Genomic DNA, 1,106,898 nt, shown 5'->3' on the forward strand with positions numbered 1-1,106,898 from the left:
TGTCCGGTCAAAGGGTCGACTACAAAGGGTCGAATGGTGAAAGGATCGACACCAAAGTACTGAAAACAAAAGGATTGCATTTTTTTTTTTAAATTACATTTTTTTGGGGGGGTTTTCGTTTAGGGAAAAAAGTGTTTTTTACCACAAAAAATGGGAGTTTGAGGGGGACCGACCCAAAAAAAAAAATGTAAAAAATAAATAAAAACATTTCGACCCTTTGGCCATTCGATCCTTTAGTTGTCGATCCTTTGACCTATAACCATTGCAAATTATTCAAGGAGAGGCAGGGCAGAGGCTGCAATCTTGAGGACTATAAAGTTAAAGACAAGACTGCTGACAATGCAATTCTAGAACTTCTTTCCATTCCTGCCTGGACCAGAGGTTAGGTCTTCAGCAGGAGCCCCGATATGCGAGGCTTTCAGCGGGGTCATTCTGGAAGCTTGATGTTGTTGATCAAGGTTTACTTCCATGGGACAGGATCAAGACGGCTAATGGGAGCACAAAGGGGGGGGGGGGTGGAGGGGGACACTGTTTGCAGACTTATGGCTACTGCTGTCAAAGGAGTCCCCACCCTTTTTTAAAAAATTTTTTAAATATGTTTATTTTGAACAAGGCAGGTTATAACAATACAGGATTTTTGACCAAGCATGACATGCATCGCAACAACAACATGTTTTATTACCCTCCCCTCCCTCCCTGTGGTCGTTGGGTCACCCAGGGCCATTCCTCCTACCCCAGTTCCTGCGGGGCGTCTCCATCGTTTAGGATCCTTCAGGCCAGCTGGGGTTTATAGGTCAGGGCTGGAAAGTATCGGACAAAGTCTAGGACTGGTCCCCAAATGTTCTGGAAGCTATGAAGGAGACCTGCCCTGGCTGCCATCACCTTTTCTGCAATTAGTACATCCCAAACTTTCACCCACCAAAAGAGAGGGGCAAAAGAGAACCCTCCACAGATTTCCATGAGCGGGCTACGGTGTCCAGACATTTGGTCGACTGAAAACCGGTCGAAAGACATTTGGTCGAAAACCAAATGGTCGAATTTTTTTTTAATTTATATATATATTTTTCGGGTTTTGTTTTAAAAAAAATGTTTTTTTAGAAAAAAAAGGGGGTTGGGGGTGGACCCCCCACCAAAAAAAAAGGGGTGAAAATTAAAAAATAAATAAATTCGACCATTTGGTTTTCGACCAAATTGGTTCGACCATTTGTTCAGTCGACCAATTTTTTTCGACCAAATGTCTGGTAACCGCGGGCTACCACAATCTTGCCCGCTGAAAGGCATTGGGATAGCAATTTGCCTTTGGGTCCAGATCTTGCGTTAATTCCAGGGACCGGGACTCCCAAAATAATAGGTTTGGGGTCTAAGAGTAGCCTTATCTGAGTAATTTCTGCAATGGTCGCTAGACACTGTTTCCAGAAGTTTTGGGCTTTAGGGCAAGTCCACCACATGTGAAAGAAGGACCCTATTTGGCCATATTGTCTCCAGCACTTCGGGTCGAGTGTGTGGTTCATGTGGTGGAGTCTTAGAGGTGGGTAGTACCAGCGTAGAAGGATCTTATATGCGCATTCTCTGTTCGTGATGCATGCTGGTGAGTGGGCACAGGTCCCGATGTCTACCCAAGATTGGTCCTCTATGGGGTGACCCAGGTCTGCCTCCCATTGGGCCATAGATCGGGTTTTGGAGGTTAGGAAATCCTTCTGGAGGTGTTTATATAAAGTAGAGATTTTGCCCTGGGTCAGGAGCTCCTTGTGAGTTAGTTCAATGGCTGTGGGGGGACGGGTGGCTGCTTGGCGGGTCTGTGGGTGGGAGCACCAGTGACGTAGCTGGATGTATGTAAATCTGTCCTTTTCCTGGAGCTGAAAGATTTCTTTACATTGTTCAAAGGTATAGGGTTGTCCTCCTTCAAAGTTGTCCCAGGGTCTCCAGACCTCCTGTGATCCAGGTTTTGAAGTTTGGGGGGGATACCCCAGGCAATAAACACCGGAGAGGAGGGGCCAAGTTCTATTGGAATCCCCTTTTGCTTTAGGGTTTTATCCCAGACATAGATGATGTGTTTGGTGGTCGCCAGCAGTCCCTGCCATTGTCGCCGCGCTGGGGGTGGGATGTGCGGAAGGAAGCGCAATGGGAGAGATAATCGTGATTGTTCGAGGTCCACCCACCTAGGGCGATTGGGTAAGCATTTGCCATGCCTGGATGCAAGCCAACTGGGCCGCCATCTGGTATCTCTGTAGGTCCGGGACCCCGAGGCCGCCAAGCTTTGCATTACCTAGCATTGCATCTTTAGGGATTCTAGCTTTTTTCCCCCCTCCAGATGAATTGGAGCATTTTCCTCTGAATATTTCTGGAGGGCTTTTGCTGGGATCGGCACTGGAAGGGATGAGCAAGCGTATAGAAATCTCGGTAGCAGATTTGTTTTGCAGGCCGTGATCCGGCCCATCAATGATATTTCTTGGGTCACCCAGCATTTTAGATCGGTTTCAAGTTCCTTAAATAGTGGGGGAAAATTTTCACTGTAAACATGCTTCGGGTTAGCTGGAATTTGAACCCCTAGGTAGTTAATTGCTTTCGGCTTCCATTGTATTGGGCACATTGGGATCAAGGCCTCTTGCTTCCCAGGGGACAACCCTATTCCCAGTGCCGCTGATTTCTGAAAGTTAATGGAGAATCCTGTGACCCTTCCATAGTTCTTTATTTCGGCTAAGGCCCGAGTCAGGGAGGAGCGGGGCTCCGTGATGGTCAGTAGGATGTCGTCCGCGTAGAGAGCTAGTTTGTGGTGCGAGGTACCAGTCTGGAGGCCTTTGACCAGGGGGTTCAGCCTGATCCGTTGGGCGAATGACTCCATGATCAGCGCAAATAAGAGAGGGGGACAGTGGGCATCCCTGTCTGGTTCCACAAGCCAAGGCGATAGGGGTGGAAAAGGTGGCATTGATTCTAAGAAGGGTTTTGGGCGATTTATAATTGGCCAATCCCATAGTACAAAATTCCGGTCCAAACCCAAATGCTTTGAAGGTGAGCCTCATAAAGGTCCAGTCTACCTTATCAAATGCTTTGGTCGCATCAAGTGCCAAGAGCACAAATTCTTGGGAGTCCCGGGAGGCAAGCTCTACCAGGTCTCGGGCTCTTTGGATATTATCTGCTGTGGCTTGATGCTTAAGAAATCCACTCTGATCGGCGTGAATTTATGTCTGGCAAGAGATGGGGTAAGCGTGTTGCTAGGATTTTAGAGTAAATGTTGACATCAATATTGAGTAGGGCAATCGGTCTATAGGAGGCGGGGTTTCTCGGATCGCCTCCAGGCTTAGGTAGCAGAATCACAATTGATTCTTGCATGGAGGGGGTTATAACTCCCGTGGTTCTGAATGAATTGAACAGTTGTACCAGTGGTGTGAGTAGTTGGGGCTTGAAGATCTTATAGAATCTGGTTGAGTAGCCATCAGGGCCAGGGGCTCAAGATTTGAGAGCTTTTATCCCCTCATCCACTTCCTTGCTGGAGATCAGCACATCCAAAGTGTTTTGGGCCAAGTCTTTTAGTCAGGGGAGTGCCGCCTTCCGCAGGTATTCCTTCTGTTCCTCCAGGTCCCATAATGGGGCGGTCATCACCTGTGTCAGGTGGTCTGTTGCCAGGCGTCGTTTGTCCTGGTTGGCAAATAGAATTTTACCTTGTGAATCCCGCAGGCCAATGATCGTGTTGTTTCTTTTTGCTTTGGCGAGTTTGGCCATCAGTAGTTTGTTTGCCTTATTCTTAGCATAATAAAATTGCTTAGCCTTCGCCATTTGATGTGCAGTGTGTTCGGTGTAGTGGGCCTCGATCTTCTTTAGTGCCACGCGGATAGCTCGTTGTGTTTTTGGGCACCAACCTTTTTCCTTGTGGGTCTTCTCTGCTTTTTGGAGTTCCTCCTCAAGGATCAGGCGGGTTTGTCGCCTTTTCCTGTGGAAGGCCACTACCTGGGCAATCAATTCCCCACATATTACTGCCTTCATAGCGCCCAGTTGTTAGCAGGGGAGGTGTCTTCGCTGGGGTTTTCCTTGAAGAAGTTCTTGATTGCGGTCGCAATTGAGTCCCTAAGCGGCATCTCGTTGAGCATTGGGTCATATAAGGTCCATCTGCATTGGACAGCGGGGATGGCTCGTGTACTCAAATTTCTAAAATTACCGGGGCGTGATTGGACAGGATCCTTGAGCCTATGGTGACATCATTGGCAAATGTGAGTATTTGTGGGGATACCAGGAGGAGGTCTATTCTGGAGAATGCTCTATGAACATAGGAGTAAAAGGAGGTATTTTTCCGAGGGGTGAAGTATCCTCCATGAGTCCACCACCTCTAGGGTCCTGAATAGCTGCAAGAGTGCCAGCTCTGAAGCGAAGTCTCCAGAGGAGGGCGGATGCGATTTGTCCTTCATGGGATCTGGGACCCCATTAAAATCGCCACCGATCACTATCTGGCTCTCTAAGAAAGGGGAGAGTGTTGAATTCAAAGAATCATATAAGGCAGCTTGACCTATGTTTGAAGCGTATACTGAAGCTAATGAGTACAGCTGTCCCAGCAATAGGCACTTTACGGCTATGAAACGAACCTGGGGGCAGCGTATAGTGTCCAATATCTGGGGGTTTAGCTCTTTCCTGAAGAGAATCGCTGTGCCACCCCTCTTAGAATTTCCTGATTCGAGGAGTTGTTTTGGGAAGCATTGGAGCGTAGATGCCCAAAGTCTGCTGGTAAAAGGTGCGTTTCTTGAAGCATAACCACTGCTGCATTGTTGTTTTGGAGTTTTTGCAGGCTTGATTTGCGTTTGGCAAAGTTCAGTCCTTTAACATTCAGGGAGACAAACCTCAACGCCTGTTGATCCGGAACGGGATTTGGCACTGCTGGTGGGCTCTGCGGGGGAGGGGGGGGAAGAGATGTGGGAGGATCAGTCAGCATATCGTAGGTTTTGCAGCCAATTTTTGATCAGACCAATGGGAGGGCCAAGATTTAACTGGGGGGGGGAGGCTTTATAGGCCTGGGTCCCCCCCTGGCCAACGGGGCCATGGAACAGTTTTAGCCAACATGGCTGGAACCAATAGTAGTCTTAGTGGATCGTTCCAAGGACTTGTAGGTGGATGGTGGATTGTGCCTTGGAACTGGGCATGGGCCGTGGGGTAGGGCCCGCTGCTCCGGTAGTCAGGGATCATCTGCGTTCTTGTAGGTGAGGAACATTTTCGGGGCGCAGACTTTGGGGCACAGAGCCCTGATATTTCGATGACTCTGTTGCATTTCTGTGTGTACTTATTTCTTTCTTCCAAATCTCGGGACCTTTAACCATGAATTTTGCTTATGTTTTGGAGAAGCCGTGGGGTCCAAGACTAACAGTTTCTGTGGTTGGTGACGACGGGGATCCAGGCGAGTCCGGGTGCATGATCTTCTCGGTGTCTTCCAGGTGGCTAATTCTCCTCAGGGTGCCCTTGTAGGAGAATTTTAGGGCCGTGGGAAAGAGCCATCTGTAGCAGATTTGTTGGTCCTGAAGGAAGGTGGTCAACGGACGGAGGGATCGTCTTTTCTGCAGGGTGAAAAGAGATAGGTCTTGATAAATTTGAAGGGAAGCACCTTGAAAAGTCAATTGGTCTCTGGAGCGGCCAATTGCTGAGATGGCTTTCTATGCAGTAAAGAAGTGTACCCTGGTGATAACATCCGGTGGGGCATCCGATTCCACCCCGCGGCAGGGACGCAGCCTATGGGTGCGGTCTAAGAGGAGTTGTGACTTCTCTAATTGAGGAAGGAGGGACTGGAAAAAGTTGCTGACATATTCTGCCAAGTTTTTGTCTGGGACTGAGGCTGGGATTCCACGAATCCAGAGGTTATTACTTCGGGCCCTATTAGTTAGGACTTAGTTGCCAGAGATCTGTTGTTGTCTAGGGATTCCCGTGAGGAGGCGGAGGCGGAGGAGGAGGAGGGGTGCGATCTTGTTTCTTTGATTTATCAGATGACATTAACATTGCCGCAGTGTCTGGGTTCTTGACGGATTTTGGTTGTTTGGCCATCGTGTTGTTCGTAGGCAGAGGGATAGCCCCGCACCCACTGGAGGAGAAGTAGTGAGGGGAAAAGACCTCCTTGGTCAGTGATAGGTTGCTTTGTGCAGCCCAGGGCCTTTCAGGTGAGTGGAAATGCACTGCCGGTGTGAGTGCTATTTGAGAGGAGGGCTTTCCTTTCCCCCAGAAAACAGCCAACGGTCTGAAGATCTTTCTGGGTCTGCAGGGGGGAGGCAGGAGGGTGGTAGAGACATGGACCGGGGCGCCCCAGGAAGTGTTCAGAAAGGGGGGGGAACCGCGTAGGCAAGCCGGTGGAGTGATATTGGCGCTTTCTAGCACTTACCTCTGCTTGTCCCAGGCTTGGGGTCCCACTGGGAAGGTGCAGGGTCTCCTGGTGGGATGCCGGATGGGTCACCCTATAGAGCGAAGAGGCGAGGCGCTCAACAGGCCATCTTTGGTGCGGCCTTCAGTCCTCTCCCCGGCAGGTTCCGCTGGGAAAGGGGTTCCACGTGTCGCCAGGGGTGGCGCAACCGTAAGGATTTATTTTAGGATGTCTCCAGATGGATGCATGGGAAGGTGGGGGCCAGGCACGCCACCCACTGCGGGACCCGATCCAGGCGCAGCGCCGGGCCTCTCAGGCTCCCCCACAGAGAGGGGGGGTCCAGGGCAGAGGACGCCTGCCCCAACGCCCGCCCAGCAGGAATCCAAGATGGCCTAGTGTGCGGCAAGAACCCCGGCAGCCCCTGTGCTGTGGCAGCCGGGATGTCCGCAGCGCCGGTTCAATCTCCCTCTTCCCCCCGTGCCAGCTGACAGGCTCTTGGGCACCAGTGTTACGGGCAAAGCACCTCCAGTGACGGCGGAGCTGTGTGGGCAGAGTGGGAGAGCGCTGCAGCCCCTCCCCCAGGTCAGTTCACAGAACGATCCGCTATGCCGGGTGTCCGCAGCCGTGGATAGATACCGGCGCGGGGCTCAAAGCAGGCGGCCTCTCTACTTAATTTCCCCTCCTCTGAACTCTCCTCATTGCAATCGTCCCGTCCGCCATCTTGGATCCCTCGAGGCGGCGAGGACACGGGGGAAACTTGCCCGAATCTCATCTCCACCAGGTCCGGGGCACCTGGGAGTCAGCTGGCAGGTGCCCCTAGGTGTAAAGCTTCACCTCCAGGGTTTTCTTCCTGCGGCAATGGTCTACATGGTTGGGAGCAGCGGGCATCCCACGGAGGCCATTAGAGGAGCGTCCGCATCGTTGGAGTTCCAGGCCACGCCCCCCAGTCCCCACACTTTTACAATACTTTGAGGCACCCATTGTTGCCTACAACCCTTCTAGGGGCAAGTCCACCGGGAGGTGCAGGTGCGCATGAACCTCTCCTGGCCACTGTGCCCACAGGATGTTGCCAGAGTGCCAGAAAGACAATGTTCTTTTGAGTGAAAATGCAGTGCCTGAAGATTTAATTTCAGCTAGCCCTGTGCGTATCAAGCACCACCTGTACTCCAGAGAGTACACCATCCTTCACTTTAAACAGAGGTTACGCCAGGTGCCTCAAGTTAGACAACAGAACCCTGATAGCCTCTGAAGCTACAACAAGACACAAGTCACTCCCTCCTTTCCAACAGTCTTGTGGAGTGCTCCAGGACTTGAACTGTCCACATGGGCACATTCAAGTCAAGCAGTAGTAAAAAGGATTTAAAAGTAAATTTGCATTATGATTACAGTTAGTATAGGGATAAGAAACACATACTCATTGTAGTGGCTGCCTTACTCTTAGTCCATAACGCTCTTTACTCCATACTGACAGGAGTCTGTCCCATCGGTACAGGACCAGTCTTTCTTGCACCATAAAGAAAATAACGTTCCCATTAATTTAGAGCACGCCCGCCGATGCAGCCTCCGCCCACATGCCTCGCTCACCAGTCCTTCACCCACTCGACGGGACTGGACACCTTTGCACCTGCATTTTACATGTCGCATACATCCCCACCCCCGTTTTCATTAAGTTGCTGCACACCACCCCTCACAATCATACCTCAGTTTATGCCAGTAATAACTGGGTTCGGATCCTGCGCCTCCAGAGGCAGGACATTTCCTTGACACACATTACTTCTATCGGAGGTGTCCGGGGCCCACGCACCAGTGGGACATTTGTGCAGTCTGCAACACATTCAGTTTCTGGGGCATTGCTTTGTCGGTTGAGGCGAGGGAAGGACCTCAGATATCTCTCCTTCTCCACGCAACCAGGACTTGGCCAAAGCACACCACGCCAGGACTCTGCGTGCCCATCAGTGAAGTCCTCATCTTTTCCAGGCACTTCGCTAGGACGACTCCTTCTAAGGTATCATCCTTGTCAGGTGTGGCGTGGTTCCATTGGAGCCTCCATGACCCCACCGGGGGTGGCCGTAGGCCGTTGATGCTTTTACCGACCGACAGTTTAGTTTATTTATAAAGCGTGTCCGAACCCTCAGGTCGAGGGCTCTTCACGGTCTACAACAAGAGAGCTTACTGAAGGAGTGCGATTTAACAGTGGTGTGGCCAGTGAGGGCACAACAGTATTTCTAGGGATATGTACTTTAAGATTAGCTTTGGGTAAATCTGTAGTCAATATCGGCATCTCATATGGATAAAATAGTGATAGGTAGATTAGGATTACCTCTTTTGGCAACTCAGATCTGCAAGGACCACCACCTTCGCACCGTTGTCCAGACAATTTATGGAAAAAGCCAAATGTTTCTTTGGCAAACTTCATTTGAAAGAATTTCCAAGGAAAATTTCGGAGACTTGCCTAAAGGAAAGATTTCTGGGAGTGTGACTCAAATTAGATTCTGCTCTGCAGGAGTACCAGGATGACTAGGAATAAAAATGCCCACTCAGCCCTCGCACTTCTACAAACCAAGAGCCAAAGCATTTAAAGGTAAAACAAGCACAGTTAAGTTATGTACCTCCTTTGCTTTATATGGCAATGTAGGACGAGGGCAGGTGATGCCCTTAAGAGGGGTGTGGATGTGATTCAGTAGCAAACCAAATAGCAAAGCATAACCGTCCCAAAAAAAAGGGAATGTAAAATCAATGCTCTATAAACATAAATATACTTTAACACACCATCTGTAAAATAACTAAATGGAAAACACTGCAAAACTCAGCCCTGTGAAAAGACAGAGAAAATGCAACAGACTGAAGTAAGTAGCACTCGGAGCGCAAATACAGGAGTCACAGTCAAATTACCAACCACAAAAAAGAATGTCTTTGGGTGAAAGAAGGTGCTGAGCTGCCCCAACCAGTCTGTAGGGTTCCAGTGGACAGAGGGAGCAGTTCTGGGTCAACAGTACATGGTTTAGGTTCTTGTTTGGGTTCACTGATGTGGAACCTTGTGTCGAATATAGTTGCTAGTAGATCAGGCACCTTGGATCATGTGGGAACACACAACAAGCGGGTGTAGAGTAGGGTCAAATGTGGTTGCTCAGTGCGGTCGAAGGGGGGGGGGGGCAATGAGCGATCCAGGTCAGGGAGGTCCCAGGATCTGTTTGCAGTTGGGAAAGGCCGAGTGGAGCTTCTAGCCGCTGCGAGGAGTCAATGCGCAATGGTTCAGCAGTTCGAGATCGGCAGACGACAGTCCTTCGAGGGCTAGCTGCGCTGAGCCGTGGTTGTAGCCGCCGGTTAGAGTTGGTGTGTGAATCGCCAGTGGTTTGGTTCGAGTCAAGGTGTTGAACAGTAGCTTCGGGCTGGCAGAGGAGCATAAAAGCCAGCACTGGAGTCTTCCCTCTTGTCCAAAGTGCGGTGAACATGGAGAGACTGGATGCTGCGTCAGATCAGACATCTTCAGCTGGTTTGGTCCTCTGGCTGCTGTGAGGCCCACTCAGAGGGACTTGAGGACTGGACCGTTCCAGGCAGCGTCTTCTCTCCCAGCTTTAGGAGATTCTAGTGCAGAGTGGCAGGTCCGGTCCACAACAAAGGTTAACCCGCAATGTATCCCTGGAGTGGATAGGGAACAGATCATTCTTCTGCCTTGGACAGCTCCTTCACCTCAGGCTGAGGGCTTTGGAAATTGCAACTTTCCCAAGGGAAGTCCTGCAAGTTCTTCTCAGGTGTAGTTTAAGTGACTCTAAGAAGTGGTGGGAGAATCCTTCTTTTAAAGGCAAAAGCCTGCAGGTAATTGGACTAAATCTAACCTGCCTTAGTGGTCTAATTGCTACTAATGAAAGAAGTGGACTTTGCCCTCCTGACATCACACCTAAAGTACTTTGCCCTAGAGGAAGTAGAGGGATGGGAAAGAGTCAAATTGGCTAATAGTGGAGGAGAGTGTCCTGTTGGTCTCTGTCATTAATAGCTTTCTGTTACTAAGCAACTCTAATATGAGATTACACACCCGTTGAACCATGTACCTCTTTGTCATCCCTTTGTACCTCTGTGTCATCCCTTTGACAGAGACCAACAGGGGACACTCCTTCACTACTAGCCCCACCGTCCTGATGGAGGCCAACTTCATGCAAGCTTCATTAAAGAGCTCTACCCTTTTGGCCGAAACACAATAGTATCAACGACCCTTCCACCACTTCAATGTCCATCACCAACACTGATATTTGTTCACCGTAATTTTGTACTGTGCTCACATGTTATTTGTAAACTGAGTTCTGTTAATCAAAGAAAAAACATGTCCAATGTTCATCAAATCCAGTCAATTTGACTGGACTGTACCCATGTGTATTATGTACAAAATTGTAAATTGGCAAGTGTTCCTGGTTGTTTTTTTACTATGACAAACAAATGTGCATTAAAAGTCTCGGGGCCAAAAACCTCCGACCCTCAGAAAAAACTAAAGATTCTTGTTGATTTGTAGGGGTATAGTTATGAAAGTGTGTGTTCTCCCTCACCTGGATTGTGTGATTCTATAAGGTGTGTGCGACCGTTGTAATTACCTGACCATTTTAGTGGGAGATGTCAGGTATACCGCTCAGGTGAGAGTCCGTTTTCTCCCAGAGCATGCTGTCCGTGTGGATGCATTTGTGTAGGGAAAGATGGGTCCGGGGGGGCGGGGAAGCAGAGTCCCATGTATCCTACTGGGTACCATGGGGTAAATGTGTTGCAAGGGGGAGGGATATCGCGTCTCGTCATCCGGTGTCCCACTCCCCAAAGACCCCTCACCCATGTGAACCTCCAGCACTGGTCCACCCCCAGGAACTGTGTCCAAAAGCAATGGCTGTGTCCTGGCCACCTGGATGAAAGATCCCCGGGGACTAGCGGGTGAGAGACCTTCTGGTTTCTCACAGCAGGTAATTTTAATTATACTAACATATGTATGCGGCATAGTCAGTCTTAAACATCTGTGAGTCGTTTGCTGCATTGAACTAGCTCGCCTTGAAATCCTTAGAGGAAAGGACCTGCAACCATGTGTGTGCCTAGCTCAGTAAATCCTGCAAGAAGAATTCTATGCTTCACCAAAGGTTTCTTTATTACCAGGTGGTTGCAAAAAGAGTTGACAGGAGTCGTGCGAGGGACCCCCACCTAAACTATTCCCTTATATTTATTTAACATGTCCCCAAATTTGGAGAATAACCGCAAAAAGATCTGGTCATTTCTCCTTTCGAAATTTGTCCGATGACCTTCTGCGGATACCTTATTCGCAGGCTGTTTTTACAGCTGCGGTACAGCACCCAGGGGTGACCATTTTCCCAAAATGGCCCCAGTCTTAACACCATTTTTTGTTTGTGTGTTCCTTCTACCATTCCAGGTGGGGGTGGGTCCGCTGAGTTCTGCCTTTGGCAGGATCCCTTTGTGAAGCCTGGCAAGGTTCCAGTGTGTCTGCTGAGGCAGGAAGTGAGGGAGGAGCCCGAAACCTCTCTGGTCTTTGTTTTACGGTATGCCTGGCTGGAACCATTTTGAACTGGGTGGCTAGATGTCCTGCAAGGAAAGTCACCCTTAGGTGATCAACAGGTTCATAGGACGGAATTAATGAGTTCCTACATAAAAGGCAAGGATTTTGGGCCAAGTTGTTACGCTCACCTTAGCTCTGCAGGAGTATCTGGAACCTCTGTACGGTGCTATATTCCTGCTTGCCTCCTCGAGGGTGACTGCGTCTAGGATGGGACCAAGAATGCAAGACAACTGTGAGTTTTTGGGAACTTGTGGGTAACTACACTCCTTCCCCACCTCCCTGTGGCCCTCCCACCCGTGTGCTCACCTTATGCAAATGGAAAGTAGGCTCTCCGTCCTGCTTTCAATTCTCAGCAGGAGCGCAACAGTTCGGCATCATCAGTTACTTCACTGACGTTACATCCACGCCCCGGCCTGCTGCGGCATAGGATAGCTTGTTGTCTTTTGGGCGTGTAATTAGCATGCCTTCCTTCCTTCTCACTGTCTTTCTTGTGAGCCTCTTCTGTCTGTTAGGAATGACCTTCCTTATTGCTAAGTCTCTTGTTTCTTTCAGGCTCCTTATTGCCAAGTCTCTTGTCTCTTTCGGACTTCCGTTGCCTGGTTAGCATGCATTGCCTTCTTGCTTGCTTTAAGTCTCTGTACTTGATGCAGGCTTTGTCTGCAACACGTTCCTGCCTTTGTTAAACGTAGTACTGCATGTCCCTTTAAATGTCTTTGGCATGCGTTGTATCTTACCGCATGTTTTCTGTTTCCTTACAGGGTCCGGAGCTGGGACTAGAGAGCCGCGGAATGCCGGAGAGGACCTGGAACATCGCGGACCGAAGCATGTGAGCTGCGGGTTGACAGGAAGCAGCCCGAGGACATTGCAGGAGCCGGAATCAGGTAGGTGAAGTCTCAGAGAAAGCTGGAGGGGCTCAGTGGGAACGCAGAAGACTGTACGTTGCCTCAGGCACTGTGGCTGCTGCGGCTGGCTACTGTGATGACGTGAATGAGCCTCCTGGAGCACGGTGAACATTCTGCTGCCTTTGGCAGTGTAACGCGAAGCGTGGAAGTATGCCTGGGTGTGGCTTAAATAGCCAGCCACACCCAGAGACTAGACTGCTGCCCATGATTTGCCTCAGGGCTGCTTACCCTCCATGTTGGGAGATTAGTCCAATGTTAAAATGATGCAGCTGGTGCCAAGAGCACCATGCCCTGGTCCAGCTGGGTTCCCTCCTGGTTCCACATGTTGGATTGTGTCTTACAGTTTTGTGAGCCCTATGAGAGAGTCCTGGAGCATGAAGTGTGAATGGATTACCGGGTTGGTGGGGGCAGGCACTATAAGGGCAGAGGTTGCAACACAAGTCTACCACTGAAACTGATGATCAGAAGACGCCCAGACACACGTGCAGCACCTCATCTAACCGCAGGAGCACCGCTTAAGTACAGCTGCTGTCCTGACCCAGTTTTCTTTTCTTTTTAAAAAAAAAAACCATCAACAGGGAAGCTCCGCCAAGGACGACTTCCTCCTCTGAGCTGGCAGGCATAACCAGCCTCAAGACAATTTTCATTTTGAGCCGTCCCCCCAACGTCCTGCAACCTTTCTGGGCTGCCAAATCCCAATGATATGATGTGGCATTTATAACATGCCTGTACACAAGTGTTACTAGGGGCGACCCCGGGGTACCTCGACCACCTTGAAGTGCACTGTCATGCCATTGAGTGTGGACCTCCAGAAGCACAAATCCTCTCCTCAGAGTCCCCTCACCGGAGTGCACGACCAAGAAAAGAAGATGTTTCTAACCGCTGGCGATCATTTGCTCCTGGTGCTAAGAAAAAGGAGTCAAACACAAACCAACACCGGAGTAAGAAGAATTCTTTGCTGGCGAATCTCTCTAGACTACTGCTGCTGCAGGAGCCCATCCAGGCCCCCACCTCCCCCCGTTCATCATCATGACCGAGGACTAGGAGACCGGGTTTGCAGCCGTGTATCCAGAAGGCATCCAGCTGCATCATCTTCCCTCTCAAGGTACTGTGGGGCTCTTGGTAAACTTATCTTAAGCCATTTGTGTCACTCCTTTGCTTTTGGAGCACGGTTTCTACTGTTTGGGTGTTAACTCTTTTCCCGTCGCCCAGGCCAAACAGCTTGTGTCCCTACAGGGAGGCCTCTGCTAAATGCCTGTACTTTTATGAAGAACTAACTTGTTACCTACCTGTGCTAAGAAGATTTTCACCAGAACTGTTGCATCCCTTTTGACTTTGGCATTGCTGGTTCCTTTACAGTCAATCTTCCAAAACTCTTGGCTTTGGTATTGCTCGTTACCCTCCAAAACCTGAACTGGAGAAATCCTTTCTGGTTAGGGAAAAGACTGCCTAAACCTTACCTGTGATTGTTGCGCTTTACATTCTTGTACTTGTTTATAACCTAATAATACATGATTTGGTATTTATAACGTGTCTGTACACAAGTGTGTCTAAGCACCAAAAAGCAAGGAAGGGGGGGGGGACAGAAGGAAGACAGGACAGTGATTATACTAAGCCTTGTGCAAGTGCGACAACAAATGTGCAAGGGGAAAGGGAGAAGCGCAGGGAGTAGGAAGGGGAAAGTGCAGTCAGGGCAACGGAGGCCAGGGGGCAGTAGGTATCAGGTAATATTATCCCCATATATATGGTCGCTTGTAAATAATATCGCCGGGAAAAGGTTGTGGCGATATTATATGGGTGACCATATATATGGGGACAGGGCAAAAAAAAAAAAGTTTTGGGGTTGCGGGGGTGTCCCCCGCATGTTCCATGCAATAATGTCACTACAGAAAACGGCCATTTTTCGGCGATATTTTTGTATGGCGAGATTTTTGTGGCGACATTATTACATGGAACCGGGCAGTAGGAGTTACAGCCCCTACCTGGGCACTCAGATATTTTTTTGGCCCAAACTAGTCCCCCAGGCCCACCAAGCGTCCCTCTCCCACCCCGCACCCTCTTCCTGGTCTCCGCTCCCCTCCCGCCTCCCAGCCCACCCACCCCCGCTCTGATTGGGCCGTGAGCCCAGGTCGAAAGGGTCTAGCGACCCTCCTCCTCACACCGGCCCCTGCATCCTGTGCAGGCAGCTGGCGCGAGGTGAGGAAGCCCATCTCTGGGCACTCGGATATTCTTTTGGCCCAAACTAGGCCCCCGGGCCCACCAAGCGTCCCTCTCCCACCCGCACCCTCTTCCTGGTCTCCGCTCACCTCCCAACCCGCCCACCCCCGCTCTGATTGGGCCGTGAGCCCTTCATCACTGGTCCTCCCAGGGCAGCCCTCTGCCCGGCAGCCCCCTACGGCTAAGGGCTCCAACCGAGGCGACTCCAGGAAGTGTCAGCAGGTGTCCGCAGGGGAAGCCAGTGGCCAGCGTCAACCAGCAACTACGAGGACCTGTAAGGTAGGGTGGGTTGGGGAGAGGTACAACTCTACCCTAGATACCTGACCACTAGGCAAACCAATGTCGATCAATGCAATCACCGCCCATTGCCCCAAACTGCATTGATAGCAGGGCCTCCGTGCCCTAATTGCATTGTGTGATCCCAAACTGCACTGTTAGGCCTCTCTCCCACTATACAGGTGTCTCAAACTTAGCAGGGCCTCTGTGCCCAAATTGCATTGTGTGATCTCCAATCTGCATTGTTAGGCCTCTCTCCCACTATACAGGTGTTTCAAACTTAGCAGGGCTGCTGTGCCCAAACTGCATTGTGTGATCCCAAACTGCATCGATAGCAGGGCCTCCGTGCCCAAATTGCATTGTGTGATCTCCAAACTGCATTGTTAGGCCTCTCTCCCACTTCACAGGTATCTCAAATCTAGCTCACTCGCACACTTAGCAAACTCTCAAGTGAGACTGAAACCACCAGCCAATTATGGTGGTGGGTCACTCTGACTAGGGCCACCCGCATTTCAAGGCGAAAGTCCAAGCTACGCCCGTCGAAGCCACCCTCCAACCAGCAGATACCCTTCCCAACCCACACAGCCTGCTCACCACAGTGACCCGTGCTTAGGGAGACGGACAGTAAAGAGAGCCACCGATAACACCCAACTTAATAACCCTTACCACCCCCTTCCCCTCCTAGAACAGCGACTGAATGAGTCGTCAACTCCAGCCGGAATACCACCCACAGACAGAGCCCAAACTAGTAGCGGACACCCCCTCACCAGCCACTACACCACAAGACAACCAGACCAAAGCAGGACCAACTAGACGTAACCAAACAAAGATTTAACAGCTCTCAATCCTACAATGTCTCGCAAACGACCAATTCTGAGGAAAAGACGAAGAGATGCAAGAACAAACACGCCCGAACAGCAACCTAGACCAACCATAGACTGGACCCCCACAGGCAGGAACACAAACCGAAGGAACTCTGAGAGAAGAGAAAAATCCCTCTACCCAACTCCATACCTCGCAGACAACTGGCCACCACGGCAATCCAACCCAACATTAGAAGCAGCAACATCAATCAACCTAACACAAGCAAGTGAAAGAAGGATGACCAAAACAAACAGACGACTGACCCAATAACCCCCTGCATCACCAAAGCAAGAGGAACCTCCAATCAACAACCACAACCCCCAGAAGACGAACCCGATGCAAACACAAAAAACCCAAGACAAAACCTAGAAGAACTCTTCAAAGACGCTGACACCCCAAACCCCACAGCCCAACAAGTGGCCGACCAAAAAGGAAACCTCAACACCGAACGGAAGACGACCTCGACAAAACCCAAACCAAACACCTCCAAACTTCACTGCAATCTAATAAACACAAGATCCATGTCAAAACACTCAACAGAGATCTTCAACCTACTCGACGACAACGGCATTGACATCCCGTTCATCACAGAAACATGGCTGGACGACAACTACAAAATCACACTCCAAAGCTGCCTTCCGACAGACTTCAAATGCCTACAAACAAACAGAAAAAACAAAAAAGGAGGAGGCATCACTATAGCATTCAAAGAACACCTGAAAATAAAAACTGACGAACCACTCCACATCCTCAACTGCGAAACCATGGTAATACACCTAACAGCGAGCCCAAAAACCAACATCACATTCATCCTGGTATACAGACCACCAACATATGATTCAACATTCGTCGACAACTTCATAGAAGCCATCACCAATTTAGCCATCAACCACAAACACCTAATTATCCTGGGGGACTTCAACATATGGTTTGAAGACAGCCACGCCAACTCCCAAAACTCACTAAGTGAACAACTCAACACCATGAAACTACGACAACTAGTCAAAGGAGCAACGCACTCGGCAGGACACACCCTAGACGCAATTTTCACCAAAGAAAAACTCATCACCACGGCACCTCCGATACAAATACTATGGAGCGACCATCTCATCGTCCCATTCGTGATCACTCTGCCTATCCAAGCCTACATCCAACACCTGAAACTCACAACCACCACCAAAAGAAGCTGGAAACACGTCAAAAAAAGCAAACTATTCGAACAACTGGAATTAACGAAACCCTCAACTACAGAACTGGAGCTAGCTGACCTAGATGGAAAAGCAGAGATACTGCACAAATGGATCGCAGATACGATATACAAGATCGCCCCAGAAAAACCGTCCACTCCATCAAAAAAAAGAGCAATGGCAAAATGGTTCACCCCACTATTAAACTACATGAAAAAGGAAAACAGAAAGGTGGAATTGGAATGGAGGAAAGAATACAACCCAGGGGAAAAAAACACTATACCAGAAACAAATCCATGCATACAAGAATGAAATTCAAAAGGCAAAGAAAAGACATAACGATGACAGAATCAACAATGCCACCAACACACAAAAAGAAATGTTTAGCATCATTGAAGAAATGAGAAACCCACCAGGCTGTGATAACACCCCAACCCCCTCAGAAAAACTATGCAACGACCTGGCAGATCACTTCAAAACAAAAAATCAACGACATCCGTCAAACCATACAAAAGCGACCAACCAACCACAACATACAACCCAACGAACCCAACCCAGAACCACAACACAAACTCCGAAGCTTCCCTGAAATATCAGCAGAGGCATTCGCAATGCTGGTTAAACGAAGCAAGAAAGCGGGATCACCCATGGACCTATGTCCCCCAGACATCTACAAATCAATCCTCGCGCAAGGATCGACAGCAGAACACTACAGAAACCTTCTAAATCTATCACTATCAACAGGGACTGTACCGAAGATCTTCAAATCAGCTTACATCAAGCCACTCTTAAAAAACACAAGTGGTGACGTAGATGACCTCTCCAACTACAGGCCGATCTCTAACATCCCCTACCCAGCAAAACTTCTAGAAACCTACATATATAAACTAACCCAAGAACACGTAGAAAAACACCACCTGCTGGACCAAGCTCAAATCGGTTTCAGACCAGCGAGGGGAACGGAAACACCGATACTATCCATCTGGGACGACCTCAAAACTAACGCAGACTCAAACACTACCTCAGCCCTTATTCTGCTCGACCTCTCTGCAGCCTTTGACACAGTTAGCCACAACACCCTGACCAAAAGACTAGAAAACATAGGCATAACAGACACAGCACTACGCTGGACCAAATCATTCCTAGCAGACAGAACAGAAACCGTATGGATAAAACCTTTCAAATCCACCCCACGAGTCAACGATTGTGGAGTACCACAAGGATTCTCACTATCTCCACTATATTTCAACATCTACCAGACTCCGGTCATCAGAATCTTCAAAAAATACAACATTACATGTTACAACTACGCAGATGACACTCAGATCATCTCCAAAATCAAAGACACCGATGCCGACCATTCAACCCTAACCGACTGTCTAAAAAAAGTCTGACTGGATGGATGCCAACAACCTGAAAATCAACCCAGGAAAGACAGAAATCATGATCGTATCCAAAGACCAAGAGAACGAAACCACCATCACATGGCCTACGGAAATGGGAAACGCACCGACACCATCGAAGGTAGTAAAAAATCTGGGAGTCCTAATGGACAACAACCTAACCCTGAAGCCACAAATAAATGCAACAGTGAAGAAATGCTTTTTCCTCCTCTGGGCGGCAAGAAGAATTCTACCTTTCCTCTCCTTCGCGCACAAAACACTATCGTCACACTAATCATGTCTAAAATAGACTATGCAAACAGCCTCTACCTCGGAATACCAAAATACCTCCCGAAGAAACTGCAACGGATCCAAAATGCAGCAGCAAGACTACTCCTCAAACTATCCAGAAGAGAACACATCACTCCAGCTCTAAAAACACTACACTGGCTCCCAGTAAAACATTGCATCACCTTCAAAACAATGTGCATAACGCACAGGGCAATCAGCGAACAAGGAGCAGAATTCCTACAAAAGAAAATAACAGTCTACAAACCAACAAGACCCCTCCGATCGAGCAACGAAATCCGCCTGGAACTCAAACCATACCTTAAGAAAAAACTTGGAAGCACCTCCTTCTACCACTTAGCCGCAAAAACCTGGCACAACATCCCAAAGGAAATAAACACTGAAGATCACCTAAAATTCAGGAAATCAACAAAAACCTGGCTCTACAACACCACAGACTAAACCTGGAAACCGAAACTGGAAAAAAGGATAACTAAACCGAAAAGACACAGACATCCCTGACCCGGTAGAGTAAAGCCCCAGCAGATGGACGGGTGACACTGGATAGACAGCAACACAGGCGGCACGCACGGAGACTGAGTCAACTAACCCAGACAATCCCACTAACACTTCGCCCGCCCCTCAATCTAAGTACCGCCAGGTACCACATTGGTGTGGAATTATCGAGATATTGGCAATCACCCCACTACCTGAGAGGTTGTCCTTGGCAGGTGCACTGGCCACAGGAGTATGAATGGAGGTTAAGGGGAGCTATGAGAGAGCATGTTAGAGGCGGGGCTAGAGGAGTAAGGAACCTGTATGCCAGTCAGACCCAGATCATGACAGAGCCGCAACAGGGGAGACTACGCAAGCCGAGCGCTTCAATTCAGGATAGAGACGCAAATTAACCAATCCTACTAACAATTTCCCTTTCTGCATACACCTCTCAAACTCCAAACCAAACACAAGCAAAACCTACAGCACAACAAACCGCACAAACTTCACTACACTACATTGCAACAGCAAAACAAAAACACACATAGCCTTGCACAACAGTACACGACTACCGGCCGCAAACACCCCAGGTCCAGCCAACGGACCCACCGGGCTGAGGCCGCCAACAGCACATCACTGCTCTCTTGCACTTTTCCTGCTTCCTCCCACTAACTCAACCTCCCGTCCTCTTTCAGAGCCGCCAGAGTGCCAAGGGACCACTCCGGTGGTGATAGTGCGTGGTACAAATGTCCTTTAACATTAACAGTAGGCCCGGGGGCAGTGCAGGAAGGCTGGTCATGGAGAGGCTGGGTACCCAGTGAGACTCTGAGGGTACCCGGAGACCAGTCAGAGCAGGCAGACATGAAGGTTAGCAAGGGAGAAGGCAGAGGAGAAAAGAAGGTCTTGAGCAGCTTCCGGAACTTCAAGTGGTCCGGCTCAAGTCAGAGGGGCAGGGAGGCCGAATCCAGAGTGAGGCACCGACAGGTGAGAGAGAAACGTCTGACCCTCAGAGTACGAGGTAGATGAGCGAAGGGCTCTAGAAGGAAGGCATTTAGGCAGAGAGTTTGAGATAGTGCAGGCCCCGGCCATAGAAATCCTTGCGGACGATGCAAAGGGTCTTGAACTTGATCTTTGCAGCCACTGGGAGCCAGTGCAGATATTTCAGGGCTGGAGATATGCTGTTCCTGGGGTTGAGGCCAAGGATAAGCCTTGCAGTCCTGTTCTGGATTAGTTGAAGGGGTCGAAGAGTAGAGCTAAGCAGATTGAGAAAAAGGCTGTTTCAGTAGTCCAGCCTGGAGAGAACCAGGGCTCTGGAGACGAACAATTTACTTACCAACTGGTAACGTTCTTTCGATTGGATGCTTCTCCAACGTGGAGTTCGAAAACTTTTTCGGCAGAGGGCATCCTGCGTCGATGGCGTTGGGTTGATGTCCCTCGAAGGCCTCCATCGAGGGAGACGTAACCGGATGTTATAAATAGGACGCACGGCGCCCGTAGCCTCATTTTATGTTTTTTTTTCCCCATAACGTGTGGCACCAATCCAATGCCTGCCTGACTGCACAAGGCCTTGCGGAAACGTAAGCTGCAATCGCATAGGAAGTTCTCCAGAGGGGCAGGCTGGGAGGGCGATGTGGAATATGTTATAACATCCAATCGAAAGAATATTACCACTTGGTAAGTAACTTGTTCTTCGAATGGATTGTGTCCTCCAACGTATTCCACATCTTTGACAGACTCCCAAAGCAGTACCAAAAAATGGAGGAGGGAAAAGAATTTAGAGTACCCAATCAGATACCAGAATAAAGAACCACCTTACCAAAGGCCATATCTGGACCATGGCTCGTATCCAGGGAATAATGTTTAACAAAGGTGTGCATAGAAGCCCAAGTGGCCGCATCACAAATATTCCTAATAGGAACTCCCCGTTGTAGGGCTGTGGAAGTAGCCACGCCCCTAGTGGAATGAGCATGCAGACCTTCAGGACAGTCCTTCCCCACCAATCGGTACCATTCAGTAATGGTGAGGATAATCCACCTGGACAAGGTCTGTTTGGTAACAGCCTGGCCCAATCAGTGTCCAGCATATCCCACAAAGAGTTGATCGTCCACTCTGACCCTGGACATCCTAGAAATGTAAAAGCTCAGAGCTCTCCTAGGATCCAACCGATAGAGTCGCTCCTCTTCCTTACCAGGAGGAGGATAGAAACAAGGAAGAACCACTTTCTGGCTTAAATGGAATTCAGACACTACCTTGGGTAGAAAGGAAGTACGTACCCTTAGTACAACCCTGTCCTTGTGGAACACAGTAAAGGATGGTTTAGAGGGAAGTGCCTGCAATTCACTCACGCTGCGAGCGGAAGTAACCGCAACCAAGAACATGGTCTTGAAGGACAATCATCTCAAAGGACAAGACTGCAAAGGTTCAAACAGAGCACCCATTAGAAATTTCAAAACCAAATTCAAATCCCAAACCGGCACCTGGAAAGGGGACGGCGGGAACACATTAGTCAGTCCTTTAAGAAATTGAGAAATCAAATGAATCTCAAACTAAGAACATTCTTCAGACGAGCGCTTAAATATAGACAGCGCCACCAGGTAACCTTTAATGGTACCCACTTGAAGGCCCTTGTGGTCCAAAGAAAGTAAGAAAGACAAAACCACAGGAATGGAACACTGAAGAGGATCAATATTTTTTACTCTGCACCAGTCGCAAAACGTATGCCAACGGCACAGGGATTTTGTTGCTGGCCTCCTGGACGAAAGCAACACCTCCATCACATCATCCAGGAGTTCCCAATCCTTATATCTCAGCCTTTCAGATACCAAGCGTGAAGGTTGAAAGTTCTAACCTCTGGATGGAGAACCTGACCCCCCTCTCGTGAGAGCAAAGCCTCTCGGTAGGGAAGACAGCGTGGAGGGCAGATGGACTTTTCTAGAATGTCCAGGTACCACGTTCTCCTGGCCCAATCCGGAGCAATGAGGATCATGTGGGAACCGAACCTCTGCAACCTCCGTAACACTTGAGGAATGACGGGGACTGGAGGAAACGCACACAGGAGTGGGAAAGACCAATCCACTACAAATGCATCTCCTAGGGCTCCTCTCGGAGGAAATTCCCTTAAGCAGAACCTTTCGCACTTGGGTTGGCACTGGTGGCGAAGAGGTCTACTTGTGGGGTTCCCCAAAGGGTGAAGATCTCCAGAAGGACTTCCTGAGCCAACTCCCACTACTGAGAGATCGTGCTCTGCCTGCTCAGACCATCCACTGCTGCATTTTCGTCTCCAGTCAGATGAACTGCCGAGATCGAAATTCCCTGCTGGATGGCCCAGAACCAGAGCTGCATTGCCTCCGCACAACGGAGTGACCCTACCCCAACCTTTTTTTTGTTGAGGTAATGCATGGCCACTGTTGTCCATCATGATCAGGACACTCTTCCCCTGCACAGACGGCAGAAAAGCCTTCAGGGCTAGCCTGATGTCCCTCAGCTCTAACAGATTGATGTGGAGCTTGGACTCCGACGGAGACCAACGACGCTGGCGGTCAAGTTGTTGGCATGAGCGCCCCATCCTGTTAGGGAAGCATCCGTCACTACAGTCACCTCCGGCCATGGTTGCCAAAACAGCTCCCCCTTCATCAGGTTCCCTTAGTTGGCCCACCACAGAAGATCCTGGGAGACAGATTGGAATCTGAACGGGATCCAACAACTTGCCTGAGATCTGCGACCACTGCATCTTGAGCACCCATTGCAGGGATCTCATCCTCAGCCTGGCCTCTGGCACCAGAAAATTGTAGGATGCCATGAGGCCGAGCAAGCTTAAGAATTTGAAAGCCGGGAGACTCTGGGCATGTTGAAACTTGTCAACCATCTGCACAATGTGATGAGCCCTCACCTTGGGAGGCGAGCACTTCCCCAAGGATGTGTCCAACACAGCCCCAATGTACTGGAGCTGTTGGGAAGGTGTCAGTTGCGACTTCTTGAAATTGAGGGAGAAGCCCAGTCTGTGGAGGGAGCGCCAGGTGAGATCGAGGTGATCCAATGCTTGCTTAGGAGAACACGCACAGATTATCCAGTCTTCCAGGTATGGGTAGACGTGAATCCCTCCCTCGCCTGAGATACGCTGCCGCCGCCACCACCATTAGGGCGGAGGACAATCAGAAGGGCAGGACCTGAAACAAAGTGCGAGTCGCCAGCCGCAAACCTCAGGTACTTTCTGTGCTTGGGATGAATCGGCACATGAAAGTAAGCATCCTGTAGGTCCAGAGACACCAACCAATCCTGATGTTGAAGGGCCTGGAGGACTTGAGAAAGTGTGACCATCTTGAACTTGTCCTTCCTGAGTAGTTTGTTCAACCAACATAAGTCCAGGATAGGTCTCAATCCCCAGCCTTTCTTTGGAATAAAAAAATAAGGGGAATACCATTCCAGTTCTATAGTGCCTTTTTCTAGCAGGGTCAAGATTTCCTGCACAAGGAGCGGATCCGGAAGCTTCAAAGAGAGATTCCCCAGTGGATTGTCGTAAGGCCGCTTGAGGAAGAGAAGGCAGTAGCCGTGGGCTATTATCTCGCCATTCTTCGAGATGCTGAAACAGTCTGCCCCAACCGGCGAACCATGGGACATGGCCGCACAACCGTTTAGGAGCAGCTGCGGCAGTGCCTGAAGGCAAAGAGGCAGCTGCCTGAGCGGCTTTGGCACCCGTTACGCTCACCTGGTATCCACTGGGATGTCACCCAGTACTGGTTGGATGATTTGCACTCTCGAACCCTCTCCCGGTCCCTTGGTAAGGCCTCTGGTTAAAGCTGGGTCTGCAATATAGGAGAGTTGGATTCAATACCAAATTGTCTTTGTTTCCCGCCTCCCTTGCCTCAACTCCTTCCTCCCCCTTGGGCCTTCTCCTTACCTTAATATTGTAAAAGGTGGATTCTCCGTCCTGCTCCTCGTGGCAGGGGCACGTAGATGTGGGGGGGCGAGCAGCGACCAAGTAACTTCACTGGTGCAAGCCCCCCCTGTGGGAATCCAGGCCTGCTGCGACTCCGTAGGTTTGCTGCTTTACAGTCTTGATATGCAGTTCTTATGTTCCTCTTAGTTCTAATAATAATGTCTTGCTTCTTTCCTTTTAGGTATGGAAAGGTATTTTGGTGTGGTCATGCAGTTTGAAGATGAGCATGGGCCGGTAGGCGAAAGCGCGGTGTGCGTGATGCTGTCCGGTGAGTAATGCACGGCGCTGTTTCGCCTTTCATATTGCTAACCTATGTCTTTTCTCTCCTTGCAGGTTGCGATGCTCCTCGCCGAGCGCCGTAATGTTCCAGCAATGATACGGACCAGGAGATGACTACCCAGGTAAGAATTGTGTGGCTTTCTTCATTCGGAAGGAAACGTGAGTAAATGCTTACTAATGCTGTCTTTCTTTCTCCTCTTTCCAGGTTATGGTATTCCAGGATGCATGCGGTGCCGGATGATGGAGTTCGTACCTTCAGGTGAGTGGAACTGAAGTCGGCGATGGATTGAAGACAGGATACTGTTCCAGGTAAGTTTTGTAGTGTTCTTTCTCTCTCTGCAGGTCCTTGGTTTCAGGTTAACTGGCATCAAAGAACTGGACACGGTGAGCGTTATGCTGCCCACAGCAGAATAACGCAAAGCATGTTCTGCTGTTTGGGTGCAGTTTAAATTGTCTCAGGTAAAGTAGTCGAGGTAAAATAGTCCCAGGCCTGCCACACCCAAAGTAGTTCGGGTAAAGTAATCCCAGGCCTGCCACACCCAAAAGACTAGACCGCATAGCTCAGTTCCCTGTAACTGAGCTATGTATGTGCCTCCATGTTGGCTGGACCTCCCCCCCTCCCCCAAGTTAAATAGTTCCAAATAAATAAGTAAATAGTCCCATTCTAATGTTGGTATTCCTGATGGTTATGAGCCTGGCGCCTGAGAGTCTTGGATGAGGTTTTAAGGCCTTTGACCTGCACCTAACTGGAAGGCTGACGGGCCAGGGGCAAGGGTCATGACAGCACCTCCATTTCCCCGACCACCACAGGTACTTTTACACTGACCCCTCTGACTAGCAGCTCCTTTCATTCTACCAAAGGAAGAGTAGTAACGAAAAGAACCTCCCTCCACTGCTGTCCCCTAGGACGAAAAGGCAGAGGTTGACGCAGAGCTGCCTTAAAGATTTCACCGCATCTTTTGAGGTCTGCAACCTCAAGGCTCTCGTCATCCTTACTGCCAAGCAAATGTGCGCCATCAAAGGGCATGTTCAAAAGACAGGCTTGCACATCCGGGGCAAAACCAGACATCCGCAACCACGTAAACCTGCGTATAACTGTGCTCGCAGCCATGGACCAGCTCACACTGTCGGCAGTGTCCAGACCCGACTGAAGGGATTCTCACATGGCATCCTTGCCATCTTGCACGAGAGCAACAAACCCATCCCCATCTTCGCCCTCGGGAATATGCGCAGCCGCAAGAGAAACACAATGCCACAGAATGAGTGAAAATCTTGCCAAGGCACAAGTGGAGTTCGCTGATTTCAACGCCATACTCCCCGCAGAAAACACCTTGCGAGCCCGACCGTTGAAGTGTTTGTCATCCGTATCCGGAGGGATGGTAGGGTACTTCGCCTGCCTCGAAATGGCCGTAACCGCTGAACCACCAAACTCTCGTGAGTGGGGTGAGAAGATAAGTAGCTAGGGTCGCTACCGGAAGGGCAGTATTGTTTGGTCAACGATTTGTTAACAGCCGGAAGAGACTCCAGTGACTACCAAGCAGCCGCCACCCTTTTCTGGTGAGATGAAAAGGCAACACCGGGTCAGAGGACGGACCTTGATCTAAAATGTCCGTTAGATCATTTTGTACAAAAGCTTCAGGAGGACTGGACCAGCTCAGATACTCCAGTGACCCTAGCCACGAGTCTCCTGTAGGACGACTCTGCGTGAGCCCCAGGCTCAGGCCTGCCAAATTCCACTTCCGGAGAAGTGTCCAAACCACTGGCATCATGAAGAGTTTGCCTCAACTCTTCCAAATGACTGTCTCCAGAAAAGACAGGAGCCTCATCAGACTCAATAGGGTCCATACATCATAGTCTGATCTTTCCTCCTCATAAATGTCATCCAGGAGGTAGTAAAAACCCTTCCTTGGAACAAAAGAGGGTCTTGAGTCCACCACCGGCCTCACAGACCTGGAAGTAGCCTTCCTAGGAGGATCCACAACATCAGGTATCTCCGATGCTACATGTCGGCCAAAAAGCCCCGAAGTCGTAGAGAGCGCTGAGGGCTTCGGCATCGACAAGTGCGCCAGGGACGAGGACCGAGACCTGGAAGCACGTCTCTTGTGACCATCCTGAGCCTTGTCCGAACGGGACCTCAAAGGTTCCGGATGAGGACCGCGTCGAGGACCCGAGCCCGAAGACATACGAGCCACAGTTCGAGACCGTTCCTTGCCGGCTTCCTGAGAGGGCACCGATGGACATGTGCCCTGCGATTGAAAAATCACCAACATCTGCTCCCTAAAGGCAGCCCATTCCTCCGGAGTCGAGGACTTCATTGGGCAAGCCACTTTCCTCAAGGCACCATCCTCCGAGGAGAATGCAGGTGACCGGTGACGGTGCATCCTTGAATGCCGGGATGAGGACGAATGGTGGTAACCACTCTGGGACCGAGACACCCGAGAATCCTTCAGACGCGGAGAGTCACCCATCGAATCATCGGTGGACCTACCCTTGGACCTGGAAGTATGTTTGGACTTACTGGGTTTAGCACCCCTACCCACCTAAAGCTTTCCCTTACGCTCCCGCAAGGCCTTAGCAGTCAGCGACTGTCATTTCGAACAGTCGTTGGTGCCGTGACTCTTGCCTAAGCACCACAAACAAATGCGATGCAGGTCGGTAATTGACATTTTAGACTTGCAGTCCCGGCAAGTCTTGAAGCCAGACCGCAGAGTCGGAGGGGCCAAAGAAGACATCTTCACAAGGTAAAACACGAGGTGTGCCAACTCTCTGAAGCCAACAGGTTTGCTGAAAAAACAGAACAGGCTACGGGCGCTGTGCCTCCTATTTATAACATCCGGTGACGTCACCCTCGACAGAGGCCTTCGACCCAACACCATCGACGCAGGACGCCCTCTGCTGAAAAAGTTTCCAAACTACACAGCTGTGGACATTACATGTCAAAGATGTGGAATACGTTGGAGGACACAATCCATTTGAAAGTGAGCTTCGGGGGGAAGGTGAGAAATGGTAGAATACCCTGAGGAGGTGCAGCTGGAAGTGGGCCTTTTTGGAAGGGTCCGAAGAGGACCACAAGGTTTTATGTCCCTGACGTTAGAGGGCCCAAGTAAGGTGGCCATAGTGCAAGAGGGAAAGCAGAAGCAAGGATCCCAACTAGCAGAAACTCAGTCTTACTGGCATTGAGGCAGAGATCATTGGAGGCGCACCATTTCTGAATCGCAGGTAGACAGTCGGGAAGGAGCAAGGAGTGAGAGGAGGCTGAGGGAAGCTGCAAAGAGCTGTGTGTCATCTGCAGAACACTGGAAGTTGGAAGTGAAGGTGGAAATCAGGTGGGCCAAAGGGGCCAAGTAGACATTGAAGAGCCAGGGTAGAGTATAGATCCCTGGGGGACACTACAAGTGGAGAGAGAGGTGATGGAGATAAAGGACCCAAGTTGGACCTTGGAGGGTTAGTCCAAGATAAAGGTGGTCAGCCACGCCAGAGCCTGATCAGCAATGCCCAGGTTCTCACAGAGACTATTAATCAGGATGGCGTGATTGACCATATCAAAGGCAGAGGAGATGTCAAGGAAGATGAGGACAGAGTGAGAGCTGGAGTCAAGGTTAGGGAGCAGATCTAAGCAGTTTCCGTGCCTCTGGCTGCTCTGAAGCCACACAGATGGTCGTGGTGCTTGAGTGACGAGCAGTCGCTGCAGTCCGTGTTTTTTTCTGTCTGGGAGCTTTTCTACACTGTCTGCAATTGAAGGAGGAGGAGCCTTTAAAGACTGCAAAAGTCAGCGGAGCAGAGCTTGAGTAGAGAGCAGTCGCTGCAGTCTGTGCTGTCTGCCGTCGCCTGGTTAGGCACTTTGCAGGTAAACCCCCTCCACCCACGTCCTCCCATTGTCTTTGTGTAATTCGCTCCATTCCTCTGTCTCTGTGTTGAGTTCTGAGTTCACTGCGAGCGTCTGCCGACTTTGTTTGTTCTAGCACAGCACACATGCAATTAATATTGGATATCTGCATTGTTTTGTTTACTTTGACTTTCCCCTTCAGAGGGGCTCTCTCGGAGCGGTGTGGTGACTGCTGGCTCTGGCCTTTGAGCCGCACGTTCGTAACTATGTTTTGGACTCAATTATTTATTTTTATTTTCTGGGTGTTTTGCGGGGACTGTTGGCCTCTGGCCGTTGTACCACCCTTCCACTCTTTTTTTTTTGTTTAAGACTTGTTTGTGTGCACTATGGTTCCCCTGAGGAGTGGCTTCGGGGCCAGTAATTGAGAGCTGGACCCCGAACTACCAAATCTCGGGGGCTATGCCAGCCTCCAATGAGGAATTTACACTGGGTCCTCCGCCTATGCCCTAATCTGAGGCAAGTAACAGCTTATTGTGCAGGGATGCTGCAATGAAGGGGACAGATGGCCAGTCCTTAATCTTAACAACTGCCTTAATTAACCCGATGCCGCCTCGCCTGGCCTCAGGTGTCCTTCCTCTGAATCTTTCACCTTCACATAGAGGGGCTATGGATACTTTGGCAAGTGGGCCATCTGGCGAAGGGCCGTTGGAACTTACTGATGCAGAATGTCTCCAAGAAGCTGAAGTGCTGTCAGTCCCTCTGCCTATGAGGAAAATAGCTAGGTTCCATGCCTCCACTTCGCAGCCTAACGGGAACCTTAGGAAATTCGGCGAAGCAGGCGGTTTTTCAAGCTGCAAAAAAAAGTGCATGAGGTTGGCAGTTTCCTTTGCGGATTGGGGTGCTTCTAAAGAGACCTCTACAGCGGATCTCTCTAATGTTTTCATCTTTGGAAAGTCTAATGATGGATGGACATCTAGTAATGAGCATCAAGGCCTGTCGCAAAGTACCAGGGGTCATTTGAACAAACAGGGTGCTCTCAGAGTCGGCAATTCTACTGTTGCTCTGGAGAGTGGTCATCAAGAACGGTCTCAGGAAAGCTGTCTGGAGGATTCATTCCACATGGTTGCTAACGCTACTAGGGATTTGTTAAGGGACACTATTGATCTGGACCTACACCCAGCCTTGGATGCACCTAATCACAGGAACGGTTTGCCAAAAACGTTGACCGCAATCAATTCTTCTACTGTTCCCAGTACTTTAAATCTGGGGGTGGGCTCCGATACTCGGCTCGGTGAATCCTATGGGCATCTCTGGGATGGGGATCTGTGAGCTCATTTCCCCCCTTTTGTCCAACCTACACATTAGTTTAAATTTGGCGCTAAAAACTTTGTGCTACACAGGGCAATTTGGGTGGGATTCTGGCTGGTCAGCAAAGGGCATTCAATGATATTTGTGTACGTATGGCTGGTTTTGAGAATCTACTTGGTAATGCAAATCTTGCCAGCAGAAATGTACCTATGGAAATGTGTACCCAAGAGGCTTACAATTGTAGACTGACTACAGAATGAGAAGAGGTCTGCTATATTGGAGACTCTTTTAGCAAGACCCAAGGTGGACCGGGAAGACAGTGGGTCCCAGTGTTGGGTCCTCGGCCATCCCAAGAAGACTGTTCGGGAAACATCACTGGTAAATCAGGTTTAAAGTGCCTCAGGACAGTGCCTCGGCTTTGGTAGAGGCTATGGGTCTCTTGTATGACAAAGGTGTATCACAGGAAGTTATAGTAGTGGCGGACTCAAATCCCTCTTCTAATGAAAACGAATCTGATGCTGAGTAAGCAACAAACAATCCAACAAGGGGTAAAAGCATAGGAAGAAGGCTAAAACACACTATTAAATCAAAAAATATGCCCCCTTTGAAAATCAGGGGGAGAAACTCTAATCACAAAGCCATACGCCAACTACATCAGCATTATGTGCGTAGGCACAACAGTGGTGGTGGTGATGAGCTGGCTATTGGTGATCCAGAGGAAGGGTGTAAGATTCCTCGTCCAGGCTTCGTTAGAGCTATAGGTGTACGTGGAGAGGTGAACACAGAGAGCCTTGGTATCTCAATGGGTGCAAACAGGGGGTGGAAGATGAGAGCCTACTGGAGCGTCCCCAAACAAAGCAAAGATGACAGCCTTTGGCAAAGTTATTAGCACAATGCATGCCCGCACCTCCTCTGGTCCAGCGCAGTCTAGTGCTGCTCCCATCGCTCCTGTGACTAGTTTGCCTGTGGGGAATAGTTTGCCTGTGGTGACTCTGGAGAACAGTTTGGAGGAACTATCCAGGAGCTGTATGTCTGCTCCCAGTGCAGCTGCGGGGCAGATTAGCTCTTTGATAGTTGGGGCTGGCTGGGCTGCCCAGGTGCAACAGTTTGGCAGTACGCCTAACTGTGATGTCTTGAGAGGGGTTACACTCCAGAGCACTGGGGCCAGTTTGGATCAACAGATACACATGGGGGATAATGCACCGGTGGCAGGAGAAGTCGCACGTCCTAGCAGTAAAATCATTGGCTGGGTACCTAATGTGAAATTTGTGAAAGGGACTAAACTTAATAGAACAGGGTTACTGGCTATCTTTAGGTCGGTTCCACTTCTTGGAACAATAACTACTGATGATATAGATGCTATATCCCTTCCTAGAATGGATAATGGTAGAATGGTCAGTGATTTTCTCTCAGTCATGGCTGCAACCATGGTATGGGACCAACAGTTCAATTTCCAGTCCATGGGATTTGATCTTGTGGAATTACAAAATACTGCCGAAGCCAATACATTTCTTTCTTTTAAGGAACCTTTACCATTCACCTCAGCTGTAGCTGTAAGGTCCCCTCCTGTACTGCCGTTTGACTCTGGCACTGTGCTGTCTCTTATTTCTAACCTCCTGGGCAATGGTCAGGACTGGTCTTGGATTCAGCCAGCTCTCAAGACCTTCGAGAGCCTGAGGCAAGGTCCGGGTCATGCATGACAGAATTGATATTGAAGTCATATCTTGGAATATTTGTGGTATCTCTAATTTGTATAAATATATGCTTAATCCTGCTGGTATCAGATTTCCGAGAATGTATTTGTTTCAAGAGTCCATGCTCATGGCTAAACCCCTGCTAGAAGGCTATCGCACTATTTCCTGTCCTGCGGTTAGGGGCGAGGAGGGGCGTCCGAGAGGAGGCCTTACTATTGCTATAGACTGCCATTTGGGTCTTTCAGGGGAAGTCATATGTAGTACTGAATGGCTTTTGGCCATTGGGTTAAAGTTGGGGCTCAGCTTCACACCAATATTGATACTCAATCTCTATTGGAATCCCATCAGAGTTACTTTTGAAACTATTGAGGATGGTTTAGGAGAAATTATGAAGGAGTAGATTCAGAGGGGATGTTGTTATCAGGTGATTCTGGGAGGTGATTTTAACTCCTGTGCAGATGGTGCACAGTTGAATTCTAAGGGGGCTCTGCCCTCCTTGCAGCATGCAAATATTAGACAAGGTATTTGGTGGGGCCTTCTTCTGGGGGATTGGGACATGTCTTTGTTGGATCATCCACCCTCCTCACTTGCCTCTAAACACACTTGGCATAGAGGGGAGCTTACTTCCCGTATTGACTTTTTCTAAGTCTCTAATGGTTTTAGGAACCACTGTAGCCATGAGCCACTTTCAATCTGATTTGGGGGACCATCTGCCCCTGTCTTTTTTCTTGTCCATCTCTATGTCTATCCCTTGTATCAGACCTGACTTGGCGGGTCTGGAATCTAACAATAGGGGAACTAAAGTGTTGTGGAACAGGAAAACTGTTTAAAAATTTAACCAGCTATTGCTTGTTTCTCTGAAGGAGTGTTATTTCTACCCCTGGTTGTGGAGCTAGGGAAGGGTTGTATTGCTTCCGCATAGAATACCATTCTTGCCTGTACCCGACAAATCAGAGATCAACACAGCTCGGTGAGTTTTAGCAAGAGAGATTATGTGAGGGAGGATAGAATCCTACAGTCGAAGTCTCGCAAAAGAAAGGAACTTGCTGAGCTGATCGGGGATTCTGGCCCCCGAGTATGCGAGGCGCAAGTGTAAACTCCTCCTGGGACACAAGAACTACGTAAAATCTCTCAAGATGGATGCCTATCTTCTGTGTCCTCAACACATGTTGGAGTATTTGTGTAAGGGTAAAGATGGCCAATTTTGGTCCTCTGTTAACAGGTTATTGGGGAAGGCTAAAGGCAGTATGGATTGCCCTATAGACTGCCAATTGGGGTCTTTCTATACTAGCAAATATGCCCTGCCTGAGAAGTTTAGGGTCTCCGATGGTTTTGATCTGGGCTATCCTGTGAAGGGCTTATGTAATTGTAACAGCGAAGACAGTGTGGGCTACTGGTCGGCTCAAGCCGTCTAGGGCCCCCGGTCCTGATGACATACCCCCGTATGTTCTTAAGGAGGACCCGTGTTTATGGGCCAAGCTCTTAAAACCTATTTTCGACCATATTTTTCTGTCACATACTGTGCCTGCTTCCTGGGTAAAGTTTATCATTGTACCAATCCATAAAAGGGGGGACAAACTAGACTTGTCTAATTATCGACCAATAGCACTGATTTATGCCACTAGTATGTTATGTAATTTGTAATGCGCACCCGATACCCGAAGGCTAATGGGCGCAGACTGACACACACAGAACAAAACTACACATGCCGCACAGCTAAAAACTGTCCATGGTAACAACTGGCAGGCTCTAAACAAAAAGTAAAGTTTTCAGCTTCTTTTTAAAAAGTTCTGTTGAGACCAACATTCTTATTGAAGTTGGGAGAGAATTCCAGGCGTTGGGGGCCGCTACTTCAAAGGACCCCTGCCTTGTTTTATTGGTCTTATGCCGGGGAACCATAAGTATATTTGAGTTGTCTGATCTAAGAGAGTTTCCCTTATCTTTCACATTTACGGCTTCCTTCAGATAAGATGGCATTTGGCCTACAATTCATTTTTGAGTGATGAGGAGAAGCCTAAAACAAATTCTTTCTCCAACCGGCAGCCAGTGGAGGCTCCTTCTGGCCTCAGAGACATGATCTCTTAGGCCCTTTACCACTCTCACTGCCCCATTTTGGATTACCTGAAGGCGATGGATCTCAGTCCGGGGAATACCCACCAAAAGACTGCATCCATAATATAATTTTTAGCCGATAATGGCTCTAGCCAGCGTTTCTGAATCTTTTTCAGAAATAAGCAGGCAAAGATGGCGAAAAAGTTTAAGGAAATAAGAGGCTGATGAGACACGGCTATTCACCTGCACTTTCATGTTTAAATGTCTATCCAGACATACGCCCAGAGTCTTAACTTTGGGTCGAATTTTAATAACACAATTGTCCAAGTTGACATTCTTATATTCCGCTCCTAGTTTATCCAATTTGCTTGGAGAGCCCACAAGAAGAAGTTCAGTTTTAGCACTGTTGAGAGCCAAGACATTGGACACCATCCAGTTTTGAATTTGAGTAGATTACGTTAATGAAGACTTCATCTTTTTGATATGTTCCTGAAATAGGTATGACACATTGTGTGTCATCCGCGTAGTTAGCAAACACGATCCCTTCTTCCAACATCTGGAAGAAGGGGATCATGAAGATGTTGTAGAAACACGGAGACACACATGCTCCCTGTGGGACTCCATACACTCTGGAAACTCTGATTTGCCTATAATTAGAGGGGGTGAGCAGGCATTAGTTGGGGTTTTTTAATAAAGGTGTAATCCATGCGTTTTTCAGATTAGCAGGCACTACCTTCGACTCAAATGAAGCAATTTTGTAAGAGCTGGTATTAAAGTGGGTAGGCATTCCTTGATTATAATAGCCGAACATGGATCGCCTTTACAACTTGTGCTCTTAAGTTGAGTAATGGTTTTTGCCAGTTCCACTTCAGATATGGGTGAAAATCTGAATATAGGTTGGTCTTTATCTTTCGCTGGGGGTTGTGCAATCTTCTCCTGCTGATCTAATATATTCAGAGAGTTTTTTAATCTCTATAATTTCTTTGATTTGATCTAATTTATTAGACATACCAGATTGAATTTCTGTACACCAAACCTTGTTTTTAATAATTAGGGCTGGTGTGGGTCCTGGCGTGTGTGTTTGTTCTTTTAAAATTGGAAACAACTCTTTGCAGTCTGAATTGGCATTGGTAATCCTCTCATTCAATGCCTCCTTTTTAGCTGTTATAACCTCTTTTAAAATGTGCAGCGCTACTTTTATATAGTTTTAAATTACTAGAGGATTTATCATTTCTCCATGCATAATTGAGTTTGTTTTTCTTAGATTTTAAGTCTGATAACTCCTTAGAGAACCATTTGTGATTATAATCAATTCTTTTTCTTTTATTTTTAATAGGAGCCAGCTTGTCGGTCACTAATTTCTGTGAATTTATAAACTTATCCGACATAGCATCTAAATCCCCTAATTTACCGACGTCGGTATTCAGGCATTGAGCCCAAGGATATAACGCCTCTTTGTTCAAATTTTTTCGATTTCTGCTCGTAACAAATGATTTGGAAAGAGGAGGTTTGGTCCTGAAAGATTCCAATTCAGATTGGAAACCAATACTGAAGTGATCCGACCACGGGCAGGGTTGTATATCTACATTAGTTACAGGGACATTCAGGGTAGATATCCAATCTAAAGTATGACCCTTAATGTGTGTAGCAGTTCTAACATGAGTTAGTAAGGTCTTTCCCATTCTCCTTCTAAAGGATCTCAACAGTCCCATTAGGGAACTCAATCTTCTAAGTCAGTTTCAGGTGGGGTTTCGTGAAGAGCTGGGTACTTCACTCAACATGTCCATTCTGTCACATCTGAGAAATTATGTCCATCACTCACATGGGTGAAGTCTAACTAGCTTCACTAGATATGACCAGCGCCTTTGATGGTGTTATAAGGTCCAGGCATTGGCACCATGCTTTCTCTGAACATTCCTCGTAAATTGGTCCAGTTGATTGCCCTATTACATTCCAATACCTCCATTTGTGTTTGCTTGTCTGAGGATGGTGTCCTCTCCTCAGAGATATTTACCTTTATGGGGGTGAAACAGGGGTGCACCCTGGCACCTACGCTCTTCAACCTTTACGTGTGCGATGTTGAAGGACTGTGGCAGGCTCCCTCCATCGCACCGGCAAGGATGGGGAGTGTCAGGCTGGAGTGTATGGCCTTCGCGGATGATTTCATACTGTTTGACAGAACCCCATGAGGTCTTTGAGCAAAGATGCAGCTTTTCTTTAAATATGCCCAGGACAATAATCTTTAGCCCAATGTTTGTTTGTTGATTTTGTATGGCACGCCAAACCCAGATGTAACAGGGCGCTACAGAGAACAGGAAAACAAGATTACTTAAAAACTTGGTTACAAGGCACAGTATAAGCATACGCATTACATCACGGTAAATCAGTTAAATAATATACATATATACAGTCTGGTTTGTACATGGTTAATCTTGGGGGTCACTGAAGCGTAGCCATGCAAGAATATTCCGTCTAAAGCTATAGTAGGACTGGTCTGTTCTGATGTCAAGTGGGAGAGCATTCCAGTATTGGGCTGCTTTAACAGGGAAGCTGCTGCCGTCTGGTTTTTTTTTAGTCTAAATTTGGGTATCTGAAGGCAGTAAGAGTTGGCAGTTCTGGTGGGGCGAGTGGATGTTTTTCTCACAATTCTTGCTGCCAAGTTGGGGTCAGGGGGGCTGCATTGTTGAGGTATTTAAAGGTGAGTGATGCTGTCTTGAGTGAGATTCTGTTGCAGATTTTGAGCCATTTGTGTTTTCTTCTAGTGTTAGAGATGTGTTCTTTGGAGGGTAGATTGAGGGCAGTTCTAAGGGCGTTATTTTGCAATGTTTGAAGTTTGTCAATTATGTATTTGTTAGCTCCCAGATACAGAGCATTACAATAGTCAAGTTTGGAGTATTAGGGCATTGGCAATGATGATGCAGCTGGCCTGGTTGAGGAAAGCTCTACTTGCCCTAATAAGCTTGCATGTGTAGGCTGTAGAGGATGCAAGGGAGTTAAGATTTTTTAGTGTTGGGGCCAAGTCGATGTGGAAACCTAGTGTTTTTACTGTTTTGGAGACTGATTATGTTGCCATCAATGTCAAATGCTGAATAGTTAGGGCTACGTTTTTTAAGTTGGCGGTGGAACTGAGGAGTAAAATTCGGTTTTGTCATCATTCAGTCATAGTCCATGTGTGGCCATCCATGCCTGAATGAGATATATTTTGTTTACCAAGGCCGTATCTGTGTCGAAATAGCCCGAAAGGGGAATGAGGATCTGGGGGTCTGCGTAATTCATGTAGGTGACACCCAGTCTGTCCAATTTGTCAAATAGGGGCTTGGTAAAGATATTGTACAGAGTTGGCGAGACGCAAGAACCTTGGAGTCACCACAAGTTATTTTGATGGGGGTCTGCTGATGCCAATGTCGAGAAGACTCATTGTGCGGTTGTCCAAGAATGATTGGATCCATGCTATGGTCTCATTTGAGAAGTGGGCAGCCGATGCCAGGTGTTTGCAAAGGACTGCGTGATCCACCAATTCAAAGACTGCCGACAGATCAAGGAGTAGCATGGCAGCGTTTCCCTTGTCATTGTGTTTGTCAATCTGTACTTTAAGATCAATTGAGGCTGTTTCAGTACCGTGCTGCGGTCTGAATGCTGATTGGCGGGTCCCTAGGAGTTGGTTAGTTTCAAGATAGTGCTGGATTTGTAGGTACGCTACTCTGTCTATTATCGAGGAGAAATGGTACCATAGTGATCGGTCTATAGTTGGTGGGAATGGCAGGGTCTAGGGTTTGCTTCTTGAGAAGGGGTAGGACCGAGGGCTCTTTTAGGTTACTTGGGATGGTGTTGGAAGAGACAGAGGCATTGATCAGTTTGGTTATGAAGGGGGCTAAATCTCTTGCGGCGTCCTTAATTGGCTGGGCTGGACAGCCATCACCCTTGCAGTTGGACGGTTTGAGGGATGCAATGACCTTTTCGGTTTCCGGGATGGTTATTTTTTTGAATTTGAAAGGGTCGAGGCCAGGTGAGTTGGTAGTCGTAGGGATGGTAATGAGTGATGTTTCATTAGGGGTTAGGGAGTCTCTTTGTAAGGTGTTTTTAGTTTGGAGTGTTCATTTTATTTGCTAGGGCATTTTGGATGCTAGTGCACCATTGTTTGTCTTTAGTAATGTTGTCGGGTGGAGGTAGGGGGGATTCCAACTCCCTTAGGATGGTAAATAATTCTCTGGTGTTGGAGCTTGCGTTCCAGATTTTCATTGAAGAGATTTGTTTTGTGAGTAGGATTTCTTTTTTGTATTTGTTGGCGAAGAGTCGGAGTTCCAGTTCATTTTCTTCAGAAGGGGTATGGTGCCATTTGGATTCTAGTTTCCTTTTTTGCATTCTTAATTCTTTTAGGTTGTGGGGTGAACCAAGCTTTAAGGTGGGTTTGTTTACTTTTTTGGAGTTTTAGAGGAGCAATGGTATTTAATGCTGTTTTCATAGCATTGTTATAGCTTTCTACCAGGAGCTCGGGGTGCTAGTTGTTTGGAAGAGCATTGAGGGTGTGTAGTAGTAGTGACAGGAGATTGTCTGGGGTTATATGTAAGGGGGGGGTGCCATGGTTTTCTCTTTGGTAGTTTGTTTAAGAGTTGATGTGAAGTTGATAAAGTAGTGGTCTGTCCAACGTGGAGGGGTAATTTTGGTGATAGTAGTATCACAACTCAGGGTGGCGACCCAATCCAGGGTCCTTCCTTTGTTGTGGGTTGGGGTGAGAACTTTTTGGTTTAAGCCGTGTTCAGCTAACATAGTGGCTATAGATTGGGCTGGTTTGTCATCTGGGTCGTTGAATACTAGGTTTAGGTCGCCTAGTAGTAGGATTTGTGAGGAATCCTTGGTGTTATTGGCTAAGAGACTGGATAGATCTTCGAAGGTCCCGATGGGGCCGGGTGGTCTGTATATTAGGTAGATGGTTAGTGTATGGCAGTTAGAAATGGGCAGTTTGGCTTTAAGGAGTTTGCATGATTTAAGAGGAGATGAGGTTTGTAGTCCAATAGCGAGGTTAGTTTTAGCTATAATAGCTAAACCCCCTCCTTTGCTGTTAGGTCTGTCCATTCTAAGTAATTGATAGTTTTCAGGGATAGCTAGGGAGAGTGCTGGGCCTGCAGCTTCGTGCAGCCATGATTCTGTGACTGCCAGGAGGTCAAGGATGTCAGATGATAGGGTATCAGCTATTTCAGTGGCATGGGCCACTAGGGACCTGGCATTGATCAGGGCACTGGATAGTATGTTTACGTTAGGTGTGTTCTGGATTTTTACTGGGATAAGTTTAGGCTGGGTAGTATTAATGCAGGGTATAGTTAGCTTGGTGTATTGTGAGGTAGGTTTATTTGAGGTTAAAGGCCTTGTTGTTGTGACATATGGGCTCATAGAGGCGGGGTAGTCTAGCTCGAAATCTGATATTTCTATCCATAGTGGGACATGGTGCATATTTATAGGAGGACATGATGATAGCGATGATGTAGGTGGTAAGGCACAGCCAAGATGCTATCTGGATTTTACTACGGGACATCCTAGAGGGTGGTAGCAGGTAGCAAAGAAGTTTTGCTCTGTTTGGCTTAGGTTGGGCAGCGGGTGCAGGCTGGTACCAAGTGTGCTAACTTGTGGAACAGCTCCGAGTCAGGCAATGGGCTATTCTCGGCGTGGTACAAGTCTATCAGTAAATTATTCAGGTGGAGATACTCGCAGTGGCTGACATTAGGCAATCCTAGGGGCCTGCAATATCTAACAGTATGCTGCGTCAGAGGGGTATATAGTGAGTGGCAGTAGGCAGTATCAATAATACTGGAGGTTAAGCAGTGATACTGCCATAACGGCAGGCATTTGAGGTTCAGCGGTAGACATGGGATACATTACTCACCGTAATCGTATTTCTGATGCTTGTATCTGCGTAGATTCACATGCTGTGCATAGGCCGACATCTAGTGGAAGCTGCAGAGTATTACAGTTTGTTTTCCGAAACTCAAAAATGGGCAACACAGGGCGTGCCAGTAATACTATCCCTAGTGTGACGTCCACTGTACCCATGATCCCTCACGCATGTAAGACCATCAGATTGTATTTTGTCTGACATGAGCTAGCATGAGGAGTACCGCGAGTACAGATTATCCAAGCAGATAGAAAGATAAGGCTACAAGCATCCATGCGCCTTCTCTCAGAGGGGAGGAAGGGCGGGTCGCATGTGAATTTAAGCAGATACAAGCATCAGAAATACGATTATGGTGAGTAATGTATCCCTTCTGAGGCTTGTGGAATCTGCTTAGATCACATGCTGTGCATAGATTAGCGATCAGTGTTAGAAGAAGGTGGTATGTGAGAAGGGTCATGAGCAAAAAGACGTCTTAGAACCGCTTGTCCGACTTGAGTATGTGTCTTGGAATGTGTGTCAATGCAGTAGTGCTGAGTAAAAGCGTGAATGGAGCTCCATGTAGCTGCATTGCAAATGGTGTCAAGGGGTACATTTGCAATGAAAGAGTGGCCCCAATGCCTCTTGTAGAGTGGGCTCTTGGCGTAAAAGGCAGAGTCTTTTCAGAAAGGGAGTAACATAATTGGATACAATTGACTATCCATTTTGAGATGGCACCTTTAGAGACACAATCTCCTTCTCTGCCTGTAGCTACGGAGACAAACAGTTGGTCTGTTTTCCATAGCAGTCTCGTCTTGTCTGCATAGTAGAGGACCGCTCTTCGCACATCTAGAGTGTGTAGTTTCACCTCACCAGAGCTTTTGGGTTCTTGGAAGAAGGCCGGAAGCTCGATGGACTGGTTAACGTGGAATTTAGAAATAAACTTGGGTGTGTTCGTAGAACCAGTTTATCCTTATGAACAGTAAAGAAAGGATCCTGCACTGACAGCCTGAATTTCACTCACCCTTCTTATGGATGTAATGGCTACTAAGAAGGCAGTTTTATAGGTCAGGTGTTTGAGACTGGCTTTATGCATGGGTTCAAAGGGTGGGCCCATGAGTTTAGCAAGCACCACATTAAGGTCCCAACCAGGTAGTGGGTTTGAAATTGGAGGGTGGAGTCTCTTTACCCCTTCCATGAAGGCTTTAACCCACTGGTACCTTCCACTACGAAACCTAGTTGTGGGAAGTGGTGTAGGCTGACAGCGCAGCCAGGTGTACCTTGAGTGAGTTAAATACCAGCCCTGCATCCAGCAGGTGGAGCATGTATGTGACAATATTGGTGTCATGATGCCTACCTCCAAGGAGCCAGGTCCGACCCAGCAACCCCAGAGGCAGGCATCATTTCCCCCAGGGGAGTGCCAGCGGGCCTAAGCTGGGGCCCTTTGGACGCAGTCCTGGCGCCAGGCTCATGTTGGGCCCCTGTCCTGGCGCCTTAGGCGCCAGGCTCATAAAGCTAGACATGTGTTCATGTGTTTTAATGTGCACTTACCTGATGCAGACCATGCTGCTACATCCAGGCCCTCTTGAGGCCTGAATGGAACTACTTTACCTGTGGGACTACTTTCCACCTGGGTGTGGTCGGGGAAGGATACATACCTGATCGGTGGAAGGATACACACTTGGAACTTCTTCCAAAGCTATTTAAACCACACCCGATCAGCAACTCACGCTTCGCGTTGTTCTGCTCCTCGCAGCTGGACGCTCACCGTGTCAGCTCCTGCATTTGGACCTGAGCCACGCCTGTCAGTATCCTGGGTCACCTGCAAAGGGAGACAAAAGACCTTACCTGCTAAATCGGCACCACGGAGACATCACACCGACGATCCTGAAAAGGAAGACATTTTTAAAAGCATTTCGCTACGATCGCTGCAGCGCTGCATTTCTCTCACCTATCCTGGACGCCTCCATCTTCAGCAGCGATCATCCAGATCCTCAGCCACTTCCCAGAGCCTAGAGAGAAACAGACAAGAACAAGGTGAGAGAAGGAAAGGAATTGGAAAAGCTCAGTTTCTTTCTAAGACTTACCTGTTGGGTCATTCCCATTTCATTTCGGGTCTTGCCGCTTCCAGGCATTTTCCGGGCCCCGGCCCCTATGGGGAAAAAAGACAGACATTGAATGAGCGAATGCAGAGACGTTACCCGAGCGCTCATCCAGAACTTACCTGTCATTTACTGGAACTGCACGTTTCACTTCGGGTCGGCGCCATATCTCCGGCATTCCGAACCCCGGCCCCTAAGGGGAAAAAGACATAAGCATTAGCGCTTGCTGCAACAAGACAATGAACATTATTTTTAAGCTTGTACTTTTGAACTTGCAGCAGAACTTTTACAGCGCCTTACCTGAATAGTCAAGCTTACCTGAACTCCCATCAATCCTCAATCCAGTGAAGTAACTGGGTTTCAACGCACCCCTGCATCAGAAGCAGGATGGAGAGCTCATCCTTCCTGACCCTAAGGTGAGACTTCACGGGGAATCGTGGCAGGGTAATGTGGAGGGTGGAAGAGAGTGGGCGGCTTGAGCATAACTCAGTCAGTAGGTAATACTCCCTTTTCACACACAGGGGAATATTCCTGCGAGCCAGAGAAGCCAGAGTAGAGGGGCCCTTCCTGTCCATCTTCAGAGTCCTGCGCTTCACCATTGAAGAAGCATCAGCACTCGAAGCCAGACCTGCGCCTCCGTGGGAATCAGGTGAGCGTTACAGAACGCGAAGCCTACCCACAATTTCCCACCCGGGCGCTATGGAGACTGACCAGCTGGCCCAGCTTTTGGGGGAATTACGGGCAGAGGTGCACTCAGGCCGCCAGGAGACTAACGCTCTCAAAAGAGAACTGATCCTATCCAAGGAAAAAACAGATGACTAGCCAAAAGGTTATTACAGGCCCAGGCAGGGCACACTCCTTTACCTAATTCCGGAGACATTTCCACATCAATGGGTTTGAATAACCCGGTACAAATGAATCTACCTGGACACATGCCTTTGGCCCCGCCTGAACGTTTTACGGGGGATCCCAAGAAATATGCCGTCTTTATGAACCAATGTCGTTTACACTTTCTATGCAGACCCGGAGCCTTCCCTAACGACCAGACCAAGGTAGCCTTTATACTATCTTACCTCAGTGGCAGTGCTGCCGATTGGTCTATTCCATTGGTAAATCAGGATGATCTCATTCTCCAGAATTTTCAGGGCTTCCAGGCCAGCATGGAAAGATTGTTCGCTCGACACTCTCAAGGACAGGCCCTTGATAACGAACTGCTATCCTTACGACAAGGTAATCAGGATCTTCTGCCCTACATTGCCACCTTTAACAGACTGGTTGTGGAAACTGGATGGCCAGAAAACGAAAGGATCACATTGTTTCATCGAGGCCTGCGCAGAGAGCTTAAGGATTTTCTAGCTCAGATAGTAAACCCACCCCAGGTCTGCGCAGACTACATAGACTTGGTGGTTCAACTTGATCACAGACTTCAAAATAGAAAAGCAGATTGGTTCAAGTACGAAACCCACGCTAACTCCAAGAGTACCGACGTATCGGAACCTATGCAAATCGGTGGTGTTAAAGGACCATTAACGCAGAAAGAACGAGAGAGAAGGCGGCAAATGCAACTTTGTCTGTATTGCGGAAATTCCGGTCACTTTCTTCGAAATTGTCCAGTTACACCACCTAAGAAGGTGGTTGGAGCTACTGATAACGAATTATTGACACCTGATTCGGGAAACGACCTAGCCCGACAAGCGTAGGGGTCCGCTTGCTGAGCTTGAAAACTAACTCTTTGACCTCGCATTTTGTCATGCCAATGGTGCTCGTGGGCCCAAAACAGCCTCAGCAGTTACATGCTATAAAAGCATACATCGACAGTGGAGCTATTGGAAATTACATAGACCGTGAATTGGCTTCCAGGATTAAGCTTCCTCTCCGCCCGAAAGTAACCTAAGATGTCATTACTACAGTAGATGGAACCGAAATAGCCTCAGGGCCTGTAACGCATTCCACGGTTGAAGTGACACTGGTGGGTCAGGATGGACATCAGGAAGCAATCGTGTTTGATGTGATCAAGGCCCCACAATTTCAAGTAATTCTTGGAATTCCTTGGTTAGAAACACATAATCCCAGAATTGACTGGCGAGCAAAGAAGATAAGTTTTCCTGATTGTGAACCAACTTGTTATCCAAGAAATCCAGCTATGGGTCTAGCCTCAGCAACTTCCACCCCTGGACAGCTACCGTCAGAATACCAAGAATTCCAAGACGTTTTTCAGAAAGAACAGGCTAACACTTTACCTCCCCATCGGTCTTATGATTGCCAAATCGATCTGGTACCCAATGGTCAACTACCTTGTAGTAGGATTTATGCTCTTACGGAACCTGAGAACCTGCATTTGCGTCAGTATTTAGATCAGTACCTAGCCAATGGTTTTATTCGCCCGTCCAAGTCTCCTGTCTTCTCAGCTCTGTTCTTCGTGCCGAAAAAAGAGGGCGAACTTAGAACATGTATAGTCTATCGCACCCTAAATCAAATAACGATTAAGAATCGTTATCCTCTGCCCCTGATCCCTGAGCTTATCGACCAGGTAAAAGACGCTTGTGTGTACACCAAGTTAGATCTCCGAGGAGCTTATCACCTGGTGCGTATTAAAGAAGGCGACGAATGGAAGACTGCATTCCGCACCAAATTTGGGCTTTTCGAATATCAGGTGATGCCTTTCGGGTTGTGCAATGCACCTGCCGCCTTTCAGTACTTTATGAATGATGTTCTTTGGGAACTTATCGATGTCTGTGTCATTGTTTATATCGATGACATCCTTGTGTACTCGTCTTCAGAATCCGATCACAGAAAACATGTTAGGGCAGTCCTTGAGAAATTGCGCCAGCACAGTCTATTTGCAAAGCTCGAAAAATGCGTTTTTCATACCACAGAAGTTGAGTTTCTCGGATTCATCCTAACACCTCAAGGAGTCTGAATGGACACGCGAAAGGTGGACGCCATCCTCAAATGGCCATCTCCTAGCTTGGTGAAGGGAGTTCAGAGCATGCTCGGCTTCGCCAATTTCTATCGAAGATTCATCCCAGAATTTTCCCGAACAGTCCAACCCATCACAGCTCTCCTAAAGAAAAACAAACGCTTTGAATGGACTCTTGAGGCTGAACAAGCCTTTCAGGACCTGAAAACCAAATTCACCACTGCACCTGTATTGAAGCACCCACACCCAGACCTCCCTTACATTGTGGAAACCGACGCATCCAGTTCGGCCATGGGAGCTGTCCTGTCGCAAAGAGACCCAGGAACTAACCAACTACACCCTGTGGCCTTTTGGTCCAGGAAATGTTCTCCTCCTGAAATCAACTACGCAATTACCGACAAAGAGTTACTGGCTATTAAATCTGCTTTCAAGCCTTTGCGTCACTACCTTCTCGGGGCAAGACACACCATCACCGTAATTACGGACCACAGAAACTTACAGTATTTAAAGACGGCCAAAGCTCAATCTTCACGACAACTCCGATGGGCTCTATTCTTTGCGGAATTTGATTTTGTAATTACCCATCACCCTGACTGCAAGAATGGAAAAGCAGACGCCTTATCCCGGATTGGCATGGAAGAACCTAATTCGAGCTTAGAACCTGTGCCCATCATACCTGAGCAAAGAATCTTAGGCTTAACTTCATTGCAAACTATTGAGGACATCCAAACGCAAGTAAAACAACTTCTAGACTCTTCAACCTTACTGGAATGGAGTCAAAAGGGTCCTCATTACACCGTTAAGGATGATTTACCCTACTTCCAGGAGCGGTTGTTTCTGCCAAGTAAAGAATTGCAAGAACTTGTTTTTTTTTTTTTTAAATTTCTTTATTATTTTTATAACAATAAGAACATACAAACATAGTGTCCTCCGAGCCATTGAAGGATTAGTGTCAACTTCTTTTCCCCTCCCTCCTCCCCCCAAGACCGAGTACACAACCACGCGCTGCAGTCTTGCGCCTCTAGGTTAGTTTGTGCTGTCTATGTCTCCATCGGTGGAGCTACTTTCCGTAGGGTGGAACAAGGATACCGTAAGTGCTACCCACTGTAGTAGGTCGTCTGAGGTGTCAATTTTCTGGTGTCTTTGTGCCAGTTCCCATGCTCCCGTCTCGGCTGTGGTCCATCTGCGTAAATCCTCCCACCACGTTGTCGCGTCGGGTGCTTTGGGGCTTTTCCAGGCCATGGCAATTCTTCTTTTTGCTAAGATGTACATGAGGTCTTTGAGTTTGTTCAGTGACCTGTTCTTTTTGTTCCTGGGGTATCGACCCAAGATGCAGGCTTTGGGGGATTGTACGTCTAGCGTAATGTCCGCATTGGCTGCTTTGGTTTGGATCTGTGACCAGAAGGTTTGGACTGCCGGGCATCCCCAGAACATGTGGGTCATTCCCGCAGAGGTATCCAGGCATTTGGGACATGACGCAACGCTCGTGTTGCTGAATCTGGAGATGACGCGCGGGGTGAGGTAAGCCCTATGTATAATGTAAAATTGTATGAGCTGGAACCGTGAGTTCCGGGATACTTTCTTGTGGTAGCGCATCACTGCATCCCACTCTTTGTCTTCGAGCCTCTCGCCAAGTTCAAGTTCCCACTTATCCCTACTCTTGAGGCTTTGTTGCGTGGCACAGTTTAGTAGGGTTTCGTAGAGCCTCGAGGTTTCGTGGCCTCCCTCCGCCGTGCCTAGTAGGTTCTCGATGGCTTCGTGGCCGGTGTTAAAGGTCTCCATCTCTGGCCATCGTTTTGTGAGTTTATTCGCTACTGCCCCGTGTAGGAGGAATTGACCGGGCGGTATTCCCGTAGTTTCTTGCAGTTCGGTGAAACTGAGGATGCCTTGGTCGTCCACCAGGTCTCCCAGGGTGGCTATGCCCAGGGGTTCCCATACATTTCTAATCACTTTCAGGTCTTCTGGTCTGTGTGACATCATTGCAGCTATTGGTATTTGTGGGGAGTAGGGGTCCACCAGGTTGGCGATTCTGCAGGCCCTCTTCCAGGTACGGATGCCCAGGTGAATTAGGTATGAGTCTCGGTGATTCCTCTCCGACTCAGTCCAGAGTAAGTCTCTAAGCAGCCATGGGGAGTTCCTGGGCTGTAGTAGGTGAGTATCTGTGGTGGCGTCGTCCGCCATCCACTGTATCACATGTTTCAGTTGGCCCGCCAGATAATAGAGTTCGAAGTTGGGGATTTTGAGGCCCCCTTTGTCGTATGGTCTTTGTGTGGTTTCTAGGGCTACTCTGCATCGTCCCCCGTGCCATAGGAATTTTCGGCAGAGTTTGTTAAGTTCTTTGAAGAATTGTGGCGGGATGTAGAACGGGACATTGGTGAAGTAGTACAGCAGTCGCGGTAGTGCTACCATTTTGAGCAGCCCCGCTCTGCCGGCCACCGAAAGGGGTAGTTTGCTCCAGAAGTCGATTGATTTGGCTAGGCCCTCCTTAGCTCGTACTGTGTTTATTATATGCTCTGTTTTGGGGTCGCGGTGGATATTGATGCCCAGGTATTTGAATGTGGTGGGTTCCCACCGGAGTGCTAATGGGGGGAGATTTTCTTTCCTGGTGTTGCTTAGGGCTGCTAAGGGGTATAGGCAGGATTTATCGTGGTTAATTAGGATCCCCGTGCATCTGGAAAATCCTTCTAGGGTTTCAAGTATGTATGGTAGTATGTGCTCAGGGTCTTTCAGGTAGAGGAGCATATCGTCCGCGTACATGGATACCAAGTGGGACACTCCATTTATTGTTATGCCCCCATCGCCATATTCGAGCCTAAGGTATGCTGCCACTGGTTCGATGGCCAGGATGTAGAGTAAGGGGGATAGGGGGGCACCCCTGCCGGGTTCCTCTGGAGAGGCACCATTTATCTGAGTAGGTGTTGTTGGTTCGGACTCTGGCAGTGGGATGTGCGTAGGTGAGCTTGACCCAGTTTAGGAAGGTGGGCCCGATTCCCATCTTGGTCATGGTGGCATAGAGCCATTCCCACCTGACCGAGTCGAACGCTTTAGAGGCATCGAGGGACACCACCGCACTTCTATCGGGTTTGCTGTCTGTGCTGTGTATGACGTGGTGTAGTTTCCGCAGGTTTTCAGTGATGGAACGTCCATGCACATACCCGGTTTGGTCTTTGTGTATCAGATGTGGGATGGCCGCCTGTAGTCTCCTAGCTAGCAATGCTGTTAGTATCTTATAGTCCACATTGAGCATGGACAAGGGCCTGTATGCACCGCAGTCCCGGCTATCTTTGTTGGGCTTCAGCAGGGGGATGATGACCGCTTCGTTCATGGTGTCGGGGAGGTGGCCCACTTCATATGCCTCGTTGTATACCTGGGATAGCAGGGGGGCCAGTATATCTTCGTAGTTCTTATAAAACTCCCCCGGGAGCCCGTCGGGTCCTGGTGTTTTCCCCGAGGGTATTGATCTAATGGTGGCCGTGACCTCTTCAGGCGTGATGGGGTTATCTAGGGCCTCGGTTACGTGTTTGTCCAGGTGTGGTAGCCTGATACTGTCGAGGGCATCTTCTATGTCCGTATTCCTAGGGGGGGTGGGGTCGGAATATAGGGCCTGATAGTACTTTTTGAACGCTAGGTTAATCTCGGCTTGCGTGTGAATATTCTGGCCTTCCTCGCCCCGGAGTATGCAGATGGGCGTTTTAGGGATCTCACGTTTGTATAGCCACGCTAGTAGTTTGCCGGGCTTGTCACCTAGAGCGTGGTTTCTTTCGGTGTATTTTGCGTGGCTTAGCTTTCCTAGTGTCTCCCAGTGTCTTAGACACGCCTGTTTGAGTTCGATCATATTCTGTAAGTGGGAGGGGTCAGGGGATGGTGCAGATTCCAGGTCCCTCAACTCTGTTTCAGTGCGCTCGAGTAGGGCTGTAATGTGCTTTTGGGCCCCTCCTGTGGCGGCTATCATTTCACCCCTTATTACCACTTTGTATGCCTCCCACGCTGTGCTTATATGTTGGACACTGTCAATGTTTGTTTGCCAGTAGTCTGTTGTGCCTTGTCGTATTTGTTCGTTAAAGGATTTGTCGAGGAGCGCCTCGCTTCTGAGCCTCCATGTCGGGACGGGGGGTCTGGGGGTTGTCAGGGACCATGTGGTGATCAGCGGTGAGTGATCTGATAGCACCCTAGCCAAATATTGTGTGTGTTCAAAGTGGGGCAGGTGTTCCTCGCTGACAAAGAGGGTGTCGATTCTAGTGTGCACGTTGTGCGGTGGGGAGTAAAAGGAGTAGGCTCTGGCGTCAGGGTGTTGTGTTCTCCACAGGTCTTTCAGGGCGAGTTGCTGTGTTAGAGTATTGAGTACTTTGGCTGGGGGGGAGGGGTGGGAGTGTTTGCTATCTGCTCTATCTATGCGCGGGTCTAGGGTGCAATTGTGGTCACCTCCCCATAGTGTTAGGCCTTCCTTATGAGGGCTCAGGCGAGCGTATAGAGAGTGAAAGAAGACGGTGGCGTTGTGGTTGGGGGCGTAAGTGCAGATTAGGCACAGGTCTTTTCCTTCTATGGTGCCTTGTATCAGGGCCATTCTGCCTTCGTTGTCTGTTTTGGTGTGTGATAGGGTGATGGGGACAGATGGTGCAATCCAAATCAAAACTCCTCTTGCATATGTGGAGAACGTGGTGCCAACACAGGTTCCTCTCCAGGCTTTGGCCAGTGCGGCGAGTTTGGGTGCGTTAAGGTGTGTCTCTTGTAGGAGGGCGATACCAATTTTGTGGCGCTTCATGAAGGAAAGGATGCGGTGCTGCTTGACATAACTATTTAGACCCCTGACATTCCAGGACATTATTCTAATTTTGTCAGCCATGGTCTATGCATTGTTGTGGGCTTGTGGGTGGTTTTTGGGTGGGATTGTGAGTGGCTTCGGCTAACCTCGAGGTGTTCCTGCAGTGGATGGGCTCGGTCTGTAACCCATGTAACCTTAACTGGGTACCTCTTCTGGGATACCCTTCCCAGTAAACAATAACTACCAACTTCCTTCTAGACCGGACTCCGGTTTGGTTGTTCGTTAAATTCCAACTGGGTCCCCTAACCTGGGTTTCCCTTCCCAACAAACTTGAACTTCCCTTTAACTTAACACGTCTAGCGAGGTTTCCCTCGTTCTGACTTTCCCGTTTCCGCGCCATTGACCAAGGTCTTCAGGCGCCCTACGGGTGGGTTTAATGCACCCAAAATACTAGGGGTCTTTCAGCAGGAACTCTCCGGTTGTTTCCTTGTGGGGAGTTAGGAATCTCATGCCGCTCCTATGGGTATCGATGTTGCTGCGGTGCGGTGTGTCTTGATTCTCATGTCAGTCTAGCCTCAGGGTTGGGCGGCCTGTGTCACCTGGGGCGTTGCTTCCGCGGCTTGTGCTCTTTAGGTTCGATGTCTGGGATCTGCTCCCTATCCATCCATTCGCTGGCTTCCATTGTTGTATCGAACAGTAGCGCTTTGCCGTTGTGTAGTACCTTCAACCTGGCCGGGTAGAGTAGCATATAGCGTAGGCCTGCGTTTTTCAGTCGTGCCTTGGTAGTAATGAATTGGGCTCTCGCCATCTGGACTTGGAATGTATAGTCCGGGTATATGGCCACTTTGGCTGAGTCTCGTTGTATGCGGCCCCCCGCTCTTGAGAATGCAAGGATCGCCTCCCTATCTCTGTAATTGAGTACCTTGGCTATTACAGGCCTGGGTGGGGCCCCGGGGGGTGGTCGTTTGGTGAGGGAGCGGTGCGCCCGTTCGATGGTGAAGCCCTGTGACAGCCCGCCGGCTCCAATTTCCTGTAGCAAGAGGTTCTCAATATAGTTCGTGGGGTCGTTCCCCTCAATACCCTCAGGAAGTCCAAGGAGTCTAACGTTGTTGCGGCGCGCCCGCCCTTCGGCTTCCTCTGCCCTGTTTTCTAGATTTTTTACCTTTTGCTTCAGGGCGTCCATGTCATTAAGCATCAGGGTTTTCGCCTCCGTGTTTTCGCGGACCTGGGTCTCCAGTGCTTCGGTGCGATTAGCTATGGCACGGACATCCTGTCGTAGCAGGTTCAGGTCAATTGCTACGGCGTCGATTTTGGTCTCCATGGTCTTCTGTAGAGCTTTAATGGCTTCCAGTAGCTGCGAGTTTGCTGGTTCCTGGGTCTTTTCCTGTGATGTTGCTGTGTTGGTAGTGTCGGTGTCCTGGTTGGCTGGGCCACAGGCCGCATAAGATTCCATAGTAGTCTGTCGTTGTTTACTTTTGTTGCCTCTTGCTGACATATCGACCGGCCAGGCCGGCAGGCCGCTGCGTGTTGTGGGGCCGGTGGAGCGTTTGGCTGTGACGCTCTTGGGCTATGGGTGCTGTGCCTTTGGCTCAGTGGAGGAGGGGCGCGCCTGGTCTATCTCAGCGCCTCTGGGCTTGGCGTACGTGCCTTAGGTAGTGGTTGCGGTCGTAGGTCAGCGGCAAGGTGGGCCGAGGGCTGGCCACCACCCGCAGGGGGCACCCCCTTCTGTGCGTTAATCCGGGGGCAGGTTCTTTGATGGTACTGTGCGGGCCTCAGTAGTCTCTGTGATTGTTGTGGTGCAGCAAGCTGGGGCACTTATGCGGGGGGGGGGCGCTTATTCCTTGTGGGGTGCTGGTGATGGTGGCTGGGGTCCCCTTTTCGCCCTCTCCTTACCCGTTTGTTGGGCGGACCTCTCCGCGCTCGCTTCCGCTCCGGGTGAGGTGCTGGTCCGGTCCTGGAGGCTCTGGTGGCTCGTCTCGGGCCTCTCGGGGCTGGATTGCTGTCTGGTCCCCCTCTCCCTCGCCAGCTGCTCCGGATTCCGGGTCCTCCCTTTGTGGGCAGGCTCGATGGGGCCGTTCGCGCTTCTTTGTTCTCCCGGGGGTCTTGCGACGCGTCACTGGCCTCACCACGTCGGGGCCCCCTAGAGCCCCCCAGGGGTTCGGGGGGGGCACCGGAGCACAGGACGTCGCCGCGGAGGGTGCGCTGCTTCCTCTCGGGTGCTGGTTCGGTGCACAGCTTTCCTCTTTGGTGCTGGTCTGGTCCTTGGGGGCTCCGGTGATTCGTCCTGGGCCGCTTGGGCCGGATTGCAGTCTGGTCTCCCTTGCCCTCGCCAGCAGCTCCGGTTGTTGGTCCTTTCTTCGTGGGCGGGCTCGTTGGGGCCGCCCGCGCTTCTTTGTCCCCCCGGGTGCGTCGCTGGCCACTTTGCACCGGGGCCCCTCAAAGCCTCCTCGGGGCTCGGGGGGGGGGGCGCCGAAGCACAGGGCAACGCCGCGGGGGGTGTACAGCTTTCTTTTCGGGTGCCGCAGGCAACGCCAGTCCTCGGCGCTTTCAGTTCGTGTGTGCCGTGTCTCCCGTACGGCGTCCTCAGCTAGGTGGGCGCCATTTTCCTGGTGCCGACGCGCTCCGGCGCTGATCGGATATCTTTATTCCTGAAGGTCGTGGCGACTCCAGACTTGGTGTGCAGGTGTTCTGGGTGCTCAGCTTCGGGCGTAGCGAATTGCAGCGGCAGTGGTGGGGTAGAGCCGCAGTTTAGCAGCAGAATCAAGGGCATATCATGCGGAGCCACAAGGAGAGAGTCCTGCTTACATGGCGGTTAGCCACGCCCCTACGAATTGCAAGAACTTGTTATTGCCCATCATCATGAATCTTTGATGGAAGGACACCCTGGTATCGCTAAAACGGAGGAAAAAATCAAACGCCACTTCTGGTGGCCTTCTTGGAGAAAAGACAAAGTCTTTTGTTCTGTCTTGCGGAATTTGCGCCCAAAACAAGGCTCAAAAGAAAAGGCCAGCCGACCTACTTCAACCCTTGGATATTCCACCTGCACCATGGCACACCCTGTCAATGGACTTTATAACCGACCTGCCTTCTTGTGCTGGTTACAACACAATCCTTGTAATTGTGGACCTATTCTCCAAAATGGCCCACTTTATCCCTTTAAAGGGTTTGCCTTCAGCTTCCACCTTGGCCAAGGAATTCCTGGAGAATATAGTTTGCATACATGGTTTCCCTTCCGTATTAGTCTCGGATCGTGGAAGTCAATGTATCTCCCATTTTTGGAAGAAGTGTTGCCGATTAGCACAAATAGATGTGCGGTTATCCACCAGCCACCACCCCCAGACCGACGGACAAACCGAGAGAACCAATCGGACTCTCGAGCAATATCTTCGGTACATGTTACACCAATCTGAGTTGAATTGGAAAGACATTCTTTGGATCGCAGAATATGCATACAACAACTCAGTGCATTCTGGAACCGGACAAACCCCTTTTTATACTTTGTATGGTCACCATCCTCGGACCTCTGACCTAGATCCACCTCTGACCCTGGAAATGCCCGCGGTAAATCATCTGCATTCTACAATAACCCGAGCCTTCAAAGAAGCTGCAAGTCATTTACAGCAAGCCAAGAAAAAGTATAAAGAAAACGCTGATTTGCACCGAAGTAAAACTCCTCCTTACCAAGTAGGAGATCAGGTATGGCTAGCAACTAAACATTTACCCCTCAAGGGCCCGCGAACCTCCAATCCCAGATTCATAGGACCTTATCCCATCAAGGCTATAATCAACCCAGTGGCCTTTAAACTGGATCTACCATCCAACATGCGTATTCATCCAGTTTTTCATGCATCACTTTTGAAGCCAGTACAACCAGGAACCCGATTGTCCAAGCCTCCAGATCCAGTTCAAATTGAAGGGGAATTAGAATTCGAAGTTAAAGACATTTTAGACTCCAAGGTGGTAAAGTCGAAACTCTTCTATCTTGTTGACTGGAAGGGATATGGACCTCAGGAGAGATCGTGGGAGCCTAGTAACCATGTCCACGCACCTCGATTAGTACAAAGGTTTCACCGGAGATTTCCGAACAAGCCAAAACTCCCGGAGGAAAGAACCTTGGGAGGGGCCTTGAGAGGGGAGGGGGGGGGGGTACTGTCATGATGCCTACCTCCAAGGAGCCAGGTCCGACCCAGCAACCCCAGAGGCAGGCATCATTTCCCCCAGGGGAGTGCCAGCGGGCCCAGGCTGGGGCCCTTTGGACGCAGTCCTGGCGCCAGGCTCATGTTGGGCCCCTGTCCTGGCGCCAGGCTCATAAAGCTAGACATGTGTTCATGTGTTTTAATGTGCACTTACCTGATGCAGACCATGCTGCTACATCCATGCCCTCTTGAGGCCTGAATGGAACTACTTTACCTGTGGGACTACTTTCCACCCGGGTGTGGTCGGGGAAGGATACATACCTGATCGGTGGAAGGATACACACTTGGAACTTCATCCAAAGCTATTTAAACCACACCTGATCAGCAACTCACGCTTCGTGTTGTTCTGCTCCTCGCAGCTGGACGCTCACCGTGTCAGCTCCTGCATTTGGACCTCAGCCACGCCTGTCAGTATCCTGGGTCACCTTCAAAGGGAGACAAAAGACCTTACCTGCTAAATCAGCACCACGGAGACATCACACCGACGATCCTGAAAAGGAAGACATCATTTTTAAAAGCATTTCGCTACGATCGCTGCAGCGCTGCATTTCTCTCCCCTATCCTGGACGCCTCCATCTTCAGCAGCGATCATCCGGATCCTCAGCCACTTCCCAGAGCCTAGAGAGAAACAGACAAGAACAAGGTGAGAGAAGGAAAGGAATTGGAAAAGCTCAGTTTCTTTCTAAGACTTACCTGTTGGGTCATTCCCATTTCATTTCGGGTCTTGCCGCTTCCAGGCATTTTCCGGACCCCGGCCCCTATGGGGAAAAAAGACAAAGACATTGAATGAGCGAATGCAAAGACATTACCCGAGCGCTCATCCAGAACTTACCTGTCAGTTACTGGAACTGCACGTTTCACTTCGGGTCGGCGCCATATCTCCGGCATTCCGAACCCCGGCCCCTAAGGGGAAAAAGACATAAGCATTAGCGCTTGCTGCAACAAGACAATGAACATTGTTTTTAAGCTTGGACTTTTGAACTTGCAGCAGAACTTTTACAGCGCCTTACCTGAATAGTCAAGCTTACCTGAACTCCCATCAATCCTCAATCCAGTGAAGTAACTGGGTTTCAACGCACCCCTGCATCAGAAGCAGGATGGAGAGCTCATCCTTCCTGACCCTAAGGTGAGACTTCACGGGGAATCGTGGCAGGGTATCGTGGAGGGTTGGAAGAGAGTGGGAGGCTTTTCACGCACTCCCTTTTCACGCACAGGGAAATATTCCTGCGAGCCAGAGAAGCCAGAGTAGAGGGGCCCTTCCTGTCCATCTTCAGAGTCCTGCGCTTCACCATTGAAGAAGCATCAGCACTCGAAGCCAGACCTGCGCCTCCGTGGGAATCTGGTGAGCGTTACAATTGGAAGGAGTGCAATCAACTGGGTTGATTTGCTTATTCTGGCACCAGATAACAAATCTTTTCCATTTATCAAAGTAACAGTGCCCCGTGTTTTTTAAAACAGTTTTTATTGATTTTATTACAACAACCAACACAAACCAAACAAAGTGTTCATCTCAATATTAATGCACATCATTCTATCTTATCCACTGTATTTCCCCCTTTCCCTCCCTCCCCTCAAGCCTATTCCTTTTCTTAGGTCGTTTCTTCATCCTGTTAGGATTTCTGGATCCGTTACTCCCGGTGGGTCCTGGTCACTAGCCCCGTCATTTGCGGGCCCAAATAATTCTGCAATTAGTTGTTTCCAAGCCACAAAGGTTCCTGCCTCTCCCCCCTCCCCCTACACTACTCGTCTCTTGCCACACTGTTGTTTCCGCCTCTGCACATTTTTGTAAATCCTTCCACCACGTTTCTATTCTTGGTCTGTGACATGCCTTCCACCTCAATGCAATCATCCTCTTTGCTAATATATACACCAGGTCTTTCAGTTTGCTCACATGCTTTAGCTTGTGTGGTCTAGGGAACCCTCCCAGTAAACAAGCCCACGCTGTATCTATCTCTACCTTGATCCCTTTATCTTCAATCCTGTGTGCTACTTCACCCCAAAAGCATTCTATTTCTGGGCATGACCAACACATGTGTACCATTCCAGCCTTTTCTTCATTACATTTGGGGCATGCTTGTCGCCCTGCATTTTTAAATGTAGCTATCCTTTGTGGCGTCATATACGCCTATGGGTGATATATAACTATTTGCTGTAGCCTAGCATTCCTGGACACTTTTTTGTGATACAGTTGAACACGCTCCCACATCTCATCACTCATTGGGGTCCCCACTTCTTCACAATCTTTTCTAAGTTGTACCACTTCCTTCCCCACCTTGGTCATCACAAGCTCATATAGACTTGATATTTCATGGCCCCCTTCTGCTATCACGTATATTGTCAAGTGTCGGTCAAGTGGCACAGCGAGTAGAGCGCTCGCTTTGACATACGTGCAGAGCCTGTTAACGCAGGTTCGAATCCCGGTGGGGCCAATCTCAGCCTTTCATTCTTCCGAGGTCGATAAATGAGCACCACACACCGTGGGTAATAATAAGCAGCGCTCAGATACCTGAGGGTTCGTAGCGCTATATAAATGCCTAATTATTATTATTGTGTCTATGGCGGTACAGGTTCACTCGACAATTTTTCTTCTGACCACGTCTCTTTGATCCGCTGCACCACCCTATGGTATGTAATAGACTGTCCTGCATGTACCCTTGTTTCTTCCACCAGCCCCTTGAAATCCCTTATATTCCCTTCTTGCCAATATCTCCCAACGTTGCTAACCCCACAGGCTCCCAATGCCTCCTGATCATTAATCTTAGTTGTGTTTCTTTTCCCGCTAAGGCTACCAGTGGCACCTGCAGGGAACATGGGTAAGGATCCTCCATCATTTTACAAGCTCTTTGCCATATCTCCCACCCAAGTACCATCATCCTCGGGCCCCCCTCCATGTCTACTTTAGGTAACCACATCATCTCATTAAGGAAGAATGGGGCACAATCTTGTTGGAACAACCTAGACTGCGAGGTCAGCTCCTCAGAAAGCCATTTAGCTACGTACTGGAGTTGGCCTGCTATATAATAGATCTCATAATTTGGAAGTTTTATGCCTCCCTTCTCGTGTGAGTTTTGCAATTTCCAGAGGGCCATCCTGTTCCTTGTCCCCTGCCAAAGGAATTCCCTACATATGCTGCTCAACTTAGCAAAGAATCGCTTAGATATCAAGTATGGGATATTCACAAAGTAATGCAACAGTCTTGGTAGGACTACCATTTTAAGCATTGCCCCTCTACCCATCATCGCCAAGGGGAGTTTCACCAAAAATCTCATACTATTTTCTATGTTCCGTACAGCCTTCTCAGTATTGTGCTGGTATTCTGCTTCCACCGTACGATATATATCTATCCCCAGGTATCGAAACGTGTTGACCTCCCATGGTATCTGGAGGATTGGTAATTGCTCCAGTGGGATCCCTTTATACCTCCCCAATGGAAACACACAGGACATTTTGGGGTTCACTGCTATACCGGAAAGCCCTGCAAATCGATCCAGCACTTCCAGGACATACTGTAGGTTTTCTTCTGGGTAGCACAGGTACAACATGTCATCCGCATATAAAGAAATTAAATGCGATTCCCCCCTTTAATAATGCCTATTGTGTCATATTGCTGCCTCAAATATATCGCATGGGGCTCCAAGGTCAGGATATATAGCATGGGGGACCACAGGCATCCCTGTCTGGTGCCTCTACCAAGCTGCCACCTCTCCGATATAACGGACCCTGTCTTCACTCTGGCTAGCGGTTCGCTATATAGCAATTTGGCCCATCTCAGATACCCCGGCCCTATTCCATAGTTTGTTAATGCAGCCAGCAACCATGGCCATTTGACTGAGTCAAAGCCCTTAATTGCATCTAGTGACAATTGCCATTTCGTTTGTCTCTTCATTAGCATACTCAATGACTCGATGGAGTCGCCTAAGATTATTGGATATGTTCCTATTAGGGACATAACCTGTTTGATCAGGGTGTATCAATTTAGTAATGACTCTTTCATTCTATTTGCCAAGACCGCCGTCAATATTTTGCTGTCCTGGTTCAGCATAGACAGGGGTCTATAGGATCCGCACTCACCACAAAGTTTATTGGGTTTGGGGAGTGGTATGATTATCACTTCTCTAAAGGATTCTGGTAGCTTCCGGACTTCATATGCTTCGTTGAGCATTTCCAGGAGTGGTGGGAGTACCTCATTCATATACATCTTATAAAATTCACTTGGGAGTCCGTCCGCCCCCGGGGTTTTACAAGTGGGTAGCAGCCTCACCACTTCTTCCAATTTCTCCAGGGTGATTGGTGCATCTAACTCCTCTCGTTCTTCAGCACCAATCTGCGGCAATCCTATATCCTCTAAGGTTTTACTTATTGCATTATTGTCACATTCCTCCACATCCCCATATAGGGCATGGTAATATTTAGCAAATTCTAGATTCACATCCTCCTGTCTACTCCCATTTTCTTTCACTATCGTTCTGATTACTGGTCTGGGAGTTTCCCTTTTGTATAACCATGCCAGAACTCTCCCTGGTTTATCTCCCCCTGCATGCTGTCTCTCTATGTATTTTTTATAGTTTAGATTGCACAGCCTTTCCCACACATTTCTGTTGTAACCCAAGTATCGCTTCATTTTTATTATTCATTCAAATTTGTAGCGCGCACGTCAGCCCAGGGGCATCGTGGCGCTTGTTACAGACATATCTCAGTTATAATAATACTATATTAACAAAGAATACATTATTTACAATGGCAATATGATATTTGTACAAATAGCAATGCAGTGTATTTACATGGCAAGGCGGGGGTCACAAATTATTGAGTAAGGAAAGAGGTCTTCAGTTGCCTACGAAAAATCGGGAGCGAGTGTTCCGCTCGAATGTCTGCAGGAAGAGCGTTCCAGGTCTTGGCTGCAATATAGGAGAAGCTTAGGCCACCGGCTTTGGCTTTTTTGATGCGTGGGATGCAGAGTAAGTTGGTGTATTGCGTCCTGGTGGGTCGGGCGGAAGAGGGTTTGGAGATGGTCTCTGATAGATAGGAAGGGGCGGATAGGGAGAGGCATTTGTGCGTGAGAATTTTGAGTGTAATCCGTTCTTTGACCGGGAGCCATTGGGCTGAAAGTCTGGCATGGGAGATATGCCCTCTTCTTGGGATGCTAAGGGCTGCCTGGCGAGCATTATTCTGTGTGACTTGGAGTCCGTTTAGGTTTTTTGCTGAAGTGCCCGCTAGGAGGGCATTGCAATAGTCCAGTTTGGCTCCAATGGTTGCTCTGGCTATGGAGAGGCAGTTGGGTTTGGAGAGGTATGGCGTTTATGAGTTTAGTTGTGTGCGCAGAAGAGGAGGTGATTGCGCTGACTTGTCTGTTCATGGATAGAGAGAGTCTATGTATACTCCCAGTGTTTTTACCGCTGTGGAGACGGGGATGATAGAGTTGTCAATGGAGAAGTTAGCGTACAGTATGTCCAGTTTGTCTAGGGTACTGTGTTGATCTAATATCATGATTTCAGTCTTGTCTCCATTAAGGCAGAGGCCATTTGTTGCCATCCAGGCCTGGATGATGGCGTAGATCGAGTGGAGTGCCTTAGCGTCGTCGTGGTATGAACCTGAGAGGGGTAGAAGTACTTGTGTGTCGTCCGCGTAGTTAGTGTATGTAATGCCGTATGAGTCGAGTTTGTCAAAAAGGAGTTTAGTGAACAGGTTGTAGAGTGTGGGCGCAGTGCAGGATCCTTGAGGGACCCCGCAGTGGATTGTCGTGGGAGTGGCATTGGCTATGTCCGAGAAGACTTCCATGGCTCTACCTTCTAGGAAGGAGGTGACCCATCGTGCTGATTCTTCGGAAATGTTAGCAGAGTGTGTGAGGAGTGAGGCGAGAGTCTTGTGGTCAACAATCAAACGCGGCTGAGAGATCTAGGAGGAGCAGGAGAGCTGGCTTGCCCTTGTCCATGATTTGGGTGATCTGATTTTTCAGATCCACCAGAACTGTTTCTGTGCCGTGTCCTTTCTGGAAGCCTGATTGCCTCGACCCAAGGATGGAGTGGGTTTCCAGAAAGTGCTGTATTTGGCAATGTGCGGCTTTGTCCAGTAGTTTCAGGAGGAATGGCACTGTGGTAATTGGTCTGTAGGGGGTTGAGGGTGTTTTTTTTTGTTTTTAGGAGGGGCCGGACCCAGGCCTCTGAAGCTAGCAGGGATAATGCCTGTTTTGAAAGACGCGTTAATGAAAGCCGTAAAGAGCGGCACAAAGCAGTCTGCGCAGTCCTTGACGAGTTTTGGTGGGCAGATATCGCCTTTACAAGGGGAGGGTTTGAGATTTTTTAGTAGATTGACAACTTCTGTCTCAGTGACGTCCCTGAAGGAGAAGTCGGGTATGGTGGGCTTGGAGGTGGAGGGTGAGGCGTTAGAAGGCTTGGTACCTGTCTGTTGAGGAAGTGCTTTGCAATGGTCTTTGATTTTCTTTTGGAGGAGGTCAATTTTGTGTAGCACGGCAGTTTAAATGCTGGCACACCACGCTTCATCTTTAATTATTTCATCTGGTGTATTGGGGGGGGATGAGCTCGTTGAAGATGGCGAAGATCTCTTTAGAATGCAATTTGGCATTGGAGATTCGTGTGTTGAAGGCGTTGGCTTTGGCAGCAGTGATAGCGGTTTTGTATTGCTTGGAGATTAAATTGAAATCATTTTTGGTGCTGCAGCATGGGTTAGATTGCCAGTTTTTTAAAGCTGCTCTTTTGAGGGATCGCATCGAGTGCAGTTCTTCAGTGAACCAGGAGTTGGTGTGTAGTGATTTATTTTCTTTTTCCATTCGAGTGGTGCTATTTCATTGATAGCTTTAGTGACAACATCTTTGTAGATGTCTGCCAGAATGTTGGGATCATTAGCGAAAGGTGGTGCAAGTTTGGTGGTGTTGAGGAAGGGGCACAGGTTGTCTTCTTTGAGTTTTTTGGAACTTCTGACTTGTGAAGCGGCAGCAGGGGTCAGAGTTTTTTGGTGATAGGAACTGAGAATTCTATGCAGTTGTGGTCAGTCCATGGCAGTGATGAGATCGAGGTGATTATGGATAGACAACTATGGTCTGCGATCCAGTCAAGGATACGGCCTTTAGCGTGAGTGGGACTTTCTACTTTTTGGGTGAAGTCTAGGTCACCAAGATCCTTGGAGAGGGCGACTGCAGATTTGTCTTTAGCATCATTAAATCCCAGGTTGAGGTCTCCTAGAAGAAGGGTTTTGGTGGAGCTCTTGATATTATTGCTCAGGATGTGGATGATGTTTTCCTGAGGGTCAGGGGTGAGGCCTGGGGGGCGATATAGTAGGTGAATGTTGATAATGCTGTTGGGTGACAGTGTGAGTTTGGTCGATAAGAAGTCAGAGTTGTTGGTCGAGGAGTGGCTAACAGGTCGGAGCTGGAGGTTCTCCTTGTAGATGAAGGCTACTCCGCCTACTGTTCGTTCAGGTCTGTCTTGTCCGAGTATGGTGAAGCCAGGTGTGACAGATGGGCCTGATGCTTCATGTAACCATGTTTCTGTGATGGCTAGTAGGTCAATGTTATTGTTGGTTATGAGGTCATAAATGTCAGATGCATGGGCTGGGAGGGAGCGTACATTGAGGGCACATTTGATGTGAGGTGCATGGGGTTTGTTTGTGGAGGTGAGGGTGGTGGACGTGACTGATGTATTATGTGTTATATTGTGGGGTGTGGTTTGGTTAGTGGGCAGTTTGTGGGTGAATGGGTGTCCAGTGTGGGGGGTGTGTTTGGAGAGGGTGCGGGAGCTCAGTCTGTAGTTTCTAAATTCAATGGGGGGGGGGGGGGGGTTTGTGTGCTGAGTTTAGTGGTCTGTGTGCGAGCTCTGAGTCTACCCAGTCTGTACATTCTAGCGATACAGGGTGTGCGTCTGTGCAATGTGAGTGGGTTTGTGAGGCATACGGGGCAGCAGGTTGTGAAGCGTGAGTGCGAGGGGGTGGATTGAAGTGTAGGGTTGGATAGCAGTGAGTGTTGCAAGGAGGGTGAGCAGTGTGGTGGTGGCGGGGAGCTTGCAGATGACTATAGACATGATTGTGTGCTTGTCATGATCTCTGCTTCCAAAAGGTCAGGGTTTTCCCAACTCCCTTGGAAGCAGATCCATAACCCAGGTTCCGAGTGCCAACCAGTCCCAATTGGGACCCAGTCCTGGCGCCAGTGGCACCAGGCTCATAAATATGCCCAGTCCCAGCGCTGGAAGCGCCGGGCTCATAATGCTTGGGTGGACTTACCTGCAGCAGACCATGCTGCTTACTTGACTGCCAGTTGAGCCTCTGATCCTCTTCTGTTTGGAACTACTTTTCCTGTTGGGTGGGGCAGGAGCCACTCCCTAGATTCAGAACACTGGAACTCTTCTGGAAAGCAGGAACTCTTTTCTTACCTAGGTGTGGCTGTGGAAGGAGACACCTAAGCACTACAGGAGGCTATTTAAACCACACCCGATGGATGAATCTTGCTTTGCGTTATTCTGCATCCTCTGCAGCAGAACGCTCATCGTGTCTTCTGCATCTGATCCTGGGCCTAAGGAAAAAGGCTTACCATCCTGAATCCAGTCTTCAGCAACACCTATAAAGACAAGAAAGAACAGGTTAGCATTACGGTCTTCAGTGACAGCTCTTCACTTACCTGGTCCATCGGCTGTCACCAACGCCTCGCACTGCATTCCGGCATCTGAAAGACAAAGGCTTACCTACTCTTCGTGCGCTCCGGAGGTCTTCACACTGCATTCCGGCATCTGAAAGACAAAAGCTTACCAACTCTTCGCACGCTCCGGAGGCCTTCGGCGCTGCATCCCGCATCTGAAAAACAAAACAAGGTGCGTTTAAAGACATTGGGGAACTTTAATACTCACGTGCCATTACTCCTTTCCACATCTAACCCAGTGGGTATTCCGGCACCCTGCAGCCGCTCCGAACTTGTACCTGCAAAATAAAAAGACAGTTAGAGCGCATCGTGAAGCAGGCAACAAGCGCTTACTTACGTGCTTCCAGGCGCTTCTATTCATCACACGGGCTCCATCTTCAACTCACTTCAGCCCGTCATCCGCCATCGCCGGAACCCTGCAAAACAAGAAACATCATTACTAAAGACTTTAAAGACATTAGAATTACTCGAAACTTACCGTTCGTGCAGTAAACGACAGACAGCAGTCCTCTGAAGTCAAGAGGCCTGCTCCCCTTATCCAGTGAAGAAACTGGTTACAGCACCCTGCCCCGAGGCAGATGGAGAGCACGGCGTTCACTTACCTAAGGTGAGAGCGTTAACCTTTGGGGTTCTACAGGAGAAGAGAAAGGGAAGGAGAGACATTCAATAACCCAGTTCCTTAATCCCATATTTTCTATCTGCAGACATCTTACCCTTCGAGTCAGACATACAGTGCACAGAGGTCCAGCCCAAAGAGCCAGCCGTGTGTTACACATCACCTTTGAAGATACGGTATATGCCCAGTCAAGACCGGCGCCTCTACGGGAATCAGGTGAGCGTTACAGTGCTGTGGATGGCACAGTCAGGTTAGGTGGCCTAGGCCTGAGGTAGGCGGGCGCGGAAAGGTTCAGGGTGGGCTAGAAGAGCATCCTAGGGTGCTGAGAGGAGTCAATGTAGCTAGCGATCGTTAGGTGGTAGGGCCTAAATGAGCGACCATAAGGTACAACACAATTGCACAGAGGTCAGTGAGCGACCATAAGGTATAAGGAACAAGTTACTTACCTGCAACTGTTCTCCAGCATGGGTCTGGCATGGATTCACATGCTCATGAAAATTCTCCGTCAGGCTGGGAATCCTCAGTATAGAAAAAATCAGTATCAGTTTCGTTTCTGATCTGTCTTTCTTAGTAGTAACCAATCACTGGTCTCTGGGTCATACTGCCCCCAGCCAATGACTGCCCTCTCCCTAAGCCCCGCCTCTGGCAGCCATCCTCAGATTTGGTAGCACGTAAAGTGGCATTATGACCAAGTGAAGAGCCGCAGAGGGGTAGGCGGGAGGGTTCGCATGTGGATCCATGCCAGACCCATGCTGGAGAACAACAGTTACAGGTAAGTAACTTGTTCCTTCTCCAGCATGGGGTCTGGCATGGATTCACATGCTCATGAATAAGGGAATACATAGCAGTACACACATGCACAACCATGGGAGGTGGCAACAGGCTCAACATTAAGCAATACAACAACTCAACATTAAGCATCTCTTACCTCCTCACCAGGCTCACCTTAAGTGAACAGGTTGCGCAGCACTGCTTGGCCGACCCTGGACTCCTCCCTGGAGTCCCGATCGACGCAATAGAATCTTGTGAAGGTGTGCGTCAACCTCCACGTCGCAGCCCTGCAGATGTCCAGCAGGGGCACACCAGACAGGAACGCCGTGGTAGCAGCGATCGCTCTGGTTGAATGGGCTCTCGGACGGCCAGGCAGCGGTCGGTTTGCCAACCGGTGACAGTGCATGATGCAGCCGGAGAGCCATCTGGAAATGGAAGTCTTCTAGAGAGCCTTCCCTTGATTCACAGTCCCAAAGTTCACAAACAGCTGTGATGTCGTCCGAAAACTCTGTGCGGTCCACGTAGAACTTCAGCGCTCTAGCTACGTCCCAGCAAGTGCAGAGTCCTTTCAGCCGGCGACGAAGGAGACGGGAAGAAAACTGGCAACACCAAGGGTTCGTTGAGGTGGAAGTCCGATGGCACCTTGGGCATGAAGGAGTTGTGCGTCCTCAGCACCACCCTCGTGTCGTGAAACGTCAAGTATGGCGGCTTGCAAGATAGGGCCTGGATCTCTCCCACTCGTCGTGCAGAGGTGATGGCCACGAGAAACGCCATCTTCCACGACAGAAACTTCAACGGTGCCGAATGCATAGGCTCAAATGGGGCCCCCATGAGCCTGGTCAGCACCACGTTGAGCTCCCACGCCGGGGCAGGAGCCTTCACCGGCGGGAATGATCGGAACAATCCTTTCACCAGTCGATGAGACCACAAGGACGACCGTCGCATAGGTCTGGTGTATCGTGAGATGGCGGCCAGATGTATCTTGATGGAAGCGTGAGCTAGTCCAGCCTTGGCCAATGACAGTAGGTACGCCAATACTTGAGGGGCCGTATCCGCAGAGGGTTAATCTTCTGTGCACGGCACCAGGCAGAGAACCTCTTCCATTTATGTCCGTAGCACTTGAGAGTTGAGGACGCCCTGGCCTTTGCAAGAACCTCTCTGCAGTGCCGGCATGTCGTACCCTCCAAACACTAGTGCTGCAGGAGCCAGGCCTGCAAGTTCAGCGACTCCGGGCTGTGGTGAAGAATGGCGCCTCCTTCTCTGGTGAGAAGATCTGCGTCCGTCCGTCGGCAGCTTGACTAGTGTGGACGTTGACAAGTCCAGAAGGTCCGGGAACCAGATCTGTCTCAGCCACATGGGTGCGACGACGATCATCCTGCACCGGGACCTCTTGAGCTGGTTGATGAGCCGGAGCAGCAACGGCAGCGGATGGAACGCATAAAGAAATAGGCCGTCCCAGGGGAACGAGAAAGCATCGCCCATGCTCCTCGGCTGGGGGAACCTGCTGGCGAACCTCCGTCGCAGGTCCAGGATGGGGCGCCATCCTCCTGCCTTCTTTTTTTTACGAGGAAGTACCTTGAGTAAACTCCGGAGCTCCGAAGCCTCTTTGGGACGAGCTTGATGGCACCTTTCTTGAGCATCGCCCTTACTTCCAACAGTATTTGAGGGACGTGATGTTCCTTCCTGGCCACGGGTGGAACGCGAGGGCACTTCTTCTGAAACTCGAGGGCGTGCCCTTGGGCCAGAGCGTCCAGCACCCAGCGGTCGGTGGAGATGGACTCCCACACGCTGATGAACCTCGCCAGGCGGCCTCCCACCGGGTGCTTCAGCAGGGGCCCGACCCCACGGTCGGTTCAATCTTGTTTGGAGGCCCCCTTGCCTCCTTGACCTCCCTGTCGACGACAACGACAGGCACCACCTGACTTGCCGCGTCCCCTGTAGGCTTCCTGGGACGAAGATCTTGCCGCTTGGCGGTACGTGGAGGAGCCACTGCCGGATCCCTTGGAGGCACCTTGAAAGGACGGCCGTCGTTGTTGGAGCACTCCCAGTGCCCGGGCAATCTCCGTGTCTGTCTTGATGGCCTGAAGGTGACTCATCAACTGCCTTCCCAAACAGGTTGTTCCCGTCGAAGGGCATGTCCAAAACCTTGGTTTGTACATCCTGGCGGAAATCCGTCGCCTTGAGCCATCCTCGTCGTCTCAGGCAAACGCTGTTGCCCAACTGACGGAAACCAGTGTCGGCGATGTCAGTTGCCACCGTGATGGCGTGGTCCGAAGCAATCTCACCTTCCTGTAGGATTTCAAGGGCCTCAGCCCTTTTGGCGTCTGGAAGGAAGTCCAACAGAGGGGTGATTTTGAACCACAACTCCCTGTCGTAGCGGGCTACGATAGCCAGGGCATTGGCCGCCTTCATAGTCGTTGCTGCGGATGAGATGACCCGTTGTCCCATCGTGTCCAGCTTCCTGCCCTCGCCGTCTGGCGGGGAAGTTGATGTTGAGGCCGATGCCCCCCCCCAGCTTTCTTCTTTGCTGCCGCCGAGACGACCGAATCCGGGGTAGGTTGCGCCTGAAGGCACAAGGGGGCAGCGTCTGGGACCCGGTACTACTTCTCGTACCGGTCCCTCTTTGCCGGCGCCGTGGCAGGGTTCTTGAGGAGGGCGAGCCCCTCATCCGAGATGTCATCAAGAAGTTGTACGGCGAGGACCGTCTTCCTTTTGGCCTTGCGCCGTTGGTAAAGGAACCCTTCCTTCTGTTCTTCTGGGCAGAGCTGGAAGAGCTCGGATGCCCTGGAAATCATGGCATGAAAGGATCCAATCACGTCGGGCGGGGACGCCCGAGCCGGGGGTGACGGGGGACACGTCCTGTCGTCATCTGTACCTGTCGTAGCCGTGTCCGTGCCTGTATCATCCCCGTGGGTAGTAGACCGGGGGGAAGGCAGAGCAGGCCGCAGAGGTGGGAGAGGTAACGTAGGATGCATCCACCTCTTATGCGGTGGACTTTCCGAAGGTCCCGGCTCCGGTTCCCCCGTCGGGTCTGGCTCAGGTACCTCCGTCGGGGGGAGGGGCAACCCTGTCCTCATCTCCAAGCATAAGGACTGAATCGCTGACAAAATGGCCGAAGTGTCCTGCGGCACCGGAAATGAGGAACCCCGTCGGCGACACCGTCGCTCTCGTTGTCGCCCTCGTCGGGATCCCTCCCGATGGGCTGGGCCTCTTCCCCAACTTCGATGAGCTCTTCTTCAGAGGTCGTGTCCGTATCCACGATGGCCACCTGCCCCTCCCCCACCTTTTCCAACGCGGACTTCGTGGGGGGTCTTCTCAATGGGCCTGAAAGACTCCCCCTCTGCGGTGGCAGGGAGACTCTGGGTCCTGAGGTCGCCTCCACTGGCGTAGCCTCCACAGGCTGAGCCAGGGCCACTGCGACATCCTCAATCGAGGTCTTAGTAGGGTGAATTAAGGCCATCGTCACCTTCTGTACGCCTGGGGCCTTCACCTTGGGGGGAGGGTCCGAGCCTCGCTCCCCCGCTGCCGGAATCTTCGAGATCGACCGGGGCCTCTCCAGAAGCTTCGCCGGGTTCTCGGACTTCCTCTTACCCGAGCCAGAGCACTGGCTCGTGGTTGATGGCGCCGGGGAGGATGCGCCCTGCCTGGCAGCCAAGGAGCCCGACTGTTCGGCGCTCCTGGTGCCCGCAGACTCACGGTGCTTGGCCTTTTGTTGTGCCCCTGTTGCCGGGGCGCCCTCACAGGACTTCGAAGACCGCTCGGACTTCTTTTTCTTCTTCTCGTCCGACGGACTCTTCCCTTCCAGCCAGTTGGCGAGATGGAGGTGGCGATCCTTCATGGTCCGCTCCGACATGTTCCCACAAAACAGTCCTTCTCCGTGTGCGTCTTGTCCTCATGGAGACAGTAGAGGCATAACGAATGCTCGTCCTCCTTGAAAACATTCTGAAGCTGGCATCCAGGGCAGGTAATGAACAGCTTCCCGGGCGTCGAGCTTCCTTTCTCCTGGGCCATGTCCGGGGTAGGCCTCGGAACTTCTGGAATCCTCCAAAAGCGTAACTCGACGAAATCTTCACCCTTGAGGGGCGTAGAAAACTCCGAAACGGATCCCCGTTGATCGGATGTAGAAACGGTGGAGCTTGAGGCTCTATTTAGCTGAAAAATGAGAATAATCTCCTGAAAAAGCACGAAAACGCAGCAAAAGCTCGAGAGCTACAGCACAAGGACTCCCGACACTTGAACGTGCGGTAAAAATCTGAGGATGGCTGCCAGAGGCGGGGTTTAGGGAGAGGGCAGTATGACCCAGAGACCAGTGATTGGTTACTACTAAGGAAGACAGATCAGAAACGAAACTGATAAGGATTTTTTTCTATACCGAGGATTCCCGGCCTGACGACGGGGAATATTCATGAGCATGTGAATCCATGCCAGACCCCATGCTGGAGAACACAGTTGCACAGTGGTCTCTAAGCGACCATAATGCACTGGCCAGTGCATTTGCAGTATGGGGGTCATCTAGAATCGAATGTTCACAGTGAGGGCTTGTATTGCATATTTTGTAAAGTAATGCATCTGAGCCATAGGCCATCTAAATTCGAGAATTCACAGAGAGGGCTTGAATGGCATTTTACAAAGTGGGTCAAATTCAGATAGGTAGAGGGTGCATAGTGGGCAAGTCCAGTTTAGCTAGTGCTGGGTAGGCAGAATCGAATTTTGCTCAAATAGTACAATATTGCAGGGGTGCAAAGCATAGCAGTAGGCACAATTACATTAAGTAGTGCAATGTAAGCAGATACGGATTTGCACAAGTAAGACAAAAGGGCGGGTGCAGTATGGGCGTGATATCCTGAATGAGCAACGCCGCATATGGGCGATTGTTGCTGATGTAATATTTTAGTAGAAAAAAAAAGAAACAGTTTTACACTGCCTTAGTGTTAGCGGTTCATTTCTAGTCAAAATAAAAAAGGTCTTGAAATCACAGTCAGCCTGGAGGTGCAGTTTTACCAGGATTAGTTGGGGTGATGGAGTTACTGGAGGGGTTGTGCATGGAGGGCAGCGTTTCTGGCCCAGGCTCCAAAGGCTCGCAAACAGGCAAAGAAACAGGCCTTTATCCGTCAGGCCATAACCCGGGTAGGCCGGCTTCCGCCTCGCCGGCCGATGCTGGTTGTAAATAAACATAAGGCGTCTCCTAGCAACGGAGTAACGCTTATGGTGCGGTGGCCATTTTAGGAGAGGCCATCGTACGCACGGAGCTTCGTAGGCGGATCCAGCGATCGTCAGTGTCATCTTTTGTGCCATCTCCCCCTTTCACTGCTTTTTCCAGCTCCCTTTCCGCTTCTTGTAGGTCTGCTACGATCCCTCCTTTTAGCCCTTTGGATTTGGCTATTGCTATCCCCCTCATTACTACTTTAAAGGCTTCCCAGAGAACACCCGCTGAATCCACACTACCTGTGTTGGTCTCAAAATAGCTCATTATTTCCTCTCTCATGTCTTCTCTGAAAGTGTTGTCTTTTAGCGCTTCCGTTCTGAGAACCATGCCGGTATTTTCGCTCACGGGGATCGGTACTGCCACATCAATATAAGTGGTGAATGGTCTGACGGGACCCTTGCCTTGTATTCTATCTGCGTTTTCTGTCGTTAGCGCCTGCGTGACAAACACATAGTCTAATCTAGTGTGTAGATTCGGGGGGGCTGAATAATGCGAGTATTGTCAATCTAGTGGATAGTGCAATCTCCATGCGTCCTCCAGCCCGAAATCTGTTATCAAGGATTGCAGTACCCTGGATGCTGGGGTCAGTCTATCCACTTTAGAGTCTGATCCGTCTATTTTCGGGTCCATTACAGTTAAAATCTCTCCCCCCCAAATCACTGCCCCTCCTAGGCCTGCGCTGAGTTTGCTATATAGGGTTCCGAAGTATGCTGGCGTATCCTGATTAGGGGCATAGGTGTTTATCACACATCTCCTTGTTTTCCACCAAGCCCTTTAATATTACCATCCTCCCATCTGCTTCCACTGTAGATTGCAATATCTGAAACGGTACATGCGGTGCACCCAGGTGATCACCCCTCTAGCATACGCTGAGTATGTTGCCCCCACTACAGTCCCTCTCCACTTCTTCCGTACCACCTCCAGTTTTTCTTGCGTCAGGTGAGTCTCTTGCAACAGGGCTATATCTATTTTCTGCCGTCGCAAATACATCATAATCTTATTTCTTTTAAAATAACTATTGAGCCCTCTCACGTTCCAGGTTACTACTTTGGGGTCTCCCATTGCACTTCTAGGTCCCTCCCCTCCCTCCCCGAGTTCCCACCAGTTCTATCCAGTTTTGAATCCTTCCTTTTTGTCCCCTGTAGGCTTGATCCCCAATACAAACATCTCCCAACTATTTCCAAACTTCCCCTAACTACAAACACACAAACCTGTCGCCCTCTGATCTCCCGGCCCTGCCCTAACAATACCTTCCCCAACTGTTGCCCAGCTCCATCCCTGGATCTCAGGCCCCCCCGCATCTAGCCCTTTCTGGCAATAGCCTGTACTCGCAGCCCCGCAGGGTGAACCGCCCTAATGGCTGTTCTTCTACTACTTCCGGGGGATAGGTTGTCCACATTCTGTTGCCCCAACTTGCTTGAAAGTCGCCGTGCTTAGTGTTATCTAGTTTACTTATACATTATATATACTATATTCCAGTCCAACAAATTCTACAGGTCCCGGCGTCCCACGTTTATAATTCCTCACCTGTCCTCTGTATGACAGTCTATTCCAGATCTCCCCCCCCCCCCCCTCCCGCCTTTCCATTATGCTTACTGTCTTCCCCTCACTTATCGTGCTTCTCGCGGACTTGCTCTTCTTGGTCCAAGCAGCCCTGCAGGTCCAACCACGCTGTCGCATCCTCTGGGGTGTCAAAAAAAAAATAAAGGCCCTACTTTTATGCAGGACTTTCAGCTTTGCAGGATACAGTAGCATATACTTGATCCAGGCTGTGCGTAGCCTCCTTTTGACAGCCACATAGCTGTAATGCTGTCTTTGCACCAGCAGGGTATAATCCGAGTACGCTGTGATAGTAGCAGCTGCTCTTTTAATCGTTCCTCCTTTACGAAAGTACTCCAGGATCCTCTCTCGGTCTTTGTAATTCAAAATCTTTGCTATTATTGTTCGCGTGGGGGGTGGGGTGGCCAGGGGGGGGGGTGGGGGGTGGGAGGGGTAAGTAGCGGTTTTCCTCGTCAAGGCCCTGTGCGCTCGCTCAACCGTAAATCCTTGTGAAAGCTGTTCGGCCCCCATCTCTTGCAGGATCATATTTTCCACAGTCCGTTGGGTCTTGGCCTTCTCCTTCCGGCAGGCCGACCACGCGTATGTTGTTCCGTCTAGCTCTACCCTCGGCCTCCTCTGCTCAGCTCTCGAGATTGGCCACTTGTTGTTTTAGTATATGCACCTCCTTTGCATTGCATGCCCCAGTTTCTGTGTTGGTTTTAACCGCACTCTCCAGACCACTCGTTCTTTCAGCTAGCGATCGAACATCTTGTCGCAGCAGGGTGACTTCTATCGCATCTACTGGTTTCTAGGGCCGTTCTTAAGTCCGGCATTGTGCTAATCATGAGGCACTTAGCTCTGAGATGGCTGCAAGGACCAGGCTGTCCTCTTTTACTGGGGTACCCTCTGCGGACGCTGCTCCCGCGCCTTGTGCCGGGGCGGAGGGGGTCTGCTTGGTGTTGGCAAAGGCATCCATCGTGGGTTGCTTGCTCTTTGCCTTGGCCCCTCTTGCCGACATTGCGCCACTCCGTCCGTATACCACGTTCCAGCCGCTCTTTTGCACACAAGTTCTATTTCCAAGGTCTCCCTTGGCATCGAAGGGGTGGTTGATGCGTAAAGGCGTTGTCTCTTTGGGATACAGAAGCCATTAGTCCATACTATGCCATGCACCGGATGGGTTGTCCCCCCCCACCCCCCACGTATGCAGCTGTTGTGATGTCTTCTAGTATGCCCTCTCTGGCTCCTAACAGGGCCTTTTGGCGCCTATGTGTTCCATGATACGTGGGCCTCGTTGGCACACTCCTCTGGCACCTCTCAACTCGTGATCTGGGCGCCCCAGGGTGTGTGGACTATGTTGGTCCCTAGCATCCCCTACCCTGCGTGATGGTTCTTTTTTATTTTCATGCCATCCGTGTGGTGCGCTGTGTAGCTTACACCTGATGTTCCTGCTTCCCAGGGCAGTCTACTTATGAGCCTTGAAATTATCTGTCATGCATAAATAATGTACTTCACCTCCCCCACGTTTTCATGCGTGGGGTTATTTTCGTTTTGTCTTGTAATAAGGCTGTTCCCAGCTTGTGGTTCCCTTCTGCCTCCTGCACGCATTACATCGTTACTGTCCCACGAAGTCACAGGGTATCCGATTCCTTCTGATCAGCCCGCTATTCACGTGAACATGGAGCGTTCACACACCGCTCGTGTTTCGGGCTTGTTACACAAGCCCAACCGTTCTCAGCCGCAGCAGTCTCGCGCGCCGGTTCTCTGTCTCCGCGCTCCTGCGCCCCCCGCGAGGCAAAGAGATCTGCAGTCCTCTGCACAGCTGATTGTCCCGGAAGGGCACCTGATCTATGCGCCACTGGGTCCTTCACTGCACCAAGACGCCAGTGCTAATAGTTCCAGGTTGCCCGCATCCGCCGCAGGGCCACGCGCTCCTCCTTTCTCATCGGGGCACTGGAATCAGCTGTCCTCGAGCCGCCGCCGGGCTACCAGTCCATTGCAGTTCGGGCAGTGCCACCCGCTCGCTGAGGAATCCTTTGTTCTTTCACGCCGCCATTATGTTGTTATTCATTTCACTGCGCCGGCTCCAGATACAAAGTTGCACATCTCCTGCTACTTTATCTCTAGCAGTCTGCCGATCCGCTCATTCTGTGCCTGGACCGCTCCCACGTTTGTCAATGTGTTCTGAGGTTGGAATATGCTGCTAAACCTTGTGCGTTGCTTCGGATCAATTTGTCAGATCGTGGAGCTCACCGATAGTGCAGCCTATTCCATGGCTGCTTAGCCACGCCCTCGTGTTAGGTTTCCTAGATTCCTTTAGGATGTCCATACATCTCTGTGGTAAGTTGAGATGTCCAAACTCTATGACTTCAGGAGCCATGCTGCCAGGTTCATTGAGCTGGGTTGAGGATGCACTGTTTGACATTGGTGCTAGGACAGTAGGTTGTACCAGCACGGGAGTCTGATGGGTTTGCACACTGCTAGTCTGCGTAGGTGTGGGAACCAAGGCTGCCTCGCCCACAGGGGAACAACTAGGACGAGCGTCATCGATTCCCTGTGCATCTTGTTGACCCCCTTCCTCATGAGAGGGGTTGGTGGAAAAGCGTAGGCAAACATCCCTGACCAGTTCATCCACAGGGCGTTCCCCTTGGAGTCTGGCTGGGGGAATCTGGATGCGAATCCTGGGCCTTGCCTGTTTTCGCTTGTGGCGAATAGGTCTGTAGTGGGGAAACCCCGCTGTGAGAAGATGTCTTCTACGACTTCTCTGAGTAGACACCATTCATGTTCTCTTGTGAGGGGATCTCTGCTCAAAACGTCCGCTAGCGAATTGAGATCCGCTGTAACATGTTGAGATGACAGGTAAATGTTCCTTCTGAGTGGCCATCTCCAAATTTTATGGGCAAGCTTGGACAGATTTGGCGAACGAGTCCCTCCCTGTTTGTTTAGGTAAAACATCGATGTTGTGCTGTCCATCAGGATCTGCACTGACAGGTTCAACAGGTGGGGCTCGAACGCCTGAAGCGCTCTGAATACTGCCAGAAGCTCTAGCAGATTGATATGATTATTGGCTACTGTGTGAGACCAGAGACCCTGAGCTGTGTGGTGGAGTGGTGCTCCCCACCCTGACAGGGATGCGTCTGTTGTGACTACAGCCAGTACTTCTGGATCGTAAAAGGGTTTCCCCTTTGACAGGTTCTCTCTTGTCCACCAGTGAAGACTTTGTACAAGTGTTGGCGAAACGACCACTAGATCGTCCCACTGACCACTTGCAAGAATGGTTGGCGAAAGAGTGGTCTCAGACATGGGCCGCATGTGCAGGCGCGCGTGGGGGACCAGGTAAATACATGACGCCATCATGCCTAGCACCCTTATCTGGCGACTTTGCTGGTAAAAAGGAATTTGCAGTAGTAGATTCTGAATTCTTTCCTCTGATGGAAAGGCCAACCCCTCTTGAGTGTCCAAGACAGCTCCTAAGAACTGTTTGGAGGTGCTTGGCACCAGACTTGATTTTTTCTCGTTTATGGTGAAACCCACTTCGAAGAGGAGGTCTATCGTTCTTTGATTGTTTGACCTGCAAATTACTGGGGTCTCCCCTGTGATGAGCCAGTCGTCCAGGTAAGGGTACACCGGGATTGCCTCCCTGCGCAGGTGTGCCGCCGCCCGCCAGTACCTTGGTGAATACCCCTGGAGCCGAGGCTATGCCGAAGGGCAGTACCTTGAACTGGTAGTGCTGACTGTTCACCTTGAAACGCAAGAATCTTCTGTGCGCTGGGAACATGGAAATATGAAAATAGGCATCTTTCATATTCAATGTTGCATGTAAACCCCCCCCCCCTTTTTTTTTTAGGAGGGGGATTACCTCTTGGAGAGTAGTCATGCGAAACTTTTGGGGCTTGACCTACTTGTTTGCAGGGTGCAAGCCTCATACTGGGTGCATTGTCAAATCTTTTTTTGGCACAAGGAAGTAAGTTGAATAAATAGCCTTTTTTACCTGGTTGCCCCGGACGAGTTCTATCGCATCCTTTGCTAGAAGATTGACGATCTCCTCGAGGAAGATCTTTTGGTGGTCCAAGGAATGCATCTTTTGTCGTGGAGGTTGGTTTCGGGGACGCTCGAGCAGTTCTATGCAGTATCCTTCGGACACTGTGGACAGCACCCATCCGTCTGATGTGATCCCTTCCCAAGCTTGGGTGAAGTTGGAAATGCATCCCCCCTACTGGGGATGCGTGAGAAGGGACCCTGAGCGCAGCGTCACTGTTTTGCGAGAGGCGTGCCGCCTCTGCTGGGGCTGCCTCTACCCTTACCACAGCCCCTCTTGTTTCCTCTGCCGTAACTTTGGGTAGTCTGGTGGTTGTTACCCCATGATGTACCTTCCCCCGGTGTATAAGCTTGTTGGTCAATTGTCCCAGGGATTCCAGAGTATCATACTCGTCTATGGCATTCTTTAATGCGTCCTCTACCGCTTTGCCAAACAGTAGATTAGGTTCCACCGGCATGTCGATTAAGGATGCTTGTGTCTCGGGTTTAAACCTTGACTGTCTTAACCAAGCATGCCTCTTAATGATAGTGCTCTCTGCTATTTGCCTGCCCGCGTTATTTGCGGCATCAAAGGTTGCCTTAAGGATGAATCCGGACACTGCTCTCCCCTCCGACGCGACCTGGGCCAACTGGCCCTTTAATGGTTCCGGTGCGGAGTCAATGAGGGCAGCTACCTGCTCCCACTGGTGGCAGTTGTAACTAGCCAGCAGGGTGGTAGAGTTGGCAATCCTTGCCTGGTAAGCGGAAGTGGAGGCTACCTTTCTTCCCAACCCGTACATTTTCTTGCTCTCCTTGTCAGGGGGGGGGCCTCAGATGATAGAGGTGTCACCGCCCTCTTCCGGGTGTTAGTAACTACCAGGGAGTCAGGCTTCAGTTGACCCCTTATGTAAAGCGGGTCTGATTGGGCTGCCCTGAACAATTTCTCAATTCTGGGGTTTACTGCCCTGGCGAGGTTAGGAGTGAGAAGGGAAGGGTCAATTCTCAGTTGGATGGACTTGAGAATTGGAATGGCTTGGGCAATGGGTTTCTTTTCTCCCACTAGTTCCTCAGCAAAGTCCCTCTCCTCCTGTGCTCCCTGAGTGTCTATGCGGAAGTGCTCTGCTGCTCTAGTCAAGACCTCATTTAGGAGGGGCTGGTTGTCGACTGAGAGTCCCCATAATAGTCCACTCCAGTTTGTTCATCCAACGTTACCAAGTCTGGATCCTCACCCTGTAGTGGATTCTCACTATATCTGGTGTAAGGCTGGATGTAAAAAGGGTCTGAAGACAGACCTTGCGTTGGAGTCTCAAACCGAGGTTTTTTTACCAGGGGGCTGCGGGTCCCTAGATCCTGAGGGAGTAGCACCGTCAGGGGTATAGGTGAGGAAGTGTTCTGGGTTCTTGGAGTAGAAGTCTGCTAGGGAGGACATTCTAGTCATAACCCTGTCTATATTCTCACTGGTCCATTTCTTGGAGCTGGGAATGATCCTTCCTTGAGAGGGTTCCCCTTCTATAACTTGACTGGACCTATACAGGGGTCTTGGCTAGATGCTTACCTGAAGACTTAGAACTGTCTTTATGTAACTGGTGCAGAAGAAGGGTGAGATGGTTTCTTCTGCTGTTTACCCCCTTCCCCGTGAGTAGAAGAGTGTTTCCCTGGTGTTTTCACCTTCTCAGTGCTTTTCGACGCCTGGCGACGATATTCGGGGGTAGTGTCCCTTTCCTTTGAGTGAGGACGGCAGGATTCGGAAGCAGCCGCTGAACGGTCTGCCGGAGCAGACTCCTGGTGTGCAGATTGGGGCTGGCGATCGGTTTCGTCTTCTGACAAGCGTACCTCCATGACTTTGGCGAATGAGGCACCTTTGGCAATTGAACGGTTGCCTGGTGTCGTGTGGTGATCTTGAACGAGAATGCCCAGAGGACAACGATTCGGTGGACCGCTCTCTGCGTGCCTCTTTCCGAGAACTCGACACGCGCGTCGAGTCTCGGTTGGACTTTGAGTGTTTAGGTCTGGAAGTGGTGTGGGTAGCGCTCGTGTCGCCGGGTGTGCTCCCCATAACTGCCCTGCCGGAAAGTCTTCCGAGGTCGGGGACATGCGCTTGGGTGTCTTTCAACGCCTCCTTGCCCTCACCGTCCGAAAGTACAGCGTTGCTGCCATCACTGAAGGTGCCCTCCGCTTCCATGGCCTCGAGTTGCCTGGTGTGGTGGGCCCAACGTTTGGTCGAGCGGTCCTTTAGTGTCTTAGCCTTGAACCGGCTACACGCTCTACAGTTCGCCTCGGGGTGGTCCCTCGGCAAGCAGAGGTTACAGGTGGCGTGTTTGTCAACCCAAGGATACTTGCGGTTGTACTTGGGGCAAAATTTGAAAGGGGTACCCTCCATACGCACCCTGTGGCAGCGGGCTAGTGTGTGTAGGAAAAATAAGAGTGTAGGGTATGTTTCCACCCCCCCACTCTCCCTACTTGCAGGGCCGAGGCCAGAGGCCTTCCGAGGCCCGGGCCGAGGCCAGAGGCCTTCCGAGGCCCAAAGTCCGTCATGTAGCTCTCGACGGTTGTTTCTGCTCCGGGCCGGCGTCGATCTTCGAACTTCGATGTCTCGACGTGGGAGTGGAAGAAACGGGGAAATGACAATGCATTACTTACCATAAAAGCATTTCTGATGGTTGTATCTGCTTAGATCACATGCTGTGCATAGGTCCGACATCCAGTGGTCACTGCGGAGTATTGCATTTTGTTTTTCGTAGTCGAAAAGGGACGTCGACAAAGCGTGTCTGAAATACTATCCCTATAGTGACGTGCGTTGTACCCACAATCCCTCACGCGTCGAGGTCCCTCTGTTTGTATTTTTCTGCCCTGAGGGAGCCTTCTAGACGTGAGTGAGTACAGAAAAGAGAGATATAAAAGGAAGTCTATGTTCCTTCCATCCGAGCGGGGAGGAAGGGTGGGCGCATGTGAATCTAAGCAGATACAACCATCAGAAATGCTTTTACGGTAAGTAATGCATTGTCTTCTGATGTTTGTTAATCTGCTTAGAATCACATGCTGTGCATAGACTAGTGAGCAGTACCCGGAGTTGGCGGTGGGTTATGAGAAGGAACAGTAGAGAAAAGATGTCTTAATACTGCCTGCCCCACCTGGGAGTCAGATCTCGAGTGTGCATCTAGACAGTAGTGTTTTGTAAAGGTGTGCACAGAACTCCAAGTAGCCGCTTTGCAGATGGACTCAAGGGGAACATTTGCAATGAATGCTATGGACGCCCCCGTGCCTCGAGTAGAGTGTGCTCTTGGCTTAAAGGGCAGTTCTCTCTTAGCAAGAGTATAGCAGAGAGTGATGCATTGAACAATCCATCTAGAAATACTGGACTTTGAAACTGCATCCCCTTCTCTTCCTGCTGCCACTGAGACGAAGAACTGATTAGTCTTCCTCAGTGGTCTGGTTCTTTCCATGTAGAACATGACCGCTCTGCGCACATCTAGGGTCCCTTTTCGACTACGAAACACAAAATGCAATACTCCGCAGTGACCACTGGATGTCGGACTTATGCACAGCATGTGATTCTAAGCAGATTAACAAACATCAGAAACTATGATATTTAGCAAAATATGGCTGAAAGCCAGGGAACTCCGCGAAATGCTTCCGACAAGTATGGCGGAAAAAAACAATCTGAGGGTCCTACACGCGTGAAAGATCATGGGTACAGTGGACGTCACACTAGGGATAGTATTACTGGCAAGCCCTGTGTCGACGCCCATTTTCGAGTTTCGAAAAACAAATACTCCGCAGCTTCCACTAGATGTCAGCCTATGCACAGCATGTGATCTAAGCAGATTCCACAAGCCTCAAACAATTATACATTTGGGTTGCAGCTAGAATAGTTAGTTATAAGTGCATGAATAACCTCGTTTGTGACTGGTCACAAGGTGCAACAATAGGCATTACAAATAAACAACAGGAACAGTGGGGAGCATAGTTAATTGGTGAGAGCAGACATGAAGAGTGAGAGTTCTATATGGAGAATAAATCAGATGAAAGTCAGGCGATTTAGTAGCATTAGTACAGCTCTGTGAGATATGGCACTGTAAGAGGTAGCGTGGACAATTAAGAGGATAAATGCAAAACATAGATGTATGGCAGCGGCCATTAGGTATGGTACAATATCTAGCTTGTGCTAGCGAACATTAATTTGGTTACTAGCAGAGCAGAGGCTGATAGTACTCACATTAGGTTTGTGTGTGTCCATGCATCAAAGTCCAGTGTGGCAACTCGCCAGCGCGCGACTCAGCAGTGAACAGAGGCAAACGGGGCCTTAGAATGGCCTTTAAAGCTGGCCAGCTCTTCCGCCTACTGGCGGATGTCGGGGGCTATTGTGAACACAGTTGCTTAGCAACCAGGATGCCGAGCCTCGTTTTGGTGCCGCATCGCGCCCGACATCATGTTTTCTATTAATGTCGGTGCAGATGCAGGCGCGCGACCCGGGCTGCTTCTGGGTGAAAAGGTAGGCAGCTCGGCAGCAAATTAGGGTCTGGTTGGGGTGGGCAGCACCAAGATATGTGCTTTGGGGTTGGTGTCTTTCTGCAACAAGAGTTGCTCGTGGCTTGATGCTGCAGCAGTTCAGGTCATCAAAATGGTGCATGCTGAACAGAGTAGCTGAGGAGGGTCAATGCATCCAAGTCTAAGGTCTTGGTTCTTTCTCGTAGAACTAAGGTCAGGCATTATGCCTGGACCATGGGACCCGATAGTGTGGAGCAGTTAAAGACTGTCATCTATTTGGGTTATCATTTGGCAAACAGGGTCAGTATTGAACACTGGAAAACCATCTTGAATGATAAGAGCTAAAATATGTACTGCTCAAATTATGTTTTTAAAGCTGAAAGTTAATTCTCCTTGTTGCTCTTGAGGCGCTACTATCTAGCCAAATTCGAAGCTATTATCCTGTACGGTCTTGACTTTTGCTCCCACAATATGGCCAATATTCTGAACATTCTTCAGGGAAGGCTCTGGAAGGACGTTCTTGGCCTCTCCATGGCTATTCCTAATGCGATCCTCAGACACAAGCTGTGTCTTGGGTCCCTGAAGGCCAAGTATGTCTGGAGGCAGCCCTCCTTTAGAAGATTGATTGATCTTCCCAAGAATTCCCTTTACGAGAATTTAAAAGGCAGCTTTGCTCGCCGGCACTGTTCTGTCCATAAAAGTTTAGAGACCAGATGAGTTCTGTGCTGGCTTGCATTAATGCTTCCCAAGACGATCTGGATCTAAGACTGTGGCAGATAAAGATTTGATTTAGGTCAGACTGGGCTGAGACAGTGTATTATCTCCTCTTATGCCAGCCTTGAGGAATATTCCTAGTTTGTTCATGCAAGGGAATGTCTACCGTTGTACCATCAGAAATTCCCCATCTCCAACATAAGCATGAATTATATGCGTTTCAGGATAAATCAATTGCATGTCTAGGAGAAAATTAGGCATTGGAGCATTTTGAATATCTCGGTTGATTTGCATGCACCCGAGAGCAAATGCAGGTTAAGCGGAGCAAGCGATTCTTGTGAAACCTTGAAACACTTGGTTGTTGTCTGTATGTTTTTTGATAAGGAACGTACTAAGCTTTTCAAGAACAAGATCGCTGGCAGTTCGGAGGTGTCCCGGAACCTATTTTGGTGTTGTTGCATGTGGAGCACAGGTATTTCTTTGATCCTAGCCCTGAATCTCGTCCTTCACTTGCTCAGTTCTGAATTGTACTTTAAACCGATTCGATCAAATAAACTGTATTGAATGGCTTGTATTTTAACTATTGTAACATATGAGATTTCTGTAACTTGTTACTTTAATGGAAATATCTATCAGTATTTTTATGGAAAATTGCTTTTTTTAAAAACAAAATTCTGTCTTTCTTTTAATGACTTTATGTTGTGTAAGGTTTCTTGTAAAGTATATATGGAACAAGTTACTTACCTGTAACTGTTGTTCTCCAGCATGGGTCTGGCATGGATTCACATGCTCATGAATATTCCCCGTCGTCAGGCTGGGAATCCTCGGTAAAGAAAAAAACCAGTATCAGTTTCGTTTCTGATCTGTCTTTCGTAGTAATAACCAATCACGGGTCTCTGCGTCATACTGACCACAGCCAATGACTGCCCTCTACCTAAGCACCGCCTCTGGCAGCCATCTTCAGATTTGGAAGCACGTGAAGTGGCAGTATGACCAAGTGAAGAGCCGCAGAGGGGTAGGCGGGAGGGTTCGCATGTGAATCCATGCCAGACCCATGCTGGAGAACAACAGTTACCGGTAAGTAACTTGTTCCTTCTCCAGCATGGGGTGTGGCATGGATTCACATGCTCATGAATAAAGAATACATAGCAGTACACACATGCACAACCACGGGAGGTGGCAAAGGCTCAACATTAAGCATTACATCAAACTCAACATTAAGCATCTTACCTCCTCACCAGGCTCACCTCAGGCGAACAGGTTGCGCAGCACTGCTTGGCCGACCCTGGACTCCTCCCTGGAATCCCGATCGACGCAGTAGAATTTCGTGAAGGTGTGCGTCGACCTCCTTCACGAAGAGACCACAAGGGCGTAGCAGCCCTGCATATGTCCAGCAGGGGCACACCAGAAAGGAACGCCGTGGTAGCTGCGATCGCTCTGGTGGAATGGGCTCTCGGACGGCCAGGCAGCGGTCGGTTTGCCAACCGATGACCGTACATGATACAGCCGGAGAGCCATCTGGAAATGGAAGCCTTCGAGAGAGCCTTCCCCTGATTGACAGGTCCAAAATTCACAAAGAGTTGTGACGTCTTCCGAAAACACTTCGTGCGGTCCACGTAGAACTTCAGCGCTCTAGCCACATCCAGCGAGTGCAAAGTCCTCTCAGCCGGCGACGAAGGCGACGGGAAGAACACAGGCAACACCAAGGGTTAGTTGAGATGGAAGTCCGACGGTACCTTGGGCATGAAGGAGGGGTGCGTCCTGAGCACTACCCTTGTGTCGTGAAAAGTCAAGTACGGGGCCTTGCAGGAAAGGGCCTGGATCTCTCCCACCCGTCGTGCGGAGGTGATGGCCACAAGAAACGCTGTTTTCCACGACAGAAACCGAGTGCAGAGGCTCGAACGGAGGTCCCATGAGCTTGGTCAGCACCACGTTGAGCTCCCACGCCGGGGCCGGCGCCTTCACCGGCGGGAACGATCTGAACAGTCCCTTCATGAACTCTTTCACCAGACGATGAGACCACAAGGACGTCCGGCCCGTGGTTCTGGTGTATCGGGAGATCGCAGCAAGATGAATCTTGATGGACGCGTGTGCCAGTCCAGCGTCAGCAGGTACGGCAGTACTTGGGGAGCCGTAATCCGTAGAGGGTTAATCTTCTGTGCGTGGCACCAGACAGAGAACCTCTTCCATTTGTGTCCGTAGCATTTAAGAGTCGAGGACGCCCTGGCCTTTGCAAGAACCTCTCTGCAGTTGGCCGGTATGTCGTATCCTCCAAACTCTAGCGCCGCAGGAGCCAAGCCTGCAAGTTCAGCGATTTCGGGTCGTGGTGGAGGATGGCGCCTCCTTCCCTGGAGAGTAGATCCGCGTCCACCAGCAGCTTGATTGGCGGGGACGCTGACAAGTCCAGAAGGTCCGGGAACCATATCTGGCTCGGCCACGCAGGTGCGACGAGGATCATCCTGCACCGCGACCTCTTGAGCTGGTTGACGAGCCGGATTAGCAGTGGCAAAGGAGGGAACGCGTAGAGGAACAGGCCCTCCCAGGGGAAAGAGAAGGCATCGCCCATGCTCCTCGCCTGGGGAAACCTGCTGGCGAATCTCCGGCACTTGGAGTTCGTCGCCGTCGCGAACATGTCGATCTGGGGTGTGCCCCACCGTCGGAAGAGGCGATCCACTAGATCCTGCCGTAGTTCCCCACTCGTGGCACGAGCGCAGCTCCCTGCTGAGTGAGTCGGCGATGGTGTTTTTTATCCCTGCCAGATGAAACGGCACCAGAAACATCCCTTGGGCGACGGCCCAATGCCACAGGTCCTGCGCCTCCTTGGACAGCGCTGGAGACCTGGTTCCGCCCTGTTTCCTGATGTAAAACATGGTGGTGGTGTTGTCGGTGAAGATCCTCACCACCTTGCCCTTGAGGGACGGAAGGAAGGACCTGAGGGCCCAGAACACTGCACGGAGCTCCAGGACGTTGATATGGAGGGACTTCTCCGTCGGGAGCCAAAGGCCTCTCGCGTGCAGATTTTCGGTGTGCGCTCCCCACCCTTCCAGGGAGGCATCCGTGGTCACTGTCTCCTGGTGGTCTGGGGTCTGGAAGTCCATGCCCGCCGTCAGATGTGCGCGGTTGCCCCACCACCGGACCGCTCGGCGGAAACTCTCGTCGAGTGTGATCCTCTACTCGAAGCCGCCCGTCGTTTGGATCCAGCGCGCGTCCAGGAACTCCTGCAACGGGCGCATCCGGAGCCTGCACATGGGAATGAGGTAGATGCAAGAACACATCATTCCGAGGAGGGACTTGATGGACCTCACCTTGGCCGCGTCGGAAACCAACATCCGCTGTACCTTGCCCAGAATGGACCTGGTCCTTTCCTCCGACGGGGAGGCCAGAAGGGACACTGTGTCGAGCTTCGCTCCCAGAAACAGTGCGTTTTGCGCGGGTACCAGGTGGGACTTGGCGTAGTTCACGGAGAATCCCAGGTCCGTGAGAAGTTGGACGGTCCTTGCCGTGTGCTCCACGGCGAGCTCCCTCGTCTTGGCTCGGATGAGCCAGTCGTCCAGGTAGGGGTAGACGTGGATCCCCTCGCGGCGCAGCTGCGCCGCCACCGGTGCGAGGCACTTGGTGAATACCCTGGGTGCCGACCGTAGTCCGAAGGGGAGGGCTTTGAACTGGTAGTGACGCCCTTGGACCACGAACCTGAGGAATTTTTGGTGCCCCTTTAGGATGGGAATATGGAAGTAGGCATCCTCCAAATCCAACGACGACAGGAAGTCTCCTTCCTCCAGCTGCCCCAGGACGTGCTGGAGGGTGACCATCCGGAACTTCTGCGCCTTGATGAACTTGTTCAGACGTCGCAGGTCTAGGATGGGGCGCCATCCTCCCGTCTTCTTCTTCACGAGGAAGTATCTCGAGTAAACTCCGGAGCCCCGAAGCCTCTTTGGGACGAGTTCGATGACGCCCTTCCTGAGCATCGCCTTTACCTCCAGGAGAAGCTGAGGGACGTGAAGCTCTTTCCTGGCCACGGGGGGGACGCGCGGGCACCTTCTTTGAAACTCGAGCGCGTGGCCCCGGGCTAAGGCGTCCAGCACCCAACGGTCGGTGGAGATGGACTCCCACACGCTGACGAAGCTCGCCAGCCGGCCTCCCACCGGGGTGCTTCGGTGGGGGCCCGACCCCCTGGCCGGTTCAATCCTGTTTCGACGAGGCTTTGCCTCCTTGGCGACGACGGCGGGGTCCGCCAGACTTGCCTCGTCCTCTGTAGGCCTCCTGAGACGACGAGCGGGCCGCTTGACGGTAGGTGGAGAAACCGCCGCCGGAACCTTTGGAGGCGCCCTTGCCTCCGCTGCTCCGAAAGGGCGTCCGTCGTTGCTGCAGAACCCCAAGGGCCCGGGCCGTCTCAGTGTCCGCTTTAATGGCCTGAAGGGAATCGTCCACTGTTTTCCCAAACAGGTTGTTCCCATCGAACGGCATGTCCAGGACTCTGGTCTGTACGTCTTGACGGAAGTCCGTAGCCTTGAGCCACCCACGCCGCCTAAGGCAAACGCCGTTGCCCAACTGGCGAAACCCAGTGTCGGCGATGTCCGTCGCAATAGTGATGGCGTGGTCCGACGCCACCTCGCCTTCCTGCAGGATCTCCAGGGCATCCGCCCTCTTGTCGTCCAGTAGGAAGTCCAGCAGGGGAGCCAGTTTGTACCATAGCTCCCTGTCGTAGCGGGCCACGATAGCCAAGGCGTTGTCCGCTTTAATAGTCGTCGCTGCAGACGAGATGACCCTGCGTCCCATAGCGTCCAATTTCTTTCCCTCGCCGTCCGGTGGGGAAGTCGATGTGGAGGCCGCACCCCCCCCGCTTTCTTCCTGGCCGCCGCGGAGACGACGGAGTCCGGGGTAGGCTGCGCCCGGAGGCACAGGGGGGCCGCGTCCGGGACCCGGTACTTCTTCTCGTACCGGTCTCTTCTAGCTGGCGTCGTGGAAGGGTTCTTGAGGAGGGCGAGGCCCTCATCCCAAATGTCCAGTAGAGGCACCGCGAGGACCGTCTTCCTCTTGGCCTCGCGCCGTTGATAAAGGAATCCTTCCTTTTTCTTCTCCTCAGGGCAGAGTTGGAAAAGCTCGGATGCCCTGGCGATCATGGAGTGGAACGATCCAATCTTGTCAGGCGGAGAAGCCCTGGTGGGAGGTGACGACGGTAGATCCTCGTCATATACCTCCTCGTTCGTACCCGTCGCTGCCGTGTCAGTCCCCGTATCATCCCCTCGGGTGGACGGGGAGGAGGGCTGAACGGGGCGCGACGGCTGAAAAGGAGGTGGAGGGTGAATCCTTTTCTTGGGCGGGGGAGCACCAGAAGGTCCTGGTTCCGGATCGCCGGGTGCTCGCCCTTCCTTCCGACCGTTCGGCGCTCCCGGTGCCAGCGGACTCGCGGTGCTTGGCCTTGTGTTGGACCCCCGTCGCCGGGGCGTCCTCAAAGGTCTTAGAAGACCGCTCGGATTTCTTCCTCTTCTTCTCGCCTGACGGGCTCTTCCCTTCCAGCCAGTTGGCGAGACGTTGATGGCGGTCCTTCATGGTCCGCTCCGACATGTTGCCGCAAAACGCACAGTCCTTCTCCACGTGCGTCTTGTCCTCATGTAAGCAGTAGAGACAAAAGGAGTGTTCGTCCTCCTTAAAGACGTTCTGCAGCTGGCATCCAGGGCAGATCCTGAACAGCTTTCCGGGAGTCGAGCTTCCCTTCTCCTGGGCCATGTCCGGGCCTGAGAAACTTCTGGAGTCCTCCAAAAGCGTAGCTCGACGAAATCTTCACCCTTGAGGGGAGCAGACGAATCCGACATGGGTCCCCGTTGATCGGATGGAGAATCTGTGGAGCTTGAGGCTCTTTTGACCGAAAAAAACAAAGTTTTTTGAGAAAAACGTGAAAAAAATAGCACTAACGCTCGAGAGCAATAGCACGAGGATCCCAGCACATGAACGTGCGGTAAAAATCTGAAGATGGCTGCCAGAGGCGGTGCTTAGGTAGAGGGCAGTCATTGGCTGTGGTCAGTATGACGCAGAGACCAGTGATTGGTTATTACTACGAAAGACAGATCAGAAACAAAACTGATACTGTTTTTTTTCTTTACCGAGGATTCCCAGCCTGACGACGGGGAATATTCATGAGCATGTGAATCCATGCCAGACCCCATGCTGGAGAAACACAAAAACAATAAAAAAAGATAGTCGTGTAGACGAACAATAGATTAAGCATGGAGGGTTAGCTGGGAGATGGCTAGCTTGTCCAGGCGCTTGACCAGGAAATGAGAGATGGAGATTGGGTGATCCTTTGCCAGACAGGAAGGGTCGGCAGAAGGCTTTTTTTAGAAGGGGGTGCACAAGGGAGTGCTTGAGGAGAGAGGGGAAAGCCAAGGCTGGAGCGAGAGAAGCAATGTGGTCCTTGATAGCTCTGGAAGAGTAGGGGAGCACCTTTTTGGAAGATCCTTTCATAGATCGGACTTGTCTAGAAACATTGTCAAGTGTTATAGAAGAGAGGGGGGGAGCAAGGCGACCAAATGGGGCCTGAGAGATGGGTAGAGAAAGAGGAAATCGAGGACAGGATGTCCTGAGTTTTAGTGGTGAAATGAGAGGCCAGAGCCAAGCAGAGTGTCTGGGAAGGAACAAGAGGTGGAGACTGCAGTAGTATTGTCCAGCTCCTTGCAGAGTTTAAAGAGTTCGGCCAGGGTTGGTAGAGGCTGCAGAGACGCGGGCTTGAATATGGACCCTCTTTTTGGAGCAGACGTTAGAGTCTATTGTCTTAGGAGCAGGCGGCAGGCCACTTTGTCAGGAGGAACCCGATGACCTCCACTTCCGTTCAGCTACCTTGCACTTATGTTTCAGGGAGACTGAGTCAGAGTCATACCAAGAGTAGCAATTGGAGGTAGGCTTCAGACATATCCTCGTGACAGGAGCAACGCTGTCAAGAGTGTTGGAGATCAATGCAGAGTTATCTCAAATAAGTGCTCTTTACTTACCAGACGGAAGTCACTCCGTGTCTGGATAGGAAAAGATCATAATTTACTAAACTGCTTTATTTTTTGTTATTATCCTGATGCAAGTTTGATGTTGCTAATTGATTCAATATTCCTTTAGTTTATAACTGTCTTCTGCATATATGAAATAAATCACTATGTTTGACATTTGCCTGCTGCCAAGCCTCCGTTGAGTGCTCTTGTATTTCTAGGCCATTTTGTTTTTAAATAGCTGCCCTAGCAGCACGAGTGCCTAAATTCCCTGATTCCACCCCTGACTTCCCTCCTGCAACCCTCTCTCCTTCCCTGCTTCCTGATCTCCCACCTCCCGCCTCTCCCACCGTGCCCCGATTGGCCCAGCTATCCACTACTCAGCTCATCTGACCCCCCCAGGGCAGCCCTCTGCCCGGCAGCCCCATCGACTACGGACCGCGAGGCAAAGGACGGCTCCACGAAGACGGCTCCAGGTCTTATCAGCAGGTATCCGCAGGAGAAGCAAGAAGCCAACAATAAGTAAGTATGGGAAGGGCGGGGACAGAAGCAATTACTTCTCGCCATACTACCCTACCTTCCCCATTTCGGATGTGTGCTCAATAGCCTCTTTATACAAAGCTGAATCTAGTAGTGTCCCATTTGCCTCTGTGAAAGCTGAATTTAGTAGTAGAATTTAAAGTGTGCCCAATATCCTCTGTGAAAGTTGAATTTAGAAGTGTGCCCAATAGCCTCTCTGGTAAATTGAATTTAGAAGTGTGCCAAATAGATGCCCTGTGAAAACTGAATTTACAAGTGTTCCCAATAGCCTCGCTGGGAAAGTTGCACTTAGAAGTGAGCCCAAGATCCTCTGTGAAAATTGATTATAGAAGTGTAGCCAATAGACACTCTGGAAAGTTGCATTTAGAAGTGTACCGAATAGCCTCCGTGAATGTTGCATTTAGAAGTGTACCAAATAGACAATCTGGAAAGTTGCATTTATAAGTGTGCCCAATAGCCTCTCGGGAAAGCTGCATTTAGAAGTGCGCCCATTATCCTCTGTGAAAGTTGATTATAGAAATGTATCCAATAGACGCTCTGTGAAAGTTGCAGTTAGAAGTGTGCCCAATAGACACTCTGGAAAGTTGTATTTAGAAGTGTGCCCAATATCCTCTGTGAAAGTTGATTACAGAAGTGTAGCCAATACACACTCTGGAAAGTTGCATTTAGAATTGTGCCCAATAGCCTCTCTGGATAATTGAATTTAGAAGTGTGCCAAATAGACGCTCTGTGAAAATCTCATTTAGAAGTGTACCCAATAGCCCCTGTGAGAGTTGCATCTAGAAGTGTGCTCAATAGCCTCTCTGGTAAATTGAATTTAGAAGTGTTTCCAATAGCCTCTCTGGAAAATTGATTTTAGAAGTGCGCCCAGTAGCTTCTCTGTGGAAAATTGAATTTAGAAATGTGCCCAATAGCCTCGCTGTGAAAGTTGCATTTAGAAGTGTGCTCAATACCCTCTGTGAAAGTTGATTATAGAAGTGTATCCAATAGACACTCTGGAAAGTTGCATTTAGAAGTGTGCCCAATAGCCTCTCTAGAAAATTGAATTTAGAAGTGCCCCCAATAGCCTCTCTGGAAAATTGATTTTAGAAGTGCGCCCAGTAGCCTCTCTGTGAAAGTTAACTATAGAAGTGTGCCCAATAGCCTTGCTGTGAAAGTTGCATTTAGAAGTGTGTCCAATAGCCTCGCTGTGAAAGTTGATTATAGAAGGGTGTCCAATAGACGCTCTGTGAAAGTTGCATTTCAAAGTGTGCCCAATAGCCTCTCTGGAAAATTAAATTTAGAAGTGTGCCCAGTAGACGCTCTGTGAAAATTGCATTTAGAAGTGTACCCAATAGCCCTCTGCCCAATAGCCTCTCTGGTAAATTGAATTTAGAAGTGTGCCCAATAGCCTCCTCCGTTGAGGAGAGCGAGCGTATGGAGCGCTTGAGTATATGAAGATAATGAATGTACAGAACAAATGAAGGTATAGCACAGATGAGCCTAGAGATGAATATATAGAACACAATATTGCTGTTGAGCGCGTAGAGGGGGACGAGCGCGTAGAGGGGGACGAGCCGAGTGCGCAGAGGGGGACGAGCCGAGTGCGCAGAGGGGGACGAGCCGAGTGCGCAGAGGGGGACGAGCCGAGTGCGCAGAGGGGGACGAGCCGAGTGCGCAGAGGGGGACGAGCCGAGTGCGCAGAGGGGGACGAGCCAAGTGCGCAGAGGGGGACGAGACGAGTGCGCAGAGGGGGACGAGCCGAGTGCGCAGAGGGGGACGAGCCGAGTGCGCAGAGGGGGGCGAGACGAGTGCGCAGAGGGGGCGAGACGAGTGCGCAGAGGGGGGCGAGACGAGTGCGCAGAGGGGGGCGAGTGCGTAAAACAGATTAATGCATAGTACGCGTGTGGGCATAAAGCAGACTAGTACCTGGAGCGAACGAGTGCCTGGAGCGCATAGAACTGCATGACGTATATAGTCAAGTTTGGAATGCAGAGAACGTTTGAAAGAATATAGCCCATCATATCACACCACCACGCCTACTATCTCCTTTACATCACCACCCAACTAGAACACAGGTACTATGACACCATTCGGTATAACTGTTCTCATACAAACACCCGCCGCTTACTCCACATCATTCTATGTAAACACTGCTGGTTTCACACCCCCAGCCAGGTGTTCTCCTCAGGCCTAATGCAGCCACATCCGTTCCGGATAAATCCTGCCAGAACAAACACATTCTCCTGATCTCTCAACCACCACACCTACCGCTAAGAAGCAGCTATTACACGAATACTGCACGAGCTGCACACATACCCGGTGCTCAGACGCACCTTTCGACTCTCCCTACTCTCTCTACTGATCTGAACTTCGGTTCCCAAGGGCGTTCAGCCTACCAGCGCCTTCAGACCATACCAATGGTATATAAGGCGCTATATAAGTGCAAAATAACATAACTACAAGTGTTTCTTTGGGTCTTTGTATAGTCTGATGTCTGTGTACTAATTTACAGCTCACATTCCTCATAAAATAAACCTGGCTGCTCCATTACTCTACCGACCTTGGGTAGTAGAGGCCTATATTTGAAGTTGGGGCTCTAAAACCAATGGATAAGTCTTGTAGAGTCCAATCCCAATTAGGCTTTAGAAGAACTTACACAACACTGGTTCAAAGGAATCTTGTTAACTTCTCCCCCTCATATTGATCAAGTGTCCTCGTAAAAGCTATGTGCATCACGCCCAGGGTTAGAGGTCTCTGACCAGATGGCACTTGTAATAAATTAAATAAATTAGGATTGTTGTATGTGAATATGTAACTATATGATGACGTCATGACTGTCTACGGAAGAGCCCAAAAGGGGGTTGTGCTGTAAATATGAGCGAATGCAAATATATGTCAAAGCGGATGGTGGTTAAGTGAATATATCCAATGAGAGCATGGGAACTTGAAATTAGCTTTCCTTGTACAGGGTTAGTAAATCAAGTTTGGGGGCATGACTTTGTGACAAAATATGTGGGAGTGTGTTAAATGTTGCAACCTGTGTGTGGTTCGGGGAGAATCTGGTTAGTTCCGTCACCAAGGCGTGGTCTAGCCCCTCCCGGCCGTTGCTTTACGGACAAACGTGCACTCACTTCTTGAGAGATAGACCCATTTTGAGTAAGGAGATCAGAGGTCCACACCCAAACTTAAGTGCGAGAGAGGTGGTGTGTGGAATTTGTGGGACAAAGTAGCAGGAGCAAGGCATAGTAATCTAGAGACACAGAGAGGAACATCAGGGCATGGCAGGAAGGCAATGGATTTGGGCCAGAGTGTCCGTAAGGCACAAGCCCCAAAACCTATTAGGACCAACCATAAGATAGAGTAGGGCACACCTAGGAAGTCCCAAAGGGAATATTGATAAGGCAGTTTGTTGCCATTAGGCCCGTACAGCTAGCAAAGAAGAGACTAAATAGAACGTTGTAAACAAGCAGTATATACTAACCTGGGGAATATGGACGCCTCAGTTAGGGAAAGTACTGCTTTATCTAGAATAGAGGGGGTTAGGGGATGGGAGTTGGACCTTTGAACCCTTATCAAACTAAATAAAACATACATGCATCTGGGATGGTGCGCTATGGCCATCTGCTCCACTAACACAAAGCATTTTCACCTGTGATGTACTCCTGTTAGGGGAGGGGCTGACGGCCACTGTCTGCACATGGCAATAATTTTGCCGTTGCACCAGCTTAGATTGTCAAGTGCCCAGGGCTGAAGCTAAATTCCATGCCCATTGTTCCCTGTGCCTACAACTATGGGACCCTCAGCAAGACCCACAGTGTGCAAATGGAATGAGAATGTGCTAGACTTGTACCTGCCGACTAGAGTTGCGTGTGCACACCCGGTGCCCAAAACATGCCCCTATCAAACAGCAACAGACAAAAGGCTAGCCTTGCATGGTCCCCTAACTACTTATTTTGAGGAAGCTCCCCAGGGGTAAACTTCATGAATGGCATTTCGTTTTTGCAAGACAACAGAACCATAAGAACAGACAGAAGAAGCCGTCAATTACACCAAGTGCAGTCTAGCTCACACAAAATGAAAAGTCTAGACACGGGAGGCAGATTCATCATTTAATGAACACAAATCTACTAACTCCACTCCAGCCAATACTTACCTGGGATCTGCTGAAAGCGACCAGAACAAATCTCAAAATGAAGGGGCGAACAAGAAATTCCAATTATTCCAAACACACAATTTTCAACAAAATACAAATGCACAAACAGCAAAGAAATAGAATCCAAAAGTAGTAATCATCTGGGCCGTGACTGGGGTAACCAGAATAAAAATGGGATAGACTGCATGAATAAATCTTTATTTAATAATTAAAAAAAATCCCCTTTTCCTCATCTAGGGACGGTCCCTGCAAACAGGTTTCCTGAATACTTTGGCTTTTGGCACCAGTTGATATGCAATGCCAGGAAAGATGAGGCTAACCTCACAAATGGGAACTGGAAAGGGGGAGAGGTGGACAAACCCAACAGAGCCAGCTTTGGTAGAGCCAATAGCACACATTGTAGAAATCACTCCCATCTCCAAGGATTCACTGGACCAGGAATTCCACTGAAGGAATTCAACATTATAAATAGGGCAGTAGCTGTGTGCTTTATAAAACTAAAAACACCCAGAAGCAGAAAAATTATGTATCCTAATAGGTTCACTTAACCTACATTTTGAGAGCTAACGTTCGTGCGCTCGGTCAGAGACCAACTTCACTCCTAATTCAGGCTACAGATCGGAGGTGGGAATTAATCACAGTCTAGTACAAACTACCAGATCGTGATCTCTTAAAATCCCAGGACTATACATTAAATGCATCTGTACAAATTGAGGGATCAAACAAATCTATCATCTAATTCAGGGGTCATACAATAAATGGCACCAGTCTAAATTCAGAGTCCATTCACATTGCTTCTGTTCAATTACGGAACTGCCCCTAAGGTGGGGCCTGCTATGGTGGTGGTAGGAGAACCTCTCACACGCACACACATACACATCTCAAAACAATTAAAAAGCATCTATTCCAAATGTACATACTCTTTAGAGGAGAGACCAGAATTGAATTCACATGAACAGAGTACTCAGTCCATAAAGCATAATTTCCTGGCAGTGCACGCACCTTCAACCAGGATTTCAAGGAAACTGCTCAAAAATGAACTCTTAACAGAAAGACCTATGCAGTCATGTCCCACCTGGAGGGCCGCATGGCAGTACCCGGGGAAAACAGTTCATTCTCCGGACTTTCTCTTCAGGCCGTGTGGTCTTTTCATTATTTGTATTTACTACCATATATTAACGTTCATAAAGTACCAGGTGTGTGAAAGAAAGAGCACAGTCAAGAGGCCCAAGTACACAACGCCAGTCCTTGAAGTACACAAGGTCCTTTATGCAGATTCCGTCGTCTCCACTGGTTTGACAAGATGTTCAGGCTTGTTTCCAGCAGCATAGTGTTCCCACATCTGCAGATAGAGTCGTTCCAGGTCCATTGTGTACTGCTTTGTGTTGAACAGAGGGCTTGATATCCGCTGCTTCCAAACCTTTGCTCGGATTTTCTTCAAACTGCACAGAAATGAAAAGGAATCATTCTCGAATGTGAAGTTACTGTTATGACAAACCAATTAAAAAGTCCAAGTAATTCAAATTTTTACTGCTGTAGTACATTTAATTAAAAGAAGATGCTTAGAAACTTAAACTCCGCACCCAAAGCGGTGGCTACACCCAATCCCAGATGCACCCACTCCCCTCATCTGCTGCTGGCAAGCCTGTGCCATTTTCTCAGCCAATGAGTGCAAGTTCTTGTAGGAAAAGAAAATTATCTAGGGCAGTAGTGGGGAAGCTAGCGCCCCCGACCCCCACCCCCCGATATTTTTGTCTACAGCTCCCTCCAGCCCTAGATGGTATAGTTGTACAGGGTCTTGGGACTTGTAGGCCAAACATCAGGAGGGCCGCAGCTGGGCACCTTTGATCCTGGGTATATTAAGCATGGTTTGCATGACTGAAGGAATTCTAATGACATTAATTACTTACCGTAATACATTTCTGATGATTGTATCTGCTTAGATTCACGTGCTGTGCATATGGTCTGACATCCAGTTGTAACCGCGTAGTATTGCATCTCGTCTTTCGGGGACCGAAAGGGGACGTCGGCACAGGCGTGTCTGTAACACTATCCCTATCGTGACGTGTAGTGTACCCAAAATCCCTCACGCGCCGAGGTCCCTCTGATTATATTTTATTATGCCATGAGGGAGCCCAAGGCTATTGTGAGTGAGTACATGAGACAAAGTAGTAAGACGTCTATGCTCCTTCCACCAGAGCGGGGAGGTAGGGAAGGCGCATGTGAATCCAAGCAGATACAATCATCAGAAATGCTTTTATGGTAAGTAATGCATGTCTTCTGATGCTTGTTAATCTGCTTAGAATCACATGCTGTGCGTAGACTAGCAAGCAGTACCCGGAGTTGGAGATTGGTTGTGAGAAGGAACAGTAGAGAAAAGATGTCTTAGTACTGCTTGTCCCATCTGAGAATCAGACCTAGAATGAGTGTCTAGGCAATAGTGTTTTGTAAAGGTGTGTACAGAACTCGAGGTTGCCGCTTTGCAAATGGACTCCAGGGGAACATTTGTAATGAATGCCATGGAAGCCCCAGTGCCCCGAGTAGAATGTGGTCTAGGCTTGAAGGGCAGTCTTAGCAAGAGTGCAACATAGTGTGATGCATTTGACAATCCACCTTGAGATAGCTGATTTAGAGACAGGATCCCCTCTCTACCAGCTGCCACTGAAAGGAAAAATGGGTTCGTTTTCCTCAGTGGTTTCGTTTTTTCCAGGTAGAACATGACTGCCCTGCGCTCATCTAGTGCGTGTAGGCTTCTTTCGGCCATGCTAGTGGGATCCTGGAAAAAGGTAGGTAGTTCAATCAATTGGTTCACATGGAACTCCGAGATCAATTTAGGCGCGAATCTGAGATGGGTGCGCAGAACCACCTTATTCCTGTGCACTGTAATTAAGGGGTCTAGAACAGAAAGGGCCTGTAGATCGCCAACCCTTCTGATAGAAGTGATAGCCACTAGGAAGGCCGTTTTAAAAGTCAGGTCTTTTAGACTTGCTTATGCATTGGCTCAAAGGGAGATCCCATGAGTCTGGTTAAAACCACATTTAGATCCCATCTAGGAGATGGGTGAGAAATGGAGGATAAATCCTCTTAACCCCTTTCATAAAAGCCTTAATCACTGGTATCTTCCACCACAACACCTTTTGTTGTGATGTGGTGTAGGCTGAAAGAGCAGCCAGATGAACCTTTAGGGGATTAAAGACCAACCCTGTGTCCAACAAATGGGTTAGGTACAACACAATGTGTGTGGGTGAGCAATCGATGGGATGGACGCCCTTGGTATTACACCAGATGACAAAACGTTTCCATTTGCTGGCATAGCAATAACAGGTGTAAGGTTTTCTAGCTTCCCCGAGTATGTCCATGCACCTCTGAGGGAGCTGTAGGTGTCCAAACTCTATGACCTCAGGAGCCAGACTGCTAAATTCAGAGTTTGTGGGCATGGGTGCAGGGTCTCCCCCCCTGTCCTGGGACAACATGCAGTACGGGCAGAGTGATTTTACTGGTGGGGAGAGGGACATTTCCATTTGATGAGCAAACCAGGGTTGGCAGGCCCACATGGGAGCCACCAGTATCATGGTAACTGGTTCCTGGTGCATCTTGTGCACTATCTTGTTCAGAAGGGAGTCAGGGGGGGTGGGGGCGATGGTCAGGTAAAAGCGTAGACAAATTTCCCTAACCATGTTATCCAGAGACCGTTCCCCTTGGGAGCTGTTCTGGGGGTACCTGGAGGCACAGTCTTGGCATTGTCCGTTCTCCTGGGTTGCGAACAGGTCGCTCTCTGGGAAGCCCAATTCTGCGAAGAAGTGGGACACAATGTCTTTGTGCAGACGCCATTCGTATTCTACGGGTAGAGCAAAATCTCTGCTGAGCATATTTGCCAGAAGATTGAGTTCCCCATGAACATGTTGGGACAACAGAAACATCTTGTGTTTGAGAGCCCACCGCCAAATGCTTTGGGACAGCTTGGATAGCCCTGGAGAGTGAGTGCCCCCCTGTTTGTTCAGGTAATACATGGCTGTAATGCTGCCTATTAGAATCAGCACTGTCTTCCCTTGTAGTTGCATCTGAAAGGCCTTTAATGCCTTGAACACCGCTAATAGCTCCAGTAAATTTATATGGTTGGACGCTACTTGTGGGGACCACACTCCATGCCCATGGTAAGCCCCCCCCCCCCCCACCCCTGCAGAGAGGGAACGAGGGCTGGCGAGACAACTACCAGATCTTCCCATTGTCCGCTGGCCTGACACCACTGGCTGTTGAGCCACTCTTGCATGGGACGCATGCGCAGCCGTGCGTGGGGAACCAAGTAAATGCATGACGCCATCATTCCTAGCAAACGCATGACTTTGCGCACTGTCACCTCCTGACTGGCTACATACTGAGGGATCTGAACAAGCATGTTCAGAACCCTCTCGTTGGAGGGGAAGACGAGGCCGTCAATGGTTTTATTTGACTGGGGACTATATGATTTTTTTCTCGTTGATAGAGAAACCCAGACTGAACAGGTGATCTACGGTCTTTTGGGTGTTCAAAAAACATGTGTCCTAAGAGTCCCCTGTTATGAGGCAGTCGTTGAGGTAAGGGTAAACCGGGACGGATAGTCTGTGCAGGTGTGCTGCTGCTACTGCCAGGACCTTTGTAAACACCCTTGTCGCCGAGGCGATGCCGAAGGGGGAGCATCTTGAATTGGTAATGCCTGTACTCTATCATGAACCTTAGATATGTCCTGTGCGCTGGCAACATTGAAATACGAAAGTATGCATCTTTCACGTCCAATGTTGCCATGTAGTCCCCCCGTTTCAACAGTGGGATCACCTCCTGTAGCGTTACCATGCAAAACATTTGAGGTTATATGAACTTGTTCGCTGGGCGCAGGTCTATAACAGGGCGCATTGTGAGGTCCTTTTTTGGGTACAATGAAGTACACTGAATAAATACCCTTGTTTACCTGAAGAATAGGGACAGCTTCTATGGCGTCCTTTCCCAGCAGCGCTTGATTCAGGATCTCTAGATGTTGCAGTGAGCGGCGCGGTGGTCTGAACTGTGGAGGTCGGGCTAATTCCACGCAGTAGCCGTGGGCGACCATCTTGATGACCCACTGGTCTGAAGTTATCCCCTTGACCTGGATCTGATGGTCATTTCTGACCAGAGGCTGCGGCTCCTCTAGGATTGGGGCCTCTACCTCTGGCTTTGTCGGGTCGCTGACCACTTGGTGGGTCGTATGCGAGGCTTCCTGATGTTTGTCCAGCATTAATATTTAGATGTTCTGACTTGCACGGGACTGCCCTCGAAAGGACAGATGAGAATGACCTCCCGTTTGGAGTTTTGAGTAATCTGTTGCAGGGACTTAAGAGTCTCATGCTCTTTTTGGCCGTTTCCAGGGCCTCATCAACCGCTTTTCCGAAGAGGTTAGCTTCTTCAATGGGTTTGTTGATGAGAGCGGCCTGTGTCTCAGGCTTGAAACCCGAGTTACGAAGCCAAGCCTGCTGCTTAAGTAAAGTGCCCTTGGCCAGAGACCTGCCTGCTGTCTCAGCAGTGTCCCGAGTTTTCTTCATTACATTCTGGTTTACTTGCCTGCCTTCGACAGGTTCTGGGACTTCCTGGAGACCTTTGTGTACTAGGTTCCATTGAGCGTCTGCATAACTCGGCAGCAGCATAGTGTTATTCGCTATGCATGTGGTATATGCAGCAGCCAAGGTCACCCGCTTACCTAAGGCATACAACCTCTTGGATTCTTTATCTGGAGGCGCCTCCCCCGTAGCAAGGGGTACTCCTGCCCGTTTCTGGGTGGTAGTCACTACCATAGAGTCGGGTGTGGCGTGCCCTTTAATGTATTGAGGGTCCACTCTTTGGTTCACTGCCCGGGTCTGAGCTGGCGACACCAGGGAGGGGGCCAATCTTCTTTTAACAGAATTAAGGAGGGGAATGGCCTGGCTTGAAGGGGGGGTTTCACCTTGAGAATGTGCTCCACAAAGTCCTGCTCGGGTACTGCTTCTTGAGTAGTGATTTGGAAGTGGTCTGCTGCCTTCCTTAACATGGCATTGAAGGCCATTTGGTCGTCCACGTGGACGGAGGAGAATCCAGGCACAGAACATCAGTGTCCTGATCTTGTTGGGGGAGCGTCCATGGGTCCATCTCCCCTTGCTGGGTTTCTTCTCAATTGTCCAAGGTATACGCCTGGCCCTCATTGTAGCCCTGCAGGAAGGAGGGTTCTTCACTGTAAATGTTCTGATAAGTGTCCATCTGGAGGATATCTTCATGATGGACGGGTAACCGAGGGCTGATCTTCTTGGAAACGTGAAGCTTAGGTTTTCAATGAGATCTTTTCGGGGAAGGATGTTCAGAAAAACCGATATTTTTTCCAAGATGATCCATGCACCCTTCAAATTTCTCCCTTGTCCACTTAGAGGAACCAGAAGGGCCTACGGGTGGAAAAACGTCTTCCGCCCCTTGGTGTCGAAATTTGTCACCCAGGGTGTTGGAAAGAGGCTCCTGACTGCCCTCGTAGGTATCGCGAGAATCAGGGCACCATGGCTTATCTATAGATTTGCCCGCGTCCTGCCCCATGTTTTTCGACGGAGTAGGTATCAGCTCAACCGCCGAAGTAATTCTTGCAATACTGTGTTCAATCACTGTCGAATCGGCGTGAGTTAGTGGTTCCGAAGGCCTAGCAGTAGCTTTCACGCCTTGAGGCCTAGTCGTAGATTTTGGGCCTACCGAGCATTTAGGGACCGTCGAGAGTCTGCGCTTCGACATGTATACCTGATTTAGGGGGTAGTACCCTTGTTTGTTTTGGAATGCCCAGTTGCAAAACGCTGCTGCAGATGCGGGGAAGGCTGCTGATCTGAACGATCAGAGGAATCCGCTTGTATTGGACGGCCCTGCTGGCGCTTTCACCTTTTGCGATGTACCTGTCGAAATAGGTGGAGGGGTTGTGCGTTTAGTGCGATGTGTTCTTTGTACGCCCCTGTCGCCGGGTGTTGTCCCTGAAGCGAGACTAGCGTCGGGCCTTAAAGGGTCAGGGACGGGCGTGGCGGACCTAGAAGTGTCTGCCTCAAGGTCTATAACATCTGCAACGGATGTTTTGTCATCTGAGGTGCCTCCGATACTTTTGGCGGGTGTGGCGGTGGGGGGGCCTGGGTAGGGCAAGAGGGTTCTGCCCGTGGCATACAGTACGCAGCCCACCGCTTTACACAGCACTCCTTAAGGGTCTTAGGCCAAAGGAGCTGCACACCGCTTCTCGTCGTGATCTAAGGCGAGTCAAGAATTACACGTTCTGTGCTAGTCTTTCCACGGGTATCTGACCCTACATTTAGGGCAGAAGCTAAATGGAGTCCTTTCCATAGGAAAAGGTGTAAACAAAGATGACCAGACAGAGGGGAAAGAGGAAAGACAACGAAGATATGCCCACCCCGACCCCCACTCTCCCTACTGTGAAGGCCGGCCAGAGGGCTCGGCCACGTGGATGCGTCAGCCGCTGGATCTTAGGCGCCGAAATCCACCACCGTAGACAAATCCCCCGCAGTCTTCATAGAGGTTGTTCCTGCCGTTGAAGTGACTTAAAAGGGGCAATAACCGACAAGTCGGTTTAAGATAAACAATGGCTCTTATGTAAGAGCTCCGCTATAGGGTGACCAGTTATCTGGGTGGAAAAACAATCTAAGGGACCTCGGCACGTGAGGGATTTTGGGTACACTACACGTCACAATAGGGATAGTGTTACAGACACGCCTATGCCGATGTGCCCTTTCGGTCTTCGAAAGACAAGATGCAATACTCAGCGGTTACCACTGGATGTCGGACCATATGCACAGCATGTGATTCTAAGCAGATTAACAAGCATCAGAAACATTAGTTACAATGGCGTCTTAAGCAGGTATATTTATACATCCCAGTCCCTTCAGTCCCACGATTGAAACAGACAAGCGGGGCAAAGAACCATGCTAATAAAACCGAAACTTAACCCAAAAGGTTTCCCAATCTGCACTGCAGCAGACCCTTGCAGAATGCATGGCTATCCTTTTAGATTCCATCAATACCCATGTTCAGCAGTAAAGCTGTAGAAGCAGAGTCTGCTGTCGCTGCAGGAGAATGAACCCCCCTATGGAAGGAGTCTGACCTATCCAACTAAATAAAGCCCACCTAGCTAAGAGACTGCAGAAGCCTCCTTTGGTCCACAACTTCCTTTAACAATATTATATTGTGGAACCCTAGCCAAGATGCACCTTATTAGGATGCCCCTTGTGGATTGGGTTGAAAGTGTGCAAGTACAGCAGGAGAGCATTCCTCTTCTAGATGCTCAAAGAGAAGTACCAGCGTTCGATAAAGGTATATGCCGTGACTTCCTATTCTTACATAGTTCAGTGAATCATGCAGTGGACAACCAGTCTGGGATGGTCGCCACATTCAAACCTTTCCAGGCCAATTTCCAGCCAACCACTCAGTTTAAGGATTTAGACTTTATGCCAAACACCTTTTCATATGTCCATCCAGATCTGGGCATAGCTGACCCATAGCACCCACCCTGGAGTCTCAGGAGGCCATGCGCTTCCACAGCACACACTCGTTGACATGCTTACCAAATACATTGCCTGGTTGTGGAGTCTCACTGGAATTCTATATGCTGGGAGCAATAAAATGGGTACCTGGATGGAGAGAGTTTGTTGCAAGATTGCCAAAAACATTACACTTCACCAGTCCGCTTTTAAAGATGGACTAGCACGGTATGAATGCTTAGAGATGCATGCACTGAGCAGCATCGCCAGTGATGCCTTGGATGGGGACTCACTGGGAAGAAGTATGGTGAACTATGACGGAAGAAGCAAAAATGACAAACCGCTCCCAGAGTTTTATCCCAACACCTTTGGTGACAAAAACCTGTTTGGAAGGGCAGTCGACTGGCTCGAAAAAAAAACAAACAAATGAACTAATGAGACCAACAGTAATGAGGGTAGTAACATCACACCCCTTTCTTAGAAAGGTAACAGCCTAGAGAAGAGGTCAGGGGTCACACTCCTTTTAGCAGTCCTTTCAAGGGCACTAGGATTGCAAAAGGGGTCTGGCTCCTAGACCGTTATGTAAAGGTTGTGATGTTGGAGAAAAGGGGGCCAAGGGAGAGCAGCCACACCTCAAAATGTGGCCTTTTTTTATATTTTTCTAGGAGGGAGTACACACGATGGCCTTAAATGGACACTTACCTCTGCAGTTATGGACCGTGCCTTAAACTGTGCCTTAGACTTTCAAACATTGTGTTGCATATCTGGTTTGACTTGATTCACATTCGTTCTTGCTATTGGATGCATCCGTTCCCATGGCTTTGTAGACGTTTAATACTTTACAAGCAGGCAAACTACATCAACCATTTCAGAACTTTTAGGTGTAATCAAAGTTTCATATGATTACATCATGGTGTTTTGGCTTTTTAATTGCATGCATTGTAGAACACATGCACATCTGAGCCTTCTTACTTTACTGCAACCTCAACTAATGCAAACTCTCAGGCATTGCGCTGCCATTCCCATACTTACTATTCCAGGTCAGTTCCAAGTTTCACTGCAATGTCCTCGTATTCCTGCCTATTTTTTGCAATTAGTTCTGGGCAACCGAGGCAGGTGAGCTGTGATGCAGCTACCCGGGATGCAAGCGTCTCCCCTGAAATTGAAGGGTAAAATTACTGGTGGCGATGAACCATACATTTCAGATATGCATCAAATTATACCGAAGAGATGATCAGCAAAGTGCAAAGGTAGACATACCGCAATATTACCCACCAGTGCAGAAAGCAAAGCACATTAAAATTAATGCATGATCTAGTGGTTTGTTGTGGGATCGTTTACTCAATTGTATTTTCTTTTTAAATAATTTGTATTGGTTTCTTTTTAATACAAAAATAAATCATGGAAAATCCAGACCAGGCATGCAGCGATAAACAATGTATTAAAGATTTAAACTAACTCATGGGGGTGCAACATGGTGAATCATCGCATGTCAGACATAAAATTAGATGTGTGAAATAAGGCAAATTACATTGGAGTTATCAGGTGCTCCAACTCAATTTGCGTCATAGCATTCAAAAAGGCTTTCCTCGGGCACGGTATTGATAATCGATCTTTGCAATTAATCCCATTATAGGCCATGACCAATCGAGCTCCTAGGATCATCCGATTGGCTAATTTTGCATGCGGTGCTCTCAGGGTAAATATATCTTGCTCATAAACATCTCCCAACAGGAAGACCAAAAGATCCACGGGCAAATGAAAGCCTAAAGTGCTCCATGTATTGCATTGACTATTCCTATCCAGAATCATTTGATGTTGGGACAATGCCAACATACATACGCCAGGGAGCAGATCTCCCCACAACCCCTCCGGCAGTTCACAAAAGAACCCAGGAACAAATCAGGCTTCAAATCCCATTTATATAATATTTTGTGTGTTTCCCTTATCGTGGTGCAAATCAAGAATTTAGATGCTTTGTGTCAGATGCTTTCCGAAGAGGATTGGGGAACTCCAGCTGCAATTCGTCCTCCCCATGTTGTATCTAGTCGGGCTTTTCTTCAGTGTGGACATCATTCAATATTTTGTATGTACTGAAAATTGTATGCGCTGATGAGTTTAAAGATACCAGCAATTCAAAAGCAGTCAGTTCCCTAGTGCCCCTCTTTCGGACCTGTGGTTGTGACACCCAGTGTTGCAAGTGTGTGTAGTGACATGTTTCCTCTAGTGAAAAGTCTGCCTTACAATCTTGTTTGTGGAGCCCTTCCTCGTCCATATGGCTCAATGTTCTAAGAACCCCCCTCTTTCCATTTAACAAAACACACTGCCATCTAGTCCTGGGATGAAACCTGGATTCCTAAACACAGGGGATAGAGGTGAAGGAAAGGAAGATAGCGTGAATTCTAAATTGGCCATATCCCAGTACAAATGGTTGGACTGGATAGAGGGATGCTCCTTGGTGGCGAGCCAAAGCAGTGGCATAAAGGGACGGCTAGATTGTAAATGTTGGGCTGGGTGTCAGCCCAGTCTAATAGGGTTGAAATCTGTGCAGCAACCAAATATTTGGTGTGGCAACCCCCCCACACCATTCCCCCTCCCCCCCCCCCCCCCCCAACTACCCCGCTGCCTCAATAGCATTAGTAACCCCTGGATATTCTAGTTCTACCCAGCCATATAAAATGCCAGATCCTTGCCTGCAATTTTTGTATAGCTCCCAGTGACATTTTAATAGCTAGGGCCTGGAAAGGATCAAGCAGGCGTGGCAGCAGATTCCTTTTCACAGCTGTAAACCTGCTGAACCAGGAGTTTTCAGTTTTCTTCCATCCCTCTAGATCAGCAAAGAAGAATCTGCAGTTCACCAGAAAATTGTCTTCCCTTTAAATTTGGATGCGTGCGAGCCTGGGTGCATGCGCTCCCCTGACTCAGCCCACCGCTGCCACTCCTCAGTCCCCTTTGACGCGTCAACAATATTACAATTGCCTAAAGACACTGGTTTATTATGTGAGAGGATGGTGAGACATATGGAAGAAAGGGGACTATGGACTAGGAGTACGTTAGTCACTACAGAGAGTAACTTATAATTACTCCTACGTCCCATCCCCTCCCATCCATACTGTATGGGCGATTACAACTGAATGCAGCCCTGGGGAGGAGAGATACCCCTTTAAGAAAACCAGTCCTTCAAAACTGCCTGGCCAAATATTGCATCTGATCTGGCGCTGGCATCCAAGCAGTAGTGTTTGCAAAAGGCCGATGGTGAAGCCCAAGTAGCTGCCTTGCTGATCATCTGCCATAGAACGTTTGCTGGTAAAGACCTGTGCTGCCCCTCATACGCCTTCTTGATGGCCAACACCATCCACCTTGCTATTGAAGCCTTGCTGGCTTGACAGCCCGGTTTTGCCCGGCAAAAAGTGATGAACAAGGCATCTGATTTAAGGAAACTTTGTCCAGTCCAGGTAAAACCCTAGAGCAGGCCTGACATCCAGACAGTACAATACTTTGAGCCTCATCCTTTGGATCCGCAAAGAATGTGGGAAGTACCGTTAAGGGGAAAAGATGACACTACCATAGGGAGAAATGCAGGATGCGTCCTAAGCACCACCATGTCCCGGTGAAATGTGGTATAGGGCTCTGAAGCCTCCAGCCCCTGAATCTTGCTGATCCTATGGGCTGAGGTAAGGCCAACCAGCAGGACAGTGTTTATAGTAACCAGCCTGGAGTCTGCAGAGGGTTCTAAGGGCTTGTGGGTCAGGATGCCAGACCGGATGTGGACGCTTTACCAGTGGATATAATATGGTCAGGCCCGCCAAGTGCCTTTTAACTACCGGATTGGAGGAGGAGATGTCATCTCTGGAGTTCTTGTAGGCCCCTATGGCCGCTATACAAGTATGGCAGGTGTCAAACCTGCACACCAGAGTGAGCCAGATGCGCCAAGAAGGGTAACATCATCCAGTGAGCATGTCAGAGGATCCATCTTGTTTGGCTTGGCCCAGTGACAGATCCTCGTCCACTTGCTCTTGTACTGACTCCTGGTGGAGTCACTTCTTGCCCCCTGAATGATAGCTAGGTTGTCCTGTGACAAGTGCAGATGTTTCAGGGTGGCCTGTTCAGGAACCAAGCTGCCATCGACAACTTCTGTTGAGTGGGCTGAACCACTGTGCCCCCCTGCTGGGAGAGTAGGGGGGCTGGACCCAACAGGTGGTGTACTGGAGGCTGATCCGGCAGTCAGGAGTTCCATGAACCAAGGACTGGCTGGCTACCATGGCGCTATCAAGATGAGCTGAAGGCTCCGCGACTCCCTGACCTTGCAAACGACCCTGTGAAACAGTTCGGGGAAAAGCTTATGCATTCATTTTGTTCCACGGTATCTGCAACGCATCCCCCAGAGAGCCCCTGCCTTGTCGTACTCAGGACGCAAACTGGTGGCATCTTCTGTTGGCAAATCGGTCTACCCGACGGTGGCTCCAAATGTTGAAGATCCCCCCCCCTCAGGACATCCTCGTTCTACTGCCATTCGTAGTTGTCGACGCCCAGCCTGCTGAGTCTGTCCGTCTCCAAGTTGGATTCTCCCGGGAGGAGCACTGCTAATAAGTAAATAGTGTTCGACAGTACCCACTCCCATATGTCTAAGACTCCATGGACACTGCGGTCGTCCTGTGTAGCCCCCCCGTCACTCGAGGCACAGGTCTGTGGTAATGGTGATCTCTGGTAAAGGCTGCCTGAACAACCTGCCCGCTAACTGTTTAGCGTACGCTTGCGAACCTGTTTCCTGATTCCAAGGGGCTGAGAAATGTAGATGCAGCCTCTTCATTTTGAGCCTTTTGTGTGGCAGAACCAAGAGGCAAGCCGCCATTATTCCAAGCAGGTGCGGGTACCTGGTCTTCTGAGAAAATGCCCTGTGGCCCTCTTGAGTGCCGTGATCTTGTCCTTTGATGGGACGATCTGTCCCGCCCTGGTATCCAAATTAAACCTAGTAATGTTTAGGACTGCATGCAGAGTAACTGACTTCTTGAGGTTGATGGAGAACCCCAAATTGTATAATATGTGCATTAGAGTGGCAGCTGTGCAGTGTACTGCCTAGGGCGACTCCGCTCAGACGCACCAGTCATTGAGGTATGGTGGTGGCCCTCCGCAGGTCTGCTACAGCAGTCATTAACCTTGTAAAGACCCTCAGGCCGAATTGAGGCCAAAAGAGAGGACCTTGTATTGGAAATGAAAGACCACGATCCTGAACCAGAGGAACGAACGCTTGGGGCTCCCAAATCGGGATATTTAGGTAAGCATCCTTCAGATCCAGATAGCACATCCAGCCTTCCCCACACACAGTGACTCTGCAATGACTGCTGGAGTAACCATCTTGAAATTTTGAAGGGGTAGGGAAAGGTTAAAGGATGAAAGGTGGTGATAGTACATGGTACAAATATCCTTTAACATTAACAAAGATCTAGAACAACTCTCAGGCCAGCCGGTTTCTTTTTCTATATGGCAAATATACAGGAAGCGAAGCCCATGCCTCGCTGTGAAGCTGGAACCTCCTCCACCACCTGACTCGCAATGAACGAGCGGATTTCTGCCAGAAGAGTTGCAGTCCCAATCTGTGAGTGTTGGGGAGGAAAGAGGAAATGGACGTATCAGCAGACGGAAGCCTGAGGAAACTACAGAGAGAATCCATGGGTCTGCAAACCTTGCCCGCCAGGAATGAATGTGAAGGACAAGCCTGCCCCCCACCGGAGACCTGTGGATCTGCATGGCACTGTCACAGTTTTTGAGGCGGGTGCCTGGGAGGGTGACTGGAAAAACCCTGTGTGAAGATGTGTGCTGCTTGTGCTGCCAGCGCTCCTGAAAACCCCTGAAGCCACCAAGGTATGACCTCTGTCAGAGTGTGGGTGACTTTGGCTATAGGCCTTGGGCGCAGATTAAGTCATGATTGATAAGGATTTAGCTGCTTGGGAGCCATTTTTCTTTTTTATCAAGCTCATCGTCTGTAGTAGAGTGAAACAAGCCCCCCCCAAACTCCATCAAATAGTAGGTTGAGAATGTGCCCTTGCACATAGGGGTTAAACTTGGTCGCCTTGAGCCAAGCTGCCCTCCACATGTCGGTGGCGCCACAGCTCTGCCCACAGTGTCAAAGGGTGCCACCCTAACTCCATATCATCCTGGGCCACTATCTTCGCCTCTGCCAACCCAACCTTCAACCCCGTCTGACTATGTACAGGGAGCTCCGGGAGGAAGTCTGCTATCTCCCGCCAAAGCTTTTGGTTCACTGCTGCTAACATGGCGTGCACATTGGCATGGCACAGGTGGAGCTTAGCATTAGAGTATATCTTTTGCCATTGGAGCAGCTTTTCTTCCTTCCCTAGGAGGGCTGATGTAGGGGCAGTGTTACGGAGAATTATCAGAAATGTGCTAATTCCCTCCACCTTAGAGAACCCCAGCAACTTTGCTGGATTCTAAGGACTTAATTTTTTTAACCTGGAGAGAGCGAGACCCTTTTTCCCACTCTCTCGTATTTTAATGTGATTTTGAACACTGTTTCTTTTGGTTGTGGAGTCTGACAAACTCCATAGGCATCATCTTTTACAATGTGTCGTACAGCACCTTCAGTGCAGTGGACAGGGAAGTCTTCCAGATTTCCCAAAGGTTTAAATTACCTTCTCTGGGATAAACTACTGTTTCCCAGAGCAGTAAAGTGAAATTGACTTTACTTACATTTGTAACTTTCTAGACCCAGCACACGCCATCTTACAATAGGGTGCTGGAGGGGTTACCTAATATCCCCTTTGTCTAGCTTCTCATGTAACATTTTTTTATGTTACCCTTTTCTCACTGAATGGCTGGTGGCAGTGGTTTAGTGTTAACTACCATCGTGTGCATTTACCGCGGGCTGCGTTCGTAGCTGCAGTATATCACCCAAGGGTGTCATTTTTGTCGAAATGGCCCCAGTCTTTTCGCCATTTCGTTGTGGAAATGTCCTTCTTGAGATTTACTCTGCATGCCAAACCAGGTTTGGTCCCATTGTTCGCTTTGCCTTTGGCGGGATTCACGAGTGAAGCCCGCATCTGGCTCCAGGGTGTCTGGGGTAGGCCAGAAGTGAGGGAGGTGCCCGAAACTCCCTGTGCTTAGTCTCCTATGAGCCCAGATACACTCTGATGATTGGCCGGCCGACTGTCCGGCAAGGAGAGCCACCCTGCTGAATGAGTGACAGCTAGGCTGGAATGAAAGGGAGAAAACTGTTTAAAAGGAGAGTCTCTTGGACTGGAGAGCAGAGTTGACCACTGGATGAAGGAACCAAAGAAGAACTTGAGGATGCCTGCTGCAACTCCTGGACCATTCGTTTTCCCAGTGAAGCCCTGCTGCTGTGCTGAAGCTCCGAATTAGTTTCAACTAGAGAAGCCCTGCAAGGAAGACTTCTCCCCTTGAGTTGGTGGGACCAATGAACTCCAAAGTGAACTCGTTTTCATAGCCTCATAGGCTGTACTTCCACTGCTGCTGGAACCGAAGTGCCAGGGAGAGGAACACCAAATCGAGTGGATTGTTTTTAAGTCAGACCCGAGCGCCAGGAAGATCCTCAGACTTCCCTGAAGGACTGACCAAGCCTGAGCCACATTAACAGAGGGCTGGACCCCAGATGCGAAGAAAGTCTGAAGTGGTATCCGAGAACCGCAGTGTTGCTATTTGCTGTCAGACGAGAGGAGCTGAAACCGCAATGTGCCACTGAATTGAAGTTTGCCCATTGCTGCCGCCGACCTTCCCATTGCAGTGCAGGAGTCCCCAGAAGTCCTCCCTCTTGTCCTCATGGCTGAGGCACAGGACCAGGATCCGCAGAGCTACACAGGAACAGAAGCCAGCTTCAACCATTTAATCTAACCAAAGCTACTGTGAAGTCTAAGAACCTACCTCTTGTGGTGTAGTCTTACTTGTTCTCAGTTGAGACTGGTATTGGTTCTGTAGAGTTGCTTGCAACTTTGCCCCTCACAAGCCTCCCAGCTTGTGGCCCTTCAAGTGATCTTATTTCTACAAACCTTTCTGAAAACATTGTGCAAGACTTTTACTTGCCTGCAAAGATGATCTTCAGCTCCCCTAGACTTTGCTCAACTATCATTGGCTGTCCTGGCTCCCTGAGAGACTTCTTACCTCTGACAGTGTCTTTACCTTTTCCCCAGGAAATGGTTAATTTACTCTGCATTGGAATTGGAGGGTTGCAAAAGTACTTACCAGTTATGAATTATTTGTTAACCTTTGTTTTATTCCCTTATCTAACCTTTGCACCATACTCAGAATTGCTCTAAGTGTACCAGTGATAAATCAATGTCCACAGTGGCATAGGTATTTAAGTCACCTGAGGGTGTAGGAAGTGTGTGCGCCTTCCCAAATGGGTTTCAGAGAAACTGTGTTTTGTAGTGTATTTTGAAGCGTTACATGTTTTGCTCCCTTCTGAAGAAGGCTTATATAACTGTTAAATTAATAATTGTTCAATCAAGAAACCTTGAGTGTAAGAGTTTAGTTGAATACTAACTCTAACCACTCCACTGCACACATTGACCCCGCTTGAGAGAAGCCTGGCTGCTCAGCCACACTACCAACCCGTGTAGTATAGACTTATACAAAAAGGTGGGTTCCTATTGCCAGGAGGTCAAGATTGCTGTAGTCTCCCAAAGGGTACTGCACACAAACCTGCCCAACACTGGTGGCAGGCGGTGACAATCTATTGTAGAGTTGTTACATTGAGTATTTGCTTTGCTTTTTGTTGAACTAAAACCTTCAAAAGGCTAAGCTCCACTAGGATAGAAATTGTAACATGCCAAGTATGGAGGAATGTCTCTGTTAAAGGGAAGATAAATGAATAACAAGGTTGTTAGATCATCAAAGGTTGGATAGAAGGCCTTTATCTCCCACTAGCCCAGAAAATGTGGAAATTGGTAATGAGGATCATTCAGAGTATAACTCTAATGTCTTAGAAGAGTCAGAGGTGCGAGGAGCCCCAGGAAGGGAGCCCCTCCTTGCCTCAACCTATGCCCACTTGGACCCCACAAGGACCATCACGGAATCCAGAATATGTGTCGCTTGAGAAAATTACACTTTAATTGGAATTTAAAAGGTTACAAGCTCAAGCCAAAACATCAGGACATCAAACTCAGGGAATTGAAAATGCAACGTGCTCCTGAAATGAAAAGATTGTCTCTTGAAAATGTTTCCCTCCCAGAGTCCTCTAGGTCTTCCAGTCCCAAGAGGCCTCGCCTGCCCAAAGAAGCAGTGAGTATGTATGTGTGAAACTTGGTCTCAAAGGGGGGAATCAGTTGATTCCATGGCTTTTGTCTAGGCTCCCCCAGGTTGCAACTGATGCTGTGATGGAGGTGGGGGAACTAGAAAGATTGGCGTATGAGAATGTGAAGCTGGCTTTTATAGCCAGATTTGTGAAAACTCCTTCCCAGTACCTTAAGAGGTTTAGGACCCTCATAAAGACTGATGGTACCCATTGGGCTACCTGGGTGTGTGAATGTTTGAAAACCTTAGATGGATGGGTTAAGGGTTACAGAGTAACTAACTTTGAAGACATGAGAAATATGTTTTTGTTGGAATCTATTTTTGATGTCTGCTCTCCTGAGCGGAGACAGCACTTGGCGGACTCTAAAGAGATTGATCTCAAGAAGCTAGCAAAAGCTGCTGACTTGTGGGTTGCCAACAGGGCTACCCGCAAGGATTCTGGGGCCACTCATAAAAAGGATGAGGGGAAGCAGAACAAGAAAGATGAGAGAATTCTAACACCTCCAATCCAAAAGAGGGCCACAAACAGAAAAAGGGTAAGCCACATGGGAAACCAGGTCAGTCTAGTGATACCTCTGGTGCCAAACCAGAGGGCGATCAGCAGAAGCCCCCATTCCAGAAAACATTTGATACATGTTATGCTTGTGGGTCAACTGACCATGTGAAAGGGGATCCCAGATGCAAGGGTAAACCTTCAGGGGTCCACACTGTCTCCTTAGCCTTCATCCCTGAGGGTGAAGTTCATATGGCAAGTGGAAGCTCATCTATAGGCTGAAGACCCCATTGGAGTCTCAGCCAGTGTTTCTTTAGTATCCCTGGGGCTGTGGGAACAGTAGAAAGTAGATGTGTATAACTCCATTCCAGATAATACCAAAGAATATTACAAGGATAGTGTACTTGAGAATGGTCAGGCAACCCCTGCCATTAGAGACACTGGGGCCAGCATTACAGTGGTGGATGAAACCTTTTTCAAACCTGAGGATGTTGCTAGGGCACCCAAAGGTCACACTAAGCTTGCCGGAGGCCCGGTACAGGTGGTTCCAATACTACTAGCTCTCATCCAGTGCAACAATAGGACTATGAATACCTGTCAGTGTACAAAGTGAGGTGCCTGGGAGAGTCCTGCTGGGGAATGATTTAAAAACTCTTGTAGTTGTATCAAGCACCCCCCGGCCTCCCAGTAAAAGGAAGCAGGAGCAGACTAGGAAGGCCAGAGAGCTCACTTTAGATGACTCTCAGTGGGTTGTTACAGAGGAACCTATAACACCCAGTCCACAGGAAGAGCCAACTTCTATTTCCAAGAAGAAAGAGACAAAGGGGAAACCCAAGGTCTCAGGAAACAAGAATGATAGCACTCCTGCGCATTAAACCAGGACATCCCGAGAGGACAGTCCAAAGTCACACCTGTGACTACTCCACCAGCTGAAGCGCAGTGTGAGATCCAACCAGGAGAGGTTGAGTCAGCTACTGAGGATTCAGAGCTGGAAGACATGCGCTCTGTTGGAGATCTGGATCCTAAAGACCATCCTGAGCTGCAGTCTTTACTGGCAGAAGGTGGACTCTGTAGGGCAGACTTCAGCAGAGGTCAAAGAGAGTGTCCTACCCTTGAATGACTTCACAAACAGGAAGCTTCCCAGCTGGAAGGGCAAGACCCAGGGAAGCACAGGCTGTACTGGGAGGATGGTCTCCTTTACAGTGAGCCTATTGAGTCTACCCCAGGGGACTACAGAAGACTTGTCGTGCCTCAGGAGGTGAAACCCCAGTTTCTACAGTTATCCCATGAGATTCCTTTGGCTGGATACTTTAGCTTTAAGAAGACCAAGGAAAGGATTTCTCTATATTTCTCCTGGAATAAAATGGGGTCTGATGTAGATAAATTCTGTAGAAGCTGTCCCACTTGTCAGATATCTGGCAAGAGTGGAGCCAAGAACATGGCACCCTTGGTGCCTCTCCCAGTGGTGGGAGTTCCTTTTGAGAGGGTAGGGATTAACATTGCTGGTCCCCTAGACCCTCCCATATCTTCAGGCAGACGATTTGCATTCGTCGTGGTAGACCATGCTACCAGGTATCCTGAAGCCATACCTATGAGGACTGTTACTGCTCAGGCAGTGGCTAAGGCCCTTCTTGGTATAGTTTACCAGGGTAGGTTTTCCAAAGGAGGTTATCTCCAAAAGAAGACCCCACCTGGATTAAATCATTCCTGTCAGACCGTACCTCGAGAGTAGCCATAGATGATGAAGCCGCTGACCCCAGAACAGTCCCTCTGGCCGTCCCACAAGGATCCTGCTTATACCGCACCCTCTACAACGCATACACTAAATTACTCTTCGCTGCCCTCGATGCCATGGGAGTAATATACACCAATTTCGCCGATGATACACAGATACTTATCCCCATCACATGCAATCTTGAACAGGACACTATCTGCATAAACAATATCTATTCACTCATCCAGAACTAGATGGCAATAGTGCCTTAACGTAGAAAAAAACAGATCCTTATAGTCGGCACCAAAGCCTGCTTGAACAAACTACATCCGGACTACACTTCCATAGTTATAGATGGCACCCCAATCACCATCTTGAAACAGGTTAAAACCCTAGGTGTATACTTGTATTCTAATCTCACCATGTGCAAACATATGAGCGCCATCACCTCCTCCACTGCTCACACATCCAAACTGATTGCCCTGAGTCGACCTTGCATAATGCCCCAAAACTGCAGCACACTATCAAGGGCCCTCATTCTGGCAAAATTAGACCACTGCGACGTTCTCCTCTAAGGACCTCCAAGAAAAACCTGAACGAACTGCAATTATTACAGAATAGGGCCCGGAGAGCAGCATTGGGTATAAACAGAAGGGACCGCATATCTCAATACAGGAAAGAGGCACACTGGTTGTCCATTCCAGCTAGAATACTACATAAAACACTTACCATTACACACAAATGTGTCACTTCTAAGGCACCCATCTACCTCAACCATTGCCTCACGTGTAAAACCTTAGCTAGAACACTCATATCCAACACTCACCTTCTCATTCTTTGATTTGAGAACTGCAGAACAGGTAACTAGCTTCACAGTAGCTGAAATCTGGAATTCACTCCCTGCCAACATGCAAAGAAACCTCACTCCCACAAATACTAATTGCTTTGTTAACCTGCTTGCCCCAATTGTCAAATGCATCTGCCAAGTAATTATTTAGTTACATTGCAGTTTACAGGAAGAAATGTTAATTTGTAAGTGCCTCTGCATACCCATTAAGTCTTCTAACTAATCATTGTAACCAATAATCCTAAGTAAACTATAAGTAATCTTGTAACCTACGCCGTGATACCCCAGGGTGTGGGCGTATTACCGAATGCAATAAAATAGAAATTAATAAAATATCTCAGACAGGACCAATTGTATGTCCCACTACATGCAAGCCATGTGGAAAAACTGGATTGACCTGCAAGTTCTCAAACAGCCTCCCATCTCCTAATCAATGGTTTGGTGGAGAGGTTTCATAGAACTATGAAGAGCATGATAGGTGCTTTAGAAGAACCCCTTAGAAGAAAGTGGGCCATTAAACTACCAATCCTTCTCTTTGCTTACAGAGAAGTCCCTCAAGAAGTGGTTCGGTTAAGCCCCTTTCAGCTCCTTTATGGTCATCCGGTTAGCGGTCCATTGGCCCCAATCAAGGAAGGGTTGGAGAGTGCTCCTTCCCACAAGCCAGTGAGAGTCACTGACTATGTGTTAGGTCTCCGAAGGAGAATGACACATGATGACGGAAGCTTCTGATAACTTGAAAGCAGGTCAGGCTCTGGTTAAACATTGGCATGACCAGAAGGCCAACATGGTTGAGTTTACTGAAGACCAGCTAGTTCTAGTTATGGTACCTACAAGACAGAGGGCCACACAGGACAAATGAATTGGACCCTTCAAAGTTGTGGGCAAACTTGGAGAAGTCAATTATTTGGTGGACCCCCAGGGTCTTTCACATCAACCGCCTAAAGGCATATGTATCCAGACCAGAACTAGGAGCTTTGCTCTTAGCATCTGATCCGTAGGAGAGTGACCCTCTACCTTACCTTCTCAGGGGACAGCCTTTAGATGGAAAAAGTAGATGGAGTTAATTTCTCTTCTGATCTGACTGTGGAACGGCAGGACGAGTGCAAAGTTCTGTAAGAGGATTCAATTCAACACTACAGCTAAGTCAATGCCTAGTCTGGGATACTGAATGGAAACCCTTATTGATATATCTTTATGTCCAGTTCATGCGTTCTGGATGACTACCCCTATATAACACCCCTCTCTTGGAATCCCCCTGACCCCACTGAGCCAAGGAGTAGTTCTGTTTTGCAAGTTAAAAGGTTTATTTGATAATTTAAACAATAGATATATATATCACACATTATAATAATTTAATAATTGAATATCACACTGAATCTGAGCAGTAATCAATAATGGATAGTCTGGCACTAGCACACTTGTGAATAGGAACAGAAGAATAAGGTGGTAGGGTAGAGAATACTTTATATAAGTTCAGATGGATGTAATGTTGAATGAAAATGCAATACAGAAAATACTCAATATGATTTCAACAAAACAATGTAATCACTTTTCTCTGGCAATCCCCTCCCCCCTTTATGCAATGCAAGGAAATGGAAGGAAAGCGCACAGTTCTCAGAAATGCAATCAAATGTAATTCAGTTCACCCCAGCAAGCTTAGACTACAGAAGTTTGAAACACAGGCCCAAAATGCTTTTATATGTGCTGGCAATGAAGTGAAAAATATGCTAAAATGCTTTTAATTCCCTCTAGAGGTTCAGGGTGAGTGGTGTCAAGTTAATATTAGTCCAGGCTCACTCTAGCAATGATTCAGGGATGGTTCTTAAGAGGCAAACAAATTTTTAGCAAGGAAAGCAAGAAGCTTCTGTTTTCACACATGGAGAAATTTGCAAATCGCGGTAAATTCGCGAGTGCGTTTTTCTCGATTGCGGCAAAAGTGTAGGGGGTAGGAATGCGGTTCTACGATCGTTGAATAGCCAGGATTCCTAGCTTTCAGAGGAAAGTTACTGCAAGTCTCTAGGACAAACGATATGAGCGATTAAATAAAGGTAGTTTTTCGGATTTGGAATGTTAAAATTCAAAAAGACAAGTGACAGCTAGCAACTAGAAAATGACAGGTGACAGGAGGCAGTTCTACTTAGATTAAAATAGATTGAATTATATTATTTTAACTAAGATTGGTTCTACACAGTTCTGCTAGGTACTCACAATATATTTAGAAATAGAATGGGCCTCGCCACGGATCTGGTCAGGTTTTAGACTGGACTCTGGTCTGGTCTCGGCACTTCACAGTGATCTGGGTTAGCTCTCTGGTTCTGCTAACAGTGGTCTGGGTCAGCTCTGCTCTCTCTGGGTACAGCACTGCTTCTGGATCTTTCTGCACAGCTTTCTCTGGAGATTGATGGATTTGAAGTCTGGATCTCTGGATGTGGTATGGTCCGGCAGCATGCTCCGCAGCAAATGGAATTGAAGGTCCCTATCTGTCCTGACTGTCTGCTTTTATGTGTTTTGAAAATGGGTGTGTGTGCAGCATCACTAGGCTCTACCCCTCTTCACTTGTCATTGGCCACTTCATCCTCTTCCCCTTGATTGGGGGAATGAAATGAAGTGTCATCATGATGAGGTCTGCTTATGGTACAGAGAACCCACCCCTGTCAAATTACACACAATCTATATTTTGACCCAAAAGACATATTTGCACAGGTACACATTTGTTTAAAATTACATGCACCCATCACATATCACAGGAGGTATACCCTGTCCAAATCTGCTCTTCCTGAGAGCTTGCATTGAGAAATGGCAACATATTTCACTTTTTGGTCAAGTTACCAATATCAGATTCTTACTCAAATTTACCCAAATGTGTGCAAGGCATGCAGGCATTGATTGATGAAGTATCAGACTTTTCACATGCAGACATTTTAAGTGATACCCTCTTAACTGCTAGTTTGCCCCCAGAAATCACACAAATTGGAATTTGGGCTTGAATTGAAGGTACATTTTTTAAATTAAGGCTCTCAAAGTTATACATTTCTGTCATTTGATTACAAAGAGTTATCAGTGTTTCTGTAAAATATATATTTTGCTTTCAATTCAGTTCTCAGAGTGTTGGAGTGCGCCTCCAAGACTTGGGTGGGTCAGTCACATGTGTCTTCTGGCAGGCAGGCCTTTGTTGACAGGAAACAGTCAAAATCAACATATCCTATTCAATTGCAAGAGCCTATTGTGTGGTCTCCAGGAGGCTCCCAGCCAGTCTGCCTTCTATCAATCAAGAGGTCATGTGAGATTCTAACTCCTGGTGTAAATCTCTAGAGGTGAGAGGGTTTCCCAGGCTTCAGGCCTCTGGGAACAACAGGTGGCTAATTTTTAATTAAAATGCAGCCTTTGAAGTCAGCTGAGTCAAATCCCTTTGTCAGCAACTGCACTCAGTTCTCCTGTCAGAGTTTAGACCGCTAGCGCCGCCTTGAGGATTTTGTTGGTACTGCATGCAATTTTGGGATCTTTCTTGGATTAATGCATTCTAAACAGGAATGGTTCTTACATGGTAGTAAATAATCCTTGCTTAACATCGTTTTGATGGGGCTCCTTACAGTAAGATGGTTATGTGGAACCCCACAAAAGGGTTGAATCTTTAAAGTGGTCCAATGAGCCACGATTTCAGCAACTTTTTGACATCAGTAACAGTGGATTCTGTTAACAAAGATCTTTCTTTACACTGGTGGGTGGAAAGTTAGGTAACCATTTTGGTGTGCGCACAAACTGCGTGGTTCTCCTGGATTCTGGCGCACTTGTGGGCTTTTTGGCCATCTTGGATTTTCTAAGCCCACAGCACCAAATGTTGCAGCATGATAGTCCAAACGTGGGTCAGGACGCCCAACAGTTCTATTAAATCAGTTCGCCTCCCTGTTTTCACTGACACCAGGCTTGACCCCTTGGGGGCCAGCATGATATGATAGGATATTTTATTTATATCGCGCTCATAAACAAGTGTTTCAGAACATATCAAGGGAGGGGAACAAGCTAGAACAAAAAAACAACGATCTTACTAGTCCCAGTGACACTGAGAAGGTGCAAGTGCATGGGAGAAGGGAAGGGGGAAGAGGTGGAAAGTGTGGAACAAAGAAAAACAGATAATACGAATAAATAAATAAAAGGCAACAAAAACAAATAAAATAAAGGCAACTAAACAGTGGAAGTGCTGCAAGTGCTGGGTTTAGGCAGCAAACAGGGTATGTCTGATAAGTACAGGAAAAAAAGGCTGTTTGGAGGGTGGGAGGGTGGGGGGGTTGGGGGAATGTCATGGCGTGGGGGGTGGACAGACTGTGTGGTTACAGCTACAGACCCCAGTGCAGGGATTGCCCGGAGGCAGTGCGGGTGGGTGGGTGGCAGGGTGAGCAGGTACCTGGGCCCGGAAGATAGAAGGTAGGCCAGGTGCACGGTGCCAAGAAGAAAAACAAGCAGGGGAGTGGAGGGGCGAAGGCAGAAGCAAAGAGGAAGGTCTTGAGGTGCTTCCGGAACCGGAGATGGTTCTCCTGAAGTTTCAGAGTGGCAGGGAGGCTATTCCAGAGGGAGGCCCAGCCGTAGACAGAGCTACCCCCAGCTCGTTTCTTTGAAAAACGACAGACCCTGAGGGAGTTAGAAAAGAGGAGCGAAGGGCTCAAAAGGGGAGGTATTTACAGATGGATAGCTGAGCTGTATCCACTGGGAGCTAGTGGAGAGATTTCAGGGCTGGAGAGATCCGATCCCAGGGCTTGAGGCTAAGGTCAAATCTTGCAGTCATGTTCTGGATGAGTTGTAAAGGGCGGAGAGTAGAGGCAGGAAGATTTAGAAAGAAGCTGTCAAAATAGTCCAACCTAGAGAGAACCCGGGCTCGGGTGACAGTGAGCTTCTGGGGGAAGGAGAGGAAAGGCAGGGTACCTCTGAGGAGGTGCAGTAGGAAGTTTGACTTTTTAGAGACATCAAAGATGTGGGCAGAGAAGGAAGTGAACAAGTTACTTACCTGTAACTGTTGTTCTCCAGCATGGGTCTGGCATGGATTCACATGCTCATGAATATTCCCCGTCGTCAGGCTGGGAATCCTCGGTAAAGAAAAAAAATCAGTATCAGTTTTGTTTCTGATCTGTCGTTCTTAGTAGTAACCAATCAATGATCCCTGGGTCATACTGCCCCCAGCCAATGACTGCCCTCTCCCTAAGCCCCTCCCCTGGCAGCCATCCTCAGATTTGGTATCACATAAAGTGGCAGTATGACCAAGTGAAGAGCCGCAGAGGGGAAAGAGGGAGGGTACCCAGACCCATGCTGGAGAACAACAGTTACAGGTAAGTAACTTGTTCCTTCTCCAGCATGGGGTCTGGCATGGATTCACATGCTCATGAATATAAGAATACATAGCAGTATACACATGCACAACCCCGGGAGGTGGCAACAGGCTCAACATTAAGCAATACAACAACTCAACATTAAGCATCTCTTACCTCCTCACCAGGCTCACCTTAAGCGAACAGGTTGCGCAGTACTGCTTGGCCAACCCAGGACTCCTCCCTGGAGTCCCGATCGACGCAGTAGAATCTTGTGAAGGTGTGCGTCGACCTCCACGTAGCAGCCCTGCAGATGTCCAGCAGGGTCACACCAGACAGGAACGCCGTGGTAGCAGCGATCGCTCTGGTCGAATGGGCTCTCGGACGGCCGGGCAGCGGTCTGTTTGCCAACCGGTGACAGTGCGTGATGCAGCCGGAGAGCCATGTGGAAATGGAAGCCTTCGAGAGAGCCTTCCCTTGATTCACAGGTCCAAAATACACAAACAGCTGTGATGTGTTCCGAAAACTCTTTGTGCGGTCCACGTAGAACTTCAGCGCTCTAGCCACATCCAGCGAGTGCAAAGTTCTCTCGGCCGGAGACGAAGGCGACAGGAAGAAAACTGGCAACACCAAAGGCTCGTTGAGGTGGAAGTCCGACGGCACCATGGGCATAAAGGAGGGGTGCGTCCTCAGCGCCACCCTTGTGTCGTGAAAAGTCAAGTATGGAGGCTTGCAGGATATGGCCTGAATCTCCCCCACTCGTCGCGCAGAGGTGATGGCCACGAGAAATGCTGTCTTCCACGACAGGAACTTCAACGGCGCCAAATGCATAGGCTCGAATTGGGCCCCCATGAGCCTGGTCAGCACCACGTTGAGCTCCCACGCCGGGGCAGGGGCCTTCACTGGCGGGAACGATCGGAGTAGTCCCTTCATAAATTCCTTCATCAGGCGATGAGACCACAAGGACGCCCGTCCTGTAGTTCTGGTGTAACGCGAGATGGCCGCCAGATGCATCTTGATGGAGGCGTGAGCCAGTCCAGCTTTGGCCAGCGACAGTAGGTACGGCAATACTTGAGGGGCCGTAATCCGCAGAGGGTTAATCTTCTGTGCACGGCACCAGCCAGAGAACATCTTCCACTTATGTCCATAGCATTTGAGAGTTGAGGACGCCCTGGCTTTTGCAAGAACCTCTCTGCAGTCAGCCGGGATATCGTATCCTCCAAACTCTAGTGCTGCAGGAGCCAAGCCTGCAAGTTCAGCGATTCCGGGTTGTGATGAAGAATGGCGCCTCCTTCTCTGGAGAGAAGATCTGTGTCCGTCGCCAGCTTGATAGGTGGGGACGCCGACAAGTCCAGAAGGTCCGGGAACCAGATCTGTCTCGGCCATGCCGGTGCGACGAGGATCATCCTGCACCTGGACCTTTTGAGCTGGTTGATGAGAAGGAGCAGCAACGGCAACGCGTACAGGAACAGGCCGTCCCAAGGGAACGAGAAAGCATCTTCCATGCTCTTCAGCTGTGCGAACCTGCTGGCGAACCTCTGGCACTTGGAGTTCGTCGAACAGGTCGATCTGGGGTTTGCCCCATCGTTGAAAGAGCCGATCCACCTGGTCCTGGCGTAGCTCCCACTCGTGGCACGAGCGCAGCTCCCTGCTGAGTGAGTCGGCGAAGGTGTTGTTTATTCCTGCCAGGTAGAAGGGGAACTAGAAACATCCCCCGGGCGACGGCCCAGTGCCACAGATCCTGGGCCTCCTTGGATAGGGCTGGGGATCTGGTGCCTCCCTGCTTCCGGATGTAGAACATCGTGGTGGTGTTGTCGGTGAAGATCCTCACCACTTTGTCCTTGAGGGACGGAATGAACGATTTGAGCGCCCAGAACACGGCTCGTAGCTCCAGGATGTTGATGTGGAGAGGCCTCTCCTCCGGGAGCCAGAGGCCTCTTGCGTGGAGATCTCTGGTGTGGGCCCCCCCCCCCATCACTCCAGGGAGGCGTCCGTCGTTACCGTCTCCTGATACGCCAGGGTCTGAAAGTCCATGCCTGCCCTGAGGTGCGCACGGGCACCCCACCATAGAATCGCCCGACGGAACTCCTCGTCGAGCGGGATCCTGTCTTAGAAGCTGCCCGCCGCCTGAATCCAGCGGGCGTCGAGGAACTCTTGCAGCGGACGCATCCGAAGTCTGCAAAGGGGCACAAGGTAGATGCTTGAGGACATCATCCCGAGGAGGGACTTGATGGACCTCATTCTGGCCATATCCGTGGCTAACAGGCGCTGCACCTTGCCCAAAATGGCCTTCGTCCTTTCTTCCGACGGAGATGCCAATCGTTTCACTGTATCGAGCTTTGCTCCCAGAAACAGTGCCACCTGCGACGGGACCAGATGGGATTAGGGGTAGTTGATGGCGAATCCCAGCTCCGTGAGCAGGCGGATGTGTGTTCGACAGCGAGTTTTCTTGAACTCGCATGGATTAGCCGGTCGTCCAGGTAGGGGTAGATGTGGATCCCTTGCAGGCGCAACCGCCACAGGTGCGAGGCATTTGGTGAACACCCTGGGTGCCGACTTTAATCCGAACGGCAGGGCTCTGAATTGGTAGCGACGCCCCTGGACTACGAATCTGAGGAACTTTGTGTCCTTTTAGAATGGGGATGTGGAAGTAAGCATCCTCCAGGTCCAGTGACGATAGGAAGTCACCCTCCTCCAGCTGTCCCAACACGTCCTGGAGGGTGATCATCCTGAGTTCCTGTGCCTTGATGTACTTTTTCAACCAACGCAGGTCCAGGATGGGGCGCCAACCGCCTGTCTTCTTTCTGACGAGGAAGTATCTAGAGTATACTCTGGAGCCCCGGAGCCTCTTGGGGACAAGCTCGATGGCACCTTTCTTGAGCATCGCCCTTACCTCCAACAGCAGTTGAGGGACGTGATTCTCCTTCCTGGCCACGGGAGGAATGCGAGGACACTTCTTTTGAAATTCTAGCGAGTGTCCGCGGGCCAGGGTGTCCAGCACCCAACGGTCGGTGGAGATGGACTCCCACACGCTGACTAACTTCGTCAGCCGGCCTCCCACCGGGGTGCTTCGGTGGGGGCCCAACGCTACGGCCGGTTAAGTCCTGCTTGGAAGAGGCCTTGCCGCATTGGCCTCCTAGCTGGCGGTGGCGAGACCCTCCTTGCTTGCCGCGGCCTCTGTAGGTCTCCTGGAACGAGGATCGGGCCCCCTGGCGGTAAGTAGAAGAGCCACCGCTGGATCCCTTGGAGGCTCCCTGTCTGCCCCCGGAGCTCCGAAAGGGCCGCCGTTGCCGAAGGACTCCTAGGGCTCGGGCTGTTTCCGTGTCTGTCTTGATGGCCTGGAGGGACTCACCCACTGTCTTTCCAAACAGGTTGTTGCTGTCGAACGGCATGTCCAACACTCTGGTCTGGACGTCCTGGTGAAAGTCAGTCGCCTTGAGCCATCCTCATCGTCGGAGGCAAACCCTGTTGCCCAGTTGGTGAAATCCGGTATCGGCAATGTCCGTTGCCAGCGTTATGGCGTGATCCAACGCCACCTCGCCTTCCTGCAGAATCTGTAGGGCATCCGGCCTCTTGTCGTCCGGTAGGAAGTCTAGCAGAGGAGCTATCTTGAACCAAAGCTCCCTGTCTTAACGGGCCACAATCGCTAAGGCATTGGCCGTCTTAATCATCGCCGCCGACGAGATGACTCGTCGTCCCATGGAGTCCAACTGCTTGCCCTCGCTGTCCGGCGGGGAAGTGGAAGTTGAAGCCGCCGCACCCGCTGCTTTCTTCTTGGCCGCTGCCGAGACGACAGAGTCCGGCGTGGGCTGGGCCCTGAGGCACAAGGTGGCGGCATCGGGGACCCGGTACTTCTTCTCGTACCTGTCCCTTTTGGCGGGTGTCGTGGAAGAGTTCTTCAGGATAGCCAGCCCCTCATCCCAGATGTCGAGCAACGACACCACGAGGACCGTCTTTCTCTTGGCCTCTCGTCGTTGGTAAAGAAAACCTTCCTTTTTCTGTTCCTCAGGGCAGAGCTGGAAGAGCTCGGATGCCCTGGCTATCATGGCGTGAAAAGAGCCAATTTCGTCGGGCGGAGAAGCCAGAGGTGGGGGGGGGGGGGGGGGGGGAGGTTTGGGAGGGAGGTTGCTGGGTGGGGTGATGGGATGTCCGTTGCATCATCGCCGCCGTCCGTTGCTGTATCCGTCGCCGTATCCTCCCGAGGATCCGGCGAGGGGGGATGAGGGGTCCACAGGCATCACGGGCACAAAGGGCGGTGCGGGGTGGACTCTCCTCCGCTTGTTCGGAGGGCTACCCGACGGTCCTGGTTCTGGATCCTCGTCGGGGTCCATGGTAACCTCGTCCTTATCTCAGTACATAAGGATTGGATTGCCAACAAAATGGCCGCCGAGCTATCCTGGGGCTCGGGTAATGGCTGCGACGGATGGGATGGCTGCTCCACTGGGCCCTCGTCATCGTCGCTATCTTCGATCACATCAGCAGGAACCTTACCCTGGGATCGAACCTCTCGTTGAGGCCTACGAACCGCTCGTTGAGGCCTTTCACGGTATCCACCGGATCCTCCTCGGAGGCTGAATCCGAGTCCGTAATGGCCACCGGGGGCCCCCCCCTCTTTTTCCACGGGTGTCTTAACGAGGCGCAGGAAACAGGATTCCCTCCGCGGTGGCAGGGAAAATCTGGGCCCCGAGGCCGCCTCCACTGGCGAAGCCTCTGCCGGCTTCGCCAGGGCCGCTGCGACAACCTCGATAGAGGCCTTTGCCGGTTGGATCAAGGCCCTCACCACCTTAGGTGCGTCCTGGGCCTTTGCTTTGGGGGGGGTCATCGCCTCGCTCCCCCTCGGCTCCCTTCCAGATTGACCGGGGCCTCTCCAGAAGCTTACCCGGGTTCTCGGACTTCCTCTTCCCCGAACCAGAGCGCTGGCTCGTAGTTGATCGTGCCGGAGAAGTTGCGCCCTGCCTGGCAGCCGAGGAGCCCGACCTTTCGGCGCTCCTGGTGCTCACGCACTCGCAGTGCTTGGCCTTCTGTTGGGCCCCCATCGCCGGGCCGCCCTCACAGGACTTGGAAAACCGCTTAGACTTTTTCTTCGCCTTCTCACCTGCTGTGCCCTTCTCCAGCCAGGCGGCTAGGCGGGAACAACGATCTTGCTTGGTCCGTTCTGCCAGGTTCTGGCAGAACGCACAGTCCTTCTCCACGTGCGTCTTGTCCTCATGAAGGCAGTAGAGACATCTCGAATGCTCGTCCTCCTTGAAAACATTTTGCAATCCACATCCTGGGCAGCTCCTGAACAGCTTGGATCCGGGCGTCGAGCTTCCCTTGTCCTGGGCCATGTCCGTTGAGGTAGGCCACAGATCTTCTGGAATCCTCCAAGAAGCGTAACTCAACGAAAACTTCACCCTTGAGGGGCGTAGAACAATTCCGAAACGGGTCCCCGTTATCGGAAGTAGAAACGGTGGAGCTTGAGGCTCGAAAAAATGAGAAAATTCTCCTGAAAAAGCGCGAAAACGCAGTAAAAGCTCGAGAGCTAAAGCACGAGAACTCTTAACACTTGAATGTGCGGTAAAAATCTGAGGATGGCTACAACGGGGAGGGGATTAGGGAGAGGGCAGTCATTGGCTGGGGGCAGTATGACCCACAGATCAGTGATTGGTTACTACTAAGAAAGACAGATCAGAAACGAAACTGATACTGATTTTTCCTTTACCGAGGATTATTCATGAGCATGTGAATCCATGCCAGACCCCACGCTGGAGAAGCGTGGAATCAAAGCTGACCCCGAGATTCTTGGCTTCGCAGGTGGGGATAGGTGGAGGGTCAAGGGAGGCCGGCCAGAGAGTGAGGGGAAAAGAGGGTGAAGGTGTGCCGATGAGGATCCGTGTCTTGCTGGCATTCAGGCAGAGATCGTTGGTGGTACACACCAGCCGTGAATGGTAGTGAGGCAATCAGAGATGTGAGAAGGAGAGGAAATGGCTGCAGGAAGCCTGAAGACGAGTGGAGTGTCGTCAGCATAGCACTGGAAATTAGAGCAGAAAATGGCAATGCAGTGGGCGAGAGTTGCCAGGTATTGATTGAAAAGCCAGAGCGAGGTTAAACCCCTGGGGAACACCACAGGTAGAAAGGGCGATAGATGAAAGCAAGGACCCAAGTTGGACCTGGGAGGGTCGATCAGATAGGCAAGAGGACAGTCAGGCCAGAGCCTGATCAGTGATAGCCAGGTCGTCACAGACGGTTGAGCAGGATGGTATGGTTGACCGTGGCAAAGGCAGAAGAGGGATCAAGTAGGATGAGGATAGAGGGAATGTTAGAGTCAAGGTTGAAGAGCAGATCTTCAGATGTGGAGTTGAGCAGTGTCCGTGCTTCTGGCAGCTCTAAAGCCAGACTGATGGTCGTGGAGACAGCCAACAGAATTAGAATGAAGGTTAAGCTGAGAGATGGGCAGCTTTTCCAGGAGTTTTCCTAGAAAAGGAGAAATGGAAATTGGGCGATAGTTAGCGGGACGAGAACGATCAGCTGTGGATTTCTTGAGAAGAGGATGCACAAGAGTGCTTCAGAGGGGAAGGGAAGGCTCCTGAGGAAAAGGAGTGGTTGCAGAAATCGGCAAGGGCCGGGGCGAGGGTATCAATGAGGTCCTTGATTGTTTCAGAGGAACAGGGATGAACCTGCTTTGATGAGGCTTTCATAGACCGGACTTGTCTGGCGACCTTGTCAGGGGAGAAAAGAGGAAAGGACGAGAAAGAGGGAGGGGGTGGCTGAAGGAGGGTCAGCGTTCACAGAAGGAGAGTAGGTGAGGATAGGATGGATAGTATGTCCTGGGTTTTTGAGATGAAGTGAGAGGCAAGGTCATTGAAAAGAGCCTGTGAGGCGACAGGAGAGGCAGAAACTGCAGCAGGGCTGGCCAGCTCCTTGCAGATTTTAAAGAATTTGTCCGAGTTGTTAGATGCTGCAGAGTCACAGGATTGGATGTGGGCTCTCTTTTTGGTGCTGACAGAGTCGGTATTGCCTTTGAAGCAGGCGGCAGGCCAGTTTGTAAGAGGATAAATAAGAAGCCCTCCATTTCCTCTAAGCCGCCCCGCCCTACACATACATTTAAGTGTAGTTAAGGCCAGAGTCATAGCAAGAGTTATATTTGGCTTTGGACTTCAAGCGGATCCTCATGACATGGGCAAGAACAGAGTATGAGAAATAGAAGATTGGAGCAGAGATAGGGCTGTGTCAGGATGCGAGTCAGTCATGAGGTGGAGATGGTGTGGGGGGGGGGTAAAGGTGGCGGCGAAAACCTCCAATGACACACGCTTTATGGGCCGGATGTCAGAGAAGTTAGGTGGCAGTGTAGGGGTAGGCTTGGCCTGGGGGGGGGAAGAGAGGGGAAGAGGAGAGGAGGGAGTTATCGCTCCAGGAGAGGAGTGGTCAGAGGGATGGAGAGGGGGAGGTCGGAGGAGATCAAGACATCAAGTGTGTGCCCTGCAGAGTGAGTCGGGCCAGAGGGGAGGATAGAAAGGGAGAAGGAATCACAGAGTTCACAGAAGAGTAAAGAGGATGAACAAGGAGAGTCTAGATGGATATTGAGGTCACGAAGGAGGAGTTGAGTGGTTGAGGCCAGGGGGCGGGGGGGAGGAGAGGTCCGCCCACTCAGAGAAAATAGGTGATTTAATCAGGAGGCCGGTAGGTAGTAGCGACAGTAAGAATGGCTAGGAGAGGGTGAACCTGCAGACAAGGCATTCAAAAGAGGAGTAAGTCTGAGTGGGAATGATAGAGTCAAGAATCCACTCAGGAAGGATTAGGGTTACATCCCTACCTGACCGAGGGGATCTAGGTGCGGAGTGGATCTTGTAGTCATCAGGGAGGAGAGTGTCAAAGCTCATGACAGAGCTGGCCGTGAACCATGTCTCGGTAAAACCGAGGACATCGAGGTCCAGTTCTTCCAGGAGGTGGCAGATGTGAGAGAAGTGTTTGACAGCAGAGCGAGAGTTGAGAGTGGCAAGATGAAGAAGGTTGCCAGCCTTAAAGGCCTTCCGGGGGGGCGGACAAATCAGAGATACGCCCTGCGGAGGAGAAGGTGCCCGAGGTGGGACAGAAGGAGGTAAGAGGGCAAGGTAGCCAAAGGGGGAGAGGAGGGGACAGCAGGAGATTAAATGAAATTGATGAGGCGTGGGAAGCGCCTGTCAAAAAGGAGAAGATTGGCCCGAGTGCCGTGAACCACGAGGGTGACATTAAGGTAGACTTTAATGATGACTTTAGAGGAGTCGAAGGAAACCATGAGCACTTCCCAACGGGTGCCACCATTAATGGGAGAAGAGACAGGACAGAGCACAGATCATATGAAGAGAGTCCATAGATCTGGCAAAGGAACGACAAAGAGCATGTCAGTGAGGGTCCGTCTAGAGGAAGCGCTGTAATAAGTGTTAGCGATGGGCAGACCTGGGTTGGAGGCCAGGATATCCTTTAACTTCTTCCTACCAGACTTAGTGAGGAGGGAAGGAAAAATCGATGGAGAAGCAGTTTGAAAAGATAGGAGAAACAGAAAGCGCCATGGAGTGGTAGCAAGGAAAGGAGGGAGAAGGGGGCCAGGCAGGTACGAGTGGAACAAAGAGTGGTTAAGTCACTGAGCCAGCAAGTTTATAGAAAAGCGACAGTTACAAGCAAAGGGCAGAGCAAGTTAGGGAAGAATAGCACTATTTGACTCAAACCAAATGCAAAAACAGCAAGATTGGAACTTGCAATTGGCTTCAGGTGCCGGATTATTCATCACAGATGGTTCAGATGCAAGCAAAGGGGCGAGAACAACAACAATGCAATTTAGTGTGTGAACAGGAGAGTAACAGGTAGAAAGGGGGAGTGAAAGCCCAAAGGTGGTAGGCATGAGTCCAGAAAGGAGGGAACCAACCCATGGTTAAGGCATTGTGAAAGTCAAAGCTGTTTGGAGTTCTTCAAAGGGTTTGGTGGCTCCATTGTAGAAGGATCTGGTGCCAGGGTGTCGGAAGGACCCCAGGTAGCGTTATGGAAGTGGACAGGAAGCAGACAGGGGCCTTCGTAGTGGGCCTTACCAGCTGGTGCCAACTCCCACCCAATCACAAGGGTCCAGGATTGCAGGTTAACATAAGAAGCCACCCGGTGGTGAAGGCGGGCCAGCCATCTTGGAAGTAGCCCGAAATCCAGGCATATACTTACTGGCGACTGTCTCCCTGTCAAAAGCAGGCGTTACAGGATGTCAGACCACGGAAGAACCCACATAAAGGTAGAGGTCAAGAAGATGATTGACCTCGGGGTAATAGAGCCATCTACAAGTCCATGGGCTAGTCCAGTTGTGTCAGTGCCAAAAGCAGGATCCAAGGAGTTGAGATTCTATGTGGACTATAGAGCTCTTAATGCTGTCACCACGACTGATGCCCATCCTTTAAATAGGACAGATCTGCTGGTGTATAAACGTGGTTCAGCCGAGTTCCTCAGTACATTTGATCTAACGTCAGGCTACTGGCAAATTACTCTGACAGACCATGCCAAGGAGAAAACTGCATTTTCCATCTGAGAAGGCCTCTACCAGTTTAAGGTTATTTAGTATTAGTATTTATTTATTTATATTGCGCACCTTGCCCAGAGGCTTGCGGGCGCATGTTTAGGAGGAAGTTACAAGTTACAGAAAGGAAGTTACAGGTTGCAGAAGGGGTGATACAGTATACCGTTACAGGTGATATTAACATAGATAGTAACAACAAAGTAGCAGCACCCCGTTACAGGAGAAGGGTGCAATCTGTGAGCAGTTACACGTAGCAAAATAAGAATACATCAGATCCGTTTAAAATACAGCAGAATCGCCAGGCAGGCGAACCTAAACGCGTTAGGCAAATGTGAGAGCCGGAATGACAATGTGCAGACAGCCGTGCAGAAACAAACACTAGCCGCTGAAGGATGCAGGGGTGGAAGGTGAGTTATCTTGTTCTCTTATGCCTTTTGGACTAGAAAATGCACCTGCTAGTTTCCAAAGGATGGTGAATAATGTTCTGAATTGGATGGAGGGCCTCTGCATGGCATACTTGGATGCCATTGCAGTGTTCAGCCCCACTTGGGAAGAGCATCTTTACCACCTTGGATATGTTTTGCAGGCTCTTGAGCAGGCCCATCAGACCATAAAGGCAAGCAAATGTCAAATTGGTCAGAGTAAAGTGTTCTACCTTGGACATGAGGTAGGAGGAGGTGAAATAAGGCCATTGTCTAGCAAAGTACAAGCTGTACAAGACTGGGCCACCCCCACTGCTCACACCCAAGGGAGAGCCTTTCTTGGTCTCACATGTTACTATAGGAACTTCATTGAGAACTATGGGACTCGTAGCTTCTCCCTTGAATGTGCCCTCCTCACCCACATTTCCTAAGAAGGTTAGGTGGAATGAGGAGTGCACCAAGGCATTTGAAAGACTTCAGAAAGCCCTTTGTCAAGCTCCAGTCTTGAGAGCTCCTGACTATAACCAATACTTTATTGTACAAACTGATGCTTCAAATACAGGAATAGGTGCAGTTCTGAGTCAGCTGGATGAGAAAGGCAGGGAACACATTTGCTTCATCAGTAGGAAACCGAAGGACCATGAAACAAGGTGGGCAACAATTGAACATGAATATTTTGTCATTGTGCGGTCTTTGAATTACAAAAATAGATCCATACAAGTATGGTCTAAATCTCTTCAAACACCCTTGAGATGGTTAATGCAGATGAAGGGGGAAGAAGTCTTAGTTACTTACCTGTAACTGTATTTCTCCAGCATTGGTATCTTTCATAGATTCAGATGCTTGAATATTCCCCGTCGTCAGACTGGGAATCCTCGGTGATAAATTAAATAATAATACTAATATATATATATATATATATATACACACACACACACACACACACACACACACATACATACACTGCCACCTAGCAGTGCATGTACATAGCCCATTATAGCCTATGAGCCACTTCATTGTGTAGTCCCTCCACCTCACTTTGGTCCTTTATGGCCCCAGCCAATGAGGTGGCAGGGCTTAAGCTCCGCCCCCGGCAGCCATCTTCAGATTTTGAACCGTAGAGATTACAGTATGATGGATGCCGAGCATAGGAGCAGCCTCTCAGGGGAGGCGGGCGCATGTGAATCTATGAAAGATACCAATGCTGGAGAAATACAGTTACAGGTAAGTAACTAAGACTTCTCCAGCATTGGATCTTTCATAGATTCAGATGCTTGAATAGAATACCAAGCAGTTAAAACATGCCACCATTATAAACAGATATGCATAACTACAGAAAAACATATTTCTGATCAAACCTTTACCATGCAGCAACACAACGGTTACATACTTCGGGAAAGGTGGGAAAGGAAGCTGGTCCTACCATATACAAAGAGATGGCGGAGCACTGCCTGTCCAACTGCAGTTTCTTTGTTGGTATCTTCAGTCAGGCAGTAGTGTTTCGCGAAAGTATGCAGAGTGCTCCACGTGGCAGCTCTGCATATGTCTTTCAAGGCCACCCCTGCGTGAAATGCTGTTGACGCCGCCCTTCCTCTGGTGGAGTGCGCAGACGGCGGTCTAGTTAAAGGGTCGCCTTTCAACTGATGACAGTGGGTGATGCAGGACGATACCCAGCGTGCCAGGCTTTGTTTGGATATAAGTTGGCCCTTGGTACGGCCAGAGAAGGAAATGAATAGCCGGTTTGAGGAGCGGAACTCCTTGGTTCTTTGCAAGTAAAACTTCAACACCCTAGAAACGTCTAGAGAGTGTAATGTCCTTTCCGCTTCCGAAGCGTGATTCTGGAAGAAGGTTGGTAAAACAATGCGCTCAGTGAACGACATCTCCGAAAGTACCTTGGGGAGGAACTTCGGGTGAGGCCTTAAGATGACGCGGTCCTTCTGGAACAAGGTAAAAGGAGGTTCCGAAGACAAAGCTTGCAACTCACTGATCCTTCTGGCCGATGTGATGGCTACCAGGAAGGATGTCTTCCAGGACAAGAATTTCATATCGCATCTATGTATGGGCTCGAAGGGAGGTTGCATGAGGGCTGTTAAGACGGTGTTGAGGCTCCAGTCCGGAACTGGTGTAGGTGTAGGCGGATAAGTACGCATCAGTCCTTTCAGGAAGATCTTGATCGCTGGTAAGGAGAGTAAGGCTTGCGTCTACGCGGTTACTGTGTAGGCCGCTATGGCTGACAGATGGACCTTGATAGAGGACAGTGAGAGCCCTGATTTAGCCAGGTGCAACAAGTAAGGCAGAATTTGGTCAACCGAGGCCGTGAGGGGATCGATCGCAGAGGTCTCGCACCATTTGGAAAACCTGGTCCATTTTCTGGTGTAGGTGAGTTGCGTGGACGGGGCTCTAGCGGCCCTGATGATATCCCAGCATTCTGATGGTAACTTTAGGTGCATCAGTTTACGCTGCTCAGGAACCATGCTTTGAGGGACAGGCTCCTCGGGTCGTGGTGGAGGACCTTGTGGTTCTGTTGTGTCAGTAGATATTGATGTGATTTGAGACGAATCGGGGTTTTGCAGGATAGATGTCTCAGCATCGGGTACCAGACTTGCCGTGCCCAATCGGGTGCATTAAGAATCAAGGAACAATCCTGTTCTTTCACCCTGCGAAGTACCCTCGAAATGAGGGGAATGGGTGGGAAGGCGTAGAGGAGCTTCCCCGACCAATCCACTGAGAACGCATCTCCCAGCGATTGGTGCTCGGGGTATCTTGACGCAAATCTTTTGCATTTTTTGTTGTTCCTGGTGGCAAAAAGGTCGATCTGCGGATGGCCCCATAAGGCAAATATCCGTCGGGTTTCTCTGTCGTCCAACTCCCACTCGTGTGACGCGGTGTATTCTCTGCTTAATCTGTCCGCTAGGACATTGTCCACTCCTGGAAGGTGCTCTGCCCTGATCTGTATCCCGTAGTGCAAGGCCCATGACCATAGCTGTTGGGCTTCTTGCGACAGAATCTGAGACCTCGTGCCTCCCTGCTTGTTTGTATAGTGCATGGAGGTCGTGTTGTCTGTCTGGACTGTAAGAACTTGACCAGCTATAACCGGTAGGAAGGCTTTCAGCGCCAACTTTACGGCCCTGAGCTCCAACACGTTGATGTGGAGTTGGGACTCTTGTGCCGACCAAGATCCCTTGGTTTGGAGGTCCGCAAGATGAGCGCCCCAGCCTGATAAGGAAGCGTCCGTCCGCAGCAGGAGGGTCGATGTCGGTGCTTGAAACGGCATTCCCTGTAGAAGATTCCTCGGAGCGTTCCACCATCGAAGGGCCTTGTGCAACGTCGATGGAATCTGGACAATGTCTTCCCAGCATCCGAAAGCTTGTTTCCATTGGTGGTCCAGAGCTTCCTGAACCGGCCTCATGCGAAGCCTGCAGTTCGGTATGAGGAATATGCATGATGACATCATGCCCAATAGGGATTTGTAAGAGCGCACAGATGTTGTCTCTTTCTGTAGGAAGTTCGAAGTTAAGCGTAGAATTGCTGCTATTCTCTCTGTGGATGGTCTCACTCTGGGAATGCTGGAGTCTAGCTCGGCTCCCAGGAAGAGAGCTACCTTGCTGGGGACGAGGCAGGACTTCGTCTGGTTGATGGAGAAACCTAACTCTTTTAGGAGGTTGACCGTCCTTGACACTGCCGAACGAGCCTTTGCAGCTGAACTTGCCTTTATCAGCCAATCGTCCAGGTATGGAAAAACGTCCGTTCCTGCTCTCCTGAGACTTGCCGCTACCGGTGCCAGGCATTTCGTGAAAACTCTTGGTGCCGATTTTAGGCCGAACGGAAGCACTTGAAACTGAAAGTGGAGCCCTCCCACTGTGAACCTGAGGAACTGCCTGTGTGCTGGATGGATCGGGATGTGGAAATAAGCATCCTCCAAGTCTAAAGTGGCCAAGAAGTCGTGCTTGTTTAACCAAGGTAGCACCCCTTGTAGAGCTACCATCTTGAAAGTTATGCGCTTGATGAACTTGAGAGCCCTCAGGTCCAAGATGGGCCTCCATTGACCGTTTTTCTTTCTGACCAGGAAGAATCGGGTACTGGTTCTGCTGCTGCCTTCTGGAGCAGTTTTTTCACTTCGGACATGACCTGGCTTAGCATATGTACTCCGCGGGGAATTGGAGGCAGGGAAGGAGGTTGGTCCAGAAATTCCAAGGTGTGACCCTTTCGGATCACCTGTAACACCCATTTGTCCGATGTAATTGACCGCCAGCGCTGGAAAAACTGGCTCACCCTCCCCCCCCCACCGGGGCGTGGTGAAGGGGGGGGGGGGAGATTGGTCGTCAGTTCTGCTTGCCTTGCGACTTCCCTTGGGCGGAGCCACGTCTGCCTCTATGGGCGTATCTGTTGGATGACTGATATTTATTGCCTTGGTACGTGCCGCCTTGTGCTTTCTGACCATAGGAGGAGGAACGACTGTATCCCCTGAATTTGGAAGATGAACCTCTAAAGGGACGAAAAGACCGATGGTCCTTACTTTTGTCCTTTAAAGAACTGATGGCTCTGGCTGTGTCAGTGTCTGTCTTGATTGCTTTCAAATGGTCGTCTATCTTTTTCCCAAAGAGATCTTGACCGTCAAATGGCATGTCCAGAATCTGCGCCTAAACTTCAGGTCTAAAGTTAGTAGCCTTCATCCAGGCCTGCCTTCTGAGCACTGTACCGTGCGCCATCTGCCTGAAGCCTGATTCGGCCACATCAACTGCCGCGTCGATCATGTGATCCGATGATGCTTCACCATCCGCGATAATGGATTTTGCCTCCTCCTGGAGCTCCGGTGGTAATTGTTTCGCCAAGTTAGACATGCGGAGCCAAAGCGGTGCCGAATCCGGAGCTTTATATTTCTTTTCTGGCCTGGACACCAACGCCGGAGTCGATAAGGGCGTAGATAGGATCTTGGATCCGGAATCCCAGATGGTATCGAGGAGGGTAATAGTGGTCACTGTCCTCCTTCGTTTGTCCCTGTGCTCATAGAGCACTGATTGCCTTTCCTCCGAAGAAACCTGAATTTTAAACAGTTCTGCGGCTTTACCTATTATGGTGTGGAAAGAAACGAGATCATCCGGTGGTGAGGCCTTGCCCGGCGAGTCTCTCCTCCTGGGCTTCTCGACGACGTAGTCATCCCAATCACTGTGTGCGTCTGGCTCCTGAGTTATTTCTCCTTCTTCTGGTTCCGAAAATTCACCAAAAGGATCCTCCTGCCAGTCTGATACCGAGATGGTGGACGGTACCATGGTGGGATCTACGTCCGGAGATCGCGGTCTGTGCGATGACTGTGGTGACGGGACTCTTGTAGGTGAAGCACTGTGGGTGCTGCTCCTCTGTCTTCGAGCAGGTGATCTCATCCGTTTTTTCGGTCTACTCCTGTAAGGAGAGCAACCCGATGTGCCTGGAATCGGGGATGACTCTCTAGGAATGGGATTAATCGGAACTTGCTTCTCCCTTTGCCGTTTGTAAAATTCTTCTACAATCCTCTGCACGGATAACATGAGCACCGGGTCATGAGGATATTCGGATTCTCCCGTGGACGGGTGCCAAGGAGGGCTGTATTGTTTCGGTAAGGGACCGATGGACTCTTCTACCACTTCTGCATCAGAGAATTCTTCCTGAAGAATTATATACGGAAGTTCTGCCATGTGCCCCAAAGGTGAAAATTGCTGCACCAGAGGTTCAGTTACAGTATTCTTCTCAATGATATTGCTTGTAATGACAGGAGCTTCAAGAGTAAGAGGCAGTAATTCCTCTGTAACTGCCGAAATTTGCGGTGCCTCTGAAGGCGTTATGGATGGTGTTATTCCCGTCGACCAGGGCTTCGCTGTCGACTGAGATTTTCCCGTCGACGAGGGATTCGTCGTCGACGGCTGACATTTTCCCGTCGATGAGGGCTTCGTTGACGAATGTGGAGTGTGCTCCGTGGACGACTGCGTCATGGATGAATGCTTCGTGGACAAGTGGTGTTTCTTGCTCGTCGACGATTGCTTCGTGGTCGACATGTCCGATGACGATGATCTAACTGTCGACGATGTCTTAAGCGTCGTCGTCGATGCTGGTTTCGTCGACGGTATGGCCGATGACGGGCCTTTACCTTTCCCTTCATTCGTGGGCGGTTTACCCGCCGACGACTGCCCCACCCCGTTTTTTGCAAACTCCTCCTTACCTCTGGAGGCAGATTTTGCTGACTTTTTCTGGCTTGAAAAGGTCAACTGGAGGCAGAAATGGTATCAATTCCAGCTTCCTCTTTTTGGATTTGGGAGAGGAACTCCTTTCCACTGAAGAGGCCCTTCTCTTTGAAGTTTGCCTCTCAGATGGAGTGCTGGATTGGACAGGAGCTGTTCTGACAGACTCTTCGTCCGAAGATTGATCCCTGGATTCCAGGTATGAAAGGAGTCTTCTATGCCTGTCATGAAGGGTCTTGGTGGAAAAAGTTTTACAAATCTCGCATTTTTTAATGTCATGTGGGTACAGACAATAAATGCAATGCTCGTGGGGGTCCTTGTAGTAAACCAATTTCTTCTTGCACCTCGTGCAGTCCCTGAACAGGGAAGGCTTCCTGACAGCCTGAGGTGCCTCCATTTCTGAAGAGAAGTTCAGTCGACGATTTTGAGAGGAAATCAACAAGTTTTGCCACCAAGGTTAATTGGAAAGAAAGCCCCTAGGAAGGGGAACAAGATGGAATATATTTTACAAATATATTCCACACAAAAGTAGAAAGAATTTGGAAAAGCTCAGAGAGCTTGAGGATTCCCTGTGTCTGATAGACTGCGGTGAAAAATCTGAAGATGGCTGCCGGGGGCGGAGCTTAAGCCCTGCCACCTCATTGGCTGGGGCCATAAAGGACCAAAGTGAGGTGGAGGGACTACACAATGAAGTGGCTCATAGGCTATAATGGGCTATGTACATGCACTGCTAGGTGGCAGTATATATATATATATATATTTAAAAAAAAAATAAAAAATAAATTATTATTATTTAATTTATCACCGAGGATTCCCAGTCTGACGACGGGGAATAGTCAAGCATCTGAATCTATGAAAGATCCAATGCTGGAGAATCCCAAATTATTAAGATGGTCAATCAGCCTTCAGGGGTTTGATAGAACACAGGTCAGGGTGTAATCACCAAAATGCTGATGGTCTCTCCAGAAAGTATGACCGACCGGAGTAAGGAGAGTCATCCAGGAGTGGATTAAATCCTCTCGCCCCTTAAGTCTGGGGGGGGGGGACCAGTGTTAAGGCGAATTCTCAGAAATGTGCTAATTCCCTTCTACCTAAGAGACCACCCCCCAGCTCTTTTGCTGGACTTTAGGACTTAACCTGGATCGAGGGAGACCTTTTTCCCCACTCATGTATTTTTTTCTTTAATTTGAACACTGTTTCTTGTGGTTTTGGAGTCTGAAACTCCATAGGTATCATATTACATTGTCACACAGCACCTTTAGTGCAGTGACACAGGGAAGTCTCTCAGATTTCTCAAAGGTTTAAGTACCTTCTCTTTGTTAAACTACTGTTTCCAAGAGCAGTGAAGTGAAAATCTTTACTTAAATGTTTAACTTTCTAGACCCAGCACACACTATCTTACAGTAGAGTGCTGGACTTAGTATCCCTTTTGTCTAGTTTCTCATGTAACATTTTCATGTTACCCTTTCTACAATTAATGGCTGGTTGCAGTGGTTTACTCCCACACTTGTGTAATTTTACTACGGGCTGTAATTGCAGCTGCAGTAAAGAACCCATAGAAGCCCATTTTGTCAAAATGGCCCCAGTCTTTTTTTTTCGCCATTTCTTGTTGGAAAGGTGCTTCTTGAGATTTACTGTGCCTGCCAAACCATGTTTGATCCCTTTGTTCGTTTGGTCTTTGGCAGGATTCACTGGTGAAGCCCGTCTCTGGCTCCAGTGTGCCTGGCAGGGCAGGATAGCGAGGGAGGTGCCTGAAACTCTGTGCTTCAGCTCCTTGGTTACATGAATGCACCCAAAGGCGATTGGCTGGCTGTCCTAGGACAGCTAGGCTCCAAATGAATAGGAGAAACCTGCATAAAAGGTGTGGCTTTTTGCTTGGAACGCATTTGACCACTGGACGAAGGAATCCAAAGAACAACTTGGAAGAGACGCTTGCTGCAACTCCTGGACTGTTGGTTTGGCCGGTGAAGCCCTGCTGAAGCTCCGAACTCGACTAGAGAAGCCCTGCAATGGACGACTTCTCCCCTTGGGTTGGTGGGACCAAATCAACCCCAAAGTGAACTCATCTTGACATCCACTGGGAGCTGGCTGTACTTCCATTGCTGCTGCCGAAACAGATTGCCAGGGAGAGAAACACCTGAATCGAGTGTCACGTTTTTAAGTCGGACCCGAGCTACAGTAAGATCCTCTTGACTCCCATGAAACAGGACTGACCAAGCGTGAGCCACAACACAGTGCTGGACCCCAGATGCGAGGAAAGTTGATAAAAGTATCCGAGAACCGCGGCGGTGCTATTTTCGAGAGTGCCGCTGATCTGAAGTTTACCCATTGCTGTTGACGACCTTCAATAAGTAGTGCAGGAGTCCCCAGACGTCCTCCCTTTTGTCCCCACGACTGAGGCCTAGGAACAACAGGATCTGCAGACCTAAAGAGGAACAGAAGCCAGCTGGAACCACTTTCTTCAAACCAAAGTTACTGTAAAGGTAAGGGGAACTTACCTCTTGTTGTATAGGCTCGCTAGTTCTCAGTTAAGACTTGTCTTGGCAGAGTTGCTTGCAGTTTTGCCCCTCACAAGCCTCCCAGCTTGTGGCCCTACAGTGATTTCATTTTATACAAAGACTTCTAAAACATTGTGCAACACTTTTTACTTACCTCCAAGAAGCGCTTCAGCTCACCTAGACTTTTATTCAACGAACATTGGCTGTCCTGGCTCCCTGAAAGACTCTTCTTACCCCTGACTTTGCGCTTTAACTATCCCCCAGGAAAGGGTTAATTTACTTTGAATTGGAGGGTTCAAAAAGTACTTACCTGCTTAAGAATATTTGTTCACCGTCTTATTCCCCCATCTTTTCCTTTTGACACTAATCTCAGTATTGCTCTAAATGTGCCAGTGATATATCAATGTCCACAGTGTCCTAGTTATTGGAGTCACCTCGGGTGTAGGAAGTATCTGTGTGCCATCCCAAATGGCTATCTACTGAGTTTTTGAAACCAAGAGTGGGCATTTTCAAAGTATATTATTGTGTTACATATTCTGCACCCTTCTAAGGAAGGCTTATTCAACTGGCTGTTAAATTAATAAATACTCGTTTAATCAAGAAACCTTGAGTTTAAGTGTTTATTTGGATACTTGTCACTGTGAATCTTGGTGTAATAACCCTACAGCTCACATTAACCCCTCTTGAGATAAGCCTGGCTGCTCAGTCGCTCTACCAACTTGTGTAGTACTTGCGTATACCAAGGTTAGGTTAACTATTGCCAAGAGGACAAGGCTGGTGCAGTCACCCGCAGGGTACTGCATACAATCTTGCCTAACAACGGCCTCAGGCCTACCTCTGGTAAAAGAGCCCAAAGAGCCCCTTCCAGTCAGTATTCCCAGGAAGGAATCGTTGTGCTGCTTTGGTGAAAAGATTACTAAACCTTGTTGTGCCGTGATGCCTTCGCGAAAAAGTCTTTCAGATATCCTGGCAGCAAGGTGTTAAAAATCTCCCTCTAGCGGGATAGGTGGTTCAGATGGTTCTTCCGAGAATGCGGAGCAAGGGCGCCACACGCTGCGTACGCGTCCCAATGCTGGTCGAGTCCGGGCCACTCCAAATAAAAAAAGTACTTAGGCGTCTGACGCCGGGAAGGAACGGTCGCATGAGGCACACCCGGAGAAGCCTCCCGCATTCGACATGCGCAAGGGAAGGCAAAGAACCGAAGGGAGGTGAAGATTAGAAATAAATAAGACCCAGGGACACGCAAGAAGCCCAATTAATACAAAGCATGTGCAAGCTGCCAAGTCTGATCCCATCTGAGCGGAGAAAGTCGATTGAAGTGAGGCGCCGGAGGGAGGGGCCTGGTGGGCGTGCCTATGCCCAGGGCCACAACCCCACGTGCCATACTAGATTCACTTGGGAAGCTCACTTTTTTAGCTGCCAATAAGTTCCTGTACCGTCCCCGGGCCGCCAATTGGGATGGAGGAATGGGAACAGGACATAGGAGTACGAGCGTCTCCCACTTGGAACCTTAGGAACTTTCTGGGCGCTGGCAACATTGAAATATGAAGGTATACATCTTTCCTGCCCAATGTTGCCATGAGAAGAGGGATAACCTCTTGCAGGGTAGTCATCCTGAATTTTTGTGGCTTCACATACTTGTTTGCAGGGGTATCACGTTCTTTTTCCGACAGTTACTTTACCATGAAGTAATGACTTCGAATAATCAGAATATTTTAGGGAATTGTGGGGTAATGTGTAAAAAGGGGGTGGGGAGGGGTTTGGAGTGGGGGCAGTAATGGCGCTTGTGGGGGGGAGAACCCCTAGCCAAAAAAGATAACTGATGAAAACATTTGAAGTAATTGCTCTGTGATACAGTACCACAAAGTAATTACTGTTTGTTTGTAAAAGAAAATGGAACCGTTTGCAGGAAGCAGATCTAATACAGGGCGCATGGTTGATTCTTTTTTGGGTACAAGGAAGTACATTGATTAAATACACTTGCTTACCCCTAGAAGGAGACAGGGTATATGGCTCCTTTCTCAAGCAATGTCTCCACTTCCACTGGCAGGATGAGCTGATGTTGTCAACAGGGTTTTAGTAGAACCCCAGTTGTCTGTGGTCATCTCCCATGCGTGGGTGAATGATGAAATTCAAACTGAAGAGAATCCACATGGAAGAGAACCTTGATGGAAAAGTCACATTCTGGCAGGGGAGTCTCTAGAGGTTACACTCCTGCCTCTACCGTTTGCTCATCTAAAACCTCGATGTTGTTAGGTTTGGAAGGTAGATTGTGTACCCTGAGGTGTTACCAGGAAGAGGACCCAGATGAGAACCCTGAATGTTGGGGTCTGGAGCGAAAGGAACGGCGGGTTTTGAAAACTCAGTGCTGGACAAATTACTTGTTAGAAATTTGGCTTAGGGTCTTGAGCACGTTGTGGTCATTCTTCGCTGTCTCTAAAGCTTCCACAGCTTTGCCAAACAGGGACGATTGCTCAACAGGCTTGTTTATTAAAGTGACCTGAGTTTCTGGTTTGAACCCAGAATTATGCAGCCAAGAGGGCATTTCTAATAGGATTCCTTGTGCAAGGACTCTGCCTGTTTCATGGGAGTTCAAGGTGTTGTTTAGAATATTACGGGTGATCCGTCTACCCTCCTGGTGTTGAATAGTTGGGACTTGGTTGGCTTGTGGACTTCCGTCAAGTTACACTGGAGCAACCCCCACTGAACATCACTGTAGCTTGCTAACAGCATACTATTGTTGGCAATACGTCCCGAATAGGCTGCTGATGCAGTGGCCCTCTTGCCTAAAGCTTCTTTCATTCTTTGTCAGGAGATGCTTCGGTACTGGACAGTCACTCCAGCACGCTTCCTAGTGGTAGTGACCACTATTGCGTCAGGTGTTAACATGACCCCAAATACAGAGGGGGTTAGTTTGTGCCGGCTTCAATGTTTTCTGCCCTTGTGAGGGATTGTGTTAGAAGAGAATGCGCAATTCTCTTTAATGGAGTTCAAGTGGGGGACAGATTGGCTAACAGCCTTTTTTCACCTTTACGATGTCCTTGACAAAGTCAGGGTCAGAAATACGCTCCTGTGTCTGGATCTGAAAATGCTCTGCTGCTCTTTTAAGCAGATTATTAAAAAGCAGTTAGTTGTCAATGGGCAACGAGTCCCTGGGCTGATGTAGAGGGTCATCACCACCAAAAACACAACCTAACATCCAGGGTATCATGGGTTGGAGTTGCTGGCCAAGTACCTTGATCAGTGTCCCCTTGCCAAAGATCCCCTTGGTATAGCACGAAATAGAGATCTTGAAAGATGTTAGAAGTGTCCTCATAGATGACATGAGGTGGGGAGCGAGAGTGTCTGGGAGCGGGGGTTGGCTCACCCTCCTCATGTAACAGGGTCTTTCGCTTAATGGGATACTTTTCCATACATTTTACAAATTCAGACACCTTATCCATAGTCTTCACATTTTGTTTTGTTCCCGTTCTTGGAACTTCAGGAAGGGCAACTACAATTTCCTCTGGGTCAACAGACCTTTTATCTTCTAGTGACTTATACAAAGTCTCTGTAGACGTACTGTAAGTTGAAGCAATTCCAGAAGTGTTAACAGGGGGGGCCTAAACGGATGTGTAGGTGCTTGTGGTGGTCTTTATGTTTAGAAACATGTTTCGTCTGAATCGGCGGTCAGTGAGTTTTTATCCAGCAACCAATCTTTCAGTAGATTTAGAGCCATGCAGCAAACATCAAACGGCAGGGTTCGATCACTTCCGACGAAAGTTTTGACAAAAGCTCAGTTGCCGTTAAAGCCCCTTTCGACGATCCAGTAAAAGGTTGGCTTGGAGTTGTATGTTTTTGAAAGTGCACAGGTGTGCCCTTATCGCCAGTGGACTTCCCCATAGCAGAGCTTTCGGCCTGCCTATTGGGGCTAGGGACAAACACGTAGACGTCTGCTGACTCCTCCAATAACGGTTCGGTTTCAGAAACTAAGCCGTAGCTGCGGAGCTCGTCTGCGTCTGATCCTATAGTGCCAGTGGGGGAAAGGGATTCGGCATGCATGGTGTAGGCCGCCCAGCGCTTGGTGCGCCTGTCTAAGTGTTTAAAACGCTTCTCTGCGCGAAAGACACTTGTTACACTATCTTTGAAGGGACATTTTTATTGCAGGAAGGACATAGTATTGAATTAATTTAGCGGCCAGCTCAATCCAGACCGACTCCTTCACTATTGATGGTAATACCATCACGGTATCCAAAGACATAAAAACCCTTAATATATAACTTGATTCCATCCTATCATTAGCCAGACAAACCAATGCTATAACTTCCTCAGTGGCCTATACATGTAAACTCATCACCGCTTGTCAACTTTTTCGAACTACCATCAATTGCACGACCTTAGCCAGTACCTTGGCCTTGTCAAAACTAGACTACTGTAATGCGCTTTATTTGGGGACCTGCCAACAGAATACTAACAAATTACAAATAGTCCAAAAGGGGGCAGCGTTTAATATCCCCAGAGCTCATCATATTTCAGATTCCAGATGCAGCGCATAACAACTAGCCCTCCACATTAGACTCTACCCACATGCCTAATGTATCCATCCGTAATTATGTAAATAAGCTAATTAATAACACATCCTTGGCTCTTTGCTTAGCATGTGCTATTTGTAAGTAATGCATCTCTTTTCCCGTATCTGTGTACGATGGCTATATATATTTTTTCTCATTCCTGCATATCATATTGTTGTTTATCTGTAACTGTAACCATGACATTGTATATATCATGTATATTTGAAACCAACTGTAACCTCAAGAAATGTGCCCAGATGCCCTTGTGCGCTATAAAAATAAAATACAAATACAAATAGCTAGACAGACATCAGTAGAAAATTAAGTAGAAAAAGACATTCTATAAAGAAATGTAAAAGTAGAGACCCTTCCCAGCTCTCCCTACTTGAAGATCGAAGCATGGGGAACGTCACCGCTGGCCGGCGAGAATGAGAAGTTAGTCAAAGTTTCAGATGGTAGTAGCCGGATGAATCGCCAAGGCGACTGCCGAAATATAAACTATAATTATTATTTGTTGAACTGCAATCTCTAGCTAGGCTACGAGCTCCGCATGTGTGTGACCACGATGGTGAGAAAAACAAATCGGAGGGTCCTTGATGCGTGAAGGATCATGGGTACAATACACGCCACACAGTGATAGTATTACAAGCACGCCCTGTTGACGCCCCTTTTCAAAACTCAAAAACAAGACTGCAATACTCTGCACATACCACTAGATGTCGGCCTATGCACAGCATGAGATTCTGATTAGATCCACAAGCCTCAGAAACGTGTTTTATGTTTTGTGATATTACTACTTGCTGGTTTTATTTTTAAGTGTGCTCTAAGGGCCTACATAAATAACTTTTTAACGGACTGTCTAAGCTGAAGGACTGTCATTCTGCGAGGACTCATTGAGGGCTCCTGACGATACTCACTCTTCCCGAGAGTCAACATTGACTGCTCTCCACACTACCTTAATTGGGCTTGGCTAAACTCAGTCTCCCTGTTTACCATAACTAGGGCGGCCTCCTAAAATCTGATTTTAGCAATCCATCTTAACACTGGTCAACAGCATTATATGCTGGTAACCTTGATTCTTCAACCACACCACTTCATAGTCCCATTAACAAGCAAAATATTTAGCAAAGGCATAGCTGGAAAGCAAGCAATAACTTTCGCTTTCAAGACAAACATGCTGTCAAAGCTTAAAACATCTCATAGGGAGACAGTCTTAGGAAAACAAGTTAAAACAGAGACACAGAAATAAAAGTTAAAAAAAGGTAAATTACCTGATGAGCATCCCCGGTTGAGCAGAACTAAGCTTTCCGTTGGCTCCTTCCCTGGCATAGTGACCATGGGCGTTCCTGCCCAGAGCACATCCATGCCAGTGGTGTGACCATTACAGAGGGGAGTGTCCAAACAAACATCGGCCAATTGGCCTCTTCTCACGTGCTCCTCTTTTGGGGCAACAGGTGAAAAGATGATCCTGCTTTGTGGAAGGCCCATGTTCTGGGCATACTGCTGTATATTAGGCTCTCCCACAGCTGGAAACCTCAGCAACCAAAGCACGCTATTCGGAACACGCTTCAGTATCTGTAAGAGAAAAGCAGGATGAAAGTATTAACAGAACCCTACACATTCATTTAGTTTGCATTTGTAAGACATCCAGTAGGCTCAAGATAAAGAAATGCAACTTCAAAGGCGTAAACAGAAAGGTTGTCTTAAAATGAACATGCTTCATGACGTATATAAAAAAAAAAAAACTATTTGAGGTAAATTATGCCCCAGGAGCCACCCATTCAGCAGAGCCCGCCCCAGGAGCCACCCATTCAGCAGAGCCCGCCCCAGGAGCCACCCATTCAGCAGAGCCCGCCCCAGGAGCCACCCATTCAGAGCCTGCCTCAGGAGTGGTAAATATTTTTCTTCACAGCACCTTTACCTCAATTTTTATGGACCCCCAAACGTTTTACTTTTATTTTTTTTAATCTAATCTGCACTTGCAGTTCAGTGAAGCCTTCAGCTTCACTACACTGGCTTTTTGCTCATCTGTCACGGGGAAGCTGACATGTCCTTATTTTATTTGTATTGCGCTCCTGGGGCATCTGGCGCCTGTCTGACACAGATACATAGCATTACATAGGCAAAGAGTCTTTGTTTGAATGTTACCAGATAAAGGCAGGGCAATACACAGTATTGAGCTAGGTAAACAACGAATGCAGAGAATTCTTCCACAGTTACAAATGAAAAGTACAGGCAGGTATGTAACAAAGATAGTAGCAAGTGAATGCAACGGTGCCTGTTACAAAGGAGGAACAAAGTGAAATTCAGCATTACAGGTGGTAGGGGTAGCAGTGGATCAGAGAGCCTCCAGATCACCGGGCCAACAATAGCTGATTTATGAGTACTGCCCAGCATGATCCAGATCCTGAAGACCACGTTTAGTTTTGTCCTTAAAGAGTTGGAAGGAAGGTTCAGATCTGAGGGAGTAAGTTAGAATGTTCCAAAGCATGGCAGCCACAACAGGGAAACTACATCCTCCAGCTTTTTGGAGCTTGAATCTAGGAATGGATAGGGTCGCGTTTGAGCTGATCTAAGGGGTCTTGTGGATGTGTGGACAGAGAACCGGTTGGTGAGATATGCTGGGGTGAGGTTTGCCCGGGCTTTGTGCGTCAATGCAAGGGTTTTGAGGGTCATTCTGCGCTCAGACAGATTTTGAAGGTTTTGTCTTGTGTCCGATATGTGAAATTGCCTCGGAATATTGAGGGCGGCCCTAATGGCATTGTTCTTTGTTACTTGAAGCTTGTTGATAATTTCTTTGGCTAGTCCCTAGGTATGGGGCATTGCAGTAATCGATTTTGGCCAGGACTAAGGTTCTAGCGAGGGTAGTACTATTAGTTGCAGTAAGGAATGGCCTACACTCGGGGATTAGTTTGCATTTGTACGCTGACGCTGCTACCACTGCGCTAGTTTGTCTGGTGAACGATATAGTGTGACATCAAGGTAGATACCTAGCGTCTTAGTATTATTGGACACATTGATGGTGTTGCCATCGTTAGTGAATGATTTGAAGGCAGGGTCCAGTTTATTAAGTCTAATGTCAGAGCCGAGGGTTAGTAACTCAGTTTTTTCATTTAGACAAAGTCCACAATGAGCCATCCAGGCTTGGATGACTGAATAGACTTCATTAAGAGCGTTTGTGTCAATAGCTTAGTCACCAGTAATAGGGACGAGTATCTGGGTGTCGTCTGCGTAATTTGTATAAACTACACCCAGATAATCAAGAATGCCGAAGAGAGGCTTCGTGAAAACTTTAGAGAGAGTAGGGGGGGAAACAGGACCTTTGCGGGACCCCACAGAGGACCGGTGAAGGTTCAGCGGAGGCAGTTGGTGAGAAAACCCTCATGGTTCTATTTTCAAGGAAGGATTTGATCCCAGATGTAGCTTCATCTGGGAAGTGGGCAGCTGTTTTTAGGTGGTGACAGAGAGTTTGGTGGTTGACCAAGTCGAAAGCGGCCGATAGATCAAGTAGAAGTAGGAGGGCTAATTTACCCTTGTCTTATGTCTTGGATTTGTGTTATGAGGTCAATCAAGGTTGTTTCCGTACTGTGTCTGGGACGGAAGCCTGATTGCCCAAGAGATTGTTATATTCTAGGTAATTCTGTATTTGCAGAAAGGCTGCACGGGCCAGAATTTGTTATAGAAAGGGCACTGTTGTAATGGGTCTGTAGTTGTACGGGTTGCAAGTTCCTCTTACCTGGTAACGTTCTTTCGATGGGATGGTCCTCTGACGTATTCCATATCTATGACAGTAATCACCACAGCTGTGCTGCTTCAGAAAATCTTTCAGCATCTGCGTCGATGACGTCGATACGCCGCCCTCTAGGACCCCTCTGACGGCCAACGTCACTGGATGTTATAAGTAGGATGCACGACGCCCGTAGCCTCAGTTGTAGTTTTTTCCCCAGAACGTGTGGCACCAATATTCTGCCAATCCGACCACAGAAAGCCTTGCGGAAACGTAAACTGCAATCGCATAAGAAATCCTGTAGCGGGGAAGGCAGGGAGGGAGCGTTATGGAATACGTCGGACCATCCCATCGAAAGAACGTTACCAGGTAAGAGTAACTTGTTCGAGGGGATTCGGTCCTCCGACGTATTCCATATCTATGACAGACTCCCAAAGCAGTACCAACGTAAGGAGGTGGGAAGAATTTAGAAGATAGAAATTTAGAATGCCCAATCAAATTGCAGAGTAAAGGACCGCCTTGCCACAGGCCAGATCCTGCCCCCGGATAGTAACGAGGGAGTAGTGTCGTACAAAAGTATGGCCCGAAGCCCAGGTGGCTGCATCACAGATGTTACTAATCGGAACACCTCTCCGCAGGGCAGTAGGGGCAGCCATACCCCTGGTAGAATGGGCCCGCAAGCCTAACAGAGGGTCCTTACCCACCAAGCGATAACATTCAGAAATTGCCAAGATAATCCAGCGAGACAAAGTCTGCTTACTAACAGCCTGTCCCAAACGCCTTCCAGCGTAACCAATAAAGAGTTGATCGTCCACTCTGACCCGGGACATGCGTGAAATATAAAAGCTCAAAGCTCTCCTAGGATCCAGCCTATGGAGCCTCTCCTCTTCCTTACCAGGATGCGGAGGAGGATAAAACGCCGGAAGAATAACCTTCTGGCTTAAATGAAATTCCGACACCACCTTCGGAAGAAAGGAAGGACGAACTCTAAGGACAACCCTGTCCTTATGAAACACAGTGAAGGGTGGCTTAACTGAAAGTGCCTGTAACTCACTCACTCTGCGAGCGGAAGTGACCGCAACCAGAAATACAGTTTTAAGAGTTAAGAGTCTCAAAGGGCAAGAATGTAAAAAGTCAAACGGAGCACCCATTAGAAACTTAAGAACAAGGTTCAAAGCCCAACCGGGCACCTGGAAAGGTGACGGAGGGAACACATTAGTGAGCCCTTTTAGAAACTGCAAAATTGAAGGAATTTTAAAATAAGAACACTCTTCAGACGAGCGCTTAAATATGGACAGCGCCGCCAGGTAACCTTTAACGGTACCCACTTGCAAGCCCCTGTGGGCTAAAGAAAGCAAAAAAGGCAGAACCACAGGAATGTCACACGAAAAAGGATCCACATTCTTAACCCTGCACCAGTTGCAGAATTTTCTCCAACGGCAACGGTACAAGGACTTGGCCGCCAGCGACCTGGCCGAAAGCAACACCTCCATCACGTCTTCAAGGAGGTCCCAATCCTTATACCTCAACCTTTCAGAAGCCAAGCGTGAAGGTTGCGGGATCCAACCTCTGGGTGGAGAACCTGACCCCCATCCCGTGAGAGCAGATCGTCTAGGTAGGGAAGACGACATGGGGGGCAGATGTACAAGTCGAGAAGGTCTGGGTACCATGTCCTCCTGGCCCACGCTGAAGCAATGAGGATCATCCGGGAACCGAACCTCCGTAACCTCAGCAGCACTTGCGGGATGACGGGGACTGGAGGAAACGCATACAGCAGTGGGAATGACCAATCCACGACGAAAGCGTCTCCTAAGGCTCCTCTTGGAGCAAATTCCTGCGAGCAGAACCTTTCGCACTTCTGGTTGACACTGGAGGCGAAGAGATCCACTTGAGGGGTCCCCCAAAGGGCAAAGATCTCCAGGAGAATCTCCTGAGCCAACTCCCACTCGTGAGAGATCGCGCTCTGCCTGCTCACAGCGTCCGCCGTCTCATTTTCGTCTCCGGCCAGATGAACTGCCGAAATCGAAATTTCCTGCTGGATTGCTCAGGACCAGAGCTGCATCGCCTCCCTGCACACAGGAAGTGACCCTGCCCCCCCTTTTTGTTGAGGTAGTGCATGGCCACTGTGTTGTCCGTCAGAATCAGGACATTCCTCGCACAGTCGGCAGAAAAGCCTTCAGGGCAAGCCTGACGGCCTGCAGCTCCAACAGATTGATATGGAGTCTGGACTCCGACGGAGACCAACGACCGCTGTCAGCTCGTTGACATGAGCTCCCCATCCCGTGAGAGACGCATCCGTCACGATCGCCACCTCCGGCCAGGGCAGCCAAAACAGAGCCCCCTTCATCAGATTGCTGCCTACGGCCCACCACAGAAGGTCCTGGGCGGCCGAGGACGACACCTGAACAGGGTCCGACATCCTGCTGGAGGACAGACCACTGGAGCGTGAGTGCCCATTGTAAAGATCTCATCCGCAACCTGGCCTCTGGCACCAGAAGAATGCAGGATGCCATGAGGCCGAGCAATCTCAAGAACTCTAAAGCAGGGAGACTCTGGGCATGTTGGAACTTGTGCACCATCTGCTGAATGTGATGAGCCCTCACCTGGGGAGGAAAACACTGCCCCAGGGAAGTCTCGAGCACTGTTCCGATGTACTGGAGCCTCTGAATTGGCGTCAAGTGGGACTTCTTTAAGTTGAGGGAGAAGCCCAGCTTGTGGAGGGAGTGGCAGGTGACGGACAGATGATCCAGGACTTGCTCGGGAGAACGCGCCCTGACCAACCAATCGTCCAGGTAGGGGTAGACGTGAATCCCCCCTTTCCTGAGATGCACTGCCACCACTACCATGAGCTTGGTGAAGACCCTCGGGCGGAGGTCAATCCGAACGGAAGGACCCGAAACTGAAAGTGCGAGTCGCCAACCGCGAACCTCAGGTACTTCTTGAGCTTCGGATGGATCGGCACATGAATATAAGCGTCCTTGAGGTCTAGAGACACCAACGAGTCCTGAAGTTGAAGGGCATGGAGGACTTGAGAAAGAGTAACCATCTTGAACTTGTCCTTCAGAAGGAGCTTGTTCAAACCGCGCAAGTCCATGATGGGTCTCAATCCGGGCTCTTTCTTGGAAATCAAAAAAATAAGGGGAATACCATCCCTTGTTCCTCTCCGCAACAGGCACCAGTTCTATGGTGCCTTTCTCCAGCAGGGCTTGAATTTTCTGTGCAAGGAGCGGATCCGGACTCTTCAAAGAGATTCCCTGGTGGATTGTCGTGAGGCCTCTGCCGAAAGGGAAGACAGTAGCCGTGGGTTATGATCTCCAGAACCCACACATCTGAAGTAATAGCACGTCATTCGACAAGATGCTTTGCCAGCATTCCCCCAACCGGCGAACCATGGGACACGGCCTCATGACTGAGCTGAAGCGGCGTTGCCTGAGGGAAAAGAGGCAACTGCCCGAGCGGCCTTGGCACCTCGAGTACCTTGTTTTCCACCTCTGGCACTCCTACGGTGGCCCCTTTGACTAGCAGCTCCTCTCGCTTTACCAAAGGAGAAGTAATAACGAAAGGAACCTCCCCTCCAGTGCTGTCCCCTAGGACGAAAAGGCAGAGGTTGGCGAACTGCAGCGCTCAACGACTTCGCTGCAGCTTTTGAGGTCTGCAACCTCTCAAGGCTCTCTTCAGCCTTGCTGCCAAAAAGATGTTCACCATCAAAGGGTATGTTGAGGAGCCGGGCTTGCCCCTCAGGAGCAAACCCCGACTTCCGCAACCACGCAAACCTGCGTACTACGGTGCTCGCCGCCATGGACCGGGTAACGCAATCTGCCGACGCAATCTGCCATGTCCAGACCCGACTGAACAGCCTCACATGGCATCCTTGCCACCCTGTATCATAGCAAGAAAGACATCCTATTCGTCCCCTTCGGGGATATGTTCAGCCGCTAAGGAAACAGTTCTACAGAGTGTGTGAAACGTGACAAGGCACATACGGAGTTGGCTGCTTGAAGAGCCATACCCCTGAAGAAAACACTTTCTTCGCCCAACCATCAGAACGCTTGTCGTCCCTATCAGGAGGGATGGTAGGATACAACGCCTGCTTTGCTAGGCCGTAGCCGCCTGCACCACCAAACTCTCCGGAGTGGGGTGCTTGGTCAAGTAGCAGGGGTTGCTACTGGCTGGGCAGTATTTTCACAGCAAAGACTTGCACACTGCCGGGAGACTCTCCGGAGCAGTCCAAGCAGCCGCCTCCCTCCTCTGTAGAGCCATATGGAACGGCAGTACCGTGTCAGTTGGTGGACCTTGGTCGAGGATATCCGTGAGGCCATGCTGAAGAAAATCCCCTGGTGGAGCAGACCACCCAAAGTACTCGGTGACCCTTGACATAAGGCGCCGGTACGAGGATTCGGCATGGGTGCTAGGCTGAGGCCTACAAAACTCCACCTCCGGAGAGGTGTCCAGACCACTGGTGTCATGCAGTGACTGACGCAGGTCCTCAATCTGACTATGTCCCGATATAATCTCATCTGGCACCGTATCAGGAACCATGCCATCATCAGAGCCCTCATCCACCTCCGAAATGTAATCAAGATGGTGGAAAGTGGGCACAGAATGGGGAACAAAGCCATGTTTGGCCTTGGCCAGAGCCTTTCTAGGGGGTTCCACCGTACCCCGGGGTATCCCGACAAAACAGCCTCGAAAGGCGTCGAGTGAATCGGCGTAGATGCCGAGCGCGGCGCCGACAGCATCGACACAGGGCTCGAGGGAAGAGCCCCGAGCGTGTCCTTCGACAGCCTGGGCGCCGATGGGGTCGACGACTTCTTCTGAGGCGGAGCCTCGAGAGAGTCCCTCGACGACCTCGGCGCCACAGGCGTCGACATCTTCTTCGAAGACATCACAGGTGCACACGGTCTCGAGCGCGTCGAGGACCTGGAACAGGCATGACTAGAACGATTCCCCTTGTCCGAGCGGGACCTTTCCCGCAAATCGTGTGACCACCCGAGCCCGAAGCCGTACGAGCAGTGTGTCTAGTACAGTCACGCCCGACCCCACTCGGAGGCGCGGATGGACCGGTGCCCTGCGATTCAAGAATCGCCAACATTTTCTTACCGAAGGAAGCCCATTCCTCCGGAGTCGTATGCTTTGTGGGATAAGCGACCCGCCGACGGGCAGAGTGCTCAGACGGCGTGGCCGTAACCACTCCGGGACAGTGACCCACTAGACTTCGACGACGATGCGGAGAGTCACCCCTCGAATCGTCCGTCGAAAGCCCAGTGGACCTCAACTTCCGGGGCTTGGACACCTTACCGACCGACAGCTTCTTCTTACGCTCCCGCAAGGCTTTGGACGTAAGCGACTGGCAGGCGACAATCATCCGTGTCGTGGGCTTCCCCGAGGCACCAGAGGCAGGCGTCGTGCAAGTCTGTCACTGACATCTTGGACCCGCAGTCCCCACACCACTTGAAGCCCGGACGCGGGGTGGAAGAAGAGGAAGACATCCCGATAACTTCACAAACAGGTTCGAAGAACCGAAAGAACAAACTCCAAAGAGTCGAGGTGCGCCGAGATCTCCGAAGCGAACACAGAGGAAAAAATGAAACTGAGGCTACGGGCGTCGTGCGTCCTACTTGTAACATCCAGTGCCGTCGGAGGAGGTCCTTGAGGACGGCGTATCGACATCATCGATGCAGGACGCAGAAAGATTTTCCGAAGCAGCACAGCTGTGGTGATTACGGTCATAGATATGGAATACGTCAGAGGACCCCAATCCCCTCGAATGGGGTTTCTGATTAGGGGGATGACCCAAGCATCTTTAAGGATGTCGGGCACAGTTCCTGTTTTAAAGGAGGCATTAATGAGAGTGGTAATGAACGGAGCAAGGTCATGTGCAGCCGCTTTAATAACTGGTCCGGGGCATAAGTCGCCTTGACAGTTGGACAGTTTGAGCTTCCTAATGATGTTTTCCACTTCCCAGGTGGACAAGGGTGAGAAACTAAATGGTTTAAATGAAAGTTCAGGGGATGTGATATTTTACGTAGCTGGTTTAGATTCTGGGTCAGCGAGTAAGCTACACTTTTCTTTTTAGTTTATTTTGGTTTGAAACAGATATTATTTTTTTTATCAACGAGTGCCTTTTGGATATTAGTGCACCATAAGGAGTCTGTGATGCATTTGTCAATAGGGGCAATTGGAGATTCAAGTTCTTTGAGGATCTTGAACAACTCTTTTGTATTAGATTCAGCTTGTATGATTTGTTTATTATAGGTGTCTTTTTGCTGAAAGGATAGCTTCTTTGCAGATAGAAGAAGCTGTGGTCAGGATACTCTTATTGGCTTCAGAGGGGCAGTTTTTCCAATGTGCCTCAGCATTTGGGAAAGATAGTTTCCCTTAGTCTAGTTACTACTTGTGGTGACATTTTATCATTGTACAATGCATCTGGCAATGTAGTACAAAGGGGGTAGACTTTTTGTTTTGCCCTAGACAAAGACGCAGAGGGTTTCTGGTTACTTCAGCTGTGCCTAAGGGGCAAGCTGGTGGCATCAGTTTCAGTAGTGTATTGTGTTTAATCCTTAGCACGTTTGTTAGGGAGAATGTACATTTCTTTTGCCAATCCCCCTCCACGAGACCCCCCAGCACTTTTGCTGGGCTTCTGGGATTTTTATGCTTTATAATCCTGAGTGAGTGGGACTTTTTACCATCCTCATTTTGCTCTGATTTGGGAACCCTGTTTTGCTGTTTCTGTATTTCTTTTTACCTGTAATGGAGTCATGCTTTCCTCCATGTATTTCACCACAGGCATCTGTAATAAATAGTTTCAGCACACAGCATCCTATGTGCAGTGTTGCCGTGGAGTCACTTGGGCTTCCCCTTCTGTTCTTCATTACATTTTCCTTAAAACGGCTGTTCGCAAGGATAGTAAGGTACTTTTATCTTACCTTTCTGTTTGTGGAATCGGCACACACCACCCTATGTGGAGTGCAGAGGAGCTACATTGTAACTACTTTCCCAATGCTCCTGTAACTTTTATACTTGCAGTCAGACGAACCTAAATGCGTGGTGGCAGTGGATACTTTTCTTTTATCATGTTTGTTTCCGGGTCTGTGGCTCAGTGGACTAATGCATCCGCTACAGGGGCCTGTGTCTGACCTCATAGTCATAGGTTTGAATCCCAGCAGGTCCCCTCAGCCCTTCATCCTTCTGAGGTCGATAACATAAGTACCATTAAGTTGGGTAACAAACATCTGTTATTAGCGCCAAGATGCCCCTCTTCAGGAGTGAATGTGCACTTTACAAATACACCTGTTGTGTTATGTTACACAGCTGCAGTACAGCAATCGGGGGCAACCATTTTCCCAAAATGGCCCCACATTTTGTTATTTCACCATTTTTCGTTTCTGTGTTCCTTCTTGGTCCTTCCACCATTCCAGGTGGGGGTGTGTCCTTGAGTTTTGCCTTTGGTCGGATACCTTTGTGAAGCCTGCCAAGGCTCCACTGTGTCTGCTGAGGCAGGACCCAGAAACGTCCCTGGTCTTTGTCATAGGGTATGCCTGGCTGGAACCGTTTTAACTGGGCACTTAGCTGTCATACAAGGGGAGAGCGCCCCAGGTGATTGATGGGTCCATAGAACTGAATGAATGGGTTCCTGCATAAAAGGCAATACGTCCAGCTGCATCATCTTTACTCTAAAAGGTACTGTGGGGATCTTGGTAAATTGACTTTAAGCCATGTGTGTCGCTGTTGGGTAAGAATTGGTGCAGTCACACAGACTACAAAAGACACATCTACTTGGTATTAGGTAACCCACCTTTTGGTATTTTGTATTGGTTTATTATTTGAATCGCGTGCCTAACCCTGAGGTAACTGGGTGCTTGAAAACTTAAGGTTACAGACATGGATGGGCATACTGCTTAGAAACAACAAGAATGCAGAAACCAGAAAGGACCCTGGGTACATATGGGTCGGAATCTGGGATGCAGGAAACAAAATACAATAGTAGGCTAACAGGCGACTGACCAAAGCATAGACAATGTACGGCAGGCCTAGTGAGTACTTCTTACTGGGGAGGTTTGTTACCAATTTTTTATATCAACTTTAAAAGCGAGGAAGGAGGGCTCTTGTCTGAGGGGGATGGGGATAGAGTTCTATCGTTTGGCAGCTTGGACTGGGAAGCTGGCCCCTCCTGCTGTTTTTAGATTGTATCTTGGGACCACTAAATTGTGTGAATGCGATGATCTGGTAGTACGTGTGGGTTGGTGTAAGCAGATTCTGTCAGCCAGATATTTCAGGCTGTGTTGGTGAGGCATTAATGGGTGATGGCCAGGGTGCGTAGAATGATTCTGTCACGGATGGGTAACCAGTTGGCGTTATGTCTGTGTGTGGAGATGTGGCATGATTTTGGGAGACTGAGTGCTGCTCTTAATGGGTTATTCTGTAGCACCTGGAGTTTTTTCAGGTTATGCTCCAAGGAGCCAAGGAAAAGTGTGTTGCAGTAATCAATTTTCGAAAGAGCAAGTGCTCTGGCCAGTGTTAAGCAACTACTTGGGGATAGAAAAGATTTGCAGCTATAGATCAGTTTATTGGTAGAGGCCGTGGAGGATGCAACACTGTTGGCCTGTTTAAGAGTTGAATCGAGGTAAACCCCCAATGTTTTCATCTCTTTGGATACTTCGATTATGTTGCCATCAATGACGAAGGAGTAGTATCTGGTATAGAGTTTGTTCAGGCGTGCCCGAGTACCCACGATCATTAACTCGGTCTTATCGTCATTGAGACAAAGGCCGTTGGTGGCCATTCAGGATTGGATTTTCAAATAGATGTTGTTAAGCAGTTTGGAGTCGTGGTCGTAGCAGCCAGTGAGGGAAATAATGACTTGAGTGCCGTCTGCGTAGTTGGTGTAGACAACACCAAAGTTGTCCAAGCGGTCGAATAGTAGCTTCGTAAAGATATTGTATAATGTGTGTGAGCGACAGGATCCCTGAGGGACACCACACAATATTGGTGTTGCGTCAGCTGCGGCAGAGGGTGAGAAGACTTTGGTGGTCCTGTTTGAAAGTAAGGATTCAACCAAATCAGAGGCATCAGTGGAGAAAGCTGCTGCTGTGGTCAAGTGCTTGGTGAGGATTTGGTGGTTGACGAAGTCGAAGGCTGCAGATAGGTCAAGTAATAGTAGGATTGCTAATTTGCCTTTGCCCTGTCCATTTTTATCTTTAGTTCTAGGAGGGCTGTCTCAGTTCCATGTCTGGGTCTGAAACAATATTGTCTAAGTCCTAAGAGATTGTTCTCCTCCAAGTGTTTCTGGATGTATAGGTAAGCTATGCGATCCAGAATTTTTAGAAGGAACAGGACGGTGGTGATGGGTCTATAGTTATTGGGGACGTTCGGGTCGAGGTTGTTTCTTTTGTTAGTAATGGCATAACCCAGGCTTCCTTGAGGTTGTTAGGTACCTGGTTAGATGCAAATGAGGAGTTAAGGTGGTGCTGAAAGGGGCACATTTTTTTGCTCCGTCCTTGATGATGGTGGCAGGACAGACATTGCCTTGGTAATGGGATTGTTTTAGGCTTTTTATGAGGTTTTCAACTTCATTGGGCGTTACTTGCGAAAAGGAGAAAAGGGTGGGAGGTTCTGGCTGGGTTGTGGTGGAGGGCCGGGAGTCCGTGATGAGACTTGCCTTTTTAGCTTTGGTTTTATTTTGGAGTAAGGTAATTTTATCTGCAAGGGCTTGTTGGATTTCTGTGCACCATTCTGCGTTTTTGTTGCAGTCTTGTGTAGGTGGTGCAGGCGATTAGAGTTCTTTTAGTATGCTGAGTAGTTCCTTAGTTCTGGAGTTGGTATTCTGGAGTCGTAGGTGTCTTTTTTGGCCGAAAGGATGGCAGTTTTGTAGATTGTGGAAGCAGTTTTGTTAGATATGGAGGATGCTTTGTGTCAGGAGGCTTCTGCTGATCTTTTCTATTTCTGAGACTTTTTAATTCGGGGATGAACCACTTGTTGGGGTGAGCCACTGGTTTGGCTTTCCTGAGTTTGAGGGGGGGCACAGTATCTAGAGCAGATTTGAGTGTGCGGTTGTAGAGGTCTACCATGTTTGGTGGGTCGAGATGAAGTAATTTAATCTCATTAAGGAGGTTGCTAATGAGGGGTTTGAGGCTGTCTATGGTGATGTCCCGACAATTCCTGGATAGCGATGGGGGTTCTGGAGTGGTTTTGGTCAAGGTAGGTCCAGGGATGGAGAACAGGATGAGATGATGGTCTGACCATGCAACAGGTTCATTTTGAGTGATGGAGTGATGGAGCTGGAGCAGTCAAGGTCAGAGACCCAGTCCAGCGTTATGCCTTTGGAATGGGTGGGTGTAGTAATTCTATGTATAAAGCCTAGGTTAGAGATTGAGGTCTCCTAGGAGGATCGTTTTGGATCCAAGTTTGGTATGAGTGGAGAGGAGGTCCAGGATGTCGTACTCAAAGGAGGGCGAGGGGCCAGGGGGCCGGTAGACAAGATGCATGAGTATTGTGTGGGAAGGCGTCAGTTTCACTGATCAGCTCCGCTGATGGGAGGCTTGTGTGGGGCATGGCTCTAATGGCTAATTGGGATTTGGCAATGAAGGCCACGCCACCACCTTTGCCTGAGGCTCTGTCAGCTCTGATGATGGTATAGCCTTCCGGTAGGGCTAGAGAGATTGCAGGTCCTGCTGCCTGGTGAAGCCAGGTTTCTGTAACAGCCAGGAAGTCTAAGCTGTTTGAGATAATGAGGTCAGAAATTTCTGTGGCGTGAGCAACGAGGGAGCATGCATTGATGAGGGCGCCTTTGAAATCGGCGACCGGTGGCTCGGAGATGGGGTCTTTGAGGCTTGCATTAAGAAGTGGTTGAGCTATGGCGCTGCTGGTGTTGAGGAGGGCTTTTGGGTTTGATGGTGACTTTATGGTTGAGGAAGCGAGTACCTAGTCTTTGGTTCTGAGTGTAGAGTGAGATTGGGATGAGTGGTGTAGGTCGTGAGGCGAAACGGTGTAACCACTCAAGGGGGCTAAGTGGGTCACTATTAGTGTTTAGAGGTGCTGCACTGGTTGGACTGGTGTTTTGTGTGTAGGTGGGGTTGGTGGTGGCGGAAGGATGGGTGTGACTGAGTGAACTAGTGGTAGGATGGCGGCTAGGGCCAACGTGGCTCTATGGAAGGAGGCCATGTTATTCTTTATGCAGTAGGTCAGATTTGAAAATTAACAAATGGGCAAATTCTAAATGCAGTAGGCTATTACCAATAATTGGGGCGCACAAATATGCAGTAGCCTAGATTCCAAAATTAGCAAATAGGGAAAATTCTATATGCAGTGAGCAGGCACCGAAAATCTGCCGGTAGGTCAAGTATGTAGGCGCTAAACAGCGGACACAGGTTGCCAGCGTGATGAAAGCAGGCCTAACAATGTGGGCATAACAAGGAACAGTAACTATATGGCTATATCAGGAGCAGAATGAGGCAGGCACAGGTATCAGGCACTCGCACACTATGGTGTGGTGTGTGGGCCAAATACAATGGCTAGTAGATTGGCTGCCAGTCTAGGTGCTGTGGGGCTTCAAGGCGGGCAGTCGGGTACAAGGGTAGGCACCGTAAATAAAGGGACAACAGCGGAGTTGTATAAGCAGATATACAAGTTGTATGACTGGAATGGCAGCGAAGCGACACAGGTGTGCATGAGTAATGTGCACATTGATGATGGGAGATCACTTCGGGAGCAAATTGATTAAGTGGGGTAGCACAGGATATTGCGTTAGTAATTGGGCGCTAACGTGACGGCGGCAATTCAGTAATTTTCAAAAGCTAGTGAGTCGGTGGAGTGGGCGGGCAGACGTAGTATAACAGTGATATGATACAGGTTACCTCTGCTGTAGAACTGGCAGGGGGTGAGGCCCTGGCCTCTGGTCCGCGCTGGACAGTCTCTGGACAGTTGCTGGCCTTACCCTCAGGGCCTTCCCAGGAAGGGCCGGCTTGCGCCTCCCGGCAGGCGATAGGTTTAGATATTGGCTGTAATAGCCAATCGCAATGCGGCTGTGCTCTGATGGTAAAGTGGGGCTGAAGAAGCATCTCTGGAATCATGGGTGGCCATCTTGGAATGGCCCGGGACCTTGTGTTGCTGAATGGCGTCGGGTTGCCCTGATATAGGTGCAGGATGCAGACAAAGGCAGGCACGGCTTTCTAACTGTGCAAATAAGTTGGTAACCAGTGGCAAAGGTTACTCTGAAGAATATTAATAAGGTTGCTCACCGTAGTGACCACCTTACTCCTAATCCATAGTCCACTTTCCTCCATACTTATGAGACATTCCTCCGTCCCGTGGGACGGGACCGGAGCACTTTGTAAAAAGCAGCAAAATTTTCAAAAATGTGTCCTTCCTCTCTTTTTACGCATGGTACCGCCTGCGGACGTAACCCTGCCCTCCTTAGCTCCGCCCAGCGCATTGCCCATCAGTCCTTTTCTATCACCAGGTCAGAGACCTTTAACCAATAACAGAGGAACCTTATTAGAGGGGACGGCAGGAGGGCGTGTTGTGGAAAGGGTTCTATGGACTAAGAGTAAGGTAGTCACACGGTGAGTATTATACTTCTACGTCCCGTCCCCTTTCCTCCATACTTATGGGAGATTCCCAAGCACTCCTCAAAGGAACTACGGGTGGATGGAAACCCTTTATTGAAAAAGGTTCTTCAGCACAGCCTGGCCAAACTGAGCATCAGATCTGGAGCTTAGGTCCAAACAGTAGTGTTCACAAAAAGCCGATGGAGAGGCCCAGATAGCCGCTTTCGCGATGGTCTCCCAGGGGAAATACTTTTGAAAGGCAACAGCAGCTGCCTTGCCCCGTACCAGGTGTGCGTGAATCCCTTTAGGAGGTTGGAGGCCCTGAACAGTGTAAGACACTATAATACAGGCAGCAACCCATCTGGGGATAGTCGCTTTGGCGGCCCGTTTACCCTGCGGATTACCAAAGGTCACCAATAGTTGAGAAGAACTCCTGGGCAATGCAAAACCCTTTCGGCTTCCAAAGCTGGGTTTGGGAAGAAGACGGGCAAGGAGATGGATTTAGATGACTCAGAAACCACTTTTGGCAGGAAAGAAGGATTCGTCCTCAGGACAACCTTATCCTTGTGAAAAACCAAGAAGGGATGCTCCACCGACAAAGCCTGGAGCTCACTCACGCGTCTTGCCGAAGTCACAGCGACCAAGGAGGACACTTTCCATGAAAAGGTGCTTAAGATCTACCGTGGCCATTGGTTCAAAGGGCTTATGGCAAAAACCGTAAGGACCACGTTCAGATCCGACGTCGGATTCGGTTCGCAAACAGGAGGGTAAAGACGCATTAGACCCGCAAAGTGCCTTTTAACCACTGGATTTGACAGAAAAAGCGCACTGGCCCGTGGATAAGTAGGCGGCAACAGCCAAAAGAAGTCATGCATGAGAGGACATGAATGCCCGACTCTGCTAGGTGAGAGACTAAGGACAGCACTGTGTCGATAATAGCCACCCTGGGATCAAATCTTTTGGCTAAGCACCAGTGGCAGAACAGAAGCCATTTGCTCCTGTATTGAGATCTCATCAAGGGCTTCCTGGCTGCCTGAATAATGTGCATGTTATCAGCAGACAGGTTGAGAAGTTCTAAAGATCTGAACTCAGGCACCATGCTGCCAATCTCTCTGGTGATGCAGGTCGGGAACCAACGGAAGCCTGATCGGTGCACACACCGACAGATGTTGAAGCTCTGAAAACCACCACAGAGCTATGAGCAGAAGAGAATAGTTCACTGTGCTCCTCAGTTTGCAAATCGTCTGATGAATCAGAGGCAGAAGAGGATAGGCCCTCATGTTGTGCCAAGGAATCTCGAGCACATCTGATGGCATCTGCAGTAACATTCAGCTGGCCCAGGATGTGTACTGCCACCAGCCAGATGGCATGCTGCACCACCCATTCCCAAATCTGAATGCCAAGATCCACAAGAGGAGGGGACTTGGTACCCCCCTGCTTGTTGATGTAAAACATGGACAGCACATTGTCCGTGCGTACACGGACCACTTGGTTGACAATGACCAGCCTGAACGGCTTGACCTCCAGGAGCTCCAGGTGATTTATATGAAGGAGCTTGTCCTGGGGCGACCAAAGATCGGAAACTTGAAGAAGGTCCTACATCGCACCCCAGCAGGGAAGAGTCCGTTGGGATTGTCATCAGCGGAGCGGGGTCCTGAAAAGCTGCGCCCACCGATAGATTGCCGAGAGGTGACCACCACAAAAGCTCTGCTCTCATGAAAGCTGGAATCGGTATAATTATGGGAGACGGATACATAGCTTGACGCCAAGAACTCCAAGAGCCATCTGCGTCCACCTCATCTTGAGCCGAGCAAGAGGAAGAGCCAATACACACGAGGCCATGAGGCCCAGATGCCTCTGGAACAACCAGGCCGACATGCTCCCCACTGCGCAAAGACCCACAGATGGCCACCAGATCCACCATTCTGTCCACAGTCAGGTATACTCTGCAGTCGATCATGTTCCAACGCAAACCCAGGAAAATCGGGTCCTGAGAGACTGTCATGGAGGATTTCTGCCAGCTCACCGACAGCCCAATGTGAAACAGGAGCTGGAGGAGAGACTGAAGGTTGCTGGCGGCTTTCAACGGACAATGACTGCGCAGCAGCCAATCGTCCAAATACGGATACACATAAATACCCTGAAGCCGAAGATAAGCTGCGATAATTGACATCTTCGTAAAGACATGTGGTGCCGAGCTGAGACCAAAACGGAGCACTCGCAACTGGAAGTGCTCCTCCCCCACGGAAAACCGTAGGCATCTCCGATGCGGATTCCATATCAGGATATGCATATACGCATCCTGGAGGCTCACCACGCTGAGCCAATAGCCCTTCTGCAAAGAGGACTTTATTTGACAAGGCGCTATCATCTTTAATTTCTCTTGGAGTAGAGAGAGATTGAACTGGGAAAGGTCTAGGATGGTGTGCAGGCCAGCCTGGTTGCATTTGGGCACCGTGAACAGACGGGAATAGAAGCCCTCCCCTCGCTCCCCTAGGGGAACGGGTTCCACCGCCCTGAGATCCAGTAACTTCTGAATCGCGGCTCTGAGGGAAGGCGACCCTGACCGCTGGAAGGGAAGATTGATGGGTGGGGTAGGGGAAAGGGGTAAGCGGAAGCCCGCCCGAGCGACTGACAAGACCCACTGGTCCTCGGTGATGGCCTGCCACGCCTCCAAATGAGACGCAATGCGTTCACCCACAGGGGTCTCGTGCGAGCACAAAGAAACTTCATTTAGCTGATTTTTCGGTGGCGGTGCCACCTGAACCTGAAGAGGAGGCGGAGGAACGGGAGAAAAACCGTCTCCGTTGCTGCCTTCGGCAGGAATTTTCCAATGGGGTATCAACCCTGCGGGACTTTCGGTCCAGAAAACCCCTGAAACCAGAGGAAGGCTGAGGCTGCAAGGACGTTCTCTGTGCCCTGCAAGGCGGTTTCACCAGGACCGACAAAGACTTGGGCGGTCCGAGTGCTATCCTTAGTTTTGGTCAATACAACGTCCGTTGTGGAATAAAAAAGCTCCTTGCCATCAAAGGGCAGGTCCAAAACCTTATCCTGCACCTCCTTAGAGAACTTGGTGGCATACAGCCAAGCCTGATGAGGTGTCCACGCCAAGCATGAAGCCGCGGGCTGAGGTGTCGACATGATGCACCGCAGCCTCCAGCATGTCCTGCGCCAGGACCCTAGCATCTGACAAGCCCGCTCTGAAATCCTCTAGCTTTTCAGCAGGAATAAATTCGTCAAATTCCGACAGACCTTTCCACATTTTCATATTCGCCCCCGCTAACACCAATTTCTGCGTTTGCTTGACGTAACTGCAGGGCTGAATTAGCAAAAATCCTCCTACCCAAGGAGTCAAGAAGCTTTTCCTCTTTGGCCAGAACCTGTGTAGCCGTTGCGGAAGACGGTGCAGCAGGTCTGGATTGTAAAGTGGCAGCAGCCACTACCGTGGAGGAGGGGGGCGGGCAAAACGCTAAAGCCACCTCTTCCGAAGAATTGAGCCTATAATGTACGTCAATTTTCTTGTTGACAAACAGTCCAGAGTGTGGTTTTTCCCAAACTTACAGACCTCGGCCAAAACGTCCTTCTGCAAGAACAGGCCGGTACGCTCCGAAGGAGACAAGGTGAACGCCCCCGAAAGCACACCCTCCTGCGCAGCTGGTGCCTCGGGTACTGGAACATCCAAAAGACACATGTCCAGCACCCGGTCATGAAAGGCTCTGACAGAGCGGGGCTGGACATCACTGTCCTGATCCTCTTGCCGTCCAACAGACCCGGATCAGGCTGAATTGCATCAGGCACGACTATATACTTGTCCACTGGGGACAACGGAGGCAAGGGAGGAAGAGTCGGGGGGAGGTCCAGCTGGTAAAGGCGTCGCCGGCGGAACCACAGGTGCCGCAGCTGGGACCATCGGCGCCGGTGGGCAAATCTCCCTAAACAAGCCTCGAAAATACTCCTTCATGGGGTCAGAATGCATAAGTCTTTGAAACTTGCCGAAAAAGACGTCCTCTGCCGATGATTTAGGCGCGACTGGAGGAGGCCTCTCATGAGCGGAGTAATTCTGGGGGCGCAAGGGAGAGGGTTGCCAAGAGGGCCCTTCCCCACTGTTGTCCACATAAATCAAGGGCGCTGATGCCGCAGGAAGCCAGACATTGCGCAGTAGGGGCATCCGAGCGTTCCAGTCATAAACTGGATGAAAAGGATGCGCACAAGGAAATCGATGTTCACCTGAAAACCCACTCCCCACAACTAGAGCCGATGGCGTAGTTGTAAGGGAGGTATTCAAAATGGCCACCATAGTCTTGGCGGGACCGGCCGCCATTTTGTCAGCACCTGAGAACTGCGACACGTGTTGAAGTGAGACAGAGGTCTCCACAGGCGGGTCAGGGGTCTTCATCTTAGCCGTAATACAAGGAACCTCAGCCGAGTCGGTACTGCGTGGTCTAGAATGTAGGAATTCCAGACCAAGACCTCACTCCGTACCCCCTCAACAGGTCTGGTGTCACCGCTTGTACGGGAGCGATGAGGAACACACCTTAACAGGCCTCTCAGAACTGTTGGTCACCCTAGCCTCCAAACGAGGGGCCTCGGACCCGAGCCCGGTATCTAAAGCTCCTTCACAACGGGCCTCGAACTTTCGTTCGGTACCAACAGCCTCAACTGAGGCCTCAGGGCATACTGCAGTGTTTTTACAGGCAGCTTCAGCCAAGGAGACCTCGAAGCAAGCTCCGGTACCTGCTGCCACATTAGAACTGGCCTCACAAGTAGCCCCCACAGGAGGGGCCTCGGATAGTAATCTGGTGTCAATAGGCCCCTTACGGAGGCCCTCGGAGAAAACTCTGGTACACTTTTTAGGCATAGAAGGCACCTTAGGGAAAGCCCCGGCAATAGAGCTTTTGCCGCTCCTCCTGGACCGGGAAGGAGTTCCCCGGCCGGGGTGCTCTAAAAAGTAAAAACTCACCGGGCGTTTCTTCTTTTCCTCAAACCTAAGAAAATGCAATGGGGGAGCGCGCTGAAACACCTCCCACCGCTCCAGACGACATTGAAGCGCCCGACCAAAAGGGAGTCGCAGTAAAAGCACGAGTCGCACCGGTGGTCCGGACCCAAACACTCTAAACAAAGAGGATGGGGATCCGCCCTAGCGAAGCATCGCTGACAAGAAGAACAAGTAGGAAAATCTAACTGAAACGGCATAAACGGACTACTACACGACCGCTAAGCCGGAGCGAGAGAAGACACTGGAAGGAAAAATATCTTCTGAAGATGCAAGTGTGTCCAGTCCCGATCGAGCAGAGAAGGACTGATAGGCGAAGCGATGGGCAGAGTTACGGCCACGTGCGGTACCCCGCGTAAAAAGAGAGGAAGGACACATTTTTGAAAAATGTGATGCTTTTTACCAAGTGCTCCAGTCAATGTCCCGGTCAATGTCCCATAAGGAGGAAAGGCGACATAAGGAAGAAAGGGGACGGGACGTAGGAGTAAAAGGGTTACCGCGCCTATAGCGCTAAGAGTGAACCCATAAATAGTAACATGCTGTAGTCAGGTAGCACTCGATGCATACCTCGGAGAGGTGCTGGGCTTCAGGGAGGACTGCAAGAGGCACTGTTCGGGAGCTCCTGCTCCTCCTTAGGCAGTCTGGATATAGGTATAGGTCTGTACTACACAAGTTGGTAGTGTGACTGAGCAGCCAGGCCTATCCCAAAAGGGGTAAATGTGAGCTGTACAAATGAAATGCGACAATACAAGTAACCAAGTAACAGTTCCAGTCAAGGTTTCAGTTATAAATATTTATTTAACATCAGTTTTAGTAAAGCATTCCTTAAAAATGTTCACAGTCAAGCAAACTTTGGAATTACTTTTCAAAATCAATAGAGCTGACGAATACTCTTTGGAGATGCCAATACTTTTCTCCTACACCCTCAAGTGACTTCAACAACAAGGATAGTATTGCATTAATATATAACACCAGTATACATTTTAGATTCTGAGTTTCTGTCACGATCCGACCCTGGATGGTTTGGGATTGTTGGAGGAGGTATTAGCGGTTCCATCATGTATTCCACGTTTCTGGAGGTAGCAGTCTAGTTTCCCCAACATGGCGGCTGCTGAGGACTATATCCTTCCACCTGCGTTAGTGCTCGGCGCATTGCAACTCTGTCGAGTTGTTCAGAACGCTGTGGTACCGAACAGGGCTCTGTTCTGTACTTTCCTTTTTGGCCACTTTCATGCTATGTTCATTGCCGCTCCCACCTTGCATGCTTTCGTTTCCGCTTCTCGAGTGCAACCTACCTGCCTGCTGTCCTTCCTGTGTCTCTCGCGGAGAGCTTCCTGGTTGCTACTCGTTCCGTGTTGTGAGCGGAATCCTCCTTCCTGCTGCTCCTTCCATGCCTCGCATGGAATTTCCTTAAGTCCAGTCCCCACAGCGGCACACGCCGACACTCCCAAGTTAAATCCACTGATTTGTTTTGGAGGCGGCTTTCATCCTGATATACACTTCTCGCAGTGTGTTCTGCTTTCTGGGCCACAGGTATTTTTTTTTTTTAAAAAAAACATTTTTATTGATTTACACGTGAATAAAAACACATTATTCTCCCCAGCTTCCCTCCCCTCCCTGACCACCCAATCACCCCCGGAAGAGTTCGGGTCTTAGTAAGTTTTCTCTTCGGGAACTTTTACGTGCTGTATGAGTCTGATATTTTGATATTGTGTGGGCACCATTGTTCCATATAGTCTGATTTCAAGTATTCCAGCACAGATCCCCATTCCCTCATGAAGAAGGAGTTTTGGCTCTGAAGATGGTTCATGATTTTTTCAATGGTTATTTGGGACCACACCTTTTGTAACCAGGTGAACACCAGTGGTGGGTCTCGTTTCTTCCAGCTTTGAGCTATTGTTGCCCATGCCGCGATGACTAGGCGCATAAAGCTCCTCCATTGTGCTCTGTGGAGTCTCTTGGCCGGTGGGTCCTTGAATCCGCACAACCACACCCTCATTCCCATTTGGTCTGCTTCTGGGAATATTTCTGACATTTCCATTTGCACTTCTTTCCAGAAGCCCTTCACTCCCCGACAGTCCCACCAAATATGTCTCCATGTTCCTGCGTCCGAGCACCCCCTCCAACAGCGATCAGACGTATCCAGGTACATTGACTTGAGCCTCTCAGGGGTGTAGTGCCATTGTGTAATTATTTTCAGCCACATTTCTCTGGTTTGGACGGCCCTGGTGAGTTTGGGGATGCCTGCCCACAGTTCCTCCCATTGCTGCCTGGGAATTTCCTCCCCTAGCGTGGCGTCCCATCTCCTCATGTATGTCCACTTAATTTGCTCTTCTTGAGTGTTCATGAAGTTATATAATGTCGACACCAGTTTTTTGTCACCTGGGTTGGTTATTATGTACGTCTCAAATGGTGTGAGATCTCTCGTGGCCACCTGGAAGACCTCTGGTGTACTTAGCCAATGTTTTATCTGCTCATATTTGTATATATCCGTTTCTGTTAGCTTCCACATATTTTTACATTCCACAAAAGTTTGAATTTCTTTGTCTTGGAGCATTTCTCCTATTTTCCTGCATCCTGCTGCTTCCCATTTCTCAAAGCCACCAGATTCCTGTCCTGGTGGGAACTGTGGGTTCCTGCAAATAGGCGTGAAGGAAGCCAATGGTGTAGTCATGATTCCCTTTCTGGTTTGGACATCCCAGGCGTTAAGGGTGGTTCTCATGACCTCACTTACTCGAAGATTCAGGTGTCTGTGTTGTTTAGGTTTCCACAGTAGGTCCTCCAGGGGGGTCCTGGCAACCGCCCTTTCTTGTGTTACCCAGATCGTCTGCTGGTCCTCCCCCAACCACTCCTTCAGGACCCAGAGTTGAGCTGCCTGATAGTATTTCCTGAAGTGTGGTAGGGACATTCCGCCTGCCTTTGTTGGTGTCGTGAGAATGGCCCTGGCAACCCTTGGGGGTTTCCTGTTCCACACAAAATTGCGATACTGCTTTGGAGAGAGCTTTGAAGAAGGAGTCGGGGACTGCTACAGGGAGGGCATGGAAATAGTAAAGCACCCTGGGGAGTACGTTCATTTTTACTGATTGAATTCTTACCCACTATGAGATCCTGAGCGGGCACCAACGTTCTAGATCCTTCTTAACTCTATTTAGGAGGTGTATGTAATTGCACTTATAGATCTTGTCCACCCTATGCAGGGGTGTCACCCCTAGGTATTTGATGCCTTCCTCTACTGTTTTTAGACTTAGGAGGCCTGCCACTGTTTCTAGCGACTCCGTTTCCCGCTAGGGGCATAATCTCTGATTTTTTCCTATTTATCTTCAGGCCCGATAGCCTCCCATATTCCTCCAGTGTTTCTATGGTTCTCGGTAGAGAGGTCCCGGGGTCTTCCAGTGCTAGGAGCACGTCGTCAGCGTATGCTATAACCTTATGTTGCCTGCCCGCCATCTCTATCCCCCTTACCCCCTCCGATTCCCTTATCTTAATTAGGGAATCGGAGCTCCAAAAAGGGGCTCCAAAAATATAGCACATAGCAGGGGTGAGGGGGCATCCCGGTTTCGTGCCCCTTGAGATCTCCACCCTATCCATGATTTCTCCAGTTATTGCTATTCTAACCGATGGGGAGTTGTAATTGGCTTTTACCATATTTATAAAATGTTCCCCGAACCCCATGCGCTTCAGTATTTTGAAAAGGATGGACCATTCTACACGGTCAAATGCCTTTTCGGCGTCTAATGAGAGTAGTATTGCTGGTGTATGTGTGATGCCTATTTTTTCTATCAGATGGGTTACTCTTCTTAAATTGTCATGTGTTTGCCTACCTGGGATGAAGCCTGATTGATCTGTGTTTATCAGGGACGGGAGGAGGGGTGATGGTCTGGCTGCCAGTACCCTAGTATATATTTTCGCGTCCAGATTTATTAGGGCTATCGGGCGGTATGAGCCGGGGAGAGTGGGGTCTTTACCTGGTTTAGGGAACACAAGGACTTTTGCTTCATTCATGGATGGGGTTACGTTTCCAATGTCCTTGAATGTATTGAGTAGCCTTGTCAGGACCGGAACTACTATGTCTGCATATTTTTTATAAAAACGGGGCCGTAAATCCATCCGGGCCTGGTGCCTTTGAGATTGGAAGGCCAATTATTGCCTTGAGGACCTCTTCTTCTGTAATCCTAGATTCTAAAGCCTGTTTGTCCTCTTCTGCTATTGTCTGTATGGGGATAGATAAGAACTTATCTTGTTTCTCTTCATCTGGATGCTCTGTTGTATATAGTTCTTGGTAGAAAGCTTTAAATGCATCCCCTATATCCTTTGTGTTTGTATGCGTCTGTCCTAGTGCGTCTTTGATGTTCAATATCGTCATCGATTTCTGTTCCCCCCCCCCCCCCCCCGAGTTGTCTTGCTAGGTATTTGTCCGCCTTGTTGGCCCTAATGTAGTATCGTTGTTTAAGGTAGAGTAGGGATTTCTCTGCTTTTTTGTTGCGGAGCATCTCTTGTTGTCCCTGGATGTGTTTCATTGCTTTCTTGAGGCTTCTTGTGGGATGGGTAGTTCGCTCCCCTTGAATTTCTGTTAATTTCTTCTCGAGGGATCTTTCCCATTCCTGATGCTGTTTGTCTTTGGCGGCTTTTAGCGCTATTATGTGACCCCGAGTTACTGCCTTAAAGGCTTCCCATACTGATCCCTTTGGGACTTCACCATTGTCATTTAGCTCAAAGAATTCTTTGATTTTGTCCCTTAGTTCCTCCCCCAGCACCGGATCCGTTAGAATGTCGGGCGGCAGTCTCCATCTCCAGAGGCCTCTCCCCCTTACGGGGGTCTGTATATCGAGCCATAGCAGGGCATGATCCGATAGTGCTATCGATCCCTTTTCGATACCCTGAATCCTCCCCACCAATCCCACCGACACCCAGATATAGTCAATCCTTGACATCGTGTTATGCACGTGTGAGTAGTACGTGAATCCGCTATCTTGTCCCTTCAGTTCTCTCCAGGCATCTTGTAATGCCATCTGCTCCATTCTTTGTTTGAGTTGGATGGGGCCCCGTGCGCCTGCGTTCCTCCCCCCGCACTCCTATCCAGACTGGGTTGCCAGGCCAAGTTCAAATCTCCCCCCAATATAATCTCACCCTTTGCATTTTCCTCTAGTTTTCCCAGGGTGTCTGAGGAATCCGTCCTGCCCAGAGTTCGGCGAGTAGATTGCCGCTAGGGTGAGCCTGTAACCTTCTATTGATATATTGGCAAATGCAAACCTCCCTTCCCTGTCAACTCGGGTATCTATGAGGGTTGCCACCAGACCTCCCTTTGCTGCTATCATCACTCCTGCTCTTTTTTCCCCCTGCATTTGCCTGCGCCCATATCGTGTACCCTCTCTGAGGTGTACTTTCTTTTTGTCCTGGGCCTTAATATGCGTCTCCTGGAGAAGCAGAATGTCCGCCCTTTCCCTGCTTACCAGAGCCTCCATTTTTTTCCTTTTCACCTGCGAGTTCAGCCCCCTTACATTTTGTGAACAGATTCTAAGCATCCCCATCCCGTCTAGTCTACTGCTTCAACCTTCATTCCCGCTTGTTGTGTTCCCTTCCCTCTTCCGGAGTTTCCCCCCCTGGTTGCTATGGCGTTGCGCCTATCGCTCCATGCCCTCTCATAACTCAGGATTAACTGTGCAGGGAGTCCTAAACCCTGCGTCATCCTTCGACCTAAGCGGTGTTCCTCCTGGTCCCCCGCCCGGCCTCATGGCTCTTGGTATCCGAGGTTTTGATTATTCTTCCTCCGTCCTTCCCCTCGGGTGGGTGAGCCGTCAGACCTGATTTCATTTCTCTATTGGTCCCCTGATGGTTTCCCTGCTTTCCCCCATCCATTTGTTTTCTTCTTTCGTCGTATTACTTCCCATCCTCTTGGCCTTTTGTGCGGGTCCCCTTTTGACCTGGCATTTCTCGTACCCGTCTCTTCCATTTGCATGTCCATTATATGGAGGCCTTCCACACAGTTGGTCACTCTTCTCTGCTTGCCCTCCCACTCGAAAAGTAGACCAAATGGGAACGTCCATTTGTATCCGATTTCTTTCACCACCAACTCCCTCACCAATGGGGCCATCTCCCTCCTTTTTAGAAGTGTCGCTGAGGCCAGATCCTGGAACAACTGCATTTCCACTCCGTTCATCCTAATGTGGTCCAGCTGTCTCACTTTCCTTAGAATCAGTTCCTTTTGTGGGTAAGATGCGAGTGCCGCTAGTATGTCCCGTGGTCTCTCCCCTGGGGTGCCTGTTCTTTTCGGACCCACCCTGTGTACTCTGTCTATCCCAATGTTCTCTGTTTCTTGTGCCTCAATTATATCTCTAAATACCTCTTGTATCGCACTCTTGAGATCTTTGTCCGTCACTGATTCAGGCACATACTTGATGCGGATGTTGGATCTGCGGGAACGATTCTCCAGATCCTCACATTGTATTTCTAGGTTGTGGGTGAGTCTAACCAGATGTTCTTGTGTTTTACTGTTCTGTTTCGCTTCCTCCTCTATATTTTGTACGATTCTCTCCACGGTGTCAGTCCTTTCCTCCAGTTTAGCCACATCTACTTTCAGCTCTTGTACCACCTGCTTCATCTCGTTCCTCATTGTGGCAAATTGGTCCTGGACTGTGGACATGAATTTGTCCTGGAGCTCCGTGAACCAGGCCCGCATATCGTCCTTTGACGGTGGAAGGGTGCTCTGGCTAGTGGGGTTTATGGCCAACGAGGGTTCTTCGCCTGCCCTGTCTTTCTGGGTCACCTATGCTTCCGAGGACCACAATTGGAGCAGGTTCGTGTCCTGCCTGCTGGGTTGTGGTGTGGGTTGTGAGGCGCCCCCTTTCCCCTTCGCTCGTGACAGCTTCCTTGCTTGCTGAGGTCTGTGCCGTGCCTGGATGTCTCCCGGGGGGTAGTGTTGTGACGGTTTCACGTGGGCTCCCGCGTCCAGATTGGTATTGTCTTTTCTCTTTATGCTGCAGGAGTCGGGCCCCTGTAATGTGCGTGGGGCTGTTTCGTTTGAGGGGGTGTATTATGGCTTCTCCCGTGTCTGCCCTGGGTGTGAGGATTGCACAGGGTTTTATAATGTCTTATGCCTGCTCCCGGTTGGCCGCGGTGCCCCCACTGGCTTATTCGCTTTTAATATTCTTTTGTGAAGATGGGGATGGCGCTCCGCTGACCGTAGGCCTGCGCTATGCTGGTTATACGCCCCCGTCTCTGGCCTTGGGTACCCAGGAGACAGGGGGGTGGGTGGGGCTTCTGCGGGCGCTCTCACCTCCGAGTCTCCTGTCCTGTCGTTTCCTCGGGTGAGCTGGTGGTGCCTCCGCCTCCTCTCGTACTTCTGTGCCGGGGCCCTGTGTGCTTAAACGTTGCCGGTCTTCCTGTTAGCGTTGTCTGTGGGGGGCCACGCGGGCCTGTCTGGCGGTCGGCACGGTGCTTCGCTCAGGGGGTGGCGCCTGCGCCGCGCCCGGCTGGTGCTCCGTTGGTCCTGCCGCCGCGCTGCTCTTTATGCGGCACCTCTGGGTGACTCGCGTATGGCTCTGTGTGGGGAGCGGCTGGCTTTACTCTCCCCCCTGTTTTGGCGGGGGGGGGGGGGCGAATCCCCCCCTTTGGTCTCCGGGCGCTCGATTTCTGATGACGGCCCTCAGTGCTGTTACCTCTGCTGGGCCGCGCGGGGCACCCTCGGTGGGGGAAGGGCAGTCACCTCTCGGCAGGCTGACTCCCCCAGGGGGGTGTTGCCGGGACAATCTTCGCTCGCTGCCGTGTCCTCGGTTGCTTGGGTGCTGCAGCGGTGAGTCCTGTGCGTTAACGCTCGGATTTGCACTGATATTGTGCTTTTTTTTATCTTCGGCCCGGCGGGAGTGCGGTTTAGACGCAACCTCCACCGCCGGCGGCCATCTTGGCATCACCGCCACAGGTATTTAAGCCCTAATTCCATACAAAGACCCAATTCCTTCTGGTGCATGCTGGACCTTGTAGTGCATGCTCTATGTTCAAGGATTACCTGGAGTCACATCAATCCTTAACTACACAAGCAAATGAGGATTAACCAAGGACTTCAGACTCCTCCTACTCCAGTTACTCTACCAGGGTTTTTCAGCATCCGCTTTCCCCTGGACTGGTGCGGGCTCGCTGGGGTCTCCACTTCCGGGCATACCGCCAAATAGGCAAAGTGGCCTGTGGGGAAGCCCGACCTCAAAGAAAGGAAAGAAGAAACCCATTGGCTCCTAGAGAGAGAAGGGATCTTTCATCAGAAGAATCTGGGGAAGACGTCTATAAAACTCAAACCTCAGGTGAGGAGTGGGCTAGTGAGATGGGTATTGAGCCCGTTACCAAATCAACTGAAGGGGAACCTGTCACCAAACCACCAGTGTCAGAGTTTCAGGAAGGAAGGGTTAAGGAAAAATAGAAAGGTTAGAACATTTACTTATAATGTGGGGACAATTTGCATCATCCAATGAAATCTAGCTAAGCCTTTCCCAGCAGAAAAAGTTTCCAACAAATTTCAACCAATGAGGGAAAAGCAATGCCAAAGTCAATGGATTTAGAAAGGTGCCTTTAGGGAGTCAGGACAGCCACAGTCATTTGGACAAAGTCAATAGTTCTGATGCACTTCTTGGACGAAAAGAAGTTCACAAAAGTCAGATAGTTCAGAGAAAATCACGGAAGGCACACAAGCTGCTAAGCCTGTGCAAAGGGAGTTGAAATCAACTCAAAGTTAAGATGGTGCAAGTCTCAAGAGAGACAGTGTTACGGAGAATTCTCCAAAATGTGTTAATTCCCGCCACCTTACAGACCGACCCCGAGCAACTTTGCTGGATTTTGAGGACTTCATTTTTTTTTTAACCTGGAGAGAGTGTGACCTTTTTCCCCACTTTCTCATGTATTTTCATGTGATATTTATACACTGTTTCTTTTGGTTGTGGAGTCTGACAAACTCCATAGGCATCGTCATTTACATTGTGTCACACAGCACCTTCAGTGCAGTGGCACAGGAAAGTCTTTTACATTTCCCAAGGTTTAAATACCTTCTCTGGGATAAACTACTGTTTCCAAGAGCAGTAAAATGAAATTGACTTTCCTTAGCATTGTACTTGCTAGACCCAGCACACCCTATCTTACAATAGAGTGCTGGAGGGGTTATGTAGTATCCACTGTGTCTAAATGCTCATGTAACATTGTTATGTTACCCTTTACTCACAGAATGGCTGGTGGCAGTGGTTTAATTCCAAACTAACATGGTTTGCATTTACGGCGGCTGTTCGCAGCTCCATTAACACTCACCGTGGGAGCCATCTTTTTCAAAATGGCACAGAGCAATCTTTGACAAAATGGTCCCTCGTCTTTGTTTTTCACCATATCTTTGTGTAAAGGTCCTTCTAGAGAGGTTCTCTGCGCGCCAAACCAGGTTTGGTCTCTGTTCATTTCGCCTTTGGCAGGGTGTCTGCACTCTGTGGTGATTGGCTGGCTGGCTGTCCGGCAAAGACAGCAAACCTGCTGGTTGAGTGACAGCTAGGCCGGAATGAATGGGAGAGAACTGAATAAAAGGCAAGTCTTTTGGTTTGGAAAGCAGAGTCGACCACTGGACGAAGGAACCGAAGAAGAGCTTGAAGAGGACGTCTGCTGCAACTCCTAGACCGTTGGTTTGCCTGGTGAAGCCCTGCTGCAGTGCCAACTTGCCAAGTTCTTATTGACAGAGAAGCCCATGCAAGGAAGACTTCTCCCTTTGAGTTGGTGGTGCCAATTAACTCCAAAGTAAGCCACCTGGACACCCATCTCGGAGCTGCGTGAATTTCCTCAGAGTTGCTGCAGAAAACTTTATAGCCAGAGAGAGGGACACCAGATTGTGTGCATTGCTTTTAAGCTGGCCTAAAGCTTTTGGGAGATCCTCTTGACTCCCACAAAGCAGGACTGACCAGGCCTGAGCCCCCTCAGCAGAGTGCGGTACCCCAGAAGCAAGGACAGTCCACCTTCACAGCCAGGAACCACGTTGTTATTTGCAGTAGCCGAAACGCGAAACAGCCACTGAGTGAAGTTTGCAGGTTTTGGCAGTTCCAGTGCAGGAGTCCCGACATCCTCCCTCTTGTCCCCACGACTGAGGCTCAGGAACAGTGAGACCTGCAGAGCAGCACAGGAACAGAAGTCATCAGCTGTACCTTTTCTTCTTTACCAAGGTACTGTAAAACAAGTCTAAGAGAACTTACCTCTTACTGTGGAAGTGCTTGTAACTTCTGCAACTCACAAGTCTAATCAGCTTGTGGCCCCACATTTGATTCTTTTTATCAAAGATTCCCAAGAACTTGGGCAAACACTTTTCCCATTTACTTACCTGAACTGCTGCATCCTATACAAATACTTTTGCCCCCTGACTTTGGCTTAGCCTATTGAATGACCCTTCTATTGCAATCTAAAAGTATTTGCCCTGCTTAAGAATATTGATTAAATCTTGTGTTCTAATAACCTTTGCCTTTTACCGCCTTTAAAAGAGTGTTCTCAATGCCAACAGTAAGATATTAATGTCCCCAGCACCCTTGTTATTGTAGTCACCTGTGGGTGTAGGTTCTGTCTGTGGGCCATCCCAAAAGGTTCTTGTCTGATTCACAAACTCGGAGTGTACAACATTGAAGTGCATTTGTGCGTTACTAGTATATTGCTCCCTTCTAAAGAAGGCTTTATAACGGACTGAAAAATAAAATAATTGTTTATGCAAGAAACCTTGAGATTAAGAGTTTATTTGAATACCTGTAACTGTGAATCTTTGTGTAACTCCACTACAAGCTTACATTTACCCTCTTGAGATAAGCCTAGCTGCTCAACACGCTACCAAAACTGTGTAGTGCAAGCTTATAACAGAGGTTGGGTTGCCTATACCTGTATTCATAGTTGTTTGTAGTGTTCCCAGAAGGTACTGCATTCAAACTTTGTCAACACATAGCACGACTTTAAGGCAAGATGGTAAGTACCCCAATCCCAAACAGTACCTCTAGTTAAAAGAAAAGTGGTCCAGCTGGATTCCATCTTGCTACAGCCAAGCAGATCCTGGTTCCTGAGACTCAGTCGTGGGGACAAGAGGGAGGATGTCTGGAGGGCTCCTGCGTCAGTACTCGGGAAGGTTGTCGGCAGCTACGATTCAGCAGCACTTAACGGTTTCAGTGCTTCACAAACAGCACTGATGCAGAACAAATATCTCCAGTTGGGCTTTCCTTGCTCCCTCGGTCCTGGACTCTGGTGATGGATTTCCTGCTTCTCGAGTGTCCTTAGGGGGCTCCTGGAGCTTTTGGCTGGATTAGTTCCACGGCAGACATTGCACTTCGTTATGGACACTCGACCCCTGGCACTGGGCTTCTGCAGCAAACAAAGAGGCAGAACAGGTTGGGAATTGCGCCAAAGTAGAGTTTGTCTTAGGGGTTAGTTGGTCCCACTAATGCAAGGGAAGAAGTTGTCCCATTCAGAGCTTGTCTGACAATACGAATAAGGAGGTCAGCACAGCAGCAGGGCTTCACCAGTACTTCGAGGTCCAGGAGGATGCAGCTGGCTTCTCTTCACGATTTCTGCTTCGGATGTTTCTTCCAGGGGTCAGCTCTGCCTCTAGTCTGAAAACCCTCCCTTTTTAAGCAAGCTTCCCATTCATTCACAGCCTACGCTGTCAATCACACAGCAGGCTGGCTGTTCTTTCAGGACAGCCATCAGGCCAATCAGGACTGGTTTCGTTCAGGCACACCAAGAGAGAAAGGATAGGGGAGTTTCTGGAACCTCCCTCACTTCCTGCCCTTCCATTAACACTGGAGCCAGGGGCAGGCTTCAGGGATGAAGCCCGCCAAAGGCAAAACACACAAAGGGGCTCACACCTGTCTCAACGCACAGAGTAAACACCAGGAAAGACCTCACAAACAGAAAATGGTGAAAAAAAAGACAGGGGCCGTTTTGACAAAATGCACACTCATGGGTGCTGTCCTGCAGTTGGGGGTTCAGCCTGCGGTAAAAAAGCACAATGGTAGTAAAAATTAAACCACTGCCACCAGCCATTTAAAGTAGTGAGGGTAACAAAAAACGATACAAGAGAAAGTAGGGCAAGGGGCTACTAAGTAACGCCCCAGTACTCCACATAAAATGGTGTGTGCTGGACCTACATTAAAAAAAAGTAAAGCCAATTTCCCTTTACTACTCTTGGGAACAGAAGTTCATCCAAGAGAAGGTATTTAAACCTTATGAGAAATCCAAAGGACTTCTCTGTGACACTGCACTGAGGGTGCTGTGTGTCGCCATACAAAAAGTAGATTCCCATGGAGTTTGTCAGACTCCAAAAACAAAGAAAAACACAAAAATATACGAGAGTGTGAGAAAAACGTCTCACTCACTCCAGGATAAAAATGTAAAAGTCCGAAAGTCAAGCAAAAGAGCAGGGGCTCTCTAAGGTTGAAGGGCATTAGCACAGAAGAACAAGTTACTCTCTTACCTGGTAACGTTCTTGCGATGGGATGGTCCGACCACGTATTCAATATCTATGACCGGTAATCACCACAGCTGAAAATGTTCTGCGTCCTGCATCAATGATGTCGATACGCTGTCCTCGAGAGCCTCTGTCGAGCCGATGCCACCGGATGTTATAAGTAGGACGCACAACGCCCGTAGCCTCAGTTGTAGTTTTCCCCCCAGAACGTATGGCACAAATCTTCTGCCAAGTATGACCACAGAAAGCCTTGCGGAAACGTAAGCTGCAATCGCATAAGAAATTCTGTAGCGGGGCAGGTAGGGAGGAAGCGATATGGAATAAGTCGCCGGACCATCCCATCGAAAGAACGTTACCAGGTAAGAAAGTAACTTGTTCTTTGAGGGATTAGGTCCTCTGATGTATTCCATATCTGACAGACTCCCAAAGCAGTACCAACGTATGGAGGAGGGAAAAGAATTTAGAATATAGAAATTTAGAATGCCCAATTAAATTGCAGAGTAAAGGACCGCCTTGCCAAAGGCCAGATCCTGCCCATGGATAGAATCTACTCATACAAAAGTATGGACCAAAGCCCAAGTGGTGCTTCACAGATGTTACGAATAGGAACACCCCTCTGCGGGGCAGTAGAGGCAGCCATACCCCTAGCAAAATGGGCCCGTAAGCCTACCTGAGGGTCCTTACCTGCCAAGCGGTAACATTCAGAAATTGCCAAGATAATCCACCTAGACAAAGTCTGCTTCCTAACAGCTTGTCCCAAACGCCTTCCAGTGTAACCTATAAAGAGCTGATCGTCCACTCTGACCCGGGACATGCGTGAAATGTAGAAACTTAAAGCTCTCCTAGAATCCAACCTATGGAGCCTCTCATCTTCCTTACCAGGATGCGGAGGAGGAAAAAATGATGCCGGAAGAATGACCTTAAAGGAAGGACAAACCCCAAGGACAACCCTGTTCTTATGAAACACCATGAAGGGTGGCTTAACAGAAAGTGCCTGCAACTCACTCACTCTGCGAGCGGAAGTAACCGCAACTAAAAATACAGTTTTAAGGGTTAACGGTCTCAAAGGACAAGAATGTAAAGGCTCAAATGGAGCACCCATTAGGAATTTTAGAACAAGGTTCAAATCCCAACCCGGGCACCTGGAAAGGTGACGGTGGAAACACATTAGTGAGCCCTTTCAGAAACTGAGAAATTAAAGGAATTATGAAATAAGAACACTCCTCAGACGAGCACTTAAATATGGACAGCGCCGCCAGGTAACCTTTAACGGTACCCACTTGCAGGCCCTTGTGGGCTACCGAAAGCAACAAAGACAGAACCACAGGAATGTCACATGAAAAAGGACCACATTCTTAACCCTGCACAAGTCGCAGAACTTTCTCCAACGGCAACGGTACAGGGACTTTGTTGCAGGCCGTCTGGCCGAAAGCAACACCTTCATCACGTCTTCAGAGAGGTCCCAATCCTTATACCTCAACCTTTCAGAAGCCAAGTGTGAAGTTTGAGGGATCTGACCTCTGGATGGAGAACCTGACCATCCCTCCCGTGAGAGCAGATTGTCTCGGTAGGTAAGACGGCGTGGAGGGCAGATGGACAAGTCGAGAAGGTCCGGGTACCACGTTCTCCGGGCCCATGCTGGAGCAATGAGGATCATCCGGGAACCTAACCTCCGTAACCTCTGCAGCACTTGCGGGATGACGGGGACTGGAGGAAATGCGTACAGCAGTGGGAAGGACCACTCCATCACGAAGGCGTCCCCTAAGGCTCCTCTTGGAGGAAATTCCTGCAAGCAGAACCTTTCGCACTTCTGGTTGACACTGGAGGCGAAGAGATCCACTTGTGGGGACCCCTGCAGGGCGAAGATCTCCAGGAGAATCTCCTGAGCCAACTCCCACTCATGAGAGATCACGCTCTGCCTGCTCAGAGCGTCCGCTGTCTCGTTTTAGTCTCCGGCCAGATGAACTGCCGAGATCGAAACTTCCTGCTGGATGGCACAGAACCAGAGCTGCATCGCCTCCCTGCACAGAGGAAGTGACCCTGCCCCCCACCTTTTTGTTGAGGTAGTGCATGGCCACTGTTGTCCGTCAGAATCAGGACATTCTTCCCTCGCACAGTCGGCAGAAAAGCCAGTAGGGCAAGCCTGAGGCCGTCAGGCCTCAGCTCCAACAGATTGATATGGAGTCTGGACTCAGACGGAGACCAACGACCGCTGACTGTCAACTCGTTGGCATGACCTCCCCATCCCACGAGGGATGCGTCCGTCAGGATCGTCACCTCCGGCCAGGGCAGCCAAAATGGAGCCCCCCCTCATCAGATTGCCTTCGACGGCCCACCACAGAAGGTCCTGGGCGACCGAGGGCGGCACCTGAACGGGGTCCGACATCCTGCTGGAGGACTGACCACTGCATCTTGAGAGCCCATTGCAGAGATCTCATCTGCAACCTGGCCTCTGGCACCAGGAATGCAGGGAGATTCTGGGCACATCGAAACTTGTGTACCATCTGCTGAATGTGAAGAGCCCTCACCTGGGGAGGAAAACACTGCCCCAGGGATGTGTCGAGCACTGCTCCGAAGTACTGGAGCCGCTGAGTTTGGGTCAAGTGGGACTTCTTTAAGTTGAGGGAGAAGCCCAGCTTGTGAAGGGAGTGGCAGGTGACCGACAGATGATCAAGGACTTGTTCGGGAGAGCGCGCCCTAATCAACCAATCGTCCAGGTAGGGGTAGACTTGAATCCCCCCCCCTTTCCTGAGATAAGCTGCCACCACCACCATGAGCTTGATGAAAACCCTCGGGCGGAGGTCAATCCGAACAGCAGGAACCAAAACTGAAAGTGCGAGTCGCCAACCGCAAACCTAAGGTACTTCTTGTGCTTGGGATCGATCGGCATATGAAAGTAAGCATTCTTGAGGTCGAGCGACACCAACCAGTCCTGAAGTTGTAGGGCCTGGAGGACTTGAGAGAGAGTAACCTTCTTGAACTTGTTCTTACTGAGGCGCTTGTTCAACCTATGCAAGTCCATGATGGCCTCAATCCTCAGTCTCTCGAAATCAAAAAATAAGGAGAATACCATCCCTTGTTCCTCTCCGCTACAGACACCAGTTCTATGGCGCCTTTCTCCAGCAGGGATTTTTTTTCCTCCACAAGGAGTGGATCTGGACTCTTCAAAGAGAGATTCCCTGGTGGATTGTCGCGAGGCCTCTGCCGGGAAAGGAAGACCGTAGCCATGGGCTATGATCTCCAGAACCCACACATCTGAAGTAATGGCACACCATTCTACAAGATGCTGCGCCAGCCTTCACCCCCCAACCGGCGAACCATGGGACATGGCCTTATGACTGAGCTGAAGCGGCTGCGGCATTGCCCGAGGGTAAAGAGGCAACTGTCCGAGAGGCCTTGGCACCTGGAGTACTTTGTTTTCCACCTTCGGTACGGAGCAAACCCAGACTTCTGCAACCACGCAAATCTGCGCATTACGGTGCTCGCCGCCATGGACCGGCTGACGCAATCTGCCATGTCCAGACCCGACTGAACGGATTCACACATGGCATCCTGAACAACAGCAAGAAAGCCATCCCGTTTCTCCCCTTCGGGAATATGTTCAGCCGCCAAAGAGACAATTCCACAGAGTATGAGTGAAAGGTGCTAAGGCACACATGGAGTTGGCTGCCTGTAAAGCCATACCCCCTGAAGAAAACACTTTCTTCATCCAGCCATCAAAACGTTTGCCGTCCCCATCAGGACTATGGTAGGGTACGATGCCTCTTTTGCCGGGGCCGTAGCCGCCTGCACCAAACTCTCCGGAGTGGAGTGCGTAGTCAAGTAGCTAGGGTCGCTACTGGCTGGACGGCATTTTTTCGGCAAAGACTTGCTCACTGCCGGGAGACTCTCCGGAGCAGTCCAAGCCACTGCCACCCTTCTTTGCAAGGACATATGGAATGGCAGTACCGGGTCAGTCGGAGGACCTTTGTCAAGGATATTCGTCAGGGCATCCTGCAGAAAATCCACTTGTGGCGCAGACCACCCCAAGTATTCCGTCACCCTGGTACGAGGACTCGGCGTGCGTGTCAGGCTCAGGCCTACTGAACTCAACCTCCGGAGAGGTGTCCAGACCACTGGCGTCGTGCAAGGACTGACGCAGGTCTTCTAGCTGGCTATGACCAGACATGAGTTCATCAGGAACCTCTTCAGGAACCATACCTTCATCAGACCCTTCATCCACCTCAGATGTAATCCAGAGGCTGGGATAAATCCCTGGATGAGGGCACAGAAAAAGGCTTGAATACCGACCTTACTTCTGCAGGGCCTTTCTCTGAGTTTCCACCGGTCTCCGGGGAACCTCCGATAAAGCCTTCCCGAAAGGCGTCAACGGAATCGGCGTCGAGCTTGGCGCTAATGGCTTCGACACAGGCCTCGAGGGTGGAGCCCCAAGCGTGCCCTTCGACAACCTCTGCGCCGATGGCTTCCTCGGAGGTGGAGCCTCGAGAGTCCTTCGACGGTCTCGGCGCCAAAGGCGTCGACGTCTTCTTTGAAGACCTCACAGGCTCCGACGGTCTCGAGGGCGTCAAGGACTGGGACCTGGAGCGGGCATGGCTAGAGTGATCCACCTTGTCCGTCCGGGACCTCGAAGGTTCCCGGTGATCGTGACGACTGCTCAAGCCCGAAGGCGTGCAAACAGTGTCTCTAGCACGTTCCATGCCGGCGGATTTCGACGGCGCGGACGGAACAGAGCCCTGCAAATGAAAAATCGCCATCATCTCCTTACGAAATGAATTTCATTCCGCAGGAGTGGAATACTTGTTGGGACAAGCAACCCAGCGACAGGCGGAGTCCTCAGACGAGGAAGGCGACCGGTGACGGCGCTTCCGGGAGTGCCTCGAAGAGGCAGAGGAATGGCGGCACCCACTCCGGGACCGAGAACCCCCCTGGACTTACGCCGACGATGCGGAGAGTCACCCCTCGAATTGTCAGTTGAAAGCCCAGTGGATTTCGACTTCCGGGGCTTGGCCACCTTACCGGCAGAACGCTTCTTACGCTCCCGCAAGGCCTTCGATGTTAACGACTGGCACTCATCACAATCGTCCGTGGCGTGGTCCTCACCGAGGCACCAGAGGCAGGCGATGTGCGTCAGAGACCTCTTGGAACTGCAGTCCCGACACTTCTTGAAACCCGGTCGCGGGGTAGAAGACGACGAAGACATCATGGAAATCTTCAGAAATGAACAGGTTTGAAGAACCGAAAGAATAGAACTCAGAAGAACCGAGGCACGCCGAGATCTCCGAAGCAAACACGTTTGTGGAAAAAACGGAACTGAGGCTACGGGCGTTGTGCGTCCTACTTATAACATCCGGTGACGTCGGCTCGACAGAGGCCCTCGAGGACAGCGTATCAACGTCATCGACGCAGGACATTTTTTCCAAAGCAGCACAGCTGTGGTGATTACCGGTTATAGATATGGAATACGTTGGAGGACCCAATCCCCTAGAAATGAGAATTCTCACTAATACTGCTCTCTACCTAAGCCCCTTCTCTGGCAGCAATCTTCAGATTTGGTAGCACAAAGTGGCAGTAGGACCAAGAGAAGAGCTGCAGAGGGGTAGGCGGGAGGGTTTGCATGTGAATCCATGCCAGACCCATGCTGGAAAAAGTTAGGGGGAATTCTCAGAAATGTGCCAATTCCCTTCTACCTTAGAGACCCCCAGCTTTTTTTGCTGGATTTAGGACTTTTCATTTTTATCCTTGAGAGAGCGAGACTCATGTATTTTTCATTAATTTGAACCATGTTTCTTTTGGAGTCTGACAAACTCCACAGGCATCATCTTTTTACAATGTAACACACAGCACCTTCAGTGCAGTGGCACAGGGAAGTCTTTCAGATTTTCCAAAGTTTTAAATACCTTATCTTGTATAAACTACGGTTTCCAAGAGCAGTAAAGTGAAATTGACTTTACTTACATTTTGTAACTTTGTAGACTCAACATACACTATCTTACGGGTACAGGAGGGGTTACTTAGTATCCCCTGTGTCTAGTTTCTCATCTAACATTTTTATGTTACCCTTTCTACAATAAATGGCTGGTGGCAGTGGTTTACTTTTTACTACCATTGAGCGTTTCTACCGCAGGCTGCAATTGCAGCAAAGCACCCGTGGGTGCCCATTCTGCCAAAATGGCCCAGTTGTCTTTTTTTGCCATTTTTTGTTGGAAAGGTCCTTCTTGAAATGTACTCTGGGCGCCAAACCAGGTTTGGTCCCTTTGTTCGCTTTGTCTTTGGCGGGGTTCACTGCTGAAGCCCGTCTCTGGCTCCAGCGTGTCTGGCAGGGGCAGGAAGTGAGGGAGCTGCCCGAAACTCCCTGTGCGTAATCCCCTTCGTTACAGGAAAGCACCCAAAAGGTGATTGGCCAGCTGGCTGGCCTTGAATGACAGCCACCCTGCTGTGTGAGTGACAGCTAGGCTGCGAGTGATTGGGAGAAACCTGTATAAAAGACTAGGCTTTTGGGTTGGAAGGCAGAGTCGACCACTGGAACGAAGGAATCCAAAGAATAACTTGGAAGAGATGCCTGCTGCAACTCCTGGACCGTTCATTTGCCCGGTGAAACCCTGCTGCTGTGCTGAATCATATACGAATTTGCCTCGACTTGAGAAGCCCTGCAAGGACAACTTCTCCCCTTGGGTTAGTGGGACCAATCAACCACAAAATGAACTTGTCTAGATAGCCTCTCGGAGCTGGCTGTACTTCCATTGCTGTTGCAGTAACCAAAGTGCCAGCGAGAGTAACACCAGACAGAGTGCAACGCTTTTAAGTCGCACCAGAGGATTCCCAGCCTGACGGCGGTGAATATTCATGAGCATGTGAATCCAAGCCAGACCCCATGCCGGAGAACAAAAGGATCTGCAGAGCCACACAGGAACAGATGCCAGCTGTAACCATTTCTTCTAACCAAAAGGTACTGTACAATCTAAAAGAACTTACCTCTTGTTGTAGCCTTACTTGATCTCAGTTGAGACTTGTCTTGGTTGCTTCTGTAGAGTTGCTTGCATCATCTACTTATCACAAGCCTCCCAGCTTGTTGCCCTACAGATTCTACTTTTTCTACAAAGACTTCTAAAACATTGTGCAAGACCTTTACCTACCTGCAAGAAGTGCTTCAGCTCACCTACACTTTTGCCCAATTGACTTTGGCCTGGCCTGGGTCCCTGGATGACTCTTCTTCCCTCTGACTGTGTTTTGCTTTCCTTCCAGGAAATGGTTAACTTACTTTGCATTGGGGGTTTCAAAAGTACTTACCTGCTTAAGAACAATTGTATGATCTTAATTGTATGAGGAGAATCATCTCCAGTTCTGGAAGCACCTCATAACCTTTCTCTTTGCTTCTGCTTTTTCTCCTCCTCTCCCTTGCTGATCTCTTGGCTGTATCCAGATCTGCACTGGATTACCTGGACACCCTCTGATCTCTGGCCCAGGTCCCTCCCCCGCCAGTGTCACCCCCCCGCACTTGGGGACTGTTTCTGTATCCCTACAGTCCCCCTACCAGCACTTGACACCGGATGTCTGCACTTACCCTTGCCGGCCGTTACTTATTGTTTTTATCTATTCCCATGTACTGCACTGTCCCTTCCCCCATCCCATGCAATTGCGCGATCTGAGTGACACCTGGCCTAGTAGGATCGTTGTCTGTCCTCCCTTTGTTCCCCCTTCCTTGCCTCGCCACGCCTTGAAACACTTGTGTATAGGCGCGTTATAAATGCCATATCATAGCATATCTCTGATCTTATTCTAATAACTCTTTTCTTCACCCCCGAGGGTGTAGGAAGTGTGTGCCATCCCAAATTGGTACTTGCTGATTTAGAGAAACTAAACGTGTGTATTTTGGAGTGTATTAGAGTGTATTAGAGTGTTAGTATTATATTGCCCCTTCTGAAGAAGGCTTATTCAAACTGACTGTTAAATTAATAATTTTTAGTCAAGAAACCTTGAGTAGAAGTTTATTTAGATACTTGTCACTGAATCTCTGTTTAACTCACCTACTGCACACATTGACCCCTATTGAGATAAGCCTGGCCGCTCAGCCATACTACCAACCTGTGTAGTACAGACTTATACCAAAGGTTGGGTTCCTATTACCAGGAGGACAAGGTTGTTGTATTGCACCCAAAGGGTACTGCTCCAAATCTTGCCTAACATGCAGTCTGCGAAGACGATGTGTGTGTAATCGCCATTCGTACTCTGTGGGTAGTGGGAAGTCTCCACTGAGCATGTCGGCTAGAAGGGTGAGTTCCACAGGAACATGTTGAGACAGGAGGAACATCTTGTGTTTGAGAGCCCATATCCATATGTTTTGAGACAGTTTGGATAGCCCTGGAGAGTGCGTACCCCCGTTTGTTCAGGTAATACATAGCCGTGGTGTTGTCCATGAGGACCAGTACTGTCTTTCTCAGTAGGTGTGTCTGAAAAACCTTCAGTACTTTGAACACTAACAATTCCAACAGGTTTATGCAGTTGGATGCTACTGCTGGGGACCAAACACTGCGGTGTGTGATGAAGGAGGTGAGGACCCCCCCACCCACCCCATCAGAGAAGCGTCCCTGGGGAGAGTGGCTTCTACTGCGGGGGTGGAGAAGGTTTTCCCCATGCAAGAGGTTTTCCCCCAACCACCACTGCAGAAAGAGAACGTAGGCTGCCGAAACAATGACTAGATTGTCCCATTGTTCGCCAACCTGACACCATTGGCTGGAGAGAGGCTCTTGCATGGGGCGCATGAGCAAACGTGTGTGTGGAACTAGATAAATGCAGGAGGCCATCATTGCTAACAGTCGCATGGCTTTGCGTACGGTCATCTTGCGGCTGGCTACATAATCAGGGATTTGGAACAGCATATTTTGAACCCTCTCGTTGTAGGGGAAAGACTAGGCTGTCTTTGGTCCGAATTAGAGCCCCCAGAAACTGCTTGACCCGAGACTGGGGTGTAGGCTGGACTTTCTCAATCGCGAATCCCAGACTGAAGAAGAGATCTACAGTCTTCTGGGTATTTGATAGGCATGTTCCGTACGAATCCCCTGTTATTAGCTGGTCATCGAGGTAAGGATGACTGGGATGGACTGTCTGCACAGGTGAGCCGCCACTCCCACCCCTTTGTAAACAACCTTGGGGCTGAGGCAATGCTGAAGGGGAAGGACCTTGAACTGATGGTGCTCGTCTTCTATCATGAACCTTAGGTACTTCTGTGTGCTGGCAACATTGAAATAGTAAAGTATGCATCTTTCATGTCCAATGTTGCCATGTAATCCCCCTGTGTTAACAGTGTGATTACTTCCAGCAATGTTGTCTTTATGAACTTTTGTGGCTTTACAAACTTGATCGCTGTACACATGTCTAACAGTGCGCATGGTAAGATCCTTTTTGGGTACAAGGAAGTACACTGAATAGATACCCTAGTTTACCTGTTGAAAGGGGACGACTTCTATGGGGTCCGTTTCTTGAAGGTTCCCCACCGCTTGTAGCAGAATTTTCAGGTGTGCTGGCGATGGGCATCTGGATGTTGGTGGACGTTATCGAGGTGGCCGGTGGAACTCTATACAATAACCGTGTGCGACGGTCTTGAGCACCCACTGGTCTTAAGCGACCCCCTCCCATGCGTGAAGAAAAGATGTTAATCATCCCCTGTTGGGGAGAATTCTCAAAAATGTGCTAATTCCCTTCACCTTAGAGACCCCCAGCAACTTTACTGGATACCGAAAACAAAGGATCAAAAGACAAAAGGTTCGAATCAAAAGTAAAAGGATCGATATCCCGTACACATGATGTAAACTGGTCATTTGCTCGAAACAAAAGGCTCGAACATTGATAACCATAATAAAGGTAAAGGAGCTAGAGAAAGGGTTAAAGGACAACATCTAAATGAAGAGTAAAGCACCTTGTTTCGAAACCATAAGCACAGGTGACGGTTGAAATCAAACTGTCAGTGCGTGAGGGAAAGTGACAGAGAGCAGCTGACAGATACGACCGAGAGAATAACGTAGTCGTGACTGAAATAAAGTGGTAACTAAAACACATGAAACATGCGAAATTAGAAAATCGTTAGCACGTTACAGTAAAGCAGTTACATTAATTTATAAAGTTTACTATTTCAGATACAATTTCATACGGATATGGAATATCACAGATGGAAGTTCGCAATTGGTATATGAGGGCTATATCTACAGCAGGGAATGTACAAGAAAGGAAATAAGTTACTGGAAATGCAAGGATTATAAAAAAATTAAAATGCACTGGAAGAGTTATAACCGAAAAAGAAAATACACGGTTAACTGGTGAGCATAATCATATGCCAGACAATACAACCATCTTAATTAAAAAATAAAAAACAAATAAAAAAAATAAAAAACAAAATATAAAAATCGATAAATGAGCTAAAACTAAATGTGGAAGAAAATAAGAATGAGGCGACAAGCTCACTAATAAACAAAGCCTACGAGAAATTTCTGCTACATGTTGCCGCACGGATGCCAAATACAAAATTAATGAAAAGAAGTGTAAACAGGCAAAAACCGCGCAAGGAGAATTTACCAATGGCACTTACATATGTAAATATAATTGTACCGGAAATTTTACAGAAAACAGAGGAGGGTGAACAATTTTTGTGGAAAACATTAGATGTGAACAGTGAAAAAATGTTAATTTTTGCAACTTTATCTAATTTATCCCACTTAGGGGATTCTGTCAAAGGTTTCCCCCCGGCTCACCCGAGTTCTCTTCTTGTGGCGTTCCGCGGAGGACTCCTTCTCCCGGCCGGACCGGGACTTGTATAAGTGCGCGCGAGTCGAGTCTGACTCCAGCGCGAGCGTTCAAAGTTCCAGGAAGTCGCGTGTTCCAGGACGTCCAGGAAGAGGATCGAAGAAAGGTAAGAGATACTGGAAACAGGGGAAAAGGGAAGAAGAATAAGGGAGTTGGCCTGGAACTTGGAAGGGTAATGCCGAGCAGCACACACACGTCAAGACACTACCTAGAGATAGCGTTGAGACGCGCGGAGACGCGGGGGCGTGGCCCATTTATAGAACGTGCCGTGTCCGACGTACAGGCTAGTACGGAACACGGCACTGGGCACGGCCATGTTGGAAGTATCAAGGAGCACACTCTCCGTCTGGACCAGGAAGACCAGAAGGGGCTATGTCCATGGTTCATGACAGCATGCCTCCTCCGAAACCCCGTCCCACCAGGCTTGCCAGGGTATATGAGATGGAATCTTCTCAGCAATCGAGGGGTATTTAGGTTGGATAGTGGTTCCCATGTTCTCTCGCTAGGAGGATAGCCTTTCCACTCGACCAGGTATTGAAGCCGACCCCGTTTGTACCTGGAGTCACATTCTGGATACTTCATATTCCAGCTGATCGTCCACAATCACAGGACTGGGTCTGCCGGTTTTCCAAGTGGAGTGGATGTAGGGTTTGAGTAGAGAAGTGTGAAAAACTGGATGTATTCTCTTCCAGCAGTCTGGTAGCTTGAGCCGATAAGAAACAGGATTGATGATTTCTTTTATGGAAAATGGACCATAATATCGGGGGGCTAACTTGTTAGGGCGTAGATGTCGTGGTAATAGTTTCGAGGACAACCAGACCTGGTCACCAATAGAATAGGACGGCGCTGGTCTTCTTTTGGAATCAGCATATCGCTCAGTGCGAATCTGGGCCTTTCCCAATTGTTCCTTGGCTTCCTTGTGGATGTTGAGGAGAGTTTCAATCCAGGAATCAAGTGAAGGTACTGGAGTTGGATGTGGTAGAACTGAAGGTAACACGGAGGGATGAAAACCTTGACTGCAATAGAAGGGGCTAACGTTGATCGCCGAGTGATCTGAATTGTTATAGGCAAATACGGCCAAGGGTATAAGGAGGGACCAATCATCCTGTACCTTGGTTGCGAAACAATGAAGATATTGCTCCAGGGTTTGATTAACAGGTTCTGTGGCCCTGTTGGCGATATCCAGATGAAAGAGCGCGTTGAATCCCTAGAACACGACAGAGATGTTTCCAGAATTGTGAAATATATTGCGGTCCTCGGTCCGATATGATCTTGGAAGGGAGTCCATGAAGATGGAAAAAGCTGTTCTAGGAAAATTCCTGCGAGCTCTGAAGAGGAAGTAAGTTTATAGAGAGGTGTGAAATGTGCCATATGAGTAAACAAGTCTATGGTTACCATGATGGCCGTGTAACCCCGGGAAGGTGGTAATTCCACGATGAAGTCTGTAGCTATACATTCCCATGGTCTTGTTGGCAGTGTAGGTTGCAATAGAAGGCCCGCCGGTCTCTTATTGTCGTGCTTATTCTGACTGCAGACTGTACAGGTCTTGATGTACTCTTGTACCTTGCATTTCATTTCCGGCCACCAAAACTGTCTTTGTATAAGACAGAGCGTGTTGGTTACACCACGATGTCCAGAATGAAAAGTATCATGGCAGAGAGTTATTATTTTATGTTGAAGTTTCGGTGTGGGAATGACCAAGGCATTTTCCTTGAATAAGTATCCTTCCTTGATTCTTAGTTCCAGGGATTCTTCCAAGAGACGTCCTTCCAGAGGTCAGAGGACTGGATTTTGGCTCGAATCTCTTCCAAGAGGTTGATCGCTTGAGCTATAAAGATTGTGTTGGGAAATGTTGTAGGATAGGTCCTATCTTCAGTGGTTAAATAGTCAGGATGTCGGGACAGGGCTTCCGCAATCACGTTTTGTGACCCAGGAACATGAGTGATTTGGAATTGGTACTGGGCGAAGAAGTAGGCCCAACGCGCCCAACGACTGTTCCTGCACTCCATAGATTGGAGAATTTGTAGATTTCGATGGTCTGTACGGACCTGGACTGGATATCTAGCACCCAGGAGTAAATGTCACCATTCTGTGAAGGCTTGGCGGATTGCCAACAGCTCCTTTTCCAGGACAGATTAATGGGTTTCGCTGGTTGTTAGGGTTCTAGAGAGGTAAGCCACTGGGTGGTCCATCTTGTCCTCAAGCACCTGTTTCAAGACTGCTCCTATGGCATGGTTGGAGGCATCCGTTTCCACTATGAAAGGACGCTCTAAGTCAGGCTGAGCTAGGACGGGGGCTTGCGTGAATCTTGTCTTCAAGCGTTGAAAAGCCTTTTCTTGCGAGGAAGACCAGATGAAGGGAACCTCCTTCTTCAGCAGAGCAACAATCGGTTGGACGAGCTCAGAAAAGGTAGGAATGAACTTTCGATAAAAGTTAGCAAGTCCCAAGAAAGACTGGACCTGTTTCACCGATGTAGGAGCAGGCCAGGCAGTATGGCCTTTACCTTTGAAGGGTCCATTCCAACTCCTTCTGGGATGAGGATGAATCCAAAGTAATGAACTGAAGTCACGTGAAAAAGACATTTCTCAGGTTTGACCAAGAGCTTGTTTTCACGGAGCCGTTCTAGTACCGCCATGACATGTTCTTCATGTTTCAAGGGATCCTTGGAATAAATCAAAATGTCGTCTAGATAGACAATGACAAAGAGAAAAAGCATGTCAGAAAACACCCTATCCATGAAACGTTGAAAAACTGCAGGGGCATTAGCTAATCCAAAGGGCATGACTAGATATTTAAAGTGACCAAAGGGCGTTCTAAAGGCGGTCTTCCATTCGTCCCCTTCCCGGATACGGATTAAGTGATAGGCACCCCGGAGGTCCAACTTCGTGAATATTACGGCACCTCTGACAGCTTCCAGGATATCTGAAATCAGAGGCAGAGGGTACCGATCTTTGAGGGTGCATTGATTTAGACCACGGTAGTCGAGGCAGGGTCTGAGTTCCTTGGAATCCTTCTTAGGAAGAAAGAACAATGAGGCACCCGCTGGAGATTTTGAGGGTCTTATGGTGCCATTTTCCAAATTGATGTCCAGGTATTCTCGGATGGCCTTTTTCTCAGGTTCTGAAAGGATAAACATTCTGCCAAAGGGAAATACTGCCGAGGGATCTGTCTCAATGGCACAATCTTCGGGTCTGTGAGGGGGTAAAGCCTGGACTATGGCAGTCGAAAAGACATCAGTATATCCTTGGTAGACCTCTTGGACTTGTACAATGTTGGAAACCATGAGTGAGGTTTTTTGCTCTCCTGAATGTTCAATAGCTGGTGTTAAGGAGAGATCCAGGGATAAACAGTGGGACATACAAAACTCAGAGCCCAGAAACAATGACCCTGCTGTCCAATTAATGTACGGATTATGTCTTTGAAGCCAGGGCATACCCAGAACCATTGGGTAATGGGCTGATTTGATGATGTCGAATGTAATCTGCTCTTGGTGGTGGTTTATGGAGAGACCGACCTCTTGTCTGTAGGGTTATGGGTCCTGAAGAGAGAGGTCTCCCATCAATTGCTTCTACCGGCTGTTTAATGTTCCGTGACTCATATGGTATTTTATGTCTGATAACCCAGTCTTGATCAATGAAAATTCCCATAGCTCCACAGTCCACCAGGGCCAGTATGGGCTAGGTCTTGTGCTTGGAGGGCGATAGAAAGGCCTGTAGCACCACCAGGTTATTCTGTCCAAGGATGTGATTGATGTGGAACAGACATCTTTCTCCCGAAACCTCGCTCCATCTAGGGCCTGGAGCTGGCGTTTCCCGAACGCCGTGGAGGGGCTAGAGGACATTCTCTAACGAGATGCTTGTCGGAGGCACAATAGATACACAGGCCGGTGTGAATTCTTCTCATCCTTTCTTGTGGAGTAATTGGCCCACGAAAGGCGCCTATTTGCATTGGTTCGGAGTCGTTATCAGGGGTTGAGACAGGATCGGATTTCACAGTCGACTCCGGAGGGGTTCGTTGAAAGGCAGTCTTAGCCTTTTTACTTACAGCCCTTCTTTCCTGGATACGAAAGTCTATTTGTAAGGCTAGATCTACCAAAGTCTGAAACGAACTGGGGCGAGCCACTCTGGCTAATTCCTCCTTGATATCGTCATTTAGACCCCTGCGAAATAAGGTGAAACTCGCTTCAGGGCCCCAATCAGCCTCCTTTACCAGCTGTTTGAATCTGGTAACGAATGTTAGCATATCCTGGGATCCTTGTCGAAAATCAAGTAGGCGTTCCTGGGCGCTGAACACTTGTTCGGGGCAGTCAATCATAGACTTGAGCGCCTGGATAAATGCATCATAATCGTCCAGGAGGACGTCTCCAGAGTTCACTAGGGGAGTGGCCCAAGATAACGCATTCCCTGTAAGATGGGAGATTATGAAGCCCACGTTGGCCCCGGAAGTTGAAAAATAATAGGGCTTGAATGTAAAATGCACCAAGCAGGAATCCAGAAATCCACGTAAGGATTTTGGCGAGCCATCGTATTTGTCTACCACTCCACCCAGTATCACGCTTTCCTTATTGGCAGAGTCACGTGACAGCACTAATTGTTTCAAGGCTGCGTTCTCTGCCTTTAAGTTCTGTACCTCGGTTGTTAGCTCCTGCATGCCGCGCATTAGGTCCTGGACCGCTTTCTCCATAGCGGTATCAGTGTTGATCGTTCGGCGTCTCAATCTGTCAAAGGTTTCCCCCCGGCTCACCCGAGTTCTTTTCTTGTGGCGTTCCAGGGAGGACTCCTTCTCCCGGCCGGACCGGGACTTGTATAAGTGCGCGCGAGTCGAGTCTGACTCCAGCGCAAGTGTTCAAAGTTCCAGGAAGTGGATCGAAGAAAGGTAAGAGTTACTGGAAACAGGGGAAAAAGGAAGAAGAATAAGGGAGTTGGCCAGGAACTTGGAAGGGTAACGCCGAGCAGCACACACAAGTCGAGACACTACCTAGAGATAGCGTTAAGACGTGCAGAGGCGTGGCACATTTATAGAACGTGCCGTGTCCGACGTACAGGCTAGTACGGAACACGGCACTGGGCACGGCCATGTTGGAAGTATCAAGGAGCACACTCTCCGCCTGGACCAGGAAGACCAGAAGGGGCTATGTCCATGGTTCATGACAGATTCTACTACATGGCACGGGGACACTACTTTTAAATCATGTCCAGCACCATTCCATCAATTTTACAGTATTCACGGATCAATCAATGGGACAGTTATACCTTTAATTTATGTTTTAATGCCTGGAAAGAAGAACTGTACAGATTTATATATACATTAATCAGAGAATCATTGCCAGAAAAAACACCTAAAACAATCATGGATTTCGAGCAAGGACAAATGAGAGCTTTTTCTAAAATATACCGGACACTCACATTCAGGGCTGTTTTTTTTCATTTCGGACAATCATTGTGGAAAAAAATTCAGAAACTAGGATTAAGGACAAAATACGTAGAGGACAGTGAATTCCAACACCAAATCAAGAAATTTATATGCATTAGCTTTTGTAAGAGGACATGGTAGTAAAATATTATGACACATTGATTTCATCAGAATACTATAATAATCATGAAGAGGAATTAAGCAATTTAATGGACTATATAGAGGGCACTTGGATTGGTCAACTGACACGACATAGCACAAGGAGAAAAGCGAAATAAACATATGGAATTGCCATAAATCTGTTAAAGAAAACTGGCCAAGAACCAATAACATACAAGAGGGTTGGCACAGTAAAATCAATAGAGAATTCAACACCAACAATCCCAACTTGTGGCACTTTATAAACAACCTCAAATCTGAACAAACTGCTCAAGAAATAAAACTGGCACAAACAATATAAATGGAAACCAACCTAAAAGCAAAAAAATACAGACTACGAAGAACAAATAACCAGCATTGTGAACAGTTGTGACACTATATAACCAATGCAATTCCTGGAAGCTATAGCATATAACTTTAAATGCTAATAAAAATTAAAAACAAACTCACCAAGAAACGCCACTTCTGGACACCGAATGGAGACACCAAATGCTGAAAACCGTGAAAAAAAAGCCCATCCAAATGAGGAGCAAACCATAATCCAAATCAAGAAACCATAAAAAAACAAAAAAACAAAAAAAACCCACAAAATCCAAGTCGGAACTCCTTAGTAAAGAAAATCGATGACTCCAAGTGAAAAAAAAAAGAATAAAATCCGTGCAAAAAAACGGCTTCAATCCAAGCGAAAACTCATCCTTGCAGAAAAAAAACCAATAGAAAGCAGTCAGTTGGAAAAAAACCCAAATCCATTAAAAAGTGGGAAAGCGTACACCAAGCATCTGGACTGGTAACGAAAGACTCAAAAAATGGAGACTACGTTAGTTTACGCAACGTAATAGGTCACACGTTGAGACAAATCAAAACATATATACATGACTTTCAAGTTCAAAAAGCACACCAAAAGCACCACCTAATGGTAAAAAAATAATACTTTGGTAATACGTTTGTTTGCATGTTGCAAGGCATTAAATATATTTATTTAGTTTAAAAAAATCAAATATATATATTTAAAAATAAAAAAAATGTTAAAATGTTAAATGACTACATATATAAAAAACGTTTTACATTAAATAAAATATGTTGAACAGTTGATAAACATGAAACATTAAAATATGTCAAATAAAATACATTTAATGCAAACAAAGTGTGCATGTCATTATTACATGTAAAAAAAATAAAAATAAAAAAAAAGACGAAAAAAAATCGATTATATTTCGACCCTTTGACCAATCGACCCTATTGATTTTCGAGACAATATAGTCGTACCTTTTGTATTCGATCCTTTTGCAATCGATACTTTAACTGGACACCATTTTGAGGACTTAATTTTTTTACCTGGAGAGAGTGACTTTTTCCTACTCATGTATTTTGATGTGCGTTTTACTTGTATTTTCTTTGGTTATGGAGTCTAAACCACTCCATAGGCATCTTTTCGTTTGTGTCACACAGGACCCTCAGTGTAGTGCCACAGCGAAGCCTTTTCAGGCTTTCCCAAGGTTTAAATACCTTCCTCTGCAATAAAACACTGTTTCCCAGAGTAAGTAAAGTAAAATTGAATATACTAGTCTTTTAATTTCCTAGACCCAGCACTCCCTATCTTACAATAGAGTGCTGGAGGGGTTACTTTGTATCCCCTGTGTCTTCATACCCATGTAGCAGTCAAATGTTACCCGTTCCTCTCAGAATGGCTGGTGGCAGTGGTTTTACAACGAACTACCATGATTTTTCCCAACTGCGAACTATTCGTAGCTCCGGTAACGTTAAATCGCGGGAGCCATGTTTTTCAAGATGGTGTCCGAGCCCCCTCTGTAAAAACAGGTCACAGTCTTTTTTTGCCATTTCTTTGTGGAAAGGTCCTTCTAGAGTTTGTCTCTGCGCGCCAAACTAGGTTTGGTCCTTTCGTTTCTATGCTTGTGGCGGGCTTCAGGACTGAAGACTGCCTCTGGCACCAGAGTGTCTGGGGTGGGCAGGAAGTAAGGGAGGTGCCCGAAACTCCCTGTGCTTAGTCTCCTAGGAGACCCAAATGCACTCTGGCGTGATTGGCTTGCTGACTGTCCGGCATGGACAGCCACCCTGCTGGGTGAGTGGCAGCTAGGCTGGAATGAAAGGGAGAAAACTGTTTAAAAGGTAAGTCTCTTGGACTGGAAAGCAGAGTCAACCACTGGAACAAAAGAACCGAAGACGAGTTGGAAGAGGACGTCTGCTGCAACTCCTGGACAGTTGGTTTGCCCGGTGAAGCCCTGCTGCAGGTCCGAATTGCCAAGTTCATCTCGACAGAGAAGCCCCTTCAAGAACGACTTCATTTGAGTTGGTGGGACCAATCAACTTGTAAGCCACCTGGATACCATTCTCTGCTAGGTTTAGGATTAACCAGGGGGAAGAACACCAGCTTGTGTGCTTGACTACAGCTACTCGAACTGTAGTGACTCCATTTTGTCAGCGTTTTTCAACGATCCCGTGCAGGAGTCCCCGACGTCGACCCTCTTGTCCCCACGACTGAGGCTCAGAGTGAGCTCTGCAGGAACTGTCAGGAACCAACATCTTCTGCTGCATCTTGTTCTTCATGAGGTACTGTGCCAACCCGATTGAGAGCACTTACGGTGCTCTTGGAACTTTCCCAACTTGCAGGCCTAATCAGCTAGTGACCCAGTATATGATTCTTTTCCGTATAAACAACTTCTGAGAACAATGGCAAAGACTTTACTGTTAACTTCAAGAACTGGTGTTTCCTATCCAAGACACTAATCTATTGACTTTGGCCTAGGCCTATTGAACTGAATGGAGTCCTCCAGTGAACTAAAACTATTTGCACTGCCTAAGAAAGTATTAGTTGTGATCTATTCTGCTAACTTGTGCCATTTTGCTCCCATTTCAGGGGAGCCTAATTTGTTCAGAAACGTATTGGATTGGTATTGAAGGAACAAGTTACTTAGCTGTAACTGTTGTTCTCCAGCATGGGTCTGGCATGGATTCACATGCTCATGAATATTCCCGGTCGTCAGGCTGGGAATCCTCGGTAAAGAAAAAATCAGTATCAGTTTCGTTTCTGATCTGTCTTTCTTAGTAGTAACCAATCACTGATCTCTGGGTCATACTGCCCCCAGCCAATGACTGCCCTCTACCTAAGCCCCTCCCCTGGCAGCCATCCTCGGATTTGGTAGCACGTAAGTGGCAGTATGACCAAGTGAAGAGCCGCAGAGGGGAAGGAGGGAGGGTTTGCATGTGAATCCATGCCAGGCCCATGCTGGAGAACAAGTTACAGGTAAGTAATTTGTTCCTTCTCCAGCATGGGGTCTGGCATGGATTCACATGCTCATGAATATAAGAATACATAGCAGTATACACATGCACAACCACGGGAGGTGGCAACAGGCTCAACATTAAGCAATACAACAACTCAACATTAAGCATCTCTTACCTCCTCACCAGGCTCACCTTAAGCGAACAGGTTGCGCAGCACTGCTTGGCCGACCCTGGACTCCTCCCTGGAGTCCCGATCGACGCAGTAGAATCTTGTGAAGGTGTGCGGCGACCTCCACGTAGCAGCCCTGCAGATGTCCAGCAGGGGCACACCAGACAGGAACGCAGTGGTAGCAGCGATCGCTCTGGTCGAATGGGCTCTCGGGCAGCGGTTGGTTTGCCTACCGGTGACAGTGCGTGATGCAGCCGGAGAGGCATGTGGAAATGGAAGCCTTCGAGAGAGCCTTCCCTTGATTCACAGGTCCAAAGTTCACAAACAGCTGTGATGTCTTCCGAAAACTCTTTGTGCAGTCCATGTAGAACTTAAGCGCTCTAGCTACGTCCAGCGAGTGCAGAGTCCTCTTGGCCTGCGACGAAGGCGACGGGAAGAAAACTGGCAACACCAAGGGCTCGTTGAGGTGGAAGTCCGACGGCAACTTGGGCATAAAGGAGGGGTGCGTCCTCAGCACCACCCTCGTGTGGTGAAAAGTCAAGTATGGAGGCTTGCAAGATAGGGCCTGGATCTCTCCCACTCGTTGTGCGGAGGTGATGGCCACGAGAAATGCTGTCTTCCACGAAAGGAACTTCAACGGCGCCGAATGCATTGGCTCGAATGGGCCCCCCATGAGCCTGGTCAGCACCACGTTGAGCTCCCAGGCCGGGGCAGGGGCCTTCACCGGCAGGAACGATCGGAATAGTCTCTTCATAAATTCCTTCACCAGGCGATGAGACCACAAGGACGCCCGTCCTGTAGTTCTGGTGTATCGGGAAATGGCAGCCAGATGTATCTTGATGGAGGCGTGAGCCAGTGCAGCTTTGGCCAGCTACAGTAGGTACGCCAATACTTGAGGGGACTTAATCCGCAGAGGGTTAATCTTCTGTGCGCCACAACAGACAGAAAACCTCTTCCACTTATGTCCATAGCACTTGAGAGTTAAGGACGCCCTGGCTTTTGCAAGAACCTCTCAGCAGTCAGCCGGGATATCATATCCTCCAAACTCTAGTGCTGCAGGAGCCAAGCCTGCAAGTTCAGCGACTCTGGGTCGTGATGAAGAATGGCGCCTCCTTCTCTGGAGAGAAGATCCACGTCCGTCGCCAGCTTGATAGGTGTCCAGAAGGCCCGGGAACCAGATCTGTCTCGGCCACGCTGGTGCGACGAGGATCATCCTGCACCTGGACCTCTTGAGCTGGTTGATGAGACGGAGCAGCAACGGCGGGAACGCGTACAGGAACAGGCGGTCCCAAGGGAACAAGAAAGCATCGCCCATGCTCCTCGGCTGTGTGAACCCGCTGGCGAACCTCTGGCACTTGGAGTTCATCGCCGTCACGAACAGGTCGATCTGGGGTTCGCCCCATCGTTGAAAGAGCCGATCCTCCTGGTCCTGGCGTAGTTCCCCACTCGTGGCACGAGCGCAGCTCCCTGCTGAGTGAGTCGGCGATGGTGTTTTTTATTCCTGCCAAGTGGAAGGGAACCAGAAACATCCCCTGGGCGACGGCCAAGTGCCACAGATCCTGGGCCTCCTTGGATAGGGCTGGGGATCTGGTGCCTCCCAGCTTCCGGATGTAGAACATCGTGGTGGTGTTGTCGGTGAAGATCCTCACCACTTTGTCCTTGAGGGACGGAAGGAACGATTTGAGCGCCCAGAACACGGTTCGTAGCTCCAGGATGTTGATGTGGAGAGACCTCTTCTCCGGGAGCCAGAGGCCTCTTGCGTGGAGAACTCCGGTGTGGGCCCCCCCCCCATCCCTCCAGAGAGGCGTCCATCGTCACCGTCTCCTGATACGCTGGGGTCTGAAAGGCCGTGCCTTGCGTGAGGTGCGTATGGGTACCCCACCATAGAATCGCCCGACGGAACTCCTCGTCGAGCGGGATCCTGTCTTCGAAGCTGCCGCCACTTGAATCCAGTGGGCGTCGAGGATCTCTTGTAGCGGACACATGCGAAGTCTGCAAAGGGGCACAAGGTAGATGCATGAGGACATCATCCCGAGGAGGGACTTGATGGACCTCACCCTGGCCACATCCGTGGCTAACGGGCACTGCACCTTGCCCAAAATGGCATTCGTCCTTTCTTCCGACGGAGATGCCAATCGCTCCACTGTATCGAGCTTCGCTCCCAGAAACAGTGCTACCTACGACGGAACCAGGTGGGATTTGGGGTAGTTGATGGCGAATCCCAGTTCTGAGAGCAGGCGGATGGTCCTCGCTGTGTGTTCGACGGCGAGTTCCCTTGACCTTGCATGGATTAGCCAGTCATCCAGGTAGGGGTAGACGTGGACCCCCTGCAGGCACAGCTGCGCCGCCACTGGAGCGAGGCACTTGGTGAACACCCTGGGTGCCGACTTTAATCCGAACGGCAGGGCTCTGAATTGGTAGTGTTGCCCCTGGACTACGAATCTGAGGAACTTTGTGTCCTTTTAGAATGGGGATGTGGATGTAAGCATCCTCCAGGTCCAACGACGATAGGAAGTCGCCCTCCTCCAGCTGTCCCAGCACGTGCTGGAGGATGACCACCCTTAATTTCTGTGCCTTGATGTACTTGTTTAACCGATGCAGGTCCACGATGGGGCGCCAACCGCCTGCCTTCTTTCTGACGAGGAAGTACCTTTAGTATACGCCGGAGCCCCAGAGCCTCTTGGGGACGAGCTCGATGGCACCCTTCTTGAGCATCGCCCTTACCTCCAACAGCAGTTGAGGGACGTGATTCTCCTTCCTGGCCACGGGAGGAATGCGAGGACACTTCTTTTGAAATTCTAGCGAGTGTCCACGGGCCAGGGTGTCCAGCACCCAACGGTCGGTGGAGACTGACTCCCACACGCTGACTAAATTCATCAGCCGGCCTCCCACCGGGTTGCTTCGGTGGGGGCCCCGACGCAATGGCCGGTTCAGTCCTGCTTGGAAGAGGCCTTGCCGCCTTGGCCTCCTTGACGACGGCGGCAAGACCCTCCTTGCTTGCCGCGGCCCCTGTAGGCCTCCTGGGACGAGGAGCGGGCCGCCTGGCGGTACGTAGAAGAGCCACCGCTGGATCCCTTGGAGACTCCCTGTCTGCCTCCGGAGCTCCGAAAGGGCCGCCGTTGCTGAAGGACTCCTAGGGCTCGGGCTGTCTCTGTGTCGGTCTTGATGGCCTGGAGGGACTCATCCACCGTCTTCCCAAACAGGTTAATGCCGTCGAACGGCATATCCAACACTCTGGTCTGGACATCCTGGCGAAAGTCCGTAGCCCTGAGCCATCCTCGTGGTCGAAGGCAAATACCGTTGCCCAGCTGACGGAATCCGTTATCGGCAATGTCCGTTGCCACCGTAATGGCGTGATCAGACGCCACCTCACCTTCCTTCAGAATCTGCAGGGCCTCTGCCCTCTTGTCATCTGGTAGGAAGTCTAGCAGGGGAGCTATCTTGAACGTAACGGGCCACAATCGCTAAGGCATTGGCCGCCTTAATCGTCGTCGCCGCCAACGAGATGACTCGTCGTCCCATGGAGTCCAACTTCTTGCCCTCGCTGTCCGGCGGGGAAGTTGAAGCCACCGCACCCGCTGCCTTCTTCTTGGCCGCTGCCGAGACGACCGAATCCGGCGTAGGCTGGGCCCTGAGGCACAAGGGGACGGCGTCGGGGACCCGGTACTACTTCTCGTACCTGTCCCTCTTGGCGGGTGTCGTGGAAGGGTTGTTCAGGACAGCCAGCCCTTCGTCCCAGATGTCATCGAGCAACGGTACCGCGAGGACCGTCTTTCTCTTGGCCTCCCGTCGTTGGTAAAGCAAGCCTTCCTTTTTCTGTTCCTCAGGGCAGAGTTGGAAGAGCTCTGATGCCCTGGCTATCATGGCGTGGAAAGAGCCAATTTCGTCGGGCGGAGAGACCCGAGGTGGCGGGGGGGGGGGGGGGGGGGGGGGGGTTAGGGGAATGGGGGATTTGGGTTGAGGACTGGGGGTCGGCGATGAAGGAATGTTCGTTGCATCATCGCCACCGTTGTTCGTCCCTGTCCCTGTATCCATCGCCGTATCATCCCGAAGTTCGGGTGAGGGGTCCACAGGCCTTGTGGGCACGAAGGGCGGTGAGGGGTGGACTCTCCCCCGCTTGTTCGGAGGGCTTCCCGACGGTCCAGGTTCTGGATCCTCCGTCGGGGTCCGTGGTAACCTCATCCTTATCTCGGTACATAAGGATTGGATCGCCAACAAAATGGCTTCCGAGCTATCCTGGGGCTCGGGCAATGGCTGCGACGGGCTGGATGGCTGCTCCACTGGGCCCTCGTCGTCGCCATCTTCGATCACATCCGCAGGATCCTTCCCCTGGGATAGAACCTTCTCGAACCTCTCGTTGAGGCCTTTCACGGTTTCCACCAGATCCTCCTCGGAGGCTGAATCCGAGTCCGTATTGGCCACCGCCCCCCCCCCCCTCTTTTTCCACCAGGGTCTTCACGGGGGTCTTAACGATGGGCTGGAAAGAGGATTCCCTCTGCAGTGGCAGGGAAACTGAGCCCCGAGGCCGCCTCCACTGGCGTAGTCTCTGCCGGCTCCCTTTGAGGTCGACCGGGGCCTCTCCAGAAGCTTACCCGGGTTCTCGGACTTCCTCTTCCCCAAACCAGAGCGCTGGCTCGCGGTTGATCATGCCGGGGAAGTCGCACCCTGCGAGCCAGACCTTTCGGCAACTCCCGGTGCCCGTGGACTCGAGGTGCTTGGCCTTCTGTTGGGCCCCCGTTGCCGAGGCGCCCTCACAGGACTTAGAAGACCGCTCAGACTTTTTCTTTGCCTTCTCACCTGCTGTGCCCTTCTCCAGCCAGGCGGCGAGGCGGGAACAACGATCTTGCTTGGTCCGTTCCGACAGGTTCTTGCAGAACGCACAGTCCCTTTCCACATGCGTCTTGTCCTCATGAAGGCAATAGAGACATCTCGAATGCTCGTCCTCCTTGAAAACATTTTGCAATCCGCATCCCGGGCATCTTCTGAACAGCTTGGATCTGGGAGTCGAGCTTCCCTTGTCCTGGGCCATGTCTGTTGAGGTAGGCCTTAGATCTTCTGGAACCTCCAAGAAGCGTTGCTCGATGAAAACTTCACCCATGAGGGGCGTAAAAGAATTCCGAAACGGGTCCCCGTTATCGGAAGTGGAAACGGTGGAGCTTGAGGCTCGATTAAACTGAAAAAATTAGAAAATCTGAAAAAGCGCAAAAATGCAGTAAAAGCTTGAGCGCTTAAGCACGAGGACTCCCAACACTTGAACGTGCGGTAAAAATCTGAGGATGGCTGCCAGGGGAGGGGCTTATGTATAGGGCAGTTATTGGCTTGGGGCAGTATGACCCAGAGATTAGTGATTGGTTACTACTAAGAAAGAGATCAGAAACGAAACTGATACTGATTTTTTCTTTACCAAGGATTCCCGGCCTGACGACGGGGAATATTCATGAGCATGTTAATCCATGCCAGACCCCATGCTGGAGAAAAAATAATTTTCATTTCTGAACTGTCTTTCTCCTAGCAACCAATCACTGAGCTCTGGGTCATACTGCCCCCAACCAATGACTGCCCTCTACCTAAGCCTCTCCTCATGCAGCCATCTTCAGATTTGGTAGCACGTAAAGTGGCAGTAGGACGAAGAGAAGAGCCGCAGAGGGGTATGCGGGAGGGTTCGCATGTGAATCCATGCCAAACCCCATACTGGAGAAGTGTGCGTGTATGATATTAAGTTGCCTCCTTCTAGTGAATGGTTTCTAAATGATTGTGTAATAAATTAGTTAAGTGTTTTACCAAGAAACCTTGAGTGTGTCTATTTGAACCACTGATTTTAAGACCTCTGTAACATCCGTGTACCACTCACATTCCCTCTTGAAATAAGCCTGGCTGCTCAGCTCGCTACCCCAAACTGTGTAGTACAGACTTATACCAAAGGTTGGTTTTTGCTTACACCTGTAGTCCTAATTGTATGTGGTGGTCCCAGAGAGTACTGCATGCAACACAGACCTTCAAGTTCTGAGAATTCTAAAACCTCTTCTTGGGGTAATGACCTGGAAAGTTTTTGTACTCAATACATTTTCTTTGAGAAGTCAACAAACTTTGAAAGTTTGTCCATGTAACCTTCAAACCTAACTGGTCCACAGGGATGAACCAGAGGGGTCTGGGGGGGCTCTCCTGCAGGTCAGGAGTCTTTGGGATGTCGAGATTTATCAGTCATAGCCTTAAGAGAGGGGCAGTGACCCTTCTGAATACTCCTCTCAACGTTTGGACGGGTCTTTAGATTTATTTGCTGCCGAAACAATGGCCACGAGACTCTAGCGTAGCTCCGGTGGATCGGGGAGTGTTTGACGTGCCTGGAGGCTTTATCTAGGTTTGCAGAGCCACTGAAACTCTTCGGGCTGACGCGCTCTTAGGAGGCACGTCAGCACTCTTGTGTTTAGTAGACGCCCTTATGGGTGGAATGCCCGGATGCATGCCGTGATGATGGTTGCAGAGAGGGTGGCCGATCATGAAGATCGATGGGCATCATCGAAACATTTGACATGCCCGTTGGCGTCTGTCAGGCAAGATTGCATATAGTAACCCTGTGGGAGACTACACCAGCCTTGTCCTCTTGGCAAAAGGGAACTCAACCTTCAGTATAGGCCTGTACTACACAAGTTCATAGTGTGACTGAGCAGCCAGGTTCATCTCAAGAGGGGTCAATGTGAGCTATAGTGTTGATAACACTTATATTCAAGGTTTCTTGATTAAATCATTATTAACTTAACAGTCAGTTTTAAAATAAGCCTTCTTTAAAAGGGAGCAATTGGCAACACTTAAAATACACTTCAAAATACACTTCAATAAAGTATCTAGATAACCTTTTCGGATGGCACACAGATTTCCCTACACCCTGAGGCGACTTCAATAGTTAGGACACTGGACATTTATACATCACTTTTCACACTTAAATGTTAATACTGAAGTTTGGCAAAAAGGAAATGGATAGGGAAGCAAACAATCTTTAACAAGTTTCTGAAACAGGTAAGCACTTTTGAACCCCCCAATGCAATGTAGATTAACCCTTTCCCACCTATAAAAGTAGGTTATATATGACTTTTTGGAGGGATAGTTAAAAGACAGTCAGAGGTGAGAAGAGTCTTCAGGGAGCCAGGCCAGCCAATGTAACTTGAGCCAAGTCCAGGGGAGCTGAGGCACTTCTTGAAGGTAATTAAAAGTCTTGCACAATGTTAGAGAGTTTTGTTGAACAAGAAATCACTGTTGGGCCACAAGCTGGGAGGCTTGTGAAGGGCAAAGCTGCAAGCAACTCTGCTAAGGGCAGCTACTGCAAGTCTCAACTGAGAGCAAGCAAGCTACACAACCAGAGATAAGTACCCCTTAGTTCACAGGACCTTTGGTCTGAAGAAATGGTTCCAGTTGGCTTCTGTTCCTGTTGTAGTTCCTGCAGATCCTGTTGTTCCTGGGCCTCAGTCATGGGGACAAGATTGAGGACGTTTGGGGACACCTGCACCACAATTGGAAGGTTGGCGGCAGCCATGGGCAAAGTTCAAATCAGCCGCACTTTGAGGTTTCAGTTTCTCGCAAATAGCACCACTGCGGTTCTTGGACACTGTGTGGGCTTTCCTTGCTTCTCGGATCCAGCACACTGAGGTGGCTCAGGCTTGGTCAGCCCTGCTTCGAGGGAGTCCGAAGGATGTTCCTGGAGCTCAGGTCCAGCTTAAAAATGATGCACTCGATTCTGGAGTTCCTGTCCCTTGGCATTCGGTTCTTGCAGCAGCAATGGAAGTACAGCCAGCTGAGAGTGGTTTCAGTCGAGTTAGTCTTTGGGTCGATTGGTTTCATCAACGCAATGGGAGAAGTCGTCCTTTGCAGAGCTTCTTTAGTCGAGACGAATTCAGAGCTTCAGCACTGCAACAGGGCTTTACTGGGCAAACCAACAGTCCAGGAGATGCAGCAAGCTTCTCTTCCAAGTTCTTCTTCGGATTCTTTTGTGCAGTGGTCGACTCGGCCTTCCTTGCAAAAGACCTCGCCTTTTATGCAAGTCTCTCCCATTCATTCGCAGGCTAGCTGTTACTCACAATAGGGTGGCTGTCTTCAAAAGGACAGCCAGCCGGCCAATCACCTTTGGGTGCATTCCTGTAACCAAGGAGACTAAGCACAGGGAGTTTCAGGCACCTCCCTCGCTTCCTGCCCTGCCAGACACACTGGAGCCAGAGGCAGGCTTCACCAGTGAACCCTGCCAACGACAAAACGAACAAAGGGACCAAACCGGGTTTGGTGCGCAGAGTAAATCTGAAGGACCTTTCCAACAAGAAATGGCAACAAAAAGACAACCGGACCATTTTGACAAAATGGGCACCCACATTATGCTAGATACATTTGTGTAAGCGCACGTTTGCCCAGGGGCATCTTGGTGCTGAGGCGGCAAAGAATGCTATCATAAGCAGTTAAAAGATCAAGGTTTTTAGTTTGCGGCGGAAAGCAAGGTGATCAATAGTATCACGCAAAGGAAAGGGTAAGTTGTTCCAAGCTTTAGCGGCGACAACCGAAAAGGCGCAGCCCCCTTACGAGCTAGCTTAAAGCGAGGTACAGCCGAAGAGTACGAGTGGGTTGGTAGGGAGTAAACTTGCATGGATTTGAACAAAATCCGCTGGGCGACGGGGAGCCAGTGTAGTTGTCTCAACAGGGGAGTCATATGGGCTCCAAAAGGCAGACGAATGATGGATCTAGCAGTGCATTCTGAAGCAGCTGCAGACGTCCAGTAAGATAGCCGGGTTGCGCCAAATAGTGAGTTACAATAATCCAGTACACTGAGAACTAGGGCTCCCACCACAGTGCCTGACTAGGTACAGGAATAAACAAAAGGACCTTCCGAAGAAACCAGAGTTTAAAATGGCTACATTTACAGACCGTGCTTACCTGCTCAATCATAGTCAGAGTAGCCGAGGATCACACTCCAAGGTTCCTAACTGATAGGACAGGTGTGGGGAGAGGACCCAAAGACGAAAGCCAAAAGTCAGATGTCCAGTACAGCTGAGGCGTATAGGTCCATACAACCAGGACCTCAGTTTTACTACCATTAAGCTTGAGCCAGTTCAGTGTCATCCATGTTCCAAGATCCTCCAGGCATTTAGCCTACTGGCTGTTTCAGATTTTGTCAGGTCCAAACGGACCAAAATCTGGGTATCGTCAGCATACGAGTAAAAACAAAACCCATGCGATTCGATAAGGTGCAAAAGATATCTTATGTAGATATTGAATAAGATAGGAGAGAGTGCTGAGCCCGGAGGGACTCCACAACAAAGAGGGGCAGACGAGGAGCAGAAAGGTGGAAGAGAAACTGATTGTGAGCGATCAGTAAGGAAAGCTCTAAACTATTCAAGGACCAGAAATACCAGCTTCCACAAGCTGAGAAATAAGAGAATGATCGACTGTGTCGAAAGCAGCCGACAGATCTAATAGCAGGACTGCTCCGACACCGCCCTGGTCAACCAGGCGTAGGTGGTCATCCATCACTGAATTAAGAACAGATTCAGTGCCTCTGCCAGGCCGGAAACCAGATGGAAATGAGTCAAGAAACTGGGAAGATTCCAGGAACGTATACAGCAAGGGGAGATACCAGTGCCTCTAGAACCTTCATTAAAAATGGAAGAAGTGAAATGGGGCGATAGTTGGCCATCACTTCAGGGTCCAAAGAAGGATTTTTGAGCAGAGGCATCACTAAAGCATGCTTGGCATGGGTGCTACACTGCAGCTGGGAACGCAGCCGACGGTACGAATACAATGGTAGGAAAATGTAAACCACTGCCACCAGCCATTAATTGTAGAAAGGGTAACATAAAAAGGTTACATGAGAAACTAGAGAAAGGGGATACTAAGTAACCCCTCCATCACTCTATGCAAGATGGTGTGTGTTGGGTCTACAAAGTTACAAAAGGTAAGTAAAGTCAATTTCATTTTACTGCTCTTGGAAACAGTAGTTTATCCAAGAGAAGGTATTTAACCCTTTGGCAAATCTAAAGGACTTCCCTGTGCCACTGCACTGAAGGTGCTGTGTGTCACAATGTAAAAAGATGATGCCTATGGAGTTTGTCAGACTCCAAAACCAAAAGAAACTGTTCAAATGAAAATGCATGAGAGGGTTAGAAAAAGGTCTCACTCTCTTCAGGATAAAGATTACAAGTCCTAAAGTCTAGCAAAAGAGCTGGGGGGCCCTAAGGTAGAAGGGAATTAGCACATCTACGAATTATCCCTAACCGCGTATGTTGCTTCCTCGACGTATCCGTCAAGGGATCTCGTTGGGTTGTACGCTTTACCTTTTGTGGTGTGGGTGTGCCCCTGTTGCCGGGATGTCATCTCTCCACAGCACCACCAGTGGCCTGCCTGTTGGGCCTGGGGACGGGCACTTGGGAACCTAATGGTTACGCAGGAAGGTCAATGGCCTCCACATCAGAGCCAAGGTTGCTGCTTGAATCCCCATTACTTCAGGCTCCCGCACTGATGGGGGAACCACTCTCGGCCTGCATGGCGTATGCCACCCACCGCTTCGTACGCCCATCTTTTAGCATCTTTGGACGAAAAAGTTGGCAAGAATTGCAGGATCGCTCATTGTGATCATGAGGCAGACAACTTGTTAAATATTCGGTGAGTGTCCTTAGCCAGGTATTTGCCTTTGCAGGATGGTCAAAACTTAAAAAGGAGTCCTCGCTATAGTTGAGGTAAAGGGCACCAGCAAGACCAGAAGGGAAAAGAGAAAGGAAATGCATTCTGTAAAGAATCAAACCCCGGGGCCACACTCACTACTGTATAGGCCTGGTTGGAAGGCTGAGGCCACGTGGTCTACAGCGTCGACCGAAGCACTAGGTGCCGAAATCAGCAGGAATCTTTGGCATAGGGTCCAGAAGTAGCCGTCGACGATGAAAGGTCGAAGACTAAACGACCAACGGTCGTGGATAATGAAGTTATAACTTTGCAATGTACAAGAGCTCTTGCATAGGGCGACCAGCTAGCTGGGTGGAAAAAAAAAAAACAATCTGAGGGACCTCAATGCGTGAGGGACTTTGGGTACACTACATGTCATGGATAGTGTTACAAGCACGCCCATGTCGAAGTCCCCCTTTCGATCCTCGAAAGACTAGATGCAATACTCTGCGATTACCACTAGATTGCTATATGCACAGCATGTGATTCTAAGCAGATTCACAAGCATCAGAACTATAGCATCCCTGAAACATTGTAGGTTATTACCAATAGTGTCTTCTTACTTTGAATTACCTGGAGTCATTCTAAAAATCTACTCGTGGTTTTATTCAACTTGAAGTGCATACTGCCATTGTTAATGTGTACCGCTAGGTGTGTGCTACCAACATTGTATGTGTATACTAAGAGTTGGAGTTTCTGTATTGCCCAGGGTATAGTTTTATGAAGTCCCTGGCGGACTTTAGAAACACTGTCCCAACAGAACAGCAAAAAGAAAACCTTTTCCTACACTCATTCAGGTGAATGTAAACACTAGTGATTGTTCATTACCTGTGCTTTCTCACTGGTAAGAGTTTATAGCCTTAAAAAAAACTATTTTTTATACATACTGCGTAACTTGTACTAAGAGTGCTGGTGTGTGCGCTTAACTGAACGCTTCACCACTTTTATGCCCTCCTATGCACTCTACCCAGATGGAATTTAGACAATGTTGTCCCCGATCACCAGAATAGGGCCACTTCTGAAATTCCATATGAACAGAAAGGCTGTGTCTCTCTTCCTGAGGGTTCTCCTTGCCTTAGCAGGTGATGAGTGCCTGCGGGATTCCACCCTCTGGTAGCAGCTGGGTCAACCTAGTTCTTTAGTGGCTCACCGGTCTCTTGGCATGGTTAATTCATCCAGCGATCCACATCATTCCATGGATGTGAATTAATCTGAGAAAAAGATTGGTAAGCCTCACACAGTGGTACACCTCACAACCTTTACCCTGACATTTATTAATACAAATGAAGGATCCATGAAGAATCAGTTTATTAGCTCAGAACTTTGTATGGCCACATTCGTCAAATTCCACATGGTGGTAAAAATGCACACAAAATAAACCCAAATTTGTTAAGCCATACATATCCAATAAAGCGCGCAATTGACCAATGTTCAAAGTACCTTCCCCTTTAAGCATAAAGGTACTAAATTACTAGTATGACACGTTATTGTACTTCGAAATGTTTACATTTCTTAGACACAATCATTTAAAAGAGAAAACATGACAACCCAGGTGAATGTTATTAGCTGTTTGGGGCCCACTTAGCAAGAACTTCAGACAGTGGTTTTATCTTTACACCACATGCTAAGAGTTCAAGCCATCAAATAAATGTCAGCTTTAGGACCATTATGATCCTCAGACCATCAGCAATGCAAGCAATCTTTACACAACACTCGAGCACTCATGCATGATACACCCACCTGGTCCTGTTATTTCCCTTGGCATTCTAGAACTTGTAGTTGTTTTTTCCCATTAAAATTCTGACTTATTGAGAATACCAAGAAGGAAAAACAGGACTGGATGGCTTTCACATGAAAGTGTAAAACTTGAGATACGAAAACCTCTGAAGCTGCCGCTCTCGGACAAAATGGCGTACTGAGCATCAGGCCACAGCAAAAGACTGATCAGGACACTACCAGAACTTACATTCGCCCACATCTGTAAAGTGGATGGATCAATCTTGTAGAGCTGGTTGAAGTTACAGTACACAACAGCATCTTCTGGAAGGCCGTACTGGGAGCGTGTGGTGACTATGATAGTGCGGGGAACCTCCTCACCGGTCGCAGCCTTATTGTTTATCTACACACACAAAAAATAACTTTGTTAGTAACAGATAGTAAAGAACTCTGCTCCCATTGAGATTCTTTTGGCTTCCCAGAACAATGCTTTAAGAACATTATCACAGTTAAGCCCACAAGTGAGGAAACTGGGACTTAGTGCAATGGACCCCTGATTTTTTTTAGGAAGGCATTTCATTAAAAAAAAAGTACATTTCTTTTAAAGTTGGTTCAAACAGACCTGGTCCCACACAAGACAATCTCAAATAGCTTCAGGGCCAATAATGAAACTACTTCCCATAATAAATCTGCAGCTCTGTGCTGCTTGTAGCATGCAGTGAATGGCCAGGGGGAGCCTCAGTGCTCAATTATGACAATTGCCAGTAGATCTGCATGGCACAATTTAGCAGTACAACTCCTATGGGATTGCCAACACAGGATAACCATGTGGGGATTTCTCAAGGAACAGGTCTATGTTCCCAAGTGTTAGGGTCTCTAAGGTAGAAGGAATTAGGACATTTCTGAGAATTCTCCCTGTTAGGCAGAGATTGTATGCAGTACCCTTTGGGACCACTACACACAACTATGACTACAGGTGCAAGCAAAACCAAACCTTGGTATAAGTCTGTACTACACAGTTTTTAGTAGCGGAGTTGAGCAGCCAGGCTCATCTCAAGTGGGAATGTGAGCTGTAAGGATGTTACACAGAGGTCTACAATCACACGTATTCAAATAAACTCTTACACTCAAGCTTTCTTAGTTAAACACATTAATTTATTCAACAGTCGGTTAGAAAACATTCACTAGAAGCAGGCAGTTAAATATCATACATCAATACACTAATACTATACTCGTTAAGTTTCTGAGGCATTTAAACTACTTTGAAGGAGGAGAAAAATGGCATTCAGAATACTCTGAAGGAGGAGCAAAAAGGAAAAGATTCAGAATATAAAAGAATTACAATTTCTTAGAAAGTGCAGATACTTTGAGTTCACCAGAAGAGTCAATTAAATTCAATAGGAAAGGCCAAAGTCAATGGGCTAAAGTCTTGGATAGGTAAGGAACAAGTTACTTACCTGTAACTGTTGTTCTCCAGCATGGGTCTGGCATGGATTCACATGCTCATGAATATTCCCCGTCGTCAGGCTGGGAATCCTCGGTAAAGAAAAAACCAGTATCAATTTCGTTTCTGATCTGTCTTTCGTAGTAATAACCAATCACTGGTCTCTGCGTCATACTGACCACAGCCAATGACTGCCCTCTACCTAAGCACCGCCTCTGGCAGCCATCTTCAGATTTGGAAGCACGTGAAGTGGCAGTATGACCAAGTGAAGAGCCGCAGAGGGGTAGGCGGGAGGGTTCGCATGTGAATCCATGCCAGACCCATGCTGGAGAACAACAGTTACAGGTAAGTAACTTGTTCCTTCTCCAGCATGGGGTCTGGCATGGATTCACATGCTCATGAATAAAGAATACATAGCAGTACACACATGCACAACCACGGGAGGTGGCAAAGGCTCAACATTAAGCATTACATCAAACTCAACATTAAGCATCTTACCTCCTCACCAGGCTCACCTTAGGCGAACAGGTTGCGCAGCACTGCTTGGCCGACCCTGGACTCCTCCCTGGAATCCCGATCGACGCAGTAGAATTTCGTGAAGGTGTGCGTCGACCTCCACGTAGCAGCCCTGCATATGTCCAGCAGGGGCACACCAGAAAGGAACGCCGTGGTAGCTGCGATCGCGCTGGTGGAATGGGCTCTCGGACGGCCAGGCAGCGGTCGGTTTGCCAACCGATGACAGTACATGATACAGCCGGAGAGCCATCTGGAAATGGAAGCCTTCGAGAGAGCCTTCCCCTGATTGACAGGTCCAAAATTCACAAAGAGTTGTGACGTCTTCCGAAAACACTTCGTGCGGTCCACGTAGAACTTCAGCGCTCTAGCCACATCCAGCGAGTGCAAAGTCCTCTCAGCTGGCGACGAAGGCGACGGGAAGAACACAGGCAACACCAAGGGTTCGTTGAGATGGAAGTCCGACGGTACCTTGGGCATGAAGGAGGGGTGCGTCCTGAGCACTACCCTCGTGTCGTGAAAAGTCAAGAACGGGGCCTTGCAGGAAAGGGCCTGGATCTCTCCCACCCGTCGTGTGGAGGTGATGGCCACAAGAAACGCTGTTTTCCACGACAGAAACTTCAACGGGGCCGAGTGCAGAGGCTCGAACGGAGGTCCCATGAGCTTGGTCAGCACCACGTTGAGCTCCCACGCCGGGGCCGGCGCCTTCACCGGCGGGAACGATCTGAACAGTCCCTTCATGAACTCTTTCACCAGACGATGAGACCACAAGGACGTCCGGCCCGTGGTTCTGGTGTATCGGGAGATCGCAGCAAGATGAATCTTGATGGACGCGTGTGCCAGTCCAGCTTTGGCCAGCGTCAGCAGGTACGGCAGTACTTGGGGAGCCGTAATCCGTAGAGGGTTAATCTTCCGTGCGTGGCACCAGACAGAGAACCTCTTCCATTTGAGCCCTGGCCTTTGCAAGAACCTCTCTGCAGTCGGCCGGTATGTCGTATCCTCCAAACTCTAGCGCCGCAGGAGCCAGGCCTGCAAGTTCAGCGATTTCGGGTCGTGGTGGAGGATGGCGCCTCCTTCCCTGGAGAGTAGATCCGCGTCCACCGGCAGCTTGATTGGCGGGGACGCTGACAAGTCCAGAAGGTCCGGGAACCATATCTTCCTCGGCCACGCAGGTGCGACGAGGATCATCCTGCACCGCGACCTCTTGAGCTGGTTGACGAGCCGGATTAGCAGTGGCAAAGGAGGGAACGCGTAGAGGAACAGGCCCTCCCAGGGGAAAGAGAAGGCATCGCCCATGCTCCTCGCCTGGGGAAACCTGCTGGCGAACCTCCGGCACTTGGAGTTTGTCGCCGTCGCGAACAGGTCGATCTGGGGTGTGCCCCACCGTCGGAAGAGGCGATCCACTAGATCCTGCCGTAGTTCCCACTCGTGGCACGAGCGCAGCTCCCTGCTGAGTGAGTCGGCGATGGTGTTTTTTATCCCTGCCAGATGAAACGGCACCAGAAACATCCCTTGGGCGACGGCCCAATGCCACAGGTCCTGCGCCTCCTTGGACAGCGCTGGAGACCTGGTTCCGCCCTGTTTCCTGATGTAAAACATGGTGGTGGTGTTGTCGGTGAAGATCCTCACCACCTTGCCCTTGAGGGACGGAAGGAAGGACCTGAGGGCCCAGAACACTGCACGGAGCTCCAGGACGTTGATATGGAGGGACTTCTCCGTCGGGAGCCAAAGGCCTCTCGCGTGCAGATTTTCGGTGTGCGCTCCCCACCCTTCCAGGGAGGCATCCGTGGTCACTGTCTCCTGGTGGTCTGGGGTCTGGAAGTCCATGCCCGCCGTCAGATGTGCGTGGTTGCCCCACCACCGGACCGCTCGGCGGAAACTCTCGTCGAGTGTGATCCTCTCCTCAAAGCCGCCCGTCGTTTGGATCCAGCGCGCGTCCAGGAACTCCTGCAACGGGTGCATCCGGAGCCTGCACATGGGAATGAGGTAGATACAAGAAGACATCATTCCGAGGAGGGACTTGATGGACCTCACCTTGGCCGCGTCGGAAACCAACATCCGCTGTACCTTGCCCAGAATGGACCTGGTCCTTTCCTCCGACGGGGAGGCCAGAAGGGACACTGTCGAGCTTCGCTCCCAGAAACAGTGCGTTTTGCGCGGGTACCAGGTGGGACTTGGCGTAGTTCACGGAGAATCCCAGGTCCGTGAGAAGTTGGACGGTCCTTGCCGTGTGCTCCACGGCGAGCTCCCTTGTCTTGGCTCGGATGAGCCAGTCGTCCAGGTAGGGGTAGACGTGGATCCCCTCGCGGCGCAGCTGCGCCGCCACCGGTGCGAGGCACTTGGTGAATACCCTGGGTGCCGATCGTAGTCCGAAGGGGAGGGCTTTGAACTGGTAGTGACGCCCTTGGACCACGAACCTGAGGAATTTTCGGTGCCCCTTTAGGATGGGAATATGGAAGTAGGCATCCTCCAAATCCAACGACGACAGGAAGTCTCCTTCCTCCAGCTGCCCCAGGACGTGCTGCAGGGTGACCATCCGGAACTTCTGCGCCTTGATGAACTTGTTCAGACGTCGCAGGTCTAGGATGGGGCGCCATCCTCCCGTCTTCTTCTTCACGAGGAAGTATCTCGAGTAAACTCCGGAGCCCCGAAGCCTCTTTGGGACGAGTTCGATGACGCCCTTCCTGAGCATCGCCTTTACCTCCAGGAGCTGAGGGACGTGAAGCTCTTTCCTGGCCACGGGGGGGGGGGGGGGGGACGCGCGGGCACCTTCTTTGAAACTCGAGCGCGTGGCCCCGGGCTAAGGCGTCCAGCACCCAACGGTCGGTGGAGATGGACTCCCACACGCTGACGAAGCTCGCCAGCCGGCCTCCCACCAGGGTGCTTCGGTGGGGGCCCGACCCCACGGCCGGTTCAATCCTGTTTCGACGAGGCTTTGCCGCCTTGACCTCCTTGGGGACGACGGCGGGGTCCGCCAGACTTGCCTCGTCCTCTGTAGGCCTCCTGAGACGACGAGCGGGCCGCTTGACGGTAGGTGGAGAAACCGCCGCCGGAACCGTTGGAGGCGCCCTTGCCTCCGCTGCTCCGAAAGGGCGTCCGTCGTTGCTGCAGAACCCCAAGGGCCCGGGCCGTCTCAGTGTCCGCTTTAATGGCCTGAAGGGAATCGTCCACTGTTTTCCCAAACAGGTTGTTCCCATCGAACGGCATGTCCAGGACTCTGGTCTGTACGTCTTGACGGAAGTCCGTAGCCTTGAGCCATCCACGCCGCCTAAGGCAAACGCCGTTGCCCAACTGGCGAAACCCAGTGTCGGCGATGTCAGTCGCAATAGTGATGGCGTGGTCCGACGCCACCTCGCCTTCCTGCAGGATCTCCAGGGCATCCGCCCTCTTGTCGTCCGGTAGGAAGTCCAGCAGGGGAGCCAGTTTGTACCATAGCTCCCTGTCGTAGCGGGCCACGATAGCCAAGGCGTTGGCCGCTTTAATCGTCGTCGCTGCAGACGAGATGACCCTGCGTCCCATAGCGTCCAATTTCTTTCCCTCGCCGTCCGGTGGGGAAGTCGATGTGGAGGCCCCACCCCCCCCCGCTTTCTTCCTGGCCGCCGCGGAGACGACGGAGTCCGGGGTAGGCTGCGCCCGGAGGCACAGGGGGGCCGCGTCCGGGACCCGGTACTTCTCGTACCGGTCTCTTCTAGATGGCGTCGTGGAAGGGTTCTTGAGGAGGGCGAGGCCCTCATCCCAAATGTCGTCCAGTAGAGGCACCGCGAGGACCGTCTTCCTCTTGGCCTCGCGCCGTTGATAAAGGAATCCTTCCTTTTTCTTCTCCTCAGGGCAGAGTTGGAAAAGCTCAGATGCCCTGGCGATCATGGAGTGGAACGATCCAATCTCGTCAGGCGGAGAAGCCCTGGTGGGAGGTGACGACGGTAGATCCTCGTCGTATACCTCGTCGTCTGTACCCGTCGCTGCCGTGTCAGTCCCCGTATCATCCCCTCGGGTGGACGGGGAGGAGGGCTGAACGGGGCGCGACGGCTGAAAAGGAGGTGGAGGGTGAATCCTTCTTTTCTTGGCGGGGGAGCACCAGAAGGTCCCGGTTCCGGATCCCCCGACGGGAAAGGTTCCTCCGTCGGCAACGGTAGTCTCGTCCTCATCTCTGAGCATAAGGACTGTATAGCCAACAAAATGGCCGCCGAGTTGTCTTGCGGCACTGGCAGAGGGGAATCCGACGGGCGATCAGGGGCCCCGTCGGCACCCTCGACGATGTCGTCGTCACCTGCGTCGGGATCCATCCCGACGGGCCGGTCTTCTTCCACGCCAAGGCCGTGGCTTAAGACCTCAATCAGCTCTTCCTCTGAGGTTGAGGCCGAATCTACGACGACGCCCTGCCCCCCCTTTTTCTTCCCCGCCGGGGGTTTCACGGGGGCCCTATCGATGGGCACAAAAGAGGACTCCCTCCGAGGTGGCAGGGAGACTCTGAGCCCCGAGGTCGCCACTACTGGTGTAGCCTCCACAGGCTGAGCCAGGGCCGCCGCGACAGTATCGATAGAGGGCTTGGCCGGATGGATTAAGGCCTTCACCACCTTAGGTGCGCTCACCGCCTTATCCTTGAGGGGGGGGGGGGACACTGCCTCGCTCCCCCTCCGATGGGGCCTTCGAGCTCGACCGGGGCCTCTCCGGGAGCTTCGCCGGGTGCTCGCCCTTCCTCTTACCCGACCCAGAGCGTTGGCTCGTGGCTGATGGTGCCGGGGAGGGTGCGCCCTGGCTGGCGCCTGTAGAGCCCGACCGTTCGGCGCTCCCGGTGCCAGCGGACTCGCGGTGCTTGGCCTTGTGTTGGACCCCCGTCGCCGGGGTGTCCTCAAAGGTCTTAGAAGACCGCTCGGATTTCTTCCTCTTCTTCTCGCCTGACGGGCTCTTCCCTTCCAGCCAGTTGGCGAGACGTTGATGGCGGTCCTTCATGGTCCGCTCCGACATGTTGCCGCAAAACGCACAGTCCTTCTCCACGTGCGTCTTGTCCTCATGTAAGCAGTAGAGACAAAAGGAGTGTTCGTCCTCCTTAAAGACGTTCTGCAGCTGGCATCCAGGGCAGATCCTGAACAGCTTTCCGGGCGTCGAGCTTCCCTTCTCCTGGGCCATGTCCGGGCCCGAGAAACTTCTGGAGTCCTCCAAAAGCGTAGCTCGACGAAATCTTCACCCTTGAGGGGCGCAGACGAATCCGACACGGGTCCCCGTTGATCGGATGGAGAATCGGTGGAGCTTGAGGCTCTTTTGACCGAAAAAAACGACGTTTTTTGAGAAAAACGTGAAAAAATAGCGCTAACGCTCGAGAGCAATAGCACGAGGATCTCAACACATGAACGTGCGGTAAAAATCTGAAGATGGCTGCCAGAGGCAGTGCTTAGGTAGAGGGCAGTCATTGGCTGTGGTCAGTATGACGCAGAGACCAGTGATTGGTTATTACTACGAAAGACGGATCAGAAACGAAACTGATACTGGTTTTTTCTTTACCGAGGATTCCCAGCCTGACGACGGGGAATATTCATGAGCATGTGAATCCATGCCAGACCCCATGCTGGAGAAAAACAGTTCAGGCAAGTAAACGGTAAAGTCTCTGTAGAAGTTCTTAGAAGTAGTTTGTAAGCAGAAGAATTATATGTTGGTCCACAAGCGGATTATGCCTGCTAGTTGGGGAAGTTTCAAGCACTTTCACCACGAGAGGCGAGTACTCAGTCTCGTTTCACAGTACCTTTCAAATGCAGGACAAGATTCAGCTGAAGACTTCTGTTCCTGGCAGTTCCTGCAGATCTCGCTGTTCCTGAGCCTCAGTCAAGGGGACAAGAGGGAGGACGTCGTGGGACTCCTGCAATGCATGCAGACTGGTCAAAAAAGCTGGTACTTGGCAAATCTTCAATTCCGGTAGCTATAGTAACGCACACAAACTGGTGGCTCTCTCCCTGGTTATTCGGTTTCTTGCAGCACTCTGAGGAAAATACAACCAGCTCTGAGAATGGTATCCAGGTGGTTTACGGGTTGAGTTGATTGGTCCCACCAACTCAAAGGGAGAAGTCGTCCTTGCAGTTCTTCTCTGTCGAGATGAACTTGGCGATTCGGACCTGCAGCAGGGCTTCACCGGGCAAACCAACGGTCCAGGAGTTGCAGCAGCCGTCCTCTTCAAGCTGGTCTTCGGTTCACTTGTTCCAATGGTCGACTCGGCCTTCCAAGCCAAGAGACTCACCTTTTATCCAGTTTCCTCCCATTCATTACAGCCTAGCTGCCACTCAGCCAGCAGGATGGCTGTCCTTGCTGGACACTCAGCCAATCATCCCAGAGTGCATTTGGGTCTCCTAGGAGACTAAGCACAGGGAGTTTCAGGCACCTCCCTCACTTCCTGCCCACCCCAGACACTCGGGCGCCAGAGGCGGTCTTCAGTCCTGAAGCCCGCCAAAGGCGATGAAACAAACTTTGCCTAACATCAAGCTATGAGGAAGTTACGGAATAACTTCCTTACCTTTGATTTCCTGTTGTCTACAATTGGTACCCTTCATAGATTGAAAAGCTGGTGAATATTACTGCCCTTAGGCGGGGAATGCTCAGTATATTAATATAGAAATTTCAATGAAAACAGGTACTCACTTTAGTGTTCTATTAGTGTAATTTTGGGTTATCTACCCTCTTGTCAATAGGCAGTGCCTCCCCTTAGCTCCAACCCTGGAGGCAGAGTCCAGTTTCTTGCAGTATTAAGCCTCATGTACGGTGGGAGGGAGGTTAGCTTGTGCATCTATGAAAGACACCAATGCTGGAGAATAGGAGTCAAAAGGTAAGTAACATTTGTTGTCCAGCATTGGCTCTTGCATAGATTCACAGACTTGTATAAATAAAACAGGGGGGAATGAGAGTCCCGGCTCCTCTCAGAATAACAGGCTTTGGAGGACTCCTCTGGCATCTTTTTGTGAATGCAGTAAAGCCTGGTATTTGTATTGCGCTCGTACACAAGTGTTTCACCATACTTGTGAAAGTATGAATAGATATTCCCCCGAAACCAAGTGCAGGGTGGCTCAGAGGAAGTGGAGGGTTTCATGTGCATCCTCAAACTGGCCTGCCGCCGGCTCTAAAGGCACTACAGACTGTCCTCGCCAAGAAGAGCATCTATATCCAAGCCCGGTCTCTGCGGCATCCAATACCACGGTCGAACTCCAAAATCTGCAAGGAGCTGGACAATCGTACTGCAGTCTCCACTTCTTCTGTTCCCTCCCAGGCCCTCTGAACAACTCTGGCCTAATTCCACCACGTCACCCATGACATCCAGTCCTCACTTTCGTCTTCCTCTCTCAGGCTCCCTTTGGCCACCCCCCCTTCTCATTCTCTCTGGCAACACCCGAAGGGGTGTCCGATCTATGAAAGCGTCATCCAAACAGGTACTCCCCTGCTCCTCCAAAACCACCAAGGACCACATTGTTACCCTCGCTCCAGCCTTGGCCGATTTCTGCAATCACATTTGCCACTGGATCTTTCCCCTCTCTCCTCCAGCACTCCCTTATGCACTCCCTCCTAAGAAAGCCTTTCTGATGTTCCTAACTGTCCAGTAAACTATCACCCGATCTCCATCACTCCTTTCCTGGGCAAACTTCTGGAAAATCTGGTCATCTCCCAGCTTACGCTCTACACTGAATCTGTTGGTTGACACCATGATCATTGCTAATCTTGCCTCTAGCGCTCCTCCTGTCCTCATCCTGCTTGATCTTTCCTCTGCCTTTGACACGGGCAATCATGCCGCCCTGATCAATTGACTCTGTGAGAACCTGGTTATCACGGGTCAGGCCATGGAGTGGTTGACCACCTTCCAGCTAGAACGACCTTCTCAGGTCCAACTTGAGTCCCTTCTTTTCACCACATCCCTCTCCACATGTGGTGTTTCCCCATGGCTCTATCCTCTCACCCTGGCTCTTCAATGACTCCTTTGCCCGTTTGGTACACCTGATCTCTACCAGCTCTCTTTCAGGCTCCCCTCAGACACTTTTTCCTTCTCGTTCATTCTGGACTATATCCGCGATTCAGGATTGGTGCACCTCCAGCGATCTCGGTCTTAATGCCAGTAAGACTGAGATCCTTCTCATTGTGAGGTCCCAGCGCCGAAATCCTGCAGGAGCAGGTGAATAGCCCACCTAATCCTCCAATCCGGCACACCCAACAAGTCAATTGAACAACTGCAGAGTTGACCAGACCAGGGGAGAGGGGAAGTGGAGAAGATGAACTGACAAGGTCCTTCTGGTTGTTCCGATTCGGAAACTATGAACACTGGAAACCATGCTTCAGCGACTCAGAACACTGGATACCCTGTAAAATTCAGCATAAATTTAGGATTACCATAACTTCTTTCTGAAACTCAAGACTTTCTACTATACCTTTCCCAACCCTCTTACCTATCTGCCTCTGCTCACTGCTGAGAGGCAATCAAGAGGATAACATTCCTGATACTTATTCCGTGGTTAATGACTGTGGATTCTCTCTTTCTCTGTTCCTTACTCTGGTATGAGCAACCAGTGCCTTGCACCTCTGATCTGCTACTTCAACTTATTAACTAAAATAGCAGTTCAACTAAGCACTGTTGCTTGTAACTCTTGTAGCTATATTAATCTGGTATACTTTCACTGTCTTTAATTTTGCCCGCAGCTTGCACGCAAAACTATGTTCTTTTAAAACTGCTGCACTATTGAAATACATAGTTTTCTTGACATCTTGTACTGCTGCTTCATGCTTATTCACTTAACACAGCTTTGCTATAGATTCTAGGTCTTTAACGTGAACTCCTTTAACATTTGTTTCCAAACATGCCCCAAACTCTTGAAACTTGAAATCCTTAACAAAACGCGCACATGCGATCAGCCGACAAGCCGCACCTGTACTTACTTTGGATCAGGAAGCACGCGAAGCAACACCCGTACCGTGCTCTTCAAAGTGTTTGTTTTCTCTGCTGACTGGATATCTCCCTGTGCCACAGCAGATTACACGTTCACAATGTACGATGCTTACGTCTTAACCGACGCTCTGCTACAAGCCGTTAGGTGCCTTTTTCTAACGCATCACGTCCGTATTACATGACGAAAAGACAATGCATTGCAATGCTCACTGCGACTTAAGGCGACGCATGCACCAAAACGAACATTTTTCTTTTTACAAGCGCACCAGCAGCCACGTGCAACAAATAAATCTAAAAGTTTCTTTAAGCCAAATTATTTACAGTTTTTTCCAAATAATTAACAGTTCAAGAAATGTCTGACTTCTTCTGACCACCTACATACAGGTTAGGTTTTCCTTTGTAGATACAAATGCAATTTTCTCTTGGCGAATTGTTAAAACATTTTTTCCTTAAAAGAGAGCACTTAACTTGATTTTCAGTCTCTGCCTCTTCCTGCTGTATTGTCTTCTTGGTAGAGTGGTTTTCTAACTTAGTTTCTTCTGTTTTCACTGGAGTTTTAAGCACTGCAACCTCTCCTGTGCTGGTCTTGAATGAAAGGCAGTTTAGAACTTCAGCAGAGGTTCCAAAATGCATCACAATAACTCCGGCCAATCATTGCTGATCAGGAAGTTTCCCATCTTTAATTGAGAGAATGACAGCAGGCTAACATGAAAGTCAAGGAATTTCATAATAAGTAAACCCTACTCTTAACCTGAAACTGCATTAAGTCAGTCTCCAAAACCCAGGACCTGACACTCATTGAGACTCCTGCTCCCGCTTGCCCTCCATGGCCCCTCTTCCCTCGCCTTCCTGTGAAGCAAAAAAACCTTAGTGTCATTTTCGACTCCTTTCGCTCTCTCTCGCCTCACATCCCAGACATTGCCAAGAAGGCCCACTAGCAGCTGCACCTCCTCAGAGGTACTCTTTTCTAATTTCTCACCAGAAGTTCACGGTCTCTAGGGCCTGAGTTCTTTCGAGGTTGGACTGCTGCAACAACCTCTTTCTTAACCTACATTCCTCTACTTTCCGCCCTCTGCAATTAATCCAGAACAGGACTGCAAGACTTGTCCTTGGTTGTTAGGCAAGATTGTATGCAGTAACCCTGTGTGAGACTACTCCATTCTTTTCCCCTTGGTATTAGGTAACCCGCCTATTGGTATAGGTCTGTACTACACAGGTTGGTAGAGTGACTGATCAGCCAGACTTCTCAAGAGGGGTAAATGTGAGCTGGAGAGCTGTAGCATCGAAATCCACACATACAAGTATTCAAATAACACGCACACTCAAGGTTTTCTAGTAAAATAATTATTTAATTAACGGTCAGTTTTAAATAAGCATTCTTTAAAAAGGACAATGTGCAACAAAAAAAAAACTTCTTAACACGTTCTCAGAACTAAGATAAGCAAGTAGATACTCTTTAGAGATGCTTCATACACACTTCCTAAACCCTGAGGTGACTTAAATTACTCGGACAGCATTTGCATTTATATCTCACTTTTGGCACTTGGCAGGTGGTGGAAAAGGAAAAGGTTAGGGAAGGATAAAGGTTAACAGGTTCTCAGAGCATGTGAGCACTTTTCAATCTCCCAGTGAAGTCTAGATAGAATCTTTCCCAGCAATATTTAGTTAAACCAACGCATCACCTATGAGGGAAGAGTTAGAATCAATGTCAATGGGTCAGAAGACTCTGCGGGGAGCCAGGACAGTCAAAGTCCATTTGAACAATGTCTATGGAGCGGAGGCACTTCTTAGATAGCACAATAGTCTTGCACAAATTAAGAGTTTAGAAGGAATCACTTTTGGGCCACAAGCTGTTAGGCTTGTGAAAGTCAGAGCTGAGATCAACTCTTCAAAAAGCAGCTACTGCAAGTCTCAAGTGAGATAATGCAAGCTACAGACACAAGAGGCAAGTACCCCTTAGTCAGCACAGTACCTTAGGTTAGAAGAAGAGTCAGCTGGCTCCTGTTCTGGTTGCAGTCTTGCAGATCCTGGGCCTCAGTCGTGGGGTCAAGAGGGAGGATGCCCGGAAGACTCCTGCACTGCAGTTTGAAGGTCGGCGGCAGCTACGGGCTCTTTTCAGTTCAACAGCACTTTGCGGTTACAGCTACAGGTTGTTAGGAAAAGTTTGTATGGAGTACCCTCTGGGCACACTACACACCTAGGACTACAGGTGTAAGCAAACCAACCGTTGGTTTAAGTCTGCACTGCACAGTTTAGGTAGCGTGTTGAACAGCGAGGCTTATCTCAAGAGGGGAATGTGAGCAGTAATGATGTTAGAGAGGTTTACAATCACAGGTGTTCAAATAAACTCACTCAAGGTTTCTTTGATAAACTTATTAATTTATTTTTTTGTCAGTTATAAAACATTCATTAGAAGGCGGCAATTATATAAAAACACAAATATACTTCAATACTTTTCAAGGGAAGTAAAAAGCAAAGGTTATCAGAACTTAAAATATTACAATTATTCTTGAACGGTGCAAATACTTTTGACTTCAGCAGAAGAGTCAATTCAATAGGCTAGGCCAAAGAAAAAGTCTCTGCACAAATTCTTGGAAGTAGTTTGTAAAAAGAAGAATCATATGTTGGGTCACTAACTGATTAGGCCTGCGAGTTGCAAAAGTTTCAAGCACTTTCACCGTTGAGAGGTAAGTTATCTCAGTCTTGTTTTACAGTACCTTTCAATGAAGAAAAAGATGCAGCTGATGACTTCTGTTCCTGGCAGTTCTCGCTGTTCCTGAGCCTCAGTCATGCCGACAAGAGGGAGGACGTCGGGGGACTCCTGCACTGCACTGGGACAGTTACAATTTTGCAAATGGCAAACTTAAATTTCAGTGGTTGTTTCACATTTCAGCTACAGCACTGGTAACAACGCTGGTCCTGGCTGTCAAGGTGAACTGTCCTTGCTTCCGAGGTCCCACACTCGGCTGAGGCGGGGTCAGGCTCGGTTGTTCGGACGTCGTGGGAGTCCAGAGGATCTTCCAAACGCTTACAGCCATCTTACAAGTAACGCACACAATCTGGTGTCCCTCTCCCTGGCTCAAAGGTTTCCTGCAGCACACTGAGGAAATGCAACCAGCACTGAGATGGGTGTCCATGTGGCTTACTTGGGAGTTGATTGGTCCTACCAACTCAAAAGGGAGAGGCGTCCTTTGCAGGGATTCTCTGTCGATACAAACTTGGCCATTCTGACCTGCAGCAGGGCTTCACCAGGCAAACCAACGGCCCAGGATTTGCAGCAGCCGGACTCTTCAAGCGCTTCTTTGGTTTCTTCACCCAGTGGTCAACTCTGCCTTCCAAGTCAAGAGATGAACCTTTTATTCAGTTCTCTCCCATTCATACCAGCCTAGCTGCCACTCGCCCAGCAGGGTGGCTGTCCTTGCCGGACAGTCAGCCAGCCAATCATCACAGAGTGCACTTGGGTCTCCTAGGAGACTAAGCACAGAGTGTATCGGGCACCTCCCACACTTCCTGCCTACCCCAGACACTCTGGAGCCAGAGGCAGTCTTCACTCCTGAAGCCCGCTTAAGGAGAATGAACAAAGAGACCAAACCTGGTTTGGTGCGCAGAGAAAAACTCTAAAAGGACCTTTCCACAAAGACATTGTGAAAAAAGAAGATCGGGAACCATTTTAGCAACGATGGCTGGGCGCCATCTTGAAGAACATGGCTCCCATGATTTAACGTTACCAGAGCTCCAAATAGTTTGAGTCAGGAAAAATCACGGTAGTTCGTTGTATAACCACTGCCACCAACCATTCTGAGAGAAAAGGGTAACATTTGACTGTTACATGAGTATCTAGACACAGGATAGTAGGTAACCCCTCCAGCACTCTATAGGAAGATAGGGTTCTAGGAAACAGTTTATCCCAGATAAGGTAGTTGAACCATGGGAAACCCGGAAAGGATTCCCTGCGTCACTGCACTGAGGGTGGTGTGCGACACAAATTAATAAGATGATGCCTATGGAGTTGGTTAGACTCCATAACCAAAGGAAACACATATCAAAATACATGAGTGGGAAAAAGGGTCACATTATCTCCAGGTAAAAAAAACAAGTCCTCAAAATCCAGCAAAGTTGCTGGGGGTCTCTACGGTAGAGGGGAATTAGCACATTTTTGAGAATTCTCCCTAACACCTGTCCCCCCCAGACTAAGGGGCAGGAGGATTTAATCCACCCCTGGATGAATCTCCTTACTCCAGTCGATCATACATTCTGGAGAGACCATCAGCATTTTGGTGATTATACCCCGACCTGTGTTCAATGGTAAAATCAAACCCCTGGAGGCTGATTGACCATTATGACAATTTAGGATTTTCCCCCTTCATCTGCATTAACTATCTCCAGGGTTGGTGGTCTGTCTGAATCACAAAAGTAGATCCATACAAGTATGGTCTAAACTTCTTCAGAGATCACACAATGGCAAAACACTCACGTTCTATGGTTGCCCACCTTGTGTCAGGTTCCTTCAGCTTCCTGCTGATGAAACAGATTGGGTGTTCCCTGCCTTTCTCATCCAGCTGACTCAGAACTCTACCTATACCTGTATCCGAAGCATCTGTCTGCACAATGAAGGTTTGGCTGTAGTCAGCTCTTCAGACTGGAGCTTGACAAAGGGCTTTCTTAAGTCCTTCCAATGCCTTAGTGCACTCCTCATGCCACCTGACCTTTTTGGGGAATTTGGGCGAGGAGATCACATTCAAGGGATAAGCTATGGTCCCATAGTTCTCTATGAAGTTCCTATAATAATCAGTGAGACCTAAAAAGGGTCTCACTTGGGTTTGAGTAGTGGGGGTGGTCCATTCTTGTACAGCTTGTACTTTGCTAGGCAATGGCCTCATTTCACCTCCTCCTACCTCATGTCCAAGGTAGACCACTTTGCTCTGACCAATTTGACATTTACTTGCCTTTATGGTCAGTTGGGCCTGCTCAAGAGCCTGCAATACATATCCTAGGTGGTCAACATGTTCTTTCCAAGTAGGGCTGAACACTGCAATGTCATCCAAGTATGCCATGCAGAAGTCCTCCACCCCATTCAGAACTTGATTCACCATCTTTTGGAATGTAGCAGGTACATTTTTTTCCCCCAAAATATATATTTTATTCAATATTAGACAATAACAGTGGCAAAAACAGAAAAGGAAGAAAACAAATCAAACAGTAGACAATGGAATTCACACAAGATTGTGAAGATACAGTTCATTATGGTGGAAGAATGGATATTAAAGGGTGAAATTTAGTATGCAGCTCATTCATGACAATATTCAGATAGGGAGGCGGTAGTGGAGGGGAATATTTCTAGGCTGGGTCGGGCTAAAGCTATGCAGTGGTTCAGTTCAACCAGCGGACATTGGGCGGCTTCAGTGTGAGGGCAGGGTATCGGTCCGCATAGTCTATGAATGGGGCCCAAGTGTTCAGGAAAGGGTTGAGGTTGCCCAGGCGGGATGCAGCGATTCTCTCCGCAACAATAATGTCCCAGCACTTAGCCCACCAAAGTGGGATGGAGGGGCCCTCTTGGTGCTTCCAAAGACGGGTGAGGGCAATCTTGACCGCCAGTAGTAGATGAGTGCAGAGGCGGGCTGCGTTTCCTGAAATTGGCAGGTCCCCCTCCCCCGAGTCTCCCAGTAGAATGATTCCAGGGTCCCATGGGATACTGAGGCCTGTTATTGCTCGGATATGTGTCAGAACTCCCTTCCAATAATGCGCTGCTTTTGGGCAGTCCCATAGGAGATGGAAAAGCGACCCCTCTTGTTCACCTCCCCTCCAGCAGTTCGGTGAGGGCCGCACACCCGCTTTGTACAGTTATGACGGTGTAATATAGTACCTAAAGCATACTTTATATCCTCCTTATTAGTGACGCACTGGGTGCTCCTGTGAAGTCTTGCCCAAATTTTGTCTCAGCCTCATGGTCCAGGGGGCGCCCCAGATCGCGCTCCCAGTTCAGCATGTACCTTTCCTTTGATTCCGGGTTAGTTTTTTCCAGGAGTTTGTAGAGGGTAGAGATCTTTCCTCTTGGAGTGGATGCCATTAGTGATAGTTCGAGGGGAGTTAGGTCCCTGGAGCCTCGTTCTCTGACGGAGCGTTGCGAGATCCAGTGCCGGATTTGAGTGTACCGGAATTGTTCCTCCTCGGTTATCTTGAACTTCGCTTTACAATCCTCCAAGGAGAGCGGCTGGCCTTCATTTAAAAAGTCTGGAGATTCTGTGGAGGCCGCCCTCTGACCATTTGGCGGAGCTTCGGCGGCAAAGGCCGGGGGAGAAGCACGGATTGCTCCAGATTGGGGTCAGCGGGCCCAGCAAGCTTTTGATTCCCCACTTTCTATTTGCAGCTTTCCAATTGTCCACTGTGTTGCAAGTTGCTGGAAGCAGAGATATTGCAGGCGGGGTATTCTGGGACTGGATATGGGCGAGGTCTGATAAGGGGGACGTGCACCATGCTTCTTCCAGTTGCAGTCGGGCTGGGCGATCCCCTGAGCAGTTCCAAGTGAAGGCGTGCGCGAGTTGAGCTGCGCGTCGATATCTAGCGATGTCTGGGGCCCCTAGACCTCCAAGTTGTCGGCTGCGGGTCATGATTTTCCTGGCAATGCGGGGTCTTTTGCCTCCCCAGATGAATTTTATAATATCGCGCTGCAAAGCTACAAGATCCGCTTCCGGGATGTGAGTTGGGAGCGTGTGGCAGTGATATAGCACCCTGGGGAGCAGGTTCATTTTTACCGCAGCGACCCCGCCCAGCCCAGCCACGAATTCTCCTGTTTGTCCCATCGTTTCACGTCTGAGCGTAGCGTTTTAAATAACTGAGGGAAGTTGTGTTTGTAGATTAACTGGCTGGATTTGGGGATGTGAACGCCCAGATACTCCAGCGAGGTGTGAGGGCTTTCCTTTTCTGGAGGGTTATGCTTGCAAGGTCTTGGAACAGTGCGATGTTTGCGCCTCTGAAAGTGATTTGTTTCGAAGACCTGGCCTCTCTCATTATTTCCTCTTTAACCCTGAAAAAGTGAATCCGGGCGAGAACATCTGGTGGAGAGGATGAGGTTTGCCTAGGCGCTGTGCAATGGACTGTCGATTTCCAGCAGGGCGCCATCGGGAAGATTTATAATGAACCTGAGTAGGTCGTTAACGAAGCTCTCGAGATTTGCGTTGGTGATTGAAGCGGGGATTCCGCGGATGCATATATTATTGCGCCGGGAGCGATTCTCGCTGTCCTGCTTATAATCGAGTGCGTCGCATCTGGCCTCCAAGGTTGCTATTCTATTCAAGCCGCGCTCCAGTTCAAAGGCGTTATCGCATAGGCCATTCTCCACCTCCTCGGTGCGCTTCTCCACTTCCTCCACTCTTGTCTAGAGATGCGATCTTTTTGGTGATCACCTCTGTGCCTTTATGGATCTCCTTGGTGAGGGCTGCTAGGAGGTCTTTTAGGTCTGTTTTGGTAGCAAAATGCTAGACCTGTGGGTGCTCCGGTGAGGAGAGGGCGCTGGGAGTTGCTGTGGTGGTGGGGTCGGTTTTGCCCGCCTTGTTTTGGCCCGGATTGGACATCATTACTGCAATATCTGCTTGTTTCGCCGCTTTTCCACTTTTCGCCATGGTTTGGCCGCGTGGTGGGGGCGGAAGAGGGACGACTGCTGTAGTATTGAATAATAATGTATGCAGAGATGCCATGTATGGCCCAGCTGGGCAGGGAAGGAGCCAGGGAGGAATGGCGATCTCCACCTCACAGAAAGACAGGTCAGCCGGTGTGGGCGAGGAGGATGAGCGTGAGATGGCTTTGTGGGCTGCTCAACGGCCTGCCAAACTTTGCGGCGCTAATAGGAGGACCCGGGAGGTCAGGATCCGCTGATGAGAAGTAATTGGCGTGATAGATGGGTCAAGACCCCGCGGAAGTCCGGCTGGAGGCGAAGGAGTGGGTAAAGGAGATCAGCAGGTCCGGAAGGGCCACAATGCAGGGAGTGGATATGATCCAGGCGAGCTCAGAATGTCTATTGGAGGATGTGGAGATAGCTGTGCCAGGCGCTTCCCCGAGGAACTCCAGAGAAGGGTAGGGTGCACATGTGCTGCTATCCCCGGCTTCAGGGGGTTGTTTATGTTAGCTTGTGTGATCGCAGGCAAGGGTACTGCCTTGGGTACCACTGCTCCCCCAGGAGTAGGTTTAGGCGTAGGGCCCCTCCAGGTGGACCCCAGCCCTGGCCCCAGGGTCCAGCGGGGTGGCGGGCAGAGGGCGCCAGCGGGAGTATGCGGGTCCAGAAGGAGTGGGGAAGAAGCAGGACCGTCTCAGTGCCGGGCAAATCTCGTGCAGGGGAGCTCCTGGGCCGCTGAATCCCAGACCGCCAAACAAGGGCTAGGCGTGTAGGGAAATGCTGCAGTTAGGGCTAGTTGGTGCCCGGGAGATGGTGGTTATAGCGGGGTGCTACGCTGATCCAGGGCGGGTGTACTCCAGGCCCACACTCGGATGTATGCAGTAGCTGGAGGCGCAGCGCTGGGCGTACTCACCGCAGGGGCTTGGGGCCGATGTGCTGCTTCGCCTCGGGTCCTGATGGATGCCGCCTGGAGTCTGCAGGTTGCTGAGGAGATTCTCCTGGTCCACCTGTCTGGGCGGCGGCGGAGGCCTTGGCCGAAGGGCCCCGCAAACTTCTCCAGAAGCCCAACGCGGTGTGTGGCGTGCGTTGGGGAGCCGCCACCGCGCCTGGCTGGGTGAGGGGAGCCGGAGCGGGGCCCGGCGCCTCCCGCTTTGCGGGCAGGGGGCACCACAGGTGCACATCGAGAGCTCTCCTGGTGGGTCCCGGCCTCCACCCAGCTGCTCAGGGATCCTTGGGGCGGGCTGCACTGTGCGATCGGGCGTTGTCCGCGGGGCCGGCTCGCTGCTTCGCGGCGACAGCCCAGGCAAGAGGCGATGCGCCCGCGCTCTGCCTCGGCTGTATGCGGTGGCTTCCTCCTCAGTAGTACCGGCGAGGATCTCCGGCTGCCGCGGTTATAGGGCACACCTCCTGGGCTCCGCTCGGGGTTCCCACGCTGGCGCTGCTAAGCGGGGGTCGGATCCGAGGCCTCTCAGCCCGCGGATGGTTGATATTGCTGGCGTTTTGCCCCTCCCCCATTTCGGCTGCGGTCGTTGGGAAGCCTGTTCGCCATTTTGGCCTACTCCATGCTGATCTGCTGGGAGAGTGCAAAGCTCTCCCGCCCACAAGGCTGCTCCGTGCCGCCTCCAACCCTGCTCATCAGAAGCAGCAGGCATTCATGGTACGTGAGAGCCAAAGGGCGGCTCAGTGACAGCTTCAATCCGCAGAAAATTCGCTCCGACGACGGGGCATTCCAGGAGCACTTAAGGAGCCATGCCGTACGGTCGGTTTACGGCCACCCCCCCCACCGGTAAATTTTTTAATTCAAAAGGCATAACCCTAACCTGGTAGAGGCCTGCTGGGGTCGAAAATGCAGTTTCCTCCTTGGCATGGTCTGTCAGAGCTATTTGCCAATAGCCTGAGGTTAGGTCAAATGTACTGAGGGACTTGGCTGAAACATGCTTGTCTACCAGTTCATCTGTCCTAGGTAAAGGATGGGCAGCAGTCTGTGTGACTGCATTAAGGGCTCTATAGTCCACACAGAATCTCAACTCCTTGGATCTTGCCTTTGGCACTAGTACAACCGGGACTAGACCATGGATTTGTAGATGGCTCTATTACCCCGAGATCAAGCATCTTGTTGACCTCTTCCTTTATGTGGGTTCTTACATGGTCTGACAGTTTGTAACCTCTGCTTTTAACAGGTAAACGGTCATCAGTGAGAATCTCATGCTGGCCCCAAGGGGTCAAGCCTGGTGATAGTGAAAACAGAGGGGCAAACCGATTAACAGAGATTTGCACTCATCCTGTTGTTCCAGTGTCAGATCAGAAGAGAGATTAACTCCTATCTTTCCATCTAAAGGTTGTCCCCTGAGGAAGTCAGGTAAAGGTTCACTCTCCTCCTGAGCCGGGGCTAGAAGCAAAGCTCCCAGTTCTGGTCTAGAGACATAAGCTTTTTGACGGTTGGTGTGAAAGACCCTAGGGGCCCTCTTTAGGATTGCCCAAGTCCACCAAATAATTGACCTCTCCAAGTTTTCCCACAACCTTGAAGGGTACAATCCATTTGTCCTGTAAGGCCCTCTGCCTTGTAGGTACTAGAACTAGCTGGTCTTCAGTAAACTCAATCATGTTGGCCTTCTGGTCATGCCAATGCTTCACCAGAGCCTGACCAGCTTTGAAGTTATCAGAAGCTTCCGTTATCATGTGTGTCATTCTCCTTCAGAGACCTAACACATAGTCAGTGACTCACTGGCTTAGGGGAAAAAGCACTCTTCAACCCCTCCTTAATTATGGCCAAGGGACCTCTAACTGGATGACCATAGTGGAGCTCAAAGGAACTAAATCCAACTCTGCCCTGGAGGGACTTTTCTATAAGCAATGAGAAGGCATGGCAGTAGAAGGTCCCACTTTCGTCTAAGGGGTTCCTCTAAAGCACCTATCATGCTCTTCATAGTTTGGTTAAACCCTTCTACCAACCCATTGGTCTGGATGGTAGGCCGTTGAGAACTTGTAAGTCACTCCATAGTTTTTCCACATGGCCTGCATGTAGTGGGACATAAAATGTGATCCCCTGTCAGAGATAACCTTCTTAGGAAAACCTACTCTGGTAAAAATACGAAGTAGGGCCTTAGCAACTGCCTGAGAAGTAACAGTTCTGATAGGTATAGCTTCCGGATACCTGGTAGCATCGTCTACCACAACCAATATAAAAATCGGTTGCCTGAAGATGTAGAAGGGTCTAAGGGACCAACAATATCGATTCCTACCCTCTCAAAAGAACTCCCACCACTGGAAGAGCCAACAAAAGGTGCCACATTCTTGGCTCCACTCTTGCCAGTTTTGTGACAAGTGTGACAGCTCCTACAGAATTTGGTCTTCTTAAAGCTTAAGTGACGAGCCAAAGGCATCTCATGTGCTAACTGAAGGAACTGGGTCTTGGCTCTAGAGGCACAAGTCTTCTGTAGTCCCCTGGGATAGACTTAGTAGTTCACTGTAGAAGAGGCCATCCTCCCAGTACAACCTGTGCTTCCCTGGCTCTTGCCCTTCCAGCTGGGAAGCTGCCTGTTGGTGAAGTCCTTCAAGAGTAGGACACTCTTTCACCTCTACTGAAGACTGCCCTACAGGGGCCACCTTCTGCCAAGAAAGACTGCAGCTCAGTATGGTCTTTAGGATCCAGATCTCCAACAGGGGGAAGGTCTTCTTCCAGCTCTGAATCTTCGGCAGCTGATTTAACCTCTCCTGGTTGTTTCTCACATTTGGCCTCAGCTGGTGGAGTAGTCACAGGTGTGACTTTGGACTGTCCTCTCGGGATCTCCTGGTTTGATGCACAGGAGTGCCATCTTTCTTGTTTCCTGAGACCTTGGGTTTCCCCTTTGTCTCCTTTTTCCTGGAAATAGAAGTTGGCATTTCCTGTGGACTGGGTGTTATAGCTTCTCCTGTAACAACCTCTTGAGAGTCATCTAGGGTGAGCACTCTAGCCTTCCTTGTCTGCTCCGGTTTACTTTTACTGGGAGGCCTGGGGTGCTCGATACAACTCCAAGAGTTTTTAAGTCATTCCCCAGCAGGACTCTTCCAGGAACCTCGCTTTGTACACTGACAGGTATTCTTACAGTCATATTGTTGCACTGGATGAGAGCTGTTAGTCTTGGAAGCATTTGGACAAGGACTCCAGCAAGCTTAGTGAGGCCTTTGGGTACCTTAGCAACAACCTCAGGTTTGAAAAATGTTTCATCCACCACTGTAATGCTGGCCCCAGTGTCTCTAATGGCAGCGGTCTCCTGTCCATTTACAAGTACACGGTCCTTGTAGCATTCTTTTGTGTTATCTGGTATATAATTATATACATCTAAATTCTGCTGTTCCCACAGACCCAGGGACACTAAAACACTGGCAGAGACTCCAATGGGGTCTTCAGCCAATATTTGAAAGTGTCCACTTGCCATATGTACTTCTCCCTCATCGATGAAGGCGAAGGAGGCAGTGAGGACACCCGAAGGTTTACCCTTGCACCTGGGATCCCCTTTTACATGGTCAGTAGATCCACAAGCATAACATTTTCCAAATGGGGGCTTCTGCTGACCTCCCTCTGGTTTGGCACCAGAGGTTTCACTTGACTGACCTGGTTTCCCATGTGGCTTACCCTTTTTCTGTTTGTGGCCCTCTTTTGGATTTGAGTTTTTAGAATTCTCTTTCATCTTTCTTTTGATGCTTCCCCTTATCCTTGTCATGAGCGGCCCCAGAATCCTTGTGAGTAGCCCTGTTGGCTACCCACAAGTCAGCAGATTTTGCTAGCTTCTTGGGATCAATCTCTTTTGAGTAAGCCAAGTGCTGTCTCAGCTCAGGAGAGCAGGCATCAAAAATAGATTCCAACAAAAACAGATCTCATTCCTTCAAAAGTGTTCACTCTGTAACCCTTAACGCAACCATCTAAGTTTTTCAAACATTCACACACCCAGGTAGCCCAAGGGGTACCATCAGTCTTTGAGGGTCCTACACCTCTTAAGGTACTGGGAAGGAGTTTTCCCAAATCTAGCTATTAAAGCTAGCTTCACATTCTCATACTCCAATCTTTGAAGTCCCCCCCACCTCCATTACAGGACTCCCTGGAATCCCGATCGACGCAGTAGAATTTCGTGAAGGTGTGCGTCGACCTCCACGTAGCAGCCCTGCAGATGTCCAGCAAGGGCACACCAGATAGGAACGCCGCGGTAGCTGCGATCGCTCTGGTGGAATGGGCTCTCGGACGGCCAGGCAGCGGTCGGTTTGCCAACCGATGACAGTACATGATACAGCCGGAGAGCCATCTGGAAATGGAAGCCTTCGAGAGAGCCTTCCCCTGATTGACAGGTCCAAAATTCACAAAGAGTTGTGACGTCTTCCGAAAACCCTTCGTGCGGTCCACGTAGAACTTCAGCGCTCTAGCCACATCCAGCAAGTGCAAAGTCCTTTCAGCCGGCGACGAAGGCGACGGGAAGAAAACAGGCAACACCAAGGGTTCGTTGAGGTGGAAGTCCGACGGCACCTTGGGCATGAAGAAGGGGTGCGTCCTGAGCACTACCCTCGTGTCGTGAAAAGTCAAGTACGGGGCCTTGCAGGAAAGGGCCTGGATCTCTCCCACCCGTCGTGCGGAGGTGATGGCCACAAGAAACGCTGTTTTCCACGACAAGAACTTCAACGGAGCCGAGTGCAGAGGCTCGAACGGAGGTCCCATGAGCTTGGTCAGCACCACGTTGAGCTCCCACGCCGGAGCCTTCACCGGCGGGAATGATCTGAACAGTCCCTTCATGAACTCTTTCACCAGACGATGAGACCACAAAGACGTCCGCCCCGTGGTTCTGGTGTATCGGGAGATCGCAGCAAGATAAATTTTGATGGATGCGTGCGCCAGTCCAGCTTTGGCCAGCGCCAGTAGGTACGGCAGTACTTGGGGAGCCGTAATCCGCAGAGGGTTAATCTTCTGTGCGTGGCACCAGACAGAGAACCTCTTCCATTTGTGTCCGTAGCATTTAAGAGTTGAGGACGCCCTGGCCTTTGCAAGAACCTCTCTGCAGTCGGCCGGTATGTCGTATCCTCCAAACTCTAACGCTGCAAGAGCCAGGCCTGCAAGTTCAGCGACTTCGGGTCGTGATGGAGGATGGCGCCTCCTTCCCTGGAGAGAAGATCCGCGTCCACTGGCAGCTTGATTGACGGGGACGCTGACAAGTCCAGAAGGTCCGGGAACCATATCTGCCTCGGCCACTCAAGTGCGACGAGGATCATCCTGCACCGTGACCTCTTGAGCTGGTTGATGAGCCGGATCAGCAATGGCAATGGAGGGAACGCGTATAGAAACAGGCCCTCCCAGGGGAACGAGAAAGCATTGCCCATGCTCCTCGGCTGGGGAAACCTGCTGGCGAACCTCCGGCACTTGGAGTTCGTCACCGTCGCGAACAGATCGATCTGGGGTGTGCCCCACCGTCGGAAGAGGCGGTCCACTAGATCCTGTCGTAGTTCCCACTCGTGGCACGAGCGCAGCTCCCTGCTGAGTGAGTCGGCGATGGTGTTTTTTATCCCTGCCAGATGAAACGGCACCAGAAACATCCTTTGGGCGACGGCCCAATGCCACAGATCCTGCGCCTCCCTGGACAGGGCAGGGGACCTGGTTCCGCCCCGTTTCCTGATGTAGAACATGGTGGTGGTGTTGTCGGTGAAGATCCTCACCACCTTGCCCTTGAGGGACGGAAGGAAGGACCTGAGGGCCCAAAACACTGCACAGAGCTCGAGGACGTTGATATGGAGGGACTTCTCCGACGGGAGCCAAAGGCCTCTCGTGTGCAGATTTTCGGTGTGCGCTCCCCACCCTTCCAGGGAGGCATCAGTGGTCACTGTCTCCTGGTGGCCGGGGATCTGGAAGTCCATGCCCGCCGTCAGATGTGCGCGGGTGCCCCACCACCGGATCGCTCGTCGGAAACTCTCGAGTGTGATCCTCTCCTCGAAGCTGCCCGTCGTCTGGAACCAGCGCGCGTCCAGGAACTCCTGCAACGGGCGCATCCGGAGCCTGCACAGGGGGATGAGGTAGATGCAAGAAGACATCATTCCGAGGAGGGACTTGATGGACCTCACTCTGGCCGCGTCCACAACCAGCATCCGCTGCACCTTGCCCAAAATGGCCCTCGTCCTTTCCTCCGACGGAAAGGCCAGAAGCGACACTGTGTCGAGCTTCGCTCCCAGAAACAGTGCATCTTGCGCGGGCACCAGGTGGGACTTGGCGTAGTTTATGGAGAATCCCAGGTCCGTGAGAAGTTGGACGGTCCTTGCCGTGTGCTCCACGGCGAGCTTCCTCGTCTTGGCTCGGATGAGCCAGTCGTCCAGGTAGGGGTAGACGTGGATCCCCTCTCGGCGCAGCTGCGCCACCACCGGTGCGAGGCACTTGGTGAACACCCTGGGTGCCGACCTTAGTCCGAAGGGAAGGGCTCTGAACTGATAGTGACGCCCTTGGACCACGAACCTGAGAAACTTTCGGTGTCCCTTTAGGATGGGAATATGGAAGTAGGCATCCTCCAAATCCAACAACGACAGGAAATCGCCCTCCTCCAGCTGACCCAGGACGTGTTGGAGGGTGACCATCCGGAACTTCTGTGCCTTGATGAATTTGTTCAGTCGTCGTAGGTCCAGGATGGGACGCCATCCTCCCGTCTTCTTCTTCACGAGGAAGTATCTTGAGTAAACTCCGGAGCCCCGAAGCCTCTTTGGGACAAGCTCGATGGCGCCCTTCCTGAGCATCGCCTTTACCTCCAAGAGGAGGGACGCAATGTTCTTTCCTGGCCAAAGGGGGGACGCGCGGGCACCTTTTTTCTTTTTTGAAACTCTAGCGCGTGACCCTGGGCTAGGGCGTCCAGCACCCAACGGTCGGTGGAGATGGACTCCCACACCCTGACGAAGCTCGCCAGCCGGCCTCCCACCGGGGTGCTTCGGTGGGGGCCCGATCCCACGGCCGGTTCAGTCCTGCTTCGACGAGGCTTTGCCACCTTGGCGACGACGGCGGGGTCCGCCGGACTTGCCTCGTCCCCTGTAAGCTTCCTGCGACGACGAACGGGCCGCTTGACGGTAGGTGGAAAATCCGCCGCCGGAACCTTTGGAGGCACCCCGTTTGCCTCCGCCGCTCCGAAAGGGCGGCCGCCGTTGCTGGAGAACCCCAAGAGCCCGGGCCGTCTCCGTGTCTGCCTTGATGGCTTGAAGGGAATCGTCCACTGTTTTCCCAAACAGGTTGTTTCCATCGAACGGCATGTCCAAGACTCTGGTCTGCACGTCTTGACGGAAGTCAGTAGCCTTGAGCCATCCACGCCGCCCAAGGCACACGCTGTTGCCCAACTGGCGAAATCCAGTGTCAGCGATGTCCGTCGCAATCGTAATGGCGTGGACCGACGCCACCTCTCCTTCCTGCAAGATCTCTAGGGCATCCGCCCTCTTGTCGTCCGGTAGGAAGTCCAGCAGGGGGGGCCAGTTTGTACCACAGCTTCCTGTCGTAGCGGGCTACGAAGCCAAGGCGTTGGCCGCCTTAATCGTCGTCGCTGCAGACGAGATGACCCTGCGTCCCATCGTATCCAATTTCTTTCCCTCGCCGTCTGGCGGGGAAGTCGACGTAGAGGCCGCACCCCTCCCCCCCGCTTTCTTCCTGGCCGCCGCAGAGACGACGGAGTCTGGGGTCGGCTGTGCCCGGAGGCACGAGGGGGCCGCGCCCGGGACCCGGTACTACTTCTCGTACCGATCCCTTCTAGCCGGCGTCGTGGAAGGGTTCTTGAGGAGGGCGAAGCCCTCATCCCAAATACCGTCCAGTAGAGGCACGGAGAGGACCGTCTTCCTCTTGGCCTCGCGCCGTTGATAAAGGAAACCTTCCTCCTTCTTCTCTTCCGGGCAGAGCTGGAAGAGCTCAGATGCCCTGGCGATCATGGAGTGAAACGATCCAATCTCGTCGGGCGGGGAAGCCCGGGTGGGAGGTGACGACGGCAGATCCTCGTCGTCCGTACCCGTCGCGGCCGTGTCAGTCCCCATATCATCCCCAGAAGTCGTGGACGGGGAGGAGGGCTGAACAGGGCGTGATGGCTGAAAAGGAGGTGGAGGATGAATCCTTCCCCTCTTAGGGGGAGGGCTCCCAGAAGGGCCTGGCTCCGGGTCCTCCGTCGGGAGCGGTTCCTCCGCTGGTGGTAACGGCACTCTCGTCCTTATCTCCTAGCATAAGGACTGTATAGCCAACAAAATGGCCGCCGAGTTGTCTTGCGGCGCTGGTTGAGGGGAGTCCGACGGGCGGTCAGGGGCCCTGTCGGCACCCTCGAAGTTATCGTCGTCTCCTGCATCGGGATCCCTCCCGACGGGCTGGTCTTCTTCCACGCCAAGGCCGTGGCTTAAGACCTCAATCAGCTCTTCCTCAGAGGTTGAGGCCGAATCCACGACGACCTCCTGCCTCCCCTTTTTCTTCTCCGTCGGAGGTTTCACGGGGGTCCTGTCGATGGGCATAAAAGAGGACTCCCTCCGCGGTGGCAGGGAGACTCTGAGCCCCGAGGTCACCACCACTGGTGTAGCCTACAAAGGGTGAGCCAGGGCCGCCGCGACCGTTTCGATAGAGGCCTTGGCCGGATGGATTAAGGCTTTCAGCACCTTAGGTGCGCTCACCGCCTTCTCCTTGGGGGGAGGGACACTGCCTCGCTCTCCCTCCGATGGGGCCTTCGAGCTCGACCGGGGCCTCTCCAGGAGCTTCGCCGGGTGCTCGGCCTTCCTCTTACCCGAACCAGAGCGTTGGCTCGTGGTTGTTGGTGCCGGGGAGGATGCGCCCTGCCTGGCGCCCGTAGATCCCGACCGTTCGGCGCTCCCGGTGCCAGCGAACTCGCGGTGCTTGGCCTTGTGTTGGACCCCCGTCGCCGGGGCGTCCTCAAAGGTCTTAGAAGACCGCTCGGATTTCTTCTTCTTCTCGCCTGACTGGCTCTTCCCTTCCAGCCAGTTGGCGAGACGTTGATGGCGGTCCTTCATGGTCCGCTCCGACATATTGCCGCAAAACGCACAGTCCTCCTCCACGTGCGTCTTGTCCTCATGTAGGCAGTAAAGACAAAAGGAGTGTTCGTCCTCCTTAAAGACATTCTGAAGCTGGCATCCAGGGCAGACCCTGAACAGCTTTCCGGACGTCGAGCTTCCCTTCTCCTGGGCCATGTCCGAGATGGGCCTGAGAAACTTCTGGAGTCCTCCAAAAGCGTGGCTCGACGAAATCTTCACCCTGGAGGGGCGTAAACGAATCCGACACGGGTCCCCGTTGATCGGATGAAGTAACGGTGGAGCTTGAGGCTCTTTTTGACCGAAAAATCAAAGTTTTTGAGAAAAAACGTGAAAAAATAGCACTAACGCTCGAGAGCAATAGCACGAGGATCCCAACACTTGAACGTGCGGTAAAAATCTGAAGATGGCTGCCAGAGGCGGGGCTTAGGTAGAGGGCAGTCATTGGCTGTGGTCAGTATGACGCAGAGATCAGTGATTGGTTACTACTACGAAAGACAGATCAGAAACGAAACTGATACTGGTTTTTTCTTTACCGAGGATTCCCAGCCTGACGACGGGGAATATTCATGAGCATGTAAATCCATGCCAGACCCCATGCTGGAGAAACATGGAGTTCACCAGAAGAGTCAGTTCAATCGGCTAGGCCAATGTCAATGGGCTAAAGTTTTGGATAGGTTAAAGCGGTTCTGGTAAATAAACGGAAAAGTGTCTGCACAAGTTCTTGGAAGTAGTTTGTAAAAAGAAGAATCATATGATGGGTCACAAGCTCATTAGGCCTGCGAGTTTAAAAAGTTTCAAGCACTTTCACCGTGAGAGGTACGTTCTCTCGGTCTTGTTTTACAGTACCTTACAATGAAGAAAAAGATGCAGCCGATGACATCTGTTTGTGGCAGTTCCTGCAGATCTCGCCGTTCCTGGGCCTCAGTTGTGGGGACAAGAGGGAGGACGTCGGGGGACTCCTGCACTGCACTGCACTGGGACGGTCAAAAGCTTGCAACTGGCAAACTTCAATTTCAGTGGCTGTTTCAGCTACAGCACTGGTAACGATAGCTTGCTTCTGAGGTCCCACAATCAGCTGATTGGGGGCGGGGAGGACAGGCTCAGTCGTTTCAACGTCGTGGGAATCCAGAGGATGTTCCAAACGCTTTCGGGCAGCCTACAAGTAACGCACACAATCTCGTGTCCCTCTCCCTGGCGCTACAGTTTCCTGCAGCACTCTGAGGAAATGCAACCAGCTCCGAGATGGGTGTCCAGATGGCTTACTTGCCAGTTGATTGGTCCTACCAACTCAACACGTCCACGGTAAAAACAGAACTGAGGCTATGGGCGTCGTGCGTCCTACTTATAACATCCGGTGACGTCGGCTCAATGGAGGCCCACGAGGACAGCGTATCGACGTCATCGATGCAGGAGCCGAAAGATTTTCCGAAGCAGTACAGCTGTGGTGATTACTGTCATAGATATGGAATACGTCGGAGGACCGAATCCTCTCGAAATCGTCCTTTGCAGGGCTTCTCTGTCAATGCGAACTTGGCGATTCGGACCTGCAGAAGGGCCTCACTGGGCAAACCAATGGTCCAGGAGTTTCAGCAGCCGCCCTCTTGACGCGTTTCTTCGGTTCCTTCATCCAGTGGTTGACTGCCTTCCAAGCCAAGAGACTCGCCTTTTATTCAGTTCTCTCCCATTCATTCCAGCCTAGCTGCCACTCACCCAGCAGGATGATTGCGGAGTTTTAAGATCACTCCATAGGCACATTTCATGTGTGTTACACAGCACCCTCAGTGCAGTGACACAGGGATGTCTTTTTAAAATACCTTCTCTGCGATAAACTACTGTTCCCCCAAAAATGCAAGGTTAAATTGACTTTACTAGTCTTTTTAAATTCCTAGACCCAGCGCACACCATCTTCTTAGAGAGTGCTGGAGGGTATATTTAGTAGCCCCTGTGTCCAGAAACTCACGTAGCAGTCAAATGCTACCCTTTTCTTACGAAATGGCTGGTGGCAGTGGTTTTAGAACAAACTACCATGATTTTTCCCAACCGCGAAGGCCTTTGTTTAAACTGTCCCGGTCGTCTGTTTTCACATTTTCTTTTTGGAAAGGTCCTTCTAGTATTTGTCTTTGCGGGCAAAACCCGGTTCGGTCCCTTTGTTTCCATGCCTTGGCGGTCTTCAGGATTGAAGACCGCCTCTGGCGCCTTAGTGTCTGGGGTGGGCAGGAAGTGAGGGAGGTGACCGAAACTCCCTGTGCTCACTCTCGTAGGAGACCCAAATGCACATTGGCGTGATTGGCTGGCGGACTGTCCGGCAAGGGCAGCCACCTTGCTGGGTGAGAGACAGCCAGGCTGGAATGAAAGGGAGAAAACAGTTTAAAAGGCAAGTCTCTTGGACTGGAAAGCAGAGTAGACCACTGGAACGAAAGAACCGAAGACGAGCTGGAAGGGGACAGCTGCTGCAACTCCTGGACTGTTGGTTTGCCCAGTGAAGCCCTGCTGCAGGTCCGAATTGCCAAGTTCATCTCGACAGAGAAGCTCCTTCAAGGACGACTTCTACCTTTGAGTTGGTAGGACCAATCAACTCGTAAGCCACCTAGATACCATTCTCGAAGCTGGTTAGGATTAACCAGTGGAAAGGACACCAGCTTGTGTGCTTGAAGAACAGCTACTCGAACTCAAGTGACTCAATTTTGTCCACGTTTTCAGACAATCCCATGCAGTGCAGGAGTCCCCCGACGTCCTCCCTCTTGTCCCCACGACTGAGGCTCAGGAACAGTGAGATCTGCAGGAACTGCCAGGAACCTACGTCTTCAGCTGCATCTTTTGCTTCATACTAAGGTACTGTGCCAACCCGATTGAGAGAACGCTTCTCTCGCGGTGAAAGTTCGTGGAACTTTCCCACCATATAGGCCTAATCAGCTTGTGACCCAAAATAGGATTCTTTTTCGTACAAACTACTTTTGAGAACTCTGGCAAAGACTTTGCCGTTTACTTCAAGAACTGCTATTTCCTATCCAAGACACTAGTCCATTGACTTTGGCCTACGCCTATTGAACTGAATCGAGTCCTCTAGTGAACTATAACTATTTGCACTGCCTAAGAAAGTATTTGTGATCTATTCTGTTAACTTGTGCCTTTTTGCTCCCATTGAATTAACTGAAATGCCATTTTACTCCTATTTAGGGGAGCCTAATTTGTTCTGAAACATATTGGTTTGCTATTGAAGTGTGTTTGTGCATAATATTAAGTTGCCTCCTTCTAGTGAATGCTTTCTAAATGATTGTGTAATAAATTAATACATGTTTTACCAAGAAACCTTGAGTATAAGTGTCTACTTGAACCACTGATTTAAAGACCTCTGTGTAACCTCTTTTACTGCTCACCCTTCTTGAGATAAGCCTGGCTGTTCAGCTCCCTACCATAAAACTGTGTGGTACAGACTTCTACCAAAGGTTGGTTTTTGCTTAAACCTGTAGTCCTAATTGTATGTGGTGGTTCCAGAGGGTACTGCATGTTATTCTGCCTATAACAACTCTACAGAGCAACCAAGACAAGTCTCAGCAGAGGACAAGTGTGGTTACACGACAAGAGGCAAGTTCTCTTAGACTGTACAGTACCTTTGGTTACAAGAAAAGGGCTGTTAGGCAACGTCTGCATGCAGCACCCTCTGGGACCACTACACACAAGTATGACTACAGATGTAAGCAAAACCAAACTTTGTTAGAAGTCTGTACCACACAGTTTTTGGTAGCGAGCTGAGCAGCCAGGCTTATCTCAAGAGGGAATGTGAGCTTGTAATGAGGTTACACAGAGGTCTACAATTACAAGTATTCAAATAGACACTTACACTCAAGGTTTCTTGGTAAAACACTTATTCATTTATTACAGTCAGTTAGAAAACATTCCCTAAAACGAGGCAATCAATATCACAAAAATATCCTACAATAGTTGACACTAACTGGTTCTGAAACATTTAAACTACTTTGAAGGAGGAGCAAAATGGCATTCAGAGTGTTTGAAGTAGAAGCAAAAAGGCATAGATTAATAAACGAATATTACAGTAACTGTTAAACAGTGCAAATAGTTTGAGTTCACCAGAGGAGTTGATTCAATGCAATAGGTAGGCCAAAGTCAATGGACTAGAGTATTGTATAAACGGTTCTGGTAGTAAAATGGAAAAGTCTTTGCCACGGTTCTCAGTAGTTGTTTATGAAAGAAAGGTTCATATGTCGGTCTCAAGCTGTCTAGGGCTGCAATTTGCCAAAGTTCCATGAACCTTCGCTTTGAGAGGTAAGTTCTCTTGGTCGAGTTTTCACAGTACCCTATTGTGAAGGAAAAGATGCAGCTGAAGACTTCTGTCTAAGGGATGAAGTCGTCCTTTGCGGGTCTTCGCTTTCAATTTGAAAACGGGCTCAGCACAGCTTCAGGGCTTCACCTGGCACTTCGCGATTCAGGAGGGTGCTGCTGGTGTCTTCTCCCGTGCTCTGCTTTGGATTCTGTCCTCCATTGGTCGACTCTGCTCTTAGTCCCAAAAGAAATGCTTTTTATGCAAGTGCCTATTCATTCACAGTCCTAGGCTATCAATCACACCAGGCCGGCCAATAGGAACTGGTTTCACTCACTCACACCTAGAGACAAAGGACAGGGAAGTCTCAGGACCCTTCCTCACTTCCTGCCTTACCAGACACACTGGAACCTGGGCGGGCTTCAGGGCTGAATCCCGACAAAGGCAAACTACACAAATGGCTCAAAGCTGATGCAAACAGAGTAAAAGCCTAGAAGAAACGAAGAAAGAAAATGACGAAAAAAAGAAAACCGGGGCCATTTTGAGAAAATGGTCACCCTTTTGTGCAGCACTGCAGCTGAGGTATCAGCCTGCATATACATGTCACTAGGTAGTAAAAAAGAAACCACTGCCACCAGCCATTCAAGTGAGTTAGTGTAACAAAATGTTACACGAGTGTTAGGTAAGATTTTCATAGAAATGTTAAATCTTCCTGACCTGGGTCAACCCCAGAACTTTTTGCTTTACGGATGGATTATTTTTCCTTATACCTCTAAGTGGGAACGTTTTTCCACACCCACAGAATGTTACTCATTTTATGGGTGTCAGTTTTTAGACTCTCCAGGTTAGGCAGAATTGCATGCAGTAACCTCTGGGATCACTACACACAATTAGGACTACAGGTGTTACTTAAACCAACCTTTGATATAAGTCTGTACCACACAGTTGTTGGTAGCGAGCCGAGCAGCCAGGCTTATCTCAAGAGTGAATGTGAGCAGTACAAGTAATTACACAGAGGACTTTCAATAGCAGTGGTTCAAGCAGACACATACTCAAGGTTTCTTGGTAAAAACACTTATTAATTTATTACACAATATTTATAAAACATTTCACTATAAGAAGACAACTTAATATTACATACCAATACACTTCAATACAAAACTCAAAGATTTACAGCCAGTTTGAGCTCTCCTGAAATAGGAGCAAAATGGCAGTTCAGTTACTTAGAAGTGAGCAAAAGGAACAAGGTAAGTAGACTAGATCCCATATACTTGTTAGACAGTGCAAATCGTTCCAGTTCACCAGAAGAGTTCAATTCAAGTCAATAGGCCAGGCCAAAGTCAATGGGCTAGTGTTCGGGATAGGAAAGCGCAGTTCTGGTATCAAACGGTTAAATCTTTGCAAAGTTCTCAGAAGTAGTTTAGGCAAAAAGAATCATTTGTGTAGTCACAAGCGGATGTGGCCTGAAAGTTGGGAAAGTTTCATGAACTTTCACCGCGAGAGTGGTGTTCGCTCAATTGGGTTGGCACAGTACCTTAGTATGAAGAAACAAATGCAGCTGAAGTCGTTGGTTCCTGGGCCTCAGTCGTGGGGACAAGAGGGAGGACGTCGGGGGACTCCTGCACTGCACGGGATTGTCGAAAAGGAAACAAGATGGAGTCACTTCAGTTCCAGTAGCTTCAAGCGTACAAGCTTGTCTCCCTCTCCCTGGTTAATCCTAAACAGCCTTGAGAATGGTGTCCAGGTGGCTTACGAGTTGATTGGTCCCACCAACTAAAAGGGAGTAGTCGTCCTTGAAGGGGCTCCTCTGTCGAGATGAACTTGGCAATTCAGACCTGCAGCAGGTCTTCACCGGGCAAACCAACGGTCCAGGATTTGCAGCAGCCGTCCTCTTCCAGCTCGTCTTCGGTTCTTTCGTTCCAGTGGTCGACTCTGCTTTCCAGTCCAAGAGACTCGCCTTTTAAACAGTTCTTTGTCACTCACCTAGCAGGGTGGCTGTCCTTGCCCGACAGCCAGCCAATCATGCCAGAGTGCATTTGGGTCTCTTAGGAGACTAAGCACAGAGTTACGGGCACCTCCCTCACTTCCTGGCCACCCCAGACACTTGGGCGCCAGAGGCGGTCTTCAGTACTGAAGCCCGCCAAATGCATGGAAACAAAGGGACCAAACTTGGTTTTGCGCGCACAGACAAACACTAGAAGGACCTTTCCAAAAAGAAATGGTGAAAAAAAGACGACCGGGACGTTTAAACAAAGGGGTTTAAGGCGCCATCTTGAAAAACATGGCTCCTGCAGTTTTTAGCTACCGGTGTTCGCGGTTGGGAAAAATCATGGTCGTTTTTTCTAAAACCACTGCCACCAGCCATTTCGATAGAAAAGGGTAGCATTTGACTGCTACATGAGTTTCTAGATACAGGGGCTACTATGGCCCTGCAAGCACTCTATAGGAAGATAGTGTGCGCTGAGTCTAGGAATTTAAAAAGACTAGTAAAGTAAATGTAACCTTACATTCTCTGGGAAACCGTTTATCCCAGTGTCATGATTCATGATTTACAAATGTTACGTACAAGCTAAGGCAGGTGGCCACAGATTAGACAACTTCACTCACTGTGCATGCGTTGAATACGAAATACATGGTTGCACATATGGCAAAGGTTAGTGTCAAAAGACAGTTAAGACATCTGCTGTAGACGATAAATTGCCAATGATGAATAACGCTGGTGGTTTCAGCTAAAAGCAAGCGCATAGCTTCCCAACCACAGAATGGCAGCCTCTTGGCTTCAACGGCTTAATGCCTTGAAAATACACGATCATAGTAATAAGCTATGGATGTTCTTTGGGCAAAAAACAACCATTCACACACAATGCGAGCGTAGCTTTCAATAAACAGAATCAGACACTAGCTGTAAACTCACAGGCACTTGCAGTTAGGGTCAGCTAATGGTGAACAGTTTTTTCCCCTTTCATACATAAAGCCAACCACAAATGACAGCTTCCTGTTTTAAGATGAGCTTGTGGGCGTTAAGAGATGCTTTTACGCTGATAAGAAGTCAAAAGCAAGAAACAATACCAAAATAGAAAATACACGGTTAAAGTGGCTGAAGACACAAGTGTAGCTGGTTCCCTCTGAAGAAAGGCATTCACTAGAATGAGTCTTTAAAGGGGTCAACCAGCGAATGACATGCTTTGCTCTTGGCCCCTACAGAGAGCACATTCACTGTAAGGTAAATATCCAAGAGGCGAAGACGGTAACCGTCGATTGAGTTTTCACATAGGTAAATCATGTGTGCAATGGAGAATGAAGCACAAGGGCAGATTCAGACTCTAAACCGTCTCTCCAGACCGAGGAAGTGACACACATAGGCTAAGTCACGCGTGTTAATACAAAAAGCACAACAGACTAAGGCTAAAGAGATTCTGCAGCAGGCAGACCACGAGATCGCGAGGGGTTGGGAAGAGCAGCCGGTAGCATGTCAGAGCAGCAAGCCCAAGAAACCGTGAGTTTCAAGTGTGTTGGTTGAACCTTTTTTGCATGTGTTAGACTAAAGGTGTGCTTTATTATGTCACTCCACTCCTGATCATACCATAGTAAAGCATAGACAAACATAACTCCATGATTGCTCAAGCAGGTGTTTCAAAATGATGAATTGTAATTTATCTTTGTTAAAAGCAAATCATGTTTATAGCTTATGCAATAATGCGGTATCTATATCTGGTATGTCTGACAGCATGCTATGTTTTTACTGCGTTAATCATAGCAGGTGTAATGATGATCAAATCTGGTAGCGATCAGAAATATTAAATATATTGACTTGCTACCTACCTCCCAGTGTCAGCTTCATATTTTTGAGTAATGCTTCAAAATAAGGTCTCCCTGAGTCAAAACGAACTACACAACATTCTCTAGCTGTATTTTGGTCAATTATGACAAGAGGTGCAAACACTGAGGGAAACTGTCAAAGCGCTAGGCCGGAACCCATGAGGCACCTCTCATCATAACTTAAGACTTGATTCTGTGCCATCGCCACACAGCCCTACCTAGGGTTGAGGGGGACCAGCAGGGAATCACGCCCTAAGGGGTAATTAAGTCACCAGAAAAGGTATTTAAACCTTTGGGAAGTCTAAAAAGACATCCCTGTGTCACTGCACTGAGGGTGCTGTGTAACACACATGAAAAGATGCCTATGGAGGGATCTTAAAACTCCATAATCAAAGAACACAAGAGTAAAACATACATCAAAATACGAGAGTGGGGAAAAAAGGCTCACTCTTTCCAGGTAAAAAGAATCAAGTCCTCAAAATCAGCAGAGTTGCTGGGGGTCTATAAGTTGAAGGGAATGAGCATATTTTGGAGAAATCTCCCTAACACGATATAGTTTCGTTTTTAAAGTTATCCTCTCTTACAACATTTTGGCATCAAGTGCCTGTTGTTGCTGGGTTGCCCTATGGCCCCCCTCTGGCTAACCTGGAGAAAACTACAGTTCCCAAGGTTAGAAAGTTCTTTGGATCCCTTTTACATTTTATTTGGTGAAATCAGCACACCCCACCTTATGTGGAGTACTGGGAAGATACAATGTATCCCCTTTCACACTAAAACTAAATTCTGTTACAGGGACAAGCTTATCTTCAATGGCTGGTGGCAGTGATTAATTTGGTGCACCTTTACCGTGGGCTGTGTTCACAACTGCAGTAAAGGCACCAGAGGGTGCTCTTTTTACCAAAGGCCCACCCCACCCCCGTCTTCTTTTTTTCGCCATTTTAGTGTTTGTCCTTTCTTGTTCCTTCCCCTGACATCCAGGGCGGGAAATTCCTTTGTCTGATTTTTATCTTCGGCGGGAGTCCCCTGGACCCCAGTCCAAAATTCAGAAGCCCTCTGTCTTCCTCCTTGCCTGAATGGGGACGTGGGATGGCTCAAAATGCAGGTCTTCTTGAGTCTAGTGGATCTCAGCAGGGTCGGGGTCATCCCTGGGTCGATTGGGAATAAGTTACTCACCGTAGTGACTAACACACTCTTAGTGCCCTTTACTCCATACTGCATAGGGCGTCCCTTCCAAGGGATGGGAGACAGAACCTTTTTCACCAGAAAAAACCTTCTTCCCCTTTATATTTAGAGGCGTGCGGGGGTGCAGTCCAGGGTGCATGCGTTGCCCTGACTCCGCCCTCCGGCTCCACATCTCAGTCCCCATTGATGCGTAGACAATAGATTTAACATTGCCTAATGACACCAGTATTATTAGGGGGGAGGTTGGTGAGATGTATGGAGGAAAGGGGACTAAGGGTACGTTAGTCACTACGGTGAGTAACTTATAATTACTCTCATATCCCCATCCCCTTTCCTCCATACTGCATGGGCGATTACAGCTGAATGTAGCCCCAGGGTGGAGAGGAGACCCCCCCCCTTAAGCAAACCGGTTCCTGAGAACCACCTGTCCAAAAGCCGCATCAGATCTAGAGCGGGCATCCACACAGTAATGCTTGCAGAAAGCCGAGGTAGTGTCCCAAGTGGCCGCCCTGCTTATAACTTGCCAAGGGACATGGTGCTGGAATGCAATTGCCGTTGCCTTGGCCCTAACTGCGTGGGCGTGCATGTTGGCTGGAAGCAGCTTGTGCTGGCCCTCGTACGCCTCTTTGATGGCCGAGACCATCCAGCGGGTTATGGAAGCTTAGAGGCCCGATAGCCTGGTCTTGAACTTCTGAAAGTGACAAACAGGGTGTCCGATTTGCGGAAGCCCTTGGTCCTGTTCAAGTAAAATTTCAGCGCACGCCCGACATTCAGGCAGTGCGGCACTCTGTGCTTCGTCCTTGGGATTGGCAAAAAACGTAGGACGGACTATTTCCTCGTTCAAGTGGAAAGCAGACAGCACCATGGGCAGAAATGCTGGGTGTGTCGGCAGGACTACTTTGTCCTTGTGAAAGATAGTATATGGTTCCGAGGCGACCAGTGCCTGGATTTCGCTGACTCTACGAGCCGAGGTGAGGCAGACTAGTAAGGCCGTCTTGATGGTGGCCAGCCTGAGGCCCGTGGACGCCATTGGCTCAAACGGTTTGTGCGCCAGGGTGTCCAGGACTATGTTGAGGTTCCACACAGGGTGAGGCCTCTTGACAGGCGGGTAGAGCCTTGCGAGCCCAGTCAAATGTTTGATGATAGGAGAGGAGGAGAAGATCTCCTCCTCTGAGTTTCTGTAAGCTCCAATGGCTGCGAGGTATGTACGGCAAGTGTCACCATGCACGCCAGAATGGGCGAGTTGCGCCGAGAAGGAGAGCATGTCGTCCAAAGTACATGCCCGGGGATCGATTTCTTTGGAGTATGCCCAGTGGCACAATCTGGTCCATTTGCTTTTATAATGGGCCCTGGTAGCCTTGCTCCTTGCTCCCTGTATCATTTCCAGATTAGCCTGTGAGAGGCTGAGGTGCCCCAGCGTTACCTGGTCAGGTACCACGCTGCGAGGGCTGTGGTGCGGGGTGAATGACTCTGATGCCCCCCACCCACCCCCGCTGTGCCAGAAGATGTGCTGAGCCCGTGGGGAGGTGAATCAGGGGCATCTCCGAGAGGCTGAGAAGCTCCGAAAATCATGGCCTGGCCAGCCACCATGGAGCTATTAGAATGATGTTGAGCTGGCAAGACTCCATGATCTTGCAAACCACTCCGAATCAGCGGCGTGGACAGGAAGGCGTAAGCCTTCATGCCATTCCACTGGAGCCAAATTGCATCACCCAAGTAGCCAGGGCCCTGTCTCTGCCAGGAGGCGAACTGGGGGCACTTCTTTGGTGGCAGGTGGCAAAGAGACCCACCTGGGGATGACCCCACCTGTTGAAGATCTCCTGAATAACAATGTCGTTTAGCTGCCACTCGTAATTGTCCGCTCCCAGCCTGCTGAGCCTGTCCGCCTTCAGGTTGGATTCCCCGGGAGGTGGACTGCGGCGAGGTAGATGTTTTCCAGGGCCCACTCCCACATGCTGATTGCCAGTCTGCACAGAGGCGGGGGATCAGGTGCCTCCCTGCTTGTTGAAATAGTACATGCTGGTCGAGTTGTCTGTCTGGATGAGGACAACCTAGCCCCTGAGAAGTGGTAGGAATGCCCTGAGCGCTAGCCAGATGGCGTTCAGCTCTAATAAAGTTACTCACTGTAGTGACTACCTTACTTCTAGTCCTTAGTCCCCTTTCCTCCATAATTTGGGGGACATTCCGTCCTGTGGGACGGGACTGGAGCACTTTTGGTAAAAAAGCATCAAATTAAAAAATGTGTCCTTTTTATGCAGGGTACCGCACGCGGGCGTAAACCCTGCCCTCCTTAGCTGCACCCCACATATCACACTTCAGTCTTTTTCTATCGCCAGGTCTGAGACCTTTAAGCAATAATAGAGGATACTTATTAGAGGAGACGGCGGGCGTATGGAGGAAAGGGGACTATGGACTAGGAGTAATGTAAGTCACTACTGTGAGTAACTTTATTATATTCTTACGTCGCGTCCCCTTGCCTCCATACTTTTGGCAGATTACCAAGCACTCCTTACAGGATAACGGGTGGATGGAACTTCTTTACTGAAAGAGGTTTTTAAAAACAGCTTGCCCGGACTCAGCATCCTCCCTGGAGCTCAGGTCTAAGCAGTAATGATTCACAAAAGCTGATGGGAAAGCCCACGTGGCTGCCTTGGCAATGGTTTCCCAAGGAACATATTTTGGAAGGCAATGGCAGCTGCCTTGCCCCACACAAGATGGGCATTAATTCCATTTGGAGGTTCAAGGCCCTGAACAGAATACGCTTCAGAGATACAGGAAGCAATCCATCGGGAGAAAGTTGCTTTCGAAGCCGGCTTTCCTTTTGGGTCTCTGAAGGTCACTAAGAGCTGGGAAGAGCTCTGAAGATTAGATGTTCTGTCCAAATAAAACTTAAGAGCTCGCCTTACATCCAAATTATGCAGAACCCTCTCGGCATCGGAAGCCGGTTCTGGGAAGAAAACTGGTAAGGAAATAGACTGGTTCAGATGAAAATCAGATACCACCTTTGGAAGGAAAGAGGGATTGGTCCGGAGGACCACCTTATTCTTGTGGAAGGTGAGGAAGGGATGTTCTACCGACAAGGCCTGAAGCTCGCTTACATGTCTTGACGGAAGTTACCGCAATCAGAAAGGCTATTTTCCATGAAAGGAATTTCAAGTCTGCCGTAGCCACGGGTTCGAAGGCTTTATGATAAAGCAGTAAGGACCACATTCAGATCCCACTTAGAATGCGGGCTGCGCACAGGTGGATACAGATGCAACAGACCTGCAAAGTGCCTTTTAATGACAGGGTTTGTCAAAGAAAAAGAGCAAGAGTCCGTGGACAGGTAGGCGGCAATAACCGACAAATAAATCCTACAACATGCATGCCTGAAGCTGCCAGATGAGAACTGAAAGACAGCAGTGTGTCGATAGCAGCTTCTCTGGGGTCCAGCTTTTTTGCTAAACATCAGTGACAGAAACAGAGCCATTTGCTCCTATACTGAAACCTGGTTGAAGGTTTTCTAGCAGCTTGGATAATATGCATATTTTCCCGTGACAAATTGAAGCTGAATGATTGTGGGGAGGGGTGTCATATCTGCTGATCGGTCGGGAATCAGCGTAAGCCTGATCAGTGAGCAAACTGACAAATGCTGAAGGTCCGAAAACCAGAATCTGGCTGTCCACCACGGGGCTATGGACAGGAGAGTGCAATTCGACGTGTTCCTGAGCTTGCATAGCACTAGGTGAATTAGAGGAACAGGCGGGAAGGAGTAGGCCCTCATGTTGTGCCACGGAAAGAGGATCTGAGCCAGTTCCTGGAAGCATAAAGAGGAAGTTTCCTGTTCAATAACGTCGCAAAAAGGTCCACTTCTGGAGTGCCACAATGGCGAAAAGGTTCGGAGAGGATCTCTGTTCAGCTCCCACTCGTAGCTGACCACCGTTTGCCGGCTGAGAGAGTCTGCCGTTACATTCAGCTGGCCCAGAATGTGTACCGCCAACAGCTAAACACTGTGTTGAATGGTCCATTCCCAAATCTGAATGGCTAGATCTACAAGGGGTGGTGACCTGGTACCCCCCCTGCTTGTTGACGTAAAACATGGATACCACATTGTCCGGGAGGATGCGGACCACCTTGCTCGCAATCTCTGGCTTGAAAGCTTTGAGTGCCAGGAAAATCGTCAGAAGTTCCAGATCATTTATGTGAAATTGTCTGTCCTATGGCGACAAAAGGTTCAAAACTTGAAGATGATCCATCGTCGCGCCCCACCCGATAGGTGACCATTACGACTGACTCCTCCCTTGAGGGGAGGGCTCCTGAAAGGGCACACCCACCGAAAGATTGCTGGAAGACGACCACCAATGGAGATTTGTCATTTAGGGTGGAACTGGGATCATTTTGGTGTCCGGGTCCACCGCCTGGAGTCAGTAGCTCCTAAGAGCCAACTGCGGCGCATCTTGAGACACGCCAGGGGAAGAGCAAGCACGCACGAGGACATGAGGCCCAGAAGCCTCTGGAACCACCAGGCGAACATGCTCTCCGACTGTATGAAGACTTGACACGTGGTTAACAGATCTGCCATCCTATCCACCATCAAGTACACCCGGCAGTCGAAAGTGTTCCAACGGAAACCCAGGAATATCAGTTCCTGAGAGATCGTCATAGAGGATTTCCGCCAGCCCAAGACTGAGCAGGAGCTGAAGGAGAGACTGAAGATTGCTCAAGGATTTCACCAGACAGGGACTGCGCAGAAGCCAGCCGTCCAAATATGGATACACATGAATATCCTGTAGCCTTAAAAAAGCTGCATTCACCAACATCTTTGTGAAGACACGTGGCGCACAGCTCAGACCAAAAGGGAGCACTCGAAAGGGATAGTGCTCCTCTCCCAGGGGAAACCGCAGCTATTTCCGATGCGGGCTCCAGATCAGGATATGCATGTAAGCATCCTGAAGGTTCACAACGCTGAGCCAGTCGCCCCTTCTGAAGAGAGGACTTTATTTGGCAGGGCGTAATCCTCTTGAATTTTTCTTGGGGAAGAGAAAGGTTGAACTGGGAAAAGTCTAGAATGGTGCGCAGGCCAGCATGGTTGGGTTTGGGCACTGAAAGAAGAGAGTAGAAGCCCTCCCCTCGTTCCACTAGGGGAACAGGTTATATAGCCCTGAGATCTAGAAGCTTCTGGACCTCGGCCCCGAGGGAGGGTGTCCCGGACTACTGAAAGTGAGGATTGAAGGGTGCGGTTGGGGGGAGGGGCAAGCGGAAGCCCGTCCGAGCGATGGACAAAACCCACCGGTCATTGGTGACGGTTTGCCACGCCTGCAGATGAGAAGAGATTCGGCCTCCCACCCGAGACCTGTGCGAGCGCCAAAAAATATTTTGCAGACTTTCCGGCAGAGACTACATGTCCCTGAAGAAGAGGCTGACGATCGAGAGAAAAAACCAGCCACGTGGCTGCCTCCGGCGGGAGTTATTCGGCAGAGGATCAGTCCTGCGCGACCTGCAATCTTGCATCCCTCTAAAGCCTGAAGATCGAGATAGGGACCTAGATCTCGGACCTTTGACTGGGGCCTTCACGAGCAGCGACAGAGACTTAGCAGTTTGCGTGCTCATCTTAGTCTTCGTGAGCTTGTCATCCGTTGAAGAATGAGAACTCTTTGCCATCAAAAGGCAGGTCCAGAACTTTATCTTGGACCTCCTTCAAAAAAACTTTGTTGCATGAAGCCAAGCATGACGAGAGGTGTCCACCCACAGCATAAGGCCACGAGTCGAGGGGTTAACATGATGCGCAGCAGCCTCCAGCATATCCTGCGCCAACACTCTAGCGTCTGACAAGCCGCCTTTAAAGTATTCTAACCTGTCGACAGGAATGAACTCCTGGAAATCAGCCAAATCTCTCAGTTTCATATTCGCCTTCGCCAGGATGAGCTCCGAGTTGGCCTGACAATTGCAGCACCAAATTGGCAAAAATGTTCTTGCCCAAGGAGTCGAGCAATTTGTCCTCCTTGGACAGAACTTGAGCCGCAGCTGCAGAAGTCGCAGAGGCCAGCTTAGATTGCAGAGTGGCAGCCGCTACCAGTGTCTAGGATGGGAGCAGGCATGACGCCAAGGCTACTTTCTCGGAGGTGTGAAGACTTTAATGTCAATTCTTTTATATATGTGCAGCCTGGTGTGGGGTTTATCCCAAACCTTGTGTTTGTCAGAAATCTGTGCAGTTCCCTTAGGGAGCACTGCAAAAAGTTTAAGACTACAGGAGTAAGCAGTAAACCCAATTGGTAGCAGTCTGCACCACCCAGATTTACCTGGTAGCTGTGGCTGAGCAGTAAGACTGCTCTCAAGAAGAGTTAGGCAGTATATAGAGTATACACAATAGGGCTAAAAATACAGTAGCACAAGCAAACACTGACCAGAGCTTTGGTATTAAAGTATATGACAATGCATTACTTACCGTAAAAGCATTTCTGATGGTTGTATCTGCTTAGATTCACATGCTGTGCATAGGTCCGACATCCAGTGGTCACTGCGGAGTATTGCATTTTGTTTTTCGTAGTCGAAAAGGGGACGTCAACAAGGCGTGTCTGTAACACTATCCCTATAGTGACATGCGTTGTACCCACAATCCCTCACGCGTCGAGGTCCCTCTGTTTGTATTTTTCTGCCCTGAGGGAGCCTTCTAGACGTGAGTGAGTACAGAAAAGAGGAATATAGAAAAGGATGTCTATGTTCCTTCCATCCGAGCGGGGAGGAAGGGTGGGCGCGTGTGAATCGAAGCAGATACAACCATCAGAAATGCTTTTACGGTAAGTAATGCATTGTCTTCTGATGTTAATCTGCTTAGAATCACATGCTGTGCAAAGACTAGCGAGCAGTACCCGGAGTTGGCGGTGGGTTATGAGAAGGAACAGTAGAGAAAAGATGTCTTAATACTGCCTGTCCCACCTGGGAGTCAGATTTAGAGTGTGCATCTAGACAGTAGTGTTTTGTAAAGGTGTGCACAGAACTCCAGGTAGCCGCTTTGCAGATGGACTCAAGGGGAACATTTGCAATGAATGCTATGGAAGCCCCAGTGCCTCGAGTGGAATGTGCTCTTGGCTTGAAGGGTAGTTCTCTCTTAGCAAGAGTGTAACAGAGAGTGATGCATTGAACAATCCATCTAGATATAGTGGACTTTGAAACTGCATCTCCTTCTCTTCCTGCTGCCACCGAGACAAAGAACTGATTAGTCTTTCTTAGTGGTCTGGTTCTTTCCATGTAGAACATGACAGCTCTGCGTACATCCAGTGTATGCAGACTTTTTTCTCCCAAGCTGGAAGAGTATTGAAAGAACGTTGGTAGTTCTATTGACTGGTTTACATGAAATTTCGATATGAATTTTGGTGCAAACCTTGGGTGTGTGCGTAGAACCACCTTATCCTTGTGAACTGTTACGAAGGGGTCTAGTACAGAAAGAGCCTGTAGTTCACTTACTCTCCTAATGGAGGTGATAGCTATTAGGAAAGCAGTCTTAAGAGTGAGGTCTTTAAGAGTTGCCTTGTGCATGGGTTCGAAAGGCGGGCCCATGAGTCTAGAAAGTACCACATTTAAGTCCCATCCGGGAGCTGGGTTAGCTATCGGAGGGTGTATTCTCTTTACCCCCTCCATGAAGGCCTTGATAACTGGTATCTTCCACCACGACACTGAGTTGGGAAGTGGTGTATGCAGAAAGTGCCGCTAGGTGGACTTTAATGGAATTGAAGACTAGACCTGAATCCAGTAAATGGGTCAAGTACAGAACAATGTTAGTGGGAGAGCAGTCAACTGGGTTGATGCTCTTAATTCTACACCAGATGACAAATCTTTTCCACTTGCTAGAATAGCAGTGGCGAGTATTAGGTTTTCTGGCTTCCCTGAGGATGTCCATACATCTCTGCGGGAGTTGTAAAGGTCCAAATTCTACGATCTCAGGAGCCAGGCTGCTAAGTTCATGGTCTGAGGGCATGGATGCAGTGTCCTGCCCTTGTCCTGTGACAGCATGTTGTACGGGCAGGGAAGTTTCACTGGGGGAGATAGGGACATCTCCATCAAGTGAGCGAACCATGGCTGCCGGGCCCACATTGGGGCCACTAGTATCATGGTAACCTGCTCCTGGTGCATCTTGTGCACCACTTTGTTGAGAAGGGGAGTCGGGGGAAAGGCGTAAACAAATTTCCCTGACCATTGAATCGACAGACCGTTCTCCCCTTGGACTGGTTCTGGGGTACCTGGAGGCGTAACTTTGGCATTGTGAGTTTTCCATAGTTGCGAACATGTCTATTTCCGGGAATCCCCATTGCGTGAAGACGTCTAACACGATGTCTTCGTGCAATTGCCATTCGTACTCTTCGGGCAGGGGGAAGTCTCTGCTGAGTTTGTCTGCTAGCAGATTGAGTTCCCCTGGTACATGTTGTGATAGTAGGAACATGTTGTGTTTGAGAGCCCACTTCCATATATTCTGGGACAGCTTGGACAGTCCTGGAGAGTGAGTGCCCCCTTGCTTGTTGAGGTAGTACATGGCTGTGGTGCTGTCTGTGAGGACCATCACTGTCTTTCCTTGTAGGTGTTCCTGAAAGGCTTTCAGTGCTTTGAACACCGCTAGAAGTTCCAGCAGGTTTATATGCTTGGATGCTAAGCTCGGAGTCCACGCTCCGTGAGCAGTCTGATGGGATAGGTGAGCCCCCCATCCTGTGAGGGATGCGTCTGTGGTTAGAGTGGCTTCCACTGCGGGTGTGGCAAAAGTTTTCCCTAATAACAGGTTCTCTTTTTGTCCACCACCGTAGCGAGAGAACTAAGGCCTGCGAGACCACCACTAGATCGTCCCATTGTCCGCTGGCCTGACACCACTGGCTGTTGTGCCACTCTTGCATTGGGCGCAGGCGCGCATGAGGTACCAAATAAATACATGACGCCATCATCCCTAGCAAGCGCATTGCTTTGCGTACCGTCACCTCTCGACCTGCCACATAATGGGGGATCTGAAACAGCATGTTTTGGACCCTCTCGTTGGAGGGGAAGACGAGGCCGTCCTTTGTTCGAATTAGAGCCCCTAAAAATTGTTTGACTTGGGTGGGGTCTAAGCTGGACTTCTTTTCGTTGATGGAGAAGCCCAGTTGGTACAAAAGGTCTACGGTCTTTTGGGTATTGGAGAAGCATGTTTCGTAAGAATCCCCTGTTATGAGCCAGTCGTCGAGGTAAGGGTATACCGGGATGGATAACCTGCGCAGGTGGGCCGCTGCTACTGCCAGTACTTTTGTGAATACCCTTGGTGCAGAAGCTATCCCGAAGGGTAGTACTCTGAACTGGTAGTGTTTGTTCTCTATCTTGAACCTGAGGTATTTTCTGTGTGCTGGCAACATTAAAATATGAAAGTATGCATCTTTCATGTCTAGCGTTGTCATGTAATCCCCTTGTGATAACAGTGTGATTACTTCCTGCAAGGTCACCATACGAAACATTTGGGGTTTGACAAAGTTGTTCGCTGGGCGCAGATCTAATACAGGGCGCATGGTTAAGTCCTTTTTGGGTACAAGTAAGTACACTGAATAAATACCTTCTGTTACCTGAGATAGGGGAACAGCCTCTATAGCTTCTTTTTTCAGTAGCTCTTCTACTTCTTGAAGAAGAATGGTGAGGTGTTCCGGTGTTATGCGTCGGTTCCGTGGGGGTCTGTACTTCGGGGAACCGTTGAATTCGATGCAGTATCCGTGGGCTATGGCGGATAATACCCAGCGGTCTGACGATATTCCCTCCCATGCTGATAGAAACGATGTTAGCCGGACCCCGACCGGTGATGCATGGGAGGGGACCTGAATCTTCGGGTCATTTGTTGATATTGGGCGTGGAACCTTTGGGGCTGGAGCCGCGACCTCTTCCTTTGCCACGCCGTTGGCCTCTTTGACTGAACTGGGTGTTGTTACCCTGGTTAGAGGGCCAGTTGGTAGCAGAGTAAGATTGCTGTTGGTTTTGCTGCTGGCGTAGGCCACAAAAGGAGCGTCTATTGCCATAGTCGCGTCTGTTAGGGGGCCTAGAAATTTGGTCAAGAGTTTTGATGGTATCAAACTCTTTCTTCGCATGTTGTAGGGCCTCATCAACTGCTTTCCCAAACAGAAGTGTTTGTTCTATGGGCTTATTTATCAGGGACTCTTGGGTTTCCGGCTTAAATCCTGAATTGCGTAGCCAGACATGGCGTTTGAGAAGTATTCCCTAAACCAGGGAACGGCCAGCCGTCTCTGCGGCATCTAAGGAGTTCTTTACGATGCCCTGGTTTACAAGAGTTCCCTCTGATATTATAGCTAACAGGCGTGAACGCAGGGGTTCTGGTGCGTCCTCTGCTCAGCTGTGCAGCTTGCTCCACTGTGCATCCGCGTAGCTAGCTAGTAGGGAATTATTTGCAATCCTAGTTGAGAAGGCGGCGGAGGTCGTGATTCTCTTTCCAAGTGCATAGAGCTTCTTGCCCTCTTTGTCAGGTGGTGCCTCACTAGAGGATAGTGGTACCCCCGCTCTTTTTCTTGTATTAGTAACTACGAGGGAGTCCGGAATAGAATGTCCTCCGATGTACAAAGGGTCAGAGGATGAAGGGCTGAAGAGCTTTTCTATTCGAGTGTTGACCCCTCTTACTAAGGCAGGATTGGAAAGGGAAGGAGATATTCTTCTCTTTATAGAAGCCAGGAGCGGAATAGACTGGCTAACAGGGGCTTTTTCTTTAATAACTTTCTCTACAAAGTCTATGTCAGGAAGAGTTTCCCCTGTGTCTATCTCAAAATGCGCTGCTGCCTTGTGCAATAGTGCATTGAGTGAGGGTTGGTCATCTATGGGAGAGGTGTTCCCAATATGTGAATCCTTGAGAGGAGAAGGGTGAAAGACATCAGGGTCTGAGTGCACTGATGGGGATTGCCAAGGCTGCACTGATGGGGATTGCCAGGGCTGCGAGGTAGCTGTATCTTCTTCAAAAGCTCCTGCAGTAGTGTAAGGATCTTCTTCGAACCCCTCTTCCTCATGTTCTTCCTCTCCACCCATACACTCCTCATCTTCCTGGAGGTATTGCTCCTCTTCAGTGAGGTCATATACGTCTGTGGAAGGGGGAAACAGCCTAGGAATCTTGACCCTAGGGTCATCCTGGGGCCATTCTCTTTGTCTTTTGTGTGTGGGTGGGTCTTGGCTTCCCAAAAACCTTTCCATTTTCTCCATACAAGAATGGAGTCTTTCAAGGGTCTCATGGGGTACCCCTGAATAGTCTAGAGGGGGGAAATCAGTGTTTTCAGCTTCAAAACGCTTAGAACGCTCCCACAACGTCGAGGAGAGGTTTCCGTCTCCCTCTGAAAAGCCCTCTGGTAGCTCAGAAGTGCCCTTAGATGAAATGGGCTGTTCCTGGCTACTTTTGTGCTTTTTCGGCGCGGTATTCGACGTTTGTTTCGTCGTCCGCGTACGTTTGTCTTCGGAAACAATTCTCGCCAGGCTCTCGACAACGAGTTTGTCAGTCGAGGGCTCTGGTGTCGATGTTGCCTGCGTTGCGCGTTGTTCCTCGGCGGCCGCTCTATGGAGCGTTACGTCGGATGATTTTGAGGTAGCGCCCGTGTTTGATGAAAGCCCAATCGCTGGTCGCGGCTGCGTTTGCGGGTGGGGCTTGAGACCTTTACGGTCTGAAGTAGACGCCGGAGTGCCCTGCGTCCCCTTCGGCGCTGATGGATCCTTCGTCCTCGACAAAGAAGAGCCGTGGGTTGTGTGTTTAGTCTTATGGGGTCTATGTGCCTCCTTGTCGCCGGGGTGTTCATCCCCATAAGCAGGGCGTGAGCCGAGCCCGTCGGGGCCGGGGACGGACGTCGAGGAGCGCGAGCGCTCCTTCTGGGGGTTAATGACTTCCGTGACAGACGTCGAGTTATCACCCTCCTCGTCAATTTCTGTAACAGCGGCGGCGGGTGAGGAAACTGACTTCGACATAGCGTAGTCCGCCCACCTCTTAACTTTCCGTTCTTTAAGAGTTCTTGGTTTCAAGAGCTTACAGGCCGCGCAGCTGTCCTCTTTATGATCGAGGGGCAAGCAACGATTACAGAGCTTGCGTTTATCCTTCCAAGTGTATTTGCCCCTACAGCGTGGGCAAAACTTAAAAGGTGTCCTCTCCATAGCTGAGGCAATAACTGGTGATAACCCCAAGGGAAAGATAGGGGAGAAAGAAAGACATTTTCAAAGAGAAGATAAAAATTCGAACCCCCACTCTCCCTACTGTATGTTGGCCGGCGAGGCCAGGCCACGTGTTCGGCAGCGCCGAAGGATCGCCTCCGCCTCTTCCCCTCCGTCGAAAACTTGCTCGGCGGAGAAACAGCTTCACAGCTAACGTCGAGGGGAGGGATCTTTAACAATATAATAAGTATAATTAAGGACCGAGGTCCGTAGTAAGTATTAGCAATGTCTCTAGGAGCTCCGCGTAAGGCGACCAGAAGCTGGGCGGAAAAAAACAATCTGAGGGACCTCGACGCGTGAGGGATTGTGGGTACAACGCACGTCACTATAGGGATAGTGTTACAGACACGCCTTGTCGACGTCCCCTTTTCGACTACGAAAAACAAAATGCAATACTCCGCAGTGACCACTGGATGTCGGACCTATGCACAGCATGTGATTCTAAGCAGATTAACAAACATCAGAAAATTATTTATTTAGAAACACACTTGTAAAAATACACTGGCACTAATATGTCAAGCAAGTTCACTATAAGTATGTACACCTCCCTAGTTAATTATTTGACAAGTCTAGGTTAAGACACCTCTTATTTAGCAAAATAGAGGTGAGCGCGTAACCGTAGATGGCACTCCAATAATTTGTTTAAAAAGGGAGAGAAAAGGCAGAAGAGGAAAAAAACACAGTACCAACACTTAAGAAACCACAGCAAGTCAAGAAAGGCAGGGTCTACTGTAGAGCAAAAAGTTCATAGGCCAGGCCCACTCTTGGAGAGAGCAAGGCGGAATTTGCCCAAGATCACACAGTGGAAATGCACTCAAAGTCTTTACAGAAAAGTCAAAAAAGGTTGGATCAAGTCAGAAAGGTAATGTTAGCAAGTCCGAGATCACCCCAGGATAGAGAGTAAACGATTTACGGGACACCTTGACAGTCTGTTGCAAGGGAGACCAGGCGGGACACAGTACCTGAAATGGTGAGAAAGTTCCAGCCGGGGCAGTTGTTCCTGGCAGCGGGTTCAAGTCGGAGCTTCGTCCAGGGGAAGAGATGATCTCGACGTGGAGGAAAGCTGGAGGTCGTTGCACTGCCAGGGAAGAAACCAGCCGCAGAGTTTCCCGGGTTAAAAAGGTACAACCCTTTTATTCGCGGTAGTGGTGAAGCGTGGCAATCCGGCCGCCGGGGTGCTTGGCACGGGCGATTCGACCACGAGACGATCCAGGAAGGCGAAAAAGGCGAACTGGTTGGTCCCACCAGTTCAAAGGGAAGAAGACTCTCCTGGAAGAAGATCTCCTCTGTCGTCGGGGAAGTGGCGAGTTCGTACAGCAGGGCTCCACCGGTGGTGTCGTTGTAGATGGCTCAGCTTCTCCGCCTCTTCGGATTATTTAGGTCCTGTGGCGACTTCTGAAGTTCCAGTCCCCAAAGCCCTGCTTTTATGCAGAAACCCCCACATTCAACAGCCTAGCTGTCACTCAAACATGCTAAGTGGTGAGCCGGGCGGCTCACCACTGGGCCAATCACACAAGAGTACGACTTGAGTTGCCAAGGCAACGCAGTGCAGGGTGCCTAATCCCCCCCCTCCCACACATCCTGTTGACCCCAGACAGAGTGGCACCATTTGGAGGGCTTCTGTGGAGAAGCCTGCCAAAAAATGGAACAAAGGGCTCGACTTGGGTTAGAGTCTCAGAGGCGAACACAACCGCCATTTTAAAACCTAGTCCTGGCAAAAAGACACAACCGGGGAATAAATATTAAATAACCCGGCGGCATCTTTAACATTGCACCAAAAAGTGGTGCGTTTAAAATGAATGGGAAAATCCCATAGGAAATATTCCGGTGGAATATTTTGCGTGGTATCCACTGCCACCAGCCAGAAACTCAACAAGGGGGGACTGGACAGTGCCCCCTTGGAAAACAGACCCAGGGGCAATCAAATTACCCCTACCAGTACTTCCACAATATGATGGTTTGTACTGGTTCTGTTCACAATTTGAGACTAGTAAAGCCAATGGTGACTTTACATGCCCTGGGAGACAGTAGTCAGTCCCAGGGTATGGAGTCTATGTTTGGGGGTCACTATGACACCCCTCTGTTACTGCACTGAGGGTGCTGTGTAACATACCAAAAATACATTTAGCCCTTTGGAGTAAAAGACCCCATAGCCCATGAAACATTACATAGTCAAAGGACATTCTCAAATCAAGCCTAAGAGTGGGAAAAAAAAGAGTCTCACTCTTAGCAGGAGAAAAAAAATAAACCCCAAAAATCCAGCAAAGCTGCTGGCGGACTTACTAGGTTTGGGAAATTAGCATGAACAGAGAATTCTCCCTAACACCTTGTGGGCCTCTGCCAGGATGTTCTCTGAAGGACAGGCCGGTGCGCTCCTGTGGAGACAAGGTTAGCACCCCCGAAAGCACCCTTCCTGTGGAGCGGGTGCCTCAGGCACTGGTATGTCAAGGAGTGACATGTCCAGTACCCGGTCGTGAAATGCTCGTACAGAGCGGGGCTGGTCCTCACTGTCCTGATCTGCCAAAGGGTCTATAGCATCCGGATCCGCCGACTGCAACAGGTGTCAGATTGACATTACGCTCTGCTGAAGACTTGTCCACCGGTGACAAGGGAGGCAGAGGCGGAAGAGCCGGAGGAGGGTCGTGCGGCAGAGGCGGTTCTATCGCCAGTGCAACAGGCGCCATAACATGAACTGTCGGGGAGGGAACTGAGTCCGAGGGCAGATTTACCGAAATAGGCCCCAAGTACCTATGACATTTCCCAAAAAAAGGCACCCTCTGCCGAGGCCTTAGGTGCCGGAGTGGGCAGAGGCCTCTCACGAGGAACATAACCCCACAAACGTACAGAGGAGGGCTGACAAGAGGGCCGGCCACCAACCGGGTCTACATAGACCAACGGGGCAGATGTAGGATGAAGCGAGACCGAATGTAGTAGTGGCATCCGAGCAGGCCAGTCATAGGAAGGGCGGAACGGATACACACTGTCGAGTGGATAAGGTTGCCCAATAAAAAGAAGGTTCCCAGCACCCGCCTACGATAGCGTGGGTGTGAGGGAAGTATCCAAACTGGCTGCTGTAGACCACGCAGGAACGCCCGCCATTTTGAGAACATCTGAGGAGAACTGCGTCACATGTGTAGATGAGGCAGTTGACTGGTCAGGGGACTTGACTGCAATTTTGGCCACAACACAAGGATCCTCGGCAGAGCTGGTACAATGGGGCCTTGGATGTTTACTGGACATTCGGTCACTTGAATTAGCCTCCACAGGAGGAACCTCGGAAACGCTGGTAACAATGGAGTTATGGTCGACAAACTTTCCCTGTGCCCCCTCAACAGAACCGGTACCTCCGTGAGCACAGGAAAGTTGAGGAATCCACCTCACAGACAAGACATTTACAGGCCTCAGTTCTGCTGGTACACAACTTAGCCTCGTTAAGAGGAACCTCGCAACAGAATCCGGTGTTAATAGCTCCCTCGAGAGGGGCCTTGGTACAGAAAGCCTCAACAGAGGACTCAGGGTGCACCCCTGTGTCTGTGTGGGAATCTCCAGACAAGGAGACCTCGGAGCGAACTCCGGTACCCAACGCCTCAGCATGACTATGCTGGCTATTATCACCTGATCGGTGTATCTCGGATCGTCATCAGGTATAGGCAGGCACCTTGTGGAAACCCTCGGAGAAAACCCCGGTACGACTATTAGGCCTACGAGGCACCTTAGGGATAACCCCAGTAGCAGAGCTTTTGAAGCCCCTCCCCGACCTGGAGGATCCCAGGAAGGAGTCCCCCGGCCGGGGTGCACTGAAAAGTGAAGAACTTACCGGGTGTCTCTTCTTGCAGTCAATGTAGAGTTATAAATGTGATGGAGGAAACTTCTAGAAGATTTTCTCCCACCTACGAAGACAATGTTTAAGTGCCCAGACCGAAAGGGAGTCGCAGAAGAAACACGAGTCCCAACGGTGTTCCGGTCCCAAACACTCCAAGCAGAGAATGGGGATCCGCCCTGGCGAAGAGACGCTCCTAAGAAAAACAAGTGGCAAATCCCAGACGCTCCGGCATAGACGAAGACTACGTGACTGCAGAACTGGAGCAGGAGAGAAGGACAACAGAAAGAAAAAAGGTCTTCCCAGTGACGCTAGTGCGTCCAGCCCCGACTGTAACGCTCACCTGACTCCCACGGGGGCGCTGGCCTGGTTCGCGCTGCTGTGACCTCGTCTAAGGTGATGCGCAGGGTTCGGAAGACGGACTGGACCGGGCCCCAGATCTGGCTTGTCTGACTCGCAGTAGTATCCTTCTGTAGGTGAGAATAGGGGGTTAACTGTCTGCGGGGTAATGCAATCGGCCTCCCACTTACCCCTCTCACCTTCAAAACCCTTCTGTGCTTCCCCGTAGCGTCTCACCTTAGGGTCTGGAAGGACGAGCTCTCCATCCTGCTTCTGATGCAGGGGCGCGTTGGTATCCAGTTACGTCACTGGATTTTCGGATGGGTGAGAACCAAACTTGCTTGGCTTCCCGGTAAGTTTTTCTATAAGTGGTTCCCCTTGTGTCCATGCATTAATGTTCTAATGCTAGTGTCTTTTTCCCCATAGGGGCCGGGGTACGGAATGCCGGGGAACAGGCACCGACCCGAGGTGAGCGGTGAAATCCTTGTGGAAATCAGGTAAGTCTTTAATGAGTGTTTTGGTAATGTCTTTTCATTAACGCTGATGTCTTTTTCCCCTTAGCGGCCGGGGTCCGAAAACGCCTGGATGCGGCGCGGACCCGAAATGAAAAGGGAATGACCCAACAGGTAAGTCTTGACATGGAGTTTTAGCTTCCCTTTTCCCTTCTTTCTCTCACCTTTGTTCTTGTCTTTTTCTCCCTAGGCGCGGGGGCGCGTCTGCGAATCCGGATGGTCGCTGCTGAACATGGAGGCGCCCTGTAAAGGTGAGTAGAATGCGGCGCTGCAGCGATCGATGCGATGTGCTTTTAAAAATAAATGTCTTCCTTTTCAGGATTGTCGGCGAAATGTCTCTGGGATGCAGATTTAGCAGGTGAGGCCTTTTCCTTCTTCTGTTCTCTTGTTCCCTTCCTTTGCAGGTGATTCAGGATGCTGGCAGGTGTGGCAGAAGTCAAGATGCAGGAGCAGACACGGTGAGCGTCCAGCTGCTAGATGCAGAACAACGCGAAGCACGTGTGGCTGATCGGGTGTGGTTTAAATAGCCTTGGAAGAAGTTCCTAGAATGTGTCCTTCCTCCAATCAGGTATGTATCCTTCCCCGACCACACCCGGGTGGTAAATGAGTCCCACAGGTAAAGTAGTTCCTTTCAGGCCTCAAGGAGGCCGGGGTTCTGCAGCATGGTCTGCATCAGGTAAGTGCACCCAAACACTTTCATAATGAGCCTGGCGCCTATGGCGCCAGGACTGACGTTTTCTATGAGCCTGGCGCCATAGGCGCCAGGACGCTGTCCAAAGGGCCCCTATAAGGGGTTGCTGGGACCTTCCCCGGGGACTTGGATGTCTGCTTTCGGGGACGCAGGGCCTGAGCCGGCTCCCCGGGAGCGGGCATCGTGACACCGACAGCCTGGATAAAAGTACTGAAGAGCGATGTGCGGGGCGGACCCAAGGAGGGCGGGGTTACGGCCGCGTGCGGTACCCCACGTAAAAAAGAGAAGGACACATTTTTCAATTTGATGCTTTTTTTACAAAATCTGCTCGGGTCCCGTCCCACAGGACGGAATGTCCCCAAAAGTATGGAGGAAAGGGGATGGGACGTAGGAGTATAGCCAATTGATGTGGTATTCCTGCTCCTGTCGAGTCCAGGTACCATGGACCGAGAGATGGTCCAGGGTGGCTTCCCAGCCCTTGAGCGAGTGCCCAGACCGAAAGGGAGTCGCAGAAGAAACACGAGTCCCAACGGTGTTCCGGTCCCAAACACTCCAAGCAGAGAATGGGGATCCGCCCTGGCGAAGAGACGCTCCTAAGAAAAACAAGTGGCAAATCCCAGACGCTCCGGCATAGACGAAGACTACGTGACTGCAGAACTGGAGCAGGAGAGAAGGACAACAGAAAGAAAAAAGGTCTTCTGTGGCGACTGTGGTCTGGGGGGTGGACGGCCATAAGGGCTTGCCCGTCTGTAGGTTGCAGTCCCTGGACCACCATGTTAGGTCCGGGTGGAAAGATGGAGGAACGTTGATCATCTCGGATTGAGAGCCCCGCTCTTGGCTGCATGAGGCCGCAAAGTACAGCTTAATCCTCCTCATCCTCAATCTCATGTGCGGAATGGCTAATAGGACAGCCGCCAATAGACCCAGGAGATGTTGGTCCTACCATGCCTAGGACCCCTCTCTGCTGAGGAAGTGAGCGGTGGCCCTCTTGATGGCCGAGATCCTGTCCTCCGACGGAAATACCTTCTCAAAGCATGTGTCCCAGGTGAGGCCCAAGAATGTCAGTCTGCGTGGGCTCCAGCTGTGACTTCTTGAGCGAGAAGCCCAGATCATACAGTGTGTTCACATAAGGGCATGGGAAGAGTGGTGAACCGCTTCCGGAGATGTAGTCCTGACGAGCCAGTCGTCGAGGTATGGGTAGATGTGGAGCCCTGCGCTCTGAGGAGGGCCACCACTGTATTCATGAGCCTGGTAAAGACCCTGGGGGCCGAGTTGAGGCCAAAAGAAAGAACATTGTATTGAAAATTGTAGCCCATGATCCTGAACCTTAAGAAAGAACGATGGGGTTGCCAAATTGGGACGTGCAGGTATGCGTCCTTCAGAAACAGGGAGCACATCCAGTCTCCCTTGCACAATGTCTACACTATAAAAGCTTGCGTGACCATGTTGAATTTTTGCACGGGTACGGAGAGGTTGAGGGTGGAAAGGTTCAGCACAACTCTCAGGCCAGCCTGGTTATTCTTCTGAATGGTGAGAATCCTGGAGTAAAAGGCCAAGCCTCGCTAGGACTTCCTCCACTGCCTGGCTCTCTACGAGCGACTGGATCTCCGCCAAAAGCATGGTTGTCCCAACATGTGGGAGAGGAGGGGAGGAGGGAGAAGAGGCTGGGATAGGGAGGTGGTACACCGTGCATACTACGGAGAGGATCCAGGTGTCCGTGAAATTCTGGCGCCAGAAGTGTGTGTGGATAGCAAGCCTGCCCCCCCACTGGAGATACGTGGACCCGAAGGGGCGTGTCATGCCTTCTTTCCCTCGGAGGCTGTTCCGGAGGAGGGGGACTGGAAAAAGCCCTTCCTCCCCCCACACCCCCTTTTATTTATTGTGCCGGTTCTGAGATGGCGAGTGGTCCGGCTGCCAGGATCTCCGTTCCTGGAAGCCGTGGAACCCTCCATACGAAAACCACCTGTCTGAGCGCTGCTGTGACTGGGTGTACGACTTGGGCGGGGTCTTTGTCAAGATGGATAAAGATTTGGCAGTTTGTGAGCTGTTTTTCTTCTCGTCCAGCTCCTCGTCAGTGGAGTGGAAGAGACCCACCCCCCCTTTAATCCCCCCGCGAACGTTAGATCTAATATGCGTTCCTGGACGTCAGGGTTGAATTTCTACACCCAGACACAGGCGGTCCTCCTCATGTCCGTGGCGATAAAGAGGGCAGGGCCAGAGGTGTCAATATGGGCCATGGTGGATTCCATCAGGTCCGGCGCCACCAGCTTGGCCTCAGCGAGCCCCGCCTTTAAATGTGATTGGCTCTGCATGGGGTGTTCCGGGAAGAAGTCCATAATCTTTGGTTAGCGGCCACCAGCATGGCGTCTGCGTTCGCCTGACGAAGATGCAAGGACGCGTTGGAATAGAGTTTCTTGCTGTACGCCTCCAAGATCATCTTCTCCTTGCCTAGCCGCGCTGCAGAGGCGGCTGCGGAGGACGACTGAGGCTTGGAGTATAGTGATGCCGCAGCAATCACTGAGGAGTGGGGCTGAGAGCAAGAGTATTCCCCTCCATCTGCCTGTACTTGGCGTCCAGGTGTCGATTGACCGGCTGGGCAGAGTAGGGCTTGAACCAACCCTTCTTGGCCAGGGAGACTACATTGGTTTGCAGTGGAATCCCCGTTTTGATAGAGGGGCGTCGCGTGAGGACTTCAGCCAGAACCCCACTGCCAGCTGCTCAACCTCAGGTTGGGGTAGGCCCAAATACTCCACCAGTCTTGCAAGACGTTCGTGGAAGACCCTGGCTGAGGATGGCGTATCGGGATCCTCCTCCTCATCCAGTGGATCAGGAGGATCTTGGGAGGTGGAGGAGTAATTGGCACCGGAGGCTGGGGTGCAGGGACCGCAGCCAGAGGTGCCTGTGGTGCCGCTAGCATTGTAGGGAGAACTTCCCTTATGGCGTCCTTGAGGATAACCACCATCCGAGGTGACTTCATGAGGCCGAAGAACCCCTCTTCACTGGCCCTAGAGGTGGCAGGGGGTACAGACGGGGTAGACGGGAGTGGCTGGAGCCGCTGCATACCCTGCCCACATGTACGCAGTGGGAAGCTGCCCTGCACATAAGAGGGAAAGGCTGTAGGCCACGTACCTGGTTGAGGCCAGTCCCATCTTGACACTTGTTCTTCACCGATTTCCTGGAATGGCGTTGGACAGGTGCCTCTGTCTGGTGCGGCAGCAATCTTGTTGAGCTGCACGTCACTTGCCTGTGACGTGTTGCTCGGCTCGCTGGGCCCAGCCTCCTCCAAGACTCTTGCCTGTGAATCACAAGGCCTACTCTGCTCCTCGGGCATAGGCCCGGTAGGTGCGACACCCTTGACACGGGGGGGGGGGGGGGCGGGTCGGTAGAGCTGCGTTTAGGCACCCCCCTCAGATGTTTTGCCGGTACTAGGGCGTAGCCCCTCGGCCATATTGCCGGTACAAGGGCGGAGCCCCTCGGATGACAATCCGGTACGAGAACCTTCTGGTCCCTCAACACTACCACCGGGAGGATCCAAGGATCCCTCGGCCCGAAGCTGCAGCAGCCTTGGTGCACGTGCTGATATAAGGACCCGACCGGTCACTCCCGCGCAGGAGCGCCCTGGGGAAGGAGTCTCCTTTGCGTGGTGTGATGGAGAACAGCGTCCCTACCTTGGTCTTGGCTCGATGTTTCACGAAGTCCTTGAGGCAACCTCTGGAAGAACTCCCTCCACCTGGCTAGTCTGCTCTTCAGCGCATTCGAGGACAGCGAGCCACACACTGTACAAGCTTGCCAACCATGGTCTGGGCCAAGGCAACGTAGGCAGAGGGCGTGGGGGTCTGAAGCTGGGAAGAGCCCGTTGCAGGATGGACACCTGCTGATCCCTGTGGAAGTCGGCATGCGCCATGGAGGAGCGTGACGCCTGAGGACAGAGTACCTGAATGATAAAAAGACAAAAAAGATGAAGTAGCCGCGTGTGGAAATACATGGCCGAAGCCAAACCCAGGCACGCTAGTGAATTCGGCCCGTTCACGTCGACGCAGAAAAGGGGACTGAGGTGTGGCAGAGGGTGGAGTCAGGGCAGCACATGTTCCCTGGGCCGCACCCCCGCGTGCCTCTAAACTTAAAGGGCAAGAAGGTTTTTTCTGGTGAAGGGACACCCCATGCAGTATGGAGGAAAGGGGACAGGACGTAAGAATAGGAAGGGTAAAAAGCTATGGTTACACAGCTGGCTCGCCAGTCGCTGGAAATCGTCTCTGCCATGTTTTCTTCATCATCCTCTTTGGTTTTGGTCCCAATGGTCGACTACCTCATCAGCTTCCAGGATCAGACTTTTATGCAGGAAACCAGCCAAATACAGTCATGCAACATTCAAACTTGTGGGGTTGGCAGTCCTTTCAGGACAGTCAGCCGCCCAGTTTGAACTGAATTCTCACAGGCAGGCTGGAAGACAAAAGGCTGCAGAGTTATGGACTCTGCCCTCGCTTCCTGCTTTCACAGACACACTGGAGCCTCAGCCGGAGCTTGCCACTAAAATGGCAAAAAAATAAGACCAGGGGTTATTTTGATAAAATGAGCACCCATCAGTGCCTTTACGTGGGCCGTGGAAGCAGCCTGCAGTAAAGTTACATCAAATTAATAAGGTTGACTGCCACCAGCCATTAAAGGTAGGTTTGTCCTTGTAACATATGTTAGCTTTGGGATGAGAAAGGATACCTAGTATGCCACCCCCCCACGCAGGTATATAATTACCTTACAAGATATCACTATTTCACAATACCCGCCTCCACTAGAACCTGCGCATAACTTTCCCAAGCAGATTGACATGACCACTAGACCTTGTACTTTACCACAGAGGAAGTGTAAATAACACGCAAGACTCCCAAGATTGTACAACCCTTTACCTAAAAAAGGTGTCCAGTAATGCTACTACCTGTCCTTGCAAAACCAGCCACCACCAACACCCCCCTTCAACTCAATAGCAGACTTTTCCGAGAGCCCACTTCTGCCCCGAAATGTAATCACAAGGTACAGCCATCCCTGCCCCAACCAGCTCAGTCTGGGATAAAGGGTGCACTTATAAATGCCCGCTCTATGGTTGCCCATGCAACAGAGATTGCCGACCTTCTACAAAACGTAAATATAGACTTCCTAGCCATTACTGAATCCTGGCTCCACCCCACAGCTGGTCCAGCAATTATGCTAGCCATCCCAGATGATTACACCCTTCTAAGACTAGATCGTGCCACCTCTCGAGGTGGAGGTCTCGCCTTAATAGCTAGAACTAACCTCACACTGAAACTCTCCACCTCATAACACAGACTCTTGTGAATCCTTAACTGCCAAGTTAACCATATCCAACACGCAGTCTAACCATCCACCTTATATACCGTCCACCAGGCCCTCTAGGATCCTTCTAAGAGGGCCTAACAAACATTCTGTCCAACAACCTTAAAAAGTCCTCTCAGAGTCTTATACTAGGAGATTTTAACTTGGGCTTCAGCGACCATTTAGACTCCAATGCTACTCAAATCAGTAACCCGGAGGAATTAGGATTCACCCAAAAGATCACAGGTCCTACCCATACTAAAGGTAGAACACTTGGCTGGATTGCTGAGCACAACTGCCCAATTATGGTCATGTCCATAATGCCCCACCCTTGGTCTGACCATCATCTGATTATGTTCTCACTAGAGGCCTCACCTCTTCTGCATACCGAAAGTTTAGCCCCAGCAGTCCCCACTAGAAATAAAAAACATTACTCCCGAAAACCTCATCCCTTTGATACTAGCTACTCTTAATTCTATCTCAGACCACATAGATCCCTTCACTACGGTAGATACGTAAAACAAAGTGATGCCATCATCCCTTGATGCCATAGCACCTTTAAAGACGAGAAAGAGCAAGCCCCACAAACATGTGAACACCTGGTTCCACACCTAAAAGTAATTAGACAAGATAAACGCAGATGTGAAAAAATATGGAGACTTGATCCATCAGAGATTAATAAAAATAACCCCCTCTACAAAAAAGAAATTATCCTTGCCAAACAAACTTCCTACAACCTCCGAATCTCTCAAGCTAAGTCCAATACCAAAGAGCTCTTTACAATTCTGAAAGAGGTAGAATCCCCCATCCAAACTCCAGACTCCAGACTCCTGCCTCAAGGATAAAAACTGGTGCCCAGGCATACAAAATGCCTTGGCCAATCAAATTATAACCTTGCAAACCAAGAACAAAAAGGACACCCTTCTCACCACTTCCAAATCTAGCAACATTAATGCGACAGCGTCGCAATATATCTTGACTCCACCTTATGTGGCCATTCCCCGCTTTAACTTTCGCAAAGTTTCCACCAAAGAGGTTGAAAAAGTCATCCTTACCCTCAAACCGTCAAACTGCCATGATGACTTATGCCCAGCACAACTCAAAAGATGCATCTCGTGAACTCTCCCCTTTTATCACCGAATTAATAAATGCAGCCTTCACCTCAGGCACTATACCCAACAATTTGAAACAATCCTGGGTCCTCCCACTCCTCAAAAAACAAAACTTAGATCCCTCTATCCCTACTAATTACCGCCCTATCCCCACAGTGACATTCCTACTCAAAATCCTCGACAAAATGGCATACCTACAAATCCAACCCAACTTGGAATACAACCACCTCCTAGGAGTCCGACAGTCAGGTTTCAGACCCCAACATGGAACCGAGACCGCACTTGTAGACCTTAAGGCACAAATAGATGAGCTGAGAGACGAGGGTAAGACGGCACTATTGCTGCTCCTTGATCTCTCAGCAGCATTCGACTTGGTTGACCATGAGATCCTCTGCAACCACCTTGAGTAGGCAGCCCACTTCCCCCAAGAGGCAGTTCACTGGATCCAGTCTTTTCTCAATAATAGAACAATGCAAGTCTTCTCCCCGCTAGCAGATGCTGACCCAATGCCCATTACCTGTGGTGTGCCACAGGGCTCCTGTGTCTCTCCCACTCTGTACAACATCTTCACAAAGCCCCCTTTCGATGATCTTGATGGTCTGGGTATCACCTAAACTAATTACGCCAATGATACTCAGATCCTCATCCTGCTGACGGGGGATTATGACAAGGATTTGGTCTTTGTAAACAGAGTGTACCTCATCATCCAGGCATGGATGGCCTCACATGGTCTCTGCCTGAATGACGACAAAACGGAACTCATCATAGGCACAACAGCTAATCCCAATAAACTAGGCCAAAACTACTCCTCGTTTGAAATTGACAATAATATCGCCGTGGCCAAGGAGGTTAAAACTCTTGGCTTCTATCTAGACTCAACACTAACATTAAAAAAACAGGTAAACGCAATGGCTTCCGCTACCTCTTATACCGGCAAACTTCTCAGAGCAGCCAAACCTTTTCTCTCTTCCAACAATTGTATCACCCTAGCTAGAGCCTTGATCCTGTCCAAGTTGCACTATTGTAATGCTCTTTATGTAGGTAGTAATACATACATTACAAACAAGATTCAAATCTTGCAAAATAATGCTCTAAGAGCAGCCTTAAGTCTCCCGAAGAAAGCCCACATTTCAGAAACTAGAAGATCTGTCAACTGGCTATTCACGAAAGACCAGATTTTCCTTAAATCGTTCTCTCCGACTCACAAATGCCTCCATGATTCTGCCCCTCAATACCTTATAACGAGATTCACTAGACAAGCATCCCGCCGCCCTTCCAGAAAGGCTAATGCTAACCTTCTACTGGTGCCAAGATTCAAACATACTAACACCGGGGGGGAGCAGCCTCCCTGTCAAAGCAGCACAACATTGGAACTCCTTACCGCCATCCCTAAGGGAAGACCTTCCTTACTTACAATTTAGATCTAATCTTATCCACTGGATTAAGGAACATGACAATTAACGTACTGGTACTTTCACTGACCTACCCCGTTCAGATATAATACCAACTTGTAAATTGTGTATATTTTATGTAAATTGTACTTATTGTATCTGTTCTCAATGCTGTTGTGTCCAGTACTGTAACCATAGCTTGGAGAAGATGTGGCTGATATCTCAACAAGTATTCTTTACTATATTGTAAAAAAGAGAAAAATGATTTTTGAGTTTAAAATGTGCTTTTGCTCTTGTTTGTGAACACTGTATTGCTTATGTGTATTTTAAAGTGTCCTTGATGGTTTAAAGTCTCAAGCTCTGCTCGTAAACTGCCTTCATCCATGACTGCCAATGCCTCACAGGCTTGTCGAAAGTTTAAAATCTCCTTACAAGCCACCTACATTTTCCTATCTTGAACACTGATCTAGTTTATACAAAATAGGGTTAACTTTATACTTTTCTTTTTGGAACCATGTTTTTTTGATAATGCATTACTTTGCCATCGGACACATGTCTAGATTGTGGACCAGAGTTGTTAAAGAGAATTGTACTTTTTGGGGTTCTCTAGTCCCATTTTATGCCACCCATAAACGTGTTGCACTTTCTTTGCTGGTTTCCTGGATTTTTGACGGATTTTTCTCTGACCAGAGCAACCTCTAGTAAGGTTTCCCACTGTCTCAAACTCTATTATAATATAGCATTTGGTAGTCCATAGGGCTCCTAAGAGATGATTTTAAATGCCCAACTTTGGTCCCATTCTCTGAGGTTTAGTCATTTTTAGCATGTTAACCCACTCTCACAGTATGCCGGGGATGGGGGAGGGGTGCGGATTTGGTAAGGCGTTATAAAAATACATTGATTTTAAGTGGGGGAAACAAGAAGTGCAGTATTGTATGCAAAAATCAAGCTCAGTGACCCTTCAATCCAACCCAGAATATCTTTCTTGGCTTTGTGCGTAGTTTGATGGATATTTATATGCTCGCAGTTCTTTGTAAATTATAATTGGGCTTTCTGAAGGGGTCGAGGGGAGGGGTCAAGGGGTGGCTGGAGAGGGTACTTGTTATACAATCAGAAAATGGCCCAGGTCTCAACACCCCCTTCCTTACCCCCCCCCCCCCCCCCACATGTATGCCTGCTCCTATTGCTTCGGCTCCTGTCCCCCGACCACCTTCAAAAACAATGCATATTCTGTTGCATCGCTTTCTTTGTAAAAAAAAAAAAAAGAAAATGAAAACGTGATAATGTTTGGGTGGCAATTTTGAGTAATTGCGAACAAAGTTCAAGTATTTTTTTGCGGCTGTACATCTCAATTTCCCAAATGCCTCAAGATTGCCCTTGACCACTGACAAATTAGCATTTACAAAAAATGGTATAACATGGATTTTTCAGTGCCTTGAATTGTTCTCCAGGCCCTCATTTTCTCCTCCCTCAAATGTAGGGTTTTACTAAGACATGCACAGACTACAAAAAAAGGTAAGCTGTCATTTTTTCCATAAAAAAAAAAAATGGTCAGTGGGCAGGTGGTACTTTCATTGGGTGTAGGTCCCAGACCCAAATTTATTGGTTTATTTCTTGGGGGTGTGGGAAGCTTACTTCCCGAGTTGCCCTCCTCCACATGTTTGGCTGGCTGAGGGTATCCCATTGCTCCCTTCTGCCCCTACCAACCGCCCTGGTCACTCCTGTACCTTTTTATGGTCTCTCCCAGTAGTCTTTGGTCGCTCTCTGGGTCTTTCTGATTTGGTTTTGGGCTTCTGCAGCCCTCCCGCGCCCCCTCGGTTTCTCTGCTTCTGACTACTCCTGGGAAGTCTTGACAGCTTGTTCCTCCAGAGAGGGCTAGACTCGTTATCAAGTCCTTTAGCGAGGGATTCTCCTGGGCTTCCTCCAGTCCTTGGCACTTCGCCATCATACAAAGGTTCCCTTTTTCTCTGGCAAGGCCTCTGATCCACAGCTCCTTCTCCTGTAGCACAATTTCCTTGCTCCTTCAGGGAGGGACTGGAGGTTGGGGGGGGAGGGTGGGGGGGGCCTTAACAGCACTTCCTGGTTTCTTTCCTCTATTTCTACTACTGTCGGGCCAATAGGAAACCAACTGCTAGACAGCTCACTGCAGTTCCCATAGGTAATCTCTGCACCTCTCCCTCATTTAACATCACGAGCAGCTGCAGGTGAGTGTGCAGGGCTAGCAGCCCTTCTGGGCTTGGCTATGCCCCATTTTTGCCCTGTGAAACTCAGCGGAGATGAGGTCCGCTCCCCTCGCAGCCCCCAACCTCCATTTCCTTCTTCCTTCCCATCTCCCGGCTGCCCCCAGACCCGTGATTGGCTGATGGAGACTCAATCACCTTCCCAGGGCAGCCCTCAGCCCGGTAGTCCCTGCGGCTAATAGCCTCGAGGCAAAGGGCAGCTCCTGCATTGGCAGCTCCAAGATGTGTCTGCAGGTGTCAGCAGGGGAAGCCTGAGAAGTCAGCAATTACCAGACACCATCAACAACCGTAAGTGTGGCATGGGTGGGGTGTAGAGCAATTACTCTACACCAGAAAGCCCCCGCCACTCTACCTTACATTTCCATAACTCAGACTGCCAGACTTCGCCCATGCATAACCACCAGCCCAAATCTCTCCATGACAGTATTGGACATGTTGCCTTGTATTGCATCCTAACATACTAATCAATGTTAACAAGTGCCACAGCTGGAGGAAATTGAGAACATTAGCCTGCGCTATATCTGAAAAGGATTGGGAATGTTCGCATCTGCCACACTTAGATGGAACTCTATTGTTAGCTTGTGCCACACTTGGAATTTGAGAACATTAGTCTACGCCGTATCTAGACAGGACAGTGAATTCACCAATGTTAGCATGTGCCACACTTAGACGGAACTATAAGTCAGCATGTTAAATGTCATATAACCCACTATCCAATATAAGCTCAAACTCTCTGCATACTTATATCACTGAAAAACTCACACAACCATCTCTCGCACAACAAGCTGCACACACTTCACCACACCGCAACACAAGCTGCACCAACAGCACACGCAGACTGACACCAATCCAATACTTGCACCAAAACTCAGCACCCGGTGTCCACCGAGAGTTGCCAACAGTATACCACCCCTATCACTATCCCACTCCCTCTTCACCTTACTAACCCTTCCCACCTTCTCGTTTACAGATCCGCCAGAGCACCTGGGGACCAATTCCGTTGGTGACGGAGAGCTATATAAGTACCTATAACATAACATAGCTGGACTCTATCCACAGTGCCTTATGTAACATAAGCTATACAATCCTCTTGTTGCTCTTGCGTCCTGTTACCTCTGGGTTAGGTGCGCATTACAAATAATAAAAACAAACGACCAAACTCCACATAAGGTGAGGGACTGGTCTCACCTAATAAAATGCAAAAGGGATCCAAAGGTCCTTTCTACCCTTGGGAACTGTACTTCTCACAAGGTTAGCACAAGAAAGTTAAAAAGGGAGCCCTTAGGGCAACCCTGCAACAATAGGCACTTATTGCCAAAAAGTTGTCTAAGAGGCCCACTTTTAAAAAAAGACAACATGGGTAAGACAAAAAAATTACACGCATAAAAAGAGTAAAAGATTCTGTGACTGTGGAAAAAGATTCCGTTAGGGAGAATTATCATTTTATGACTAATTTCCCTCACCTAGTGAGTTCCCCAGCAGCTTTGCTGGATTTCTGGATTTCTTTTTTTCACTTGGTAAGAGTGCGCCTCTTTTTCCCCACTCTTACCTGTGTTTTTGCCATGTGTATTTCCTCTGCTTTGGTGATTGTGGACTCTGGAGTACACCACTTCAGTAGCCCCCTTCTTTTGTGTGTTACACAGCACCTTCAGTGCAGTGACACAGTGTTGTCTTTTAGACTTCCCACCGACTCCATTTCTGAGGCTGACTACTGTCCCCCAGAAAAGGGTAAAGTTGCCATTAACTTTACTTAGTCATTTAACCACAGATCCAGTACACCCCATCTTACATGGAGTACTGGAAAGGGTTAATCCTTAGCCTTTTTTATCTGTACCTCCTAGAGCATTGTTTGGCTCTTTTAACATTTAGACTTGGCTGGTGGCAGTGGTATCTACCCTAACTTTTCTAACGCGATTATACTATATAAACGTGGTATTGTTTTAGGCTATTATATTAGCCTCGAACTTAAACCCGCTTCGCCAAATACTTTTTCTTTTGGCTCTGGTTGGGTTTAGTTGCCATTTCTTTTTGTTAAAGTCCTTCTTGTGTTTCACTTTGTGCGGCAAACCAGGTTTGCCTCCTTTGTTCACTGTCTTTTGGCGGGCTTCTGCCAAGAAGCCCTCCTCTAGGCGCCTTGGTGTCTAGGTGGGCTGAATGAGGGAGAGGTGTAGTCGCCCCCTGCACAGGGTATCCTAAGAAACCCCAGTCGCACTTTGCTGTGATTGGCAAGGTGGTTGTCGGGGCTGGACACCCCCCTGCTGCGTGATTGACAGCCAGGCTGTGTGAATGGAGGATTTTCGCATAAAAGGCAGGTCTCTTGGGCTAGAAGTCAGAGTCGCCACTGGAACTACAAGGAACCGAAGAGAAGCGGAGAAGACGGCTGCTGCAACTACCCCGTCCCGGTGAAGCCCTGCTGCAGTCCTGAGCTATCTACCCTTTGACGACCAGAGAAGATCCAGTTCGGAGTCTTCTTCCCTTGAACCTGGTGGGGATAACCAGCTCATCTTCCATAGCCAGAGGATCCTCTTCTTGGTTGAAATCGCTGCACACTGCTGTAGGGGTCGGGATATCCATCTGAAGAGCCTCTACTGTTTTTAAGGAGCGCACCTTTTATTCACCATCGCTGCTGCCGGCCTCATCCCTGTGTGGTGCAGTCCCCTCCAGACGTCCTCCTTCGCACCGAAGCTCCAGGAACCGTGGGGCAAACTACCAGGAACAACTGCCGTGGCACCAGCTTCTTCATTAAGGTACTGTCTTCTGCTTGAAGAATTAGGGTGAACCCCTGTTCTTCGCCTCCAAGGCTTGCTCTTGTTTTCCCTCCTTCTCTTAACTTTTACTTCCTCTGTTGACAATATCGAAGTACTCCTGGCAACGTTGAATCTTGAACTGTCCGACTGTGTGATGCTCTACTACAGGAAACCGGTTTCACTTGACACTGGCTCCGGCCTATTGACTCTTGAATTTCTGTCTATGTGTGTTCTCCGATTCTGTCTGCCTTGACAAAAGTATTGCCTATGATTTTTGCCCCCAACTCTCTCTGGTTAACTCAGGTGCTAAGTGTGTTCTTGCCCCGGTAACATTTCTTGCCACGTATAAGAGTTTCTTTAGTAAGACCGAACTGTCATTACTGTCAAAAAGTGATCGCAAGTGTATTCCCGGTAACGTCCTGTTTCACAACACCGGTCCGTTAAAACATAGGGTACTTACCTTGAGTTAGAGTGTACCAAAGTGAATTGGTTGCTTGTAGTGTATTTTACGTGTGATTTTGAATTAATCGAAGTGTTGTGTTTATAACAAATGGTTTCAAAATAAATGTACTTATATTTTTTACCTGAAACCTTGAGTCAGTGTTTGCTTGAGTCACAGTAATTGTGGTCCCTTTGTGTAATCTCTGCTACTGCTCATATACTCTTGAGATAAGCCTGGCTACTCCGCTACTGCTAGCACTTTAACATAGTAGTACAGGCTTGTACCAAAGGTAAAACTTGTATTGCCACCTGTAGTCTTAATTGTGTGTATTGGTCCCTAAGGGCACTGCACAGGATTTTGCCTAACAGGTTCCCACCCACAGAGGTAGAAGGAAAAATAATCCACCAGTAAAGCTAAATGTTCTGGGGTCGACAGGTCAGGAAGATGTATCAATGCTATTAAAATCTTACCCAACAGCTTCCATTAAGAATGAGATAAAAGGCGTTAGTGTGAAACTGGTTGCACCTTTGCTTTGGCTTATCAGAACCCCTCTATGAAGGAGGCTCAGCGCAGAATCCGCCTTTTCTGGTGATGGAATTTGGCATCAATCCAAGGGAATATAAATACTGATAAAAAAGCATTTCATTCACCTTTACCTGGGTCGTCGCCAATCCATTGCTGATATTGAATCCATTAATGGTAATCTGAATCTGTCCACGGTTGATCATTTCAATCACTGCCTCGGCAATGGTGTTCATGGGTATGACTGGCATGCTGAGCGCAGAATTGCTGTCTGCATTATCTCCACTATCGGGGCACTTCATCTGAAGAGGAAGTGAGAAACGTTAGAGGCAGCCCCTGCAACTGTACTCACCTCTAGGCATGAGCAGCTCACACAGAGGACCCTTACCTTCACCATCTTCACATCAGGCAGGCTGTCAAGGAACACCTTCAGATCGATGCCGTTCAGAACTATGCGATTATCATAAATGTGACCGTTGGACTTAAAATCAATCACAGCCTTTTTCTGCAAGTTAAAAGATTACAAAATTAAGACCCAGCCAGTCAGGAGCACCACCTTCACAACACAAAAGATACAACCGCCACCCAGCATCGCTGCTGACAACCACACCCTACTACAGAACGGGCAGTTTCTCTACTCGTACATATCCCCAATAACTATCAAGGTTAAATAGTTGATGAAACCTTAAATGGTATACTAGTAGAAATTGAATCTTTAACCCCCCCTCTACAGTATTTTGGAAGCATGCTCTGCGTTTGAATAACATATCGTTCATAGTCTCTAAGGACTTAATATAGTTCCAAGGGGTTTAACAATTTACTGAACTTGAATTTACACTTTGGCAGCAGAATATAAAAAATATCTGCATAACATGTTCTTCCCATAATGTCACTTTTAGCCAACACTGTAGAGAAGGAACCAGGGTCCTCCCGAAACCCCAAGCACTTTAGAGTTACGCAAAAACTCTTTAAGGCACTATAATGGACTGAGGTGGGTGAGGGGGACTGGGAAGGCTGAAGGCTCTCATGCAAACAATCACGTACACAGACATGGGTAAGCACTGAAGAAGGTAGTTCTAATCTAAATAGAAGGATAAGGCGCAATTAACGATTAGTTGGATAGATTTGTAATGCAAGATCCCAGCCATTTTAAAGCTTATCTAGTGCTGTTGATGAGTAAAATTACCCCTCCTTCTCGGAAGGAATGTGGCCTGTGGGATTCAAAAGACACCTCAGACTTAGTGTGCAGTGATCTTCACTATGGCCAGTTCATCAAGGGTCCATTTGGGTTAAAAATAGGACGGACATGTTATTGTGCGGCAAAATGCAGAATGGTATAAATTAGAAGTATAAAGTGTGGAGGAGACTACAGGACCCAGATAAATGTGAGCAGGATGGGTGAATATGGAGAGAAAGACTGGGAAATTATTGAACATGGATAACAATGTTTAGTTTTTCCTTGGGCTAGGCTTCAAGGTTTGTAAAAGTATGCAGAGCTGCGGTGTGTTTTTGCATAGACAGCAAAATGTAGAACAGCAGGTCCTGCCAAAACTGCTGACAACGAAGAAAGGTGGCTTTGGAGCATTCCTATTATGGAAGAACGACGGATTTGACGCAAGTCATGATCCAGTGACATCACTGTGGTAAGCTGGACCTATATAAACCTCTGCTTGAGACCCATTGGGCAGGAAGGAACGGGGAGAGCTACCATTCTCATTTGTAAGATTAAACCGGTTATCCTTACAAGATCGCCTTTTTGCCTCATTTCCCTAAAGCGGTGTATTTATTCTGGTGTAAGCGTAAGGAACAAGTTACTTACCTGTAACTTTTGTTCTCCAGCATGGGTCTGGCATGAATTCACATGCTCAAATATTCCCTGTTGTCAATCACTGAGCTCTGGGTCATACGGCCCCCAGCAAATGACTGCCCGCTACCCAAGCCCATCCTCTGATATGATGAGGCATTTGTAACGCGCCTATACACAAGTGTTTCAAGGCAGTCATCTTCAGATTTGGTAGCACGTAAAATGGCAGTACGACCAAGAAAAGAGCCGCAGAGGGGGAGGCGGGAGATTTTCCATGTGAATCCATGCCAGAGAAGAACAAGTTACTCTCTTACCTGGTAACGTTCTTTCGATGGGATGGTCCGACGACGTATTCCATATCTATGACAGGAATCACCACAGCTGTGCTGCTTCGGAAAATCTTTCTGCGTCCTGCGTCGATGTCGATACGCCGTCCTCGAGGACCTCCTCCGACGGCACCAGATGTTATAAGTAGGACGCACGATGCCCGTAGCCTCAGTTGAAGTTTTTTCCCAGAATGTGTGGCACGAATCTTCTGCAAGTCTGACCACAGAAGCCTTGCGGAAACGTAAGCTGCAATCGCATAAGAAATTCTGTAGCGGGGAAAGCAGGGAGGGAGCGATATGGACTACGTCGTTGGACCATCCCATCGAAAGAACGTTACCAGGTAAGAGAGTAATTTGTTCTTCGAGGGGATTGGGTCCTCCGACGTATTCCATATCTATGACAGACTCCCAAAGCAGTACCAACGTAAGGAGGTGGGAAAATAATTTAGAGAATATTATAGAACTTTAGAATGCCCAATCAAATTGCAGAGTAAAGGACCGCCTTGCCAAAGGCTAGTTCCTGCCCATGGATAGAATCGAGGGAGTAGTGACGTACAAAAGTATGGACCAAAGCCCAGGTGGCAGCATCACAGATATTACGAATAGGAACACCCCTCTGCAGGGCAGTAGAGGCAGCCATACCCCTGGTAGAATGGGCCCGCAAGCCTACCGGAGGGTCCTTACCCGCCAAGCTGTAACATTCAGAAATTGCCAAGATAATCCATCGAGACAAAGTCTGCTTAGTAACAGCTTGTCCCAAACGCCTTCCAGCGTAACCTATAAAGAGTTCATTGTCCACTCTGACCCGGGACATGCATGAAATGTAGAAATTTAAAACTCGCCTAGGATCTAACCTATAGAGCCTCTCCTCGTCCTTACCAGGATGCGGAGGAGGATAAAATGCCGGAAGAATAACCTTCTGGCCTAAATGAAATTACGACACCACCTTCGGAAGAGAGGAAGGACGAACTCTAAGGACAACCCTGTCCTTATGAAACACAGTGAAGGGTGGCTTAACTAAAAGTGCCTTTAACTCACTCACTCTGCGAGCGGAAGTGACCGCAACTAAAAATACAGTTTTTTTGTTCAAAAACAATTTATTAATTTTCACAAAAAACAAAATAGTAAAAGTAACAATGTCTCACATCCATCAAAAAGAATGAAATTTACAGAAGAACAGAAGCATCATAAATAGTTCAGACCAAACAAAAATAACCAACCCTTGTGAAACGATCAACAAAATTACAGTATTCATAAAAGACAACACAAACAAAAAAAAAAACAACATGAAGGACACCACAAATGGAAGAAAAAAAAAAGGAACCCCACCAGTTGTACCACGAATACCTTAGCTATCAAAGAATTCCAAACTTCACATCAATCATAAAGAGCCATAAATGGATCCCATAATTTCATATAGTCCTCATCTTTATTACGAAATGAAACCTTATCATACTGTGCAAAATATGCAATTCCGTCAGCCATTCATCAACGTTAGGGTTTGCAAATCGAGGAAGAAACCTGAGTATTAACTTAATCGCTACCATTATGGCCCTGTCAATTCAGCACGAATGTCTCCTAATTCTATCACCCCTATCTTTGCAGGAATGTAAAATAGTATTTACCGCTGATCTCCGCAAAACCACACCAAAAATCAAATCAATCCCATCAATCACTGCCGTCCAAAACTCCTGCACTCTCGGGCAATCCCACAGTAAATGCAATAATGTACCCCTGCCAACATTACACCAACACAAATCGTCAGGCCGTAGCCCCAATCTAAACATCTTAAGAGGCGTCCAATACAACTTTCAAATAGTTTTCTGTCGAATTAAACGTAAACCCAAACCAGGTCCCAAAGTCAAATCAACCTTCAGAATATAGCTCCAATCTACCTCAGAAATATCATCCAGAACATCATCCGACCAAGTTTTAAGAGTTAACAGTCTCAACAGGCAAGAATGTAAAGGCTCAAACGGAGCAACCATTAGAAACTTGAGAACAATGTTCAAATCCCACCCGGGCACCAACACATTAGTGAGCGCTTTTAGAAACTGAGAAATTAAAGGAATTTTAAAATAAGAACACTCCTCAGATAAGTGCTTAAATATGGAAGCGCCGCCAGGTAACATTTAACAGTACCCACTTGCAAGCCCCTGTGGGCTAAAGAAAGCAAAAAAGAGAACCACAGGGATGTTACATGAAAAAGGATCCACATTCTTAACCCTGCATCAGTCGCAGAACTTTCTCCAATGGCAACGGTACAGGGACTTGGTCGCCGGCCGTCTGGCCGAAAGCAACACCTCCATCACGTCTTCAGGGAGGTCCCAATCCTTATACCTCAACCTTTCAGAAGCCATCCTCTGGATGGAGAACCTGACCCCCTCCCGTGAGAGCAGATCGTCTCGGTAGGGAAGACGACGTGGCGGGCAGATGGACAAGTCGAGAAGGTCCAGGTACCACGTCCTCCTGGCCCATGCCGGAGCAATGAGGATCATCCGGGAACCGAACCTCCGTAACCTCGGCAGCACTTGCGGGATGAGAGGGACTGGAGGAAACGCGTACAGCAGTGGGAATGACCACTCCACTACGAACGCGTCTCCTAAGGCTCCTCTTGGAGGAGATTCCCGCAAGCAGAACCTGTCGCACTTCCAGTTGGCACTGGAGACGAAGAGATCCACTTGAGGGGTCCCCCAAAGGGCGAAGATCTCCAGGAGAATCTCCTGAGCCAACTCCCACTCGTGAGAGATCGCGCTATGCCTGCTCAAGAGCGTCCACCCTCTCGTTTTCGTCTCCGGCCAGATGAACTGCCAAGATCATAATTTCCTACTGGATTGCCCAGAACCAGAGCTGCATCGCCTCCCTGCACAGAGGAAGTGACCCTGCCCCCCCCCCCCCCTTTTGTTGAGGTAGTGCATGGCCACTGAGTTGTCCGTCAGAATCGGGACATTCTTTCCCCCCACAGTCGGCAGAAAAGCCTTCAAGGCAAGCCTGCCGGCCCTCAGCTCCAACAGATTGATATGGAGTCTGGACTCCGACGGAGACCAACGACCGCTCACTGTCAGTTCGTTGACATGAGCTCCCCATCCCGTGAGGGACGAGTCCGTCATGATCGTCACCTCCGGCCAGGGTAGCCAAAATGGAGCCCCCTTCATCAGACTGCTCTCGACGGCCCACCACAGAAGATCCTGGACGACCGAGGGCAGCACCTGAACGGGGTCCGACTTCCTGCCGGAGGACAGACCACTGGAGCTCGAGTGCCCATTGCAAAGATCTCATCCACAACCTGGCCACTGGCACCAGAAGAATGCAGGATGCCATGAGGCCGAGCAATCTCAAGAACCCGAACGCAGGGAGACTCTGGGTTGTTGGAACTTTTGCACCATCTGCTGAATGTGATGAGCCCTCACCTGGGGAGGAAAACTGCCCCAGGGACGTGTCAAGCACTGCTCCGATGTACTGGAGCCTCTGAGTTGGCGTCAAGTGGGACTTCTTTAAGTTGAGGGAGAAGCCTAGCTTGTGGAGGGAGTGGCAGGTGATGACAGATGATCCAGGACTTGCTCGGGAGAGCGCACCCTGACCAACCAATCGTCCAGGTAGGGGTAGACGTGAATCCCCCTTTTCCTGAGATGCGCTGCGACCACTACCATGGGCTTGGTGAAGACCCTCGAGGTGGAGGTTAATCCGAACGGCAGGACCCGAAACTGAAAGTGCGAGTCGCCAACCGCGAACCTCAGGTACTTCTTGAGCTTTGGATGGATCGGCACATGAAAATAAGCGTCCTTGAGGTTAAGAGACACCAACCAGTCCTGAAGTGGAAGGGCCTGGAGGGCTTCAGAAAGAGTAACCATCTTGAACTTGTCCTTCCTGAGGAGTTTGTTCAAACCGTGCAAGTCCATGATGGGTCTCAAGCCCCAGTCTTTCTTTGAAATAAAAAAATAAGGGGAATAACATCCCTTGTTCCTCTCCGCTACAGGAACCAGTTCTATGGCGCCTTTCTCCAGCAGGGCTTGAATTTCCTGCGCAAGGAGCGGATCCGGACTCTTCAAAGAGAGATTCCCTGGTGGATTGTCGTGAGGCCTCTGCCGAAAGGGAAGACAGTAACCGGGGGCTATGATCTCCAGAACCCACACATCTGAAGTAATGTCACACCATTCTACAAGATGCTGCGCCAGCCTTCACCCAACCTGCGAACCATGGGACATGGCCTCATGACTGAGCTGAAGCGGCGTTGCCTGAGGGCAAAGAGGCAACTGCCCGAGCGGCCTTGGCAACTCGAGTATCTTGTTTTCCACCTCTGGCACTCCTACGGTGGCCCCTTTGACTAGCAGCTCCTGTCGCTTTACTAAAGGAGTAATAACGAAAGGAACCTCCCCTCCATTGCTGTCCCCTAGGACGAAAAGGTAGAGGTTGGCGAACTGCAGCGCTCAACGACTTTGCTGCAGCTTTTGAGGTCTGCAACCTCTCAAGGCTCTCGTCAGCCTTGCTGCCAAAAAGATGTACACCATCAAAGGCCATGTTCAGGAGCCGGGCTTGCACATCAGGAGCAAACCCAGACTTCCGCAACCACGCAAACATGCCCATTATGCTGCTCGCCGCCATGGACCGGCTGGCGCAATCTGCCATGTCCAGACCCTTACTGAACCGCCTCACACATGGCATCCTTGCCATCCTGTATCATAGCAGGAAAACCATCCCGTTAGTCCCCTTCGGGAATATGTTCAGCCGCTAAGGAAACAGTTCCACAGAGTGTGCGTGAAACGTAACAAGGCACATACGGAGTTAGCTGCCTGAAGAGCCATACCCCCTGAAGAAAATTTCTTCGCCCAACCATCAAAACTCTCGTCGTCCCTATCAGGAGGGATGGTAGGATACAACGCCTGCTTTGCTGAGGCCGTAACCGCCTGCACCACCAAACTCTCCGGAGTGGGGTGCGTGGTCAAGTAGCAGGGGTCGCTACTGGTTTGGAGGTATTTTCGCAGCAAAGATTTGCCCACTGCCGGGAGACTCTCCGGAGCAGTCCAAGCCGTCGTCACCCTCCTTTGCAGAGCCATATGGAATGGCAGTACCGGGTCAGTTGGTGGACCTTGGTCGAGGATATCCATCAGGTCATCCTGCAGAAAATTCCCTGGTGGAGCAGACCACCCCAAATACTCGGTGACCCTCGACATAAGGCGCTGGTACGAGGACTCGGCATGGGTGCCAGGCTCAGGCCTACAGAACACCTCCGGAGAGGTGTCCAGACCACTGGCATCGTGCAGCGACTGACGCAGGTCCTCCATCTGGCTATGTCCAGAGATAATCTCGTCTGGTACCGTATCAGGAACCATCCCATCTTCAGAACCCTCATCCACCTCAGAAATATAATCTAGATGGTGGAAAGTGGGCACAGAATGGGGAACAAAGACATGTTTGGCCTTAGCCAGAGCCTTTCTAGGGGGTTCCACCGTGCCACGGGGTATCTCAGACAAAACAGCCTTGAAAGGCGTAGAGTGAAGCGGCGTCGACGTCGAGCACGGCGCCGACAGCATCGACGGCTTCGACACAGGCCTCGAGGGCGGAGCCCCGAGCGTGTCCTTCGACAGCCTGGGCGCCGACGTCTTCTTCAAAGACTTCACAGGTGCACACGGTCTCGAGGGCGTCGAAGACCGGGACCTGGAACGGGCATGACTAAAACGATTCCCCTTGTCCGAGCGGAACCTTTCCCGCGAATCGTGCCGTCCACCCGAGCCCGAAGGCGTACGAGCGGGGTCTCTAGTACGGTCATGCCCGACCCCACTCGGAGGCGCGGACGGACCGGTGCCCTGCGATTCAAGGATCGCCAACATTTTTTTACCAAAGGATTACTCTGGAGACGCATGCTTGGTGGGATAAGCAACCCGCTGACGGACGGAGTCCTTGGACGAGGACCGATGATGGCGCTTCCGGGATTGCCTCGAAGAGGCAGAGAAGTGGCGGAACCCAATACGGGACCGAGACCCCCGAGACCTACGATGACGATGCGGAGAGTCGCCTCTCAAATCATCCGTCGAAAGCCCAGTGGACCTCGACTTCCGGGGCTTGGACACCTTACCGACCGACAGCTTCTTATTACGCTCCTGCAAGGCTTTGGACCTAAGCGACTGGCAGTGTAGACAATCATCCGTGTCGTGGGCCTCCCCGAGGCACCAGAGGCAGGCGCTGTGCGAGTCAGTCACCGACATCTTGGGCCTGCAGTCCCACACTTCTTAAAGCCCGGACGCGGGGTGGAAGAAGAGGAAGACATCCCGATAAACTTCACAACGAACAGGTTCGAAGAACCGAAAGAACAGAAACTCCAAAGAGTCGAGGTGCGCCGAGATCTCTGAAGCGAACACGTTTGTGGAAAAAACGGAACGGAGGCTACGGGCGTTGTGCGTCCTACTTATAACATCTGGTGACGTCGGAGGAGGTCCTCGAGGACGGCGTATCGACACAGAAAGATTTTCCGAAGCAGCACAGCTGTGGGGATTACTGTCAGATATGGAATACGTCGGAGGACCCAATCCCCTTGAACTACAGGTAAGTAACTAGTTCCTTCTTCAGCATGGAGTCTGGCATGGATTCACATGCTCATGAATAAAGAATACATAGCAGTACACACATGCACAGCCACGGGAGGTGGCAAGGCTCAACAGAAGCAATCTCTTACCTCTTCACCAGGCTCACCTTGAAGCGAACAGGTTGTGCAGCACTGCTTGGCCGACTCTGGACTCCTCCCTGGAATCCCTGTCGACGCAGTAGAATTTTATGAAGTTGTGTGCCAACCTCCACGTAGCAGCCCTTCAGATGTCCAGCAGAGGCACACCAGACAGGAACGCCGTTGTAGCAGCGATCACTCTGGTAGAATGGGCCCTCAGATGGCCAGGCAGCGGTCCGTTTGGACAGAGGTTCACAGGATCAAAGTTCACAACAAGCTGAGAAGTTTTCCAGATATTCTTTGTGCAGGCCACGTAAAACTTCAGCGCTCTAGCCACATCCAGCGAGTGCAAAGTCCTTTCAGCCAGCGACAAAGGTGTTGGAAAACACACAGGTAACACCAATGGCTCATTGAGATGAAATTCCGACGGAACGGAGCCAGCCCCGATTTAGCCAATGACAGTAAATACAGTAATACTTGAGGGGCCATGACCCTCAGAGGGGTGGTCTTCTGTGAACGGCACCAAACAGGAAAGCGCTTTCTTTTGTGTCCGTAGCATTTTAAAGTAGATGACGCTCTGGCCTTGGCGAGAATCTTTTTACAGGCCGCCAGAATATCGTAGACACCAAACTCTAATGCTGCAGGAGCCAGGCCTTCAGGTTCAGAGACCCTAGGTGGTGATGAAGAATTGTGCCTCCTTGCCTGGCGAGAAGATCCCAGACCACTGGCAGCTTGACCAGAGGGGACGCCGACATGCTGAGAAGGTCCGGGTACCAGATCTGCCTCGGCCACGCTGGTGCAACGAGGATCATCCAGCACCGATACCATCTGAGTTGATTGATGACGAAGTAACGGAAAGAACGCATACAGAAACAGGCCTACCCAAAGGAATGAGAATGCGTCCCCCATGCTCCCTGGCTGGGGGAATCTGCTGGCGAACCTGCGGCACTTTGTGTTCGTCGCTGTTGCAAACAGATCGATCTGGGGACTGCCTCATTTGAGGAAAAGGTTGTCCATTTGATTCTGCCGAAGCTCCCACTTGTGGTACTAGCGCAGCTCCCTGCTGAGAGAGTCGGCAACGGTGTTCTTTAGTCCTGCCAGGTGAAAAGGAATGAGGAACATCCCCCTGGGAGATGACGCAGTGCCATAAATCCTGCACCTCTTTGGAGAACGCTGGGGATCTTGTGCCCCCGTTTCCAGATGTAAAACATTGTGGTGGTATTGTCCGTGAAGACAACTTTGCCCTTGAGAGACGGCAGAAACGACTTGAGGGCCCAAAACACTGCCCGTAGTTCTAGGACGTTGATGTGTAACTTCTCCTCTAGCAGCCACAGGCTTCTGGCATGAAGACGTCCGGTGTGGGCTCCACATCCTTCTAGGGTGGCGTCCGTCGTGACTGTCTCCTGGTATGGGGGGCTCTGGAAATGTGGGTCCCCGGCGATATTGGAGCGCACGCCCCACCACCTTATCGCCCGACGAACTCCTTGTCAAGCGCGATCCTGTCCTGGAAGCCTTCGGACACCTGGACCAAACGGGTGTCAAGGAACTCCTGTAGAGTGCGCATCAGCAACCTGCAGAGCCAGACCAGGTATATGCATGATGAAACCATACCGAGTAGAGACTTGACGGTCCTCAATGTGGCGAACCTCAGTGCCAACACCCGTTGCACTTTGCCTAGGATGGCCAATAATCCTCGCCTCAGACGATGACGCCAGGTAGGCCACTGTGTCCAGTCTGGAACCCAGGAATAGCGCGTCCTGCGATTGAGCCAAGCAGAACTTTGAAAAATTCACTGAGAAACCCAGTTGCGTCAGCAGGCGAATGGTCTTTGCCATGTGGTCGACGGCGACATCCCTTTATCTGGCTCAGATGAGCCAGTCGTCCAGGTAAGGTTACACGTGGATCCCTTGCAGCCGTAGATGGGCCGCCACCGGCGCCAGGCACTTGGTGAAGACTCTGGGTGATGACGTCAGTCCGAAGGGAAGAACCTTGAACGACAAAGCACAGAAAACTTGCGGTGTTCTTTGTGGATGGGGACATGGAAGTAAGCGTCCTCTAGGTCCAACGACGAAAATAAGCCTCCCTCCTCCAGGTGCTCGAGCAGGTGCTGTAGTGTGACCACCCTGAACTTCTGGGACTTTACATATTTGTTCAGTCGTCGTAGGTCGAGAATGGGCTTCCATCCCCCCGTCTTTCGTACGAGGAAGTACCTTGAGTAAATCTGGAGCCTGGAGCCGCTTTGGAACCGGCTCAATCACCCCTTTCTTTAACATGGCCCGAGCCTCTAGCAGCAGCTGAGGGATGTGGTTTTCCTGCCGGGCGACAGGTGGTATTTGAGGACACTTTCGTTGGAACTCTAGTGTGCGCCCATGGGCGAGAGCGCACAGCACCCAACGGTCGGTGGAGATGGTCTCCCACACGCTGCCGAAGTTTGCCCGCCGGCCTCCCACCGGGGTGCACGGGTGGGGGCCCGACGTCCTGGCCAGTTCAATCTTGCTTGGAGGTCGATAGGCCTCCTTGCGGTCCCCGATGTCTGCCCCGAAGGTCTTGGAGCGACCCCAGTTGGCTTGCTGGGTCGAGGAGCGGGAGGGCTGGCGGTAAGAGGAGGAGGCCCCACCGAAACTCTTAGAAGACTGGCTAGACTTCCCTCCTGAGGAACGAAAGGATGGTCGTCGTAGCGTGCGTTGGGCACGTGCCGTCTGTCTGTCTTGATGGCCTAGTGGGATTCATCCACAGCCTTCTCCAACAGGTGGTCCAGTGAAAGGGCATGTCGAAAACCCTGCCTAAAGTTGGTGGCATTGAGCCAGCCACGTGGGGCCAAGGCAAACGCTGATTCCCCATTTGGCGGAACCCAGTGTCTGCAATTTCCAGGGCCACTGTGATGGCGTGGTCCGACGCCACTTCGCCTTCTTGAAGGATCTCCAAAGCCTCTACCCGCTTGTCATAGGGGAGGAAGTCCAGGAAGCTGTGCCAGCTTAAACCACAGCTCCCGGTCATATCTGGCCAGGATCGCATTGACCGCCGTCGCCGAGTAGATAACCTTTCTACCCATAGAATCCAATTTCTTCCCCCCGTTGTCCGGAGGGGTGGAAGACGAAGACCGCAAACTCAAAGACTTCTTCCTGGCGGCCGCCAAGACCACCCAGTTCGGCGACGGTTGAGACTGCGAGCACTTGGGTGCAGAGTCCAGTACTCTGTACTTAGTACTCTGTACTTTTTCTCCTGCCGGTCTCTCTTGGCTGGGGCGGTCTAGGGGTTCTTCATTAGAGTCAGCCCTTCATCCCAAACATCGTCCAGGAGTCGAGCGAAAGTATTGTCTTCCTCTTCGCCTCCCGGCGTGGATATAAGAAACCTTTCTTTTCCTTCGGCGTGAGCTGGAGAAGCTTTGACGGTCGGGCGATCATTCCAAGGAAGGACCCTACTCTTAACGAGTACAGTATAAGGCATGCTCTGCAGCCTTTTTGTCCACTATTACAGCGGCTAAAACATTGTATATAACTAAGAAAATTGAGTCCTCATGCCAACCAAAAGCCCTTCTCGTCAGTCAAATCTCTCTCTTCATCAGCTAAATTGGCTCCTAATGCCACGCCCACCTGGGAATTGTGGGACGCTCTGTCACAATATTTCATCACTTAGAACGAGACTATTAGTGCGAACATCTCCATGGCAGCAAATACTGCTTTTATTAGTGAGAACAATTTACTTGAATCGGTGGACCCAATCGGTCCGATGGGGTGGTCGTCCTTTCCGAGGGTCTCTGAAGAGACGGTGCTTGCCGCCATTCAAAAGATCAAGTCATGTGCCCCTTCTGACACAGCCCCATTGACTTATGAAAAAGGATCTCCCCTGATCTCCTGACGGAGATCATGGTAGCTGTCAACGATTGCTGCCAGTTAGGGCTGGTCCCGCCAGAGCTTAAAGCTGCTATGGTAATCCCTCTCTTGAAGAAGCTGTCTGTTCCATCTAATTTCCACCCCATTTCTCTTCTCCCCTTCCACACAAAGCTTTTGGAGTCTTTGGTGTCACCTTTACGCTCCACATTCCCAGAATCCTCTCACCTCTTGGACCCTGCCCAGTCTGGCTTCGGACATGGTAGGGGCACAGAGTGCCCTGGTCTCTGTCCAGGGCAACATGGCCAGGCTGGTGGACACGGGTGGGGTGGGTGCCCTGATTGTTAGACCCTTCAGCAGCGTTTGACACTGTCAACCACCCCATTCTGCTGCCCAGTCATGCCCAGATAGGCATATCTGGGCAAGTGCTGGCCTGCTTTACTTTGTTCCTGGCGGATCGTACTTAGGCTCTCTCTATGCCCACTTTTCTATCTGTACCCTGTCATCTCAGTTGCGGGTTGCCGCAGGGCTCCTCCTTGTTTCCGATTCCATTTAATATTTACATCTGAGCACTTGTGTCTCACATGCGCTCCTTCGGCGTCAGGTGCTACTCTTATGCCGACGACACCCAGATCCTGATACATCTAGATCTTGATCGGGCTGAGGTGTCGTCGTGCCTTCAGAGGTGCCTAGCGGCCGTGGGGATTGGATGAACCACAATTGGCTAAAATTGAACAGAGACAAGACTGAGGTGCTGGTGGTGTGTTGTCCTTCTGATCCTTCACTTTGGGGGTCCTCCTTTTGGCCCTCCTCTCTTGGCCACCCCTCCAGCTCCGGCGGTGAAGGTGAAAAACTTGGCCGTACTCCTGACTGCATCTCTGTCTATGGACACCCAAGTAGCCACTGTCTGCTGTTAGGGAGAATTCTCAAATGTGCAAATTCCTCCCACCTTAGAGCCCTCCAGCTCTTTTGCTAAACTTTGGGACTTTGAACTTTTTAATTCTGTTTGTTTTCTGTGTTATTTCCTTTGGTTATGGAGTTTAAACAACTCCATAGGCATCATCTTTTCATTTGTGTCAAACAGCACCCTCAGTGCAGTGGCACAGGGAAGCCCTTCAGGCTTTCCCAAGGTTTAAATACCTTCTCTGGTATAAACTACTGCTTCCCAGAGTAAGTAAAGTGAAATTGACTAGTAGTCTTTTAAATTCGAAGACCCAGCACACCCTATCTTACAATTGAGTGCTGGAGGGGTTACTTAGTATCCCCCCCATGTCTAGATACTCATGTAGCAGTCAAATGCTACCCTTTCCTCTCAGAATGGCTGGTGGCAGTTTTACAACAAACTACCATGAATTTTCCCGACCGCAAACTATCCGTAGTTCCGGTAACGTTAAATTGTGGGAGCCATGTTTTTCAATATCGCGTCTGAGCTCTGGCTGTAAAAATAGGTCCCAGTGGTCTTTTTTCGCCATTTCTTTTTGGAAAGGTCCTTCTAGAGTTTGGCTCTGCGTGCCAAACCTAGTTTGGTCCCTTTGTTCCATCGCCTTCGGCGGGCTTCAGGAGTGAAGACCGCCTCTGGGGCCCAAGTGTCTGGGGTGGGCAGGAAGTGAGAGAGGTGCCCGACACTTCCTGTGCTTAGTCTCTTAGGAGACCCAAATGCACTCTGTGGTGATTGGCTGGCTGACTGTCCAGCAAGGACAGCCACCCTGCTGGGTGAGTGGCAGCTAGGCTGGAATGAATGGGAGAGAACTGAATAAAAGGCGAGTCTCTTGGCTTGGAAGGCAGAGTCGACCACTGAACGAAAGAACCGAAGACGAGCTGGAAGAGGACAGCTGCTGCAACTCCTGGACCGTTGGTTTGCCCGGAGAAGCCCTGCTGCATGTCCGAATCGCCGAGTTCATCTCGACAGTTGGTGGGACCAATCAACTCGACAGTAAGCCACCTGGATACCAATCTCAGAGCTGGTTGTATTTTTCTCAGAGTGCTGCCGGAAACAGAATAACCAGGGAGAGGGACACCAGTTTGTGTGCTTTACTTACAACTACCGGAATCTAAGTTTGCCAGTTGTCACTTTTTGATCAGTCCCAGTGCAGTGCAAGAGTCTCCCGACGTCCTCCCTCATGTCCCCACAACTGAGGCCCAGGAAAAGCGAGATCTGCAGGAACGGAAGTCATCAGCTGCATCTTTTTCTTCATTGTAAGGTACTGTGAAATCAAACAGAGTACTTACCGCTCGCGGTGAAAGTGCTTGAAACTTTCGCAACTCGCAGGCCTCATCAGCTAGTGACCCAACATATGATTCTTTTTACAACTACTTCTAAGAACTTGTGCAGAGACTTTTCCGTTGAACTACCAGAACCACTTTGTCCTATCCAAGACTTTAGCCCATTGACTTTGGCCTAGCCTATTGAATTGACTCTTCTGGTGAACTCAAAATATCTACACTGTCTAAGAATAATTGTAACCCTTCATGTTCTAACAACCTTTGCCTTTTACTCCTCTTGAAAAGTATTCTGAAATAGTATTGAAGTATATGTGTGTTATATAATTGCCTCCTCCTTATGAATGTTTATAACTGACAGATAAATTAATAAGTATTTATAAAAGAAACCTTGAGTGCAAGTGTATTTAAACGTGATTGTAGACCTCCGTGTAACATTACTGCTCACATTCCCCTCTTGAGATAAGCCTGGCTGCTGAACGCGAATCCCAATTTACAGGGGCACCCCTTACAACAGTTTGGAGACGGTTGAAATCTGAAGTGAAGCCATGGGGACAGGGCTATTTATACCAGACGTCCCTATTGGTGGGGCCCAAAGCACCCAAAGAAATATGTTGACGGGACACTTAAGTGTCGAGGTTTTCCATAGGAAAACACTAAGTTAAAGTTACTGAGGTTTTCCCAGCCTGACGGGGAAATATTCACAGCATGTGAAGCCATGAAAGATCCAATGCTTGAGAAGTACTATCACACATATTTAATCACAATTATCAAATCCCAACACCATGCTTGAAGGTGTGAAAGCAAACCACAATTTACAGGGGCGCCCATTAAATACAGTTGACCCATAATCACTATAAACCAGAGTAAATTGCACCCCTTTAGGGAATTAAAAGCCATGAGTCTGTCTTGCAGGTGATAACAAGACTAAGATTTACAGATCATGAGGATTAGGGAAATGGCAGAGGACTCTGCCATTCCAGGCCAGCATTATGTCCTCCTTCGCTGACTCCCAGGTCCTGAATACTGGTGCTGTGCCTGGGGTTTAAATACTCTTCACTTGGTCACTGGATACCAGCAGGGCTCCTCCAAACTTGTCTTTCTTGCCATACAAGGGATGCTAGGTTGATCTGTATTTTTGTGCAACAAGTAGCAGCGTGCTCAGGATAGCAGCAAGGTCTAAGTAAAGCATAAGGGACGCACATTAGTATGGGGAAGAAACCCCAATAACACACATGCATAGGGCCCTGCCACTGTACTGTGACAGGATATATAAATATAGACAATGGGTGTTGGAAACAAAGGAATGTGGGGGCTGTTGTGGGGGATGGGGAAGTACTGCTCCTAGGCAGAGCAGGGCTCCCATAACAAACACGCTAGAAAAAATGTCCATCTTTTAAGCAGCAAAATATAAGGGAAAGGAGTTGCAAAAAAGAATAGAGATTTTAGATCTCCGGCTGTTATTCGAGGATGTGGAATATCAGTAAGATAAAAAAAAGCTATCCAGTGTAAGGGGATATACCCCGTACCACCTAAACCTGCAGTAGGGTTTACCGATCCAGTCTATGAGCCTCCAGTGGTAGAGAAATTGTCAACAACAGTATCATGAGGATTAGCAACTAAGGGGGTCGGGGGAGCTTTTGTACCTCCAAATAACTCCTCGACAAGCACAGACATGCCCGTAGCATCAGTGTACCCAGGGGGGTCACAAGCAGATATGCACGAGTTAAAAGCATTGCAGGAAAGGTTGGTCAGGTTAAAAGAACCTGGAGTACCACCACCAGAAATCAGGGTACTGGTGCAGAAAATAGGGGATTGGAGGTCAGGAGATTGGGTTGGATTCAACTGTGGGGAAATAAAGGTTTGTGTCGCAAAAGATGATGGGGAGAGGGTATGGACGGTTCTGGGACAAGAAGTCGAACCAGCGAGGGAAAATGAGGGGGAAGATCAAGGTGGCAGAAATAATGAAGAGGCAGGGGCAGAAAGAGATCGAGGAGAGAAGACAGAGTAATTGACCAGATTTAATGGTGGCAGTACAAGATAAGAAACATACTAAAATGGGGTTGAAAACAAAACAGACATGCAGATGCCTCTTATACATAAAGGAGTAGGGATAACAGTATGTGCCATGGCCTCAAATGGATACAAATAATTTGATTAAAGCTCTCCCCTAGCTTACAGCCATAGCCAGTAAATGGATCAACGAATTTGAGAAACAAACAGCAAGGGTAGCCTTAGCACTAGGAATCCTAAGGACCTTGCTAAAAAGAAATGGCGAAAAAAAGACGACCGGGGCCATTTTGACAAAATGGGTACCCATGGGTGCTTTACCAAGACTAATTGCAGCCTGCGGTAAAAACACACAATGGTAGTAAAAGGTAAATCACTGCCACCAGCCATGAATTGTAGAAAGGGTGACAAACATGTTACATGAGAAACTAGACAAAGGGGATACTAAGTAACCCCTCCTGCACCCTCTGGTAAGCTAGTGTGTGCTGGGTCTAGAAAGTTACAAATCTAAGTAAAGTCAATTTCACTTAACTGCTCTTGGAAACAGTAGTTTATCCAAGACAAGGTATTTAAACCTTTGGGAAATCTGAAAGACTTCCCTGTGCCACTGCACTGAAGGTGCTGTGTGTCATAATGTAAAGATGATACCTATAGAGTTTGTCAGACTCCAAAGTCAGAAGAAACCGAATAAATCACATTAAAAATACATGAGATAAAAAGTCCTAAAGTCCAGCAAAAGAGCTGGAGAACTCTCCCCAACACTGACACGGTCTACTGCCCTTGAATTAATGAAAGTAATCAAAATAACCAGAGGTTTACCTCCCACCCCCAAATGTGTGTGTTCTATTCTAAATATGTATAATTGAGGCTGACACATCTAAAATTACTGTTAGTTATTCTGAACAAGGTCTATGCTTTGGTCTGTGTACCTTAAGCTTTGTGTTGTGTGTTTACACTGCGCTTATGACTCAAGATTTACCTTGGCCTGCTTGTATTTATAATAAACCTTTATTTTCTAAAATATTTTTGTGTGTTTTGGTGGGAAGGAACCAGGGTCCTCCCGCACCCCCAGCACTTTAGAATTAGGCAGGCAATACTTCATTTAGGTGCTACAATGAATTAGGGGGAAGGAGGGGCACTGGGAAGGCTCTCATGCAGATATAATCACATACACAGACATGGGCAGGCACTGGAGGACATGGGCAGACACTGAAGAAGGCAGTTATTGTTTAAATATAAGGCGGAACTAACCATTAGCTGGATACATTTGTAATGTTAGATCCTATGCATACGAAGTGCACCAGCTGTCTACTGTCCGCCAAGGACCCATGCAGGCTAAAATGGGATCTATATTTTTGGTGCACAAAATGCAGAAATGGGACATACAAGTATTAAGGGTGGGAGGAACCTACAGGGCGCAGATAAAACTAATGATAAATGTTTAGTTTTTCCTGGGGCTAGGCCTCAAAGGTTTGTCATAGTCTGCAGAGCTGCAGTGTTTCTCTATTAAGGTAGCAAAATGTAGAGCAACATGTTCTGCTACAAATCGCAGACGATGAAGAAAGGAAGGCTTTGGAGCATCCCTTGTACGGAAGAAGGATGGATTGGGATAAAGCCACAGCCCGTATCCACTGAAGCTACTACAGCAAGACCGGACTATATAAACTCCTGCCTGGCACCACTGTGGCAGGGGAAGGAACGGTAGAGGGTCAGGAGAAGACCGTTCAGGTAGCACAGTCCTTTGCTACCATCCTCATTTTTGTAAGATTAAACTGGTTATCCTTACAAGATAGACCTTTGGCCTTATTTCCCTAGAGGGGTGTATTTATTCTGATAAGCCTGGCTGCACTGTCCATGCTACCTCATTCCCAGGTGGTACAGCCTTATAGTAAGAGTGGAGCTTAAGTACTGCCTCAGATGTATGGTTTTTATGAAGCCCTTCGTTGGACTTCAGAAAAACTGTCCTAACACAAAAACTGTCCTATCGGGCTACAAAGGAGAACTACTGGTTATTTTGTATTCCTGTACTTTCTAAAACCATAGCGGCTTTTAGAGGCTCCATGGGCCATTGATGTGAATTCTTAACCCCTTCTCTTCTCGATGTGACATGTACTAAATAGTCTACCTATGCACAACCTGTGTTTGTGTGGGATACAGGGCAGGTCCATGGAATGGCTTGGATGGGCCCTGATCAGGACTGACTGCATACAGGTACTGAGTGCATCACCAGGTCAGTGTCATACTATTAGCATTGGAATGGGAAGGATCTACCTTTGACTCTTTACTGTTTTTATTCATATAATGTAACTACATGGCATGTTCTTGTAGTTACTAAAGTAACTCAGTGTAGTGTAGCCAGAATGATGTGCCATTGCTACCCTGAAAGATCGCTATCCTTTGGCCAGAAATCCCGTCTTGCCATTACCGTACAATGATTTTACATTTCTCACCACAAGTGGGACAAATAATCACCCCAAGGAAAATGGTACAGCCTCAAAGAAAGAACAGCCAAAAATCAAAATGGTACACAGGTTAGAAGCCATGTTGTGCATATGTCTCAAATAATGTGATTAACGCAGTAATAAGGATGGCGCACAGAAGTAAAATTGAAAAATGAAATGTGAAACATCTACATGTACCAAACATTTTGGCAAAGAAAAAGGAAGCAGTGTCCCTGTATACATTGCACTGAAGCTGGCTTGTGTTAACAAGTAAAAACACAGGAAAAAGGCACTGGTAACCCTGGGAACAAATCAATTCTCCCGAAACATGCAAGCAAGTTGTGCAGGTGAATGAGGCTGAAAAGGCCTCGCACTCCAAAACCAGCCAGAATACAAAGTACAAGAGCTATGTTGTGGTTTACGTTAACATTAAATGAGGTTAAGTTGCAAAAAAGAAACATTTCCCCCAACACCTTCCAATGTATTCCTGTAACCTCCACTATTTAAACAGCGCTCCATTACTTTCCAAAGGTAGGTTTGCGCTTCAATACCAAAGATAATATATAAAAACATTTGGTAAAGGTTATGTCACCATGTTTTGGGCCTGTGTGTTGCCCATGTCCGGGACCCGCACCCTGTTCCCCTGGAGCTTCATTTCCCTCTCCTCCCTCTGCCTGCCTCCCAGCCTGCCCTGTGATCCTGATTGGCCTTCCGTCTGGCTCGGTGTATTCACCTTGTCTCCACCCCTGGCTACTCGTTTGCATAGTGAGCACCAGAAAACCTCTGCCACTCTACATTATCCTACCTCGTTTGTTCTTTTATTTGTATGGCGCACCAGACCCAAGAGTATCTGGGCGCCTTTACATGGTGAGTAATAGGAAAACTTTCAACTTAGTTACAATATGTACAAAGCATGGAGTGATACTAATATTCAAGGATGTAAGGTAGAAAAATAAAATAAACACATCAGAGGGTAAGACATGCATTACTCACCGTAATAGCATTTGATGTTTGCATCTGCTTAGATTCACATGCTGTCCAGTGGTAACCACAGAGTATTGCAGCTTGTCTTTCGGGGACCGAAAGGGGACGTCGGCATAGGCGTGTCTGAAACACTATCCCTATCGTGATGTGTAGTGTACCCAAAATCCCTCACGCACCGAGGTCCCTCAGTTTGTATTTTTTCTGCCATGAGGGAGCCCCCAGCTATTGAGTAAGTACATGAAGAGAAAGTAGTAAGACGTCTATGTTCCTTCCACCCCGAGCAGCGAGGTAGGGAGAACGCATGTGAATCTAAGCAGATACAACCATCAGAAATGCTATTACGGTGAGTAATACAGGTCTTCTGATGTTTGTTAATCTGCTTAAAAATCACACGCTGTGCATAGACTAGCTAGCAGTACCCAGAGTTGGAGGTGGGTTATGAGAAGGAACAGCAGAGAAAAGATGTCTTAATACTGCTTGTCCCACCTGAGAATCAGATCTAGAATGAGTGTCTAGGCAATAGTGTTTTGTAAAGGTGTGTACAGGACTCCAGGTTGCCGCTTTGCAAATCGACTCGAGGGGAACATTTGCAATGAATGTATAACGCAGTGTGATACATTTGACAATCCACCTTGAGATAGCTGAGTAATAGACAGGAGCAACCTTCTCTACCAGCTGCCACTGAACCGAAAAACTGGTTTGTCTTTCTCAGTGGTTTTGTTCTTTCCAGTTAAAACAGGTCTGCCCTGCGTACATTTAATGTGTGTAGGCTTCTTTCGGCCATGCTAGAGGGATTCTGGAAGGAAGTGGGTAGTTCGATCGATTGGTTCACAAGGAACTTTGAGATGAATTTAGGTGCATATCTGGGAAGAGTGCGCAGAGCCACCTTATCCCTGTGGACTGTAACAAAAGGGTCTGGGACAGAAAGGGCCTGTAGTTCGCTAACTCTTCTAATAGAAGTGATAACCACTATGCATTGGCATAGTTAAAACCACATTTAGATCCCATCCAGGAGCTAGGTGAGAAATGGGGGGATGGATTCTCTTAACCCCTTCCATAAAAGCCTTAATAACTGGTATTTTCCACCACAACACTTACTGTTGTGACGTAGTGTAGGCTGAGAGACCAGCTAGATGAACCTTAGGGAATTGTAGACAAGTCCTGAGTCTAACAAATGGATTAGGTACAGCACAATGTGTGTGGGTGAGCAATCGATGGGATTGATGCACTTGGCATTACACCAGATGACAAAGTGTTTCCATTTACTGGAATAGCAATAGCGTATGTTAGGTTTCCTAGCTTCCCCGAGTATGTCCATGCATCTCTGAGGGAGCTGAAGGAAGGTGTCCAAACTATATGACCTATGGGGCAGGCAGCTAAGTTCAGAATTTGTGGGTGTTAGGTGTAGGGTCTATACCCCCTCCCCCACCCCGAGACAACATGTTGTACGGGCAGGGTAGTTTCACTGAAAGGGGGGCGGAGGGAAGAGAGGGACATCTCCATTAGATGAGCAAACCAGGGTTGGCGCGCCCACTGTATCATGGCAACTGGTGCCTCTTGTGCACTATCTTGTTGTGAAGGGGAGTCGTGGGAAAAGCGTAGACAAATTTCCCTGACCATGCTATCCAGAGTCCGTTCCCCTTGGAACGGTTCTGGGGATACCTGGAGGAGGAGTTTTGGCATTGGGCGTTCTCCTGAGTAGCGAACAGATCTATCTCTGGGAATCCCCATTCTGTGAAGACAATGTCTTTGTGTAGACACCATTCGTATTCTAAGGACAGTGGGAAATCTCTGCTGAGCACGTCCGCCAGAAGACCGAGTTCCCCTGGAACGCGTTGGGACAACAGGAACATCTTGTGTTTGAGAGCCCACATCGAAATGTTTTGGGACAGCTTGGATAGCCCTGGAGAGTGTGTGCCCCCTTGTTTAGGTAGTATATGACTGTGGTGCTGTCCGTCAGGACCAGAACTGTCTTCCCTCATAGTCGAGTCTGAAAGGCCTTTAGTGCCTTCAATACTGCCAATAGCTCTAACAGATTTATATGGTTGGATGCTACTTGTGGGTACCACACGCCATGCGCTGTCTGCTGAAGTAGGTGAGCCCGCCACCCCGTGACAGATGCGTCAGTCATGAGAGTGGCTTCCACTGCGGGGGTGGTGACGGTCTTCCCTTTCAAGAGGTTTCCCCTCGACCACCACTGCAGAGAGAACGAGGGCTGGCGAGACAACTACTAGATCTTCCCATTGTCCGTTGGCCTGACACCACCGGCTGTTGAGCCACTCTTGCATGGGACGCATGCACAGCCGCGCGTGGGGAACTAAATAAATGCATGACGCCATCATACCTACCAAGCGTATTGCCTTGCGTACCGTCACTTCCTGACAGGCTACATTTTGAGGGATCTGAGAAAGCATGTTTTGAACCCTCTTGTTGGAGGGGAAGACGAGACCCTCCTTTGTCTGAATCAGAGGACCTAGGAATTGTTTGGCTTGACTGGGGTCTGAGATGGATTTGTTCTCGTTGATGGAGAATCCTAGACTGGAGGTGGTCTATTGTCTTCTGTGGATTTCTTAGCCCTGTCTGGCAATAGTCCCCCCGTTATGAACCAGTCGAGGTAAGGGTAGACAGGGACGCATAGTCTGCGCAGGTGTGCTGCTGCCACTGCCAGGACTTTCGTAAACACCCTTGGCGCCGAGGCAATGCCGAAGGGGAGTACTTTGAAATGATAGTGCTTGTCCTCTATCATGAACCTGAGGTATTTTCTGTGCGCCGGCAACATTGAAATATGAAAGTATGCATCTTTCATGTCCAATCTTGTCATGTAATCCCCGTTTCAACAGTGGAATTACTTCCTGCAAAGTTACCATACGAAACCTTTGAGGTTTGACAAATTTGTTCGTGGGGTGCAAATCTAGTACAGGGCGCAGGACGAGGTCCTTTTTTGGATACAAGGAAGTACACTGAATAAATACTTTTACCTGAAGAATAGGGACGGCTTCTATGGCGTCCTTTTCCAGAAGTGCTTCCACCTTGCTTCAGGATTCTCAGATCTGACGTCAGGTGTCTTGTCGTGGGCAACCGTCTTTAGAACCCACTGGGTTTTCCGAAAGGAAAGATGTTAGGCGCCCCCCCGACCGAGGTGACATGGGAGGGGAGCTGGATCCGTAGGTCATTTCTGACCAAAGGCTGCAATACCCCTGGAGTTGGGGCCTCTGCCTTTCCTACGTCGCTGACCCCTAGGTGGATAGTTGGCTGGGGTGGTGGATGCTTGGTTTGAGTTCCAGTTGTTTCCCATGTTGTAGATGTTTTGCTCTTTTCCAAAGCATTGTCGACTGCTTTACCAAAGAGATTAGATTCTTCGATAGTTTTGTTTATAAGAGCAACTTGGATTTCCGGCTTGAAGCCTGAGTTTCGGAGCCAAGCGTGTCGTTTAAGCACAGTGCCCTGCGCCATGGATCTTCCTACCATCTCTGCAGTATCCAGAGTGTTCTTTAAAACATTCTGATTGACTTGCCTGCCCTCAGCCACAATGGCGAGTAATTTGGATCTTGCGGGCTCAGGCACCTCCTGGAGACGACCTTGTATAAGGTTCCACTGCGCATCAGCGTAACTGGCAAGCAAAGTGGTGTTTGCTATGCGCGTGGTAAAGGCAGCTGCCGGGGTAACAGGTTTACCAAAGGCATTTACCCTTTTAGACTCCTTATCGAGGTGCTTCTCCCGTAGCAAGGGGTACTACTGCCGTTTCCAGGTGGTGGTGACCACTAGGGAATCGGGGGTGGCGTGGCCTTTAATATATGGAGGGTCCGTAGGCGATGACCGAAATAATGTCTCCACTGTTAGATTGACCTGGTCTGAGCTAGTGTGACAAGAGAAGGAGCCAGTCTCCTCTTAATGGAATTAAGAGGGAGGGATGGCTTGACTGTTGAGGGGGGGGGGGGGGGAGAGGGGTTGTTTCTTTACGAATGTCCTCCATGAAATCTTGTTCAAGTATGGCTTCTTGGGTGGCGATCTGAAAGTGATCAACTGCCTTCCTTAAGATTGCATTAAAAGGCCATCTGATCATCTATTGGTGATTCTTGGCGGGCCGGGGTAGAAGGAGGGGAGTCCACACATAGGACATATGTGTCCTGATTGTGATTAGAGAGTGCCCATGGATCTGTATCAACTTGATGAGTGTCCTCCCAGTTGACCGTGGCATCCGCCTGGTCATCTGCAGTATAGACTTGTAGGAAGGTATTGTCTTCTTCCTCATCATAGATATCTTGGTATGTGTCCATTTGAATTTCATCCTCAGGGTGGATAGAAATTAAACAGTCCTGAGAAGGTGCAAGAGGTGGAAAATCTACATTTTCTTGCCTTTGGCGCTGAAATGTATTAGCAATAGCGCTAAATAAAGGCTCCGGACTATCCTCAGTCTTCGCGAGCATCTGTGTGCTGTGACGCTCCTTGCGTTTCAACGTTTCCTTAGGCATCAACCCCACTGCCAAAGTGATCCTCGCAATACTTTTGGCAGTGTCCGGCAAATCGGGGCGTGCCGTAGGCCTAGAGGTAGGAGGCCTAGCGGTAAGTTTTTCACCTACCTATTGACTAGAAGGCCTAACAGTAGATTTTTGTCCTACCGGGGCCTTAGGGGGCATCGGATGAGCGCGCTTCGCCGGCCAAATGTGATTTTGAAGTAGCGCGCTTAATTTTTTCGAAGGCCCAGTCGCAATACGCTGCTGCGGATGCGGGGAAGGCTGTTGATCTGCAAGATCAGAGGACACTGTTGAAATTTTCGGCGGTCCTGTTGGCGCTTTCACCTGTTTCGATGAACCTGTCGAAATTGGGGGAGGGGTTGTATGTTTAGTGAGGCTTTTATGTACGCACTGTCGCTGGGTGTTGTCCCTGTCGCCTGACTTGCGTCAGGCCTGGAAGGGTCGGGGATTGGCGTGGCAGATCTAGGACGCTCCTTCGTAAGGTCAATGGCATCCGGTACGGATGCTTGGTCATCAGTGGTGCCCCCATCACTTTCGGCGGGTGCAGCGTTGGGGGAATAAGATCCAGCCCGTGACATGCCATAGGCAGCCCACCGCTTAACGCAGCGCTCCTCAAGAGGTTTGGGTAGAAGGAGTGTACAAGCTGTGCACCGTGCTTCGTCGTGGTCAAGGGGTAGACAATTATTGCACTTGTGCTCGTCCTTCTACGGATATCTGACCCTGTAAGAGGGGCAAAACCTAAATGGTGTCCTTTCCATAGCGAACGGTAATAAAAAAGATGACCAGACCTAGAGGGTAAAGAGGAGAGACATAGCGAAAGATATGACCACCCCGACCCCACTCTCCCTACTGTGTAGACTGGCCAGAGGGCCCAGCCACATGGATGACAAAGTGATTTTAGGGAAATAAACTGCCATAGCCGATAAATAATGTCTCTTAAGAAGAGCTCCGTAATGGGGCGACCAGTTATCTGAGGGATCTCGGCGCGTGAGGGATTTTGGGTACACATCACGATAGGGATAGTGTTACAAACACGCTTATGCAGACGTCCCCTTTCAGTCCCTGAAAGACAAGATGCAATACTCAGCGGTTACCACTGGATGTCAGACCATATGCACAGCATTTGATTCTAAGCAGATTAACATACATCAAACATATATGAGGCGATAGGAGACTTCAAAATCAGCTTGTGGATTGATCAGATAGAGGGAAGTCTATTTCTAGTGTGTCAGATAAAGGTAACACTATGGCTGGCCATGGGTGTCATTATTGATGAGCCAGTTTGTGACATTCCGCCTGAATATATAGAAGGGTTGGTCTGCTCTCAGAAGAGTAGCTAGGGCGTTCCAGGCCTGGGCAGCCATGAACGGGAAGCTGGATGCCCCCCTGCCTTTTTTAACTTGAATCTAGGTACCACAAGTCGTGCTGAGTTGAAGGTCCTAGTAGGACGGGTTTGTTAATTCTCTCAGAGGTAAGTAGGGGCTGCGTTGTGAATACATTTGTGCATTAGGGATAACGTTTTGAGCGTGATTTTATCTTTAGTGTTGAGCCATTTGGTCTGTCTTCTTAGCTGTGAGATGTGCTCTCTCAGATATGCCAAGAGCAGCTCTTAAGGCATTATTTTGTAGGGTTTGGATGTTTTTGATGAGGTATTTGTTGGCCCCTAGATAGAGAGCATTACAATAATCCAATTTGGATAGGATAAGTGCTCTCGCTAAGGTAGTGCAACTTACCTTCGTCATGAATGGTCTGCAAGCTCTGATCAACTTACATGTGTAAGCTGTGGCGGAGGCCAGGGAGCTGACTTGTTTATTAAGAGTGAGGGTGGACTCTAAATAGAAACCTAGGGTTTTTACTGCTTTTGCCACCTTGATGGAATTGCCATCAATATTGAAGGTGGTATAGTTCTGGTCAAGTTTGTTAAGGTTGGATGTTGATCCCAACAGCTCGGCCTTATCATTCAGGCAGAGGCAATGTGTGGCCATCCATGCCTAAATGGTGAGGTATATTTTATTCACCAAAGCCAGGTACCTTTCATACTTGCCCGATAGGGGTATGAGGATCTGGGTGCCATCTGCATTGTTAGTGTAGGTGACTCCCATATCTAGGTCGAACAGTGGCTTTGTGAAAATATTATACAAAATGGGGGAAACATAGGAGCCTTGTGGGACCCCACAGGTTATAGGGATGGGGTTGGCAGCTGCAAGAGGTAAGACTTGCATGGTCCTGTTACTAACGAAGGATTTAATCCAGGTGATGGCACTACGTGAGAAGTGCGTTGCTGATGCCAGATGGTTACAGAGGACTTGGTGGTCGACCAGATCGAATGCAGCTGAAAGGTCAAGGAGTAACAGTAAGACTGTTTTTCCCCTTGTCCTTCAGTTCGTCGTCTATGTTTCTAAATCCATTAGCGCTGTCTTGGTACCGTCTGAAGCCAGATTGTTGAGCCGAGTAGGTGATTTGACTCCAAGCAATCCTGAATTTGTATGTAAGCCACTTTGTCGAGGATCTTCAGTAAAAAAGGCACAGTAGTGATAGGCCTGTAATTGGTTGGGAGTGAGGGATCTAGGGTCTGTTTTCTCAGAAGGGGTAGGACCCAAGATTCTATTAAGTTACTAGGGACAGTACCAGAGGTAAATGAATTGATCAGTTTAGTTATGAAGGGCGAGAGGTCTCTAGCCACATCTTTGATGATCTGGGCTGGACAACTGTCTCCTTTGCAGTTAAACGGTTTAAGCAATAGAATAACTTTTCCAACCTCATAGATTGAGACTTGAGAACAATTGAACTGATTGGAAGGTGTATTGGTGGCTACTTTTGTAGTGCTGGGTTTGTCTATACTGGGTAGTGTGGCTTTTTTATCAGCCATTTTGCTTTGCAGTAGTGATATTTTGTTCTGTAGGGCATTCGGTAAGCTAGTGCACCAGGGTTTGTTTCTAATGCAATCATCAGTCAGAGGAATGGGAGTTTCCAGTTCCTTGAGAATTTTGAATAATTCCCTAGTGCTTGAACTGGCTTTATTGATCCCTTCATTATAGGACTATTGTTTGGCGTAGGTTTTTTTTTTGTAGTTGGATGCTAGATTAATCGAATTGAATTTGTTTTCATCAATAGGGCTGACTTTCCATAGGGCCTCAAGCTTCCTTTTTTCTTTTCTCAGTTTTTAGGTGGGGCGTAAACCATGAATTCAAGTGGGCTTTTGGTTTGCTTCTTCGTGTCTTAAGTGGGGCAATAGTATCAAGAGCTTTAGTCATAGCATCATTATAGGCCTGTAATAAGATGTCTGGGCTAGTTGAGCTGGGCAGTAAGTCCAGGGTCGGCAGGATAAGCAGAATGATCTTATCTGCAGTGATATTCTTTTTATTCCTAGTGGGCAGGGATGGTGCAATATCCAAAATGGCCACCCGTTGCATCCTGGAGCCTCATCAGCCTACCCAGGCTCCCAGCACAAGCCAACGCCATCCACTGATTGGCTACTGAGCATTATTATTCTCCATTGGGCGCCGGCAGGTGAAGCCGGCCCACGTTCACCAAGGCCCAAGGAACTAAGGCTGTTGCCTGTTTTATGCCTGTTCGATGCCGATCGTATGTCGGAGCCCCTTCAATGAGGTAACTTTTCCCTCCCCTTAGTTCGCCTGTACTTAGTCAAGTTAGGCACTCTATACACTGCATGTCCTACATCATGTAACTCGCATTGTAGTGCTATGCTCCGTGCTCCTTGTGCAGGCCTCTGCCACAGACTGGCCTAACAACGTGACTTGATTGCCATTGGCTCGTTTTCTTCGTGCCCACCTACTAGGCACCCTTGCCCAGTCCACACTGTTTGATTACCCTACGCGCCTCCAAATGGAACTAAACCTGTCCATTTTGATTTCACTTGCTGTAAAACTGAACTTGCCCACAGTATATTGCTTAGCCCTGCTTATCTAGCTTGTGCTACACTGTCAGTAAAGTGAATCTGCCCATAATTGCTTACTGTGTAGACACTCGAATCTTTCACCGCCCTATGCTTTTACTAAACTGTGATGCCTCTAATCTAGGTGCTGCTATGTGTATTGCAGCCTACCTCTGATGCCTAAATCCAAATGCTGCCCTGTGCGCTTTAGCTTAACTGTGATGCCTGATGCCCCTTCAAAGTATATAGGCACGCTAGCCCTGATCAAGACTGCCAAACCTTGGTGCTAAAGCATCAGCATAATTGTATCTCAGTCCCTACTGGATCAGCTTAATACACCTGCCACGGTGTCATCTTCGCCCAACATGCGCACTTTACAGAATTGCCTCCTATATACACCCTGGTCCCTAGCCTGGAACATTCTAACCATCACCACAATAAAGGCCCTCACCAACACTACCCCATGAAATCTGCAAGAGAGAAACTTGTGACTTAGAGCTAGGTTGCCACGACTTTATGACATTAAAAACAAAAAAGAACTAATCCACCAGTCCCTACACGCACCTCCATTGCCACTAATCCTGACCTCTTAGCCTTAGCGACGATAAATCGTCCGGATCCACAAGGTCACCCATATCACAAACAGAGGAGAGCCAACTACCCTAGTCTAAGAATTGTCAAAGACACCACTACAACTCCTACACTAACGGGAGCCCTTATTAATGCTAGGTCCCTCATAGCACACAATACCGAAATAGCTGACTTACTGGCTATGGACAACTTAGATATCCTTGCTGTTTCTGACACCTGGCTCCATGATGCAGCTGGCCCTGCCCTCATGACGGCCATACCGGACAATTACAATATCCTAAGAGTCGACCGGCCCAACACTAGAGGAGGCGGTCTGGCCATCATAACTAAAACACAGCTAGCTGCTAGACTTACCCCACACCCAGCAATCACATCGTGCGAACTTCTCTCAGCTAAAATACCGATCTCCAACAATAGCACACTAACGATTCTCCTAGTGTACAGACCTCCAGGCCCACTAGGCAACTTCGAGGAAGACCTATCCAGTCTCCTCACTAATAGCATTAAAGACTCCATCCAGCTCCTTTTACTAGATGACTTACCCGGGCTTTAACGACGTTGAGGACAAACAAGCCCAATCTATCCAATCCATCTTAGTCAATCATGACATTACCCAAAAAGTCCTAGCTCCTACACACATAAAAGGACGCACATTAGACTGGATAGCGAACTATAACTGTAACATCACCATCTCTAGTATTCTACCTCAAATATGGACGGACCACTATCTTATATGCTTTACAGCCAGCATAGAACCTCCAAAACCTAACAAGAACAAAATAGTACCCCCCATGCCAACGAGAAGCAAAAAAGAAATCACGGCTGAAAAACTTCTCCCACTACTCCTACCAGCTCTCACTGCCAGTTCCAGTGAATCTAACCCTAGCGAGTTAGTTGAGTCTTAACAATTCCATGACCAAAGCTCTGGACCTGATTGCCCCTATCAAACTCCATTAAAATAAATGGGAAGCTCACCTTAACTCATGGTTCACCCCCCAACTTAAAGAAATGCGCATCCAAAAACGCAAACTCCAAGCCATCTGGAGGCACACTCCGTCTGCTGACAATAAAACCACACTTACCAACTTTGATTTATTTCCTTCTTGTAACTTTTGGCAAACTAAAAAAGATTATTTCAACAAAAGAATCAGTAAAGCCAACTCGAACTCCAAAGAACTCTTCACTATTGTCCGTGAATTGGAAAACCCAATTGCCCCTACAGGCTATGTCCCCAAGGACAAACTTTGGTGCACCAGCATCCAAAATGCCCTAGCAAATAAAATCACAACCCTTCAATCTAAAATTGCTAAGAAAAAAGCCTCCTTGAGCCCCAGTGGAACTCTTACCACCCCATGGAAAGAGATACCCAGCACTTCAACCCAAAGCAATTGTAAACCCTTCAGGTTTACGAACATCTCTATACTGGAAACTGAATAAGTTATTCTATCCCTTAAACCATCGAACTGCCAAGGCGACAGCTGCCCTGCGCAAATCATCAAGGATGCAGCCAGAGACTTAGCACCTTTCATCTCGAAACTAATTAACGCCTCCTTCAATACGAGTACTGTACCCACTAACCTTAAAGAATCTTGGGTACTGCCCCTTCTCAAAAAACAGACACTTGACCCAGCAATCCCCACCAACTACAGGCCCATTACTACAGTCCCATTTCTCATTAAAATCATCGATAGAGTAGCCTACCTCCAGATCCAAAACTATCTGGAGTCACACCAGCTATTAGGTTCACGGCAATCTGGCTTCAGACCACTTCACGGTACTGAAACGGCCCCAATCGACCTCAAGACACACATCGACACGTTGAAGGATAAAAGGTAGAACAGCTATGCTCCTCCTCCTTGACCTATCAGCGGCCTTTGACCTGGTGGATCATGCAGTATTATGCAACCATTTAGCGTCTGCCGCCCATTTCTCAAGTGAAGCTATAGCATGGGTACAATCCTTCCTAGCTAACCGTACGAGGAGAGTGTTCTCCCCTGTAGCTGCAGCGGACCCAATCCATATCACTTGTGGTGTCCCAGAAGGCTCATGTGTCTCCCCGACTATGTACAATATCTTTACTAAGCCACTCTTCGACAAACTTGACAGACTAGGGGTAACCTATACTAATTATGCGGCCGATACGCAGATTCTCATACCACTATCAGGCAACTTTGTCGAAGATACAGCTCTAGTAAATAAAATTTACCTCCTCATTCAGGCATGGATGGCTCCCACGGCCTCTGCCTAAATGACAAAACGGAGATACTGATCTTGGGCTCCGACTCCACCCTAAAAAAAACTTAGTGCCAATTATCGCAATTTCAACATAGATGGCAACACAATCAAGGTGGCAACTGAGGTAAAAACACTAGGCTTTTACCTTGATTCCATTCTATCCCTCAAAAAACAAGTCAATACTTTGGCATCCTCTACAGCGTACACCTGTAAATTAATCAGGACCTGTAGACCTTACCTTTCCAAAACTAACTGCATCACGCTAGCTAACGCATTAGTAATGTCGAAGCTGGACTATTGTAATGCCCTCTATGCAGGAGCTAATAAAGCCATCATACATAAAATGCAAATCCTTCAAAACAACGCTCTCAGAGCAGCCCTTGACATACCCCGTAGAGCACACATTTCCAACATCAAGAAAGACCACCACTGGCTAAAAATCAGCAACAGAGTCCTTCTCAAGACACTATCTCTCACCCACAAAGGGCTCAACAACACAGCACCCCCCCTACATCTCGGCCAGACTGACTAGAAAATCGTCCAGCCACCACACCAGAGCTACTAACCACTTCCTGCTAGAAACCCCCAGATTTAGACGATCCAAAGCAGGTGGAGTAAGCTTCCCTGTTAGAGCTGCCCAGGCTTGGAATGCATTGCCCACTGCATTGAGAGCAAACCTATCCTATTCCAGCTTTAGAAGTAAGGCAAAAAACTGGCTCTGGTCCAACGACAACTAATTTTTGCTGTACCTAACTGTCGTGATACTCCTGAAATGCGGTTCAAAGACTACTTTGCCTATACCCTTCTACCTCTCTGTATACATGTACTCTTAACATTGTAACATGTTAGCTCTCATTTCAACTGCCTGTATTGACATGTATGCACTGTACTGATCCTCCATATGTATGTAACCTAAGCTTAAGTAACCTTGTACCTGCTGCGCCCGGGAACCCCTGGGTTTTGTGCGCATTATCAAATAATAAACAAACATAATAACCTTAGTTTTGGGGGTAATGGCTGGCATGGTAAATGATACCAGATAATGGTCTGTCCAGGTTAGAGGTACAAATGATGTGATGGTGGTGATGCAGTTATAATCAGCAACCCAGTCAAGGGTTCTCCCATTGTCGTGAGTGGCTTGGGTCACTCATTTTGTGAGCCCTTGTTCTGTTGGTACGCTGGCAATAGCCAATGCTTGGTGATCATTAGGATCATTAAATCCTAAGTTACAATCTCCGAGGAGGAATATTAGGGAGGTCAGTTTGGTATTCTCCGAGAGGTCCTCTTCAAATGAACCGATGGGACCTGGCGGTCTGTAAATAAGATGGATGGTGAGGGTGTGTCAGTGATCAGGAGTTTTGCAGTAAGTAATTCCATGAACTAGAGGTGGAGGAGGGTATAATTCTCATAGCTAAGTTGGATTTGGCAATGAGAGAGATCCCATCGCCTCTAGTGTTCGTTCTATCTGCTCTAATGATTTCATAGTTGTCTGGTATAGCTATAAGGAGGGAGGGGCCAGCGGCGCATTGAGCCAAGCTTTAGTTATAACAAGGAAGTCATAATCCTCCCCGATGAGCAGATCTGCTATTTCAGTAGGGTGTGCTACTAAGGATCTAGCATTATTTAAGCTGCCTTTAAAGTAATCGAGGCTTAATAGCCATCTGAGGTTTTGTGAAGATGTTTTATTGTGGGTGGTAGCTGTGGGTCTGGTGGGTGACGTAGCGTGGCAAGATTTGGGTGAGGGAATGGTAGATGGATGGGCTTTTTCAAAATGACATCATTGTTGGTGCGGGTATGGTTGGCTTGGGTGGACTTAGGTATTTCGTGGAGCTAGGATAATCTGGCTCCGGGCCTCAAATTTCTGGCTGGGAGTGCACATGGGAGATTGGTTAGGGAGGTCGGGCAGTGGGTCAAAAGGATAGAATAAGGGCTATGATTAGGGGCCATATTGGTGGTGTTATCCAGCTGTATGATATTAGACCGCAAGGGTAGGGTGTACGAGAGTTGGTAGCTAAGTGGAGGGCAGCCAGCTATAAGTTGAGGGTGCAACATATTCGGAATCGTTGTGAAAGTGGTGTAGCTCTCTATCCATGTTCTAGTTGCTATTAGGTGGCTGCTGTTCTATGGGGTAAGTGTATATGCATCAGAGCTTGATGTTAGTACCACATAAAAATGTAAGCTGTAAGGCTCTAAACGCAAACGGTGCTAGCAGTATACTGCGGGGCTGTGGTCCGACATTTAGGATCACAGTGGCTAGGGTAGCTGTACGCTATATTTGTCACAGAGTGTAGGTAATAAACTTAGGTACAATACTGTAACTAGATATACAATACTTGTCTATGTATCTTAACTTGATCTAGCGTGCCATAGCAGAATAGACAAAACGTGGGCCTTTTAGCCATGACTAAGCACACATTACATGGATGTGTCCTGGATTCACTACTATAGTAGACAGTTAATCAGTACACAACAAGGCTATACAGTACTTGTGCTAGTTGATTAGTGAGAGGGTAGTACTATAGCAAACTATTCACAAAATGTGGCAGTTGATGCATATCTAGTGTGTAACAATACATATATTTGATCTTGCAGTAGGAGGGCTAGTATCGAGCCATGGACTACTGATTCAGAGTTGAATATCAAAATGGTAGTGTCACAGTAGAAATGATAAAACGGGGCATGTTTTGACATAAATGGGTATAACTAGGGAATATTAACAGTAACTCGTAACTGAATATTAACATGTGCCACATTTAGATAGAAATTGTGAATATTAGTTTATATAGTCTAAATGTCATTCTATTGTGAACATTAGCCTGTGTCGCATCTAGATAGGACTGTGAAGGTTAGCACGTGTCGTACCTAGATGAAATTATGAATGTTAGCATGTCCCATACTTAGATTTATGAATACTAGCATGTGCTACACCTAGATAGAATTGGGAACACTAGCTTGCATCGCATCTAGATAGATTTGTGAATATTAGAATGTGCCACACCCAGAGAGAATGGGGAACACTAGCCTGTGTCGCATCTGGATAGGACTGAAGGTTAGCCGGGTGTAGCCCCCATCTATGCCCATCATAAGCAAAACCCTCCTATTGCGGAACCAGGGCCTTTGCCCCAATTATTTTTTTTGCCCCACCTTATAGGACTTTCAACTCAAGGGATAGCCTCCATATTTGTCTATTGTATGGTGAAACGTAGTGCATTATGAGAGCTGGGCCTCTGCCCCATCACACAGGATACTTAATTCTAGGCATATAGCCAAACTGAAGGTCAGCTCCGAGGCATAACCCACTAAACAAAAAAGCTCAAACTCTGCTTACCTAACTCATACATCAACCTACACAACCACCTATCACACAGCAAGACGAACGCACTTCACCACACTGCACCAACAAACACATAAGCTGCACCAACAGCACACGAGGCCTGACTTTGCCCGATACTCGCAACAAAGCTCAGCGCACGATGTAAAGCGAATCGAAGCCGCCAACAGCACACCACTTCTCTCACTATCCTACTCCCTTTTCACAATACTAACCCAACCCGCCTTCACGTTTACAGATCCGCCTGAGGACCAACTGCGTTGGTGACGGTGCGCTATACAAATACCATTAACATCAACATTTCACCTTCCATTCACTAGCTGGTAACCCTCCCCCAATGAGCAAAGGCTCTCCTTGCATGGTACAGTACCTTCAGATGAGGAAACATGTTGGCATGGTCTCCAATGAAGAAGGTGTTGGGCATGTAAGCCAGTTTCTCTGAATACTGCTCAGCCACTTCAATCGGGGAGGTTTCTTTGTCAGTGATGATATAATCCATAAAGGGAGCTCCACTGGTTCCAGGATAACCCAGCCACATAGCCTGCATGCAGAGGAATGCAAATCATTCAAATTTTGCAAATGAAACGACAGCCAAAGATTCATTAAAATCAGAATCAAGGAATATAGCCAGAAGAGATCCTGCAGCACAGCGTAACAATGTAATGTGCTACGTGGCCTTTACAGAAGGTTTTCTTCCCTTTAGATAGTTTAAGTGTGGAATGCAGGCATTAGCAGCCAAAAAAGAATGGCATTCTTTGTTGCTCACTGTGATGAACTGCTATCTGGCAAAGGTGTGAAAGCCCTGGCTTTTTCAATGTTTATGAACTAATAAAATGATGCGGGTAATTCCATCTCTGAAAGAGCAATCTCCTGCTCAGACACCCCTTTCATAAACGCCATGCCAAAAGCAGTCTGCATCTGTCTTTCTGCATCAATATCCTGATCTGCAGTGCTGCTCTACCAGTGGCACAGAACAGTTCAGAGGTCATAGTTTATTTGATTTTTTTTACATTTATAAAGCGCACGACAGCCCAGAGCCATCGAGGTGCTGTTACATATGATTGTCTGGGTACAACTTAAGATGGCTTGGTTCATGCGTGTTGCTTAAAGATTACATACATAGGCATTCTGAACATGGTGAATTCATTTCTTCATTGGGAAGAACAAGTTACTCTCTTACCTGGTAACGTTCTTTCGATGGGATGGTCCGACGACGTATTCCATATCTATGACAGTAATCACCACAGCTGTGCCGCTTCGGAAAATCTTTCTGCGTCAATGACGTCGATAAGCTGTCCTCGAGGGCCTCCGTCGAGCCGACGTCACCGGATGTTATAAGTAGGACGCATGACGCCCGTAACCTCAGTTGTAGTTTTTTCCCACAGAACGTGTGGCACCAATCTTCTGCCAGTATGACCACAGAAAGCCTTGCGGAAACGTAAGCTGCAATCGCATAAGAAATTCTGTAGCGGGGTAGGCAGGGAGGAAGCGATATGGAATAAGTCGTCGGACCATCCCATCGAAAGAACGTTACCAGGTAAGAGAGTAACTTGTTCTTCGAGGAGATTGGGTCCTCCAATGGATTCCATATCTATGACAGACTCCCAAAGCAGTACCAACGTATGGAGGAGGGAAAAGAATTTAGAATAAAGAAACCTAGAATGCCTAATCAAATTGCAGAGTAAAGGACCGCCTTGCCAAAGGCCAGATCCTGCCCATGGATAGAATCTAGGGAGTAGTGTCGTACAAAAGTATGGACCACAGCCCAAGTGGCTGCTTCACAGATGTTACGAATAGGAACACCCCTCAGCAGGGCAGTAGATGCAGCCATACCCCTAGTAGAATGGGTCCGTAAGCCTACCGGAGGGTCCTTACCCGCCAAGCGGTAACATTCAGAAATTGCCAAGATAATCCATCTAGACAAAGTCTGCTTAGTAACAGCATGTCCCAAACGCCTTCCAGCGTAACCTATAAAGAGCTGATCATCCACCCTGACCCGGGACATGCGTGAAATGTAGAAACCTAAAGCTCTCCTAGGATCTAACCTATGGAGCCTCTCCTCGTCCTTAGCAGGATGGAGAGGAAGATAAAATGCCAGGAGAACAACCTTCTGGCTTAAATGAAATTCCGACACCACTTTCAGAAGAAAGGAAGGACGAACTCCAAGGACAACCCTATCCTTATGAAACAGTGAAAGGTGGCTTAGCTGAAAGTGCCTGTAACTCACTCACTCTGCGAGCGGAAGTGACCGCAAGTAAAAATACTGCTTTCAGGATTAACAGTCTCAAAGGACAAGAATGTAAAGGCTCAAATGGAGCACCCATTAGAAACTTGAGAACAAGGTTCAAATCCCAACCGGGCACCTGGAAAGGTGACAGAGGGAACACATTAGTGAGCCCTTTCAGAAACTGAGAAATTAAAGGGATTTTAAAATAAGAACACTCCTCAGATGAGCGCTTAAATATGGACAGCACCGCCAGGTAACCTTTAATGGTACCCACTTACAAGCCCTTGTGGGCTAAAGAAAGCAAAAAAGACAACCACAGGAATGTCTCATGAAAAAGGATCCACATTCTTAACCCTGCACCAGACGCAGAACTTTCTCCGACGGCAACGGTACAGGGACATTGTTGCTGGCCGTCTGGCCGAAAGCAACACCTCCATCACGTCTTCAGGGAGGTCCCAATCCTTATACCTCTACCTTTCAGAAGCCAAGCGTGAAGGTTGAGGGATCTGACCCCTGGATGGAGAACCTGACACCCCCCCCCTCCCGTGAAAGCAGATCGTCTCGGTAGGAAAGACGACGTGGAGGGCAGATGGGTAAGTCCAGAAGGTCCGGGTACCACGTCCTCTGGGCCCAGGCCGGAGCAATGAGGATCATCCGGGAATCGAACCTCTAACCTCCGCAGCACTTGCGGGATGATGGGGACTGGAGGAAACGCGTAAAGCAGTGGGAAAGACCACTCCACCACGAACGCGTCCCCCAAGGCTCCTCTTGGAGGAAATTCCAGCGAGCAGAACCTTTCGCACTTCCGGTAGACACGACGCAGAGAGATCCACTTGAGGGGTCCCCCAAAGGGCGAAGATCTCCAGGAGAATCTCCTGAGCCTGCTCCCACTCGAGAGACTGCTCTGCCTGCTCAGAGCGTCCGCCATCTCGTTTTAGTCTCCGGCCAGATGAACTGCCGAGATCGAAATTCCCTGCTGGATGGCCCAGAACCAGAGCTGCATCGCTTCCCTGCACAGAGGAAGTGACCTTGCCCCCCCCCTTTTTGTTGAGGTAGTGCATGGCCACCGTGTTGTCCGTCAGAATCAGGACATTCTTCCCTCGTACAGACAGCAGAAAAGCCTTCAGGGCGAGCCTAATGGCCCTCAGCTCTAACAGATTGATATGGAGTCTGGACTCCGACGGAGACTAACGACCGCTGTCAACTCGTTGGCATGAGCTCCCCAACCCGTGAGGGATGCGTCCGTCACGATCGTCATATCGCCACATATATGGTCGCCGTAAAGAATATCGCCGCGAAAATGTCGTGGCGATATTATTTGGGTGACCAGGGGGTTGCGGGGGTGTCCCCCGCATGTTCCATGCAATGTCGCCACAAAAAAACGACCATTTTTCGGCAATATTTTTGTATGGCGACATTGTTACATGGAACCGACAAAACAGCCTCGAAAGGCGTCGATGGAATCGGCGTCGAGCGTGGCGCCGAAAGCTTTGACGCAGTCCTCGAGGGCAGAGCCCCGAGCGTGTCCTTCGACAGCCTGGGCACCGATGGCATTGATGGCTTCCTCGGAGGCGGAGCCTCAAGAGAGTCCCTCGACGACCTCGGCGTCGCAGGCGTCGATGTCACAGGCTCTGACGGTCTCGAGGACCGGGACCTGGACCTGGAACGGGCATGTCTAGAGCGACCAACCTTGTCCGACCGGGACCTCAAAGGCACCCGGTGATCGCGATGACCACTCGAGCCCGAAGGCGTGCGAGTGGTGTCTCTAGCACAGTCATGGCCGGCGTCTTTCGACGGTGCTGACGGACCGGAGCCCTGCGACTGAAAAATCGGCATCATCTCCTGCCGAAAGGAATCCCATTCAGCAGGAGTGGAATGCTTGTTGGGACAAGCAACTTGCTGACGGCAGAGTCCTCAGACGGGGAAGGCGACCAGTGACTGCGCTTCCATGAGTGCCTCGAAGAGGCAGGAGGAATGGCGGGACCTACTCCGGGAACAAGACCCCCCCCCCCCCGGACCGACGACGATAAGGATGCGGAGAGTCGCCCCTCGAATCGTTAGTCGAAAGGCTGGCGGACTTCGACTTCCGGGGATTGGCCACCTTACCTACAGAAAGCTTCTTCTTACGCTCCCGCAAGGTCTTCGAAGTAAGCGACTGGCACTCTAAACAGTCATCCGTGTCGTGGTCCTCACCAAGGCACTAGAGGCAGGCGTCGTGCGAATCCGTCAACGACATCTTGGACCCGCATTCCCAACACTTCTTAAAATCCGGCCGAGGGGTAGAAGATGAGGACATCATAGATATTCACAAACAAACAGGTTTGAGGAACCGAAAGAACAGAACTCAGAAGAATCAAGGTGCGCCGAGATCTCCGAAGCGAACACGTTCGCGGAAAAAACGGATCTGATTCTACGGGCGTCGTGCGTCCTACTTGTAACATGCAGTGACTTCGGCTCGGCTGAGGCCCTCGAGGACAGCGTATCGACGTCATCGACGCAGAAAGATTTTCCGAAGCAGCACAGCTGTGGTGTATTACTGACAGATATGGAATACGTCGGAGGACCCAATCCCTTCGAATGAGTGTTTAGGCAAGTGTTTTGTAAAGGTGTGTATTGACCTCCAGATTGTCGCTTTGCAAATGGACTTGAGGGAAACATTTGCAATGAATGCTATGGATGCCCCAGTGCCTCAAGTAGAATGTGCTCTAGGCTTGAAGGGCAGTTCTCTCTTAGCAAGAGAGAAACCGTGTGATGCATTTGACAATCCACCTTTAGATAGCTGATTTAGAGACAGGAATCCCTTCTCTACCAGCTGCCACTGAAACAAAAAACTAGTTTGTTTTCCTCAGTGGTTTAGTTCTTTCCAGATAGAACATGACTGCACATCTAGTGTGTGTAGGCTTCTTTCGGCCATGCTAGTGGGATTTTGGAAAAAGGTAGGTAGTTCAATCGATTGGTTCACATGGAACTTCGACATGAATTTAGGCGCAAATCTGGGGTGAGTGCGCAGAAGTACCGTAACCCTGTGGACTGTAAGAAAGGGCGCTAGAACAGAAAGAGCCTGTAGTTCGCTAACCCTTCTAATAGAAGTGATAGCCACTACGAAGGCCGTTTTAAAAGTCAGGTCTTTTAGACTTACTTTATGCATTGGCTCAAAGGGAGCTCCCATGAATCTGGTCAAAACCACATTTAGGTCCCACCCAGGAGTTGGTTGAGAAATGGGAGGATAAATCCTCTTAACCCCTTCGATAAATGCCTTGATCACTGGTATCTTCCACCACAACACCTTTTGTTGTGTGTGATGTGGTGTAGGTCGAGAGTGCAGCCAGATGAACCTTAAGGGAATTGAAGACCAACCCAGTATGTCACAGATGGGTAAGGTACAGCACAATGTGTGTGGGTGAGCAATCGATGTGATTGACGCCCTTGGAATTACACCAGATGACAAAATGTTTCCATTTACTGGCATAGCAATAACGTATGTTCGGTTTTCTAGCTTCCCTGAGTATGTCCATGCACCTCTGAGGGAGCTGTAGGTGTCCAAACTATGACTTCAGGAGCCAGGCTGCTAAGTTCACAGTTTGTGGGCATGTGTGTAGGGTCTCCCCCCCCCCCCTTCATGTCCTGAGACATGTTGTACGGGCAGGGTAGTTTTACTGGTTGTGAGAGGGACATTTCTATCAGATGAGCGAACCAGGCTTGGTGGACCCACACGGGGGCCACCAGTATCATGGTAACTAGTTCCTGGTGCATCTTGTGCACTATCTTGTTGAGAAGGGGAGTCAGTCTGGAGGTGGGGGGGGCGTTCGGGGGGGGTGGGGGGGTTCCGGGGTATACAAATAATTTACCCGACCATGTTATCCAGAGACCGTTCCCCTTGGAGTGATTCTGGGGGTACCTGGAGGCGTAGTCTTGGCATTGGGCGTTCTCCTGAGTCACGAACAGGTCGATCTCTGGAAAGCCCCATTCTGTGAAGACGTTGGACACAATTTCTTCGTGCAGATGCCATTTGTATTGTTTGGACAGCGGAAAATCTCTGCTGAGCACGTCTGCCAGAAGATTGAGTTCCCCTGGAACATGTTGGGATAACAAACATCGTGAGAGCGCCCATATCCAAATGTTTTTGGACAGCTTGGATAGCCCTAGAGAGTGTTTGCCCCCTGTTTGTTCAGGTAATACATGGCTGTACTGATGCCCGTTAGAATCAGCACTGTCTTCCCTTGCAGTTGCATCTGAAAGGCCTTTAATGCCTTTAACACCGCTAATAGTTCCAGTAAATTTATGTGGTTGGACGCTACTTGAGGGGACCACACTCCATGTGCTGTCTGCTGAAGCAGGTGAGCTCCCCACCCCGTGAGGGATGAGTCTGTCGTTAGCTTGGCTTCCACTGCAGGGGATGTGAAGGTCTTCCCCTTCAAGAGGTTTTCTCTTGACCACAACTGCAGAGAGAACGAGGGCTGGCAAGACACCTACCATATCTTCCCATTGTCCACTGGCCCGACAACACTGGCTGTTGAGCCACTCTTGCATGGGACGCATGTGCAGCCACGCGCGGGGAACCAAGCATATTCACAACCCCATCATTCCGAGCAAGCGCATAGCTTTGCGCACTGTCACCTCCTGACTGGCTACATATTGAGGGATCTGGAAAAGCATGTTCTGAACCCTCTCGGAGGGGAAACCGAGGCCGTCTTTCATCCGGATTAGAGCCCCCAGAAATTGTTTTTTTTGACTGGGGACTAGACTGGATTTCTTCTTGTTGAGAGGTCCCCAAACTGAGTAAACTGTGTTAGGGAGAATTCTCAAATGGCTGATTTCCCTTACCTAATGATTCCCTCAGCAGCTTTGCTGGATTTCTAGGATTTATTTTTTTCATCTGGTAAGAGAGCGAGCCTTTTTTCCCCACTCTTACATGCGTTTTGCTGTGTGTGTTTTCACTTTGTGTGATCTTGAGCACTGGCGCCTCACCTACTCCATAGCCACATTTTTCATGTGTGTTACACAGCACCTTCAGTGAAGTGACACAGGGTTGTCTTTGAGACTTCCCACTGACTATTTTCTGGGGCCGACTACTGTCCCCCAGAAAAAGTAAAGTTGCCATTAACTTTATTTTAGTCACTTTAAACCACAGACCCAGTACATCCCATCTTACATGGAGTAGTGGAAAGGGTTAATTCTTTTCCCTTTATGTCTGTCTCTCTTGGAGCCTTGTTTCGCTCCCTTTACATCAAGACTTGGCTGGTGGCAGTGGTAACTACCCTATTTTTCACACCGCGATTATCTTATATGAACGTGGGATTGTTTTAGCCTATTATATTAGCCTCGAACATAAACCTGCTTGCCAAACTACATTTTATTTTGGCTCCGGCTCGGTTTATTCGCTATTTCTTTTTGTTAAAGTCTTTCTCGTGTTTTTCTCTGCGTGCCAAACCGGGGAGGATTCCTTTGTTCGCTGTCTTTTCATGGGCTTCTGCACAGAAGCCCTCCTTAAGGCACCTGAAAGACTAGGTAGGCAAGATGTGATGGAGGGGTCTTCAGACGCCTGCCATGGGTTCCCTTGGTAACTCAAGTTGCACTCCAGTTTGATTGGCTGAGGGGACTGTCCTTGCCAGGAAAGCCACCCTGCTGAGCGATTGACAGCCAGGCTGTATGAATGGGGGAAAACTTCCTAAAAGGCATGTCTGTGGGACTGGAAAGGCAGAGTCGCCACTGGAACGAAAGAACCAACAAGGAGCTGACAGAAGAGGACCCCTACAGCGACAACCGCCCGGTGAAGCCCTGCTGTAGGTCAGAATCTTCAGAATCCGACGACAGAAGATCCTCCAGGAAACTTCTTCCCTTGAGCTGGAGGAACCAACCACTTTGCCCAAACTGCAAGCCAGGACCTCTCCCTCTGGTCGAATTCCCTGTACAGAGCTACAGTGGGCCGGATAGCCAGGAAGGTCAGACCCTGCTTGGGTTTTAAAGGAGCGCACCTTTTATTTGTTGTTTTGCTCTGCTGCTGGCTCCTACCCTGGGTGGCGCAGGACCCTCCAGCTTCCTACTGTCAGTCCGACAGTCGCTTCAGGAACCCTGAGCCTGCACGAACCACCAGCCTCAGCTACAGCTCCCCCTCAGTTTTAAGGTACTGTGCAAATCCGGTTGTCCGTTTCGTGCAACCGCGGTGAAAGTGTTTGAAATCTTTCTCCAATCCGAGGGCTTGTCCTCTTTGAACTAACTTTTCTATCAACCAACCTCGTCCAGAATCCGTGCCACAAACTTTACCGCAAACTACCCTGAACAGTCTGATCTCGAGCAAAAGACTTTTGACCCATTGACTTTGGCCCTAAGACTTTTCTACCCGATTCCTTCAATTGCCCTGAGTACTTACCTGTTGATGTGATTTAATTTCGATTAACTTGGTCTTTCCCTCCCTTTTAAATTGCTGGAGTGCCATTTTGCTCCCACTTCATTTTGTGAGCTTAACTTGTATGTAATTTAAGGAAAGTGAAGTGGTGTATTAAGAGTCATTTTTTGAACTGCTTATAATAGTGTAATGTTATACAACTGAAGAGTGAAATAAATGTATATTCTTTTACTTGAAAACCTTGAGTCAGTGTTTGCCTGAATCATAGTAATTGCTGTCCTTTGTGTAACTATTTGATACTGCTCACTTACTCTTGAGATAAGTCTAGCTGCTCCGCTAATGCTACCACATTTTCTGTGTAGTACAGGCTTGTACCAAAGGTGAATTTGTACTGTCACTTGTAGTCTTAATTGTGTGTGGTGTTCCCAAAGGGTACTGCATATAATTCTGCCTAACACCCTGTTATGAGCCAGTCGTCGAGGTAAAGGTAAACCAGGACGGATAACCTGCGCAGGTGTGATGTAGCTACTGCCAGGACCTTCGTAAACACCCTTGGCGCCGAGGCAATGCCGAAGGGGAGTACCTTGAATTGGTAATGCCTGTCCTCTATCATGAACCTTAGATATGTTCTGTGTGCTGGCAACATTGAAATATGAAAGTATGCAATGTTGCCATGTAGTCACCCTGTTTCAACAGTGGGATCAGCTCCTGTAGCGTTACCATGCAAAACTTATGAGGTTTTATGAACTTGTTCGCTGGGCGCAGGTCAAGAACAGGGCGCATGGTGAGGTCCTTTTTAGGTACAAGGAAGTACACTGAATAAATACCCTTGTTTACCTGAAGAATAGGGACGGCTTCTATGGGGTCCTTTCCCAGCAGCGCTTCCACCTCTTGATTCAGGATCTCCAGATGGTCCGGTGCAAGGCACCGTGAGCGTGGTGGTCTGAATTGTGGAGGTCTGGCGAATTCCACGCAGTACCCGTGGGCGACCGTCTTTATGACCCACTGGTCTGAAGTTATCCGCTCCCATGCCGTGAGGAAAGATGTTAAGCGCTCCCCGACCGGGGTGACATGGGAGGGGACCTGGATCGGATGGTCATTTCTGACCGGAGGCTGCAGCTCCTCTAGGATTGGGGACTCAACCTCTGGCTTTGCCGCGTCCCTGACCCCTTGGAGGGTAGTATGCGGGGCTTCCCGATGCTTGTCCGGTATTGAAATTTCCTGTTCCATAGTTCTGGCTTGCACGGGACTGCCTTCGAAAGGACCGCTGAGAGTTACTTCCTCTCTGGGGCGGGGATGGAGGGGAACAGTCTGATCTGCTGCAGGAGCTTGAGTTTCATGCTCTTTTTTGGCTGTTTCTAGGGCTTCATCAACCGCCTTTCTCAAGTGGTTAGCTTCTTCAATTGGTTTATTGAAGAGTGAAGCCTGCGTTTCGGGCTTAAACCCTGAGGTGCACAGCCAAGCGTGTCTTTTGGGTAAGGTTCCTTGGGCCAGGGACATGCCTGCTGTATCGGCCGTGTTCAGAGTGTTTTTTTTTAAATCACATTTTGGTTCACCTGCCTCCTTTGGCCACTATAGAGAGAAGTTTGGACTTGACAGGTTCTGGGACCTACTGGAGGCCTTCCTGGAGTAAGTTCCACTGAGCGTCAGCATAACTCGCCAACAGCGTAGTATTATTTGCTATACGCGTGGTATATGCAGCAGCCGAGGAGACTCACTTGCCCAATGCATCCAGCCTCTTGGATTTTCTATCCGGAGGTGCTTCCCCCCCCCTGGCAAGGGGTACTCCTGCCCATTTCCGCATGTTAGTCACTACCAGAGAATCGGGGGGGAGGGGGGGTTTGGGGGACGGTGTGGGGGTAAAATGCCCTTTAATGTATAGTGGATTCGAACAAGCTGGTCGAAATCACTTTTCAACTCTTGGGTTCACTGCCCGAGTTTGCGCTGTTGACACAAGAGAGGGAGCCAACCTTCTCTTAATAGAATTAAGGAGGGGAATGGTCAGGCTAGAGGGAGGTTTCTCCTTAAGAATATTCTCTACAAAGTCCTGTTCAGGCACATCCTCTTGTGTAGAGATCTGAAAATGCTCAGCTGCCTTCTTAAACATGGTATTGAAGGCCATCTGGTCGTCTACAGGTGAGGCCTGGCGAGCCGGAGTGGATGGAAGGGAATCCAGGCACAAAACATCAGTGTCCTGATCTTGATGGGGGAGCGTCCATGGGTCCGTCTCCACCTGCTGGGTTTCTTCCCAATTGTCCGTTGCATCCGCATGGTGGTCCTCATAAACTTCCTTTCTACAGAATTCTACCTCTTCATTATAAACGTCTTTGTAAGTGTCCATCTGGATAACGTCTTCATGCTGGACGGGGACAGAAGGCTGATCTTGTAGATGGGCTGATTGAAGATGAGGCTCTCCCCAAGATCTTTTTGGGTAAGGATGCACAGAAAAATTAATTTTCTCAAGACGATCCATGCATCCTTCAAATTTCTCCCTTGTCCATTTAGAGAACCCAAAAGGCCCTGCGAGTGTGAAAACGTCTTCCGCCCCTTGACGCCGAAATGCGTCACTCAGGGTATTGGCTCCTGACTGACCTTGTAGGTCTCCCGAGACTTGGGACACCATGGCGCATCTATAGATTTGTCCACGGCCTGCCCCAAGTTTTTCAACGGAGTAGGTATCAGCCCAACCGCCAAAGTAATTCTTGCAATACTGTGTTCAATCACCGCCGAATCAGCATGAGTTAGTGGGTCCGAAGGTCTATCGGTAGATTTACCGCCTACCGCAGCGTTAGAGAGCGTAGCGGTAGGTTTTTAAGCTTGAGGCCTAGTCGCAGGTTTTGGGCCTACCGGGCCTTTATGGACCGTCGAATTTCCATGCTTCGCTGTATAAACCTGATATAGGGGTAGCACCCTTGTTTGTTTTGGAATGCCCAGTCGCAAAAAGCTGCTGCGGATGCAGGGAAAGCTGCTGATCTGAACAATCAGAGGAATCCGCCAATATTTGACAGCACTGCTGGCGCTTTAACTTTTTTCGACGTACCCGTCGAAATAGATGGAGGGGTTGTGTGCTTAGTGTAATATGTTCTTTGTACTCCCCTGTCGCCGGGTGTTGTCCTTAAAGCGAGACTAGTGTTAGCCCTTGAAGGGTCGGGGACGGGCGTGGAGGAACCTAGAAGTGTCTGCCTCGAGGTCCATCACATCCGCAACGGTTGTTTGGTCATTGGAGGTGCCCCCGTCACTTTCGGCGGGTGTGGCGGTGGGGGGAAAAAGGGTTACGCCCGCGACATACTGTACGTGGACCACCGTTATACACAGCACTCATTAAGGGTCTTAGGCTGAAGGAGTTTAAAGCTGCACACCGCTTCTCGTCATGATCTAAGGAGAGTTGCACGTCCTGTGCTAGTCCTTCCACGGGTATCTAACCCTACACTTAGGGCAGAACCTAAATGGAGTCCTTTCCATAGCGAAAGATGTAAACAAAGATGACCAGACCTAGAGGGTTAAGAGGGGGAAAGAGGAAAGCCATAATGAATATATGGCCACCCCGACCCCACTCTCCTTACTGTGAAGGCCGGCCAGAGGGCCCGGCCATGTGGATGCTTCAGCCGCCGGATCTTTGGTGCCAAAATCCACCGCCGTAGACAAATCCCCTGCAGTCTTCGTCCAAGTGGTTTCTTTCGTCGAAGTGACTTAAGGGGGAATAACAGACAAGTCGGTCTAAGATACAAAATGTCTCTTATGCAAGAGCTCTGCTATATGGCGACCAGTTATCTGGGCGGAAAACAACAATCTGAGGGAACTCGGCGCGTGAGCGATTTTGGGTACACGACACGTCCCGATAGGGATAGTGTTACAGACACGCCTATGCAGACGTCCCCTTTCGCTCCCCGAAACACAAGATGCAATACTCTGCGGTTACCACTGGACGTCGGACCATATGCACATCTTAACAAGCATCACAACTTATAATTACTCTTACGTCCCGTCCCCTTTCCTCCATACGGTATGGGCGATTACAACTGATTGTAGCCGTAGGGTGTAGAAGAGACCCCTCCTTAAGCAAATAGATTCCTGAGAACCAGCTGTCCGAAAGCGGCATCAGATCTAGAGCTGGCATCCGAACAGTAATGCTTGCAAAAGGCTGAGGGAGAGGCCCAAGTGGCCGCCCTGCTTATGACCTGCCAAAGGACACGGCTCTGGAAAGCGATGGCCGTTGCCTATGCCCTGACTGCGTGGGCATGCAAGTTGGCCTGGGAGCAGCTTGTGCTGGCCCTCGTACGCTTCCTTGATGGCAGAGACCATCCAGCGGGATATGGAAGCCTTTGAGGTCCGATAGCCTGGCCTCGAGCCGCCGAAAGTGACGAACAGGGCATCTGACTTGCAGAAGCCCTCGGTCCTGTCAAGTAGAATTTCAGGGCACACGTGACATCCAGGCAGAGCAGCACTCTGTGCTTCGTCCTTGGGATTGGGAAAGACCGTCGGAAGGACTATTTCCTTGTTCAAGTGAAATGCGGATGGAACCATGGGCAGAAATGCTGGGTGCGTCCACATGACTACCTTGTCCCTGTGAAAGGACCAGCGCCTGAATCTTGCTAACTCTGCGAGCCGAGGTAAGACCGACCAGTAAGACGGTCTTGATGGTGACCAGCCTAAAGTCCATGGACGCCATTGGCTCGAATGGTTTGTGCGCCAGGGCGCCCAGGACTATATTCAGGTCCCACACTGGGTGCAGTCTCTTGACGGGCAGGTAGAGCCTTGCGAGACCGGTCAGGTGTTTGGCGATGGGGTTGGAGGAGGAAAAAATGCCTTCCTCCAAGTTCCAGTAAGCCCCAATGGCTGCGAGGTATGTACGGCAGGCGTCGACCTGAACGCGCAAATGAGCGAGGTGTGCTGAAAAGGAGAGCACGTCGTCCAAATTGCAGGCCAAAGGGTCGATTTCCTTAGAGTCTGCCCAGAGGCCGAACCTCGTCCATTTTCTTTTGTACTGGGTTCTGGTGGCTTTGCTCCTGGCGCCCTGTATGATCTCCAGATTGGCCTGTGAGAGGCTAAGGTGCAGAAGAGTTACCTGCTCAGGTACCACGCTGTGAGTGCTAGTTTCCCTGGCGCGTGGTGGATGATCCTGCCCCCCCCCCTGCTGTGCCAGAAGTTGTGCGGTTTATCGGGGCACCTCCGAGAGGCTGAGGAGCTCCGAAAACCATGGCCTGGCCGGCCACCATGGAGCAATCAGAATGAGGAGGAGCCGGTGCGACTCCTTGATCTTGCAAAGTACCCTGTGGATCAGGGGAGTGGGCGGAAAGGCTTAGGCCTCCATGACGGTCCACTGGAGGTGAAATGCGTTGCCCAGAGAGCCGGGGCCCTTACCCAGCCAGGATGCAAACTGAGCGCACTTTTTTAAATTTCTTTTATTGATTTAGTTGCATTTTTTTGTTACAACTTTTCAATAAACATGACATATCAACACAATCTGAACATGGTAGATTAAAATAATATAAAAACTTAAGATTGTTTCTCAAAAGATCATTCAATTTGGACAAACAGTAAATACAAAATAGATATTAAACAATCCAATATTCACAATTTGACCAGAGTATCTTCAAAGAAAAGGACACGGTATCTAAAATTTCATCATACTCGGTTCAAATAAAAGTATTCGATCACGAATTCATTCCCTTGATCTAAATTTAAGGAAAGAAGAAAATTTACAGTGGCTATCTGAATTTTCAAGTCTGTCGAGCCAAAAATACGATCCCAACAAGCATCGGATTCATACATAGGAAATCCAGGGCAATATTTATGAAAATGCAATTGGCCTCTGACTAGTAAGATTAGGACATGTAGTGATTAGATGGGCTAAGGTTTCTGGGATTTTGTTTGTTTGACAAAACCGACAAAAGTTTTGAAGAGGTCCTATAAGGTGACACGTATAAAGGAGATCTCTCGTTTCCCATATATGTAGCCAGAAACGGAGGATTAGATTTCTATATTTCGGTGAAGGGGCTCTTGATAAATAGGATTGTGTAATGCCTCTTTTATGTGGTGGAAAACGAAAACTCGAGGCATGTTTATAGGCGAGACATTTCTGATGGTTCATGATCCAGGAGTTCTGCTGAATTTTTAGTTTAGCCTTATCAGGGTTTTGCAGAAGGGTTTCAATTGAAATATCTGCCTCAGCTAAGATCTTCTAAACTGCTGACAGCCATCTTCGGATAAAGACGTGATCTGTCGTAAAGATGTAGTTCGACAATACCTTAAGTAGGTTGTCTATCCGAGATGTTATTAGACATTTTCTGAAAAATGAACATTGTTTCCAGTTAAGGTGCGCCGACAGGGAAGAGAGGCCTAATTCGTATCGTAACCATGAGATGGGAATACACTGAGGCAGATGCAGCACATTCCACCAAAATTTAGCCTCCCATTTATGAAGAGTAGTAGATGGTATGGGAGGTCCTGCTTCCAAGCCGTACAATAGGGTGGGAATGACTTTCATCTGCCAAAATGTTAAGGCCGGGATTATGGAGAATTTTCCAAATCTTTCAAGGAGAATACGTGATTATGAAATCGCTGTAAGAAGTTTGACTTCGATCTGGGCCTTGTGTTTCAATGAATGTAGAGAGGCTTTGAAAATAATACCTAGATAGGTATATGATGAAACCAGGGACAGTGAAGTATTATTACCGATCAACCAATTTTTCCGAGTGTGGAGGCCAAGATGAACATCAAAGATTTGTGTCTTTGTGGAATTAATTTTTAGATCGTTCTCTGCGACATAGTGGTCTAGTGCTGATAAAAGTTTTTGTAAACCATTGGGGGTCTTTGAGATGAGAACGATGTCATCAGCGTAGAACAATGCTTTAATAGGGACACCATTCATTTTCGGAGAATCTGATTGAATAGGTTCAAAGGTATATTTGATATCTTGGATGTAATAATTAAAAATGGCTGCCGCCAACAAACAGCCTTGTTTGAGGCCACGTGAAGTCGGAATCGGATGGGAAAGTGGGCCATTCAACGTCAATCTAACCTGAACCGTGGTGGTACAATGGAAATGATAAATAAGATCGGTAATGGAGGGGGGACATTTGTCATGAATAAGTTTAGACATAAGTTTAACTCTAGAAATTGAGTCAAATGCAGAATGCAGGTCCACAAAAGCAAAGTAGACCTGCTGTTTTTGAAATGTGACACAGAGATTTGATGGAGTTTAGGAGGAACAAGTTGACTGCTGTGCCCATTCCGGCAACAAAACCTGTTTGAAACGGATTGCGATGGAAATGGGTTAATGTCCATGCAAAAATTCAAGCAGCAAAAACTTTGCAAAAATCTTGCTTGGCGAGTCAAGAAACGCGATGGGTCGATAAATCTCGGGGAGCGAGCGATCTCCCTTTTTGTAAATAGGCACGAGAATAGACGAGTGCCATGAAGATAGGAGCGTTCGAGTGGTCAAGATGTTTTGAAATAAAAGGAAGATAATTTGGGCCCAATTGTTTATGTTGGATTTAAGCATTACATTGCTGATACCATCGGGTCCTACAGCTCTCGAGTTTTTAGCCAGTTTTATATAATGAATAATGGTTTCCATCTCGCAGTTCAGGGACCATTGCGTGGTGGACTGCATTTGGTATTTAAAATTACTGAACTCCGGATCAGAATATAATTCAGAGAAGTGTTGGACCCATTGCGCTTCTTGCACGCCATTGGCTTGTGCATTTAGTTGTTGATTATAATGTTTGTGCTTAAGTAGTTTCCAAAAACTTGCAAATTTTTTTGTAGCTAGAGTATTAAGCATAAGCTCACTATCTGAAATAACAAGGCTCTATGCCCACGAACCCAGTTTGTATAGCGGGTTTTTACCTGCCTTGCGTGGGCAAACCGAGAGCTTAGTGACGAGGAGAGCAATCATTTCCGTTCCTGCCTATAACTAGTCCTTCTATGATGTAATTCATGATCAAAGGAATGTAAATGAGTAATAGACCTCTGTTTAGAGATAAGAATGTTGTTCTGAAATTGTTGTAGAAGGTGTGTATATTCAATCTTAGAATTGGAATTGGGCACCATAGATGGGGCAAGCGATTGTTTTAACGTCCAAAACATTCTAGAGGACACCGAGAGGTGATTACCAGAAGAATTGATAACAAGTTGTTGAGAGGACCTTTTAGTATGAGAAGGCACTATAGCCAGGGGTCTTAGGAAATGTAGTGTCAGAAACTTGTGGTCACTATGCATCTGAGAAGTGATGTTTAATGAAGTGATATTGTCAAACAAATTTGAGTCAGTATATATGTAATCAATTGTACCGGTGCTTAAGTCAGGGCGCCAAGTAGTTGAGGCTGGAAGATCACCAGGCATAGACCCGTTGATCATCATGAAGTTATTGTGAGACATGAAGGTGGACCAAGTCAAGACCTCCTGGGCAGTAGATTCAGAAGTAGGATTAAAACAATCAAGATTAAGATCGCCAAGAAGAAGAGTGGCAGTGACATCAGATGCCTGAGCAACTATTTTCAACATGTAGGAGAGTTCTCTAAGGAATAAATTCAGAGAGTTTTGCCGGATTCCAGTATATGTTGAAAATGGCCATATTACCGCCACATCCAATTACTCTAATTGTATATAGATGTCTAAGGCGCACCATGGAACTATTTCTAGATCAGAAGATTGTCTAACTGCTACCAGTTAGAAACCATGTTTCCTGGAAAGCCAGTATATCATAAGAGTGAGTGAACACATCAATAGAATGTTGTAAATGAACATGGCCTCTGGTGTTCCAACAACCTAATGAACTGGAACGGTATTCCGGGGTATCTTGAGGTTATAAATTGTGACAGCCAGTTTTGGTGGATTGATATACTCGTGTGGTTTGAAGGGATTTACCTGAGTCACTAGCCGATAAATGTGTTGAGGTGAACAAGGACTGTGATCGATCAGGGTCCTGAGAGATGAGAAATCCCATCTCAAACAATATCAGCTTAGCATTCCATAGCAATTTCGCCACAGTAGCTGAAGGAATCCACAAACGGACAATGGTGAAGTCAGCATCAGCAATAAATTCCACCAAGTCAATATCAGTTGACAAGATGTGTTCCAAGGTGTCAACATGATTCAGGATATTTAGTACACACTGTCTATTGAGATCATACAGAGGATGAGAGCCACCACGACATTTCATGATCAATGATTGGCCATTTGGTGCACGTGTATTGGAAACTTGAGATAGAGTTTTAGGAGGTACTTTACTGAGGTTCGTATTTTTGGAAAACTGCAAAGAGGCGGGATGGGGAAGGGGGTGGTAGTTCAGCTCTGTCGATGCAGGGGTGGTGGCAGACCAGGACTGGGGGGTAGGAAGACTTTGTAATGAGTCCTGAGATCGATGTGGGACTGTTATTGATGAACCAGGGCGTGGACCACTTTGGGCGCGAGTAATAGCCAGCGCATTATTAAGGACCAATATATGAGGCACCGTGGGTTTCAAGAAAAGCGTCCATTAAAGATTTAAGCTGAGGTGTCATCAAGTCAGAATTATGTAAAGAGTTGCCACACGGCATGTTGTTAGGAGCTTGATCTTGAACTGTGGCAGAAGGTAACGTGGAAACTGGAGGAGGTGGCGTCACGCTTATAGGTGCCATTCTGAAAGGATTATTGGTTGAAATCAGGGGAACAGCAACGATAGACTGAGTGGGAACACAAGTAGGAAGAATAGACTGGTTTTTCAAACAAAGATACTCATCAATAGCATTTTTGATGAGAGCAATTTTTGCAGTAGATGAAGTATCAGGGCAGGTTGTGGGGCCGGAGGTGATCAAAGCAGGCACAGAGGTTGGAATAGAAGTGATGGAAGAGGCAGCCTATGAGCATGCGGGAGGCACCGAGTTTTCCAAAGCATTAATTAAATTATGTAGAGGAGAGTAATGAAAATTGTTAAGAGGAGGTGGACTGCCACTAGGACCACTCTTATCAATTTGACCCGCTGGCTTGGGTTGATTGATAGATGGAACCTGTGGGAAACTTGAAGATGGAGGTTTAAAGAAAGAGGCAATGGAATTCTTCGGAAGCTTCGGGGCAAGCATGTTTTTAGATTTCTTGATAAGCGGCAATTTCTTTTTCTTTTGACGTTTGCCTTTTAAAGGCTCCTGAGCGACGTCAGGACAAGAAACAGGAGGGTGGCTGATAGGAGGAGTTGAGTAGAATCAATAATCACCAACTCAGGAATCACAGGAGGTAGGTTTTCTTGAATCAAGGAGATGTTCTCCCAAGAAAAATCATTAACCACAATGGCTTCGTTAGCGGGATCAGCCTCAATGGGGCGAATGATTTTTTCAAATGAGGGAATAGTTGGAAAAGGTCCCAGCTGAATAGAATCTGGATGAACAGGAGCTTGGAAAGGAAGTACATCAGCATTTGACACAGGATTTAGGGAAGTTATCCAATCATACATTGTGTCAATCTGCTGGGATTGAGTAGAAATGTTATCGTCCAGGCGTTCAAACAGTTTATAAAGGCTTAACACAGTGGTATTTAATGCAGCAAGCGTGATTTCAAGCATAGTGGGTAAAGTGATAGTCGCTAGAGCCGGCAAAGATGGTTGAGGCTGCGCACTCGGAGTCAGATGCGCATAAAGAGAAGTATCACTTGGAACATTAATGAAGGATCATGTGGCTGAGCTAGATCATGGATACTAGCCATGGAGAATGGGGTAGATCAGCATAAGAAGAAATGGTCTCCTTATTTACAGGGGTAAGGCATTCATAAATGGTATCTAAAGGTGGAACTACTGGCAGGACATGCGTTTTGAAGCGATGGCTGTCAGCAGCAAGCAAAGTTGAATCAGAAACAAGTTGTGACATTGGGGCTATTGGAGACCCTGCTGCCCATTGACGGTGGCCAGCAGCACGGCACGGAACATGCGCCATGTGTTGGAAGGAGCCAAACATACCGTGCACTGGGGTTAAGGGTTGACAAAGGGATGTGCGAGTGTGGTAGCGTTCCGTGATAATTGAGTCATGGTTTGGCAATGAGAAATTATCAGTGGGTCTCCGTTGTGATTGCAATGGGGGAGCAGATAGTGACTGCAACCTACGAAACACACAGAAATTATTCATCACTGAATTTGTCAAATTAGCAGCAATTACAGAGTCATCAGGCATGCCTACTTTGAGAGACTGTAGATGGGTGAAAATAGTAAATTACACAAGAATTAGAAAAATAAAAAAATAAAAACAGACAGGGCAGTGTGCCCTCAACACCCGTGGACAGCCGTTGACAAACAGCGTTTCGCATAAAGCGCGGGTTTGCAAGATTAAATGGATTATGGGATAGGAGGGCGGTGCCACGGGGCTTGAGGAAAAAAAACAGTCCCTTCTTTGTTTTCGGTCTCTTTTCCTTTGAAGTCACGGGAAGGAGACAGCAGAAAGGCACAGCAATCAGCAATCCTTAACAGAGCAGCGAGTCCAGCCGTAGACAGCCCTTGACAAACAGCGCTTCACAAAAAGTGCACTTCTTGTTGTGCCAGCTGGCAAAGAGATCCACTTGGGGGGGGGGAGGGGGGACCCCACCTGTTGATCTCCTGAATAACGAGGTTGGTCAGCTGCCACTCGTAATTGTCCACTCCCAGCCTGCTGAGCCTGTCCACCTCCAGGTTGGATTCTCCTGGGAGGTGGACTGCCGAGAGGCAAATTTCGTTTTCCAAGGCCCATTCCCACCTGCTGATCGCCAGTCTGCACAGAGGAGGGGATCTGGTACCTCCCTGATTGTTGACGTAGTGCATGCTGGTCGAGTTGTCTGGATGAGAACAACTTTGCCCTTGAGAAGTGGCAGGAATGCTCCGAATGCGCTAACCAGATGGTGTTCAGCACCAGCCAATTGATGTGGTATTCCTGCTCCTGTCGAGTCCAGGTGCCGTGGACCGAGAGATCGTCCAGTGTAGCACCCAAGCCCTCGAGCGGGGAGGCTGGTGATGGTGGCCTGCGAAGAAGGCAGCCGGAAGGGCTTGCCCGTCCGTAGGTTGCAGTCCTTGGACCACAAAGTTAAGTCCAAGTGGAGAGATGCAGGAACGTTTATCATTTCGGATTGAGAGCCCCGCTCCTGACTCCATGAGGCCGCAAAGTGCAGCTGAATCCTTCTCATCCTTAGTCTCGTGTGCGGGATGGCTGGCAGCATTGCAGCCTGTAGACCCAGGAGAGGTTGATACCACCAAGCCATGGTCACCTCTCTGCTGAGAAAATGGACGGTGGCCCTCTTGATGGCCGAGATCTGGTCTTCCGACGGGAAGACCTTATCGGAGCATGCGTCCCAAATGAGTCCCAGAAACGTCCATCAGCGTAGGGAGCAGCTGTGACTTCTTGAGATTGAGAGAGAAGCCCAGGTTATGCAGTGTTCATAAGGGCATGGGAGGAGTGGTGAACCGCCTCCAGAGATGAAGCCCTGACGAGCCTGTCGAGGTATGGGTAGATGTAGGGGCCCTGCGCTCTGAGGAGGGCCGCTACCGCGTTCATGACTCTGGTAAAGACTGTGGGAACTAAACAGGAGGACCTTGTATTGGAAATGGTAGCCCATGATCCTGAACCGTAGGCAAGAACGATGGGGCTGCCAAATCGGGATGTGTAGGTATGTGTCCTTCAGGTCTAGGGAGCACATCCAGTCTCCCTTATCCAATGTCTCCGCTATAAAAGCTGCCGTAACCATCTTCAACTTTTGCAGGGATAAGGAGATTGAGGGTGAAAAGGTCCAGCACAACTCTCAGGCCCGCCTGGTGGTTCTTCTGAATGGCAAAAATTCTGGAGTAGAAGCCAAAGCCTCGCTGGGAAGCTGGGACTTCCTCCACTGCCTGGCTCTCTATGAGTGAACCAATCTCCGCAACAATAGTTGCTGTCCCAACCTGTGGGAATGGAGGGGAGGAGGGAGGAGGCAGGGATGGGTAGGCAGTACCCAGTGGATACTACGAAGAGGATCCAGGGGTCCACAAAGTTCTGGCGCTATAAATTTGCATGGAGAGTAAGCCAGCCCCCCACCTGAGACACGTGGACCCGAAGGTGCGTGTCATGCCTTCTTTCCCTTGGAGGCGGAGGCTGAGGAGGACTGAAAAAAGCCCTTACTCAACCCCGCTTCCCCCTTTTATTGTTTGCACCGGCTTTGAGGCGGTGAACAGTCCGGCTGCCTGGATCTGCGTTTCTGGAAGCCGCGGAACCCTCCATATGAACGACCCTTCTCTGAGCACTGCTGAGATTGGGTGTAAGATTTGGGCATGGACTTTGTAAGAATGGACAAAGACTTTGCCGTTTGTGACCTGTTCTTCTACAGCTCTTCGTCCGTAGAGGAGTGGAAGCCCCCTTCCCTCAAACGGTAGATCTAGATGTGCTCCTGGACGTCCAAGTTAAATTTCGTCGCACGGAGCCAGGCTGTGCGCCTCATGTCCGTGGCAATGCAGATGGCTCGGCCCGACGTATCAATACGCGCCAATGTGGATTCCATGAGGTTGTGCGCCACAAGCTTGGCCTCCGCTAGCCCGGCCTTAAAGCGCGATGGGCATTGGGAGGGGAGTTCCAGGAGGAAGTCCGCACTTTGCCAACATAACCGTTGGTCGGCAGCAGCCAGCATGGCATCTGCGTTGGCCTGACGCAGGTGCAAGGAGGCGTTGAAGTAGATCTTCTTGCCGTAAGCCTCCGAGATAATCTCCTCCTTGCCTAGCAGCGCCGCAGAGGAGGCTGAGGATGACTGAGGCATGGAGTAAAGTGATGCTGCAGCGATCACAGAGGAGTGTGGCGGAGGATGGGTCGAGAGCAAGTGTGCTCCCCTCCAACTGCCTGCACTTGGCGTTCTGGCGTCCAGGCGTCGGTTGACCGGCTGGACAGAGTGGGGCTTGAGCCAACCCTTCTTGGCCAGGGAGACATCGGTTTGCAGAGGTATCCCTGTGTTGGCAGAGGGGCGTCTTGTGAGGACTTCAGCCAGAACACCCTCTGCCGGCTGTTTGACCTCGGGCTGAGGGAGGCCTAGGTACTCCGCCAGGCCAGCAAGATGTTCATGGAAAGCCCTGGCTGAGGATGAAGTGTCCGGATGATCCTCCTCATCCATGTCCTGTGAGTCTGGAGGATTTTGTGGAGGAGGGGTAGATGGCACCGGAGGCTGGTGTACAGAGACCGCAGCCGAAGGCTGAGGAGGCGGCGGAGGTAGCAGAGTTGGTTGTGGAGCCGGAGGAGGCGGTTGCACTGAGGTCAGGGAGCCCGATGAGGCGTCTGTGGTGCTGCTAGCATGGCGGGAGGACTTCCCTGACTGCGTCCTTGATGATAACCCCCCATCTGAGGCGACCTCGTGAGGCAGAGGAATTTATCGAAGAGGACCTCCTCACTGGCCGAAGAGGGTAGCGGGGGACTGCTGGAGCCGCTGAGTACCCAGTCCTTGACACTCGTTCTTCGCCGAATTTGTGGAATGGTGTTGGACGGATGCTTCTGTCTGGCGCGGCAGCCATTTTGTCGAGCTGCCTGCCACGTGCCGGTGACGTGTTAAGCCTGCTGGGTCTGGCCTCGTCCAAGACTCTCGCGTGTGGAGAACGAGACCTACCCTGCTCCTCGGGTTTCGGCCCGGTAGGTGTTGACAACCTCGACCGGGGATCGGTAGAGACGCCGTTAGGCACCCCCTCGGATGTATTGCCGGTATTAGGGCGTAGCCCTTAGGCCATTGCGCCGGTAAAACCCGGTACAAGAACCTTCCAGTCCATCGCCACTGCGCCCTAGAGGATCCGAGGACATCTCGACCCGAAGGTCGGTAGCTCTAGCAGCCTCAGTGCACGTGCCGGTGGAAGGACCTGGCCGGTCCCTCCCGCGCGGGAGTCCCTGGGAAGGAGTCTTCCTTGCGGGGTGCGCTGGAAAATATCAGCCCTACCTTGGACCTGGGACGATGCTTAAAAGTTCTTGAGATCCTCTGGAGGAGACTTCTGAAAGAGCTCCCTCCACCTGGCTAGTATGTTCTTCAGCACCTTCGAGGACAGCAAGTCACACGCCGAACACGATTGCCAAGCATGGTCTCGGCCAAGGCAATGTAGGCAGAGGACGTGGGGGTCTGAAGTTGGGAAGAGCCCGTTGCAGGATGGACACCTGCTGAACCCTGTAGTAGTCGACATGCGCCGGGGAGGAGCGCGACGCCCCAAGGACCGTGTACCTGAATGATAGAGGAGGCAAAAAAAAAAAAAAAAAAAAAAAAAAAAAATTAAAAAGACTAAGTACCACCCGCGCATGGAATTACATGGCTGAAGCCAAACCCAGGAGCACTGGTGAATTCGGCCCGTTCCCGCTGATGCGGAAAAGGGGACGGACGTGTGGCGCCGGAGGGCAGAGTCATGACAGCGCATGCTCCCTGGGCCACGCGCCTCTAAATTTAAAAGGGGGAGAAGGTTTTTTTCTGGTGAAAAAGGTTCTGTCTCCCGTCCCTTGGAAGGGACACCCATACAGTATGGAGGGAAGGGGACAGGACGTAAGAGTATCTTCTGGAAGCCTCTATGAAGAAACTCGACTAAATCCGCCATTGACTGCAGCTTAAGAATCCGAAAAACGGGTCCCCGTCAATCGGAAGGTTGATCGATGGAGCACATGGCCCAATTGACCGGAAAATAGAGTAATACTCTTCCAAAAAGCGCAAAAACGCAGTAAGGCTCTCAACACTTGAACGTGCAGTAAAAATCTGAAGATGGCTGCCAGAAGAGGGGCGTAGGTAGAGGGCAGTCATTGGCATGGGGCAGTATGACACAGAGCTCAGTGATTGTTATTAGGGGAAAGACAGTTCAGAACTGATTTTTTTTCTTTACCGAGGATTCCCAGCCTGACAACGGGGTATATTCATGAGCATGTGAATCCATGCCAGACCCTATGCTGGAGAATGGGAGATAAGACAGTCATCACCAGTGCAAAGGGAAACTGGGGTTTCTCTCCCTCCTGAAGAGTCCCTTGAAAAGCCATGTGCATCATGATCGGGGTTAGAGGTGCTCAACCAGATGGAACCTGTAATAAATTAGGATTGTTGTGCGCGAATATTTAACCAAGTGATGTCACGCAGACTATGGAAAGATCCCCAAAAAGGGGTGCGCTGTAAATATGATCTAATGCAAATGTATGTGCGAAAGGGGTTGGTGATTAAATAGATGTATCCAATCAGAGCGTAGGAACTTGGAGGGGACTAGATTTCCTAGTATAGGGTAAACCAATCATCTGTGTGGGGATGACAAACTAAATATGATGGGAGTGTGTTAAATGTGACTATTGATATAATGTGTAATTTGAGAAAAATCTGGTTACTTCGCTGTTTAAAGAGTCGTCTAGTCGCTCCCAGAAGTATGTATACAACAAACTTGCTTTACGGACAAACCTGCACTCACTTCTTGAGAGGTGGGCCTATTTTGAGTAAGATAGGAGGTCCACACCCACAAAAGCGCGAGTGTGCACTTGACCAGCTGAACAAATCAAAGTTCCAATTCCTGGAAAACATGCAGCAGAAAATAAAAGGGACAAAGTTCAAGCAGAAAAGACATCGTCCCTCAATATTTTATTGTGGGAATGGAAGGATGGCGTCTATTGGCAGAGCAGACATTTTCGATTCAATGGCATCAATGCTTGAGTGCTTTTATACAGTCATCTAATACCCTCAGGCTTCCAAGCCGAACGACCATGAGGAATCCAAGCAATGTGAAACTGTCAACAGTCATTGCTGCACACTGCCTATCTACCCACGGTAAATTCCAGAAACCCCAATGCCTTACCTGAATGGGTGCTGCTCGCAGAGCAAACAGTTCATTTCGAGCGCCCTTAGTGTAACCGTTCATGTTCACTAGAATGTGCACTCCATCTTGATGAATACGGTCAGCAGCTTTTCCATTGCATGGAATCTGGTGTTCAAAACACAAAAACAACAGTTTACAAAAAAACATAGAACAGCTTTAAACATGCTAATGCAATGTATGGCTTAGAAATTACATGTTATTAGGTTGTTTTTTGTACAGGCACCTGGTGAGGACTGTACAACCAGCCAAAAATGTATGCCAAACCTCTCAAATTGGCAACTTGATAGAGCAGCCAGGCTATTTCATCTATAAAACTCCAGGGATGGGGTGCAGGATGACACTAATGTATATTTAGTCCACACACTTACCTATGCAAAATATACCAAAGATATACGACAAATGACAATGCATTACTTACCGTAAAAGCATTTCTGATGGTTGTATCTGCTTAGATTCACATGCTGTGCATAGGTCCGACATCCAGTGGTCACTGCGGAGTATTGCATTTTGTTTTTCGTAGTCGAAAAGGGGACGTCGACAAGGCTTGTCTGTAACACTATCCCTATAGTGACGTGTGTTGTACCCACAATCCCTCACGCGTCGAGGTCCCTCTGTTTGTATTTTTCTGCCCTGAGGGAGCCTTCTAGACGTGAGCGAGTACAGAAAAGAGAGAAATATAGAAAAGGATGTCTATGTTCCTTCCATCCAAGCGGGGAGGAAGGGTGGGCGCATGTGAATCTAAGCAGATACAACCATCAGAAATGCTTTTACGGTAAGTAATGCATTGTCTTCTGATGTTTGTTAATCTGCTTAGAATCACATGCTGTGCATAGACTAGCGAGCAGTACCCGGAGTTGGCGGTGGGTTATGAGAAGGAACAGTAGAGAAAAGATGTCTTAATACTGCCTGTCCCACCTGGGAGTCAGATCTAGAGTGTGCATCTAGACAGTAGTGTTTTGTAAAGGTGTGCACAGAACTCCAGGTAGCGGCTTTGCAGATGGACTCAAGGGGAACATTTGCAATGAATGCTATGGACGCCCCCGTGCCTCGAGTAGAATGTGCTCTTGGCCTAAAGGGCAGTTCTCTCTTAGCAAGAGTATAGCAGAGAGTGATGCATTGAACAATCCATCTAGAAATAGTGGACTTTGAAACTGCATCCCCTTCTCTTCCTGCTGCCACCGAGACGAAGAACTGATTAGTCTTCCTCAGTGGTCTGGTTCTTTCCATGTAGAACATGACCGCTCTGCGGACATCTAGTGTGTGCAGAGTCCTTTCTCCCAAGTTGGAAGGATTTTGAAAGAACGCTGGTAGTTCTATAGACTGGTTTACGTGGAATTTTGAGATGAATTTCGGAGCAAACCTTGGGTGAGTGCGTAGAACCACTTTATCTTTGTGAACTGTAACAAAGGGGTCTAGAACAGAAAGAGCCTGTAGTTCACTTACTCTCCTGATGGAGGTGATAGCTATTAGAAAGGCAGTCTTAAGAGTGAGGTCTTTAAGAGATGCTTTGTGCATGGGTTCAAATGGTGAGCCCATGAGTTTGGTAAGTACCACGTTAAGGTCCCATCCGGGAGCTGGGTCAGCTATTGGGGGGGGTGTATTCTCTTTACTCCCTCCATGAAGGCCTTTATAACAGGGATCTTCCACCACAACACTTTGAGTTGGGAAGTGGTGTATGCAGAAAGTGCCGGTAGGTGGACTTTAATGGAATTGAACACTAGACCTGAATCCAATAAATAGGTCAGGTATAGAATAATATGTGTGGGAGAGCAGTCAATTGGGTTGATGCTCTTTCCTCTGCACCAAATGACAAATCTCTTCCATTTGCTAGAATAGCAGTGGCGAGTGTTAGGTTTTCTGGCTTCCCTGAGGATGTCCATGCCTCTCTGTGGGAGCTGCAGATGTCCAAATTCTATGATCTCAGGAGCCAGGCTGCTAAGTTCATGTTCTGGGGGCATGGATGCAGAGTCCTGCCCCTGTCTTGTGACAGCATGTTGTACGGGCAGGGGAGTTTCACTGGGGGAGATAGAGACATCTCCATCAAGTGAGCGAACCATGGCTGTCGGGCCCACATTGGGGCCACCAGTATCATGGTTACTTGTTCCTGGTGCATCTTGTGCACTACTTTGTTGAGAAGGGGAGTCGGGGGAAAAGCGTAAACAAATCTCCCTGACCATTGAATCGACAGACCGTTCCCCTTGGATTGGTTCTGGGGGTACCTGGAGGCGTAACTTTGGCATTGTGAGTTCTCCAGGGTTGCGAACATGTCTATTTCTGGGAAACCCCATTGCGTGAAGACGTCGAAGACGATGTCTTCGTGCAGTCGCCATTCGTACTCTTCGGGCAGGGGGAAATCTCTGCTGAGTTTGGCTGCCAGCAGATTGAGTTCCCCTGGTACATGTTGTGACAGAAGGAACATATTCTGTTTGAGAGCCCACTTCCATATGTTTTGGGCCAGTTTGGACAGTCCTGGAGAGTGGGTTCCCCCCTGCTTGTTGATGTAATACATGGCTGTGGTGCTGTCTGTAAGGACCATCACTGTCCTGCCTTGTAGGTGTTCCTTGAAGGCTTTTAGCGCCTTGAACACCGCTAGTAGCTCCAGAAGATTGATGTGTTTGGATGCTACGTTCGGAGTCCACTCTCCGTGAGCAGTCTGATGGGACAGGTGAGCCCCCCATCCTGTGAGGGATGCGTCTGTGGTTAGAGTGGCTTCCGCCGCGGGTGTGGCAAAGGGTTTCCCTTTTTCCAGGTTTTCCTTTGTCCACCACCGTAGCGAGAGAACTAAGGCCTGCGAGACCACCACTAGGTAGTCCCATAGTCCGCTGGCCTGACACCACTGGCTGTTGAGCCACTCTTGCATTGGGCGCATGCGCAGGCGCGCGGGAGGTACCAAATAAATACACAACGCCATCATGCCTAGCAAGCGCATTGCTTTGCGTACCGTCACCTCTCGACCGGTCACATATTGAGGGATCTGAACCAACATGTTTTGGACCCTCTCTTTGGAGGGGAAGACGAGGCCGTCCTTTGTTTGAATTAGAGCCCCTAGGAATTGTTTGATTTGGCTGGGGTCTAGGCTGGACTTTTTTTCGTTGATGGAGAAGCCCAACTGGAACAAAAGGTCTACAGTCTTTTGGGTATTGGAGAAGCATGTTTCGTAAGAATCCCCTGTTATGAGCCAGTCGTCGAGGTAAGGGTAAATTGGGATGGACAACCTGCGCAGGTGGGCCGCTGCCACTGCCAGTACCTTCGTGAATACCCTCGGTGCTGATGCTATGCCGAAGGGTAGCACTCTGAACTGGTAGTGTTTGCCCTCTATCATGAACCGGAGGTATTTTCTGTGCGCTGGCAACATTAAAATATGAAAGTATGCATCTTTCATGTCCAATGTTGACATGTAATCTCCCTGTGATAGCAGTGGGATCACTTCCTGTAAGGTTACCATACGAAACTTTTGGGGTTTGATGAACTTGTTCGCTGGGCGCAGATCTAATACAGGGCGCCTGGTTAGATCCTTTTTGGGTACAAGGAAGTACACTGAATAAATACCTTCCGTTACCTGAGATAGAGGCACGACCTCTATGGCTCCTTTTTCCAGCAGTTGTTGTACTTCTTGTAGAAGGATGGCAAGGTGTTCCGGTGACATGCGTCGTCCCCTTGGGGGCTTGTATGTTGGGGAACTGTTGAATTCGATGCAGTATCCGTGGGCTACGGTGGAAAGTACCCAGCGGTCTGACGTTATACCCTCCCATGCTGGAAGAAAGGATGTTATCCGGCCCCCGACCGGTGTTGCATGGGAGGGGACGCGAATCTTCGCGTCACTTGGTGTTGTTAGGGGCTTGGGAACCTCTGGGGGTGGACCCTCGCCCTCTTCCTTTGCCCCGGCGCTGTCCTCTTTGGCTGTACTGGCCACTATTGGTCTGGAAATTGGTGGCAGGGTACTGTTGCTGCTGGTTTTGTTGTTGGCGTTGGCCACGAAAAAAGCGTTTGTTGCCATAGCCGCGCCTGGTAGAGGGCTTAGAGATTTGGTCAAGAGTTTTGATAGTATCGAACTCTTTTTTTAGCCATCTCCAGAGCCTCATCCACCGCTTTCCCAAAGAGGTTTCAGTCTTCAACAGGTTTATTTATTAAAGACGCCTGTGTCTCCTGTTTGAACCCTGAGTTGCGCAGCCATACGTGGCGTTTTAGGACTATTCCCTGAACTAGGGAACGTCCCGCAGTTTCTGCCGCATCCAGAGAGCTCTTTACAATACTCTGGTTGACCTGGGTTCCTTCGCCAATAGTTGAAAGCAGGCGTGTACGTAATGGTTCCGGCGCTTCTTCGGCGTCTTTGCGCAGTTTGGCCCATTGCGCGTCCGCATAGCTAGCGAGCAAAGAATTGTTGTTGGCAATTCTTGCCGAAAAGGCGGCCGAGGATGTAACTCTTTTTGCAAGGGCATATAACCGCTTGCCCTCCTTGTCAGGTGTGCCTCACTGGTGGAAAGTGGTACCCCTGCCCTCTTTCTTGTGTTGGTTACTACCAGGGAATCCGGAATGGAATGTCCCCTGATGTACAGCGGGTCTGAGGGTGAAGGAGTGAAAAGTTTTTTCAATTCTAGGATTGACCCCTCTGATTAGTGCGGGTGTGGACAGCGAAGGGATGATTCTTCTCTTCACCGAAGCGAGGAGGGGAATTGTCTGACCGGGGGTTTCTCCTTAATTACCCTTTCTACAAAGTCTAATTCAGGGGAGAGCTCCCCAGTGTCCAGTTCGAAGTGTGCTGCTGTTCTGCGCAACAGGGCATTAAATGTGGGTTGTTCGTCAATGGGAGACGTGTTTCTAACAGGTGAATTGTCAGGAGGATTTAGGTTCAGGACATCAGTGTCGGAATATATTGATGGGGATTGCCAGGGGTGAGAAGGTCCTTCTTCTGGATTTTCTCCGAAGCCTTCTCCTACCAAGTCTGGGCTGTCTTCCAGACCTTCCTCCTGGTTCCGTCCCTCTTCCTCGTCCATAAAATCATCCTCTTCCTCAAAATAATGTTCTTCCCCAGTGAGGTCATACACACTATGGAAGTCTGAGGCTGTGTCCTGGTGGGGATTGACTAGTCTTGGAATTTTGCCCCTGGGGTCCTCTTGAGGCCCTTCTCTTATTCTCTTTGGAGTGGGAGGGTTCTGGGTATTCATAAACCTCTCCATTCTTTCCATGCAGAGATGGAGCCTTTCCATGGTTTCATGGGGTACCCCTGAGCGGTCTAGCGGGGGACAATTGGTGTCTTGTAGCTGAAAACGGCTCGACCTCTCCCACAACGTCGAGGAAAGTGTCCCGTCGCCCTCCGAAAAGCCTTCAGGTGTGCTGGGAATCCCTTCGACTGAAGGAGATCGTCCCTGTCTTTTCGGCGTGTCTTTCGACCTTTGCGTAGCGCTCGACGGGTCTTTCGGCGTATGCTTGTGGGTGTCGACTACCACGATCCTCGCCAAGCTCTCAGCGACTCGTTTGTCAGCGGAGGGCTGTGGTTTCGACGTTATGGGTGTCGATCGCTCTACGGCGGCATGCGCTTTCTGCTGATGCGTGCCGGCCGATGATTTGGGGGCGGCGCCCTTATTTGCTGAAAGCCCAGTCGCTGGTCGCGGCTGCGAGAGGGGCTTCGTCTCCTTGGGCGCTGATGCTCTCTTCGCCTTCGGCAAAGAAGAGCTATGGGTTGTGTGCATGTGTGGTCTTGTGTGCGTCAATGTCGCCGGGGTGTTCATCCCCAAAAGCAGGGCGTGAGCCGAGCCCGTCGGAGCCGGGGACAGACGACGAAGCGCGTGTGCGCTCTCTAGGGGGGTTTTCGACTTCCGTAGCGGAGGTCGTGGTATCACGTTCCTCGTCACTGTCGGAGGTAGTGACGGTGGGTGGAGCGTCGGCCTTCAACATAGCGTAGGCCGCCCACCTCTTGACCCTACGGTCTTTTAGAGTCTTCGGCTTAAGAAGCCGACAAGCCGTGCAACCTTCCTCTTTGTGATCGAGGGGCAAGCAGCGGTTACACCGTGAATGCTTGTCCTTCCAAGTAAACTTGCCCTTGCAAAGCGGGCAAAACCTAAAGGGTGTCCTCTCCATAGCCGAGGCAATAAAACGTGATAACCACCCCAAGGGAAAGGAAGGGGAAAAGGAAAGGCATTCTCAGAAAAGAACTAGAGATGTCCCACGACCCCCACTCTCCCTACTGTATTTGGCCTGCGAGGCCAGGCCACGTGTTCGGCAACGCCGAAGGATCTCCTCCGCTCATCCCCTCCGTCGAAGAGCTTGCTCAGCGGAGACAGCTTCATAACAGCGTCGAGGGGGGGATCGATATGTTCTATATTAATATAGGAAAACGACCAAAGGTCGAGGAGATGAAATCTGCAATGTCTCTCGAGGAGCTCCGCGTAAAGGCGACCAGTAGCTGGGCGGAAAAAAACAATCTGAGGGACCTCGACGCGTGAGGGATTGTGGGTACAACACACATCACTATAGGGATAGTGTTACAGACACGCCTTGTCGACGTCCCCTTTTCGACTACGAAAAACAAAATGCAATACTCCGCAGTGACCACTGGACGTCGGACCTATGCACAGCATGTGATTCTAAGCAGATTAACAAACATCAGAAATTACTTTACCTAGTTAGAATCACATGCTTTGCATTGTCTGCCATATTGTGGTTGGCTCAGAGTATACGTTTTTTTTTCTTTTAAAAAAAAAACAGGGCGTCAAAAGGGGTGTTCCTCCTGTCACACTATCCCTATCCTTCATGTGCAGCTACCCATAATCCCTCAAGCGTCGACTCCTCTGATGGTTTATGCTCTACGGTTGTGCATAATCTCAAAGTCATTTTCTTTTTCTATCAAGCGCATGTGATTCTAAGCAGATACCTGTAATAGCATTTCTGAAGCTTGTAAGGAACAAGTTCCTTACCTCTAACTGTTCTCGAGCATGGGTCTGGCATGGATTCACATGCTCATGAATATTCCCCGTCAGGCCGGGAATCCAGGGTAAAGAAAAAAAATCAGTATCAGTTTCTGATCTGTCTTTCTTAGTAGTAACCAATCACTGATCTCTGGGTCATACTGCCCCCAGCCAATGACTGCCCTCTACCTAAGCCCCTCCCCTGGCAGCCATCCTCAGATTTGGTAGCACGTAAAGTGGCAGTGTGACCAAGTGAAGAGCCGCAGAGGGGTAGGCGGGAGGGTTTGCATGTGAATCCATGCCAGACCCATGCTGGAGAACAACAGTTACAGGTAAGTTACTTGTTCCTTCTCCAGCATGGGGTCTGGCATGGATTCACATGCTCATGAATAAGAGAATACATAGCAGCACACACATGCACAACCACGGGAGGTGGCAACAGGCTCAATATTAAGCAATACAACAACTCAACATTAAGCAACTCTTACCTCCTCACCAGGCTCACCTTAGGCGAACAGTTTGCGCAGCACTGCTTGGCCGACCCTGGACTCCCGATCAACGCAGTAGAATCTTGTGAAGGTGCAGATGTCCAGCAGGGGCACACCAGACAGGAACGCCCTGGTAGCAGCGATCGCTCTGGTCGAATGGGCTCTCGGACGGCCAGGCAGCTGTCGGTTTGCCAACCGGTGACAGTGCATGATGCAGCCGGAGAGCCATCTGGAAATGGAAGTCTTCGAGAGAGCCTTCCCTTGATTCACAGTCCCAAAGTTCACAAACAGCTGTGACGTCTTCCGAAAACTCTTCGTGCGGTCCACGTAGAACATCAGCGCTCTAGCTACATCCAGCGAGTGCAAAGTCCTCTCGGCCGGAGACGAAGGCGACGGGAAGAAAACTGGCAACACCAAGGGCTTGTTGAGGTGGAAGTCTGACGGCACCTTGGGCATAAAGGATGGGTGTGTCCTCAGCACCACCCTTGCGTCATGAAAAGTCAAGTATGGAGGCTTGCAAGATAGGGCCTGGATCTCTCCCACTCGTCGTGCGGAGGTGATGGCCACAAGGAAAGCTGTCTTCCATGACAGGAACTTCAACGGCGCCGAATGGATAGACTCGAATGGGGCCCCATGAGCTTGGTCAGCACCACATTAAGCTCCCACGCCGGGCCAGGAGCCTTCACCGGCGGGAATGATCGGAATAGTCCCTTCATGAATTCTTTCACCAGGCGATGAGACCACAAGGACGCCCGACCCGTCGTCCTGATATATCGGGAGATTGCAGCCAGATGTATTTTGATGGAGGCGTGAGCCAGTCCAGCTTTGGCCAGCGACAGTAGGTACGGCAGTACTTGAGGGGCTGTAATCCGCAGAGGGTTAATCTTCAGATTACAGACACAGCACCAGACAGAGAACCTCTTCCATTTATGTCCGTAGCACTTGAGAGTTGAGGACGCCCTGGCCTTTGCAAGAACCTCTCTGAAGTCGGCCGGGATGTCATACCCTCCAAACTCTAGTGCTGCAGGAGCCAGGCCTGCAAGTTCAGCGACTCCGGGTTGTGGTGAAGAATGGCGCCTCCTTCTCTGGAGAAAAGGTCTGCGTCCGTCGGCAGCTTGATTGGTGGGGACGTTGACAAGTCCAGAAGGTCCGGGAACCAGATCTGTCTCGGCCAGGCCGGTGCGACGAGGATCATCCTGCACCGGGACCTCTTGAGCTGGTTGACGAGCCTGAGCAGCAACGGCAGCGGAGGGAACGCATAAAGAAATAGGCCGTCCCAGGGGAACGAGAAAGCATCGCCCATGCTCTTCGGCTGGGTGAACCTGCTGGCGAACCTCCGGCACTTGGAATTCGTCGCTGTCGCGAAGAGATCGATTTGGGGTTCGTCCGGAGAGTCGATCCACTTGATCCTGGCGTAGTTCCCACTCGTGGCACGAGCGCAGCTCCCTGCTGAGTGAGTCGGCGATCGTGTTTTTTATTCCTGCCAGATGAAGAGGCACCAGAAACATCCCTTGGGCGACGGCCCAATGCCACAGATCCTGGGCATCCTTGGATAGGGCCGGGGACCTGGTTCCGCCCTGCTTCTGGATGTAGAACATCGTGGTGGTGTTGTCGGTGAAGATCCTCACCACCTTGCCCTTGAGGGACGGAAGAAAGGACCTTAGGGCCCAGAACACCACGCGGAGCTCCAAGATGTTGATGTGGAGAGACTTCTCATCCGGGAGCCAAAGGCCTCTCGCGTGAAGATCTCCGGAGTGTGCTCCCCAACTTTCCAGGGAGGCGTCAGTCGTCACCGTCACCTGGTGTGCTGGGGTCTGAAAGTCTGTGCCCGGCGACAGATGAGAGCGGGTACCCCACCACGGATCGCCTGACGGAACGTCTCGTTGAGGGATCCTGTCCTCGAAGCTGCCCGTCGACTATATCCAGCGGGCGTCGAGGAACTCCTGTAAGGGTCTCATCCGAAGCCTGCAAAGGCGCACCAGATAAATGCAGGACGACATCATCCCGAGGAGGGACTTGATAGATCTTACCTGGCCATGTCCGTGGCCAGCAGACGCTGCACCTTGCCCAGAATGTCCAAGACCTTGGTTTGTACGTCCTGGCGGAAATCCATGGCCTTAAGCCATCCTAGTCGTCTCAAGCAAACGCCGTTGCCCAACTGACGGAAACCGGTGTCGGCGATGTCCGTTGCCACCGTGATGGCGTGGTCCGAAGCGATCTCCCCCTCCTGTAGGATTTCAAGGGCCTCAGCCCTTTTGGCGTCCGGAAGGAAGTCTAACACAGGGATGATTTTGAACCACAACTCCCTGTCGTAGCGGGCTACGATAGCCAGGGCGTTGGCCGCCTTGTTAGTCGTCGCTGCGGATGAGATGATCCGTCGCCCCATCGTGTCCAACTTCCTGTCCTCGCCGTCCGGAGGGGAAGTTGATGTCGAGGCCGATGCCCCCCCCCAGCTTTCTTCTTTGCCACCGCCGAGACGACCGAATCCGGGGTAGGTTGTGCCCGAAGGCACAAGGGGGAAGCGTTGGGGACCCGGTACTACTTCTCGTACCGGTCCCTCTTTGCCGGTGCCGTGGCAGGGTTCTTGAGGAGGGCGAGCCCCTCATCCCAGATGTCATCAAGAAGCGGTACGGCGAGGACAGTCTTCCTTTTAGCCTCGCGCCGTTGGTAAAGGAACCCTTCTTTCTTCTTTTCTTCTGGGCAGAGCTGAAAAAGCTCGGATGCCCTGGAAATCATGGCATGAAAGGATCCAATCTCGTCGGGCGGGGACGCCCGAGCAGGGGGCGACGGGGGACATGTCCCATCGTCGCCTCCGTCGTCATCTGAACCTGTCGTAGCCGTGTCCGTGCCTGTATCATCCCCGTGGGTAGTAGACCGGGGGGGGGGGGGGGCAGAGCAGGCCGCAGAGGTGGGAGAGGTGGCGTAGGATGCGTCGTCCTCCTCTTATGCGGTGGACTCTGGACTCTCCGAAGGTCCTGGCTCCGGTTTCCCCGTCGGGTCTGGCTCAGGTACCTCCGTCGGGGGAAGGGCCAACCTTGTCCTCATCTCCCAGCATAAGGACTGAATAGCTGACAAAATGGCAGCCAAGGTGTCCTGCGGCGCCGGAAACGACGGGCGCGAGGGCTCTTGAGGAGCCTTGTCGACGACACCGTTGCTCTCGTCGTAGCCCTCGTCGGGATCCCTCCTGATGGGCTGGACCTCTTCCACGACTTCGATGAGCTCTTCTTCAGAGGTCGTGTCCGTATCCACGATGGCCATCAGCCCCTCCCCCACCTTCTCCAACGAGGACTTCGTGGGGGTCTTCTCAATGGGCCTGAAAGACGACTCCCTCTGCGGTGGCAGGGAGACTCTTGGTCATGAGGGCGCCTCCACTGGTGTCGCCTCCACAGGCTGAGCCAGGGCCGCGGCGACATCCTCAATCGAGGTCTTAGCAGGGTGAATTAAGGCCATCGCCACCTTCTGGACGCCTGGGGCCTTCACCTTGGGGGGAGGGTCCGAGCCGCGCTCCCCCTCTGCCGGAATCTTCGAGATCGACCGGGGCCTCTCCAGAAGCTTCGCCGGGTTCTCGGACTTCCTCTTACCCGAGCCAGAGCGTTGGCTCATGGTTGATGGCGCCGGGGAGGATGCGCCCTGCCTGGCAGCCAAGGAGCCCGACCATTCAGCGCTCCCGGTGCCTGCGGTGCTTAGCCTTTTGTTGGGCCCCCGTCGCCGGGGCACCCTCACAGGACTTAGAAGACCGCTCGGACTTCTTTTTCTTCTTCTCGGCTGACGGGCTCTTCCCTTCCAGCCAGTTGGCGAGACGGAGGAGGCATTCCTTCATGGTCCGCTCCGACATGTTCCCAACAAAACGCACAGTCCTTCTCCTTGTGCGTCTTGTCCTCATGGAGACAGTAGAGGCATAATGAATGCTCGTCCTCCTTGAAAATATTCTCAAGCTGGCATCCAGGGCAGGTCCTGAACAGCTTCCCGGGCGTCGACCTTCCCTCCTGGGCCATGTCCGGGGTAGGCCTCGGAACTTCTGGAATCCTCCAAAAGCGTAACTCGACAAAATCTTCACCCTTGAGGGGCATAGAAAACTCTGAAACGGATCCCCGTTGATCGGATGTAGAAACGGTGGAGCTTGAAGCTCTATTTAACCGGAAAATGAGAAAAATCTCCTGAAAAAGCACGGAAACGCAGCAAAAGCTTGAGAGCTACAGCACGAGGATTCCCAACACTTGAACGTGCGGTAAAAATCTGAAGATGGCTGCCGGAGGTGGGGCTTAGGGAGAGGGCAGTCATTGGCTGGGGGCAGCATGACAAAGAGACCAGTGATTGGTTACTACTAAGAAAGACAGATCAGAAACGAAACATACAGATTTTTTTTCTATACCGAGGATTCCCGGCCTGACGACGAGGAATATTCATGAGCATGTGAATCCATGCCAGACCCCATGCTGGAGAAAGAGGATTCCCTCTGCGGCGGCAGGGAAACTCTGGGCCCCAATGCCGCCTCCACTGGCATAGCCTCTGCCGGCTTCGCCAGGGCCGCTGCGACAACCTCAATAGAGGCCTTTGCCGGGTGGATCAAGGCCCTCACCACCTTAGGTGCGTCCTGGGTCAATGCTTTGGGGGGAGGGTCATCGCCTCGCTCCCCCTCGGCTCCCTTCGAGATCGACCGGGGCCTCTCCAGAAGCTTACCCGGGTTCTCGGACTTCCTCTTCCCCGAACCAGAGCGCTGGCTTGTGGTTGATTGTGCCGGGGAAGTTGCGCCCTGTCTGGCAGCCGAGGAGCCCGACCTTTCGGCGCTCCCGGTGCCCGGGGACTCGCAGTGGTTGGCCTTCTGTTGGGCCCCCGTCGCCTGGGCGCCCTCACAGGAGTTTGAAGACTGCTCTGACTTTTTCTTCGCCTTCTCACCTGCTGTGCCCTTCTCCAGCCAGGCGGGAACGACGATCTTGCTTGGTCCGTTCCGACAGGTTCTTGCAGAACGCACAGTCCTTCTCCACGTGAGTCTTGTCCTCATGAAGGCAGTAGAGCCATCTCGCATGCTCGTCCTCCTTGAAAACATTTTGCAATCCGCATCCTGGGCAGCTCCTGAACAGCTTGGATCCGGGCGTCGAGCTTCCCTTGTCCTGGGCCATGTCCGTTGAGGTAGGCCACAGGATCTTCTGGAATCCTCCAAGAAGCGTAACTCGACGAAAACTTCACCTTGAGGAGCGTAGAAGAATTCCGAAACGGGTCCCCATTATCGGAAGTAGAAACGGTGGAGTTTGAGGCTCGATTAACCGAAAAAATGAGAAAAATCTCCTGAAAAAGCGCAAAAACGCAGTAAAAGCTCGAGAGCTAAAACACGAGGACTCCCAACACTTGAACGTGCGGTAAAAATCTGAGGATGGCTGCCAGGGGTGGGGCTTAGGTAGAGGGCAGTCATTGGCTGGGGGTAGTATGACCCAGAGATCAGTGATTGGTTACTACTAAGAAAGACAGAAACGAAACTGATACTGATTTTTTCTTTAACGAGGATTCCCGGCCTGACGACGGGGAATATTCATGAGCATGTTAATCCATGCCAGACCCCATGCTGGAGAAAAAATAATTTTCATTTCTGAACTGTCTTTCTCCTAGCAACCAATCACTGAGCTCTGGGTCATACTGCCCCCAACCAATGACTGCCCTCTACCTAAGCCTCTCCTCATGCAGCCATCTTCAGATTTGGTAGCACGTAAAGTGGCAGTAGGACGAAGAGAAGAGCCGCAGAGGGGTATGCGGGAGGATTCGCATGTGAATCCATGCCAAACCCATGCTGGAGAACAACAGTTCCAGGTTAAGTAACTGTTGGGGAGAATTCTCAGAAATGTGCCAATTCCCTCCACTTTTAGAGAACCCCAGCAAATTTGCTGGATTTGAGGACTTGATCTTTTTAACCTGGAGCGAGTGACCTTTTTTTCCCAACTCTCTCATGTATTTTATTGTGATTTTGAACACTTTCTTTTGGTTATGAAGTCTGACAAACTCCATAGGCATCATCTTTTACATTGTGCCACAGCACTTTCAGTGCAGTGACACATGGAAGTCATTAAGATTTCCCAGAGGTTTAAATACCTTCTCTGGGATAAACTACTTTTTCCAAGAGCAGTAAAGTGAAATTGACTTTACTTACCATTGTAACCTTCTAGAACCAGCCCACCCTATCTTACAATAGAGTGCTGGAGGGGTTACCTAGTATCCACTTTGTCTAGCTTCTCATGAAACATTTTTAATGTTACCTCTTTCGCACTGAATGGCTGGAGGCAGTGGTTTCGTTTGACCTACCATGGTGTGCCTTTACCACGGGCTACATTCGCAGCTACAGTAAAGCACCCACGCAAGCCATCTTTGTCAAAATGGCCCCCGTCTTCTTTTTCACAATTTCTTTGTGGAAAGGTGCTTCTTGAGATTTACTCCGAGCGCCAAACCAGGTTTGGTCCCATTGTTCGCTTTGCCTTTGGCGGGATTCACGAGTGAAGCCCACCTCTGGCTCCAGGGTGTCTGGGGTAGGCAGGAAGTGAGGCAGGTGCCCGAAACCCCCTGTGCTTCGTCTCCTAGGAAACCCAAATGCACTCTGTGGTGATTGGCCGGCTGACTGTCCGGCAAGGACAGCCACCCTGCTGGGTGACCGACAGCTGGGCTGGAATGAATGGGAGAGAACTGGATAAAAGGTGAGGCTTTTGGCCTGGAAGGCAGAGTCGACCACTGGTGCTGGCTGTGAAGGAGCAACTCTTGGACCGTTGGTTTGCCCGGTGAAGCCCTGCTGCTGTGCTGAAACTCCAAATTCCTATCGAAAGAGAAGCTCCTACAAGGACGACTTCTCTCCTTGAGGTGGTGGGACCAATCAACTCCAAAGTAAGCCACCTGGACATCATTCTCGAAGCTGGTTGAATTTCCACAGAGTTGCTGCTGGAAACCAAATAGCCAGGGAGAGGAACACCAGATTGTGTGCGTAGCTTTTAAGTTGGCCAAGAGCTCCAGGAAGATCCTCTGGTCTCCCAGGAAGCAGCACTGACCGAGCCCGAGCCCCCTCAATAGTGTGCGGGATCCCAGAAGCAAATAAAGTCGATCGACAACCTGAAAGCGCAGTGTTGCTATTTGCGGAAGTCCAGAGGAGCTGAAACACTGAAGTGCCACTTGTTGCAAAGATTGCCGGTTGAGAGCAGTGGCCATCCCATTGCAGTGCAGGAGACCCTCGAAGTCCTCCCTCTTGTCCCCACGAATGAGGCCCAGGAACAGTGAGACCTGCTGAGCTGCACAGGAACAGAAGTCATCTACTGCACTTTTTCTTCAATATAAAGGTACTGTAAGGTCAGAGAACTTACCTCTCATCGTAGCGTTGCTTGCATCATCTACTACTCACAAGTCTAATCAGCTTGTGTTCCTACATTTGATTATTCTTTTCTTCAAAGATTTCTAAAACATTGTACCACGACCTTTCTACTTACCTACCAGAAGTGCTTCATCCTATGTGAGACTTCTGCCCATTGTGTTTGGCTTAGCCGGATGTACGCAATGACTTGTCTTTGGAGATCTAAACGTTTTTGCCTGCTTAAGAATATGTGTGGTCTCTTGTTCTAATAACCTTTTCCTTTTACCAACTTCTAAGAGGATTCTAAATGCCAACAGTAAGATAATGTCCTCAGCACCCTAGCTATTGAAGTCACCTGAGGGTGGAGGATGCGTCTGTGGGCCATACCAAAAGGGTCTTCACTGATTTAGAAACTCAGTGTACAGTATTGAAGGGTATTTGTGCGTTACTATTCTATTGCTTCCTTCTGAAGAAGGCTTTATAACGGACTGATAATTGTTTATTCAAGAAGCCTTGTTTGTAAGAGTTTATTTGAATGTTTGTTTTTATTATTTGTAGGGCGCACCTAACCCCGTGGGTAGCAGGGCGCAAAGCAACAAGAGGAGTGTACAACTTAAGTTACAGAGCATGCAGTAGATGCATCCAACTAGGTTACACTGATGGAAGCATCAAAACATTAGGACCGATACAACAAAGTATAAATTAGAGGTGAATATACGTAGTTTGCAAATCATAGATATATCTAAGCATAGAGGTGAGAGGATATACAATTTATACACAATTTACAGTAGGCGCGGCAGTGGAAGAGATTAGATGTCATGGTATTAGATGTCAGGTTCCTTGATCCAGCGGATGGTATTAGATCTGAATTGTCGATAGGGAAGGTCTTCCCTGAGAGATGGTGGTAAGGGCTTCCAAAATTGTGCTGCTTTGACAGGAAAGCTATTCCCTCCAGACATAGTACGTTTGAATCTTGGGACGAGAAGGAGGTTTGAATTGGCCTTTCTAGAGGGGTGGCAAGAAGTCGGCCTAGTCAATCTCGTTATCAAATATTGGGGGGCCGCTTCGCGTAAGCATTTATGAGTCAGAGAGACCGATTTCAGGAAAATTGTATCTTTTGTAGAGAGCCAATTGTACGATCTTCTAGTCTCTGAGATGCGCTTTCTTCGGGAGGCTTAGGGCTGCTCTTAAGGCATTGTTTTGAAGGGTTTGAATTTTATTTGTAATGTATTTGTTACTGCCTACATAGAGCGCGTTGCAATAATCCAACTTGGATAGGATCAATACTCTAGCTAGAGTGAGGCAGTTATTTGGTGAGAGGAACGATTTGGCTGCCCTAATAAGTTTACATGTATAAGATGTGGCGGAGGCCATGGCATTGACTTGTTTTTGAAGGTGAGCGTTGAGTCTAAATAGAATCCTAAGGTTTTAACTTCCTTAGCTACGGTGATATTATTGTCAATGACAAAAGAGGAGTAGTTTTGGCCTAATTTTTTTTTAGGTTGGGTGCGGTGCCTAGGATGATGAGTTTTGTTTTGTCATCATTCAGGCATAGACCGTGAGAGGCCATCTGTTAAATTGTGGGTTTGGGGTTATAAATAACCACTCAGGAGCCTTGCTAAGATTAGATATCTTTAGTAAGTCCACAGGAACACAGGTAAGTACATTAGGTATAATACAGGGCAAGTTCATAGGATAGAAGCATCCACCGGTCCCCCTGTGCCAAACTCAGTTTCCAACTGCTACATTCAGAACTTAGGCACTCACACAATAACATTCTAGGTAGAACACTCTGATGCTAACATTCCAGATACAGACTTACACATGGATAGGCAATAGCTGCACACACAGGATAGGTACAACATAACACCATCCATGCCTGGATGATGAGGTACACTCGATTTACGAAGGCCAAATCCTTGTCATAATCCCCCGTCAGCGGGATGAGGATCTGGATATCATCAGCATAATTAGTGTAGTTGATACCCAGGCCATCTACATCATCGAAAAAGGGGCTTTGAAAAATGTTGTACAGGGTGGGGGAGACACAAGAACCTCGTGGCACACCACAAGTAATGGGCATAGGGTCAGCGGCTGCTGAAGGGGGAAAAAACTTGCATAGTGCGGTTGTTAAGGAAGGACTGAATCCATTCAGTTGCCTCTTGGGAGAAAATGAGCTGCCAACTTTAAGTGTGTGCAGAGGATCTCATGGTTGACCAGATCAAATGCAGCTGAGAGATCGAGAAGTAACAGAAGTGCTGTCTTGCCCTCATCTCTCAGCTCATCTATCTGTGCCTTAAGATCTATAAGCACAGTCTCAGTCCCATGCTGAGGTCTGAAGCCTGACTGTCGGACTCCTAGAAGGTGGTTCAAGGTAGTGTTGAATTTGTTGGTATGCTATTTTATCAAGGATTTTGAGAAGAAACTGCACTGTAGTGATGGGACGGTAGTTGGTGGGGATGGCAGGATCTAGATTCGTTTTTTTAAGGAGTGGGAGGACCCAAGATTGTTGGGTATGGTGCCGACTATGAAGGATGCATTTATTAATTTAGTAATAAAAAGGTGAGAGTTCTCGAGCTGTTTCTTTCATCAGTTGTGCAGGGCATACGTCCCCATGGCAGTTTTAAGGTTTGAGTGCAAGAATAACCTTTTCAACCTCTTTAGTAGAAACTTTACTGAAGTTGAACAGGGGGGTAGGCACAGGGGGTGGCGTCCGGGTGGGTTGTGGCGGAGTAGAGCTAGTGTTACTCAATTTGGAGATGGAGAGATTCTTTTTTGTTGCTGATCTTAGTTTGCAGAGAAATAATTTTATTGGCAAGAGCATTTTGAATATCTGTGCACCGGTTTTTGTCCTTGATACATCAGTCAGGCGGTTGGATGGGAGTTTCTACTTCTTTCAGAATTGCGAAGAGCTCTTTAGTGTTAGATTTCGCTTGAGAGATTCGAAGGTTATACGACGTTTGTTTTGCAAAGATGATTTCTTTTTTGCACTGGGAAGCTAATTACTTAGGTTTATCTTATTAATTTCTGATGGATCTGATCTCCAGATTTTTTCATAGCGTCGTTTCTCCTGTCTGATAGCATTAAGGTGAGGAGAGAACCAAGTGTTCACATGTTTGCGAGGTTTGCTCTTTCTCAGTTTGAGAGGTGCTATGGCATCAAGGGAAGATAGCATTACTTTATTATACAGATCCAACATGGTAGAGGGATCTGCGTGGTCGGGAATAGCGTTAAGAGTAGGTAAAATCAGAGGGATAATGTTTTCAGGATCGATGTTTCTCTTATTTCTAGTTGGGACAGCTGGAGCTATGCTGTCTGGTTGCAGCTGTGGTGCGGGCTCTAGGGAGAATGCGATCAGGTGATGATCAGACCTCGGCTGTGGAATTATAGAAGAGACTTTAAGTGGGCAATTATGCACAGCTAGCCAATCCAGGGTCCTACCTTTAGTATGGGTAGGAGCTGTGATTTTCTGAGTGAAACGTAGTTCCTCTAGGGTGCTATTGATTATAGTGGCATTAGTGTCTAGCGGGTCACTAAAACCAAGGTTGAAATCTCCTAGTATGATACGTTGGGAGGAGTTCTTGAGATTATGCAATATAATATTTATTAGGTCATCTTCAAAAGATCCTAATGGACCAGGATGTCTGTATATTAGGTGAATGGATACAGACTGCATATTGGATAGAGTTAACTTAGCCGTTAGGGATTCACAAGAACCTATGTTGTGTGGTGGTGAGAGATTCACTGATAGGTTGGTTTTAGCTATAATAGCAAGGCCACCACCTCGAGAAGTGGTACAGTCGAGTCTTAGGAGGGTGTAGTAGTCTGGCACGGCTAGCATACTTATCACTGAATCTCTGTGTAACTCCCCTACAGCTCACATGGACCCCTCTTGAGATAAGTCTGGCTGCTCAACACGCTACCAAAACTGTGCAGTACAAGCTTATGCCAAAGGTTGGGTTTCCTATACCTGTAGTCAGAGTTGTTTGTAGTGTTTCCAAAGGGTACTGCATACAAACCTTGCCTAACGGTCTGTATCCAAAAGTATCCGCCCGCCTGGGCAACAACACTGTCGACAGAGTGTCACGAGGCCCACTCTCAGGATCAGACTCCACCAGCTCCCCTTCTTCTGGAAGGCCCCTGGGAGGGGTGAAACCTACCGGAGATGACACTGGCGGCCAAACCGTAGGTGACATCCACGGGAGGCCCTGGCGAAGGATACCCACATTCTCCTTCTGTGGCGGCACAACAGTGTCACACTGCTCCACGGGACCAACCAGGCTTGGGGGGACTGGGAGCCATGCATCCAACTGTCCCAACAGCGACTGTAGCATGTTCGGCACCTGCATTGACAGCACAGAGTGCGGATTCACCAATTGATATTGCGGCGGGACAGCCCCTAGGCCTCCCGACATGGAAGGCGTAGCCCGCAGCAGGTCCAACGCAGATGGATCGAAAAACTGCTGACTTTCTTCTTCCGGACTCCAGTCCAAATTATATGTCGCTGGATCTTGCTGAAGTGGGTCGTCTTGGGAGGATAGCTCAGGGGCAACGCGCTGGTCTTGGAAGGATTACGCTGAGCAAGCCAGTTTCGATACGCGGGTCTGCAAATAGAAACCTCTGGGTATTAAGGGCGCGTTATGATAAATAACCAATTACAACGGAAGCAAAGGCCCAAAACCGGACCCAGGCTGCCACGGTACCTCTGTTGTCAACGGCCCACCAACAGGCCCCAGCTGAGCCAAAGACTACAACAGCTACACACCTGCCGCCTCATTTGTTGACTAGGCATCTAGCCTGGTGGACGACGGTGCTGGCGTCACAACAGCTGACGAAGGAATAGAAGGTTGCACAACCACGGAGGCAGGCTGCTTGGACGTGGAGCTACAACGATGCCGGGAAGACTCACGATCAGAGGAAGACCGGTGGTGGTCCTTCGACGGCGAGCAGTTCGTCGACGATGAAGAGGAGCGAGACTTCGTCTTCTCCTTATCCACCGCCCAAGACTTGTGCCACAGCGCCGCCGACTTCTCCGGGCTGGCACTCACTTCCCTCGACTTGTCAGTCCTTGTTGGCTTGTCCAGAGAGGGGCCTCCCGACCCCCTACTTTGATGCCCCAATCTGGCTCCAGAGGGGACACTGCCTTTTCCCACTTCTGACACGGGCAACCCTGTGCGCTGCTTCTTAGGGGGGGTGGGAGGGAGACTGAGTGGGGGGGGGGGGAGGGCCTTTCTGCTGTCTTGGCCGTCTGGTGCGAATAAGACATCTTCACCGCTGTAGCAGAAGACTGGTCTCTGTGGGCAGAACCAACCTCCAAACCCTGGTAAATACCTTTGTTGAGCCAGCAAATCAACCAAGCGAGGTGTCCAGTCATTTGGTCGATTACAAACTGGTCGACTGCAATTTGGTTGACGTCATTTGGTCGAAAACCAAATGGTCGAATTTTATTTATTTATTTATGTGTTTTGTGGGTTTTCGTGTAGAAAAAAAAAAGAAAGAAAAAAGGGGGTTGGGGGACCCCCCACCCCAAAAAAAGGGGGTAAAAAAAAAAAAAAAAAAATTCGACCATTTGGTTTTCGACCAAATTGATTCAACCAATTGTTTTCGACCAAATGACTGGCAACCACCAGCGGTTGCAGTCCCTTCAGCGTCTTCTGGGAGAAGCCTTGGCAAATGTCACAATTGTCTGCGGAATGACTGGGATACAGGCAATACAGACAGTCCGCATGCCCATCCCCGTCGTAGACGTTCTTTAGGCCACGGGTCACACACGGCCAGAACAACAATTTCTTCTGGCCCACGGATGACATGATGGGCCTGCAACACACAGCAAATGCACGTGTAGAACACGAAGAGCAATTTTCTCAAGAGAAAACACGAGGTGATCCCAACAGTTTGGAGACTAGTTGAAATCTGAAGGGAAGCCGCGGAGGCAGGCTATTTATACCAGGCATCCTATTGGTGCAGCCTAAAGCACCCAAAAAAGACATCGATGGGACAATCAGTGTCAAATTTTCCATAGGAAAACGCAATGTTAAAGTTACCGCGTTTTACCAGCAGGACAACGGGACATATTCACAGCATGTGAATCCATAAAAGATCCAATGCTGGAGAAATACGCATCCGCCAGATCCAATGACGACAGACTCGCCTCTTGCAGCTGTCTGAGCACGTGTTGAAGAGTGACCATTCAGAATTACTGAGATTATGTATTTGTTTAGTCTTCGCAGATCAAGAATGGGCCTCCAGTCCCCGGTCTTTTTTCGCACGAGGAAGTACCTTGAATAAACTGCAGAGCCCCGGAGTCGCTTTGGAACCTGCTCTCTCGTCCCTTTCTTTAGCATGGCCCGAACCTCAAGCAGCAGCTGAGGGACGTGGTTTTCCTGCCGGGACACCGGTGGTATTCGGGGACACTTCCGTTGGAAGTCGAGTGTCCATGGGCGAGAGCGTCCAGCACCCAACGGTCGGTGGAGATGGTCTTCCAAACGCTGACTAAGTTCGCCAGCCGGCCTCCTCGGCGGTTCATTCTTGCTTGGAGGTCGACGGGTCGCCTTGGGGTCCCTGGCGACGACGGCATCCTCCTCTGAAGGACTTGGAGCGGCCCCTGTTGGTTTCTTGGGTCAAGGAGCAGGAGTGTTGGTGGTAAGAGGGGGGCCCCCACCGTAACCATTCGAAGACCGGAAAGACGGGACTCCTAAGGACTGAAAGGAGGGCCGTCTATGTCTGCCTTCATTACTTGTAGAGACTCATCCACAGCCTTCCCGAAAAGATTGTCTCCGTCAAAGGACATGTCCAAAACTCTTGTCTGGACCGCCCGTTCAAAGTTGGTGCCCTTAAGCCAGCCATGGCGGCGAAGGCAAACACCATTCACATATGGCGGAAATCCGCTGCTGCTGCCACCATGATGTGTGCTCCGATGCCACCTCGACCTCTTGTAGAATCTCCAACGCCTCTGACCTCTCATCGTCGGGGGAGGAAGTCCAGCAGAGGTGCGAGATTGAACCACAGCTCCCGGGCGTAGCGCGCTACGATAGCAAGGGCGTTGACGGCCTCGATGGTCGTCGCTGCAGAGTAGATAACTCCTTCCCAACGCATCCAATTTCTTCCCCTCGTTGTCAGGAGGGGTGGAAGCTGTCGAAGACTTAGAACCCGACTACTTCTCGGCTGCTGCAGAAACCACTGAGTCCAGTGAGGGCTGGGCACGCAAGCACTTAGGCGCAGAGTCTGGCACTCTGTACTTCTTCTCTAGGCGGTCCCTCTTCGCTGGGGCCGTAGAATGGTCCTTCATGAGCGCGAGTCCTTCACCCCAAATGTCATCCAAGAGCGGGACTAAAAGGATGGTCTGTTACGATCGATATCCTCTGCTCTATTAGGCTGTGTAGCCACCTGTATGTATGAGGAGTGCTGGATGTATGAGGTCATGAATGGAATGTTTGAGGTGTGGCTGAGATTACACCCAGGACAGTTGGTATGATGAGCCTGGGTGGTGGGAGCCAGTGGGCTTCCCTCTGATCCTGTAAATCTTCTGAGGTCAGCTGAATAAATCATCATTGAAAATCTCCTGGCATCCAGCGTATCCTTTTGACCCCACTTATGGTTATAACTTAAATCGGCGACGAGTTGGGATTGGAGAACCCAGAGAATAGGCTGCAAAGGTACCTGTATGAATGAAAGGCCATAACAGTTTTCCTCTTCGCCTCGCGGTGCTGGTATAAGAAGCCCTCCTTCTCCTGTGGTGTGAGCTGGAAGAGCTATGATGCTCTGGAGTTCATTGCTTGAAACAATCCTATCTCGTCCAGCGGGGAGGATCACGGTGGAGGTGACGGGAGGCCCCCCCCCATCCCGCCGTCGTCGCTTTGGTCGACTCAGTCTCACCTGGTGGGGGTGGCTGAAAAGGAGGCAACGGTTGTCAAGGAGGCAGCGGGTGCCTTTTCCACTTCTTGGATGGCGGTTCGTGCATCAGTGGGGCAGTCGGCAACCGTGCCCCCTGGGAGAGTGGCTGGCGGTGCTGCCGACATCCTCTTCTGCATCTCTGATACAAGTGTATGAAGGGCAGAGAGAAATTATAAGTTACTCACTGTAGTGAATAACGTACTCTTAGTCAATAGTCCCCTTTCCGCCACACTTTAGGGGCGTCGCTTCCAAGGGACGGGAGACCGAATCTTTTTCACCAGAAAAAACCTTCTTCCCCTTTAAATTTACAGGCGTGCGGCCCAGGGAGCATGCGCTGCCCTGACTACGCCCCACGGAACCAAACCTCAGTCCCCATTAACGCATCGACAATAGATTTATCATTGCCTAATGACACCAATATTATTAGGGGGGATGTTGGTGGTACGTATGGAGGAAAGGTGACTACGGACTAAGAATACGTTGGTCACTACGGTGAGTAACTTATAATTACTCTTCCGTCCCATCCCCTTTCCTCCATACTGTATGGGCGATTACAACTGAATGTAGCTGCAGGTTGGAGAGGAGACCCTCCTTAGGCAAATAGGTTCCTGAGAACCGCCGGTCCGAAAGCCGCATCCGATCTAGAACCGGCATCCAATAGTAATGCTTGCAGGAAGCCGAGATCCAAGTGGCCGCCCTGCTCATGACTTGCCAAGGGACATTGCGTTGGAACGCAATGGCCGTTGCCTTGGCCCTGACTGCGTGGGATGCATGTTGGCCGTAAGCGGCTTGTGCTGGCCCTCATACACTTCTTTGATGGCAGATACCATCCAGCGGGAAGCCTTGGAAGCCTGATAGCCTGGCCTTGAGCCGTCAAAAGTGACAAACGGTGCACCCAACTTGCGTAAGCCCTTGGTCCTGTCTAAGTAGCATGTTAGGGCACGCCTGACATCCAGGCAGTGCAGCACTCTGCTTCGTCCTTGGGATCGGGAAAGAACGCGGGAAGGACTATTTCCTCTTTCAAGTGAAATGCACAAGGAACCTTGGGCAGAAATGCCGGGTGTGTCTGCATGACTACCTTGTCCTTGTGAAAGGTGGTATATGGTTAAGAGGTGACCAGCACCTGAATCTCGCCGACTCTGCAAGCCGAGGAAAGACCAACTAGTAAGGCCACCTTGATGGTGACCAACCTAATGTCCACGGACGCCATTGGCTCGAATTGTTTGTGCGCCAGGGCGCCCAAGACTATATTAAAGGTTCCACACAGGGTGAGGTCTCTTGATGGGCGGGTAGAGCCTAGGAAGACCAGTCAGATGTTTGACAATAGGGTAGGAGGAGGAAAAAATGCCTTCCTCAAGAGTTAATATAAGCCCCAATGGCTGCAAGGTATGTACGGCAGGTGTCGACCTGTACGCCCGAAAGAGGTGCGCCGAAAAGGAGAGCACGCCGTCCAAATTGCAGGCCAAGGGGTCAATTCCCTTGGAGTCTGCCCAGTGGCAGAACTTGGTCCATTTGCTCTTGTAATGGGCCCTGGTGGCTTTGCTGCTGGCATCCTGCATGATCTCTAGATTGGCCTGTGAGAGGCTAAGGTGCCGAAGCGTTACCTGCTCAGGTACCACGCTGTGAGGGCTAGCTTCCCTGGCACGGGCTGGATAATCCTTCCCCCCCCCTGCTGTGCCAGATGTGCTGAGTCCGTTGGGAGGTGGCACCTCCGAGAGGCTGAGGAGCTCCGAAAACCATGGTCTGGCAGGCAATCAGAATGAGGAGGAGTCGGCGTGACTCCTTGATCTTGCCAATTACCCTGTGAATCAGGGAAGTGGGCAGAAAGGCGTAGGGCTTCATGCCGGTACACTGGAGGTGAAATGCATCGCCCAGAGAGCCGGGGCCCTGACCATGCCAGAATGCGAACTGGGGGCACTTCTTGTTGTGCAAGGTGGCAAAGAGACCCACTTGGGGGTGATCCCACTAGTTGAAGATCTCCTGAACACCAAGGTCGTTTAGCTGCCACTCGTAATTGTCCGCTCTCAGCCTGCTGAGATTGTCTGCCTCCAGGTTGAATTCCCCCATGAGGTGGACTGCCGTGAGGTAAATTCCATTTTCCAAGGCCCATTCCCACATGCTTATCGCCAGTGTGCACAGAGGAGGGGATCTGGTGCCTCCCTGCTTGTTGACGTAGTACATGCTGGTCGAGTTGTCTGTCTGGATGAGGACAACCTTGCCCTTGAGAAGTGGTAGGAAAGCCCTGAGCGCTAGCCAGATGGCGGTCAGCTCCAACCAAATGATGAGGTATTCCTGCTCCTGTCGATTCCAGGTGCCGTGGACCGAGAGATCGTCCAGGGTGGCACCCCAGCCCTCGAGCGAGGAGTCTGTGGTGATGGTGGCCTGCGGAGAGGGCGGCCGGAAGAACTTGCCCATCCGTAGGTTGCAGTCCATGGACCAAAGTTAGGTCCGGGTGGAGAGATGGATTGCAAGCCCCGCTCCTGACTTCATGAGGCTGCGAAGTGCAGCTGAATCCTTCTCATCCTTAGTCTCGTGTGCGGCACGGCTAACAGAACCGCCGCTAGTAGACCCAGGAGATGTTGGTACCACCATGCGAAGGTCACCTCTCTGCTGAGGAAGTGGGCGGTGGCGCTCTTGATGGCCGAAAAAGCCGCCCCCCCCTTTGTTGTTTGCGCCTGTTCTGAGACAGTGAGCGGTCCGGTTGCCTGGATCTATGTTCCTGGAAGCCGCGGAACCGTCCATATGTACGACCCTTCTCAGAGCACTGCTGCGAGTGGGTGTAAGATTTGGGCGTGGTATTTGTAAGGATGGAGAAAGACTTTGCTGTTTGAGAACTGCTGTTCTTTTTGTCAGCTCTTCGTCTGAAGAGTAGTGGAAGAGTGTCTCCCCCCCACCCCCCTCGAACGGTAGATCTAGAATGCGCTCCTGGACATCCAGCTCGTCTTCGGTTCTTTCGTTCCAGTAGTCGACTGCCTTCCAAGCCAAGAGACTCGCCTTTTAAACAGTTTTCACCCATTCATTCCAGCCTAGCTGCCACTCACCCAGCAGAGTGGCTGTCCTTGCCGGACCGTCAGCCAGCCAATTTCGCCAGAGTGCATTTGGGTCTTCTAGGAGACTAAGCACAGGGAGTTTCGGGCACCTCCCTCACTTCCTGCCCACCCCAGACACTCAGGCGCCAGAGGCGGTCTTCAGTACTCAAGCCCGCCAAAGGCGTAGGAACAAAGGGACCAAACCTTGTTTGGCGTACATGGACAAACTCTAGAAGGACCTTACCAAAAAGAATTGGGGAAAAAACGACCGGGACATGTTTAAACAAAGGGGTTCAGACGCCATCTTGAAAAACATGGCTCCTGCAATTTAACGCTACCGGTGTTCGTGGTCAGGAAAAATCATGGTAGTTCGTTGTAATACCACTGCCACCAGCCATTTCGAGAGGAAAGGGTAGCCATTTGACTGTTACATGAATTTCTAGACATAGGGGATACTAGGTAACCCCTCCAGCACTATATTGTAAGAAAGGGTGTGCTGGGTCTAGGAATTTTAAAAGACTAGTAAGTCAATTTCACTTTACTTTCTCTGGGAAACAGTAGTTTATCCCAGAAAAGGTATTTAAACCTTGGGAAAGCCTGTAAGGCTTCCCTGTGTAACTGCACTGAAGGTGCTGTGTGACACATATGAAAAGATGATGCCTATGGAGTCGTCTAAAACTCCATAATGAAAGAACACAAGAGTAAAACGCACAGAAAAATACATGAGAGAGTGGGGGGAAAAAGGCTCACACCCTCTCCAGGTAAAAAAAAACACAATTCCTCAAAATCCAGCAAAGTTGCCGGGGGTCTCTAAGGTGAAGGGAATTAGCACATTTATGAGAATTCTCCCCAACACTAGCCCTGCCCCCGCTGCTTCCCTTCAGATTTTAACCTCCATAGTAGAGAAAACCCGAAACCAGGTTCGCCTAGAGAGGCGGTCGACGGGCGCATGTGAATAGATTACATAGCAGTACAACCAATGTGTGGCAGTGTGTAACAGGCAAACCAACAAACAGTACTTAATCACATATATGAGACAGCAAATCCATCAAGTGAAAGCACAGAAAAAACCCAGAAGCTGCAGGGCCTACCTTATTGAAACAGGCGTTGGAGGACTGCACGTCCCACCTGCACATCTTCCACATGTTGCTGCCCCAGACAGTAATGCTTGGTGAAGGTATGCAGCACCGCCCGGGAGGCTGCCTGGCAAATGTCCATCAGCGGTATCCCAGACCACAACACCGCTGACGACGCTGTGGACCGTGTAGAATGAGCCTTCGGAGCACCCCTCAAAGGCTTGCCAGCTTTTGTGTGACAAAACAAAACTGTAGAGGAAACCCAGCAGGGAAAGTCCTTGCTTGGAGATTGCCTGCCCCTTGTTGGACGGCCCATATGCCACACACGGCTGCTGTGACTTCCTGAAGTCCTGTGTGTGATTCAGATAATACTTTAGGGCCCTCAACATTCAGAAAAAGCAAGGCCCTTTCCGCTGGCGTGGATGCATTAGCAAAAAACAAGGGTAAAGCAATAGAGGCACGTTTGTTAAATGGCAATGGCACTTTCGGGATAAAGTGCGGGTTAGTGGCCAGGAGAACCTTGTCCTTCATAAATCTTAAGTAAATCTCGAAGACGCTAAGAATTTTCTTACGGAATTCCCCCCACTTAGCTAGAGAGCTGTGTTTCGTAGGGCAGGTAACTCTTTCTTGGGAGGTAGAGGAAGAAGGAGATCTACGACGGCTCTTCTTAAGAGTGTTTTGATCTCGAAGACTGATGAGAACCGCTTCGAGATCTTGAACGGGAATGTTTCTTTTTTCGACGAGGAGACTACTGTCTCGACTCAGCCGAAGAAACGTTCGAGGAAGTAGAAGTTTTAAAGCTCTTACCTCTTTCTAACTTCCCCTTACGCTCCAAGGCTTTCGCCGTCATGGACATACAGTCCTCACATTCCGAACAGTGATGTTCCGATCCCAGGGACCACAAACAGATCCTGTGAGGATCCTTTAGCGACATTTTCTTCCCACAGTCACAACATTTTTTTAAGCCAGACCGTGGACTCCATGGTTCGGATGAAGAAGCCATCATATTAAGATAATAATCTTCGGAGAATAAGAAGGATTTTCCTGAAGAAAGGAACTGAGCGTCACGTTTCCGAGGCCCACAAAGCGCAGAAAAACGGAACTGAGCAACGGACGCTGCGCGAGTATATTTATACGCATGATGACGTTGGTGCCGATACAGAGGCTGTCAAGGGACGCCGACTCAAGGGACGTCGATGCGCAGCGCCCTCTACTGAAAAAGGAATACGTCGGAGGACACAATCCCTTCGAAATATACCTTCACATCTACTTCTATTAGAATAGCAAAACAGTTTCCAAGGAAAGAAAGATGTTAACCATACTTTTAAGAATGGTGCATCACACATACAAAGTATGAACTTTTGCAACTGTTCACTCTTAGAATTACAGTCAACAACCAACTCGTTTACAAGTGAGTAACTTTTAAACATGCATTTTCTTTTCTAGACAAAAGGCCCAATCCCTTAAAAGTCTTTCCCTTATTTTTGGAGCTTGAGTGTTCAGTGGCAGAAGGGGGCGGGGGGTCACTAGGATCTAGTGGCCAACAGTGTCAGAATAGGTTCTTAAGTAGCAAAGGCCAGAGTTCCTCAGGAAGACTGGGCAAGCAGGTGAGTATTTTACTTCTAGTGTTAGAAGAGGGTCCAGGTACTTCACAGAAGACACCCTAGCAGGATTCTAGCAGTGGGACTGGGTGCACTGGACGAGAGGCCTCCCCAATCACAGAAAACTCCCCACACCTTCACATAAATCCCAAGAGACCTAAGGTACATACCCAAGCCAACACAGTATCTCAGCATGGAAGATTTTGCAGTAGGAGGACTTCAGGATCTGCAGCCAAATACCCGGTCAGTGGATTCCTTATTGTGGTGACTGAACACAAGACATCAGAAGGAACTTTGCAGCAGAGATCAATGGAGAACGCTCTAGGTAAGATTTTACTCGCGGCTGAATGCAGTTCCGCGGATTTGGCGCCTTTTCAAGGAGCACAGAAGACAGATTTGCAGCTGAATTCTCGTCGTTTAATAGGTCCAACACTCTTCTGAGGGGACTTTTTGGACTCGATTCACCAGGATGCCCACAAAGTTTCAGCGAGATTCGGAAGACTGTGCCCCACACTGTGGATCGAGGTACCAGGGTATTGCAGCAACGGAAGGTCGCAGCAACGTGTGGAATGGCTCAAAATGCTGGTCTGGGTCTAGTGGGTCTCACCAGGCTCTAAATCGTTGTTTTCGGAGTCCCCAGGGTGTTTGGAAGGATGGCTACAGCAGGCTTCGGTTATACAGCAGGCTCTCCGGTCGCTGGAAATCATTTCAGCCACTTTTCCTTCATCATAATCTTCGGTTTCAGTGGTCTACTTGTCTTCAGCGTCCAGGTTCACAGTATTTAACAGGAACTACAGCACAACATCTGCATTCTTCTGTTATCCCCCATAACAAGGAAAAAAAAAAACCTGCGACCAGGCCTGCTTCTCTCCCCAGCTCGCTACAATTCTCCCAGCTCCCCTTCCTGGACCCCAGATCTCCCGCCTCCCATCCTGCCCCTGAGCCCTGATTTGGAGCATAGCTCCGCGTGACATCTTGATTTGGTCCAGAAGCACAGCGAGAGTCGCGCCCTCACTCAACCGTCCCACCCCACCCCAGAGGCAGGTAACTGCGGCCGCTTCCAGAGAGCCCATGGGCCCAAAGCTTTTACTTTCTCTGCCCATTCCAGTGCTCCAGCACCATTGCTGACCACTGCCCCTCTCCCCCTGTTTCCTTCACTGGGAAGCCTTCTTCACTAGTCCTCCCAGGTCTGCCCTCTGCCCGACAGCCCCAAGGCCAAGGGCGGCCCCAACAGAGGAGGCTCCAGGAAGTGTCGGCAGGAGTCCACAGGGGAAGACAGGTGCCAGCCGCCAACCATCATCTACAAGGGCCAGTAAGGTAGGAGTGGCCTGGTTAGGAGTAGATCAACCACTCTACCCTATAATCCTAGCCACTTAGATATAAAATAGTTCCAAAATGTATCAGAGTTTCTGTTGCCAAGTTGTATTGTGCGATATTCAGATTGCATAAATAGGCCTCTCCCCCAATAAACAGGTCTCCCAAATTTAGGAGGGTTTGTTCCGAAATTGAATCCGAAATTGAATTGTATGATACTCAGATTGAATTGATAGGCCTCTCTCCCACTATACAGGTCTCCAAAATCCATCAGAGGTCCTGTCCACATACTGTATTGTGTAATATTCAGATTTCATTGATCAGCCGCTCTCCCAATACACAGGTCTCCAAAATTTAGCAGAGTCTGTTCCCAAATTGTATTGTATCATATTCAGATTGCACGGATAGGCCTTTCTCCCACTATACAGGTCTCCCAAACTTGGCGGGGGTTCTGTCCCCAAAATTGCATTGTATGATGTTCGGACTGCATTGATGGGCTTCTCTCCCACTGTGCAGGTCTCCCAATTTTAGCAGGGGTTCTGTCCCCAAAATTACATTGTGACACATTCAGATTGCATAGTTAGGACTCTCTCCCAGTATACAGGTCCCCAAATTTATCAGGGGTTCTGTCCCCAAGTTGTATTACATGATATTCAAATTGCATTGATAGGCCTCTCTCCCGCTATACAGGTCTCCCAAATTTGGCTGGGGTTCTGCTCCCAGACCGTATTGTGTGATATTCAGATTGCATTGGGGGTCTCTCTCCCACTGTGCAGGTCTCCCAATTTTAGCAGGGGCTCTGGTCCCAAACCGCATTGTATGATATTCAGTTTACATGTATAGGACTCTCCCACTATACAGGTCTCCCAAATTTAGCAGGGACTGCGCTCCGAAATTATTTGAATCATAAGAATTGAAATACTCCTTAGGGTCCCTCCAACCATACGAGACGCTAGAACATACTCAGAACTAGCCTCAAGCACAAACTTAGCTTAACCACCTTAACATACTCCCAGTGAGGACCAGACCGTGATATAATAGTTCTAACTGCCCTCATCCTTTCCAAGAGACCTACACGGACAGCACTGAACTTTGACCTACACCCTGACAACAGAACGCCCAGCACCAAAACGCCACCAGACAGCGCTCTGAGGATACACAAACCGACCCACTGGAAGAACAGACGGCACAAAGGCACCGAAGCCTACCAACACAAGAAGAAATGCCAGCACTTCCATCAAAAGACAGCAGCCAACCACTCAACTGGCACCTCCGCACTGAGCACCAAAATGCCCCAGACCAGAAAGGGACGCCGAGAAACGGCACAAGACAAGGCCGCACTGGACACAGGCACACAAATGCAACCTACCAATGAAGCAACAACCTCAAATAGAAACAATGCCAAAAACCAAAACAACCAGAACAAAACTCCAAAGGGAAAATTCCTTATATCTCACACCATACCTCGCAACAACCACAGAACCAGGATTCCCCAACGACAGACACATCAAGACAAAGAACATCCCGAGACAACCAGAAAAAAGATGGGAAACCCCAAGAAGAAGGTGGCTAGAGTCCGACCCCATCACCCCATACATCACAAGAACAGAAGGACACCCTCAACACCCGCGCCATACCGGACATAACGACGAAGATCCTATAACCAACAACCCAAACATGAACCTAACTGACCAATTCAACGAAGAAGCCTTCACAGACCTTCACCTAACCAGCACAAACGGAGAAGCAACACCACTGAACAGCCAAACTTTCAATCTAGCATACTGCTTCAATGAAGATGCAGCTTCTGCTGATCCTCATCCACCCCCAATCAACGCCAACAATGATGCACCGCAACCAAACAACCACAAACCTAAACAAGGTACAACCAACAAGCAAAACCACACCAATAAAATCCACTGCAACCTCATCAATGCAAGATCAATGTCCAAACATGCCACCAAGATATACGATCTGTTCTGCGACGGAGGGATCAACATCCTATTTTTAACAGGAACCTGGCTAGATGACAACTGCTTGCCTGAATACTTCAAATGCGTCCAAACAGAAAAAACAAAAGAGGGGAGGGCTGGCAATCATTCACAAGGAACACCTGAATATCAAGCTGGAAGACCCACTAATCATCGATAAATGCGAATCCCTAATCATACGTCTGGCAGTAACATCCAAAACAAACTTGAAATTCGTACTTATATATAGACCACCAACCTACGATGCAACCTTCATAGACTCCTTCACAAAAGCAATCACCGTCGTAGTCATCAAACACAATCACCTGATAGTCCTAGGACACTTCAACATCTGGTTTGAAGGAGAAAGCACAACCAAACAAAAATCGCTAACCAGCCAACTAGCAGCAATTAACCTACAACAAGTCAAAGGAGCAACCCACTCGGCAGGGCATACACTTGACGCAATCTTCGCTAACAAACTACTCCTCACCATGGCACCCCCAATTCAAATACCCTGGAGCGACCGCCTCGTCCCCTTTGTGATCAAAATGACCAGGCTAACAATCAATCAACCGGACAAAACAACGAAAACCATGAGAAGAAATTGGAGAACCATCAAAAACTCCAACCTGCATGAACTCCTGGAGCTAAACGAACCACACCCAACATTCATGGAAGAAGATGACCTGGACAAAAAGGTAACCCTGCTGCATTCCTGGATTATAACTACTATAGACATCGCCAAAGAAAAAGCCTTTGCTTCTTCTAATAAAAGGTCAAAGGCAAAATGGTTCAGCCCACTACTTTGCACCATGAAAAGAAAAAACTGAAGACTAGAACTTGATGGGAGAAAAAACGACGCGGCAAACAAACTGAAATTCCTACAACACAACCGGGTTTACAAAAAGGAAACACAAAAAGCAAAGAGGAAGCAGTACGACAACCGAATCTTCGAAGCACCAAGCACCCAAAAAGAGCTCTTCAAAATCATAAACTAAATCAAAAACCCTCTGGGTTGTAACACACCAACTCCGTCCACGAAACTCTGCAACGACCTTGCAGACCACTTCAAAAACAAAAATCACCAACATCCAACAAACCATTCATAGCAGACCGTCTGATCTGACCACAACCCCAACCTAAACCCGGAAGGAGCACCCAAACAAACTACAAAGCTTTCCAGAAATATCAGTGGAGACATTCATCAAACTGGTGAATGAATGCATAACTCAGGGTCCCCCGAAGACCCAAGCCCACCAGACATATAAATCAATTCTTAAACAAGGAACGCCCATTGAATATCACAAGAACGTCCTCAACCATTCCATTGCAACTGGGAAAGTGCCACAAGCCTTCAAAACTGCATACATCATGGCACTACTCAAAGATACAGCAGGAAACGTAGAGGACCTCTCCAACTACAGACACATCTCCAACATCCCGTATACAGCAAAGCTGCTCGAAACATACATATACACATATGACCCAAGAATTTAAAGAAGAGCACGGCCTACTAGACCAGGCACAAGTTGGCTTCAGACCACAGAGGAACGGAATCAACTCTACTCTCAATATGGGACGATCTAAAAATCAATGCAAACTCGGACAACAGCACTGCCTTGATACTCCTAGACCTATCGGCAGCATTTGACACAGTCGACCATGACACCCTCAGAACGAGATTAAAAGGACTTGAAATAACAGACACCGCCTTACTATGGATCAAATCTTTCCTAACAAACAGAACGGAAACTGTATGGATGAAACCCTTCAAATCCAGCCCGAGAGATTCCACCTGTGGAGTACCACAAAGATCATCCTTCTACATGCTACTATTCAACATCTACCTGTATCTACTGATCAGAATCATCAAAAGCCACGGCCTCACTTTCTACAACTACGCTGATACACAAAATCTTCAAAATACACGACAACCCGGAAAGAAACTCAACACTAGAAAACTGCCTCTGCGATGTATTATTCTGGATGAACTCCAATTTCCTCAAAATCAACCCAGACAAAACTGAAATAATGATTGTCACAAAAAATGGTAGGAGAAAACCAATTCATCCCTTGGCCAAGGGAACTCAGGACAACCCCAGCACCATCTGCGATTGTAAAAAACATGGGGGTTCTGATGGACAATAATCTCACGCTAGAGCCACAAGTAAACGCTCTCCTCAAGAAATGCTTCTTCCTGCGAGCGGCAAAGAGAATTCTACCGTTCACCAACAAAACGACAACCATCATAGCCCTCGTCATGTCCAAAGTAGACTACGCCAATACCCTATATCTAGGCATGCCTGAACGACTCCTACAAAAAATACAACGCATTCAAAACGTGGCAGCCAGACTACTTCTGAAACTACCCCGAAGAGAACACACCGCACCAGCGCTGAAAACACTACATTGGCTACCAATAAAACAACGAATAAAATTCAAAACAATGTGCATTTACGCACAGAGAAGTACATAACCAAGGCGCTGAGTTCCTAAGAGACAAACTGCGCCTACATCAACCAACAAGAACGCTCAGATCAAGCATGGACATCCGCCTGGAACCGAAGCCCTACAACAAAAAGAAAACTTGGAGGATCCTCCTTCTCTCACCAAGCCCCGAAAACCTGGAACAACCTTCCAAAGTACATACGTAACACAAGAAACCACCTATTAGTCAGGAAATTACTTAAAACCTTGCTCTTCATGTCATAACTAGAAATACTGGCCACAGGGGCACCGACATAACTAAAAACATCAATGAACGTAGAGTGACCGCGATACACACCAATCAATCAATGGGAAAAGCTGAGGTAAATATCCCACGACATACTAAAGGACCAAACGGGAGACAGTCGCAATACGACCAAAGACAGTAAACATAGCAAACTAATACGGAGACTAGAACGAATCAAGAGGACCATGACCTTAACTATGACCTTCCCCAACAGCCCTAAGAACAAAACGGAGGGAAAGGAAGCATTGCATCACGGGCCCCAATGCAATGGGTGAGAAACAGAATGTTTCATCACTACACACTGTCCACCAATACAAAGCAGGAAGCACAATGCCCCACCACACAAAACTACAACTAAACTGTCCCAAGGATGTTCACCCCACGGAAATCAAAGAACCAGTCAGGACAGAAGGATACGAACGTGTGAATACACAGGCTCACCAAAACGGATCCACTAGGACAACACTTCAACACGACCCCAACCCTGAACCATTCAAAGCCTTAACCGACCAAGGTCACACAAGATCACCTGAGAATAGACACATTCCCACACCTGAAGATTAGGTTCAGACGCACCCACCAATCCAAACTATAATCCATAGGATACAGTTGATCAGTGCAACACCACCAAAGCGAGTCTGCCCACGAGAAACCAGCAACATCCGAACCCACAGGTATCCAACTCTAACGGAATCATAAGTACTTGAACCAGGATACAGACCCCACTAACCCAACCCTCAATCTTCTGCATACTTACACCCACACAAAACCACACAACCATCTCTCCCAGAAATACGCACACTTTACCACACAGCATCAACACAAACTTCACCCACAGCACTCGAGGCCTTCATCCGATCCGATACTAGCACCAAAGCCCAGCACTCGGTGTATACCGAGCTGAAGCTGCCAACAGCACACCACTTCTCCCACTCTCCTCCTCCCCTCCTCCCGACTAACCCTACCCATCCTTCCTGTTTACAGATCCGCAAGAGCGCCTGGGGACCAATTCCGTTGGTGACGGTGCGCTATACAAGTACTTCTAACATAACATTCTCTCCATTTGCATTTTACAACCAGGGGCGTTCTAGTTGTCCCCCCACCGCCCTGGGATTTGTCCCCATTCAGGCAAGGCGGAAGGCAAAAGGCTGTGGCGTTTTGGACTCCTCCCTCGCTTCCTGTCTTCACAGAGACTGGGGGACTCCCGCCGGAGATTAAAAAAAAAAAAAATCAAAACAATTTCCTGCCCTGGATGTCAGGGGAAGGAACCAGAAAGGACTAGAAACACTAAAATGGTGAAAAAAGAAGATGGGCCATTTTGGTAATATGAGCACCCTTAGGTGCCTTTACTGCAGCTGTGCACACAGGGCACAGTAAATGTGCAACAAATGAATACAAGGCATCACTGCCACCAGCCATTGAAATGAAGCTTGGGCCTGTAACAGAATTGTTACAATTTTAATGTGAAAGGGGATACATTGCATCTCCCCAGCACTCCACATAAGGTGGGGTGTGCTGGTTTCACTTATCAAAATGTAAAATGTATTCAAAGATCCTTTCTACCCTTGGGAAGGGAGTAGTTTCTTACCAGTAACTCCATTTCTCCAGCGTTGGTATCTTTCATGGATTCACATGCTTAGAATATTCCCTGTCGTCAGACTGGGAACCCTCGGTACACATATATAGTCGTTTCCTATAGGAAAAACTTCCGACACTTGTGTGTCCTATCCACATCTACGTCCTCTCCGGGGCCGTCCACGCATGCCCCGTAGGACGTAATGGTATAAAAGTCCCGCCCCCGCGGGTCCCGTCAGATTTCAACCGTCTCCAAAGATAGTGGGATCTCCTTGCGTAGTCTCTACTTTCTAGGCTATCGTTGATATTACTCGCTTTGTTGACCGAACGAGCTCCTGTGAGGTTATTGGTCTTACCAGAATGTCAGGAAAACCTCTTTCGCCCGTGCGCCACGTGCGGATTGAAGAAGGTTTACGAGGGGGACGGTAGGGGCAATCTCGTCCTTATCTCCGTGCATAAGGTTTGGATTGCCATCAAAATGGCCACCGAGTTGTCCTGTGGCTCGGGTTGCGACTGGCGTGATGGTTGCTCCTCCACAGGAGCCACATCGGCGCCACCATCACTTTCTTCGTCCCCATCGTCTGGATTTCTACCATGGGACGGGGCCTCCCCAAACTTCCTGTCGAGTCCCTCCATGACTTCCACCAACTCCTCCTCGCCTCCACTGGGGCCTCAGAAACATCTGGAATCCTCCAGGAAGCGTAACTCGACGAAAACCTCGCCCTTGAGGGGTGTCGAAAATTTCGAAACGGGTCCCCGTTGATCGGAAGTATAAACGGTGGAGCTTAAGGCTCCATTGACCGAAAAAATGAGAAATCCAGGGACGTCATTCCACCAAAATGCCAAGGGTAGCGGAAGTGACATCACACGACCCTTGACCCCCCTGGTGACATCACAGGAAGTGATGTAATTTGACCCCACCCCGAAGTGATATCATGGGATGCGATGGAACGTGACCTTTCACCCGTTGACAAAACAGGAAGTGCTATCACATAGCATTGTACACTACAAAAAAATATGGTTACGACATCGCTATAATGTGATGTACATTTCATACAAGAATGGATCGCCATTTGCATCATTAAGATCAGTGTATATAGGCCCATATCACCAAATTACTGTGAATGCAAGCAGACGTCCACGACCAAATGATAATGATGTGTTATTATATAGCACTTACGCTTAAGCGCTTTATATAGAAAAAATATACACCCAATATCACCCAACTTGTGTTGGTACTCATTTATCGACCTCAGAAGGATTAAAGGCTGTGTTGAGGCATTTAAGAACAGGCTGTGTCCGTGTCGGCCACCGGCTCTCCCCCCCCCCCCCCTTTTTCCACCAGGGTCTTCGCGGGGGTCTTCTTGATGGGCTGAAAAGAGGATTCCCTCCGCGGTGGCAGGGAAACTCTGGGCCCCGAGGTCGCCTCCACTGGGGTAGCCTCCACAGGCTTTGCCAGGGCCGTTGCGACTACCCCGGTAGAGGCCTTAGCCGGGTTAATCAAGGCCTTCCCTACCTTCGCCCTTGAGGCCTTCACCTTGGGGGGAGGGTCACTGCCTCGCTCCCCCTTCGCTGGTTCCTTCACAATCGACCGGGGCCTCCCCAGAAGCTTAGCCGGGTTCTCGGACTTTCTCTTCCCCGAGCCAGAGCGTTGGCTCGTGGTTGATGGTGGTGAAGGTACGCCCTGCCTGGCAGCCGAGGAGCCCGACCGTTCGGCGCTCCCGGTGCCCGTGGACTCTCTGTGCTCTGCCTGCTGTTGGGCCCCTGTTGCCAGAGCGCCCTCACAGGACTTAGAAGACCCCTCTGACTTCTTCTCACCTGCTGGGCTCTTTCCTTCCAGCCAGTTGCCGAGATGGTCCGACGATCCCTCATATACCGATCCGTCATGTTCATGCAAAACGCAGTCCTTCCCCACATGCGTTTTGTCTCCGCGAAGGCAGTAGAGGCATCTCGAATGCTCGTCCTCCTTGAACACATTCTGTAATCTGCATCCAAGGCAGTTCCTAAACAGCTTGGATCCGGGGGTCGAGCTTCCTTTCTCCTGGGCCATGTCCACGAGGTAGGCCTCAGAAACATCTGGAATCCTCCAAGAAGCGTAACTCGACGAAAACCTCACCCTTGAGGGGTGTTGAAAATTTCGAAACGGGTCCCCGTTGATCGGAAGTATAAACGGTGGAGTTTAAGGCTCGATTGACCGAAAAAATGAGAAATCCAGGGACGTCATTTCACCAAAATGCCATGGGTAGCGGAAGTGACATCACACAACCCTTGACCCCCCTGGTGACATCACAGGAAGTGATGTCATTTGACCCCACCCCGAAGTGATATCAGGGGATGCGATTGAACGTGACCTTTCACCCGTTGACAAAACAGGAAGTGCTAGCACATAGCATTGTACACTACAAAAAAATATGGTTACGGCATCGCTATAATGGGATGTACATTTCATACAAGAATGGATCGCCATATGTATCATTAAGATCAGTGTATATAGGCCCATATTACCAAATTACTTTGAATGCAAGCAGACGTCCACGACCAAATGATAATGTGTTATTATATAGCGCTTAAGCGCTTTATATAGAAAATATTTACACCCAATATCACCCAACTTGTGTTGGTACTCATTTATCCACCTCAGAAGGATTAAAGTATGTGTTGAGGCATTTAAGAACAGACTAAATCAGTGACTCACCCCCTGAAGTGTGCCTGAAATAAACCTTTAATGAGTCTAGCAATTATTGTATAGAATTCCAGAAAGACACTATTTGGTATTCCGGATCTTTCTTATTTTGGGTCAGTGCTGAAAATGTTAGACTTGTGTCACTCCTTTTCTTTTTCTTTTTTTTACAGTGTTTTTAACAAGAAAGCCAGCCACTCCAGAAATAAAGAGCCACATGGTGCTGGCCACTGCCCATGAGGTTACATTACAAAGAAAAAAAAAAATACAATTTCTCTTTTTTTCTAGTGGTCGCAAGGGAGACCTCAGAGGTCGCAAGGGAGACCTCAGAGGTCGCAAGGGAGACCTCAGAGGTCGCAAGGGAGACCTCAGAGGCCTCTGGCAACCCCCAAATGACGTCCCTGGATAAATCTCTTGAAAGAAAAACACAAAATGCAGTAAAAGCTCGAGAGCTATAGCACGAGGACTCCCAACACTTGAACGTGCTGTACAAATCTGAGGATGGCTGCCAGGGGCGGGGCTTAGGGAAAGGGCAGTCATTGGCTGGGGCAGTATGACCCAGAGACCAGTGATTGGTTGCTACTAAGAAAGACAGATCAGAAACGAAACAGATACTGATTTTTTCCTTTACTGAGGATTCCCAGCCTGATGACTGGGAATATTCATGAACATGTTAATCCATGCCAGATCCCATGCTGGAGAATATCCCCGCCCCCTTTTCGCTGCTGCGGACCCCCAGGCAACACAAAAGTTAAATCAAGCTTGTTTCGAACCCGGGGCCCATCATGTCCGGGAACAAGGCTAACGACTCCCCCCCCCCCCCTCGGCCCTCAAAAACACTAGGAAGAATCAAGAGGGTTCCCTCACTAAATTTTGGGCCAAAGATCAAGAGGATGACCAACAGAGTAATGGCCAGGGGGAAGACGGAAGTACGCCCCAGCGCACAGACTCTTACCCGGGGCACTTTGACGGACCGGTCAACCACGAGGCGCTCAGGCAAGTCCTCGGCGAAGGGGTGGATAAAATCACGGCGGCGAGTAAGAAGCAGATGGATGCTCTGAGGGAGGACCTGGCCGAGGGTCTAAAAGACATTAAACGGGATATCCATAATGTTGAGGAGAGGGTGAACACAAACGAGCGGGTCATCCAAGAATAAGCGGAGGACGTCAGGAAAGCTGAATGTCTTCTGGATACCCTAGCGCAGGCCACTCAGAATTTAGAATTACAGGCCGAGTAGTTGGAGAACCGCTCTAGAAGAAGCAATATTCGAGTCAAAGCCCTGCCGGAGTCCGTCCAGCCTCAAGATCTCACCACAACCTTACAGCTGTCTTTAGGGACCGCCTAGACATGGACACAGCTGCAGACCTTCAGTTTGAGAGTTCACAGAGTGGGTCCCCCCCACCCGGAGCCAGGCGCAAGACCTAGAGACGTGTTAGTGGCATTTCACAGTTATGCCACAAAAGAGAAGCTCCTGGAGAGAGCAAGAAAGGCCGGTTGCATTTCATGTAATGGCGCCGAAATTTTTTTATACCAAGACTTCTCTCCCATAACATTGAATAAAAGGAGACGGATGCTTCCGGTGTTGAAAATTCTGCGTGAGAAGCAAATTAGATATAGGCGGTCTATTCCGTTTGGTCTATCCTTTCTGTGGCAGAGCAAGATGCGCAAGATCACGATATGCGAACAAGGTTTTGATATACTGGGCATCGAAAAGCAACCTTTGGCGGCCCCTGAGGGCTCTACTAGCCTGCGTGGTCCACCCAAGTCCTCGGAATGGGCGACTGTCAAGTCCAAGCGATCTAAAAAGGAGGCCCCCTAAGAAAGGGAGATTTGACTCTCCGGGGAAGAACCGTCCCTTCAGTCAAGGCGGCTTGTCTAAATACCTAGCAGCCAATAACTCCCTGAATCCTTAGGGACGCTGGCACAGTGAGTCCGGGGAGGGCACGCACTTTAGAAGTCGGGGACACCGTCACAGGGTGGCGAAAGCAGCTTTGAAGGTTTACTGCGGGCAAGGGTCTCTTGGGATGAGGAAATCCTGCGTTGGGTAGTCATGGGGTATTGTTGGGCTCAACTCTCGTTTGTTAGGTACGCGGGGGGCAACTGGGCAGTTGAGCCCAGGGGGGAGGGGGGGCGATTTCAGGGGCAGTTGAGAGGGATGGCCCGCTTGGTAACAATTACCAGAGACACGTTATTGGCGATGCTAAGAACCCAGGGTTCCTCGACTTCTTCCACGCTTTTGATAATCCACACAATCAGACAATATGGAACAATTGAAGGTATTATCCCTAAATGTGAATGGGCCAAATTCGCCGATTAAAAGAAAGGGTGGAACTGTTCATACGCAAAGAAAAATCGCACCAAGTAGCTCTACAGGAGACCCACATTCAAACACGGGACACTAGAAGAGATAAAATCTGGGGATACGCCCGGCTTTTCCAGGTCACTCAATCTTGTAAGAAGGGGGAGGGAGGGGGGTGGGGGCGTGGTCATGGACCTTGCATTGAGAGATGGGTTAGATCTCCTGATCAATACAACACAAAAAGATGACCAAGAGAGGTATCTGGCACTGATATTAGAGGGCAGAGGGGAGATATACACAGTCGCGACCCTATACGCTCCCAATACGGGGCAAGACGCCTTCCTCCAGAAGGCTCTTGCCCCACTGAGTGCTTTCGCTAGAGGACGAATTGTCCTAACTGGAGATTTTAACATGGCTTGGGACCCCCTCAGGGACAGAAGCAAGGATCTATGGGGATCGGCGAGAGGACCTTATGGGGATCTTAAGAAAATAGTTCAAGATCTGTCCCTGGTAGATGTATGGAGGGAGAGACAGGGGAGTGACAGGGGACACACCTTCTACTCCCATCCTCATAAAACCCACTACCGAATCGACTATATTTGGGTGTCCGCCTCCCTCTTGGGCTCTATTATGGGGATCTCCCTAGGATCGGTTGCGATCTCAGACCACGCTCCTATAGTGGTCGCATTGAGCAGGCCACGGGGACCCCCGGGGTTGTGGAAATGGCGCTACCCGGCACATCTATTTAAGGATCCAATTTTGGTACAGGAGGTGGAACGGGAACTGGAGGAATATGTGGAGAAGAATAGATGGGAGGATACCACTCCACAAATGTGGTGGGATGCACTACAAGCCACGCTAAGGGGGACATTTATGGCAATTAAAGCCAGACGGGATAGGGAATTGAGGTTGGAGGAAGAGAATGAGTAAGAAACTCAGGGAGGTGTCGGCTCAATTGGCACTAAAACACACGCAGGCCTTAGCTAGGGAGGTCCGGACGCTAAGGGGTTAATTGAACCTCATCCAGACCAGAGCGGCTGAGCGCAACTTACTTCGATTGCGTCAAATGTATTACATTAAAGTGAACAAAGCCGATAGATTCCTCGCCCGGATGTTGAGAAGGGAGAAGGGGAAAACCATCCTTAGAATTAGGGGTGCACATGGGCAGAGGTTGACCAACAATGGGGAAATAGAGAGAGAATTCTGCCGATTTTATACTTCTCTTTACTCATCCAGTAATCCTGACCCTACTAAGCAAAATGTATACCTAGACAGGCTTGACCTGCGGACACTGTCCATGGAAGAGCAGGACCAGTTTGAGGGAGACATAACAACCGACACAGTCAGAAAGGAAATCTTAGCTCTCCCCCCGAACAAAGCTCCAGGAGCGGATGGCTTTGTAGCAGAGATTTATAAACTACACAAGGCATTCTTAGTTCCCCAGCTAACCACACTTTTTAATCATATAGGCTCCACCGGAACCCCTCCCGGGTCCATGGATGAGGCCAAAGTAATTCTCAGTCATAAAACGGGGAAGGACCCAGGGGACTGTGGGGCCTATCGTCCGATAGCACTCAAATGTTGATGCGAAGATTGGCACAAAGATCCTAGCGGCCAGGTTACACACTATTATGCCTAAATTGGTGCGACATGACCAGGCAGGTTTTATTAGGGGGTGGCAGACAGCGGACAACGTCCGCCGAGTGACCCATTTGGTTGAGAAATCCCAGATAAGGGGAGTCCCTGCTTTTCTCCTAGCGATCGACGCCGAAAAGGATTTTGATCTCGTGGAGTGGAGCTTTCTCTTTGCTACAATGGCCAAAATGAGCTTTGGTCCAAAATACATTGACAGAGTAGCTGCCACCTACCGGAATCCTTCCCTTCGTTTGGCATTCAACGGCCAGGTCTCGGAAATGGTCAGGGTGGAGAGAGTAACGAGGCAGGGGTGCCCGCTCTCCCCGCTTCTGTATGCCATTCATTTAGAGCCTTTTCTGGAGGCGATAAGAATGGATGAGAATATTAGGGGCATCAACTTCGGGGGTGTGCCCCACAAAGTAGCCGCCTTTACAGACTCACGTTGACCGATCCTGAAGTGATGTTACCGACAGTATGCGAGGAGCTTGTTCAGTTTGGGCAGGTCGCTGGGCTGAAGGTAAACACTGACAAATCGGAGATTCTTAACCTTAATTTAAGTGAAGCTTCAATTAAATATGTCAAACATCAATACGCATTCAGGTGGGCAAACAAAGGAATCAAGTATCTGGGGATTTACCTCAACACAGTGGGAGAATTATATCGGGCCAATTACCCCCTCTCTTGGAGAGGATCAAAGCAAAGCTGGTAGATTGGGGCCCTATATCTCGTGGCTGGGGTGCATAAATGTCCTAAAGATGGTGGTGCTTCCACAGCTTCTGTACCATTTTGCCACCCTCCCAGTAGTGGTCCCGCGCTCCTTTTTTAGAGCCCTACACAAAGCTACAAACCGGTTCATCTGGTGCCACAAACGACCCAGAATAGCCTCAGCTCTCATGAGGACCACGACTCTCAGGGGTGGAATGGGCATGCCCGACTTTGAGGCCTACTATATTGCGGCCCAGATACGGGTGCTCAGGGATTGGCAGAGACACTATCGCGATAAATTGTGGAGGCCGATGGATAGGGCAGTGGTAACAAGACAGTTGGAGGGAGCTTTGTGGCTCCCTAGGGCAGATAGGCCCTCTCAGATGTATGTCAGCCGAATTACCTCGACTTTAGGGGAAGGTTGGGATGCGGCAGTCAGACGGGCTCGTATTACTACCTTCCCCTCCCCTTACACACCGTTGTTTGAGAACCCACAGTTTTCACCAGGTTGTAGTAATCCAGCATTTAATGACTGGTACGTGGGGGGATGCCGGATGTTGCGAGACATGCATGGGGACGGCCAGGTAAAAGACTTCGAACAGTGTAAAGCAGAATTCGGATTGCAGGAGACCCATAGGTATGTATATCTGCAGCTGAGGCATTGGTTATCCCACCCAGAGCAGAAACAGGCAGCCACTCACTCTCTAACCCCGTTTCAGAAATATTTAGACACATGAGGGGGACAGGAGTCTCATGGCCTCCATATATAAATACATTAAAGAGGGAGAAACTCCCCCGAACAGAACTTGTATGACGAAATGGGAGGCGGACACAGGGGTACAAATAGAGGAGAGGACGTGGCAAGACTTGTGGTCCTGGATTCCGAGGCTCTCACGGTTCTTCAGATCCAGGAGATTTGGCTTAAGCTGATGTTTCAATGGCATATATCCACGGTCAGTCTAAACAGGTGGTTTGCAAGATCCTCACAACATTGCTGGAGAGAGTGTGGGGGGAGGGCCACTTGGGCTCACATTTGGTGGGAATGTCCAAAATGGAATGCATTCTGGGGCAACATCCAGCAGGCTATCAATCAGGTTCTGGGTCCCAGGGGAGAAGGAAATAAGGGACTCAATATGCTGGGTTTAAGCCGGGTGCTCGAGGATCTCCCCACGAAATCGGGCCGCATAGTGTACGTCATAATGATGATGCCTGCCGCATTGGTGCAGGTGGAAGTCGAAGGACCTCCCCCCTCAACGAATATGAGTGGGTAGCAAAGATCTGGTCGATAGTGGCTATAGAATGGCTCACGTATACCTTGCAGGGTCATCACATGAAGTTGGTATTCGAATGGGCCGACCTGCTAACTTTTCTGAAGCAAGGGGCACGCAGAGCCTAGTGCCCTAAAAGCATGTCACTACTTGGTATTATCCTCCCTCAAGAAGACTCTGATCCTTGAATTCGAGGGACGATGCACCGCTCAAGGGTTCTCATCAACAATACCAAGCGTATCTAATGACTAATACTGCCGGTACGATATCCCCGTGAAGGGGAAAAACTCATACTGCTCCTGGAGGTGGTGGGGGAAAGTGGGGGGTGGTTGGGGAAGGGGGTCCTGACGATCTGGGTGTCAGCTACACTAATTATGCAGACGACACCCAGGTCCTCATCACTCTCACTGGCAGCTATGAAGAGGATGCTGCAAAGCTTAATGAAAACTACTTAGAAATCCAAGCCTGGATGGCCACACACAGTCTTTGCCTCGACGACGATAAGACAGAACTGCTTATCGTAGGCTCCCAGGCTCGCCTCAACAAACTAGACCAAAGGTATCAATCCTTTACCATTGACGGCAACATCATAAAAGTCTCCAAAGAGGTCAAAACACTAGGTGTGTACCTCGACTCCACCTTGTCACTAAAAAAACAAATAAACTCCACCATCTCAGCCACCACCTACACCAATAAATCGATCAGTGCCTGTAGGCCTTCTCTCCACCTCTAGTTGCCTCAACTTATCAAGAGCATTGATATTGTCTAAATTAGACTATTGCAACACACTCTACCTAGGCACTACCACAAAAAACTTGAACAGGCTCCAGATCCTGCAAAATAATGCACTAAGATGTGCCCTTAACCTCCCGCGCAAGGCTCACATATCCACGGGCAGCAAAGAAGTCCACTGGCTCCCGATCTGCAACAGAATCAAGCTAAGAACACTGGTCATCACCCATAAGTGCCTGTCACGCACCGCTCCTCGCTACCTCTCAGACAAATTCGCTAGACATTGCTCCACTAGACCCACCAGAACCCCTTACCTGCCCCAACTATAACCTAAAAACAGCAGGAGGTTCAAGCTTCTCAGTGCTCGCAGCACAATGCTGGAATACCCTCCCTCTTGCAAGATCGGAAGCCGCATTCTGGCCATTCAGAGCCATGGTGAAATCATGGTTACTAGCCTAAACATCCAATCTCTCAATGACACGTTCGGCCAGCCGCCGTTCGCCACCATGTAGTAATGTTCACCCTGGCTTTATCCAATTCAGGACCACCCTGTAACCCGGTCCTCTCTCTCCAATGTAACTATCTTGTACACTGTTCTCTGTATACTTTATTCTTGTATGTAACTACTCAGAGCCTGGACTAATGTATGCTCTGACTCGTGTATTAAGGTGTTTGTGTAACGATAAGTAACTCTGCTGTGCACATGATTATGCGCCCAGCTACCTGAGGGTTCGGATGCGCTTTATAAATAAACTAAGGGGGGAGTTGGGGTTTATTTCAATTTTGTTTTTCGTTCTATTTCGATTGATTACTGTCTTCACAAAATGTCAATAAAAACAAAGTAAAAAAAAAAAAGACTATAGAGAGTCAAACAAATGACACCCATATATATATAAAAAAAAAGTAAAACATTCTGGAAAAGGTTCCCACTCACAGAGGTATTAAGGAAGTGTCCCACCAGTAAAGCAAAACGTTCTGGTGTTGACCTATGTCAGGAAGATTTACAATTTCTATGAAAATCTTAAACCAAAAAGTTATTCTGCATTCTCCACCCTGAAGATCTTGCACCAGCATTTGTCGCCGACTGGAGAAGGAACAAGTTACTTATCTGTAACTGTTGTTCTATTGCATGGGTCTGGCATGGATTCACATGCTCATGAATATTCCCCGTCAGGCTGGGATTCCTTGGTGTGAGGCAAGATTGTATGCAGTACCCTGTGGGAGACTGCACCAGCCTTGTCCTCTTGGCAATAGTTAACCCAACCTTTGGTATAAGCATATACTACACACGTTGGTAGAGTGACTGAGCAGCCAGGCTTATCTCAAGAGCGGTCACTGTGAGCTGTAGGGTTGTAACAGATTCAAAGTGACAAGTATTCAAATAACACACATACTCAAGGTTTCTTAGTCAGTTTGAATAAGCCTTCTTTAGAATATGTAACACTTAAATATACTTCAAAAATACGCACTCAGTTTCAATAAATCAGTAGATGCCCATTTGGGATGGCACACAGACACTTCCTACACCATGAGGTGACAAATAACTAGGGCACTGTGGGCATTGACATATCACTGCTACATTTAGAGCAATACTGCGTTGGGGGTTAAAGGGACAAGGTTAAGTAAGAAAACATTGGTTAACAGGTTTCTCAAACAGGTAAGCACTTTTAAATGCAATGCAGATGAATCCTTTCCCAGCTACACAAGTTATAGAATGTGTGACATTATGGAGGGACGGATCAAAACACAAAGTCCGAGGTTAGACGAGTCTTCAGGGAGCCAGAACAGCCAATGTCAATTGAGCAAAGTCTAGGGGAGCTGGAGTTCTTCTTGCAGGCAAGTAAAAAGTCTTGCACAATGTTAAGAGTTTTAATTTAAAAATAAATCAATGTTGGGCCACCAGCTGGGAGGCTTGTGAGAGGCAAAGCTGCAAGAAACTCTGCAGAAGGTAACAAAGACAAGCCTCACCTGAGAGCTAGCAATGCTACACAAGAGACAAGTACCCCTTAGTTTACAGTACCTTAGATCTGAAGAAATTGGTTCCAGCTGGCTTCTGTTCCTGTTGTAGTATGGCAGATCCCATTATTCCTGGGCCTCAGTCGTGGGACAAGAGGGAGGACGTCTGAGGACTCCTGCACTACGAGTCGAAGGTCGGCGGCAGCAATAGGCAAACCAGATCAGCAGCACTTTGCAGTTTCAGCTTCTCGCGAATAGCACCACGCGGTTCTCGGCTACTTTTTGGGCTTTCCTCACTTCTGGGGTCCAGGCCCTGCTTCCAGGGTGTCCGGAGGATCTTCCTGGAGCTCAGGTCCAACTTAAACGATACACTAGATTCTGGTGTTCCTCTCCCTGGCACTCGGTTCCTGCAGCAGCAATGGAAGAACAGCCAGCTCCGAGAGGATTTCCAGATGAGTTCATCTTGGAGTCGATTGGTCCCACCAACCCAAGGGGAGAAGTCCTTTGCAGGGCTTCTCTAGTCTATGTGAATTCGGAGCTTCAGCACTGCAGCAGGGCTTCACCGGGCAAACCAACGGTCAAGGAGTTGCAGCAAGCGTCTCTTCAAAGTTCTTCTTCAGATTCCTTCGTCCAGTGATCGAATGCCTTCCTTGCAAATTACCTCGCCTTTTATGCAGGTATTAGGCATAATTGGTGTAGTACCCTTTGGGAGACTACAGCAACCTTGACCTCCTGGTAACAGGAACCCAACCTTTGGCACAAGCCTGGACTACACAGGTTGGTAGTGTGGTTGAGCAGCCAGGCTCATCTCAAGAGGGCTCAATGTGAGCAGTGGAGTGGTTACACAGACATTCACAGTGACAAGTATTTAAATAAACTCTTACACAAGTGTTCTTGATTAAACAATTATTAATTTAACAGTCGCTTCAAAACCTAAACACACTTCTAAACACACTTCTAAACACACTTCTAAACACACTTCTAAACACACTTCTAAACACACTTCTAAACACACTTCTAAACACACTTCTAAACACACTTCTAAACACACTTCTAAACACACTTCGCTTCTAATCAGATGATGCCCATTGGGGATGGCACACAAACTTCCTACACCCTTGGGTGACTTAAATAGCTAGTAAACTGTGGACATTGATTTATCACTGGTACATTTAGAGCAATACTGAGTTTGGTGCAAAGGTCAGACAAGGGAATAAAACAAAGGTTAACAAATAATTCATAAACTTGTAAGTACTTGTTCAACCCTCCAATGCAGAAGCCTTTCCTGGGGGAAAGGTGAAGACACAAAGTCAGAGGTAAGAAAATTCTCTCAGGGAGCCAGGACAGCCAATGGTAGTTGAGCAAAGTCTAGGGGAGCTGAAGATCTTCTTGGCAGGCAAGTAAAAGTCTTGCACAATGCTTTCAGAACGGTATGTAGAAATAAGATCACTTGAAGGGCCACAAGCTGGAAGGCTTGTGATGGGAAAAGTTACAAGTTTAACCAAGACCAGTCTCAAGGGAGAACAATTAAGGCTATACCACAAGAGAAGTTCTTAGACTTTACAGTACCTTTGGTTAGAGGAAATGGTTCAGCTGGCTTCTGTTCCTGTACAGCACTGCAGATCCTTGTGTTCCTGTGCCTCAGTCGTGGGGACAAGAGGGAGGACGCCTGGGGACTCCTGCACTACAATGGGAAGGTCGGTGGCAGCAATAGGCAAACTTCAATTCAGTGGCATTTTACGGTTTCAGCTCCTTGCGTGTTACAGAAAATAGCAACACTGCGGTTCTCGGATACCACTTTCCTTGCATCTAGGGTCCAGCACTCTGTTGAGGTGGCTCATGCTTGGTCAGTCCTGTTTCAGGGAAGCCCGGCGGATCTTCCTGGCGCTCAGGTCTGACTTAAAAGCAATCCACTTGATTTAGTGTCCCTCTCCCTGGCACTTCAGTCCCAGCAGTACAACCAGCTCCAACAGGATGTCCAAACAAGTTCACTTTGGAGTTGATTGGTCCCACCAACTCAAGGGGAGAAATCGTCCTTAGTTTAGTTTGTGTATTTATAAAGCGCAACCGAACCCTCAGGTAACTGGGCGCATAATCATGTGAACAGCAGAGTTACATATCGTTACACGAGCATCATAATACCACAGACAGAGCATGCAATGGTCTGTCAATAGTTACAATAGTTTACAATAGTACAAAAGTACAATGGTTTACATACAAGAGTAGGATATACCAAGAAGGGTATGTACAGAGAACAGGCACAAAAATAGTTAGTGGCGAGTGAGGACCTGGTTACAGCTAGGTCCTGAATAGGCTATGGATAGAGTAAACATTACTTGTTGCATTGCAGTTACATTGCGGGTAGAGAGCGGCGGCTGGCCGGTCATGTCGGTGAAAGACTAGATGTCTAGGCTAAAAGCCATAATTTTACCATGGCTCTGAATGGCCAGAATGCAGTTTCTGATCTAATTGTAGGAGGGAGGGCGTTCCAACATTGTGCTGCGAGCACTGGGAAACTGGAGCCTCCTGCCGTTTTTAGGTTATAGTTAGGGATCTTTAGTTGGTGCAGGTAAGGAGTTCTGGTGGGTCTAATGGGGCTGTGTCTAGAGAATTTGTCAGAGAGGTAACGTGGGGCAGTACGTGACAGGCACTTGTGGGTGATGACCAAGGTTCTTAGCTTAATTCTGTCGCGGATCGGGAGCCAGTGGACTTCTTTGCTAACCGAGGAAATATGCGCCTTGCGCGGGAGGTTGAGGGCACATTTTAGTGCATTATTTTGCAGGATCTGGAGCCTGTGCAAGTTTTTAGTGGTAGTGCCTAAGTAGTGTGTTTCAATAGTCTAGTTTAGACAGTATTAGCGCTCTAGATAGGGTGAGATAACTAGAAGTGGAGAGGAAAGGCCTGCAGGCATTGATCAATTTATTGGTGTATGAGGTGGTTGAGATGGTAGAGTTTTAGTGACAAGGTGGAGTCGAGGTATACACCTAGTGTTTTGACCTCTTTGGATACTTTTATGATATTGCCATCAATGGATTGGTACCTTTGGTCCAGTTTGTTGAGGCGAGCCAACGATAAGCAACTCTGTCTTATGATCGTTTAGGCAAAGACTGTGTGTAGCCATCCAGGCTTGGATTTCTAAGTAGATATCATTAAGCTTTGCAACATCTTCTTCATAGCTACCAGAGAGCGTGATGAGGACCCGAGTTTCATCTGCATAATTAGTGTAGCTGACACCCAGATCGTCAAGACTGTCAAATAGGAGCTTCGTGAAGATGTTGTAAAGTGTAGGAGAGATGCAGGAGCCTTGGGGCACTCCACATGTAATTGGGATAGGGTCCGCAGCCGCCGTGGGGGGCGAAGACTCTAGTCGACCTATCAGACCTAAATGACTGGATCCATTTCGTGGCATTCTGAGAGAATGCAGCAGCCGAGGAGAGGTGTTGAGTGAGGATCTGGTGGTCAAACAGATCAAAGACAGCAGAGAGATCCAACAAGAGCAAGATGGCCAGTTTGCCCTTGTCTTTGGCGTCATCCATTTGGATTTTTAGATCCAAGAGGGCAGTTTCAGTCCCGTGCCTTGGTCTAAAGCCGGATTGTCGCAGGCCTAGGAGGTTATTTTCTTCCAGATGTTGTATTTGGAGATAGGCTACCCTGTCCAGTATTTTGAGAAGAAATGGGACTGTTGTGATGGGCCTGTAGTTTGTGGGGATGTTGGGATCTAGGTTAGGTTTTTTGAGCAGGGGTAGGACCCACGCTTCTTTGAGGTTATTAGGGAGTACTGAATTCTTGAAGGAGGATTTGATCAGAGAGGTGATGAGAGGGGCTAACTCATTAGCACCGTCTTTGATGACAGATGCGGGACAAATGTCACCTTTGCAGTTGGATGGTTTGAGACTGGCGATTATCTTGATTACTTCCTCTTCTGAGACTGGTGAGAAGTGGAAGGAGGGGCAATTAGGGGTGGTGAGGTTAATTGTGCTGCTAGGGTTCTGATTGGAGGAAAGGCTAGCTTTTTTTGCTTCTATCTTAGTTTGTAGGAGGGCAATTTTGTTAGCAGGGGCGATCTGGATATTGTTACACCAGGCCTGGTCTTTGATGCAGTCCTCTGTAGGGGGGCAGTGGTGATTCAAGTTCTCTTAGTATAGAGAAAAGTTCTTTAGTGCCAGATTTGGCATTTTGTATTCTCAAGTTATAGATCTCTTTTTTAGCATTTAAGATGGCGGATTTGTAGGTGGAGGCAGCTGAAGCGAATTTGTATTTAGTGGCGAGAGAAGAGGCTTTTCACCAGTTAGTTTCTGCAGTTCTTTTAAAATTGCAGAGAGCTTTTAGTTCTGCTGAGAACCATTTGTTGGAGTGGGCAGTAGGTTTGGCTTTTCGTTGTTTGAGAGGAGCTATCTGGTTGAGGGCTAGTTCTAAGGTATTGTTATATAGGTCTACTGTGGCTGCTGGGTTGTTATTTTGCGAGGGTAGGTTAGCTTTACTGATGGGAGCGAGAAGAGGTTTGAGGTTCTCTATAGTGATGTTGCGGTCATTTCTGGAGATTATTTGAGGTAGCTTAGTGGGTCGTGTGGTAGATGGTGAGGATCTAGGTAAAGAAAAGGTAATAAGGTGATGGTCAGTCCAAGCGCAGAGAGTGATGTCGGTCAGTGAGAGGTTGCAGTTGGCATCTGCAAGCCAATCCAAGGATCTTCCTTTTTTATGTGTAGGTTGATTAGTGTGTTGGGTGAAGCCTAGATGAGTAATAGTGTCGTTAAGGGAAGTGGCCTGGTTGTCCGTGGGGTCATTGAGTCCCAAGTTGAAATCTCCCAGAATGATGATTTGGGATTTAGGTTTCAAATTGGTAGTGAGTAGGAGAGAGATGTCCTCTTCAAAGGTGGAGGGGGGACCTGGGGGTCTGTATATAATATGGAGCAGGATGGTTTGTGTGTCAGATAATGGGAGTTTGACAGATAGAAGTTCGGCTGAAGGTAGGGTTGTGCAGGTTACTTCTCTAATGTTTAGGGTGGATTTCGCAATAATTGCTATTCCTCCTCCTATTCCATTTTTTCTGTCAGCACGGATGATGTTGTAGTTGTCCGGAGTGGCTAGAGCTATTGTGGGACCGGCTGCTGGGTGGAACCATGTCTCTGATAGCGATGAAGTCTCGGTGGTTATTGGAGATAATGTCGGCGACATCAGTAGCGTGGGCTACCAATGAACGAGCGTTGATGACGGCTCCCTTGATAGAGGTCTGTGAAGGGTTGGCTTTCGTGTGTGGTGGCGTGTGAGGTATTGCTGGGTTGTGACTCGGTGGGAGGTCAGTGAATGAGGTTGGCTGCTTGGGGTTCTTAGACTGATAGGCGGGCATACTGGTGAGTTTTGTATCAAGATTAATGTGATAGCTGAGTCTGTCGTTTCTAATCCTGGTCGGTGGAGCTATGTTCATGAATGTGGTAGTAGGTGCAACAAAGCGATAAACTAATCTAGTATTTCTAAGGGGAGTGGGACAGGGTAAGCAGGGTGAAGGTGGGCAGGCAAGACAATGCATTACTTACCGTAAAAGCATTTCTGATGGTTGTATCTGCTTAGATTCACATGCTGTGCATAGGTCCGACATCCAGTGGTCACTGCGGAGTATTGCATTTTGTTTTTCGTAGTCGAAAAGGGGACGTCGACAAGGCTTGTCTGAAACTCTATCCCTATAGCGACGTGCGTTGTACCCACAATCCCTCACGCATCGAGGTCCCTCTGTTTGTATTTTTCTGCCCTGAGGGAGCCTTCTAGACGTGAGTGAGTACAGAAAAGAGATATAAAAGGAAGTCTATGTTCCTTCCATCCGAGCGGGGAGGAAGGGTGGGCGCATGTGAATCAAAGCAGATACAACCATCAGAAATGCTTTTATGGTAAGTAATGCATTGTCTTCTGATGTTTGTTAATCTGCTTAGAATCACATGCTGTGCATAGACTAGCGAGCAGTACCCGGAGTTGGCGGTGGGTTATGAGAAGGAACAGTAGAGAAAAGATGTCTTAATACTGCCTGTCCCACCTGGGAGTCAGATCTCGAGTGTGCATCTAGACAGTAGTGTTTTGTAAAGGTGTGCACAGAACTCCAGGTAGCCGCTTTGCAGATGGACTCAAGAGGAACATTTGCAATGAATGCTATGGACGCCCCCGTGCCTCGAGTAGAGTGTGCTCTTGGCTTAAAGGGCAGTTCTCTCTTAGCAAGAGTATAGCAGAGAGTGATGCATTGAACAATCCATCTAGAAATAGTGGACTTTGAAACTGCATCCCCTTCTCTTCCTGCTGCCACCGAGACGAAGAACTGATTAGTCTTCCTCAGTGGTCTGGTTCTTTCCATGTAGAACATGACCGCTCTGCGCACATCTAGTGTGTGCAGACTTTTTTCTCCCAAGTTGGAAGGATTTTGAAAGAACGTTGGTAGTTCTATAGACTGGTTTACGTGGAATTTCGATATGAATTTCGGAGCAAACCTTGGGTGCGTGCGTAGAACCACCTTATCTCTGTGAACTGTAACGAAGGGGTCTAGAACAGAAAGAGCCTGTAGTTCACTTACTCTCCTGATGGAGGTGATAGCTATTAGAAAAGCAGTCTTAAGAGTGAGGTCTTTAAGAGATGCTTTGTGCATGGGTTCAAATGGTGAGCCCATGAGTCTGGTAAGTAGCACGTTAAGGTCCCATCCGGGAGCTGGGTCAGCTATCGGGGGTGTATTCTCTTTACTCCCTCCATGAAGGCCTTTATAACAGGGATCTTCCACCACGACACTGAGTTGGGAAGTGGTGTATGCAGAAAGTGCCGCTAGGTGGACTTTAATGGAATTGAACACTAGACCTGAATCCAATAAATGGGTCAGGTATAGAACAATATGTGTGGGAGAGCAGTCAATCGGGTTGATGCTCTTTCCTCTGCACCAGATGACAAATCTCTTCCACTTGCTAGAATAGCAGTGGCGAGTGTTAGGTTTTCTGGCTTCCCTGAGGATGTCCATGCATCTCTGCGGGAGCTGTAGATGTCCAAATTCTATGATCTCAGGAGCCAGGCTGCTAAGTTCATGTTCTGGGGGCATGGATGCAGAGTCCTGCCCTTGTCTTGTGACAGCATGTTGTAAGGGCAGGGGAGACATCTCCATCAAGTGAGCGAACCATGGCTGTCGGGCCCACATTGGGGCCACCAGTATCATGGTCACTTGTTCACCACCTTGTTGAGAAGGGGAGTCGGGGGAAAAGCGTAAACAAATTTCCCTGACCATTGCATCGACAGACCGTTCCCCTTGGATTGGTTCTGGGGGTACCTGGAGGCGTAACTTTGGCATTGTGAGTTCTCCAGGGTTGCGAACAGGTCTATTTCTGGGAATCCCCATTGTGTGAAGACGTCGAAGACTATGTCTTTGTGCAGTCGCCATTCGTAATCTTCGGGCAGGGGGAAATCTCTGCTGAGTTTGTCTGCCAGCAGATTGAGTTCCCCTGGTACATGTTGTGACAGTAGGAACATGTTTTGTTTGAGAGCCCACTTACATATATTTTGGGCCAGTTTGGACAGTCCTGGAGAGTGGGTGCCCCCCTGCTTGTTGATGTAGTACATAGCTGTGGTGCTGTCTGTAAGGACCATCACTGTTTTGCCTTGTAGGTGTTCCTGGAAGGCTTTTAGCAGAGTCCATACTCCGTGAGCAGTCTGATGGTATAGGTGAGCCCCCCCCCCATCATGTGAGGGATGCGTCTGTGGTTAGAGTGGCTTCCGCCGCAGGTGTGGCAAAGGGTTTCCCTCTTTCCAGGTTTTCCTTTGTGCACCACCGTAGCGAGAGAACCAAGGCCTGCGAGACCACCACTAGATCGTCCCATAGTCCGCTGGCCTGACACCACTGGCTGTTGAGCCACTCTTGCATTGGGTGTATGCGCAGGCGCGCGTGAGGTACCAAATAAATACACGACGCCATCATGCCTAGCAAGCACATTGCTTTGCGTACCGTCACCTCTCGACCGGCCACATATTGAGGGATCTGAAACAGCATGTTTTGGACCCTCTCGTTGGAGGGGAAGACGAGGCCGTCCTTTGTTTGAATTAGAGCCCCTAGGAATTGTTTGATCTGGCTGGGGTCTAGGCTGGACTTCTTTTCGTTGATGGAGAAGCCCAGCTGGAACAAAAGGTCTACAGTCTTTTGGGTATTGGAGAAGCATGTTTCGTAAGAGTCCCCTGTTATGAGCCAGTCGTCGAGGTAAGGGTAAACTGGGATGGACAACCTGCGCAGGTGGGCCGCTGCCACTGCCAGTACCTTTGTGAATACCCTTGGTGCAGGTGCTATGCCGAAGGGTAGCACTCTGAACTGGTAGTGTTTGCCCTCTATCATGAACCTGAGGTATTTTCTGTGCGCTGGCAACATTAAAATATGAAAGTATGCATCTTTCATGTCTAGTGTTGTCATGTAATCTCCTTGTGATAGCAGGTTGATCACTTCCTGTAAGGTCACCATACGAAACTTCTGGGGTTTGACAAACTTGTTCGCTGGGCACAGATCTAATACAGGGCGCATGGTTAGATCCTTTTTGGGTACAAGGAAGTACACTGAATAAATACCTTCCGTTACCTGAGATAGAGGCACGACCTCTATGGCTCCTTTTTCCAGCAGTAGTTCTACTTCTTGGAGAAGGATGGCAAGGTGTTCTGGTGTCATGCGTCGTCCCCTCGGGGGTCTGTATGTTGGGGAGCCGTTGAATTCGATGCAGTATCCGTGGGCTACGGTGGAAAGTACCCAGCGGTCTGACGTTATTCCCTCCCATGCTGGAAGAAAGGATGTTAGCCGGCCCCCGACCGGTGTTGCATGGGAGGGGACGCGAATCTTCGCGTCACTTGGTGTTGTTGGGGGCTTGGGAGCCTCTGGGGGTGGACCCCCGACCTCTCCCCTTGCCACTGTGCTGCCTCTTTGGCTGTACTGCCCACTATTGGTCTGGTAATTGGTGGCAGGGTACTGTTGCTGCTGATTCTGCTGTTGGCGTTGGCCACGAAAAAAGCGTTTGTTGCCATAGCCGCGTCTGGTAGTGGGCTTAGAGATCTGGTCAAGAGTTTTGATAGTATCGAACTCTTTTTTAGCCATCTCCAGAGCCTCATCCACCGCTTTCCCGAAGAGGTTTGCTGGGGATTGAATAGTCTCGGATATTTAGCCTTGGGGTCCTCCTGAGGCTCTTCTCTTGTTCTCTTGGGAGTTGGAGGGTTCTGGGTCTTCATAAACCTCTCCATTCTCTCCATGCAGAGATGGAGCCTTTCCATGGTCTCATGGGGTACCCCTGAGCAGTCTAGCGGGGGAAAATTAGTGTCTTCCGCCTGAAAACGGCTCTACCTCTCCCATAACGTCGAGGAAAGTGTCCCGTCGCCTTCCGAAAAGCCTTCCGGTGTGCTGGGGGTCCCCCCGACTGAAGGGGGTAGTCCCTGTCTTTCTTCGGGCTTTTTCGGCGTGTCTTTCGATCTTTGCGTAGCGCTCGACGTGTCTTTCGGCGTACGCTTCTGGGCGTCGGCTACAACGATCCTCGCCAAGCTCTCTGCGACTCGTTTGTCAGAGGAGGGCTGTGGTTTCGACATTACGGGTGTCGACCGTTCTACGGCGGCGTGCGCTCTCTGCTGGTGCGCGCCGGCCGATGGTTTGGGGGCGGCGCCCTTATTTGCCGAAAGCCCAGTCGCTGGTTGCGGCTGCGGTTGCGAGAGGGGCTTTGAACCTGAACGGTCCGAGGAGGCCGCCGGTGGAACCTGCGTCTCCTTGGGCACGGATGCTTTCTTCGTCGAAGAAGAGCCGTGGGTTGTGTGCTTATGTGTGGTATCGTGTGCGTCAGTGTCGCCGGGGTGTTCATCCCCATAAGCAGGGCGTGAGCCGAGCCCGTCGGGGCCGGGGACGGACGACGAAGAGCGCGAGCACTCTTTAGAGGGGTCTACGACTTCCGTAGCGGAGGTCGTGTTATCACGTTCCTCGTCACTGTCGGTGGTAGCAGCGGCGGGTGAGGAATCGGCCTTTGACATAGCGTAGGCCGCCCACCTCTTGACCCTACGGTCTTTTAGAGTCTTTGGCTTAAGAAGCCGACAAGCCATGCAACCCTCCTCTTTGTGATCGAGGGGCAAGCAGCGGTTACACCGTGAATGCTTGTCCTTCCAAGTGAACTTGCCCTTGCAACGCGGGCAAAACCTAAAGGGTGTCCTCTCCATAGCCGAGGCAGTAAATCGTGATAACGACCCCAAGGGAAAGGAAGGGGAAAAGGAAAGGCATTCTCAGAAAGGAAACAGATGTCCCACGACCCCACTCTCCCTACTGTATTTGGCCTGCGAGGCCAGGCCACGTGTTCGGAAGCGCCGAAGGATCTCCTCCGCTCGTCCCCTCCGTCGAAGATCTTGCTCGGCGGAGAAACAGCTTCACAACTGCGTCGAGGGAGGGATCTATGCGTTATATATCAATAGGAAAACGACCAAAGGTCGAGGAGATGAAATCTGCAATGTCTCTCGAGGAGCTCCGCGTAAAGGCGACCAGTAGCTGGGCGGAAAAAAACAATCTGAGGGACCTCGACGCGTGAGGGATTGTGGGTACAACGCACGTCACTATAGGGATAGTGTTTCAGACACGCCTTGTCGACGTCCCCTTTTCGACTACGAAAAACAAAATGCAATACTCCGCAGTGACCACTGGATGTCGGACCTATGCACAGCATGTGATTCTAAGCAGATTAACAAACATCAGAAATTTGTTTATCCATTCTGTTGGAGATAGTATATCTGGGTAAAGTGGTAGGGTTGTGTGGGCGCGGTACTGAGGTGAGATATTCTGGAGCAATGGGAGGAGGGTAGCCATAGTTAGAGTGGCGCCTCTAAGTGTGGCCATTGTGGGTGACTTGGCTCTGAAGAAGGGATCAATGAAGTTCATAGGTTATTAGCAAAAGTAGTTTAGGTACTCAATTAATGTGAGTGTAGACACTAGGTAGGCACTACAGTAGTAAAGTACAGTAATAACTACGGGTAAGGCACCACACCAATCAAAGTAGTCTAGTAACGACCTTGGGACACAACACAGTTCAAATGTGGCCAATTAGCGACCATGGGGCACAACACAGATCAGTGTGGTCTATTAGTGACCATGGGGCACAACACAGATCAAATGTGGCCCATTAGCATCCATGGGGCACAACACAGGTCAAATGTGGTCTGTTAGCGACCATGGGGCACAACCTAGATCAGTGTGGTCTATTAGTGACCATGGGGCACAACACAGATCAAATGTGGTCAATTAGCGACCATGGGGCACAACAGTTCAAATGTGGCCTATTAGCGACCAGGGGCACAACACAGATCAATTGTGGTCTATTAGTGACCATGAGGCACAACAGATCAAATGTGGTCAATTAGCGACCATGGGGCACAGCACAGATCAAATGTGGTCAATTAGCGACCATGGGGCACAACAGGTGCATCATAGCACTAGACCAACTAAATTCGAGAATCACATGGGGGCTTAATTGCCATTTTCATGTAACGCAGAAGTTTCGAGAGCAGTATGCAGACAACGGTACTGTGCAGCATGAAGGTTCACTTAGCAGGTAAGTTCAGGGTCCAAGAATGAAACTAGGTAGTTGGTACGGTGTCAGTTGAACGGATTTTCCTGGTGGTTAGGCGTGGGGCCAGGGGAGTGATTAACAGCTGATAAGTCGGGGTTGCACTTACCCGTGGCTTTCCGCACGAGGTTCGGTTTCGTCCTTCCCGGTCCGGACAGGTCCAGACAGGTGTAAGCCTTTGTCAGGATGGGCCTTCGTCATAGAGGGCACGGCTGGCGCCTCACGGTCGGGGTAAGCAGCCCATCAGCACAATTGCATTAGGTTGCCTAGCGACCTGAATACACAAATTCAGGAAAGGGAAGCGTCGGCCATCTTGGGCATTTTTCGAAAATGTTGGTGACTTGCTCCTCGTAGGCGGTGATGGCGGCTTGGGTCTCCAAGACAGCTGCAGTTGCTCTGGGTGCGCAGCACACCTGCAGGGTGATCGCTTGTAGAAGCGCTGATCAAAGGGGTGGGCTGCAGCCGTTGCTGGCAGCCTTCGATGCTTGGGAGCAGAAGTATAGCTGCCCCTGCAGCATTGCAAAGCTCCGATCCGGAGAGCGGGGTGTGTGGGTCCTTATAGGGCTTCTCTAGTCAAGGTGAATTCTGAGCTTCAGCACAGCAGCAGGGCTTCACCGGGCAAACCAATGGTCCAGGAGTTGCAGCAGGTGTCTCTTCAAAGTTAATCTTCGGATTCCTTCATCCAGTGGTCGAGACTGCCTTCCAAGCCAAAAGACTCGCCTTTTATGCAAGTTTCTCCCATTCATTCCAGTCTAGCTGTCAATCACACAGCAGGGTGGCTGTCCTAGAAGGACCACCAGCTGGCCAATGCCCCTTCGAGCACCTCCCTCACTTCCTGCCCCTGCCAGACACACTGGAGCCAAAGGCGGGCTGCACTCGTGAATCCCGCAAAAGACAAAACAAAGGCAACAAACCTGGTTTGGCGCACAGAGTTAAAGGACCTTTCCAACAAGAAATGGTGAAAAAAGATGACCAAGGCCATTTTGACAAAATCGGCACCCATGGGTGTCTTACTGGAGCTGGAATTGCGGCCAGCAGTAAACACACACAATGGTAGTAAAAAATAAACTACTGCCACCAGCATATTAATTGTAAAAAGGGTAACTTAGAAATGTTACATGAGAATCTAGACAAAGGAGATACTAAGTAACCCCTCCAGCACCCTATTGTAAGTTAGTGTGTGCTAGGTCTAGAAAGTTACAAAATGTAAGTAAAGTCAATTTCACTTCACTGCTCTTGGAAAAGGTTTTACCAAGAGAAGGTATTTAAACCTTTGGGAAATCTAAGACTTCCCCGTGCCACTGCAATGAAGGTGCTGTGTTTCACAATGCAAACATGCCTAGGGAGTTTGTCAGACTCCAAAGTCAAAAGAAATGTGGAAACAAGGTCTCACTCTCTTCAGGTTAGAGATTAAACGTCCTAAAGTCCAGCAAAAAGCTGGGGGACTAAGGTAGAGAGGAATTAGCACATTTCTGAGAATTCTCCCCAACAGGTTCCTCCCATTCATTTGCAGCCTAGCTGTCACTCACACAGTAGGGTGGCTGTCATCCAAGGACAGCCAGCCAGCCAGCCAATCACCTTTGAGTGCATTCCTGTAACCAAGGAGACTAAGCACACAGTGTTTCGGGCACCTCCCTCACTTCCTGCCCTGCCAGACACGCCAGAGCCATAGGCGGGCTTCATACATTTTAGGGATGTACTTCTAAAGTTAGTGTTGTATCTCTGTGGACCTGTAGTGCTGCAACCTAATACTTGCCTTCCTTTGCAGGGGAATGTTATGCATTCTACCCTACTCCAGTGATTGTATGTATATAGGTATCATTTATTTAGTCTTGTGTCATAATATTACATGCTAGTGGTCATTTTTCATAGTGTTACATGGCCATACATAAATATTTTTATAAATGTTGGACTAAACGTGTTCCTTGATTTCACTGTGTACACTCATTGGAGACCCCTTACAGGCTTACCACACCTCTTGAGACTTAGCATTGACCACTCGCCTTGCTACCTTGAACTGGTGGCTACAGCTCCCAGAGTTGTCCCAGTCACAACTAGGTTGGCCTTCTATAAATGTGTCCAACGGACCAGTGTATAGGTTATTAGTACTAGTACCTCACCTGACCCCTTTCCTCCCCCCCGCCCCATCCCTCACCGATGCGCCAGGGTCCCTGGAGAGCTATTTGTTGCCTCTTTCAACACAATCACTGCATGTTTGCCTTACAAAAACTGGACATGCGGTAAATCTCACCTGGGACAGGTCAGTGAAATGATTGGCTTCAGCCATGACTTTCACCCGGAAATTGGTACCATCGTCAGGACTGAGCGCGTAACAGAACACCTGCGAAAATTAAGAAAAGCCAATCAGCTAAAGATGAAAGTGATGCAAGAAAACAAGCTACAAAAAAAATGAGAATTACAGAAGCTCAGATCTATTAGATTTACGTGCAGGCAATTTTCTTTGAAGCCCAGTTCCCAATCCCAGTTTCGGCGCCGCTGGGAAACGTCAGTGTTAGATAAGAATTGGTGCCGTCACACTATGTGAGACTACACAAGACTTATCTGCTTAGCATTAGGTAACCCACCTTTTGATATAGGTCTGTACTACACAAGTTGGTAGTGTGACTGAGCAGCCAGGCCTATCTCAAGAGGGGTAAATGTGAGCTGTAGAGATGCAATCAGTCAATACAAGTAACCAAGTAGCACTTAGGCTTCAGTTATAAATTACATGAATTATTTACTGTAAAAGCATTTCTGATGCTTGTTAATCTGCTTAGAATCACATGCTGCACATAGACTAGCGAGCAGTACCCAGAGTTGGAGGTGGGTTGTGAGAAGGAACAGTAGAGAAAAGATGTCTTAATACCGCTTGTCCCACCTGGGAATCAGATCTAGAATGGGAATCTAGACAGTAGTGTTTTGTAAAAGGTGTGTACAGAACTCCAGGTTTCCGCTTTGCAAATGGACTTAAGGGGAACATTTGCAATGAATGCTATGGAAGACCCAGTGCCTAGAGTAGAATGTGCTCTAGGCTTCAAGGGCAGTTCTCTCTTTGCAAGAGTGTAACAGAGAGTGATGCATTGGACAATCCATCTAGATATAGTGGATTTTGAAACTGCATCTCCTCCTCTTCCTGCCGATACCGAGACAAAGAACTGATTAGTCTTTCTCAGTGGTGTAGTTCTTTCCATATAAAACATGACCGCTCTGCGCACATCAAGTGTATGCAGGCTTTTTTCACCCAAGTTCAATGGGTTTTGAAAGAACGTTGGTAGTTCTATAGACTGGTTGACATGGGATTTAGAAATGAATTTGGGTGCAAACCTAGGATGCGTGCGTAGAACCACCTTATCTTTGTGATCTGTTACAAAAGGGGTATAGTATAGAGAGTGCTTGTAGTTCACTTACTCTCCTAATGGAGATAATTAAGAAAGCAGTTTTAAGAGTGAGGTTCGTAAGTGTTGCTTTATGCATGGGTTCGAATGGGGAGCCCATAAGTGAATAGTTTCTTACCTGTAACTCCATTTCTCCAGCATTGGTATCTTTCATGGATTCACATGCTTAGAATATTCACCGTTGACAGACTGGGAACCCTCGGTACACTTATAAAGACGTTTCCAATAGGAAAACTTCTGACACTTTTGTGTCCCATCTACGTCGTTTTTGGGGCCGCCCACACATGCCCCACTAGGATGTAGCGGTATAAATGCCCCGCCCCCGCGGCTCCCTTCAAATTTCGACCCCTCCAAAGCAGAATGGGGTGAAAACCTAGTTATACAAGTAGATTGCATTCCGAGGAGGCCGGTGTGCGCATGTGAATCCATGAAAGATACCAATGCTGGAGAAATGGAGTTACAGGTAAGAAACTATTCCCTTCTCCAGCATTGGATCTTTCATGGATTCACATGCTTAGAATAGAATGTACAGCAGTGATCTTGAAAAGGGGAGGTGTGAATGCAATCCGGCACCCTCCTAAGCATATGTATACCGAACCATGCTTACATAAAACTGCCAATTTATAAATACGCAAAAGTACATGCACATATCAATATCTATATATGACAATGCATTACTTACCGTAAAAGCATTTCTGATGGTTGTATCTGCTTAGATTCACATGCTGTGCTTAGGTCCGACATCCAGTGGTCACTGCGGAGTATTGCATTTTGTTTTTCGTAGTCGAAAAGGGGACGTCAACAAGGCGTGTCTGTAACACTATCCCTATAGTGACGTGCAGTGTACCCATAACCCTTCACGCGTCGAGGTCCCTCTGTATTTTTTCTGCCCTGAGGGAGCCTTCTATACGTGAGTGAGTACAGAAAAGAGAGATGTTCCTTCCATCCGAGCGGGGAGGAAGGGTGGGTGCATGTAAATCTAAGCAGATTCAACCATCAGAAATGCTTTTTACGGTAAGTAATGCATTGTCTTCTGATGTTTGTTAATCTACTTAGAATCACATGATGTGCACAGACTAGCGAGCAGTACCCGGAGTTGGAGGTGGGTTGTGAGAAGGAACAGTAGAGAAAAGATGTCTTAATACTGCTTGTCCCACCTGGGAATCAGATCTAGAGTGAGCAACTAGACAGTAGTGTTTTGTAAAGGTGTGTACAGAACTCCAGGTTGCCGCTTTGCAAATGTACTCAAGGGGAACGTTTGCAATGAATGCTATGGATGCCCCAGTGCCTCGAGTAGAGTGTGCTCTTGGCTTGAAGGGTAGTTCTCTCTTAGCAAGATTGTAACAGAGAGTCATGCATTGAACAATCCATCTAGATATAGTGGACTTTGAGACTGCATCTCCTTCTCTTTCTGCTGCCACCGAGACAAAGAACTGATTAGTCTTTCTCAGTGGCCTGGTCCTTTCCATATAAAACATGACAGCTCTGCGCACATCGAGTGTATGCAGGCTCTTTTCTCCCAAATTGGAAGGGTTTTGAAAGAACGTTGGTAGTTCTATTGACTGGTTGACATGGAATTTCGGTGCAAACCTCGGGTGTGTGCGTAGAACCACCTTATCTTTGTAAACTGTTACGAAGGGGTCTAGAATAGAAAGAGCCTGTAGTTCACTTACTCTCCTAATGGAGGTGATAGCTATTAGGAAAGCAGTCTTAAGAGTGAGGTCCTTAAGAGTTGCCTTGTGCATGGGTTCAAAGGGTGAGCCCATGAGCCTGGTAAGTACCACATTAAGGTCCCAGCCGGGAGCTGGGTTTGCTATCGGAGGGTGTATTCTCTTTACCCCCTCCATGAAGGCTTTGATAACTGGGACTTTCCACCATGACACCTTAAGTTGAGAGGTGGTGTATGCAGAAAGTGCCGCTAGGTGGACTTTAATACAAGACCTGAGTACAGTATATGGGTCAGGTAAAGGACAATGTGTGTGGGAGAGCAGTGGACTGGGTTGATGCCCTTACCTCTACATCAGATGAAAAATCTCTTCCACTTGCTAGAATAGCAGTGGCGAGTGTTGGATTTTCTAGCTTGTCTAAGAATGTCCATGTATCTCTGAGGGAGTTGTAAATGACCAAATTCTATGACCTCAGGAGCCAGGTTGCTAAGTTCATGTTCTGTGGGCATGGGTGTAGTGTCTTGCCCTTGTCCTGTGACAGCAAGTTGTATGGGCAGGGCAGTTTCATTGGTGGGGACAGGGACATCTCCATCAGGTGCGCAAACCATGGTTGGCGGGCCCACATCGGGGCTATCAGTATCATGGTGACTGGTTCTGGTGCATCTTGTGCACTATCTTTTTCAGCAGAGGAGTCGGAGGAAAAGCGTAAGCAAATTTCCTTGACCATGGTATCCAGAGACTGTTCCCCTTGGAGCGGTTCTGTGGGTATCTGGAGGCGTAATCTAGCCATTGTGAGATCTCCAGAGTTGGGAACAGGTCTATTTCTGGGAAGCCCCATTGTGTGAAGACGTCGAAGACAATGTCTTCGTGTAACCGCCACTCATACTCTGAGGGCAGAGGGAAGTCTCTGCTGAGTTAGTCTGCTAGCAGATTGAGTTCCCCTGGTACATGTTGTGACAATAGGAACATGTGTCCGAGCGCCCACTTCCAGATGTTCTGGGACAGCTTGGACAGTCCTGGAGAGTGAGTGCCCCCTTGCTTGTTGAGGTAGTACATGGCTGTGGTGTTGTCCGTGAGGACCATCCCTGTTTTCCCTTGTAGGTGTGTCTGGAAGGCTTTTAGTGCCTTGAACACCGCAAGTAGCTCTAATAAGTTTATGTGCTTGGAAGCTACGCTCGGAGTCCAAACTCCGTGAGCAGTCTGATGGGATAGGTGAGCCCCCCTATCCTGTGAGGGATGCGTCTGTGGTTAGAGTGGCTTCCACTTCGGGGGTGGCAAATGGTTTCCTTATTACCAGGTTTTCCTTCGACCACCACCGTAGCGGGAGAACCAAGGCCTGCGAGACCACCACTAGATCGTCCCATTGTCCGCTGGCCTGACACCACTGGCTGTTGAGCCACTCTTGCATTGGGCGCAGGCGCGCGTGGGATGCCAAATATATACATGACGCCATCATTCCTAGCAAGCGCATGGCTTTGCGTACCGTCACCTCTCGACCGGCCACATATTGAAGGATCTGAAACAGCATATTTTGGACCCTCTCGTTGGAGGGGAAGACAAGGCCGTCCTTTGTTCGAATTAGAGCCCCTAGGAATTGTTTGATTTGGCTGGGGTCTAAGCTGGACTTCTTCTCGTTGATGGAGAAGCCCAGTTGGAACAAAAGGTTTACTGTCCTCTGGGTGCTTGAGAAGCATGTCTCGTAGGACTCCCCTGTTATGAGCCAATCGTCGAGGTAAGGGTATACAGGTATGGACAACCTGCGCAGGTGGGCCGCTGCCACTGCCAGTACCTTCGTGAATACCCTCGGTGCAGACGCTATGCTGAAGGGTAGCACTCTGAACTGGTAGCGTTTGTCATCTATCATGAACCTGAGGTATTTTCTGTGCGCTGGCAACATCAAAATATGAAAGTATGCATCTTTCATGTCTAGTGCTGTCATGTAGACCCCCTGAGATAGCAGGGGAATTACCTCCTCTAAAGTTACCATACAAAATTTTTGTGGTTTTACAAATTTGTTCGCTGGGCGCAGATCTAGTACAGGAAGCATGGTTAGGTCCTTTTTGGGTACAAGGAAGTACACTGAATAAATACCTTCCATTACCTGAGATAGGGGCACAACCTCTATTGCTCCTTTCTGTAGCAGCTGTTCTACTTCTTGCAGGAGGATGACGAGGTGTTCTGGTGACAGGCGTCGTCCCCGTGGAGGTCTGTAGGTGGGGGACAAGAGTGTTCTTAATGATGCTCTGGTTGACCAGAGCTCCTTCTGTAACTGTAGCCAATAAGCGAGTTCTTAGAGGTTCAGGGGCTTCTTCGATGTCCTGCTTAAGCTTTCCCCATTGAGCATCAGCATAGCTTGCCAACATTGTATTATTGGCAATCCTAATTGAAAACGCTGCCGAGGCGGAAATTCTTTTGCCCAAGGCAAGGCCTTCTTTATCTGGGGGTGCCTCGCTGGTTGACAGTGGAATCCCAGCCCTCTTTCCTTGTGTTAGTCACCACTAAGGAGTCCGGGACTGAGTGACCCCTGATATATAATGGGTCTGACTGAGAGGGTGAGAACAATTTCTCGATTCTTGGATTCACCCCTCTTACCAGCGCGGGGGTGGACAGCGATGGGGTGAGTCTTCTCTTACCAAAGGCGAGGATAGGAATAGTTTGACTAGTGGGAGGTTTTTCTTTAATAATCCTTTCGACGAAATCAGTATCTGGGGTGACCTCCCCAGTTTCAACTTCAAAATGCGCTGCTGCCTTCCTCAGTAGCCCATTGAAGGTGGGCTGATAGTCTACTGGAGATGGGTTCCTGACCGGTGTGGTCTGAGGAGAAGAAATGTCTATAATGTCGGGGTCTGTAGACCCTGATGGCGACTGCCAGGGCTGTGAGCCACCTTCACCTGGGTCCTCCTCGTAGCCCTCCTCACCTATGTTAGTGTCATCATGAAAACCTTCTTCTTGCTGGTCTTCATTATTCACAAACTCATCCTCTACCTGGAAGTGAGAGTCCTCTTCAGTGAGGTCGTAAGAGTTCATGTCTTCCTGTAGGGGGTTAAAAAGCTTCGGGTATTTAGCCCATGGCCCTTCCTGGAGTACCTCCCTTGGCCTCTTGGGTGTCCTATTTTCTGGGATGGCCATGAACCTGTCTAGCTTGTCCATACATGACTGGAACCTCTCTGCAGTCCAGTAAGGTAGGCCAGAGCGGTCTGGGAGTGAAAAGGGAGTTTGCTCTCCCTGTAGTTGCTTATGTCTGTCCCTTAGTGTCGAAGATAGAGTCCCTTCGCCTTCTGAGAAACCTCCTCGCTGGCTAGGGGTCTTCTGTCGACAGTGGGAGCTGTCCCAGCCTACCCTATGGCGTCCTCAGCGTTTTTGGCCTTGTGAGCGGTTTTCGACGTATCACCCGCCGTCCGTCTCTGGTCGTCTTTAGAAGCTATACGCGTGAGGCTTTCGGCGATCTGCTTCTCCGTCGAGGGATCGTTCGCCGTCGCGCTAGGCAGTGCTGAGTCTTTACTGGTAACGTACGCACTCTTGCGAGGCGTGTCGCCTGAGGATTTGGGGCTAGCGCCCTTATCTACAGAAAGCCCGGTCGCGGAATTGGTGGCGGGGAGGGCTTGCGACCCTTACGGTCGGGGAGGAGGACGCCGGTGGACCCGACGCCTCCGTTGACGCTATGGCTGCCTTCGTCTTCGACAAATGCGTGCCTTGGGGTAGGTGTTTGTGTTTTTCTGTGTGCGTCCTTGTCGCCGGGGTGTTCATCCCCATAAGCGGGGCGTGAGCCGGGCTCGTCGGGGCCGGGGACGGACGACGAGCAGCGGGAACGCTCCTTTGAGAGGTCTACAACCTCCGTTGCGGAGGCCGTGTAATCACTGTCCTCATCACATTCGGCGGCAGCTGGCGAGGAGTCAGACCTAGACATCGCATAGGCTGCCCACCTTTTGACCCTGCAGTCCTTTAAAGTTTTGGGTTTAAGTAACTTACAGGCCGCACAGCCGTCCTCTGAGTTCGAGGGGCAAGCAACGGTTACACTGTTTGTGCTTGTCCTTCCAGGTAAACTTGCCCTTGCAACGCGGGCAAAACCTAAAGGGCGTCCTCTCCATAGCTGGGGGCATGAAATGTGATTACGACCTCGATAGAGAGGGAGGGGAAGAGAAAGACATTCTCAGAGTGAAACAAAGAAATGACCAACAACCCCACTCTTCCTACTGTGTTAGGCCGGCTAGGCCAGGCCATGTGTTCGGCAGCGCCGAAGAATCTCCTCCGCTCGTCCCTCCGTCGAAGATCTTACTCGGCGGAGAACAGGTTGGCAGCTATGTCGAGGTAGGGATCTATGTGTTAGTTTATAATAATAAACGACCAAGGGTTGAGGAAATGATTTCGCAATGTCTCTCGAGGAGCTCCGCATAAAGGTGACCAGTAACTGGGCGGAAAAAAAACAATCTGAGGGACCTCGACGCGTGAGGGGTTGTGGGTACACTGCACGTCATTATAGGGATAGTGTTACAGACACGCCTTGTCGACGTCCACTTTTCGACTACGAAAAACAAAATGCAATACTCTGCAGTGACCACTGGATGTCGGACTATGCACAGCATTTGATTCTAAGCAGATTAACAAACATCAGAAATATATATACATATAACAATACATTACTTACCATTAAAGCATTTCTGATGGTTGTATCTGCTTAGTAAGGCAGGTAAACTTGTGAGGCACTGACCATGCCACCGCCTGGCAAATGTCTGCCAGCGGGATTCCTGCCCACAACGCCGTTGACTAGGTTGCCCTCGTGGAATGAGCTCTCGGACGCCCTTGTAGCGGTTTTCCCGCTTTGGAATGACAGAAGGCAATCGTCGACGAGACCCATCGGGCCAGACCCTGCTTTGAAATTGCTTTTCCTCTCGCCGACGGACCATATGCAATGAAGAGTTGTTGCGTAGATCCAAGTTGCTGAGTCCGGTGAAGGTAACATTTTAGAGCTCTCTTCACGTCCAAGGTATAGAGGACTTTTTCCGCAGACGATGAGGGGGTTGAGAAAAAAAGGTAGGCAGGACAATGGATGAGTGTTTATGGTAAGCCGTAGGAACTTTTGGAATGAAACGAGGATTAGTTGACAGAACCACTTTGTCCTTAAAGAACCTTAGGTACGGCGGGTCTACGACCAATGCTTGCAATTCTGAGAGCCGCCGAGCTGATGTTATAGATATTAGAAAAGCCAATTTCCATGACAAGAATTTCATCGACGATGTGGCCATTGGTTCAAAGGGCGCTTTCATTAACCCTGCTAGCACCACATTAAGACTCCACATTGGTGGGAAACGTTTAACCGGCGGGAATGTTCGGAACAGACCCCTCATGAAGTGTTTCACCAGCCTGTCACTAAACAACGGAGACGACTGCCCCCTCCTCGTGAACCTAGAGATGGCCACCAGGTGTACCTTAATTGATGAAAAAGATAATCCGCTCTTCGCCAGATGTAGCAGATACGGTAGAAGTTGCTCCGAAGTTAGCCTTAGAGGTTGCACTCCCGGCTGTCCTTGACACCACGTACAGAACCTTCTCTGCTTACACGTGTACGACTTGTTGGTGGAAGGGGCCCGTGCTGCTTGCAGGATTCTCTGACAATCTGACGAAATGCTCAAAGCACCAAATTCAGAAAAGTCAGGAACCAAGCTGTGAGATTGAGACGGTCTGAATTGTGATGCCACACTGTTCCTTCGTCCTGGGACAGGAGATTGGGAACCTTCGGGAACGTTATCGGTTGATCCACTGACAGGTGAAGCAGGTCGGAAAACAACGGCTGCCTCGGCGAACACACTGCCACTAGGATGACCCGGCACCTGTACCTGCGTATCCACTGCAGAGTTCTCCTTATAAGAGGGAACGGAGGGAAGGCATAGAGGAACTTGTCCGTCCACGGGAAGGAGAACCCTTCCCCCAGAGAACCTTCCTGTGGCCATCTGCTGGCATATATCTCGCACTTCTTGTTCCTCTTCGTTGCAAAGAGATCCAGCGTAGGTCGTCCCCATTTCTCGAAGACCTTCAACAACTGAACGCTGTCTATCTCCCATTCGTGTATTTGGTCCATTTTACTGCTGAGTGAGTCCGCTTGCTCGTTCCTTACTCCCGGAAGATGATGAGCTACGATGGATATATCGTGTTTCAGAGCCCAATGCCACACCTTCCGAGCCTCGGTGGAAAGGGTTCTGGACCGCGTCCCCCTTGCTTCCTTAAGTAAAACATCACCGTCATGTTGTCTGTAAATATTCTCACTATGGACCACTAATATAGCGGTCGTTATCATCAAATGTGGTGAATCAATCACCCAGGGTTAAAAGAGGGGGGTGGGGGGAGCTACACCAGCAGAAACAGCAGAAGAAAACACCAAATGTGCACGAACATCTTGAAAGTACCTGAAAAGCCATCGTAAAGGACACTACTCAGCTCTTAAACGCGTGTAAAAATACACTGTAGATATCAGCAGCATCTGCCTCGATACCAGAGGTGAACCGTAGTACACTACGGCCCACTGGAAAGTTAACCAGCAAGGGTTACCTGAAACAACAATATAACCCATTCAATACATGGCCCATGTACTCAAGAAAAATTTAAAACACACAGATGCTGCTGATATCTACAGTTTATTTTTACACACGTTTAAGAGCCGAGTAGTGCCCTTTACGACGGCTTTTCAGGTACTTTCAAGATGTTCGTGCACATTTGGTGTTTTCTTCTGCTGGTGTAGCTAATTCCCCCCTCCCCCCTTTTCACCCTGGGTGATTGATTCCCCACATTTGATGATAACTACCTCTATATTAGTGGTTGGGCTAATTTACCATTTGTGGTACAGCGTGATAAGAAGTAGTGATTATTGGCTCTTCTGCGTAATTACTTTGGTGGTAATTCTTGTGTCTACTAGGGGCATCTTATGAAGACCCCTGTAGAATCTGTCATGGCGATGGGCTTGTATCTCCTATCACTTCTTGGGCTTAGTTGGGATTGTAGTGGTGGAGGTGGTAATTTGTTTGGGTAAATGGTACTATTAGGAACTGAAGGCTTTGTTTTTCTTTTTCCAGCTTATACATTACATCCGTTGGTGGATGTGTTGGACCCCTAATACACAATGCTGGAAGAATTTTACATGCAAAGACGTTTTTTCCCCTGAAGACGGTTCAGCCATATATAGGCACAAAGAAGTGAAACATGCTACAACTTGGGAATATATATCTTTTATGTGACACATTGTTTCTGTGATGTTGTGATATGCTGCTATTTTGGTGTCAATGTATTTGTCTGAAAGTATTATTTATGAAATTTGTATAATTCAATTGTATCTAATATGTTTTAGCGTTGTTGATGTTTTCAGGGTTCCTTTCTGTTTTTGAAATAAATAATATTTTTTGGTATAATCTGATAGTACTTTATTTTTTCAAGCTAAGAGTACCGGTATAACGTTTTGAAAAGGTTTTGTGTTCCTATTTTAGATAACCACAAACTGTTCATTGTTTTATATTCTCTCTATTTGATAATTACTGTACACCTACATATCCCCTAATAGTAGAGATAGTGTTAATGGGGTTTTTCTCTGTGAATACCCATTTGAATTCAATGCTCAACATTAAGCATCTCAACATTAAGCATCTCTTACCTCCTCACCAATCTCACCTTCAAGCGAACAGGTTGCGCAGCACTGCTTGGCCGACTCTGGACTCCTCCCTGGAATCCCTGTTGATGCAGTACAACTTCGTGAAGGTGTGCGTCGACCTTCACGTAGCAGACTTGCAGATGTCAAGCAGGTGCACAGACAGGAACGCTGTAGTTTTAGTGATAGCTCTGGCCGAGTGGGCTCTCAGACGGCCAGGCAACAGTCGGTTTGCCAACCAGTGACAATGGGTGATGCAGCCGGCGAGGCACCTGGAAAGGGACGCCTTGGAGAGAGCCTTCTCTTGGTACACAGGGCCAAAGTTCACAAACAGCTGTGATGTCTTCTGAAAACCCTTTGTGCGGTCCACGTAGAACTAGAGCGCTCTAGCCACATCCAGCGAGAGCAAAGCCCTCTCAGCCGGTGACGAAGGCGACGCGAAGAAAACGGGTAAGAACAAGGATTCGTTGAGATGGAAGCCCGACGGCTCCTTGTGCATGAAGGAGGGGTGCGTCCTCAGCACAACCCTTGTTTCGTGGAATGTCAAGCAGGGAGGCTTACAGGAGAGGGTCTGGATCTCTCTCACTCGTCGTGCGGAGGCAATGGCCACAAGGAACACCATCCTCCACGATAGGAATTTCAGAGGCGCTGAATGCAGAGGCTCGAACAGGGGACCCATGAGCCTAGTCACCACCTCATTGAGCTCCGACGCCGGGGGAGGAGCCTTCACGAGCGGGAACGAGTAGAAAAGGCTTTTCATGAACTCCTTAAACAAGGCGATGCAACCACAGCGACAAACGCGCCAGAGTTCTGTCTGGTGTAGCGGGAGATCGCCACCAGATGGCTTTTGATAGAAGCGTGTGCCATCCCCCCAGCCATCGACAGCACGTACAGCAGCATTTGAGGGGTCGTAATCCGTAGAGGGTTTATCTTCCGAGCACGGCACCAGACAGTGAACCTCTTGCATTTATGTCTGTAGCACTTCAGAGTCGAGGAAGCCCTGGCCTTGGCAAGTACCTCCTTGCAGTCCGATGGGATCTTGTATCCTCCAAACTCTAGCGCTGCAGGAGCCATGCCTGCAGGTTCAGCGACCCCCGGATTGTGGTGGAGAATCGCACCACCTTCCCTGGCAAGAAGATCTGCGTCTGCCAGAAGCTTGACTGGAGGGGACGCGGACATGTCCAGAGGGTCGGGGTACCATATCTGCTTCGGCCACACCGGTGCGATGAGGATCATCCAGCACCGGGATCGTCTGAGTTGACTGATGAGTTGCAGGAGCAACGGCAACGCATAAAGGAACAGGCCGTCCCAGGGGAATGAGAACCCACACCCCATGTTCAACGGCTGGGGAAACCTGCTGGCGAACCACCGGCACTTGGTGTTCATAGCAAACAGATCGATATGAGGATTGCCCCATCGTCGAAACAGTAAGCCCACCTGATCCTGCCCAAGCTCCCACTCATGGCAAGAGCGCAGCTCCTTGCTGAGTGAGTTGGCGACAGTGTTCTTCACTCCTGCCAGATGAAAGGGTACCAGGAACATCCTCTGGGCAACGGCCAGTGTCATAGATCCTGCACCTCCTTGGAGAGAGCTGGGGATCTGGTGCCCCCCTGCTTCCGAATGTAGAACATTGTGGTGGTGGTGTCGGTGAAGACCTGCACCACCTTGCACTTGAGGGACAGGAGGAATGATTCGAGGGCCCAAAACACGGCCCAGAGCTCCAGGACGTTGATGTGCAACCACCTCTGCTCCAGGAGCCAAATGTCTCTTGCATGAAGATTTCTGGTATGTAAGCCCCATCCCTCCAGAGAGGAGTCTTGTCACCGTCTCCTGATGCACTGCGGTCTGAAAGTCTGGGCCCGTCGCGAGATGCATGCCCGACGCCCCACCACCGAATAGCTCGACGGAATGTCTTGTTGACGGCGATCTGGTCTTCGAAGCTTCCCGATACTTGTATACAACAGGCGTCGAGAAACTCCTGCAGCGGCCGCAGCCTGCACAGCCGAACGAGGTAGATGCATGACGACATGCCGAGCAACTTCCATGGTCAACAGCCGCTGTACCTTGCCCATGATGGCTTTTATCCTGTCCTCTGACAGGGAAGCCAGGCAGGCCACCATGTTGAGTCTGGCTCCCAGGAACCGAGCGCCCTGCAATGGCACCAAGCAGGACTTTGCATAGTTTATCAAGAACCCCAGTTCCGAGAGCAGGCGGACAGTCCTCGCTGTGTGTTCCGACAGCCAGTTCCCTCGACTTCGCTCGGATGAGCCAATCATCCAGATAGGGGTAGACGTGGATCCCCGGGCAGGTACATCCACGCCGCCACCAGTGCCAAGCGCTTGGTGAAGATCCATGGGGCCGACTTCAAGCCGAAGGGAAGGGCCTTGAATTGATAGTGCTGCCTTTGGACCACGAAGTGCAGAAACTTTCGATGCCCTTTGTGTATGGGGATGTGGAAGTAAGCAGCCTCCTAGTCCAGCGACACAGGAAAACTCCTTCCTCCAGCTGTCCCAGCACGTGCTGAAGGGTGACCGCCCGGAACTTCAGGGATTTGATGCATCTGTTGAGGCAGCGGAGATCTAGAATGGGTCGGCAACCGCCGGTCTTCTTTCGGACGAGGAAGTACCGCAAGTATACGCTGGAGCCTCTGGGACGAAGAACGGGCCGCTGGACGGCCAACACTTGAACGTACGGTAAAAATCTGAAGATGGCTGCCAGAGGAGGGGCTTGGGTAGAAGGCAGCCATTGGCCGGGTGCAGTATGAACCAGAGACAAGTGATTGGTTATTAGTAGAAAGAGTTCAGAAATGAAACAAACTGATTTTTTCTTTACCGAGGATTCCCAGCCCGACGACGGGTAATATTCATGAGCATGTGAATCCATGCCAGACCCCATGCTGGTGAAGGATGATCGTCCATGAGACCTGGTGAAGCAGGAAATAGCTGCCAGATGAACTTTGATGGAAGCATGGGCCAGCCCTGCCTTGGCCAACGACAACAAATACGGAAGCACCCACGAAGCAGTGACTCAGAGGGTCGATCTTCTGAGTAGGAACCAAACGGCGAACCTCTTCCACTTGTGCCCGTAGCATTTGAGAGTAGATGAAGATCTTGCCTTGGCGAGCAGCTTCTTACAATACGCCCCGAGATCGTAGCACCCAAACTCTAGTGCTGCAGGAGCCAGGCTTCAGGTTCAACGATACTGGCTCGTGGTGCAGAATCTCATCTCCTTCCCTGGCGAGAAGAACTGCGACCCCCGGAAGCTTGACGGAGGCGACGCTGACATGTTCAGAAGGTCCGGGTACCATTTCTGTCTCGGCCACACCGGTGCAACGAGGGTCATTCTGCACCAGAATCGTCCGAGTTGATTGACTAGTGGAAGAAGCAACGGAAGGAACGCACACAGAAACAGCCCGTCCCAGGGGAAAGAGAATGAGTCCTTCATTCTCCCCGGCTGGGGAACCTGTCGGCGAACCTCCGGGACTTGTGTTCGTCGCTGTCGCAAACAGATCGATCTGGGGATTGCCCCATATGCGGAACAGGTGACCCACGTGGTCCTGCCGAAGTTCCCACTCGTGGCACGAGCGCAGCTCCCTGCTGAGAGAATCAGCGACTGTGTTCACTCCTGCCAGATGAAACTGGAGGAGGAATATCCCCTGGGCTACAGCCCAGTGCCAAAGGTCCTGTGCCTCCTTGGAGAGCGCCAGGGATCTGGTTCCCCCCAGCTTCTGGATGTAGAACATGGTGGTGGTGTGTGTTAGGTAGAACTTATGCAGTACCCTTTAGGACCACTACACACAACTAGGACTACAGGTGTAAGCAAAACCAAACTTTGATACAAGTCTGTGCTACACAGTTTTTTGGAAGTGGAGCTGAGCAGCCAGGCTTATCTCAAGAGTGAATGTGGGCTGTAAGGATGTTACACAGAGGTCTACAATCACAAGTATTCAAATAAACGCTTACACTCAAGGTTTCTTGGTTAAACACTTAATATTTTATAACTGACTGCGGAATACATTAATCACTAGAAGGAGGCAGTTAAATATACATTAATACACTTCAATACTATACTTGTTTGAGACATTCAGAATACTTTGGAGGATCAAAAAGGAATAGGTTTAGAACATAAAAGAATTACAATTTCTTAGACAGTGCAAAGTCAAAGGACTAGAGTCTTGGATAGGTTAAAAGGGTTCTGGAAAGTAAACGGTAAAGTCTCTGTAGAAGTTCTTAGAAGTAGTTTGTAAGCAGAAGAATTATACATTGGGTCACGAGCTGAATAGGCCTGCTAGTTGCGAAAGTATAAAGCACTTTCAGCAAGAGGCAAGTACTGAAGAAAAAGATGCGGCTTAAGACTTCTGTTCCTGGCAGTTCCTGCAGATCTCGCTGTTCCTGAGCCTCATTCGTGGGGACAAGAGGGAGGACGTCGGGGTACTCCTGCACTGCACAGGTCGAAAAAGCTGGCACTTTGCAAATCTTCAATTCTGGTAGCTGTAGTAAAGCACTAAAACTGGTGTCCCTCTCCCTGGTTATTCGGTTTCCTGCAGCACAAGGAAAATACAAGCAGCTCTGGGAATGGTATCCAGGTGGCTTATGGGTCGACTTGATTGGTCCCACCAATGCAAAGGGAGAAGTCGTCCTTGCAGGGCTTCTCAGTCGAGATGAAGTAAGCGATGCGGACCTGCAGCAGGGCTTCACCGAGCAAACCAACGGTCCAGGAGTTGCAGCAGCCGTCCTCTTCAAGCTGGTCTTGGGTTCTTTCGTCCCAGTGGTCGACTCTGCCTTCCAAGCCAAGAGACTGGCCTTTTATCCAGTTTCCTACCATTCATTCCAGCCTAACTCCCAGAGAATGTTAAGTGAAATTGACTTACTAGTCTTTCCAAATTCATAGACCCAGCAAACACCATCTTACAATGGAGTGCTGGAGGGGTTACATAGTATCCCCTGTGTCTAAACACCCATGTAGCAGTCAAACGCTTCCCTTTCCCATTGAAAAGGCTGGTGGCAGTGTTTTTACAACGAACTACAATGAATTTTCCCCGACGGCGAACACTAGTATTTAAAAATCAAGGGAGCCATGTTTTTCAAGATGGCGCCTTGAGCCTCTGTTTAAACAGGCCCCGGTCTTCTTTTTTCACTGTTTCTTTTTGGGAAGGTCCTTCTAGTGTTTTTCTGCGCGCCAAACCAGGTTTGGTCCCTTTGTTCGTATGCCTTTGGCGGGCTTCAGGACTGAAGACCGCCTCTGGCGTCTGAGTGTCTCGGATGGGCAGGAAGTGAGGGATGTGCCCGAAACCCCCTGTGCTTAGTCTCCTAGGAAACCCAAATGCACTCTGGCGTGATTGGCTGGCTAGCTGACTGTCTGGCAAGGACAGCCACCCTGCTGAATGAATGACAGCTAGGCTGGAATGAAAGGGAGAAAACTGTTTAAAAGGAGAGTCTCTTGGACTGGAGAGCATGGACGAAGGAACCGAAGAAGAGCTTGAAGAGGATGCCTGCTGCAACTCCTGGACCGTTGGTTTGCCCGGTGAAGCCCTGCTGCAGGTCCGAATTGCCAAGTTATTCTCGACAGAGAAGCCCCTTCAAGGACTACTTCTTCCTTTAGTTGGTGGGACCAATCAACTCGTAAGCCACCTGGATAACATTCTCAAGGCTGGTTAACCAGGGAGCGGGATACCAGCTTGTGCGCTTGAAGCTACAGCTACTGGAACTTAAGTGACTCCATCTCATTTGCTTTTTCGACGATTCCGTGCAATGCAGAAGTCCCCCGATTCCTCCCTCTTGTCCCCACGACTGAGGCTCAGTAACAGCGAGATCTGCAGGAACCAACATCTTCAGCTGCATTTTGTTCTTCATACTAAGGTACTGTGCCAAACCGATTGAGAGAGAACACCACTCTCGCAGTGAAAGTTCGTGAAACTTTCCCAACTTGCAAGCCTAATCAGCTTGCGACCCGACAAGGATTCTTTTTCACCTACACTACTTCTGAGAACTTTTGCAAAGACTATCGGTTGATACTAAAATGGCTCTTTCCTATCCAGAACACTAGTCCATTGACTTTGGCCTGGCCTATTGACTTGAATTGAACTCTTCTAGTTAAACTATTTGCACTGTCTAACAAGTATATGTGATCTATTCTACTTACCTTGTCCCTTTTGCTCACTTCTAAGTAACTTGAACTGCCATTTTGCTCCTATTTCAGGGGAGCTCAAACTGTGTTGAAGTGTATTTGTACATAATAAATTGGCTCCTAGTGAAATGTTTTCTAAATGATTGTGTAATACATTAATAAGTGTTTTACCAAGAAACCTTGAGTATAAGTGTCTACTTGAACGATGTGATTGAAAGTCCTCTGTGTAATTACTTGTACTGCTCACATTCAATCTTGAGATAAGCCTGGCTGCTCAGCAAACTGTGTGGTACAGACTTATACCAAAGGTTGGTTTGGCCAACACCTGTAGTCCTAATTGTGTGTAGTGGTCCCAGAGAGTACTGCATGCAATTCTGCCTAACATCACGAAGCGCAGGTACTTCCGGTGGCCCTTGTGTATGGGGATGTGAAAGGAGGTATTTTCCAAGTCCAGCGACGATATAAAACCCCCCTTTTCCAGCTGTCCTAGCACGTGCTAAAGAGTCACCATCCGAAACTTTTGAGACTTGATGTACTTGTTCAGACGGCCGAGGTCCAGGATGGGCCTCCAACCGCCAGTCTTTTTGACGAGGAAGTAACTAGAGTACACTCTGGAGCCCCGTAGACTCTTTGGGACGAGCTATTGCACCCTTCTTTAGCATAGCCCGCACCTCCAGCAGAAGCTGAGGAACATGGTTTTCCGGACAGGCCACTGGTGGCATATGGGGACACTTCCGTTGGAACTCTAGAGTGTGTCTGTGGGCGAAAGCGTCCAACACCCAACAGTCGATGGGGATGGTTTTCCACACGGTGATTAAGCTCCCCAGCCAGACTACCACCAGAATGCACAGGGGTGGGGGCCCGACTCCACGGCCGGTTCAATCCTGTTTTGACGTCGAGGCACCACCTTGGGTGCCTTGGTGAAGACGACGTCCACCTCCAGACTTGGCACGGCCCCTGTAGGTCTCCTGGGCCAACGAGAGGGAGGGTTGACGGTACGACGAAGCACCTCCTCTGAACCCTTTAGAAGAACCTTGGGATTTTCCTCTGTTAGGGAGAATTCTCTCTTTAGGCTGAATTTCCTAACCTAGTGAGTCCCCCAGCAGCTTTGCTGGATTTCTGGAGTTTGTTTTTGCCTCCTGCCAAGAGTGAGACTCTTTTTCCCACTCTTGGACATGATGTATGGTGTTCCTTTGACTGGTAATGTGTTTTATGGGCTATGGGGTCCTTTACTCCATAGGGTCTCGTGTTTTTACTATGTGTGTTACACAGCACCCTCAGTGAAGTAACACAGGGGTGTCATAGTGACATCCCACCATACACTCCATACCCTGGGACTGACTGTCTCCCAGGGCATGTAAAGTCACCATTGGCTTTACTAGTCCCACATTATTAACAGAAACCAGTACAAACCATCATATTGTGGACGTACTGGTCGGGGCAATTCGATTGCCCTGGGGTCTGTTAGTCGAGGGGGCACGTCTCCGTCCCCCCTGATCGAGTTTTGGCTGGTGGCAGTGGAAACTACTTTTTATATTCGACCGCGAATATTTCCCTATGGGATTTTCCCATTGTTTGAGGCTACCAACTTTAATTATTTAATTCTCATAGCCTCAAACATACCGCCGGTTTATTTAATTAATATTAATTCTCCGGTTGGTATTTTTTGCCAAGACTCGATCCTAAAATGGCGTTTGTGTTCTCTTCTGTGACTCCAACCCAAGTCGAGCCCTTTGTTCCACTTTTTGGCGGGCTTCTCCACAGAAGCCTCCAAAGGTGGTGCCACTCTGTCTGGGTACCACAGGGGGTGTGGTGTGGGAGGGCGTTTAGACACCCTGGACTGAGTTACCTTGATAACTCAAGTCGCACTCTTGTGTGATTGGCCCAAGTCGCTAGCCGGCCGGCTCCCCACTTAGCATGTTTGAGTGACAGCTAGGCTGAGTGAATGGGGGTTTTCTGCATAAAAGCAGGGCTTTGGGGACTGGAACTTCAGAAGTCGCCACAGGACCTGAGAATCCGACGAGGGAGAAGCTGAGCCGGCCTACCACGACGACACCACCGGTGGAGCCCTGCAGAACCGACTCACCACTTCCCGACGACAGAGAAGATCTCCCAGCTGGAGAGGTTTCTTCCCCTGACTGGTGGGCACAACCAGTTTACCTTTCTTTCTTCGCACTCCAGCCCGGTTTGTGGTCGAACTGCCCGTGCCAAGCACCCCGGCAGCCGGATAGCCACTCACCACTGAACCGCGAATCAAAGGACCGCTCCTTGTACCCGAGAAACTCTGCGGCTGGTTTCTTCCCTGGCAGTGCAACGGACGTCTGTCTTCCTCCACGACGAGATCCTCTCTTCCCCCAGACAAAGCACCGTCTTGCATCCGCTGCCAGGAACAACTGCCCCCGCTGGAGCGGTCTCACAACTTTAAAAGGTACCGTGTCCGCCAGGCCTCCCTTTCTAAAGATTGCAACAAGGTAATAATAAATCCTTAACCTTCTGGACTGGGCTGACCGCCTTGACCCTCCTAACTGGTCCCTTTCTTTGATCCAACTCCTTTTTGAACCATTACAAGACTTTTGTGCACTGCAACCGTGTGACCTTGGACACATTTCGCTTCGATCCTCTTAAAGCGGATCCGGCCTACTGACTCTGAATTCACGATTTTACTTTGCCTTCCCCTCTTGTTCTGTTCTTGTAAAAGTGTTGGGATCTGTTTCAAGTTGTTCTCTGCTTTTCTCTCCCTTTTTTAAAAACGAATTATTAGAGTGCCATCTACGTTAAGCGCTCACCGCGGTCTGAAAATAAGTGGGGCTTTACTTAAGACTTGTCTAATATTCTTTTAAGGGAGTGTATATCTTTTAGTGACCGTGTTTTTGAATTGCTTACTATTAGTGGATGTGTTTTTCTAGATGTGGTTTTAAATAAATAATTATATCTCTTTTACACCAAGCCCTGGTCAGTGTTTACTTGTTCTATTGTGTTCTCTTGACCTATTGTGAATACTCTGTATACTGCCTAACACTTCTTGAGGGTAGAGTGACTGCTCAGCCACAGCTACCAAATGAATCTGTGTGGTACAGACTGCTACCAAGTGGGTTTACTGCCAAACACCTATAGTCCTAAATCTTTTGCAGTGGTCCCAGAGGGAACTGCACAGGTTTCTGCCTAATGTCCTCCAGACGTCCGAAAGGACGGCTGTTGTTGCTGAAGCGTGCCTAAGGCAAGGGCCAGCTCAGGGCCAGCTCAGTGTCCGCCTTGAAGGCCTGAAGAGACTAGTCCAGTCTTTCTGAACAAATTGTCCCCATCGAAGGGCATGTCCAACACCTTCGACTGAACAACCTGGTGGAAACTAGTGGTCCTCAGCCAGCCCCGCCAAAGGAAAACGCTGTTGCCCATTTGGTGGAATCCTGGGTCGGCAATGTCCGTGGCCACTAATGGCGTGGTCCGAAGCCACCTCGCCTTCCTGTAGGATCTCTTCAGCCGTCTTGTCAGGAAGGAAGTCCAGGAGGGGGGCCATTTTGAACCAAAGTTCCCTGTCATAACGCGCCACGTTAGTTGCCTCGATGGTCGTCGCTGCCGACGTGATAAGTCTTCGCCCCATGGCATCGAGCTTCTTCGTTTCACTGTTCGGTGAGGAGGAGGCTGCCGATGAGGAGCCCAAAGACGACTTCTTGGCCGGCGCCAAAACCAGAGTCCGGAGACGGCTGGGACCATAAACACTTGGGCGCAGAGTCCGGCACCCTGTATTTCTTCTCATAACGCTCCCTCTTCGCCAGAGCCGATGAAGGGTTCTTCATGAGGGACAACCCCTGGTCCCAAATATCATTCAAGTGCGGGATCAAAAGCACGGTCTAACTCTTAGCCTTCTGGCGCTGGTATAGGAAACCCTCTTCTCCTCAGCGATGAGCAGGAATAGCTCTAAGGCCCTGTAGATCATGGCGTGAAACTAGCCAGCCTATCTTGCTGGGCAGTGAAGATCTGGCAGGCGGAGACAGGAGATCGCCCAGGCCGCTGTCGTCGTCCGTGCCAGTCGCTGTGTCGGATGCAGTCTCAACCCTCTGGGTGGGGGCGGGGGGTTATGCAAATGGTGGAAAGGGTGTGCAATCTCCTCTTGGAGGGCCCCGGAGCCGCGGGTGGGGGACACTGGTCCAAGAGGCATCCTCGTCCAGATTTCCAAGCACATGGTATGCAGAGCCGTGAGAATGTGTCCGAGATATCCCCAGGTGGTTGCTGAGGTGGCGAGGGCGTTTGCGGCTTAGGTTGGTCCTCCGAGCCCTCAACGCCCTGTTACTCCTCGTCGGTCACCCTCGTCGTCGCCATAGTCTGATTACCTCCCATAGGGCCTGCTCTCGACGCATCGTCCCCCCTGGAGGCCAGAGGAGATGTCCGTGCCCTGGAGGACTATTGTCTCACCCCCTTTCTCTGTGAATAAGGGAGACTGTCTCAGTGAAACGATAGGCATCTCCGGCACATTTCGATGGGCTGGAAAGGGGATTCCCTCCTGGCCGGCAGGGATACTCTCGCCTTTGTGGCCGTGCCCTGTGGATGCGCCAAGGCGGCCTTCGTGAGGGACGCCACCACTCCGATGGAAGTTTGGGCCTTTGCCTGATGCACCTGGGCCTTCACGGCCTTGGCCGAGTCTGCGGCCTTCACCTTAGGAGGGTCGGTGCCCTGTTCCACCATGGCCTTCTCTGCAGGGCCAGTCTGGGTCTTCACCAAGAGCTTGCCCATGGTACGATTGCCACTTCTTAGAAGATCCTGAGCATTGGCTCGTGGTGGAAGGTGCTAGAGATGCTGTATTCGCCCTAGCCGCAGAGGAGCCCATCGCAACGACACCCCCGGTGGCAGTAGACTTGCGGTGCTTATGTTGGGCCCCCGTGGGAGGAGCGCCCTCAAAGGTCGTAGAAGACCGCTCAGCTTTCTTCTAGGCAGGGGAAGCCTGATGCCAGGACTCATCCAGAGCAGGGGCTTTGGTCTGTAGCCACTTGTTGAGACGCCTGTGCCGATCGATCAGCGTGTGGGGCACCAAATCCTGACAAGCCACACCGTCATCCTCCATGTGCGTCAGGTCCGAGTGTAGGCAGTAAAGGCACAGGAAAGGGAATGTCCATCGTCCGAAAAGACATTCCGCAGGTTGCAGCCGAGGCAAACCTTGGAGAGGCGTCTATTCCTTCTTCTCATCCGCCATGTCCACGCGAGTAGGCCTTGAAGCTTCTGGAATCCTCCAATAAGAAACTACGAAAGAAAATCGCGGAAGAATCCGAAAACGGGTCCCCGTTAATCAGAAGGTGGATTGATGGAGCGTGAGGCTCGCACAAGAACTACCAACAATTGAACATGCGGTAAAAATCTGAAGATGGCTGCCAGAGGAGAAACAGTTCAGAAGTTAAACTGATTTTTTCTTTACCGAGGATTCTCAGCCTGATGGGGAATATTCATGAACATGAGAATCCATGCCAGAGCCCATGCTGGAGAAACACAGGTAACACCAAGAGCTTGTGTAGATGAAAGTCCGCTGGCACTTTGGGCTGGATCTCCCCCACTCGTTGTGCAGAGGTGATGGCCACGAGCAAAGCGGTTTTCCACAACAGAAATCTGAGTGGAACAGAATGCATAGGCACGAACGGGGGTCCCATGAGCCTAGTAAGCACCACATTGAGCTCCCACGCCGGGGCCGGAGCCTTCACCGGCCAGAACGAGCATAATAGTCCCTTACGAATTCCTTGACCAATCTGTGCGACCACAAGGAGGGTCGTCCTGGGAATATGGTGTAGCGGGAGATAGCTACCAGATGCACCTTGATAGAGGCATGAGACAGGCCCGATTTGGTCAACGACAGCAAATATCGAAGTACCCGAGGGGCCTTGACATTCAGAGGGTCGATCTTCTGGTAAGGGCACCAAAGAGCAAATCTCTTCCACTTCAGTCTGTAGCATTTCATTAGATGATGCTCTAGCCTTGGCGAGAATTTCCTTGAAGTCCGCCGGGATATCGTAGCCACCGAATTCTAGTGCTGCAGGAGCCAGGCCTTCAGGTTCAGAGACCCCGGGTCGTGGTGAAGAATGGCGCCTCCTTACCTGGCGAGACGATCCTTGACCACTGGCAGCTTGACTGGTGGGGACGCAAACTTTCCGAGAAGCTTCGGGTACCAGATCTGCCTCAGCCACGCCGGTGCGACTAGGATCATCCGGCACCGTCCGAGTTGACTGATGACTCGAAGTAACAATGGTAACAGAGGGAATGCATACAGAAAGGTCTTCCCAAGGGAATGAGAATGCATCCCCCACGCTCCGCTGCTGGGGGAACCTGCGGGCAAACCTCCTGGCACCTGGTGTTCGTCGCTGGCGCAAACAAGTCTATCTGGGGATTGCCCCACTTGAGGAACAGGTTCTCCACTAGGTGCCGAAGTTCCCTGCTCAGAGAGTCGGTCACCGTGTTCTTTACTCCTGCCAGATGAAACGGGATGAGGAACATCCCCCGAGAGACAGCCCAATGCCATAAGTCCTGCGCCTCTTTGGAGAACCCTGGGGATCTGTTGCCCCCCCCTGTTTTCCTGATGTAAAACATCGTGGTGGTATGGTCTGAAGACCACTGCGCCACCTTGCCCTTGAGGGATGGCCCCGCTCTTCTAGCTGTCTGAGCAAGTGTTAAAGAGTGACCATTCCGAACTTTTGGGACTTTATGTCTACTTTCGCACAAGGAAGTACCTTGAATAAACTTTGGAGCCCTGGAGTCGCTTTGAAACTAGCGCCATCGCCCCTTTGTTTAGCATGGCCAGAACCTCCAGCAGAGGCTTAGGGATGTGCTTTTCCTGCCAGGCCACCGGTGGTATTTGGTGACACTTCAGTTGGAACTCTGGAGTGTACCGTGGAAGAGAGTGGCCAGCACCCAACAGTCGGTGGTGATGGTCTTCCACACGCTGACCAAGTTCGCCAGCTGGTCTCCCACCATGGTGCACACATGGGGGCCAGACATCACGGCCAGTTCATTCTTGCTTGGAGGTCGAAGGGCCACCTTGGGATCCCTGGCGACTACGGCGGCATCCTCCTCCGAAGGCCTTGGAGGGGCCCCGGTTGGTCTCTTGGGCCAAGGATCGGGAGGGTTGGCAATAAGAAGTGCTCCCGCCGTAACCCTTTGAAGAACAGGGAGACTTGCCTCCTGAGGAACGAAAGGACGGCCGTCGCTGCAGTAGCGTGCCCAGGGCACGTGTTGTGTCCGCCTTGATGGTCTGTAGAGACTCATCTACAGCCTTCCCGAAAAGATTGTCTCCATCAAAGGACATATCCAAAACACTTGTCTGGGCCTACTGTCGAAAGTTTGTGGCTTTGAGCTACCCACGGCGGCGAACTCAAACGCTACTGCCCATTTGGCAGAAACCCACGCCTGTGATGTCCGTGGCGACCGTGATGGCGTGGTCCAACGCCACCGCGCCCTCTTGTACAATCTCCAACGCCTCTGACCTCTTATCGTCAGGAAGGAAATCAAGCAGAGGTGTAAGCTTGAACCACAGGCTCCGGTCGTAGCACGTTACGAAAGCAAGGGTGTTGGAGGCCTGGAAGGTGGTCGATGCAGAGTAGATAACTTGCCTTCCCATAGCATCCAACTTCTTCCCCCTGTTGTCAGGAGGGGTGGAGTCTGCCGATGACTTAGAGCCTGACGACGACTTCTAAGCCGCTGCAGAAACCAGAGTCCAATGACAGCTGGGCTTGCAAGCACTTGGGTGTGGAGACCGGCACTCTGTACTGTGCCGGACTCCGCACTGGCACAGTGCGGTCCCTCTTTGCTGGGGCCGTAGAAGGGTTCTTTATGCGCGCCAGTCCTTCATTCCAATTATCATCCAAGAGTGGGACTGAAAGGATTGTCTTTCTCTGCCTCGCAGCACTTGTTTAAGAAGCTTTCCTTCTCCTCTGGTGCGAGCTGGAAGAACTCTGATGCTCTGGCAATCACTGCATGGAATGATCCCATCTCGTTCGACGGAGAATATCTGGGCGGAGGCACACAGGAGGTCCCCCCATCCCGACATCGGGTGCCTCTTCCTCTTCTTGGATGGTGGCTCCCCCGTCAGCGGGGCAGTAGGCATGTGCGCTGCTGGCAGAATGGGCGGCAGCAGCGCCAGCATCCTCTTCTATATCTCAGAAACAAGTGTATGAAGGGTGGAGAGAATGTCCATTGAAAGATATCTAGGTGGCAGCTGCAGTGTAGGGACAGGCCCCTGGGGCGTAGGAGCAGGGTTAGGGTCGTCGTCCTCTACGGTATCCCCGTCACCCTCGTCGTAGGGCGCGACTCCGACATTTCTCCCATTGCCCCCCTCCTCCTGGATGGTCTGGCAGTGGAGGAGCTCAGTAGACATTGAACAGTCCAGGCTTCTGCTACCCCTCCATTCCTTCCTGTATATCCACCAATCTGCATGAAAATTCAGGCCTGGCATACTCTCCTCCACAAAATCCACAGTGAAAATCTGGGACTGGGCAATAAAATCCAATAGGAACTGAATTAATTGGGTCAGTGTTCTCCGGTCCTACACAATCCGGTCTTCACTCCAGGTATGTATCCATCGTACTTTAGGAACCGGACGATGGGAGGACTGCCATCCCTGGCACAACTATTTGAAAACGGCCAGCTGCGTACCTTTGAGAACTGTAAAGACACATTTCAATTAAACGAGACTGATGGATTTTATTACACCCAACTCCGTCACTGGTATAGGCACCCGTTGGTTCGACAACGGGCCACCCATAGGCTCAGTCACATTGAACTCCCTTTGCAAGAGTGTCTGCCGGGAGGGGCTAGGCGTGCTGGCAACATCTCCAAGCTGTACAAGTTGCTACAAGACGACATGTTGGCCCTCCGCCCGGCATACATGACAAAAAAGACCTTGGGTGCAATTGAGGACCATGCTTGGGTTGATATCTGGACACAGTGCTACTCTTCCTCGACCTTTGGGATGAACAAAAAATGTACCCTCAAACTACTTCTCCACTGGTATTATACCCCTCAGCGGCTCCACCACATTCAGAACTCGTTGGACCTGTACTGTTGGCTGAAATGTGGGGCACAAGGCACTTACTCACACATGTGCCAAGACCGCCCCACCGTTCAAGCGTTATGGGAAGTACTCGCCATGATTGAAGCCATAACCCAGGCTAAACTCCCAAAAAATCCAGCAGTGATCCTCCTGGGTGCTCCGATTCAGGGGATCTGCCCAAAATCCAGGGCTACAGCCAAACAAATTACTCAGCTCCTTCTAGCGGGAAGGATCATGTTTGCCCGCACGTGGAAGACTCCTGAAGGCACGCTTATATCCATATGGTTGATCAAAATATGGGACATCCTGGTGGCGGAAAAGGTCACAGCAGCCAAAGAGGGCCCTTTCCATCCATTTGCTGATGCATGGGCCCCAATTTTGGAGTATGAAAGAGCCTTTTCTGTACATACTTACAAGCCACAGGCTAACCCTTCTAGACTTGGGGGGTGCGGGGAGGCAATTTTCAACGGTGGGATGGGGATGTTCACATGTTCTACTGCGTATTATATAATTTGCGCCAACTGTTGTATTATGCTGCTCATCCCATGTCTGCATCCGACTTAAATAAAGGGTGTTTTAAAAAATAAAGTATGTGTGAGGACTGAGAAAGCCAGCATTTAATATCACAGATGGGGTTGCAATGGTCTTACCTCAAATTTGTCTGGGTCGTGCATGCCAGGGATGGACTGCATAAGATGAGATGTCGGGTGATTCCCAAAGTCGGAACTAACGTAGCCAACACGCAGGCGGCCTTCACTGGATTTCAGGTCTTTCGGGTGTTCGTACGGTGGCTTGTGAAGAACATTAATCTACCAAAGAAATTAAAGGTAAAATGTGTAAGAAATTTTAAATATACACTTGGTGTCCAAAAACATACTATATGCCTTTATGTTGCACATAAACGTCAATTGCAATGTTTACTACCTACTGTATTCCTTGCACACAAAACAGACAGTCTAAAAAGGGAAGCGGGAACGCATGAACGGTCATGGGTTGCAGCACTGGTTCCAGATGTGGGATGAGGGGAAAGAGGGGCAGTATTGTCAAGCGACACTATTAGGGACAGAGCGCTAAGAAGAAAAAAATAAATATCTGTAAATTTAGCAGCTTTAGATTGATCTTTCTACCAGGGAATTGAAATAAGGATCTTCCCAGGCACGGTTTCACTAATTGTAACTTTACGTGTTATTCGCCAGACCTTACAAGGACCCATGCTGAAGGGGCTGCATTTTAGCCTTTTGGGTGCCCATTCCGTGAGGAGTATTTTAATCCCTAGTGTGGTGTAGGGCAACAGTAGAACAGTTGACACCTTTGCTGCAGAGATTCTCAGATGTCAAACTACCATGCGTAGATGCAGCATAGAAAAACTATTACATTTTAAAGAGGAGCAGGCTGGATAAAGGGTACAACCTACACAGACTGTGGAAAAGTCAGGGCACACAGTGAGGCCAAGGCCTTAGTTTGTTTTTCCTCACTATTCAACGTATTTCTTACATCAAGTCCCATTTCCAGAACTCAATGGCAATGTAGTTCTGCATGTGACCCTGGGAGAGCTCATCAGCGAGCTGACAGAGTGCCACAAAGTCCCCATGTTCCCTCCCAACTCCCTGAACCCGTGCCCGAGCAGATTGTCCTACTCCACACCAAATTTAGTTCAGGAAATAAAGGCTTCCAACCTGCAGGTTCCAATTAAAATGGCACCTTCGATTATAAAGTTCAGTGTGAAAACACAGCAAGGCTGCATTTACTTGATAAGCATGGTGTTATGACCAATTTTTCTTATTGGCGCTTTCCATCCAGTCAGTCAATGGGACACCCTACCTTTACTATTGTGAACCTTTCTTGATTTTTGAAGGTAGGGTAAGGCTTTATGCTCCATTTACTGTTAAGCAAAGTTTGAATGCAGTACTCTCTGGGAACACTACAAACAACTACGACTACAGGTATAGTTGTTAGGCAGAATCCTGTGCAGTGCCCTTAGGGACCACTGCACACAATTAAGACTACAGGTGGCAATACAAGGTTTACCTTTGGTACAAGCCTGTACTACTATGTTAAAGTGGTGGCAGTAGCGGAGTAGCCAGGCTCATCTCAAGAGTATATGAGCAGTAGCAGAGATTACACAAAAGGACCACAATTATTGTGACTCAAGCAAACACTGACTCAAGGTTTCAGGTAAAAAATATAAGTACATTTATTTTTAAACCATTTGTTATAAACACAACACTTCTATTAATTCGAAATCACATGCAAAATACACTACAACCAACCAATTCACTTTGTACGGTATACTTCAAGTTAAGTACCCTGTGTTTTAGCGGTCCGGTGTTATGAAACAAAGACGTTACCGGGAATAGACTTGCGATCACTTTTTGACAGTAATGACAGTTCGGTCTTATTAAAGAAACGAGTATCCGCGGCAAGAAATGTTACCGGGACAAAAAAACACTTAGCACCCGAGATACCCAGAGAGAGTTGGGGGCGAAAATCATAGGCAATACTTTTGTCAAGGCAGACAGAATCAGAGAACACTCAGACAGAAATTCAAAAGTCAATAGGCCGGAGCCAGTGTCAAGTGGAACCGGGTTCCTGTTGTCGAGGATCACACAGTCAGATAGTTCACGATTCAGCAGAGCCAAGAGTACTTAGATATTGTCAACAGAGGAAGCAAAAGTTATTACAAGGAGGGAAGACAAGGGCAAGCCTTTGAGACTAAGAAAAGGGATTCACCCAAATTCTTCGAGCAGAACAAAGTACCTTATTCAAGGAAGAAACTGGTGCCACGGCAGTTGTTCCTGGTAGTTTCCTGCAGACCCTTGGTTCCTGGAGCTTTGATCCGAAGGACATCTGGGGGGGTCTGCACCACACAGGGCTGAAGCAGGCAGCAGCGACGGTGAATAAAAGGCGCGCTCCTTAAAAACAGGAGGCGCTCTTCAGATGGCTATCCGGACCACTACAGCAGTGTGCAGCGATTTCGACCACAAAGAGGATCCTCTGGCTGTAGAAGATGAACTGGTTATCCCCACCGAGCTCAAGGGAAGACGACTCCGGACTGGATCTTCTCTGGTCATCGAAGGGTAGATAGCTCAGGACTGCAGCAGGGCTTCACCGGGACGGGATAGTTGCAGCAGTCGACTTCTCCGCTTCTCTTCGGTTTCTTGTAGTTCCAGACCAAGAGACCTGCCTTTTATGCAAAAATCCCCCATTCACACAGCTTGGCTGTCAATCACGCAGCAGGGGGGTTGTCCGGCCCGGACAACCACCTCAGCCAATCATGGCAAAGAGCGACTTGGGTTCCCTAGGATACCCTGTGCAGGGGGCGACTACATCCTTCCCTCACATTCAGCCCACCTAGACACCCAGGCGCCTAGAGGGCTTCTGGGCAGAAGCCCGCCAAAAGGCAGAGAACAAAGGAGGCAAACCTGGTTTGCCGCACAAAGTAAAAACACAAGGACTTTAACAAAAAGAAATGGCGACTAAACCCCAAAACCAACCAGAGCCAAAAGAAAAAGCATTTGGTCAAGCAGGTTTAAGTTCGAGGCTAATATAATAGCCTAAAACAATACCACATTTATATAGTATAATCACTATATAACAGTTAGGGTGGATACCACTGCCACCAGCCAAGACTAAATGTTAAAAGAGCCAAACAATGCTCTAGGAGGTACAGATAACAAGGGCTAAAAAAATTAACCCTTTCCAGTACTCCATGTAAGATGGGTTGAACTGGATCTGAGTTTAAATGACTAAGTAAAGTTAATGTTAACTTTACCCTTTTCTGGGGGACAGTAGTCAGCCTGAGCAATGGAGTTGGTGGGAAGTCTAAAAGACAACCCTGTGTCACTGCACTGAAGGTGCTGTGCAACACACAAAAGAAGGGGGCTACTGAAGTGGTGTATTCCAGAGTCCACAATCACAAAAGCAGATGAAATACACATGGCAAAACACAGGTAAGAGTGGAAAGAAAGGGGTACACTCTTACCAAGTGGAAAAATAAACTCCAGAGATCCAGCAAAGCTGCTGGGGGACTCACTAGGTAAGGGAAATTAGCCATTGAATGAGAATTCTCCCTAACAATAGTCAAACCAACCGTTGGTATGAGCTTGTACTACACTGTTTTGGTAGCGTGTTGAGCAGCCAGGCTTATCTCAAGAGGGGAAATGTGAGCTGTAGTGGAGTTACACAAAGATTCACACTTACAGGTATTCAAATAAACTCTTACAGTCAAGGTTTCTTGCATAAACAATTAATGTATTTATCAGTCAGTTATAAAGCCTTCTTCATAAGGGAGCAATAGAATAGTAACACAAATATACTTCAATACTATATGAGTTTCTGAATCAGACCAGACCCTTTTGGGATGGCCCACAGACACAACCTACACCCACAGGTGACTTCAGTAACAAGGGTGCTGGGGACAATATCTTACTGTTGGCATTCAGAAAATTCTTTAAAAGTTGGTAAAAGGCAAAGGTTATTTCGAACACAAGAGACCACAAACATTCTTAAGCAGTGCAGATACTTTTAGAGTTCACTACAAGTCATTCAATTCAATAGGCTAAGCCAAAGTCAATGGGCAAAAGTCTTGGATAGGATAAAGGTAAGTCAATGGAAATGTGTTTGCACAAGTACTTACGAGTCTTTGATGAAAAGAAGAATCAAATGTAGGTCCACAACTTGATTAGACTTGTGAGTTGTGGAAATTACAAGCACTTCTACAGTAAGAGATAAGTTCTGTTAAACTTGTTTTACAGTACCTTGGTAAAGAGAAAAAGATGCAGCTAATGACTTCTGTTCCTGGGCCTCAGTCGTGGGGACAAGAAGGACAACATCGGGGGACTCCTGCAATGCACTGGGACTGCGAAAACCTGCAAACTTCACATTCAGTGACTCTTTTGCATTTCAGCCACCGCAAATAGCAACAACGGGGTTTCTGTCTGTCAAGTTGGACTGTCCTTGCTTCTGGGGTCCCGCACTCTGCTGAGGGGGCTCAGGCTTGGTCAGTCCTGCTTCGTGGGAGTCCTGAGGATCTTCCAAAAGCTTTAGGCCATCTTAAAAGTAACACAATCTGGTGTCCCTCTCCCTGGCTATACAGTTTGCTGCAGCAACTTTGAGGAAATTCAACGAGCTTTGAGATGGGTGTCCAAGTGGCTTACTTTGGAGTTGATTGGTCCCACCAACTCAAAAGGGAGAAGTCGTCCTTGCAGGGGCTTCTCTGTCGATGCACACTTGGCGCTTTGGAACTGCAGCAGGGCTTCACCGAGCAAACCAACGGTTCAGGAGTTGCAACAGCCATCCCCTTCAAGCTCTTCTTCGGTTCCTTCGTCCTATGGTCGACTCTGCTTTCCAAGCCAAAAGACTCGCCTTTTATTCAGTTCTCTCCCATTCGTTACAGCCTAGCTGTCACTCACCCAGCAGGGTGGCTGTCCTTGCCTGACAGTCAGCCAGCCAATCACCCTAGAGTGCATTTGGGTCTCCTAGAAGCCTAAGCAGAGGGAGTTTTGGGCACCTCCCTCACTTCCCGTCTACCCCAGACACTCTGGAGCAAGAGGCAGATTTCACTCCTGTAGCCCGCCAAAGTCGAAATGAACAAAGAGACCAAACCTGGTTTGGCCCACAGAGAACCTCTCTAGAAAGACCTTACCATAAATACATGGCAAAAAAAAAGAAAACCGGGGACCATTTTGTCAAAGATGGCTCTGCAACATTTTGAAAAAGATGGCTCCCGCAGTTAGCGTTACTAGCCGCAGTAGATGCAAACGATTGTAGTTCGGAACGAAACCACTGCCACCAGCCATTCTGTGAGGAAAGGGTAACATAATGTTACATGAGCATTTAGACACAGGGGATACTAAGTAACCCCTACAGCACTCTATTGTAAGCTAGGGTGTGCTGGGTCTAGCAAGTACAATGCTAAGTAAAGTAAATTTCACTTAACTGCTCTGGCAAACAGTAATTTATCCCAGAGAAGGCGTTTAAACCTTGGGAAATCTAAAAGGCTTCCCTGTGTCACAGCACTAAAGGTGCTGTGTGACAATTGTAAAAGATGATGCCTATCCATAACCAAAACAAACAGGTAAAATTCACATTAACATACATGAATGTTGGAAAAAGGGTCACACTCGCTCCAGGTTAAAAAACAAGCCCTCAGAATCCAGCAAAGTTGCTGGTGGTCTCTAAGGTGGAGATAATTAGCACATTTGAGAAGAACAAGTTACTCTCTTACCTGGAAAGTTATTTTGATGGGATGGTCTGACGACGTATTCCATATCTATGACAGTAATCACCACAGGTGTGCCGCTTCGGAAAATCTTTCGGCGTCTGCGTCCTGCGTCTATGACGTCAATACGCCGCCCTCGAGGACCTCCAACGGCCGACGTCACTGGATGTTATAAGTAGGACGCACAACGCCCGTAGCCTCAGTTGTAGTTTTTTCCCCAGAACGTGTGGCACTAGTCTTCTGCCAGTCTGACCACACAAAGCCTTGCGGAAACGTAAGCTGCAATCGCATAAGAAATTCTGTAGCGGGAGGGCAGGGAGGGAGCGATATGGAATACGTCGTCGCACCATCCCATCGAAAGAATGTTACCAGGTAAGAGAGTAACTTGTTCTTCGAGGGGATTGGGTCCTCCGACGTATTCCATATCTATGACAGACTCCCAAAGCAGTACCAACATATGGAGGAGGGAAAAGAATTTATCAAAAGAAATTTAGAATGCCCAATCAAATTGCAGAGCAAAGGACCGCCTTGCCAAAGGCCAGATCCTGCCCACGGTTGGAATCGAGGGAGTAGTGAAGTACAAAAGTATGGACCGAAGCCCAGGTGGCTGCGTCACAGATGTTAAGAATACGAACACCCATCTGTAGGGCAGTAGAGGCAGCCATACCCCTGGTAGAATGGGCCCACAAGCAGATCGGTGGGTCCTTACCCTCCAAGCGCTAACACTCAGAAATAGCCAGAATAATCCAGCGAGACAAAGTCTGCTTAGTCACAGCTTGTCCCAAACGCTTACCAGCGTAACCAATGAAGAGTTGATCGTCCACTCTGACCCGGGACATGCATGAAATATAAAAGCTTAAAGCTCTCCTAGGATCGAGCCTATGGAGCCTCTCCTCTTCCTTACCAGGATGTGGAGGAGGATGACAAACCGAAAGAATAACCTTCTGGCCTAAATTAAATTCCGACACCACCTTCGGAAGAAAGTTAGGACGAACTCCAAGGACAACCCTGTCCTTATGAAATACAGTGAAGGTGGCTTAACTGAAAGTGCCTGTAACTCACTCTGCGAGCGGAACTGACCGCAACCAAAAATACAGTTTTAAGAGTGAAGTCTCAAAGGGCAAGAATGCAAAGGCTCAAACCGAGCACCCATCATAAACTTGATGACAAGGTTCAAATACCAACCGGGCACCTGGAAAGGTGACGAAGGGAACACATTAGTGAGCCCTTTAAGAAACTGAGAAATTAAAGGGATTTTAAAATAAGAACACTCTTCAGACGAGCGCTTAAATATGGACAGCGCCGCCAGGTAACCTTTAACCGTACCCACTTGCAAGCCCCTGTGGGCTAAAGAAAGCAAAAAAGACAGACAACAGGAATGTCACAGGCAAAAGGATCCACATTCTTAACCCTGCACCAGTCGCAGAACTTTCGCCAACGGTACAGGGACTTAGTTGTGGGCCTTCTGGCCGAAAGCAACACCTCCATCACGTCTTCAGGGAGTTCCCAATCCTTATACCTCAACCTTTCAGAAACCAAGCGTGAAGGTTGAAGGATCTGACCTATGGATGGAGAACCTGACCCCCCACCTCCCGTGAGAGCAGATTGTCTCGGAAGGGAAGACGACGTGGAGGGCAGATGGACAAGTCGAGAAGGTCTGGGTACCACGTCTTCCAGGCCCACGCCGGAGCAATGAGGATCATCCGGGAACCGAACATTCGTAACCTCCGCAGCACTTCCGGGATGACGGGGACTGGAGGAAACATGTACAGCAGTGGGTAAGACCACTCCACCACGAACGCGTCTCCTAAGGCTCCTTTTGGAGGAAATTCCTGCAAGCAGAACCTTTTGCACTTCCGGTTGACACTGGAGGCGAAGAGATCAACTTGAGGGGTTCCCCCAAAGGGCGAAGATCTCCAAGAGAATCTCCTGAGCCAACTCCGACTCGTGAGCGATCGCGCTCTGCCTGCTCAGAGCGTCCGCCATCTCGTTTTCGTCTCCGGCCAGATGAATTGCCGAGATGGAACCGTCCAGCTGGATTGCCCAGAACCAGAGCTGCATCGCCTCCCTGCACAGAGGAAGTGACCCTGCCCCCCCCCCCCCCCCTTTTTGTTGAGGTAGTACATGGCCACTGTGTTGTCTGTCAGGATCAGGACATTCTGAAAAAGGGCAAGCCTGACGGCCCTCAGCTCCAACAGATTGATATGGAGTCTGGACTCTAACTGTCAGTTCGTTGACATGAGCTCCCCATCCCGTGAGGGATATGTCCGTCACGATCGTCACCTCCGGCCAGGGTAGCCAACAAGGAGCCCCCTTCATCTGATTGCCTTCGACTGACCCACCACAGAAGGTCCTGGGTGAGCGAGGACGGCACCTGAACAGGGTCCGACATCCTGCCGGTGGACTGATACCACTGGAGCTTGAGTGCCCATTACAAAGATCTCATCCGCAACCTGGCCTCTGGCACCAAAAGAATGCAGGATGCCATGAGGCCGAGCAATCTCCAGAACTCGAACGCTGGGAGACCCTGGGCAAACAAACCTGTGCACCATCTGCTGAATGTGATGAGCCCTCACCTGGGGAGGAAAACACTGCCCCAGCGACGTGTCGAGCACTGCTCCGATGTACTGGAGCCTTGGAGTTGGTGTCAAATGGGACTTCTTTAAGTTGAGAGAGAAGCCCAGCTTGTGGAGGGAGTGGCAGGTGACTGACAGATGATCCAGGACTTGTTCGGGAGAACGCGCCCTGATCAGCCAATCGTCTAGGTAGGGGTAGACGTGAATCCCCCCCCTTTCCTGAGATGTGCTGCCACCACTACCATGAGCTTGGTGAAGACCCTCGGGGCGGAGGTCAATCCGAACGGCAGGTCCCGAAACTGAAAGTGCGAGTCGCCAACCGCGAACCTCCGGTACTTCTTGTGCTTTGGAAGGATCGGCACATGAAAATAAGCATCCTGAGGTCGAGAGACACCAACCAGTCCTGAAGTTGAAGGGCCTGGAGGACTTGAGAGTAACCATCTTGAACTTGTCCTTCCTGAGGAGTTTGTTCAAACCGCGCAAGTCCATGATGGGTCTCAATCCCCAGTCTTTCTTGGAAATCAAGAAATAAGGGGAATACCATCCCTTGTTCCTCTCCGCTACAGGCAACAGTTCTAAGGCGCCTTTCTCCAGCAGGGATTGAATTTCCTGCGCAAGGAGCGGATCCGGACTCTTCAAAGATTCCCCGGTGGATTGTCGTGAGGTCTCTGCCGGAAAGGAAGACAGTAGCCGTGGGCTATGATCTCCAGAACCCACACATCTGAAGTAATGGCACGCCACTCTACAAGATGCTGCGCCAGCCTTCCCCCAACCGGCGAACCATGGGACATGGCCTCATGACTGAGTGGGAGCGGCGTTGCATGAGGGCAACGAGGCAACTGTCCGAGCGGCCTTGGCACCTCGAGTACCTGGTTTACCACCTCTGGCACTCCTACGGTGGCCCCTTTGAGTGGCAGCTCCTCTCGCTTGACCAAAGGATGAGTAATAGGGAACAAGTTACTTACCTGTAACTGTTGTTCTCCAGCATGGGTCGGGCATGGATTCACATGCTCATGAATATTCCCCGTTGTCAGGCTGGGAATCCTCGGTAAAGAAAAATCAGGATCAGTTTCGTTTCTGATCTGTCTTTCTCAGTAGTAAACAATCACTGGTCTCTGGGTCATACTGCCCCCAGCCAATGACTGCCCTCTCCTCAAGCCCCACCTCTGGCAGCCATCTTCAGATTTGGTAGCACGCAAAGTGGCAGTATGACTAGGTGAAGAGCCGTAGAGGGGCAGGAGGGAGGGTTCGCATGTGAATCCATGCCAGACCCATGCTAGAGAACAACAGTTACAGGTAAGTAACTTGTTCCTTCTCCAGCATGGGGTCTGGCAAGGATTCACATGCTCATGAATATAAGAATACATAGCAGTACACATGCACAACCACGGGAAGTGGCAAGGCTCAACATTAAGCATTACATAAAACTCAACATTAAGCATCTCTTACCTCCTCACCAGGCTCACCTTAAGCGAACAGGTTACGCAGCACTGCCTGGCCAACTCTGGACTCCTCCCTGCAATCCCAGTCGACGCAGTAGAATCTCGTGAAGGTGTGCGTCAACCTCCACGTAGCAGCCCTACAGATGTCCAGCAGGGGCACACCAGACAAGAACGCCGTGGTAGCAGCGATCGCTCTGGTTGAGTGGGCTCTCGGACGGCCGGGCAACTGTCGGTTTGCCAACCGATGACAATGCAGCCGGAGAGCCATCTGGAAATGGAAGTCTTCGAGAGAGCCTTCCCTTGGTTTACAGGTCCAAAGTTCACAAACAGCTGTGATGTCTTCCGAAAACTCTTCGTTGGTTCCACGTAGAACTTCAGCGCTCTAGCCACATCCAGCGAGTGCAAAATCCTCTCGGCTGGAGATGAAGGTGACGGGAAGAAAACAGGTAACACCAAGGGCTCGTTGAGGTGGAAGTCCGACGGCGCCTTGGGCATAAACGAGGGGTGCGTCCTCAGCACCACCCTCGTGTCGTGAAAAGTATGGAGGCTTGCAGGCTAGGGCATGGATCTCTCCCACTCGCTGTGCAGAGATGATGGCCACAAGAAAAGCAGTCTTCCACGACAGGAATTTCAGCGGCACCGAATGCAGGGGCTCGAATGGCGCCTCTCGAATGGCGCCCCCATGAGCCTGGTCAGAACCACGTTGAGTTCCCACGCCGGGGCAGGGGCCTTCACCGGCGGGAACGATCGGAACAGTCCCTTCATAAATTCCTTCACCCGGCGATGGGACCACAAGGACGCCCGTCCTGTGGTTCTCGTGTATCGGGAGATCGCAGCCAGGTGTATCTTGATGGAGGTATGAGCCAGTCCAGCCTTGGCCAGCGACAGTAGGTACGGCAGCACTTGAGGGGCCATAATCCATAGGGGGTCAATCGCCTGTGCACGGCATTAGACAGAGAACCTCCTCCACTTATGTCCATAGCACTTGAGAGTTGAGGACGCCCTGGCTTTTGCAAGGACCTCTCTGCAGTCAGCCGGGATATCGTACCCTCCAAACTCGAGTGCTGCAGGAGCCAAATCTGCAAGTTCAGCGACTCCGGGTCGTGATGAAGTATGCACCTCCTTCTCTGGAGAGAAGATCCGCGTCCGTCGGCAGATTGACTGGTGGGGACGCTGACAAGTCCAGAAGGTGCGGGAACCAGATCTGCCTCGGCCACGCCGGTGCAACCAGGATCATCCTGCACCAGGACCTCTTGAGCTGGTTGACGAGTCGGAGCAGCAACGGCAACGGAGGGAACGCATAAAGAAACAGGCCTTCCCAGGGGAACGAGAAAGCATCGCCCATGCTCCTCGGCTGGGGAAATCTGCTGGCAAACCTCTGGCACTGGAGTTCGTCGGAACAGTCAGATCCACTTGATCCTGACGTAGTTCCCACTCGTGGCACGAGCGCAGCTCCCACCTGAGTGAGTCGGCGATGGTGTTTTTTTTATCCCTGCCAGATGAAAGGGCACCAGAAACATCCCTTGGGCGACGGCCCAATGCCACAGATCCTGGGCTTCCTTTGAGAGGGCTGGGGATCTGGTTCCTCCCTGCTTCCGGATTTAGAACATCGTGGTGGTGTTGTCGGTGAAAATTCTCACCACCTTGCCCTTGAGGGACGGGAGAAAGGACCTGAGGGCCCAGAACACTGCACGAAGCTCCAGGATGTTGATGTGGAGCTTCTTCTCCTCCGGGAGCCAAAGGCCTCTTACGTGAAGATCTCCGGTGTGTGCTCCCCACCCTTCCAGGGAGGCATCCGTCGTCACCACTATCTGGTGGGATGGGGTCTGAAAGTCTGTGCCCGCCGTCAGATGAGCGCGGGTGCCCCATCACCAGATCGCCTGTCGGAAGGTCTCGTCGAGCGGAATCCCGTCCTTGAAGCTGCCCGTCGCTTGGATCCAGCGGGAGTCGAGGAACTCTTGCAGAGGGCGCATCCGAAGCCTGCACAGGGCGCACGAGATATATGCAGGAGGACATCATCCCGAGGAGGGACTTGATAGACCTCACCCTGACCACGTCCGTGGCCAGCAGGCGCTGCATCTTGCCCAGGATGGCCTTCGTCCTTTCTTCCGACGGTGAGGCCAGGTGTGCCACTGTGTCAAGCTTTGCTCCCAGAAACCAGGTGGGATTTGAGAAAGTTGATGGAGAATCCCAGGTCCGAGAGCAGCTGATGGTCTTTGCTGTGTGATCCACAGCGAGCTCCCTTGTCCCTGCTCGGATGAGCCAGTGTCTGTTCTCCTGTCATTCCCAGGGACGGGGGACGTGGGTAAAGGCCGAGCAGGCCGCGAGGGCTGAGAAGGCGGGGCTGGGTGGATCTGTCTTCTCTTGTTCGGGGCGCTTCCTGCAAGGCCCGGCTCTGGTTCCTCCGTCGGACCTGGTACCGGGTCCACTGTTGGTGGTAAGGGCAATCTCGTCCTTATCTCTGAACATAAGGATTGTATTGCCAACAAAATGGCTGCGGAGTTATCCTGCGGCTCCGGAAGCGACGGCTGACTAGTACCCTCGCCAGTATTGCCGTCACTCTCATCGGGATCCCTCATGTGGGGACGGGCCTCCTCAACGCCCTCGTCGAGGCCCTCTAGGACTTCTGCCAGCTCCTCCTCGAATGTTGTGTCTGTGTCCACAATGGCCACAGCCCCCCCCCCTCTTTTTCCGCCGGGGTCTTCACAGGGGTCTTTTCGATGGGTCTGAAAGAGGCTTCCCTCCGCGGAGGCATAGAGACTCTGGGCCCCGAGGTCGCCTCCACTGGTGTAGCCTCCACAGGCTGCGCCAGGGCCGCCGCGACTCCCTCGATAGTGAATAAAGGCCTTCACCGCCTTTGGCGCGCTTGAGGCCTTCACCTTGGGGGGAGGGTCAGCGCCTCGCTCCCCCTCAGCCGAATCCTTCGAGATCAACCGGGGCCTCTCCAGAGGCTTACCGGGGTTCTCGGATTTCCTCTTCCCCCGAACCAGAGCGTTGGCTCGTGGTTGATGGTGCCAGGGAAGGCTCGCCCTGCCTGGCAGCCGAAGAGCCCGACTGTTCAGCGCTCCTGGTGCCCGCGGACTCGCAGTGCTTTGCCTTCTTTTGGACCCAGTCGCCGGGGCGCCTTCACAGGCCTTAGAAGACCGCTCGGACTACTTCTCACTTGACGGACTCCTTCCTTCCAGCCAGTTGGAGAGACGAAGAGGTCGGTCCCTGATGGTCCGTTCTGACATGTTCCTGCAAAACGCACAGTCCTTCTCCATGTGCGTTTTGTCCTCATGAAGGCAGTAGAGACATTTCAAATGCTCGTCCTCCTTGAAAACATTCTGTAGCTGGCATCCAGGGCAGACCCTGAACAGCTTTCCGGGCGTCAAGCTTCCTTTCTCCTGGGCCATGTTCAGGTAGGCCGCAGAAACTTCTGGAATCCTCCAAGAAGCGTAACTCGACACAATCTTCACCCTTGAGGGGCGTAGAAAAATCCGACACGGATCCCCGATAATCGGATGTTGAGACGGTGGAGCTTGAGGCTCTATTTGAGCGAAAAATGAGAAATTCTCTTTGAAAAAGTGAAAACGCAGCAAAAGCTCGAGAGCTAAACACGACTCCCCCCCCCCCCCCCCCCAAACACTTGAGCATGCGGTAAAAATCTGAAGATGGCTGCCAGAGGCAGGGCTTAGGGAGAGGGCAGTCATTGGCTGGGGCAGTATTCTTGGCTTGGAAGGCAGAGTCGACCACTGGAACGAAAGAACCGAAGATGAGCTTGAAGAGGACGCCTGCTGCAACTCCTGGACCATTGGTTTGCCCAGTGAAGCCCTGCTGCAGGTCCGAATCGCTAAGTTCATCTCGACAGAGAAGCCCTGCAAGGACGATTTTTCCCTTTGAGTTGGTGGGACCAATCGACTCGATACTAAGCCACCTGGATACCATTCTCAGAGCTGGTTGCATTTTCCTCAGAGTGCTGCAGGAAACCTAACAGCCAGGGAGAGGGACACCAGCTTGTGTGCTTGATTACAGCTACCGGAATTGAAGATTTGCCAGCTTTTTGACCAGTCCCAGTGCAGGAGTCCCCCTGACGTCCTCCATCTTGTCCCCACGACTGAGGCCCAGGAACAGCGAGATCTGTAGGAACTGCCAGCACAACAGGTCACCAGCTGCATCTTTCTTCATTTGTAAAGGTACTGTAAAATCAGACAGAGTACTTACCCCTCGCGGTCAAAGTGCTTGAAACTTTCCCAGCTCACAGGCCTAATTAGCTTGTGACCCAACATATGATTCTTCTTGCTACAATCTATTCCTAAGAACTGTTGCAAAGAGATTTGCGTGCATCTACCAGAACTGCTTTAACCTATCCATGACTTTAGCCCATTGACTTTAGCCTAGCCTATTCAATTGACTCTCCTGGTGAATTCAAAATATCTGCACTGCCCAAGAAATAACTATTCTTTCTATGTTCTGATAAACTATGCCTTTTTGATGCTCCTTCAAAGTATTCTGAATGCCTCAAAAACTTAGAGTGTATAGTACTGAAGTATATTTGTGTGTGATTATATTGCCTCCTCCTTATGAACGCTTTATAACTGACAGTTAAATATGTATCAAAGAAACCTTGAGTGTAGGCTTATTTGAACACCTGTGATTGTAGACCTCTAACATTACAGCTCACATTCCCTCTTGAGATAAGCCTGGCTGCTCAGCTTGGCTATCAAAAACTGTAGTACAGACTTATACCAAAGGTTGGTTTTGCTTACACCTGTAGTCCTAGTTGTGTGCAGTGGTCCCAAAGGGTACAGCATACAACCTTTGCCTAACAATGACAACCAGAGGACAACCCCTACAGATGACTAGCATGGACTCCAATGATTGGCCCAGTGAAATGAACCTTGGACCGTTGGTAACAACCAGTCTCAACTCTGGCTCGAGGATGTTCCTTCGAAAATGTCCCTAGACAACCCAGTGGACTGGCTAGCTCTCCCTGTGCTACCTAGCTGCATAACTAGTCGTTCCTAGCTGAGACTTGGAATCTTGAATATCTGCAGCTTGTGCCACAAGTTACCTGGCCTCACAATTTCAGTTTTCTCACTCGAAAGGGAAGCTTTGCTGGGGCTGCTTCTGTGTTCACCACTGTACGATCACTTGTCGCCACCTGACTGGGGTGACCATCGTTGGAACAATTCTTCATTCCTCGAGATGTCCTCAGGGGGTCAGCACTGAAGAAGTCTTCATTGTTCTTCATTTGGGGTCTTCATTTAGAAGGTGATGAAACGGTTTGTTGTGCAACCCCACAGATTTGACACAGAAAGGGACCAATGCACATCGCGACCACTGGGCATTCCTCAACTGAACCAAGTGAAGAAGATTGTGAAATTGTGAATGGCTTACAGAATACCGCAATGGTATCTGAAGAATAGGAAGTCAGGGGGGCATGTTAAAATGCCAGTTTCCTCCACTTCCCTCCGCCACACCAGTCCTCCATATGACCGGGAGGATAGCTCAAGGGCAACACGTTTGTCTTGGAAGCAAGGCAACGCAGAGCAACACAGGTTCAAATCACAGTTGTTAGGCAGAATACCATGCAGTACCCTCAGGGACCACCACACACAATTAGGATTACAGGTGTAAGTAAGACCAACCTTTGGTACAAGTCTGTACGACAGTTTGTTGGTAGCGAGCTGAGCAGCCAGGCTTATTTCAAGAATGAATGTATGCAGTACAAGTAGTTACAGTGGACTTTTAATCACAGTGGTTCAAGTAGACACTTCTACTCAATGTTTCTTGGTAAAACACTTTATTTACACAATCATTTATAAAAACATTTCACTAGAAGACGATGTCAATTTCACTTTACATTCTCTGGGAAACGGTAGTTTATCCCAGGGAAGGTATTAAAACCTTTGGGAAGTCCAGAAGACATCCCTGTGTCACCGCACTGAGTGTGCTGTGTAACACACATGAAGACTATGCTTGTAGAGTTATCTAAAACTCCATAATCAGAACACAAATGTAAAACGCACATCAAAACACATGAACGAGTGGGGGAAAAAAGGCTCACACTCTGTCCAGGTTAAAAACATCAAGTCCTTAAAATCCAGCAAAGTTGCTGGGGGTCTCTCAGGTGAAGGGAATTAGCACATTTCTGAGAATTCTCCCTAACAGTCCTGCGCTTAGAGACTGTCTCTAGTAATATCATACCAGTTTCTGGGATTGAGAACATCGACACATGAAGGACAATGGGCACGTGGATACGTAGGGTAGTGAGTGACAGGTATGTCCCTGTCGAAATTGAAAACCATCAAGATGTAATACTTGGCACCAACCACTAGAAAGCAGTCTATGCAAAGTATGTCAATCCAAACAGATTCACAATCCGCACAAATATTTATTTGTTTTCTAGGACAAAGTGAGTAGATGGAGAATGGTGGTGTGCATCCCACAAACCATAGCAATGTTCAAGTGAAATGGCTCAATCTGCCCATACGCTGACAAGTTTAAATATGTAACACCTGTAGGCATCAAAAGACACCCTGCATTCAATTATGCACTGTACAATTGATATACATGTTTCATACCAAACACCCATGAATAACAGCTGCTATGCAGTGCTCTTACCTTGTCCAAGCACAGGTTTCCATGCCGCTCTGCTATGGCCTTGCGAAAGGCATGCGAAAGTGGATACAGCATGCTATGGTGTGGATGAACAGATGGCAGCCTATTCTTCTCCAACTGGTCAGCAACAATACTGACAAGTTTCTTCATTCGTTCATCATAATCTGTCCAATCGCACACAATCTAAACGGAATAAACAAAAAGTGAGTGTCAAACGGCAGGAGGAAAAATTATTTTAGTGAGTTTAACACAAGTTGTCTGTGACAGAACGTGGAATAATCCACCTTAGGGGATAGGGTTGTGCCCCTTAGGTTCAGCCTGAACTACGCAAAGGTTTGGTAGCAATGGCAGAGCACCCACGCTTAGCCTAAGAGGGAAAACGGCTGAAGTGAGGCACGCGGTACTTAAAGCACACAATTGGTTCAAGGAAACACTGGCACACAAAGTCAGTTACAGTTAACGGTTTAATAGCAAGACTGTCCATTGCACCAAAGAGACCAATTAATTCAAACCCAGTTCAAAGCAAAGCATGTAATGGGCACACAAATTGGTAAAGACAATACTTACCTCCAAATGAGTTACTCCAAATACCCCAACTTCAGTTTCTCATACCTACAAGTTACTTGCAAACCAAATAGTAATGAAGTGACGACTTTACATATAAAAAACTGCATCAAAGGCTGCAGGGTAAAACAACAGTACTTTCACAATATAATACATTCAGGCCGCGTATTGTCTACCGTTACCCCACAATGCGGTCTAACTAATATACTCTAATGGCCTAATGAGCCCAAATTCTTAATATTTCACTGTGGGAACAAGAGATAATACAGATGAACCCATTAACTATTTTAAGCGTGTCGATTTATATTTCCTTATACCACAAGATAATAGATTTATTTGGATACACCAACAGGCTATTCATTTTTTACATATTCTTTTAAACGGTTCAAAAGTCTCTGCAGGCCCATCAGTGTCTTATCTATAAGCAAAAGAACATCTGCATAAGCCACCCAAAAAAAAAAAAACATTCCTCCTTTCACCCTCGGGGGTACAAATGTTGCTTCCTTTAAAAACTCAGCCAAGTCGGCAAAGTATATATTATGGAGGAGGGGGGGGGGGGGGGGGGGGGTTGAGGGAGGGGGGGAATGCACCCCTGCCTCAAACCACGATCGATATAGGAGAGACCTCTCCATTTAAGTTTAGCCTCTCCTTTAACCACAGTACCACTATGTAATTGAACCAGAATATCCTCAATGTGTTTAGGGAGGCCCAACTTCAGATGTTTTGTTAAAAGCCTTGCTCTAGCCACTTTGTAAAATGCTAGGCGCAGGTCCACACTCGCTAGGTTGAGCCACTAGGATCTGTTCCAGTGGCCCTCTTTGAGACGGTCGAGAACTTCGATAATCATCCTTTGTCACTACTCCAATCCTCTCTACTTAGCACATGTAGCAAAAATGTTGCTTTCCATGTCCAACAAAACAATTGCCCGGTAGCTCGAAGGCTCAAGACGACTCCCCTTATTAAATTGCAACTATTATGGAGGTGTGTGTTAAGCAAGAAGGGATTCGTTTCTTAACTGTAACTCCATTTCTCCAGCATTGGCATCTTTCATGGTTTCACATGTTTAGAATATTTCCAGTCGTCAGGCTGGGATCCCTCGGTCTGGAAAACTTCAACACTTTAGCGTCCTATCGAGGTCCTTTTGGGACACTTACGCACCACCCAATAGGACGTAGGGTATAAATAGACCCGCCCCCACGGCTTCTCCTCAGATTTTAACCTCAAGTAGAGGCACCAACTAGGTTTGCATTCAGGGGAGGCCGGCGGGCGCATGTGAATCCATCCAAGATACCAACGCTGGAGAAATGGAGTTACAGGTAAGAAACTACTCCCTTCTCCAGCATTGGATCTTTCATGGATTCACATGCTTAGAATAGATTACATGGCAGTACTTCTCGTACATGGTGGCGTGTAATGCAAACCAATATATTAGTAACGCAACACATACGACCAGCAAGAAAACATTAGCCATTGTAACATTGAAACAGGTACCCCACGCTGTGGGGGCTTACCTTACCGAAGGAGGCATTGTAGGACTGCACGTCCCATCTGTACATCTGCACCACGTTGCTGTTCCAGGCAATAATGCAGAGTAAATGTATGCGGCACCGACCAGGCGGCCCCCTTGACAGATGTCCACCAGCGGAATCCCCAACCATAATGCCGCTGATGACGTGGTGGATCTGGTCGAAAGCACCTTCGGGCACCTCTCTAAAGGCTTTCCTGCCTTAAGAGTGACAAAGAAATAGCTGATGAGACCCAGTGCGATAGACCTCGTTTGGAGATTGCTCTTTCCTTTACTGAGGGTTCATAAGCCACAAACAGTTCTCTTGAACGTCTGAATTCCTGAGTACGACTCAGATAAAATTTTAATGCTCTTTTAACATCCAGCGTATGCAGCGCCTTTTCCGCCGATGAGGAAGCCGAAGCGAATAATGATGGTAGCCCAATAGAAGAGAGTTTATGAAACGTAGTTGCCACTTTTGGAATAAAGTGCGGGTTAGTAGCTGACACCACCTTATCTTTGAAGAAACGCAAGTACAGAGGATCACTAGAGCCTGCAACTCCGATATTCTTCTTGTTGAGGTAATGGTCACTAAAAACATCATTTTCCATGACAAAAATTTCAGGGGCATCGACGACATAGGTTCAAACGGGGCTTTCCTCAGTGCCGACAGCACAAGATTGAGACTCCAGCCACGTGGGAACTTCTTAGTCGGAGGAAAAGTCTGAAACAATCCTCTTAGAAAATGTTTAACGAGACAATCACTCAACAACAGGGAAGCGTGCCTCTTCCGAGGCAATCTGGAAATGGCAGCCAGGTGAACCTTTATGGAGAAGAATGCCAAACCTTGCTTTGCCAAGTGTAGTAAGTAGGGCAGAATTTGTTCCGATGAAATGCTTAAAGTGTCTATCCCAGGTTGATCCTTAAACCACACAAAACCATTTGCATGCATAGGAGACATTTGTGGACGGAGCTCTAGCCGCCTCTAAAATGTGGCGACAGTTCCTAGGAATGTTTAGTAATCCAAACCCAGAGAAGCAGGAGCCAAGCCGTCAGGCTGAGAGCGCCCGGGTCGTGGTGCCGCACTGCCCCCTTGTCTTGAAACAGAAGGTCTGGTGTCACTTGAAACCGCACTGGTTCTGCTACAGATAGATGAGTAGGTCCGAGAACCACGGCTGCCTGGCCCAGTATGGGGCCACCAGAATTACACAGCATGGGCATTTCTGAATTTACTGGAGGTTCTGCCGAATGAGTGGAAATGGAGGGAATGCGTACACGAACCTGCCCGTTCACGGGAACGAGAACGCATCCTCCAGCGAATTTAGCTGGGCCATCTGCTGGCAAACTGCTTGCACTTTTTGTTCTCACGGGTGGCGAAGAGATCCAGTGATGGACGACCCCATTTCTTGAAAATGCTCGACACCTGCTGGTCCTTCAGTTGCCACTCGTGGAGCTGGTTCATTTACCTGCTGAGAGAGTCTGCCTGTACATTCGTAACCCCTGGTAGATGAAACGCCACAATATTGAAGTCCTATTTGAGGTCCCAATGGCATAGTTGCTCAGCCTCTCGAGAGCGTTCTGGAATTCGTGCCCACCTGGTTCCTGAGGTAAAAGATTGTGGTCGGGTTGTATTGTCCGTCAGCACCCTCACAACCGAGCCCTGTATGGGCAGCAAAAACGATTTTAGCACCCAATTAACCGCTCTCAGTTCCAGCACATTGATATGAAGACTCGATTCGACTGGAGACCACTGACTTTGAACTTGGAAGGATCACAGATGAGCTCCCCATCCTGTTTGAGAGGCATCTGTCACAATTGTAGCTTGAAATTTTGGCTCCAGTAGCGGCATTCCTCGCGTCAGATTGTCAGAGTTGCCACCACCGAAGCGCTTTGTGCAAGTCACTGTTGATCACCACCTTGTCGGACCACAATCCGCCACTTTGAGCTCACCGGTCTGCCAGAAATTCCTGCACTGGTCTCATGAAGAGACAGTCCTTCACCAACGGAATGCATGACGCCATGGCTCCCAGCAGCAACAGTTCCTGACCGATACTCTCGTTGCGACTCTCCACTCTGCCGCTTTCTGCTTGAGTTTTTGAATTCTCTCGACCGAAGGGTTCACCAGACCGGAGTCTGGAATTCCGCGCCCAAAAATACCAAGCTCCTGGAGGGAGAAAGAAATGATTTTTCAAAGTTGACCGAAGCCCAACCATTGCAACAGCTGCATGGTTACGTTGAGACTTGCCTGCGTCACCGTCAGAGACGAGCCCCGTATCAGCCAGTCGTCCAGATAAGGATAGACGCGATGACCACCTTGTCGGAGCCACTAAGCCACCGGCGCTACACATTTCATAAACGTCCTGGGAGACTATTTTAGACTGAATGGGAGCACTAGGAATTGGTAATGATCCTGACCCACCACAAACTAAGAATTTTCTGTGTCGTCGACGCATAGGTATGTGGAAATACGAGTCTTGCAAATCCAACAACGCTAGAAATTCTCCTGGCTGCACCGCCCGGATGACTTACTGAAGTGTAAGCACCTTGAACTTCAGGCGTTGCAGATTCTTGTTCAGGGCCCGAAGGTCCAGAATGGGTCGCCACTTGCCGTTGTGTTTTTTGACCACGAAGTAATGGGAGTAAACCCCTTGACCTCTCTCGGGCACTGGAACCAATTCTACAGCCCCTTTCTGCAGCATAAGTACAACCTCCAGCTGCAAGATGTGAAGATGAGGTTGCGCAAAATACATGGGAGGAATGGGGAAGTGGTGGGTCCTTGAATTCCAGAGAGTGGCCCAGCCTGACCGTGTCCAATACCCAACGGTCTGATGTAATTTTCTCCCATTTGTCGACGTGTAGGGCCGCTCTGCCTCCCAGGACGTCTCGAAGACTGTCATTGCTGCGATTTCGATTGCTTACTCTTGGTGGAAGAAGACTGTCCTCCTCTCCTTCTGGATGTTGGAAAATCACGGCTTCTTCGTGTAGCCTGAACTGCTAGCCTGTATCGTTATGAGGAGTATCCAGACCGACTGTAGTTTCGGTCTCTGGATGCAGCAAATCAAGTGTTCCCTGAAGCTCCACGGAAGGGACGAAAGGGGCAAAAGGCTCACCCGCTTTGTAAAGCTCCCAGTGACCACGCTGTATCAGAGTCCTCTTTCATGCCTTTGAGGGCTTCATCTATTTGTTCCCCAAACAGTTGTTCACCCTCACAGGGCATGTCCAGCACCTTGTAATGGACCACCGGCCTAAAGTCTGTGCACTTTAGCCAGGCCTGCCTCCTTAATACCACACCATTATTTATCTGCTTGAACCCCTGTTCTGCTAAATCTACAGCAATGTCAATGCTGTGATTTGATGCCTCCTCACCTTCACGCAACAATAGCATGGCTGCTTTTCGGTGTTCTTCGGGCAGATGTTCTAATATGGGGGGCCAGGCGATGCCACATTTCGCGGTTGCAGCATGCCAGAATCGCTATCGAGTTAGCTGCCTTGACTGTAGTCGCCCCCACTGTTAGGACCTTCTTTCCAAAAGCATCTTGCCTTCTAGCTTCACTGTCAGGAGGTGTTGTGCACTTGTGCTGTGTTCTGGCTTTCCTGCTATCCGCCGCTGACACCACCGATTCAGTAGAAGGTTGTGCAAACAAACACTTTGGCGTAGAGTCCGGGGCCTTGAATTTTTTCTCTAACCTGCCCTTAACTGCAGGCTCCAAAAATGGATGGCGCATGGTACGTAAGCCTTCTTGCCAAACGTGGCCCAGGATCGGAACGGAGAATACTGCTTTTCTTCTCTTTCCCATGTGGTCAAATAAGAAACATTCTTTCCGTTCTTCGTATGGGGTCAGACGAAACTCAACACAGGCTTTTGCCATCATGGCATGAAAAGCCCCATTGTCATCCGGGGGAGACTGTTGTGCCGGACTCCTAGGAGCCTCTATTTCTCCATCAGACTCCCACGTTGGGTCTCTTGATGGTGACGATGAAACATAGGAGATGGGAGACCCTAGGACATTGGAGACAGCACCGACCGCAGATTCAACAGAGGAGGCGGTACATTCTGCGCTCCGGCCGTCAAAGGGCCCACGCACTGTAAAACGAGATTTGTTGGATGAACCACAGGCTCCCGCTCCTCCTCCATCGACACCGAGAGGGCGGACTCCTGTTGCAGTAGGGTATCCGGTAGAATGGTGTCATACGCCGAAGGCTGCCACAACCCTGGTATATCGACGGCCGACGATGAAAACCTCGGGCCCTCGTCAATTGCTGCCACTGGGGCCAACGACACCACTGTAGAGACCGATAGTGTAGCCGGCAGTGAAGCAGTCGTTGACGGGACTCCCGTTGACGGCCCTGGCAGTTGTGGTGTAGACTTGTCAGGTGATCATGCCTTTGAGTCTTTGGACCTACGATGGTCTCCTGATGAGGAGAGTCTCAAAGAGTCCTTCTTGTCCTTTTTCGAAGTAGTAGAAGATGATTTTTCAGGCTTTCGGCAGTGGTCAGACTGACCATGTTTTTACGATGAAGGAGCCCCTTTCGTCAGATGTTTCCCCGAAGAGGGACGACTCTTCTTTAGGGTGGCTTCTTTGCCGGAGGCTCAGCCGACACCTATCAGCGAAGAACTGCGGGGGAAGGCCTCTCCGATGCTAGACTGTGCACCAATCCTACCTCAGATGGAGGGTAGGCCCCTTCGTTCAGCCACGATATCAGACGCCTGTTGCGGTCCTTCAACGTTTTCTGCAAGACGTCCAGGTATCCGCGGAGTGATGAGGGTAGAGGCAATAGAGGTAGTCCATGGGCCCATCCCTTTCATTCTGCACGTAGCACAAGGGCGCAACAACGCTTTCCCCGACATTGGGAAAGAAAGGACTAAAACCCACAAAAGCATAGAAACACAAAGTGATCCCAACACTTTGGAGACGGTTGAAATCTGAGGAGAAGCCGCGGGAAGGTTCTATTTATACCCTACATCCTATTGCGTGGTGCGTAAGCATCCCAAAAGGACGTCGATAGGACACTAAAGTGCTGAAGTTTTCCAAGGGAAATGGAGGGTTCCAAGCCTCACGGGGAATATTCTAAGCATGTCAATCCATGAAAGATCCAATGCTGGAGAATTGATGTATCCTGTAGACTAGACAACCCTTATCCTTTTGGTATTAGGTAACCCACCTATTTGTATAGGTCTGTACCACACAAGTTTGTAGTGTGACTGGGCAGCCAGACCTATCGCAAGAGGGGTAAACTTGAGCTGTAGCATTGAAATTCACCAATAAAAAGTATCCAAATAACACTTAAACTCAAGGTCTTAAGGTTTTATTTAACGGTCGTATTTAAATGAGCATTCTTTAAAAAGGGCAATATGTGTGGCAATCAAATACAATTTAAAATACTTGTACAGAATTATCAAAAAGCTAGTAGATACTCTTTAGAGATGCTTCTTGTTAGCCTGGGTTAACTTATTACAACAGCGATCCGTGCGCGTGTGGAACCTCTCCTTCTCCCATACCCGACCCTCTTTCCCTCCTCACTCACACCCCCCTCCTCCTGATTAGTTAATTGCGGCTTTAAACACACCCTCCCAGGGCAGCCCATCTGCCCGTGCAGCCCCTGCAGCTTAGGGCCCCAAGGCAAAGGGCGGCTCCAGACTGTCTGCCGGTGTCAGCAGGGGAGGCCAGGGGCAAGCCACTAACATATACCAAGCCCATACTACCTACATTCACCCCCTCCTTTCAGTGGCAGATAACGAAACAAGCACTCTGTGCCCTCTCACCTAGTTTTAGCTCAATGGAATGAGCTCAAGAGGAGAACCAGTAGTGCCCCCAACGAGACCCCAGGCGCAGTATCATACTCCAAGCACCCCTCCAACAACAAGGTGGCAGCAAAGGCATACCCCACCCGCAAACCAGCAGTAGCAGCCGGTCGCATTACCGAACAGAAGGTGGCAGCAAAGGCACACCCCACCCGCAAACCAGCAGTAGCAGCCGGTCGCAGTACCGAACAGACTGCCATCCACCAGCATCAACTGATAAGGTAGGAACAATTTACAAATTGCAGGAAACCTAAGCCTCTCTCCCACTATACAGGACTCTCAAATCTAGGTGTAGCCTCGAACTCGGCCTATTGTACTGTTGAAACCTACTGTACTGTGAAATCTAGGGTAGCCTCCATCTCTGCCTGTTATTTTGGTAAACCTACTGCATTATGAAATCCCGGTGAAATCCGGGGTGAAATCCCAGTTGACGCAGTAGAATCTCGTGAAGGTGTGCGTCGACCTCCACATAGCAGCCCTGCAGGTGTCCAGCAGGGGCACACCAGACAGGAACGCCATAGTTGCAGCGATCGCTCTGGTCGAATGGGCTCTCGGACAGCCAGGCAACAGTTGGTTTGCCATCCGGTGACAATGGGTGATGCAGCCGGAGAGCCACCTGGAAACAGAAGCCTTGGAGAGGGCCTTCCCTTGGTCCACAGGGCCAAAGTTCACAAACAGCTGTGATGTCTTCCGAAAACTCTTTGTGCGGTCCACGTAGAACTTCAGCACGCTAGTCATATCCAGCGAGTGTAAATCCCTCTCAGCCGGCGACGAAGGGGACGGGAAGAAAACAGGTAACACCAAGGGCTCGTTGAGAATGGAAGTCCGACGGCATCTTGGGCAAGAAAGAGAGGTGCATCCTCAGCACGACCCTCGTTTCGTGGAATGTCAAGTATGGAGGCTTACAGGAGAGGGTCTGGAGCTCTCCCACTCGTCATGCAGAGGTGATGGCCACAAGAAACGCTGTCTTCCATGATAGAAATATCAGAGGCGCCAAATGCAGAGGCTCAAACGGAGGACCCATGAGCCTAGTCAGCACCACATTGAGCTCCTACGCTGGGGCTGGAGCCTTCACCGGCGGGAAGGAGCAGAAAAGTCCTTAACCAGGCGATGTGACCACAGCGACAACCGCCCCGGAGTTCTGGTATAACGGGAGATGGCCATCAGATGAATCTTGATGGACGGCCGCGCCAGCCCCGCCCTGGCCAGCGACAGCAAGTATGGCTGCACTTGATGGGCGGTAATCCGTAGAGGGTTTATCTTCTGTGCACAGCACCAGACTGTGAACCTCTTCCATTGATGTCCATAGCTCCATAGCACTTAAGAGTCAAAGAAGCCCTGACATTGGCAAGTACCTCCTTGCAGTCCGCTGGGATCTCGTACCCTCAAAACTCATGCTGCAGGTTCAGCAACCCTGGGTCATGGTGCAGAATCACGCCTCCTTCCCGGGTGAGAAGATCTTATGTCCAGAAGGTCCAGATACCATATCTGCCTCGGCCACACCGGTGTGATGAGGCTCATCCTGCACCGGAAGCATCCGAGTTAACGGATAGTCGCAGAAGCAACGGTGGAAACGCATAGAGGAACAGGCCGTCCAAGGTGAACAAGAACGCATCCTCCATGCTCCCAGGCTGGTGAAGCCTGCTGGTGAACCTCCGGAACTAGGTGTTCGTCGCCGTCGCAAACAGGTTGATCTGGTGAGTGCCCCATTGTCGTAATAGTAGGTCCACCTTATCCTGCCGAAGCACCCACTCGTGGCAAGAGCACAGCTCCCTGCTGAGTGAGTCGGCAACTCTGTTCTTCACTCCTGCCAGATGAAAGGGTACCAGGAACATCCTCTGGGCGACGGCCCAGTGCCATAGAACCTGCACTTCCTTGGAGAGAGCCGGGGATCTGGTGCCCCCCTGCTTTCGAATGAAGAACATTGTGGTGGTGTTGTCGGTTAAGACCCGCACCACCTTGCACTTGAGGGACAGGAGGAATGATTTGAGGGCCCAAAACACGGTCCAGAGTTCCAGGACGTTGATGTGCAACGACTTCTCCTCCGGGAGCCAAAGGCCTCTTGCATGGAGATTTAGGTGTGCGCGCCCCATCCCTCGAGGGAGGAGTCTGTTGTCACCGTCTGACGTGCCGGGGTCTGAAAGTCAGTGCCTGCCACCAGATGCGGACACCCCACCACCGAATCGCTCGGCAGAATGTCTCGTTGAGGGCGATCTTGTCCTCGAAGCTTCCCGAAAACTGGATCCAACGGGCGTCGAGGAACTCTTGCAGTGGCTGCATCCGCAGCCTGCACAGCCGAACGAGGTAGATGCATGATGACATCATGCAGAGTAGGGACTTGATGGACCTCATCCTGGCTACTTCCATGGTCCACAGCCGTTGAACCTTGCCCAGGATGGCCTTTATCCTGTCCTCTGACGGTGAAGCCAGGCGCGACACTGGAGCCTGAATCCCAGAAATCGAGCGTCCTGCGATGGCACAAAGCAGGACTTTGCACAGTTGATCGAGAACCCCAGCTTCTCCTCCGTTCTGTGAGTAGGCTGATGGTCCTCGCTGTGTGCTCAACGGCGAGTTCCCTTGACTTCGCTCGGATGAGCCAATCGTCCAGATAGGGGTAGACATGGACCCCCTGCAGGCGCAGCCGGTCTGCGACTGGCGCCAGGCACTTGGTGAAGACCCTTGCCGCCGACTTCAATCCGAAAGGAAGGGCCTTGAATTGATAGTGTTGCCCCTGGACCATGAAGCGTATAAACTTTTGATGCCCCTTGTGGATGGGGATGTGAAAATAAGTGTGATCCAGGTCCAACGACGACAGGCAGTCCCCTTCCTCCAGCTGCCCCTTCACGTGCTGGAGGGTGACTATCCTGAACTTCTGGGACTTGATGCATTTGTTGAGGCGGCGGAGATCCAGGATGGGTCACCAACCACCGGTCTTTTTCCTGACGAAGTACCGCGAGTACACACCCGACCTCTTCAGGACGAGTTCTATTGCGCCCTCTCTCAGTATCGCTCGTACCTCTAGAAGCAGTTGTGGGATGTGGTTTTCTTGCCTGGCCACTGGTGGAATGCGGGGACACTTCCTTTGGAACTCCAGGGTGTTTCCATGGGCCAGGGCGTCCAGCACCCAACGGTCGGTGGAGATGGACTTCCACACGCTGATGAAGTTCGCCAGCCGGCCTCCCACTGGAGTACTCGCGTGGGGGCCCGACGTCACGGCCGGTACAATCCTGCTTCGTCGTGGACAACCCACTTTGGGGTCCTTGGTGACGACGACAAGCTATTTCCTCCGGCTTTGCTGCGGCTCCTGTAGGCTTCCTTGGCCGAGGAGCAGGGTGGTTGACGGTACGAGAAGTTGCCACCGAATCCTTTGGAGGCACCATGGGACTTGCCTCTGGTGGTCCGAAAGGACGGCCGTCGCTGTTGGAGTGTGCCCAAGGCACGGGCCGTCTCTGTATCTGCCTTGATGGCTTATAGAGAGTCATCCACCGTCTTGCCCAACAAGTTGTCCCCGTCGGAGGGCATGTCCAGTACCCTTGTCTGGACGGAAATTGGTGGCCATCAGCCAACCATGCCGTTGCCCATCTGCAGAAGCCGGTGTCAGTGATGTCCGTGGCTACCGTGACGACATGATCCGATGGCACCTCGCCTTCTTGTAGGATTTGAAGTGCCTCCGCCCTCTTGTCCAGAAGTCCAGGAGAAGGGCGATTTCAAACCAAAGCTCCCTGTTGTAGCGGGCCACGATGGCGAGAGCTTTAGCCGCCTTAATGGTCATTGCTGCCGACGAGATGACCTGTCGTCCAATGGCGTCTAGTTTCTTTCCCTCGCCGTCCAGTGGGGAAGTGGAAGTCTAAGCTGCCAACCCTGCCGATTTCTTCCTGGCCGCCACAGAGTCTGGGGAGGGCTGCGATCTGAGACACTTAGGTGCAGAGTTTGGAACCCGGTATTTCTTCTCGTACCGGTCTCTTTGCTGGAGCCGAGGACGGGTTCTTCAGGAGGGACAGTTCTTCGTCCCAGATGTCATCCAACAGCGGGATCGAGAGCACAGTCTTCCTCTTGGCCTCTCGACGCTGATAAAGGAATCCCTCCTTCTGTCCCTCGGGATTCAGCTCAAATAGCTCAGAGGCCCTAGAGGTGATGGCGTGGAAAGAGCCGATCGTCGAGTGGCGAAGCCTTGGCTGCTGGCGACGGGAGGTCCACTCCGCCGTCGTCCGTTGTCGTCTGTCTGGTCCCTCGGCAGAGGGGGTGGAGGTGAAGGATTGCCCCATCTGCGGAACAGGTGATTCACTTGGTCCTGCTGAAGTTCCCACTCGTGGCAAGATCGGAGCTCCCTGCAGAGAGTCGGCAATGGTGTTCTTCACTCCTGCTAGATGAAACGGGAGGAACATCCCCTGGGCCATGGCCCTGTGCCAAAAGGTCCTGCACCTCTTTGGAGAGCGCCAGGGATCTGTTTCCCCCTGCTTCCGGATGTAGAACATTGTGGTGGTGTTGTCCGTGAAGACCTGTACCCCTTTGCCCTTGAGACGGAAGGAAGAACTTGAGGGTCCAAAACACTGCCCGCAGCTCCAACACATTTATGTGCAACGACTTCTCCTCCAGTAGCCACAGGCCTCTTGCATGAAGACTTAACGGAATGTGCTCCCCATCCTTCCAGGGTGGCGTTCGTCGTGATGGTCTCCTGATGAGGTGGGATGGAGAAATCTGCACCTTCGGACAGATGTGCATGCACTCCCCACCACCGTATTGCTCGACGGAAACTCTTGTCGAGTGTGATTTGGTCCTTGAAACCCCCCTCCACTTGCAGCCAACGGGCACTGTGGAACTCCTGCAGCGGACGCATCCGCAGCCTGCACAGCCAAATGAGGTAAATGCATGACAACATCATGCAGAGTAGGAACTTGATGGATCTTACCCTTGCAATCTTCAGGGCCAACAGCCGTTGTATCTTGACTAGGATGTCCGCGATCCTCTCCTCCAACGGAAACGACAGGCACGCCACTGTGTTGAGTCGTGCTCCCAGAAACAGAGTGTCCTGCGATGGAGTCAAGCAAGACTTTGCAAAGTTTATCGAGAACCCTAGGTCCATCAGGAATTGGACAGTCTTCGTCGTGTGGTCGACTGCAATGTCCTTTGAGCTCGCCTGGATGAACCAGTCATCCAGGTACGGGTACACGTGGATACCTCTTAGATGCAACTGCGCCGCCACCGGGGCCAGGCACTTGGTAAACCCTTGTGGCGCCGACTTCAACCCTAAAGGAAGGGCCTTGAACTGGTAATGTCCTTGAACCACGAAGCGTAGGTACGCAGTGTCCCTTGTGCATGGGGATGTGAAAATAGAGTATAGGCATCTTCCAAGTCCAGCGATGATAGAAAACAGATTGTCTCCATCGAAGGGCATGCCCAACACTTTCAAATGAACATCCTGGCGGAAATTAGTGGCCCTCTGCCAGCCTTGCCGTCGAAGGTAAAAGCTGTTGGCCATTTGGCAGAATCCAGCATCGACAAAAAGTCTGGCCACTAATGGCGTGGTCCGAAGCCACCTCTCCTCCCTGTAGAATCTCCAATGCCTCAGCCCGCTTGTCGTCGGGAAGGAAGTCCAGGAGGGAGGGCCCCATCTTGAACCAAATTTCCCGGTCGTAACGCACCACAATGGTGAGGGCATTAGCAGCCTTGATGGTTGTTGGTGCTGACGAGATCACTCTTCTCCCCCACGGCATCCAACTTCTTCCCATCACCGTCCGGGGGGTAGGAGGCAGAGACAAGGATGATGTAACGCTCACCTGATTCCCGTAGAGGCGCCGGTCTTGACTGGGCGTATACCGTATCTTCAAAGGTGATGTGTAACACACGGCTGGCTCTTTGGGCTGGACCTCTGTGCACTGTATGTCTGACTTGAAGGGTAAGATGTCTGCAGATAGAAAATATGGGATTAAGGAACTGGGTTATTGAATGTCTCTCTTCTTCCCTTTCTCTTCTCCTGTAGAACCCCAAAGGTTAACGCTCTCACCTTAGGTAAGTGAACGCCATGCTCTCCATCTGCCTCGGGGCAGCGTGCTGTAACCAGTTTCTTCACTGGATAAGGGGAGCAGGCCTCTTGACTTCAGAGGACTGCTGTCCGTCGTTTACTGCACGAACGGTAAGTTTCGAGTAATTCTAATGTCTTTAAAGTCTTTAGTAATGATGTTTCTTGTTTTGCAGGGTTCCGGCGATGGCGGATGACGGGCTGAAGTGAGTTGAAGATGGAGCCCGTGTGATGAATAGAAGCGCCTGGAAGCACGCAAGTAAGCGATTGTTGCCTGCTTCACGATGCGCTCTAACTGTCTTTTTATTTTGCAGGTACAAGTTCGGAGCGGCTGCAGGGTGCCGGAATACCCACTGGGTTAGATGGGGAAAGGAGTAATGGCACGTGAGTATTAAAGTTCCCCAATGTCTTTAAACGCACCTTGTTTTGTCTTTCAGATGCGGGATGCAGCGCCGCAGGCCTCCGGAGCGTGCGAAGAGTTGGTAAGCTTTTGTCTTTCAGATGCCGGAATGCAGCGCGAGGCGTTGGTGACAGCCGATGGACCAGGTAAGTGAAGAGCTGTCACTGAAGCCCGTAATGCTAACCTGTTCTTTCTGGTCTTTATAGGTGTTGCTGAAGACTGGATTCAGGATGGTAAGCCTTTTTCCTTAGGCCCAGGATCAGATGCAGAAGACACGATGAGCGTTCTGCTGCAGAGGATGCAGAATAACGCAAAGCAAGATTCATCCATTGGGTGTGGTTTAAATAGCCTCCTGTAGTGCTTAGGTTACTCCTTCCACAGCCACGCCTAGGTAAGAAAAGAGTTCCTGCTTTCCAGAAGAGTTCCAGTGTTCCGAATCTAGGGAGTGGCTCCTGCCCCACCCAACAGGAAAAGTAGTTCCAAACAGAAGAGGATCATAGGCTCAACTGGCAGGCAAGTAAGCAGCATGGTCTGCTGCAGGAAAGTCCACCCAAGCATTATGAGCCCGGCGCTTCCAGCGCTGGGACTGGGCATATTTATGAGCCTGGTGCCACTGGCGCCAGGACTGGGTCCAAAAGGTCCCAATTGGGACTGGTTGGCACTCGGAACCTGGGTTATGGATCTGCTTCCAAGGGAGTTGGGAAAACCCTGACCTTTTAGAAGCAGAGATCATGACAGATGAGCCCGTAGACGACTTCTTGGCCGAAACCACAGTACCTGGAGACGGCTGGGACCGTAACACTAGGGCGCAGTGTCTGGCACTCTGTACTTCTTCTCGTAGTGATCCCTCTTCGCCGGAGCCGAAGGGACAATCCCTCGTCCCAAATGTTATCCAATAACGGGTTCGAAAGTACGGTCTTCATTTTCACCTCCCGGTGCTGGTAAAGGAAACCCTATTTTTTCTCCTCCTCCGGGACGAGCTGCAACAGCTCTGAGGCCCTAAGGAGCATGGAGCTGAATGAGCCAATCTCGTTGGGCAGTGATTATCTGGCCGGCAGGGACAGGCGATTCCCCCAGGCCGCCGCCCGTCATGTCCGGTTTCGTGTCATCCCTCTGTGGGAGAGAGGGAGGCGAGGGGTGAAAAGGCAGGGGGGGGGGGGTGAACTCTCCTCCTCTTGGGTGGTGGTTCCTCCGATGGCCGTGTGGCTGACGGCGCAAGCAGCATCCTTGTTCAGATTTCCGAGCACAAGGTATGCAGAGCCGCAAGAATGTCCACTGGGATATCCCCAGGTGGCTGCTGGGGTGGAGGCAACTGGAGTGTTTGCAGATTAGGCTGATCCGCTCTGTCGCCCTGTTGCTCCGCGGTCTCCTCGTCATCACAGTCACTTTCGTCGTCGACCTCGTCGGGATCTCCCCCCCCACCCCTGTAGGGCCTGCTCTCAACACATCTCACCTCCTCGAGGACTGGGAGGCTGGTGAGCTGTTCCTCTGAGGAAATGTAAGTGCCCTGGAGGACTGTCGTGACCCCCCCCCCCCCTCTTCTCTGCGACCAGGGAAGACTGTTTCGGTGAAATGATTGGCATCACCTTCTCCGGAGTCTCCTCGATGGGCTGGAAAGAGGACTCCCTCCTGGCAGGCAAGGAAACACTCACCTTAGGGGCCGTGCCTTACGAATCCGCCCCAGCGGCCTTCGTGAATGTCGCGGCCACAACTTTGATGGAAGTGTGGGTCTTTGTCTGATGCACCTGGGCCTTCATGTTCTTGCCCGCGGCCTTCACCCCGCTTTGCCCGCGGCCTTAACCCCCCTTCACCCATGGCCTTCTCTGTCGGTACGGCTTGGGTCTTCTCCAAAAGCTTGCCCAGATCGTCCGACTTACTCTTTGAAGAAACTGAGCGCTGGTTCGTGGTCGAAGGTGCTGGAGACCCTGAACTGGCCCTGGCCGGCGAGGAGCCAATCGCAACAGCACTCCCCGAGGCAGTGGATTCACAGTGCTTAGCCTTATGTTGGACCCACCCCCCCGGGAGGGGCGCCCTCAAAGGTCTTAGAAGACTGCTCCGTTTTCTTCTTCTGGGCAGGGGAGTCATGCTGCCAGGTCTCAACCAGAGCAGGGGCCTTGGCCTGCAGCCACTAGTTAAAGAGCTTGCATTGGTCAGCCGCGTGTGTGGCCCCATCTCCCGACAAGCCACGCAGTCATCCTCCACATGTGTCTGGTCCGAATGCAGGCAGTAGAGGCACGGGTAATGTCCATCCAAAAAGACGTTCCGTAGGTTGCAGCCGGGACAAACCTTGAAGAGGCGCAGTCTCATCCTCCTGCTCTGCCATATACGCGCAGTGTAGGCCTCAAAGTAGCTTCTGGAATCCTCCAAGAAGAAACTCGACGAAAATCTGCCCTTGAGGGGCGCTGAAGAATCCGAAAACTGGTTCCTGTTAATCGGAAGGTTAATCGGTGGGGCTTGAGGCTTGACTGACCGAAAAAATAGAGTAAAGCTCTTCGAAAAAGTTTGAGAGCTATTGCATGATGACTCCCAACACTTGAATGTGCAGTAAAAACCTGAAGCTGGATACCAGAGGAGGGGCTTAGGTAGAGGGTAGTCATTGGCCGGGGGCAGTTATACGCAGAGGCCAGTGATTGGTTGTTAGGAGAAAGACAGCTCAGAAGTTAAACTGATTTTTTCTTTACCGAGGATTCCCAGCCTGACATTGGGGAATATTCATGCGAATCCATGGCAGACCCCATACTGGAGAAGCAAACAGCGTGGGGGTCGGACGTAGGGAAGAGCCCTTCGCAGGCTGGACACCTGCTGAAGCCCGCTGACGTCGACATTTGCTGGGGAGGAGCATGGCGCCAGAGGACCGAGTACCCGATTAAGACCAAAAAACAGAAGAAAGTATCCAGGGAAGAGCGTGTGCTATTACAAGGCCAAAGCCAAACCCAGGAGTGCTGGTGAAAGCGGTCCGTTGCGGTCGACATGGAAAAGGGGAGTGGTGCTGGTGGGCGGCGTCAGGGGAGTGCATGTTCCCAGGGCCACGCCCCTGCATGCATCTAAATTTAAAGAGTAAGAAGGTTTTTTCTGGTGAAAAAGGTTCTGTCTCCCGTCGCTATCGAGGGACGCCCATACAGTATGGAGGAAAGGGGACAGGACGCAGGAGTAAGTGGGAAGTAGGGGAAATATGCATTCTCTTAGTTTACCTAAGATATGTACCACCCCCCACACTCACTCCTGTGAGGGCCGAGGAACGGAGCGGCCTTCCAGGGCCATGTGGAAGTTTGACGAGGCAAGTTCTACACTGACGAAGTTAGTCCTCGGAGACGTCGCCTAAGTGGTTGTAAGGAAATGGCTAAAACAGGACAGAAAGATAAACTATTTCTAATTTTTGTATAATAAATGGTGTTAGCCAGCAGGAACTCCGCTTTCAGCATCCGATGGGAAAAAAAACAATCTGAGCGACTTTGACGCGTAAAGGACCATGCGTACAGTGGACGTCACACTAGGAATAGTATTACGGGCACAGCCCGACTACGTCCCTTTGAGTTTCGAAAAACTAATACTCTGCGGCTACCACTAGATGTCCTACGCAGCACATGTGATCCAAGTAGATTCCACAAGCCTCCGAAATATTTATACATACATACATCTTTTTACTTCCCTTTGAATATATAAAGTGTGCCTTAGTGTAGGACAGAAATAAATTCATGTTACTATGTACTACTTAACTTATCTGTGTGGGCTTTGATGTGCCATTTGTAACTCTAGTGCACAAGTGTCCCCTCCCCCCTCAGCTCAGCCCTACTGCTTGAGCCCTGCTTAAGTGAATGGATTCGCTCAAGAATGGTTGACCAAGCCTTGCCAACACCAAATTGGATTTTCCAAATCCTACCCTAATAAATGACTTGGAAACAACATCCTTACAGGAATCTTAAGGACTCTCAAGGCAAACCACACAATACAAAGCCACTCTTTCACAAGCATTGCATTTAGCCTGGTAGGGAGGAAAGGTGATGTGTAATCCAAAGTAACTAGTAAAAGGTACAGGGGGCACACAAGATATAAACAGGGATTTGTACCCAACCAATACATGCTACATTGAAGAGATGTGATGTGCATGAAATTATAATTCAGGAATTCAACATCATGGAATAACTGAACTAAAATAAAGGTTACTCTCAATGCAAAGTTGTATTTTACAGAGTGCACATTTGCTCTTCGAGTTACTGTGCACCTTTTGAACAGTTAACACCACTTTAAACTGTCTCTACAAAGAGGTAAAGTGAAAGGAAGATCAACATTTAAAAAAATGCAAATATTAGGAGAAATAGAAGGAAGGACATGGGGGAAAAGCCCTCCAAGACGAAGACTTGTAAGATTAGCATACTAGGAGACAACCAGTGTCTCCCTCATCCGAGACTCTTACCTGAAGACAGTGGGCTAAATTGCAGTAGGCATCAGGGAAGTCTGGTTTAAGCTTGAGAGCAGTACGGTATGAAGCTATGGCTTCAGGGATATTTCCAGAGTCCTGCAATGCAGAATACATATTAAAAAAAAGAAATCAGTTTGTGCATTTTGGTGCAATACATCAATAAAAGTACACAAAAGACGTGGTTATGATTTTCCTTAGACACTGAACCTCAGTGGATTCCCTAAACTTCCTTTTGAGTATACCAGGCACTCCGAGGTAGGGTGATTGAGCCTATAAACTGAGCAGGGTGATGAGAAGTCACAAACAGAAAAAGTAACACTGCTCCAATTCATAGTCCGCATTGTAGGGGTGGTTGATAATGGCTTCAACAGGAAAGAAGGGCTTGAGTTGTGCACAGTGTTAGGGAGAATTCTCACAAAAATGCCAATTCCTTTCACCTTAGAGACCTCCAGTAACTTTGCTGGATTGTGAGGACCAGATTTTTTTTACCTGGAGAGAGGGCGAGCCTTTCCCCCCCACTCTTTCATGTATTTTGATGTGCGTTTTACATTTGTGTTCTCCGATTATGGAGTTTTAGATACCATAGGCATCTTTTCATGTGTGTTACACAGCACCCTCAGTGCAGTGACACAGGGATGTCTTTTAGACTTAAAGGTTTTAATACCTTCGCTCGGATAAACTACTGTTTCCCAGAGAAGGTAAAGTAAAATTGACTTTACTAGTCTTTTCCAAATTCATAGATCCAGCACGCACCATCTTACAATTTAGTGCTGGAGGGGTTACATAGTATCCCCTGTGTCTAAACACACATGTAGCAGTCAAATGCTACCCTTTCCTATTGAAAAGGCTGGTGGCAGTGGTTTTACAACGTAGTACCATGATTTTTCCCGACCGAGAAAACCGGTAGCTAAAAATCATGGGAGCCATGTTTTTCAAAATGGCACCTTAAACCCCTTTGTTTAAACGGGTCCCAATCTTTTTTCACCATTTCTTTTTGGAAAGGTCGTTCTAGTGTTTGTCTCTGCGCGCCAAACCAGGTTGGCTCCCTTTGTGTGCCTTTGGCAGGCTTCAGGACTGGAGTGTATGGGGTGGGCCGGAAGTGAGGGAGGTGCCCGAAACTCCCTGTGCTTAGTGTCCTGGGAGACCCAAATGCACTCTGGCATGATTGGCTGGCTGACTGTCCGGCAATGGCATCCAGGCTGGAATGAAAGGGAGAAAAATGTTTAAAAGGCGAGTCTATTGGACTGAAAGGCAGCGTTGATGTGCTGGAAGAGGACAGCTGCTGCAACCACTGGACCTTTGGTTTGCCCAGTGAAGCCCTGCTGCAGGTCTTAATTGCCAAACTCCATTCGACAGAGCAGCTCCGTCAAGGACGGCTTCTTCCATTGAGTTGGTGGGACCAATCAACTCATAAAACACCTGGATATCATTCTCAAGGCTGGTTAGGATTAACCAGGGAGAGGGACACGAGTTTGTGTTCTTGAATCTACAGCTATTGGAACTAAAGTGACTCCACTTTGTTTGCTTTCTTCAACAATCCCGTGCAGGACAGAAGTCCCCACGACTGAGGCTCAGGAACAGCGAGATCTGCAGGAACTGCCAGGAACCACGTCTACAGCAACATTCGTTTTCTTCATACAAAGGTACTGTGCAAACCAGATCTAGAGAACGCCACTCTCGGGGAGAAAGTTTGTGAAACTTTCCCAACTTGCAGGCCTAATCAGCTTGTGACCCCACACATGATCCTTTTTCGCCTAAACTACTTCTGAGAACTTTTGCAAAGACTTTACTGTTTGATACCAGAACTGCTCTTTCTTATCAAGAACACTAGCCCATTTACTTTGGCCTGGCCTATTGACTTAAAATTGAACTATTCTGGTGAACAAACTATCTGCACTGCATAGAAAATATGACAATGCATTACTTACCGTAAAAGCATTTCTGATGGTTGTATCTGCTTAGATTCACATGCTGTGCATAGGTCCGACATCCAGTGGTCACTGCGGAGTATTGCATTTTGTTTTTCGTAGTCGAAAAGGGGACGTCGACAAGGCGTGTCTGTAACACTATCCATATAGTGACGTGTGTTGTACCCACAATCCCTCACGCGTCGAGGTCCCTCTGTTTGTATTTTTCTGCCCTGAGGGAGCCTTCTAGACGTGAGTGAGAACAGAAAAGAGAGAAATATAGAAAAGGATGTCTATGTTCCTTCCATCCAAGCGGGGAGGAAGGGTGGGCGCATGTGAATCTAAGCAGATACAACCATCAGAAATGCTTTTACGGTAAGTAATGCATTGTCTTCTGATGTTTGTTAATCTGCTTAGAATCACATGCTGTGCATAGACTAGCGACCAGTACCCGGAGTTGGCGGTGGGTTATGAGAAGGAACAGTAGAGAAAAGATGTCTTAATACTGCCTGTCCCACCTGGGAGTCAGATCTAGAGTGTGCATCTAGACAGTAGTGTTTTGTAAAGGTGTGCACAGAACTCCAGGTAGCCGCTTTGCAGATGGACTCAAGGGGAACATTTGCAATGAATGCTATGGACGCCCCTGTGCCTCGAGTAGAATGTGCTCTTGGCCTAAAGGGCAGTTCTCTCTTAGCAAGAGTATAGCAGAGAGTGATGCATTGAACAATCCATCTAGAAATAGTGGACTTTGAAACTGCATCCCCTTCTCTTCCTGCTGCCACCGAGACGAAGAACTGATTAGTCTTCCTCAGTGGTATGGTTCTTTCCATGTAGAACATGACCGCTCTGCGGACATCTAGTGTGTGCAGAGTCCTTTCTCCCAAGTTGGAAGGATTTTGAAAGAACGCTGGTAGTTCTATAGACTGGTTTACGTGGAATTTTTAGATGAATTTCGGAGCAAACCTTTGGTGAGTGCGTAGAACCACTTTATCTCTGTGAACTGTAACAAAGGGATCTAGAACAGAAAGAGCCTGTAGTTCACTTACTCTCCTGATGGAGGTGATAGCTATTAGAAAGGCAGTCTTAAGAGTGAGGTCTTTAAAAGATGCTTTGTGCATGGGTTCAAATGGTGAGCCCATGAGTTTGGTAAGTACCACGTTAAGGTCCCATCCGGGAGCTGGGTCAGCTATTGGGGGGTGTATTCTCTTTACTCCCTCCATGAAGGCCTTTATAACAGGGATCTTCCACCACAACACTGAGTTGGGAAGTGGTGTATGCAGAAAGTGCCGCTAGGTGGACTTTAATGGAATTGAACACTAGACCTGAATCCAATAAATGGGTCAGGTATAGAACAATATGTGTGGGAGAGCAGTCAATTGGGTTGATGCTCTTTCCTCTGCACCAAATGACAAATCTCTTCCATTTGCTAGAATAGCAGTGGCGAGTGTTAGGTTTTCTGGCTTCCCTGAGGATGTCCATGCATCTCTGTGGGAGCTGCAGATGTCCAAATTCTATGATCTCAGGAGCCAGGCTGCTAAGTTCATGTTCTGGGGGCATGGATGCAGAGTCCTGCCCCTGTCTTGTGACAGCATGTTGTACGGGCAGGGGAGTTTCACTGGGGGAGATAGAGACATCTCCATCAAGTGAGCGAACCATGGCTGTCGGGCCCACATTGGGGCCACCAGTATCATGGTTACTTGTTCCTGGTGCATCTTGTGCACTACTTTGTTGAGAAGGGGAGTCGGGGGAAAAGCGTAAACAAATCTCCCTGACCATTGAATCGACAGACCGTTCCCCTTGGATTGGTTCTGGGGGTACCTGGAGGCGTAACTTTGGCATTGTGAGTTCTCCAGGGTTGCGAACATGTCTATTTCTGGGAACCCCCATTGCGTGAAGACGTCGAAGACGATGTCTTTGTGCATTCGCCATTCGTACTCTTCGGGCAGGGGGAAATCTCTGCTGAGTTTGGCTGCCAGCAGATTGAGTTCCCCTGGTACATGTTGTGACAGAAGGAACATATTCTGTTTGAGAGCCCACTTCCATATGTTTTGGGCCAGTTTGGACAGTCCTGGAGAGTGGGTTCCCCCCTGCTTGTTGATGTAATACATGGCTGTGGTGCTGTCTGTAAGGACCATCACTGTCCTGCCTTGTAGGTGTTCCTTGAAGGCTTTTAGCGCCTTGAACACCGCTAGTAGCTCCAGAAGATTGATGTGTTTGGATGCTACGTTCGGAGTCCACTCTCCGTGAGCAGTCTGATGGGATAGGTGAGCCCCCCATCGTGTGAGGGATGCGTCTGTGGTTAGAGTGGCTTCCGCCGCGGGTGTGGCAAAGGGTTTCCCTTTTTCCAGGTTTTCCTTTGTCCACCACCGTAGCGAGAGAACTAAGGCCTGCGAGACCACCACTAGGTCGTCCCATAGTCCGCTGGCCTGACACCACTGGCTGTTGAGCCACTCTTGCATTGGGCGCATGCGCAGGCGCGCATGAGGTACCAAATAAATACACGACGCCATCATGCCTAGCAAGCGCATTGCTTTGCGTACCGTCACCTCTCGACCGGTCACATATTGAGGGATCTGAAACAACATGTTTTGGACCCTCTCTTTGGAGGGGAAGACGAGGCCGTCCTTTGTTTGAATTAGAGCCCTTAGGAATTGTTTGATTTGGCTGGGGTCTAGGCTGGACTTCTTTTCGATGATGGAGAAGCCCAACTGGAACAAAAGGTCTACAGTCTTTTGGGTATTGGAGAAGCATGTTTCGTAAGAATCCCCTGTTATGAGCCAGTCGTCGAGGTAAGGGTAAACTGGGATGGACAACCTGCGCAGGTGGGCCGCTGCCACTGCCAGTACCTTCGTGAATACCCTCGGTGCTGATGCTATGCCGAAGGGTAGCACTCTGAACTGGTAGTGTTTGCCCTCTATCATGAACCGGAGGTATTTTCTGTGCGCTGGCAACATTAAAATATGAAAGTATGCATCTTTCATGTCCAATGTTGTCATGTAATCTCCCTGAGAAAGCAGTGGGATCACTTCCTGTAAGGTTACCATACGAAACTTTTGGGGTTTGATGAACTTGTTCGCTGGGCGCAGATCTAATACAGGGCGCATGGTTGGATCCTTTTTGGGTACAAGGAAGTACACTGAATAAATACCTTCCGTTACCTGAGATAGAGGCACGACCTCTATGGCTCCTTTTTCCAGCAGTTGTTGTACTTCTTGTAGAAGGATGGCAAGATGTTCCGGTGACATGTGTCGTCCCCTCGGGGGTTTATATGTTGGGGAACTGTTGAATTCGATGCAGTATCCGTGGGCTACGGTGGAAAGTACCCAGCGGTCTGACGTTATACCCTCCCATGCTGGAAGAAAGGATGTTATCCGGCCCCGACCGGTGTTGCATGGGAGGGGACGCGAATCTTTGCGTCACTTGGTGTTGTTAGGGGCTTGGGAACCTCTGGGGGTGGACCCTTGCCCTCTTCCTTTGCCCCGGCGCTGTCCTCTTTGGCTGTACTGGCCACTATTGGTCTGGAAATTGGTGGCAGGGTACTGTTGCTGCTGGTTTTGTTGTTGGCGTTGGCCACGAAAAAAGCGTTTGTTGCCATAGCCGCGCCTGGTAGAGGGCTTAGAGATTTGGTCAAGAGTTTTGATAGTATCGCTTTCCCGAAGAGGTTTGAGTCTTCAACAGGTTTATTTATTAAAGACGCCTGTGTCTCCGGTTTGAACCCTGAGTTGCGCAGCCATACGTGGCGTTTTAGGACTATTCCCTGAACTAGGGAACGTCCCGCAGTTTCTGCCGCATCCAGAGAGCTCTTTACAATACTCTGGTTAACCTGGGTTCCTTCGCCAATAGTTGAAAGCAGGCGTGTACGTAATGGTTCCGGCGCTTCTTCGGCGTCTTTGCGCAGTTTGGCCCATTGCGCGTCCGCATAGCTAGCGAGCAAAGAATTGTTGTTGGCAATTCTTGCCGAAAAGGCGGCCGAGGATGTAACTCTTTTTGCAAGGGCATATAACCGCTTGCCCTCCTTGTCAGGTGGTGCCTCACTGGTGGAAAGTGGTACCCCTGCCCTCTTTCTTGTGTTGGTTACTACCAGGGAATCCGGAATGGAATGTCCCCTGATGTACAGCGGGTCTGAGGGTGAAGGAGTGAAAAGTTTTTCAATTCTAGGATTGACCTCTGATTAGTGCGGGTGTGGACAGCGAAGGGATGATTCTTCTCTTCACCGAAGCGAGGAGGGGAATTGTCTGACCGGGGGTTTCTCCTTAATTACCCTTTCTACAAAGTCTAATTCAGGGGAGAGCTCCCCAGTGTCCAGTTCGAAGTGTGCTGCTGCTCTGCGCAACAGGGCATTAAATGTGGGTTGATCGTCAATGGGAGACGTGTTTCTAACAGGTGAATTGTCAGGAGGATTTAGGTTCAGGACATCAGTGTCGGAATATATTGATGGGGATTGCCAGGGGTGAGAAGGTCCTTCTTCTGGATTTTCTCCGAAGCCTTCTCCTACCAAGTCTGGGCTGTCTTCCAGACCTTCCTCCTGGTTCCGTCCCTCTTCCTCGTCCATAAAATCATCCTCTTCCTCAAAATAATGTTCTTCCCCAGTGAGGTCACACACACTATGGAAGTCTGAGGCTGTGTCCTGGTGGGGATTGACTAGTCTTGGAATTTTGCCCCTGGGGTCCTCCTGAGGCCCTTCTCTTATTCTCTTTGGAGTGGGAGGGTTCTGGGTATTCATAAACCTCTCCATTCTTTCCATGCAGAGATGGAGCCTTTCCATGGTTTCATGGGGTACCCCTGAGCGGTCTAGCGGGGACAATTGGTGTCTTGTAGCTGAAAACGGCTCGACCTCTCCCACAACGTCGAGGAAAGTGTCCCGTCGTCCTCCGAAAAGCCTTCAGGTGTGCTGGGAATCCCTTCGACTGAAGGAGATCGTCCCTGTCTTTTCGGCGTGTCTTTCGACCTTTGCGTAGCGCTCGACAAGTCTTTCGGCGTACGCTTGTGGGTGTCGGCTACCACGATCCTCGCCAAGCTCTAAGCGACTCGTTTGTCAGCGGAGGGCTGTGGTTTCGACGTTATGGGTGTCGATCGCTCTACGGCGGCATGCGCTTTCTGCTGATGCGCGCCGGCCGATGATTTGGGGGCGGCGCCCTTATTTGCCGAAAGCCCAGTCGCTGGTCGCGGCTGCGAGAGGGGCTTCGAACCCGAACGGTCCGAGGAGGCCGCCGGTGAAACCTGCGTCTCCTTGGGCGCTGATGCTCTCTTCGCCTTCGGCAAAGAAGAGCTATCGGTTGTGTGCTTATGTGTGGTCTTGTGTGCGTCAATGTTGCTGGGGTGTTCATCCCCATAAGCAGGGCGTGAGCCGAGCCCGTCGGGGCCGGGGACAGACGACGAAGCGCGTGTGCGCTCTCTAGGGGGGTTTTCGACTTCCGCAGCGGAGGTCGTGGTATCACGTTCCTCGTCACTGTCGGAGGTAGCGACGGTGGGTGGAGCGTCGGCCTTCGACATAGCGTAGGCCGCCCACCTCTTGACCCTACGGTCTTTTAGAGTCTTCGGCTTAAGAAGCCGACAAGCCGTGCAACCTTCCTCTTTGTGATCGAGGGGCAAGCAGCGGTTACACCGTGAATGCTTGTCCTTCCAAGTAAACTTGCCCTTGCAAAGCGGGCAAAACCTAAAGGGTGCCCTCTCCATAGCCGAGGCAATAAAACGTGATAACCACCCCAAGGGAAAGGAAGGGGAAAAGGAAAGGCATTCTCAGAAAAGAACTAGAGATGTCCCACGACCCCCACTCTCCCTACTGTATTTGGCCTGCGAGGCCAGGCCACGTGTTCGGCAACGCCGAAGGATCTCCTCCGCTCGTCCCCTCCGTCGAAGATCTTGCTTGGCGGAGACAGCTTCACAACAGCGTCGAGGGGGGGATCGATATGTTCTATATTAATATAGGAAAACGACCAAAGGTCGAGGAGATGAAATCTGCAATGTCTCTCGAGGAGCTCCGCGTAAAGGCGACCAGTAGCTTGGCGGAAAAAAACAATCTGAGGGACCTCGACGCGTGAGGGATTGTGGGTACAACACACGTCACTATAGGGATAGTGTTACAGACACGCCTTGTCGACGTCCCCTTTTCGACTACGAAAAACAAAATGCAATACTCCGCAGTGACCACTGGATGTCGGACCTATGCACAGCATGTGATTCTAAGCAGATTAACAAACATCAGAAATATGAGGAGAATGTAGATGTCTATAATTCAACTCCAGATAAAACAAAAGAATATTACAAGGACAGTACTTGTAAATGGCTGAGGATGTTGCTAAATCACCCAAAAGGCTCACTGAGCTTGCTGGAGGCCCTGTCCAAATGCTTCCTAGACTACCAGCTCTCATCCAGTGCAACAACATGACATCCAAGATACCTGTTATTATGCAAAGTGAGGTGCCTGGGAGAGTCCAGTTGGGGAATGACAAACTCTTGAAGTTGTATCAAGCACCCACAGGCATCCCGGCAAAAGGAAACAGGAACAGACAAGGAGGGCCAGGGAGTACCTTAGATGGCGCACCAGAGGATGTTACAGAAGTATCTGTAACACCTAGCCCAAAGGAGCTACGGACTGCTATTTCAAAGAAGAATGAGACAAAGGGGAAACCCAAGGTCTCCAAGAAAAAAAACGAGAAAACACTCCTGTGCTCAAGACCAGCAAGGTTTACAGGACAAATGGATAGGACCCTTCAAGGTTGTGGGAAAACTTAGAGGTCAACTATCTGGTGGACTTGGGCAATCCTAAGGAGGCCCCCAGTGTCTTTCACACCAACTTTCTAAAAGCTTATGTCACCAGACCAGAAGTGGGAGCTTTGCTTCTAGCTTCAGCTCAAAAGTAAGAAGAGAGTGAACCTCTACCTGATCTCCACAGGGGACAGCCTTAAGATGAGAAAATAGGAGTTTAATCTTTCGTCTAATCTGACACTGGAACAGGAGGAGTGCAAGTTTCTGTTAAATCAGTTTGCCTCCCTGTTTTTACTATCACAAGGATTGACCCCTTGGGGCCAGCATGAGATTCTCATTGGTGACCGTTTACCTGTTAAAAGCAGAGGTTACAGAAGTCAGATCAAAAGGAAGAGGTCAAACAGATGCTTGATCCCGGGGTAATAGAACCTTCTATCAGCCCATGGTCTAGACCAGTTGTGCAAGTGCCAAAGGCAGGATCCAAGGAGTTGAGATTGTGTGGATTATAGAGCTTTAAATGTAATCACAAAGACTGATAACCATCCTTTACCTAGGACAGATGTTCTGGTGGACAAACTTGGTTCAGCCAATTACCTCCGTACATTTGACCTAACGTCAGGCTATTGGCAAATAGCCCTGACGGACCATGCCAAGGAGAAAACTGCATTTTCAACCCCAGCAGGTCTCTACCAGTTTAAGGTAATGCCTTTTGGATAAAAAATGCACCTACAAGGAGGTGGGGGGGCGCTGTTGAGCAGCCTAGAAAATGGCTGCCTAGCCGCGGAGCTCCGTGCCCAACAGCATCCTATCGGATACCATCGGCAGCGTAACATCGAATCCTTTGCTAGGTACAGAAGTGTGTAGCGCTGCTCCTGAGCTACACCCACGTCCAATCCCGAAGAAATTTGGACACCTGGGACCCTGTTTGCGGCCCTTCCTTGGGCCGGGGAGGACGTGCCGGGCCTTCCTCGTGAGACGCTGTGCCCGAGATCCCGGGCCCTGCTGCTTCGCCTGGCCTGCGGCCCTCCGGGCGGCGTGCCCGCCCCCTCCTCGTCTGCTCCCCGGACAACTGCTGACTGGCGGATGACTGCTGGCACGATCTACCTGGAGGCGCGACGGGAGGACTTGTCAGCGCAGCCCGCGGCCTCTTCCCCGGCGGCGCTTCAGATCGCGCCCCGCGCTGCGGACGATTGGCCGGTAGTGCCCAGAGTCGCGCCTTATCTGTGGGGCCCATCGTCCACTGCGGCGCCTTCCCTTCACTCTAGCCGGATCACTGGAACGTGAGGTAAGGAGCTGGGGGACTGGCCAAGTACACCCGCGAACGCTGCATCGCTAGGATCCATGGCCCCCAGCTCCCACACTAACCAGCCTTAAGCGGCATTGGGCCCTGTCTCCCTGGCTCGCCGTGCACTGGGGTGGCGCAGCAGGGGACGACCAACAACAGCGCGGCAGCCTCCTTCGATACAGGGTCAGTCTCACCTGCGGGCCCTCGCCCTACCCATAGGGAATCAACATACCTACCTTGCCCCACGGGCCCAATCTGCGTCCTGCACTCCTACTGCTGGTCAGTTGGGCCTTCCCTGTTCTGTGTAAACGTCTGCTCCTCCCCGGACTTGACACATACATAACTCCGGGGCGCCCGTCTGGACCCCTCGCTTGGCCACGATCAAGAGGACCCAGCTTAAGGCGCGCTGCTGCGTGGGGCCGCCCACACGGCGGCCTCTACCCGCGCCATCTGACTCCCTGTAACCACGTAAGAGCCAACCCATTACACTTGTACTTATTATCACCTACTTTGGGATGCCCAGCAAATCCCGTGGGACATCCAAGGCTGGGATTATGGACAAATTTGCCAAACCAACACCCAGGGCGGAACAGAGTACCACCTCCTCTAATGCCGCCGACAATGAGACCCCACTGGAACCCCATCAACCGGACCTAACCACAATGATGGAGTCGATGGCCAAAAACTTCGCCTCCTTCCATGAGAAGCTGGACGATATAAATGCTAATGTGGCCTCGCTCAGGTCGAAAATAGACCAACATGGCACCAGGATCACCGAGAACGAAACCAGAATCGGGGCAACCGAAGACAGCGTGCACACACTCCAAGACACAGTGTCAGGGCTGGACCGCGACATGAAGAGTGTCAAGGCCAAGTGTGACGATCTTGCATCGAGGTCCCGAAGGAATAATATTTGCATTGTGGGGGTTCCGGAGTCCGCACTGAAGGGCCGTATGGAGTTGGCGATTGAATCCCTCCTCAAGGATCTACTGGGTGACCCTCCGCTCTCACCTTTCTTCACTATCGAGCGAGCGCACCGCTCTCTCGTTCCCCGCCCGAAGACGGGTGATTTCCCAAAGCCGATAATAGCGAAAATCCTCAGCTATCTGGATAGAGACCACATATTGAGACTGGCACGAGAGAGAGGCGAACTACGAATGGACTCACAAATCATAAGAATCTACCCAGACTTTTCCGTGGGGGTTCAGGCGGAGCGCAGACAGTTTAATGGGGTGAAGAAAATGCTCCGCGACAGAAACATCGAATATGCAATGCTATTCCCGGCACGCCTGAAATTCTCCTTCCGTAATAAACTGTACTTCTTCACGGTCCCTGACGAAGCAGTCAAATTCATTGAAGCACAAATCCCTTGGGAGACGCCTCCTGAAGATGAGATGAACAATGACAGGTCCCTAGACTCCCATCGCACTGGCGATGACTGCACCTCTCTTTTGAAGACACTATCCTACAACAATTTTTCACTGTAACATGATACTTTGAAATGTTGTCGCTGCCTATTAGGGGCTTATGCGCCACACTATTCGCTTAATTGGGTACTCGGCAGTGGCGCCCCCACTGCAATTGCAATTTCAATGTTGTGGTTATGTTCTTGGTTCAGACCCTGTTGGGCAAACAGAGTGAAGCGGCTGGTCTGGTCGTGGCACCCTGGCAGTCATGCTATGGGTCGCGCACACCGCGCGTTGCCAAGTTGAGGACGGCACGCAGATGAGCGCTCTAGGGGTGGGTATAATCACACTGCTAGTTCACAGCGGGCGGTGAGGGTGGGGGGTGGTAAAGTTGTGGGGCGTTCCGTTAAAACTGGCAGGGGGGGGGGAGGACCGGTCTGCTTCCATGGCGGGCCACAGCACATATGTTGGTAATCAGAAACAGAACCTTGACTGTAGTCAAAGATAGTCACTTTGTCTGGGATGTTCCTTAAAGCGTCACCATGGCTATTAAGATGTTAACATGGAATGTACAGGGTTTAACTAACTTTACGAAGTGCCGTAGGATTACTGCATATGCACAGAGACATGGAATTAAGGTACTCCTACTGCAGGAAACTCATGCACGGAAACTCCTTTCATCTAACCTGGCGCAGTCCTGGGGCCCTAATAGATTCTACACTAAATACTCCACTCAGTCCAGGGGAGTCTTGACTCTTATCCACAAATCGGTCAAATTCACGCTTCACACAGCCCATATCGACACAGGCGGCAGGTATGTGATCCTCCATTGCACTTTGGATAACGAGGAATGCTTGATAGCCAACTCATATGGTCCCAACACTGATTCCCCCGAATTCATAGATGCAATAGCAGATATCCTGTCAAGATATGTAGAAGTTCCTATTTTATGGGGGGACGATATGAATCATATACTCGACAATGTCCTGGATAGAAACTTATAACATACATGAATACCCTAAACCTACACGATGTATGGAGAATGCTCCACCCCCAGGAAAGAGACTACACCTTCCACTCAACGGTACACAATAGCTCCTCAAGAATCGATGATGTTTCTATTGTCGGGATGCCTGGTGAGCAAGGTGACGAGTGTCGAGATTCTAGCACGCACACTTTCAGATCACTCTCCTGTATTGTTACAGATCCTGCTGGGTGGGACCCTCTCTGCACGTGCTCCTTGGCGCTTTAAAGCTAACGCGCTGACATTGTCTTTAAAGCGGAGATCCTGTCCGATATACACGCCTTTTTTGAAAATAATGCACAAGACGCCACCGAGGGGACCCGTTGGGAGGCATTTAAGGTTTATATCAGGGGGATGTGGATCTCAAGGGAGGCAGGGGTCCTCAAATCTATCAGGCAAGCCCTAAATAATTCTGAAGCAAAGCTTAAGGCAATGGAACGGGAGCATGCTTCTGCACCAGCCCTGGCGACCCTCGCAAAAATTAGAACGGAACTGGAGGTATTTGAATCTCACGCCCTGAGCGAGGTGCGATACTATGCTCGTCCTGTAGCCGCCCGTAGATATGGTGAGGGGGACAGACCCGGGAGGACCCTGGCTAAACTAGTCCGGTCGGAGAGGGGCAGAACTAGGATAGATAGCATTCTCGAACAAGGCTCACGACACTGGTCCGACCAATCCATCATTGACATCTTTGCTCGCTTTTATGCCACTCTATACAGTCCCCAGCCGGAGCACACGGCTCAAGACCTGGATGATTTATTAGAAAACATCCCCATGACCCTCATCTCCCAAAGCACCAAGAAACAACTAGATGCCCCATTCACCCTGGATGGGATAGTCCAGGTAATCTCCGACCTTCCCAAGAACAAGACCCCCGGTCCAGACGGACTCGCATCTGAATTTTACCAGGAGCATGTTGCTTTTCTGGCTCCCGTACTCTACGGGGTCTGGGCTGAATCACTACGGTCATCCACCCTCCCTCCCTCCTTGAGAGAAGCCCTGATCACCGTCCTCCCCAAACCAGACAAGCCCCCTGATGAATGCAGTTCCTACAGGCCCTTATCGCTTATAAACACTGACATGAAGATATTTGCCAAAATAATAGCAAATAGGTATGCCCCACCTAGTCCATGCAGACCAAAACGGATTCGTCCCCGGCCGCTCCACGGCGCTTAATATCCGCCGCCTATTCAACGTGATGGCCAGAATAGACCCGGACGCGGACGCAGTAGCAGTCACACTGGACACTCAGAAGGCGTTTGACATGGTCTCCTGGCAGTACCTGTGGGCCGTGTTGGAGAAAATGAATGTTGGACCTAATATGATCGCCTACATAAAACTCCTGTATACAGGACCCATGGCCAGGGTGTTGGTCAATTCCAGTGTCTCCTCTCCCTTCGCGTTACATAGAGGAACCCGCCAGGGATGTCCGTTCTCCCCTATCCTTTTTGCGCTCGCTCTCGAGCCTATGGCGTACCATGTTTGAAATAAGCACACCCGTAAGGGCATTCGGCTGCAGGATGCACCAGAAATCATCTCACTATATGCTGATCATGTGCTCCTGTATGTTAGAAACCCTTCCACGTATCTAGACCCAATCATCAGAGACATAACAAAAATTGACGCGTACTCTGGCTTTACCATTAACTACTCGAAGTCAGAGATATTTCCTCTCACCGATGTGACCCATTAGCCATCGTGCGAATTCCCCCTGCGCTGGTCCCCAGGTGGTATCAGATACCTCGGCGTGCAAGTATCACGAACCAAAACCTCTTTGCTGGCAGAGAATTATGAGACCACGGCACAGCTCACCGAGTCCAAAATGCTCAAGTGGCGCAATCTTCCGCTGTCCCTCGCAGGCAGGCTATCCCTCATAAAAATGATTGTGGTTCCCAAACTCCTCTACATTTTCGCTAACGTCCCGGTGTAGCCCGGGAAGCACTATTTCAAGAGGCACCACTCGGCGTGTGCCCAATTTCTATGGCACTCTGGGGCCGTACGTAAAAAATGGCAACATATGACCTTACCCTATGAAAAAGGTGGTTTTGCAGCCCCTGACCTTACACTGTACTGGATTGCGGCTCAGGCCCGACATGTCACACACTAGTACGAACACAGCAACCCGCCGCCACATGTCAAATTGGAGAAACTGGATGGCGAAGGGAATAATATGACCCTCGTGTTACACCATACATATCAGACAAATGCCCAGGTGGATCCTGTCGCTGCCACGATTAGAGCGTGGAATACCATTCTCGACTCAAAACAGGACCATCGCCCGTACTACAAATGGCTTACCATATGGCAAGTTCCTGGGCTCTCTCCCACACACGATTAGCAGTTCATCCGTCATTGGGGAAACCTGGGCTACCGTGCACTCACCAACCTATATCCGGACGGTAAATTTATTACTCCCCTAACGTGGCGGCCCGAACACTCCAACTCCCCGCTGGAGCTACTACAATACTTTCGGCTAAGGGCGGCAATCCGTGTGGCCCTCCTACCCAAATGAGCCTCTGGACTCCCCCAAAGCTCCAGTACATTTCAAACTCCGCAGGAAGTAGGGGAATTATATCCTCCCTGTACAAAATGCAGCTGGGGAAACTGGAGGACGTATCCCCCAAGCCACGGGAAGCCTGGGCCGAGGAGCTAGGGAAGGAAATTACCGATGAAATGTGGTACAAAATGTGCACACATAGGCGCAAGGTCTCTCTAAGTGCTAGATTTCGCTGCATACAATATAAACTCCTCAACAGACTGTACTACACACCGTTCAAAATTGCAAAATGTTCTCACACCCTGACTCACACATGCCCAAAATGTACATCTGAAGAAGCGGACCACATACATATGTTTTGGTCATGCACCGTGCTTGGCACGTTTTGGCGGGATGTGACGAAGGCGCTCTCAGATAGTTGGATCCCCGGTGGACCCTGATGCATTGGCCTTGTTGTTTGGGGTCTGGGCTGGGGAAAGTGAAAAAAAAAAGTCAAAATTCTTAAATGTGAGCACTATCGTTGCCAAAAGATGTATATTACAATGTTGGAAGCGCCGATCTCCCCTGACTCTAAAGATGTGGTTGAAGGCTCACACTTGGGTACAAACATGTGAAGAATAATATATTGGTTCATTACCCACCCTATCCCGCCCCAAGAATGGCTCATTACCCACCCTATCCCGCCCCAAGAATAATATATTGGCTCATTACCCACCCTATCCCGGCCCCGGCTTGGTGAGTGACAGCTAGGCTGGAATGAAAGTGAGAAAACTGTTTAAAAGGCGAGTCTCGTGGACTGGAAGGCAAGAGTCGACCACTGGACCGAAAGAACCGAAGACGAGCTGGAAGAGGGCGGCTGCTGCAACCACTGGACCGTTAGTTTGCCCGGTGAAGCCCTGCTGCTGGTCCGAATTGCCAAACTCCATTCGACAGAGAAGCTCCTTGAAGGACAGCTTCTTCCTATGAGTTGGTGGGACCAATCAACTCATAAGACACCTGGATACCATTCTCAAGTCTGGTTAGGTTTAACCAGGGAGAGGGACACCAGTTTGTTGAATCTACAGCTACTGGAAATGAAGTGACTCCATTTTATTTGCTTTCTTCAAAGTTCCCGTGCAGTGCAGGAGAGTCCCCAGACGTCCTCCCTCTTGTCCCCATGACTGAGGCTCAGGAACAGCGAGATCTGCAGGAACCACGACTTCAGCAACATTTGTTTTCTTCATTCAACGGTACTGTGCCAACCCGATTTTGCAAAGACTTTACCGTTTGATACCAGAACTGCGCTTTCCTCTACAGAACACTAGCCCATTGTGTTTGGCCTGTCCTTTTTGCTCACTGCTAAGTAACTGAACTGCGATTTGGCTCCTTTTTCAGGGGGTCTCAAAAACGTTTGTATTGAAGTGTATTGGTCTATAATAAGTTTTCTTCTAGTGAAATGTTTTATAAATGTGTAAATAAATTTAGTGTTTTACCAAGAAACCTTGAGTACAAGTGTCTGCTTGAACCTCTGCGATTGAAAGTCCTTTGTGAAACTACTTGTACTGCTCACATTGACTCTTGAGATATTCCTGGCTGCTCAGCTCGCTACCAACAAACTTCATGGCACAGACTTATACCAAAGGTTGGTCTTGCTTACACCTGTAGTCCTAATTGTGTGTGGTGGTCCCAAGGGTACTGCATGCAATTCTGCCTAACACGCCATATTGGTGACTGGGGTAGATGCAATGTTGCAATCTGGTATTTAACTAGTGTAGTTAATAAGAATGGGATGAGTTGCCAGTAGTGTTATTTGGTGTATAGTTGAAACATTTTTTGATTTGCACACATGTAGCAACATAAAGACAAGTCTAATACAATGTGAACACAATGTAGTTGTGTCGTATGCAATGTAGCACCTAAATAAGGGAAGCGAGGAGCTTAATATGCACACATGAGAAAGGGGATTTGCAGATGTGGAAGCCACTGAAGTGACGTGGTAGTCTTGAACACGTGCACAGAAATATATACACAGAGGTTTGGAGGGAAATGTGTGTTCGGGACAGTTGGGGGGAACAGGGGTTCATGATGAATACATGAAAACGTTGTATACCTCAAGTCTCTCATAGTTGGGGTTGTGTAGGCCGCAGAAACCTGCACTTGGCGAGAAAATGCGCAACCTAGGAAGTTGGTTGACCGAGGTAAAAGGCTGCTAACTGCATTTGGCCATCTGCAATAACGTAAGATGGGGACAGCGCATGCGCGAGCCGCGCATGAACAAATAACCGCACTGGCTCCCGGCGGCCGCTGCAAGTATCCTTGAATATCCTGCCCCCCAGACACCAAACTCACCCCAAAACACAGCGACACTGCGACGGACCCAACAGGGCAGGCTGCGCTGCATTCCGGGGGAAAAAAAATTGGACCCGGACACAACAGATCCGAGCCGGTGACAGCCAGCGTGTTGCCGGCCGTCATTTTTATTTTTCTGCTGGCGGATAAGAACAGTCGGCCCGCGCTCCCCCAAGGCTGCCAGCACCACCAAGGCTCTGGAGAAGGCGGAGGTCGAGGACAGGCTGCACCAATGCTGCAGAGGAGGGTTCGGCAGAAGGGGGCGGCCGTGTCCCATTAACACTACATCAATGCCGCCGGGACCACCGAGGGTGCTACCCGAGACCCCTCCCGCCTGACTCTAGCTCCGGCGCAGCATCCAACCCCCACCCCGTGGAGGAAACACGCTTTACGAGGGGTGGAGTGGCCACAACGAGACCCCGCCCGCCCGCATGACTCGAGCACATCGACACATCTGGCTCTAGGCAGAGAGCACAACCACGAGGTGAGAGACGCACCTGGTATACGCACAACACCGCCCCCCCACGGAGAACATACACACTGTACATGGGGCATGGCGCCCACAGCCAGAGTCGCCCCCCCCCCCCCCCGAGCCAATATAACCGCCAGCAGTACTCTGGGCCTACAGCAAGGCCACAGACTTCCCTCCTCCGCCACGTTACTGGCAAGTGACAAAAGAGAACGGCAGCGGGGTATCTCCTGCGGGGACTTCACCTCCGATGTACAAAACACAGCCCCTGGGGAATAAATAGCCCTGGAGGAAGTGCCCACGTGCAATTTACGCAAATGAATAGACATTGAGAAGCCTCTAGTGAGACTACACACCAGCGACAGTGGGTGAGAAGAGGCAGGGTGGCCGACAAAACCCACTGGGCTACCCTAGGAACTAACGGCCACAGGGAACCCACACAGGCCGGCCCATGACCCCGTACACTGGGCGGTGTCCACCACCTACATAGGGGCGAACCAGAACCCAAACCTCGGGGCTGCAGTCCCCTTCACTATCCACCCAAGTGAAATACAGCCTACAGCCGCAGAGATCACCTTTGTATGGATACAGCAGTCGACACCTTTCACTGAGTGTGCTACGTCTGACCAGACGCAACAGGCCAGCCAAGATGAGGGATCTACCCTTAAGGGATTGGAGGCAACCTCACTGGCACTCTGGAACAGAGGTCGAAAGTGCAGAGGGTCGACACACATAGAATCCGCCAACTTCAACATCAATCCTCCTTGGGACGCTAACAAGACCTACCTTGACCCGACACCTCACTTGGATCACCGACGGCGCTATGGCCAAAGATAAGGCGAAAAGACAAGCCCTCCAAAGTAAAATGGACCTCTTCACAGTAGGGGCCCCTCCCCGTCTGGAGACACAGACCCCAGAGGAGGAAGACACCAGGGAAGAGGCCACGACCCTCCTATCTCTCTGACCAACCTGATGAAAGCGATTGGGGACTCGAGAACGTCTCTTGAACTCAAAATTGGAGGGCTATCCACAGAAGTGTCCCTCATTCGCCAAGACCTACGCAACCTATCGTCTAGAGTCGGCAAAGCAGAACAAAGAATCTCAGACACAAAAGACAATGTCCGCCGACTGGAGCAGCAACTAGACGCAATCACCCAAAAAGTTAACCAACTTGAATATCGCCCTGAGGACAGCGAAGGAAGGGCACGACGCAACAATCTCAGGATTCTTGGGATCCTGGAAAAAGAAGAGGGCCCCAGTGCCGAACTTTTCTTTGAAGATTGGCTGGCTCATATCTTTGCTCCCAAAAAACTATCCAAGTTCTTTTCCATTGAAAGGGCACATAGGGTGCCCACCGGGCGACCCACCCCTGGAGCCCTGCCAAGAACGATAATTGCACGCCTCTTAAATTTTCAAGACCGTGACGCTATCCTCCAGATGGCACGGGCCTCGGGCCCAATCACGTACAATGGATACAGAGTAGGGTTTTACCCAGACTACACGAAGAAGGTCCAAAAAGCTCGCCAGTCGTTCGACTGTCAAGAAGAAACTCCAATCTCTATCAAGTATGCCCTTTTCTTACCGGCAATGCTCAAAGTCCATCACGAGGGCACCACCCACCTGTTCTACAAACCCAAAGAGGCATGGGAGTGGCTCGAAACGCAAGTCCTCAATGGCCCCGGAGCCCGATGCTCGCCATCCAGACAGCCCGTGCAGAAACCCAGCCCCGGACAGCCCTTGCCCCCCTTTACCCCAGTGGGCCCGGAAGCCGAAATACCACAGCATCCTTTAAAAAGCACCACAGAGAATGGATGAGGCCTCTACACCATAAAGGTCCGACCTGCAACGCACCACCATGGGTACTCTGATTCAGCGGCCACCGCCCACCAGGCAGTGCAATCACTACCCCAGTCCAGTTTACCTCAAAGTTTTACAGTTAAAAGTTCAATGTTTGGGCGACAGGTGCTCCCAGTTGGGGGGAGGGTGTACAGGGTGGGAGGAGTTCTACGGGTATAGGCAGTTGGAATCACAAGACAAGAAGGCAAGACATCTATTCCTACTGGCCCAGGAAACAAACTACCCACCTACTGGGCCCAGGATACCCACGTTATCCAGCCACTAGCTATACAGTTACAGGGCAACCTCTGGACGACTCCCTCCAGGAGATACACTTGGGTATTCCGTGTCTACACGAAAACCCCATTAACCGCGATGGACTCAGACGCGGGACACACTGGACAGAGCTCGAGAGGGCACCACATACAACCCAAGAGACTACCAAGACACCAGATCCTTCTTGGCGCCTCACAGCGAGTCCCACGCAGTTAGAGCAAACACAGACAAGCTGTCCTTATTGACCTGGAATGTCAATGGCCTTGGCTCCAGCGTGAAACGAAGACTGGTGCTCCAGTATCTCAATGGATATTCACCAGATATAGCTCTCCTTACGGAAACACATCTCATCGGAACTGGCAACCGCTTCTTTAGAAGATCCAACTACCCGCATACCTACCAAGCTGGGTTCACAAAAGGCGCCAGCGGTACAATGGTACTCATCCACAAACTAGTCCCCATACAGGTCAGGAAAGTACGGACCGACCCTCAGGGCCGATTCGTGATACTGCTCGCTGACATCTGGGGCGAGAAATGGGGTTTGGTCGCGGTCTACGCTCCCCCCACACTTACGAAGGAACTACTGGGTGAACTGCAGAACATACTTCTGGAGGACGACGCCAACTTGTGGGCCGTAGGAGGGGACTTAAACAATGTTATGGCGGTCACGGCCGACAGGTCCCGCAGGAGGGCTGGAATTAGACTCGCCCCGACAGCTCTGTACACATTCGCCGAGACACTGGGATTGTCGGACACTTGGCGATCACTGCACAACAGCGAGGCCGGTTTCTCCTTTTTCTCCAGTGTGCACGAAACATTCTCAAGAATAGACTATGCTTTCATCCCGCGCAACACATCCCACAGGCTTGTATCCGCCGAGTTCGTGGCAAGAGGCATTTCGGACCACTCCCCGCTCCTTATAACTATGAAAAATGCTCGCCAGCACCCAGATGCCACCTGGCGCCTGAATACATACCACCTGCGGCTTCCCGAAATCACTGAGGAGCTTGAGAAAAAGACAACGGAATGCTTCAAAATAAATGAAGGCTCAGTGGAATGTCAGATCTCGATATGGGAAGCATATAAAACTGTCCTCCGCGGAGAGACCATCTCAGCGGTATCGGCCTACCGGAAACGACACGCTCAAAAGATCATAGAAGCCGAAACGCAATTACTGGAGTGTGAAGAACAACTCCTCGCACACGGTACCCAAAGTACAAAGGAAGCCCTGGTAACAGCGCAAGAAGCTCTCAGCAACATAACCCTGGATAATGCACAGACGGCCCACTGGCTAGTCCGGAGTCAAATCTACGAGAAAGGGGACAAGGCAAATAAAACCCTGGCCTGGTTGAAGAAACGTGAACTAAAGGGCATGTGCGAGCCATTAGATCTCCGGAGGGGGCGCTGATGACGGAAGACTGATATAATAGAAACATTTGCCGCCTACTATGAGAAACTCTACACTCCACCAATCGGGATCCCCAACCCTGCTCCCTCTAGTTTCCTCGACCGGATTGAGGTCCTGAAACGGTCAACACAACAAACAGATCTCCTAGACACTGAAATCACCGAACATGACATTCAAGAGGTGCTTGCACAACTCCAACCTGGGAAAACTCCGGGCCCCAATGGATTCCAAACGGAGACCTGGAAATGCCTTGGCAGCACACCAATGGAACACGCACTGCATTTTCCTACGCAGCAAACAAGGCCCACTCCCCCCGGACCTCAGAAGAGAGAGCATAGTGGTCATACATAAAACCGGAAAGCCCCCAGAAGACTGCTTCCTACTACTGCCCTATCTCGTTGATCAATGGAGAAGCCAAAGTTCTTGCCAGGGCACTAGCTAACAGGCTGCTCAAGGTGATAGAGACACTCGTCCATCCAGACCAATGTGGATTCATGCCCAACAAATCTACTCGTATGAATTTACGCAGAATCCAACTTGCCCTAGGCAGAGCCTCGGAGATACCGTTGCCACCGGCCCTCCTGGCGGTGGACTTTGAGAAGACGTTGTGGGGTGGGAGGCCCTATGGGAAATCATGGGCCGAATGAACTTTGGGAAAAGCTTCATCTCCTGGGTTAGACTCCTGTATGCATCCCCAGAGGCTACTCTGAGGGTGAACAGCAAGTCCTCCAGACCATTTCCTCTGGGCCGAGGAACCAGACAGGGATGCCCCCTATCCCCACTCCTCTTCCTGCTCTCCATTGAGCCATTAGAAATCAAACTTAGATCAAATAAAAACTGGTCCGGATTCGCCTGGCCAAGGGGAGGAGAAGATCGGCTCTCATACGCAGATCTACTTATATATTTTAGTATTCCGGTCACCTCATGCCCGATTGTATCCCTCATCCTGAAGTAATACCAAACCTTCACGGGCCTGAAGGTGAACAAGCCCAAAACCATCTACTTCCCGATCCAGGGCGGCGAAACTGCCATTCCCGAGGCTTGCCCCTACCACGTCTGCATCAGAGTTTAAATACCTGGCAATACGCATTGGTCCGACCCTGGACGAATTTCTCCAACTCAACCTACAACCTGTACTAGATAGGTTTAACAGAGACGTCTTCCACTGGCAATCGATCCCCGCCATCATTAATTGGCAGGGCAGCCCTGTTTAAAATGATGACATTCCCAAGACTCCTATACATTCTCCAAAATGCTCCGCTCTCCATCCCCCATGAAACCTTCACATTCAGATAGGAACCTCCGTATCCTGCTCTGGGGAGGGAAACAACCCAGAATCGCCCTCACTACACTCCAACGTTCAGTGTGGGAGGGAGGCATTGGACTACCATGCATACGCACATATTACCTTGCAACACAGATGGCCATGCAAGGTGAAATGGTAGTCATAATAGATTAACATGAAATGAGATGCCGGGTACAACCGCAAGTCTGGGGGGATAAGATTTCATTGACGGTTCAAAGGAACCTAGTTTATTTCTCCCCTGCCTAATATTGATGAAGTGTCCTATGGGGATTAGATTGCCTGGTTAGCAAATCTTATTTGCGGGGGATGACTTTTGTAGGGGAGGAGTGGTCCAAAAGACCCCCCCTGGCCTGCATCTCCACCCCAGGTGAGGGCCATGGCTCATCGGGTGCCCCCTCCTTACCACCCGGGCCCAGGTGGTGGATGGCTCACCTGCTGAAGACATTGCCCACACGTATTGAATTTAGCTAGGCCTCAGAAACCATTTTGTCCAATAAAGATGGTGTGAGCGTAGCGCACTGTAGCGCGGCCCCCACCCTCGGAGAGTTTCAATTATCCCTGTTGCCGCAGCACCCTGGCAGATACGCTGTGAGCACGTTCCCACGAACAGGACGGACATGAGCTAGCATAAGATACTAACACTAACATTTCACCGTCCGCAGTGTATCACTGCTCCCAGAATGACCCGGTCAGCAAGGCCTGGGTGATGGGAAGATCTGTAGAACGGTCATCCGATGAAAGCAGAAAGGTACCCAAATATGAATGTCTTCTAACATGTACAGCCTTTCCATACAACCACGTTTTACTAAAGAAACCTGTGAAATTGTGTATGACACCAGCCATGAAGGACCCACACCCCTACAGGGGTGTGCAAATGATAAAAGCATTCCGGGGGAGTGTTCCTTATATGTATCATTAAAAACCGTACACCCCGCGGTCCTGCTAGAGTACACAAGAAAACGAATGTAACCATACAGGGGGCACCTGTGAAGGGTGTGCGAGAATGCATTCGTCATGCGTGTATGTTTAAAGCCCCTTGCGTGCCACCACCGTCACATACGGTGGCGGTTCATTTTCTATGTACTACACCAACCGCAATGCTACCTCACTCACTGCAAAATGTATATGCATATAACTAAATACTGTAGTTGTTAAAACATAGTGTATGAATAAGGTGCTCAGACTGGGTATAATCGAGACACATCCAGCAAAGTTTAAATGCATGTTTCAAAATGATTTGAATAAGTATTACAGAGTGTTCAAATGTTTGTGATGTTTTTACCTAAAATCGGCAACACACGAGGGAGATACCTTTGTGAAATACGTGCAAGGCCATTCCCCCTCCCACCCTGCGAAGGCTGCCAAGGCATGAGAGCAGAGGCCCGCGCTGCGCTACTCCGCCTCCCCCAACTGGACTGGAGCCACTTCAAAGATGTGTAGCCCCCTCTGCAGCACCCAAGGCCACGGGCCGCCACCTGCATTATTTACAGCACAGCAGTAAACCTCTGCCTGAACCCACACTTCCAAAGGCGCCCCCTCGTAAACCCCACAACCCACCAGATCATCTTAGACTTATGGCCCTGTGCAATCAGGACACCCAACACTGTGGCAACACACAGCGGCACATTTATAACAACTTCTAACAAGACAGAAAGACCTGTACCGCCCGTCCCAGGCCCTGAAGCTTAGCACCTCGACCTATGGCCCCGGTCAACAGGACACTGGTAACCATGTCCTGACGTATTACCGCCAGACCCCTCACAAGGTACATTCCTCCTGTGTTGCATTAACCTGTAGAATAACCTATTGGAAGATTTACTAAAGAAGATAATATTGAAATGACTGAATGACTGCGGTGTGCATGGCCTAGGGCAAATAAGTCAGGAAAAGACATTCATCTCTGACACTGGCCGCGATGGCACAACAACACCGCCCGGATGAACTCTGCCAACCTGCCAGGCCCAGCCCAACCCACGAGGCTGACCAGTGACGTTCTCCAGCCACGGCCAACCACATCGCAGCAGCACCTATAGTTAGTCATCGCCACCCAATCCCATTGAACTTGTGCCCCCTATAGTATGTAGGTTCTTATGACGTTTTTTGTAAATATATACGCCTGTCTTTGCTATTGTCAGACAGAGCGCTCTCGGAGTTTGCAGAGTTCTTTGCATGCCATATTCTCATTGATAAACTCCCATTTAACCTCACCCGCACTCTGTCTTGGCCTTATTCCCGATTTGGGAGAGTCCTTCATTGTCTCTCATTGTGGGGAGGATCGTGCTGGCTGGGGACGCTTGCCTTCACTTTGTAACTAAATATGTGGTGTGTGTTAAATGTTGCATCGGTTGCATGTGATTTCATCGAATCCCAAATAATTAATCCAATTACAACTAATAGCAAAATAACGAATTGCAAAGTGTGCCCCCCTCCCTGCCCCCCAAAAGCTCCCTCTTTTTTTTGGTCCCAATACTCTGCCCCCCCCCGCCCCCCCCTCCCCACAACTCTGAAACCACTATTCCCACACCCAACTTGTTTTTTTTAATTAGTTATTTTGGAATTCGTTATTTTGGATTAGTTATAATTGGATTTGTTATTTTGTTATTAGTTATAATCACTCCATACTGTTGCACCAATGTATATAAAGTGAAAACTGATTTGGACAGAATCTGGTTAGTGAAGTCTCAAAGGAGTCGTCTAGCCCCTCCCAGCCGTTTGTATACAATAACTTGCATTATGGACGAACGTGCACTCCCTTCTTGAGCGGTGGCCTATTTTGAGTAAGGAGATCAGAGGTCCACCGCCATACCACCATGTCCTGTCAAACAGACATAGGAACAAATCCTGTTGCAAAGCAGCAGACATTTCAAAAAAAATTCGTAGGCGCAGACAATGGCCCTCTTGTGTCTTCCTTGTTAGGTAAGATTTCCATAAATGCGATCAATCTAACTGACCTGTCCCACCAGTACAAATACTATGGAGCAGCCACTTCATTATATAGTTTTTGATGCAATCATCATCATCCAAAGCATCCAAAAAGCCCCGAAAGAAACCCCCCAATCTGGAAAGGAACAAGTTAATTACCTGTAAATATTGTTCTCCAGCATGGTTCTGGCTGGATTTCCATGCTCATGAATATTCCCCGTAAGGCAAACTGTCTTTCTCCTATAAACCGAACACTGAGCTCTGGGTCACAACGCCCCCAGCCAATGACTGCGCTCTCCCTAAGCCCCTCCTCTGCCAGCCATCTTCAGATTTGGTAGCACGTTAAGTGGCAGTATGACCAAGAAGAGCCGCACCGGGGCAGAAGGGAGGGTTTGCATGTGAATCCATGCCAGACATGCTGGAGAACAGTAGTTACAGTTAAGTAACTTGTTCCTTCTCCAGTATGGGGTCTGGCATGGATTTACATGCTCATGAATAAAGAATACATCGCAGTACAACATTACACAGTGGTGGCAAGGCTAGGTTCACCTTCAAGTGAACAGGTTGCGCAGCACTGTTTGGCAGACTCTGGACTCCTCCCTGGAATCCCCGTCGACGCAGTAGAATCTCGTGAAGGTGTGCGTCGCCTCCACGTAGCAGCCCTAGGGGCACCGTAGTTGTAGCAATCGCTCTTGTCGAATGGGCTCTCGGACAGCCAGGCAACAGTCAGTCTGCCAACCAGTGACAATGGGTGATGCAGCCAGAGAGCCACCTGGAAATGGAAGCCTTGGAGAGGGCCGTCCCATGGTTCACAGGGTCAAAGTTCACAAAAAGTTGCAACGTGTTCTGGAAACTCTTTGTGCGGCCCACATAGAACTTCAGCATTCTAGCCACATCCAGCGAGTGCAAAGTCCTCTCAGCTGGCGACGAAGGCATTGGGAAGAATACAGGTAACGCCATGGGCTCGTTTAGATTAAAGTCTAATGGCTATTTGGGCATGTACGGGTGCGTCCGTCGCACTACCCTCGTCTTGTGGAATGTCAAATAAGGTGGTTTACAAGAGAGGGCCTGGATCTCTCCCACTCGTCGTGCGGAGGGGATGGCCACAAGAAACACTGTTTTCCACGACAAACATTTCAGTGGCTTCCTCTTCGCAGCGCTGGTCTAGGAAACCCTCTTTTTTCTTCTCCTCAGAGACAAGCTAGAATAGCTCCGAGGCCCTGGAGATCATAGCGTGGAACGAGCCTATCTCGTCGGGCGGTGAAAATCTGGCAGGCGGAGACCCCTCAATCCGCAGTCGTCGTGGCAGGATCCCCCTCATCCCTCAGGGGGGATGGGGGGGGGATTTGGGGGTGAGGGGTGGCAACGAGGCGGAGGGTGAACGCTCCTCTTCTTGGATGGTGGTTCCCATGATGGTACCAGTGCCGCGGGAGGGGCCGTCGGTGCAAGAGGCATGCTCGTCCGGATTTCCGAGCATAGGATATGCAAAGCAGTGAGAATGTCCACCGAGATATCTCCAGGTGGCTGCTTAAGTGTCTGTGGTGATGGCGGAGAGGGCGTTTGCGGCTTAGGCTGGTCCTCCAAGCCGACAACGACCTGCTGCTCTTTGTCACCATCATCGCCCTAGTCAGGATCTTTCCGTAGGGCCTGCCCTCGACGCATTGTTCCTCCTGGAAGGTCTGGAGGTTGGCAAGCTCCTCCTCTGAGCAGATATCCGTGCCCTGGAGGGCTACTGTGCCCCTTACCCCCTTCTCTGCGACCAATGGAGACGGTTTCAGTGAAATGATAAGCATCGTCTTCTCCGGTGTCTTTTCGATGGGCTGAAAAGAGGACTCCTTCCTGGCAGACATGGATACTCTTGCCTTTGGGGCCGCGACCTGCGAATTCGCCACGACGGTCTACGCGAGAGACGCCACCACTCCGTCAATGGAAGGTTGGGCCTTCTTCAGATGTACCTGGGCCTTCACAGCCTTGGCCGAGTCTGCAGCCTTCACCTTAGAGGGAGGGTCGGAGGCCCGTTCCACCATGGCCTTCTCCGGAGGGCCTGTCTGGGTCTTCTCCAAGACCTTGCCCGGATGGTCCGACTTCCTCCTCTTCGAAGATACTGAGTGTTGGATCATGATCGAAGCCGCCGGAGACACTGTACTCGCCCTGGCCACCGAGGAGCACGTCGCAAAAGCACTCCTGGTGACAGTGGACTTGCGGTGCTTTGCCTCAGGTTGGGCCCCCGTGGGAAGGGTGTCCTCAAAGGTCTTAGAAGACCGCTCAACTTTCTACTGGGCCGGGGAGCATGCTGCCGGGACTCATCCAGAGCAGGGACCTTGGCCTGCAGCCACTCGTTCAGACTCCTGCGCCGATCGCTCAGCGTGTGGGGCACCATAGCCTGACAAGACAGAGTCATCCTCCATGTGCGTCAGGTCCGAGTGCAGACAGTAGAGGCACAGGAAGACATGCATTACTTACCGTAATAGCATTTCTGATGATTGTATCTGCTTAGATTCACATGCTGTGCATATGGTCCGACATCCAGTGGTAACCACGGAGTATTGCATCTTGTCTTTCGGGGAGCGATAGGGGACGACGGCATAGGCGTGTCTGAAACACTAACCCTATCGTGATGTGTGTAGTACCCAAAATCCCTCACGCGCCGAGGTCCCTCCGATTGTATTTTTTCTGCCATGAGGGAGCCCAAGGCTATAGTGAGTACATAAAGAGAGAAAGTAGTAAGAAGTCTATGTTCCTTCCACCCCGAACAGGGCGGTAGGGAGGGCGCATGTGAATCTAAGCAGATACAATCATCAGAAATGCTATTACGGTAAAGTAATGCATGTCTTCTGATGCTTGTTAATCTGCTTAGAATCACATGCTGTGCATAGACTAGGGAGCAGTACCCGGAGTTGGAGGTGGGTTGTGAGAAGGAACAGTAGAGAAAAGAGGTCTTAGTACTGCTTGTCCCACTTGAGAATCAGACCTAGAATGAGTGTCTAGGCAATTGTGTTTTGTAAAGATGTGTACAGAACTCCAGGTTGCCGCTTTGCAAATTGACTCAAGAGGAACATTTGCAATGAATGCTATGGATGCCCCAGTGCCTCGAGTAGAATGTGCTCTAGGCTTAAAGGGCAGTTCACTCTTCTCAAGAGTGTAACAGTGTGATGCATTCGACAATCCACCTTGAGATAGCCGATTTAGAGACAGGCTCCCCTGCTCTACCAGCTGCCACTTGGTTTAGTTTTCTCCAGGTAAAACATGACTGCCCTGCGCACGTCTAGTGTGTGAAGGCTTCTTTCGGCCATGTTACTAGGGTTCTGAGAGAAAGTGGGTAGTTCGATTGACTGGTTCACATGGAACTTTGAAATAAATGTAGGCGCAAACCTGGGATGTGTGCGCAGAACTCCCTTATCTTTGTGGACTGTAACAAAGGGGTCTAAAACAGAAAGAGCCTCTAGTTGGCTAACCGTTCTGATAGCAGTGATAGCCACTAGGAAGGCTGTTTTATAAGTCAGGTCTTTCAGACTTGCTTTATGCATAGGCTCGAAGGGAGCTCCCATGAGCCTGGTTTAAACCACATTCAGATCCCATCCAGGGGCTGGGTGAGAGATGGAAGGATAAATCCTCTTAACTCCTTCCATAAAGGCTTTCATCACTGGTATCTTCCACCACGATACCTTTTTCTGTGATGTGGTGTAGGCTGACAAAGCAGCCAGATGAACCTTTAGGGAATTAAAGACTAACCGGGGGTCCAACAGGTGGGTTTGATACAACACAATGTGTGAGGGTGAGCAATCGATAGGATTGACGCCCTTGGAATTGCACCAGATGAAACGTTTCCACTTGCTAGCATAGCAATAACTGGTATTAGGTTTCCTCGCTTCCCTGAGTATGTCCATGCACCTCTGTGGGAGTTGCAGGTGTCGAAACTCTATGATCTCAGGAGCCAGACTGCTAAATTCAGGGTTTGGGGGCACAGGTGTAGGGGGTTTCCCCCCTGTCCTGATATATGTTGTACGGGCAGGGCAGTTTGACTGGTGGGGAGAGGGACATTTCCATCAGGTGAGCGAACCAGGGTTGGCGGACCCACATGGGGGCCACTAGTATCATGGTAACTGGTTCCCGGTGCATCTTGTGCACTTTCTTGTTGAAATAGGGAGTCGGGGGGGTCGATCTCTGGGATTGATTTCCCCTGGAACATGTTGTGACAACAAAAACATCTTGTGTTTGAGAGGCCATATCCAAATGTTTTAGGACAGCTTGGATAGCCCTGGAGAGCGAGTGCCCCCCTGTTTGTTCAGGTAATACATTACTGTAGTGCTGTCGGTTAAGAACACTGCTAATAGCTCCAGTAAGTTTATATGATTGGACGCTACTTGAGGGGACCACACTCCGTGTGCTGTCTGCTGAAGCAGGTGAGCTCCCCACCCCCCCATGAGAGATGCGTCTGTCTTGAGAGTGGCTTCCACTGCAGGGGTGGTGAAGGTTTTCCCTCGACCACCACTGCAGAGAGAACGAGGGCTGGCGAGACAACTACCAAATCTTCCCATTGTCCGCTGGCCTGACACCACTGGCTGTTGAGCCACTCTTGACAGCGACGTATGCGCAGCCGCGCGTGGGGAACCATGTATATACATGACACCATCATCTGTAGCAACCGCATGGCTTTGCGTATCGTCACCTCCCGACTGGCTACATATTGAGGAATCTGAGAGCATGTTCTAAACCCGCTCGCTGGAGGGGAAGACAAGACCGTCTTCCGTCCGAATTAGTGCCCCCAGAAATAGTTTTACTTGGCTGGGGACTAGGCTGGACTTTTTTTCGTTGATTGAAAAGCACATGCTGAAGAGGAGATCTACTGTTTTTTGGGTCTTCGAAAAACAGCAAACAAGTCCCCCGTAATGAGCCAGTCGTCGAGGTAAGGGTAAACTGGGACTGAGTCTGCGCAGGTGCTGCTGCTGCCACTGCCAGGACTTTGATAAACACTCTTGGTGCCGAGGCGATGCCGAAGGGGAGTACTTTGAACTGGTAGTGTTTTTCCTGGATCATGAACCTAAGGTATTTTCTGTGCGCTGGCAACATTGAAATATGAAAGTATGCATCTTTCATATCCAATGTTGCCATGAAGCCCCCCCGTTTCAGCAATGGGATCACTTCTTGTAGTGTTCCATGCAAAACTTCTGGGGTTTTATGAACTTGTTCGCTGGGCGCAGATCTAGAACAGGACGCATGCTGAGATCCTTTTTGGGTACAAGGAAGTACACTAAATAAATACCCTCGTTTACCTGAATAGGGACGGCTTCTATGGCGTCCTTTCCAGCAGTGCTTCCAACTCTTGAATCAGGATGTTTAGATGGTCCGGTGAAAGGCGCCGTGAGCGCAGCGGTCTGAACTGTGGAGGTCGGGAGAATTCCACGCAATAACTGTGGGCGACCTTCTTTAAGACCCACTGGTCGGAAGTTATCCCCTCCCATGCCTTGAGGAAAAATGTTAATCGCCCCCGACCAGGGAGTCATGGGAGGGGACCTGGACTTGGTGGTCATTTCTGACCAGAGGCTGTGGCTCCTCTGGGATTGGGGCCTTTGCCGCGTTTCTGACCCCTTGAGGGATACTAAGAGGGGCTTCCAGATGATTGGTTATTGTTGAAGCTGCCTGTGCCGTAGTGGTTTTGACCTGTACGAGCTTGTCCTCGAAAGGACCGCCGAGAGTTATTACCCCTCTGGGAAAGGGGTGTTTATGTAATTTGTTGCAGAGACTTTAAGGTCTCATGCTGCTTCTTGGCTGTCTCCAACGCTTCATCAACTGCTTTCCCAAAGAGGTTTGACTCTTCGATGGGCATATTAATGAGGGAGGCCTGAGTTTCAGGTCTAAATCCCGATGTACGCAGCCATGCGTGTCTTTTCAGAAGAGTCCCTTGTGCAAGGGATCTGACCGATGTTTCTACAGTATCCAGGATGTTTTTAACCACATTCTGGTTAACCAGTTTTCCTTCCGCAACAATGGCGAGAAGCTTGGTCCTGGCCTGTTCTGGGACCTCCTGAAGGCCTTCTTGGAGAAGATTCCATTGGGCATCGGCATAGCTTGCTAATAGCGTAGTGTTATTAGCAACCCAAATGGTATATGCAGCTGCCAACGTGACACGTTTGCCTAGGGCATACAATCTTTTAGACACCTTGTCCGGAGGGGATTCTCCAGTGGCAAGTGGTACTCCTGACCTCTTACGAGTAGTGGTCCCCACCAGTGAGTCTGGGATGGCATGCCCCTAGATATATAGAGGGTCGGAAGGAGAAGGCCAAAATAATTTTGACTCTCTGGTTCACAGCCCTTGTCTGGGCAGGTGTGACTAAAGATGGAGCTATCCGCCTCTTAAAAGAGTTAAGGAGGGGAATGGACTGACTTGCCGGAGGTTTTTCCTTAATAATGTCCTCCACAAAATCCTGCTCAGGCAAAGCCTCTTGAGTGGTAATTTTGAAGAATTCTGCTGCTTTTTTCAACATGGTGTTGAAAGCCATTTGGTCATCCACAGGGGAGGCCTGGCGAGCCGGGGTGGAAGGAGAATCGATGCACAATATATCAGAGTCCTGATCTTGATGTGACCAAGGATCCTGTCCTTCTTGCTGGGTTTCGTCCCAGTTCTCAGTCGTCTCCTGTTGATCATCTTCATAATTCGAGAAAAGAGGATTCCTCTTCTTCAATATAGATGTCCCTGTAAGTGTCCATGTCGGCCGCATCTTCCTGTTGGAAAACCTGTGGCTGAACATCTTGTATTTGAAGGTTAGGGTCTACACAAGCCTTTTTTGGCAGAGGCTGGTCAGCAGAATGATAATCTGCTCCAGCCGATCCATACATCCCTCGAACTTTTCAGTAGTCCATTTCGAGGACCCAAAAGGGCCTGGGTGGGGAGAAACAACGTTCTCTGCCCTTTGGCGTCGAGAGGATCTTCTCAGGGTGTCAGAGAGGCTCTTTACTATCCACTTAAGAGTCATCGGAAACGCAGGCCAAGTCCATTGAAAAAGTTTCTGCGGCCTGGCACATAACTTTCTGCGGGACCGATGCTCTTCCGGCTAGTAACCGAATCGTTGAGACAAAGCCTGCGATGATGTAACGGTAGCCGAAACGCCGTCCGCAGCACCAGAAGGCCCAGCGGTCGGAGTGCCGGGTAGAGGCCTAGTCTTAACTTTCGGACCTATTGAGGCCTTGGAAATCGAAGTTTCGGACTCCAAAACTTCGGCGCATGTAGATTGGGGAGTAGCGCCCTTATTAATTTTCGTTTGCCCAGTCATGCGCTGTTGCGGATGCGGGGAAGGCTTTGGATCTACACGATTTGAGGGAACCGTCGAAATTTTCGACAGACCCGTTGGCACTTTCGCCTTTTTCGACGAAGGCGTTGAAGATGGCGTAGGGGTTGTGTGTTTAGTGCGGTGTTTATGTACACCCTTGTCGCCGGGTGTAGTCCCTGTAGCAAGACCAGAGTCGAGCCTGGAAGGGTCGGGGACGGGCGTGGCAGACCTAGAAGTGTCTGCCTCAAGATCTAGAACATCCTCATTGGACGTTTGGTCATCCGAAGTACCCACGTCACTTTCGGCTGGTGTTGCTGTAGGGGAGGCAGGCTCCACGCGTGACATGCTGTACGCGGCCCACTTCTTTACACGGCGATCCTTAAGGGTTTTAGGGCACGCCGAACACCGCTTTTCATCGTGCTCTAGGGGGAGACGGGCTTTACACGTCCTGTGCTCGTCCTTCCAAGGATATCTGACCCTACACTTAGGGCAGAATCTAAAAGGAGTCCTTTCCATAGCAAAAGGAAAGGATGACCAGACCGAAAGGGAAAGAAGTGGAAAGGGGGAAAGACATAACAGTATGGCCACCCTGAACCCACTCTTCCTACTGTATAGGTCGGCCAGAGGGCCAGACCACGTGGAAATGCGGCCGCCGGATCTTAGGCACCGAGACCACAGCCGTAGATGATTCCTCCGTGGTCTTCGAAGATGTTCTTATTAGGCGAAGTGACTTAACGGGGCATAAACCGAAAATTCAGCAAAGAAACAATGTCTCTAGTAAGAGCTCCGCTGTAGGGCGACCAGTTATCTGGGCGGAAAAAAACAATCTGAGGGACCTCGGCGCATGAGGGATTTTGGGTACTACACGACACGATAGGGATAGTGTTACAGACACGCCTATGCCGACGTCCCCTTTCGGTCCCGAAAGACAAGGTGCAATACTCTGCGGTTACCACTGGATGTCGGACCATATGACCAGCATGTGATTCTAAGCCGATTAACAAGCATCAGAAATGTCCGTTGTCCGGAAAAAACTTTCATAGGCCGCAGCCTGGGCAAATCTTGAACAGGTGTGCCGAGTCCTCCCCATCAGCCATGTCAACGTGGCGTAGGCCTTGAAGCTTCTGGAATCCTCTAAAAAGTAACCTCAACGAAATTCGCCCTTGAGGGGCGCTGAAGAATCCAAAAAACTTGTCTCAATTAATCGGAAGGTAGATTGATAGAACTTGAGGCTCGATTGACCAGAAAAATAGAGTAAAACTCTTAGAAAAAGCGCAAAACACAGTAAAAGCTTGAGAGCTAAGCACAAGGACTCCCAACACTTGAACGTGCGGTAAAAATCAGAAGATGGCTGCCAGAGGAGGGGCTTAGGTAGAGGGCAGTCATTGGCTGGGATCAGCATGACCCAGAGAACAGCGATTGGTTGTTAGGAGAAAGACAGTTTAGAAGTGAAACAAACTGATATTTCTTTACCGATGATTCCCAGCCTGACGATGGGGAATATTCATGAGCATGTGAATCCATGCTAGACCCCATGCTGGAGAATGGGGTTCTCTTTTTTAAACAATGCGCAAAATGTTTTTCAGGGAGACACTCATGGCCAAGATACAGGCTAACTACTACAACCCTATGCTAAGCCTGATGGTCAATGGGGATGCCTCAGATCCAGTGGCAGTGTCTAGAGTCACGAAACAAGGCTGCCCTCTGTCGCCGTTACTCTATGCTATTTACCTGGAACCGCTCCTGTGTAAAATTAGGTCTGCCCAGGTGATCAGGAGGGTACCTTTTGAGGTAATGGCCAACAAAGTAGCCGCTTTTGCAGACTATATGCTGCTAACCCCAACGAGCCCCCCCGGGCACCGGCAGAACTTGGCAGGTGTCTGCAGGGGAAGCCAGTGGCCAGCCGTCAACCAGCAACTACAAGGACCCGTAAGGTAGGGTGGCTTGGGTTGGGGAGAGGTACAACTCTACCCTAGATACCTGACCACTAGGCAAAACCAATGTCGTTCAATGTAATTACCGCCCACTGCCCCAAACCGCATTGATAGCAGGGCCTCCGTGCCCAAATTGCATCGTGTGATTTCCAAACTGCATTGTTAGGCCTCTCTCCCACTATACAGGTGTCTCAAACTTAGCAGGGCCTCGGTGCCAAATTGCACTAGGTTTGATCCCAAACTGCACGGTTAGGCCTCTCTCCCACTATACAGGTGTCTCAAACTTAGCAGGGCCTCCGTGCCCAAATTGCATTAGGTCTGATCCCAAACTGCACTGTTGGGCCTCTCTCCCACTATACAGGTATCTCAACTTAGCAGGGCCTCTGTGCCCAAATTGCATTTTGTGACCCCAAACTGCATTGATAGGCCGCTTAGGGAGACGAACAGGTAAAGAGAGCCACCGATAACACCCAGCTTAATAACCCTCACCACCCCCTTCCCTACCTAGGACAGCGACTGAACGAGCGGTCAACCCCAACCGGAATACCACCCATAGACGGAGCCAAACTAGTAGCAGACACCCCCTCACCAGCCACTACACCACAAGACAACTTTTCCAAAGCAGGACCAACTAGACGTAACCAAACAAAGACTAAACAATTCTCAATCCTACAATGCCACGCAAACGACCAATTCTGAGGAAAAGACGAAGAGACCAAAGAACAAACACGCCAGTACAGCAACCTAGAACAACCATAGACTGGACCGCCACAGACAGGAACCCAAACCGAAGGAACCCTAAGAGAAGAGAAAAATCTCTCTAACGCCATACCTCGCAGACAACTGCCCACCACGGCAATCCAACCCAACATCAGAAGCAGCAACATCAATCAACCTAACACAAGCAAGCAGAAGAAGGATGACCAAAACAAACATACAGACGAGCGACCCAATAACACCCTGCATCACCAAAGCAAGAGGAACCTCCAATCAACAACCACAACCCCCGGAAGACGAACCCGATGCAAACACAAAAAACCCAAGACAAAACCTAGAAGAACTCTTCGAAGACGCTGACACCCAAAACCCCCCAGCCCTACAAGTGGCCGACCAAGAAGGAAACCTCAACGACGGGCGGAAGACGACCCTGACAAAACCCAAACCTGACAACACCTCCAAACTCCACTGCAACCTAATAAATGCAAGATCCAAGTCAAAACACTCAGAGATCTTCGACCTACTCGATGACAACGGCATTGACATCCTGTTCATCACAGAAACATGGCTGGACGGCAACTACAAAATTATACTCCAAAGCTGCCTTCCGACAGACTTCAAATGCCTACAAATAAACAGAAAAAACAAAAGGAGGAGGCATCGCTATAGCATTCAAAGAACACCTGAAAATAAAAACTGACGAACCGCTCCACATCCTCAACTGCGAAACCATGGTAATACACCTAACAGCGAGCCCAAAAACCAACATCACATTCATCCTGGTATACAGACCACCAACATATGATTCAACATTCGTCGACAACTTCATAGAAGCCATCACCAACTTAGCCATCAACCACGAACACCTAATCATCCTGGGGGACTTCAACATCTGGTTTGAAGACAGCCACGCCAACTCCCAAAGCTCACTAAGTGAACAACTCCGCACCATGAAACTACGACAACTAGTCAAAGGAGCAACGCACTCGGCAGGACACACCCTAGACGCAATTTTCACCAAAGAAAAACTCATCACCACGGCACCTCCGATACAAATACTATGCAGCGACCATCTCATCGTCCCATTCGTGATCACTCTGCCTACCCAAGCCTACATCCAACACCCGAAACTCACAACCACCACCAAAAGAAACGGGAAACACGTCAAAAAAAAGCAACCTATTCGAACAACTGGAATTAACGAAACCCTCAACTACAGAACTGGAGCTAGCTGACCTAGACGGAAAAGCAGAGGTACTGCACAAATGGATCGCAGATACAATATACAAGACCGCCCCAGAGAAACCGTTCACCCCATAAAAAAAAAGAGCAATGGCAAAATGGTTCACCCCACTATTAAACGACATGAAAAAGGAAAACAGAAAGATGGCATTGGAATGGAGGAAAGAATACAACCCAGGGAAAAAAACACTGTACCAGAAACAAATCCATGCATACAAGAATGAAATTCAAAAGGCAAAGACATAACAATGACAGAATAAACAATGCCACCAACACACAAAAAGAAATGTTTAGCATCATTGAAGAAATGAGAAACCCACCAGGCTGTGATAACACCTCAACCCCCTCAGAAAAACTATGCAACGACCTGGCAGATCACTTCAAAACAAAAAATCAACGACATCCGTCAAATCATACAAAAGCGACTAACCAACCACAACATACAACCCAACAAACCCAACCCAGAACCACAACACAAACAACCCTCACGGAGGATCGCCAGCTGAACACTACAGAAACCTTCTTAATCTATCATTATCAACAGGGACTGTACCGAAGATCTTCAAATCAGCATACATCAAGCCACTCTTAAACACAAGTGCACCCACGGAACATTAATGGGTAAGAAAGGTGTGGACCCTATCGCCCCTGGAGAAGGTGACGTACTCAGAGGTTTCTCATGGATGGGATTTGGTCCTTCAATTTCTCAAGAGGGACTCCAAGAGGGCCTGGTGTCCGCAGAAAAAGAAGCTCATGGGCTTGAGTTAGGAGGGGCCCCGGACAAGGGTAAGAGAGGGGACGGAGACAGACGATTGGAGGAAAGGGGGGGGGGAGGTCGGTGAGGGTTGGACTCTAGATTGCTCTGGCGCAGACCAACTCCGAGGAATCGGCAAATCGTGAGGAGGTACGATAGCAAACACTCCACGGACAAGACAGAGGGAAACAACCCTGACCTGGGGGTAGGGGGTGATGTGGGGGGTGAAGGGGGAGCTGGGGGGCTGAGGGGGGACTGTTCTTTTCTTTCACCAGTTTAATGGCAATAAAAATGTACATGAAAGAAAAAGCTCCAAGAGCGAAGCACGAGGACGGCCAACACTTCAACTTGTGGTAAAAATCTGAAGATGGCTGCCAGAGGGGCTTAGGTAGAGGGCAGTCATTGGCTGGGGGCAGTATGACCCAGAGCTCAGTGATTGGTCCATAGGAGAAAGACAATAGACTATATGCTGCTCCCTTTTTGCTCATGTTGCTGTCATGATTCGCCGTTTATGCTCTTTTTGGACTTCCTGGTCCATGGTGCACCGCAACATTGGAGCCGCTATCCTCCCAACATGGCCGCCAACTCAGACACGCAGCGGTTCAGCGTTTACGCAGTAACTCTTGCTTCCTAGAAAACAGGCACGCCCCGCAGCGCTGCGTGTCTCAACGCTCCCTTTCAAGTTAAACCGGTGAGAACAGGGGCTGAGTGTGACTAAGCACAGACGGCACCTTTAATAGTGATGCCCTACCCTTACACTAACTCCCCATCTGGTCGCCACCTTCCCCTGTCACACTTTCCACAGTAAGTCTATCCACACTACTTACTAGTATCTTCCTCATAGCGACCAGCCAGACTGGTAACACCACATTCCTCATACTAAGTACTTTGCTTTACTTCATGTTCATCCACACATCTTCCCGTGAGTCTACACCTACTTCTACGCCCTACACAATTGCGACTAATACAACTATCAACTCATCCTCTGAGATGAATCTAATACCAAGTCATCCCTGCCCAACTATGGCTAGGAACATACGCCTTAGAGCTAAGGACAGCCTGAAAGGCTTCCCTGTGTCACTACACTGGGGGTGCTGTGTGACACATGAAAAGATGATGCCGATGGAGTTGTCAAACTCCACAATCAAAGAACACAAGAGTAAAACACATCAACATGCATGAGAGAGTGGGGGGAAAAAAGGCTCACACTGTAGGTAAAAAAAATAAAGTCCTCAAAATCCAGCAAAGTTGCTGGGGGTGTCCAAGGTGAAGGGAATCATCACATTTATGAGAATTCGCCCCAACTATGGAGAGTTTTAAAAATGACACCCATAAAAAGAGTAAAAGATTATCTGAGTGTGGGAAAAGGTTCTGATACAAAAGGTACAAGGAAAAATAATTCACCAGTCAAATCAAAAAGTTCTGGGGTTGACACACGTCAGGAAGATTTATCATTATTATGAAAATCTTACCCAACAGGTACCAAGCATGTTTGTGCCTCGTGAGACCTTTTTTTGCCTTTCTTCAATACCGAACTACCCGACGATTCGATTGCAATAGCCAAATTAGTTACTGATGCAGTCCTAGGGGAGCCAGTCGATACCGATTCAACCCTGCAGGTTTTTGCCTCTTTATAGTTAATCTTGCCTGTACGGTTGATATCCGAGGCAGAAGAGCTCTTTTCCAGTAACATAGTGAATTTAACCGGAGTAAACAAATCTTCCAGTACCAGACAGAACTTTTAAGATTGTTTCCGACCTGAAGTTACTAATGTTTTCCCACCAAGAAATGCTAACCCTTTCCCAACCAGAGGTACATGCAGGTTTAAGCGCCTGCAGTTTCCCCTGAATGGTCCTGTGTAGTTCCCGGAACTGGTGTGGCCGTCATTCACCAGGGTGCTGAGGGCTGGTGCTGAAACGCATACCCCCACCTGCAGGTATACTCCCTCCGACCTATGTAGGCCTTCTTCCTCGTCCTTCTGAAGTCTTCAGTCGCCTTTGTTACAGGTTCAAGCTGTCATTTAAATAAGACTACACAGAGACCTTGGGTGAATTCCACTAGAGAAGAAAAACACCCCCCCCCCCACCCCTCAGGTGATAGATCCCCCAGGCATCGAACGCAGGTATCATGTGCATTGGCCACTGAGAACTGCTTCCTACAACAGACCCATAGTAAACAGCATGCGTCAGTGGGAGGCACTGTGATGGAGAAAAAAAAAAGAATACACCAATACTAATGAAAAAGGGGATGGACATTCAAAAGACAATGCCCTAAAAAAGGGCTGTAATGGAGTGCAGCAATTCCGGCCTGCCCAGTATGCGGAAAAACAGGAGCTGGTTGTGGGTAGTTGGTGACCTACAAGTCAAGAGAGGGACTGCTGAAGGGAGGGACTGGTGCACGGAAGGACGCATGCGCACAATGTAGTCGATCATGTCAAAATTTGTGAAGGCGCACCCGGAAGTGCCTACAAGTGACCCTTTGCCTGGCTGACCCCACTTGCTTTTCGTCAGCTTGCTGCTTGGAACGCTTACTGTCCGACGCAGCATCTGCAAGAGGAATCCTGCAAGCCTTCATTTGCCCGTAACTCGCCTGGAGCTGCGAGCGTTAACTGACACCAAAAGTAACCATCATGCTTTCATTCTGAAAGACTCTGATATACTTGCACATATGTTTCCAGCCAAACAGTGCCTTGCTTCTCACATTGCAGTAACCAATCTTGGCTCCGCTTCCTGTCCTGTGGACGTTGCGTGCGTCTGATTGGTGGTATAATATCACAGGTGCCCGCGCACCCGCGTGCGCACTCGGAAGTGCCTGCAAGTGACTGTTTGGCTGTTCGGTTGCGTGGGGTGCCTGTTTGTGATTCTTAACTCCAAAAGGGTATTTACACTGTCTGTATAAAGCTGTTATCTTGCTACAATTGATGCTAAATCTGTGTCTGTATACACGATTTTTCAGTAAAGGTACCCTCGCTATTCTGATAAATTGTTGTAGCGAGCGATTGATTATCTTGGGAGCAATTCCATATACTCGGATTATATAATTTGTCATCTTCTTACATTTTTTTCTTTTTTTTGTTTTGTTATATATTGGTAATAACTAGTAGAGCCTAGCTTTACTTTCAACATGGTAAATGGCCTAAGGAGTGGGAGGAAACTACTTGACCCACAATGCCCTACGGTGTCGACCCATACTAATGTGGCCATAATGTCCTCATCTATGGACAACGATGTGCTGCCACTACACCCACAGAATGGTGGGAGAGGCCGGCAGTAAAGAGACAGGCTTGTCGGCAGATTGCGAAGCGATGGTTCTAAACGAAATGGGAATAATCCCAAATAATATGGTAACTGCATTAGTTCACAAATCTAATGTTAGCCATGTCACGTGTGCTTCTGTACCCAAATATGCCGTAATGGATCTTAATAATATTTTACATTCTGATGAGTCGTATGATGATCCTGATGCGGAATCCCAGAGGCAGATCAGTAATGACATGTCTGATGCCTCAATTAAATTGTTGAAGGACAATGCTAGATTGCTCCATGATGGGTACCACCATTGAAGCCGAACTGGGGAAGAGGGTGCGGCTTTCGCTTGGCCCCTCTACCCCAGTGAATTACAGAACCATGGGTCGCGAAGACGTATTTATGCTTAGCAACCCGTCTATAAAAAACCCAAGGTAGTACTACCTTATCTGAAATCACAAGAAGATGTTAAACCAGTAGTCAAAAGGAAACCTGATTTCTCATCAGATTATCTTGTGGAAAAACCTATTGAGTTCTCCTAAAAAGGCCAGTCCTCAAATGGTCATTGATGCTCAAATGAACCTCGATATCCAAGAGTTTCAGTCGACCCTAAATGACAAAGACAAGGAGTTCTCTTCTCCTGTGGTTGTATCAGATATACTAGAAGGGCCATCGCTGAATACTGACTTTCCCGTGATTGCGAGAATTCTAGAACTACTCGACAAAGTACATGAACGCTCTCACTATGAGATAGAATTTCTGAGGACAACAATTGAAGATCTTGTGAATAAAACTAATCGGATTGAGGGACTATTATTTACGTGTAATGCATAGCCACCCTACCAGGGAAGTCCAGTACAGGGAAAGCCATGATGGACAAAGCGACTCAATCCCATAGTGAGCCTGGCCTATCGGATAGGAATCAGAACTTTCGCTGAGGCTACCGCTCCTAGAGTGATGCAAACTACACATTGCCAGACTGATAATTTACCCCAAAATGAAGTGGGGTCCATAAGACAATGCATTACTTACCGTAAAAGCATGTCTGATGGTTGTATCTGCTTAGATTCGCATGCTGTGCATAGGTCCGACATCCAGTGGTCACTGCGGAGTATTGCATTTTGTTTTTCGTAGTCGAAAAGGGACGTCGACAAGGCGTGTCTGAAATACTATCCCTATAGTGACGTGCGTTGTACCCACAATCCCTCATGCGTCGAGGTCCCTCTGTTTGTATTTTTCTGCCCTGAGGGAGCCTTCTAGACATGAGTGAGTACAGAAAAGAGAGATATAAAAGGAAGTCTATGTTCCTTCCATCCGAGCGGGGAAGAAGGGTGGGCGCATGTGAATCTAAGCAGATACAACCATCAGAATTGCTTTTACGGTAAGTAATGCATTGTCTTCTGATGTTTGTTAATCTGCTTAGAATCACATGCTGTGCATAGACTAGCGAGCAGTACCCGGAGTTGGCGGTGGGTTATGAGAAGGAACAGTAGAGAAAAGATGTCTTAATACTGCCTGTCCCACCTGGGAGTCAGATCTCGAGTGTGCATCTAGACAGTAGTGTTTTGTAAAGGTGTGCACAGAACTCCAGGTAGCCGCTTTGCAGATGGACTCAAGGGGAACATTTGCAATGAATGCTATGGACGCCCCCGTGCCTCGAGTAGAGTGTGCTCTTGGCTTAAAGGGCAGTTCTCTCTTATTAAGAGTATAGCAGAGAGTGATGCATTGAACAATCCATCTAGAAATAGTGGACTTTGAATCTGCATCCCCATCTCTTCTCTTCCTGCTGCCACCGAGACGAAGAACTGATTAGTCTTCCTCAGTGGTCTGGTTCTTTCCATGTAGAACATGACAGCTCTGCGCACATCTAGTGTGTGCAGAGTTTTTTCTCCCAAGTTGGAAGGATTTTGAAAGAACGTTGGCAGTTCTATAGACTGGTTTACGTGGAATTTCGAGATGAATTTCGGAGCAAACCTTGGGTGCGTGCGTAGAACCACCTTATCTCTGAACTGTAACGAAGGGGTCTAGAACAGAAAGAGCCTGTAGTTCACTTACTCTCCTGATGGAGGTGATAGCTATTAGAAAAGCAGTTTTAAGAGTGAGGTCTTTAAGAGATGCTTTGTGCATGGGCTCGAATGGTGAGCCCATGAGTCTGGTAAGTACCAAGTTAAGGTCCCATCCGGGAGTTGGGTCAGCTATCGGGGGGTGTATTCTCTTTACCCCTCCATGAAGGCCTTTATAACTGGGATCTTCCACCACAACACTGAGTTGGGAAGTGGTGTATGCAGAAAGTGCTGCTAGGTGGACTTTAATGGAATTGAACACTAGACCTGAATCCAATAAGTGGGTCAGGTATAGAACAATATGTGTGGGAGAGCAGTCAATCGGGTTGATGCTTTTTCCTCTGCACCAGATGACAAATCTCTTCCACTTGCTAGAATAGCAGTGGCGAGTGTTAGGTTTTCTGGCTTCCCTGAGGATGTCCATGCATCTCTGCGGGAGCTGTAGATGTCCGAATTCTATGATCTCAGGAGCCAAGCTAAGTTCATGTTCTGGGGGCATGGATGCAGAGTCCTGCCCTTGTCTTGTGACAGCATGTTGTAAGGACAGGGGAGTTTCACTGGGGGAGATAGAGACATCTCCATCAAGCGAGCGAACCATGGGGCCACCAGTATCATGGTCACTTGTTCCTGGTGCATCTTGTGCACCACCTTGTTGAGAAGGGGAGAAGGGGAGTCGGGGGAAAAACGTAAACAAATTTCCCTGACCATTGCATCGACAGACCGTTCCCCTTGGATTGGTTCTGGGGGTACCTGGAGGCGTAACTTTGGCATTGTGAGTTCTCCAGGGTTGCGAACAGGTCTATTTCTGGGAATCCCCATTGTGTGAAGACGATGTCTTTGTGCAGTCGCCATTCGTACTCTTCGGGCAGGGGGGAAATCTCTGCTGAGTTTGTCTGCCAGCAGATTGAGTTCCCCTGGTACATGTTGTGACAGTAGGAACATGTTTTGTTTGAGAGCCCACTTCCATATATTTTGGGCCAGTTTGGACAGTCCTGGAGAGTGGGTGCCCCCCCTGCTTGTTGATGTAGTACATGGCTGTGGTGCTGTCTGTAAGGACCAACACAGTCTTGCCTTGTAGGTGTTCCTGGAAGGCTTTTAGCGCCTTGAACACAGCTAGTAGCTCCAGTAGATTTATGTGTTTGGATGCTACGTTCGGAGTCCACACTCCGTGAGCAGTCTGATGCGATAGGTGAGCCCCCCATCCTGTGAGGGATGCGTCTGTGGTTAGAGTGGCTTCCGACGCGGGTGTGGCAAAGGGTTTCCCTCTTTCCAGGTAGCGAGAGAACCAAGGCCTGCGAGACCACCACTAGATCGTCCCATAGTCCGCTGGCCTGACACCACTGGCTGTTGAGCCACTCTTGCATAGGGCGCATGCGCAGGCGCGCGTGAGGTACCAAATAAATACACGACGCCATCATGCCTAGCAAGCGCATTGCTTTGCGTACCGTCACCTCTCAACCGGTCACATATTGAGGGATCTGAAACAGCATGTTTTGCACCCTCTCGTTGGAGGGGAAGACGAGGCCGTCCTTTGTTTGAATTAGAGCCCCTAGGAATTGTTTGATTTGGCTGGGGTCTAGGCTGGACTTCTTTTCGTTGAAGAAGCCCAACTGGAACAAAAGGTCTACAGTCTTTTGGGTATTGGAGAAGCATGTTTCGTAAGAGTCCCCTGTTATGAGCCAGTCGTCGAGGTAAGGGTAAACTGGGATGGACAACCTGCGCAGGTGGGCCGCTGCCACTGCCAGTACCTTTGTGAATACCCTTGGTGCTGATGCTATGCCGAAGGGTAGCACTCTGAACGGGTAGTGTTTGCCCTCTATCATGAACCTGAGGTATCTTCTATGCGCTGGCAACATTAAAATGTGAAAGTATGCATCTTTCATGTCCAATGTTGTCATGTAATCTCCCTGTGATAGCAGTGGGATCACTTCCTGTAAGGTCACCATACGAAACTTCTGGGGTTTGATAAAATTGTTCGCTGGGCGCAGATCTAATACAGGGCGCATGGTTAGATCCTTTTTGGGTACAAGGAAGTACACTGAATAAATACCTTCCGTTACCTGAGATAGAGGCATGACCTCTATGGCTCCTTTTTCCAGCAGTAGTTGTACTTCTTGGAGAAGGATGGCAAGGTGTTCCGGTGTCATGCGTCGTCCCCTCGGGGGTCTGTATGTTGGGGAACCGTTGAATTCGATGCAGTATCCGTGGGCTACGGTGGAAAGTACCCAGTGGTCTGACGTTATTCCCTCCCATGCTGGAAGAAAGGATGTTATCCGGCCCCCAACCGGTGTTGCATGGGAGGGGACGCGAATCTTCGCGTCACTTGGTGTTATTGGGGGCTTGGGAGCCTCTGGGGGTGGACCCCCGACCTCTCCCTTTGCCACGGCGCTGGCCTCTTTGGCTGTACTGCCCACTATTGGTCTGATAATTGGTGGCAGGGTAGTGTTGCTGATTCTGCTGTTGGCGTTGGCCACGAAAAAAGCGTTTGTTGCCATAGCCGCGTCTGGTAGTGGGCTTAGAGATCTGGTCAAGAGTTTTGATAGTATCGAACTCTTTTTTAGCCATCTCCAGAGCCTCATCCACCGCTTTCCCGAAGAGGTTTGAGTCTTCAACAGGTTTATTTATTAAAGACGCCTGTGTCTCCGGTTTGAACCCTGAGTTGCGCAGCCATACATGGCGTTTTAGGAGTATTCCCTGAACCAGGGAACGTCCCGCTGTCTCTGCAGCATCCAGAGAGTTCTTTACAATACTCTGGTTGACCTGGGTTCCTTCGCCAATAGTTGATAGCAGGCGTGTACGTAGAGGTTCCGGCGCTTCTTCGGCGTCTTTGCGCAGTTTGGCCCACTACGCGTCTGCGTAGCTAGCTAGCAAAGAATTGTTGTTCGCAATTCTTGCCGAAAAGGCAGCCGAGGATGTGACTCTCTTTGCAAGGGCATATAACCTCTTGCCCTCCTTGTCAGGTGGTGCCTCGCTGGTGGACAGCGGCACCCCTGCCCTCTTCCTTGTATTAGTTACTACAAGGGAATCCGGAATGGAATGTCCCCTGATGTACAGCGGGTCTGAGGGTGAAGGAGTGAAACGTTTTTCAATTCTTGGATTAACTCCTCTGATTAGTGCGGGTGTGGATAGCGAAGGGATGATTCTTCTCTTCACTGAAGCGAGGAGGGGAATGGTCTGGCTGACCGGGGGTTTCTCCTTAATTACTCTTTCCACAAAGTCTATTTCAGGAGAGATCTCTCCAGTGTCCAGTTCGAAATGTGCTGCTGCTCTGCGCAACAGGGCATTGAATGTGGGCTGATCGTCAATGGGAGACGTGTTTCTAACAGGTGAATTGTCAGGAGGATTAAGGTTCAGGACATCAGTGTCCGAATATACCGATGGGGATTGCCAGGGATGAGAAGGTCCTTCTTCTGGATTTTCTCCGAAGCCTTCTCCTACCATGTCTGGGCTGTCTTCCAGACCTTCCTCCTGTTTCTGTCCCTCTTCATCGTCCACAAATTCACCCTCCTCCTCCAAGTATTGTTCCTCACCAGTGAGGTCATACACATTATGGAAATCTGAGGCTGTGTCCTGCTGGGGATTGAATAGTCTCGGGAATTTGGCCCTGGGGTCCTCCTGAGGCCCTTCTCTTGTTCTCTTGGGAGTAGGAGGGTTTTGGGTCTTCATAAACCTCTCCATTCTCTCCATGCAGAGATGGAGCCTTTCCATGGTTTCATGGGGTACCCCTGAGTGGTCTAGCGGGGGAAAATTAGTGTCATCAAGCTGAAAACGGCTCGACGTCTCCCATAACGTCGAGGAAAGTGTCCCGTCGCCTTCCGAAAAGCCTTCCGGTGTGCTGGGGGTCCCCCCGACTGAAGGGGGTAGTCCCCGTCTTTCTTCGGGCTTTTTCGGCGTGTCTTTCGACCTTTGCGTAGCGCTCGGCGTGTCTTTCGGCGTACGCTTCTGGGCGTCGGCTACAACGATCCTCGCCAAGCTCTCTGAGACACGTTTGTCAGCTTTGGGCTGTGGTTTCGACGTTACGGGTGTCGATCGTTCTACGGCGGCGTGCGCTCTCTGCTGGTGCGCTCCGGCCGATGGTTTGGGGGCGGCGCCCTTATTTGCCGAAAGCCCAGTCGCTGGTCGCGGCTGCGGTTGCGAGAGGGGCTTCGAACCTGAACGGTCCGAGGAGGCCGCCGGTGGAACCTGCGTCTCCTTGGGCGCTGATGCTTTCTTCGTCTTTGACGAAGAAGAGCCAGGGGTTGTGTGCTTATGTGTGGTATCGTGTGCGTCAGTGTCGCTGGGGTGTTCATCCCGATAAGCAGGGCGTGAGCCGAGCCCGTCGGGGCCGGGGACGGACGACGAAGAGCGCGAGCGCTCTTTAGAGGGGTCTACGACTTCCGTAGCGGAGGTCGTGTTATCACGTTCCTCGTCACTGTCGGTGGTAGCAGCGGCGGGTGAAGAATCGGCCTTCGACATAGCGTAGGCCGCCCACCTCTTGACCCTATGGTCTTTTAGAGTCTTTGGCTTAAGAAGTCGACAAGCTGTGCAACCCTCCTCTTTGTGATCGAGGGGCAAGCAGCGGTTACACCGTGAATGCTTGTCCTTCCAAGTAAACTTGCCCTTGCAAAGCGGGCAAAACCTAAAGGGTGTCCTCTCCATAGCCGAGGCAATAAATCGTGATAACGACCCCAAGGGAAAGGAAGGGGAAAAGGAAAGGCATTCTCAGAAAAGAACCAGAGATGTCCCACGACCCCACTCTCCCTACTGTATTTGTCCTGCGAGGCCAGGCCACGTGTTCGGCAACGCCGAAGGATCTCCTCCGCTCGTCCCCTCCGTCGAAGATCTTGCTCGGCGGAGACAGCTTCACAACTGCGTTGAGGGAGGGATCGATGTGTTATATATTAAGTAGGAAAACGACCAAAGGCCGAGGAGAAGAAATCTGCAATGTCTCTCGAGGAGCTCCGCGTAAAGGCGACCAGTAGCTGGGCGGAAAAAAACAATCAGAGGGACCTCGACGCGTAAGGGATTGTGGGTACAACGCACGTCACTATAGGGATAGTATTTCAGACACGCCTTGTCGACGTCCCTTTTCGACTACGAAAAACAAAATGCAATATTCCGCAGTGACCAATGGATGTCGGACCTATGCACAGCATGTGATTCTAAGCAGATTAACAAACATCAGAAATACAGTTACATCAATTCGAAAAATTGAACACGACCTTAACAAACTTAAGGATCTCTTTGGGTCCCCAAGATATATGGGGTCTGTGGTTCCCCTTGTTCAGGTTCCCATTAATCATGAGGATCCTGATAGTCCCTCTCCCTTGACTGATTTAATTGACCTCACTGATGACTGTGCCCTGGGAGAGGGTCCACAAGCACAGGAGATGAGGGAAGACGAATCCCAAGTGAAACCTATAGTTGTGCTCACTCGAAGGGAGAAAAGATTAGCTGGGAGAGCTCAGAAAAGAAGGGCCAAAGCTAATTGTATAAAGAAAAAACTAACTAAGGGTATTGCTAAATCTAATCGTGACCGCCTCGTGCAGGAAATCCCTGGTACGCAGTGATGAGGTGGTCATTGACTTATCACAATTAAATGAAGAATCGAGGGCTCTGGACCATAAACCTGAAGGTACAGCTGGAGTCCTAAAGGGCCAAAACAACACCAGCGTAACACCTAAAAAGGCCAGGGGTGCAAATCTAAGCAATACCAGTAAAAATCTTACAAAATAATTACAGTTGCCCTCTGATGTGACAACTGCTACCTCTCAATCTTCACTCTCTCAATTCTATCCTATGGTTCATAAAGCTACATCTATTAACAAAAAAAAGATTTCTCACGAGCTCAAGCCAAATAAGCAGGTTCCAAATACACAAAAGGATTTGGGTGAACCATGGATGATGGGGTTTTTGGGCAAAGATGAACAATCCTTTGCATCTAGTATACACACAACTTTGCCTAGTATTTCTAACACAGTTGCTTTAAATACTGTAGTGTCTAAAAATGTGCTTCTGGTTCCTAAAAATAATATAACTCCACCTCTAGCTGCTAGGGAAGTGCTGCTTCAAACACCTCCCGATCTAGCGCTTGAAGAAGTGGTGGGATGTGATGTTCAGAGTGCGGATATGAAACTGTTGGAAAATCGAGAAATCTTAATTACCCCTGAGATGCCACTCATCCTGGGCTGGGAGAGCAATCCGAAAGTTAATGGTAAACTCAATCTAAACCGATCTTCTCTGTTAAAAGCATTCCAGTCTATCCCATCATTAAGAACGCTTTACTTGGATGATATTGATTGGGTGAGATTAACCACGTATCATAACAATAGGATGATTTGTGGATTTCAGTCACTGCTGAATATGAAACTGGTTTGGGAGCAGAGGGAGAACTTTGTATATGTTGGCTTAACACCCTGTTTGTTTCAAACTGATATTGAAGCTAAAATATTTCTTGAAATGCCAGCCGTTAAGATTAGCAATGAGCAATCAAATGTCGTAACGGGTGCATCAGTACTTGCTAACGATGACATGATCAAACCACTAATGGCATTGACAGCAGCCCTGAATGGCTTGAATGGTTTGAATAGTACTCTTTCTAATGCTGTTTCCAAAATAACTATACCACCCCCCCTAACCAACTCAATAATGAGTCCAATATTGAGCGCCGTTCGTGGAATAGTTGTAGTCTGGCTAATTTTTTTTAGATGTGGGACACAGCTAAAGATATAAGCCATCCTGATGTTATTCTACTACAGGAGACAATGCATATGTCTCACTTTAATGTTGAAGGTTTTAGATGTTATTCTCAACCTGCTAAAAGGGGGGAAATGGGGAGGCCATCAGGAGGTTTGGACATCCTTATTAACAACTCCTGTAAGTTAACTTTGAAACTGGTCTCTAATGATGAAGCTGTGATTGCTGTTGAGATATCGTCCTGCTTGGCTCACGTGAATCCAATTCTTATTTTATGTGTTTATTGGAATAGGGTGACTATTACTTACAAGGAGTTGGAAGGTACAATTGATTAAATTTTAGAGGATGCATTGGGCCGTCATGCGAATATAGGTGTCCTGGTTGGAGGAGACTTTAATTCATCTTGTTTAGTTAAAGGGCAGAAAGCTGGACAGAAACTCATCATCCGCTCTTACAGTCAGGAATGGTAAAAAATGGGTGGAATTTTTTCTAAATTGGGACATCCAGGTGGTTGATGTGTATGATCAAATATCCCTGTATAGATGGTCACGAGGGGAGTCCTTTTCTCTTATTGATCATTTTTTCTTGTCCACCTCATTGTATAAATCCTGTGATTTGATTACAATTGAAGATTTGGGTTTTGGGGATCATAGTGCTATTTCCCTCAAACTTGATATTGGTGAATGGGGTTTACACTGGTGGATATGGACAGACCCGGACTGTCTGTTAGATGGTCTTCATCCCTCGGTCACCAGCTTATTTGGCGGATGAAAGATGACCCTACAATTACGAGTAAATTGACACTTAAAAATAAGGATCCAGCCTGTATGGATGCATTCCTAACAAAGCAAATTAACTTCCACTTAATGGCCTTGCTTAGGAAGATGGCTCCTGTTAGTACTTATAAAATACATAAGCATAGCTTTAACATTGAGATCTTTAACCTAAAGAAAGTAAAAAATGCAAACCTCAGACACCTCGCAAGAACGGCTAATGACAGGGAATCATACTGGGACTCAAAAACTAGAATCCTTCAGACGTACAAAAACTCACTCAAGAGTCTCAAAGTAACTCCATATTTAAAGGATAATCAAAATATGATGGGATTCCAAGATGGCGGCGGGTACGGAGTAGCTGTGTCGGCCGAGCTCTCCCTGCCTGCGAGTGGAAGTGCGGCGGTCCACCACCCCGCGGCACCCCTTTGGCCGGTGAATCGGGGCAAAATTCTGCGCGGCATCCACCGGTGGGCCCGGGGAGCCCGAAGAAAAGGGGGAGCGTCGCCCCGGGAGCCCCCAGGGCAAGCGATCGAGCGGGGGGACCGTCCCCTGCGGCTCATGCCCCGGCAGCGGAGAGAGGAGTTGGGCGGCCCCCTCGGCGTCGGGGCTAGGAAGAGGAGCGCAGCCGCTGGAATCGGCTCCGCTGCGAGAGAGTGGGGAGGTCGTCCCCTGTGGCCCGCGCCCAGAGGTGGGAGGAGGAGCCGGGCTTCCCCCATTGGAGTCGGGGCTGGCCGCGGGAGTAGAGCCCCGGCGCAGGCAGGGCAGCGGGGAGGCTGCTAAGGAGGCACCTGGCGGTGCAGTGTACAGCCGCCTGCTAGAAGCGCTGCAGTGAGGCCGCGGACCCGAGAGGGAGGTCCCCCTCCCGGGGGGCAGCTGGAGGCCGTGCTGGAGACCGAGTGGCGGAGGAGTCCGGCGTTGAAGAAGGGGCCCCAGAGGACACAGGGGCCCCGGTGGGAGCGGCCATCTGGGCTCTGGGCCAAACCCCGTGGAGGAGATACTTATTGTGACTGGCGAGGCCCTGGGGGATGCACGGGCCATATCTCAGTGCTGCGATGTGGTGGAGCACTGAGCCACGGTGAGTGTGGCGCAAAGAGGAGGAGTGCAGGGGCTGCGAGGTTTTAGTTGCCCATCCAAGACACTGCGCAGCCCGAAGGGGGCAGGTCCGGCGGGGGCCCGGATCAAGTGGGGCTTTAAAGGGTGGGCTGGGAAGGTGTTTGCTGACCTCCCTCCCCACTTTGGGCTGTAGTGAATAGTATTGGTGAACAGGCTGGGGGCTGCCTGAAGGCTCGGGGGGGGGGGGGCAGGGGGCCCGGATTTGGCGTCAAGACACCCTGCTGGGCATTTTACCACTGCTGACCACGCCCTCTCCCTCTAACTTGAGGACACTTCGCCGTACACCCCGTTGTCAACCCGTGGCTGGACCACTTACAGCCGAATCAGATTCTTGTTGATGGCCACTCGCTCTAAGGGAAAGAGTGGAAGGGCGCAGCAACCCTCAAGGGACTCTCAGAGTACACTCCACTCTCTGTGGCTCCCGCAGGACATGGGGGATAATACTGGGGATGGCAATGAGGGTCTGGTGAGGAGCATTGCGAAGACAAAACGCAGGGGCGACCCCAGATGCCTGGCCATGATCTCATGGGGGAAATTCAGACGCTCCACGCCAGCTTGGCCAAGACCTTTCAAGACCAGTTTCAGCTAATGCGCACTGATCTGAATGAAGCGCTGGGGGAGATCAAGTGGGAAATGAAGCAGCTAGGGGACAGGACGGATCTCCTGGAGAGGGGTTTGCAGGAGGTCGAGAAGGAGACTACAGCTAATAGTGAGGCGTTGGAGCGCCTGGACATAGCGACCCGGAACCTGGAGTTACAGATGGAGGATGTGGAAAACAGATCCCGGAGGATTAACATAAGGGTGAGGCAGCTGCCGGAATCCGTCTCGGACAGGGACTTGAAACAGGAATTGCAGGGGGTGTTTGCGGGCATCCTTGTGGAGGTGGCCCCAGGTGATATCGAATTGGACCGGGTCCAGAGTTGGGCGACCCGCTAAGGGGCCTACCACAAGGCCGCGGGATGTGCTTGCCGCCTTCTCTAGATACGCTTAGAAGGAGGCGGTGCTCCTCGCTGCGAGGAAAAAGGAACCGATTTTGTTTAGAGGCCAGAAGATAGCTCTTTTTCAGGACTTGGCTAATGCGACTGATAAAAAGAAGGAAGATGGAGCCAGTGTTGACCCTACTTGAACGGGGGATACGTTACAGGTGGACATTTCCTTTTGGTCTGGTCTTTGATTGGGAAGGTTCTTTGAAGCGCATATCAGTTCAGGAGGGAGCAGACGTGTTGCGATTGGATCTGGAGGAGGGTTCTTTGAGCAGGGAAGGGGGAGGTACGGGGAGTGGGCAGCGGGAGAGGCCCTGGGAGTGGTCCACAGTGGCAGATAAAAGACGGAGGGAGAATGGCGGCATGCAGGGTGTCCCGCCTGGAGAATGGCAGCGGCGGAAGGGCTCAAGTATAATCGTTACTCTAGTTGAATAAGGGGTGGTGGACCTTGAAGGTTGACATGGGAGCTCGGAGTCAGGGAGGGCAACATTTTGGGGTCAATAAGGGCTAGGTGGCCCGGGGGGGAAATAAGAGGAGGAGATGAAGACAGCGGTTTGGGGGAGTTTGTTAAGTTGGGTGGGGAAAGGGGGTGTTGCTTCCACTCTAAGTTGGGGTTATGGAGTGGTGGAGGGGTGGACCTGGGAGGGGGTTGTAGCACCCACTGGGAAGGCGTCAGTCCAGGGCTTGACGGGAAAGAGGCCGGGAAAAAAGAAGGGCAATGGCCCACCCCACATCTTGCTGGTGGGAAGTTCAGAGGGAGGACCTAGAGGGGTGGGGGAGAGGGTTTCCCCGAGGAGCAATCTGGTTACCAGTGTGGGGTTCAAATGGATGACACAATGTACGGGGTTTGAACTCCCCGCTTAAGCGGTCCAAATTGGAGCAATTCATCGGTTTTCACAAACCAGATGTTCTGGCTCTGCAAGAGACACATTTGCTGCAGAAGTATCAACACAGGCTGAAGTTGAGGGGATTCCCGCTAATTCTCTTCGCATCAGGCCCCTCCGAGAAAGGTGGAGTGGCGCTGGCATTTGGTAGGGGGTTTGATTTTCGGGTTGCAGACACCATCCGGGCTAAGAATGGGAGATACATCATGGTTCACAATTGTGTCGGTGTATAGCCCAAATGTGGGGCAAGACCAGTTTCTGCGTGGGTTGGTGGGAACCCTACAAGACTTTGCAAGGGGACAGATAATTTTGATGGGGGACTTTAATCTGGCGTGGGATGGATGGAGGGATCGTTCGCAGCTGAGGGAAGGGGGAGGGGGTGCGGTTGCATCGCCTACATTGAAGGAAAGGTGGGAGGAAGCGGGTTTGTGAGATGTGTGGAGAGTGTGAAGGGGGAAGACGGAGGGGTTTACGTTCCTCTCGGATGTTCACAGGTCCCAGTCGAGAATCGACTATATCTGGGTGTCCGCAAGCTTGATCGGGGGAGGGGGGGGGGGGGGTTGGCTCCATAGAGGTAGGCCCCGTGGGGATAGCGGACCACATGGTAGTCCAAATACGGTTGGGGAATAGAAGGCCGGGGCTGTGGTGGTGGAAATTCCCAGAGGCGCTACTGAGAGACCAGGTGACGAGTGAGGAGATAGAGAGGAGGATCCAGGAATATTTTGACCAGAACAGTGATCTGGACACGAGCCTGGAGGTGAGATGGGACGCTTTCAAGGCCACGTTGAGGGGAGATATAATCGTCCTGCAGGCGGAGAGACATAGGCAGATGTGGCGGCTAGAGGAGCAGTTGGAAAAAGAGGTGGAGGTCGCTAGGGTGCGAGTGGGGGAAAATCTGTCTTCTAAAAAATTGTATAAGGAGTATAGGGCGGTCGAGGGTCAACTGGGGATCCTCAGGAATAAAAAGGCAAAGGCGGCCATGCTCAGGGTTAGGCAGAAGTATTATGCAAAAGCTAACAAGGCCGACTCTCTCCTGGCACTTTTACTGAGGGGTGAGAGGGAACGTAATGTAATCGGGGCTTTGAGAAGTAGAGATGGGGCGAGACTCACCAAGACAGAGGAGATTAAAGGGAGGCTAGCTGAATTTTACGAGGATCTATACTCCTCACAGAACCCGTCAGGGGACGCTCGGAGGAAGTTCTTGGAGGGCCTCACGCTCCCACGGCTTTCTGATGAAGAGGGGGTAGAATTAAGCCGAGCTATCTCAGAGGATGAAGTGAGGGCGACTGTATCAGCCCTCCACCGAGACAAGGCCCCTGGCCCGGATGGCTACCCAGCAGCCTTTTATAAGCAGTTCTCTCACCTCCTCGTTCCGCATCTGACGCAACTGTTCAACTCCTTCAGAGCCAGGGGGTGTATCACCCCATCGATGGAGGAGGCTAAGATAACGCTTATACACAAGGCGGGTAAAGACCCTGAGTTGTGTACATCGTATCGCCCCATTGCCCTCAAACACTGAGGCAAAAATTTACACCAAAATTCTAGCGAAGAGGCTAGAGAGGTACCTTCCAACATTGATTCACCAGGACCAGTCGGGCTTTGTGGTAGGGAGGCAGACGGCTGATAATATTCGAAGGGTGGCCCACATTGTTTAGAAGGCACGGAAGACGGCCACTCCGGTGATTCTTTTAGCGTTTGCCGCGGAAAAAGCGCTCGATCGAATGGAGTGGTCGTTCTTATTCCAGGTAATGGAGCGGATGGGGCTAGGACGAGGTTTCATTAGCATGGTCGAGGCGAATTACAGGAACCCCAGGTCACGGATCCTGGTCAATAGGGAAACCTCCAACCCAATTGGGCTTAGAAGAGGTACGAAACAGGGCTGTCCCCTGTCCCCCTTGCTATATGTGATTTACCTGGAACCCCTTTTATTGGCCATAAGAGAATCCAATCGTATCTGGGGTGTACCGTTCGGGGAGGGCCAACATAAAGTGGCAGCTTTTGCTGATGATATGCTGCTTATGTTGACGCGGCCGCAGGAGTCTATTAAGGCGGGTGAGGCACTGTTGACCGAATTTGGGGAGGCATCAGGTCTGCGTATCAATCTGCAAAAATCCGAATTGATGAATCGATCTTTAGAAGAGAGGGAGGCACAGGCACTTAGGGAGGTCTCCCCGTTTCGGTGGAGCCCAGGTGGGATCAGGTATTTGGGTGTTTGGATTACCCCCTCACTAGTCGGGTGGTATAGCGCGAACTACACCCCTTTGCTTAAAGATATCAAGAGAGATTTAAGGCGCTGGAGTGCCCTTAGGATCTCCTGGCTGGGGAGGAGGGAAGCAGTTAAGATGGTGATTCTGCCTCGCATTTTATATTTTTTTCAAGCAATCCCCTTGGCGATCCCGCAGCGCTTTTTCAAGGAACTTGACCAGGTGTTTAGGGACTTCATATGGGAGGGGAAGAAGCCGCGCCCGTCTTGGCGCCTCCTTACGGCGTCCAGGGATCGAGGGGGCCTGGGGCTGCCGGATTTCCGGCGGTATCATGACGCTGCACTTCTCCGGGTAATTAGGGAATGGTTCGGAGACACCTATGTGAAGCACTGGGTACAAATGGATAGGGCAATTGCGCGGCACCACCTGGGTGAAGTTCTATGGCTTCCGCGGAAGTTGCGGCCGTCGCACATATATAGGAGTGACATAAAGGGTGTGGTGGCCGCTTGGGATAGGGTGGTGGAGAGCCGGGGGGGGGGTCTCATCCTTTCCGTCCCCTTTTACCCCAGTTTTTGATAATGGAGACTTCACGCCGGGATTGGAGAGAGGGGCATTTCGTGCGTGGGATGTGGGCGGCTGTAAGACCCTGATGGACAGGTTTAGCAATGGCACGATTAAAACATTCAGAGAATGCAAGCAGGCATTTGGAGTAGGTGAGGGGGAGACACACCGGTACTTTCAGCTAAGACATTGGGTAATGTCGACTGAGATGAGGAGAGTGGGCACGAGGGAGCTCACACATTTTGAACGTTTCCTATTGACACATGATGGTACCAGAGGCTTGATATCAGATCTGTATAAACTTCTGGAGGGCGCGGGCCCGGCGGTCAGGTGGCCGTATATGAAGTTTTGGGAGCAGCAGAGGGGAGTGGGGATGGAGAGAAGAGATTGGGAGAGGCTATGGAGGTTGGTCCCTAAATTGATTAGATCTCACCGTTTACAGGAAGCCTGGTATAAGTACATTTTTGATTGGCACTACACTCCAGCCAAACTACACGCGATGTACCCCACTAACTCAAGTGATTGCTGGAGGGGCTGCGGGGAGATGGGCACAGCGATGCATATTTGGTGGGACTGCCCACTTATTAGACCCTTTTGGCGTGAAATTGCAGGTGCCCTGGCTCAGACTCAAGAGTTAGGGGAGCCTCGGAGCCCCAGAAAGATGCTATTGGGTATGAGTGGGGTGGAGGAGGGGCGAGAACCCCCAAGGTGCACATTGTTTTTGTTTTGGCAGCGATGGGGTTAATCGTGCAGAACTGGAAGAGCCCGAGGATCCCTACTGAGAGCGATTGGCTCAGGAAGATGTGGGACATTGTTTCCTTAGAGTGGGCCTCTTATGCGGTTGAGGGGAGGTTGGAGAACTTTGCAGCAGATTGGGGCGAGACTTTGGACTACTTGAAAGGAGACTCCAGGGTGCAATGGTACCCCCAAAGACTAAAACTGTTAGACATCTACAGCTGCTAGGCCGGATTGGCTTATTTGAGTTTGAGGGTTGTTCTTATCTAGGTGCTAAAACCGGGTAAAGGGGGATGGGGGTTGGGGGGGGGGGGGGGGGGAGGGTTTAGGGTGTTGATTCTGTTTTGTTTTTAAGATTTGCTGGATTTGTGAAAATTAATAAACAAATTATATAAAAAAAATATATGATGTACCATCTGTTGAAAAGTGATACACACAACATTTAGGCTATTCTAAGATCTATAAATGGTGAAAATGTAGATCTAAAGGAAAATGCAATTGCGGGTTTTGAATGGGTTGATCATTTTAGCCTAAAGTATGCATTGCCTATTGATTTTGTTACACGAAATTTACTTCCTCCTGTAAATGTACGGTTGGCTAGCGCTCTGTGGTCCCTCAATGATATTGATAGGGCAATCACTAAATTAAATGCATCTAGAGCTGTTGGCCCGGATGGAATTCCAGCATGTCTCCTAAAATCTGATACACATTTCTGGGCAAAAATCATAAAATATAAAATTGATAGTGTTTGCCACCCAAGCATTACCTAGATCATGGTGTGCTGCTACGATCATTCCAATTTATAAAAAGGGCCCTATAAATGATCCCAACAACTTCAGACCGAGAGCCCTCACCGATGCCTCCTCGTAAGTTTTTTGTCATCTTATCTTGGAGGAGCTTTTGGAGCACATGCATGTCAATGCTATTCTTTCTAAATACCAAACAGGTTTTCGTCGCTCCATCGGATGTTCCCTAAATGCCGCAATAGTATCTCACATTCAATGGAACACCAAACACAATCACACGGGTGCAGTCTATATGGCTGCTCTCGATTTGAGTGCAGCCTTCGACTCAGTCGTGAGAGAATTATTGTGGGAAAAAATGTTACACAAGGGTTTTCCGCCATACCTGGTGTTGCTTATTGCCCTTCTGCATACCTCAACGTACTATAAGGTCAGATTGAATAGAGCAGGCGCAGCTACGGATGCAATACCAACGGATATCGGACTTAAACAAGGCTGCACTCTTGCAGCGGTACTATTTAATCTATATACTTGTGATAGAGGATTGTTGGGCAGACGTTATCACCTTCCCCGTGAATTTGGGGCTGCTTAAACTTAATTACATTGGTTTTGCTGATGATTTATTATTTGATAAGACCCCTTTTGGTCTCCAAAACAAGTTGAATTCCTTTTCTTTATATGCATCAGCGCATAACTTAAAAGTGAATCAGTCTAAATCAAACAATTGTTTTTACAGATGGGAAAAAAAGGCTTATCAGTTTAATTGATCTGTGGATGGGATTTCTATCAAGACAGTAAAATCAATTAAATAACTTGGCTATATTCTGTCCGATGTGTACTCCCTGCAATGGTGGAAAAATAAACTGTATGCAAAAGTTAGGCTATTAACTTCTCAGATGAGAATTATCATGAGGAAACAATGTTGCTTTTCCATATTACCAGTCTTACAATTTTACTTACTAAAGGTGGAACCTTGTATATTATATTTTCTTGACACATGTCTCTATGAAATTGAGGAGGTCCTTGATACCCTACAAGGGGGTATATGGAGGAAAGTATTGGGTCTGGCCACCTTAATACCAAACGATATCATCCAACATGAATTGGGGCTTCTTCCTTTATCCGTAAAATGGCATTGGCGGATGATGGAACAAGTTACTTACCTGTAACTGTTGTTCTCCAGCATGGGTCTGGCATGGATTCACATGCTCATGAATATTCCCCGTCGTCAGGCTGGGAATCCTCGGTAAAGAAAAAACCACTATCAGTTTCGTTTCTGATCTGTCTTTCGTAGTAATAACCAATCACTGATCTCTGCGTCATACTGACCACAGCCAATGACTGCCCTCTACCTAAGCCCCGCCTCTGGCAGCCATCTTCTTCCTCTTTACCGAGGATTCCCAGCCTGACGACGGGGAATATTCATGAGCATGTGAATCCATGCCAGACTCCATGCTGGAGAATAATAATTATGCTAAGTTCTTAAAACCACCTGCTAATAGCCTTTATGAAGATCTAAGTAATCGGGTATTGCTTAAGCACCCGCTCTCTAGATCAGCATTTGTGGAAAAAATGAAGTACATCTTGTCTTGTACGCTTGTTCCTGAAGAGCATCTAATGTTGGGTTTACCAAGCTGTAAAAGGAAAGTGCAATTATACTATTGGTGCTGTCAATATGACAGAATAGGCTTGTAACGCTGCCACGCGGACGGAAGAACTACTTTACATGGGACTAACACAAAAATTGAGATTGCGATTGCCGGAAGTTCTGCTCTGTTTTGGCCGCCTATAAAAAGGTAATTACTGTACTTTTAAGGTGACACCTAGGGAACGACAAAACAGAGCACTATGCCTGTAAGTTTGCCAGTTTTTAAGCAATGTAGTGAAATGTTTGCTAACATTTGGTTTGATTGAATTAGGAAAGAAAGTAACTTGATTAGTGGGTAGTGTTTTGGCATGACCAACATGATAGGAAAGAGATGGAAAGAGGAAGTAAAATGAATGTATTTTTGATCTTCCTCATGAGCAGTATGTGCGACACACATTCTGCATTGAAAGTGTTTGAGACTTCGTCCATGTGTGATGTTATGCACCGGCTTGAGTTGTTTGGCATTTCTCGTGTTTTTCAGGATTTGAGCAGTCAGACATATGTGTTTGGGAACTCCCCTACCGTAACCGTTGTTGAAGTAATTTTGATAAAGAATAACACGGTAAGCCCTAGTTACAGTAAACTGAGGTACTGGCTAGGAAGAATGACAGTAAATTTATTGTTACTGATTGTTGTTCTTTGTTGTCTTCCCTCCTTGTGTTTCCCCAGGTCATGAGTTTTGTGGCACAGAGTTAGTGGTGCACAACAAAGACAAAAAATAGCATTGTTTTAAAGATTCGTTCTACCTCATTTGAAGAGAGTTTGGCGAAGTGTACAGATGGTCCCCCTGATGAAGTTCTTTTACACTTGGTCAAAGTAAAAAGCTCTGAACGAAACATGTTGGGCAATAGAGTATATTGTGATTGAGTGACAAGTTAAACAGTATCTCCGATTTTTTTCGGATACCTATCCTCCCCAAGGTAGCACAGATGGGGTTAGGAGCATACCTTAAAAATAGGTGCAGTTTTAAAAGAAGTGTTTTTTTCTAAAAACCCCAGAACACCGCGGAGCGGTGAGCGGAGCTGCGAGCCGAGGTGTGAGCCAGTCTGCGGCAGTCCTGCAACCAGCCCACATCTTTGTGTGAGGAAGTTCGTTTTTTTTTTCTAAAAACCCCAGAACACCGCGGAGCGGTGAGCGGAGCTGCGAGCCGAGGTGTGAGCCAGTCTGCGGCAGTCCTGCAACCAGCCCACATCTTTGTGTGAGGAAGTTCGTTTTTTTTTTCTAAAAACCCCAGAACACCGCGGAGCGGTGAGCGGAGCTGCGAGCCGAGGTGTGAGCCAGTCTGCGGCAGTCCTGCAACCAGCCCACATCTTTGTGTGAGGAAGTTCGTTTTTTTTTTCTAAAAACCCCAGAACACCGCGGAGCGGTGAGCGGAGCTGCGAGCCGAGGTGTGAGCCAGTCTGCGGCAGTCCGCTGCAGACGCGCAGCAAGCGTAAAATGGAACCAGAGGTACGGCCAGAAGCACGACCGCTGCTAGTGATCCCACCATCGGAGCGGGAGCCGGCAGGAGTGGACGAGCCTTTGCTGCCTCCCAACATCATCCCGGAAAGGGAACCAACAATACCAACAGAGCACGGGAGAGATGATCCAGCATCAAACCTGAAACGGACCAGAGGTAAGCCGTCAATGAGGACTCAGTTGAAACCTCAGAAACTCTCACAGACAGGTTTACCGGCACTATGGGCGCAGTCGCTGTTGCCATTGAGTAGGCAAACGACAAAGGAGTATCCACCGGACGCCAATCAACAGCCTTCGGATCTGGTGGACCACGTAGACCTCGTGTGGCAATCCGGGGGGGTCAATCGAGTACCCCGAGAGTTTCGCCCGGAAGGAGCATTCGCTAATGAGACTGAGGAGATGGATCAGGTGATGGATGTGAGGACTCAGAGGGAATCAATAGACGAGAGAGGCAGCACGCTCGTCCGGCCCGTCCGGCCCGCCTACGCCGCTGCTGGGGGCTCGCACACCGTCTTGACGACGAGAGGTGAAGATGCTTTGGCTATCGGAGGATGGCCAGCATCGGCACCTTCGCGGGGCCACAGCGGTGGAGTGGGGGGGGGTGGTCAGATCGGAGAGGTGGATGGAACCTCGACAAACCCGGAGGGTAAACTCCCGGGGAAAATTACAACAAAGGAACAGGACCTCCATCTTGAGCAAACGGGGGAAGATCCAAAGGGACCCGTAGGAGAGAGGCCATCCTGTCAAAGAACTGGTGACATTGGGGAAACTACAAACAACAAATCAGACGTGGTGCAGAACACACTAAACGTCAAAGCGATGATCCACTCAATTTATAAAGAGCAGATTTCTGATCAAAGCAAATCCACCGGATCAAAGAGGAGACAATCTGACAGAGAAACTCCAAAAGCCAACAAAAGATCAGGAGAGATAAGCTTCGCGGAATCACTATCAGAAAGTGACGAAGTGTTTATAGACAGTGAAACAACAGGCACAAACAACAGACAAACCGATCAGGAAGACTCAACTAAGGAAACAGATTACGAACAAGTAAAAACAAGCCGTAATCAACAAAAAAAGAAAAAAATGAAATCGAAGAAAAATCAGTCCCCGCGAAAGAAGACCACACCTCAACTAAATAAGAAGACTTTGAAAAATCAAAATCAGAGGAGTAGAGTGGAAGGAAATGCGATAAAAACAAAAAAACTCGCAACCACAAAGCTGCCGGCACCACTATTATCGTGCTCCTTAAAAACCTTCTTTACGCAACAGTTCAAACGAAAATTAACAGCGGACTCGGAGGTATCTGACGCAGAAATGTTAGAAGTGTTGCAAGAAACTATGCCAGGGTCGAAAGTAAGAAGAACAGTGGAAATCCCAACCAAGGTCGGAGGGTTGAATAAACATGAAACCCAAACTCAGATCAGTAACCTAGAGTCTCCAGGTACAGAGACTCAGTTGGACCAAGAAAACAATTCCCGGGACCCAATGATTAGAAAAAAAACAGCTGCAGAAGGGATCAACGGAGGGGAGTCAGAGGCGACTGAAGTACGCAGTATCCACAGCCACCCTGTGAAGGAAAAACAAAACCTATCCCAAACAAATAAAGAAAAAGACATACGGTTGGCGTGGACGCAACCCCACCAGACTGCAGGACTTCAAACCTCCCTAGAGACTGAAACAAGCAACGAAGCCATAAATCAAGACCTGAGAGCAACCGGGCAGAGCCAACAAGTAACAGATCAGGCTAACATCTCTCAAATGGACTGCCTGGGTCCTCAGACTCGGGAGACGCCAAAAAAAACAGAAAAACCACAGTCATCACAAAAAAATCGACGGTTAAGCGACATTGCCATGGCTATTCATAAGGATTCTGCAACCAAAAAACCGGACATGAGCACAATCATGTCGGCAATGTCTATTGTTCTAACACCTTTTTGCAAGCTATATGAAGCACTAAAAGAAGAAATCCAGGACAATACAGCAATGCTCTCTAATATGATAGCAAAAATGGCGCATGTAGAAAGCTATATAACAGCAGTAGAAGCACAAAAAAGTATTCAAGAGATCCTGTGGGAAAATAAAATCGAGACTCTAGAAAGGAAAATCGAACGGCTGGAGAAACAAAAAAATAACCCGCAAATAACACAAGATTTAAAAGGGGACAAGCATGTGGTAGACAAATTTAAAAAATTAGATTACGAGAGGAATGGCCTGGAGGTCATTACAGAGAAGAGCTCAGTAATTCCATCATCGACTCAAAATAAATCAGCTATACCGAGAGCTGCACATACATTCTCATCGGAGGCTAGAACAAAACCACCACATTTAGCCAAAAGTCAAAACAAAATAGAGATGAAAAAAGATGACATCCAAACTCTTGATGCCCAGTCCCCTCAGACGCCCTCAGATCGGAGATCACCTAGGACGGTGGAAGAATTCATCTTAGATTCAGCATTGATGAACATATCACAACATGACAAACAAATCCAAACTACCATGAAGTCACAGGAGTTAACAACTGCTACGATAGACAAGTTAATGAATGATGAAATAAGCAACAAAGAAGGAGAAAGATCGCTGAGTAATGATGAAGAAACGTGGGTGCTTGTGAAGCGAAGGGACAAATTGCCCGAAAAAAGAGATGTTAGCGATTATAACAGTAAAAGTCAGAAAGACAACAAAGCATCACCACAAAGAGTGAGGCGAAGAAGCAGAAGTACCCCGAGAGAACAAGCTCAAGCGAGGCGAAGAAACAGAAGTACCCCGAGAAAACAAGCTCAGGTGAGGGGAAATGGGAAAGCGACACCAGAAGAAAGAGGCAAAACCCGATTGTTCAAACTTGAGCAACAAGTCATCAAAGAAGACTTTTTAATTTTAAACAGGCCAACAGTTCTGCAGATCCTGAAAAAATCGAAAACGCTCAGGGACCTCAGAACAAAGGACCTAGACTTGGTCGAACCGTACCACAGGGGCAAGATAGCAAAAGCATTTTTACATGTAAAAGCGGAGAGTATAACGCACCTGGATAAATCAGTGTTTGAAGAGCTGAAAGATATGGGCTTCTACTTGAGAGAGCTAACATACCCACAGCGGGAAGAGCGAAGCAGAAATCCAACAAAAATGAACGACCAGAGCACACATTACCATTCAAAAACTGAAAGGCTATATTCTCATAAGCGATGGAACGAAAAGAGGGACATCAAGCACGTTCGTGAAGACCCAAAAGATAGCCGAAGAAATGGGCCGCTGAACTGGGAGGGACCCTCCAAGTGGGGAAACAGCAAAGCACGTTTGAGTAGCCTCCAAGAAAATAGTATTGACCCACAGGAACGGAGACCTACCAATAGAAGCAGAGAAAATGAGAAATCCACACAACAACTCAAACATTCCGGAGGAGAAATAATGGCTCAAAAGAGTTCACCTAAAACACAAGAATTAAGATCGCCGAGAGGTCCGTGGGATTGGTTTACATCCACCTGGTCAAAGAAATCACAAAAATAGCAACAAATAGGACGGAGTCTCGAGACTTTGTCGTCGGCCCCAATCCTAGAGGAACGGCCCGAACAAAACCACTACAAGGTAGGCTCATGGAACACCAGAGGGCATAATCATTTAACAGTACCGGGGGATGTAAATCTGGGTTCACTTGATATAATATGCCTTCAAGAGACGTGGCTACTTGAGAAACCCTCATTGGACGGATTCTGCTTGGAAACATCTGCTGCAATTAGAGGTCCTTTAGGAAGACCATCGTCTGGCTTGCTTACAGCCATCAAAAACGGATTAGGACTGGAACCTCCAAAGAAATGGAGTGAAGCATACGAAATGCTGGTGACCCTTTCCACATGGTCTCCCCCCATGGAAAAGGGAAATGGCACCACAAGAAACACCTTAGCAATTATAAATTGCTATTGGAACCCCCAGCGGACAACAACAAAGGCTTTCTGTGCAAGAATGGGTGCGACTATTGACCAGCTCTACGAAGATTTCGAGGATATCGAGATCATGATATGCGGCGACTTAAACGCCAATTGCAATGAAGAAATAGAGAGAACAGAAACAACTGCAACACAAGAACGGGGAAAAGCCTGGATGAAAGTAACAAGCGTTAGAGACTTACAAAACATAGCGACACTCTTCCCAAATCAACTGAATATCCCGACTTGGGAAAGGGGAGAATCAAAAGCAACCCTAGATTACATCTTTGTATCATCTGGACTGGCAGCGAATATAGTGAGCTTTAAAGTGCTGAAAACGAACAACAGCGACCATAACTTACTTATTTGTAAGTGGAATGGCCGAAGACCAACTAAAGTGGTATATAAAGCCACACTTGAAACAAATGTGCAACAAACCCGTCTACGTATAACGGAGGCAAATATTCAACAAATAAAATCAGCATGGGACAAAAAAATAAGAGCAAATCAACAAACAAAAACAATTGAGAAACCGGATTATCTACCACTTCTAATACCATACCGGAAACCAATAGTCGCTAGAAAGAAGCCTGTACCACAGGCCGCCCACGCATACAACAAAGAACTTGTAGAACAAAGGAAACTAGGGCGGCAACTAAAAAGAAAGGCAAAAAAAACAAATCAGGCACAAGACTGGCTAAACTGGAAATTGGAAGCAAAAAGATACACTGCCTGGAGAAAACAAACAAAAGCAACACAATACCAGTTGGACGCAGAAGAAATGATGAAAAAATTGATCACCAATAAATCCAGCGACTTCTGGTTTTTAATTAAAAAAAGTAACACATCATACAACGTAACACCTACAAATGCAGTATCAGAAGTAAAATGGATGGAGTACATTTCGAATGAATTTGAGGAACCTCAGAAACTGACAAAAGTTCAGAAATCTGTAACAAACACGACTTGGGTGTCGGTAGCCAATGTGGAGGACATTGAAAAAAAAATAAGAAGCTTGAAATCATCTAGAGCACCCGGCCCGGACGGATTGACAAACACTATCCTAAAAGAATTCCCTAAAGACTGGGCAAAAGTGATTGGAAAGATTTTCGAGATCTGTGAACAATCCCATCAAATTCCAGATACTTGGCTAAAAGCAGTCATCGTCCCAATCTACAAGAAAGGTAGTCGGGAGGACCCCGCTAATTATAGACCGATTGCTTTATTAGACATTCTGGGAAAGATCTTTTCATCCCTCATCCTGGACCATCTGAGGATATGGGAAAGGTCATCAAAATCGAAAGACATATTACAAACAGGTTTCCAGAAAAACGGAACGACAGCAATCAACATTCTGATAATAAACATTTTCAAAGCAAAAATCAAAGAAGGAGCACCAAAAATATATCTGGCCTTTGTGGACATGTCAAAAGCATTTGACAAAGTGGACAGAAACATGCTTTGGGGAAAATTGAATAAGTGGGGATGCCCAAGATCACTGTTAGATCCACTAATCGCCCTGCACTCAAATACAACGGTAAGAGTGAAATTAAACCAACAGGGAATTCTCTCGGAGGAAATTCAAGTAAAAAGAGGCGTAAAACAGGGTTGTCCTCTTGCGCCCGCACTTTTTATCGCCTTTCTGGGAGATTTGCAATACTCGGAAAATGAGATCAGAACGTTCCCTCCGAAACTAGGGAAAACTCATATTCCCCGTCTCCTATACGCGGACGACGTGATTCTTATCGACCAGACCAAAGTGGGTTTGCAACGGAAATTAACAAACTTGAAAAAATACACAGATGAAAACCTGCTGGAGATAAATAGAAATAAAACAAAAATCATGATCCTTGAGAAACAAAGAAAGAACCCAACAACCAAGGAGGCATGGTATCTGGATGACATAAAAATTGAAAAAGTAAAAAATATCAGATATCTAGGGTTTGAAATAGACAATACAACAACAGACAAAGCTATGCAAACAGTACTCTGGGACAAAGTGAAGACCTTAACAGCGCAAATGAGAACAATAGACAAGAAATTTGGCAAATTCACCTTAACTCCGGCAATCAACTTCTATAAAATGAAAGTAGTGCCCTCGCTAACAAGCGGTATGGAAGCCTCTCTCTGTATTCCGGAGAACATTTGGAATAAGATAGAAGGTATGATCTGGAGATCTGTTTTGGGATTGCCCAAATCAACGGCAATTGCGGCCATTAGAAGGGAACTTGGGCTAACGTCCTTGGCTTCGATAGTCGACGTTAGCGCAATGAGGTTATTCAGAAAAATCATTCTGGCAGACTCCCTCCCAATCTACGCTGTAGTTAAAGAAGAAATGTTAAACGGGAATTGCATGATATTTAAAAATTGGGCCGAAACTAGAAAAGAAAGACTGTCGCAAATAATGTGCACGGAAACAGATTTAAAAGAAAATCCAGACAAAATCAAGCGGAAAATGCAGGAAATGGACTGGATTAAAACAATAGAAATAGCAGCAGACAACAAACTGCTACAGCATCTTCCACCTACATGCAATAAATTAAAGGTACCTATAAAATACGTCAGCAAATTTCCAGAAAGGAAAAAAAGACATTTGTTTATGAAAGCGAGACTAAATACACTTCACACAAAGCAAATACTTGCCATCCGAGGTTTGGTGGAAAACCAAGCATGCAGGTTATGTAAAAATGTGGACACCGTGGAAACGATTAGGCACCTGGTTTTAAACTGTCCATACACCAAACAGAACAGAATCACTTATCTATCTCCGCTGATTACTAATCCTTGGATGTTCGAAGAGGATAACTTATGGAACAGATTGATCTCAGGGGAAGCTACGCGGTGGACAATGGCCATAACAAACCTAATCGAGTTGGCTTTCAAACAGATAAATGAAATTCCACTTATCGAAGACGCCTTATTAATACAAACCTAAAGAGTATCGGAACAATGACATTGGAAACGTATCTATTGGTTATAAAAAGATGTACCTCGATCTGTTGAAAGCCAACTTTCCGGAGAATCTTGAAGAGTTAAATGCGTAGATCTTTTTGATAAAATTACAGGTCTCGGCCTGAAATATAAATCAAGTAAATAAAAAAAAAAAAAAAAAAAAAAAAAATAGAAGTCTTGGAGATTAGTATCCTTGATTTATAGGGAACTAACGAGCTACTGACCATTTGATCTCTTTAGAGTGAGTTTTCACCCAAAATGTTGCACATTATTAAATTTTGTATAGGCAGGTGATGTAAGGGTGAACAGGTTAGAGGTGATTTACATATGAGAATTGTTTTATCTGAAATTTTTGTAAAAAGGTTTATGTATTTTTGCAAATTTTAATCCAATTATGTGGTGTTTATGAAATTAAAATTATGATCTATGAATTATGTTTGTGACTAAGTGCCTATTTGTTAAAAGCACTTGGCTGGTTTTGACCTGTGGGATATGGAACAAGTTACTTACCTGTAACTGTTGTTCTCCAGCATGGGTCTGGCATGGATTCACATGCTCATGAATATTCCCCGTCGTCAGGCTGGGAATCCTCGGTAAAGAAAAAACCAGTATCAGTTTCGTTTCTGATCTGTCTTTCGTAGTAATAACCAATCACTGGTCTCTGCGTCATACTGACCACAGCCAATGACTGCCCTCTACCTAAGCACCGCCTCTGGCAGCCATCTTCAGATTTGGAAGCACGTGAAGTGGCAGTATGACCAAGTGAAGAGCCGCAGAGGGGTAGGCGGGAGGGTTCGCATGTGAATCCATGCCAGACCCATGCTGGAGAACAACAGTTACAGGTAAGTAACTTGTTCCTTCTCCAGCATGGGGTCTGGCATGGATTCACATGCTCATGAATAAAGAATACATAGCAGTACACACATGCACAACCACGGGAGGTGGCAAAGGCTCAACATTAAGCATCACATAAACTCAACATTAAGCATCTTACCTCCTCACCAGGCTCACCTCAGGCGAACAGGTTGCGCAGCACTGCTTGGCCGACCCTGGACTCCTCCCTGGAATCCCGGTCGACGCAGTAGAATTTCGTGAAGGTGTGCGTCGACCTCCACGTAGCAGCCCTGCATATGTCCAGCAGGGGCACACCAGATAGGAACGCCGTGGTAGCTGCGATCGCTCTGGTGGAATGGGCTCTCGGACGGCCAGGCAGCGGTCGGTTTGCCAACCGATGACAGTACATGATACAGCCGGAGAGCCATCTGGAAATGGAAGCTTTCGAGAGAGCCTTCCCCTGATTGACAGGTCCAAAGTTCACAAAGAGTTGTGACGTCTTCCGAAAACACTTCGTGCGGTCTACGTAGAACTTCAGCGCTCTAGCCACATCCAGCGAGTGCAAAGTCCTCTCAGCCGGCGACGAAGGCGACGGGAAGAACACAGGCAACACCAAGGGTTCGTTGAGATGGAAGTCCGACGGCACCTTGGGCATGAAGGAGGGGTGCGTCCTGAGCACTACCCTCGTGTCGTGGAAAGTCAAGTACGGGGCCTTGCAGGAAAGGGCCTGGATCTCTCCCACTCGTCGTGCGGAGGTGATGGCCACAAGAAAAGCTGTTTTCCACGATAGAAACTTCAACGGGGCAGAGTGCAGAGGCTCGAACGGAGGTCCCATGAGCTTGGTCAGCACCACGTTGAGCTCCCACGCCGGGGCCGGAGCCTTCACCGGCGGGAACGATCTGAACAGTCCCTTCATGAACTCTTTCACCAGACGATGAGACCACAAGGACGTCCGCCCCGTGGTTCTGGTGTATCGGGAGATCGCAGCAAGATGAATCTTGATGGACGCGTGTGCCAGACCAGCTTTGGCCAGCGTCAGCAGGTACGGCAGTACTTGGGGAGCCGTAATCCGTAGAGGGTTAATCTTCTGTGCGTGGCACCAGACAGAGAACCTCTTCCATTTGTGTCCGTAGCATTTAAGAGTCGAGGACGCCCTGGCCTTTGCAAGAACCTCTCTGCAATCGGCCGGTATGTCGTATCCTCCAAACTCTAGCGCTGCAGGAGCCAGGCCTGCAAGTTCAGCGACTTCGGGTCGTGGTGGAGGATGGCGCCTCCTTCCCTGGAGAGTAGATGCGCGTCCGCCGGCAGCTTGATCGGCGGGGACGCTGACAAGTCCAGAAGGTCCGGGAACCATATCTGCCTCGGCCACGCAGGTGCGACGAGGATCATCCTGCACCGTGACCTCTTGAGCTGGTTGACGAGCCGGATTAGCAGAGGCAAGGGAGGGAACGCGTAGAGGAACAGGCCCTCCCAGGGGAACGAGAAAGCATCGCCCATGCTCCTCGTCTGGGGAAACCTGCTGGCGAACCTCCGGCACTTGGTGTTCGTCGCCGTCGCGAACAGGTCGATCTGGGGTGTGCCCCACCGTCGGAAGAGGCGATCCACCAGATCCTGCCGTAGTTCCCACTCGTGGCACGAGCGCAGCTCCCTGCTGAGTGAGTCGGCGATGGTGTTTTTTATCCCTGCCAGATGAAACGGCACCAGAAAAATCCCTTGGGCGACGGCCCAATGCCACAGGTCCTGCGCCTCCTTGGACAGCGCTGGGGACCTGGTTCCGCCCTGTTTCCTGATGTAAAACATGGTGGTGGTGTTGTCGGTGAAGATCCTCACCACCTTGCCCTTGAGGGACGGAAGGAAGGACCTGAGGGCCCAAAACACTGCACGGAGCTCCAGGACGTTGATATGCAGGGACTTCTCCGTCGGGAGCCAGAGTCCCCTCGCGTGCAGATTTTCGGTGTGCGCTCCCCACCCTTCCAGGGAGGCATCCGTGGTCACAGTCTCCTGGTGGGCTGGGGTCTGGAAGTCCATGCCCGCCGTCAAATGCGCGCGGGTGCCCCACCACCGTATCGCTCGTCGGAAACTCTCGTCGAGCTTGATCCTTTCCTCGAAGCTGCCCGTCGTCTGGATCCAGCGCGCATCCAGGAATTCTTGCAACGGGCGCATCCGGAGCCTGCACATGGGAATGAGGTAGATGCAGGAAGACATCATCCCGAGGAGGGACTTGATGGACCTCACCTTGGCCGCGTCGGCCACCAACATCCGTTGCACCTTGCCCAAGATGGTCCTGGTCCTCTCCTCCGACGGGGAGGCCAGAAGGGACACTGTCGAGCCTCGCTCCCAGAAACAGTGCGACTTGCGCGGGCACCAGGTGGGATTTGGCGTAGTTCACGGAGAATCCCAGGTCCGTGAGGAGTTGGACGGTCCTTGCCGTGTGGACCACGGCGAGCTCCCTCGTCTTGGCGCGGATGAGCCAGTCGTCCAGGTAGGGGTAGACGTGAATCCCCTCGCGGCGCAGCTGCGCCGCCACCGGTGCGAGGCACTTGGTGAATACCCTGGGTGCCGACCGTAGTCCGAAGGGAAGGGCTTTGAACTGGTAATGACGCCCCTGGACCACGAATCTGAGGAATTTTCGGTGCCCCTTTAGGATGGGAATGTGGAAGTAGGCATCCTCCAAATCCAACGACGATAGGAAGTCTCCTTCCTCCAGCTGACCCAGGACGTGCTGGAGGGTGACCATCCGGAACTTCTGCGCCTTGATGAACTTGTTCAGACGTCTCAGGTCTAGGATGGGGCGCCATCCTCCCGTCTTCTTCTTCACGAGGAAGTATCGCGAGTAGACTCCGGAGCCCCGAAGCCTCTTTGGGACGAGTTCGATGGCGCCCTTTCTGAGCATCGCCTTTACCTCCAGGAGAAGTTGAGGGACGTGAAGTTCTTTCCTGGCCACGGGGGGGACGCGCGGGCACCTTCTTTGAAACTCGAGCACGTGGCCCCGGGCCAGGGCGTCCAGCACCCAACGGTCGGTGGAGATGGACTCCCACACGCTGACGAAGCCCGCCAGCCGGCCTCCCACCGGGGTGCTTCGGTGGGGGCCCGACCCCACGGCCGGTTCAATCCTGCTTGGACGCGGCCTTGCCGCCTTGACCTCCTTGGCGACGACGGCGGGGTCCGCTAGACTTGCCTCGTCCTCTGTAGGCCTCTTGCGACGACGAGCGGGCCGCTTGACGGTAGGAAGCGAAACCGCCGCCGGAACCTTTGGAGGCGCCCTTGCCTCCGCCGCTCCGAAAGGGCGTTCGTCGTTGCTGCAGGACTCCAAGGGCCCTGGCCGTCTCAGTATCCGCCTTGATGGCCTGAAGGGAATCGTCCACTGTCTTCCCAAACAGGTTGTTCCCGTCGAAGGGCATGTCCAGGACTCTGGTCTGGACGTCCTGCCGAAAGTCTGTAGCTTTGAGCCATCCACGACGTCGAAGGCAAACGCCGTTGCCCAGCTGGCGGAACCCAGTGTCGGCGATGTCCGTCGCCACGGTGATGGCGTGGTCCGACGCCACCTCACCTTCCTGCAGGATCTCAAGGGCCTCCGCCCTCTTGTCGTCCGGCAGAAAATCCAGCAGGGGAGCTATCTTGTACCAGAGCTCCCTGTCGTAGCGGGCCACGATAGCCAAGGCGTTGGCCGCTTTAATCGTCGTCGCTGCCGACGAGATGACTCTACGTCCCATAGCATCCAATTTCTTTCCCTCGCCGTCCGGCGGGGAAGTTGATGTGGAGGCCGCACCCCCCCCCCGCTTTCTTCCTGGCTGGCGCGGAGACGACGGAGTCCGGGGTAGGCTGCGCCCGGAGGCATAGGGGGGGGCCGTGTCCGGGACCCGGTACTTTTTCTCGTACCGGTCTCTTCTAGCTGGCGTCGTGGAAGGGTTCTTGAGGAGGGAAAGGCCCTCATCCCAAATGTCGTCCAACAGAGGCACTGCGAGGACCGTCTTCCTCTTGGCCTCGCGCCGCTGATAAAGGAAGCCTTCCTTTTTCTTCTCCTCAGGGCAGAGTTGGAAAAGCTCGGAAGCCCTGGAGATCATGGAGTGGAAAGATCCGATCTCGTCGGGCGGAGAAGCCCTGGTGGGAGGCGATGACGGAAAATCCTCGTCGTATGCCTCGTCGTCCGTACCCGTCGCTGCCGTGTCAGTCCCCGTATCATCCCCTCGGGTGGACGGGGAGGAGGGCTGGACGGGGCGCGACGGTTGAAAAGGAGGTGGTGGATGGATCCTTCTTTTCTTGGTGGGGGGAACACCAGAAGGTCCCGGTTCTGGATCCCCCGACGGGAGAGGTTCCTCCGTCGGTAACGGTAGCCTCGTCCTTATCTCGGAGCATAAGGACTGTATGGCCAACAAAATGGCCGCCGAGTTGTCTTGCGGCGCTGGCAGAGGGGAATCCGACGGGCGAGCAGGGGCCCCGTCGGTATCCTCGACGATGTCGTCGTCGTCACCTGCGTCGGGGTCCATTCCGACGGGCTGGCCTTCTTCCACGCCTAGGCCGTGGCTTAAGACCTCGATCAGCTCCTCTTCTGAGGTTGAGGCCGAATCTACGACGACGCCCTGCCCCCCCTTCTTCCCCACGGAGGGTTTCACGGGGGTCCTATCGATGGGCACAAAGGAAGACTCCCTCCGGAGGCAGGGAGATTCTGGGCCCTGAGGTCGCCACCACTGGTGTAGCCACCACAGGCTGAGCCAGGGCCGCCGCGACCGTTTCGATAGAGGGCTTGGTCGGATGGATCAAGGCCTTCACCACCTTAGGTGCGCTCACCGCCTTATCCTTGAGGGAGGGGGCACTGCCACGCTCCTCCTCTGCCTTAGAGCTCGACCGGGGCCTCTCCAGGAGCTTCGCCGGGTGCTCGGCCTTCCTCTTACCCGACCCAGAGCGTTGGCTCGTGGTTGATGGTGCCGGGGAGGGTGCGCCCTGCCTGGCGCCCATAGAGCCCGACCGTTCGGCGCTCCCGGTGCCAGCGGACTCGCGGTGCTTGGCCTTATGTTGGGCCCCCGTCGCCGGGGCGCCCTTAAAGGTCTTAGAAGACCGCTCGGATTTCTTCTTCTTCTCGCCAGACGGGCTCTTACCCTCCAGCCAGTTGGCGAGACGTTGATGGCGGTCCTTCATGGTCCGTTCCGACATGTTGCCGCAAAACGCACAGTCCTTCTCCACGTGCGTCTTGTCCTCATGAAGGCAGTAAAGGCAGAAAGAGTGTTCGTCCTCCTTGAAGACGTTCTGCAGCTGGCATCCAGGGCAGACCCTGAACAGCTTTCCGGGCGTCGAGCTTCCCTTCTCCTGGGCCATCTCCGAGACCGGGCCTGAGAAGCTTCTGGAGTCCTCCGAAGTGTAGCTCGACGAAATCTTCACCCTTGAGGGGCACAGATGAATCCGACACGGGTCCCCGTTGATCGGATGTAGGATCGGTGGAGCTTGAGGCTCTTTTGACCGAAAGAATCGAAGTTTTTTGTGAAAAAGCGCGAAAAATAGCACTAACGCTCGAGAGCAATAGCACGAGGATCCCAACACATGAACGTGCGGTAAAAATCTGAAGATGGCTGCCAGAGGCGGTGCTTAGGTAGAGGGCAGTCATTGGCTGTGGTCAGTATGACGCAGAGACCAGTGATTGGTTATTACTACGAAAGACAGATCAGAAACGAAACTGATACTGGTTTTTTCTTTACCGAGGATTCCCAGCCTGACGACGGGGAATATTCATGAGCATGTGAATCCATGTCAGACCCCATGCTGGAGAAAGGAGGTAGTAACAGAGTGACGTGGTTTGACCTTTTGTGTTAGGATTGTCCCGAATTCGTATTCAGGAACCTGGTCACCACGTCATTAAATTGGTTCCTAGTCTCTAGATAGTGTTGGTAGAATAGGCTTGTACACCTCGTATCAGGAATATGCCCAGATCCGAAGGAAGTGGGGAACTTGTCCTAGATACCTTATACAGTATCCATCTGCATCAGGACGCAATTTATACCTCCGCTTTAGGTTGAACCAATTTCATACGAATGAAAGGTTAACCCAATGGGGAAGATGTAATGAACTATCACAACTAGGCATTTGTAGATTTTGTCAAAAGGATAATATGATTGAATCTCTACAACACTTGGTTATCTTTTGTGACTATTTTGAGATCTTGCGACTACGTATTCTTGGGGCTTATTTTAATCCCTCCTCTCAGTTGGCGAGAATGACCCTTTGGTCTAGGTGTATGTTGTGCAATAGCACCAAAATGACTATGGAATTGACTATGCTGCTGTGTGAAATTGATAATAAACTGAAGGATCTCAATTCTTTATGTATATAGCTTAAAACCAACGACAATTAAGGTCCAAGATGATGTTAGGACTTGGCTATTTGTATTTTATTTCAGTTATGTTTTAGATGATTGTATTACATATGAAGGAAATGTTAACTACACATGAATTGAAGCAAAGGAAATGTGCTTGTGTGAAAGAAAAAAAAATGAAAAGAAAAATTTGTATTTTTTAATTTTTGTAATTATAATATGTATTCGCAATTTTTGTAAATTGTAAAGGTTTGTAATTTTACCAAACACTAAAAAAAAAGAAGGAGAAACTCTTTTTAGAGGGAGCTTTTTACGACCCAACTGCAGATGCAGGTGTTCCCCCAACCAATTGTGAAGGCGTGAGAGCAGGACAAATAAATATTGCAATGATGGATTATGAGCCCAGGATAAACAAAGACACACGCCTACCTTGTGAATGGAGGCCAGGTTACTATGGGCATCTGCAAAAGCTGGATTGATCTGGATGGCACGAGTGTAGCATTGCAGGGCTCCCTGAACATCCTGCATCTCCTTTAGTGTGTTTCCCATGTTAGAATAGGCATCAGCAAATGTGGGGCTAATTCTGAAACAAAACAAAATTTTAGAACTACATTCATCCTCTAAATGCTTTTTATCACCTGGCACAAATTAGAAGACACTAGCAACGTTTAACAAAATTGCATCGAACAACAAAAACTGCCATAGTGAAGAGGCCTTTTCTTCAGATGGCCCGTCTGTACTGACCAGTTTCATCTACCTGACCTCAACACTTGTACAGATTAGTCTGCCTCCTCTTTCTTGCAAGATCCATATTATACTAGTATGAAAGGAATCTATATTAGTCTACCTTAATAAAAAAGCTAACATGACTTTGCAGGTGGATACAGTACCAGTTAAGCGGAAACACCTTTTAATATTCAACCAAGTGCTGTCATCACCAATTCATCCCTCAGGAACAACGGTATCCCTTGTGTAAAAATCTGCCCATATATCATGGCAACATGCTGCCTACCTAAAAGGGATTGAGCACTACTTAAACCATTTAAACAAAAATACATACACAAAAGTGGGCTTTTTAAGCCCTTGTCTACCTCACATTGACCCATAAATGTTGTGACAAAATACAATTATAAAATCCAATACATTCAGGAGGGGAATCATTTGATCTTTTCATCTACCCACACTTGTGCGAGTATAGACATGCAGTGCTAACACTCAATTTGGTTTACAGGCTCTTAATATTTCCATGCATCTGTTGGGCAAATTAAGGAGCCAAGCAGCTAAGTTGGTCGTGGTTAGGACTGATCTATACTCTAGCCAGGTGGACAGATGTATTGAAGGCCAACCTATATTGTGACGGGACGACTTTGGGAAGCTATAGCCAAACCAGTTCAGGTAGCAGTGACAAGAGGTCTAGGTTAAGTCTCAAGAGGTGGAGAGCTTGTAAAGGGTCCACAGTGCGTACACACAATGGAAATCACAAATTACACTTTAACAGTATGTATAAAAATACTGTTATTTATTTATAGCTAAATATGAAAAATGACTACTAAAGGGTAGAAATATCAAACACTAATAATAGATTACATATATACAGTAGAGTAGGGCATAATACAAATGAAACCCCTGTAAAAGTATGTTAAGATTGGTTAATTCACTACAGGTCCACAGAGAATTAACCCCAACTTCAAAAGTCCTTCACTAAGTCGGCTGGGGCCTTATGCCCAAAAGTACAAGAAACGTTGCGATACAGTGTGATGCAGGCAAAAATAAGGCATAGTCTCTGGTGTCCAAAGCTAAAGTATAGAAAATATTTTATAAAAAAGTTGGGAAAACTTTTAGAGTTAGTTTAGGGGTAGGTAAGAACAACTAACTCAGCCCCTACTTCGATTCTTGGCAGGACTTGGTAGGTCGATGAAAGAAGGTCTGAGGTATCTTTTCACGCCGTCTGCCTCAATCCTCGATTTGCAGGTTCACGCAGATAACCTGTCAGTGTATTTCACTGGTGCCAGGACTCTTGGATGAAGAATGCAGAAAAACACAATGCAGGGTCCCTCTCAGAGCTGGACTCGACTCAGGTAAGCAGTTTCGGACTGTGGTCACTGCAGCACCGTGACACAAAGGGACTCACTTGTCGCAGTCAGACTTTCCCTCCCATCTTGGGTCCCCTTGACGCGGACATTTCGCTGAGGTAAATCTTGTAGGACAAGGTGAGGATCCCCAAGTTCCAGGCCTCAACGTGGAACGGCGATGTCAGCAGCACAGTAAATCCAAACAGAGCTCATCAGCCACAGGACGGACCCAGGACACTTCAGACAGCTCTTCTTTGCATGGTAGCATGCAGACGTCAGGAATGGATGTTCTGTGCACTCCCAAGGATCGTAGCTCCCTCGAGGGACTGCTGAAGATTATTAGCAAGTCAGAGCTCCTTGGTTGCTAGGCCTCCTTCAGTCAGGTCTCTGGTCTCTTCACGGTCTCACAGCTGGACAGGAGTCTTGGCTCCTTCAGGATTTATGATGAGTGGGTGCATGGGTACCCTCCTCTTATCCTAAAAGCCAGGTAAGAGCCGAAACTTCCACTAGCCAATAGAAGAACTAGACCCACACACACACACACACTCCAGTAGTGGCCAATCAGGACCACTGGCGGGAACACATGCATACAACTCAGACACAACGAAACCAGTTTGTGGATTGGGGCAAGACAGTCCCAGCCAAAATCCTGCCAGCAAACACACAGACCTCCAGTAGCCCACCAAAAGCTTTGGCTTTCCCGGGCACTGGAAGTCCATATAAGATTTTTTCTGGCCCATTAGGACAAGCGAAATACCTTGTGGCATGGCCATGTTTGGTCACTAGCCACAGTTAGGAGCAAACCGCTGTGGCTAAAATGAAAAGCACCAAACAAATGGATAAAAAAGAAAAACACTGCTGCCACCAGCTTGTCCATTTAACAGACCTACAGTAACTACAAATTCTTTGAGTGTTAGTCTAGGGCAAAAACAAAAAGCGTACCCCATTGTACTGCATTGTAAGATGCCTTGTACAACGATAAAAGTGTACCACAAGTGATAAGTTACCAAAAGTAGTAACTCAACTAGACTAAGGGTGTTGTCTGTACTCCTGCTCTCTATATGACAGAGGAGAGGCACATAGGACCCCAGCCAAGATTCTCTATTCGGTAGCTATGGACGAGCAATCAAGGCCTAGCTTCTCAGGAGGTGATGCAGGCTGGTTCTTAAGTACAGTGTAGTCCCCAAGCACCCACAAGGAATGTCCACACACTGTATTAGTGAAAACACAGTCTTAATATAATTAAGGTTCAAGGTTATATACACAATCGAAATAACACACTTTGTGCTCAGTTAATCTACAATGGCAAATATATACAGTTCTAAGTGGTACCACAATTATTATCAGATTTCAGTAAAGTGCATCAACTGTACTCTGGTCAAATGTCTCACAAATCAATTAATAAAGGTAACCAACAATAGACATAGGAGGAAAGCAGTTGGTTAGAACAATTGGCCCCTACCACTAGACAGTTGTGTGGAGATCTCTCCCCCTCCCCCCCCAACCTGGGCAACCTCTAAAATAAAGATATACTACAAGCCCAGTCCATATATTGTTCAATGAGTCTTATTTCTCAATACAACAATATGCTTGGTGGGATAAGGCGGTCGGCAATGCGGACGAGCACGTCCGGGAATCAAATGGCTTAATAAATGAAGCGTTGCGGTTTCCGGTTGACGACGGCACGGCGTCAAGCAGTCCCTGGTTCTGGGCAACTAACTTCGACGGGCCTCCAGCAGTTAAATCAAACCTGCAAACCCTGGTTGACGACGGTGGCCGGCTGTCCGGTGCTTCTCATTGTTTCTCGTTGGCGGTCGCCCGTCTCCGGCTGACAGTCTTTTGTAGGCTGAGCGTAGGTTAGCAGTGCACAATGGTCCCTCGTAGCTCAGGAAGAGGGCACCTAACCAGGTCCTCTCTGGATCAGATCTTGAAAGAGAGAGCAGCTTTCAGATCGATGAAGTAGAGCAACCGCAATACTTCTCTTCCAGCAGGGCTTCAAGGTTAAGCTTCTGTCAGTTTCAACACCAGCTTCTGAACTATTTCTAGCAGTGAGAGGCCCCCAGATATACTGTTGATTTCCAATTCATTTTGCTGGGTCACACAGGCAACCAATCACTCAGAAGTGCATTCAGGTAGTCAATCAGGCGCACGGTGCATTCAGGCATTCTTCTCCATCCAGACACTCGCAACACAGAATGTGGATTCGGACAAGTACCCAGCCATTCAATACTACACACTGCATTCACACCAGCATCGGCAGGGCTGTCTCAATCATTGAGGCAAACACCAGATACTAGACATCCACAACACAGAATGCGTATTCGTCACTTACTCCATTCACCCAGGTCCCACCCAATGGCGTACCCACAACATCCGGTCGTTGGGAAGGCTCCCGCCAGTCTGGTTGGCACTTCCCCACTCTACCATATATGAAACTTCCACCCAACAGCCAGTCAGGGGGAAGGGACAGAGTCAGGGCTTCCCGGGACTTCGGGAAAACCAAGGAAACAGGCGATTGAAGGCAAGGGGTAACGGGGGCCATCTGGTTTCCATCAGGAATCAACTAATTCCAATGGCAGGGCCTGGGTATCCCAAAATGGAGGATACTCAGAACATCTGTCAAATTCAGCATGGAGCTGCCACCAGCCCATACCTTGCTCTGTGGACCACACACAGGTGCCCAAAAACATGCACTAAGTGCACAGGATTGTCCCCCGGCCCATGGGTGCCATAAGGGTATCCCATGGGTCTGTACACCAAACCAAAAGAGCTGCACCGTTTTGAGCCCCACATGAACTCCTGCGCGGAAAACACGACAGAACACATGATAAAAAGCAGTAAAGGACAAGGATACGGAGGCCCTGTCCCTGCGATGCATTTCCAGCATCACAGTCCGGATCAAGATTAAAAGCAAAAGGTTTGGGGTTACATAAAAATGAAAGGAAAGGTGCAGTAAGGAGAAATCTTTTCCAACAGTCGGCTGAGGGTGGGGATGTAGGGTTAAACCTTGTTATGGCAGTTTTTATCATTATTATTATTAAACCTTGTTATGACAGTTCTTCTGAAGTCCAACTAAGGGCTCAGTAAAGCCATTCAACTGAGGCAGTACAACACTCCACTCTTAGTATAAGGCTGTACCACCTGAGTTCATGGTAGCGTAGACAGAGCAGCCAGGCTCAACCTAAGACGGAGAGAGGGCTGTAGAATCAGTACAATTGAAATTGTAATATGAATGGTCCAGAGAAACACTGAAACACTATGCATTGTAATAATAAAGGATTTATTTAAATACATGTAGGCACAGATAAATCTAGAGGTAAAGAAGTACCATCACACATTAGATGTAATCAAAATTATCAAAACACTATGCTTTAAGTTACCCAGACCAAAGCATAAACCTTAATACGAAAACACCCAACAGTAGTTATAGGGAAGTCAAACCTTTTCATACATTCAGTATAGGTCGCACTTATTCTTGGGGAGTAAAAAAACAATTATTACTTCCAGATTACAATGGAGTAATTCAAGGGCAGTAGACCCTACCGGTCGTATAGTGAATCTCAGTACAAAACACAGTCAACTGGACAATATACTTTTTGTGAATAGTGGAACACTTATTCCAGGTGCAGTAAGAACCTATAACTACTTTTGTGATAACACAGTTCTACTAGGCTAGTAAAACCCAAGGATGCAATATTAAATCACAGGTGCTTTTGAGATCAGTGAAACACAGATTGAGATAAGCAGCAACTCTTGTCACTTATTTTTCAATGGCACAGCTAACTCTAGGGAATTAAAACCCATATGTTAAAGGTACTTGTATAGCCCACCGTCACCAATGTAATTGGTCCCCAGGCGCCCGGGCGGATCTGTAAACAGGAAGGAGGGCGGGTAGGGTTAGTCAGGAGTAGGAGAGTGCGAGGGGTGGTGTGCTGTTGGCAGCTTCGGCTCGGTGTACACCGGATGCTGGGCTTTGGTGCAAGTATCGGATCGTGCGAGGCCTTGTGTGCTGTAGGTGCTATCTATGTGTTGATGCGGTGTGGTAAAGTGCATGCAGATTGCTGGGAGAGAAGTGGTTGTGCGAGTTGTGTGGCTTCAGTATGTAGAAAATTGAGGGTTGGGTTAGTGGGGTCTGTATGCTGGTTCAGGAACTTCTGGTTCCGTTTGAGCTGTATCCCTGTGGGTGGGGCTGTTACTGGTTCCTTATGGGAACTGGCGGTGGTGGTGCTGCGCTTATCCAGCTGTGTCACAGTGAGTCTTGCATGGGGTGGTATGTGTGTGTGAACAGTTTTTCGGGTGTGGAACTGGGTTGGTGCTATCTATTCTCTTGTTATCTAGTGCGACACTGGTCACTGGAAGCTTTGAATGGTTCAGTGTCAGAATGCTGTTGATGAGGCATCCTAGTGCGTCCTTCTTGGTCATCCTCTGTATTCAGTCGTTAGTGTCCTCCTATCATGACCATCTTTTAGTTACTTCTTTGGTTTCCGTGGGGTGACTTCCTTGGGGCTGTCGTCAAGTTGTATTTTCTGTGTGATGGCGCATTGTGCTTCCCGCTATATCTGGGTGAGCATTGGGTAAAGTGGGTGCTTATTCTGTTTCTCACCCTCTGGATTGGGCTAATGGTACGGAATTTCCTGTTCCCTAGCTGTCTGCTGTGATTAGATCCAGTGCTAATGGCTATAGTTTAGGGTAAGGGTCCCATTGACGGGTTGTCCTCATGTTTGTCTTCGTCTTGCTATGTATTCCGTCTTTGGTCTTCATACTGCTCTCTCTCAAGTTAGTTGTTTGGTATGTCTTGTGATTCTTCCTTAGGGTTTTTCTGTAGATTGCCTGGTGTGGATCCGGGTCTGTCTCTTCATTCATCAATGTTTTAGGTGCGAGTGTGCCCTTGTGGTCGGTCTTTCTAGTTATGACGTGAATAGCCATGTTTGGAGTAATTTCCTGAATACTAGGTGGTTTCTTGCGTTACTATGTGCTTTGGAAAGTCGTTCCAGGATTTCGGCGCTTGTTGAGAGAATAAAGATCCTCCAAGTTTTCTTTTGTTGTAGGGTTTCGGTTCCAGGTGGATTGCAATGCTTGGTATGAGCGTTCTTGTTGGTTGATGTAGGCGCAATTTGTCTCTCAGGAACTCTGCGCCTTGGCTGTGTACTGCTCTAAGCGTGATGCACATTGTTTTGAATTGTATTCTTTGTTTTATTGATAGCCAATGTAGTGTTTTCAGTGCTGGGGTGTTCTCTTCGGGTTAGTTTCAGAAGCAGGCTGGCTGCTGCATTTTTGTATGCGTTGTAGTTTTTTTTTTTAAAGTCGGTCAGGCATACCCAAGTATAGGCTGTTGGCGTAGTCTACTCTGGACATGACTAGGGCGATGATGGTGGTTGCTTTAAAAAGGCAAATGATAGGAACGGTAGGATCCTCTTTGTGGCTCGCAGGAGGAAGAAGCATTTCTTGAGAAGAGCATTTACTTGTGGCTCTAGCATCAGATTGTTATCCATCAGGACCCCCAGGTTTTTTTTTTATAATTGGCGATGGAAAGGTAATGGCGTGATTGTTAGGTGCACAGTGCATTCATTGACACAACGTGCATGAGCTGTATACTTTGGGGCCCGGCTTTGCCTTCTCCGCCTGTTTTTGTGGGGATCGTCTGGGAGACGCCTGCATATTTTGTACCAAAGGCGCAATAAGTAGTGGGAGCATTGTAAGGTGGGCCCAAGGCTGTACGCAGGGCAACGCAAGGCGGGCTCAGCACACCAGTTTCGCGAGCAACATTAACTGCATTACAAGCGGGGGCAGCAAATTGGAACACGCAGCCAGAACCAGCGAAACAATGTATACAATGCAACAAGGTTTTTTTATAACGCGCTTACACAAAAGTGCTTCATTGATCCGATGCGAAGCCAAGGGGCATATCAATTGTTTATAACGCGCCTACACACACTCTCTCTCACACACACACACACACACACACACACACACACACACACACACACACACACACACACACACGTATTTCAGCAGTACTGAGAAGCCAGAGGTCATGCCTAACCATAAACATTTTTTATCTCACAATGGAGTCCAGTTTAGATCTTTCCCAGCTATACATTAACTTATGTATGACTTTTGAGGGACAGTTGGAACCAAAAACTCTTAAGTCCGTCTACAACTGTACAGGGAAAGCAAATGGTACACTTCACTGAATGATTCAGTTATTCTAGGTAACAACCTAATACAGACCTATTCTGGACAGACTAACAGCAAGTCAGGGGATGCAAGACCCAGTTGGGGGACACTCCTACTAGGCCTAATCTGGTGATACAAACAGCATTACTTTTGGGAACAGGCACAACCAAATCACAGGAGGGTAATATACCTTCACATTTACTTTCTATTAGAATGACAAAACGGTTTCTAAGGAAAGAACGATGTTAACCATACTTTTGAGAATAGCGCATCACACATACAAGGTAAGTAAGACATTTTGTAACTGTTCACTCTTAGAGTTACAATTACCAACCAACACTTTTACAAGTAAGTAACTTTTGAACATTCATTTTCTTTTCTAGGCAAAAGGCCCAATCCCTTAAAAGTCTTTCCATGGTTCTAGGAGCATGAGTGTTCTCAGTGGCAGAAGGGGGACTAGTGACCAACAGACAGTGTCAGAAAACGTTCTTAAGTAGCAAAAGTCAAAGTTCCTTAGGTAGACTGGCCAAACAGGTGAGTACTTTACTCTTAGAGTTAGAAGATGGTCCAGGGCCTTCATAGAGGACATCCTAGCAGGATTCTAGCAGTGGGATTGGGTGCACTAGATGAGGACTCCCCATCACAGAAAACACCCCACAACTATTCAGGACTCCTAAGTGACTTGAGGCAAGGGCATACACCCTGCTGTGTGATTGACAGCTAGGCGGGAATGAATGGAGCAACCTGCATAAAAGGCGAGGCTTTTTTGGCTTGGAAGGCAGAATCAACCACTGGACAAAGGAATCCGAAGAAGAAGTTGGAAAAGACACCTGCTGCAACTCCTGGACCGTTGGTTTGCCCGGTGAAGCCCTGCTGCTGTGCTGAAGCTCCAAATTGGTTTCGACTAGAGAAGCCCTGCAAATACGACTTCTCCCCTTGAGTTGGTGTGACCAATCAACTCCAAAGTGAACTCGTCTAGACATCCTCTCGGAGCTGGCTGTAGTTCCTTGCTGCTGCAGGAACCGAAGTGCTAGGGAGAGGAACACCAGATTGGCGTGGATCACTTTTAAGACGGACCGGTGCTGAAGGAAGATTTCCCCCCCCCGGGACTCCCTTGTAGAAGGACTGAAAGCCCGAGCCAACTCAACAGAGTGCTGGACCCCAGATGGAAAGAAAGTCCAGAGTGGGATCCGTGAGACCGCGGTGGTGCTATTTGCTGAGACGCAAGGAGCTGAAACCGTCAAGTGCCGCTGAATAGAAGTTTGTCCTTTTCTGTCGCTGACCGTCCCATTGTGTTGCAGGAGTCCCCAGAAGTCCCCCCTCTTGTCCCCATGACTGAGGCACAGGAACAAAAGGATCTGCAGAGCCACAGAGGAACAGAAGCCAGCTGGAACCATTTCTTCTAACCAAAGGTACTGTACAGTCTAAGAGAACTTAGCACTTGTGTAGCCTTACTTGATCTCAGTTGAGACTGGTCTTGATTGCTTCAGTAGAGTTGCTTGCTTTTTCTACTTCTCACAAGCTGCCTAGCTTGTGGCCCTACATTGATTCAACTTTTTCTAAAAAATAATTCTAAAACATTGCGCAAGACTTTTACTTACCTACAAGAAGTGCTTCAGCTCACCTAGACTTTTGCCCAATTGACTTTGGCATGCCTGCCCCGCTGAATAACTTCTTTCCCTCTGACATTGTGTTTTACCTTCCCTTCCAGGAAAGGCTTAAATCTGCTTTGCATTGGGGGTTGACAAAGTTCTTACCGGCTTCAGAATAATTGCGTGATCTCTTGTTTTATTCATCTTTTTTTTGACACAGTGTATTTTGGAGTGTGTGTGTGTTACTGATATATTGTCCCCTCTGAAGAAGGCTTATTCAAACTATCTTAAATAAATTAATAATTGTTTAATCAAGAAACCTTGAATATAAGTGTTTATTTGGATACTCGTCACTGTGAATCTGTGCAACTCCCCTACTGCTCACATTGACCCCTCTTGAGATAAGCATGGCTGCTCAGCCACACTACCAACCTGTGTAGTACAAACTTATGCCATAAGGTTGGGTCCCTATTGCCAGGATGACATGGTTGTTGAAGTGCACCCAAAGGGTACTGCTCCAAATCTTGCCTAACAGAGGCAATCATACAGATCAGTTATTTTAGATAAATAAGCTACTTGAGAGCATTTTGCATACCATAACACAAACCAAAGGTGGGAGAATCCTCCTCAGTCTTGCTCCTCCTCCTTTGGTATGGGTTCATAAGCCTTCTCCGGACTAGGCAGGGGTTCCGAAATGGTCGAAGTGACCTTCAAAAGGCATCAACACTGGCTTTGACGACGCTAATGGCATCAACATTGACTTCGATGGAGCCTTCAACAATGGTGTCGAAGATTGACACTTATGCTGTTTTGCCCGGCGTTGCTTTCGATTTATGCACAGATAGGCTTCACTCTGCCGATTTGCTCTTTTTCTGAGGCATCAGAGAAGGACTATGTTCTCTAGACAATACCCTCGAGGATTTCTCTCTAGACAGAGCGACTCGCCGATTTTATACTGGGCTTTGCCTTAGTAGACTGACCTCCCTCTGTCATCCGAAAGAAACTAGTGGGGCATGGTTTTTGCACGACTACTCCGAGGGGGTCGAGGCCGCATTCTCGAAGATATGCATCAGAGCTCTTGATAGCCTCCCATTTTCTGGGGGAATCATTCTTGGTTGGGCATCTGATAACCTCTGTAGTGGAATCAGAGGAAGGAGGAGACTTCCGGCATCCCTTCGACGAAGATTGTCTCGACCAACTCCTCGACCGAGACTTCAACTTTTTGTGCCGGGACGGGTCTCTATACTCTCCAGACTTTTTTATCCCTCTTTGAAGAGGCCTGCAAAGTCTATAGACGAAGCTGACCTGGACACTAAAATAGATGTACTTTGCAACTGGTTCACAACAATTATTGAAGAGATCGCCAAAGAAAAACCTTTCAGTCTATCCCAAAAAAAAGCTACAGCAAATGTTTCACCCCACTACTAGGCGCCATGAAAAGGAAAAAATGAAAACTAGAATGGAGGATTAATAAAGACTGCGGAAAAAATTTCAACCTTCAACATACCCGTTCATACAAAAAGGAAATACAAAAAGCAAAGAGGAAATACTACGAGAACAGAATCCTCAAAGCACCAAACAATCAAAAAGAACTCTAAAAATCAAATGAAAATAAATAAATACAAACAAACACCTGGCTGCGACAACGCTCCAATAACATCAAAGAAACTATGCAGTGACCTCGCAGACCATTTCAAAAACATAATGGCCACCCAAAAGACCATACAAAACAGACCACAACACTGAAAACACCCACTGTTATGAGGAACGCCGGAACTAAACCCATAACTTCCCGCACGGATCAGTGGAGAGATCCATCAAACTGCTAAATCAAAGCAACAAATCAAGCTCCCCCGCGGATCCTTGCCCGCCTGACATTTATAAAGCAATCTTCTCAAGGAACACCATTGGAATATTACAGGAACGTCCTCAATCGATCTCAATAGGGAAAGTGCCACAAACCTTCAAAATCAGCATACATCAAACCACTCCTCAAGGATACAGCAGAAAATGTAGAGGACCTCTTCAATTACAGACCCATCTCCAACATCCCCTACCCAACTAAATTCCTGGAAACACACATATAGAACAACCCAAGAATTCATTGAATACGACCACCTATTAAACCAGGCACAAGTAGGGTTCAGACCCGAGATGAGCAGACACAGCACTTCTCTGTATCTGGGATGATCTAAAGGCAAACGCAGATTCAAACAGCACCGCTCTGATACTTCTAGACCTCTCTGCGGCATTCGACACAGTTAACCACCACATTCTATCATGAGACTAGAAGAATTCAGAATCACTGACGACGCCTTAAAATGGATCAAATCCTTCCCAACAAACAGAACAGAAACAATCTGGATAAAACCTTTCAAATCGAGCCCAAGAAAATCGTCATGCAGAGTCCCACAAGGATCATCCTTCTCCCCACTAGTATTCAACATCTACCTATCTCCACTAATTAATATCATCGAAAGACATGGCCTCAACTGTTACAAACCACCTCAAACTCAACCCAGGCAAAACAAATAATGATCATCACAAAAAACGGAGACCAGCCAATCTCCTCTTTGATAGGCGCTTCCCTCGCATCATCAATTACCTCTCATCTACTGATGTCCCCGTCCTCTCCCCCGTTAGGGAGAACTCTCAAAAATGTGTGAATTCAGAGACCCCCAGCAACTTTGCTGGATTTTGAGGACTTCTTTTTTTTTTTAACCTGGAAAGAGTGTGACCCTTTTTCCCCCACACATGTATTTTTGTGTGAATTTTATCACTGTTTCTTTTTGGTTATGGAGTCTAACCAACTCCCTGGGCATCATCTTTTACAATTGCGTCACACAGCACCTTCAGTGCAGTGGCACAGGGAAGTCTTTTAGATGTCCCAAGGTTTAAATACTTTCTCTGGGATAAACTACTGTTTTCCCGAGTAGTAGAGTGAAATTGACTTTACTTACATTTTGTAACCTTCTAGACCCAGCACACCCTATCTTACAATAGAGTGCTGGAGGGGTTACTTAGTATCCCCTGTGTCTAAATGCTCATGTAAAATCTTTTATGTTACCCTTTCCTCAATTGACTGGCAGTGGTTTCGTTTTGGACTACCAAGGTTTGCAGTTACCGCAATCGTCCGCGGACACGGTAACGTTAACCGTCTTTTTCAAAATGGCATCTAGTCATCGTTGACAAAATGGTGCCCGGTCTTTTCGCCAGGTCTTTGTAGAAAGGTCCTTAATGAGTTTTTCACTGCGTACAAAACCAGGTTTGGTCTCTTTGTTCATTCGCATTTAGCGGTCTTCAGGAGTGAAGACTGCCTCTGGCTCCAGAGTGTCTGGGGTAGGCAGGAAGTGAGGGAGGTGCCCGAAACCCCCTGTGCTTAGTCTCCTGGGAGACCCAAATGCACTCTGACGATTGGCTGGCTGACTGTCCGGCAAGGACAGCCACCCTGCTGGGTGAGTCGCAGCTAGGCTGGAATAAATGGGAGAGAACTAAATAAAAGGCGAGTCTCTTGGCTTGGAAGGCAGAGTCGACCACTGGACGAATGAACCGAATAAGAGCATGACGAGGACTGCATCGACAGAGAAACCCTGCAAGGACGACTTCTCACTGAGTTGGTGGGACAAATTCAACTCCCAAGTAAGCCACCTGGACACCCATCTTAGAGCTGGTTGAATTTCCTCAGAGTTGCTGCAGGAAACCGTAGAGCCAGGGAGAGGGACACCAGATTGTGTGCGTTGCTTGTAAGCTGGCCTAAAAGCTTTTGGAAGATCCTCCCAAATCCCACAAAGCAGGTCTGACCGAGCCAGAGCCCCCTCAGCAGAGTGCAGGACCCCACCTCGACGTGAGGGAAGTCCACCTCGACCGCCAGGAACCACGCTTATTGCTATTTGCTGTACCGCAAGTTGAAACGTGAAACGGCCACTGAATGTTAAGTTTGCCAGTTGCCAGCTTTGACGGTAACAGTACAGTGCAGGAGTCCCCCGACGTCCTCCCTCTTGACCCCACGACTGAGGCCCAGGAACAGTGAGATCTGCAGAGCTGTACAGGAACAGAAGTCTTCAGCTGCATCTTTTTCTTCTTTACTAAGGTACTAAAAAACTAGCCTAAGAGAACTTACCTCTTACTGTGGAAGTGCTTGTAACTTCTGCAACTCAAGTCTAATCAGCTTGTGGCCCTACATTTGGTTCTTTTTATCAAAGACTCCTAAGAACTTGTGCAAATACTTTTCCATCTACTTACCTGAGGAGCTGCATCCTATACAAAGACTTTGGCCTATTGACTTGGGCTTAGCCTATTGAATTGAATGAGTGCTATCTGAAAGTAATTGTCCTGCTTATCAATATTTGTAAATTCTTGTGTTCTAATAACCTTTGTCTTTTACTTTTAAAGAGTATTCGGAATGCTAACATTAAGGTATTAATGTCCCCAGCAGTCACGTTACTGAAGTCACCTGTGGGTGTAGGTTGTGTGTGGGCCATCCCAAAAGGGCGTGGTCTGATTCAGAAACTCAAAGTGTACAGTATTGAAGTATATTTGTCTGTTACAATTCTATTGCTCCCTTCTGAAGGCTTTATAACTGACATTATTAATTGTTTATGCAAGAAACCTTGAGCGTAAGTTTATTTTAATACCTGTAACTGTGAATCTTGGTGTAACTCCACTACAGCTCACATTTACCCTCTTGAGATAAGCCTGGCTGCTCAACACGCTACCAAAACTGTAGTACAAGCTTATACCAAAGATTGGGTTGCCTATACCTGTAGTCATAGTTGTTTGTAGTGTTCCCAGAGGGTACTGCACACAAACTTTGCCCAACACCCCCTTGCACTCTCTCCTCCTCCTCCTCCGCCCGCATATTTATTTTTTACATGTGTTACACGCCCAGACCCCAAGTTATCACGGTGAGGTTACAGACAGCTTATAAGATTTCTTATACAATATTACAAATAAATGGAAACAGTGATGGCATTTCAATTTCTGACTCTAGTTAGACATAGTAGGCCGCTAAGACATACATAAGGACGATGGGACCCTCATTAAATGTTACAGCTGAATAGGTCGAGGACATTAGTGCCCCGGTTGTTTGAGATTCATAGGTGTCTGTATTTATTGAACAACCAGGTTTTCAGGTTTTTTTTTTAAGCCTAACAAAGTATCCTCATTTTCAATACTAAGTGGAAGTGCATTCCAGTGGCTCGGGGCGAGGACTTTGAAACTGCTACCTCCTGCTCTGCTATATTTATATTGCAGTATTTCCAGAAGAGCCAAATTGTTTGATCTGAGGGTCCTGCAGGAGATTTCTTTTCTTGATATTGTTGTTGAGCTAAGCCTGGCTGCTCAACACGCTACCAAAACAGTAGTACAAGCTTATACCAAAGATTGGGTTGCCTATACCTGTAGTCATAGTTGTTTGTAGTGTTCCCAGAGGGTACTGCACACAAACTTTGCCCAACACCCCCTTGCACTCTCTCCTCCTCCTCCGCCCGCATATTTATTTTTTACATGTGTTACACGCCCAGACCCCAAGTTATCACGGTGAGGTTACAGACAGCTTATAAGATTTTATACAATATTACAAATAAATGGAAACAGTGATGGCATTTCAATTTCTGACTCTAGTTAGACATAGTAGGCCGCTAAGACATACATAAGGACGATGGGACCCTCATTAAATGTTACAGCTGAATAGGTCGAGGACATTAGTGCCCCGGTTGTTTGAGATTCATAGGTGTCTGTATTTATTGAACAACCAGGTTTTCAGGTTTTTTTTTTTAAGCCTAACAAAGTATCCTCATTTTCAATACTAAGTGGAAGTGCATTCCAGTGGCTCGGGGCGAGGACTTTGAAACTGCTACCTCCTGCTCTGCTATATTTATATTGCAGTATTTCCAGAAGAGCCAAATTGTTTGATCTGAGGGTCCTGCAGGAGATTTCTTTTCTTGATATTGTTGTTGAGCTAACAGTGCTTTATTCGACATGCATTTATGTACAACACAGTGTTTCAAAAAGGATTCTGGCTTCGATGGGCAGCCAATGATTTTCTTGCCTAATGTTCGAGATGTGGTCTGATTGCTTTATGGCTAGAGCCGCTCTCGGGGCTTTATTTTGCAGTAGTTGAACCTTACTGATATTTGCTTTGAAGGTTCCTATTAGGAGGGTGTTGCAGTAATCAAGTTTGGTGAGGATCAGCACTCTAGCCAGAGTGATGCAGTTAGTGGGAGTGAGGAACTGGCGACTGAGTGCAATGATTTTAGCGGTATGTACAGTGGATGAGGAGAGGGTCGATATGTTTGTTCATGGCGAGTTTGGCGTCTATATAAACCCCCAAGAGTTTTGACTTGCTTGAGTACTGGGATACGGGTAACGTCAATATTGATGTGAGTGTAGTCTGGATGGAGGGCGATTATTCTTTTTTGTGAGCCTACAATGAGAACCTCAGTTTTCTCATCATTGAGAAAACTGCTATTCAGTGCCATCCAGTTTTGAATGATGGCCCAGACTTTGATGGTCTGGGTATTTTGGGTGTAGTCCCCAGTGATGGGGATAAGGATCTGGTTGTCCTCTGCAAAATTAGTGTAGATGACACCCATAATGTCTAGTGCTGAAAATGACATGCATTACTTACCGTAAGAGCATTTCTGATGGTTGTATCTGCTTAGATTCACATGCTGTGCATATGGTCCGACATCCAATGGTAACCGCAGAGTATTGCATCTAGTCTTTCGAGAATCGAAAGGGGACGCCGACATAGGTGTGCCTGTAACACTATCCCTACGTGACGTGTAGTGTACCCAAAAACACTCACGCGTCGAGATCCCTCGATTGTATTTTTTCTGCCAAGAGGGAGCCTTGTGACTATAGTGAGTGAGTACAGAAAAGAGAAAGTGGTAAGACATCTATGTTACTTCCATCCAAGCGGGGAGGAAGGGTGGGAGCATGTGAAATTAAGCAGATACAACCATCAGAAATGCTTTTACGGTAATTAATGCATGTCTTCTGATGTTTGTTAATCTGCTTAGAATCATATGCTGTGCATAGACTAGCGAGCAGTACCCGGAGTTGGAGGTGGGTTGTGAGAAGAAACAGTAGTGAAAAGATGTCTTAGTACTGCCTGTCCCACCCGAGAATCAGACCTTGAATGAGTGTCTAGGCAATAGCGTTTTGTAAAGGTGTGTACAGAACTCCAGGTTGCCGCTTTGCAAATACATTCAAGGGGGAACATTTGCAATGAATGTTATGGACGCCCCAGTGCCTCGAGTGGAATGTGCTCTAGGCTTGAAGGGCAGTTCTCTCTTAGCAAGATTGTAGCAGAGTGTAATGCATTTGAAAATCCACCTAGAGATAGTGGATTTGGAGACTGTCTCCTCCTCTTCCTGCCGCCACCGAAACGAAAAACTGATTAGTTGTAACGCTCACCTGATTCCCGTCGAGGCGCCGGTCTTGACTGGGCGTATACCGTATCTTCAAAGGTGATGTGTAACACACGGCTGGCTCTTTGGGCTGGACCTCTGTGCACTGTATGTTTGACTCGAAGGGTAAGATGTCTGCAGATAGAAAATATGGGATTAATGAACTGGGTTATTGAATGTCTCTCTCTTCTTCCCCTTCTCTTCTCCAGTAGAACCCCGAAGGTTAACGCTCTCACCTTAGGTAAGTGAACGCCGTGCTCTCCATCTGCCTCGGGGCAGGGTGCTGTAACCAGTTTCTTCACTGGATAAGGGGAGCAGGCCTCTTGACTTCAGAGGACTGCTGTCCGTCGTTTACTGCACGAACGGTAAGTTTCGAGTAATTCTAATGTCTTTAAAGTCTTTAGTAATGATGTCTCTTGTTTTGCAGGGTTCCGGCGATGGTGGATGACGGGCTGAAGTGAGTTGAAAATGGAGCCCGTGTGATGAATACAAGCGCCTGGAAGCACGTAAGTAAGCGCTTGTTGCCTGCTTCACGATGCGCTCTGTCTTTTTATTTTGCAGGTACAAGTTCGGAGCGGCTGCAGGGTGCCGGAATACCCACTGGGTTAGATGTGGAAAGGAGTAATGGCACGTGAGTATTAAAGTTCCCCAATGTCTTTACACGCACCTTGTTTTGTCTTTCAGATGCGGGATGCAGCGCCGAAGGCCTCCGGAGCGTGCGAAGAGTTGGTAAACTTTTGTCTTTCAGATGCCGGAATGCAGTGTGAAGACCTCGGGAGCGCACGAAGAGTAGGTAAGCCTTTGTGTCTTTCAGAATGCAGCGCGAGGCGTTGGTGACAGCCGATGGCCCGGGTAAGTGAAGAGCTGTCACTGAAGACCGTAATGCTAACCTGTTCTTTCTTGTCTTTATAGGTGTTGCTGAAGACTGGATTCAGGATGGTAAGCCTTTTTCCTTAGGCCCAGGATCAGATGCAGAAGAGACGATGAGCGTTCTGCTGCAGAGGATGCAGAATAACGCAAAGCAAGATTCATCCATCGGGTGTAGTTTAAATGGCTTCCTGTAGTGCTTAGGGGTCTCCTTCCACAGCCACGCCTAGGTAAGAAAAGAGTTCCTGCTTTCCAGAAGAGTTCGTGTTCTGAACCTAGGGAGTGGCTCCTGCCCCACCCAACAGGAAAAGTAGTTCCAAACAGAAGAGGATCAGAGGCTCAACTGGCAGGCAAGTAAGCAGCATGGTCTTCTGCAGGTAAGTCCACCCAAGCATTATGAGCCCGGCGCTTCCAGCGCTGGGACTGGGCATATTTATGAGCTTGGTGCCACTGGCGCCAGGACTGGGTCCAAAAGGTCCCAATTGGGACTGGTTGGCACTCGGAACCTGGGTTATGAATCTGCTTCCAAGGGAGTTGGGAAAACCCTGACCTTTTGGAAGCAGAGATCATGACATTAGTCCTTCTAAATGGTTGAGTTCTTTCCATGTAGAACTCGACAGCTCTGCGTCAATCCAGTGTGTGCAGGGCTCTGTCTACCAAGCTTGAAGGATTTTGAAAGAACGTTGGTAGTTCTACTGACTGGTTCATATGGAACTTTGAAATGAATTTAGGCGCAAATCTAGGTAGAGTGCATAGGACCACCTTGTCTTTGTGAACCGTTCCGAAGGGATCTAGGATCCAGAGCGCTTGGAGTTCACTTACCCTCCAGATGGAGGTAATAGCTATTAGAAAAGCTGTATTAAGGGTGAGATCTTTAAGACTTGCCTTGTGCATGGGCTCGAAAGGAGCCCCCATAAGCCTATTCAACACCACGTTTAGGTCCCATCCGGGAGCTGGGTTAGACATTGGAGAGTGAATTCTTTTCACTCCCTCCATGAAAGCTTTAATAACTGGTATCTTCCACCATGACACTTTCTGTTGTGATGTGGTGTAGGCTGAAAGTGCAGCTAGGTGTACCTTTATGGAGTTGAAGACCAGGCCTGAGTCAAGTAAATGATTTCGGTATAACACAATGTGTGTGGAAGAGCAGTTAATTGGATTAATGCTCTTTGAGTTGCACCAGATGACAAACCGTTTCCATGTACTGGAAAGCAGTATCTGGTGTTAGGCTTTCTTGCCTCCCTGAGAATGTCCATACACCTCTGAGGGAGTTGCAGGTGTCCAAACTATGACCCCAGGAGCCCAGCCGGTAGGGTCAATGTTTGCGGGCATGGGTGAAGAGTTTCCCCTCCGTCTTGCGACATGTTGTACGGGCAAGGCAGTTTGACTGGAGGAGATAGGGACATCACAAGCAGCTGAGCGAACAAGGGTTGGCGGGCCCACATGGGGGCCACCAGTATCAGTGACTGGTTCCTGGTGCATCTTGTGCACAATCTTGTTGACAAGGGGAGTCGCAGCGTGGGGATGGAGGGGGTCAATGGGGTAAGTGTAGACAAATCTCCATGACCATGTTATCCAGAGTCTGTTCCCCTTGGAGGAGTTCTGGGGGTACCTGGAGGTGTAATCTTGGCATTGAGTGTTCTCCAGAGTTGCGAACAGATCCAACTCTGGGAAGCCCAATTCTGTGAAAAACATTCGAGAGGATGTCTTTGTCTAATCGCCATTCGTACTTCCTGGGTAACGGAAAGTCTCTGCTGAGTATGTCTGCCAGAAGGGAATAGTTTCTTACCTGTAACTCCATTTCTCCAGCATTGGTATCTTTCATGGATTCACATGCTTAGAATATTCCCCGTCGTCAGACTGGGAATCCTCGGTAAATTATATAGACCTTTTCCATAGGAAAAACTTTCGACACTTGTGTCCTATCTACATCGTTTTGGGCCGCGTATGCCTGCGCCACTAGGACGTAGAGGTATAAGTAGCCCCGGGCCCGCGGCTCCCTCAGATTTCGACCCTTAAAGTAGTATGGGGGGATATCTGGTTTGCATGCTAGGGGAGGCCGGTGGGCGCATGTGAATCCATGAAAAATAACAATGCTGGAGAAATGGAGTTACAGGTAAGAAACTATTCCCTTCTCCAGCATTGGATCTTTCATGGATTCACATGCTTAGAATAGACTGTATAGCAGTATCCCCCATTGTTGGAGGTGTATATGCAAACCAATAACACTAACCATAAATGCATATTTGCCATGGCTAAACTTCAAATCATAGTACATGAACAGCTAAAAAAAAAAACACTTTAAAGTACATTAGCCGAAGGATATACCCCTTTATTGGGGCCTACCTTATTGAAACAGGTGCCGTAGGACTGCACGACCCATCTGTGTATTCTCAGCATGTTGTTGTTCGAGGCAATAATGCCGGGGAAAACGTATGTGGTAACGAACAGGAAGTCACCTGACAGATATCTCCCAGTGGAATCCTGGACCACAATGCCGCTGACGACGAAGTGGATCTCGTCGAATGGGCTCTTGGACGCTTTTCCAGCGGTTTCCCAGCTTTTGAGTGGCAAAAAGAAATGGTAGATGACACCCATCGGGACAGTCCTTGTTTTGAGATTGCTTTACCTTTAGCCGAAGGGCCATAAGCCACAAATATCTGTCTTGTGTCCCTGAGATTTTGAGTGCGATGGAGGTAAAATTTCAGAGCTCTTCTCACGTCCAATGTATGGAGAGACCTCTCCGCAACAGACAAAGGTTTTGGAAAAAACGTCGGTAGCACCATAGAAGAGTGCTTATGGAACACGATAGGGACTTTAGGACTACAGGTGTTTGGCAGTAAACCCACTTGGTAGCAGTCTGTACCACACAGATTCACTTGGTAGCTGGGGCTGAGCAGTCAGACTTCCCTCAAGAAGAGTTAGGCAGTATACAGAGTATTCACAATAGGTCAAGAGCACACAATAGACCAAGTAAACACTGACCAGGTGTAACGCTCACCTGACTCCCACGTGGGCGCTGGCCTGGTTCGCGCTGCTGTGTCCTCGTCTAAGGTGATGCGCAGGGTTCGGAAGACGGACTGGACCGGGCCCCAGATCTGGCTTGTCTGACTCGCAGAAGTATCCTTCTGTAGGTGAGAATATGGGGTTAACTGTCTGCGGGGTAATACAATCGGCCTCCCACTTACCCCTCTCACCCTCCTCAAAACCCTTCTGTGCTTCCCCGTAGCGTCTCATCTTAGGGTCTGGAAGGACGAGCGCTCCATCCTTCTTCTGATGCAGGGGCGCGTTGGTATCCAGTTACGTCACTGGATTTTCGGATGGGTGAGAACCAAACTTGCTTGGCTTCCAGGTAAGTTTTCTATAAGTGGTTCCCCTTGTGTCCATGCATTAATGTTCTAATGCTAGTGTCTTTTTCCCCATAGGGGCTGGGGTACGGAATGCCGGGGAACAGGCACCGAGGTGAGCGGTGAAATCCTTGTGGAAATCAGGTAAGTCTTTAATGAGTGTTTTGGTAATGTCTTTTCATTCACTCATTAACGCTGATGTCTAGGGGCCGGGGTCCGAAAATGCCTGGATGCGGCGCGGACCCGAAATGAAAAGGGAATGACCCAACAGGTAAGTCTTGACATGGAGTTTTAGCTTCCCTTTTCCCTTCTTTCTCTCACCTTTGTTCTGGTCTTTTTCTCCTTAGGCGCGGGGGCGCGACTGCGAATCCGGATGGTCGCTGCAGAACATGGAGGCGCCCTGTACAGGTGAGTAGAATGCGGCGCTGCAGCGATTGATGCGATGTGCTTTTAAAAATAAATGTCTTCCTTTTCAGGATTGTCGGCGAAATGTCTCTGGGATGCAGATTTAGCAGGTGAGGCCTTTTCCTTCTTCTGTTCTCTTGTTCCCTTCCTTTGCAGGTGATTCAGGATGCTGGCAGGTGTGGCAGAAGTCAAGATGCAGGAGCAGACACAGTGAGCGTCCAGCTGCTAGATGCAGAACGCCGCGAAGCACGTGTGGCTGATCGGGTGTGGTTTAAAAAGCCTTGGAAGAAGTTCCTAGAATGTGTCCTTCCTCCAATCAGGTATGTATCCTTCCCCGACCACGCCCGGGTGGTAAATGAGTCCCACAGGTAAAGCAGTTCCTTTCAGGCCTCAAGGAGGCCGGGCTTCTGCAGCATGGTCTGCATCAGGTAAGTGCACCCAAACACTTTCATAATGAGCCTGGCGCCTATGGCGCCAGGACTGACGTTTTCTATGAGCCTGGTGCCATAGGCGCCAGGACGCTGTCCAAAGGGCCCCTATAAGGGGTTGCTGGGACCTTCCCCGGGGACTTGGATGTCCGCTTTCGGGGACGCAGGGCCTGAGCCGGCTCCCCAGGAGCAGGCTTCGTGACACCAGGGCTTGGTGTAAAAGAGATATAATTATTTATTTAAATCCACATCTAGAAAAACACACAGGCACCAATAGTAAGCAATTCAAAAACACGGTCACTAAAAGATATACACTCCCTTAAAAGAATATTAGACAAGTCTTAAGTAAAGCCCCACTTATTTTCAGACAGCGGTGAGCGCTTAACGTAGATGGCACTCTAATAGTTCGTTTTTAAAAAGGGAGAGAAAAGCAGAGAGCAAATTGAAACAGATCCCAACACTTTTTTAAGAACACGACAAGGGGGGGGAAGGCAAAGTAAAACCGTGAAGTTAGAGTTCAAGAGGCCGGATCCACTTTCAGAGGATCCAAACGAAATGTGTCCAAGGTCTCACGGTTGCAGTGCACAAAAGTCTTGTAAAGGTTCAAAAAGGAGTTGGACCACAGAAAGGGACCAGTTAGAGGGTCAAGGTGGCCAGCCCAGTCCAGAAGGTTAAGGAGTTATTACCTTGTAGCAATCGTTAGAAAGGGAGGCCTGGCGGACACGGTACCTTAAAGTGGTGAGAACGCTCCAGCGGGGGCAGTTGTTCCTGGCAGCGGGTGCAAGTCGGTGCTTCGTCTGGGGGAAGAGAGGATCTCGTCGTGGAGGAAGACAGGAGTCAGTTGCACTGCCAGGGAAGAAACCAGCCGCAGAGTTTCTCAGGTACAAGGAGCGGTCCGGTGATTCGCGGTTCAGTGGTGAGTGGCTATCCGGCCGCCGGGATGCTTGGCACGGGCAGTTCGACCACAAACCGGGCTGAGATGCGAAGAAAGGAAAACTGGTTGTGCCCCCCAGTCAGGGGAAGAAGCCTCTCCAGCCGGGAGATCTTCTCTGTTGTCAGGAAGTGGTGAGTCGGTTCTGCAGGGCTCCACCGGTGGTGTCGTCGAGGTAGGTCAGCTCAGCTTCTCCCTCGTCGGATTCTCAGGTCCTGTGGCGACTTCTGAAGTTCCAGTCCCCAAAGCCCTGCTTTTATGCAGAAAGGCCCATTCACTCAGCCTAGCTGTCACTCAAACATGCTAAGTGATGAGCCAGCCGGCTCACCACTTGGGCCAATCACAAGAGTGCGACCTGAGTTACCAAGGTAACTCGGTCCAGGGTGCCTAAACCCCCTCCGACAACCCCTGTGGTACCCAGACAGAGTGGCACCACTTTTGGGGGCTTCTGTGGAGAAGCCCGCCAAAAAAGTGGAACAAAGGGCTCGACTTGGGTTGGAGTCACAGAAGAGACCACAAACGCCATTTTAGAATCGAGTCTTGGCAAAAAATACCAACCGGAGAATTAATATTAATTAAATAAACCGGCGGTATGTTCGAGGCTATGAGAATTAAATAATTAAAGTTGGTAGCCTCGAATAATAGGAAAATCCCATAAGAAAATATTTGCGGTCAAATATAAAAAGTAGTTTCCACTGCCGCCAGCCAAAACTCGATCAGGGGGGACAGAGACGTGCCCCCTCGACTAACAGACCCCGGGGCAATCGAATTTCCCTGACCAGTATGTCCACAATATGATGGTTTGTACTGGTTTCTGTTAATAATTTGGGACTAGTAAAGCCAATGGTGACTGTACATGCCCTGGCAGACAGTAGTCAGTCCCAGGGTATGGAGTCTATGGTGGGGTGTCACTATGACACCCCTGTGTTACTGCACGGAGGGTGCTGTGTAACACACATAGGAAAAACACATGAGAGCCTATGGAGTAAAGGACCCCATAGCCCAAAAAACACATTATCAGCCAAAGGAATACCATAAATCATGTCCAAGAGTGGGAGGAAAAGAATATCACTCTTGGCAGGAGGAAAAAACAAACTCCAGAAATCCAGCAAAACTGCTGGGGGACTCACTAGGTTAGGAAATTCAGCCTAAAGAGAGAATTCTCCCTAACAGGTGGATCGATCACCAACGCTTGTATTTCTGACAGACGTCGAGCCGAAGTAATAGCCACCAGAAAAGCCAATTTCCATGATAAGAATTTCAATGACGTCGATGACATCGGCTCAAAAGGAGCCTTCATTAGCGCTGCTAGAACCAGGTTAAGACTCCAGATCGGAGGAAACTTCTTCGTTGGAGGAAAAGTTTGGAACAATCCTTTCATGAAATGTTTAATCAACCGGTCACTAAATAAGGAGTTGCATGTCTCTCCCAAGTAAATCTCGAACTGGCAGCCAGATGCACTTTTATCGATGAAAAAGAAACCTTTTTGAGCCAGGAGTAGCAAGTATGGTAGAAGCTGCTCCGGTGTGATGTTAAGTGGATGTAAACCTGGCTGATCCCCGCACCATATGCAGAATCTCTTCCATTTTTATGTATACGAAGCGTTCGTGGACGGCGCCCTTGCAGCTTGCAAAATGCGACGACAGTCCGATGGAATTGCTAACGTACCAAACTCAGAAATCAGGAGCCAGGCTTTCAGACTGAGGCTGTCCGGGTCGTGATGCCAAACCGCCACTTTGTCCTGAGACAGAAGGTTTCGGATCCTCTGGAACCTCATTGGTTCTGCTGCTGAAAGATGGAGTAGATCGGAGAACCACAGTTGTCTCGCCCAGTACGGGGCCACCAGGATCACCTAACATGGATATCTGTGGATCCATTGCAGCGTACGACGTATGAGCGGAAACGGGGGGGAACGCATACAAAAACTTGTCCGTCCACGGGAAGGAGAACGCTTCCCCCAGTGTGTCTTGCTGTGGCCACCTGCTCGCGTATTGTGAGCACTTCCTGTTCTCTCTCGTCGCAAAGAGATCTAGGGCCGGACGACCCCACTTTCCGAAGACACGGTGTAGTTGTTGGTCGTTCAATTCCCATTCGTGTAGTCGATTCATCTCTCTGCTGAGAGAGACTGCTTGCACATTTTTGACTCCTGGTAAGTGGAACGCCATTGGCGGAGGGCCCAATGCCAGATCTCCTGGGCTTCGGTCGACAGGGTCCTGGAGCGAGTACCTCCCTGTTTTCTTAGGTAAAAGATCGTTGTCGTGTTGTCTGTCATCCGTACAACGGATCCCTTTATGCGTGGTAGAAAGGATTTCAGGGACCAACGCACTGCCCTTAACTCCAGCATGTTGATGTGAAGGCTGGACTCCTCCGATGACCACTGACCTTGAATCTGTAGGAAATCCAGATGAGCTCCCCATCCTGTCAGAGAAGCATCTGTCACCAATGTCATCTGGAACATCGGTTCCAGTAAGGGCATTCCTTTTGTTAGATTTTTGGAGATTCTCCACCAATGAAGTGCGTGTACAAGCTTGCTGTTGATGGTCAATTTGTCCGACCAAAGCCCTTGACTCTGTGCCCATCGATCTGTCAAGAATTCCTGAATGGGCCTCATGAAGAGAAGATAATTGTTGATTAAGGGTATACAGGACGCCATGGTCCCCCAGCAGGGACATGTACCTTCTTACTGACACTCGTGTTGACTTTCCATTCCGATGCTTTGTGTCGTAGTTTCGTAACTCTTTCGACAGATGGTTTTACCAATCCTGACTGCGTCTGGAACTCCGCCCCCAGAAAGACCAAGGTCGCTGATGGCGTCAAGGAGGACTTTTCGAAGTTTATTGCGAAGCCCAAACGCTGTAGGAGGGACATGGTGGCATTCAGACTCTCCCGTACCCTTTCCGGAGATAATCCCCTTACTAACCAATCGTCCAGATATGGGTACACATGATGACCTTCCTTCCCTTAACCAAGCTGCAACTGGAGCGATACATTTCGTGAACGTCCTGGGAACCGACTTTAGTCCGAATGGCAGGACCTTGAACTGATAGTGGGTTCGTCCGACGACGAACCGCAGAAATCTGTGTCGACGCATAGGGATATGAAAGTATGCGTCTTGAAGGTCTAGCGGACGACAAAAAATCTCCCGGTTGCATCGATCGGATAACCTCTTGCAGTGTAAGCATTTTGAACTTTAGATTCTTTAGCCGCTTGTTGAGAGCCCGCAGATCTAGAATGGGACGCCATTTTCCATTGGGTTTCTTGACCACGAAGTAACGGGAGTACACTCCCTTTCCTCTTTCTGCCACCGGGACCAGTTCTATAGCCCCTTTCTGCAGCATAAGCATCATTTCCTGCGCCAGTATCTGAAGATGGAATTGTGGCGAGAACACTGGTGGAATGTGTGGCGGCTTGCCCTTGAACTATAGGGAGTGACGCAGATGTATCGTGTCCAAAACCCATTGGTCTGTTATGCGTTCCCACTCGTCGACGCGACGAGAGACTGCCTCCCAGGACGTCCTGAAACTTGTCATTGCTGGGTTTTTGTTTGCCTGTCGATCCTTCACCGACGACGAGTAGGAGCCTCTCCTTCTTGAGGACTGATAATCTCTGCCTCCACGAGTAGCTTGGGCTGCTCGTCTGTAGCCTTGGGAAGAGTAGGAGGGTCTACTGAAACCTTGGTCTCTAGGTATCCAAAACGGGAGTTTCCCAAAGCTCCTCTGAAAGGAACGAAAATTGGAGGGCTCCGAGTGACCGAGCAGTGTCGGAGTCTTCTTTCATGCCCTTCAAGGCCTCATCCACTTTCTCGCCAAACAGTTGTTCCCCTTCGCACGGCATGTCCAGCACCTTGTATTGCACCTCCGGTCTAAACGTCGTGCACTTATAGGGGTAGTCCAGCTAAAAATTTTATTGAAAAAATAGATAGGCAACATTAAAAAAAAAAAATACTAGCACTTTTGTTTTTAAACTTCCTATGTAAAATTTTGAGCTATTCAAGCTCATAATTCGCAAACGCAAGCACATGGGTGCATCCATTTTGTGAAATGGAAGCCCGTCTGTGCTGGCTTTTGCGGCACTAATGAAGGAAAAGCCAGCCAGCTGTAGTAAACAAAAGCTACCGCTGGGTGGCTTTTCCTTCATTGGTGCTGTACGCGGAGGACGGGGACCGGAGACCAGAGCAGGAAAGCTGCAGCTGAATCTCGGTAAGTGTTATTTTTTTTTTTTTAAAAATAAGCACTAGCTGCGTTTTTTTTCCTAAGTTTTCCAGGCTGGAGGAGCCCGGAAAACTTAGAAATAAAACCGCAGCTTTAAAAACGTTTTTGTGTTTGCGGTCGCTTTTGAAGCGACCGCAAACAAATGACAATGCATTACTTACCGTAAAAGCATTTCTGATGGTTGTATCTGCTTAGATTCACATGCTGTGCATAGGTCCGACATCCAGTGGTCACTGCAGAGTATTGCATTTTGTTTTTCGTAGTCGGAAAGGGGACGTCGACAAGGCGTGTCTGTAACACTATCCCTATAGTGACGTGCGTTGTACCCATAATCCCTCACACGTCGAGGTCCCTCTGTTTGTATTTTTCTGCCCTGAGGGAGCCTTCTAGACGTGAGTGAGTACAGAAAAGAGAGAGATATAGAAAAGGATGTCTAAGTGCCTTCCATCTGGGCGGGGAGGAATGGTGGGCGCATGTGAATCTAAGCAGATACAACCATCAGAAATGCTTTTACAGTAAGTAATGCATTGTCTTCTGATGTTTGTTAATCTGCTTAGAATCACATGCTGTGCATAGACTAGCGAGCAGTACCAGGAGTTGGAGGTGGGTTGTGAGAAGGAACAGTAGAGAAAAGATGTCTTAATACTGCTTGTCCCACCTGGGAATCAGATCTAGAGTGGGCATCTAGACAGTAGTGTTTTGTAAAGGTGTGTACAGAACTCCAGGTTGCCGCTTTGCAGATGGACTCAAGGGGAACATTTGCAATGAATGCTATGGATACCCCAGTGCCTCGAGTAGAGTGTGCTCTTGGCTTGAATGGTAGTTCTCTCTTAGCAAGAGAGAAACAGAGTGATGCATTGTACAATCCATCTAGATATAGTGGATTTTGAAACTGCATCTCCTTCTCTTCCTGCTGCCACCGAGACGAAGAACTGATTAGTCTTTCTCAGTGGACTAGTTCTTTCCATGTAAAACATGACAGCTTTTTTCTCCTAGATTTGAAGGATTTTGAAAGAACGTTGGTAGTTCTATAGACTGGTTGAAATGGAATTTGGAGATGAATTTCAGTGCGAACCTTGGGTGTGTGCGTAGAACCACTTTATCCTTGTGAACTGTTACAAAGGGGTCTAAAACCGAAAGGGCCTGTAGTTCACTTACTCTCCTAATGGAGGTAATAGCGATTAGGAAAGCAGTCTAAAGTGTGAGATCTTTAAGAGTTGCCTTGTGCATGGGTTCAAAGGGTGACCCCATGAGCCTGGTGAGTACCACATTAAGATCCCAGCCAGGAGTTGGGTTTGCTATTGGAGGGTGTATTCTCTTTACCCCTTCCATGAAGGCTTTGATTACTGGGATCTTCTACCACGATACTTTGAGTTGTGAAGTGGTGCAAGTCGAAAGCGCTGGCAGGTGTACTTTAATAGAATTGAATACTAGACCCGAGTCCAGTAAATGGGTCAGGTACAGAATAATTTGTGTGGGAGAGCAGTCAACGGGGTTGATACTCTTCCCTCTACACCAGATGACAAATCTTTTTCATTTGCTAGAATAGCAGTGACGAGTGTTAGGCTTTCTGGCCTCTCTGAGGATGTCCATGCACCTCTGTGGAAGTTGTAAATGTCCAAATTCTATGACCTCAGGAGCCAGGCTGCTAAGTTCATGGTCTGAGGGCATGGGTGCAGTGTCCTGCCCCTGTCTTGTGACAGCATGTTGTATGGGCAGGGTAGTTTCACTGGAGGAGATAGAGACATCTTCAACAAGTGAGCGAACCATGGCTGTCGGGCCCACATAGGGGCCACCAGTATCATGGTAACTTGTTCCTGGTGCATCTTGTGCACTATCTTGTTGAGAAGGGGAGTCGGGGGAAAAGCGTAAACAAATTTCCCTGACCATGGAAACGATAGACCGTTCCCCTTGGACTGGTTCTGGGGGTACCTGGAGGCATAATCTTGGCATTGAGAGTTTTCCAGAGTTGCGAACAGGTCTATTTCTGGGAAACCCCACTGTGTGAAGACATCGAAGACTATGTCTTCTTGTAACCGCCATTCGTACTCCACGGGCAGGGGGAAGTCTCTGCTAAGTTTGTCTGCTAGCAGATTGAGTTTCCCTGGTACATGTTGTGATAGTAGGAACATGTTGTGTTTGAGAGCCCACTTCCAGATGTTCTGCGACAGCTTGGACAGTCCTGGAGAGTGAGTGCCCCCTTGCTTGTTGAGGTAGTACATGGCTGTGGTGCCGTCTGTGAGGACCATCACTGTCTTTCCTTGTAGGTGTTCCTGAAAGGCTTTCAGTGCTTTGAACACCGCTAGTAGTTCCAGCAGGTTTATATGCTTGGATGCTAAGCTCGGAGTCCACGCTCCGTGAGCAGTCTGATGGGATAGGTGAGCCCCCCCATCCTGTAAGGGATGCGTCTGTGGTTAGAGTGGCTTCCACTGCGGGTGTGGCAAAAGTTTTCCCTAATAACAGGTTTTCTTTTGTCCACCACCGTAGCGAGAGAACCAAGGCCTGCGAGACCACCACTAGATCGTCCCATTGTCCGCTGGCCTGACACCACTGGCTGTTGAGCCACTCTTGCATTGGGCGCATGCGCAGGCACGCGTGAGGTACCAAATAAATACATGACGCCATCATTCCTAGCAAGCGCATTGCTTTGCGTACCGTCACCTCTCGACCTGCCACATAATGGGGGATCTGAAACAGCATGTTTTGGACCCTCTCGTTGGAGGGGAAGACAAGGCCGTCCTTTGTTCGAATTAGAGCCCCTAGGAATTGTTTGATTTGGCTGGGGTCTAAGCTGGACTTCTTTTCGTTGATGGAGAAGCCCAGTTGGAACAAAAGGTCTACGGTCTTTTGGGTATTGGAGAAGCATGTTTCGTAAGAATCCCCTGTTATGAGCCAGTCGTCGAGGTAAGGGTATACCGGGATGGATAACCTGCGCAGGTGGGCCGCTGCCACTGCCAGTACCTTCGTGAATACCCTTGGTGCAGATGCTATCCCGAAGGTTAGTACTCTGAACTGGTAGTGTTTGTTCTCTATCTTGAACCTGAGGTATTTTCTGTGCGCTGGCAACATTAAAATATGAAAGTATGCATCTTTCATGTTCAGTGTTGTCATGTAATCTCCCTGTGATAACAGTGGGATTACTTCCTGCAAGGTCACCATACAAAACTTTTGGGGTTTGACAAACTTGTTCGCTGGGCGCAGATCTAATACAGGGCGCATGGTTAAGTCCTTTTTGGGTACAAGGAAGTACATTGAACAAATACCTTCTGTTACCTGAGATAGGGGGACAGCCTCTATAGCTTCTTTTTTCAGTAGCTCTTCTACTTCTTGTAGAAAATGGTGAGGTGTTCCGGTGTCATGCGTCGGTTCCGTGGGGGTCTGTACTTCGGGGAACCGTTGAATTCGATGCAGTATCCGTGGGCTATGGTGGATAATACCCAGCGGTCTGACGATATTCCCTCCCATGCTGAAAGGAACGATGTTAGCCGGCCCCCGACCGGTGATGCATGGGAGGGGACCCGAATCTTCGGGTCATTTGTTGGTATTGGGCGTGGAACCTTTGGGGCTGGAGCCGCATCCTCTTCCCCTGCCACAGTGTTGGCCTCTTTGACTGAATTGGGTGTTGTTACCCTGGTTAGAGGGCCAGTTGGTAGCAGAGTAAAATTGCTGTTGGTTTTGCTGCTGGCGTTGGCCACGAAAGGAGCGTCTATTGCCATAGCCGCGTTGGTTAGGGGGCCTAGAAATTTGGTCAAGAGTTTTGATGATATCAAACTCTTCGCATGTTCTAGGGCCTCGTCAACTGCTTTCCCAAACAGATGTGTTTCTTCTATGGGCTTATTTATCAGGGAAGCCTGGGTTTCCGGCTTAAATCCCGAATTGCGCAGCCAGACATGGCGTTTGAAAAGTGTTCCCTGAACCAGGGAACGGCCAGCCGTCTCTGCGGCATCTAAGGAGTTCTTTACGATGCCCTGGTTTACAAGAGTTCCCTCTGAGATTGTAGCTAACAGGCGTGAACGCAGGGGTTCTGGTGCGTCCTCTGCTTCACTGCGCAGCTTGCTCCACTGTGCATCTGCGTAGCTAGCTAGTAGGGAATTGTTATTTGCAATCCTAGTTGAAAAGGCGGCGGACGTCGTGATTCTCTTCCCAAGTGCGTAGAGCTTTTTGCCCTCTTTGTCAGGTGGTGCCTCACTAGTGGATAGTGGTACCCCTGCTCTTTTCCTTGTATTAGTAACTACGAGGGAGTCCGGAATAGAATGGCCTCTGATGTACAAAGGGTCAGAGGGCGAAGGGCTGAAGAGCTTTTCTATCCGAGGGTTGACCCCTCTGACTAAGGCAGGATTGGAAAGGGAAGGAGTTATTCTTCTCTTTATAGAAGCCAGGAGCGGAATAGACTGACTAACAGGGGCTTTTTCTTTAATAACTTTCTCTACAAAGTCTATGTCAGGAAGAGTCTCCCCTGTGTCTATTTCAAAATGTGCTGCTGCCTTGCGCAATAGTGCATTAAGTGAAGGTTGGTCATCTATGGGAGAGGTGTTTCCAATAGGTGAATCCTTGGGAGGAGAAGGGTGAAAGACATCAGGGTCTGAGTGCACTGATGGGGATTGCCAAGGCTGCGAGGTAGCTGTATCTTCTTCGAAAGCTCCTGCACTAGTGTAAGGATCTTCTTCAAACCCCTCTTCCTCATGTTCTTCCTCTCCACCCAAGCACCCATCATCCTCCTGGAGGTATTGCTCCTCTTCCGTGAGGTCATATACGTCTGTAGAAGGGGGAAACAGCCTAGGAATTTTGACCCTAGGGTCATCCTGGGGCCATTCTCTTAGTCGTGTGGGTGGGTTTTGGTTTCCCAAAAACCTTTCCATTTTCTCCATACAAGAATGGAGTCTTTCAAGGGTCTCATGGGGGACCCCTGAATAGTCTAGAGGGGGGAAATCGGTGTTTTCACCTTCAAAACGCTTAGAACGCTCCCACAACGTCGAAGAAAGGTTTGTGTCGCCATCTGAAAAGCCCTCCGGTAGTTCCGAAGTGCCCTTAGATGAAAGGGGCACTTCCTGGCTACTCTTCTGCTTTTTCGGCGTTGCTATAGCTTTTTGTGCGGTATTCGACGTTTGTTTCGTCGTCCGCTTACGTGTGTCTTTCGGAAACAATTCTCGCCAGGCTCTCGACAACGAGTTTGTCAGTAGAGGACTCTGGTGTCGGCGTTGCCTGCGTTACGCGTTGTTCCTCGACGGCCGCTCTATGGAGCGTTACGTCGGATGATTTTGGAGTAGCGCCCGTGTTTGATGAAAGCTCAATCGCTGGTCGCGGCTGCGTTTGCGGGTGGGGCTTGAGACCCTTACGGTCTGAGGTAGACGCCGGAGTGCCCTGCGTCCCCTTCGGCGCTGATGGATCCTTCGTCTTCGACGAAGAAGAGCCGTGAGTTGTGTGCTTAGGCCTATGGGGTCTGTGTGCGTCCTTGTCGCCGGGGTGTTCATCCCCATGAGTAGGGCGTGAGCCGAGCCCGTCGGGGCCGGGGATGGACGTCGAGGAGCGTAAGCGCTCCTTCTGGGGGTTAATGACTTCCGTAACGGACGTCGAGTTATCACCCTCCTCGTCACTTTCTGTAACAGCGGCGGCGCGTGAGGAAACTGACTTCGACATAGCGTAGTCCGCCCACCTCTTAACTTTGCGTTCTTTAAGAGTTCTTGGTTTCAAGAGCTTACAGGCCGCGCAGCTGTCCTCCTTATGATCGAGGGGCAAGCAACGATTACAGAGCTTGTGTTTCTCCTTCCAAGTGTATTTGCCCCTACAGCGTGGGCAAAACTTAAAAGGTGTCCTCTCCATAGCTGAGGCAATAGTAACTGGTGATAACAACCCCAAGGGAAAGATAGGGGAGAAAGAAAGACATTCTCAAAGAGAAGATAAAAGTTCGAACCCCCACTCTCCCTACTGTATGTTGGCCGGCGAGGCCAGGCCACGTGTTCGGCAGCGCCGAAGGATCTCCTCTGTCTCTTCCCCTCTGTCGAAAACTTGCTCGGCGGAGAAACAGCTTCACAGCTAACGTCGAGGGGAGGGATTTTTAACAATATAATAAGTATAATTAAGGACCGAGGTCCATAGTAAGTATTTGCAATGTCTCTCTAGGAGCTCTGCGTAAGGCGACCAGAAGCTGGGCGGAAAAAAACAATCAGAGGGACCTCGACGCGTGAGGGATTATGGGTACAACGCACGTCACTATAGGGATAGTGTAACAGACACGCCTTGTCGACGTCCCCTTTTCGACTACGAAAAACAAAATGCAATACTCCGCAGTGACCACTGGATGTCGGACCTATGCACAGCATGTGATTCTAAGCAGATTAACAAACATCAGAAACAACGTTATTGTGTTTGAAAACGCTCGGAGGAGCCTGAGAAACTCGGAAAGAAAAACCACAGCGTTTTCAAACACAATACCGTTGCATTTGTTTGCGGTCGCTTCAAAAGCGACCGCAAACATAAATACAACGTTTTTAAAGCTGCAGTTTTATTTCTAATTTTTCCAGGCTCCTCAAGCCCGTAAAACTTAGGAAAAAAAAACGCAGCTAGTGCTTATTTTTAAAAAAAAATAAATGGCACTTACCGAGATTAAGCTGCAGCTTTCCTGCTCTGGTCTCCGGTCCCCATCCTCTGCGTACAGCACCAATGAAGGAAAAGCCACCCAGCGGTAGCTTTTGTTTAGTACAGCTGGCTGGCTTTTCCTTCATTAGTGCCGCAAAAGCAAAAGCCAGCACAGGCGGGCATCCATTTCACAAAATGGATGCGCCCATGTGCTTGCTTTTGCGAATTTTGAGCTTGAATAGCTCAAAATTTTACATAGGAAGTTTAAAAAGTGCTAGTATTTTTTTTGTAATGTTGCCTATCTATTTTTTAATTTTTAGCTGGACTACCCCTTTAAGCCAGGCTTGCCTTCTTAACACTACGCCGTTATTGATTTGTTTAAAACCAGCCTCCGCCAGGTCGACAGCGGTATTTATGGAATGATTGGAAGCCTCTTCCCCTTCACATACTAGCAGCATGGCGGACTTCCTGTGTTCCTCTGGCAGATGGTCCAAGATAGGAGCCAAACGATGCCACATCTCTCGATCATACCGCGCCATAATGGCCAGGGAGTTGGCTGCTTTTACTGTAGTCGCACCGACTGACAATACCTTCTTTCCAAACGCATCTTGTCTCCTGGCATCCTGTCCGGCGGGGTCGTGCATTTTTGTTGCGACCTCGCTTTTCTGGCAGCAGCAACAGACACCACCGAATCCGGCGAAGGTTGAGACGTCAAGCACTTGGGAGTTGACTCCGGAGCCTTGAATTGCTTTTCTAACCGTCCTTTTATCGCCGGTTCTGAGAAAGGATGACGCATGGTCCTCAACCCCTCTTGCCAGACATGTTCCAAAATGGGGATAGCAAACATCGATTTTCTTCTCTTGCCCATATGATCGAAGAGAAAACAATCTTTCTTTACTTCTTCCGGTGCAAGGCTAAACTCCACACACGCTTTTACCATCATTGCATGGAAGGCACCGATGTCATCCGATGGAGATGGTTGTGCCGGGCTCTTTGGAGCTTCCATTTCCGCATCCGACTCCCATGTCGGGTCCCTTGAGGGGGATAATGAGACGTCTGAAAGAGACTCTTTACGTTCTGACTCCGACAGTTCTCCCTCCTCCGAGTGTGAGCGAGAACGATCCTCCTCAACCGGGCAAGTTGTAGGCATTCTGGTCATCGCGCGAGGAGCCGGGCCTGGATCGGCGACGACCAGCATAGCCTGCAGTACCGTCGGGACACTAGTGTGAGGCAACTGCGTGTCCAAACGCTGCAACAGCTTCTGTAACGTGTTCAACACCTCCAGGGACAATACTGTCTGGGGATTCAGCAAGGAAGGGGCGGCTGGGATGCCACTCGGGAGCTCCACCGAACTGGTCGCACGTAACCCCAGATCTGTTGGCTGTACGATCGGACCACGGTCATCCTCCGCCGACGAGATGGAGAGGGCTGCTTCTGGTTGCAACAAGGCCTCAGGCAAGATCGGGTCGAAAACCTCCGGTACGATTTCTATGGCTCCTTTCTCCTGCAAAGTTTCTACTTCTTGCAGAAGAATGCGAAGATGGTAGGGTGTCAGTCGTCTTGCTCGTGGAGGTCTCTATACAGTACCTGTGCGCCACAGTCTTTAGCATCCATTGGTCTGTAGTTATCTACTCCCATACCTGAAGAAACTGTTAGCTGGGAGGGGACCCAAATCTTCAGAGTCATTTTGAGCGGAGACCGGGGAGTCTCTAGGGGTAGAGATCCGGCCTCTTCCTTTGCCACGGCGTTGACCCCTTTGGGGATACAGGGTGGTGTATCCACTATTTCCCTGTGTAGAATTCCAATTGTTTCCCGATGAGTATTGTTGCTGAGGGAAGCGTTGGCCACGAAAAAGCAGTTTGGATCCAGATCCTCTTCTCGTAGAGGGTCTCTAATCTGGTCCATTGTTTTTAAAGGGGTCATGCTCCTTTTTTGTGGTTTCGAGGGACTCATCTACCACTTTCCCAAACAGGTGGATTCTTCCACGGGTTTGTTCATTAGTGACGATTGCGTCTCTGGCTTAAATCAGGAGTTCCGCAGCCAAGCATGTCTTTTTAGGGGTGTGCCCTGAGCCAGGGATCGACCAGCCATTTCTGCGGAATCCAAAGTATTTTTAAGAATGCTCTGGTTCACCTGTCTGCCCTCAGAGACAGTGGAGAGGAGAAGAGTGTGTAGGGGTTCGGGAACCTATTGTATGCCTTCCTGCAGTGAAGCCCACTGGACATCAGCGTAGCTGGCCAACAAGGTATTGTTGGCAATGCGCGTTGAGAACGCTTTTTCCAAGGCCGTTAAGTCTTTTACCTTCCTTATCAGGGGGTGCCTCGCTGGTTGACAAAGGGACCCCTGCCCGCTTTCGTGTAGTAGTCACCACCAGGGAATCTGGAGTGGAATGACCTCTGATTATAAAGCGGGTCTGATGGAGAAGGGTGAAAGAGTTTTTCTAGTCGCGGTTTCACATCTCTTGTGAGAGCAGGTGTTGATAAGGATGGAGCCAGACATTTCTTAATTGAATTAAGGAGGGGAATGGCCTGGCTGGCCGGTGGTTTTTCCTTAAGGATATCTTCGACGAAGTCTGCTTCGGGGACTGCCTCATCCATAGCAATCTTAAAATAAATCAGCTTCTTTACGTAAGCTTCTGTTAAAAGTCAATTGGTCATCCACTGGCGATGGTTGTTGCCTAGTGGGAGTGGACTGGGGAGAGCCCAGGGACAGGGCATTAGGGTCTTGATGATCTAGGAAATTGCAATGGTTGGGGGTCACCCCCATCTGGGCTTTCTTCCCAGCCCTATATGGGCTCATGCATGTCCTCAGGAGTGATGAATTCTTCATCCTGGGTATCAGCATGAATTGTCATCCTCTGTTAAATTGTAATTGTATATATCCTCTTCTAAAGAGGGGTCAACAAGTCTTGGAAACTTAGTCTTGGGGTCTATAGGGCTCTCATCCCTTGGTCTCCTTGGTGTGGGTTGTTCTGAACGGGAAACAAACCTGTCCAGCCTTTCCATGCAGTTTTCAAATTTTTCTCTAGTCCAAACAGAGGACCTAGAGTGGTCTAGAGGTGGAAAAATGTCTTGATCGATTTCATCCTTCGAAAAGCATCAAGATTTTTGTCTCATCGTCGAGAACAGTCCTTCGCCCTCAGAGAGCTCATCGGTGGGGAGGTACGTAGCTTCAGCCTGCGAGGGGGCCTTTTTCGCCAGTGTTGGGGCCTTGTCCTTAACGGTTTCCTTTTTCGGCAGTGCCAGGGTCTTGTCTTCTGCGACCGCCTTTTTCGGCGGAACCAGAACCTTATCGTCATCGGATGCCATCTTGCGATGCGTCTCAGCAGAACCTGATATATTGGGGGTAGCTCCCTTTGTTTTCGACTGCCCGGTCGCTAGGCGCAATTGAGGTTGCGGGGAGTGCTGCCGAACCCAACGGTCGGCGGGTGCCGCCGGGGTTTCCGGTGTACCCAATAGCGCTGAAGTTTTCTTCGGCCTGGCCGAAGACTGACTTGGGGATGTGTGCTTTGTCCTGTGTACATGTTAGTCTATGTCGCCGGGGTGTGACTTCCCCATAGCAGTGCCTATCGGGCCCGGGGAGAGACAATGCGGTACGCGAGTGTTCCATCGAAAGGTCAACAACCTCCGGTTCGGAAGTATGCTCGTCACTCTCGCCGTCATATTCGGTGGCTGCGGCAGCAGGAGAAAATTCAGCCTTTGACATACCCTAGGCTGCCCACCGCTTGACTCTACACTCCTTTAATGTCTTAAGACGAAGGAGCTTACAAGCCGCGCATTCTTCCTTCTTGTGATTGAGCGGTAAGCACCGGTTACAGCGTCTGTGCCTGTCTTTCCAAGGGAATTTGGAAAGGCAAAACCTAAATGGAGTCCTCCCCATAGCTGAGGATGGTTCAAGTGACGAAGACCAAAAGGGAAAGGACGGAAAGGGAAAGGCATTCTCAATCTGTATAGAAATGTCCACCCCGACCTCACTCTCCGGCGGAAGGCCCAGTCACGTGGTCGGCAGCGCCGACTGGATCACCATCCATCGAGTTCTTCAAGGTCTTCAGGGGAGGTCTGTAACAGCCGCCGAAACAAGGAACGGATAGGGTAATATGGATATTTTATATAATGATTCGACCAAAGGTTGATGGGACAATAAGCAAAGTCTTTGACGAGCTCCGTATCAAGACCGACCAGTATGCTGGGCGGAAAAAAAAAAATCTGATGGACCTCGACGTGCGAGGGATTTTGGGTACACTACACGTCACGTAGGGATAGTGTTACAGGCACAGCCATGTCGAGGTCCCCTTTCTATTCTCAAAAGACAAGATGCAATACTACGAGGTTACCACTGGACGTCGGACCATATGCACAGCATTAGGGATGTAACGGTATACCGTTAAAGATATTGTGAACCACTTAATTCAACAATAATCACCATCACATTATTTATACCGGTATACCGTTTATACCGTTAAGTCTGATTTGGAAAGGCTGCAGTAAGCAAGTGTTGCGCAGTCATGTTCTTGCACTGTTGGATGTGCCATCTGCCAAGTTATTTCAGTTGGAGCAGTTTTTAATGCCATTCCATAAATCACACGTGCCTGACACAAAATCAGTATGTTAGCAATAGGAAAAATAAATACAGTGCCAAGAAGGAAAAGGGTTTACTTTGGGTTGGCGGCTTTGAGGTTTATATATTTATTATGGATAATGTTTGCTAAACATATGACAATGGGGGATTTCCCTGGTTCGATCATTGAATTACATATAATAAGTCACACTGCGAAATTCCCTCATCTCTGTGGGTATTCCCTACTGCCATACCAAAGGGTAAGATGTCCGTGACTACTGAACACCTTTTGGCCTGCAAGTAGACTAAAGGCTGTAACGTAAAGAGAGCGTGCGCGTGTGTATGCGCACAGCGTATACTACCATCAGCCTCCATTGATCTGTGGCATGCAGGTTATAAAGATGGCAACATGTTCATCTTCATCAGTAGCCAGTGGGAGAGCTAAACTAATAAATGACCACTTAAGAAAAGCTATTCAGTTTGCTTTGCCAGTCGCAGCATGCCCCCCCCCCCCTCCTCCTCCTCTCCACACGTGTTTGGGCGAAGCAAGGGGTGGCATTTCAGTGGAAAGTATGTTGAAAAGCCCAATTCTGGCAATGGGTGCCTGGTTTTGTTTGTGATAAATCTGAATGTATGACCTTTTAGAAAAGGTTTGTTAAGATTGGTTAACTTCACCTGCTATACCGCGATAACCATGATATACCGTCATTTGGCAAGAAGGTTATCGTACCGTCATAAAACTAATACCGTGATACCCCTACACAGCATGTGATTCTAAGCAGATTAACAAACATCAGAAAGTTTAGTATAAGCATTGTAAAGCGTGGGGGAGACGCATGAGCCCAGGGGAACTCCTATGGGGACCGCTATGGGATTAGCAGCCTCATGTCCTACGCAGGGCGTACCTCTGATCTGTACCCCTCCCCGGAAGGTTTTTAAGGCTGGCAAACACTCATCTCTCGCTCTGCTTTCAAACACTCCTGACATCTGCCACCTCCTTGAACTAGACCTTGATGTCCTTGGTCTTACTGAGACATGGTTCACGGCCTGCTCTGTCACAAACTTCTACACTCTCCTCTCTGATGGCTACAAGATCCTCTCCGCACCCAGATCGCCCTCTGTCCAGTGGGGGGGGACGGCGGGGGGCAAGCCCTGATCTTTCCTGAGTGGATTCCTGCCTCCATCATTCCCACTCACAACTACTCCTCTTTTGAATGCCTTGCCTGTAGGATCTCGCTCTCCTACCCATTCTCTTACTGTGGCCATCATCTACCGGCCTCCTGGTCAAATCACCTAATTTCTCTGAGCAGGCGGACCTCTCCTCCCTCCTGGCCTCTACCACTCAACTCCTCCTCGGTGACCTCAATATCCATTTAGACTCTCCTTGTTCCTCCGCTGTACTCTTCCGTGACCTCTGCAACTCTCCCTGTCCATCCTCTCCTCCCAGGCTCTTTGCAATGCCCTTGCCCCTCACTATCTCAAAAACCCAGGACTACCTGTCCACCCTCTCCTCCACCAACCCTCCTCTACCCTCTCCTTCCGTGCGTGCTGACCCTCCTTCAGCCACACCCTCATCCTCCTTCTCGTCCTTTCCTCTTTTCTCCCATGATGAGGTCGCTAGACAAGTCCGATCTAGGATAGCCTTGTCAAAATAGGTTCATCCTGTCCTCTAAAACCATCAAGGACCACACTGACACCCTCGCTCCGGCCCTTGGCAATTTCTGCTACCACTCCTTTGCCTCAGGACCCTTCCCCTCTGAAGCACTCCCTTGTGCATCCTCTTAAGAAACCCACAGCTGATCCTTCTTGTTCTGCTCATTATCGCCCAATTTCCATTACTCCCTTTCTGGGCAAACTCCTGATAAAGCTTGCCGCCTCCTGCTTAACCTTCATTCCGATTCTGTTGGCTGTCTCCATGACAACCAGTCTGGCTTCAGAGCTGTCAGAAGCACAGCAACTGATCACCTGAACATCCGTGAAGATCTGCTCTCTTCCCTTGACTCTTAACATACTTTGTCCTCATCCTACTCTATCTCTCTTCTGCCTTTGACACAGTCAACCATACCCATCCTGCTCAACCGTCTCCGTGATAAACTGGGTATCACTGATCAGGCTCTGGCCTGGCTGACCTCTTTCCTCTCTGATTGACCCTCCCAGGTCCAAGTGAGGTCCTTCCTATCTCCATCTCCCACTCTACGTGTAGTGTTCCCCAAGGATCTAACCTCTCGCCCTGGCTTTTCAACCAATACCTGGCAACTCTCGCCCACTGCATTGCCAGCTCAAATTTCCAGTGCTACGCTGACAACGCTCAACTCATTTTCAGGCTGCCCTCGGCCACCTCCTCTCCCATCTCAGATTGCCCAACTGCCATTCAAGATTGGTGTGCCGCCAATGATCTTTGTCTGAATGCCAGCAAGACGGAGATCCTCATGAGCACACCTTCACCATTCTTTTCCCTCTCTCTCTGGTCGGCCTCCCTTTGCCCTCCTCGTACCCCATCCTGCGAGGCTAAGAACCTCAGGGTCATCTTTGACTCCACACTTTCCTTCTCCGCCCACTTTTCTGATGTCTCTAAAAAGTCAAACTTCCTACTGCACCTTCTCGTTCCCCAGAAGCAAACTGTCTCCCAAGCTCTGGTTCTCTCTAAGTTGGACTATTGTAACAGACTCTAAATCTACCTGCCTCAACTCTCCGCCCTCTGCAACTAATCCAGCAGAGGACTGCGAGACTTGGCCTCAAGCCCTGGGATCGTATCTCTCCAGCTCCGAAATCTCTTCATTGGCTCCCAGTGGATGCAAGGATTACATTTAAAACCATCTGCAATGTCCACAAGACTTTCCGGTGCCTGGGTCCAAAATACCTTCCGCTATCTCTCCGCAAATACCTCCCCCTCTCAAGCTCTTCGCTCCTCAACCTCCAACTCCCTCAGGGTCAGTTGTTTTTCAAAGAAACGACCTGGGGGTAGATCTCGGTCTTCGGCTGGGGCCTACCTCTGGAACAGCCTCCCTGCCACTCTGAAACTTGAGAACCATCTCCGGTTCAGGAAGCACCTCAAGACCTTCCTCTTTGCTTCTGCGTTTGTTCCCCCTATCCCCTGCTATGTTCTCCTTGCACCGAGCTCCTGGCAACCCTCAGTCCTCAGGTGCCCAGGTACCTGCTCCTCCTGCCAGCCTCCCGAAGCCTCCAGGCCACCCCTTGCACTGGAGTCAATATCTGTACCCATACAGCCACCCACCCTTTTCTTGTACATATCAGACCTACCCTGTCTGCTGCCTTAAACCCAGCACTTGCCACTTGCTGGCTGTACTACCACTGTTAGTTATTTATTATTATTATTTATCTGTTTCTCCTTTGCTCCGCACTTTCCACTTCTTCCCCCTTCCATGCACTTTTCCCCTCCCCCATGCACTTGCACGTTCTCAATGCCACTGGGCCTAGTAATGTAGTTTTGTTCTCCCCTGTTCCCCTCCCTTGCCATGCTCTGAAACACTTGTATAAGAGCGTGATAGAAATAAAATATCAATTCAATAAATCCCATTTATTTGTAAAGCGCACTAGCAGCCCACGGGCATCGAGGCACTGTTGCACGAGATTGTCTTATTTACACACAGTTGTCTTAGTTACATGGGGATACATGGCCACCATAACTTGGTGAAACCCCAAACCATCATCGATTGTAAAAAAAACCTGCAAGTCCTGATCATACTCACGCTAGAGCCATGAGTAAACACCCTAATCAAGAAAAGCTTCCTTCTCCTGTGAGCGGCTAAAAAGATCCTACCATTCCGGTCATTCACCAACAAAACATCTACTATCATCGCTCTCATGTCCAGATTAGTCTAAGCCAATAGCTTATATCTAGGCATGCCTGAACGACTTCTAAAAAATACTCCAACGCATACAAAATGCGGAAGCCAGACTGCTCCTTAAATTACCTCGAAGAGAACACATCACACCAGCGCTGAAAACGCTACACTGGCTACCCATCAAACAGCAAATCAAGTTTAAATAAATGTGCATAATGCACAGGGCAATCCACGACCAAGGCGCAGAGTTCCTTAGAAGAAAAATAAACTTACACCACACAAGGCCAACTCAGATCCAGTAGCGACATATGTTTGGAACCCAACCATACATCAAATGAAAACTCGGAGGATCCTCATTCTCTCACCAAAAACCTGGAACGTACTACCAAAGAACATACGGAACACAAGTGATCACCTACAATTCAGGAAACTCCTGAAATCCTGGTTTTTCCCCCCCGTTAACTAGACACAATGCCCATAGGGGCATACACAGCGGAACTATGCTGAGAGAGGAAACCTATTCCCTACCTAAGCCTCCGTTCCTTAATAAAAAGGGATATACAGATCTACAACACATCCACTTATCAATTGAAAGCGAGATCACCTAGAATCCTAGCAAACGACTTCAGATCAATCGGGAAGAAAGGCAAGGATAACCTAGCAAGAACATCTTGGCCCAAAGTGTAATCACAGGCAGCAATGGACCAGCGACAAGTAAATAGAAAGGAGCGGGGGAATGATAATAACACGCCATTATCCAAGTAGGGGATAATGCTCGCCCAACCGGGTGTACTAAGCGCAAATAACTTGGCTGGGAACCAGCCACGCCATCGTGTTAGAAACTGCAGTCAGGAAAGGAAAGACAAAGAAGGAACAAGTTACTTATGTGTAACTTTTGTTCTCCAGCATGGGTCTGGCATTGATTCACATGCTCATACCTGTCGTCAGGCTGGGAATCCACAGTAAAGAAAAGAAAATCTGTTTCCTTTCTGAACTGTTTTTCTACTAACAACCAATCACTGGTCTTTGGGTCATACTGCCCCCAGCCAAAGACAGCCCCCTATGCAAGCCCCTCCTCTGGCAGCCATCTTCAGATTTGGTAGCACGTAAAGTGGCAGTAGGACCAAGAGAAGAGTGCAAAGGCGTAGGCGGGAGGGTTCGCATGTGAATCCATGCCAGACCCATGCTGGAGAACAACAGTTATAAGTAACTTGTTCCATCTCCAGCATGGGGTCTGGCATGGATTCAAATGCTCATGAATAAATACATAGCAGTACACACATGCACAACCATGGGAGGTGGCAAGGCTCAACATTAAGCATCTCTTACCTCCTCACTAGGCTCACCTTCAAGCCAACAGGTTGCACAGCAAAGCTTAGCCAACCAGGACTCCTCCCTGGAATCCCGGTCGACGCAGTAGAATTTCGTGAAGGTGTGCGTCGACCTCCACATAGCAGCCCTGCAGATGTCCAGCAGGGGCACACCAGACAGGAACGCCATAGTTGCAGCGATCGCTCTGGTCAAATGGGCTCTCGGACGGCCAGGCAACAGTCGGTTTACCAACCGGTGACAATGGGTGGTGCAACCGGAGAGCCACCTGGAAACGGAAGCCTTGGAGAGGGGCCTTCCCTTGGTTCAAAGGGCCAAATTTCACAAACAGCTGTGATGTCTTCAGAAAACACTGTGCGGTCCACGTATAACTTCATCGTTCTACCACATCCAGCGAGTGCAAAGTCCTCTCACCCGGCGACAGGAAGAAAACCAGTAACACCAAGGGCTCGTTGAGATGGAAGTCTGACGGCACCTTGGGCATGAAGGAGGGGTGCATCCTCAGCACCACCCTCGTCTCGTGGAATGTCAAGTACAGTGGTTTACAAGATGGGGCCTGAATCTCTCCCACTCGTCGTGTGGAGGTGATGGCCATAAGAAACACTGTCTTCCAGGATAAAAACTTCAGCGGCGCCGAATGCATAGGCTTGAACAAGGGACCCATGAGCCTAGCCAGCAGCACATCGAGCTCCCACACCGGGGCCAGGGCCTTCACCGGCAGGAACGAGCAAAAAAGTCCTTTCATTAATTCCTTGACCAAGCGGTGTGACCGGAACGACTGCCCCAGAGTTCTGGTGTAGCAGGGGATAGCCGCCAGATGACCCTTGATGGAAGCATGGGCCAACCCTGCCTTGGCCAGCGACCGTAAATACGGCAGTACCTGCAGGGCGTAATCCCTTGAGGGTCGCGTTTCTGTGCACAACAGCAGATGGCAAACCTCTTCCTCTTATGGCCGTAGCATTTCAGTGTAGACAAACCCTCGCCTTGGTAAGCACTTCCTTGCAGTCCGCCAGGAGATCGTATCCACCAAACTCAAGTGCTGCAGGAGCCAGGCCGGCAAGTTCAGCGACCCTGGGTCATGGTGCAGAATCACGCCTCCTTCCCTGGCGAGAAGATCTGCGTCTGCCGGAAGCATGACTGGAGGGGACGCTGATATGTCCAGAAGGTCCGTGTACCATATCTGCCTCATCCACGCTTGTGCGACGAGGATCGTCTGAGTTGATTGATGAGTCACAGAAGCAACAGCAACGGGGGAAACGCAGAGGAGCAGGCCGTCCCAGGGGCAGGAGAATGCATCCGCCCAAGCCCGGCTTGGGAAACCTGCTGGCGAACCTCCGGCACATGGTGTTCGTCGCAAACAGATCGATCTGGGGATTGCCCCATCGTCGGAATAGAAGATCCACTTGGTCCCGCCGAAGCTCCCACTGGTGGGACGAGGGCAGTTTCCTGCTGAGTCGGCCACGGTGTTCTTCACTCCAGCCAGATAACATGGGACAAGGAACATCTCGTTAGCAACGGCCCATCGACTTTGTAGAGCGCCGGGGATCTGGTGCCCCCCTGCTTCCGGAAGTAAAACATTGTGGTGGTGTTGTCTGTGAAAATCTGCACCACCTTGCCCTTGAGGGACGGAAGGAAAGACTTGAGGGCCCAAAATACGGCCCGTAGCTCCAGAACGACACTGTGTTGAGTCGGGATCACAGAAACAGCGCATCCTGCGATGAGTCAAGCAGGACTTTGCATAGTTCACTGAGAACCCCAGGTCTGTCAAGTAGGCGAGCGGTCTTCGCCATGTGGCCGACAGCAATGTCCTCTGAACTGGCGCGGACGAGCAAGTCGTCCAGATAAGGGTAGACGTGGATCCCCCGCAACTGCGCCGCCACTGGCGCCAGGCACTTGGTGAAAACCGTTGGCGCCGACTTCAATCCGAAGGAAAGGGCTTTGAACTGGCAGTGCTTTCCTTGAATCACGAAGCGCAGAAACTTGAGGTTCCCCCTTGTGAATGGGGATGTGGAAGTACGCATCCTCCAAGTCCAGAGACGACAGGAAGTCCCCTTTGTTCAGCTGTTCAAGCACGTGCTGAAGCGTGACCATCAGGAATTTCTGGTACTTTATGTATTTGTTTAGTCGACGGAGATGAAGATGCGTCTCCAGCCTCCGGTCTTCTTTTTCACGAGGAAGTATCTTTAGTACACTCCTGAGCCCCGGAGCCTCTTGGAACGAGCTCTATCGCGCCTTTTGTTTAACATGGCCCGCACCTCCAGCAGCAGCGGAGGGACGTAGTACTCCTGATAGGCCACCGGTGGTATTCAGGGACACTTCCGTTGAAATTTTAGTGTGTGTCCGTGGGCGAGAGCACCCAACAGTTGGTGGAGATTGTCTAACACACGCTGACGAAGTTCACCAGCCAGCCTCCAACCGGGGTGCATGGGTGGGAGCCCGCTGCCATGGTCTGTTCAATCCTGCTTGGACGAAGGGCCGCCTTGGGGACCTTGGCGAAGAAGACGTCCTCCTCTGAAGGTCTTGGGACGGGCCCCGTTGGTTTCCTGGGCCGAAGAGCGGGAGAGTTGGCGGTAACTAGATGAGCCCCCACCGCCACCCTTGTAGGAGTTTTGGGACTTGCCACCTGAGGACCGAAAGGACGGCCTCCACTGAAGAGTGGCCAAAGCCTGCGCCGTCTCCGTATCCGTCTTTACGGCTTGTAGGGACTCATCTAAAGCCTTCCCGAACAAATTGTCCCAGTCGAAGGGCATATCCAACACCTTCGACTGAACATCCCAATGAGAGTTGGTGGCCTTGAGCCAGAACCGAAGGCAAATGATGTAGCCCATTTGCAGAATCCTGCAGATTTTCTAGCGCTTCCGACCTCTTGTCGTCGGGGAGGAAGTCCAGGATGGGGGTAATCTTAAACCACAGTTCCCGGTCGAAGTGTGTGACGAAGGTGTTTGCAGCCTTGATGGTCATCGCTGCAGAATAGATGACCCGTCGTCTCATGGCATCTAACTCCTTGCCCTCGCTGTCCGGAGGAGTAGAGGCTGCCGAGGGGGGGGAATAGGAGATCGGCATCTGCTTCTCTGGGGTTTTCTCTATGGGAAGGGACGCCCTCGTTTTAGGGGTTGCGCCGAGCGAAGCCGTCTCGGTGGCCTCTGCAAGCGCCGCTGCCACCCCTTCAATGGAAGGCTGGGCCTGCACCGGATGCACCTGGCCCTTCACAGCCAGGGCCAGTGCCTTGTCGTGCTTGGCCTTCTATTTAGGGGGAGGGTCTGACCCCCGATCCCCCTTGGCCTTCTCTGGCAGGACAGACTTAAGTCTTCTCCTGGAGCTTGGCCAGATGATCTGACTTCTGTTTGGCAGAGTGCTGACTCGTGACGGAGTCAGGAAACTTCGATCGCACCCTGGCCGCCGAGGAGCCTGTCACAACGGTGCTCCCGGTGGCAGTGGACTCATGGTGCTTAGCCTATTGTTGGACGCCCGCGGGAGGGGCACCCTCAAAGGTCTTAGAATCCCGCTCGGTCTTCTTTGAGCTGGGAGAGGCATGCTGCTGGGTCCCACCCAGAGCAGGGGCCTTGGCCTGTAGCCACTCGTTCAGTCTCGTGCCGATCCTTCTTCGTGCGAGGGGCTATCTCCTGGTAAAACGCACAATCCTCCTTGTGCATCGGGAACAGGCTGTAAAGGCACTCTGAATGCTTGTCGTCCGAGAAGACATGCCACAAGCCGCAGCTGCAACACATCCTGAACAGGGGAGCTGAATCCTTTTCCTGCGACATGGTCCATGCAGCGTAGGCCGGAGAATCTTCTGGAAGCCTCCATGAAAAAACTTGGCGAAATGCAATCCAAAAAACAGGTCCCCGTTAATCGGAAGGTTGATCGATGGAGCACAAGGCCCGATTGACCGAAAAATAGAGTAATGCTCTTCCACAAAAGCACAAAACCCAGTAAAAGCTCGAGAGCTAAACACGAGGACTCCCAACAATTGAACGTGTGTTAAAAATCTGAAGATGGCTGCCAGAGGAGGGGCATAGGTAGAAGGCAGTCATTGGCTGGGGGCAGTATGACCCAGAGCTCAGTGATTGGTTGTTGGGAGAAAGACAGTTCAAGAATGAAACAGATTTTCCCTTTACGGAGGATTCCCAGCCCGACGACGAGGAATATTCATGAACATGTGAATACATGCCAGATCCCATGCTGGAGAAGTAATGTTGCAAGCGGCATACTTTAACAGAGTTGGTTTGTTACGTGGTTTCATAACCGAGGATCACTGCAAGACTGACCTGGTCAACTACCCTGGAAATACTAACTATATTCAAACAGTATATATAACCTAGTTTTACTCACCAAGAAATTAGGTGTTACTCACTGGAGTGACTATCATACTCATAGTGTAGTTTCCTCCATCCTGCATGGCCGTCCCTCGCGAGGGGCGGGAACAAAACCTCTTTTCCACCAGAAAAAAAAAGTCCACTTTAAATTTACTGGCGCTCAAGAGCACTGGCTCCCATAAGCCCGCCCACCAGCGCCACACTGCAGTCCCCTTTTGACGAGTCGGCTGTATTAGAGTCTAACAACCTTAATGGTATAATTATAAGGGGGAATGGATGGTGGGACGTATGGAGGAAAGAGGACTATGGACTATGGACTAGGAGTATTAGTCACTCTGGTGAGTATGTCCTGCATAACTTACCTTAATAGCATTTCTGATGATTGTATTTGCTTAGATTCACATGCTGCGCATATAGTCCGACATCTAGTGGTGACCGCAGTGTATTGCATCTCGTCTTTCGAGAATCGAAAGGGGACGTCAACATGGGCGTGCCTGTAACAGTATCCGGGATGTGTAGTGTATCCAAAATCACTAACGCGTCGAGGTCCCTCCGATAGTAATAAGGCTCCCTCACAGCAGAAAAAATACTATCGTGCGTGAGTACAGAAAAGAGAAAAGTAGTAAGACGCCCATGTTCCTTCCATCCGAGCGGGGAGGAAGGGTGGGCACATGTGAATCTAAGCAGATACAATGATCAGAAATGCTATTAGGGTAAGTAATGCATGTCTTCTGATGCTTGGTAATCTGCTTACTCGAATGCTGTGCATAGATTAGCGAGCAGTACCCGGAGTTGGAGGTGGGATGTGAGAAGGAACAGTAGTGAAGGGATGTCTTCGTACTGCTTGTCCCACCTGAGAATCAGACCTAGAGTGAGTGTCTAGGCAATAGTGTTTTGTAAAGGTGTGTACAGAACTCCAGGTTGCCGCTTTGCAAATGGACTCTAGGGGAACATTTGCAATGAATGCTATGAAAGCCCCAGTGCCTGGACTAGAGTGTGCTCTAGGCTCGAAAGGCAGCCCTCTCTTAGCAAGAGAGTAGCAGAGTGTGATGCATTTAGCAATCCACCTTGAGGTGGCTGATTTAGAGGCAGGATCCCCTTCTTTACCAGCTACCACTGAAAGGAAAAACGGGTTCGTCTTTGAGTGGTTTAGTTCTTTCCAGGTAATACATGACTGCCCTGCGCACAACTAGTGTGTGTGCAAGCTTCTTTCCGCCACATTAGTGGGGTTCTGGAAGAAAGTTGGCAGGGCTATAGACTGGTTCACATGGAACTTGGAAATAAATTTCGGTGCAAATCTAGGGTGAGTGCACAGAACCATCTTATCTCTGAACTATAACAAAAGGGTCTAGAACTGAAAGGGCCTGTAGTTCACAGACTCTCCTTATTTAAGTGATTGCCACTAGGAAGGCGGTCTTGTAGGTAAGAGCTTTGAGACTTGCTTTATGCATAGGCTCAAAAGGAGACCCCATAAGTCTTGTCAATACCACATTTAGGTCCCATCCGGGAGATGGGTTAGAAATGGGGTTGGGGGGGCTCCTTTTATCCCCTCCTATGAAAGCCTTATTAACTAGTATTTTCCACCACAACACCTTTTGTTGGGACGTAGTATAGGCTGAGAGTGCAGCTAAGTGAACCTTTAGAGTCGGGTACAACACTATGGGTAGGTGTGCAGCCAATGGAATTGATGCTCTTGGAATTACAACAGATGACAAAGCTCTTCCATTTACTGGAATAGCAATATCGAGTATTCGTTTTTCTTGCCTCCCTAAGTATCTCCATGCATTTGAGGAAGTTGGAGGGGCCCAAACTCTATGACCTCAGGAGCCAGGCCGCTAAGTTCAGAGTTTGCGGGCATGGAGTGTTTCCCCCCTTGTCCTGAGATAACATGTTGTATGAGCAAGGCTGTTTCACTGGCAGAGCGACATCTCCATCAGATAAGAGAACCAGGGTTGGCGGACCCACATCAGGGCCACCAATATCATGGTGACTGGTTCCTGGAGCATCTTGCGCACAATCCTGTTGAGCAGTGGTGGGGGTGGGGGGGGGGGGGTGTTCTGGATCGGTTCTGGGGGTACCTGGAGGCGTAATCTTGGCATTGTGCGCTCTCCAGAGTTGTGAGCAAGTCGATCTCTGGGAAGCCCCATTTCTGGGAAGCCCCATTCTGAGAAGATTGAGTTCCCCTGGAACGTGCTGGGACAACAGGAACATCTTGCGTTTGAGAGCACATTTCCAAATGTTCTGGGACAGTTTGGATAGCCCTGGAAAGTGAGTGCCCCCCCTTGCTTGTTCAGGTAGTACATGGCCGTGGAGTTGTCTGTGAGGATCAAGACTTCCCTTGCAACTGTCTGAAAGGCCTTCTGTGCTTTGAAAACAGCCAAGAGCTCCAACAGATTTATGTGGTTGGACACCACTGCAGGCGAACAAACGCTGTGCGCGGTCTACTGAAGCAGGTGAACCCGCCCACCCTGTGAGAGATGCGTCCGTCGTGAGAGTGGCTTCTACTGCTGGGGTGGTGAAAGACTTTCCCTCGAACACCACTGCAGAGAGAGAACGAGGGCTGCCGAGACAACCACTAGATCGTCCCGTTGTCCGCTGGCCTGACTCCACTGGCTGTTGAGCCACTCTTGCATGGGACATGTGCAAACGTGCGTGAGGAACCAAGTAAATGCAGGACGCCATCATCCCTAACAGTCGCATGGCTTTGCGTACCGTCACCTCTGGACTGGCTACATACTGAGTGATCTGAAACAGCATGCTTTTAACTCTTGTTGGAGGGGAAGACGAGATAGTCTGTCTGAATTAGAGCTCCCAGAAACTGCTCGACAGGAATGTAGGCCGAATTTTTTCTCGTTTATGGAGATTCCCATACCGAATAAGTGGTCTAGCGTCCTTTGGGTATTCGACAGGCATGTTTCGTAGGAGTCCCCTGTTAGGAGCCCATCGTCGAGTTAAGGATAAACTGGAATGGATTGCCTGCACAGATGAGCTGCTGCATGCAACTGCCAGTACCTTTGTAAATACCCTTGGGGCTGAGGCAATGCCGAAGGAAAATACTTTGAAGTGATTGCGTTTGTCCTCTATCATGAAACTTAGATATTTTCTGTGTGCCGGCAACATTGAAATATGAAAGTATGCATCTATCATGTCCAATGTTGCCATGTAATCCCTGTGTTAGCAGAGGAATTACTTCTTGCAGTGTGACCATACAAAACTTCTGGGGTTTGACAAATTTGTTCGCTGGGTGCTAGTCTAGCACAGAGCGCATGGGGAGATCCTTTTTGGGTACAAGTAAGAACACTGAATAAATACCCTTGTTAACCTGTAGAAGAGGGACAACTTCGATAGTGCCCTTTTCCTGCAGGATCTAGACCTCTTGCAGCAGGATCCTCAGGTGTTCTGGAGTCAGGCGTCTTCATCTCGGTGGTCTGCATTGAGGTGGTCAGTTTAACTCTATGCAGTACCCGTGGGCGACTGTCTTGAGCACCCACTGGTCTGATGTAATCCCCCACCCATGCTTGCAGGAATATTAAACGTATGGGAGAGGACCTGGATCTGGAAGTCATTTTTGACTGCAGGCCGGGGAGCCTTTGAGGGTGGACTTCCGCCCCCTGCCCTTTCCACGACGCGGTCCTCTAGGTGGATACGTGGTGGTGGAGGTAGATCCCTGACCTGAGGACCGATTGTTTCCAGAGTTGTACTGGTTGTGAGGGGAGCGAAAGTAGGATTGCCCACAAAGGAACGAGAACCTACACCGCTGCTGAAAAGTCATCTGGTTTAAGCTTTTCAGAGTCTTGCGTGCTGGAGGGGTTACTTAGTATCCCCCTTTGTCTACCTTCTCATTAGAGCTGAGCTGCGAATGACCTGCATAAAAGGCGAGGTCTTTTGCAAAGAAGGCAGAGTCTACCACTGGACGAAGGAACCGAAGAAGAAACTGGAAGAGAAGCTTGCTGCACCCTCCTGGATCGTTGGTTTGCCCGGTCAAGCCCTGATGCAGTGCTGAAGCTCCAATTTTTGTATCGACTAGATAAGCGCGGAAAGGACAACTCCCCTTGGGTTGGTGGGACTACCAACTGACCCCAGGACGAACTTGCCTGGAACCCCTCTCTCTGCTGGCTGTAAATCTTTGCTGCTGCAGAAACCGAATGCCAGGGGACAGGAACACCAGGACGAGTGCAACGCCTTCAAGCCAGACCCGAGCTCCAGGAAGATGCTCCGGACCTCCTCGAAGCCTGGGCCACCTCAACAGAGTATTGGACTGCAGAAGCAAGGAAATTCCACAAGGTGTCCAAGAACCGCAGTGGTGATTTTTGAGAGCAACTAAAACTGCGAAGTGCCGCTGATCTGGAGTGTGCCCATTGTTGCTGCAGACCTTCAAACCGTGGTGCAGGAGTCCCCAGACGTCCTCCCTCTTTCCCCCACGACTGAGGCCCAGGAACAACAGGATCTGCAGGACAACAACAGGAATAGAAGCCAGCTGGAACCTTTTCCTCAGACTCAAGGCACTGTGAAACCAGGGGTACCGACCTCTTGTTGTATGTAGCTTGCTTGCTCTCACTGGAGACATGCATTGGTTGCCCTTTGCAGAGTTTCTTGCAACTTTGCGCTTCACAAGCCTCCCAGCTTGGGGCCCAACAGTGATTTCTTTTTACAACAAAACTCTTAAACATTGTGCACAACTTTTGTGCTCTTCTTCATTGGCAGTCCGGGCTCCCTGAAGACTCTTCTTACCTCCGACATTGTGTTGATCGGTCCCTCCAAAAAGTCATGCATACCTTCCCTGTATAGCTGGGAAAGGGTTGACCTATATTTCATTGGGGGATTGAAAAGTGCTTACCTGTTTGAGAAACTCGTTAACCTTTGTTTCCTTCCCAAACCTTTTTTCAGTATTCCCATTTAAGTGTGAAAAGTGATATATTAATGTCCACAATGTCCCAACTATTGTCGTCACCTCAGGGTGTAGTAATATCTGTGTGCCATGCCAAAAGGGCATAAGGGTATCTGCTTACTTTATCGAACTGAAGGAGTGTATTTTGAAGTGTATTTAAGTGTTGCATATTGCTCCCTTCTAAAGAAGGCTTATTTTAAAACTTAATTATTTTAGCCAAGAAACCTAGAATACAAGTGTTATTTGAATACCTGTCACTGTGAATCTATGTTACAACCCTACAGCTCAAATTGATCCCTCTTGAGATAAGCCTGGCTGCTCAGTCACTCTACCAACTTGTGTAGTCCAGGACTATACCTAAGGTTGGGTGTTGGGGAAAATTCTCATGAATGTGCCAATTCCCTTCACCTTAGAGACCCCATGCAATTTTGCTGGACGTTGAGGGCTTGATTTTTTTTACCTGGAAAGTGTGTGAGCCTTTTTTCGCACTCATGTATTTTGATGTATGTTTTACTCTTGTGTTCTTTGATTATGGAGTTTTAAGATAACTCCATAGGCATCTTTTCATGTGTGTTACACAGCACCCTCAATGCAGTGACACAGGGATGTCTTTAGACTTCCCAAAGGTTTAAATACCTTCTCTGTGATAAACTGCTGTTTCCCAGAGAATGTACTTTTAAATTGACTTTACCAGTCTTTTTAAATTCCTAGACCCAGAACACACACCATCTTACAATGGAGTGCTGCAGGGGTTACCTGGAATCCCCCCCACCCCCAGTGTCTAGTAACTCATAGCACTCAAATGCTACCCTTTCCCATCGAAATGGCAGGTGGCTGTGGTTTTACAACAAACTAGAATGATTTTTCCTGACCGCGAAAACCTGTAGCTAAAAATCACGGGAGCCATGTTTTTCAAGATGCCGCCTTAAGCCCCTTTGTTCAAACAGGTCAGTCTTTTTTTTCGCCTTCTAGCGTTTGTCTCTGCGCACCAAATCCGGTTTGGTCCCTTTGTTTCTATGCCTTTGGCGGGCTCCAGGACTGAAGACCGCCTCTGGCTCCAGAGTGTCTGGGGTGGGCAGGAAGTGAGGGAGGCGCCCGAAACTCCCTATGCTTAGTCTCACAGGAGACCAAAATGCATTCTGGCTTGATTGGCTGGCTGACTGTCCGGCAAGGACAGCCACTCTGCTGGGTGAGTGGCAGGTAGGCTGGAATGAATGCGAGAAAACTGTTTAAAAAGTCGAGTCTCTTGGACTGGAAAGCAGAGTCGACCAATGGAACAAAAGAACCAAAGACGAGCTGGAAGAGGATGGCTGCTGCAACTCCTGGACCGTTGGTTTGCCCGGTGAAGCCATTCTGCAGCAGGTCCGAATTGCAAAGTTCATCTCGACAGAAAAACCCCTTCAAGGACGACTTCATTTGAGTTGGTGGGACCAATCAACTCATAAGACACCTGGATATCCTTGTCAAAGCTGGTTAGGATAACCCAGGGAGAGGGACACCAGCTTGTGTGCTTGAATTACCACTATTGGAACTTAAGTGACTCCATTTTGTCAGTGTTTTCCGACGATCCCATGCATTGCAGGAGTCCCCCAACGTCCTCCCCCTTGTCCCCAGGACTGAGGTTCAAGAACAGGGAGATCTGCAGGAACTGCCGGGAGCCAACGTCTTCAGCTGCATCTTTTTTTTTATATCTTCAAGGTACAGTGCCAACCCGATTGAGAGAACTTACCTCTCGCGGTGAAAGTTCTTGGAACTTTCCCAACTTGCAGGCCTAATCAGCTTGTGACCCAACATGATTCTTTCTCATACAAACTACTTCTGAGAACTTTGGCAAAGAATTTACTGTTTACTTTAAGAACTGCTCTGTCCTATCCAAGACACTAGTCAATTGACTTTGGCCTAGGCCTATTGAACTCAACTGAGTCCTCTAGTGAACTAAAACCACTTGCACTGCCTAAAGGTTTTTGTGATCTTGTATTAACTTGTGCCTTTGTACTCCTATTTAAAGTGACTGAAATGCCATTTTTCTCCTATTTCAGGGGAGCCTAATTTACTCAGAAACGTATTGGTTTGATACTGAAGAGTGTTTGTGTATGATATTAAGTTGCCTCCTTCTAGTGAATGTTTTCTAAATGATAGTGTAATAAATGAATAAGTGTTTTACCAAGAAACCTTTAGTGTGTCTACTTGAACCACTGTGTTTGTAAGACCTCTGTGTAACATCGTTTACTGCTCACATTCCCTCTTGAGATAAGCCTTGCTGCTCAGCTCGCTACCAAAAACTGTAGTACAGACTTATACCAAAAGTTGGTTTTGCTTACACCTGTAGTCCTAACTGTATGTAGTGGTCACAGAGGGTACTGCATGCAATTCTGCCTAAAATCCCACACCCTCACGAAAGCCATTTATGCTTATAGCCCTAATTGAGGAATACCAATTCTTGGTTCACGGAAGAGCTATCTGCCCTATGTTCCAACAAACGCCAGGCCCTAGCCAAGTGGCAATCCATGCCAAATGATCTCATCTTTAAAGAATTTAAAAGAATATAATTGACATACAAAATCCAAGGAAATGTTCTGCATCTTCAAAGACCTCATTACCCCCTTCACCAGTCCAGACGAAATCTATAAAGACGAAGCTTGGTGCTTTAGCATTCAGACAGCCCTACTAAACAAAATCAAACTTCTCCAAGATAAAATTCAATCACAACGCGAAGCAATACCCAAACTTGACAGGATGTCCATCCCTCTACCCCTCTTCTCGTTTCAGAGACGTCACAGAAACAGAAGTCTCAGATCTCCTCCAACACATCAAACCATCCACGTGTAAAGTTGACATCTGCCCTCTGGCCATCATCAAAGAGTGCGCTGACCCCGATCATCACTGCATTCATCAATGCTTCCATCTCCACAGGAATTGTACCACAAAGCCTAAAAGAAGCGTGGGTCCGTCCCCTCATAAAAAACCATCCCTAGATCCCTCATGCCCCAACAACTAACGGCCCATCACCATCCCCTTCTTCCTCAAAATTCTAGATAAAGCTGCCCACATCCAGATCCAACACTACCTTGAATCAAAACACAACAGGGAGGACGTCAGGGGACTCCTGCAATAAACTGGGACGGTAAAAACTTGCAACCGGCAAACTTCACTTTCAGTGGCTGTTCAGTGTTGAAGCTCCTTGCGTTTACCGCAAATAGCAACAGCGCGGTTCCTGGCTGTCAAGATGGACTTTACTTGCTTCTGGGGTCCCGCACTTTGTTGAGGGAGCTCATGTTCGGTCAGTCCTGCTTCCTGGAGTCAGAGGTTCTTCCCGAAGCTCTAGGCCAGCTTAAAAAAGCAACAATCTGGTGTTTCTCTCCCTGGCTATACCGTTTCCAGCAGCAACTCTGGAAATTCAACCAGCTCCGCGATGGATGTCCAGGTGGCTTACTTTGGAGTCGATTGGTCCCACCAACTTAAGGGAGAAGTCGTCCGTGCAGGGGCTTCGCTGTCAATGCACACTTAGCGTTTCGGCGCTGCAGCAGGGCTTCACTGGGCAAACCAACGGTCCAGGAGTTGCAGCAGGCGTCCTCTTCAAGCTCTTCTTCGGTTCCTTCGTCCAGTGGTCAACTGCCTTCCAAGCCAAAAGACTCGCCTTTTATTCAGTTGTCTCCCATTCATTCCAGCCTAGCTGTCAGTCACCCAGCAGGGCGGCTGTCCTTGCCGGACAGTCAGCTGGCCGATCATCACAGAGTGTATCTGGGTCTCCTTATACTAGAAGACTAAGAACAGGGAGTTTCAGGCACCTCCCTCCTTCACTTCCTGCCTATCCCAGACACCCTGGAGCCATTGGCAAGCTTCACTCGTGAATCCCACCAAAGGCAAAACGGACAAAGAAACCAAACCTGATTTGGTGCGCAGAGTAAATCAAGAAGGACCTTTCCACAAAGAAATGGTGAAAAAAAGAAGACTGGGGCCATTTTGACAATGATGGCTCCCATGGGTGCTTTACTGTAGCTGCGACCGCGGTAAAGGCACACCATGACAGTTCAAACGAAACCACTGCCACCAGCCATTCAGTGCGAAAAGGGCAACATAAAAAATGTTGCATGAGCAGCTAGACAAAAGGGATACCAGGTAAGCCCTCCAACACTCTATTGTAAGATAGGGTGTGCTAGGTCTAGAAAGTTACAATGCCAAGTAAAGTCAATTTCACTTTACTGCTCTTGGAAACAGTAGTTTATCCAAAAGAAGGTATGTAAACCTCTGGGAAATCTGAAAGACTTCGCGGTGTCACTGCACTGAAGTGCTGTGTGACACAATGTAAATAAAAGATGGATGTCTATGGAGATTAACATACTCCATAACCAAAAGAAGTTACTCTCTTACCTGGTAACGTTCTTTCGATGGGATGTTCCTCCGACGTATTCCACATTTTTGACATTGATACTGCAGCACAGCTGTAATGTTAATGTTAAAGGACATTTCTACTGCGCACTATCACCACCGGAGTGGTCCCCTGGCGGCTCTGAAAGAGGAGGGGAGGTTGAGTTAGTGGGAGGAAGCAGGAAAAGTGCAAGAGCAGTGATGTGCTGTTGGCGGCCTCAGCCCGGTGGGTGCATTGGCTGGGCCTGGGGTGTTTGCGGCCGGTAGTCGTCATGTACTGTTGTGCAAGACTATGTGTGTTTTTTGTTTTGTTGTCGCAATGTAGTGAAGTTTGTGCAGTTTGTTGTGCTGTAGGTTTTGGTTGCATTTGGTTTGGAGTTTGAGAGGTGTATGCAGAAAGGGAAATTGTTAGTAGGGTTGGTTAGTTTGCGTCTCTATCCTGAATTGAGGCACTCTGCTTGCGTAGTATCCCCTGATGCGGCTTTCCATCATGCAAGGCAATGCTCTGTCCTGACCTGGGTCTGACTGGTATACAAGGTACCTTACTCCTCTGGCCCCCACCTCTAACATGATCTCTCATAGCTCCCCTTATCCTCCCTTCATACTCCTGTGGCCAGTGCATCTGCAAATGTCGACCTCTCAGGTAGTGTGGTGATTGCCAATATCTCGACAATTCCACACTACTGTGGTACCTGGCGGTAACTAAGGGGCGGGCGAAAGTGTTGGTGGGATTGTCTGGGATCGTTGACTGTCTATCCGGTGTCCCCCATCCAGGTGCCATGGGAGCTGCCCTGTCATCTTTTTTCCGGTTTTGGTTTCAAGATTTGTAGTGTTGAAGAGCCAGGTTTTTAGTAATCAATGTCTAAGATGTGGAATACGTCTGGAGGACAATCCCCTCGAAACAGTGTTTAAAAGCACAATAAAATACATTACAGAGTGAGAAAAAGGGTCACACTCTCTCCATGTTAAAAATAAATCATGTCCTCAAGATCCAGCAAAGTTGCTAGGAGTCTCTAAGGTGGAGGGAATTGGCACATTTCTGAGAATTCTCTCTAACCACCACCAAACTCAAATGCCATAAAACCTTTTCTAACCAGCCAAAACTGCCTCTCCATTGCCCTAGCCACTATCGGAGCAAAATTGGATTACTGCAATGCTCTCCTTGCAGGCACCTCAGCTAGAAATCTAAACAGGCTCCAAATAGTACAAAACAATGTGCTCCGGGCAGCCCTTAGTATCCCCAGAAAGAGACCACGTCAAGCAGGCTAGGCAAGCCGCCCACTGGCTCCCAGTTAAAGGGGGTCAACTTTAAGATCCTCACCTTACTGCACAAATACCTCAGTATCTCTGCCCCATCAAACCTATCTGAAACCATCACAAGAAACACCTCCACGTGCCCCAAAAGTCATCACCACGCCAACCAACTCTGCGTACCCTCGCTCAAAAGAGCAAGTGCTGGAGGCATTGGTTTTCCTCATTAGCACCCAAACTCTGGAATACCCTACCCAATGCACTGAGCTGAAACCTAGCTCAACCTTCCGCAAAATCCACAAAACCACACTGTTCACTTAACTCCCCGCTGCTTCCCACCCCTTCCTGCACCGCCATTCCTGCTCTAGGTGTGTTCCCGTCCGTTTCGAACACTGCTTACCATGTAACTAAGTTTTTGTGTCCTCTGTAACCGGCAAATATATCTAACAGCACCACGATGCCTCAGGGCTGATGCGTGCTTTATAAATGCTAATAAATAAATTTGAGGAGGAGCTCAATCACTGGCTGGCGATGGAGGCAGACTGACGTTTATCATGCCCTGCCCATAGCGGGACCAGATTGCGCTGTGACCCCAATGGAACCGGACTTGCGGTGCTTGGCCTCTTCTTGGCCACCCCCACAGATCGAGCAGCCTCAAAGGACTTCGAAGCCCGTTCCTCGGACCCGCCGGTCCTAGGTGAGGCGTGACCCTGCTTGGGGCATGGGGCAGATGCCATAGGCTTTAGCCACGTCGCCAGTTTACTGTGTCAATATTAAATAGTTTTCTTGGAGAAGCTGAGCCAGATCTCACTCTCCTTTGTGGTCCTTATAAAGACAGTATAGGCACTAAAGGGGTTTGTTCTCCACAAATAAGTTCCGTAGTCCGCATCTGGTGTAGAGCTTGAAAAGGGATCTTCCTTCCTTCCTTCTCCTCTGTCATGGCCAAAGTGCGGAGTAGGCCCAAAGGCCTTCTGAAAACAAAAACTTTGACGATCCTTGCCCTTGAAGGGCGCTGAATTCACTGACAAACTGATCCCTGCTGTCGGTAGATTTAGAGAAGAGCACAAAGTCTTCCTTCGAAAATGACAAAACTGTAGGGGTAGAGCAAAAGTCGAGGACTCCGAACACTTGAAAGTGCAGTAGAAATCTGAATATGGCTGCCAGAGGAGGGGTTTAGGGCGAGGACTAATTGGCCGGGGGCAGTATGACCCAGAGTACAGAGATTGGTTTAAGAGGAGAAATACTGTTTTTAAGTGAAAGTGAAAAGGTTTTCTTTTGCCGAGGATTCCAGGCTTGTCAACAGGGAAAATAAATTCATGAGCATGTGCAAGACCCCATGCTGGAGAAGCAACTCTTCTCCACCTGGGGCCAACTGAGTTCTCCACTCTTAAACTGGGAGCTGACTAAACATATAGGTTGTTCCTCGCCTTTGTCATCAAGCTGTGAAAGTTTTCCAACTATTCCAGTGTCAGACATCTGTCTGCACCAAGAAAGGTATCTTCCAATTAGGTGCCCTAAACCCAGGAGCCTGGGCAAAGGATTCTTTCCGGTCAGTGAAGGCCTTCTCACAGTCACGAGTCCGTAAGAACTCTTTAGGTCCCCTATGAGTAGTGAGGGCAGTCAGAGGGACAGCTATATTGCTATAGGCTGCCAGTTTTCTCATGTATTTCCCAGTGAGGCCCAGGAAAGTCCTCACTTGGACTTGGGTAGTGGTGGGCTGACCAGTTCTGTACATGAAAAAATGGACAGACAAAAGGTTGCATCTTGTCCCCACATACACTAACTTCATGCTTGAGGAAGGCCAATGGCTCTTGTTCAGTTTGACACTTGGCTGTCTTCCTTAACAAGTTGGCCTGATGAAGGTCCCGATACCCAGTCTGAGTTAGACCCAGTTCCTTCCAAGTGGGGGTTGAATCTGTCATGTCATCCATATTGCCGAGATATGGGTGAAATTGCATAAAAGGCGAGGCTTGTTGGACTGAAGAGAGAGAGTCGATCACTGGGAAGAACAACCCAACAAAGAAACCGTGAACAAAGATTGCTGCACTCTCCTGGACCGTTGTCCTGCCTGGTGAAGCCCTGCTGCTGTGCTGAAACTCCCTTTTCTGATCGACAAGAGAAGCTCCGGATGGAACAACTTCTTCCCATGGGTTAGTGGGACCAACTAACCCCAAGAAGAACTTTGCTGGAAGACCCTCTCCCCTCCCCCCCAAACTGGCTGTACTACTTTGCTGCTCCAGGAACCGAGTGCCAGGGGTTAAGAATTCTAGTGCAATGTCTTTTTTTTAATTTTATTTTAAATTTTAACAATACATTAAAAACATCAAGGTGATACAAAAATAAACTATATACAAGATTACAAATCACTGAACACAAATTCCACCCCACCCCCCAATCGTAGAATTCACTTCCGAACATATTCAATTGTCATTTTCAGTATATTGAAAGAAATCTCTCCTATATCTAGTGCAATGTCTGAAGTCAGCCAAAAGCTCCAGGAGTCTTCCGAGGACCCTCTCGAAGCTTGACGACCCAAGCTCGAGTCCCCACACCAGAGTGCTGGACTCAAGGTGTGAAGGAAGCCCAAACGGTGTCCAAGATCCACGGTCGTGCTGCTTACCAGGCGCTGAAACTGAAGTGCTGCTGACCCGAAGGCCCTTAACTGCCGCCGACCTTTGAATTGCTGTGCAGGAGTCCTCCAGACGTTCTCCCTCTTGTCCCCACAACTGAGGGCCAGGAACACAGGATCTGCATCACTGTAACCTGACAAAAGCCAGCTTGATCCTCTACTTCGAACCAAAGAACAAGTTACTCTCTTACCTGGTAACGTTATTTCGATTGGATGGTGCAATGACGTATTCCATATCTATGACAGTAATCACCACAGCTGTGCTGCTTCGGAAAATCTTCGGTGTCTGCGTCCTGCATCGATGACGTCGATATGCCGCCCTCGAGGACCTCCTCCGACAGCCGACTTCACTGGATGTTATAAGTAGGACGCACGACGCCCGTAGCGTCAGTTGTAGTTTTTTCCCAGAACGTGTGCCACCAGTCTTCTGCCAGTATGACACACAAAGCCTTGCGGAAACTTAAGCTGAATCGCAACAGAAATTCTGTAGCGGGGAAGGTAGGGAGGGAGCGATATGGAATACGTCGTCTGACCATCCCATCGAAAGAACGTTACCAGGTAAGAGTAACTTCTTCTTCGAGGGGATTAGGTCCTCCGACGTATTCCATATCTATGACAGACTTCCAAAGCAGTACCAATGCAACGAGGTGGGAAAAGAATTTAGAAAACAGAAATTTAGCATGCCCAATCAAATTGCGGAGTAAAGGACCGCCTTGCCAAAGGCCAGATACTGCCCCCGGATGGAATCGTGGGAATAGTGACTTACAAAAGTATGTACCGAAGCCCAGGTGGCTGCATCACAGATATTACAAATAGGAACACCCCTCTGCAGGGCACTAGAGGCAGCCACACCCCTGGTAGAATGGGCCCTTAAGTCGACCGGTGGGTCCTTACCCGCCAAGCGGTAACACTCAAAATAATCCAGCGAGACAAAGTCTGTTTCGTCACAGCTTGTCCCAAACACTTTCCAGCATAACCAATGAAGAGCTGATCGTCCACTCTGACCCGGACATGCGTGAAATGTAAAAGCTCATTGCTCTCCTAGGATCAAGCCTATGGAGCCTCTCCTCTTCCTTACCAGAATGTGGAGGAGGATAAAATCCCGGAAGAACAACCTTCTGGCTTAAATGAAATTCCGACACCACCTTCGGAAGTAAAGCAGGACGAACTCTAAGGACAACCGTGTCCTTATGAAACACAGTGAAGGGTGGCTTAACTGAAAGTGCCTGTAACTCACTCACTCTGCGTGCGGAAGTGACCGCAACTAAAAATACAGTTTTAAAAGGGCATGAATGCAAAGGCTCAAACGGAGCACCCATCAGAAACTTGGGAACAAGGTTCAAATCCCAACCGGGCACCTGAAAAGGCGACAGAGGGAACACATTTCTTCAGACGAGCGCTTAAATACGAACAGCGCCTCCAGGTAACCTTTAAATGGTACCCACTTGAAGGTCCCTGTGGGCCAAGGAGAGCAAAAAAAGACAGAACCATGGGAATTTCACATGCAAAAGGTTCCACATTCTTAACCTTGCACCAGCCGCAGAACTTTCTCCAACGGCAATGGTACAGAGACTTTGTTGCGGGCCTTCTGGACGAAAGCAACACCCACATCACGTCTTCAGGGAGGTCCCAATCCTTATACATTAACCTTTCAGAAACCAAGAGTGTAGGTTGAGGGATCTGACCTCTGGATGGAGAAACTGAACCCCCTCCTGTGAGAGCAGATTGTCTCAGTAGGGAAGACGACAAGGTCCGGGTACCACGTTCTCCGGGCCCACGCCGGAGCAATGAGGATAATCCGGGAACCGAACCTCCATAACCTCTGCAGTACTTGCGGGATGACGAGGACTGGAGGAAACGCGTACAGCAGCGGGAATGACCACTACACCACGAACGCGTCTCCTAAGGCTCCGTTTGGAGTAAATTCCCGCGAGCAGAACCTCTCGCACATTCGGTTGACACTAGAGGTGAAAAGATCCACTTGAGGGGTCCCCCGAAGGGTGAAGATCTCCAGGAGAATCTCCCGAGCCAACTCCCACTCGTGGGAGATCGCGCTTTGCCTGCTCAGAGCGTCCGCGTCTCGTTTTTGTCTCCTGCCAGATGAACTGCCGAGATCGAAACTTCCTGCTGGATTGCCTAGAACCAGAGCTGCATCGCCTCCCTGCACAGAGGAAGTGACCTTGCCCCCCCCTTTTTGTTGAGGTTGTGCATGGCCACCGTGTTGTCCGTCAGGATCAGGACATTCTTTCCTCGCACAGTCGGCAGAAAAGCCTTCAGGGCTAGCATGACGGCCTTCAGCTCCAACAGATTGATATGGAGTCCGGACTCCAACGGAGACCAACGACCGCTGACTGTCAACTCGTTGGCATGAGCTCCCCATCCCGTGAGGGATGCGTCCGTCACGATCGTCACCTCCCGACAGGGCAGCCAAAATGGAGCCCCCCTCATCAGATTGCCTTTGTCGGCCCACCACAGAAGGTCCTGGGCGACCGAAGACGGCACCTGAACAGGGTCCGACATCCTGCGGACTGAGACCACTGGAGCTTGAGTGCCCATTGCTAAGATCTCATCTGCAACCTGGCCTCTGGCATCAGAAGAATGCAGGATGCCATGAGGCCGAGCAGTCTCAAGAACTCGAACGCTGGGAGAGTCTGGGCAAGTTGAAACTTGTGCACCATCTGCTGAATGTGATGAGCCCTCACCTGGGGAGGAAACACTGCCCCAGGGACTTGTCAAGCCCTGCTCCGATGTACTGGAGACTGAGTTGGTGTCAAATGGGACTTCTTTAAGTTGAGGTAGAAACCCAGCTTGTGGAGGGAGTGGCAGGTGACGGACAGATGATCCAGGACTTGCTCGGGAGAGCGTGCCGTGATCAACCAATCAACCAGGTAGGGGTAGACATGAATCCCCCCCTTTCCTGAAGTGCGCTGCCACCACTATCATGAGCTTGGTGAAGACCCTCGGGCGGAGGTCAATCCGAACGGCAGTACCCAAAACTGAAAGTGTGAGTCGCCAACCGCGAACCTCAGGTACTTCTTGTGCTTTGGATGGATCGGCACATGAAAATAAGTGTCCTTGAGGTCGAGAGACACCAACCAGTCCTGAAGTTGAAGGGCCTGGAGGACGAGAGAGAGTAACCATCTTGAACTTGTCCTTCCTGAGGAGTTTGTTCAAACCGTGCAAGTCCATGATAGGTCTCAATCCCCAGTCTTTCTTGAAAATCAAAAAACAAGGGGAATACTATCCCTTGTTCCTCTCCGCTACAGGCACCAGTTCTATGGCGCCTTTATCCAGCAGGGATTGAATTTCCTGCGCAAGGAGCGGATACGGACTCTTCAAAGAGAGATTCCCTGGTGGATTGTCTTGAAAGTAAGACAGTAGCCGTGGGCTATGATCTCCAGAACCTACACATCTGAAGTAATGGCACGCCATTCTGCAAGATGCTGCGCCAGCCTTCCCCCAACGGGCGAACCATGGGACATGGCCTCATGACTGAGCTGAAGCGGCTGCGGCGTTGCCTGAGGGCAAAGAGGCAACAGCCCGAGCGGCCTTGGAACCTGGAGTACCTTGTTTTCCACCTCTGGCACTCCTAAGGTGGCCCCTTTGACTGGCAGCTCCTCTCGCTTTACCAAAGGATGAGTAATAACGAAAGGAACCTCCCCTCCATTGCTGTCCCCTAGGACGAAAAGGCAGATGTTGTCGAACTGCAGCGTCCAACGACTTTGCTGCAGCCTTCGAGGTCTGCAACCTCTCAAGGCTCTCGTCAGCCTTGCTGCCAAAAAGATGTTCCCCCGTCAAAGGGCATGTCGAGGAGCCGGGCCTGCACATCAGGAGCAAACCCCGACTTCCGCAACCACGCAAACCTGCGTATCACGGTGCTCGCCGCCATGGACCGGCTGACGAAATCTGCCATGTCCAAACCCGACTGAACGGCCTCACACATGGCATCCTTGCCACCCTGAACCATGACAACCGTTCGTCCCCAACGGGAATATGTTCAGCCGCCAAGGAAAAACAGTTCCACAGAGTGTGCGTGAAACGTGACAAGGCACATATGGAGTTGGCCGTCTGAAGCGCCATACCCCCTGCAGAAAACACTTTCTTCGCCCAGCCATCAAAACGCTTGTCGTCACTATCAGGAGGGACGGTAGGGTACTATGCCTGCTTTGCCGGGGCCGTAGTCGCCTGCACCACCAAACTCTCCGGAGTAGGGTGCTTGGACAAGTAGCAGGGGTCACTACTGGCTGGGTGGTATTTTCGCGGCAAAAACTTGCCCACTCCCGCAAGACTCTCCAGAGCAGTCCAAGCCACCGCCAGCCTCTGTAGAGCCATATGAAACGGCAGTACCGGGTCAGTTGGTGGACCAATGTCGAGGATATCCGTAAGGTCATCCTGAACAAACTCCCCCGGGGAGCAGACCTTTCTAAGTACTCGGTGACCCTTGACATAAGACGCCGGTACGAAGAATCGGCATGAGTGCCAGGCTCAGGCCTACAAAACTCCAACTCCGGAGAGGTGTCCAGCCCACTAGCATCATGCAGGGACTGCCTCAAGTCCTCAAACTGGCTATGGCCCAAGAGAATCTCGTCTGGAACCGTGTCAGGCACCATGCCATCATCAGAGCCCTCATCCACCTCTGAAATGAACTCCAGATGGCGGTAATAAGGCACAGAACTTGAACCAAAGCCATGCTTGACCTTGGCCAGAGCCTTTCTATGTGGTTCCCCTGAGCCACGGGGTACCCTCGTCGACACAGCCTCGAAAGGAGTTGAGGGAATCGGCGTCAACGCCACAGTTCACACGGTCTCGAGCGTGTCGAGGACCAGGACCTGGACCGGTGATGACGAGAACGATTCCCTTGTCCGAGCGGGACCTCTCCCGCGAATCATGACAACCACTCGAGCCCGAAGGCGTGCGAGCGGTGTCTCTCGGCTGATCACAACCGACCCCACAAGGAGGCGCGGACGGACCAGTGCCCTGCGATTCGAGAATCGCCAACCTTTTCTTCCCGAAGGAAACCCACTCCTCCGGCGTGGCATGCTTGGTGGGGTAAGCGACCCGCCGACGGGCGGAGGAGTCCGCGGATGATGACGGGGAAGGCGACCGATGACGGCGCTTCCGGAGTGCCTCAAAGAGGCAGAGGAGTGGCGAGACCGACTCCGGGACCGAGACCCACTGGACTTCCGACGACGACACGGAGAGTCGCCCTTCGAGTCGTCCGTGGAAAGCCCCGCAGACCACGACTTCCAGGGCTTGGACACCTTACCTACCGATAACTTCTTGCGCTCCCGCAAGGCTTCAGACGTGAGCGAATGGCAGGCGACACAGTCATCCGTGTCATGGGCCTCCCCGAGGCACTAGAGGCAGGCGTTGTGCGAGTCCGTAACAGACATCTTGGACCCACAGTCCCCGCACTTCTTAAAGCCCGGACACAGTGTGGAAGACTAGGTAGACATCTTCACGAAGAAAGTACTTCACAAGCACCAAACAGGCCGAGATTCCCGAAGCGAACATGTTTGCGGAAAAAACGGAACTGAGGCTACGGGCGTCCTGCGTCCTACTTATAACATCCAGTGAAGTCGGCCGTCGAGGAGGTCTTCGAGGGCGGCGTATCGACGTCATCGACGCAGGACACAGATTCCGAAGATTTTCCGAAGCAGCACAGCTGTGGTGATTACGGTCAGATATGGAATACGTCGGAGGACCCAATCCCCTCGAAAGGTACTCTTCTGACTTTAGGATACTTACCCCTTTGTCTGTAGTTCTGCTCTTCTCAGTTGAGACTTGCAATAGCTGCTTTTCTAGAGTTGATTTCAGCTCTAACTTTCACAAGTGTAACAGCTTTGGTCCAACAATGATTTTCGACAAACTAACTTTGTGCAAGACTTGGGCCTCAGCTAACTAGACTTTGCTCCAGTTGACTTTGGCTGTCCTGGCTCCCTGCAGACTCTTTCGGTCCCATTGACTAATTCTTACAGACCCTCATAGGTGATGCAGTGGTTTTCAACAAATATTGCTGGGAAAAGTTATCTAGACTTCATTGGGAGATTTGAAAGTGCTCACGTGCTCGGGGAACCTTTTTAACCATTTTCCTTCCTTTAACCTTTCCTTTTGACAACCTCATAATTTAAGTGCAAAAGTGATGTATAAATGCCATTACTGTCCTAGTTAGTGAAGTCACCTCAGGGTGTAGGAAGTGCGTATGAAGCATCTCTAAAGACCATCTACTTGCTTGACTTGATTCTGAGAACGTATTCTGAAGTGTATTTTTACTGTTACACAATGCTCTTTTTAAAGAATGCTTATTTAAAACTGACCTAATTATTTTACTTGAAAACCTTGAGTATAAGTGTTATTTGAATACTTGTAATTGTGAATCTCAGTGTTACATCTCTAAATCTCACATTTACCCCTCTTGAGATAAGCCTGCTCAGTCACTCGACGAAATTGTCTAGTACAGACCTATATCAATAGGTGGGTTACCCAATACCAAGAGGACAAGAGATGTGTAGTCTTTCACAGGGTTACTGCATACAATCTTGCCTAACACCTTTCGTCAATTAAAATATGGTTGAGTAAAAATACAAATGTGAGCTGCACAACACAAATGTAAGCAATTCTATTAAGGCAAAGGAGAAAAAAGTGGTTAAAACAGACATTATGCGAGCAGCCTTAATGCAAGTCGGAAAATTAGCTCGAGCAGTACTACAATAAACAGTTAAGTAAATACAGTGTCCTAAGGGTACATGCCACAAGTACGTGCCTGGGAAGTTACTTGCACAAGTATTGGCCGCAGTCAACAAGTAAGTCAAATGTATTTGGAAATGGCATGGTTGATGTGGCTCATGGATTTATACACTTTAAAATACACTGCAAGTGCCTGGCCATCAGCTGACCTAGAAGTCTGACGATTTGTTCATGAGGTTACGGTCCAAGTGAGGCAAAGCTTGCAACAACACCGAACCCCCATTAGATTTAACAAGGGCATACTCTTACCTGATTGCCTCCTTGTAGTGCATCAGAGCCTCTTGGAGCTTCCCCTGCTGCTGAAGAACGCTGGCCAAGTTTGAATGGGCAGCTGCAAACTCCGGGAAGACCTGTGAACAACCAAAGAGAGCACTTACAAATTGTGCCCCATTCTCCTTGCACCTCTTTATTAGGGCCTACACAACCACTCCCATCATTGATCTGAACTCTGCAGCACTAATGAACTGAACTGTGCAGCCCATCAGATGTTTTGGATTTCAACTTCCATTAGATCTAGCCAGCATAGTCCCTGAATAATCATTTAAATTTAAGTCAAAATTACAATCACAAGAAGAAAAAACAGGACTGGAAACGTCACACATTCCCTCCAAAACCAGCAACTAATATATGACCTGCATTACTTACTGCGATAGCATTTCTGATGATTGTATCTGCTTAGATTCACATGATGTGCATATAGTGCAACATCTAGTGGTAACCACGGAGTATTGCATTTGGTCTTTCGATTATCGAAAGGGGGCGTCGACATGGGGGTGCCTGCAACACTATCCCCAACGTGACGTAGTGTACCTAAAATCCCTCACTCAGATTTTTCAGTAAAGGTGTGACCCTTGTGCTCAGTGTAAGATGTTAGGGAAAATTCCTTTAAATGCAACTATCCCTCTAATTGTGGACGCCCCCAACACCTCCCCCACACTCCCCAACCTTTTGCTTTTTGTAAGTGTCCTGTCCTGACCTGCCTTTCGCCAGTGAAGCACAGCCTTCAGCTGCGCTCCCCTGGGCTTTCTCTCATTGTTACGGGGAAACTGACACGTCTTGCGGGCTGTCATTGCTGAAAACCATTGTTTCTCTTGGTCGTCTGATTGTGCTGCCCCTTTTGGTACCTTTTATCATTGCGCAAAGTACCTTCCATGACCGTGCAATGGGGTCCTTGTGTTTTCAGGCCCTAAACACTAAGGAATTGTTGGTGACTGGACAATGTGCCAAGGAGTGGGCTGGTGGCAGCTGAAGCCTTTCCCTCGTATCGGTCACTTTTTTACCAATTCATACCGCAATTACCGCGTGTGGGTCATGACTGTGGCTAGTATCAGTCATGGTCGTGTCTCAAGGTTTTTTGTCTACTCCTTTGGCCATTCTGTCCACTGGCCTTAACCCTGTTCCTTGAGACCCGGAATTCGCTCAGGCTTGTAACCATCGCCCCGAGGGCATTACCCGACTGGAAATGTCGCCCTGCTCGGGTCCAATTGCTTCAATGCGGGATACATTACTCACCGTAATCTTATTTCTGATGCTTGTACCTGCTTAGATTTGCATGCTTTGTATAGGCGAACATGGAATAAGTTACTTAACTGTTGTTCTCCAGCAGGGGTCTGGCATGGATTCACATACTCATGAATATTCCCCGTCAGTCTGGGAATCCTAGTTAATGAAAAAAATCAGTTTCAGTTTCATTTCTACAGTCTTTCTCCTAACAACCAATCAGTGGTCTGTGGGCCATACTGCCCCCAGCCAATGACTGCCATCTACCTAAGCCCCTCCTCTAGCAGCCATCTTCAGATATGGTAGCATGTAAAGTAGCAGTAGGACCAAGTGAAGAGCCGCAGAGTGGTAGGCGGGAGGGGTCGCATGTAAATCCATGCCAGACCCATCCTGGAGAACAACAGTTACAGGTAACTAACTTATTCCTTCTCCAGCATGGGGGTCTGGCATGGATTGACATGCTTATTAATAAGTCTTAGTTACTTACCTGTAACTGTATTTCTCCAGCATTGGTATCTTTCATAGATTCACATGCTTGAATATTCCCCGTCGTCAGACTGGGAATCCTCGGTGATAAATTAAATAATAATAAAAACATTTTTTTTAAAATATATATATATATATACCTACACTACCACCTAGCAGTGCATGTACATAGCCCATTATAGCCTATGAGCCACTTCATTGTGTAGTCCCTCCACCTCACTTTGGTCCTTTATGGCCCCAGCCAATGAGGTGGCAGGGCTTAAGCTATATATATATATTTTAAAAAAAAAATTATTATTATTATTTAATTTATCACCGAGGATTCCCAGTCTGACGACGGGGAATATTCAAGCATCTGAATCTATGAAAGATCCAATGCTGGAGAAATAATGCATAGCAGTACACACATGCCAAACCACGGGAGGTGGCAAGGCTCAACATTAAGCATTCAACAACTCAACATTAAGCATCTGTTAACTCCTCACCAGGCTCACCTTCAGGTGAACATGTTGCGCAGCACTGATTGGCCGACTCTGGACTCCTTTCTGGAATCCCTGTCGACGCAGTATAATCTTGTGAAGGTACGCATGGACCTCCACATAGGAGCCCTGCAGATGTCCAGCAGGGGCCCACCAGACAGGAACGCCGATATAGCAGCGATCGCTCTGGTAGAATGGGCAGGCAGCGGTCGGTTTGCCAGCCGGAGAGCCACCTGGAAATGGAAGCCTTCGACAGGGCCTTCCCATGTTTCACAGGAGCAAAGCTCACAAAGAGCTGACAAGTTTTCGGGAAACACTGTGGGCCAAATAAAACTTCTAGCGCTCTAGCCACATCCAGCGAGTGCAAAGTCCTTTCAGACGGTGACGAAGGAGTCGGAAAAAAAAACACAGTTAACACCAAGTGCTTGTTTAGATGAAAGTCTGATGGCACCTTGGGCATGAAGGAGGGGTGCGTCCGCAGCACCACCCTTATGTCGTGGAAAGTCGAGTATGGTGGTTTTCAGGAGAAGGCCTGGATCTCCCCCACTTGTCATGCAGAGGTGATGGCCACGAGGAAAGCAGTTTTCGACAACAAATTTGAGTGGAACAGAATGCATAGGCCCCAACAGGGGTCCCATGAGCCTAGTAAGCGCCACATTTAGCTCCCATGCTGGAGCCTTCACAGGCGGGAACGAGCGGAAAAGTCCCTTGACGAATTTCTGTGCGACCACAATGAGGGTCGTCATGGGGATCTGGTGTACTGGGAGATAGCCACCAGATGAACCTTGGAGGCGTGAGTCAGCCCCGATTTGGCCAACGACAGCAAATATGGAAGTACCTGAGGGGGCCTTGACCTTCAGAGGGTCACTCTTCTGGGAAAGGCACCAAAATAGCAAATCTCTTCCACTTGAGTCCGTAGCATTTCAAAGTAGACGATGCTCTAGCCTTGGTGAGAACTTCCTTGCAGTCTGCCGGGAGATCTTAGCTACCAAATTCTAGCACTGCAGGAGCCAGGGATTCAGGTTCAGAGACCCTGAGGCGTGGTGAAGAATGGCGCCTCCTTCATGGCGAGAAGATCTCCAACCACTAGCAGCTTGACTGGTGGGGAGGCCGGCATGCTGAGAAGGTCCGGGTACCAGATATGCCTCTGCCACGCTGGTGTGACGAGGATCATCCAGCACCTGTCCCGTCTGAGACGACTGATGACTCAAGCCAACAATGGCAACGTCCCAAGGTCCCTGTCAGCTTCTCTGTCTACTTCACAGGCTGCATCATGAGATTCTGCAACAGCCAAACCCTCATTGTCACTGAGGCTGCTTCCCTGGATTATTGGACTGCCATGACTCTCTTACCATATTCTGTTTGGGTTAGTTCCCTCCTTGATTTACCTGTACTCCCTTCTCAGAGGGTACTCAACTCTTCCTGTCATGCTCTCATGTGAAGCATATCTATACTCACCTCTACCATCTGACTACCACTCTACATTCATTAACTACTGGTCTGCCATTTAACTTTTAAGTCAAACTTGGGTGTATTCTTGCATTTACTTGAAATTCAAACTTGGGTGTATTCTTGCATTTACTTGAAAGTCAAACTTGGGTGTATTCTTGCATTTACTTGAAAGTCAAACTTGGGTGTATTCTTGCATTTACTTGAAAGTCAAACTTGGGTGTATTCTTGCATTTACTTGAAAGTCCAACTTGGGTGTATTCTTGCATTTACTTGAAAGTCCAACTTGGGTGTATTCTTGCATTTACTTGAAAGTCAAACTTGGGTGTATTCTTGCATTTACTTGAAATTCAAACTTGGGTGTATTCTTGCATTTACTTGAAATTCAAACTTGGGTGTATTCTTGCATTTACTTGAAAGTCAAACTTGGGTGTATTCTTGCATTTACTTGAAAGTCAAACTTGGGTGTATTCTTGCATTTACTTGAAAGTCAAACTTGGGTGTATTCTTGCATTTACTTGAAAGTCAAACTTGGGTGTATTCTTGCATTTACTTGAAAGTCAAACTTGGGTGTATTCTTGCATTTACTTGAAAGTCAAACTTGGGTGTATTCTTGCATTTACTTGAAAGTCAAACTTGGGTGTATTCTTGCATTTACTTGAAAGTCCAACTTGGGTGTATTTCTGCATTTAACTTTTGGCCATTGATTGTAACCTGCTAGCCCAGTGACTGCTCAATACTGCTTTACTTGCTTACTCCTCCCTCTGCCTCTTCTCATTTCCACTCATGGCGCTTTATGTTTCTCCCATCTATTCCAACTGCTTCTATATCAACTAACCTTCCCTTCTCACTAAGTCTGGAAATTTAAAAAGGATATCTTGGCCTCCAACCTTGGACTCCCCATCGCTGATACCTATACAAGCGCCTCTTCCAGACAGACCCTTACCGACATCCTCTTTGTTGTTCCTTTGCCGGATCTATGGACCCCCATATGATCTCTGTGCTTTGTCCCGTCTCCTCCTCTCCCATTAATGGTGGCACTCACTGGGATGTCCTCATGGCTTCTTTCGACTCCTCCAGAGTCATCCTTAATGTCTACCTAAATGGCACGGTCATGGTCCTCAGGCCAATCTCCTCCTCTTCGATAGGCGTTTCCCCTTGCCTCATCAACTTCCTCTCATCTCCAGCTGTCCCCTCCTCTCACTTCCTGGCTACCTTACCCACTTTTTCCTCCTACTTTGCCACTCTTCAGGCTACCTCCACAACTCTGTAGGGCGTACCTCTGATTTGTACCCCTCCCCGGAAGGTCTTTAAGGCCGGCAACCTTCTTCATCTTGCCACTCTCAACTCTCGCTCTACTGTCAAACACACCTCCGACATCTGCCACCTCCTTGAAGAACTGGACCTTGATGTCCTCGGTCTTACGGAGACATGGTTCACGGCTAGCTCTGTCACAAGCTTTGACACTACTCCGAGGGCTACAAGATCCTCTCTGCACCCAGATCTTTCCTGAGTGGATTCCTGCCACCATCATTCCCATTCAGATTTACTCCTCTTTTGAATGCCTTGGTCTGCAGGCTCTCACTCTCTCCTAGCCACTCTCTTACTGTTGCAACTCTCTACCGGCCCCCCGGGCAAATCACCTCTTTTCTCTCAGAGTGGGCCGACCTCTCCTCCTCCCTCCTGGCCTCAACCACTCAACTCCTCCTCCTTGGTGACCTCAACATTCACCTCGATTCTCACTGTCCCACATCACTGCTCTTTCGCAACCTCTGCGATACCCTCTCCCTCTCTATCCTCCCCTCCGGCCCGACACACTCTGCAGGACACACACTTGATGTCCTGATCTCCCCTGGCCTCCCCCTCTCTATTCCTCTGACCAATCCTCTCTACTGGAGTGACCACTGCCTCCTCTCCTCCCATCTCTCACTCTCTTCTCCCCAAGCCAACCACACCCCAACACTTCCGCTTACCTTCTCGGACATCCGACCTATGAAGCGTGTATCAGCTGAGGCTTTCGCTGCCATCTTCTCTCCTCCTCCTCCTTCCCTGGATGATTCACACCCCGACACAACCCTGTCCCTTCTCTACTCTTCCATCTCTGATACTCTTGATGCTCTTGCCCCTGTCATGAGGATCCGCTTGAAGTCCAAAGCCAAGTGCAATTCCTGGTATGATTCCGACCTAGCTACACTTAAACGTAAGTGTAGGGTGGCTGAGAGGAAATGGAGGTCTTCTTGCTCACCCTCTGACAAACTGGCCTGTCGCCTGCTCCAAAGGCAATACCCACTCTGTCCGCACTAAGAAGAGAGCCCACATTCAAGCCTGTGTGTCTGCGGCATCCAACAACTCGGCCGAACTCTTTAAAATCTGCAAGGAGCTTGCCAACCCTGCAGCAGTCTCCTCCCCCTCCTCTTGCCTCCCAGGCTCTCTGCAATGCCCTTGCCTCGCACTTTCTCTCTAAAACCCAGGACATCCTGTCCACCCTCGCCTCCCCTCCCTCTCCTATTCCCTGTCAGTTTGTGCTTGGAGATCCCCCCCCTATTTAAGTACCCCCCCACCATCCTTCTCTTCCTTTCCTATTTTCTCCCCCGACGAGGTCGCTAGACAAGTCCGATCTATGAAAGCCTCGTCAAAACAGTTTCATCCCTGTTCCTCCAAAACCATCAGGGACCACATTGACACCCTCGCTCCTGCCCTTGCTGATTTTTGCAATCAATCGTTTGCCTAAGGATCCTTCCCCTCCCCCTCTGAAGCACTCCGTTGTGCATCCACTTCTCAAGAAACCCACAGCTGATCCTTCCTGTCCGGCAAACTATCGCCCAATTTCCATTACCCCCTTTCTGGGCAAACTCCTGGAAAAGCTGGCCATCTCAGCTTAACCTTCATTCAGATTCTGTTGGTTGTCTCCATGACCACCAGTCTGGCTTCAGAGCGGCCAGAAGCACGGAAACTGCTCTCCTCAATATCCGTGAAGATCTGCTCTCCAACCTTGATTCTAACATTCCCTCTGTCCTCATCCTTCTTGATCTCTTCTGCCTTCGACACGGTCAACCACACCATCCTGCTCAACCGTCTCTGTGATAATCTGAGTATCACTGATCAGGCTCTGGCCTGGCTGACCTCTTTCCTCTCAGATCGACCCTCCCAGGTCCAACTTGGGTCCTTCCTTTCATCTATCTTCCTCTCTACCTGTGGGGTTCCCCAGGGGTCTAACCTCTCACTCTGGCTTTTCAACCAATACCTGGCAACTCTCGCTCACTGCATTGCCGTTTTCTGCTCAAATTTCCAGTGCTACGCTGATGACAACTCATTTTCTGGCTGCCCTCGGCCACCTCCTCTCCCTCTCTCATCTGACTGCCTAACTGCAATTCGAAATTGGTGTGCCGCCAATGATCTTTGTCTGAATGCCAGCAAGACTGAGATCCTCCTCATCGGCACACCATCTCCATCCTTTTGCCTCACTCTCTGGCCGGCCTCCCTTGGCCCTCCTCCTACCCCTACCTGCGAGGCTAAGAACCTTGGCGTCATCTTTGACTCCACACTTTCCTTCTCGGCCCATATCTCTGATGTCTCTAAAAATTCAAACTTCCGACTGCACCTCCTCAGAGGTATTCTGCCTTTCCTCTCCTTCCCCCAGAAGCTCATGGTATCCCAAACTCTGGTTCTCTCTAGCTTGGACTATTGTAACAGCCTCTTTCTAAATCTACCTGCCTCTACTCTCCGCCCTCTACAACTTATCCAGAACAGGACTGCGAGACTTGTCCTTGGGCTCAAGCCCTGGGATCGTACCTCTCCAGCTTTGAAATCTCTCCATTGGCTCCCAGTGGATGCAAGGGTTACATTCAAAAGCCTCTGCATTGTCCACAAGTCTTTCTAGGGCCTGGGTCCAAAATACCTTCAACTAACCCTCTGCAAATACCTCCCCTCTCGAGCTCTTCGCTCCTCTAACTCCCGCAGGGTCAGTCGTTTTTCAAAGAAACAAGCTGGCGGTAGATCTCCATCTTCGGCCGGGGCCTCCCTCTGGAACAGCCTCCCTGCCACTCTAAAACTTGAGGAGAACCATCTCCGGAAGCAACTCAAAACCTTCCTCTTTGCTTCTGCCTTCGCTCCCCTTCTCCCCTGCTGATCTGCTCTCTTGGCACTGTGCACCTGGCCACCCTCTGTCTCCTGGGCCCAGGTACCTGCTCACCCCGCCACCTTCCTGCACTGCCTCCTGGCCACCCCTTGCACTGGGGACTGTATCTGTACCCATACAGCCCCCCACCTCATCTTTCTTCTTTTTCTGCACTTATTTAGACTTACCCAGTCTGCTGCCTTAACCACAGCACTTGCCACTTGCTGGCTGCACTACCAAAGTTTGCCTCAATTTTCTATTTATTTTATTTATCTGCGCTCCTCGGCTTCTGCACTTTCCACTCTCCCCCTTCCATGCACTTTTTCCCTTTTCCCTTTCCCATGCACTTGCGCGTTCTCAATGTCACTGGGCCTAGTAAGATCGTTTTTATGTTGTGCTGTGTTCTCCCTTGTTCCCCTCCCTTGCCTAGTCGCGCTCTGAAACACTTGTGTACGAGCGCGATACAAATAAAATATATCATATAACGTAGGAAACTCATACAGAAAGAGGCCTTTCCAGGGGAATGAGAATGCGTCCCCCATGCTCCCCTGCTGGGGCAACCTTCTGGCAAACAAGTCGATCTGGGGATTGCCCCATTTGAGGAACAGGTTCTCCACTAGGTCCTGCCGAAGTTCCCACTCGTGGGAAAAGCGGAGCTCCCTGCTCAGAGAGTCGGCTACCGTGGTGTTCTTCCTGCCAGATGAAATGATGTTTAACAACCCCTGAGCGCCGGCCCAATGCCATAAACCCTACGCCTCTTTGGACCGCGCTGGGGATCTGGTGCCGTTTCTGGCTGTAAAACATTGTGGTGGTATTGTCTGAATACCCGCACCACCTTGACCTTGAGGAACGGCAGGAATGATTTGAGGGCACAAAACACAGCCTGTAGCTCCAGAACATTGATGTGCAACGTCTTCCCCTCCGGCAGCTACAGGCCTCTAGCATGAAGACTTCCGGCGTGGGTTCCCCATCCTTCCAGGGAAGCATCCGCCGTGACAGTCTCCTGGTGCGGTGGGGCCTGGAAATCCTCTCCTGCGGTCAGATGAGAGCGCATCCAGTCACCTTATCGTCCAAGGGAACCACTCGTTGAGCGTGATCCTGTCACAGAAGCTTCCAGATACCTGATTCCAACGGGTGTCGAAAAACTACTGCAGTGGGCGCATCCGTAACCTGCAGAGTTTTGATGAGATCAATGCATGACATGCCGAGCAGAGACTTGGTCCTCACCGTGGTGATCTTCAGAGCGAGCAGCCGTTGCTCCTAGCCCAGGATGCCAGCTACTCTCTCCTCCGACAGTGATGGCATGACGTGTTGCGCCGCGATCCCAGAATCAGTGCGTCCGGCGATTGTGTCAAGGAGGACTTTGCATAATTCGCTGAGGACCCCAGATCCGTCAGTAAGCGGGCAGTCCTCACACTGTGTGGTTGACGGCGATGCCCCTTGAGCTGGCCTAGATGAGCCAATCGTCCAAGTAAGGGTAGACGTGGATCCCTTGTAGTCGCAGATGGGCCGCCACCGGCGCCAGGCACTTGAAGACTCTGGGCGCCGACTTCTGTCCAAAAGGAAGGTCCTTGAATTGGTAATGCTTCCCCAAAACGAAGCACTGAAACTTGCAGTGTTCCTTGTGAAAGGGGATGTGGAAGTATGCACCCTCCAGATACAATGACGACAGAAAATCTCCCTCTTCTAGCTGTCCAAGCATGTGTTGAAGAGTGACCATTCAGAACTTTTATGTATTTGTTTAGTCGACGTAGGTCGAGAATGGGCCTCCAGCAGCCGTTCTTTCGCACGAGGGAGTACCTTGGAACAAGCTCTATCGCCCCTTTCTTTAGCATGGCTCGAACCTCCAGCAGCAGCTGAGGGATGTGGTTTTCCTGCTGGGCCATCAGTGGTATTTGGGGACACTTCCGTTGGAACTCTAGAGTGTCCGTGGGTGAGAGCGTCCAGCACCCAACTGTCGGTGGCGATGGAATTCCACGCGCTGATGAAGTTTGCCAGTCGGCCTCCCACTGGGGTGCACGGGTGGGGGTCCAACGTCACAGCCGGTTCATTCTTGCTTGGAGATCGACGGGCCACCTTGGGGTCCCTGGCGACGATGGCGTCCTCCAAAGGCTTTGGAGCAGCCCTTGTTGTCTCTTGGGCCGAGGAGCGGGAGGGTTGGCGGTAAGAAGAGGAGCCCCGGCCATAACCCTACGTAGGAAACGGACTTGCCGAGAGGAACGAAAGTACTGCCGTCGCTGCCGTAGCATGCCCAGGGCACGTGCCATCTCAGTGTCCGCCTTGATGGTCTGTAGAGAGCCATCTACAGCCTTCCTGAAAATATTGTCTCAGTTAAAGGGCATGTCCAAAACCCTTGTCTGGGCCTCCTGTCGAAAGTTGGTGGCTTTGAGCCAGCCACGGCGGCAAACGCCATTGCCCATCTGGTGGAAACCCACGTCTGCGATGTCCATGACCACCATGACTAAGGTCCGACACCACCTCGCCCTCTTGTAGCATCACCTACACCTCTGACCTCTTATCGTCGGGAAGGAAGTCAAGCAGAGGTACAAGCTTGAACCACATCTCTTGGTCGTAGCGTGCTACGACAGCAAGGGCATTGGAGGCCTTGATGGTCGTCGCTGCAGAGTAGATAACTCGCCTTCCCATTGCATCCAACTTCTTACCCACATTGTCAGGCGGGGTGGACGCTGCCGAAGGCATAGCACCCGACAACAACTTCTTGGACGCTGCAGAAACCGAGTCAGGCGACGGCTGGGCTTGCAAGCACTTATGCGCGGAGTCCGGCACCCTGTACTTATCTAAGCAGTCCCTCTTTGCTGGGGCCGTAAAAGGGTACTTCAAGAGCACCAGTCCATCCCAAATGCCATCCAAGAGTGGGACTGAAAGGATGATCTTCCTCTTCGCCTTGCGGCGCTGGTATCAGAAGCTTTACTTCTCCTCTGGTGCGAGCTGGAAGAGATCTGATGCTCTGGAGATCATTGTATGGAACAATCCTATATCGACAAGAGGAGAGGATCTGGGCCAAGGCGACGCGAGTACCCCATCCCGTCTTCTTCATCCGTACCCGTCGCTGTGTCCGACCCAGTCGCACCTGTGGAGGGCAGCAGAGAAGGCGGCAAGGAGGCAGCGGGTGACTCTTACTCTTCTTGGATGGCCGACCACCTCTCCCTCTCATCCCCTCCCCCCCATCAGCAGCGTGGCGGTTGGCACCAGCGCCGCTGGGAGAGCAGGCGGCGGTGCCACCATCCTCTTTCTGCATCTCAGATACGAGTGTATGAAAGGTGATGATCTAGTAATGATCTCTAGGTGGCAGGTGCAGTGTAGGGACAGGCAGCCGGGGCGTAGAAGCAGGTCTAGGGCCCTAGTTGTCCCGAGGCCCATTGTCGCCTTCCTCAATGGTATCCCCAGTCTTGGTCACCCTCCTCCTACATGGTCTGTAGGTAGATTAATTCTTCCTCCTCCACAGATGAGATATCCTTTCCCTGGAGGACTTAAACGCCCCCCCTCCCTTCTTTGCGGCCAGAGGGGACGGTCTTGGGAGATGACCGGCACCAGCTTCTCCGGGGTCTTCTCAATGGGCTGGAATGCAGCCTCCCTCCTGGGATGGACACTTGCCTTCGGAAGGGCGCCCTGCAGATCCGCCCCGCTGCCTTCGAAAGGGATGCCATCACCAACTCAATGGAAGAAGCTGCCTTCGTATGGTGCACCTGGGCTTTCACGGACAGGCCAGGCGCCTAGTCCTGCTTGGCCTTCGTGGTCGCCTCAGGCACCTTTTATCCTGCTTGGCATTCTCCTTAGGGGTCGGAGGACCGGTCCCCCTTTGGTCTTCTCCGCCGAGGGCAGGACGGATGCTGTGCCCCGTCTGGCCTTCTCCTTGATCGAATCTGGGGCCACCTTCAGCTTGCCCGGGTGATCAGACTTCCTCTTGGATTAAGATCCGGAGCGTTGACTGGAGACCAATGCAGCTGGGGATGTCAAACGCGCCCTGCCCGCCGCACTGGTGGTTGGCCTTTTGTTGGACCCCCATGGGAGGGACGCCCTCAAAGAACTTAGAAGCCCGCTCAGCTTTCCCGGATCCGGGAGAGGCATGCTGCTGGGAACCACCCGGTGCAGAGGCCTTGGCCTGCAGCCACTCCTCCTCCAGTTTACGCCGATCCTTCAACGTGCGTTTCGAGAGTTCATGGTAAAACGCACATTCCACCTCCTTATGCATTGGGTAAAGCCATTACAGGCACTGGAAATGTTTGTCCATGTAAACATTCCGCAAACCGCAGTCGGAGCAAAGCTTGAAAAGGGAAGGGGAATCCTTCTCGTCCGACATGACCCATATGGTTTAGGCCTTGAAGAATCTTCTGGAAGAAACTCGAAGAAATCCACCGGTTATTCGGAAGAATGATCGATGGAGCACAAGGCTCAGCTGACCGAAAAATGGAGTAAAAATCTTCCAAAAAGTAAAAAACGCAGTAAAAGCTCGAGAGCCAAGCATGAGGACGCCCAACACTTGAACGTGTGGTAAAAATCTGAAGATGGTTGCCTGAGGAGGGGCTTAGGTAGAGGGCAGTCATTGGCTGAGGGCAGTATGACTCCAAGCTCAGTGATTGGTTGTTAGGAGAAAGACAGTTCAGAATTGAAAGACTGATTTTTTTTTTTTACCGGGGATTCCCAGCCTGACAACGGGGAATATTCATGAGCACGTGAATCCATGCCAGACCTCATGCTGGAGGCTGAGCAGTTCGGCGAACCACAGTCTCGCTGGCCAGCAAGGAGACATCAGAGTGACGCTGATGTGGCAAGCTTTATCTTGCGGATTACCATGTGTATCAGGGGTGTAGGAGGAAAGGCATAGGCTGTCAGGCCTCCCCACCGGATCTGCAATGCATCGCCCAGGGAGCTGGGGCCCTGCCCCTGCCAAGGCGCAAACTGATTGTGTATAGGCGCTATACAAATAATCAATGTGTTTCAAAGCGCTTCAAGGAGGGAGGGATCAAGGAAGAATACAGTTACATTCTTTCAGGTCCTTGAAACAAATTAGAATGTAAAAAAACTATCATATCATAACAGATTGTACAAGTGCAGGGAACAATAAGTGGTAGAAAGAGAAGGGAAGGGAAAAAAGGAGAACAAAACAAGCAGTAGCATTACTATGCCTGGCGACAATTGTTGCAGTGCAAGAGTTACAGGAGGAGGGGAAGGGGACGGGGGAAGTGGAGAGAGCGAGGAGAAGAGGAAACAAACTAGAGACTACAAGAAGGTCGGAAGACCGTTCAGAGTAGTCAAGGGAGGGAGGGGGAGAGGAACAAGGAGGGAAAGGCGGGTCGGACAAGCTGCTATCAGAAGTCAGGGGACAATGATAGTAGTAAGTGCTATGAGAAAGAAGTGGTGAAGGAGGGGGGAGGGGGCGGGGTAAGTGGCTGATTGAACAGACGGCTACGACTTACTATGCCTGACGGCAATTGGTGAAGTGCCAGCCTATAGCCAGGAGATGGGTAGGAAGAGGGGGGGCAGTGAAAAAAAGCAGGCGCTACATATTTCTATGCCTGACGGCAATTGGAGTAGGGCCAGACTTTAGACAGCAAGAGGGTAAAGGGATAAGGGGCAACCAAAAATAGTCAGAGTGGGAAGTGGAGTATTGAAGAGAGAGAAAAGTTAAGATAGGGAAGCAGGGGGTTTCGGAGGGGGGGGGGGGTAAAATCACAGCACAGAGGCAAGGGGGGTATGGGCTTTGGAGGAAGGGGAGGACATGACAATTTCCGGGGGGCGTAGGGGCAACAGAGTCACGGGGGGAGGAGGGGAGTGAGGGAAGACATGACAGGATCATGGGGGGAGTGAGGCACAGGGACAGTCACAGGAGGAGCGAGGGGAGACATGACACAGGGGGAGTGGGGCACAGAGAAAAGGCACTTCCTTTTCTTCCAGGAGGCGAATAATTTCACAGACGGTGGCCCCATGCGTTGAAGATCGCCTGCATTACCTGGTCCTTCCGAGTGCCATTCTTAATTGTCCGCTCCCAGTCTGCTGAGCCTGTCCGCCTCCAAGTTGGCTTCCCCGGGAGGTGGCTGGCCATGAGGCCAACGTTCTCCATGGACCATTCCCACATGCTGACCGCCATGCTGCACAGTGGAGGGGACCTGGTACCCCCCTGCTTGTTGACATAGTACATGCTGGTGGATGTGTCGGTCTGGATAAGGACGGACTTGCCCCCAATGAGAGGAAGAAAAGCCCCGAGAGCTAACCAGATATCCCCAAACTCCAGCCAGTTGATGTGTGATACCTGCTCCTGTCGGGTACACACTCCGTGAACGGTGTGGCTGTCCTGCGTGGCACCCCACCCCTCCAGGGAGGAGTCCTTAGTGATCGCAATCTGCGTGGGCGGCTGCGGAAGGGCCTGCCCACCCGCAGGTTGCAGCCCCTGGACCACCATGAGAGGTCTGGGTGGAGAAAAGGAGGTATGCTGATGAGCTCTGCTTGGGAGCCCCTCTCCCGATTCCATTAGGCTGCAAAGTGCAGCTGTAACCTCTGCATCCTGAGTCTCGTGTGCGGCACGGCCAGGAGGACCAAAGTCATACCACCTAGTAAGTGTTGGTACCACCAGGCCGAGATCACTGCTCTGGTAAGGATGCAAGTAGTGGCTCTCGATAGCCGTTATCTTGTCCTCTGAAGGAAGGACCCTCTCAGAGCTCGTATCCCAGATGAGGCCGAGGAAGGTGAGGCTCTGGGTGGGCTGCAGCTGCGACATCTTGAGGTTGATCGTAAACCCCAGGTCGTGCACTGCTCATAAATGCACAGGAAGTGTGATTAACCCCCTCCTGATATCTCGCCCTGACGAGCCAGTCATCCATGATCGGGGAGAAATGGTGGCCCTGAATAGGGCTGACACCGCATTTATGAATGAATACCCTGGGGGCTGAGTTGAGGGCAAAAGGTAGCACCTTGTACTGGAAACGGCAACCCATAATCCTGAAGCGCATGAAGGAGCAATGTGGCTGCCAGATCGGGACGTGTAGATAGTAGTCCTTCAGATCCAGGAAGCACATCCAGTCTCCCCTATCTAGGTTCCCTGCAATGAGTGCTGGCGTTACCACCATGAACTTCTGAAGAGGGAGAGAGAGGTTGAGGGTGGATAGGTCCAACAACTCTCAGGCCAGCCTGGTTCTTTTGTATGGAGAAAATCCTGGAATAAAAGCCCAATCGTCTCTGGAGGCTGGGACTTTTTCCACTGCTTAGCTCTCGGCGAGCGACTGGATCTCCGCCAACAGAGTTGCTTTCCCAATCTGTGGCAGGGGAGGAAGGAGGAGGAGAAGACAACAGGTACCCCGAGGATACTACAGAGGGGATTCAGGGGTTCGTGAAGTTCTGGCGCCAAAGTTGCACCTGAAAGGCAAGCCTGCCCCCCCACTGAAGACACGTGGACCCGAAAGGGACGTGTCATGCTTTCTTCCTTCTGAGGCTGTCAGGTTTTCACATTATGTACCTCACATTTCCAAGGGCCCTAGGAGATTCGGGCGTATCCGACATTTCTGGAGAACTAGAAGGGGAGGTTTAATTAAGTATTAGATAAACTCTGGTTTGAGTGTAGTAATTTTCATTTTAAAGTTTGTTCATCTTCCCTTAACTAATTTTCACTTAGAAAGATGAAATTCTCCCAAGCCAAGATGGTGGAACACCTTTCCAGCAGTGATTGGTTTAGATTACAGCAGTCAGCATTGTGTTGTCATTTGGAATGTTCACTTTAGTTCTAAACTGCCTTTCATTAAAGTTTCTACCCGAGTAGGTCATGTTTTTAGTTAGCTTCAGTAAATAAAGTTAGTTTCCACAAGATAGTTGTAGACTACTTAATATTATTAGTTTTCAGTATAATAACCCAGTCTTACCCAGTCATAGTTAGAAGACTTCAGCAGAAGAAAGACAAACACAAGAAGCATCTGATGGCAGTGTAGCTGAGTATCCAGTCCTCAAGAAAAGGACTAAGCTAAGTGATCATCTGGAAGTTTCAGTGTTTATTGTAAAGGATTCAAGAATTCGTAATTTACAACTTAAATTATTTAACTGAATTTTGGAACTGTTAATTTTATATTTTGGGTTTTTAATGTACGTTTTTATTTCACGTGTATTTTTGAATAATTATTAATAAAGGCGAGCGGTTCAGATTCGCTGTGTTTCTAACTTATAAAACATTTCATTAACGTTGCTAACTTTGTATCATCTACGGGCGCGAGACGTGAGCAAGCAGTCAGCGCATATTGCTTTTGTTTTTGATGCACGCGTGTAAAGAAAAGGACCCTACGACGTTGTGCGTGTCGCGGCCATTTTGTAAACTATTTCGTGCGTGCGTCGCGGCCATTTTGGAAACAACATTGTGCGTGCGTCGTGGCCATTTTGGATTTCAATTATTTTTGTTTATCTCCGCAACGCTTCGTACAAGAGACTTTGGAGTTGGCAGACCTTTCAGTTGAAGGTTATTATTTTCCGAATTTAAATACTTCTTACAGCCTAATGGGATATTTCATCTTCTAATTCAGCACCAGGTATTTTCATAAAGAAAAGAACAATATTCTAAGTATTTTTTCAAAGTTACTAAAGATTAAGAAATGATTAAGCAGTAAATCTTTTTTTGGGAATTTTATTTAAGGACAAATATTCGTGTGCTAAAGGAAAAAGATTTAAGGTGAAAGAACGAATTTATGAAGAAGTTCAGTTCTGGATTGGACATAACAAATCTTGGTTAAGAAAAGCATTTACAGTAGTCTGCAGTCTATTTGAAAAACACATAAGGAAACAGCCTAAAAGCTATAAAGCTTAGGCTACAGGTAACTAGAACAGTGTTAAGAAAGTTTTAGTCATGTGTAGGGAGTTAGAAAATATATTTAAAAAGATTGCCTTCTCATTTTAGATTCTCTACTGTATAAACACAAAATACATTCCTGTGAAGATAGACAGAAGTGCCAGCAGCAAGAGTTCCTGTATTTGATTGTTTTCTCCATTCCCCTTGGGTTTGCCTGTCCAATAGTTTTATAGTTACAGGATTGTTGGGCTGGCAGGCTTAGGGGGTCTGGAGGGCCGGCTTCACTCCTGCAGGATCCTTCAACAACAGTTTCTGACAGAGGCTGCTGCTGCAGAGGGGAACTGGAAGAAACCCTTGCTCTCCACCCGCCCCTTTTTGTTGTTTGCGCCGGTGCCGACTGGGCGAGCGGTCAGGTTGTCTCAACCTACAGAGGTCACTGCACTCCAACAAGTGTGCAACCTTGAGAGCAGGGCGGAGGAAACAGAAGGAAGGGTGCGCAGAAAAAATATCTGCATTGCGGACTCCCGCAGGCAGTGGAGAGCCCCGACCCGATTAATTACATTGAGAATTTACTGCTGCAAGAGATTAGAGCAGGTTCGCTTACCCAGGGGTTCGCAGTGGAAAGAGCACCCAGGGCCCAGATGAGGAATCCACCGCCGGGGCTCCCCCCAGACCGATCAATGCTAGAATTCGAAATGACAAAGTTAGAGGGAGAATTCTTGAACATTTTTTCGCAAAAGAGGTGCTATCAGTAGGGCGTCAGCAACCATAATGGCATACCCTGACAACACCTTCCAGGTACACAAACAGTTAAGCTACGTGGCGATCAAGAGACGGTTACGAGAGTCTGGCTTTAAATACATGCTGCTGTACCCGGCAATATTGAAAGTACTGCATAAGGATAAGGCTATTTTCTTCGAGTCTCCAGCGGATGCAACGAATTGAGTGGACATTCAGAATTTCCCGGCGAAAGCAGATGACCAGACGGAGACCGGTGGTGGTAAGTGAACCTACGTTGAACCTAACATAGCTAATTTGTAAGCAGGGCACGATACGCACAAGTGGACAGGAGGGTGCAGGCCGGATAAGTACGACGGCGCTTCTTTGACACGGGCTTGCACTATGCAAGGGTGTTAGTAACCACATAGAAGAACAAGTTCCTCTTACCTGGTAACGTTCTTTCGATGGGATGGTCCGACAACGTATTCCATATCTATGACAGGTAATCAGCACAGCTGTGGTGATTACCTGTCATAGATGTGGAATACGGAGGACCCAATCGCCTCGTAACTATGATACGGACATCTGGACTAAAATATAAGCTGTAACATGGGTCGCCTGCGTGCTATGTGTACAGAAGTGCTTAAGATATACGAATGGGTAGTAAATTGTGGCACTAGTGCAAGAGACATGGAGGGGACGCATTCTCACCCTAGTAGTTTAGTCGGGATACTAGTAGAGCAGTATCCCCCTGCAGAGTTCTCAGTACCGGCAGAGGCCGTGAAAGGGACTAGATGCGGGGGTCGCCTGAGATCCAGGGATGGAGCTCGGCAACAGTTGGGGTTGTGGTGGGAGGTGGGAAAGTTGGGAAGGGTAAGGGGGAGGAAGGGGTGGGAGTTTGGGGAGTTAAAAGGGAGCGAGACTACAAACACATCGTTAGGCAGAGTTTGTATGCAGTACCCTTTGGGACCACTACACACAACTAAGCCTACAGGTGTAAACAAAACCAACCTTTGGTATAAGTCAGTACTGCACAGTTTTTGGTAGCTGAGCAGCCAGGCTCATCTCAAGAGGGCATGTGAGCTGTAAGGATGTTACAGAGGTCTACAATCACAGGTATTCCGATAAACTCTTACACTCAAGGTTTCTTGGTTAAACACTTATTAATTTATTCAACAGTCGGTTATAAAACATTCACTAGAAGGAGGCAGTTAAATATACATCAATACACTTCAATACTATACTCGTTAAGTTTCTAGGGTATTCAAACTACTTTGAAGGAGGAGAAAAAAGTAATAGGTACAGAAAGTTCACCAGAAGAGTCAATTCAATTTAATAGGATAGGCCAAAGTGAATTGCCTAAAGACTTGGATAGGTAAAAACGGTTCTGGCAAGTAAACTGTAAAGTCTCTGTAGAAATTCTTAGAAGTAGTTTGGAAGCAGAAGAATTATACGTTGGGTCACAAGCTGATTAGGCCTGCTAGTTGCAAATGTTTCAATAAGTACTCCATCTCGTTTCACAGTACCTTTCAAATGAAGAAAAAAGATGCAGCTGAAGACTTCTGTTCCTGCAGATCTCGCTGTTTGTGAGCCTTAGTCGTGGGACGAGAGTGAGGACGTCGGGGCACCCCTGCACTGGGGCTGGATGAAAAGCTGGCACTTGGCAAATCTTCAGCAGCAAGGCTTCACCGGGCAAGCCAACGGTCCGGGAGTTGCAGCAGCCGTTCTCTTCAAGCTAGTCTTCGGTTCACTTGTTCCAATGGTCGACTCGGCCTTCCAAGCCAAGAGACTCACCTTTTTTCCAGTTTCCTCCCATTCATTACAGCCTAGCTGCCACTCGGCCAGTCAGCCAGCCAGCCAATAACGCCAGAGTGCATTTGGGTCTCCTAGGAGACTAAGCACAGAGTTTCGGACACCTTCCTCACTTCCTGCCCACCCCAGACACTTGGGCGCCAGAGGCTGTCTTCAGTCCTGAAGCCCACCAGAGGCGATGAAACAAAGGGACCAAACCTGGTTTGGGGCACAGAGCAAAACTCTAGAAGGACCTTTCCACAAAGAAACAGCAAAAAAGAAGACCGGACCTGTTCTTACAGAGGGGGCTCAGACGTCATCTTGAAAAACATGGCTCCCGGGATTTAACGCTACCAGTGGTCGCGGTCGGGAAAAATCATGGTAGTTCATTGTAGAACCACTGTCACCAGCCATTTCGATAGGAAAGGGTAGCATTTGACAGCTACATGAGTATTTAGACACAGGATACTAGGTAACACCTCCAGCACTCTATTGTAAGATAGTGTGTGTGCTGGGTCTAGGAATTTAAAAAAGACTAGTAAAGTCAATTTCACTTTAATTACTCTGGGAAACAGTAGTTTATCCCAGAGAAGTTATTTTACCTAGTTAAAGCCTGAAAAGGTTTCCCTGTGCCACTGCACTGAGGGTGCTGTGTGACGCACATGAAAGGATGATGCCTATGGAGTTGTCCAAAACTCCATAATCAAAGAAACAAACACAGAAAACAAACAGAATTAAGAAGTTCAAAGTCCCAAAGTTTAGCAAAAGAGCTGGATGGCTCCAAGGTTGGAGGAATTGGCACATTTATGAGAATTCTTCCTAACACACAGGCCACAGAGTAAGAAGAGGAGGGCGGGGACAGAGATGGGAGGGGTAGGATATGTTTAAGGTGGGAGACCTGAAGATTGTGACCTGGAATGTGAGGGGGTTAAATAGCTACATTAAAATGAATATGGTCACGATGTACTGGAGGAGAGGTGGTAACACAAATGGAAGGGGGCGACATACTTTGCGTATGCTAGAGGGGCCATTACATGGGTAGCACCACACGTCCCATTTAAACTGCTGCAGTCCACTACAAAGATGGCAGGATGGTGTTAATAAAAAGGGATGGCAGAAAATAGACAGGCGAGTATCATCAACGTTTATGCCCCTTAACAAGACACCACAGGCTATTTTAGTAACTTCTATACTAAGATAAGCTCATATGGACGGGGCAGTTATATGGTGAGGGGTCTTCAACTGCACCTTGGACCCAAAGAATAGATAGGTCAGATGGGAAGGCCGGAAGCCAAGCCCCAGTAGCCAACGCCCTAGGTGCCTTGTTACGCAATTTTCGGAATTGTTTTTTTTTTTTTGGGAAACTTTATTTACAAAACTATAAAATCATACACATTACAATACACTCCATAAGACATTTAAAGTACTTGAAACCATCAAAACACATTTTATTTAAAAACAACTAATTACATTGAAGCATATAACCACACATAGCCCCCAGCCTAATTCACCACATCCCCGGTCACCTCCCCCCAGCCCCTATTTACATAAGTACAACACCAAGTCTAGTATAGCTGAAGAAATTTACCCCACATTTTCTCAAATAAAACCAATTTCCCTTCCCTTCTGTAAAGTGTCCTCTCCATAGCCGCCAAGTCATGCATTTCAGTCAACCACGTCTCAATATTCAGAGTCATTACCGACTTCCAGTTCCGCAAAACAATTTTCTTACCGATCATTGCCCCTCGGAACAACCACTTCTTCTGATTCTGAGTAAGATCCTCCAGAGACTCATCACCCCCCAATATCACCATTTTGAAATCCAAAGCAGGTAAACCCTCAATCACCACATCGCACACCCGACCAACCTCACCCCAGAAAAATCTCACCAACCTGCAGTCCCACAGCATGTGCTCCAACGTACCTGCCACATGAATACACCTCCAACAATCCGAGCTCTCCGACATCCCCCTACTCACCATTCTCTCCGGTGTCCAAAAAACCCGATTAAGAATCTTTATCTGTCTCGACCTCTCCGTGAGCCCCAAAGAACATAACTTAACATTTTCACACATCCTGTGCCACGAATCCTCAGAAATAGCCGAACCAATTCTCCTACCCCACTCCTCTCTAAGCAAGTCATTACCATTGTAGTGCGACACAATCTCTTTATAGACTCGACTGGCCAGGCCACCTTCCCTCCCAATCGGTTTCCTAGTAAACAAACACAGATCAATTTTACTGTCAAAGTCCACAACCCCAATTGCCCGTTTCAGCTTCATATAATCTGAGATCTTAAAATTCTCTATGTCAAAGTGTCGCTGCAATTCCCTTGCAGACATCCAAATACCATTCTCAAACAGATCAGCCACCCACCGCACTCCACCCAAAAACCAATCTGCCCAAAAAACCACATTACCATTGATCCGAATAGCAGGATTAAACCACAACGACGCACCAGGTTCTCTAAATGCGTCCACACCCAAACATTCACAAATACCTTTCCATGCGCTCCTCAAATTCTCAATCAGCGGATCTTTCCCACACTTCTTTTTTGAAACCGAAGTCAAGACCGCCCGCGGAGTCAACGGTCCAACAAAGCTAGTCTCAGCCTCCATCCTGCAATTCATCCACGAACGGAACCAAAAAAATCAGACATGAAGGCCAAGTGGTAGGCCCTGAAATTAGGAACCCCTAAACCACCCTCATTTAATGGCAGTTGTAATTTCCACAACTTTAATTTTGGAGGCTTCTTATCCCACAAAAATTCTTGAAGCATCCTGTCCAAATCCTTCCAAAATGAAGATGGTAACACCAAAGGAAGCATACCCAGAACATAATTAATCCTTGGGGCTGAGATCATTTTCAGGGCGTTCACCTTGCCCCACAGCGAGAGATTCAATAAACCCCATCTGTCAAGATCAACCCTCAACCCACTGCATACTGATTTCGTATTTTCCGAGATCAAGTCTCTAACCACGGGAGATAACCACACCCCCAAGTACCGCATCTTAACAGGACACCAACGAAATCCCAGGCCCACCATAAATCTCTTGTCCACAAAAGGTGTCAAAGGCATAACCTCCGATTTAGTCCAATTAATCTTAAATCTTGAGCACAGCTGAAAATCAGCCATAATCCCTATATGCACCGGGACAGACCTCTCCAGATCATCCAGAGCCAACAGCATATCATCTGCAAACAGCCACATTTTTTGTTTCAAACCCCAACTCGAAAGTCCCACCACCTCATCTGCCTCCCTAATCGCCTCAGCTAATGGTTCTATGGCAATCACAAATAATAGCGGCGACAAAGGGCACCCTTGTCTAGTTCCTCTCTCCAGCACAAACCTCCCAGATCGCAAACCATTAGTGTTAACCTCAGCCGTGGGAGCAGCATACAGCAGCCTAATCCAAGAAACAAATTTCGCGCCGAAACCCATCCTTGACAAAACCGAAAAAAGAAAATCCCAATTTATTCTGTCGAAGGCTTTCTCAGCATCCAACGACAACATAGCACAATCTCCCTGACGTCCCTCCGATTTTGAAATAGTATTCAATACCTTCCTAATGTTACTAGAGGTCTTCCTACCTTTTACAAATCCAGATTGGTCAACATGAATCAGTGTCGGGAACAGATTTTCAATCCGAATTGCCAATAATTTTGCCAGAACTTTGTTATCAACATTTAAAAGACTAATAGGTCTGTAACTTGCGGGCAGAGTATCATCCTTTCCTTTCTTCCGAAAAACAGAAATCATAGCATGCCTAGTAGAATCTGGTAGGACACCATTATCAAACGACTCCAAATACATGTCTCTTAAGAGCCGAAGTGCCGATTGAGGGAGCAATCGATAAAATTCAGCTGGAAACCCATCAGGGCCGGGGGATTTCCCCACATTTAACTTACTAATAGCCTTCTCAATTTCCTCAACTGTAACATCCGCCTCCAGTAGCGCTGAATCACGGTCACCTATCCTCGAGAGATCCAATCTATCCATCAAAGCTTCACCCCTCCCGGTCACTTCAGGTTCATTCTTGTACAGATTCACATAAAAGTCTTGAAAAACCTTATTTATTTCACCAGGATGATATGTAATCTTACCATTCCCATCACGGATCGCCGGTATTGCCCTTTCAGCATCCCTCTTCCTCAGTCTATAAGCCAACCACCTATCACACTTCTCACCCTTCTCGTAGTAAGCACATTTAAGATAAAAGTGACATCGGTCTGCACGTTCATCTATCATTGACTTCAGCTCTCTTCTCGTCTTTTTCAATTCTGCCATGACTTCAGCCCCAACCTGTCCCGCCATAACTCTCTTGGATAGATCATTCAACTTTCCCCCCAGCAATGCCTCCTTGTCATCAGCCTGCCTCTTAAGTCCACTAGAAACAGCAATCAAGTGCCCTCTCATTGTACACTTCAGAGCCTCCCAAACCATACTTGGACGAACTTCCCCCGTATGATTACTCGCCACAAAACAATCTATCTCCCTCTGCAACGTATCCACCACGTCATCTCTATGCAATAAGGCAACATTCAACCTCCAGGAATTACGCCTCTTTAGGGCATATCTCAACCATAGCTGCAGAGTCACATGCGCATGATCAGACAACAATATACTGCCAATTTCGCTCTTCTTATAAGATTCTGTTATCTTGCCGGCTGTTAAAAACAGGTCCAGCCTAGAATACACCGAATGCGCTCCTGAAAAAAAAGTATACTCACGAGAGGTCGGATGCTCCAACCATCTTTTAGATCATGTTCCAAAACTAAATCATCCAATGCCAAGTGCTGCCTGTCAGCACCCCACTTAGCCGAATTCCAACTCCTGTCCATACTGGAGTTAAATACAACATTAAAGTCACCACCCAAGATAATGTCCCGCGAACCCATGTCTTGTAAGGCCTGCGCCACTTTTCTAAAAAAAAGTTCCATCATCCACTGACGGCGCGTAAATATTACATAGAGATACCAGTTGGCCCTGTACTTCTATTATCAGAATCACCATCCGCCCATCCCTATCCGACATCTCTTTCAAAACCTTTATATGAGTGTTCCTCCTAATCAGTACCGCAACTCCTCTTGATCTCGAATTGAATGAAGCGCCATAAACCTTCCCCACCCAGCCTTTCCTTAGCCTTTCAATCTCATCTTTCATTAAAATGTGTCTCCTGTAAGAAACAAATATCCGCCTTTAACTCATCCAAATAATGCAACACTTTCATTCTCTTCTTCACATTATTCAACCCATTTACATTCCATGTCACAAGTCGTAGATCACCCATCTTCTTTCCGCCAAACCAATCCCAGCACAAATTCAACTGACCAACTATTAAATCAGAAAGACCTGGTAAAATATGTACACCCACACCATATAAACCCAACCCACCCCCGCTGAAACAGATGCAGAAAGCAAACCACAACGCAACGTAACAATACAAGAAATACATTTCAAAGCCCCAATGTCCCGGCCCACCCCCCAAACATAGCAAACTCACATTTCAAATCCCTAAAGCATACGTAACTTTGATCCGAAACCCCCCCATCCCACACCACTGAAGCACACCCCCCATATTACCCATGTCTTCATGCAAATATGACTATCACCACAGAACCCCATACATTATCCAGTACATCATAATCAAAGTACATAGAACCACACTGCTGCAATACATGTCCCACCACAAACTCACATCCCACACAAATCAATTGCACAAGTTTTCCAGATAAAATGAAAACGTTGTTCCAAGCAACCCACATACCACAATAATACATTCTCATCACCTTACTAGAATATTCATACCATTAACCTCAATGTACTCTGAGAACCCAACCCTACGAGTTGCTCCACACTGCAGACAGGCTATAAATCTGTACCAGACACACCACTACGTGAACTATACGAAACATCAAAAATAGTAGCCAGACCACCCCCTCCTGCCCTCCCAACATACCTGAGCGCCCAAACAGAACAGCATAATATGGCCTTATCAAACTCAGATCTAAACTTGGAAACATATTTTAGAATTCATATACTCCGCACAATAAGTTTTTCATGCACACCACCGACAGAACAACCCTTGACGGCACATAGTAAAGTCATGGTGGTAGACTTGAAAAGGGTGCACAAAGCAAATGCCGCATTCATCCTCAAATTCACTGCACATATATATTCCTCCTCATTGACCACACATGTCCCATAAACCCCATTAGTGCATCCAACATTAATTCGACAAATGTGGTAAAAACAGGTGCCATTAACCAGTTTGATGGCACTGCGGGTAACAGAAGGAAGCAGTGAAAACTGGGCAGGCACAAAGAGTGACATAGACACACTAGGCTAGTTCCCTTCACTAGGATATCTACACAAGCTGCCCACACCGTTGGACCCAAGTTTAAATCAACTATTGAACGCACAGTATGCACACACTCTTTCGTTACCATGTTACTTCCAACACTCAGGTCGCACCTCATTTTCCTCAGAAAACACACAAGGGCCTTTTAAGAACGACTTTCTCTGTGGCCCGGTACATCCTGAGGCAAATCAGTGTGGCAAAAAGAAGACTCTAGTGTATTTCATTTCGGTGACCTCAAGACTGCGGCACGACAAAACGCACCTAGCTACAGCTGTCTTTCGTGGGCCGTGGGGGGTGGGAAGTGCCGCCGTTTTATATTGTGGTCAATCAACCAGAGATTGAGCACCCCATCCGCCCCTGAGCCCAAGCCGGAACCCCGCCCCCCCCAGGCAGCAATCAATGCACGCCCTCAGGACCCCCCAGCAACCATGCCCAGTGTCCCCCCGCACTCCCCAGGCCCACAAACTAGGCCCAGGCCGATGGCGGAAAGAAATGCGCAGGCGCCTACTTGCTTCACCAAAAGCCATCACCCCCCCAGGCCCAGCCCACGAACCCAGAGAATGCAATAGGCCACCAAACACAGCCACCAACAAGCCCAGCGAGCACACACCAACCACCGCCCGGGATAAACAAAGCCCCCGCCCAGGCCCAGAGGGCGGACGAGGCGCCCCCGAAAAGGCGAACCCCCCACACTGAATAATATACTATGTCAATTGTTACATATTCTCACTATGTAAATACTCATTTGTGATGACCTTTTATGCTGTTGCAAATTAATTACTGTATGCTTCTGTAAAATGCTTACGTTATACTACTGTGAGAAATGCGCCCAGATGCTTAAGGACTTGCGTGCTAACACAAATAAATACAATACAATGCTTTCCTCAAAGCATACTCCAGCAATTGAAAGACAAGGATGCAGTACCACAGGCTGCTGCCAGAGGTCTCTCAAAGCAGACTCCAGGTTTCAAAATACAAATGTGCAGTACCACAGGATGCTGCTAGGGGTCCCTTGAAGCAGACACCAGTATTGGAAATTCAAGGGTGCAGTATCATAGGCAATTTTGTTACGCAATTTTCAATTGGTGAATGTGTGGCAACACCCACAGGAGAGGGAATACTCATTACCCCATGACATGTGTATACTAAATTATATATTCATCGGACAGGAGATAACACAAGAAGTGACAGACTATAAGGCCATGGTTCTTTCAGACCACGCACCACTGATAGTAACATGGCAGCACCTGCCCCCCAGGGCGAGAATCCCGACATGTAGACTTGGGGCCAAGGCATTGAAAGACAGTGTTTAGAGAAGACCCAAGGGAAGGAATAAGGGAATATTTTGAGCATAACACTTGCAGCGTAGAATCAGCGGGAAAACTGTGGGAGGCATTTAAGGTGGTAGTGGGGGGCGATATGGAAATCAAAGGGACTGCAAGGTGGAAGAATACGGGACCTGCACCATGCGGAGAGGGAGTTAGAAACGATGATGCGAAGGCACACAGGGTCCCCTGAGGAGGCCGAGATCATATATGGATTACAGCAAGAATGCAGGAACCACTGGGAGAGGCTAGGTAACCTAAATTATAAAAAGTATGAGGAGAGGCAGCACGCGGAAGGTGTCAAACCATGCCGGCTACTAGCCTGGTTATATAAAAGCAAGACCACCAGACAAACAATTAGAGCAATGCTAGGGTTAGATGGGCAGATACCGGATACCCAGGAGAGAGTGAATGAATGCTTTGAATATTACAAGAACCTATTTGCGGCGATTACCAAGGGCGAAGAAATAGATATACAGGAAGCGTTAACAGAGATTACCCTCCCTAAACTTGGGGCGGCAGAGAGGGAGAATCTAGATGCCCCAATAACGTTGGATGAGCTGGAATAAGTGGTACAAGTTACTGCCTACTAATAAGGCCCGAGGGGCAGATGGACTCCAGAGTGAGTTTTTTAAAGGTTATAGGGAGGCATTACTCCCCCAGCTGCTGGATATGCTAAATGAAGCGTTTAATACAAGCACATTGTCTACGAGAAGCAATCATTAGGCTCCTGAAACCCAATAAACCGGACACGGAATGTGGGTCCTATAGACCGCTTTCTATGCTCAACCAAGATATTCACAGCAGTGATGGCAAATAGGTTGAGGCCAGTCATAAACACACTTATACACTCTGAACAAACAGGGTATGTCCCATGCAGAAGTGTATCTGACAACTTGAGGAGACTCCATCACGTTCTAGAACAGACACAGGGGAGTCCCCAGGAGGTGGCGATAATCTCGCTAGACGCGGTAAAAGCCTTCGACTCAGTCCAGTGGCCATGGATGATGGCAATACTAGAGGAATATGGTATTGGGCTAGCATAGAAAGAGGGTCTGATTACTATATGATAAACGGCTAGCTCGAGTCAGAACGGGAACAGCCATATCAAAACAGTGGCAGTTGGGCAGGGGCACCCCTGGCAGCGTACTTGAGGCAATATGGGGAAATAGGTATAAGCACTAAGGGTGGGCAACATTTGATATTGATGTACGCTGATGACATGTTGCTGTACCTTAGGTACCCTGAAGAGAATTTACAATATATTATGGAGGTCATGGAACAATACGCTGAGTTGTCCGGCAGTACAGTGAACCCAAAGAAGTCAAGTATATTCCCCCTGGGCAGATACGTAGGATTACCACAACATAAGCTGCCAGTACTACAGATAAGATGGGAAACATATTCACATATTTGGGAATAGATGTATACCACAGCACTGAAGTTGAACACAGGCAGAATACCTAAAGAGCAGTGGTGAAAATTGAAAACGGCATGACAAAAATAAAAAACATGGAACTGTACAAAGGAATTGACCTGTATATTTGTTGCTACACTGTACGGTGCACGTTGGAAAATGTATAAAATTGTTTTAAAACAAAACCCTGCAAGCCTGTTGTGAAAGACCTTCTCTGAAAACGGCGTGTCAGGGTCGTCGTCTGAGTCCACCCAAGTGTCCGGCTGGTCTGGAGCAGGTGGAGGAGTGCTGGGCACTGTGGGCTGCGTTGTGGGGACCGTAGTCGGAGGCTGTTGTGGAACCGCCGGAACTGTAGGTGCCAGGGGAGCCAGAATCAAAGGGGGGGCAAGCATGGGCTGGGTTGGGGCCAGTGGCCCGGAGGAATGACTATGGCCGTCGGTGGGACGACCAGACGGAGCAAGTTCCAGACTGCATCCCGCAGGATGGTCCCCATCTGGGGGGGTTCACATCAGCGCCAGGAACCTTTCGAAGAAGTCTTCTGAGACTAAAGAGTTGGCAGGAGAGCTTGACGGAGTGGCTGGGGGCTGCTGGGGCCGGAGCGCACTGCCTAGGTTGCAGGGGGAAACCTGCCCTGCACCGATGATGGATAAACTGTAGGCCACGTACCTGGTTGACACTAGTCCCACCTTGAAACTCGTTCATCCACCGGCTCTGTTCCTAGGAGTGGCATTGGACGAGTGGCCAAGTTGCCTGGCCCGGTGGCCATTTTGTCGAGCTGCATGCCAAAGTCGTGGTGCATGGCTCCCTGGGTCCGGCCCCCTCCAAGACTCTTGGTGGTGGAGCGAGAGGCCTACCCTGCACCTCAGGTCTAGGCCTGGAAGGTGTCTTGCCCTCGGCAATCTCACCGGAAGTGCTGCATGCAGGCGCCCTCTTGGACATCAAGCCGGTACTTGGGGGTAGACCCTCAGATGTACACCCGGTAAAAGAACATTGCGGTCCCTCAGCACTGTGTCCGGAAGGATCTGATGGACCCCCCGCCCCTCGTCTGTGAGGCTGGTATCTGGACTAGCCTCGGTTTGTGCGCTGGCACCAGAACCCGAGCGGTTCCTCCCGCTCAGGCGTTTAGTCGTGAAGGAGTCGTCCTTATGGGGTGCGATGGAAAATAGCAGCCCTCCATTGGGCCTCGATCTGTCTGATGAAGTTCTTCCAAGTCCTCTGGAAGCGACTTTTCGAAGAGCTTCCTCCGCCTAGCTAGCCTGTTCTTCAGTGTGCATGCAGTCAATGCGTTGCACGCGAAACAACCTTACCAGCCGTGGTCAGGGCCAAGGCAGCGGAGGCAAAGAGCGTTGCACCATGAATTGGTAGTGTCGACTCCCAATTTGGCCCCAAGGTATTTTTTTGGTGCGCTGGCAACAATGAAATATGAAAGTATGCATCGTTTATACCCAATGTTACCAAGTAAGATCTTTCTTTGGCATAAAGTAATACATTGATTAAATACCTTGATTTTATTCCATGAAGGGCACCAGCTCAATGGTTCCTTTTTTAACAGAATTCGGATCTCCTCCATGCGTCCGATACGAGGCGGATGGTGGCAAGGTGTTTCGAGGAACTCTAGTATCCCTTGTCAACTGTATCTAAAACCAAGCGGTCTGATGTCATTCCCTCCCATTGCTGGGCGAAGAGTGTTCTGTGACCCCTGACTGTGGACGCATGTGAGGGAACGTAGATCGGCACGTCCTTTGGCTGCATGGGCTGCTGCGCCTCTAGAGGCTGCAGCCCTACCTCGTCCTTTCCTGCAGCAAAACCCACGCTGCTGGTAAGACGTCTGGGTGTGTGGACTATAGAAGGAGGCACCAGACATACTTGCTTTGGCTTGGTCCAGTTTGCCTGAGTTTTGCGTCCAAAGGTTTCGGCATCCATTAAACGCTCCCCTTGAGATGAAGGGTTTGCTAAAAATCTGACCAATGGTCTTAAGAGCCTTTCTTGCTGTCTCCGATAGCTTTGCCAAAGAGGAGATCCTCCTTGATGGGCTTGTTAATTAGGGCCGCTGCTGTCCCCGTCTTAAATCCTGAGTCTCTAAGCCAGGAATGTCTTAAAGAGGGTTCAGTCTGCAATAACTTTTCCGGAGGCGTCTGCAGAGTCCAAGACATTCTTCAGGATGTTTTGTGAGACCAGTTTCTCCACTGTGGCGATCTTCATAAGGTGGGATCTTGCCGGTCCCAGTACTGAGTCCAGGTCTTGCGAAACCTCATGCCACTGGCTGCTGCTGTAGCTGGCCAGCCAAGTGGTATTTGCAATCCTAGTAAGGTACGCAGCAGATGTCGTGATAAGCTTGCCTAGCGTGTAGAATCTTTGCACTCCTTTTTAGGAGGTGTTTCAGAGGTTGATAGTGGAACACCAGCTCTTTCGTGTGGTGGTCACCACCAGGGAGTCCAGCTTAGCGTGACCCCTAATGTCGAGGGGATCAGAAGGATTTTTCCACCCGAGGGTTGACTGCCCTAGTAAGGGAGGGAGTAGGCAAGGATAAAGATATCCTCTTCTTAATAGACTCCAGGAGCAGTATGGCTTGGCTAACAGCATTCTTCTCGTTGAGAATATCCTCAACATAGTCAGTCCCTGCAGGGTTGGCTTCGTCTGTTTAGAATCCGAAGTGGTGAGCAACCTTCTTTAGCAGCTCATTGTAGAGTGGCTGGTACGCAAGGGGAGAAGAGTGAGCGCCTTACACGGCAGCCAGACCAGAAAGGGAATGAGGGGGGGGGAAGGAAATGCATTCTCAGCGAATCAAACCATGGGGCCCCACTCTCCCTACTGTATAGGCCTGGCTGGAGGGCGAAGTCCACGCGATCGACAGCAGTGCACCAGTCGCCGAAAGCCACAGACGTCTTCGGCAAAGGGGTCCACGAAGCAGCCGTCGAAGATCAAAGCTGAAGAATAAGACTACCACCGTTCATGGGACAGACAAATTATGAATGAGCAATATAACTCTTGAGCTCTGCATAGGAAAACCAACTAGTTGGGCAGAAAAAGAGAATTTGAGGGACCTCAATGCGTGAGGGATTTTTGGTACACTACACGGGAAGGAAAACACGTCCCCCACGCTCCTGAACTGGTGGAACCAGCTGGCAAATCTCTGGCATTTGGAATTCGTTGCCATCACAAACAGATCTGGGGTTTGCCCCATTTGAAGAAATCGAAGCTCCCATTCGTGGCAAGAGCGCAGCTCCCTGTTGAGGGAGTCAGCAATGGTGTTCTCGACTCCCGCCAGGTGAAAAGAAATGACGAACATCTCTTGGGCGATGGTGAAAGTGCCACAAGTCCTGCGCCTCTATGGAGAGCGCCAGCGATGTGGAACCCCCTTGCTTCCTGATGTAGAATATCGCAGTGGTATTGTCCATGAAAACCCTCACCACCTTGCCCTTGAGGGACGGAAGAACGACTTGCGGGCTCAGAACCCTGCCTGCAGGTCCAGGACATTGATGTGGAGATCCCCCTCCTCCAGGAGCCAAAGTCCTCTGGCGTGGAGACGCCCAGTGTGGGCTCCCCAGCCCTCCAGCGAAGCGTCCATGGTGACAGTCTCCTGGTACGGGTGGGCTCAGGAAATCTCTGCCCCTGGCAATGTTAGAGTGCACGTCTGTTAGGGAGAATGCTCATAAATGGCTAATTTCCCTTACCTAGTGAGTCCCTTCAGCAGCTTTGCTGGATTTCTGGGGTTTATTTTTTCCACCTTGTAAGAGTGTGAACCTTTTTCCCACTCTTACATGTGTTCTGCCATGTGTATTTCTACTTTGTGTGATCTTGGGCTCTGGAGCCACACCACTCCATGAGCCCCACTTTGTGTGCGTAACAGCACCTTCATTGCAGTGACAGAGTTGTCTCAGACTTCCCACTGACTCCATTTTTTCTGGGGCCGACTACTGTCCCCCAGAAACAGGTAAAGTTACCATATACTTTATGTAGTCACTTAAACTACAGATGCAGTACATACCATCTTACATGGAGAAGTGAAAAGGGTTAACTCTGATCCCTTTTTGTCTGTACCTCCTGGAACCCCATTTTGCTCCCTTAACACTAAGAATTGTCTGGTGGCAGTGGTATCTACCCTAACTTTTCTACCGCGATTATACTATATAAACGTGGTACTGTTTTAGGCTATTGTATTGGCCTCGGACAAACCTGCTTGACCAAATACACTTTCTTTTGGCTCTGGTCGGGTTTAGTCGCCATTTCTTTGTGTTAACATCCTTCTTGCGTTTTACTTTTTGCGCCAAACCAGGTTTGCCTTCTTTGTTCACCGTCCTTTGGCGGGCTTCTGCGAAGAAGCCCTCCTTTGGCGTCTGGGTGTCTAGGTGGGCTGAATGTGAGGGAGGGGTTTAGTCACCCCCTGCACAGGGTCTCCTTGGAGACCCAAGTCGCACTTTGTGTCCATTGGCTGAGGTGGTTATCCGGGCTGGAAAACTCCCCCTGCTGTGTGATTGAGAGCCAGGCTGTGTGAATGGGGGATTTTGGCATAAAAGACAGGACGCTTGGGCTGGAAGTGAGAGTCGCCTCTGGAACTGCATGAACCGAAGAGAAGCGAAGTAGAAGACGTCTGCTGCAACTCTCGAGTCCCGGTGAAGCCCTGCTGCAGTCCTGAGCCATCTACCCCTTCAACTACTAAGAAGATCCAGTCCGGAGTCTTCTTCCCTTGAGCCTGGTGGGATCAACCAGCTCACCTTCTACAGCCAGAGAATCCTCTCCTGGGTCGGAATCGCTGCACGAAGCTGTAGTGGTCTGGATAGCCATCTGAAGAGCCCTCTCCCGTTTTAAAAGAGCGCACCTTTTGTTCACTGTTGCTTGGCTGCTGCTGACCTCATCCCTGGGTAGTGCAGATCGCTCCAGACGTCGTCCTTGTCCCCACGACTGAAGCTCCAGGAACCGTGAGTCTGCAGGAACTACCAGGAAACGCTGCCGTAGCACCAGCTTTCTTCATTTGAATAAGGTACTGTGTCCATTTGGTCGTTCTCTACGTCCGAACTTGAGGAATCGGGGTGAACACATTTTTCCAGAGTCTTTTCCTTTCTTCCCTCTTATAACTTTTGTCCCCCTTTCACAATATCCAAGTACTCTTGGCAACGGTAATCTCGAACTTTTCTAAACGTCTGATCCTCGACAACAGAGCCCTGCTCCATTTGACACTGGCGCAGGCCTATTGACTTTATCTGTATCTTAGAACACGTCCTCTGATTCTAGTGCCTTGACAAAAGTATTGCCCATGATTTTTATCCCCAATTCCCTGATTTTAATTCAATGTGCTAAGTGTGTTTGACTACGGTTACATTTCTTCCCGCGGGTATGCTTTTCTTTCGTAAGACCCAACTGTCATTACTGTCAAAAAGTGAGCGCTTCTTAACCCCCGGTAACGTCTTGTTTCACAACACCGGTCTGTCAAATCCTAATGTACTTACCTTGAATTTACCTAAACCAAAGGAATTGGTTGTGTGTGGTATATTTAGAGTGTGGTTTTGTTTAATAGAAGTGAAGTGTTTTATGAACAGAAGGTTTAAAAATAAATGTACTTATATTTTTTAACCAGAAACCTCGAGTCAGTATTTGCTTGAGTCACAGTAGTTGTAGTCCTTTGTGTAATCCCTATTACTGCTCATTTGCTCGAGATAAGTCTGGATGCTCCGCTACTGCTTCCACTATAACTGTGTAATACAGGCTTGTACCAAAGGTGAAATTGTACTGCCACTTGTGGACTTAATTGTCTGTAGTGTTCCCTAAGGGTACTGCAGATGATTCTGCCTAACAGACTTGCATGCCAGGTAGAAATTCCAGCAGCTGGGCCATCTTATACCACAGCTTCCTGTCATATCGGGCAAGTATCGCAAGTGCATTTGCTGCCTTGACAGTCGCTGTTACATAAAGAATATTTATACATACTTTGACATTTGCAATATAGAAATGACATGCACAGGCATGCAATTTGCAGGGTAAAACAATCAAATAAAGCATATATACAAGGGGAAGCTGAAACAGTGAAGAGGTTAGTGTCATTCATGAGCCAGGCTTTGGCAGCATTTAGTGTGATACTAGAGGGTAAGGCGTTCCAGGTTTTGGCTGTTAGCACTGGGAAGCTTCAACCACCTTCCTTTTGTAGTTTGTACCTTGGTATGATGAGGCCACTGGATTGAGATAATCTTGTCTGTCGGTTCAATGTGTTAAGTGTGAATTTGTTGCAAAGGTACATTGGTGATTGATTATGTAGGCATTTGTATGTGAGTGATAGTGTCTTGAGTTTGATTTGGTTAATAGAGAGCCATTGAATACTGTGTCTCAACTCTGAGATGTGGAGTTTTCTCTGGAAGTTAGTTGCGGCCCTGAGTGCCTGAAGATGAGGGATTAGAAGACTGATTCCTTGTTGCCGCAGAGACCACAGAGTCTGGGGTGGGCTGCGACCGTAGGCACTTGGGTGCGGACTCCAGCATCCGGTACTTCTTCTCGAGCTTATCCCTCTTTGCTGAGGCTGGGTTTCTCATCACTCATCAGCACCAGGCCCTCAGCCGAAACATCGTCCAGGAGAGGTACCACCAGAATGGTCTTCCTTTAAGCCTGACGTCGTTGGTAAGGAAACCTTTCTCCTTGGTCCCTCCTGGCGTTAGCTGGAAGAGCTCCGACACTCAGGCGACCATGGCGTGGAACAGTCCCACTTCGTCCGGGGTGAAGCCCTTGGCGGCAGAGAAACAGCACTGTTGTCTGTGTCCATAGCGGTTGTGTGGGTATGTGCAGCGGTCGATTGGGGCGTAGGGTGCCGCTTTCTCTTCGCCGGTGGCGGGCCCGGTGCCGCATGTGCCGTCAGCATCCTCTTCTAGAGCTCTGACACCAGGGTGTGAAGAGTTGAAAAGATGTCCAGCGACACGTCCCTGGGAGGTGTCAAAGGGGAGGTGGGGTTTTGGCTTGCTGGGCCCAGCGCTCATGTCATCGGCATACCCGCCATTGTCGTCCCCCTCAATGTTTCTACCTTCATCGTCCCCCACGTCCTCCGGGACTGGGTGAACAGACACCAGGTCCTTCTCGTCAGAGGAAGAAATATCCGTGCCCTGGAGCACTATTGAGGCCTCCTCTTCTGCCCAGTTTTTGCATCCTGAGGAGCGAAAGAGCACACAGGCTCTATTTGCTAAAAACAAACTTTTTATCGAAAAAGTGTGAAAACGTAGAAAAGCTCTGTGCAAAACACCAGGACTCCCAACACTTAACATGCAATAAAAATCTGAAGATGGCTGCCAGAGTAGGGGTTTAGGGAGAGGGCAGTCATTGGCTGGGGCAGTATGACCCACAGTTCAGTGATTGGTTTAAAGGAGAAAGACAGTTTGAAAGTGAAACTTTCTTTTACTGCGGATTCCCGGCCTGGCGGGGAATATACATGAGCAAGTGGATCCATGCCAGACCCCATGCTAGAGAAACACAAAAATCCTAGTCAGAAAAAATACAAAAGTGATTGAGAAAAAAGCCCCACTCCCTCAGAAGTTAAAATGAAAAAGACCAGAGTCTAGCAAAAACGCTAATGGGTGGGGAGGGGGGAGGGGTGTCTCCAAGGTTAAATGGGATTGCCACAGAAATTAATATTCTCCCTAACAAAGCTAAACAGCATGGAGTCCACGCCAGGCAGAGAGGTCCCTGGAAAGCTAAAGCACCAAACCTCCACAATAAGGAGCAAAGTTAATTAGTCAGGGACAGGAAGGTAATCAGTAACAGGGGACTTCTTCCAAAAGCGAGGATACTCGCACATACCTACCAATATGCTGACTCTTCTGCACCAACAAACAATAGAATGTAGCTATACCCCACGATTAAATCAGCCTAACAGCACACAATTCACCAACATGCGCACCTCCATTTTTAGAACGTAGCCATAATCTCTCCCCCCCAATATTAAAAATAAAAATCAGCTGAGCTGCACACAACCTCATATACAAGCACCACCTGCACTAGAATTGAGCTACCCATGACATTCAGCCTAGCAGCACACATACTACTGATCTCACATAACCGCACACCACTCACAGCATTAGAATGCAGCTACCTACCACGAAAGCTCAGCCTGGCTGCACAAATACAGAGTGCACACGGCACTACTCACTACCCTATTCCCTCCAATGACATGGACTACAGTCCCCAAAGGCGTGCAACCCACAGCACTATGAGATCATGGCAAATAAGGTGCTATACAAATGCCGAATAACCTAACAAAACATTAATTGAGTGAGTGAGTGAGTGCAGCAACTATCTCCTGAAAGCCGCTGTGCTTCCCACTCAAGTCCCGAGGCTCGCCTTTCAGGCTCATTCAGCAGGAAGCCACAATAGCAGAGCAGTCTGCTAATTACCTCTAACGCTTTCCGGTATAGTCGCACGGCTTCTTCTATGTTTCCTTGCTCTCGCTTGATGTTGGCCAAGTTATTGAGGGAGTCAGCATGGGTGGGGCAGAGCCGCAGGGCAGTATTATAACATTCTTCAGCTTCAGTAACCTGTGGAAGATAAAAGTGCCAGAACAATTGCATTAACTCCTTGATTTAAACTCTGGCCACGCCACTAACACTCACCCACACGCTGCATAAAGAGTAAGCCACTGATACGTACACTTCCTTTCTCCTTCAATGCATTTGCCAGGTTGCAGTAAGCATCAGGAAAGTGGGGCTGCAGCTCGATGGCCCGTCTATACGTATCAATGGCCAGATCAATCAGTCCCTGCTCATAGTACACACAAGCCAAGTTTCCATGCACCACAGCGTGGTTGGGACTCAAACTGAGTGCCCGCAGATATGCAGCAACCGCTCTGTAAGGTAACAGGACAGCCAGTTACAACCTTGCATTCTCTGGTTTAACAGTACAAGACAAGTTGGAGAATACGAGAAAAGAATGCTACGGATGAATGCTAATCAATGGATTGACATTGGCCATGCAGCATGGCTGGAATACAATGTTGTTGATGAAAGGGAGGACACCAGTTGTTTCTAAACAAACCGATCTGGAACAACTCCAACATGAAATAGTGCCTAGACTGTTGCTTCAATTACTCTGTAGCTCTCCCTTCATTGTTTGGAAAAATGCTAATTGCTGCGAACCAGGCCAGTTAGCTGCTTTTCAACAGACTTAAACCTTTTGTACTTTTACAGCTTTTATGTTACTTACCTGTAACTATTGTTCTCCAGCATGGATTCACATGCTCATGAATATTCTCAGTAAGGCTGGGAATCCTCAGTAAAAGAAAAAAACAGTCACTTAAAAACGGTATTTCTCCTCTAAACCAATCACTGTCCTCTGGGTCATACTGCCCCTATCCAATGACAGTCTTCTCCCTAATCCCTTCCTCTGACACCCATCTTAAGATTCGGGAAGAACGTAAAGTGTCAGTATGACCAAGAAGAGCCACAGAGGGGTCGGGAGGGTTGGTTTGCATGTGAATCCATGCCAGACCCATGCTAGAGAACAAAAGTTACAGATAAGTAACAAACCTTCTCCAGCATGGGGTCTGACATGGATTCACATGCTCATGAATAACAAATATGTAGCAGTACACCATTACAAAACCACGGGAGGTGGCAAGGCTCAACAGAAGAATATAACTGGAACAGACTCCCCTCAAGCGAAGAGGTTGCGTAGCACTGCTTGGCTGACTCTGAACTCCTCCCTGGAATACCCGTTGACGCAGTAGGACTTCATGAAGGTGTGCGTGGACCTCCACATAGCAGCCCTGCAGATGTCCAACAGGGGCACACCAGACATGACCACTTTTGTCGCAGCGATCGCTCGGACGGCCGGGCAGCAGTCAGTTTACCAACCGATGACAGTGCATGATGAAGCCAGAGAGCCACCTTGAAATGGAAGCCTTGGAAAAGGCCTTCCAATTGTTCACAGGACCAAATTTCACGAACCGTTCTGAAGTCTTCCAAAAACTCTTTTTACGGGTCACATAAAACTTGCAGGCACGAGCAACGTCCAGCGAGTGCAAGGCCCTTTCAGCCAGTGACTAAGGTTTCGGGGAAAAAAACAGGTAACACCAAAGGCACGTTGAGGTGGAGTTCAAACTGAACCTTCAGCATTAAATAGGGGTGCGTACGCAGCACCACCCTCGATTCGTGGAAAGTCTGGTATGGTTGCTTGCAGGATATGGCCTGGATCTCACCTACCCTCCTGGCAGAGGTGATGGTCACAAGGAAAGCCGTTTTCCACGAGAAGAACTTAAGTGGGGTCAGATGCATATGTTCGAAGGGGGCCACCATGAAACTCGTCAGAACCACGTTGAGTTCCCACGCTGGGTCAGTAGCCTTCACCGGTGGGAAAGATCGAAAGAAAAGTCCTTTTAGAAACTCCTTGACAAGTTGGTGGAGACCTGGTTCCTGGAGACCTGGTGTAGTGCGAGATAGCCGCAGGATGTACAGATGGAGGTGTGCGCCAGTCCAGCCTTAGCCAAAAGGATCTGCGGGGCCGTGACCCACAAAGGGGTAATATTCGGAGACCGGCATCACGTAGCGAAGGGTATACAGTGAAAATATCTGCAACACAGTGGTATATTTCAGAGTGGGCAAAAACACTGAAAAACACAGCAGGTCGAGTGATCTTGTCCTCAAAGCTCCCCACCACTTGTATCCAACGGGCGTCAAGGAACTCCTGCAGCGGACGCATCCGCAGCCTGCACAGCCGAATTAGGTATATGCATGAGGACATCATGCCGAGTAAGGATTTGATGGACCTCACCCATGCGACCTTCAGGGCCAACAGCCGTTTTATCTTGTCCAGGATGACCGCGATTCTCTCCTCTGACGGAAACGACAGGCACGCCACTGTTAAGTCAGGCTCCCAGAAACAGTGCGTCCTGCGATGGAGTCAAGCAGGACTTTGCAAAGTTTATTGAGAACCCCAGATCCGTCAGGAGTTGGACAGTCTTTGTTGTTTTAACGCTTACCTGGACTCTGCAGGGACCCTCTGGAGCTTCTTAAGTCTTCTACCAACCTCCTCAATAGTTAGGCATAGTTTCTGTGAACAAATAACAATATTTCCTTCCTTATTGCAATTTCCTTGCGTAAATATATATTTATGTAATTCTAGAATAACCATCTAACTATAGCTCACCTTAATTCTTATTTTATGAGCTATCCATCCCGTTCTTACAGGGGCGCTAGTCCTGAAGAAGTTGGAACCCAGGATGAAGGGAATATGACTCGAGGCAATGGGTTCTTGTATTCAAGGAACTTGAAAAAAAAGAGGGAAGACACTCATGTCTAACAGTTCTATATATGTAATCCAATTGTGAAAATGAAATGCACTACTCTTATCTTTTTCTTACAGTCAAAGCGCCTAATAAGGAACCCAGCATGTGAAAACAGATATTTAAGGATTCCTAAGTGACTGTAGACTAAGGGCAATGCCCAAGAATTAATAGCGAAAAAGGTGTTCAGTAAAATATCAAATGGCACACCGAACTGAGCACCAGATTCACTGCGTGTGGAACCTCCTCATACACTTCCTTACAAACAACTGCAGTGTGCAAGACAAGGTAGTGGAAAAGAAATATGGAAATAAAACTGTGCTACAAACTATGTGCCGTTTTCCTCATAACCATATTATGGCAGTAACTGAAGTGCGTGAGCATCATAGGGCAATAAGTCGCACAGAAACACACGTGACCAAACAGTAACAAACTTCACCTCAGTGACTGGCAACACCTTCAAACGGGAAAGAAAGCCTTAGCACAATAACCGGCAGCAATATTGCTATTACTTGAATAAACCGCTAAGCGGTACTTGCGTGTGACCAAACACCTCAGCGCTCTGAGGAACGAAGTCCGTGACTGAAAAGAATTCCAACTTCATGAAGGTAACTCGAACAGTAAGGGGATCGTGCAGTGAGGGGAACATGAATAAGGAACAATAAAGCAGAAACTATGGAACGGAGGCTATGACAGGGTAGCTGAAGCTGTGGAATTTGCGGTAAGCATCGTATCTGCAAGCAGGCGAAGAGGCGAAGCGCGAGCCTCCAAGAGGGCGGGACTTAAATAGGCTACCATGGACAACGACTAGACCCGCCAGTCTAAACCTGAAGGGCACAATCAGGCGGCCATTAAAGAACCCGAAAGCCTATATTCTTCAATGGGGAAATTAGAATACCAGAATAACTAGGGCTAAAACCAATTCCCAATTAGGAAAACCCCCTTAGATATCCTTTCCCTGTACCAGACTAGAACCCTGGTCTGTGGTCATGACAGTTGTGTGGTCGACGGAGATGTCCTTTGCGCTCGCCCGGATGAGCCAGTCGTCCAGGTACGGGTACACGTGGATCCCTCAGACGCAGCTGTGCCGCCACCAGGGCCAGGCACTTGGTGAACACTTGTGGCGCTGACTTCAAACCGAAGGGATGGTCCTTGAACTGGCAAGGTCCTTGAACCATGAAGCGTAGGTACTTGGTGTCCATTGTGTATGAGGATGTGAAAATAGGCATCTTCCAAGTCCAGCGACAATAGAACAATTGTCCCCGTGTGGAATCGGAAAAAATACAATATTACTGCTGTTACACCGAGCAAAGGAAAATACACCGACACAGGCTTATAAAGATTCCCAGAATCTTTATTACAAAACTGAACAGTATTCAACAAAGTACACAAATAGCTATTCGGCCGTCAATACATCACAGAGACCACCAGCAGGGTTCAATATGAGCAGTGAGGGAATTTCCTAGCTGGACATCGACGCATTTATACAATTTGTAAAATGATGTCCAGCCCCCTTACAGGTTAATCATGCACTGGGCTAGGGTCGCGCCAGGTTCACTTTCCTAATTTACATAGCTCATGCATGCGGTTTACTTTTCAATACATTTACTAACACACTCCATTATTCTTCAATTTAACATTTACACTCTTTATATATTGCTTTAATACAGACCAAACAATGTTTTGCATATTATATTCGGATAGCATTACTGTTCTTGTATACTTGTAGTTTCACTTTGCTAATTCAAGTAATCCCCTGCTCCCGAGGTCAACAAAGGACAAGGTCTACAGGACCCTAACATGTAGCTTGAGGGCAGGTTGGACATTAACTCCCCTACAGAGGTTGGAGAGGTTAAGGCAAGAACAAGGACACACGAGACGGCCATTTTAGATTACAGGGTGACTTTGTATAAAACCCCAAAATGGCGGTTTCTAACCTAAAAATGGAGGCTTGATTCAAGATGGCGGCTTATATCAATTTCTAAGGTCAAGACCTTGCCGCAGAGAGTTATTCGCGTACAATTTTTAAGCAACTTGGCGTAGGCCAATATACATACAAATCGTTTGTAATAAGAGGCATAATTTAATATCCGGTTTGACACCCGAAGGGCATGTCCAACACCTTCAACTGAAAATCTGGGGGAAATTAGTGGCCCTCAGCCAGCCTCGCCGACAAAGACAAATGCTGTTGCCCATTTGGCGGAATCCTGTGTCGACAAAATATCCGTGGCCACTGTAATGGCATGGGCCAAATCCACCTCGCCCAGGAGGGGGGGGGGGGGCATCTTGAACCAAAGTTCCCTGACGTAACGCCCCATGATGGCGAGATCACTCTTCGCCCCATGGCATCCAACTTCTTCCCCTCACCGTCCAGTTGGTAGAGGGGGGAGGCCGCCAAAGAGGATGAGCCCGAAGACGACTTCTTGGCCGCTTCCAAAACCACAGAGGCTGGAGACGAGTGGGACCATAAGTAGTTTTTCTTCTCGTAGCTAGCCCTCTTCGTCGGAGCCGATGAAGGGCGCTTCATGATGTCATGTCTGATGGGTTTAGTAATTGGTGATTAGGTTTGAATGGGAAGTTTGTATGTTTGTTTTAATAAGGAACGTTAGCTTTGATTATGGGTTGGAGAGTATCAGATTTGTGTGATAAGGTTTAAAATACATTTTAATTTATTGCTCTCAACAACCATTCTTCTGAATGGGAGATTCCCAAGCCAAAATGGTGGAGGTGGTGCCGATTCCTGATTGGAGGGTTTGGGAGCTTCAGACCTCCACCAGGATTCTAAACTGCCTTTCATTGTTCGCCTTCATGTGGGAAGATCCTGTTTTACTAAGCTCCAGTTTTATGGCCATCCGAGAGTGTTTCTGGTGGTGACAACTTTGAACATTCACTCTAGGAGTTCAAATCTTCGAGGGACAAGCTCAGCTGATTTGATTAGGTATTTAGGAATTATTTTTGAGACTAAAGGATTAATCTTTCTGAAGTTCCTCATTCAACAACATTTTCTTCGTAAGAGAAGACAGTTTTAAATGACTTAAAAAATAATCTTACTGTCATAGTAGCAGAAACAAAATCGCGAAAGTTTTTTTTAATCTGTGAATCTCCGGAACCGATGCATGAGGAGATTGTTTTAAAGGGGGTGTTCTTTGCGCAGATGTTAAACTAGAGACGCTGTCTCCCATACGACGTTCAATGCTCAGGTGTTAATGAGTAGTATTTAATGTGAACAGTTAACTTTGAGAACGCTGTTCCCTCATACGGCGTTCGTATTGAATGTATGAAAGAAGCGTCAGGTTGCGCAGCAGTTAAATGTTTGAGCGCATTCTTCCATATTGAATTAATTGCGCATGGTATGAGTCAGGGATCAGTGTTTTGAACCTTTCGAGATCAGATTGGGCAAGATTATCACTGCGCAGGCGCTCAAGATTAGTGTACGTTGTTTATTTTTTACAACGCTCACCGCGCATGTGTAAGATAGAAACTCATAACCTTTTCAGGAGCATGTGCATTGGAGAAAGTTTACACAGAGATTCTTCGTTTCTGCTGTGGTGCATTTCCGATTGGGGTTCTTTATTTCTGATCGGAAAGGAAGGAATAACGAGGAACAAAATGTCTTGCTTGCTTTAACATTTGAACTGTAAGAAATTGAAAGTGTTTCATTTATATGGATTGAACTTGAGCATGGATATATGAACATTCTGAAAGTGTTATGAACATTGCAAGTAGAGAACAATGGGTTATTAAGAAAAGGACAGCAGCAAGGTCGTTCAGTCTGAATTGTAGATACTGAGGAACAAAGATTCATTTCAAAGGACCAAGTCATCAGTTTTCTAGTTACAACAAAGAAACTTTTCCCTTTATGGGAAGCTTTTAAAAAAAATCAATTAATCTGGAATCCTGAAAGTTTGTACACTCTCCTTCATTGGTGTTACAAGGAGTTCATTTCAAGGTTTATTAACCTTTCCTCCTCCAAGTAATTAAAGGAAGTTGACCGGTATGGATAAAGAAAATAACAAATTTAGAGAGTTGAACAGTGAAGTGTAATCTCTTGACTAACCCAATTGTTTCCCTCTACAGATTGCAGCCACCCAGAAGCAGGCGTCTGTCATTTTCTCCATTTCTCCTTTCCCTTGGGAGAGTTGTTTCTTCAGCTGGGTAGTAAATCAGTTGTTGATCCAACGTTCTTGAGGGATCTGTGGGGCTCAGCATCTTCCGCAGACCGTGAAGTCAGGACCAGACACATGACTCACAACCCCTCGTCCCATGTGTCATCCAATAGCGGTATCGAAAGCACAGTCTTCCTCTTCGCATCCTGGCGCTGGTAAAAGAAACCCTCTTCTCATCCAGGATGAGGCCCTGGAGATTATGGCATGGAACGAGCCAATCTCCTCAAATTTCCGAGCACAGGGTAAGCAGAGCCGTTTGGATGTACACTGAGATATCCCCAGGTGGCTGCCAGGGTGGTTGCGAAGGGGACAAGGGAATTTGCAACTTAGGTTGGTCCGCTCCATCGTCACCGCCCTGTTGCTCCTAGTCGGTCTCCTCGTCACCTTCGTCATCGGGATCCCTCCCGTAGGGCCTGCTCTCGACGCATCTCCCCTCCTGGAGGGCCGGGAAGTTTGTGAACTCTTCCTGAGGAAATAATGTCTGTGTCCTGGAAGGCTACTGTGCCCCTCCCCCTTCTCTACGACCAAGGGAGACTGTTTTGGTGAAATGATGGGCCTATCTTCTCGTTTCGATGGGCTGGAAAGAGGACTCCCTCCTGGCAGGCAGGGATACTCTCAACTTTGGGGCCGTGCCCTGCGAATCCCCCCCACCACCTCCAACAAGACCCTGAACTCACCCTGGCCGCCGATGTGCCCGTTGCAACGGTGCTCCCGGAGACAGTGGACTCGCGGTGCTTAGCCTTATGTTTGGGCCCTCACGGGAGGGGCACCCTCAAAGGTCTTAAAAGAAAGCTCAGCTTTCTTCTTCTGGGCAGGTGAAGCATGCTACCAGGACTCACCCAGAGCAGGGACATTAGCCAGTAGCCACTCATTGAGGAGCTTGCGTCGGTGAGTCCACGTGTGCGGCACCATCTGCCAACAAGCAATGCAGTCGTCCTTCACATGAGTCTGGTCCGAATGCAGGCAGTAGAGGCACAGGGAATGTCCATCGTCTGAAAAGACGTTCCGTAGGTTACAGCCGAGGCAAACCTTGAAGAGAGGCGCCAAGTCCTCCTCAGCCATGTCCACTGTTAGGCCTCGAAGAAACTTCTGGAATCCTCCAAGAAGAAACTCGATGAAAATTCACCCTTGAGGGGCGCAGACAAATCCAAAAACGGGTCCCTGTTATTCGGAAGGTTGATCGATGGAGCTGGAGGCTCGATTGACCGAAAAAAGAGAGCAAAACGTAAAAAAAAAAAAAAAAAAAAAAAAAAGCAAAACGCAGTAAAACCTCGAGTGTTATAGCACGAGGACTCCCAACACTTGAACGTGCAGTCAAAATCAGAAGAAAGTTGCCAGAGGAGGGGCTTAGGTAGAAGGCAGTCATTGGCTGGGGGCAGTATGACCCAGAGACCAGTGATTGGTTGTTAGGAGAAAGACAGTTCAGAAGTGAAACTAATGTTTTCTTTACCGAGGGTGCCCAGCCTGACGATGGGGAATATTCAGAGGATTCCCAGCCTGACGACAGGGAATATTCATGAGCATGTGAATCCATGCCAGACCCCATGCTGGAGAAGTTTATTCTTTTTTTTGTATTATTGTGCATCTTTTAATCCCATGACATTTTTTGAGAACACTATTCCTTTAAAGCACAAAGTCAGAGGTTAGAAGAGTCTTTCAGGGAGCCAGGACAGCTAATGTCAATTGTACAATGTCTAGGGGATCTGAAGCACTTCTTGAAGTTAAGTAAAAAGTCTTGCACAGTGTTTTAGAAGTCTTTGTAAAAATGAAATCACTGTGGGGCCACAAGCTGGGAGGCTTGTGAAGGCAAAGCTGCAAGCAACTCTGGAAAAGGCAGCCAAAGCAAGTCTCAACTGAGAGCTAGCAAGGCAACATGATAAGAGGCAAGTACCCCTTAGTTCACAGTACCTTAGGTCTGAAGGAAAAAATAAATAAATAAATAAAAAATCGGTTCCAGCTGGCTTCCGTTCCTGTTGTAGGTCTTGCAGATCCTGTTCCTGGGTCTCAGTCGTGGTGATAAGAGGGCGGACATCTGGGGACTCCTGCACTACAGTTTGAAGGTGGGCTGCAGCAATGTGTAAACTTCAGATCAGTGGCACTTCGCGGTTTCAGCTTCTCGCGAATAGCACCACTGCGGCTCTCGGATACCTTAAGGCTTTCCTCGCATCTGGGGTCCAGCACTCCGTTGAGGTGGCTCAGGCTTGGTCAGTCCTGCTTTATGGGAGTCCGGAGGATCTTCCTGGAGATCAAACCAGACTTAAAAACGATGCACTTGATTCTGGTGTTATCTCCCTGGCAATTGGTTCCTGCAGCAGCAATGGAAGTACAGCCAGATCAGAGTGGATGTCCAGATGAGTTCATCTTGGGGTCGATTGGTCCCATCAACCAAAGAGGTCGTCCTGTGCAGGGCTTCTCTAGTCGAGGCAAATTCTGAGCTTCAGCACTGCAGCATGGCTTCAGCGGGCAAACCAATGGTCCAGGAGTTGCAGCAAGCGTCTCTTCCAAGTTCTTCTTTGGATTCCTTCATCCAGTGGTCGACTCTGCCTTCTGTCTAAAAGACCTCGGCTTTTATGCAGTTTTCTCCCATTCATTCGCAGCCTAGCTGGCACTCACAGCAAGGTGGCTGTCCTCCAAGGACAGCTAGCCAGCCAATCACCTTTGAGTGCATTCCTGTAAACAAGGGGATAAAGCACAGGGAGTTTCGGGCACCTCCCTCACTTACTGCACTGCTAGACACGCTGGAGCCAGAGGCGGGCTTCACCAGTGAAAATACAGCCAAAGACTAAACAAACAAAGGGACCAATACTGGTTTGGCGTGCAGAGTAAATCTCAAGAAGGACCTTTCCAACAAGATATGGCGAAAAAAAGACCAGACCCATTTTTACAAAATGGGCACCAATGGGTGCTTTACTGCAGCTGCAAATGCAGCCCGCGGAAGAAAAAACACTGGTACTAAAATGTAAACCACTGCCACCAGCCATTAAAAATCTTAGACTTTCCAGTGCCACTGCACTGAAGGTGCTGTGTATCAATGTACAAAGATGATGCCTATGGTGTTTGTCAGACTCCAAAACCAAAAGAAACAGTTCAAAACCAAATTAAAATACATGAGTGAGTGGGAAAACAGGGTCTCACGCTCTTCAGGATAAAAATTACAAGTCCTAAAGTCCAGCAAAAGAGCATTTCTGAGAATTCTCCCTAACAGTGGCTTTCATCAATCCTTGGCGATGCAGGCAGACACTGTTGCCCATTTGCCAGAAGCCTTTGTCAGCGACGTCCAATGCCTCCATCTTCTTATAGGGGAGCAACTCCAGAGTCGGTCCCAGCTTGTACCACAACGCCCTGTCATGCCTGGCCAGGTTCGCCACTGCGTTGAACGCCTTGATAGTGGACGCCATGATGTAAATCACCTTCTTTCCCATGTTGCCCATCCTTTTCCCCTCGTTGTCCGGAGGGACCAAAGACTAGGGCGGGTCCCCAGGCGTCTGGTGGAACTGTAAACAAGAATGAGGGTGGGTAGTCCCGTGCAGGGGGAATAGGAGAGTGGGAGAAGTGGTGTGCTGTTGGCGGCTTTAGTTCAGTATACACTGTGTGCTGAGCTTTGGTGCGAGTATAGGACCGGGCGAGACCTTGTGTGCTATAAGGGCTGTTTATGCATGGTTTGTTTTTGATGCTGTGTGGTAAAGTGCATGCAGTTTGCTGGGCGAGAGATGGTTGTGTGAATTTTTGCGTGGGTTGGGTATGCAGAGATTTGAAAGTTGAGTTACTGGGGTCTGTATCCTGGTCCTAATACATCTTGTTCCATTTAAATGATATTCCTATGGGTGGGGTTATTGCTGATTTCCTTTATTGGCTGTCTGACTGTAGTGTGTGATGGCGCAGCACACTCCCAGCTATATCCTAATGAGCTTTGTATAATGTGATTGGGTATGTTTATTTCTTTCTCTCTGGTGTAGGAGCCGAGGTTGGGTGCTCCCTATTCCCTTGCTATCTATCGTGACATGGGTCTGTAGGAGCTTGGGTGTAATTCTGGGCCAGGGTGCCATTAATGAATCGTCCTGGTACTTCCGTCTTGGTCTGCTTATGTATTCGGTCTTTAGTATCCTCCCATCATGTTTATCTCTCAGTCGTTCGATAAGTCGTGGAGTGTCTTAAATTCTATTCTTTAGTTTATTGCTTGTGTGTGATGGCACGGTGCGGTCCCAGCTGTATCCTAATGAGCTTTGAATAATGTGATTGGGTATAATAAAGTTACTCACCGTAGTGACTACCTTACTCTTAGTCCATAGTCCCCTTTCCTCCATACTTGTGGAGCATTCCGTCGTGTGGGACGGGGACCGGAGCAATTTTGTAAAAAAGCATCAAATTGGAAATGTGTCGTCTTTTTACGCGGGGTACAGCACACGGCCATAACCCCGCACTCCTTAGCTCAGCCACAGGCATCGCCCTTCAGTCCTTTTCTATCGCCAGGTCTGAGACCATTTAAGCAATAAGGAACAAGTTACTTACCTCTAACTGTTCTCCAGCATGGTCTGGCATGGATTCACATGCTCATGACCATTCCCGTTCAGGCTGGGAATCCTCTGTAAAAGAAAAAATCAGTTTCAGTTACGTTTCTGAACTGTCTTTCTCCTAATAAGCAATCACTGGTCTCTGGGTCAAACTGCCCCCAGCCAATGACTGCCCTCTACCTAAGCCCCTCCTCAGGCAGCCATCTTCGTATTTGGTAGCACGTAAAGTAGCAGTAGGACCAAGAGAAGAGCCGCAGAGGGGTAGGCAGGAGGGTGCACATGTGAATCCATGCCAGACCCATGCTGGAGAACAATAGTTACAGGTAAGTAACTTGTTCCTTCTCCAGCCTGGGGTCTGGCAGGGATTCACATGCTCATGAATAAAAGAATACATAGCAGTACACACATGCACTATCACGGGAGGTGGCAAGGCTCAACATTAAGCATTTCAACATTAAGCATATCTTAACTCCTCACCAGGCTCACCTTCAAGCGAACAGGTTGCGCAGCACTGCTTGGCCGACTCCGGGCTCCTCCCTGGAATCCCGGTCGATGCAGTAGAATTTCATGAAGGTGTGCATCGACCTCCACGTAACAGCCCTGCAGATGTCCAGCAGGGGCACACCAGATAGGAACGCTGTGTTAGCAGCGATCCTCTGGTCGAGTGGGCTCTCGGACGGCCGGGCAGCGGTCGGTTTGCCAACCGATGAGTGTGTGAGCAGCCGGAGAGACACCTGGAAATGGAGGCCTTGCAGAGGGCCTTCCCTGGTTCACAGGGCCTAAGTTCACAAACAGCTGCGACGTATTCCGAAAACTTTGTGCACATCCAGCGAGTGCAAAGTCCTCTTAGCCGGAGACGGGAAGAAAACGGGTAACACCAAGGGCTCGTTAGATGGAAGTCCGACGGCACCTTGGACATGAAGGAGGGGTGCGGCCCCAAACCGACCATCGTTGAGTGGAAAGTCAAGTACAGAGGCTTACAGGAGAGGTCCTGGATCTCTCCCACCAGTCGTGCAGAGGTGATGGCCACTAGGAACACCGTCTTCCACGACAGGAATTTCAGAGGTGCCGAATGCAGAGGCTCGAACGGGGGACCCATGAGCCTAGTCAGCACTACATTGAGCTCTCATGCCGGGCCCGGAGGCCTACACCAGCGGGATCAAAGAGAAAGTCCTTTCATGAACTCCTTAACTAGGCGATGCGACCACAGAGACGACCACCCCAGAGTTCTGGTCTAGCGGGAGATATCCGCCAGATGGATCTTGACGGAGGCAAGCGCCAGCCCTGCCTTGGCCAGCGACAGCAAGTATGGCAGCACATGAGGGGCCATAATCCGTAGAGGGTTTATCTTCTGTGCACAGCACCAGATGGTGAACCTCTTCCATTTACGTCAGTCAAAGAAGCCCTGGCCTTGGCAAGTACCTCCTTGCAGTCTGCCGGGATCTCGTATCCTCCCAACTCTAGCGATGCAGGAGCCAGGCCTGCAGGTGCAGCAACGACGTGTTGTGGTGCAGAATCGCGCCTCCTTCCCTGACGAGAAGATCTGCGTCCGCCGGAAGCTTGACTGGAGGTGTATGAAGGGGGGGGGGGTGGTTGGGTTGAAACGCTGACATGTCCAGAAGGCCACGCCGGTGCGACGAAGATCATCATGCACCAGGACCATCTGAGTTGACTCATGAGACGTAGGAGCAACGGTGGAAACGAATTGAGAAACTGGCCATCCCAGGGGAACGAGAATGCAACCCCCATGCTCCCCTGCTGGGGAAACCTGCTGGCGAACCTCCGCCACTTGGTGTTAGTCTCCGTCGCACTGATCGATCTGGGGGATTGCCCCAACGTCGAAAAAGTAGCTCCATCTGATCCTGAAAAAGTTCCCACTCGTGGCAAGAGCGCAGATCCCTGCTGAGTGAGTCGGAAACAGTGTTTTTTCACTCTTGCCAGATGAAAGAGTACCAGAAACATCCTTTGGGCGATGGCCCAGTGCCATAGGTCCTGCGCTTTCCCGGAGAGACTTGGGGATCTGGTGCCTCCCTGCTTCCGAATGTAGAACATAGTCATGGTGTTGTCGGTGAAGAGCCGCACCACCTTGCCCTTGAGGGACGGAAGGAATTACTTTAGGGCCCAAAACATGCCCCGGAGCTCCATGACGTTGATGTGCAACGACTTCTCCTCCGGGAGCCAACGGCCTCTTGCGTGGAGATTTCCGGTGTGTGCGCCATCCCTCCAGGGAGGTGTCCGTTGTCACCGTCGCCTGATGGGTCAGGGTCTGGTAGTCCGTGCCCACCACTAGATGCGTGCGGACCCCCCCCCACCATTGAATCGCCTGACGGAATGTCTCGTTGAGGGCGATCTTGTCCGCAAAGCTTCCCGTCGCCTGCATCTAACAGGCGTCGAGGAACTCCTGCAGCGGCCGCATCCGAAGTCTGCACAGCCGAACAAGGTAGATGCACGACAACAGCATGCTGAGCAGGGACTTGATGGACCTCACCCTGGCAACCTTAATGGACAACAGCTGTTGCACCTTGCCCAGGATGACCTTTATCCTGTCTTCCGACGGTGCGGATAGGCGTGCCACAGTGTAGAGTCTGGCTCCCAGGAACTGGGCGTCCTGAGATGGTCCCAAGCAGGACTTTGCATAGTTTATTGAGAACCCCAGGTCTGTGAGCAGGCGGACGGTACTCACTGTGTGCCCGACGGAGAGTTCCTTTGATCATCCAGATAGGAGTAGACGTGGATCCCCTGCAGGCGCAACCGCGCCGCCACTGGTGCCAGGCACTTGGTGAAGACCCTTGGGGCCTACTTCAGACCAAAGGGGAGGGCTTTGAACTGGTAGTGCCGCCCTTGGCCCACGAAGCGCAGAAACTTTAGATGTCCTTTGTTAATGGGGAAATAGGCATCCTCCAAGTCCATCGACGACAGAAAGTCCTCTTCCTCCAGCTGTCCCAGCATGTGCTGGAGGGTGACCATCAGGAACTTCTGGGACTTTGTGTACTTGTTGAGGCGGCGAAGATCTAGAATGGGCCACCAACCGCCGGTCTTCTTTCGGACGAGGAAGTACCGCGAGTAAACTCCAGAGCCCCGGAGCCTCTTTGGGACAAGTTTGATTGCGCCCTTTTTTAGCGTTGCTCGTACCTCCAGCAGAAGCTGCGGAATGTGTTTTTTTCCCTGGCCACAGGAAGAAAACAGGGACACTTCCCCTGGAACTCCAGAGTGTGTCCGTGGGCCAGGGCATCCAGCACCCAACGGTCGGTGGAGATGGGACTTCCACAGGCCGAAATAGTTCGCCAGCCGGCCTCCCACCTGGGTGCTCGGGGAGGGGCCCAACGTCACAGCCGGTTCAGTGCTGCTTGGCTGAGGCCTTACCGCCTTGGGCCCCTTGGTGATGACTATGTCCTCCGGCCTTGTTGCGGCCTCTGTAGGCTTCCTGGGACAACAAACGGGCTGCCTGACGGTAAGAAGAGCTGCCCCCGAATCCTTTGGAGGCAACATTGTGACTTGTCTCCAGGGGCCGAAAGGACGTCTGTCGCTGATGGAGCGTCCAAAGGCACAGGCCGTCTCAGAGTCTGCCTTGATGGCCTGCAGTGACTCGTCCACTGCCTTGCCGAACAAGTTGTTCCCGTCGAAAGACATGTCCGGTATCGTCGACTGTACGTCCTGACGGAAATCGGTGGCCCAGAGCCAGCTATGCTGCCGAATGCAAACGCTGTTGCCCATCTGGCTGAAGCTGGTGTCGGCAAGGTCTGTGGCCAGTGATGGTGTGGTCCGACACCACCTCACCTTCTTGCAGGATCTCAAGGGCTTTCGCCCTCTTGTCTGGGAGGAAGTGCAGGAGGGGGGCGATTTTAAACCACAGCTCCCCATCGTAGTGAGCCACGATACCAAGAGCGTTGGCCGCCATAATGGTCGACGCCGACGAGATGACCAGAGGTCCCATGCTGTCCAGCTTCTTCCCATCTCAGTCTGGTGGGGAAGTGGAGGTCGATGCCGTCGTCCCAGCAGATTTCCGCTTGGCCGCCACAGAGACCACCGAGTCCAAGGGGCAGCCGTCGCTGAGGCACATAGGTGCAGAGTCTGGAACCCGGTACTACTTCTCGTACCGGTCTCTCTTCGCCAGAGCTGAGGCTGGGTTCTTCAGAAGGGCCAGCCCTTCGTCCCAGATGTCGTCCAACAGCGGGACCGAGAGCACAGTCTTCCTCTTGGCCTCTCGTCGCTGATAAAGGAATCCCTCCTTCTGCTCTTCGGGGCATAGCTGAAAAAGCTCTGATGCCCTAGAGATCATGGTGTGAAAGGAGACAATTTCGTCATGGGGAGAAGCCCAGGTTGGGGGCGAAGGGAGATCAGTTCCGTCGTCGCCCAGTAGAGGTACCGGGAATACGCCCAGTAGAGGTACCGGGAATGCCCATCCTCCTTGAAGACGTTCTGTAGTCCACATCCTGGGAAGATCCTAAACTGAGGCGTCCAGTCTGTCTTCAGCCATGACCAGGGGGGGGTAGGCCTCCAAGATCCTCTGGAATCCCCCAAGAAGTGAAATCCGACGAAAATACGCCACTGAGGGGCGTAGAGATTTCCAAAACAGGTCGCTGTTAATTGGAAGATGAAACGGTGGAGCTTGAGGCTCAATTTGACTGAAAAATAAGAGTAAACTCTTGAAAAACGCAATAAAAGCTCGAGAGGTAAGCATGAGGACTCCGAACACTTGAACATGTGTCATAAAAATCTGAAGATGGCTGCCTGAGGAGGGGCTTAGGTATAGGGTAGTCATTGGCTGGAAGCAGTATGACCCAGAGGGTACAATGTCCTTTCATCGCAGGATGTTTTTTCGCTGGGTTTTTTAACAGCGAATAAAATATATATATATATATATATATATATATATATATATATATATATATATATATGGGATACATTACTCACCGTAATCGTATTTCTGATGCTTGTATCTGCTTAGATTCACATGCTGTGCATAGGCCGACATCTAGTGGAAGCTGCGGAGTATTACAGTTTGTTTTTCGAAAGTCGAAAATGGGCGTCGACACAGGCGTGCCAGTAATACTATCCCTAGTGTGACGTCCACTGTACCCAAGATCCCTCACGCGTGTAGGATCCTCAGATTGTATTTTTTCTGACATGAGGAAGCATGAGGAGTAGCGTGAGTACAGATAATCCAAGCAGATAGACAGAAAAGGTAAGACTACAAGCAATCATGCGCCTTCTCTCGGAGGGGAGGAAGGGTGGGTCGCATGTGAATCTAAGCAGATACAAGCATCAGAAATACGATTACGGTGAGTAATGTATCCCTTCTGAGGCTTGTGGAATCTGCTTAGATCACATGCTGTGCATAGATTAGCGAGCAGTACCAGAAGAAGGAGGTGGGATGTGAGAAGGGTCATGAGCAAACAGGTGTCTTAGAACCGCTTGTCCCACTTGTGTATCTGTCTTGGAATGAGTGTCAATGCAGTAATGCTGAGTAAAAGTGTGAATAGAGCTCCAAGTAGCCGCTTTGCAAATGGTGTCGAGGGGAACATTTGCAATGAAAGCCAGAGTGGCACCAATGCCTCTAGTAGAGTGGGCCCTTGGCGTAAAAGGCAGAGTCTTGTCAGAAAGAGAGTAACACAGCTGTATACAGTTGATAATCCACTTCGAGATAGCGCCCTTAGAGACGCGATCCCCCTCTCTGCCTGTAGCTACGGAGACAAACAGTTGATCTGTTTTCCTTAGCGGTCTGGTTTTATTTACATAGTATAGGACCGCCCTACGCACATCTAGGGTGTGTAGTTTCACCTCAGCCGAGCTTTGCGGGTTCTGGAAGAAAGCCGGAAGCTCGATGGACTGGTTTACATGGAACTTGGATATGAATTTAGGTGAGAACCTAGGGTGTGTGCGTAAAACCAGTTTGTCCTTGTGGATAGTAAAGAAAGGATCCTGCACTGACAGAGCCTGAATTTCACTGACCCTTCTTATGGAGGTAATGGCTACTAAGAAGGCCGTTTTATAAGTCAGGTGTTTGAGACTACTTTTATGCATGGGTTCGAATGGGGGTCCCATGAGCTTAGCTAGCACCACGTTGAGGTCCCATCCTGGCGGTGGGTTCGAAATAGGAGGGTGAAGTCTCTTTACTCCTTCCATGAAGGCTTTAACCACTGGTACTTTCCACCACGAGACCTTGTTATGGGATGTGGTGTAAGCCGAGAGGGCTGCCAGGTGTACTTTCAGCGAGTTAAAAACCAACCCTGCATCCAGCAGGTGGAGCATGTATGTCACAACGTTGGAAGGAGTGCAATCAACCGGGTTGATTTGTTTATTCTGGCACCAGATAACGAATCTTTTCCACTTATCAAAGTAACAGTGCCTTGTATTTGGTTTCCTGGACTCCTTTAGAATGTCCATACACCTCTGTGGTAATTTGAGATGTCCAAACTCTATGACTTCAGGAGCCATGCTGCTAGGTTCATAGAGTTGGGTTCCTGATGCACTGTTTGACCCTGTTGCTGGGACAGTAGGTTGTACCAGGCTGGGAGTCTGATGGGTTCGCACACCGCCATCCTGCGTAGGTGTGGAAACCATGGTTGTCTCGCCCACATGGGAGCAACTAGGATGAGCGTCATAGATTCCTTGTTCATCTTGTACACCACCTTCCTGATGAGAGGAGTTGGTGGAAAAGCGTACGCAAACATCCCTGACCAGTTCATCCACAGGGCATTCCCTTGGGAGTCCGGCTGGGGGAACCTGGATGCAAATCCTGGGCATTGTTTGTTTTCGCTTGTGGCGAATAGGTCTATAGTGGGGAAACCCCACTGAGAGAAGAGATCTTCTACTACGTCTCTGTGAAGGACCCATTCGTGTTCTTCCGGGAGGGAGTTTCTGCTTAGAGCATCCGCTAGGGAATTGAGCTCCCCTGGAACATGTTGCGATGACAGGAAGATGTTCCGTCTGAGTGCCCATATCCATATTTTCTGGGCAAGCTTGGACAGATTTGGCGAACGAGTCCCCCCTTGCTTGTTCAGATAGAACATGGCTGTCGTGCTGTCCGTCCTGATCTGCACCGACAAGTTCAGTAGATGGGGCTCGAACGCCCTTAGCGCTCGGAATACTGCCAGAAGCTCTAGCAGATTGATGTGGTTCTTGGCTACTGAGTGAGACCAGAGACCCTGAGCTGTGTGGTGGAGATGGTGAGCTCCCCACCCAGTCAGGCATGCATCTGTAGTCACCACGGCTTGTACTTCGGGATCGTAAAAGGGTTTCCCCTTTGCGAGATTCTCTCTTGTCCACCAGTGTAGGCTCTGTACGAGTGTTGGCGAAACGACCACTAGATCGTCCCAATGACCACTTGCCTGAGACCACTGTTTCGCCAACCATTCCTGCATGGGACGCATGCGCAGACGCGCGTGGGGGACCAGGTAAATGCATGACGCCATCATGCCCAGTAACCGCATAGCTTTGCGTACTGTTATCTGTTGACCTGACTGATAATGCGGAATTTGCAGAAGTATATTCCGAATTCTCTCTTCCGAAGGGAAGGTCAATCCTTTCTGAGTATCTAGGATAGCTCCTAGAAACTGTTTTGAGGTGCTTGGCACCAGACTTGACTTTTTCTCGTTGATGGAGAAGCCTAATTCGTGGAGGAGGTCGATAGTCCTCTGAATGTTTGACCTGCAAATTCCTGGGGTTTCCCCCGTTATGAGCCAGTCGTCCAGATAAGGGTACACCGGGATTGCTTCCCTGCGTAGGTGTGCAGCCGCCACCGCCAGTACCTTGGTGAATACCCTTGGTGCTGAAGCTATCCCGAAGGGCAGTACCTTGAATTGGTAGTGGCGACTGTCCACCTTGAAGCGCAAGTACTTTTTGTGCGCTGGGAGCATGGAAATATGAAAATAAGCATCTTTCATATCCAAGGTTGCCATGTAATCCCCCTTTTTTAGGAGGGGGATTACCTCTTGTAGCGTGGTCATACGGAATTTTTGGGGCTTGACATATTTGTTGGCAGGCCGTAAGTCCAATACTGGGCGCATTGTCAAATCTTTCTTTGGCACAAGGAAGTAAGTTGAATAGATACCCTTGTTTACCTGGTGTCCTGGGACGAGTTCTATCGCGTCCTTTTCTAGCAGAATGGCGATCTCCTCGAGAAGGATCCTTTGATGTTCTAGGGAGTGCACTCTTTGTCGTGGAGGATGATTCCGGGGACGCTGCAGTAGTTCTATACAATATCCTGCGGATACTGTTGACAGCACCCATCTGTCTGAGGTGATCCCTTCCCAAGCCTGGGTGAAGGTGGAAATGCGTCCCCCTACTGGGGTTGCGTGGCAAGGGACCCTGAACTGAGCGTCACTGTTTTGGTGGAGGCGTGCCCCCGCCCTTGTTGGGGCTGCCTCTGCCTCTTCCACGACCTCTCTTGTTACCCCTGCCGTAACTCTGGGTAGACTGCTGGTTGTTATTCCATTGTGTACCTTGTCCCTGGGCATAGTTGCCTCTTTGTGAATTTTGGCCGCGTGGGCGACGAAAATTATTGTTCCCCCTCTGGTTAGGGGGTTTGTTGGTAAGCTGGCCAAGGGATTTGAGAGTCTCATATTCATCTTTGGCATTTTTAAGTGCGTCTTCGACCGCTTTCCCAAACAATAGGTCGGGTTCCACTGGCTTGTCTATTAAAGAAGCCTGGGTTTCTGTCTTGAATCCCGACTGCCGTAACCACGCATGTCTCTTGATAACAGTACCTTCTGCTATCAATCTCCCTGCGTTGTCAGCGGCGTCGAAAGTTGCTTTTAAAATGCAACCAGACACGGCTCTCCCCTCTGCCGAGATCCGAGCCAGCTGGCCCTTTAGCGGTTCTGGAGCAGAGGCAATGAGCGCCGCGACTTCTTCCCATTGATGGCAATTGTAACTAGCCAACAGGGTGGTGGAATTCGCAATCCTTGCTTGGTAGGCGGACGTTGAGGCTACCTTTCTGCCAAACCCGTAAAGTTTTTTGCTCTCCTTGTCGGGAGGAGCTTCTGATGAAGATAAGGGCGTGCCAGCCCTCTTTCTAGTGTTGGTCACCACTAGGGAATCTGGTTTAAGATGTCCCTTTATATACAGAGGGTCAGACTGGGCTGCCCGGAAAATCTTTTCAATTCTGGGGTTGACAGCTCTGGTGAGGTTAGGATTCACCAGGGAAGGATCTATTCTTAGTTGGATGGATTTGAGGATAGGGATGGTCTGAGCGACCGGTCTTCTCTCTCCTACAAACTCCTCCGCGAAGTCCCTTTCCTCCTGTACACCGTGGGTGTCGATGTGGAAGTGTTCCGCTGCTCGAGCGAGAACCTCGTTAAGGAGGGGCTGGTTATCAACTGGAGAGTCAGTAACTGGGGCTTCGCTTTGTACTGGGGAATCTACTCTGTAAATTTCCTGCTCATCTTCTCCCTCCTCCAGGTCCTCATCCTCTGCATAGTAATCTGTCCCGGTTTGTTCTTCCATAAATGCAAACTCCTGGTCCTCTTCAGGGAAAACTTGTCCCTGATAACTGGGGAGTGGAGTAGAATATGGAGTGGAGTAAGGCTGAACCTTGAAGGGTTCAGGTCTTTCGACCCGGGGCTCTTTACTTAGCGGGATAGGATCGGAGGAGCCTGAGGGTGTGGCCCCTTGAGGGTTATATGAAAGAAAGTGTTCTGGGTTCTTATCATAAAAATCAGCCAAGGAAGACATCCTAGACATAACCCTGTCTATGTCCTCACTGGACCATTCCCTGGAACAGGGTATTACTTTAGCAGGTGATTTATTTTCAAGGGTAGACTTGTGTTTGCTTGTCTGCTTAGGCTTTACAGGGGTGGAAGGCTGTGCTTTCCGCTGTTTCCCCCCTTCTCCGTGCGTGGAAAAATGTTTTCCCTGTCCCTTGGGGGCCCCAGAGACTTTCGACGCCTGGCGTCGAGGGTCTGGAGAGGTATCTGTGTGCTTCGGGCGTGGGGCCTCACTGATGTTAACCGCGGTCTCGGTATCTTGGAGCGCGGCCTGGGGGTGGAAGTCGTCTTCGTCTCCCGACGATCGAACTTCCGTTAGTGTGTGTAGCGAGGCACTCTTGGCAAGAGTGGATGATTGCCTTGCGTCGTGAGGCGATCTCGATCGAGAGCGCCCAGAGGACACCGAGTCGGACCGTTCTTTTTGTGCCTCTTTCCGGGAAGTCGACGTCGTCGAGGTCCGGTTGGTCTTAGTGTGTTTAGTGTGTGTTAGGTGTGTAGCGCTTGCGTCGCCGGGGGTCTTCCCCATAGCCGCCCTGCCGGACGACCTTCCGAGGTCGGGGACCTGCGCTCGTCGGCTGTCTTTCGACGCCGTAATGCCCTCGCCGTCCGAAAGTACGGCGTCGCTGCCATCGCTGAAGGCGCCCTCCGCTGCCATGGCCTCCTGCCTGGCGTGGTGGGCCCAACGCTTTGTCGAACGGTCCTTAAGTGTCTTAGGTTTAAACCTACTACACGCTCTGCAGTTCGCTTCGGGGTGATCCCTCGGCAAGCAGAGATTGCACGTGGCGTGCCTGTCGACCCAAGGGTATTTGCGATTGCACTTGGGGCAGAATTGAAAAGGGGTACCCTCCATACGCACCTTAAGGCAGCGGGCTGCTAAGTGTAGGAATATATATAAATGTAACTATATATCAAGAGTGAAGAGTATGTACCACCCCCCACTCTCCCTACTTGTAAGGGCCGAGGCCAGCGGCCTACTAGGCCCGGGCCGAGGCCAGCGGCCTACCGAGGCCCAGATCCGTCGTGCAGCAGTCGACGGTCGATGACTTCTCCAGCCGTCGTCGAGGTTGAGGGTCGACGTTGGGGTGGGGAAGGGAATGAATAAGAATTAAAATTATAATAACAGCAAAAGTATGGCTAAGGCCAGGGAACTCCGCAAGATGCTTCCGACCAGTATGGCGGAAAAAAACAATCTGAGGATCCTACACGCGTGAGGGATCTTGGGTACAGTGGACGTCACACTAGGGATAGTATTACTGGCACGCCTGTGTCGACGCCCATTTTCGACTTTCGAAAAACAAACTGTAATACTCCGCAGCTTCCACTAGATGTCGGCCTATGCACAGCATGTGATCTAAGCAGATTCCACAAGCCTCAGAAATATATATATATATATGATACATTACTCACCGTAATCGTATTTCTAATGCTTGTATCTGCTTAGATTCACATGCTGTGCATAGGCCGACATCTAGTGGAAGCTGCGGAGTATTACAGTTTGTTTTTCGAAACTCGAAAATGGGCGTCGACACAGGGCGTGCCAGTAATACTATCCCTAGTGTGACGTCCACTGTACCCAAGATCCCTCACGCGTCTAGGATCCTCAGATTGTATTTTTTCTGACATGAGGTAGCATGAGGAGTAGCGCGAGTATAGTTAATCCAAGCAGATAGACAGAAAAGGTAAGACTACAAGCCATCATGCGCCTTCTCTCAGAGGGGAGGAAGGGTGGGTCGCATGTGAATCTAAGCAGATACAAGCATCAGAAATACGATTACGGTGAGTAATGTATCCCTTCTGAGGCTTGTGGAATCTGCTTAGATCACATGCTGTGCATAGATTAGCGAGCAGTACCTGAAGAAGGAGGTGGGATGTGAGAAGGGTCATGAGCAAATAAGTGTCTTAGAACCGCTTGTCCCACTTGTGTATCTGCCTTGGAATGGGTGTCAATGCAATAATGCTGAGTAAAAGTGTGAATAGAGCTCCAAGCAGCTGCTTTGCAAATGGTGTCAAGGGGTACATTTGCAATGAAAGCCTGAGTGGCCCCAATGCCTCTAGTAGAGTGGGCTCTTGGCGTGAAAGGCAGAGTTCTTTCAGAGAGTGAGTAACACAGCTGGATACAGTTAATAATCCACTTCGAGATGGCAACTTTAGAGACGCGATCCCCCTCTCTGCCTGTAGCTACGGAGATAAACAGTTGATCTGTTTTTCTTAGCGGTCTGGTTTTATTTACATAGTAGAGGACCGCCCTACGCACATCTAGAGTGTGTAGTTTCACCTCAGCCGAGCTTTGCGGGTTCTGGAAGAAAGCCGGAAGCTCGATGGACTGGTTTACATGGGATTTTGATATAAATTTAGGTGAGAACCTAGGGTGTGTGCGTAAAACCAGTTTGTCTTTATGGACAGTAAAGAAGGGATCCTGCACTGACAGAGCCTGAATTTCACTGACCCTTCTTATAGAAGTAATAGCTACTAAGAAGGCCGTTTTATAAGTCAGGTGTTTGAGACTGCTTTTATGCATGGGTTCGAAAAGGGGGCCCATGAGCTTGGCTAGCACCACATTAAGGTCCCACCCTGGTGGTGGGTTTGAAATAGGAGGGTGAAGTCTCTTTACTGCTTCCATGAAGGCTTTAACTACTGGTACTTTCCACCACGAAACCTTGCTATGGGAAGTGGTGTAAGCGGACAGGGCTGCCAGGTGTACTTTCAGTGAGTTAAAAACCAATCCTGCATCTAGCAGGTGGAGCATGTATGTGACAATAGTGGAAGGAGTGCAATCAACCGGGTTGATTGGTCTACTCTGGCACCAGATAACGAACCTCTTCCACTTGTCAAAGTAACAGTGCCTTGTGTTTGGTTTCCTAGATTCCTTTAGGATGTCCATACACCTCTGTGGCAAATTGAGATGTCCAAACTCTATGACCTCAGGAGCCATGCTGCCAGGTTCATTGAGTTGGGTTGCTCGTGCACTGTTTGACCTTGGTGCTGGGACAGTAGGTTGTACCAGGCTGGAAGTTTGATGGGCTCGCACACCGCCATCCTGCGTAGGTGTGAGAACCATGGTTGTCTTGCCCACATGGGAGCAACTAGGACGAGCGTCATCGATTCCCTGTTCATCTTGTTCACCACTTTCCTGATGAGAGGCGTTGGTGGAAAAGTGTACGCAAACATCCTTGACCAGTTCATCCACAGGGCGTTCCCCTGGGAGTCTGGTTGGGGGAACCTGGATGCAAATCCTGGGCATTGTCTGTTTTCGCTTGTGGCGAATAAGTCTATAATGGGGAAACCCCACTGAGAGAAGATATCTTCTACGACCGCTCTGTGTAGAACCCATTCGTGTTCCTCTGGGAGGGAGTCTCTGCTCAGAGCATCCGCTAGGGAATTGAGCTCCCCTGGAACATCTTGTGATGACAGGAAGATGTTCCGTCTGAGTGCCCATATCCAGATTTTCTGGGCAAGCTTGGACAGATTTGGCGAGCGAGTCCCTCCTTGCTTGTTCAGGTAGAACATGGCTGTTGTGCTGTCCGTCCGGATTTGCACTGACAGGTTTAGTAGGTGGGGCTCGAACGCCTGAAGCGCTCTGAATACTGCCAGAAGCTCTAGCAGGTTGATGTAATTCTTGGCCACTGAGTGAGACCAGAGACCCTGAGCTGTGTGGTGGAGATGGTGAGCTCCCGACCCCGTCAGACATGCATCTGTAGTGACTACTGCCTGTACTTCGGGATCGTAAAAGTGTTTCCCCTGTGCGAGATTCTCTTGTCCACCAGTGAAGGCTTTGTACCAGTGTTGGCGAAACGACCACTAGATCGTCCCACTGACCACTTGCCTGAGACCACTGTTTCGCAAACATTCCTGCATGGGACGCAGGCGCACGTGGGGGACCAGGTACATACATGACGCCATCACGCCCAGTAAACGCATTGCTTTGCGTACCGTTATTTGTTGACCGGACTGATAATGCGGAATTTGCAGTAGTATATTCCGAATTCTTTGTTCTGAAGGAAAGGTCTACCCCTCTTGGGTATCTAGGATAGCTCCTAGGAATTGTTTTGAGGTGCTTGGCACCAGGCTTGACTTTTTCTCGTTGATTGAGAAGCCTAACTCGTGGAGGTCGATAGTCCTTTGAATGTTTGTCCTGCAAATTCCTGGGGTTTCCCCCATTATGAGCCAGTCGTCCAGATAAGGGTACACTGGGATTGCCTCCCTGCGTAGGTTTGCAGCCGCCACCGCCAGTACCTTGGTGAATACCCTTGGTGCAGAAGCTATCCCGAAGGGCAGTACCTTGAATTGGTAGTGTCGACTGTCCACCTTGAAGCGCAAGTACTTTCTGTGCGCTGGGAACATGGAAATATGAAAATAAGCATCTTTCATATCCAAGGTTGCCATGTAATCCCTTTTTTAGGAGGGGGGGGGGATTACCTCTTGGAGAGTAGTCATGCGAAATTTTTGGGGCTTGACATACTTGTTTGCAGGCCTTAAGTCCAATACTGGGCGCATTGTTAAATCTTTTTTTGGCACAAGGAAGTACGTTGAATAAATACCCTTGTTTACCTGTTGTCCCGGGACGAGTTCTATCGCGTCCTTTGCTAGAAGATTGACAATCTCCTCGAGGAGAATCTTCTAGTGGTCCAAAGAACGTATTCTTTCGTCGTGGAGGGTGGTTTTGGGGACGCTCTAACAGTTCTATGCAGTATCCTGTGGACAGCACCCATCTGTCTGATGTGATCTCTTCCCAAGCTTGGGTGAAGTTGGAAATGCGTCCCCCTACTGGGGATGCGTGAGAAGGGACCCTGAATGGAGCATCACTGTTTTGATGGAGGCATGCCGCCGCCTCTGCTGGGGCTGCCTCTACCTTTACCACGTCCTCTCTTATTACCCCTGCCATAACCCTGGGTAGACTGTTGGCTGTTGTTCCATTGTGTACCCTGCCCCTGGGAATAGTTAGACCCTCTCTGGGAATTTTGTCCGCGTGGGCGATGAAAATTACCATTCCCTCTCTGGTTTGGGGGTTTATTGGTTAGTTGGCCTAGGGATTGGAGTGTCTCGTACTTGGCATTTTTCAGCACGTCCTCAGCTGCCTTTCCAAACAATAGATCCGGCTCCACCGGTTTATCTATCAATGATGCCGGGTTTCGGCTTTGAACCCAGACTGTCGCAAACAAGCATGCCTTTTGATAACAGTACCTTCTGCTATCAATCTGCCCGCAAGCAACCAGACACGGCTCTTCCTTCCGCCGAAACTCGTGCCAATTGGCTTTTTAAGGGTTGTGGTGTGGAATCTATGAGTGCCGCGACTTCTTCCCACTGGTGGCAGTTGTAACTCGTCAGCAGGGAGGTGGAGTTGGCAATCCTTGCCTGGTAGGCGGAAGTGAAGGCTACTTTCCTGCCCAAGCCATAAATCTTCTTGCTCTCCTTGTCGGGAGGAGCTTCCGACTATGACAAGGGTGTTCCCGCCCTCTTATGGGTGTTTGTCACGAACAGGGAGTCCGGTTTCAGATGCCCTCTTATGTATAGTGGGTCAGTTTGGGCTGCCCTGAAAAGCTTCTCAACTCTGGGGTTTACCGCCCTAGTGAGATCGGGATTAACAAGGGAAGGGTCTATCCTTCTTTGAATTGACTTAAGGATAGGGATGGCCTGGGCAACAGGTCTCCTTTCTCCCACTAACTCCTCGGCAAAGTCACTCTCTTCCTGGGCACCCTGGGTGTCAATGTGGAAGTGTTCTGGCACTCTTGATAGCACTTCATTCAAGAGAGGCTGGTTATCGACAGGGGAGTCGGTAACATGGGGTTCTTTATCTACCGGGGAATCTAGCCTGTAGGTTTCTGGTTTGTCCTCCTCTTGGTCCTTGTCATCCCCATAGTAGCCCATCCCAGTTTGTTCTTCCAACATGCCCAAATCTGGATCCTCACAAAAGGATGGATCTCCCCGATATTGAGAATCGGGCTGTATACTGAAAGGGTCTGAAGTAGGAGCTTCAACCCGGGACTTCTTACTTGGGGGTATAGGATCCTTAGAGCCTGAGGGAGTTGACCCGTTGGTGGTAAAAGAGAAAGTGTTCAGGGTTCTTGGCATAGAAATCTGCCAATGATGACATCAGCACACAGAGGGGAGTCCCCCAGATGAACCATTTCAAACCAACTATAATGGCCTAGCTCCAATTTAAACTAGGTCACATTTCGTGAATTGTATACATCACCTCACAAAATGAAAATTACACAGAGTACCAGATTTTTCATTTAATAAAAATTGTTTTCATAGTTTAATTGCGTAGGCCGTAGGTCCTACGTGCAATAATCATAAAAAACACCACACAAAGACATGTATCAATGTAGAAAATATGTACAATGCATCTATTAGCAATTACATGTGTAATTATAAAAACACAGATGACACCGCCAGGGTTGTGTCACTGAGCTGGGAGGGCACATATTCTAACTGCCTATCCCTATCTGGCTAACAAGTCACAGATGTGCTCTGCATGGCAGTGTCACCCGATAACAATGCTAAAACTAATTAGACATGGCACATAAAAATTGCGTCTGACCAAAACACACACATCCTTCACATGACTCATCACTAGAACATTCTCTTGAACTGGGAATGATTCTTTCTTGAAGGCCTTTCCCTGTATTAACTTGACTAGACCTACTGGTTTGAACAGGGGTCTTTGGGATAACAGAAGACCGAGACTTGTCCATCTGTTTATGTGGGGTAGAATGTTTGAGGTGCTTCCTCCGTTTTTCCCCTTCCCCGTGGGTGGAAGAGTTTACCCTGTTTTTTCGCCCCTACGAAGCCTTTTGACGCCGAGTTTCGGGGGTAGTGTCCCTATCTCTGGAGTGTGGAGGTTGGGACTCGGGAACAGCCGTTGCGCGGCCTGTTGACGCCGACTCCTGGAGTGCGGTCTGGGGATAGAGGTCGGCTTAGTCTTCTGACGATCGAACCTCCGTTACCTTGGGGAGCGAGGCACTTCTGGCAACAGTGGATGGTTGCCTGGAGTCAGGCGGCAATCTAGTTCGAGAACGCCTAGAGGACACTGATTCAGACCGTTCTCTATGTTCCTCTTTCCGAGTACTTGATGTGCGCGTCGAGTCTCGGTTGGACTTCATGTGTTTTGTGGAAGTGCTGTGGGTAGCGCTTGTGTCCCGGGGGTCTTCCCCATAGCCGCCCTGCCGGAAGACCTTCCGAGGTCGGGGACTTGCGCTTGGCTGCCAGCACGGCGTTGCTGCCATCGCTGAAGGCGCCCTCCGCTGCCATGACCTCTTGACGCCTGGCGTGGTGGGCCCAACGCTTGATCGAACGGTGCTCAAGTGTTTTCGGTTTGAACCTACTACATGCTCTGCAGTTAGCCTCGGGGTGGTCCCTCGGTAAGCAGAGATTGGGAGTCCAGTCAAATGGTCGATTTTATATACATATATATATATATAAACAAACACATTTTTTTGGTTTTCGTTTAGGGAAAAAAAGGGGTTTTTAGCAAAAAAAAAAGGGGGGGGGTTGGGAGGACCCCCCCCAAAAACAAAACAAAAATGTGAAAAAACTGCGAAATTTTTTTTTTCGACCATTTGACCTGTCGACCTTTTGGTGTCGACCATTTGACCTGTCGACCATTTTTTTTCGACCAAATGACATAGAACCCAGAGATTGCACATGGCGCGCCCGTCAACCCAAGGGTACTTGCGGTTGCACTTGGGGCAAAATTGGAAAGGGGTACCCTCCATACGCACCTTGTGGTAGCAGGCTAATAAGTGTAGGCATATATAAGAATGTACCTATATACCAAAAGACTGTAGAGTATGTCCACCCCCACCCTCCCTACTTGCAGGGACGTCGTGCAGCTCTCGACGGTCAATTCTTTCTCCGTGCCGGCGTCGAGTGTGGATGTTCAGTGACTCGACGTTGGGGTGGAGAAATGGGGAAATATAACAATATTTTAGCAAAAGTATGGCTAAGGCCAGGGAACTCCGCGGAATCCTTCCGACTAGTATGGTGGAAAAAACAACCTGAGGGTCCTAGACGCGCAAGGGATCATGGGTCCAGTGGACGTCACACTAGGGATAGTATTACTGGCACGCCCTGTGTCGACGCCCATTTGAGTTTCGAAAAACAAACTAATACTCCGCAGCTTCCACTAGATGTCGGCCTATGCACAGCATGTGATCTAAGCAGATTCAACAAGATATATACACACACACACACACACACACACACACACCACCCCACCCCACGATGTAATGACATGGAACCGACCCAGAGACCAGTGATTGGTTATGAGAAAGACCTTTCAGAAACTAAAACTTATTTTTTTCTTTTACCTAGGATTCCCAGCCTGACGGGGAATATTCATGAGCATGTGAATCCATGCCAGACCCCATGCTGGAGAATAGAGGATACATATTAGAGGGGACGGCACGCGTGCGTATGGAGGAAAGGGGACTAGGAGTAAGGTAGTCACTACGGTGAGTAATTTATATTCCTACGTCCCGTCCCCTTTCCTCCATACTTTTGGGAGATTACCAAGCACTCCTTACAGAATAACGGGTGGATGGAACTCCTTTATTGAAGAAGAACAGCTTGCCCGAACTGAGCATCAGCCCTGAAGCTCAGATCTAAGCAGTAATGTTTCACAAAAGCTGATGGTGAAGCCCATATAGCGGCTTTGGCAATGGTTTCCAAGGGAACATATTTTTGGAAGGCAATGGCGGCTTGCTCCGCACAAGAGGGGCATGAATTCCCTTTGGAGACTGAAGGCCCTGAACAGCATAAGCTTCAGAGATACAGGAAGCAATCCATCGGGAGATAGTTGCTTTCGAAGCCGGCTTTCCTTTCAGTTCTCCGAAGGCCACCAAGAGTTACGAAGAGCTCAGAAGATTAGATGTTTTGTCCAAATAAAAAAGAGCTCGCCTTACATCCATATTATGCAGGACCCTCTCGGCATCTGAAACTGGTTCTGGAAAGAAGACTGGTAAGGAAATGGACTGCTTCAGATGAAAATCAGAGGACAACCTTATCCTTGTGAAAGGTGAGAAATGGATGCTCTACCGACAAGGCCTGAAGCTCGCTTACACGCCTTGCCGAAGTTACCGCAATCAGAAAGGCCATTTTCCATTAAATGATTTTCAAGTCTGCCGTAGCCATGGGCTTGAAGGGTTTATGGCATAAAGCAGTAAGGACCACATTAAGATGCCACTTGGGATGTGGGCTGCGTACAGGTGGATATAGATGCAATAGACCTGCAAAGTGCCTTTTAATGAGCGGGTTTGCCAAAGAAAAAGGCAAGAGTCCGTGGACAGTTAAGCGGCAATAGCCGACAAATAAGTCCTACAAGAAATGCATGCCCGAAGCTGCCAGATGAGAAATGAAAGCCATCACCGTATCGATGACCGCTTCTCTGGGGTCCGGCTTTTTCACTAAACACCAGTGACAGAAATGGAGCCATTTGCTTCTGTACCGAGACCTCGTCGAAGGATTTCTTGCCGCCTAGATGATACGCATATTATCCGCGGACAAATTGAAGCTTTCTAAAGATTTGAACTCAGGCACCAGGCCGCCAAGCTTAACGATTGTGGGGAGGGATGCCACATCTGCTGATCGCTCCGGTGAAGCATGTCAGGAATCAGCAGAAGCCTGATCGGTGAGCAGACTAACAGATGCTGAAGCGCCGAAAACCAGAATCTGGCTGGCCACCACGGGGCTATGAACAGGAGAGTGCAATTCGACGTGTTCCTGAGCTTGCATAACGCTCGGTGAATCAGGAGGAAGAGGCAGGAAGGCGTAGGCCCTCATGTTGTGCCACAGAATCTTGAGAGCATCCCCCAGCGAAGAATATCCAAGTCCGTTCCTGGAAGCATGAAGAGGAAGTTTCCTGTTTGATGACATTGCCAAGAGGTCCACTAATGGTCACCCGAGGGGTGGGCGCCTGAAAAAGCGCACCCACGTACAGATGCTGAAAGAAGACCACCAAAGGAGATCTGACATGTAGGGTGGAACCAAAATCATTTTGGTGTCCGGGTCCACCGCCTGGAGCCAGGAGCTCCGAAGAGCCAACTGTGTAAGTTGCATCTTGAGACGCGCCAGGGGAAGAGCAAGCATGCACGAGGCAATGAGGCCCAGAAGCCTCTGGAACCACCAGGCAGACATGCTCTCCCACTGAATAAAGACTTGACACGTGATGGATTTTATTTCTATCGCGCTCGTACACAAGTGTTTCAGAGCACGACAAGGCAAGGGAGAGGAACAGGGGAGAACAAAACAGCGATCTTACTAGGCCCAGTGACATTGAGAACGTGCAAGTGCATGGAAGAGGGGGAGGGGAAATGTGCATGGAGGGAGAAGTGGAAAGTGCGAAGCAGAGGAGAAACAGATAAATAATAAATAAAGGCAACAAACGGTGGTAATGCAGCCAGCAATTTGCAAGTGCTAGGTTTAAGGCAGCAGACCGGGTAGGTCTGATAAGTGCAGGAAGAAAAAGGGGGCGGGGGGTGTATGGGTACAGATACAGAGCCCAGTGCAAGGGGTGGCCCAGAGGCAGTGCGGGAGGGTGGCAGGGTGAGCAGGTACCTGGGCCCGAAGGACAGAAGGCCAGGTGCACAGTGCCAAGAGAACAGATCAACAGGGGAGAGGTTGAGTGAAGGCAGAAGAAAAGAGGAAGGTCTTGAGGTGCTTAGAGTGGCAGGGAGGCTGTTCCAGAGGGGGGGCCCAGTCGAAAACAGATCTACCCCAAGCTTGTTTCTTTGAAAAACGACTGACCCTGAGGGAGTTGGAGGTAGAGGAGCGAAGAGCTTGAGAGGGGAGGTATTTGCGGAGGGATAGCTGAAGGTATTTTGGACCCAGGCCCCAGAAAGCCTTGTGGACAATGCAGAGGGTTTTGAATGTAATCCGTGCATCCACTGGGAACGAGTGGAGAGATTCCCGAGCTGGAGAGATACGATCCCAGGGCTTGAGGCCAAGGACAAGTCTTGCAGTCCTGTTCTGGATTAGTTGCAGAGGGCGGAGAGTAGATGCAGGTAGATTAAGTAAGAGGCTGTTACAATAGTCCAAGCTAGAGAGAACCAGAACCAACGTGGTTAACAGATCCGCCATCCTGTCCACCATCAAGTACACCCTGTAGTCAATCGTGTTCCAACGGAAACCCAGGAATATCAGGTCCTGAGAGATCGTCATGGAGGATTTCCACCAGTTCACCGACAGCCCAAGACTGAACAAGAGCTGAAGGAGAAACTGAAGGTTGCTCAGGGCTTTCACCGGACAGGGGTTGCGCATAAACTAGTCGTCCAAATATGGATACACATGAATACCTTGTAGCCTTAAAAAAGCTGCAATGACTGACATCTTTGTGAAGACACGTGGCGCAGAGTGGAGACAAAAAGGGAGCACTCGAAACTGGTAGTGCTCATCTCGCAGGGAGAACCGCAGATATTTCCGATGCGGGCTCCAGATAAGAATATGCATATAAGCATCCTGAAAATCCACAACGCTGAGCCAGTCGCCCTTCTGAAGAGAGGACTTTAATCATCTTGAATTTCTCTTGGGGAAGAGAAAGGTTGAACTGGGAAAGGTCTAGAATGGTGCGCAGGCCAGCATGGTTGGGTTTTGGGACCGTAAACAGACGAGTAGAAGCCCAACCCTCGTTCCACTAAGGGAACGGGTTCTACAGCCCTGAGATCTAGAAGCTTCTGGACCTCGGCTCCGAGGGAGGGCGTCCCCGACTGCTGTGGGATAGGGGCAGGGGGAAAGCAGAACCCTGCCCGAGCGATGCACAAAACCCACCGGTTGTCGGTGATGGTTTGCCACACCTCCAGATGAGACTAGACTCATCCTCCCACCGGAGTCACGTGCGAGCGCCAAAAGATATAGTTTTGCAGACTTTTTGGCGGAGAGACTACCTGTCTCTGTAGTGGAGGCGGATGACCGAGAGAAAAAACTGGCCACGTCGCTACCCGGTGGAGGACCAGTCCTGCACGACCTGCGATCGTGGAACCCTTTAAAGCCTGGAGAGGATTGAGATATGGACCCAGATCTGACCTTTAACCCGGGCCATCACGAGCAGCGACAGACTTTGCAGTTTGCGTGCTCCACTTAGTCTTGGTGAGCTCATCATCCGTTGAGAATGAAATAACTCTTCGCCATCAAAAGGCAGGTCCAGAACATTATCTTGGACCTCCTTCGAAAACTTTGTTTCATGAAGCCAAGCATGACAAGAGGTGTCCACCCCCATCATGTGGCCACGAGCCAAGGTGTCAACATGGTGCACAACAGCCTCTAGCATATCCTGCGCCGACACCCTGGCGTCTGACAAGCCGCCTTTAAAAAGTCTTCTAGCCTGTCAACCGGAATGAACTCATGGAAGTCAGCCAAATCTCTCCAGTTTCATATTCGCCGCTGCCAGGATGAGCTCTGCGTTGGCCTTACGCAATTGCAGCACCGAATTGCCAAAAATATTCTAGCACAAGGAATCAAGCAATGTGTCCTCCTTTGACAGAACTTGAGCCGCAGAGGACAGCTTGGATTGCAGAGTGGCAGCCGCTACCACCGTCGAGGATGGGAGCAGACATGACGCCAAGGATACTTCCTCGGAGGTGTGAAGCCTGTAACAGGCTTCAATCCTTTTATTAATGTGCAGCCCGGTGTGGGGTTTTTCCCCAGACCTTGCGGGCCTCTGCTAGGACGTCCCTCTGAAGGAACAGGCCGGTGTGCTCCTGTGGAGACAAGGTTAGCACCCCCGAAAGCACCCTTCCTGCGGAACGGGTGCCTCAGGCACTGGTATGTCAAGGAGTGACATGTCCAGTACCCGGTTATGAAAGGCTCGGACAGAGCTGGGCCGGTCCTCACTGTCCTGATCTGCCAAGGGTCGTCTAGAGCATCCGGATCCACCGGCTGCGACGTGACCGGTGTCAGATTGACATCACGCTCTGCTGGAATCTTTCCCACCGGCGACAAAAGAGGCAGAGGCGGAAGAGCCGGAGGAGGGCCGGGAGGTGCTACCACCGAAGCTACAGGTGCCATGACAGGAACTGCCAGGGCAGGAAAGAGTCTGAGGGCAGATTTCTCTAAAATGGCCCTTAAAGTACTCCCTCATGGGATCAGAGTTCATTAGACTGACATTTCCCAAAAAAGGCACCCTCTGCCGAGACCTTAGGCGCTGGAGTGGGCAGAGGCCTCTCACGAGGAGCTTAACCCCATGAACGCAGTGAGGAGGGCTGCCAAGAGGGCCCGCCACCAACCGGATCTACATAGACCAATGGGGCAGATGTAGGAGGAAGTGAGACCGAATGTGGTAGTGGCATTCAAGCACGCCTGTCATAGGAAGGGCGGAACGGATTCACACTGTCGCGTGGAAAAGGTTGTCCACCGTAAAGAATTTTCCCAGCACCCGTCGATAGCGTGGGTGTGAGGGAAGAATCCAAAATGGACGCCGTACTCCACGCAGGAAGGTACGCCATTTTGTGAACATCTGGGGAGAATTGCGTCACGTGTAGATGAGTCAGTTGACTCCACAGATTGGTCAGGGGACTTGACTGAAATTTTTGCCTTGGCCCAAGGATCCTCGGCAGAGCCAGTACCATGGGGCCTTGGATGTTTACTGGACATCCCGTCCCTTAAAGCCTCCAAAAGGAGGAAGCTCAGCAACGCTGGTAACAGGAGATACGGTTGACGACCTCTCCCTGTGCCCCCTCACCAGAACCGGTACCTCTGCGAGCGCGGGAAAGTTGAGGAATCCACCTCACAGATGAGACCTTTACAGGCCTTAGTTCTGTTAGTACACACCTTAGCCTCGTTAAGAGGAACCTCGGAACAGAGTCTGGTCTTAATATCTCCCTCGAGAGGGGCCTCGAACTGTGGTTCGGTATAGAAAGCCTCAACAGAGGCCTCAGGGCGCACCCCGTTGTCTGTGTGAGAAGCTCCAGACCAAGATCTCGGAGCGAACTCCGGTACCCAACCCCTCAGCACGACTATGTGGGCTATTAGCACCTGATCAGTGAAACTCAAATTGTGATCCGGTATAGGCAGGCCCCTCGTGGAACCCCCCCTCGGAAAACCCTGGTACGTCTATTAGGCCTGCGAGGCACCTCATGAAAAACCTTGTAGCAGAACTTTTGAAGCCTCTCCCGAACCTGGAGGACCCCGGGAGGATTCCCCCAGTCAAGGGGCGCTGAAAAGTAAAGAACTTACTGGGCGTCTCTTCTTTCTGCCAATGAAAAGTTGGAAATGCGATGGAGGAACCTTCTGGAAGATTTCCTCCCACCTGCGAAGACGACGTTGAAGTGCCCGGACCAAAAGGGAGTCGCAGAAGAAACACTAGTCCCAACGCTGATCCGGTCCCAGACACTCCAAGCAGAGAGAATGGGGAACCGCCCTAGCGAACCGACGCTCGCAAGAACAAGTGGCAAATTCCAGACGCTCCCGCATAGACTGAGGACTACGCGACCGCAGAACCGGAACAGGTGAGAAGGACAACGGGAAAGAAAAAAGGTCTTCCCGGTGATGCAAGTGCGTCTAGCCCCGACCGCGCATGGAAAAGGACAGAAGGGCGATGCGTGGGACGTAGCTAAGGAGGGCGGGGTTACGGCCGTGTGCAGTACCCCGCGTGAAAAGAGGACACATTTTCAATTTGATGCTTTTTTACAAAAGTGCTGTGGGCCCCGTCCCACAGAACGGAATGTCCCACAAGTATGGAGGAAAGGGGACGGGATGTAGGAGAGGTCTATTAATCTCCATCTGGTTTCGGAGCCGGCGGTTGGGTGTACCCTATTCCCTTGCTATCCATCATGACATGGGTCTATTGGAGCTTCAGTGTGGTTTAAAGCCAGGGTACCATTGATGAATCGTCCTAGTGCTTCTGCCTTGGTCGGGCTATGTATTCAGCCTTTAGTGTCCTATCATGGCTATCTCTCAGTTGTTCAGTATGTCATGGAGAGTCTTCCTTTGATTCTTTTTTCAGTTGATTGCAAGTTGGGGATAGGGATCTGTGTCTTCATTCATCATTGTTTTAGTTGTGTGTGTCCGTGTGGGCGGTCTTATACTTATGAAGAGCCAGGATTTGCGGTGGTTTCTTGTGTTGCGTATGTACTTGGGTAGGTCGTTCCAAGTTTTTGGCGTCCGGTGAGATAAGAAGATCCTCTGAGTTTCCTTTTATTGTAGGGTTTCGGTTCCAGTTGGATGTCCTTGCTTGATCTGAGCATTCTTGTTGGTTGATGTAGCTGTAATTTGTCGTTCAGGAACTCTGCGCCTTGTTTGTGCATTGCTCTGTGTGCGATGCACATTGTTTCGAATTTTATTTGTTGTTTTATTGGTTGGTTGGTTTTGATTACTTGTATTACGCACCAGACCCGAGGGTGTCAGGGCACATAGCATAAGACAGCTCACAGCTTGGTTACAGGTAAGCATATGTACCTAATACAAAGAATAGGATGCAGAGTCAAGTGAGGGCACATAGGCAAAATACTAGATGCAGTTTTAGTTGCACATTGTCATATACAAGGGTGTTGCAGAGGAAAAGTCAAAAGGTAGTCTGGAGAAGGTTAGTGGATTACTTGTCAGAATCTTTGAGCCAACTCAATGTTCTGCCGGTAGCCAATGTAGCGTTTTTTAGCTCAGGGGCGATGTGTTCTATTCGGGGTAGATTGAGAAGCAATCTGGCTGCCGCAATTTGTATGCGTTGTAGTTTTTTTTTTCAGAAGTCGTTCAGGATACCCAAGTATAGGCTCTTGGCATAGTCTACTCTTGACATGACAAGAGCGATGATGGTGTTTGTTTCTTTGGCAAATGATAGGAACGGTATGATCCTTTTTGCCGCTCGGAGATGAAAGAAGCATTTTTTTAATACAGCGTTTAAGTGTGGCTCTAGAGTAAGATTGTAGTCCAACAGGACCCCCAGGTTTTATTAAAATATTTTTATTTATTTATACAATCGGCGATGGTGCTGAGGTTTTGCTGAGTCCCCTTGGCCAAGGGATGAAGTAGTTGTCTCTGTTTTTTGCGACGATCATTATTTCTGTTTTGCCTGGGTTGATTTTGAGGTGTTTAAAGTTCATCCAGTTGAATACATCATGAAGGCAGTTCTCTAGTGTTGTTTTCTTTTCTTGAGTGTCTTCTTTTTTGAAGATATTTGTGCCTCGTTGGCGTAGTTGTAGCAAGTGAGGCCGTAACTTTTAATGATTTTTATTAATAGAGATAGGTAGATGTTGAATAATAGTGGGGAGAAGGATGATCCTTGTGGTGCTTCACATGCAGAGTCTCGGGTTGGATTTCAAAGGTTTCATCCACATGGTTTCCTTCCCAAAAGGGAAGTAGCCCAGGCAAGAACATGAAGACTGGGAGAACAAACTACGTCCGTGGAGACCAATTCAAGGAAGAGAGGCACTTGGCCCACCGACGTGCATAAAACCACTAATGTTATTGTGATAGGGGAGGCATGGGATGTAGGGGAGTTTGTTTACAATGAGGATTTGTACAAATCTAATGCAACATGTAAACTTGGCTTTCTTTTATAAAAACAAAACTTTTTTTTAAAAAAGTGAATAAAGCAGGTGAGTAATTCATTCACATGTTCCAGCACCCAGAGGTGATGTCTTTTGAGATCAGTATAACACTCATTTGGTATCACCTTTGCAGTATTGAGTTATTAAGGAGGGAAAGATCAGAACAGACTGATCTTCTAACAAAACAGATGCTCCCAAAGGAATGCAGGCAGTCTTATCCCAGCATTTAAGTGTTGAACATTTAAAGCCTGTAAGGGAACACGCATTGCCAAAGCCAATATGTTCAGAAGGAGGCCTTTAGGGAGCCAGGACAGTCAAAGTCAATGGGCAAAGACAGTTCTGATGCTCTTCTTTTTTTTTTTTTTTTAGAAAATATTCTTAAATAGTCAGTGTTCAAAAAGAAAATCACAGCAACTCAAGAAGTCACCCTTAAGAAGCACAAGTTGTGGTCTTGGTGCCTTTAACTCAGCACCAAAGAAGAACAAACAGCTCGGTTAGAGGTTCTTAGAAGTGCCTCGATCCCTCTGTCCTGCACTATGCAGAGGGGACTCTGGACGCTGATTTCCTGCTTCTGTAGGTTCCTCTGGATGCCTAAGAAAATGTGTCCAGATTTGCATTTCTTAAGACAATACACTCACAGGTGGTCGAGGTACCCCGGGAATTGGGATTCCGCAGGTTTGGAAAGTCGCAGCAAGTCTGGGGTTGCGCTAAAATAGTGTCTCTAGGAAAGTTGGTCCACCCAGCCTAAGGGAGGCAGTCGTCCCGTACGGGTCAATCAAGTTTCTTGAATAAATTATTAATTATCAGTCCATTAGCATAAGCCTTCTTCAGAAGGGAGCAATAAAAAGTACCACACAAATACACTTAAACACTAACACTGTACACACAGACACAGCCTACACCTACAGGTGACTTCAATAGCTAGGGTGCTGGTGACATTAAAATCTTACTGTCGGTATTTAGAGTACTGTTAAATTTAGTAAAAGGAAAAGGTTAATTTTAGAACAAAAGAACACAGTATCTTAAGCAGATAATTACTTTTGGATCCCCCCCTAAGAAGAGTCATTCAGTTCAACAGGCTAAGCCAAAGTCAATGGGCAAAAGTCTTGTATAGGATGGAGCATTTCTGGTAGATAAGTAGAAAAGTCTGCACAATCTTTTAGATGTCTGAAGAAAAGAAGAATCAAATGTAGTGCCACAAGCTGATTAGACTTGTGAGTATTAACAGTGAGAGTAAGTTCTCTCAGACTTTACAGTACCTTTGCATCGAAGAAAAAGTGCAGCCGATGACTTCTGTTCCTGTGCAGCTCTGCAGATCCCTCTGTTCCTGGGCATCAGTCGTGGGGACAAGAGGGAGGCCTTCTGGGGACTCCTGCACTGTAATGGCATGGGATGGGATGGTCACCGCTCGCAACCGTCAATCTTCAAATCAGTGGCTGTTTAGTGTTTCAGCTCCTCACGTCTACCGCAAATAGTAACACCGCATTTCCTGGCTGTCGAGATGGACTTTACTTGCTTCTGGAGTCAGGGGGCTCAGGCTCGGTCAGTCCTGCTTCCTGGGAGTCCAGTGGACCTTCCTGAAGCTCTAGGCCAGCTTAAAAGCAATGCACGCAATCTAGTGTTATTCTCCCTGGCTATACGGTTTCCAGCAGCAACTTCGTGGAAATTCAACCAGCTCAGAGATGGATGTCCAGGTGGCTTACTCTGGAGTGGATTGGTCCCACCAACTCAAAGGGAGAAGTCGTCCTTGCAGGAGCTTCTCTGTCGATGCAAATTTTGAGTTCCAGCACAGCAGCAGGGCTTCACCGGGCAAACCACCAGTCCAGGCGTTGCAGCAGACATATTTTCAAGTTCTTCGTCCAGTGGTCGACTGCCTTCCAAGCCAAGCCTTCCAAGACAAAAGCCTTGCCTTTTATTCAGTTCTCTCACATTAATTCTACCCTAGCTGTAGGTCACCCAGCAGGGTGGTGTCCTTGCCGGACAGGCAGCCGACCAAACCCCACAGAGAGCATTTGGGTCTCCTAGGAGACTAAGCACGGAGAGTTTTGGACACCTCCCTCAATTCCTGCCTACACCAGACACCTTAGAGCCAGAGGCAGGCTTCACTTGCGAATCCCGCCAAAGGCAAAACGAACAATGGGACCAAACCTGGATTGGTGCGCAGAGTAAATCTCAAGTGTTAGGCAGAATTGCATGAAGTACCCGCAGAGACCACTACACACAATTAGGACTACAGGTGTTAGCCAAACCAACCTTTGGTTTAAGTCTGTACCACAGAGTTTTTGGTAGCGAGCTGAGCAGCCAGGCTCATCTCAAGAGTGAATATGAACAGTACAAGTAATTACACAGGACTTTCAATCACAGTGGTTCAAGTAAACACTTATACCCAAGGTTTCTTGGTAAAACGCTTATTAATTTATTACACAATCATTTAGAAAATATTTCACTAGAAGAAAACTTATATACCAATATACTTCAATACACAACTCCAAGATTTAGAGAAAGTTTGAGCTCCCCTGAAATAGGAGCCAAATGGCAGTTCAGTTACTTAGAAGTGAGCAAAAAGGGCAAGGTAAGTAAATTAGATCCCATATACTTATACAGGGCAAATAGTTTCAGTTCAATTCAAGTCAATAGGCCAGGCCAAAGTCAATGGGCTAGTATTCTGGATAGGAAAGAGCAGTTCTGGTATCAAACGCTGAAGTCTTTGCGAAAGTTCTCAGAAGTAGTTTAGGCAAAAAATAATCATTTGTGGGGTCACAAGCTGATTAGGCCAGCAAGTTGGGAAAGTTTCACAAACTTTCACTGCACGAGTGGCGTTCTCTCAATCGGAGTGCCACAGTACCTTAGTATGAAGAACAAAATGAAGCTGAAGATATTGGTTCCTGGCAGTTCCTGCAGATCTCACTGTTCCTGAGCCTCAGTCGTGGGGACAAGAGGGAGGATGTTGGGGGACTCCTGCACTGTACAGGATCGTCAAAAAAGCCAACAAGATGGAGTCACTTCATAGCTGAAGCTTCAAACGCACAAGCTGGTATCCCTCTCCCTGGTTAATCCTAACCAGCCTTGAGAATGGTACCCAGGTGGCTTACGAGTTGATTGGTCCCACCAACTGAAACGAAGAAGTCGTCCTTGAAGGGGCTTCCGTCGGGAATAACTTGGCAATTTACACCTGCAGCAGGGCTTCACCGGGAAAACCAACGGTCCAGGAGTTGCAGCAGCCGTCCTCTTCCAGCTCTTCTTCGGTTCTTTCTTTCCAGTGGTCGACTGCTTTCCAGTCCAAGAGACTTGCCTTTTAAACAGTTCTCTCCCTTTCATTTCAGCATAGCTGTCACTCACCCACAAGGGTGGATGTCCTTGCCAGACAGTCAGCCAGCCAATCACACCAGAGTGCATTTGGGTCTCCTAGGAGACTAAACAGTTTCGGGCACCTCCCTCACTTCCTGCCCACCCCAGACACTCGGGCGCCAGAGGCGGTCTTCAGTCCTGAAGCCCACCAAAGGAATACGAACAAATAGACCAAACCTGGTTTGGCACGCAGAGACAAACGCTAGAAGGACCTTTCCAAAAAGAAACGTCAAAAAATGACCTTTGGAGTGAAATCAAAAAACGCGAATTTTAGATGGCAAATATTGAATACACAAATTTGCCGTGTGAACAATGCTATCTATCTAGGGTATTACATATCAGCCCTTAACTCTATTAACGCATGGTCAAATATTATTAGGAATAAAACTCGACCACTGTTGTCCCAAATGAAAAGGATTTATAGCCAATACTGCAAATTCTCTTTAATCCCGCTAATAGACTTTATGACATTAAAAGTCGAAAGTGTCATATTGTACACATTAGATATTTGTCTGTGTGACATGACTAGCGTGCTTGATAGTATACAGGGTTCTCTTTTAAAATCTGCAATGTTTCTCCCGATGTCAACTCCTAATGCCATTATTCGACACGAACTAGGTCTGGTTTCATTATCAACTCGTTGGAAATGGAGACAATTGTCCAATTACGTTAAAATTCATTATCCTCCTATTAACTCACTGTATATCGATTTAAATAAAATGTTGGGCATGCAAACTCCAAAATCCTTTTTTAATTATCAATTGAAAATGCAACAAATTTTAGATAATATAAACACAACCGTTGAGGACATGCAATATCGTCCCGGTTTTGTTAAGAAAAAACTTTTTGAAATGGATTGGTGTATTACTATTGATTTAATTAAAAACTATGTGTTGTATAAGGAATACAGTATGCATGTAAAACAGCGCATTCCACGTTATGACCATGTTTTGTTATTCCCTTGCGAAAATATCCGAAAGGTATATATTCGCTTTAGATTGAATCTATACCATACACGGGAACGGACTAAAAACTGGGAAATGAATAAATTAAATGATCGCGTGGGATGTCGATTTGTTGAATGTAATGAATCGTACGAAACGTTGAAACATCTTATACTGTACTGTCCGCATTTTAAGAATACAAGGACACTCAAATTGAGGAAATTTGCGGAAATTGAATTTGAGGACTGTCTTGAAGTTTTGTGGACCAGAATGATGCAGGGATGTCACAAACCCTTAATATATGAATTGGCAAGTTTTTGTAAACACATTGAGAATGAATTAGAGCTATTTTTGTAATTGTAAAATGATCATTTGTAATATTTTTAAATTTTGTAAAGGTTCTGCATGAATTGTTGTGTATTATGAACCAAATGCAAATAAAAAAAAAAAAAAAAAAGAAGTCCGGGACCTGTTTAAACAAAAGGGCTTAAGGAACATCTTGAAAAACATGGCTCTGTCATTTTTAGCTACCAGTGTTCGTGGACAATAAAAAATCATGGTAGTTCAATGTGAAAACTCTGCCACCAGCCTTTTCAATAGGGAAGGGTAGCATTTGACTGCTACGGGAGTATTTAGACACAGGGGATACTAGGTAACCCCCTCCAGCAATCCATTGTAAGATGGTGTGTGCTGGGTCTAGGCATTTGGATAGACTAGTAGTCAATTTCACATTGCATTTTCTGGGAAACAGTTTATCCCAGAGAAGTTATTTAAACCTTTGGGAAGTCTAAAAGACTTCCCTGTGTCACTGCACTGAGGGCGCTGTGTAACACATGAAAATATGATGCCTATGGAGTTATCTAAAACTCCATAATCAAACACCACAAGAGTAAAACAAAGAATTAAAGTTCAAAATTCCAAAGGTCAGAAAAAAGAGCTGTGGGTCTCTAAGGTAGAGGGGAATGAGCACAGTTATGAGAATTCTTCCCATCATCAAGAAGGACCTTTCCGCAAAGAAATTGCAAAAAGTCGACGACCAAGGCCATTTTAACAAAAATGGCACCCTTGGGTGCTTTACTGCAGCTGCGAATGCAGCCCGCGGTAAATGCACATCATGGCAGTTAAAACGAAACCACTGCCACCAGCCATTCAGTGAGAAAAGGGTAACATAAAAAATGTTACATGAGAAGCTAGACAAAGGGAGTACTAGGTAACCCCTCCAGCACCCTATTGTAAGATGGTGTGTGCTGGGTCTAGAAAGTTACAAATGCAAGTAAAGTCAATTTCACTTTACTGCTCTGGGAAACAGTAGTTTATACCAGAGAAGGTATTTAAACCTTTGGGAAATCTGGAAGACTTCCCTGTGTCAATGCACTGACGGTGCTGTGCGACACAATGTAAAAAGATGATGCCTATGGAGTTTGGCAGACTCCACAACCAAAAGAGAAACAGTTCAAAATCACATTAAAATACATGAGTGGGGAAAAAGGGTCTCTCCAGGTTAAAAAAAAATCAAGTCGTCAAAATCCAGCAAAGTTGCTGGGGGTCATCTCTAAGGTGGAGGGAATTAGCACATTTGAGAATTCTCCCCAACACTGGTTGCCTCCAGACTAATGAACAGGAGGATTTAATCCACTCATGGATGAATCTCCTAATCCAGTCGGCCATACTTTCAGAGAGACCATCAGCATTTTGGTGATTACACCCAGTCCTGTGTTCTATGGTGAAATCAAACCCCTGTAGGCTGATTGACCATCTCCCCCCTTCATCTGCACTAACCATCTCAAGGGTTGGTGGTCTGTCTGAATTACAAAAGTAGAGCCATACAAGTACAGTCTTAACTTCAGAGACCACACAATGGCAAAACATTCACGTTCTATGGTTGCCCACCTTGTCTCAGGTTCCTTCAGTTTCCTACTGATGAAGCAGATTGAGTGCTCCATGCCTTTCTCATCCAGCTGACTCAGAACTGCACCTATTCCTGTATTTGAGCATCAGTTTGTACAATAAAGGATTGGTTGTAGTCAGAAGCTCTTAAGACTGGAGCTTGACAAAGGGCTTTCTTAAGTCCTTCAAAAGCCTTAGTGCACTCCTAATTCCACCGGACCATCTTGGGGAATTTGGGTGAGGCAATCACATTCAAGGGAGAAGCTATGGACCCATAGTTCTCAATGAAGTTCCTATAGTAACCAGTGAGACCTAGGAAAGCTCTCACTTGGGTTTGAGTAGTAGTGGTGGCCCAGTCTTGTACAGCTTGTACTTTGCTAGGCAATGGCCTTATTTCACCACCTCCTACCTCATGTCCAAGGTAAAAAATTTACTCTGACCAATTTGACATTTATTTACTTTCCTTTATGGTCAGATTGGGCTGTTTAAGAGCCTGCAATACATATCCTAGGTGGTCAACATGTTCTTTCCAAGTAGGGCTGAACACTGCAATGTCATCCAAGTATGCCATGCAAAATTTCTCCATCCCATTAAGAACATGATTCACCATTCTTTGGAATGCATCAGGTGCACTCTTTAATGCAAAAGGCATAACCTTAACCTGGTAGAGGCCTCCTGGGGTTGAAAATGCCGTTTTAACCTTGGCATGGTCTGTCAGAGCTATTTGCCAATAGCCTGTGGCTATGTCAAATGTACTGAGGTACTTGGCTGAACCACGTTTGTCCACCAGCTCATCGGTCCTAGGTATAGGATGGGCATCATTCTTAGTAACTGCATTTAGAGCTCTATAGTCCACACAGAATCTCAACTCCTTGGAGCCTGTCTATGGTACTAGCACAACTGGACTAGAACAAGGACCTGGGGAACCAAAGGGAAGACAGAATGATCTTACTAGGCCAGGTGTCATTCAGATTGCGCAAGAGCATGGGAAGTGAAACGTGTGAGGGGTAAGGGAGAGGGGAAGTGCAGTACAAGGGATAGTAGATGCATTACTTACCGTAAAAGCAATTCTGATGGTTGTATCTGCTTAGATTCACATAATGTGCATAGTCCGACATCCAGCGGTCACTGCAGAGTATTGCATTTTGTTTTTTTGTAGTCGAAAAGGGGACAGTAGAATAATAAGATACATAAAACGTCCAGCTGGTGGTAGTGCAAGGTAGTGCAGAACATAAGTGCTGCGAGGGGGACTGTAGGGATACAGAAAACAGTGCCCGCCCAAGTGCAGAAGTTGCCAGGGAGGCAGTGCAGGGGTGCAACTGGTGGGGCCTGGGCCAGAGAACACAAAGGGTGGCCAGGTAACCAGTGCAGTTCAGCCAGGAATTCAGCAGGGGAGTGGGGGGTGGGGGGGGGCAATGCAGAGGGTTTCGAACTTAATCCTCACAGCCACTGAGAGCCAGTGCAGAGATTTCAGTCCTGGAGAGATACGATCCCTGGGCTTGAGGCAAAGGACAAGTCTTGCAGTCCTATTCTGGATAAGTTGCCAAGGGCAGAGAGTAGAGGCAGGCAGATTTAGATAGAGGCTGTTACAATAGTCTAGCTTAGAGAGAACCAGGGACAGTGAGCTTCTGGGGGAAGGAGAGGAAAGGAAGAATACCTCTGAGGAAGTGCAGCTGGTAGTGTGACTTCTTAGAGAAGTCAGATGTGAGGAGAGAAGGAGTGTGGAGTTGAAGATGACTGCAGTTTTTTGCCTTGCAAGTGGGAGCAGGAAGAGGGCCAAGAGAGGCCGGCCAGAGAGCTGCAGCGAAGGAGGGAGTGGGTGTGCCGATGAGTAGAATCTCAGTCTTACTGGCATTAAGGCAGAGGTCATTGGCGGCACACCACTCCTGGATAGCAGACATTCAGGGATGAGGGAAGAAAAAAATTAGCTGGGCATCGTCCGCATAGCACTGAAAATAGGGGCATAGAGCGGCGATGCAGTGGGCAAGGAGTGCCAGGTATTGGTTGAACAGCCAGGGAGAGAGGTTAGATCCCTGTGGGATACCACAGGTAGAGAGAAAGATATCTGAGGAAGGATCCAAGTTGGACCTGGGAGGGTCGGTCAGAGAGGAAAGAAGTCGGCCACGCCAGAGCCTGACCAGTGATGCCCAGGTTATCACGGAGACGGTTGAGCAGGATGGCATGGTTGACAGTGTCAAAGGCAGAAGAGAGATCAAGCAGGATGAGGAAGCAAGGGGTGTTAGAGTCAAGGTTGGAGAGCAGGTCTTCACGGATATTCAGGAGAGCAGTTTCCGTGCTTCTGGCGATCTGAAGCCAGACTGATGGTCATGAAGACAACCAACAGATTCAGTGTGGAGATTAAGCAGGGAGATGGCCAGTTTCTCCAGCAGCTTGCCCAGGAAGGGAGTGATGGAGATTGGGTGATAATTAACTGGGCAGGAGGGGTCGGCAGAGGGTTTCTTAAGAAGAGAGTGCACAAGGGAGTGCTTCAGGGGGCATGGGAAGACTCCTGTGGCAAAGGAGTGGTTGCAGAAATCAGCCAGGGCAGGAGCCAGGGAGTCTATGTGGTCCTTGATAGTTGAGGGAACCTGTTTAAGATGTTTCCATACATCAGACTTTTCTAGAAACCTCGTCTGCAGAGAAAAGGGGAAAGGCAGAGAAAGAGGGGAGGGTGGCTGCAGAAGGGCCAGAGGAAGAGCAGGGAATAGTGGGAGGGAGGGGATATGAGGAGAGATGACAGGATGTCCTGAGTTTTTTAAATTAAGTGAGAAGCCAGTGCTGTGCAGAGGGCCTGGGAAGGGACAGGAGAGGTAGAGACTGCAGTAGGGTTGGCCAGTTCCTTGCAGATTTTAAAGAGTTCAGCTGAGTTGTTAGATGCCGCAGAGATGCAACCTTGGATATGAGCTCTCTTCTTGGTGAGGACAGAGCCGGTATTGCCTTTGCAGCAGGCGGCAGGTCAGTTTGTCAGCGGATGAACGTGAAGCACGCCATTTCCTCTCGGGAACCCTGCACTTGCATTTTAGGGTGACTAGGTCCGAGTTACCAGGAGTTACACTTGGCTTTGGGCTTCAGGTGGATTCTCATGACAGCGGCAAGGATATCAAGAGTATCAGATATAGAAGAGTGGAGCGTGGAGAGGGCTGGGTCAGGGTGGGAGTCAGCCAAAGGGGGAGGAGGGGGTGCGAAGGTGGCGGCGGAAGCCTCAACTGACAGGCGCTTCATGGGTCGGATGACCGAGAAGGTGGGTGGCAGTGATGGAGGTGGCTTGGCCTGAGGGGTAGGGAAGGTGAGGTGGGAGGATAGGAGAAAGTGCTCACTCCAGGAGAGAGGAGTGGAGAGAGGAACAGAGAGGGGAAGGTCAGAGGAGATCAGAACATCGAGAGTGTGCCCTGCAGAATGCGTGGGGCCAGAGGGGAGAATGGTGAGTGATAAGAGTCACAGAGGTCGCAAAAGAGTCCAAAGGGGGGACAGGAGGCATCCAGGTGGATGTTGAAATCTCCAAGAAGGAGGAGTTGAGTGGTTGAGGCCAGAAGTGAGGAGAGGTCTGCCCACTCAGCGAGGAAAGATGAAATCTGACCAGGTGGACTATAGATAGTAGCCACAGTAATGGAATTGCTAAGGGAGAGCGAGAGCCTGCAGACGCGGCATTCAAAAGAGGAGTAGGTCTGCGTAAGAGTGACAGAGGCAGGGATCCACTTAGGGAAGACGAGCACTACACCCCCGCCAGAGCGGTTGGGCCTTGGCACGGAGAGCATCTTGTAGCCGTCAGGTAGGAGCGTGTCAAAGCTGGTGATAGAGCTGGCCGTGAACCATGTCTCAGTGAGACCGAGGATATAGAGGTCAAGTTCTTCAAGAAGGCGGTAGATATCAGAGGAACGTTTGAAAGCAAAGCAAGAGTTAAGAGTGGCTATGTGGAGAAGGTTGCCATCCTTGGAAAGACTTCCGGGGAGGGGTACAGATCAGAGGTACACCCTGCGGAGGTGTAGAAGGAGCCCGAGAGGGGGCAGAGAGGGAAGGAGAAGGCAAGGTAGCCAAGGAAAAGGAGGGGGGACAGCAGGAGAAGAAAGGTAGTTGATGAGGCGCGGGAAGCATCTATCAAAGAGGTGAAATTTGGCCTGAGGGCCTTGGACCAAGACAGTCCCATTAGATTAAACATTAATGATGACCTTAGAGGAATGGAAGGAGGACAGGAGGGCGTCCCAACGAGTGCCACCATTAATGGGAGAAGAGGAGAAAGGAGAGAGCACAGAGACCATATGAAGGGTCCATAAGTCAGGTGAAGGCACGACAAAGAGGATGCCGGTGAGAGTTTCCTTGGAGGCGGCACTGTTGTAGGTGTCGGCGATAGGGAGGCCTGGGTAGGAGACCAGGATCTCCTTTTTAAACTTCTTCCTACCAGATTTAGTGAGGAGAGCATGATAGATAGAGAAGCAGTTAGAAAAGATAGGAGAGACAGAGCACCATTGAGTAGGTGGGAGAGGAGGGGGTGGAAGGTGAGGGGGAGACCCTGGCGAGAGTAGGCAGACAAGGTAGTGAGCTGCAATCAAGTTGCGCAAGGAACAAGTTACTTACCTGTAACTGTTGTTCTCCAGCATGGGGCTGGCATGGACTCACATGCTCATAAATATTCCCCGTCAGTTTCAGTTTTGTTTCTGAACTGTCTTTCTCCTAATAACCAATCACTGGTCTCTGGGTCATACTGCCCCCAGGCCAATGAATGCCTGTTAGGGAGAATTCTCCTAGGGCTAATTTCCCCTCACCTAGTGAGTCCCCCATCAGCTTGGCTGGATTTCTGGAGTGTATTTTTCCACCTGGTAAGAGTCTACATCCTTTTTCCACTCTTACATGTGTTTTGGCCTGTATTTTTGCTAATTGTGTGATTTTGGGCACTGGAGCACACCACTCCAAGTGCCCCTGTTCTTGTATGGGTTACACAGCACCTTCAGTGTAGTAACCCAGGGTTGTCTTTTAGACTTCCCTCAGACTCCATTTCCCTGGGGCTGACTAGTGTCCCCCACAGAAAGGTAAAGTTGCCATTTACTTTACATAGTCATTCTTAACACAGACTCAGTACACCCCATCTTACATGGAGTACTGGAAAGGGCTAATCTGTACCCCTTTTCTGTCTGTACCCCTTTTCTGTCTGTACCTCAATGAGCATCGTTTCACTCTAACAATTAGACTTGGCTGGTGGCAGTGGTACCTACCCTAACTTTTCTACCCCGAGCATATTAGATAAACGTGGTACTGTTCTTGGCTATTATATTAGCCTCGAACATAAACCCGCTTGACCAAATAGTCTTTCTTTTGGCTCTGGTTGGGTTTATTCGCCATTTCTTTTTGTTAAAGTCCCTCTTGTGTTTTACTTTACGCTGCAAACTAGGTTCGCCTTCTTTGTTCACCCTATTTTGGGGGGCTTCTGCAGAGAAGCCCTTCTCTTGGCGCCTGGGTGTCTAGGTAGACTGAATGTGGGGAAGGGGTGTAGTCGCCCCCTGCAAAGGGTATCCATGATTGGCTGAGGTGGTTGTCCCGGCTGGACAACACCCCTGCTGCGTGATTGACAGCCAGGCTGTGTGAATGGGGGTTTTCCGCATAAAAGGCAGGTCTCTTGGGCTAGAAGTCAGTCGCCACTGGAACTGCAAGAAACCGAAGAGAAGCAGAAAGAACGACGGCTGCTGCTGCAACTACCCTGTCCCGGTGAAGCCCTGCTGCAGTCCTGAGCTATCTTCCCTTCAACGACTAAGAAGAGATCCAGTCCGCAGTCTTCTTCCCTTGAGCCTGGTGGGGATAACCAGCACACCTTCAGCCAGAGATCTTCGCTGTGGTCGAAATCGCTGCACACTGCTGTAGTAGTCCGGATAGCCACCTACTGAGCCTCTCCCGTTTTCTTTGTCGCTGCTGCCGTCTTCAGCCCTGTGTAGGTGCAGACCCCCTTCAGACGTCGTCCTTCACGACGAAGCTCCAGGAATCGTGTGTCTGCGGGAAACCAACAGGAACAACTGCCAGGGCACCAGCTGCATCGTTGGACTAAGGTACTGTGTTCTACTCGAGGAAACTGGGTGAATCCTTTTTCTTCATCTTCCTCGTCTTCCCCTCCTTATAACTTTTGCTTCCGAACATTGACAATATTAAAGTACTTTTTTGGCTACACTGAATCGTGAACTGTCTAACTGTGTGATCTTCAGTGTCACCTAACCCTGGCTCCGACCCTTTGACTTTTGAACTCCTGTTTGAGTGTTTCTCGATACTGTCTGCCTAACCTACATATTGCCTGTGATTTTTGCCTCCAACTCCCTCTGGGTATCTCAGTTGCTAAGTGTGTTTTTGCCCCGGTAGCATTTCATGTCACGGATACGCGTTTATTTAGTAGACCAAACTGTCAAAAAGTGATCGCAACCGTATCCGCTGTATCGTGTTTTGTTCACAACACCGGTTCATTCCAACACAGGGTACTTACCTTGAGACTTACTGTACAAAGTGAATTGGTTAGTTGTAGTATATTTAACGTGTGGTTTTGTTTAAAGTTTAATAGAGGTGTTGTGTTCATAACTGATGGTTTAAAAATAAATGTACTTCTATTTTTTACCTGAAACCTTGAGTCAGTGTTTGCTTGAGTCAAAGTAATTGTGGTCCCTTTGTGTAATCTCTGCTACTGCTCTTATACTCTTGAGATAAGCCTGGCTGCTCTGCTACTGCTACCACTATAACTTAGTAGTACGGGCTTGTACCAAAGGTAACACTTGTATTGCCACCTGTGGTCTTAATCAGGTGTAGTGTTCCCTAAGGGCACTGCACAGGATTCTGCCTAACATTGCCCTCTACCTAAGCACCTCCTCTGGCAGCCATCTTCAGATTTGGTAGCACGTAAAGTGGCAGTAGGACTAAGTGAAGAGCCGCAGAGGGGTAGGAGGGAGGGTTCGCATGTGAATCCATGCCAGACCCATGCTGGAGAACAACAGTTACAGGCAAGTAACTTGTTCCTTCTCCAGCATGGGTTCTGGCATGGATTCACAGGCTCATGAATACAAGAATACATAGCAGTACACACATGCACAACCACGGGAGTTGGCAAGGCTCAACATTAAGCATTTCATCACTCAACATTAAGCATCTATTACCTCCTCACCAGGCCCACCTTCAGGCGAACAGGTTGCGCAACACTGCCTGGCCGACTCTGGAATCCTCCGTGGAATCCAGGTCGACATAGTAGAATCTCGTGAAGGTGTGCGTCGACCTCCACGTAGCAGCCCTGCAGATGTCCAGCAGGGGCACACCAGATAGGAACGACGTAGTAGCAGCGATCGCTCTGGTCGAATGGGCTCTCGGACTGTCGGGCAGCGGTCGGTTTGCCAATCAGTGGCAGTTCATGATGCAGCCGGAGTGCCCTCTGGAAACCGGTCCAAAGTTCACAAATAGCTGCGATGTCTTCCGAAAACTCTTTGTGAGGTCCACGTAGAACTTCAGCACTCTAGCTACATCCAGCGAGTGCAAAATCCTCTCGGCCGGCAACGGGAAGAAAACAGGCAACACCAAGGGCTCACTGAGGTGGAAGTCTGTCAGCACCTTGGGCATGAAGGAGGGGTGTGTCCTCAGCACCACCCTCGTCTCGTGGAAAGTCAGGTATGGGGGCTTACAAGAGGGCCTGGATCTCTCCCACTCGTGCAGAGGTGATGGCCACAAGAAACTTCAACGGTGCCGAATGCAGAGGCTCAAATGGGGCCCCCATGAGCCTGGTCAGCACCACGTTGAGTTCCCACGCCGGGGCCGGAGCCTTCACCGGCGGAAAGGATCGGACCAGTCCCTTCATGAACTCCTTCACCAGGCGATGGGACCACAGGGATGAGCACCCCAGAGTTCTGGTGTAGCGGGAGATCTCCGCCATATGGATCTTGATGGAGGCATGGCCTAGCCCCGCCTTGGACAGCGATAGCAAGTACGGTAGCACTGGAGGGGCCATAATCCGCAGAGGGTTAATCTTCTGTGCACAGCACCAGACGGAGAAACTCTTCCATTTGTGTCCGTAGCACTTGAGAGTTGAGGACGCCCTGGCCTTTGCAAGCACCTCCTTGCAGTCCGCCGGGATATCGTACCCTCCAAACTCTAGTGCTGCAGGAGCCAGGCCTGCAAGTTCAGCGACCCTGGGTCGTGGTAGAGGATGGTGTCTCCTTGTCTGGAGAGGAGATCCGTGTGTCGGCAATTTGACTGGAGGGGGGCGCTGACATGTCCAGGAGGTCCGGGAACCATATCTGTCTCAGCCACGCCGGTGCGGTGAGGATCATCCTGCACTGGGACCGCCCGATTTTGTTGTTGAGCCGCAGCAGCAACGGCAACAGCGGGAACGCATAGAGTAACAGGCCGTCCCAGGGGAATGAGAAGTCATCACCCATGCTCCCCGGCTGGGGAAAACTGCTGGCGAACCTCCGGCACTTGGCGTTTGTCGCCGTCGCGATTAAGTCGATCTGGGGATTGCCCCATCATTGGAATAGCAGATCCACTTGATACTGGCGCAGTTCCCACTCGTGGCACGAGCAAAGCTCTCTGCCGAGTGAGTCGGCAATGGTTTTCTTTATTACTGCCAGGTGGAAGGGTACCAGAAACATCCCTTGGGCGACGGCACAGTTCCACAGATCCTGGGCCTCCTTGGATAGGGCTGGGGATCTGGTGCCTCCCTGCTTCCGGATGTAGAACATTGTTGTGGTGTGGTCAGTGAAGATCCTCACCACCTTGCCCTTGAGGGACAGAAGGAACGACCCGAGGGCCCAGGACACGGCTCGGAGCTCCAGGACGTTGATGTGTAGCGACTTCTCCTCTGGGAGCCAAAGGCCTCTTGCGTGGAGATCTCCGGTGTGCGCTCCCCATCCCTCCAGGGAGGCATCAGCCTCCTGGTGTGCGGGGGTCTGGAAGTCCATCCCCGCCGCGAGATGTGCGCGGGTGCCCCACCACCGGATCGATTGGCGGAAGGTCTCCATGAGCGAGATCCTGTCTTTGAAGATGCCCACCGCTTGCTTCCAACGGGCGTTGAGGAACTCTTGCAGTGGACGCATCCGCAGCTTGCACAGGCACACGAGATAGATGCACAAGGACATCATGCCGACGTCACCACTGTTGTCATCCGTCCCCGTCGTAGCCGTCTGTTCCCGTGTCATCCCTCCGATCCGGGGAAGGGGATGAAGGCCTCGAGGGCCGCGTAGGCTGGAAGAGCGGTGGGGGATGAGTTCTCCTCCGCTTGCTTGGAGGTCTTCCTGACGGTCCAGGCTCCGCTGGGTCGTCCGTTGGGGGCAAGGGCAACCTTGTCCTCATCTCTGTGTACAAGGCCTGGATAGCCATCAAGATTGCTTCTGAGCTGTCCTGTGGCCCAGGCACCGGCTGTGACGGGTGCGACGGTTGGGGAGTGGAATCCTCTGCCTCCACGGGAACCTCATCTGTGTCACCATCGCTTTCTTAGTCCACCTCGTCAGGATCACTCCCGTGGGACCAGACTTCCTCTGACCTTTTGTCCAGGATCTGCACAACTTCAGCCAGCTCCTCTGTATCCGTGTCTGTGATGGCCACCGCCCCCCACCCCTCTTTTTCCACCAGCGTTTCCACAGGGGTCTTTATCAATGGGGTGAATAGAGGATTTCCTCCGCGGTGGCAGGGAAACTCTGGGCCCCGAGGTCGCCTCCACTGGGGTAGCCTCCAGAGACTTTGCCAGGGCCGCAACGACTCCCTCGATAGAGGCCTTAGCCGGGTGAATCAAAGCCTTGACGACTTTGGACGCGCTTGAGGCCTTCACATTGGGGGGGGGGGGTCGCCGACTCGCTCCCCCTAGGCTGTCTCCGTCGGGATCGACCGGGGGTACTCTGACTTCCTTTCACCCCCCACCCGAGCCAGAACGTTGGCTCGTGGTTGATGGCGTCGGTGAAAGAGCGCCCTGCCTGGCAGCCGAGGAGCCTGACCGTTCGGTGCTCCTGGTGCCCATGGACTCGCAGTGCTTTGCCTTTTGTTGGGCCCCCGTCGCAGGGGCACCTTCAAAGGTCTTAGAAGACCGCTCTGACCTCTCACCTGCTGCTGGGCTCTTCCCCTCCAGCCAGTTGGTGAGGCCGATCCGCCATTTTCTTGAAAAACGCAGTCCTTCTCCACGTGCGTTTTGTCTTCGTGAAGTCAGTAGAGGCATCTAGAATGGTCGTCCTCCTTGAAGACATTCTGCAATCTGCATCCAGGGCAGCTCCCGAAGAGCTTGCTCCCTTTTTCCTGGGCCATGTCCACGCGGGGTAGGCCTCAAAGAATCTTCTGGAATCCTCCAAGAAGTGGGACTTAACGAAAACTTGAGGGACGTATAAAATTCCGTAACGGGGCCCCGTTGATCGGAAGTAGGAACGGTGGAGCTTGAGGCTCGATTGAACGAAAAAATGAGGTTTAACTCTTTGGAGAAAAAAAAAAAAAATAAATAAAATAAAATCGCAAAACACAGTTAAAGCTCGAGAGCTATAGCACGAGGACTCCCAACACTTGAACCTGCGGTAAAAATCTGAAGATGGCTGCCAGAGGAGGGGATTAGGTAGTGGGCAGTCACTGGCTGGGGGCAGTATGACCCAGAGACCCGTGATTGGTGATTAGGAGAAAGATAGTTCAGAAATCAAACTGATTTTTTCTTTACCGAGGATTCCTAGCCTGATGACGGGGAATATTCATGAGCATGTGAATCCATGCCAGACCCCATGCTGGAGAATAGGACAGACTCTCAGGGTTAAAGAGCATAAAATGTACAGCTTTAGAACCGATGAGAAGCCACTCCTAAGTTTCAGAATCCTGAAAGGGGAGAGAGGCCCAGTTTTCACAATGCAAAATTTTAAACACGGGGACAGCACAGCTGTGTTTAAGAGTCTCGGGGGGGGGGGTGGGGGGGTATGCAGGGAGGTAAGTGGGACTAACCTGTGGCGACTCACTGGCAAATGCCGTCCCCTGCAGACACCAGGCGGAGCCGCTACAGTGGGAGCCGCCCTTTGCTTTAGGGGGCCCCTTAGCCGTGGGGCTGCTGGGCAGGGGCTGCCCTGGTAGCGCCTGTAATAAGGAGGGGGAGGGCGTGCCAATCACAGTGCAGTGGGAGGACTGGAGGCGGGAGGGAGGAAGGAAAATACGACGGCACAACACGGAATGGGACAGGGGGCCAGGGGCAGCACAACTATGGAGGCAAACAAGGCACAACACAAATAAAATGTGAAACAGACCCACAGAGGTTCTAGATACCTCTGATGGCTGCCTGCAGGCACCCGCTCAGGAATCAAATGGCGAGCGCAGTGACTGCAGAGAGAGAGAGATTAACTCCTATCTTTCCATCTAAAGGTTGCCCCCCCTGAAGGGGTCAGGCACAGGGTCACTCTCCAACTCCTCTTGAGCAGAGGCTAGAAGCAAAACTCGTAGGTCTGGTCTACAGATATAGACCTTTAGGCGGTTGGTGTGTAAGACCCTGGGGGCTCCTTAGGATTGCCTAATTCCACCAAATAATTGACCTATCCAAGTTTTCCCACAACCTTGAAGGGTCCAATCCATTTGTCCTGTAAGGCCCTCTGCCTTGTAGGTACTAGAACTAGCTGGTCTTGAGTAAACTCAACCATGTTGGCCTTCTGGTCGTGCAAATGCTTCAGAGCCCGACCTGCTTTCAAGTTATCTGAAGCTTCTGTCATCATGTGTGTCATTCTCCTTCAGAGACCTAACACAGTCAGTGACTCTCACTGGCTTCTGGGTAGGATCCCTCTCCAACCCCTCCTTGATTAGGGCCAATGGACCTCTAACTGGATGACCATAGAGAAGCTCAAAGGGACTGAATCCAACCCCTTCCTGAGCGACTTCTCTATAAGCAAAGAGACGGCATGGCAGCTGAAGGTCCCACTTTCTTCTAAGGGGTTCTTCTAAAGCACCTATCATGCTCTTCGTTCTGTTAAACCTCTCTACCAACCCATTTGTCTGGGGTTGGTAGGCTGTTGAGAACTTGTAGGTCACTCCAAAGTTTTTCAACATGGCCTGCATGAAGTGGGACAAAGTTTGATCCCCTGTCACAGATAAGCTCCTTAGGAAAACCTACTCTGGTAAAAATACCAAGTAGGGCCTTAGCCACTGCCTGAGCAGTAACAGTCCTCATAGGTATTGCTGCAGGATACCAGGTAGCATGGTCTGCCACAACCAATATAAAAATCGGTTGCCTGAAGATGTTGGAGGGTCTAAGGGACCAACCATGTCGATTCCTACCCTCTCAAAAGGGGCTCCCAGCACTGGGAGAGGCACCAAAAGGTGCCACATTCTTGGCTCCACTCTTGGCAGATATCTGACAAGTGTGACAGCTTCTACAGAATGTATCTACATCAGACCCCATCTTAGGCCAGTAGAAAGAGAAATCATTTCCTTGATCTTCTTAAAGCTTAAGTGACCTGCCAAAGGAATCTCATGGGCCAACTGTAGAAACTGAGGTCTTACCTCCAGGGGCTCTACAAATCTTTTGTAGTGTCCTCGGGTAGAGTCAACAGGTTCACTGTAGAGGAGGCCACCCTCCCAGTATAACCTTTGCTTCCCTGGCTCTTGCCCAGCCAGCTGGGAAAGCAGCCTGTTGGCAAAGTCCTTCAAAAGTAGGACACTCTTTGACCTCTGCTGAAGGGGCCACCTTCTGCCAGTAAAGACTGCAGCTCAGAGTGGTCTTTAGGATCCAGATCTCCAACAGGGGGAAGGTCTTCTTCCAGCTCTGTGTCATCAGTAGCTGACTCAACCTCTTCTGGTTGGACCTCACACTCCGCCTTAACATGGCGGAGTAATCACTGGTGTGATTTTGGACTGTCCTCTCGGGGATGTCCTGGTGAGCGTTAGGCAGAGTTTGTATGCAGTACCCTTGTGACCACTACGTACAACTAGGACTACAGGTGTAAGCAAAACCAACCTTTGGTATAGGTTTGTACTACACAGTTTTTGGTAGCTGAGCAGCCAGGCTTAGCTCAAGAGGGAATGTGAGCTGTAAGGATGTTACACAGAGGTCTACAATCACAGGTGTTCAAATAAACTCTTACACGCAAAGTTTCTTGGTTAAACACATTAATTTATTCAACAGTCAGTTATAAAACTTTTATTAGGAGGCGGCATTTAACTATCATACACAAATATACTACCGTACTATACACTAAGTTTCTTTTCTGAAGCATTCAGACTACTTTGAAGGAGGAGCAAAAAGTAATAGGTTATTCAGAACATGAAAGGTTACAAGATATTCTTAGACAGTGTAGATATTTAGATTGCACCAAAAGAGTCAATTTAATTCAATAGATTAGGCCAAAGTCAATGGGCTAAAATCTTGGATAGGGCAAAGCAGTTCTGGTAGACAAACAGAAAAGTCTCAGCACAAGTTCTTAGGAGTAGTTTGTAGCAAGAATTATATGTTGGGTCACAAGCTGATTAGGGCTGTGAGTTGGGAAAGTTTCAAGCACTTTCACCGCAAGAGGCAAGTACTCAGTCTGATTTTACAGTACCCTTTACAAATGAAGACAACGATGCAGCTGGTGACCTCTGTTCCTGGCAGTTCCTGCTGATCTTGCTGTTCCTGGGCCTCAGTCGTGGGGACAAGAGGACGTCGGGGGACTCCTGCACTGGTCGAAAAAACTGGCAACTGGCAAATCTGCAATTCCGGTAGCTCTAGTCAAGCACGCAAACTGGTCTCCCTCGTTATTTGGTTTCCTGCAGCGCTCTGAGGAAAATACAACCAGCTCCGAGAATACCCAACTATACAACCCTTATCCACCTCCCTTACCCACACCAAGACAGCGACCGAACGTATTGGCAACATCAGCTGGAAATACCAACTTCAGCCAAAGACTAAAACCCGCAGAGGACAGCATCCATACCAAGTACTACACCACAAGACAACCAGACAACACAGAACCAACTGGACAGTTCAATCAACTCATCTTAAAGATTAAACAACTCGAAATCGTAGAATGCCGCGCAAACGACCCACCCAGAGTGAAAGAGAAGAAAGAACAAACACTCCAGAACTGCAACTAAGAACGACAACAGAACACACCACCACAGACAGGATCCAAAAAAAAAAAAAAAAAAAACTAAAAAAAAATAAAATCGAACCAACTTTCAGAGAAGAGAAATCCCTCTACCCAACGCCATACATCGCTGAGAACGGCTCACCAGACCGAACCAACGCAACGTCAGAAGCAGCAACATTAAACAACCTAACTAAATCACGAAGAAGAAGGATAATACCACCAGAAACAACAAACACACGACCGAAGCGATAACACCTTACTTCACCAAAGCTAGAAGACCCTCTGATCGACAACCGCAACACCTGGGAGACGAACTCGATGAAAACCTAAACCCAAGACAAAACTTAGCGACCTTTTCAAGGACGCCGACAACCCGAAACCTACACCTCAACAAGATCAGAAGACGAACTTAAACAAGAAAAGCCAAACTAAACCACACCTGCAAACTACACCTGCAAACTACACTGCAACCTAATAAACGCAAGATCGATGTCAAAACACTGTACAGAGATCTTCGACCTACTCGATGACAATGGTATTGACATTCTATTCATCACAGAAACTTGGCTGGACGACAACTACAAAATCACACTCAAAAGCTGCCTTCCAGCAAACTTCAAATGCCTTCAAACAAACAGGAAAAGAAAAGAGGAGGAGGAATTGCGATAGCTTTCAAAGAACACCTTAAAATAAGAACAGACTAACCACTCAACATCCTCAACTGCGAATCCATGGTCATACACCTAACAGCAAGCCCAAAAACCAACATCACATTCATCCTGGTGTACAGACCTCCAACTTAAGATGCATTCTTCGTCGACGTCATAGAAGCCATCACCAACATAGCCATCAACCATGAACACCTAATCATCCTGGGGGACTTCAACATCTGGTTCGAAGACAATCACGCCAACTCCCAAAACTCACTGACTGACCAACTCACCACCATGAAACTACGACAACTAGTAAAAGGGGCAACACACTCGGCAGGACACAATCTGGACGCAATCTTCGCTGAGGAAAAAATCACCACAGCACCACCAATACAAATACTTTGGAGCGACCATCTCATCATCCCACCACAAAAAGCAACTGGAAAGACGTCAAAGAAAGCAACCTCTTCGAACAACTGGAGTTAACCAAACCCTCAACAACAGAACTAGAGCTAGCTAATCTAGACGGGAAAGCAGAGATATTACACAAATGGATTGCAGATACAATTGGCAAGATAGCCCCGGAAAAACCATTTACACCATCAAAAAAGAGAGCAATGGCTAAGTGGTTTACCCCACTGTTAAGCACCATGAAAAAGGAAAACAAAGATGGAACTTGAATGGAGAAAACATTACAACCAAGACAAAAAAACACTGTTCCAGAAGCAAATCCATGCATACAAGGAAATTCTAAAAGCAAAAAGGCACTATGACGACGGAATCACAAAGGCCACCAACACAAAAAAATGTTTCACATCATTAAAGAAATGAGAAACCCACCAGGCTGTGAAAACACCCCTACCCCCTCTGAGAAACTCTGCAATGACCTTGCAGACGACTTAAAAAATAATTAAAAAAAAAAAACGACATCCGACAAACCATCCAACAGAGGCCAGCCAACAGCAACATACAACAAAACGAACCTACTTCAAAACCACAACACAAACTCAATAACTTTCCTGAAATATCAGTAGAGGCATTCGCAATGCTGGTAAAACACAGCAAGAAAGCGGATTCACCGATGGATCCCTGCCCCTCGGATATCTACAAATCAATCCTCGCACAAGGAACGCCAGCGGAATACTACAGAAACCTTCTAAATCTATCACTAGCAACAGGCACCGTACCAAGGATCTTCAAATCAGCCTACATCAAACCACTTCTTAAAAACACAAGCGGCGACGTAGATTACCTCTCCAACTACAGACCAATCTCCAACATCCCCTACCTGGCAAAACTCCTCGAAACCTACGTATACAAACTAACACAAGAATACGTTGAAAAAACACCAACTTCTAGACCAAGCTCAAGTCGGCTTCAGACCCACAAGAGGTACAGAAACCGAACTACAATCGATCTTGGACGACCTAAAAACAAATGCAGACTCCAACACAACATCAGCCCTCATTCTGCTCGACCTCTCTGCAGCCTTCGACACAGTTAGCCATGAAACCCTAACCAAAAGACTAGAAGACATAGGCATAACCGACACAGCGCTACGCTGGACTAAATCATTCCTAGCAGACAGAACAGAAACCATTTGGATCAAACCCTTCAAATCCACCCCATGAGTTAATGACTGGAGTGCCATAAGGATCCTCACTATCACCACTGTACTTCAACATCTACCAAAACCCAGTTATCAGAATATTCAAGAAACACAACATCACATGCTACAACTACGCAGACAATACTCAAATCTACAAAATGAAAGACACCCAAGCCGATCTTTCTAACCTAACCGACTGTCTAAAAGAAATCTACAACTGGATGAATACCAACAACCTGAAAATCAACCCAGGAAAAACAGACACCCTGATCATATCCAAAGACCAAGAGAAGGAAACCGCCATCCCGTGGCCAATGGAAAAGGGAATCGCACCATCACCATCTAAGGTAGTAAAAAATTTGGGAGTCCTGATGGACAACACCCTAACCTTAGAGCCGCAAATAAACGCAACAGTCGAGAAATGCTTCTTCCTCCTCCACACAGCAAGAAAAATACTACCTTTCCTCTCCTTCGCACACAAAACACTCACCATCGTCGGCCTCATCATGTCAAGTATCGACTGTGCAAACAGCCTCTACCTAGGAATACCAGAATAAGTACTAAAGAAGCTACAATGGATCCAAAACACAGCAGCCAGAATACTCCTCAAACTATCCAGAAGAGACCACATCTCCCCTGCCCTAAAAACACTACACTGGCTCCCAGTAAAACAACGTATCACCTTCAAAACAATGTGCATAACGCACAGGGCAATCTGCGGACAAGGAGCAGAATTCCTTCCAAAGAAAATAATCTACAAGCCAACGAGACCCTTCAGATCAACTAACGAAATCCGCCTGGAACTAAAACCTTACATCAAGAAAAAACTCCGAGGCACCACCTTCTACCACTTAACCGCAAAAACCTGGAACAGCATCCCAAAAGAAATAAGGAACACCAAAGAGCCCCTTAAATTCAGAAAATTACTAAAAACCTGGCTCTTCGATACCAGAGACTAAAACCAAAGCAGCAGTAAGACAAACTACTAAACGGGAAAGGACACTGACAAGCCCCAGAACCGACTGATAAGCACTCAGGGCACCAGGAGGGGTGACGCCAGACAGACTGGTACACATGCGAGACCCACGGAGACAACAACCCCAGCCAATTCTTACCATCCCCAACCGCCGTATAGCTACAACTAGGTACCACTGGGTTGTGGAACTAGCGAGATACCACCAAACACCGCACTAAGATATGGACACTGGCAGGTGCACTGGCCATGGGGGTGGGGAGCATGCAACTCTGTTGACAGAACGGGCAGAAGAGGCAGCGAGATGCTCAAGGGAACTCGTATACAAAACGAGCACGAACCTCCAGAGGCACATGATGCCCAAGCACCCCATCGAGCGAGATTACGCGAGCCCAACTGGTCAACCAGGATATAGATGCCAACTAACCGAGACCACTAACAATTTCCTCCTCCGCATACACCTCTCAAACTCCAAACCAAACACAACCACCAACCTCCAGCACAACAAACCGCACAAACTTCACCACACAACAACAAAACAATAAATGTACATAGACCCGCACATCAGTACACGACGACTACCGGCCGCATACACCCCAGGCCCAGCCGACGGACCCACCGGGCTGAGGCTGCCAACAGTACATCACTGCTCTCTTGCACTTTTCCAACCCACTCACCCGCCCGCCCGCCCGCCCTCCCTCCCTCCCACTTTCAGAGCCGCCAGAGCCGCCAGGGGACCACTCCGGTGGTGATAGTGTGCGGTGCAAATGTCCTTTAACATTAACATACACCATCTTACAATGTAGTGCTGGAGGGGGTTACATAGTATCCTGTGTCTAAATACTCATGTAGCAGTCAAATGCTACCGTTTCCTATTGAAAAGGCAGGTGGCAGTGGTTTTACAATGAACTAACATGAATTTTGTCCGACCGCGAACACCGGTATCTAAAAATCACGGGAGCCATGTTTTTCAAGATGGCGCCTTAAACCCCTTTGTTTAAACAGGCTACGGTTGTCTTTTTTCGCTGTTTCTTTATGAAAAGGTCCTTCGTGTTTGTCTCTGTGCGCCAAACCAGGTTTGGTGCCTTTGTTCGTATGCCTTTGGCGGGCTTCAGGACTGAAGACCACCTCTGGCGTCTGAGTGTCTGGGGTGGGCAGGAAGTGTCCTAAACTCCCTGTGCTTAGTATCCTAGGAGACCCAAATGCACTCTGGCGTGATTGGCTGGCTGACTGTCCGGCAAGTACAGCCACCCTGCTGGCTGAGTGACAGCTAGGCTGGAATGAAAGGGAGAGAACTGTTTAAAAGGAGAGTTTCTTGAACTGGAAAGCAGAGTCGACCACTAGAACAAAAGAACCAAAGAAGAGCTGGAAGAGGACGGCTGCTGCATTTCCTGGACCGTTGGTTTGCCCGGTGAAGCCCTGCTGCAGGTCAGAATTGCCAAGTTCATCTCGACAGATAAGGCCCTTCAAGGACTTCTTCCTTTGAGTTGATGGGACCAATCAACTCATAAGCCACCTGGATGCCATTCTCAAGGCTGGTTAGGTTGAACCAGGGAGAGGGACAAGCTTGTGTGCTTGAATCTGCAGCTACTGGAACTGAAGTGACTCCATCTTGTTTGCTTTTTCGACAATCCTGTGCAGGAGTCCCCCGATGTCTTCCTTCTTGTTCCCACGATTGAGGCTGAGGAACAGTGAGATCTGCCTGAACTGCCAAGAACCAACGTCTTCAGCTGCATTTTGTTCTTCATACTAAACGTATTGTGCCAACCCGATTGAGAGAACGCCAGTTTTGCGGTGAAAGTTTGTGAAATTTTCCCAACTTGCAGGCCTAATCAGCTTGTGACCCGACAATATGAATCTTTTTCATCTAAACTACTTCTGAGGACTTTTGCAAAGACTTTAGTGTTTGATACCAGAATTGCTCTTTCCTATCCAGAACACTAGCCCATTGACTTTGGCCTGGACTATTGACTTGAATTGAACTGAAACTATTAGCACTGTCTACAAGTATATTTCATCTATTTTACTTACCTTGTCCCTTTTGCTGACTTCTATGTAACTCTATTGCCATTTTGCTCCTATTTCAGGGGAGCTCAAACTGTCTCAAAATCTTAGTTTTGTGTTGAAGTGTATTTGTATATTATATCAAGTTGCCTCCTTCTAGTGAAATGTTCCCTAAATTATTGTCTAATACATTATTAAGTGTTTTACCAAGAAACCTCGAGTATAAGTGTCTACTTGAACCACTGTGATTGAAAGTCCTCTGTGTAATTACTTGTACTGCTCACATTCACACTTGAGATAAGCCTGGCTGCTCAGTTCGCTACCAAAAACTGTGGTACAGACTGATAGCAAAGGTTGGTTTGGCTAACGGCTGTAGTCATAATTGTGTGTAGTGGTCCCAGAGGGTAATGCATGCAATTCTGCCTAACATCCAGAGGGACTGAGGATGATGACGAGGGGTTAGACAATCTATTCCTTGCAGCCCCCGGCACCACAGTCTGGCGACAGTAGACACTTGGGTCCGAACTCGGGCAGCCAGTTTTTTCTCTATCCTATCCCACTTTGCCGGGCGAGATTCTTCAATAGGGCCAGGCCTTCCACATGTCCAGGAGGGGCACCACCATGATGGTCTTTCTCTTGCCTCGCTCCTCTGGTATAGGAAGCTTTCCTTTTTGGTCTCCTCAGTTGTCAGCAGGACAAGCTTGGAAGCTCTTGCGACCATGGCACGAAACAACCCCACCTCATCCGATGGGGAGGCCCTTTGCTGCAGTTATCCGCCTGCCTCGACAATGTCATTGTCAGTCCCTGTGTCCGGATCCCACAGGCGGTGGACACCTGGCACGGGTGTGGAGGTTGATTAGGGGGCGTTGGATGGTGCTTCCTCTTTTTAGCTGGGGCAGATCCTGGGCCGCCAGGGCCTGTAGCATCCTTTTCTGGATTTCTGACACCAAAGTGCGCAGGGTCGAAAAGAGTTCCAGAGATGCATATCTCAGCGCAGCAGGAGCGGTCGGCATACTAGGCCCTCCGCAATCAGCTTTCCGCCGCCATTGTCCTCCACGTCCTTATGGATCGTGTGCACGGACTGCTGCTCCTACGAGGACGAAACCTCCATGTCTTGGGGTATGGCCTGTGGCTGGCCTGGGCCCTCATAGTTCACTTCCCCCTTTTTTCTGGTGTCTTCGGGTAGGGACACCCTGGGCACAGTCAAGGTTACCTTCACAAGGTAACCCCTTTAGCCTTCGAGAGAGCGGCTGCTACCATCTCAATCGTCGACCACGACGATTTGTTCTGTGCCACCTGGGCCTGCTTGGGCAGGTCGGCAGTCTTTGCTTCCACCCTATGCTTCTCAGGCTTCTCCCACAGCTCAGCCGGGTTGGGCGATTTCCTTTTTGAGGAGTAGCTCAATTGATGGCTGGAGATGGAGGGAGATGGTGAGGTTGATGGCACCCTGTCCATTGCGGGTGCCCGCTTGTGTGGCGACCCTGACGGAAACAGACTTGCAGTGCTTGGACTTGTCTTGGGCCCCCACGGATGGAGCGCCCTCAAAGGACTTAGAAGCCCACACTTTGGATCGGCCGGTCCTGGGTGAGGCAGGACCCTGCTTCAGGCACGGGGCAGAGGCCTCGATACTTATCCATGCCGCCAGTCTACTGTGACGATGCTTCATCATTCTCTTGGAGAACCCGAGGCAGATCTCGCAATCCCCTTCTTTGTGGTCCGGGTGAAGACAGTAGAGACATTGAATGCGTTTGTCCTCCACAAACACGTTAAACAGTCCGCATCTGGAGTAGATCTTGAAGGGAACTTCCTTACTTCTCCATGCACAGAGATGCGGAGTAAGGCCGGAAGGCCTTCTGGAAATTTATTAGAAAACTCGATGATCCTTGCCCTTGAGAGGCGCCGAAACTCACTGACAACAGGTCCCCCCCTTTTCGGCTGATGGATAGAAGTGCACACAGGCTCCGTTTCCACAAAAATAGGACTTTTCCGGAAAAAAAAAAAGCACAAAAACCATAGAACAGCTCACGGAGCAAAACTCAAGGACTCCCAACTCTTGAATGTCCAGTAAAAATCTGAAGAATGCTGCCAGAGGAGGGGCTTAGGGAGAGGGCAGTTATTGGCTGGGGGCAGTATGACCCAGAGTACAGTGATTGGTTTAGAGGAGAAATACAGTTTGTAAGTGAAACTTTTCTTTTACCGAGGATTCCCAGCTTGACGGAGGAATATTCATAAGCATGTGAATCCATGCCAGACCCCATGCTGGAGAATAGGGAGTTTCACATGGATATTGGATTTGTTGCTCAGTCTCTGTTAAATTTAAGATTGAATGCCAAGGAGGTCAAGAATCAATCTGAAATCTGGGAATGCATTACAAATATATCCAAGCAGTAAGGTTTATTTGAATAATTATATAAAATATGTTTTACCGTCAGAGTACCATGTAAATACATTTTTTTTTCTGGAATTCTAAAGTGAGACGATATCCAATGAGATTGCATTCTGGCCAGCTTCCAACTTATCAACGAAAGGGTGCATGGACTAATGTCCCTTACGAGGACATTTGCGTTTGTCATATGAATATTGGGACTACCGGGCACTTCATTACCTCTTGAACTAGAACAAACAAGGTACATGTTAGAGGTTATTCCAGTATAAGGAATACGAGAATGCATTACTTACCGTAAAAGCATTTCTGATGGTTGTATCTGCTTAGATTCACATGCTGTGCATAGGTCCGACATCCAGTGGTCACTGCGGAGTATTGCATTTTGTTTTTCGTAGTCGAAAAAGGGACGTCGACAAGGCGTGTCTGAAACACTATCCCTATAGTGACGTGCGTTGTACCCACAATCCCTCACGCGTCGAGGTCCCTCTGTTTGTATTTTTCTGCCCTGAGGGAGCCTTCTAGACGTGAGTGAGTACAGAAAAGAGAGATATAAAAGGAAGTCTATGTTCCTTCCATCCGAGCGGGGAGGAATGGTGGGCGCATGTGAATCTAAGCAGATACAACCATCAGAAATGCTTTTACGGTAAGTAATGCATTCTCTTCTGATGTTTGTTAATCTGCTTAGAATCACATGCTGTGCATAGACTAGCGAGCAGTACCCGGAGTTGGCGGTGGGTTATGAGAAGGAACAGTAGAGAAAAGGTGTCGTAATACTGCCTGTCCCACCTGGGAGTCAGATCTAGAGTGTGCATCTAGACAGTAGTGTTTTGTAAAGGTGTGCACAGAACTCCAGGTAGCCGCTTTGCAGATGGACTCAAGGGGAACATTTGCAATGAATGCTATGGATGCCCCCGTGCCTCGAGTAGAGTGTGCTCTTGGCCTAAAGGGCAGTTCTCTCTTAGCAAGAGTATAGCAGAGAGTGATGCATTGAACAATCCATCTAGAAATAGTGGATTTTGAAACCGCATCTCCTTCTCTTCCTGCTGCCACCGAGACGAAGAACTGATTAGTCTTCCTCAGTGGTCTGGTTCTTTCCATGTAGAACATGACCGCTCTGCGTACATCTAGTGTGTGCAGAGTCCTTTCTCCCAAGTTGGAAGGATTTTGAAAGAACGTTGGTAGTTCTATAGATTGGTTTACGTGGAATTTAGAAATAAATTTCGGAGCAAACCTAGGGTGAGTGCGTAGAACCACTTTATCTCTGTGAACTGTAACGAAGGGGTCTAGAATAGAAAGAGCCTGAAGTTCACTTGCTCTCCTGATGGAGGTGATAGCTATTAAAAAAGCAGTCTTAAGAGTGAGGTGTTTAAGAGCTGCTTTGTGCATGGGTTCGAATGGAGAGCCCATGAGTTTGGTAAGTACCACATTAAGGTCCCATCCGGGAGCTGGGTCAGCTATTGGGGGGTGTATTCTCTTTACTCCCTCCATGAAGGCCTTTATAACAGGTATCCTCCACCACGACACTGAGTTGGGAAGTGGTGTATGCAGAAAGTGCCGCTAGGTGGACTTTAATGGAGTTAAACACTAGACCTGAATCCAGAAGGTGGGTCAGGTATAGGACAACATGTGTGGGAGAGCAGTCAATAGGGTTGATGCTTTTACTCCTGCACCAGATGACAAATCTCTTCCACTTGCTAGAATAGCAGTGGCGAGTGTTAGGCTTTCTGGCTTCCCTGAGGATGTCCATGCATCTTTGCGGGAGTTGTAAATGTCCAAATTCTATGATCTCAGGAGCCAAGCTGCTAAGTTCATGTTCTGGGGGCATGGATGCAGAGTCCTGCCCTTGTCCTGAGACAGCATGTTGTACGGGCAGGAGAGTTTTACTGGGGGAGATAGAGACATCTCTATCAAGTGAGCGAACCATGGTTGTCGGGCCCACATTGGGGCCACTAGTATCATGGTTACTTGTTCCTGGTGCATCTTGTGCACCACTCTGTTGAGAAGGGGAGTCGGGGGGGAAAAGCGTAAACACATTTCCCTGACCATTGCATCGACAGACCGTTCCCCTTGGATTGGTTCTGGGGGTACCTGGAGGCGTAACTTAGGCATTGTGAGTTCTCCAGGGTTGCGAACAGGTCTATCTCTGGGAATCCCCATTGTGTGAAGACGTCGAAGACGATGTCTTCGTGCAGGCGCCATTCGTACTCTTCGGGCAGGGGGAAATCTCTGCTGAGTCTGTCTGCCAGCAGATTGAGTTCCCCGGGTACATGTAGTGACAGTAGGAACATGTCCTGTTTGAGAGCCCACTTCCATATATTCTGGGCCAGTTTGGACAGGCCTGGAGAGTGGGTGCCCCCCTGCTTGTTGATGTAGTACTTGGCTGTAGTGCTGTATGTAAGGACCATTACTGTCTTGCCTTGTAGGTGTTCCTGGAAGGCTTTTAGCGCCTTGAACACAGCTAGTAGCTCCAGTAGATTTAAGTGTTTGGATGCTACGTTCGGAGTCCGCACTCCGTGAGCAGTCTGATGGGATAGGTGCGCCCCCCATCCTGTGAGGGATGCGTCTGTGGTTAGAGTGGCTTCCGCCACGGGTGTGGCAAAGGGTTTCCCTTTTTCCATGTTTTCCTTTGTCCACCACCGTAGCGAGAGAACTAAGGCTTGCGAGACCACTACTAGATCCTCCCATAGTCCGCTGGCCTGACACCACTGGCTGTTGAGCCACTCTTGCATTGGGCGCATGCGCAGGCGCGCGTGAGGTACCAAATAAATACACGACGCCATCATGCCTAGCAAGCGCATTGCTTTGCGTACCGTCACCTCTCGACCAGTCACATATTGAGGGATCTGAAACAGCATGTTTTGGACCCTCTCTTTGGAGGGGAAGACGAGCCCGTCCTTTGTTTGAATTAGAGCCCCTAGGAATTGCTTGCTTTGACTGGGGTCTAAACTGGACTTCTTTTCATTGATGGAGAAGCCCAACTGGAACAAAAGGTCTACCGTTTTTTGGGTATTGGAGAACCATGTCTCGTAAGAATCCCCTGTTATGAGCCAGTCGTCGAGGTAAGGGTAAACTGGGATGGACAACCTGCGCAGGTGGGCCGCTGCCACTGCCAGCACTTTCGTGAATACTCTTGGTGCCGATGCTATGCCGAAGGGTAGCACTTTGAACTGGTAGTGTTTGCCCTCTATCATGAACCTGAGGTATCTTCTGTGCGCTGGCAACATTAAAATATGAAAGTATGCATCTTTCATGTCCAATGTTGTCATGTAATCTCCCTGAGAAAGCAGTGGGATCACTTCCTGTAAGGTTACCATACGAAACTTTTGGGGTTTGATAAACTTGTTCGCTGGGCGCAGATCTAATACAGGGCGCATGGTTAGGTCCTTTTTGGGTACAAGGAAGTACACTGAATAAATACCTTCCGTTACCTGAGATAGAGGCACGACCTCTATGGCTCCTTTTTCCAGCAGTTGTTGTACTTCTTGGAGAAGGATGGCAAGATGTTCCGGTGTAATGCGACGTCCCCTCGGGGGTCTGTAGGATGGGGAACTGTTGAATTCGATACAGTATCCGTGGGCTACGGTGGAAAGTACCCAACGGTCTGACGTTATCTCCTCCCATGCAGGAAGAAAGGATGTTATCCGGCCCCCGACCGGTGTTGCATGGGAGGGGACGCAAATCTTCACGTCACTTGGAGTTGTTGGGGGCTTGGGAGCCTCTGGGGGTGGATCCCCGACCTCTCCCTTTACCCCGGCGTTGGCCTCTTTGGCTGTACTGCCCACTATTGGTCTGGTAATTGGTGGCAGGGTATTGTTGATGCTGGCCTTGTTGTTGTTGTTGGCGTTGGCCACGAAAAAAGCGTTTGTTGCCATAGCCGCGTCTGGTAGTGGGCTTAGAGATTTGGTCAAGAGTTTTGATCGTATCGAACTCTTTTTTAGCCATCTCTAGAGCTTCATCCACCGCTTTTCCGAAGAGGTTAGAGTCTTCTACAGGTTTATTTATTAAAGACGCCTGTGTCTCTGGTTTAAACCCTGAGTTGCGCAGCCATACATGGCGTTTTAGGAGTATTCCCTGCACCAGGGAACGTCCCGCTGTTTCTGCCGCGTCCAGAGAGTTTTTTACAATGCTCTGGTTCACCTGGGTTCCTTCGCCAATAGTTGAAAGTAGGCGTGTACGTAAAGGCTCCGGTGCTGCCTCGGCGTCCTTGCGCAGTTTGGCCCACTGCGCGTCTGCATAGCTAGCAAGCAAAGAATTGTTGTTCGCAATTCTTGCTGAGAAGGCAGCCGAGGAAGTTACACTTTTTGCAAGGGCATATAGCCTTTTGCCCTCCTTGTCAGGGGGTGCCTCACTGGTGGAAAGTGGTACCCCTGCCCTCTTTCTAGTATTAGATACTACTAGGGAATCCGGAATGGAATGTCCCCTAATGTAGAGCGGGTCTGAGGGTGAAGGAGTGAAAAGTTTTTCAATTCTCGGATTGACCCCTCTGATCAATGCGGGTGTGGCCAGCGAAGGGATGATTCTTCTCTTCACTGAAGCTAGGAGGGGAATGGTCTGGCTGACCGGGGGGTTTCTCTCTAATTACTCTTTCCACAAAGTCTAATTCTGGAGAGAGCTCCCCAGTGTCCAGTTCGAAATGCGCTGCTGCTCTGCGCAACAGGGCATTGAAAGTGGGCTGATCGTCAATTGGAGACGTGTTCCTAACCGGTGAATTGTCAGGAGGATTTAGGTTTAGGACATCAGTGTCGGAATATACTGATGGGGATTGCCAGGGGTGCGAAGGTCCTTCTTCTGGATTTTCTCCGAAGCCTTCCTCTATAATGTCTGGCCTGTCTTCCAGACATTCCTCCTGGTTCTGTCCTTCATCGTCCATGAAATCATCCTCTTTATTTATTTTTTATTTATTTATTTGCATTTATAAAGCGCACAGAACTGCCCTGGGGCATCGTGGCGCTGTTACAGCAGACTTAGTCATGAACACAAGCATAGGAATGTGTTTACAGATGTAACCGAGTTACATAGTACATTTCACATTGGTAATAAACATTGAGCTTAAAGGTTATGCTATGCTGTGGATACAATGCAAGCATGAGAGTGAATGTGGCAGACTTTAGCGGAATAGGAGGGTTTTGAGGTTTTTACGGAAGGTATGGTATGATTTTTCGTTCCTTAGTGAGGTAGGTAGGGAGCTCTTCCTCCAAGTATTGTTCCTCCCCAGTGAGGTCGTACACGTTATGGAAGTCTGAGGCTGTGTCCTGCTGGGGATCGACTAGTCTCGGATTCTTGGCCCTGGGGTCCTCCTGCGGCCCTTCTCTAGTCCTCTTGGGAGTTTGAGAGGTCTGGGTATTAATAAACCTTTCCATCCTCTCCATACAGAGGTGGAGTCTTTCCATGGTTTCATGGGGTACCCCAGAGCGGTCTGGCGGGGGAAAAATAGAGTCATCTAGCTGGAAACGGCTCGACCTCTCCCAAAGCGTCGAGGAAAGTGTCCCGTCGCCCTCCGAAAAACCTTCAGGTGTGCTGGGTGACCCCCCGACTGAAGGGGGTAGTCCCTGCCTTCCTTCGGGCTTTTTCGGCGTGTCTTTCGACTTGTGCGTAGCGCTCGCCGTGTCCTTCGGCGTACGCTTCTGGGCATCGGCTACAGCGATCCTCGCGAAGCTCTCAGCGACTCGTTTGTCGGCGGAAGCTTGCGTTTTCGACGCTACGGGTGTCGATCGTTCTACGGCGGTATGCGCCTTTTGTTGATGCGCGCCGGCCGATGGTTTGGGGGCGGCGCCCTTATTTGCCGAAAGCCCAGTCGCTGGTCGCGGTTGCGAGAGGGGCTTCGAACCCGAAAGGTCCGAGGAGGCCGCCAGTGGAACCTGCGTCTCGTTGGGCGCTGAAGCTCTTTTCGTCTTCGACGAAGAAGAGCCGTGGGTTGTGTGCTTAAGTGAGTTTTTGTGTGCATCAATGTCGCCGGGGAGTTCATCCCCATAAGCAGGGCGTGAGCCGAGCCCGTCGGGGCCGGGGACAGACGACGAAGCGCGCGAGCGCTCCTTAGAGGGGTTTTCGACTTCCATAGCGGAGGTCGTGTTATCGCGTTCCTCGTCACTGTCGGTGGTAGCAGCGGCGGGTGAACCTTCGGCCTTCGACATCGCGTAGGCCGCCCACCTTTTAACCCTACGGTCTTTTAGAGTTTTAGGCTTAAGAAGCCGACAAGCCGCGCAACCTTCCTCCTTGTGATCGAGGGGCTAACAGCGGTTACACCGTGAATGCTTGTCCTTCCAAGTAAATTTGCCCTTGCAAAGCGGGCAAAACCTAAAGGGTGTCCTCTCCATAGCCGAGGCAATAAATCGCGATAACCACCCCAAGGGAAAGGAAGGGGAAAGGGAAAGGCATTCTCAGAAAAGACCCAGAGATGTCCCACGACCCCACTCTCCCTACTGTATATGGCCTGCGAGGCCAGGCCACGTGTTTGGCAACGCCGAAGGATTTCCTCCGCTCGACCCTCCGTCGAAGATCTTGCTCGGCGGAGAACAGCTTCACAACTGCGTCGAGGGAGGGATTATTTAATATTAATGAGAAAGCTACCAAAGGTCTAGGAGTTGCAATGTCTCTCGAGGAGCTCCGCGTGAAGGCGACCAGAAGCTGGGCGGAAAAAAACAATCTGAGGGACCTCGACGCGTGAGGGATTGTGGGTACAACGCACGTCACTATAGGGATAGTGTTTCAGACACGCCTTGTCGACGTCCCTTTTTCGACTACGAAAAACAAAATGCAATACTCCGCAGTGACCACTGGATGTCGGACCTATGCACAGCATGTGATTCTAAGCAGATTAACAAACATCAGAAACAAAATTATCAATTTTGGTTGCAAAAATATTGTCAGGAAACATGAACTTTAACTATGCAGTCTTAAGTATGGCAAATTATCGTTGAGCTGTATCCCGTAATATAAGATAATTGAAAGGACATTTTAGAAGTTTATTTTATACTAATGAAAGTTGTTTTTTTAGAACCTTGATATTAACACATGAATAATTTTGATCTATTTTAATGTTGGTACTTGAACTAAGCTCTTAGTGCAGTATTGTAATTCAAGAACCTCTAACATCCACAAGGCCTTCTGTGGCCTGGGACCCTGCTATCTCCAACTATCCCTCCCTAAGTACTCCCCCCCCTGCTAGAGCCCTCTGCTCCTCTAACTCCAACTCTTTGATTGTCAAACGCTTCTCCAAGCATAGATTGGGACACAGGCCTCTCTCCTCGGCTGTTGCCTCCCTTTGGAACAGCCTCCCTAAGACTTGAGCCGGACCTCCATATGTTCTGGAAACTGCACAAAACACTGCTTTTCTCTACCTCTTTACCTGCTAATCACCCCAGTGCCGCCACTATTGGTGGCCTGGTCCTCGTGAATCTCACAGGCTACCAGGCCCTACTACACAGTCAATAACAGCAACCTCCCTCCACTGCGCTGCCCCTACAGCACGGTGGTGCTACATCCCACCCTTGGAAGTCGCTGGAACTTTCACTTAGTTTGAGGCCACCTCCATTGCACACACCCCCAGACCCTCCCACTAGCACCCATCCCTATCTCCTGCACTTCTTCACTGCACATCCCAATACCACAAGGCCTAGTAGGACCACGACCGCATACTGTTTTTCTCTACCCTGTACCCTTCACATTTAGCCTTGTGGCGCTCTGAAAACAATTCTGTTGCAGAAGTGCCAAACAAATGCTCAATCAAAAATATATATACACATTTTGTTAAGTGGATAATTGTTTAATTTTAACATAATTAACTTATTTTTCTTTTGTTGTTTCAATGTATGGTATATGTATGTGGTTTATTACCAAAATACCCAATATTTTAAACAAATGTAATTGACCCTGCACCCTGAGGAAGGAGTGCAATACAAAGATTAAAAAATCCCCAATAAATTAAGCGTAGTCCTTAGAATACAAGGGTTTGGAGGAAAACCCCAGACAAACTAGAAAAATGTTACAGTTCATGTATGTACTTCAGTGTCACTTGGAGTAGCAGTGTTGCAATAAGTGCCCCATGAGAAATAACAGGACAGTCTGTAGGCCGACATGGGAATATTGAGAAAAGCCAGGTAGGTCCCCAGTGCTTTCTACAGGTACAAAGAAAGCAAACTTCCAAAATCAGGCGCAACAACTCACAGGTGCCTGGAGACGAGGGTCTTCAATGACACATCTAGCCAAGGACCAGTGGAAGGTAGTCCTGCCGTTTCATTCCAGAATGCCAGTTCACAGAAGGCAAAATCCTGTAATTACAAATCTTTTGGAGGGCGAGATGAAGGATCCCGCCACAGAGAGTCGACCCGACAGCCCAAAAGCACAATCTTCACAGGAATGGGATCACCACCATCCATAAGTGAATTCAGATGGATGAACCTGCACAAGGCAGAGAGCAGCGGCTTAGCAGGCAAATAGTGGCAGCAAAAGTGGCCCCTGTGGCAGGACTACAATGCCAACTGCCCAGAGAAGCATGGTATGTAGGTGGAGTCCCCGCACTTCAAGACAGAGGCAGCATCAATTTCCATGGTGGGAGACGCTGGCGGTAAAATGCATGAACAGCCCAGAAAACAGTTCAAGAACCCAAGGCCTGGTCCAATCAGATAAGGACGACGTGATTAATCCAGGGAAATCATCCCTTCTCTCTCTCTCTCTCTCCCACGGGGAGCCATCCCCTTTGGGACTAGGGAGGTGCACCTGTTAAACAAAACACTTGCTAGGGGCAGAAAAAGCTCAATTTACCTTTGCCTGTGCTTGGTTGTGCTGCCAACCCCCCTTCAGTAGGCCAGACCCACAAGACCAATGATGATGTGTCATTACATGGAGGCTTAAAAAGACCGAGACCCTTACCTGGAGAGGAGCTGCCACTGGAAAGCCAAGCCACAGCTGGCAGACGCACAGACGAAGCCTAAGCTGCAGCGCAGTTCAAGTAGGGCCTGTAAACTGGACCATATCCCATACGTGGTGGGCGAAGAGCCTGTGCAACGCTACCAAGCCCAGAAGGGCTGCAAGTCCCAAGCTCCAAGGTCTCTGGTGGATGGAGACTGAACCACTGCAGTACCAGAGAACTTTCGAATCATGACACCGTACCAGAGAATGAACCGCAATATTAAGTCACCACTGTTGCCCGTTTCATAGAAGTCTCTTCCAAACAGGTTCCCACTTGCTCTTCTAGAAACATCAAGGACGCTATTGGCTGTCTGGCCCTTGCTGATCTCTGTAATCACTCCTTTGTTACTGGTTCTTTCCCCTCCTCTCTCAAGCACTCGCTTGTATTTGTATTTATAATATAGCGCCTTAATACAAGTCGCTTTACAATGAACAACAAAATATACAATAAACATGGAACAGTAGAAGCAATAACGGTAAACATGAGTCAAACCAGAAAATCAGCATGTAGAACAATTTACATATGATAAAGAAGAGGAGCGGAGGGGGGTGGAGAAAGAAGGAGGGGGGTAGACATAATAGTTTGTGAGTAGTAGGAAGAAGGGAGATTTAGAAGAGAAGGGGAAGATAAAGAGAACACAGAAGGGTACAAGAAAGAGGGAAAGAAAGGTGAGGGGGAAGGGTAATGAAAAAGAAGAGATCAGTGAGGAGCGGAAGGAAGAATAGGAAAGGGAGGAACGGATAGAGAAAGGTAGGGAGTTCCAGTGTAAGGGGCAAGGAGCTGAAAGGAACGGAAACGAGAATAGGCACAAGGGGGTGGAGGAACTGAAAGCAAGAAGAGATTGGCAGAACGAAGGGAGCGAGAGGGAGGGTAAAATGAGAGAAGAGAGGAGAGGTAAGGAGGAGCAAGGTCGTGAAGAGATTTAAAGACCAGACAAAGGAAGTGAAATTTAAGTTGGGAATGGAAAGACAGCCATCCTAGCTGAGAAAGTGTGTTGGAAATAGAGTCATGAGGAGAGAAAAGACAGAGGGTGCGGATGGCAGAGTGATAAAAGTTATCTGAGGGGGGCAAGGTGTGAAGCGGGTTGACCAAAGAAGAGAGAAGAATAGAAAAGACGAGAAAAGATGAGTGAGGAGATTAAAAGTGTGGTAGCATGGAAGGTGAGAGGAACAAACTTTATGGATGTTAAAGAGATGATAGCGACATGCCCGAGAGGTGAGGGAGATACGAGGACTAAAGGAGAGGGAAGAGTCAAAATAAATGCCACGATTACGAGCATGGTTGAAAATAGGGAGACTAGAAGGGGGAAAATGAATAGAAGGAGAGGGAGGAGGAAGTGTGTTAGATGGAAAGAACTAGACTTCAGTCCTGTCAGTGAAGAGGGAGATGGTGAGATGACATCCAATTTTTAACGGCAGTAAGACAGGAAGAGACATTGAGATGTAAGTCTGAGGTGAATTAAGAAAAGGAGAGGAACAGTTGGGTGTCCTCGGCATAGAAATGATTAGAAATCCCGAAGGAGGAGATGATAGGAGCGAGGAGTGAAGTGTAAAGAGAAAATAAGAAGGACCAGAGGACAGAGCCTTGGGGGACACCATATTCGAGAGGGAGGTAGATGTTTGTCCACCCAAGAAACCCTTGTGCGCCGACTCTTTAAAAAACAGTGAGCAGACCGTACCTGTCCAGTCAACTACCGCCCTGCCCTATCTCCAACACCCACTTCCGGGGGAAACCGGAGAAGTTGGCCCTGTCCCATCTCAACTATCACAATGAACTTGTTGGTGGTCTCCATGACCATCAATCTGGATTCTGAGCACCCAGAGGTACAGAAGAACAAGTTACTCTTTCGATAGGATGCTCCGACGACGTATTCCATATCTATGACAATCACCACAGCTGTGCTGCTTCGGAAAATTTTCAGCATCTGCGTCGACACGCTGTCCTCGAGGGCCTCCGTCGAGCCCACGTCACCGGATGTTATAAGTAGGACGCACGACACCCATAGCCTCAGTTGTAGTTTTTTCCCCCCCAGAACGTGTGGCACCAAACTACTGCCAGTATGACCACAGAAAGCCTTGCGGAAACGTAAGCTGAAATCGCATAAGAAATTCTGTAGCGAGGGAGGGAGTGATATGGAATATGTTGTCGGACCATCCCATCGAAAGAATGTTAACGGGTAAGAGAGTAACTTGTTCTTCGAGGGGATTGGGTCCTCCGACGTCGACTCCCAAAGCAGTACCAACGTATGGAGGAGGGAAAAATAATTTAGAATATAAAAATTTAGAATGTCCAATCAAATTGGAGTAAATGACCGCCTTGCCAAAGGCCAGATCCTGCCCATGGATGGAATCTAGGGAGTAGTGTTGTACAAAAATATGGACCGAAGCCCAAGTGGCAGCTTCACAGATGTTTCGAATAGGAACGCCCCTCTGCAGGGCAGTAGAGGCAGCCATACCCCTAGTAGAATGGGCCCATAAGCCAACCGGAGGGTCCTTACCCGCCAAGCGATAACCTTCAGAAATTGCCAAGATAATCCATCTAGACAAAGTCTGCTTAGTAACAGCTTGTCCCAAACGCCTTCCAGTGTTACCTATAAAGACCTGATCGTCCACTCTGACCCGGGACATGCGAGAAATGTAGAAACTTCAAGCTCTCCTAGGATCCAACCTATGGAGCCTCTCCTCTTCCTTACCAGGATGCGGAGGAGGATAAAATGCCGGAAGAATGACCTTCTGGCTTAAATCTAATTCCGAGACAACTTTCGGAAGAAAGGAAGGACAAACTCCAAGGGCAACCCTGTCCTTATGAAACACAGTGAAGGGTGGCTTAACTGAAAGTGCCTGCAACTCACTCTGCGAGCGGAAGGAACCGCGACTAAAAATACAGTTTTAAGGGTTAACCGTCTCAGAGGACAAGAATGTAAAGGCTCAAATGGAGAACCCATTAGGAAATTTAGAACAAGGTTCTAATCCCAACAAGGCACCTAGAAAGGTGACGGCGGAAAGACATCAGTGAGCCCTTTGAGAAAGTGAAAAATTAAAGGAATTTTGAAATATGAACACTCCTCCGACGAGCGCTTCAATAAGGACAGCGCCACCAGGTAACCTTTAATGGTACCCACTTGCAGGCCCTTGTGGGCTAACGAAAGCAAAAAAGACAGAACCAAAGGAATGTCACATGAAAAAGGATCCACATTCTTTACCTACACCAGTCGCAGAACATTCGCCAACGGCAATGGTACAGGACTTGGTTGCAGGCCGTCTGGCCAAAAGCAACACCATCACATCTTCAGGGAGGTCCCAAACCTTATACCTCAACCTTTCAGAAGTCAAGTGTGACAGTTGAGGGATCTGACCTCTGGATGGAGAACCTGACCCCCCCCCTCCCCTGAGAGCAGATCATCTCAGTAGGGAAGACGACGTGGAGGGCAGATGGACAAGTCGAGAAGGTCCGGGTACCACGTTCTCCGGGCCCATGCTGGAGCTAGGAGGATCATCCGGGAACCGAACCTTGTAACCTCCGCAGCACTTGCGGGATGACGGGGACCTGAGGAAACGCGTATAGCAGTGCGAACTACACCACGAACGCGTCTAAGGCTCCTCTTGGAGGAAATTCCCACAAGCAGAACCTCTCGCACTTCCGGTTGACACTGGAGGCAAAGAGATCCACTTGAGGGGTCCCCCAAAGGGCGAAGATCTCCAGGAGAATCTCCTGAGCCAGCTCCCACTCGTGAGAGATCGCGCTCTGCCTGCTCATAGCGTCCACCGTCTCGTTTTCATCTCCAGCCAGATGAACTGCCGAGATCGAAATTTCCTGCTGGACGGCCCAGAACCAGAGCTGCATCGCCTCCCTGCAGAGGAAGTGACCCTGCCCCCCCGCCCCCTTTTTGTTGAGGTAGTGCATGGCCACTGTGTTGTCCGTCAGAATCAGGACATTCTTTCCTCGCACAGTCGGCAGAAAAGACTTCAGGGCAAGCCTGACAGCCCTCAGCTCCAACAGATTGATATGGAGTCTGGACTCCGACGGAGACCAACGACCGCTGACTGTCAACTCGTTGGCATGGGCTCCCCATCCCATGAGGGATGCGTCCGTCGTGATCGTCACCTCCGGCCAGGGTACCAAAATGGAGACCCCCCCCCCCCACATCAGATTGCCATCAATGGCCCACCACAGAAGGTCCTGGGCGACCGAGGGCGGCACCTGAACAGGGTCCGACATCCTGCTGGAGGACTGCATTGCAGAGATCTCATCCGCAACCTGGCCTCTGGCACCAGAAGAATGCAGGATGCCATGAGGCCGAGCAACCTCAAGAACTCCAACGCCGGGAGACTCTGGGCATACTGAAACTTGTGCACCATCTGCTGAATGTGATGAGCCCTCACTGCTCTGATGTACTGGAGGCGCTGAGTTGGCGTCAAGTGGGACTTCAAGTTGAGGGAGAAGCCGAGCTTGTGAAGGGAGTGGCAGGTGACGGACATATTATCCAGGACTTGCTCGGGAGAGCGCGCCCTGATCAACAAATCGTCCAGGTAGGGGTAGACGTGAATCCCCCCTTTCCTGAGATACGCTGCCACAACCACGAGCTTGGTGAAGACCCTCGGACGGAGGTCAATCCGAACGGCAGGACCCGAAACTGAAAGTGAGAGTCACCAACTGCGAACCTCAGGTACTTATTGTGCTTGGGATGGATCGGCACATGAAAGTAAGCGTCCTTGAGGTCGAGAGACACCAACCAGTCCTGAAGTTGAAGGGCCTAGAGGACTTGAGAGAGTGTAACCATCTTGAACTTGTTCTTCCTGAGGAGCCTGTTCAAACCGCACAAGTCCATGATGGGTCTCAATCCCCAGTCCTCCTTCGAAATCAAAAAATAAGGGGAAAACCATCCCTTCTTCCTCCCCGCTACAGGCACCAGTTCTATGGCGCTTTTCTCCAGCAGGGATTGTATTTCCTGTGCAATGAGCGGATCCGGACTCTTCAAAGAGATTCCCTGGTGGATTGTCGCGAGGCCTCTGCCGGAAAGGAAGACAGTAGCTGTGGGCTATGATCTCCAGAACCCACACATCTGAAGTAATGGCACACCTCTCTACAAGATGCTGCGCCAGCCTTCCCCCAACTGGCGAACCATGGGACATGGCCTCATGACTGAGCTGAAGCGGCTGCGGAAGTGCCTGAGGGCAAAGAGGCAACTGCCCGGGCAGCTTTGGCGCCTCGAGTACCCGGTTATCCACCTCAGGTACTCCTACGGTGGCCCCTTTGACTAGCGGCTCCTCTCGATCTACTAAAGGATGAGTAATATCGAAAGGAACCTCCCCTCCATTGCTGTCCCCTAGGATGAAAAGGCAGAGGTTGGCGAACTGCAGCGCTCAACGACTTCACTGCAGCTTTGGAGGTCTGCAACCTCTCAAGCCTCTTGTCAGCCTTGCTGCCAAAAAGATGTTCACCATCAAAGGGCATGTTGAGGAGCAGAGCTTGCACATCCGCAGCAAACAACGACTTCCGCAACCACACAAACCTGCATATTACGGTGCTCGCCGCCATGGACCGGCTGACACAATCTGCCATGTCCAGACCCGACTGAACGGACTCACACATGGCATCCTTGCCATCCTGCACAATAGCAAGAAAACCATCCCGTTCCTCCCCTTCGGGAGGATGTTCAGCCGCTAACGAAATACAGCTCCACAGTGTGTGTGAAACGTGACAAGGCACACACGGAGTTGGCTGCCTGTAAAGCCATACCACCTGAAGAAAACACTTTCTTCGCCCAAGCATCAAAACGCTTGTCGTCCCCATCAGGAGGGATGGTAGGGTACGACACCTGCTTTGCTGGGGCTGTAGCTGCCTGCACCACCAAACACTCCGGAGTGGGGTGCGTGGTCAAGTAACAGGGGTCGCTACTGGCTGGCGGTATTTTCGCGGCAAAGACTTGCTCACTGCCGGGAGACTCTACGGAGCAATCCAAGCAGCTGCCAACCTTCTCTGCAAGGCCATATGGAATGGCAGTACCGGGTCAGTTGGTGGACCTTGGTCGAGGATATCTGTCGGGTCATCCTGCAGAAAATCCACTGGTGGCGCCGACCACCCCAAGTATTCCGTGACCCTGGACACAAGGTGCCAGTACGAGGACTCGGCATGGGTGCCAGGCTAAGGCCTACAGAACTCCACCTCCGGAGAGGTCTCCAGACCACTGGCGTCGCGCAACGACTGACGCAGGTCTTCAATCTGGCTATGACCAGACAAAATCCCGTCAGGTACCTCCTCAGGAACCATACCTTCCTCAGACTCTTCATCCACCTCAGAAATGTAATCCAGAGGCTGGAATGAGGGCACAGAAAAAGGGACAAAGATATTTTTAGCCTTGCCCAGAGCCTTTCTAGAGGGTTCCACCGAGCCACGGGGGACCTCCGACAAAGCAGCCTCGAAAGGCATCAAGGGTGTCGAAATCAGCGTCGACGTCGAGCGTGGTGCCGAGGGTGGAGCCCCAAGCGCGTCCTTCGACAGCCTGAGCGCCGATGGCGTCGATGGCTTCCTCAGAGGCAGAGCCTCGAGAAAGTTCCTCGATGACCTCGGCGCCGATCTCTTCTTCAAAGACCTCACAGGCTCCGACAGTCTCGAGGGCGTCGAGGATCAGGACCTGGAACGGGCATGTCTAGAGCGACCATCCTTATCGAAAGTGCCGAGTGATCGCGACGACCACTCGAGCCCAAAGGCGTGCAAGTGGCATCTCTAGCACGGTCACAGCTGGCGTCTTTCAACAGCATAGATGGACCAGAGCCCTGCGACAGAAAAATCGCCAGCATCTCCTGTCGAAATTAATCCCATTCCGCAGGAGTGGAATGCTTCTTGGGACAAGCTACCTGCTGACGGGCGGAGTCCTCGGACAAGGATGGCGACCGATGCCAGCGCTTCCATGAGTGCCTCGAAGAGGCCGAGGAATGGCGGGACCTACTCCTGGACCGAGACGCCCCCCCGGACTTATGCCGACAATGCGGAGAGTCACCCCTCGAATCGTCAACCGAAAGCCCAGTGGATCTCGACTTCCGGGGCTTGGCAACCTTACCTACAGAAAGCTTCTTATGCTCCCGCAAGGCCTTCGATGTAAGCGACTGGCAGTCTACACAGTCATCCGTGTCGTTGTCCTTCCCGAGGCACCAGAGACAGGCGTCGTGCAAATCCGTCAACGACATCTTGGACCAGCAGTCCCGACACTTCTTAAAACCCAGCCGCGGGGTGGAAGACGACGAAGACACCATGGAACGAACAGGTTCGAAGAACCAAAAGAACAGAACCCAGGAGAACCGAGGCGCGGCGAGATCTCTGAAGCGAACACATTCGCGGAAAAAACGGAACTGAGGATACGGGCATCGTGCGTCCTACTTATAACATCCGGTGACGTCGGCTCGACGGAGGCCCTCAAGGACAGCGTATCGACGTCATCGACGCAGGATGCAGACAATTTTCCGAAGCAGCACAGCTGAGGTGATTACTGTCAGATATGAATACGTCGGAGGACCCAATCCCCTCGAAACTGCTCATCTGAACTCCTGTGAAGACCTGCTTGCATCCCTGGAATCCAAGTCCCCAGCTGTCCTTATCGTTCTTGATCTCTCCTCTGCATTTGGAACGTTCAACCACTCCATTCTCATAAAACTCCACGACACCCTTGGTATCTCGGAGCAGGCACTGGACTGGCTGATCTCCCTTACTGACTGCTCCCCTCAAGTCATCCCGAGCACCTTCTCCTCCACTTGGTGTCCCCCAAGGCTCTACCCTCTCGCATTGGCTCTTTCACATCTACATTACACAGCTGGCACTCATCTCCTCCTTCTCCCCCAACTTCCAGTGCTATGCTGATAACTCTTCAAACGTCCTGCTGACCCTCTTGCACATTCCATCAACCCTGCCATCCAGGCCTGGTGCACTTCCGATGATCTCTGCCTCAATGTCAGCAAAACGGAGATCCTTCCCATTGGGACCCCTGCCCCCGACTTCTTCCCTTCACTCTGGCCTTCCTCCATGGGCTCTCCCCCTGCTCCCTCTTCTGGAGCCAGAAACCTTGGAGTCATCTTCGACTCCTCTCTCTCCTTCCTCCCTCACATTCAGGACATTGACAAGAAGTCCCACTTTCAGCTCTTCCTTAAATAGCCTCCTCCTGAATCTTTCTTCTTACACTTTGCGATCTCTCCAGCTAATCCAGAATAGGGCAGCAAGACTTATCCTTGGCCCCAACCCCAGGGACCACATTTCTCCTGCCATAAAATGTTTTCACTGGGTCCCCGTTGCTTCACTGATTAAATTCAAATCTCCACCTCATAGCCCCCAGCTTCTGTCTATCCTCAGCACATGCCTCGGCTTACCCTCCACCGTGGCGGCTCCGACTTACCTTACATTGACTTCACTTGTTGCTCACCCATGAGTACCTATCCCATTTCCCCTCCCTTCAACACTTGCACACTCACCTGGCACCCCTTGCCCACTGCATTGCCGCTCTCTGCTACAACTTTCAGTGCTATGCAGAAGACAGCTTGTTTTCAGGCTTCCCTTCACCATCTCTTCTCCCTCCCTCATCTCTAACATCTGCCATCCAGAAGCTTCCTTCCTTCCTTCCTTCCTTCCTTCCTTCCTTCCTTCCTTCCTTCCTTCCTTCCTTCCTTCCTTCCTTCCTTCCTTCCTTCCTTCCTTCCTTCCTTCCTTCCTTCCTTCCTTCCTTCCTTCCTTCCTTCCTTCCTTCCTTCCTTCCTTCCTTCCTTCCTTCCTTCCTTCCTTCCTTCCTTCCTTCCTTCCTTCCTTCCTTCCTTCCTTCCTTCCTTCCTTCCTTCCTTCCTTCCTTCCTTCCTTCCTTCCTTCCTTCCTTCCTTCCTTCCTTCCTTCCTTCCTTCCTTCCTTCCTTCCTTCCTTCCTTCCTTCCTTCCTTCCTTCCTTCCTTCCTTCCTTCCTTCCTTCCTTCCTTCCTTCCTTCCTTCCTTCCTTCCTTCCTTCCTTCCTTCCTTCCTTCCTTCCTTCCTTCCTTCCTTCCTTCCTTCCTTCCTTCCTTCCTTCCTTCCTTCCTTCCTTCCTTCCTTCCTTCCTTCCTTCCTTCCTTCCTTCCTTCCTTCCTTCCTTCCTTCCTTCCTTCCTTCCTTCCTTCCTTCCTTCCTTCCTTCCTTCCTTCCTTCCTTCCTTCCTTCCTTCCTTCCTTCCTTCCTTCCTTCCTTCCTTCCTTCCTTCCTTCCTTCCTTCCTTCCTTCCTTCCTTCCTTCCTTCCTTCCTTCCTTCCTTCCTTCCTTCCTTCCTTCCTTCCTTCCTTCCTTCCTTCCTTCCTTCCTTCCTTCCTTCCTTCCTTCCTTCCTTCCTTCCTTCCTTCCTTCCTTCCTTCCTTCCTTCCTTCCTTCCTTCCTTCCTTCCTTCCTTCCTTCCTTCCTTCCTTCCTTCCTTCCTTCCTTCCTTCCTTCCTTCCTTCCTTCCTTCCTTCCTTCCTTCCTTCCTTCCTTCCTTCCTTCCTTCCTTCCTTCCTTCCTTCCTTCCTTCCTTCCTTCCTTCCTTCCTTCCTTCCTTCCTTCCTTCCTTCCTTCCTTCCTTCCTTCCTTCCTTCCTTCCTTCCTTCCTTCCTTCCTTCCTTCCTTCCTTCCTTCCTTCCTTCCTTCCTTCCTTCCTTCCTTCCTTCCTTCCTTCCTTCCTTCCTTCCTTCCTTCCTTCCTTCCTTCCTTCCTTCCTTCCTTCCTTCCTTCCTTCCTTCCTTCCTTCCTTCCTTCCTTCCTTCCTTCCTTCCTTCCTTCCTTCCTTCCTTCCCCCAGAAACTCACTGCCTCCAGAGCAGCTCTGGTTCTCTCTAGGCTGGACTACTGCAACAGCCTCGTTCTTAATCTGCCCGATTGTACTCTCCGCCCTCTTCAACTCATCCAGAACAGGACTGAGACTTGTCCTTGGCCTCAAGCCCAGGGATCGTATCTCTCCAGCCCTGAAATCTTCATTGGCACCCAGTGGCTGCTAGAGTTAAATTCAAGACCCTCTGCATTTTCCACAATTCTTTCTGGGGCCAGGGTCCAAAATACCTTCAACTCACCCTCTGTAAATACCTTCCCACTCGAGCTCTTCGCTACTCCAACTCTCTCAGGGTCAGTCTCTTCTACAAGCAACGAGTTGGGGTAGATCTCTCTCCTCGGCTGGGGCCCTCCCTCTGGAACAGCCTTCCTGCCACTCTGAAACTTGAGAAGAACCATCTCCGGTTCCTGAAGCACCTCAAGACCTTCCTCTTTGCTTCTGCCTTTGCTCTATCTCTCCCTTGCTGATCTGTCTGCTTTGGCCCCGTGCACCTGGCTACCCTCTGATTCGGGCCCATGTCCCTGCCTACCCAGCCACACAGCCTCCTGGCAACCCTTGCACTTGGCTCTATATCTGTAACACTACGGGACCCTTACCTGCACTCATCAGACACCCCTTTTCTGCACTTTAAACCTTGCACTTGCCACCATGCTGACTGCACTTCCAGTTTTTTCCCTTGCTCAGCACTTTCCACCCCCTCCTTGCACTTTCCCCCTACCCTCTCCCCTGCACTTGCATGCGTTCTCATAGTCGTTGGGCCTATTAAGCTAGTTTGTTTTTGTCCTCCCTTGTGCCCTCCCTTGCCTCGTTGCGCTCAGAAACACATGCATTAGCGAGCGATACAAAAAATATCACTCACAGGGGCTGGCTTCTGAAACTCATCAATCCATTAACCAAAGGTCTTGGTGCCAGCCAATCAGGTGGGCCCTAAAAAAAGTATCCAGGCCCACCCCTACTGGAAACAAAGTGTGCACAACTGCCATTTATAATTCTGCCTCATGCTTTTCCTGAGCTAAGGATGGAAAGGCCTGTGTCAGGGTGCTAGTCAGCCAAAGGCAAGGAGAGAGATTAAGAAAGTGGCGGCGAAAGCCTCAACTGACACGCTTCATGGGTCGGATAATCGAGAAGGTGGGTGGCAGTGCTGGAGGTGGCTTGGCCTGAGGGGTAGAGGGTGAGCTTGGAGGAAAGGAGAAAATGATCACTCCAGGAGAGAGGAGTGGTGAGAGGGATAGAAAGGGGAAGGTCTGAAGAGATAACATCCAGAGTGTGCCCTGCAGAGTGAGTCTGGCCTGTGGGCTGCAGACGAGACAATCGAAACAGGAGTAGTCCTGCGTAGGAATGATAGAGACAGGAATCCACTCAGAGAAGATCAGGGCTACACCCCCTCCAGAACGGTTGGACCTGGGCACGGAGAGGATCTTGTAGCCGTCAGGGAGGAGTGTGTCAAAGCTCGTGACAGAGCTGGCCGTAAACCATGTCTCGGTGAGACCAAGGACATTGAAGTCAAGTTCTTCAGGAGGCGGCACAAATCTGAGGAGTGTTTGACAGCTGAGCGAGAGTTTAGAGTGGCAATATGGAGAAGGTTGCCGTCCTTTAAAGATTTTCAGGGAGGGGAAAAAATCAGAGGTACGCCCAGAAGAGGTGTAGAAAGGGCCCGAGGGGGGGGCAGAAGAGAAAGGAGGAGAGGGCAAGGTAGCCAAGGAGGAGACAGCCGGGGGAGGCAAGAGGACAGCAGGGGGAGGGAGGAAGTTGATGAGGCGCGGGAAGCGTCAAAGAGAAGAGTGGCCTGGGGGCCTTGGACCAAGACGGCATCATTCAGGTTAACATTTATGTTAAATGTTAAAGGTATTTGTACCGCGAACCGTCACCAACGGAATTGGTCCCCAGGCGCTCTGGCGGATCTGTAAACGATAAGGTGGGATGGGTTAGTAAGGTGAAGAGGGAGTAGGATAGTGAGGAGTGGTGTTCTGTTGGCAGTTTCAGCTCAGTATAAACCAGATACTGAGCTTTGGTGCAGGTATTGGATCAGTGTCAGTCCGTGTGTGCTGTTGCTCCGGCTTATGTGTTGTTGTAGTGTTGTGAAGTGCGTGCAGCTTGTGGAGTGAGAGATGGTTGTGTGAGTTTTTGAGCGAGATAAGTATTCAGTTTTTGAGGTTATATTGGTTAGTGGGTTAACTGACCTTTAGCATGCTTATATTCACAGTTTTCTCCGTGTGGCGCAATTGTTGGCCTTCACAGTCTTATCTAGAAGCGGCGCAGGTCAATGTTCAGAGTTCTATCTAGGTGTGGGCATGCTAACATTCACAATCTTATCTAGGAGCGGCGCAGGCTAGTGTTCACAGTTCTAAGTGTGGCACATGCTAACCGACAAGTTTCATCTGGGCGCGGGCATGCTATCCTTCAATCAAAACCTATCTGGATGCGACGCAGGCTATTATGACCTTAGAGGAGTCAAAGGAGGCCAGGAGAGCCTCCCACCGGGTGCCACCATTAAGGGAGAAGATCAATATCTACAGCATCATCCAGACCTGGAGGTCTACCAACCACCTATGCTGAATGATGACAAAACTGGGCTTCACATTAGCTCACCACATCACCTCAAAAACCTTGACCCGCCTTCTCCACTTTGTGCATCTATGGTAACATCACCCAAGTATCACCCCACATCAAAACACTAGGCATCTATCTCGACCAGCGCTTAATGCAGAAACAAATCAAATCGGTCACCTCATCCGCCGCCTATTCCATTAAACTAATCAATCCCTCCAGAAAATTCCCGACCACCAGCAACTGCCTCACCCTAGCCAGGGCCATGAAATTCGACAACTGCAATGCCATCCTCGCAAGAAACTCGCAAACAAACCTTAAACTCCAACTGATCCAGAATAACTCCCTCAGAGCAGTTTGGTGCCTGAAAAGATCAGACCACTTCTCTGTTGCTAGACGTGAAGCACACTGGCTACCTATCAGAGCACGCATCGAGTTCAAAATCCTATCCATCACGCATCGTTGTCTCCACAACACTGCCTTCCTTACCTCACGCATCGCATCACAAAAAAGCCTCACACTTGCAGCCCACGCTCCATCTTCCACCACACTGAACAGCCCCGGATTCAACAGAAAGAGCAGGCCTATTCTGCTTCACTACCATCGCCCCAGCCCTGTGGAACTCCCTGTACCCAAGATGAACCATCCTACCCAAGCATCAGCAAGAAAATAAAATCAGCATTGTTCAATAAATAACCCTGAACCTACTGCACAACCTCACCAGAAACGAACCACTTAACCATGATTGCTTCACTCTGACCTGTACTATCCTTACTGCGCCAGAATCTTACTGTCTAACCATAACAGGGGTGCTTAAAAAGCATTCCTGCCCCAACAATCATAGGCCTCACACCATAAACACAGGCAAATGGTAAAAGGCATAGGACTACTGCAAGGATGTGGGCCATCACTTGCAGTTGCAACAACGCTGAAGCATCAAGATGGGACAATTAAGGTCAGACACATTCGAAGACCGCAAAGTGACACCTGCTTCTAGGACAAGGCTTACAAAATGAACAGTTCAGGATGCTGCTGGAGTAGGGGGGCATTGAAGTGGAAGTAGAACGGGTGGCGAGAGACTACAGCATAGGTCCAGACAAGCATGCTCAATTAGGAATGATGAAAAGCTCATAGGGCCTGCAAGTCATACCTGTCAAAGATGCGTGCCTCCTTCAGTACGTTCCCCAGATTGATATAGGCGTCCAGGAAGTTTGGATCCAGAGTAACAGCCTGGAAAGGAACACAAAGGGGACACTACTTTAAAAAAAATAAAAATAAAAAATAAAAAAACACAACACTAACCCACCTGCAGACGCTGACTCCTTGCACAACACATGAACAATTGCCAAACCATGTCAACAGGTGAGCACGGACACTTATCATTGTGTACCACAAGCAATCAAAAAGCAAGCAAATCAGAAGATTACTGTACGTCGTCCAGCTCATTTAAATTCTACTGGTGGTTAGGATAGATTTTCCTTCTGCTGCTTTGCCCTCCACATACATCTATGGAATCTCTCCAAGATTAGGACTTAGGACACCTGGCTAGGCTCCAATATACAACCCAAGAAAATAGGCATGTGTATGTATGCTGAGGGAGGTCAAGACAGGGCGCTAGTTCAGGAGACTATATGTATGCTAGGCCAAATTTGACATTGGTGGTCACTGAATTTTAATGGCAGAGGTGTAGAGCTAAGTCTGGTGTTTCAGGGCGAAGCAGTTATGTGACCAGTTAGAACTTATTCGTCATAGTCGTAGCCGCATTCTGAAGTGTGTGGATGGATAGCAGTGTCTGCAACCGACATCCACCGAAGTGGTTCATTTACACATACCTTAAGCTCAGATGGAGCTCATCTTTGTTGTCGCTCATCCAATCTTCTGAATGGGAAGAAAAAAAAAGCCAAGTACCTTTGTGAACTTTTCTATGCACTGTGAGTTAGGTTTGGCAAATGCAATGGGCTGGATGTCCTAGAGCTTCTTCTAGGCTGGACAGAAAGGCTGCCCTAGAAACTAGAATGATAGAAATCTAAGCACAATCGACAGGTTACCTTTATAGTCTTATGTGATGAATCCTATGGATGCCTCACCGAAACCCTGCCTAGTGTCTCCTTCCAAGTGGCCAGGGAAATGCAGACTCTTTCTGATCCTGACCTTGGGGATGGTTCTGCGAGAGGATCAACTGGGAGGAGAAAAGGGTCAGGGGAGTGATGGATACTCATGGGATGAGACGTATTAGGATTTCACCCAGCTATCGCAGTATGTGATGGCTTGTTGCCATTAAAATCTAATGGTTCCACAGACTAAACATTTGAATGTGGATATATTCTGCCAAAAAACCGTGGTGTTGGAAGTAATGAAAAATGTTTTAGAAACTCATGCCAATAGACATTTTCCTAACTCCCAAAGGCATAACAAGAGGAAGTTATTGAATACTAAAAGAATTGTGACTAAAAATCTATATTCCTCTTTTCAAACCTGCTTTGTGGCCAACTCCGATGAAACTCCTTTGATAAATGTCCTAATGAGCAGTAGTCGGGACTCAGGTCATCGGGGACTTCAAGTCCCATAAAACACCCAGAAATGGGAGGACGAGGGAGCTATAGGAACAAAGATAAAGGAGTGGTCAGCTAATTGATAACAATGACCCACACCTGATGGAGAACATACAGAAACAACAAACTACCGTACTAGGCCTGGCAAACTAAGCCTAGTGCATTCTAGCTAATGTAAGTGCGCAGACAGGAAGGTAGGGGGAAGGGAACAAGTGTGCCCGGTCCAGCACGGCCATGGGTTAAGTGGAGAGAGGTTACCCTTCTCATAGAACGAATTGAGCAGTGCAGTAGTGATGAACAAAGTGCAGGGGCCTGGGGAAAGTGTGGACTGCCGGGGGATCCCAGGACCTGTGTGGCTCTGGAGGTGCACCAGGTGACCAGTCAGCAAACTGAGCGGAGTTAGGGAGAGAGGGAGGAGAGAAGTAGGCGAGAATTGAGAGGTTAACAAGGGAGAGCGAAAGGAAGGTCTTGAGGAGTTCCAGAACTTCATGCGATCAGGCTCAAGACACGAGAGGCAGGGAGGTTGTTCTGGGGGATGGGGGGGCAAGCCCACAGAGGATAAAGATCTGCCCCCAAATCCCAGTCTTGAAATTCGGCTCAGCCACAGAGAGTTGGAAGAGGACGAGCGGAGGGGTCTAGGAGTGTGTATAGGGAGATAGAGGTGTAGATAGCGTGGGGCCCCCGGACCCAGAAAGCCTTCTGGACTATATTCAGTGGGTCTTGAACTTGATCCTTGCAGACACGTGGAGCCAGCAGAGGGATTTCAGCACTGGAGAGATGCGGTCCCTGGGTTTGAAGCCAAATGTTAAAGGTATTTGTACCGTGCACCGTCACCAACGGAATTGGTCCCCAGGCGCTCAGGCGGATCTGTAAATGATAAAGGTGGGATGGGTTAGTAGGTTGAAGAGGGGAGTAGGATAGTGAGAGGAGTGGTGTGCTGTTGGCAGCTTCAACTCAGTATACACCGGGTGCTGAGCTTTGGTGTGGGTATTGGATCGGAGTCAGTCCGCGTGTGCTGTTGTTCCGGCTTATGTGGTGTTGCAGTGTTGTGAAGTGCGTGCGGCTTGTTGTGCGAGAGATGGTTGTGTGAGTTTTTTGAGTGAGATAGGTATGCAGAGTCTGAGCTTATATAGGTTAGTGGGTTACCTGACCTTTACCAATGCTAGCACTCGTAGTTCTGAGGAGTGTGGCACTTGTTGGACCTCACATTCCCATCTATACGCGGCGCAGGCCAATGTTTAGGGCTCCATACAGGTGTGGTCATGCCAACATTCACACTTTATCTAGACGTGACGCAGGCTGGTGGTTAGAGATCAGTCCAGGTGTGGGCAAGCTAACATTCACACATCCATCCGAACGCCACGCAGGCTGGTGTTCACGGCTCCGATTGTGGCACATGCTTGCGTTCATGTTTTCTAGGCGCGGGAATGTTATCCTTCAATCAGTCCTATCCAGATGCTACGCGGGCCAACCTCTATCTAGATGCGTCTGCCGGTCTGCGTGTGTTCGTCCGGTATGTACAAGCGGGGGAGAGTCTAGGTCTGGGTTTCATCTGGGTCTAGATTTGTGGTCAGTCTGTGTAGCCTTCCTTTGTGGCTGTTTTCCGTGATGTCTTGTGCTCTGTCGAGTGGTTGGTTCTTTAGCTTGAGTGTTTGTCCAATTTGAGAGTGGCCGAGGTTGGAGTTGTTTTCATCATTGCTTTGATGTATGGGCATTCTAGTTCGTCTCCGTAGTGGTTACGCTTTGAAGAGCCATGATTTGAGGAGTTTCCTGAATGCTAGGTGGTTTGTTGTATTCCGTATATTCTTAGGTAGGTCATTCCACGACTTAGGTGCCTGGTGAGAGAAAGACGATCCTCCAAGTTTTTTTCTGTTGAAGGGTTTTGGTTCCAGGCGTATGTCGGTGCTTGATCTTAGTGTTCTTGTTGGTTGATGTAGGCGTAGTTTGTCTCTTAGAAATTCTGTGGCTTGTTTGTGTATTGCTCTGTGCGTGATGCACATGGCTTTGAACTTTATTCGCTGTTTCAGTGGTAGCCAGTGTAGTATTTTTAGAGCGGGTGTGATGTGTTCTCTTCTGGGTAGCTTGAGGAGGAGTCTGGCTGCTGGAAACAGTAAGCCTCTGGGGAAGTGAGAAAAGGTAAAATACCTCTGATGAGGTGCAGATGGTAGTGGGACTTTTCTGAGATGCGAAAGGAGAAGATCAACACTAGATTTCTTTTGCCTCACTAGTGGGCAAGACCAAGGGAGGCCGGTCAGAGTGAAAGTGGAAAAGCGGGAGTGGGTATCCCAATGAGGACGATCTCTATCTTGCCGGCATTGAGGCAGAGCTCATTCGCAGCACACCACAACAGAATTCTGGACAGTCAGGAACGAGCGAGGAGGAGGCCGAGGGTAGCCTGAAAGAGAGCTGTGCGTCATCCACATAACACTGAAAGTTGGAGGTGAAGGCAGAGATCCTGCGGGCCAGAGGAGCCATGTAGACATTAGAACCAGGGGGATAGGTTTGACCCCTGGGGGACACGACAAGTAGACCGTGTGATATCAGCGGTAAAAGACACTAGTTCCAACTGGGAAGGAAGGTTGGAGAGAAAGCAAGGAAGGGCCTGATCTATGAGCCCCAGTGTGTCACAGAGACGGGAGATCAGGATGTTGTGGTTTACTATGTCGAAAGCAGAAGAGAGGTCAAGAAGAATGAGGACAGAGGGATAGTGCGAGTCAAGATTTGAGAGGTCTTCACGGGTGTTCAGAAGAGCAGTTTCTGTGCCTCTGCATGCTCCAAAGCCAGACTGATGGTCATGGAGACGGCCAACAGATAGAGTGTGGAGGGTAAGCTGAGAGATAGCCAAGTTCTACAGGAGTTTTCCCAGGAAGGGAGTGTTAAGAGATCGGACGGTAGTTAGCCGGAATGGAAGGGTCGGCACAAGGTTTTTTGAGCAGAGGGTCCCATGCTCATGAATATTCCCTGTCAGGCCAGGAATCCTCGGCAAAAAATGCTGGAGAACAACAGTTACAGGTAAGTAACTTGTTCCTTCTCCAGCTTGGGGTCTGGAATGGATTCACATGCTCATGAAAAAAGAATGCATAGCAGTACAACATTACACAACGACGGGAGGTGGAAAGGCTCAACAGAAGCAATTACTCTTACCTCCGGAACAGGCTCACCTTCAAGCTAACATGTTGTGTAGCACTGCTTCGCCAACCTAGAATCCCCATCGACACAGTAGAATCTCATCAAGGTGTGCGTAGACATCCATGTAGTAGCCCTGCAGATGTCCAACATGCGCTCACCAGACAGGAATGCCAACGTAGCAGCGATCGCTCTGGTGGAATCAGCTCATGGATGGCAGGGCAGCGGTCAGTTCGCCAACTGCTGAGTGTATGATACAGCTGTTGAGCCACCTCGAGATGGAAGACTTGGACAAGGCCTTCCCATGGTTCACAGGGCCAACGTTCACAAGAGAACTTCCCAAAACTCTTTGTGCGTGCCACGTAGAACTTCAGAGCACGAGCAACGTCCAGCGAGTGCAAATTCCACTCAGCCAGTGAATAAGGTTTTTGTAAAGAACACAGGCAACACCAAAGGTTTGTTTTGGTAGAATTTCGACAGAACCTCCGGCATTAAGGAGGGGTGCATTTTCAACTCTGGTGCCATCTACCCGAATAGAAAAAGTGTTCCTATTAATTTGTGCTTTGGATATGTTCTTGTAGAAAGAAGGTCAACCAAGTGCATTCCTTAGTTTACATTGTAACTATCACCCCATTGGTGATTGCTGCCCATTTTTAAAATGGTGTGCTTTTCTTTGATTTTAAAATAAATATTGTATTCCCACCAACCGGCCTGGTTCATGGTCCATTGTGACCCAGGGTATTTGTAAAAGGGGGTGTGAGACGGGTTGGGTGCAAGCTCAATTTGAATTCGTAGAAAATAGAGAAAAAGTATTCTAATTGAGCGCTACATCATAGGCTATGGGCAAGAGTCCTGGTCCGGTGTGGGACGCCCGATTGGGATCCTTTACAGGTGTAGGTTGTGTCTGTGGGCCATCCCAAAAGTGTCTTTTCTGATTCAGAAACTCAGTGTACGGTATTGAAGTGTATGGGATACATTACTCACCGTAATCGTATTTCTGATGCTTGTATCTGCTTAGATCCACATGCTGTGCATAGGCCGACATCTAGTGGAAGCTGCAGAGTATTACAGTTTGTTTCGAAAATCGAAAAGGGCGTCGACACAGGGCGTGCCAGTAATACTATCCCTAGTGCGACGTCCACTGTACCCATGATCCCTCACGCGTCTAGGACCATCAGATTGTATTTTTTCTGACATGAGGTAGCATGAGGAGTAGCGCGAGTACAGATAATACAAGCAGATAGAAAGGTAAGACTACAAGCATCCATGCGCCTTCTCTCAGAGGGGAGGAAGGGTGGGTCACATGTGAATCTAAGCAGATACAAGCATCAGAAATACGATTACGGTGAGTAATGTATCCCTTCTGAGGCTTATGGAATCTGCTTAGATCACATGCTGTGCATAGATTAGCGAGCAGTACTTGAAGGAGGTGGGATGTGAGAAGGGTCATGAGCAAATAAATGCCTTAGAACCGCTTGTCCCACTTGTGTATCTGTCTTGGAATGAGTGTCAATGCAGTAGTGCTGAGTAAAAGTGTGAATAGAGCTCCAGGTAGCTGCTTTGCAAATGGTGTCAAGGGGTACATTTGCAATGAAAGCCAGAGTGGGCCCTAGGCGTGAAAGGCAGCGTTTTTTCAGAAAGTGAGTCACACAGCTGGATACAGTTAATAATCCACTTAGAGATGGCACCTTTAGAGACGCGATCCCCCTCTCTGCCTGTAGCTGCGGATACAAACAGCTGATCTGTTTTCCTTAGCGGTCTGGTCTTGTTTACATAGTAGAGGACCGCCCTACGCACATCTAGTGTGTGTAGTTTCACCTCAGCCGAGCTTTGTGGGTCTTGGAAGAAAGCCGGAAGCTCGATGGACTGGTTCACGTGGAATTTTGAAATAAACTTAGGTGAGAACCTAGGGTGTGTGCGTAAAACCAGTTTATCTTTATGGACAGTAAAGAAGGGCTCTTACACTGACAAGAGCCTGAATTTCATTGACTCTTCTTATAGATGTAATTGCTACTAAGAAAGCCGTTTTGCAAGTCAGGTGTTTGAGACTGCTTTTGTGCATGGGCTCGAATGGGGGGCCCATGAGTTTAGATAGCACCACGTTAAGGTCCCATCCTGGTGGTGGGTTTGAAATAGGAGGGTGAAGTCTCTTTACTCCTTCCATGAAGGCTTTAACTACTGGTACTTTCCACCACAACACCTTGTTATGGGAAGTGGTGTATGCTGACAGGGCTGCCAGGTGTACCTTCAGTGAGTTAAAAACCAGTCCTGCATCCAGCAGGTGGAGCATGTATGTAACAATATTGGAAGGAGTGCAATCAACTGGGTTGATTTGTTTATTCTGGCACCAGATAACACATCTCTTCCATTTGTTAAAGTAGCAGTGCCTCTTGGTAGGTTTCCTAGATTCCTTTAGGATGTCCATACACCTCTGTGGCAATTTGAGATGTCCGAACTCTATGACTTCAGGAGCCATGCTGCCAGGTTCATTGAGTTGTGTTGAGGATGCACTGTTTGACCTTGGTGCTGGGACAGTAGATTGTACCAGCTCAGAAGTTTGATGGGTACGCACACCGCCAATCTGCGTAAGTGTGGGAACCACGGTTGTCTTGCCCACATGGGAGCAACTAGGACAAGCGTCATCGATTCTCTGTTAATCTTGTTGACCACCTTCCTGATTAGAGGAGTTGGTGGAAAAGTGTACGCAAACATCCCTGACCAGTTCATCCACAGGGCGTTCCCCTGGGAGTCTGGTTGGGGGAACCTGGATGCAAATCCTGGGCATTGTCTGTTTTTGCTTGTGGCGAATAGGTCTATAGGGGGGAAACCCCACTGAGAGAAGATATCGTCTATGACTTCTCAGTGTAGACACCACTCGTGTTCCTCTGGGAGGGGGTCTCTGCTCAGAGCATCCCCTAGGGAATTGAGATCCCCTGGAACATGTTGCAATGACAGGAAGATGTTCCGTCAGAGTGCCCATATTCAGATTTTATGGGCAAGCTTGTTCAGGTAGAACATGGCTGTAGTGCTGTCCGTCCGGATTTTCACTGACAGATTTAACAGGTAGGGCTCGAACGCTTGAAGTGCTCTGAATACTGCCAGAAGCTCTAACAGGTTGATGTGATTCTTGGCCACTCAGTGCGACCAGAGACCCTGAGCTGTGTGGTGGAGATGATGAGCTCCCCACCCTGTCAGGCATGCATCGATTGTGAATACCGCCTGTATTCCGGGATCGTAAAAGAGTTTCCCCTTGGACAGATTCTCTCTTGCCCACCAGTGAAGGCTTTGTACAAGTGTTGGCGAAACGACCACTAGATCGTCCCACTTACTACTTGCCTGAGACCACTGTTCGCCAACCATTCCTGCATGGGACGCATGAGCAGGCGCGCGTGGGGGACCAGGCAAATACAGGACGCCATCATGCCCAGCAAACGCATTGCTTTGCGTACCATTATCTGGCGATCTGACTGATATTGCGGAATTTGCAGCTGTATATTCCGAATTCTTTCCTCGGAAGGAAAGGTCAACCCCTCTTGAGTGTCTAGGATAGCTCCTAGGAATTGTTTGGATGTGCTTGGCACCAGACTTGACTTTTTCTCGTTTATTGAGAAGCCCAATTCGAAGAGGAGGTCGATAGTCCTTTGAATGTTTGCTCTGCAAATTACTGGGGTCTCCCCCGTGATGAGCCAGTCGTCCAGGTAAGGGTACACCGGGATTGCCTCCCTGCGTAGGTGTGCTGCCGCCGCCACCGCCAGTACCTTGGTGAATACCCTTGGAGCCGAAGCTATCCCAAAGGGCAGTACCTTGAACTGTCCACCTTGAAGCGCAAGTACTTTCTGTGCGCTGGGAACATGGAAATATGAAAATAGGCATCTTTCATGTCCAATGTTGCCATGTAATCCCCTTTTTTAGGAGGGGGATTACCTCCTGGAGAGTAGTCATGCAAAACTTTTGGGGCTTGACATACTTGTTTGCAGGCCGTAAGTCTAATACTGGGCGCACTGTCAAATCTTTTTTGGCACAAGGAAGTAAGTTGAATAAATACCCTTGTTTACCTGGTGTCCCGGGACGAGTTCTATCGCGTCCTTTGCTAGAAGATTGACAATCTCCTCGAGGAGGATCTTCTGGTGGTCCAAAGAATGCACTTTTTGTCGTGGAGGATGGTTTCGGGGACGCTCTAACAGTTCAATGCAGTACCCTGCGGATACTGTGGACAGCACCCATCTGTCTGATGTGATCCCTTCCCAAGCTTGGGTGAAGTTGGAAATGCGTCCCCCTACTGGGGTTGCGTGAGAAGGGACCCTGAACAGAGCGTCACTGTTTTGGTTGAGGCGTGCCGCCTCCTCTACTGGGGCTGCCTCTACCTTTCCCACGTCCTCTTTTATTACCCCTTCCGTAACCCGGGGTAGACTGTTGGTTATTATTGCTCCACGGTGTACCCTGCCCCTGGGAATAGTTAGAGCCTCTCTGGGAATTTTGGCCGCGTGGGCAACGAAAATTGCCATTCCCTCTCTGATTAGGGGGTTTATTGGTTAGTTGGCCTAGGGATTAAAGTGTTTCATACTCGTCCTTGGCATTTTTCAGCACATCCTCGACCGCCTTACCAAACAGATCCGGCTCCACCAGTTTATCTAACAATGATGCTTGGGTTTCAGCTTTGAATCCAGATTGCCGTAACCAAGCGTGTCGCTTGATAACAGTTCCTTCTGCTAGCAACCTGCCGGCGTTGTCCATGGCATCAAAGGTCGCTTTTAAAATTCAACCGGACACGGCTCTTCCCTCCGCCGAAACTCGTGCCAACTGGCTCTTTAAGGGTTCTGGGGCGGAGTCTATGAGTGCCGCGTTTTCTTCCCACTGATGGCAGTTGTAGCTGGCCAACAGGGTGGTGGAGTTGGCAATCCTTGCCTGGTAGGCGGAAGTGGAGGCTACTTTCCTGCCCAAACCATACAGTTTCTTGCTCTCCTTGTCGGGAGGAGCTTCAGACGATGACAAGGGTGTTCCAGCCCTCTTACGGGTGTTTGTAACAACCAGGGAGTCCGGCTTCAGATGCCCCCTTCTATACAGTGGGTCTGATTGGGCTGCCCTGAAAAGTTTCTCAACCCTGGGGTTCACTGCCCTGGTGAGGTTAGGATTTACGAGTGAAGGGTCTATTCTTCTCTGAATAGACTTCAGGATAGGGATGGCCTGAGCAACATTGTGCCCTATGGTCGCCTACAGACCACCTTTGAAGTTGTGTTGTGCCCTATGGTCGCCCACAGACCACCTTTGAAATTGTGTTGTGCCCTATGGTGGCCTACAGACCACCTTTGAAGTTGTGTGTTGAGTCCCCCCACTTACAGCACCACCAAGTACACAATCATGCCCATAGCGTCCTGCAAGCTCACCACTGCCGCCACCACGCTGCTCACCCTCCTCTCCACACTCACTACTCTCAAACTCTACCCTCCCATCCATCCCCTCACCCACACACCACCCAGCCCACTTCTGCCACAAGCATCTCGCTATTAAGGATATCACACCTACCATGACAGATCGTACACCCTGTGTAGTAACTCTGCACAGACTAGAAAGACTTAGAGCGCGCACACAGACCCCAGAACTTAGCACACTAGCCCTTCCCACTGAATTCAGAAACTATAGACCGAGTTCCCGCACCACCTCCACACGCTGCCCCCGCACGGAATACCCACACACCCACAGTCCACCACCCACTAACCTAGCCACACCCTGCAATACCACCTCACAGAACATACCAGACACGACCATCACTCACACCTCCACAAGCAAACATCACACCCCCCACATCAAATGTGCCCTCCTCAATGTCCGATCACTCCCAGCTCATGCCTCTGATATTCATGACATTATAACCAGTATAACATTGACCTGTTAGCCATCACCGAAACATGGTTACACGAAGCATCAGGCCCTGCCGTCACACTTGCACTACCACCGGGCTTCTCCATACTCAGACAAGATAGGCCAGATCGAATAGGAGGCGGAGTAGCCCTCATCTACAAAGAGAACCTACAGCTCCGACCTGTCAGTCACACCTCGACCAACAACTCTGACCTCTTATCGGCCAAACTCACATTGTCACCCAACAGCACCATCAACATTCACCTACTATACCGCCCCCCAGGCAACTCCCCAGACTCACAGGACAACATCTTACACATCCTTAGCAACAATATCAAAAGCTCCACCAAAACCATTCTACTAGGGGACCTCAACCTCGGATTTAATGATCCCAAGGACAAATCTGCAGCCACTCTCACCAAGGAACTCAATGACCTGGGCTTCATCCAAAAAGTAGAAAGTCCTACTCACATCAAAGGTCGCATACTTGACTGGATCGCAGACCATAACTGCCTCTCCTCTATCACCTCCAACTCCTCACTGCCCTGGACTGACCACAACTGCATAGAGTTCTCTATTCCTATCACCAAAAACCTTAAGACTCCGACCCCTGCCAGCGCTGCACAAGTCAGAAGCTCTAAAAAACTCACAGAGGAGAACCTACGCCCATACCTCAATACCCTAGTGCTAGCCCCCCCATTCGCTAGCGACCCCAATATCCTAGCAGACATCTACTGCGAGACTTGTCCTTGGCCTCAAGCCCAGGGACCGTATCTCTCCAGGACTGAAATCTCTACACTGGCTCCCAGTGGCTGCGAGGATAAAGTTCAAAACCCTCTGCATTGTCCACAAGGCCTTCTGGGGCCTGGGTCCTAAATACCTTCAACTCTCTCTTCCCAAATATCTTCCTTCCCGAGCCCTTCGCTCATCCGCCTCCAACTCCCTCAGGGTCAGCCGCTTCTCGAAGCAACGAGCTGGGGGTAGATCTCTCTCCGCGGCAGGGGCCTCCCTCTGGAACAGCCTTCCTGCCTCCCTGAAACTTGAGGAGAACCATCTCCGGTTCCGGAAACACCTCAAAACCTTCCTCTTTGCTTCTGCTTTCTCTCTCCCTCTCCCCTGCTGAACAGCAAATATTCTTCACTGAAACTGCACTGATTCTGCAACTGGACCACTCTTAACAGCCTCGGTCCTGGGCCCAGTCACTCTCCACTTGCACTGATGCCCTGGAACCCCTCTGCACTGCGGGACTGTCTCTGTATCCCTACAGCCCCCCCCCCTTTCCAGCACTTGTTCTGCACTTACCTTGCACTTGCCACCAGCTGGCCCTATTTATTTATTACTTTACGCCACCTACCTTGTACTGCACTTCCCCCCCCCCCCTCCCCTTCCCCTTGCACTTTTCCCCCTCCCCTGCACTTGCGCGATCTGAATGACACCTGGCCTAGTAGGATCGTTGTCTGTCTCCCCTTGTTCCTCCCCTCCCTGCCTCGTCGCGCCTTGAAACACCTGTGTATAGGCGCGTTACAAATGCCATATCATATCATATCATACAAAGATGTCCTCACCAAAGCTATCAATGTAATCGCGCCACTTGAATGGAAAAAAGAGAAGAAATCCTTACACTCCAACTCCTGGTTTACTGAAGAACTACACTCAATGCGATCCCACAAAAGGGCAGCACTACAAAACTGGCAATCTGACCCCTGCACCAATACCAAAAACATATTCAATTTAATCTCCCACCAATACAAGAGAGCTATCTCCAATGCCAAAGCCAACGCCTTCAACACTCGTATCGCCAATGCCAAGTCACAATCCAAAGAGATTTTCGCAATCTTTAATGAGCTCATCTCCCCCCCTAATACTCCAGATGAAATAATCAAAGATGAAGCGTGGTGTACCAGCATTCAAGCTGCCATGCTTCACAAAATTGACCTTCTCCAAAAGAAAATCAAAGACCACTGCAAAGCACTTCCTCACCAGACAGGAACCAAACCGACCAACACCCCACCCACTTCCTCCAAGCCCACCATACCTGACTTCTCCTTCAGAGATGTCACGGAAACAGAAGTTATCAACCTTCTAATAAACCTCAAACCCTCCCCATGCAAAGGCGACATTTGCCCACCTAAACTAGTCAAAGACTGCGCAGACTGCCTTGCGGCCACTCCTCACGGCTTTCATCAATGCGTCCTTTAAAACAGGCATCATCCCAGCCAACCTCAAAGAGGCTTGGGTCCGGCCTCTCCTAAAAAAACCGACTCTTGACCCCTCACAACCCAACAACTATAGACCAATAACCACTGTGCCATTCTTGCTGAAACTACTGGACAATGCCGCACACTGCCAAATCCAACACTTTCTGGAAACCCACTCCATCCTCGGGACGAGGCAATCAGGCTTCCGGAAAGGACATGGCACAGAAACAGGCCTGGTAGATCTGAAGAGCCAGATCACCCAAATCATGGACAAAGGCAAGCCGGCTTTTCTGCTTCTTCTAGATCTCTCAGCCGCGTTTGATCTGGTTGATCACAAGATTCTCACTTCCCACCTCACGCACTCAGCTAACTTCTCCAAAGAAGCAGCCGCCTGGATCACTTCCTTCCTCGAAGGTAGGGCCATGAAAGTCTTCTCGGGCATCGCCAACGCCACTCCCACGACAATCCACTGCGGGGTCCCACAAGGTTCCTGCACTGCACCTACACTCTATAACTTGTTCACCAAGCCACTCTTTGACAAACTTGACTCATACGGCATCACCTACACGAACTACGCGGACGACACACAAGTACTTCTACCCCTCTCAGGCTCATACAACGAAGACGCAAAGGCACTCCACACTATTTACTCCATCATCAAGGCATGGATGGCAATTAATGGCCTCTGCCTCAATGGTGACAAGACTGAAATCTTGATACTAGGTCAACAGAACACCTTAGACAAACTGGACAAACTGTACTCTAACTTCTCCATTGACAACTCCATCATCCCCGTGTCCACAGCCGTCAAGACACTGGGAGTATACCTTGACTCTTCGCTATCAATGACTAGACAAGTCAGCGCAATCACTTCCGCATCCACACACACCACCAAACTTATAAACGCCATCAAGCCCTACCTCTCTAAACCTAACTGCCTCTCCATAGCGAGGGCAACCATTGGAGCCAAATTGGACTACTGCAATGCTCTCCTAGCAGGCACATCAGCCAAAAACATAAATAGACTACAAATCACACAGAACAACGCTCTCCGGGCCGCTCTTAGTATCCCAAGAAGAGAGCATATCACCCAGGCCAGGCTCTCAGCCCAATGGCTCCCAGTCAAAGAACGGATCACCCTCACTCACAAATGCCTCTCCTTCTCCGCCCCGTCCTATCTTTCAGATACCATCCTCAAACCTTCCTCCACATGTCCCACTAGGACGCAATGCGCCAACCTAATCTGCACCCCACGCATCAAAAAAGCCAAAGCCGGAGGTCTAGGTTTTCCCTACATTGCAGCACAGACATGGAACGCTCTCCCTTCAGACATCCGAACGGAAAACTCACTTCCCATCTTTCGCAGGAAACTGAAAACCTCGTTCCTTGCAAAATAATTAGCAAACTCTCAGGAAGCCATGTAAATATACTGCCTTGCTATTGTATATATTTCCTCTGTAACTTATGTACTACTTGTAACTACGGTTTCCTTTGCAACTAAGATGTCTGTAACAAGCGCCACGATGCTTCTGGGCTGATGTGCGCTCAACAAATTTGAATAAATAAACATGCCTCCTTTCTCCCACTAACTCCTCGGCGAAGTCCCTCTCCTCTCGAGCACCCTGGGTGTCAATGTGGAAATGTTCAGCTGCTCCAGACAGAACTTCATTCAGGAGAGGTTGGTTGTCGACAGGGGAGTCGGTAACCGGGGGTTCCTTCTCTACCGGGGAATCTACTCTGTAGGTTTCCGGGTCGTCCTCATCCTCTTCTTGGTCCTCATCATCCCATTAGTAGCCCATACCAGTTTGTTCTTCCAACATGCCCAAATCTGGATCCTCACAAAAGGATGTCTCTCCTTGATACTGAGAGTAGGGCTGTACATAGAAGGGGTCCAAAGACCGTGTTGGTGTTTCAAACCGGGACTTTTTACTTGGAGGTATAGGATCCTTAGAGCCTGTGGGTGGTGACCCGTCGGGAGTATAAGAGAAAGTGTTCAGGGTTTTTTGTGTAAAAATCTGCCAATGATGACATCCTTGACATTAACCTGTCTATGTCGTCACTAGACCATTCTCTAGAACTGGGAATGACTCTTTCTGGAAGTTTCTCTGACTTATCCTGACTAGACTTGGAGGTCTGAGCAGGGGTCCTTGTGATAGCAGAAGACTTGGACTGGTCTGTTTATGAGGAGTGGAGTGTTTTACAGGTGTGGAAGTAGGCAGACGCTGCTTCCTTTGTTGTTTTTCCCCCCTCCCTGTGAGTGGAAGAGTGTTTTCCCTGTTTTTTAGCCCCTTCGGAGCCTTTCAACGCATGGCGTCGAGGTTCGGTGGTAGTGTCCCTATCCTTCGAGCGTGGAGGTAGGGGCTCGGGAGCCGCCGTAACACGGTCTGCGGGCGCCGACTCCTGGGGTGCGGTCTGGGGTTGGAAGTCAGCTTTGTCCTCCGACGATTGAACTTCTGTTACCTTGGGGAGCGAGGCACTCTTGGCAACAGTGGATGATTGCCTGGAGTCATGCAGCGATCTTGATCGAGAACGCCCAGAGGACGCCGATTCGGACCGTTCTCTATGTGCCTCTTTCCGAGAACTCGACTTGCGTGTCGAGTCCCAGGTGGACTTCATGTGTTTTGTGGAAGTGTTGTGGGAAGCGCTCGTGTCGCCGGGGGTCTTCCCCATAGCCGCCCTGCCGGACGACCTTCCGAGGTCAGGGACTTGCGCTCGGCTGTCTTTCGACGCCATAATGCCCTCGCCATCCGAAAGCACTGCGTCGCTGCCATCGCTAATTGTTTAAGCAAGAAACCTTGAGTGTACAAGTTTATTTCAATACCTGTAACTGTGAATCTTTGTGCAACTCTACTACTGCTCACATTTCCCCTCTTGAGATAAGACTGGCTGCTAAACACGCTACCAAAACTGTGTAGTCCAAGCTTATACCAAAGGTTGGGTTGCCTATACCTGTAGTCAGAGTTGCTTGTAGTGTTCCCAAAGGGTACTGCATTCTAACTTTGCCCAACACTTGGTGAGATCCTTTTTGGGTACAAGGAAGTACACAGAATAAATACCCTTGTTTACCTGTAGAATAGGGACAGCTTCTATGGCTTCCTTTCCTAGAAGGGTCTGCACCGGTTTCAGTTGGATTTGCAGGTGGTCCCGCGTCAGGCGTCTTGGTGGTCGGGCAAATTCTATACAGTACCCCTGGGCGACAGTCTTGAGTATCCACTGGTCTGTTATCCCCTGCCATACAGAAGGAAAGATGTTATACGCCCCCTCCCCCCTGACCAGGGTGGCATGGAAGAAAACCTAGATCTGCAGGTCATTTCTGACCAGAGGCCAAAGCGCCTCTGGGGTTGGAACCTCGTCCTCTACCTTTCCCACGCCGCTGACCTCTGGGTGCATAAGTGGTGGAGGTATTAGACCCTTGTCCCGAATTCCAGTGCTTTCCTGCATTATACTGGTTTTGGGAAAAATGAGATTGCCCACGAAAGGACCGGCGGGTGCCGCTTCCTCTCCGAAGAGAGGGTTTCTGGGTAAACTGTTGAAGAGACTTGAGTGTTTCATCTTCTTTCTTGGCTGTTTCAAGGGCATCGTCTAGCGCCTTGCCAAACATATTGGTCTCCTCAACAGGTTTGTTAATCAATGCTGCTTGGGTCTCTGGTTTGAGACCAGAGTTCCTCAGCCATGCATGTCTCTTGAGCAAGGTTCCTTGTGCCAGGGTTCTTCCCGCTGTCTCGGCAGCGTCCAGAGTGTTTTTGAGCACATTCTGGTTGACCTGCTTGCCTTCTTAAACTATGGTGAGCAACTTGGTCCGTGCAGGTTTTGGCACTACTTGAAGGCCTTCTTGCAGAAGGTTCCACTGGACATCTGCATAGCTTGCCAATAGCTTAGTGTTATTGGCTATACGGGTGGAAAACGCAGCAGCCGTTGTGATCCTCTTTCCCAGTGCATAAAGTCTCTTGGACTCCTCATCGGGTGGTGCCTCTCCTGTAGACAGGGGAACACAAGCCTGTTTTCTAGTAATGGTAACCACTAAAGAATCTTGAGTGGCATGACCCTTGATGTAGGCAGGGTCGGTAGGAGAAGGACGAAACATCTCCACCATAGGGTTTATTGCCCTAGTCTGGCGTCAACAAGGAAGGTGCCAATCTCCTCTTGATTGAATTCAACAAAGGGATGGCCTGACTGGCCAGAGGTTTTTCCATGGAGTCTATCCTGCACGAAATCAGAATCTGGTAAAGCCCATTGAGTGGCGATCTGAAAATGGACAGCCGCCTTTGTCACACACAGGCATACTCCTCATGTGGATCCTCCAAGGTCCTTTGAAACTTGGATACAGGGGTAGAAGGAAAGTCATCAAGGCCTCTTGGGAGCAAGGGTCTCAGAATAAGATATTTTTTTAATTTGTCCATACATCCCTCAAATTTCTCCCTGGTCCATGAGGATGAACCAGAGGGGTTGGGGCCAGGAAAGGGTTCATCTTCCCTGTGAGGTCGAGATTGGTCCTCCAATGTGCCTGATAAAAAGGCACAGGACTCTCAGCGTAGTCCCTGCGGAGTTCAGGTCGCTGTGGCGTGTCTTTCGGCACGTCTCTAGGCGGGTCTTTGTCCTTCGCCGCCTCCTTCGACCGTTCCTTCAGTCAAACTGCCGAAGTAATCCTTGTGATGCTATCGCCAATGGTCGGAGAATCTGGGCGGTCTACCGGCTGAACGATGGATTTCGATGCCTCAGTTGAACTGGAGGCTGAGCAGTGGATTTCGTCGCCACCCGGGCCTTAAGCGTTGTCTCCAACTGGAGAGTCTTGACGTCCACGTGTCCTTTAGTATTAGCGCCCTTTAGATTGCCCAGTCGCAAGCCGCGGCTGTGGTTGCCGGGAAGGCTGCCGATTAGGTCGATCAGAGGATCCCATCAAAGTAATGGCTCCGTTGGCACTTTGGTACTCTTCGACAGTGCCACCGAACCAGAACCTTGGGTTGTGTGTTAGGATGGTGTGCGCCCCTGTCGCCGGGTGTTTTCCCCATCGCATGATACGCGCCAGGCCTAGTGGGGTCGGGGACAGGCGTCGTGGACCGAGAGCAGTCTGCCGTTAGGTCAATGGCGTCCGACACGGAGGCCGGGTCATCGCTAGTACCGCCATCACTTTTGGCGGTTGCAACAGCTGGGAAGAACATTCGGCCTGCGACATGCCATAGACCGTCCATCGCTTCAAGCAGCGCTCCTTAAGCGCTTTAGGGCCCAGGAGTCTACGGATATTTGGCCCTGCACGAGGGACAAAATCTAAATGGCTTCTTTTCCATAGCGAAAGACAGTTACAGCGATGAGAAAACCCAGGGAACAGAGGGTGAAAGAGGAAAGGCATACTTGTAAAGAATGTGTCCACCCCGACCCCACTCCCTACTGCGTAGGCCGGCCAGAAGGGCCCAGCAACTTGGACGGCAGCGCCACCGGGATCAACGGGCCTCGAAAGTCTGAAGCAGTCTTTGGCATTCTCACAGGATTCAACTGTCAAAGTGACTCGACGGGAATAACGACAAAGTTGATAATAATGACAATAATGCTATCTCTATGTAATTATCTACGCATTAGGGCGACCTCTAATCTGGGCGGAAATAAACAATCTGAGGGACCGCGGCGTGAGGGATTTTGGATACACTACACGTCACGGTAGGGATAGTGTTAGGCACACCTATGCTGACATCCCCTTTCAATCGTCGAAAGACAAGATGCAATACTCTGCGGTTACCACTGGATGTCGGACCATATGCACAGCATGCGATTCCAAGCATCAGAAAGTACATAACTGCTTTCCTCACAACTAGCGTGTGGAGGCTCCGTTTTGCCACATTAGTGGGGTTCTGGAAAAAGACAGTTAGTTCCATGGACTGGTTCCCATTGAACTTTGAGATAAATTTGGGCGCAAAGCATGGGTGTGTGTGCAAAAGCAAGCTCCTTGCTTGATTCCGGGATTTCCTCGTAGGTGCTGCCTGAGCGCCACCTATACAGAGGGGGTACTCTGAACCCCTGACTGAGAATCTATTGGCTGTATATTAAGCTCATTAACCTAATGAGGTTTTGATCAGCCGCCTGATATGTTCGCCATTTGACGAAGACGTGCTGCTGCACGGCTACTTCTTGAAGTTGCGGCTTGACTGTTTGCAGGCTGGATTTGGTTAAGTTCACAGTACAATTGTGAATCCGTGTGGAACTGTTCGTGCATTTAAAGATCGAAGCCGTCTCTTCTCATTGTATGCGGTTCAGCATACCCCTGATTAACCTAAGTAAGGTGTACAGCATCTACGTCCGGCAGGATCAGAGATCAAGTTGATAGTGAAGGCAGCAACCCGGCTGCAGTTGCCACTTTATCTACTGTCTAACCACAACATCACATTGACAGTGTGTCTTATTGGTTAGCCCTGGTAGTGACCAGGAAAATCTGCATTTTTTAAGACGGCTTTCCGGACGGTTTTTCTAGCCTTCAAAGTTGCATAAACAATTGTTTTTGTGAATTGTGGTTGTTTTATTAACACATGCCCCGACGATTTTCCCTTTACTGTGTGATGTGGTTGTATGAGGAATGGAACATGTTGGGTTGATTGGGTATGATGCAGTGCGAGTCTTTATGTACAATTGAGTTTCAAGTTTAATGTGGGTGAATTAATTTTAGCCTTGTGTGCTTTTTTTTTTTTTTAACAGGGATTGTTCCACTATTCCTAATGTGGAACCTGACTTAAGGAGGTTCCCTTCATTGTCACTGTTCCCGTGTATTATTTTCTTGAGTTTTTCCTTGTGCACTTTTCACATTTCTATTGTATTGTTAAATATTAATTGCCTTTTTGAAGGGGTTGTTTTAACTATTGTTAATCAATTTAATAAAATATATATATATGTTGGTAAATCCTTTGTTCTGAATGTATATTGTGCAGTGCTACCATGGTTTGTTGTTTCCTTACTCTAAGGTGGTGATACACATTTTATCCCCCTCCAAGTTTGGAAGTTTGATCCAGCAAGAGGTAGATGCTTCACCTTTGCCATTTCACTGTCCAGCAAACCTTTTGTATGATATGTGAATGTTTTCCTTAGTTAGGGCGCTAGTTTGGTGGAGCAGTATGAACACTTCATCCCCCTCCTCTCGTGTCAATGTGTGTGCAAAAGCACCTTGTCGTCATGAACCATGACAAAGGGGTCCTGAACTGAAAGGTCTTGCAGTTCACTAACCCTCCTAGAGGCGATTGCCACTAGGAAGGCCGTCTTGTAGACGAGTGCTTTAAGACTAGCCTTGTGCAATGGTTCAAAGGGAGGTCCCATTAGTCTGGTAAGAACATCATTCAGGTGCCATCCGGGGGCTGAGTTGGGCATAGGGGGAATAAGTCTTTTTACCACCTCCATAAAGGCTTTAATCACAGGAATATTTCACCACGAAACTCGGCTCGGGGACATGGTGTACACCAAAAGAGCGGTAGAGTGGACCTTTAGGGAATTGAAAACCAGTCCAGAATCTAACAGGTGAGTTAGGAACAGGACAATACATTTTGGAGAGCAATCAATAGGATTGATGCCCTCGACATTACACCCAGTAACCAAGCGTAGGCAAATCAACCAGACCATGTTATCCAGAGACCATTCTCTTTGGAGCGGTTCTGTGGGTATCTGGAGGCGTAGTCTGGGCATTGTCCAGAGTGGCGAATAAGTGTCGATCTCTGTGAAGCCCCATTCTGCAAAGACTGAGTAAAATGTCCTCTCGTAGCCGCCACTCGTGCTCTGTGGGTAGGGGGAAGTCTCTGCTGAGCAAGTCTGCCAGAAGATTGAGTTCCCCTGGAATATGTTGTGAGTAGGAGGAACATATGTTCTGGGACAGTCTGGATAGTCCTAGCGAGTGAGTGCCCCCTTGTTTGTTCAAGTAGTACATGGGCGTGGTACTGTCCGTGAGGACTAGAACCGTCTTCCCCTAGAGGTGCGTCTGGAAAGCCTTCAGGGCCTTTAACACTGCTAGCAGTTCCAACAGGTTGATGGACTACTACTGGAGACCATACGCTGTGCGCGGTCTGTTGAAAGAGGTGAGATTCTCACCCCGACAGAAATGAGTGTGGTGAGAGGGGTCTCTACTGCAGGGGGAGGGGAGCTGAAGGTTTTACCCTGCAGAAGGTTTTCCCTTGACCACCACTGCAGAGACTGAACAAGGGCTGCCGAAACAACCACTAGATCGTCCTGCTGGCCTGACACCATTGGCTCGAGAGCCACTCTTGCATTGGGTGCATGCGCAGACGAGCGCGAGAAACTAGGAAAGCGCAGGAAGCCATCATCCCCAGCAGTCGCATGGCTTGGAGTACGGTCACCTGGTGACTGGCTACATAGTGAGGGATCTGGAACAGCATGTTTTGGACCCTTTCGCTGGAGGGGAAAACGAGCCCGTCTTTTGTCCTGAAGGGTTGTCATCCTGAACTTTTGAGGTTTGACATACTTGTTTGCAGGCGCAGGTCTACTGCAGGGCACATGGTGAGATCCTTTTTGGGTACAAGGAAGTACACTAAATAAATACCCTGGTTTACCTGGAGAAGGCGGGGTGGGGGGGAGACAACATCAGTGGCGCCCTTTTCCAGCAGGACCTGAACTTCCAGCCGGATGCACAGGTGTTCTGGAGACAGGCGTCTGCTTCTTTGTTGGTCATAGGGAGGTGGTCAGAGAAACTTGATACTAAAGACCGTTGCCCACGGGTATTGTAACTACTGATCTGAGGTGAGGTGATTCCCCCTCACAGGTGTGGATAAATGCAGACAAGCAACCCCCCGACCAGAGAAGCGTGGGAGGGGACCCGTACCGACAAGTCACTCTGGGAGCAGAGTTTCTACCTCTGCCCTTATCCCCATGAAAGCCTCTTTGCTTGTACTGGTAGTTGCCGGAGGAGCCCTGACCAGAGGACCAGGCCACTCTCCCCCGAGCCATACTGACCTTGCAGTAGCCACGAAAGGACCAGCAGGCGTTAGGGCTGTCGTGCTGGAGAAAGGGTTGAGCCGTATCTGGCTAATAGACTTTGAAGTCTCATGTTCCTTTTATTGCTGTTTCCAGGAAACCGCCTTCCCTAATAGGTTGAATTCCTCCACAGACTTGTTAATTAAGGAGGATTGTGTTTTGGGTTTGAACCCAGAGTTCTCCAACCAGGCATGCCGTTGAGTAGGGTTCCTTGTCAAGGGTGCTCCAGCAGTTTCAGCCGAGTCCAAAGTGTTTTTCAGGATATTCTGGGTCACTTTTCTGCCTTCAGTCACGATCGCCAGTAGGCATGATCGGGTAGGCTCTGGAATTTCCTGAAAGCCATCCTGTAGTAGGCCCCACTGAAAAAAATCACTGTAGCTCACAAGGAGCGTGGTGTTGGCAATCCTCGTGGAGTAGGCTGCAGAAGCGGTGACACAAGGGTATAACTTTTTTTGCAATCCTTTTCGGGTGGGGATTCTGCCAAGGACTGTGGTACCCCTGCCCGTTTGCAAGTGGTTGTTACGATCATGGAGTCTGGTGTGGTATGACCCCTAATATAGAGGGGATCAGAGGGGGCTGGGCAAAACAATATTTTCCACACTGGGTTGAACTGCCCAGGGAAGGGGACAGTAAGGAAGGAGCCAGGCGTCTTAATAGAATTTAATAAGGGAATGGCTTGGCTAACTGGAGTCTTTTCCTTAAGGATGTCCTCCACAAAGTCTGAGTCAGGGGCGTATTCGTGCCTAGCAATTTTAAAATGGTCGGCAGCTCTTTTGACCAGGGAGTTAAGAAGAATTTGCTCGTCCACTGGCGACAAATGTATGTGGAGAAGAGGTAGGCGGACAAAGACACGTGACAGCTGGTTCAGTTGTATGTGGCGATGTGTGCCATGAGCTCTGATCCTCTGCCTGATTCCAACCGGGTCTTGGACAAAGGTTAAAACCTTCAAAAGAAAAATCCTGGGCCAGGTCCTCGGGTCGTCCCCCAAGATATTATTGTGGTGCTCTTCTGGTTCATGCAAAGAGGGAAACTAGACATTGGGGAAGGGAAGTTTCCCAGATTTAGAGGATATGAGGCTGGAGTCCACTTTCCTATTATACTTGTCTGATAAATCAATGAACCCTTAGCCATACACTCTTCAAAACCTTCCCTAGTCCATTCAGGAGGAAGCTGAAGGGTCAAGAGGAGGAAGTGGCTGCCTAGGAAGAGGGTGGTCCCCTATGCAAGGCCTCACAAAGAGGCTGGGGAGCCTCATAATAGTCCCTTTGGGGAGTGAGTATCTCTGGAGTACCCGGCTCCCGAAACGGTAACCGAAAGCTTCTGGTGATGATTCAAAAGCCCTACTGACGGCATAGTGTGTTTCGGCACGCCTGTAGGCGACACCATCGAGTCCTTCAGCGTTCAAGCGCCTTTGGATGGCAGGTTGACGGTAATGGAAGTTAAGAGAACCACCCGCTCCAGTAGGAGTTTTATGTCCATTCGTATGCCAAAGCTGCGGCTGCAGGGAGGGCGCCGAATTGCAAGGTTCAGAAGGAAGTTAGCATCTTCAACAACCCCGTCGAAGAGGCCTTGGGGATTGTGTGCTTAGGTACACAGTGCGTGGGTGCCCTTGTCGCTGGGGTGTGACTTCCCCATAACAGTGCAGACTGCCTGCCTGGCTGGGGTCAAAGCACATGGGAGCACGTAGGCTCTGCAGAAAGGTCGATTGCTTTCGAATCGGGGCCATTGGTGCCAACAGATTACGAAGCAACACTGCCGGCGGGGGAAAGGTTTTTGGCCTGCATAGCGTAGGCCACCCACCGCTTAGTCCGCCTGTCTTTTAGTGTCTTGTGCCGAAAGAGTTTAGAGGTCTTGCATGAGCACTAGCCGTGGTCATGAGGAAGACACTTATTGCATCACCGATGGGCTTCTTTCCAGGGAAATCTGCCGTTGCAATACGGGCAGCATTTAAAAGGAGTCCTCTCCATAGCAGCGGTTAGCGGCAGCCAGACCAAGAGAGGAGGAGGGGTGAAAGAAATGCATTCTGAGAGAAGAAAGAAAACAGGGCCCACTCCATACTGTAAATGCCAGGCCTGTGGGCCAATGCCACGCGGTCAACAGTCGCCGAGCAGTTGCAGATTTAGGCGTCAGAAAACCAGTCAAGATGGCGGTCAAAATGGACTAAACAAGCAAAAGCTGTGGGCATAAATCTAGCAATGTAAACTCTTACAAGCTCTGCATAAGCGACCAACTAGGTTGGCGGAAAAAAACAATCTGGTGGGACCTCGACATGCAAGGGATTTTGAAGACACTACACATCACGGATAGTGTTACAGTCACGCCCATGTCGACGTCCGTTTTGATCTTCGAAAAAAAGTTGCAATACTCTGCGATTACCACTAAATGTCTGACCATCTGCACAGCATGCGATTCTAAGCAGATCCACATGCATTTAAAGACACACTCTAGAACTGAGTTTGAAGGTTGAGAAACTCATACAAGCCGGTGGGAAAGTCCCATTGATACCTAAATAACACAAGAAATACCAAGCCAAAAAGGGGTGAAGACTTGGCAATACCCTTCCACCACTTATTTCCAAAGACCACAGGGAAATGTTGAAAAGCCTCAGGGTTGTTCATACCACTACTCCGATTCGGGGACACCAGCATGTGCAGTTGATATAAAGCTACATTGCCAAAGCCAATAGAGAAAACTTCAGGCTCCTTGGTACAGAAGGAAATGGGAAGTAGCAAACAGGCTGCCCTTCTTTGTTTTGTTTGTTTTATTCATATTTATATAGCGCACAACAGCCCGAGGACTTCGTGGCACTTGTTACAGTACAAAGCTTAGTTACATGGTCATTAGCAGTATATATACAGGTTACAATATAGTCATATTACATTTGTGTTATATTACAATATACATGGCAGAAGTGGAGGAGGCAGTCCTCCACTTGCTAGTTGAGGAGAGTGGCCTTGAGGTTGTTGCGGAAGACAGATGAAGTTTCAGCTCTAAGGGTGGCAGGGAGTGAGTTCCAGAGTTTCGGTGCAATATAGGAGAAGCCTAGACCTCCCGCTGTGGCTCTCTTTATGCGTGGTATGTGTAGCTGGTTGGTGTACTGAGCTCTGGTGGGGCGAGTGGATGTGGTCCTTGATATTGTTTCAGATGGGTATGCTGGAGCGGTTTTGTTGATGCACCTGTGAGTGATGTTGAGGATTTTCAGAGTAATACGGTCTTTGACCTGGAGCCACCGTGCTTCACGTCTGGCGTGGGATATATGGGCTCTTCTAGGGATGCTCATGGCGGCTCTGAGCATATTGTTTTGTGAGGTTTGCATTCTGAATGTTTTTGGCGGAGGTGCCAGCTAGAAGGGCGTTGCAATAATCGAGTTTGGCTCCTATAGTTGCTGCTCTAGCTACGGCCAAGCGGTTGGGGGTGGATAAGTAGGGTTTAATGGCATTGATGAGTTTGGTGCTGAACGGTGATGCAGAGGCTATGGCGCCGACTTGTTTGTTCATCGATAGATTTGCATCAATGTGAACACAGAGTCTTGACAGAGGATGATACGGAGCTGGTTGAGTTGTTTATGTTGAAGTTGTTGTATTGGGGGCTTAGTTTCGATAATGTGTTTGTCTAGCCCAGGATGAGAATTTCAGTCTTTTCCCCGTTAAGACAGAGGCCATTGATTGCCATCCAAGCTTGGATAGTGGCATAGATGTTGTGAAGGGCCGTGTGTTACGCTCACCTGGCTCCCACAGAGGCGTCAATCTGAACTGGACAGCTGCGGTCTCCACCAATGTGACGCATAGGGCCGAGATGACGGACTGGACTGGCCCACCTAGCTTCGTTTGCTTGGCCCGTAGGAATATTCTTCTGCAAATGGAGAAAGGGAATGAACCACCCGTGGAGTTGAGCGTAAATCCCCCCCACCCCCGCTGTTCTCCCCACAGATCACCTTTGATGTCCCCTCTTATAGCCTCACCTGATGGTTTGAAAAGATGAGCTCACCATCCTGCATTGAGCGCAGGGGCGCGTTGATAACCAGTTGCTTCACTGGCGCGAAGGAATTGGTGAGTTCCAGAACAATATTGACTCCGAAAAGTATGTAGTTCGTAAGAGTTCACATGTCTGACTTTCACTCTTGTCCGATTCCTTGCAGTTTGCAGCTTGACCCCAGCGAAGAGTTCCTCGTGGTAGCCGACGAAGTTCAGGTAAGGATTTGGCTTACCCTACACAGTTCAATAAAATAATGCCAGAATGTAACCTGTTGCTTGCTCCCTTATTCAGGTGTGGAGAACACATGAAGTTTGGGGAACAATGCCTCCGGCGGTAAAATTAGTTAAGTCTATTGTGGTAAGAAGAGTTCCCCTTGTTTGTCCCTTTGTCTCACCTTGTTGTCCTTTTGTTCCCCTTAGGGGCTGGGGTACGGAGAGGATGCGATGGAGACTGCGCAGACCCGTGAAGAGGAATAATACCTCTGGCGGTAATCAGGTAAGTCTATGGGGGGGTAGTTACTATTGCCTCCGTTTATTCCCTTGGCTCACCTTTGCTGTTCTTGTGTTCCCCTTAGGTGCTGGAGTGCGGCGGGAACGTGCAGAAGGATGCGGTGGATCGTGAGGATGCTGGAAGGCCGGTGAGTTCAGCGCGGCGCTGCAGCAGGCGAGGCAGCACGCGTAAAATACTTTTCTTCCAGCTCGAAGGCGCAGTGGATACGGAATTCAGGTAAGGATCGAAGCTTTTGCTCTTATTCTAACCTTTTCTCCTTCTGTTCCTCCCTTTTTCTAGGAGCGGCAGACTCAAGGCGGGCGTGGCAGAAGACTGGATGCAGGCTTGCAGACACGGTGAGCGTTACGCTGCTGGATGCAGAATAACGCGAAGCGTGTGCTGCTCTTCGGGCATGGCTTAAATAGCCTCCCAAGTAGTCCCAGGTAAGTATTCCTCCCCAGCTCCACCCGAGTAAAAAATAGTCCCTAGGTAAAATAGTCCCTTCCAAGCCTCATTTGGCTTGGAGCTCTGCAGCATGGTCTGCATCAGGTAAGTTCTACTCTATGAGCGCGCCAGGACTGACTCTCCATATGAGCCTGGCGCCATAGGCGCCAGGACCGCACCCAAACAGCCCCTAGCCGGGGGTTTTTGGGCTTGCTCAAAATAACTTGATGCCTGCTTCCGGGGTTGCTGGACCGGGTCTGGTTCCCCGGGGGTAGGCATCATGACACCGTGGCGTCTTGGTGATAGAGTCCAGATAGGGGTAAAAGTACTTGAGTGTCGTCTGCATAGTTTGTATATGCAACACCCATGGAGTCAAGTAGGTCGAAGAGGGGTTTTGTGAAGAGGTTAGAGGGTGGGGGCTGTACAAGATCCTTGGGGGTCACCGCAGTTTATAGTGGTAGGATCTGCGTTAGCTGCGTCGGAGCAGACCTTCATGGCTCTTCCTTCAAGGAAGGAGGTGATCCAGGATGCTGCTTGATTAGAGAAATGGGCTGCATGGGTGAGGTGGGTGTTGAGTGTTTGGTGATCTACCAGGTCAAAAGCAGCTGATAGATCGAGGAGGAGCAGCAAAGCAGGTTTGTCTTTGTCCATGATCTGTGAGATTTGATTTTTTAAATCTAATAAGGCGGATTCTGTTCCATGCCCGACCCGGAAGCCAGATTGTCTTTTGCCTAATATGGAGTTAGCTTCTATGTATGATTGGATCTGGATGTGAGCTGCTTTGTCCAGGATTTGTAGGTGGAACGGGACAGGAGTTATCGGTCTGTACTTGTTGGGTTGCGCTGGGTCAAGTGTGGCCTTTTTTAGAAGTGACCACACCCAGGCTTTCTTGAGATTGTTTGGGACAGTTCCTGTTTGAAAAGATGCGTTAATGAAGGCTGTAATCAGGGGTGCTAGGTCATTGGCGCATTCCTTGCTGATTTTGGGAGGGCAAATGTCTGCTTTGCAGAGGGATGGTTTGAGGTTTTTGATGAGATTAAGGACCTCAGGTTCAGTGACGTTTCTGAAGGAGAATTGAGCGCGATTGAGATTACTACACTTGTCTTGTGTAGGGCGGTTGGTTTTTTGGTTTAGGAGGGCTTTGCAGTGGTTTGGGATTTTGTTCTGGAGGAGTTTCATTGTGTTGAGCATGGCGGACTGAATGCTGGCCCACCAGGCTTTGTCTTTAGTTATCTCGTCAGCGGTAGCCGGAGGAGTGACTAATTCATTAAAGATTGCGAATAGTTCTTTAGCTTGGGAGTTGGCCTTTGAGATCCTATCATTGAAGGAGTTGGATTTTGCTGCTAAAATGGCTTTTTTATATTGGAGGGCTATTTGTTTGAAGAGGCTCTTATTTAGATCACTCGGATCCGTTTGCCAGTTTTTAAGTGACTGGCACTTTTGAGCTCGGAGGGTTTGGAGTACTTCTGAGAACCAAGAGTTGCAATGAAATTATTTTTTTTCCTTCTTGCTTTCAAGTGGGGCTATAGAGTTTATGGCATTGGTGAGAGTATCATTGAAGATAGCTGATAGTATATTTGGGTCCTGAGAGAAAGGTGGTGCTAGGCAGGGGCTTTTAAAGTGGGGACGCAAGTTGTCTGCGTTCAGTTTTTTAGAACTTCTTATTGTGGCAGGTGGTGCGTGGGTGAGAATCTTAGGTTTGGAGAATTCTGGAGAATGTTATTGTTAGGACATTTTTTCTAAGCCCAAGGGCTTAGTAAAACCATTCAACTGAGGCAGTACAAGACTCCACTCAGAATATAAGGCTGTACCACCTGAGTTCATGTTAGCGTAGGCAGAGCACACAGGCTCATCTCAGATGGGAGAGTGCGCTGTAGAATCAGTACAAGTGAAATTGTAATACAAATGATCCAAAGAAACACTGAAACACTATGTAAAAATAAAGGATTTATTTAAATACAGGTAGGCCCCGATAAATCGAGGGGTAAGTAACACTACATTAGAGGAAATCACAGTATAAAAACAACACTATAATTGAAAGTACACAGACCCAAGTATAGACCTTATTTGAAGTACCTAACAGTAGTTCTAGGGAAGTCAAAACCTTTTCATACACATTCAGTATATGTCACACCTATTCTTGGGGAGTAAAAACTGATGGTTACTTTTTACAATTCATTCAATAATGCAAGGGCAGTAGACCCTTCCAGTTGTATAATGATTCTCAATACAAATCACAATCTGTCAACTGGACAATATACTTTTGGTGAAAAGTATAACACATTCTAGGTGCAGTAAAAATCTATAACTACTTTTGTGATAACACAGTTATACTAATTGAGTAAAACCTAAGGATGTAATATACAATTACAGGTGCTTTTGAAATCAGGGAACCCCAGATTGAAGTAAAAAGCAAATCATGCAACTTATTTTGGGATGGCACATGCACACAGCTAACTCAAGGTACAAGTAAAACCCATATACTTGGTTTAACCTCACAATGAAGGGAAACAAGTAAAACCCAATGTCACACTTTACTGAATAACTCAGTTATTCTAGGTAGGCAACAACCTAATTTAGACTTATTCTGGACAGGCTAGCAGCAAGTCAGGGGAAGCAAGACCCAGTTGGGGGGACAATTTTCCTCAAAGGACTAATCTGGTGATACCAACACTTTACTTTTGGGAAGAGGCACAACCTAATCACAGGAGAGTAAAATACCTAAACATCTACTTTCTATTAGACTGGCTAAACAGTTGCTAAGGAAGAAAAGATGTTAACCATACGTTTAAGAATAGCGCATCACACATTCAAGATCAGTAAGAACTTTTGTAACTGTTCACTCTTAGAATTACAGTTACCAACCAACTCTTGAAAGTACTTACTTGTAAACACTTCATTTTTCTAGGCAGAAGTCACAATCCCTTGAAAGTCTTTCCCTTATTCTTGGAGCATGATTGTTCAGTGCCAGAAAGGGGGGGGGGCAGGGGGGGTATCCTTAGGAAAACTGGGCAAACAGGTGAGTACTTCACTTTAGAGTTAGAAGAGGGTCCAGGGCCTTCACAGAAGACACCCTAGCAGGATTCTAGCAGTGGGACTAGGTGCACTGGAGGAGAGGCCTCCCCATCACAGAAAACAATCCACAGCTACACAGAAATCCTAACAGGCTTAAGTTAAGTACATACCCAAGCAAACACAGTACCTCAGCATTGAATAAGATTTTGCAGCAGGAGAACTTCACGGTCTGCAGCCAAATACTCGGTAAGTGGATTCCTTGTCAGAGACTGCAAACAAGATCTCAGAAGGAACTTTGCAGCAGGGATTGATGAATAAGGCTCTAGACAAGGTTTCCCTTGCAGCTGAAAGTCGGTTCTGCGGATTTGGTGCTTTTTCAATGAGCACAGAAGGACAGAAAATAGCGGTTGAATTCTCCTCATTTTAAAGGTCCAGCTTTTCAGACTCGATTCGTGCCTCTGGAGATCCACCAGGATGCCAACGAAGTTTCAGCAAGATTCGGAAGACTCTGCACCGCACAGTGGCTGGAGGTCCCAGGGTATTGGGTATTGCAACAACGCAAGGTCGCAGCAACGCGTGGGATGGCTCAAAATACAGGTCTTCTTGAGTGTAGTGGGTCTCACCAGGCTCTGGGTCAGGTTCATCGTTTTCGGAGTCCCCAGGTCGATTGGACAGAAGGGCTACAGTAGGCTCCGGTTACACAGAAGGCTCTCCGGTAGCTGGAAATCATTTCAGCAGTGTTTCCTTCATCTTCCTCTTCGGTTTTTGTTCCAGTGGTCGACATGTCTTCAGCTTCCAGGATCGCAGTATTTATCAGGAATTACAACACAACCTCTGCATTCTCTCCCCGCATTTTACAAGGGGCGGTCTGGTTGCCCAATCAGGACAGCCAGCAAAGGGCTGGGGGGTTTGACTCCTCCCTCACTTCCTGCTCTCACAGACAGACTTGAGCCGGGGCCGGGGAGTCGAGGGGACTCCCAACTAAGACAAAAATCACACAAAGGAATTTCCCACCCTGGATTTCAGGGGAAGGAACAAGAAATTCAAAAAACACTAAAATGGTGAAATAAGACGACAGGGGCCATTTTGGTAAAAATGGACACCCTTAGGTCCCTTTACTGCAGCTGTGAACACAGCCCATGGTAAAGGAGCACCAAAGTAATACAAGGTATCACTGCCACCAGCCACTGAAGGTAAGCTTGTCACTAACAATTGTTACAGTTTTAGTGTGAAAGGGGATACATTGCATCTCCCCAGCACTCCACATAAGGTGTGGTGTGCTGGTTTCACTTCCTTGGGCACTGTAGTTCATGTAAGGTTAGCACAAGAAAGTTAAAAGGGGAGCCCCCCCCCCCCGGGGCAACCCAGCAACAGGCACTTATTGCCAATAAATTGTTAGAGGCTAACTTTAAAAAGACACTATGGAGAAGAATATGCAAAGCTTACAATGTTACTAGAGTCTGGGGTTTAGAATGTTACAGTATTTACAATGGTGCAAAAATGTACATTTTACATATTTACACTGATGCAGTGTAGGCCAATGGTAAAAAAGCATAAGCAGCTAATATACAAGGTGCCATCTATGTTTAGGTTCTATAAAAGTATAGAACGATTTCTAGTAATACATATATACAGTCCAGTTGGCTAGGGATGCAGAAGGATCTAAAAGGTGGTGACTACAGATTATTAGAGTTGATGTGTTTGACAAATATTCTTCTAAAACGAGAGAATGGTTGGTCTACTTAAAAAGGACACCCATAAAAAAAAAAGTTAAAGAAAAAGGTTCCCACTCACTGAGGTATTATGGAAAATACCTCACTAGTAAAGCAAAAGGTTCTGGGGTTGAACCAGGAAGGGAAGATTGACCAGCTCTGTATAAACCTTACATAACAGTTATCCAGAGGGAGAGAAGGAGAGTTGCGAGGGAGTCCATAAGGGGTCAGATGAATGCTGTTTTCCCTAAAAAGAAGTTGAATAATAGGTGTTGACAAAAACTGTAAAGCTGTTATTGTCCCAGGTTGGCAGGTACCACTGTTGTACATATCCGATAGTGTTAGTCGGGCAGGCAAGTTTAACTTAACGTCATCACTGTTGTGGGGACACACCTGGTACGAGTAGTAAACTAGATATTGTGGTAGTTGTAGGCTTGGCAATCCTACCGTGCAAGTGCAGGACAAGGTGGTAAAAGCATGGATGGGAGGGCGTGCAGGGGGGGCGTCTGTACCTCACAAGTTGGTAGTGTAACTGAGCAGCCAGGTCCATCTCAGAAAGGGGTAAATGTGAGCTGTACAGATGAAATCAGCCAATACAAGTAACCGAGTAACACTTACTCTCAAGGTTTCAGTTATAAGTATATGACATGCATTACTTACCGTAAAAGCATTTCTGATCGTTGTATCTGCTTAGATTCACATGCTGTGCATAGTCCTACATCCAGTAGTCACTGCTGAGTATTGCATCTTGTTTTTCGAAAGTCGAAAAGGGACGTCGACATAGGTGTGTATGTAACACTATCCCTATAGTGACGTGTAGAGTGCCCAAAATCCCTCACGCGTCGAGGTCCGTCTGATTGTATGTTTTTGTGCCATGTGGGAGCCTTATGACTAACGTGAGCGAGTACAGAAAAGAGAAAGTAATTGTCATGATCTCTGCTTCCAAAAGATCAGGACTTGCCCGACTCCCTTGGAAGCAGACCCATAACCCCGGTTCAGAGTGCCAGCCAGTCCCAATTGGGACCTTTTGGACCCCGTCCTGGCGCCAGTGGCACCAGGCTCATAAAAATGCCCAGTCCCAGCGCTGGAAGCGCCGGGCTCATAATGCTTGGGTGGACTTACCTGCAGCAGACCATGCTGCTTACTTACCTGCCAGTTGAGCCCCTGATCCTCTTCTGTTTGGGACTACTTTTCCTGTTGGGTGGGGCAGGAGCCACTCCCTAGGTTCAGAACACTGGAACTCTTCTGGAAAGCAGGAACTCTTTTCTCACCTAGGCGAGGCTGTGGAAGGAGACACCTAAGCACTACAAGAGGCTATTTAAACCACACCCGATGGATGAATCTTGCTTTGCGTTATTCTGCATTCTCTGCAGCAGAACGCTCATCGTGCCTTCTGCTTCTGATCCTGGGCCTAAGGGAACAAAGGCTTACCATCCTGGAATCCAGTCTTCAGCAGCACCTGTAAAGACAAAGAAAGAACAGGTTAGCACTACGGTCTTCAGTGGCAGCGCTTCTCTTACCTGGTCCATCGGCTGTCACCAACGCCTCGCGCTGCATTCCGGCATCTGAAAGACAAAGGCTTACCTACTCTTCGCATCCTCTGGAGGTCTTCGCACTGCATTCCTGCATCTGAAAGACAAAAGCTTACCAGCTCTTCGCACGCTCCGGAGGCCTTCGGCGCTGCATCTCGCATCAGAAAGACAAAAGAAGGTGCGTTTAAAGACATTGGGCAACTTTATTACTCACGTGCCATTACTCCTTCCCACGCCGAATCCAGTGGGTATTCCAGCACCCTTCAGCTTCTTTAAAGCTCCGAACTTGTACCTGCAACATAAAAGGGACAGTTAGTGCGCATCGTGAAGCAGGCTACAAGCGCTTACTTACGTGCTTTCAGGCGCTTCTATTCCTCACGCGGGTTCGATCCTCAACTCTCATCAGCCCGCCATCACCGGAACCCTGCAAAACAAGAGATATCATTACAAAAGACTTTTAAGACATTTGAAGTGCCCAGAACTTACTGTTCGTGCAATTAACGACGGACAGCAGTCCTCTGAGGTCAAGAGGCCTGCACCCTTATCCAGTGAAGAAACTGGTTACGGCACCCTGCCCCGAGGCAGATGGAGAGCTCGGCGTTCACTTACCTAAGGTGAGGGCGTTAACCTTTGGGGTTCTACAGGAGAAGAGAAAGGGAGGAGCGAGGCACCCAATAACCCCATTAATCCCATATTTTCTATCTGCAGACATCTTACTCTTCAAGTTAGACATACAGTGCACAGAGGTCCAGCTTAAAGAGCCAACCGTGTGTTACACATCACCTTTGAAGATACAGTATTCACCCAGTCAAGACCGGCGCCTCTGCGGGATTCAGGTGAGCGTTACAGTAATAAGAAGTCTATGTTCCTTTCATCCGAGCGGGGAGGAAGGGTGGGTGTATGTGAATCTAAGCAGATACAACCATCAGAAATGCTTTTACGGTAAGTAATGTATATCTTCTGATGTTTGTTAATCTTAGAATCACATGCTGTGCACAGACTAGCGAGCTGTACCCGGAGTTGGAGGTGGGTTGTGAGAAGGAATAGTAGAGAAAAGATGTCATAGTACCGCTTGTCCCACCTGGGAATCAGATCTACAATAAGCATCTAGACAATAGTCTTTTGTAAAGGTGTGTACAGAACTCCAGGTTGCCACTTTGCAAATTGACTCAAGGGGAACATTTGCAATGAATGCTATGGATGCCCCAGTGCCTCGAGTAGAATGTGCTCTAGGCTTGAAGGGCAGTTCTCTCTTAGCAAGAGAGAAACAGAGTGATGCACTGGACAATCCATCTAAATATAGTGGATTTGGAAACTGCATCTCCTTCTCTTCCTGTCGCCACTGAGACAAAGAACTGATTAGTCTTTCTTAGTGGACGAGTTCTTTCCATATAAAACATGACCGGCCTGCGCACATCAAATGTGTGCAGGCTCTTCTTGCCCGAGTTGAGGGGTTTTAAAATAACATTGGTAGTTCTATAGATTGGTTGACATGAAACTTTGAAATGAATTTCGGTGCAAACCGCGGGTGTGTGCATAGATCCACCTTATCCTTGTGAACTGTGTAACAAAGGGGCCTAAAATAGAGAGCGCGTGTAGTTCACACTCTCCTGATGGAGGGGATAGCTATTAAAAAGCAGTCTTAAGAGTTGAGATCTTTAAGGGTTGCTCTATGCATGGGGCCTCCATGAGCCTGGTCAACATGACGTTCAGGTCCCACCTGGGAGCTGGGTTTGAAATAGGAGGGTGAATCCTCTTCACTCCCTCCATAAAAGCTTTAATCACTGGAACTTTCCACCATGACACCTTATGTTGTGACGTAGTGTAGGCAGAGAGTGCAGCTAGGTGAACTTTAATGGAATTAAAGACTAGACCTCCAGTCCAGTAGATGAGTCGGGTATAGCACAATATGAGTGGGAGAGCTGTCAACAGGGTTGATGCTCTGAGTTACACCAGATGACAAACCTTTTCCACTTACTGGAGTAGCAGTAACGAGTGTTAGGTTTTTCACGCTTCTCTGAGAATGTCCATGCATCACTGCGGAAGCTGTAAATGTCCCAAATTCTATGATCTCAGGAGCCAGGCTGCCAAATTCAGGGTCTGCGGGCCTGGGTCCAACGTCATGCCCTTGTCTTGTGACAGGCTGAATGGGGATGGCAGTTTCAACGGAGGAGACAGTGACATTTCCATCAGATGAGCGAACCAGGGTTGGCGGGCCCACATGGGAGCTACCAGTATCATTGTGACTGGTTCCAGGTGCATCTTGTGCATTTTGTTCAGAAGAGGAGTCTTCCCAGACCATGTTATACAGAGACCGTTTCCTTTGGAGCCGTTATGGGGGTACCTGGACGCGTAATCTGGGCATTGGGCGTTCTCCAGATTTGCGAACAAGTCGATCTCTGGTAAACCCCATTCTGTAAACACATTGGAGACAATGTCGCTGTGTAAGCGCCATTCATACTCTGCTGGTAGAAGGAAGTCTCTGCTGAGTTCGTCTGCCAGAAGCTTGAGTTCACCTGGTACATGTTGTGCTAACAGGAACATGTGTTTGAGAGCCCACTTCCAGATGTGCTGGGACAGCTTGGACAGTCCTGGAGAATGAGTGCCCCCCCCCCTGCTTGTTCAGGTAGTACATGGCCATGGTGCTGTCCTTGAGGATCAGTAGTATCTTCCCTTGCAGATGTGTCTGGAAGGCTTTTAGTGCTTTGAAGACCGCCAACAATTCCAGCAAATTTATGAGGTTGGATGCCACACTTTACGACCAAACTCCTTGTGCAGTCTGATGGGACAGGTGAGCTCCCCCCCCCCCCCATCCTGTGAGGGATGCGTCTGGTTAGAGTGGCTTCCACTGCGGGGGTGGTGAAGGACTTCCGCTTCACGAGGTTCTCCCTCAACCACCACTGCAGCAAGAAAACCAGGGCTTGCGAGACAACCACCAGATCGTCCCATTGTCCGCTGGCCTGACACCACTGGCTGTTGAGCCACTCTTGCATTGGGCGTAGGCGCGTGAGGAACCAAGTAAATACAGGACGCCATCATTCCTAGCAACCGCATGGCTGTGCGTACCGTCACCTCTCGACAGACTACATATTGAGGGATCTGAAACAGCATGTTGTGGACCCTCTCGTTGGAGGGGAAGAAGAGGCCATCCCTTGTTCGAATTAGAGCCCCTAGGAATTGTTTGATTTGGCTGGGGTCCAGACTGGACTTCTCCATCAACGAGAAGAAGCCCAGGTGAGACAGGAGGTCTATAGTCTTTTGGGTATTTGAGAGGCATGTTTAGTAAGAATCCCCTGTTATGAGCCAGTCATCGAGGTAAGGATAAACTGGAATGGAGAACCTGCGCAGATGTGCTGCTGCCACTGCCAGTACATTCGTGAGTACCCTTGATGCTGAAGCTATGCCGAAGGGTAGCACCTTGAACTGATCGCATTTGCCTTCTATCATGAACCAGAGGTATTGTCTGTACGGTGGCAACATTGAAATATGAAAGTAGGCATCTTTCATGTCCAGTGTTGCCATGTAATCCTCCTGTATTAGCAAGGGGGAGGGGGGGGTGGGATTACCTCCTGCAAAGTCACCATACGAAATTTGAGGTTTGACAAATTTGTTCGCTGGGCACAGATCCAATACAGGGCGCATGGTTAGATCCTTTTTGGGTCCAAGGAAGTACACTGAATAAATAACCTCATTTACCTGTATCAGAGGCACGACCTCTATGGCTCCTTTTAGCAGCAGCGATTCCACTTCCTGAAGGATGAGAAGGTGTTCCGGTGTGAGACGTCTTCCCTTGAGGTCTGAATGTCGGGGACCGGATGAACTCGATACAGTAACCGTGGGCTATTGTTGACAGTACCCAACGGTCTGTGGTAATCCCCTCCCATGCCTGCAGCTGGGGATGCATGGGAGGGGACCCGAATTTTTGGGTCATTTGGTGGCGGTGGCCGGCGATAATCTAGGAGTAGGGCCCCAACCTCTTCCTTTGCCACGACGTTGGCCTCTCTGAGCATACTGCGCGTTGTAAACACTGGTTCCCTGAGGGGAGGACCAGTTGCTGGCTGAGGTGTACTGTTGTTGAGTTTGCCGTTGGCCACGAAAAAAAGCGCCAATTGCCATATCTGCGCTTATGTGGGGGTCTCGTGATTTGGTCCAGGGTTTTTAATGTGTCATGCTCCTTCTTAGCTGTTTCCAGTGCGTCATCAACCGCTTTACCAAACAGGTTGGAATCCTCAAGGGTTTTGTTAATGAGGGACGCATGTGTCTCGGGCTTGATACCTGAATTTCTAAGGCATGCATGTCTTTTAAGGAGTAAGCCCTGGATTAAGGAACGGCCAGCCGTTTCTGCAGCATCTAAAGTATTCTTGATGATGCTTTGGTTCACTCGAGTGCCTTATGCGACGGTGGCCAATAAGCGGGTACGAAAAGGCTCAGGGACTTCTTGTGGACCTTCGCGCAACATGCCCCATTGGGCATCAACGTAACTAGCCAACAGAGTGGTATTGTTGGCAATACGTGTGGCGAATGCTGCAGAGGATGTAATCCTTTCCACTAGAGGATAGAGCTTTTCCCCCTCTTTATCGGGAGGTGCTTCAATGGTGGACAGCGGAACCCCAGCCCTTTTTCTCATGGTGGTCACCACTAGAGAATCTGGTATGGAATGACCCCCAATATATAGGGGATCTGAGGGTGAGGGGCTAAAAAGCTTCTCGATCCGTGGGTTCACAACTCCAGCTAAGGCTGGTGTAGATAAAGAGGGAACGAGGATTCTCTTAATGGAGGCAAGGAGAGGTATGGCGGCTTGGCTAGCAGGTGGCTTTTCTTTGATTATTCAACATAACCAACTTCTGGGGTAGTCTCCCCCATATCGATTTGAAAGTGCCGCTGCCTTGCGTAGCATGGCATTAAATGGGGGTTGATCGTCCACAGGTGAAGGATCTCTGACAGGCGTAGTCTGTGGAGAGGCTAGATCCAAAGCATCAGGGTCCGTTGACGCCCCCGGGGACTGGTAAGGCTGTGGCTCACCCATGTCGAGGTCTTCTTCAAAGCCCCCTACAGGGTCTTCTAAATCCTCAGTATTTATGAATTCATCCTCTTCCTGAAAGTGGGGATCCTCTTCAGCGAGGTCATATGGGTCTATTTCTTCCTCATGGGGGTCGAAACGTCTTGGGACCTTGGCTATAGGGTCTTGAGGGAATACCTCCCTTGGCCTTTTAGGTGTTCTGTGTTCAGAAGTGGACACAAACCTATCCAGCCTGTTCACACAGGATTCAAATCTCTCCCTAGTCTAGTGGGACGACCCAGAACGATCTAGTGGCGGAAAGGCTTGCTCCTCCGCCTCTAGGCATCGAGATCTCTCCCATAAAGTGGACGAGATACGCCCGCCGCCCTCCGAGAAGCCTTCCCGTGGGCCAGACGGTGGAGAAGTACCTCTGGGTCTCCCCTTCGACCTAGGGGGAGGTTCCGGCGTTCTCGGCGCACCTTCACTAGGTTTCGGTGTCTCCTTGACCTGAGCGGGCTTCGGCGACTTCTTCACCAGCCGTTTGAGAGTCCTAAGAGACTATCCTTGCTATGCTTTCCACGACCATCTTTTCAGTAGGGGGCTGGTCGTGAGTAGTTTTTGGCGGAGCCGGAACCTTGCTGTCGACGGACACCTTCTTCCGAGGCGTTTCAACGGATGATGTTTTAGTGGTAGCGCCCTTTGTACTAGACGGCCCAGTCGCTATGCGTGCATGCGGCTGCAGGGAGGGCTGCCGACCCTTACGGTCGGTAGAGGCCATCGGCTGTGTCGGTGTCTCCGTTGGCGCTGAGGCCTTCCCTGATTTCCTCGACGAAGGACTGTGGGTTGTGTGCTTAGTGACTGGTTTGTGTTCATCAGCATCGCCGGTGTGTACATCCCCAAAAGCATGGCTGGAGCCGTCCCTGTCGGTGCCGGGGACAGATGCCACGGAGCGAGAGCGCTCAGATGGGGGAGGGGGGTCAACAACCTCTGTTACAAAGGTCGAGTTATCACCATCTCCCTAGTCACACTCGGCAGCGGCAGCAGCGGGTGAGGAATCTGCTTTCGACATCCCGTAGGGCTGCCCACCTTTTGACCCTGCGTTCCTTCAGAGTTTTTGGTCGAAGGAGCTTGCAGGCCGTGCAACCAGCCTCATTGTGTTCGAGTGTTTGCACCGCTTGTGCTTGTCCTTCCACGGAAATTTGCCTTTACAAACTGGGCAAAATCTAAAAGGAGTCCTCTCCATAGCTGAGGACGTAATAAGTGATAACGACCCGGAAGGAAAGAGGGGAGGAAAGGAAAGACATTCTCTAAGAAACAAATGTCCACCCCGACCCCCACTCTCCCTACTGTGTAGGCCGGCGAGGCCAGGCCACGTGGTCGGCAGCGCCAATAGGATCACCGCCCGTTGAACCACCGTTCGTCTAAGATCTGGTCTCGGCAGCTAGATCTGGTCTCGGCCGCATGGAATGGCCGTCGAAAGAGGGCTGGAGGTGATGATAGTTAACAATATTTACAAAAAAAGACCAAAGGTCGAGTAATGGCAATGTCTCTTACAAGCTCCGCTTAAGGCGACCAGATGCTGGGCGCAAAAAAAAAAAATGTAAAAAAAAATTAAAATTTTAAAACATTTTCAAAAAAATCAGAGAGGAACCTCGACGTGCGAGGGATTTTGGGTACTCTACACGTCACTATAGGGATAGTGTTACAGACACGCCTATGTCGACGTCCCTTTTCAACTTTCGAAAAACAAGATGCAATACTCCGCGGTGACCACTGGATATCGGACTATGCACAGCATGTGATTCTAAGCAGATTAACAAACATCAGAAATGTATTTATACATCCGTTTTAGTTCTCAATTCATATGCAGTCAGCAACACTTGCTTTACCTGGTCACATTGTTGAATAAGCTGCACAAAGACAACACTGTCAGCAGACAAGACTGACTGCACAACAAACTGAACGTTTGAAACCACCTCCTCTCCCGTGACCACGGCGTGGGCCTACCTGTTAAGATACCTGCCCCCTTATTCCACTCAGACCAGTCTGCAATTTAATTAGCGAACTTTAAGCGTGAGCTTTCACTGCTCTTCTAAGAAGATTATGCCAGCAGGTCTTGATGCAAAAGGAACCCTGGAAGTCGCAAAACAAGAGCCATGCATTCCCCAACAATAAGCAAAGGGAGTCATTAAAAACTTCAGTTTTTGAGGAACCCAAGTGTTTGACAAACCTTCCGAAGAATCCCGAATAGTTGCAACCACTGTTCTCCTGGAGTCGTGTGTAGATGATAGACGAGATAAACTTTCTAATAGCATTAAAACACTGCTGCTCGCATGGAAGCATTTAAGTTCTTCCAGAACACTAAGCAGTGATGCGCCATATCCTACGGATTTGCGCACTTCTCTCCGAGATTTCTGCTAATCAGTATACTTCGTTTGAATGTGCATCCTAAAGGTGTGTGGTCTTTGCAATGAATACCCATGCCCTTTGTACATTTCAGTACAGCTACACTTGTTAAGACTTAGGAAATAAAACACTTCACAGAATTGCCAATAAATGATAAGCAGGTGTACATACCTTTTCAAAGTGGTGAATTGCAAGCCAGATCTCGCCTTGAGCATTGAATACACAACCCAGGTTACTCCAGGCCACCGCAAAATTTGGCTGAGTCTCGATAGCCTTCAGGTAACAGGCCTTGGAAGAGGTAATGAAGGAAGAGAAGGGGTAGTAGTAGTGAGAGGGGAGGAGAATTTGTAAAGCAAGAGAAAAAAAAAAGAAAAATCCAGTCAATACTCATTCTCAAAACTAACAAAAGTGGACCTGCAGTATAGGCTTCGCTGGCGCCCCAACTACTACGCTGCATACGCCAGGATGTCCTATGCCAGCGCCAACCAGAACCCAGGTGCAGGCCGCCATTTTCTAGTTCAGCTGACATCTTAAAAAACTTAACCAGTAGCCCACTATACAAATCTGAAAAGGTTCTGCAAGAAAGTTCACTTTTGGAATGGCTACCCCTGTAAATGTGGTTCCTTGCTTGAATATTATACTTTTTACATGTGAGGCTCCCAGAAAAGAAGTTGCAAAAGAATACAGACACAAAGGGGTGCATACATTTTGCGGTCTAACCCCACTGATTGGTGTACAAATGGCCACATGCTCAAAACCCATCTCTGTCACTTTGGGGAATAGAACCTGGAGCCCTATTTTGAAGATGAAGCATTGGTGGGTCACATGCAAGTCACACAGACGTCTGCGAGGGGAGTGACTAGCGGGCATGAACTACGGGGAAGCAAGGACTATCTCACTGCAGAGCCTCATGAAAAAGCCATTCACTGGTCAATACATTGCTTGAAAATCGAGTACTGGCTTATTCTGGGTTTTTAGAATTTTTTTTATTTTTCAAATAACAAATAAAGATGTAAAAAACCTTGAAGAAATTGGTCTTGAAAAACTACCATGTCTGTATAGCAAATGATAAGCTTATGTGCAAGCAACTAAGTAGCCCAAAGGCTTTCAAGGACATTACAGTTTTACAGATGGTGTGGTCGTGAGACGAGAAAGAGGGTTGGCACAGAATCGTGGGGGAAGACCAGAGTTTGCAACTGAGGCGGTCAGGCAGCTTATGCATTACACTTTCTGCAGCTCTCACTGGGGGGTGAGAGGGGGAGACATTTTTTACCCCATAACAGATGACCACCCTCCATCACATCACGTTCAGTATGTACGCAGAACACCTGAAATCACGTCAGACTGGTTCATGCAGTACTTTGAAACTACCTCAAAAATGTGAGAAAGGTCCAGTAAGAAACGTTTTGTGGCACATTGACCAGGAAGACACACCAAAGGGATCAGGATCGGATGTTAATAAAATTGGTTCTTTATAAACGCGCTTAATACCCAGAGGTTTCTAAGCGAGGACCCGCAAATGGAACCTGTGTTGCTCTGTGTCTTGCTTCGAAGGCGAACGTGTTGCCCCGGAGCTATCCTCCCAAGACTATGGCAATCTTCTTTGGTCCATTTTATCACCAGTGCTGGGATTGGCTTAGGATGGTAGGATGCAGCCAGGTACATCAAACCTCACTGTGCAGATTAGTTTAATGTATAGATCAGTACTAGAACATCAACATCTTGACGTGAACCTTTTAAACTTTGCTGATAATCAGAGATGTGTGCGACTGGCTGCAATTCCAGGCCTTTGGATGGAGTGCATGGTGGTCATGTCTCCCATCAGAAGCAAGACAGCCATTGACTGCATGACCGGCCACAAGCTAGTGAGCACCTTTTTCTAATGGGCTTCAAAAGACCATTAACTACAACCTTCCCCAGTGTGATCTGTCGGGATGAAACACACAAGAGCCTGAAAGCCATGTAAAAGTACCGCCCGATAGATTTTCCATTTTTATGCCAAATCCCATCAACCTGTGAGACATCCAGCACTTTTTGCTGGACTCCTGGATCGTTTTATTTGTTCCGAGTGGGAGCCCCTACCCCCCCCCCCCCCAACTCATTTGCTCTGACCATGGGAGTCCATTCATTAAGTTTGTCCTGTCCCACTGCGCCTGTAACATTTCTGTTAAAGTAATAAGCATACCTGAATGTCTGGTGGCAGTTGAGATGCTCAACAGGCTTCTGTGCAAGTTTTACTCGCAGGTTGTGTTCACAGCCATGGTAATACACAGAAGAGTCCCCATTGACGAAAAATGGTGGTGGTTTCTTTTTTTTACCATTTCTTGGTTGGTTCCTTGTTGGTCCTTCTGCAGTGCTGGGTGTGGGAGGTCCTGGTTTGACCTTTGTCTTCTGCAGAAATTCTTTGTGAAGCCGCTGAGGCACCAAAGTGTCTGAGGACAGGAAGCAGAGGAGGATTCCAAAACTCTGCTCGTCTTTCCCTTCTGGCATGCCTGTCAGGAACCAGTTCCAACTGGGAGGCTGGCTGTCCTTAAAGGACAACCAGCCCTAGAGTTTAAATGTAGCACGAGTGCGGACTGGCTGGGTTCCTGGATAAAAAGTCTGGCTTGCTGGTGCACACAGTTACCACTGGAACTGAAGATCCGAAGACGACCAGACGAGCCTGCAGCACCTTCAAGCGACCAGAGAAGCCTGCTGAGTGACCGCTGCTGTCCTGACCCGGTTTTTGAATTGACAGGCAAGCTCGGAAGATGAAGACCTTCACTGGTGGGTATAATCAATGCTAAGATGACCTGCAATTTGAGCCATCACACAACGACCAGCCACCTTCCTGGCTGCAAACCGACAAAACCCTGGGACCTGCAACAACTTTAAATTGCAATGTCTTCCCACAAACTAATCCTCCTGAAACTTTGGTCAACTCCTTCCGTTACCTCTAGAGGCACGATCACCCTCCTCAAAGTCCCCCTCACCAAGAGTGCAGGACTGAGACACCGAGGAGAATCGGGTGGGAACCATTCTGCATTGCTGTCCATGGAAAGGTGCCAAAACCACAGATCTGCGTTTGAGCATGACAAATCATTTTCAGGGGTGGGTCCTCACACTAGACTGCTGCTGCAAAATCCCTTCAAGAGTCTCTCTTTTCGTCACTGGGACAAAGGAGCAGGAGACCCGCTCCACCGCTGCTACACCATGAACTCGTCAAAGCTGCACACTCTTCCTCACTCCTAAGGTACTGTGGGACTCTAAATCAAACATACCCAGAGTTGTGGTGTTGCCCCTTTTGTTGCTGGAGTGCCAATTCCAGCGTTTGGGTCTTTCATCTATACATGTTTGCTCCAGGCCCCACACTTGTGCGACTTCAAGGAGCTTCCTCAGAAGACCCTGGATTCTCCCTCCCCAACCCCAACAAAAGGCTGCTACCTACTTACTATGAAAGAATGCTCTGGAACTTTGTCTTCTCTACAGTTGCCTCTTTCGTTTTAGCCCTAATCTGAAAAGTAGAACAAGTATTCGAAAGTGGTTACCTGCTATTGGTGATGTTATTTCATTCACTTTATTCCTTTCACAGAATAGTTTGAGTTATTCCAACAGTGGTAATTGATTTACTAAGACTATACACTGGTTTACTCACCTGAAATATTGCATTGGTTTTCTACTTTGTTTTAATAGTTGTTGTAGTACTTCGTTTATTATTTATATCGCGCACATGAGGTAACTGGGCGCTTAGAACTTGTGAAGGAGTTACAGGCATACATAGGATAACAAACACACATGCTAGTCGACCAGTGGTTAAGTCTTCTAAGGCTAGAAAGCACTCCTGTGTGCTAAACTTAGCACCCACAAACCCATAATGTACTGTGAGACATTATCAAGAGCCGCAGGCTCAGAGGTACATTTAAAAAGCTTAATTTACTAACGTTGCTGGGTTGGTGTAATGCCGGTCTGGCCCCAACTCTAAGGGGGAGCTGGTCCCTTTAGCTGAGGTTTCTTAAGGCCGTCGATGTCCGATTGTCCAAACTAAAAGTCTAAAATGTGATCAAACTCTTTAATAAAAAAAAAACAGTGGTTCAACAAAAATAGGAAACCAACGTGGGTTTCAGGTGGTCTTCTCACCAGGTGTCACAAAAAAAGAAAAAAAAAGTTCAATCAAAAAGGGCTGTTCGTAAAACCTTCCCCACAGAGCCCTTGCAGTATACTCAAATACTTGCAGTTTCTTTGGCTCTTGGGTCTCCCTTCCCCAAGCTTTAACGTGTTCCAAATCCAAACACCACACAAGAAATAACAGTTCCTTGAAACTACTTCTCACGATTTCCTTCCCCAAGCTTAGCACTCTCGTGTTCACACACAAGTTTAGCTCGTCAGGATGAACACTTTTTTATTTATTTATTTATTTTTTTCTTTTACACACTTGAAACCGCCTGGTTCTTTGCTCCTCCTAGGCATGACCACTCCCATCTGTAACCCTCCTTATTCCTTGCTCTTCCTTTTAAGCCTCTCACCTTCAGGTACTTCCTGCACTGCTTTTTGTTCCCCTTGGCTTCTTTCCTGTGCACACCTGCACCTTCCTTTTGCTGCACCTTCCTTGGGCACACTTGCACTTTCCTTTTGCTGTACCTTCCTTGGGCACACCTGCACCTTCCTTTTGCAGTTCTTTTTTCATCGTGCACTTGCACCATCCTTACATACTCTTTCCTTAACGTGCACCCTTACAGCGGTCTGTTTCCTGCACACTGGTCACTGTGCATGCATTTCACTCTATAAATGTCTGTCACTTTTCCTTCTTTTTTTTATCTCAGAACATGCCCGTCTTTTATCTTCATTCTCTTCCGCCATGCTAGCGCAACTTTACATGCCTTTCTTTCACTTGAATTCTCTCGCATACATCATTCCGTACAAATTTCCACTCCATGTCGCTTTAAACAGTCTTTCTCCCACTCTACTTCAGTCAAACGCACGCTCCAGAGTTTCTCTCCCTCCAACGCAGCGTCATGTTGACAAACGGTTGCTCTGGATGCATGGGGTTGTGGTCAAGGCCTCACTGCCTGCCCCTCAGACACCCTTGGGACTGGCACACATCCCAAAGGAGCAAGAATTGCCCTGAATGCCACCATCAGGATAAAGGCTGCCGAACTCCTTCCTGCTGCTCTGCTCCTTGGCTTATCGGGTCCAGACAGCATTCACAGCTCGCTCCTCTTGTGAAAAACCACACCTTTTATAGCTGAAAAAACAGTCAAGTGGATTCGGGTGCGAGTGATCATTATTAAATGCCTGACCCTGCCCGACTAATAGTGGGACAACTTGCGTTCTTTCTATAGTTGGTTTCCCTTACTTTCCCCATGTTGTTTCTATGGGTAATCTTTACTGCTCTTAGTTGCCTCCTCCTTAAATCAGTATTTGTTGGAAATGGGGAGGGGGAGATGGGACGAGATTAAAAATAACCCATAAAGGCTGAGGGAGAGTGGGTCAGGGTATTATTGGCACCATGTCTCACCATTGGGTATCCTCCCCCAATCCCTCAAAACCGTCCACTCTGGTGATCCTCCCTCACTTGTCCATCCCCAGGGTCTGGATCCAAAAGCGATGGCCTTCCTGGAAGATCCCGAGGAAGTAGGTGTGAGAATACCGTCAGGTATTTGACAGTACACACAATCCAAGAAAATGGCCTGTATCTTTGAGTTCTATAGTACCTTGATAGCTACCATATTTTATACTGTGAAGACCTATTAACTCACTACCAGATTACAAATTGCACAAGCACTTTAGCATCTGCAGTTTTACGGACTGCTGCAGCCGCTTCAAAAGTAAATGCCGCAAGACACGGTCAACAAAACTATGGGTGTTTAAGTGGTGAAAGGGTTGCTGTATTGTGAAATAGTACCCTTAGGGTAATCTGCTAGTTATGTAAGAGTACAAGTCCCTCCGCACACAAGGAGACCAATGTGAACTGCGGTTTCCTTTGCCTGTGAGTAGAGGCACATCTCAGCTCCACTAAGGGGTCAAAAAAACGCCTGGCTCCTCAAAGTCGGATTTTAAAAGGAAGCTGCTCTCAAAATAATGAAACGCCTGGCGATGGCTTAATGGTCAATCCTAGATTAGGAACAGGCTCGCTACAGGTAAAGTTCAATACTAAAAACACGGTGAACTGAAGGCTTGATTGGGACCAGGGTTAGGATGTTGAATTGGTTGTGATCGCCTACCATTCACGACAGGTATAGGATTCTTTCTGGTCAAAAGCCAATATAAAAGTAAAGATACCGGTAAACAGAAGAGTCCAATCAAAGAGTCTGTGTATATTAGGCCCAGAATCTGTCTAAAAGGCGCACTGCAAGGTTTTATAGAACTTACATTAATCTTGAAGCTCAAAACCTGCACTAGTGCAACGGTTGCCTTTACATTTAACTGAGAGACTGCACTAAATGCTTCACAAAAATCGGAATTTGCTGTATATGAGATCGTGTCATAATATTCAGTGTTCATAACTCAAGAACAATTTGTTATAAACGTAAGAACTTCCATCTCACTTAAATGCTATTGAGGTGTGGCGGATACAATGGTGCTTTTGACAGTTTGGAAACACCTGGCAGGCCTTTAATAACAACTGGGATTGACTTGAAGGCTTTAGTTGCGACTGACCTGTTTTTGTAATGTGCAATGCAGAGTTCATTGGAACGCCCACCATTTCAATCTGGTTGCAAACATGGCTAGATCAATTTGGTCAAAAGACCAAGGATGAAATGGTAACTTGCATGGTGAAAGACAGCACCTATTGATAGGTAACCTGTGCATCAAGATGCTCTTCTTAAACAATCTGTCCATTTGCTAACTTTTTTGGAGGAAATGATGCAGCAAGCGGTTACCAGAACCTGTACCGACCCTTTACCCCATATTTTAGACGTGATGTTGTGATTTGCAATACTGTTTTTTTAAGTTTGAAAAAGCACTTCTGCCACAGTCATGGGGTCTTGGCACTTCTAATATCTTTTTTTCATAAGTGGTAACAAGGCAGTTTCAAAGACATGCAAGTTCCCATAAGCAAAAGGATGACAAAGAGGATGTAATTGATCTCATTTGTCAGGACCCAAAAGTGGTAAATATCCAAATTTAGGAGTTTTGAAGAAACTAGATATGCTGCAAGGATCAATAGAAGGATTGCAACCCTTTATAGTCCGATACCACATGACCTTCCCTGCCAAAGATTAAGCTGATGGACCCAGCTAAATTACCGACCGCACATAAGAGGGCAGAAAAGAAGAAAACACTGAGGGGTGGTGGGGTAGGATGAAGGCTCTGATCCTTCCTGCAGAAATGACTGAATAGTACAATAAGCCTGTGAACTAACAAAGCCCAGTGCTAGAGAAACATGTTCCTCACGGATCAAACCTAAAAGGACTGGCTATCATAAGTACATAAAACAAGTGAAAAGAGGAAGCACAAATATAAGAATGAGGGAGGGCCAGCGCTCAGGGGACAGCCAATCTGTACATTTCTTGGCTAATCCTGAAAAATCATACATGGGCCACAATATCAGCTCTGCTTCCGATTTTCACTCTACTGAAGTCGAGAGGCTTTCCAATGCAGCCAACTGCCGCCTTGTAGGAAATGTTCATATATTCCTCGCCACCACACAATCTCTTCTTCATCGAAAAGTATTTCACTCGCTTTAAATTGGGCACTGTTCTAGTCGCGGGATCAGGGTCGACTGCAATATTTATTCTGAGTTATTGCCACCCTAAAGATTTTCAGAAACGTCCTCGTCTTACTAACCATTTGCAGCGATAGGCTAACCCAGTTTTGATAATCCCTCTTCTAATACTTTTGAACCTGACTTTACTAACATCCATGGCAGTCACTTGGCTTGAACAACCAACGCTATAGCTTCGGATGTTAAGGCATGGCTTTACGCCAGGATGCGCGCACCCCCCCCCCCACCTTGCCCATTTTCTAGTCAACTCGCTCCCATCACTTCTGAGTCCTGTGCAAACCAGGGAGAGTGTTTCACATCAACAAATAGGCAGGCCTTGAAAGAAAGCACCTGACACCTCACATAGCCATTCCGGCTTCGTTCAGCTCCCATCCTGCTGAACAAGTGCATTCCCATCCTGCTGAACAAGTGCATTCCCATCCTGCTGAACAAGTGCATTCCCATCCTGCTGCTCACTTATAAAACTCCTCAGCTCACATGCAAGTCATTACTAGAGCGGCCAAATGTAATGCCACCTTTCAAAATGGCCTCATATCTATTTAAACACCTAATAATGATGTGTCTCAACTTGTAACTGACTAAAAGACAATTTAGTCTGATGTTGAAAACATTTAAGAAAGTGAGCCACATAAACGTAGTCCTAGGCAAGATTCTATGTATGCATCTGGACTGCAAATCAACATTTAAAATGCAAACACATTGGCACACTCCAATATTAAGAAAGTCAACCTTTTGCAGTCAGTAATTTTGAACAGTGGACATTTGAACCACATACCGTGAAGATGCATACATGTATAAGTGCATTGGAGAGAGAATCGAATTTGTTGACAACTTTAATGGACAGCTGAAGAAACTAAACAGACCGTCGCCCTGAAATACGGATTTTCAATAAGTTCCCCTACAGCATCTAAACCTTGAATAGCACCTCTGCACGTTGGTTGAGGTCCCTGTAACGCAAGCGCAAGTCGCCAGCCGCTCACCAACGCGCAATGCAATCGCCGCGCCGCGCAGCCGCTTCAGACGAATGGCCAACCTGAGCAATTCACAAAGTGTGACTGGAATTTGTTCTTCTAAACTTGAGAAGTTTGGCCCGTCAAACTGCCGAAATCCCAAAACTGCCAGCCCACCACAGCATATTCATCAAGTTGACCGCTCACGCGCTTCGCTGCTGCCCTCCCCCCAGCACGCATCGCAACCCCTGCGGCGCGGCCTCTGCGCTACTGCAGGTCCACAGCACATCATAAGGAAACTAGAAAGCAGCAGTCCAAACAAAGAAGAAAAAAGGAAATAAAATGACCAACCAGGAGAGTTAGAAGCTTTTTACTAGTTAAACTGGCTCCATAAACTGATGTATCTAAGGGTTTATTCTCTTACTTTTACTATATTGCTTGGAAAGAATTGTGGCAAATAGTAGGAATCATTCTTACATTACTTGCTTGTCATTACAATAATTTAAGCTTTCCTGAAGCCACAAGACAGAAGAGTCAGGCATGGAGCAATGGTTTTGCTGTGGCAGTTACAAACCCGTTACCATCTCTCATCATCTGCCTGTACGGTGCGTTCCTTGCTGGAAGAGGACGAGGTGCATGTCTGCCCTAGATCCAGGCCTCGAGCTCCCTTCAGCGAGGCACCTTTACGCATGGAATAGCAGGTTTCACCCACCTGAAACCTTCTAAATACAATGTCAATGGTGAAAAACCAAAAACAAGAGAGAAAATACAAGATTAGTACAATCTCAACATAGCACATGTATTCTTTGGCTCTACAACAAACATTGGAATGAGGGCATCTTGAGGTCTGGTAACATGAACTTCATGCAGAAGGATGACACGTCTGGGGGCGATTGGATACAAAGGGCCAGAAGAAAGGCTCTCAAATTTGAAAGGGACAGGTGGTCAGGCTGGAAGGAATTGGCTGGCTTAATGTAACAAATGCACTGATTACAAAAGAGTAATGTTTAAAACACAAACTGGTTGATTAAAGTCCGCACAGAAAAACGCTTCCCAACTGAGCGGCTCCAGTTCTGAAATAAAGAGGTGAGCGGCATCCTACGCAGCGCAGTGTCGCATCCTGAGCCAGTCACACTGAAGCTGCAGTGGAGTGTAGATTAGTGCTAGCTGTCCGCTCCGAGAGCTGGCTGCCCACGGCGACACCCAGTACACACAAGTGCTCCCAGCCACAGGTCTGTGCCATTCTAGCCAGGCCAGACTCAGCCTTGCACATGCAGCAAAATGGTCTTAATATTACAATCTAGTCAGGCTCAGCCGTGCAGTTCTAACATGCATTCCCAGTCCCCTCCCATGGGCGATTACTTCCCAGTCTTGCACGCTACCCAAATCATATTACCAAGTCTCATCTCAACACTCCTGCCTTAATCATTTGCCCAACTATACAAAAGGTTGTCCTTCCCTCCAACCAACAAATCTGGATCTAGAAATTATCGCCTTCCCAGTGGCTGCAGCGGCAAAACGGACAGCTACGCGGCGCGTACACTCCACGTAGTAGCATGCGCGTGGGGCAAGGAGTCACGAAGAGCCATAGCAGCAGCGGCATCTTTTGGCATGTCCGTACTCCGCACCCCGGTCAGCGCAGACGCGCAAGGTGGCTTGTAACAAGACAATCTAATATCTCAATCATGATTTAGAGACTAGTGCAAAGCTGTTGCACTTTCAACACATAGGTCAAATTCGCAAGATTTGGAAAAGGTGAACTGCTAGAAGCCACCTTCTTATCTCAGCACGATTTTCATCAATCCATTTCCTCAATCAAGCCAGCCTCATCCTTGTCCAGTAACTTTTGGGGCGGGGCAGGATAGGAGTGAAGGGAAAAGGGCGGGAGTCGGGATCGGATTCTGCTGTGATGATCATACTAGCCTTTCTTCTAAAAAAACAGCAGCGTCAGGGGATGAGCGTGAAATGTCAATCTGACCGGGGTGGGTGGGGCTGTCCAGTTTTCAAATGAAGACACAAAAGACTAGACATCTGCAACCTGTGGGAGACTGGAGACAAATCCTAGAGTCTCTTCTGCACCAGGGCGAGAAGCTCCATGGGTACAGTGGGGTTCATTTACTGGCAAATGGAAGCCAGGAGTGGACATGAAGGCTCTCCCAAAATGTATGAAAGAACGGAGTGTGCCAGTCTGATCCTTACTGTTGAGTCCAACACGCAGATGTGTTCTGTGTTCAAGGTGGATCCGTCACTCCTGCTCCTCAGTGTCCAGGGATGGAGTGATAACATGAAAGGATTGCCAACAACACTTTAAACGCTCTGCGCAACCAGTTCACACGAACACCTACCTTGGCTTCTTCCAATCGACCAAGGGCTTTCAGCAGGTTTCCCAGGTCACTGCGAACACAGTACAAATCCTGCAATAAAAAGAGGGGAGTCAACAGTGGGACCCCATGAAATAGGTTCTGACCCAACCATTACGCTGCAGAGAGGAAACCTCCTGCCCTCCAACAGGTGGGACGTCCCATTAAACATCCTTAAATGAACACTAGCAGACACACCCAGAGCAGGAAATATCTTATCCAAGACCAACAAATAGTGAGCACCAGTTTAAAACACTGGGGACCTCTTTCAAAGTATACAACAATATTTTCACCAGTAAAAACTGAAGAGCCTACTTTCTACATTAGCCTGCAAGCTAACTATGCGAAAAACGCAAGCGCACAAGCAATCAATATAAACCCCACAGAGCAACATTCCATCCTAGACCTTGCTTGTGGGATCAAGTCATGCACACGTCAGCAATCGGAAGAGCTGTAGCCAGGAAGAGTCAGCCTGTATCCTGTAGAGCACATATTGTCCAGTACAGGATTTGCCTTGATATGAGCCGCACGCTGTGCACCATCAGGCAGTGGCGTTAGTAGTCGGATATGGAAGTGTTTGCAGCATTTTAAGTGTCCATAAATGTGCGCCTCCACTAAGGGCAAGTCTAAAGTCTGACAAGGGAATATTAGCCAAGAGCCATGCACTATCCTCCTCTGGTCCTGTAGATCAGAGGTTACGTTCGTTTAGAAAGTGGATCCATCCTGTGCCCAGCTAATCATTAAATGGGCCCCCCCCACACCTTGTTTCTAAATATAAGTAAGAGGACCAGGATGTGGACAAATTCTGGCGAAACAAACTTGCACTGTTAACTCACTTACATAAGAAAGCAAAGGCATGCGTTTAGGTAGACAAAGCAAAGTATTTATATTTGTGTTTGGTTTATTTATAAAGCGCAACCAGGCCCAGGGGCATACGGGCGCGCCAGTTTTTGATCATGTTACATAAGAGTACAGTTACATTAGCAAGCAGTAGGCAACAGTTGCGGTTACAAATAAATGCATACATTGGTATTACAGGTACAAGCATACATGTTGCAATTTAAGGCGGTGGGCCGAAGGTGCAACAGATAGTAATATTATTTACAATATGTACAGTGGGTAGGCAGTAAATCTAAGCTCTAGGATGTTAAGCTGTCAATGTGTCCAAGTCACGAAGCCAACGTTTGGTGTGTTGCGTTTAAATAGGTTAAAGGAGGTTAAGTAGAGCCGACAAATTACAGATGGGGCAGATAAACTGCACATATAATTAAAAGCAGGACATTGTGCTTCTTCCAGGGACAGAAAATCAAATATTAAAATGGTATTCTGTGGATAAAATTAGAAAGTTCGTCTGAGTATTATTGAGCGTGGATTCTTATGCACTGCCGCCAGTCTGTTCGCCCCCTCTTGAGCCGCCATGCGCCTGAAGGTAGTGGCCTTTCCTTATCAACAATCCCGCCTCTACTGGTGAACCAGCATCACCCTCGTGGACCAGGGATTGAAAACACCTCTAGAAAAGTATAATTTCGGAAGACCTCTAGATTTTAAGTTTTTATAAAAACAGGTTTGTATTGGTGTACATTTGTTCCACTAGTGACATCTTTAGAGAAATCTAGTATTTAAAGTATTGCGGAACACATTTAAAGTGTTGTAGAACACATACCCGCTGGTGTCCTCCTGTACTTGTGCCACGGCAGAACCACGGCAAGTTGAGAGGTAGATTTCTTCCCAAAATGATTACAAAAGCGGCAGACAGGTTCCTCAGGGATTAGACCAACAAGCCAGCGAACCTTTCGACATTGGCACATGTTAATACGACAGTGTAGAGGCTAAAATGAGCCGTATAAAATCGACATTTAGGCCTGGGAATACATACATTATACCATTTCTAATGGTGGAACTAAAATCCAGAATCGCATAGGCATTTTCAGCGTGGGCAATACAAGCAAGCATGCCTTTGAACGTTATCTGTTGCCAGCTTGAGCCAGAACATGGCAATTCAGCCTCCACATCCAAGAAGCCACCTGAAGCTCACAGTACAAAGCTTCATGTGCCCACTGGAAAAGGCCATGGCTGTAAGCAATTAGAAGGAATAGCTCTAGCTGTGTCCTTGCCATTTATTAATAACTGCAATCTGGTCATCCGTTACTGTTTTAGGTGCAATTGTAGGTAGAGGCTTACAAAGAAAACCTCTTTAATTCAGGGCTTTCACAGGTGTGGCCACAGGTGTCTGACACCCTTAAATGATCATCACAATAAGAGTAATGCTAACTGTTAGTATTTAAGGTTCATGTAAGGGTGCAAGGGTGGTTGTGGGGTGGGGCAGAATTAAGGGTGCTCTCTTAAACCCCAATTTCCACATCTTGGCAGAGGTATTTTCTGTTTAAATACTAGTGACGAGATTAGGGGTGTAACGGTACACTAGTGTAACTACCGTAAACAATTTAGTTTAGAAATAACAGTTGCTGGGGCACAAGGGATTTGCACAGGGTCATCAGCGCAGCCTCAGCCTGCTGTTTTGCCACCGAAGCTAGAAGGTAGAGGCTGCCCAGGCGGCTTGATGGCGGTGGTGGCAAGCAGCGATCCACGTAGAGCTCCACAAATTACTACCTGTGTGGCCAACTGAGAAGAGAGCATATACTGGTAGCTGAAGATCTGATACAGTGGCGTGCCTGCGCGCAAAACAGCACATTATTTTTGCTTTCCTTTATTCTTGAAAGCTTAATAAATGCAGATGCATGCAGCACACTTTAAGCCGAGCTTCACGTGGGTTGTCTCCTAACAACGCTCTGCATGCAGAATCCTGGACAACAAAGACTACCTTGGAAAACGAGCCGATATTTCCAATGTGCACTTGCTTGCCTCAGCAAGAGGTAACGGGAGCTGCAGAGGACCGCTCTACGCGTCGATCCACATTCGCGTCAGGCAGCATTCAGCAAGGTGCAGAGCACCCAGGCTCCTAGCTCAGCAATTCCCTCACCTGAAAAGGTAAATGTAACTTGTGACCAGCTCCAGCACATGCCACCGAGGAGCAGCGCATTTTGTAAGCGCTCCAGTGGCACGCGCTAGGGCCCTGGGCTCATCTGCTGGACCTGGCTAGCTCTTGCTTAGCAAAGACCAGTACCATTGTACTGGTGGAATGGACTTCCTTGACTATACCCTTGAAGGCGTCCTGTCATCTGCGGGGAGAGCATGGGGAGGAAGCACCCCAAGAAGCGATCCAGGCCTCAGCAGCGCTGGGTCTCCGTTCCTGATCGAAGCGCTGAGGCGCCTGTGGAGCGTAGCCATAAGGCTTCAATAGGTACATGCATCCCTGTGGAGGTCAACCGCGTGTACCGTAAGGTCCACCGCTGCTTCCTGAGAGAAGGGGACTAAAACCTTCTTGCAAGACCCACTCAATGGCTGCGGAACCAGGTAGGCCCTGATGCAAATGCCAGATGGCCGCCGGTCTAGCAGGATACGCCATGTGCTTGTCTGCCATCTTGGGGCCTTGCGCAACACCCTGGGAGGATGGGGGTGAAGGCCCTGTGCCACGTTCTGGCTCAGACATGAAAGCCTATCTAAATTGAAGGATGGGAGCAAGCTATGACCGTCTGTCAAAATAAAATGGCCTATGCTAATAAACCTATTGCAGTGTAACCACAACCCCTCACGCATCGAGGTCCCTCTGTATTGTTTCTGCCCTGAGGGAGCCTTCTATACGTGAGTGAGTACAGAAAAGAGAGAGATGTAGAAAGATGTCTATGTTCCTTCCATCTGAGCGGGGAGGAGGGGTGGGCGCATGTGAATCTAAGCAGATACAACCATCAGAAATGCTTTTACGGAAAGTAATGCATTGTCTTCTGATGTTTGTTAATCTGCTTAGAATCACATGCTGTGCATAGACTAGCGAGCAGTACCCGGAGTTGGCGGTGGGTTATGAGAAGGAACAGTAGAGAAAAGATGTCTCAATACTGCTTGTCCCACCTGGGAATCAGATCTAGAGTGAGCATCTAGACAGTAGTGTTTTGTAAAGGTGTGCACAGAACTCCAGGTTGCCGCTTTGCAAATGGACTCCAGGGGAACGTTTGCAATGAATGCTATGGATGCCCCCGTGCCTCGAGTAGAATGTGCTCTTGGCTTGAAGGGTAGTTCTCTCTTAGCAAGAGTATAACAGAGTGATGCATTGAACAATCCATCTAGATATAGTGGACTTTGAGACTCCATCTCCTTCTCTTCCTGCTGCCACTGAGACAAAGAACTGATTAATCTTCCTCAGTGGCCTGGTCCTTTCCATATAAAACATGACAGCTCTGCGCTCTTTTCTCCCAAATTGGAAGGGTTTTGACAGAACGTTGGTAGTTCTATTGACTGGTTGACATGGAATTTCGATATGAATTTCGGTGCAAACCTTGGGTGTGTGCGTAGAACCACCTTATCTTTGTAAACTGTTACGAAGGGGTCTAGAATAGAAAGAGCCTGTAGTTCACTTACTCTCCTAATGGAGGTGATAGCTATTAGGAAAGCAGTCTTAAGAGTGAGTTCCTTAAGAGTTGCCATGTGCATGGGTTCAAAGGGTGAGCCCATGAGCCTGGTAAGTACCACATTAAGGTCCCAGCCGGGAGCTGGGTTTGCTATCGGAGGGTGTATTCTCTTTACCCCCTCCATGAAGGCTTTGATAACTGGGACTTTCCACCATAACACCTTAAGTTGAGAGGTGGTGTATGCAGAAAGTGCCGCTAGATGGACTTTAATAGAATTGAACACTAGACCTGAGTCCAGTAAATGGGTCAGGTAAAGGGCAATTTGTGTGGGAGAGCAGTGGACTGGGTTGATGCGCTTACCTCTACACCAGATGACAAATCTCTTCCACTTGCTAGAATAGCAGTGGCGAGTGTTGGGTTTTCTTGCTTCTCTGAGAATGTCCATGCATCTCTGTGGGAATTGTAAATGGCCAAATTCTAGGACCTCAGGAGCCAGGTTGCTAAGTTCATGTTCTGTGGCATGGGTGTAGTGTCTTGCCCTTGTCCTGTGACAGCATGTTGTACGGGTAGGGCAGTTTCACCGGTGGGAACAGGGACATCTCCATCAGGTGCACAAACCATAGTTGGCTGGCCCACATCGGGGCTATCCGTATCATGGTGACTGGTTCCTGGTGCATCTTGTGCACTATCTTGTTCAGCAGAGGAGTCGGGGGGGGGGGGGGGGGGGGGGGGGGCGTAAACAAATTTCCCTCACCATGGTATCCAGACACCGTTCCCCTTGGAGCGGTTCTGTGGGTATCTGGAGGCGTAATCTAGGCATTGCGAGTTCTCCAGAGTTGCGAACAGGTCTATTTCTGGGAAGCCCCATTGTGTGAAGACGTCGAAGACGATGTCTTCGAGTAACCGCCATTCGTACTCTGAGGGCAGAGGGAAGTCTGTGCTGAGTTCGTCTGCTAGCAGATTGCGTTCCCCTGGTACATGTTGTGACAATAGGAACATGTGTCTGAGAGCCCACTTCCAGATGTTCTGGGACAGCTTGGACAGTCCTGGAGAGTGAGTGCCCCCTTGCTTGTTGAGGTAGTACATGGCTGTGGTGTTGTCCGTGAGGACCATCCCCGTTTTCCCTTGTAGGTGTGTCTGGAAGGCTTTTAGTGCCTTGAACACCGCAAGTAGCTCTAATAAGTTTATGTGCTTGGAAGCTACGCTCGGAGGGATGCGTCTGTGGTTAGAGTGGCTTCCACTGCGGGGGTGGCGAATGGTTTCCCCATCATCAGGTTTTCCTTCGACCACCACCATAGCGAGAGAACCAAGGCCTGCGAGACCACCCATTGTCCGCTGGCTTGACACCACTGGCTGTTGAGCCACTCTTGCATTGGGAGCAGCCGCGCGTGAGGTAGCAAATAAATACATGACGCCATCATTCCTAGCAAGCACATTGCTTTGCGTACCGTCACCTCTCGACCGGCCACATATTGAGGGATCTGAAACAGCATATTTTGGACCCTCTCGTTGGAGGGGAAGACGAGGCCGTCCTTTGTTCAAATTAGAGCCCCTAGGAATTGTTTGATTTGGCTGGGGTCTAAGCTGGACTTCTTCTCGTTGATGGAGAAGCCCAGCTGGAACAAAAGGTCTACTGTCTTCTGGGTGTTTGAGAAGCATGTCTCGTAGGACTCCCCTGTTGTGAGCCAATCGTCGAGGTAAGGGTATACCGGTATGGACAACCTGCGCAGGTGGGCCACTGCCAGTACCTTCGTGAATACCCTAGGTGCAGACACTATGCCGAAGGGTAGCACTCTGAACTGGTAGTGTTTGCCCTCTATCATGAACCTGAGGTATTTTCTGTGTGCTGGCAACATCAAAATATGAAAGTATGCATCTTTCATGTCTAGTGTGGTCATGTAGTCCCCCTGAGATAGCAGGGGAATTACCTCCTGTAATGTTACAATACGAAATTTTTGTGGTTTTACAAATTTGTTAGCTAGGCGCAGATCTAGTACAGGGCGCATGGTTAGGTCCTTTTTGGGTACAAGGAAGTACACTGAATAAATACCTTCCATTACCCGACATAGGGGCACGACCTCTATTGCTCCTTTCTGTAGCTGCTGTTCTACTTCTTGCAGGAGGATGACGAGGTGTTCTGGTGACAGGCGTCATCCCCTTGGAGGTCTGTAGGTGGGGGACCGATTGAACTCTATACAGTACCCGTGGGCTACGGTTGACAATACCCACCGGTCTGATGTTTACCTCCCATGCTGATAGGAACGATTCGGGTCATTTGGTGTTATTTGCCGGGGTGCCTCTGGGGCTGGAGCCGCGGCCTCTGCCCTTGCCACGGCGTTGTCCTCTTTCATTATACTGGTTACTGGTACCCTGATTAGAGGGCCAGTTGCCCGCAGTGTAAAGCTGTTGCTGCTGCTGCTGTTGGCGTTGGCCACGAAAAAAGCACTTGTTCTGTCTTTATGGTGTCGAATTCTTTCTTCGCATTTCCCAGTGCGTCGTCCACTGCCCTTCCAAAGAGATTTGACTCTTCTATTGGCTTATTATTGAGTGACGCCTGCGTTTCTGCCTTGAAACCGGAATTGCGAAGCCAGACGTGACGCTTCAGCAGAATTCCCTGCACCAAAGAACGGCCAGCAGTTTCTGCTGCATCAAGAGTGTTCTTAATGATGCTCTGGTTGACCAGAGCTCCTTCTGTAACTGTAGCCAATAAGCGAGTTCTTAGAGCTTCAGGGGATTCTTCAATGTCCTGCTTAAGCTTTCCCCATTGAGCATCAGCATAGCTTGCCAACAATGTATTATTATTGGCAATCCTAATTGAAAACGCTGCCGAGGCGGAAATTCTTTTGCCCAAGGCATAAAGCTTTTTCCCTTCTTTATCTGGGGGTGCCTCGCTGGTTGACAGTGGAACTCCAGCCCTCTTCCTTGTGTTAGTCACCACTTAGGAGTTCGGGACTGAGTGACCCCTGATATATAATGGGTCTGACAGAGGGTGAGAACAATTTCTCGATTCCTGGATTGACCCCTCTTACCAGCGCGGGGGTGGACAGCGATGGGGTGAGTCGTCTCTTAACGGAGGCGAGGATAGGAATAGTTTGACTAGTGGGAGGTTTTTCTTTAATAATCCTTTCGACGAAATCAGTATCTGGGGTGACCTCCCCAATTTCAAAATGCGCTGCTGCCTTCCTCAGTAGCGCATTGAAGGTGGGCTGATCGGAGATGGGTTCCTGACCGGTGTGGTCTGAGGAGAAGAAATGTCTATAATGTCGGGATCTGTAGACCCTGATGGAGACTGCCAGGGCTGTGAGCCACCTTCACCTGGGTCCTCGTCGTAGCCCTCCTCACCTATGTTAGTGTCATCATGAAAACCTTCCTCTTGTTGGTCTTCATTATTCACAAACTCATCCTCTTCCTGGAAGTGAGAGTCCTCTTCAGTGAGGTCCTAAGAGTTCATGTCTTCCTGTAGGGGGTTAAAGAGCTTCGGGTATTTAGCCCTTGGCCCCTCCTGGAGTACCTCCCTTGGCCTCTTCGGTGTCCTATTTTCTGGGATGGCCATGAACCTGTCTAGCTTGTCCATACACGACTGGAACCTCTGCACAGTCCAGTAAGGTAGGCCAAAGCGGTCTGGGAGTGAAAAGGGAGTTTCCTCTCCCTGTAGTTGCTTAGTTCTGTCCCATAGTGTCAAAGATAGAGTCCCTTCGCCTTCTAAGAAACCTTCTCGCTGGCTAGGGTCTTCTGTCGACGGTGGGAGCTGTCCCAGCCTACCCTCCGGCGTCCTCGGCGTTTCTTTGGCCTTGTGAGCGGTTTTCAACGCGTCACCCGCCGTCCGTCTCTGGCCGTCTTTAGAAGCTATACGTGCGAGGCTTTCGGCGATCAGCTTCTCTGTCGAGGGATCGCTCGCCGTCGCGCTAGACAGTGCCGAGTCTTTACTGGCAATGCACGCACTCTTGCGAGGCGCGCCGCCTGAGGATTTGGGGTTAGCGCCCTTATTTACAGAAAGCCTAGTCGCGGAAGCGGTGGCGGGGATGGCTTGCGACCCTTACTGTCGGAAGAAGCCAGTGGACCCGACGCCTCCGTTGACGCTATGGCTGCTTTCGTCTTCGACGAATGCGTGCCGTGGGGTATGTGCTTGTGTGTTTTTCTGTGTTCGTCCTTGTCGCCGGGGTGTTCATCCCCATAAGCGGGGCGTGAGCCGGGCTTGTCGGGGCCGGGGACGGAGGACCAGGAACGCTCCGAGAGGTCTACAACCTCCGTTGCGGAGGCCGTGTAATCACTGTCCTCATCACATTCGGCGGCGGCAGCTGGCAAGGAGTCAGACCTAGACATCGCATAGGCTGCCCACCTTTTGACCCTGCGGTCCTTTAAAGTTTTGGGTTTAAGTAACTTACATGCCGCACAGCCGTCCTCTTTGTGATCGAGTGGCAAGCAACGATTACACAGTCTATGCTTGTCCTTCCAGTCCAAGACCTCTATCCAGGATCTCTGTATGAGGGAACAGCCCCACCACATATGATGGTCACTATTTCCACATTTACAGCGTAAATCCACCCCCGGGTACCTCCTCGCCAGGGCTGTTGGTGTTTAGTGCCACCTGTGCATTCGGTATTGCAGAGACATTGTAGAAATCTTGCCACACAGCTGGTCAGTTATGTCTATCCCCAAGTCCTTGACCCATTTCACCCTTGCCGGAAGTAGAACAATGGGGTTGCTCTGCCTTCGTTCCCCAGAGTCATGATATCCAACCTTTTGTGCAAGTACCTTGCAGCAGTAGTGTTTCCCCCCCAGCCAGGCATGATCAAAACTCCTTTCAATTTCAAGTATTTGAAAGTGAAAATCCCCCCCATATACACAAGCCTTCCACCAACCGTGCTAGAGAGATTAACTTGACTTGCTCCTACAACTACCCTGCCCTCAAAAAGCCTGCCTCAAACCAAGATTGGAACTGCCGTTCGTCCACAATGAAATTTCACAAGGGAGGTGCCCAGATACAGCTGAGGGGCGAGGGCTATGTCGAAAAGCAAACTGGCCGTGCCACTTGGTACCAAAGCAATAGAAATACTGCCAAAACATGGTGCATCCGGACTCTTCGGGGTACCTCCTTCTGCGGTATCCACTCGCCCAATGTAATCTGTTCCAGGACAGTATTATCCATATGCACCAATTGTTTCTTTGAGCTAGGGTCTAAGTGGTCCACCATGATTCTCAGTCGAGCTGCCCTGTAGTAAGTCATAAGGTCGGGATATCTACCCACCCAACTCCCACATCCCTCAGCAACACCAGCGTTCTATAGACCACCCAGGGCTTCGCTCCCGCCCACAGGAAATGCAGACGAGCTTTCCGGACATTGGTAAAAGAGGGACCGGGACCACCGTGGGAAGCATCTGAATCAAAAATATTAATAAAATATAAAGACAGCTTTGGGTGGACCGTCCCCAAACGTGACATCCATCAAAGACTTAGCCTTTCCCAGCGCTTCAAGTTAGCATGCATCTTGCCACAGAGCGGAAGATAGTTCTTTTCAAACAGATCACTGGCATCTCTCGTGATCTCAATCCCCAGGTAGCGGCACCCCTCCTGCTGCGTTGTGAATATCCCGTCCCTCACAAAGTTCCTATCCTCATCACTCCACTTCCCAGCTAGGAATGCCACAGACTTGTCAAGGTTAACCTTGAACCCCAACCATTCCCCCATACTCCTTCGCTCCCCTTAGCATGGCGGGCACAGAGGCCCCAGGATTTGTGAGGTAGAGCAGGGAAACATCCGCAAACACTCATCTTACAATCCCACCCAGCCCTCACCCCTGCCCCCATCGTCACTCATGTTATGACCGTACTACCCCGCAGGCCAATCACCCAAGGCTCCATCACTAGTGCATACAACAGGGGTGATATGGAACATCCCTGCTGGGTACCTCTGCTCAGTGTAATGGACTTGGACAACCTCACGCCCCTTCCCCCAAAATTCACCACCACTCTTGCCTTTGGAGAAGAATACAATGCCGAGATCCACCCCATCCATCTTTCCCCCATACCAATCTCCCCCTCTTCATACAGGACCAGTTGACCCCGTCAAATTACTTTTCAGAATCAAGGGAGAAGACCAGGACCCCAACCCTCTGCACCTACGGGGCAGTCAATGTGTAGGGTCTTTCTGAAATTGCCTTGCGTATTTTGGACAAACCCAGTTTTATCTGGCCAGATTTACATCCAGCCATGATGCTAGTATTGTAAATATCTCTGCGTCCACGTTTAATAAAGATATATGCCTATATGAGGCGCAACTCGTCCGGTCCTTACCCTGTTTGAGGGTAACTGCTACAACCGCTTCAAGAAGGGTGTGGGGGCATGTCCGCCGCACTCTGGATGGAATGAAAAACCTTAGCCAAGGGCCCCGTCAGGATCTCATAAAACTGCTTATAAAAGTCAGTTGTGTAGCCATTCCCCAACACCCTCACAGCGCCTTTCCCGGCTTGAGGTGGCTTACAGCCAACAGGACCTAGTCTCCCCCATTATCAGACTCCAACATAGACCTCTCCCCCGTGGTGAGCCGCGAGATAGGAAGCCTCCCCAGACATCCTTTCACCTCACGGTCAGGCACCAGGGCTGGGCGTACAGGTTTTCATAGTATTCCGCAATGAAGTGCCACTACTATAGGGCCTAGGGGGACATTCTGCACAAGGCCCGTGAGGGGGGAGAGCTGGACTGGGAAGGAGCCTCTGCACTTTTTTCAAGACCTGTTGACGTATACTCTCGAGCAGAGGAGGAAATGTAGGCCCCTGATGAAATGGTTGCAAGAGGAGGGGATAATGTAACTGTGATTCCCCTTTGCCCTTTCATTCGAGTACACTGGGGAAAATTATTAACTTAGACAGGGAGATGAGGCGGCTCAGCTGCTGGCAAAACTGTTCAAGGAAGGAGCAATCCAGGAATGGGATCCCATGTAAGCTATGGGAGTGCTTCAATAGTGCTTAGCCGAAGGGGCACCGGAAGGAATTGGCCTCTAGGGAGTCAAAGAAGCTCCCGGCGGTCACCACTGAGTGAGGCCCTGTTGATGCTCCTGCACCTCCATGGACCCCATCGAAACGTACATCAGTCAGAAGACTCCCCATGAGCTTCACGACCACTAGGGCCAGGAGAAGCTCCAACTCTGTGGGGGATTCACCTCCTTGTCCAATTTTCAGCACACCTATCTCCCCCTGCTTTCCAGTTCCTTGAGACGCACCTCCAAGCCCACGCCAGCTATGTCCGCCGTCCTCTGGTTATGCTCTAGACACACTGCACATGCTCAGGCAGCATCGATCATGCTTTGTACAGGACAATGCTGGCCTAAATTGGGAACAGCCAGGATAGACATGTTGCTACAGAGGCATATTTTGAGCACAACCAGCATGACAATGTGTTACATCAGTGACAGCGCTGTCTTACACTGTGGATACAGATCATTAAAATGTGTTGTGTTGTAAAATGTTCTTGTCTGCTGTTGGTGACATGGAATTTTCATGTTCCCCTTTAGAACGGATTATAAACTTATGGCTTTTTGGTCACCTTTTCTGCTGTAAAATGCAACATTTCAACCCCTTTTTTGAAAAAATATTCTTGGAGGGGGAACCACCCACCCCCCCCTTACCCAAACCCACCATAGATCCTCATAGCTCCCTCGCTATGCTCGGTCGCCCCCACTATTTCAGGAAAATATGAACACATACAGTGATATAAATCACAAGCAACTGACCTCGGATCATTTGATGGAGGGGCTACCTTAGATACTCACTGCCCCCAACACCAAAAGCCATCTTTGGGACTGCATGGCGCATCATTGCCTGTGATGCTATTGTGTCAAAGGTCACACAATATCGCTTAATATACTGCTTTGGGTGAGATTGAAGACTTTTGGCTTGCCGGCCCACTGGGTGACAAAAAAGCTAATGCCGCCTGTGTCCTTTCCTTGCTGCATGCCAAGTAGGTGCCAAGGCATCCCTCCTTCCCACGTGGCCACTCAAGAGGGTTCCAGCTACCACCACATCTTCACCACTGCCTGAAGTGTATCCCCACGTGGTCTTCAGTGTCATGTGGGGTATGCCGTCCACCCCTTGGCCGGCTCTCTGGGACACACTGGCGGGCACAACCACCAATCCTCTCCATTCCCCACACTCTGGCAACATCGCTTCAGGTCCGCTTCTCAGAGGAAAAGGCCCAGTCACCAGCTGGCACCTACTTCGCACTTCCGGAGCCCCTCAGTCAGGCCCTGCATTCACCACCAGGTCCTCCGGTGCCATGTAAGGCTGAATGGTCAGGATTCCCGTGATCAGTGTCGTCCAGCTGCTCCTTGTCTGATCTCACTGTGGCCCCAACATCCTACCACCACTCCCAGTTCCTTTATTGCTCAACGGTTCACTTTGGCTGTCCCTCCTGCAGTTGGCTGCTTTGTCACAATATCAAAACAACAGTCCTGAGGGGTCCAACCTTTGCATAGATTGCCAACATCCTTCTGTGTGTTCTTGGTGAAGGAGGCATTTGTTGAAGCCCTCTGCTTCATGCCCATCACTGTGCCGGGGGAGTTGCGTGTACTAAATCCCCAAACGGATGTCCTCCTATTGTTTGCCAGGGGTTCTGGGCCTCCTACACTGCACATGGCTCCTTTTCTCTGTGGGGTAGGGGGAGACTTCCAAGTGCAGGCTCCCCTTTAGCCTGCAATAAGCCACTGTGTACTTTCAACCTTGCCGATCCGGGCCTCTTGGTGGCCGCTTCCGGCACTCTCCTCAGCGCACCAGGGAGTTGTTGCATTAACCACTGCCCCTCACCTGAGAGTCTGGCCTCGCCTCACTGCTGGCGGATCTGGGTCTCAACTGTGCCTCTCTGACCGGCCCGCTTCAGCAGCCCTCATCTGCAGCCTGCCTTTCCTCACTGAAGGGGAGACGGCATTTCAGAGCTCAGCAATGCGCGCTCACAGCTCCCCCGTTCTTAGTCGCTGGGGTGCTCCCCTAGGCGTTCCCCACACCGGCGCCACATCAATGAGAGCGACTGGGCACCCAGGGATGGCAGCGCTTTTGATTTTGCCGACTGGGTGCAGAGCTCAGGTCTCACGTGGCCATGTTGCTCTGTGCCCCCTAGTGGTCTCTTCCTGGTGCTTCTTAACTGAGTTCAGAAGAAGAATGGCCTGGCTGACTGGGACTATCCCTTTGAGGATGTCCTCAACAATATACAAATCTGGTGCAGTTTTCTATGTGACGATTTTGAAGTGGTCCACAGCCTCCTCGAGGAGGGAGTTGAATAACATCTGATCGTCCATAGGCAGAGCCTCCTGTGGTTGAGAGATGGGAGGAGCATTCAGGAAGATATTATCCGGGTCTGGTTTGCGGGTGGTGGCACTGGGCCAAGTATCATCCTGCTGTAGGGCCAGAAAAAGTGGTAGAAGCGTGCGAAATCCCTCGGGTAAGGGGGTGGGGGGTCTTTAAGGCCAGAGTCATGAGAACGGGCCTTGGAAAGCTTTGCCCAAAGCTTCGGAAGTGCATTTTCGAGAGATGCATGCTTCGGTGCGTCTTTCAACATGCCCGCATCATGCGTGGAAGTTTTATGGGAGGCACCCAGTAAGGTTGAAGTCTTAGGGTCTTGCGCCAGCCGAAATGGCAGGGGCACAGCAGTGGGCCCTGAACCACAATGTTCAGTAGGCCCTGGCTAACTTTGACGGGCCTACGAGAGTTAAGCTTCTTCGGCGGATCCGTCAAATAAACCAGAGGCCGCCCAACCCTTCATGCGCTTGTCCCTAAGGGTCTTGGGCCGAAAGCTTGCAGGCATATCGATGGCACACTAGAGAAATATCCTTCCAAGGGAATTTGTCATTACACGACAGGCAAACTTGTCCATAAAGGAAGGAAAAAGCAACCTGACGGAAGGAGGAAAGGGGGGGGGGGGGTCATTCTCAAGCAAATAGTCAGAACGTGTCCCCACTCCGCCTACTGTAAAGTTGGGCCTGATGGCCAGGGCTGAGACGAAACAGCCATTGAGTCGTCATTGAGTCGCCAGAGGTGTACAATGGACAAAACAGGATCAGCCGTCAAGATGGTTTGTTTTATTGGACATTTGTAAGGCACCTATAAAACGAAGATTGGGATATGGATCACTTAACAAACAAGTAGCAATATAAAATCAGTAGACTAGCTCTGCATTAAGCGATCGATCATAAACGCAAAAAAAAAAATAAAGAATCTGGAGGGACCTACACGCATTAAGGGTTTTGGGTACACTACATGTCACCTTGGGGATAGTGTTACAGTCAAGCCATGTCGACATTACTTTTTGATGTTCGAAAAAAAGATGCAATGCTTTACGATTATCACTAGATGTCAGACTATATGCACAGCATGCGATTCTAAGCAGATTCACAAGCATCAGAAACACTGACACATTGTGGAAGTGACTGTCCGGGTTTGTCAGTTCCTTTCCCATACTTTCAGGACTTTCAAGGGTCCATGATTCGCTCTGGAAGTGTAGGAAGGAAGAATGGTAGAATGATTTAGGTAGAAACTGAGTGAGTTGGTTTGGAAAAGGGTTTCCTTAATGTTTCTTCTCAAGAAGCTTTTGCCGTCCCAAGGCAAGATGGCTGGGCGAATGTTCAGCAGTGATTGGTTAGTACTGTTTATATTTGTTTGGGCATTTATATAGCGCTACAAAACCTCATGTATCTGAGCGCTGCTTATTTCCCACGGTGTGTGGTGCTCATTTATCGACCTCAGAAGGATGAAAAGGCTGAGTTTGGCCCTGCCGGGATTCAGACCTGCGTCAGCAGGCTCTGCACTGATGTCAAAACGAGCACTCTACTCGCCGCGCTATCTGACCGGCTTGGAATTCTTAGTAGAATTCTAAACTGCCTTTCATTAAATTTAGTTACCAAGCAGGTCATAGTCTTTGTAGTTCCTGTGAATTTAGAGTTATAAAACCCATATTTGTAGGAAATATTGAGGAAGTGTAAATTCCATTTCTACATGAAGAGTTGTGTGAATTCAGGGAGAGATTTTCTGTGAACTGAAAACTAGAGAAGAGTCCAGTCAACTGAGAGAAGAGAAGCTGAACAAAAGACTGAGCCAAGTGCTTTAATGTTCACACAACCTAAAGAGTAAATGGTTAAATTCTACTGAACCAACGTGCCAGTTTTGAAGCATACGGATATTTAAAGTAACTTTAAAGACGCCATTTTTCCCAGTGTATTTTTTTCTTTTAACTAACATTTATGGGCGGGTGCGAGCTGTAGCGTTGAAACAGTTACTAATATTAGCTATTTTTGGCTCCGATGGATTTTTCGTTAGTTTCATTCCTACACGTTAGGGTGCAACGTTCTGTGCACACTAGAGAAAAGCACCCACAGACGTTGCATGCACGTCTCCAGAATACATAACACTCATACGCTCGTATCGGTAGTCAACGGTAGCATTCCTTGCGACATTCTTCTCCGGCGATTCGCGTTTGCATGAAAGACGATGTTGTTCGTTGTAACTGGCAGCCGCGGATTAATTTACAGCATATTTTCATGACTCAAGTAAGTTTAAAGATTTGAAATGTGCTGAGCAACAGCAATGTGTCATCAGCAGAGAAAAAGAATCTTATCAATTAAAGAAGTGAAGCAGTAATCAGTTAATAAAAACTTTGTTGTTTATTTAAAAGAAAAAACTCCAGTAAAATACAACCACAAGAAGCAGTGGAGAAGCAGTATATCAGAGCAGCCACAGCATCAAACGCTTTTCCAGAGGTGTAGCAGTTTAAGATATATTTACAAGCCTAACAGCTATATCAGCTTAGGCAGCAGGTACTGAGAGGGTACAGATTATAAGATATATATTCAATAGGAAATAGTAACAATCCGTTAGTAATCTTATCTTTTTTCTATAGGTCTTCTACTGAAGATTCCAGTCGGTTAAGAGATCAAGAGGGACCAGCAGTAGAAGATTTCTGCATTTGTTATTTTATCAACATTCCCTTTCCCCTTGGGTTGGCCAGCTTGATAATTGTTTGAAGAGGAATTGTTGGGCAGGCGTACTAGGTGGGGTGGGGGGCAGATCGTCTGGTGGGCCTGCGTCTCTCCTGCAAGAAGACATTGCAGCTTTGACAGTGACCTTCATGCTTAAATCGCTCTGATAGGATGTTGGCTTCAAGAGGGAGACGGGCGGGATGCCATGGATATCATTTAACTGAGCAGGTAGTGCGTGGGTAAGTTCAATATAGTGGTATCTCAGTTTCCGTAGCTCATAGGGTAAACTTATTTTTTAAGTCCAGGATTGGGAGTCCCCGGTTGTACATTGGATCAGAGAACGCAGATTTATACTTTTTGTCCACTCTTGGGTTCACTACCCCAGTGGTGACTGGTGTTACTAATGAAGGATTTAATCTCTTTAATTTGGGCTAGATAAGGATGAATTGTAATTTGGTTATTTGCCCACCCATTTGACCATGGTCAAGCTAATCCCCCATGGCCATTCCCACCCAGTTCCTACTACTCTGCACCCAAAACACCTCCTCATGGGAACTCTTTGATGCTAAGGTTTGATTAAAGCAAGCTCAAACATTGCACACCAAATGCCTGCCGGTGATTTTTCAAAGCAGTCTGAAAGTTAATGACTTAACGGATTTATAAACCCACTACTGGACCTTCCCGTACAGAGTCGCCACAATCGTTGCCATCATCCTTTCCTGTCTAGAATATGCCAATGCCCTACACCTAGCCCCCACATTGGAGCCAAGAAAACTAGTATAAAACACTGCTGCAAGGCCTTAGGCAACCGCAACCAAGAACAAATCTCCCCCGCTCTCAGGGTCCTTAACTGGCTTCCAATCGGTCAGCAACCTTCCTTCAAGGCGATGTGCATCACCCATCAAGCCTTTAACCACAACAGACTAGATAGCTGCAGCATAATGTGCCTGCCACAGAGAAGGCTTAGCACTTAGTCATTCCATGCACCTAAACAACCTGTATTTTGGTGGGGGGGTTCTTCTCAGTAAAGGCACCATCCAGAGCTTCATCTCCCTCCCTTTAAGCATCCCCTGCATAACGTACCACCTTGCCTCCAGGGATGCACTCAAAACCTACCTCTTAAAGTCTGCCCCATGGCACACTTTGTCCAGATCTCATGCCCAGCTCAGCCTCCCATGTGGAGAATTGGATATACTCCCATGCGGAGAATTGGATATACAAGGGGAGTCAGTAGGTGTAACATAGTGCTCTTACCAATGCTTCTAGGATATGCGCTTGATTATTAAAACGAATATGATTTAGAACTACTTCAACCTACCCTTGTGCGCTGCCTCCCATAGAATACAGCTGAGTCCAACGACAACTCCACCTAATAGTCACATCACCGCACAGCCCTTGCGTTTAAGATTTGCATTGACTAATATCTTGCTATATAGCAATACCACCCTCGTCCCACGCGCACTATGACCCATAAAATACAGCTCGGTCCCAGGGAAGGAAGGTAAAGAAGATTCACAGCACCCATTCTCTCACCTTTGCAATAGGGGCTGCTGTTAGAGACCTAGCCACTCTCTACCTACTTTCGATTTGGCTATAAATGCTCACACGCATTTCTATCACTAATTTCATTACAGTTCAACACAGACAATGGTCTTCCAAAGGGTGTTCATCCAGCACAGCACAGTGATTTTTTTTTAAAGTTTAAATAGAATAGGACTACCCTGCACACACAGGTGTGTGAAGTGCCTTTTCTCCCTGTGTTCTAGGGTTTTCAAAGAAAATGAGATTACATAGACTAAACCAGATGACAATTTTGGGGGAAAACAGGACGTGTACTATAAAAATTACTTTTCTGGATTGTAAAAAGAAAAGGGTTTGAAGGTCTCTTACTGAAATGATTGCAACTTTCAGCCCATCAGGAATTCACACAGCATATATAGGGTCTTGTGAAAACTTCCATAAATGCAAATTATTCAAGCAGCATTTAGCAATCAACAGCAGCATAACAGAGTTGTAGAGTATCTCCAGGAGGAGCCCATGGACAAGCATTTGCACTAAGCCACTTTATCATCCCCATTTTCACTGTACAATTAAAAAAAAATGGTGCTTGGTGCATACACATCATCCCCGACATCCATGAATATGCGTGCAATTGCAGAACCACCATTAACACATTTACGCTGCCAGAATGTAACACATGAATCATGCCATCCCAAATACTAGTACAAACCTGGAAAAAGCCATCTTGGGGTAACATGCCTACGGGCCTCTGCATTAAGGCACAGCTGGAATTAGGGACTTGCTTGACTTCCATCAATCACCAGCCTCTGAAGACTTTTGATCACTTAAGTATTCAAACAATATAATCCAGAGGACAAAACAAACCCATAATCCCACCAACGAAAACAAATCGGGAACACTTATGTGGAGGTGCATGCAGTTTACTTACAGGGTTGTACTGGAGGGCAGAGACATAGGCCTGCACTGCCCCCTCCATATCACCAGCTGCCACCAGAGCAGCAGCCAGGTTAATGTATCCATCAATGAAGTCTGGCTTCAGACGGAGCGCATGCCGGTAATGCTCTATGGCTTCTTGCAGCTGTCCCCGCTCCTTGTAGACGTTACCCAAGTTAGAATAAGCCTCTGCCAACAAAGGGTTCTGTTTGATGGCCAGTGTGCTGAAATGGGCAGACCTGAAGGGGAAAAAAGAAATTCAAATAATCTTGCCCTAATAAGTTTGTTTTTCAACATTGCATTAACTATTTAAAAAGAAAACAACAACAATGTAGGGCAACAAAAGGTAAACTATGATCTTAACCGTTGGAATCTTGCGAAAGCCTTGCACCCCTTAAAAAAAACTAAATAGCCCAACATTTGGTACCCACATGAAACAAGGCAAATTCCAGTGCCTATATGAGAAAGGCTGCAAAATAGTCTTCTTTGTGGTAGTGGGCCAGAAGCATAGCATAAAGTAGTGATCTTTAAACTTTATGCCAGGCCCTCCTTTGTGAAGTTGCAACCCCCTGATCGGTGAGGGCGCTGGCTGAGAATAACAAATTGCTTACCCCTGGTAATGTTCTTTCTGATGGATATTCCTCATCTTTGATATATCCGATATCCTATGATATGATATATGGCATTTGTAACGCGCCTATACACAGGTGTTTCAAGGCGCGACGAGGCAGGGAGGGGAGGAACAAGGGGAGACAGACAACGATCCTACTAGGCCAGGTGTCATTCAGATCGCGCAAGTGCAGGGGTGGGGGAGGGGGAAAAGTGCAAGGGGGAGGGGGGGGGGGGGAAGTGCAGTACAAGGTAAGTGGCGTAAAGTAATAAATAATAGGGCCAGCTGGTGGCAAGTGCAAGGTAAGTGCAGAACAAGTGCTGGAAAAGGGGGGGGGCTGTAGGGATACAGAGACAGTCCCGCAGTGCAGAGGGGTTCCAGGGCATCAGTGCAAGTGGAGAGTGGCTGGGCCCAGGACCGAGGCTGTTAAGAGTGGTCCAGTTGCAGAATCAGTGCAGTTTCAGTGAAGAATATTAGCTGTTCAGCAGGGGAGAGGGAGAGAGAAAGCAGAAGCAAAGAGGAAGGTTTTGAGGTGCTTCCGGAACCGGAGATGGTTCTCCTCAAGTTTCAGGGAGGCAGGAAGGCTGTTCCAGGGGGAGGCCCCTGCCGCGGAGAGAGATCTACCCCCAGCTCGTTGCTTCGAGAAGCGGCTGACCCTGAGGGAGTTGGAGGCGGATGAGCGAAGGGCACGGGAAGGAAGATATTTGGGAAGAGAGAGTTGAAGGTATTTAGGACCAAGGCCCCAGAAGGCCTTGTGGACAATGCAGAGGGTTTTGAACTTTATCCTCGCAGCCACTGGGAGCCAGTGTAGAGATTTCAGTCCTGGAGAGATACCGTCCCTGGGCTTGAGGCCAAGGACAAGTCTCGCAGTTCTGTTCTGGATGAGTTGCAGAGGGCGGAGAGTGGAGGCAGGCAGATTAAGATAGAGGCTGTTACAGTAATCCAGCTTCGAGAGAACCAGGGCTCGGGAGACAGCGAGCTTCTGGGGGAAGGAGAGGAAGGGAAGAATACCTCTGAGGAGGTGCAGCTGGTAGTGTGACTTCTTAGCGACGTCAGAAATATGAGGAGAGAAGGAGAGTGTGGAGTCGAAGATGACCCCAAGGTTTTTTGCATTGCAGGTAGGAGCAGGGAGGGGGGCCAAGGGAGGCAGGCCAGAGAGCTGCAGGGAAGGAGGGAGTGGGTGTACCGATGAGTAGAATCTCAGTCTTACTGGCATTAAGGCAGAGGTCATTGGCGGCACACCATTCCTGGATAGCAGACAGACAGTCAGAGATGAGGGAAGGAGAGGGGGAGGCTGAGGGTAGCCTGAAAATGAGCTGGGTATCGTCCGCATAGCACTGGAAATTAGGGCAGAGAGCGGCGATGCGGTGGGCAAGGAGTGCCAGATACTGGTTGAACAGCCAGGGAGAGAGATTAGATCCCTGGGGGACACCACAGGTGGAGAAAAAGATGTCGGAGAGGAAGGACCCCAGTTGGACCTGGGAGGGTCGATTTGAAAGGAAAGAGGTCAGCCACGCCAGAGCCTGACCAGTGATACCCAGGTTTTCACGGAGACGGTTGAGCAGGATGGCATGGTTGACAGTGTCAAAGGCAGAGGAGAGATCGAGCAGAATGAGAACACACGGAGTGTTGGAATCGAGGTTCAAGAGCAGGTCTTCACGGATGTTCAGGAGAGCAGTTTCCGTGCTTCTGGCAGGTCTGAAACCAGATTGATGGTCATGAAGACTACCAACAGATTCAGCATGGAGGTTAAGCTGGGAGATGGCCAGTTTCTCCAGGAGCTTGCCCAGGAAGGGAGTGATGGAGATAGGGCGATAGTTAGCCGGGCAGGAGGGGTCGGAAGAGGGTTTCTTGAGAAGAGGGTGCACAAGGGAGTGCTTCAGGGGGGAAGGGAAGACTCCAGAGGCGAAGGAGTGGTTGCAAAAGTCAGCCAGGGCAGGAGCCAGGGAGTTGATGTGGTCCTTGATAGTTTTGGAGGAACAGTGGTGAACCTGTTTAGACGAGACTTTCATAGATCAGACTTGTCTGGAAACCTCGTCAGCAGAGAAAAGTGGAAAGGCATAGAAAGAGGGAGGAGGGGTGACTGCAGAAGGGCCAGAGGAAGAGCCGGGAAGGGAGGGAGGGAGGTGAAAGGAGGAGAGCGAGGACAGGATGTCCTGAGTTTTAAAGATGAAGTGAGAGGCCAATGCAGTGCAGAGGGCCTGGGAGGGGACAGGAGAGGTAGAGACTGCAACAGGGTTGGCCAGCTCCTTGCAGATTTTAAAGAGTTCGGCGGAGTTGTTAGATGCCGCAGAGATGCGGGCTTGGATAAGGGCTCTCTTCTTGGTGAGAACGGAGAGCCGATACTGCCTTTGGAGCAGACGGCAGGCCAGTTTGTCAGAGGATGAACATGAAGCACGCCATTTCCTCTCTGCAACACTGCACTTGCGTTTTAGGGTGGCGAGATCCGAGTCATACCAGGAGTTACATTTGGCTTTGGGCTTCAGGCGGATTCTCATGACGGGGGCAAGGATATCAAGATTAACAGATATAGCAGAGTGGAGCATGGAGAGGGCTGTGTCAGGGTGGGAGTCAGCCGAAGGGGCGGGGGGGGGGGGGGGGCGAGAAGGTAGCAGCGAAAGCCTCAACTGACACACGCTTCATGGGTCGGATGACCGAGAAGGTGGGTGGCAGTGAAGAGGGTGGCTTTGCCTGTGGGGTAGGGAGGGTGAGGTGGGAGGATAGGAGAAAGTGATCACTCCAGGAGAGAGGAGTGGAGAGAGGGACGGAGAGGGGAAGGTCAGAAGAGATCAGAGCATCAAGAGTGTGCCCAGCAGAGTGAGTAGGCCCAGACGGGAGAATAGAGAGTGAGAGAGAGTCGCAGAGGTCACGAAAGAGAGCAGTGGGGGGACTGGAGGCATGAAGGTGGATGTTGAAGTCGCCAAGAAAGAGGAGTTCAGTGGTTGAGGACAGGAGTGAGGAGGAGAGGTCAGCCCACTCAGAGAGGAAGGAGGAAATTTGACCAGGTGGCCGATAGATAGTAGCCACGGTAAGGGAATGGCTAGGAGAGAGAGAGAGAGTCGGCAGACAAGACATTCAAAAGAGGAGTAGGTCTGCGTAGGAGTGACAGTGGCAGGAATCCACTCAGGGAAGATAAGGGCAACACCACCCCCTGCACGGTTAGGCCTGGGCATGGAGAGGATCTTGTAACCATCAGGTAGGAGTGTGTCAAAGCTGGTGGCAGAGCTGGCTGTGAACCATGTCTCAGTGAGACAGAGGACGTCGAGGTCCAGTTCCTCAAGAAGGTGACAGATATCAGAGGAGTGTTTGATGGCAGAGCGAGAATTTAGAGTGGCAATGTGGAGAAGGTTGCCCTCCTTGAAGAACTTCCGGGGAGGGGTACAGATCAGAGGTACGCCCTGCGGAGGTGGTGAAGAAGGAGCACGAGAGGGGGCAGGGAGGGAGGGTAGAGGCAAGGTAGCCAAGGATAGAGGAGGGGGGACAGCAGGAGAGGAGAGGAAGTTGATGAGGTGTGGGAAGCGTCTATCAAAGAGGAGAAGGTTGGCCTGAGGGTCTTGGACCAAGACGGTCCCATTAGCGTAGACATTAATGATGGCCTTAGAGGAGCGGAAGGGGGCCAGAGGACATCCCAACGGGTGCCACCATTAATGGGAGAGGAGGAGAAAGGAGAGAGCAGAGACCATATGAAGGGTCCATAGGTCAGGCGAAGGCACGAAAAAGAGGATGTCAGTGAGAGTTTCCTTAGAGCAGGCACTAGTGTAGGTGTCAGCGATAGGGAGGCCTGGGTTAGAGACCAGGATGTCCTTTTTAAACTTTTTCCTACCAGATTTAGTGAGGAGAGCAGGATAGTCAATAGAGAAGTAGTTAGAGAAGATAGGCGAGACAGAGAGCACCATGGAGTAGGAGGGAGGGGGGGCGGGGGAGACAGACGAAACGAGAGCACGCAGACAGGAAGTGAGCGGCAAGCACAAGTTACCACAATTAGAGCAAACAAACAGTAATGCGTATTAGGTACCGGGCCACCTAAGTTTGAGAATCCTGCGAGGGGAGGATAACACCCTAGTTTACCTCAACTGTGAATACAGTGAGGCAAGGCCCCATGCAGATGTAACCAGGAGTAGGAGGGGTGGGCCGGGGAACGGAGAAGAGGTGGATCTGGCGCCTGGCGTCCCCTGCGGACACCTGCAGACACACAGGGAGCCGCACTGTAGGAGTCGCCCTTGGCCTGGGGCCCTTAGCCGCGGGGGCTAGCAGCTTCTGAAACTTTATACAACAGAGGGCGGCATGCACCAACTAAATGTCCCTCAGCGCTTTCCATCCCGTTGCCTCTGTTCAGGTTGTTCCCCACCTTAATGCGCAGATGTCTCAAAAGTCAAAAACCAAAACATTGAAAGAGAAAGATTGAAAAAAATATAGATGGTAGGTTGGGAGGGCGATGAGAAATACATGGGAGGAACATCCATCAGAAAGAAAATTACCAGTGGCAATGTGTCCTCCCACATATTCCTCTTCTTAGACTCCCATATCAGTATGTAGAAGGAGGTGGGAAAGGAGAATTTATGCTGTGTAGAACAACTTTTCCAAACTTTGCCTCCTGACCAGACAGAGCATCCAGGCAGTAATGCTTGGTAAAGGTATGCAGTGATAATAAAGTTACAGCAAATGTCCTGCACTGGTAACCCTCTCTGAAGAGCTGAAGAAGTAGCCACACCTCAAGCGGTTTGTGCTCTCAAACCATCAGGGACATCCTTGCCCCTCCAGCCCCCAAATTGAAGCATTCAGTGATGCATAAGAATTCATCGGGATAGAGTCTGTTTCGGAACAGCCTGACCCATCCTATGACTAGCATATCGAATAAAGAGCTGCTCGTCCGGTCTGACCTTAGTAAACCTGTTGATGTAAAAACTCAACGCCCTTTTAGCGTTCAAATGGTGTAGCCGCTCTTCATCCTTGGAAGGATGCACATTAAAAAAAGGGTATGTAGTACAATCTTTTGTGCTAGGTGAAATTCAGACACCACCTTAGGCAGAAATGAGGGACCAACCCTCAAAACCACTGTCTTATAAAAAGGTAGTAAACAATGATTTACTAGACAAAGCCTGAAGTTCGCTTACCCTGCGAACCGAAGTGATTGCTGTCAAAAAGAATATCGAAAGTCAACATCCTTCAAGGACACAAATAGAGAGGCACAAATGGAGCTCACATCAAGACCTGTAGAACTAAATTAAGATCCTAAACTGGGACTATTAATGAAACAGGTGGGAAAATGTTGATCAGCCCCTTCAGAAACTGGATGACAATGGGAACTTTAAAATAAAAACCCTGTTCCGGCGAGTGCTTAAAAGATGGATAATGCCACCAGATAGCCCTTCGCAGTGGAAACATGCAGTTCTTGATGGGCCAAATGTAGTAAGATAGATAACACCAAAAGGTGCATCACGAGGAAAAAGGATCAATTTCATTAGCTCTACACCAGCTGCGGTACAGAGCTTTAGTTGTATTTGTATTTTATTGAATTTATATAGCTCTTTAATCCAAAGTGCTGTTGCTGGCCTTCTGGCCGAAAGCACCACCTCCATTACGTCTTCCAGGAGGTACTGATCTCTATCTTAACCTCTCAGCAACCAGGTGTTAAGGGTTCTGATTTCTGGGTGGAGGAGATGTGAGTGAGCGCAGCTCCGCTCTTTGAGGAAGGCGAATTGGAGGGCAGATGGGCATGTACAGAAGTTCCAGGTACCACATCCTCCTGGCCCGGTCTGGAGCAATCATCCAATTCCTGTACTTCCTCACCCACCTGATGACATGAGGAATGACTTGGACTGTGTTTACAGGAGTGGCAATTCCCAGTCCACTACCAACGCAGCTCCCAGAGCTCCTCACTGAGGAAATTCCCAGGAGCAGAACAGGTTGCATTCCCTGTTGATACTCGATGCAAACATACACACTTGAGGGGTCCCTAAAGGGCGAATATCTCTAGAAGGACTTTCTGAGCTAGCTCCCACTCGTGGAAGACTGTTCTCTGCCTGCTCAGAACGTCCACTTCTGTGTTCTCTTCTCCAGCCAGGTGAACATCCGACAGATTCCTCCCTGCAGTGCCGAAAAGCAAGCTGGATTGCCTCTCTGCACAGTGGTACCTCTTGTTGAGGCAGTGCATGGTAACTCATTTCCATCATTATCCAGACATTCTTCCCACATACAGAAGGCAGAAAGGCCATCAGCACCAGTTTTATTGTCCTCAGCTCTAAAAGGTTTGTGTGTAGTTTGGACTCCGACAGAGACCGACCACCGATTGTCAGATCGTTTGTATGAGCTCCCCAATCTGTGAGGGAGGAGTCACCAACTGTCTTCTCCGGCTATGGTTGCCAAAAAGGATCTCCATCACATTGTCCTTGCAGGCCATCCACAGGAGATACTGCAGGGCCTTGCTCGGAATCTGGACAAGATCTGTCATTTTGCCTGACAACTGAACATCTGAGGGCCCACATCTTCAGACGGGTCTCTGGCACCAAGAAAATGCAGGATGCCATGAGACAGAGCAACAACTGGAAATCGGAGGCCGGAAGACATTGTGTTGAGCCCCAAACTCTTTTCACGCCTTAAAGTGCAAAGTGAAAAAGTGGCTCTTTGAGCAGGATTCAGGTGTACCTTGCATATAATGCATACCCACCCACACCTGCAACCTGTACTCTTGGACTTTACTATGCCTCTTATTGCAGCTCCTGCTTATTCTGTTCCCACTTCTCACGGTCACTACTAGTATTGCCGCCTCTCTCCTCTGGAATTGAGTTTCACGTAGCTCACTTCTTTGTATCCGGTTATATTTATACTTCTGATTCTCTGTAATTGCTTACTCCGTAACATATATACATTTCAAGATATGCGCCCAGATGCCTCCGGGCCATGTGTGCAATACAAATAAAATAAATACAAATACCATCTTGAACATGTCCTTTCTGAGTAACCTGTTCAAGCATCTCAAGCCCAAAATGGGAGGTCCGCCCATCCTTTTTGGGAATTAGGAAGTACGAGCATCATCATCATCATCATCATCATCATCCTCCTCCTCCTCATTGGTTCCTCTCAGCTACTACCTGTTCCACTGCAGCTTTCTCCAGCAGGGTGAGAATCTTCTGTATGAGGAGCGGATTTAACTCAAAGGGACTGCCTGCTCAGTTGACAATCCCAAGGCGTTTTTATGAATGGGAGGCAGTAACCATGGGCTACTGTTTGCAGTGCTGAAGTATCTGAAGTACAGCTTGGTCAATCTGCCCCCCACTACTGTCATGTGGACCAAGGTCTAAGAGATTAGGTGTTGTGGCTATTGTGGATGGCAAAGAGGCCACGGCTGCGTGTGCAGGCTTGCACTCACGTCCTTGTCCACCAGGAGGAAAACTTATCTGTACCCTTTGAGAAATCGGGCCTCTTGTCCTTCCAACCAAGAGAAGTATCAAAAGGACAGACCCATCAAATTCTGGAGGGGTCATGCGTGCCTGTTGCGGTTGAAGAACGGCTGCACCCAGTGATTTTGCTGCCGCATTGGGGAATGCAGCCTCTAAGCTCTCATCGGCCTTGGAGTCAAATAATTGGGAGCCACGGTCTGGAGAAAATCCTGAGTACCTCGACGAGGCCGACGAGTGGCGGGAGCCACTCCGGGACAGAGATCCCCTGGACTCCCTCCGACGGGGAGTCTCACCCGTCGAGTCGTCAGTGGAAAGACCAGTAGTCTTTTTAGACTTACGGGGATTGGATAACTGACCTAACTGCAATTTCCCCTTACGCTCCCACAAGTCTTCGGCAGTCAACAACTGGCTCTTCAAGCAGTCGTCCGTGTCGTGGCTCTCGCCAAGACACCACAAGCAGATTGTGTGGGTCCGTGTTGGACATTTTGGACTTACAGTCCCAGCACTTTTTGAAGCCAGACCACGGGGTCGACGGTGTAGAAGACCTTATCGAAGTAGATAACATGCGGTACGCCGAGTTTACGAAGCAAACACGGTTGCAGAAAAAACAGAACTGAGGCTACAGGCACAGTGCGTGCTACTTATAACATCCGATGACATCACCCTCGACTGAGGCCTGCGAGGGACATCGGCCCGAAGCAGGACACACGCTGCCAAAAAAATTCCAAAAAGCAGCACTACTGTGGACATTACATGTCAAAGATGTGGAATACGTTGGAGGACACAATCCATTCGAAAATCCTGATCTGCACAGCCAAGCAAACCTTTTTGAAACAGTACTCACTGTCATTGCCCGACTGACACCATCAGCCGAGTACAAGCCAGACTGCTAAGACTGGCACATAGCATCTTTGCCATCTTGATGTTAAGGAAACCTCTTTCCTCACCTTCGGGAATGTGCTCTGCGGCCATTGCAGCCACCTCCCACAAAGTAAACTTGTATTGAGCTAAGGCACACGTGGCATTAATGGACTTCAAAGCCATGCTACTTGCTGAGAACACCCTTTTCCATAGGGCATCATGCCTCTGGTCGTCCCTATCTGGAGGGATCGTAGGGTAGGCAGCTGCTCTCGGGGTAGATGTGGCTGCTTGAACCACCAGAAGTCCTTATTCACAGCAGGAGTGGTGTCTGGTTTCGTCCAGTTTCCTAGGCCGCTGCACTTAATGGCCGTATACATTAGGGTAGGATCCTTTGGAGGATCTTTATCGAGAATATCAGTAAGGTCATCCTACTCAAATCCAGCAACAGGCCTTCCCCAGTCTAGGTACTCTGTCACTTTCCGTCCGCAACACGGCACAGAGACTGCCCTTATCGACCTAAAAGCCCAAATAGATTCACTCAGAGACGAGGGAAAATTAGCTCTCCTCCTCCTTCTAGACCTCTCAGCCGCCTTTGATCTGGTGGACCATAAAGTCCTATGTAATCACTTGGACTCGGCTGCCCACTTCTCAGAGGAGGCTATAGTCTGGATTCAATCATTTCTTAGTGACAGGACTATGAGGGTGTTCTCCCCTGCAGCGGCAGCAGACCCTATCCCAATCACTTGCGGAGTGCCCCAGGGATCTTGCGTCTCGCCGACACTCTATAACATCTTCACCAAGCCACTCTTTGACGATCTTGATAATCTGGGTATCACCTACACTAACTATGCGGATGATACTCAGATTCTCTTACCACTTACTGGGGATTACGTCGAAGACCTGGCTCTGGTGAATAGAGTCTACAGCATCGTTCAGGCATGGATGGCCAACCATGGCCTATGCTTGAACGATGACAAAACAGAGCTCATCATCCTGGGCACGGCAGCCCGTATCTCCAAACTTAACCAAAACTACTCCGCCTTCATCATCGATGGCAACACTATCAAGGTCGCCAGAGAAGTAAAAACCCTAGGTTTTTACCTTGATGCGACACTATCTTTCACCAAACAGGTGAACTCACTGTCATCATCCACTGCCTATACATGCAAGTTAATACGAGCTGGGAAACCATTCCTTTCAGAGGACAGTTGTCTTATTCTAGCTAGAGCCCTCATTTTATCGAAATTAGATTATTGCAACGCCCTCTACATAGGGACTACCAAACATATCATCCACAGAATCCAAGTGCTCCAAAACAATGCACTTAGAGCGGCCCTAAGTATCCCCAGAAGTGCACACATTTCAGAAATAAGACGAAGACACAAATGGCTTTCCACCCAAGAAAAAATTAACCTTAAATCTGCGTCCCTCATCCACAAATGCCTAAACAACAAAGCTCCCCGATACCTCTCAGAACACTTCAACAGGAAAAATCCAACGAGACTCACAAGGACAGCCAGCCCCAACTGCCTCCTAGTGCCCAGATTCAAACTAGCCACCATTGGAGGTTCCAGCTTCCCAGTTAAGGCAGCACAGTTATGGAACTCCCTACCCCTTGCACTCAGATCTGACCAAACCTTCAATAACTTCAGAAAGAACACCATAAAATGGCTTATTGAGAATGCGACATAGCATATGTCACTTTATACGTAACGTCTTCTTATAATGTTTGTACTAACCTGCTTTTACTGTTTGATCGTCATAGATTTGACTGTTTAGCTACACCTATCTGCACTTGCACTTGCCCTACCCTGCAGACTCGAAATGTCCACTATGCCTGTAACCTGTAACGTTAACTAATCTATAACCTGTAAACGTTAACTAAGCTGTAAACCTCCTTGTTCTCTTGCGCCCTGCTACCCTAGGGTCTGGTGCGCACAATAAATAAATAAACAAACAAACTTTACCCATGGCGAAGCGTATGGAAAAAAAAAAAATAAAAAAACAAAACCTCAGGGGAGTTATCTAGCCCACTAGCATGCTTTAATGAGTAACCTGAACTCCTCAGATATCAACGTCTCAGGCACATTTAGAGTTCTAAACTCCAGGCCAAACGGAGTAGTATCCTCATTCTCCACAAAAATTGACCCCATGGACTTGAGTCCTTTTTGGCTAGGAGGTTAAAGCTCTTCCAACAGATCCGCCAAAGATATCGATGGTTTCGACTATCGCTGCATCGAGTGACCAGCCACGAACAGCTTTGAGGGAGTGGAGGGTAGGTGCTTAGGCTTCGAAGCGTCTCCAAACTTCAAAACGCTTCGAGGAAGTTCTGCTGCTTTCTTGCCCAGGCTCAAACCCTGGTCTTCGGAGTAGACATTCTTAGAAGACTGGGACAAAAACACAGTTGAAACAAATCACAGAGGCGATTCAGAACCAAATAGTGCTGTAAAGGCGGAAAAACAGAACTGAAGGTAACAGCCCCGGTGCGCACTATACCAGTGTCGACATCATGGTTGAGTGGAATGGATGTCGCCGAGGGACATTTGGTCGATGCATGGCATCCTCTGCTGTAAAATGTTTCCGTAGCCGTTAGCAGGATATCAGATATATCAAAGCTGAGGAATACGTGGTAGGACAATCCATTCAAAAGAGACAGTGCAAAAGACCATCTCTACCCTTGAATAATGTGTGAGGTAGTGTGCCAAGTTAAGTGCCCGCGCAAACCGCGGAGTCGCCAAGTAGTGAAATGGGATGGTCCATGAATTCAATATTGGGCATTTGTTTTGTTCGTGTTACTCTTGTTGAGCTAATTATACTAACAGAACCTGGGACCCATGGAGCTTCGGCAACTCAACTCCTTATCCCTCTTCAACACATCTTTCATTTATAATTGTTCTTTCATAACGCGCTTAATACCAGAGATTGGTTTCTAAGCAGGGGATCGGGATTCAAACCCATGTTGTGCTGCGTTGTCTTGCTTCCAAGACAGACGCGTGGCCCCCGACCTATTCCCTCCCCATTGATTCTTCTTACTTTGCCCCTTACAACTCTTATGTGCTGGTTTTAACATCTGCACCTAGATGCAGTTTCAGCTTGGTTCCTTTATGGATATGCACACTATAACTGAAAATCAAAAGGAGGAGAGTTTGGGCAAAAGCTTGCTCCAGCAGCCTTTTTTCCAGATGTTTGCAAAGAGCACACGCACATGCTGTTAGCCAAAGTTTGTATGCAGTACCCTTAGGGTGCACTAGAACAACTCTGACTACAGGTATGTGAAACCCAACCTTTGGAATAAGCTTGTACTACACAGTTTTGGTAGCGTGTTGAGCAGCCAGGCTGATCTCAAGAGAGGTCAATGTGAGCTGCAGGGGAGTTACACAGAGATTCACAGTGACAAGTATTCAAATAAACTGACAAGGTTTCTTGAATAAACAATTATTAATTTGCAAGTCAGTTGGAATAAGCCTTCAGAAGGGAGCAATATAATACTAACACAAATACACTTCAATACTGTACACAGTTTCTAAATCAGTAAAGACCCTTTTGGGATGGCCCACAGGCACAACCTACACCCTCAGGCGAGTTCAATAGCTAGTGTGCTAGGGGCATGAATATCTTACTGTTGGCATTTAGAACATTCTTAGAAGTTGTTAAAAGGAAAAGGTAATAAGAAAAAACAAGAGACCGCACATTCTCAAGCAGGCACATATTTTTGGATCCCCTAAGCAGAGCAATTCAGTATAACAGGCTAAGCCAAAGTCAATCAGCAAAAGTCAGATATAGGATAACGCACCTCTTGTAGGTAAGTAGAACAAGTCTTTTAGAAGTCTTCGAAGAAAAGAAGAATCAAATGTAGGGCCACACGGTGTTTAAGCTTGCGAGTGGTAGAAGGTGCAAGCAACACTACAATGGCGGTACATTCTCTCAGACTTTACAGTACCTTTGTATTGAAGTAAAAGTGCAGCAGATGACTTCTGTTCCTGTGCAGCGCTGAAGATCTCACGGTTACGGAGCCTCAGTTGTGGGGACAAGAGGAAGGACTTCTAGAGACTCCTGCACTGCAGTGGGACGGTCACCGCTCGCAACCAGCAATCTTTCCAACAAGTGGCACTTCGGTGTTTCAGCTCCTCAGGACTACCGTAAATAGCAACACAGTGGTTCCTTGCTTCTGGGGTCCCGCACTCTGTTGAGGGGGCTCAGGCTCGGTCAGTCCTGCTTCCTGGGAGTCGATCTTCCTAGAGTGCTTGACCAGCTTAAAAGCAATGCACACAACCTAGTGTTCCTCTCCCTGACTATACGGTTTCCAGCAACAACTCTGTGGAAATTCAACCAGCTCAGAGAAGGATGTCCAGGTGGCTTACTTTGGAGTTGATTGGTCCCACCAACTCAAAGGGAGAAGTCGCCTTGCAGGGGCTTCTCTGTCGATACGAATTTGGAGTTTCAGCACAGCAGCAGGGCTTCACCGGGCAAACCAATGGTCTAGGAGTTGCAGCAGGCGTCCTCTTCAAGTTCTTTTTTCGGTTCCTTCATCCAGTGGTCGACTCTGCCTTCCAAGCCAAAAAGCCTCGCCTTTTATTTAGTTCTCTCCCATTCATTCCAGCCTAGCTGTCAGTCACCCAGCAGGGTGGATGTTCTTGCCGGACAGTCAGCCGGCCAATCACTACAGCGTGCATTTAGGTCCCCTGGGAGACTAAGCACAGAGAGTTTCTGGCACCTCCCTCACTTCCTGCCCACTCCAGACACCCTGGAGCCAGAGGTGGGCTTCACTCGTGAATCCCGCCAAAGGCACAGCGAACAATGGGACCAAACCTGGTTTGGCACGCAGAGTAAATCTCAACAAGGACCTTTCCACAAAGAAATGGTGAAAAAAAGACGACCGGGACCATTTTGACAAAAATGGCACCCTTGGGTGCTTTATTGCAGCCCGCAGTAAATGCACACCACAGTAGTTAAAATGAAACCACTGCCACCAGCTATTCAGTGAGAAAAGAGTAACAAAAATGTTACACGAGAAGCTAGACAAAGGGGATACTAGGTAACCCCTCCAGCACCCTATTGTAAGTGTGGGTGCTGGGTCTAGAAAGTTACAAATATAAGTAAAGTGAATTTCACTTCACTGCTCTGGGAAACAGTAGTTTATCCCAGAGAAGGTATTTAAACCTTGGGAACTCTGAAAGACTTCATTATGCCACTGCACTGAATAGGGTGTGACAACGTAAAAGATGATTCCTATGGAGTTTGTCATATTCCATAACCAAAAGAAACAAAGTTCAGTAATCACATTAAAACACATGTGTGGGGAAAAAGGGTCTCGCTCTCTGCAGGTTAAAAAAAATGAAGTCCTCAAAATCCAGCAAAGTTGCTGGGGGTCTCTAAGATGGAGAAAATTAGCAAATTTCTGAGAATTCTTCCTAACATGCTAAACAAAAAGCAACTCAAAGGTGGAAGCTAATAGCCAACAAACACGCCTTCGCTTGACCGCCTCAAATATAAAAAGAAATTACAGAATAATACAGAGGAGAAGTACCAACCAAATCAGCAACCACAGAGACAGAAAGACCCAACTACCTGCCTTTCTTGATGAAATATAAGGTAACGAAATAAGGAAAGAAAGTCTCGAGGATCAGCCACGCGTACGACAAGCGCGTGGTTGAAAAAACAAGAAAATTGAGGAAATTGAAAAGAACTGCCATTACGCAGACTACAGAAAAGGCCTGGGCTATCTGGAATCAGGAGAAAAAGAACTACAAATCATGGATAAAATATTAGATACAATCTTTAACAAAATCACACCAAGACCATGTTAAGGACACTTCGTTCCAAGGGATCGAGCAACTTTTGGTCACTAATCAAAAAATCTGCCTCAGTGGAAAACCAACTTTCCAACTCCGTTCCAGAAGCATCCTGGGTAAAATTCTCCTCGACATTGTTTGCTGCTCCACTTCCACGAAATGTGAACTTAAAGTCAGACACAGAAGCTCCATGGATTGATTTAACATCTGCAGATGACATAAGAGAAGCAATAGCGAAACTTAAAACATCAAGGGCATCAGGCCCAGATGACCTAACGAACATAGATTTAAAACACCCTGAGGAATGGACCAACTTTATCAGTGAGCTATTCAATGACTGAAGAAAAGCAAAACTAATCCAGAGTTCTTGGACGCAAGCAGTTGTGGTGCCAATTTTTAAGCGGTGCAACAGAAGATCCAGCTAACTACCGCCCAATTGCCCTCCTGGACATTATGGGAAAGCTATTAGCCACGCTGCTACTGAAACACTTCCAGAGATGGGCTAGGACATCGCCGAGTTTCGATCCTTTTCAAATGGGCTTTCAAAAAAATGGAAGTTCGGCAGTGAACATTTTATTGTGGAACATACTAAAATCAAACATCAAGGAGGCACTCTGAGTCTTTCTGGCCTTTGTAAACTTGTCTCAGGTATTCGACAAAGTGGATAGACGCCTACTGTGGAGTAAACTGAAATCATGGAACTGCCCTTCCGCAATTCTAGAACAAGTTATTGCCCTCCACTCAAATACCACACTTGGTGTAAGTCTAAATCGTCAATGCTTACTGTCAGATGATATACCATCGGAGAGTGGAGTAAAGCAGGGCTGTCCCTTAGCACAAGCCCTCTTTATTGCTTTCTTGGGGGACTATAAGGATTCAGAAACTACGACAAGGGACTTCCCCACCTAAAATAGGCAAAGAAACTGTATTGCGCATTTTGTTCTTACTAGATCAGACACATCGGTTTACAACGCCAGCTAACAAACCTTGCACACTACAAGGAAGTAAACAATCTGGAAATCAACAAATCGAAGACAAGGATTCTGTTCTTTGAAAAAAATCTATCAAAGAACAAAAAGAACTTTACTTGGTTTCTGGACAGCATCACAATTGAAGTGGTTCCCGACTTTAAATACCTCAGGGTCACAATCGACGGCTCTACCAAAGAGGAAAATGCAGCAGAGCCTTTGGGAAAAAACAAGGAACCAAGCAGCTCAAAAATTAGAAACATTGATAAGAAACACGGCAGATTCTCTACTCCCGGTCATTCAGTTCTACAAGGGAAAAGTGGTGCCAACCCTAACATACGGGATGGGCACCACGCTAAACATGCCGTGGTCACTTTGACCCAAACTACAAGGTCACCTCTGGAAAGCGGTTCTCGGATTGCCCAACTCTATATCTGTGGCTGCTATTAGGCGAGAACTAAGTCTTCTGTCCCTAGCGGCAACAGTGGAGCAGAGCACCATGCAACTATACAGGAAGACTGCTTCCTGACAGCCTACCTATATATAGGGTGATTGCTGAAGAGATAAAATCCACCACTGCAAAATACTCAACACATGGGTGAAGGATCAAAAAGCCAAGCTGAATGACCTGAAAGTAAACCCGCAAAGAGTCAAATTCAAAATGAAATGCCAAGACTGGATTGTAACATCTGAAAAAGCAGCAGTCAGACTTAAAACATCTGCCAACAAACTTTAACAAAAAACTCAGTTACGATACTGCATTAAATTTCCAGATAAAAGATTGATGAAACTCTTTGAGAGCACGTTTGAACTTGCTCCGAACTCACAAAATCTTAGCCATCAATTTACAGACCAACGTCAATGAGTGCAGACTATGCAGGCTTCGAATCAAATAGAAACTAAGACATCTCCTGATGCAGTGTCCTCAGATGAGACACGAGAGAGCAGCGTACTTGACTCCACTATGTGTAGACTCGTCCACTGCAGAAGAGGGTGTATGGTGGAATCGTTTGATCGCAGGGGAAGACACCAAATGGACCATTACTGCGGCAAAGCTGTTGGAAATCGCCTTTAAAAAGAAGATCAAAGCACGATCAAACTTGCTGGACTAACATGCAATGCCAACTGCCTCTTAATATTTTTGGTAAACTTTGTGCTGGGGTTTGTTACCCTCTCTATATGACTTCACGGCTCCACTTTGGCTTGGCACGCTTTAGTGCGTTTGCTTTCTCCATGTCCCCTCATCTATTTCTACGTCCGTTTGTTTTCGTTGGTGTTTTTTCCTCTTTATGATCTTAATTGCCTTTGCCAAGATCTTGTAAAAATCTTATTTTGATTATACAAGTAAATAAAATAAATTAAAAAAGCATAAAAATGTTAGTGATTAAGCAGGGAATGTATACAGTGTAGTGCAGCAACTGACTGCCACACATCCTAATGTCTATTTTTTGACATCCTTATCACTACCTCCTGTTCCAATACCTCCTTCCTTAGCCAGCCCTCCAGTTTAATTTGATCTCTGCTGTTCGCTTTTCCTACTGCACTTGTTCTGTCCTCCTTCCTAGTCTGTCCTGACTGCCTAGGTCAATGATTCTGCTCTCGCCCCTTCCCACTTGCACACTCTTCTCCTGGTTACACACTTCCATCTTCTCCTTACCCTACAGCTGGAGACCCCTTATTGCTTTTGCCACCATCAGCAGTTTGACTATTCTACAATCTGTATTCTCCCTACAATCTATTTCTCCCCCTCCTGTTGTGTATGCACCATCTCTTCTCCACAACCCTTCTCCATTAGCCACTTCATTTCTGCCATTTTTAGTTTATTTCTTGTTGGTGCCATCTTCGCCTGTTCCCTCATTACTGTTCAATTTTTTCGTCTCATTGCCATTCTCCCTCAATCTTTTTTCCACCCCTCTTTTCTATTCCCAGTCTACCCCTCACCGTCTCCCTCTCATTCTGCATCCCCTTTCCTTTCCAGCTGTACCTCTCCCAACTAACTCGTTCTTTGCCTCCCTTGCCTATTGAGTTCTTTCCTCCTATTCTCACTAACCCCTCACCCAAACTATCTTGGCAGGTCAGAGTGCCTTCCTTCTCAGTCGGGGCTACAGAGAAAAATAAACAGCATTGAAGTCCTAATTCTGTGTTTATCAAATGAGACGAATTTGACGCCATGGACGCAGAACAGCTGTTAACGGAATAGTGCGCTCAGAAATCTTGTCCCGGGGCTTGGGCATGTGTTTAAGCATACGTTGATCTATCGTCCAAACCTTTCCTATGAACCTTACCATAGTTTTCCTCTTTTGTACACATGCAGAATCAAGCAGCAGGGCACGGCCATCTTGTGATAATCTTATACGTTGCTGCATCAACAAGCAGGACTGCCCTGGTGGCACTAATTCATATGCCTTTAAGGCGGAGATCACTAGACGTGTACTGCCCATTTCACAACGCCAAAGCACATCTCGTGTCAACATTCTCTGCGCTTCAGCTAATGACGTGTCTTCATGGAAATGGCAGGGCGCCCCTTTCCTCAGTAAGTATAAACAGATCGCTTCTCATCAGACAACATCAGATTTGCTTTTCGAATCATCTCACTGTCTTTAGTAATCTGTGCCTCGTTTCTGTGCTCTGATCAGCTATCTTCGTTGCTCGTAGCCTGTGCGAACAGATACAAATACCATTACTATCAATTTTTTTGTTTGCCCCATAATGGCAACAATACAGCCCTACCAGTACGAGCCGAAGTATTCCGAGGCGGAATTACTCGAAAGAGAAATATGCGCAAACGATGGGGATTCGGACGACAGTTGGGACGTTTCAACAGATCAAGAGCCTGAGCCTAGTCGCCTGGGTGGAGTTTCCACCTGGTGTACCTGCAATCGGTGCGCGCTAATGTCAACCGAGGAGAACGGCTGCTGCAGAGAAAACTCTGGATACTTGTCCTACATATCGGAATACGAGACACCTGCAATGCATTACCAAGCAGCCAGACTTCAGGGCAGCCTGCCTCACACAGACCGCGTTGAGGATTACGATGGTGCGTATGCACGAAGTTCGAGCAACAGTTCGCCCACGCAATCCAAGTAACAAGTAAGTGTACTTTAGTTGTGATGTCACTTAGGCCACTACCATTTTATGGTTGTCTCCTATATTGTCATAACTTTGATCTATCAATGCCAAACGAATGTAGTCTTGACATTGTATACATCATTCTCAATTTGGGGATATCATAGTGGTCTCCTTATGTTAATTTCATGTACATCCATGAAGCAATATTTGTGTCCCAAATGTAATGGAATGCATAGTCATTCAATATTTTACAGTGTCTAGGTAGCATTTGTACTGGCAACAATTGCCATTGGATACAAGAATTGTCATTGGCAATTAATCTTGTTCATTTAAAAACAGTTTGTAACTTTCACTTTCATAGGTGGTACAGGCTGGTGGCCTATCATTCGTTTACATGGTGGCTTCATGGGAGGCTTGGACACAGCGTTCAACGAGTTATACCCGTCTGTATCGTTGGTGCCATTAGAGAAACTTTCCCCCGTGACAGCGGTCAGTACAGCAGATTTTTAACCACACTGTGCTGTAACCGGAAGTTTTTTAATGTGTAGTACATTTGTGCCATCAAAATCAAACAAAATAAAACACAAGGAATGGTTGTTTGTGAATCAGGTGCGTCTCCCTTCAGCAGTGTTCCGTACCTTCTCTGCACACCTCTTGCCCATCCATTCCCCCTCCATTATCAAAGGCAGTTGGCACCAGTGGATGTGCGCTGCCAAAGGGGGCTGGCAGGGGTGGGAACGGCCAAGGTGCCAAACACCATGTACACTTCAAAAAGTATCTTATGCGCAGGGGTCAATGTTCACATGCCCTCCACAGACCAGGTGTCTCCAGGCAGGATCCCCTGAAGGAGGCCGCGCCCCTGCAATCCACATAAAACCACGCAACATACACACCCACTCTTCAAATTCTTTATAAACCAGATTTTTTCATGAAAACATTTGAGCACTGGAAGTCAACTCAGCTCGTCGTCATGCTACCTGTGAACAATCTCCCTGTTCTCCTGCCACCAACTACCCTGCTTGCTGAATCTAACTGTTTGTCAAGGTAAGGGCGGGTCACCTGATCATATCTCCATCTCAAAATGTCTATCTATTTTGAACAAACGTACAGTGTTATGTTCATTCATCTCATTGCCAATGACTGTCATGATGCCTACCCCCGGGGAACCAGACCAGGTCCAGCAACCCCGGAAGCAGGCATCAAGTTATTTTGAGCAAGCCCAAAAACCCCTGCTAGGGGCTGTTTGGGTGCGGTCCTGGCGCCTATGGCGCCAGGCTCATATGGAGAGTCAGTCCTGGCGCCATAGGCGCCAGGCTCAGAGTAGAACCTACCTGATGCAGACCATGCTGCAGAGCTCCAAGCCAAATGAGGCTTGGAAGGAACTATTTTACCTAGGGACTATTTTTTACTCAGGTGGGGCTGGGGAGGAATACTTACCTGGGACTACTTTGGAGGCCATTTAAACCACGCCCGAAGAGCAGCACACGCTTCACGTTATTCTGCATCCAGCAGCGTAACGCTCCCCGTGTCTGCAAGCCTGCATCCAATCTTCTGCCACGCCCGCCTCGAGTCTGCAGCTCCTAGAAAAGGGAGGCACAGAAGGAGAAGAGGTTAGAATAAGAGCATAACCTTCGAGCCTTACCTGAATTCCAGAACCACCGCGCCTTCGAACTGGAAGAAGCATTTTACGCACGCCGCCTCGCCTGATGCAGCGCCGCACTGAACTCACTGGCCTTCGCAGCATCCTCACGATCCACTGCATCCTTCTGCACGTTCCCGCCGCACTCTGGCACCTAAGGGGAACACAAGAACAGCAAAGGTGAGCCAAGGGAATAAACAGAGGCAATAGTAACCACCCCCATAGACTTACCCGATTAACGCTGAGGGTACTATTCCTCTTCACGGGTCGGCGCAGTCTCCATTACATCCTCGCCGTACCCCGACCCCTAAGGGGAACAAAAGGACAACAAGGTGAGACAAAGGGACAAACAAGGGGAACTCTTCTCACCGTAATACACTTACCTAATTTTACCGCCGGAGGCATTATTCCCCGAACTTCATATTTTCTCTTCACACCTGAATAAAGGAGCAAGCAACAAGTTACATTCTGGCCTTATTTTATTGAACTGTGTAGGATAAGCCAAATCCTTACCTGAACTTCATCAGCTACCACGTGGAACTCTTCGCTGGGGTCAAGCTGCAAACTGCAAGGAATCAGACAAGAGTGAAAGTCAGACATGTGAACTCTTACGAACTACATACTTTTCGGAGTCAATATTGTTCTGGAACTCACCAATTCCTTCGAGCCAGTGAAGCAACTGGTTATCAACGCGCCCCTGCGCTCAATGCAGGATGGAGAGCGCATCTTTTCAAACCATCAGGTGAGCCTATAAGAGGGGACATCAAAGGTGATCTGTGGGGAGAACAGCGGGGGTGGGGGAATTTACGCTCAACTCCACGGGTGGTTCATTCCCTTTCTCCATTTGCAGAAGAATATTCTTATGGGCCAAAGCAAACGAAGCTAGGTGGGCCGGGCCGGGCCAGTCCGTCATCTCAGCCCTACGCGTCACATTGGTGGAGACCGCAGCTGTCCAGTTCAGATCGACGCCTCAGTGGGAGCCAGGTGAGCGTAACAATGACTTGATTTTAATTTGTGAGAGATATATATATATATATATATATATATATCTCAATAGTCATCAGTGTCAATTGGGATCGAATTGCTTCCTTCGCGGACCGTGTCTATAAGCATGTTTCCTTTTGATGCTCGATAGTACATTCAAGGGACGAGTAACAGGTTATGATTTTCGTCACATCAATGAATCGTTTATGAAAGTTATCCTATAATACAGCTGGCTACGCTACAGTGGTTTTGCTCAGTGACCAAAACATATCTTGCATAGAAAAAATGTATGGTATAATTCAGTCTCACGCTTTTATGCAAAGTAATTTTAGAATATTGTTGACTTTAAAAACTTTTTTTTTTTTTTACAGAATTTCCAACAACGCCTGCATGTACGGTTTTGGTTGTCCTTCTAAGACCCATAACAAATCTGAAGGCACTACAATGCATCTATTCCTGAGGAATATATATCGAATAAGAGAAAGGGTCAGATATTGTGGATTTGCGCCGGAGGGCTTGAAAGTAGAGCCCATAAACTCTTGGGGGACACGAGGGGTGATCGATACCGCATCTGCAGCCTGCACTTTGCCACAAATATGTACAACCAATCCAAGTACACAAAGAAGCATTGCCTCAGAACGTCTCAAATTGCTCTGAAACGCAATTCTGACTCCATTCATGCGCAGGCCGCCTCAGGTGAGTCACAGTTCCTGATTTAGTTGTAGACCTTGAGGTAGTGAACAGGTAACTAAATGGACAGATGGTGAGTTAGGTGTAAATGTCCCTTCTAATACTTTTCATATTCACACAATTGTATTGCTTTATAACTAAACCCCATTTAGCTAAACATCGGTCCTTGGTTTTAGGAGCATCATAAAAAACGACTTATGGGCACAGATAACTATGGTATAGCGCCATTAGAAATCAGCATAATATTTTCATAATCTGTCTCTTTACATGCCAATTTTTAAGATTAGCATTTTTAAATCAAATCAAATGTTCCCTTTACAACTCCATGACTATGCACTGAATTTGAAGGAGCAAGAATTCTGCATCCATGTCTTGCCTGGAGTCAACAATTTTCGAGCGTGTATCAGGTAGTCTTATTTCAGTTCTGGAAATTTTTTATGCAAGGAATGAGAGATAATTTGATATTTACATATCGTGTCATTCATTTACACAATGTTTCATTCTTGGTTTATTATTTATATGTACCATTGTCTGCGTCACATTGAGTGTTCAATTTCAATTTTTTCATCCATACTAAAACAAGTTCTGTGTTACAGGGAGATGCTGAAGCTTAGACTACAATTATATCGTCCTTCAGAGTTGATCCAGAGGTATGCGTACTGACAGTTCCCACGAATGAAAGAAAGTAGGTTCTAAATCTGATACTATTAGACAGTGATATTATAAACAAGCAGTTTTTGCAAATAGCTTGAGTGCACAATTTCAGTGTGCTTTGCGCAGTCATCTTTGATCGAGTAAATCAACCATCAATCTGGTGGAAATCTAAATGTATTTTTTGACTAAATGACATACACCGTGTACGATTGTATCTGTGTAAACCATGTGTGCGATTGAATTTGATTTCGAATATGAATGAGTTGTTTTGAATGGATTCTCTTTCCTAGGTATGTATACATGATCGGGATATAGAAGAGGAGGCACGTAGATCCGAGTCGGTGGACCAGCTTGCTGTTGCTGTCGTTACAGTAAAGGGTACACAGAAAAGCAAGAAAGATAAGGTAATTTGCAAACAATTTCATTTGTAAACAGTGTATTGTGCTGGTGCTTTTTTTTATGCAAATTGTCCAATACTGTATGTTGGATTACATCTTTTTCCAAACTGTATACTAGTTACCAGATTGTGTACAAAGTATGCAGACACAGACAGCTACAGAATTCAGAGATGCTGCTTGCCAAACTGATTTCACCATGGAGAAATTATTATTTGCAGCGCAGCCGGGGCTTTCCTGCTTCGGTAACCCAGGTCGGGAGGAGCGATTGCCGCTGTGGTACTGTCCTAGGCTCCTACAACAAAGCGGCGTCAGAGAGCACTACACAGCCGATGAGTCAGAGACCAATACCAAACAAGCATGTGTTTTGAACCAAGGGTGCAAGCGGAAACATTGTACAAAGACAACAGCGTGAAAGGGGTTTGCCAAGAGCGACGTAGTCATAATTTGAACTTCGCAATTGAACTTTGGGAGGGGCGCAAAAGACACCATACACAAGAGTGGTCTGGCGCCACATGGGTGCTCATTAGAAAGTCTCTTTTAGGTATACACTGATGCAGAGTGTGAGTAAAGAGGAATAAGGAGATCAAAGTGGTCATGCAGCAGGTCAAGCTAAATCATGTGCATATTCCAAAGTCTTTAAACTATTGAAGTGGTTCTAAATTGGTCCGAGTCAGAGTGAAAGAGGGGGATCTGAGACCGAGTAAAGGGAATCCAGGGTGAACCGTGAGTAACCAGATAAAGAATATCGGAACATTTTTGGGAAAGGATCTGAGCCCGACCAAGATTAATGTTAAAGGACATTTCTACTGTGCACTATCACCACCGGAGTGGTCCCCTGGCGGCTCTGAAAGAGGGGAGGTCGAGTTAGTGGGAGGAAGCAGGAAATGTGCAAGAGAGCAGTGATGTGCTGTTGGCGGCCTCAGCCGGGTGGTTCCGTTGGCTGGGCCTGGGGTGTTTGCGGCCGGTAGTCGTCGTGTACTGTTGTGCAAGACTGTGTTTTTGTTTTGTTGTTGCAATGTAGTGAGGTTTGTGTGGTTTGTTGTGCTGTAGGTTTTGGTTGTGTTTGGTTTGGAGTTTGAGAGGTGTATGCAGAAAGGGAAATTGGTAGTAGTGTTGGTTAGTTTGCGTGTCTATCCTGAATTGAGGCGCTCGGCTTGCGTAGTCTCCCCTGATGCGGCTCTGTCCTAAACTGGGTATGACTGGAATACAAGGTTCCTTACTCATCTGGCCCCCACCTCTAACATGCTCTCTCCTAGCTCCCATTAATCCTCCCTTCATACTCCTGTGGCCAGTGCACCTGCCAATGTCAACCTCTCAGGTAGTGTGGTGATTGCCAATATCTCAAAACTTCCACACTACTGTGGTACCTGGCGGTAACTAAGGAGCGGGCGAAAGTGTTGGTGGGATTATCTGGGGTAGTTGACTCAGTCTTCGTGCGTGCCGCCTGTGTTCCAGTCTATCCGGTGTCACCCGGATAGGTGCCATGGGAGCTACCCTCGGGTCGGGGATGTCTGTGTCCTTTCCTGTTTAGTTATCCTTTTTCCGGTTTTGGTTTCCAGATTTAGTCTGTGGTGTTGAAGAGCCAGGTTTTTAGTGATTTCCTGAATTTTAGGTGATCTCCAGTGTTTCTTATTTCATTTGGGATGTTGTTCCAGGTTTTTGCAGCTAAGTGGTAGAAGGAGGTGCCTCCAAGTTTTTTCTTAAGGTATGGTTCAAGTTCCAGGTGGATTTCGTGGCTTGATCGGAGGGGACTCGTTTGTTTGTAGACTTATTTTCTTTTGTAGGAATTCTGCTCCTTGTCCGCTGATTGCCCCGTGCGTTATGCACATTGTTTTGAAGGTGATGCGATGTTTTACTGGGAGCCAGCGTAGTGTTTTTAGGGCTGGAGTGATGTGGACTTGAGTTTGAGGAGTAGTCTTGCTGCTGCATTTTGGATCCGTTGCAGTTTCTTCAGGTGGTATTCTGGTATTCCGAGGTAGAGGCTGTTTGCATAGTCGATTTTTGACATGATTAGGGAAACGATAGCGAGTGTTTTGTGCGTGAAGGAGAGGCAAGGTAGAATTCTTTTTGCCGTGTGGAGGAGAAAAAAGCATTTCTTCACTGTTGCATTTATTTGTAGTTCCAGGGTTAGGGTGTTGTCCATTAGGACTCCCAGATTTTTTAATACCTTCGATGGTGTTGGTGTGTTTCCCATTTCCGTAGGCCATGGGATGGTGGTTTCGTTCTCTTGGTCTTTGGATGCAATCACGATTTCTGTCCTTCCCGGGTTGATTTTCAGGTTGTTGGCATCCATCCAGTTGAAGACTTCTTTTAGACAGTCGATTAGGGTTGAATGGTCGGCATGGGTGTCTTTGATTTTGTAGATTGTAGATCTGTGTCTCATCTGCGTAGTTGTAACATGTAATGTTGTGTTTTTTGAAGATTATGACCGGAGTCTGATAGCTGTTGAAATATAGTGGAGATAGTGACCATCCTTGTAGCACTCCACAGTCGTTAACTCGTGGAGTGGATTTGAAAGGTTTGATCCATACGGTTTCTGTTCTGTCTGCTAGGAATGATTTGGTCCAGCGTAGTGCTGTGTCTGTTATACCTATGTCTTCCAGTCTTTTGGTCAGGGTGTCGTGGCTAACTGTGTCAAAGGCTGCGGAGAGGTCGAGCAGAATAAGGGCTGAGGTAGTGTTTGAGTCTGCGTTAGTTTTGAGGTCGTCCCAGATGGATAGTATCGCTGTTTCCGTTCACCTCGCTGGTCTGAAACCGATTTGTGCTTGGTCCAGCAGGTGGTGTTTTTCTACGTGTTCTTGGGTTAGTTTATATATGTAGGTTTCTAGAAGTTTTGCTGGGTAGGGGATGTTAGAGATTGGCCTGTAGTTGGAGGTCATCTACGTCACCACTTGTGTTTTTTAAGAGTGGCTTGATGTAAGCCGATTTGAAGATCTTCGGTACAGTCCCTGTTGATAGTGACAGATTTAGAAGGTTTCTGTAGTGTTCTGCTGGCGATCCTTGCGCGAGGATTGATTTGTAGATGTCTGGGAGACAGGGATCCATAGGTGATCCCACTTTCTTGCTTCGTTTTACCAGCATTGCAAATGCCTCTGCTGATATTTCGGGAAAGCTTTGGAGTTTGTGCTGTGGTTCCATGTTAGGTTCGTTGGTTGCTTTTGTATGGTTTGTCGGATGTCATTTTTTTTTTAAGTGGTCCGCCAGGTCGTTGCATAGTCTTTCTGAGGGGGTTGGGGTGTTAGCGCAGCCTGGTGGGTTTCTCATTTCTTCAATGATGCTAAACATTTCTTTGTGTGTGTTGGTGGCATTGCTGATTCTGCCATCGTAATGTCTTCTCTTTGCCTTTTGAAGTTCCTTCTTGTATGCGCGGATTTGTTCCTGGTATTCTTTCCTCCAATCCAATTCCATTTTTTTGTTTTCCTTTTTCATGGCGTTTAATAGTGGGGTGAACCATTTTGCCATTGCTCTTTTTTTTTGATGGGTTGAACGGTTTTTCTGGGGCGATCTTGTCTATTGTATCTGCGATCCATTTGTGCAGTATCTCTGCTTTCCCGTCTAGGTCAGCTAGCTCCAGTTCTGTAGTTGAGGGTTTCGTTAATTCCAGTTGTTCGAATAGGTTGCTTTCTTTGACGTGTTTCCAGTTTCTTTTGGTGGTGGTTGTGAGTTTCAGATGTTGGATGTAGGCTTGGGCAGGCAGAGTGATCACGAATGGGATGATGAGATGGTAGCTCCACAGTATTTGTAATTGAGGTGGCGTGGTGATGAGTTTTTCTTTGGCGAAAATTGCGTCTAGGGTGTGTCCTGCCAAGTGCGTTGCTCCTTTGACTAGTTGTCGTATCATGGTGTTGAGTTGTTCAATTAGTGAGTTTTGGGAGTTGGCCTGGCAGTCTTCAAACCAGATGTTGAAGTCCCCCAAGATGATTAGGTGTTCTTGGTTGATGGCCAAGTTGGTGATGGCTTCTATGAAGTTATCGACGAATGTTGCATCATATGTCGGCGGTCTGTATACCAGGATGAATGTGATGTTGGTTTTTGGGCTCGCTGTTTGGTGTTTTACCTGGGTTCGCAGTTGAGGATGTTGAGTGGTTTCGTCAGTTTTTATTTTCAGGTGTTCTTTGAATGCTATAGCGATGCTGCCTCCTTTTTTGTTTTTTCTGTTTATTTGTAGGCATTTGAAGTCGGTCGGAAGGCAGCTTTGGAGTGTGATTTTGTAGGTCTCGTCCAGGCATGTTTCTGTGATGAACAAGATGTCAATGCTGTTGTCGTCGAGTAGGTCAAAGATCTCCGTTGAGCCTTTTGACATGGATCTTGCGTTTATTAGATTGTAGTGAAGAGGTGTTGTTTGGTTTGGGCTATGTGGAGGTCATCTTCTGCTCGGTGTTGAGGTTTCCTTCCTGGTCGGTCACTTGTTGAGCTGTGGGATTCGGGGTGTCAGCGTCTTCAAAGAGTCCTTCTAGGTTTTGTCTTGGGACTTTTGTGTTTTCATCCGGTTTGTCTTCTGGGAGTTGTGGTTGTTGATCGGTTCCTCTTGCTTTGGTGATGTAGGGGGTTATTGTGTCGGTCTATGTTGTTCATCCTTCTTCAACCTGCTTGTGTTAGGTTGTTTGATGTTGCTGCTTCTAATGTTTGGTGACGTCTAGTTGGTCCTGCCCTGGTTTTGTCGTCTTGTGGTGTAGTGGCGGGTGAGGGGGGGTAGTCCGCTACTAGTTTGGGCTCCGTCTGTAGGTGGTGTTCTGGCTCAAGTTGGCAACTCGTGCAGTCGCTGTCCTAGGGGAAGGGGGGTGGTAAGGGTTATTAAGTTGGGTGTTATCGGTGGCTCTCTTTACTGTCCGTCTCCCTGAGCGCAGTTCACTGTGGTGAGCAGGCTGAGTGGGTTGGGAAGGGTATCTGCTGGTTGGAGGGTGGCTTGGACGGGCGCAGCTTGGACTTTCGCCTTGTGATGCGAGGGGCCCTAGTCAGAGTGACCCACCGCCGTAATTCACTGGTGGCTTCTGTCTCACTTGAGAGTTGGTTAAATTTGCGAGTGAGCTAGATTTAAGATACCTGTATAGTGGGAGAGAGGCCGATCAATGCGGTTTGGAGATCAGACAGTGGAATTTGGGCACAGAGGCCCTGCTAAGTTTGAGAGTGGGAATCAATTGTTAAAACCTTTGTTGTGTAAAAGGGATCTGAGCGCGGCAGAGGGGGATCCGGGATGAACACCCAGAAATGAATACCGAGAAGAACAAAAGAACATTTGTGTGTTGTTTTGTGTAACAGGCTCTTTGAGTCAAGAGACTTGCGAGAAGCGAAGAGACTTGAACCCAGAAGGCCTTGAACTGTGTATATGGAACTGTATCCTTGTTCCCCAGAAGCCAGTGTGTGCTCTGCACGAGTGAACAGCCTTGCCCCATGCTGAAAACGTGGGGAAGGGAGGCCAACGACCCAAACAACCTGGCTTATCATTTTGTGAACACTTGCTTTTTCATGAACATTCCCCCCACAATGTTTGTAAATCAGTAAGGACTGGCAATAGGCTTTTTGGTGTAGGCCCTTTTATGTTTACACGACTCAACTAGGACTGCGTTCTTTATTATTTGATGGTCGCAGCTTGCTCCCATCTTAGATTTAGGTTTAGATAGGCGTTCATCATACCCTTGCAAAAGTTCAATAAACACCCTTGAACTGTGGTCACGTGTGCGTCTTACTATTGCCACCATGCGTTCCTTAAACAACCCAATCCCCCTCATTTGAACTTATAAGGGAAACCCAACAGGGATGTCCCCCATCATCTCGGTTTGCCCTGGCTATAGAACCAATGGCTGATTTGATCCAATCTCATCACCGTAATAGGGTTATCCGAATAGCAGGACCTCCGGAACTTATTTCACTTTATGCAGTAGTACTAGATTTTAGAGACCCTCAACACAATTCTAGATTCAATAATGCAAGACATTAGCCGTATTGGTGCATACTCCAAATTCACAGTAAATTATATAAGTTGGAAATATTTCCCCTGACAAATACCCCTAGTCCTCAAATTCTGTTCCAATTAGGGTGGGCCCCCCGATAGGCTGAAATATTTACGAGCGATGCCGTCTAGAGCTAAAGAAACCCTTACTGGAGATAACCATATCTCTCTTCAAGATTATGCAGTCTAAGATGAATACCTCGACCTGTGTACCTACATCCTTAGCGGGGAGAATGGCCTTAACAAAGATGGTATTAGTACCTATGATGATATTTGCATTTGTGAATGTACCAGTCTGGCCGGGGAGAAAATATTTTTTACTAAGCTTCATCAAAACACCCGTTTTTGTGACACGCGGGGGCGGTACGGAAACAATGGCTGGAGGTAGCTTTACCATATGCTTTGGGGGGATTCAATGGGCCTAATATTGGAGGTATACTGGCTGGCGGCCCAAGCTCAAAACACTAAACACACTGGTACAACGTGGATACAACCCCGCTGCATGTTAAAAGGTAGCTGATGGTGCGGAACTAATGGCGCTAGTACTTGACAGATCCTACAGGGATGAATGCCCATATGACCCAGTGCGGTGTACGCTAGAAGCGAGTATTTGTCCGACTAGAGGTTGAGGCCCATATACTATTGCTGGCTCCCACTGTGGAACAATACCCCTGAAAGACACTGCGAATAAATAATGGTAACCCAGGAGATATCGGACTATCAGGGACTTTTTCAGAGGGCGAGTTAATGTTGTTTGATTGTTGTAATCTCGCCAACAGACATACTACAATATTACAGAATTCATGCCGCAGTACATGATAAATGGTCTGAATACACAAAAAACCTTGAATCTAAAATACTGTCATACATAGCCAATTAAGCGGGCTGTCGCCACGTATTGTATACCCTGTATAAGGAGATTCTGGGCTCTTCCCCCTAGAGGACTGGACCGTTCACAGGAAAAATGGAACGCAGAGTTAAATATAAAAGTAACAGATAGGCAATGGCCAGTAATGTGTACATTTACCACAGAAGTGTCAATGACTATGCGCTTAAAGCTAAAGTGTGGCTGCAGACTCTATAGTGGGTACCTTTCCAAAGGACAGGCCATTTTTGCAGTGTTCGTTCTCAGAGGGGCGCCCATGACACATTTTTGATAAAGCTGATTCAATACAAAATATTTCCTATGTTACATTATACGCCCCACGGACGCCAACAAATATATCCAGACTGATGGGCAACGCCTGAGATGGGAGTGGTTTCTTACCGGCAACTCCATTTCTCCAGTGTTGGGATCTTTCATGGATTCACATGCTGTGAATATTCCCAGTCGTCAGGCTGGGAAACCCCGGTAACTTTGACTTAGTAATTTCCCTATGGAAAGAAAATGACACTTTGAGTGTCCTATGGGACGTTGAGTGTACAGCTCCGCCACAGCAGCTTCCTCTCAGATTTTAACCATTCCAGATGGAGAATACCCCCAAAGAGGATGTTTGCCTGAAGGGGTAGGCTGGAGGGCGCATGTGAATCCATGAAAGATACCAACGCTGGGGAAATGGATTTACAAGGAAGAAACTACACCCTTCTCCAACATTGGATCTTTCATGGATTCACGTGCTGTGAATAGATTTTGTAGCAGTAAAACGGTTCGGAAGTGGAAACCAGGAAAACAGATTAGATACGTTAAAATTGTCTGCATTAATGCATAAAGAATACATCAGGTAGAGAAAGGAAGCCACCCTGGAAGCTCCGGGGCTTACCTTACTGGAACAGTCGTTGAAGGACTGTCCGTCCCATCTGCACATTCTCAGTTGCTGGTCTAAGCAGTAGTGCCTAGAGAAAGTGTGGGGCACTGCCTATGTTGCTGCTTGTAAATGTGCCTGATGGGTACCCCAGAACAGAGGGCCGCTGAGGCAGCTGTTGCTTTAGTGGAGTGCGCTCTGGGCGCCGATAGTGGCCCGTTGGCCTTAAGAGAGGCAGAATGAGATTGTAGATGAAAGCCATCTTAAAATGCCCCGTTTTGATATGGATCTTCATTGATTGCATGAACCAAAGGCTACAAACAGCTGCTTAGTTGATCTGAAAGATTTTAGGGCCATCCAAATAATATGACAATGGCCTTTTGAGATCCAGAAAGCGCAGAGCCTTTTCTGCTGGTGAAGTGGCATTTGGAAAGAATGTGGGTAGAGTTATGGTAGCATTTTTATGCAACTCTGAAGGTACTTTAGGAATGAAATGATGATTAGTGGTGAGAATCACTTTGTTTCTCACGAACCGTGGATGTAATGGCCACTAAAAAGCCACCTTCCAAGTTAGAAATTTGATGTCTGTTGTTGACAAAGGTTCAAATGGAGGCTTCATAAGCCTTGCTAGGACCAGGGTAAGGGTCCATACAGGATGAATTTTCTTTGGCGGGAAGGTACGAAACTAGCCTTTAAAAAGTGTTTATTTAACCTGTCACTGTAGAGAGACAAAGATCTTCTCTTACGCGTAAACCTGGAGATTGCCGTTAAGTGCACTTTGACGGACGATATCGCTAGACCCTCTGTAGCTAACTAACAGTAGGAAGGATCTGATGAGGTGTTATAGCTAGAGGCTGCTATAGCAGCTTTCCCCATTTTCAGCTATAGGAAAGCCCAGGGGCTCTAGCTGCTGCTAGAATGCGCCAGCAGTCCTGAGGGATATTCAAATGACCAAATTCAGAGTGGTCAGGAGCCACGCTGTTAACTTGAGAGAGGCTAGGTCATCATGAAAGATCATCCCGTTCTGGGATAGAAGATTGGCCTTAGATCCCTAGATGAATTGGATTGTCCACTGCCAACTGAAGGAGATCAGAGAACCAGGTCTGCCTCGCCCAATATGGGGCTACCAAGATTATCCTGCAACAACCTTCGTGCATCATCTGAATCGTTTTCCTTATGAGAGGGAAAGGAGGGAACACGTAGGCAAACACCCGTTCCAAGGGAGAGAAAATGCATCCCCCTGAGAGTCAGGATGTGGAATCCTGCTGGCAAGTTTTTGACACAGCTTGTTGGGCCTGCAAAAAGGTCTAGAGGGGATCACCCGCCACCTTGCGAACATTTTGACTATCTGGATGCTGTGCAGTTGCCACTCATGTGTCCACGAGGAGTCCTTGCTGGGGGTGTCTGCTTGCTTGTTCTGCAACCTGGACAAGTGGAAGATATGAAGTAGAAGGTTGTGCCGGATGGCCCAATGCCAAAAGGTCTGTGCTTCCTGGGATAAAGTGTTTTATCATGTTCCGCCTTGTTTCCGTAGATAAAACATTGTGGTCGTGTTGTCTGTGAGGACACTCGGCACAGAATTCTAGATTAGAAGGAAGGGTTTTAGAGGTGAGTGCACTGCTTGTAATTCCATTACATTGATGTGTAGTAAGGCTTCCTCGGGGGACCAGAGGCCTTTGACCTGGTGCTGGTTCAAATGAGCGCCGCATCCTGCCTCAAAGGCATTGATCACGATGGAAAGATGGTAACTTGGCTCCATCATTGGCATTCCTTTGGCAATGGTGAAGGGGTCTGTCCACCATGTCAGCCTGTTTGACAGAGTCCGGGGGGATGGTTACCATGTCTGACCCGGAACCCCGGGCGGGTTTGGGACTATCTGGTTGCCATAAACGTGTGTACTGGCCACATATGGAGTCGGCAGAGGGGAATAAGCAGAATGCAAGAGGACATGGTTCCCAGAAGATTCATGTATGAGCGTACTGTGACTAGTTGGTTTGGCTTGAACGAGCTTGCTGGAGATCAATTTGTGGACTCTTTCTGCAGAAGGTTTGACTAGATTGTGGCCTGTAAGGAATTGAGCGCCCAGGAAAACCAAGCTCCTTGAAGGAACTGTACAGTATTTTCAATAGTTGACCGTAAAGCCCAAATGTTGGAGCAGGGCCTCGGTTTGGTTGAGAGACGATAAGGCTTGTTAAGTTGTTCCTCCAACTAGCCAATCGTCCAAGTACTGTTAAACGTTGTGGCCTTGTTTGCAGAGGAAGGCTGCTACTGGTGCCAGGCACTTTGTGAATGTTCTCGGTGCCGATTTTAGGCCGAAAGGTAGTACCCGAAATATATAGTGGCTTTCGCAGACTACGAATCCGAGGTACTTTCGGTGCCTCTGATGTATTGGCACATGGAAGTATGCGTTTTTTTAGGTCTAAGGACGAAAGGAATTCCTGGGGCTGAACGGCTTTTATGACTGGATTGCATCTAGCACCCACCGGTCGGTCGTTATTGTATGCCACTCATCGAGGTAGAACGCTATATTTGCCCCCACCTGACTGCCCTTGTGGCAGTCAATGTTGTGCCTTATTTTGCCTACCTCTCTGGGCAGTGATAGATCCTGGCTTTCTTTGCCCTTGTGTTAGGGAGAATTCTCTGTTTAAGCTGAATTTCCTAACCTAGTGAGTCCCAGCAGCTTTGCTGGATTTTTTGGGGTTTATTTTTTCTCCTGCCAAGAGTGAGACTCTTTTACCCTCACTCTTGGACATGATTTGAGTGTGTTTCTTTGACTCTAGATCTGTTTAATGGGCTATGGGGTCTTTTACTCCATAGGGCTTCATGCGTTTTGTGGTGTGTTACACAGCACCCTCAGTGCAGTAACACAGGGGTGTCATAGTGACCACCCAGTATAGACTCCATACCCTGGGACTGACTACTGTCTCCCAGGGCATGTAAAGTCACCATTTACTTTACTAGTCTTGAATTCTGAACAGAACCAGTACAAACCATCATATTGTGGACGTACTGGCTGGGGCAATTCGATTGCCCCGGGGTCCTTTAGTCGAGGGGGCACGTCTCCGTCCCCCCCTGATCGAGTTTTGGCTGGTGGCAGTGGATACTACTTTTTATATTCAACAGCAAATATTTCTCTATGGGATTTTCTCATTGTTCGAGGCTACTATATTTATTTAATTATGATGGCCTCGAACATACCGCCGGTTTATTTAATTATTATTAATTATCCGGTTGGTATTTTTTGCCAAAACTCAGTTCTAAGATGGCGTTTGTGTTCTCTTCTGTGACTCCAACCCAAGTCGAGCCCTTTGTTCCACTTTTTGGCAGGCTTCTCCACAGAAGCCCTCCAAAGTGGTGCCACTCTGTCTGGGGTACTTAGGAGGGGTGGAGGGGGATTTAGGCACCCTGGACTGAGTTGCATAGGCAACTCAAGTCGCACTCCGTCCTGATTGGCCCAATTGGTGATGCATGTTTGAGTGACAGCTAGGCTGAGTGAATGGGGGTGTCTCTGCATAAAAGCAGGGCTTTGGGGACTGGAACTTCAGAAGTCGCCACAAGACCTAAGAATCCGGCGAGGGAGAAGCTGAGCCGACCTGCCACGACGACACCACCGGTGGAGCCCTGCTGGACCGTCTCACCACTTTTCTCAACGACAGAGGAGATCCCCCGCCGGAGAGTCTTCTTCCTTTGACTGGTGGGGATAACCAGTTTCACCGTCTTTTCGCCTTCCCGACGCATCTCGTGGCCGCCTTGCCTGTGCCAAGGACCCCGGCAACCGGAATACCACGTTTTACCACGACCGCAAAATAAAGGGTAATACCTTTAACCGGAAAACTCTGCGGCTGGTTTCTTCCCTGGCAGTGCAACAACCTTCATCTTTCCTCCAAGTCGAGATCTTCTCTTCCCCTGGACGACGACGAGACTTGCACCAGCTGCCAGGAACTGCCACCGCTGGAGGATCCTTCCCACTTAAGGTAGCGTGTCCCGCCTGGCTTCCCTTGCCACCGACTGTACGGGGTAGATTTAGCCCCCGGCTTTCGAACCTGGGTTAGCCTGGGACACCCTGGCTTAACTTTTCTGAGCCTCTCTAAACTCTTTTCGAACTCTCTGCAAGACTTTCTAAGCCTAGTGTAACTGTGTGATCTTGGGCGCATTTGTGCTCTGCTCTCTCGAAGAGTGGGCCCAGCCTATGGACTTTGGCTCACAAGTGACTTTTGCTCTTCTGCCTTGCTAATAGTGTTCCTAAATCTTAGAGTGGTGCATCTTTCCATATTCTGTCTTTTCCCCTCCCTTCTTCATGAACTTATTGGAGTGCCATCTACAGTTAAGCGCTCACCTCTGTATGGAAATAAGTGGTGTTAACTAAGACTTATCTGATAAGGAATAAGGGTTGTATATATTGTAATAGTAACTGTGTTTAGAGTGTTTTACAATAAGAGTGCTTCAAACAGTGTGTTTTTAAATAAATAATTTATTTATTTTGATACCAAAGCTCTGGTCAGTGTTTGCTTGTATTATTGTGTCTGAGTGCCTATTGTGTATACTTTGCATACTGCCTAACTCTTCTTGAGGGACGTTTGAATGCTCAGCCACAGCTACCAGGTAAATCTGGGTGGTACAGACTGCTACCAAGTGGGTTTACTGCCAACACCTGTAGTCTTAAATCTTTTGCAGTGTTCCCAAAGGGAACTGCACAGGTTTCTGCCCAACACCTTGGTATTCTCTATTGCGCTGGGAGAATTGATAATTGTGCTTGTAGCCCAGAGTGTAATATCCGGGCCTACTATAGCTCTTGCTGTCTCTGGAGCCTGAAAATCTTGCATTGCCCGAGGCTCCTCGAAAGGACCTCCTGCTTTGAAAGGCAGCGTCAGCCTTCTTGGCTTTAAGGGCACTGAACAGATTTTTCCCTTCACATGGCACTTCTTGGTGAAGATCTGTACCGTAGCCATGCCTGGAGTCTAAGAACCACCCCTTTGCCGATCTGCTTGAAGCCAGTTTCAGCCAGGTCTACAGCGATGATGCTGTGATTCGATGCTTCTTCACACGCCAGCATCATAGCCTCTTTTCTCTGCTGTTCCGGCAAGTGTTCCAATAGAGGTGCTAGACGGTGCCACATCTCCTGATCATATCGAGCGACTATTGCCAGGGCATTGGCTGCTTTAACAGGGGTCGCCTATATGGTGAGATGACAATGCATTACTTAGCGTAAAAGCATTTCTGATGGTTGTATCTGCTTAGATTCACATGCTGTGCATAGGTCCGACATCCAGTGGTCACTGCGGAGTATTGCATTTTGTTTTTCGTAGTCGAAAAGGGGACGTCGACAAGGCGTGTCTGTAACACTATCCCTATAGTGACGTGCGTTGTACCCACAATCCCTCACGCGTCGAGGTCCCCTTTTTGTATTTTTCTGCCCTGAGGGAGCCTTTTAGCCGTGAGTGAGTACAGAAAAGAGAGAAATATATATAAAAGGATGTCTATGTTCCTTCCATCCGAGCGGGGAGGAAGGGTGGGCGCATGTGAATCTAAGCAGATACAACCATCAGAAATGCTTTTACGGTAAGTAATGCATTGTCTTCTGATGTTTGTTAATCTGCTTAGAATCACATGCTGTGCATAGACTAGCGAGCAGTACCCGGAGTTGGCGGTGGGTTATGAGAAGGAACAGTAGAAAAAAGATGTCTTAATACTGCTTGCCCAACCTGGGAATCAGATCTAGAGTGTGCATCTAGACAGTAGTGTTTTGTAAAGGTGTGCACAGAACTCCAGGTTGCCGCTTTGCAGATGGACTCAAGGGGAACATTTGCAATGAATGCTATGGAAGCCCCCGTGCCTCGAGTGGAATGTGCTCTTGGCTTGAAGGGTAGTTCTCTCTTAGCAAGAGTGTAACAGAGTGATGCATTGAACAATCCATCTAGATATAGTGGATTTTGAGACCGCATCTCCTTCTCTTCCTGCTGCCACCGAGACAAAGAACTGATTAGTCTTTCTCAGTGGTCTGGTTCTTTCCATGTAGAACATGACAGCTCTGCGTACATCTAGTGTATGCAGACTTTTTTCTCCCGAGCTGGAAGGGTTTTGAAAGAACGTTGGTAGTTCTATAGTTTGGTTTACATGAAATTTCGAGATGAATTTAGGTGCAAACCTTGGGTGTGTGCGTAGAACCACCTTATCTTTGTGAACTGTTACGAAGGGGTCTAGTACAGAAAGAGCCTGTAGTTCACTTACTCTCCTAATGGAGGTGATAGCTATTAGGAAAGCAGTCTTAAGGGTGATATCTTTAAGAGTTGCCTTGTGCATGGGTTCGAAGGGAGGGCCCATGAGTCTGGAAAGTACCACATTTAAGTCCCATCCGGGAGCTGGGTTAGCTATCGGAGGGTGTATCCTCTTTACCCCCTCCATGAAGGCTTTGATAACTGGTATCTTCCACCACGACACTAAGTTGGGAAGTGGTGTATGCAGAAAGTGCCGCTAGGTGGACTTTAATGGAATTGAACACTAAACCTGAATCCAGTAAATGGGTCAAGTATAGAATAATGTCAGTAGGAGAGCAGTCAACTGGGTTGATGCTAGTACCTCTACACCAGATAACGAATCTTTTCCATTTGCTAGAATAGCAGTGTCGAGTATTAGGTTTTCTGGCTTCCCTGAGGATGTCCATGCATCTCTGTGGGAGTTGTAAATGTCCAAACTCTATGATCTCAGGAGCCAGGCTGCTAAGTTCATGGTCTGAGGGCATGGATGCAGTGTTCTGCCCTTGTCTTGTGACAGCATGTTGTACGGGCAGGGAAGTTTCACTGGGGGAGATAGGGACATCTCCATCAAGTGAGCGAACCATGGCTGCCGTGCCCACATTGGGGCCACTAGTATCATTGTAACCTGCTCCTGATGCATCTTGTGCACCACTTTGTTGAGAAGGGGAGTCGGGGGGGGGAAAGGCGTAAACAAATTTCCCTGACCATAGAATCGACAGACCGTTCCCCTTGGACTGGTTCTGGGGGTACCTGGAGGCGTAACTTTGGCATTGTGAGTTTTCCATAGTTGCGAACATGTCTATTTCCGGGAATCCCCATTGCGTGAAGACGTCTAACACGATGTCTTCGTGCAATTGCCATTCGTACTCTTCGGGCAGGGGGAAGTCTCTGCTGAGTTTGTCTGCTAGCAGATTGAGTTCCCCTGGTACATGTTGTGATAGTAGGAACATGTTGTGTCTGAGAGCCCACTTCCATATATTCTGGGACAGTTTGGACAGTCCTGGAGAGTGAGTGCCCCCTTGCTTGTTGAGGTAGTACATGGCTGTGGTGCTGTCTGTGAGGACCATCACTGTCTTTCCTTGTAGCTGTTTCTGAAAGGCTTTCAGTGCTTTGAACACCGCTAGTAGTTCCAGCAGGTTTATATGCTTGGATGCTAAGCTCGGAGTCCAAACTCCGTGGGCCGTCTGATGGGATAGGTGAGCCCCCCATCCTGTAAGGGATGCGTCTGTGGTTAGAGTGGCTTCCACTGCGGGTGTGGAAAAAGTTTTCCCTAATAACAGGTTTTCTTTTGTCCACCACCGTAGCGAGAGAACCAAGGCCTGCGAGACCACCACTAGATCGTCCCATTGTCCGCTGGCCTGACACCACTGGCTGTAGAGCCACTCTTGCATTGGGCGCAGGCGCGCGTGAGGTACCAAATAAATACATGACGCCATCATCCCTAGCAAGCGCATTGCTTTGCGTACCGTCACCTCTCGGCCTGCTACATAATGGGGAATCTGAAACAGCATGTTTTGGACCCTCTCGTTGGAGGGGAATACGAGGCCGTCCTTTGTTCGAATTAGAGCCCCTAGGAATTGTTTGATTTGGCTGGGGTCTAAGCTGGACTTCTTTTCGTTGATGGAGAAGCCCAGTTGGGACAAAAGGTCTACGGTCTTTTGGGTATTGGAGAAGCATGTTTCGTAAGAATCCCCTGTTATGAGCCAGTCGTCGAGGTAAGGGTATACCGGGATGGATAATCTGCGCAGGTGGGCCGCTGCCACTGCCAGTACTTTCGTGAATACCCCTGGTGCAGATGCTATCCCGAAGGGTAGTACTCTGAACTGGTAGTGTTTGTCCTCTATCTTGAACCTGAGGTATTTTCTGTGCGATGTCAACATTAAAATATGAAAGTATGCATCTTTCATGTCCAGTGTTGTCATGTAATCCCCTTGTGATAACAGTGGGATTACCTCCTGTAAGGTCACCATACGAAACTTTTGGGGTTTGACAAATATGTTCGCTGGGCGCAGATCTAATACAGGGCGCATGGTTAAGTCCTTTTTGGGTACAAGGAAGTACACTGAATAAATACCTTCTGTTACCTGTGATAGGGGGACGGGCTCTATAGCTTCTTTCTTCAGTAGTTCTTCCACCTCTTGAAGAAGAAGAATGGAGAGGTGTTGCGGTGTCATGCGTCGGTTCCGTGGGGGTTTGTACTTCGGGGAACCGTTGAACTCGATGCAGTATCCGTGGGCTATGGTGGATAATACCCAACGGTCTGACGTGATTCCCTCCCATGCTGAAAGAAACGATGTTAGCCGGCCCCCGACCGGTGATGCATGGGAGGGGACCCGAATTTTCGGGTCATTTGCTGGTATTGGGCGTGGAACCTCTGGGGCTGGAGCCACGACCTCTTCCTCTGCCACGGCGTTGGCCTCTTTGACTGAACTGGGTGTTACCCTGGTTAGTGGGCCCGTTGGAGCCAGAGTAATATTGTTGTTGTTGGTTCTGCTGCTGTCTTTGGCCACGAAAGGAGCGTTTATTACCATAGCCTCGCCTGTTAGGGGGCCTAGAAATTTGATCAAGAGTCTTGATGGTATCAAACTCTTTTTTAGCATGTTCTAGGGCCTCATCTACTGCTTTCCCAAACAGATGCGTCTGTTCAATGGGTTTATTTATGAGGGAGGCTTGGGTTTCGGGCTTAAAACCTGAATTGCGTAGCCAAACGTGGCGTTTGAGAAGTATTCCCTGCACTAGGGAGCGGCCAGCCGTCTCAGCGGCATCTAGGGAGTTCTTAACGATGCCCTGGTTTACCAGTGTGCCCTCTGATATTATAGCTAGCAGGCGAGAACGCAGAGGTTCAGGTGCTTCCTCTGCTTCGCTGCGCAGCTTGTTCCACTGTGCATCTGGGTAGCTAGCTAAAAGTGAGTTATTAGCAATTCTAGTAGAGAAGGCGGCGGAGGTCGTGATTCTCTTCCCCAGTGCGTAGAGTTTTTTTGCCTTCTTTGTCTGGAGGTGCTTCACTAGTGGATAGTGGCACCCCTGCTCTTTTTCTTGTGTTGGTAACCACAAGGGAGTCCGGAATAGAGTGTCCTCTGATGTATAAAGGGTCAGAGGATGAAGGGCTGAAGAGCTTTTCTATTCTAGGGTTGACCCCTCTTACTAAAGCTGGGTTAGTAAGGGAAGGAGAAATTCTTCTTTTAATAGAAGCCAGGAGTGGAATAGATTGGCTAACAGGGGCTTTTTCTTTGATGACTTTTTCTACAAAGTCAATGGGCCTCATTACACGGAAGGCGGTGGTCCAGGGTGCTATTAGCACCCTGGACCATGCCGGTAAAATACCGGCACCGCCTTGGCGGAAAGGGGATTTACCGCCCCATTCCAAGGTTGGAGGGGCGGTAAATCCCCTTTCCGCCATTGCCCTTCCCCATTCCCATTTCTGCCCCATAGGGCTCTATGGGACTGGGGAAGGCGCTAATTACGGCACCGCAATTTTGCGGTGCCGTAATTAGCTCCGAGGTCCCTTAGCGGGTTGGTATTTAACGCCTGCAAAAAGCAGGCGTTAAAACTCCAACCCGCTAAGGGACCTCGTAGTACGGCGGTAAGGGTTAACGGTCACCGTTGCCATTAACGGTGACCGTTAACCCTTACCGCCGTCCGTGTAATGAGGCCCAATGTCTGGAAGAGTTTCCCCTGTATCAATTTCAAAATGCGCTGCTGCCTTGCGCAATAGTGCATTGAGGGAAGGTTGGTCATCTATGGGAGAGGAGTTCCCATGTGAATCCTTGAGAGGAGAAGGGAGAAAGGCATCAGGGTCTGAATGTACTGATGGGGATTGCCAAGGCTGCACTGACGGTGAATGCCAGGGCTGCGAGGTAGCTGTATCCTCTTCAAAACCTGTAGCAGTGGTGTAAGGATCTTCTTCGAACCCCTCTTCCTCAAGTACTACCTCTTCTTCTCCACCCAAACACTCCTCATCTTCTTGGAGGTATTGCTCCTCCTCAGTGAGGTCAACCAGCCTAGGAATCTTGACTCTAGGGTCATCCTGTGGCCATTCTCTTTGTCTTTTGTGAGTGGGTGGGTCTTGGTTTCCTAGAAACCTTTCCATTTTCTCCATGCAAGAATGGAGTCTTTCAAGGGTCTCATGGGGTACCCCTGAATAGTCTAGAGGGGGGAAATTAGTGTTTTCGCCTTCGAATAGTTTCGAACGCTCCCACAACGTCGACGAGAGGTTCCCGTCTCCTTCTGAAAAGCCTTCAGGTAGTTCGGAAGCGTCCTTTGGAGAAAGGGGCAGTTCCTGGCTACTTTTATGTTTTTTCGACGCGGTATTCGACGTTTGTTTCGTCGTCCGCGTACGTTTGTCTTCGGCGACAATTCTCGCTAGGCTCTCGACCACGATTTTGTCCGTCGAGGGCTCTGGTGTCGACGTTGTGTGCGTTGCGCGTTGTACCTCGACGGTCGCTCTATGGAGCGTTGCGTCGGATGTTTTTGGGGTAGCGCCCGTGTTAGATGGAAGCCCAATCGCTGGTCGCGGCTGCGTTTGCGGGTGGGGCTTGTGACCTTTACGGTCTGCGGTAGACGCCGGAGTGCCCTGCGTCCCCTTCGGCGCTGATGGATCCTTCGTTCTCGATGAAGAGCCGTGGGTAGTGTGTTTAGCCTTATGGGGTTTGTGTGCGTCCTTGTCGCCGGGGTGTTCATCCCCATAAGCAGGGCGTGAGCCGAGCCCGTCGGGGCCGGGGACGGACGACGACGAGGAGCGCTCCTTCTGGGGGTTCATGACTTCCGTAACGGACGAGTTATTGCACTCCTCGTCACTTTCAGTAACAGCGGCAGCGGGTGAGGAAACTGACTTCGACATCGCGTAGTCCGCCCACCTCTTAACCCTACGTTCTTTAAGAGTCCTGGGTTTTAAGAGCTTGCAGGCTGCGCAGCTGTTCTCTATGTGATCGAGGGGTAAGCAAGGATTACAGAGCTTGTGCTTATCTTTCCAAGTATATTTGCCCCTGCAGCGTGGGCAAAACTTAAATGGTGTCCTCTCCATACCTGAGGCAATAATAGCTGGCGATAACAACCCCAAGGGAAAGAAAGGGGAGAAATAAAGACATTCTCAAAGAGAAGAGACAAAGTTCTAACCCCCACTCTCCCTACTGTAAGTTGGCCGTCGAGGCCAGGCCACGTGTTCGGCAGCGCCGAAGGATCTCCTCCGCTCTTCCTCTCCGTCGAAAATCAGTTCAGCGGAGAAACAGCTTCACAGCTAACGTCGAGGGGGAGGGATCGTTATCAGTATATTAAGTTATGACAAAAGGACCGAGGTCCGTGGCAAGTATAGCAATGTCTCTCTAGGAGCTCCGCGAAAGGCGACCAGAAACTGGGCGGAAAAAAACAATCTGAGGGACCTCGACGCGTGAGGGATTGTGGGTACAACGCACGTCACTATAGGGATAGTGTTACAGACACGCCTTGTCGACGTCCCCTTTTCGACTACGAAAAACAAAATGCAATACTCCGCAGTGACCACTGGATGTCGGACCTATGCACAGCATGTGATTCTAAGCAGATTAACAAACATCAGAAACTTCTTTCCAATGGCATCCATTTTTGGATTTTTGTTTTCCGGCGTAGTGGCACAATGCTGTGTTCGAGCCTCGTGGCTTGCTGTCGCTGAGACAACCGACTCTGGAGCAGATTGCGAAGGTAGGCATTTTGGATTGGTGTCTGGTTCCTTAGACCTCTTCTCCAACCTTCCTTTAACCGCAGGCCCCGTAAAAGGGTGCTTCATGGTACGGAGGCCCTCCTGCCACACGCGATTCAGAATGGGCATTTAAAAGACTGCCTTCCTGCGTTTAGCCATATGGCCGAAGAAGAAACAGTCTTTCTTCTCCTCTGCAATTAGGTTCAACTCCTGGAATGTGTTAGTCATGGAGCGAAGAAAAGCTCCAATATCGTCTGGAGGTGAAGGTTGAGCCGGGCTACCCGGTGCATCTTGGTCTGGATCTGTGTTCAATGTGTCGGCTCTCCTTGGGGACAAAGAGGCGGTGGACGTTGCATCCCTCGGATCAGTGTTCTGGTCTGTGTCGACCAATTCACCTTACTCTTGTTCCCTCCTACACGGACAGAATGCACGTGGATGTGGAGGTCTAGGAGGTCTTTGCATCCTAGGGCATATTCCTTGGTCTCTGGAGGGATCGGTTGTCTCTCTTTGTTGAGGGGTAACGTGTGGTTCCCCATAAGGTTGAACTGTTTGAGGAAGTGGAAGTCTGGCGTCAAGCTGACCTAATAGAGACTGCAGTGTAGCAAGGACCTGCGTGGAAAGCAAGGATTTAGAAGGGGGTATTGTGTCTGCATGCTGCTTATTCCTGCAGATGTAGATGGCAGAGTCGGTGTCCGAATCCTCAGATGCGTGTTTACCACTCCAGCTGGACGCTGGCTAAGAGAATCAGAAGGTCCTTCGGGATCCAATTCAAATACACCTTGGCATTCGAATGGTGGAGGCTCAAAATCGAATGAAATCTCATGCTGCAGAATGTCTTCTGGCATGATAACTGGGTGCTCAATCGGAGACATTCCCAGAGGAGCCTGGTCGTGCTGCATTGTGGTCCCAGTCAGGGTTTTCAAAATACCCTTAAGGGACAATACATTGCCTACTGTTGGCAATTCTGTAATTTCCAACCTGCTGGTCGTCGGGAAGAGTAGGCTTCAGCAGCCAACTTTTTCTTGGTCGTCTTCGACTAGAGGTGGTCGATTGGAGACGAGCCGTAGAGCCTGACGAAGATGCTGTTGTGGTCGATGCAGTCGTTGATGTAGTGTCGTCATTGGCTTGGAGGACTATTTGGTCGTTGTCGTGATGACTCATGGCTGGAGGAGGATCTCCGAGAGTCCGATGAAGAGTGGTGTTTTTTGCTACTCGTCAAGGCAGATTTATTTCCAACTACAAGGATGTCGTAGCCAGTTTGGTTCTGTGTTTGTCGTCTGTCGACAGAGAAGATTTCCTGGATGGGTCCATGGACTTTGTAGATGGGTGCAAGCCCTTCTCCCTAGGTTTGTCTGATGGTGACCTCGACAACGGACCCTTGGAAGAGTGTTTGGACCCTGCTGGGCAGAGGTTTCTTTACAGGCAAAGAGTGTTTGGCTTTATCATGCCCAGAGGACGATTTTGCCTCACCTGTCCTTTGCTTCTTTGCCACCAGCACCTCAGATCTGGACCTATGTCGTGACGGTGACCTACTGTCAGAGGGAGCGATTGCTCTCCCACTCCGTGACGAGCCAACCTCAGACGCCAGATAGGCATCCTCATTGAGCCAGCAGATAAGGTGTCGTTTCCATTCCTTAAGGGTCCTTTGAGAGAACTCTTGGTAGATGTCACAGCCGTCGGCCGAATGGTTCGGGTATAGGCAGTAAAGGCACTCTGTGTGCCTGTCCCCCTCGTAAATGTTTAGGCCGCAGGTTTTCCATGGCCTAAATAAAGACTTTAGGTCCTGAAGTTTCCATGGCTTGTACTGGAAATGAATGCATTTCGACATTGGTTGTACCAAAATCAAAAAAACGAAATTTGAAGAAAAAAAGATTCTCAAACAATTGTAATTTTCTCTCAGAAGAGAAACGCGAGGTACCCAACAGCTCGGAAAACGGTTATAATCTGAGGGGAAGCTGCTGGGGCAGAGCTATACACTCAATGTCGCATTGGAAGGAACCACTATCACCCACAACAACGTTGATAGGATCCAATGCTGGAAAAGTAGCGCACAAGATGCTGGCCTATTACACATGTTATGGTGTTGTCCGGCTTTGGGGCATTCCTGGGACTCAATATACGCTGCATTGTCTTGCAGGATAGGTAGACAGATACCGGCAGCTCCATTGTCAGCGAGGTTTGGTCTGTGGCAAGGGGCGATGGACAAAAAACGAAGATACCTCCTGAATATCGGATGTGTGGCTGGAAAGAGGTGTATACTTTAAAAAAAAAAAATTAAAAAGGAAACCCTGCAATACACTGTCCTTTAGTGAACGGCTTAAAGAGTTAATATGTTATGTTACTTTGTATTTATATAGCGCCTTCTGTATCATTGGTATGATCTCAAAGCACTGGTAGGTTGAACACCCTTGTGTACCATAGTTCCAAGTCAGTTGAGAGAGATGGTCATAACGTGCGTGGGTGCACCGGATATGTGTGCAGCCGGTGTGGCAGTTGCACGATAGCTGCTTCTTAGCGGTAGGTGTGGTGGTTGGGAGGTCAGGGTAATGTGTTAATTCTGGGGGGTTGACACCCAGACTAATTTCCCGCTGCGTTAGGCCTGAGGAGAACGCTTAAGCTGGCTGTGTGTGCTCAGCTTGCTGTGTTTAATTGGGATGATGAGGAGTATGTGGCGGGTGTTGGTGTGAGAACAGCTATACCGAATGAGTCAGTATCGCTGGGTTCTATTCGAGTGGTGGTATAGGAGTGTAAGCGTGGTGTTGCGATATGGTGGTTATCGGTAAGGCGCTTTCCATCCACTCCATCCGTTCCATCCACTATACCAATTTCATCCTCTCTACCTCTTCCATTCACTCATTTGTTTCATCAACTCCACCTGTACTGTCTACAGTAACAATTTCATCCACTGCATCCGTTCTATCTGCTTGATTCGTTCCATTTGTTTCATTAGTAAAACTAATCTTTTCATCTGTTCAATCTGCTCGTTCGTCTCATCCGTTCAATCCACTCATCCGTTCGATCCGTCCATTCTATCTAATCTTTCGTTCCATCGACTCCTTCCGTACTGTTCATGCCTTTCGTTCCATCCACTCCGCCTGTTCCAATTAGTCCGCCTGCTCCAATTAGTCCGCCTGCTCCAATTAGTCCGTCTGTTCAATCCATTCAACTCATTCCAACCACTCCGCCTGTTCCATCCACTGTTCAATCCATACTACCTTCTCCGCCCATTCCATCCACTCTACATCCGTTCCATCCAGTCAATTTGTTTTATCTACTGCATCCGTCCTATCCACTGAGTCCATTCCATCCATTTTATCCGTACCATCCATTTCATCCATTCTGTCACTTCATTTCTATCCTCTTTGACCCATTTTTAATTTTGTATTTGTTTTGTGTTCCCTCTTCTTCAGTTCTATCCAAATCCTTCTATTCCATCCGATATTTCTGTTCCATCAATTTTTCCCGTTCCACCCGCTCCATCCACCTCATCCACTGCATCCGTTTGATCCATTCTACTCAATTTTATTTACACTGGCAGTTTTAGTTTTTCAATTTCTCGATCGGGTCTCTATGCTGGATTGTTATTTTTGATCAGCAACCTAGGGTTCCTGTTTATTGTGGCTGTTTCTATGGTTTGTGCTAAGAGTCCATTTTTAAGGGAAGAGCCACGTTTTCAGTAATTTGCGGAAAGACATGAGGTCTTCGGTGAGTCGGATGAAGGGTGGAAGTGAGTTCCACAGAGTTGGGGCCAAGGCTGAGAAAGATGATCCACCTGACTGTTGGGTTTTGGTATCACTAGGAGGCGGGCAGAGCTTGATCCTAGAGTGCGTGATGGATGGTAAGGTTTTAGTTTGTCCTGAAGGTATTGAGGTCCGGTTTTATGCATTGCTCGGTGAGCGATGCATAATGTTTTGAAGGTCATCCTTCGAGCAACCGGGAGCCAGTGGAGAGTTTTGAGAGCTGGGGAGGTGTGATCTTTTGGGCCAAGCACTAGTAGCAGTTTGGCTGCAGCATTTGGTGCTCTTTGGAGTTTAGTCAGGTGGTATGCTTGGACTCTGAGGTAGAGGGAGTTAGCGTAGTCCAGTTTTGCAATTACAATTGATTGGACTGCGGCGAGTCTGTTGGGAAAGTAGAGGTATGGAAAAATGTGCCTAGGAATTTTGAGGTGGTAGTGGCAGGACTTAGAGATGTTGTTGACTTGGTGCAAGAGGTAAGGTCAGAGTCGAGGTGCATCCAAGGTTTTTTACTGAGGATGAGGTTGTCGGGGGTTGCCAATGGATGACGGCCAAGGTAGAGGGTGCGGTGGAAGTTTGGTATTACCACACACCATGATTTCGGTGGGGTGTAAAAGGATGTGGTTTGTGGTCATCCAGAGTTGGCCAAAAAATAGAAAACAGGCCCCAATTTAGTACAATGGGGACCCAGGCGTCCCTTACATGCAGGCTGCTGTCGCAGTAGCGTTAAGTGTCACAAAAAAAAAAAAGAAAGAAAGAAAGAATCCCGATAGAAACTATCCACTGCCACCAGACACTCAGATGAACTTGTCACTAACTAGAAAGTTACAGAAGTGGAAAAAAGTATGCATTGTGTCCCCTTAACACTCCACATAAGGTGCAGTGTGCTGATTCTATAAAATAAAAGTATGGTAGGATAATAAAAGTATTCCCCCTATCCTTGGAAACAGAAGTTATCACAAGGAAAATAAAAAAGGCAACTCAAAGAACTCCCAGAAGTACTGCAAAGAAAGTTTTGTGCTGCAATAATATATTGCTGGGTTGAAAAAAAGTTCACAGAATAAAAGAGTGGGTGTTGGATATGATTTTCATTGCAATGATAAATCTTCCTGACCTGTGTCAACCCCAGAACCCTTTGCTTTTTCTGGTGTCTGTGAGGAACAATATATACCGAGACGGCCCCACATGTCCAGACCAAAGGATATCTGTAGCGAATTTAGAGACTACTCGGCTAAAGATGAAATGTTAGGAAAACAAAAGCGCTTTGGATACGAAAGTGAGAAAACGAAAATGCCGATTGCGTTTATGGACCATGTACACAGGTGGTTGCACTTATGCTCTTCTCTTAGCACTTCACCCCAAGCACAACTCCATAAGCACCACAGAACCTATCCCTTACCCCCCGGCACTCTATGCACTTTCACATACTGAATACTCCCAAGGCATAGCAGGTTCGACTCCCCTCAATTCTCATTATTTGTTTGTACTATTAATTCAATTATTTATCTTTGTTGTAATTCATTGTCTACCTTCCCCTGTGCCCACCATGCTGCCCTGTGGGCGCTTTGAAACATTTTTGCCAATTATAGTAACGCCTAACAAATTACCAATAAATTAATGTACTCTATTGTAAATTTGTTTGCGGATTAACTAACTGCATGGTCATGATACGCTGAACTTAAATAAAAGTGCGGGGGAAAAAAAACAGAATGCCAACCTAGTATTGTGACAGGGACAACTCTGGCAGCTGTAGCCAAACCAATTCATGTTAGCTAGGGCAAGTCTCAAAAGGTGGTGAGCCTGTAAGGGGTTTTCAATGAGTACACAGTGCAAAGTCAGGGCTTATCCGAAAAATGCTTATTTATTCATGGCCATATAGCACTGAGAAAAAGGACTACTAAACATGTAATATCACGCAACACTAATAGACACCTAATAAATCACAGGAGTAGGGCAAAATGCATATAAAACCCTTGAAAAGGCAGCGAGTATTAGTATAAGCATTACAGGTCCACAGTGATACAATACTAGCTTCAGAAGTCCATCCATAAGACGTATGAGGCCTTGGGCCCAAAGTTCCATACAGGTTTTTGGGACTGGAAAAAAAATGAAGGTAGGGTCCCTGTGTTCCAATGAACAGTTCCAAGGGGTACAGTACAAGTTCTAACTAGCAAACGTGCGAACAAGCAATGTAAAAGCCAAACTATTTCAAAAGTTTATAAAAGTTGTCAAAACTTTTGAGAGGGAGTTAGGGGGATCAGGTAAGTATTGCTACAACTCACAACCCATACTCCACAGGTCTGATGAAGAGAGCGAGTCTGAGGTTGCTTTTCCCGCCATCAGCTTCAACCCTTGATCTCCAGGGGTTGCAGTTTCAAGCACTTCTCCGGTCGGATACTAATGCTGGTGCAAGGTCTTCAGGTTGAAAAATGCAAAAGAATTTGATGCAGGGTCCCTCTCCAGATCTGGACAACAGCCACTGATGCACAGCGACGCAAAAAGGATTCACTTGCCCATTTCAGGTAGGACCACGAAATTTCGAGATGGTATGTCAGCCACTGACCGCTCCGGGTGCACTTCCAAAGGCTCTTCTTCGTAGGACTCTGTGCCGACTTCAACAATGGATGTTCCCTCCACCCCATGGGTCGTGGTCACAGCCAGTTTGCTCTCAGCGATCTTAATGTCTCGTTTCCTGCCTTCTCGTGCTCATCACCGTCAGTGCGCCTGCCCTGGCAGCTCGGGTAGATCGCGCACCAGCAGATGGCAAGGACGGCAACTTCCATACTGCCAATGGTATTGAGCTTTTGACAGTCACGTGTGAGTTGCCGACGCAACCCAGAGGCCTGTCGTACCACTATGGCGTTTCTATGTAAATAGATGTATGTAAATAAATGTAGATACTACCGCCCAGTGAGCTGTGTTCGTTTCTTCTTTGCTTAAAGATTTCCTAGATGCCTGACCAGTTTCTGACCACTTGAATTGCCTACTCGACTGCCCTCGTCTGTTGCGATGCCTATCCTGTTTAAATGGAATGCTTTCTTGGTTGATGTATGAACGTTTGGCTCATGTTCCCTGGAATTGGCTTCTTCCTCTGCTGTTCCAGACTATTTTTCTCAACGGACTGCTTTCCTGGTTATTCCACAAACACTGGCTCCGCGTACCTTGGGTTTGGCTTGAAGGAGACCCCAATTGCTATCAGTCACAGCTCATTCCCAGGACTTCTGCAGATCTTCAACAAAACAGGTCTCTACCAGGACAAAGTTGGCCAGGCCGCCTCCCAACAGGACTCCAGTGTCCTCATGGGTCTTGCACTTGGGCAGGACGGACTACTTCAGTTTCTTCCAGGATCTCTCTAGAGTGGGTGCAGGTGTCGTCCTCTTATCCAAAAAGACAAAGAGCTGAAACTCCCACTAGCCAATGACAGATCTGGCCCACATACACCCAGTTGTGGTCCAATCAGTAACACTGGTGGCACAACTCGCCACTCCGACACACCGAAACTAGTTTGTGGATTGGGACCAGACAATTCCAAACCACTTCTTGGCAGCAAACACTGATGGCCCTCCAGAAGCCCGCCCAAAAGCCTCCAATTTCCTGGGTACATGAAGTCCATATTAGAATCCACCTGGCCTCACAGGCCAGGAAGAAGGGTTAAAGACAAGATGGCTAAAAAGGACAAGCGAAAACCATTTGGCATGGCCATGTTCGGGAACTACCAACAGTTGGTAGCCAAACGCGTTAAGACTAAAGTAAATTACACCAAAAAAATAGGAGCAAGTGACTGCTACCACCAGCTTGTGCCGTAGGCACAACTAGAGTAACCCAAAATCCAGAGTGCTCATCTTGGGCAAAACAATGGCCGATGGATTCACATGCAAAAAGAGCATATCAGAATCAAAAATAAAAGCAAAATGTTTGGGGGTCCATAGAAATGGAAGGAAAGGAGCTGTAAAGAGCAATCTTTCCTAACAGGAGCCAAATCTATAGCAAGAGCTTCAAAATGTAAAGGAAAGTGGAAAAAAAACCGAGGCATTCCAAGACTTCAGTGTAAATATTTTGACCCCACCCACCCACCCTACGGTTAGCCTTTCAGCATGGAGACACTGTCCATTGTTACAGAGTTCTCATTCAGGCGGTCTCCTGCGATGCTCTCAATGCATCGTGTTCATTGACCAAGTGGAACGAAGGCAAGATTTACCGGTTCTGACTAGAGCGAAGGCTATAACTAATAACTTAAACTGTTTAGTATCCGACCCGAGGGTGAAAAGGAGGGGAAAAAAAATAAATAAAAAATAAAAAAAACACGGACATCAACACGTGTGGGATCATGTGTAACCGCAATGCCTGTGTCAACACCCCTTTTTGAATTCGAAAAAGCAGACCACATTGAATAAAGCACCAACTACTAGATGGTAACTGACGCAAAGCATCTGAATCTAAGATTCAGAACTCTCAGAAAAAGAAAAACGAGCGATACAGATGTATACAACCTGTTTTATAATTAAAAGGCAGGCCAATTTAATCAGTCTTTAATGTTTAAGAATCACGGTATAAGTACCACGGTGGAGGGGGTTGGCGAGCGTGTGTAGGGGGCGGGATTCTTGGTATAGAAGTCCCAAATTTCCCCTACACAAGTTTTGGCTTCAGCCTTGGTTTATTAAAAGCATATTTGAGGCGAGACCACCAGGGGGCGCAGAGTAATGGCTGCCTGAGCCGTCTTCTTCCTTCTCCCCCTCTTCCCCCAAGAAAATTCAGCTAAATAACGTGTAGCCGTAGAGGTTTTGAGTGGTTGCTGGTGGCAAGGGTGTCCAAACACTTGCAGCACCAACACACCAAAGATCCAAGCTGAGAACGGCCGAATGGCAAAGAATGCTGCCCCGACAACCACAACAAGTTGGCGCGCAAACTGAAGCCGGGAGTGAAGTCCATAGCTGCCGATCGAGATAATGGAGGGGGAGCCAGAAAGAAAGTGGGGCGGCGGGCCACGCATTTGGGTTAAGGGATGTTGAGGTGCCCGACGGAGTCTGTGGAACCATCCCGCTAGCCCAGCGAGGTAGCAACAGAGCTGAGATACGCACAAGGAAGGTGGGAGAACACTAGAGCCAACGGTGTTGGTGCGCCACCTCTGACCTGCAGAAGACATCAGAGGCTGGTACGCTGCGGGGAAATGCAGTGGGCCGAAGTGGTGGATCGGAGGCCCAGCAGCAGAGCATCGTATGCGGCAAGAGGGAACCACAGGCTGCCCAAAGCGCTGCAGGAATACACCCATATATACACCAGCACCCTGAAAAGGGGTGAGCATACAACCCCAAAAGGGGCTCAATCTAGCAGGTTGCTGAGGTGGCCCTTTGCACACCTGCCTGATCCGTGCCAGAGTGCTTGAGGTGCTGCCGCAGAATCAAGTTCAAACCCATCACGAGCACCACTAGAGCCACAGCGCAATTAGCCGGAGGCCCTGAGAAAATGGTCTGGACAAAGCGCTAAACGAGAACGCGCACACTGCTGCCAATAACCCGTGAAGAGTGCAGAGGATGTTGCGTACTGGCTGGGTAAATAATTAGAGCCTGCTTGTGACGGGTCTGTGAGTAATAAGCGATTCCCCGGGGCTGCATCACACAGCAAAAAAGCTTCACACACCAGCTCCAACAGAATAAGAGGAAAGCGCCTCCAAGCACACGACACACTGCTTTTTTTAGTGTTAGATGACTGTTTTGGATACGTTGTAAAATGTGATAATTATTTTCTCCTTTTTAATCCTGGAACTGAGTTGTGAAATTCATAATGCTCATTTTTATATGAAGATTAAAGCAGCATCCCTCCCAGGCAAAATACGGTCAAAGCGCAAAATGCGGACAAGCGACATCAAAACCATGCTGGGCATTCAGGAAAAAAGAGAAACCTCCTCCGACGTCATCCGATGTGATAAGTAGGACGCACGACACCCGTAGCCTCAGTTGTAGTTTTTTCCCCCAGAACGTGTGACATTAGTCTACTGCCAGTCAGACACAAAGCCTTGCGGAACGTAAGCTGCAATCGCAAAAGAAATTCTGCAGCGGGGAAGGTAGGGAGGGAGCGATATGGAATACGTCCTCGGACCATCCAATCGAAAGAACGTTACCAGGTAAGAAAGTAACTTGTTCTTCGAGGGGATTGGGTCCTCCGACATATTCCATATCTATGACAGTCTCCCAAAGCAATACCAATTCAAGGAGGAGGGAAAGAATTTAGAATCAAAATTTAGAATTGCCAATCAAATAGCAGAGCAAAGGACTGCTTTGCCAAAGGCCAGATCCTGTCCTCGGATGGAATCGAGGGAATAGTGACGTACAAATGTATGTACTGAAGCCCAGGTGGCTGCATCACAGATGTTGCGAATAGGAACACTCCTCTGCAGGGCAGTAGATGCAGCCATACCCCTGGTAGAATGGGCCCGCAAGCCAGCCGGTGGGTCCTTACCCGCCAAGCGGTAACACTCCGAGATGGCCAAAATAATCCAGCGAGACAAAGTCTGTTGCGTCACAGCTTGTCCCAAACGCTTTCCAGCGTAACCAATAAAGAGTTGATCGTCCACTCTGACCCGGGACATGCGTGGAACATAAAAGCTTAAAGCTCTCCTAGGATCAAGCCTATGGAGCCTCTCCTCTTCCTTACCAGGATGTGGAGGAGGATAGAACGCCGGAAGAACAACCTTCTGGCTCAAATGAAATTCCGAAACCACCTTCGGAAGAAAAGGACGAACTCTAAGGACAACCCTGTCCTTGTGAAATACAGTGAAGGGTGGCTTAACTGAAAGTGCCTGTAACTCACTCACTCTGCGAGCGGAAGCAACCTCAACTAAAAACAGAGTCAACAGCCTCAAAGGGCAAGAATGTAAAGGCTCAAACGGAGCACCCATAAGAAACTTAAGAACAAGGTTTAAATCCCAACCGGGCACCAGGAAAGGTGACGGAGGGAACACATTAGTGAGCCCTTTCAGAAACTGTGAAATTAAAGGAATTTTAAAGTAGGAACACTCTTCAGACGAGCGCTTAAAGATGGACAGCGCCGCCAGGTAACCTTTAATGGTACCCACTTGCAAGCCCCTGTGGGCCAAAGAAAGTAAAAAGGACAGAACCATGGGGATGTCACATGCAAAAGGATCCACATTCTGAACTTTGCACCAGTCGCAGAACTTACGCCAACGGTACAGAGACTTTGTTGCTTGCTGTCGGGCCGATCACATCTTCAGGGAGGTCCCAATCCTTATACCTCAACCTTTCAGAAGCCAATCGTGAAGGTTGAGGGATCTGACCTCTGGATGGAGAACCTGACCCCCCTCCCGTGAGAACAGATCGTCTCGGTAGGGAAGACGATGTGGAGGACAGATGGACAAGTCGAGAAGGTCCGGGTACCACGTCCTCCGAGGCCACGCCGGAACAATGAGGATCATCCGGGAACCGAACTTCCGTAACCTCCGCAACACTTGCGGGATGACGGGGACTGGAGGAAACGCGTACAGCAGTGGGAATGACCACTCCACCACGAACGCGCCTCCCAAGGCTCTTTTTGGAGGAAATTCCCGCGAGCAGAACCTCTCGAACTTCCGGTTGACACTGGAGGCGAAGAGATCCACTTGAGGGGTCCCCCAAAGGGCGAAGATCTCCAGGAGAATCTCCTGAGCCAACTCCCACTCGTGAGAGATCGTGCTCTGCCTGCTCAGAGCGTCCGCCGTCACGTTTTTGTCTCTGGCCAAATGAACTGCCGAGATCGAAACTTCCTGCTGGATGGCCCAGAACTCGAGCTGCATCGCCTCCCTGCACAGAGGAAGTGACCCTGCCCCCCCTTTTTGTTGAGGTAGTGCATGGCCACTGTGTTGTCCGTCAGGATCAGGACATTCTTTCCTCGCACAGTCGGCAGAAAAGCCTTCAGGGCTAGCCTGACGGCCCTCAGCTCCAACAGATTGATATGGAGTTTGGACTCCGACGGAGACCAACGACCGCTGACTGTCAACTCGTTGGCATGAGCTCCCCATCCCGTGAGGGATGCATCCGTCACGATCGTCACCTCCGGCCAGGGAAGCCAAAACGGAGCCCCCTTCATCAAGTTGCCTTCGACGGCCCACCACAGAAGGTCCTGGGCGACCGAGGGCGGCACCTGAACCGGGTCCGACATCCTGCCGGAGGACTGTGACCATTGCATTTTGAGTGCCCACTGCAAAGATCTCATCCGCAGGCGAGCCTCTGGCACCAGAAGAATGCAGGATGCCATGAGGCCGAGCAACCTCAAGAACTCGAACGCTGGGAGCGTCTGGGCATGCTGAAACTTGTGCACCATCTGCTGAATGTGAAGAGCCCTCACCTGGGGAGGAAAACACTGCCCCAGGGAAGTGTCGAGCACTGCTTTGATGTACTGGAGCCGGTGTGTTGGCGTCAAGTGGGACTTCTTTAAGTTGAGGGAGAAGCTGAGCCTGTGAAGGGAGTGGCAGGTGACAGACAGATGATCCAGAACTTGCTCGAGAGAGCTCCCCCTGATCAACCAATCGTCCAGGTAGGGGTAGGCGTGAATCCCCCCCCCTTGCCTGAGATGCGCTGCCACCACCACCATGAGCTTGGTGAAAACCCTCGGGGCGGAGGTCAATCCGAACGGCAGGACCCGAAAGTGCGAGTCGCCAACCGCGAACCTCAGGTACTTCTTGTGCTTGGGATGGATCGGCACATGGAAGTAAGCATCCTTGAGGTCGAGACACACCAACCAGTCCTGAAGCTGAAGGGCCTGGAGGACTTGAGAGTAACCATCTTGAACTTGTCCTTCCTGAGGAGTTTGTTCAAACCGCGCAAGTCCATGATGGGTCTCAATCCCCAGTCTTTCTTCGAAATCAGAAAATTAGGGGAATACCATCCAGTGTTCCTCTCCGCTACAGGCACCAGTTCTATGGCGCCTTTCTCCAGCAAGGCTTGAATTTCCTGCGCAAGGAGCGGATCCAGACTCTTCAAAGAGAGGTTCCCTGGTGGATTGTCATGAGGCCTCTGCCGAAAGGGAAGACAGTAGCTGTGGGTTATGATCTCTAGAACCCACACATCTGAAGTAATGGCACGTCACTCTACAAGATGCTGCGGCAGCCTTCCCCCAACCGGCGAACCATGGGACATGGCCTCATGACCGAGTGGTAGCGGCTGCGGCGTCACCTGAGGGCAGAGGCAACTGCCCGAGCGGCCTTGGCACCACGGGTACCCTGTCGTCCACCTCTGGTACCCCTGCGTTGGCCTCTGACTGCTAGCTCCTCTCGCTTTACTGAAGGACAAGTAATAGCGAAAGGAACCACCCCTCTGTTGCTGTCCCCTAGGACGAAAAGGCAGAGGTTGGCGAACTGCAGCGCCCAACGACTTTGCTGCAGCTTTGGAGGTCTGCAACCTCTCAAGGCTCTCGTCAGCCTTGCTGCCAAAAAGGTGTTCACCGTCAAAGGGCATGTTGAGGAGCCGGGACTGCACATCAGGAGCAAACCCCGACTTCCGCAACCACACAAACCTGAGTATCACGGTGCTCTCCGCCATGGACCTGCTGACGCATTCAGCCATGTCCAAACCCGACTGAACGGAATCACACATGGCATCCTTACCATCCTGGACCATAGCAAGGCAACCATCCCGTTCGTCCCCTTCGGGAATATGTTCAGCCGCTAACACAACACAGTTCCACAGAGTGTGTGAGAAACGAGACAAGGCACATATGGAGTTGGCCGCCTGAAGCGCCATACCACCCGAAGAAAACACTTTCTTCGCCCAGCCATCAAACCGTTTGTCGTCCCTATCAGGAGGGATGGTAGGGTACGACGCCTGCTTTGCCGGGGCTGTGGCCGCGGCCGCCTGCACCACCAAACTCTCCGGAGTGGGGTGCCTGGTCAAGTAGCAGGGGTCGCTACTGGCTGGACGGTATTTTCGCGACAAGGACCTGCCCACCGCCGGGAGACTCTCCGGAGCAGTCCAAGCCGCCGCCACCCTTCTCTGTAGAGCCATATGAAACGGCAGTACCGGGTCAGTTGGGGGACCAACATCAAGGATGTCCGCGAGATCATCCTGCACAAACTCCCCTGGGGGAGCAGACCATCCCAAGTACTCGGACACCATAGCCATAAGGCGCCGGTACGAGGAATCGGCATGAGAGCCAGGCTCAAGCCTACAAAACTCCACCTCCGGAGAGGTGTCCAGTCCACTGGCATCATGCAGTGACTGCCTCAAATCGTCAAATTGGCTATGGCCCGAGACCATCTCATCTGGAACCAGGCCATCAGAATCCTCATCCAACTCCGAAATATATTCCAGGTGGTGAAAAGAAGGCACCCGAGAGTGCTTGCTCTTAACCAGAGCCTTTCTAGGGGGTTCCCCCATGCCACGGGGTACCTCCGACACCCCGGCGTCGAGTGAATCCATGCCGGCGTCGAGAGAACAGGCATCGGCGTCGAGTAAATCGGCGTCGATGTCAGATGCAGCGCCGCCAGCATCGACGGCGTCGACGCAGTCCTCGAACCTGGAGCTCCGAGCGTGTCCTTCAACAACCTGAGCGTTGACGGCTTCGACGACTTCCTCGGAGCCTCAGCCTCGAGAAAGCCTGTCGACGCCCTCCACGCCTCAGGCGTCGATGTCTTCCTTGAAGACATCACAGGTGCACACGGTCTCGAACGCGTCGAGGACCGGGACCTGGAACAGGTACGTCGAGAACGAGTCCCCTTGTCCGAACGGGACCTCTCCCGTGACTCGTACCGACCACTCTTGCGAGCGGTGTCCCTCGACCTCTCACGGCCGACCCCACTAGGGGGCGCGGACGGCTTAGTACCCTGCGACTCGAGAATCGCCAGCATTTTCTTCCCGAAGGAAGCCCATTCCTCCGGCGTCGCACGGCTGGTGGGGGTAAGCGACGTGCCGGGCAGAGTCCTCAGAAGAGGACCTGGAAGACGACTGCGGTCGGTGCTTCCCAGAATGCCTCGAAGAGGCCGAGGAGTGGCGAGAAGGACTCCTAGAAGGAGACCCACGAGACTTCCGACGACGACGCAGAGAGTCACCTCTCGAATCATCCGTCGAAAGCCCCGCAGACTTCGACTTCCGGGGCTTGGACACCCGACCTACCGACAACTTCTTCTTACGTTCCCGTAAGGCTTTGGACGTGAGCGGCTGGCAGTCGATACAGTCATCTGTGTTGTGGGCCTCCCCGAGGCATCAGAGGCAGGTGTCGTGTGAGCCCGTCACCGACATCTTGGACCCACACTCCCCGCACTTCTTGAAGCCCGGACGCGGGGTCAAAGACGAAGTAGAAGACATCTTACGAAGGAATTTCTCACAAAAACGAACAGGTTCGAAGAACCGAGAAGAACAGAACTCCAAAGAGTCGAGGCGTAACCGAGATTCACGAAGCAACACGTTCGCGGAAAAAAAAGAACTGAGGCTACGGGCGTCGTGCGTCCTACTTATCACATCGGATGACGTTGGACGTCGGAGGTCCTCGACAACGGCGCATCGACGTCATCGACGCAGACAAAAGTTTCCGAAGCAGCACAGCTGTGGTGATTACCAGTCATAGATATGGAATAAGTCGGAGGACCCAATCCCCCTCGAACCAAGGAAACCAAAAATAGTATGGTCACATCGGTTGTCAACTTAAATTCCAATACGATGGGCTTAGAATCAAGGTTAAACAAGGTCGAGAACACTATTTGTGAACAGGCCCATGACCATGCGGAGCTCAGAAACAGGGTCCTGGACATAGAACAGCAACTTGAAATGATATGGTCCAAGCAGGAAGATCTTGACAATAGGACACAGGAATCACGGGCATCCTAAGGGAGATCCCAGATCAAGAAATAGACTATGTGAAAGATCTATTCGGAATGCTGCTGGAACTCTGACCCCTTTGCAATCGAACTAGACAGGACACACCGAGTATAGACAACTATTCAACAACGGCACAACGTAGTGCCAAGGCCCTGTCTAGGGTCCACGTTTAACAACAAAAGGAGCAAATTAGGTTACCTTAAAAACCAGACGTCGATGGAGTCGACGGTGAAGACATGACAATTTCTTTAACGAACTGAAGCGCGCTGTAATAGGATAAGGCAGTTCACTCGAGCTTCGCAGAGTCTCTGGCTTCTCTAGCGTGAGGTTACAGTTCAATCATTAGCATCAGGGCCTTCTGTGCCCAAGTCAGTCTTTCACAGTGTTTTCATTCAGAGGGCCTGGTGCGACCAAAATAAATTATGTTATTTTCCTCTTTCAAACTTTCACATGTATTCAATATCTTAGTGCAATTCAGTATTCATCTTGGATCCCCCTCAGCCGGGCTCAGATCCTTTTATTACAATTTCCATACAATATTCTTTCTTGGGCGACTCACGGTTCACCTCGGAACCCCTCAGCCAGGCTCAGATCCCTTTTACACAATTAAGTCTCCCTCAGCCGGGTTTGGACCAATTTAAATTTCACATGAAAAGTCCTAACACAAACTTGCTTTAACAAAATGTTCTCAGCTGATCTCCTGCTGCCTAGCTCAGATAACTTCATCTATTTTCTTTATATTCTTACTATCGAAGACTTTCGAATGTGCCCAGGGTTTTGCTTGACCCGTGGCATGAATACATCGATTTCACAATTAATTTTCTTGTAACATTTACCACCTTTCAGTTGGATACGAAAAGAGCACCCACGTGGTGCCGCACAACTCTCTACGGTATCATATCTTGGCTTCAAAGTTAAATTGCTCATTGTTAGGGAGAATTTTAAAAATGTGCTAATTTCCCTTACCTTTTGAGATCCCCAGCAAATTTGCTGGAATGCCAGGATTTGATTTTTTACCTGGGAAGAGTGTGAGCCTTTTTTCCCCCACTCTTCCATGTATTTTGTGTGCGTTATACTTGTGTTCTTTAGTTATGGAGTTTTAAAACAAGCTCCAGTGGCATCTTTTTCTGTGCGTCATAGAGCACATTCAGTGCAGTGACACAGGGATGTCTTTCAGACTTCCCAAAGTTTAAATACCTTCTCTGGGACTGACTACCATCTCCCAGAGCATGTAAAGTTAAATTGGCTTTACTAGCTTCTTTAAATTTACTGACCCAGCACACCCCATCTTCCTATAGAGTGCTGGAGGGGTTGCCTAGTTTCCCCTGAATCAAAACACTCATGTAACAGTCAAATGTTACCTTTTCCTACTTTAAATCGCCGGTGGCAGTGGTTTAGATCAACTACTGTGATTTTTTCCCCAACTGCTAACAGTAGCTAAAAATCAGGGCAACCATGTTTTTCAATACGGCACCCCAGACCCATCTGTAAAAACAGACGCTGGTCATCTTTTTTCACCTTTTTTTTTTAAATTTCTTTTTTTTTAAAGGAAAAATCCTTCTTGTGTTCGTCTCTGCATGCCAAACCAGGTTTGGTCCCTTTGTTCGTTGGGGCTTCAGGGCTGAAGCCCTCCTCTGGCGCATGAGTGTCTGTGGTGGACAGGATGCGAGGGAGGTGCCCGAAACTCCCTGTGCTTAGTCTCCTAGGAGACCTAAATGCACTCTGGCGTGATTGGCCGGCTGGCTGGAATGAATGGGGTTAACTGTTTAAAAGCAGGTCTCTGGGACTTGGAAAGCAGAGTCGACCACTGGAACGAAACAACCGAAGACGAGCTGAAGGAAGAGGACTGCTGCAGCTCAGGGACGACCGGTGAAGACCTGCTGCAGGTCCGAATTGCCTGAAACTCCAATCGACAGAAGCTCTTCAAGGTTAACTTCTTCCCTTGAATTTGGTGGGAACAACCAACTTGCAAGCCACCTCGACACCGTCCCCATCTGGTTGAATCTTCTTCAGAGTGCTGTTGAAAACCAGATAGCCAGAGGGAAGGAAACCAGCTTGTGGACTTTAAAGGCACTCCCACCTTAAACCGACGTCTTGCTAAGCTTTTGGCCTCATCCCTGGGCAGTGCAGGAACCTCCCAACGTTATCCTCCTTGTCCCCAGGATGAAAGGTCAGGAACAGCAGGATCTGCTCAAAGTGCCAGGAACAACTGCCTCAGCTACAGCTCTTCATTTACAAGGTACTGTGCAAACGCGGTGCGGAAAGCTTTTCGGCCATCGAGGAAGTTCGCTGAACTTTCCTCAACTTCGAAGGCTTGTCCATCCCTAAACATTAGTCAAACCTTGCGCCTAGCCGAATTCTTCTACACTCTGTGGCAAAGGCTTAACCGTTACTACCAGAACTTTGCTATCCTATACAAAGACTCTGAACCATTGACTTTGGCCCAGGCCTAAGAAGAATTGCTGGTTGTATTCAACTGAAACCCTTTGCCCTGCCTATGAATGTATTTGGGCTGTATTCTTATAACCTTATCTTTTTACTCCTTTATTAAGTATCTAAAGTGCCATTTTGCTCCCACTTCAGGGGAGCTAAACACTTGCCGGATGTATTTTTGTGGTTTATTACTGTGTGATATTGAGCTGCTTATGCTAGTGTAATGATTTCAAACTGACTGAGTAAAAAAATGTATATTCTTTTACCAAGAAACCTTGAGTGTTTGTTTGAATCACTGTATTGGTTGGTCCTTTAAGTGAGCAGTAGAACAAGTTACACAAACTCTTGAGATATGTCTGGCTGCTCAGCCATCGCTACCACTTTACGGTGTAGTACAGGCTTGCACCAAAGGTGAAATGGTGCTTACACTTGCAGTCTTAATTGCATGTAGTGTTCCCAGAGGGTACTGCATGTGATTCTGCCTAACACTCATGAGCTGTATAATTATGTTTGCATCGCTTGCCACATACGCTTTATACACCCCTTATTTTCACTATACAATGTTGCCGCAACACAGAACTGGTCTGGTATCAGTCTCAACTCACCGGCTGTGCTGCTTCACTGGCACGGCTTTGTTGTAGGAGCCAAAGACATTACCACGGTGGCAAATGATTCCCCCCGCATTGACTATCAACACGGGAGAGCCTCGGGTACTTCCGACACACAATGCAGGTTTCTTCAGCTTTGATTCCGGGTTGTACGTTGCTTATTCTCAGAGGTTCATGAAAGTAAGTCTTTCGCTGAAAAGTGGAAGGGCGCTTTCATCCTTACAATCCTCTTCAGTCTGGACGTCTTTCGCCTCGTATGAAACCGCCACCTTGGAACTGCAGCTTCCTCATGTGCTTTGCCTTGCTTAGTGTGCTTTCGTGCTCCGCCTTTTATCTGTGTGGAGAAGTGTGATGAAGTCAGGTGTGTGTAATTATCAATAATTGCCTGACCACTGTATTGGGACATGTCAGGTATACAGCTCAGCGTTGGTCAGTTTTCCTCTCACAGTGAGCTGTCTGTGAGAAAGTGTTCATTTCGGAAAGGGGGGGTGGAGTTTTGTGGGGGTTCAGTTGCTAAGTATCCTACCTGGTAGGATGTGGTAAAGGTGTTACAGGGAAGGTGATACAGTGTCTCGCCATCTGGTGTCCTACTTGCACTCCCTGAGGATCCCTCACCCAGGTGATCCTACCGCACTAGTCCACCCCCCTGGAACTGGATCCAAAAGCGATGGCCGTGTCCTGGTCACCTGGTGACAGATCCCCGGGGACCAGCGGTGAGACACCTTCATGTTTCTCACATGTCATAGGTCAATCGGTTTAAGTGCGTAACATGTCCTAGTTATCAAAGGGGCTTGCCAAGCACTCACAAGCCTCAATTCATAGGTTCACTGGAGATGAGGTGCACCAGTTGAACTTGGGCATAGGACATGGTATGCACTTAGATGTATTGGGAGTAGGAAGGGTGACTCACCAAGATGCTCTTGTGGGGCATAAACGCAAAGCACTTAAACAAGTAACTTATCCCTTGTAACGTTCTTTGGATTAGATGTTCCTCCCACGTATTCCTCATCTTTTGATACAACCATATTCAGCTTTAACTGCCTCTAGGGAAAATAATCAGCCAGCGGTGCTGCGTGTCGACATCACTATCACTCGAGGGCCTCCGTCCCAATGTCAACGTCACCACTTGAACATATAGGGCACGCATCGACCATTACCTTCAGTCCCGTTTTGATGCATTCCCTCAATACTTTATGGCGTTAACTTCCGTAAAACAGTATTCTTGCCCGAAAGAAAGTAAAGTGTAACACGGAAATTCTACTGCAGGGTAGGTTCTATGGGGCAATGAGGAATACGTGGTAGGAACATCCAATCGAAAGAAAGTTACCAGGTGTAAGTCAGTTCTTCAAATGGATTGTGTCCCCCCCCCCCACGTATTCTCAAAGCAGTATTTATTTTGGAGTCGGGATTAAGAATTTAGGAGTTCCTTGTGGGTTTGAATGAACAGAATGCAGCACTGCCTTCCCAAATTCACCTGCCTGGGGCGAGGAAGAGTCCAGACAATGCTTTGTAAAAGTATCAACGGAGGACCATGGGGCCGCTACACAAATATCTTGAATTGGGACGCCTCTCTGTAAAGCAGAGGATGTAGCCATGCCCCTGGTCGATTGATCCCTCAGGAGTATTTTTTCCAGCTAGTCTAGAGCACTCAGAAATGTTTAAGATAATCCACCTAGAGAAGGTTTGTTTTGGCACTGCCATCCCCAACTTATGGCCTGTATAACCAACAAACAGTTCATAATCCTGTTGCAATTTCGACATTCTAGAAATATAAAAACAAAGTGCTCGCCTAGGGTCAAGCATGTGCAATCACTCCTTTCCAGAATGAGGAGGTGGATTAAGAGAAGGTAGTACCATTTTCTGTGTTAAATGAAACCCACTTTTTTCCCAAAATTGTGCCCAACTTTAAAAAAATAAAATAAAGGAGAATTGCAAGACAAGGCTTTCACTCACCCTACGGGCTCATGTTAAAGCAATTAAAGAATGGTTTTGAAGGTGTCACAAGCCACGGGTTGAGGTGTGGTGGAGTGACCTGCAGAAATGGGCGGAGGCTGAAACAACGGTGTGGCAGGAGGCGAGTTGTATGTCTTGGGAGGAGGAATTGGGCTCCCTGATGGCATGGAAGACACTGATATCCTGCATATTTGGGACAGGGGTGGATTCGGAAGAATCGGATGATAACGATGCCCATTCATGTGTGACAGATACAGAAAACGACATGGAAACAGGCTCGCGAAGGGGGGGGGAATCAGGGGAGCAGTGCGCACTAATGGTTGAATGTTAAATGTGATATTGCTAATTGCACTGCGGTTTGGTTTGTATTGTTGGTTGTTTTGAAAAATTAATAAAAATTCATTTAAAAAAAAAAAAAAGAATGGTTTTGAAGGCTAAAAACCTTAAAGGACAAGAATGAAGTGGATCGTAAATTTTAGAACCAGATCCACATTTTTTCCTGCACCAGCTGCAGAACTTGTTGCAACAGCAGCGGTACAAGGATTTTGTTGCTGGCCTTCTGGCCGAAAGCAAAACTTCCATATCATCTGGAAGGTCCCAATCCTTACATCTCAGGTTAAGTGTCTTGACCTCTGGATGGAAAATCTGGCCTTCCTCCCTCGTGAGAAGATGCTCTCTTTGCAGTAGACTTATTGGAGGGCAGATAGACATGTCCAGAAGGTCCGGGTACCACGTTCTCCTGGCCCGATCCGGAGCAATTAGGATCATGGATTTTCCAAACTTTCTCAACCTCCCGATCAAATGAGTAATCACGGGGACTGGAGGAAACCCGTATAGGAGTGGAAATTCCCAGTCCTCTACGAACTGTTTCCTAGAGCTACTCTTGGGGTAATTCCCTGGAGCAGTACAGCTCGCACTTCCAGTTGGCACTGGTCATGAACAGATCAATTTAAGTGTTCCCCAAAGGGTGAAGATCTCTTGAAGGACTTCCTGAGCTAGTTCCAACTTGTGGGAGACTCTGCGCTCTGCCTGCTCAGAGCGTTTGCCGCCGTGTTCTGCTCTCCAGATAGGTGGAATGCCGACAGATTCCTCCTTGTATTGCCCAGAACAAGAGCTGCATTGCTGCTCTGCACAGTGGTAGTGACCCTACACCACCTCTCTTGATGAGGTAGTACATGGCCACTGTTGTCCGTCATTATCAGGACATTCTTTCCCTGTACAAAAGGTATAATTGGACCTTAAGGATGTTTACTTTCATGTGCCAATCCACCACAAGCACAGAAAGAACACAGTTTGCGGTCCTCATGATCAGTTTCGAGTTCTGCCTTCTGCACTGACCTCCGCTCGAGGGTCTGCACCAAGTTAATAATGGTGGTGGCAGCGAGTCTCCGGAGAGGAGGGATTCACGTCCATCTCTACCTGGACGATTGGCTGATCAGGGCCCGTTCTCACGAACAGGCTCTGGAACATCTCAGCATAACCTGCCACTCCGCACAGACGGTGCTTCTTCCTCCATTACAAGAAGTCCCACATGATACCATCTCAAAGACTCTGGTTCATTGGAGCAGTACTGGATGCATCCTTGGGGGGGGGGGGGGATGCATCCTTGGGGGCGGGAGGGAGAGAAAGCCTCTCCACTCGAGGTGATGGCTCAACACACTCTGCAGATGGTCACCAAATTCCAGAGTGCCCAATGTTTTCCGGCCTTTGCCTTTCTATGGTTGCTTGTTCGCATGGCATCTTGCATTTTCCTGGTACCAGCGGCTTGCCTGTGATTAAGATCTCTCCAATGGGCTCCCAGGACTCTGGTCTCAATTCTCAGGTAAGATGTCAGACCTTCAGATTCCGAGCTGAGTCACACATGATCTCCTGTGGTGGGCCTGCAAGGACAACATTCTGAAGGGAGAACCTTTTTGGCAACCATGGCCGGGGATAACTGTTAGACGCCTCATTCATGTGGTTGGGGCTCGAACGATCTGACAATCTGCGGTTGTTGGTCCCCATTGGAGTTCAAACTACACATCATCCTTTTGGAGCTGAGGGCAATCAGACTAGTGCTGAAGGCCTTCCTCCTCTCTAGGGTCTAATCTCTCAAATTCAATATCGGGAGAAGTGTGAATCCCACTTGCTATCTGTAGTGTCTCGTACAGATCCATCATTCTCGACTCTTCTGATATTAGAGCCTCTGGCACGACTAGTGTTCCATACTCCAAGTCAAACTGAAGTGCTTTATGCTCTTCATATATTGCAGAAAGATACTTGAAAAAGTCCTTTCTTTGGAGTGGAGAATTCTTTAGATTTGAAGACATCCTTTAACAATTTCAGCATTTTTGTCGATGACGTCAAAGTTCTCAGCGCCGTCAACGTCTTCGAAAACAATGGCGAAATTTAGCCAGTAAGGGAAGTCGAACCCTTTGTTGTCGAAGGTGTCAATTTTGGCTTCGAAGGAGTAGGTTCTCGACTCAAATGAATTTAGAAGGTTCGAGGAGTTCTCATGGACACGTGCTCGAGGGCGCAGAGAGTTTGTCCTTTGCATAAGACCCGACAGGGGCAGGGCACCCACTCTTCTGCTTTGAGCGGTTCAGGCCGCATTCTCCAAGACCTGGAGCATTTTTTGACGGAATCTCTACCATTCAGCCGGTGAAGATTGATTTTGACGGGCATGTTACCCGTTCAGGGGAGGAACTCCAAGAGGACGGCGACCTGCAAGGCCTTTTCTTCATTCGTCGGTAAAACGAAGATGAGTGTTGCGATCCAATCCTGGATCGAGAATGCTTTTTAGCTTCCTTCCGACGAGGAGACTCCCCCCCCCCCCCCCCCCTCGACCCAGAGGATCGCTTTTTCGACAGTCGTCAAAGGGGATGTATGGGACCTGTCTGCAGCCAACTTCCCTTTACATTATTTCAATGTCATTGAAAAGCAAGATCCACACTCCGATGTCCTATGATCGGATCCTAATGGGGGTTCGTAAGGGACATCTTCACTGTCATAGAATTTTTTTTAAATCCCGATTTTAAGATGCCCTTATTCACTCTATAAGAAACCAAAGCGCACGGTTCTTCCCAAGCGATGGCTCTTGCAGAAAAACAGAACTGGCGCCAACGGTCGCTGCGCGCTATTGTTTCTAAATGCGGACCCGGGATCAAACCTGCGTTCCTCCGTGTCGTTTTGCTTCCAAGGCAAGTACGTTGCCCCTGAGCTATCCTCCCGAGGGGAAGTAGACATCGGAGTGGAGGCCCTCGAGGGACAGTCGACCAGCATCGATGCGCAGGGTCCCCGGCTGAAAATCTTCTCAGTGGGAGCTAAAGCTGAATAGGGATATATCAAAAGAGGAGGAATAACGTGAGAGGGCACAATCCATTTGAAGGTTGTTTCTTTTAAGGATGGGAAATATATCATAGGTGAGACCCTCAACACTGGCAAAGGCAATGCCATAAGGATGGATCTAGTTATGTGGATGGCCTGGCACTGCATCAAACGTACAAATATGGTTCCACTCAAATCATTACGCCTACAAGTTTTCAGCCCACCCATAAAGCTCCAATTTACTTGCCAGCAAACCCCTTTGCACCTTTAACTGCTCAGGTTAGACAGGGAAACGCAGTGGTTACATGCACATTTCCCCTACATTTGGGCATATCAGATTACTTTTTTTAATCTTCCCACACGTATGGCAGAAGGGGACGTGATGCAATGTCATGTTTACAGTATCGCTGGTGCGTCGAGGATACGTGGCTCATGAGTGGGTTATAAATGGCTTAAAAATATGGTCAATAATACGCAACTAAAAGCAAGATGCTCACTGGGCTGGGGTCCGATTCTATGAATGCGTTAGAAGCAGTTTGCATATGTATGCCGATATGGAGGCTTCTGCCAACATGGTGAATTTATTCTCAATTGTTAGGCATTTAGTAAAATGAAAGACTTTTGTGTGGAGTGGTCTCCAGTTTTCTGCCAATTTAGTGGCCTTATTGGTGCATATACCTTGTTTATATTTCTATTTGGTGGATGAAAAGATAAGACTTGGAACAGTACAAAGTTTAGAAGTACAGGGTTTTGGGGATGAGCAGCGGAAGTCCTAGGAGCAACATCTTCTTAAACCATTCAGTAACATGAAGTGTTTGCAACACTTGCAAAGCGCTACACAAAGCCCCATACTACAGGATGTAGCCAGGATAGTTCATTTCCAAGCTGAACCGAACAGCAACGTTGCTATTGTTTGTAGAGCTAGATCTACAATTATTGGATTTAATTCTGCCACTAAGTTTAGATGTGTGAAGACACAGGCTACGGGACCATTACCACCACAAGGTTGAATCTATCTGTAACTTTGATCGCTATACAAACTTTGCTGAATTTGCTGCCCTGAGAATTGTTGGGTACAGTAGGCAGTATAAAGAATCTGGCATAAACCCTAGAAAACCATACATTGCCAAATAGGGCTTCCTATAGACAAGTGCATGATGCCCTCGAGAAGCAGAGGAGGTGGCAAGAACGCAGCGCCACTGGTAGGCCGTGCTATGAACAGCTCTCCCAGGCCAGGGTGAATAGTACAACAGCCGTGCTCCTGAGAACCATCTTACACCTGGACCATTTAGGACTACAACTCTTCATTGGTGATAATGGCAGAAAATCCGTAGTGAAAAAAGTGAGCCCGTTTTAAGCTTCCCTCCTCCCCTTTGTGTGAATATATTTAGTCACCTGTGGACAAAATGCAGATATATTCAAATTACTGCAATGGATCTCAACTTCCATTTCTCTTTTATTTCCGATATATAAACTTAATTCAAACACATGGTGTACACAGAATTCACCGAAATCAACAATCCGCAAAACCACAAACATTGTATATTGCTGCCGCCAACTACTGTGGAAAACCTGCTCATAAAAGTGCATTAGTGCGATATTGGGTTAGTAACAAAAAAGTGCCTTTTGTGCAATAAACATATTTCAAATAACACATTTTTAACAATTCTTCATTTTTATACATGTGGGTATGGTACTACCAACGGAGTTTATTTACAATTGTGCCCAGTAAATATTCTGTCTGCCAGCACCCCAACCCTTCCCTACTCTACAGCACAAGATGGAGCCAACGCGGCAACAGACTGCAAAAACAAATGCATTGCTACCTGGCCAAAGCCCGCCAGAAAATGCAGATGGCCCACAAGACTTGGCCTCTCTGGAGAGACTAGGCAAGGTAGAAACGGAAGCCCCTCCTCCCAACCATCAAGCAGGATGGGAGGGATGTTTGAGGCGGTCATCCCTGGGTTAGAGGAGAATGACCGACCATAAACCTACAATGCAATGGCTGCAGAAAGGCCGCCTGCGAAGTGTGGCAACAGGACCTTCCACAGATTGAACACCTAGGAAAGCATTTCTGGCAGACTAGCCCAACAGAAACCGGAAGGACTTAAACACATTGGTGCTGAAGGGGGTATCACCAAGTGCTGGAAGTTTGTATGCAATAATTTAAATCAAGTGTTAAAATAAGTTCTTTATTAGTGCTTTCATTGAAAAAAAAGTTAGGTTTGCAACATGTGAAACGTGGGCGCGTTCACAAGTGCACACTGCAAGACTACCGTACTTTAGCCGGCGTTCACTGCTCTGCCGTGGCTACATTCTGATGGGAGTTGTCGGCACATGCCAGCACAGTCACTACGGGTGGCGGAAAGGTCAGAAGGCATGAGAACATGGGCAACAGGGATTGGCCAACAAGCGGGAAAAAGTAGCAAATAAATAGCGAGGCACAAACCTGTCCCTCCAACCCTTGCATGAGCACTTCAAACATTTGATGGCAAGAGTGAATTGTATTTCAATGGCTAAAGTTCAGGTGTCTCACTTCTCAAAAAGCACTGTGTGGTCATGTTTATAAAACCAAGGCGTGTGTACTTCTGCTTATTAAATGCACACTGTAATGTACCATATCTTTGTATATGTGTCTTGTACTCTTGCTTTTGTATGTATACCATGTATGTAACATGCTCTCCAAGTTAAGCGCCTAGCTACAACGCAATGCCCCAGTGGATGCCACTAAACACATGCAAGGGAAGCATGCAAGGGAAGCATGCAGAGAATAGGAGAAGGCGGGACGCACCTGTCCAGCCTGCGGCACTGGAAGTGGATGGAGGAGAGCAGTAGCAGGACGCCAGTGTTGTCGGGCTCCTGCCTCCAGAGCTGCATGCAGTGTCTCTCCGCAGCTTCGAAGTCTCCCGCCTGATACTCGCGATGAGCCAACTCCGCTAAGCCTTGGAAGGAAAGCATACGTTTCGTTGGTTCTGGAGAAAATCACCAAAACATTCAGGGGAAACAACACGTTAGAAAAACAGGAAGAAAAAAAATATAAGATGATCAAAATAAAAAAATTAAAATGTAGTATGAAAAGCTTGAAACAAAAGTAAAAGCAACAGTGCCTGGCATTCTAAAGTGGTGCATACACTTGGACTTATTATGCCCCCGACTTGGGTCCATCTATTAAGCAAGTGATTGATGAACCATCCGAAAAGGGGCGGTGCAAGACATGGCAACTCCAGAGCGCAGGGCCATGGACGCTTGCAACGCTCTGCCTAGGCTGCACTGCTTACCGCAACTTCGCCCACATGTACACACATGCACGTCCAAGACTTTAGCTGCTGGGATCATCTGCTTGGACCAGATTAAGATCATTGGTGCTACTCCTAAAGCAGGAGAACCTACTGATACATTTATACCAAGATAGAATTGCAATCCAAGCCGAACCCAGACCTGGCGGGGTACAGACAAACCCGTAGCGATGCTGTGCTGATCAGCCATTCCACAAAGGAACACACTTCAAGCCCAGACAAACAATATTTCATGAACTAGGAGATCAAGGTCTTGATTAATTTAAAAGCCCAAGTCCTGGCCACAGTCTGCACATGTGATGGGACAATACCAGAACACTGAAGCATGTAATCAGGAGAGCCCTTAAACCTGGCTATTCATCAGGTATGTTGCCACACCCATGACATTCTTGCAGCATGCCACTGAAAACAGTCACTCTCCTGCCATGTATTGTTAATATACCACTCCACAACTGCATATGTACAAAATTAAACCAAAAACTGCACTGTTCTGAAGTGTTTCTCTTGCAAATGTCACTTGGGAGAAACCCACTACATATCAAAGGCAGCCACCCACAACTAAAATGCACATTCACTGGAGGTTTTACAGAAAATTCAAGCAACAAATAAAAGTGAAATGTGAAAATTGACAAAAAAATAAACAAAATAAAAAAAAAAAGACATGCAAGAAGAAAAGGCGAAAGGGGAAACATAAGATGCACGTCTGCATAACACGGGCGCCCTCCAGGAGGAAGGCTACACACGGACAGCAAGAGAGCGGAGCTCCGTTACAGGCGACTCCAGACCTTAACTTCACGCCCCACGCCCATGCGTTTCCAGCTTCACGTGTGCAAAGCCCCCAACGTTTCCATGACCCAGGAGTCAGAAGGCCATCCAGTTATGTTTTTTCTACTGAATTCTGGGACTTGTACGTTCGCACAAATTTAAAAAGGGGAAAGAAACAAAAAAAAGTCTCCGAATCTAGAAAGTCAGGAAATTCGTACTGGATGGCCTGCTCGCACATGGCATGGGTAGGAGAGCTCTGCTTGTGTTAGCACCTCTGAACCCCTAGGCTTCTGAGAAGCTAGAAGTAAAGTGCTTGGCAATCCTCCGTTTTAAGTACACATTCTTAATGCTTTCACTGCAGTAGTACAGGGGTTACCAAGTAGGTTTAGAGCGGCATGCTCATTCAGGGGGTGGGACAGCAAGACGCCCGCAGAAAAAAGGGTGGCTTTTGCCACAATCATAAATCCGATAGCACCGACATAGGACATGAACTGCTTCAGAGGAGCATAACAATTTCAATTCCAATCTATGCACATACAAGTACTTCATGCCCTCCCACACATGACCGAAATCAGTCCCAACCCATGCATTTGCAATACACCCGGATGTTACATATCTGCAAGTTTCTGATAATCCGGCGCAAAAGGCAAGAGAAGTTGGAAGATTTACTTCAAAAAGTCAAGTTAGGATAAAACAAAGCAAAAAGAATGTGGGTGCCGTAAAAAAAAGTAAACTTCTACGGTTCGGCCCTGGGGCTACACAAACCTCTACGGTTCTGCATTGTGGCAGTCAAGGGGAAAGATCAGAGTCAACTATAAACTTATCAATCTAATTGGCTAGGATAGATGGCCGGAGGATAGAAGGACCAATGATAAGACATGAATTACTTACCGTAATAGCATTTCTGATGATTGTATCTGCTTAGATTCACATGCTGTGCATAGTCCAACATCCAGTGGTAACCACAGAGTATTGCATCTTGTCTTTCGGTGACCGAAAGGGGACATCGGCATAGGCGTGTCTAACACTAACCCTATCGTGACATGTAGTGTACCCAAAATCCCTCACGCGCCGAGGTCCCTCCGATTGTATTTCTTCTGCCAGGAGGGAGCCCAAGACTATTGTGAGTGAGTACATGAAGAAGAGAGAAGTATTAAGAAGTCTATGTTCCTTCCACCCCGAGCGGGGAGGTAGGGAGGGCGCATGTGAATCTAAGCAGATACAATCATCAGAAATGCTTATACGGTAAGTAATGCATTGTCTTCTGATGCTTGTTAATCTGCTTAGAATCACATGCTGTGCACAGACTAGCGAGCAGTACCCGGAGTTGGAGGTGGGCTGTGAGAAGGAACAGTAGAGAAAAGAGGTCTTAGTACTGCCTGTCCCACCTGAGAATCAGACCTAGAATGAGTGTCTAGGAAATAGTGTTTTGTAAAGGTGTGTACAGAACTCCAGGTTGCCGCTTTGCAAATTGACTCAAGGAGAACATTTGTAATTAACGCCCCAGTGCCCAGAGTAGAATGTGCTATAGGCTTGAAGGGCAGTTCTCCCTTAGCAAGAGTGCAAGAGTGTAACAGTGTGATGCATGTGACAACCCACCTTGAGATAGCTGATTTAGAGACAGGATCCCCTGCTCAACCAGCTGCCACTAAAACGAAAAATTGGTTCGTTTTCCTCAGTGGTTTAGTTCTTTCCAGGTAGAACATGACTGCCCTGCGCACATCTAGGTGTGTGTGTGTGTAGGCTTCTTTCGGCCATGCTAGTGGGATTCCGGAAAAAGATAGGTAGTTCAATCGATTGGTTCACATGGAACTTCGAGATCAATTTAGTCGCGAATCCGGTATGAGTGCGCAGAACTACCTTATCCCTGTGGACTGTAACAAAGGGGTCTAGAACAGAAAGAGCCTGTAGTTCGCTAACCCTTCTAATAGAAGTGATAGCCACTAGGAAGGCAGTCTTAGAAGTCAGGTCATTTAGACTTGCTTTATGCGTTGGCTCAAAGGAAGCTCCCATGAGCCTGGTCAAAACCACATTTAGATCCCACCCAGGAGCTGGGTGAGAAATGGGAGGATACATCCTCTTAACCCCTTCCATAAAGGCCTTAATCACCGGTATCTTCCACCACAACACATTTTGTTGTGATGTGGTGTAGGCTGAAAGAGCAGCCAGATGAACCTTTATGGAATTGAAGACCAACCCAGTGTCTAACAGATGGGTAAGGTACAGCAAAATGTGTGTGGGTGAGCCATCGATGGGATTGACGCTTTTGGAATTACACCAGATGACAAAACGTTTCCATTTGCTGGCATAGCAATAACGTGTTAGGGTTTTCTAGCTTCCCTGAGTATGTCCATGCACCTCTAAGGGAGCTGTAGGTGTCCAAACACTATGACCTCAGGAGCCAGGCTGCTAAGTTCAGAGTTTGTGGGCATGGGTGTAGGGTCTCCCCCCTGTCCTGAGACATGTTGTACGGGCAGGGCAGTTTTACTGCTGGGGAGAGGGACATCTCCAGCAGCTGAGCGAACCAGGGTTGGCGGGGCCACCAGTATCATGGCAACTGGTTTCTGGTGCATCTTGTTGATAAAGGGAGTCTGGGGTGGGGGAGGCCGCATAGACATTTCCCTGACCATGTTATCCAGAGACCGTCCCCCTTGGAGCGGTTCTGGGGGTACCTGGAGGCGTAGTCTTGGCATTGGGCGTTCTCCTGAGTTGCGAACAGGTCGCATCTGTGGGAAGCCCCATTCTGCGGAGACGTTGGACACAATGTCTTCGTGCAGACGCCATTCGTATGCTGAGCATGTCTGCCAGAAGATTGAGTTCCCCTGGAACATGTTGGGACAACAGAAACATCTTGTGTTTGAGAGCCATATCCAAATGTTTAGGGACAGCTTGGATAGCCCTGGAGAGCGAGTGCCCCCCTGTTTGTTCCGGTAATACATGGCTGTAGTGATGTCCGTTAGAAACCGCACCGACTTCCCTTGTAGTTGCATCTGAAAGGCCTTCAATGCCTTGAACACCGCTAATAGCTCTAGTAAATTTATATGGTTAGACGCTAGTTGAGGGGGACCACACCTCATGTGCTGTCTGCTGAAGCAGGTGAACCCCCCCCCCCCCCAATTCCACCCATCCCATCCCCACCCCCCCCAACCCCGAGAGAGATGTGTCTGTCTTCAGAGTGGCTTCCACTGCAGGTTTGGTGAAGGTCTACCACTTCAAGATATTCTCTCAACCACCACTGCAGAGAGAGAACGAGGGCTGGCGAGACAACTACCAGATCTTCCCATTGTCCGCTGGCCTGACACCACTGGCTGTTGAGCAGGAGTGCCTTGAATTGGTAATGCCTGTCCTCCATCATGAACCTTAGATATTTTCTGTGCGCCAGCAACATTGAACTATGAGTACGCATCTTTCATGTCCAATGTTGCCATGTAGTCCCCCTGTTTCAACAGTGGGATCACCTCCTGTAGCGTTACAATGCAAAACTTGTGAGGTTTTATGAACTTGTTCGCTGGGTGCGGGTCTTGAACAGGGCGCATGAGGAGGTCCTTTTTGGTTACAAGGATGTACACTGAATACCCCGATTTACCTGAAGAATAGGGACGGCTTCTATGGCGTCCTTTCCCAGCAGCGCTTCCATCTCTTGATTCAGGATCTCCAGATGGTCTGGTGAAAGGCGCCGTGAGACCGGTGGTCTGAATTGTGGAGGTCAGGCGAATTCCACGCAGTACCCGTGGGCGACCGTTTTTATGACCCACTGGTCTGAAGTTATCCCCTCCCATGCCGTGAGGAAAGATGTTAAGCGCCCCCCTGACCGGGGTGACATGGGAGGGGACCTGGATCCGATGGTCATTTCTGACAAGAGGCTGCAGCCCCTCTAGGATTGTGGCCTCTACCTCTGGCTTTGCCACGTCACTGACCCCTTGGAGGGTAGAATATGGGGATTCTTGATGTTTGTCCGGTATTGAAGTGTAAATCTGATTTAGGGGTAGCGCCCTTGTTGGTTTTCGAATGCCCAGTCGCAAGACGCTGCTGCGGCTGCAGAGAAGGCTTTGGATCTGTACGATCCGAGGAATTCGCTGACATTTTCAACGCCCCTGCTGGCGCTTTCACCTTTTTCGATGTACCCTTCGAAATAGGTGTAGGGGTTGTGTGCTTAGTGAAAGGCGATCGTGCAACCCTGTCGCCGGGTGTTGTCCCTGAAGCGAGACCAGAGTCAGGCCTTAAAGGGTCGGGGACGGGCGTGGCGGACCTAGAACTGTCAGCCTCGAGGTCTATCACATCCGCAACGGGGCCGGGGACAGACGAGGAGCGTGAACGCTCCTTAGAGAGGTCTACGACTTCCGAAACGGACGTCGGGTTGTCACATTCCTCGTCACTTTCGGCGGCGGCGGGTGATGAATCAGACCTAGACATGGCGTAGGCTGCCCACCTTTTGACCCTACGGTCTTTTAAAAGTCTTAGGCTTAAGGAGCTGACAGGCCGCACAGCCGTCTTCTTTGTGGTCGAGGGGCAAGCAACGGTTACACCGTTTATGCTAGTCTTTCCAGGTAAACTTGCCTTTGCAAAGTGGGCAAAACCTAAAGGGTGTCCTCTCCATAGCTGAGGAACCGATGTGCATGTGACAACAACCCCGAAGGAAAGGGAAAGGCATTCTCAAAGAGAAACAATAAATGTCCCACAACCCCACTCTCCCTACTGTATTTGGCCGCCGAGGACAGGCCACGTGTTCGGCGATCTTGATCGGAGGTGAACGGCTTTGCAGCTATGACGCCGAAGGAGGGATGTAAGTAATAATAGAAGTTAAGAACGGCCAAAGGTCGAATAAAGTTTTTGCAATGTCTCTAGGAACTCCGCGTAAAGGCGACCAATATCTGGGGGGAAAAAAACAATCTGAGGGACCTCGACGCGTGAGGGATTGTGGGTACACTGCACGTCACTATAGGGATAGTGTTACAGACACGCCTTGTCGACGTCCCCTTTTCGACTACGAAAAACAAAATGCAATACTCTGCAGTGACCACTGGATGTCGGACTATGCACAGCATGTGATTCTAAGCAGATTAACAAACATCAGAAACGATATTATTGGCATACCCCTCACGCATGAAAAATCATTTAAGGAGCATTTTCAAAGGCTAGGGGTGCAGACACTGGCGGATATGGTACAGGATGGGTGGTTTATACAATGGAACTACGTATCGAAGGGGAGCACAGTGCGGTGACTCTGCTTCAGTATTATAGACTCAGAGGGATATCAAAATCTAAATGGCCAGAGTTCCCGAGAGCCCCAGTCCCCAAAGTGGCACAGCAGTATATCATTAAACCGCTGACCCCCAGCAAATTTGTCTCCTCCATTTACAAAACTATGCAGAGTGCAATGGGGGCGAGACAGTCAACATCCAAGACTGCATGGGCAGCCTCCCTGGGCAGTGTGTTGAGCGAGGCCCAATGGAAACTAATATGTATGCAGACCCGAAAGATTTCTTTGAATCCCCGATACAGATTGATCCACTACAAGTTTCTGCACTGGGTCTACTGTACCCCGAAGCGGAGCAGAATTTACCCCGACAGTTCTCCGGGGTGTAGGAGATGTGGTGGGGAACCGGCTGACTTCTATCATGGGGCTGCCCGCGCATTAGATTGTTCTGGAGTGCGGTCGAGGGTGCCATGACTGAAATGCTTTCTACAACTCGACTATACCCGCCTGCGCCGTGGCTGCTGGCCCTCATTTGGGGGGCGGGGGGAGCGGTCCCGCACAGAAGGGAAACTGTTGGGAATGGTGGGCAGGGGTGGCCAGGCATCTAGTGGCTAGGATGTGGGGTAAGAGGAACCCTCCAACATTTAGATCCTGGCTGGAGTGCATGAGACCATGTGAACTCGGAGTCCAAATATGCTGCAACTATGCCAATCACAATTGGTCCAATTGACTATTGGCCTCCATTTCGACAGTATCTGACTGAAATCGACTCCCAGACTCATTCACCGGAAGGGGGCCTGGGATGACACGTTTAAACTGAATGAAAGGAGGTTCACACCTCCTGGACGCACGATATAAAGCAAAACATGGTGTTTTCTTTGACAAGTGACTGAAATGATATCACCTGTGTCTATTACGAGAACTTGGGTTTGGAATATATGCAGATGACAACAGTTGTTGGGTGGGAAGGGAGGGGGTTGTGGGTTGGCAGTAAAGTTATTTGTTGGCTGCATTTTGAAAATCAATAAAGAAAGGAGTTATAAAAAAAAAAAAAAGAAGAAGTTCGGTTTTGTCGCCGGTAAGGCATAACCAGTTTTCTGCCATCCAGGTGTGGATGGTGGAATAAATGGACCCAAGGGTGGCCATTTCATAGTTGCCCGTAAGGGGGGCGAGGACCTGTTTATCATCAGCATAGTTGGTGTATGTGATGCCCAAGGCGTCCAGGATGTGGAACAATGGCTTGGTAAACAGGTTATACTGGGTACGTGCAATGCATGACCACTGTGGGACTCTGAATTTAATGATGCTTGGGTGGGCCCATGTACAAGTGTCCACTCTTACCTCTGACTCAACCTGTCGGCTTGGGTCCCTTTTGCGAGTCCTTTAATAGGGGCACCAACATTTTTGTCAATTTTTCTAGCATCTTTAACTAGAGACAAAGTATCCACAGGAACATTGGCTGTCCTGCTGTTTCGTGAGACTTTGAGCCCTCTCCAAACTAACTGTTTCATAGAGTTAGGGAATCAGACTTAAAGGTGTTAACCTGTGCCAGAACTGTCTCTAGAACCTTAAGCTCTGCTACTGTTTGACTAACCAACTGTTTTCCTTCCAAAAAGACTATCTTATGTGGTTTTACTAACTAAACACAATTACTGTATATCTTGATCTATGCTTGAACGCGCGGTATTACCAATTATACAGTAGAACTGTCAGTGTCAAACAATTGTAACCGCAAGCAACTACAAGCTAAGCAGTGGCCTTTGAAAAGTATCTAAAAGTAATCCTATGTATATTGGTTTAATTATCTAAGTATTTTAAAACGGACACCTCGAGGGTCCCCTCGACGTTGTTGTGGGTGCTTTTGGCAGCATCAATGGGATGTCAAGTGTATAGCTCTGCCCCAGCAGCTTGCCCTCATTTTAACCACTCCAGCTGGGGAAATTCGCCTCACCCGTGTGAACACCTGACATTGGAAGTCCCATGCTAGTGGTCCCATGCTAGTGGACCCATGGGGCAAGGACGTGGGGTGACTTTGGGCCCCACCGACCCCGCCCCAATCTTTGAGGTCTCTCTCACCTGTTTCCTTACTCTTCACTTTCTCACAAATGCGATATACTGTACCCTTGCAATGCGACCTTGTTTTGTCTGTTTTGCTTAAGTTTATCGTTTGACTTGTTCACCTTGGTTTGTCTTGTAAACCAATTAACAGATTTATTCAAAAGAAAAAACGTCTGCCACCGTTCCAATTCCCCACATATTTAAGGTCAAGAAACCCAACTCCCCTGCAAGACCACCTCTGACTAGTAAACGCTATACTTCAGTCCCATGCCGCTGTGACAATACTGGCCACTCTGCCCTCCACCAATTTCCACTTTACGGGCATGGACCACTGCAGGGTCTCCTCTGCTCCCCCTAAATCCTGACATCCAACACTGCTTTGCCTTTTCCTTCCACTGACCCACCTCAACGGGATTTGTGGATTCCCTTTCTAACTTTCCCCACATTTTGTACAATGACATACTTCATCCCAGTCTGCCCTATGACCACCCACATTCAATATGTCGACAACCAGCTTCTGTGTTCTGCATTCCTGGAGGCCTGCCAGGCAATCTCCTCACTCATTTTGCAAATGCAGACAAGGTATTAAAAAACAGAATGCAATTCTGCCAACAGGACGTTAAATGCCTAGGCCACATAATCAGGCCAGCTCCAGTGCAAATACAGGCCATGCTGCAGTTTGCGCCGCTACCAGAAAGCTTTGGGAATTTCTTGGCCTCGCCGGCTATGGATTCCAGATAACGAACGGCTTCTCCCACTAAGGGCTGTAGCGGATTCAGTGACTAGTTGATTGGCTGGGAGGCATCAAGGGTTCATGCTCTGGTAAGGGGTAGCAGCTCAGCAAGCCTAGCAGAGTCGGGCAGGCTGATGCAGGACACCGTCACAGGTACAAATGCTAGCAACCTCATAAGCAGCTGAGGGAGCATACAGGGCGCAACTTTGATAATGTTATCTGTGAGGACAGGCTGATGCAGGCGTTACTGCAAAAGATGCAATATTATCAGGCTGCGCCCGCTTGACCGTTGAATAACACTTCATATTTACGTTTGTGGGGCCGATCGAGCTGTCGGTTTGCGAATGCGCCAGCCACAGCCTAAACATTACACTTCAGCATTTCAGTACAAGAGCCAAGCCCCTGACAACGCCTCCCACGTGTCAGGGGAAAAGAGGACCTTCAAATTAGATTTGTCTTTTTGAAATTACACTTTATATTCCAGGCACATTGCCTGGGAAACCTGTGGTGGGGCATTTTGAACATAACCAAGTCCAGCGCTTTGGTATAAAGCGCTATATAAGCCTAATAAATACAAACACAAAATGCTAATATATGTGAGCTCACTGTGTTTTCTGGGGGCTGGAGCTTGTTAGGCAAGTTGAGAGGCGGGAGGTTGTAGTGGTGCAGTGTTCTCATTTAGGTAGTCTGCTGGGACAGTAATATTGCCTTGTGTGGGTGGCTAGGCGTTCAGAATGTTTGTGTAAGAACTCATGACACCAGCAATCACTGATCTGGTTACTGCGATGGATCATAACTTTTAATAAGTTCCTACAAAACCCTTCATCCAGAGCCTCCACACGTGGACTGTTCTGAATTGGTCAGCAGTCCACAACAACCAAAAATAAACAGAGAAAGCTAACTCTTTCAGCTTTTTTGTGTAGGTTTGGGAAAGGCAGATTCCAGGAACGACCATGATAGCACCCACCGGCAAACGATGACAACAGCTGGCAAATTGCGTAAGCATCTGGGCATACTACGGCAATGACATGCAAGCGTAAGGCCTATAGAATGGGCAAAACCTGACCAGGACAATCATTTAACAGGAAAGTAACAGATTCAAGAAGCCACACTATTAAATGAAGTGGCTGAAGGCACTGTGGCAGCAGATTTGCTTTCACAAATGGTGTATGCACGTTCTAAATTCGCAACCGTCCTTACAATCTTTTTGTTATTACTCTTATTAAGCAAACATACGTTCTCGTTCCTTTTCTTTCTGACCCATATGTATGCCTTAATCAGAACACGGAAGCTGCCCCTTTGGTGGCAAGTCAAATGGCTAAGGTTGAGGACTTGTGTAGGAACGGATGGGAAATTACCAGCACGTGTGAAGGTGACGATTGTAGTTGCCATTCACTCTATCACTCCAGAAGGATTCAGGGCAGGTGATCACCATTTAAGACATCTCACCTGCTCACCTTTATATAATGGACAGTGGAGGGGGGGCCCTCCTCCCTACACGTAATGGTCATATTTCTTTTCCTGAAATGATCTGGGATGTTTTGCTCGACCTATGCAAAAAGGTGGGGGTCTGGTGGGTAGGTCAGGTTTTTGCAGGATTACTCCGGTAGAGCAAGGGCCTGCAATGTTTGGCTCCCCAGATGTTTTGGCGTACAACTCCCATCAACGGCAGTCAACATAGGCAAAGGTAAGGGATCCCAAGAGTGGTAGTCCAACACATATGGACAGACGCAGGTTGCAGGCCGCTGCCGTCTAACATGTAGCTCTGTGGATTGTTTTGCACGCCAAAGCAGTCACTGCTAAAGAAAGATTGTGCAAGCCCTCTTTCGCCAAAACACTTCTTAAGACATTTTTATTACAGTAGAAGCGGTTCTACATCAGCAATTCGGGCATTATCGTTCTAGAATTAACAATGGCGCCCCCTTAAAAGTCCAGGCAGCTCAGCAATGTTTTGCAGTAGGGAGATGGACAGGAAGAGCATGTTCTTGGAAAGAGAAGAAAGACTAACATGGCCAAACAACCACCCACAATATATGTCCCTGTTTACAACACCCCCCTTTCTAACCTTCACTTGCAAGGCTTTGTTTATAGGCAGCGTTTACAACGCCACCCAACAGCCAAAACTTAAAAAGGGGCAATCAGTGCTTCCAAAACGAACTACGTTAAACCTACATTTGAGAGGGGGGATGCTTAGTTTCTCAAAAAGGTCTTCTCTGGTATCGATAGATCTCGACTACAATGGCATAGGATTGAGTGGAGAAACATTGTGCAAACCTTGTTCATGTGCTCACCGGCTGCGTTGTGTGGATTACATTTTGTTAAGTGTTATCAAACAATAACTGGGGTAAAGACCGCGTATTCAGCAAAAGTCTGCCTACTTTAGTGTGATGGCGGATCTACATTTATCAAATTGAAGCATTTCGCATTTTAATAAGTGAAAATGCGTCTCTATACTGACTTGGATCACTAACTCAGCCCATGTAAGGGGTTAGTGGCTAAGAGAATGGGTGTGGTGAGCAAGGGGAGGCAATGAATTACGCAAAGAAGCAGTCCCAGGACAAATATTAAACGTTTTAGAACACTTTCAGTTCATACTTGTTACGGTTAGTAAAAATACATATGGTAGATGGGAAACTGATCCAAAAAGCTGCACATATGCCCGCTGGCACCGGTTCAAGAGCCAGCGAGTACGACACGTAATCGGAGCAACAACAACTTGCAGGTACAGCCCGATGTGACATTCTGAACTAAACAATTCCGGGATCCGGGAGCGAGAAGGCAGGCGTCATCTTGAACCTTTGAGCCAGAACGCGGACATCTAGGAAATACAAGTGCATAGCAAGACGCGTGGCACATACCAACAGCTCCACAAATGCATATCCAGCACTGAGCTCAAGCTGCTATCAGACAAGCACACAGACCACGGAGCAGCAACTGTGCCCAACACAGTTGCTGTGCACCCTTTAAAATAAGTCCCCGATAAGGCCAAAAACTGGCTCTCATTTTCAAAGTATTTGCCCATTTTTTAGGGCGCAAAAGTGCCGATCCACCCCTTATCTGTGGGACTAGGGGGGTCAGGTATTTATGAGAGGATGGGTGAACCCAATATTGTTAGAATACCAACTAATTAGGTCTGGGCAGACTTACCCGACTGAAGGTCAGCGTTGACGGGCCTCTCGCATTCCCAGGCACGAGCAGTCTTCACGCCAGTGGTTTGATGCCCGACTGCGAGGGAGTGACAGACTACAACTGGGCAAAAGATCCCAGGTGGGCAATAATTGCAGCGATTCATCTCTGGCACAACACTCTGCTAGGAGCTCTAGCTGAAGCTAATTTGCAAAGAGCAGGTATCCCCTTTTTTGCCATGGCTTCTAGGATCAGACTACTTTCTCAGAAGTGAGCAGTGATCGCCAGAGGAGGAAGCAGATGCCTGCATCCAACACCCGAGCGTATAAAGCAAACAGTGGACAGCAGTTGCATGCAGCCACATAGTGTTGCTCTGGTCTAAAGCTACCAAGATTAGAATATCAATCCTCTAGCTCCAAAGCCAGCATTATATTCGCTGGGCCACCACCCACCTGGGCCCGCCTATATAACTCCATTCAAGCATTCCATGGATTTCTGCAAAACAAAAGGGTGGGGTTCCCCAACTTCGCTGGCAGAGGGGAAGCAGCAATCAATATAAACAAAGGTCAGGCCAGCGGAACAAATTAGACACACTCAAAAGGTCGCAATCAGACCACCACAACGGGGAAGGATCCTCAAGGGTGACAATGCAGATCAATCCACTAAGAACAAAACAGTCATTAAAAATACTGTATTTAATAGAATTTGTACTTGTTAAAATAAGTATTAAATCATCTGAAATTCTATACAAAATGCGCAAGATAACATTAATATATCAATATTAAAGTGCATCTTGTAAAGTGACTAAATACTAATTTCACTGTTGGCTGTAAGTGAAAAAGTCAGCGAAATAAATCACAGTAGACCTAGATGCTACTAAGTTGATCCCAAAAAGGGGGTTTCCCGTACGAGCGAGGAAAATCACTCAATAAGGGAAACCACAATTGCCTGTTCAGATTTAAAGGCAAAAGGGCCAAACAGTAAATCAGCAGAGGGCCATCTGGTCACTAATAGATTGTGCAGCCAACCGCAATAATTAGTTACACCACTGCACAATATAATGAACACATCATCATTGAAAAAAACGATAAAATTAGCCAAGGGATGCTGTGCTATTCCATTTATTTCTGAGCATCATCACATATGGAAGATACAGGACTAGTAGGCGTACCTGCTCAAGGAATTTAATTTACTTTTAATTGGTTATTTATAATGCGCTTAATAACCAGAGGTTTCTAAGTGCGGACCCAGGGTTCAAACCGGTGTTGCTCCACATCTTGCTTCCAAGGCGAGCGAGTTGCCCCGGAGCTATCCTCCAGAGCTAAAACAGATTTAGGGCACCTTTGTGCTTCTTTTGGGCTACCAAAAGCTCCCAGGGTCAGGATGCTCCAGAATGTGGAGTCACAAGGAACAAGCGCGGTGAACCAAGGAGAAACAAAAACAAACCAAAAACAAAAACTGCGACTCAATGCGAACCACATTTTAGGATTGTCATCATAAGACAGAGAAAGCGCCTTATAAAATGTGTCTCGTGCGTCAACATTTCGCAAAAATTGTAACGTGGTCTGCTCAAATAAAAGCACAATAAATGAAGTCACCCCCTGCAACCACCTCCAATGTCAAAAACCTCGGCTGCACAATGGACTCCGCCGAACTGTCTCACCACATCAACAATACATCCAAAGCCTGCCATTTCCACCGTACGCTCCTGAAGCGCATCTTCCCTTACCATACCTACCCGAACAGACTGGCTGCAATTATGTCCATTGTCATCTCCAGACTCGACTAAACAAACTCCCTCTATCTGGGTGCATGGGCGTACCAGTTAACCTCAAAGAGTACAAAACTAGGCTGCCAGACTGCTTCTCGGCACAAAGCATGCCCCAAATTCATACAAGAAAAAAAGTACACACTACCACCCAACTCACACGCTTAGGTCAAGCACTGCTCTCCTCCAAGTAGTCCCCACCGCCAATTCGAACAGGATCTTGGGGAGGGGGGGGCAGGGGGGTGTGTGTCGGCCTACTCAACCTTGTTGCCAACTTTGTGGAACTCACTGCCTCCCTGCATTAGACACAGCAAAGACTATATGGCTTTGCGGACGGCACTCAATACTTGGCTCTTCTATAATTTAAAAAAAAAAAAATACAGGAATGCAGTGAAGCACTCGACCTACCACCACAACAGGCCTGACGATATCCAACTCCACTACCTAGAGCCAGTGCCCAGACTTGAAACCCGATTATAGCGGCACCAATGTACTTGACAGAATGCATTTACCTCCTCCACAGGCATTCCATTCGATCCGAGGCCTAGAATTATCCATCGCCATTAATCGGGTGCGATTGTGCTAGAATAGTAACGCAAGCACCAATAACACCCATGAGCTTGATCAAGGCTATGCAATTATGCACTACGCAATCAGTCCAAGAGGGCACATGCCTGCTAATTCTACGCACCTGGAACACCAAGAGCCGAACTAGATACCAGGCGGGGGGGGGGGGGGGGGGCGTTCTGCTAACCACACCTACCAGTCAGATGTATATAGCAGAACTAGCAACTCAAGCGCTAATAGCACTCTAACTTGATCATTGCCCTGCAGCTATGCACTACGCCATCAGTCCAGGAAATGCATTTGCTTGCTAGTCCTACACATCTGGAAATCCCTGATGAGAATGATATAGCAAGGAATGTTCGAGCACTTATTCCTTGTTAATCTCAACTATCTGGGAATGTCCTAGTAGAACTACCCATCAGGGATTCTATTTAGCAGAACTGCCGACCAAGAACATCGCTAGCACCTATAGAGCAACAGGAGTTCTGGGACAATTCTGCCAGTCACCACCAGTTAGTCTTCACCAAAACAATCTGACCCTTCAAGAAATAGGGGATACCAAGCCCTTGACAGGCACTCAAAGCCCTACAGGAACAAGGTCCCTTTGGAAAAGAGACACTCAAACGCACAACTATGCTAACCCTTGCCTCTGCACCAACAAATGGAATGCAACTACACCCCTCTATTAATTACACACATGCACAATCCTCCCATGTTTGCCTCAATAGTCTTTAGAACGCAGCTATACCCATTGAAATCAGCCTAGCTGCGCATGTCATTCTCAAACACCAGCACCGCCAGAATGCAGACATCACAGTCCACTGGTCTTGCTGCACACATTCTACGGATCTTGCATAACCACCTCATCACACCTAGCACTACTATTCAGCTACACAGCATCTATTGCACACTGGCTGCACACATATTGAGTGCACCCAAGCACTTTTTACTACATTACTCCCTCTACTGACCTGGAACACGGTCCCCGAGGGTGTTCAGCCCACAGTGCTTTGGAATCATAATGGTAAAAAGCGCCATACAAATTCCCAACAACATAGGATAGTGCAGGTTAAGGGGCTGTAGTACAAGATGGCATGAGGTTTGATGACACCGCTACAAAATTCTCAGTGCAAGTATATGGAGTCAATGTCTCGATAAGTATGTTCTGGAAAAATACATTTTGTTAAATGCTCCTCGATACAAGGAGCAGAAAAATAGATTCCAGCACTCCTTAGCCACTCTCCCCAAAGTGCACCCGGACTATCAAGTTGGCGCCTGTGCCCCTTTGGCCGGGGACTAAAGTTTGCACTAGCCATTGCCTAGTGATATTTCACTCTTGGCAAGTAAGAAAACGATCTGATGAGTCCATGTATAGAGACAACACTGCCAAGTAGCTTGAATTTTTGCTCTGACTTTGGAAGAATAGCTTAATCTAACAATCGGGAGATTCAGGGCTGGTAACTCGCATTAAATAATGAACTAAGCTTGGGTCTACGCATTTTCTTAAATAGCACAGTCTAGAAAGGAATCAAAACCAATGCATTATGAAGACAATATCGAGAAAAGATATCAAGCTTGCAAGGGCCTCTTACTCCGATTTACTGCCCGCTCAAATAGAACATAGGACAGGAAGAATACATACTGTGCGTGGTTAGTTAAGCCCAGCCAGACAACCGTACTGGTAACAATGAGCGATGATGTTTGTGCATAAAGTCATCTTTGGTAATAAAACATTCGCTTGATGCTATACAGAGTATTTGTAAGCAACGTCATATTCTTTATTGCAGGTCTGTTCAGCCACAGCACATCGAAGCGAGAGCAATGTCAGCAAGGCACTATACAAACAGCAGGTAAGAAGAGCGCTCAGCCACTCCATGTGTGCAGCTGTGCCGAGGCAATGGAGCCCGGTATGCATGGGTCATGCGAACATGGCCCTTATAGGATGTTGTGGCAACAGGCGAGGGAGGACTCGCCGCATGTTACTGGCGGGGGGAATGTGTCCAGACGAGGGGTGGGTTGAGGTATGCCTGGCTAGCAGTGTGGTACCAAGGTTTCGAGCCGGGGGCCTAAATTCATTCACTAAACCTCCGTTACCAGTACACACTTCATGCGAGGAAATGCGATCGACGAATGAAGGAATCCGATTCGGAAGTGAAATACATGCAAGGTCGTCACTGGCTTCTCTCCCAGCCAACCACGTTTACTATTACAACAAGGACTGAAAATGGCTCATCTTGAATGAATGTGGCCTTACTGGACTATTTAGTGGCAACCGTTCTTGAAGGGTGTTCTTGCTAATCTACTTAAAATAAAACCGCAGAATGCACAGTGGGGGGGGGGGTGATGTGGTTCTCGCTGGCTAGTGCCCTGTAGAACGTAGGAGCAGAATGCACAGTGGGGGCGGGGGTGATTTGGTTCTCGCTGGCTAGTGCCCTGTAGAACGTAGGAGCAGAGTGCACAGTGGGGGGGGGGGGGGGGGGGTGATGTGGTTCTCGCTGGCTAGTGCCCTGTAGAACGTAGGAGCAGAATGCACAGTGGGGGCGGGGGTGATGTGGTTCTCGCTGGCTAGTGCCCTGTAGAACGTAGGAGCAGAATGCACAGTGGGGGCGGGGGTGATGTGGTTCTCGCTGGCTAGTGCCCTGTAGAACGTAGGAGCAGAGTGCACAGTGGGGGGGGGAGATATGGTTCTCGCTGGCTAGTGCCCTGTAGAACGTAGGAGCAGAATGCACAGTGGGGGGGGGGGGGTGATGTGGTTCTCGCTGGCTAGTGCCCTGTAGAACGTAGGAGCAGAGTGCACAGTGGGGGGGGGGGGGGGTGATGTGGTTCTCGCTGGCTAGTGCCCTGTAGAACGTAGGAGCAGAATGCACAGTGGGGGGGGGGGGGGGGGTGATGTGGTTCTCGCTGGCTAGTGCCCTGTAGAACGTAGGAGCAGAATGCACAGTGGGGGCGGGGGTGATGTGGTTCTCGCTGGCTAGTGCCCTGTAGAACGTAGGAGCAGAATGCACAGTGGGGGCGGGGGTGATGTGGTTCTCGCTGGCTAGTGCCCTGTAGAACGTAGGAGCAGAGTGCACAGGGGGGGGGGGTGATGTGGTTCTCGCTGGCTAGTGCCCTGTAGAACGTAGGAGCAGAATGCACAGTGGGGGCGGGGGTGATGTGGTTCTCGCTGGCTAGTGCCCTGTAGAACGTAGGAGCAGAATGCACAGTGGGGGGGGGGGGCGATGTGGTTCTCGCTGGCTAGTGCCCTGTAGAACGTAGGAGCAGAATGCACAGTGGGGGCGGGGGTGATGTGGTTCTCGCTGGCTAGTGCCCTGTAGAACGTAGGAGCAGAATGCACAGTGGGGGCGGGGGTGATGTGGTTCTCGCTGGCTAGTGCCCTGTAGAACGTAGGAGCAGAGTGCACAGGGGGGGGGGGTGATGTGGTTCTCGCTGGCTAGTGCCCTGTAGAACGTAGGAGCAGAATGCACAGTGGGGGCGGGGGTGATGTGGTTCTCGCTGGCTAGTGCCCTGTAGAACGTAGGAGCAGAATGCACAGTGGGGGGGGGGGCGATGTGGTTCTCGCTGGCTAGTGCCCTGTAGAACGTAGGAGCAGAATGCACAGTGGGGGCGGGGGTGATGTGGTTCTCGCTGGCTAGTGCCCTGTAGAACGTAGGAGCAGAGTGCACAGTGGGGGGGGGGGGATATGGTTCTCGCTGGCTAGTGCCCTGTAGAACGTAGGAGCAGAATGCACAGTGGGGGGGGGGGGGGGTGATGTGGTTCTCGCTGGCTAATGCCCTGTAGAACGTAGGAGCAGAATGCACAGTGGGGGCGGGGGTGATATAGTTCTCGCTGGCTAGTGCCCTGTAGAACGTAGGAGCAGAGTGCACAGTGGGGGGGGGGGGGGGGGAGTGATGTGGTTCTCGCTGGCTAGTGCCCTGTAGAATGTAGGAGCAGAATGCACAGTGGGGGGGGGGGGGGGGGTGATGTGGTTCTCGCTGGCTAGTGCCCTGTAGAACGTAGGAGCAGAATGCACAGTGGGGGGGGGGGGGGGTGATGTGGTTCTCGCTGGCTAGTGCCCTATAGAACGTAGGAGCAGAATGCACAGTGGGGGGGGGGGGCGATGTGGTTCTCGCTGGCTAGTGCCCTGTAGAACGTAGGAGCAGAATGCACAGTGGGGGCGGGGGTGATGTGGTTCTCGCTGGCTAGTGCCCTGTAGAACGTAGGAGCAGAGTGCACAGTGGGGGGGGGGGGATATGGTTCTCGCTGGCTAGTACCCTGTAGAACGTAGGAGCAGAATGCACAGTGGGGGGGGTGATGTGGTTCTCGCTGGCTAGTGCCCTGTAGAACGTAGGAGCAGAATGCACAGTGGGGGCGGGGGTGATGTGGTTCTCGCTGGCTAGTGCCCTGTAGAACGTAGGAGCAGAGTGCACAGTGGGGGGGGGGGGGGGGGGGTGATGTGGTTCTCGCTGGCTAGTGCCCTGTAGAACGTAGGAGCAGAATGCACAGTGGGGGGGGGGGGGAGTGATGTGGTTCTCGCTGGCTAGTGCCCTGTAGAACGTAGGAGCAGAATGCACAGTGGGGGGGGGGGGGTGATGTGGTTCTCGCTGGCTAGTGCCCTGTAGAACGTAGGAGCAGAATGCACAGTGGGGGCGGGGGTGATGTGGTTCTCGCTGGCTAGTGCCCTGTAGAACGTAGGAGCAGAATGCACAGTGGGGGGGGGGGGGGGCGATGTGGTTCTCGCTGGCTAGTGCCCTGTAGAACGTAGGAGCAGAATGCACAGTGGGGGCGGGGGTGATGTGGTTCTCGCTGGCTAGTGCCCTGTAGAACGTAGGAGCAGAGTGCACAGTGGGGGGGGGGGGGGATATGGTTCTCGCTGGCTAGTGCCCTGTAGAACGTAGGAGCAGAATGCACAGTGGGGGGTGGGGGGGTGATGTGGTTCTCGCTGGCTAGTGCCCTGTAGAACGTAGGAGCAGAATGCACAGTGGGGGCGGGGGTGATGTGGTTCTCGCTGGCTAGTGCCCTGTAGAACGTAGGAGCAGAGTGCACAGTGGGGGGGGGGGGGGGTGATGTGGTTCTCGCTGGCTAGTGCCCTGTAGAACGTAGGAGCAGAATGCACAGTGGGGGCGGGGGTGATGTGGTTCTCGCTGGCTAGTGCCCTGTAGAACGTAGGAGCAGAATGCACAGTGGGGGGGGGGGGGCGATGTGGTTCTCGCTGGCTAGTGCCCTGTAGAACGTAGGAGCAGAATGCACAGTGGGGGCGGGGGTGATGTGGTTCTCGCTGGCTAGTGCCCTGTAGAACGTAGGAGCAGAGTGCACAGGGGGGGGGTGATGTGGTTCTCGCTGGCTAGTGCTCTGTAGAACGTAAGAGCAGAATGCACAATGGAGCATTTAAAAACTAGGTGAGAAAATCCCCTCAGGCACTTAAAAAGCCTGTTTAGTGCCATTTTGTCACAAAGTGGAAAATGGGTCACCATGAGCCAGGGTTTGTGGGGAATTGTTGGCTGATGAATTTGCAGAAGGGATTAAAAGGGCTAAAGAAGTACTCAGTTAAGGAAGGGACCTGCTTGAGAACATCATGAGTACATGTTCGCCTTGGAGGTGGAGGGTTAGCAGTAAGATTAGCTAACAAATGTACAGGACGCAAGGGTGCAAACCAGCACACACCACCGGGACAGCTGCCTCCAAAGATGACTTTATTCACTTGTATTGCGCTCCACAGGACCCGGAGGCTTAAGGGCGCAACAAATGAAGAAGACGTACATTTCCTTGGACCAGGTTTGAGCGCGACTTGGGAGACTTTATCGAAGAGGTGAAAGTTGAAATCTCCACACCACGAGATCCAAGGTTCCATGCTTATTACTCATGCCATCAATGTAAGGAATGCTGAATCGGCATTAATCGCAAATCGGGTTCCAATAGATGTAAAATATTCCCAGGATTGTAGATGGTTGGTTCCTTTTTCTTTTAATTGTCGGGGAATGATCAGAGTGTGAGATTGATCATGGTGTACTGTGCCCAAGGGTTCGGATTAGCGGACAAAATGACTTCTATAGTCCCATCTATCTTCACCAATGTCAGAAGGCCCGCTGAATTGCGTCACTTGGTAGATTTTATAGCAGGATTCATACAGGAATTATACCCACCGTAAATTGGTGTCTGGTGAAGCCAAGTCTCTTGAAGGCAAATAATATGGTATTCACTCAAAGTGGCGTTTTCTTCGCTTAAAAGATGACCCGAGCTTTGTGAGTTCCATGAACAGACTTAATAGTGTTGCTTCTGGAGCCATTGGTGTTTACTGTGGGTCTCTCGTCGAATATTCGAGGGTGTTTGCAAACTTCATACTCTATGAATCGGATGGTATAAGCGAAATCTGCTTTGGGACAGATCATTTTCAAGGGGGTAGCTACTGATTGATGACATGTCTTCTCTATGGGGTGCACTGTGAGAGCCTTTGGACCGTGATTTCTCTATACTTGCATTCTCTTGACAGTTGCTCCAAGTGGATTTTCTGATTATCAGTTGGGTTAGTCTATTCTGGAGCAGGTAAATCCTAATTTGTCAAGTGTCTTTATTATTCATCACGAGATCTAATGTAAGATGATTTAAATTATGAAGACCTCATCAGTTTGTCGCAGACTTCTACTAGATTAATGTCTTCCGATTTAATCGTTTTTAATCTAGGAATGGCCTTCATTAGCTGCAAAATGTTTGTTCGGCTGAGGACGAGACCATTCTCATTATGAATCCGTTTTAGTTTTAATCTGTTGCTTGAATCTTTAGGTCGCGGGTCAAGAAATATCGATAACTTAATGCCAGTCATTGATTCCCCTGGATTTATAGGAGACTCCCCTCTCTGCCTTTCTTCCAAATGAATCGAAGTTTCTTGGAAGGATGTAACTGAAAGAATGCTATAATCCGTGCTGGGATTCTCAAATTCCTTTTCACAGAAGATTTCCCATGGTACATTTCTCCTTCCCCTCAATGTCGAATGTCCTATATATTTGTCGATTATGAGAGAACCATCATCATCCTGGGTTTCCTTTTTCTCATTAGTGGAGATGAGGGCACCGTCATCCTGAGTTTCCCTTCTCTCGTTGATTGATATATCTTCATCCATACATCTGGATTCTCTTCAGTTGGTGTAGATTAACAGCGAGTTGAGAATGGATCACATTAGTTTATAATTTTGCGCCATTTCATGGTGGTTTGAAGTGGCTCGCCTCGCCAGTTCCAAAAACCTTCTTTTGACTCAAGTACTTTACAGGATGCACTCACTGTGGGTGCGGTTGCTACGGAGGTCAGAGCTAAAAGTTCCAGCTCTTTACTCACCCTCTCCAGATCACTCCAATGCAAGCAGTATTAGAGTGGGTTGATTACTATTTCCTGGGCCGATTAATACTCAGGCTGTAGCCCACATCCATCGTATCCTCCCGATGGCTGACTGCAGAATGGCTGTACTCTGCTGCACACCCAGCAGTCATACATTTCCTCCTCCTTCCACGTTTATTTATTGGGCATTGGCCACATTAAAGGGCCAGTCCAAAAACAGCAACGAGCAGAAGACACCACAGCCCCACGCTGAGAGGGACTACTCTGTGCACATATTTTTACTGAATGAAGTGAAATGGACTTCTAATCTGGGAGTTGGTGCTGTGTAAATGAATGTGGGCTTTCACGGTTTTCAATGTCACCCCACCTGAGTTTTCAAAGCATTTGTAGAGGAGTTCACATCTTAGCAACTAACCATTTGTCATGACTCGTCCCTGACCCATACAGGCTTACACTCAGCAGTACTCCCAACCTGGCCACCGAACACGGAACGCTGTGTACCAGTTCCCGCGCCATACGCATCACTTTCTATAAAGCAGACACACCCCCGCGTCTCAACGCTACCGCTTACTGTGGCTAGACGTGTGCTGCCGTAGTTCGCTCTCATTTACTTCTTGTTTTCCTGGTTCCCGGTCCCCAATGGTTACCTCCACATTCTTCCCTTCCCTTGCCCTCACTTGCATCCCAGACCTCCGAGTACTCGCTGCCGAGTGCTCGCTTCACTGTTTCCAGGACTTCCCGGACATTCTGAACGATCCAGGACTCGGACGCTGAACGCACGCTGAAACCCGAGGACATTCGCACGGGGTTATACAAGACCTGCACTGTACGCAGGAAGAATCCATCGATGAAAGAACACAGACGGGTGAGAAGGGGGGAGACCTGTGACACCATTACCCATTTACACTGCTGAAGTACCCAAGTCAGTTTATCTTTGGGAGTAAATTCGAATTTTAACAGGTTTTAATGCAATCCCATCAAGCTTGCAGTCTTAGGTTTGAAAAAGTGGGAAGATTCATTTTTCTTCACCCATAGTTTTTTTTAATGTACACATTCCATCTGCAACGATGGAGTGGTACCTCACCCATGCACGTTGCATGTTGCATGCATGCTGGACTGACTTATTTCCATCCTTTGGATTCCTTCCTTCTAAATGTCTTTGTCACTGAATGGCATGTTTCATTTTATCTTTGTATATTTGCTGAGCACGACGCATTTGCAATGCCACAATCTACATGACCGCAAAGGGCAGTAAAGCAGGGGGGTGGTGGATGTGTGGCACTGCACAAACAAAGGAATGCGGTTCATGTAAAGCAGAGCAGTATGGGAAAGAAAAAACAAAAAAACGAAAAAAATAAGTCTACATCACCCCACTAAGACCTGCAAAATCCCAGACTCTGGCCAAGAGGAGTCCAACTACACACACTACCATCCCCATAAAGCTCCTAGAACATCTCAATAACTTGCAGTCAGCCGGGACCAAGGCCTTGCTCCTACTGGAGTTACAGACAAAATTACATCCTCATTGAAGAGTGTAGGTGGCACCTCCCAGAGATACTCTCTATAAAACCTGGTTGTTCGGGGCCAATGGTGCAACTGTAAGAGCGTGCACTTTCCTTACCGCTTCATCAGCATCACCAGACTACACCAGCAGCCCTAGGTAGCGAATTAAGGTTCATAGACAGTCCTTGACAAGACCCAGTTCCCCAGAGTCCTTAAAGTGAAGGTCTCATTTGACCTAGCTAGCATGCATTGCACTATTTTATTCCGTTCTATTTTAATTCTCTCAAACTGCATGCCAGTGATTTATCAATTCATGACAAACGCAACACTGCTCTTCTCCAATGAAGCCAATCTGGCATGGCGGGGGTCTGGGTGCCCTACACTCAAATCTGCTTGGTCATTCACCCCTTTTGCTAAATTTCGAATCTGGCTGTGCTCAGTGGTTGTACTGCGTTTCACCGGGTTTGCTAAATTCCGAATCTAGCTGTGCCCAGTGGCTGCATTGTGCTACTCTGTCCTGAAATTCCTGTCTTGCTCCGCCTCTTCTGCTTGCTCCCCCCCTTCTGCTCTTCTCACTCCCTACCAAACCCCCCTCCACATCACCTATGGCGCGCTCCATTTCTCCATTGACTATCCTACCCCTTCTCACCAAGTCTAGTAGGAAGAAGTTCAAAAAGGATATTGTGGTGTCTAACCCTGGGTTCCCCATCGCCGACACCTACACCAGCGATTCCTCCAGACAGACCTTCAGACATCCTCTGTCGTTCCTTCGCCAGACCTATGGACTCCTCATATGGTCTCTGCCCTCTCCTTCCTCTTCTTCTCCCACTAATAGTGGCACCCAGTGGGAGGCCCACCTGGCCCCCTTCCACTTCTCTACGGTCATCATTAAAAAGTTAACCACTGTGTTGGTCCAAGGCCCTCAGGCCAACCTTCCCCTTGATAGATGCTTCCCGCAGCTCATCAACTTACTTCCTTCTGTTGTGCCTTCTCTCTTTTCCAGCTTCCTTGCCCTTTCCTTCCTCTTCTGAGTCCCCCAATCAGGCTCCTTCTACACCTCCGCAGGGCAGATCTCTGATTTGTACCCCTCCCCGGAAGTCTTTCAAGGATGGCAACCGTCTCCATATTGCCGCTCAACTCTCATTCGGCTGTAAAAACTCCTCTGACATCGAACACCTCCTGGAAAACCTCGACCTCAATGTCCTCTGTCTCACTGAGACATGGTTCATGGCCAGCTCTGTCACGAGCTTTGACACTCTTCCCTGGTGGCTACAAGATCCTCTCTGCACCCAGATCCAACCGTCCCGGTGGGGGTGTAGCCTTGATCTTCCCGGAATGGATTCCTGCCACTCATTCCTATGCAGGCCTGCTCCTCCTACGAATGCCTTGTCTGCCGGCTCTGTCTCCTGGCCACTCCCTCACCATTGCTACCATCTATTGGCCACCTGGTTAGACTACCTCTTTCTTCTCCGAGTGGGCGGACATCTCCCGCCTGGCCTCAACCACGCTCCTCCTGGATGCTTCCTATCCCTACTCTGGACTCTTTGCGACTTCTACGACTCTTTCTATTTTTCCCTCTGGCCCAAATCACTCTGCAGAGCACACTCTGGATGCTCTCATCTTCCCACACCTCCCCCTCTCGCCACTCCTCTCTCCTGGAATGATCACTTCCTCGTTTCCTCCCATCTCTCCCTCTCGACCCCTCAGGCAAAGCCAATTCCAGCACTGCCACCTACCTGCTCAGTCATCCAGCCCATGAAGCGTGCGTCAGTGGAGGCCTTCGCTGCCACTTTCTCTCCTCCACCTCTGGCTGACTCACTTCCTGACACAGCCCTTTCCAAGCTCCACTCTTCTATCTCCGATACTCTCGATGTTCTTGCTCCCGTCATGAAGATCCGCTTGAAGCCCAAAGCCAAGTGCAACTTTTGGTACGACTCGGACCTCGTCACCCTTAAACACAAGTGTAGGGTGGCTGAGAGGAAATGGCTGGCAGCTCGTGCACCCTCTGACAAACTGGCCTGATGCCTGCTCCAAAGGCAATACCGCCTCTCTGTCCGCACTAAGAACAGAGCCCACATACAAGCTCGCGTCTCTGCGGCATCTAACAACTCTTTCAAATCTGCAAGGAGCTGGCCAATCCTGCTTCAGTCTCTGCTTCTCCGGTCCCCTCCAGGCCCTCTGCATGGCCCTGGCTTCTCATTTCATCTCTAAAACCCAGGATATCATGTCCACCCCTCTCCTCTTCCCGGTTGTCTCTCCGCTACCTCGGGCCCCCTGCTGCCGCAACTCGTACTCCTCTTCCTTTCCTCAGTTCTGCCCTGACAAGATTTCTACACCAGTCTGATCTATTAAAGTCTCGTCAAAACAGGTTCTTCCAAAACCATCAAGGAGCACATTTCCACCCTTGTTCCTGCCCTGGCTGACTTCCGCAATCACTCCATCACTGGAGCCTTCCCCCTCCCCCTTGAAGCACACTTCTCAAGAAACTCTCAGCCAACCCCTCCTGCCAGGCTAACTATCGCCCGATCCTGGGCAAACTCCTGGGAAAGCTGGCCATCTCCCAGCTCAACCTCCACAACAAATCTGTTGGTTGTCTCCATGACCATCAGCTACAAAACCATTATATTAAAAAAAAGACAGTCACAAGCAGCCAGAAGCACGGAAACTGCTCTCCTGAACATTTGTGAAGACCTGCTCTCCAACCTTGATTCTAATCTCCCCTCTGTTCTCATCTTACTCGATCTCTCTTCTGCCTTTGACACGGTCAAACATGCCATCCAGCTCAAATGCCTCCATGATAACCTGGCTATTACTGATCAGGCTCTGGCTTGGCTGACATCTTTCCTCTCCAACCGACCTTCCCAGGTCCAGCTTGGGTCCTTCCTTTCCTTTACCTCACCCTCTATGTGTGGTGTTCCCCCAGAGGTCTAACCTCTTGCCCTGGCTTTTCAACCAAAACCTGGTGCATCTCGCCCACTGGATTGCCGCTCTCTGCTCCAACTTTCAGTGCTATGCAGATGACGCACTGCTCGTTTTTATGCTCCCCTCTGCCACCTCTTCTCCCTCTCAACTCCGACTGTCTTTCTGCAATCCATGAGTGGTGTGCCACCAACGACCTCTGCCTTAAAACAGAGATCCTCCTCATTGGCGCACAAGCCTTTCCTGTCACTCTGGCCGGCCTCCCTTGACCCTCTTCCTGTTCCCTCACGTGAGGCTAAGAACCTCGGGGTCATGTTCGACTCCACACTTTCCTTTTCTCCTCACATCTCTAAGAAGTCAAACGACCAACTGCACCTCCTCAGAGGGATTCTTCCTTTCCTCACCTTCCCCCAGAAGCTCACTGTCTCTAGAGCTCTGGTTCTCTCTAGGTTTAACTACTGCAACAGCCTCTTTCTAAATCGGCCTGCTTCTACTCTCCGCCCTCTGCAACTCATCCAGAACAGGACTGCAAGACTTGTTGGCCTCAAGCCTGGGGATCATATTTCTCCTGCCCTGAAATCTCTTCATTGGCTCCAAGTGGCTGCAAGGATTTCAAGACCCTCTGCATTGTACACAAGGCCTTCTGGGGCTTGGGTCTGCAATACCTTCAACTCGCCATTCCCTTCGGAAATTCCTCCCTACTCAAGATCTTTGCTCATCCACCTCCCTCAGGGTCAGTCACTTCTCCAAACAACAAGTTGGTGGTAGATCTCCTTCTTCGGCTGGGGCCTCCTTCTGGACAACCTCCCTAAAACTTGGAGAACCATCTTCGGTTCCAGAAGCACCTCAAGACATTCCGCTTTGCTTCTGCCTTCTCTCTTCCTCTCCCTGGTGATCTCTCTGTTACTGCACTGGGCATCTGGCTACCCTCTGAATTTGGGCCTAGGTCCCCTACTCACCCAACTGCATACCCGCACTGCCTCCTGGCAACCCTTGCACTTGGGTCTGTATCTGCAACCCTACAGTCCCCTTACCTGAACTTATTAGACATCTGTTGTCTGCGCTTAACTCTTGCACTTGCCACCTGCTGGCTGCACAACTTGCTGTTTTGATCCCGTGTTCAGCACTTTCCACTCCCCCCTTGCCCCTTGCACCACCCCCCACTTCGTCTCCCTGCACTTGCGCATTCTCAATGTCACTGGGCCTAGTAAGATCGTTATTGGCCTACCTTGTTCCCCTCCCTTGCCTCGACGGGCCCTGAAACAATTGTGCATGGGCGCAATATAAATAAAATATCATATTCAATTCCTGGCTTTCACCAAAACAGGCCCCCCCCCCCAGGCCATTAACAGAGGAAGGGGTCCAACATGATATCTGGTTAGTTGACACATAATTCCTAAGAACTCTTGAACATACTTCAAGGCTGTTACGCACCCACAAGATGACCAAGTAATACCCCCACCACACTCGTAATGGCATCCATGAAAACTGACAATGGAAGACAGTGTCCCGTGCTTCAACCAAAGGCCCGCTAACCAAAGGCCCGCTAACCAAAGGCCCGCTAACCAAAGGCCCGCTAACCAAAGGCCCGCTAACCAAAGGCCCGCTAACCAAAGGCCCGCTAACCAAAGGCCCGCTAACCAAAGGCCCGCTAACCAAAGGCCCGCTAACCAAAGGCCCGCTAACCAAAGGCCCCTCCTGTCTGCCCCTACAGCCCACTACTCATCTGGGCAGGAGCCCTGCAGCACCTTTCTCTGCGGCTGCCCTGCGCACCGGATCGAGCTGCTGGAGCAGCATCTACATCTGACCGCTTCGAGCACGATTGCACAGCTGACCCCCACCCTGCCTGTGCACACACCCTGCACCTTGGGCTTACTTCAGGAGTCCACCCGAGGAAATCCGAAGCCCTTCAAAATGGCCGCCGCACCGAACGCGCTGATAGCGTTCTCCCTGGTTGCCTAGCAACCACATTAGCATTTCTCATTCATGCTAGGACCGGAGGCGGAAGCCGGTCCTAAACAACCGAAGGCCCGCTAACCAAAGGCCCCTCCTGTCTGCCCTTGTCCGCACCTGCGGCACGGCGCTGGACTCTGCTCCACACATCTTTATCTCCTTTATCCTTGGTTCTCCCACAATACCCACTCCTTAACGCACACACCTGATGCCGAGTACAATCTGGCCTGAACATTTCTCCTCATTATCCGTCCGGTAAGACTTTGCTCAGACGTTGCCTTTTTAACGAAGTATGCTACGCGACTTATCATTGCAATGTTCATCCACTGCCTAAATGCGCCGCTAAGCTCACCAGTCATGAGTTAAGTATATACTACTATCCCCACTAGTAATTTATGACACTTAAGGCTATTGCTACCTGTTGCATTCACGTATGCCCTACGATGGTCCCCACCTGCACATTGCACGTATGGCATATTATCTGTGCACGGTCGGCTTTCAGCCTCCGCTCCACTAGAAGTGTCCTATCCCCGGGGAGAGAAAGTATAAATGCTGCACACCCCTAAACAAAATAAAATTGCGCCTCATGGTCGCAGGCCACATTTGCCCTCCGATTGCACATTAGAGCTGCTCTATGCCACATATGCCTGTTGATTGCCCCCTAGTGCGTCTCATAGCCATTAACAGAACACTTTGATTGCGTTGTGCCTTATGGTCATTGATTGCGTTGTGCCTTATGGTCATTAACAGATCACGTTGATTGTGCTGTGCCTTATGGTCATTAACAGACCACGTTGATTGTGCTGTGCCTTATGGTCATTAACAGACCACGTTGATTGTGCTATGCCTTATGGTCAATAACAGACCACGTTGATTGTGCTGTGCCTTATGGTCATTAACAGACTATGCATTTTAGTTCATATTGTGAATCTTGAATATCATGCTCCATATCACTAGGTGACCCCCGGTTACAACCAGCCACCCGCAATCTATATTGTGTCACCATAGCCAGACATCCTAGCGAAGTAAATTGTACCAGTTAACTACTCTAACTACCATGTGCAGAAGCCTGACCTCCCGGACCCTCTTAACCACAATCATGGCCTTTGCTACCTACAGCACTAGCCCACCCACAGACAGAAACTTGAGACTTAGAGCAAGATTACCTTGCATATACGAACCCAAACGAAACAGCATAAACAATACTGTTAGATTTCCAACTATACAGACGCACTTGGATAAGCAAACTCAAGCCACGAAACCCTTAACTCCGACCCCAAATCCCACTCACTCTGATAAAAAGAAACACCAGAGTCAAAACAAGCACACAGATATATCTGTAAGCTATCCTATCCCTAAGAATACCCCATCATTTACTGAATCCCTTATCAACGCTAGTTCCATGGTAGCCCATGCAACTGAAATTGCTGACATACTAGTGGAGCAGTAGATAACTGATGTAGAAATCTGCATCGCGATCGAAAGGAGGGTCTACAGAGCCAGAGGCTGCCCTGAAAAGCAGACAAGATATGGCAGCGCTGGGAAGACATGATATGAACCATTGTGCCGTTGACATCATAACATCATAGACTAAATGGTGAGGACAATGCCCTCCGAAGATCTGCTAGCCTACCAAACCACATTATACTGTGTATTAGAGACTACATGAAAACATCCAGTATGTGTTCCATATAAGTGTTTGTTCTCCATCCAACGTTACCTTTAACGCTGTTATGAGTATTACTGTTGTTGTGTAGACGCTGGCCCCAGACAATCCAGCGGGTGTATGTTTAAAAACCAATAAAGTGTGTTATTAAAAAAAGAAATTGCTGACATACTAAACAACAGTATTGACCTCCTTGCCATAACAGAAACCTGGCTCCACGAGGCAGCAGGACCCTCCTTGATGTTAGCCGTACCTGACAATTACCAGATCCATAGAGTAGAGAGACCTAATGCTAAAGGCGGTGGCCTAGCCATCATCGCTAAAACCACTTTGCGTATCAGACTCACCACCTCACCTCCCTGTGCTTCCTGCGAAGTACTCTCAGCAAAATTGATACTCTCCAATAACCGCACACTAACTATTCATTTGATCTATAGGCCCCCAGGTCCCTTGGGAACCTTCGAAGATGACCTTACCACCCTCATAGCGAACAATACCCAAAATCATTCACAAACGCTGCTGATGGGCGACTTTAACATCGGCTTTAATGAGCCAGATAACAAAAATGCCCCCTCTATAACAGCTATCCTAAATGACCACGGCCTTACCCAAAAAGTCCTCTCCCCCACACATGCCAAAGGGAGAACCCTTGACTGGGTATCTGACCTTAACTGCAACATAGTCATTACTGACATCACCCCTCAGCCATGGACCGACCACTATCTAATAAATTTCACTGCCACGCTTGATCTCCTCAGCCCTAAAATTATCAAAATGATACCACCACTCCCCACCAGAAGTAAAAAAAAGACATTACTACAGAAAAACTCATCCCCCTCCTCCTGCCCACTATTAATGGCCTGAAGAACAATACTGACCCAGACACCCTAGTAATAAAGCTATGTCTCATGCACTAGATACTATTGCACCTCCAAAACTATGTAAAGCTAAACAAGAAGCCCACCTTAATGCTTGGTTCACACCCCAGCGTAAGGACCTTAGAAAGCAGAAACGAAAACTCCAAAGTATCTGGCGTAATTCGCCTACCGACGACAACAAAGCGAGTTTAACCCAATTCACCAAATATTAAAAGACTGAAATTATCAATACAAAAAAAAAAAACGTATTCAATGACAGAATTACCAATGCCAAATCTAATACCAAGGAACTTTTTGCCATCCTCCGGGAAATGGAATCTGCCATTCAACCAACGGACACGTTCCCCAAGGACAAGATATGGTGCACTCATATACAGAACGCCCTATCGAATACAATCTCCACCCTCCAACTTAAAATATCTAATAAAAAAATATGCCCTCACTCCTACTGATCAAGCACCTCTAGTGACTGAACCTAACACTATCCCCCCTTTTAGCTTCAAACCTATCTCCATTATCGACACTGAAAAGGTGATCCTCTCACTGAAGCCCTCCAACTGTAAGGGCGACAGTTGCCCAGCTCAAATAATAAAGGACGCAGCCAGAGATTTAGCCCCATTCATCTCGAAGCTCATTAACTCCCCCTTCAAATCCAACACAGTGCCAGCCAACCTAAAAGAATCCTGGGTCCTCCCCTTTCTTAAAAAACAAACCCTTGATCCATCCCAACCAACTATAGGCCTATCACCACTGTACCTTTCCTACTAAAAATTATTGATAGAGTAGCCTATCTCCAAATTCAAGATTACTTAGAAGCTAACCATCTACTAGGCTCGCGCCAATCGGGCTTTCGCCCTCTCCACAGCACTGAAACAGCCCTGAGAGATCTTAAAACTAAAATGGAGGAATTCAAGGATAGTGGGAAAATAGCGTTGCTATTCCTATTGGACTTGTCAGCAGCTTTTGATCTGGTCGATCATGCAGTTCTATGCAACCACCTCAAGCTCGCTGCCAATTTCATAGGAGAAGCTATAGCATGGGTCCAATCCTTTCTAGCCAACCGGACCATGAGGGTGTTCTCCACCTCCACTTGTGCTGATCCCATCCAAATTACATGTGGAGTCCCACAGGGCTCCTGTGTCTCACCCACCATGTACAACATTTTCACCAAGTCATTGTTCGACTAGCTGGACAGACGGTGTCACCTACACAAATTATGCAGATGACACCCAGATCCTCATACCCCTTTCGGGCAACTATGGAGCGGACCTGGCCTTGGTGAATAAAATATACATCCTCATTCAGACATGGATGGCCACCCATGGCCTCTGCCTGAACGACGATAAAACTGAAATCCTGCTCCTCGGATCAGACCATAACCTATCTAAACTCACCCCAGACTATGCCTCATTTAACATCGACAATAATACTATTAAGGTTATGCGAGAGGTTAAAACTCTAGGTTTTTACCTCGACTCAGCGCTCACCCTCAAAAAGCAAGTGAACTCCCTCGCCTCTACTACCACCTACACGTGTAAACTCATCCGTGCTGCCAGACCCTTCCTGTCCAGTGCCTGCTGCCTCACCTTGGCCAATGCCCTTGTCATGTCCAGACTGGACTATTGCAACGGCTTATACTCAGGTGCAAATAAGTCGGTCATTGACAAACTCCAGAGATTACAAAATAACACTCTAAGAGCAGCTTTGAACATCCCACGTAGAGAGCATATCTCCAAACACCGGACTGAGGCCCACTGGCTAAAGATAAAGGACAGAATCCTCCTTGAAACTATTTCTCTCACATTCAAATGTCTCAACAATCAAGCACCCCCATACCTAGCTGAAAGAATCAACTGGAGACCCTCTAACCGACTGACGAGATCTGCCAACACCTTCCTACTTGAAGTCCCGAGATTCAAACTTTCCACGGCAGGTGGATCTAGCTTCCCAGTTAGAGCTGCACAATCACGGAACATACTCCCACCTGACCCTAGGCGACCATTACCCTACACTAGATTTAGATCGAACGCTCTCAAATGGCTGCATAACAATGATATGTAACGATATTAACCCTTATCTAACTGATCATGTTATACATTTGTTAACAAGGTATTCTTCTGCGCTTACTCATCTTGATCCTATATGTACTGTATCACCTGTATCATTTGTTCTAAGTTACCACTGTTTTGTAATAGCCAGTGTCAGGCACTGTAACTAAGTTTCGAGTCTACTTGTAGTGTTGCGCCCAGCTGCCCAAGTGTTTGGAGCGCATCATCAAATAAACAAACAAACTACATTTTCTTCTGGTCAGAACACTACATTCCTCGCAACAATCAGTAAACTAAACCCATTTGCACAGCTCTCCCTGGAAGTGGCAACTCCCATCTGAGAATAGTATATTGAATACTCACTTTCACAGCACTTACAAGTAAGAAAGCCAAAATACAAGGCACCCATACAATAACAGTTTACAGCATTGCTTGGCATAAATGTTTATTTTTTATTTATAGGATATTTGTAAGAGGTCCATACAACAAGTGTTTTTTCAAGGCACCACAAGGCAAAAAGGGGAGGGCCGGGGGGGGCAAGGAACATAGTTAATAACGGCCTTACTAGGCCTTGTGACATTCAGATGGGGGGGGGGACCAGGCAGCCAGTCACTGCAGGAGACGGGGCGTTAGCAGGGGTGGGGGAAGAGGAAAGGAAGAAGAGAAAAGGAGGGACTTTTGGAGCTTCCGTAACTTGAGTAGATCTGGCTCATGCCAGAGAGGAGCAGGGAGACCATTCTTCCAGAGGGAGCGCCGCCCCCCCCCCCAGCTTGGAAAAGTGTCTGATCTGCAGAGAGTTGGAGCTAGAAGGCCAAAGTGCTCTAGCAAGGAGGTATTTAGGGGTATAGAGTTGGATGTACCAGGGTCCCAGGCTGCAGAAAGCCTTGTGGGTGATGCAGAGGGTCTTGATCCTCAGAGCCACCAGGAGTCAGTGGAGATAGTATAGGGCTGGAGAGATGTGGTCCCTGAGCTTCAGGCCAAGGATAGGTCTTGCAGTCCTATTCTGGATTAGTTGATGGGGGTGAAGCGAGGATGAAGGAAGATTGAGGAGGCTGTTGTAGTCCAGTCTAGAAAAGAGCAGAGCTCTGGAGACATTGAGTTTCTGGGGGACGATGAGGAAAGGGAGAATGCCTTTGAAGAGGCGCAGCTGATAGTGGGCCTTCTTGGCAAGTCTGCGATTGGAGGAGAGAAGGGGAGAGACAGGAGGTCAAAGATGACAAGGGTTTTTGCCTCACAAAAGGGGGTGGTGACCCATAGAGGGCAGCCAGAGGAAGGATGGAGCAGGGGTCCCAATGAGAAGGATCTTGGTCTTACTGACATTAAGACAGATCACTGGCAGCACACCATGCCGTGTGCATAACACTGGAAGTGAGGAGAGAAAGATCAGGTAGGCCAGAGGGGCATGGAAGATGTTGAAGAGTCACAGCGAGAGGATAGAGCCTTGAAGGACGCTGCAGGTGGACAGTGAGATAGGGGAGAGAAAAAGGGCCCAGTTGAAGCTAGGAAAGTTGGTCGGACAGGAATCAGTTCAACCAGTCCAGTGCCAGATCTGTGATGCCATGGGTGTTAAAAAGCATATTTATCAGGGTGGCATGATTGACCGCAGCGAGGGCAGAGGAAAGATCCAGAAGGATAAGAAAGGATGGAGAGTTGGAATTGAGAGCAAGTCTTCACGTGTGTTCAGTCGAGCAGTTTCCATGTCTGTGGCTGCTCTGAAGCCAGACTAGTGGCTGTGGAGACAACCAAAAGATTCAGTGTGTTGGATCAATTGGAAGATGACAAGCTTCCCCAAGAGTTTGCTCAGGAAAGGTGCAATGGAGACAGGACAGGAGTTAGCCAGGCAGGAGGGGTCGGCCGAGGGCTTTTGAGCAGAGGATGCACAAGGGAGTGCTTGAGGGTTAGCGGAAAGCAGTGATTACAGAAATCGTCCAAGGTTGGCAATATTGTACTTTATAGTTCTGGAGGAGACCTCATCCGGTGCTATGGGCGGGAAAGAGGAGTAGGAGGGAAGAGGGCGGCCCCCTCCCCAAGAGTTAGGGAGGGAGGACAGATGTCCTGAGTTTCGGTTAAGAAGTGGAGGCCAGTGAAGTACAGAGGGTCAGGGGTGGCGGTGGAGACTGCAGTAGGAATAAACCTCATGGTTTAATGGAGTGCTTGTTTTTATCATTTCCATCTGCATGAATTCATATTTATTTGAAAGTCACTTGGATCTGCATGTATCCACGATTGTTTGCTCTACGAGTTATAACGAGTGCTTCAATGAGGCAAGCAGCGACTCGTTATCACCTTCAGAAAGAAACGTCCACTGTGCCATTGCTGCCGACCTGAACAGCATTGTTACAAGAATGAAAATTACTTTAAATGGTAAGAAATTCCTTTGTTAGCCTCGCCATTGTGTTACTTTCCAAATGCATTGGCTTTGTAGACCAACGTGGAGCGCTAAGCAAGACCATGTATTTTAGCATGTGTGTGTTCACAAAATACTGAACATCTCAAAATCCATAAAAACCTAACAGGGAGCGTTCCAATATACCATACTGTACGTTCAGTTACAAGGCCTGCGAGTGCCATATAGGTCTGGCCATTCCCAAGTAAGGCATAAGGGACAGCACTGAATGGATCAGCCAATTGCACGTGATCAAGGATGTAGGAGGATAGTGGAGCCCTAACTGTGGCCAGGCTGACCGCGTCCGCTTTCAGCAGAGTGCCCCATACAATACAGGTAAACCCCATGAAAAGGTAGTCCAACTCTCAGTAAGGGACCTAGCAACCCCCCCACGATGCGCTTCCCAACCTCTTGGTAGCACAGCGATGACGTGTGTGCAGAAAGTCATCATTGGTAATAAAACATTCGCTTGATGCTATACAGAGTATTTGCAAGCAACGTCATATTCTTTATTGCAGGTCTGTCCAGCCACAGCACATCGAAGCGAGAGCAATGTCAGCAAGGCACTATACAAACAGCAGGTAAGAAGAGCGCTCAGCCACTCCATGTGTGCAGCTGTGGCGTGTCAGGGGGGGGGGGGGCTGGTCTGGGAGTGACTGTGTCATGTCAGGATGGAGTGCAGCTGTGCGATCATGCTGTGGCTAATGTGGCAGAGGGCAGGTGACAGCCACTGCCGTGCAGGTGTGCATGTGCTATTTGGGGCCGGTGTGTGGCTGTTGGATCATTTACCGAGGTGCACGGGTTTGGGGGTGCGTTGGCTAGCAGACATGGCAATGCCTTCAGATGCACGGCTGGGGGAGTGGCAGAGCAGATGCTGTGCTTTGGGGGTTGCGAATGTGTCAATGCACGCACAGATGCTGTGTTGGGGGGGGGGGTGCAGGCTGCCGTGAGTGCACAGATGCTGTGTTGGGGGGGGGGGGGGGTGCAGGCTGCCGTGAGTGCACAAATGCTGTGTTTGGGGGGGTGCAGGCTGCCGTGAGTGCACAAATGCTGTGTTTGGGGGGGTGCAGGCTGCCGTGAGTGCACAAATGCTGTGTTTGGGGGGGGGGGGGTGCAGGCTGCCGTGAGTGCACAAATGCTGTGTTTGGGGGGGGGGGGGTGCAGGCTGCCGTGAGTGCACAAATGCTGTGTTTGGGGGGGGGGGTGCAGGCTGCCGTGAGTGCAGATGCTGTGTTGGGGGGGTGCAGGCTGCCGTGAGTGCAGATGCTGTGTTGGGGGGGGGGTGCAGGCTGCCGTGAGTGCACAAATGCTGTGTTGGGGGGGGGGGGGTGCAGGCTGCCGTGAGTGCACAAATGCTGTGTTGGGGGGGGGGGGTGCAGGCTGCCGTGAGTGCACAGATGCTGTTGGGGGGGTGCAGGCTGCCGTGAGTGCACAGATGCTGTGTTGGGGGGGGGGGTGCAGGCTGCCGTGAGTGCACAGATGCTGTGTTGGGGGGGGGTGCAGGCTGCCGTGAGTGCACAGATGCTGTGTTGGGGGGGGTGCAGGCTGCCGTGAGTGCACAGATGCTGTGTTGGGGGGGGGGGTGGGGGTGCAGGCTGCCGTGGGTGCACAGATGCTGTGTTGGGGGGGTGCAGGCTGCCTTGCACGCACAGATGCTGTGTTGGGGGGAGGGGGGTGCAGGCTGCCTTGCACGCACAGATGCTGTGTTTTGAGGGTGCACAGGCTGCCTTGCACGCACAGATGCTGTGTTTTGGGGGTGCACGCCGCCTTGCACGCACAGATGCTGTGCTTTGGGGGTGCACGCCGCTTTGCACGCATCGCTTGAGGTGGGGGGTTCGGGTTGCCACCATGCTTGAGCGGGGAGGGGGGCCTGTGCCTGCCCGATGCGTGGGGGTTGGGAGGGGGCATGCCTTGTTGTGCTGCTGCGCCTCAGTGGCCACGTGCCTTTGCTATTGGAGCGCTGTCTGCTGGTGGGTGCACCCGGCTGCACGCACCCCACGCTCCTGCAGCTGGCGTGGGGGCCGTGCAGCCCACCGGCCGCTGCCGAGCTGTGTCTCCCCCTTGTCCATTACCTGTGCTGTCCGCCACGTTTCCCACGGAGGATGCCATGGTTGCCAGCCGGTTCTCCGCGGCCCGGGGGGGGGGTTTGTGGGAGGGGGGTGGCCGGGGGCTGTGCCGGGTATCTGTGCGCTCCGGTGGGGGGGCGGCGCTTTGCTGGGCTCCGGGGCTGTGGGCTGGAGGGCGGGGATGTTTGGGCGGGCGAGTGGGCCTCACTAGACCGGCCGCGTCGCTCGCTGGCCCTCGCTCTGACGCTGCTCCTGAAATGGCGACCGCTCCGGGACCGAACACAACAGCCGCTGCCGGAACTACTTACAGGCGAAGTAGTGCCCCGTCACCCTGGCCCCGCCCACACATTACGGGAGGCCGAGGCTATGCGCTCTCGGTTTCCCGCCGCGGGTCAGGACACTGTTTTATCTTTGCCGCGGAAACCCAACCTCTCTTCGTTAAGAAACAGGGGCATTGAAAAGGGAAAACATCGGCCAAGGTCTACATGGGTATTCCTCCGCGCTGTAGCATTGCGACAAACAGAGACTCATGGCGCATGCGTATAAAATACAGACGGAGGGCCAGGATTCCTGGAAAGAAAGGAAACAAGGAACGGACATCTTGGAATGTACGATTTCGGTCTGCCTTTCAAAGGCGACAGAAGCAATTGACAATACTTTCATCAAGCGCCACACATATGTTGGTCCTTTAAGTGTTTAAACAGTAATCAAACATGAGATTCGAAAAACATGTATAATATTTATCCACCAAATAAAAATTATGAAATAAATATTTTTGTACAGTAATACTGTTTTAAAACTGTAAAGCTTGTGTTATTATTTTATAAACTGAATTTTCCAACTGAACCTCACCCGGTCACAGAAGAAGGCTGCTAGGTTCCAGGAACGTTAGCTTTGTCATTCTGTTTTTTTCCATTGCCCCCTATCACACAGACAGGATCGTGACGTGAGCACGTAAGTGACTACGTAATCACGCCTCTCCTGGACCTGCTGTCCTTTCCCAGGGGGACGCCTTTCAGGGGATCAAAGAGCTGGAAGATGGACAGCTGCTCCCCCGCCCCCAACCGGGCGTGCGTCACTGCGTTCTGCCGGGACCTAGCGTCCATTTTAGAATGGGAACGTTGCATAACAATGCATGTGATTTGGTGAGGTGAACAAAAGCTGTCCAAATATAAAGATACTGTGAGAAGTTATTATAAGAGGTGGTGTATCTTCTCACCCTGCTACATAAGGCATACTAATTACCTCTTCTTACCTGTTCACATAAACAATAGCACAAAACTGCCACTCTCCTCTGGTATTACACTACTCAATTACTCTGTAAAGCCCCCCCTCCCTGCCCCCCAATACTACACACATAGATTAATTCTATGACAAGACCAGAGGCTCAGATTATGCTTTCTCTTCATCTTTACTGTCAGCAGCAAAGAAAACCAAATATGTAAATGACTAACAAAAACCAAGAAAAACTACAATAACCATGAGGTTTTCGGATTTTGTAGTCCATCACCATAGGTCCTCAAACTGACCACGTGTTCCAAATACCCAATAAAAAACATCAGTCCTCAAATAAAAGCTCTTGTCCTCTTTCTATTCTCCCTCTTTCTTTGCTGCTCGGCAGCGAGTTAAGTACTTTTCTTCTTATTCTTGTAGAAAGCTTGGTGTGTGTTTATAACAGTGTATTGTGTTTTACTGTTTGAGCGTAACGTGCCTTTGGGCGGAGCATATCCGTTACACTCACACGGTTCTTGAAGTTACGGCCGCGACGGGGCTGGTGCACCGGCGGCCGCAGCTTCTCAGAACCGCCGAAGAGGGCACTGCGGTACGGAAGAAGGAGCGCGACGGGACCGCGTAGTTCCGGCGCTCACTTCTTCCGTGCCGAGCGTATGAGAGGAGTCTTTAGAAAGTGTCGGTGTGATTATTGAACGGGAATCCGTTGCGGATTGCAATTCTTTGCCATAACAATACGCATCGTTCATACGGACATAGCGTTCTGTTTCAAGAGTCCTACAGCGCCCCTGCAGGCAGTCAGTGATACCGCAGTCATACGGGCACGGTCCCAGGTAAAACCTGTCATTGGATATTATTATATCTGTTTATATATATCCAGAACCAGGGAGTTTACTAATTTGGACAGATTTTTGGCTCCCTGTACTGAGAGAGTTGATTAATCCCTGGTATACATACTTTTATTCATTGGAAATTCCCCAGGGCCTGAGAATAATGAGTTCCTCCAGTGATGAGGGGAAGGCTAGTGTTAGCCAAAAGAGGAGCCACACAGCCATGACTGATGTCCTACACAAAGCCCTGGGGGCTTCATTGGGACATGATCCTCAGCAAAGAGCGCTGATGGAGGATTGGCTCTGTTTTTCTCAGGGCCTGGAGGAGGTCAAGGGTCTGAAGACTTGAATGAAGTCCAAAGGGGGCAGTAAATCAGCCCGTAGGGCGGAGGAGGCCCACACCCCCCCCGGGCACTCCACCAGGAAAGAAAGGTGGAAAGAGAAAAAGGAAAAGTAAAGTGGTGCCTAGCAGGGGACGAGAATCATCTCATACCTCAGATGAGAGTGAGAATGAGTGGTAGGAGAAGTACCCTGAAGAGGAGGAAGTACTATCGATATCCTCTTCAGGCGAAGAAAGCCATGAGGCGATAAAGAAAAGGAAGAATGAGGAGACAGAGGGGGACGGTGCTGATGATGAGGATTTCGATCCGGAAGCACTGATTCATCCCAGATCATCAGAATGGGAACCCCCCAAAAGAATTGCGACATATTTAAAGAAATGCCTGAGGGCGCTGCTAGCCAAAGAGGCTAGAAGCAAAATGAGGGCAGAATGCCCCAGACCACTCCTCCCTGAAGGGGCAGCTGATACACCAGTAATTGATGAAAAAATGATTACCTTTATGGGTAAATTCACGAAAGATGTGAGGAAAGGACTTGATCGATCCTGGCGATCCTGTCAGGATAAGATGCTTGATGTGATGGGACCCCTCACAAAGATCCTCCAGATGGGAGAGGACGCAAAAGTAAAAGGGGAGCCGATAGACCCGGCAATCCTCATAGGATGGGCCCAAAGGGCGATATGCATGTTGGGTAATGCTAATCATGCTATAACCACCGAAAGGAGGAGATCTTTGTTGGTTAAGATCGACCCAAAGTTGAGTGAATTAGCCTCGTCTGATTCAGCCTTTTCGGCTAAAGGAAAGTTATTTGGAGACTCCTTGATCAAGGAGCTCACCAGATTTGTGAATTCGTACGCAGCCTTGGATAAGGCGCAAGCCTCTCTTAAGAGAGTTTTCGGGAGGCAGATTTTTGGACGGGCCAGCAGAGGCAGGGGTCGCTCGGCTGGCCAGTACCAATTCAACCGATCCTTCCAAGACAGAGCAAATTGGCGCGATTAAGAAGAGCGCAGACAGACGCCTTTCTTCCCATCGAGGAGTAGGGGAAGAGGCAGAATCTGGCGAGGGGAGCGTCAGCAAAATAACACAGGTGAGATTACCATACACACTTCCGGTGACCCCAGAGGTAGGGGGGAGGACTGCTCAATTTTTAGAGAATTGGTTGAACATTTCAGGGGATCCCTGGGTGATTCAGACTGCTCAAGGTTTTTATATAGATTTTATAGAAACTCCTTATCAGAGAGAACCGTCAAGAGGCTTAGAAATGAACAGAGAAGACAAGGCTTTACTGGAAAGAGAATTACAGGGTTTGGAAAGCAAAAGAGCTATTCGACCTGCTGCGGTTCAGGTAGGAGGTTACATAAGCAATATGTTCATAGTAAAAGGAAGACACAAGACGAGACCAATCATAAATCTGAGAGGCCTAAACAGTTACGTGGTATACAGACATTTCAAGATGGAAGGGATACATCTGTTGAGAGATACCCTTATTCAGGGAGATTGGTTAGCCAGAATAGATTTGAAAGATGCATACCTTACCATTCCCATCGCAGAGGAACACTGCAGATTTCTAAGGTTCGTTTGGGAGAGAACGATTTGGGAATTTCGATGTCTGCCTTTCGGCCTGGCATCGGCACCGTGGTGTTTCACCAAAATGATGAAACCCGTGGTATCTCATCTCAGAGCTCAGGAGATAAGACTGATAATTTATCTAGACGACATATGTCTAATGTGTCAAGCGAAGGAAATGTTGATAGAGCAGATTCAGATAACAATATAGGTGTTAGAGGGTCTGGGGTCCCTGATAAATTGGGAGAAGTCCAGTATAGTTCCTGTTCAGTCAATAGAGTTTCTGGGTTTCATAGTGGACTCGATACAGGGAACTCTCAGCTTACTCATTCTCAAGGTGAACGACATCAAGAAACAACTGAGACATACTCTAGCGAAAGGAGAAATGTCGTTGAGGGACATGGCGAGATTGGTGGGCCGGCTAGCGGCATCAATTCAAGCGACTTTTCCAGGGCCCCTGCATTACAGGGCACTCCAGAGGTTGAAGATATCTCACCTCAGGAGGGGCGTTTCTTACGAATCAAAAGTGAATATTTCACAGGAAGTGAGAGAGGAGCTAGAATGGTGGCTCATTCATATGGATGCATGGAACGGGAGAGCCATATTTGGTTCATCCCCGGACCTTATTATCGAGTCCGACGCCAGCAGAGGGGCTGGGGAGCCCGATGTGGGAACATGTCCACAGGAGGCAGGTGGTCGGACCAGGAAATGAGACTCCACATAAACTGCCTGGAGTTGTTGGCGGGGTCTTTTGCAGTGAGATGCTGGACCCAGGAGAAAGCACATTGTCCATCTTTAACAGAACGCAACAATGTCTCCGCAGTCAGGTACATCAACAGACTGGGGGGGACGAGGTCCAGGTTATTGGCGGAACTGGCGAAAGAATTTTGGGAACTCTGTCTGGAGAGAAGAGTTTCAGTGACGGCGGAATATCTGCCGGGGCAGTTGAATGAATTGGAACTCAAAATACCTCAGAGACTCCAGCGATTGGAAGCTGGACGAGGTAGTGTTCCAGGAAATTATGACACGGTGGGGTCCTTGCCAGGTCGATCTGTTTGCTTCAAGGTTAAACAAACAGCTTCCTCGGTTCTTCAGCTGGAGACCGGATCCGGAAGCGGAGGCGACAGATGCCTTTCTTCAATCCTGGGAACACCAGAAGAATTACGTGTTTCCTCCTTTCTCAATGATAGCGAGGACGCTAGTGCAGGTGAGACGTCAAAAAGCATCCATAATTCTAATTACGCCGGACTGGAAGGGTCAAGCGTGGTTTCCCAGTCTATTGAAACTAACATATCACAACCCAGTAGTTCTACCCGACACAGAATTTATCATTCGAGATCCCAGAGAGGGCAGTCATCCACTGGTGAGGTCAGGAGGACTCAGGCTAGTGGCATGGGCAATTTCAGGAGATCTTGGGTTAGGCCAGGATTATCGAATGAGGCTGAAAACATCATTAATGAATCATGGGCCCCAGGGACTCACAAAGCTTATAGATCAGCGTGGGATAAATGGTATAGCTGGTGTATGGAAAGGGATATTCATCCCGATAGAGCAGATGTAGTGCATGTAGTCAATTTTTTAGCTCAGATGGCAGCGCAGGGCAAGGCTTACAGGACAATCAACACAGCCAGGTCTGCGATGTCTGCGGGGCACCCTAGAGTAGAGGGTATAGCGATTGGAGAACATCCTTTGATCTGTAGATTAAGGGGAGTAAAGATGTTGAGACCGCCCAGTGTTAAATATAATCAGTTGTGGGATGTAGATAAAGTTTTGAAATTGTTTTTATCTTGGCCGGATAATCAAGAATTGTCCCGGAAAGCGATTTCGGGCAAACTAGCTATGCTTTTATGTCTTTTAGCATTCAAGAGATCATCTGATGTTAGAGTGTTGGAGGTTGATAGGAAGAGTGTATCTCCGAATGGGGTGACTTTCCTAATAACAAAAAGGACCAAAACAGGTTTGAGATCTATTTCTTATGAGTCTTTTCCGGCTCAACCAAAGTTGTGTCCAGTCAGGTGTATAGAGGCTTACAAGGAGATGACGAGGGAAGTTAGACCCCCGGGAGTGTCTCAATTGTTGATAGCGATTTGCAGACCTTTTAAAGCAGTTGTACCGGCCACCATTGCTAGATGGCTTAGATGGGTGATGGTTCAAGCGGGCATAGATGTTGAGAGGTATGGCGCCCATTCAGCTAGAGGAGCGATGGCTACTAAAGCGTATAACATAGGAGCCAGGGTAGAAGATGTTATGAGAGCTGCAGATTGGTCGAATGAATCGACGTTTAAAACTTTCTATTTTAAACCCATGGAAAGTGTGACATCGTTGGTGGTAAGTAAGCTTTGAACAAGCATAATCCGAGCCTCCGGTCTTGACATAGAATTCAGATTTTCCACACATTCGTTACAGAAAGTCATAATTCTATTAAAGACACGGAGGCGAAGGATTATCCCACCCTATCAATCGTATGAATGTTTAGTTGATATTTATCATGTTGTATCTGTTTTTACGTGCTGCTTATGAAGAAATATTGGTATTATTGGTAATATTTCTTGAAGATATGGTTTATAGTATTTATGTGTACGATTGCCCACCCTTGGTTTCGGTCTATAGTCACCTTTGTAAATTTATATTTTCTGTAGGAGGGGCGACGGATAACAAGCAAGCCGGGGTCTGAGTCAAGACGTGGATGGAGTTTCGAAGAAGTACTGAACACACCCTCGCAGGATCGAAGAAAGAGGGAGAATAGAAAGAGGACAAGAGCTTTTATTTGAGGACTGATATTTTTTTATTGGTTATTTGGAACACGTGGTCAGTTTGAGGACCTATGGTGATGGACTAAAAAATCCGAAAACCTCATGGTTATTGTAGTTTTTCTTGGTTTTTGTTAGTCATTTATATATTTGGTTTTCTTTGCTGCTGACAGTAAAGATGAAGAGAAAGCATAATCCTTCGCCTCCGTGTCTTTAATAGAATTATGACTTTCTGTAACGAATGTGTGGAAAATCTGAATTAATCATTTGTCTCATAGCTGGTACCCCCAGGATACCCCCTTTTCTCTCAATCTTATCTTACTCTGTACTCATCTCGAAATTTCCATTCTCTTTAAAAATCTTCTTCTTGTATCTCTCTTTCACTGGAATCATTACAGATCAATTTTACCAATTAAAGCACCATCTCTAAGTATTTATCCAGTGTCCACCCGGTCATAAACAAATCAGACGACTGAGAACACAGATGCATACTTGCCAACCCTACAGATTTAGGCAGTAGGCTACTGCTTTTTAAGCAGTCCTACTGCCTACAGATTTCAGTGACAGATCCTACTGCTTTTTATAGTGGCAATTTATGTGAATATAAGGCCATAGCTCTCAACTCACACGCTTTTGGCGGATAAGGGGTAGGAGGTTTGTAAATAGTAAAAAATAGGTGGCTGAGGTGCATACATGCCAACATTCAGACACAGCTGGGAGGGAGATTTCCAAAGGGAAATCGGGAGACCAACAATTCCCCATTGGAATGTATTGGGGCTACAGCTATTTCAGGTGGGAGACAGTGAAAAATAGCATGATTTTTCACTGAAAAATCGGGAGTCTCCCGCCTAAATCGGGAGGGTTGGCATGTATGGAGGTGGGAGTTTAGGGGGGAAACCCCCAAAAACCTTCGATTAGCCTTTTTGTGATTTTGTACACATTTAAAAGGCATTCGTTATAACGTCTGATGATGAAAGACCATAGAACCATCATTTTGTAGAACGATTATATGTTTCCAAAATACTGTATTTATACATGCCACCCCTACTAGATCACAAACCAATGGTGCTAGTAGTGTTTTCAGTTTCATATGATGCAACAAAGTTAGACTGCTAAGGGAAAGGGAAGATGGTAGGTAGGGTTGCCATCTTAGTGCTGGGATGTCTCCCTCAGGTGTGAGGGACTTTTCTAGACCTGTGCAATACATGTTATGTTATATGATATTTGTATAGCACCTACTGCCATTGGTATTTGTCTCGAAGCACTATGAGGTTGAACACCATTTGGAAGACTGTAGTCAGAGGACTAAGAAGTGATGAAGGAGTTGTAGAATGCGTCTGTGTATTCAAATCCATTACAAATGTAGCCTGGTCGAGAGCGGCTAGGTCCCTAAAAGCAACCTGTGATTGACAGTAGGGGATGGGTGCTATGCAAGTATACCTCTGAATAAAGGCTATGTTATTGATGCAACCATACTTGGATCAAATAAAAGACCCACTAACTCGCTGTCTCTTATTCAAACTTAGAGCATTATTCTGCCAGCTTCATTCACTTGCACATGGTCAACAGTAGGAACCAATAGGCGTCCATTTTGTCCTCTGTTGAAGGTTTCTGTCCTCACTTTTTCAGGCCGATTCATGGAATTAATGTGCACTGAAAATTCCTGCGCAAGCGTGCAAAAGTATGCGAATCGCAGTGCAAGTATGAAAATCGCAGCGAAACCCGCGCTCAGCGATTCATGGAAGTCCGTGCGTATGTAAATCCATGGATGTGTGCTAAAATCTTGCGTGGCGCACGCTGGCGAATGTGCACATAGCGAAGCGCACACAACAAAAGTAGGCGTAACACAGGGCGTAACACGCGGAATGGGGAACAACGCGTGAAAATGTGGGCGTCACAGGGGAAGTACTGGAGGCAAATGCGCGGAACGCCCACATGCGCGCCTACAACACGTATTCATGGAATCGAACAGGGCTAACGCGTGCGCCAAAAAGACGCGCTAATCCGGAAAGACGTACGCCAGCAGGAAGCAGGTGTACGTGGACTCGCGCAGCATAAAAGTGCGCGCAAACAACAAACAAGCTCAGAAGCCATGATGAATATACCGTTCCTCGCAGCAGTGGTCGTGGGATACCGCAGGAGGTGGAGGAGGATAGTCAGGCCCAGAAATTTTACACCCAGAACCAGCCTTTTTGGGATGCCTGATGACCAGGTGTATGGGAGGTACAGGTTTCCACCTCACATAATACTCGACCTGGTGAGTGAGTGGGAGGATGACCTCACATCACCCACACTGTGCTCCCAAGCACTCAGCCCCTTGGAAAAGGTGCTCAATGTACTGCACTTCTTGGCCACTGGTTCATTTCAGCGGACTACTGCCATAGTGGGGGGGGGTATCACAGGCCACGCAGTCACGCTGCCTTCACCAGGTGTTGGCCATCATGACTGCATGCTCATCAGTCCACAGGCACATATACCTGCCCAGAACACCTGCAGAAAGGCAGGCTGTCGTCCAGGATTTTTACGGGGTGGCACACTACCCCAAAGTGCTAGTTGCCATTGACTGCACCCATGTGGCTCTACGTCCTCCCAGGGCAACTGAGCACATCTACAGATACCGCAAGCACTGGCATTCCATCAACGGGCAGGTAGTATGTGATGCCAAGGGAATCATCACCTCAGTATATGCCAACTATCCAGGGTCCACCCATGACAGTTTCATTTACAGAATGTCAACCCTAAACCGGGACTTGGAAGCTGGGCGGCATGGCGATACATGGCTGCTTGGTGAGTAAAATGCCCCTGCACATGCATGCATGTCAGATACTGAGTAATGTCACAACCCCACTAATGATACCCATCATCACCTCCCCAGGGGACAGTGCCTGCCCACTGAGCACCCACATGATGACGCCAATTCAGAACCCCACCACACCACCCGAGGTAAGATACAACACAGCCCATATTGCAACCCGGGGCATAGTGGAGCGCACATTTGGAGTGCTCAAGTCACACTTTCGCTCCCTTGACCGCTCTGGTGGGAAGTTGCTATACGTGCCCCCAGTAGTGTGCAGGATATTAGTGGCAGCATGTGTCCTGCACAACGTTGCAACACGCCGGGGCCTGCCCGTGGACATGGTGGTGCCCCCACATCCCCAAACACAAGCACGGCCGCTGCGCATGGGAGGGGAAGGGCACGTGGTGAGGCAGCCCGTACTCAGCTGGTGGCTAATTACTTCACCTAAAATCACACCCCTGTGGAGTGCACACAGCCCTGGCACATACCAGCTGACAATCAATGATGATGACATAAGGGACAGTCAACTGTCACAACCATACCAGCCTGAGATTGGTCACCTGGAATTTTTACATTGTGTGCATCCCTACCTGCCGAAAGACAACCAATGCTGTGTCACAAAAAAGACACACATTTATGCTGCATGAATGACTACCCCCTTGCAAAATACAACATGAAAATAGCGCCATGTCACCCCAACCCCTCCCCAGCTCCGCTACCCAACACACCATGGCATGTCATGCAATGTGAAAGCAAACAAAGCAATGCACAAGACCTGACACAAGTCTCACACAGTGCACTGTCCCAAATGGAAACTGCCCACAGACAATATGCTCCCAGTAATATCAATAACAAACAGCACACATGAACAAATACTTACCACCAACACAATACAGCAACACACCATGAAACATTGCAAAAACATGACAGTACTAAGTCAAAGTAATGGTAGTCTTACAACCTGAATAAGCCAGCACATCGACCCCTTCCAACTGTAGAGTGTTGCTGCCACACAAATGTGTCCGTGTACTGCATACAACATGAACTCCATCTGCAAAGGAGACGGCCTTGTGAAGACATGAGGACGGAACCTGCAAATTAGGAGGAAGACATGGATGCACAAGCACATATCAATATACCATGCAGTGTACAATACAACAACAATACCCACTAGGGATGTACACACAGTATTGACTACAGACTGCCCACACAGCTCATGGGAGCCCAATGTCACTGTGTAAGTCACTGTCACTTGGTCACACCCTTTGCAAGTCCATGGAAATGGGAAGCAGGAGGGGTGTGTGTTTCACGAACCCAAGCATCTAACCCAAACTCAGGACAAGCCTGCATGTGCCCAGCCGGAATACAGTGGATGCCCACGGGAGCCACACAAGGCAACACACTGTAAAAAAAAAAATCAAAAAATGGCCATGTGGGTGGGGAGGGGGGGCACCCAGGAGGTTCGAGGACAGGGTGCACACCAACACCCACCTGCGTGGATGTTGCGAAAAAAAAAGACCTCCATGGGCTCATGGCCTACACAGCTATGCCATTGTGGGAGAACTGCGTCGCTCTCGTCACCCTCTGCTGCTGCATCAGGAGGTGGTGGCACTATGGGAGGCAGCCCACGCAAAGCCCTGGTATGGTCCTCCATGGCAGCAAGCATGCGGGTCTGGAAGGTCTGATTCTGGAGGATTAAAGTGCGGAGATCCCCATGCAGCACGTCACGGGTTGCCTGCACTTCTGCACGCATGGCCTCGCGGGATGCCCGGATCTCCTCACGGGTTGCCTGCAGCTCAGCTGAGAGCGAACGTGTGAGCTGTTCCAGCTGCAGTTCTGCCCTAACATTTCGGGAAGCCTCAAGTTCAAGCAGACTCTGCCTGAGGTTATGGAGTTCCACCCTCAGGGCTTCCCTGTGGCCCCGTGACTCTATTGATATGGATTCACGCAGAGTCTCCAGTGCCGCCCGTCGGTCCCTGTTGGACGCCAACATGTCTTCCCTGTGTAGTCTGTTGCCTGATGTTGTTGCTCCATCTGCCTTTCAGAGGGGATAATGGAAGTGGCCACCCTCTCCATTGCCTGAGCCATCATTTCTACTGATGCTGCCTGTTGGGTTGCCATACCGTACATGGAGTTTTCCCATACAGTATTGCCTGGTGGCGCACGGCCACTGCGTCGGCGGGCACCACACCTGTTTGGGGCAAGGCGATCTGCACCTTGCTGTGCTGGTACTGCCTGAGGCTGCAGGACTACATTCCCCCTCTGATCTGCTGGCCCAGGAACAGGATCATATGCTGTGGAGTGTGACCCTGCATCCGTAACCGCCAAAGGCGGACCTACCAACACTGACATCCCTATAGAGGGTTCTACCCCTGGTCCAGGTGGGTTGGACAGAACAGAATCCCTGCCAGAAGCACTGACCTGCGACAGCACATAAGTCTCATCATCCGACTCAGCACCTGAATGGAGGTCTGGGGAGCTGCACCCAGAGGCACCCCACGACTGTATGGTCTGCAGTACCAAAGTGTTTTCACCCACCACCACACCACGTCCCCCACTAGTGCCTGGTCGTGGCTGAGAATCCTCCTGGGTCTGCACCATCTCCTGAACCTCACCAGCATCAAGTGCGTCGTCACCTGCAAAAACATGAAACACAAGAAATGGAAACATGCATGAGCACCATAGCACACACATAGGCCTGACAAGACAGAGATCCTGTACATGGTTAACACATGTCCCACATGACCATAACCCTGGCATGCATGCACTGTCAATGATTCTGAAGGGGAGTCAAAAAGGCAGACAATGAGGACACCAAGATGGAAAAGCAACACATTCGCAGTATGTCATGTAGAACTGGCATCAAACATCAGCCTGTGAGTGGCATGTCCAATACACATACATGACACATGCCAGCACACAGATGTCATGTAGCATAGCCATGGTAAATTAGACAACTACAACGATATGTCAGTGAATGAGTACTGTCACACATCCATGTTACATGGACATGATGAGAAGATTAATGCAGAATAGTGTTGCAAAATATGCATGTGCCGCACACTGCAACACATCCAGTGTACAATTAGACAGTGATTGTAGGCAGATGTACACATCAATGGTTGCTCTCTTCAACATGACAGGAAACAACTATCATGTTCCACATGCAAACAGGCCCTAAAAATAAATGTCAGCAGGCCAATAGTCCCTCGCTCTGAATGGTTTAAACATTCACATAACCAGGTAACTAAATTGGCACAATGTGGGGTGTAAACAATGACAGAAGCATGTCACATATGTGGCATTAGGGATGAAAAAAGCATATGAAAAATGGGATAATCTAAACAATCAGCCTGAATGAACACATAAAAAATCAGAACAATGTTGTTGCAAGATGATAGTTCAACTGAAACAGCAGTAATGTGGGGCTAATTGGCTACTTTGGGCAGAAGGGATACTGTCATACCCAAATCAAAGGCACGTGAATGGATTGAAGGAAGCACATGAGTGACCCATAACACTCAGGAGTACACACCCTCACCTGGCACTCAATCAGAACCCGTCACCCAAACAACATACACATGGATTACACACACATGCATGGGCACTCACCGGACAATGCCTCGTAATTAGGTAGCTCTCCCACGCCTTGGATCTGTTCCTCTGTGACGAAGGTCCCAGCAACAGACTCATGTTCAGTGAGTTTGTTGTCCTCTGGTGGAGACCCACCGCCAGTCACCAGAGTAGCGGCATGATTTGAGGCCAGCTTGTTCTTTGCTCTGCGTTTCAGGTCATTCCACCGCTTGTAGCAATCATCAGCTATGCGCCTCACAAATCCAAGGGCACTTATGCGGTCCGCGATGGTGTGCCAGTGTGCTCTACGTTGACCAGGTGTGGTCTTGCACCCTGCAGTCACCACCATTTCGCGGCTATGTGCCGACACATAGGTCACAAGTGCATCAAGTTCGGGGTCATTAAAGCTAGGCTTCCTTGACGTGCCGGACTGTGTAGCCGTGTCTGGGGTCTCAGCCTGTAGTGCCAGAGCACCCTTCTTCCTCTTTTTCAAAGGTGGAGCAGAGCCTGAGTGGCTTGCGCCGCTCTGGTCAGTAGGGGCAGAAGCGCAGGTGGACTGGGTACTGGGAGTGTGCGAATGCACAATGACCATAGGTCTTGGTGCAGGCATTGGCTGAAGTGTGATGTTGGCAGGGGCAACGTCAGTTTGATGAACCAGGACCGACACTGTCCTGGCTGGGAGATTCAGAGCTGGGGTGGATAGAGCTGCAGCTGCCCCTGCAGCCTCCCCAACCTGCCTACTTGGGGCAGCAGATGACATCACTGCCCCAGATCCACGTGGCCTGGTGACACCAACTTGCACCGGCACACGTGGCTTAGACTTGCTGACCTGGAAGTCAGCCTGGGAGTCATCCTGTGCCGGGTCAGGTGCCACAATGGGCTGGTCCAACAAGGGCTGAGCTGGGATGGTGTCAGCCACGTTTCCCTCAACCATGGGGGGGGGGAGCATGGGTGTCCCTGATTGGTCCTCCACACATGGGGGTCTAGTGGCACCCTGCAAATCCTGGCCACGTCCCCTACCGTGCCCACCATGCCCACCTTTTGGAGGTCGGCCACCTTTGCCTCCCTTACCGCTTGGTCGCCTCCCAACCATGTCACTGATGTTGTTGTGCGTATGGGAGTTGCAGTAAACAATTGTCCTGGGCAATTGGGGGTGAAAGGGTAGGGTACTAGATGGAATTCGTACCCTAGTGCTCTAGCAAGGCTGTCTGTGACCCCTGGGGGAAGATGACGGGTCACGCAACGCACAGGCACCCCGAAAACAAAATGCAACGTGCACGCAACCCCTCGTAGACCACGTGCGTGGAAAAATGAACCCGCACTACGCTGTGGCACCCAGAAACACAAAAATAAGTGTACGCGTGTTACACGCAGCCTACAATGACCTCTGAAGGGGTACGCGACACACGGGGCAAGCACAGTTGGTAAATGTGTGCGCGACTCACCGTCTGTCTGGAAAAAGAACGTGAAAAAAATGCACGTGTGCACGTTGGCATCACCCCTGCCAAAAGACGATTTGTACGCTGTCTGAGGAGACAGGACATAAGAAGAAGTGAACGCTGTTTGAGGAAACAGGCCCAAAAAAAAAAATGAACGCTGTCAGAGGTAACAGGGAGTACGAACTTGAAACTCTGTGAAGTAATCGCGTGTGAACCGACAAGAAGTACAGAATTCACCCACTCGCTCTCCACGAAAAGCACGTACAAGGAAATGGGGTCCTACACGTACCTTTTAAAGCGGCCCACATGTACAGCATCGCTTACGCGTGTACGCGCTAAGGCCCTTTCCTCCAATTACACGAGCTGACACTCGGACGTGCAGTTTTTGGACATGTACGATGAACATGCAACCGTGTTGATGGAAACGCCCGCGTGTATCACGTCACTTATGCACGTAGGCCCTTTCCTCGGATTACATGCATTCACACGCGAACGTGCAGTTTTTCACGCGCGCTGAACCACTATGCCCACATCACGAGGTAAACGCCCGCACGAGTCACGTCACAGAAGCGCTTACGCGCTAAGGGCCTTTGGTCCAATGAAACCGCGTACGTGTGCTGACGCGCTTACGCGCAAAGGCCCTTTCCTCGAATTACATGCAGACTTGCAAGATTTTCACGTGCCAAATCACTCCGTATCAAGCTGGCCACGCAACAACACACGGAAGACCACGCTCCTGCCCAGAAGGCCGAATTACTGCCCCCCAGAGCCCCGAGCACGCTCCCACCTGCCTGCCTGCTGCCCACGTGCCCTGCTATTTGCTGCCTGCACATCATCCATCTGCAGGGGTGCAGTTGTTGTGACCACCCCTGCTGGAACTGAAGACTCCCGACTGGGATACCATCGCTCCACAGCCCAGCCCCAGGACCCAATTGCCCACCCACACCTGCCTCTGGAGTTGCCATGTCGGGCACACCACCATCTGGCACCACTGGCAACCCCCAGCCAGAGAGGCAGAGGGCCACCAGCTTCAGTGCCAGGGAAGTTGGTGTCCTGGTGGAGCAAGTCCTGGGGCAGTATGATGCCCTCCTTGGAAGTTCTCGATCCGACTATGAAGGATGGATCAGGATCTGAATGGACATCGTGACTGCCATCAACGAGGAGGGGGTGGCAGTCCGCGACTTCAAACATGTCAAGAAGCGCTGGGAGGACTTCAGGTCCAGGACCCTCGACAAGGCCCGGTGCCTCTTGAAAGCAGCGGATGCCAAGGGGCGCCGGGGACGCCTGTCCGACCACCAAATGAGAGTCCTGGAACGCATATGCCCAGCGCTCCACGTCCAGGTCCTTGAGAGGCAGACCCGTCTGGAGTCGAGCGGTAAGTGTACATGCATACTGATTGGACGCTGTGCGTGTCGTGGTGTGCCAGTAGTGTGCAGGTTGCACATGTGTTTTTGTAGGGCCATGTATGGATGTGTATGTACAGGGGCGTGAGGCTGACATATGGGAGTCCTGTCATGTGTGAGACACATGGATGGTGTATGTGTGGCTAAGCATGCAGGCCAAATGCAGATGTGGGAGCACACATGTTTGAATTACTGTGTATGTACGTTGGCATGGTTGTGGTGTCACACATGGAAGTTTGTTCCAGCTGCATGTATCTGCACTGTGTACATGTGCATGTGTGTGTATTTGACAAGTGTGCAACTGTGATGCAACATGGATGCATGTGGCACTGACATGTAGAAGGCTGAATGCCAGATGTGACATGGATGGCGATCTCATCACTCTGACAGATGGTGGACATGCACACATGCATTTAAGTGTGTTGGTGTGTGTGCATGTGTTGTGTACTCCCCGTGTTTCATGTGACGTCAGGCTCACCTTCGGATGCTGTTGTATGTGTATGGATGGTGCTGCCTGGTGAAATATTGCTGTGGAATAGCTCATGGGTGTGAGTAGAAATGACATGTGTGTCAGGGAGTGTGATGCCATGTCTGAAGTGTGACACTGCCACTCATGTACAACTGTCATGTGTGTATCAGTCCATTGTACAGTGCCCTGATGCCTGTGTTCTATCTCTCCCTGTCTGCAGCGTCAACTGATGAAGAGGGCGGAGAGGGTGCTGTGGAGCAAAGCGGCAGGGATCGCACCACCAGCCGAAGACGCAAGGCCCGGCTCCCCTCCCAGATTGTCATCTCTTCGGGGAGTGAGGAGTCTGGTGCCACGTCCCAGTCCGCAGCTGCCGAGGGTAGGTCCAAAAGGCGGAGGTTGGAGATGGACTCCTTGGCAGCAGAAGGGGCAGCTGAGACCCCACAGTGTCCGACAGAGAAAGATGGCTTGGAGTCATCCAGGTTGGTGGGGGGTTTGGAGGAGGAGGAGGCCGTGGAAGGGACACACATGGGGTATGGAGGTGGGGATTCTACTGGTGTCAGTGGTGCAGTGCAGGGGCAGGGACAGGAGGCAGCAGAGGCCGCCGCGGAGGTGCCTGTGTGTAATCCTGTCCCTGATCCTGTGACTGCATCATCCGGCACCAGCAGGGAGGCCTACGTCCAGCCCCGTTTTCAGGGAGGGGATGGGCGCACAACAACTGGCCTTCCTCTCCCTGCGGACGTGGCTATCCAGGATCGTGTTGAGCATGTCCAGGCTGGGATAGCGTTGCGTCAACGGGGCATGCGAGTTGACCTGCAGTGTTTTCGTGAAGACACTGCACGTCATCTCGAATGCCTCTTTGACCGCGTTGACCTACTGGGACGGGTCACCAGTGCTGGATTCCTCCGTGTGCTGGACCTTCTTGCGACCCCCTCCTCACCTGAACCCCCTACTCGCCAGTCGTCCTCCATGCCATCTTCCCACCCATGTGTCACATGGGTGCCCTGTGGAGCTGCCTCTGACCCAGCGGCCAGGCTGGTGGAGGACACATCCCTGCCACAGTCGGGAGTCGGACGTCCGGCAGGGGTGGCCACCACGACAACTGCACCCCAGCCGGAGGAGGATGTGCAGGCAGCAAGAGCCAGGGCGCAGGCACAGGCACAGCAGCAGCAGCAACATGGTGGGAGCAATGATGGCTCGGGGCCTTCAACATCGGAGGGGCAGGCATCGGCCAGAGGGCAGGAGGACCCAGGATTGGAAGTGTCTTCCGCGTGGCAGCGGTTGGGCCACGCCATAGATGCGGAGCGGCAGCGGGCGGAAGAGGCATGGCTCACAATGGTCAGGGCGGAGAAGTCCATGCGGAGGGCACTGAGGTGGGCCGAGTGCCTCGAGGCAATTCGCAGGGAGTTGGAGGTCAACATGTCATCGTCCCTGCGAACCCTCGAGGCCATGGAAGAGGACCGCCTCCAGGACATTGAGCGGGAGTTCGAGATGCCCTGGCCCCGGACATCCAAAAGTGACCCGTCGGACTAGCCCGCTGCCATTGTAAATAGTTAGTTAGTTAGTGTTAGGTTTCATTTTGGTTTTCATTTTTTTTTGAGGCGCTTGGACAATACCCCACATTTTTGTATATAGTTCTTCATTAGTTAGTGTATTTTTGTAGGTTTCATTTGGACAGTTGGGCTCATGGACGCATGATTTCATCCTTGTAAATAGTTGGAGTGTGGATTTGTCAGCATTTTCTTTTTTGATTTTTCCATGGAGCAATGGATTTTACTTTTTCATTTCTGTTTGGATTTGATTTGTTGGAAGGAGACTTTGGAGACATTTATGATTTCATATATTTTGGATTCTGATTTCCTTTTTTATCATTATGTGACATTCTGCATTGTTTTCCTTATGTCCATTGTTTGGTATTTGATTTTTTCTTTCACCACATTTTTTGTTCAATACATTTGTTCCTGTACTTCAATGTGTGGTATTATCTCATTGGTTTCATGCATGTCACGATTTCAATGTGTGGTATTCTCTCATTGGTTTCATGCATGTCACGATGTGGGTTTTCACATTCATTGGCACCCATTGTGTGTGTGTAACAGACATGTGTTGATGTACATACATGCCATTTGGGTTGTTTCATGTAATGGGCATTTCAATGTGGGGTGTATGTTATGCTTGGTTGGTTATTTGGGCAGGGGTGGCGTTCCGTGGGATTTTGGTGGCCATGAGGGCCATGATTGTGGGACATGTTGACATGTTGGGGGGAATGAGTGGGGGCCTGCTGGCAGGTGCCCCTCAATGCTGGGGTGTGGGGGTGCTGGGGGACATGAGTGGGGGCCTGCTGGCAGGTGCCCCTCACTGCTGGGGGGAGGGGGTGCTGGGGGACATGAGTGGGGGCCTGCTGGCAGGTGCCCCTCACTGATAGGGGTGCGGGTGCTGGGGGACATGAGTGGGACATGAGTGGGGGCCTGCTGGCAGGTGCCCCTCACTGCTGGGGGGTGGGGGTGCTGGGAGACATGAGTGGGGGCCTGCTGGCAGGTGCCCCTCACTGATGGGGGTGGGGGTGATGGGTGACATGAGTGGGGGCCTGCTGGCAGGTGCCCCTCACTGATGGGGGGTGGGGGTGCTGGGGACATGAGTGGGACATGAGTGGGGGGCCTGCTGGCAGGTGCCCCTCACTGCTGGGGGGTGGGGGTGCTGGGGGACATGAGTGGGGGCCTGCTGGCAGGTGCCCCTCACTGATGGGGAGTGGGGGTGCTGGGGGACATGAGTGGGGCCTGCTGGCAGGTTCCCCTCACTGATGTGGGGTGGGGATGCTGGGGGACATGAGTGGGACATGACTGGGGGCCTGCTGGCAGGTGCCCCATACTGATGGGGGGTGGGGGTGCTGGGGGACATGAGTGGGGACCTGCTGGCAGGTTCCCCTCATTGATGGGGGGTGGGGGTACTGGGGGACATGAGTGGGACATGAATGGGGGCCTGCTGTCAGGTGCTCCTCACTGATGGCGGGTGGGGGTGCTGGGGGACATGAGTGGGGGCCTGCTGGCAGGTGCCCCTCACTGCTGGGGGGTGGGGGTGCTGGGGGACATACGTGGGGGCCTGCTGGCAGGTGCCTCTCACTGATGGGGGGTGGGGGTGCTGGGGGACATGAGTGGGACATGAGTGGGGGCCTGCTGGCAGGTGCCCCTCACTGATGGGGGGTGGGGGTGCTGGGGGACATGAGTGGGGCCCTGCTGGCAGGTGCCCCTCACTGCTGGGGGGTGGGGGTGCTGGGGGACATGAGTGGGACATGAATGGGGGCCTGCTGTCAGGTGCTCCTCACTGATGGCGGGTGGGGGTGCTGGGGGACATGAGTGGGGACCTGCTGGCAGGTTCCCCTCATTGATGGGGGGTGGGGGTACTGGGGGACATGAGTGGGGGTCTGCAGGCAGGTGCCCCTCACTGCTGCGGGGTGGGGGTGCTGGGGGACATGAGTGGAGGCCTGCTGGCAGGTGCCCCTCACTGATGGGGGGTGGGGGTGCTGGGGGACATGAGTGGGACATGAGTGGGGGCCTGCTGGCAGGTGCCCCTCACTGATGGGTTGTGGGGGTGCTGGGGGACATGAGTGGGGGCCTGCTGGCAGGTGCCCCTCACTGATGGGGAGTGGGGGTGCTGGGGACATGAGTGGGGGCCTGCTGGCAGGTGCCCCTCACTGATGGGGTGTGGGGGTGCAGGCGGACATGAGTGGGGGCCTGCTGGCAGGTGCCCCTCACTGATGGGGGGTGGGGGTGCTGGGGGACATGAGTCGGTGATCACTAGTGCAACGTGACACGTGGCCTGGCTTGGGGGCATGGCCATGGGTGCAGGGTAGTCCCCTGTGTTGTGGGCTGCCTGCAGGGGCCGTGGAGGGGGTAGAGGGGCCACCTGGGAGGACCCACACTGCCAATTCACGTGTAGGACTCCCCGCGCACCACACTGGATACACGTAACCCGCTCTGGCAGCACATTTGCATGTGAAAGTTCCCGCGCACCCCAGTAATACACGTACCCCACTCACACAGGGACAATCGCGTGTGAAAGTTCCCGCGCACCCCAGTAATACATGTACCCCACTCGCACAGGGCCAATCGCATGTGAAAGTACCCGCGCACCCCAGTAATACACGTACCCAGCTTGCACAGGGCCAATCGCGTGTAAAAGTACCCGCACACCCCAGTAACACACGTACCCCGCTCTCACAGGGCCAATCGCGTGTGAAAGTAAACGCGCGTGAAAGTAAACGTGCACCCGAGTAACACACGTCCCCCGCTCGAACAGGGCCAATCGCGTGTGAAAGTTCCCGCGCACCCCAGTAACACACGTACCCCGCTCGCACAGGGCCAATCACATGTGAAAGTTCCTGCGCACCCCAGTAATACACATACCCCGCTCACACAGGGCCAATCGCGTGTGAAAGTACCCACGCACCCCAGTAATACACATACCCCGCTCGCACAGGGCCAATCGCGTGTGAAAGTTCCCGCGCACCACAATAATACACATACCCCGCTCGCACAGGGCCAATCGCGTGTGAAAGTACCCGTGCACCCCAGTAATACACGTACCCCACTCGCACAGGGCCAATCGCGTGTGAAAGTACCCGTGCATCCCAGTAACACACGTACCCTGCTCGCACAGGGCCAATCGCGTGGGAAACTCCCCGCGCCGGGGTATACATGTATTCGGAGGCGTATGCAGGGAGTCTTACTGGCGTTTTCGTGGTTCGGGGCCTGTGCGCCATGTACAGGATTTGTGCCTGTGCATGGCGCACAGGGAGGGGTTGGGGCCGTAACTGGCGCTGCTGCAGGGTTGCTGCGCCACTCTGCGCCACGGCTGGTTTTGGAGGCTAAAATCCATGAATACGCTGTGCATGGAAATGGATTTTAGCGCACGCGGCTGGCGTAGAAAGTCGCATGCGCACACTGTGCGCCAGCCACGTGCGCCACTTGTGCGCTAAATTCTATGAATTACCCTGTTTGTTGTTTATTTGCACTGCATACAAACATATAAGGCAGAGAAACCCAAAGTCTTGCCTAGTTAATCATGGCATCAGGGATATCCACACTGCTGAATCATATTGCAAAAAAGTGGCATATGAGGACATCGGTTTTGCAGTAGCTGATTTTCTGAGTAGAGCTTTGTACAAAAGACCTAAACAAATGAGAACCTTGGCAAGTAAAATAGAAAACACAGGTAGCAGAAATTAAGTTGCTCCAACTTAGCTGGTACGTTGAAGATAAAAGTAGAGATTGAACAATGGGTTATAGGTATGCCGCCCATTAATAAAATAGTAATACTAGTGAGTCATTATCAAAATGATACTACGCTCTATGTGATGTAAGAGAATTTAAATATTTAACCTTACATAGCAGATTTATGCCTCGTCCATTCTTCAAAGTGTTTGAATACCGGAACGGAGTTGCTCCTAACCATAAAGAACTGATAAAAATATGAGAGACTCTGTTCCTCGGAATAAGATGGGACTTACCAGTCATATGTGATATGGACTATCAATGTATTTTGGTTTGGTTTTATTTGCTTATATAGCGCGCTGAACCCTGAGGTAGCTAGGCGCTTGACTTAGAGGAAGTGTTACATACAAGTTATACATAATGAATTACAGTAGGATACATGTGCATACATAGATATAGTAAATTACAGTGTGATGGCAATACAATCAAAAATAGATGAGGCATGTTGGCTTTTACAGGTACACTGTGTTAGATACTTTACAATTTTTACACACTTTTTTCATTTATTATACAATATTTAATTTTATACAATGGATTTCTACTCGACCCAATTCGAAAATGTCCTTGTTTGGTCACTGGAATTGAGTTCCTGCTAAACACAAAGAATTGATCAAATATGGGATAGCCTGCCAGCTGGATAAGGAAGGGACCTAGTAGCCCATCTTTGACAGACTCTGCTAATGAATAGGTCAAAATATGCATCGGCATATATACCCATTGACCCTTAACTTAGATTATGTACATTGCACTTTCTGTTTATTGACTGAGTCCCAAATTCAAATGAACTGATAGGCACTGATGCTTTGTTTTGTATATTTTATGTTAGTGGTGAAAGGAAAACGAATATATTTTGAACCTGCTCTTAAACCTGATGGATCTATTGTATCTGTATTATCTGGTGCTTTTATGGCTTTATGATTGAAATAACGTATATGAGACGATGATGATTTTATATGATATTTGTACAGTGCCCACTGCCATTGGTATGACCTCGAAGCGCTGCAAGGTTGAGCGCCCTCTGAAAGACCGTAGTGAAAGGATTGAGAAGTGATGAAGAAGTTGTAGAATCCGTGCGTGAATTCATAGCGCCTTACGAATGTAGCTAGGTTGAGAGTGGGTAGGTCCCTAATAGCTTGCATAGCGGATGCTATGCAGGTATCGAACGAGTCAGAGGAGACATAAGAGACAAGCTACGTGACTAGCTGGACTGAATTTTGCAAGGGACTCAGCTGTATTCCATTGGAAGAGCTACTCGAGAGCGATGTATGTTTAGGGTGGGTGTTGTCAGGCATTGTGTATCAGAGTGCCGGCCAAGCTCCCACAGGGACACAGCTGTATACTGTGAGAGGTCAGCAATGCAATGTGAAAACAGCAGATGTCCACAATCTTGTGTTATGTTATGTTACTTGGCATTTGTATAGCGCCTTAGTTATCATTGGTATGACCTCAAAGCGCTGGTGGGTTGAACGCCCTCGGGAACCGTAGTTCAAGTCAGTAGAGAGAGAGAGTCGTAAAGTGCGTGGGCGCAGCCGGTATGTGTGCAGCTGGTGTGATTTTTGCATGATAGCAGCTTCTTAGCGGGAGATGTGGTGCTGAGGAAATCAGTAGTATGGGATTCAGTCTGGAGGGTGGACACCCAGACCGAGTTCTGGCTGCGTTAGGCCTGAGGAGACGCCGAAGCTGTGAAACAATCCCATTCCCTGCACACCCTGTACTTATTGTAAATACAAACAAATTGTTTCTAGTGTGTTTGATATAAGATTTGAAAAAAAACTTTTCCAACCAAGATTCGTCAAACTAATTCTTTATATAAAAAATATATATGTGTGTTTATTTACCAATAACAAATTATAAATTCAAACTATTGTAATCTCATCATAGTATGATTTTTTCAGTAAGTACATCATTCAATTTCCTCTGATTTTTTGGGTAGACGTTAGCATAATGCGGATTATCACCAATTTTCATATATATAACACAACAGTTCATTGTTTCTAGCCATATATGTACAGGGTATCCTTAAATGCTTTTCACTTGACGCGTTTCAGGGCAATAATATCCTCTTCTTCATAAGTTGTCTACCAGCAATTTCCCTTCTCAGTATATCTACAAAGTATAATAGATAGATATTTTTAGTAATCACTACATTGAATGTTCTCTCGCTGTCATGTCTTAATGACTTAATCCTTATAATCACCTGGATGTGTGATCTGTTAGTTTTTGCAATTCTTTATACATTAATGGTGTGTTCCAAGTGGCCGGTCCTTAAAAAACCGAAAAACTATAATGAGCCCAAAGAAGTTCTAGATCGCCAATTTAAAGAGCCTAAAACGTCTCATATGTGCTTCAAATAAAAGATAGTCCCAATAATTACCTGATTCTGTTATCATCACAGTAATGTGGGCACTTGCTCAACGGTGTAGTGTTAAGAGTGTAGTAGATCTGCCTCAACGAAAAACCTGTAGGCAAAGAGAAAGCCAACTGTAACTATTTCTTTAGTCTGTGCATAGCTGTGTAGTCTCCATTTAGCAGACAGTCCTTACCATGTGTTCATGGTTGTGTGTGAATAGTAGGGTCTCCCCTGGATCTCGATAGTCAGTCCCCGTGAAGTATATTCGTCAATCCCCACCTAAAGATATTTTTTAAGGGTATATCACTATTCTAGGCAATTTACTAGTATTCCATTAGGTAGTATCATCCACAATAACAGATGACTCTATCTCACTTTAATGGAGATTGTTTGGTACGCGCTCTGTTTCTCCAAAGCTGTGAAAAACGGCAAAAACAAAATGGCCGCTGTTATTAGTATGCCGGCATGACGTCATCACGTAAATGCGTGATGACGTCACATTGTTTACATCTGTCGCAAGGTGTGCTTTGGGCCTAACTGGTTATCAGGGGTCAGCAATGCAGGCAGACCACTGTTTGATGGTGTTCAAAACATGCCATTTTATTAAACTATAAATGCTATAAAATACCTCCCATCCCCAACTCTGCCGAACCAAAGCTAAAGGGAAAGACTAACAAAGAGGATGTCTGCCCCTCACACTAAACATCAAATGCAAAGAAATATATATGGACTCCTCTGGACTCTTTCGCAACCTCTGCGATTCTCTTTCTCTCTCTATTCTTCCCTCTGGCCCGACTCACTCTGCAGGGCACACCTGTATGTACTGATCTCCTCAGATTCCCCTCTCCAACCCTCTCACCAGTCCTCTCTTCTGGAGTGACCACTTTCTCCTCTCCACTCATCTCTCTCTCTCCACTCCTCAAGCCAAGCCAACTCCAGCACTGCCACCCACCTTCTCGGTCATCCGACCCATGAAGTGTGTGTTAATTGAGGCTTTCGTTGCCGTTTTCTCTCCCCCTCCTGCACCTCTGGCGGACTCACATCCTGACACAGCCCTTTCTATCCTCCATTCTTCTATCTCTGACACCCTCGGTGTACTTGCCCCCGTCATGAGTGTAATGTATTACCCCCTCCTGGGAGCATGGTATTTCCCAGGAGCTTGTGGCAGTAGCCATGTGACAACACGGAATAAAAATGAATGGGCGGTCTCCCGCGTATTCAGTCTCGGAGTAACTGCAGACGGTGTCCTCTGTTATTTAGTAGCACCATGCTGGTGCTGTGTAGCTGACGGAGGGCCTGCCCTGCAGGGCCCTCCACCATGACAGTGCCTCTGCAGGGCAATGCTGTCCACCATGGCTGAAAGCCATATCTGTAGAGCCCCTGCCGGGCAACTCTACCCTTGGGAGCCGGTGCCCCTGCTGGGCAGCACCAGCGTTGTGTTGCCCTGCAGGCCTGGATGCTCCCAGGCCAAGGAAGAGCCCGTGTCCCCACAGGCTGACTGGGTGCCGCCAGTCCGGAGTTGTCTGCTGGGTGTCCCCAGACCAAGACATTACATTGGCGATGAAGGACAGTCGAGCCCCCGTGCCTGTTGGGCGCGGGCTGCTGGAGGCTGTAAGGAGGAAGGAACACGGAGGCGGCGCCCTCCGCACAGATGGGGAGGTGGACATGGCCCCCCCCACCCACCTAGAAGAAAGAAAATGCCTCGGGCCCCTGCACCGGGATCCACTTGAAGCCCAACGCCAAGTGCAACTCTTGGTACGACTCAGACCACATCACCCTTATACGCAAGGGTAGGGTGGCTGAGAGGAAATGGCAGACATCATGTGCACCCTCTGCCAACTGTCCACCTGTTCCAAAGGCAGTACTGACTCTCTGTCCACAGTAAGAAGAGAGCTCATATCCAAGCCTGCATCTCTGCAGCATCTAACAACTCGGCCGAACGCTTTAGAATTTGCAAGGAACTGGCCAATCCTGCTGCAATCTCTATCCCTCCAGTCCCCTCCCAGGCCCTCTGCGCAGCCTTGGCTTCACATTTCATCTCTATAACTCAGGACATCCTGTCTTCCTCTCCTTCTTCTTACTCTACCTTTTCCTCTACTTCTGGCTCTCCTGTGGCTGCCTCTCCTCCTGCCTTCTCTTCCTTTGATTTGTTCACCCCTGACAAGGTTTCTAGACAAATCCGATCTATAAAAGTCTCTTCAAAACAGGTTCTTCCCTGTTCATCCAAAACCATCAAGGACCATATTAACACCCTCGCTCCAGCTGGCCGACTTCTGCAACCACTCCTTTGCCACTGGAACCTTCCGTTCTCCCCTGAAGCCCTCCCTTGTGCATCCTCTTCTTAAGAAACCCTCAGCCGACCCCTCCTGTCTGGCTAACTATCGCCCAATCTCCATTACTCCTTTTCTGGGCAAACTCTTGGAAAATCTGGCCATCTCTCAGCTTAACCTTCACACTGAATCTGTTAGTTGTCTCCAGGTTCATCAGTCTAACTTTAGAGGGGCCAGAAGCACGGAAACTGCTCTCCTGAACATCCATGAAGACCTCTTCTCAAACCTTGATACTAACCATCCTTCTGTCCTCATCCTCCTCGATCTCTCTTCTACTTTTGATACTGTCAACCATGCCATCCTGCTCAAACGGCTCTGTGATAATCTGAGTATCACTGATCAGGCCCTGGCCTGGCTGACTTCCTTTCTCTCTGACCGACCCTCCCAGGTCCAACTTGAGTCCTTCCTCTCCTCTATCTCTCGCTACCTGTGGTGTTCCACAGGGGTCTAATCTCTCTCCCTGGCTGTTCAACCAATACCTGGCACCTCTCGCCCACTGCATTACCGTGCTCTGCTCCAACTTTCAGTGCTACCCGGATGACACTCAGCTCCCTTTCAGGCTCCCCTCAGCCGCCTCTTCTCCCTCTCTCATCACGGATTTCCTGTCTGCAATCCAGGAGTGGTGTTCCATCAATGATCTCTGCATTAATGCCAGTAAGACAGAGATCCTCCTCATCGGCTCACCAGCTCCCTCCTTTCTTCTCTCTCTCTGGCCACCCGCTCTGGGCCCTCTTGCTGCTCCTACCTGTGAGGCTAAGAACCTCAGGGTCATCCTCAACTCCACACTCTCCTTCCCTCCTCACATCTCTGAAGTCTCTAAGAAGTCAAACTACCAGCTGCACCGCCTGAGAGGTATTCTTCCTTTACTCACTTCCCTCCAGAAGCTCACAGTCTCTGGATAAATGTGTTCAGTATACTGTGTTACATTAATACCCTAGTCCAGGGTGTGGGGTTTTCCTGCGGTTTTCAGAGTGCTTATATTCAGCCCTTGGCTGTGCAGGTGTTAGTCCGGTTAGTCATTTTGAGTGTTAGTCCCCATAGTTCACACTGTAGTACTGTAGTACTTGTTGTGGGATGAGTCCACGCCATGGCGGAGTCAGATACCATCTCTTTTACAGAAGTTCAGATAGCTGAACTCGTTGAAGGTCCGTCATTTTTTGAAAATCTAGAATTGCCAAATCCAGATAGCAGTACTTCATCTGAAGCACTGCTTAGGCTTAAGAAAAAACAATTTCGTACAGAGATGCATGGGCATGTACTAAAAGAATACCTAAAGTCCAGTTTAATACCACAAGGGCTCCAAGTAAAGATTATACCGTGCTTATTCCTAGATGACACAGAGTACAAGGTGGTATTTAGTCTGGTGGCTACCAAGTGTAGTAGAGATTTATTAGTACTCACTATAACTACAGCTCAAAGAGTAAGTGAAAAAATTAAAGAAGCGCTTGTTGAGCAAGAAAAACAATTTCTGAGTAATGTGTTGATAACAGAAAGCAAACAAAAACTTGAATTAATAGAGAAAACTTTCCAAGAATTTAAAAACCTAACTATTGAAAAAAAGAAAAACAAATTGAAGAAAGACATTTTACAATTCAAGAAGGAATTGGTATATCCATACTTGGCAGATGATTTTAACCCTCAGACTTTTTGGAAACAAAATAATAATTATAACCAGGACTCAGGTAGAAAGAGGTGGGTCAATTTTTCGGATACTTCCTCTAATAATTCCAGCAATGAGGAAGTCCCTAATTCCAATATGGGAGCCCACCCTTTTCGAGGAAGGGGCGGCCGGAGAGGCCGCAGAAGTTTCCCACGAGGCAGAGCAACCCGCAATATGCAAATGCAGAATGCCCCGCTACAAGGACCATCACACAGAGAATTCCAAACGCGGAAATCGGGCATACCGCTGGTAGAAGATCCATTACCAGTATTTAATTTATCATCAAGGTTATCAACCGAATCTGAGCTATCTATTCTTAAACAAGGACTCTCGTTTGTGCCTACACAAACAGCAAGTGCAATGACCCTTACAAGTGAGGTTAAAGATATTTTGAGGAAAATCAGACTGAAGGCTTACTTTGTAGATAAAGATGGTCCAATGGAGCAAAACCTATCAGGATTGGCTAAACCATCTTCTTCTACTCCCACCGCATCAGAGGTCCCAGTAGAAGTGGTGACATTTGAAAAAATTGTTCTTAAAGAACTTGAAAAATCCATTCAATTTGCAAGGAACAATGGTGACCCTAACCTTAGCTTGGCTGAGTTTCAGGCCATAGATACTTTGTCCAATGATCCATCTATAGTGATTAAAGCGGCCGATAAAGGTGGTGGCATCGTGGTTTGGGATGCCAATTTATATGACCAAGAAGTACAAAGGTTGTTGGCTATTCCAGGCCACTATTTGAGAATCAATGGAGACTCCACATTGGCAATAAAAGAAAAAATATTGGCTCTCAGTGAAAAAGCCCAATCGGATGGCTATCTTTCCACAAAAGAGTTTGAATATATTAACCATTCTGATGAACGGATTCCTCTGTTCTACATAATCCCTAAAATTCATAAAAATATCACTCAACCCCCCGGGACGCCCTATTGTGTCCGGCTGTGGCTCGATTTTAGAGCCCTTGTCAAAATACATTGATTTTTTCATTAAGCGACTGGCCATGGCAACACCAACATTCCTATTGGATTCTAGGGACATTATCAATTTATTGGAAGGGCCGATATTTGATTCCACTAAACAAATTCTTGTCACCCTTGATATTGAAGCACTCTACACTAACATCTCACAGGATAAAGCAGTCAACAGCCTACGAATTATGTTGGACAGGCGCCCATTACCACATAATGTGCCAACTCAATTCTTGTGTCAGGCTGCAGAATTGGTCCTGGCAAATAGCTTCTTTAAATTTAAAGAAGCCTTTTTTCTGCAGAGCAAGGGAACTGCAATGGGCTGTACATTTGCTCCCAACCTGGATATCATTTTTATGGCCCTAATTGAAGAAAAGAAAGTGTTACATGCTAGTAATCCATTTTTCCAACAAATTAAGCTATATCGAAGATATATTGATGATATCTTCTTAATTTGGGAAGGTAATGCGGACACACTTCTCCAATGTGTGAATTGGCTAAATCAAATGGATGATGAATTACACTTCACTTTTGAATTCTCCACTACGAGGATCTCGTTTTTAGATCTCTCTATTTACAATGAATCGGGCCATATACAACTGGAGTTATTTAAAAAACCAACGGAAAGAAATACCACACTACAATTTACTAGCCAACATCCCAAAAGTCTACTACAGAATCTTCCACATGGCATGTTCTTACGACTTCGACGTAACTGTTCAAATATAGCCAATTTCAACAAACATGCAAGGGTTTTGGAAACTAGGCTCATTGAACGACGATACCCCAGGAAATTGGTTAGACAATCCAGAAAGCGAGTACAATATACAAATTGTGAGGCACTTCTAAGTCCTAAAACTAAGAAGTCAGACCAAGAACAACTGGTGTGTGTCTCCACTTTTTGCCAGCATAGTCAGGCGATTAAAGGCATTATGTTAAAAAACTGGAGAATCCTCAACTCAACTGGTATGAAATTACCGAAACCACTCTTTGCCTTTAAGAAAGGGAAAAACTTAAGACAAAAACTAACCCGCGCTAACTGACTTCCTGCAAAATGTCACTCCATTCGAAACATTAACTTGAACCCAGTGGTGGGTCCCTATCCTTGTACTTCATGTACAGCTTGTAAATATTCAAGAAAAATGATCACATTTGTGGGATAAGGAAAGACATGGGACTTAAGGACCTTTACCACGTGTAAAAGCAAAAATGTGGTATATGCGGTCCAGTGCCCTTGCAATAAATTTTATATAGGAAAAACCTCAAGAGAGGTACATGTTCGTATCAACGAACATCGTTCAAAAATTCGAACCCGCAACCTCAATGCCCCCATGGTTCTTCATTTTGTAGAGGCAGGCCATAATGTAGAAGATCTCACATGGTTCTGTATCGAGAAAACTGTCACCAGTGGACTGATTCAGACTAAGAACAAGTTGTCATACAAAGAACTGTGGATTTTCAATCTTAAAACACTGGATAAAGGACTTAATTTATTTTTATTTATTTATTTATTTAAATTTGTATAGCGCGCAAGCAGCCCAGGGGCATTGAGGCGCTGTTACTTGCATGAGCTTAGTTACAGGCATGGTATCAGTAAGAGGCATATTACAGATAGGAAAAGCAAGATTATCATTACAGCTTATGTGGTTGGTCAATACAACTTAAGCAGTGGGTCATATGGTTGGTATTATGCTGCTGCGAGGGACCTTATGAGAAGAGGGTGGTTTTCAGTGCTTTGCGGAAGGCTAATACGGTGGAACCTTGGGAGTTTAATTCACGTTGATACCATATTATGTTTCTCTATGTTATAACATCTGTATATTGAACACATTATGAGAGGCAAGAAGAAAAAAACTCTATTGTTGTTGAGTTATAATTGCAATTCTTTAGTGGCTCTGCACCAATTGATTAACAATTATCTAAAACTTTTTTTGTATGTGTGTTAACAATACACAGCATTAGTTTTGGTGAATAAGTGGAGCCTCCTTTTCAATTGTGTATCCTACTCCTTTTCAGTTGTGTATCCTACTCTTAAAGCTCTTTTGAATTACGGCGGTACACTCCTTTTGGCCCCTTTAAGAAGTGCATGGTTCGGAATCGAATCATGTGATGGGCTTCTCCGGCGATCACATGACCACCGAGGGAACCTCTCTTCACGTCACGCATTTAATGTTTAAATATACCCGGCCCACCGCGATAGAACCCGGAAAACTTTGTGGTGTTGACCCAGCGGGTGAATGCCGATTTAACGGCAGACTAGGATCCGAACAGGTTCTTTGGCAGCATGGACGGCTGCCTCCAGTAGGCTTCGATTGTAAGTACATTCGCTGATATAACCCAACCCCATAATGAACAGCGTGAGCTCTTAGGACCTCACTTACTTGCACACTCTAAGCGGTAATGCATGCTTTTGCAATTAACGCACCGTGAATGTTGTTTGTGTTGGTAAAGCGAGCCTTTTTTTTTATTTCAACTAGGCGGTAATGCGTGTATTTGTATTCACGCACCATGTTGTTTCTTTGGGAATGCGAGCCCTTTTTTCTGACTTCAATTGGGCGATCCCGGCGGTGCTCGCTCTTTATTGTGGGCTTATTCGGAGTGGGCCTCTGCATAATATAATGGCACAACGTGAGGCTTGTCCGTTTTAGGAGTCAATAATTATATTTGTTAAATTTAGCCTATTCTAATTCATAATGACTCAAGAGCTATTTAGAATTTCTGGAATTTTTCGAGTGAAACTAAAAATGATTTGATTCCATCACATTGAGTTCACCAACCTCCCGTCCTGGTTTCTTGTTCCCCTTTTCTGGACAGACTTGATTGAAACCTTAACCACCCGTGCCGAGTTAATATTGATACCGGCCACAGTCGTCCGAATACTGGAATAATTCAAGCTCATCTTCAAGGTGAGTGGCGGGTCACTTACGCCCAAGCATATTGGGTTCCTTTATTGCTCTTAGATATCACTTAAGCCATGACTCCTTAATTCAAGATATTAACATGTCATTTCAGATTTCTGGAATTTGGTGGCTTGCCCCTGAGCCACATTTTGTGGTCCTTGATCCTTTGGAGCATATGACATTGGGAGCCAGGTCAGTCTGGTCCCTAGACTTCTGTATTGGGCCTTTGGTGTTTTTGATTCCTCACATGGTCGTGGTGTAATTCCATCTGAGACACAGTGGTCTGAATTGGTTTAAGGCTTCACATACCTTAGTTTCAGACACTTTGGAACAACAGGGACACTTTGGGAGTTGCCACTACATGGTGTTTCTTGTGTATTTTAAACTTTAACTGATGATATAAACAATTGCATGTTGGTAGCTTAAGCCATCCAATATAGGTAGTAGATTCCTTTATATAATTGGTTTGTCTTGGTTTTTTACAGTGGTAATATTATCAATTATTTCTCCTGATGAAGACGTTATTGCAATCACTTCATAAAACGGCGAAACCGGTAGAGAAGAACATCCGGGGATGGAATTTATCCTTTATTGTTGAACATACCCACTCCGTGAATAGAGCACATTCTCTGGTTAATGACGGTGCTGCTACACTTTACATGTGGATAAACTGAAATATTAAAGACTCTGTGGGGCTAATTTATGAAATGCTCCCACTTATGAATTGTACTAAATGTTTTAGTTCAAAAGCTTTTACTGTGAGTGAATGAGGCTGATTGATTTGTGTTGCAAATGCTGGTGATGTTAGGATTTTATTATCTGGTGTCTTATGCTCTCCTGCAATGGTAATGTAATTTCATATGTGTGCATTAATTAATGATTAATTCTTTTTTGTAAATGATGTATCTTAATAAATACATTTTTGATACCTTTAAAACTAAGAAACAACCTCTGGATAAATTCATTCAGTATACTGTGTTACATTAATACCCTAGTCCAGGGTGTGGTGTTTCCTGCGGTTTTGAGAGTGGACTACTGCAACAGCCTCTTCTGAAATCTACCTGCCTCTACTCTCCGTCCTCTACAACTCATCCAGAACAGGACTGCAAGACTTGTACTTGGCCTCAAGCCCAGGGATCGCATCTCTCCAGCACTGAAATCTCTTAATTGGCTCCCAGAGTTGGCAAGAACCAAGTTCAAGACCCTCTGCATTGTCCACAGGGCTTTCTGGGGCTTCGGCCCTCAATGCCTACAACTTGCTCTACTGAAAGATCTTCCTACTCTAGCTCTTCGCTCCTCCACCTCCAACTCCTTGAGGGTCAGTCGCTTCTCTAAGCAACGAGTTTGGGGCACATCACTCTCTTCAACTGGTGCTTCCCTCTGGAACAGCCTCCCTGCCTCTCTGAAACTTGAGCAGAACCATCTCCGGTTCCCGCAAGCACCTCAAGACCGTCCTCTTGGCTTCTGCCTTCTCTCTTCCCCTCCCCTGCTGATGTTCTGTCTGATACATGCACTGGTCACCTGGCAACCCTCTGAATTCGGGCCCAGGGCCCTGCCTGACAGCTGCAAACCCGCACTGCCTCTTGGTACCCCCTGCACTTGTGGCATGTATTTAAAACCCTACAGTCCCCTCTCCTGCACTTACTAGACACATGTCTGCACTTCTAACACTCGCACCTGCCCCCGTTGGCTGCACTACTTGTTGATTCCTGATTCCTTGTCCTGCACTTGTCCATCCTCCCACCCCCACCTCCTCTGGCATTTTTCCCTCCCCCTCCCCTGCACGTGCGTGATCTGAATGCCACTAGGCCTAGTAAGATTGTAGTTTTTTGTCCCCCCTCTGTCTTCACTCCCTTGCTTTGTCGCGCCTTGAAACACTTGTGTATAGGCACGTTATAAATGCCATATCATGGCTATTCAAATAACATCAACAACATTCACAGTTTCCAGATTACCGCTCAATAACCTGGGCGAGTTTCCTTTCCTAGGATTCAAAGAGAATTCAACTCCGATATTCAACCAAACAAAGAAACAAGGAAATCCCTGTAGGTAAGATAGTCTCAGATGAGTTCTTGATGTTTCAATGTCATGGTAACATTTTGTTAACCAAAGTTCCAACAATAGCAAACCTTTTCTTCCTGGTGAAATATGGACTTTCCACTTCCTTAGAACAGCACCAATGGTATTCCCAGCCACAATGCTTTGCCACCACTTCCAATAATCCAAGAAGACTTGCCACAGTTCAAAAGAAATGCAACTCCTACGACTGTCAGTGAAACACAGTTCTTGGTTAACAGAATGTCATTGGTTACAAGATTAGGATTCACAGTAGATATCTTTGTCAGGAGAACTTGACAGTGCTGCTGCTTCCACTTCAACAACTTCACTTGTACTCAAGTTTACCATGAGAACCGTCTCCTTTGTCTCATAGTACTCCAATTTGCTTGGGCTACTGAAATGTTGCATCTTCTGACAACCAGATATATCACCACAGCCTCAGTACTTTGTGATACCACCACAGCCTCAGTACTTTGTAATTCAAAACAGGTTTTAGTTCTGACAAGATTTAGCATAAGGCACTTCAACATATTCCAACAGGCAAAGCACTCGTCCTCTGAATGTATCTCTTCTATTGGGCTCACAGACTTCGTTAGATTGTTTTCTGGTTTTAAGAACGGTTGCTTTCAGTCTTAATAGGCGAATACTCTTGTCTTGGGCAATGCTTGCTCTCTCTTCAAATGTAAATGCAATGTTTTAATGCTTTAATTCTTTTATGAGCATTTAATGTTCACATGAATACAGATGGTAAAGGTCACTCTTTCCTTGAAAACTGAAATTAGGCACACCCAGCCACTTCATATAGTTTACAATGTTTAAAGTATTCAATATTGGCTTTCTGCTGCGTTTGCTCTTCACGCAAGTGAAAAGAGAAATTCCGATCAAACACAAGTGCTACTTTCTCATTGTCCCATTGTTAAAAGTTCAACAAACAACTTCAGCTCACTTCTACATATACGTGAGTGATGATAGGACTCGATACTGTTGCCGTTAGTGCACGCGCAAGGAATCAGAACGCCAGGTTTGACTCACCAGATTCTGTGATCCTTGTTCTGTGAGTTGTATAACTTCCACACATTTGGGCACAACTTCTACTGCTTCTGGCTTCACAGGAACCCACACCCTTCCTCGCTGAAGGGGTCTCCGTTCTGGCCTCTCGACTAAAGAGCCCCTCTCGCTCCCGATACCCACGGCTTGACTGCAGCTCCTTGCCTTGTCTCCCACACACCGCAGGCACGTCAATCTCCACAATCAGGTTCACATGGGGAAAGGCAACCTTCCTGCACGCCTTCCACTGCGCAGCTTCTGCAACTCAGAGTTTGGGGAACAGGACCCTCACAGAACAAGCAGGCGAAATCTGCTGCTTCAAAGTTCCAGCGTCCCTCTGGTTCTCCCACTTCTGCCTGGATTGCCAAAACTGTGTCGTGTTCTTTCTGCCTCTGCTACTACAGCATGCACTCCAGTCACATTTCCAGCTCCTTCTCATTGCCTGCACCCGAGGGGACCTTTTATACCTTCCAGGTTCATCAGGTGTGGGCTGTTAGGCTTAATTGCCAGACTACTGCTACAGCATGCCTCTTCAGTCCTCTTTCTCGTTCCAGTACCCATGGGATTATGGGACTCATAGTCCCCAACAACAAAGTTGGTTCTTTTGAGCAACTTGTTGATTTTAAGGGGGGATTTATTTCCCTTAGATTCATTAAAGGATGAACCTTTAGAATTCGTGGTTACTGAGGAAGACTGTTTACTTAGGGTGATCTTTTTAGATTCCTGTATAGTCTGCCTTTGGGAGAAAGGAGGATTTGTATCCTGAAGTACCATACATGGTCTTTCTGGTGTTAAGGTGTTTTCAGGTTTTACGGTATTTGTGCCCAGAGCCACAGATCTTATAAGTGGTTCAGATACGTTATAATGGCAATAAGCCATTACCTGTTTTGGCAATCTTGAAAGGTGTTCCCTTTCAAAGGACACATACCGCTTCTCATCCCACGGTATCTCCTCACCAGCCAGGGCCTTGTCTCCTGCCAGGGGATATCCTCCCACAGTACACCACCCCCAAGGTCAGGATCAGGAAGCGTCTGCCTTTCCCTGGCCACCTGGGAGGAGACTTTAGGCAGGGGTTCAGAGGTTCAGTGAGGGATCCACAGGATTCCTCACAATACTCTGGGATGCGGTGGGGTGAGGAAAGACCAAATCCTAGTTACATCTAGTCATGCAGAGCATATCATAGGCCCTGTAGGAAGTGCTTTGTCACACCTATAGACATCTCTTGTGCGCCCAGTCTCCCCATTGGGGTGGGTGACTAGTTTGCACCCAACCGTGATGTAGGCTGCATCTGTTAGGGTGCTGATAGGAAGAGACAGGTTCCTCTATGTGACAGATAGTTAATGGGAGTGAGTTTTAGATGCTGGGTGCTTGGACTGAAAACATTTACATTTCTGCTGCAGGCATTCCGGTACTTTGTTGTTAAGGGCTCTGAGTGATGCACACCGCCTTGAGCTGTGTTTTAACTCTGAGTTTTCTTATTTGTTATGTGGGGGCACCTAGGTATAGGGCATTAACGTAGTCTAGGCGAGAAAGGATGATAGCAACGATCGCCAAGACTCTGTGTGGGAAAATCAGGTAAGGAAAAAGGCATCAGAGGGTGTAAAGGTGTAAGTAACAGCATTTTATCACAGAGTGGAACTGATGCGAAAGGGTCAGGGCCATGTCCATAATGCACCCGAGATTATTTACTTTGTGGGAGCTGGTAGGAGGTGGGCCTAGGGAGAGAGGCCAGGTGGTTGGTAGAGGGAAGAGGGCAGTCTCGGGTTTGACAGGATTGAGTAGTAGGTGGTTGACTGTCATCCAGTGTTTGATTTCTGAGAGACAGGTTGCTGAATCGGGGGATGTAGAAAAGGGTCTCTTAGGGATTCTGAAGATGATTTGGGTGTCGTCTGAGTAATTATTGCATGCTAGACCATGGGATCGAATGAGTGCGGGGAGTGGGCTCAGGTAGAGGTTGAAGAGGAGCGGGGAGAGCAAGGCGCTTTGCGGCACTCCATGGGCGAATGAGTGGGGAGCCGAGGAGAAAGGAGGCATGTGTACTATTTGGGATCTATTGGAGAGAAAGGAGGATATCAAGTTCAATGGTGTTGAATGCTGCTCAGAGATCAAGTAGGATTAGGTTGGTGCAGACCTCTGAGACAGTGTCTTTTAAGAATCCTATATGGAGAGTAGATGAGTTCTGGTCCTCGTGAGGGTCTGCAGCCAGATTGGGCAGGGTTAAGTATCTGGTTGGTTTCAGAGAAAAGGCTTAGTTGTGAGTATGCCACTCATTTGGTTAATTTAGCTATGTATCGGTTGTCTGAGGTGGGTCTGTTATTGTTCGGGAAAAGGGGGTTGAGGGAGGTCTTTCTGAGCAGGGGCTTGATGTAGGAGGTTTGGAATTTTGCAGGGAAGGTGTCAGAAATGAGCGAAGTATTGACTATGGATACGGCAAAGTCGCTGGCGCAGGTTGCTGTAATGATACCTTTTAGTAAAGCGGGGTGGGGGCAGAGCTCTCTAGGGGATCCTGATGCATAGCTGAATGAAAGTAGGTTGAGGAAGTCTGGGTGGGAGAGAAAGCAGAGAAAATAGGGAGAATAGATAGCGGTTCTGATGTCACGGGCGAGGTGTGGGTAGGGTATGTGATGTGATTTTGGAGAGGATGGATTTGTTTCTCTCTAGGGCTTTTTGTTGTGGAAGTGGTCGGCGATGGAGTCGCAGAGGGATTGCGTGTGGGTGGTCTTATTGGTGGTGCAAGTGGGGAGGTTGATTTCAGCGATGAGCTTGAAGAGTTTACTTCAGGGGTGCAGAGCATTGGTAATTCTGTTCCAGAAGTAAGATTTTTTGGCTTTGTGTATCTCTGACCGGTAAGCTTTGAGCTGGGCGATGTAGGCCAATCGGTTGGACGACAATGGGTCTGCCGGCCATCTGTGCTCTAGCATGTGGTTCTAGGATTTTAGTTTTTTGAGGGCTGAGATGTCATGAAGCAAACCAAAACACATAGGGTAGCAGGCATGGTGGGGGGCTAGAACCATGGTAGATGTCATATCTGTCCCTCTTGCAGGTGCACCAGGAAAAGGCAGCCAGCATACACCAGCAGGAACACAGAAAATATCCTAATTGGGGGGAACTACAATCCCCAGCAGCCCTTGCACCGGGGAGACACAGCCCACAAAGCCTACAAACGCCTCAGGCAACGCCCAGGCCAACGCCCAGACTTATGCGCAGGCGCGCGCAACACACACTTGTTCGCGCTCCAGATTTTCACCCGCACGGATGCATTCTGAAGCAGCACCCGGCAGGTACACTCATCGCGGGGCCATGCCCTCGCCTGCAGCAGCCCTCGCAGGCCCCGCTGACAAACAGATAAGTGCTCGGAATTGGAGCGCTCGTGTGGCAGTGGGAAATGAGCCCTAACAGCATGAAACTAGGATCGGGCACCGCGGGGGGCGGAACCACTAACCCACATGCCATTGTGTTGGGAGGCGCACACCCAAAGAGAATATAGTGCAGTAGGCAGACTATCTATGTACATGTGAAAGGTGCATACTAACTGCATTCTTTTTGACAGACCACAGGCGCCGCAGCTATCACGCCGGTTCAACGGCTTCTGAGACAGCTGTTCAGCGTAGACTCGCTCAGGACTTCGCGTGCAAAGGAAGCTAAGTGCTTTCATTTTATGACACTAAAGCAACATGTTTAAATTATGTTTAGCCTGATGTTTAAAGCAAGGCAATGTGTTACATTATGTGCAGGGATGTTTCCCTGGTATAGGCATCAACCTGTGTTAGTCACAGGCAGTCACATATTTGTGCCTTCATGTTGGGCTGGCTAGTCACTGAATCTGTGTCAGTAGGCTATGGCGCTCAATTCAGGGCACTTTGGGCAAGCTCAGTGGGCAGCAGTGTGAGTGCTCATGGGCTAACTCGGTGAAGGAAGCAACCGAGTGATACAGCCTCATCCAGATTGTATTTATGTATGTGAAGTGTTCTAGAGGACAATCTGGCATACAAAACAAGGTGCTGATCGGCAGAACAAGAGCCAAAGAGCATGCTTTTCCCAAATACCCCCCTACCCATCCATTACCTCTCCCTAACCCTCTTTCCGGTGATCACATTACCCTCTACATATCCAACCAATGGACCCTAACCCTCTTTCCCCGTGGGGGTTGCGGTAGCCTGTGTTTTTGCTACTACAGGCGCCAAGACCCACAAGGGGAGGAAGGAGTTTGTGCTGCCTCTGCGACGGCCCAAGCTTCGCTCGGACAGTAGTGCAAACCCACATCTTTACTAGCGCCCAGGTAGCATGAATTGACCACCAAGGAGGATATAGTCCAAGCCCTGCAGGAACCAAAGACTGAGCTAGCGGCGACCCGGCATGATTATGCAGCATTGGCCACACAGGTGCAAGACCTTAGCCCCACCATCAGTTTCTCCTGCCCCAATCCATGTTCAGCAGAGCCCCATTGCCCTTAGGCTCATCGGAAAGGTACGGGGGGACCAGCAAAAATTCACTACATTCATTACTCAATGTCAGCTTCACTTCCTCACGAAACCAGCAGCTTTTCGAGCTGCCCAGGCCCGTACCATCTTTGTCATTTCTTATCTCACTGGAGACACAGCGGCTTGGGCTACACCGCTGATATAAAAAGATGATGCCATGCTGTACAATTGGCATGGTTTCTTAGAGGAGTTTGGAAAGATTTTAATCGCAAGACAGCATCCATCATACGGAACAAGAACTGTTAGCGCTGCGCCAAGGCAGCAAGGACCTGGTGATTTATGTCACAACTTTTAACCGTTTGGTGGTAGAAGCAGAGTGGCCACATGAGAAGAGGTTAGCCATGTTTTATCAAAGGTTCAGAGAAGACCTGAAGGACCTAATAGCGGAGGTCAATCCACAACCAGATACATGTACGGCCATGATAGACTTAGCTCTGCGTTTAGACTATCGACCGGGGGAAAGGCACCAGGATAAGCGATGGTGGGATGCTAAACAGAACCTAGTAAGATTAGACTATTAGTACCAAAGGTCTACCATCACTATCAAGAGTGAGAAACTTACTGAATATGAGCCAATGAGGATCGGGTCAGTCAGAGGCCTGCTATCCAAGGAAGAGAAAGAGAAAAGAAGACGAGAGAAGTTGTGTCTTTACTGTGGCAAATCAGGCCATATTGTAAAGGAGTGTGGGGCGAAGCCAAAGGGGGCACCATGGGGGAAACTCTAGTGCTCGCCAGGGATCGGGGTGAAACTGCCGAGTCCATGCCTTGTTCACACCCCAACACTGTCACAGGGTGGCTACGGTCACGCCAGAAGGATGTACCTGTAACGCTTATGTTGGATTCTGGAGCCACGGAAAACTTCATGGACAATGAATATGTGCAAACTTTAGGTCTTCCCATGTGCGCCAAAGAAAGTGAAGAAACTGTCTGGTGCGTGGATGGATCGCCATTGACCTCGGATCCCATAACGCAGCACACCAAGGAGGTGTTACTGGAAGTGCAAGGGCACAAGGAGGTTATACGATTCGATTTCATAGCAGCCCCTAGTTCGGCTTATTTTGGGGCTTCCTTGGCTAACGATACACAACCCAACAATTGACTGGACCCGAGGCACGGTGCAATTAAAATCAGAAAACTGCACCAAACATTGCACCAAAGAGGGAGGAACGGGGTACCAAGTAATGATGGGCCAACGCAGATAGCAGACACCGAAGCCTCTGGGATAACCGCAGACCCAAGGAAGGATGCCACAGCGGTCCTGCTGTGACTGTTCGTGCTGTCGAACCACTTTTCTCCCCTGTACCTCCACACTCTCCTCACCTGAACTTCCCGAGTTGTCTGTGTCTTGTAGGTTCCGCCGACTCAGGTAGTCTCTTTCCTTTTTTGGGGGCACTTGCCTGTCACGGAGAGAAGCCACAGTGACCGCTGAATGGACATCCGTCCCGGGGCTCCTCTTCCGGGAACAAGCCCGAAAAAAGGGAAAAACCCACACGGGGAAAAAACCCTTGATGATACGGAGCGACAGTTGCAGTCTGGAGGATCCTTGGCAGGCAAGACCGGAGAAGATACAAGTCCAACTTGCAGGTAAGATGAAGTTCAGAGAATATCCTACGAGGATGAGACAGGCAGCTGAAGAGTCCAGAAGATCTCCGTTGGAAGGCAGGGAAGCCCTATGAAGTAGGAGCAGGCAGCTGAGAAAAGATGGCTAAGTGGTACAATGGGTACCGAGGAGCACGGCCCAGAGAAAAGAAGCAAACAGTTCCCAGAGAAGGAGAAAGGAGGAGGGATGAGAATGCAGGAGATCCGTACCGCTTATGGAGAGAGAAGCGGCAAGGCGGAGAAGGGAAAACCCGCACGCCGCCGAGGCAGCGACCGCAAGAGAAAAAAGGCGTAAAACAGAAAAAACGCCGACAAAGCAGTGAGAGAAGAAGAGAGAGAAAGTGTACTGCAAAGGGAGCGGCAGCGAAGGGAGAAAAGACAGGAAAACAGAATCGCTAGGAGAGCGACACCAGCAGGCACCAAGATCCGCTGCGGAAGCCGAGGCAAGCGGAGGGATCAAGAGAAGCCAAAGCAGAGCGAAGGATCCAGGAGCGCTGGAGCGAAACCAGCGTGGGTTGAAACGCAGCGACTTCTGGGTTGAGGGAGAAGATAACTCCCGGCAGCCCTGCGTCCGGCCAATGGGCCCGGACCAGAAACAAAGGAAGGACTAAAAACCCTTTTGTCCGGGTTGCAGTCTCCAACGTGGAAGAAGCCGCCTATTGCGGCTGTGATGGCGGAAACAGTATGCCCTCCTCTCCACCTAACCGCCCCGGGCTTCCCTGGGTGACGGCGGTGAAACAGGGCTAACAATCTCGGAGCATGAACCTGTGAAGCCGGTTCCCATGAGTCCTCCGACTCAGGGTAGCCCTTCCAGGACAAAAGGTATTCCAGACGTCCGCGATAAAACCTGGAATCGCGGATACGAGATACCTCATACTCCTCTGACTCCGGGGAATGAGTTGGAGCAGACTTTGGGATGGGCCGAAGGTGCAGATCAGGATAGTAGGGTTTGAGAAGAGAAGAATGAAAAACAGGGTGAATGCGGCGAAGAGTGAAAGGGAGCCGGAGGCGATATGCAACCGGATTAACCTTGGAGAGAATGAGAAAAGGCCCCAGAAATCGAGGGGATAGTTTAGAAGGCCGTGTCCATCTGGGCCGAAACCGGGTGGATAGCCACACCTGATCACCAGGCTCCCAGGCCGGATAATCCCTTCGGTGTCGATCGGTGCTGGATTTGGACCGTTTTCTGCTGGCCTCCAGACTCCGGATAGTGGAAGCTTGGGCCTCCTTGATGTTTCCTAAGACTTCCTCCGCAGCCGGGGAATTGGTGTACCTGGGAACCTCTGGAAACAATGAACGGGGATGGACCCCATAAGTACAGAAAAAAGGAGAGAGTCCGGTGGCAGAGTGCCTGGTGTTGTTATACGAGAACTCAGCAGTCGGAAGCAAAGAGACCCAGTTGTCTTGATGTTGGGTGATGTAGCACCGTAAGTATTGCTCTAGAGTAGCGTTGAGTCGTTCCGTCTGACCATTGGATTATGGGTGAAAACCCGAAGACAGAGCCCTCTCAATGCCCAACCGGTTGCACAAGGCAGTCCAAAACTTTGAGATATACTGGCTTCCCCGATCAGAAATTATCTTATCGGGTAGACCATGCAGCTTAAAGATGTCCCGAGAAAAAACTTCTGCCATTTTGGCTGCAGTAGGTAGACCTGGAAGAGGGGAGAAATTAGCCAGTTTGGAGAAAACATCCACCGTTACCATGATACAAGTGCAGGATTCAGAGACTGGCAGATCGACGATGAAATCGGTGGAGATTAGCCCCCAAGGACGAGCAGGAAGTTCGACTTGAGTTAACAGACCTAAAGGTTTACCCAGGCGATACTTGGCTCTGGCACAAATCGGGCAGGCTTTAACATAATCGTAGGTCTCCTTCTTCGCGTTGGGCCACAGAAAAGTTCTGGAAAGGAGTTCAAGAGTGTTATCGGCTCCTCTATGACCGGCCGAGCGAGAGTCATGGCTCCACTTGAGGATCTTAGTGCGTAGGAGCCCTCAGGGATGTACAATCTTCTCTTGTAGAAAAGCCAGTCCCCTTTTTGTTGAAAGGGGGAGGTGGAGCGTAAGGACAATCGAGGCCTTTCCTGAACTAGGGCCGTCTTAACCTCTTGAAGGAAAGATCCGATGCAAGCCAGAATCTGATTACGGTTAAACATGGACTCAGTCCTGATCGCTGTGTGCTCTTTAGTGGAGTCTTTGTGGGACAAAGCATCTGCCAAACTATTCTGTGATCCAGGGATATACGTGACCTGGAATTCGAACTGTGCAAAAAGATGAGCCCACCTGGCCTGTCTGGAAGAACCTTGAGATTTTTGTGATCAGTTCTGATCAGGAATTGATGTCTGGCCCCCAATAGCAGATGACGCCACTCTTCACAGGCAAGTTTCATGGCCAGCAGTTCCTTTTCCAGCACAGAATAATTGAGTTGGCTGGGAGAAAGAGTTTTTGACAGATAGGCCACTGGATGTTCCATACCCTGCATGGCCTGGAGAAGAACAGCTCCTACCACGACTGCTGAAGCGTCCGTTTCCAGAATAAATGGTTGTGTCTGATCTGGATGTTGCAGAATGGGAGCAGAGCAGAAAAGGCTTTTGAGATAACTGAAACTCTTTCCGGCCTCGTCCGACCAGGAAAAAGGGAACGCCTCTTTCTTGAGTAGTCGCGTAATAGGATACACCACTTCAGAAAAGTTAGAGATGAACCTTTGGTAGTAGTTCGCTAGGCCCAGGAATCTTTGTACCTCCCGAACGGAGGTAGGAGCCGGCCAGTCGAGAATAGCTTCAACCTTGGTCTGATCCATGGCAACCCCTTCTTCGGAAAGGATGAAGCCGAGATAGTGCACCGAAGAAACCGCGAACCTGCATTTTTCAGCTTTGACTAGCAGCTGATTCTCATGGAGACGAGACAATACTTAAGTAACGTGTTTCACGTGTTCCTTCATGGTAGGGGAGAATACAAGGATGTTGTCAAGGTAGATTATGACCGAGACTGAAAGCAGATCCGAGAACATCCTATCCATGAATCTCTGAAACGCCGCTGGAGCATTCACCAATCCGAATGGCATAACCCTATACTCATAGAGACCTTAAGGGGTGCGAAAAGCTGTTTTCCACTCGTCCCCTTCGGCGATGCGGAGCAAATGATATGCGTTCCTGAGATCTAACTTGGTGAAAATCCGAGCTCCTTGCACCGCCTCGATGATGTCGGTTATGAGCGGCATAGGATATCGATCTCTGACGGTCACCTTATTTAGTACCCTGTAGTCTATGCAGGGTCTGAGGTCGGTGGTGTCTTTCTTTTTGATGAAGAATAAGGAGGCTCCAGCGGGAGACTTCAAAGGTCGGATCAGCCCATTCGCCATATTGGTGTCAAGATAGTTCTTTAGTACCCTCTTTTCTGACTGGGTAAGGGAGAACATTCTCCCAAATAGAACCAGAGCATTGGGTTCGAGATCAATTGAGCAGTCCTCTGGCCGGTGAGGTGGTAGTCGGGCGTGAAGGCTCTCTCGGAATACTTGAGTAAATTCTGCACAAAAATTAGGAAGAGTGTGAATCCCCACATGATCGTTCGAGAGAATCCTAACAGACTGTGGATCTTCCCTAGCTTCTGACGGAAGACAGTTGGCAGCACAATATGGGGAACAGAAACTCAGTTGGTTCTCGGTCCAGTTGATGCGAGGATTGTGCCTGCGAAGCCACGGGATGCCTAAGATTATGGGAAAATGAGCGGCCCAGATGATGTCGAATTGAAGGACCTCCGTGTGTTGGTTGATGACCAAAGACAGTTGCTCGGTGGTATGAGTAATGAGCCCGGAGGACAAAGGGGTACCGTCAACTCCTTCCACTTTCTGACCTTCCTTCCGGGCTATCCGGGTCAGTTTCATCTTATCTGCCCATAGAGTGTCCACGAAGTTTCCTGCCGCCCCGCAATCCAGTAAGGCCATGGTTTCCACAGGTTTACCCTTGAGGTTTAGGCTAACCGATATAACAATCAGTCTGGAATCATCTTGGGAATCTGATGCAGACACAGATAGAGTAACGTAGGGACGATGAAAACATTCTAAATTCCCCCGGACACTGGTCCCTATTGGCGCCGAGGGTAATCGTTTCCCGCCTTCTTCTCTGGTAATTCAGAGCAGTCTTTAAGGACGTGTTGATCGGAACCGCAGTATGCGCACAGTCCCTTCTCTCTTCTTCGTCGTCTTTCTGCAGATGACAGGGGTGCTCTTGTGGCGCCGATTTGCATTGTTTCGTCGGCCGGGTTAGAAGAGGAGTGCCCAGAGGATGAGTGTGAAGGGGGGTCCACTGGAATTCTCGATCCTCTTTGTTTTTGGCGTTCAGTCCTTCTCTCTTGGAGACGGTACTCGATGTGGAGAGCAGCTGTAAGTAGATCTGAAAAAGTGGGGGAGCGGGGAGATCTGGCCAACTCATCCTTGATCTCTTCTCTCAGACCTCTCCTGAAAACAGCATACTGCACCTGTTCGGGCCACCCGGCACCTGCCGCCAGCGTCTTGAAGGAGGAGATGTAAGACAGTACATCTAGAGAGCCTTGTCTTACGTCAAGCAAATCTTCGCAGGCAGTAAAAGATAATTCGGGACGTTCAAAGGTCTGCTTCAGTAGGTTCTGAAACCCAGAGAAATCCTGCAGGATGGCATTTCCACTTGTCACCAATGGAGTGGCCGAGGTCAATGCGTTCCCAGTCATATTGGAGATAAGAAACCCCACTCTGGCCTGATCTGTTGAAAAAGAGTGAGGTCGGAAGGTGAAGTAGATGGCACAGGCCTCTAAGAACTCTCTTACTCTCTTGGGTGAACCATCAAACTTTCCAGACGAAAGAGCCATGGGGGGTAGTTCTGGAGGGTGGGAAGGTTCCCTGGCTGCTACCATCTGTTTAAGGAAGGCGTTCTCAGTCTTAACACCCTGTAATTTCAGAGACATTGCTTGGAAGGCCTTCCATAGCTCCTGGACTTGTTCTTCAGCTGACATTCTGATAACCTTTGGCGTTTCAATCTGTGACTGTTTGTGCTGTCGAACTACTTTTCTCCCCTGTACCTCCACACTCTCCTCACCTGAACTTCCCGAGTTGTCTGTGTCTTCTAGGTTCCACCGACTCAGGTAGTCTCTTTCCTTTTTTGGGGGCACTTGCCTGTCACGGAGAGAAGCCACAGTGACTGCTGAATGGACAGCCGTCCTGGGGGTCCTCTTCCGGGAACAAGTCGGAAAAAAGGGAAAAACCCACACGGGGAAAAAACCCTTGATGATATGGAGCGACAGTTGCAGTCTGGAGGATGCTTGGCAGGCAAGACCGGAGAAGATACAAGTCCAACTTGCAGGTAAGATGAAGTTCAGAGAAGATCCTATGAGGATGAGACAGGCAGCTGAAGAGTCGAGAAGATCTCCGTTGGAAGACGGGGAAGCCCTACAAAGTAGGAGCAGGCAGCTGAGAAAAGATGGCTAAGTGGTACAATGGGTACCGAGGAACACGGCCCAGAGACAAGAAGGAAACAGTTCCCAGAGAAGGAGAAAGGAGGAGGGATGAGAATGCAGGAGATCCGTACCGCTTATGGAGAGAGAAGCGGCAAGGGGGAGAAGGGAAAACCCGCACGCCACCGAGGCAGCGACCGCGAGAGAAAAAAGGCGTAAAACAGAAAAAAACGCCGACAAAGCAGCGAGAGAAGAAGAGAGAGAAAGTGTACCGCAAAGGGAGCGGCAGCGAAGGGAGAAAAGACAGGAAAACAGAATCGCTAGGAGAGCGACACCAGCAGGCACCAAGATCCACTGTGGAAGCCGAGGCAAGCGGAGGGATCAAGAGGAGCCAAAGCAGAGCGAAGGAACCAGGAGCGAAACCAGCGTGGGTTGAAACGCAGTGACTTCCGGGTTGAGGGAGAAGATAACTACCGGCAGCACTGCGTCCGGCCAATGGGCCCGGACCAGAAACAAAGGAAGGACTAAAAACCCTTTTGTCCGGGTTGCAGTCTCCAACGTGGAAGAAGCCGCCAATTGCGGCTGTGGTGGCGGATGACACCTGCCCCCAGAGTATGAGGAATATCGGGATGCCTTGAATGAGGTTGCAGTGGAATGCCTGTCCCCTTATCAGTCTTTCGACTGCAGAATCTAGAAGCCAGGGCTACTGTGCCCTGTAGCAGAATATACGTGCTGACGGAATCAGAGAACAAGCATTTGAGAGTACATCAACACCAACCTCCAAAATTGGTTCATCCGGCACTCCACATCACCAGTGTTGTCGCCCCTGTTTTTTGTGCCCAAGAAGTGAAGGCAAGTCCCTTTTTACGCACTTTCCTGAATAGAGACAACCTGCAAGGGAAATAGGCCAGGAGATAGCGTTGCAAGGATAACAAGGTTTAATTGTACAGAATACAAATATCAACAAAGGACTCAGCTGCTCGAGAGCACTCTAACTCTTACAGTCACAAACATGGGCTTACAACCCCAAACGTGTCATCCACATGGTACAAAATGGGTGCCACTGATTGGAGGCACCCATAGGGGATGCCAGGCAGTAGTTGGTTGGTTCTTCCCTGTCGATCTGGATCCACATGGGTCAGCTGGGCTCATCCTTGGCAGTGAAGTTCGGGTCGCATATTAATACATTGATATCGAAACTAAACATGCTAAGCCTGAATATGAACTCATTGTGGCAGGCACCTGGGCGGCACAGTAAATGGTGCCAGGGCGAAGGGAGGATAAAATACAGTCATGCTGACTCACACATTCAGGGCTTCATTGATACCGCAGTTCCCACACTCAATGTCTCCACCCTGGGGTTTAATCTTTAATGTATCCCTCCCGGTACCTCGCGTTACAAGGGCTATGTGTTGCTGCAAGGGGGAAATATAGCCGCAAATGCTTAGGGCTTCTGTGGACACTTGATGGGGGTTGGGATCTGGGGGTCGCATGCTTATCAAGGAACGCAAAGGTGAGGGGGTAGAGTCAGTGATGTGGGGCTGGCTCCGGCCTGGCTGAGTGGGGGTTGGAGGACTAATGGCAATTTAGTGGAGATGAATGGACGCAGCGAAGAAACCTGGTGTTGTCTCACGCTCTTGCAGGGCGCTTTCCGTTCGAAGATACTACGAAATTGGGCCTTGTTAACCAGGAACATGAACAGTGGGCTAGGCACATTTCCATCCCAACAGAAGACCAGGGACCTCCGGACTTGCATTGATTACCGGCAGTAAACCGCATTACGGTGAAGAATCGCCAACCGTTGCCACTCATACCAGTTCTCTTGGATCAGGGACGAGGTGCTACCATCTACACCAAGTTGGACCTGCGGGGGGCCTAACACTTGGTGCAGGTGCGTGAAGGATAAGAATGGAAGACCCCATTTAGAACAAGGTTTGCACTGTATGAATACCAGATCATGCCATTCGGTCTCTGCAACGCACCTGCCGCCTTTCAACACTTCTTGGATGAAGTTCTCAGCGGGTATCTGGAAGTTTTTGCCGTGGTTTATATCGACGATGCCCTGATACATTCCCAATCCAACGTAGAACACATCCAGCATGTGGAAGCGGTTCTACAGCGCCTGCAAGAGCACAAATTATACGCCAAATTGGAAAAGGGCAACTTCCACTGCACCACAGTGGAGTTCTTGGGATTCATCCTGTCTCCGGAAGGGGTACGAATGGATACACGCAAAGTGCAGGTGATTTTGAATTGGCCTCCCCCTAAGAATGTCAAAGACATCCAATCAGTCTTAGGTTTTGCAAATTTCTACAGACTATTCATCCAGGATTTTGCTAAGAAAGTTCTTTCCATCACATGGCTCCTCAAAAAGGGAGCATCATTTATATGGCATTCAGAGGCTGAGACCAGTTTCAACCACTTAAAGAAAGCCTTCACTTCAGCTCCTGTTCTTTTGCATCCGGATCATCACAGCCATTCCTAATAGAAACTGATACCTCCAGCTATGCATTAGGCACTATATTATTTTAACAAGATCAAACTGGTCATCTCCACCTGGTGACGTATTACTCCAGGAACTAAATCCAGCGGAGCAGAATTACACCATAGCGGATTGCGAACTGCTCGCTATCAAGGCAGCTTTCACTGAGTTGAGCTTAGAGCCCTTTGGGTAACATGCATGTAATGGATGGGGATGCAGAATAACTCTGACACCAAATCATCGAACCAACTCAGGAGGATGGCAAAGTTTGCTGTTTTATTATATTGTCTAAAACAGGGAGTTACAACAGACATCAAAGGACGTTCGCTCAAGCTCTCGGTTCATTTCACATAAAAACACATTTATATACTAGCAATTCATCATACATGATGTCATACTACGTGGCAAATGAGAAAAACCTACAAAGAGTTTTGATAGTCGTAAGGGGAACATCTTAGTATACTTTCTATACAGGGTTGGATTGTGGTTGGATATCTACTGTCAGGTGGACAACTTATGCCTTCCTCTAAACTATTAAGTACACAGTATATCATTGGCTCTCAAACTATAAGGCCCTTCGTTATACGGCCCTCTACAATTGATTGGCTTGTGCCATGTCTGGAGCATTCAGTTCACTTTAGCAGCACTTAAACTCATACCCAGGTGCCAGGAGGTGGACTCGACTTTACCTCCCCACCCAATTAGCCCAACGTCCCTCATCGCCCATGCCTTCTGCCATGAAGATTGTCTTTGAACTTGGCCTTGCAAAGTATTCTTGTCCGTGAGAATATAAGGGAGTGCAAGCACGCACTATCGCTGTTCTAGAAATCCAAGCTCAACTCTATTTCCATCTTTGGCTCACGTGACAGGAGACCATGATTTGGACCATTTTGGAGCATTTAAATGTCTTAAATTAATACAACTTGGCACGCTTGGTGTTCTTTCTTTGCACTGTAACAAGGGATGATTCAGCTTCTCACGTTCACCGCCTTCAAGAATAGATAACCGGCCTTGGCTGCTTTGGCTTTGATACCAAACAGCCTCGCCATTCGTATCGCCGACCGCAGCTAATTCTTGCTGCGACACAGTTCTGGGCCTTTCCGCTCCATGGTTCCAGGCTTACTGAATTCATGACACCGATGCCCAGCTTCTTTACAATAATGGCTCGTCCTGCAGTCTGTTCACTACTTACAGCCAGCTCCTAAAATTACTTAATCTACTTCCGTTGCTGCATCTGTACAGTTATTGAACGGCTTGCATCGTGCAATCTTCTTCTTGAACATGAAGGTTTACTCAATTCTTAACTTCATCATCAGTTTCTATAAGGTCCATGCATCTTCTTCAGCCAGTCTTCTCAGGCTGCCACGTTGATCTCTCGTGACGTCACCAGCTCTTCTTTCACTCGTTTTTCATTTTCCTTCAGGGAGTTCCTCCCTCAAATTGTTTTCTCCCCTGGAATACATTTGATAGGGTTTTCTCAGTGAGTATCTCCTTCAAAATATCTGCTGTGGTATAGTCACAACTGCTGGTGTCAAGCATGGCACAATCTCAGGCATCCAACATACAGGAGGTAGGGGGGTGGGATTGTCTGCATTGGCATGCAGCTGCTCCTCTACATTCCCCCCTTTGGTTGAGTCCTCGACCACCTCTTCACCAATTTCCACATCTTGATACTTCCTCTTGAAGAAGTGCTTCTTCTGAGTCCAGATCTTCATCACCCCCCTCAGGATGCTGGCTGATTTAACATGTTCATCCACACTCCAGGTCATGTAGCTGCACTGTCCATTCGGATTACAATAGACCCATCGTCCCACTTACTTCTTGTGATTCTTCGGATATAGAAACTTGTTCCTTCAGGTGCTACGATGATGGCCTCTATGTATTTTCTGACATCATCATCTGTCAATTCATTGGGTCCAAACCCTGATTCGACATCGATCATGATCTTCATTCCGACTACTTTCTTTGCTGTCTTCTTACACTGAGCAATTATTATCTTGATCACACAGAATCCAAACATCCCCATGAGTAATAGTGCTTCAAGAAACTTGAAGATGTTTGCCATCCACTGTGCAATCCAAGAGAATATGGACGCACACCATCTGTCATCTGCAATGTCCTCTGTCTCGTCTTCCATCTGATTATGCAGGTTTGTCAATAGCGTTATGGCCTCTGACAAGGTCCCATTCTCCATCATGAGAAGGTATGAATGTGCAACATGATGGCCCGATTTTGGCACAAACTCCTCCTTCCATCGCTGTGATCATGTTAAGGACATATTGGTTCTGCAGCGCCATCAGTTGTATGGCCCTCAGCTCTTCCTTGATAGCATTGAATCCCTTTATGGTGTTGATTTTCTGTAGGAGCTCCTATCTGGTAATTTGCAACCATTTGGCATTGGCCATCGTCTGGATCCCAGGCATGATGATCGTTTGAATATTGAAGCAGTCTTGCTGAACAACCTGTGTTCATACGGAATGGATTCAAAGGCTTCTATTGACTTGGCTGATAAATAGTTCTCTCTTCTTGTTCGATTGAGAAATTCAAGCGCTCTTTTTTCTCAAATGGGCATCCACTTTTAGAAACTCTCCAATGTTCAGGTCAATCTGAAGAATCCTAATACTGCAACATGGATGAGCACCAAGGAACACGTTTCACCCCAATACTTGGGCCGTTTCTTGTAGGCCGTAGGTCCACAAGCCCAATAAAGATCCATCAGAATGGCTGTCCCTGCTCCCATTCTGGAAACGTCAACTGTAGCTTTGTAGCCTTTGTTATCTCCCACATGATTTTTTGCTTCTCTTTGGAAGCACAATGTTGCATTCGCCAATGGGATCCCACTCATTGGACCCCGATTCATTTTTTACCCATGTCATCAGTTTGGCATGCTTCGCTCATGACTTCAAACATCCATCGTTTACTCTCTGTACCTCTTGCACATACTGTGACTTCAGTAGATGAGCTGCACAGGACATCAGTCCTCCTTCCCATCCCTTCGTGGACTTCACTTGTCCATAGTTTAAGACTTGAGTTTGTTCCCAAGATCCAGGGGATCCAGCTATCTCTGTTATATCAGGGCATTCCATTATCATCCTATCTTTCATGACCACCATTTCCTGTCAGTCTGCAGGATACACAAGCATCTTGCTCTCCCATCCAGGTTGCTTTTCCACCTGTAAAGTCTTGATATAATCATCCTGAAAGGGAAATGACCATTTCGGTCTCCATCGCAAAGTAGCCCAACTTCTTTGGAATTGTCCTCTAGTCAAGCATGCTGCAAGATGAACGAGGCACCTGTCATCGTGTTCTGGAACTTCTCTAGAAATGAAAGTTTGCGCTGCATTCATGGCATAGGGTATGAGAGTGCAGACGCAGGAACTTTCCTTAGATATTCTTTCTCCCACATTTCCCATGTGCTGATACCACATGTTATTACCCAAGTGTGTTGCATTGTGTAGATAGGTATTTATGCCCTCATTATCTTCCTCTGCATTTCTCTTATATCTCCCAAATGTAAAGGTTGTGTAATACTCATGAAGCAAATCAAAAGCAGTTCTCCTAATGGGGAGAACCTTAGGAGCCTCTGTGTCAGGAGAAGTAAATAAATCAAAAGCAGTTCACGTAGTGAGGGGAACCATAGTGGCCTCTACCTCAGTGCGATTACTAGTATGATAGAGACTATGAAAGAGGAGTAATAGAAAGACAAAGAGTGTAATCGTGCAGACATACATTATACACCAAAATATAGGCAACCACCTTTTGTGCCATCCTGGTATTTGTTGTTCATTCTCTAGAACCGTGCCAGCTTACAAATGTCTCTTCTTTAATAGAATGTATCAATTTTCTTTACACTTGCAATTGTAAAATCTGTTCAATGATTGCAATTAGCAGCCTTCTAATCAGAGGACCGTTTGTAGGATCCTGTAAAAAGGTGTGAACATCAACGTCTCTTCTTACAAGAGCAGGATAAGCTTGTATAAATACAAAAACAGCAAGCACAAGCCTATGCACATCATTATCAGTGAGTACCATAGGGTTAACCTCTCAGAACAGGCGCACACCCGAAATGAATCTGGATATTGATCTTGTTTCCAATTTCTGATCAAGAACTGACATTAAGGCATAACTTTCAATGCTTCAATGTGTTTCTAGAGTTCATTTTTGGCCTACTAAAACCTGCTGCAAGTCTTTGTACTCCTGCTAAAATATCTATAAGGAATATCACCTGAGTTTTAGCACAAACTAAATCTTCCTCATTCAAAAGTAATTTCTTTGTCGTCCTTCTTCTTTGTCATCGATCGAGTCTGCACACACTGAAATTCTTCTTCTTGTCTTGCTTCTGGATCGGCAACAGTGGGAGGGAGGGTCTCACCTTCATAGACTTTCACGTCGCCCAAGTGAAGCTAAGCTCATCTTCCTTGGATCTTTACAGCTGAAGGGGTTATATTTTCAATGCAAAACGGGCCATTAAAACGTGGTTCATGCCACTTTCTAGTAAGGTTTTTAATCAGGACAAGATCACCAACATATAGCTTTGGTGCCAATAGAAGTTCAGTTGTGCTGATTGTTAAATTATCTTCATCTGTGTTCTGAGACCGACCCTCTGGCGCTTAAGATCATCTGAAATGAGAGAGATACTAGAGGTCATACATGTTAAATAATCACGCAGTTCATCACCTAACATTTTAGCTACACTCTGGGCATCACTTCTACTTCTAGACAGAGGTGTAAGAGGCGTTCTCATATGTCGCCCTGTCACTAGTTCATGAGAGGTGAGGTGGTGGTCTGATCTTAGCTGATTCCAAAGGGAATATAAAGCTAAGGGTAGGCAATATAGCCATCCCTTCTTCAAAGTCAATTTAATCTTGGCAATCCTTTCTTTAAGGAGGCCGTTGAGTCTCTCACAAATTCTGTTCACTTGCGGGTGATAAGCAGAAGAAAACATGTGTTTAACATTCAATAGAAGCCCCATTGTTAAAATACTTCATTAACAAAATGTGGCCTATTGTCGGATCTCATCACTTCACACACATCCCATCTCGGAAAAACGTTGCCTACTAAAACCTTCACTGTGCAAGTCGCATCAGGGTGTGTACACAAACCTGCCTCAATCCACCTAGAGAAGGGACACACCACCACTAATAGATACCTATTTCCATTACATAATTGCAGCATATCAACATAGTCAATATGTAAGTGCTGAAACTGACCATTCGGTCGAGGTATTAGCCCTCTAATCATTCTCAGTGTATGCCCAGCAGCAAACCTTTGACATACGATGCAGTTCACTATAAAAAGCGCAACATGTTCCCCCAAATTCTGAATTAACCAGTCTTCTGCAATCGTAGCAGCAAGACTCTCCCTAGTTACATGTGCAGGGTAATGCAGCTGTTAAAGCGCAACCTTTAATAATGCTACGGGCATCACCAGCTTTCCAGTGCTGTCTTGTCACCATAATGCTTCTGTGGGGGATAAAGAACACCCCCTTCATTTCCATAATTCCTGCTTGTCCTGCAGTGCACCCCCTTGAAAGTCCATTAATTGGGTTATCAGCCATTTATTAAACCCTTCTTGTATCAACATGGTTGTGACTATTTTCTCCTTAATATTATCAGTATCAAAACTCGAAATATCTGGAGAATATGCTACCCTTTTGGCTTCTTCATCTGCGGCTACGTTCCTGCAAGAGATAAAATCTGTTTGCTTAATGTGAGCTGTGCAATTAACGACCACTATGGCCACTGGGAGTTGTAGTGCCTTAATAAGCCTGTTCAGTAAGGATGCGTGCTGCAATGGAGTGCCATTAGCACTGAGGTAGCCCCTCCTTTTCCAACATGCTAACCCTGCGTGTACGGTTGACGTCACATAGGCGAAGTCACTGTACACCATCACTTCCTGCCCTTTGTGTTTCTCGAGTGCAACAATGAGCGCTACCAATTCTGCTGCTTGCGCTGAAAAGTGAGATGGTAGTCTTGCACTTGCTACAACTTCAAATTCTACATTTAATCTGTGTCTCACCACTGCTGCGCCTGGATGCCTTTCCCCCCTAGTCTGATCAATTTTCAAAGAACCATCCATAAAGAGAATTTTCCCTCCTGCTAAAGCATTTCCCGTCACAGGGGATAGATATATCATCATAAAATTCAACATAATTAGCACAGTCATGCACATGCTTGCTTTCCTTCACTGGCTCAGCTATAAATGTGGCAGGATTCACTATTTTACATCTTACAATTTTAATTGTTGGATTCAAAATCATTACCTCATAAACTGAAGCTCTTTGGGATGTCAATGTGCCTTTGGGTTTTCCTAAAATGGCAAATAGAGAATGCTCCACGAAGAGAGTCTTTTTCAGCTCCTTAAACCCTTCCTCCATCTCCTCAGTGCATTCTATTTTTACTTTATCCACTTTTGCTTTTTTTAAAGCTTGCAAAGGGGTCTCATGTGCATACTGTAATGAAACACCCAGGCTCTAATATAGTTGCATAACCCCAGAAACTGTTGCATCTGTTTCACTGTAGTTGGCTTGTAATCGCCTCAGCTCTTTCAGGTGTCACCTTCTTTCCTTAATGTGAAATCAACTGCCCTATGTATAACACCTCTTCTTGGCAGTAGTGTAACTTCTCTTTGTCTACTTTATATCCCTTGTCTGCCAGAATAGTAATCAACTGAATAGAATCTTGTCTGCACTCATCTTGCATGGTGCTACAAATTAAAATGTCATCCACGTATTGTATCACTGCACTCTTAAGATCAATATTGCCTAAATCCATCTGTAGGACTCGATGGGGACTCACGGTACCCCTGGGGTAAACAAGTATGTTTCAGTCTAGTTTGGCGAAACGTAAAGGAAGTCAAGTCTTGCGAATCCTTGTGCAACGGGATTGAGAAAAATGCATTCTTCAAATCAATCTCTGTGAAATATCGAGCTTCCACTGGGATACTGCACAGTATCATCACTGAATTAGGAACTAAAGGAAACTCTGCCTCTACAATCTGGTTAATTGTCTCATATCTTGTATAAATCTCCTCGACCCTCCTTTAGACAAACCGCCCTGACAAACCGGAATTAAAGCAGTGTGGTGCATTTAAAGGCTGGGGAGTAGCCCCCAATTCACATCCCGTGTTGTGGGTGTCTGGTTTTTGGTGAATGGCCTGAATACCTGTGAGCCTGATTGGGCGCTGCCTGTATGAATGCACTTGGGGAGTGTTTGTATAACAGGGGGCCTCACACTCACCCTTGTCAGAAGATGAAACAAGAAACCTGAAGCAGAGGCTGAAGTAATTTTAAGCTTGCATCCTGGAGTCCAGATGGAGGAAGAAGTCTACAGCTGCAAATCTTCAAGTAATCAAAAAGCTGCTATGCTGCTTCAAGGACTAAACCAAAGAGGACCTGGATAGGCAACTCTTTCCGTAGCTATGAGGGAACATCGTGCATCTGCTGCTCTTCACCCGAAGTGTCCTGTAAACCAGCCCTGTGCGCCTGCCATCCAGATAAGGGATCTTCGTGGGTCCAGAAGAGGAGTGCTTGAACATCTTGAAGCCAAGAAGTTCATCTGTGTCACCCAGGGTACGGAGGAGTGTTTGTGACCACTGAAGCCAAGCTGCTGTGTATCGAAGAGGTGGTACCCTGGCATAGTGCTGTCTGACACCCAGAGCAGCAAAAGTTCCAAATCACTGAAGAATCCTTCAAGAGGGACCTCTCTGCCACATCTGTCCACTTTTCTTTGCCGGAGAAGATCCTGGGCCGCTATCTGCAGAGGAGTATCCACCAGTAGGTTTCCCACCACCAAAATCCAAAGAAGACATCCCAACGGTCCAGGGTTGGTGAGGGCCGGCAGTCCAGTGGTCATGTGTCCGGGTCACCAGAAGTCATTCAGTGGTCCGTGCTGTGGCTGCAGCACTGAAGAACCGAAAGGTGGTGAACCGGGAAATCCCTTGGCTGGGGTGCTCTGTGCCTCTACGCCATCTATATAGTGGGCAGAAGTACAGTTACCCCCGCCCCCCAGTCTTTACACGAGGTGGTTTTTGCATACAAGGAGAAAGAGTGGTGTAGGTCGGATAGGTAGATTGGAGGGAAACACACGCTTGATAATCTTAGTGTAACGCTCACCTGGTATCCACGGGGACGTCACTCAGCCTGTTCTGACCTCTTACGACCTCAAACCCTTCCCTGGAGTCTACTCGATTGGAGACTGGGCCTGAAACACAGGATTGGTAGAGTTTAACTCCCTATTGTCTCTGTGTGCTTGAACCCCTTCTTCCCCGGGGTCCAATCCTTCCCTTTGATCCACAGCTCACCTTGTTTTCTTGGAAAGTGTGCTCTCCATCCTGCTTTCAGCGCAGGGGTGCGTTGATTGATGCGGGCTTGTTGCTGCCTAGTTACTTCACTGGCAAGAGTCCGACAGGTAAGTATAATGAGTCTTTTGAACAGTTCTCTAACTTTGTTCCTTTCCTTCCTTAGATGATGGCCGGCGTCCGGGGATGGCGACATGCTGCTGAGATGAGTAGCGCTGAAGGTGAGTGAGACCGCGATGCGACCCTTTCATATTTGTATTGAACTGAGTTATTTTTCTGTGTCTTTTAGGTGCCGCGACGTTTTCAGCGTGGATGCCGGTTATGAAGAAGAAATGCGGTGAGTAAGGGGGGTATGCGGCGCCTCTAGATGTTTCCACGCTAACCTGAAGTGTCTTTTCCCTCTTGCAGATAAAAGTTCCGGAGACAGAGTTCCCCAGAGCGGCTGGGATTTAGGTAAGCGTTTGAAGCTAGTACAGTCTTTAATAATAAGCGAAGATTTGCTGAATGCTTACTAATGCCTTTTTTCTGTTCTTTTCCCTTTTCCTTAGGAAGCGGCGTCCCGGGATGGGAATGACACCACCGAAGATGCCCGCAGAACAGAAGAAGCGATGAATGATGGGCAGACGTGCCGCAAGGTAAGGCTGTTCCTAACAGTGTTCTTGTTCTTGCAGGAGCTGATCGCAGAAGAAAGATGCAGGCCTACTGGAGACCGATCCGAACACGGTGAGTGTCACGTTGCAGGTGCAGAAAACACAAAGCATGTTTCTCAGCCTGGGCGTGGCTTAAATAGTCTCTGGGTATCCCAGGTGTCTCTGGGCCGAACCACACCCAAAGGACTAGACTGCACATGCAGTTCTGGGAACCGAAATATGTGGGGGCATCCATCTTGTCCCCATCAAAGCACTACAAGTCCAATACCCAATGTTATCCTATGGGAGTGAGTGAGTCTGGTGCTACAAGCGCCAAGTCTGACTCCAAGTGGGTCTTTGGAGGGATGGAGAGGCCCTTGAGGGCCATGTAGGTGATCGTGGCCTGGCTCCAGCCTGACATCTTGGAGGGCTGGGGACATGAGGGGCAGGAATCATGACACTTAGCAGTAGGTTTAGGGAGAGGGAGAAGGTAGGAGTGGAGATTCATGCAATGACAATGGAGTGTCGTGGGCAAGGAGTGGACAGAGGAGAGAGAGTGGTTGGAGAGCAGAGCTAAATTCATTAGATGGAGGAGTCAAGAAAGAGAGTAGGTCAAAGTCACCAATGACTTTGAGGTGGTGATCAGGGGCATGGAGTCAATTAGTTGGAAGAGGTGCTCAAAGAATTGGCCAGGTGGCCGATAGAGATAATGTGAATGCCATAGAGGCAGTGATTGTAGGTAATGTGTATTCAAAAGAGAGATAGCAGGGGATAGGGAAATGGGACGGGTGAGCAAGTTACTTACCCATGGTAACGTTCTTTCGACTGGATGTTCCTCCCACGTATTCCTTATCTTTGATATTTACCAATATCCAGCTTGCTGCTTCAGAACTTTTTTTCAGTAGAGGGAGCTGTGCGTCGATGCCTGGTCAAGTCGATGTCCCTCAGAGGCCTCTGTCTTGACGTCGACACCACCACAGGTATAAGTAGCGCGTGCAGCACCAGTTGCTCAGTTCCGTTTTGAAGAGTGAAGCACTGTCTTGAGTTTGAGGGTTACTCCCCCTGAGAGAGCACAGACTGTAACCGCAAGAGAAGTTTACTGCAGGGTAGGTTGGGAGGGGCGATAAGGAATACGTGGGAGGAACATTCAGTCGAAAAAACGTTACCATGGGTAAGTAACTTGTTCTTCGAATGGATTGTGTCCACCCACGTATTCCTTATCTTTGATAGACTACTAAAGCAGTTTACATAATTTGGAGGAGGGAGTACAATTTGAAGTGGTCATGTGTGCACAGAGTGCAATACTGCTTTCCCAAAAGTAGAATCTTGGCTCATGGAGGAGTCTAGACTATAGTATTTAGTAAAGGTGTGTACAGACGACCACGTGGTAGCTGCACATATATCCTTTATCGGACCTGCCCTCTGCAACACCCCTGGTCGAATGAGCCCTTAGATAGTCTGGAGGTTCTTTACCAGCCAGTATCTAACATTCCAATATGGTTAAAATAATCCATCTGGAGATGGTTTGCTTGGTGATGACTAGACCCAATATGTGACCTGAATAGCCCACAAATAACTGGTCATTCTGCCGCAGTCTTGCCAATCTGGAAATGTAAAAACTCAGTGCACGTCTAGGGTCAAGTCTCTGAAGTCTTTCTTCCTCTTTCCCTGGATGGTGGTGGAGGATAAAAAGATGGTAAAGTTATTTTCTGAGTAACATGAAACTCAGACACAACCTTGGGGAGAAAGGTAGGCTTCACCTTTAGTACCACTCTGTCTTTATGAAAGACAGTATGAGGCGGCTTGCAGGATAAAGCCTGTAGCTCACTCACCCTTCGGCGGATGTTATTGCCACTAGGAAAACGTTTTTCAAAGTAAGAAGTCTTAATGGACAAGAATTTAGAGGCTCAAAAGGAGCACCGATTAGAAAGTTTAAAACCAAGTTGAGATCCCACAGTGGGACTTGAAAGGGGGTCCGAGGGTAAACATTAGTTAACCCCTTTAAGAATTGTATTACCAGAGGAATCTTAAAGTAAGAGACTTCCTCTGAAGTGCGCTTAAAAATAGAAAGCACTGCCTGGAGCCTCAGATTTGCCAGATGTAATAGAAAAGATAAAACCACCGGTGTATTACATGAGAAAGGGTCAACATTTTCATCTCTGCACCAGCTGGAGAAATTATTCCAGCGGCAGCGGTATAGAGATTTAGTTGCTGGCCTTCTGGCCGAAAGTAAAACCTCCATTACGTCGTCCAGGAGGTCCCAATCGTTGTATCCCACCCTCTTAGAAACCATGCATGAAGGCTTAGAGTCCTGATATCCGGATGGAGAACCCGACCCTCCTCTTGCGAGGGACGGTCCTCTCTTTGTGGAAGACGAATCGGAGGGCAGATGGACATGTCCAGAAGGGACGGGTACCACGTCCTCCTGGCCCAGCCCGGGGCAATTAGGATCATGGATTTCCTGAACCTTCTCAACCTCCTGATTACGTGAGGAATATCAGGGACTGGAGGAAATGCGTACAGGAGTGGAAATTCCCAGTCCACCACGAACGCGTCTCCTAAAGCTCCTCTTGGGGGGAAATTCCCTTGAGCAGTAGAGTGCGCACTTCCTGATGGTACTCGTCGCGAACCGATCCACTTGAGGGGTTCCCCAAAGGGTGAAGATCTCTTGAAGGACTTCCTGAGCTAGTTCCCACTCGAGGGAGACTGTGCTCTGCCTGCTCAGAGCGTCTGAGTTCTTCTCTCCGGCTAGGTGAACTGCCGGCAGAGAGATTCCTTCTTCTATTGCACAATACCAGAGCTGCATTGCCCCTCCTCACAGTGGTAGTGACCCTACACCTCCTCTCTTGTTGAGGTAGTACATGGCCACTGTGCTGTCCATCATTATCAAGACATTCTTTCCCCGTATAGATGGCAGGAAGGCCTTCAGAACTAGTCTGATTGCCCTCAGCCCTAAAAGGTTGATATGTAGTCGGACTCCGATGGAGACCAACGACTGCTGATGGTCAAATCATTGGTATGGGCTCTCCACCCCGTGAGTGAGGTGTTAGAGAGAATTCTCTGTTAAGGCTAATTTCCCAAACCTAGTGAGTCCCCCAGCAGCTTTGCTGGATTTTTGGGGTTTATTTTTTTCTCCTGCTAAAAGTGAGACTCTTTTGCTCCCACTCTTAGACATGATTTGAGATATCCTTTGACTTTGGAATGTGTTTTATGGGCCATGGGGTCTTTTACTCCATAGGGCTTCATGTGTTTTTGGTATGTGTGTTACACAGCACCCTCCGTGCCGTAACACCGGGGTGTCATAGTGATCCCCAAACATAGACTCCGTACCCTAGGACTGACTACTGTCTCCCAGGGCATGTAAAGTCACCATTGGCTTTACTAGTCCTAAATTGTGAACAGAACCAGTACAAACCATCATATTGTGGGCGTACTGGTAGGGGCAATTCTATCACCCCTGGGTCTGTTGTTCGAGGGGGCACTGTCCAGTCCCCCCTGAGCGAGTTTTGGCTGGTGGCAGTGGATACTACTTTTTATATTCAACCGCAAATATATTCCTATGGGATTTTCCCATTGTTCGAGGCGAATACTTAAAACATACTGCTGGTTTATTTATTTAATATTAATTCACCGGTTGGTATTTTTTGCCAGAACTCGGTTCCAAAATGGCGTTTGTGTTCGCTTCTGTGACTCCAACCCAAGTCGAGCCCTTTGTTCCACTTTTTGGCAGGCTTCTCCACAGAAGCCTCCAAAACTGGGGCCACTGTGTCTGGGTACCACAGGGGGTGTGGGAGGGGATCTAGGCACCCTGGACTGAGTTGCCTCGACAACTCAAGTCGCACTCTTGGGTGATTGGCCCAGTGGTGAGCCGCCCGACTCACCACTTAGCATCTTTGAGTGACAGCTAGGACTGATGAATGGGGGTTTTCTGCATAAAAGCAGGGCTTTGGGGACTGGGACTTCAGACGTCGCCACAGGACCAAAGAATCCGAAGAGGGAGAAGCTGAGCCGACCTGCAACGACGACACCACCGGTGGAGCCCTGCTGAACCGACTCACCACTTCTTCCAACGACAGAGGAGATCTTCATCCCGAAGAGTCTTCTTCCTTTGACTGGTGGGGATAACCAGTTTGCCCGCCTTTTCGCCTTCCCGGATCATCTCGTGGCTGCCTTGCCTGTGCCAAGCACCCCAGCAACCGGGATACCACATTTTTCCACTACCTCGAATAAAGGGGTAGTACCTTTTTACCGGAGAACTCCGCGGCTGGTTTCTTCCCTGGCAGTGCAACGACCTTCAGCTTTCCTCCACGTCGAGATCATCTCTTCCTCTGGACGACGCCATGACTTGCAACCACTGCCAGGAACAACTGCCCCCTGCTGAAGGATTCTCTCCACTTTTAAGGTATTGTGTCCGCCTGGCCTCCCTCGCAACGGTCTGTGTGGGGTGTCTCGTAAATCCTCAATTTACCACTTGGGTCAGCCCTAGGCTGGCTAACTGAACTTTTATGAGCTGAACCGATCCTTTTTAAACTCTCTGCAAGACTTTCCAAGCCTTTTAAACTGTGTGATCTTAGGCACATTGGTGTTCTACTCTCTCCAAGAGGGAGCATGGCCTCTGAACTTTTTGCTCACAAGTAGACTTTGACTTTCCTGCCTTGCTGAGTGCTTCTAAAGTATTGTGTTGTGTGCTGTTCCTAATTTCTGCCTTTTCCCTCCCTTTTTCTTAAACTTATTGGAGTGCCATCTTTAGTTAAGCGCTCACCTCTGTCTGGAAATAAGTGGTGTTAACTAAGACTTGTCTAATAAGGAATAAGGGATGTACATATATTAATAGTAACTGTGTTTTTAAACTTGCTTATAATAATAGTGCTAGAGTGTTTCTAAGTGTGTCTTTAAATAAATAATTATCTACTTGATACCAAAGCTCTGGTCAGTGTTTGCTTGGGCTACTGTATTTTGGTACCTATCTTGTATACTCTATATACTAACTCTTCTTGAGAGAAGTGTGGCTGCTCAGCCACAGCTACCAGGTAAATCTGGGTGGTACAGACTGCTACCAATTGGGTTTACTGCCAACACCTGTAGTCTTAAGCCTTTTGCAGTGGTCCCTAAGGGAACTGCACAGGTTTCTGCCTAACACTGGTGTACAGCAATGGGATTTGTATTGAGTATACATTTTAGTGTGCTTATAGATACCTTAGTGCAACTAACCACAAAGCTTAGCACTAAAAAAGTTATTTTCTAAACCTGTCAACTATGGAATGTTATAGTCAAGAGTCCCTTGCTACAAAAACTGCTGATTGTTTAAGAGTTCTCTGTAAGCATAAGAATCTCCGACTAAAGGCAAGAAAATGGAGCTAATAGAAAGATTGTTAGCAAACCAAAGTCTGGATGGTGGTTCAGAGGAACCTACCACTCCAGCAAATGTAGATAACAGCAATGATATTGATATTGATGCTAGTATTGATAATCTTGAGTCAGAAGCAGAAGAGGAGGGTGAAGATGATGTAGTTGTCTCCCCTGGGCTTCTACCTGCCCTGCCAGCTGTACCTACTGGACCTTTACCAGGTCCCACACTTAGTCCTCAATATCTGGAACTAGAGAAAATGAAACTTGAATTGGAGTTTAAGAGACCTAATACTCAAGCAGAACAAAGACACCAAGAACTGAATCAAGAACTAAGGCTCAGGGAAATGGAGCTCAAGCATGAGTTAGAGATGAAAAGATTGTCTGTGGAACATGCTTCTCTCTCCGGATCCTCTAGGAGTTCCAGTCCCAAAAGACCCTGGATGCCTAAAGAGCTTGTGAGTATGTATGAGCCTAAGTTGGATGTGTTGGATTGGTTGAGTTTGTTTGAGTATAATCATGGGCTCCAGGACATCACAGGAAATGCATTGCTTACCTGGTTGTTCTCTAGGCCCCCCCCTGTTGCAACTGATGCAGTAATGGAGTTGGGGGAGGAGGATAGGAAGGATTATGAATGTGTGAAGCTAGCTTTGATAGCTAGATTTGGGAAGACCCCTTCCCAGTACCTTAAGAGGTTTAGGACCCTCAAAAAGCATGAGGGTACCCCTTGGGCTACCTGGGTGAGTGAAAGTTTGAAGAACTTAGAGGGATGGATTAAGGGTTACAAGGTGAACACTTATGAGGGAATGAAGAATCTTGTGATGTTGGAGTCAATTTATGATGCCTGCTCTCCTGAGCTCAGACAGCACTTGGCTGATTCAAAGGAATTAGATTCCAGAAAACTAGCTAAGGCTGCTGACTTGTGGGTTGCCAACAGGGCTACTCACAAGGACTCTGGGGTAACTCAGAAAAAGGATGAGGGGAAACAGCCAAAAAAGGACTCCAAAGAGAATTCTAGTAATTCCAATCCCAAAGAGGGCCCCAAACAAAACAATAAGGGTAAGCCACAAGGGAAACCAAATCAGAGTAGTGTACCTTCTGGTGGTAAACCAGAAGGAGGTCAGAGCAAGCCACCATTGAAGAAAGCATTTGGTAAATGCTATGTTTGTAGCTCGCCTGACGGTGAAAGGAGATCCCAGATGTAAGGGTAAACCTTCAGGGGTCCAGCTTGTCTCCTTAGCCTTCGCTCCAGAGGAGGAAGTACAAATTGGCAAGTGGAAACTTTCTACTACTGGCTGATGAACCCATTGGAGTCTCAGCCAGTGTTTCTTTAGTGTCTCTGGGTCTGTGGAAACAATAGAATTTAGATGTCTATAACACTATCCCAGATAATACTAAAGAGTATTATAAGGACAGAGTCCAGGTGAAAGGTCAGGAGACTCCTGCCATTAGGGACACTGGGGCCAGCATAACTGTGGTGGATAAATCTTTTTTTCAGGCTGAGGATGTTGCTAAGGCACCAAAACGCCTCACCAATTTAGCTGGAGGGCCTGTGCAGATGCTTCCCCAATTACCAGTTCTCATCCAGTGTAATGACATGACTGTGAAGATACCTGTCAGCATACAAAGTGAGGTACCAGGAAGGGTTCTGTTGGGTAATGACCTGAAGACTCTTGGAGTAGTGTCACATACTCCCAGACCTCCTAGTAAAAGGTTACAGGAGCTCACCAGACCTGCAAGGGAGAGAACCATGAGAGGTACTCCCAAGGAGATGATGACGAAGAAGTATATCACTCCTACTCCACTGGAGTTACAACTTGCTATCTCGGAACAACAAGAAGCAAAGGGGAAACCTAAGACTTCCAGGAAACAGCCAGCAGCAAGCACTCCAGTGCTTCCAACAAGGACTTCCTCTAGGTTGTCCAAAGTTACACCTGTAACTCCACCTCCAGCTGAGGCTGAGAGGGAGGTACAACCCTGTGTGGTTGAGCTAGACTCTGAAGAAGAGCTAGTGGAAGGCCAAGAACTCATTGGAGATCTGGATCCTGTTGACCATCCTGAGCTGCAGTCTTTACTGGCAGAAGGTGGACCCAACAGGGCAGACTTCAGTAAGGGACAGAGAGAATGTCCAACTCTGGAAGGTCTTCGCCAACAGGCAGCTTCTCAGGCTGACGGGCAAGAGCCTGGGAAGTATAAGTTACACTGGGAAGCGGCCTCTTCTACAGTGAACCAACTGAGTCTGCACCTGGAGACTACAAGCGGCTTGTAGTACCTCAAGAAAACAGACAACAGTTCTTGCAACTGGCCCATGAGATTCCTTTGGCTGGTCACTTGAGTTTCAAGAAGACCAAGGAAAGGCACTCAGTCTACTTTTATTGGCCAAAAATGGGGGCTGAGGTAGATAAGTTTTGCAAGAGCTGCCACACCTGCCAAACTTCTGGTAAGGTTGGTTCCAAGAATGTGGCACCTTTAGTGCCTCTCCCAGTTATGGGAGTCCCATTTGAGAGGGTAGGGATTGACATTGTTGGTCCCCTTGATCCTCCAACCTCCTCAGGCAACAGGTTTATCCTTGTTGTAGTAGACCATGCTACTAGGTACCCTGAGGCAATTCCTATGAGGACTGTTACAGCTCAGGTTGTGGCTAAGGCCCTCCTTGGTATTTTTTACCAGGGTTGGGTTTCCTAAAGAAGTAATCTCTGACAGGGGGTCAAATTATATGTCCCACTACATGAAAGCCATGTGGAAAACCTGTGGAGTTACTTACAAGTTCTCTACCGCCTACCACCCTCAGACCAACGGATTTGGTAGAAAGGTTCAACAGAACCATGAAGAGCATGTTTGGTGCTTTAGAAGACCCCCTTAAAAGAAAGTGGGACCTTCTATTGCCATGCCTTCTCTTTGCTTATAGAGAAGTCCCTCAGGAGGGAGTAGGTTATTCTCCCTTTGAACTTCTTTATGGCCATCCAGTCAGAGGTCCATTGGCCCTGATTAAGGAGGGGTTGGAGAGTGCTCCTTCCCCCAAGCCAGTCAGAGTGACTGACTATATGATAGGTCTCCAGAGGAGAATGTCACAAATGATGGCAGTGGCTAGTGATAACCTGAAAGCTGGACAAGCCCTGGTCAAGCATTGGCACAACCAGAAGGCTAACATGGTTGAGTTCACTCAAGACCAGCTAGTTCTAGTTATGATCCCAACAAGGCAGAGGGTGTTGCAAGATAAATGGATGGGACCCTTCAAGGTTGTGGGTAAACTTGGAGAGGTGAACTATCTGGTGGACTTGGGCAATCCCAAGGAGGCTCCTAGAGCCTTCCACACCAACCGACTAAAGGCGTATGTCTCCAAACCTGAAGTAGGAGCCTTGCTTCTAGCTTCAACAGAAGAGGAAGAAGAGAGCGAAGCTCTACCTGATCTCCTCAGAGGCTTACCCTTGGACGAAAAGATTGAAGGAGTAAATCTCTCTTCAAATCTGACACCTGAGCAACAAGAAGAGTGCAAATCTATATTAAATCAGTTTGCCTCTCTGTTCTCACGTTCACCAGGCTTGACCCCTTGGGGACAGCATGATATACTCACTGGTGACTGTCTGCCAGTCAAAAGCAGAGGATATAGAATGTCAGAAAATGTAAGGACCCACATCAAAGGGGAGGTCAAGAAGATGCTTGATCTCGGGGTAATAGAGCCCTCTACTAGTCCATGGTCTAGCCCAGTTGTGTAAGTACCAAAGGCAGGATCCAAAGAATTGAGATTCTGTGTGGACTATAGAGCTCCTAATGCAGTCACCAAGACTGATGCCCACCCTTTGCCAAGGACAGATGAGTTGGTGGATAGACTTGGTTCAGCCAAGTTCCTCAGCACATTTGACCTTACGTCAGGCTATTGGCAAATAGCCCTGACAGACCATGCCAAGGAGAAAACTGCATTTTCTACCCCAGTTGGCTTATACCAATTTATGGTTATGCCTTTTGGGTTGAAAAATGCACCTGCAACATTCCAGACGATGGTAAATCAGGTTCTGGCTGGGATGGAGGACCTCTGCATGGCATACTTGGATGACGTTGCAGTATTCAGCCAATCCTGGGAAGAGCATGGTAACCACCTAGGACATGTTGTTTTGCAGGCTCTTGGACAGGCCAATCGGACCATAAAGGCAAGTAAATGCCAGATTGGTCAGAGTAAGGTGGTCTACCTTGGGCATGAGGTAGGAGGTGGAGAAATAAGGCCTTTGCTCAGTAAAATTGAAGCTGTGCAAAATTGGACAACACCTACTACTCAAACCCAGGTGAGAGGCTTCCTAGGCCTCACTGGGTATTACAGGAATTTCATAGAGAACTATGGGACCATAGCTTCTCCACTGAATGTAATCTCCTCTCCAAAATTCCCTAAGAAGGTCAAATGGAATGAGGAGTGCAATCAGGCCTTTGAAAACCTGAAGAAAGCTCTGTGCCAAGCACCAGTATTGTGAGCTCCTGACTATCACCAAACTTTCATTGTGCAGACAGATGCTTCTAAAATAGGTATAGGTGCAGTCCTTAGCCAACTGGATGAGAAAGGTAGGGAGCACCCCATTTGCTTCATCAGCAGAAAGCTGAAGGATCCTGAGACAAGGTGGGCAACAATTGAAAGAGAATGTTTTGCTATTGTGTGGGCACTGAAGAAGTTTAGGCCATACTTGTATGGTTCTACTTTTGTCATTCAGACTGACCACCAACCCTTGAGATGGTTGATGCAAATGAAGGGGGAAAACCCAAAACTACTGAGATGGTCAATCTGCCTGCAAGGGTTTGATTTCACCATTGAGCACAGGTCAAGGCGTCGCCACCAAAATGCTGATGGTCTCTCTAGGATGTATGTCATCGACTAGAGGTATGAGATTCATCCAGGAGTGGATTAAATCCTCCTATCCCTTAGTCTGGGGGGGCGAGTGTTATGGAGAATTCTCTGTTGAGGCTAATTTCCCAAACATAGTGAGTCCCCCAGCAGCTTTGCTGGATTTTTGGGGTTTATTTTTTTCTCCTGCTAAAAGTGAGACTCTTTTGCTCCCACTCTTAGACATGATTTGAGATATCCTTTGACTTTGGAATGTGTTTTATGGGCTATGGGGTCTTTTACTCCATAGGGCTTCATGTGTTTTTGGTATGTGTGTTACACAGCACCCTCCGTGCCGTAACACTGGGGTGTCATAGTGACCCCCAAACATAGACTCCGTACCCTGGGACTAACTACTGTCTCCTAGGGCATGGAAAGTCACCATTGGCTTTACTAGTCCTAAATTGTGAACAAAACCAGTACAAACCATCATATTGTGGGCGTACTGGTAGGGGCAATTCGATTGCCTCTGGGTCTGTTGTTCGAGGGGGCACTGTCCAGTCCCCCCTGAGCGAGTTTTGGCTGGTGGCAGTGGATACTACTTTTTATATTCAACCGCGAATATATTCCTATGGGATTTTCCCATTGTTCGAGGCTAATACTTTTTAACATAGCCTCAAACATACTGCCGGTTTATTTATTTAATATTAATTCACCGGTTGGTATTTTCTGCCAGAACTCGGTTCCAAAATGGCGTTTGTGTTCGCTTCTGTGACTCCAACCCAAGTCGAGCCCTTTGTTTCTCTTTTTGGCAGGCTTCTCCACAGAAGCCTACAAAAGTGGTGCCACTCTGTCTGGGTACCACAGGGGGTGTGGGAGGGGGTTTAGGCACCCTGGACTGAGTTGCCTCGACAACTCAAGTCGCACTCTTGTGTGATTGGCCCAGTGGTGAGCCGCCCAGCTCACCACTTAGCATGTTTGAGTGACAGCTAGGACTGATGAATGGGGGTTCTCGGCATAAAAGCAGGGCTTTGGGGACTGGGACTTCAGACGTCGCCACAGGACCAAAGAATCCGAAGAGGGAGAAGCTGAGCCGACCTACAACGACGACACCACCGGTGGAGCCCTGCTGAACCGACTCGCCACTTCTTCCAACGACAGAGGAGATCTTCATCCCAAAGAGTTTTCTTCCTTTTACTGGAGGGGATAACCAGTTTGCCCGCCTTTTCGCCTTCCCAGATCATCTCGTGGCCGCCTTGCCTGTGCCAAGCACCCCAGCAACCGGGATACCACGTTTTTCCACTACCTCGAATAAAAGGGTAGTACCTTTTTACCGGAGAACTCCGCGGCTGGTTTCTTCCCTGGCAGTGCAACGACCTTCAGCTTTCCTCCACGTCGAGATCATCTCTTCCTCTGGACGACGCCATGACTTGCAACCACTGCCAGGAACAACTGCCCCCTGCTGAAGGATTCTCTCCACTTTTAAGGTATTGTGTCCGCCTGGCCTCCCTCGCAACGGTCTGTGTGGGGTGTCTCGTAAATCCTCAATTTACCACTTGGGTCAGCCCTAGGCTGGCTAACTGAACTTTTATGAGCTGAACCGATCCTTTTTAAACTCTCTGCAAGACTTTCCAAGCCTTTTAAACTGTGTGATCTTAGGCACATTGGTGTTCTACTCTCTCCAAGAGGGAGCATGGCCTCTGAACTTTTTGCTCACAAGTAGACTTTGACTTTCCTGCCTTGCTGAGTGCTTCTAAAGTATTGTGTTGTGTGCTGTTCCTAATTTCTGCCTTTTCCCTCCCTTTTTCTTAAACTTATTGGAGTGCCATCTTTAGTTAAGCGCTCACCTCTGTCTGGAAATAAGTGGTGTTAACTAAGACTTGTCTAATAAGGAATAAGGGATGTACATATATTAATAGTAACTGTGTTTTTAAACTTGCTTATAATAATAGTGCTAGAGTGTTTCTAAGTGTGTCTTTAAATAAATAATTATCTACTTGATACCAAAGCTCTGGTCAGTGTTTGCTTGGGCTACTGTATTTTGGTACCTATCTTGTATACTCTATATACTAACTCTTCTTGAGAGAAGTGTGGCTGCTCAGCCACAGCTACCAGGTAAATCTGGGTGGTACAGACTGCTACCAATTGGGTTTACTGCCAACACCTGTAGTCTTAAGCCTTTTGCAGTGGTCCCTAAGGGAACTGCACAGGTTTCTGCCTAACACTGGTGTACAGCGATGGGATTTGTATTGAGTATACATTTTAGTGTGCTTATAGATACCTTAGTGCAACTAACCACAAAGCTTAGCACTAAAAAAGTTATTTTCTAAACCTGTCAACTATGGAATGTTATAGTCAAGAGTCCCTTGCTAAAAAAACTGCTGATTGTTTAAGAGTTCTCTGTAAGCATAAGAATCTCCGACTAAAGGCAAGAAAATGGAGCTAATAGAAAGATTGTTAGCAAACCAAAGTCTGGATGGTGGTTCAGAGGAACCTACCACTCCAGCAAATGTAGATAACAGCAATGATATTGATATTGATGCTAGTATTGATAATCTTGAGTCAGAAGCAGAAGAGGAGGGTGAAGATGATGTAGTTGTCTCCCCTGGGCTTCTACTTGCCCTGCCAGCTGTACCTACTGGACCTTTACCAGGTCCCACACTTAGTCCTCAATATCTGGAACTAGAGAAAATGAAACTTGAATTGGAGTTTAAGAGACCTAATACTCAAGCAGAACAAAGACACCAAGAACTGAATCAAGAACTAAGGCTCAGGGAAATGGAGCTCAAGCATGAGTTAGAGATGAAAAGATTGTCTGTGGAAAATGCTTCTCTCTCCGGATCCTCTAGGAGTTCCAGTCCCAAAAGACCCTGGATGCCTAAAGAGCTTGTGAGTATGTATGAGCCTAAGTTGGATGTGTTGGATTGGTTGAGTTTGTTTGAGTATAATCATGGGCTCCAGGACATCACAGGAAATGCATTGCTTACCTGGTTGTTCTCTAGGCTCCCCCCTGTTGCAACTGATGCAGTAATGGAGTTGGGGGAGGAGGATAGGAAGGATTATGAATGTGTGAAGCTAGCTTTGATAGCTAGATTTGGGAAGACCCCTTCCCAGTACCTTAAGAGGTTTAGGACCCTCAAAAAGCATGAGGGTACCCCTTGGGCTACCTGGGTGAGTGAAAGTTTGAAGAACTTAGAGGGATGGATTAAGGGTTACAAGGTGAACACTTATGAGGGAATGAAGAATCTTGTGATGTTGGAGTCAATTTATGATGCCTGCTCTCCTGAGCTCAGACAGCACTTGGCTGATTCAAAGTAATTAGATTCCAGAAAACTAACTAAGGCTGCTGACTTGTGGGTTGCCAACAGGGCTACTCACAAGGACTCTGGGGTAACTCAGAAAAAGGATGAGGGGAAACAGCCAAAAAATGACTCCAAAGAGAATTCTAGTAATTCCAATCCCAAAGAGGGCCCCAAACAAAACAATAAGGGTAAGCCACAAGGGAAACCAAATCAGAGTAGTGTACCTTCTGGTGGTAAACCAGAAGGAGGTCAGAGCAAGCCACCATTGAAGAAAGCATTTGGTAAATGCTATGTTTGTAGCTCGCCTGACGGTGAAAGGAGATCCCAGATGTAAGGGTAAACCTTCAGGGGTCCAGCTTGTCTCCTTAGCCTTCGCTCCAGAGGAGGAAGTACAAATTGGCAAGTGGAAACTTTCTACTACTGGCTGATGAACCCATTGGAGTCTCAGCCAGTGTTTCTTTAGTGTCTCTGGGTCTGTGGAAACAATAGAATTTAGATGTCTATAACACTATCCCAGATAATACTAAAGAGTATTATAAGGACAGAGTCCAGGTGAAAGGTCAGGAGACTCCTGCCATTAGGGACACTGGGGCCAGCATAACTGTGGTGGATAAATCTTTTTTTCAGGCTGAGGATGTTGCTAAGGCACCAAAACGCCTCACCAAGTTAGCTGGAGGGCCTGTGCAGATGCTTCCCCAATTACCAGTTCTCATCCAGTGTAATGACATGACTGTGAAGATACCTGTCAGCATACAAAGTGAGGTACCAGGAAGGGTTCTGTTGGGTAATGACCTGAAGACTCTTGGAGTAGTGTCACATACTCCCAGACCTCCTAGTAAAAGGTTACAGGAGCTCACCAGACCTGCAAGGGAGAGAACCATGAGAGGTACTCCCAAGGAGATGATGACGAAGAAGTTTATCACTCCTACTCCACTGGAGTTACAACTTGCTATCTCGGAACAACAAGAAGCAAAGGGGAAACCTAAGACTTCCAGGAAACAGCCAGCAGCAAGCACTCCAGTGCTTCCAACAAGGACTTCCTCTAGGTTGTCCAAAGTTACACCTGTAACTCCACCTCCAGCTGAGGCTGAGAGGGAGGTACAACCCTGTGTGGTTGAGCTATACTCTGAAGAAGAGCTAGTGGAAGGCCAAGAACTCATTGGAGATCTGGATCCTGTTGACCATCCTGAGCTGCAGTCTTTACTGGCAGAAGGTGGACCCAACAGGGCAGACTTCAGTAAGGGACAGAGAGAATGTCCAACTCTGGAAGGTCTTCGCCAACAGGCAGCTTCTCAGGCTGACGGGCAAGAGCCTGGGAAGTATAAGTTACACTGGGAAGCGGCCTCTTCTACAGTGAACCAACTGAGTCTGCACCTGGAGACTACAAGCGGCTTGTAGTACCTCAAGAAAACAGACAACAGTTCTTGCAACTGGCCCATGAGATTCCTTTGGCTGGTCACTTGAGTTTCAAGAAGACCAAGGAAAGGCACTCAGTCTACTTTTATTGGCCAAAAATGGGGGCTGAGGTAGATAAGTTTTGCAAGAGCTGCCACACCTGCCAAACTTCTGGTAAGATTGGTTCCAAGAATGTGGCACCTTTAGTGCCTCTCCCAGTTATGGGAGTCCCATTTGAGAGGGTAGGGATTGACATTGTTGGTCCCCTTGATCCTCCAACCTCCTCAGGCAACAGGTTTATCCTTGTTGTAGTAGACCATGCTACTAGGTACCCTGAGGCAATTCCTATGAGGACTGTTACAGCTCAGGTTGTGGCTAAGGCCCTCCTTGGTATTTTTTACCAGGGTTGGGTTTCCTAAAGAAGTAATCTCTGACAGGGGGTCAAATTATATGTCCCACTACATGAAAGCCATGTGGAAAACCTGTGGAGTTACTTACAAGTTCTCTACCGCCTACCACCCTCAGACCAACGGATTGGTAGAAAGGTTCAACAGAACCATGAAGAGCATGTTTGGTGCTTTAGAAGACCCCCTTAAAAGAAAGTGGGACCTTCTATTGCCATGCCTTCTCTTTGCTTATAGAGAAGTCCCTCAGGAGGGAGTAGGTTATTCTCCCTTTGAACTTCTTTATGGCCATCCAGTCAGAGGTCCATTGGCTCTGATTAAGGAGGGGTTGGAGAGTGCTCCTTCCCCCAAGCCAGTCAGAGTGACTGACTATATGATAGGTCTCCAGAGGAGAATGTCACAAATGATGGCAGTAGCTAGTGATAACCTGAAAGCTGGACAAGCCCTGGTCAAGCATTGGCACAACCAGAAGGCTAACATGGTTGAGTTCACTCAAGACCAGCTAGTTCTAGTTATGATCCCAACAAGGCAGAGGGTGTTGCAAGATAAATGGATGGGACCCTTCAAGGTTGTGGGTAAACTTGGAGAGGTGAACTATCTGGTGGACTTGGGCAATCCCAAGGAGGCTCCTAGAGCCTTCCACACCAACCGACTAAAGGCGTATGTCTCCAAACCTGAAGTAGGAGCCTTGCTTCTAGCTTCAACAGAAGAGGAAGAAGAGAGCGAAGCTCTACCTGATCTCCTCTGAGGCTTACCCTTGGACGAAAAGATTGAAGGAGTAAATCTCTCTTCAAATCTGACACCTGAGCAACAAGAAGAGTGCAAATCTATGTTAAATCAGTTTGCCTCTCTGTTCTCACGTTCACCAGGCTTGACCCCTTGGGGACAGCATGATATACTCACTGGTGACTGTCTGCCAGTCAAAAGCAGAGGATATAGAATGTCAGAAAATGTAAGGACCCACATCAAAGGGGAGGTCAAGAAGATGCTTGATCTCGGGGTAATAGAGCCCTCTACTAGTCCATGGTCTAGCCCAGTTGTGTAAGTACCAAAGGCAGGATCCAAAGAATTGAGATTCTGTGTGGACTATAGAGCTCCTAATGCAGTCACCAAGACTGATGCCCACCCTTTGCCAAGGACAGATGAGTTGGTGGATAGACTTGGTTCAGCCAAGTTCCTCAGCACATTTGACCTTACGTCAGGCTATTGGCAAATAGACCTGACAGACCATGCCAAGGAGAAAACTGCATTTTCTACCCCAGTTGGCTTATACCAATTTATGGTTATGCCTTTTGGGTTGAAAAATGCACCTGCAACATTGCAGACGATGGTAAATCAGGTTCTGGCTGGGATGGAGGACCTCTGCATGGCATACTTGGATGACATTGCAGTATTCAGCCAATCCTGGGAAGAGCATGGTAACCACCTAGGACATGTTGTTTTGCAGGCTCTTGGACAGGCCAATCGGACCATAAAGGCAAGTAAATGCCAGATTGGTCAGAGTAAGGTGGTCTACCTTGGGCATGAGGTAGGAGGTGGAGAAATAAGGCCTTTGCTCAGTAAAATTGAAGCTGTGCAAAATTGGACAACACCTACTACTCAAACCCAGGTGAGAGGCTTCCTAGGCCTCACTGGGTATTACAGGAATTTCATAGAGAACTATGGGACCATAGCTTCTCCACTGAATGTAATCTCCTCTCCAAAATTCCCTAAGAAGGTCAAATGGAATGAGGAGTGCAATCAGGCCTTTGAAAACCTGAAGAAAGCTCTGTGCCAAGCACCAGTATTGCGAGCTCCTGACTATCACCAAACTTTCATTGTGCAGACAGATGCTTCTAATATAGGTATAGGTGCAGTCCTTAGCCAACTGGATGAGAAAGGTAGGGAGCACCCCATTTGCTTCATCAGCAGAAAGCTGAAGGATCCTGAGACAAGGTGGGCAACAATTGAAAGAGAATGTTTTGCTATTGTGTGGGCACTGAAGAAGTTTAGGCCATACTTGTATGGTTCTACTTTTGTCATTCAGACTGACCACCAACCCTTGAGATGGTTGATGCAAATGAAGGGGGAAAACCCAAAACTACTGAGATGGTCAATCTGCCTGCAAGGGTTTGATTTCACCATTGAGCACAGGTCAGGGTGTCACCACCAAAATGCTGATGGTCTCTCTAGGATGCTGATGGTCTCTCTAGGATGTATGTCATCGACTAGAGGTATGAGATTCATCCAGGAGTGGATTAAATCCTCCTATCCCTTAGTCTGGGGGGGCAAGTGTTAGGGAGAATTCTCTGTTGAGGCTAATTTCCCAAACATAGTGAGTCCCCCAGCAGCTTTGCTGGATTTTTGGGGTTTATTTTTTTCTCTTGCTAAAAGTGAGACTCTTTTGCTCCCACTCTTAGACATGATTTGAGATATCCTTTGACTTCGGAATGTGTTTTATGGGCTATGGGGTCTTTTACTCCATAGGGCTTCATGTGTTTTTGGTATGTGTGTTACACAGCACCCTCAGTGCCGTAACACTGGGGTGTCATAGTGACCCCCAAACATAGACTCCGTACCCTGGGACTAACTACTGTCTCCCAGGGCATGTAAAGTCACCATTGGCTTTACTAGTCCTAAATTGTGAACAAAACCAGTACAAACCATCATATTGTGGGCGTACTGGTAGGGGCAATTCGATTGCCTCTGGGTCTGTTGTTCGAGGGGGCACTGTCCAGTCCCCCCTGAGTGAGTTTTGGCTGGTGGCAGTGGATACTACTTTTTATATTCAACCGCGAATATATTCCTATGGGATTTTCCCATTGTTCGAGGCTAATACTTTTTAACATAGCCTCAAACATACCGCCGGTTTATTTATTTAATATTAATTCACCGGTTGGTATTTTCTGCCAGAACTCAGTTCCAAAATGGCGTTTGTGTTCGCTTCTGTGACTCCAACCCAAGTCGAGCCCTTTGTTCCTCTTTTTGGTGGGCTTCTCCACAGAAGCCTCAAAAAGTGGTGCCACTCTGTCTGGGTACCACAGGGGGTGGGGGAGGGGGTTTAGGCACCCTGGACTGAGTTGCCTCGACAACTCAAGTCGCACTCTTGTGTGATTGGCCCAGTGGTGAGCCGCCCAGCTCACCACTTAGCATGTTTGAGTGACAGCTAGGACTGATGAATGGGGGTTCTCGGCATAAAAGCAGGGCTTTGGGGACTGGGACTTCAGACGTCGCCACAGGACCAAAGAATCCGAAGAGGGAGAAGCTGAGCCGACCTACAACGACGACACCACCGGTGGAGCCCTGCTGGACCGACTCGCCACTTCTTCCAACGACAGAGGAGATCTTCATCCCAAAGAGTTTTCTTCCTTTGACTGGTGGGGATAACCAGTTTGCCCGCCTTTTCGCCTTCCCAGATCATCTCGTGGCCGCCTTGCATGTGCCAAGCACCCCGGCAACCGGGATACCATGTTTTTCCACTACCGCAAATAAAAGGGTAGTACCTTTTTACCGGAGACCTCCGCGGCTGGTTTCTTCCCTGGCAGTGCAACGACCTTCAGCTTTCCTCCACGTCGAGATCATCTCTTCCTAAGGACGACGCCGCGACTTGCAACCACTGCCAGGAACAACTGCCCCCGCTGGAGGATTCTCTCCACTTTTAAGGTACTGTGTCCGCCTGGCCTCCCTCGCAACGGTCTGTGTGGGGTGTCTCGTAAATCCTCAACTTACCACTTGGGTCGGCCCTAGGCTTGCTAACTGAACTTTTCTGAGCTGAACTGATTCCTTTTTAAACTCTCTGCAAGACTTTCCAAGCCTTTTAAACTGTGTGATCTTGGGCGCATTGGTGTTCTACTCTCTCCAAGAGGGAGCATGGCCTCTGAACATTTTGCTCATAAGTAGACTTTGACTTTCCTGCCTTGCTGAGTGCTTCTAAAGTATTGTGTTGTGTGCTGTTCCTAATTTCTGCCTTTCCCTCCCTTTTTCTTAAACATATTGGAGTGCCATCTTTAATTAAGTGCTCACCTCTGTCTGGAAATAAGTGGTGTTAACTAAGACTTGTCTAATAAGGAATAAGGGATGTACATATATTAATAGTAACTGTGTTTTTGAACTTACTTATAATAATAGTGCTAGAGTGTTTCTAAGTGTGTCTTTAAAGAAATAATGATATACATGATACCAAAGCTCTGGTCAGTGTTTGCTTGTGCTACTGTATTTTGGTACCTATCTTGTATACTCTATATACTGTCTAACTCTTCTTGAGAGAAGTCTGGCTGCTCAGCCACAGCTACTAGGTAAATCTGGGTGGTACAGACTGCTACCAATTGGGTTTACTGCCAACACCTGTAGTCTTAAGCCTTTTGCAGTGGTCCCTAAGGGAACTGCACAGGTTTCTGCCTAACATGAGGCATCCGTCACTACTGATATCTCCGGCCATGGTTGCCAAAAAGGTTCTCCTGACAGGCCCACCGCTGGAGATCCAGTGAGACTCTGTTTGGGGTTTGTAGGAGCTCTGACATCCTTCCTGAGAACTGTGACCATGGGGTCCTGAGAGCCCACTGGAGAGATCTCATTCTCAGCCGTGCCTCTGGCACCAGAAAAAAGCAGGATGACATGAGACTGAGCAACCTCAGAAAATCAAAGGCCAGTAGATGTTTGGCATTCTGTAATTTTGTCACCATCTGCAGAATGTCTTGAGCCTTCACCTCTGGTGGCGAGGCTTTTCCCAGGGATGCATCCAGGACTGCTCCGATGAATTGACGTCTTTGTGATGGTATCATGTGGGACTTCTTGAAGTTGAGGGAGAAGCCCAGCCTGTGGAGGGAGTGTCAGGTATAGCTGAGGCGATCCAGGGCTTGTTCTGGGGAACTGGCCCTGACCAGCCAATCGTCTAGGTAGGGGTAGAAGTGAATCCCCCCTCTCCTGAGACTTGCTGCCACAACTGCCGTTAGCTTGGTGAAAACCCTCAGTGCGGAGGTTAGCCCAAATGGCAGAACCCGACACTGATAGTTGCCAATGGTGAACCTCAGGTACTGTCTGTGCTTGTGATGGATCGGCACATGAAAGTAAGCATCCTGGAGGTCCAATTATACCATCCAATCCTGAAGCTGGAGGGCCTGAAGGATCTGAGAAAGGGTTACCATCTTGAACTTGTCCTTTCTGAGAAAATTGTTCAAGTCTCTTAAGTCCAAGATGGGTCTCACTCCTCCGTCCTCCTTTGGAATTAAAAAATAAGGGCAGTACCAACCCTTGTTCCTCTATGCTACAGGTACTGGTTCTATAGCACCTTTCTCTAGCAGGGTTAAAATCTCCTGCATATGGAGCAGATCTGGAACCCTAAAAGAGTTGTTCCTCGGTGGATGATTCTCAGGTTTTTGCAGGAAGGGATGGCAGCAACCTTGGGCAACTGTTTCCAATACCCATGCATCTGAAGTAATAGCCTGCCATTATGTCAGATGTTGCAACAACTTGCCTCCTACTGCAGTCTTTTGAACGAAGACCTCAGAGAGGTTTTGGAGTGGCTGACGCAGTGGCTGAAGGTAAGGCAGCGCCTGCTGTTGCGGTCTTTGACCTCTTTGAGCTGGCTGTCCTCTGCCCCTTCCGAATACGGATTAATAGCGTGAGGACCTACCCCTCCAGGGCGCACCTGTGGGGCGGTTTGGACTTTTGCCTTATTGCAGCTCCTAGGGATTTGGCGACCGCCTTGGAAGTTTGCAGCTTCTCCAAACTCTCATCAGCTTTATTCCCAAATAGATATGTGCCATCAAAGGGCATGTTGAGAAGTCTAGATTGAACGTCTGGGGCAAATCCGGACTTTCGCAACCACCCAAATCTGCGGATCACTGTACTAGCCGCCATAGCTCTGCTGGTGCTGTTAACAGAGTCGAAACCAGTCTGGAGGGATTAGCACATAGCGTCTTTCCCATCCTTGACAATGTTAAGGAAACCGTCTTGTTCTTCCCCTTCGGGGATATGGTCAGCCACCATAGAAATACACTCCCAAAGGGTGTGGGTAAATCTCGCTAGCGTGCATGTAGCATTGGCAGATTTTAAAGCCATACTGCCGGCTGAGAAAACCTTCTTGGCCATGGCATCCTATCTTTTATCATCCCTGTCCTGCAGGATCGTGGGATAGGCATTTTGTGAGTAAGTAGCTGCTTACACTACCAGGTTTTCTGGTGTAGACTGCTTTCATAGGTACAGAGGGTCAGAACTAGAAGCTCTGCATTTGGCTGTTAATGTTTTATTTACTGCTGGGACAACCTCAGGAGTTTCCCAATTGGAACTCACTCTCTTCTGTAAAGCCTGATGGAAAGGGACAATTGGGTCCTCTTGTGGTCTTTTGTCCAACATGTCTGTTAAATCGTCCTGTTCGAAAACAGGTGAGGATCTGGACCATCCCATATACTCCATGACTCTAGTCATGAGTTGTCTGTATGTGACCTCAGCATGATCCCCAGGATCTGCCTTCCCCAAAAACCATTTCAGGAGAAGTATCGATACCACTCGCCTCATGAAGACAATCTTGTAAATTCTTCATGCGAGATTCTTCAGATATGAGTTTATTCGGAACAGATGGATTTCCATACTGCAACCTAAAGGGTCTCTCTTCATCAGAGGACTCCTCTGTTACTCACCGGACAGAGAGTACACAAAGACAGGTGACCAGTGCTGCTCGATTCAGTTTGTTGCTTGAAGAGCTTGGTTGGGGCCTCCAAACAAGCCTCCTCTCTGTGAGGGAATAAACTATTTTCTGTGATATAACTCTATGCTGATTAGATGCCAGACAGAGAGGTCAATCACCTAAAAGAGCGGGGAGAACGCACCGCCACGGCCCCAGCTTTAAAAAAAGGACAAGAGGTAAGTAACCAGGAAGAGATTGAACTATCTCCCCCTAAATATCTACCATCTGCAGTAACACCTTAACACTCTCCCCTCTATTCATTGGGACAGCACTGGAAGGCACATATAAGTACTAAAGGATATTTAGTGCTATTCTACCTAAGGAAGGGAAGATGGTCCGGTATGTAGTAATAGGAACAGTCAGTTTGTCTTACCACTGGTTGGAGCAAGGGCGGCTGAGGATCTAGAAAGGGAAGCAACGATAGTGTAAAATAATAAACATGGAGGTTAGTTAGGAAAACTATACCCGGGCGGCACGAGGTGTGCACTAGATACGAGTTGGTGCACTTACCAGCAAAGCGTCTACACGTGCACTTATCAATAGGAGAGCTGTGTAGTCCAGAATGGAGGTTGAGAGTCCAATATGCAGTAGTGAAGGAAAATTTATTGGAATGGCATCGTAGGAGGAATCACTCAACCCGCAATGTCTCTGAGGAAAGGATAACTTTGATAGCTCCACACCAGAAAGAAGACAAGAAACAGCGGTAAAGAACGCTTACCAATAACTTTGGAGTAACGTGGGTGTAGTGTCACGTGACTTTAGGATACGAGCAGGTGCTTGACTGAGTGCAACGCACCTCGTGGCTGATGATGAGTCCTGTACACAAACAGGCAGTGTGAACGCCAATATCAGCAGACACGGTCAGTCCATATGCAATGCAGGAGGTTCGGTGTACACACGGGCAGCAGAGTCACAGAATCAGGAATCAAAGGCAGTCCATATACAAGGCAGGAGGTTCGGTACACAAATGGACAGCGGAGTTACAAAATCAAGAAACAAAGGAAGTCCGTGTGCGAGTCAGAGGGTTCGGTACACAGTGGAATACTCAAGGAAAGAAGCACGGAAGTCGGACCCTCTAAATGCCAGCTAGCAACAGTAAACAGAAGCAGCGTTCTCAGGGCTGCCATGGATATAGTCAAGACAGAGGCAAAACTGTGTGTGGTGTCGCCACCATAGAGTTAAAGAGAGGAACAGTCCTCTCTCTTTGTTTGTTAGTTGTTTGAGTGGGCTGCGCCCCACGCAACAGGAAAGGGAGGGGTTACCGCCCAGCGCGGCAGTTGTGTTTGGAGAAATAAAGTGTAGGACGTGTTGCACCCCAGCTCCTGTGTCAGCCTGAATCTTTGGGGCCGAGGGACGCATGAGAGCGTGAGGAGGTCCACGCAGGGACATTACATCTGGCGACGAGGCGGACACGTGCCCCGCTGTGCCCGCCACCTCAGGTCGCAGCGACCGGCGCCCGCGGCGCCTCCGCCCTCCGACCGCCGAAGATAGAGAGTCGGAGCGTGAGTCTTCCCACCGTCGGAAGAGGCCCCAAGCGCGCATCCCACGGGTGGAGCAGGAGTTGCAGCTCCCCGTGTGCCAACATTCCGGGCGGAGGAAGGAGAAGTCTTTCTCCCGCCAACGGCACCAACGCCAGCAGGCGTGCATCCAGCGCCGCCCCAAGCGCGCATCCCACGGGTGGAGCAGGAGTTGCAGCTCCCCGTGTGCCAACATTCCGGGCGGAGGAAAGAGAAGTCTTTCTCCCGCCGACGGCACCAACGCCGGCAGGCGTCCATCCAGCGCCGCGGGTGGAGCAGCGGCTCCCCGCACCGCGCATCCGGGCGGTTGAGGAGCTCTGGCCTCCCGCCAACGGCAGAGGATCACCAGACACATCGTGCCCACGCTGCACTGCATATAAGGGTAAGCAATAACCCCAGTGCAGGCAGTGAGTCCAGAGGCACATCTGCAAGGCCTCATAGGGCCCCACGTAGCCACCCATACCTGATTTGACACGAGGAGAGTGAATCCCCTCGGACACAGCGCCACATAGTGGCAGTCAGACGTCACCGCACTTGCAGACACTAGTCAACCCAGATCAAGCCCATGAGTGGCTCCGGAGAGGAATCACCTACCGCCACAGCGACCCCAGCCCGCAGGGCATCACTCACAGTCCCAGTAACACCAGCACATGAGGAGGGATCCTCCGTCCCAGCGTCCCCGCACAGGAAAATGACGGACAGCCTTCTGGCCCAATTGCCAGCAAATTTTGACCTCACAGAGACAAGCACCCTGGGGTCAAGGTGGAGAAGATGGCTGAGAGACTTTGAAGTATGCCTGAAGGCAGCTGGTCCACTAGCGGATGAACAAAAACTAAATCTTCTAAATCATGCGGTTGGCTCCAATGTACGAGATATCCTTGAGGAAATGCCGGTAGACACCATAGATTCATACATCAAGCTAAAGACATCGCTCACAGAGTACTTCACACCCCACACAAACGTAGACTACGAAAGGCACATATTCCACACTACCAAGCAAAACAAAGGAGAGTCCATAGACGCATTTGTCATGAGACTGAGATCAAAAATGAAGCATTGTGACTTCAACAACTACTCGAATGAGGAGGCCCTCAGGTCACAGATCATAGTGGGGTGCGAAAGTGCGGAATTCCGGAAGAGACTACTACAGCAGCCGAGGAGTCTAGAAGAGATCCTGCGCCTAGCGAGATCTGACGCTGCCCTTGCAGCGCAAGTGGAAGGCCTGGACGACATAAAGATCACGCACGGCAAGCAAGAAAGCATCCATAAGCTGGAGGCTATGGCAAGAACCAACCAAGACCCTTTCTGCTACAGGTGTGGCCACGAGTATCCACACGAAGGAACCTGCCCGGCCATGGGACAGACGTGCTCCGCATGTGGTGGCGAAGACCACTACAAGTCTGTATGCCTGATTTTTCGCAGCAGAATGAGAGGCGCCAACAGAAACGGGAAGCCTTTGATGGAACCAGAACAACACCAAACCTCCCGCTACAATAGGGCAGCGCACCACTTCCAGGAACAAGGGCGGCGCCGTCCTCACGACGACCAACCGGAAAGAAGGCAAGAGAGGAGAGAATGGAGGGAGAGCAAAGCCACTCAGCCAAAAGCGAGGAGACGACCCAGAAGATATGTGAGATGCCTCATAGAACAATCACAATCAGAGAGTGTGTCAAGCGCATCCTCAGAAGAGAGATCCCGCAGGCCGGAAATGCAACAAGAAGCACCACGGAAGAAGGGATATCTATATGCTCTTGGAAATGACAAGGCCAAAGAACACAGCCCGATGCTAAGAATACGAATAAACCAAACAACGGCAGAATTCCTAATAGATACGGGAGCAACCGTGAACGTGATAAGCGAAGAGGTATACCAAAGCATACCGAACGCCCCTCGCCTACAGCCAGCAAGAGCCCTCATCTATCCCTATGGCTCAAAGACACCCCTAGCCTGCAAAGGGTTCTTCATGGCATCATGCCAGTACAAAGAGCATAAGAAAAGCATCCCCATGCACGTGCTAGAAGCCGCCACCGAGAGTGGATGCATCTTGAGCTATCGGTCAGCCATAGAGATGGGGCTCATTCACATACTATACCGCCTCATGGTGCACAAGTATCTAGACCCAACAGCAAGCATCGATCAAATATTCCCGGCCCTATTCAAAGGCCTAGGAAAACTAAAAGGAAAACAAATTGAACTTCACATCGACCCCCACGTCACTCCAGTAGCCCAGCATTACAGGGGCATCCCCATCAACATTCAACAGCAAGTTGAAAACGAACTAACTAAGTTACTAGAAGCCGACATCATTGAGCCCGCGGAAGGCCCTACACCGTGGGTCTCTCCCATAGTACCAGTACCCAAGCGAGACTCTCCAGACATTAGGATATGCGTAGACATGAGGAGACCGAATGAAGCCATTCTAAGAGAACGACACCAAGCCCCCCGGATAACGGACATGGTACATCTCTTAAATGGGGCGACAACGTTCTCGAAGTTAGACCTAAACAAAGGCTACCACCAGCTGGAGCTCAGCAAAAACTCGCGATACATAACAACATTTGCCACCCATCTAGGTTTATTCCGTTACAAGCGACTCAGTTTCGGAGTATCCTCAGCGGCCGAAATTTTTCAAGGCGAGATCCACAATGTCATCAAGCATGTGCCCAACTGCTTAAACTACAGCGATGACATTCTGGTGTTTGGCCAAACTCAAGAACAACATGACGACACATTGATGAGAGTCTGCATGGCTTTAGAGGAAGCCCAACTAACACTCAACAAAGAAAAGTGTGAGTTCCGAAAGAAGACACTCAGATTCTTCGGACACATATTTTCAGAAAAGGGCATGACACCAGACCCCGAGAAAGTCAGTGCGCTCCGTGAAGCTGAACCGCCTACAACAACATCAGACCTCAGATCATTCCTGGGGCTCGCAAGCTACTGCACAAGATACATATGTGACTTTGCTTCCATCAGTGAACCCCTGAGAGCTCTAACCAAATTAAACACTGAGTTTGTGTGGTCAACCAAATGCCAAGAAGCATTCCAGACCATCAAGGACCGTATCTCAGATGACCGATATTTGGCGTACTTTGACCCCAAGAAGACAACAGAACTAGTTGTAGATGCCAGTCCCGTTGGGCTGGGTGCCATTCTCACGCAACTGGACGACAAAGACGGAGGCGGGAAACACATAGTATCTTACGCCATTCGAAGCCTATCAAAAACCGAACAAGCCTATTCTCAGGCAGAAAAGGAAGGTCTGGCAGTTGTCTGGGCCTGCGAGCATTTTCACCTGTTCCTATACGGAAAACCTTTCACAGTGGTGACGGATCATCAGGCACTCACTTTCATCTACGGCAACCCACAAGCCAAAATGCCACCAAGGATAGCCCGATGGGCACTCAGGCTGCAGGATTATCGATTCACCATCATACACCGACCAGGGAAAGAACAAAACCCCGCGGATTTTCTTTCTCGACACCCCAAAATAAAGAGCAAACCCGAACAATCTATTGCTGATCAATACATCAGATATGTCGTCCACAGCAGCACCCCGCAAGGACTCGACACAGAACAAATAACGAGTGAGTCCAACGCAGACCAGGGAATACAAACCATCCTGAGGTGCCTTGAAACAGGAAGGTGGAAACATGCAAAACAGATGCGAGAGACAATGAATGAGGAAACCAAACAAGACATTACGTGCTTTTTGGCCGTAAAAGAAGAACTTGCAAAATCAGAGGAAGGACTACTACTAAAGGGGACAAAGTTAGTAATACCACGAAGCTTACGCCAGAAGGTGCTAGAGCTAGCGCATGAAGGACACCGGGGAATTGTGTCCACAAAAAGGATGCTGAGGCAAAAGCTATGGTTTCCCCAACTAGACGTCTCGGTGGAAGAACTATTAATTAACTGTCCCACCTGCGCCATCGTAAAGCCACACACAGTCCCGGAACCACTAAGAATGACCACACTACCAGAAGGAGTTTGGGAAGAGATCGCCATCAACCATTTTGGGCCCATGGAAGGAGGTGAATACATCCTGGTAGCCATAGACGAATACTCTAGATATCCCGACCTACAGATTATCCCATCCACCGCCGCACATCACACTATCCCGGCACTGGATCGAATGTTCACAACATATGGCATACCAAAAATTGTAAAGTCCGACAACGGACCACCTTTCACGGGACAAGACTTTCAAAGATTCGCAGAATACATGGGTTTCCGTCATCGCAAGGTAACACCGTTATGGCCTCAAGCGAATGGCACGGTGGAAAGATTCATGAGCAACATCAAGCGCACAACTCAGATCGCACGCCTCACAGGTGAACCTGTTGAAAAAATGCTGTATCGACTGATGCGTGATTATAGGAACCCCCCACACAGCACCACGGGGAAGTCACCATCAGAGGTAATGTTCGGACGAATGATTAGAACGCGACTACCGCAGGCACCCGATCATGATGGACAATACGAAGAGGACGCGGAAATGAGAACAAGAGACTCCCTCATGAAGGAACACATGAAGGAAGCGGCCGACCGCAAGCGCAGAGCCAAAGAGAGCGACCTGGCACCAGGGGACATGGTCGTAGTCCGACAGCAGCAACAGCGCAAGAATGTGACTCCGTTCAATGAGGAGCCACTCATCATCACTAAGAAAAAAGGATCTCTCATCACGGCCGAAGGAGATCACCGGTCCGTAACGCGAAACTCTTCGCACTTTAGAAGGATGCCTGGTTTTCATCATGCAAAAGGGCCAAGCACATGTGACTCGTTCTCCCACTGGGACGCCCCCTATGAGGGAGACAAGGAAGATTCCGGAGATGACGTGACACCAGAAGAATGGATGGCACCCTCTACAAGCATGGATCGCCGTCCACCGAGAACCAGAAAAAAGCCTACTCGTCTCATTGAAGAAATGGGCTGAGAACGCAACTGACTGTTTAGTGATGGGAGGGTGTGGTGTCGCCACCATAGAGTTAAAGAGAGGAACAGTCCTCTCTCTTTGTTTGTTAGTTGTTTGAGTGGGCTGCGCCCCACGCAACAGGAAAGGGAGGGGTTACCGCCCAGCGCGGCAGTTGTGTTTGGAGAAATAAAGTGTAGGACGTGTTGCACCCCAGCTCCTGTGTCAGCCTGAATCTTTGGGGCCGAGGGACGCATGAGAGCGTGAGGAGGTCCACGCAGGGACATTACACTGTGTGAATTTGCGGCTCCCGTGCCATCGCTCCCTGAACTACAACGGAGCGCTAGGATTTATGGGATGTGTAGTTTGTGTTGTGAGCTGTTGCAGCTATTCTCCATGGTAGCTGCCAGTAGGACAGAAACGGAGCTGCACAATGCCGCACACCACGTCGAAGAGCTATGAATCTCCTAGAAGTCCCATTTGAAAGTTTGCACCTGCCTTGGTGCAAAAAGGGAGCAGAAGTTGTACAAGGCGGGCGCTGTGGTGTGACACCTCTGATTCTTCATAAATTGAAGATAGTGGGCCTCATTACGACCCTGCCGGTCCGGAAAGAACGTTGGCGGTAAAACCGCCACCACCGTTGTTTCCGAACCGGCTGATTAAGAGTCCTGCAGGTGGGAGGTGTCACTCCCGGCAGGTCTGACCTGGCAGGATTTACACCACCCGCCTGCAGGCAGGAATGGAAACACCGGCTCCGTCATAGACGGAACCAGTGTTTCCCTTGTCCCTATTGTTACAGAATTCCGCCTCCGGAATTCCTGGGTCACCGGGGTCGTAATGCCCCGGTGATTCCGGGAATCACGGAGGTGGGATGGTAATACGGGTCTGGCGGTAGCCTGCCGGTTTTTCCGGCACGGTTACCGCCAAACTCGTAATGAGGCCCAGTGTCTTAAAGTATTCGGACCTTGGTTGTGGTGTACAGAGCTTTTCATATGCAGAAGGTGTTATAGAAGTCATGACAGGCTCTGAAAACGTAAAAATCGTTGATGTCGACGGTTTTGACACAAGCCTCGATGACTTTGATAGACTCGACTATGTCATCAATGTCTTCAACTTTATCGTCGAGGCGTCGATGGCTTCCCCTTCGGAACTGGCGCCGACGAAGACACATCCTTCGGACCTGTATAGGTTTCCTTCGGCGTCGATGACGTTGATTTTTTATGTTTCGAGAAGGCTTTCTCTCAACCCGAGGGATGCGATCGCTCTCGAGGAGGTTCAACGGGCGGGTCCGAAGACGCACAGCACTTGCGCTTCCTGGGTCTTTCGACTGGGGCATCGCCTAGGTGTTGTCGAGGGGGGCAAGGCTGCGTTCTTGAACACCTTTATCATACAGAGTCTAAAATCCTCCCACTGAGCTGGGGTACTAGATTTTGGGAGGCAAACAACCCGTTCGGGTGAACTAGATGCAGTGGACGGCGACCTATGGTGCATCTTTTTGCCATGCCTAGAAGACGAGGAATGATGCGAACCACTTCTGGAATGGGAGCGGGATCGTTTAGACCTCTTACGACGAGGAGACAAAGGTCTGAACTCATCTGAAGATTTACGTTTCGAGGGGGTAACAGATTTTTTAGGCTTATCTCTCTCTAACTTCCCTCTGCACTCTCTCAAGGCCTTGGACATCATCGACAAGCATGCATCACACTCCAAACACAGATGGTCTGACCCTAGACACCACAGGCAGATCCTGTGCGGGTCCATCATGGAATGTTTAGCATCGCAGTCCCAACACTTTTTAAATCCAGACCGAGGAGTAGACGGTGCCGATGATGAAGCTATATCGCGTCAAAAACTCAATGGATTTTCGCAGAAACTCGACAAAACTCGAAGTATAACTAGGAACTAAGCGTTACGTTACCGAAGCTGTGAAGCGGGGAAAAACTAAACTGAGCAACGGGCGCTGCGCACGCTACTTATACCTGTGGTGACGTTACCGTCAAGACGGAGGCCTCTGAGAGACTCCGACTCGACTAGGCATCGACGTACAGCACCCTCTACTGAGATAATAATTCAGAGGAAGCTGCATATTGGGAAATATCAAAGATAAGGAATACGTGGGAGGACACAATCCATTCGAAGGGTAGTTTGGAAGAAGAGAACAGACCTAGACCGCCCACAGTAAGGTGGGATGAGTGTGTGAAGGTGTATGCCGGGTCATGCAGGACAGCAAGAGTACCAGAGTATGAAGGACAGATCCAGGGTTCAGTGAGGGTAATGAGGTCAAGAGAGGGAGAGTGAGAAAGAAGGAAGTCAGCTGTAAAGGACGTTTCAATGCAAACAGACTGTGCATTTCATAAAGCAATAGAAAGAAAGCAAGACGTAGAGACATTAAGTTTGGGAATTGGAGAGATGTGAGGGTAGATGAAAAAAAAGGAAGTGTTGCGAGAGATGGGCTAGGAAGATTTGTGTATAGGGAGAATATAGGGGCAAGAGGAGGGGTGGCGTCGAGGGAAAGAGATGATAGTAATGGGAAGGGAGTTGTACTGAATCTGAGCAGGGAGCAGATAAGTACAAGGCAATGAAATAGGTAGGAAAAGCAGTGCATGGTGAGGGCCAGGTCGAGGAAAGGCACTAAAGTATCTCACAGATGAATTTCAGAGTAGTGCAAATCAGTAGTTCTAAGGCAAAGAGGTTGGAGGAAGGCTGGGCCAACGGCTGTTAGCTGTTGGCCCTTTGCTGTGTCGCCCCGGGCCAGGACAAGGACAGGAAGTGAAGTGGTGGAAGTGATGGTGTGAGGCCACTGGCAGTGCTGAGAGGCAGGAGCAGACTGGAGCTACAGAGCTGGGCAGGCCGGGAGATGAAATCCAGTGCCAACCACCCTGCTCTTAGCAGAAGGTGTTGCAGTAGTTGCTGGGAGCGGGCTGCTGGATGCCGCGCCCAGGAGCAGATAGTGAGGGAGGACTCACATTACTGTGAGAGAATAAGCTCAGCTCATACTGTCATCGTGTTCCAAAACCCAACTTAATTACACCCAGCATCTGGGCAACCACTGTATGCTCAATCAAGAGAGACCTTCAGCTGAACTCATTACCACTGCAGGCGATAGTCGTGTGGTTTCTGCTACAGAGGAATGATATGCATATTTAACACCATGCTTCTGTGGCTTCTTGCCAGTTGCCCGCTATCTACTTCACGCAGTAGCCGGGTTGGGCCAGGCCACTACTCTTCCCCTCAAAATAGATAATCCCAATAGTCCATGCACTTACCTATGCTCTCTCCTGACAGAACACACAAGCAACTACCCGGCTACTTACTTTATCGTTTGCTGTCAGTCATGGATCCGTCACTCTTACCATGGTCATTCGTCATCTGTTGATGCACCGCACATATGTTGGCTGCTTAGGCTCCCATAAGCAGCCAGAGAAAATTAAAAGAAGTGCACCAAGAAGATGGAAATCATTCATCACTATCTTAAATATTCTTATTAGTCAGGGAAATCCAGTCAGGGAGCAGAAGAGAGAAAGAATATTCTGCAACCTCTCTCTGATGGTCAATACCAGCTACAGAAAAAGCTACGATGACAAGGTCATCAAGCTGTGGCTAAACACATGATGGCACAAAAGATACACCATGAGTGAGCCCTACAACTACGGGATTCAATGGCTTCTGCCCACTGTGACAACATCACATGTGAAGGACATCAAGCTTCCTTAGGATATGGAGGGTCTGGAGGTCCACACGTGCTGTGAAGAGCTACCTGGGGGAGGTACAAGAGGATCTCCAAAAGGCTCTCCACAATTCTGTGTTAGGTAGGGCCCCAGGTAGATAATGACAGAACTAGGGACAGAGGTCTACCACATGATAAAGAACGTGTGTTGAGTTCTCACCACTTCCCGTACAAACCTTGATGGGTAGTGGGCCGCTAGCGATGGGAATTAACCATCCGCTACCGATGTTGGACACGGAGGAAGGCCATGGCGGGTTCCCATAGACCCACATCTCTCAAGGCGCTGTATATTATGGCCTCACCAGAGGAAGGCAGAACTGGGAGGGACAGAAAATGGGTTGTACAGTGCATTGACACCTGTGGATGGAATAATGTTTCCCACTGAATCAGAGTTATGGAATTATCCAAGATACAGATCTAATGGCAAAACTCTCACAGGGAGAGACAAACGGCTCTGCTGTATACAGCAAACTTTTTTTTTTGTTGAATATTTTTACTTTATTTTGAAATCAAACAAACACACTACAACTGTTTTAAACCATAGAAAGCATCATAGTCCAGCACATTTTCATTAGAACTCCCCAACTCCCCCCCTTAAATTAGAGCCGGTTCTCACATGTCATTTACGGGAGCATCATAGGGTAGAACAGTACTTAGGCAGTCATCCTCCGGGTCCTCTGTTCCGTTGTTACCCTGGTGAGGGTTTGCCATAGAGGCCACCAATTGCCGCCAGGCCAGCAAGGGCCCTACTTCCTCCTCGCCCCCCCCTGGTGACCGGTTCAAACCAGACTACAGATTCAGCTTCCGCCCACCTCAAGAGGTCCGTCCACCATAGCTCCACCCTAGGTCTATGGGCCGCCTTCCAGCCCAGGGCTATCCTACGTTTGGCCAAAACATAAGCCAGGTCCTTCAGCTTGCTTATGTGTTTTGAATGCCGGGGTCTAGGAAAAAGCCCAAGCATGCATGACCAGGCCGATTCCACATCCAGCACCACCCCCCCACCAGCCAGTTTCGTCTTGACCTCATCCCAAAATCTGTGCACCTCCGGGCAAGCCCAAAACATGTGTAGCAGTCCCGCATTCACCTCCCCACACCTGGGGCATTGCTGCGTAGCTGGTCCCCCAAACTTTGCAATCTTCCCGGGGGTTAAATAAGCCCTGTGGGTAACGTACAATTGAAGCTGTTGGAATCTCGCGTTTCGGGACACCTTTTTGTGGTACCTCTGGGCCCGTTCCCATTGCCCGTCCGTCATGGGTCCTCCCACCTCCTCCTCCCAATCTTGTCTCAATTGAAGCAACTCCTTCCCTGCCCTTACTCGCAGGAGCTCGTATATCCTCGATATTTCGTGCCCGCCCTCCGATACATCATACATGGTTTCCAGGGAGGCATCAGGGTCTTCTGCTAGCACTGTCTCAGGCCATCTTTCTCTAGTCTTTTTCACAAGCCTAGTGTAGGTTTTATATTGGCCACCATGTACCCCCGTCTCTTCCTGCAACCTCTGAAAGTCCACTGCCTCCCCTTCCTGCCATATGTCCCTGAGGGTGGCCAGGCCTACCTGTTCCCAGTATCTACGGACCGATTCAAGTAGTTGAGAGGGTGTCCAGACATTTGGTCGACCTAAAACTGGTCGAATGACATTTGGTCGACGCAATTTGGTCGAAAACCAAATGGTCGATTTTTTTTTTTAATTATATATTTATTTTTCGGGTTTTCGTTTTTTACAAAAATGGGTTTTTAGAAAAAAAAGGGGGTTGGGGGGGACCCCCCCCCAAAAAAAAATGGGGTGAAATAAAAAAAAAAAAATTCGACCATTTGGTTTTCGACCAAATTGGTTCGACCATTTGTCTGGTCGACCAATTTTTTTCAACCAAATGTCTGGTAACCGTTGAGAGTCGTTCCCACACAGCGCCGCCAACGGGGCCTGCTGAGAGTACGGCTCCGAGTCCCCCCAATCTTCCATGTCCTGTGCCAGATCTCCCAGCATAGCCTCAGTAGCCGCCCCTTGCTCACCAGTTTGTCTCTGCACAACCACACCACTTCCATCAGAAAGTATGGGGCTGTATCTCCACGCAGAAGCCTAGCTTCCGCCGAGTCTTCAGCTGAAAGCCACCTGGCCACGTACTGCAGCTGCCCCGCCAGGTAATAGAGTTCAAAATTAGGCAGGCCTATCCCCCCCTGTCACATGGGTTCTGGAGCTTCCACAGAGCAAACCTATTCCTAGAGCTGCCCCACACGAAACCCCTACACACGCTATGAAGTTTCGCAAATAGGCTCCTAGGTATCAAAAACGGGACGTTTACAAAAAAGTGCAAGAGCCTAGGCAGGACCACCATCTTGAGCAAGGCCGCCCTCCCCATCATGGTCAGGGGCAATCTAGACCAGAATACCCTGCTGTTCTTGATCCCCTCTATCGCCTTTTCCGTGTTATGCTTGTGTTCTGCCTCGACCTTGTGGTAAATATTTATTCCCAAATACCTAAATGTCACGGGCTGCCATGGTATTGGCAGGACAGGCAGCCTCTGTACCGGGACATTCCTATATCTGCCCAAAGGGAACAGACTAGACTTTCCAGGGTCCACCGATATGCCCGAGAGGATGGCGTACCGTTCTATTACCTCTAGCACGTACTTCAGGTTTTCTTCTGGATAACGCAAATAAAGGAGCATATCATCCGCATATAATATCAGATGCTCTCCACTGACAGTGCTTATGCCCACCTCCCCATATTGTTGTCGCAGGCATATTGCCAGCGGCTCTAATGCTAGTATATATAGCATGGGTGACCAGGGGCATCCGTGTTTGGTCCCCCTGCAAAGCTGCCAAGAATCTGAGACTGTGGACCCTGTTTTGACTCTCACCATTGGGGTGCTATAAAACAACTGGACCCATCTGAGGTAACCAGGTCCCATTCTGTACCCCTTCAGGACCGCTTTTAGCCAGGGCCATCGTACCGAGTCGAAGGCCTTGACCACGTCTAACGACACTATAGCCAACTCGCCCGTGTCTTCCTCAGTTAGGTCTATGACATGGTGTAGCCTCCTGTGGTTATCGGTGATGTTCCTGCCTGGAACATATCCCGTCTGATCTGGGTGTATCAGTTTCTTAATCACCTTCTTCAGTCTATTAGCCAGCACCGCCGTGAGTATTTTGCTGTCCTGGTTAAGCATGGACAACGGTCTGTAAGACCCGCACTCCACTGCCGGCTTGCCTGGCTTCAAGAGTGGGATGATTACAGCCTCGCGGAGGGACAATGGGAGTTCCCCCTGCTCATAGGCCTCGTTGAAAGTGGCAAGCAGTGGCTGAAGCAACTCTTGCTTGTATGTTTTGTAGAACTCGCTGGGCAGCCCATCTGAACCAGGCGCCTTGCAAGTGGGCAAGTTCTGAATCACTACCTCCAGCTCATCCGAGGTGACGGGTGCGTCTAGCTCGGTGCGTTCTAGATCATCCAAGGTGGGCAGCTCTATGTCCTCCAATGTGTCCAGTATGTCTTGACACATATCCTCCCCCGTGTCCTCATACAAGTGTCTGTAAAACTTAAGGAATTCCTCATTTACCTCTTTCTAGGTGTTGCATATGCAACCTTTCTCATCCTTAATCTCACTAATCACCGAGCGGGGGGTCTCACTCTTATACAGCCAGGCCAGCAGTCTGCCTGGCTTGTCGCCCCCTGCGTGTATCCTCTCCGTGTATTTCCTGTAATTGAGTCTGCATAGTCTATCCCAGAGTGCGCTGCAGGACAACTGTAGCTCCTTTACTTTGGTTCTGTTATCATGAGCGGTGCTCTCGCAACGCGTGAGATCCTCTAACTCCCTTTCCGCCTCCTGGAGTTCCCTTTCGACACCCCCCTGTAGCCCCTTAGCTTGGGAAATGGCTACCCCGCGCACCACCACCTTAAACGCTTCCCACAGTGTGCCCACAGAGCTTACGCCTCCTGTATTTATATCTGTCAGAAAGCACCAAAGTATTAACTGAAAAGGATACGTTACTTAAAAGGATACAGGTGGTAGGGTCTTCCGGATCCCTGTTCACGCGTTTTGATAGTTGTGAAGTCAAGTTAAGACCTTCCAAATGATACAACTCTCTGACTGGTAAAACAGGCAGAGCGATGGATCACTGGAAAGGGCGTGGGTAAGGTATAAGAAGTCAGCCTAGAACAAAATAAAGTATCATGAATAACTGTCCCAACCTAGGTATGATGGAATAGGAAATGTCATGAATGCACACACTGACCTTGAGTCTAGGGCAGATGAATCCAGCAGAGTCTCTTGCAGAATCCAAGGTAGAACAAACGACAAGGAAGGGAAGATTAGTAAGGGAGACTTATCCCGAACGGAACGAGGCTCACGCTAGATACCGGGTTGATGCACCACAGGATAGCGCCCAAAGTACTGTTCACTGTCACCTTCCAATTATCCTTGAAAGTTTCCTTCCCACGTAGTGTAAAGTATAGAAGTGAATCAATCCCCCTGTTAATAACACAGGTGCAGGAGTTGGAATAGCGCTCCTTTTAGGGTATAAACAAAGTACACGCGGTTCTGGACAGCCGCGAAGAAAAGAGCGTGTGCGTGTGGATTTACACGCGATTAGGATTCAGGCAGTCCAGGCCAGCAGCGCTTGAAGACAACATATGCGTGTGGATTTACACGCGAGCAGGATCCACGCAGTCCAGGCCAGCAGCGCTTGAAGATAGCATACGCGTGTGGATTTACACGCGAGCAGGATTCACGCAGTCCAGGCCAGTCGTACTTGAAGATAGCGTGCGCGTGTGGATTTACACGCGAGCAGGATTCACGCATTCAACGCCAGCAGCGCTTGAAGATAGCGTGCGCGTGTGGATTTACACGCGAACAGGATTCACGCAGCCCAGGCCAGCCGCGTTTGAAGATAGCGTGCGCGTGCGGGATTACACGCGAACAGGATTCACGCAGCCCAGGCCAGCCGCGTTTGAAGATAGCGTGCGCGTGTGGAATTACACGCGAACAGGATTCACGCAGCCCAGGCCGGCCGCGTTTGAAGACAACGTGTGGATTTACACACAACCAAACAGCTCCAGGAATCAGCGTGTGGCGGAAAACACGCAATAGAAGGCCAAAAAGGTAGCTGTAGTAACCAGCAAGGATGCAGACCGGAGGTTCAGCTACACAACGCCAAATGATTCGATCAGAAGCAGCGAGTGAAGTTTCCACGCTGCTTAAATACGCAATGCCGTAGTTCACGTGACGAAGCAGAATACACGTGAGTTAGCGACGTGAAAAGTGCAAACGTCGTTTTCCCGGCAACGTGTCGAACAACCGCCATTTGGAATAGAACGGTCTAGCTGTTCTACGAGCGTAGGAGGTAGGACCACGTCCAGCATGCATGACAGTGCCATCCCCCAAAGGGGCAACCTCTCCCCTTCTCGTGTGAAAACGCTTCAATAAAGCAGGAGCATGAATATTAGAAAGAGGTTCCCAGGATCTATCTTCGGGACCATAGCCCTTCCAGTCCACCAGATAAAACGGCCTACCAGAACGTAGTCTCATATCCAGTATGTCCTGTAACTCGTATTCATCCGAACCCCGCACAGAAATAGCAACAGGCCGCACAGGCAATCTAGTAGCTTCAGAACATGGCTTAATGAGTGACACGTGGAATACGGGATGCACTCGCCATCGTTGTGGCAAAGCCAGACGGACAGCAGCCGGATTAATTACTTGGAGCACTATATACGGACCAATGTATTTAGGTAATAATTTCTTTTTGCCCGGAATTCTCAAGTGCTTAGAGGACAGCCATACTTTCATACCAGCCTTGTAGACGGGTGCGGGTATTCTATGTGCATCGGCATAGAACTTGTCGCGTCTTTTAGCCTGCTCCAATTGCTGCTTCACCTTCCTCTGTAATTTCTTCAGATCACGAAAGGTACGGCCTGCGGCAGGAGTATCCAAAGACAAGCTGGAATCCAAAGGTATTGATCGAGGGTGCTGTCCATAAAGCGCATAGAACGGTGAAGTGCCTATGGCACTATGATAGGAGTTGTTATAGGCGAATTCAGCTGCCGGCAGGACCGTGAGCCAATCCGATTGGTACTGCAGACACAGACACCGCAGATATTGTTCCATAGTGCAGTTGACTCTTTCGGTCTGTCCATCAGTTTGAGGGTGATAAGCACTGGACATCCTATCATCAATCAGTAATGCAGAGGTTAGTGCTTTCCAAAAGCGTGACGCAAACTGTGAGCCCCTGTCTGTAATGATTACTGACGGTAGACCAAAGAAACAAAATATATGTTGGATGAATAGGTCAGCCAGAACAGCAGCGGTTGGTAAACCATTACAGGTAACAAAAAGAGCCAATTTAGTGAAATAATCCACTACAACCCATATGGTATCGAACTCCTGGTTTGGTGGGAGTTCTACCACAAAGTCCATAGATATCATGTCCCATGGTTTGTTAGGGACAGGTAGGGACTGGAGTAAACCCACTGGTTTACCAGGAGTGCTTTTACATTGGATGCATACAGAACAAGTAGATACATGATCTATGACATCTCTTGACATGGACGGCCACCAGCACCATCTTTTGAGTAGTTCTAGTGTCTTCTTCCGTCCAGGATGGGCTGCGATCAAGGAATCATGATTCCACTTGAGGGCTTTATTCCGCGTTGAAGACGTCGGTAGGTAGAGCACTCCTTGTGTGAATGGTAAACCGTTATGTACGTCCAGATTCATATCCTGGATAACTTGTGGATGACTTTTCACCCACTCTTGTACTTCGGTTTTTAAGGATGGTTGAACAGAACAACTACATATTACATGATCTGCCAACAACTGATTCTGTACTTGTGCTTCTTCCTTCGCCTCTTCACTCATACGGGACAATGCGTCCGACTTAACGTGTTCTCGGGCAGGACGATATGTGACCTGGAAATCGTATGGGGCAAAAAAGACATGCCATCTGGCCTGTCGGGCTGTAAGGCATTTCATGGATTTGAATGCTTGAAGATTTCTATGGTCAGAGTACACTAACACCTGATGTTTTGCCCCAAGAAGATGGTGACGCCATTCTCGGAAGGCATCCTTGATAGCCAGCAGTTCCCGCTCAGTGACGGTGTAGTTCCGTTCATATGGGGTAAGTTTGCGAGAGAAGAAAGCCACTGGGTGCTCCTCCTTGGTTTCTGTGCAAACTTGTGAGAGTACCGCTCCAGTAGCGACACTGGATGCATCCGCTTCAACGATAAACTGGCGATCTGGATCTGGATGTTGAAGCACGGGTGCAGTGGTAAATGCCTCTTTCAACTTTTCGAATGATGCTTGGGCATTTGGGTTCCAACAGAAAGGAACTTTTGAACTAGTTAAGGCCGTCAAAGGGGCTACTGTTTTGGAGAAGGAATGAATAAATCTGCGATAAAAATTCGCAAAGCCTAAGAAAGACTGTAATGACTTGACATTGTGCGGAACCGGCCAATTCAATATGGCATTCACCTTGGAACGGCTCATTCGAGCACCTAGATTGGTAATGTCATAGCCCAGGAATTCCACTTCCTGTGAATGAAAGACACATTTCTCGGCTTTCACATAAAGAAGGTTCTCCCTGAGTCTTTGTAGGACTGTAGAAACGAGTTTGACGTGTTCCGAAAAAGATGATGAATAGATCAGGATGTCATCCAGATAAATCACCACGAACTGGTCCATTATGTCCCCGAATATATCATTCATGAAGAATTGAAAAGTGGCGGGAGCGTTGCACAGACCAAAAGGCATCACTAAATACTCGTAAAGACCATACCGCGTCTTGAAAGCGGTCTTCCATTCGTCGCCTTCACGAATGCGAACTAAATTGTATGCTCCTCGCAAGTCCAATTTGGTGAAGTAACTGGAGGTACCTAATAGATCCAATAGAACGTTTATCAGTGGTAAAGGATATTGGTTTTTTATGGTAATGTCGTTAAGTGCCCTGTAGTCAATACAAGGCCTTAGATCTCCCTCTTTCTTCGGAACAAAGAATAGAGGAGACGCAGCAGGTGATTATGATGGCCGTATGAAACCCATCGCTAAAGCTTTGTCAATGTATTCTTTCAACACAACGTCTTCTTTTGGGGTCAGTGAATATAAACGACCTGTAGGGATTTTGGCACCAGGAATTAGTTCAATAGGACAGTCATACTGTCGATGGGGAGGCAATTGTTCTGCCTGGCCCTTGTCAAAGACATCAGCATACTCAGCGTATTCGCATGGTATGGTAGCGTCGCTTTGATGTACCACGCTGATAGTTGAAGCTCCCACCAGAGAGGCCAATATGTGTTGCTTGATTGACACCTCTTGACTGGTGAAGCAATGTTCATTGCAATGATTCGAAGGATACTGGAGCAATCCCGAAACCCAGTCAACGGCGGGATTATGAAGGGTTAACCATGCAAGACCAAGTATGATCTCGTACTGCGGAGCAGCTATGACATCGAAGATGATTTCTTCCGAATGGTTATTCGATAATGTCATCTGAACAGATACCGTCTCCTGGGTTACCATACCCGAAGTCAAAACAGATCCGTCCACGGTATTAACCGTTTCAGGTTTGTTTTTGTTTACAAGGGGTATGGAACGGTTCTTGGCATATGTGATGTCTATGTAATTGTTGGTGGCTCCGGAATCAACCATGGCCTTGGAAACCAATTCTCGTTCCCCACAACGTAACGTCACCTCAACAATTACGGGTGCCTGTTTAGGAATGGTACTGGAGTCCGATGAAACACTCGACATAGGGACTCCTGCTATTGTCGAGTTTTGGCGTTTCCCGAACGCTTGATGGGTTTTTTAGGACATGTCGCCAATAAATGCTCGGATGAACCGCAATACATACATAAATGGTTCTTTCTTCGGTTCTCTCGTTCTGCATTGGACAAACGGCCTCTCACGACGCCAATCTGCATGGGTTCGGGGTCGTTCGAGAGGACTGCCGGTGTCTCTGAACGCCCCGAGGCTTGCATGAAGGGCTTTTTCTCTCCTTTCCGAGCATTCCTTCGGGCATCGATTTGTAAAACCAAATCGAGCAGCTCTGTGAATCCCGTAGGAACCACCGGAACTGTAGATAAGGCATCTTTCAGTTCTTCTGAAAGACCCTTGTAGAAAACAGCCGTTTTCTTGCCGTCAGGCCATTGAGTTTCGGCCGTTAGTTGATTGAACCGGGCAATGTAAGGCAAAAGAGGTTGATTGCCTTGTTGTAGATTAAGTAACTCCAGATCCATGGCTTGAGTAGCATAACGCATGTCAAAAACTTTACTCATAGCAGCCAAGAGATCGTCACAGTCGTACAACAAAGGGCTATTTGTTTCCAACAAAGGGTTAGCCCAAGCAGCAGCTGTGCCCCCTAAATGGGAAAGCACGAATGCTGCTTTTGTGGTTAGGTCAGGAAAAGATGTAGGACGGCAAAGAAAATGGAGTCGGCACTGATTTACGAAGGTTCTATAGGTTTTGGGATCACCAGTGAACCGTTCCGGAGGGGCCAAGGGAAACTGAGTGGGCATAACCACATTAATAGTTTCCTGTGGGGGTGTCATGGTCCCAGATCCAGATGCAGTGGCCATTGGAACCTGTGCTCCCTGAGGACTACCGTGCATGGCGTCTTGCATAACGTCCATACGGTGCCGTAACATGTCCTGTGCCGTAACCATTTCATTTCTCAAATCGCTGATCAACTGAGTCAAAACAGCTAAAGGATCCGTACCCTCCATGGCTTCTGATTCTGTCAGAAAGCACCAAAGTATTAACTGAAAAGGATACGGTACTTAAAAGGATACAGGTGGTAGGGTCTTCCGGATCCCTGTTCACGCGTTTTGATAGTTGTGAAGTCAAGTTAAGACCTTCCAAATGATACAACTCTCTGACTGGTAAAACAGGCAGAGCGATGGATCACTGGAAAGGGCGTGGGTAAGGTATAAGAAGTCAGCCTAGAACAAAATAAAGTATCATGAATAACTGTCCCAACCTGGGTATGATGGAATAGGAAATGTCATGAATGCACACACTGACCTTGAGTCTAGGGCAGATGAATCCAGCAGAGTCTCTTGCAGAATCCAAGGTAGAACAAACGACAAGGAAGGGAAGATTAGTAAGGGAGACTTATCCCGAACGGAACGAGGCTCATGCTAGATACCGGGTTGATGCACCACAGGATAGCGTCCAAAGTACTGTTCACTGTCACCTTCCAATTATCCTTGAAAGTTTCCTTCCCACGTAGTGTAAAGTATAGAAGTGAATCAATCCCCCTGTTAATAACACAGGTGCAGGAGTTGGAATAGCGCTCCTTTTAGGGTATAAACAAAGTACACGCGGTTCTGGACAGCCGCGAAGAAAAGAGCGTGTGCGTGTGGATTTACACGCGATTAGGATTCAGGCAGTCCAGGCCAGCAGCGCTTGAAGACAACATATGCGTGTGGAATTACACGCGAGCAGGATCCACGCAGTCCAGGCCAGCAGCGCTTGAAGATAGCATACGCGTGTGGATTTACACGCGAGCAGGATTCACGCAGTCCAGGCCAGTCGTACTTGAAGATAGCGTGCGCGTGTGGATTTACACACGAGCAGGATTCACGCAGTCCAGGCCAGCAGCGCTTGAAGATAGCGTGCGCGTGTGGATTTACACGCAAGCAGGATTCACGCAGTCCAGGTCAGCAGCGCTTGAAGATAGCGTGCGCGTGTGGATTTACACGCAAACAGGATTCACGCAGTCCAGGCCAGCAGCGCTTGAAGATAGCGTGCGCGTGTGGATTTACACGCGAACAGGATTCACGCAGCCCAGGCCAGCCGCGTTTGAAGATAGCGTGCGCGTGCGGAATTACACGCGAACAGGATTCACGCAGCCCAGGCCAGCCGCGTTTGAAGATAGCGTGCGCGTGTGGATTTACACGCGAACAGGATTCACGCAGCCCAGGCCGGCCGCGTTTGAAGACAACGTGTGGATTTACACGCAACCAAACAGCTCCAGGAATCAGCGTGTGGCGGAAAACACGCTATAGAAGGCCAAAAAGGTAGCTGTAGTAACCAGCAAGGATGCAGACCGGAGGTTCAGCTACACAACGCCAAATGATTCGATCAGAAGCAGCGAGTGAAGTTTCCACGCTGCTTAAATACGCAATGCCGTAGTTCATGTGACGAAGCAGAATACACGTGAGTTAGCGACGTGAAAAGTGCAAACGTCGTTTTCCCGGCAACGTGTCGAACAACCGCCATTTGGAATAGAACGGTCTAGCTGTTCTACGAGCGTAGGAGGTAGGACCACGTCCAGCATGCATGACAATATCAAAGTATTCTTCAATGGCTTCCCTCAGGCCCTCCCGAAACCCCTCGTCCTGCAGAGCCTCGGTCATGAGTCTCCATGTAGGGATCTGCGGTCTTGGGGGCTGGTGTCTCCAGTCTACCACCAAGGGCGAGTGGTCAGAAAGTACTCGGGCCTTGTATTCCACTCCTTCTATGTCTCTCACTATCTCGGCTGTTACAAACATGTAGTCTAACCTTGTGTGCAAATCATGTGGCGCTGCGTAGTGTGAATACTGCCTATCCGTGGGATGCAGCCTTCTCCACGCATCCTCTATGCCTAGGTCTTTCAGTAAGGTACCCAGCGCTTTAGCCGCCAGTGCCGTTTTCCCTGCCCTGTCCTTGGACCTGTCCATTCTGGGATCCACAGTACAGTTAAAGTCCCCCCCCCCACACTACCGTACCCCCTACCAGGGGGCCAAGTTTACCGTAGATGGTCCTAAAGTAAGCCGCTGTGTCGTTATTGGGGGCGTACATATTTATGATGTGCACTTCTCTGTTTTCCAGGAGACCCGTTACCACCACCATTCTACCCTCCGGGTCCACCGTAGAATCAAGCATCCGAAACGGCACATGAGGCGCCACCCAAGTAATGACCCCTCTAGCATACGCCGAGTACGCCGCCCCCACAACATTGCCTTTCCATTTCCTCCTGACCACCTCCAGCCTTTCCCTAGTGAGGTGGGTCTCTTGCAGCAGGGCTATGTCTACGCGCATCCTCTTTAAGTACAACATCACTTTGTTACGTTTCAGGTAGCTGTTAAGGCCCCGTACATTCCAGGTCACAATTCTGAGATTACCCGATGCCATCCGGTGGGACTATCTCCATCCCATCCCGTTCCATAATGCTACCCATGTTGGGTCGTTCCCTGGCTCTCTCCCTTCTATTCACTAACAATACCCCCCTCCCCCTTCCCCAACTTCACACCACTGCACACAACTCCCCCCCCTCCTCCCCGCCAACCCCCAACAATAGCCCAGCTCCATCCCTGGATCTCAGGCCTACCCACTTCTGGACCCGTCTCGTGACCGAGGATGAGGACCCCGCGGGGTGTCACCAATCTAACAGTGACCTAACTAAGTGTACTACTATTGGGTGCAGAGGGTGCTCCCCAGGAGCTCCCAGTCATCTATTTAAGAGAAGTGCATTCAACGGGACCCGCCGGCAGATACCATGACTTCCTCCTCACAAGCATAATATTGTACTATATTCCAGTCCCAATGTCATAACTATGGCCTCACGGGTGCCTCTGCAACGTGCTACTTATCTCCAGCCGCTTCTGTCTGGGCATCCGTTTCCTGAGGTCGACCTTGCATATCCAACCATTCCATCACTTCGGTCGGCGTCTCATAGAAGAGGGATCTGTTCTTATGAAACACCTTAAACCTGGCGGGGTAGAGCAACATGTAGCGGTGGCCTGCTTCTCTAAGCCTCCTTTTCACCGTTCCAAAGTTCATTCGACTCCGCTGTACGAGCAGCGTATAATCCGGATACGCCGTTATTTTCGCTGACCCCCTTTCTATCGTTTTTCCTTTCCGGAAAAATTAGGGAATCTTTTCACGGTCACGATAGTTCAAGATCTTCGCGATCAACGGCCGCGGGGGGCTCCTGGGGCCGGTCTCCTGGTCAGGGCCCTATGTGCCCTTTCGACCGCGAACCCCTGGGTTAGCTCCCCGCCTGTAATCTCCTGCAAGGGCATGGTTTCAACGTAATCCGTGGGGTTCGATCCTTCCTTTCCCTCCGGAACACCCACTATGCGAATGTTGTTGCGCCTGGCGCGCCCCTCTGCCTGCTCTGCTCTGTCCTCCAAATTGCCCACTCGTTGCACGAGGGCATGGAGCTCCTAAGCGTGTGCATTACACGCCTCCGTGGTCGGGGCCAACTCCTTCTCCAGTTCCCCAGTGCGATCCACGATCGTTCGCACGTCCTGGCGCAACAGGTTCACCTCTTCTCGGACTGCTCCGATCTTAAGGTCTAGGCCCTCCTGCAGCTCTTTCATGACCAGACCTAACTTAGTCTCCCAAGCCACCTTCAAGTCGGCAATTGCTGCCAGCACCTCCTGGATAGTACCCGGTGGGACCGTCGCCGCCACGGCGGCTTCTTTGCTCTTGCCCCCTTCTGCGCCCGAGGGCGACCTAGCGTAGGCCTCCATCGTGGGCTGTTTGATCCGGGGTCGCACCACCTTGGAGGACATCCTGCTGCATCGGTTGGGCCCACACGCCGGCCCCTTCACAGCAAGGTTCCGCTGAACTCGGGTTCACTCTGCTGGCCCGCCACGAACCAGGGCCTCCTCAGTGGGGGCTTGCACGTATGTTCTTGCCTCCAGCCAGAGGCGCATGCGACGCGTCTATCTGGTTGGGCTCACCCACGCTCCGGCCAACTTTGTCTTCCTCAGCTCCACGGACCATTTATGGCCCTTTGTCCACAGGCGGCCATCTTGGGTCTAGTTCTGTGGATATGCAGTCTCGCGGGTGGGGGGCACCCACCATGTGCCCCCCACTTTCATGCACCCTTGGATGCACAGTGGGCTCGAAAGTCCGCCGAAAACCGTCACTTCTTCCCAGGATCAAGATCGGATCATCGGGAGCTCCTCCAAGGAACGTCCTCTCACGTAGCCATCAAGCCACGCCCCCTCCTGTATACAGCAAACCTGCAGTTCTTGCAGAACACCAGAGAAAGACAGACCAGATGCATTCAAGAGACACAGGCCCAGAGTCTCTGCAAAACTCTTACTCATGAGCACACAAGCTCCACAGGGTGGGGCAGAGAGTAGAGGACTTCTTCCTATGTTTGTGTGTGGCGGTGGAAACGTGCTGACCCATGATTCATGTAGAAATGCAATCCACTGCTCCTACCTTTGTCGTATCGCTAAGCCAGACTACACCTAATCAGAGAAGTTCCATTCTGGTCCACTCTGAGCCCAGGGTTACAAGCGGGCTAGGAAACCACCTAAGGGATCAGAAAGGGAGCAACAAAGAAGGCTAGGGGGGAGAACCTTGGAGACCAACCTCCTCCCGTTGGTCTCGCGCCTACCTGACCATCTGGGACCGGTGGATGTTGCTTTGTATTGAAAGCCATCTCCATCCAAGAGTGTGTGAATGTTGTGACGTCCACGTTGTATGACGCACCGCTCCATAAAGATCTACAGGGCCTTGTTTCCAATTGTGTTGCAATTGCCTACATTGCCACACTGCTAGTTGTCCCCGTTTGTTGCTGAGTTCCCTCGCCTGAATTTCCTTGTTCTTTCGGGTCTCTGCTGCCATTCCACAGCCCTGCCTACTTGCCTTCCACTTCTGCCACCTCTTCCTATGTGAGAATTTGGCCAGTTCAGCAGTGCCCAGATGATATTGTCTGACAAATATCATGGGGAGGGGTGGAGAAATAACACTGACCACCTGCAGGCAGCACAACAGGTCCAGTCAGGACCCAACATATCAGAAGGAGTATCCAAGTATATCAAAAGACTGCTGGAAGATTGACAAACAGGACTGCACAACACTTCCGAAACCCTGACGCAAGGTAAGAATGTAAGCCACAATGTATGGACTGAGCAAAGTCCACACACCAAAGAGACAGGCAGAGTCTAGGAACAGAAATACACTAGCTCAGGGATGGATTTATGAAGATAAGATTTTGGATTTTTTGTTGGGCCATCGTTGGAACTTTGTTCATAAGATAAGGGGAGCACTGGCTCTGGACTGTCCAAGAGTAGGTTAGAATTTCTGTTGGCCATCGTTTGGATCTTGACTAGAGACAAAGACTTGATAAGATTATGACACTGATAAAAGAGAGACGTATATCTACTTTATTTGCCTGTCCTGACCCGCAACTTATTAGTGAGGATTTTATGCTTATAGAATAGGTGGGCGTCTATCCCAACCATCCGCACTCACACCACTAATACATTAATTCAGGACCTCAATGGTTGGCCTACCACAATCCAATCCCCAGATGGAGCTGGCACCAGCAGTCTGAAGAATTACCCTCGGGTTTATTAGACCCTTCATTCATTTAGACAGAGAGGCTTACTGTTTTCCACTCTCTGCTAGAGCAGACCGGGTTGGCGACTTTGCCAGCAAAATGTGAATCATGGCTGCAGCGCTAGAGACACGGTCACACATTGTTCCCCAACATCAGGGTAGTCCAACATCCTGTGAACATCACATTCATGCTTGCAAAGGCAGAACATGCTCACTGGTGCTGTAACAGAACCGCCCAAAAGGCTAGTGGCAGTGTGAAGCAGGGAATTGCGGTTGCCCACTTTGGTATGATCCCAAGATGGCAGACAGAGGCTTTAAGTCGCAGCACACGCCAGGAAAGCTTAGGAGCCAGACAGCATGGGCAAACCAAAAGTGAGAGAACAACACGTAAGAAACTTTAAGAGGGAAAGCAAAACCTATGAAAGGGAGAGGAAACCGGGGCACAGCCGATCCCACGAACCACAGGGAATGAGGTGTACCTATCCTGCAGAACACTGGGCAATCATAATCAGGTACAGCCAATAAAAGGGAGCTGGAATTGGCAAAATCAGGACAGTGGTTCAAAGAGTAAAAAGCACAACCACAAAACAGGAGAATCCAGAGCCTTTTTAAATGTTGCTGCTCAGTTTTTGGGAGAATGAAGACAGAGTCTGTTCAGGACTCTAGCACGGTGGTGAGGAATATTAACTAACACAACAAACGGGGACTAGATTTAAAAATCTAAGTGGAAAGACACTTTAATTCCTCCGTTCTATCCCACTGCTTTTTCACACACATGAATCGACATTGGAGCACTCTCTCATGCATATGATCTTAAAACAAAGCAGTAAAGTACATGCCGACCACTACCATCCCTCAACGGAAGCGCACCCTGAGCCTGTCAGGAGGTGCTGTTCCTAGGTTGACGGTGACGCGCCACCTATCCAAAAGGGAAAGAGGGAGAAAGCTGCCTCTTACTTATCAATGTGGCAACAATAGTATGCTCAGTTATTAAAAATCCAGGGTAGTGACCCATGACAGGTAAACATAAGTGACCTTGACTTCTGTATGTTAACAAGATGAACATTGCCTGGGGGAATTTCTCATAAATGTATTAACCAGCTAGGCAATATGTTCTCAGAACATCTATTCTGGTCACTCCTGGACATTAAGAAAGGTCCCACGTGAGGGATCAAGATAAAACGCTCCAATGACCTGTTACCATGAACAGGTGTGAGCTAATTGAAAGACATGTATCCTAACGAGACACAAGGATATCGGTGAAGTAACATTAGGTCGACCGGGTTCGATGACTGGAATTGCTGATGTCATCTTCTTCAGGACCTGATCATTCAAACTTCGACATTACTCTTTAGAAATCCGCAAGTCCGGGTTAGGCATTCACCCCCATCTCCTAGGGAAAGGGGAGACAAAAGGGCAAACCCATGGGCTTTATCGTCATTCGAGGGTAAATCACAGCGGTACATATGTAGTCATTCACATTCGATTAGTGTTTATGTCTAACTTGTGTGACAATTAATCTGTCATAATTGTGGACATTCAAAGAGTGACTCCCTCTTAGTGATGTACTCAAAAGATCAAAGATATTCATTCAATCTTGTGCATAGAAAGGTATTCTGTGGACGCAGTGAAAACAGATTTTTATATATCTATGGTTTGTTTGTACAGGAACTAGGAAGGCTGTACTATCCTGTTCTCTAAGCATGAGAGGTGTAGAGGAGGTAAGCCGACATGAGTTCCCCGCCTAGCGACATCAGTCCTAGGATGAAGTTACCTTGTGTCTATGAAGGAAGAAAAACGACACAGGGAAAGTGCCCCGTCAAACCTGCTCTATGGCAATCTCGCAAGTTGCATACTGCCGCTCGTATCCCGAGCGGGAGATAAGGGCAGCACCACACAATAGGGCTGCGTGGTGATGTGATAAAACTCCAGGTTCTGACCACTTACCTAATATCAGCCCTGGCCGTCTCCCTTATCTGGGGTCCCACTCCGTAGCGATCTCTCAGAGTGGGAAAAAGGGAGAGCAAACACACTTTTTGTTCTTGTTGCACCTCCTCTGTGAGTGCGTAGATGGGGGCGTGGCCACAGAGGTGATTAGAATGCGGCCAAAAGGGTGTCAGCCATTTTGTACTGGACTTGTTGCTGTTTCTCAATATAACTGTGATCTAGAACCTGCTGGTGCGTGAAAGATAGTTAGTGTAATAATATAATAAATTCAAGAGCTGACCCGTGGCCCACACCAAGCTATGTTAATTAGGTGAGGCGGATTTTCTGAAAGATCTGAATAGTTACAAATAAGCAATACTTACATGGTGTTTGTCATGGTTACCAAGTCCCGTTGCAATAGTACGTGGGAGACAAGGTTGTCATATCTTAACAAGGAGGTCCTACCGAGGTAGGACCACCACATCGTGCCATTGTATAGCCTTGTTTAAGCCATTAGTACATGTGTTGAGGCGAAATATCCATTGCTGCTCTCTCCTGAGTAGCATATTGTTGAAATGACCCCCTCGTCTCGGCTGGTTCCATTTTTCAAGGACTGTCCAATGAAAATCGTCTGGACCATGGCCTTCTGCCAGAAAATAGGATACCAAGGGAGATTTAGTTTCCCTGTCCTTAGGCACGATTTGTGCTCAATTAGACTTTGACAGGTTGTGTTGTCATTGCAGGGGCATGTAATAAAATATATTACCCCTGTGCTGCTGCAATTGGTGAAGGGCCTTGCTTCGTCTGTGCACACATGCAGCATTGTCCACATGGTGCATACCCCGTGAGGGGCCTGTTGGTCCACAGTGTTTGCTGGCTCTGGTTATCGTCGACTTTATGGCTTTCTTGTGGGAGCGTTTTTACAAGTCTGTCCCTAATATTTTGCCTGCGCCTCAGGGTGAAAAATGGATATGGCAGGCGGTGTGCTCCCGTACTTAGGCCAAAGTTTCTTAATCTCATTCTTCATTCTGTTGAATAGAGGTGAATAAATGAAAAGCGCAGTTAGATTTTTCCTTGGAGGGGTTTTTGGGTGCTGTTGTAGAGTAATCTCTCTGGGAATATTTTTTGCTCGCTTGTATGTTGAATTCACAATATGTTTGGGGCCGCCTATGCTAAACAATTGGTATTTCAGTGTTTTGGCCTCTAGGGCATAATCAGTAGTCTGCGTACAAGTCCGTCTGTACCTCAAAAATGGACCAAATGGGAGGTTTTCCTATAGTGCTTGCGGATGGTAGCTCGAGTATGCTAATAGGGAGTTGCGATCTGTTGGTTTTTTATACACTTTGGACAGCAAACGACCTCCTTCCGAGATTATATGTAGGTCAAGAAAGTGGGTCTCTGACACTAAATTGCTAGCTATGATATGATATGATATGATAGGTAATTCATAACGTGCTTAATACCCAGAGGTTTCTAAGCGCGGACCCAGGGATCAAACCTGTGGTGCTCCGTGTCATCTTGCTTCCAAGGCGAACACGTTGCCCCTGAGCTATCCTCCCAAGATGGATATTGAATCCCTGTACATTAGGATTCCAAAACAGGAAACCATCTCCACTGTACAGAACCTTCTAGAGTCAAGCGTTGAACTATACAACATGCCTGCAAGCTTGATAATAGAGTTGGCAGAGATTGCATTGATTAAAAATGTCTTTTTGTTTTATGAAACGTTTCATCAGCAGATCTCAGGGACAGCTATGGGGGCTACATTTGCTCCCACCTTAGCAACCTGTACGTAGACCAGTTCGAACAAAGTCATATATACCTGTGAGAACAAAATGTAGGCAGGCTGTACCTGTAACTAAAATTCAGTCTTTATTGACTTTAAATTTTTTTTTATAAAGAAAAGGAAGTAAGGTCTGTTCCGCAGCCTCTGGCTTCTAGTCCTCGTAAGCCCACAGGCTACCCGCAGCTCCTGCCTCCCCGTCTGTCTGGCTCTGCAACACAAACGAGAATGATCCGTCAGTCCATTCTCCCACGTGTGTTTAAATATGCAGGGTTTAATTAGCCAATCAGAGAAGTTTGTGTCATGCAGCCTATAAATCCCCCCAAGCCCTGCCCCTTTTTCCCTGGGATGAAGCCGACGGCGATGGCTCCCTGTTCCCGCCTTCTGTCACACTCATTTCCCCGTCTGGAACTTCATATGGCAGGTACTTGTGTTGGGCCTGATCTTTTACACATTTTGTCAATGGATCATGTGGTCCGACTCAATTGCCTAAAATGAACCCGTTAGGCATTGGGTTTCTTGTGTATCTTTCTCGCAGCAAACCGCCACCTGTATAATATATAATACGCCCCTCCATCCATCCATCAAGGTCTGGGCTGACCCGCTGCAGTGCGGTTTCTTTACCGCCTTGCTGCAAAGCGGCAACTTCGGCTCCTTTTCCCGGTGACTGGCCGAAAATTCGATTTGGCAGAGGACTTGTAGAGTGGCGGGGCAGCGGCTCTCTGTAGCCCAGTGTCTTTGCTGCCCCGCAGCAACGCAGCGTTTCTGCCTCTGGTTCCTTCGCTGCCCTGCGGCAACGCAGCGTTTCTGCCTCTGGTTCCGGCAGCTGACTGCATTTTTTATCGGCAGAGGACATAGAGTTGCTGTTTGATTGGGGAAATGTTTTATTCAAGCCGTCGTGTCCCCGCCATACCCCTGTAGTTCCTACATCGGACATTATTGGCTCTTCCACATCCGGCCCCTGTTTGGTCTGTCCATGTTCCCCTGACTTTTCCTTAGGTGCTATTCGGTTTATTTGGAGTCCAGGGGTTACCTGGCGACCAGTGGTTTCTTGCATAACCTTACACATACCCCCCGAAGGTCGATCCACATTCCTTGACAGATAGTCAGGAATCACTTGGAAAGCAGCAGGTTTGTGTATGGTACGAAAACAAAATTCCTGTAGACTGAGGAACCATCTCAAAACTCTGTGATTAGAGTCTTTGTGGGTAGCCAACCATTGAAGAGGTGCATGATCTGTAAATAACATAAATTGACGGCTAGCCAAGTAATACCTAAGGGTCTCAATTGCCCATTTAATTGCCAAACATTCCTTTTCCATGGTAGAGTATCCTACTTCGTGGGGCAATAGTTTACAAATGATAAAAGCCACTGGTTGTAGTTCTGTCTCCTTTCCTTGCGAGATTACAGCACCCAACCCAGTTCCCGATGCATCTGTCTGTAAAAAAAACTGTTCACGGAAGTTTGGGCATCTTAGAACTGGATGACACAATATATCTCTTTTCAGCTCAAGAAAAGCATTCAGGGCCTTTTCATCCTGGAGAAATCACCTTTATACGATGTCTTCAGGGCCTCGGTTAAAGGGTTGGCAATAGTCGAAAAGTTCTGGATGAATCTCCGGTGTTACCCTATGAACCCCAGAAAAGCCTGCACTTGTTTCTTGTTACATGGCATCTGTATTTTTACAATTGCCTCTATTTTGTCCAATTGGGGTCTAATAACCCCATTCCCTACTAAGTAACCCAGGTACTTGGTTTGGTTGGCAGCCAATATTGTCTTCTTGGGGTTTATATTCAGTCCAGCTACCTTTAATTTTGTTATTACTGCCTTAAGGTGTTCCATGTGTTCTCTCCAGTTTTTGCTGTAAACGATTATATGATCCAGGTAAGATTAACTATATTGGTTATGATGCCTTAGTACTTGATTCATTAAAGGGATGGTCTAGTAAAAATTTTTATTTCAAAAATAGATAGGCCACATAAAAAAAAAATACTAGCATCCTCCGTTTTAAAACTTCCTATGTAAAATTTTGAGCTATTCAAGCTCGAAATTCAAAAAAGCAAGCACAGGGGCGCAGCCATTTTGTGAAATGGAGGCCCTCCTGTGCTGGCTTTTGCTTTTGCGGCACTAATGAAGGAAAAGCCAGCCAGCTGTAGTAAACAAAGTCTACCGCTGGGTGGCTTTCCCTTCATTAGTGCCGGGACTCGGAGGAGGCGGACCGGAGACCAGAGCAGGAAAGCTGCAGCTGAATCTCGGTAAGTGCTATTTATTTGTTTTACAAAAAATAAGCACTAGCTGCGTTTTTTTTTCTAAGTTTTCCGGGCTGGAGGAGCCCGGAAAACTAAGAAATAAAACCGCAGCTTTAAAAACATTGTATTTATGTTTGCAGTCGCTTTTGAAGCGACCGCAAACATAAATACAATGTTATTGTGTTGGAAAACGCTGCGGTTTTAAAACCGCAGCGTTTTCCAACACAACCGCGTTGTGTCTGCCTGAATCTGCTTTACCATTTGGGGCTCTCGGGCTCCCCACGGGGAGCCCGAGATCCCCAAATGGGAAAGCAGATTTAGGCAGACAATGCAGCATTTAGCATTTCCCATTTGGGGCTCTTGGGCTCCCCACGGGGAGCCCGAGAGCCCCAAATGGGAAATCAGCTGCAGGTAGAAACACTACGCGGCATGTAAACATAACCGCATGTGTTTCTGCCTGCTGTGGCTTTCACTTTGGGTCTCCGGGGGAGCACCGGAGACCCAAAGTGATAGCCACAGCAGGCAGAAACACACGCGGTTGTGTTGGAAAACGCTGCGGTTTTAAAACCGCAGCGTTTTCCAACACAATAACGTTGTATTTATGTTTGCGGTCGCTTCAAAAGCAACCGCAAACATAAATATAACGTTTTTAAAGCTGCATATTTATTTCTAAGTTTTCCGGGCTCCTCCAGCCCGGAAAACTTAGAAAAAAAAACGCAGCTAGTGCTTATTTTTTGTAAAAAAAATAAATAGCACTTACCGAGATTCAGCTGCAGCTTTCCTGCTCTGGTCTCCGGTCCGCGTCCTCCGAGTCCCGGCACTATTGAAGGGAAAGCCACCCAGCGGTAGACTTTGTTTACTACAGCTGGCTGGCTTTTCCTTCATTAGTGCCGCAAAAGCAAAAGCCAGCACAGGAGGGCCTCCATTTCACAAAATGGCTGCGCCCCTGTGCTTGCTTTTTCGAATTTTGAGCTTTAATAGCTCAAAATTTTACATAGGAAGTTTTAAAACGGAGGATGCTAGTATTTTTTTTTTTATGTGGCCTATCTATTTTTGAAATAAATTTTTTTACTAGACCATCCCTTTAATGATGGAAACGTTGCCGGTGCTCCATGTAATCCGAACGGCAGCACTGTAAATTGCTATAACCCCATAAGTGTGGAAAAGGCTGTTTTTATTTTACCCTCTGGTCTCAGGGGTATCTGGCAAAACCCTTTTGTCAGGTCAATGGTACTAATGAATCGAGCGGAGCCTAATTGTTTGATGAGCTCATCTATTCGTGGCATTGGGTATGCTTGGTAGGTGGAGATGGAATTCAATTTCCTATAATCCATACAAAACCTGGTACTCCCATCTGGCTTTGGTACCAGGTCTATGGGAGAAGACCAGTGGCTGCTGGAGGGTTCTATTACTCCTAATCGTAGCAATTCCTCTACTTCTGCCTGCAAAGCTGTCCTTTTAGACTCAGGAAGGCGATACGGAGGGATTCAAATTGTTTTTCCTGGTTCAGCCTCTATTTTATGCTCTGCCAGGGAGGTTCTCCCTGGATAGTATGAGAACACACTTCTCAGGTGGAATAGATGTTTTCCAAGCTCCTTCTTCACGATATTATTGAGTTGAGAGCCCCACTGGACTGTATCAAAGGCTATTTCCGGCTCTTCTACCTTGGTTAGGCCTACCAGCTTAGCACTGTCTTTGGGCTTCTTCCACTCTTTATGGAGGTTTATGTGGTAATTTTGAGGTTTCTCTCTCCGGTCCGGCTGTTCCACCAGGTAATTCACAGGTCCTAGAACCGCCATTATCTTATATGGACCTCTCCATTGTGCCAACATCTTGTTTTGGCTAGTAGGTAACAACACCAATACTTTGTCTCCAACCTTAAAGGTGCATGCTCTGGTTTTCCTGTTGTAGAATCTTCTTGCTCTTGTTGGGATCTGCCTAGATTGTCTATAGCTAATTCTCTTAATTTAGCAAGACTGGTTCGTAGGTCCATCACATAGTCTGTAAGGTGCTTTGTATCTTCTTGCTCTTCCCACTCACTCTTAGCAATGTCTAGAATTGTTCTAGGTCTGTGGCCAAACAGTAACTCGAATGGTGAAAAGCCTGTTGAGGACTGTAGTGTATCCCTTGGTACCATGAGCACCCAGGGTACTGCCCGGTCCCAGTCTTTCCCAGTAGGGGCAGTAACTTTCTTAAGCATCTGCTTGATGGTTTTGTTGTAGCGCTCTACTAATCCGTCTGTTTGTGGATGTTAAATGGAAGTACGTATTTGTTTGATGTGTAACTGTTGGCAGACTCTGCGCATTACCCCTGAAACGAAATTCCGGCCTTGATCTGTCACTATTTCTGCCAGAATAACCACTCTTGCAAAGAATGGTATCAACTGATTGCATACTTGTACTGCACTGATCCCCCTCATAGGAAAAGCCTCTGGATACCTTGTGGCATAGTCCACCACTACTAGCAGATATTGGTGCCCACGGCTGCTTGGCTCTAAAGGTCCGACTATATCCATACCAATTCGATTGAATGGTTCCTTTATTAGAGGCATGGGATTCAGGGGTGCGCAAGGGGGTTTTACCGGGCTTGTCTTTTGGCAGATGGGGCATTCTTCGCAGTACTTCGCCACTTCTCTATAGACCCCTGGCCAATAAAATCTCTTTGTGATTTTGTCTAAGGTTTTCTCCCCGGCCATGTGTCCTCCGGTCCGTTCGTCATGGGCCAGCTTGATTATTATAGACCTGAAACCTGTAGGTACCAATAGTTGTTCTCCCTCCAGACTGTTTTTGTCTTTTATCACTCTATACAAGAGACCCCTTACTAACTTAAATCTGGGATAATCTGTTAAGTTTTTGGCACCATCCACTACTTGCTCCCTTATGTTTTTCAATGTGGGGTCTGTTAGGGTTTCACTTCTAAAGGACACTCTTTTATCCTCAGGAGTCCAGTCAACAAGGCCACTGAATATTTCCATCCATTTCTTTTTTGCCTCACGTACTTCTCTCCTACTTTTCCTTAGGGGCTTGTTTTCCTCTGTTATAAGCTCAGTCTGTGCAAAGGGGGCCACTGTTAACCACTCGGTGTCTGTAACACAGTCTTTGAAGGTGGGTAGGTCTGTTCCTATTAGAACTGGGGTGGGTAGATGGGGCATTATGGCTACCTCCATATGTGTACTGAATCCGTTAACTTCTAAGTTAACCTGTTTAGATGGGTATGTTTTACTATCCCATGCACACATTTTACTGGTTTCAAGTGTTTCCCCCATGTACCTGATTCACTTACTTCTGGTCGGATGGCCGTCTGTTCACTTCCGCTGTCGAGAAGACCTTGTCTCGGTATCCGATTGACTCGGACCTCTACCATATATGGCTCTCGTCTTCTTCGGTACTCCCTATTTTGTGCACATCCGATTTCCATTGGTCCCGTCTTCTGTTTCCTAGGGCAGAACCTGGCAATGTGTCCCCACTCGCCACAATCAAAATATTGTGGCTGTCTGCTGGTAATGTGCCAGTTATCTCCTCTATTTTTGATTGTTTTGGATTCTATGGTTCCCATAGGTCTGGAGGGGGTGGTCTTGATGACTTCCAGTGGTGTTAACCTGGTTCCACCCGCCTTTTGGAAGGCTGTCGCAATGTCTATGGCTTCATTTAGGGTTGGTCTATGATGCTGCCTGACCCATCTCTGCATTGCTGTGGGAAGTGCTTCCACAAATTGTTCAAGTTTTATCTTCTCTAGTATCTCAGTGAACCGTACCAGAAGTAGGTTTTAACCATTTCTCCGTTAGGTCATGTACCCTATAGTACAGCCGTCTTGGGGTTTCTCCATTGCAAAGCCTGGTCTCTCTGAGTTTTTGACAATAAGCGTCTTCATCCACCCCATCCTCTCCAGAATGGTTCTCTATATTTCGGCATACGTGGTCTCCCCATTTGGATTGGCCGCTTGGTATGCTCCTTGCATCGGGCCTGTCAGCAAGGGGGCTATAAAGTGACCCCACTTCTCCACTGGCCACTGTGAACTCCTGGCGACCCTTTCAAAATTGGTGAAGAAGTATCCTGGGTCGTCTCCCTGTTGGAACTTCTGTAGCACATTGGTGGGTGCTGGAGTTGGTCCTCTGGAGGCCGCCACTGCTTCTGTGACTTGTTTTAGGGCATCTTGGGTAGCAGCTTGTAACTGTAGCGCTTGCTGTAGCGTTTGCCGATCTGCCTGGGCTTCATGACTATGAACCTGTACAAGTTGCTGCAACTGTTGTTGTCCGTCTGCCAGCGCCTTGATTGTAGCTTCCATGGCGTGTTTTTGGATCCCACCGCTGCCACCAAAATATGTGACAACAAAATGTAGGCAGGCTGTACTTGTAACTGAAATTCAGTCTTTATTGCCTTTAAAAAAAATAATAATAAAGAAAAGGAAGTAAGGTCTTTTCCGCAGCCTCTGACTTCTAGTCCTCGTAAACCCACAGGCTACCCGCAGCTCCTGCCTCCACATCTGTCTGGCTCTGCAACACAAACGAGAATGATCCGTCAGTCCATTCTCCCGCGTGTGTTTAAAAATGCAGGGTTTGATTAGCCAATCAGAGAAGTTCGTGTCATGCAGGCTATAAATCCCCCCAAGCCCTGCCCCTTTTTCCCTAGGATGAAGCCGACGGCAATGGCTCCCTGTTCCCGCCTTCTGTAACACTCATTTCCCCGTCTGGGCTTTCATATGGCAGGTACGTTTGTTGGGCCTGATCTTTTACACATTTTGTCAATGGATCATGTGGTCCGACTCGATTGCCTAAAATGAACCCGTTAGGCATTGGGTTTCTTGTGTTTCTTTCTCGTGGCAAACCGCCACCTGTGTAATACATTGGGGCCGCCGACCCTCTATCCATCAAGATCTGACTTGACCAAATGCAGCGCGGTTTCTTTACCGCCTTGCTGCAAAGCGGCGTTTCGGCTCCTTTTCCCAGTGAGTGGACGAAATTCGATTTGGCAGAGGACTTGTAGAGTGGGGAAGCAGCCGGCTCTCTGTAGCCCAGTGTCTTTGCTGACCCGCAGCAACGCAGCATTTCTGCCTCTGGTTCTGGCGGTTGACTGCATTTTGTATCGGCGGAGGACAGAGTTGCTGTTTGATTGGGGAAATGTTTTATTCGAGCCGTTGTGTCCCCACCATACCCCTGGGGTTCTTACATCGGACATTATTGGTTCTTCCACATCCGGCCCCTGTTTGGTCTGTGCATGTTCCCCTGACTTTTCCTTGGGCGCTATTAGGTTTATTTGGAGTCCTGGGATTACCTGGCAACCAGTGGTTTCTTGTGTAGCCTTACAATACCCAACCACCAAACCCTTTAAAAAGCACATTAGGACTTGGCGACGGTATATAGATGACACCTTCATGATCTCCATAGGTGGTTTAATGCCTGCAATCAACATCTTAAATTTACTCTTGAACCAAGTAAGGAGGAGACCCCCTACAGGCCAATACACTGAAAAAACAATTGGTCAGTAGAGCTACCCCAAAACAATTGTGATTTCAAGGGAAAACCTTCACCACCCCTCCAGTAGAAGCCACTCTCACCACAGACCTGTCTCTGACGGGGTGGGGAGCTCACATCCTTCAACAGACGGTGCACAGCGTGTGGTCCCCAGCGGTAGCATCCAATTACATCAACCTGTTGGAACTGCTAGCTGTGTTCAAGGCCCTGAAGGCCTTCCAGACACACTTCCAGGGGAAGACAGTTCTAGTCCTCACTGACAGTATTACGGCCATGTATTACTTAAACAAACAAGGGGGCACATACTCACTGAGGCTGTCCAAACGGTCCTAGAACATGCGGAAGGGGGCTCTTGACCACAAAATGTTCCTCCTTTCACAACATGTTCCAGGGGAACTCAATCTTCTGGCGGACGTACTCAGAAGAGACTTACCCTACCCGTAGAGCACGAGTGGCGGCTATAGGAGGACATTGTACTCAACGTTTTCGCAGAATGGGGTTTTCCAGAGATCGACTTATTTGACACTCTGGAGAACGCCCAATGCCCAGATTACGCCTTCAGGTACCCTAAGAACTGCTCCAAGGTGAACAGTCTTTGGATAACATGGTCCAGGAAATTATTCTACGCTTTCCCCCTTGCCCCCCTCCATTCCCCTGCTCAACAGAATAGTGCACAAGATGCACGAAAAGCCAGTCAGGACTCTGGTGGCCCCTATATGGACACGCCAGCCTTGGTTCTCCCATCTCATGGCAATGTCAGTCTCCCCTTCCAGGAAGCTGTGGTGCCCACACAACATGCTTTCTCAAGACCAGGGGAAAACACTTCATCTATGCCCTCAAACCCTCAACTTAGCAGCCTGGCTCCTGAGGTCATAGAGTACGGGCACCTCCAGCTCCCTCAAAGATGCAAGGTCCTACGCAGAGAGGCATGGAAACCTAACACCAAGCATTGCTACTCCCGCAAATGGAAGCACATTGTCATCTGGTGTAATGTCAAGGGCATCAATCCTATTGGATGCTCAGCTAAAGATATCGTCCTGTACCTAACCCACCTGTTAGATTCAGGACTGGTTTTCAATTCTCTAAAGGTCCACTTAGCCGCTCTTTCGGCATACACCACGTCCCAGAGCAAGGTTTCAGGATGGGAAATTCCTATGATTAAAGCCTTTATGGAATGGGTAAAGAGACTTCATCCCCCTATTTCCAACCCCACTCCCAGGTGTTGTTCTTACCAGACAAATGGGGCCTCCCTTTGAACCCAATGCACAAGGCTAGCCTTAAAGCACTCACCTACAAGACTGCCTTCCTGGCGGTGATCACCTCTATATGGAGAGTTGGTGTACTGCAGGCCCTTTCAGTTCAGGACCCATTTGTTGCGATTTACAAAGATAAGGTAGTTTTTGAGCACACACCCTCGCTTTGCGCCTACATTTATCTCGAGGTTCCATGTAAACCAGTCCATAGAACTACACACCTTTTATCCAGAACCCCACTAACGTGGCGGAAAGAAGCCTCCACACACTGGATGTAAGGAGAGCAGTTATCTACTATCTGGAAAAAACAAAGGCACTAAAAAAAACAAATCAGTTCTTCGTTTCAGTGGCAGCTGGTAGAGAAGGGGACCCTGTCTCTAAATCTGTTGTCTCTGAGTGGATTGTAAACTGCATCACACTTTGTTACTCTCTTGCCAAGAGAGATTTACCATTCACGCCTAGAGCACACACTACCCGGGGCACATGGGCTACCATAGCATTCATTGCAAATGTTCTTCTTGATTCCATTTGCTTAGCAGCAACCTGGAGTTCTGTACACAACTTTACATAACACCACTGCCTAGATACACGCTCTAAGTCTGATTCTCAAATGGGACAAGCAGTGCTAAGACATCTCTTTGCTACTGTTCCTTCTCACATCCTACCACCATCTCTGGGTACTGCTCGCTAGTCTATGCACAGCATGTGATTCTAAGCAGATTCACAAGCATCAGAAGACATGCATTACTCACCATAATAGCATTTCTGATGATTGTATCTGCTTAGATTCAGATGTGCCCACCCTTTCTCCCCTCGTGGAGTAGAAGGAACAAAGGCCTCTTACACCTTCTCTCTTCTGTACTCGTTAACGCTTATAAGGCTCCCTCATGGCAGAAAAAACACAACCAGAGGGACCTCGACGCGTGAGGGCTTTTGGGCACACTGCACGTCACGTTAGGGATAGTGTTACAGTCACGCCCATGTCGACACCCCCTTTCGATCTTTGAAAGAAAGATGCAATACTCAGCGATTTCCACTAGATGTCAGACTACATGCACAGCATGTGAATCTAAGCAGATTCAATCATTAGAAATGCTATTACGGTGAGTAATGCATGTCTTATGTATCTAATTTTAGTTTTGTGTTATATTACCTGTTGTCATTTTTCACTGTTATTTGGCTTCTCGTCAAACTATCCCTCCCCCCCGACGTTCTTCCACAGCTTCCTAATCATCTACAGACCTCCCGGCTACGACAGGAAATTCTCAAGCAATCTCTGTGATTCGATAGCCACCATCCAAATAAACCACTCCACCCTCACTCTCCTAGGAGACTTCAATCTCTGGCTAGACATTCCCACCAACCCTATGACCCACTCACTGGTCGACTGCCTAGATGCGCTTAACCTCCGCCTCCACATAAAGGGCCCAGCTCACTCTAAAGGTCATACCCTTGATGCCATCTTTAACTCCCACAACAAGATACATCTAAGCCCCCCCACACCTATCATCTGGTCTGATCACTTCATTGTGCCTTTCACCATTCACTCGCCCGCCCCTCTCCCCATCCCCGAACCTGAACCCCAATCAACGCAAATGCTGGAAGAAACTAAAAATCCTCCCCGGCCTAGCCGACGTGCTAATTCAAGCCCCTCCCCCATTCTCCCCACGCAATGAACCCTTAACCATCAATGCCTTTGACTCATGGCTCAATATCTCATTAATCCCACTCACCCTCACTTGCCAATCTTCAACTCGCCGTGGCCCTTTTCCCAGATGGTTTACACCAAGACTGAAAAACAACTGTATAAATCCTTTGAACGTAAATGGCGGAAAGGAAAAACCGTCCTGAGTAGATCCACCATGGCCCTGCACCATCGCCACTACAAAGCCGAAATCCCAAAAGCAAAAAAAGTCCACTACAACTCTCGAATTCTCAACTGCGAAAAACCCCAGCAAGGAACTCCACAAAATCATCTCTGAATTCACCAAATCTTCCTGTACCACCACCCATTCGACCCCATCTCGGTCACTCTGCAACTCACCCTCTCTCCACTTCTACACCACCGCTCTCAAAAGAACAAATTCTCTAAACAACAGACTAGCCCTCATGTCCCAGCCATGTAATCCACCCACCTTACCTGTTACTTCCCCCGCCTGCCTTAGCAACTGCAACCCAACCCACCTTTGACTCATTCACACCAATATCAACAGACCAATTTCTCAAACTTCTCTCTGCCCGAAAACGATCCGGCTCCCCCCTAGACCCATGCCCTGCATCAACCCTCAAAGAAATATTTGAATCTACCTGCGCAGGAGAGCACGCAAGAACCATCATAAATGACTCCCTCTCCTCTGGAATTTTCCCCGACGCCGAAAACAGCTCATGATATGATATGGCATTTGTAACGCGCCTATACACAAGTGTTTCAAAGCGCGACGAGGCAGGGAGGGAGGAAACAAGGGGAAGACAGACAACGATCCTACTAGGCCAGGTGTCACTCAGATCGCGCAAGTGCAGGGGTAGGGGAAGGGAAAAGTGCAAGGGGAAGGGGAGGGGGGAAGTGCAGTACAAGTAAGTACAATAAAATAAATAAATAAATAGGGCCAGCTGGTGGCAAGTGCAAAGTAAGTGCAGACAAGTGCTGGGAAGGGGGGGCTGTAGGGATACAGAGACAGTCCCGCAATGCAGAGGTTGCCAGGGAGGCAGTGCAAGTGGAGAGTGGCTGGGCCCAGGACCGAGGTCGGTGAGAGTGGCCCAGTTGCAGATTCAGTGCAGTTTCAGTGAAGGATTTAGCAGGGGAGAGGGAGAGAGAAAGCAGAGGCAAAGAGGAAGGTTTTGAGGTGCTTCCGGAACCGGAGATGGTTCTCCTCAAGTTTCAGGGAGGCAGGAAGGCTGTTCCAGAGGGAGGGCCCTGCCGCGGAGAGAGATCTACCCCCAGCTCGTTGCTTCGAGAAGCGGCTAACCCTGAGGGAGTTGGAGACGGATGAGCGAAGGGCTCGGGAAGGAAGATATTTAGGAAGAGAGAGTTGAAGGTATTTAGGCCCCAGAAGGCCTTGTGGACAATGCAGAGGGTTTTGAACTTAATCCTCGCAGCCACTGGGAGCCAGTGTAGAGATTTCAGTCCTGGAGAGATACGGTCCCTGGGCTTGAGGCCAAAGACAAGTCTCGCTGTTCTGTTCTGGATGAGTTGCAGAGGGCGAAGAGTGGAAGCAGGCAGATTAAGATAGAGGCTGTTACAGTAGTCCAGCTTCGAGAGAACCAGGGCTCGGGAGACAGTGAGCCTCTGGGGGAAGGAGAGGAAGGGAAGAATACCTCTGTCAAACCTCTTCTAAAAATAAACTCCCTTGACCCTCTCGACCCCAAAAACTACCGCCCCATCTCAAACACCAGGTTCCTTGCTAAACTTATCGACCAAACCGCATACTCTCAACTAAATTTTTTGTGGAAGCCAACAATCTCCTAGACCCTGCACAATCTGAATTCAGACCTCGACACGGAACCAAAACCACTCTGACCTCTATCTGGGACGACCTTAAGATCACTGCAGACTCTGCGGGATGCGCTGCACTAATCCTTCTAGACCTATTTGCCACCTTTGACACAATCAACCACTCAATCCTCCTCGACCGCCTCCACTCCCTAGGAATCTGTGGAAACACTCTCAAGTGGATAGCATCCTTCCTCAATAATAGGAGCTAAATAACCCTCCTCTCCTCCTTTGCTTCCGCCGCCCGACCAGTCAATAACGGAGTTCCACAAGGAGCATGCTTATCAGCCCTCTTGTTCAACCTCTACATGTACACCCTGCCGGGAATAATCAGCTCGCACAGTATGCTGTGCTATAACTACGCCGATGACACCCAATCTTGAAACTCCTCAACTCAAACCCCAACTGTCAGCGCAACCTCGCTGCCTGCCTCCTTGACATTGATCGCTGGATGTCCACGAACCACCTCCTCATAAACCCCACCAAAACTGAAAACATGGTATGCGGCAATACCAAGCTTCTCTCCCACCCTCTACCCTGGCCCTCATCAATGGGCATTCCGCCGACCACCTCAACCACATTAAAAACCCTTGGATGTACTCTCGACTCTGACCTAACCCTCTCTTGCCAAATCAACAACATCTCTAAGTCCTGCCATTACACCCTCAAAATTCTTAGGCACATTTTTCCATTCTTCTCCTTTCCCAACAGACTCGCCGCTCTCCAATCTATTGTGATGTCAAGACTGGATAATGCCAACTCCCTCTACCTCGGGGTCCAAGCATACCACCTCATCAAACTACAAAGACACACAAAATGCTGCAGCCAAATTGCTTCTAGCTCTTGGCCCAAGAGATCACACCTCTCCTGCCCTCAGAACTCTCCATTGGCTCCCAGTTGGACGGGAAGTGACTTTCAAATCCTTATGCATCTCCCACCGAGCAATGCATAAAACCGGACCTCTATACCTTCAGGACAAGCTAAAACCCTAGCACCCACCGCACACTCTAAGATCGAGCTCTGCCCTCCTCCTAGTGATACCAAACACCAATTCAGTCAGGTTAGGAGGATCATCATTCTCAGCCTTGGCCCTCACTCTGTGGAACTCCCTTCCACCCCGCATTCGACTCACCGAAGACATGTCATTCCGCAAACTACTGAAAACGTGGCTCTTCCCTTAAAAAAACCATGTCTCTTCTCTCAAAAAAATCGACGCTCAGAACAAACGGAGTAAATAGCCACAATAAACAGAAACCCAAGGTTTGTGGAACAAAGAAAACAAAGAGCAAAGAGAGTCGATCGAACCGATTGAAAGACTAAAACGGATAGTGTAACTAAAACGAATAGACTGAGGGGAACGAATGAAATGGATGGAACGGATGAAGTGGATGGAGTGGATGGAACGGATGAAGCGGATGCAATGGATGATGCGGATGGAACGGATGATGCGGATGGAACGGATGATGCGGATGGAACGGACAAAGTGGATGAATGGACGGAATGGACAGGACGGATGGAGTAAATGGGATGGATAGAATGGCTGGAACGGATGGAATGGACGGAGTGGATGGAACGGACGGAGTGGATGGAACGGATGGAACCGATGGAATGGGTGGATGGAGTGAATCGAATGGATGGAAGAAATGGAGGGCATGAGTGGATGGAATGGATGGAGGGGATGAATGAATAGTGGATATAGAGGACGAATGGATGGAGGAATTAATGTATAGAATGGATGAGTAGATACAGTGGAGGGAGCTGTCATGATTCCTGCCCCTCATGTCCCCAGCCCTCCAAGATGTCAGGTTGGAGCCAGGCCACGATTACCTACATGGCCCTCAAGGGCCTCTCCATCCCTCCAAAGACCCACTTGGAGTCAGACTTGGCGCTTGTGGCACCAGACTCACTCACTCCCATAGGATAACATTGGGGATTGGACTTGTAGTGCATTGATGGGGACAAGATGGATGCCCCCACATATTTCGGTTCCCAGAACTGCATGTGCGGTCTAGTCTTTTGGGTGTGGTTCAGCCCAGAGGCACCTGGAATACCCAGAGACTATTTAAGCCACACCCAGGCTGAGAAACATGCTTTGCGTTTTCTGCACCTGCAGCGTGACACGCACAGTGTTCGGATCGGTCTCCAGTAGGCCTGCATCTTTCTTCTGCGCTCAGCTCCTGCAAGAACAAAAACACTGTTAGGAACAGCCTTACCTTGCAGCGCTTCTGCCCATCAGTCATCGCTCCTTCTGTTCTGCGGGCATCTTTGGCGGTGTCATTCCCATCCTGGCACGCCGCTTCCTAAGGAAAAAGGAAAAGAACAGAAAAAAAGGCATTAGTAAGCATTCTGCAAATCTTCGCTTATTTTTAAATACTGTACAAGCTTCAAACGCTTACCTGAATCCCAGCCACTCTGGGGGAACTCTGTCTCCGGAACTTCTCATCCATCTGCAAGAGGGAAAAGACACTCCAAGTTAGCGTGGAAACATCTAGAGGTGCCGCATACCGCGCTTACCCACCGCATTTGTTCTTCATAACCGGCATCCACGCTGAAAACGTCGCGGCACCTAAAAGACACAGAAAAATAACTCCTTTCAATGCAACTACGAAAGGGGTGCATCGCGCTTTCACTCACCTTCAGCGCTACTCATCTCAGCAGCACGCCGCCATCCCCGGACGCCGGCCATCATCTAAGGAAGGAAAGGAACGAAGTTAGAGAACTGTTCAAAAGACTCTTTATACTTACCTGTCGGACTCTTGCCAGTGAAGTAACTAGGCATCAACGAGCCCGCATCAATCAACGCGCCGCTGCGCTGAAGGCAAGGCGGAGAGCACACTATCCAAGAAAACAAGGTGAGCTGTGGATCAAAGGGAAGGTTTGAACCCCAGGGAAGAAGAGGTTCAAGCACACAGAGACAATAGGGAGTTAAACTCTACCAATCCTGTGTTTCAGGCCCAGTCTCCAGTCGAATAGCCTCCAGGGAAGGGTTTGAGGTCGTAAGAGGTCAGAACAGGCTGAGTGACATCCCCGTGGATACCAGGTGAGCGTTACAGAACGGAAAGCCTCACATCAAAATCCACCTGGGCGTCATGGAAACGTCAGAAACCGACCAGTTAGCCCACATGTTGGGACAGCTACGAACCGAAGTACATGCAGCCAGGCAGGAGACCAACACCCCGAGGAGAGAGCTGATAGTAGCCAAAGAACGCACTGATGATTTAAGCCGGCAACTTCTCCACTCACAAGCAGGGCATGCACCATTGCCGGGAAGCGTGCCCTCGATGCCGGCGCCATCAGCCAATCCCGTTCAGATAACCCTTCCTGGGGCAGTTCCCTTGGCCTCGCCCGAACGATTTACGGGGGATCCCAAGAGGTTTGCAACGTTCATGAACCAGTGCCGCGTGCACTTCCTTTGTAGGCCAGGGGCCTTTCCGAATGACCAATCACGGGTCTCTTTTGTGCTATCCTGAGTGGTAGCGCCGTGGACTGGTCTGTACCCTTTGTGGCCCAAGACGATCCTTTGCTGCATGACTTCAGGGGCTTTCAGCAGGAGATGGAAAAGCTGTTCGCCCGTCGTACTCATGGGCAGGCATTAGACCACGAACTTCTGTCCCTACGCCAAGGGAATCAAGACCTATTAACATACATAGCCACGTTCAATAGACTCGTCGTTGAAGCAGAATGGCCAGTGGAGAAGAGAACCACGTTATTTCATCGGGGATTGCGGGGGGAGCTCAAGGATGTTCTCGCACAAGTAGTGAACCCCCCGAAAGACTGCTCAGAATTCATTGACCTTGTTGTTCAACTGGATCATAGGTTGCAGGACCGAAGAGCAGATCGAACCAGACCGACCCTCGACCTATGTATGTACGTTCAAAGGACAATACTGCCCGAACAACGGAAGGTTCAGGAGAACCAATGCAAATCGGGGGGGTCAGATCCTCCTTGACTAAATCGGAAAGGGATAAAAGGAGACAGCAGCTGTTTTGTCTGTACTGTGGAAGGTCAGGTAATTTCCTTAAAGAGTGCCCTGTGAAGCCACCGAGGACAACGGTAGGGGCCACGGACAAGGAAGATACCATCAAGGAATCGGAAAACTCCCCCGCAAGTGTAGGGGTCCACTTGTCGAGCAAAGAAAGTGAACTACAGACCTCCCATTTTGCACTATCTGTGGTCTTCATCAATCACCAACAACCATTTCGGATGTACGCAGTAAGAGCCTACATAGACAGTGGAGCCGTTGTGAATTACATCGACCAGGATCTTGCAGCAAAGATGGGGCTTCCGTTACGCCCAAAATCAACCACCGACACTGTTACCACAGTCGACGGCACGGAAATAGCTTCTGGTCCAGAATCCCAATGCACTGCAGCTGTAACCCTTCTGTGCCAGGATGGACACCAAGAATCTATTGTTTTCGACCTCATTAAGGCACCACAGTTCCGGTTGATTTTGCGAATGCCATGGTTGGTAGCTCACAATCCTCGAATCGATTGGCGAGCAAAAGAATTGGCCTTTCCTGAGACTTGCGCCCACAAATGTTATCGCCAAGAGAAACAACCAATAGACACCAGAACCTCCACGCTTGCGACTGTGGCAATCGGCACCCTACCAAGTGAATACCAGGACTTTCAAGATGTCTTTCAGAAAGAACAGGCTAATACCCTGCCACCGCATAGACCATACGATTGCCAAATCGACCTGATACCCGGTGCACAGATCCCTTGTGGGCAAATTTACGCACTTACGGAACCAGAAAACCAGCACCTGAAGGCCTATCTTGACCAATACCTGGCCAACGGGTTCATCCGTCCCTCGAAGTCTCCAGCAGCCAGTCCTCTATCCTTCGTACCGTAAAAGGAGGGGGACTTGAGAACGTGCATCAACTATCGCGCACTGAACCAGATTACCGTAAAAAATCTCTACCCCCTGCCACTGATCCCTGAATTGCTTGATCACGTCAAAGATGCCCAAATCTACACAAAACTAGACCTGAAGGGGGCATATCACCTTGTTCGCGTAAAACAGGGGGACAAATGGAAAACCGCTTTTCGCACCAAATACGGCTTGTACGAATATCAAGTAATGCCCTTTGGCCTTTGCAACGCGCCTGCTGCATTTCAATACTTCATGAACGATGTCCTACGGGAATTGATTGATGTCTGTGACCTGGTGTACATTGACGATATCCTAGTATATTCCGCATCAAGGCAGCACCACGTTAAACACGTCCGATCCGTATTGGAGAAACTCTGTCAACACCAGCTCTATGCCAAGCTCGAAAAGTGCTCATTCCACGTCTCTGAGGTGGAATTCCTGGGCTTTATTCTCAGCCCGAATGGAATCCGAATGGATGTACACAAGGTAGATGCTATCCTGAACTGGCCATCCCCAAATTCATTCAAGGGGGTTCAAAGTATGCTGGGTTTTGCAAACTTCTACCGCCGGTTCATCCCAGGATTTTCGCAAATCGTGCATCCCATCACGTCATTACTAAGGAAAAGCAACAAAAAGTTCCAGTGGACAACAGAAGCCGAGGAGGCTTTCCAGGAACTCAAAGCAAGATTCACATCTGCCCCAATCTTACGCCACCCTTGCCCTGATCTCCCATACCTGGTGGAAACTGACACCTCAAGCATGGCTATGGGAGCCGTCCTCTCACAAAAGGACCCTGAAACGGGCCAGTTACACCCTGTTGCCTTCTGGTCGCGTAAATTCACACCCCCTGAACTCAATTACGCTACCACAGACAAAGAACTCCTGGCCATTAAGTCAGCCTTTAAGGCATGGCAGCACTACCTCTTGGGCGCCAGACACACAATCACCGTAATAACTGACCACCGGAACCTCCAGTACCTAACAACGGCAAAGGCCCAATCCTCACGACAACTACGTTGGGCTCTTTTTTTTGCTGAATATGACTACCTGATTACATTTCGACCAGGGGTGAAAAACGGGAAGGCCGATGCCCTTTCCCATATGGGGGTGGAAGAGCAAGGGTATCAGACCCCTGACCCAATAGCAATCATCCCGAGTGACAAGCTCCTAGGAATCACAGCAACCATAACTCAGAAAGAATTACATGAAGAAATCCAAAACCTGATGAGTCCGGAGCAATTACAAGTGTGGAGTGCACAAGGAGAACATTACATGATAAAAGATCAGTTGCCCTACTTCAGGAATCGTTTATTCTTACCAAAGCAAGAATTACGAGAACAAGTCATGTCCGGTTATCATGATTCCTTGATTGAGGGCCACCCTGGAATCGCTAAAACCCTAGCCAAGGTAAAACAAAATTATTGGTGGCCCACATGGCGTAAAGACATCCAATTCATCCTATCTTGTGGAGTGTGTGCTCAAAACAAGTCATCCAAGCAGAAACCGGCTGGGCTATTACAACCATTGGAAATCCCACCAGCATCCTGGCACACGTTGTTCCTCGATTTTATTACTGAATTACCACCCAGTCAAGGGTTTAACACTATTCTTGTGGTCGTGGACCTATTTTCAAAAATGGCACATTTCATTCCTCTTAAGGGGCTCCCAAATGCTTCCACTCTGGCAAAGGTATTTCTTGAAGGCATCGTACGGCTCCATGGGTTTCCTTCAGTTTTGGTCTCAGACCGAGGTACTCACTTCTGGAGAAAATGCTGCTCTATGGCCCAGATCGACACCCGGCTATCCACCAGTCACCATCCCCAAACGGATGGTCAAACTGAGAGGACAAATCAGACGCTCGAGCAGTATCTGCGTTGCATGTTACACCAAGCTGAAGGAAGCTGGTTTGACCTATTATTGATAGCTGAATATGCTTATAATAATTCCCTACACACCAGCACTGGGCAGACACCCTTTTATACCATGTATGGCAGGAACCCACGTACTTCTGAGTTGGACGTTCCTACAACGCTGGAAATGCCAGCAGTCAAAACCTTGCACACGACCATTTCTCAAACCTTTAAAAGGGCAGCTGAACACCTACTTCAAGCTAAGAATCGCCAAAAGAAATTTGCTGATCAACACTGAGCAAAGGCCCCCAACTACCAAGTGGGAGACAAAGTCTGGCTGGCGTCTAAACACATGTCCATTAAAGGAGCCCGAACTTTCCGTCCAAGATACCTGGGTCCATTCACTGTCACCTCTGTGATAAATCCTGTGGCGGTCAGACTAGCTTTGCCGTCAAACATGCAAATTCATCCTGTGTTCCACGTGTCTCTCCTTAAACCTGTTCAACCTGGGACCCGGTAGCAACGCCTACGCAGCCAGTAGTAGTCGCCGGGGAGCCAGAATTCGAAGTCAAGGACATCCTAGATTCAAAGTACGTCAGATCCAAATTATACTACTTAGTAGACTGGAAGGAGTATGGTCCACAAGACAGGACATGGGAGCCTTGCGAGTACATCCATGCACCTCGCTTGCTTAGACGATTTCATTAAAACCATCCAACCAAACCAGGACCAGACAGAAGAGCCACCTTGAGAGGGGCCTTGGAGGGGAGTGCTGTCATGATTCCAGCCCCTCATGTCCCCAGCCCTCCAAGATGTCAGGCTGGAGCCAGGCCACGATCACCTACATGGCCCTCAAGGGCCTCTCCATCCCCCCAAAGACCCACTTGGAGTCAGACTTGGCGCTTGTGGCACCAGACTCACTCACTCCGATAGGATAACATTAGGGATTGGACTTGTAGTGCATTGATGGGGCCAAGATGGATGCCCCTGCATATTTCGGTTCCCAGAACTGCATGTGCGGTCTAGTCTTTTGGGTGTGGTTCAGCCCAGAGGCACCTGGAATAACCAGAGACTATTTAAGCCACATCCAGGCTGAGAAACATGCTTTGCGTTTTCTGCACCTGCAGTGTGACACTCACCGTGTTCGGATCGGTCTCCAGTAGGCCTACATCTTTCTTCTGCGCTCAGCTCCTGCAAGAACAAGAACACCGTTAGGAACAGCCTTACCTTGCGGCGCTTCTGCCCATCAGTCATCGCTCCTTCTGTTCTGCGGGAATCTTCGGCGGTGTCATTCCCATCCCGGGACGCTGCTTCCTAAGGAAAAGGGAAAATAACAGAAAAAAGGCATTAGTAAGCATTCTGCAAATCTTCGCTTATTTTTAAATACTGTACGAGCTTCAAACGCTTATCTGAATCCCAGCCACTCTGGGGGAACTCTGTCTCCGGAACTTCTCATCCATCTGCAAGAGGGAAAAGACACTCCAGGTTAGCGTGGAAACATCTAGAGGCGCCGCATACCGCGCTTACCCACCGCATTTGTTCTTCATAACCGGCATCCACGCTGAAAACGTCGCGGCACCTAAAAGACACAGAAAAAGGACTCAGTTCAATGCAAATACGAAAGGGGTGTATCGCACATCGCGCTTAATCTCACCTTCAGCGCTACTCATCTCAGCAGCACGCCGCCATCCCCGGACGCCGGCCATCATCTAAGGAAGGAAAGGAACGAAGTTAGAGAACTGTTCAAAAGACTCATTATACTTACCTGTCGGACTCTTGCCAGTGAAGTAACTAGGCAGCAACGAGCCCGCATCAATCAACGCGCCCCTGCGCTGAAGGCAGGACGGAGAGCACACTATCCAAGAAAACAAGGTGAGCTGTGGATCAAAGGGAAGGGTTGGACCCCGGGAAAGAAGGGGTTCAAGCACACAGAGACAATAGGGAGCTAAACTCTACCAATCCTGTGTTTCAGGCCCAGTCTCCAGTCGAATAGCCTCCAGGGAAGGGTTCGAGGTCGTAAGAGGTCAGAACAGGCTGAGTGACGTCCCTGTGGATACCAGGTGAGCGTTACACGTTACAGGAACGGATGGAGTGGATGATACGGATGATGTCTTTGGCACAGATGGCGTGTATGGAATGGATGGAGTTTATGGAACGGATGGAGTGTATGGAAAGGATGGATGGAACAGATGGAACGGATGGAGTGTATGGAACTGATGGAGTGTATGGAATGGATGGAACGGATAGAGTGGATGAAACAGGTGGAAGGGGTGGAACGGGTAGAACGGGGTGCAAGGGGTGCAAGGGGTGCAAGGGGTGGGAGGGGTGGGAGGGGTGGGATGGACTGGATGAGTAGATGAGGTGGATAGAACGGATGGAACGAAAAGAGTGGATGGAACAGACAGTAAATAAAAAGGATAGAATGGACACTACGGATAGAGTGGACGCTACGGATAGAGTGGACGCTACGGATAGAGTGGATGGAACCTATCGAACGGATGGAATGGTAGAGTTGATGAAACCAGACGGAATGGATGAAGTGGATAGAATGGATCAAGTGGATGGAACGGATGAAGTGGATGGGAAGGATAGAAGTGGTGGGTGGAATTAATGGAGTGGATTGTGTGGACGGAGATGAGTGGACAGAATGGATGACTGGACGAGGCGGATGATTGAACGGATGAAGTTGATGGAATGGATGAAGTAGATGGCACGGATGAAGAGGATGGAACGGATAGAGTGGATGGTACGGATAGAGTGGATGGTACGGATAGAGTGGATGGTACAGATAGAGTGGGTGGTACAGATAGAGTGGGTGGTACACAGAGTAGATGGAATGCATAAAGTGGATGGAACCGATAGAGTGAATGGAACAGACGAAGAGAATGGAACTGACTAAGAGAATGGAAATGACGAAGATGACGGAAGTGATGAAGTGGACGGAAGTGATGAAGTGGACGGAAGTGATGAAGTGGACGGACGTGATGAAGTGGACGGAATGGATAAAGTGGATGGAACGGGGGATAGATGGATGGATGAAATGGATAGATGGATGGATGAAGTGGATAGTTGGATGGACGGAATGGTTGGATGGAGTGGATGGAACAGATCGAATGGACAGAGTGGACAGAATGGATGAAGTAGATGGAACGTATGATATGGATGGAACGGATGATATGGATGGAACGGTTGATATGGATGAAGTGAATGGAACAGATGAATTTGATGAAGTGGATGGAACGGACAAATTGGATGGAACAGACGAAGTGGATGGAACAGACGAAGTGGATGGAACAGACGAAGTGGATGGAATCGGATGGAACGGATGGAGTGGATGGAACCGATCGAGAGGATGGAGTTTATGAAACCAGACGGAACGGATGAAGTGGATAGAATGGATAAAGTGGATGGAACGGATGAAGTGGATGGAACGGATGAAGTGGATGGAACGGATGAAGTGGATGGGGAGGATAGAGCGGGTAGGTAGAATGGATGGAGTGGATCATGTGGATAGAGGAGATGAGTTGATAGAAAGGATGACTGGACGAGCCGGATGATGGAACGGATGAAGTGGATGGAACGGATGAAATGGATGACAAGAATGAATTGGATAGAACGGATGAAGTGGATGGAATGGATGGAACTGGACGGAACAAATGAACCGGATAAACGTACGAAGCGGATAAAACCGATGAAGCAGGCGGAACGATGAAGCAGACGGAACGGGCGAAGCAGACGGAACGACTGCTATGTACCTGTATTCCCATTTTACCCTATCCATCCTGTCGGTTTATATACATATCCCGCTATGTGCGCCCCCGTCCTGCTCTCGTCCCTGACCGCTAGCGCTTCACTGATAAACCACCATATCACACTACTACGCCTACTCTCTCCTATACACCATCATTCAACTAGAACACAGCTATGCTATGACACATTCGGCCTAGCTGTTCTCATACTAACATGACCCCACTAACACCTCATCATCCTAATAAAACACAGCTAGCTTTGCACATTCCGGCTAGCTTTAGGCCTCTCCTCAGGCTTAATGCAGCTAGAACTCAGTCTGAGTGTCCACCCTCCAGACTAAATACATCCAACTGATTTCCTCAGCACCACACATACCGCTATGAAGCAGCTATCATGCAACAACCACACCAGCTGCACACATAACCGTTGCGCCCAAGCACCACACCACATTCTCTCTCTCTACTGACCTGAACTACGGTTCCTGAGGGTGTTCAACCTACCAGCGCTTTGAGGTCATACCAATGATACATAGGACGCTATATAAATGCCAAGTAACATAACATAACATACAAGCGAGCAAAAAATATTCTCAGAGAGATTACTCTACAACAGCACCCAAAACCCCCTCCAAGGGAAAATATAACTGCGGTTTTCAGTTATTTGCCTCTATTCAACAGAATGAAGAATGAGATTAAGAAACTTTGACCTAAGTACGGGAGCACACCCCCTGTCATCTCCATTTTTGCCCTGAGGCGCAGGCAAAACATTAGGGACTGACTTGTAAGAACGCTCCCACAAGAAAGCCATAAAGTCGACGATTGTTACACCTCGACCTTTGCCGCATCACACTCCCCGGGGTCCGCCCCGTGCCTCTTCAGTCTCCCGCGTTAACAAGGACAGTTGGGGAGCTCTATGTGAGGCCAGAAAGAGGGACAAGAAAGTGGTTGCTCTTCATAAGGGGCTACGGCGCCGTCATGCACCTTTTTTCTCACGCTGGCAGCTGCCATGGAGAATAGCTGCAACAAACTACATTTCCCAGAAAACCTGCCCTGGGTTGTAGTTCCCGGCATTAATACGGGAGCCTCATTTTCGATTATGTCACGCCTCCTTGTTGTATTTAAACTACAACGGTTTTCAGAACGCCGCTTCTATTTATAGTTACTACCGGCATTTTCTGAAGTGCTACTTCTGTACCTTAATTCCAGAAGTCTCCTGTTTTTTCCATGTACCGACCTTGCCTGCACACGGACTCCTACATCTTGATTCTACTTTGGTTTTGTTTGCTGACCGTCTGTGTACCAGACCCTTGCCTGCTCCCTGGACTCCTGGATTGTGATTTTGTTGTGTTTGCTGACCGCCCGTGTACCAGACCTTTTGCCGGCTCCTGGACTCCTGGATTGTGATTTTGCTACCGCTACTTCCTGTTTGAATACCATATATCACTTGGCCACGGACTCTTGAAACCCTTCCTCAGACTGCTTCCGCTCTTCTGGGGAATAACACTGGTAAGAACAATTATTAATTTTGGAATCCTGTCTTCATCGAACTGTTACCTCATCTTTGGATAACATTGTTTCATTTCTAAAGTGCATTTTGGAACACTTTGCTGTGGTGCACCATCCCGAAACAAGTGCGACCCTCGTTCCGTCTGGGGATAGCTACCCTACTAACCTTCCTTTTTTTTGTTTTATACTTTCGTTGTTGCCCAGGATTCTTTGCACTACTCTTACCTCCACCAGTGGTAAAGTATATTTCCTTGATTACCATCATTGGGCAGTTTCACATTTAGCTAGTATCTAAAGTCTCTTCTGCTTTATAGGTTGCTCCAGGTCCTTTTTGTGGCTTAAGGGGAACTCACTCAGGTACTCTATTAAGGGTAATAGTCTTGGGGGAAGCCAGGGTTGAATCCAGCAGAATATTCATCTCTTGTATTTTCTTGACAGCTGGGTCGGTGGCGGTGTGTTCTCCCCGCTCTTTTGATTGATCGGGCCCCTTTTTCTGTATAGTTCAGCAGGTGGTCATATCAGTTTAAAGAGTTCATTCCCTCACAGAGAGGAGGCTCGGGTGGAGGCTGAAAACCCGAGCTCCTTCAAGCAACTCTCCAGCACAAGAGGACCGGTCTGTTTTTACACACTCCCCATACCAGGGAGTAACAACGATAACCAGAGCCAGCAAACACTGTGGACCAACAGGCCCCTCACAGGGCGCGCACCATGTGGACGATGCTCCATGTGTGCCCAGATGAAACGAAGCACGAGCATAGACATATGGTGGCATACCCCATGAATACAAAGGCCCTTCACCAAATGCAACAGCACGGGGGTGATATATCTTAATACATGGCCGTGCAATCGCCACTATGTGTGGATGACGACAAGACCCATCAAAAAAAGGCTAATTGAGCACAAATCTTGCCTAAGGACAGGGAAACTAAAGCTAGCTTGGTATCCTATTTTTTGGCAGAAGGCCATGGTCCAGAAGATTTTCATTCGACAGTCCTTGAAAAATGGAACCAGCCAAGACGACGGGGTAATGTCAACAATATGCTACTCAGGAGAGAGTAGCAATGGATATTTCGCCTCAACACATGTACTAATGGCTTAAACAAGGCTACGATTTGGCGGTCCTACCTCGGTAGGACCTCCTTGATAAGAAATGACAACCCTGTCTCCCACATACTATTGCAACGGGACAAGGTAACCATGGCAAACACCATGTAAGTATTGCTTACTTTGTAACTATTCAGATCTTTCAGAAAATCCGCCTCACCTAATTAACATAGCTTGGTGTGGGCCACGGGTCAGCTCTTGAATTTATTATATTATTACACTAACTTTCTTTCACTGACCAATAAGTGCCAGATCACAGCTACATTGAGAAACAGCAAGGAGTGCAGACCAAGATGGACGACTCCCTTTTGGCTGCATTATTAACACCTCCGTGGCCACGCTCCTGCCTACGCACTCACAGAGGAGGTGCAACGAGAACAAACAGACAGCGCGTTAGCTCTCACTTTCTACCGCTGTAAGAGATCGCTACGGAGTGGGACCCTGGATAAGGCAGACGGCCCGGGCTGATATCAGGTAGACGTTCAGAGCCTGGAGTTTGGTTACATCACCAGGCATCCCTATTGTGTGGCGCTGTGCTTTTCTACCGCTCGGGATACGAGTGGCAGTATGCAACTTGCGAGATTACCATAGAACAATTTTGACAGGTCACTTTCCATGTGTCATTTTTCTTCCTTCTTAGACACAAGGTAACAACACCCTGGGACCGATTGTTAGGGAGAATTCTCATTTATGGCTAATTTCCCTTACCTAGTGAGTCCCTCAGCAGTTTGCTGGATTTCTGGGGTTTATTTTTTCCACCTGGCAAGAGTGTGAGCCTTTTTCCCACTCTTACAGTGTATTTTTTGTGTATGTTGTACTTTTTGTGCTCATGGACTATCGAGTGTCACCAACTCCCTCGGCATCATCTTTTTACTTGTGTGTCACACAGCACATTTAGACTTTTAGACTTCCCTTGCGAACTCCATTTCTGGGTATGACTACTGTCCCCCAGAAACATATAAAGTCCCCATTGGCTTTACTAGTCCTTTTAAAATACAGATCCAGTACAAGCCATCTTACCATGGAGTACTGGAGGGGAATATCTTTCCCCTGTCCTTCTGTAACTCAAAGGGCACTTTGTGTCCCCCTTCCCGACTCGACATGGCTGGTGGCAGTGGTAACTATCATTTTTACACGTATTCCCGTGTTAATGTTCTGGCTGTGGTGACAGACGTGAACATAAAACCCGCTACCCCATATCGTTTTTATCTTGGGTCCTAGCGTGTTTTTTCGCCATTTCGTGTTGGAAAGGTCTTTCTTGTTGTTTGCTTTTCGCGCCAAACCAGGTTTGGTTTCATTGTTCGCTGTCCTTCGGCAGCCTTCTGCAAAGAAGCCCTCCTTTGGTGTCTGGGTGTCTAGGTGGGCTGAATGTGAGGGAGGGGTTTAGTATCCCCCTGCACAGGGTCTCCTTGGAGACCCAAGTCACACTTTGTGTCGATTGGCTGACGTGGTTGCCCCCCTGCTGTGTGACTGACAGCCAGGCTGTGTGAATGGGGGATTTTGGCATAAAAGGCAGGACTCTTGGGCTGGAAGTCAGAGTCGCCACTGGAACTACAAGAACCGAAGATAAGTGGAGAAGAAGACGGCTGCTGCAATTCCTGGATCCCGGTGAAGCCCTGCTGCAGTCCTGAGCTATCTACCCTTCAACGACAGAGAAGATCCAGTCCGGAGTCTTCGTCCCTTGAGCCTGGTGGGATCAACCAGCTCACCTTCTACAGCCAGAGAATCCTCTTCTGGGTCGAAATCGCTGCACTGAGCTATAGTGGTCAGGATAGCCATCAGAAGAACCCTCTCCTGTTTTAAAGAGTTCACCTTTTATTGATCGTTGCTTTGCTGCTGATGGCTTCATCCCTGGGTAGTGCAGATCGCTCCAGACGTCGTCCTTCTTGTCCCCATGACTGAAGCTTCAGGAACCTTGAGTCTGCGGGAACTACCAGGAACAACTGCCGTAGCACCAGCTTTCTTCATCCTAATAAGGTACTGTGTCCATTTGGTTGTTCTCTCCGTCCGACCTAGAGGAATCAGGGTGAACCCTTTTCCTTTCCGAAGGCTTGTCCTTTCTATCTTCCGTTTTATAACTTTTGCTTCCCTTTGACAATATCCAGTACTCCTGGCAACGTTAATATTGAACTATTCTAACCGTGTGATCCTCCACAACAGAGCCCCTGCTCCATTTGACACTGGCGCAGGCCTATTGACTTTTATCTGCCTCTTAAAAAACGTCCTCTGATTCTATTGCCTTGACAAAAGTATTGCCTATGATTTTTATCCACTATTCCCTTGTTTTAATTCTATGTGCTAAGTATGTTTGACTTTGGGTGCATTTCTTCTTACGGGTATGCTTTATTTTCGTAAGACCGAACTGTCATTACTGTCAAAAAGTGATCGCGTATTAACCCACGGTAACGTCTTTGTTTCGAAACACCGGTCTGTCAAATCCTAATGTACTTACCTTGAATTGACCTGAACAAGAGGAATTGGTTGTGTGTAGTATATTTCAAGTGTGGTTTTATTTAATAGAAGTGAAGTGTTTTGTGAACAGATGGTTTAAAAATAAATGTACTTTTAACCAGAAACCTTGAGTCAGTGTTTTCTTGGGTCACAGTAATTGTTGTCCTTTGTGTAATCTCTACTACTGCTCATTTGCTTTTGAGATAAGTCTGGCTGCTCCGCTACTGCTACCACTATAACTGTAGTACAGGTTTGTACCAAAGGTGAATTTGTACTATCACTTGTAGTCTTCACTGTATGTAGTGTTCCCTAAGGGCACTGCAGAGGTTTCTGCCTAACACTGATGTCGCCAGGTGCGAAGTGGCCAAGCTTGGTACTCATGTCCCCTTACCTCCCCTACACCTATCATGCTATCATGCTTGGATAACTGAGGTAAGTGATAGGACAGCCTTCCAAGTTTTAAGAACAAACCAACCATAGATATATAAAAATCTGTCTTCACTGCGTCCACCAAATACCTTTCTATGCACAAGATTGAATGGATATCTATGATCTTTTGAGTACATCGCTAAGTGGGAGTCACTCTTTGAATGTCCACCATTATGACAGATTCATTGTCACACAAGTTAGACAAACACTAATCAAATGTGAATGACTACATCTGCACCCCTGTGACTTACCCTTGAATGACGATAAAGCCCATGGGTTTGACCTTTTGTCTTCCCTTTCCCTAGGAGATGGGGGTGAATGCCTAATCTGGACTTGTGGATTTCTAAAGAGTAATGCCGAAATTTGAATTATCAGGTCCTGAAGAAGATGACATCAGCAATTCCAGTCATCAAAACCGGTCAACCTAATGTTAGTTCAACGATATCCTTGATTATCGTTAGGATACATGTCTTTCAATTAGCTCACACCTCTACATGGTAACAGGTCATTGGATTGTTTTAACTTGACGCCCCACGAGGGACCTTTCTTAACGTCCAGGAGTGACCAGTATAGATGCTCCGAGAACATATTGCCTAGCTGGTTAATACAGTTATGAGAAATTCCCCCAGGCAATGTTCATCTTGTTAACATACAGAAGTCAAGGTCACTTATGTTTACCTGTCATGGGTCACTACCTTGGATTTTTAATAACTGAGCATACTATTGTTGCCACGTTGATAAGTAAGGGACAGCTTTCTCCCTCTTTCCCTTTTGGATAGGTGGCGCGTCACCGTCAACCTAGGCACAGCACCTCCTGACAGGCTCAGGGTGTGCGTCCGTTGAGGGATGGTAGTGGTCGGCATGTACTTTACTGCTTTCTTTTAAGATAATATGCACGCGAGAGTGCTACATTGCCCTTCATGTGTGTGAAAAAGAGTAATAACTGCCAGGCAAGTGGAAGAAATACTTGATTGTAAGCTAAAGGTCATGTCCAAGCAAGCAAGTGTGAAATTCCTGCTGGTAAAGTCATTCCCCAAGGCAAAGGCAAGTAAAAAGTACATGCTAATAGGAAGGCAGTCCGTGGGCCAAGGTAGCACCAGGAGACACAAAAGATATGAAACAGCAAGCTGGGAGCTATAACCATGAGACGGAGTGAGCCAAGAAGGGAGGGCACTATACCACTTGGACCGGTGGTAAATTAGGGAACTTTGATGAGGACACTAGATAGGCCCTCTTCCTCCTCTCTTGCCCTTGATTAGAGTTGTAGCAGAAACCCCAAGCAGCGTTGGGTGTGAATCCGACAGCTCATGGGAAACTAAGGCCTAGGACAGACTTGGAGGACGGTAGCCAGAACATTGAACTTTATCAGAAGGCCAGAGAAATACAGGAGAGCTAAAAACCCTCTGACCTATCTTTTGTTTATACCTATTGTGATGTATCTGATGTTCTCACTCCTTTCCCGGGGATAGTCTCTCCACATGTGGCATGGGGACGGCAGCCATTACTTGATCCTGACCCTGGAGCAGCTATATGAGGGAGGATCACATGGGGGTAGAAGAACCTCAGGGGATGACTCGACATCGTTGGAGAAAGTCACATACCCCCCATTCCATTTTAGGGATGTTCCCTCCATTCCTTGTGCCCCGATGGCATATTGTAACACTCTCCCTCAACCACTAACCAGATCTACTTCGAGTATTCCCGATCATCACTCAAGGAACAGAATGGTAACAAATGAGACGAGAAAGCATGACAAAGCAAAGAAGATGTCTAAGACCGGGAAACCAACACAGCGGCCTAGTCTTTCGAAGTTGTTCAATCATGGGGGTTTGGAAAAATATATATATTTGGTGTTGGTGTTCAGGCATATATAAGAAATTAAAGGGGATGGAGGATTGGGGGAGAACCCCCTCAAAAACAAAAAAATAAAAAATTCAATGAGTTTTTTGTAAAATAATCTGCTGTAAAAAAGTCTGTGAAAAAACATCCCGCAATGGAATGACATGGAACCATCTCAGTTACACCCCTGTTGCTTCAAGCTGGCCCCAGTCCCAAAGTTCTTATTTCTCTCCCTAGCCCACACTGTCCTCCCGTTTCCCCCTTATTTTTGAATATTTCCCCTGGATCCCTCTATTCCGATATAGTATCTTTTCCATGCAGCGACAGTGTTCCATCCCAACCTCCGAGTTCGTTGCTGTTGGCATGTCACCAGCCACCCACCTAACCGCCAGGTCTCTTTTGACCACCATTGCTGTTATTGATATAAGTCTGCTCTCCCAAATGGATCTTTTGTAGTCGCTGCTGGCATGTAGGAGTAGCATTTTGGGGTCCTTGGGGACAACTCTGCCAACCACCCTTGACAGGTTAGAAATGACCTTATCCCACAAGTCCGAAATCAGTCTGCATTCCCACAACAGGTGGTAAAATGTCCCTGCAGCTTTGCCACTTTTTTCAGGCACGTGTCCATCTACCCATTCTTTGAAGTTGGTCCCTCAAATAGTATATGCTGTGCACAATTTTGTACTGGATGAGCCTCATCCGCGAGAACACGTTGACCTCTGTAGCAGCCACCATCGCCTATACCCACTCCTCGTTTTCTAGGGTGCCCATGTTTCTCTCCGACCTCTCCTTCAACTCCGTTAGTAGGGTTGTGGAAAAGTTGTCAATGGCCCGATGCAGTATTGTTTGTGCTTCAGTGAACACATTTACTTCAAGGGGGCTGTAGTCCGGGAGATCGAGATACCCTTCAAACTGTGTCGCCATTGAGTGTGCTAGACATGTATATGTATGTGCTGCTCTCTGTCCCAGGCCACATTTGTCTCTCAAAACTTGGAAGGACGTTAGAGCGTTTTGCTCTAGTACATCCCCCACTTTTGTTATCCCGCCCGATCCCATCGTTTCTGTTCGCCTAGTTTACTAATTTCTTTCAGGACTGAGTTATCCCAAAATGGTTGGAGCCATGTAATTACCCCCCCCCACCAATCCCATCACTCTTGTGACTTCCTCCCGTATGTGTACTAACCTTTGCCCTGCCGGAGGAAGATGTTTCCCTCTCGGGCGCCCGTACAGCGTTTGCAATGGATCCGTTCCCTCAGGGCACCAACTGCTAGTCTTGTGTGTGGGGATCTCCCTTCCCCAAATAGCCATTCGTTGGCGACCACCATGTGAGAGGGCCAATAATATTTCCCGACATCTGGCAGATCCACTCCTCCCTCCCATACTGACCTGGGCAGTGGGCATAGTGCAATATTGTTCTCACATATCACCCCTCCAATGAGGGCATTAATCATGTCAAACTGCCTATTCAGGATCTTCACTGGGGTGTTCTGTAGCACATAAAACAGTCTGGGGAGTGCCAGCAAGTTGATCCTGCCCAGTAGAGTTATTGGTAGTGTGGCCCAATGTTTTGCATCTTCCTGTAACCCGTTGACTACCGGGTCTAGGTTACTCTCCAGGAATTTCCCCATGTCTCGTTGCACCTGGATCCCTAAGTACTTGAAACTCTCCACCTCTACCTGGAGGGGACAGCCCCATGGTATACTCTCCTTCCCCTTCCGTGACCGGCATTATCACTGATTGTTTCCAATTGACATCGAGACCGCACTCCCATAGTACCTCTATAGTTCTTGGGCATGATCTCGCTGGGTCACCCAGATATACCAATAGGTCATCTGCTTATAGGGAAATTTTGTCACCCCCCCCCCACTCTGCCAGGTCACTTAAAGCCCTGGTTTAACCCTTACCCTAGCAATTGGTCATGATTAGAGCAGAAGAGCAGTCGGACCCAGCTCATAAATTGGGGACCCAGTCCCATCTTTGCCATCACCGCCCAGAGGAAGGCACACCCAACCGAGTCGAAGGCTAGAGCCATCAGCACATGTGGTCCATCCAGGGACCCAGAGAGCGCCCGATCATTGTGGACCCTCCGTAGGTTCATCGGGGTGGCCCTTCCCGGAACAAAGTCACACTGGTCCGGGTGTATTGACCTTTTTATTAGTGGGAGCAGCCAGTTAGCCAGGACCTTTGCTAAAATCTTGGCCTCTACATTTAAGAGCAAAATTGGTTGGTTATGAGGGGCATTCGCATGAGGCCTTCCATATCTTTTGAATGACTACTAAATCGGCCGTCCGTAGGTCTTCAGGAAGCTCCCCTCTGTCCTGCCTATCCCGCAACATCTCTAGCATGGGGTCTCCGACTTTCTCTCAGACACATCTCCAGAATTCGGCTGGGAGCCCGTTGAGCCCGGCAACTTCCTGGCTTGCAATCCATTCACTGCCCCCCATAAGCTCCTCCTTGGTTATCTCTACTTCTAGCCCCATACGTTACTGCTCCCCCAGGTTCAGCAACTCTGTGCCGTCCAGGTATATGTCTATGTTCACAGGGGAGGGCCCAGAGACATCCGCGTGTAGGCTTGGATAATAATCAGCGAATGCCTGGGCTATGTCCTCTCCTTCTATGTACACCCCCCTTCTCCGTCTGTTATGGCCCTAACCCACCTCGCACCCTCCTCTCTTCTCTCTAGCCACGCCAGCATATGCCCCCCTTATCACCCAGGCCCTACACCCTTGCTCTCTTTGTAAGACAGGCCTGTCTGGCTTAATTCAATGCCACCTCCTTGTAATCCCCTTCTGCCCTAGCCAGTGCCAGCTTGGTATCATCTGATGGTGCATCCGTATGACGTTTCTCTGCTTCATCCCTCTCCCTCTTTTTCCCGCAGCGTGGCTGATCTCCCACGCTCGTGTGCTCCTATCCCGGATTGTGCTACCCCCTTATCACTGTTTTGTAGGCTTCAGACAGCGTGCAGCTGTTGTCCAGCATTCCTGCATTCAAATTAAAGAATTCCTCCAATCTTTCCAAGATCTCTTCCCTTTTTAACATTCTCCAAATGGCATGCATTCAGCCTCCATTCCCCCTCTCCCAACATTTGCGCTTCCTTCCCCTCAGATGTAGAGTGTCGCATGGTCCGACAGCCCCCTGGGCAAGTAGTGTGCCTCTGTCACCCTACCCATGGACATGCAAGGTAGCAACACATAGTCGAGTCTGGACCGGGAATCGTGGGCCCCGGAATAGAAGAACTGCGGTTGGGTGGGGTTGAGGTCTATCCATGCATCTCGCATCCCCATCGACGGCCAAGAAGGTTGCCAGTTTGGTGCCCGCCTCTCACCTCTGGGCACTATCCCTGAGACCATCTTTCCAGACCCCTAATGCACCAAATCATTAAAGTCGCCACCCATGATTGTCATATCAGCCCTGTGTGTTGTTAGTAGTGTCTGTATCTCTACCAGAAGGTCGGCCTGCATAGGCGCACATATGCTGACCATTAGGACCGTCTCCCCCCATAGTTCCCTTAATATTCACCACATATCGACCCCCACCGTCCCTTATCAATCTGCCAACCTGCAACGGTATGGTTTTGTGCACTAGGACTGCCACCCCCCAGAAAATCCCTGCAGTGCCATGCATGCTCTACCGCATTGTATTGCCCCTTCCCAAGGCATTGATGCACTGATCCTATTAGGTGGGTTTCCTGTAATAAGGCTACATCCACTTTGTGATCCCTGATGTAGCGCATTACCAGACTTCTCTTAATCTTGTCAAGCATGCCATTGACGTTCCACGTCCGACACCTGAGCCTCATACATTCCCCCGTCATTCGGTGGTTTGTGTGCATCTCCAATATCATTGACCCAGGCCATGCTTGGATGCCACTGGCTATCACTCGTCCCCCATTTTGCACTAAACCTGTAACTTCACTCCCGAACAACCCCCCACCAGCTTCCCCTCAACCCCTTCCCACCCCCCCCCCCCCCTTCCCGCCCTATACTTCTCACAAAGCAGAAGTATCTGTCTACCCCTAAACTAACAACTGAGCCTCTACTTAACCACAGGAGATGGAATCTGGTATGGGGGTGATGCGTGTATTGGTCACCCCGCCCCTACTCCCATAGTCAGGCCGAAGTCAGTGATATTCATATTGCTGCTCCGACCCCATAGAAGAAAAGGATACAACATGGTACTCGCAGGCTCTGCCAAGTAGTCCTCAATCCTGGTTGCTTGGTATGGGGGATCAGCAGTTGTCTGTAAACCCAGTGTGTCCTGGGGCGCCCGCCCTTGGCTGTCCTGCACGGGCTCTGCTTGCTGTCTAGCGTTGCAGTTGGCCTCCCGTTTGGCTACGAATAGTCTCCACCCAGTCACAGGCCTCAGGGGGCTTGGAAAAGAAGCGCATCCCTTGTGGGCAGCAGACTCGCATGATGGCTGGGAACATCATGGCATATTCGACCCCTTTCTCCCTATGTTTCTTCCTCACCGTGTCAAAGGAGTGCCTCGCCTTTTGGACTGCTTTGGTAAAGTTTGGATACCCTGCGCCCCCGTGCCCCATTGTGTTGTAAGGGCCCTTTCTTTCGCGCAACTTGAAGAATGGCGTGTCTGTCCACGTAGTTTAGCAGTTTGCCAATCACTTGTCTGGGGGGTTACGTGGGGACGGCTCCCTTCCTGGGACTCTGTGGACACGCTCAATTAAAAAAATCTGCTAAAGTCCTTGAGGCCCCATCCCGTCCCTGAATCCATTTCTCCAGAATTAACTCCATAGAGGGGGCCCTCTGCTCTCTCTGGCAAACCCCTCAAGTGTATACTATTCCGGTGGGACTGCCCCTCTGCATCTTCCATCCTGCTTTCCAAGAGCGCCATCCTCTTGAGCAGGGTTTCGGTGTCCCTCAGCAGTAGCATGATTGCATCCTTGACCGCAGATATATGGTCCTCTGCCTCCTGCACTCTTGTAGACATGTTCCTCAAGTCCTGGGGCAATAGCTTGACATCTATGCCCACTGCCTCTATCCTGTGTTCTAGTTGCACCCTGGACTCCTGGATTGCCTTCAGGATGTCCTGTGCTGCACTTGAAGCCTCCTCTTTCTGTCCTATCTCCTCCCCAGGGGCCTCCGGTGTGGGTTGTCCTGTCGCAATCCCTGTAGTATATGCGTTCATTCTTGTTTAGTTGCTCAGTCGTTTGCCTTTTTCTATGTCTTTGGTCATTGCTGCAGTGTTTCTCCTTCCCTGCTTCTGCGGCTTGAGTGCTGTAGGTTCACCCACCGCTTCCCCAGGATCTTCTCTCCCCTTCCAGCCCAATGCAGCTACTCTGGGCGTCCGGTGCTGCCAGCGCATAGGAGAGGGCAGCGAGTCTGCAGGGTGGTGGATCTACCGACTCTCAGCGCTGCCACCACAACATGGGCTCTGTGCTCTTTTCCTCTGTTCTTGCAGCCTCCTCCTGTCTCCTGCAGCCCCTTGTGTCCTTATAGTGCTACTCGTTTAAAAACATAGGCTTTCCAGGTTTTGCAGTGGTCACTGTAGTGCTGCTTTGCGTCAGCCTCCTGCACTGCGTGTTCTCGTGGGGGGAGCTGGGCTGTGATTGCTGGGGACCCTGTTTCAGTGTTACAGGCTCACCCTCCACTCTCCTGGCTCCTCTCCTCCAGACCTCTGCCGATGCTCTCAGCGCTTAGCTCTCCCTGCTGACTTCCAGGGCGTAGAGGGGAGGCAGCGAGCCCTCCAGAGGGTTTGTTTGTTTGTTTAGTATTTATTGTGCGCTCAAGACCCAAGGGTGTTAGGGCGCAAGAAGTAAGAAGTTGTACAGCTTAGTGCATAGGTTACAGGTTACAAATTCTGAGGGCATGTAATTCACAAAGTCTCAGCAGAAGGCATGTAATTCACAAGCCAGCAATTTATCAATTAACAATCTGGTAATAACAGTTATATACAATTACAATTATATACAGGATCAGTATTTGTATACAGTCAGGATCAAGTTTGTGCAATCATTTGTCGTCCATCTCTATTAACCATTTGATCAAGTTTTGCCTAAATTTGGTGAAGGATTGTTCCATTCTCAGTGTGGTGGGAAGCTCATTCCACAATTGGTTTGCTTTAACTGGGAAGCTAGAGCCTCCAATGGTGGAGAGATTGAATCGCGGTACCTGTAGGCGATTGGTGTTAGCTAGTCTTGTCAGTCTGGTGGATGCTGTTCTCGAGAATCTATCTGCTAGATATTGTGGGGCTTTGTTGTTTAAGCATTTGTGGGTAAGGGAAGCAGTCTTAAGTCTGATTTTCTCGTATGTGGACAGCCATTTGTGCTTCCTTCTCGTCTCAGAGATATGTTCTCTCAGAGATATTCAGTGCGGCTCTAAGAGCATTGTTTTGCTGTATCTGTATTTTGCTGATGGTAGATTTGGTTGCTCCAATGTATAGGGCATTGCAATAATCTAGTTTGGATATGATCAGAGCTCTGGCTAGTGTCATGCAGCTTTTAGGGAATAGGAATTGTTTGCCTGCTCTGATTAGTTTTCATGTTTATGCAGTAGAGGAGGCAAGGGTGTTTGTATAAGATGTAAACTTGTATAAGGTTCTCATCGATAATGAAGGATGAATAGTTTGCACCCAGTCTGTTGAGAAGGGATGTAGTGCCCAGGATGAGGAGCTCTGTTTTGGCATTGTTCAGGCAGAGGCCATGTGTGGCCATCCATGCCTGAACGATGCTATAGATTCTGTTTACCATTGCTAGGTCCTTGCTTTAGTCCCCAGTGAGTGGGAGGAGGATCTGGGTATCATCTGCATAATTAGTGTAAGTGATACCCAGATGGTCCAAGTCATCAAACAAAGGTTTGGTGAAAATATTTTAGAGTGTAGATGAAACACAGGAGCCCTGGGGCACTCCGCAGGTGATAGGGATGGGGTCTGCGGCTGATGATGGTGAGAAGACCCTCATAGTACGGTCACTAAGGAATGATTGTATCCATGCTATTGCCTCACTGGAGAAGTGGGCAGCAGAACTCGGGTACTGCATAAGACCTTGTGGTCCACTAGGTCGAATGCCGCTGATAAGTCTAGTAGGAGAAGTAGTGCAGGTTTTCCATTGTCTCTTAATTTATCTATTTGGGTTTTAAGATCAATAAGTGAGGTTTCCGGTCCATGTAAGGGACGGAAGCTGGATTGATGAGAGCCTAATAGATGGTTGAGTTCAAGGAAATTCCTGGATTTGGATATATGCCACCTTGTCCAAAATCTTCAGCAGAAAAGGTACGGTTGTTATCGGTCTATAATTAGTCGGTATAGCCGGGTCTAAAGTTTGCTTCTTGAGGAGTGGGAGTACTCAGGATTCTTTGAGGTTGCTTGGGATGGTGCCAGTAGTGAAGGAAGCGTTAATCAGCTTAGTGATGAATGGTGCTAGATCCCTGGAGGCGTCTTTAATCAGTTGTGCTGGGCAAAGATCACCTTTGCAGTTAGAAGGTTTGAGTCCAAGAATGACTTTCTGAACCTCTAACGTGGAAACTTTAGAGAACTGAAATTGAGCAAAGGGTTTAATTTTGGTAGGTGCTGTGACATTGGGACGTATAGTAGTGGTTAGTATCTCTTTTTTTAATTGTATTTTCTTTTGGAGGTTTGAGACTTTGTTAGCTAGCGCATTCTGGATATTAGAACACCATGTTTTAGCTTTGACATAGTTATCTTGGGCTGTTATGGGGTTTTTAAATTCTTTTAGTATCGAGAACAGCTCTTTCATACTGGAGTTTGCTTGTACAATTTGATTATTGTAGTTCTCTTGTTTGGCCAAGAGGATTGCTTTCTTATATTGAGATGAGATGTTTATTCATTTGAATTTGTTTTCTGGATTAGGGTGAAGTTTCCAAGTATTTTCACATTTTCTTTTTTCTAGTCTGAGGTTTTTTTGGTAGGGGGTGAACCATTCGTTCGAATGGCTTTTAGGTTTACTATTTCTCAGTTTTAATGGGGCAATGCTATCAAGCATTTTGTTCATGGCTTTGTTGTATTCTTCAACTAGGAGGCTAGGATCCAAGTTATCAGGTAATGCGTTGAGGATAGGCAAGATACCAGGGAGTAGTTTGTTTACTGTCATATTCTTTTTTGTTTCTTGTGAGTATGGGTGGGGCAAGATGTTGCTGTGCTGTGGGAGTTTTCGTAGCTAGTGTTAAGGATATTAGGTAGTGGTCTGTCCAAATTTTTGGTGAGATGGTAGGGGTGGAGATATTGCAGTTGCGGTCAGCAACCCAGTCTAATATTCTCCCTTTGTTGTGAGTTGACTCATTCACTCTTTGGGTGAATCCTAGTTCTGTCAGAATATTGGTTGCTGTAGTAGCTTGTAGGTCATTAGTGTCATTGAAACCTATATTAAGGTCGCCAAGCAATAATGATTGGGATGTATCTTTTAGGTTTTCTGATAGAATAGTGGATAGGTCTTCTATGAAGGTCTTGATAGGACCAGGCGCCTATATATGAGGTGAATGTTCAGTGTTTGGGAGTTAGCTGTAGGAATTTTAATCAACATAATTTTGCATGATTCAATGTCAGGTGAGGGGGCTATTCTCATACCAAGCTTAGTTTTGGCAATAATGGCTAGGCCGCCGCCACAGGCTTCACATCTGTCTACTCTGAGGATGGTATAGTCATTTGGGACGGCTAGGGACAGTGCCTGATGCCTCGTGAAGCCAAGATTCTGTAATAGCTAACAAGTCGTAGTCTTCAGTAGAGATGATTTCAGATATTTCTATGGCATGGGTGACTAACTATTTAGCATTTATAAGGGCACCTTTAAGTTTAAGTATGACTGGAAGAGGAGGGGTAGTACTTCTTGGAACTGCTGGATGGGTAGGAGTTTTACTTCTTTTTACCTGTGGGTAATTATGGCTGCTACGTTTGTGGTAGTTGGGTTTAGGTATAGGGTGGGTCTTCCATCCATCTGAGCGGTCAACACACCAGGGGCTCTGGGCCCTATTCATCTGCCTGATAGCCGCCTCTTATCTCCTGCACCCACTGGTATGCTTGTGGTGCTCCTCTCTTGAAAGACTGCTTTTCCAATTTTCTCTAGCCCTTGCAGGGGGCCTCCTGCACTATGGGGTCATGTTGGGGGGGGAGGGGGGGAGTATGGCTGTGGTTGCTGGGGGCCCTTGCTACCTCCCAGTCATCTTCGGGGCCTTCCTGGTGCCCCCAATGTACCTTTATGCAGACACTGTCTAGCCCATATCTCAGACTTGCATGTGTTTTCACTCTCTGCCCCGCTGTGCTAGGGCACTGTGCTCAGTGCCTTTGGCCCCTCAGCAGCCTCCCTCAGCGCACTCTTCTCACCACTGTAGTGGGCTTCTCACATTGTAGTTCCCTCTTTTGAGTGAGCCCCTATGGCTCATAGCCGTGTCTTTGTTGTCTCCTATCTGTGGGGGAGACCAGGCGGACCTGCCTGCTTGGGGATTTGGGGCACTGGTCACGTATTACACCTGCTTCCGTTCCTGCCCGCTGCATGGCTGGACGTGTACTGTTGTCTATGTGCTCCAGGAGCCACTCTCCACAATCCGCTCCATTTACGGTGGGTCTCTACGAAGCCCGCTCCCACTGGTCTTGGCCTCACTGCTCCCTCACCCCTCTGTGCTCGCACCTGTTTGGGGAGCAGGCACTACAGGGCAGGGCGGAAGAGATCCCTGCAGCTCTATCCTCTTCCCCTCTGCCAATGGCCTTCCTGCTGAGCCGGTGCGGGATCTGCAGTCACTGCTCCACACATCTCGAGGGCGGGATTCCGCCTCTGGTGTCTCCGTTGCCATACGTCTTCTCTGCCACTGGCCGGTGGTATCCTCACCGCCCCTCCTCCCTCACCACAATCCGGACGCCATTTTCACATCTGCCTTATCTCAGCTCCGCCGGACCACTGCTGCAAGGATATTAAGGCTACGCTGCACAGCAACCGTTCCAAACTTCGCCCGGTTATGCTGTGCACATTCTTCCAGCTGCTGTGTCATTTTCGGGAGTCAGAACCGTGTTTTTTTTTTTTTTTTACAGCCCTTCAACAGCTTTGAAACAGGTTTCGGGCAGAGTGACGTGGAGTGAGGCTACTGCGTATTCTGCACAACAGCACCCCCCCCCCGATGAAACAAACTTTAACAAATGAGGCTCGATATGCCGAAATATAAGCCAACATTGTGCAAATGCCATTTCATGGATAAAAGGAAAAGCAACTACATACAAGTCCTGGAAGGAGAGTATACCTGTCAAAACTAAGTGCTCAAAAGTAATTGCATAAAACTCTTGGCAGGAGAGTATGCAAGGCAAAGTTAAGTGTGTGTAATAAGTTACAGTGAAAGAACCGCAAGGAAGATCCATGCCCTTGAGGGTTTGAATTGCTATAAATGAGGAAATGAGACTGGCAGGGGAGTATTCCAGGTGACCTACGAGTCTGGGACCCGAATCCAAATTGTAATACAGTGAAAAGAGAATCCCAAGGAGGAGACATGCCCTTAGGATTTTGAACTTTCTTGAATGTGAAGAGAAACCTGGGGAAGGGAGCCATTTTCCCAGAGAACTGTGAACATACCAGGAGGTGGGAGTTATCCTCTTGAGGCTATTGATAAAAAGGAATCTGGTCAAGAGAGTCATTCCCTGGAACAGGGAATACTGTCCACTTGGAACATTTTGGTTGGATTCATACCTTTGTGTTGGATTTGGAGATTTGTGCACTTTGAAAACCAGAGACAATATCCTTTGCACCTTAGAGTTAGTTTGAGAGTGTGAGGGACAGGATAGGATTTCGGACACAGGACATATTTTTGCTTTGGACATCTTGGCAAAGGACAGATCCCTTAGTTGTTGTTCGAGTTAGGGAAATACCTGCTAGATTAGGGCTAGTAAGGCATTTTCCAACCCCCTTTTGATTTAATAATAGTTGTTAACCAATAACCATGAGTCCTCTGTGTATGCATCTCATTCCTGGCTCCTCACACAGTTCAATACACTGTTTGCATCAGAAACCCAACACTATAGTTGAGATAATAACAGAAAAGACTGTACTAGAGACGTTTCTGCAAATGATACAAGTTTCCATGCAAACATGGGTGAAACGCCACCATCAGCCATCCTTGGTGGAGATGATCAATAGTGCCACAGCATGTCAACAGGCAAACACAGGTTGAATCCCACTGCTGGAATTTGTTCAATCACCAAGAACAAGGCCAGCCAAGCTAAGGGCATGGGCGCCCCCATTCCCTGCATCCATATCCTGACAGGATGCCCAGATCAACCAGACCACAGTATGTTATATTAATATGATTTATACCACCCACTACTGCATTTCCATGGTCTCTAGGCAGATCTGAAAAGGAAGGGGGTTGGGATGGGTTAGTCAGATTGAGAAGGAAAAGCGCAAGAGAGCTTTGATGTGCTATTGGTGGCTTCAGTTCAGAAAAACCGGTCACTATGTACTGGTATGTTTTTAGTTGTTCGGCATTTGTGTGGTGTTTGGTGGGTGGTTGTATGCAGGTGTTCTATGTGCATCTTGGGTGTTGTGGAGAGTCAGTGGAGTGTTTGGAGTATTTTTGTGGTGAGGGTATGTGTCTTGTTTTGTCAATACTGGGTGGTGGGTATGCAGAGAATTAGAGTGTTTTTAGTTGGGTTAGTCAGGATTGTGTGGGTCTTTTTCAGTGCGTTGGGTTGCTCCATTGGGTTAATCTCTTATTGAGTTTGGGGTCGAGTTTTTTCTTTGGGGCGATTGATTTAGTAGATTCCTATTGTGTTGCGTCAGTGCTCTCTCTGGTGTTCTTTATTTAGCTTGGTGAGCTAAAGAGCCATGTTTTAAGCAGTTTCCTGAACTAGGTGATCTTTTGAAGGAGAATGATGATCCCCCGAATCCATGTTTTGCATACTGTTTTGGTTTGAGGCGAATGTCGTTGCTGGACCTTAAGTGTTCATGTTGGTTTGTAGATGGAGATTTATTCTTGTATGAATTCCGCTCCTTGGCCATGGATAGCTCTGTGTGTTACGCAAGTATTTTGAAGAAGATTCGTTTTTAGACTGGTAACCAAAAGAGTGTTCTTTCTTTTTTTTGTTTTGTTGGTTTATTTCAATCTTTTAACAAAAAACTTTCCATACATTTATGTACATAGAAGAAAAAACTAAAAGAAAATGAAAACAGAAGGTAAAAGAACTATAAAGTATCAATCTCCTGAGCCGGCCATAGAAGAGGGAAACGGCTTACCCATCCTCCATGACCAGACCGAACTTTAAAACATACATGATCACTCTTACTCAACTGAAAATTTCATTCAAGAACTTGAAAAGAGCAAAAACTACCAAATGACATTTTTTAAAAACCTTTATTTAACATCTTGACATTGCAAAAAGAAAAGACGAACAATCTAGGGAGAATTCTCATAAATGTGGTAATTCCCTCCACCTTAGGGACCCCCGGCAACTTTGCTGGATTTTGAGGACTTGATTTTTTTAACCTAGTGTGTATGAGACCCTTTTTCTCACTCTCTCATGTATTTTAATGTGAATTTTACCTCTGCATTTCTTTTGGTTGTGGAGTCTGACAAACTCCATAGGCATCATCTTTTACATTGTGTCACAGCACCTTCGGTGCAGTGGCACAGGGAAGTCTTTCAGATTTCCCAAAGGTTTAACTACCTTCTCTGGGATAAACCGCAGTTTCCCAGAGCAGTAAAGTGAAATTGACTTTACTTACCATTGTACCTTTCTAGACCCAGCACACACTGGGGGTCATTACAAGTTGGGCGGTAAGGGATACCGGGCACCGGTAAGGAGACCGGTGCCAGTAATCCCTTACCGCCCAATTCCAAGTGGGCTTGCCAGTGGGGGTCTGGTGTGAGGGTCGTGACAGGAACTGATTTTGACCCCCTTGCCCAAATTACTGTTGTGCCATTCCTTGAGGCCCTTGGAGTCCCTGCCCTGAAGGTAATGGCCCATAATTGAATCCCATCCCAGGCCTGTTCCTGCATTCTCTTGCAAAATGCCTCCATCTACCGCAATACCAGCACTGTGATGTTACCAATTCTCCTCCCCGGGGCCCTATCACCCCAAAGCCTCCTGCTCTTGCTCCTCGAAATCCTCTTCTTCCCCCTTGTGTTCCTTCATACTGCCAATGAGGGTTGGGGTAATGCCCCCCCACACCATTGTCCCTGTCCTCCTTCACCCCATAGTTCTGCAATTGTGGCATTCTTAATTTGTTGAGTGTCTCCTGTCCTTTCCCCCTGAACCGGTGCTGTCACTGGTGCTTGGATGACAAACTTATTTAGTTTCTTTTCCACTAGTTTTGCCACATCCGTTTGCCGCTTCTAGGCTGTCTCCCTGTCCCGCTCCTTGATTCTCTTATAATGGTAGACTATTATACTTTGCATCTCTGCCCACCCTTTGGCTTCAATTCCCACAATTTTATCTAGTGCCTTCTGGACCTCTTTCAGCAGGCCCCTGTTTACAAAAAAATTGTACTGAATGGTCCCATTGCCCCCCTCTCTTAACTCTCCACATTTACTGTAACTTAAGAATAAACCTAACTGGGTCCTCATCATCACCCATTGTGCACTGCATTAAAGAAAGTAAGTCTGAGGTATCTGGGTACATCCTTTGTAGGGCATCCCATACCCTTGCCCATACCCCATTTAAGGCTTCCCCATCATGTTCATTATCTACAAGATTTACCCCAGAGTACCCAGCCCTTATCCATATGTCCCCAGCCTGGTCCCCAACTATGGCGACCAGTAACCTCTTAAGGTCTCCTAGTGCTAAAGCTACCCCTGCTGTTTGTTTTTCAAATTCATAGATCCATTTACTAGTTCTGGCTATAAGCTGGGGGAGAGGTTTCATCAAATTATTTTTGTCCATTTGAGGCCATGGCACATCCTGCGTTATCCCTACTCCTTTATGTATAAGAGGCATCTGCCTATCTATTTTGTTATTGTTCTGATCTTGTACTACCACCATTAAATCTGGTCTATTTCTTGTTCTATCCATCCTCAATGCCTCCTGTGGCAGAGATGGGTTTCTCGCTGCCTCTTCTCATTGATCTCCTTCTTGCCCTGCCTCTTCAGTATTTCTACCACCTTGATCTTCATTTTCCCTTGCTTGTTCTACTTGTTGTTCCAGGACCGACCATACCCTCTCCTCATCTTTTTCAACACAAACATTTCTTATTCCGCCAGGGTTGAATCTAAACAAAAAATCTCCTGACTTCTAATCCCCTATTTTCTGTACTGGTACCCTTATTTCTGGCGATACTTCTTCAGGTTCTTGTAACCTGACTAACCTTTCCCGCATTGCTCTTAACTAGTTGTCTATGTCTACTTGTGGACCCTCTGGGTACACTGATGCTATTGGCATGTTAGTACTTGTGGGTGGGTTATATGGAGGTGCAAAAGCTCTTGAGTACCCCACCCCTAGTTGCTAATCCTGTTGTTGACACTCTACTACTGGAGGCTTATAGACCAGGTTTGTATAACCTACTGCAGGTTTAGGCGTTACAGGGTATATCCCTTTACATTGGATCTGTTTCACCTTGCTGATCTTCCGTATCCTCAAATAATTGCCAGAGATCTAGAATCCCCTTTCTTTTTTGGAATTTGCTGCCTTTATATTTTGCTGCGAAAAGATGGACATTTTTTCTAACATGTATTTGTTATGGGAGCGCTGCTCTGGCCAGGAGCAGGACACACCCCCCCCCTTCCTTTGTTTTTACTATCCATCGTTTATGGTACTTATTTATTCTGTCACAATACAGTGGCAGGACCCTACACATGTGTTTTATTGGTGTTTCTTCCTCCATAATGTTACGCGCATCCCTAATGCTTCACTTTGACCCTACTGCTATGATGCACACGCCTCTGCTTATTAAACAAAAAATACAGATCAACCCACTTTTTCCCCCCACCTCCTTACTTTTTCCCACTTTGATTGCACCCACACACACATCGACTCGTCCACCCTCCTTCCTTTTTTACCACAAAAGACAGCAAGAGAAAACATACAAAAAATGTTTAGTAAAATCCAGGCTCATTCCTTATAACGAGCCACTACTTTTTTTCCTTATATCGTTTATAATACCACCTTCCCAGATTAATATGCTGATGATCCCATTTCTTTTATTATCATACAAGAATAATGTGTGGTACTACTTTCTCAACCTATTATGGCTGAGGATCACTTACTTCCCAGTCCTTTATAAGCTGAGGCTCCCTTTTTCCATTTTAAAAAGTAGACAAACAAAAATACGTGACAATGTCAATACATAACCCTCCTCATATCCAATCTTTTTTTTAAAAAACGTTTTTTTAAAAATTTGGTTAGTTGATAAAATCAACCTTTCAAATATAAGACATACAGATTTACAATCAACAATTACAAATCATCATACATATATATATACATTGCTTTACAGTCTTCAAAATTGACTTCCATCATGATACTTATCCACCAAACACATACATAACTTAGTTTAATAATTTTGGAAATAATGAATCCAGAAATTGCACAATTGCCACTTTAACAGCCAATTTCGTACTGGTGAAAATGCAATACCATATTTCATCTAGTTCCACTGGGCAGTGCTTAACAATCAAACTCTTAAAAAATATTTCACGTTTATCATTCAGCATAGGACATACTACTATGCAATGTTGCAGTGTTTCTCTTTCTAGTCTGTCTTGGCAAAATCGACAAGAATTCTGTTCTATTGGTAGTTGCCTTCTTCTAGCCCTCACATCTTGGGTGGGCCACAAATTCAGTCAAAAGCATTAGTACTGTGTACGTATATAAGCTGATGGACACTTAGTCAAATAATCGGCCATTACTCGATATTTTGTATGGCCAAACAATTGCCTATCTATAGCAAACAATTATTTTGATTAGTTATGCTGATAGATTTTTGTTTACGAGCGAGCAGGGTTTTGTAAAAGTAATCCCAGATCAACCGATGAATCGGCCAGTGCATTTAAAGTATATTCACACCAGATTTTGGGAAACATATTTTGTGTTGTTAATAGATATTGCGCCATTACCCTCAAAATATTGCGATGCAAAGTTCAATAAGGGACTTTCTTAACATGGCACTCATTTTCCATACTATTTGGGAATGCAGTGATACCAGACCCAATTCAAACCGTATCATCAGAAGTCGAGTACAGTTTGGGAGGCCAAGAGTTTGTTTCCAAAAGTGGGCTTCTAGTTTATCCCACCACTTCCGACCTTTCGGAATTCCAGTTCCCGATCCATAGGTTAGAATTGGAATCACCTTTTGTTGATAGAATAGAACAATATGTTTAAACGAGAATTTTGCATATTTTCAAGAGAATATTTTAGCTTGTGAGATTAGAGTCTGTAACTTGCATTTCAGTTGTTGCTCATTTACCTCAGGGTTCATAGTATCAGTTATGGTAATTCCCAGGTACTTGCATTGTGAGACTTTGGCTAATGCCACATTTTGCCACTTTCACTTATACAACCTCTGTTTAGCTCTAGTATTATGTTCTGCAGACCATTACTTGGGTCTTATCTGTATTAATCACAAGATTGTTTTTCCTCACATATAAGTCATGTTGGTTCAGCATATTTTATAAGCCAACGGGGGTCTGAGACATGAGAACGAGATCATCTGCATATAATAAATAGCAGATTTTCTGGTCGCCTAACTTAGGCGGTTCACATATCACATTTTCAAATGACTCTACCATGTCTAAAATGAACATGTTGAAAATTGGAGATGCCAAGATGCAGCTCTGTTTAAGACCACGTTCAATAGAGAACGTCGATGATAGCTGTCCTTCCATAGTCAATCTGACTTGCATAGTTGTTTTAGTATACAAGAGCATTATCAAAGTGACAATCGAGTGTGGGCAATTATAGGTGACACGTTTTTTATATAATAACAAACGATCAATAGAGTCAAAAGCGACTCGAAAATCAACAAATGCTACGTATAGCGGTTGGCGCTGGGCAGCAAAATCGGATTTAATCATGTTCAGAGTGATGATATTCGGGACTGTTCCAAGGCCCGCCACGAAACCTGATTGAAATGTGTCTCAGAAATTGAAATGGCAGGAGAATCGGAGGCGGCTGGTTTTTTCAGTGCTGCTTGATTCTGTTGTGCAGTGTATGTGCCTTCCTCTAGGTGCTTTCCTCTAGCTTTCCTCGAGGTGAACGAAGTGAAGCGAGTCTACGGGCAGACGAGATTTTCTGTGGGTGCCCGGCTCAGCTTGGTGTTTCTCTCGGCCAGTCGGCCTTTTCAATACCCTAACGGAGAGCGCACAGTGTATTGCTCCTAGAAGCTCCTGTGCAACACACGCGATTTGGCACAGCACTGACTCTTATGTTAACGTGTGTTACGTGTGGGAGCCAATGTAAACCAAGGTAAACCACGGCAAGTTAGATAGATGCAGGCATAATTTCTCTCATGGTTCCGGGGGCTGCTGTTGCTGCTACTGTATCAGTCACGAGCCAGCCACGACTGCTTTAAAAAGGTGTGCCTTATATACTAGGTGCCTATTGTAAGAGGCTGCACTCGGAGTGCGGTCCTAGAATGTGATGTTATTACAGTCTGCTCAGTTTGTCCCTTTTGTCCTTTTTGTGCCAGAGGCGGGGTACTTTATTGGTACTTTAATGCCCTCCTAACTGGCCAGCTTGTCTATTGACCTTGAAGGAACAATTGCTGTTACTCTGTTACCCCGGGTGAGACTCGAGGGCTGCAGGCTGAGGGCTTATGATCTGACTTTGGTGTGGTCACCAATTCTCTCACCAATTTGGTAGCTGATTTTTCAGGTTTTCTGAAAGAACAAGGTCACTCCTACTAACACTTAGACTTGGGGACCGCGGGACAGCGGCCTTTGACCCAAGTGAAGGTATCTTTTACCTACACCTTCTTTTTCCAATGTATGCCCTACGTAGCTCCATACAGGGAGGCCAAAATAGCCAGAATACTCAGACTAACATGACTGCAGGGGTTAGGAAGATGAAATGCCCGGAGAGGACGGGGCAAAGCTCAAGTTTCTTTAAGCCCTATAAATCGGGTGGAGGGATCTTTCTGCCTCCGCCGAGTGTTTACCCAACTGTCGATCAATCTCCTACTGGGTCAGGCATTCGTAAAAACCCAGAAGATCCTGGGTGTCAAGGAGGAGAGTCGACCCCGCTAAATCACCCTATTCGGTCGCTTTTCAAGGAAATTTGGATTACACTCTAAGGGCGACCACCATGAAAAAGGTAATTGCTAACCACTTAGCTGCTCCGATAGAGCCACCTTTGAAACACGTTACTAATGAATCATCAATTCAAGGAGAGAATCCAGTCCAAGCGGCAGACCTCGAAATTCATTCTACTATCAGCCTCAGTGAGTCGAGAGACGAGGATTTGCTGGAATTGGAAATGGTAGGTCCAGGTAATCTGCCGAGTTAAGTACTGACTAGTGGTGAAGGAATAGAGCTGACGTGTGGAAAAGATCTCTCCCCAAAAGAAACTATAAATCTGTCAGCTAAGATGCTGTCAAATACCTTCGTTCAACCAGCAAACGCACCACAAGAACCGACAGCCCCAACAATAACGGCCTTAAATTTTGTTCTAACATCTCTGTTCAATGTTTTTGAAAACTTAAAGATGGAGGTCCAACAACATACAGGCATCTCATTGGAGGTCTCAAAAGATCTGGAACTAAATGAAATAGCCATGGTGGCTCTAAAATCTGCCGTCAATGAGTCGACGGTGGAACCTATGAGAAATCTCCAAATAGAAGTCAAAACTCAATCAGTAAAAATTGATCATCTGACAGTTCTTTGTGGAGATCTAATGAAAATGTCGATGACCATGTCGGAGAAACTCGATCACACTAATCGATTGCATGAGGACTGAGAGCAAGGCTCCTCTCAAAAAACCTCTGCAGAATCCCTAATACAGGATACTCCCCTGTCTGCGTCAGTAATGGAGGAGCTTTTGAGATTGGCCCACATAGCGGACAATGAAAGCCCGCTTCAAGACGTGGAACAGGAGCAGATAAGAAATATATCATCAGCAAACTCTGATGTGATTGTCCCCCATAGAAGGAAATTGAATGGAAAGACAAAAGAAAAAAAGAAAAAGCAGGGCCGGAGCAGCATTTGAGGTTAGTAGCCAGCCGAATAGGCAAGGCAAGCAAAACAAGAAGCATCAGTCATCAGAAGCAAACCAATTCCTGAAAAAGTTACAAGAGGGACTGAAAAAGGATGAAAAACTCCAGATAGAGGGTGTACCCAAAAGTCGTCAAAGGAAAGACACCCTAATCAAAAAGTCAAAAAAAGAAAAAAAATCAGGACCCAACGGAAAAGGAAGAAATAATGGGAAAATTAACTGTGGGAAGTCAAACATAGATGATTGAGCCGCCAAAGAAAATTGTTCACATATTTCTATTAGCCAGAAGTAAAGGCTAACTTGTTAACCCCTCAGTAAAAATCGCCCCGATTTTTTTGAAAAAATCCAAAAGTAGTGCCCTCAGAGGCCTGGGGGAGGCCCTATGTTCTAACAATGAAATGGCCCAAGGGAACACAGGAGTGGCAAACAATTTGTGGGGCGAAGGATCCCCCGATACACTCTCCAAAAGAAAGGAAGACCCACAGATCTGTGTACAATTGGCAAATGGAAATGACGAAAGTACTCTCACAGGAAGCACTTCCGAAAATAATAATATGACAAGGGGATCTCACAGTGAACTCAACCAATATAATCAAAGCAAGCTCTGCCGAGTTTTTCTCTCGAGAAAACTATCAATAACGCAACATAAAATGCCCTTGAATCGGTCTACAATCCTACGTGAAATGAAGGCAATTCCTGCCTTAAAGTACTTTACATGAGCCGGCGTTGAGGTAGTGAGCTTTCCTTTTGGGTCTGACCCAAGCATTGCCGAAGTAACCCTGAAATCAAGACTGGGTATGGACTTAATTTTGGGGGAGGCAACGGCGTGGGATCAAATAGGTCTGAGGATTTCCATGGTATGCCCTGTACCAACGACTGCTCACCCACACTATTTAGAGAGGCTGTATAAATCAGTAAGACCCAATAGTAAAGAAGGCAACCTTGTAAACCCAGTGAATGTGGGAAATGGTTCCGGAGATAATCTCACGGGTATTCCTCAGAATGGGAGTCTCCCAGCAGAAGCTCTAGTGAAGAAGCAGATAAAGGTACTATCCTGGAACACTAGAGGTTATACCTCCTTCTCCCAAGAACCAAGGAAATCACAAATCTTTAATACAACGTATCTGATATTATTTCAAGAGACTTGGTTAACATGTGGGGTGGGAATAGAGGGTTTCGCTATTTTTCAGCAGTTGGCCTTGGGATCAGAAGGGGGTAGACCTATGGGGGGTCTCCTCGTGGCCTGTAGCAATGAGCTCTTTATGTCTTCTAAAATACTATCAAATGTAAGACGAGGCATCAATGTGGGTAAGAGTTGGATTATTGTAAACCTGTATTGGAATCCTAATGTTACTTCTTTATTTGATTTCCTGCACAACCTCTCAGATGCCCTGGTAGAATGCTCTTTGCAGTTTCCGGCTGATGATTTGATTATTGCTGGTGATCTAAACTCACAATGTATCTCCACAGTGGATGTAATCTCGGGCAAGACCCAACACAAAACTAGTAATGGAAAAATATGGGTGGAGTTTATGCGTGAGTGGGGTCTCCAAATGTTTAATGGCAATATTAAGGGGGACATCCCTAATTCTCCGTCCTGGCGTAGAGGCAACGCTTTCTCTACGATCGACTATCTCTTTGCCTCAAGATCTATTTTTGATAGTTGCACTGATCTCTGTTTGGGGGAGGGAACTACTGATGACCATGTAATGCTAAAGGCAACCCTGAGTTATGAGGGGGATCCAGGGGCGGTGATTTATGGTCAGGAACTGTCAACTAATGGCGCAGGTAATGCCATAAGGAGATTCGAGAAGGGGGGCAAAATCCTAAACTATGAATTGAGGGAACGGGTCTCCCAACTCTGACCAACAACTAGCAAAATGTTGTAACCCTGGTGGTTTCTCTCTGTTTCTTTCCAACGTGGCCACCTCTGAATCCAATCCCCAGAAACAGCATAAGATTCATAAACATACTTTCAATGTTGAAATAATAGCGGAAAAAAAAAGAACTCAGATTGCAAACAGCGAAGCTAAACAGATCCTGTCCAGTTGTGGGATTATATAAGGAAAGTATTAGACTCCTTAACAATAACTATAGGAATTGGCTAAGAGCTCATAGGCACCTTATGGTTCAACAAGACAGTGTGAGAATGCTCTCTGCGCTACTGTCCAGAAACTCGAGAAATTTCTGGGCAATGGTCGGGATGAAGGAACTATCCCAGGACCAGAAACAGGATTCTGTTATTCAAGAACAGGCCTGGAGTGAGCATTTTGCCAGGGTCTATGATTCGCCGAACTCAACAGATGGGGAGACAAATACTGTAATCAAGTGGTCCCTTGATTTTACCGCTACTGATCTTGAACAACTGATAAGGAAATCCTCAACCTCAAGAGTGGCAGGACCAAATGGTCTAAGTAATTCTATCCTCAAAATGAACCCACTTTGTGGGCTAGGGTTTTAAAAAAATTATTTGACAACATAATTACTTCAAAGAGTGTCCCAGATTCAAGGAAAAACTCCATAGTAATACCGATTTACAAAAAGGGGGATAGACTCTTGGCAGAAAATTATCATCCCATTTCCCTCTTGGATGCGGACAGCAAAATCTTTAATGGTCTCATGTTAAGGGAATTAGAAGCCTGGGCAAAAGTTAAAGGGATCATTTCTAGGCATCAATCGGGCTTTAGGAAGGGTCTCTCAACATCTCTTAATGGGGTAGTATTGAGTTGCTTGTGATCGCCCTCGTTTCATGGGGATTCCCCCCTCTTTGGGGCATGGATAGATCTTTCCCAGGCCTTCGACACAATTGATAGGAATCTCCTATGGAAAAAGTTAGATGCATGGGGGATTCCCCCCAGTTTATTATCTATCCTGAGAGGATTACATCATAACAACTTGATGCGAGTGAGGCTTAGTAGATCAAGCCTCTTGTAAACGCGATCAGGATAGAAAGAGGAGTCTGTCAGGGTTGTTTACTAGCTCCCTTCATGTTCATTCTCTTTATGGCGGACCTAGCTGGATGGTTGGAGGAAATAGGTTTAATCTCACCCTTATTGGGAAGAATAAAAATCAACTGGTTGGTTTACGCAGACAACGTTGTAGTCCTAGATTATTCTCAAGTAGGGCTGCAGCGTCTTCTGTGTGCCTTGGAAAGTGATGTTCGCAAGATTATTAATCCGACAAAGTCCAAGATATTAATATTCAAACATCCTAGAAAGGCAGTTAAGAACTATGCCTGGAATCTGGACCAGCCGCCAGTAGAGATTGTCTCGGAACTGACTTCTCTGGGTGCAACACTCAGTTCTTTCTCAACGAAAGGTAGTTTGTTGCAATCAATTGATCGAAAATTGGTAAAGTTGGGAGCTCAAATGAAGAAAATCAAATCAAATCCCAATTTTGTAAATTCTTTATATTTTCACTTGTTAGATTCTGCATTGGCAAGGTAGTCCCGATAGTTCTGTTTGGCTTGGACTCCAATTCTTTAGCCATGGATATTGAGTGGGACAGAATTGAAGCCAAGTTGTGGAAACAAACCCTAGGTCTACCTGATTGTGTCCCAATAACCGCCCTACGATATGAGCTAGGCCTGTCATCGCTTAGATCATGGTTGGAATGGAAGTGGATGACACTTTATAGATTAGTACTAGTTCCACCTAAGAATTCGCTCTTTGAGTTAGTTGCACATGAGATGCTTCTTGGCAAAAATGGGTTGTTAGTTAAATTTAAGCAAAGATGTTCCGAATTCTAGCCAGATCCGAGTGTGATGTTGACCTTCTCCTCCAGAATCCAGTAAAGGTGAAGGATAAGATGAAGCAGTTTGACTGGATAGACACTATAGGCAGTATGAGGAAGGCAAAGTGATATTCCTCCTTAACATCGATTGATAAGCATCTGTCTGTAGTGCCTGCCTATCTATCAAAGTCACCGGATCCATCCTTTAGAATATCTTTCTTGAGATTTCTATTAAATCTGCTTCCCACCCGGGAGATACTGGCAACCAGAGATGGGGAGGGCAATACCGTACCGACCTGTGACAAGTGTGATGGTAATGAGGTCCAGACGACCAAACATTTACTATCTAAATGCCCGGGTACTTGGAGTCTGGGAGTTAGAAGATTTGGCAGGTTTTTTTTATCATGAATCCTGGTTGAACACCGATGAATTCTGGGGGAGACTATCAGCAGGTCATGAGTCTGGTCTCTCGCTAAAGGTCATTAGAACCTTAAGGGAACTCAGATTGATCAGTGATGGAGATCGATAGGGGAGAGAGGGAAACTTTCAGATCCCTGGTATGGTTTATGTTCAGTTTGATTTCTGTTATTTAATATGTATTTGCTGTGATTTCCATGGGCTTTCGTGTTTTTATCTTTGATTTGTGTGCCTTTTCTTTTTAGGGTCCTTCTGCAGCAACAATCTCTCCTCTCGCTCTTCTTATTTTCTTCCCTTTTCTTTTTTTTATGGTTATGTCAACCTTATTTGAATAAGGGAAAATGTTTTTGCTGTAATTGTTTTAACTGATTCAATTTTATCGTTCTGTTTTTTATTACTTGGTATGTGTTTAAAGTCAAATTTTGGCTATTGCACAATAAAAAATAATTTTTAAAAAAGAAATGGGTCTCTAAGGTGTGCTTTTAGGGTCCATTCGTTAAATTCTCTCAACAATATTCGAGAGAATATTTTCCCAGGAGCATCCAAGAGTAATATTGGTCTATAGCTACTCGGAAGCTGCCGGTCACCCTTTTTATAAATAGGGACAGTAATAGAATGTCACCAGGTCGGTGGTAATGATTGTGTATTATTTATTGAGGTAAAGATGTTAAACAATATATTTGCCCAAAGCTCAGGATGTCTTTTCAAAGTTTGATTTGAAAGGCCATCAAGGCCACAAACCCTAGAGCGACTCGATTTCTTTAAACAATAGCGAATATCCTCTAAATCAAACTTAATAAAAAAATCTTTGGGCACATCGAGTGATTCAAGACCTAAGCAACCTTCTGAGATAGAGTACAACTCTGAGAAATGATTGATCCAATTCTGCTCCGTGACACCATTAGCTTGAGTAACAAGCTAATGGACCATGAGACACTTCGTTTAAAGTGGACCAAATTTTAGCAATGTTCTTCGTTTGCAAAAGACTTAGCATTTTTGCTCCATCTTTCTGATATAATTCAGCGCGTCTAGATTGAAGCCAGTTCTTATATTATGTGCTAATGCCAGCTAAGAGAGTGGTTCTAACAGCTAATGGTTGTTTTAGGACTTCACGTTTTTGTAGTCTGTACAGGGTTTTTCTCGTTCTCACATCATGATTATATACATGTAGTTTGAGAGATGTTGATTTTTGCAAACTGTGTACCTTGAAGAGCCACTTTTGAAGAGTTGCATCATGTCATTACAGACAATATCATGCAAGTTTTCTCCTGCACTTTCTCTATCCAGTTCTATTGTTAGAAATGTATTAAAATTTCCCAGTGACTCGTCCAACCATCATAGCCTTTTGCGATCAGAATTTAGAGTAAGAAACCCCTGTTGGTGTGAGCTCCTAGTAAGTGTGTTGTTAATGGGTATAGACAATTTAGTTGTCAATTTATCATGATCACTTGCATTAGTTTCACATATACAAAACTCTTGAGATTATATGAAAAAGAGCATCGTTGGCATACATATAGTCTATCTTAGAGGCCCTCACGCCTCTTTGCCATGTTGGATAAGGGGGAATATCTGATTTGAATGCTCCATTGAGCCTACGCATACTGTGCAATTTTATAAATTGGCTCAATTTTAGTAGCCTGCTCCTATAAATAGTGAGATTCTCATTTGGACAATTGAGGTTGAGATCTCCTGCAATTAATATATAAGCGATTGTAGAATTAGCAATGATCAGATTCATCAATTCATTCAAGTCTTTAAAAAAAACAAGTATCAGATATACCCACTGGATTCCAATATAAATTAATCAGAACGCATGCAAACGAATAGAAATGTACTTTCACTAATTGCATATACATATTTGGTGTTGCCCATTGTTCCGATTTTATTCCTGAATCCAGTTTAATGGCAATTAATAGGCCTGAAGTTGGCCTACCACGATTTGATTTGCTAGCTGGGTTCAAAAAGATGTCATAGTTAACCCAAATGGGGGGCACAGAGAGCCATGTCTCTTGAAACATAAGAATACTGAAATTATCTAATGAATTTTCATTGTTGTTAAGCAAATGTTTGAACCCCCTAGTGTTCCAGCTAAGCAGAGAAACCTCAAAGCCTGTTGTCTCTATGTCTAGTTAGTTATTGGTTTTAGAGCATTTGCAAACATTTTGATTTCTCGCAAATGGATTTTGTTGGTTATGACACATATTGTCTATATCCTTGCTTATAGGATCCAAATTCAAACTGTTAGATTCATTTAGTGGAGAAGACTCTACTACAATTTCAAATCCCATTGAATATAATTGGTATTTGGCCAGCCATATTATATTTTGGATCACCTGGGAATTTATCCAAAGTCTAACAGAGTTCAGATTTATATCATGCAGGAATTCCACCAGTGCAATATCAGTAGAAACAATGTCCTCAAGTTGAGGAATATCTGAAAAAATTGCCAATACAGATCGACGATTTAGGTCAAACTGTATTCAAGGATTGGGTCTACAAGCCAGATTGAGAGAATATAGTGCTGGACGCTTTAAAGGTCGACGGCTCTTTTTAACATGATCAATAAATGTTACCCCTTTATTGGTGAGTATGTTGGTATTAGCAGGTTTCGTTTCCTTAATAGAAGCTAGCGCAGATTGAATGAGTTAAATCATTTCTGTGGCTACCTCTGCTAGTAAGGCAGGTTTCTTCTCTTGCACTGGCTCAATTCCAGGGCTAGGTATTATTGCTTAATTTTATTACGGCCGAGATAAACTTCCACACCCTTTAGCAACCCTAGAACTCCCATCACTAATAACTATAGGGGTAGCAGTAGACAGTGAGTCTGCCTTCTCCTTGATGAGCACATTGCTCTTTAATGGGTCAGTAGCAATTAGTTGACCCTCATTTTGCTGTTTTTCGTGACTACTTATTCTCAAGTTTACAGAGCCACTGCCATTAATAGAAGTCCTTCCTAGCGTTGGAAGTAAAGGTTGACCAGCCATATAGGCATCTACGGCTCTCCTGATTTCTTGTCGATGAAAATCATTTTCGAATTTCGATTGAGCTTGAGCCGCTCATCTTACGGTTCAGTACGTTATTTGTTTTGTTTTGCCATAACAAAATTCTTTCAATTTGATTGGTCTGGAAAGTTAATTTCCCATCAAGTGATTCATATAATTTGCTCATTGACTGCGACACCATATTCATGGCATTCAGTGTTATTTTCAATAATTTATACGGGGATTCCAATTGCAGCAGATTAGGAGGTTTCAATGTTCGACCAACATATCTTCGTGGCGTTGGTGCACCATATGAGGCCACGAAGTCAAAGTTGGATTGCTCATTTTCATTAAACAATATAGGCGATCTCGAACGATTATTAGACAATACATGAGCCGAGAAACAAGATTTGCTCAAATCCAAATCGATTATTACCACATCTATAGGCATAGTTGTTAATGACATTAGTATCATCTATTTCAGCAGTAGGAGGTACATTTTCCAGTAAAAGGCTGGCAGATAATGAGGAGTTTTTTACGGGTGCAGAGCAATCCACGCTCTCCTTTGAGTCAATCGTTGAAATTACAGTAACTGCGTCCCATTTGCACATGTAAATTAGCCTTAGGGCACTTGCTCCTTGCTTGCGTGAGCGGCGAGCCTTTAACAATGACCCTTGTGCATAACGCTTCTGGCAGCATGTTGGGGTTTAGCCTTCCCTGATCTGCTTGTCCCCCATCTATGCAATATGTTTGAGGAGGCGGCTTCCTCTGGGGTACTTCCGGAATCCACTCGGACTGCCCTAGTCACGGTACTGCTCAAGCCTAACAAAGACCTTAAAAAATGCTCTTCTTATCGCCCCTTGTCACTGATAAATACTGACAATAAAATCTTTGCGAAGTTGCTCGCGGACCGGCTCCTTCCCCACATGCCCGTTCTGATCCTCCCAGATCAGGTGTGATTTATTCCAGGACGATCTACTCAGAATAATCTGCGCAGATTATTCACTCTGATACATAATGTGAACCCAGACGATCCTGTTGCTGTGGTGGCTTTGGACGCGGAGAAGGCGTACGATGTACGAGAAGGCGGAGCCAGATATATGAACGAGGGGCCAAAGCAAGCAAAACCCTTTCCTGGTTATAACAGCAGGAACAGAGTAAGGGGCAAGTAAGGGCCCTTCAAGTCGGAGATGGGGACATGTTAATAGAGGACTCAGAAATTGCAGAGGCCTTTGCTAACTACTACGAGCAATTATACTCCCCTCCAGCAAGGGAACACATATCAAATTCCCCCGAACTTCCTAGACTCAATCACAATCCCTCAGTTCACTAGGCCACAGACAGAATGGCTGAACACTGACATTACAGAAGAGGAAGTGGGGGAAGCCTTGTCACAGCTACACATGGGGAAGACTCCTGGCCTAATGGTTTTCCGGTAGAGATATGGAAAAGGCTGGGCGAGACAACGACGAGACACATGTACCGCATGTTCCTCTGCTGCAGGGAACTGGGCAGCCTTCCCCTGGACCTCCGGAGAACATGTATTGTGGTAATTACCAAAGCCGGAAAACCCCCAGACCGCGGTGCCTCATTTAGGCCTATATCATTAATGAATAGGGAAACCAAAATATTAGCCAGTCTTAGCCAAAAGAATGCTCAGAGTAATCGAATCTCTAATCCACCCAGATCAGTGCGGATTTATGCCAGGTAAATCTACACAAATGAATCTCTGCAGGGTCCAGATTGCCCTAGATCGTGCAGCTGAAATCCCAGATCCACTGCGCCTCCTTTCAGTCGACTTCGAGAAGGCCTTCGACTCGTGGGGTGTGACGCCCTATGGGAAATCATGAGACGTATGGGATTTGGACAGAACTTTATGTCATGGGTTAAACTCCTCTACGTCCTCCCTGAAGCATCTGTACGTGTTAACGGGAAATCATCTAAGATGTTCCCGTTGGGCAGGGGGACCAGGCAGGGCTGCGCTTTCTCGCCTTTGTTATTTCTGATTGTGATCGAACCCCTTGCGATTAGGCTCAGAACTGATACGCAATAGACTGGGTGTGTCTGGCCAAAGGGAGGTGCAGAACGAGTCTCATTGTTCGCAGACAATCTCCTTATATACCTTAGTAAACCAATGATCTCCTGCCCGATTGTGACCAGAACCCTTGAGGAATACCAACACTTTGGGGGACTCCGCGTAAACATGCAAAACACAATCTACTTCCCTGTTCAAGTGGGGATGAAGCAATTCCAGAACCCTGTCCATACCCAGTTTTGGTACTGGGCTTCACCTACCTGGGTATACGGGTCAGTGCGACGCTAGACGAATTCCTCAAGCTAAGCCTGCAACCGGTAGTGCAAAAGTTCAGCAACAACGTTTCATACTGGCAATCTCTCCCACTTTCACTACTCGGGAGGGCGGCTCTGTTCAAGGTGTTGACGCTACCAAGACTCCTTTATGTCCTCCAAAATGCCCCACTCCCTATCCCCGCCGAAACATTCACAGACATTGATAAGACTTTTTTTTTATAACATTTTTATTGTTTTCTTAAACATGACATCAAATCATCAATTCCACAATCTCACCCCCTTCCCCCTCCCCACGGCCCGGAAGAGTAGGATCACATGCCGTTTTACTTTCTAGAAAAGTTTATGTGCCAAAAATATCTGAGATTTTAATATTGTGCAGGCACCATTGTTCCATATAGTCCGACTTCAAATACTCCAGCACCACCCCTCACTCCTTCGTAAAGGAGTTCTTCTGAACCTGGAGGTGGTGTGTTATCTTTTCCATTGTCATTTGTGACCAAACCTTTTGTAGCCAAGTAAACGCTAGAGGCTGGTCTTGTTTTTTCCAGTTTTGGGCGATTGTGGCCCAAGCTGCAATAACTAAGCCCATGAAACTTCTCCATTGTGCTTTGTGGAGTCTTTTGGCCTGTAGATCCGGTAACCCGCACAACCACACCCGCTCCCCCATTTGAGCTGCATCAGGCAATATTTTTGCCATTTCCGTTTGGACTTCCCTCCAGGAACCCTTCACACCCTGGCAGTCCCACCAGATATGCCTCCATGTGCCCTTTTCCGTGCACCCTCTCCAGCAGCTATCCGACATTTCCAGATACATTGATTTGATCCTTTCTGGAGTGTAATGCCATTGCTATATGATTTTAAGCCACATTTCCCTGGTCTGGACCGCCCGGGTGAGTTTTGGGATACCAACCCACAGTTCCTCCCACTGCTGTCTAGAAATGTCCTCCCCCAGCCTGCCCTCCCATCTTTTCATGCATGTCCATTTGATTTCTTCTTCTGGTGTGTTAATGAAGTGGTATAGTGTTGACACCAGTTTTCTGTCGCCCAGATTGGTTATTATATATCTTTCAAATGGTGTTAGATCCCTTGTGGCTGCCTGAAATATCTCTGGAGTGGTGAGCCAGTGCTTTATTTGCTCATATTTATATCAGTCTGCATCTGTCAGTTTCCACATTTTTTTGCACTCCGCAAACAACCTTAATTCTTTGTCCTGGGTCATTTCTCCAATTTTCCTGCACCCTGCCTCCTCCCATTTTTCAAATCCCCCGGATTCGCATCCCGGTGGGAAGAGTGGGTTTCGACATATAGGTGTAAAGAGGGCCAAGGGAGTGGTCATGATTCCCTTCCTGGTTTGAGCGTCCCATGCCTCGATGGTGGTTTTCATGACCTCACTAATGCGAAGTTTCGGATGTCTGTGCTGTTTGTGTTTCCACAATAGGTCCGGCAGGGGGGTCCTAGCCACTGCCCTGTCTTGCATTGCCCAGGTGGTGCATTGGTCCTCTCCCAGCCATTCCCTCAGGATCCAGAGTTGTGCAACTTGATAATATTTCTTGAAGTGCGGGAGTGCTAGGCCCCCTGCCTTGATCGGTGCAGTGAGGATGGCCCTGGCAACCCTAGGGGGTTTTCTGTTTCAGGGAGAATGTTCATTTTTACTGACTGTATTCTTCCCCACCATGAGACCCTAAGTGGGGACCATCTGTCTATATCCTTCTTTACACTATCCAGCAGTTTAGGATAATTGTTTTTGTAGATGAGGTCTACCCTGCTTGTGAGTGTCACCCCTAGGTACTTAATACCTTCTTCTGTTATTTTTAGATCAAGCTTTCCCGCCACTTTGCCCAGAGCCCCCTTATCTCCCGCTAAGAGCAACATTTCTGACTTTTTCTGTTTATCTTTAGACCAGATAGCCCCCCGAATTCTTCTAGTTCTTTTAGGGTTTGTACTAGGGAGTTCTCGGGGTCCTCCAAAGCCAACAGCATATCGTCTGCGTATGCTATAACTTTATGTTGTCTGCCTGCCATCTCTATCCCCTTTACCCCTGCCGTTTCCCTGATTTTAATTAGGAGAGGCTCTAAGAAGATAGCATAGAGAAGAGGGGAGAAAGGGCAACCCTGTTTCGTACCTCTTGATATCTCAACCCTGTCCGTTACTTCCCTGTTTATTGCTATTCTTATCGATGGGGAGTTGTAGTTAGCCTTTACCATATTGATAAATTGGTCCCCAAATCCCATGTGTTTCAACGTTCTAAAAAGGAAGGACCATTCCACCCGGTCAAAAGCCGTTTCGGCGTCTAGGGAGAGCAATACTGATGGTGTGTGGGTGAAGCCTATTTTTTCTACCAGGTGGATAATCCTTCTTAAGTTATCATGTGTTTGTCTACCAGGGATAAAACCTGATTGATCAGTGTTGATTAGGGACGGGAGTACCTTTGTGTATATTTTTGCATCTAAATTAATCAGGGCAATAGGGCGATACGAGCCTGGGAGGGTGGGGTCTTTGCCTGTTTTGTGGAACACTAGGACTTTCGCCTCGTTCATGGATGGGGTTATGGTTCCACTGTCCTTGAATGTATTAAGCAGCCTTGTTAGTATCGGGACAAGAATGTCCGCGTACTGTTTGTAGAAGGGGGCCGTGAAGTCATCTGGACCAGGTGCCTTATTGTTCGGGAGGCTCTTTATTGCCCTATGGACTTCTTCTTCTGTAATCCTGGAGTCCAGCAGCTTTTTGTCCTCTTCTGATATTGATTGGATAGGGAGAGAGTGTAGAAACCCATCTTGTTCTTGTTCGTTCGGGTGCTCCGTCGCATAGAGGTCTTGGTAGAAGGCTTTGAAGGCCTCCCCTATGCCCCTGTTGCATATTTGAATCTCCTTTAGCATCCCTTACTTTCAATATTGCCAATGCATTTTGTTTCTCTTTGAGTTGTCTTGCAAGGTATCTATCCGCCTTATTGGCCTTGATATAGTAACGTTGCTTTAAGTAAAGTAGGGATTTCTCTCCTTTTTAGTTTCAAAGCACATCTAATTGTCCCTGCACGTGCCTCAACGCCTTCTTGAGGCTTCTTGTGGGATGAGCTACCATCAGCCTTTGAATGACCGCTATTTTCTTTTCCAATGTCCTCTCCCATTCATAGGTCTGCTTGCCCTTGGTGGCTTTTAGGGCTATTATGTGCCCACGTATTACTGCCTTGAAGGCCTCCCAAACTGACGCCAGCGGTACTTCTCCATTGTCATTTAGGTCAAAGTATTCGTTAATTTTTTCCCCTAAGGTCCCTCCCAGCACACTGTCCACCAGAATGTCAGAAGGCATTCTCCATCTCCTGAGACCCCTTCCTCTACCTGGGATCTGGAAGTCCAGGCATAATGAAGCATGATCTGATATAGTAATAGCGCCCAAATCCCACCTACACCCAGAAGTAGTCAGTCCTCAACATCGTGTTATGTTATGCACGTGTGAGTAAAATGTGAACCCGCCGGCCTGACCCTTCTTTTCCCTCCAGACATCATGTAGCGCCATATCTTCCATCTTTTGTTTAAGTTGTTTGGACGGGGCTCCCTGATCATGGCTCCCCCCCCGCGCGCCTATCCAGCTTGGGCTGCCAGGCTAGATTTAGGTCTCCACCCAGTATTATCTCACCCTTCGCAAATCCCTCTAGTTTCCCTAGGGTGTCTCTCAGAAATCCATCTTGTCCCGTATTTGGCGCGTATATAGTCGCTAGGGTAAGCCTGGATCCATCTATTGTGAGGTTTGCAAATGCAAACCTCCCCTCCTTGTCCACCTGTGTATCTAATAGGATTGCCCCAACACCCCCCCTCACTGCAATCATCACTCCACCTCTTTTTTCCCCCGCATTCGCCTGCGCCCATATCGTGTACCCTTTCAGAAATATCTTCTTTTTATCTTGTGCCTTAATATGAGTCTCCTTATCCCTTCTAGCCAGTCCCACCAACTTATTCCTCTTCACCGGTGAATTCAGCCCCCTTACATTTAGTGAGAAGATTCTAAACTTCACCATCTCGTCTAGTCTGTTGCTAATGTCTGCTTTCCCGCTATTCGTGATCCCACCCCTCCTCCGGAGTCTCTCCCACCCCCCTGCCCCCCAAACTGTTCAACTTAACCCCAACTATTAACTGAAACTCAACTTTGATCCCGAGGAGGGCCCAGGCACCTAAGGTTTGCTAGGGTGTTGCGCCTATCGCTCCTTGCCCTCTCATGACTCAGGACTAACTTTGCGGGGAATCCTAAACCCCACATCTCCCGCAGACCCAGATAGTGTCCTCTCCGGAACCTATGCCTGGCTGCCGGTTATATGATATTCCGTGATTCATTCGAATCCATCTACTCCCACCTTCTCCATTCTTCAAACCGTCCACTCTATGTTCCCTTAGAAATTTCTATTTCTCACCCGCTGGGTGTCTTGCTTTTCCCCCACCATTTTGTTTCTTCATGTGCCTTACCACCTCCCATCCCCTTGGCCTCTTGTGTGGACCCCCCCCTACTCCTGTCTCCTCTTACGATGCCCTCCTCCACTTGCAGGCCCATTGTATGGAGTCCTTCCTCACAGGTGGTCACTCTTCTCTGTTTACCCTCCTACACAAATAGAAGACCAAATGGAAACGTCCTCTTGTATCTGATTTCTTTCGCCACCAGTTCTTTCAGTAGTGGGGCCATCGCCCTTCTTTTTAAAAGTGTCGCCGAGGCCAGGTCTTGATATAATTGGATTTCCACCTCGTTCATCCTAATGTGGTCCAGCTGCCTTGCCTTCCTTAGAATCAGTTCCTTTTGCGGATACGATGATCGGGCAGCCAGCACGTCCCTTGGCCTCTCTCCTGGGGCACCCAATCTTTTCGGACCCACCCTATGGACTCTATCGATCCCAATTCTCTCAACGTCTTGCTCCTCTATTATGTCCCCGAAGACTTCTTGCACCGCACTCTTAAGGTCTTTGTCCAAGACAGATTCCGGCATGAATTTTATGCGGATATTGGACCTACGGGAGCGGTTTTTGAGATCTTCACATTGAATTTCCAGGTTGTGGGTTAACCTGACTAGGTGTTCCTGTGTTTCACTGCACTGTTTCGCTTCCTTTTCCGCATTTTGTACTATTCTTTCTAGGGTGTCCGTCCGTTCCTCCAGCTTGGCCACACTAAACTGTTCCTGCACCGTGGACATGAACTTGTCCTGGAGCTCCACAAACCAGACCCGCATTTCGTCCTTTGTCGGCTGCAGGGAGCTCTGGTTAGGGGAGGTAATGTCTGGTACGGGTTCTTCGCCTGGCCGGTCCTTTGAGGTCCTTGATGCATCTGAGGACCATATTTGTAACAGGTTTGGATCCTGTCTGGGGGGTTGCAATGCAGACTGTGATGCTCTACCCTTCCCTTTAGCCCTTGACATTTTCACTAGTTCGTGGGCTGGGGCCTGTTCAGGCTCTCGGAGTCTCCCCTGTGCTTGATGTGGGAGCTATTGTATTGGCTTCGGGTAGAAAAGCGACTTCACCCTGCTCTGTGTTCGCGCACCAGAGAGCCGGGCCCCAGGGGCGCTGTGTTTATGGTCGCCTCGGTGCAGAGTCTCAATGCTGCCACCCCTGTGCCTTTGTGTCCTTGTTCAAGTGAAGACCTGTCCCTCCACCCTTGATGCAGCTGCCCCCCCTTGCAAAACGCCTCTCCGTTGACAATGAGGGCGGTGGAGGGGGTCGCTGCGCTTCTGGTAAAGGAGCGGTGCTTGCAGGCTGATCAAGCCTTCCCTGGTCCACGCTTGGTGGGGAGAGGCGGAGTGCTTAGAACTGTGCACTCACCTCTGTCCCCGGTTCTCCCAGTCTCCGCTGCCTCTACTCCTCCGCGCTGATCCACCGTCTGGCATCTCCCCCTCGCGTCTTGGCCGTTACTGCCGCCGTGTAGTCAGGGGGGGCCCCAGCCCTCGGCGGCGTCCCCCTGTTGTGTCCCCCCGTGGGGGGGGGCGGCCATTGTCCCGCTGTCACCCGCTCCTCTCCGGCGGCCCGCGCACAGGCCCCTGCACACCCTGCCGGAGGGAGAGAGACGTCACGCACCTCCGCCTTGCCTGGACCCGGGACACGACTTCCAGCCGGCGAGCGTGGGTCCGCTGCCTCAAGAGCAAATTTGTTTATATTGGGCACCCGACGGCGCGTGTGCCTTTGTTCGCCCCAGGCCTCCGTGTGCCGTTCCCCTCCTCTTCCAGCGCCGCCCTAAGTCGCCGTGTCCTTGGCAGGGTTTCCCTCGGTGGGGGAGGGGCAGTGGCGTCTCTCGGGTGTTTCTTTCCCCAAACTCGGGTTTCCCACGCAGAAACAAGGACGGCTCTGCTCCCGTCGCCTAGCGGGATGTTCCGGCGCCTAACTGTGCAAAAACCGCACGGAAATCTTCACATTGAAGTGCTTTTTTGTCGGCCGCCCGGCGAGAGCGCGACTCAAACGCGACTTCTCCTGCCGGCGGCCATCTTCGTACCCCTAGACATTGATAAGACTTTACCCACATTACTCTGGGGAGGGAAGCAACCGGGCATTGCGCTTCAAACGCTCCAACGCTTGTGTGGGAGGGCGGTATAGGACTACCGAACATCTGCATGTACTATTGGGCTGCACAGGCAGGTGCAGTAAATGAGTGGCTACATGGGGACCCAAGGCTCCCACATACCCGGGTCGAAATGAGGAATAATGGCTCTCCCCCCCCCTCTGTATACTATATGATGATAACAAGTGCCTAAAAGGGGTCACAAGAGGGTCACTCCATACCCGCCGCGTCTGGAAGGAGATACATAGACACTTAGGTTGGGATGGCAAATCAACTTGATGCAACCCCTATGGCATAACACACACCTCCCCGAAATTCAGAAGATGGGACACTTTGGAACCTGGGAGAGCAAAGGGATATCCACACTGGCAGATATACATGAGGGGCGAATGATAGATTTTGAAACACTGGCAACGAAACACAGATTGCTACCCATGGACCGATTTAGACATACACAGCTTATACACGCTATCAATACACAATTCATGTGCCTTACCAACATACCAGCCTGCTCCCCCCTTGAGACAAATGTCCTCCCGGACCGCATTCCCTCTCTAAAGTTACCTCCACCCTCTACCAAGCAATCAACTCTTTTGGCACTAAGGAACTCACTGGCCTCAGAGGGAAATGGGAACAGGACCTGGGTGCATTGGAAGCTGAAGAATGGGTGTTGGCGCTGATGTCTCCCAGAGAAATAGGCATCGATGCCAAGCTTAGAATGATACAGCTGCGAATACAGGTCATACTGCTCCAGAACAATGATGGCTAGATGAGGGGGGACTGCGGACAGTGAACGTCTCCAATGTAGAAGAGTGGAGTGGAGGGCACCTTTTTCCACATGATCTGGGAATGTGGGGTGCTACAGGAATTTTGGACGTGTCTCACTCGTCTCTCCAGATGAATGGGTTGCCCGATACCAAGAGACCCCAAATTGATTTTATTGGGGGTGTGGGGAGAAACTGATTTGACCAAATACGAAAAAGCATTCCTGGAGTGGCATTAGGGGCAGGAAAAAGGCTAACGGCCGCCACCTGGGGCTCTGCAGACAAGATAAGCATAGACCGATGGTCTAACGAAATGACCAGGTGTGCCTCCCTGGAACAACGCATCTACTCCTCAAGGGGGTGTCCCCGCAAGTTTCAGAAAATATGGGGGAAATGGGAAGAATGAACATTGAATCCAGTATACAGTGACTATCGCCCCATGTGTCTGAGAATTTCAGCGCTCCAATCCTGATATTCATTATTACATTTTTATTCTGTTTTCAGCGACCCTGCTGATTGTGCTCCTAATGCTAACGTGTACTCATATGGTCTTCTTGTTTGATAAAACCTAATAAAAAGTTTAAAAAAAATAAAACAATACTTGTCAAGGACTGAAGGCCCAGCTCATACCTAAGAGCCGAAAGCAGAATACATTTTGGAAGATAATATAACAGACTTCTCCAGATTTTTGCTTCTATCGTACTGAAACCATACTGTGTACCTATTGGAAAAAATTCAAGACCATAACTCAATTTGGGGATAACTTTTAAATTGTAAAAGCGGAGCAGCGGCTGCATAGAATATTCTATTGACTCTTCATTTGTGTAATCAACGAAACTGTGCGATCTTCCAATACATTCAAATAGGCACATTTTTTTAAATTTGTAAATACAGGGTAACCTAAGTAGTTAAATGAGTTTCTGATTGCCAATTTATAATTATTTAGATACCAATTAAATGCTGGTGCTTTTTTCTTAGTTCCCAGTATTAGAATTATGGATTTCGTCTCATTTATACTCAGACGATTGGTGCCAATGTATTATTTTAAATCATTTATCATACGCTGCAGACCCATTTAGGTTTCATCAATTAATAAGAAATCGTCAGCGTATGCACACCAATTTAGTTTCACCCCCTCAATTTGAGGAGAAACAAATGATGCCAGATCTAAAGGTTTCCATGCATCAGTTACAAAGAGATTAAATAGGGTAGGGCCAAAAATACAACCTTGGCGCAAGCCATTCATTGTTCTAATTGGGATTGAGAGTTTACCTTCCCCCGTTCAAACGTACCTGGATCAGGGATCCCTCGTGTAAGTGAATTACGATCAATAAAATATGCCAAGGCAATCCTAGTGCCAACAGCTTTGACCATAATAGAACTCAATCGACCTGGTCGAACGCTTGTAACAGATCTATAGTAGCAACATAAATGGGGGAAGCATTTTTTTTCCAGGAGTTCTCTTGTAGTAACGAAAACATCAATCCTCCCAATTCAGTTCCCATTTGCTTCCTGAATCCAAATTGCTTATACAAAAATATGGAATGTTTCTCCGACCATTCATCCACAAGCTTTGATACCAGCCCTGCGAAAATCTTGCAGCCTGCGTCCATAATCGCTTTAGGGTGGTAATTTTTTGGATCGCTTCTCTCACCCTTTTTGTAAACCGGAATTATGTATGATGTTTTCCAAGAACTGGGTATTTGTTTGGTAGTAATAATGTCCGAGAACAACATATATAAACCAGAACGAATCAGATTTATTACAACTTATTGTGAGAACAATTATGTACTGAGAAAGATATTAAGGAAAAATTGGGATCTTTTGAAATTAGATCACCATGTCAAAGACTTCATAGATGATAGTCCTTCAATAACTTTCAAAAGATCAAGGACGCTGAAGAATACTCTCAGTCCATCATTCCTACCTGAAGACAAGGAGATGGAAACAGCAACATGGTTACCCTCATTACCCATGGGCTTTCACAAGTGTGGCTCATGCTCCATGTGTCAATATGCGATGGGAAACACAGAAATATTTGAAGACTCTTTTGGTATCCAGTACAAAATTACTGACTTTATAAACTGCAAAACAAAATTTGTAATCTATGCAATCATTTGTCAATGTAACAAACTTTATATTGGGAGTACCATCCGAGAAATGAGAACGAGAATTCGGGAGCACATGGCTTCCATTGGCAGTCAGAATACCAATTTACCACTGGCATCCCACTGGCAAAGAAATCACCAAATGAATAACAAAAAAGACATAAGATTTTTGGGACTTAAAAAAGTAACCCTAGGCCCGAGAGGTGGAGATCAAGAGTTGAAATTAAGACAAGAAGAGGCGAAATTAATATGTCATTTTCGGACAGTTGAAAGAGGTTTGAACTCGGACAATGAGATGGCCTCTTTCTTATGAATGATGTAGCCATGGATGATTTATGACCAATAGGCAATGTACCAACCATGCTTTTACTACCTGCTATACTTACCTCCAAGCTCACCAAGCAACTAGTAATATAAACACTACAACCCTGTCATATGTTCTTGGATTAATATTTATATTTAGAGTATTCTCTCAGAACTAATTGTTGTCATGGCCACTGACAATATATATAAAAAAGCCTTGCCCATTTGGATTTTGTGCACTTTAGCTAGCATTTTCCTTATGTTCCTTATTTGAACTTATTCAAAATCAACATACAATTGTCGTTTAAAGGCACTATTATTTCCACTTTATTTGTCCCGCACATAAGTATAACATTTAGCACCGATTACTCTTAACCAGTGAAACTTTGTGATATTAATAATGGCAGTTGCCATGGCAACCCGCCATGCCGACAACCGACGTCCGTTTTCGATCTTTCTTTAGAAACGATTCAATAATGGCCACCTAATATATTCTCGAATTACATTATTGCCAATACATCATTTGTCCTCATACCATGGCTACACCACTTAGCCATGACCTGTAACCGTTTCTCTTCAAGTACTTTTTTCAGTTGTCATGACAACTTTATATGCGTCCCTTCTAAGTAAACAGTTTCTGCCGATAAATAGATTATGCGCTTAATTCATGGATTTACTACGTTGTTTCAACATGCGACATAAATATATACATCTGGTTTCTTCACGCTTCATTAACAAATCCATTTCGTTCCACACGGGGAGTATGGGCTCTTATAACTGGTAACCTTATTATTTCTTGTGCATTGTTACCCAAAACATGGCGCCCATAGTAGAAACAGTAGAAGGACTGTTACGGTCGTCATGGAGACCAGATCACAACAGTTAAGGTCACCATTTTTTCGGCTCGCTTGCCGAACGCGGACAGATTTGTACAGAGACCGTGCTTGAACTATAGAGGTAAGCGGTTAGCAGCAGTAACCTGCACCCTTACTCCGCTTAACACGCGGAACACTTAATGAGTTTAAACTTGCCACTTAACTCTTAACAGTGCAATTAGGATTTATTAGCACGCTGGAAAAAGACAGTAACATTACCTTTTTCGCGCAGCTTTCTGATCATCTAAATGGTACCAAAACAGACATACGGTCTATTCTACATATAGACTTAGCTAAAATAACCAAGATTTACATAAACATTTATAACTTGAACATAATTTAGTTAAATGGACAACTAATTTCCTAAAGTTTACTTGGTAGGCTGGGATTGAGCCCATGACTATTTCTGAGTGGCTGAAAAGCACCCTTCTGAACATTCAATCAATCCGATTAGGTAAGATGCAATTTTTCCGTTCAGTTGAAGATGTTTAGATTTTGCTTTTACACTTGCAAACCGATACCTAAAAACATATGTACTCATGAGAAGAACAAGTTACTTCTTACCTTGTAACGTTCTTTCGATGGGATGTTCCTCCGACGTATTCCTTATCTATGATATTTTTATCTCCAGCTTGCTGGCCTCGGAAAATGTTTTCCCAGTAGAGGGCGCTGTGCGTCGACGTCCGTCGAGTAGGTGCTCCTCGACGGCCATCGTATCGACGCCGACATCATGCCTATAAATGGCCACGCGCAGCGTCCGTTGCTCAGTTCCGTTTTGTAGAGTAAAGTAGTTATTGTATGAATGGTTACTACCCTTGAAGGAGCGTAAGCTGCAACCACAAGGGAAATGTTACTGCGGGGATGGATGGGAGAGGCGATAAGGAAAACGTCGGAGGAACATCCCATCGAAAGAACGTTACAAGGTAAGAAGTAACTTGTTCTTCGAAGGGATTGTGTCCTCCGACGTATTCCTTATCTATGATAGACTCCCATAGCAGTGGTATGTGATTGGAGGCGGGAGTAAGAGATGCCATATTACCCTTTAAGAATGAACAGAGTGTAACACAGCATTGCCAAATCTAGTCTCTTGACTAGAGGAGGAATCCAGGCTATAAAATTTGGTAAAGGTATGTGCGGACGACCATGTGGCAGCCGCACATATGTCTCTAATTGGTACCCCTCTTTGAAGAGCTGAGGATGCTGAGATACCCCTGGTCGAATGAGCCCTTAGATTTTGAGGGGGCTCTTTCCCTGCCAGTTTGTAGCATTCCAGAATGGCTAAAATAATCCATCTGGAGATGGTTTGTTTGGTTATTGGTAATCCTAACTTATGTCCTGTGTAACCTACAAAGAGTTGGTCTGCTTGTCTAATTTTAGCAAGTCTACTGATATAAAAACTCAAGGCTCACTTAGGGTCCAGCCTGTGTAGTCTCTCTTCCTCTTTCCCCGGATGGGGAGGAGGATAGAATGAAGGTAGAGTAATCTTCTGAGTAATGTGAAATTCCGAAACTACCTTTGGGAGGAAGTTAGGCTTCACCTGTAGCACTACTTTGTCCTTGTGAAAAGTTGTATGAGGAGGTTTACATACAGGGCTTGTATCTCGCTAACCCTTCTAGCAGATGTTAATGCTACCAATAAAACAGTTTTGAGGGTGAGAAACTTCAATGAACAAGAGTGGAGTGGTTCAAAAGGAGCACCCTTTAGGAAGTTTAAAACTAGATTTAAGTCCCATAAGGGAACTTGGAATGGTCTTAGAGGGTAAACATTAGTTAGACCTTTCAGGTATTGTATTACCAATGGAATTTTGAAATACGATGGCTCCTCTGCAGTGCGCTTAAAGATCGATAGCGCTGCGAGATAGCAATTAATAGTGCCAATTTGAAGGCCCGAATTTGCCAAATAAAGTAAGAAGGATAACACTGCAGGTGTACCACATGAAAAGGGTTCGATATTCTTTTCTCTGCACCAGCTGCAAAATTTATTCCAACAGCAGCAGTATAGAGTCTTAGTTGCCGGTCTTCTGGCCGAAAGCAACACCTCCATGACGTCATCTGGAAGGTCCCAATCCTTGTACCTCAACCTTTCAGATACCAAGCGTGAAGGTTGAGGGTCTTGATGGCTGGATGGAGAACCTGACCTCCCTTCTGCGAGAGAAGATCCTCTCTGTACGGTAGACGAATTGGAGGACAGGTGGACATGTCCAGAAGGTCGGGGTACCACGTTCTCCTGGCCCAATCCGGGGCAATTAGGATCATGGTCTTCCGAAACCTTCTCAACCTCCTGATCATTTGAGGAATGACAGGGACCGGAGGAAACGCGTACAGAAGTGGGAACTCCCAGTCCACTACGAACGCGTCTCCTAGAGATCCTCTCGGGGGAAATTCCCTTGAGCAAAATCTGTCGCACTTCCTGTTGATACTGGTGGCGAACAGATCCACTTGAGGGGTTCCCCAAAGGGCGAAGATCTCTTGAAGGACTTCCTGAGCTATCTCCCATTCGTGGGAGACTGTGTTCTGCCTGCTCAGAGCGTCCGCTGTGAAGTTCTTCTCTCCGGCTAGGTGAATTGCCGATAGAGAGATTCCTTCCTGAATTGCCCAAAACCAGAGCTGCATCGCCTCTCTGCACAGTGGCAGTGACCCTACGCCTCCTCTTTTGTTGAGGTAGTGCATGGCCACTGTATTGTCCGTCATTATCAGGACGTTTCTCCCCCGTACAGACGGCAGAAAAGCCTTCAGTGACAGTCTGATGGCTCTCAGCTCCAACAGGTTGATGTGTAGTCTGGACTCCGATGGAGACCAACGACCGCTGATGGTCAAGTCGTTGGCATGGGCTCCCCACCCCGTGAGTGAGGCGTCTGTGACTACTGTTATCTCCGGCCATGGTTGCCAAAACAGTTCTCCTTTCAAGATGTTCTCTGGAGAGGCCCACCATTGAAGGTCGTGGGCTACCTTGTCTGGAATCCGGAGGAGATCTGTCATCCTCCCTGAGAATTGTGACCACTGAGTCCTCAGTGCCCGCTGAAGGGATCTCATTCTCAGGAGAGCCTCTGGCACAAGGACTATGCAGGATGCCATGAGGCCTAGCAACCTCAAAAAGTCGTAGGCTGGGAGACGTTGGGCATTTTGAAACCTGGTGACCATCTGCAGAATATCTTGAGCCCTCACCTCTGGTGGCTAGGCTTTTCCCAGGGACGTGTCCAGGACTGCTCCAATGAACTGGAGTCTCTGTGATGGTATCATCTGTGACTTCTTTAAATTGAGGGAGAAGCCCAGCCTGTGAAGGAAGTGGCAGACATAATATAGTTGGATCCAAGCTTGTTCCAAAGAAACTGCTCTGATCAACCAATCGTCCAGGTAGGGGTAGACGTGAATCCTTTCCCTCCTTAGACTTGCAGCCACAACCGACATTAGCTTGGTGAAGACCCTCGGGGCGGAGGTCAGCCCAAATGGCAGAACTCGAAATTGATAATGAGAGTTGCCAATTGCGAACCTCAGGTACTTCCTGTGCTTAGGATGGATAGGCACATGGAAATAAGCATCCTGAAGGTCCAGAGATACCAACCAGTCCTGAAGCTGGAGGGCCTGAAGGATCTGAGAGAGAGTCACCATCTTGAACTTGTCCTTCCTGAGGAACTTGTTCAATTCTCGTAAGTCCAGGATGGGTCTCAGTCCTCCATCTTTCTTTGGTATGAGAAAGTAGGTGGAGTACCAGCCCTTGTTCCTGTCCGCTACAGGTACCGGTTCTATGGCACCTTTCTCTAGCAGGTCTACAACTTCCTGCAAGAGGAGCGGATCCGGCACTTGCAGAGAGCTGTTCCCCGGTGGATGTCTCTGAGGGATGCGTAGAAAAGGCAGGCAGTAACCTTGGGCAACTGTCTCCAATGCCCAAGCATCTGACGTAATAGCCTGCCATTCCTACAGGTGTCTTGTGATGGGAGACCTCAGAGAGGTTTGGGAGCGGCTGATGCAGTTGCCGAAGGTAAAGCGGCTCCTGCTGATGCGGCTTTCTTTCCTTTACCCCGTCCACCACGGGTAAATTTTCCTTGGCCTCTTTGAGTCGGCCGTCCTCTGTCTCTTCCATATGAAGAATAATAGCGAAAGGACCTTCCTCTCCAAGAGGATCCTGAGGGACGAAAATTAGTTTGTCGGATTGCAGCTCCTAGTGACTTAGCTGCTGCTTTAGATGTTTGTAGTTTTTCCAAACTGTCATCCGCCTTTTTACCAAATAGGGAAGAACCATCAAAGGGGATATTTAAAAGTCTGGCCTGTACGTCAGAAGCAAAGCCGGACTTTCTCAACCACGCATGCCTGCGGATTGTGGTACTTGCCGCCATGGCCCTGCTGATACTGTCAGCAGAATCAACGCCAGTTTGAAGGGACTCACACATTGCATCTTTACCATCTCTGATATTTAAAAATGCGTCCCTTTCTTCTCCTTCCGGTATGCAGTCAGCCACCGATGAAGCACACTCCCAAAGAGTGTGCTGAACCTAGCGAGCTTACAAGTTGCATTAATAGATTTTAAAGCCATGCTACAGGCTGAGAAGACTTTCTTAGCCATGGCATCATATTTTTTAGCATCCCTATCCTGTGGAGCAGTGGGGTAAGCAGAAGTACTGCCTGATGAAGTTGCAGCCTGGACCACAAGACTCTCTGGAGTAGGGTGCTTAGATAGGTATTCAGGGTCAGCAGCAGAAACCCTATATTTCGCTGACAACTTCTTGTTAACCGCAGGGACAACTTCAGGAGTTTCCCAGTTAGTTAAAATCTTTCTTTGTAAAGCAGAATGAAAGGGAACCACAGGATCCTCCTGTGGACCTTTATCCAGAATATCTGTGAGGTCATCCTGTTGAAAAACAGGTGAAGGCGCAGACCAACCCATGAACTCCATAATTCTTGACATTAGGGTTCTATAAGGGGTATCAGCATGTTCCCCTGGGTCTGGTTTGACAAATTCCACTTCTGGGGAAGTGTCTAGGCCACTTGCTTCCTGTAATGCATCCTGAAGGTCTTTCAACCGTCTTTCCTCAGAGGCAAAAGTCTCTGGTTCAGGTAATGTGGTCCTCTGCAGCCCAAAAGGCCTTTCTTGGTCAGAATCTTCCCTTTCTTCAAAAATTGAAGTTAAGGGGGGATGCTCTGGTCTGTGAAATGGTATAAAACCCATCATTAAAACCAGAGGGAGCCATCATCAGAGGCCTTGAAAAGGTCGATGTCGACGCCGATGTAAAAATCCTCGAAGGCGCCGACAAAGGCTTCGAGAAAACTGGAAGAGGCCTCGAAGAACTCGAGAGGATTGGAATCCTGCTCGAGGATGTCGACGACGTTCTCGACGTCGTGTCGGAGGCTCTCGGTGTAACCGTTGGCTGTGGAGTAGCCGTGGGTCTTTTTTATCGGCGTCGACGCCGGCGTCGACTCGATCGACGGATGCGTCGAAGAACCCTTCGATAACGGCGTTGATGGTGCCGATCTATGCTTTGAAGGGGCTTTCGACGATGGCGTCGAAGATGCTTTACTTCCCGATGGCTCATGGCGCTTTCGGGTCGACTTTTTCGCCGGGTGCTTCGACTCGCAGCGTTTAGATTTTTTGGGCTTTTCACCCGGGGTATCACTCTCAGCTGACTTCGAGGGGGACGAGGCCGCTTTCTCGAAGACGCTTAGCATCTTTTTTCTGAATTCCTCCCACTCAGCTTGAGAGCTGTGTTTTGTGGGGCAATTTACTCTTTCAGGGGAACTAGAAGACGACGATAAAGGGGATCTTCTTCGTCTTTTTTTCAAGTGTCTAGACCTCGACGAGTGGTGGGAGCCACTTCGAGACCTAGACCGAGAATGCTTTCGACGGTGAGGAGACGAATGTCTCGACACTACCGCGGAAACTTTCGAGGAAGTTAAAATTGACTTACCTCTCTCGAGCTTCCCCTTATGCTCCTTCAAGGCTTTCGCCGTCATGGATAGGCATTCCTCACACTCCGAACACTGGTGTTCGATTCCCAGACACCACAAACAGATCCTGTGAGGATCCGTCAACGACATTTTCTTCCCACAGTCTCAGCATTTTTTGAAACCGGACCGAGGAGTCGTCGGGTTGGAGGAGGAAGCCATCGAGTACGAGTCGGTTTTCTCGAGGAAATATGAATATATATCGACTGATGAACTGAGCAACGGTATTCCGAGGCACACGAAGCGCGGGAAAACGGAACTGAGCAACGGACACTGCGCATGGCCATTTATAGGCATGACGATGTCGGCGTCGATACGGTGGCCGTCGAGGAGCACCTACTCGACGGACGTCGACGCACAGCGCCCTCTACTGGGAAACATTTTTCCGAGGCGAGCACGCTGGAGATACAAAATATCATAGATAAGGAATACGTCGGAGGACACAATCCCTTCGAATTGTGTTTTTCTCTTTTTTCCCCCCCCTTTCCTTTTTCTCCCATTGTTATTGTTTCCTTTGACATTTATACATGGTACCAATATGACACCGTTTACCCATTTAAATCCTCCCCCTATCCCCCTCCTTTGATGTCTGTGTTACACATGACACATTTCGTTTTATATATATACTCAATGAATGATAATGTCTATGATTGAAATAGATGATGTTTCGCTAAACTAAGCCCTGATTTGAGAAAGACGACCGAGTTTGTTGAAACACGTGTCATCATAAAGGGCACTTTTTGTATTCATAAAGTTAAAATTGCTTAAAAACAAACCTTGACTAAGTGGAATCTGCTTTATTTAGTACTGGCGCATGAGTGATACTAAGTAACTACTTTTCCAATACTTATTTTTAAAACGGAGTGGAGGAACCATTTATTCTCCGTTGTTACAAAACTCATGCGACTAACACTAGGATATTGTTGAAGAAAACAGGGCGCTGAGGTCTCCTTGATGAGTTTTTTTGCAAAAGGTTCCTCAACTCTATTTGCTCAACGTATATAAAGCATTGGTCCACATATTGGAGTTTTCCTTAAAAATAACATTGGCTTCCCTTCCTCTCCTTCCCCCAGAAGCTCACTGTCTCCCGAGCCCTGGTTCTCTCAAGGCTGGACTACTGTAACAGCCTCTATCTTAATCTGCCTGCCTCCACTCTCCGCCCTCTGCAACTTATCCAGAACAGAACTGCGAGACTTGTCCTTGGCCTCAAGCCCAGGGACCGTATCTCTCCAGGACTGAAATCTGTTCACTGGCTCCCAGTGGCTGCGAGGATTAAGTTCAAAACCCTCTGCATTGTCCACAAGGCCTTCTGGGGCCTGGGGCCTAAATACCTTCAACTCTCTCTTCCTAAATATCTTCCTTCACGAGCCCTTCGCTCATCCGTCTCCAACTCCCTCATGGTCAGCCGCTTCTCGAAGCAACGAGCTGGGGGTAGATCTCTCTCCGCAGCAGGGGCCTCCCTCTGGAACAGCCTTCCTGCCTCCCTGAAACTTGAGGAGAACCATCTCCGGTTCCGGAAGTACCTCAAAACCTTCCTCTTCGCTTCTGCCTTCTCTCTCCCTCTCCCCTGCTAAACCTGCTTAACTCCCCACTGAATTCTGCACTAAACCTGCATCTGGGCCACTCTCAGCGACCTCGGTCCAGGGCCCAGCCACTCTCCACTTGCACTGCCTCCCTAGCTCCCCCTGCACTGTGGGACTGTCACTGTATCCCTACAGCCCCCCTTCCCAGCACTTCTCAGCACTTGCTCTGCACTTACCTCGCACTTGCCACCAGCTGGCCCTTTTTATTTATTATTTATTATTTTATTACGCTACTTACCTTGTACTGCACTTCCCCCCCACCTCCTCCCCCTGCACTTTCTCCTTTTCCCCTTACCTCTGCACTTGCGCGATCTGAATGACACCTGGCCTAGTAGGATCGTTTGTCTGTCTTCCCCTTGTTTCCCTCCCTCCCTGCCTCGTCGCGCCTTGAAACACTTGTGTATAGGCGCGTTACAAATACCATATCATATCATATCATAAGCCATTTGGACCCGAAGCTCTGGATGGATTAGATTTCAGAATTTGGGTCGCTATTTCCGCTTCTGTGAAGTGACATTTCCACACTTGTGCATTTAATTCCACTATTGTGGGAGAGGGCACATATTTAGCTGCTTATATATTCCCAAAATGACCCACCTATGCTTCTTCGGGCACACAGTTTGCTTGGGTCACTATTTTGGGTGATTCAATAACATTTATCAATTTCCAAAATTGACGTGCCGAACCAGCTTTCAGTGTGCACAGCATAGCCTCGTTATCTGCTTGTAATCCACATTTTTATTAAAATTTTTCCCTACTAATTGTTATGGTCTTCTCCGCCCATACGATGGGGAGATTTTTAATTCTTCGTATCTCTTTATTACACAAATTCTTGTTTGAATTGACGTAATAGTCAAAGACGTGTAAGTGGGGTATAGATGTCGCCCCCTTCTTAGCTTTTATTGATCTACTAATGGTTCTCTCTACGTAAGCAGGACATTTTTGCATAACTAAATAACTGGCGTCTTTCTTCCAGTTGCAAGTGATGACAATCTGCACTGAAAACCATATTTAGCTTTCACACATGCCATGTGATTGTTTTTTTTTATATTCACTTTCAGATTATCCTTATAATAGCATCTCATGGTTGCATCAATCCTGATGTTTATTATGATTTCCAAAAATCTGTGGTTACTAAAATTTGTGTCTGTCAAATTAAAAGATTTACACACTTCAAATCATTTTTCTGACATAAAAATATGATCTAGTATTGATTTTGTTTGTTCCATTTGACCACATATAAGGATCATTGTCTCTTTAAAATAGTGTTTACGTGTGAAAGGCCCCAATTAAAAAAGAAAGTATACCATATATGACCCTGAAGGCATTTCCTGGTGGAACCCAAAGGTCCCTCTTCAATCAGATATTTATCCTTTCCCTTAACAATAGACAGGATACCAAGTTCAGATTCCAGGTTGCTATTCAAATGATCTAAAGGAATTTGGATGTTTAAATCACCAGCAACTATGAAATAAAGCCCTTTATATTTGATAGTCATATCCGAGAAGAGAGAATTCATCTTCTTAACTGTAGATGGAAGGTTATGCAGGGTGTACCAATAAATGTTTACAACCAGGATATATGTTTTTACTTGCTAAAATGTTAATTCCACCAACACTGCAAAGACCCCAATTACCAAAGAGACTGACTCCAGAATATTTAAACCATCCCCTGATCTTACTGCAGTAACAAGGCCACCAGATGGGCAGCCCCTAGAAGATTCTTTTGCACGTTGGAACCTTGAATCATAGCCATTTATATATTATTTATGGGTCATCCATGATTCTTGGATACATACAATGTTATTTGTTATTAATTTGAGGAAGATAACTGAGAGAAACCCCTAGAATTCCAAGAAACCAACTGTATTTCGTTATTGGTACTAAAGACAAGGCTTTAGATTTTTGAGTTGGGCAATTGATTCTGTTAGTGATAATGCCAACCACGTCCAAGATTGGACGTCATCTCGTTTTGGGGGTTTCAAGTGATTAAGCATTGGGGCGATTTCACTCAAATACTCTCTCCCAGTCTCAGGTTGAACGTAAGTTTGTTTCCCAGGATTCAGATTATAGAATGCCTCACTTTCGCTCCGGTCTTCTCTTCTGTTTTCAAACAATGGAATTCCTTGATTATATGTTTTTAGGGAGAGATTAAAATCTTTAACATCATAACCCAGCCTATTTAACTCCATTGTTTCTTTAATAACCAAGTCATGAACAGGTCGAGAGTGGAAGACAATATGTACAAAATCATAACATTATGGGTGTATCAAATCCACACATTTTAAATCAGCACAAGTCAGGAGTCTCAGTTTCGGTATCTTTTTAAATAGTGAGAGCACACAACTTCCATGAAAAGATGGTGGGCCCCCATAATCAAATAAGAAAGATAGAAAAATGCTTGGACTGTCAGTGGGTATTGGCTTATGCCACTGAATTCTATTTGGATCTTCCGTTACTGGTTTACATATTAGATTCAGTGGTAGGCCAGCAGGAATAATATGTACCAATTGATCTTCGTGTGAAGCATTATCTGTTTGTTTTTCTAATTCCAGAGATTTCACCGATTTCTGAGAATCCATCGTTCCTGGAACATGGGAAATTTTAATTGCAGGACTAGTATGCTTTGAGAAAGTTTGCAGTTTCTAAGTCTCTGTCCAACTGCTTAGGTATTGGATACTGTAGTAAGGTTTGCTCAATAGTGCGCTTAATAAGAGATACCAGAGTAGAATGATCAGTAACAGGATTATCGTCAAGTTTATCGCCCTCTTTTGAATTATTCTTGATTAAATGAGGTCCAATTTCTAGCTCTTGACTCTTTCCATCACCAGTTGTTACAGGCAATGTATTGTTATTGCTCATTTGTTCTTTAAATGCCTCTAGAAATGTGTTTGGACCAATTCGCTGCTCTTTTTGGGGGACTTCTAATAGATTTGCAGTTCCTGTATCCGCATTAATATGGTTAATTTGAGTTTGACTTTCAAGGGTGTTTCTTGTAAACACAGGAACTACTTCTGGTGGATTTGTTGATATCACTGGGATATGTTGAGTTTCCTTTGTCTTAGTTGTGGATTTACAGAGTCCAAGGTTTTTACTGGAAGTTTTGATGATGATTTAGAGGGTGATAGATGATTGCGAGGGGTTTTAAGAAATAACTTATGTCCCTTTGCTTTCAACCCCTCATTTACCCTTTATACCCTTATGCTTCATTTCTTCTGACAGGGTGTTTACAACCGGGTTAACCTATGTATTCTCTACATACAATTCAACACCAGCAACAGTATCCAAACGGCCAACCAAACGAGCGGTCTCCTCTCCTTTAGCAATTATAGTTGTAATTTCAGGGTTGATAATCTCGTTAGGCTCCATGTTTTTGCTTTTTTTATTTTTATATTTTACTTGAAATAAAGGCTTCGAGGTTACCTTAGCATCTTCTTTTCGCCTTATCTCTAGAAAAGATTTGGATTCTTCATCTAATTGTTGAAGATCTTGCAACACATCACCACTGAATTGATTTTTCTGTTTTTTCTCCATCCTTATCTGATTTTATTTTGGTTTGCTCTGCTTTTCTCCGCTCTCATGGCAGAGCGCTTTTGTTTGCGTGTAAGTGCTACCACAGGAGTTTCATATGGATAGGGGCCCCCCCTCCTCCTCATCAATATTATTCTGAATGCTAATCCCATCTATTTCTGCCGTCCGGTCCATTAGATCGGTCAAAGCTGATGGGCTATTTAATGATGCTGTACCCTCATGTAATGTAAAGTCAGTACTCGAGCCCACACTCGATTGAGATTGTTGAAACTTAATTGCCTCCATCAGACTGTTTACGGCCTTCGTGAGGTCTTCAATTTTTCCGGAATTAAGTGCCACTTCTTTTAATAGCATTCCCTCCCGAACCTCCTCCCCAAATTCCTTGCCCAAGTTATTTTGTAAGGAGTAAGAGTCTGCATGTGGTAGCCTTTTCTGTTGGGCTTCTTCGAGTATTTCCCCAACTGGTTTACTTCCAGATACTGTATCTGCATAAATCATTAGATTTTTCATTTGTGGAAGTGGTATCCCACAAGTTTGAGTAGATTTTTCGGGCATAACACATTTTATTTTTAGATCTGTTGCCAAAGTGGCAATAGCATCACAAGTAAACATTACGCCCTCTATCCTGTTTAGCTTACCAACAATTTCGGCCAATGCCATTTTCATTGCCCTTATCTCCCAATGTGTTTGGTTGTGCCCCTTGTCTAGCAAATTTAATATGTGGGTAATTACAGGGAAGGAGTGATCGACATTCAAAATAGCATCTGCTGTAGTGGGTGAAAAACTGGGTCCCCGGATTGATGGTACCCATTCTCCACTTCCTTAGGCCCTATTATTTTTTCATATTCCAAAACCCTTTGTCTAATTCAGAGATAGCTGATTCAGACATTAACCCATGGACAGGGGAGCTTGAAATGGTAATAAATGTGCCAATTGGGTCCTGACAATCTGATGGTTTCATTATATGAGGCAGCAAAATTTATGTGTTATACAAGGTGTATGTGGGGGGAAATCGTTAACACCGGTATTATTGAACATGAAGACATTTTCAATTCCTGTCCTCCTTTGTGTTACCGGAGTCAAGGGACCCAAAGAATGTCGCATACGCCTACCTACTACGGCCTCAATAGCTGGAGCCATAATAGAACAGTCTGAGATTTTATTATTAAACTGTTCATATAAAATGCCATTTATCGAAGCGTTTTGAATACTTATATCGTCATTCACTAACAAAGGATTTTTAGGAACATCATGAAGCGCATCATTTTCTTCTTTTAAAGTATACGTTTGGGGGGAATTGCAATAGAAGGTTGTATGCAACAGGTTCAGGAATGTTAATCTATATGTCTCCAGCATCAATCTGTTGCTCGAGGCTACCATGGGTACGAGTGTAAACCCGAGATCCCATATGTACAGAGCCCTCGGTTACATTTTCTAGTACACAAGGCGCCTCCAAATCAACGGGTTCTTGGTCTTCATTAGTCATATTTAAGGGTGTACCAATTAGCTTTCTACCGCTTCTTAACCCGTTGACCATTTTTCCTTTAAGAAAACTCAAAATCGATCCAAATGAATAGCTCGTGAAAAACTCAGACTTCAACACTTAGATTATTTAAGAGTTACTCAATCGCTCTATATACACATCAGATTGCGCGAAGCAGCCTTATCATTTAGAATACACAGAGACAATATTTTTCAGCACAGGTCAGAAATGATATATGACTTACTCCAGTACTCAGTAAATCGGAAACACAAATATTTGAAATGTCTGGTGATCTCAGTCAATATGCAGGTGACCAAAGTACCCCCCCCACTCGTCCCACCACCTAACAGCACACTTCAAAGCACTTCCAGATGCGCGCGCCCCGTGCTATATGAGGTGCTGTTGGGAGGCGGGGGCAGGCACGCAGAGTATAAATGCAAACAAAGAGAATAAAGGAGTCAATGAGCTACCCAGCGTGACAAGCCTAAACCCAGTGCTAAACCTAGCAAAATGGTAACAGTCCCGTTAGGCTCAGAACAAATATTTACTGAATTTTGTAGTTGTTTGAGCAAGATAATGCTTCACCGTATTTCAAGAGGAAGCTTGTCCTTCCAGCGGGCGGCAGTCAGGAGACGAGCAGAACTCCGGGCAGCACAACAGCACACTTCAAAGCACTTCCGGATGTCCCTTGTTGGGGGTATACACTGATGCCCATGTATATGCCAGGCCGCCCATTTTCCCTTTCACCAGCACATATCTCCCCTTCGGGTCCCGTTTCACCTTAATCCCTTCTATTTGTACAGATTTATGGAATAAGATTGCCACCTCCGCCTGCTTGGTTCTCGCAGCTGCATGATACTGAAGGGGGTAGTTGCTGCTACGTAAACGGCCCTCATCTCCCTTCATCAAATGTGTCTCCTGTAGGCAGACTATTTCCAGCCCCTCTTTGTTGATTTCCCACAGGATTGTAACCCTCTTATTCGGGCTGTTCAATCCTCTCACATTCCAAATGTTTTACCTATACATTCTTTCTTGCTAATGTCTGCTCCCACTGGCCTGACACCCTCCGATTCCTCTGACCAACTGAGCCTTTGTCTTGCTGTGCCCGGCTGCCCCTAGGACTGGTTTTACCTCCCCAACTTGTAACTGTCCCTGGATCCATTGCCCAGGTCCTTGACGTGGTCGCCTTCTGCGAACGGTATGCAACATTCACCCCCCCACCGTCACTCTCCAAATTCTTTACCCAGCATCAGACTATATTCTAGTCCTTTTAGTCCGTCACGTGGGTCTCCATCCGCATCACATTGCCCTCCTTCATGTGCTCCTCGCCTTTTTTATGCTCCAATACTGGGACCCGGATCGTGTCTCGCCTGGCATGCCTCCTGTATGGTTCCTGGTGCTGTCCTCCCCTGCTAATCTTGGAGCAACTTCAAGAGCCCTCAGTCCGTCCTCGACCTAGGAAATAGTTTTTTCTTCATTGCCCATATTGGGAAGAGCCACCAATGTCTCATCTTCCTCTTGTTCAGTTCCTCCGTGAGTGGTTTAAACAATCGTCTCCTCGCCAGGGTGGTTTGGGACAGATCATCACATATCTGGATTTCGCATTCTCTCACTCAGATTTTCCCTTTCGTCCTGGTCACCCCCATGAGCCGTGTTTTATCCTTATAATTGTGCATTTTCACTAGTATGTCCCAAGGCCTTGCACCTGGATCTGCTCTCCGGCTGCCCAGTGTGCACTCTTCCTATCTCCATATTCCAGGCCTGGTCACCCTCTACTAGGTCCTCAAACAGTTCGCGAATGCAGATTTCCAAGTCAGGGCCCTGTACTTCTTCCGCCAGGTCCTTTATCAGAATGTTCTCTCTTCGTGACCTATTTTCTAGGTCCTCCCACTTCTCCTCCATTGATCTTATCTTCTCCTGTGCCTCCTTTGTCTGTTGCGTCCATTCGGGCACCTTCGTATCCAGCTCAGTTAAGTGCCTCTCTATCTCCATTACTCGCTCACCTAGAGAGTCTATGTCTCTGCCGTTGTTCGTGATAGCTTGCAAGAGCTCTTCCCTTATACTAGCTCCTTCTGCCTTGACTGTCTCAGTGCGCTCACCTTTGAAGTTGGTTAGCGCAACAAGTAGGTCCTCTTTGGTGAGTGCCATTTCCCCGTCACTCTGCCACACCAGATTTCCAAATGGAAGCTTTGCTTGTTTGTGCCCATCCTGGCGAATTTCGTGTACCCGCGCTCCTGGTATGGTGGTCCTCTTTTTCGGTCCCAACTACCTTCCCCATCTCCATTCTTCTGGACGCCTTTGTCCGCTGATCCCGAGTGCCTCCTACTGGGGCTCTCCAACTATGGATCACCCTCCTCTCCTGATTGCTCTTTCCGGATCAGCTCCTTTGATCCCTGGGAGGCTCTCCCTGCATCCCCGCCATTTCCCTCTCTGGTGTGCTGCCCCTATTCGAATGTCCCTGGGGTCTTCCTTCGGTGCAGCTTGGAGCTCCACTTCCTAGGGTGTTTCCACGTTTTGTTGTTAGAGGTGTACAGCTCCTCACGCTTCCTTGGGACCTTGGTGGGGTGTCCTTCACTTCAGCTTCCTCCCATCCCCAGACTGCTCCTTACCCCAGAGCCCTTCTGTGACAGTACATGCTCTTTATTGGGTTACACACGTGTGAGGCACTGCCTCCTGGATCGCCTCTGGTGCTCCTGAGCGCTTCAGTTCCTGCTGCGAGACAGCTGCGGTTCACACCGCCTTCCCAGTGCTCTCCCCTGCAACGCCTGGTGTCTCACTATGGCAGTTACCTCCCGGCTCAATACATACAGGGCTGGGTACCTCCCACTGCACTGTTGCTCTGTTCCTCTCCTGGCCCCTCTCCTCACCACCAGAACTTTGCTGGCTCCAGCGCCCGCTGTTCCTTATTGCTGAATGCCCCTGCGGTGTACCCCCTCTTCTATCCTCTTGCGCGGGGCACTGCTTTTGGATCCCTTCTGGTGCCCTTGTATGCTCCAATCCCTTCTATGGGACCGTTGCCAGTTTACCGGCCTTTCTGTTTCTCTCCCCTGCAGCGCCCGCTGTTCCTCTGCGGCAGGTATCTCCCTGCTCGAGACAGAGGGGCCGCTGCTTCCCTGCACACTCTTCCTCTCCCGGCCCTTCTCCTCCCTTCCTTACCTGAGGCCTTTGCTCGCTGCGGCGTCCGCTCTTCTTCTTGATTGCCTCCCGCAGTGATCCCCATCTCCACTCCTTCCCTCGTACGAGGCACTGTTTCATGGGTCCCTTCTGGTGCCCTTTCCCTTTTTGGTCCCTGCTATGGGGCTGGATGCGGTTCGCTCGCCCTTCCTGTTACTCTTCCTTGCAGCGCCTGGCGTTCCGCTAAAGCGGTTGTGTCTCTCAGCTCGAGATAGAGGGACCGGGTACTTCCCTCTGCACTCTTCCTTTCCTGGTCCCTTTCTTGAGCTGTGTGTTCCTTCTCAGTCCGCCTCTGCTGCTCGAACGCTCCTCTGGGATATTCCACCCACCATTCTCGCTCCTCCTGGTACCGTGGCTGTTGCTCCTGCTTATCAACACCTTCTTTTCATACTGTGACCAGTAGAAGGCAAACCTTGCTGCTTTTCCTGGGTCTATTGGGTGCCACCCGGTATCTTTGGTGCGCAGCCTTCGATGCTGCCTTGATCACTACGTGCCACCCTCCTCTCCCGCACGAGTTATCTCACTGACCTCTGTTCCCGGCACCACCACCTCGGCTTATGTTATTTCACCCAGTTTACATGCGGTCTGCCTGCAGTTTCTGCTCAGCTGCACCAGGCAGGGACAGAGCTCGTCTGTCACATGCCCGTTCAGCCAGCCATATTGGCCGCGCCCCCGGTAATTTATTCTTCTAATGAATTGTATCCTTCCACATATTCCTCATCTTAGACTTCCATATCAGTAAGACATCACAGAGGAGGGAAAGAGCGAACTCTGCAGCAATTATGTCTCAACCTGTTGGAGGATAGCTCTGCCAAAATGAGACTCATTGGCGCATAGGGTATTCCAGGCAATAGTGTTTTGCGAACGTATGGAAGTCCAACACGCAGCCTGACCAATTTCTTTTACAGGTACCCCTCTTTGAAAAGCTGAGGTAGCTGCCACACCCCTAGTTGAGTGTGCCCCAAAGCCCCTCAGGGATTTTCTTACCCGCTCTACTGTAACACTCAGAGACACAAAGCATAATCCATCTGGAAATTGTTTGTTTTGTTACTCCTTTGCCTGTTTTCGAGTCAGTATAGCCAATAAGGAGTTGATCATCAAGTCTTAATTGGTTAGTCATGGCAATATAAAAGCTCAGAGGGAAGAATCAGAGGGGGAAGGAGGGAGGGTTTGCATGTGAATCCATGTTAAAACACATGCTGGAGAACAAGAGTTACAGGTAAGTAACTTGTCCCTTCTCCAGCATGGTGGTTTTACATGGATTCACATGCTATGAATACAATTACACAGCGGTACATCAACACAACCACAGGAGGTGGCAAGTCTCAATGCAAGCAAGAAAACTTACTCCTGGAACACACTCACCTCAAGAAAACAGATTGAGAAGCACTGCTTGCGTGACCCGAGACTCCTCCCTGGAATCCCTGTCGAGACAGTAAATTCTTGTGAAAGTGTGAGTATACCTCCACGTAGCAGCCCTGCAGATATTCAGCAGGGGAACATCATAAATGAACGCTGTCGTAGATGCGATTGCTCTGGTGGAATTGACCCTCGGTCTGCCTGGCAATGGCCTGTTAGCCAGCTGATGGCAGTAAAAATAAATAAAATAAATAAAAAATGCATGATGCAGCCGGAGAGCCATCTGAAGATGGATACTTTATATAGGGCCTTCCCATGAACCACAGGTCCACAGTTTACAAAAAGCTGAGAAGTCCTTCGTAAGTCGTTCATGCGTGCAACATAGAAAGTCAAGGAACGCGCCACGTCCAGCGAATGCAAAGACCTTTCAGCAGTGTAGAACGGTTTGCAAGGAAAACTGGCAGTACCAAAGGTTTGTTTAAATGAAAGTCTGACGGAACCTTGGGGATAAAGGAAGGATGAGTCCTTAGAACCACCTTTGCTGGGTGGAACGACAAATATGGAGAATTACATGAGAGAGCCTGTATTTTACCAACCCTCCTGGCCAAGGTGATAGCCACGAGGAAAGCTTTCCAAGAAAGAAACTAAAGGGGGGCCCGATGCATAGGTCCAAGCGGCGACCCCATGAGCAGCATACAGTAAAAAGTGTTGACTTGTGCTTGTAACAGGCATGTGTAGATGGAGCCCTGGCCTTAGCCACAATGTTCTTGCATTCCAAGGGCAGCAAGTAGAGTCCAAACTCTAGGACTGCAGAAGCCAGGCAGCTAGGCTCAGACGCTGGATCGTGGTGCAGGATGGATCCTCATTTCCTGGAGAGCAGGTCTGGGTAGGGAGGCCGTCTGAATGCTGGTGCCACCGAAAGGTGGAGGAGATCTAGGTACCAGATCGGCCTGGGCCACGCCAGTGCAATGAGGATCATCTTGCAGCCGGGTAGTTTGAGGTGTTGATCACATTTAGCAGCAAGTGTATTGGCGGGAATGCATACAGGAACCGGCCTTCCCATGGGATCGAGAAGGCGTCTCCCAGACTCCTTGCTTGAGGGAACCTGCTGGCAAATGGCTGGCTCTTGGTGTTGGGCGCTGTAGCGAGCAGGTCGATCTGAGTTTGGCCCCATTTGTTGAGGATCCGAGACACTTGAGCCTGCTGGAGCTCCCACTCATGACAGGACCGCAGCTCCCTGCTGAGGGAGTCTATGATGGTGTTTTGAGCGCCAGCCAAGTGGAATGGCACTATAAACATCCTCTGAGCAATGGCCCAGTGCCACAGGCTCTATGCCTCCAGGGAGAGGAGAGGAGCTCTTGTTCTGCCCTGATTCTTGATGTAATACATGGTGGTCATGTTCTCCGTGAAGATCCTGATCACATTTGCCAAAAGCTGCACCGTGAAACACTTGCAAGCCCAAAAAAAAAACCTTCATGCAGTTCCAAGAAGTTGATATGCATCATCTTCCCTTCTGGGTGCCATAGTCCCCTGGCGTACAGCTGGCCTGTGTGGGCGTCTCAACGCTCCAGAGAGGCATCGGTAGTGACCATTTCCTGATGCGACGGGTTCCTGAAAGGAGCCCCTTGTGCGATGTAATGGTGAATGGACCATCCCCTCAGTGCTTTCCTGAATGTTTGATTGAGGACTATCTTGTCGTTCCATGAGCCAGAGATCTTCTTCCACCTGGCGTCCAGGAACTCTTCAAGAGGTCTCTTGTGCAACCTGCAACGACCAGATGGATGCATGAAGACATAATTCCTAACAGAGATTTGATGGACTGGACTGTCGCCACTCTGACGTAGGATAGCCTTTCGACCTTTCCTAGGATGGAACATATTCTTTCCACCGATGGAGCTGCAAGCATGAGACTGTGTTGAGTTCGGGCTCCCACGAACAGAGCCTCTTGAGGCAGCACAAAGCAGGATTTGGGATAGTTTATGGAGAATCCCAGAGAGGCTAGAATCTGGACCGTTTCCACTGTATGTTGCGTGGCCTGGGCATGAGAACGAGACAGGACGACTCAACCGTCCAGGTAGGGTTAGACATACAATCCCTTCCGATGAAGGAACGCTGCCACTGGGGCTAGACATTTGGTGAACACCCTCTGGCTGATTTGAGGCTGAAGTTTAATGCCTTGAATTGGATGACGAACCTTAGGAACTTCCAATGTTTTGGGTGAATGGGGATGTGGAAATATGCGTCCTCCAGATCCAGCATCGACAGGAAATCTCCCTCTTCCAATTGGCTGAGCACATGCTGAAACTTGACCATCCTGAACTTTTGGGTCTTTAGGAATTTGTTGAGACAATGCAAGTCCAGGATGGGCCTCCACCTGCCTGACTTCTTGCGAACCAGAAAGTATCTAGAGTACACTCCGGAGCGCCTGAGGCATAACGGGACAGGGTCTATTGCCTCTTTAATCAGCATGGCCTGAACTTCCATGATGAGTTGGGCTCTGTGCTTTTCTTGTCTTATCACCGGAGGAATGCAGGTCACTTTTCTTGGAACTCCAGAGAGTATCCCTGCTCGATGACATTGAGCACCCACTTATCCACGGAGATGTTGCACCACATGTCAACAAACTGATATAGCCGGCCTACCACTGGGGTGCTGAATTGGGGGCTCGGGGAATGGGGCCAGCCAGGCTCTTGGCATCTGCATTCTGGTGACTTGCTGATGATGATGCTGGCTACCTTCCCTATAGCACTGGAAACAGTCTCTATACGCCTCCTGGGTAGTGGAGCGAGAGGACTAGCGGTAGAAAGGGCTAAGCACTTTAGACGTTCAGGAAACCTTTCCTTTCTGGTAGCGAAAGGTCTGCATCCTATGTAGCAGCGTGTCCAGAAAGCGTGCGGTCTCTGTGTCTGCCTTGATGGTGATAAGGGACTTCCCACTGCTATGCCGAAAAAGTAATCCCCATCGAAAGGCATGTCGATCACCTTGGCTTGGACGTCCTGCCTGACGTTTGTGGCCCTGAGCCAACCTTGATGGCGTAGGTTGACCCTATTGCCGATCTGCCGGAAACCAGAGTCGGCAATGTCAAGGGCGACCATGATTGCATGGTCAGAGGCCACTCCCCTCCACCCCTGAAAGATGGCCATGGCCTCCGCTTTCTTGTCCTCTGGCAGTAAATCGAGAATGGGTCCCAACATGTACCAGAGTTCTCTGTCATAGTGTGCAAGGATGGCTAGGTCATTGGCAGGCTTGACTGTAGACGCTGCAGTGGGAGTTATTGTCAGGCTCTGTCTTTATCTTCTTGCAGAAGTGATGCTGGCCCACCAGACCCCCTTGATATGCCAGCTCAACAATCCTTAATAATTAAAATTATCAAACCGGCAAACCCAAGGGGAAAGGGGAATAGAGGATAAAATAACAACTGCAGATCTTCACTGGCTCTTAAGACACTGGACACTGGCTCCCTGATTTCTGGTTTCCAGCTACTCTGACTCCGTAGGTGGTATTTCTTTAGTGCTGAATTGATTTAGTTTTCATCACTATGCTGTGTCTGTGAAAATCTAAACACAAGAATATACAGGTTAATAATACTCTACTCTGAATATAGTCTATATATATATATATATATATATATATATATTTAATTTTAAACCTTATTTTCTCTTTTACCTGCTGCCTATGCTAGATTGCTGATAGGCCTCAATTTTATGATACACTTTTCATAAAGTCTTCAAGTATTAAATAATATTTCAATGCTGCTAAAACTTTGGTAGTTTTTCTTGACTTAAGTGTTGCTGAAAATCTGAATTGAAATTGCTTTGACGAAATAGTTCAATTATAGTTCTTAAAATTCATGAACTAATTAAAGTTCTGCTTTGTAGAAACTTCCAGCTTTCTTATTTATTGTAATCCTTGAGGAATAATGTATCCGTGTGTGATTTTATTCAACTATGTAGACTTCTCAAGTTCTTTAGATAACGGATACCTTTAAGCACTGAGAACAAAAATACTTTGTCTGCAGAACGCGACGTAACGCGCAAACAGAACGGAGTAGAGAAAAATGAAGACATGAAGCAAAAATAGAACCGCGCCCTAATACATATAACTTGTCTGCAGAACGCGACGGAACGCGCAAACAGAACGGAGTAGAGAAAAATGAAGACACGAAGCAAAAAATAGAACCGCGCCTTAATACATACTGGTAACACGGAAAAAACACTCCGCAATACTAACTCAGTAAAAGAAAACTAGAACACTGAGTATAATAGAATTTTAAAACAAAGCCCACTACGTCACTAAATACGACTAGATGCCAAACCAGGAAGTAAATCAATACTATCGGGACGCACGCAACTGACGCACGCGGGTCCCTTACTCTAACTAAACATTACCGTTTACTCTAATATAAACGAGTCGCGCGTGTAACAAGATAATACTGCGAAAATGATGCTGAATACACGCGCAACTCATAAGAAAATAAAATCGAAAATAAACACTACTGAAAATAGAACTCTAAATTAAAATAAAACCCACGCAATACAATAATACGCGAACACGAAGTCGTGAGAAAAAATAAATAAACTCAATGTTGAATTTCTTTCTCCAAACTTGCGCAGTGCAAATAATAGTTATTTTCAAATAATTAACCAAAATGCAGATAGTACAGTTTCTTTGTTAATAACTCATAGTTGAGTTCAGTCAAAAAGATGAACTTTTCAGATTGAAAGACTTAGCTTGCTTCATCTGTAAATATTCTTGTATATAATGATGACTTCTTCTTGAAGATATCTTTTTGTGGAGTTTTTATCTAGGATTTTCTCAAAAAGGGTTTCTAAAACTTTTTTAAACTAAATTTCTAGGGAGCTATAGTATCAACAACCTTTCTCTTAGGGAACTGGAATGAAAGGCAGTTTAGAATCTTGGTGAAAGTTCCAAGCTACCTCACAGCACTCTTCCACCAATCACTGTTAAGAAACAGAGCCACCATTTTGACTTGGGAAATTAGGCACTTCCTGCATATTTTAACATTAAGGAAATTTAGATAAATAATAAAATGTGAAATTCAGAACAAACAATCAAACATCACTCTTACACATATATGTAATGATGAAATTTCTTAAATGAAAAATTTCTAGTGTAATGTCTTTTTAACAATGTGGAAATATGCCATGGAATCCTGACAGTTATGCTCTTTCCAGCCGCATCAAGCTTCCTTCCGTCCAGGTCAAGAGGATGATGGATTAGATGACCTCTTCCTCGCAGCAGCCGGGACTACGGAGTACGGCGTCAGATGGCCTCTGAGGCATTTAGGAGCCATATCTGGGTCCCTATATTTCTTCTCGAGCCTCTCCTAGTCAGTAGGCAATGAAAAGGGGTTTTGCATCACCACCAGCCTGTCCTCCCAGACATCATCCAGGAGTCGGATCGAGACCACTGTCTTCCTGGAGAATTCAGGGTGCTGGAAAAGGAATCCCTCCTTTTCCTCCAGAGCCAGGTTGAAAAGATTGCCCGCTGGGAAATTATTGCCTGGAAAGATCCCACTTTATCCTCGCGAGAGTCCCTAGATGGTAGCTCTATATCTGCAGCTCACCGTCTGCAGGGGCGTAGTCCTCAAAACTCATCCGTACCCTGGGTACCATCTGTATCCAGGTTGATGTCCATATTACCAGCTTACCTAACACAAAGGACCCACCTTACCTCATCCTCAAGACCAACTAGGACCCCCTATGCCAACCTTCTCACCGTACCCATGGTAAAAAGAGCAAGAGCAGGTGGTGCCAGCTTCCCCTACCTAGCTGCCCTGCACTGGAATGCCCTCCCCACTGCCCTGCGAGCTGAACCCCCACTCACCGCCTTCCGCAAAACCTTGAAAACCACCTTATTCGCCTGATCACCACACCCTGTCATAACGTCCATGGATATGTTCACTATGTTCATCTTATGTATAACATGTACTACATCTCTGCGCTCAAATGTTGTAATTTATGCATATTGTAACTAAGTTTGCTGCAAGTAACAGCGCCACAATGCCCCTGGGCTGCCTGTGCGCTATATAAATGTAAAAAATAAAATAAAATAAAATTAGTGTCCGTTCCTGTCAGGACCCACTACTCTACGATAGAGGGCCATGGAACAGGAGGTAGCTGCTGGATCACAGGCACTGAGGAGGTAGCGCCAGTTGGGGCCGAGACAGTCTTGGTGAACTGACCACAGGGGACCAGGAGCAACAGGCGCTAGCTGCTGCTGTATCTCTGAGATCAGATTGTGGAGGGTTGACAAAATGTCTAAAGAAACATCTCTTTGCAAAGGATCTGTCAGAGCCGGAGGGGGCCAAGATTGGTGCAAGAGGCCAGGGGTTCGTAGGGTAAGTCAGCTGCAGCAGTTGCGCAGGCCACAGAGCCGACTGTGGTAGCAGGCCAATACCACCCTCCATGGTGTGGGCTGACGTCTACAAAAACGTCTTCCCCTTCCTTTTCTGACAGGACAGGGGCTGGAGACACGATCCTGGGAGGCCTCACAGGGGATGTGTCAGACAGCTGAGGGGCCCTTATGGGCTTTGGAAGAAAATAGAGATCTTGTGGTGCCTCTCTCCCTGCTGGAACCTCTAGGGAAGGTGCCCAGTAGAGGTGCACCTGGAGAAGGAAGTGCAGACGGAACAGACTCAGCCGGGAATGATGGAGGCCTCAGAGGCAATGCTACCCTTGAGATAGCCGTTGTTAACGTAGAGATGGTGCCTGCAGTCGTCAAAAAGCCTATAGACGTGGCAAAAAACGGTACAGCCAGCCTGTCGGACAGTGCCGTGGACAGAGCCTTCGTCGACTATGACGATGATTTAGCTGACAGTCTTGGGGTCGTCAACAAGGATGTCTTTGGGGTCAACGATGATTTTATCAACGGCCCTCCGAAGACGAGGTTCCCTTCATGGTTGTTGCCAATCCAGACGGAGATGTTGCGACCACGGTGCTCGTCAACGAGGAAGTCAGAGCATGTGATAACTTTGCCTTTTTAGGTAACTTCCCCTTGGAAGCCTCCTCAAAAGATCTCAACCTCTCGCCAGAGGGAGTACGCTCTTTGGGCCTGCTAGCCCTGGCAGAGGCATGACTGCACACAAACGCTGAGCCAGAGGCCTTACCTTCCTCCAGCCATAAGACCAGCCTCTGATGGGAATCCTTTCTCATCTTAGTAGATAAAGACTGGTAAATGGGGCATCCCTCCACATCGTTGTCCGGGTGAAGGCAGTAAATACATTTCTGGTGGTGGTCTTCCATGAAGATATTCTTCTTATAGCATCTGGAGCAGGCCTTGAAGATGCTCTTCTTCTCGGCCTCTGACATGGCACGTGAACTGGGCCCAAAACTCAGCTTGTGGCCATGAAAGGTGGGATCGAGCTCGGCAATGGTCACAATGGTGACGGATTGAGAAAAAATTTAAATTATATTTTTTTAATCAAAAATAGGCGACTACTCGAGGAAGTTGAGAGAAACTCTAGGACTCCCAACATAAAAACATCTGGTAAAAATCTGACGATTTCCACCAGGGGTGGAGCTAAGGAGGACGAGTGTCATTGATTGGAGCAGTATGACCCAAAGTGACAGCAATAGGCTATACAAGCAACAATACTGTTTTTAGCTTCATTTTACTGAAGACGGGGAATATTCATAGCCTGACGACGGGGAATATTCATAGCATGTGAACCCATTTAAGACCCCATGCTGGAGAACGAGCAGTCAAGAGGGTTTTGCCAGCACATCCTGTGCAAAACCCAATTTACGTATCAGTCGAAACTCCTTGTGTCAATGCTCACTGCCATAGCCCTTCTAACACTCAAGCGTGTGAAGCCTTGATTGGACGGCTTGGTAAATAGCTACTTTTCCATCCTCCACAATAGAATATCTGTAAGGTCACATTCCACAATTTCCATTGCAAGGGGGTCCCAGCCCAAGGCATCAGCCACTTTGGCCATCCTCTTTCTATATGCCACACTTTGGTGGGTTCGAGGATCAGCTTGAGGAATCTCTCCTTCACGGGAGGTATCCGGACCGCTTGCATCTTTTAAAATGGAAGCCAGGCCAGCCAGCCTATTTTCCTTGGTCCAAAATTCCTCAGGCTGTCGAGAGAAACTTAAATGCTTGAACCCGAAAGGAACCGCATCATCATCTACATCGAACGGTTGCCCTGGAAAGAAGACCTAAAGTCACTTCTTAAACTTGGAGCAAACCTCAAAGTTGATGGTTCCTCCATTTTGAGGTCGAAACCGCCGGCAGAGCCGACTAGGCGTTCGAAATACGTTGCAAGCCGACGAGGACGTTGGTGGTATCGGCAGCTCTCGAATTCTTGTTGAAGCTTTCACTGTTCCCGGGCTCTTAGGCATACAAGGTGGTTTGTGATCCAAGACCCTGCTTGCTTTTTCATGAACTGTGGTCTTGACGGTCTTCTTTCTCGAAGACCTGCATCATTTTTACATGAAACTCTTCCCACTTTTCTGCCACAGCATTAGGGAAAATGTAACTGCCTAATCAGGCACGAGTCTGTGGACAAGTGCCTCCTCCTTCTCTTCTTCTTGGATGAGGAAGACGATGAATGTCGGGAGACGCTCCTCAAATGGGATCCCCTACAGCGCTTTTTTTGTCAGTTTGTTTTCCCTCTCCAGCGATTTCTCGACCACAGAGATTTTCGGATTTTCACTTTGATGATGCTGATCTAGGCGACTTTGATGTCGAATGACCTAGGGTCAATTTCGATGCTCTCTCTTTTATGTTTTGAGATAAGCCACAATCTGCCACCACATGGTCTGCACAGATGCACCCCAGACACATTCTGTGTGGATCAGTTAGTGACATTTTAGAGCCGCAATCAAAACACTTCTTGAAACCGAAGGCTTCAGAGTCAACATTGTCGATGAAATCAAAAATGTTCTATGGATTTTTAACATTTTTTTAAAAACAGTGCAGGAGAAAAAATGATCAGAGGCGTCAAAGTACTCCCAAGTAGCATGATAGGCATGCGGAAAAAAGGAACGCAGTGCGCACTATTTGTACCAGCATCATGTCCGGTTCAGAAGTAGACTTGAGGATCCGCGGCGCCGTGCCGCACAGCGCACCTCTACTGGTAGAAAAGGTTTTTGGTGAGAGTTCTGCAAAGCAGCAAATTATAGCAAAGATGAAGACTCCTTGAGAGAACTCAATCCATTAGAAACACTGTGTCTAGCACAGCTCTCTCACTAGAGCTCACAAAGCATCTTAGTAGGGCTTTGAAATGACTTCATTGACACTTTCCTAGGAAAATCTGTACTGATGTTGCATGAATGAAATTGACCACGTGTTTGTTTTTTTATTGCTGGAGCTCTGTCTCTGCTTAGAGAGCGCTTTTGGCTCTTGCAGTTGGAGATGGGATGCATAGGGATTCTTTCTGTGACTGTCTCCTGCCTTAGGATGGGTGTCCAGAGCCTCTTCCTCATGCCATGCCAATCATCAGGAGATAATCCACCCCTTGGTGACCCCACTTGGAACTCCCAGCAATTGGAAAGGGACTATGCAATGCACCATACTGCCCAAGCGCTAAAGCTAGCAATTTGGAGGCACACTTGAGAGAAGCCTGAATTTATCAATTTTATGTCCAGGGCTGTCAGGCTCAATCTGGAAAATGCATCCCCATTTTACCTTTCACTCGTCCAAGACACTGGATTGCCACTCCGTCCTTGGCAAGTTGGATTACTGCTCACGCCAGGTTGGATTACTGCTCGCGCCTCCTAGTGGGATAACTGCTTCACTCCATTGCTTCTCTTAAAGTTCTAAAATTTGATAACCACAACATCCTCTTGTTTCCAAATCCATCCGTGAGCTTGCTCCACCCCTCCTAGATCACTTGATCTCCTGTAACTTGTCCCTCACATCCTTCCCTCTCAGGCCCCCCTAAACCTGTATGTCCTTCCACCTTGTGTGGTCAACTCATTTTGCTACGTCAACCTCCTTCCACCTCACCACTGGATCACCCGGCCCCCAGGAGTCAAGAGCAGTCCTTGTATATACAAATATATATCGTATATCGGACTGTATAGAGTACATATCTCCAAAGGCGTTAAATGTGTTCCACCGATCCGTCGTCTGATGTCCCCTTTTTCTCCAT

At 48.8% G+C, this 1,106,898-nt stretch overlaps 1 protein-coding gene across 3 annotated transcripts; it reads right to left on the reverse strand.

The window, feature by feature from the left end:
* Positions 1 to 90,997: 90,997 nt before the first annotated feature.
* On the reverse strand, positions 90,998 to 901,699 carry OGT (O-linked N-acetylglucosamine (GlcNAc) transferase). Of its 3 annotated transcripts, none has more exons than XM_069612350.1 (22): positions 901,413 to 901,699; positions 863,964 to 864,144; positions 794,648 to 794,891; positions 775,763 to 775,831; positions 764,934 to 765,050; positions 724,651 to 724,730; positions 636,936 to 637,131; positions 636,683 to 636,823; positions 600,138 to 600,238; positions 532,409 to 532,562; positions 457,589 to 457,690; positions 438,888 to 439,067; positions 422,694 to 422,852; positions 396,455 to 396,544; positions 335,426 to 335,551; positions 310,485 to 310,655; positions 275,703 to 275,819; positions 275,443 to 275,616; positions 206,503 to 206,655; positions 141,626 to 141,929; positions 100,579 to 100,702; positions 90,998 to 92,496 (listed from the first exon to the last, which is right to left on the reverse strand). In XM_069612350.1, the coding sequence occupies exons 1-22, from the start codon at positions 901,447 to 901,449 to the stop codon at positions 92,322 to 92,324; spliced, it is 3,195 nt and encodes a 1,064-aa protein (XP_069468451.1). In that variant the 5' UTR covers positions 901,450 to 901,699; the 3' UTR covers positions 90,998 to 92,321. The 3 variants fall into 3 exon arrangements, with proteins under 3 accessions (XP_069468451.1, XP_069468450.1, XP_069468449.1); XM_069612349.1 differs by having other exon boundaries at positions 863,964 to 864,114; positions 901,413 to 901,642; XM_069612348.1 differs by having other exon boundaries at positions 275,449 to 275,616; positions 901,413 to 901,576.
* Between the last annotated feature and the right edge of the window lie 205,199 nt (positions 901,700 to 1,106,898).

This window comes from Ambystoma mexicanum, chromosome 5p (genome assembly GCF_040938575.1).
Source record: "Ambystoma mexicanum isolate Mex_15411 chromosome 5p, UKY_AmexF1_1, whole genome shotgun sequence".
Classification (NCBI taxonomy): Eukaryota; Metazoa; Chordata; class Amphibia; order Caudata; family Ambystomatidae; genus Ambystoma; species Ambystoma mexicanum.

Excerpts from the sequence above, each read along its gene's own strand:
- OGT (XM_069612350.1), bottom strand. The coding sequence starts at position 901,449 with ATGGCATCCTCCGTGGGAAACGTGGCGGACAGCACAG. Across the intron at positions 636,824-636,935 it reads CATTGAAGGAGAAAGGAAGT|GTTACTGAAGCTGAAGAATG; the intron begins GTACGTATCAGT and ends TATCTTCCACAG. Across the intron at positions 532,563-600,137 it reads CACTACAAGGAGGCAATCAG|AATTAGCCCCACATTTGCTG; the intron begins GTAAGAGTATGC and ends GTTTTGTTTCAG.